We start from the raw sequence: 1020797 nt of genomic DNA on the forward strand, positions 1-1020797 counted from the left end.
AGAAAGAATTGGGGGCCTTGGCTCACACAGAGTTAATTAAAATATCTATATTTTATAAAATATCTATATATCTATATCTGTACCTATCGACCACTATAAAACACAGTCATTATGAAGCATTTCATTCCCAGGCTCATCAGACTGGGTTTCTTAATTCAGGCAGGAGAAGAGTGACTTGGGAAAGGAGTGGCCGATATTGCCCAGCCGTACAGTTCAAAGAAAAACGGAGCCAAAAATCTCTCCTGGAGATTTGCTTCATTTCCTTCCGTGAGAACTCTGACATTTTACCTGGGCAGCCGGAATTTGAACAGAAAATACTGTCTGGAGAAGTTGTATCAGAAGCTTTAGGGTCCCCCCCACCCCTGGCGGGGGGGTCTGGGGCTGTCGAGACTTGGCCAGAGTTATCCTGCAAGTCAGTAAAAAACTTGTAATGAGAGGCTCAGGTTTCTAACAATAAGTTCATGTTGTTCTTTCCGAATCTCCCCAGAGATTTTTTTTTTTTTAATTTTGTTTCCTTTGTTTTCATCAGTATCTGCTGGTTCAATTTCTTAGATCAAGCTATTTTGGAGTTTCCACATCTAAAACTTTCCAACTTTTGAAAGTGAAAAGCATCACTCAAAAGCATCTAAGCACTTTCTTCTAACACTATAGGTGCATATAAATAAATAAACAGAACTGACCCCGCAGCTACAATATATATGGAAAAACTGGGTCCCTGGAGGTTTTTCAGAGCACTAAGGGGACATGAAAACAGAGGCCAAAAAATAAATGAACAAGCAAAACAGAAAGACTCATAGACACAGAAAGTGGATTGGTGGTTGCCACAGAGGAGGGGGTTTGAAGGACTGGGTGAAAAAGGTGAAGGAATTAAGGAGCACAAATTGGTGGTTACAGAATAGTCACGGGGATGTAAAGTACACCATAGGCAGCATATTAATAACATCGTAATCACTATGTATGAGACAGGAGGGTTCTGGAAACATTAGGGGGGATGCTTTGTAAACATATGATTATCTAACCACTATGCTGTATGCCTGAAAAAAATACAAAATAATATTGAATGTAAACTGTAATTGACAAATAAAATAAAAATAAAAAATAAATAAAACCCCCTCATGTGGGCTTTCAAAATATGTAATTAGTATTAACAGCACTTATTTTTTACATTTACAAAAGGGTAGAAAAGACAGAATGTCACACCATAGTAAAAATCAGCATCTCCCCAAATAGAAAAAATATGAGACATAAGCTAAAATAATTATAGCAATTTTCCTAGGTCATGGGAGATTTTACCATCATCTTTCTATAGCAAAGCAACTAAACCTCTATGTAACTTAAAAAAAAAAAAAAAGAAAGAAAACAGATGCTAAAGCCATGTGTTAATGCTTAGTTCGAGGTGGGAAATGTCAGTCAAGGGCCCCTGGTTTTAAACTGGTTCTGTGCAAATGGACTGTCAGATGAAGCATCTAATGCACTGCTTTCCTCAGAGGTAAGGATAGCTGGTCAGCAGTTTCATTATTTAAAAAAAAATTTTTTTGGAAAACATTAACCAGCAATATCATTAGCTGTGTTTTTGTCAGCCTGGGCTGCTGTGGATGAGGTATCTAGAAGGCCTTCTTCTATAGGTGCCTAAAAGCTTAAATGGTATTTAATTATTATTATTACTCAATGTCAGGCTCCATAAATGAAAAGAGATAGAAAAGATCGCTCGCAGCAACACTGCCTTGGTTGGTGGTTTCATCACATCTCACAAGCGAAGCGGGTTTGAGCTGGCAGGTGGGGCATGAAACCTCTAAGGAAAACCCAGCAACTGGAGATGTTTCAACTGAGTGGGAAGTTTCTCCACATGCCGGGGAGGGATGAGGCCTGCCACGCTTTGATTTTCCTCCCCAATTTTATTCTAAAATACCTTAACCTCTGGCTAACTTACTTCAGAGAAGGAAAGCAGATAGGAGAAATGGTGTCACACAGAGTTGTCTTAAAGGGACGTGGCCTCTAATGTAAGATTCCTCAGCTCCCAACAGCTTGCTGATGGCCTGTCCTGCTGCCTGAAATGCATGTCAGTGAATGTTCCCAAGGAGAAGCAGCACTGAAGGCCTCAGCTGAACATGGTAACGGGAAGGGGCAGGATGCTTTCCCACCTGAATGCCAGCCGAGAGCAAGGCACAGACCAGGAGGCAGCGGAAGGCAGATGGGCCAAGTTATGTCCGCTCTTCCTACAGTCTATTTCATCGACAGGTCAGAATGCAACCAGATGGTTTGCCAGAGGGCAATATATTGGCAGACAGTACCTGCTTCCTAGCATGAGACATTGGGCTGTGAGGAGCAAGAGCTCGGCACTGAGTTAACCCTAGACATTCAGCTCAGGGATGACTTTCCTTCCACCTCCTTGAATTAAAAGAATAGAAGAGGTGGCCCAGCATGGTCAGAAGGCCGGAAGCCTTCTTGCATTCTAGCCCCTTCTTTTTCTCTTTTTTTCCTAGAGCAAAACCTCAGTAGTAAGGTTTGCAAACCCTCACGTCCCAGGACAGGGACTGTGGTCTGCAATGTTATGAACCCGGGCTGAATACAGGATTCGTACACTACAGACTTGGAATAAATGTGCTGACTAGCAGTCTCACAGTCCCTGGCCTGCCAGAATCTGTTGTGGAATTGTAGGATCAGTCTTCAGAGGAGGACCCGAAAGGTCATGATGCCAGGGGCTGTTGCTTTTTAAGGGCTGCCAGGGAGAGTTGAGGCCATCCAGGCTCTTCATCACTACTGCTGCCAATAGCAAACCCTCCCAAATGTTAGTGGTTTAAAGCCACGGCAGTTTATGTAGCACGTGATCTGTGGGGCAGCAAATGGGGCAAAGATCAGCGGGGCAGTTCTTCTGTGGCCTCGGCCGTAGCAGCTGGGGGTCACTGGCCTCACTCACACATGGGGCAGTTGGGTGGTCGTTGGCCACGAAGCCTTCATTGTCCCGCCAGCTTTTCTGGGCTTGTTTCTCTGGTGTGGATCGTGGGTTCCCATGATAAGTGGGAATAAGCCTGACTGCACAAGCGCTTTACAGACTTCTTCAGGGAGCACAGTTGCAAACATTGCATCAGCCAAAGAGAGTCAGGTGGCTGAGCCAAGGGTCAAAGTCACAGGCAATGGCTGGGACACAGGCAGGAAATTATTCACGCCATTTTGCAAACAATCTATCATGTCAACAAAACAAGGCCAACAGTAGAATCCAATCTTTCCAACTCCCAGGGGTGCGACTTCATTCGCAGATCTCCGGGATGCTGAAGAGGGCCTCTTGGAGCCAGACGCCCGAGTTGAGCCTCTGTTTCCCCATCTGACACTTGGGGATAACATCCACCTCACAGGGTTGATGCAGGATCAATACGGCCTAGAAATAACGAGTAAACATTGGCTGGGACGCCTTACACCTGAACGTGGATTCACAACTCCTCAACCGCCCAGCTCGTCTGGACAGGAGAGTGCTTCCGCAGCTCAGAAAGCTCACGGTTGGTGGTGGTCCACCAGAGGGTTTTAGGTGGCACAGGAAAAGTGCCTTGAATGACATCAACTCCTGTGCTATTTACCTGCCCCTGTCATTCTCTTTCAGTCCTTCCTCTTGGAAGTCTCAGTTCCAAGCTGATGCCGTTTCTTTAACACCTTTCCTGCCACATGTTAAGCATCACACTCAGCTGTGGAACCTGTTTAGAATTCAATATAATTTTATTTTTAGTTGTTGCCATTCTTTTTGTTTTTGACAGCTGATAATTTAAGACATAAATATACATACACCTTAGTAGCTGGAAAAACAATGGTAAATGTCTAACAGGTGGCTCGTTTATTCAGGTGTTCAACAAATCTTTGCAGAGCACCCACCCTGTGCCAGGCCCCTACCTCTCTTTCATCAGAGAACAGAGCAAAGCCTCCTGCCCTGAGGGGCTTCCAGTCTCCTGGCCCGAGACCTGATGGTGGGCAGGAAAGGCTGGATTTGGGGATGTATGCTTCTTGCGGGGGGAACACACAGGTGCCAGCCCTGCCTGCCTCCGGTCCTGCGGAGCGGCAACTCTAGGGTCCGGAGTTACCTCCGGGCTGAGACCGGGCCGCTCCTTCCCTACGAGTCCGGGCGCTGGCGCGGGCCCGGGGCGGTAGTAGCGGCCCGGGCTGCGCAGAGGGTGGGGTTGGGGGGGGCAGGCCGGCGGGGCTGTGGCTGCGGGCCCGGGCCGCGGCTCCTCCTCCCCTTCCTCCCGAGGCTGACGTGGAGGCGACAGCGCGGGCGGCTGCGGGAGGCGGCGGTGCAGCGGCTCCGAGGCTCCAGGCCCTGGCGGGGCCGGGTGGCAGCGACGGCGGCGACGCAGCAGGAGGCGGAGGCGGAGGAGGGTGGTGTCCCTGCCGCCCGCCCGCGTTTGCAGGAAGAGGCCATGAACAGCGACCGGACCGAGAGCGACTGGCAGGGGCTGGTGAGCGAGGTGAGGCCAAGGCGCCGGCCAGGCGGGATGTGCCGGGCCGAGCGCCCGCCAGCCCGAGCGCCCGCCAGCCCCGGGCCCTGCTCCCCGGGTGGCCGAGCCGTGGCAGGGACGCGCGGGTGGGGATGCGCACCCGGTGGCCACGGCAGCCCAGCTCCCCGCGACCTGCCAGGTGCGCTGTTCCTCCCGCACTTTCCGGTTTATCCCGGTGCCACTTTCCTCCAAGCCATCTGGTGACAGCCTTTGGGGCGGGGCCTTCCCTGCGGCAGAGCTTGGCCCTGGATTGGAGAAAGAGAATCCGCGGGATCCGGGAGGCGTTGGAGCCAAGCCCCACCTGCCTCCCAGTCACCACTGTTTAGGAGCCGAGCGATTGGACGCCCAGTGCTGAAGCGGAAAGGTGGTGCCAGGGGGAAATCCGGGCCCGGGGGTAACTCCCGGGCCAAGCGGCGTTACCCCGCAGCACAGCAGAGGTTTGGGTGGGGGAGTTCAGGCTCCTCCCTGGCCCTCATTCATTCACTGTTCAATTAAATCAACGCGTGTGTGCTGTTGGCCTACTAAGTGAAACAGGTGCAAAAGTCATTCGATTTGTGGAAGCAGAGAACACCGTGCCCTCCTATTTTGTCATAAACACCCCTCGGTCCGTTTTTTTGGACACCTATGCTATTTCCTCTTCCGTCCACCCTAAGAGTTCTTGGCTTGCGGGGAGGGGGGCTACCTGACTTCTCCAGGTGGGAGGGTTTGCTGATGTGTTCTTCTCACAGGTAAGTTGCTTGTCCTGGCTTCTTACCATTTGTGATAGCAGTTACCTATGTCACCTAGCCAGGCTGACCATCCACCAGAAGTTCTCCTTTCTCTCCCCTCTGAGAATTATCTTCCATCCCCGAGGCCCCCGTGGGGCTTCTTTCCCTTTCTTCCTGGGCACACATGCGGAGTGTAATGGTTTGCTCTGCTCCTTCCCTTGTGGGAGGTTGGAAGGGAAACCCTGTATTGACTTTCTCTTCTCAACCTGTTTCTGGGCCTCCAGGTCAGCCTGATAACATGTATGCAAAGTGTTGCATTTCTGGGGAGGAATGAGATGTCATAGCGTCTCCTGCAGCTTAATTTGTTTACTCTTGGTCTAGTAGTTGAAAGCTCCTAACTCTACAGTAGTATTATGATACACTTTATTGCACCCTGTCCCCACCTCCCCTAACATTCAAGCTTTATGTAAGGGACAGATTCTCTGGGCATCTTTTCTCTAGGCCCATCAAGAATCATACCCAGCAGGCCAAGAGGCTGGAGATGGTTCTTCGTATCAGTCCAGTGTTGGACTCTGAGATAGCAGCAGAATATTCGGCACGCCCACAAGTACTTATCAGATGTCTGTTAGGAGTCAGGTACATTGCTGGGTCCTTGGGACTCAGTGGCGAAGACAGAACCCTTTCTGCAATCAAAGGACTCCCGGAGTATATGGTACAGTTTGGGAGGGGCCTTCCCAAACTCTACCAATACTAAGTGAGTACCACAGAATGGAGAGTGAAGGATGGAAAACTAGAGGAAGGAGGTGCACTGTATCGTAATCAAGCGGTCTCCCTGCTAGGCTGTGTGTTTGACTTTCTTCCAGTGGCCTACACACTGAGCACCATGCACAGCAGGTGCTTAGAAAGTACTTGCAGAATGAAGTTGAGATCCAGGACTTGTCTTGCCTAACCCAGCTGCGTTTCTCCAGTTATGCCTTCTTGCCTTCCACAGACATTCATTAAAGGCCTAAGACACAGAGGCGCACAGCAAGGGGCCAGCTAGGGGATGTGAAGAAGAATGCAACATGCTCCTGCCTTCACAGTAGCTAATTGCTATTTCTTGTGTCCATCTTCGATGTTAAGCATTTTACATGGCCTCATTCTCATAGCAGTATAAAGGGGAAATTACTTCTTATCTTACGGGTAAGGAGACTGTGGCTCAGACAGGGTAAGGAACTTGCTCAGAGCCTCACAGCCAGAGGGGCAGGGTGGGAGCGCTGGTCTGTCTGACTTTGGAGATTGTGATCACTAGGCCACACTTTGCATTTTGTTTTGTTTTGTTTTGTTTTATTTTTCCTCACCTGAGGACATTTTTTTCACTGCTTTCTAGAAGGAGAGGAAGGGAAAGAGAGAAACATTGATGGCTTGCCTCCCATACATGCCTGGACCAGGGATCAAACCCACAAACGAGGTGTGTGCCCTGACTGGGAATTGAACACTCAATCTTTTGGGCATAGGTCAATGCTCCAACCAACTGAGCCACGCCAGCCAGGGCACACACTTTGTAGTTTACTCATCTGTTCATCTGTCTGTATCTTCCACCAGGCAGTAGGTTCTCTAAGGCAGGGGACCATGTCTTATTCCTTTTTGAATCCTCAGCAACTGGATTAAATGTTTCTCAGAGTGAGATCTATAGAACACCTGCACCAGAGATTTTAGGAGCCAAGAGTGCAAAGGATCACTTTGCATTTTGGGGGAAAATGCAAAATTTTGAGTCTCATCACAAGTCTACTGTAATGAATTGAAATCTCCCTCCTGCCCTCCAATTGATCCATCTGCCTAATGTCCCTTCCCCCACCCTCATGAGTGTGAACTTATTGGGCAATAGGGTCTTTGCAGATACGATCAAGTTTAGAATCTCAGGATGATATCATCCTAGGTTTAGGGTGGGCCCTAAACCTGAGTCGTGTGCTTATAAGAGAGGCTAGAGTTGAGATAGAAGGGGAAAGGCTATGAGAAGATGGAGATGCACCCAGAGGAAGGTCATGTGAAGACAGCATGTGGGGCAGCAATGGGAGTTAGGCAGCCACAAGCTGAGGAAGGAAGGCCAAGGCTGGCCAGCGGCTGCCAGCAGCTGGCAGAAGCCCGGGACACATTCTACCTCAGAGCCTCCAGAAGGACCCAACCCCGCTGTCACATTGCATTTGGACTTCTGGCCTCCCCAACCGTGAGAGAATAAACTTCTGTGTTTTAAGCCACCCAGTTTGTGGTAATTTGTTATGGCAGCCGCAGGAAACGAACACACACAGGGCTGGGAAGTGCCTGTGGATTTAGCCCCAAATCTACCTTTTCCACAAGCTGAGCCACCGAGGTGAGTCCCCTGCCCACTCAAGTTCAGCTGGCCAGGGGTGGACTGGGCCAGGCGTGGAGGATTGGCTGGTTCTCAGCTGGGTAGGGTTTAAAGAAAAATGTAGTCAGTGGCCAGTGGTGTTTCAAAATGATTTTGGCCCCCAGCCAAAGGAACCGGGGGGGAGGCCACCAGACATCTGACTTGGGCCAAATGGCCTTTCTGACACGCATCTGCTTCTACAGAAGTCCTGGTTTGTACCTCCTGCTCGGTCCACACTCCAGTACCCTTCCTGCCCACAGCCCTGTGCTCGCTTTCAATCAGTGTGCTTCCTCAGCTTGCCTCTAGGAAGCAGTTTTCATTTGAAATGATTCTACCGAGATCAGTTTTATTTTCATACTTTTAGTATAACAAGCTGAAATTACAGTCTTCTCTCCGGCCCTGGAGTAAACACAGCCAGGCCTGTGAAAGAGGCATGGCTGGTATTCTGCTTGGAAAATTGCATGTCTGGGGAGGGGGGAATGTTCTTCTTACCGCCACCTGAGGTGAGATTTCAAAATCAGGGGAAAGTCTTGCAATACAGTTGTGTGAACAATCAATAACTTTTTATTTCCAAGATAAAAATCCTGGTCATCGCTCAGCCTACTGCCCTAGGATAAGCCACGCCTAATTCAATCCTTGATTAATTAATTAGATAGCAGTCACTCTTGTATTCCTTGAATGTGTTGTATGCTTGAATGGCTGTGAGACAGATAGAAGAGAGTTAACTCTGGGCCTCTGTCCCAGTACAGCCACTGACTTTTGGAAGAGAGGGGTCGAAGAGGCGTATAGTCCAGCCTGTGGTTACGGGCACAGCTCTGGGTCTTGATTGCTGACGGAGATCTGTGGGTGCGTCTTGGCTCTACCTCTTTCTTGATGCAAATGATCAAAAACCCAACCCAAAGTGGTTCAGATCAGGAGGAATTTATTGGCTGATGTTGTGGGTTGAACCGTGTCCCCAAAAAGATATGTTCAAGTCCTAACTAACCCCCTGTATCTATGCATGTCACCGTACTTGGAAATAGAATCTTTGAAGATGTAATCAAGTTAAGGTGAGGTCATTAGATTGGGCTCCTCATCCAATGGCCAGCATGCTTGTAATAAGAAGAGGGGAATTTGGACACAGAGATGCATAGAAAGAAGAAAAGGTGAAGTCACAGAGAAAAGAAGGCTGTGTGATAACAGGCAGGATTGGTGTTACCCAGCTCAAAGCCAAGAATATGCCAAGATCACTGGCCACTACTGGAAACCAGAAGAGGCAAGGAAGGATCCTCCTCTGGAGGCTTTTTAGGGAGCATGGCCCTGCTGACACCTTGATTTTGGGCTTCCAGTTCCCAAGAATGTCAGAGAATGAGCTTCTGTTGTTTGAAGACACCAGTTTATGGCAATTTGTTGTGGCAGCCTTAGCAAACTAATAAGCCAATGTGAGTGATAATTCCAAGATAAGGGTCACTGGGGCACAGCGGGATTCAGTGCTCAAACAGATGTTTTCTCTCCATCTTTGGGTCTGCTTGCTACCTGCCTTCAGTCTCAGCCTTCCATCCTGTCAAGTTCAAGACCCGAGGAGAAGCCAGGCACTCTATGTAGTAGATTCCATAAAATCCCATAAGGCACTGCTTTGGAGCTTGTCTGGGAGAAATCGCTCAGGGGAGTAGTGATATGATTGTCTCAGGCCTGGAGTTGTGCACGGCTTCCGGCCCAGACCACGTGGACTGAGAGTAGGCTGGGACATTGGAGGCTGTTTGTCAGAAGCAGGGGAATGGATGTCGAGAGAATCACCATGCAGTGCAGCTTCTCTTAGGCTCGTTTTCTCCTCTTTGAGTAAGATAATAGAGTACCTGACGCATAGGTGCTATAACTGTGGGGCGCCAATGAAATAATCCTTGCTCTCTGTCTGGTGTTAAGTGTTTAGTGACCACTGGTACAACGACGATGAACCTCAGGACATAAACTCAGATGTTCACGAAATGAAAACTGCTTTATTTGGCTATAGCACCTTAGTTCTGACTACAAATGCGCACACTGTGAGGGTGTGGAAATGTAATCTGGGTTGGGGTCATGCCTTTCCCTTTCCTTGAACTTGCATTTAAGTTCTAGGGGGGCTTAAGTAGTACTCAGCCAATGGCAGGGGGGATGGGGTGGAGGGCTATTTTTGTTGGCCACACTCTCCTCATTTCAGTCTGGTATCTGGTCATTGGTCACTGGATGTCACTGTTGTGTTCCTCCTTGTCCACCTCTCAGGCCTCTCTGTCTCTTTGGCTGTCTGTGCCACACCCATGTGACTTTGAAGGGTGAAGAACAAGTTGGTGTAGTGCTCCTTCGCTGTTCTGGATGTGGGCAGTTACACTATCTTGTCCAAAGTGGGGACAAGGTCATATTCTGTGGCCCCCAAATCACTCCTGAGCTGAGGGAAACTGGGAAACTATTGTGCTTTGTCTGCAGAGATGCACCACACACCACAAGGCTGGGTCCTGGGATCTTGGGATTATTTTATACTTCCTAAGGAAGAAGGGTGAATTTGTTAGGGTAAAGTCTAAGCCACCATAACAAAGATTCCTACCCCACCCCAAATATATTGTTTTAAATCAGGTAGATATGGAGATATGGAGATGCCTTTCATGTCACAATGTGGCGGCCCAGGCTGGGAGAGCAGCCCTGCTTCATGAGTCATTTAAGGACTCCAGTTTTTTCCATCTTGTTACTTCACTGTGTCTTCGGGGTCGGTCTGCAACTGTATGGTTGAAGCTGTCTTGTTACTGTGGTTTTGTCCCAAGCCATGGGAAGGGGGCTGGGGAGAGAGAGAGAAGGTTCAGGGTAAGGGGCTTTTGTTTAATGAGGGATGACTTGAGAGCTGTACATATCACTTCCACTCACATCCCGTCAGTCTGAGCATAGCCATGTGGCCACCGTTAGCTGCAAGGGAGGGAGGGAGAGCAAGCTGGGCATGTCCATCTTAAATTGGGGAGAGTCGTTCTTATTGTTACCTGAGGTGCTGTTTCAAAATTGGGGAGATTATAAAGTGAGAAGGGTATATTGGACAGAAAAAACTCGGATGATAACAGAAAAAAAATGATAAATTGGACTTAATCAAAATGAAAACTTCTGTTTTTTGAAAGACTCTGTTAAGAAATGAAAAGACAAGCCACAGACTGGAAGAAAATCTGTACAGAATACATAGCTTATGTCCAGAATATATAAAGGACTCTCACAACTCAGGAATAAAAAAACAACCTAGTTTTTAAAATGGGCAAGAAAGTTAAACAGCAACTGCACTCAAGAAAAGGTTTGGACAGCCCGTAAGCATATGAACAGATACTCAACATCATTAGTGATTAGGGAAATGTAAATGCAAACCAGCATAAGATGCCCCAACAGGAACACCTATTAGAATAGAAAAACACATCAAAGATGGATAAAGGAAGGGCTGACAAGAGTGAGGAGCAATTGGAAGTCTTATATATTGCCCGGGAAGTATAAAGTTGCATGGCTGGGGAAAAAGGCACGGCAATTTATAGAACCACTTTTGATAACAGTTTTGCAGTTTCTTGTAAAGTCCTGCATCCACTTAGCCAAGCAACCCAGCAATCCTACTTCCAGGTATTTACCTGGGAGAAATGAAGACATGTTCACACAGCAGCTTGTATGTGAATGTCTATGGCAGTCTTATTTAGAATTGCTGGAAACTGGAAGTAACCCCAATGTCCATTAACCAGTGAGCAGATGCACGGGGCTACGTCCTCCGACAGAACCCCGCTCAGTGGTAAGATGGAGCAGACCACTGCCCGTGCAAAAAGATGGGTGAATCTTAAAAACGTTTGGTAACTGAAAGAAGCCAGAGACTCAAATGGACCTACTGTAAGATTCCATTCCTGTGGCATTCTTGAAAAGGCAAGACAAAAAAGACAAAAGCCAGATCAATGTTGTCCAGAGCCTGGGAGTGGGGCGAGCAGATCGGCTGCAGAGGAGCACTGGGGAATTTCTAGAGTGACGGACACCCTCTGTGCCTGGGTGTGGGGATGACAGCGAGACTTACAGGCTTGTGAAAATTCCTAGGACCAGCACACCCCAAAAGGGTGAATTTTCTCTATGCAAATTATGCCCCTAATTTACATACAGAAATCTAATGTTTTTAAAAGGTGGGGAAATGGATATTCAAGACAGCTACCACTATAGAAATGTTATTCCTTGCCTCTCCAGTTCCTCAGCTCATCAGGTGAGCTGTCGTGGAACAGCTAGCCATGTTCCCCTCCCGGCCAACTCAGTTCCCCAGTCCTTACTCAGGTCTCTGCTCCCCAGACCGAATGGGCAAAGCTCAGTGTTTATTCTTAGAGACTTACTAGTAACCAAGCTCTCCTTCCTTGCACTCTAATTTTGCCCTTTTTCCAACGCTGAAGTCTTTTCGGACTTTTGTGTGTGTGTGAAGGGGGGTGGGTCATGGGGAAGAGAGCTACTGGGAGGACTCTTCCGTGCCCTGATGTCTTAAGGAACAGGCTTTCAAAATGGAAAGCCAATCATGTTTTACCTGTGTTTTGCTGGGCACTCCCCTCCTGGGAACACAAAGGCAGAACGTCTGGCTTCTAAAAAGGGACAGGAGTATGTAGGGAGAAAGAGGAAATGGGGACAAGATGGATAGATAGGGTATCAATTAATATTTCAATGTATTACTTGTATTAGCAATATTATTAAGTGAAAAAACAGTGCACGATAGTGAACAATACATCTTAGACATGTGTCTGGGCAGTTGGTGAGGCTTTCTGAAACAGGAAAACCTTCTTAGAAGTGGAACTTGACTCGAGTCCTTCCCCTTTGGTTGCAGAGGGCATGGTGTGAACGCTGGGCTGGTGGTTGGCCTTTGAGGAAACACTCCAGATAAAGACAGAAACTGGTGGTTGTGGTCCAGCAGACTCGAGAGTCGGCAGGCCAGGGTGTACCAGCGGGTGGACGGCTTCCAAAGCAAGACAGAAGGGTAGCTATACTTCTAGCTGGAGTATAAGTTGATGAAAATATTTGGAATAGATTTGTTTCCACTGAATTCAAGAATCCCTGAGGCTTTATCATCCACAAGACTTTATTTACCAAACAAAGACAAATTTGGTAACTTTGCCAGGAATCAGGAAAAGACAAGTTAAGATGAGAAATCAGTAATCTAGTTTTTTCCTGTCTCCATTCACGTTGTCAAATGCTCCTATTGTATCTATGTCATGCCACTTACATGGTTTTCTAAATAACCTCTGACTTGTCTTTATTGCCACTGGACCCAAAAGGTCTAGAACTCCTGGAAAGTAGGGACCGTGTGTTACTGATTTGTGATTTGTGTGTGCCTTGTAGAATATATGAATGCTTGGGTGCTTGAATGAATGGAGTGAAGAAGATCCAGCATCAGTGGGAACAGAGAAGAAGGCAAGGCAATGAGAAAGATTTTAAAGGATGACCCCTACCAGATTCCGTAGCTGGCTGGATTAGGGGTATGGAATAGAATGAGTCTGAGATGACCCTTGATGGGTAGCTAGAGTGGGGGTGCTTGGTACAATAGAAGGTTGGGGGTGGTCGAGTCTGCTGCCAGGAGGCTGAGTTCTGTGTGGAACTCTGCATTGTTGAGTTTCCTGGGAGCACTTGAACTCTTATGAGGCGAGATTAGTGCTTACTGGGAACATTTCTGATGAGCAGCTCTCTTCATAGAGGCAGACTAATTTCAGAGTAAGTTTATTAAAATTAGCAAGTGGGGGAAAGTGAGCACAACTGCTATTTTTAACTGATGGGATGGATTCATGTTCTCTCCTGTGCAGGGAAATTTGTGTATGTGCTTCTAAAATGGACAATTTCTACTCTTATTATGTTAAAAATTAATTTACTGACCCTCACATTGAATAAAATAATTGGCTGAAGATTAGAAGAGGACTTTGGCTAGTCCCTGATTGAAAATGACTGGAGTGAGAGACATTTCTTACCCAGTGCCTGGTTTTCCACCAATGAAACCATTCTGGGGCTTCGGGCACCTCACGGCAGGGGACCTTGCTCAGCGGAGAGTCTGCGTCTCTCACCTGTCAGGTAAAATCACGCCAGTGGAAGGGAGGGGTGCCTGGAGTCCCAGGAACACAAACCTTTGGTTAATTTTTTATTTTGAAGTCTCTTCATTTTTATTTCACCTCTTCTATTCTGTTTTCATTATTTTATGCTATTATTGTAACACATCTTTTTTTAAAAGAAACTATTTTGAAATATTTTTTAATATGTTCAGAACAAAATGTAATCATAATTTAAGAAATACAAAATTAAGAGAAAACAAAACATCTGAGGGAAAAAATTACAATACTCAGATATTGAATTAGAAGACACTGGAAAAAAGGACTGTTTGAAATAGTGATGCTTGATAGAATGTTAACTAGATTACGAAGTCTAAGAAGCTTCTATGTTGTATGAGAGCTAGAAGCAACAGTATTTAACCCGATGAAGAACTGGCATAGAGCTGTGAGCATTGATTAAGTTTTCTCTGGGACTTACTTTGGGAAAATCAGGTGTTAAAACAGCACACATCTTAATTATGTTCAGGTTATCAGATCTCCTTCAAGCCAGTCTATGCTCTGTGCCACTAACCTACAGAGCCACCTTAAAAAAACGAAACACGTTTCACCAGGTTCTCTTATTCAGAAGCCTTCCATAGCTCCCCATTACTGGTATTCAAGGCCCTCCTCAAACTGGCCTTGACCTTTCTAGCCTTATGTCTCACTGTTCCCCTCATACATTGGTTGCTTCCACCAAACCAATCAGTCGTGCATTCTGGCTTCCACCTTATTTCCACACCCTGACCTCAGGCAGGTGGGCTTTCCACTTCTTCCCAGCCTTTCCCAGTCCTTTGAGGTGGAACAGGAGCCCACATCCCTCCCCAAATCCCCAGGCTTGAGCTGAGCTCTCCCTCCTGTTGCCAATTAGAGTTAGGTTCCAGAGCACTCACACAGCACTCAGGTGCTCCCCGAGAACAGAAGGCACCTTCTCTGTGTGTGAATCTTAACTCCGACACCAGTTAGTGAGCTCCTGAAGGACTGGACTGTGACCACCTGGATTGGGGTAGGAAACAGGAATTCTGGAATGATGAGCTTCATACGATGGTTCAAGAGGAGCAGGACCTGAGTGAGGATACTGATACAGCACCCCAGCGCCAACCTAGTTCTGGCCCCTTTGCAGGGCCTCTACTTCGATTTCACAACCTCATTTATGGGAAGAGACTCGTGGATGTGCTTGCACACCTAGAGCTTTATTAATGCCAGAGACACTGGTGAGGGGATAGGGACATTAGGATGGATCCATCTCAGTGTTAGGTTGGTTGCTTGGCATGAAGGAGGAGTGGAGAACAGCCCAGGGGTATTTCAGTGGGCCAGGGGGTAGCAGGGTAGAAGGTCACCACTGCACACACCAGATGCATATTAAGTACTACCATGTGCAAAGCCTCGTACATGAGACAGCGACTCTGGAGGGGTTTGTAGTCCAGCAGTGATGGAGAATGGGGATCAGGCCACTCTACTAGGACACATTGGAATGAGTGCTTTTCAGGTTAGGGGGAGGTTAATTTTGACTGGAGGATGGAGGAAGGTTCTTGATGGAGAGGGTACTCGGGCCAGGAAGGTTGGCAGGATTTTAGCAGGTAGAAAGGTAAAGGAAGGGTGTGCTAGGTGGAAGGAAGGGAGATAGCAAAGGTTGCGAAATTCAGAGCTTGTTTGGGAAATCCCATACTGGTCTCTGGTTGGTGACACATAGTGTAGGGCATCAGGTGTTGCTTGTTTGGCAGGCCTCGAGTGCCCTGTAGCTGTATGGGGTGCCAGGGCACTGAGAGTGGCCTCCATTGTGGAGGAGACTAATGGCATGATTGTACCCTTTGGCAAAGCTGCCTAGATGCATTGCGAAGGTAACTGATCTGCCAAGAGTGTGTGTGAGGGGCTGAACGGGCATGAGGATTGAACAGGACACAGGAGCCCATCTGGACCTGTACTTGTACTTCTGTCCCCTTGCTCTCATCCACTCTCACCCCCCCCTGAGTCTGCCTTCACCCCTTCTTTCCTCCTGAAAATGCTTTGCCAAGACCACTCGAGGCCAGCCTCTTATCTGGCTGTACCCAATGGTCTTTCTTCTGGCCTCAACCTACTTGACACCTGGCTGTGCAGCCTCTGACACTCCACTCTCCTGTCCCTACATGCGGGGGTTCTATATCCCTCCATGTGGCCACCGGACATGTCCCCAGCCATCTCGCATTCAGTGTGCTCTGCCCTGCATTCATCTTCCCTCCGCCTCTCCTATCTCTCTTTCCTTCTTCCAATTCGTCTACATTAATGACATCACTGTGTCTTCTTTGATTCTTCTTTCCAACTTACCTCACCCACCAATTTAATTTTCATCAAGGTCCATAGTTTCTGCTTTTGTCCAAGTCCTTCACTAAGGGCTCCATGTCACCATTTCCACTATCCCACCATGGCCCAGGTTCTCATCCCTTGTCCCAAAGAATATTTGCAATGCCCTGTAAGATCTTTCCTCCATGCGGTTACCGCAGTTGTCATTCCAAGCACTAAGATTTTTTACTGCTCATTTGCCTAAAGTTCTCTGATGGCCTTTCCTGGCCTGCAGAGTGAAAGCTAGCCCCTCAGTTGGCCTCCAAGGGTTCTGCCTCCCTCCTCATCTCCCATAACTCCCCCATACACCTAATGCCAACTGTCTACCCCCCACCTCCCGTAGAACTCCTGTTACCAGATCATCCCATCCCCTGAGTCATCTCTAAGCCTTTGCTTATGTCCAAAGGTGACCTACTGCTTTAAGGCAGCTCAGCTCAAGTATCATGTCCTCCATTTGGGTTTCCTACCTTTCTTGGGCCTTAAGAGGTTGAGAAGTGGATGGTGTATTTCAGTTGGGAAAATGGTAAGGGGTTGTTGGTAGAATAAGAAAGCAAGGTAATGGGGTTCCTGAGATTGAGGGACCCTCCGAGAGGTGGGTGGTCACCAAAGTCTAGCATAATGCCAGGGAAATGATACTTGTCAGGTACTTGTGGAAAGAAGGAAGAAGGGGAAGAGGGAATAAAGAGAAAGTAGGAAGGAAAGGCATTTCCAACATTTTCTTTGAATCCAGCCCTACTCACCTGCTGGTAGGTTCCACTTCCAACCTCTCCCCAGTCTGCTCATGCCCTGAAAGAGCTGAGAGTGAGTGTCCACATGGCCCTGGCACATACCTCGTGTCCTGGCCAGCTTCCTGGCTCAGGCTTCCATGGGTCTATGTCATCAAGCTCTGACACTAGGTAGCCACATGGTCTCGGGCAAATCTCCTGCCTTCTCCAGTCCTCAGTTCCTCTGGACTTTATAACCATATCTGCCTTGCGTCTCTCATGTAAGATGTGAAGATGAAGTATGGTGACGTGAGGATGTGTTTTACAGTCGTCAGCCCTCTAAAGCCGAGGTGGTGGTCCTATCCTTGCCTGGGCTTTAAGAAAACCCTTCCTGGGCCTTCAGAGATGCTTCTGCAGAGAGAGGTGATGTGTCAGCTGCCGGCTGTCAAGATGATGCCATTGAAAATTCATATTGATGGGGCACAGATTGACGCATCTGCTTGCTCTGCCATCTGCAGACCCCATGACCAGGACAATATTGGAGGTGTCAGGGATGGACTCCCTTCTTCTAGCCAGTTCCAATTTGCTTTTTAATTTGCTCCAGCCTGGCAAGTTCTGTCAGGGTCACTCTGTCACCTTTTCTTCTTTCCCAACAGTCTCCGATGTTGCCAGAACTTTCAGTGTGATTGTAGCTCCTCAGTCAGTTTCCAAGCACCTCTCATTCCCATGGCCCCTTCTGCGCTCCTCTTATTCACCTTATGACATCATAGCCCTCTTCCTGTCCCCCAGTCCTATCTTCTTTCTGAATGTTCAACCCTTCCCCATTTGTACCTCTTTCTGGCTGTCAGTCATCTGCTGACCACTTTTCTTCTTTGTAGGTGTCCTAATTAAGTAAGCCCCCTGTTAAGCTGATGGCAACCCTCAGGAAAAGACATAGCACTAACAGGAACCCCTCTGCCCCCTGGGTTCTTGGAGGTGCCTCCGGCAGCCTTCCTGCCTCCTGCATCTCCTTTCCATCCCACCCATAAGACCTTTCCTTGCTCAAAAAACTCCATGGCTCCTGTTGGCTCTCACTTGGTTCAGACTGTGTTGTCACATAAGGCCTTTCTTCCTTTCATCTAAACCAACATTCAGCCTTGTTTTGTGTTTCTTCTTTTCGCATGTCCTGTGCTCCTGGGAAACAGAACCTCTTCGGGTTTCCATGCACCTGGCCTTGACTCAGGCCATGCCCTCTGCCTGGAACACTTGTTCTCTTCTCCTCGCTCCTCTTTCAAGGCTTGGCCATGACCACCTTGCCCCCCAAGTGAATGCTCCCTTGCCTTCTGCAACCCCATAGCACCTAAGCACACTTCCATGACCAGCATCTCCCCGGCCGCCTTATGTCAGAATTATTTATGTTCTTGCTTTGCCTCCAGCCAGGAATTGCTCCCAGCAGGAACGGGCTGATTCATTTGTGAGTCTCCCACTGTGCCCAGTGCAAAGTCCTGTGTGTAGTGAACAAATTTAAAAGAGATGACAAACCTATTGGGTTCTCAGTTAACACTTGAGTTGAAAAACTATTGAATTAAAATAAGAACATTCTTTTTTTTTTTTTTTAGGCAGAACACTACTCTCCTCTATTTCTTCCTCTAAAGTTCTCTTACATCTTTCTGACAGACCTTCTGAGTTTCAAAAGATTGTGATCTTTTAAAGGTAGTCAGTCAGATCTCCTTTTAATAAGCCCTAAGGGACTTATGAATTTACTAGAAGGCATTTCCTTCCTCCCTCTCTCTCCCCCTTCTTTCTTTTCCTTCCTTTCTTCCAAACTGGAATTTTATTGAATCAGATATATTGCTTGGAAAGAGGCAGAAGCGGCAGCTGGGAATTCATTTAGTTGTAAAGAGCTGCTTTCTATAACGGGCTCTGACCTGTATTATTGGTGGGTCTGAACACATGCCAGCCTTGAACTTTGTGCTGGACTACAATCTAAGCTTGCTCCAAGGTCACCTACACTCACCACTGACGCTCATGCAAATAAACTGTGTAATTTCTTTGGTTCCTATGGTCATCTTCTCTTTATGAGAAACAATAAAAATAACTCCTTACATTTGCCTTTCTTCTCCTGATATGAAAGAGGATTTACTATGTCCCAGGCACTTTGCTAAACATTGGAGTGGGAAGTCCAATAGGAGATTGCCACCTTCCTCTCTATTCCCTAATCTGGTCCTCATCAGCACCTCGCCAGTTAGGATGAGTAGCAGGTAGGGCCTTCATTCAATAGACAAAGAAATGTAAATTCTGAGCCCTTTTTATGGTCACTCAACAAGATGCAAGTATATGGATCTTGGCCTTTTAACTTCAAGTCAGGTGTGTTTCCCACCGGGAGCCTTGGGTGCAGACCCTCTGTCCACTCACATTAGTTGACCTAGCTCTAAACACGAGAACTTGAGCCAAGATGGTGACTTTTGGGGTCTGGTTCCAGATTCCTGCCCAGACTTTGATATGGGCTGGAAGTGGAGCAGAAGTGGCATCAGGAGACCCGTGGATGTGACCATGTCTTTAAGGATCGTCAGGACACCATGTCTGCTGTCGTGGGCTGGCCCTGGTGACCCAGCCCCTTTTTGAGAGAGTCTAACAATGCCAAGGTTCACTGCTCCTCCCCCTCCTACTTCACCCCCAGCAAAGAGCTTCCTTAGGCAGCTGTTGGGGGTGGGGGGACTGCCTATGATGGACTGAGTCTGTGAACGAGGGGAGGTTTGGGAAGAAAAGTCGGTGGCCAAAGGCATTACCTGGAGATGGTAAAGCCTTGGGTCGGGGTGGATTTAAATTTACATATTCGAATAATATGAATTCACTGCACCCCCTAAAGTTAGAAAATACAGATACATTAAAAAAATTACATCAGTACGCAGAGCTGACTGCTGTTAACATTTTCATGCATGATCTTCAGTCATTTCCCCCATGCCTTTATTTCTAAAACTAAGGTTATATTGTATGCTATTTCATTTTTTCATTTGTATGGATACTAAATACGTTCAGGGAAGCCACACAGTGAAGGCTCCATGTGCTCTTACATGGGCGCTCACCTGCATAACTGCCGCCCAGACCGAGGCATAGACATTCGCAGCTCCCCAGAAGGTTCCGCATGCCCTCTCCCAGTCACGCCCTCCCCTGGGGAGCCATTATTCTGACTTCTGTCAGTGCATGCTGGTTTTCTAACTTGTCCTTTTTCCTGCTCAGCAATAGCAATGAACAGCTTCCATGTCGCTAACTTATTGTCATTATCCTCATAATCATCGGTCATAATGGGAGCAGAGGGGTCCATGGAGTATTCCATAGAGTGTTGACTACCCAGACATTTGTTGGACTTTGAGCTTATGTCTTAGAAGTGCTGATTGCATTGTTCCCCACTGTCAGAAGCCCAGATGTCTGGTCAGGGTTCTGTTTAGCTGTGGGACAGGCTGCAGGGTCAGTGACTTGGAGGTTTTCCCGTGGTGTTTTGCACAGCATGCTTGTGCCTTCCCTGGCTCACTTGCACTTTTGAGTACAGGTGTGTCATGCTGAACATCCATGCTGGGAAGGGCATCTCGCACCCTAGCACATGATACAAAGTTTTTACAGGAGAGCAAATGCTAATTCCATTTAACTTCTTTTAAAAAAAAATATTTTTAGGCCCTGGCCAGTTAGCTCAGTTGGTTAGAGCATTGTCCTGATACAACAAGGTTGTGGGTTTGATCCCTGGTCAGGGCACGTACAAGAATCAAACAGTGAACACATAAATAAGTAGAACAACAAATCGATGTCTCTCTCTCTCTACTTTACTCTCTCTCTCCCTGAAATCAATTTAAAAATTCATTTCTTAAAAGAGGAGAGAAATTCATTGGACAATTTAAACACCAGGGTTTAGAGTGGCATCCCTTTTAGAAGATGTTGGAGAGCTAGGAAGGTAGCCGTTTTGGTTACTGGAATCGTTCGTGAAGGCACCGATGAGAAAGAGCACTCCACAGGTCTCCCAGAGACACGCTCCCACCCGCTGTTGAGCAGGGAAGTCGGGGTCATGCAGGCGTTAACCATGCACATTTGGGAACCTCCCCCAATTTCACCCTCTCTCGGTTTAGCTTTTGTTTAGTTTACTACTATTGTTACTACAACACTATTCTAATTGCTGCTACTACTCTTAGTATTGTTATCGTTACTGATAGTAGTAAAGTTTTTCTTTCACTGTTTCCAGTTATTAAACACTTGTTGTGTGCCAGGCACAACGTGAAGCATTTTTCACACAGTGTTCCATTCCGATACATACTTGAAAGAAAAAGGAAACATTTTATTGAGCCCTTTTTAATGTGCTGAGTCCTGTGCTGGATGCTTTATATATGCAATTTCGTCTACTCCTGGCAATTGCCTTGGGAGGCAGCTAGAGCTACTGCCTGTTGTAGCCATGGCCAGGAAGGTAAGAAAGAGGTGACGAGTGAACATAACAGACTGTGTGAGTAATGGGAGAGCTGGATTTGAACTGCCGGCTTTTCTGATCCCAAAGCCTGTGTTTTACCCACTCTACCACAGCCTCACTGGATGGATGGATGGATGGATGGATGGATGGATGGATGGATGGACCAACCAACCAACCTGATACAGTGAAATACTCATTTTTAGGAAGTATGTACTTTGAATTATGGAGCCAGAATGAAAATACTCTCTCATTTAAATTCTATTTAATACCTTGATGTAGTACTTAGATATCCAATGTCACCTGTCAGTGGTGACATGGGGTTCTCATAGGAACTCAGTTACATACTTTGCATCATAAGGTGCCAGATTTCCTCAGTATCAGTTTGGGCATGTTGGTATATTAGTTAGGATTAATTTTAATGTAACACCACCACCAACAGAGGTCTAAATAGGATAGAATTATCTGTATCTCTCTCTCAGGAGCAACAGCTTGGGAGGCCAGCAGGTCGGGCCAAGATGGCAGCTCATGGTGTGTGGGGGACTCAGGCACCTTCAGTTTCTCTGGCTGACCACTCCATTCCAAGAGTGAGGCTTTCGTTTTGTGGACCAATATATTGCAGGAGGGAGGAAGACATGAAAAGAGCATGCCCTTCCCTTCAGGAAACCTCCCGGAAGTCCCACAGGACACCTCTGCTTCAGCCCTTTGTGTGTGTGTAGGGATGGTTGTAGGACCCGCCCCACAGGGCCTCAGTGCGAGGGTCAGATGTGTCTAGCGCCCTCAGCCGTGCTGCCCGGGGCTCAGGAAATGGCAGAGGAGGCTGCCATCTGCGTTTCCATGGATGCTTCTGTGGTCACCTCTGGGGTCTGGGCCCATCAGGCTTGGTAGGTCTTTCCCAAGTGGGACTTGTAACTACTTTAGTTTTCGTGCCCTCCCACGCAAAGCGGACAGCAACCAGTCCTGATGAATATAGGCCGGTGATGATTATGGACAAGGGTGATGACGATCAATACCTCTTAGTAAATGCCAGCTACGTGCCAGTTGCTGGGCTAGATACCTTGTTTGATTATCTCCTTTAATCTTCTCACAAACCCTATGTAGTAGATAGAATCATGGTCCTCGTTTGCAGATCCAGGGGTCTTGGGCTCAGCAGGAGGTGGAGTAATTTGCTCCAGGTCATGGAGCCAGATGTGGCAGGGCAGGGGTTGGAATGCAGGAAAGTTAGGCCCCTAAGCTCAGGGTTTTACTTGGGATCTCCATTGCCCTCCATGTCCTTGTAGGTCTCTCTGCCTCCGAAATTTCATTTCCTTTTTAGGGTCGGCCTGGTCATATGTTTCCCGCATCATCCTGATGCTCCTCTGTCTGTAGTGATCCTGATTATTACTGAATTTTCTTTACTGAAAGAGAAATGCCCAAACCTGGACATCACCTGCATCGGTGATGTCTGCGTGCCCCTCTCCAAGGAATGTTTGTAAGCGTCAATTCTTAATTCTGTCCTTGGAGAAGAGGGAAATGGAGCAACATTTTATTGCCTTTTAAATGCTCTCCTGATGAACAGTGATGATGGAGGTACTGGTCGTTGTGAACAAATTGTCAAGGAAAGCGAGTAAAATTATGCCCAAATTGCCTCCTGGTCCGTTGGTGATGTGTAGCCAAAGAGAATGTTGCCATTTTCTTTAAAAGCCATAATTAACTCAGGCCACCCAGGGGAGCCTTTGCTAACGTAATCAACTCATTTGCAGGTATCAGTCAGAGAAAGAGACCTGGAACAGAGTCCCTGCTTTAAGAAGTTGTTTGCAATTTAATCTGTCCTCTGATATCTCCCATGACTTGAGTCACCAGGACTGCCCACCCACCCACAGTCTGGAGTGAATCTCCACCTAACTTTTTGCTGTGGGGCTGACTTCTGAACTGACAGTTCTCGTTGAGGAAAATTTCTCACTAATCAGTATTGCCTGGAGTTGATGGGAGGAAGCAAGAATGACGAAGATGAAGTGAAGGAGCAAATTAACGGTGCTCAGAAAAATGTGAGCAAGGTGTAGAGAGGGGGGAAAACAGCTTTGAGCCACCAGCTTCAGCTGGGGAGGCTTTCCTCCTGCAGGTGGAATTTGGGGCCCAAGTGGCTCTTTAGCGATGACTTGAGGTTCTCATCCAGAGAGAACCACTGGGGGAGCCGTAATGATCACGATTGATTAGAATCTTGGCCTATGGCGGTAAGAGCTCTATTTACTTGGGTAATTAAAGTGGTGATGGATTTGCATGGCTGATTTCAAGATCTCTAGTCTGCAGATGAGTGCCTTCAGGGGCGGACTGGGATGGAACACCTCCTTGGTTTAGAGTATTTGCACCTGACTCAAGTATGTCAGCGAGGGGAGCCAGCGAGTATTCCCACAAAGGCTGCGTCTTGAGTCGAATCCTCATGTTGAGTGCTCTGGCCCTTGCATGGGACCTATTCCTCCCAGCAGGGAGATAACATTTTCCGGGAAGGCAGGGACTGCTGGCAAACTTAGGAAGAGAGATTGTTTTCTTTCTTTGTATAGGACAGACAAAGTTCTTCTGATTACTGTGATAATAAGATTGGTGCCTTCAGAATTTATTTATTTTTACATGTATTGTCCTACAGATTCTTCCCTGAGAGAGGCAGGACACTGGCAGGAAGGACGTGGGACAGGCCTGGGTTCAATTCCCACCTTGTCCTTGCAAACTGCATGGTTTTTTTTAACCTCTTAGAAGCTCAGTGTCCTGATCTGTGAAAGGAAATAGTAATGTGATGAGGATTTATGACTTATATGTGTGAAATGCTAAATCATCTTTGGGCACCAAGTAGCCTCTAAATGATGACAGTTATTCATATCATCATTTGTAGGAGAGCAAAGTGAAGCACAGAAGGGGTGAGCGGCTTCTCGTGCCCTGTGGTAGGTGATGGCAGTAAAATCCACATTTTACTCTAAATCCCAGGTGCCATGTTGCTTCTGTTAATATAGACTCCTTTGCCTCTGTATCTCCTGAATACCTTTTGTTAAAGGACAGTCCAGGAATCAGTTCTAGATTGGCAGGTGCCGCCCCTGAAGCCTCTCAGGACCTCATTTATAGAGGGAAGGCGCTGATCCGGGTACCCTCTGCCACGTGGTGTCTGGGGCGGGCTAGCCCGGTTAAGAGCTGATAGATATGCAAGAGGGCGCTGTAGCTCATCAATAGTGGGGATGTTAGGGTCTTTTTATGATTTTGTTTTGAGACAAGGGGAAAACGAACCACAGTATTTTGACAGCTTTTAAAGACAGTTTGACCAAAAGTTGTCCATGCCTTGCTGGCTTTTGTACTGTGCTCCAGCCCACTAGAAAAGCCCTCTGCAACTGAATTGGAGGGTCATGTAATGAAGTAATCAGAGAGTCTATCATTACATGCCATGTGTGACTTATATAATGTCGTGGCATATGTGGGAATTGGTGATGTGAGCTGTCCCCTGCATACAGTGCATCCTGGGCCCCTGGCACGCTGGAGAAGGGAGAGCCTCAGGGGTACCTTCAGTGCTCCATCCTGAAAGAAACCAGAACTGCACACCCCACCGCCAGGATCTCGGCCTGAGGCAAGGTCGGATCAGCCTCGCGGTGGGAAGGCTGCAAATTCACTCTAGGCAGCAATGATGTCTACAAAATATACTCTCTTCAGCACATCAGATGGGGGTTCCTAGCCTGTCCATGGCCAAGCGGAAGGAAAGCCAACCTTTCCTTCTTGTGCTTCCTCCTCATCGTTATAGGCCTGAAAAAGCAGGGTCCACTCTGTGTAGAGCATAGGGACTGGGAAGATGGGGAGAGGGAGGAAAGAGAAGTAACGGGGAGTGAAAGGATTGAAATAGCTATTCAGACACACCTTCCTTATTCAAAACTCCAGTTAACCAAGGCTGTCAGTGGATCCACATACCCGCCAGCTACTGTAGTTCACATTATACACTCTTCCAATTACCTGAAATCTCACTTAAAATTCAGCACATCCCCTGGGGCATTCAAATAATCAAAGTTTGCCTGTCAAAAGTAATACTGGAGAGGGGAAACCACCAAGATGACTCCGAGAAAGATAGATTATTAAAAAAAATTATCTTAGAGAATGGCATTAGAGTCATTAGGTTACCAACTTGAAATTGCTGAAGTGTTATCTGAAAATTAGAGGTGAGCCCAGACTTAGGCAGGGGTTGTGGGAATGCTCAGGAAGCCGTTCAGCCGGAGACTGAGGTTTGGGCTCACACAGGACAGACGCGTACCAAGGGCACGGGCGAGTTGTGTGCGCAGCCGGGATTGCCGCGGGCCGGAGGACTTCGGCGCCCGGCACACCAGTGTGTGGTTGGTGCCATGTGGTTTTTTGTGCTGCAGATGCCTCAGCTCAGTCTGGCCAGGTTAGATATACTCGTACGTGTATCTCCAAGTGACAGTTTTTGTCTGCCTACCCGGAGCGGTGAATCTGCAAGACTTTAGGAGATGAAGGTGGTGAATTGAGTATATGGCCCTGTGATATAAGGAAGTGTTCATTTTAAGCGATAAAAATGAGCACTTCTCTGTACACATATGGAGTGTATGTAACTGGATGTTTCTCTTGGAAACATGATGCTAAAATGGGATTTAGAGATTGGGGCTTAATAAATTGATGGGTCCGGCACAAATAATGCCTTTTTTTTATTACAAAATCCTTTATTACAAAACCATAAGCATGTAACTCTGTAACATAGCAATATCATACTCAGGCACACCATATGACATTTTAGAGGAAATGTTCAAATTAAAACTATAAGTTATTGCACTCATATTATTACCCTACCAACCACACTCAAGCAGGCCTTATTCCTGCTGGACCCTGTGTATTACAAATATATTAGTAAATTTTAATATAATAGGTATATATACATAGTTTTCAGCTTAGTGAAAACTGAAATTTATTGATTTCTCAAATATTTATTGAGCACTCACTCTGGGGCAGGAGCTGTGCTTGCTCTGGAGATGCAGAGGCGAATGACCCTGGCGGCAAAGAGGCCTTGGCGGTGGGGAGGCAGACAGGTGGGCAGGGGGTGGTGCTGCAGCATGTGGCACTCTGATCAAGGTGTAGCCAGAATGCCTTGTGGCCACCGGGAGCCAGTTCTTACTCGGCCCCAAGGATGGCAGGGGGCTTTCCAGACAAGGACTTGGGAGCTGGGTCCAGGACAGGACAAGAAAGAGAGAGGGGAGGAGATCAACTATGGGGCATCTGTAGGTGGGACTGATGGCGACACAGTGGGCAGGAAAAGTCCGAGAGGTTGGCTGCAGGCATGTATTGAGGGCTCTTGGTTTTTTTTTTCAGTTGTTGTTCAGTTACAGTTGCCCCCATTTTTCCCTGTGAAGGGCGTTTGTTTGCCAGTCCCCTCAATGGAGACATTTTTAAAGAAGAGTGGCAGAGCCTAACTGATGGTTTGCAGAGAGACTGGTGCCTGGCCTAGATAGGCAGGGAGACAGAAGGAGACTGCTGAGCTGGTCCTGGCCAGAGGTCACCGAGCAGGGCAAAGTAGGGGTTCCAGGAATGGGGGTGGGGGGGAATGGCTTGCTTGAGGTTGGAGAAATTAGGTTGATTGTTGAATCCTGTTTACCTGGAGCTGCTTATTGGACGGGGAAGGAGGTTTTCCTGGCTGGAGGAGGGAGGGGAAGGAGAGAGAGGGCAGTAAGAGAGTGGAAAGTTGAGGGGGGCCAGGGGAGGAAATACCTCTGAGAGTGAGTCTGCAGGTGAGAAGTCTCTAAATTATTCCTGGGCTTGAGTGTCGCGTGCTCATGATAACACAGAGAAACCTTGTGGATTGGCGGACTATGTTCTCACAGCGGTGAGTGAGGGCAGCCTGGTCCCATCCGTGCAAGTCTCCGGGGACCACGAGTCACTGCTTGACGGAGAGGTCCCGCCTTGCCACCCTGCTACCTTCATCTCTCTCCACAGTTATCTGGTTGTAAAGCCATCCAGATAGTAATGTAGTATGTCAGATAGTCATTTAATTATTATGATCTTCCTTGTAGCAATTATGACTTGCTTTATTGCAGATAACAGTAAGCGGGTAGATAAAAGCCACTCAGTAGTGAAAACTGTGGGTTCCGTTTCCCAAGATGATAAGCCCAAGGCTACCTTCATGGTGTTTGTGGGCGGGCGTGAATTAACATCGACAAATGAGTTATGAGTTCTGCTTTAAAAATGTAATTGGAATGCAATTCAAAAGAGAGCTGTTTTTGAAAGGACAATAAAAATATTTCATGATATCTAGTATATATGCCAAAAACTAGGCGCGTATTATTGAGTTTATTCCATTTGAATTTCACGGATTACCCAGTCTAGTTGGTGTGTGGCCTTTTCCCTCTGCAGTTGGTAGGTGCACACCCCACAGCGGCCGCAGAAACTTCACCACCGTCTCCGTTTTTCTGTGTATGATTAATAGAGACTCTGAAATTAATTAAAATAAAAAGGATTGTTATTAAGTACCCACTGTTTGTTTTTCAACCTTTATTCACTCCCTAGAAGGGGAACAAGGTTGAGAAAGAAGCTCAATAGAATGGATCTGCTGTGGTGACTGTGGTGAACATTTACTGTTTTCTTCCCAGCATTCATTTCTCCTTCCCAACTGCACCTCCATTGAGAGGCTGTCACCACTGGATACAATCTGGAGGGGCAGCTCGAAGGGACACGATCTGGTTGGCTTGTCCTCCCCCAAGGCACAGGATGGCACTGATCTGCTGTAGGCCAGCTGAAGATGCCCTTGAGCAGAGAGACAGAAAGACCGACACATCATGAGTTCAGTTCTACCCCACTGGGTGGCCTCAGACCTAAACGTTTCTTACTGAGACCTGGTGGTCCCTGGTCCTGCCTCCAGCCTCCAGAGTCACCTGGCTGCCTACCTGTTTCTAAGTTTACTGCTCTGCCCTCCTGCCAAGTCTGTGCGTGCCAACATCCTTCCAGTAGATTCCCTCATTAGAGTGTCAGTTACTGTTGCTTATCACCCAACGATCCTGACGGGTGTACGCAGAGAACGGTCTGGCTGTGTGACCCAGTCGCCCACTAAAGTGATGTTGATGCCAGCTGCCTTGGCTGAGTCTAAGCCCATGTGTGCGTCTGGTAGCAACCTGCCAAACAATATTGTGTTAGACAAGGTGAAAACAAACCCCACATTAAAAAGAGCAAAACCAGTGTGTGCTTTGTAGGCCTGACAAATCAGATCAAATTGCAGGATCCAGAGGCAGCCTGCAAAGTGGGGGGCCTGAACCTCAACCACCTAACCCTCCATGTGTGTGCTTGGCAACAAATTCTACCCAAGGTATATATAGTCCAAGACAGTTTACACCACAGGGTTGTCAACACGCACAGATCCAGAGAGGGGCCCTGAGACTGAAAATCTATTCTGTAAGCAGAGGGCAGGAGAGACTGAAGAAAGAGGCTGGCCACTCCGGCCTGGTAACTAATGGAGGTCATTAAGGGAAACTTACATACGGAGATTGTCTTGGGCAGCTGCAAGATGAAATGGCTCTCTACGCCCACTAGGCAGGGGCCAAAGAATGACATAGGTAAAGGAGGGGCATAGTGTTGGGTACTAGCAAGTGAGTGCTACCAGGTGTGGGAAGTTACTTTACATGCTGAACAGGTCAGGACGACAACCAGTTCCAAGACCCAGCATGTAGCAGGAGATGAGGGGTTGCTGACTTATGTCAGAATGAGCATCAGTTACGGTCAGTCTCTGAGGGGGATTTGTAGGAAGCAACCTCTGTTCTGGTCCAGGCCCAACTTGAGGGACAGACAGTGGTCACATTGTGGAACAGTCTCCCCTCCACAGTGGTGTCAGGATGAAATTGTCTTCCTAAAAGCATTCTTAACATTACTCCCCTGGTCCGAGACCCTTGGGGCTCCTGCTTGTTGGAAGAATAAAATGTGATCTCCGTCCAGGCTGTCCCTGACCTGACCACCACCTCCCTCTCTCCCCAGCTCCGTCGCATGCAGCTTTTATTCCCTCCCCCACCCCCCGACCCCAAAGCCAGCCCAGCACGGTCTCCCTGTTCCGACAAAGTTTTTCCTGAGTCTCACCTCTGTGCTTTGCTGTGGCTATTTCCCTGCCCAGGATTATTGTTTTCTTGTCCCCACTACCTGTCACAACTTCCCTTATCCCCAAACAGAAGGAATTCCTCTACCTGTTTTTTTCAGAACTCCTTTGAAATGTTCCCATCTTCCTCCGTCTCCTTGAGGACTTTCTTTGCCAAGCTGTGCTCACTCTCCTAGTGACACAAAGTGGCAATAACAACTAACGTGCATGCAGTCCTTACCGCTTTCAATGTTTTACATGTATGAGTGAGTTCTTTTAAGTCTCACACCAGCCCTCTGAAAGTACTATAATTATATCATTTGGGAACCTGAGTCACGGGGAAGCTAAGTAATCGATCCCATGGTTAGTGAGTGGCAAAACCAAGGCTGAACTCAGGTATCCCACCTTCTCTGCCATGTTCTCAATGTCTTTTCTCTGTCTGGGAGCCTTGTTTGTATCTCCTTACAGAACTTAGCATACTATTACTAACAATAGCTACTATTGTTAGTAACTATTAGTAAATGATGGGCAGGCTCCTTATTATCTGTTTTATTATGTTAATAATTATGATTACCGTAAAAAATGTGCCAGGTACCATTGTAAGTCCATAGGCATTTCTGTCCCTCTAGGAGGAATATATACCTCAAGCTGGGAGTACGGAGAGAGTGCTGAACTCGGAATGAGAAGAATCCTCAGTTTAGGTTTCAGCTGTGGGTCCTACCAGCCAGCCTTGAATAAGTCAGTACACTATTCTGAGTCCTAGTTTTCTCATCTGTAGAATGACGGGCCTGGCTTAGATGATTCCTATGGTCTTCACTAGCTGTGAGTTTGGGAATCTGTAAAATGGGGACAATGCTACATGTCACAGGGGTGTTGAAGCTGTAGTAATATAATGCATGAAGATTTCTCATTGACTTCAGACAGATCCCCAGCTGTGTATCATGTCTTGTTCTTAGTGCTGGGGATGGGAATGAAAAGCAAAGTCCTTGCTGTCACAGAGGGGGAGATACCGAATATAAACCAGTAATTTACTATGTAACTCAAGGTCAAGTTCTAAGAGCTGTGAAGGAAAGTATGAGGGGTTGAGAGTCTGAGGGATGGCAGATGGGGTGAGCTTTCTGAGAGGACATTACAATGGAGATTTGTACGAAGCCAGGGAGCAAGCAGCACAATGCAAGCGGAGGGAACGGCAGTGCAAAGGCCCTGGGGTTGGAGTGGGCTTGATGTGGTCAAAGACTGCAAAGGAGGCCAGGGAGAATGCAGAGCAGTGAGCAAAGGCAAGTGAAGGGACTGGATTTCGTTTGAAATGTAATGGGAGGCCATGGGGGATTTTGAGCTACCACATGCTGCCATCTGTTTTCATCTTTCTGGTAGGTGGGCAGAGGCAGGAGGTGGAAGCAGGAGGCTAGGGCCACAGTCCAATCAAGAGGTGATGGTGGTTTGAATGAGGGTGATTGTGGTGGAAGTGGGTGAGTAGTATTCTAATTTGATGTATCTCGTGAAGGTAATGCCCATAGGATTCGCTGATGGATTAAATGAGGGCTGGGAGAGAAGGAGAAGAGGCAAGGATGACCGCAATGTTTCCATGGAAAACTGAATGTGGTTTGCACCATTTACCAACAGGGAAGACTTGGGGAGGGGCAGGTGCAAGGGGAGACCAAGGGCTCAGTGTAAGATACCTCTCAGACGCTCAGATAGGCATGCACAGCTGGGCATCAGAGGAAGGCGTGTGGGTGACAGGGCTGAGCTGGTGAGACTGGCACAGAGATGACTGTGAAAACCATTGGATTGAATGAGATCCCTTCGAATGGGGTGGGGGTCATGGTGGGATTAGAGTTAGCCAGAAGACAAGGGCTAGGGCCCTTGTCACAACTGCCACAGCTGCAGGCGCAAGTTCTCTTTGAAAAATAGTGTCTCATATCTGTGATTCATCTGGTGAAGACCCCAGTGTGGCGAGCCTGTCATCCACTCAGCCAGCCTGAAGTCTCAGGGGTGTGGAGGTGGCCGATCACTGAGCAAATCCACAAGGGGCTTCTTGCCCCTCAGCCGCTGCCCCTGGAGTCAGATTGAAAAGGTCCCCTCGGGGTTGCCAGTTTTCCACACAGGGTCTGGAAATACCATGGATTAAACTGCATGGCTTTCAGTTCCACAATTATCTCCAAGAGCATCTTGTTAAAAAATATGATTGGCCTCAGGAGAGGTGATGTGTGGAACCGCTAATAACTTATTTGGTACCATTACGGAATAGTGAAAAGAGCCTGGAATTCATAGGCAGGAGTCCTAGTGTGAGATGACAGTTGTTAGTTATGTGACTCTGAGAAAGGCAATTCATCTATTTTGTCAGTAAAATAGGAAGAAGTTTTTGTCCCACTTGTCATATAGTGTTGACTAGAAAATGAGAGTGTCTATGACAGTGTTTTGTATGCTGTAAATGCTATGAAAATAGCATCTTTAATTTTGAAAAAGTTTACACAGCCAAAGTTTAGCATTTCACCTTTATTTCAAGCTCACAGTAGATTCAGTGAGGTGGGTTGAGCAGGTATTAATTAATCAGAGTTGTGCCTCAATCCCAAAGAAATGGCGAATTATTTCTATCACATAATGGCCTTTATTTGGTGCCTTTTATACCTAGTCATCACTCAAAACTCACTCCAAGCATCATCTCTTCCCTGTAGCTTTTCCTCTCTGCCTACTACCCACCCACCAGCCGCACTCTTGGCTCTCTTGGTGCCTTTCACTAAATATTTACTGCCTGAATGAAAAATGTACAGAGTGGTTCCTTATAGAATAGTAGCTTTCAAACTTTTTAAATGACAGTCCACAATAAATGCATAAAAATATGCACATATATGTATTTTTTCTCACACACATATCCAGAAAAAGTTCCATGAAGCAATACTTACCCTTACTGCACGGGACTCATGCAGAGGTTTTCTGTTCCATTCTGTAACTTTTTTTTTTTTTTAAAGAAAGTGAGGTTCTGCAACTGAATTGATTTCACTGCCCAGACTAACGTATCGTGCCCCACAGTTTGGAAAACACTGTTATGGAACATGCTGGCAGCCAGGAACCTTGTTCTTTGCCAGTCACTTGGGTCATCTGTGAGGTTTTCCCTGCTCCAGCATCCGTACTAACCCCAAAGATGAAAGAAATTAGGAGGCTGTGGGAACAGCAATTTAGCATTATGGCAGCTTGAACATTTACTGCCTGGAGAGTGCTTTTAGTTTTTCCTGGACTACGTGAGGAATTCAAAATCTAATAAGTGCTTAGATTTGGGGCAATTGCTGTGTGAGAAAGTCCTGATTTTAGTCCTACATATACCATTGAGACTATGTAGACATTTGCAAGGGTGACTTTCAAATAGAAGTTAGGTTCCCTGTCCAGAATCCCTGGACCCCAAATGTTTCAGCTGCAGGAATTGTTGGCATTTTAAAGGAAATGCAATAAGCACACTGTATATCTTGTATCACCCCCGGTAGAGGCGTAGGCAGAGCGCATACTGAAACACATTGATTTGACTTCAGCGAATGCATGAATATTCATACTCAGTGGCGAAATGACCAGAAACAGCCTCACATCAGCTGAGGTCATTAACAGGATGTGAATGCATTTGCAAGTTTTTAGAAATTTGGGGGTTTCCCAAAAATCCATCAGGGATTGTGGAAGTAAAATTTTGTTTTCCCGGCTTCATGTTTTTCCTTTTCAAAATCAACGGGAACATTTGTCCCTTTAGGATACCAGTGCTTGGCTCAATGCCTCACACGTGGGAGGCACCCAGAAAATAATTGTTGAATGAATAATGGAGGCCGACTACAGCTTATAGAAACCCCCTGTTACGACCCAGCCGCTTTTGAGAAAAGAGCCCTCTAGTTCTCCTTGAGGCCCCCTCTCTCATCTTATCCCACTTCCCACAAGTGGATGGAGACCTCATTGCCTCCGTTTGGCTGCCTCATGAGGAGCAGAAGGGAGAGACGCTTGTGGATTTTTTTTGTTTTTTCCCCTTCTTCCTTCAGGCCTTGCATCTGAGGAAAGGAGAGGCAGGCCCACTAGTTTTAGAGGTGAGGGGGTTGGGTGAAAAGATAAATAAATGTTTGACCCATTTGTCCTAGGTCTAAAACATAGCCAAATGCAAAATTGCCCTTTCTTAGCTTTCTTGTGCTGGAAATACAGCTCAAGGTAGTAACCAACATTGGGAACATTCTGAGTTTCTTCTGGGTGTGTGTGGGGACGAGGCACAGAATGCCTAGTGTGTCAGGAATTGGGGTTTCACAAGGTTGGCTCTGAAAAGATCTGGGTTCGAGTTCTGGCTCTGCCAACCCCTTGGCACATTACATAAACTCTTCCATTTAAGCTCCACATTTGTATTTAGAAAATGAAGGTAATAACATCGTAACCTCACTGTGTTCTTGTGAAGACTAAATGTGATCATACATGGAAAGCATTTGTCACCAGACTTTGGTTTTTTTGTTGTTGATAGTGATGGTGAAAATGTTAATCCTAGCCAGAAGCACAGAGCAAGAGCAAATACAACCTCCACCATTTCCCATTCTTTGATGGGGTCTGTTCAGTCAGGATGGTCTCAGTTATGCTCTGGTAACAAACATCCCCGCCTCCCCCCGCAAACCTCTGAAACTTCACACTGTGAACGTTTATTTGTGGATTGCACAGATTTCTCCATGGACCCAAATGACTCTCCAGGGCAGTTTGTCTATGTTGGCTCCATTCTCTAGGCTGATTTGTTCCTATGGCACCTCCATAGCAACACATGCTCACCTAGCAACAGGGGAGGAGAAAGCTTGACTCTTAAGTGCTTCCACCCTGGATGTTTCTCTCGTCCCTTCCAGTCCCATTTTATTGGGTAAAGCAAGTTACATGGCTTTGCCTTCAAAGAAGCGGGGAAGGACAGTCCTTCCTCTGTTGTCTGGAAGTCAAGGGGACCTGGAAATGTTGGAGAAGAGGCACTCGGGTTGACCACATAGACATTCACCCTTTTTTCACTCTTGTAAACACAGCTCCAGTGTCCCTTCCAACCAGGCGGCTTAAGCCCCTGCTGTGTAGAGATTCTGGCAATGCCACTGTCATAGATGATCTTTCAGAATCATGGAGCTGGTCTGTCCTAGACATGGCAGAGGAAGCAATTTTTGGGTGCTTCAGGGGAGTCATACCTCCCAGACCAGAGCCCTTCACCCCAGTGTTTTCCCTCACACCCTTCATCCCCAGTGATATGGGGTGCTAGTGTTAAAATTATGGGTTCCTCAAGTTGGAGGGCACCCTGGGAACACCCCTCATACTCCAAATGTGGAAACTGAGGCCCAGGCAGTGTGTGCTTGCTGTGTTCCTTGTGTTCTGTGGTTTCCCCAGGGTCCCAATAGTTTATGATTAGCTCACTGTTAGACCTACATCTAGATGGAGGCCTCCTGCCCCACCTGGTGATTTTCTGCTGTCCACCTCCTCCAACATCCATACCTAGTCATCCTCCTTTAGGAGCAGAGACATCCCACACACTTGGCTGGCCTGGCTTTTCGTGCTATTTTTGGCCCAGGGGCAAACTCCTGAATTTGCTGGTTGGTTAGATCTCCAACAGCAGGATCTTCAGCGTCTTTTTTCTTTCCTTCCAGGTTTTTGTTGTTTATTTCCAGTTCGTGAGATAAGAAGTGGGACAGGCTAACAGCCACCATCGCAGGGACTATCCCATCATCACCGTAGGATGAGAGTGAGAAATGCCATCCCCTCCCCCAGAACCCACCAACACACACCGCCCAGAGGTTCCTATTGCCATTTTATTGAGACTCTGCATTTATAGGATGTTTGGACAGATCAGTAATATATAGTTCATGTTTATACTTGGGTTTTAGTGAGATAGCATTGGTTAGTAACATTATCGAAATTTTAGGTATACAATTTGATGTCTGTATACTGTCGTGGGCTCATGACAGTATAGCTTCCTTCTGTCTAGCTTCCTTCTGTCACTGTGTATTTGACCCCTTTACCCATTTCACCCCTCCCCACCCCCCTTTCCTTCTGGTAACCACGATTCTGTTTTCTACATGTGTGACTTCTTTTGTTTGTTTTGTTAGTTTGTTTGTTACTTTTTTGTTATATAGTCTCACATATGAGTGAAATCACGTGATTTTTGTCCTTTCCCATCTCACTTGTTTCACTTAGGAGAATGTCCTGGAGACCTGTCCATGTTGTCGAAAATGGCAACGGTCCATCTTTCGCATGGCTGAGTGGTGTTCCACGGTGTCCGCGCACCGCACCTTCTTTATCCTGTCTTCACTTGATGCACACTTTGCTTTATTCCATGTCTGGGCTATTGCCAACAATGCTGCAATGACCATAGGGGGTACATCAACATCAATAGCTATTAGGGTGATGCTTGTGCTGGTTTCACCAGAAGATGGCACAGACACCCCCAGAACGATTCTGAGACCACTCCGTGGTCCTGAACTTGTGGATTGCTGCTGGCCTCTCAGTCCTTCCAAACTACTGTAGCTGGTTCTAACTTCTGAGACACCATGAAGTGTAGATGGGCATGAGGATCACCTGTGCCATGTGCTAACTGAAAATTCCTGAGTCAGTCACCAGAGACTCCGATTTAGTGGGTCTGGGCAAGGGCCCAGGAATCTACATTCTTAAAAAATATGTTATTTATTTATTTTTAGTGAGAGGGGAGGGAAGGGAGAATGAGAGGGAGAGAAATACTGATGTGTGCGAGATATATTGATTGGTTGCTTCTTCCACACCCCCAGCTGGGGACCTGGCCTGTAACCCAGGCATGTGCCCTGACTGGGAATTGAACCACTGACCCCTTGGTTCACAGGCCAACACTCAATCTACTGAGCCACACCAGCCACCGTGGAATCTGCATTTTCACCAGCATCCCAAGGTGATGCAGAGCAGTGTTTTCCAGGGCTCCTTGTTGATGTGGCCACACCAGGCATGGGGGCTAAGGGGAGGCATCCCACCTCCAGCCAGGGCAGCACCACTTTGAGCTGTTTTGGAAATGAGGTTTCAGCCTAAGATGTGTTTTGATGATAGAAATAATTGAGGTGGGATACAGTTTTTGAAATTCACTGTTCTAGACCATAGAGAGCAAACAAAAGAGCGACCCAGCAGCGGCTGTCTAAAGACGGCCTTTTGTGGAGTGGCTTCATCTTCTACACAGAATGCATTCGCTTTCTTGCCCTTCAGTGGAGTCATAATTGTCCTGTTTTCCATGCCCCGAGGGGAACTGGACTGCAGCGATCCTGCTCCTCTGATCCTGGTCCCCAGGTCTTGGCAGAGGCTCTGTGCCTGGTTTCTGCCAGGTACCTTAGACCCACGGGAAGGGTACACCACTTCCAAGGCCTCATTTGGACCAGGCCCTGGGAGAGGAATGGCTTCTCTCTTGGATCCTAAGGGACCACAGTTCAAGATCGGGGAACTTGAATTTGCACTCTGCAGGTAGTGGTGGCCCTGACCTGTTCTCTGTCAGTAGACCGGATGTTACAACTCAACTTGTCCACTCCCCCTTACAATGTCTCCACGCCACTGGGGTTTTCTTCCCCAAAGGCAGAAGACACCAAGTATCTTTGGGGCTTCCTGCTTGGATCTGATAAACTGAAGGGACAATACTAATAGCCCTGACAATGGAGGCTGCTGATTAAGGGCAAGGAACTTCAGGCACAAGGGCAGGTCTGTTCAATTGTGTGTAAACGGTATTTTTTTTCCTGTGAAGTCTCAATACCTCCCTTAGGACATGGTAGCTGAGGTTTCTGAGCCACTTGCCTTTGATATTTACTCACTGGGGATTTTACTCTCGAGAAATCACTGTGGCAACCGAACCATTTTGCCTCCATGAAGATGATGTCAAAGTCTTAAAATCCAGGACGTTTTAAGGCAGGGCTCCAACCTCATTACTGCCAGGGATAAGATTCATCCAAGGTGGAAGTGTCCTCTCTGAGAACACAAATCCGTCTCAGAATGGCTTTTCTTTCCCCTTTGTTTTGGAAGCTAAGCAATTATTTTTTTTTTTAAGGGGGAAAAATTGGGCTAATGCACAAAACTCTCTTTTTCCCCTTTCATTTATTTGAAATGGAACTTAACAAAGTCAGTTCCAAGCAAGCACTGTATATGAGTAATACTTTTTGTCCCTGAAAGAGCACTGGGCAAACGGCACGGGGGTGCTGATTCTCTCTGCTTTGTGCGGGCGTCCGCAATGACAAAGTGCTCGTGTCAGAGTGTATAATGAAACTATAAATTGTTTTCATGAATGCTCTGAATTTGGTCTTTTATGGGGCAAATTCAAAAGGTACTTCGTGTCACGTTTCACACATGTGAGCAGCACCAGACTGCGCAGCGTGGCCAATAGAAATGAAGAAGTCCCGCTCAGGCTCGCCCTGGCCCATGCGGCGGATGATTGTGGGGGGAGGGTGGTGTGAGGTAGGCAGGGAGGTAGGGAGAAGGAGGGGCAAAGAGTTCCCAGAAGGTACATCTGAATGTTTGGGGATAATTCAAAATGTGGCTAAAATACTGAGCTCATAAAATTGGGGGGGGGGGCGCACTGTGGACACAGAAGTTGTACAAATCTTGGCCAAGCTGGTGAATGACGATTCTCAAGGGAGAGTGTCCGCTGCCGCCTGGACAGGGGCAAAATATTGCAGAGATCTATGGTTCAACTAAATTATTTTTAAGAACATTTTTGTGTTTTTTAAATTATAAAAGCCATATGGGTTTGTTCTAGAAAATGCAGAAAATGCAGAAAAGCAAAAAGGGTAAAATTTTAAAAGCATGCCAATAAATATGCTACCAAACGATAATTGTTAGTAAAGTACAAATGTGTTATTAAATGTCTTTCTGTGTCTATCATTTTGCAAAATTTAAAGAAAATTTTGCATAATCTTATCTGGATATATACATCCTTTTTAAACAAAATTGGGGCCCAGCTATCTATTTATTCGGCTATATAGCTCCTGAAAAGTGTTCCACTATTTTACCTATTTGTCAATGAAATGGTTTTATCAGCCCCAGTTTGCCAGAGTTCACGAACATCCAGACTTTGGTTCTGTCTTGAGGGAAGTAGGTCAGGCACTGTGCAGCCTTTCAGTGCGTGTGTCAGTTACTGGCAGATGTCTCTGGGTATACGCTCTCTGAAAACAGAAAAAGCAACAGAACAAAATGAAAAACCAGCCCGCAGGGTGTGTTACACGCAGGCCCGCTGACGTTTTGACCGACAGTCACTTGGATTTATTTTGCAGTACCTGGTGTGCAAAAGGAAGCTGGAGAGTAAGAAGGAAGCCCTGCTGATCCTCTCCAAGGAGCTGGACACATGCCAGCAGGAACGGGACCAGTACAAACTCATGGCCAATCAGCTTCGGGAACGCCACCAGTCCCTGAAGAAGAAATACCGAGAGCTGATTGTACGTATCACATCACAGTGACGTTCCTGGTCCCTCGTTAAGATAGAAAGAAGGCGTTTTAACATGCTCTTTCTTCAGAAAAGGATTGAATTTAAACAATTCCAAAGCGGAAAAATTAAGAAGTGAAAGTCATCATCCCTATTTCCTCCACAACCCAGTTCCATGGGCTAGTCATGTGTACGTCCCCCCACACTGCCCGCACGGGCACCTGTGAAACATGCACACGTGTGTATGTGTTTGTGTGCCTGTTTACTTATTAATTTGTTCATATGGAGTGTTTTTTAAGAACACTTGTGTTACAAATCTGCCCTGTCTAATACAGAAACCACATGTGGTTATTTAAGTCCCATTTTAAATTAATTAGAATGAAATAGAATGGAAAACTCGGGTCTTCAGTTGCATCCCGTTTCATGGGCTCAGTGGGCGTCGGCGGCTGGCTGGTGGCGACTGTGTTAAGTTGCGTTGCTGTGGAACGTTTCGTGGGGGCTCCTGGGTCGGCCGTAGGATGTTCCCACGGCTCCAGAGCGCTGTTGGATAGCAGTGCGTGCATGTGCTTGTAAAACTTGCTCTTTTCATTCCACACTTTGTTTTGGACGTCTCTCGAGGTCACACATCCAAATTTAGTTCTTTTTTAAAAACAGTTGATTAGTAATATTTCCACAATTTTTAAACTTTTATCATGAGCATTTAGGTTCTCTCTAGGGTTTCATAGAGCAAGGTTTTTAAGGATACATTTTACACGGAAATGGAGGAAACCGACAGCACAGCGCTAGTTTGGATTCTTGCTCCTTTTTATTTCTCATGGACACAGCCTCCTTTTTAAGCGCGGGCACTGTTGCTAACATTGAGCCGCCTGTGCTAGGATTACTGCGCTGCCCTGGACCAGAAACAGAGTCACAGATTCCTCAGGTTAAAGTAATGTTGATGGATATTTGGACAGTATCAGATAGCAGTGCACTTGCTCATGTAGCATTTGCTCATTCTCCAGAGTATTTGTATTCCTAGATCACCCACAAGGGAGAGAACTGAATCCTTTTAAGACAAAAAGTCTGATAGGACTGGAAGTTCTCAGTTAATTTTATTTTGATCATAGCCTTTCCACACTCCTCAAATTATTCTATTCACAGAGAAAACTCAAGTGGTCTAACTGTTTAAAAAGGAACTCAACTCAGACAAAATGAAATATAAGTTTGGCTCTGCTCAAAAATAATTTTGATAAATCTAGTTGTATTGTTTTTCAGTTCAATAGTTTTATTTTTATTTTATTTTTAAGGGTTTTTGTTGTTGTTATTTTCATGTGAGAGAGAGGGGAAGGGAGAAAGAGAGAGAGAAACATCGATACCAGAGATCAAAGCTACAACCTAGGCATGGGCTCTGACCAGGAATCAAACAGGCGACCTTTCATTTTTAGGAGTCATGCTCCAACCAGCTGAGCCACACCAGCCAGGGCTGGTTCACATAGTTGGAGAAAATATGTAGGTTTGGTCCTAATTGGAACTTATTTCTTAGAGCAGGGGTGTCAAACTCATTTTCACGGGGGGGGGGGGTTGCACATCAGCCTTGCAGTTGCCTTCAAAGGGCCGAATGTAATTTTAGGACTGTAGAAATGTAACTACTCCCTAACTAGGGACAAGGAACTCGGCGCTGCCGCCGGGTAGAAACAAGGTGGAGGGCCGGACTTGGCCCACAGGCCTTGTGTTTGGCACCTGTGCCTTAGAGGCTTTTCCAAAACAAGTCTGGTTCAGTTTACAGTTCATTTTTTATAAGTGTATTTGAGCTTGGTCCAGCATATTTCTGGTTGCAGGGGGTGGGAGTTAGGAGGGTCTGAATCTAAGCACACTTTTTTTTAACTAAAATGTAGCATTTGTTTCTTTGTAGGATGGAGATCCGTCACTTCCCCCTGAAAAGAGGAAACAGGTAAGACTTATTCCTGCTCTTGGATAATTCTTAAATTGTTTGCCTTGGTTCCTTGCAACAGTTGGGGAGATCAGCGAGTTCCAGAATGTATAGAGAAATCTTTCATTTTGCAGAATCCTTCTGTACTTCTGGAGGGAGTGGGCGGTCGGGAAATTCTGACTGCAACGAGGGGATGGGGTGGGGTGAAGGGTGAAGGAAGCCCGGTGAAGTCCAACAGGGTGGAAGAGGACACCCCAGGTGACCACGTTGCCCTTCTTTGTTGGGAATACTGTTGGGAAACCGTGAGTGAGTTGAGGGTTCATGGTTATAGCGCTTCAGCTTACTCTTCCATGGATGGTACTCTTCTACTGTTTATCTTCTGCCACTTCAGACATGTTTAAAATTTTGTATTTTATTTGTACTTTATACTCTAGTTAGCATCAGGTGCAGGGAGTGAACATGTGCATACCTTACGATGTGACCGCCACAGTACGTCTCGGACTCACCGTCCACACAAAGTTACTGTGGTATTATTGACTGTACGCCCTGGGCGGCACACTGCCTTCCCATGACTTGCTGACTTCATAACTAGAAGTTGGTACTTCTCCCCAGCCCTGTCCCCTCTGGCAACCCTCAGTTTGGTCTCCGTCCCTATGAGTCTGTTTTTGTTTTGGTTTGTTTGTTCATTTGGTTTGTATTTTTGGATTCCACATGTAAGTGAAATCACATACTTGGCTTTCTCATCCTGACTTATTTCACTTAGCGTAATACCCCCTGTGCCCATCCGTGTTGTTGCAGATGGTGAGGTTCTGACTTTTTCATATTCCTAAGAAATAATGCACTGTGTACATGTACTACATCTTCTTTACCCAGTCGTCTATTGGTGGACATCTAGCACTTCAGACTTTCAAAGGCATCTGACCAGCAAAACTCACAAGCCACTTAATGTTCTTTTCTCCCAAGGTAGCCAATAGTGTTCATTGACAAGTTCAGTGTTTCCCTGCAGATTTCAGACGCCCACTTTCTCCACGAACAAATCCTTGTACATATACACGGATCTGTTTCTGGACTTCCTGCTCGGCTCCTCTGTGCATTCTCTGTAGTCCTGTGGTTGTACCACATTGTTCTGGCTCTACTTCATAGTGCTTTTAGCATCAGTTCAGACTCATTTCCTTTCCTTTGCTCATCCTTTTCAGGAAGATACACTTACAAACATTTTATTAGGTCCTCCTGATAAAATCCTCCCAACCCCCACCAAAACCCCTGCCTGTTGGTATTTTCATTCAGGGCTTTTTAACTTTATAGATTAATTTGGGGATAGTTAACATTTTCATATTGTCATGTCCAGGAATATTATACATCAAATTTCTTTTAATACAGTTGCATACATACATACATACATACATACATACTGCTTTTTCCAAAGATATCTTTGTGGGAACTTTCCTTAACTTCACCGTTGTTCTGTACTGACATACCTTGGAGTACAGCCTTTTATGGGTATGAAGGGAGCCCAGATGACGGTGATGTTAATGCCATGTGTTCTGTTATGGGAGGTCTGCAGCAGAGGAGAGCGTGAAAGCTGCTGGATGCAAATAAGGACAGATTTGTTTGGTCTCTTCGAAACTGTAATGGCTAATTCAACCTCCTGTTTTTGTTCATTGATCATATACCTGGCACTGCATATAAACCCCTTGGGTTCATTACCTTGTGATTTTTAATGCAGTGTTAATGATATGCCCAACACACACACACACACATACACGTTTACCCTTAAATAGCAATTCAGTCCTGTGCTCACCATTCAGTCATTCGGTTCTACTCTCTCCCATAATCTCCTTGCTATTTTATTTGATTACTTCACAATGCTTCAGGTCTGATCTAAAGTCACAGTTTTCTATGGAGCCAATTGATTTATTTTCTAAACAAAATTACACGGAAATTTATTATTAATGTCTAAAAATTGGGATCCTTAATCTGGCATTACTAGGGGCTTTTGTTTTTGTGGTTTTGGTGGCTGTGAGCAGTCATCCTTGCCATGATTTTGGAATTTGTTAGTGTTCATGAAGGAGTTTTACAGTGTAAATGAATTCACGTTCCATGACTCCGATGAAAGTTTTACCTTGGCTGAGGAGAATCTGATGAATTCCAGTAAGTCTGTCAAGCTGCATTGTTCCAGCTCTAAAAACAAACAAACAAACAACCCCCCCCCAAACAAACAAGTTCAGTGTCCTAAACACTGGCTTTGCAGATTTTAATATGGCTTTAATGTGACATTGAGTTTCTGTCCCGCCAGACTTAGTACGGTGCTGTGAGCTTGCATTCTGCACCCTGCCTGCTGGGGTTGGAACCGCTGACTTGCTGCATGAGATTGCATGCATTGGGGTGCAGGTGACAGAAATCTGAACAGTTTCAACAACATGGGAATCAATGACCTCACACAACCAAAAGTTCAGAGGTAGCACAGGCTTCAGATGCTGTATAGTCATCATGTACTCATTGTCTCCACTATGCCCCAGTTAGCAAATAAAAATACAGGACACTCAGATTGATCTGAATTCTAGGTAGACAGTGAATAATTTTTCAGTATACAGGTATGTTCCTGGCATTATTAGGGACATACCTATGCTAAACATTATTCATTGTTTGTCTGAAATTCGAGTTGACCTGGGTGTCCTGCATTTTATCTCACCACTCCATCACTGTGCCAATTTTAATGTCAACTTCCTCTTGAACTTTGTGTAAGTTTTCTTCTAAGGCTGGTTCCTCTAAGCAGGAGAGACAGAAAACCCAGCCCTGAAATATAAGTCTTCCTCCCACCCCATCTAACTGGGAGATTGTTGGACATATTCCTCTTCCTGGTATTCTGGCATTCACCGGGAGAGCACTACATTAATTGCCTTAGATTAAGCACCAGGGATGCAAGAGCTATGAGGGAGCCAGCAGTGGTACCCATCAAACTAACTGTGTGGCCTTGGGAAGGTTGCTTTGGGTGTCTGAGTCTCAGCTTTCTCATCCATCAGTTGGCAGAAAGTGGTACCCGCCGCATAGTGTGGCTATGAGGAGCAAATGAGATATTGCTAGTAGGGTGTTTTCAGTTCCATTTTTCTGGACTGGTGGTTCACAGACTCTTGAGAATCAGAGATATCTTTGAGAATACAGTGCAAACCATGAGCCTTTGCTCCAGAAATGGGACACATACATGCCCACAAACAGTTTTGCATTCATTTTCCTGGATTCACCCATTGCCTGCAGCCTGTTCATGGACCCTTGGGGCTCCTGGGACTGCACTTAAGAGCCACCGCTCTAAATGTATTGAGGGTTCTTCTCTGATATCAGTGGAAACAATACCACACCCTCCGTCTTTGTAGTGCTTTGTGCTTTTTTCCCAGAGCCTGTCTGTGCATGCATGGCTGGCTGGCTGGCTGGATGGATGGATGGATGGAAGGAAGTAATCCCCCAACTATCTTCTGAGGTCACACTGGCAAGTTGTCTCGCGTAAAGTCTCAAGGGCGCATTATGGGCATCATGGATTCGAATTTGACCCAACCACTTGCTGGCTGGGTGATCTTGTGTAACCTATCTGAGACTCAATTTCCTTCTCTTCAAAATGAACATAATAATGAGACATATTTGTAAAGTTCTTATGAGGAATTGGTATAATGCTTCCAGTGCTGACTTCCTTATACTTGGTGAGTGCTCCATGGACAGTGAAAAAAAATGGCTATTTTTATTTTTCCTGTGACTCGTCCAAGGTCACATTGCATGTTGACAGAGCAGGACTAGAAATCTCCTCACTTGTGGTTCAGGGTGAGTTCAGGTGTTTTGGTTCTGCATCCGATTCTTGGAAGTTTGAGTAGAGAGGAAGCATACTCAATATTTAATCCAACCCATTCTGCAAGTCCAAAGATTAAATGCTTTATTCAAAGCCCACTGCTTCAGAGTGGTGGATAACCAGGACTGGACCTAGGAATTTTTACCTAAGCCAGCGTCCTTTCCTGTGGTAAACAACACCTGGCCATAATTTCTTCCTGCCTTTTCTTTTTTTTTGTCTCTTCCTCAGAGGACAGCCCAGAACTTTCATGGTTGTGGTTCTAGAAATATAGTTGTCGAGGCTTTCTTTCAGAACTTAGAATCCTTTTAAAGACAACTCAATTTCCAATGGCAAATCACCCGTTAAAGAAGCCATGAAGAGATCGTGACAGCAGTGCCGTGCTAATAGCTTCTGGTGGGACATTGCAGTGACAGTTTCTTCTTGACACTGCAGGCAGAGCTGCACACCGAGCCCCTCTCACCAAAGGGTCTCTGACGATCCTTTAAATATTTTTGTTGTGCTAACCAAGCCGCCTCTCCAAAGGAGACAAAGAGAGGAATTGAAATGAAGATCTTGGGTTAATCTTTTTATAAAGTGGGATTTGGGGGGATCATAGCAAGCACATTTTTCTCACAAAAATTTCTCCTTGAACAAATAATCAGCTGCATCTTTGTCTCTTCCATTTATGATTTCGAGCTGAGAAACCACAGGAGGCATTCCTCCTGGACCAGGAGGGAGCCTTTGCTTTCTTCCCTTAAAAGGTGATGGCTTTCACTGATCAGTGTGGCTTAGTGGGTTGAGCGTCCTCCCGCAAACTGAACGGTCGCAGGTTTGATTCCCAGTCAGGGCACATGCCTGAGTTACTGGCTGACCCCCGGTTGGAGTGTATATATGCAAGAAGTAACTGACTGATGTTTCTCTCACACATCCATGTTTCTCTTCCTGTCTGTCTCACCCCTTCCCCTTTCTCAAAACTAAATATATAAAATCTTTGAAAGTAACAGCTTAGTTAGACAGTGGCATGCACCAAGATGACAACCCTGGAGAAACCAGAGCATAGTGTGGCTCTTTGTGAGGTGGGAGTGGAGGGGAGCATTTTACTTCAGTAGCAAAACCTTCTCGGCCAATCTTCTCTTAGTCCTCAATGATGCGGATCAGAGCAACTTCGTATCTGTGTCCTGGTTTGAGGCTCAAAACCCAAAACTGCCTCCAAAGATTTCGAGTGCTCTGAGATGTTTCTTTCTTGCCACTTTGAACAATACAGCATCCGGGGAAGACTTCCAGGGTCCAGCCTGTGGGAAGCCTCCCAAAACATAACTGTAACTTCCTACCGAGCCTTCGTGCCAATTGCTATAAACCCTTTGAATCCTTGCAACAATTTTGTAAGGAAGGTGAGAGCGCCCCCCAATTTACAGATGAGGAAATTTAGGCTCCACAGGTCTAAAGAGCTTGGGAGCTGTTAAGGGAGCCACTGAGTGGCAGATGCATAATCCTAATAGCCAAGATTAAGCAAACATGTATTTAAATAGCAACCTCCCAAACCTGTTTGCCTGTAGACTGGAAATGCCCTCGCAAGTGTGTGTTTTGAGATTATGAGGGGGGAGGAGGCCACTGAGGGCCCCCTGCGCAGCCAAAAATGCACGTGGAATAATCTGGGGGGGGGGGGTTGTGTTTTGTAAAACAGAAAGCTGTCGCTGCAGCCAAGGCCATCGCTTTGGCAGCTGCTATGAATAGGGGCCCTTGCTCAGCAAAACAAGCTTCACCTTATTACTATAACACAGGAGTAGCCACAGACCAAAGCAGCCAAGTAGAAATTGCAATTAAATTTGCTATCAATCACACCTCTCGAGTATGCTTGATGTTTCATCCAATGTTTTTTGTCTTTTTTTTTCTTACATATTTTTGTTTAATGTCATGCTTTCACCTACTGAAGGTGTGGGTTTCAGGGGTCCAGGGTGCCGAACTTCTTAACACCGTGTAGTTGAGCAGCATTTTCTAAATCTGGTCTCTGCCTCTTTTATTCTCTCACGTTCTTTTTTTTCCTCACTCTCCTTGAGGAAGTGCCTAGGTCACAGTTTTACCTGTCTCTCTGTCTCTCTCTGATTTTTCCCTCCCACTTATGAGTTCCAGTTTTGCTAGGTAAGCAAACTGAGAAATAAGGTAGAGGGCTTTCTGATAGGGCATCCTTTTTACATTATGCCTGAGAGTTAACTGCTCCATGGCTAGTTCACGGGAATGATGGTCATCTAGTAAATTACGGGGATTCCAGAGGAGGGAGGGATTGGTCTCACATTGCCCTTTACCCTTCTGTTCCTTCCGGTCGCTGGGTGAGGACAGGTGGCTCTTCCCAGTGTCTGGGCTAGTGCCAGGTTGGAAGGTTGATCTTAAACTTTTCATCACTTTCTGTTCATTTTTTTATTCTTCACCCTCTTAGGTTCAGTGCTTGGGGGGCTGTGAATTTAACTACCAGGAGAAAAAAAACATATAATTTTGTGAGTATTTTATGTAAAAGGGAGTTCACAGAAGATAAGTGGAACTCAGAGACGTGGTTAGATTTGGGAGTTGACACGCCATTCTAACAGAAGGAAGGGGTTTGGGCTTCGAAGGGTGATCAGTTGTGGGAAAGTGATGAGGAGATATATACTCGGAAGCTGATGGAAGGTGGGGGTTATTTTACTTAGAGGTGCTGACAGTGCCAACTCGCTGTCTCCAGTGCCTGGAGCCATGCTCCTCTTTCCGGAAGTGGAGAGGATGGGACATGCCCACAGAAGGAAATGTATGCCCTGCTTTTAGCCAGAAATGGGAAGAAAGAGAACTCTCTGTATCTGTTGACTCTCAATTGCCTTTAGCTCAAAATAATCCTTATGGCCAAGCGGCATATTTTTGAGTGACATCCTCTGATCCCCTTGTAACCATCTCTTCATTTCCCACATCAGGGAGAAAAATGGTATATTGTGGATCCCTTTCTCCCCATCTCAAATATTTAGGGCTTGTTCTTCCAACGAGTATCCTGCAGTCTCCTCCTCGTGAACCAGTGATGATTACTTGATCGTTGAAAGCAGGAGCCCTTGCCCATGGCTGTCATTGCCAAGTGTGATGTATCATTTTTTAAACAAAATCTCTTTTTATATGTTTAAAAATGTATTGCATCCGGAGTGTAAACTGTCCTGATACATTCTGTGCTATTTCTCAGGGACTTGAAGGAGTGGTAGAGGCAGGTGTTTAGGATGCAGTTGGACTTGAAGAAAGCAGGAAGGGGCTCCCCTGGCCCACAGGACGAATCTGCCTGGGTGAGATTTCTGCAGAAAGGCGGGATGGCGGGGAGGGGGGAGGTCTGGGGGCAGGTGTACCCAGGCCTCTCAACTCCCAGATCTCTGTCAGGGGCCATAGTCTTCAGCTCTGTGCAGGGAGAATTTCCAGCAGCCTCCTCCTTTCTGCAGCAGGCACTGGCCTTGGTGACATGCGTCTGTGGACATCATTGTAGTTGGGTGTGAGCCCTTCCTCCACAAGGGAAGGCCTGTCAGAATGGAGAGCTGTCATACACTGTCAGCCTCGGGTCTCCGGGCTGTATTTTCATCAACTCTCTCTTCCCTCCCTTCCCCATCCCAATTTTCATAGATCCACATGTAGCCAAAAAGAATGACTTAAGTGTATATGGATTCTACAACATTTTCCATCATATTCAGTGTTCCACTATAATCAGAGGTAAAATGTCAGCCTTTAATGTCGGCCCTGGCTAGATCTGAATATGGAAAAGAGGCTTCTTTTTAAGCCGTTTCATGTTTTGCTATTTATGCTCCCCCGCGCCCCAGAGATTTGGAGGAAATAATCTCTTGGTTTTGTTTTCTTTCTTTGTGAAATCCTTCCCAGCGTCTGCCACCTTTTCCCTGACATTTCCTGTACATAGTGCTGCCATTCTAAACTGATGGTCACAGAATCCTTCTCAATAACACGGAGACAAAACAGGCTGCATAGCTGATAAATTATAAGCAGGCATCGTGTGCTTGCCTGATGGATTGTTGTGGTGAATGTGTGTGAGTCACGGGGGTTATTTTTGGTCAAAAGCATTGTGTGAACTTTTCTCCTCTATTCTGAGTGCTTTGAAATGTACTACTTTTCTTTTTTTTTTCTTCTTTTTTTTTTTGTTCTTTCAGGTGTTAAGGTGTTAGGCACTGTATCAGAATAGTCATTTTCTAGTTTTCAAAGTTATTGTTTTGGAGTTGAAGAGGTGGAAGGCCTGATGAATAGGAAAGAATTGTGTGTTGACAAGTAATCCAGCCGGTGAAATGTAAAAGAAAATTACAAGTCACTACTTTAAAGCGGGCCACCTCCCCCACCCCAGCCTGCCCCAGGGGTCAATTTTAAAGCTGGAGTACATTTACTGCGGACTCACTTGGAGGCAGCGTGGTTCTGATTGACTATTGTTCTGCAGCTACTGTGGACATGCCTGGCTTTATTTTGGTAGATTTCTTTTTAGCCAGGCTGCAGAGTAAATAATGTTTGACAATCACATCACCAGGCCTCTGACCTGCTGTTTCCTAAAGCAGCCCTGTCCTCTGCTTTATGTATCACTGGGACCCTTGAGGGTTATACCGGGTGCCTGCCCTGCTCTATCTAACGTCTAAATGCCAGCGAGCACTGCCAAGCTCAGGGCTGTTCAAAGTGAGGCCCAAGGACCAGGGCCAGGTTGCAAGCAGCTGTTTCTGGACAAGCTAAGAGCAGACATTAAAAGTGTTCAGAAATTTTGATGGCAATCTGACAGAGTGGCTTTTGATTCTAACAGACACTTGGGGTCTTGATGTCTTCTTAAATTCATTTTTTATTGTGTTTTGCAAGAGTTCTGGTCTGTGATGGAGTGGAGGCAGAGAACTGGTCTCTCACTACTGACAGATGGAGTCATACTGATTTAGATACTGTGATCGTGTTGGTGAGGGGACGTCCACCGCTGAGGGGCTCAAGCCATTATTGATTCAAAAAGGGAAAGTAAGAGACATCGCAATTTTTTGTTGTTGTTTGTCTTTTGTTAAGTTTTCACTGTTACTCTTACAAGCATTTCTTTCTGAGAGTTTCTTCCACAGGCTTCTGTGAGAGCGAATTTTGCTGTGTCCTGCGATGGGGGGCTGACATGTCCCACCACGTGCGGGCTGCAGCAGGGAGGCTACCTGGGAGGCTACCCTCTGCACCGGGCCCTGCCCCTCTCCCCTTCCTCTGGGTAGGTCCCACCACCAGGGGCCCTGTCCCTCCACCTGTTGGAGGAGGACTCCGCTTGCTGAGCTAACGTCTGGAAAATGTTCTGGAGCTGTGAGGAGGAAAGGCAGAGGCTGCCCACTGCTGATAGTTTGTGCTCAGGAAGAAGAGCTGCAGGATGGAGGGGAGGAGCCAGCAAAAGGGACTCAAAAACTGAATCGTCTGTCTGTCCATTCACTGAGGTCTTTGGGGTGAACTGCTGTCCAAAGTGGAAGGTTTTCCATGGGATGGGGGAGAGGGACAGAGGGAAGCCAGTAGCTGGTGCTGGAACATGCCCACCGGGATTTCTACACTCACTCACTCACTCACTCACACTCTCTCTCTCCTTTCTCAAGTCTTGGTTGAAATGTGACCTTCCCAGGGAGGCCTCTGCCGCTGTTTCCCTTGACACTCTGTTTCCTTTGCCTGCTTAATTTTTCTCCAGAGCACTCATCACCCAACTACTGGGCCATTATTTATTTTGTTATAGTATAATGTAATTAATGTACTACCACCTGTTAAAGTATAAGTTTATAAGGGCAAGGAGTGTTATCTATATTGCTCACTGCTGTAGCTTCTGAGTCTAAAATAGTGCCCGGCACACAGTAGGTGCTCAGTAAAGATTTGTTGTATAAATGAATGATGAGTAAGGAAGAGTGAAGAGGCAGGATCACCAAGGATCCATCTGTGTCTGAGGAGGCATCTGGCCATATCTACCCAATGGTTCCCTTCATGGCTGAGTTGGCGTGTAACCATGGGCAGGGGACCAGCCTTTGACCAGAGCCTCTGTGTGCCAAGCACGGGGGTAGGTGTTCCGTGTTTATTACTCGATTTCAGTATCAAACCTCCACATGAAAAATGGATGGTGACCCCATTTTGCAGATGGGGAAACTCAAGAAGCTGAGAAACTCTGCCAAGGTCACGCGACACAGCCAGCGGCAGGCCTGGGACCTACCTTAGTCTTTCTGATCCCACAGAGAAATTTCCAAAAATAGTCTGTTGTTGCTTCTTTCTCTCCCTCCCTGTAAAAGGGGAGTTAATTTTCCTCATCCTTTACCACACTTTTATCTGAACAGTGGAATGCAACTGTGACAAGATAATGAGATTTGCAAATATAGGGTAGAAAAATTAGATCAGGTTAATGTTCACAAATAAGCGAGCAGAAATCGGGGCTTGGTTAAGTCCAGTCAGTGGGGATGAGTGGGCTTTCTCATGAAACTCTCCAAGCTGGGTACTGGGTTCAGGGTTGGCCATTGTTATTACTACCTCAGGTCCCTGCCTGGGCTGAGGTCACAACTTCCAGGCCCAGCATATTGTCTGTCATTAAAAAAAAAATTATGGAGTATCTACTTGGTCATCGGAAAAAACAAAGTTCTTTGCCCTTCATGAAACTTCTGTTTTAGTAGGGAGAAGGAGACAGGAAATAAGTAGTAAGCAATAAGCCATAAAGTGAACGACGTGGTATGTGAAAAGATGACAATGGGAAAAAGAAAACGGAGTGCAGGGGAAGGGGCTCGGCTGGAGGTGGGCAGGCTGCAGTATCAGATGAAGTGGTGTAGGTGGGCCCCCTGGAGCCCATGAACTTTGAGAAAGGTGAGGGTGTGCGCTGAGAGGTATTGTGGAGGGAGAGCACTCCAGTGCGAGGGAACAGGAAAGAGCACTGAGCTGGGAGTATGCCTCGTATGCATGGAGAGCAGCAAGGGCTTGGAGGGAAGCTGAACTGGGTAGGGGGCACCGTGAGGGTGGAGACACCAGGTACCCCGGTAGATGGGAAATGGGAGATGAGATAAAGTGAGGAGTCAAGGATGAGCCCAGGTTTGTTTTATATTCTTTCATCTTTATTCGTTTGTTAGTACCTGACAGAACGGAGTATTCCCCAAATTAGTAACACTGAAGCCTTTGGAGATTTGGCCACGAGAGTTACACTACTGTCCTAATGGCTCCGGATCTGAATTTCTTCAGCTATAACATGAAGGGACTCTATAAGATAATGTTTAAAGTCCCTGCGAGTGATGATTTCTGAATGATTCCTTTCCAGGAGTCATATTCTTATTGCTTGCTTTTCCCCCTGCATCCTCCCTCATTTATTCATCATAAGTCTTTAAAACACTTGCTGGAACACAGGCTTCCTGGAGCCGAGGCAATAGAGAACAGAATCTCTGCCTTCTCGTAGCTTGCAGTCTTCTTGCTAATCTTAGATAAGACCATCATAAGCAAGGGGAGGACTGGAATCAATGACAGCTAGAGAAATACAAATATTACTGCAGAACAGGAAGCCACGTGAGGCTCAGTGGAATGGTAAGTTATAGGCTTGATGGATGAAGGCGTGTCTGTAGGTGGGGAGAGCGAGTAATTGCCAGTTTGGAGAACCTGAAGAAGGGTGGGAATGTGGAAAAAGTGCTGTGTGTTACGGGGCAAGGGCAGGGATGGTGAGAGATGAAGCGGGATGGAGAGGGGAGACTGGCTATTGGACAACCTCCCACATGGGCTACAGGGATGTGGGTCGGAGCTGGATGCAAATCTTAAGGAAGGGATGACATGAAGATGGACGGGCACATGATCACCCTGGCTGTTTGGGATAAGGTGGTAGGAAAACCAGCCCAGGAGACTGTTGAATTATCTCTGGATCCCGATTTCTGAAATTGTGGCACATCACTTGTGTCTTCTCTGGTTTCTTCCTTTTGTGATCAAAATTCTGGGCGTTGAGGTAGCAAAGAAAAGTTTATGAAACTAGATCTATTTGAAGGGGAAAAAACTGTCTAAACAAGGAAATGAAACTTTTCCTATATTGTTGGCCTACATTTTACAATTAAACTCTATGCCACTTGCAAGATTTTTAGTGAAAAGCACTTAAATTTTTTTAAAAAGTCAAATACAAACAACTTTTTTATTACTTGTCCTTGAGCCATTCTGGAAACAAAGAGCATCCCCAAATGGAAGTTCATGGCCAAGTTCATTTCCTCCATGCAGTTGTCGTGGTGCGATCTGCACACTTGCTGCATTCGTGTATGCATTTGTTTGCGCTAATGGGCTTTGTGTGGTTCAGCTGGGCTTGGACGCCAGCCTCTGTAAGCCTAATAAAGCCTCCCATTTATCCACTCCTCCGTTTCTGATTGTATTTCATAATGTGTTGGTATTTCCAGGCTAATCTTGCACAACTATTGAGAGATTCTCAGGACCGAAATAAACATCTGGGAGAAGAGATTAAAGAACTTCAGCAAAGGCTCGGAGAAGTCCAGGGTGACAATAAGGTACGGTGAGTGTTTAAAGGGATATGGCCCTGCTGAGTGGTTGTGCGCCAGAGGTTGATAGAGAGTTTGTCAGAAAAATGTAATGCAGCATTTGCTGAACATTTTGTTATAGATTTTTACATTTGTAATGAAAATTCACAGTTGGGCATTTCTCACCTTTCTGACATTCCCTTGTGTGTGTGCGTGCACACACCTATGTGTGTGTTTCTGGGTTGCTCTAAATTATCATCACAACTCATTGTAGAAGTTTCGTTACATTCAGCTAGGTGGTGGATAACACGGTGGTTGAGGGCAAAATAAAACCCAAATGCTATACTCTCCCCCTTCCATACAAATAATGATTTGTGGCTCAGATGATTTGGAATTATTCACATTCGGTTTTGAATTTTAAATAGTCATCCTACTAATTATGTTCACATAACCAATTTATTTTATTGCTAAATTTGGCGATTTGTATGGAACATTGCTCAAAATCCACTGTTTGGTATTAATCAAACTCCCCTGTTGGCAACGTTAATTATAAAATATGAACTCATAAACCAAACTAAATGCGTGCATGCTCCCAGCTGAAGCTGCGAACAAAAGTACAATTGAGAAAAGGACGAACTACTAAAGTTTAATTCCGTCCCCACAAATAATTTCCTACTTTGCCAAGAGAGATGTATTTCCGGTTCCCTGCCAGAGGCAGTGTTCTCAACAGAGGTGACCACTGGAGTTTAACTCAAGGAAACTGCTTGGCGGGGAGGAGGTCCTTTCGCGGGAAGTGTTTCTTAAACATGACCAAATTCCGTGATAAAGTGTGGGGATGGTCATAGTTTATAGGAGTTGGTGGTTATTGGAAGGCACCATTTTGAAAGATGTGCACTCTTAAAAATGTGCACGGAAGTGTCTGGTTACCCAAGAACTCTTCCACAACCAAAGAGCAGAGAGGATTTTGAGTGTACTGCTTGCTGTCTTGAGAGTCACCATCTATGGGAAGTCTTTCTTACAGGCAGACTTCTCCATCTCACCTGCCTCTAAAATGTTTTATACCTCTTAGATTTAACATATATTTGAAAAATTAGGCTCTGCTGCTTCCAGTCATGAAATAGGATGAGAAAGAATGCCTAAGAAAGCTTCTAATCAACACGGGACAAGCTAATCAGGCCACTGGTGTGGCTTTGCGCATTATTATCAGGATGTAAGCTCTGTAACCTGTGTGTTTGGTCAATCATTAAAGCCTAGGCCTTAGTCACCTCCTCAAGTGATGACCGCAGGCCAAGGTTTTCTAGGGAATAAAATGAAGTGTGTGCAGTAGTTTCCTTTAAACCCATGAAAATACGACAGGAATTTTAGACACATTATAAACACCCAAAATACTGAAACATTTTATAATGTGATTTTTATGGGTCTTCTTGACTGACTGATTCTGTTTTCTTCTTTGAACTACCCCCCCCCACCTCCAACTTTTCTAAATACACCTCATCTTTTGGTCACTTTTAATTGAATCAACTTTTAGGCATGAGCTATTTTAGGAATTGATGGTAACAACGGACGTTTCAAGGGAAGAGAGGGAGGCTGTGTGAGTGTGTGTGACACTACGAACCAGTCTGGGGCTTCTCTCACATCGACGCAGTCTGAACTGCACGATTTGCTTGTGCTCTGGGTCTTTATTCCAGTAGCGGGACACATTTATCAAACTTTGTTTTCTCACCGAGGGTTTAGAATTTAGTGACACAAATTCACGGCTGGTGAAGTAATTCACCTACCCAAACGTGTCGGGAGGATGTTATGATGCTCCACTGATCCCGCAGATCCTGGGTCGTAGCATCCGGCCTCTCTCCCTCAAAGAAGACCAACTGCCGTGAGCCCCAGCGGTTTCAGCTGTTCTCATTTGCATCTAGTTATAGGGCTGGCTTCTTCTCAGGCCCCCTTGCGTCATGGTCTTCCTCCCCCCTACCCTCACCCCAGTCAGTCATCAACATTAAGACCAGATTACTTATTAGATGAGAACACCAGGCATCTTGAGAAACGCAGAGGCCCCTGGTCAAAGTTGGCTGTGACTGTATATTGGAAAATGGGTTAACCCTTCATTATTATTATTTTATTCATCATGTCACTTGATGCTCCAACCTTTCTATGGCCTCTGAATCCATGCCTACCTGCTTGCCATGGTGTGCTAGGCCTTCCATTATTTGGCCCCTACTGATTTCTCCAGCCACGCCTCTAACCACTAGTCTCCTCCTACTTCAGCCCTGCAGCACTGATTCAGCCCCTTTGCTGAGCTGAACTGCCTTGTGCCTCAGGGCCTTTATACCTGTCGTTTGCTCTGTCTGGTACACTCTGTCCCTTTACTTCTTCTGCAAACTGCTGCTCATCTTTAAGGTCATAGGTCAAATGCAGCCTTCCCTACCTCTTAGGGGCAGGTGCGGGGCTTGCCCACAGTGCCCTGCTCTCTCCCCTCTCCTTGCACTTGAGCGCCCTCCCCCCACCACCAAGGGTAAACTCTTTGCAGGCTGGATTCCTGGCTGGTATGCTACTATATGCCTAGGAATGAACATTCTTAGTGCCTGATGAGTAAACATTATTTGATACATCCTTGCAAAGGACTGGAATAAATGAATGAGTGAATGAATAAAACAAATGAATAAAGGAATGAAAAGAAGAGCAAAAGGGTTCAAAAACAGGAAAAGAAAAAAAAGAGTACAAGGAAATTAGTGGACTCCCTACCACTCTGCTTGTCGTCAGGAACTCTCCTCACGGGGTGAGGAGTTGTTTAGAAGATTGGAGAAAGGGGCTAGAAAAGCAACCCATTTCATCAGAGAAAAAACCAAATCAAACCAAGCCAAACCCAAAGTGTGAGACCGTGGGAAGCCCAGGTGGAGAGAGCAGAGGGTTTGGTGCCAAGCCTTGGTGGACGCGGAGTAAGGCCCTCTTCCTCGACGAGCTCAATTGCCAAAGCCTGTTAAATTCAAGACAACTTAATTGCTGTTGTTAGACTCCTAACTCCTCACTTTCCAGACAGAGGGGCTGACGGCATCATTTTATGAGCGACCGCTAAAGTGGAAGATTTTTATCTTCAAGTTGCCATTTTAACTGATGACCCTTATCCATACTTGGGAAGCCCAGCTTCTCGATGTTAAGTACATTTAAGAAACAAGGTGATAGGAAATTACTTGCCTTGGATATTTTAAGGTAGACTAATTTTTCCATTTGTTCAGCTAGAGCCTTGTAACCCCATGTGCCATAAAGCATTTTCAAACAGCCTCTTGAAGGATTTGTTGCCACCCTGGCTTGCAAACAGTTTAGCACTCACATGGGTTTGGGGGGTGGCTTCTGTGACAGTGTGGGGGTCCTGTGATCAAACATCACCTTCCGTCTCTCTGAACAGTGCCCAAGAATTTCCCGGGGCTCCCAGATTGACGCCCCCCCAATCCATACCAGGTGAAAGGGGTGAAAGAGGAAACTTACTAGACACCCTCCCTTGCTTTCATAATTATAGTTCTGAAAGGTGAGCGAGGAAATAAAGGCCTTTGGGGTTAGAAGGACATATACCTCCACAAATCACCCTGGGAAAAGGGCTCTCAGTGTGTCAGTCTCTAAGGAATAAGGACCAATTAATTATTAAAGATCCAATTAAAGATCCAGACCATGCTGAGCCTCAAGCCTGCAAAGAAGCCCACTGAGAGAATGGCTGCCCCGCCCCTCCTGCCCCAGATGTCTGCCTGCTTCCTCTTCTGGGCATCAGAGTGGATTCAGGGGGAGGGCACCAGGAGGAAGGAGGAGGTTTCTGAGAATTTAAGGGTTAGTAAGGGTCAATCAACTAAACTAGCAGAGCATGTGAGTCACGAATACCCAAAGGTGAGCAGGTGGACCAGCTGGGTCTCCGAAAGAGGAAGCCTGGCGGGTATCGCTTTGCTAACTTCCATGATGTAAATTACTGATGCCATGACAAATAGCAGGCCACCAAAGTGATGTCACTGAACTTGGAGTTGTAGAGATGGGCACTCCAGGAAGAGCCAGCTGGCCACTGCCGAGTTGTGTAGTGTCGTACAACAGGTCTTTGAATAATATTGTTTTGTTCAACATCATTTTATTATGAAATTGATGAGAAAAATTTGATTCCTGGCTGGGGCCACTCTCCATGTCGAGTTTGCATGTTTTCACCACGTCTGTCTGCAGGGCTTTTCTCTGGACTCCAGTTCCTCGTGCATCCCAAAGACGCGCGCGTGAGAGTCTACATGTCACAATCTGAGTGAGTGTGGGTGTAGGTGTGGGTGTGTGATGCCCCCGGAGCTGCCAGGACAGGCTCCGGCCAACTGTGACCCTGAATTAGAATCAGCGGGCTGGAAAATAATTTTCTTCACTTGTTTCTATTAATCTGTCTTAAGCGTATGTATAGTTTACATTTATTTTAATATTTAATATTGTAAGTGTTTGGGGTCTTTATTTAGAAATTTGGCAATTTTTTTTTATGTGTGACCAGAAATAGACTGTAGGAACTTAACTCATGTTTATATCAATTAGCTTACGATAGTATTTGTTTCGCTATACGTCGTTTCGCTTAAAGTTGGTCTCCAAGAACCTATTGATGATGTTCAGCGAGGACTTACCGTCTAGTCTAGTAGGTCCATCTCTGGAAATTTTTGGACCCAGGGTTATATTCTAGCTCTGCCAGTTACTGTCTATGTGGCCTTGGGCAAGTCAACTTTGTCTTCGGGCCTCAGTCCCTCATCTGCAAAAAGGGACTAGTAAGACCTCCGACGGACTTGTCGTCAGGTTTCATCATTTATTTATCGGCACATACTGGGGACTTGTTGTGTGTTGATTAATGTTCTGAGATTTAAGGAGACAGACATCGAGGAATAAAAAGGAGAAGGTAATCGTTCTCTCAGAGCTTATGTTCTGGTTGGGGAGACAGACAGTAAGAAAATAAAGTAGATAAATAAGATCATTAGACAGTGGTTAGTGTTGGGGAAAAAAAGGAAGCAGGAGAATGAGATTTAATGATTTTGTGTGTGTGCGCCGCAATATTAAGTGTTTGTAAAGTGAGTTGCCTGGCGCCCGGGAAGCACTCCATCAAGGGAAAGTGTCGCTGCGCTGACCATAGAAGACTCCTTTTGTACAGACTTTCCCCCGGGGGCCTGGGCAGGTGCCTCCCCCAGGGACAGAGACTGGCATGAGAAGCTGGGCAGATGACGCCCCAAACTCAGCCCTCCTTATCCCCACTCCAGACTCTGCCCGCCCCCAGCCCCATTGCTTTGGTGCAGAGTTCCTGGAAGCTTCATTGCATTTTGTGTGCCCCCTGTGGAATATGGACCCGATAGTTACGCCAGAGGCCGCAACTCATGTTCCCGTGGAGACAGCCGGCAGCTGATTTTCTTGTCCATTTGCTCTTGTGTTTCTTCATTGTGCAGAGTATGGCACCGTAATGCAGAGAAACAGTAACGCAGTGCGAGGCACGCAAAAGCAAGGCGGTTCAGGTGGGCGGCCGCTCCTAACAGTGTCATATATTCGCACTGCCTGGGCCCCTGCTGGCCGGTTTAAATGTGGCTGTTTGTGACTCTGCATAAACACCGGGTTTTGCCCTTAATAATGAGCTTTCTGTTACACCAGCTGACGTCTCTCAGTACCTCTGTTTTATCTGGTGTTGGCACCATAAAACAATAGAGCCCTTCTGTGACCGTACTTTTATTTGACGTGGGGCTTTTGGATAGATTCAGCGAGCAAACCAATTAAGTCAAAGCCACGAGCCAATATAGACAGACCAGTGAGCATGCAGGTGATTAATTAAAGTATACTTTGTTTAAATTTTTTTTTAAAAGAGCTCAGCTGTGGATGCTTGTAATGGTCCAGGATGCGGCACCAGAGAGCTCTCCGCAAATGGTTCCTCTTTATGCTTTAAAGAAGCACGGAGATGTCCTAGCCTGTAGGAAGCCAAATGAAGAGGGCACGCTAATGAAAAGCTCTCGCCTAGGGCGTTAGGGAAATTAATTACAAAAAATCAATATGAGTGTGATAAGGGTCCTTCACTCTCCTCAGCCCCCTCATATCTTATTCTAACTGGGATCTTGACTATGAACTCCAGGTAGCGCTCAGCTAGTTCAGCAAGCAGCCAGACTGGTCCAGCGTTCCCTAATGTTTTCATTAGCAAATGAATTAGATGCACTCAGTCTCAGAGACATATTCGAGCCTGTCCTGGCTTATAGGAGCTTGTAGCCTGGGTGGCCCCTGCGACCCAAACAGCATGGTTTGGGACTTTAATCCCAGAGACCAGGTGTTGTAATTACACTTCTTAGTGGAGAACTGGTTCTGAAAGATACCTCTGCCCAAGGTTTATTTTATAGTGCACTGTGTCCAAATTACACTAAAGTAAAACGAAATCAAAGCAGCTTTAAAACTGGTGGGACACTGCTGTGGCTCTGGGGGCAGTGTGTGCTGAATTGCCCCAAGGTCATTCAGGGGCTTCCTCGCTGTGTGATCTTGTGTCAGTTGCTTGACTTCTCTGTGCCTCGGTTGTTCCCATCTGCACAATGGAGATAACAGCAGTACTTGCCTTATGGGGGAGTGGTTCAATTCACATCAACACATCTTTATTGAGAACCCGACTACGTGTTCTGGGCATAGGACAGTGACCAAAGAGTCCCTGCTGTCACGGGGCTTCCATCCCAGTGGGGATAGATAGACAGGAGGTGCGTACATATTAACTCTTAAACAAGTGAACACATCATATTTCACAGATTCTGAGATGCACAGGTTTCACATTCGAACACCTCTGACACAGGCAATGATATTGTAGTTATGGTTGGCATTTTTGATTCTTTTTAGAGGTGCGTAATGGTGGCTCCTAAAGTTAATGGAGATTTTTGCCTGATGAGATACAGTAGTTCCTCCTTGTCTGTGGTTTTGCTTTCCACAGTTTCAGTTACCCGTGGTCAACTGTGGTCCAAAAGTATTAAATGGGAAACGCCAGGAATAAACAATTAATAGATTTTAAATTGAGGGCGGTTCTGAATATTGTGGTGACATCTTGAGCCATCCCGCTCCGTCCTGCCTGGGACGTGACTCATCCCCTGGTCCAGCGGGGTCTCCACACTGCTCTCCCCACCCATCAGTCACGCAGTAGCTGTCTTGGTTATCAGATCGTGATATCATACTGCTTGCACTCAAGTCACTCTTATTGTACTTAATAATGGCCTCAAGTGACAGGAGTGCCAGAGAGAAGCTGTAAAGTGCTTCCTTCAAGTGAGAAGGTCTGTGTGTATGGGAAAATGCATAGTGTCCACGGGCTGTGGCACTATCCGCAGTTTCAGGCGACCACCAGCGCTTGAACAAGCACATCCCCCTCAGATAAGGGGGCGCTACTGCACGCCATCACATGTCAGAAGGTGCTAAGTGCTTAAGTAAGTGCTAAATAAGAAACACAGGACATGTAGAATGCGGCCTGGGCTGAACAGGGGCCGTGTGCTGGGTGGTCAGGGAGGGAGTATCTATTCACGTGCCCTTTGCACAGACGTCCAAAGGGAGAGTGGGGGGAGGTGGTCAAATAAGCCAGGGATGAGGGGAAGAGACACTGCAGGCAGAGCGAGCTGAGGGATAAAGGCCCAGCCTGGAGCCCGTGAGCCTTTTGTGCAGATTCAACTGGAGAGGTTATACGAAGCATGAACACACTTCGAGGTGAGGCACAGTGCACTGTCGTTGTCATTGTCATTGTTGTTCTGGAGAGAGGCAGCGTAGCATAAACTCCAGCACCCTGGACGGCCTGGGTTCCATGCCTGGCCCTGCCATTTATATAAGGTCTGACGTGGGCAAGTCACGTTATGTCTCTGTGTCTCAGGTCCTACCTGACCATGAGGATAGCAGCACTACCTCGTAGGGTGCTGGCTGGACGGATGTGGGCCTGGCTTGTAGGCAGCTCTGCACGTGAGTTTGTTCGAAGTGTCAAGACTGAAGCCTTGGGTGAGGGGTACTCCTGAGCTCTGCATGGGCCCGGGGCACGGAGACCTGCTTCAGAGCCCTGTGTCAACCCCTCGGGGGGTCTTGCCTGGGAAGAGTTGAGGACAGTGTCTGCCTCCTGCAGTTGTGGGAAGCATCAAATGAGAGGCTTCCTAATTTAAGAAGCTCCTGGGGACTCCCCGTGGTGAGCCAGGCACTGCTGTGGGTGTGGGTCTAGTTCAGTGCAGATGACAAGCGAGGTGCCTGCTGCGGTGGGGAAGGCACGAGCAGGGGCTCGAGGTCGTGCCTGTAAGTATGACAGGGACAGTGGGGCAGAGAAGTGGGAGGGAGAGTAACCCGGGAGGTGAACAACTTCAGCAATGGTGTCCAAGGAATACTTCTCAGAGGAGGTGACATTTAACCTGAGACCTGAAGGTGGCAAAGAAGTGGGTTCTGGACTGACACGAGGGCAGGCTATTGCATGGGCAGAGGGGGTGCAGAGGCCCGGGGGCAGCAAGAGCATGTGTGTTTGAGCCAGTGTGGCTCAGAGAGCCGGGGCGAGGGTTAGAAATGGGGTGGGTGGGTGGACGGGGAGCAGCAGCCCGTCAGCCTCCTAAGGGCTGTGGAATTTATTCCAGTGCAGTGAAGAGCCACTGGAAGAATCACATGAAGGAGACTTCTAGCATGCTGGTTGGCCCAAATGGGGTGCTCATGAGCTGGGAAACCTTGGTACACGCTGATGAGTGGGTGCAGGATGGTCTCTGGAGCCTTGGGAGAAAGAACATGAAAACTGCTGGGTTTGTTTTTACTTACTGTTTTGAAGTGACAAATGCTTCAGTTGAAAGCTAGACCTGGACTAGAAATTTGGACTGTGGTTATACAACAGAGTTGTCCACGTGGGGCCTTTTCAAGCTCTTGTGTTCAATGTTACTGAGGGTATTCCAAGGGTCGGGGAGCTACTGGAGAGGATGTGGAGAAAACCAACAGGAAAGGCAACGAAATATGGGCAGGGCCTTGTTTACGAAGTTGCCCGGCCCAGCACTATGCCAGATGAATGTTTAATAAATGCCTTTTGGGGCTGGCCTCGTCCTAGGTGTTCTCTTTGCATCGCTACCCCAGGAGAGGGGCGAGGAAGGGCTGGCACTGCTCCCTGTTAACAGTTTTTGTTTGACCCTCCCAGTCACCTTGGCAGAGAGAGTCACTTTGTAAGAACTGTGAGCATGCCCACTGTGACTGGGGATTTCACTTTGAAAGCTCTACATTGACAGCACAGTTCCATCGACAGTGAGAGTTCCGTCCACAGTGGTCCCTGCATTACGTCAGTGATATTCGACCTTTTTCACCTCATGGCACACATAGACTATTTACTAAAATTCTGCGGCACACCAAGTCATATATTTTGCTGATCTGACCCCCAAAATAGGGATAATTTTGATTCTTTCACACTGGATGGCTCTTGTGTTGACTGTTGTCATTTTTTTGCTTGACAATCGAAGGGAAAAGGGGTCAGCGCTCCTGACTAAGTAGTCAGGTATTATTTGAACATTCTTGAGACACACCTGTTGAAGACTGCTGCATTACATCTTCACGTCGTGAGGATGGAGGCGCCGGAGTTGGGTTTGTGCAGCGCACAGGCTGGGCAGCCATACACAGCTGTCCAGTCTTAAGGTGGCTTTTATCCTCAAGAAAGACTGAGCATGGCCCCATAAGATTCCCATGTTGAAACCTACTCCCCAGGGGGATGGTATTGGACGTGGGGCCTTTGGGAGCGGATTAGGTCATGGAGGACAGGGCTCACACAAATGGGATTAGCGCTCTCATCAAAGAGACCCCAGTGAGCTCTTGCCTCTCCACCACTGAGAAAACAGACATTCATGAACCAGGAAGCAGGCTCTCACCAGACACCAAATGGCTGGGACCTTGATCTTGGACTTCCCAGAATCCAGACCTATGTGCAGTAAGCATCTGTTGTTTGTAAGCTACCCAGTCTGTGGTATTCTGTTATAGCAGCCTGAATGGGCTAAGACAATACCATTAAAAAACAAACAAACAAACAAAAAAACATGTCACCCGGCCCAGTGACGTTAGATGGCTGCCAAGGACACGTGACTAGGATTAGCAGAAGCAGGGTCTGAACACCTGGAGACTCACAGCTGCTCCTGTCCCTGGCTGCCTCTCAGTGTCTGGGGGGGGGGGGGGGCGGCGATGGATTCAGGCAAATGAAAACAAGATGAGAGAGAGACTGTTGAAGGCTGTGAGGGATGGAACCGGAGATCGGAATAGGAGTGGGGGTGGGAGGCCCGGAGGAGGACCAGACTTTGATCAGGGCACTGGCAGGGGAGTTGGACCCATTGCTCAGGGTGGGGGGTAGCACCTGAGAGCTATTCCGTCCCATCATTTCCCAGCCGAGTCCCTCAGCCACATCCCAGCTGCAGCTGTGCCTCATCCATACACTGACGACTCACACCCATAATTCATTCATAAATGTTTATTTCCATCTAAGTCACCAAATGAATGCATGAGCTGATGGCAGTGCGGGCACCTCGTAGGGCACTGATTCACTTCAAGGATTGGCACGGGGAGGCTGGCTGGGCAGTGCCAACACCATGTTTGAAGGGATTAAGTGCCCTGAGCAGTTGCTTGCTCCCCATTTCCAAGAGGGGAGATCAGCGCCCTTGCCTGCAGTCCATAGAGAGGGCTGGCCTGGGAGCTCTGCTTTCTCCAGCTGGGGGCCTGTGCAGGGAAGCTCACACGGAGGGGACGATGACTAGCATCGCAACAATACTCATAACAGCAGCTAACATTTACTGAGCACTTTTTACGTTCCAGGAATTGTGCTAAGTATCGCAGAGAAACCTGATCTTCTCTCACATAGGATTATGTTCTGAAGTCAGCATGGAAGAGGCAGAAACTTGTGTCTAGTAAAAATTCCCCTTGATGGGCCCTTAACATTGCCCATAAAGTTCAGGGTAGGTGGTCTTGTGTACACCTGAGCAGTGGTATTATGTATAAATACGAACAGTATGATTTTGCCCACCTCCCAGCAGGGGTGGGTAAAGTCAGCCAATTTCTTAAATTTTTATTTCTCTGTCAGTCTCTCTTCTCCATCTCTGTCTTACTACTCCCCCCCCCACCCCATACCTTTTTCCCAAACACACAAAGTTGAATGCCCTAAATTAAATGTGCATTTAATGAGACTCTACTCTCTCTCACCTGACAGTGAGGAGCTTTACTGTGACTGTCCTATTTTTACAGTGAAGGATACAAAGGCTCAGAGACATTAAGGCACATGCTTGCGGTTGCACAGCACACAGACTGTGGAGCCGGGACGTGGACCCCCAGGCAGGGGGACTCCAGAGCCTGCGAGCTGTCAGCTGGGAAGGCAGGAGACTCCTTCCTGGACGCTGTGGTGGCCTCCTCCAGTCCCTTCAGCTGATGGTACTTGAGTGTCAGGCCCAACTAATGATCCAGCTATTACCAACTTGGGCCTCACTTTTAAAAATAAGTGTTTCAACCAGCCTGGCCCTAAGATTTAATAGCCGATATTGTATGCACATTAAACACCAAATGATTGTTAACATATTTATTGAAGCTTAACAGGCATCCAGTATATAAAAGATGATTCTCTTCTATGGCTGTCAGACCTCAATAAACATGTTTAATAATTAATTGGCATTAAGCAAACATAATTGTGTAATTCTAAATTAAGTGTTCAGTGAAGCGTACTGAGAATAGAAAACCACAGTGATGTTTTATTACTTAAAGTTCAGGCTGTCAGTCTGGCTTTTCATGTATCAAGAAAGGAGCCCACTTTCAAAGCCGTGTTGCAAACCTCCTGTTGCCTCCCAGCACACAAGGCAGAAGCCTACCTGCTCCCAGACCCTTTGACTGGAGAAAAATGTTTTATTTGCTTAGCTGTTTGTCTGTCTGTATATTCATCTGGGGTTCTGCAAGTCCTGAGCCAAAAGAATTTTCACACGTCCGTAATTTTCATATGTCAGTTTTCAGTTGAATGAACTAGTGCTGCCGTAAATTCCACCCACACCCACCACGCCCAGTACGGTTGATTCTTGTTATTTACTGTGGTTGTTTCCTCTAATGTTGCTGCAAACACTCAATTAGCCAATACTGAACTACGGCTCCTAGGGGAATCGCAGGATTAGGTTTGTCGACCCTGAGAAGGAAGATATCTGCCAAGAAGGGCTCCTGTGGCTAACTGGGCTCAAATTTAAAAGCAGAGGCTAGCAGCCCTTTGTGAACAGGGGCCTCTCACACAAGCCACACTTAAGGGAGAAGCCTGTGCTAAACTGCCTGCCGCTTGCACCGAACTGCCCGTCTCCCCTGAGCCAGCCCCTGCAAAGGAAACCACCAGAACTGAGGCTTTCCCTGTCTCATCGGAGCTGCAAGTGTGTCCCCAGTAGTGTCTTCACTGACCAATCAGAGCATGCGTTTTGGGGACCAGGGTCAGGCACTTCCCTCTATCTGTCCACTCCCCTCTGGTTTAGGGAGAGAGAGAGCACTTTCTCACAGCCCGGCTGAATCACAGTTGAGCTGTTTGCCCTGAATGAAGCTTCCTTCTTCGCCACACCCCAAGTTTGGGAATCCTGTTGGCCCCGGATTGGTGCCAACATTGGTTGACAGGTTCCTGTGAGCCTCTGGTCACAACACTTGGTCAATGTCAATACCTAATTTTGTTTTATGTGTGTTTTGTTCTGCTTAAAGTCACATTATTTAATGTGTATTGTTGATTCATTAACATTGAACTCACGGCCAATAGCACTGTAATTCACTCTTGAATGGAGCTTATCTAACACACACATTTCCTCTGTAAGACCCATCACGGCCTTCTCGTGTGTAGGAACACTAGACAGCACTTCAGCATTATTCATGGGGGCCATTATTAGACAGCAAAACATCAAAAATACCCCCAAACAACACAAAAATGTGAAAAAAAATGTGGCACTAAATAGACCATGGAAAGGACACTCGCGTAGAGAGCTACACAAGAGGCAGAGTGTTGCCTGGTGCCACCCCAGCCGGGTGCCAGGCTGATGGACAAATCACATTTTTTGCAACTCTGCACGTGTTTACCCACACCCATGTATGATTTGAAAGTGCCACGGGTGTTGACTTTGAGATCACAGATAAATCTGTGCACATTTGAAAATACCGGATCCTTGAGTAATGTAGCTCTACTGCGGTCAGATTCCATAAAGCACAGCTGTCTGCTTACGCCCTCTGCCAGGTCTTTGTGCACCAGAAGCCATTCCGCTGCCTGGAGCATTGTCCATCCAATCCCAGCGATCCTTTGGCACATAGTAGGTGCACAATAAATATATGTCCAAGTCAAATGAGTAATTTTTAAATAAGGACCCCAACTCAATGTCATTTGACATGCTCTTTACTTTTCTCCAGTCATTATTTCTTCTCAAAGTTTATTATTTCAATCTGGTTAATATTCTACCTCTTCTTTTAACCTTCTTTATTTTCCATGTCCATGAGTTCTTTCTTGATTTTTTTCTTTTTTGCTTGATCCCTCTACCCATTCCCTACCCCTGAGCTGTCATCCTGCTCTCCATCTATGACTCTGTCTCTGTTTTGCTTGTTAGTTCAGTTTGTTCATTAGATTCCACATATGAGTGAAATCATATGGTATTTGTCTTTCTCTGACTGGCTTATTTCATTAATATAGAAGTTAGTATTATGCTTTTTTCCTCCACTTAACATGGCATTCTAAACACATCTGTGGCATTCCACAGTTCACATCACTCCTATGTAAAACAGCCACAAACTAGCCCATTGATGGATTGCATTATAGTTTGCTAACAATTCCACTATTGTTAGAGGCTGTTTCTAGCTTTTTTACTCTTTCTGTAAGTAACAGTGTAATCTCCTTTTTCTTTTTTCCTAAAGCTAGTCCCGGTCTGGGGTCGCTCTCAGCCCAGATTGTCAGAAGTCACGTTGCTGGACCATTAGGGTGGGACGTTTGCAAGGCTCTTGAGGACACAGCCTGATTGTTAGGAGTGTGGAAGCATGCCCGTCTCCGCATGTGTTACCACGTTTTAAAATTTTTGCCACGTTTAAAGAAATGCAGTCGGTTTTCCTCACCGTGGCTATTCTACACAGGACATCCACCTCCAGATGCCCAGGCCGTGTGTGCCAGGTCTTCATGCATGTGTGTGCATGCACACATGTACAAAATACAATGTATTTTTTAAAAACTCATGATATTAGCAAGAAGTATCTCTGTCTTGTGCTTTTTCCTTGCATTTCTTGAAAATCTTTCAAAACTTTCTGACTAGTATTCTTGGGTTTTTTTTTTAAATCTATTCTCTCTCTCTCTTTTCTGCTGATGGAAAATGCAGCTCTTAAGGATGACAATTGCGAAACAGAGGCTCGGAGATGAAGAAATCGGTGTGCGGCACTTTGCAGCCCATGAGCGTGAAGACTTGGTCCAGCAGCTGGAGAGGGCGAAGGAACAGGTTATTGCTGACATTTGTGAGCGGGGAATGGGTCTGCACAGCTGGTCACAGCCCAGGGCTGAGTGGATGGTGTCCCTGTTGCCCAGAGGGTGCAGGGTGTCTGGGATGCGAGTCATAGGAGGACAGAGGATAAAAGCTGAAGGCTTTTCCTCTCTCGATCCTCGCCTTGGTTACCAAGCCGCCTCTGTGTTTCTGGCTTCCCACAGGTCTGCTGTGACCTTTGGTGCGTTGTTCTGAACACAAGAAAGTGCCCCTTGGCCAGGATAGACAAGGAGAGAACAGAATGTGGCAAACTGGCCTTAATTTGCCAGTTTCCGCTCAAATGCTGAGCAGTGCTTTTTAGGCAAAATCTCAACGGGTACAGAGTCCTAGTTAGGGAACAGCAAAGAGAGCCCAGATTTTGCTTCCCTTCTCTTGCTAATTGGGTTTGAAGAGCAGAACAAGATTTCTGGGTCTAGACTGGATTGAAAAGGCATGTGTTTGCAAGACACCGGCTGCTGCTCCCAGGGTTGGGATCTGCCCTCCCCGAGCCTCTGATTTTAGGGCATACTGCCATTGGTGAGGGACCAGTTCTGTTTCTCCAAGCTGGTGTCCCCTCCCACCTTAGATATATTTAGTAAGTGTGTGTCAGGACGTCGTCCCCTTCCTTTTAGCTTTGATCGTATTCCGGTGAGTGGCTCTTATGGTTTTATAGCATGCGGGTGGCATTAACAAGCTCTCTGAAAGTCAGCCAGCCGCGCAGAAGGCTCCATCTCTGGCCATAAAGTTGGTGTCTGAGGAACATCTTGAGGAAGGCGCTTCCTTTGGTTTCAGATTGAGTCTCTGGAGCATGACCTGCAGGCCTCTGTGGATGAGCTTCAGGACGTGAAAGAAGAGCGATCTTCTTACCAGGACAAAGTGGAGAGGCTCAACCAGGAGCTAAACCACATCCTGGGCGGCCACGAGAACCGCATCATCGACGTGGACGCCCTGTGTATGGAGAACAGGCAGGTGGCCTGGCCCAGGCCTGCAGTCCATCGGGTCAAATGCTGGCTCTTGCGCGGGCCTGCGGCCTGGGAGTTATTTGCCGCCCTAGTCACATTTGGGAAAATTGCGTTACAGTGAGAGGAAAGTCGCAACCCTCGAAACAATGATATCAATGTCACATATGAGTCGTAAAAGTCAGAACAGTAGTGCCATATGCCTACATGTGTACCCCTTTCTCCATCTCCCCATTTGGGCGAGAGGGTAGGAGACCCGTAAAAGCTGCCTGTTATTGCTATCAAGGAGAGAGAAAAGAATAAGAAAATAAATTGAGAAATTCCCTTAGCTGTTTCTTTTCCCCGAGGCAAATTTCCGTGTGTGTATGTGTCTAACTTAATGTTATGTCTGGTGTCATCTCTTCCTGCCTTCCTTCCCAGTGGAATCATCTTAATGAGAATTATGTGAAAACCGTGTTGGTATCCCTCAGGGAATCTCTGCAGAGGGCTCGTCTGAAGTGGAGTTTTTGTGATTTGGGCATATTTGACCTTGATCGCATTCATTTAAGCAGAGGTCACAAAGATACACTTTTCTCCCCCTCCCTTCGGTGGGAAGCAGGCATTATAGGTAAAAGAGGGCTCTTCAGGCTGGTGCTTCCTTTTCCTCTCTTCTCCTATTCGAGTGCATGTTTTTTTTTTACTTTGCCCCCAAACACTCTCCGGTTGTATTTTTTTCCCAGGTACCTTCAAGAGAGATTAAAGCAACTTCATGAAGAGGTCAACCTCCTGAAATCGAACATTGCCAAATACAAGGTAGCAGAACCGTGACAATGATGCTGATGATTCACTACGGTGCCTCTAAATGTCATCCTATTTCAATTCTCTTTTATGTGCCAAAGATATTTTAGTGCCTGCCTGCCCTCCCAGAGAGAGGCCCCTAAGAGCTTTACCTGAGGTAACCGGCGAGAATTAAACCTGAAACAACAAACAAATAAGCAAACAAAAAAACCAGCTTTTGCGTGGGCTCCTTGTCTTGCGGTCATCAGGACAGGGTGCACAGACACCCCAGAATCTCGATGTGGTCGCCTCACAGTCTCGGTCCATCCGGCCCTAGGCTTCTTCTCTGGCTTTTCTTTAACACGCGCTGTGCTCAGATCCTATGCGTCTCATAATGATCCATAAGAAAATGGTTTCCGAGTGGTGAAGAAACAAAGATTAGGAAATCACAATCCAGACCCTACTGTTCACGTCTCCCTGAAAGGACAGAATGTCTGAATTCTCCCCGCTGTTATTTCCTCTCATTCCGGCACCGTTAGTTTGATAATATCTATTTCTGCAGATGTTACTTGCGTTATAATTAGAAAGATCTCCTGGGCGTCTCTGCTTTGAAAATAGATTGATTTCTCTTCCTGAGGGTGAAGTTCTCCAGCAGTCTAGCTGCTTGGGAGAGCCTTCTCATTTTCCAGGCTTTTGACATGAGCTTTTTTTCCTCAGACATCTCCACGCTATTCCTCCTTTCCATCTGTGGGGCCACACTTCAGTTTCTACCCGTCTACACATACACATACAGCGAAAGAAGAAGGCAGCTTTTAAAGATGTATAATTAATACAAAATTTAAAAATATGTGCATGCGCATTCATTTACGAACATTTATTCAGTTCTTCTGTGTGCCAAGCACTGGCTGTGCAGTGCATATCAATTGTAACAGAAGCATCTCTCCTAGGAATGACGTTTAGGTGGCACCTATGCACTTCCCTTTCTTATGTCCATGGCAGGTGTCACTGATCGATGGTTGAGCCATAGAATTCTTCCAAATACCACTAGTGACTTCTGGGCATCGGTACATGGAAGTTAACCTGTTCTCCTCTCCTATCTGTTTGGGGTTTTCGTAACCAGTGACTTCGCATGTTAGACTGAGTTCTTGCTTCAGATTTGGTGACTTGACAAGTACACACTGAATGTCTTTTGTACTTGGGAGAGGGTAGTCACTGTCATTCTGCTAGGCACCAGGTTTTTTTTTAAATGCTTTACCGGGTCCTTACAAATCCTAACCCTTTGGCGGGGACTCAGAATCTGAACAGGTGGGCCAGCGTTTGGAATTTGCCAAGGGTTCTTGTGTGCTGACTTGGGAGGATGCGTCTAACTGTAACTGGGTATTTTTCCATTATTGGCTTTTCTGACAGAGGTTTTTATCCCCCCCCCCCCCCCCCCCCCCCGCCACCCATTCTACTTTAGAATGCTCTGGAGAGACGGAAAAACTCGAAAGGCCAGGGGAAATCCGGCAGCAGCGCTCTGACTGGAGTTCTCTCTGCAAAACAAGGTAGGGGCTGTTCTCCGGGAGGGGCCCCTTGGCATCACAGAATGCTGGAGCTGCCACGTCCTGCTCTGTGGACTGGGAACCGAGCTGATCCTTGGACACTTCCGCCTGCATCAGGATTCCCTGGACAGCTTGTTAGAATGCAGATTACTGCCCCCCCCCTCTGCCCCCAGAGCTTCCAGTTTAGTAGGTCTGGGGGGCCTGAGAACAGGCATTTCTAAGAAGTTCCCAGGTGATGCCGATGCTGGTTTGGGGGCCCGGCTTTAAGAACCTCTGCCTTAGAGGTTTTCCTAGTAACTGGCCCTTGTTTGTGTCCCTTCCCCTGCACTGTGCTCTCCTTTCAAGAATATCGTCCCTTCTCTGATCACTAGTTTAGCATCTTCGAGTACATGTTTCGGCCTCATTGAATTTCCCTCTTTCCTGGCCTCCTTGGGCAGAATAGAAGTCTCATAGCTGCTGAAATCATTTCATTGTGGAACATGTGCCTTTTTCAAAGAAGCTTTTATTGATTGCAATTTTGTTCCTCCTCCTTGTCGATTCTGATGAAAAATAATGATCTTCCAGGAATGGTCCAGGGGAATAAATAGCAGAGAGCTTGCTTCTGACACTTCCTATTTGGGAATTCGGTGTTAAACGTCAGCCTCGGGTTGGACATGCTTGCCTGGCCCACTCCCGGGCTGTTGGCAGTGCCGACAGTCACCCTCAGATGGCAGTCCTCAGCAGGAGTAGGGGGGCTCAAAAACGTGCTCACTCTCCAGCTTACCTAACAACCAAGGCACTTTCCCAAGCAACTTCTTTTTATTCCACTAGGAAAGGACACTCTAGAATTGTTTTTTAAAAGGAAACTACAATACTCTCTAGAAAAGTGAAGTAGCCCGTCTGAGTTTAGTTTTGGGAGCCCTCAGTAGCACAGCATCTTTGAAAGCTGAGATGAACTCTTATCCCCGCCGTGGGGACTGCCGGCTACACCCAAACACCACAGCAGAGCGAAAAATCTGGACAGCCTTCCTGGGTAACCATTTGGCGACCTCTGATGCAGTGCCTTATGTGGGTGCCCTTTGAGTCAGCAAGGAGTAACTATGGATATATGCAAACATTTTGCTTCAAGAAAATTCTTCTTACATTAGTTATAGTAAAAAAAACCCATCGGAAACAACATATTTGTTATTATATATCTATACATGAACTACTAAGCAGCTGTTAACATTTTGTTTTAGGACATACTCATGACGTGGCATTAGGTTAAGTGAAAAAAACAGAGCTTTTCCTGTTTTGAAGAGAAGTATACAAACTTGTATATCTATGTATAGACATAGGAAATGGTGTTCAAAAACCCACAGTGATTTGTACTGTTTCCTTTTCTCCCATCTGGTGGGAGTGCGGGTGGCCATTGTCCTCTTAGTTTATCTCTTAAACTAAGGGTAGATAAACCTCTTAGTTTATCTACCCTTTCTAATAATGTGCTATACAAAATGTATTTTGTAGTTTAAATAATCTCTGAAATTATCTTACCCACTGAAAGCACCTCATCCTGGGAAACTCAGTTTTAAAGGAAGGAGCTCAGGACTAGAGCATTAGTGTGGCTGAGTGACCTCCAGCCAATGTTTTTAAGCCATCTGCACCTTGCTGTCCTGTCCTTGGAATGGGGATAAATGCCACTTTCCAGGTGGAATTTTTTTTTTTGGTTCATTTTTAAGCCTCAAATCAGTTAGTCAGTATAAAACTTTTGTTGAACGTGTAAAATACTGGACAAATACAACAGATTATTATCCTCTTACAAATTGCTAACAAAAGTCCATGAGGACTTCCTCCTTTCTGCTTAACCCTCACACTGAGTTTTATTTTGTTGTACGTTTACCCCCTGAAGTGGACTCTTCAAAGCAACATAGCAGCATTTAGAAGCTGGGCACCTATCACTACCCAGGCCGAGCTGACCTTGGTTTGCACTCCGGTGTCCCAGACGAGCTTCAGACTGAGATGTGAATGTCATTTCCCACCAGTTCAGGATCTGTTGTCAGAGGATCACGGGTGCAGTCTCCCGGCCACTCCGCAGTCCATTTCTGATCTGAAGTCTTTGGCAACGGCCCTGTTGGAGACGATCCATGAGAAAAACATGGTCATCCAGCACCAGAGGCAGACCAACAAGTAGGTGGCTGGACCTTTGGGTGGGGGGTCTGCAGGAAAGGTGTGGGGTGATGGCAGTTGGTGGGGCTACAGGCCTTAAGGGGAGCAGGTGAAAAGCCTCAACTCTGAAAGGAAGCTCCTTAAACTAGAACTATGCTTCTTCTGCATTATGATAGCACCTTGGCTCTCGGCTAAGGTCAAGCCAACAAATAATACTGGTCACTGCTTATTGAATACTTACCCTGAACTCCTCCTCACTGAGTAATGCCTATTGAGTGGCGATTTTGATTGCACTTGCCTGGGTAACTCAGCCAGCAAGACCTCCAGGTCTTCTGTAGGGGAGGCACCTACGGAGGGCCATGTGCACCTATAGCATGACTTTGAGGGGCTCTGAATGGCAGGACCAGCCAAGCATCCACTCAAAGGCAGCTGAGCCTACTAGGGAGTTTCACGTCAGTCTTTAGGATCAGCAAAAAAGATGGGGAAAAGGAACAATAATGCCTTATTTGGTTTTTGTAAACATATTGACTGTGCTGGACAAAATCAAGCAAGTTGAGGTAGCCATTAGAAGTTACAGAAGCAAAATTGGAAGTGGTCAGAGAACAGTGAGTAAACAATCAGTTAAAGCAGCAAATCCTGCAAACAGGGCTGGCTCATGGGCTAGCACCCTGTGGTAGCTCAGCACCCCATGCTCAGAAGCACCTTGCGTTTGGTCTGATGCTCCTGTCTCCATGTTGAAATTCTGAATTATTTCTTAGCAAGGGGGCTGCACATTTTCATTTTGCACTGGGCCCTGCCAACTCTGTAGCTGATGTCAGAACCAAAATGAAAGTGTGGAAGAAGTGAGCAGGCAACGAAAGGCTGGGCTTCCAGCAAGAAGGGGAGGGATCAGGGAATCAGGGCCCTGGAAAATGATTGAGAGTATTGTAAAAACAAAATAGAAAAAAGAGGAGATGGAAGTGAAGGGAAGATCGCGCAGGAGATTAAGATATATATAAAAGAAGGCAGAGAGCAGTGGAGGGAGTCTGGGCAATCTCAAAGAGATGACAAGGGTAATTTATTGAAAGGAGTTTCAAAAATTCTTTTAAAAGAAATCTTAACCAAGGAGTGAAACAGCCAGAGGCTGAAATGCAGATACTAATCAGGGAAGGGAGAAGGAAGGGGAATCTCCCCAGAACAGGCACGGAGGACTATTTTTTTCAGGCAGGATCCCTGCGGTGTTCCGCACTGCTGTTGATCTGATGCCCAGCCCCTGCCCCTCTGACAGGTTGGTTTCCTGCTGCGTCCCTAACCTGTCCTCTGCAGCCCTGTGCATTCCCAGGGTCCCTGGGCTCTCGCCTCTTTTGAGAAAGATGGACACTTTCATTTTGCCAGGTTTATCTTTGCTTTAATGCAATTTTTCATTCTTAACTATTTAATAATTTTGAACTATTTCGTGGTTCACATTTAAAGGGTTAAACAACAATATACAGCAGGTGTTTGAATAGTTGGTTTGTTATAACACTGACATGTTGTCTAGGAACTTAACTCCTATTCATATCAGTTAGCCTGTGGTAAAATTGGTTTTGTTATACATCATTTCACTTAAAGTCGAAAGTGAGGACGTTAAGTTAGGACTTACTGTATCTCCAAACTACTGCTGTCTCTTAGCCACCAAATTCCCCTTCCTGGGAGAAATCACCATTCCTCACTTCTTACAGGTCCTTCCCAAGCATGCACGTATAACTAAATGCATTAGTACATTCACATAAACACACAAAAATACTCAGGTATGTTTGTATAGATATTCTCCTTTTTTACACATAGTAGATAGTATACATTTTTTAAAAAAGGTTTTCACTCTTCTGCACTTTGCCCATAACAATAGATCTCGAAGATTGCTTTATATCAGCACATAAAGTACCTAATGTACCATTTTTAATACTTAGAGGGTCTTAAGTTTCATACTTTTAAGTGTTTTACTTGGGGGCATGTAAAGAAACTAATTAAACAAGAAGTGGAGTGGGGGCTAAGAATGAAATGTGAATTTTGTCTGCTTGCTGTTATCCCCCATGATTTAGCATTTTGTACCTAAAATAATAAGATAGCTTTGTTTTGGTGGGGCATGATAAGGAGGAATAAAGATATTCTGTTCCGGAAGTGTGCCTTCCATTGCCTGACAGTGACTGCCCACCCTCGGGAAGATGCACGGAGAGCCGTCATAAGAACTGATGACTAAACCTAGGACTTTACATTTTGAGAGCGCGTTCAATTACAAGGCATTTTGCTTGAGGTACTTGTTTCCAAAGAGTCGGCAGTTGTCTGATTATTGCTGAAGAAGAGATGAGGTCCACTCATCTTATGAACAGATGGCAAAGCATTAATAGAAGAGGCAGATGTTAAAGTACTGTTTCGCTCTCCAGTCCTTCCCAACAAACCATCACTTTTCCAGAGGTGGGGTGGTGACGGTGGTGGTGGGGGTGGTAGTGAATTTATGAAGACATCCTGGCCTTTCCCTACCCTTCCCGCTGTGTCTGAAACTGTTCACTGCTCTTCCCCCTCCCTGGCCAATGGTAAATAGCTTAGAAGTTCAAAATCTTGGTAGCAACAGCAGCTGTCAGGCATCAGAGCCACGAGTGATTCAAAAGAAGGCCACCTGGGTGGAAGCGGGGGCAGGGTTATCTCCAGGTCTGTGTAGGGCCACAGCCAGCTGCTTCTGCTTCAGGCCCTGGCTCTCCCCAGGGACCCTCACTTGGGGATTCCCACTCCCTGTGTTGTCCAGAAAGCAAGGACAGGGGCACAATGGTGGCCAGTTCCTGAGTTAGTTCTGCCTTTGCAGGTCCCCTATGATGTTGTTATCATCACAAACTGCTACTGAAAATCCATCTAGAGGCCTGACATCTTGAGGTTAAACTACTGGGTGGACATATGTGGAAATCTCCCCTGTCTTAAAACAAACCGTAGCTAAATAAAAATTTTCTTTAAAATCTCCCTATCCTACAAAAAAAAAAAAATCCTCCCTCAAGCCTGTTTATGCCTGCCTAGCTCTTTCCTTCTATTCCCTGCTAAACTACTTGGACAGTCGTCTCTATTCACCGCCTCAACTTTCTGGTAGTCTGCTTTTGACTCAACCTGTCGCTTGGATTCTGGATTCCATCACTTCCACTGAAACATCTCTTTCAAGGGTCAGGCACATCTTCTAAGTGGCTTTTTCTAAACTTTCATTTAGAAGTATGACCACTTCTAGAACAAGACAGTACTGACCATGCTGTCCCACCTGAACTCTCTTGGCTTCCAAGGCCCCGCATTGCCCTGGCTCTCCTCCTTCCTTTCCAAGTGGGCTGCTCTGGTCCTTTCTTGCCTTATGCAGGCGGTGGTCTAGTCCCCTGCGCTTCTGGCTTCTCCCATGCTGTTGGTGAGCAGATCCACTTCCCCAAGCTACTCTCTCATCTTTGCACTCCCAGATCTTTCTTCTCTCCCTTGGGTCCACATAGGTATCTCATGGGCACCTCACACTCCTCACCTACCTCCTGGTTGTGGCCCCATTCCTTTGGCTTCCCTACATTCCCACTGGCTTATTTGGGGCCACCATTGTCGCCGACTTGGACGATGTTCATCTAACTGGTCTTTCTGCTTCTACTCATATTTCTTCCAGTCCCTTCTCAACTCTGCATGCAGAATACTTTTCCTAAACTTCATTGTGCTGCTTGTCTGCTTAGCACCCTGCAATATCTCCCCATTGCCAGTATATAAATCTTAACATTGTCGATATGGCAACTAGACCATGAAATCTGGGTCCCTAACAGCCTCTCTGCATTCCTCTTTCATTTACTCTCTGCTTCTGCTCCACAGCTTTCCTGAAGGACTTGTGTATTGCCAGGCCCAGGTGTTGATTCTGGCCCCTTCACTTAGCAGCTGTGTCACTCCGGGCGTGTTAGTTGACCTCCCTGGGTCTCAGTTCCCACATCTACAAAATTAGGATGATAAGAGCTGCCTCATTGGTTGTGGCAAGGGATTAAAGGAAATAATAACTGTGCAGTGCTTATAGTAATATCTGGTACAGAACAAGTGGTCAACAAATATCAACTGTTACTAAAGCCTTCCACTGGCACTGTACACATGTGTACATCTGTGTGTCTGTCTCCCACCAGGCTTTTAGTCCCTCAAATACAGGGACGGGGTCTGCTTCTCTTTATTATCCTCTGCAGCCGTTTGTAGAATTGGTCAAACTGAATTGAATGGACCCTGTTCCTACTCCCACCATCTCCATCTATAAATACAGCCAGCTATTAAGACTCAAATAGCCCTCTTCTGTCACTGGGCTGCATCACACCATGTTCAGTGGCCCACCTGCCACATTCTTTCAGTGTCAAGCCAATCAGGAGGTCCCTCTTTGTCATTTGAAGCATCTTGGGTTATATTTGGCAAGTCAGCTGTGGTTACATCCATATTTCAATATAAATGGTCTTTAACGAGAATTTCCTCCAGATGTGATAAAGCTCGTTTTACATTGCCCTTACTGGGTATTGGTTAACAGTATGTACTTTGGAGGCAAACTGAGGCTTAGGTTTGTGAACCCTGAGGATTAAGAAGGGCTCCTGGTGGCTAACTAGAGTCAAATTTAAAAAAAAGAAAAAGAGCTTTGCAGCCATTTCTGCATAGGGCCTCCCATACAAACTGCACTTCACTGAGAAGCCTCTGCTCTAATAAGCCTGCCTCTGTGCTAAACTGCCTTCCTCTGCACTGAACTGCCTGCCTGTGTTTCTGCCATGTTTCTGCCTTCTGAGCCAGCCCTTGTAAAGGAGTTCCTGGAATCCTATTTCAACCAATGGGATACACCATCAAGGCTTGCCCCATCCAATCAGAGATGCTCTATTCTGACCAATCAGGACAGTGCCTTTGGACCAATCAAACTGAGGGCTTGGCATCCTCATTTGCATAAGGATGGACCAATCAAGGATAAGGGGTGGGGACTTCTGTCTGTATAAATCAGCTCCCCTCTGGCTTGGGGAGCATACTTTCCACAGAAATCTGAGTTCTGGGTCAGGAAACCCAGAGCTCCAGACTAGTGCAGTGTGGTGCCGAGCAGAGCGGAACATCACTGAGCACACAGTCTCACAGCCCTGCTATAGCACTATTGAGCTGTTCCAGAGCAGTGCTGTTTTCACCGCTATGCTGTATTACCATCGAGCTGTTTTCACTAACTAAAATTCCGTTCTTCAACACACCCCAAATTGGGAGCTCCTGTTGGCATTTGAATTGGCATCAGTGACCATGGATTGATAGGTTCAAATCCAGACTCAACACCAGCTGAGTCCTGCATGGGGTTTTGGTCAGGTTAACTAACTTCCATGCCTCTGTCTGGCAATGGGAGGAGAAGGACAGGCTGATGGTGAGAGCCCTAGGCATTGGGACAAGACAGAGCTTTTAGATGAACTGTGGGTCCTGGGGCAAGTTGCTTAACCTCTCTGTTCCTTGGGGTTCCCATGTGTGGAAGACGGATAAAAATACAATGCACACTGCAAGGTTTTTGTCAGGTCTGATGAAATATCGCAAGCCTGGTAGGTGTTCAGCATGGACCCTGATTCATATACAAGACTCAAGAAAGGTCAGTTTTGCTGTTAGTGTTAACAGTAGTGTAGTTGCCATTGTTATTGATACTATTACTACTACTCCAACTTCTGTTGGGTCCATTTGACTGCCTGTGGCCCAGCATCAGATGCCTGTGTCAGGCCAAAGAAGAAAGAAAACAGTCACCACAGGCAAACTTAGGCAGGGCCTCCGAAAGTAGCTTGTTGGGGACACCAGCAAAGTCACCTACCTCCATTTCTGGGAGACGCGGCTGTGGTCTGGGAACATCAGAAAAAATGCAACCAAATGTCTCTTCGCCACGCCTTTGAGCGTCGCCCTGACGGCATCCTTCAACGTCCACAGAAGAGTTAAGCCTTATCTTTTGTTTCCGAGAGGCAGCCACCTACGGAGGATCTGATCTCGTTAAGAAACAGGCGTCAACTTGAACACTGCTGCGATTGCATCTCAAACCCATCAGCTGGTGAAAAGGGAGCTTGGATCAGAAGGTCTGAGCAGAATATTGAAAGCGAGATTACGAAGAATGGTGTTTATTGAAGGGTCAGAGCCATGAAAGCAGAACAGACCCAACAATTGGAGTGGAAATTGAAAGTAATTGATAGACACTATGCAGAATTTAAGACTTAAGGAAAAGAGGCAAAGAAACGCTCTAAGTACCTAGATGAGGAAAACCACATGGAGTAATGTCAAAGAGTTTTCTGTGAACTCACAGGGAATATTAATTAAATGCTATACGTCAATTCAGAAAAAATAAGGATGAATTCAAAGCCATACACGTGTGTGCGGATATACATGCATTCACATCTCTGTGTATATGTGTGGGTGTGTGCAGCCCTCTCTGGCATATAAAGAGAACCAGAAGAACAATTCTGGTGTTCTGATTTCTCCTGTTGAAAGGAATCGAAACTTTGCTATTAAGGATATTTCTGCATCATTTTAGCACAGCAGCACCAAGAAAATCCTCCAAATAATATAAAGACTAGTTTTTTTGTTTGTTTGTTTGTTTGTTTTTTAATATCCAGGCCAATGGGAAGTGACTGAAGTTTTAAATGACGGTGAAATCATTTCCCAATATATTTAGTTTGGTGTCAAGGAGGGCAAATATGTGCCCACATGTATGTCTTTCCATTCGTACAAAGTTTGATGCACTGGTAAACAGTATAGTCTTTAGAAATACACACTCCAGAACTGACATATCAGTGAGCCGGTCGTGATGGTCACTTCGGAAAGCAATACCATTACTCTAGTGATTCTGCAATTACCGAGAGTTCTTTAGAAATGTCTGCTTTTTAAAATTCTCTTCATTAATAATTACAAGTCATGAGAAGAGAAAAATATTTAATCAAGTGCATTTTTAAACATCTACCAGTAATTATGCTAGATACGAAGGAAGAATTGGATATCAGTCTGACATAGGTGAGGTCTAAGATGGCAGCTACTATTATTTTATTGACTCAAAGAAGCATTACCAAGTGTCTTTACCCATGTTATTTATTACACTTGTCTCCAAAACTCAGATCTACCTTCAAAGAATCAAGGTGTGCTGCCACTAAGGGTATTCAAAATTCAGTAATTTTTAGCAATGAGTAATTCTGAAATAGAAACCCTGTAAGACGCCTGGGCAATGGCGGAGTAATTGTTTAGCTTCTCTGAGGAACCGCCTTTGGGAGAAGAGTCACTTCAATGGCAACATTTTAGTATTTAAAAAAATTATTCACTTCATTTTTATTTATATTTCAATAGACTCTGTGTGTGTGTGTGTGTGTGTTCCATTTTTAGCAAATATCTTAAGTCTGAAAACATTTTCTCTTAGTGCACTAGGGTGTTTCCCAAGTAGCCGGCTCACAGCCTTGGGAGCTGATGCTCATTAATCTGTCTGCTGCAATTCACCCCTTTTCCAGGATCCTGGGGAATCGGGTGGCTGAACTGGAGAAAAAATTAAGAACTCTGGAAGTTTCTGGTTTGTGGAGTCTTCCAGGTAAGCGGAACTTCATAAAGTTTGTTTTCCTTTTTTTTTTAAAAAAAGGAAGCACTCTCATAGTTTGCAAAGAAGATCTACCTTTTCCATGTCCTTTTATTTGAAGATCATTGCTGCGAAATCTGTAAGTGTTTTAAACTTAGAAACTCTCATTCTGGAGGGAAATCAGAAAATTAAAATAAATATGCAGGTTCTCGTCTATGTAACTATGCAGTTTTGCTAATTGAAAATCTGAAATTGTCACTGTGTGTGTCTGTATGTTTTTGGAAGATATGTATGTTTTTTTAAAAAAAACTTTGGGAATATGGGAAATTGTTTCATTTTTGTTACCCGTAGGTGTCTTATAAAGATTTTTTTCAACTTAATCATCACCCCTACAAATGAATGTAAGAATATACAAAGATTTGTTCAATTTAATCATCAGTCCTAAAACTTAAAATAAGAAAAAACAAGTGCTCCCAACCAAAGGCACCTGACAACCTCCTTCAGTTCTCTTCCCCCAGCCCCTTTGTGATATGGCTTGAAAATCAAAATCTCCTGTGCGGATTTTTTCTCACAGTTGTGTACAAGAGAAAACTCTGATGTTTCACTTTAATTAGCTATATTTATTCTGTTTGTCTTGAAAACAAAAATACCCCCTTCATGAGATGCAGGTCAGTCATGCCCCCTCTTTCTTCACAGCTGCAGAAAGGTGTGCTTATCATTTCCCACCGTCTTGTCTCCCCCTAGAAGCAACATTGTACATACATTTTAGTTACTTACCCTTTCTGCTGGAACTGGTCTCCTCTACCCTTGATTCGTATCTGTTTCTTCCCTGTAACATACAGGGAGTGAAAATTGCAGCAGGGACACGCACAACAACACATCTCTTATTGTAAATCTGAATAGCTGCCTTAGGTTGCCTGGAAGTGTGTTTCATAAATTGGAATTTTTAGCCGTGATTCTGAAGTTGAGGTCAAAAGACCTAACAGAACTAATTAGTGGCGAGTGCCATCCTGGGGATTTGAATGATCCATTTTGCACAAGAACCTTTTGATGCAGTTAAAACCTTACCTGCTTTGAAGGCCTTTCTTTTATTGCATTGAATTTCAACACAGTCAGGCAAATTTATCGTTTATTTATGCAGTCAGATTGCTATTTCTGTGCATGTACTGAAGTTTTGATTTTTTTCTCTTCTCCAAATGACTTAGTGAAATTTCACAATGTTTTATTTCTACAACTTATGTAAAAAGCTGGAAGTTGAATAACAATGAATGCTGAGAATTTTCTGTCTTTGGTGATGTTGGGTCTAGTTTGGAATGGCTATTATGCAATAATAATTGTATCTTTCCTTCCTTTTGCTGCCTGAAGGCCTGAGCTACAATGTTTCAGTAGGATTTGGGAGTATGTTCTATTTGAAATATCTGTGTTTGTGGCTAATGTCAGTAGTGCATTAATATCATCCCTGCATGTAAATAAACAGAAATGCATTCTCTATGTATCGTTGCATTTCCCTGATTAGAACAGTTAATTGAAATCGAGAATTCAATTAGTACAAAGCAAATATTAAATGGTAAAATTAGCTTTGAGGGACCCAGCTGAGTAGATTTTATGCCATGGCCATGTCTGTTCTAATCTCCAGCCTCCATATAGATACAAAGTGGGAGGACAGGAAAAAGCGTGGCAATTGCCCGGTGGGACAGCACTGCCGTGGTACAGGGACGAAAGATGTTACAACAAAGCATGGCCTCATGAGCATACTCGAAGCCTGGTGAGAGTGAGGGGGTAGGCCCCTTCCGGTGTAACGCACACCAGTCCCGTCTGTCTGCTCGTTGTTTTATGGCTCCGCTGAAGGGACTGAATGGTGGAGCAAGAGGCAGTGTGTTCTTTTCCTCCTCCTCTTCTCCTTTTCCCACTTTTTCCTCCTTCCGCTTCCTTCTCCCCTTCCTCTTTCTTTCCCCAAATAGGAGCCAAATTACAGTGTTTTCAGCCAACTAGAGGAAACTAGGTCCCCATGGTTTCAGAGAATTGCTAGCTCTGTCTTATTTAGCAGCATCTTGAAAGCATCAGTGTGTCCTCCAATCCATCAGTCCATCAATGTGTTTCATACCTTTTTGAGCATCAACTTTGTGGATTTAGTTCTGTACCAGGTATTCTAAGACATGTGCCTCACCTGCTCCAAGAACCCACTTTCCCATTACGGGAGCAAGATGAACACGCACCAGGTAGTGAGTGGAAAGCAGAAGAGGGTACAAATTAAGGGCTGAGTCATTACGGCGTCCATGTGGGAGGTGTCGGTGAGGGCTGGACCTGGAAGGACACTTGAGAGCAAAACGTTTAAGGCCGACGAGTACGTGCTGTATAAGGCGCATCCCCATGACAGTGGCAGACATTGCGTGTCAGTCACATGGCTCTTCTCTGATGGCCTCACGTGTGGCCCCCAGAGCGGTCTTCCACTGGTGGCTTTCCAGGAAGCCCCCTCCTGCTCAGAGTGACCCTGTGAGAGAAAACATTTTCCTCTTTCCCCATCTAGTCTGACTCCCTCATTTTAGGTAAGGAAGTTATCTTAGGAGGCCCAGGAAGTTAGGTGACACCTGAGGCCACAGTGGCTGGTATGAGAACCCAGGTGTTCAGATCTTCCTTTCAGTGGTCACCTGTCCCAGGGAGCCACAGCTTGGAGAAGAGGCGATAGGTAGATCAGATCTGCTGGGGAATGGTTCACAAAGCAAGTTGATTGGAGGAGAGGAAGTCAGCAGCCAGAACAATCTCTTCTGAGACACCAGAGGACAGTGGTGAAGGAGCCAACCCCCCGTCATGATGCGGCAGAAGTACTGCTGGGCGTTGAACGTGCTATACTTTTCTTTGACTCTCTTCTCCCTCCCTCCTCACTCTCTCAGCCAACAGCATCTAGCTCTTGATGCTGTTTGATTGAGTTGGGGCAAACTTGTGATCTTGCTGGGGAGTAGACAAGCTTGACAAATGTCACAGCCAGTGGAGAAATCATCTGGACAGCAAAGGATATTCCGCACAGTTTAACCAGCCCCTGAGAGGTAGAAAAGGTGTGGGGCTATTGAGAGGAAGCCAGATGGTGGGCTGGCCTGAGGGACCGCACCCCTCGGGAAGGAGTGACCCCCTGCCGCCCCGCCCCCACCATCAGCCTCCTTCTCCCAGCCCTTCGCTGGCCTCTGCTTGGAGGACGGGGCTTGGGGAGCTCCAGAAGGAGGTGTCCTGGACGTGCTCATGCTCTGAAGAGAAACCCTAAACACCAGAACAAGTAGGGCAAGAGCCGAGCCTGGCTCTTCAGGCTCTTCATTTTCATTCTCTCTTCTGCGCCTGAAGCATCAGCCTGAGGAGGAAAATGCACATTTTGAAATTTCTTGGTTCATTTCAGAGCAGGAGATGAGGGGTGTTGTGTCAGAAGGAGTCAGCAGGGTTTCCAGAAGCCCAGCACCAGTTGAATGGATGGAGGGTCAGGGGGACCTTCGATGTTAGTTGAGGTTTGACCCTAGTTTGTGGGTGACCTTTGCCCCACTCCTCATCCTCCAGTCCGACAAAGCGAAACTATGGAAGAGCAGCCCATCAGATTAGAGCTCAGTTCAGTCAATATAGGTGGAATCCAGACTGAGTTAGAAACAATACAGCTGGGATCCTTCCAAGAAAGACCTTTGAACCCTTCAAATATTTTGCAAGGATGACCGAATCTTGGCATTTTGCCGTAAGATGAGGAAACGACCTCCCCAGGCAGGCATTGAGGGAGGTGCGTATGTTCTCCCCAGTCCTTGCCTTGGTTGGCCATGAAGGAGTGGTGGCTTCTGTTCCCTCCCCTGTGTGCCTGCTTCTTGGGGTCTTGGAGAGGTTTGGTGGTGCTGGCTCCGGTGCTGTGGGGGGGGTGGCCTTTATGGGCTGGATGTGCTTTGAGAGGGCCACAGTCTGTCCACCCTGGGCAATTCCTTGCGGCAGGAAGGGCTCAGGATCTCAGCCAGCTTCCAGTTCTGCCCATAATTCTGATTATTTGGCCACCAGGGCCCAGGGGACTTGGAAGGCTGGCTGTTCAGAGAGGGGCAGGGTGTGTCTCTTGCTGAGTCCCCTTAAGGCCAGAGAGCTGCCAGCCTACCTGCTAGAAAAAAGATGGGTCAAGAGATGCTTTTCTTTTCCGACTGGAGGACAGTAACTGTTGCCTGTGGTGAGAAACAAAAAGAAGTCCCTCCTGAGGCCTCTGCTGTGGGTTCAGAGCAGCCATTCAGCCCTCAAGGTGTTTCCAGATGGTCCCTTTGCAGCTCAGGAGGAGACCCGATTGTGTTGACTTCCTTCTGAGAGTCTGTCAACAACGTCCCAATGATTCTCTTTGAGAAGCCTCCCCAGCCTGTGGCCCGGAAGATTTCTGGATGTCTGCCACACATGAGGAGTGGCTGTGTTATTGGGGAACTTCAGGGTCAGCTCCTATCAGATTTCTGTTCTTCTGGGAAGACCCTCAGAGAGCAGAGAAACCAGAGTGCCATGGCTGCTAATAACACATGCCATCTGCCTGAGGCAGCGGCCCGCAAGACATCAGGATTCCTGAGGATGCACCTGCCATTTATTCACACGTTTATCAGATGCTTACTGAGCACCTACCACGTGCAAACTCTCTACTGCAGTCTCGGGAATCCAGTTAATAAGATGTGGCCGAATGGGAAGGTGGTGCTGTAAACACACTGAGGACTCAGACGTGGAGTCCAGGTTCACCAAAGGAGTGGAAGTCTTCACACACGCACTGCTCTGTGCTCTGTCGAGCCTGAAACTAAGATCACAGAACTTTAGAGCCTCCGACATGAGCCCCATTTAATGACTTGGCTTCAGAAAGGGTCTTGCGCAAAGCTGGACAGCTGAGGATGGAGGACAGGCTGGGACATGGCCCCGGGGGTTGGGGTTTGGCACAGTGGTTCCCACCGAGAGCTTGCCAAGGCCTCGTGGAGCAAAGTCTGGGATCCAGTCCTGCCTGCTGGGCTCTTTTATCTTGGCGGCAGCAGCCCTTTTTGTCTGTGAGTTTTGAGTCAGTGCTCGCAGAGCTCCTGTTTCAAAGCTGCGCTTCCCCGCCCCTCACCCCCATGACTTGCCATGGCCTTCAAAGTAGAGTCGTAATGCTTTTCCTTTTCCCCTTCTCTTTGCCTCATGCACTCTCTACCCACTTAGGGAGTTCATGCAGACAGATCAAAGGTTTTGGCTGCTCTGGGACTCTCTGTTCTGAGTGAAAGTTTAGCTGCGATCATGTGAGGGACCTGATACTACCTGACTTACCACAGAGTTATTATTCAATCTTAATGACCAAATCAAATTAAATCAGATTTAGTGTATATGACAGTGCTGTGGAAGGTGCCTTGTAAAGTAGGGATTTTAATGGGTGCCATTTATTAAGTGCTGACTAAATGCCTAACAGCAAAACCACCCAGTGAGGTGGGTGCTGCTGTTCGTCCTCACTTAACAGGCGAGGGCTCTGTGGCTCAGAGAGGCTCAGTGACTTGCCTAAAGTCGCCCAGCTGGGAGGGGATGGAGTGCAGAACACACACACTGTAGTGTGGCTCCAAAGCCTGCGCCCCCAAGCACCCTGCTGGTGTTAGTGGTATTACTGTGTCTCCTTGATCAATGCCACCCAGCGTTTGGCTGACGTACAGGCCGCCCCTTACTGGTGGCGTTTGTGGGCAGCCGTATCCTAAGCAGACTCTCAGGGCTCCTAGGCAGCCGCTACCTGTCCTCACGTTACAGAAAGGGCCTGCTGGCCATTGCCCTTCCACGGTGTTACCTGTGAATGAAGAAGGTGCCTGTCACCAGCCAGTCCATTGCATGGGGATGAAGGTACTTGAGCAGCGACCCCATTGAGGGCCTAACATGTCCATTTTCCCCTTTTCCACAACAGGGGGCAAGGACACCATACTGTTCAGCGACCCCACTCTCCCCACTGTGCAGCGGTCCAGATCCCCATTGCTGAAGTTGGATGAGCAGCCCACGGAGCACAAAGCAAAGCCCAAGGACGGTAGGCACACCTTGATGTCTTTGTCTTTGTTTGGCATGTGCCTGGGACAGAGGAGGGCTCAGTGGACATCAGTCCTTGCCCTTCTCACAGCTTCAGGGACACTGTCGGGTCATTCCTTGTGTTCCTCAGTTACTTCTTTCTTGGTGCTTACATGGGCTCATCTTGTTCGGAGCTTCCAGCAGAAGAACGCAGGCCCCTGCGCCCTCTGCGTGTAGTGCAGAGGCTAAGAGTGAGGGCTGTTTGTTGGACAACTTGGGTTTGTATTCCAGTCCCATGTCACACTGGCTGTGAGGACTTGGGCTGGTAACATCAGCCTCGGTTTCCTTACCTATAAGCGATGGTACCAACCTCAGAAAAACCCTGGCACATTGCATGGCACATGGTAAGTGGCCTGGGAATCAGTTGCATGGGGAAAAAATCTTCTGCTCTACCAGGCACACTTTCTGCATGCAGGCTCTTCTGAAGGGGACCATTCAGGGAGCAGATGAGCCAGCAGGTGTGAGAGCCAATCTCTTCCCAGGTGGCAGTTTTGCCTCTCCAGCTAAACTGTCCTTCACGTCTTTCTAAGTTTGGCTCATCTTCTTTCTCCATCCCCGGGGTGGTTGCCAGCTTCCAAAAGGCTCCACGTGACCCCATCGTCCTGGTATTCAGGCCCTTGTGTAGTCCTCTCCTGCATTGTGCATTGTGTCAGGGCTGATCTGTGTAACTGCATAACACAGCAGAAGTGACAGTATGTGTCTCCCAAGGCTAGGTCATAAAAGACATGTGGCGTATGCTTTGCTCTCTCTGTCTTGGGTCATTTACTCTGGAGGAAAGTGGCTGCCATCTCATGAGGATGCTCACGCAGCCCCACATGCACTTGTGTGGTGTGGAGCTGAGGCTTCCAGCCATCGGCCGTGTGAGGGAGCCATCTTGGAGGCAGATTCTCCAGCCCCAGTCAAGCCGTCAGCTCAGGAGAGACCATTAACCAGAACCACCTGGATAAACTGCACCAAGGCTCCTGAGTCTTACGCTGCTAAGTTTTGAGGTCATTTGTTACACAGTAGTACATGACTAATACAGCCTGCATGTAGGTATCAAGGTACTTTCCTTGTACATCTACATTTTCTCTCCATCTTCTCTTGCTGCAGAGTCATGCCTCCAACCATCACCTCCATGAAAATATTCTCAAAATATTTTTCCCCCACTGGGTCCATCTGCAGAGTTGCAGTCCCACATTTCCCCAAGTTCAAACTTTCCCACCCATGTACCCTCTGGACTTCCCAAGAATGATACCAGCAACTCTCCCTGCCTCATCCCCTAGTCGTCACCCTCCCAGCTACCCAGGCTCGCCACCTGAGAGTCATCACAGAGCTCTGTCAACTTTCCTTCCCCACCCACTTCTGGTCTTCAGCCCAGCCCTTTCGTCAGAGCTCCTGTACCTCCACTCCTACCACCTCTGACTTGGTACAGGCCCACTCCACCTCCTTGGCAGGGCTTCCGTCCTCTCCTGACTTCATTCCCATCTTCATCTGGCTGCTTTAACATGAAGCCCCTGGAGCACTGCCTTCCATCCTGTTTGTACCCCGCTCCAAACTGTCCAGCGGCTCCCCCTGTCTTCCACTTGCACTCACGGCTCTGCAGCCTAGCCCAGCCTGCCTTTCTAACCTTACAGTTCTCAGACATGAAAACTATGTTTGACCAAAACACAAAACTGTGCCAACCAGCTCAATCAGTCAGCTATTTTTGTATAACAAACCACCCCAAAAGTTAGAACTTAGAGCAACAATGATGTATTGTTTATCACAAGCCTTTTGGTCAGATGGGAGGGTCTGCTAATCTGAGCTAGGCTCGACAAGCTCACTCACACATCTGCACAGCTGTGTTTTGAAGCCTGTGCTGATCACTCATCCTAGTGCTGGAATGGTAAGAATAGAAGCTAGGACAGGTGTGGGATTTCAACAGAAAGGTTCCCCCAGCACATGCAGGGAGACTTCCTGGAGCGACCCCGCGACTTGGATGGGTCACACACTGCCCAGAAGGCAAGGCTGGGTCCTCCCAGCCAGCAGTATGTGGCTGTTTGCAATGCAACACCGCAGGGCCCGCTGTGCAGTCTGGAACTTGTCTTGGCTGGTGGTCATCCTGGGCCAGCATCCAGTGTCTGCATGCCGAGCAAAGCCCCCACTCTTCTCTGGGCTTGCTGGGCCCCCAGGTGGGTCTGGGCCTGCTACACTGAAATGGAGCATGAGCCTGGCTTGATTTTCACAAGAGTGGCATAAGTGATGGCCTGATTCAAAATGATAGCTTCCAGGATTCCATCATTAGCTCTCATTGTTCCAACCCCGGCCTTTGGCAGCACGGGCGGGAACCAGGAAGCATTTATGTAACAGCGATCAGTGTTGGGGATGGCCTGCCTCCCAACTCTCTCATTAATTCCACCTGGAAGCAGCTCACACTTGGAGGGACAAAGCCCACCAGGGATCAGTTAACTAAAGAAGACGGATGTCCCCTCTGGGCGAGTGGGAGGGGAGGGGGCACATTTTTAGGTAACTAGCAATCTATCCTTCAAAGAGCTACTGTTTCTTCATTGTCTGGGAGAAAATATTTTTTCTCTCTACACTATTTGTGTCATAATGCATTTGTATCAGTTGATTGCCTCATCGTTATTAATATGTGTATTGTTATTAATAACTATTAATGATACTAATTCTGTTTGCTAAAACAGCGCAGAATAATTACTGTTATTTATAATAATATTTTTCTACTCTGGGCAAGCTCAGAAATCTTTCTTTTATGAAAATGGCAATGCTGTGTGTCTGTTCTCAAAGGGAAGATGAAATTTCCACAGCTTAAGAGTTAATGTTCCAGAGTCGCAGAATTAAAGGAAGATTTTGCTCCCACTGCAGGGAACCAGAGGCCCTAGTTTTGGTTCAACAGTCGTGGCATTTTCAGTAACTTTTTTTGGTCTCCTGGTAATGACTTCAGTATATTTCTTAGACACCTGTTGGATCGACAAAAGGGAGGAGTGATTTGGTAAATCTATGGACCCGTAAGCTGGTCCTGGAGCTGGGCCTATATATATCTTTAAGGCCCTGGGGCTCTGAAAAGCGGGGCTTTATCAGAAAGAAATCCCTGATAGAAGCAAAATATCAGCTTCGTCCCTTCCCTTTGCAGCTGTGCTTTGACCTCTAGTGATGCCTGCAGTTTTGCTCCCCTCCCCATACCCAGAAATCAAAGTTTCAAAGTTCTCCCTGCTAATCTCAGAGGCTTGCCATTTTCAGAAAGATTCATATTTTTTGATTATGTGCAGACTGCCACCTAAAGAAATGGCACAAAGCATGCGCTGGCTGGTGTGGCTCAGTGGATTGAGCGCCGGACTATGAACCAAAGGGTAGCCAGTTCGATTCCCAGTCAGGGCACATGCCTGAGCTGCGGGCCAGGTCCCCAGTAGGAGGCATGCAAGAGGCAACCACACATTGATGTTTCTCCCCCTCTCTTTCTCTCTCCCTTCCACTCTCTAAAAATAAAATAAATAAAATCTTTAAAAAAATAAGAAAGAAGTGGCACAAGGCAAAGGGCTAATGAAGAGAAGTCCCCTGTCTAAACAGACCACCCTCACTTAGATGTAAATGAAGGTAGAGAAGATTGACCTGACCCCCAGTAAAATCACCCCAAATGCTTTAGAGATTAGGTTGTTACTGGTAGGGTTAATTAATTGTTCAGGGCCACCCAAATATACTGTTAAGTGTCCTGGAAGAAATAACATCATAAGAGTAATTTCCAGAAGGAGTTTATTTATCTCACGCTGGTGAAAAAATGATGGTCTGCAGAAAAGACCATCATTTACTCCTCCCGATAAAGCTTCTCGCTCCATTCTGGAAACTTCATCATTTTGACTCAGCGTTGCCCATGCTCCCCGTGCAACTACTATAAAATTTTCACTTGTTACAAGAAAATTATGTGACTGCTTCAAGATTGTTTTATTTATTAATACATGGTGTCTAAATATACTAATATATCCACTTATTCATGAATTAATGCATATATCCATAGATTTTAACATTTAATAAGCTATTGATTGAGCCCCTCTTATAGAAAATTGGAAAAGTTAAGTTAACCTGCTAAGATTTTATACTTCAGCTGGTTTTTATAAGCTAACTATATACAGGTAATCATTTAAGGATAAAAAGAAATACTATGTTCCCTTGGAGGTCCGGACACAGCCTTGTGGGGATTAGGACACTGGGGAGATTACTTCTAGCCAGATTTAATCAGGTAGGCTTCATGGAGGAGGTGGAGGTGGAGCTGACCCTTGAAGTTGGCCATCTGGATACATAAAGGAATGATGGCCACAGAGGGCAGGGCTGGGATGCCGTTGAGGTTCAGTATGGCTGGAGTCTAGGGGTATAAGGAGAAGAGCTGGGGTGTCAAGGAGAAAGGTCATGGATATTGTTGGGTCATTGAAGTTCTTAAATGTCAGGCTCAGGGCTTGCGCTTTGTCCCTGTGGCAGTGGCAGACTCTGAAGGTCTTATAGTTGGGGAAGAGCATGGCCAGATTTGTGTTTTAAACTCACAGTGCTTCTCAAACTGTAATGTGCACCCAGGCTGCCTCAGATCTTGTTAAAAATGCAGATTCTAAACCAGTAGGTCTGGGGTAGGGCCCAAGAGCCTGCACGTTGATCAGGCTCCCAGGTGATGCAGCCGCTGCTGGTCCATGGACCCCACTTTGAGAAGCAAAGCTTTAGGGAAGATCCTTCTCCCAACAGATTGGATTAGAGCAGGAGACCAGAAGCGAAGGAACCGATTAGGAGCTAACATAATTGTCCTGGCTGAGCAGATCTGAATAGTTAATTTTTTCAGTCGAGGCTTGCTTTGTTCACTCATTCATACACTATGAATTTCATCATAAGCGTGAGTAATGGTCTCGTTTCAGGTACAATACTTGCTGAGGTCAATGAGTTCTCTGGAGAGTTACCCGTGACTAAGCACACACTTTAGAAAGTGCAGTGCAGGTTTGTTTGAACTTCTGTCCCTGGGACTTTTTCTATGGATATCAAAGAGGTTAAAGAGAAAGAGAAGGGCTTCTTTTGAAGGTGAAAGCAAATGTGTGCGTGGAGGACCGGAGAGGTGTGGGGACAGTGGTCATGGCCTGCCTGGCTCAGCGGAGACCCACAGCCGGCTTCCCCAGTGATTCCAGCCTGTGGACTCTGCACGGCCAGCAGCTCTGTCTACGACCATCTTCTTTCCCTTTGCTGTGCCCTCACCCTTCTTCATTCTGGTAGCTTCAGTTCCGTCTTATGGCCGGTCTTTTCTCTCTAATATTACATTTCCTCTGAAGTTTCGCAGAGTTTTCTTTAGCAGTGTTCAGCCATTGTAAGTTTCTTAAAACTTTAAGTACTATTTTAAGTAACTAAAGGCTCAAAAACACATCCAGCTTTTAAATTAAATAAATGCTCAAAACATGTCCTATTCTTTTTTTAATTTTATTTTTCAATTACAGTGGACACTTAGTATTATTTTATATTAGTTTCAGGTGTACTGCGTAGTGGTTATGCATTTGTATAATTCATGAAGTGATCCCTCCATATTCCCAGTACCTACCTGGCCCCATACCCAGTGATTACAATATAATTGACTACATTCCCCATGCTGTACTTTAATAATACTTTACTAATCCCCATGATTATTTTGTAACTACCAATCTGTACTTCTAATCCCTTCACCTTTCCGACCCAGTCCCCCAAACGGCCCGCCCCTCTGGCAACCATCGGTCTGTTCTCTCTCTGTGAGTCTGTCTCTGTTTTGTTTGTTTATTTTGTTCTTTAGATTCTGCATATAAAGAAAACATGTGGTATTTGTCTTTCTCAGTCTGACTTATTTCATTTAGCATAATACCCCCTAGGTCCATCCTTCATGCTCTTACAAATAGTAAGATTTCATTCCTTTTAATGGCTAAGTAATATTCCATTGTATATATGTATCATTTTTTTTATCCAGTTGTCCATTAATGGGCATTTGGGTTACTTCCATGTCTTGCTGTTAAAAATAATGCTGTAGTGAACATAGAAATGCATATACCTTTTTGAATTAGTGTTTTGGGTTTCTTTAGAAGTGGAATTAGATACATACCCAGAAGTGGAATTGCTGGGTCATAAGGAAGTTCCATTTTAAATTTTTTGAGGAACCTTCATACTGCTTTCCATAGTGGCTGCACCAGTCTGCATTCCTACCAACAGTGCATACGGATTCCTTTTTTGCAACACTTCACCAATACTTGTTTGTTGATTTATTGATGATAGCCGTTCCGACAGGTGTGAGGTGATATCTCATTGTGGATGATTACTGACACTGAGCATCTTTTCACATGTCTATTGGCCATCTGTATGTCCTCTTTGGAAAAGTGTCTGTTTAGGACTTTTGCCTATTTTTTAATTGGAGTGTTTGTTTTTTTGGTGTTGAGTTGTATGAGTTCTTTATAAATTTTGGATATTAACTCCTTATCAGAAGTATTATGGGCAAATATCTTCTTCCATTCAGTAGGTTGTCTTTTTATTTTGTTTATGGTTTCCTTTGCTGTGCCAAAAGTTTTTAGTTTGCTGTATTCCCATTTGTTTATTTTTCTCTTTTACTTTCCTTCCCTGAGGAGATATAAAAATATTGCTAAGAGAAATGTCATTGAGTTTACTGCCTGTGTTTTCTTTTAGGAGTTTTATGGTTTCAAGTCTTTAATTCATGTTGAGTTTATTCTTGTGTGTGGTGTAAGAAGGTAGTCTGGTTTCATTTTTTTTTTGTTTGCATGTATCTGTCCAATTTTTCTAACAACATTTATTGAATAGACTGTCTTCACCTCATTGTATGTTTTGCCTCCTTTGTCATATATTATGTGACTGTATAGGCATGGGTTTATTTCTGGGCTCTCTAATCTGTTCCATTGACCTGTGTGTCTGTTTTATCCCCATACCCTGTGTTTTGATTACCATAGCCTTGCAGTGTATTTTGATTTCAGGTAGTATGGCATCTTCAACTTTGTTCTTCTCTCTCAAGATTCAGAGTGGCTATTCAGAATCTTTTGTGATTCTATATGTATTTTTGGATTACTTGTTGTAGTTCTATAAACAATGCCATTGGTATTTTGATAGGGATTGCACTGAATCTATAGATCGCTTTGGGTGGTATGGACATTTTAAAGATGTTAATTCTTTCTATTCTTGAGCACAGTATATGCTGCCATTTACTGTGCTCAAGAATGGAAACCTTCTGCATTTTCTTTCTTCAAAGTCTTATAATTTCCCAAGTACAGGTCTTTTACCTTTTTGGTTAAATTTATTCCTAGGTAGTTTATTTTTATGCAGTTGTAAATGGGATTGCTTTTTCGTTTCCATTTCTGACAGTTTATTATTGGAGAATAAAAATGCAACTAATTTCTGAATATTTATTTTGTATCCTGCTACTTTATGAATTCATTTATCAGTTCTAGTAGTTTTTTGGTGAAACCTTTAGGATTCTCTATATACAGTATCATGTTATTTGCAGATAGAGACAGTTTTACTTCTTCCTTTACATACAGGGGTGTCCAACCTTTTGGCATCTCTGGGCCACACTGGAAGAAGAAGAGTTTTCTTGGGCCACACATTAAATACATCGTGACGTGTAATCACAAAATAAATCTCATACTGTTTTAGGTAAATTTATGATTTTGTGTTGGGCTGCATTCACGGCCATCCTGGGCTGCATGTGGCTCATGGGCCACAGGTTGGACACCCCTGCTTTATAATTTGGGTGCCTCTTATTTCTTCTTATCTGTTTGCTATGGCTAGGATTTCCAATAATTTGTTGAATATGATGAAAGTGGACATTTCTGTCCACTTTCCTGATCTTAAGAAAAATGTTTTTAGTTTTTCCCTGTTGAGTATGATGTTAGCTGCAAATATGGCCTTTCTTATGTTGAAGTATGTTCCCTCTATTGCTACTTTGCTGAGACTTTTTATCATAAATGGATGCTAGGTTTTGTCAAATGCTTTTTATTTCTGTATCTGTTGACATAATTATATGATTTTCATCTTTCATTTTGCCTGTGTGGTATATCACGTTAATTGATTTACAGGTATTGAACCAACCTTGCATTGCAGGACTAAATCCCACTTGATTATGGTGTATAGTCCTTTTAATATATTGCTGAATTCTGTTTGCTAATAATTTGTTGAGGATTTTTGCATCTATGTTCACCAGGGATATTGGTGTATAATATTTTTTTCTTCATAGAGCCTTTATCTGGTTTGGGAATAAGGATAATGCTGGGCTTGTAAATGAGCTTGGGAGTCTTCCCTCCTCTTGAATTTTTCTGAATAGTTTGAGGATAAGTGTTAATTTTTCTTTGAATGTTCGGTAAAATTTATTTGTGAAGTCATCTGTCCAGGACTTTTTTCTTTGGTTGTTTTTTGGATTACTGCTTTGATTTCATTTATTGTGATTGATCTTTTCCTATTTTCTGTTTCTTCTTGGTTCAGTCTTAGAAGATTGTATGTTTTTTGTAATTTATCCATTTCTTCCAGATTGTCTAATTTGTTGGTATTTAATTGTTAATATACTATTTTCTTATAACCTTTTGTATTTCTGTGGTGTCTGTTGTCACTTTCTTTCATTTCTGATTTTAGTTCTTTGGGTCCTCTCTCTTTCTTTCTTGATGAGCCTGGTTAAAGATTTATCAATCTTGTTTATTTTTTCAAAGAACCAGCTCTTGTTGCCATTGATTTTTTATATTGTTGCTTTAGGCTCTATTTCAACAGGTCCTACTCTTAACAAACACTTTTATGCATTATATTAAAATTAAAGTGGATCACACATATAGTAGTATTAGTGTATGTTGCAGAAATTCTAAGCTGCATTTTAAATCAAATGTTTTACATTATATCATTTTTAGGTTATATCTACTTAGATTTATGTACTTTTAAATGCATAATCTTTCTGAATGATATGAATAATCCTCAAAAATTCATATAATTCTTATAAACAGTCAACATTTACCTGTCTCCTGCCAGTACAGACACAAACCAGAATATATAGTCTGATTTCAGTATCGGAAGTGTAAAGACCAGACAAAACTCATCCTTGGCACCTGAAGCAGGGTAGTGGCCACCCTTTGCAGAACAGAAGTGACTAGGAAGGGGGTCCAGGGGGGCCCAGACTGGGACGTGTTTGTAGGGCGTCAGTGATACTTTGTTTCTCGTCTCAGCTGCTGGTTACATGGCACGTTCACTCTGTGAAGATTAACTGAGCGGTAGACTTAGGATTTGTATACTTCTATGTATGTGTACGAATCTACGTATGCTACACTTCCATCAGGAAAAAAAAAAGTGAGGAATTACTATTTTTTAATATTCTTGAATGCTTAGAATGTTCCAAGCACTGTGAACAAGTCAGGCGATATGCTTACATACATTCTAGAAAAAGGTAAATGTGTGAAATGCTGAGTGCCAAGCCTGGCACAGAACAGCACCTAGTAAGCTGGTATAATTCACTTTGCAAAGGAGAGAGACCAGATGGTGCAGGCAGACGGACAGGCAGCATAGAATGGACACAAGGACACCTATAGGCGAGAGAACTGTGGGAAATAGGGCTGCAGGGTCAAGCAGGAGAGGCAAGGTAGGACCTCATGAAGGACCAAAGTGAAAGGAATTGAACTTTCTCCTAAAAACCACAAGCCTCCAGTGGAAGCTTTTAAGCAGAAAAGTGCACGGTCAGAGCAGGTCAACTTCCCTTCCAACCCTCCTACAGTTTGCCCTCAGTTCTCCGAAGTTCCAGCTTTCAGCCCCAAAGCACATCTGCATGTGTATCTCATACAAGCCCGATGGCAGTGAGGTTCTACTCTGGTTCCACTGGGGGAACCAGGGAATGTTCCCCAGGCCCCTCAGCCTGAGAGGCATCCACCCAGGCTGAAATCAACCCAGTAAGCCTCTTATATTTCATCACTGTGTGTCCCCAGGGCTAAGAAAACCTTGACTTCTGGGAACCTCGGAGTCTGGTGTTGAATTCACATATCCAGGTGCTCACAGCTCACTCCCCAGGTGCTTCCCAATCATGCAGGGCCACTGTTGCTTGTTGGGTCTGGAAGGGACCTCAGACAGTCCTGCCCCTTATTCTCTCTCTGGGAAAAGGAGGCCAGACAGGTCCGCCCCCATCACAAAGCAAGTGTAGGAAACTGAGGGCTAGACACCTGCTCTCAGGGCCTCAAGTTCTCTGCAGTCTCCAATCAGTTACAGCTTGAGAATTTCTATTGTTAGAGCAGGGGCTTAGGGAACGGTTTAGCAGGGGACAGAGGGAGCCTGAAGCTGCTTTTGCATATAGTTTTATTAGAATGAGGGCACTTCAGCGTGTGCATCAAAGAGTGTGGTGCTGATGGAGAATGGGGAGACTGGGGGACACTGAGTCCCTCCTACCCTGAAGCCCGCAGAATCCCTTTTCATTTCTAAAGAGCCCCAGGCCTTCACTGAACTACAGAACACACAAAACCTTTGTCCTCAATTTAAATATTTAATGGGCTCAAGGCACAACCACCAGAGAGGGAAGCAGGAGATAAGAGGGGTCTGGACAGGATGGCTTATGAAATGACCCAGGTGCTTCCTTTCCCTCCCTCAATGACACATTAACCACCAAAGCACCTGCTGCTTTCTTTTTGAACTTGAGTCCAGTGTTCCCCTTGGGCTGGAGGGAGAGGACGGCTGAAGCATTTTCTATCTCAGAGGCCCCATGGCTGTGGGCGGAGGTGCGGAGGAGAGGGAAAGGGAAAGGGAGGGCTGACTTCCAGCCAAAGGTTTGATGCTGTCCTCTGTCTGTTCCAGGGGAGGTTCAGACGCAAGAACAAGATGAAAGTTGTGCCGCCACCGAGGTGTTGACAGCGCTGGAGGATGCTGGGAGGCCTGCTGTCATCTCCCCAGCAAATCAGAGCCACAGGAACCAACGCAAGCACTTTCATCCTTCATTACCCCAGTTACCTTCTGAGGAAGAAGGAATAAACAGGCTTGGAAGGGAAATAATGCAACTGACAGAGGAGCAGGCAGCTGCAGAACCGGAAGGGGTGGGGAGAGAGAGTCCTGTGGAAGGTCTGAGGGATGGGAGGGGGCCGTCCCCTCTGGGCCTGGCCTCCAAGGGGCTGTTCCCCAAATCTTGCCAGGACTCCTCTGAGTCCAGCCAGCCAGCAGCCCAGGCTTCCACCCTAGAAGATGGCAAGGAGACTGCAGAGGGTGATGGCCCAAGGAGCACCGTGAAAACATGAAGGGGACAGGGACCTGGCACGATGACACGCTGAAGGCACTGGGGACCATAGAGAATTCAGCGCTAGACAGCTCTCTGAAGCTGCTTTCTCCTAAAACGCCTCCCAGCCTGCAAGTGAGAAGAGACGCAGGTCCTGTTGCAAACTGACTATTCTGAGGATGCCAGCACGGTCTGGTTTATTAAACGCGGGTCCTCAGTGTCATCTCTGTCTGCCGAAGAGGCACTGCTGTGAATGCGGCCAGGTGCGGGATCGCGTCCGCCCCGTGGCTGGTTTTCCGCATCCATCTTTCTGTCAGAGTTTGTTTTATTAGAGATAAGATGTTTTTTATTAGCATTTAATGTTGTTGATCCAAATTATGGGAAGAGCTCGAAACCAATGGTCAGATCAGATCTGACCAATGGTTAATCAGATCTCCATCTTTGTAATGGTTAGGCAATTGGAGAGAAAGGTGTAATTGAGTTTAATGGGTCCAGAGGGCCCGCCGCTGTACTTCATCACACCAGGGCCCTGTAGGACCTGTCGTCATGGGTGTTCTTGGCATCCCGCCTGCAGCCCTGTCTGCCGTGGCTCCGACTGGCAGGTGGAATGGGGCTTAAGCAGGCTCAGAAGGTTGGGCTTCCAGTTTGAAATCCACAGCCCCTGTGGAGACCTGTTGCTGACTGCTAGAGCTGAGTTTTCCAGCCTGTAATTCTGGAGGATTAATCGACCTGGATTGATGCGGGGATAAGAAGGGAGGAAGGGGATTCCAGGGGGGTATTGATTTTTTGTTTCTGAGATGAGATGAGGGCCAGAACCTGGGGATGCTGTGCCTCTCTCATTCAACCTGTGCTGTATATAGGATTTTGTGGCCACGTGGGATGCAGGCAAGATAGAGCTGCTTGGGGCCAGTGTCCCACCCCACCTGAAACCTTGAACCCCTCACCGCTCCAACAGAATGTGCAGTCTGACTCCTTTGTGCCCCGCCTCCACCCCCCGGTACAGGCATTTTAAAGACAAGACACAGAGCTTGTGGCCCTAGAGTGGAGAGAGAGAGGAAAACAAATAACTTTATTACAGCCTGGAGTGGAGACTGTAGAACCAAGTACCAGCTCCAAGTGTGGGAAAGGAGGGAGTGGTCAACCCTACCTGGTTCTTTCCTTGGGGATAAAATTAGCTTTTCTCGGCAGCATCTGGCATTGCAAAAAATTAAAGGCTCATCAAACGATAGAATTTTCTTTGAGCTGAACTCAGTTTGTTTTCTCAGGAAGACCGGATACCAGATCCCAAAGCTCAAAAGACCTCTTAGAACCAGAATCACTCCTTTGAGAGACTCCCCTGCAGGGAAAAAAGAGGCTCCTGAGGTGGGAAGGGTTGGAAATTCATCCTAAAAATCAGATGTTTACCCCAGGACTGTGATCCCGGGTGTGAAACCGCACCTGGGTGACCAGCCCTCCCTGACACCTGCCCGTCCCATCCCATCTCCCGGCACCACTCTGCTAGCAGAGCAGGAGCCCAGGAGGAATTCGTGCTGCCTCACTCTGAGAGGGAAAAGTACAGACAATAAGGCCCAGTCCTTTGCCACATGCACAGTGTGGGGAACTGCCAGCTGCTTTCTTGCCACTCACCAGAGATCGCCCTCGCTGGTGGCATGGGTGCATGGCCGAGTCAGGGCACTGCTGCTCCTGCGGGGCTGGACACACCACCTGCCCCTGCCTTCCAGGCCCCAGTGCTCCATCCCCCCCTCTGTGCTCCAGCCTTCCCCCTCCCCAGGCCTGCCCCCTCAACTTCCCCTCCAGAGTGGTGGCTTCCGCAGCTGCAGAGCATGCACAGCTGAGCAGCCACAGAAATCATTTTGCTGCTGCACTAGGCCTCAGCTGTCCGCAAATGTTCAGCACTACTGCATAGGACGCTGGAGTCGCCAGAGGAGAACACAGCCATGTTTAATACAATAATAATAAAAAGAAAAATCTCTTCCCACAGAAGCTCTGGTTTTGACACACAGTTGGCCAGGTGCACATCTTTAGGGCCTGTCGTCACCTCCTGAAAAGCAGGCTTATAATAAACTAAAACACATTCTGTCCTGGGCAGGAAAACTCCCATGAACACCAGAGAGCCTGGGGTTCAGGCAGGGAGGTCATAGAGCGATAACCTAAACTCTGTGTGTACAATCAGCCTAGGAAGGTTTTGTGTTATGACAAGGCATTGGAGCCAATGAGTTGATCCTACTGTATGTGTAACCTTGACCTTGCACTACACACACATGTGACACTATCCCACGTCTGCTATCCCAACCCAACATGGTTCTGTGTTCCATTAGACGTTAAAGAGAATTTGAGCAATTACTTGTGGTTGTCTTTTGTCTTTTTAAGAGTCACTGTGAAAGTGTGCAGCATTCTCTCTCTTAGTTTACCAGATAGCCCTGCAGTAGTCCGGTACTCTCAGCTGTAATTCACACTTTAAGAAACTTAATAGGAAAATGAATTATATTGCATAACAAGAACTTCAGAAGTAAGACATTTGAGGTCTGATTCATTGAAGAAAGTCATCAAGGATCTGGGTTCTCATTTTTCTGCTCTGCCTGCCAGTGTCAGCTACTTCCTCAAGCTCACAAGATAGCTGCAACAGCTCCAGCCATCACCTCTGTTCTCACCTCTGTGTTCAAAGGCAAAAGAAAGTTTCTCCTCCTGTGTATGTATGTTTAAGAGCAAAGAACTCAGTTCTTGTCATGTGTCATTGGTAACAATTTTTGCATACCTATCTATGTCTAAACCAATCCCTGGCAAGGGAGATGAAATTATGTCATGGGTTTAGGTTTATCAAGATCACCCTCTGAACTGGGGAGGGGCCTGTGCCTGAGCATGCAGACTCTAAAAGGTTATAAACACCAAAACAAAAATGAGGTCTTGAGAAATACAGAAGAGTTGAGAATAGATTTGAGTTAAACCCTCAACAGCATCGTCCCCAAACCCCAACATGTCTGTCTTTGTTTTATTTGTTTCTCCTTAAAAAGCCAGCATATTATGTTACTGATGAGGGTGGAGTTGGGGGGATGGGTGGTGGTTTGTTGGTCTAAGAAAAATGCCATCTCATCTCCTGTCTTCCCTGACTTCTTTATCATCTGTCCTATTTTGCAGCTGGAATGTTCCCACCTTTGTTTACCTCTTCAAGTGTGTCTGTCCTTCCATTATTTTTCCAGCTCGGTTGCCAGCAGAATGCAGAACAGTCTGGATAAATGAAACAGAGCTGACAGGTCTCTTAATGAAAGCTTGTTTGCACACATTGCATTTCTTGCGATCTCTCTGTACCTGAGAGCCTTTAGGTGAGGTTTTTTACATATGAGTGTTTGTTGTTCTTTTAATTAAGGCCTGTGGAAATGGATTGGTTTTTGTAAAGCAGGCATTTCTCATCCCTAACTCCTTCCCTTGCCAGGCCTCCTCTGCCCACCCTCCCCTCCTCCTCCCCCTTTCTTCTTCGCCCTGCACAGCTATTCCTGAAGCCTCTCTAGCTGGGAGGCTCCTAATGGCGTTCAACTCCATCCCTGCTGGAACCTCCTCCCAGCTGGCAATCTTAAGTAAGCTAAATTCGTTTTCCCATCATTGTTCCTCCCAAACATACGCCACCATCATGATGTGAAGTTCTATAGAAGGGCTCTGGTGCCAGCCATTCACGTGTCGGAGTGCATTTTCGGACACGCTCTTCTGGCTGGAGTTGTGGCACCCCAGTTCACCATGGGACATAAAAGGATCTAGCTCCTCTTTAAGGAATTTCAGAGACCAGCTACTTGCCCCACGTGGTTCTCTTCACTGTCTCTTTAAAAGTACAGCATGCCTTTGCTCCTCTTGGTTTTTTGCTCCTGTAAAAAAATGGCACTTCCCCCTGGCTCGATCACTTTCTTGCAGCCCTGTGGCTGGCTTGGAACCCTACTTGTCTTTGAAAGAGTTCTCTAGTCGAGCACCATCTCCCCCACCCCCGCCCCGCTTTCATTCAGGAAGCCTCTATTTGAAATCATCTTCCTCCTTAATAATATCGGGGGTACCTCGGGATGTCAAAAAGGCAAACGAGTCTCCTTAACTCACTAGTATATTCTTTTTTTTCCCGATGTCTTTCTGAGCAGGGAAAAGTTTGAAGATCAGAGAGATGCACTAGAGAGCTTGGTAGTGGATCTAAGTAGAAATGAGAAGCAGAAAAAATAGGAAGGACCCATCCCTCGATATTCTGATTGCTCACAGAAACAGGACGCGCCGGTACAGCATGAAGGCAATTTCAGGTGACAGCTATTGATGTGCTGCCTTGCCTGTCACATCGCCTCCTGACTAAATGAGAATTTTTTGAATACATAGTGAATGTTTGCATGATACTGACAAGTTTGACTTTCTGGAACCTATGTGAGCCCAGGAATACACATATTTTGGGCTCTGAGCCAAGACCAGCGATAGCCTATTAAATGTGAAACAATTGGCTTTTTTAAAAAAGGCAAAACAACTGCTATTTTGCTAATTTAAAGAAAGAAGTAACTTCTATTCATTTGCAGACCTTGCTTTATTGGATTCTATGATCATGTATCATAACTATATCGTCTTTTGTTACCTGAAATAAAAATGTGTGCCATGACTGGTATAGCTCAGTTGTCTGGGCATCCTCTCGCAAAGCGAAAGGTCACTGGTTCGATTCCCAGTCAGGGCACATGCTTGGGTTGCTGGCTCGTCCCCAGTCAGGGCGTGTGCAGGAGGCAACTTATCATTGTTTCTCTCCCTTCTCCTCTAAGAAGAAATAAAATATTTTATAAATAAATAAATAAAGTAAAAATGCAATTTTCCTGATATATGTGATTAATTATCTTTATTAATCTGGGCCATTCTCTCTACCCTTGCTGCAGGCCGAGCACAGGCTGAACATTTCTTCAAGCATATTGTATCATTTTATCAGTCACAATTTGTCACCTACAATTATTAGCTCATATGCTTGTCACGAAAATTATGGAGAACATAAAGATTTTACGCATTCAGTCAAAAACGCCAGATCCAAAATCAGTTGGTTTATTTCCTGCAGTCTTTCAAGTTGACCAAAGCACTCACTGATTTGCTCTATTTTCTTATGTTTTCAGTATTTCTGTATATACATACGCACTGAAAAGCCCAACTCAGAGAAAACTGCACTGCAATTCTGAGAAAAAGCTTCCCCTAAACATCTAAAGATAGCCCGTCTAATTATCGTCTGCATTGTGTTGAAACCGCACACACTTGAGCATTATTCTCCTTTACCAGCTGTGTCTAGGTAGAGTCATTACATCAAACGCTTCTAATTTTACAAAAAGAAATCAAAACAAGTGTGTGTTTAAGTCTCAGTGACAAATGCAAACCCTGTGAGTCAAACAGGCAAACTGATTAGCAAGCTGGCTGGGAAATCAAAACAGAAAAAGTGAAGAGATTAACCAGATAGAGCTGTAAGGGGAAAAGGGTAAAAATAGCCTCCAGGGGCCAAGTGGGGGCCACAATCTTTCCCTCCTGTTAGGTTCTGGCCCCACCTCCGTTAGCTGGGATCACCGAGTTTCTTTCCGCCAGCCTCTTAATGCAGGCAGAAATCCTGACAAACCTAAGAGGTGGCGACCTTTCCTGTGCTGGAATTTTTCTAGTTCAATGGTATTCAGCACCTTACAAGGTGATCCGATCCATTAGTAGTAGCTACTTTTCTGACCTTAGCCAGTGTTCTTAATTAGGCATTTATTAGATCCTTAGGTCTTCGTGTTATTCTACACACCTTTCATGAGTAACACTTGATTTAATCCTCACAACAAGCCAGTGGGATCATCTTATTCTACAGACGAGAAAACCCAGGTCGAGAGAGGTGAAGTGACTTGCTTGGCTTGTGAGGCAGAGCCAGGGTTCCAAACAGGCCTTTCTAGCTGAGCCTGAGCTGCCAACCACCGCGCGCCGAGCATTCCTTTGCCCTGACAGTCAACTGTGATTTGGCCTTCTGTTATTTCCTCTCTATTTCTTGGCTCTGGAGCCCCATCGAATAGTCAATCAATTCCCTTCCCATTCATGGACAGAGCAGAAAGGAGAAGGTCTGCTAGGGTCTCTCCTTGTTCTGGGAGAGGAGGGTAGCAAAGAGAGAAATGAAGAACAGAAGGTGCCATGGTCTGAATGTGCTCCCCCGAAATAAATATATTGAAACGCTCCCCCCCACAGATGATAGTAATAGGAGGGAAGACCTTTGGGAGATCCCCAGATCCTGAGTGGGGGTGGGGAGGAACACTAATCTCATTAGTGCCTGAGAAGCTCCAGACAGATCCCTTGCCTCTTCCACCGCGTGAGGATGCAGCGAAAAAGCACTGGCTATGGACCCCAGAGATGTCTCTAACCTGACCATGCTGGGGCCATGACCTTGGACTTCCAGTCTCCAGAATTGTGAGGAATTTCTGTTGTTCCGAAGCTACCCAGTCTGTGCTATTTTGTGACAGCAGCCCCAACAGACAAATACAGAGGGCAAGTAATGAAAAGCACCGGCCTCCTCCTGAAAAATAAATACAGACCTCCCGGGATGATCCTGAATTAACCTGTAATCTGGGCAGCAGAGTCGAAGATGGCATGTTTGGCATTTTATTTCTCTCCATCATGTGTCCCTATGTAATTGCTGCCTCGTTTTCAGAACTTTTCACTGTGGGGGTAGGTACACATGTCTCTGAGATCAGAATATTTAAAGACGCAGCTTGCTCATTTCTTTTCAGTGCCGACCTGGACAGTTCAAGTTAATATTTCAAACCAGTGAGAACCAGTGGGTGGAGCAAAGTCACCAGACAATAATTGCCTTTCTCTCCCGTTGTCACTTGGTTTCAAGGAAAGAGTTTTGAATAACAAGTTAGTCCTAGTAAGAGGTAAAAATAACCACTGGGGATGGGTTTCTGGCCACGGTTCAGTTTGACTCACCCTCTTAAGAGTCTGGGAGATATGGAAGCTGCCTCCAAGTAACCGGGGCAGAAAAGACCCGCCTAGAGAGTGGGTGTACCCCAGGAGGTCAGAGAGTTATTATGAGGACTTTGATTCAGTAAATGAAGGTGGATACGCAAGACTGACCTAGTCTATATGTAGATTATAATTTTCAAAAAGAGGCTGAAACTCCAACAAGCCTTGAATTAGAATCAGCCTGCCTTTGGACCCCACTGCCTCCAAGAGCCTTTGTGTGGAGAAGAGCATTGTCCTGGTTGTGGAAGGGCTGACAGCTTCATTTGCCAACACCAGCCTCCCTGAAACATGTCCAATGACATTGCTTCATGGGCCCTGTCTTGACCCTGGGAAATGGACCTCACGCTGCACTTAGGGGCAGATGTGAGGAGCACAGGGCCCAGGCCAGTGGCTCTAGTGTCAGAATCGCCAGAAGCTTATTGCAGATAGATTTCCTTCTCTCTGGTTGGGCCCACAGCTCCGGACATAGCTCAGGAAGCTGAATTTTTTTTTCTCACTTCCCACAACGATGGGTAACTGAACATTGTTGCCAGCAGAACTGGGAAGAGGATGACAAGAAGTCCTACCGGGATTTTTGGAAATGTCTTTGCTATTTCCAAATAGTAACTGACCCTGGGCGAGAGGCCTCAAACAAACACAAAAAGTAACCAAGGCCCTGATGCAATACTGAGCTGCGGAGTTTTTAATGTGCAATGTGAAGACTGGCAAACAGCCCCACAGGGTATCTATCTCATCTCTGCAGGGTGGCAAGGTGCCAAAAGCAGCTGAAGACGGGGGCATATGCTGGCAGCGCCCCACGTTGGTGGTGGGTGGGGAGGCCGAGATCCACGCAACCTCCGGCGGGGTCCCAGAGACCTTAGGAGGAATGTAAGGGGTGGGGCATTGGGTGAGTCCTTAGGGCAGAGAGGTGTCTCAGGGCTCAGGGGGTGAGGGTAGGGGTGTCAGGGTAGAAAGGGGCGTTAAGAGTCTAGGAGACCTTCAAGGAAGGTGGGGCATGTGTTAGGTGGAGGGGTGTACCTCTGGGGGTCCTCAGAGCTGGGGGAGAGGGGGGCTGTGCTCCGAAGGTGGGGCTGCCCTCTGGATGGAGGGGGTGTCTCAGCATGCCTGGTTGGATAACTCAGGGTAGAGGGGACTTCTGGGGAGACCTCAGCCATGGTGGAAGTGGGACCGCAGGGTATAGGGTGTCTCTGGGAGCAGAGGGAGGAAACCAAGGTTGGAGCAGGGTCTTGGGGCACACGGAGGGGATCTCAGTGCGCTTGGAGGAGCTTCAGGTTGCGGAGGGGGTTCTGAGGCACATGGAGGGGATCTCGGGGCTCCAGAAGGGGTGTCAGGGCGTGGAGGGGATCTGGGGCGCTCTGATGGGGCACAATCAGGCCGTCTTGCACTCATTCTCCCGCCGCCGCTTCCTGCGCTCCTGAGCCTGGCGCACCCAGGGCGCAGGCCCGCACAGGCCCACCACGCAGCAGGCCAGCCGGCGGCCCGCGTTGCCATTCTCCAGGCTGGCCGCGTTGCCGCCGCGTCCCAGGTCGTCCTCGCCCTCGTGCACCACCACAGCTCGGCCCACGATCGAGTGCGGGCCGCTGAGCGAGGCGACGAGGCCAGAGCGGTACTTCCAGATGCCGCCATCCCGCACGGCGAAGTTGCCAAAGTCGCCCGGGTGCTGAGGGTGCTGCACCGCCAACGGGTTGTAGTGCGGCCCGGTGGACTCACAGCCCTGGCTCAGGTCCCCGAACTGGTGCACGTGGATGGCGTGTTTGGTGCCATTGGCCTCGGGCGGGAAACCCTCCAGATTGAAGAAGGCCTCGAGCTGGGCGCCGGGCACAGGCTGCCGGAAGAGCACGAAGCCGGTGACCTGCGGCTTCTCCGCGTCCAGTGAGGCCGATGGCTGTACCTGGCAGATGGCGTGGAGTGCAGCGTCCTGGCCACGGTCCGCCGCCCGCCGCCCTGTCACCTCCTGCCAGATCTCCGTCACTTTGGCGTGCATATCGCGGATCTGCTCCTCTGTGCTCAAGCTGGCGTCCGAGGCGCAGGCCACCAGGAACAAGGAGGCACACAGCAGCGCCAGCATGGCTGGAGTCTGGCACCTGCAGGCACGGCTGGGGTGGGGTGGGGGGGCGGCGAGGCTTAGTCAGCAGAGACAGGAAATCTCAGGGACCCCAAGTCCTTGGATCTAATCCATCTTCACCAAAGGGGACCTTGCCCACCCCTTCCTTCAGCCCAAATTTCTCCAGGGCACCCTGTGTCCCAGTAACTGTGTCAACTGCTGTGCTTTTCAAGATGATTGACACAAAAATCTCAAGAAACTCATAGGGCTTTTTATGAGCCACAAATCTGATCATGGTCCTCTCAAGTCCTCTCTTCATGAGTGAGGAGTCTCAGGTCAAAGGCAGGGTGTCTCAGGGCACGTGAGGGGGAATCTCATGGCCCTTCCAGACCTCCCCCCTATCTCCCCTCCCCTCTCCTGCCACTCCCTAAGCATCCCCCCCCACCCCCTTACAGGCACGGGTAAGACTTGCTGCCCTGCCTTCTTCATCTTTGCAGTGCTGTGCCCCCTCTGAAGTGCCCTATGCCCCTTCTCTACCATGCTGAGTAGACTTGCACACAGAAACTCTGTTTTACTCATCAGTATCCCCAGCACCTGGGCCCACACCTGGCAGTGGGGAACATTTAATATGTGATTGTTGAATGAGGAGTTCACTGAGGGACAGACACGTCATCATATTATTCCAACTTCATTCTCTGATTAAAGATAGAGCTTTGTGCTAGGAAGGGATGGAGGAAGTAGTGTCCATGTCCCTGGGGAACTCTGGGAAGGCTCCCCAGAGGAGGTGACTTTTGAGCTGGATCCTACAAGTAGGAGCTTTTGAGCCAAGCCCAGTTGGAAGCCCATTTCCAGCAGAAGGCACAACATGACATAGTCACAGGCTGTGGAAGGACACTGTTTGTTTTGGAGATGGGTAGAAATTCAGTGTGGCTGGAACCTGGCCTGTGCCACCAGGGAGGAGTCGAAGCTCAAGAGCGAACTTTGAGCCAGGGATTGAGGGACTGGGTTTGCTTGCTGAATGTGGATGTTAGCTGGGAGGCTTGTGCTGGTGGAAGTTTTAAGCAGAGAAGGGGATGATGAGATAGCTTTTTAGTTCATGAAGTGTGGCAGGAAGAAGGATGTGGGCTAGACTTTGGGGATACAGACGATAGGGGAGGAGGCATGGGAACAGCCTGGGCAGAGATGGAGACACAGAGAGGGAGGAACAGAGACAGTCAGAGGACGATGACATAGGAGGCTGTTACCAGAACCCAAGCTGGCAATGAGGAAGTCTTTTTCCCAGGTGGAGGCGGCAGAGGCAGAGGGGGAAAGGGCTGGGGAGACATTGTGGGCAGCCCTGGGCGGGGGGAGAGAGAGGGAGCAGTGGAGGATGGCTGAGTTCCCAGAGGAGAACAGGTGTCTGGATGGTGGTCCAAGGCCCCGAGAGGAAGGAGACAGGGGCAGTTGCTGGTGAGTGCCCAGGTGGGATGTTCTGCAGGTGGGTGGAACGCGACTGTGGCACTTGGAAGCAGTTGATGTAGCCGGGAAGGGTTCTCAGTGTTGGCTGTGCATGAGATTCTGACTCTTAAAAATCAGAGGCCCAGGCTCCACCTTAAGAGATTCCATGGGCCGGAATTGTCTCTTTTATTTATCTATTTTTTTTAAGCTCCAACAAAGATTCTGGGACCCAGCCAGGATTTTAGAGTCAGACACAGATTCAAATCCCAATCCCAACATATAGTAACGGTGACATCGCCAGGGAAGATTAGACTGACCCTCTCTTAGCTGCTTGTAAAACAAGGGCAGTCGTAACCACCGAGGGGTCACGGTGCGGAATAAATGAGAGGGCACATGCTGGGCAATTTTCACATCTTTAAATGTGCCCACAGGGATCAATGCTGCCTCCAAAAAACTGATGTGAGGGTCAGCTGCACTTTCAAAGGCCTTCTCCAACCCCAAAGCAAGTTCTAAACTTCAATGCCCACGTTAGTATTTATGCTTTCCATCACCATTACAGAAAGGTGAGCTAGTAGGTGATTAAAAGAGTGGCTTCTGAAACTCACTGCCTTGGTCTGAGACCTAACTCTGCCATGGACCCTGAGGGTTAGCTGTTACTGTTATTTTTATTGCAGAGAAGCAGAGAAAATGCTGGACTGCAAACCCACGCCAGGCTCCACCTCCTCTCCGAGCCTCAGTTTTCTTAATCTGCAAACAGGGGTAATAACTCCTCCCTTAGAGGTTTGCTGTGAAGCTGAACAGAGACAATTACAATTGTTAACATTTATTGAACACACGTGCCAAGCACTGTTAAAAGCAGGTGTTCACTCATGTGAGCCTCACAAGAACTCTGTGGGGTGTTATTGTTATCCCCATTCTGAAGTGTGGGGGAACTGAGGCACGGAGAGGCGAGTGTTTTGCCCAAGGTTACACACTCAGTAACAGCTGAGGACAAGACTGGAAAGGGTGTGGTCTCTCCAAGCCCCGAGTTTAGACACCACACTAAACAGCTCTCATTGAAGGGCCTTAGCTCAGAGCCTGGCACCTAGAAAGTTCTCAGTAAGTGGCAGCTCTTTTCTTAGACATCAGAGACAAAGTGCGGATAGAGATTTCAAGCCCATCCCCCAAGAGATGATCTTGAAGCTGTGGGAAGAGGAGCCCAGAAGAGGCTCCGAAAAGGAGTGGCAGGTAGGGGGAAAGGTCAGAGAATGACAACAAGGGAACCACCTCTGACATGGCCTGTGTGGCTTACTGCACCGGAGCCCGGGAAGCAGGGACCATCCCTGCCAGAGCTCAGCCTCAAGCTTTCCAGCAGTGGGGACCAACCCCTCCTTCTGAGGCAGTCCTGCCCCCAGGGAGGGCTGTGCCCATTGGGAAGTTCTACCTTAAAAACATAGAGCAAAAACAGATTGTTCTCTTTCAGGAATACTTGGGTAATAATTAACATGTTATGGAGATATTTTTCTCTTAACAAAAAGGAAATTCTCCTTGAATCCCAGGTAAGCCCTGACTCCTTGTTTCCTGAGCCTTTGACTTCTGCCCCATGAGGCCAGCTCGCATCAGGCTCAGCCTTCTTGCAGTTTCCCCCTTAGTTTGAACTTTGGGTGACCAAGTTTGTTTTTTTCAGGCCTTGCTCTGTGCCTGGTCTGGAGGGGAGGACAAGAATATAGGAGAAACCGGGCCAAAAAGCCACCGAACCCGGGCCTCCTTCCTGGGGCTGGTCTGGGTAGATGGCAGCCTGGTCCATTCTAGTCCCTCGGCTCACTGGGAGAAGGAGCCTAGCTGGGACCCTGAGCCACCAGGCCCGCCCCTCTCTTCCTCCATAAGCAGGTGGCTTTTTCTCATAGCTCCCGCCCCCTCAGAGCCATGCAACATCCAGAAAGGGCAGCCTCGCTCCCTCCAGATTTCTCTTTTTCTAACACTGAAGTCCTCTCAGTCTGGCCTGGGCAGATCCAAAGCAGAATAGCTTCCTCTCCCACTTGCCTTCCTCACTCCTCTCCCCAACTCCCCACTCATCCCTCAGAGCAGCCAGCTTCTCTGTTTCTCTCTCAAGAAGATGATCAAATACTTTCCCAAGATCAGACCCCGCGTCCCACCCTGGTTTCAAACTGTTACTAAGCAAACTGTGAGAAGAACGAAATGAACCTCAACTTGGTACCCACCTTTCCTGCTCTTCCCAGTGTGGGGCGGGGGCAGCACCCAGCAGTAGTTGGTTGCAGGAATGCAGACCGACTCCTGCGGCTGGGCTGTTTGTGGGTGTGCCGGAAAGCCAGCCCAGGGGAGTGGTCACCCTGAAGAAAGAAGGTCATTGGGCCAGTTAGGGAGGGAAAGCAGGCCAGGCTGGCCCTTGGTGAATTGCCTCACCTCCTTCTCCTCCATTCCCTCCTCCCTCAGCCTCTCCCTGGCCACGGGCTCCCTGGCCAAGTATTCCTCATCATGACTTCACTGGTTTGTGCAGACGTAGCCAGTGACCTTCAGCACACAGCAGCAGGGGAATAAAAATGAGGCAGAAAATAGCCTCTTTGGAGAGGTGTACAATGGTTTCTTTCTTGAGAGGCCCTTCGCTGTCACCCGACTTCCTTGGCTATTGACTTACTTGTACTGGGCGCATCTATGATGGAAATGGGCACCTGACAAATATGCACGATGTTTTCTCAGAAGTGCACCACGTCCCCTGCGAGACAGGAGAGGCAGCTGTGGCGGCCCAGGCTGCAGGGTGCCAGCTATGTCTCCTCCTGCTGATGTGCTCCTGAACCAGCTAGCTCCCTGTGCCTCCCTGTCTCCGTCAGTAAGATGGGGACATAATGCTAACCGGTACCATCGTCATCGGGGTTGCTGTCACTTTGTTGGGGAGGAGCATTGTAACAGAGTGTGTAGTCTGGGCAAGCCTTGGGCCTGTGCCATCCACAGTGGCCTTTCTTCCTTTGCTGCTGGGATCCTTTCTCAATCACAGAGCTCCTTCCAGAAATAGAAGGTTTTGTTCCCTAGAAAAGCCCACGTGGGGAAAGGCAGCTTGTCTGGCTGCCTCTGTGTCCCCCAGCCTTTCCTTCAGCAAACGTTTAGTGGGTGCTCACTCCATCCAAGCCAGCTACTGCTCTGTGTGCCAGTGTCCCAGGCTGCAGGAGTCCCTCCCCTCTAGGGGCTTACCTCTGGGGAGGGGACAGCAGTGTCAACAGGTATGTCCACTACAGAGTGGGGAGTGCAGCTGCAGAAGGACGGACAGCGCCCTTGGAGGCCCAAACACTAGTACTAACCACAGAATTCCAGACTTCTGGGTCCCACCCTAGGATGAGTGAGTCAATGGCCAGGAAGAGCTTTCTGCAATCATCTTTATAAAAAGCTGGTCATTCTAGAGAGCAGCCAAGTTTGGGAACCACTGCGTGACAGGAAGAACTCAAACAAAAGATCTTTGGCCAGCAGTAGCCATTCCAGAAGTCAAGAAGGAGACTTCTGGGAACTCAGAGACTCCAGCCCCTCCTCCCGCCATCCACCCTCAGGCTCTCTGAAAACTCAAGCCTCATCCGCTCAGTGTTTGCTGCTCTGCATTCTGCTGCTGGGTGTAGTTGTCTTGACTAGTGACTTTTCAGAGTTCTGGGTCCCACCTCCCACCCCACCCCACCCCCACAACGTTCTGGTTGTTCATTGTGAATCGTCCTTCATCAATTTTTGGGGGTGAATCTGTATATTTGCTCAGTTCTTGAAATAGTAATTATACAGGGTGGGGCAAAAGTAGGGTTACAGGGCAGTGTTTCAGTGTGTCGAGCGCAAGGCTGTCACTGATGTTACACAGATAACTACACCGTATAGAATCACCTGTGGTTCTCACTTTTCTTTCGTCTCCCCTTTAGGCTGGGATGTAGTAAAGAGTAATGATTAGCTATCAGAGAGTCTTGACTTTAAACCTTGACTTTACTATATTCTAGCTCTGCAACTTCAGACCCATTACTTATGCTCTCTGAACCTTATTTCTTTATCTATGTAGTGAGCAAATTAATAGCCATACAACAAAATCATGGCAAGCATTGAATAACATATTATATGGAAAAATGTCTTGTAAAGTGTTCTGTCGCAAATCCAGAAAACCCAACGCAAACAAGCAAAATTAGACTGTATTGACCCTCATAATGAAGAGGTAGAGCTTCAAGCATGGTGAGATCCAGGGGCTCCAATACTGCTATTGGGTCCAGATTTCACCTTACTTTTATTCTGCTCCCCTCCATGTTGGCCCTATCCTCAGACAGGTTCTTCCTTAGTGGGGCCAGGTGGCTGCAATAACTCCAGTCTTTCTCAACCAGTTTCAAGTCCAGGGGGAAAGAGAGGATACCTCTCTTCCAACAGTTCCAGCCAAAGTGTCATTGCATCTCATTGGCTCTGAATGGATTATCCTGGAACCAATTCAGTGCTGTGGTTAGTCATGAGCCTGCCTCTGGAGCAAGGGGCGGAGTCAATGTCCCCTGCATTGACTGAAAATGCAGTGGTTTCCAGAAAGGAAATTGAGGTGCTGTTGCCAAAGGAACGGGAATTTAATGTTGCCAGGGTCAGGGTGAATTTCCCTTCGGAGACCAATTCCAGAATTCCGTATGGAGATCTTTCTTGGACCTTAAAAGTAAAATTAGATTAAATGAAGAAAGCACCACTTGGTACGGTGGTCATGAACTTATACCTGGGGAACAAAAGTAGGTTTACAGTTGTGAGTATGCAAAACACAGAGTTTATTCTTGTCTTATTATTTACTAATTGTTGTACTATTTTTTACACAAACAACTGTAAAACCTCCTTTTGCCCCACCCTGTATGCAGAAGAGCTCGCTGCTCAAAGACTTTGCACTACTTTCACACGGCAATACCGGTTGTAAATAGCTTCCTTTGCACGGTGTTCAGAAAACCAAGAGACTTCAATTCCACTGGGAAATAAGTGGTTACCCTGAGGAGAAAATTTTAAAAGCAACAGTTAGTGTTTCAGGCTGCCTCCCTTAAAAGCTGGGTTCTGTGTGATGACAGTCTACCCAACCAGAGGTTTCAGATGTGGCCGAGAAAGTGTGCCTCGCCTGCCCAAAGTTCTTCCAGAAACCCCCGGGGAAGGGGAAGTAGAACCAGATAAGTGCGCCATTCAATCTTGCATCCTGTCATTTTGTCCAAAACACACTTGGGTAATATGGGGACAAAGAGATCCCTGTTGGCAAGATTGACAGGAAGAAAAGAAGCATCATTCATGTTGATAAGAATACAGTGAATAACATCTAACATTTATTAAGTTATCTGTGTGCCAGGCACTGTAAGCAATATACATACACCTTTTAATTCGAATTAATGGCACTGCTCCTCAGTGAAAAGACAGACTGTGTCCTGTGTCCATGTCACATTCTGGCAAGTTCCCTTTTCACTGGGAACATGTCACTCCTTCCATTCCAGTGCGAACAGGTCACTCCTTCCATTCCAGTGCCAGGACAATGTATTTGACTCAGAAGGTTATGAAAACCAGTCAGAACCAGGAACTCCTCAACTGGGTTCACTCAGCTGCCCGTGTGAGCACAATGGCTGACATCAGACGCGAAAGCAATGGCTTTCCTGCCCAGAAGGGGAGTGTGTGTGAAGTACTCTCTCAGGAAAACCCTGGAGCAATTCCCCCTACGCTCCTTTTGTATGGACTGGGAGCCTGCCTGGAGGTCCACTTTCCGCCCCTACCTGTGAGAGGAGGCTCCATTGTTCCTGCTCCACCATGTAAAAACCAGAGACTGCGCAGCCGCCAGTGTGGCTCAGGAGGTTGGAGGGTCATCCAGTGAACCTAAAAGTTGCAGGTTCAATTCCTGGTCAGGGCACCTGTCTAGGCTGCAGGTTCAGTCCCCAGTCAGGCTGCATACAAGAGGCAACCAATTGATGATTTTCTTTCACACTGATGTTTCTCTCTCTCTGCCTCCTCTCTCTCCCCCTTCCTTCCCCTCCCTCTAAAATAAATAAGGGTGTCTTCAGGTGAGAATAAAAAATAAAAATAAAAACAAGATACTGTATGAGTAACTTCAAAGCATATCCAAGGTAGTACTGATTTCCTTAAAATAATTGCAAGTACATTCCACTTGGAAAGAGAAGCCTTTTCCAGCTTACTTTCTAGTCATATTTATGAAAAATATTTGTTGAGACCACAGCCATACCTACCCATGTTCTTGTTGCCTCCCAGTATGGAAGCTGGAAAGCCAGATGCCTGCTTTCCCAGCATCCCTTTCAGCTGATGGTAGTCATGTGACCTAGTCATAGCCAATGAGACATAACCTGATGTGACTTTCTTTTACTTTCATTATAAAAGGAATGCAAGTGGTTGGTGCCACCCCTTACCCCCTACTTTTGCCTTGAACGTGGATTGAAGGTTAGCAATGTGGCAGTTACCTTGAGACCATCAGTTGACAAGAATGAGAACAAAAGGCCAACATGCATGGGATGGAGGAGGGGAAGATGCAAAGATCCCAGACCCTCAAAAACATCATTGAAAAAATAAACAAAACAAACTGAAAAACTAAAGCGGGAAAAAAGTGTCTCATTGAGCACCTAACCAACACCAGCAGGCTCTAGTCTTCCTTTAATAGGAAGAAAAGAAACCTCTGTGTTCCACCGTTAGGGGGTTCCTGGAACAGCCAAATTTATGCCTAGTGATATAATTATGTACCAGAGCTTGTCCTGGGCACCAAGACTTCAAGCCTCACTTCGGGCGCTCACAGTCTGTTTGGAGAGACCTTTATAAGCAGGGCCATAGAATCCTCTGCAATGTCACTCCTGTATTTCACAGGTAGGGAAAGAGCCCCACAGTGCTTAGTTGACTTGTCCAGTGTCACACCTGTTAGGTACAGAGGAAGGACTTGAGCCCAGCAGTTTGCCAAGCCTTCAGGTCAGTGACCTTCTACCTCGTCAGTTCTGAGGCTCCTCCACCCTCCCTCTGCTGACCATCCCCTCACCTTCCCTGCTGACCCCTCACACACACACACCCTGCAACCTCGCCTTAATGCAGACGTACACTCCCCACTCAGCCCACCTGGCACGGTCCCTTGCCTGCGTGGCCCCAGAGTGACCGAACAGCCCGCATGGGCAGCACAAGCTGGGGAGTGTGTGAGAAATGCACAAACGTCACGGTGCAGAGAGAACAGAGTCTAGGGACGGTGGTGGTAGAGCCTTCTCTACTCCTGGGTTTGTGGAACACTGTCACTGGGGGAAACTACAGAGGAAAGAGGAGTCTTTTTGATGCAGCCTCCATCCTAGAAGATGAATTGGGAAGTCTAAAGGCTGACAGGATTCAACAGTTTCCAACTTGAGCTCCCGGGAGGGCACTGGTCAGGAAAGCAGTGGTGTGTTTCACTCAGAAGATGAATCCAGTATGGTTCTGGCCACTGTGAAGTGATGTCCACCATGGAATGGGTCACAACTCCCATCACAGCCTCCAAACCACCGGCACCCACCAAGGCCACGCAGAGAACAGAGCCACAGGAGAGCGGCATCCGGAAGACTGGCCCTAGTAGCATGTTGTGAAGTTCATTGCCCAGAACATTGTAGCAATCATACAAAGCGATGAAGCCCCTCGCATGCTCTGGGCCCTGGCCCCACTGTGCAGGACAGCCTCTTGCCCTTCCAGAGAGAACCCAGGAGTAGGGCCAGGAGTAGGGCTCCTATCATGTCGGGAGCCGATCAACAGCTGACCCTTGACACAGTCAGGACGGATGAGATGCGTCTGCACAGCAGAGGCAGCTGTGGCTGGACTTCCTGTCTATCTCTTCTTGCACGCATGTCTTTGCTATTACTAGGTGGTGGGATTTTTGAGCACTTGTATTTCAGGTCCACTGATCTGCAGAATTCCAATGCAATTGTACAAAATGATTTCTTGGCCATAGAACAAATGTCCCTTATAACCCCTCCACAGCCTACTTCTCCTACCTATTGGAAGATTAATATTAGACAATAGGCAGGCTAGATGCCTGAAAAATGGAGAAAAGTTTTACTAGATGTTCCCCTTAGTACTACCCCCCCATACCTTGGACAGGAATAATAATTGACGGAACTAGATGGGTAAAAGAGCAAGGAAAATAGGTGAACTATTATGATTTAAGCACGAGGGAACAAATACAAAGACCATCCCCTGCAAAGTGCATAAAGAAAGAATCTAGACAGGAAGATAGATGGCTGAGTTAGAAAGCCTAACCACATAGGCCCTTTAATAGTTTACATATAACCGCTGACTAGTCTAGCGTATCTTTTTGACTTATGCCAAATTCTGAAAACTTTCTTAGACATCAAATGATCGATAGACATTTGAAACTTTGTACATGTAGTTACTTGTGGTTGTCTGATTGACAGCCCTCCTGGTCAAATAACTTTTGTTTAGTATGAACAAATCTGTAGAACTTCCTGTACATTTCCCTGGTATTTCTGTATAGACTTTTTCTGCTTGAGAAATCATGCCATGCACCTGTTCCGTTGATGTTATATAACAAATCCCTATAAAAATAAAGCTTGATTAAACTCTTTGAGTTCGGTCAGACCCACAAGGGCTGGCCATTCTCTGGCATCGAACTTGGTGTCTGATCCCTCGTTCTTTGCCTGCACCGTCCATCCTTCGGGGACCCTGAGACCCGCTGAGGCTGGACCCCGGCACTATCACATCCTCCTCATAGTGGGGGTGTGATAGGAGCTGCTGGCACCCCACCCCACCCCGCTGGGGATCGAGGCACGGAACTTTTCAAATCTCTCTCCCACCTTCTGTCCATCTGAGCACAAGAAATTTTCACACTGGTCTTTCTCCACACAACTGTTACATGAGAAACAGGAAATAGGCTTATGGGCCTATTTCCCTCAAAAGCCAGAGCAGAAGAGATGGAATCTAGCTATTGGCTCAACTGTTTGATTTTACCTATAAAGACATTTTAATAATCGGAGCATCATTCTGGTTGTGTAATAGTGATAAAAATAAAGTTAATATTTCATTTGTGAGCATATATTCATTATATAAAGGTAATATACACTTGACATTATTTAAAAAATGCATTTACAAGAAGAGAACAGACACTCGTAAAAAAACAAATGCCGAGGCATGGGCTGAAACGATTGTCTCCCTCTCTCTCTCTCTTTAAATTCTAACCCTCGAAGTTAGATAGTCTCAAGCAGAACTTGAACATTTCCCACAACAGAAATTGGAGCTCAAACGTCTGTGGAGGCCAAGCAGGTCACATAATGAAGAAAGTGGGTCAGGTATACGTCATTACCTTTTTGTCTTTAAACAAGGAGCCTTTTATCTACAATTTTTTTCTACAAAACTTCCTTTATTAAACTTTATCTCAAGGAAACTTAAAAATGTTTAAATAGTAATTCCAGGCCCCAGTGTAGACCACCGACCTACTTAGACATAAACGTGGCAAACACAATTTTAACTTTTTTCAATTTTCCTAAAGGAAGTGTTTTGGTATGTGTGTATGTGGGTTTTTTTGTTTTGTTTTGTTTTTAGATCAACATTATAGATAATATCTGTTGCCAAGGAGCACAATTTTTGACCTGATAAGGAAATCATGGTCACCTGACACATGGCCAATATTCTAAGACTCGAATTAAAGACATTCTTTTGAATTTTGTCCTTTAATAATTTTCAGAGGAAAACCAGGAAGTGCGCTTCTGACTCTCAAAGCTTGGTAAAAATAGCAGGTTTGCAGACCGTGGGTGAAATTCAGCAGGCCAAAGGAGTGATTGTTCTTGATGGGGTTCTTACTGCTCCCTGGCTTGGGGCTAGTTTTCCGTAGCCTCCTGTCCCAGCATCATAGACCCTGGCCCCCAGGCCGACCACGGACATACTGCCTGCCGTCCTTAAAGCCTGTGTCCCAGTCTGTGCGAATGATCGGGTCGTCCAGCCGAGTTCCATCCATGTGCCGCCTGGCATTTTCCGCACCTGCTCTTGAACAGCATTCCACAGAGCAGAGAGCACACGCTGCTCTCTTCATTTTACCCAGGCCCGCGATGGTTTTCTTTCTGCCACCACTTGTGCTGAAGAGTTCATAGATTTGTTCTTCAGGTGTGTAAAAGGAAAGATTTCCAACATACAGTGTACAGCTTTTCTTTGGTAATTTTCCCTGCTCATTGTCACCCCGGGAAGGTTGGTCCCGGTGCGGACTCAGCTCCACGTAGAGTTGCTGCGCAGCGCCTTCAGGAGGCCGCCGGACACAGCGCGCAGGTGTGGACGGTGACACCTGAAACTGTCACTCCGGGGACAACGAGCCCCCGCGGAGGTGGTGGAACCCTATCTACAGTTTGTCTCCCCATTTTAGTGGAGATATTTACCGGAAGAAATAGTTGTCTTCTATGAGAAGAACTACAGCCCACTGAGATGGCAATTCGGCCCCAGTGCCTGGGACACCAGAGATGCCCGGGGACTGGAGAGAAGAGCCAAGTCTACACGGGCCGCAGCCGCTGAACCGTCTGTCCCACGTGGGAATGCCGCCGCTCCTGCCAGGGCTTCTGTTTCTCAGGAGAGGCCAGAGGTTCAGGGTTCTGGGTGCCAGCTCTCATTTTTAAAACGATGGCCCAGTAGCATTATTCCTGCCTATGAGAGATACATATTAAATGTAAAGACGGGCAGATGGGCAGTAAAAGGATGAGAAAAGAGTTCCCGTGGGAACAGGTAAGCATAAGACCCGCAGGATGGTATCAGTATCAGACAATGTAGGCACCAAAACAAAGTCTGTCGCTGTGGATAGTCACAGCAACCAGACATTCCACAGTGATAAAGGGCACACTTGTTAAAAGGACAATTATCCTAAGTATTTGCTTACCCAATGACAAAGCTTTAGGATACATTAAATAAAAACTTACAAAGCTAAAGAGAGAAATAAATTCATAATCATAGTTGAACATTTATAACACACTCTCCTATTAATTGATAGAAGAAAGAGATAAAATATCAGTTAGTATATAGATTATCTGAACAATACTATCAACCAACGTGACTGAAATATTTTCCCAATAATTGCAAAGGTGAATATTCTTTTCAAGTTTTCATGAAATGTTCACCGAGATAGAGCATATTCTAGTCTATCTTGATTTCATTGAATTTAAAAAGGCTAAAGCCTTACAGACTAAGTTATCTGATTTCAATAACATAAAAATTGAAATCAATTGCAGGGGGAAGGAGGAGTAGGAGGAGGGAGAAGAGGGTATAAGGGGGATAAGTGGTAATGGAAACAAATACAATAAAAAAAATTAAAAAAATAGAAATCAGTAACAACAAGATATCTAGAAAGTCCCCAAATATATAAAAATTAAATAATACATACTAAATAATCTATGAGTCAAAAAAGAAACCATAAGAGAATTAGAAAATATTTCTAAGTAAATCATAATGAAAACAACATATTAAAACTTGTGGGGTGCAGCCAAAGCCGTTATGAGGGTGAAATGTATAACTAAATGCCTATATTTTAAAAATAGAAAGGTTTAACTGTTAAGAAGCTAGACAAATAACAGCAAATTAAATCCAATGTAAGTAGAAAAAATAAATAATAAAAAAATAAATCACTGAAATTGAGGAGAGATAAACATTACAGAAAATCTGAAAGCTAATAGTGGATTCTTTGGAAAGATTAATAAAATTGATAAAGCTCTAGCAAGACTACTAAAAATTAAATCCAAATGGAAGAGGGCATATCGCTTCATATCCTACGGCTTTCAAGAGGATAAGGAACTATTTTGAACTGATTTATGTTTATAAATTCAGTAACTGAGATAAATGGAAAGCATAACTTATTAAATTGATGCAGGAAAAATAGTTTAAATGGCCCTATATATATTTTAAAAATCAACTTTGTAATTTAAATAATCCCTAACAGACACAAAAAAAGTGTAGGCCCAAATGAGTTCACTGGGTGATTTTTACCAAACAGTTATCAAATATCTAAGAAAGAAGCAATAGCAAATTTCTATTAACTATTTTAGAAGACAGAGAAGAAAATTCTCCTCAGTCCATTTTGAGGCTAGTAGAACTCTGACCAAAATACTGACAGACCCATGGTCCTCATGCACACGGAGAAAAAGGGCTCTAGGACAGACTGCATTACGTGACTCTATTCACATGAAATTCTAGAAGAGGTGGGCCAGCCTATTGTCACAGAGATCAGAGCAATGGCTTCCTGGGAAGGGGTGAAGGGGCAGTGGTGGTGGGTGTGTGCTAGAATTAGCTCCAAAGGGACATGAGACGTGTTTCTGGAATGATGGAAACATTCCATGCATTGAATATGGGATGCTGACGTGAGGATTTACTTTTGTCAAGTATCATGCATCTTATTGCTTATAAATTGTACTTCAATACATTTGAAAAGCAGACACATTTGCAAACATTAGCAGAATAACAAGGATGGCAGCTGTTGGACTGACCGCACTGGTGTGAGGGTAACCTCCACTTCAGATTCTTTCCAGGCAAGGTCATTTACGTGGAATGTTATATTACATGTCGTTGGTCCTTAGAATTCAGTTTTGCAGAGAGTGAGATCAGACCTCTAAGGAGCAAGCATTCTAGAATAAACAGAGAAGGCTTTCTTATTCATTGCTTGCTGAGGTTGTCTTGTTGAGGTTCTAAACATCCTTCGGACAACTGTGGGACAGTTGACAACGGACGGAGACCTCAAGAATGGTCAGAGTAACTCACTCAAACACCCCTCACCCCAGTTATCCATCCGAGCTTCAGGGTCCTCTGTCCTCCCATGTAAAAACCAGACACTAATTGTGTAAGGATGAAATGAGAAATGTATGTAAAAGTAACCGGCAAAGTGCTTGGCATATAGTAACAACTACATTCTCTACTTTTGTTGCTTGTTTGTGAAGATAATTCATTTTCTAAACTGAGCTGGGGAACACACTAAGAGCTCAGGGTGGGATGGGAAGATTATTTTGAATATAAAATGAATTTACATCATCATGGTTGACTATTTCTCCTCCTTAGAACTCAGGATGCTGGTATGTTTTGTTTCTGTATTAGCTAGATCTCCTCACATTACAAGGGACACAAATGCAACTCAGGCCAATTTCAGCAAAAAGGAATTTTATCGGTTCACACAACTGAAAAATCCAGGGTCTTATATTTCAGTAGCTCTACAACCCCTAACAACTCCAACAGAAGTCTCAGAAGGCCTGTTTGTTCCCGTATCTGAACCAGCTACCGCATGATGAGGATAGAATACAGTTCTGGCACAGGCCTGTCCCTATCACCAGGAATGGGGTCAGCGCCACCCGAACCACAGAGGAGAGAGGGAAAGATGTGGCTCCCTGAAGGAAACACAGGTGCTGCTCCATTTTGCCCTAGCGCTGCCCATCTGGCAGGTGCTTCCTAGGACTACAAATCGGTTCCCCCTGTGTATGCCACACTGAATTCCGCAGTGGATTATGCACAAGCTGATTAGTGTTCTGGGGAGAAATGAACTCCTGTGAAGCTGCCTGCGGATCATGTGATCCCGTCGCTCAGTTTTCACATCTGTTCCCAGTGAGCCACTGTTTCTTCAAAGCCCTAACGAAGAACGTTAGCTCCCCACTGAAAACTGACTATTGCTTTCTTTTATATTTTTTTGGTAATTTTTTTAAAAAAATTTAATATATTTATTGATTATGCTATTACAGTTGTCCCATTTCCCCCCTTCACTCCCCTCCATCCCGCCCACCCCCTCCCTCCCACATTCCCCCCCTATAGTTCATGTCCATGGGTCATACTTATAAGTTCTTTGGCTTCTACATTTCCTATACTATTCTTATCTTCCCCCTGTCTATTTTCTACCTACCATTTATGCTACTTATTCTCTGTACCTTTCCCCCTCTCTCTCTCCCTCCCACTCCCCTGTTGATAACCCTCCATGTGATCTCCATTTCTGTGGTTATGTTCCTATTCTAGTTGTTTGTTTAGTTTGCTTTTTTTTTTGTTTTAGGTATGGTTGTTTAATAACTGTGAGTTTGCTGTCATTTTTACTGTTCATATTTTTTGTCTTCTTTTCTTAGATAAATCCCTTTAACATTTCATATAATAAGGGCTTGGTGATGATGAACTCCTTTAACTTGCCCTTATCTGAGATGCCCTTTATCTGTCCTTCCATTCTAAATGAGAGCTTTGCTGGACAGAGTAATCTTGGATGTAGGTCCTTGCCTTTCATGACTTGGAATACTTCTTGCCAGCCAACTTCTTGCCTGTAGGGTCTCTTTTGAGAAATCAGCTGACAGTCTTATGGGAACTCCTTTGTAGGTAACTGTGTCCTTTTCTCTTGCTGCTTCTAAGATTCTCTCCTTTTGTTTCATCTTGGCTAATGTAATTATGATGTGCCTTGGTGTGTTCCTCCTTGGGTCCAGCTTCTTTGGGAGTCTCTGAGCTTCCTGGACTTCCTGGAAGTCTGTTTCCTTTGCCAGATTGGGAAAGTTCTCCTTCATTATTTGTTCAAATAAGTTTTCAATTTTTTGTTCTTCCTCTTCTCCTTCTGGCACCCCTATAATTCGGATGCTGGAACGTTTCAAGATGTCCTGGAGGTTCCTAAGCCTCTCCTCATTTTTCCAAATTCTTGTTTCTTCATTCTTTTCTGGTTGGATGTTTCTTTCTTCCTTCTGGTCCACACCGTGGATTTGAGTCCCAGTTTCCTTCGCATCACTATTGGTTCCCTGTACATTTTCCTTTGTTTCTCTTAGCATAGCCTTCATTTTTTCATCTAATTTGCAGCCAAATTCAACCAATTCTGTGAGCTTCCTGATTACCAGTGTTTTGAATTGTGCATCTGATAGGTTGGCTATGTGTTTGCTGCTTAGTTGTATTATTTCTGGAGCTTTGACCTGTTCTTTCATTTGGGCCATTTTTTTTGTCTTGGCAAGCCTGTTATGTGGTAAGGGGTGGAGCCTTAGGTGTTCACGGGGTGGGATAATGCCGGTTGCTGCACTGTGATGCTATATGTGGGGGAGGGGCTGGGAGGGAGCAATGGGCCTGCTCCACTCTCTGCCGGTTTTAAGTCAGTCCCTCCACTACCCACAATCAAATTGGGCCCATCTGGTGCTGATTCCCAAGTGGGTGGGCTTGTGCACGCTCTAGGCCCCTGTGGGTCTCTCCAACGATCTCTCCCGTAAGGCTGGCTGCCTCAACCCTCACGGGTGTTTCCAATCAGAGGTTTGAGGCTTTATTTCCCCTCACGGGAGGCCTGGGTTGTGTGGTCTGCTTGGTTCCCCTGCTGTTCCTCCCGGTTTATCTATGTGCGAATGTGGGGCCGCGGGGTCTGCTAGCTACAGTCTGGCCTGCCCCATTCCACAATCTGCCACCTAACTGGGTCCGCCAGCTGTCGTGCTGCGAGTCCTCTCCTCCCCGGCTGCCCATCTCTTCCCCTCCTACCAGTCTGGACGAATGTTTCTTCTTTATCTTCTTGGTTGTCGGACTTCCATGCAGTTGGATTTTCTGTCAGTTCTGGTTGTTTTTTGTTTTTAAATTGTTGTTGTCCTTCTTTTGGTTGTGCGAGGAGGTGCAGTGTGTCTACCTATGCCTCCTTCTTGGCCGGAAGCCTCAGAAACCTGACTATTTCTAAGAAGTGTCCATCACTTTGTCTTGTTATTGACCAGACTTGGGAAACTCTTTCCATGTAAACAGAGCTTCACTTTACTTCAGCATCACCCTTTTGTGCAGTGAAGGTGACTTACTTGGGAGGAAGAGAAGGGAGGGATTGTTTGTTTTTTCAAATATTCCATTTTTACAAGTGGGCTACTTGGTCCCTTGGATATTTTAATTGCTTCCTGTTATGAGACCAATCAAATAGGATGAATGAATTACGCCATTCAGTTGGAAGCCATAAATGTTAGCTGAACAGAAAAGAAAACAAGCCTCCTTTTTCAATGGGCAGCCAGAAAGTGTTCAAACTACTTGGTGCTCGGCTGGTAGAATCATCATCGCCGTTTTGTACTTTGGGGCTTCCAAATCTGGCACAACATGCGTGTCAGGGAGACTTTTGGCTTCCTGTGATTATGGATCCCTGCTTCTCTTTCTAACAGGTATGCAGTTTGTTGGGTATCTAAGTCTACCCAACAGGATTCAGAGGGTCACCAAAAAAAGTTCTGGATGAATCTATTCAATGAGCACATAGGGTTCCCCAAGGGTGGCCCAGCAGAGAGATGTGATGATCCAGGTCCCTGAGGCTGTGATGGTTCTGGGAAGACATCTTTACCACCATGTGATCTGCTTTATAAGTTAGTGCATGCCAGGGGTGTCTTTTTTTTTTTCTTAAAGATTTTATTTACTTCTTTTTAGAGAGAGGGGGAGTGAGAGATTAAGGGAGTGAGAGAAACATGAGTGTGTGGTTGCCTCTCGTGCACTCCCCACCAGGGACCTGGCCTGCAACCCCGGCATGGGCCCTGACTGGGAATTGAACTGGTGACTCTTTGGTTCACAGGCCGGCACTCAATCCACTGAGCTACACCAGCCAGGGCAGGTTTTATTTGTAGCCCAGACTAATACAATGTGCCTTGCCCTGTAAGGAACTGGCCTTCAGTGTGCTCTCAAAGTGCTTTGTTCTGCTTTCTCTCTATCAGAGCTGTTTCTCTCTGTTCTGAGCCAGCTCTAATCTTCACTGCAGGGGTGAAAGTGGTTCTGTTGTTTGCCCTGACTTTTGACAAGAGTATATCTTGAGGGGGGAAAAAAACCTCCTCAGAAAGCATTTCCTGACTCTGCAGAACTGAGGGAGATGCCCAGTGCAGCATAATTAAGTCAGAAGTCTAATCCCTCTTCCCAACCAACCCCCAGCCAGGCCCTAAGGGCTGGGTTTTGCTGTTTAACCCCAGGGGGATAGCTGCCACCAGGCTAACGTGTGAACCCCCAGTATTTCTCTACGTGGCAGCTCTCCATGTGACGACATCCTCCAAGACTTCTCCAAGCAGTCTCGTCCCACAGCAGGGGCACTCAGACATCTTACCTGGTGGCTCAAGGCACTGCAAATGGTTCCCTGGACTCAGAAACCCAGATGTCACTTCCTTCCAATTCCATCTGTCAAAGCAGTCACTGGCCGAACCCAGATTAAGTGGAAAGGAATGTATAAACAGAGACTTTTTAAAAAGTATATTTTATTGATTATGCTATTAGAGTTGTCCCACTTTTCCTCCCTTTATTCCCCTCTGCCCTGCACTGCCTTCCCTCCAGGATTACCCCCCTACCTTAGTTCATGTCCATGGTTGTACACATAAGTTCTTTGGCTTCTCCATTTCCCATACTATTCTTAACCTTCCCCTGACTATTTTGTACCTACCATTCATGCTTCTTATTCCCTGTACCTTTTCTCCCATTCTCTCCCCTCCCCCTCACCACTGATAACCCTCCACGTGATCTCCATTTCTGTGATTCTGTTCCTGTTCTAGTTGTTTGCTTAGATTGTTTTTGTTTTTGTTTTTAGGTTCAGTTGTTGATAGTTGTGAATTTGTTGTCATTTTACTGTTCATAGTTTCAATTTTCTTTTTCTTAGATAAGTCCCTTTAACATTTCATATAATAAGGGCTGGGTGATGACGAACCCCTTTAACTTGACCTTCTCAGGGAAGCACTTTATCTGCCCATTCATTCTAAATGAGAGCTTCGCTTCACAGAGAAGTTTTAATGCTTAGAATGCCATGAAGGAGAAGAGAAGAGAAGAGAAGAGAAGAGAAGAGAAGAGAAGAGGGGAGAAGAGAAGAGAAGAGAAGAGAAGAGAAGAGAAGAGAAGAGAAGAGAAGAGAAGAGAAGAGAAGAGGGGAGAAGGGAAGAAAAAGGATGGAAAGGGAGGGGAGGGGAGGGGAGGGAAAGGAAGGGACCAAACAAAACTTGCTCATTTCACAGCTTGCCTTGTGGCCAATCACCAACGTCCCCTAGCAGATTGATTTAGGAGGCTGTCCTGACATAGGGGACCTGGGTTGTGAAATAGGGTTGTGTAAGATTTTGGAGTCAGAGACACTCTCAGTAATACACTCATTTCCAGTCTGTCGTTACACATGTTTTTAATAATCCTTCCCTCAGAATGAAAATGAGCCTTGCTTTAAAGCATTTGAAGGAAAGGCAGAGAAATGGCCTCATTTTGCTCTGACCAAGACAGCTTTCCCAACCACCTGTAAGAGCAACTTATTTGCTTATTTAAGCAAAATGTGTTGATTATTTTTAGCATAACTTAAGCCCCGGGAGACTAATGAGGTGTTAACAGTGTGTGTTAATTATGTGATTTTTGTTGTCTTCATTAAAGCTAAGATTCTCCATCCTATTTGCCACCTGAACTCCCAGCAGCATCACACGTGTCTTCTGACCCCTGGCATCTCTAGTTCCCCGGAGTTGCAGTTCACACAGTCATGTAAACATATTTTGTTTCCCCTGCCAAGAAGCAGGTGAGCTCGGCTCACACACATAGAAGACCTTGACTACCTCCTCTTAAATTTTTACCATTTTTAATCTCCGTCGTTAGTTGTTGGTTTTACAGTAGGCTCATCGTGCAGGAAGCTAGCGACATTAGCTCATTTTGGATCATTTTAGAACTGACTGTCCTTCAACGCAACAGAAAACTGCCAGAGAAGCTGAAAACCAGGAAGGAGATGCACAAAAATCAGCTTTCGTTGCTTTTCTCCGCTTTTTAATTATCCAAGGAATTGTGCTGCATACACACGACTCTGATTATTTGAAACTGCAATATATGCTATACCTCTGTCCCAAGTAACAATACATCCCATCCAGAATAACCTGTTCTCAGGAAGAGATAATCACCTATCCCAGACTCATTTGAAGCAGCAATCAACATCCCTTTCACGACTTTGTCTGCACTGCTGATGTTCTGGAGAAACTTTATTTGGTAATGGTGTTAGGGGCCTTATTGCAAGTCCAGGAGGTAATGGAGTTCAGGATTTCAGCTGAGCACATCTTAATGATGGCCTCATCAGGGTGTATGAAGTTGGAATGAAAATAGCAGGTGAATCTGACTGCAAATAGCACATTATGAGTCTGCCTAGTAATTAGAGTTGTCTAAAAATGGAATGGGCTGTCACATGTGGTGGCGAGCCCCCAACCCCCAGCTCAAAGAATCAGTGATGTTGATGTGAGGGTTCGTTGTCAGGCGGAGGTTAGATGCGATACTCTTTGGGGCCTCTTCCAAAATTCATCCACAGTCTGTGATTGTTCTAAGTCCACACAGAGCAGTAGTCTTGACTTTGGGAATTTGCAAGTTGGGTTCCATGATGGAGTGTGAGGGTCAGAAAATCATGCAGTCTTAGGTTCCACTGCCAGCTTTAACTCCTGCTAGCTCTGTGTGACTATGAGTAGGTTACTTAAAATCTCTGCACCTTGTAAAATGAGGATTGAAATATATTGCTTCCAGGGCTGTTGTCAAAGTTAGAAATAATTCATTGAAGACACAAAGCCCAAGGTAAGCACCCCTTAAATCCCACCTTTAGTTACCCTTAGGAGTCTAGTTCTCTTATTTTGTTAACCACTCTCCACTTCAATGTCAGTCTTGATTGGTACAAACAGAAAAAAGTCAGGGCTCACAAAGACACTGAAGACAGGTTGTGCTAATAGCAGGACTAGTTGAACAAAGAAGACTGAGCAAATCATCTCAAGTCTCCAGGTAGAGTCTCCTGAGCAGACAGAAGCCTGCAGCACTATTCCCTTCCTAAGACAGGATATTAGCATTGCTGAGTGCCTGCAGTGTCCTGGGCATATCCTTATGCTATCTTAATTCTCCACACCATTGTCATACCAACCCTGATATCCCCACGTTGCAGAGGAGGAAACTGAGGTTCAAGAGGTCACATGCCTAACCCAAGGACCTGTGGCCCTCCCCCAGATCAGCCTCACCCCTCTACGACTGAGCATTCTGCATCCTCCATCCATAGGGCCGAGTACACACAGATGCCCAATTGCCCTCTGGAAGAGATACTCCCACTGATGGCATTTGGGGAATGTAGCCCAACCAATGGGAGTCTCTGCAAAACTAGTGTTGGGAGAACTGAGCTAGAGCCTTAGTTTGTAGATTCTAAATTAATTGTGATCTGCCACTAACTCATTCTTTACATATTTATCTTGGGCTTTGTGGAGGAGATGCACATGTCTGCTAGACTTTTCATACCCTCTCTTGTCCACATGGTTTAAAATTTTCAACTACAATAAGGTATGTAATGAAAAGTCACCCTTGCACCCTTTCCCCTGGGGACCCAGTTCCCCTTCCTAGAGCCAGTTAGTGTATCTGTATCTCTGTTTAGCCTTCCAGAGACTTTTGGTCTTGTTTTTGCAAAACTTGAAGTGAAATTCACATAAGCCATTAAAAAGTGTACGATTCCGTGGCATTTAGTGTATTCACAAGGTTGTATAACTACCACCTCTCTCTAGTAAAAAAATTTTTCATCAACCCAGGGGAAAAAAAAGACAAAAACCCAAATCACCCATTAAGTAATAATCGTCCCCCTCCCCTACTCCTTGATAACCACTTGTCTGCTTTCCATCTCTATGGAGTGTCTGCTTTCCATCCCTATTCTGAACTTATCATGTTAAAGGAATCATATGATATGTGGCCTTTTCTGTCGGGCTTCTTTTACTTATCATAGTGTTTTCGAGGTCCATCCAAATTATAGCATGTATCAGTACTTTATTCCTTTCTATGGCTGAATGACATTGAGTTGTTTTCACCGTTTTGGCTGTTGTGAATATCACTGCTGTACACATTGTGTACAAGTGTCTGTGTAGACATATGTTTCCACTTCTCTTGGGTATACACCCAGAATTGGGATTGCTGGGTCATGCAGTAATTCTATGTTTAAATATTGAGGAACCAGGGGTTTTATGAGTGTCCATAATTTACCCTATTTTTGCACAGTTGCTGCCGTACGATATGAATGTGTTCTGCACCTTGTTTTATTCACTTGACAATAGGTTTTTGAGATCTTTTCAGTGGTGTGCTAGTAGAGAACCAGCTCTTGCAGGTTAGGGAGTGCCCTGATTGGTAGCATTTACAGATTTCCGCGGTGTGACTCTCGCCCTGGCCGTTGCCAGCTATGTGAGGTCACTGACTGCGGAGTGAGGAAGAGATGCTAACAGCCTGCCCTCACGAACTGGTACAAGCCGGCTCCAGCACACGACTGGATCATTCCACATCGGAGCATGAAGAGCTGCCTCATTCCTTTTTATGACCCCAGAGCATGTCATTTTAGGATGTACTATAATTTTTTAACTAGTCCCTCGTGGTAGACACTTAGGCTGTTTCCAGGCTTTTACTTCCACAAACCAGGCTTATAATGGATAACCTTGTGCGTGTGTCATTTTGCTCATGTGCAAATATAGCAGTAGACATGGTTCCATGACTCCATAAGAATTGCTATGGGAAGAAATTCTTAAAAGGCAATTTATTCCTTCACTGGACAGTTATGGCTGCTAGGAAGAATTCTATGCAAAGAAATGGTCTCTCTTTGTCCCACTTTCCTTGTGAGTCGAATGGATGCAAATTAACTAGCACTTGCCAGCATCAAAGAATTAATGTAGAACTTTGAATTGACAAGCACGGTTTTCTTCTTCAAAATAAGAATTTGTGTGTAAATACAAAGTGGCATGGCTCATTCTTGGTGACAAAGAGCTCTCACAGCAGGTTGGTGAGAACAAAATACATCTTGGGACATTGTACTCCTTCTCTAGAGTCTCACAAAAATAAGCTTTGCAGGAGAGGGAGCCAATCAGCTGATTAAGAACTGGAATAGTTAAAGAGTTTTAGCGCAGTTCTTACTTAGAATTTTTTGACCAAGTACGTAATGTTTCTCAACTATGATTACACTTTAGAAACATCTGGGGAGCTTTTACAATCTTGATGCTCAGGCCACAGCCAAGACTAATCAAATTAGACTCTGAAGTTGGAGGCCCAGCATCTGTTCTTTTTATAACTCCCTTGGCGATTCTACTGTTGGGCCAAGGTTGAGAAAAGAACATAAGGAGGGAATCAAGTTAGGGAAATAGGGAAACATTTTTGTATTAGCCAAGGTTCTCCAGAGACACAGAACCAATGGGATGTATATATACATAAGAGATTCACTTTAAGAGATTGGCTTATGCAGTTATGAAAGTGGAAAGTTCAACATGTTCAGGGTGGGCTGTAGGCTAGGAACTGGAGAAGAGCTGATGCTACAGGTCAAATGTAAAGGTTGTCTGCCGTTGAGTTTTCTCTTGCTTGAGGGAGGTCAGTCTCTTGTTCTATTCAGACCTTCAACTGATTGGATGAGGCCCACTCACATTATAGAGGGCAATCTGGTTTACTCATGGTCTACTGGTTTAAATGTTAATCTCATCCAAAAGCACTATCACAGAAACATCTGGTATGACATTTGACAAGTCTGGGCATGGCGGCTCAGCCAAGTCAAGACATAATAATTACCATCACAACTTAACAGTTGTTCGGGGATATCAAAAACTTTATCATTAAGGAGTAAAGACAGGAGTGCAGTGGTTATTTGAAGTCATGTCTCTTGTTTGGTCACAAACAGATTACCTCTGAAATTCCTTGCTTGCTACCCCAAGAGGAACCATTTACTTGTCACTTGTAAGCTCTACTCCCAGAGCCCACAGATTTTATTAAAATTAAGAATTATGAGAAGATAAAGTAGTTTGTTCCATCAACTTGGAATTGGCTGTTTTTCTTAGATTATCAACATTTTTGTTAGCAGAGTGAGTGTCATTAATTGTACAAGAAGATTCACTAGAGTGGATATTAAAAGGTTGATCTTAAGCCATGAATATATTCCTTTAAGAAAAGCTGATTCCTTCTGCTCTCTTGAAAGAGCCGCAGTATCACAACTCAGAATTAAAAAAGATTAGTGTTGAGAGTTCTATAGGTCTCAGCAGGAAAGAAACGTGGTTTATTGGGGAAATCGTGGACAACCTAATTATCCTTTCTCTCCTTGAAAAAAGGGCTTTAGAGCCTTTCCAGGTCACCGGCACTAGGGTTTACTTTTTTTCATAACTAATTGGAGTTTAGTTGAAAATCCAGTTTTTCTCTACAACTGACCATCAGGTTGCCTGAATGTGTGTGATTTCAAGTTAACAGATGAGGCATCAGAGGCCTTTGGCTTGGAACAGTCTCAGCCCCATGCCTCCAGCTGTCCTTGCACCTCCTGCTGTTGTTTAAGCTCCCATTTCTGAGCACAAATCTGCAGTGGGAGATCTGCAGCCCACCGAGAAGATCCAGGCCACAAGGACAATGCAGGGGGTCTGAGGGCTCACACAGAGCCTCCCACATGCAATGTGCAATGCTCTGGTTCCCAGGGATCTTGGGTTTGGCCCGAGACACTTTTAACCTGTGGAACCAGCTGACTGATGAAGCTGGGACTGCTGTGAGTCAGCAGGAAACTGAGTCAGTCCCATTGATTTGGAGTAGGAGGGTGTGGGTTGAGTTGGTAAGGATGTTGGATGGGTTTTTGTGGTCATGGAAATAGTTTCACTTTGCCAGCTATGAATCAACTAGTATTCATGCAGGCCCAGAAGGAGAAGAGCTAAAGTTAAAAATAAGTCAACCTTTTATTTTTAGGCAAAGCAGAGCACAGCCTTAAAACAGTAACTGGGGCATGTGGACCAGCCTCGCTTTGAAGGCTCAGAGGGAAGGAGTAATAGTACTGGGTCTCTGTCACATAGCTTCCCTACCGATGCAGGAGGGTGTGTGGAGAGACCTGCCTGAGCGTGGGAGGTGCCCTGAACTAAAGCAGGGTAGTCCTCCTATCCAGCTCCCAGCTATAGTTCAGGGGACCCAGAGCCTCAGCTTGCTATCTAAATCCCCAGGAAATGACATCGGGGTGAAGACACCTCTGCTGTGTGTAGGTATGGTGTGTACAGGCAGAACTGGTGTGCATCAGTACGCAGCTGCTCTGGTTGTTAAAACACTGGAATATTTTCATACTCCTTTGTAAATAAACACCAACACCCAAGTCTTCTGTTTTCCTCCCCTTTACCAGCTACCTCTGCCCCTCTTCTGGGACCTCACAGACTTGCCCAGTATCCATCAACTAAAGGGTTCATTCCTGGCACAGTGGGGCATCCACAAAGTCAGGTGACCTCTGTTTTCTTGAGAGAACTCCAGTATCAAAATCCAGAATGCAAAAAGATTGGTAAAAACGAGAGTTCTATTGGTCTCGATAGCAAGAAATCCATGATTTATTAGGGGAAATGATGGACAATTCAATTATCCTCGCTCTTCTTTATAAAAGAGTTTTGGAGCTTTTCCATGTCACCAGCAAGAGGATTTACTTTCTTCCACAAATGATTGGAAGCTTCAGCACCAAGGCCAGCTACATCCTTTGCGATTTGTCCCTGTCAATACAGTAGTGGTTAAATAGAGGGACTATGGCCAATGGGTATGGTGGTGTGTGGGTTCCATCAAAGAAAGATGTTGGGCTGCTAACCCAAGGGACTATAGCCCTAGCCCTGCCTACTTAGTTAGCAGAACATACTCTCCTATTTCACCACAGCATTTTCCAGCTATTTTAGACCTCCGGGTGCCTTCTCCCATGGGTTCAGGCACAGACCTTTGAGTTCTGCTACTCAGTCCTCTTCATCATGTCACCATAAAGTGTGTTTGCCCCCACTGACCTTTTACTGGTGACTTTATCGCTACTGCCACTCTGGCCTCAAGGAAGCAAGGGCTCTGATCCTTATGTCCACTGAATCCCAAATGGAGGCATGCCTTTCTACTTGGTTCCCATAGGGGACCAGAGATCAGGCTGTCACTTTTAATGAGACATAGAACAGGTGTGGGGGCAATGGCTGGGAAGTAAAATACAGAACAAAGCTCATGGTTTTGATGGTCCAGGCATCTTTAACAGCTCTGATTCCCTGACATGCACCCTTCTGGCTGCTTCGGGGCTAGGATCTGCTCCCCTTGGCTGCCAAGAGAAAGGCCCCAGACGTCCCCACACATCAGAGTTTAGGCAAGGCTGACTTGGCCAAGCTCTATGATAATGAAGAAAGGATTTTCTCACCCAGCACTAGGGCCTGCTATGAGACACTAACAGCTTGGTCAAGGGGAAATCACACCAGGTTCAGTCAGTCTCTCCCCCCAAATCCAAGTATCCTGCAAAGGAGTCTGACTTGGAGTTAACCAAGTGCAGATCCCACTCACCATGTGGGTGTTTGTTGTATTGTCATTCCCATTTTATAAAAGAGAAATTGATGCCCAGCAAGGTTGAGTAGCTCAACTAAGCTCACACAGCCTATAAAGCTCCTAAGACCTGTACCTGGATGATCGTTCCAAAGCTACTACACAAAGCACTTTTCTTGGGTGGACCTTGGAAATTCTTAACACTCTTTAATTACCAGCATATTATAAAGGTGAAAAGGCATATGGTGTGCATGAGTCCAGCATCAAGTTAACCTTGAAGACCTCTGGTGGGCTTCAAATGGAACAGAAGCCAACAAGGGGAAGCGTAGAAGAGGACACATCAGCAGAACGCTTTTGAAAATTTCCAGTTGATTTCTTCACCATTTTACAGGTGATACCAGGAGCAGCAGCTTCAGCCACAGCCCTGGTGCTCTCCAATTCTTCAGTTGCCTTCTTCCTGCTAACATCATTCACGTGAGGCTGTTTAAGCCCTGCAAACACAGGTGCGAGGCTCTCAGAGGCCCCGCTCTGCCACGTGCTGTAGTTTCTTTTGTATCGGGCTTCTTTCAGCTGTCATAAAGCTTCATTTCGGGTGAGTATGAATTTCTCTGCTGACCTTTTCAAGTCAGATTCCTCACTGCTGTGTCTTTCTGTCTTCTAGCTTTTAAATCTGTCCATCATTTGGGTCCCTAAACAAGTACTCTGATTTACTTGCCAGCACCAGACATCTTTATATATTTTCGGTAATCTCTTTGGTCACCCACATAGGTGAGAATCTACCTCTAGTTTGTAAATTCCCTGAGGACAGGGACCATGTCTTAAAAATCTTTGTCTTCCCCTCAGCTCCTAGCTCTGTGCCTTCCTGTAGACACATTGGAATTATTGGAAATTAGTTTGTATTTCCTAAGCATTTTCTCAAAGGATGGTTTTCAGTGTGTATGTGGCCCATTCTAATCGTATAAGCCCTCCAATTCTCCACCCCCCCCACTCAAGTCCATCCCACAGTAACTCTGCCATTTCCACTCATCTCTGCTGTGCAGAGATAGTAAGAAGCGATCCATTCTCATCCCTGAAAAAGCTCCTCGTTGTCTTAAATTTCAGTTAAGTTCATTTTCAATATTTATTTTATTAGGAAAATTTTAAATGTGTGTTTTTCAAAATTCTTTTCTTTGTTCTCATGGGAGACAATTTCATATGGTGGCATGCAAACTGGCCTTCAAGGTTACATATTCACAGGTTTGGAGAATTAAGATGTGAACATCTTGGGATGGGGTGGGGGCTTTGTTCAGCAGTTGGCTTTGTTCTATTTACCACAGGCAGGGAAAGCATGAGAAGATGTAACATCTTATTGTTCCAGAAATTAAAGAAGTACTCAATAAATAATAAGGACATGTCAAAAGGACACCTGGAACCAGCTTGAAGGGCCTTGTATTAGTCTGCTCAGGCAAAGCAGCCCAGACCAGGTGGCTTAAACAACAGAAATTTATTTTCCCACAATTCTAGAGGCTAGAAGTCCAAAATCAAAGTGTCAGCAGGTTGGGTTACTCCTGAGGCCTCTTTTCCTGGCTTGCAGATGGCCACCATCTCTCTGTGTTGTCACATGGCTTTTCCTCTGGCTGGGCACTGAGAGACAAAGAACTCTTTGGAGTCTGTCTCCTCTTCTTATAAGGACACCAGCCCTATTGGCTTAGGGCCCCACCTGGATGACCTCATTCAACTTTTATCTCCTCATATGGTCACATGGGGGATTAGGGCTTCCACATATGTATTTTGGGAGTACACAGTGCAGTCCATAACAATTCTTTTCCTTTGATTTGTGATCCAGGCCCTGCTATGTGAGCAAAAGCAGGTCAAGAAAGCTCTCTGGACATCAGAGTATGAGGACAATCTGTGATGTGGTGTGGTGTGTAACGCACGGGTGGCTTTGACTCTGCATTGATTGTGTGACTGAATGTAAGCACATTCTGTTTGGACAGGTATGTACCATTTTCCAGTTTTATCATTTGATCTATTTTTTCCTGTTAATCATTTCATGCAGGAGATAGAATTCGATTGTAATGGAATGCATGAACCTACTCTGGGAGTTGTTGAGCCTGCAACTAAGAAGAAAACACTGTTGGGCTTCTTCCTGGTGCTGAATTAAACTGCCCTAGGGGTGTCGTATGAAAGCCCTGGGACCACTCCTTGGCTGATCCCCACCACAGCCAGGGCCACCTCCATGTCCAACCGTCATGCTCTCAGTGCCCCAGCTCACCCCCAAACCCAGTTTCAAGTGATTTTCATGGCTACTCTAAGTGGAAACTATAAGAAAAAGGAAAGGTTAGAAAGCAAAAACATCTTTTTTCTTTCCTATTACAAAGTAATGGAGACAAATAATTACAATAATCTTTGCATTTCTTTCCAGTGTTTTCTGCATACCTATTTTTTTGTGTGTAATGCTTCAATGACAGTATGCATCCAATTCTATATTCTGCTTCTTGTACTTCATCTTAGAGGATTTAATATGTTGTGTGCCAGCTGAAAATAAACCCACACATTCTTTGTCACTCCTCTCATAGAGAGGTGGTATCTGTATCTCCCCCTTAGCATCTGTGATGACTTACTGACCTCCTTGTAGCCAATAGAATGCAGTAGAGGAGATGCTGTATAACTTTCAAAACTGGGTCAGAAGAGGCTGCACAGCTTTTGCCTGGTTCTTTTGGGATGTGAACTCTAGAGGAAATTAGCACCATGTAAGAAGACAGGTGTCCTGAGACTGCCATGCTAGAGAGCCCACATGCAGACAGACACTCTGACGGACAGCCCAGCTGGGCTCGCAGCTGACAGCCAACATCAACTCCTAGCCCTGCGAGTGAGCCATCTTGGACATCTAGCCCAGTCAAGTCATCTGATGTATTTTTTATTCAGCCCCAGCTGACATCTTATTGCAACTGCATGAGCAATCTCAAGTGAGAACTGTTCAACTGAGCCCTTTTCAAATTTATGATGCACAAAATTGTAAGCAAAATAAAATCGTTAGCCACTAAGCCACTAAGTTTTGAGGCAATTTTCCACACAGCAATAGTAACCAAAATGAACTTTGGTACCTGGAAATGAGGGACTGCTCTAATTAAAATGTAACACATGTGGTATTGGCTTTAACACTGGGCAACAGACAAAAGCCTTGAGAATTCCGTCAGTGAAAGCTTAAAGGAAAGGCAGGAAAATGTTATAAGAAGCAGAAGAAAAGGAGACCTTTGTTAGGTAGTGGTGGGAAGTCAGTGAAACCAGCACCTGCAGTAATGCTGGAAGTCAAAACATGCACCCAGTGACTCTACGATCCAGCCAAGAAAATGTCCAGGCATTTTCCAGGCAAATGTCCAGGAGGGTTGGAGATGCCCCCTGGCCTCTTCTGGTTTCCTAGAACAAAATGAGAGCAGAGAGATACAAACAGATAAACTGAAAAGCCAACTGTTACATCTCCAAGTGGAATTTGGAGAAAATACAAAGGGCCCAAGATGATATTTTTAGTCGGTAGAGGGTTCTTAAAGTAAAAAGGAGCCCCGGGGAAAAGATTTTCAAGAAAACGTGGTCAGAGGAGAAGAATGAAGCCAGAAGGGTGAGTTTAAAACACTTTTTAAAGATTTCAGAAAAATTCAAGATGGTATCTCAAGACACTATCATCCAGATAAAAAGGACCTTAAGGCCATGCTCTGTAGATCATGCCTCTTAAATAACAGACCTAGGCTCTTAAGGATATTGCCCGTAACTGCCTCACAGCAAGACTAAGATAGAGAAGAGTCTGTCTCAAAGACCCTTTGTGGTTTTGTCAAGGAAGAGAACTCTAATAAGATTCACAAAAACCCACAAAATTTTCAAAAGAATTATATTGGCAAAAGCATCTTGAACTGATAGAGACAGAAGCAGAACAAAATGAAAAGAGGCCTTTGGATCCCCAACCTTCTGTGGGAAGGAAGCAGAATGAGAAAGCTACCCAGCAGCAAATGCAGGCTATTTATTACAGAAAAGGAAGAACTATCCAAAGCTATCTATAGATTCAGGGTAATCCCTATCAAAATTCCCATGGCACTTTTCACATAATAGAAAAAACAAATCTTAAAATTTATATGGAACCACAAAAGACTCTGAATAGCCAAGACATTCCTAAGAAAAAGAACAAGTTGAAGGCATCACACTTTCTGATATCAAACTATGCTACAAAGCAATAATACTAAAAACAATATGATACTGGCATAAAAATAGACACATATACCAATGGAACAGAATAGAGAGCCCAGAAATGAACCCCCATGTACATGGTCAACTAATATTTGACATGGGAGCCAAGAATGCTCAATGGGGAAAGGATAGTGTCTTCAATAAATGATGCTGGGAAAACTAGATGAGCACATGCAGAAGAGTGATATTAAACCCCTATCTCATGCCACTCTCACAAAAATTAACTACAAGTGGATTGAAGACTTAAACATAAGCCCTAAACCAAAAAACTCCTAGAAGGAAACATAGAAAAAAAGTTCCTTGACATTGCTCTTGGCAACATTTTTTTTTTGTATATGACACCAAAAACACAAGCAACAAAAGCAAAAATAAACAACTGGAACTACATCAAACTAAAAAGAAAAGGGAACCCTGGTATACTGTTAGTGGATATGTAAATTGGTCCGGTCACTGTGGAAAGTAGTATGGAATTCCCTAAAAAAAATTAAAACTACTGTAGGAGCCAGCAATTCCACATCTGGGTATATAGCCAAAAGAAATAAAAATAGGGTATCAAAAAGATATCTGCATTCTCATGTTTATAGCTAAGATAGGTGAACACTCTAAGTGTTCATCAACAAATGAATGGGGAAAGAATGGATACATTTAGTGGTATATACACACAATGGAATATTATTCAGCTATGAGAAAGAAGAAAATTCTGCCATTGTAACAACATAGGTGGACCTAGAGGACATTACACTAAGTCAGACAGAGAAAGACAAATACTGTATGATGTCATATATAGAATCTAAAAAACCCAAACTCATAGAAATAGAGAGTGGAATGATGGTTACCTGGGCCTGGGCGGTAGGGAAATTGGTGAGATGTTGGTCAAAAGGGTACAATCTTACAGTCAGAAGATGCATATGTTCTGGGGATCTAATGCACAGCAGCGTGATTATAGTTAACAATACTGTGTTTTGTATTTGAATGTTGCTACCAGACCAGACCATAAATGTTCTCACCACACACACAACAATGATCAGGTGCCATGATAATGGTGTTAGGTGACAGCTAATGATACTATATAGTAATCATATTGCAATATATAAGTGGAGCAAATCAATATACACTTATAAACTTATACAAGGTTTTATGTCAATTATATCTCAATAAAAAATAAAATAATTGTAGCTGCTTTCTGTTTTTATTTCCTCAAATGTAGGCAATAAAATAATCACTTTCTTCATTTTCCTTCTTTTGGATTACTAACTTAGAATAAACTTCCAAAAGAAAAATAACCAAGTGGGAGAGTATAAATATTTTTATAACTTCCAATTCACATTGCCAAATTACTTTCCTAGAAGTTAGTACCAATTTGCCACCCAAAACTATGGGTATAGCAGTTGTATTACAACTTCACCAGAGCTGGGTGTTGTAATTTTAGGTGTATTTAAAAGCATCACACATTGGAAAGCTCTTCTTGTATACCTGTTGTAAAACTTCATTACCACAATTCTAGGAAAGAATCCATAATGGTTGTAGCCATAGAGCTCTCTCCTGCTCAGCCTAACACAGTCCTTTATTATCTGGTGGTGTCTTTCTTTTTATTCCAACAAACTCCTCCTAGTGCATTCCCAGCCTCCTTCTGGGAAGTTGACCAGGAAGAATGTGATTGGCCTGAGCTATATGTAGCCCTCTGCTCTGCTCACATGTCTCTCAAAAATAGCCCTGAACTATCCTGATTTTCTGGTCTACCTCTACCCTGCTCCATTACTATTGAGAGTTTCCTCTGAGCCATATGAATGTTATTTCACTCTTTCTCTTAACCACTTATAAGGTAAACTTTATTTCCCCTTTTCAGATAAGAACTAGGAATATGAAATTTGCAAGTGATGGGGACAAGGTTTGAACCCATGCATTTGGCCACGACACTTCACTGCCTCACCTGGACTGCTAATCCATTGGGTGTTTCCTTCCCACTCACCCAGGCTTCCTGGGAGGAAGGTAGAAGTCAGTGGAAAACTCCCATTCACTCCCTTCAAATACTGACCTGATCCATATTTTTGAACCATCCCAATGTAAAGTCAGTGTCCAGTCCTGGCTGGTGTGACTCGGTGGATTGAGCATCAGCCTGCAAACCGAAAGGTTGCTGGTTCAATTCCCAGGCAGGGCACCTACCTGGGTTGCGGGTCCCTAGTTGGGGGCCTGTGAGAGGCAACCAACCTCTCGCACTTCTCTGTTTCTCTCCCTCTCTTTCTCCCTCCCTTTCTTTCTCTCTAAAAATAAATAAATAAAATCTGTTAAGAAAATAAAGTCAATGTCCAGGTTTTAACTATGTCTATATCTCCACTTGACAGTAGCATTAAGATGTATCTTACATTTTGTCAGAAATTATTCACAGAAGGTAAAAGTCAGTAGGCCTATTTAAATGTATGAACATTTTTCTGAATAATTTATTCACAAGTCTAAGAAATTTTATACTTCTTAATATGAAAAGAAAAAAGGTATTTTAAGTTATTCTACTTTTCCGCAGTCTTTTGTATTTCCTTCCTCAGATAAGCTGTGATATGAAATACTGGACCTCTGAGAGATTGGGGTGGGAGCTGTGGATGTGACTTTGCTTCTCTGCCACGTGAACTCCATGAAAGTGAGGGCTTTGCTTGTTCACTGCTGTGTCCCCAGCACCTGGCACTCAGGGGCACTCCTGTCTGTGGAATGAATGAATGAGCTACTGGCTCCCTGCCCAACAGTCCTCTAGTCGCTACAGCTGAGCTAATTTGTCACATGACTTCAGGCTCAGCATCTGCCATGGAACCAGTCTGAGGACTTTGATGCTCAAAACCTGGTCCTTGAGCCAGCACCTGGAGCCTTGTCCAGGAAATGCAGAATCTCAGGCCCCACCCCAGACCCACTGAATTAGAACCTACAATTTACCAAGATCTTCAAGTGATTTGTGCCCACGTTAAAATTGGCAAACGGCTATAGGCCAGTCTCAAAGTATGATCTCTCGACCAGCATCATTAGCATGGCCTGGGAACTGTTAGAATCTACTGAATAAGGAACTCTGGGAGTGGGGGTGAGCAATACCTGCTTGTAACCTCCAGGAGCTTCTGATGTACTCTAACATTTGAAAACCACTGGCACAGGCTCACCACCCTTGTCCCCAGTTCCACTGAGACTTCAAATCTTAGTTGTAGGAGCTAGACTGTTTGCTTATTTCCTATGACCAAACCTGTGCCTGGCCCCTCTAGTTATGGGAAATCCCCTTTCTCCTAAAGCTTTACATTTCAAATCTGGGTAATTCCCTAAGTTCTTTCTTACCATTCCTTGTATGTGTAGTATGACATAATCTATTCCAAACAAAATAGATAACCTCATTCTTCTAACCTAACCTTTAAAGAGTCCAGATACAGAGTTCTTTAGGAATAGATCATGTCAAGACTCTTCAGGCCTGTTGCTACAAGCCATTTCCTGCTCAAAGATGGTCTGTAGGAGTAGTGTGAGAAAGCCGAATTCTAGACCATGTTCTGCTAAGTGATTCACCTGCGGGGCTGCATCTGCCCAATAGCGTGTCTTTCCTAATTCACCCAAAGGTGTTCCTAGCTGTGGTCCTGTGTCCTATTCCCGTGACTTGTGGATGATTATTTAAGAGGTCCTCAACACCTTGGCCATGAGTTCTGCCACCTGAGCTCCGCCTACTGTCTCCGCCCCGCCCCCCTTATCCAATGCCTGGGGTGGGGGGGGGGGCAAGCAAGGTTGCCTGAGCACTGCCTCTCTACTGCCCCCCTGTCTGTGGAAAAATTGTCTTCCACAAACCGGTCCCTGGTGCCAAGAAGGTTGGGGACCACTGATTTAAATGATTATATGCAGTAGGGTCCTACAGTCCAACGTGAATGCAGTGTACGCAGTTCTTAAATTTCTATGCTGCATCTGTCTACCTTGATTACAGCTGATGGATTCTTCCCCTCCTCTTCTTGTGACAGTCGTAGGGCTGTTTGCTCTTCTGATTTCCACTTTCTGCCGACTTTACTGTTAGTCTTTCACCTGTCAGCTATTGGATCTCTTCTTTAAGGTTTTATTAGTTTATCTTCTTCCATTTCTCAGAGCTCTGACACGTGGTTATGCAAATTCTTTAAGAACCCTTAAACACCCTTAGGCCAAGTAAGTGCTTAAAATACACACAGTTCTTCTATAAATAGGTTCTGGACACTGTATTAATTTCAAAATATAAAATACATATTTGCTACTATAGGTTACGATCTGTAATACAATTGCTAAGCTTAATTTTTAAAAAAGTAAACCAAATCATACGCACACAAGTGGTATAGCCATTGCCTTACCTGCCACTTATCAGTGTCAGTATTTATGAAGTAACAACTTTAGTGTCACAGTAATACATTCTTTGACTGTAATTGTGAGGTGAAAGTTCATTTCCAGATGTCCTTTGGGAAAATGTATTTAAGCATTTCACATAGAGGGCATATGGAATTAAAATGTGTCTTGTTTGTAATATCTGCCCAGTGATCCTAGATCTGTCTCTGGAAGCAGAGAGAAGAAATTGTATCCTTCCTCCACCTGTCAGACCTGCAGATTTTAAACAATGTCTACCATGCTTTCCTGTTCTATTCCCACCTCCTTATTTTCTCCTGTATAAAATAAATGCCCTCTGTTCCTGTCATTGTTCCTCACACGGTAATTTACAACAATTAGCCATCTTGATTATTCTCCTCTGAAGGTGTTTTTGTTAGTCTATATAACACGAAATGTATGAAGCCAAAGGAAGATGCGATGCACCCTGAGAAGCATGAATACAAAAGGACTGTCTTATCCCTTAAGATAACATACTTCTATTGATGCTACTTAACATCACAGACATCCTGCTCACGTCAAGCAAAACCTCAATTTTCATACGTAATGCTAATAAGTGAGCCAGTACTACCCAGCTCTCCTACGGTTTTTAGTAGGTCTATTTCCTATCACAGCTTTCTGGGGCTTTCCTCCCAAATTGCTGCCCTCCGGAAAAGACAACCAGCAGCCAAGTCTCTCTATGCCCTGTTTCCAGGCCCAGTCCCAATCCAGCCTCAGAAGAGACCGCAACAAGCTTTACAACTATTGCTGGCTGCTTATTCACCAGCAGACTTAAAAACTTGTTTTTAACAAGAGCAACAAAAAAGAAGTACTATCTATGAGGAAATCTGGTGACAATGATTTGTTATTATTACTGCTATTCCCAGCCCAGATGGTTCTCCAGATGAAATGGATAAAAATTGGATCCTCTTTGTGGCTGGTGACAGGTGCAGATTGGGCCCCTCCAGTGGGATCTCATCAGACACACAGAGCACCGCGGGCTCAGGAGCTTCCCACCGGCGCGTGAGTGTGGCGGCAATTCCGAAAACTGTCAAGTGAATAATTGGCCTCTTATCTGGAGTCTTTAAAGATTCCCTTCTTCTGAAAAGTTGTATCGCTCAGGTTCTTTGTGTGCAAGCAACAGAAACAGGCTTTGGTTACCGTGAACAGGAGAGGTATTTTTTGGATGAACCCCCGGAGGGGGGGGGGTCGGTGGTGGACTGGGTGCGGCTTCTACAATGTATGAAAGGTTAGACGCAGGCTTTGCGTGTGATGGGAATCCGAGAGCACTGGAAATGCGCGCAGCAGGCGATAATTGAGAATCTCGTTAGGGTGTGGCTAAAATGAATGAATTACAAACTTTTATTTTGCGTTTTTGTATCACTCCCATCAAGATTTAAATTTTAGCCAAGAGAGTTTGACGGCTCAGCTTGTGTCTTAGGTGCATCTCCCAGCTAGAAAAGGGGGGGGGGGACTCTGGTTAGCAGTCTCAGCCAAGTAGCACCCAGCAGAGACAAAATGACGTAACATTGTATTGAAGAGGTGGGATTTCCAGAATGGCGGTGAGAAGCTGAGCAAATCCGTTCCCCTAAAACAACTACAAAACTGGGCAAAATTGTCAAAAACAACTTTGAGGCACTGAAAATGGACCAAACTGGCAAAAAAAATTAATTGAGAAATGTTTATTCAAGGAAACCTACTGAAACTTGGCTAAGGACAGCTGGACTCCCTGAATTTTTAGCCTGGGGCTGTTCCCATCAACCCTTCAGTTTCCTTAGTGCAGGAGGTCTCTCAGGGCAGGGCAAGCTTTTGTGCCAGGGGAGGCTGAGTTGCTTTGGAGTGGAGCATGGAAAAAAATCCCATGCCCCTGCAATCACAGAAAACAGAGGTGATTGCATAACCAGACAAATGGAAAAGGCCAATGTCACAGTCATTTTGAGGTTGTGGTATTGGCTGGGACAAGCAATAGACTGGAAACATAGCCAGAAATCTAACAGGGACATCTAGGGACCTAGATAGGCATCGTGGGCTGAGAAAAAAAATCCCTCATATTGCTAACGGTCTGAAAGGCTGTGATCACACTCGGTGGCTGAGTGCACACTCAGGGGAGACCAGAGCAAACGCTGGCTTCTGCACGTCCCTGAGCGATGTGAGAGCTTGTGCACATGCAGAGAAGGCACAAACAGGCTCAGCAGAGGGTAAAAGCTGAGGCAGATTTCTAAACTTCCTGAGCTTTAATGCATTCCCCAGTCCATGTAGAGATCCGTCAGCAAAGGGTAAAACTCTTACTTGCTCAGTGTGTGTGAGTACTACCTCTGGTCAAGGAGTAACCTACTCTGAACTAAAGGGAATAGTAGAATGCCACGCAGAGAAATAAAAACAGCAAGAACAAATCAACTTAACAAACATACCAGCTGTCACACACTGAAGTAAAGAAAGACTCTACAGAATAAATGCAGACGAGTCAACAACAACAACAACAAAAAGGCAAAAACAACAACTCCTAGAGATGGAGGAAGAATCCAGAGTTACTGCAATACATTATCTCAAGTGTCTAGTGCCTAATAAAAGATTATGAGACATCCGAAGAAATACTGAAGTGGAAAAAGCAGTCAATAGAAACTGTCTCCAAGAGGTCCTCTAAAATGATGGACTTGGCACAAAAAAACTTCAAACCAGCCAGTAAAAATTTGTTCAAAAATCAGAAGAAATTACTTTAAAAATTAAGAGGAAATATGATGACAATAACTCACTAAATAGAGAATATCAACATATGGATAGAAATCATATTTGTAGAAGAACCGAACGGAAAATCCAGAATTGAAAAATAGAATAAGTCAAATAGAATTTTCACTAGAGGGGCTCAAAATACTACTACAGATGATAAGAAGGATTCAGTGGCCTTGAATATAAATCAATAGAAATGATATAATGTGAAGAGAAGAAGGAGGAGGAGGAAGAGGGAGAGGAAGAGGAGAAGGAAGGGAAGAAGAAGAAGAAAACTAAACAGAGCCTTAAAGAGCTGTAAGAATCCACTGAGCACACCAACATTCACGTAACAGAATTCTCAGAAGGATGTAAGTGAGAGAGGACATAAAAATATTTGAAGCGGAAAATGGCCCAAATTCCCCAAATTGATGAGAAATGTTAATCCACAGATTCCATAAGTTTTAGGAACTCCAGGTAGGATAAATAAAAATATATGTACTGTAGAAATCTAAAGAGAAGCTTGAAAGCAGCAAGAGAAAAATGACACATCACATACAGAGTGACATAAATACAATTAATAACTACCATATTTTTCAGACTATAAGATGCACCTAGGTTTTAGAGGAGGAAAATAGGAAAACATTTTTGAAGCAAAACATCTGGTAAAATATTTAATAACATCCTTTAAGCAGAAATCCTTTTCTGCTTTGACATCTTTCCACAATTACGGTAGATTCAGCAGGAGACTACGGTACGCTATTGTATCTTTCTACAACAAAATACAGTAATGACAGAACTATCGACACTGTGTCCTTCATAGTTATGGGGGCGCTGTAGCTGAGAACATCAGTGGATGATGCGCTGTTATGGGGGGATCTGCTGCTAACACTGTTATGGGACAGATCTGCTGCTGGAGGGCCACAGGTTGTGCAACACTCTTGTATGGGGACAGCAGTTTTGCACAACCTGTGTGGCTCTGCAGCTGTTGCCAAATTACAGCTCCCATCATCCCAACCTGTCCAAGCATGATGGGAGTTGTAGTTTTGCAACAGCTGCAGGGCCACATTGACAGGTGACCCTGCGGTGGAATTTGCCTACGTCAATGTTGATGGGGCTACACCAGTCATGTGATGGAAGCACGTAGGGGCGCCACAGGCTTTCTTCCCCTAACATGCCTGCACCGCCTGTACCCTCCTCATAGCACTACAGTACGCTGCAGCTGGGACTCCGCTCCTGCCTCCCTTGCTTCTCACCTCCAGGACACCCCTCCTCCCAGCCCAGGGCCCACAGCATTGCCCCACTCCTACTGCCGCGGGCTTCCTGCATTGGCGACCCTGCTCCTGCCTCCTGTGACCCCGCTCCACCACCGCCCCTCCCCCACAGCGAGCTAGGTAAGCTACAGTCGGACTACAAGACGCACCCCCACCTTCCTCCCACATTTGGGGGGGACCTGGAAGGTGCGTCTTATAGTCTGAAAAATATGGTAAGTTCTTATTTTAAAAATGGTGGCCAGAGGCAGTGAGAGGACATATTGAACATACTAGGGAAAAAATTCAATCACAAGGAATTAAATTAAAAACCAGCAACTAAAATAAAATTGGGAAATCCACAAATATTGGATATTAAATAAGACACTTCATAATAACCAATGAGCCAAAGAAAATAATCACAAGGGAAACTAAAAAACATTTTTAAATGAAAAAACAACATATCAAAAACGTGTGGGTTGTAGCTAAAGTCATGCTAACAGGAAAATGTGTAGCTTTTGCTTATATTAAAAAAAAATCTCAAATCAATAACTGAAGCTTCCACCTTAAGAAACTACGACAAAGGAGCAAATTAAACCCAAAGCAAACAGAGAAAGAAAGTAATGAAAAATTTTAATGGGCATCCATGATACAGAAAAAAATAACACTGAAAGATCAATGAAATCAAAGTTGGTTCTTCCAGAAGATCAATAAAATTAACAGCCTCTGGGTAAACTAACCCAAAAACAAAAGAGAGAGAAGAGAAACCTAGAGACTGAGAGACAGAGAGAGAGACAGAGAGAGAAGATAAAAATAACAAAAATCAGAATTAAAGAGCAGATAGCACTACCTATCCTGTGGAACTTAAAGGAACTATAATGGACTAGTAAAAACAATGTATGCTAGTTATCAACATGAACTTAAGAAGAAATTAAAAAATATAAATAGAAATGTAAGATATAAATATATAAATAAATATAAAATAACAACAACAAAAAGAAATGGAGTTACAAATTTTAAAATCCCCCCCACAAATATTCCACACCCAGCTGGCATCATTAGTGAAGTCTATCTAATATTTAAATAATAAATAATACCAATCCTTCAAAAACCCTTCCAGAAAATATAAGGAGTGGAAATAGTTCCCAAATCACTTTATGAAGCCAGTACTACCCCGATGTCAAAGTCAGACAAAGGTATCACCAGAAAATAAAACTACACATTAATACCCTCATGAATATAGATGTAAAATTCCTCAAGAATATATTAGCAAAATGAATCTTGAAACATAGAAAAAGAATTATATACCATGACCATGTAGGATTTATCTCAGTAATGCAAGATTGGTTTAACATCTGAACATTAATTATTGTAAAGTGCCATATTAATAGAATAAAGTACAAAAGCCACATGATTATCTCAATAGATGCAGAAAAGGCATTTAACAAAATTCAACACCCATTCAAGTAAAAAATTTTCAACAGCTAGAAATAGAAGGGATAAACCTTTCTCAACCTGATAAAGGGCATCTGTGCAAAGCTCACAGCTAAATATCGTACCCAGTGGTGAAAGATTTCACTCTTTCCTCAAGTTCAGGAACAAAGTAAGAATGTCTTCATTTGCCACTTTCTATTTACTTTGTACTAGAGGTTTTACTGAGTCAATAAAGGCAATTTTTTTGAATTAAAACCATACAAATTAAAAGTAAGAAGTAAAATGGTCTTTATTTGCAGATGACATGAGCCTGTATAGAGAAAATCCTAAGGAATCCATACAATTTTCTTTTTAAATTACTAGAATTAATATATAGGTACATCAAGATCACAGAATATAAGATCAATATAAAAAATCAATTGTATTTCTACATAATAGCAATTAATAATTCACAATATGAAATTAAGATAACAATTTCATTCATAATAGCATCAAAAGGGTAAAATATTCAGAAATAGATTTACCAATAAATGTAAGACTTGTACACTAAAAGTTACAAACCAATTTTAAAAGAAATTCAAGAAGATCTAAACATAGAAATAGATATTCCATATTTGGGGATTGGAAGACAAAATTGTTAAGAAGTCAATTTTCCTCATATTAATCTACAGATTCAACATGGCCCCTATTTCCGGAAGTATTTTTCAGAAATTAACAAGCTAATCATAAAATATAAAGAAGCAAAAGTCCCAGAATAACTAAGCCAATTTTGAAGAAAAAAAATGTTGGAGGACTTTCACTTCAAAATTCACTATAACGCTATAGTAATCAAGACAGTGTGGCACTGGGGTATGGAAATATGTATATATTTAAATTAAAAAATTGAGTCTAAAAGACAATTCAATGGGGAAAGAATAGCCTTTTCAGCAAACAATGCTGAAACAATTGAATATCCACATGCAAAATGATTAATCTAGACTCTCAACTCCACACCACACACAAAAAATATTAATTCAAAAATGGACCATAAACATAAATTTAAGAGCTAAAACTATAAAACTTCTAGAAAGAAGAACCAGGAATAAATCCTTGTGACTTGAGATTAGACAAAGACCTGTTAGGTACTATACCAAAGGCATGATCCACAAGAGAAAAAATTGCTATATCAGATTTCATCAAAATTAACAACTTTTTACGTAATGATGTCTTCAAAAGATACCATTAAGAAAATGAAGAAACAAATCATAGACTAGGAGAAAATATTTTCAAACTGATTCTGCTAACAGACTTGTCTCCAGAATAAATAACAGAATAATAGAGAAGACAACTCAATTTAAAAATGGGCAAAACATTTGAATAGACATATCACCAAAGAAGATATATGAATCACTGATAAACACGTGAAAAGATGACCGACATTACTAGTCATCAGGGAAATGCAAATTAAAACTATAATGAGACACCACTTCACAACAACTAGCATGGCTATAATCAAAAAGACACACAGTAGCAAATTTTGGCAAGTGTGTGGAGAAATTAGATCCCTTATACCTTGCTGGTGGAAATGTAAAATGTTTACAACTGCTTTGGAAAACAACTGGCTGTTTCCTAAATAAGTAAATAGAAACTTATATGATCTGGCTGTGCCACTCCCAGGAATCTTCCCGAGAAAAATGAAAACATATCTCAACAACAACAACAAAATACTTATACATGAATGTTCATAGCAGCATCATTTATAACAGACAAATATTGGAAACATCCACAAGTTTGTAAACTGATGAATGGATGAACAAAATGTGGTATATTTGTGCAATAAAATGCTATTCATGGGAGAAAATGAGTTATTGATAATTTGCTGTTACAAAAATGAGCCAAATAATGGCCACTGTATTGCCTCCAGTTTGCTTATTTTTGCAGGCTGAAGCCTATTAGCTAAAAATCCTGATGAAACCCAAATCTTTATACACCAAATTATTCTAAAACCAGTCCAAACAAGCACATTGTTAGTCCTTTAGAGCTTGCTGCGGGCTTTGCATTCCCCACTAGCCCCGCCCTCCACTCACAGGTGCAGGCAATAGATAAGATGAGCCCTGTGCTATAAAGACCCTAAGCTGCTGCTGCCCTTCAGTGCTCTCTGACCCAGACACTGCCGCTGCCCTGTTGGGGGGCATCACCTGGACTCGAAAGCCCCTCTCTCATCCAATTCTCCCTCAGGAGTTCCTTGTATCCCTCTCCTTCTGAGTGGTGGCCCGAGAGCCACAAGGCTCTGCATGGTCTCATCCTGAAAGGGACTCTCTCACCCAATCCTAAGCACCACCCAAGAAAACCTGCTGTGTGTTACTGCTTCTCCTGGGCGTATGTTTTCTTTAATCAGCCCCAAATCCTACAAGCCCCTACAAAGCCACACCATGGATGAACACCAAAAACAACGTGTGAAGTTCAAGAAGACAGACACAGGCTACATACTGTGTGATTTCCGTCATGTGAAATGTTTAGTAAAGGTCGAAGTGTAGAAACGGAAAACGAGTTAATACTTGCTGCAGTGGGCTGACTTGAAGTGGGATGGTTGTACACTCTGGAAATTTCCTGAAAATCACCAAGTTGCACTTTTAGAACAGATGAAATTCGCAGTATGCAACTTACTTCTTATTAGCTTGTTTGAAAATTATATTTTGGTGCTGGTTCCAAAAGAAGGAATTAACATTGGGTATAGAAACACAACAAATACCCAGAGCTCTTTGCTCCTCAAATGTCGCTGACTCTTGCTGTCGTTGTTGGGAATTACATTACGTGTGTGTGGAGTGGCGCACAACTGTTGAGAGCGGCGGTGCTAATCCTTTTTGTTGCTTATCAACATAACTCCCAGTTCTCTGTCTTCTGGGCCCTGGTGTGATTGTACCTTCTGGGCCCCTCAGTTCAGTGGAACCATGTGACTAGTCCTGGCCAATCAGTCGTGAGTGGGCGTGACATGGGCCAGTTCTGGGCTATTTGCCAGTGGAAGGTGCCCCAGAGTATTCGTTCCTCTTTACCGTCACGATCACTAGTAATGTTCCATGGGACTGAAACTCTGACAGCCCCCACCCGACCTGAGATAGACAGGTAAGATGGGTAAAAATGAACTTTTGCTCTATTTTACCCCTGAGATTTGGGGGTTGTTCGTCACCACAGCATAATTTAGTTTATCCTGACTGATGCAAGGCAGCCAAATTGAAACCCAGTATTTTTTTTATTCGAACCTGAACACTAATGGCTGCAGTATTGTTTCAGTGATCAACTACTGGGTACCATATGCTATACAAGGTACTTGACATATTTCCAATTCTCCAAGTGGAAATAAATTTTCTCATTTTACATGAGAAAACTGAGCCTCAGCAAGTTGCAGCCACCTGAATGAGATGATACAAGCCTATCAGTTGCTAATACAAAACTCATTTACTCACCTATTCGACAAACGTTGGCTGTTGCCTGTTGCCTGCCACTCATACTTGCTGGGCACCAGGAATACAATCAGGAACAGGACAATTGCAATCCCTCCTGTCCCAGAGCTGAGATTCTCACTGGCTAAATTTGAGGAATGAGACTACTGTGATTGGCTTCAACCAATCTGAATCCATCTAAGCGACTTGGGGGAGACATGGTGACTAGAGCCAAACTGGGCCTCCTCCAGTGTGGGAGAAGGGGTGAGGCTCGCCAGTGTCAGCCACAGTGGAGAGTGGAGGAGCTCGGGGGCAGCAGGCCTCCGGGGGGGGGGACCCAGACAGAAGGGCGCCAGCACCCCCAGCCTGTGAGATAGCAGTGACACTTGTGGAGGCTCTAGTCCAGCAGGACCTTGCTTCATGTACTCTGTGGGAGCCAGAACCTACCCCGGCTATTGAGCCCTGAGCTGAGAAGTGAAGACGGGAAGGGGCTGCAGTTGCCTTGGAAATGAGCAGGTACTGAAGGCACATCCTGTCATCCATTCTTAACAGGAATATACTTCCTCAGCCATGGAAATGTGGAGATTTCTAAATTCTGCCCACTTATTCTTGCCCTTCAAATGAACCCAAAGATGCTGCTGATCTCAGCGAGCCCTTGGAGGGGCCGTCCCATTATCTGTCTGAGAGGGAGGCTATGAAAATCTGTTATCACGGAAAGTCAGTCCATCTCCACATGCTGGAGGATGAAGGATTGGAAACCACCTAGCCCCTCCCTTCTATGATCTTCCAATTTATTCTTGACCCCAAAACATGAGGCTATAATTAATTGGCTCCTGTTTATAATGTGAGGAGTACTTCCTAAATGGCGGGCACTGAGCTGAGGGCCTCACATGTATTCAATCATTTACTTTTCACCATAACATCACCAGATTATACACTGTTTCACAGACAGGGAAATGGAAGCTCGAAAACACTCCTAACTTGTTCAAGTTTAGGCAAGCGGGGGACGCAGGACTCACACTCAATTCTGACACCAAAGCCTGTGTTCTTGCCCATAAGACGTGAAAAAATGATACCTACTGGAGTTTGAGAAAGAGAACATATCCATGGGTGGGGTGCAGATAAAGAGCAAAGATCTTCTGCAAGGAGAGTAGTTGAAGAAAACTCACCTTGAACAATAAATGGAATTTATTATAAGCTTTCCTTTTTTTTTCTTTCTCAGAGTGAGATAGTGAGACACAGCAGGGGACAATGAATCTTCCAAGGTCATGCCACAAGTCACTAGCCAAGCCTGGCCTGTCACTCACAGTTCTGAATTCCCAGTTCACTGAATTCAGCGCTCGAAGCAGACGTGGGGGTGGGGTGGGGGGGGCCCTGTCAAATAAGTCTGGAAGAAAACACCTACCTGCCCTGTTTCCCCTCTCTTCCTTTCCCCACTGTGTCCCCCGCCTCCTCCACACACAACCTTCTTATCGTCCCTCCCGCCAGCCCATAAACTGTCCCAGGAAATGCCAGGATCTGAGCACCATATTGGCCATGAGGGACGCGGTCAACTTCTTTGCCTTCTGTCTGTTCTAAACAAACAAAGGGCAGTGCACAGGTTATTAGTAAATACCAAGGCTTAGTTTATTGTATAAAACTTCAATCCAACAAATAAATGAGCCATCAAGTTTGAATTTATGTAGCATTCAAAACACATTAAAGCCATTTGACCATGACAAAGGCCTTTCCTGCTTTGAATGATGAAGCCAGAGCTGCAAATACCCTTCGGACGAGACATTAAGCGAGGTCCTTTCAGTTTGTCTCTGGGGACTGTCAAGGTGGAAAGTAAAGGTTCTGGCACACTTTCTAAAGAATTCTTTTGGGAAAATCCCATCTTGGCTCAGTTTCCTTTCCTTAAAAAGGCATTTGTGGGCCTATAACAGCCTGAGCAATTACAATCACTCAGCTAGGGGTCATCTAGCTGACCACCACGAGGCCCTGACTTACCTTGGTTTATCCCGGACAAATACCAAGGAACATTGCAGGATGCTGGTAGCTGATGTCATGAGGTTTCAGCCACTTTTGTGGCCTGTCTCTGAGCAGTGTCTCCATCTGCAAATTACTTATAAATAACACTTCAAAGGGGTCAGTGAGAAATGAATGAGATAATACAGGAAAGAGCATTATATCCATCCCGAAGTCCTGTTAAAATAAAAGGTGCTATTATTAATATGACATTGAACCCTGGCCAGGTGGCTTGGTTGGTTTGAGTGTCATCCTGTGCACCAAAAGGTTGCAAGTTCAATTCCTGGTCAGGGCACATACCTGGGTTGTGGGTTCGATCCCCAGGCAGGGCATGTACAGGAAGCAACCAATCACTGTTTCTTTCTCTCTCTCTCTCCCCTCTTCCTCTCTCTCTAAAAAAAATCGATAAAAACATATCCTTGGGTGAGGATTAAAATAATAATAACAATAATAAGTAAAGGCAATAGATTTGCCCTGCCTTCTCACTCCATTTTAATTTTTCTTGATTTTGCTACAGACAATGGCAAGTTTCTCATTTCAGCTGGTATTTCTGATCTTGGAAGGAGGGGCCAGCAGCTGCCACTAAAGACTGGGGCTGACTCATTGGAGTTGAGCTCCATCTGGCCGAGGACTGAGCCTCTCCATAAACAGGCAAGTTTCAGGAAGACATTGCCAAGAGATGTAGAGAGCCTAGGAGGAATTATATTTGTGTGGGCTTCTTCCTATGGCACCCCTAACTGCCACCCAATTGAAGACCAAAGACAACCTTAAAAGTACCTCCTTCCCCAAAAAACACCAAAAAAAAAAAAGTTCAGTGGATCTGGGTGAGAGGGGTTATAAAGGGATATAAACTGATTGCACGCCCACCTGGGGCTGGTACTTTGTCGCCTGCTGTGTTACAAAGATGAGTAAGACACAGGCCCTGCTCTCCAAGGAAGTCAGACACTTACAGACATGCTGGTAACAGACCAGCTCTGGGTGGAAGCTGTGCCTTGTGGAGTCCAGTTCAAACTCTTTGTTTCAGGGCCTTTGGGGCTAGGACTGACATGTGGGTATCAAAGTTTCAGGGTATTTTAATGTCTTTTCCACCTGCAAGGACCTGGGTCATCACCTCCTCAATCTCAGCCTGGGGTGATTGATTCCGACAGATGCGTCGTAAGGTACAACCCATACAAATTCTCTGGTAGAAGGAGCACAGGGTGGCATGAGAGAGCCACAACATTCAAGGGTTTATGGAGGACAAAGAAGAAGAGATCGAAGAGAAAAATCCAGTCCTTGCTCTCCATGTGTCTGAGCTGCTGCGTAAGAGCTGGGTATAATTAGAAATATTTGCTAAATTCTTGTGCCGTACTCTCAGTCTCATTTAATCATCACAGCAACACTGGGGAACAAGTACTCTCTGCCTTGTTCTACAGCTCAGGAGGTGGAGGCTCAGAGTAAATGTCTTTCCCAAGATCTGTAGCTAGTGAAGGCAGGATTCGAATTCACGTCTAGCTGACCTCCAATCTGGACTTGAACTGTGCCACATGCTGTCTTCTTCTGAGCCCTTTTACCTTGAGCTCCTTGCTAAAAGCCTGATCTTTTGAAAAATAGGTTTTGAAGATGAAAGCTCAGATGAGATGATGAGTGTAAAGCACCTACTATAATACCTGGAACCTACTCAGTGGTGCATATATGACAGCTTCTTCTTTTTCTACTGTTACCACGCCATGGTGAGAAGCATGAATTCTTAGAGAACAGAATGCAGCTCTGGCAGAAGGTGTTGGGGGAAGTCAGGCAGGTTATCAGTATATTCAGGGCAGGATCCAGGACCTAAGAAAAGACAGGGTTGGGCAATTTCCTGAGGCTGCCTGTGGAAAGGCAGAACTTTATACTAAGCAACAAGGTTCCAGAGTGTGTGTCTGTGTGTGTGCGTGCGTGCATTCATCCACCGGTCTGCCCATCAGTCCGTCCGTCCATCCATCCATCCACCCAACAAAGTCTTTCTAAGCACATCTCATGTGCCTGGCACTGAGTATAAAACAATGAACAAAACAGACACAGCTCTGATCTCGTGAAGCTCATAGGTGGGGAAGATGGACAACAGTAAATGCAGAAGTAAATACAATAAACATGTCATTGCAATTGAGAAGAGCATCATAAATGTGATGTACAGGGTGCTATGTTAGATAACAGCTGAGGAGAGAAGCTATTGAGAATATAAAGGAAGGCCTGTCCAAAGAGGTGACATTTAAAACAGAACTGAAGAAGTCGGCCAGGAGGAGGAGGGGGAGGGGCAGAGTGAAACAAGAGCTGCTGCTCCCAGAGCTGCCCAGTGGGCCACCTCACGGCAGATCCTGTTGCCACAACAACTCCCCTGCAGGCCCTCAATCATGTGGAAGTTGAAGCTAGTGGAGGACTCTCCTTGCCCCATTGCTTTGGAGACTAGGGATTTCTGGTTCTAAAGGTGGCCCCAGGGGAGGTCCCGGAGACCCAGGATATCAAAAACAAGGACACTAGTAAGCACTCATGAGCTGCCATCCAAATGCTTCCTGAATTCCTCCTGGAGATGCATTGAATGAGGGGGTTGGGAGTGGGTCTGGGAACCTAGTGGGGACAGGCCACCAAGTGAACTGTAGTTTCGGTCTGTTTTCCAAAGCCCCACAAAGAGCATTACTGCTATTTACATTTCAATGTAAATCAAGCCACCTCTAAACAGCAAGGCTGTGTAAACTTGTGTTTAATGTCAGGTTTATATTAATATTTGTATTAACAAGATTGATTGTTTACATAACAATGTGTACGTAAAGTCTGGGCTAGGTCTGGCTTTACACATATTTGCATAATGTTTACAGATTGATTGATTAGACAAACTGAGCATAAATCCAAGTAAACTGCTAGTTGTTTGTTTATTTTTTTCTGTTGGGGCTCGGTAGCCTATATCTTAATAAATGGGCTAAACTGAATCTAAGTCCTCTATTATAACCTTCACAGAAGATTTAATAGTTCTGAAAAGTAATTTTCACTGAAAAGAGTAAGATAAAATCATTGGCGCTATTTTTTTTTTTTTTCTTTAATCTCTACATTGAGCAGTAAAGAGCACACTGGCTTTAAACTACTCTCCAAAAGAGATAAAACCAGGCTGTAGGCAGAAAACCAAGATTCCAAACTCCTTCTGTCTCAGCCACGGTGGAGAGTTTCTTAGAGAAGCTCAAGTTTGTCAGGGGCCTTGATGGGCCACCTAAAACTCTATTAACCCACTGGTCCCAAGAGGCCAGGAGAGAGTACAGCTTCCTTTCATGCCTGAAGCGCCTCCCTCTGGCTGAAGAATGCATGGATTCACACAAGGCCCTCATCTCCATTCCAACTGCGGGAGAGATCTATGGAGATCATGAAAACAAATGAAGACCAACCAAATAAGGATAATCACAGGCTATTTATTCTGATCTTGCTATAGCAAGGTCAGCCACTATCACTCGCATTTTGGAAAAGACCTAAAGGCAGGCAGAGGAGTGGGAAAGTCTGATTGGGGGGTGCTGGCCTGGGAAAGCTGGAGGTGGGCTAACTCGAAGGGAGATAGTTAAGGGCTAGTAGTTGGCCTTCTCAGACTGGTATCCTAAATGGGAAGTGGGGACAAAAATTAAGAAAGCTGTCAGTTATTAAGTCGCCATTGGGAGTTGGTTGTTACAGAAGCTATTGCTTAGTGTCCTAGATTGTTTAGCAGGCTGATATCTTGCAAGAATGGCTGAGAGCAGGCTGGCTGCCTCGGCTGGTTATTACAGATAACTACTGGTCATTGGTTTCCTGGGCGGGTGGCTGCAGGCTGTGGTTCAGTGTTCCAAAACCAATTGTAACTTGAATCTTTGGGTTCAAAAAAGCAAGAAATTCATAGTGGACAAATATTACAGAAAATATTGAATGTATTAATCTTGGGGGCTCTGATCAGGCCATATATGCTACTGTAAGAGTTTTCCAGGAATTATCTCGATTAACCTTTTCAATGAAGTCCTTGAAGATAGGAGCTGCTATCCCTATCGTTGTCATCATCATCCTCACCTTTATTCCCATTTTATACATGAGGAAACAGGCTTATACCATTAAGTACATTGTCCGTGCTCTGAGTACCTAGAAAGTAATGGGAGGCCAAGGGCAAACTCAGGGAGAGCTAATGCCCAGCCAAGCACTGGAGAAATCGAACTCTTTCCCAATACTAAAGTATTAGAAGCTTGGTATTTCCCTCAGTTGAAGTGCTAGTCTCAAGCAGTTATTAACTGTTTTTACTGAAGCAGTTCCCAGTAGGATCTCTATTTGCCAAAACTTGGTCTAGTTCTCTTTATATTCTGATCCCCGGAGAGGCTTCATTTCTTCAAAAACGCTCTGGCTCAGACCTTTCACTAATACAAACAGGATGCCCTCTCCCCTCTGGCCCTTCCCTTCGCAGCCCTTATGCTTCAGGATGACAGAGCTGGTATGCTCCTGGGATGCACTGCAGCGGTTGCAATGGGAGGCTTCGATCTTGGAGGGCTTCCTGGAGAAGGTGCCTGCTGGTCCTTAAGTACCATGTTCCCCTCACACTTCCGCCACACTGATTTCTCTGGTGTTGCTCCAATGTGCCCAGCTCGCTCCTGCCTCTGACTATTTGCGTTTGCTCTTTCCTCAGCCTGTGATATCTGTCTTCCAAATCTTCCAACAGCTGATGCCTCTTCATTCAGATCCCAGCTCTAATGTTACCACCCCAAAGGACCCTCCAGGACATCCATATCTAACATAGCCTCCCCCACTGGCCCAGTACGTGCCACTCCGGTAGTTTAAGTTTTCTGTCTTTGTAGCCTTTCATACTGTCTGCGACCACCTCATTAATTTTAAATGCTTGTTGTTGAAGTCTCCCGTTACAATAGTAGTTCCATGTGGACAAAAACCCTGTTTAGCTTTGCATTGCTGCATTCCCTGTTCCTGGAAGGTCCTCAGTAAAGATTTGTTAAATAAATGATCCCATTTAATCTTCCCAACAGCCCGTAAGATGGCTACTGCAGTACAGGTGAGGGGCTCAGAGAAGTTTAAACAACTCGCCCAAGTCACACAGTTAGACTGGAGTAGCATAGAGCAAGGACTTGAAGCCAGGTTCATCCACCTCCCATTGTTTTAATTATCTCCTACTCAACCTGTTGGTGAGGGAGGGATTCACTCCCCAGGGCTATTGGACAGATGAAACCAAAAGCAGTTTACTAGTCACATACTCATAGCCCTCAGGGAGGAGGACACTGTGCCAGGCAGGGACACCAGGCTTGCAATAGGGAACAGAGTGAACCACCAGGGGCTGTGTGGAAGGTTTGTCAAAAGGGAGGGGAGCCCCCTAGTTCCAGCAGGAGGATGCAGTCGCCTCATTTGGATAATTCTTGGAGCTGGCGAGGACCCAAAACTGCTTCTTGGGATTAAGCAAGAACTACACCTGGTCTGTTTAACCAGGTGGGTTGTGAGGCTGGGGTCCCTTATCTGTGGGGACAGTATGGGAACCTTGGGGTTAGGCCAGTTAAGGCCTTCCTGATGTCACCAAATGTAAGGCAGCCCGTAACACTGGACCTTAATTTAGGTGTTCCACTGCACCCCTGTTAAAAAGTGTGTCAATGGTAAGAGAAAACAAGAGGATTGGTGGGAAGGAGAGGAAGCAGAAGTTGCCATTGAATAAGGTAGCCCAAGGTTAAAGAGGGTTGGCTGGCTCCCACTGAGGGAAGTGCACAGCTCTTTCCAAAACGCTTTGCAGTCTTCAGGAGAGTCTACCTTGTTTCAGGAGTGCCGGAGAATTGGCAAGGCTGGTCTTTCTGGGAAGAACCTCAAGGGCAATATTTTAGGGCATTGGAGCTCGTGAAGATTATGGATGTTGGCAGATTTGCATCCTGGAGCCCATTCAACACCTACCCGTGTAATACCAGTGGGTCTTGGTAGTGTGATTTTAAACACCCATAAAAATCAAGCTTTATTGATTGGGAAAACATAATATCTCCTTGGAAGTGGGCCCTGTTTTGTGCTGAGGCAGTATACACAATGTTCCCACTAGAGATAACTGACCCGGGAGTCCTCTGGGGTACGAGGCCTCGGACAGAAACTCATCTGAAGCACTCGTTAACAGCAGAGTGATTAGCACCTAAGTCATGTCACTCTTGCCTGCATCTCAGATGCTTTGCTGGGTCAGACATCAAATTATTTTCGTTATGTGGATGAAGAAATGTTTGCAGTTCTTTTTCATTTTGCTTTGCGCGCGTGTGTTTGTTGTTGATATTTTGTACCTTCGGTTCATTAAGATCAGATGCTTTCTTTACGTTTACATTCCCACACAGGAAACAGGAGGTAAGTCTCCAGGCTGATGTCCCCTGACCTGCTTGGTGCAGCCGCCTTCTATGCATCGCCTGGAGAGGCATCTCCTATGGGCCCTTACCCTCAACCCAACATGTGAGTGCATGCACACATGTGTGCACTCACACAAAGTTGCATAGTAATGCCACGTTCACTCTGGGTCCAGCTTACCTTTGCCTCTTACCATTTTCCTCTTTCACTCCCGCCAGAGAGAACATGGGCAGACATGACAACTTCTTCACCTCCCACCAGTCCTTCTGTTTGGAACACGGTTTCCTGTCCCTTCTCTCTCTCACCTCCCAACCCTCACCCTCTTTCCCTGGCTGACCCACAGCTACCCTTCGGATCTCACGTCCTCAGAGAGGGACATACTTGAATTATAACCCCACGTTTCCCTCCCTGCAGGCCTCCATGTTCAGAGGCTGCCCTGGCAGGTGCAGGTGGTAGCTTTTCCAGATGTGCTGTGTGACCCGGTCAGAATGGGCTGGGGCTAGACCACAGCACCAGCTCGGAGAACTGGACCTGTCCATCCTCTTCCTAAATGAGTCTCTCCATTCAGCCCTGTTTTTTTTTTCCTTCACCTTGGTTCAGACCATCATTAATACCACGTGAAGTGTGATAGCAGCCCAGTCTGATCCGGTGACAGGGCACGATCCTTACCCTTGGGATTTTTACCGGTGTTGCACATTGCATAGGGTCTAGCTCTGGCTCTCCTTCAGCTCTGCCCCACAGATGGGGTGAGGAGTCACCGTGGGACCAACAGTCTTCAGGCCAATGGGATGTTCCCACCCAAGCCTGTGTACTCCCTTGCTCCCCCGGGCCATATAGTTCAAGGCCTTGATCCATATACCCAGGACCCTGCATTCCTGATACTCCAGCTCTGAACCCCTTCTGGGCTTACACAGGACCCCTCCCAAGTCCATTGTCCTGAAGGCAGAGCTGTGACCAATGTATAAACCCACAGGCCTGAAGTGTGGGCAGGGGGCAGCTGTTTGCTGGGAGCGGGGTATGGATGAAGCCTGCAGGGGGTGTGGAGAAAGCACATGTCTGCCGAGTAGACAGAACTGGGATGAGAGGAGGCAGCAGGCTGGGGTCTCCGCAGGTGGGAGGGGCAAGCCTGAGGCCACTTCCTGCTTTGAACCCCCAAGGACTCCTTACTGACCCCAGGAAACCATCCAAACTCCTGAGGAGGCGATTTAAGGCCTCAAAATGTCTTCCTTTTCTGTACTTCTCTGGCCTCAGACACTTTTCAGGTTCCCTCTCAAATTCGCATTCCAGACCTACTAAACGATTTGCATATCCATAGCAGATAATGTATCCTATTTTAACATTAGCTCTTTACTTTTGGGTCCCCTCCTCCCCACTGCTTTTTGAGGGCCAGCAGCAGGACGTGTCACCCCTGGTGTCTTCCTCGAAGTCAGGACTGGGCTTGGCACAGGACAGGCTCTTGGAAGATATGTGGGGGGCAGGGAGCAGGGAGGGGCCGTGAGAGCAGGGTTGTCTGCCCAAGACAGGGGTCACACAGAGCCTCCGAGCAGCCCAGCCCACACTCCCATACTCCCAGAGGCTTCTGAGGGCTGTGCGGTGTAGGCCAGGGTGGGAGCGGGGGAAAAAGAGAAATGAGCCCAATAAAGCACATCAGAGGACATCTTCATCATTTTAGTCCTGGTTCTGCCATTTGTCATGTGTCAGAGGTCAGCAAACATTTTCTGTAAAGGGACAGATAGAAAATGCTTTAGGCTTTGCAAGCCTAAACTTTTCAACTCTGCCTTTTTGGCACAAAAGCAGTCACAGACAATGCATAAATGAGGGGACATGATTGTGTTCCAATAAAATTTTATTTACAAAAACAGATGGTGGGCCGAATTTGGTCCACTGGCCATAGTTTACCAGCCTCTGATCTAAAGCATATCAAACCTTCTCTGAAAGAAGTTAGGGACATACTATCTACTTTATAGCAGATGAAGAAATGTTATGTGAAATTATTTTGAAAATAGTAATGAAGTAAAGCACTAGAGAAGTATACATTATTAGCTGTATCAGTAATGTTAATATGCTATGGTTGGTCCCACTAATAAATTTAGTAAGTACTCACTGTGCACGACGTGACTTGCATTCAGGATTTTACTCAATCCTCACAAAGATCTTGTGAAAAAATCAATTTTACCAATTTACTGGTGAGGAAACTAAGGCTCAGAAAGTGGTTCAAAAGTCACACAGGTGGTTGGAGGCAGGGCTGAGTTCTAACTAATAGTAGTTTCTGAATCCACTACAGGGGCCTGAAAAAAGAATGCAAATGTGGGGGGTGGAAATAATAGGTAAATAGATGACTGAGTGGCTGCAAACAGACAGCCCCTGTTGTGTTCAGATAGGGGGGTGGGGCCTGGTAGTATGCCCCTGGCTGCCACTTGATTGTCCACGTGTGCTGTGGCATCGAGACCAGACGTTCTTCTCTGGAGGAGAGAAGCCTTCCAGGGCAGAGTCCCAGGTTTAAATCCTGAACAAGGCCAGCTACTTCCAGGGGGCTCTGCCAGCATTGCCTTGCTGGCCATATCTGCAGGGGATTTCCTGAGTCACAAGGCAGCCCTCCAGAACTTTCTGGGCCTGCCCGAAGCCAGGCCTGCCTCAGCCCCGAAGGGAGGCTTGAGCAGCCGCTGCCACTTGAACGCAGAGTCCCGTGCCTTGAGGAGGCCAGATTCAGCAATCTGTCACACACAGCCCGCCTCTGTGGGACACAGGGCCGGGAGAGCAGGCAGCACGGGCGGGCAGAAAGCATCTGTCGGCATGGCTCGCAGACAGGGATTAGAGAGGATGGGGGAGGATAATTATGGCATTTGCTTTCCTATAAAGTGTGTGTCAGGAGGAAAGGATTAAGCTAATTGAAGAAATCTCCAGCACTTACGTCAAAGGTGGCTGCCGAGCGATTGCTCTATCTTGCATCTCACCTGCTGCTGAGAGCCCAGCTCAAGGAGGCGTACCCACAGCTCCACTCTGTCCCCAGCAACTCTTTGCAGAAATAGTTTGAGTTGGCGTTAGCCATTCTGCAACGGAGAGGGGAGCTAAAAATAAATGCATGTGAGGGAGGTTCCCCGCCTTTTTTTTTCCCTAACTTCCAAAGCTCACATCCAGTTTCCCAGAGAAAGATGGAGAGTTGGCTTTCCTGAGGCTGTACAGATGTCTGCATGTGTGACGGGAAATAATGGCACTGAGGATGCATGTACTACACAGGGACAGGTGGCAGCCCCCACCCCTTCTCTCCTCTCTCTGGAACCTCAGCATACGTTCCCAGAGGCCGTCTGCATGCAAGAAGAAAGCGCAGACTCCAGGACCATTTCTCATTGCTCTCCTTCCCCCACGCACCTCCATCAGGCCCAAGTATCTCCACACCCGGATCCAACCTGTGAGGGCCAGGCTTCTGTCTTCTGTCTCACAAATGGAACCTGGTTTTCAGTTGCCAGGTGACAGATTTTGGAGTCCTCTCTGTAATGAATTGGGAGAAGCAGTAGCGAGTCAGAAGGTTTCCTCTTTTATTTTTAGGTGTATGCCTACCAAATAATCTTTGACCGCTGTTTCCTGATAAATAAAATAACACAGCTGAACAATACAGCCAGTAGCCTCATTTTTGCAATGATGCATTCTTAGACTGCCTTAGAAAACGGATTGCCTGCTGAATTCCGAAACAGTTGTTTGAGGGCTTAGGCCAGGAACCCAGGCTCCATTCTCTGTCATTCTCTAGCTTTCTTATCTTGGGTGAGTTATTTCAACTCACTTTTGAATTTTTTCATTTCTGACATGGGGTAAAAGTAATGCTTACCATCTAGAGTTGTGAGGGTTACACGAGATGGTCCAGGAAAAGCATCTGACACATAGTAGGCGCTCAAGAGTGGGAGCTATTGTCATCGTCATCTGCCAGAAAATCCTAAGGCTTATGATATTGTATGACTCAGGCTCTCCAGAGAAACAGAACCAGTAGGATGTGTAAATAACATATATTTGGACTTTAAGGAATTGGCTCATGCAATTGTGGGGGCTGCTGGCAACTCCAAAACGTGCGGGCTGGCTGTCACGCTGGAAATTCCAGCAGGAGTTAACTCTGCAATCTCGAGTCCCAAAGCAGCGTGGGAGCAGAATTCTTTCCTCTGCCGGGACCTCGGCATTTTCCCTTAAGGCCTTGAACTGACTGGCCAACGTCCACCCACATTGTGGAGGATAATCTGCTTTACTCAGAATCTACTGATTTAAATGTTAATCACATCTAACAAATAGCTTCACAGCAGCATGTAGACTGGTGTTTAGCCAAACGACAGGGCACCCTGGCCGAACTCAGCTGACACATAAAATTAACCCTCTCAGGTACGTCAGCTCTCAATTCAGGGAAAACTGTACTTGCCCAACCGGGGAGCATGGAGGCACAGCAACAACACAAAACGTACAACACCCAGTCACCTGCTTAGCCCCTCAGGGCCAAGTCGTGACAGAGGACGACACCTGGCGTGGGCGAGAGCACTGCACGCTCAGAACGGACCTCCCGGGTTCTAGCCTCCTCCACCCGTGGGTGAGTGTGTGGTTCTTAGGCGGATCGCTGAATGCCTCCAAACGTCCTCAGCTGCGACTCGTAATAAACACATCCACCCTGCCTTCTGCACATGACAAGTGGTGACAAGAAAATGAGCCAACTGTTGGGAAGGGCCCTGAAAGTAAACTCTTAAGTGTCCTTCTGTAAGTCATTATCCTGCAGGGGATGTGACGCTCTTTGTACTAAAGCAAAGGCAATGCCAAGAGATCGTGTATTTGACCTCATTCTAATAGGTTAGCTGATATAATCATTAATGGTTTCAATCAAATCAATTGTCTTGCCTTCTCGGGACTTAGAATGGTTTCTTGGATGTGAAGTCGATCAGCAAGTTGTCTAAATGCTAAACTAGTTTCCCCTCTCTCGATAAATGTTCCCTGTTCCTGAGCAGGGCTCGAGCATTTGAGCACAAAGCATTTGCCTGCCTTGGAGCGGAGCTCGAGCAGCAGGTCCAACCAACGTTTGTGGTGGAGATTCATTCATGACAGAGATATTTATGGAGCCCTCGCCCTGTGCGGGCACTGCTCTGGGCCCTGGGGAAAGAGGCTTGTGACTCAGTGCTGAGCTCAGCTGTGGCTCAGGGTAAGTGCTTGATAAATGCCAGCTATTTACTATTTGTTCATACATTGTTATGTGGCCGTTTTGAAAAAGAAAGTCAGGATTGATTCTCTAAAATAAAGACAAGGCTAAGACAACATTCTTCCCAACCTCTGCAGCGTTTTCCAAGTTCCCAGGCCTGCAGCTCAACGTCAGTTCAATATCACCCTGAACTCCGAACTCAGAAGTCAGGACGCCAGAAGCCTGGAAGAGTGAGGCAATTATTCTTTGGAAAACTTCACCATCAAAGGAAATTGTCCTGTGCTATGTCTTAGAACACTTCACACTTCATTGGGAAGCTATAAAAACAATTACCAGGTCATTAGTAAAGGTTATATTTTTTAAGATCCAAAAGCATCTCTCCCAGAATGACCTTAGCAAGCACTTCAGGGAGAGACAGTTGCTGCGGTGGGAAGAGTGAGGGCTTTGGAGCAGAAACCGAGGGGCCCCCGTACTGGGTACTCAAACTGCTCCGAGCCTCAGTTTCCCCAACCCTGCGCTGGAGCTGAGAGTCCCGGTCCATCTCACTGGGCTGTTGGAGAGGTTGAAATACAATGGCTTTGGGAATGACACCTAGCACCACCCTGAACACTGGAATACAATTCCTTCCTTTCTCTGGCTCCTTGTTGCCTGCATGTGGTGTCAACAAGTGAATGGGTAAAGCAGGAAGGATTGAAGTGGACACTGACTCTCAGCTAGGCTGCAGTAACAACCTGAAACCCTCAGCAGCTGAAAACCACCAAGTTCATTTCTCACACCTCCCTGAAACCACTCAGGAATCTGACAGATCTTGTCACGTGATTCCAAGATCACAGAGGGGAATAAAAGGAGCATGATGAATTACGCTGGCTCTTAAAATTTCCGCCTGGAAGTGAAGCACGTCGCTTCCACTCATGTCACAGAAGCCAATCATGCGGCCACACACAGGGTAGGGGTGTATCGTGCTACCAGGGCAGCGAGGGCTGCAGGTATAGGAACAGACCCGCATATAGGAGCTTGGACTAAGTCGGTGTTCATGGACAATAAAAAGGAGGTGGGAATGTAGCAAAAGTTGAGGCTTCAAATGTAATCCATCTTGTCCCACCAACTCAAATTATGGTCTTTAACCAATAATTTCTTTTAAACATTCCCTCCTTAGTTTACTCAATAATTCGGTTACACACGTTCATCGTACCAGGCGTTGTTCTAGGCTCAGTGAACATGAAATAGTCCTGGCTCCTTGTGCAGCGAATCAGCTAGAAGAAGGGCAGACAGCAGACAGGTAGGAACCGTATACTGTCCACTCAAACCTTAATAGGTGCTATAAAGAAGAAGAAAGCTTGGTAAGGGAATCCAGGATCTAATCATGAAGGGCAAGATTTAACATCTGTGCTTGAAGATGGTGAATGAGTTCAATGGTATCGCCCCCAATTTTATCTCCCCCCTCATCCCTTTAGCGCTTTCTGGAAGGCAGCGTGACTCTCTCAGTATAATGGCGGCACTTTTCATACGCATGAGAACTAACCTGTTTTTCCAACCACCACCACCCCCGGTAGCACCACCCCTCCTCGGGTGGGCCTCAGGTACTGCGAAGTGCATCCCACTCCTGCTGCCCCCGAGGCCGCACGGGGACACAGAGTGGGAGAGATTAGATTAAGGCGGGGAAAACCAGCCTCGACCAGCACCCGGGGTTATGACATAACCCTTCCTGTGCCTCTGCACTGACCTGGAACCTCCATCTATGTACCTACGCCTGTGTGTGGACATACAGGTCACCTGTCAGGAGCCAAGACTAGAATAGAGGCGGCCAGGCTGTGGGAGGGGTAGGTGACTTTCATTGACAGAACACCTCCATGGGCCAGGGCTCTCCTAACGCACTTCTGCCGTTTAACCTTCACAGCATCCTCAGGAGGTGGCCGTGTTTATCTGCAGCTTGCAGGTAAGGGAACTGAGGCTCAGAGAAGGGGGTTTGTTCTAGGTCCCAGGGTAAGTGCTGGGGGTGGGGGGCGGTTAGAGAACCCCGTGCACATTCCGTTCACCTGTGCTGCCTTCCAACTCTTTGACCTACACTTACTTCCTTTCTCTTCCTGAAGAGTCTCCACTGGCATCAGCAGATCGGCCCCGCAGGTGCTTCTCAAAATGCGCCAGGTTATTTTATTATTTATCGAGCTCACGTTATATCCCAGAAACAATGCTAATGAGTTTATATACATTATACACTGTAATATTGTTTCACATTCAGTGGATTATGTGTATGCCACACCAAACCTCTGAGGTGGGTCATTATAATTCTACTTTTGTATTGGGCAACAGAGGCTCTGACAGGTGATGTCAGACTCAAGAGGCCGCACTGTAACCCACTAGGCCACATTGCCTCCAGAAACTCAGTGTGCTTTTCCAGTAAGCCTACAGGCTGCTGTCACTCTCTGCCATAACCTAGCAGGTGGACTTTCCACAAGAGAACCTTTTTTTTTTCTGTCCCAGACTCCTTTGAGGATCTGATGACAAGGATAGAGTCCTTTCCCAGAAAAATCTTCATAAAAACAGAAGTGGGGAAAAAATACACGCACTGATTTTCTTACATTAGAAATGTATTTAATTCATATGGGTTCAACTTTTTTCAAAAATTTAATTATTCAAAAATGAATGGTGAATTCCAGGAAGAAACAAAAATGCAATAAAACAAAATTCAATCCCAAATGTGCTCAAAAGTAGATTTGAAGTTTAAAAATATAATGGCATTCACCTGAAATAGAAGTTGAAGTTACAATACACAGTTTGACATGGTCTGTGCGTGTCACCTTTCATATCCAATCAACTCAACTTTTCCTTTGGAAACTATTAAACGACTCACAAAAGAATCAGTGTCCCCAAAGTTCTTTGCCAAATGAGGGAAGACTTATGCCAAGGAGCACCAGCATTCTTTAAGACAGGGCTTGAATCACAGACCCTATCAGTTAAACTGCTTTAGAGGGAAAGTAATGAAATATCTAACTAAAGTGGATTAGATCCTAAGAGTGTATATTTTTTCCCAATTAATCTGAAGGCAGAGAATTCCAATGTAAGTTCAGCAGCTCCACAGTGTCAGAATTCTGGGTCAGCTTGTCTGGAATTCTCTTGGCCTCACCCTCATGGTCACAAGATGGCTGCAGCAGCTCCAAACAACATGTTCTCATAGGACATCATATTAAATGAAATGTCAACAATCCCAGAGAAGTGTTATCATTTCACAGAGGAATTGCTTCAATTTTCTTTATTTATTTCAACTCCGAAATAAGTGAGGTCAAATCCACAAAACAAGGACTTCTCCAAATCTCTCTAACCCTACATGGCTTCTTCTATTTAAGTGGTGAATAAGCAATAGTGTAAGATGTTTAAAAAAAAGTGATTTTTGTCCCAAGACAATACAAGTTTAAAAAAAAAGATTTCAGCCTTTTAAAATCAAACCTTCTCACAAAAGTATCCAGTGTATTTTCAGGATGGACAGTCATAATTTTGTCACACAATAATCCTTGTGGCTTTTAGGGGAGAGTAAGGAGGGAGTTCTTAAGTACAGCAAAAAAAACCCAAATCAAAACAAAGGATGTATGTAAATTTTAACATCATTTTTGTCATCAGTATCTTCCAGTGTGAGCTAGGTAGGCCCAGCTTAAGAAAGGCAGAAGCGCATGTTCAGTGCGGTGTGCTGTCCCCATCCCTGTCTGTGGATGCCCCTGTCATCACAGGAAGTCAGGGCGACCACTGCCCTGTCTGCTACTGGCCACGCACAGCAACATCCTCTCCATCCACATTTGTTTGCAGTGAAACCATGTATCCGAAATAGTTTTTCATTAAAAAAAACACATTACTTTCACAAGATGATTTACCTAGTGGCACCCAAAAACACCTGAAAGAAAATACTTATCTTGACACCAGGAGATCATTCATGGACCACAGATTAAGAAGCTCCTCCTGTAAATAATCCCCGTCTTTCCCCAGCGGTACAGAATGGTAAATGCTCCTTTGCATGTGGTCTGGAGCTCTGCCTTCAAGAACATCTACATAGGACAAGCTCGCAGACTTGAATGCAACCAATTTTCAACCCTCCACTCATCACTTGCTCAAGGGTAAGTAAAACAGGCTTCAGGGAGTGAGGGTCTCTTTGGAGGCACCCGGCAGAAAGGGGAAAGGGTGGTCTGCAGAATGACACAGACATGGGTCACAGGTTTGAATCCTGGCTTCCCCACTCTCTACCTCTGAGACCTTTATTAAATTGCGTAGTCTCTCTAAATTCAGCTTCTTTACCTGAAAAAAATTAGAGTAATCATTTCCCTCAGTGGGATGGAATATTTTTAAATTACAAAAATGTTCACAAAGTTTATACTGTGTGAATGTTCACAATGTTTATGCTGTAAAACTTCAGTCACTCGGAAGTGACCAAACAATGTTTTGTCACCTAAGAGCGACTGGTGAGTTCATTGGACTAGCCCTAGTTTCTGCCCATAGGGAGGGGAAGATGGAGGTATAATTCTATCCCCCATCTTTGTTCATAGCTTCTGTGTCTTATCCATGGAACTCCACATGAGAGATAAGTTGAGTCCACCCTGCCATCCTGGGGATTCTACCCCTCTTTAGAGGCAGCAGGGTGAGGAGGCGCAATCCAGGCTCACGTCGGTAGGCAACCCATGCCAACCCTCAAACCCACCAGAAGACGCCTGCTGCCCTGTGTTCTACAGACCATTCAGTATAGCTACGGCAACAGTAGGATGGGCAAAGCCATGTGGGAGGCACCTACACTTGGTTTCTTTACTTGATTGAAAAAAATGTTTCTTTGAGAACCAGAGTGAAAGCTTTTGCACATCAGACAACATAGAATTGTTTTATGCTGCCCATACTCAGCTCTACCAGTATTATCGCAAATGGAACCCATTTTCTCTAACAAAAATATGGGCCTAAGTAAATGACTGTGACGAATTGAGTTAAAGGAAAGGCGAGGCCCCAAATCTTATCCCTTAGATCGCAGGTGGCAAACACAGGCCCCTGGGCCGAATCCGGCCCTCCACCTTGTTTTATCCGGCCCAGCACCTTGTTTCTACCCAGTGGCGATGCCGAGCTCTCGCTTAACTGTTAAAGAGTAGTTACATTTATAGTCCTAAAATTACATTCGGCTCTTTGAAGGCAACTGTGAGGCTGATGTGGCCCCAGTGAAAATGAGTTTGACACCCCTGCCTTAGATTGATTCACAACATAGGATTTAAATCACACCATCCAGTGGTTCTTAACTTGGCTTCCTGTGGGACTTCCAGGAACACTTTGAAAGGAAATTCTCATGACTAGATTGTACTCTACCCCAGAGTCTCCGGAGGTGGGACCCAGGCATCAGTGCTTTTTAAAGCTTCCCAGGTGATTCCAATGGGCAACCGAGGGAGATCAGCACTGCAGAGGCAGGCGACAGTCATCTGCGAGTCCCTTGGCCCATCGTTCGACCAGGCCCAGGGGGGAAAGTATGGCCACCTGAAAGTCCACGCTCACTACTCTGTTTTGGGCAAGCCACTCAACCTCTTGGCTTCTCCCACCCTTTCCATTTACTTAATTGCATGTGGTTTTGCTCATTAGCATGAGCAGAGAAGTACTGTTACCAGGGTAACGGGAGAGAATCTGGTGCCATCCATCCTTAGCTGAGACCACTAACCTAAGTGATCAGTCTTGAACTGCATCCGTAACACACTGCATTTTGTGGGTTGCCAGATTGTGGAGTTTTACATATTTTCACTATATTGCTCTCCTAAATCCACTTTTTAAATGTATTTATTTCCACATACATAAGCATACTTTTTGTGCGCATGTGTGGAAATGAATACATATGTACACCATCTTATGTATACCAAATACATCTTATGTACTTATTATTTAACCAAATAAAAGTCCCCGTTCAGTAGATTAAGTTCTTGAACACCAGCCATCCATCTCTGACTTTTTACAAGTTTCACAGAGCCCACCTTTCTTTAAACAATTTTAAAAGTTTGCCTTTGATGGAATTCTCTGGTTTCTCAGGTTTCTGAAAAGATGAATCAGAACTCGGTTGTACTAAGGCATCACTCCCGGGGTGCTGACACAGGTGAAGGGGGGAGACCCAGAGTTATAAAAAAGAAGCATGTCGAGTCACCCAGAGAGTGGCCATGAAAACGCTCCCACCTGACTTTTCGGATGCCGTTCAGTTTCCCTTCAGTTCACGCTTCTGATAAGCAGGATCTAGATGGCGGTGCTTCCCAGATATAATTGCTTGTCGCTGAATCCCCGAAAAGCCACGGCAGGGATATTTTTCAAAAATCCGGCCACTTTGATATCCACAGTGACTTGGGCCCAGTGGAGAATGTTGCTCCTTATTGCCAAATTGCAAAAACGTCCTCTTGAGTTTCCAAAAATACCTCCTAGCTGAAGAGGTCTGTGCCTCTGAGAGGAAGGATGACGGGTCGAAACAGCCACTGAGTAGAAGGCAGCAGACATTAGTCACACGGGGGAGAAGTTGCAGATAAATTTTAAGAGCCACTGCAAACAGGGGACCATATGGTGTCTGGGGGCATTTTTGTTTTCGCAGATATATCCTGGGATCTTTGAAGGAATGGTTGCACTGCCAACTCGTCAATTAATCAACCCTGCCAAGGTCGCCAGGGACGCCATGGATTGGGTCTGGGCAGCAGGGGCCTGGAGGAACTGGCTTTAATTAAAGGATTTGTGCAGTAATGGAATCCTGAAATCCTTTGAGCAATGTTGCATGAACTGGGCCTTTCAATCCCTGTGTGCATTTTCCATGGCTGTGAAAAAACGGCAAATATCCTGACCAAGCACTTCGAGGGAGGGTGGTGTTAACCCATTTAGAAAACCCGCTGAAGGACACACGGTTGGGAAACAAGCCCGAGCAAATGGAAAAAACAAAAAACCCAGAAACCCGCAGTCTGCAGCAGTGGGAAGATCTCCACCCTCCAAACCCTTGTGATCAAGTCCTGATACGGTTGTTACTATTTTAAAGAAGAATTGCTTTGTGGACATTAAGTGGTAACATTGCCAGCACTTGAATGCTCACCAATTATCTTCATTCGAATTCTTAGTGATGACTTGGATGGAAGAATTGCTATCTGAGAGTAACTGTCTTGCTGTTTGTGAGGCCCACAAACTGGAGGTTTTCCGGGCCGATTCGGCCTTAGGTGTTTTTTGACAGGCAGAATGTTCTTGTAGGGCATCTATTGGCTTCTGAAAAAAATCAGCTACCTTTTCTTGACCAGGTGCGTACCCTCCTGGCCCATTGCACACACAGCCCCACCTGTCTGGCTTTTGAAGGTATTTTTTCTTTTGTGACCTTGATTAGACATCTTTCTGAAGCTAGGCTGACCCCTGGCTTTTTATTTGGCACAGGGAGAATTCACACACACCCCCAACGCGCCATACTCTCACGAGTGTTTCAGCCCGTGGGCTGCAGTACAGAATATGTGGGCTGGACACAACGCCAGGTCCTGAGTGGCAATAGGAGCTCCGCCTTGCAGTGGATTGCTACACACCTCTCATCAAGTCCCATTGCCTTAACCTCTAGGATATGACTTGGTTCCCAATATCTCTTCAAAGAGCTGTGATTTAACTTTCAGGCATCAGCTTTTTATCAGGAGCTGTTACAAGGTCATCTTACGTGTTTTGAGAAACTGCTATCAAATTCTAATATATTGTTCACTGTCTCTTATCTAAGTAACCTGCAGGCTGGGTTACTGTCAGAGCTCAGCACTGTGTGTTTTCTTCCCTGATAACCAGACGAGTACACTACACGTCCTAATCAGCTCAGGCCACCTTAACAAAGTACTACAGGCTGGGTGGCTTCAGCAACGGACATTTATTCTATCACAGTCCCAGAAGTCTGAGGTCAGGGTGCCCACGGGGTCAGGTTCTGGTGACACTCTCCTCCTGGCTTGCAGATGCCACCTCCTCATTGTGTCTTCACACGGCAGAAAGAGAGAGAGCTCTCTGGTGTCTTTTCCCATTGGGACACTGACCCTATCAGGTCAGGGCACTGCCCTGTGACCTCATTTAACCTTAATTGCTCCTGCAAAAAAGTCCTGTCTGCAAACACAGTCACACTGGGGCTTAGATCTTTAACATAGGAATTGAGGGGTTGGGGGAAGACACAATTTAGTCCAGAGTAACACATGTACACAATCCATTCCCTTTTCTTTCTTCCTTGATGTCAGTTATGAATATCATTGCCAGGTTTTGGACTCAATTCCATTGATTTTTTGAATCTTCTAAACCACATCCACATGTGTAGATGTGTTTTAATGACAAACCTTCTGAATAAATTTCGGAAGCCGAGAGAATGAAAAAAATGATCAATACATAAAAAGATTTATCTCAGGACACCATGAGGAAAGACACCCTTCAGAGCGCTTGTTTGTCTTGGAGATCCGCGTAGCTTGTTTCTGAGGGTTTCAGCTGGCAGGGACCACGCTGGCCCTTTGAAAGGCCCAATAACAACGGGTGGTAATGCAGAAAAACAGGTGAACTCCGTTTTCTGTACTTTTCTTTGGGTAAGTTACTCCAAACAAAAGAGTGTTAGGAATTAGTAATCGTGTTCTTAATCAGCCACTGACTCAAAAACTAATTATCTTTTGCTTAAAATCATATGTATTTGACCAGTAACTAGATTCGCCCCACTTATTCATGCTTCACACCCAATCTGTCATGAGTTTCTGCCAGTTCCACCTCCTTACTATGTCTCAAATACATTTTCTCCTCTTCGCCTCCTCTACCCCGCCTTACTTTGGGTCCTCGCTGGCTTTTCACGTGCACTCTTAAAATAAACTCTGTAGTGCGCGTTTGCCATGTTTTTAGACACCTTTCCTATATTTTGGAAATGTCTTTATCTTCACTAAACAGTAGCCAAAAGCTGGCTTTCCCAGCATGCCTAACGGCCAGGACACAGATATTGACTTGGCCTCAATCAAACATCCACACTCAAGACTTTGAATCAGAAGTGATTCCATGAAGCCGGTGCCACAGTGAATTCCCCTGGAAAAGGGGAGGGCAGAACCTTCTGGTCTCCAGGAACTGTGGCCCTGGAAGTCTCGTTCAGCATCTGTGCCCACTGGTGGCCCAGTGATGGTGACAGTGGCGTCACCCCTGCAGCTGTTCCTAGACACAGTTTGAGCCTGGTTGCTGGCTTCACAACTCCTCTCAGGTTCTCTGAGAAGTTCTAGGGCTTGTTGATGATCCTCTAATGAGTCACGTTCTGCTACGACCTGTTTGAGTGGTTTCCCGTTCTCCAGCACGAAGAACTCTAGGTCAGACAAGATTTTGCTTTTAAACAGCAGTGCCTGACTCTGACTGCCTGGGCAGAAAAGACTAGTTGATTAAAGGATACTGAATGACTCGCATTTTCAGGAAGATGCAGTCGACAGTCTTTCCCCTATTTTCCCCACCAAGCACAACTGAAGCCACTAGGCATGACATGGACAAATACGAGAAGCCTCTGAAAGCAAGCTGACTGGTTAGGAGAACATGAGATCTCATGGGAACATGAGATCTAAGCAGCGACAGAGTGATGAGTGCCCTCCATTTTCTTTTTGCCTCACACATCCCAGGGTGGACATTGGAGGAGTTAGAAATCCAGAAACACCAATGAGAACTGCAGACCAAGAGTCCCTGCAGCAGCCCACTCTCTCTACCAAAATGACTTGGACAGAAAACTTTTATTTTATTTTTATTTTATTATATTTATTGATTATGCTGTTACAGTTGTCCCATTTCCCCCCTTCACTCCACTCCATCCCGCCCACCCCCTCCCTCCCACATTCCCCCCCTATAGTTCATGTCCATGGGTCATACATATAAGTTCTTTGGCTTCTACATTTCCTATACTATTCTTACCCTCCCCCTGTCTATTTTCTACCTACCATTAATGCTACTTATTCTCTGTACCTTTCCCCCCTCTCTCCCCCTCCCACTCCCCTGTTGATAACCCTCCATGTGATCTCCATCTCTATGGTTCTGTTTCTGTTCTAGTTGTTTGCTTAGTTTGCTTTTCTTTTTGTTTTAGGTGTGGTTGTTAATAACTGTGAGTTTGCTGTCATTTCTACTGTTCATATTTTTTGTCTTCTTTTTCTTAGATAAATCCCTTTAACATTTCATATAATAAGGGCTTGGTGATGATGAACTCCTTTAACTTGACCTTATCTGAGAAGCACTTTATCTGCCCTTTCATTCTAAACAAGAGCTTTGCTAGATACAGTAATCTTGGATGTAGGTCCTTGCCTTTCATGACTTCAAATACTTCTTTCCAGCCCCTTCTTGCCTGTAGGGTCTGTTTTGAGAAATCAGCTGATGGTCTGATGGGAACTCCTTTGTAGGTAACTGTGTCCTTTTCTCTTGCTGCTTCTAAGATTCTCTCCTTCTGTTTCATCTTGGCTAATGTAATGATGATGTGCCTTGGTGTGTTCTTCCTTGGGTACAGCTTCTTTGGGACTCTCTGAGCTTCCTGGACTTCCTGGAAGTCTATTTCCTTTGCCAGATTGGGGAAGTTCTCCTTCATTATTTGTTCAAATAAGTTTTCAATTTTTTGTTCTTCCTCTTCTCCTTCTGGCACCCCTATAATTTGGATGTTGGAACATTTCAAGATGTCCTGGAGGTTCCTAAGCCTCTCCTCATTTCTTTGAATTCTTGTTTCTTCATTCTTTTCTGGTTGGATGTTTCTTTCTTCCTTCTGGTCCACACCATTGATTTGAGTCCCAGTTTCCTTCTCATCACTATTGGTTCCCTGTATATTTTCCTTTGTTTCTCTTAGCATAGCCTTCATTTTTTCATCTAATTTGTGACCAAATTCAACCAATTCTGTGAGCTTCCTGATTACCAGTGTTTTGAACTGTGCATCTGATAGGTTGGCTATCTGTTCGTTGCTTAGTTGTATTTTTTCTGGAGCTTTGATCTGTTCTTTCACTGGGGCCATTTTTTTTGGTTTTGGCGTGGCTGCTACATAAAGGGGCGGAGCCTTAGGTGTTCACTGGGGTGGGGTAATGTTGGTGGCTGCACTGTGATGCTGTGCGTGAGGGAGGGGCTGAGAGGGAGCAATGGGCCTGCTCCATTCTCTGCTGGACTTCAGTCACTCCTTCCACTTCCCACAATCAAATTGGGCCCCTCTGGTGCTGATTCCTGAGTGGGTGGGCTTGTGCATGCTCTAGGTCCTTGTGGGTCTCTCCAACGAACTCTCCTGTGAGGCTGGGAGTTTCTCCCACTGCTGCCTCAATCCCCACGGGTGTTTTCAATCAGAGGTTTGAAGCTTTATTTCCCTGCGCTGGAGCCCTGGGTTGCACAGTCTGTTTCACTCCCCCATTCCTCCTGGCTTATCTATGCACAAATGTGGGGCTGAGGGGTCTGCTAGCTTCAGCCTGGCCTGCCCCATTCCACAATCCGCCACTTCGCTGTGTCCTCCAGCTGCCTTGCTGCGAGTCCTCTCTGCCCTGGCTGACTGTCTCTGCCCCTCCTACCGGTCTGGATGAATGTGTCTTCTTTATCTCCTTGGTTGTCGGACTTCCATACAGTTCAATTTTCTGTCAGTTCTGATTTTTTTTTGTTTTTAAATTGTTGTTGTCCTTCTTTTGGTTGTGCGAGGGGGCACAGTGTGTCTACCTACGCCTCCTTCTTGGCCAGAAGCTGGACAGAAAACTTTTAGACAGTAACAACCCTACTCCAGCCAAATATCACAACAAAACACTGTGGCCCCACCACCAACCCCTGCCAGCAAAGGCCCATAGGCCAGACCCCCCCTCTTTGCCTGGCTGTAGTGTGGTAGCCCAACCTCCCTGCTGGGCTGGTGGTGTCAAAAAAGGCCAGGGAGCCAGGATTTCATCCTGAATAGGACGTAACCTAAAGGAAAGAAGGTAAGAAGCCACTATTTCCCAGCCCATGTCCTGCAAGGTCTGGCTATACTTTCTACCCTTGGGTTTGATCAAATTCCCCCCTTTTAACAAATCTCACTTTTAACCTAGGCAGTTGAAATAGGTATCTGCATCTCCAGATCCACACATACCCCTGCTCAGACATATAAAATTCAGCAGGACGCCTAGTACCTACCTATACATGGTAATTCTTCCAAAGGTAGTGTTGATCATGCACCTGCCTCTGAAAGTCCTCCCTACACCCCAACCCAGCTCTCCTGTCTCCAGAAGACTGTCACCCCACAGACAGGGCTTCACTGACATGATGTTCCAAATCAGGCCTCCAAGCCTGCCCTGGTTCTCCTTCAGTCTTACTCACGGATGTCATTGCTCATTCATCTGGGACTGACTTCCCCTGTAGCCAGGCTCCCTGGGAAGAGGCAACATGTTGTTTTATAAGGTCACATACCCAGCAAGATACAAAGCCCAAGAGGCATAGTAGGTGCTCAGTAAACAGCCCTTGAACGAACTGGTCTTGGAAGCAGGAGAACAGTTATTCCTGAATACCTCTCAGCCTCTCCTGATGGCAGGACAGGTGGTACATGGAGAGGTATGCAAATGTGGGAGGGCAGCCTCTTACAAAGAACGTGTCTGCTGCTCCCTGCCAAGCCTGTTCCCCTCACAGGGCAAACTCCCCAAAAGGAGGATCAGATTCTGAGCTACCCTCCCCTCTTCGTGCATTTTCCTAGGAGAGATGAGGGGGCCAAAAGGGAGGAGGTGGCGCACACAGATCACTTTCCCCAGAGGAAGGACCTGGCCGGGGTCTGTGGCTGTGCACAGAGACCATTTGGCAGTTCTTGCGATCCTGCCAGGATGCTAGAGAGTAAACCCCTTGTTTTCAAAGATTCTATTTATTTATTTTGAGAGAGAGGGGAAGGGAGGGAGAAAGAGAGGGACAGAAACATCAATGTGTGGTTGCCTCTCACATGTCCCCCACTTGGGACCTGGACCGCAACCCAGGCATGAAGCCTGACTGGGTATTGAACTGGCCACCCTTTGGTTCCCAGGTCAGTGCACAATCCACTGAGCCATACCAGCTAGGATAAGAGAGTAAACTCTTGATGACCTACAGCCATGAACTTCATGCCAATGTCGAAACAACTCCCTCTGTCTCCCAGAATTCAAAATAATATCTTTTTCTTGGGGGGGGTCGACCTCCATCATTTTAAATTGGTCACGTAAGGAGAGGGTTGCGCTGGCCATTGTCTTTAAGCAGGTGGAAGATGCTTTTGCACTGAGACCTCTCCTTGGCCTGCTGCTGCCCGGAACAAATGTTGCGATCAAATTACCATCCCCTGGAAATAGCAGCCTAAGTGGGAAATGCTGACAACTCCTAACCTGAGCCGTGCAAATGGCATTGATAGAATATCTAAAATAAATGAACACAGCCAAAAAAAAAAAAAAAAGCCTGAGGTATGGGTTTCCTTAACACAGCAGAACCATGTGGTTCTGAGCCTTCTGTGAATGAGAGGGAAGGAGACACCAAGGCCTGAGGTGGACAAGCCTTTGCTGAACTTTGCACAATATTGTGCTCCACCAGTATTGTTCAAAGTCACAGAAGTGGCTCTGTGACGAGGGCTGGTGATCAGAGAGACATAGAGAGCTCCCCAGCCGCCGGGTCTCTGCAGCCACGGCCACAGGACACTCTGCCTTTGGGATCACAAGAGTGCCTGTGACTTTTTGTGCGTGAGGTCTTGCATTTATAGAGCTTTCTATCTTGTTTCAGGCTCTTTTTGAAAATGACATGGCAGGAATTTAACTGTTGATTTTACAGGTAGAGATCAGCACCAAGGTCACGGCTCATCCAGGTCCGGAGCTCAAGCTTCATGATCCCTGATCCAGTGCTCATTCCACCAAAGTCATGTGGGAAGCTTAAATAATGATAATGACCATTGTAGCAATGATGGCTGATGTTATGGAGCGCTCATCATGTGACAGGTATGGGGGTGGGCATTGCAATGACATTATCCCATTCCTATGAAGTAGGCACTGTCATTATCTACATTTTATGGGTGAAGAAAATAAGCCCAGAGAGGTTGAGTAATTTGTCCAAGGTCACACAGCTAGCAAGTGGCAGAGCTCAGAGTCAGAGCTCTCAACCCCTATTGGAGTGGTGTAATTCTGTTTTTTTTTTTTAATGTTCTCTATTTTTAAATTTTCTGGCCTCTTTGTTTTTTGAAAAAGATTAAGGAAATACAAAAATAAAGCATAGCTTGACTTGTTGAATTTATTCTCTGGTATTATGGGAACCACAGAGAAAAAAATGTGTATAAAGAGCAAGGAAGGTGGGAGCCGCTCCTGTTTTTCACTTTTATTATATCAAAATGTCAAGGCATTTGTCTTGATTATACTAGTAAAAACCTGTCTTCACTGCTGAGAGAGAGAAAGAGAGAGAAAGGAAGAAGGAGGAAGAGGAGGAGGAGGAATAGAAAAGAGAAGAAAGAAAAAAAGAATGAAGGGAGGAAAGAAGGGACGGAGGGAGGGAAAGAGAAAGAAAAGGGAGTTTTGTTGCACAGCTGAGCCATTAACTTTCACTGCTTTGTTTGGGAACTACTTAACAAGTCCACAAACACTAATCTCGCCGGGTAATTAAAACCATGTAAATGTCACTATTCTGATCTTTGACATTTGGTTTGGGTCCTGACAGGGCCCAGTGAATCATAAAGAAGGAGTCTTCCTGTTGTGAGCACATGTGTTAATAATCCTGGCATGACACTTTAATATTCCTCTAGATGTTTGAAAAAAATCTGTGCAGCTAGATATATGCCGTGCCTGCGACGCTTCATCACACACTGCAGCAGCACCTCATCTGCAGCTGTTTGTGGTGGCATGTGGTCGTCTTGAACCATTCAAACTTCCATGCGTGTGAGTCTGGAGTCGCCGTAAACATGGCATCTTTCCAGAGGGCCCCAACTGTGTTCTTTTTCTTAGTAACACAGTGTCACATACACCAGAGAAGGTCAACCGCATTTTAATAATAATAATAATAATAATAATAATAATAATAATAGCTACCATTTATTGATCACTTACTATGCACCAGGCGCTGTGATTCTTGCTTACCAAACACTTGCTATTTAAGGAGAAGCGGTGTGTGCAGTGTTGAGAGTAGGCAACCAATCCCAGGTCTACAATTTCCTGGCTCTGTAATCTCTGACAAATTTCTCAGCCTCTCTGTTTCTTAGTTGTGTCTTCATTGTAACAAGGAGATAAGGGTACATTACTTCTTAGAGTCGTTACAAAATTGAATGAGTTGGTGTAGGTAGAGTGCTTGCATATGGTAGACACTCAATACATACTCACCTTTATTAGGGCCATTTTATCAGTATTATTGTTCATTCTTACAATGAGAGAACTCTTGCCTCTCCTGACCCTGACTTCTCCCCTAGACTTTCCCATCCCAGTGGATGGAACCACCTGCCTTGTACATGTTCATGTCAGAACATGAGGTATCATCCTTGAGTTCTTTCTTCACCTCTCTCAAAACCCAGTCATTGAATGATTTCTGAGTCCTCCCTCTGGATTCCATCCCAGAAAGCAGCATTCTGCCGTGGCCGGCCTGAGTTAGGAGCCTGCGTCCCCCACATATTATGCATCATGCAACAATGGGCAAAGTACCGGAACTCTCATTTGGGATAAAAGTAGAACCTATATCATAGGGCTATTGTGAAGACAAAATTCAAATAATCCACTCAAAGCACTTAAAAGAATGCTTGAATACAGAAACCACTTAGGCAGTGAGAGTCGTTGTTATTGTTATTACGTCCGTAATTCCGAGCCAGTCCAAGCTCTTACTTGGGCTAAGGCTGCAGCCTCCTAATTAGCCTCCCTACTTCAGTTCTTACCCTTCCTCTCTTCACCACACAGCCAGCAACTGGATCTTGTTTATTTGTAAATAAAACCATATCCCTGAGCAACTAAGAATCTTTCATTAGTTTTCCATTATACTTTAACAAAAATCTGAGCCCTTAGCTCTGGCTATGAGTCCTTCTATGAAGTGAGCCTGGCTACTCTGACCTCACCTTGGACTGTCATCCTCCCCTCTCTAGAATCCAAGGGCACCAGCTACTTTTTAGTTCCTTGAATGTGCTGAGCTCCAGTCTGCCGCAGGGCCTTTGTGCTTACTGTTATCTTATGGTACAGTAGGTACAGCTGAGTTCTCAGGGCCTCAGCCAGAAAACTCGAAGGCTGGAGGCTGGAACAGCTGGGGCTCTTTGGGCATCTTTTTCCATCTCTATGTTGTCTCTCCATGTGACTCCCCAGAACATAGCAGCAAACATGTAGATGGGCTTCCTATATGTCAACTCAGGGATCCCAAGGCACGTGTTTCAAGAGAAAGGGCCAGGAGAATGCCATCTGACCTTTTATGACATGGCCTTGAAGGTTATGCAGCATCACATCCACCACGGTCACAGACTTGCCCCTATTCAAGGGGAGGCACCACCGACCCCTCTCTCTGTGGAGGACTGCCAGCATCTCAGTGTAAGAAGAGGGTGTGGTGTGCATACAATGCCATGCGACTCAGCCTCCAAAAAAGAAGAGAAGGAAGTCGTGCCATCTGTGACAACATGCAGGAACCTGGAGGACATTATGCTTAGCGAAATAAGCCACACACAGAAAGACAAATGCTGTATGCTCTCATTTGCAAGAGATGCCATCCTGTAGAAACCTAGAGTGGAAGGGTGGTGGCCAGGGACTGAGGGGAGGGGAAAATGGCAGGTGACTGTCCAAGGGTACAAAGGTTCAGTTCTGCAAGATAAATATGTTTTGGAGATCTACCATGCAATATAGTATCTATAGCTAAGAATGCTCTACTGTATACTTAACATTTGCTAAGAGGGTAGATTTTACGTTAAGTATTCTAACAACAACAATAATGATGATGATGAAGGTGGGAAGAAACTTCAGAGCAATGGTTATATTTATGGTCTTGGTAGTGATGGTTTCATGGGTGTGGACTTATCCTCCAATCTCCTGAGTTGCGTACATTAAATATGGATGAACTTTTTTACATGTCAAGCACACCTCAAGAGTGGTTTTAAGAAAATAGACATTTATTCATGATTTGGTTTGTTTTGGTTGTTCGCAAGGGTGTTTAGCATAAAATGAAGCTAACGTTGAAGAAGAAGGCGGGACTGCGGCATAGGCAGATAGTGACATGGTGTCTTTGACAGCACAGCTGGCCAGAGGGCTCCCCGAGTATGGCGGCCTTGCCTTCTTCACACGGTGCCCACAGCTCTGGCGCAGTGAGTGTTGCATAGTGGATGCACAATAAATACTTGCTGAATTAAGGAATTAAAGGCCTGTAAGCATATCTATCACCTTCATTTTGCAGCTGAAAAAGTTGAGACTCAGGTAGAAACCCAGCTCGGGCTCCGACAGCTGTTTCTTAACAAATCCTCGACTCCATTCCCTCCCCAATATTGGACACTGAATAAACAAATGAAAGACTAAAGGTTGAATTTGCCTATATCTTCCCTAGTGAAATTATTCTAATATGACTGATTAACATTCACATTCTATCGTCTTCAATTTTCTTCCCAGATTTTTTTTAACAAACTGATTTGTTTTATTTATTGATTGGGGGGGCAGACAGGGACATTGATATGTTGTCCCCCTTACTTATGCATTCATTGGTTGCTTCTTACATGTACCCTGACCAGGGATCAAACCCTCAACCTTGACGAATCGGGACGATGCTCTAACTAACTGAACTACTTGGCCAGGGCTTCTCCCCAGATTTTTCTTTCCCAAATGGTTTAATGCTGATTCTTAACATTGGTATGTAGCAAGCATCCTTTTCCAATGGGATCACATAATGCCTGGTCTTAGGATGCCTAAGACGGCTGCCTGCAGGTAAAAGTCCCTGAGAACGGTTAAACTCAGCTTTCAATGGACTCCAGTCAAGGGCTGTCTAAAAAGTCTCAAAAGTGAAAGCATCTAAAGACTCCTTTTACTGTCACTTTCAGAAGGCAGGGACTTGCTGTAGGTTCCTTTCCGGTCTCAGCTGGTGGTGGGGTAGCCAGTCCGGGTTGTGGTTCAGAGGAAGAGCGCCACCTACTGATGACCTGCTCCATCTCCAACACCACAACTGGTCTTAGACCTTCCCGTTCATGGTCAAAAGGGGAGGCAGAGGTTTTCTAAGGAGAACAGCAGCATCTTGGTTTTGACCTGAAACTCTAGTATTTGAAGCAACATGGAGAGAGACAAAATCAGAGCACGCTGAATATAGACCAGGCCACTGTGGCTCTGTGAGGATGGTAACTCACATGGCGAGAGTCTTTCCAAAACACAGCTTCACTCTTCCAGCAAGCCTCTCTGCTGAGTGTGACTTTATTAGGGAGAATAATCCTAGAGCATATTTCATATTATCCTAGCAAGGTGTTAACTAGGTTATTTTTTCCAGTAATGAAGTGATGCCTCACTTCCATTTTCATGTGTTCCTGAGGAACTCCAGTGAACGACATAAGGCAAGAAAGATCAACCTCGAATACTTCTCATTTCCTTTAGGAAACTTGTAGCTACAAGTCACAGAAAGCCATGGCAACTGGACTGAGTGAACTGAGTTCCTACAGTATGACTCCATTTATGTGGCATTCTAGAGCAGGCAAAACCGATACATAGGGGTAGAAAGTAGAACAGGGTCTGGAACGAAGTGGGGGGGATTAATTGCAAAAAGACAGAAAGGCAGCTCTGTGGGCATAAAAGTTCCATATCTGGATGGGATCTGGGTTACTCAGAGGTACATAGTCAAAACCCATCAGGTGGTGCAATTAAGATTTGTGCCTTTCACTTGCATACTTTTCTCCTGGAAAAAAATGAAATGAAAGTAAATACACATTCTAGGTGATGACTTGCACTTGATGTCTGCACCTTACTTTGAAATCCACTAACAAATAAAATGGACTGACAGAGGCATAGAGAGATGGGTTGATATGTGAGCCAGCAAATGGGCAACATGTTCATCCCTGTGGGGTGAAGGTGCTGCGCGTATGGGTGTTGACTATACAATTCTTTCCATTTGTCTGAATATTTGAAAATGTCCATAATAAGTAAAAAAATGAAATGTCTAAAGGAAATAGCCTATGTACCCACCTTGAAGTGGAAATAACAAGAAAATAGCAAGTCTGGCTGCTGCTTTGGGCTGGAGTTATCTCGACTCAGTCATCTTAGTAAGAGGAACAGATTGGGGAGTTCAGATATCACCAATTAACTTTCTTGAATGAGACTATTTTAAGTTTTGAGGTGCCCCTGAGCTTCCTGGCACATCCCTATAGTTGTGGTGGGCTCCCAGATTAAACTAATAAGTCCAAGGAAGAAGATATTGCTTTACTAATGATTCATACTTTTCTAGCCAGAATGTTTTGAAGAATAAAGAATAGCTAGGACAGAGAAACAGTATGTGATTACCTGAGGGAAAGGGCACAGGGGAAGGTAGAAGAGGGTAAAGGGGGGGATAAAGGGTGATGGAAGGAGACTTGACTTTGGGTAGTAAACACACAATATAATATTCAGATGATGTATTATAGAAGTGTACACCTGAAACCTATGTGACTTTATTAACCAATGTCACCCCAATAAATTCAATAATAAAAATACAACATAAAGAAGCACAAAATATAAAGGACAAAATCAATAATAAATTGGATTTTTGGAAAATGGCTGGGAGCCTGCCCTTCCCCTAGTCTACCACTTTCCTAGCTTTGGAGTTACTTTTTTTCAACAACAGTAGCCCCTTGTGATCATTCTGTCTTTGGAAAGAAACTGCACAGCAAAATACTCTTATTTAAGAGAGCCAACGAAGCTTTTTAAGCCATCTAGTGATTTAAACAAAGATGAACCAGAAGTATATGAATTAAATTTTCCCTCAAGTCCTATAGAAATCCAATAAATAAATTAAATGCACGTGGATTTAAAAATTAAAGGCCGGGAAGCCTTGAGGCAAAGCGCATTTGACATTTGAAATAATAGAAACTTGAGAGGATGAGAGGAGGCATGTAGCAAGATGTGCCCTTACGTGGTGTGATGGGGCCCCTGGTCCTCCGCTTCCTCTGACTCTGTGTTTACAGAGCATAATGGTATTGCAGGGAAAGTCGATAAAACCCTCAGGGCTTCAGGTGTGACTTCAGGGCCATCATCTAGAACACAAGGTATGTCAGCAGGCTCCAACTCAGCCGGCACCTCAGGAGGGGGTGAGGGCTGCACTTCCTCGTTCCTTCACCATTACCTTTTCTTTTGAAAGGGTTTGCCCATCGCTCCACAGAGTGCCTGCAAAAGGGGCTGGCACTATGTTGTGAGAACCTGAAAGATGTTCTCTGGTTTTGACCTGTGTGTGTGTGCGCGCGTGTGTGTGCGCGGTGCAGAGACGAAGTGATGGAGTGTTCAGGAGAGCTGCTGCCACCCCAACTTGCCTCTTCTGCTCCTACCACTGGGCTTCCTGGTCCCACCAGCTGCACTTCCCGAAGCTCATCCCTTCCTGGCCTGCCACTGACAAATTGCATTGATTTACAAAACAGACAACTCTGCAATTGCCTGAGTACATTTAATCTTTTCAAATTAAGCCAACTTCACATTCGGCATACCATATGGAATTCTTCAGGGTGTTTTATAAACACAGTTACACTTAAGCCTTCGTCCACTCTGCTTAAACTGTAGCAGAAATAGCACAGAGAGCCAAAAACATACAGACTGAAGGGACAGCCTGCTGCCAGGCCAAATCCTTTCAGAGGTGGAAAAGACGTCAGACATCATCTGGTCCAGAGGCGGCGCCCTCCAGGCTCGTGGGCTGAATTTGGTGCACAGATGTGGTGAGCTTGGCTCTCTTTGCATCTCTGAACATTTTTTGTGCCAACATTTAAGATTTGGAAGATTTCACATAAAAACCCGGACTTCCTGCATCTTTTGAAAAAGCTGGAAATGGGGCCACACTGAGCCCTCATCCCCACACTGAACCATCAGCTGAAGACCACTAGCATAGTAGGCAGCAGTACCTCTGCCAGGGGTATCCTTTCCCATTGGCCGTAATTTTTACCACCCCTGTTATCTTACACTAAAGATCTGCATCGCTCATTCTCAATACTTGCCTGACCAGTGAAGGCTTTTGACCCTGCCAGATCTTATCTAAATCAAGACCTTCATTTACAGAAAAAGAAACTGAGGCTCAGAATCCAAATACAGCCTGCCTGAAGTCGCATAACTGGCAAGTGATCGAGCTGGGACCTCATTCATCACGCATAGCGGGAGCAGCCAGGCTGATATAGGGGTGAGGGGGCTGAGGGAGACGGTGAGAGCACAAGGCTGTCCCTGAACCCAAGAATTTCAAGACAATCCAGGTAGAGCCTTGGACTTCCTCAGCCCATGGAGCTGGCTGTGGGGAGGATGGAGGAAGGCAAGTTAATTTGACCTATATTTTGAGAGCCCGAGAGACCATAGATGACTTCAGGATTAAATGAGAAGGCGAGATATTTAATCCTCAGCCTTTGCAGATGTCCGTTCATTCACGTGACATTTATTGCCTTTCATGAACTACGTTAAGTTCTGGGGAGACAAAGACATAAAATCTTGATTCTGGTCCTCAAGGAGCTTCCAGCTGAGCAAAGAAAAACAGACATGCAAGCACATGGATTCCAACAGCCCCTCTCCCTCTCCTGTAGTCAAATCTGTAGGAGGAGAGCAGGACAGCACAGCGGTTGAGTGTGAGATAATAGAAAATAGACATTCGTCTCTGCCCCCGACCCCATTCCCAGCACAGAGCTCCTGAAAGCCTTGTAATTTGTGCCCTGACTGGAGTGGCTCAGGTGGTTGGGTGTTGTCCTGCAAACCAAAAGGTCATAAATTCAATTCCCATTCAGGGCACATACCTGGGTTGCAGGTTCAGTTCCTGGGTCAGAGTGTGGAATGAGAGGTAATGAACACATCGATGTTTCTCTCCCTCTCTTTCTCCCTCCCTTCCCCCTCTTTAAAATTTAATTTTTTTAAAAGTCTTGTAATTTCCTGGGTGATAGGAATGTCTTCTGCCATAATGAAATGACCCTGGGTGGACATCTGGATGGCGTCTGGATGAGGGCTGGTCACCAGAAAGAAGCCATTATTAAAAGCTCGGAATGTTCAACGCCCCTCCCCACCATTCTCTTGAGAAGGGAGAAGAGCTGAAAATGATACTGATGATCAGTTCTCTCCTTTAAAATTCCAAAAGTTTGGGATTTGGAGGGCTTCCAGGTTGGCAAACAGGTGGTGGTGCAGGTGAGTGACCCACCTGCAGAGGGCAGGGAAGCTCCGCACCCCTTCTCACATACCTTGCCCTACACATCGCTTCCTTCTGATGTTCATCTTTCTTTCTCATATCCGTTTATAATCAACTGGTAAATCTAAGTCAATGTTTCCTGAGTTCTGTGAGCCTCTCTGTCACATTAATCAAATCCAAGGAGGTGGAGGTCAGGGGACCATTTGATTCGTAGCTGAGTCAGACAGAAGTTGTGGATAATGTGGAAACTTATGCTTGTGATTGGGATCTGAAGTGGACTGTGTCAGAATTGAGTTAAGCTGTGGGACCCTCAGCTGGTGACCAGGAACGGCAGGTGGGAGGAAACCCCACACATTTGGTGACCTCAAGTGTCAGAAGTGAAGTGTTGTAGGTGAGTAATAAAGGAGAAAGACACGCAGGAGGTAGACAGGGTGGGGTTGGTTTGGTTTGGTTTGTTTGTTTGTTTGTTTTACACGTGGAGGTTAACACACTGGCTTGAGACTTGGATTTGAATGCTGATCCCGTCCCCTCTTAGCCTGGACCAAATACTTCCCATGTGAACCTTAGTTTTCACATCCATAAATAGAAATTAAATGTCTACCACACAGAGTTCTTGTGAGGAAATATTTGAAAAGTTCCTTGCACAGAGTGAGCGTTCAATAATTGGTAATTCCATAATTCTTCTTCTGGAATGCTTTCTTTCCTCCTCTGTAACTCACTCTTCTTTTCTCTTTTCCCATTTCCTTCCTCTCTTTCTCTCTGGTTTGCTCCAGACATTGTTTTAGATGAGGTCTCCAGGTGTTTTCCACACTGGGTGACAGGCGGGCCGTACAATGGAAAATGCCTGCACTTATTAAAATACCCCCTTGCGGCCTCGCCTCTCACAAGCAGTGCATTACTTGTGTTACTTCTTTGAAGGACAGAAAATTACTGAGGAGTGAATCCTTAATTATTTGGTCTCTTATTCTCATGGAGTGTCTTGGCTGACGGTCCTGCTCTGGGGTTTTCACACACACACAAAATTCTTCTGGGCCTGAGCACTCCAGATTCAAAGGTGAACCAGAGAGCCAGAAAAATCGTAGCTGTCAATCCCAGGACAGATGCTGGTTCCCTTGTTGGCCACAGGCAATGATCTCCCCCATCACCTCCCCCACCAGAACCGCAATCAATTATTTCCCGGCCTCACTTGAGGGCTGAGAGACTTAATTAAGCTTTTGGAAGATGGTTGTTAGTTAACCTAATTCCTTCCATAAACTAACAATCATCTGCTTTCCTAATCGCACCTCCTATATTTTCATAACTTCGTCTACTTTTCCTAAAATCAGAGTGTAGGGTGACTCTTCTTTTACTAATTTGCTTCTATAAATGGCTCTTAATGATATTATTACCACTTTCCTATAAACAGGCCCAGAGTAGGAAAATTCTGACGAAGAGATTGTACTTCAGGGGTGACCAAAGATGCTGGAAAGAGTCCTGTCCTCTCCAGAGAGAAGTGTTAACTTTGTCCTTCAACAGTGAGAAAGGCCTTGGGCCCCCAGGCCTTGTGGGCACCCTAAAGAGAATTGTGGGTCAGATTAAACTTGCGCAGTTTGCAGTGGCATAAAGAGTCCCTCCTGGCATGAGCAAGAGTCCTTTAGACATAGGTGCAAACCCTGGCTCCACCTTTTCCTAGCTTAGGGACCTTCACACTTGCTCAACTTCACCATCTGTTTATCTGTAGAATGGCAATAATCGAGTCTCCTTCCCAGGTTTGTCATAAGAAGGACGGGAAGTCACATGCGTTCCCTCCTCAGATTCCCTTTTGAAGATTTGTGCATCTGTCCAATTTCCACAACTAGATTATGATAACCCCCTGGAGAGTGTATCCAGCCTTTCTCACCAGAGTTTCCACAAGAGAATTAAACTCCATGGAAAATTAGGTAAGTGACTGTTTCCTCAATTCTCCTGAGGATGATATAAAACTAGTACCATGTTAGATGCAAAGGACAGAAGTTAATTCATCGCTACAGTGGATGCCTTAGGGCATTAGGGCTGAATTCTTTCCTGCAACCTGATTAGGAAGCGCTGGTAACACCAGTCATTATAAAAGATAAACTCCAAACTTTTCGTGGCTTAGTATAATAGAAATTTATGTCTAATGGGTGTTCTAAATTGGCAGGAGCAAAATAATTCAGAGCTTCCCAGCTGTCCACAATCATCTGCATTAAAGGGAAAGAGCAGGGAGGAGAGAGGTTTTCTGTTCAGGTTCCATTAGTTTAAATGCAGGCGTATGGCCCCTGCCTACCTCAGTGGAGCCTGGGGAACGTAGTTGATCTGTGAAGCCGGGGAAAAGAAGAAAATGCTAGCAGGTAGCTACCATACAGTATTTTATAGTAGGTGACAGTGTTCTGTAAATTTTAAATTTATAAATGAATGAGTGAACTAATCATTCATTCATTAATCAGTTCTCACGTCTTGACTGTCTCTGTTGGTCTCATATCCTACTTCTCCTGGACCCTTTCTTCTAGCCAGCTCTCAGAAAAAGGCCCTGATAAATTGACCTGTAGCGTTAAACAATGTTGAAAGAGTACTTGACCTCAACTTTCAAAGACCTGAATTTGAGTCTCAGCTAGATTAGTTACCAGCTGCGTGACCTGGGGCCAGTCACTTCTACCTATCCCTACAGATAGGTATTACCCACACTCCTTTGTCTACGGTGAAAACAATAGTTTGTGGCCCCTCTCATCATTTTGGGGAAGACCACAGGACTTCATATAAGTTAAGGTGTTTGGGGAAGAGTCATACCCATGTAAATGCTATCGATATTCACCCTTAAGTTATTAGCTGGAAATACTCAAGGTATGTCTCCTCAAAGGGCATCTGTGTTATGAGAGAATATCCCGAACAGATTTCTAGTGGTAAAATATCAGGCACTTCCTTGCTGAGCCCTGCTTTCTACTCAGTGTTCCTGTTTCTTAGCAGTTACATGATAATGATTTCCTGTGATGAACAAATGTCATCAGAGGGGACTCAGAGTACAGGACTATCGTTTGCATCTGTGATGAAGATGAGCTCCAGGACAGAGGGACATGCAAACACGAGACCGTTATGTCAGTGAGATTTCAAGCCAATCTGGGGACAGCGAAGGAAAGACAAGAGGGAGGGAGGGAGGGGGCAGGGATGGGGGGCCACGCCACACCTGTATTCTGTGTCTCTGGCAACACTAGTGAACATCAACTGACCCAACTGGATTATTTCCTCCAAAAGGAAGACTCAAGGAGAATCAGGGGGAAATTCAAGGTTTATAGACACTTCCAATGGGGTGAGAGAAAAAAGCCTTTGTCATTTGCATGGAAACTAAACTAGGTAAGTTCTCAATTGAACCAGTCACCTTTTGTGGAAGGAGAGTTTGAAGGTCAAGCTGCTGCGAGAGCCTCTCACCTCTTGGGAAAGGGGGATGTGCTGATAGAGAAAGCGCGACGATGGTGGCGCCCAGCGGGGCTGGGAGCACACTGCTGCTCTGCCTCTTATTTCTGGTTTGATTTTGGGAAAACCTCTCTGAGTTTAGGGAGATATGATTCCTGTGGCAAAGTCTGTCAAAGAGACTGGATACAACAATATACATTTGGCCTGCCTAGCACATAGTAGGCATTCGACAAATATAAGTTATTAAAATAGACTGAAACATTTATCTCCCCTAGTGATGTAGTAACTGACATGCTCATTTCTGGACAAAAAGAAAAAAGAAGCTTTACAAAGAGAATGGGGTTTAAATATCACTGCCCCTGGGGAGGAGGGGTCATTCCGGACTCTCCTACCCAGAATAAACCCTCCTGATGACTTCAAAACTGGCATGCATTTGTGTTTGGGTTTGTCCGACTTTTTAACCGAAGGGTAAGCTCCAAGAGGGCAGAGAGCTTGTTCGTCTCGTTCGTGGTGGCTCAGTGCGTGACCCAGCCTAGAATGCCACCTGCTCGAAAACGGCTGTTGGAAGGAAGGATGGGGAAGAAGAGCCAGGGCCGCCTGAATGATTAATGAACATTTGACACTGAGAACCCTCGCACCCCACAGAGAGCGCGGCATCCTGAACAGCGGCTGCCCCGGGAAAGGCCGCAGTTGACTGAAATGCGTTCTGACGTTTATGGGACTCCTAGGAGATCCTGCACCGAAAGAGTCTCCGGAGAAGCTGGGCAAGGAGAGGAGGGCGGGGAAGGAGCTCCTCTGGCTGTCACCTGGGCACGAATCCAGGTGTGCAAATGGGTTAGGAAGAAGCCCTTCTCAGCCCAACCTGCCCATGCAGAACCCAATTTGCATGCTTCACCCACACCCTCCTCAGTGTCGCATCCATCTTCCTTTTCATCAGTGGTTGTGGGGCGAGGGAGGAAAGTACCTTTCAAGACCAGACATGAATCTTGCAGTAAACAAGCTTTACTCTGCCCTGTTGTGTGGGTTTTAACCTTTCATCATACCCAAAGGGCAGATTGAAAGGCTGAAGTAACGCACCGTAAAGCTTCTGTGCTAGGCTCGGGGAAACTCTAGCCATGAAAAACAAACAAATAAAAAAGCATGAAATGCCATCTTGAGCCTTTTCTCCTAAAAAGAAGCAGGTAGGCCCACATTCTTTGTTTGCTAGACCTCCCTCTCCAGTCCCTTAATCCCTCCTTCCTGCCGATCCTCTCTCTCCCGTCTCTCTTCCTCTCTCCTTTCTCCCTCCTTCCCTGCCTCTCTCTTCTCTTCCTCTTCCTCTTTCTCCTCCATCTTTCTTTCTCTCTCGACCTGCCTCCCTCCCCCCTCCTCCCCCTGTGGATGGGACTAGGTTTTATATGAGGTGTGGACTGAGGACGGAAAGGACCTGACATTGATAAAGCACCTATCACGTGCCTGGCCCTGAGTTGCTGGGAACACCTCCATGTACTATTTCATTGAAACTTCCCATTAAGCCACACAGCAGCCACTCTCTCCACCACACACTCCAGTGAGACTTCGCGGTTAATTTGTCTGAGATCACACTACTGATCTCTCAGACTTCCCCCACCAGACCGCTTCAGTATTTTGAATTTCGTTCAAACCAAAGACAAATGTATCTGCTCTGTTCTTCCACCCGTTAGTATCATTTCCTGTGAAAATAATCAAAGGCGTACACAAAGACGCAACAATGAGCCTTAATTACAGCATCATCTTGGATGGCAAGAATAATAAATATCCAATAGTAGGTTTGTTCAAGTAATTATGGAACGCCTACAAAGTGACATACTTCACAGAGAATGTGATCGTTTACCTATTGCCAATGAAACATGTTGCTGATTTATTATTTAAGAGGGAGTAAAACAGGTTTCAAACAATATGTAGAATACTATTTGGCAAATAAATACGCAGGCAAATATACGCATATAAAAATTCAAGAAAGGCGTGAAAATGTACAGTTTCTCTTTGAATAGTGAGACGATAGGTAACATTTCTCTTCTTTGCTTCTCCGCATTTTAGAAGATGTTTCTGCAAAGAGCTTGCCGTCCCTTGAGCGGTTTGTTTTAGTTTTTTCTTTTTAGGAGCAATTTTTAGAATGATTAGAAAGCTGCTTTCTAAAACATTTTGCCTGAGGGCCCAGAATTTGGAAACACCTCTCTTCTTTTTTAGCCACTACTGAAAGGAGAAACAGAAATCCTAGCCAAATACTGACAGTGGGCCAATATTGTTTCTTTTTGTAATTACATTGTAAATCTCTGATTAACACGTAAGCGCCTGAAAACAGAAATGTGTCCTTTTCCCCTCTTTAACCCATGTCCTTTTGTGGTGCTCAATGAATATTCATGGCTGTTTGAATTCCTCCTCTTCCTCCTGCGGTTTTGATTCTGGGTTGTTTGGATTTGGGTGTTTTGTTTTTTTTTTCTCCTACTTTACACCAGAAGTTTACTCATTTGGACCCTTTTAAAGTCTCATTTGTGAAAATTTAAAAAATGTAGACAAGACTGAAAGTGACTTTTTTTGTTTGAATGAAATTAGGGTTTGCTGAGTGACGAGGCCATGTAAGCAAATGAGGTGGGAGGGATATAATTAACCTACTTGGGAAAATACTTTTGAACTCTTTACAACATCCTTTTGTGCCCAGTTAATTAATGGACTGATTACAAATGATTATAACTCACTGAGTCGATCTGGCAGAATTTGCTCCTGGCAGGCCCGCTGCTCCCTGAGAGTCTGTGTGACTTGCCAGTACCAAAAGTCACACAGCTACTCTGCCTGCAGAATATTCGCTGGTTCACAGCCTGTCCAGGACCTGCCTGGGTCTTCCCACCCTCTCCTAATTTTTCAGATTTCACTGTGTTTTGGAACCAATATATCGCTCTTCAAAATAAAACCACGCTTTTGAAAACACAAAACTTTTTCTCTTCACTGGGAAAATACAGAATACAAGGTACGAATGACAGTATTGATCTTGCTCACGGAATGAAAAATAATGTGGACAATACTGGAAGCCCACAGCCAGCGCTCCCATCTCTGCGAACAGGAGCGGAGGACTCCTAGTCTGTCCTGCCTTGTCCCTGCGGAGAACTGCCGTCCGCTCCTGCTTCCACACGTCAAGACGGCAGGCCCTGGGCGGGACCCTTCCTGATTCAGTTCACAGTGGCCAAATGCTGTTTTGACCCTCTAATAAGACCGCCTCAGAATTTTCACGGCCACTTGGTACCAAAAGGCCAATTTAACGGACTTGTTGACTTTCTAGCTTTGCAAAATGGTTTGTTGTTTTGTTTTGTTTGCCAAACGCAAACTCTGTAATAATTACCTGCCAGGTAATTATTTCCTCCACTAAATACATGGGGAATCGAATAAACATAAGGGCTGACATTAGGAGTGCGTTGACTTTGGGAGTACAGCCCCCCAAGAGCTGTTCTGTTCAACAAAGCAGCCAGCAACACAGGTGGCGGTCCCATTTAAATGACTGAAATTAAATGAAGTTTAAGATCCAGTTTCTCAGGCGCACTAGCCACACTTCAAGTTCTCAATAACCGCATGTGACTGGTGGGTATGGACAGCTCAGTGCACCCTGGACAGCACAGATGGAGAAGACTGCCATCCGCGTAGAAAGTTCCGATCTGTATGAGACAAAAAATGCAAAGCCATTATGAAACACCTCCCTCAGAATACAGCCAAGGTTCCAAGTGTGGCTACAGACACCTTCCGCTGGGTACCACAGCTAGAGGTCAGAACGTACAGTGCAACTGGGAGAAGGGGGAAAGGTATTCCAGGCAGCGTCCTTTCCCGTTACCATTGTGGACCGGCTCACCCCAGAACTTAACACCTTAAAGCAACAACAATCACTTGACCCTGTCCAGGTTCTGGGGCTGGGTGGAGAGAGGCAGTGCTTGGGTCAGGGTGCGGGTGTGGTTGCAAATGGACTGGGGCCAGAGTCAACGTCCTCCCCTCAGCGTCTGGAGACTGGGGGCTGTGACCTCAGCAGGGGCCTGCCTGGAGGAAGCAGGAGCACCCCGCAGAGCCTGGCCTGGGAAGGTGCATTTGGCATCACACAGAGAAGTCTTCACCCTCCCGGGTTCAAGGGGAAGGGACAGGAAGAGAGTCACCATCCGATCCAGAGGGAGTGGGATGAGCAAGCATGGAGACTACCATCTGTGGCACCTTCTCAGGAAAAGCCAAGTGTCCGTTTTCGCATCGCTGCCCTCCCGGTCGCTGGCCCTGACTGCAGATGGGAGCCCCCGCTGGGAATTGATCGCGTTAAAGGAAAACTAATTGTGTAACTTCTGCAGTGCTTTTTCCTGCCAAAGCACAAATTCTAAATCTTCCCTGTGCCGTGGGGCCCTTTGGCAATATGCTGAAAAGTTTATGGATGGACTCCTCGGGATAATGTTTCTAAGTGCATAAAAAATAAAGACATAGCATTTTAAAGTAAATCAGTTATATGGAAACCAGTTACCAAAATAGTCAGTTAAATCATAATTTAGTAATATGTAGCAAGCTGTAGCAACAGGTCTAATAAGCACTGTAATTTCAAAGCTCTGACGAACCTGAATGATATTTTGAGATATATACATAGAAATATCTGAGATTTCCATGGATGACAAAGTCATAAATTCTGCTAAAACTGTTGTGCTTTGTTGCCCACATTCAACTTTAAAGGAAATGCTAAATTTCAGTTAAAGGCTAGGGAAAATAAAGATGTGGTTTTTCTTCTTACTGAGGTTTGCAGCTCCCTGAATCTGCTTTGCCCAGGAGCCCCTGAGCTCTAGGGGGCACAGGGGTTGGGGGGAGCTGGGGGAGCTGGGGGAGCAGGGGGAGCTGGGGCTGGAGTCCTCTGTGTATCAGAGCACCAGGGAGAGCTTCGGAAAGTGTCAGGTGAGATGTAGGCTGGGTGCAGGCTGGAGAGAGGACTAAAAACAGGCTAACCTGCTCTGGGCAAGGAAGTAACGGGAATCTGGATGGGGAAGGAGAAGGTTCTGGAAGGACAGAAAACTGGAATAGATGGTGAGGGAGCCTTCCGGCTAGGATGGCCAGGGAAACTTTTAGGCTCCCGACTGGGATTCCTTATACTACATTTTGCCTCCCCACCCCCAGGCCGTGATTTGAGATGACTGACGGTGGCCATGCCGTGAGCTACTTCCCTTTCTCTGCCAATCTAGACTTTCTTCCGGACCCTGCAAGCAGAGGTGTTCACAGCACCTTCCCTGAGCCAGCTGAAGGAGCTAATTAACTACGTGGCTTTCCTCAATGCCCACATTCGAAATCAGAGAAGAGCCAGGAAGAAGGAGATGGATGTCAAAACATCTGTGTTGTTGCTACTAAAATCTGGATTGGAGGGTACAGCTTAGATGTGGGTGTCCTACATCCCCCTGTCTCTGCACCACCTCACCCCCATTCTAGAGCTGGGCACCTTCAGGGGCAGGTGGAGTCTGTGGGACAGACACTTCTCCAGGACTGCTGCCTGGCACTGGTCTAAGGCAGGATGGGGGTGGGGGTGGGGGTGTCAGGAAGAGGGCAGAGGGAGACACACACACACACACACACACACACACACCCCTTTAGTGTTCTCGATGGACTACTTCCTTTGCATCTAGAAAGGCAGACCGATGGCTGTCACTCACCAACCAGGTCATTCGTTCCATCTCCAAGGAGAGGGGAGCGGGGAGTGGCAAGAGGCCAGGAGTACTAAGGGAAAACTCAATGAAATCTGAGAGATGAAGAAGTAACCCCCCTGCAACACCCACGTTCTTACCTCTCCTACCCAGGCATAAACAATAATTATAATTTCACTTTTATTTTTATTTGTTATTATTATAAAAAAGAAGAGGAAGATCAACAGGGCTCCTCCCTACCTTGTGATGGGGACTAGATGAAAATTTTTAATGCATAATCTCATTTAATTCTTATAACACCTATTTTTTTATCCTCATCTGAAGACATTTTTTTCATTGTTTTTAGAGATAAAGGAAAGGAGAGAGAGAAACATTGATGAGAGGGAGAAACTTTGATCAGTTGCCTCCCCTATGCACCTGGGCTGGGGATCATATGTTCTTGGACAGGAAATGGAACCCACAACCTAGGTATGTGCCCTAACAGGACTAACCTGCAATACTTCGTTTACGGGATGATGCTCCAATCAACCGAGCCACACCTGCCAGGGCTGTAACAACTCTTTATCATAGGTGGTTGAACCACATGAAATTGTTGATTTTAGACTTACAAAATGAAAATGTTGTGTCCTTCAACCTAGGGGCTCCCCCAACTTTACAGGCAGGTGACTTGCCTAGGACCACATAGCTGGCAAGTGAGCCACCTGGAACTTAATTCAGGCCTGGCCCCAGAGCCTGTGGTTTGAACTGCTAAGGTAAGATGGAAGTGCCCTCGTGTACCTGGAGATGCACCTGGAGGATTTTGAGGTTCATTTCGTGGCACAGCAATGCCCTACTGCTCTCTTCCTGGCCTGTGCAAGGGTCTGAGAATAAAGAGGTAAATAATGTACAGGTTCTGCCGTGAGTGGTACCTTGCCTGTAGCAGGTGCTCAATGAATGAATGCTTAATGGGCTAATTACTGAGGGTTGCCTTCTTATGCACATAGTGTGAGGAAGGCCTGCTCTGCTTGGGGGAAGCCTCCAGCCTTAGATCATGCAGCCCTTTGCTGTTAACAGAGCTCATTCTCACCTGTCCTTGGAACTGGCATGCTTCTTTGTCAACCGCCTGACCCAGGGCCGAACCTGACAGCTTAGCTGCTTCCAGAGGGGAATCACCCCAGCCCAGAATGAAGCGGGTTTGCAATGGAAAGCAAGGTCAGAGCAGGAGTGACCTTGGGCCCACTCAGAGACCCAGATGGAAAGCTGAAGACTCAGATGCAGGGAAACTTCAGGTCCCCTTTCGCATTTTCCCTGAGCATGAGTCCACCCAGAGATCTCATCCTCATTTCAACCCCCTCCTGGGAAACATGTTCTGCCTCGGAGACAATCCAACAGGGGATCCACCTCCTTGGGGACTCTGGTGGAACAGGACCCTGGGGCACCGAGACCCTGCAATCCGGGCTAGGAGGGCTGTGTCCTGGCATTTCAGCCCTTCATCCCCAATTCCCCAATCCTAGGATCACCCCAGCCTGGCCATTCTGCCTCTACGCACCTTCAGAGTGTATCCACTTCTCTTGCTGCTATCCCCACCTGAGTCCAGATGGCAATAATCTCTACCCCAAATTTTTGATCTGTCAAATACAAAATTCCAATTGTGTCATCATAGCCTCTCAGACCCTTCAAAGTGGTTCCCCCTGACCCTAGAATAAAGTCCAGATTCCCTCACCTGTTTCTGCCTAACTCCACAGCTCACCGCCTCCATCCCCTCCCCTTCTCTTACAGCCAGCTGGACTTCTTTTGCTCCACAGAGATGTCATTCCTGAGAGAGCCTTTCCTCCAGGCCTTCATGCACTCTGTACCTCTGCGTCCAACATCCTCCCCCTCCCCACTCATCTCAGCATTATTCACTCTGATACCATCCCTGATGCTCCTCTGGGCCCTCAGTCTACCACGCATGCCCTCCATCCTAACCCTGTCACAGCCATCGCATTTTCTCGCTCCATTCTCCACCTCTCGCACAGGTGTGCCTCAGTCGTAGGAGGGGCTCAGTACAGAAGTGTTGCATGGATACAGAAATAAATGAACAAATAAAAGGTGAAGCTAAAGATCCATGCTCCAGAGGATTGAAAGGTCTTTAAAATATGTATCCAGTTGTGGACCTGAGAGAACTTTAATTCTGCTCTGGAAAAGCGACTGAGAGTCCCCAGGCCCAAAGGACATACATGTCTCTGGGTGGACCCCCAACCCTATGAATGGCTCGGCCACACCAGGCCACCATGTGACAGGGTTGGGTTCCCTAAAGCCCAGTACATGGCAGTGGCTGTAAATTAAGATTTATTTTTCCCCCTACAATTTTATCCCACTCAGCTACACCAAGTCTAAGTCTCATCAGAAATGTATACAACTTTTTGATTTACTTTTATCATTCATTTCAAACATGGTGCAAGCAAGTTTTTCCTGGACTTACAGTAAATGAAAATCTCAATTTCTTGGCTGTCTAAAAGAAAAGAATGCTGGATGGGAGGCAGTCTTTTTCAGGGACAGTTTTGCTTTAACAATGTCATTGCTGCTGTCTCCTCAAGGGGAGAGCCTAAGGTCCCCTGCGACCCCTACTGAGGCCAGTGCTGCCCACCCTGCCAACACCAGGGGACAAGAAGTAGTTGTCACCCACTCCAAAGAATCTGGATGTTGGCCTTTTTAGGAAAAATCACTAAAAGCTATGACTGAAAAGTTACTTATGCCTTAAGGACAACAACAGTGCTTCTAAAATCTATATTTAATATATAAACTAAATCCAGGAAATAAAGGTGCATTACATAAAAAGTTCACACAACTAATTCTTATAGGGAATGCCTGCCACAGCCAAAAGATATGATGACTATATCTTCGTTGAGCCAAAAAGGAGGATTTCCAAAGTAGAAACATCCATTAAAGACCCCAGAGTAAACCTGCCGATCTCATCCTTTAGCCTTGATGTCACAGAAGGAATCAGTGTCAGAGAGACCGGGTCCCCAGCCACTGAGTGTTGTGAGAAGATTATAAACAGACAGTATGCATGCCTGCACACTTGGCCTTGCTCCACAAAGTACTTGGAAACAAATAAAGTAATAAGACAAAAAGAAATGCTAAAATACAAGAATCAGGGAAATCCATTAGGGTGTGGTGTCAAGTTTGGGAGTGGGGGGAAATAGAGCATAGTTTGGAAAACCAGAATGTTCATAGATTGCTATATTTGTTCATAGCATTGCTGTAGATGAGCTGTGGATTTCGCTTTGCATTTTCTACTGCCCAAAATGAGAAGGAACTGTAACTAGGGACATTCAACATAGCACCCCAACTTGGGTCTTAGATCTGAACACCGTAGGGGTAGCCCTTGCATAAGAATAATACCGTTGCCTCAAAACGGAGAAATTCCATATACTAGTAAGACAGCTATGATGGAGTTTTATTTTACCTTGGGTAAAGGTAAAGGTAAAGCCAATCACTTCTTGCTATCACTAAATCACATTGTAAAGGTGACAAAATATTCAGTCCCCTGTATGTCTGTCCTGAGGCTCTGAATGGGTTCATTCATTCAGCAGACCTTTACAGAGGGCTCCCTCTGTGCCAGGCACTACCCAGATGTGGGGGGCACTAGAATGTGCTGCCCAAGACCCCTTCAGGCACACTCTGCTCTCCTTTGACTGCTGAGGGTGCTGCTGGCAGCCAGCCCTGCTACCCACTCCCTCCAGGACCCACCGGAGAGAAGAGAGCCTTCTCCCCTGGGGCAGCCCACATCTGATGACTGACCAGTGGGGGGATATCAAGGCCCAGGCCCCTTATCTCAGCTTGGGGCAATTCCGAAGGGACATCCAGGCTTCAGAACACCCCCACAGCGTTGTCTGGGAACTGCATAGAAATGCCATCACAGCTCAACTTCTATCTCTGCCCAGTCCTGCTTCTTTCCTTTCCCTTCTACAGGACTGATCCCGAGAGCCCTTCCTAATAAACCTGACACACTACCTCCACCTTAGAGCAAACCTGAAGGGGAGAAAGATGAGAATCTATAGCTGGCGAGCAGTTACACACCTGCTTCCTGTCCAGGAAGTCATGGTGGAAGGGAGGGAAGAGGGAGGGTGCTCCAGTGTCCTGGGGTTCAGGAGCCTGGGTGGCTTCCACTGTCCTTCACCTGTCTCCCCATTTTCCTTCCTACTGGGGACGCAGGGTTCTTGGCTGGCTCGCTCACTCATTATCAAAAACTAATCTCGGGCTAAGTTCTCCTACACTTAAAATGAGGGAAATGGGCTACGTAGTTTGTAAGCTCTATGATTATGATTCTCCGAGCATTTTAAAACAGTCTTCTTCTTTTACATCTCAAGTACTTACTTCAGAGAGTGCCAATATACTATTTATTTTTTCAATACCAAATATTTTAGTAAATCCATTTACATCACCCTCATTGAAGAACATTCCGTAGGTGCCCACCCACCAGATGCATCGCGTAGCACTTGAAAAATCAGCAATTGTTGAGATGTTGACATGTTAAAATTTGGCTCATCTTACACGAAGCAAATGAGAGTGCATAACTCAGACTGGGAATTACATTTGTGCTACATGGCTGTTGTTTCCTCTTTCTCGCCTTCCTTTTCTTCTTCTTGCAAGCCGCCAGATGGTGTGGAGCAAATTATTCTAGCCTGCAGAGAGGCTGGGTTTCTGCAGATGAGCGTGAGCACTGGTGCGGACGCCTGCTTCCGTCACTGCCGCTCACAGTGGGGAAGTCTGCTCCCACCAAGAACCTCCAGCCGTCCGTGCTGCTCAGGAACGAAGGTGTTTCCAGCAGCATTTTAAGGTGCGCTTTGAGGATTTCTGGAATAAAACTTTCATTTTGTCCCTTTCACTTATTATGTTAAACTCTTAGAAATATAGGCTTTACCTTTAGCTTAAAAATAAACTGAACTACTAGGATACCTTAAAACATAGTCATTAAAGTTCTAGCTTGAAGAGTCAGACAGTGATGACAGCCAAGTGTCAGAGCATTGTCCATCTACTAACTTACCTTTCCTCATGACAAGGGGAGGAGCAAAGGCCTTTCACAGAGGAGCAAACCGAGGCACCGAGAGAAAGGACCACTTGTTAAAGTTTGCTAATAAGAGGGAGAGTCAGAATTTCAGCCCAGGCCATTCAGGGCGTGGACACCACGCTTTGAATTGCTTCCCTCTACTGACGTGTGGTCGATTAGTACTTCTGTGACTCAACATCCTCAAGAAAAACCAGGGATAAGAACATCATCTTCAGTATGGGGTTGTTGTGAAATGATAAGAGGAAGCAAGGAAAGCATTTGTCTCTCTGCCAGGCACATAGTAAGCACTAGGATGCATTTGTCAGAATTAAATTTCACGGGGGCTCCATCAAGGGGAAAGCATATATCCCCTCAATATGTCATTGTTGAATCAGATGTGGCAACTTGGTGTTTGATGAGTTCAGAAGTCTGTAGCTGAATAATGCTTAACCAACAAGGGCCCTGGCTAGATGAGCGTGGAGGCTCTGGTGTATGCGTGTGTGTGCACACACCTTCCCGTGCAACCCAGGAGTTCCCTGTGCACGTCCACCTGCCTCCAAGCTACAGAAGAGACAGAAGCACAAACAAGGGCAACAGAAACATCGGGCTCCATCTTCTTAGTACTGAGTTCCGACCCTGAAACTTGCTGGTGAGGAGGTATAAATCGGTATAGCCTTTAAGGAGAATGATTTTGGCAATGTCTATTAATCAACACTTTAAATGCACATATCTCATGTCCCAACAGTTTCACTGGAATTATATCAACTGTATGATAGCCACTTCATCAATATTCATCAACACAGAGGACTGTGTTGATAAATTATGTAGATGTCCATCCAGTATGGTATAGCTATACAATAAAATGCAATGTTGCCAATAAAAGAATGAGATGGCTCTCTAGGTTGATAAGGAACAATCAACAAGATATATAATAAGTGAAAAATCAAGATGCAAAGTATTATCACCTATGTAAAAAAGATACATACACACACTTATGTGTCTACATATAGATACGTGTGTGTACAGATACATGTGCATATGTATACACACATGTATGTTGTTTTATTCTGTTTTGACTGCTGTATCAAAAATCACCACAGCCTGCCCTAACTGGTGTGGCTCAGTGGATTGGATGTCATCCCGCAAACCAAAAGGTGGCCGGTTCAATTCCTGGTCAAGGCACACGCCTGGGTTGTGGGTCGGGTCCCCTGCTGGGAGCATGTGAGAGGCAACTGATCAATGTTTCTCTTATACATTGATGTTTCTCTCTCTCTCTTCTCCTCTCTGTAAAAATAAATAAATAAAATCTTTTTAAAAAATTTGCCACAGCTTGAGTGGCTTATGAACAACATAAATATATTTCTTATAGGTCTGGAGGCTGGGAAGTCCAAGATCAAAGTACCAGTAATTTGGTGTCTGGTGAGAGCCCGCTTCCTGTCTCACAGCCATCTTTATGCTGTGTCCTCGCATGGCAGGAAGGGCAAGGGAAATCCTTGGGGTTTCTGGCTCTCTTTCTTTCTTTTAAAGATATTATTTATGTATTTTTTGACAGAGGGGAAGGAAGGGAGAGAAACATCAATGTGTGGTTGCCTCTCGTGTGCCCCCTACTGGGGACCTGGCCCACAACCCAGGCATGTGCCCTGACTGGGAATCAAACTGGTTCCCTTTGGTTCGCAGGCTGGCACTCAATCCACTGAGCCACACCAGCCAGAGTGGGCTCTGTTTCATATAATGACACCACTTGCACTCATGAGGGTCCACCCTCATGATCTACTAACCTCCCAAAGACCCCACATCCAAAAACTTTTCACATTGGAGTTTGGGTGTCAAAATATGAATTTGGGGGAGGCCCAAACAATCAGAATATAGAAGCAATACTCCATTACATATACATATATACATACATGTGCATAGCGTATATGTAATATGTAAGTAATATATAACTATATAATATTGCACATATATGTAATGTATAGCATACCATATCATGTATAATGTAATATATACATAGATGTATGTGTAATGCACATTTATCTATACATATATAATACATATATTACATGTGTATATATATTGTTCACATTTATTATAAAAAGAGCTAGTTATTTTATCAGCAAAATGAGTTTATTGGGATAGTAGAGGAATTGCAGGTCAGGACAAGCAGATGTGGCAAACCACAGGCAAGTCCAAAGAACAGAGGAGAGGGGCTTGCTTTCACAGTGGAAAAAGAGGAAGTGGGGAGGGACTATTTCAAAGAATTCAGGATGGTAATGGCTTCTCATTGGCTGAGCGTGGCAGTTTCTCATTACCTGGTTGTAATCAGGAGCCCAAACCTGAAGGCAACCAGCTAAAGAGCTTCAGGCAACAATTGACAAATGTGGAGGAGTTTTGCTGGGCTCTGTCCTCCCGTTTGGGGTCCTCCTGAGTGGCAGGGCATGAGAGCACCCCCTTCGGGGCTTCCCGCCACCATTTTGAATGAGGTTCATTTATTTCTAACAGTAGTACTACATCACATATGTATATATACATTATACACATATATGCGTAGGGGCTGTCTGGGAGGAGATTTTATTTTAATCTGTCTACCACTGCTAGAATTAGGCTCCACTGGATCATTCTAGCTCTGTTCTCGCTCTTTCGCCAGCAGGGAGATGACGTCTCTGAAATAAACTATTTTTGATGAGTTCACATGGCTTTGTGCCCCATTTACCAGCTCCACACACCATTTGCCAGCTTTGCAAATGGGCAATAGGAGAAAAAGGAGTCTTTGTTTCATCACAATGAAGGCCTGCTTTTCCTGAGACTGTGCGGCATAGTTGCCATTGTTTTGTTGAGCAAAGCTCATTCTCCCTCACTCTGTGGGCCAAGTATATGTCCCTGCTCCATAGACGTTGGGCTTAGCTTCCTGACTTCTTTTGGCTAATGGGATGCTGGTCACGACAAGACTAGAGGTCTTAAATGCACCAGCCCATTTGGCTTAGTTCTTAACTCTGGTGTCCCCCATGGGAAGAGCATACCCTGCGTGACTGCTGCCCTTTCCCCTGGGGAGTCAACCTCAATCTATCCCACAGAACCCGTGGCCTGAAGCAGAGTCACCCACAGAGGCCAGCTCAGGTCATCCAAACCACACTCCACCCACAGCCCCAAAAGCATGAGGAAAAATGTGGGTTACAGGCCACTGAGTTTGGGGTGGTTGGTTAAGCAGCAATATTATGGTGATAGATGGTGGATTCAATTGTCATTAGCAACACCTGCTCCAAAGTCAGGTGTGAGCTTCAATAATGACTCTTTCCCAACTAGCTATTTGGCCTCGGGTAAGTGAACCTTTGAACCTCAGTTTCCTCATTTATACAATAGAAGTAATAATAACATGGCTCTCAGCCTTGTTGAAGGATTAAATGAGATAATCTACATAAAGAGCACCTGGCCCAGAGTAAACATTCTGTAAATCAGAGGCCGTAAACTGGAAATGTGTTTACAAAAACAAATTCAATTAATTATCTCTATTGGGATCAATTCTCAACTGCCAATGGGAGTATTTCATGTAAAAAAGAAAATCTAGACTCATATCTTCTCTTGAAAAATCAGATCTGGTGACCCTGGGCCAGCATTCTTACATGGCAACAATGGATAGCCCTAGGGGCCGGTCTATCTCTGTATGTACAACAGAAAATCTGACCATCAGGGAGAGAAGGGGTTCATTTTTCTCATGCAGCAAGATGTCCAAGGGTCCACAGCCCAGGACTGGCACCGAGGCCGAGCAATGTCACCCGAACCCTAGGCTCCTCCGTCTTACTGCTCTGCCACTTTGACGTGTTGTATTCGGTCCTCGTGATCTCAACGTGGCTATTGCACATCCAGCCACAGCACTTGTGCTTCAGGCAAGAAAGAAAGTGGGGAAGGTAAAGGGGCAAAGGACAAAATCTACCCTAGCAAGGCTTTGTCCCTTTATATGGGAAAGAAGATTTCCCAGTCACTTTCATTTACATCTTAAAGGTTGGAAGTGAGTTGTATCGAGCACTTATAGCAGTTGTATTGCTGCAAGTTTGGCTGCGAAAGTGTGCATCTCATCATTGCCTCTGAGTTAAGAAAGAAGGGAGTTGGAAAGGTGCTGAATAACTCAAACTGCAGTATCTCAGCTTAGCACAGACCCTTCCAAGGCAGGTTTACCATTTACTGTCCTCAGGCCCGTGCATCCGTGTTGCAGCTCCTGACATATATGGCACCTGTTTTCATTAGTCTAGGCCAGGCTGAGCATTGTTTTGCTCTTGAATTTCTTATTTCTGTCTAGGCCGTTGTAAGCTCACAGCAGATCTGAACTTCCAAGGCCTCATCCTCCCCAGCTAGTTTGTCCCATTCTTGGTCTTTCACTTCTCATCAAAGGCAGGAGAAATATACAATATGGTGGGGGACTCAAATGTTGGAAGTTTTTAGTTTCAGGTAATAGTGAATAAGCCTAGCAATCAATGCATGTAAAATCTATTGTTTCAGGAACTGAAGGTATGACCCACCCTGATCCCAGGAGATCATATGCAGTTCCACCTTTGTGCCCCAGGGGGCCTGCAATCCATCAAGGTGGTATCTGAGCCAGGGTGCTCCAGGGTGAGAGAACCACCACCCAGGACACATGAAGACCACCGCCCAGAGCACACACAAAGGAATGCTGCAGATTTTATCTGATTAACTTTTCCTGTAAATTCCAAACCCCTTACCTACACTTTTCTTCTCCTTACAAAAAGGGTTGGTTTTAAATGGAATTGAAGATGGTCTGTCAGTGTACAAACCCTCTGTCTTCTCAGATCGCTGGCCATCTGCATAAAGCACCCGTACAGATTCGATGCCTGTCTCTGCTTGTTTGGTCTGGTAGGTGACAGGAATGCAGCACGAAGGCCAGTTTTTCTGGCTTCAAATATTCTCAAAGAAATGACAGAAAATTCCTGGACCACCACTTGAAGGTAACTCTGACTATAGTAGCCATACTCTGGCTGTGGCCTTGGGTAAAACTGAGAAAATATTCTTTTCCCTCTACTCCATTTGTCCTGTTTTTCCCTCTGATGGACTTTGATGGTGTCATATCATTTTTCAAGGCAGACTATTGAAGTTCCAGGAGGTGACCTCTATTTACCACAATAAAATTAGTGATTTATAGAAAGTCAGCATTCCACAATCCCCCGAACTCCCCTTTTATCCCTAACTACTGTGTCAACAAAGCACCCAGCATCCAGTATGGTTAAAGGTCTGAATTGTGTAGCAAAATAAATCATTTTTTAAATCCCAGTAGTAATGTACGGATGGAGCATTCCTAACTGGAATCGAGTGAGGAGGAGGAGGGCCGACGCAGCCAACCTTGGCTGTGGTATATTACTCGAGTTGATGTGGGGCAGAGAAGATTGGATATTTAATGTCAACGATACCATGAGAGGGGGCTGAAAAATTCCAAGTTCCACTAGAGAATAAGGTAAAATTTAGGTCCCACAAGCCCTAGCTTATTTTTTTTCTTCCCCTCCCCCACTGACATTCTCCCTGTTTTCTTTTCTTCCTCCTCCTCTCTTTCCCTCTCTCCCAAACTGCTGGTCTCTGTGTCTACTGTTGAAGGCCTAGCAAATGTTTCATTAAGTTAGGGCATTAAGTTAGGCTCAGTGTTGGCATTCTAATATATGCAGGATCCTGGTCCCAAACTCGCTCATTGAAATGCACTTGATGTTGTACTTTAGACCACCACATACAAACCTGAATCTCTGGAGTGTGCAGAGCTGCCCAGAGCCTGTGCCCGGTTTGCTTCGTTTGGACAAATTGGCACATTCAAGATGGTGCTCACTGCAGGAGATTTGGGAATCATCGAGAGAAAAGGTCTGTCCCTAGGGGGTGGAGTAGGCTGGATGCGTCTAGCTGCTCAGTGATATCAGCTCGATGCAGTTCAATCAAGTTGTTTTAGCTCCTACTATATCCAGACACAGTGCTAGGTGCTGGGGACACAAAGATCCCCAAGATATGATGGACCCTGCCCTCAGGAAGCCCACCATCGAGAGGGCTGATGGCCAAATAAATTGTCTATCCCTCTGGAAGAGCTCTAAGTCCCCTAGGACAGGGCTTCTCACACTCTAACGTGCACACAGATCCCCTGGGTGCCTGTGGAAGTGTTGATTCGGATTCAGTGGACCTGGGAGGGGCCTGAGGTCCTGAGCCTCTAACAAGCTCCCAGGTGATGCTGCTGGCCCAGAGCCACGCTTTCTGCAGTGAGGTCGTAGGGTTGGGTGTCAGCTGTGATGAGGAAGCCTTGGGGGCTGCTGGGGGAGAAAAGCCCTGGGGAGCAATTAGAAGCTGCTGCTTCTGCTCCTGAGAAGCATGTGGCTTTCACTCAGGAGGGATAAACAACAGTATAACTGGGCTTGACCCATCCAGCTAACGTCGCCTGTCACTGTTGCCACAAATCAAAGGAGCATTTTTCAGCTGTGGGCTGAGTGATAGTGCAGTTTCAGGAGGTAAGTATTTGAAAAGAAACAGCAAACCATTGTTTAGAGGGTAAGTGCACCCCTGTTCTCCTTAGGACATCCTTCTTTTCCGTTTTCATTGGAAAAAGGAGATTCTTGGTGCGCTACAGATTCTGCAGCTCTCCACAAAGGCTCTTTTCTCCCACAGCCCCTGCCCCACATACAGTTACTATGCCTGTCAGAATTCACATGGCACTCCACACATGCACTAGGCCCTCAATAAGTGCTCTGATAGCTTTGAGCAGAAAACACATGGAGGTCGTGTTCTGCTATTTACTTCTTGAAGCCCAAAAAGCCAGACACCAGTGCACTGCTGAATCTCTACTTGAAGAAAACTTTTTCTTCTCTTTTCTTGTAAAGGATTGTGCCAGGGATGCACTGCGTGGGAAACCATTAGGAGATCGATGAGTTCCCAGTTTCTGAGACTCCAAAGGTATGCCACTGTGTCAGCTACCTATTGCCCTGGCTAATGCTGTATGACAAACAAGCCCTCAGAAACAATATGCTTATCATTAATGCACCTGGCAGTCAGCTAGGAAGTTCTGCTAATCTGGATTGGGCTCACTCACATCTCTGAGCTCATCCACTGGTCCTGATTGGACAATTGGGGCGACTGGGCTCTGCTGCATGAGTCCTATCTTCCAACAGGTTCACCTAGGCATCTTTTCATTGCCATTGTGGAAGGTGCAAGAATGCAAGCAGAGACATGCAAGTGATTTTTTCAAGTGTGAGACTGCATTATGTCTACTGAAATCCCATCTGTCAAAGAAAGTTACATGGCTGGGCCAGAGTCACACTAGGAGAGCTTTGCAAGGTTCCATGGGGAGGGCATGCACCCAGGGAGGGGAGCAAAATTCCAGCTGTGGTTGCATCCAGTGACCACAGCTTTCACATGAAACACAGTAACCCTCCAGTTCGTAGTTAAGCTGATCCAAGCAACATCTTTGCATACAGCAAACATCTACCCTTCTCTGCTCTGGGAAAGATGGAACAGCTGCAGAAAGTCCAGGGAAAACAAAGGCATCTGAGAGGAGGGGGAGCAACCAAGTGTTTACTGACAATGCTCTCTTCATAATCCACATTTAATTCGACCTCAAAAAGGATATATTTACAATCTGCCAGGTTTTAATATCCCCACCTCCCCCCTTGAGTGGCTTTGCTGCAGCAGTAGAAATATCAAGCTTTCTGCCTCTTTGAAAGGCAGAGGCCTATGCCCCCAGGGGAAACAAAGGGTAACTGCAGAGCAAAGGGCAGGGTCAAGCTGCTGGAAGGTGTCTAGCAGGATGCCGCGGGGCGTGGTTTCATTCTGTCTCATTTCACATCTTCATTAATGACCTGGAAGAGGGAGTAAACGGCACATTAATTAATCACAAGTGATGATAAATTGGGATTTCTTGTCTGTACCAAAGGAAGGGACTCTGAAAAGACCAAGCAGTTAGATGGATGTAGCTGAGAAAAGGCCAACACCACCAGGGAGAACATCACAGCACATGGCCAAGGGGGAAACAAGTCACGGGAAAGCAATGAGGCCCAAAAGCAAGGAAACTACCTGAAGTCCTTTCGGAAACAACCTAAGGTATTCACAAATAAACCAAATGAGGGGAAAAGTTTACATCAAGGAAGGAGCATCAGGAAATTAGATATAAGGAAGCTGGAGCAGGACAGGGGAGAAAGACAACCATAGTTTGGAGCTGAAACTTGGGAGCAGAGGTGCCTGACATTTTTCCTCCACAGCTTCCTTCTCCCACCAGAATGGGAGCTACTAAGGGCATGGGTTTGTATGGGTACATATGTCCCCAACTCCTGGAATTATGCTTGGGGCATAGAAGCCCCTTAATAAATACTTGTTAAGTGAATGCCTGAATGAAGGAATGAATGAATGATGGAGTGTGACTTCTGAAGAAGCAATCAAGGAAGCTCCCCAGAGAGCAGAGACTCTTTGGGTTTTATTTTACAGTGCTAACAGCAGCAGCAGCAGCAGCAGGAGTAGAGGTTGTAGGTGTCTCTCACTGTTCTAAGTGCTTTACATGCATTATTTCATCATCACGGTAAAGCTATGAGGTTTGGTCCAGTGCCCCCCTCTAACACATGACGTGTGGAAAGATTAAGTAAAATTTCCAAGGTCCCATAGTGACAGTGATGGGATTTAATTCTACGCAATCGTGTCGCACGTTTTTTACTACTCTCCCACATTGCCTGCCACACGGGTTTAAGGGAAAGGAGGGAGGTATGGTGGAGGGGGAAAGGGAGAAAGAGAGACAAAAAAGGAAAAATAAACCATCAAAATAGGGCAGCCTTTCCCCAGCCCGAGCCTGAGGCTGAAGACTTGACGCCCCCCTTCTCGCTGAAGGCGGCTCACCCTAAGTATTACTCCGCAGTGTTTAAAGATAGATGGTCTTTGGTTCCCAATGCCTCTTAGTGCCCTTGAGTTCTTTATCAGGTACTCAGCAGAAGAAGCCGTAGGTAGCTTTTATTTTCTTCCTCATCTGTCTTTTATATGAGTAAAACATTCGGAAGTTTTTTTTGCATATGTACTCATTATTTTTCTGCACATTACTCATTATTTTCTGCCCATTGCTATAGACCTCTGTCATATGTATATACTGAGAGTCAAGTACATTAAACCGCGTATACTGTACTGTTCTTTTTAAATGTTTTAAGGGGCCATCAGGGGAAACTTTTTCTTGTCCTACATTGTGATATGGAAACAAAACCCGCCCTGGCTGATGTGGCTCAGTGGACCGAGCCCCAGCTGGTTCCGTTTCGGGTCAGGGCACATGCCTGGGTTGCCGGCTGGGTCCTCGGCTGAGGGCATGTGAGAGGCAACCGATGGATGTTTATCTCTCACGTGGGTGTTTCTCTCCCTCTCTCTTTCCTTTCCCCTCTCTCTAAAAATAAATAAAGTCTTTTTAAAAAATCATAGCCCTGGGCTTCTCCTCCTTTGAAACCACTCTATGTAACATTTTTGCCATGGTTCTAATGTTTAAATAATTGTCTTTGTTTTGTTCATGTGACTACTTGAAGGTCATGAATTTGGCTTCTGTAATCACCAGCATCCAGAGAGGCAGCATGCTCCTTGGTGGGACAGATTGAAGCACAGGCAGAAACAAGTTGTGTTTGAGAGAGAATCCTGGAAGCATCAAGAAACTGGGTCCATCTCCCAAGGGTGCAATCCCCAACGTTTTGGCACCAGGGACCGGTTTTGTGGAAGAGGGGCCTGGGAGGAGCCGACAGGAGGCGGAGCTTAGGTGAGCTTTGCTCTCTGCCCAGTTCCCAGCCTTTCTGGGCCCTGGGTTGGGCACACCTGGCCAAGGGACCTGAAGGTGCTCTGGCTCCTGAAGTTTTTTCTTCTGTTTCTATAAGCTTCTTCCCCAAATTACTATATTTACTTGTTTGTTTTTGCCCGTTCAAATTTAGTTTCTGTCTCTTACAACTAAACAATTCCTTAATAATGCAATAATTTAATTCGTCCAATTTTAAAGAGGCTATGCTTTAATTCTGGGGTTCTAAAGTTAACATTAATGGGGGAAAGGGGTCAATTTAGAAGTGTTCTGGGGGAGAGTGGAAAACATTGCTCCAGGTAATTTTCACCTGGAGCTCATCTAGAGATTACTACGAATCAACTCCACCTCTAAGTTTAATGCCTAAGTAATAAAAATATACCATGAAAGAGGAATTCCTAAGGCTGATCTAAGGTGGTACAAAATGTTGCTCTCCACAAATGAGAATGACAATACAAAAAACATTTTCCAAAACATGCTCCTGTTAGAATAGGGTAACCATATAATTTACCCTCCAAACAGGTGCACTCTGCGGAATGAAAGGAGACAACTTCAACAATTATGGAAGGACAATAGGTGCAAAACAGAACTGGTCACCTTATGTAAAATATGCCTCAACAAAGGGGGTTACTTGGCCCCCAAATTTGGGAAGTCCGCATACTATAGTGCTACCCCTAAGGGTCATAACACCTCTCCAATTAAAAGCTCTGAGTTCTATAGTGAAGAAACCCACTAAATGTCTTCTAAAACAGCACTTTCAACTGATTTATTGTGGAATTTTTATTTTCAATAACACTCACTCCCATCCCAGGGACTCAGTGTTCCACAGAACATAGTTCAGAAAGTGTTGACCTTGAACCTCTGTTAATCAGATACAGTATAACCTGCTACCTGCATGAATAACCTGTATCCAGAGGCCTCCAAAACAAAAATATCTTCCCCCGAGACTCCCATTTGCTTGAAATCTCTACAATTACTTTCCTCTTTAAAGACCTTTTAAAGGATATGCACATTGTAACAGGGTTAGGTATTATGTCATCTGGAAGGAATAACTCATTAGCTTGCTAAACATTAGTGCTAATTAGTTTATTTGAATAGCCACTTACCACCCATAGATTCTGAGTGGAGAATGGGTCTCCCAGGAATTATCTTCATGAGAGGAATAGGAAACCAGGGTCTGGAGCATGGGACACTGGCCTGGCCTGTGCAGTATTTGGGGGAAGGGTTCTCCAGGGTGGGCAAAGGTAGGTTAATATAATAACAATAAGTAATGCAGTAATTAATAAATAAATAATAATACAAGAATAAACTCTGTGTTTCATGTACTCACAACTGTACACTTACTTTGCCCACCCCTATATCTTAATATGGTTCCCAACCTCTACTCCACCAAAGATCACTTCCCTTTGCCTGTTGCCCCATCTCCCTAATTTTAAAAGATGTTGTCTTCCCAAACAAACCGAACTTACTCAGCAGTAACATTTGTAACTTTGTTGTCATCTATTTTTTTCACCTGCGTCCCTCCTTTACCTTCCTTATTCGGAGAGTGTTCCTTCCCAACTTCATTCAGGAGGTTCTAGAAAGGGCTTCCATGATCTTCTAAAACCCCACCTCTCTGAACCGACTGATTAATCTAGGAGTGAGTCACTGGACCAAGTGGGGCCAATCAGAATCCTCCCCTGGGATTTTTGACATTTGGATCAGAATGAGCAAGTCTCAGTGCCCCTTGGGCTGCCAGAGTTGTTGGATGTGGGCCTGGGAGCTGCCAGCAGCCATGTTTTTGGCCACAAGGAGGAAGCTGGTTTTAGAGAAGGTTTCTCACCTGCTACTGACATGATGGACTAGATAATTCTTTTGTTGTGGGGTGTCGTTCTGTGCACTGTAGGATGTTTAGCAGCATCCTTGGCCTCAACCCACCAGATGTCAGTGGCACCCTCCCCCCAGCTGTGACAACCAAAAATCATCTCAGGATATTGCCGAATGTCCCCTGGAAGATAAAATTGCTCTCCATCCCTGGTGGAGAGCACCTGGACGGCCACTGGTCCGGTGCATACTCGCCAAAGCGCACAGGTGGCCGCTAGGGAATGAGAGAATGTCCTGGTGACATTTAAGGCCCCAGTTCCAGCTGTCCCTGAGGCTCAGCATCCCCCAGTTCTTCCTGTAGGTTGATTTCATGAGCCAATTAGTTTCATTTTTTTGCCCTAAGCTGGCTCAAGTTGAATTTCGGTGGTAGCACACAAGAGTACTGCGTTCATCTGTAATTTCCATTTGGATTTTTGACAAACTGATAATAGCTCACTTTCTTGCTCTACTTCTCCTCCTGTCCCCTCCCCAAACCAGGACCATGATTACATTCAAAGACCCCTGTAAGTCAGAGTTCTCTAGCCCTGCACTACACTGAGAGGTGTGAGGCATGAATGGGCACAGAGCTAGTAAAAATGAGCCCTGTGCAGGATACAATCTACGCACAATAAAAACAATTCCTCTCCCTTCTCCAGGAAGCAGCGGAAGTGGGCTTGCCTAAAGATAATTTTTTTCGAGAAGCAGAAAGGAAAGTTTTTTTTCTTCCATGTGGGACTCAGCTAAACAGAACTTAGAAAGAAGAGAAAGCTGAAGTCTCAGTACCAGAGGAAGCCTCTCCCTAGGACTGTGACAGCGACAGGGATTCCCTGGATGCCAAAGCCAGTGTCCCTGCCTGCTGGGCCTGGGGGAGGCTGTGGCCTGACCTGCCAGCTCTGAGCTATACAGGCATTGGCTTCTTGAGTCACCAGGCCCAAGGCCTTTTCAATGCGACCCCATACCTGCCCTAGGACTGAGCTCTCTGACCCCCTCCTCCAAAGCACATAGGCCCAATGATTGAGCTTTCATAGGCCATCCTCACCCAGCTTTGGAGCTTAGAGCAGGGTGCATGGAAAGGGACACTTTCTGGTACTCAGGCAGGACACCCGGGATAGCCTCAGGACTGTTCAAATATGGGGATGCTTCCACACTGGTTGGGAAATAGATGCCATCCTGAGCCCACTGGGTGTGGCTTTGCCAGTCCAGTCTCTCCCTTAGAACCTGATGCTCCAGAACTAAGGGGTTAGTGCTGCCCAGCAGGGGGTCCTAGGACCCTGCTTCTGAGCAAGCCGCTTCTATTCTGATTGGTCCATGCTGGTGCCTTATAGGCTGCTACATATTTTGAATATCACCCCTGAAAGGGACAACAGAATCCTGGGGGAAAGGGATGGAAGAGTGGCAAAGACTTCTGCCTTGGAGTGAGCCTGCATGGTCACTTACTCTACATGGATGCATTTTTTCTGAAAGCATTTTAGGCTTGCACTTAGAGATGGGGCACGCTGGCTCCTGGCCAGGGCACTCATGATCCAGCAGGGGAGAGAGGAGGTGCTCAGTGGGCAATGTAAGTGCGCACAGGTGATGGCCAAGGAGCTCTAGCTGACAAGTTGCTAGGGTCTCATCTGACAGACACCTTAATTTCCTTTAGAGGTCACTCTGGCTCCTGCAGTGTCCCTGGGAGTTGGGATGACTGGTGGTGTGTGTCTATGCTTTGGTTTGGTCCTTCCTGATAGGTTTACATTGGCAAATCTGCTGGTAGCAATTTGGCTTACCTCCTACACAGAGGAAGCCACCTATCCTCCTGGCCACATCCAGCTTTGCTGCCACCCACTGAGCCACCAAGGCCAAGTGTGTGCCATGGGACTGATGTGATCAAATGGAGCTAAATGTAAACTGGAGGAAGTTCCGTTGTAGCTGTTTCCTTGGATTACTTCTACCCCTCCTAATTTAGGCATGGCAGAGTAGAGAAACTCGAGCATCCCTCCTTAATTCAACTTATGCTCCGGTCAAGTAGAAGCAAACAAAAAATCGTACAAGGTCTGTCCAGAAAAAGTCCAACCATTGTTAATATAACAAGAATAGCTTCCACAATATCAGTGTAACTTGGTAGCCAAAAAGAGTGGACTGGAATGCCCATATGTGAACAATGATGACTTCACTGTACTAGTCAGTGGGGGCAGTGGATGCCATTGAGTGAGCATGTGTACTGTGTGGCTGTTACATTCAAAATGACTGAGCGAGTAGAGCAACACATCTGCATCAAATTTTTCATTAAGCTTGAACATTCCTCTGTGGAAACTGTTCAGATGAGTCAGAAGGCCACAGCTATGGGCAGCTGGTGATGGGCAGCTTCATCACAACAATGTGCCCACTCATGCTTCACATCTCGTGCAGAGTTTTTTTTGGCAAAACATCAAATCACCCAGGTGACTCAGACCCCCTACAACCCAAACTTGGCACCCTGCAAGGTGACTCAGACCCCCTACAACCCAAACTTGGCACCCTGCAACTTCTGGCTTTTCCCAAAACTAAAATCACCTTTGAAAGGGAAGAGATTTCAGGCTGTTGATGAGACTAGGAAAATACAACGCGACAGCTGATGACGACTGGAGAACTGTGTGAGGTCCCAAGGTGCCTACTTTGAAGGGGACTGAAGCATCATTGTCCTGTGTACAGTGTTTCTTGTGTCTCGTATCTTCTTCAATAAATGTCTCTATTTTTCATATTACGTGGCTGGATACCTTCTGGACAGACCTCTTAAGTCTAATCCTGAGAAGGCAAAGAAGAGGGCTATGGATAATGGCAAGCAGAGTTCATTCTGGTCAAAATACAATATAAGAAAGACCCCCAAATGACCCCTTCAGTAAGCACTCTCTATCCTTCTTTCTGAATCCATTTGTTCTTCTTCAGCATCACCCCATCCGTCTACCACTCTGGCCCCATTAAACCAGGATCCTAGGTTCATGCCACAGCTAACTATTAACTGATAAGGCCAAACAACTCCCAGTAAGTATTTGCATTTTAATTGAGAATTATTGCAGAGCACAAAGCTTTCAGAGTCCCAAAGAACAAGGCACAGCATTAGAGGCTGTTAGGTGGATATTTGGGGGCACAGAAAACTGTCCTGGTTGTTCTCAAGCTTTACCGTGTCTATATTGTCCCCTTTGTAAGAGGCAACTGTTGTCCAACCCTCTTCAGATGCCCTTCCCTACCCCCCCCCCCACCCACATCTGCTAACACATTAGCTGTCAGTGGTTGTCTTTTGTCTGGGGGCTACCTAAGAGAAAGAGCTGCCTTTCATTGAGTGAAATTCCAATGGACCATTCAAAGTGTGGCCTGCCTGGGCTGGAGGCAAGGAAGGGAGAGGTGAATTGTTTGGCTTAAGAAAATATCAAGGTGAGAGGATGGCTGGGTTGGGGGCTATCTGCTAAAATGGAAGAAGTAAGAAGAGATTTAAAAAAGAAAAGAATAGAGATTATGGAGATACACCATGTTGTCATATGAGAGATTGGCCAGTAAGCAGTTCATGGTACCAGAAAGGCCAATGAACTTTTAAATTAGGGATGTTGAATGTTTAATTTTCGGTTGGAGTGTGTGTGCTATACTGAGTTAACCCTCTCTACCTTCAAATGTCAGGAAAAGTTTGCTATGCCTTGTGTCCACGTGCAGTTCTAGGTAAGAGAGTGTGTTGGAGTAAGTAATACTAGCTCAGCAGCAGATAAACCTTAACATGACATCGGTCTGTTTCTCTCTGGTCACAGTCCAGTGAGGACAGGGCAGTCACTTCGTGGCTATGCATTTGAAATGCATGGCCTCCAAGGTCAAAGGCCTGCGTGCTGTTAAGGACGAAATCAATCAGGTAATAGGGAGAAGGAATAGCATGCCCAAAAGGGAGGCTGTGGAATGGAGATTGAGATTTAGATGGACACTGGAAATGAAAGCCAAAGGTAACTAGAAGAATAGTAAAGGAGAATAAATAGCAAAGGATGTTGGGAGCAGTGCTGATTTCCCAGCAAAAATGATATAGGAATTTGAGTTGATCTTCTTTAAATCTTAAGGGACAGAATGACTGCAGGGTGAGGGATCTGGGGATGTCCAGAGAGCTGATATTTAGTCATCCTGAGACAGGGTGCTTACCTGCCCCTCCCCTAACCCTACTTTGAATATGTGACTTTCAAATATTCTGGTCTTCTTTACTGTGGACAGGAAAAAAATAATTTCCCAGGAAAAATGGGAAGCCAAGCCCCAGCATTTCTGCTCTTGGATACAAGGCCACAGAAGCACACAGGCTTCAGGCCATTGGGCATGAAGGGGTCGTAGTGGCGGCACCCCCAGTGGCAATGTTAGGGTTGTCTTCGGTAATAGGACACAGGGCGTGCCAGAGCACTGCCCAACAGGGACTCGGCCTTCACACCAGGTTCCAAGTGAAAAGAGATCCTTCCCACCCAAGGGATAAAACACTGCTCACATGCCTAAGGATAGGGTTTGGGAACGAGACCAGACAGGGGGAGAATTGCATGATTAGCACCCCCATGATGTAGCCACAATAGCAACATTACCCAATGCAAATACTATACAGGGCTTCAAAGGCTTTGGCTCAGCTGCAGAAACCACAGCTGACCCAGGTCTGCGTGAGAAGGATCACAGCCAACAGAGAGAGGGCTTAGGATAGAGAGACAGAGTCACAGGTCCAAGAAATTAGACGACAAGTGTGCAAACAGTGGGAGAGAGGCCAAACCTCCCTACAGATTATACAGGAAGAGCAGTTTTGAGCATTACGGATACAAAGGCCAAGGTCCATCTGCAAATAACACTAAAGGCAGGGGGGTTAAGATCGGTTTTTCATTCTTCCCCTGCTCTGTGCTGCCTCCTGCAAGGTGTGTGTGTTAAGAGGGTGAGAGATGAGCAGGCCCCTGCGGCTGCATTTCTCAGGCGGCCTGGGTGCAGCCGCTGGGAGGCAGTAGTGGGAGACTGGAGCCTGAGGGAGACGCAGGGACTTCATTCTGCCTCTGGAGAGCTCCCAGCTGCCAGCACATAGAGTACTATTTGCACAGAAATAATTCAGACCCAGTGTTCAAATGTGGGGGAATGATTAAGTAAAACTACGGTACATTCACATGATATAAGGCAAGCATTAAAAATCAGATTTCTGGAAATTTGTTAATATTATAAAATGCCTTTGTTCTGATATTAAGGGGGAAAGGGAGAATCCAAAATTAAATATATAGTATACATAAACTATATTAAAATGTGCATACAAGAAAAACCAAAAGGGAATACAGAAAAAAAATTAGTAAGAGTTGCCTGTATGTGGTAGGATTATGTGTTTTTTTCCCTTCTTTTCCCTTTTTTTTTTTTGCATTTCCAATTTTTCTACACTGTGCCTGCGTTTCTTTTATAGCCAGGAAAGTTAATTTTTCAAAAAAGAAAATGTTACCCTGCAGAATGAGTTAGTAAGCGGTATCCCTCATGTTTGCTCCGCCTGTTACATGTTACAAATCAGTAGCAGGTCCTGAAAAGCACTTCGCAACAAACAAAAACATTAGTTTATCCATAGAATGGCTTCGAGACCTTATTCGAGCAAGATCCTGCACCTGGAATACTGCACTAGCCTCGTCCGTCTGTCAATATCTTATCCATTCTTTGAAGTGTCTTAGTGATTTCCTGCAAAAGCAAAGCTTGAGACGAGGGCTTCAGTGCAGGTGGCCTCTTTGAAGAGGAGGGTGATATGGTGTGTGTAAGTTTAGCTCAGAAGGTTAAATGAATATTCTCTCCAATACCTGCCACCCCCGGTCACAGTCAGGGGTGGAAGATGGTTGCGGAACTGTTTGTCTCCATTGGCCATTTAACAGTAAAAGACTCGTTAATGATCACAGTGCACGGTAAAACCTTCAGAAGGAAAGGAGAATGTTTTGTGGACCATTTGGGAATTTTGTGTGTATAGCATAGCAGTTTTTAAGTTATTAGTTTTTCAAATCAGTACTTTTTAATGGAAACAACTTGAGCAAAAATCTGTCACAGAATTTTGAGACCCATTAAAACAAAGTTTAATGAGAGAAAAAACCAAAAACAAAACTCTCACCCAAGCACCCAGGAATGCAGCACAATCAATCACCTCTTTTTGGCTTTTCCCAGAGATTTTTCTCTCATTTCTCATGAGGATAATAGTCCCTGTGTTAGATTACAAAACAGGCGGCAATTTTTCACCCCTTTGGTACCCGTGCACGTGACAGCATAACTTTGCAGCTCCTCTCATCAGAAGATGGAGCCCATTCTCCATTACCTGAATCTGGGTTACCCTTGTAAATTTGCTTTGGCCAAGTGCAAATGCAGCAGAATTGATCGAATGCCAGTTTTGAGTTAAGGCCTCCAGAGGTTTGTGTGCTTCCACGTGTTCCTTGGAATCCTGCCTCTGCCGTGAGAAAGAGCCAGAGCTAGCCTGCTGGAGGAGAGCAAGCGAGTGAAACGGGGGCCAGTTTTCTCCTCTGAGACCTCTTTAAACCAGCCAGCCCCCAGCCACCCAGATGCACGAAAGAACCCAGCCCAGGTGCCTCAGCCAAAGGCAGCTGCCCCAGAAGCAGAAGCTCCCAGCCGAGGCACAGACTTGTGAGCAAAAATAAATGTAATTGCATGCCACTGAGGTTTCATGGCCGTTACACAGCATCATTATGGTCATAGATAACTGATACAGCTCCAATTTCACTAAGGATTCAAGGAAGTACATTGGCACGTGCAGGATTGAGCACAGTGCCAGGTCCGTGATAGCCTTTCCTTAAATGTTAATTGTTATTGTTATACTATCGTTGCACTGTCATTGTGTGCTATGTTGTCAGAGTATTTACATATATTGGTTGCTCCTATGGGACGAGGAGGTCCTGGATGATAGAAAACCAGACCTAATGTATTCACTGAGGAGCCCATCGTTCAAGAGGGAGACAGATGTGCGCAGAACGTCTGTTGTGGGCACTAGAGATAGCAAACCTCCAAAAGCGCTGAACACAGAGCTGAGCACAAAGACGACGCTGGGTCATGATACAAAAAAGCACCCCACGCCAGGGCATCTTTGTGGAAGGTAAGCTTATCGATAAGGACCAGGCTGGCCGTCACCTCCACCTTGGGGAAGCACAGCCAAGGGGATGGCGGGCTAATTTGGCAGTTTTACAGCCATAGCTGCTGCTCATGCGTTAATGCTCTCTGTTCCTCCAGAGACCAACCATCACATGATGAAAAACTAATTAGAGCAAGCATGGTGCCCAGAATAAGCAGCCTATTAAGGAAATTTGAGTCAAATGAAAGCAAGAGGACATCTATTATAAATATATCCTTAACAAGTATTTATTTTGGGAGTTTAGTGTTTGAGAAAAGGAACTGATAAAAGTCAGAATACTTTTACGATGTCTCCTGACCCCCACTGAAGTCCTCTCTGGGGCCAGTCGGTGGCAGGGAGTGAGCACCCAGCAGGATCGCCCAGGGAGCACGTGCGGAGCCTGGACAGCAGGTTAACAGAGACCCAGACAAATTCATCTTCATTTCGTGCCTTCAACAGCCTCCCACTTTAGGTCAAGTCCAAGACAAACCAAGTGATTTCATTAGAGGCAGAGAGAGGAGGTGGGGAGCACGCGGACTAACTTGCATTCTATTCCCAACTCCATGATCCACCGGCCAGGGGACTTGACCTAGTTACTTAATTTGTCGGAGTCTCAATTCCCTCATCTGTAAAATGGAGATAACAAGAAGTCACCTCGCTGGGCGGGTATGAAGATCAGAGAAGAGACACCAAGTCTGGCTTGCAATGGCAGGCGTGTAGGGGCAGGGTAGCCAGTGGCTAAGCAATCAGGCTCACAAGCCACCTGGCCTGTGTTTCTGTTCCTGCTTTGCCACTGGCTAATGATCCTTAACCTGTCTGTGCCTCATATTCTGTAAAATCTGTAAATGGGCGCGGGGGCAGGAGGTTATTGCTAGCTTTTAAGGTGGTTGTGAGGATTCAATGAGTTCACATGTGTAAATTCCTTAGCGTAGTATCTGGTACAAGGCAAGCACTCAGTGTTAGCTATTACTGTTCTTCGAATAGAGTTATTAATAGAAATCTCTGATGACCAGAGACCTCCTAATCATCTCACTTTAGTCCAGATATCAGCTGCAATACATTAGCCCATAGGCACAAATGGCAACAGTGGATTTAAGCAAATCATAATTCAGTGAGTCATGATTCCAGTTTATAAGCAGAGAAGCAAAATTCGATTTTATAGGCAGCTGGGCTGCTAATTAAGAAGCAGCCCTTAATTGCGGCACCTGATGTGGGAGACCTGCCTTATTTTTCTCACCACTCCTCCCTCAACCTATCCCCCATCAATTTCTCTGAGTATTACTTATTTCCCCGTCTCCGAGGAGGGTTTGTCTGTTGTACAGAGACCTAAATACTGAAATTGCTCCCTGGTTCTGGAAGTCATACATCTTGGCTTAAAGTAAGTAAGAACAGCACTCAACTCTCCATGCAGGAGGGTTCCTGAGGTTAAGACAGAAAGATCTGGGGTGGTAACAGGAGTTTGGGCCAAGAAAATGGTCCCTAGGATGTACCCAATGGAAATGAAAACCTGTGTTCATATAAAAGTCTGCAGATAGTAACAGTGGCTTGATTCATGATCACCAAAACCTGGAAATAACCCAAATTCCCTTCAGCTGGTGAATGGACAGACAAACTGTGATGCGGGCTCAGAATGGAATACTGTTCAGCAATAACAAAGAACAATCAGCCGGTACAAGCGCAACGTGGGTTGCATCTCAAATGCATTAGCTGAGAAAAAGAAGCCAGACTCAAAAGGCTACACAGTGTATGATTCCATTACCCCCGACTTTCTGGAAAAGGCAAAACTATAGGGATTAAAAATAGACCGGCGATTGCCAGGGCCTGAGGGTGGGGAAGGGGGTCACTACAAAGGACCCCAGGGAATCTTGGGAAGGAATGGAAATGTTCTATATATTGGTTGTGGTGGTTACACAATACATATTTTCCAAAATTCATATAACTCTACACTAAAATAGGTAAGTTTTACTCCATGCAAATTAGACTTCAGCAAACCTATCTGTATAATAAAATGGTCCATAGGGACCATGGAGCAGCAGAAAAAGAAACTTAGCATTTTTCAAAGACAAAGAAATAACTTCTATTTTTTCCTGTCCTTTATTTTTACTTCATGCATTTCTTGACCTTCTTGCTAGCCATTAAAATAAGCATTTTTTAAGTAGGTTCAGTTAGTCTCATCAAATATGGTTACCACTAGCATAAGAAAATATTTGTCCAAATAAAACCAGTCTTTTAGGAAGAAGTGGGTGTGAATTGCCCTGGGCAAAAGCCATGGCCCGTGGTAGATGGCACACAGGATTACGTGTGTGTATTTCAGACTCTGGAGGAGAGGAGAGGAGGCTGTCAACGTGTTTTGTCCAACTGATACATATCTGACCCCAATGCACAATGACCTCCACACATAGCGAAACTGATCTCACAAAATTAGGGCAAAGTCAAATATAGGCAAATGCTAGGGGACTATTCCTGGAAAAATAGCTTTTTTCCAACTGAGATTATGCCAGCATGGATGATAACCCAAGAATTCCCATGCGGAATACCCCCAAACTGCCCAGAGTCTGGCATTGCAGAAAGAGACCTGGCTTTCTCACTTCCTCACAGAAGTATGAAAGAGTGAGGACTCTCTTTTATTGTCATGAGACTTTTCCAACCTTAAAACAATTTTCCAACCTAAATTTTGCTGATGAATCATTAGTGTCAGCTTTTCAAAGAACACTATAGCTCTAAAAATCGTCTGGATAAGTAAGTAACACGAGGCTGGGGAGGGGTGGGGAATGCCAGAGTGATGAACCACCAACACTGAGTATTTGCTGAGCACAGTCATGCATGACCTGGTTTTGTCCCACCACGATCTATACGGAAGATGTCATTATCACCACTTCCCAGATGGGAGATGAAGGCTTCAAGAGATGAAGCCACTTGCTCTCAACCATTTTATATTTTCAAATGCAAGCGTTTGGTGACTCCACAGCAAGTGCAAATCATGGCTTCTGAATTAAATTCAGACAGAGGGAGGGGGAGGCAAGGGAGAGAAAATAAAACAAAGAGACGGACAGTAGTGTGCTGGTGAGCATTTAACAACTTGCTCTGGGATAGCCAGGGCTGGATTATGGCAACTCTACTATGGCCAAGCTGACCTCCTTGTGAGGTCAACCAGCTGGCCAACTTCCTGACAATCTAACAGTCAGCTATCCTGAGAGTTGCTGGTAGGAAAAATCGCGGGGGAAATATCTGTGCAGAGAAAGCCCCAACAGAACCCTGGGTGAACTAGAAGGCGGGACTGGAGCAGCAGGGTAAATGGAAAAGGAAAGAGACTGAGGATATGGAGGAAATGACAGAGGAAGACAGATTCAGGGGACAGATTTGAGACTTGCTGATGAAGATGTGAGACCAGGTGGAGGTCCTCCTGGAGGGCTGATGAAGCCAAGGAAGCCCCAAAGCACCTGTTCTGTCCCATGGCTCCCAAAGTTTAAGCCGTGGGTATACTAGGGTATTGAACAGAAGCCCTTGCTTGAGGAAAGGCCAGGTACGCACTGACCCTTGCTTGGGGTTCGGAACGTATCCCCATCATTAAGCAGCAGCTGACTGAACAGGCAAAGTACACATGTATACACTTTAAAAAATAGAGGGGATCATATTATACCACTGCTCTGAACTTGCCTACTTTTTTCAGTTAATGATATAACAGACAAGTTCCCATATCCTTGTATTTGTTTGAGCTGTATAGATATCCATTGAAAAGCACTTATACCATAACTGAGTCAATCAATTCTCTACTGATAGACATTCAGATTGTGTATAGTACTTATTGTTCCAAACCCTGAAACAACGACAAAATCCTTAAACATATTTTCACATGTTTGTTCTCATTTAAATTTTTATTAATATTGCCAAGTTGCCCTCCCCACACTTTTCTTTTCGCCCTTTAATAATTGTTTTGAGAGTATGTATTCTCCCTCTCTGTGGTAAACACTATATGTCTCCGATTTTTTAATGTATTTTTTAATCTGATAAGTAAAAAATGTAATTTCATCAGTTTATTTTGATATTCTTTTATCTTTTTATATATTTATTAGCTTTCCTATGGATTTTGCATTCACATCCTTTGTCCATCCCCTATGAATTTTATTGCTTTCTTATGAATTCGGTGGTGTTTGTACCCTTTGTCCATCTCTGTACTGGGTCGTCCATCTTTCCCAGACAGGTTAGTAGGAACTTTTTGTATATTAAAGAGGTTAGTCCTCCATGTATCATGTATAACCAACATTTTTCTTTCTGATTCTTGTTTGTCTTTTCATTTTGTCTCTGGAGGTTTTTTGTTTATTTACTTGTTTTTGAGGGGTATTTACTGCATGAATATTTCAGGATTTAAAAAAAACTTTTAATAATGTTATCAACAGTGGTTTCTAAATCTCATGTTATGCATAATACAAACTTCCTTATTTAAAAAAAATTTACCCATGTTTTCTTCTAGGGCTTTCGTTGTTGTTATGACATTTCTTTGGAATTTTAAGCCATCATATTTCCTTTGGTGAAAAAGTGATGTACAGACCTCTGGCAAATGACTTTCTATTTTTTTACAACATACTTTATGAGATAAGACATTGTTTTGCCACTACTTTTGAGAGGTTAACTTTATTGGATAATAATGTTTATATATACTTCTGATCATTTTTGAATTTACCATTCTATTTATTTAATAGAATTTTTCTGTTTTCATATTAGTTCAGAGAATGTTAATTAGTATATAATTTAACAAGATATTAAATATTAGATAGGACTATTTTCCTTCATTGTTACTCTTTATCTGTGGAATTTTTTTTTCCTGGCTTTTCTCTCATTTGTTTTTCTAGATAAACTTCAGAATAATTTTGTTAAAATTTTTTAAAACCTTGCATTCTGACTGTCATTACCCTGAGTTATAAATTAATTTCAGGAGAATTCCTATCCTTTTAATACTATTTATATTTTTTAATTCCTGTGCAAAAAGTACACATGCCATCAATATATTAAAGTCTTCTTGAACAAAATATTATTGCATTATGTTGCACATATTTGGTTTAGACCTTGAGGAGAGAGATCTTTTCAATAATTCTATAATTACTGTTTACATTAGATTTAATATGAATTAATTCATTCTATAAGCAATTATGAAGCACCTACTGCATGTACCACACACCACATTAGACAATAAGAAGATAATAAAGCCAAGACATGGTCCCTGCTCTGGTACCTTATCAGATGGTCATTTCTAGTAGGAAGGACAGTCACATAAGTAATTGCAGAATAATGTAATGACTGCTATAAAAAGACCAGTACAATATGTTATGGGATATAGAATCACAGAGTTTGAAAAAGACTCAGGAAAAGACTCACTTTGCTAAGGGTTGGTTGGCCGCTACCAAGACATGACGTGTTGATTAAATTTGGGGGAAAAGGGTGTACTGGCTAATAAGGGTATTATCCATTCGTCTATCTACTGGAGTGTGATGTTACTCAAAAATACTGTTTTAATTAAAAATTTTAAAGTGAATACAAAGGTGTTCATTAAAAATTGGATCTCACATATAAAAAATATTTATACATGTGAGTGAATTATTTAAATAGTATAGATATGAATCGTTGATGGCTATATGTGATATAAACACTGTCCCAGCCAGACTCAATACTTTCCGTGGTATAGAGATCCAAAATCTTAGACAACTAATGCTGTCATTTCCTGTTTAATTTCTCCTATTGTTTCAATCTTTCAAAAACTACCATCTCTACAAAGGTCTGGTAAATGGGGTCCCAGTTTTGCCACCACATTTCAGTAATCACATAGAATTGCTGAACGGCATCCAAAAATGATGAGAAATGAAAAGTAGGTTTCCATTTTTTCATGATTAAAAATTAAAATAGAACAGACCAAAGAGAGAATTTGTGCATTATCTCCAAGAATAATGTAGAGGATAATGAGCAATGATTTTCCATGTCCAATAATTTTGATTAAGAAAAAATGAGTTTACAGCAAAGTCCAAAAGTTGTGGATGAACATGAAAAAGAACTTATTTACTATCAGAGTGCTAGAACAATGAAGTAAACTTCAAAATAAGATGAGAACCTCTGTTCCAATAGGTTTTCCTTAGATAATAGAAGTCATCTGTGCCAGTGGGTTACAAACTGGAATTCTTATTTGGAGTATCTTGGGGAAGGTAAAGGGAACAGATAAAGTTGTTAGCAGAAGGCCAAGGGCTTGAGTCTGTTGGTTGAACACAAAGATCTGGAAAAACTGGTTTATCCAGTTGACAGATGAGGTGTTGATAGGCACACTGACCCAGCTGATCAGCTCAAGGCCTCTTCTCTGTGTTGGCTGACATTAGGAAACCAAGTGCAAGCTCCGTTACGGAAAGTAGTAATTTTGGCCACAGTTTTGTGACTTTGCGATTTGTATTAACCAACATTTGTCCTTGGACAAAAGGACTCACAGTAGACACTTTCCCCCAAATCCAGTATAGTCATGAATTGTCATAAACAAGAAAAACCAAAGGCATTGAGAATATAAATTTTTGAAGGAGGGGTTAACAAGCATGTTTCCTATGGTTTAGGAATGCTATGCTGCAGAGAAAGTTGGGTAAAAATAGTTTAGCATACTCCCAAACTCCCGAACACACCAAACTTCCTAGGGCAGGCGTATTCAGCGTGTAAATCAATGGCCACAATCTGGTCTTTAGTGACTTTGGAAACAGGCATAGAAAAGGCTTATTTTACATTTTGAAAAGTCTTTAATTGACTAGTAGAGCCATGGTAAAAGGAGATTAGAAATTTTTTCAGCTGCATAAGATTTTCAATGAGTTCCCTAAGGATGTGGGTGGATATCTTTAATTTTAAGATTGGGTCTATTAGTAGAAAGGAAATGTGGTGTCAAGCATTAGAGCCTCATTTTTATTATCTAGCATTCATGCAACTCATTTCCTCTGTGAATTTTTCAAAAAATGCTTTATAATATCTCGGTTATGTTTAAGCAGGGTTACATTTAACCGTCTGGAGCTAGAGATATTAAAGGAAGGCCAGCTGGTGGCCAAGCCCATCAATACAAGCCAGGCCTCACAAGGCTACATTGTATTGATGGGTTCACCAGGGCCCCATGTCCAGTAATTTAAGCTCATTAGATCCACTCAGACTGGGGAGAGTCTGACTCACACTTACAAACTCCCAGTTCTCTGAGGTCTAGAGAGTAAGCACACATATCTGCCTTTTCCTCCTTACCAAATCCTGTGAAATCAACCAGAGAGCTACTTTGATCCATGGACATGGGCAACAGGGTGGGGATTGATGGTAGAGCAGGGGCGGGGTGGGGGGAGGGAAGAGCAAGGGTGGAAAATTGGGACAGGCGTTATAGAACAACAATTTTAAAAAAGAATAAGTCCGTAACAGTGCGGGGAAAACAATAAAACCTTCATTAATAAACCAGAAATTGGAATTGCTCCTAAAAGAGAAAAAAGCAAAAGGAGTCATATTTAAATGAAAAAAATATCCTGTAGAACATCACAGCTCAGAACACATGCATGAGGGGAATCAGCATTGGAAAGACGTTTGAGAGGAGTGCATGCTCAGAGCTAAAGCAATTCACTAATTCATTCTTTTGTTCAACAAATATGTGCTAAGCATCTATTAGATGCCAGCCACTGGTCTAGGCATTTGGGTTAACAGATCAGAGCTTATGTTCTGATGGGATGAAACAGACAATAAAAGATACTCGGTGAACATTTTGTATATCAGAAAAGGATGGCTGCTCTGAGTAAAGGGGGCAAGGGAGGTGTGTGGGTGTGGGGGAGAGAGGGGCTGTTTATTCATTGAGAAGGAGGAAAGAGTTACCAGGCAGCCCTCTGGAAGAAGGACATTCAAAGCAGTGGGAAGAGTTAAGTGCCAAGGCCCTTAACCTTCCCAGGATGGGAGTGCTGTTTCTGTCACATTCCAGGGACTCCAAGGACACCAGAATGCCTGTGGAGGAGTCAGCCAGGAGGAGAGTAGAAGGAGATGCTGTCAAGAGGTCAGAGGGAGCTGGATTGTGTAGCATGAAACTTGGGTTTTAATCTAACCGAAATGGGGACAGTATCAGGGGGATTGGGAATCTGTGTTGAGGGGAGAGAGGAGTGCAGGGTTTTGAGCATAGAACTTACTGGATCTAATGTCCACTTTAAAGGGCTTGACTGTGGCTGTCATGTTGAAAAAGGACTGCAGAAGGGCAAGAATAGACACCAGAGGATCAGTACATCAGGTTAGAAAGGATAGCAGCAATGGAGGAGATGAAAACAAACAATTCCAAATCCATTCTGAAGGTAGAACAAACAGGATTTCCCGACACCTCAGGTGCACAGTGTGAGAGACAGAAGTCACAGATGAGTCACTTTCTCTGCCCTGAGCAACTGGTTAGATGGGTTAGGTCATTGTCCCCACCTGAGATAAGGACAGTGGCAGGTAGACTGAAATTTAGGAGAGGGGGAAGGTGGTCACGAGTTCCTTTTTGGATGTTTTGAGTTTGAGATATCAATAGACAGTCAAGCAGAGATGTCAATAGACAGTTATCCAATGTGGAGTTTGGAAGAGAGGTGTGGGCTGCAAAACACATTTGGTGGTTATTGGCATATGTTTGAGTTTAAAGCTGTGAGACTGGATACAGTTATTACATGGGCCAAGATAGGTATGGAAGAGCAAAATGATTAATTGGTTAAAGGAGAAAAACCAGAGGAGGATCTCAACAGATGCCAAAAAAAGGTTTTGATCAACTTTAAATGCTCATTCCTGACTAAGAAAATAACTGTAACAACAAAATCCTTACCAGGCTAGAAACATAAGGAAACTTTATTGAAAGAGAAAGAAAAAGACCTCAATATATAATGACAGATATCATGTTCTCTAGATGGAAGACCCAACATGTATTTTTTCTTTGTTTTTTCTGCTTGATATTTCTCAAATCACAAAGCAATACAGCCTTATTGTAACAAGTAAAACAATTCCATCATGTGTAAAGAAGAAGTTAATCACCATTTCATCCCCATCAGAATCCCCTCTGAGGTAACGAACGTTAACGACCTGGCATTTACCCCTTCATATATTTTTCATGGCCCATTCAGTATTACACGCCTTCAGCAGCCCACGGAAATAGAGGGCTTTTTGTTGGGGCTTTGTTTGGATAAAATAGAATCCTGCCACACACGTTACTAGCTGTTAAAAATGTAACAACATGTCATGGACATCTCTGCAAATATGTAGATGTAGATTCAACTCTAGCTTATCCCCTAGTATGTATCATGTAGATACATGTATACTCTAAATATGTGTACATATATAATGCATGCATGTATTAGTGAATGTATAGAATATATATGCATTATAATTATGTATTATTCACACACTAATAGAATATCATTATTCTAGGGCATCATTTAGCTATCATTATGCTAAAATTTTAAAAAATGGATATCAGATTTTCTTCTTCCACACTTCTTCCAGCACCTGCCCAGATCTCGTCCCCTTACCTCCACTCTGGCGTAGCGCTTGTTAACAAACCCATGCAAGGCATTTTGTGCTTTTTCTCCCCCAAGCTCACATAATCATAAACAAACAAATTTGCATACAAATGCATACATTTATGCATACACACACTCATATACGCATATAGTAGTTTCTCACTGGGAACCGTAACAGAAAATTCTTGGCGTCTTGCCTTTCCCACTCAGCATCTTGTAGAAATCCTTCTAATACTTGGACAGTGGTTCTAATTCCTCCTTCTTAGTAGCTGCATAGCACTCGATGATGCAGATACACGATTTGTTCAACCATTTCCTTATCGAGGCATATTCACTTTGTTTCAGGTTTTATTATAATAATTCTGCAATAAACTAGTTTCCATTGCGCCTTCTGTACGGGTTCTTTTATTTCTACTGGACACATTCCCAGGAGTGCAATCATTGGGTCGAAGGGTATACGGATTCTTTATTTGAATAGGTACTGCTAGACTTTTTTTTTTCTCTCAAAAGGCAATAACAACTCACATTTTCACAAGCAGTGCATGAGACTGCAATGGATAACATCCCTCTGTTTAATTCTTGACAGTCTGATTGGTGCAGAAGAAGGTCTCATTACTACTTTAATTTGCAGTTCCCTGACTGCTGGGGAGTTTGGGTCTCTTTTGATGTGTTTGCTAGCCATTTGGATTCGCTATTCTGTGAACTGCCTCGTTATACCTTTGTCCCTGTTTCAAATGGGAAGGATTTATCTTTTTCTTATCATGTGGTAAGAATTTGTTGTTTATAAGAAATAGTAACCCTTTATCAGTTATCTGCATTTCATTTATTTTTCTCAATGCACATTTTGACTTTTGACTTTCTTTATGGCATCTTTTGCTGTGTAAAAGTTTTACATTTTTATGTAATCAAAAATGACTATTTTTGTTACTTTCCAGCTTCCTGATGTTAGTTAAAAAAAAATAACGAAAAAGAAAAAGGTATTTTCTGACCCCTAAATTTGCATGTAGTCACCTACATGTTTTTCTAAGATTTATTGTTTACATTTAGGTTTTTAATCTGCTTGGAATTTATTTTTGGGTCTGCTGTGAAATTGGGATGCAAGTGCATTTTGTTCTAGATGAATAACCAGTTATGCCAGCACTATTTATTAAGTAAACCATTCTTTCCCACAGAATTGAAATACTGCCTTTGTCACATATGAAATTATGATATATACTGAGGTCTATTTTTGGATCCACTCTTCTGTCCCACTGATTTGCCTTCTCTTATGCCGATACTATGTTGGTTGTATTACAGTTATTTTTATTACAGTGCCTTTCAGTTGACGGCAACACTCTCATTATTTATCTTGTTCATAGCTTTCTTTGCTATTTAGGCATTTATATTTCCATATGGATTTTAAAATAATTTTATCCAATTCCTTCCACCCCTCAAAAAGAAAACTGTTGAAATAAAAATGGAGTTGTGTTACATTTGTTTAGGGAAGAATTGGTTTTTTTTTCATCTGTAACAATTTCCATATTTATTCCTTTAAAAAAGAAATACCATGATCACAAATTAAAAATTAACAATTTCTCGATATAATTAAATGACTATTTCAGATGAGCTGCTCTCCTTGAATCCTCTAAAGGTGACCACTAAGTTTTGTTTTGTTAAGAACTAGTGGGCATAAACAGATTGAATGTGCTTCAGTATATTTTAGTAATTATTTTTTATGTTTCAGTGGCGTGTGGGAGCCTCTTCAGGTTGGCTTGTGAGGCCTTTGGACCAGCCCTGGGGACCTTTCAGGTCACGCCAGAGAGCCGGAAGCTCAGGTGCTCTGGGCAGGCAGTGTGTTTCTGCCTTCAGATCTGTCTGGGCTGAAATCCCCAGGGCCTGCTGCTCTCTAAGGGAGGTGGAATTTGGGACAGCCGCCTGGGCGCTTGACGATCCTGGGTTAGCCACTGTCTCTGGACTTTTTCGGTGAACAGAGTAGAAAATGGAGTTTGCTGATGAGAATACGTATGTCCTGAGTTTATACTAATAATCGCAATTGAAATGAAAGACTACAGCATTCTTACTTAACTGATTGATCTCCTTTCTGTCACACTGAAAAATGCTGGGTGTTGACAATTCCAGCAGAACTACTTGTGTATTTTTAGGCCACTCTCCTACAGCACAGTCTGAAAAATATCGGTCTGCACACTGTCTAAAACGTGAGATTTCTGAGCACAGCTGAAGATACGTTTTGTAATTCTGTTTATGCCCTTGGGGCGAGTCCCACCAGGGATGGGTTATCAAACTGCAGCATTTCAAAAGTCGCTTCAAATTGTTCTTTCTGTGCAGCTGTGCCACCAGCCTGACTCCAGGTGGGCTGAGTTCATTTGTTTTCTTTTACTTTTAGTGTTTGGGGATTGCTCCTTAAAAATTTACATTTGATGTATAATTGTGTAAAATACATGTGCTTATAAAATCAAATCTAAAAAATATGGTGTGTTCAGAGAAGTCCAGCTTCTGTCTCAGCTTGTTCACTACTTCCTACACAGGAAGTCTTTTAAAACTGCCTTTACAGTTAATTAGCTTTGCACTTTTTAACTTAAGTAGTTACAGATTTATGCACTTGTATACACATACACAGTATGTGTATCTGCGTGTGTGTCTCCTCTTTGTTGTGGTAGAAACCAGACAAACTTCGCTCCATCTTGTTGCCTCCTACGACACACTATCTCAGAGATCACTCTGTCCCCTTAATCTTCCCAATCCTAGTGTTTTCATCCAGTGGAGCTCCCACCCGCTGCCAGCTCATCGGCCTGGATGTCCCCTGCCAGCCTGCCCCCGCCTTAGGTCTTCAAATGCACAGTCCAGTCATATCACATGTCCTCCCTCCCAGGCCATCAACAGCATCTAGCATCTGAGGAATGTTACTTCACAACATTATCTTTTCCCATTCAAGGGCAAGGCACACGCAAACACAAGGATATCAGTTCTATTTCATATTAGTATATAAATTTAATTCATTTCCAATCCAAATCCTGTAGGACTTTTTAAGGGAATTTAGTTAGTTATACAATTCACATGAAAGAGAAAGGGACCCAAATAGCCAGGAAAATTTTGGAATAAAAAGAAAAATGCGTGAAGGCTTTCCCTACCAGTTATAGGAACCTACCAAGAGTCTTCAGCATAGACTTACTTTAGTAACATACTCTGAGACTTCTGCTCCTGGCCCTGAGTAAGCCATAGGGTCCAGATGTAGCCCTCTCCCTACGCCACTAAATTACCAGACAGAATACATAAAACAACAGATTTCAGGCTGGGATGTGCATACGGGGAGGGGAGAGAAGGTGTGTGTGCCACAGGCCAGGGCCGTCTGTTTGTTTCCTCGCCCCTGATCCCTCAAAGTTAGCAGCGCACACTATGGCTGTCCAGAGGTAGCCTGACTGTGTTTCTCATTAATGCACATCTCTTCCTGCTGGGGGACCCCAATATTGTTTTTCACTAACATGAGCCCTTTCTCTGGGACGTGGACAGTGTGTTATATAACTCACGGCTTTACCTATCACTCTGCCACGTGTCTGCTTCCACTGAACGAATTGTCTAAATGTCTTTTTATCTCCTACTATTCACTTCGGTTTCTATTCCCACCAGTCTTCCAAAACTGCTCATGTAAAGGTCCCCAAGGCCTCTGTCATTCCCATCCTGTGGTCAGATGTCCTTCCCATATTACCTCTGTGTTAGTTTTCTATTGCAGCTCGGAACAAATTGTAGTATGTACCTAGCAAATTAAAGCCAGAGGAATGTATTATCTAATAGTTCTATATAAGACAGAAGTTTGCCAGGATACTCACCAGGCTAAAATAAAAACCTTTCTGGAGGCTCCAGGGAAGAATCTGCTCCCTTGCTCATTCAGGTCATTTGCAGAATTCAGATTCTTGTGGTTGCAAATTGCTTCTTTTGCTGGCTATCAGCTAAAGGTTGTTCCCAGTGTGTAGAGGGCACGCCCATTCCCTCTTTGCTAATGGCCCCCTTCCTCCACCTTCAAAGCCAGCAAGGGTAGGTTGAGTCCCTCTCTCACTTTGAAACTCCCCTGCCTCCGCTTCCTTTGCGTCAATCTGGCTGACTGTTCTGCCTTCCTCAATCATTTTTTAAGGTCCATGTGATTACATTGGGCCTGTCAGCATAATCCAAGATAATCTCCGTGTTTTAAAGGCTAGAAACTTAATTCCATCTGCAAAGCTCTGGTATCTTTTGCCACATAATGGAGCAGATACAGGCGAAACATTAGGGGGAGAAGACCGGGGAGCCGAAATCCTGCCCACTACACTGGGCTTCTTAGAAACATTTAACATCCCCTTCTTTTTGTTTTAATTTTGCCATTTTATTTTATTTTATTTTAAAATATATTTTATTGGTTATGCTATTATAGTCATCCCAATTTTTCCCCCTTTACCTCCCTCTGCCTGGCACCCCTCTTCCCTCCAGCAATCCCTCCCCTCCACTTAGTTCATGTCCATGGGTTGTACATATAGGTTCTTTGGCTTCTCCATTTCCTATACTATTCTCAACCTCCCCCTGTCTATTTTGTACCTACCAGTTATGCTTCTTAATTCTTGCACCTTTCCCCCCATTCTTCCCCTTCTGCCGCCCAGCTGATAACCCTCCATGTGATCTCCATATCTATGATTCTGTTCCTATTCTGGTTGTTTGTTTGTTTTGTTTTTTAGATTCAGTTTTTGAGAGTTATGAGTTTTGAGTTTGTTACCATTTAATGTTCCTAGTTTTGATCTTCTTTTTCTTAAATAAGTCCCTTTAACATTTCATGTAATAGTGGCATGGTGATGATGAACTCCTTTAGCTTTACCTTGTCTGAGAAGCACTTTATCTGCCCTTCCATTCTAAATGATACCTTTGCTGGATAGAGTCATCTAGGTTATAGGTTCTTGCTTTTCATGACTTTGAATACTTCTGGCCAGTCCCTTCTTGCCTGCAAAGTTTCTTTTGAGAAATCAGCTGATAGTCTTCTGGGAACTCCTTTGCAGGTAACTCTCTGTGTTTCTCTTGCTGCTTTTAAGATTCTCTCCTTATCTTTAATCTTTGGCATTTTAATTATGATGTGTCTTGGTGTCGTCCTTTTTGGGTCCAACTTGTTTGGCACTCTCTGTGCTTCCTGTACTTGTATGTCTATTTTCTTCACCAAGTTAGGGAAATTTCCTTTCATTATTTTTTCAAATAAGTTTTCAATTTCTTGCTCTTCCTCTCATCCTCCTGGTACCCCTGTGATTTGGATGTTGGTATATTTAAAGTTGTCCCAGAGGTTCCTAAGTCTGTCCTCATTTTTTTGAATTCTTTTTTTTTCCTGCAGTTCTGATTGAATGCTTTTTCCTTCCTTGTGTTCCAAACCATTGATGTGATTCTCAGCTTCATCTTCTCCACTGTTGGTTCCCTGTAGATTTTTCTTTATTTCGCTTAGTGTAACCTTTATTTCTTCCCTTATGTTGTTGCTGTACTCAATGAGTTCTTTGAGCATCCTGATCACCAGTGTTTTGAACTCTGCATCTGATAGGTTGGTTATCTCCATTACATTTAGTTCTTTTTCTGAGATTTTATTCTGTTCTTTCATGTGGGCCATATTTCTTTGTCTAACCAATTTGGCAGCCTCCCTGTGTTTGTTTCTGTGTACTAGGTAGAGCTGCCTTGACTCCCTGTCTTAGAAAAGGTACCTGTAAATTGTGTGGGATGGAGCTTTAGGTAATCACCAGGGTGGGGCAACTTGCTTCACCGCTTTGTGGCTCTGTGTGTAGGGAGGGCTCAGAGAGGGGACAGTGCCACTGCCTGGCTTCTGGAGGGTTGCCTGGCACTTGCCCCATCTCTAGTTACTTTACCCACTTCCTGTATGTGACTGGCACCCTTCCATCTGTTGCCCTGATGGTGAATCCCAGAGTGGGTGGGTTTGCTTATGTTTTAAGTCTGTGAGGGCCCTTTAAATTTTCTCCTGAAAATTCAGCAGTTCCTTCTGCCACCCCAACACCCACTGGTTTTTCCAGCCAGAAGTTATGGGGATTGATCTTCCTGGAGCTGGAACCCTGGGCTGTGTGGTCTGGACTGGGGCTCCGATCACTCGCTCCCAAGGTATTCCTCCTGACTTTTATTCACCACACATTGAGTGTGGGACCACCTGTTCCACCACCACTGCCTCTCTGTGCCATACCACATCTCCGAGTCTGTCCACCTGTCTCCACGACTCCAGTCCTCCTACCCATTTAGGTGAATGTGGCTTCTTTAAATCCTTGGTTGTCGACACTTCGACAACCAAGTTTTCTGACAGTTCTGGTTGTCATTTGTTTTGAGAGATAGTTGTAATTCTCTCTTGGTTGCATGAGGAGGCAAAGTGTGTCTACCTGGGCCTCCATCTTGACCAGAAGTTGCTAACATTTCCTTCTCAATATGCTAATTATTCTTGGCCTAAGAGACCTGTTTTGGGGTTTTTTTTTAAAGATTTTATTTATTTATTTTTAGGGAGGAGAAGGAAGGGAGAAAGAGAGGGAGAGAAACATTAATGTGTGGTTGCCTCTTGTATGCCCCCTGCTGGGGACCTTGCCCACAACCCAGGCATGTGCCCTGACTGGGAATCAAAACCAGTGACCCTTTGCTTTGTAGGCTGGCACTCAATCCACTGAGCCATATCAGCCAGGGCAAGAGACCTGGTTTTGATGGTTGGTTCTTCTTAGTTGCTGTTGCTACTGGCAAATGGAAAGACACCAGGAGGACACCAGAGCCTGGTTCTCACTCTTCTTCCTAATATGCATGAAGTGATCTCACCTAGCTGCATGTTTTTAAATAACATCTCTATGCTGGTGACTCCTAAATATATATCCCAACCCTAAGTTCTAGATACTTGTTCAGCTGCCTGCTTGAAATCTCCATTTGGATGTCTAACAAGCATCTCAAACTTAGCATGACCAAAATAGAGCTCTTGATTCATTCGCTCCAAACCAGCCACAACAGTCCTCCCATCTTAATAAACATCCACCTAGTGGATCAGACATCCTACATTCTTCTCCTTTCTCTCTGCTATCCTGAACTTCTGCTAAACAATACATTAGCAGGTCCTATTGGCTCTGCCTCTGAAATATAACCCAAAGCCAACTATATCTTACCTGCTTTATTGCCACCATCCCAGGTTTAGTCACCATCATGTCTCACCTGGGCTACATCAATAGCTTCCATACCAGTCTCTCTGCTCCCACTTTTGCCTTTTTCCCCCCATAATTGAGTCTCCAATAGCAATGGAAGTGATTTATTAAAAAGTAAAACACATACTATTGCTCCCTTGTTTAAAATCTTCCAATAGATTTTTACAAAGATTAATATGAATCCAAACTACTTAGAATGACCTGTCGGCCCCACACAATCTGGCCCCTGTCTAGCTCAATGACCTTGACTTAGCTCACTCCCTGTTGTTCACAACCTCTATCCACTCTGGTCTTTCTTTTATTTATTTATTTTTCACACTCATACTCACTTCCTTCCTCACACTTGCCCTTTCCTCTACCTCAAATATTCTTTCCCAGTTTTTAAAAGGTGGAATTCCTCTTATTTGTCTCAAATGCCATCTTCTAATAGAAGCCTTTCCTAGCCAGCTTATCAGTGTGGCCCCTCACACCTTCAGCACCTCTTGTCACTCTCTATCACACTATCCAGTATTAGTTTCTTTTGGGCGCTCAACAGTATTTGAAATTATCTTATCTGTTTCATACTTCTTGTTCCTGCCACAAGGTCAGGAACCTTTCCTATTCTGTTCACTGCTGTAGTCTTAGGATCTAGAATAGTTCTTGATATACAGTTAGTGCTAAATAAATATTTGTTGAATGAATGCATGTGTGTATGTATATATTAAATGTTCAAACTTCCTGACAATTCACTGAGAATTTCTTTGGAGGTGGTTGACATTGAAAATAAAGAAACCAACCCTACTTCCTAAATTGAGCGTCCTGGGAAGCAGACTCTGACACTGAGGTTGGCCCAAAGGAAGTTGATTAGGGAGTGCTCCAGGGCTCAGTGCCAGTGGAAGGCAAGGGAAGAAAATAGAATTGGGCAGAGAGAAAAGCCTGGCTGTGACAGTCCCCCAAAAGACCTAAGTCAACCCCAATAGCCCTTTCAATCTGGCCTAGATTGTGAAGGATGAGACAGAACTTGTACCCTTATGATGGTCAGTCATCACACACAGGCTGCCCCGGGGAGCAGGTGTGTCATTGGGACCATCTGCAGACACAGCCGATGCATGTCGGTGCTTCACCTGTCACTCAGCATCTTGCTCCTCTACTAGCCGTCTATTTACCCCCCCACTCAGCCAGCACCTCTGGTGCTCCTGGTCACTCACCTTGTAGAATAACCCAGGCCCTCAGCTCTTAAGGGTCTGAGTCCTTGGTTACTATGCTGCTCTCAGGATAGAGTTGCTACTCATGTGTATCTACTGTCCAAACAGCACAAGGGAGTAGGAAGAGATGTTCAAATGGAACATCTCTGTGGAAAACACATTTTATTTTTTTGCCCCATTTTACGACCACAGCTTACCTCCTCCTCATGACCAGGGTTAATTACTTCTGCCAGGATGGTGATTCCTTCTCTTACGCTCATCACTTAGCATGAGGAGCTTAAAGAGCCCAATTGGCAGCCATGGTGGAGGTATTTGTTCCATTTTAAGAAGCAGGCTGACTCTTAACTATTGAGAACCCAGAGTTTCTGGAATGGGAAGCACCAATTCCCAAAATGGATCATTAAAAGTGAAGAAAAATGAAAGTATTCCTGTTTCCAACTCTCGATCCCCAGATGTATGTATCCTAACTACTGGGAAAACAGCACCATATGACGGTCATTTATGTAGAATGTGCACTGTACAAAGGAGGATGGCATGTCATCTTCCTGAGGTCCTGGCCCTGAGCCAGTTATTTTGCAAGGCTAGTTCTTCTGCAGTACGTGATATGAACAGTGGGTCGTATGGTCACGTGCCTGTTCCAGCACTTCCTTTAACATTAGTCCCTTTGTCTGACACAATCATATGCAGAGTTTCACACCAGAAGATTAAACATTCTATATGGTCTTAGATAATGGAAGTGGCTGAAGCCCTGTAGGCAGAAAAGGCAAATCCACAGAAAATTTGTTCATGTTTGTCATAATGAATGGCTACCCCTTCCAGGGTAGATGGTATCCAATGTAGTTAATTTGTCACCAAGTGGTTGCTTGTTGTCTCTAAGCAATTGTATCATGTTGGGCACTTGGCACGGATTTCTGTTGTTAGCGGCTTGGACCTTCAGTGATGGCAAAGCCAGATCACCTTGTTAAGTGGGACCCATGCTTTTGCATCAATGTCTAGTCTCCATTCCAGCTACTAAGGGAACTCCATTCAAGTGACTATCATGGAAGCCCCGGAGTGGCTGATGGTGGCTTGTTTCAGCTCAATGATATGTGGTTTTTTAGTGCCTCTTCTACGATGGATGCTCTCTGATGGTCATTAGTATGTGAAGTAAAGATCTTCACACTCTATACCAACTTCCATAGGGCCACCCACATGGTTTTCCCCTAGTGTCCATTGTCCCCCAATCTTCCAAGGCCCCTGACCTCGGCCAAGCCATTCAGCACTGCCCGTGAGTGCCTGTGTCTTCTAATTTCAGGACACTTCTCTCTCTACACAAAGTGGCTGACCAGGGGGGAGGAGCTCCCCTTACCACTGCCTTTCAAGTCCAGGCCGAGTGGGACAGCCAAGCAGCCATCCCCTTTTCTTGATCACACTGACAAACCATGTTGAGCCATTTGTGAGTCAAGTTCACCAAAGGGTTTTCCTCTTACATCAGCTGCTTACCAAGGATCTCCCCATGCAGTAGGAGCTGAGCGGTAATGCACCACTAAATATTTAACAACCAGTTTTCTGAAAAGGAGAAAAATGTCTAATTTGTAGCATTAGCTAATGTTCATGGTGTAAATACTTCCACTATGGTCAATTTCGAACTACTAACATGATGTCAACATCCTGAAGACTGAGCACTGAGTTCTCATGCACTGGCTGGAGTCCACCATTAGAGCTGAGAGAGAGGTGCTGTGCAGCAGTGGTGGGTGATATGAGCTACCTGCATGCTCTCTGCACTAGAAGCTTGCTTGTGCCTCTGGTCTTACTGATGTTCCATCCTAGGTGCACCTCTTCCATCTGAGCCTACCCCCACATTATGGCTTGGAGAGTGTGATAGAACATAGCACATGAAGGGTACTTCTGGTGGCATGGTCAGTTGATGGCCCATGATGAGGCATTGGTCTCTCTCAGGGCCTGGTAATACTCTAAGAGCTGTTTTTTGAAAGGTGGTTAATCCTCTGTTGCAGTTGGTATGGTTTTGAACCCTCTAGATCTACACTGTGATTCTCCAACTGGGGCTTCCACATGTCATCTTTTTCTACCACTGATACCCCTCATACTACAGGGTCTGCTGGGCTGTGAACAAGGAGCCAGCCGTTTGCTTTGCAGCCTAGACCTGTTGCAGAGTCCTTTCCTGCTATAGACCCCACTGAAAAATGGCGTCCTTCTGTGTCACCTGCTATGTGAGTTAGAGCAGTACTTCTGGGAGATGTTGCTTCCAGGACTGGATGAGGCCTACATGCAGGCAGTGTGCTGCCTTGCTCACGATGGGAGCTGCGAGATGCAGTAATTTCTCCTTTACTTTGGACAGGCTGTTCTGGCTACCCAAGTTCACTGGACTCTAAAAAATTACATCTGAATCTTTTAAGGTTTACCTCTTGCAAGAGAGCAAGGCCTCCAACTTCCTAACAACTTCTTGTTCATTTGGTCCATCTAGCATGATGTCACCATTTTACTGGACCAGTGTGATATTCTGTGGGATGTCCAGGGGATCCATGTCTCTTCGGACTCTGTCGTGACAGAGGACAGCAGAGTTAACATAGCTCTGGGGCAAGACTGTAAATCTGACACCGTTGTACAATCCAAAGAAATGTGAATTGTTTCAAACTCTCTTTTGGACTAGGGCTAGAAAAAGAGCGGGTTTGCAGGATCATTGGCCATGTTCATTAGTCCACACTAATCTGCTCTAGCGGAGAGAACACACCTGACACCGCAGCTGCAATTGGGAACACTGCTTGGTTAGGTTTTTGATCATTCATTGCCATCCTCCAGGATCTGTCTGGATTTTATAGAGGCCAAACTGGTCAATTAAGTGGAGGTATGATGGGGACTACCCCCATCCATCTTTTAGGTCTTAAGGGGAGAAACCAATTTTACCTTTTTCTCCATTTTTTTAATGTGGTAAATATATATGACATAAAACTTACCATTTTAGCCATTTTAAGTACACAGTTCAGTGCTTTAAGTGCATTTACGTTGCTGTGCAGCCATCACACCATCCATCTCCAGAACGCGCAGCATCTCATTTCACTCAGCACAACGTCTTCAAGGCTCATCTGTGCTGTACACGCCCTCGTTAAGTTGAAATAATGTTCCATTGTATGTACATATCACATCTTCTTTATCTATTCATCTGTCGAGGACATTTTAAGTTGTTTCCACCTTTCGGCTATTGTGAATAATGCTGTTATGAACATGGGTATACAAACGTCTGTTCAAGTTCCTATTTCCTTTGGGCTGCATACTCAAAGGTGGAATTGCTGAATCATATAGGAATTCTATATATAATTTTTTGAGGACTCATCATAGTGCTTTTCATTGTGGCGATACCGTTTTATATTCTTAACAGCAATGCACTCATGTTCCAATTTCTCCACACCCTTGCCAACACTTACAGTCTGTTTGCCTTTGTAGCAGTCATCCCCATGAGTGGAAAAGGGGTTTCTCCCTGCGGTTTTGACTTGTATTTCCCTAATGATTTGTGATATTGACTACCTTCTCATGTGTGTGTTGGCCATCTGTATACCTTCTTTGGAGAAATGTCTACTCAAATCCTTTACCCATTTTTATAAGTGAGTTGTTTGCGTTTTCTGCTTGTTTCCCTAGGTTGATTTTGCAACTGTTTTCTATTCGTTGTATTTGTTCTTTCACTTTTTTCCTGCCTCCCCTTGGTTTTAATTGAGCATCTTATATGATTCCATCCTATCTCTTCTAATAGCATATCGATTATACTTTAAAAAATTAGTGATTGTCTTACATTTTAACTTATCTAAGTCCACCTTTAAATAACCCTATACAGCTTCATGCGTCATACAGGTAACTTAGAATATCCTAATTCTTGTCTCTCATTTATCCCTTAAGACATTGCTGTCATTCATTTCCCTTATCCATTTCCTATAATCTCCCAATATATTGTTCTATTGTTACTTTAGCAATAAACTGTTATCTGTTAGATCAATTAAGAATAAGAAAAATACAAGATTTTATTTTACCTTCATTTATTCCTTCTCCAATGCTCTTCCTTTCTACTTGTAGATTTCTGACTGATATCACTTCCTTTTCCCTGAAGAACTTCTTTTCATATTTTTTTCAAGGCATTCTTCATTTCTGTTACAATGTTTTAAAATTCTAACTCTTGCTTTTGATTTCTTTTTAAGTTTCAATCCCTCTGCTTATATTACCCATCTTCTCTTGTGTCTTATCTACTTTGTCTACTAGAGCCCTTTGTCTACCAACCAACTAAACCATACCAGTCAGGGCTGTCCTATAACTTCTTTGTGGTCGTTTTCCAATATTATCAGCCCTAAGGAGTCCTTGGAATAACCTATGTTGTGACTTAAGCCTAATTATTGCCTATTAACTATGTTAATCATAGTTATTTCAAATTTTCTGTTTGATTCCAATTCCAAATTGATTGGAATATGGATTAGAATTCAGAATCTGACTCCTAATTCCAAAGTCTGTGTTATATCTGAGTCTGTTCTATTACTTGTTTGTCCTTCAGACTGTGTTTTCTCTTGTCTTTTAGACTGCCTTGTAATTTTTCATTGAAAGCCTGCAGAATGTACTGGGTAATAGAAACCAAAGTCAATGCTTAGGCTTTATGTTAATGAAGTTTTATTTTAATCTGGCTAACAGGTGGGCTGTGTTTAATGTTTCCTGTAACTGTAGGTGCTGGAGTTTTTAAATTCCTCTAGTGTCCTGTTTAGTCTCCTCTGTTGAAGCTGGGTTTTCCTAGGAATTCTTCCTCAGAGTCTGGTCTGCATCTTATAGCCCTTTTAGCTGTAATCCGCTGTTATTACACCAGAACCCTACTGCAGTGGGAAGGAGAGGGGAGGGAAAGTGTAATGTTATTGCAGTCTCCTTGCTCCTAGGAACATGGCTTCTCCTGTAATCAGTATATTCCAGGACAGAAAACTGGTTGTAGAACCCAAACTAAAATGGAGTCACTTATGTTGGGGGCAAAATGGAGTTGGCCCATGCAGGTGTATTAAAGAAAAATAAAGCTCAACTTTACCTAAGTTGCAGGAATTTATAGCTCTTCTCAGAAACCAGCAAAGGACTCCAGCCAATTTCCAAATGTCAAGTCTATTCACGCCATCTCTGGACTTTCTGGTTCCTTGACTCAGCTGCCCTGATCCAAATAAGGAAATAGATCACAAGGCAACCAATCAACTAAAAGCCAAGTAACTTCTGCATTTTCCCCATAAAACCCTTTATTAGTCTTTGAGCAACTCAGAAACACATTGCTCCAGTAGCCATGAGTTTCCCAGCTTGCAGGTCAAAATCCTTGCTCTTCGTACATCCTTCTGCTTTGTTTTAGCCAGCGTGCAGTATCTGGTTTTTGTCATGGTTCAAGTCCAGAAACTGGGCAAGTTTTCACTGGGGCAATTGCTTTCAAACTTTTGATCATCTATTCTTGACTTATTTTGGTTGTTCAGATAGAGGACTTGCTTTGATGGTTGCCCATTCATTTTGCCCTTGGGACCACGTTCTATTTATCATCTCTATTACCTCTGTGAGTCAGGCCTCCTTAACACTTTGTAGCATCCACCTGGCTTCTGATGTTTAAATGCCACCGTGTGATCTCTGTGTCACAGAATTCTGTCACCTCTGCTGCTCTCAAGCAGCCCAGGTCTGAAATGGCATCTGCTATCTTCAGCCCTGGAATAGAGGCATCGCTGAATTTCTGACCTCCCTTACCAGCAAACTCCTTACTGATTTGCTAAGTGGTGCATTTTCTGAACTTTCCTATAGAATATATTTATCTGCTGGGTTTTCCACCTTTAAATAAATACTTCTACTTTAGCACATTCATTTCTTTGAGCTATTTAATCCCTTTTTACCACAGCAGTTCTGGCATTTCTACCCAACTTGGTGTACTGTGGACCATTGTTTTTGCCACACTTTGAGATGACATCCTAAGTGTGTTCACACCATTGCCTGGGGGTCTTGTGTATGTTAAATCCTGTATCAGTAGAACTCCCAAATAATAAATTGTCCCTTATTTAACTTTGTGTTCCGCCTCCCTCCTCCCTTCTTTATCCAGAACCTTCAGAACTTAGTCCCATGCACATTTTCCTGGCTCCTGCTGGTACCTCTTGGCAAGGTCCTTCTCTTTTTCCTCCTCCTCCTTCTACTTCTCCCCGCCCTTCCCCTTCTTCCCCTCCCCCTCCTTATTTTGATTTTATTTATTTAGAGAAGAGAAGGGAAGGAGAAAGAGAAGGAGAGAAACATCAATGTGAGAGAGAAATGTCGATTACTTGTCTCTTGTCCATGCCCCTACGAGGGAGCAAACATACAACCCAGGCACGTGCCCTGCCCAGGAATCAGACTGGTGACCTTTTGCTTTGCAGGACTGCCAGATGATGCCCAACCAACTAAGCCATACCAGTCAGGGCTGTCCTATAACTTCTTTGTGGTCGTTTTCCAATATTATCAGCCCTAAGGAGTCCTTGGAATAACCTATGTTGTGACTTAAGCCTAATTATTGCCTAGTGGCTAGCAGGGGAAGTTGGGGAGTATCCTGAGAAAGGTACATTATCTCGCAGAGAGGAAGCCTCTGATAATCTCACTAGGAAGGAGAACTGGCCTCTGCTAGGGAGGAGTGGGACATTTTGACAGGCTCACCAGGTAGAAGGGGAGATAGGGATTTTTCAGGTCTATCAATGTAAGTGCCCCCATCCCGTGTGTGGGCCTCTGGGCCCACTCTTTCCCAGACAGGGCCCTAACCTTGTGGAGAATTTAATCCACTTGGCCTTCTGCTACTGTTCTAGTTAAGTCCTAGGAACCGCCATCAGGTTTCTCTCTCTTCCCCGGGCAGCATATGAGAGCCTGTTTATATGCTCCCTGGAAGGTCTTCTGGCTTTTACACTTAGCTTTGAATTGCAGGCTAATCACTCTCAGACTTACATGATCTCTCTCTAAAGTGTCAAGCCCACTTAGCAATACCCAACCAAACGCCAATGTTCTTATAGTTAATATTTCCTCCATACTTGGACAATATTCCATGCTCTTTCCCAGTACTCTGTGGGTAGAAGTTTAACAATTGCCCTGCTTCCTTGTCACAACTGTGTTTCTACCTGCCACCAGTGAGTCATTGCCAGCCAGCGATGGGTGGCCAACTCCAAAATCCAATCATAGTGTCTGCTTTCTTGGACCATTTCTGGCACCAAGTCTTTTAATATCGGGTTGCATGAAAAGTAGACTCTGAAGCAAAGATTAGTGCACAGGGAGTTTATTAAGGAGCACTTAGGATCAACACCAGAAAGGAAGGCATGAAAGCAGGATCAGACAGAAGGAAAAACTGGGCTGCGATGCTGTAGAGAGGCTGGTGGATGGCTCTTTTCTATTCTAGGGACCATTCTCTGTGAAAATCTAGGGTGGATCACCTAGACCCAGAACTCGTTAGAGGGAGTGTGAACATCCTGAAAGATCCTGGCCCTTTGTTCCCCTTGTAGATTCCAGAAGGCCAGGCCACTGTTCTTTGGTAAATATAGCTTCTCTTCAGTCATTTAGGCTGCAACACAACTGATTGGTTTACAGTTTTCTATGGATATACACTGAGCCCAAGGAAGAAGTCTCATCACCTTGATTTCAGTTCCTTCTTCACTAAGTCTCTTTGCCACTTGTGAGAGGCTGATGCTGCCAAGGGTAGAGCACTTCTGTAGGTAGAATTCTAACCTTTTCCCTCATTTTTTCCAAAATTTTAGAATACTCTGTAGTTGTCCTCAAACTGTGAACGTGGAGGCCTGGTACTGGAATATTTGGAGTGAAATCTGGATTTTAATTCTGACTTTGACACTAACTGCCTGTATGAACTTGGGCATGAACTAGGGCTCAGGTTTACTCATTTTAAAATGACATAAAAAAAAAGCTTTGCGCAGTGGCAGTATCATAGCCAATGAGGTTTATCCGAGGTGCGATTATTGCTAATTAAAATGACATAAAAAAAGAAAACCAGCTGGAAATTCTTTCTTAGATTTAAAACTCAGTGATTAATGTATCATGACCTCTGATAAAAGTCAATATACTGTTAATGAGCATTTAGGGTAGAAAGTTGTATATGTTTTTTAAAGTGAAGATATTCACTTTTCTTTGTGCTGACTTGGAATGTGGATTTGGTACAAAGATTAAAAAAAAACCCTCTTTATCAGCTGCGATATTAAGGTTATATTTAACCGTAGCAATTGCAGTTCTGAGGATTGGATAAGAATCTGAGTAAGGTCTTCCCACGCATCTGTACATCCATTTCTCATACTACATAGATCACCCAGCTTGAATGGCCCACAGATCTTTTTGTTGTGAGTTTCTTCTGGAGATGAATGCAACTGAGACAGCAGATAGGGTCTGGGGGAAGAGATCTACAACAGTCACGAGTCATCTAACCCCCCAAATTTGCTATGGCTTTAGGGACAGCCCTAATTGCTGTGTTTACTTCTTAACCTCTTTCTGCCTTAGAGTTCACATCTATAAAATAACACCTATCTTGCAGGGTTGCTGTAAGAATGAGTATAGAGCTAGAGTTAACATCGTGGAAGTGTATAAAAATAGCACACGGGGGATGGGGGAAAGCTAATTATGTCCTTACCGCCAATTTTCTCTATTACATATTAATTTTAAGAACATTAATAGGTTGCGTGCATGTTGCCCGGACTGGGTAAAAAAAGAGAATAGATTACATCAAGTTTTGGTATTTGTCTCATCAGTTTCCGCACTGTGATTGAGAGTGTCTGGTTAGTGACTTCAAGTTCTAGAACTGGAGTTGTAAAATAGTTGGGTTCCAGTCCCTGCTCTGCCCCTTCTCAGCGGGATGATCTTTACTGGTTTCTCAAACTCTTTAGGTCTGAGACTCTCCTAATGCCAGAGTAACACAGTTGGTGAGTACCTCCTAACTAGGACTGATCTTGTCCCTCTCTCCGTTTCCTAAATCAAACGGGCGTGAAGGCTAGGGGATCACTCAGTTCAGCAGCCACTCAGGTGCCGTAAAGCCCCGGCGGGAAGGAAGTAGGGCGGGTCTGGAATTCCCGCCTCCAATGCGTGCGCGCTCACCACGCACGCACTCACAACACGTTGCGGAAGCGCGCGCGCAGGCCCAGCCCTCGTCGCCGCCGCCATTTTAGCTCCTGGTTCTGGCCGCACGGTGTAGGCTGTTGTAGCGGGAGGGGTGGGGGTCCTCCAGAGTTAAGTAGCTGCCGTCGACTCCACCGGTAAGGCCGCTTTTCTTCCTTCAGTCGCCCTCTCGAAGATGTCCAAGCGGCACCGGTTGGACCTGGGGGAGGATTACCCCTCCAGCAAGAAGCGTGCGGGGACTGATGGGTAAGCCAGGCCAGGGGCGCGAGGCAGCGGCTCGGGCTTTGTTGGAGTTCCGGCGGGGAGCGGGCCAGGGCCGGCGTGGCGTAGCTGGACTTGTAGCCTGACCCTTTGTTTCCCTTTGGGCTCGGTTCACTAGCGGCGGGTCGGGGAGAGCGGCGCCACTCCGGCGTGAGGCCGGGCAAGGGCGCGGGGAGATGGTGTTGCGCGGCCTCCGCTCGGCCCAGTCAGGAGGGTGGAGAGGCCTGTCGTGGCCACGCGGACGCCTCCTTCTCCGACTGAGCCAAGGAAGAGTCACTTCTAGGGGAGCGGGCAGGAGGAAACCGCGGACCTCGTGGCCACCCGGATTCCCGGGTGAGGCCTAGAGCTGGGGGAGGGGATAAAGGAGGGCGCGGCGGGAGTGTTGCCTTCCGCGGGCGGCAGGTACTTCCTAGGCAGAGGGGCCGGGAAAAGGGCCTTGGGGGCGGTTGGATGCCCAGTCGGGAGAAGGAAAGAGGGCGGAAAGTGAGAGAAGCGCTTGGATTCTTGCTGGGTGGTATGGGGGTGGCGGGAATGGGGTGAGGCGTGCAGACGAGGAGTTCTCGGGGGAAGGGAGAGTAGAGCGCCTGCCGGGAGAAAGGAAAACGTGGAGTATACCTGATAGACAAGAAGGCTGGTAGTTTGGAGCCTCTGCGTTTATACTTTGGCGCGAGAGTGCATGACTCCTTCCATTCAAACACTTCAAAGTAGATACTAGGCAAACTTCCGCCCTCTGCCCAGGCTCCCGCCATCTCCTTTATTTTCTGCTTTGGCTAAAACTGGTTATTGGGCATTCCTGGGCTGGGAATTAGAAGGCATTTTTTTTTTTATTCCAATAAGTTCTTGATTTCTGTTCCTCCAGCCTTCCTTCATAAATAGCTTTTGAAACAAGAAGACCCTTTTCAAAAAATGTTTTTAGTATTTATGGCAAAATACCGTTCTTGGGGAGGTGGAGAGTCGAAATACACAGAGACTCGTGGTGTTTCAGATTCTTTTCCCTTAGCATATCTTTAAAGGTAGAGATGAATATAACAATTGCATAAAAGTAATTTCTTGTCCAGTGTGAGTTTTCATTCCTGAAGTAGAGATATTTATTTGGATAATTCAGGCAAAACACAAAAGTCTGAATATCCAAATACTTTGTATAATTTTATCATTTTTATTGTGTGTGTGCACGTTCAGAATCACTGTGTCAGGCCATCTGTATAACTTACGTGAACTTTTGTTCACCCAAAGCCCCTTATTGATTTCCAGATATCTGTGTTTGGAGTATCAGCTAGGATGGCTTAGGGTGTACTTTTATTGAATATGAGAAGCAGAAGCATGTAACATTTTAATCTCGTAAAGTTTTTAGTTTACCATGTTAGACTTCAGTTCTCTCTCTTTTTAGGCCACAAGTCCCACTCCACCGGAACTTGAGAGTATTAGAGGGACTTGCCACACAGTTTTGAGCTGGAAGAGACTTTAAAAGAGTGTAGTCAGCTCTACCTAACGGATGAGAAAGGGAGATCCAGGGTCCTTAGGTGTCTTGTGCAACCTCACGCAGTTCACAGCTGCATTTGGAACCTTGGTCTTTTCATTTTCACTCCCAGTCTCTTGCTTTTCCTATTACAGCGTACATACTATCACTGCAGTTAAGAGTCATTACAGCCTAGTTTAATGGCATTTTCGATGGGTGGGTAAAATAGGGAACACTTGGTTCCTGGGTCCTGTGAAGTAAAAATAAGTTATCTAGTTAAGGTGCAGTTGATGTCTCTGAAGAGTTCTGATTGGAACAGAATACCCTGGGAGGGAATGAATTACTCGTATTTGTGTGTATGTCCAACATTTAAATGCTTTTCTTGGGATTAAAAGTGTTCCCAAGATACATATGTGGGTTGCTGCTCCCTTTCTCTTGCAAAACAGATACCCTAATTTAAAATGTGAATTTTCCGGATCTACAATTCTACTGGTTATTATATGACATCTACCTGTAATAAAGCTCAAGTTCTCAGCTACTTGAGGGACTTTTATATTGTCATTTCTAAGTCACCCGAATATCATTTTTCATAAAACTAATTTTCTTTAGCAGTGTGCTTACCACGTTTATTAGTGCTTGGGTTTTTTTTCCTCTGCCTTTTTATAACTTAGTCACTTTTGTTAACTGTCATGCAATCGTGCAAGGTATTATTTTAAGCCTTGGTAGTTAGCAGGTGGTTTTATTTGAGAGGATAGGCTTGTCAGTTTTGTGAGTTTCACTGCCAAACATGGCTTTAAATCATTTCCCCAGTACAGAGCGGGCGATTTCACATTCAAGCTCTTTAACCTATACACAGGGTGGGGCAAAAGTAGGTTTACAGTTGTGAGTATGCAGAGCACACAGTCTGTTCTTGTATTATTTATTAATTATTGTGTTTTCCATAAAGAACAACTGTAAATCTACTTTTGCCCACTCTGTATAACTTTATTTACTCCTAGTATATTTTAATTTGGGGGTCAGGTAGAGAAGCTTCTGTTACAAAATGATCTAATTTCTTTTTCCATCACCCCACAAATTTTTATATATATAATTACGGCCAAAGACAACCTACTGTTGAACTGTGGGAAAAAGTTTTGGAAAATAGGAGCATTTTTTGCTTTGATGTTAGTTTCCAGTATTGCTTCCTAATGAGAGCTTTTCCTGTTAAATTGTGGAGATGGTGAAATAAATATACTAATTATGTAACATCTGTAGAGTACATACTGTGCTCTCGAATCTATTCTGGTGCTTTATATGTATAAGCACATCTTCACTACAGTCCATTGATGTAGGTGAGGTTAACTAACTTGCCCTGGGGAACACAAGAATACCCACATGTGAAGATACAAATAAAAAAGCAAAACATTCCATAAAATTTCATCCCTGCCTTTAATCCTTTGATGAACTTGTTATTTAGATCTCTAAATATTTGTTCACAAATATGAACAGATTTATAATAATATGGGGGTGTTTCAGTATGTTTTATTTCTATTCACTCAGAAATATGTCAAACTATAGAATAGGTATACACTGTCCTTTTTATTGACTGCATAAAATTTCACTTGTAAAGGGGCGTTGTAACTTTTTAAACCAATTTCCTGTTCGATGGATGCTGTGGTAGTTTCCTAGACTTCATTATTTTCTAAGTGAAAAGGATGATGAACATCCTGTATGGACATATTAGCACACTTACATCTTTAAGAGAAGTTCCTGGAAGGGAGATTGCCAGATAAAAAGCAGTGTGTGTGTACATACTCTGATTTTGATGACCAGCTTACATTTTCATTAGCAGTATTTTAGTTCCTGTTATTCTGTGTGGAGCTTTAACCTGGTATTGTAAAGTTTTTAAAAACCTTGAAAGATAAGATACATATAAAGCACTTCTTTTAATTCTTGAAATACCACGCAGGACATACAAGTAGCCACGTTTTATATACGAGGAAACAAATAACTGTGGCCCACTAGTTAGCTCATGTGCTAAGCTAGGATTGAGCCTAGACAGTACAGAACCACGTGTGCTGCAGCTGTCATGTTGTCTCTCCTGACATCACTGTGGTTAAGGGACTGTAAAGCACTGCTTTGATAGTCTTTAAGCATTATACCTCAGATAGTATATCTCTTCCTAACAAAACTTTATAATAAAAGTACCTATTTAAAAAAAACTGCATGTGCACAAGCCTACACATATTTATGAAACTGGCTTTGCACCTTCCTTAGCTGACCTTTAGTTTTTATTTTCCCTTCCCCGTTGATGGTAGACAGTTCGAATTGTGAGCAGTTTTTTGAGTGATTGAATTAATTTGCCTTCTGCATCCTTCCTGTTGCTTTCTTATTTTACTCTGAGTTTATTTATTAATACTTTTCACAGATTAGTAAATTGGGCTTTAATTCTCTTAATGGGAAAAAATTTTCAATTCCTTGGAAGACTGCAAAAGGCACCTGGGACAGTTCTTTGCTCAAAAAGATAAGGTTTGGGAAGATGGAATTACGAAGTTGCCTGAAAGATGGCAAAAGGTAGTGGGACAAAATGGTGAATACATCATTCAATAAAGTTACTGATGAAAATGAAAAATGTCTTAGTTTTACTTAAAAACAGAGTGAACTTTCTGGCCAACTCATACCTTGCTGGTTATGCAACTCAGTGTTTCTTTTACTTTTATATCACAATTACCCCCATTTCGTGGTTAACAGATAATCTTTGTGTCTTGAGGATGCATTTTATGCTTCATGGGCCCTTGAAAAACACCATTGTTAGTATAGGTATTACTGTAACAAAGCAAGATGATAATATGATTTACTCCGTCCATCACTCCCATCTCCCATATTTTATAACCTGGAAAGGGTAAGTCCCTATGTTAAGTGCTGTAAGTATAGAAGTTCGTCAAACTTTTGTCAGTTTGTGTGCCACACCCTGCCCCTATGGTGCAGTGCTGGAAATGTGAATTTTTTTTCTTTAGATCAGATGATTTTTAAAGCTATCCAGTCTTTGAACTATTTGTGGCTACAGTGCTGGGTACGTTTCTATTACCCTATTATAAACTTCCTCATTCACATTTGGGGCAGTCTAAATACTTATTTAATTAATGGACACCTTAGACCAGGGGCAGAATGAGAGAAGAAAGGATGACATGTCATGTTTCAAAGATAGGCTAGGAAGCTCAAGTTTTGCATTGAGACTTCATTTTGTATGTTTATTAGGTTATCCTTTGTGTTCTTTTTCCTTTTGATTTCCTTCCTTTTTATGCTAATGGCTGAGAGACTTCCATCCTACTTTATATGTTCTGTGGTTCTGTAGAAAGTGATCATTGAGATACATGTATGCAAATATATGTAAAAGTGATTCTATATGTGAAAATATAAGTAAATTCTGATGGAATCGAATTACATATTTTGGGAAGGACAAGATCAAATGTAATTGGTTAGCTTATTTCTGTGATTGGGGAATCACCCTTCCTCATGTTGGGTTTAGCATTTTAGCTGTATTTTACCAAGGGGAGTTACTGTTGCCCAGCTAATGTGCTGTTACAGAGAATTAATAGTCTTTGCCACTCTGCTACTGATGATTGAGGTGTTGGGAAATTTGTATGTCATCTTGTGTTATGAATAAGGAACAGTGTGACCTGTCTTGTGGCTTGTGTCACAGCTCCATGTTGTCTATTTCAAGTCTAGGTCCAAAAACCTTGTGGCAAGTTTGTCTGCTTTAGGACTTGGTCTGTAGTAAACCGGATTAGTAGAATGAATAAGCCTAAAATATTTAAAAATTATTACTGTGTTAGGGATCACCTGTAGTAACTAAAAGTAGATACTAGAATCGACTACTTAAAATCGGCCTAAGTTTAATATAGTGCACATCTGAGTAAATTTTAAAAACTTAATAGTGTTCAGTGAAGTGCTTTAATGGGTGACCAAAGTGTACATAGGTTTACAAAAATACTGGTAATACTTTACTATTGCTGTTAAGGATATCATGCAAGAGTAAATGAAACAAAAGAATAAAAAGTGTTTTAATTTTAGTTTTTCTTACATGGCAATATATGCTTATTGAACAAAATTAGGAAAGTGCTGGAAAGTAAGAACTTAAGAAAATTAACCTATAATCCTTTAACTTATATTTATATTATTATAAGGTGAGGTGGAATTGTCTTTGTCCAGAAGCAGTGTTTTTGATAAAATTTGAACGTAACATTCAGTGCAAAAAATAATTTTTACATAACTTGAAGGAGACTCTGGGAAAGTCTGTATGCTATCCTTCCCCCCCCCCCCCCATTTTCTTTTCTTTTTTGGCCTGATTTGGTTCTACCTTTTCCCTACTCTCCCTTCAGTATTTAGCTTCTAAGTAGAAAGAGATTTTACTTGGAGAAGGTGTTATTTGGTGGCTAAAAGTTGTGATAAGAGACAATCTCTTAACAGAATTTGAGGCATCATCAAGAAAGGGAAGGATATTTATGGGTGAGGCATGGAGAATCCTTGATTATGTGTTATTTTTATTATTTCTGGTACTTTTGTAATTCGTTGAACTTTATATCAGTCTATTCATTTGGTTGTGGGACATTTACTTTCTTTGTGACTAAAACGCTGTGAACAGTTTGCATAAAGTTTAGAATCAATTCTAAATTTATTTTCACTTATTTATTTTTTAGGAAGGATCGAGATCGGGACAGGGATCGTGAAGATCGGTCTAAGGATCGGGACCGAGAACGTGATAGAGGAGACAGAGAGCGGGAGAGGGAGAAAGAAAAGGAGAAGGAATTGCGAGCTTCTACTAATGCCATGCTTATCAGTGCTGGATTACCACCTTTAAAAGCTTCCCATTCAGCTCACTCAACCCACTCAGCACATTCAACACATTCAACACATTCTGCCCATTCAACACACACCGGACATGCCGGACACACATCACTTCCACAGTGCATTAATCCATTTACCAACTTACCCCATACTCCTCGATACTATGATATTCTAAAGAAACGGCTTCAGCTCCCTGTTTGGGAATATAAAGATAGGTTTACAGATATTCTGGTTAGACATCAGTCCTTTGTACTGGTTGGTGAGACTGGATCTGGTAAAACAACACAGGTGAGTTACTGTATACCATGCTATGTATTTTATTAATGTTTGTTTATTAAGTTTATGAATAAACTTATTAGTAAGTTTATTCATAAACTTGTTTATTTGATGCTGGTGATCAATCTGATTGTCTGCTTCCTGGTAGAACATCTTAAAGAATAGCTGCTTTGGTGTTTAGCACCTTTTAGTGACTTTTAGAGTGGCGATCCAGTAGGGAGTACCTATTTTCCTGAGTTGGTAGGGGGACTTAGTGCTGTTTTTTCTGGTTTCGTCACATTATGGTTGGCAGAGTGATGCCCGCCCTCCTGCTTTGACTCTGGAGGTAGTGCAAAATTGGGGCTCTGATGATTGTTTTCCAGTGCTTGGGTGGAGAGATCTGAACCACTGGAGTGGTTTTCATTGTTGTCATTCTTATCTCTTTGTTTTTATTTGCTATGAGCCATGTGGATATTATCTTTTAAAAATGGAAGAGCTAAATAAGGTCTCTGCTTGTGACTTCATCCATCTAGGTACCTCCTTACACATAGTCACAAGTAAACACTAGTACCTTGTCAGTAATATATCCGGGAGATTTTTCTTTTTTTAAAAAAAAGATATTATTTACTTATTTTTAGAGCGGGGAAGGGTGTGAGAGAAACATCAATGTGTGGTTGCCTCCAGTGCGTGCGCCCCCCCCCCCCCCCCCCCCACACACACACACTGAGGATCCCTCTGTCAACCCAGGCACGTGCCCCAATTGGGAACCTAACTGGTGACCCTTCAGTTCACAGTCCGGCACACAATCCACTGAGCCACACCAGGCAGGGCTCTTTTCTTTTTTAAATTATATTTTATTGATTATGCTATTATAGTTGTCCTGATTTTTCCCCCTTTTCCCCCTCTCCCCCCTCCAGGATATTTTTCAAACATGATGAGTTGTTACTTGCTGGGTCCATGTTAATAGACATCTAGGCTGCTCCTAATGGTTGTTTTGCATGAGCAAGTATATTGGTAGGATAAATTCCTAGGAATGGAAATTGCTGGGTCAGAGGATTGTAATTGTGATACATACAGCCAAATAGTTCATAATAGGTAACATACTGGTTTACCTTTCCATGAGCGTGCCTGAGAGCATATGCGGAAAACCATTGGCGTGTGCTACTGAACTTGAGTTTTTACAAATCTGATAGTGAAAAATAGTATTTTAGTGTAATTTTAATTTGCATTGTCTTGCTATGATTGAGGTTAACCATATTTTCATATGCTTGAGCCAGACCCATGAGTTAAAAATTTCTTGGAGATTACACAAGTAGCAGTCCCTGACCATTGTAGGCAATTTGGAAAGTTGGGGAAAGTGTTGAATCTAATAATTATTTATCATGCAGAAATAATTATAAATATGTTGTTTCCTACTGTCCTGTTTTCCATGTTAATGTACCTATAATACATGTTTATATTTGAAAGTCTGATCCTTGGTATGATTTTTCTTTTCAAGTGAAGGAAAATTGAGTGTTGGTGTTAGAACTGGAACTGTTTTTATTTTTATCACCTGATAGAAATTTAAAGAATTGAATACATGGCCCTGACCCACATGACTAGGTTGGACATAGTAGTCCTACAAAGTGAAAGGTTGCTAGTTCAATTCCCAGTCAGGGCACATGCCTGGATTATGGGTTTGGTCGTGGCCTGGGCATGACTAGAAGCAACTGATCTCATATCAATGTTTCTCTCTTTTTTCCCCTCCCTCCCCCTCTCTCTAAAAATAAATAAGTAAAATCTTAAAAAAAAAAAAAAAGAAAGAATACATGAAAAGATATAACTAAAACTTAACTAGTATCATAGTGTTTCATAATAATTATATCAACTAGTGTATCTTGTTTGGATAGTGTTAACAACACCCATCTAATTGGGTAAATAAAGCTAGGCACTCTGTATTTGGTATGTATTTAAGTTCAATATTTCTGCAAGGAAGTTGTTAGCCACCATTTTACAGATGGGCAAACTGAAGCTTAGATTTATGAGAATCTTGGGTTTTGTGAATTTTCCTGGGTTGCTTAGTAGATTTAGGTGGGCTCAATATTTATCTTTTGCCCTTTGTCTAACAGCCAAAACTATTATTTATTTCATGCTGTTACTCTGTGGTCTTATGGTTAACTTTATTTCAGAGATGAGTTTATTTAGTAGTAGTTATTGTAGAGGAAAGTCCAGTCAACTCAAAACAAGAGGTTTATGATTATTTGTGTTGTTTGTTTGGATATTTAAGATACTTAGATACTTAGGATTGCAGAGCATTTGGGGGACTCAAAGGGAAACTAAACAGTTAAATAGTGAATTTCACCCACCTGCATCTTGGCATAGTTTTAGTAAACTTTGACTCAAAACCATTAAGAGTAGTAAGCCAATTTTTGGTTATCTTTTTGTGCTTATCAGAAAATGAAATTCTCGCCCTAACTGGTGTGACTCAGTGGGTTGGGTGTCGTCCCATGGACCAAAAGGTCACAGATTCAATTCCAGCTGGGGGCACATGCCCAGGTTGCTGGCGAGGTCCCCAGTTGGGGGCATGCCAGAGGTAACCAATGGGTGTTTCTCTCACATACTGGTATTTCTCTTCCTCTCTTATCCCTCACTTCCCTCTCTCTAAACATAAATAAATAAATAATTTAAAGCACTTGTAACCTATACATTTAAAAAAAGAAAAATGAAAGTCTCCAAACAGTGTCAAGTAATGACTAACTTTTGACTGAGACTCAGTAAAGACATACCATGTTGCAACTTGATATGCACATATGGTACCCACATACAAGAAACTAAAGCTCATTCAGCCAAGGGACAGTATGAGCAAGGGCACAGGTTGACAGAAGGCACAGCATTGAGTGCCCTGGACAGAGTGTAGGCTATATAGGAAGAGTGAGGTGGTGAGGTAGAGCAGGTGAGACTGGAACAGGAGGTTGGGCCTTAATATATCTTACTCTAGATTGGGAAGCCATCAGAGGTGTTTTCTTTTTTAACTCAAAGATCACTGTGAAGACTTCTTTTTTTTAATCCTCACCTGAGGATGTGTTTATTGATTTTAGAGAGAAAAATATTGATGTCAGAAACAAACATCAATTGGTTGCCTCCCATATATGTATGTCCTGGCAACCTTTTGGTGTACGGGATGGCGCTCAACCAGCTGAGCCACCTGGCTGGGGCCTTCAGAGCTTTTTAATTGGAGGGGAATGACAAGGATTTTTACAAAATGTCCTGTTTGGTGAGAATGTTGACGACAGACTATGTAGGAGGTAATAAAATACAGGGCAGTAGAATAAAGGATAGATTGGATTTAGGGTGTTAACTTTTACTAAGTAGGGGGCTTGGGAGGAATTAATAAATATTTGGAGGAAGGTGAGAAATACTTTTGGTGTTGAACTTGTAGAATTTGGAATACCATTCTTCAAGTAGAAGTGACCACTAGGGTCAGGGGTTAGAAGTAGAGTTGGACTGACATTCAATATAGGTACTACAAGAATAAGACTACTTACTATAAAACAAGACTTAGAGGATTGAGGGCCAGTTTTTAGGAAAATAGCCACAAATGGCGGAAGGGAAGAAACTGAAAGAGGAATAGCTTTAGAAAATCTGATCCCTAGTGTGAATAGCGAAAGCATGCATATTTCAGGACCTACTTCCTTTCTCAATGCTATTCTTAGAAATATGAATAGATGGGTTGACTAAGCAGTACTCCAAATATTGTTTGGGAATCCTTGAAAGTCCTTGAAACTGGTTCAAAATTGCTGGAATTTTATTTGTACACTTAACAAACAAAACAAATATTGCAACACATTCAAAATAGCAGATAAAAGAATCCAGCTGTCTTCTATTAAGCCAGACATTAGAGATAAGCAGAAGTATTAATGTACTGTTGCTAAATTATTTTTGCTTTGGAAAATGTAGTTATTTTTAATAGAAAATGTTTATGTCAATGTTGGATGGATTTTTGTTAGGAATTAATAGTTTTAAACTATTTTCAGTTTTAATTTCCTCCTTCAGTAAATCTATTAGTTGTTTGGCATCCTAAGTTATTTTAAGAGTTTAAAGAGTTTCAGAGATCAAGAGTCAAAACTGCTGAATTAGCCAAAACTGTTTATATTGTTTTTAAAGTGGGAGTAAGCTATCCATTTCACTAGACTGAATTTATAAATTTGTGAGCATTCTTGCCTTGAGAATTCTGAATTAATTTTAAATAGCTTTTATTGACTAAGTATTTTTTTTTTAAATTTCATTTTGTTTGGTCTTACAAAGTATACTATGCATTTGTGAGAGGCTTGCTGAAATGAAGATATATAAACACACACACACACATATATATACGTATATATATGTGTGTGTGTGTATATATATATATACACATGTATATATACATATATACACGTGTATATATATAAAGCCTTGCAAGAAAACCACTTAAACTTTGGCCTGTGGGTTTACATATCCAGAGAGCCACTTCTTTTGTAGTTGAGTATTTTTGCTCATTTAAAATTCTCTAAAGATATGCATTGCTGTATTCTTAGAGAAGCGTTCCCTCTTTTCAGGTATTTATCAGTGGCAGTACATCCCCAAATTACAGAAGTAACCTAACTAAAATGTAGTAATGGTATAGCAATCAATTTTCTTCAGGTATCATTGTACAAATTCTGTACCAAAATAAAATCCCCTCAAATGCGTGGTTTTTTCCCCATGTCTTTGTATCAGTGGATTCCCACTTAATGTAGTAAGCACTTAGATTTTTTCCCCCGGGGTTTTTTTACCCCCTCCAGTAGTGAGGAACCATGATATGAGAGGGTCTATTAGCTTTTATTGATAATAAAATAGGGAGGAAATGCCCTGTTGTCATGGCAGTCATCCAACTTGTGCTTGTTGGTTTTCCTTTCCCCTTGGCTGCCCTCCTTTAGTCAAAGGAAGTGCTGTTTCTCCAGGTCCTGGTGAATCTGACAGGACAATTAAATTGACTTTCAGTATGGTACCTAAGGTGTTGCCATTGTGCATACCTCTCCTGGATTCTGCTGGCTTACAAACCAAATTTGAATTGAATGGAAAGATAACCACTTTATAATTACAAGTGCATATGATTTATATTTTCACCTGTATTTTGTAACTCAAATTTTATAGGGACTTAAGCTACAGTTTCTTAGAATATTTTTGGAAACTTAACCTTTGTTATTAAGTAGAATTTTTCGTAAGTTGGATTTTTTCCCACTGTGTACAGTGTAGAGCATATTCAGCAAAGCCTCAGTGGACTTAGCCCACTCAGGAATGCAATTATGTCATGTCATTGTTATACATGACCCTTCCTCGGGCTTAGAGTGCTCATTCTGTTAAGAGTTTGAGTCATACATAATTTGTAGTGTGCCTAATTGAACTTTTGTTCATTTATTAAAATGTGATAAAATACTTTATGTTAAATATACCTGGTATGCAGGCAGAGTAGAATTAATGTAAATGTGAAATTATTTGATAGATCCCACAGTGGTGTGTGGAGTACATGCGATCCTTACCAGGACCCAAGAGAGGAGTTGCCTGTACCCAGCCCAGGAGAGTGGCTGCAATGAGTGTGGCTCAGAGAGTTGCTGATGAAATGGATGTGATGTTGGGCCAGGAAGTTGGCTACTCCATTCGATTTGAAGACTGCAGTAGTGCAAAAACCATTCTTAAGTAAGTACCATCTTTAAACATGGACATTTCTTTTTTAGTTTTCTGCCACTAGACAGGGAACTTTGCTGCTGGAGTCTTAAGTCATCCAAATTTAGAAAAGCCCAGAGTAGACCATCTTAAACTAACTATATAATGTTTTATTTTGAATCGTTTCTTGGTAGGAATACATAGATATACAGTACGCACTGAAGTTCAAAGGTCAGATTTTAGTTACTTGGTGCTGAATCTTAGGTGAAATGTTATATCATTTAAATAAGATATAAAAATAAAGTGACTTCTTAATAAGACAGTTACTTTTAGAAAGAATGATGTGTGGGATGTGATACCATTTATTTGGGGGAGAGGCCTTTTAGTGTTAATTATACAGCTGTTACCACACATATGTTATACACTAAAAGGAGAATCTTTTGTTCTGTAATACACTCTTGGAGTCTCCTCAGAGTCCTCATTCCTCTTCAGTGTAGTGTGGCACACATGATTGACCACCGTATTGAGCTTTCTGACACTTTATTTAGCTCCTAAAAATTTTTATCTTTATCTTAAACTTGTATTCTGCATAAGTAGGGATATATGTTGCCTGATACTTCTTTTGAAAAGCTTTACCTTTTGTTGCTTCTGTTTGTTTTGTATAGATGTGACATTTAAATCATTTTCTAAAAATGATTTCTTTGTCACCATGCAGTCCTTCCCCCAGAGGTTGTTTCTAAAAGACAATTTCAGAACACAGTGTTACATGGGCAGTAACGTGTCTTTGATGGCAGACATATATATACAGTGTTACGTGGGGAAACAACATTTTATAGAAAATTTTTAATGTATGCAGAAGTAGAATACTGTAATAAACTTCTATGTATTTATCATGCATCTTTAACCATGACCAGTCTTTTTCGTCCGTATCCCAACCTTTTCCCTATCTCATAGTTTGAAGCAAATCCTAGACATCATACTTTCATCTGTAAATATTTCAGTGTATATCTCTCAGGTAAGGTTTTAGAATATAACTGATACCACAAATTAAAATTTTTTCTTATTCAAAATACATAACCCAGTTATTCTTCAAGTTGTATGTCATTATTTTCTAGTTTCTTTGATATATATTTCATTTTATTAGAACTTCAGATGAATGAATTCAGTATCATTTTTTTAATAGCAGTTGAACTTATGTTTGCTTCAGGTATGTTTTTGGCTTAAAGTGTACTCTTCATTGGATACATTTTTTTAGTTTAGTGATAATCACACTGGTTATAATTATAGTGTAATTGATAAGAATTGCATGAACAAAATCATAGCTTGTAGTTTTATATGACTAAAATGCAATAATATCAAGGACTTGAGGGTAACAAAGGCAGATTTTATTCATGTTTAGGAGAAATAATACTCTGACATTTGATTCAGTATTCATTGAACTTTTCTTGGTAAGCCACAGTTGATCAGGGAGAAGAGAATTTGGAAATTGAATGATGAGAAAGTTATATGCAGTATTGGGACAGTGTATAATAGGAAGTGGTAGGCTTTCAAAAGATGTATACTTGTGAAAGATTTTGGTTCAGTTACTAGGGAGTAACTAGTAGATTTGATAACTCTAAATGAAGGTATTTTTGGCATTGGATTTAAAAAATTTATTTTTGTAATATTTTTTATCATGCTATTACAGTTGTCTCATTTTTTCTCTCCCCTTTATTTCCCTCTGCCCTGCACCTCCCCCTCCTACCAGCATCCCACCCGCCCCCCTTAGTTCACATCCATGGGTCATGCATATAAGGTCTTTGCCTTCTCCATTTCCTATACTATTCTTAATCTCCCCCTTCTATTTTGTACCTACCATTTATGCTTCTTATTCCCTGTACCTTTTCCCCCATTCTCCCCCTTTCCCCTTCCTGCTGATAACCCTCCATATGATCTCCATTTCTGTGGTTCTGTTCCTGTTCTAGTTGTTTGCCTAGTTTACTTTTCTTTTTTTAGGATCAGATGTTGATATTTGTGGGTTTGTTGTCATTTTACTGTTCGTATTTTTGATCATCTTTTTCTTAGATAAGTCCCTTTAACATTTCATATAATAAGGGCTTGGTGATGATGAACTCCTTTAACTTGACTTTATCTGGGAAGCACTTTATCTGTCCTCCTATTCTAAGTGATAGCTTTGCTGGATAGAGTAATCTTAGATAGATGTAGGTCCTTGCCTTCCGTGACTTTGAATACTTTCCAGCCCTGTCTTGGCTGTAAGATTTCTTTTGAGAAGTCAGCTGATAGTCTTATGGGAACTCTTTGTAGGTGACTGTCTCCTTTTCTCTTGCTACTTTTAAGATTCTCTCCTTATCTTTCATCTTGATAATGTAATTGTGATGTGCCTTGGTGTGTGCTTCCTTGGGTCCATCTTCTTTGGGAGACTGAGCTTCCTGGACTTCCTGGAAATCTATTTCCTTTACCAGATTGTGGAAGTTCTCCTTCATTATTTTTTCAAATACTTTTTTTTAAATGAAATGGTTTCCAGAGGCTGTAACTAAACTTACTCCAGACAAGGTAAGCGTATTGGGATTCCTTCTAGAATCTTCAGAAGAGTTAGAAGATAACTTAGTATTCATCTTTAAGTGATAAATCCTATTTAATAGTACAGGGCTAGTGATAGTTTTGAGTAATGGGAATGCTCCATTAGAAAGAATGTTGTATGAGGCAACAACACATCGATGTTTCTCTCCCCCTCTTTCTCCCTCCCCCTCTAAAAATAAATGAAATCTTTTTTAAAAAAGAGTGTTGTATGAGTGCCTAGATATACAGGGTCCAGCAGAAGTAATGCCTGCTTGAATGTGGTTGGTGGGGTAATAATATGGGTGTAACGATTTACAGCTTTAATTTAACATTTCACCTAAAATGCCATATGGTATGCTTAAGTTTGACATTGTTGTTACAGAATTACATGCTTACGATTTTGTAATAAAAAAGGGACGTTATTTGTGCTGGACCCTGTATTTTGTATTGTCACATCAATTCGTATCTCAGAACATAGATGTTAAAAAGAATTAAAGCCTTATTAAATGAGGATCAGCTACATAATTAATTGGATAGGAAGAGTGAATACATCAGACAACTATCAATACTTTCCATTAACTGTTTTCCTACATAGATTTCAAATGTTTGTGTCCATTGTGTAGCCAGAAGTCTTTAATTTTTCACTATGGGAGGATGGTAAAGAAGACTAACTTCTGAAGTTTCTGCCCGAGGGACTCAGAATTTAACCATATCTACTTTTAGTCCTTTTTGATGATAAATACTATTTTAAGTAAGTTTGTTTGAGAGTATTTTAGCTAAATAGTTTAAGTCATCTCTATACAGATAAAACGTCCAAAGGTAGTTTCTTCACTTCTTTGGGGACACTATACATAAATTTTAGGTTCTAAGTCTAATTTTGTGTCATTTTCAGAGGATTGGGTTTAGCGTAAATTAGTGCACACTTCATTAGACCAGGCTTAAATAGCTAGCTAGTCCCTTTTTTGGCAAGTTAGTTTGCAGAACCACTACCTCTAAATGGTTTTTACATTTTGTGATGTACTTGCCTGCTCTCATCTTCTGCCTGAAGTGTTCTTTTTGCCATCCTGGAAATGATGGGGAAGTGGGGGAAGAACAAAAAACAACGAGTAGCTGAAGAAGAGCAAGACCTGTTAGTGAAAGATAGCTGCCAAATTTGTGGCTTGTCTGAGAAAAATATCTAAATTTATTTTAATGTATGTATATTAAAGTTAGAGGTTGATATACTTTTTTGCAGTGGATTTTAAGAAGCACTTGTAGTTGGAGTTAAATTCATCCTTTTTTTTTTTCTTTAGGTAATGAAATAGTTGATATTCTTGAATCTCAGTAGTTGAAGTTGTTAATTTGATTTCATTGTTATTTTGGGTGCTGGTTCCTTTTCGTCATTCCCCTCCAACCCCCAGAATTACTAATCTAGTTTGATTTTGAGGGAAATGCTTAGTCATTTGGTCAAATAATAACTGAGTACCTGTTGTATGTTGGGCAGTACTAGGTATACTAGTAAAAAGTAAATCTGGTCCCTGTCTCCATAAAGCAAATAAACAGTAAATGTAAAATTTCAAATTGATTAGGCTTCTGAAAGAGAACATTGAGGTTTATATGAAAGCATGATTTGAGAACTCCATTTAGGTTGGAGAAGAGAAGGAGAATTTAAGTCAAGGCCTGAATTTTAAGTAATGGTTTGCTAGATTTCCGGTTATGATAAAAGGGTGCAGATCTTTATCTAGGTAGATGGAACAGCATTTTTTAAAACTTTTTCTGTAGGGGAAAATAGTCTTTTTCTTTGAGAAGGCAATATCTGCATATTTAAAGTATCCAACTGATTTGTGTAAGTCAGCGCTCTATTCCTTATCACTCGAGATAATATAGGGCTGCTTTATGGATACTGTGGATGATCACAGGTTGGTTTCTCTCTCTTGGAGTATAAACTCTTTGGGAACAGAGACTGTATCTTTATCTGTATACTTGCTTTGTACATGGAACCTGTTTTAAAAAATAAATCCAAGGAGAATGAAAGGGGTAACTGTGAAATTTATCACTTTTTCAGCATAATTGTGGGAAAGGGGTAGTTTTTTTTATAGGAACATATCTTCCCTGATTTGTTAAAACTTGTCTTGGTGGAGAGGGTATAGTGACGGTGCTTTGGTGTACATAATTTGCCTTTTATTCTGAATCTTTTGCTTTTGGATATCACATTCATTTCAAATTTGGAATATGTCACAAGGCTAAGGACCCAATCTAGGGCAATGTTTATGAAGCACAATGTTACAGCATTCTTAAAGGACACATGTTTTTATATATAACTTTGGGACAAGGTGCTGGGTGATCAAGAAAATTTAAAGACAATATGTGGTTGGAATCTATATAATTGAGGAATGAATATTCTTGGGTTTCAAGGTGATTTCAAGGCATGATAAGTCTCTTATAAAGGTTGAGGGAAAGAGATTTTGAACAAATCAGCCAAAGAAATGCTACCCTACACAATATGGATTTGAAACTTACAGAATTTTTTAATTTCCAAAGCCAGTCTAGGCAAGAAGGTGAAAGGAATTAAAAAATATTTAACAAATGTAAGAGCCCAGAGCAAACGCTGCTGTAGTAAGGAGTTGGCTGGTACAGAATCTTTAAGGTTGACATCAGGGAAGGATTTAACAGGTATTGCCATAGCAGATTCTTTGGAGCCTGTGGAAACAGCAGTTTGAAGCACCAACTGCATAAGGCCTACACTGAGATTCCAGAGTGGTTTCCAATGCAGCAATTGTTTAAAAATAGATGACTTGAGAAGAGAATCAAAAGGAAATGGATCCTAGAATACAGACTCCAGGATCATCACAGTGTCTGGTTGCCTGCAAGCTCTGCCACTTACTAGCTGTGATCTTGGCTACCTTAATAACCTTCCCTGTGCCTGGTGCTTTTTCAGAAGTTGGAGGTAATAGCTATGACACAGGGTGGTTCTGACATCAAATACGTTGATTTGTGTACAGCCCTTAGAGTAATTCCTGACACCCAGCAAGTGCTAAGTCAACATTGCTACTCTTGGTTCCGCTGGTGGTGGTGGTAAATGGCCAGTTTGAGAAATTATTGGATCTTTATCACCAGTTAACTCAGGTATCCCAGTTAATCAGAAAGGGGTTATTAAACCAATTTAAGGAAATTCCTTTTAATACAAGTAAATTACAATTTTGGGGTTTTGACTTGAATTCAATATTGACTTGTCACTATGAAATGAATGAGTGCATGCAAATTCTTTTTAAGGTTAGAGGTAAGATGTGGAAACAGGCCTTGTTATTTTAGAGATCATTAATTATACAAATATTAATTTTAAGCTAAATTACTGAACATCTGTTATTTGGTAGGCTTTGTTCTAACTCAGGTGTAACACTGAAGTTAGATAAAGGCAGTTTTACTGGATATTTAGAAAGGGTTTGGGAATAAAGAGTAAATGTGATTATTCACCACTTAAGCAGTTCTTATCAGGAAAGTTACTGTTATCACTCTAGAATTAGAATTCCACTGGCTTTTGTTAATTCATGGAAAGCTGAGGTCTGCATATATTATTATATTTGATACCCATTGTGCTTATATTAATACTTAAGCACTTGCAAGGTGTTAGTTATACAAGGTCCTTAGTTTACAGTTCCAATGTCTTTAAAAATGCAAAACAACATACTCATTGATCCTAGCTTTTTGTAAATTCTCTTGTGTGGATGGTAAAGCATTTCTTTCAAAATCTGAAAGTTTGAGGAATGGACAGTGTATTTTGAAAAAAATACTTTTTTTCTATTCTAACTGAAAAACGCAGAAATAAAGTTGTGTGCTTTGGTTGCCTATGATTCAGCTAAGACTCATGGGGTGATACATACTACAAATAGGGTTTGATTGTCTTGTCCCCTTTTTTTGGTATTAGGAAGGCACTAAACATTGTAGATTCCAGTGTATTCGAAGTACTATATGGAGCCTTTCTATGTGACTCTGTATCTACCAGTTTGTTCTTACTGTAATCAGTGTGGTGCCACAGTGCTGTTACGATTACAGCTAGGTTAGTGTTGCCTCATACCGTACAATGTGTTTATTAAGAATACGTCAAATTGAACTGGAGCCTGTATAAATCTTTGTTCATCCCTTTACCAATGAAAAGAACATTAAGTATATAAACAAACTGTTCCTAGTTTGAGTCACTGGCTCTTCGACTTGGTTGGGGAGGTAAGCTATGAAGCAATTAAGAAGGAAGTTTGAGTGTCACGTGCATCGGAGGAGGTATTTTATCTGAGCTGAGAAGGATGGAGAGACTTTGATAGGAAGATCAGGTTTTAAATAGAGGGGATGTTACAATGCTATCTTGGTTTACAAGCATGCTTATTGTCTGGGTAATTTTTTTTGTGGTACTCTAGCTCTAAAGAGATAACTCAATTTCTTTTATTTAGTAGTTCAGTCCTAACAACTTAAGTATTTATGTTGTAACAACTTAGTAACCTTTTAAACAAATACCACACATAAATTGAAAGAAAAAAAACTATTTAATTTCATTCTTAACCACCATTATGAGCACCACTGGAAGTCAGGGATACATTCCAAGAAATGTCACTAGATGATTTTGTTGTTGTGCAAACATTATAGAGTGTACTTACACAAACCTAGCTTGCCACACACCTAGGCTGTATGTTATACTACTTGTTTATGCAGTCTGTTAACATCATTATGTAGCGCGTGACTGTACAGAGAGATGTTAAGATTATTGTACAGTAATCTAAACTCAGATTGTGCTGGGGGATTATACTTAAGATGTCCTTGAGATCTTAATACTGAGCTACAAAATATAAAAGCTGCTGTGTTCACATGGATTAGGTTTGTGAAATTGATCACTTAAAGAGGTAAATAACTTCATTTTAAGTTGATATGTATACCTAGAGCAATTTTTTTTTGTATCTATGGCATACTGATGTAACTATTATTGGAAGGAATTGTTTAGATGAAGGAAGGTAATTTGATGATTTGTATTGTAGTTACTGAAAAAGTCTAATAGCATTCACTGTGAGCATGTTTAAAAATTGTTTTCTTTCTTTTGGTAACCAACCGTTTTATAGTGTTGACATAAAGGATGGTTAGGGAATTTATTCTCACCATACTTAGTAGAGAAGAGAGCTATGTTTCTAAAGTCATTATACTATATATAGTGTGCCTTCTAAAATAGTTCTTGGTAAGTGAAAGCTGTTTTTAGTTTTTTTGTTCCTCTGTTTCTTACTGTTGTCATTCAAAAAGTATTTTAGTAATCGGAGCTATAAGCAAAAATACATTAACGTGGTAGGGAGAATAAAAGAATATTTCTTTTGGTCACAGTCTCTTTCAGAAGTCTTAATCTATTTTAACTTTGAAGAAATTACTATAGGCCAGACTGTTTGTGTAGGCGTTTTAATGTGGGTGGCTTTTATATTATTTTTACTTTAAACCTATACATTCATTTATCACTCTATTAATGTAGGACCAATGCCATTTCCCTGAATGTGGGCCCTTTGTTTGGAGTTCCATTATGCAGTAAAATATCCACTTCTTAGGTGGGGTTTAAACGTCAAACACTTGCAAAATACACAGGTGTTGCTCTTCTGGAATTCAAGAGAATTTAGTCTTTTGAGAAATGTGGAATTCTACATACCTTTCACTCTTACAGTTCCCTCCCTCTTTCAATAGTTTGTGTTAATGTGTGTGTGAGAGAGAGAGAGAGAGAGACTCATCTTTTCCAGCTTTTCTGAAGCATACAACTTAGGATACATGTATACAACTCCTTGTGCTAAGAATTTATTATTTCATGTCAAATATAATTAATCCAACTGGTAGGGACAGATGCATGGCTATACTATGTGTTTTACAGAGGGTAAGGTGATCCCAGTTTATCAGGTGAAAGTTAAGAGTGTAGTGTGAATTTGATATCGAATAATTTCCAAGTGCCAGGGAGTTGATGTACCAGGTTCTTCATATACATTGTTTTTGTTGAACTTAAACACTAGCTACCAAGTTCTCATTTTACAAATGGGGCATCAGAGAAGTTGAACTTGAACCTAGGCTTGTCTTGCAATAAGAATGTGTTCTTAACCACTGTAATGTTATTTCCATCCTCATTCCTCATGTTTCCATGTAAATTTCTATGTGTAAATATTTGTAAATCTGTCCTAGGTAATAGGAAAAGCAGTGAATCTGAATTACTCAGATTCAACAATGCCAGTCATTTATAATAGATACTCCTTAAAACAGATAGTAAGAATTTCTTTGGGTCATGTTGAGTCAATTTTGGATTATTTACAAACATGGTTTTGATTTATTTGCATGTTTAGTTATGCCAGGATAACACCTATACTTTGAAAGGTAATCAAATCCTAACAGTATTGAAATAGTACTTCAAAAATAGGATTTTCAGAACAAGTTAACTTTAGCATTTATTTATAGCAGGGCTGTTTCAGAGGACATAGGGCTGCTGGTTTCACAGACAATGAATTTTGGGATTGTTCTAGACCAACATTGCCTCATTTTTATAATGGCTGCTTAGATTATTTAACTAATTCTATTGATGGACATAAATTTGCTGATCTTGTTATTAAAAATTGCTGCTGCCCTTAGTACCCTCTTACAACTTTGTACACACACGTTTTTCCTGTGCACAGGTGTATAACTGTGAAATAGGTTTCCTACAAATGAAATTGTAAGTGTCAAAAGGTATGTTTGAATTTTATTAGCTGTTGCCAGATTGCCCTCCGTAGAGATTTTGTCTACTCTGACCAGTAAGGAATGAGCAAATGGCTCCTGTTTTCATACCCTTAACGGCACTGTGTTGTGGACCTTCAGCACTGTGGACCTTCTTTTATCTTTGTCGGTATTGTAAGTGAAAAATGGAGTCTCATCATGGTTTTAATCTGGTTTCGTTTGTATGACATTGAGCACCTTTACATGTGTTTCTGAGCCATTTGTATTTATTTTTGGAATCTGAGGCTTTCTTTCCAGAACTTTGGCTACCTGGTTGACAGTCATTTGTAAGGTACTACTTGAAATGCATACCAGTAACAGAAGGTAAATTTGGAAGAAATATGCAGTGTTATGGGATTGATGGAATTTGATATTTTTCAATGGTCATATTTTTTTTAATTTTATTTACTTTTTATGCTATTACAGTTGTCCCAATTTTTCCTTTTAACCCCCTGCCCTGCATTGTTCATATTTGCCTCTCACTGATTTGTAGGAGCTTTTTAAACAAAATTAGCATTCTGGATATAAGATGAAGTTTTTGTCCAGTTTGCTGTGTCTTTGATTTGTTTATAATGTGGGGGTTGGCCAAAGAAGTTTACAGTTGTGAGTATGTGAGGTTATTCTTGTGTTATTTATTTATTAAATTATTGTATTTTTTATTATTAACTTATTTTTGCCCACACCAGTACTTCATGCCATGAAGAAACCTCACGTTTTGTGCAAGTATTTAATTAACAACTTTTTTAAAACGTTGGATTGTGCATCATATCCTGCCAAAGTTTTCTAAAAATAACTTAATCCCTGTGTTCTAGTATTTTGTTTGTGTTTGAAACACCTTTGATTACTCAGGCGTTTTGGAGGTGGGGTGAGGTTCAAGATGGGGATTTAGGAGGGCTCTCTTCTCTTTTCCCTTCTTCTCTCCCCCTCTGCTTCTCCCTCAACCAAATAGTATAACACTGAGTTATTGGGGGTTGCTTCCCCATAAAGACAGCCTTTTCATCATCCATAACTTGAACATTAGTCAACGACATTTTTTTTAAGTTATGAATAATATATAGTTTGTTTTAAAATTTTTGTGGCATTCATTTTGGAAAACATTTTTTACAGTTCTATGGATCTTTTTTCCTTTGTTCATGATATTTTTAGGAACCAGGCAACTTGAAATGCTTCAAAAATTATACATAAATATAGCTATAAACACAAAACTATAAAACAATAATGCGTTTGCAGTAATGTTTTGCCATGCATACTTTGTTTATATCACAGTTGGTGATGTTGGCTGGGGTCAGAGTTGGTTGTTGGCTCCTAGTTTAACTATGCCATCTGTGTGTGCCCACTGCAAAAATAGTTAAGCTAAGTTGATACTATTCAGCACTATGGCATTTTTGTTTTTGTTTTATCTTATTTGGGAATAGGAACTCTTTCTAAATTCCTCTAAGGATATTTTTTGCTACCTTAGGCATCTGCTTTGCTTAATCTACCTTTTTCTACCTCTTGTTTAACTTGATTCACACTAGTGCTTCTCAACACTTTAGCAAGCATTGGAATCACATGAAAACTTTTGTTTTTAAGGTTTTATTTATTTATGTAGAGACAGGGGAAGGGAGGGAGAAAGAGAGGGAAAGAAACATTAGTGTGTGTTTGCTTCTTGAGCACCCCCTATCGGGGACCTGGCACTCAGTCCACTGAGCCACACCAGCCAGGGCAGAATCACATGAAAACTTTATCCATAGAGCACAGATTGCCAGTGCTCCTCCAGTTCCCAGGTGATGTGGATGACTTTCATGTGGGTCTTTGTCCCAAAACAGGAAAACACTGGGTAATAGGGAGGGTACTTGGTAAAATGCAGGCTTTGGCTGTCCTATGCAATTTTGTTTAATACTTTATTATTGAAACTTCAAAATTGTATAATCACAATTTTATTATTGTAACAGCCTATTCTTGTGATCCACCCCTTAGCCTGGGTAAATATTTCATTACTACCAGGAAATGTAGTACAAATTGGCTTCGGTAAAGAAAAAAGGCTATAGTTGTAGGAGCACCAGTATCTGATTCTACCTTTTGTGTGCTGTGTCAGGTAACTTTTTATTTATTTATTTATCTTTTATTTTTTTTAAGGAAAGGGGTCATGGCATCTGTACATTCTCTTGCTCGTTCTCTCTCGCTCTGTCTGTCTGTCTGATCTGGGAATCTGGGGAAAGTGTTAGTGTAGGAGGAGCCTAGGATTGGAATTGGTAAACTGATACCTAGTCTTGGTAAGCTGTTAAACTGGTTTTGAGATGCTGGAAAGTTAACCGCTTATCTTAAAGAGACCTTCCAATTATAAAAATGTCCTTTTTCTGGAAGCTCTCTGTTGTACAAATGGCAGTGTGCTCATACTAACTGGTGATGCAGGGCATAACTGTAGCATCTCATGGAATTGGATCTCACTGGGTGATGAACAAATTAATAATGAGGAGTGTCCTGGAGTCTGTCTGTGGAACCTAGAAGTAAGAGAGTTTGGGCTTAGTTGACCATTTAACTTAGTACATTTAATATACATAGTTGTTAACAAAGCAAGACAAATAATGTTTCATTAATCTTAATTTGCAATATTTACAATCTGCCATTTGTAACATTTCTCCTCTTAGGAAAATATAAAAGAATGAGTATTTGGGTCTACCCTGTTTTTTTTGAATGCTTCTATATTGTGGTCATCTGAAGCTTGGTGAATGTCAGGAGGTAAAAGATCAAAGTAAAGAGTTGCTTTTTTAAAATGAGTATTAAGGAGTTTTCAAGTTAAAGTCTGATACTTTATCAGTTGTGACTTTCTCACATACTTTAACATGTGAAGTTTGTATGCATTTTACAATCTATGAGGGTCTTACAAACATGGCAGTTGGGTGGTTGTCATTGCCTGTGAATTCTTGAACTTGATCTAATTTTACATGTTGTCACTTCAATTAAGTAATGTTCAATTGTGGAACTATGTGTTGAGCTCATTAAAATGCCTTAAAAACTTGACATTAGGACTCCATATTAAAAAGAGTAGGCTTGGAAGCTGAGCAGCAGATTGTAAATTTGATAGTATTTAACAAATATTTGTTGTTGGAAGAGTGACCAATTCTTTTTTCTTATTTTTTTCTTTTTTGTCAAGTAAAGCAACAGACAAGAGCTTTGTGGAATCTAAGGAGGTTGCCCACAAGATGAAACTACTTATGTTTTGCTATTAAGATAATGTACAAAAGGTTTGCCTGTCTCCTGTCAGTATTAACTAACATCTAAAGGCAGGAGAAATTACCAAATGTCCTCAAATAGATCAAAGACATTTCAAAGCTGCTAGAGGCTATAATGTAGCTGATTCATACACTGTGCTACACTATCGTTAAGGCATTGAGTCATAGTTTAATTGACACATTTTTTTATTTCATGGTCTTAATATAAAACAGTCTTGCAGATAATGCTGTTCTATTCCAGAAATGTGTTCAGGTGAAATAGAGGATTTATTTCTCTCGTGCACTGTCAGTTTTCTGAACTTAACTGCTCCAACAGATGGCATCAGCTAAAAATATCAATTGGTCCATGAAAGATTAGGTTAGACTAATTTGTGAAAAATAAGAGCCAGAATAGTGAAGTCATAAATGATGACCTCAGATTTGATACTGCTTTTAAATCTGTAAATAAAATCATGGATTTAATGGAATGAGCTGTGACATCAGTATTTGCTGGCAGACTTTGTTTTGTCCAGGTGCCAGACTAAGGATAATTGTTCTGTATTAGTGACAGTAATAGCCAGAATGAACGGACAGGAAATGGCTGACCCCTATAACCATTCTGCAAACCACCTTTCAACAGGTGCCTGGATTCCGTATTATCCAGCTTCCCTTGAGTTTCCCTCTCTTGGGTTCATTGATCTAGCTGCTGTCTTATGGCTTTTCTCTTGATACATTTGTATCAGCATTTCTTTTTTTACTAATGTTGCTCCTCATTTCATTGATGTATTTGTGTGTGTGTGCTTCTTTATGATCATTTCATTGAATTGGGTGGGGCAGGGAAAGTGAGATAAACTCACCGGCTGTCTTAGCCGTTTTGAACCAGGAACCTGTTGTAGCTCAAGTCAAGAATTATTAAGGCTTTAAAAAAATGCATGTTTGCATTCGGTAACATTTTAGTGATGTGATGTTATAAAGCAACTTAAAATGGTTTCTTTGTTTTTACGGGTTGATTATTTGTATGTGTTGAATTTTGCTTTGGCATTTGTGTGAAACCATGTGATCACTATATTTTGTATCAGATTTTTCTTGATACATTTTAATATTGCAATCATACTTGACTAGATTTGATAATGTATAGTGTGTTTGATATATACTCTAAAGTTTAATTTTGCAAATGATTATGAAACAGCACATTTGTTTGGGCAGCTTTGGGGCAAATTTTGAGTTATCTGATGTTTTGCATTTCATTTTTGTGTCATGAAATTTAGTTTTACAATTCTCTAAAAGAAACTTGACCAACACATTTTTTGTGAATTACAGGTACATGACTGATGGGATGTTACTTCGTGAAGCCATGAATGATCCCCTCCTGGAGCGTTATGGTGTAATAATTCTTGATGAGGCTCATGAAAGGACATTGGCTACAGATATTCTCATGGGTGTTCTGAAGGAAGTTGTAAGACAGAGATCAGATTTAAAGGTGAGGTAGTTTCTTTCACTTATTTCATTCATAAAACATTTGTACATATAAAAAACAGAGAACACATACTGGTCACTAATCAACTATTTTAAAAAATCAACTGTAAGAGAAGCAGCCAGTAAGTTACCTGCATTAGTGTTTTCCTTCCTAATCTGTTCTGCTGTGTCTTTTAGACTTGATTTATACTGTGGCTTTGAGTACTGTATTCTTAAGCCAGATCTTTTCCATTTCTCACACATTTAGTAGGTTTGTAGCCCTTCTGTTCACCCTACCCTATATTAAGTACAGGGATCTCTAATGGTCAAATCCTTGTCCTTGTCCCAACATAAATACACCCATTATAATTCATAATGCTGGCCAGTGGGAATGGCTATACCAAGAACAATCCACTTCTTAGAAATACATTTATTTATCCTAATTTCTTTTTCCTTTTTCTGTCATACCAGTTGGCTAGTATAACTTAAAACTGACTAATCTGACTTTTTTTTGATGTCTAAGCAAGTATTTATAAAAACTAAATTACACTTTTGAAGAGCTGAGTAATTATTAATTAAGCTTTATGAGCTATTTAAGTTTTAGGGGAAAAGTCAAAGTAGAAATTAAGGACTCTAGTAGAGTGTTTTGTTGGGGTAGCCTTCTATTTAAATTTTTTTTTTAGGCTTTTCATTTCTTTTTTTTTTAAGATAGTATTTATTTTTAGAGATAGGGAAAGGGAAGGAGAGAGGGAGAGAAACATCAGTGTGTGGTTACCTCTTGCATGCCCCCTCTACTGGGGACCTGGCCTGCAACCCAGGCATGTGCCCTGGCTGGGAATTGAACCGGTGACCCTTTGGTTTGCAGGCCAGCACTCAATCCACTGAGCTACACCAGCCAGGGCTAGTTAAGTAAATTGTTAATGGGTTAGATAATGTACGATTTACATAGAGGGAGGGTAATTGCACAATCATGCATCCCTGCACTTGAACAACCTTTTGTAGTTGTGGCTTTTTAAAAAAGGAAACTTAATTTTTTTTTTTCTCCAGGAATCTTTCTAAAGAAGTCATGTTTATTAAAGGTGATTTGGAAGAAGGGAGAAAGTTCATATCAGTGTCATTGATTCTTTTTGTTTTTCCCCATGTGCAGTGTTCGTGTGTGCATGTTTTAGTAATGGAGCAGTAATCATGATGCATATTAATGCTGTCTTTTACCAATCCCTTTTACATAATATATAATTTTATAAACTTTGGTTTCTAAGGTATTTCATGAAGTTAAAATTGTACTCTTTGATGTCAGGTTTATTTCTAATTTTGTTAAATGTAAATAACTTACTGTCACTCAGTCTTTCTGTATTTGCTTTTTAATCACAATTTATTAGTGAGACTTGTAGACTTTTTATAACTGATATGTATCAGTTATATATATTAACAGTAAATATTACTTGTTTTTTCATAAAGACTACTTAATCCTTAAAGGCAACCTCATATAATATAATTTTTTCCTCCCCCAGGTTATAGTTATGAGTGCCACTCTAGATGCAGGAAAATTCCAGATTTATTTTGATAACTGTCCTCTCTTAACTATTCCTGGACGTACACATCCTGTTGAGATTTTTTATACTCCTGAACCAGAAAGAGATTACCTTGAAGCAGCAATTAGAACAGTGATCCAAATTCATATGTGTGAAGAAGAGGAGGGAGATCTTCTACTTTTCTTAACTGGTCAAGAGGTATCGTCATTATTTGCTTCACTATTTAGCTGTTGGTGTATTATTTCTATGTGTAACAACTTTAAACTTAAGAACTTTACATATATTAACCATTTTTTTAATCCCAACATTCAAAGTTTTTCTTCAACCTGATTGTACTTATATTTCAAATAATATAAACCTTATTATCCATGTACTCTCAGAATACCTATTTATACCAGTAGTGTTTGTGTTCTAGTTAATTACCCTAAGAATGTTAAATGCTTTTTGGAATTTCAAATTTAGCAGTTTAGTTTCTATTTGGGAGAGGCTTGGGTGGTCAGTAGTGTGTGGTAATTTGCAGTTTTGCTGAGATACGAAGTTGAATCACAGCTGCTGTGAAATAAGGTTATCGTAGTTACTAAGCTTGTGAGTGAGCTCGGGTAACTCTGGTACCCATCCATCATCAGCAAATGTTTGTGTTTTGCTTTTCTCTTCTTTCACATGCTCAGTGAGGATTGGAAGGAATTACTGAAATTCCTTAGTTTAGAAATTAAGATACAAATTTTATTCTCAGGTGCAGCAAACTCATTTTTTCAAACATATTTCCGGTAAGATGTTTATAGGTATGCTGTGAAATTCTTAAGTGGCTACACAAGATGAGGAAAAGCTATCTGGATAAAAGTTTTTATTAAGCCTTCTAAGAAAGGTTTTTCTTAGAGCTTGTCATTTGCTCTAATAGGTTTTGTGAATTTTCTAGAAGGTGCTTTTCAAACTGATGTGCATAGAGATCACTTAGAAATCTTGTACATTCTGATTCAAAGGTCAGGGGTGGTCTAGATTACGTATTCTTAATGATAACTAACAAGGCTCAAGAGCGAGCAGTGCTGCTGTTCCCTTAGAACTGTCTTCATTTCCGGAAATGTTCTTATCTGTAATGTTCAGTAGGCCACCAGTGACATATGGCTTTGAGTATTTGAAATGTGGCTGGTGAGAGGAGTGACTAAGCTTTAATTTTAGAGAATTTTAGTTAATTTAAATAGCTACATGTGCTGCCCACCTTCCTGTTTCTTTTTGTATGGTCACTAGTTAATACTTGCTTTTACATTTTTAAAAGTTTATAAATTAAAGAATATGCAGTATGGGTGCTATATGAATGCAGAGTCTGAAATATTTGGTCCCTTTACAGTGAAAGATCTGACTGACCCCAGCTCCAGAACATGTTTTCTCAAGTGTGGTCAGTGGATTGCCTTCCTAGGGGAGAAGAGCTTGCAAAAACAAAGCAGGTTCTTGACCCTGTTCTAGACTTGCTGAAACATGTGAAATTTCAGGGAGAAATATAGAAGTCTCCATCTTCACAAGCTCCTCAGGCCATTTTTATATTTTCTTAGGTTTAAAGTTCTCTGCTCCAGAGGAATGTTTTAGTGCCTGTGGTACATTACTGCCGCCAACCTGAACAATGTTATGGGAAATTACTGTAGTTATTTATATCAAGGTCTGCTGTGTTATCACCTGCCTCCATGAGAATGTGAACTCTTATTTTGTGGTCAGATTCTACAGGGATGCTTGGTGTATAATGTTTGAGTGATTTTTTTGGTCCATTTCTTCATTTTGTACTCCATTGGCTAAAGTTTGTTTTAGAGCAAGGTTTTCACCCTCAACACTATTTATGCTGTGGGCCAGTTAATTCTTTGTTGTGGGGCGCTCTGCGCGTAGTAGGGTGTTTACATCTCTGGCTTTTACCCATTAGATGTAGTAACACTCCCTCCCCTGGTGGTTACAATCAAAAATGTCTATGGACATGGTCGGATGTCCCCTGGGGGGTTCAAATCATTCTCAGGAAAGAATGAATCATATAATACTTACTCTTTTGGGAAATAAGATGTGTTGCAAGTTCCGTTTTACAGATAAACCTCTGTTGATACTAGTCTTTTCTATGCATTTTGAGTGACAGAATTTTTGTGTATTGTGTAAGCAAGAGTGCTAAATGCTTTTCTGGTGGCATGCAAACCATATTTATCCTGTAATGCAGTGTTCAGGTATTCATTTTATCCTTTTGTGTCTGGTCTTTATGGTTTCTCACTTGCTTCAGAAAGCATAGTGTATTTCTAAATGACTATTTAAAATAGTATTTTCAGATAACCAAGCATATTAGAGTTCTATCAGAAATATTGGGTGTCCTCATAGTGAGGACCTGAAAGGCTTTCGTATGAGTTGGTATTTCGGCCACTTTCATTTAGCTAGGGAAGGGAAGGGAGGAAGCCCCGTGGTTTTTCATACATGTGCTGTAGGGGGGTATAACATGTCTTTCAGTAAAGTGTCGTGGTAATTGTGAGTTAGATTTATAAGTGTCTGGATAGGTTTTTGAGTTCTTTTTAGGTGTCTAGTCTTGAATTTGAAGATCTTAGGGGAGGAGGGTAGCGGAGGACCTAATGTACTTTGTTTCATTGATTGTGTGTAGTAGCATAGATTTAGAGATAGGTAAAATAATTACTGTTTCTCGTGTCTTTGACCTTTTGTTATTTTTTCTTAGTTAAATGGCAGATTCTGGGAATTCATTGCTCATAAATTGAATAGCATCCATAAAATTTAGTTACCTCATGAAATTTTAAGACCACATAATTATCACCATTTTGACCACTTAATAGTGCCTCTTTAGTCATCTGACTTAATTTGGGAGAGACCAGTTTTAATTGGGGAAAGGTTGGGAAAGATTGGAATTCTGTAATTTTTTTATGTTTTATGCTAATGCTTAAAATCTGGACTTACGAGGCCCTTGGGGGGGGGGGCTACAATACTAAATTGGATAAGAATGTAATTGAAACAATCAGTTGTAAATGCACAGTTGAAGATGTTGAAACCCTTCATTCTTTAAGCAGCATTGTTTTATCTTTAATTTTGTTGAGTAGAATGTCTTTTCCACATATAGAGACTTCAGATTATTTAAATCAGTGGGGTCCAAATTAATTTACTAACACACATGATACTTTTGGAACTGCAAGTTCCAAACCAGAAACTCCCCAAATTTCTGAATTCTCAGTATTGCGGAATACTGAGCAAGATGGTTGCTTTATGCTAATGACAGTATGTGAGTTCTGTGGTCTTCTGAACTGTGACAACTTTGTGGAAGTTGGGTAAACTGTTGGGGGACATTTTGTTGCAGAGTTTTAAAACAGTCATTAGAATCTTTTTTATATAGAAATGTAAGTGGTGTTTAGAGATGTTTTTATATTCTGTGAAATGATTTCGTTTTAGCTTGACATGCTTAGCAGATTGAATAGTCTAGTCCCAAGTAAAGTTGAATTATCTTGTTAAAATTCTGGAATCTGCAAATTAAGTGCCCCAGTGTATACTTTGGGGCACTTAATTTTTTAACACTGTATGTGAAATCTGGGTGCTCAGTGACTTCCAAACATTTTCTCGCCAGTTACATGCTTAAATTAATAAAATTGTGAATGTTCTGAATATTGGCAGCCATTTTCCTTTTATTTTAGAAAATCCAGTGTTGCATTTTTTTATTTTGAAGATATTTAATTTTGTATTTGCATATTATCAGTAGGGGGCATTCTAATATAGATAGAACATTTGAAAGCAGTTTTTTTCAAAAACCTGATACACATGTTTTATCCATATTTTTCAGTGAATAACATATATATGTATTTTTTTAAGAAAGTTTGGGTCTCAAAGGAAACTATTACCATCGAATCTTTAATAGTAATTTTCTGTGTCATAATTTTCGAGACCATACCTGTTTAAGAAAACTAGTATGTTTGATATATTAAATGACCAAAAAAAAATTGTTTCATTTTCCAGAAACTTTGCATTCTTGAACACACAAAAAAATGTTGTACTTTGATTTAAAATAATTTCAAGGAAAATTCTAGTTTGAAATAAAAATATGGAATAAGGTTTTTCTTTTTATTAAAAAATTGTCTTCTGAATCAAAGAATTTTTTGATAAGGATAGCTGATGGTTGGGTCCTTCACTGGACAGATTGCCAAGTTATTTATTTAATGTATTTCTGAGTTTAACTGAATTAATGCTTCAGTGAAATTTAAAATACATCTCCGTCCTGATTGTTTTCGTCCCTTTGCCACTTGCTGGAGCCTCTATCTACTTACTACCTCTCTGAGTATTCATTGTGTATCCTCTCTTTAAACCTGGATTTGAATGCAAATGTATTGAAATAGTTTTCTGTGGTAGGGAACTATTTGATGGTGCTCTAAGGTATTTGGGTAGTTCTTAAATATGTTGATACTGTAAAGGTATTTGTTCTCATTAGGAACAATGAAGCAAATCTTCTTATAATTGCATTGGTGATAACAGGATATTAAAGCCTAATTGCCTTCTTTAAAAATCTAGCACATCATTTTCTTTTAGATTGTGAAAATTGAAAAGGTTATGACTGTAGTTAAATATTCCTGGGTGAAATACTCAAGTTAGTACAGTTTGTTGATAATTAATTAGGACATCGAATTCTAAGAAGAGTGGTATAGAATGCCAGTAAGGCAGTTGTGTGTTTGACTACAAAAGTCAAAGTGTTAAAATTATTTTGGAAATCCTAATGAAATTTGCTAAATTAATTTTGATTACTAATTTGAAAATACGTCACATAGGACTAGGATTATGATAAATACTTGAAATGTTTCAGTGTGTATTCATTGTGTTTTCAGACTCAGACTTTTATTTTGTAGGAAATTGATGAAGCCTGTAAAAGAATAAAACGTGAGGTTGATGATTTGGGCCCCGAAGTTGGTGACATTAAAATCATTCCATTGTACTCTACACTCCCACCTCAGCAGCAGCAACGCATTTTTGAACCTCCACCTCCAAAAAAACAGAATGGAGCAATTGGAAGAAAGGTAGCATAGAAATGTTCTCTATAAATATTTTATGTTTACTTGAAGAATTGTCTTTAGATATCAAACTATATTGAATTACAAAGGACTAAGTAATGGGTGATTATGATTGGATTGTACAGTACAAAATAATCTGTATTTCAAAAGTAAATAGAGAAAGCCCTAGCCAGTGCGGCTCAGTTGGTTGAAGTGTAGTCCCATGAACTGAAAGGTCTCAGGTTCCATTCCCAGTCAGGACAAGCCTAAGTTTGGTCCCAGGTCGTGGTGCTTAAGAGAGGCAGCCGCTTCCGTGTTTCTCTCACACATCAGTGTTTCCCCTACAACTCGCCCTTCAATCTATAAGCACGTGCTCTGGTGAGGATTTTTTTTTAAGTAAATAGAAAAAAATGTAGCTGGATGCAGTTTTATATATCTTTTGACTGTAGATAAAGCAGATACTACTTTCCACCTCTTAGCAAGAAGTGTCCCCCCTTGGCAAAGGGAAGTTTAGGTAGGGTGAGTTAAGAGGAATATGGCCAAGTGCTGTCTTTCTCCCCATTAAATCACATGGCAAAAAAGCAGTGCCTTGGCTTCTGCTTAGAATTTCCTTCAGGGTCTAACCAATTGTCGTGCCCATAGGTATGAAATGTTGACAGCACCGATTGCTAATAACAGTAGCACAAATTACACTGCATAAATATGTGAGTTTCTTGAGGTCAGGAACTGTGGGTCTTTTTGGTGTGGATGCGTGCCCGGCACAGGGAGGGAGCGTGGGTTTTCCAAGCCTGTTTCTGGGTGCTTTGTTAGGGATGGGAAAGGGATCTGAGTTCTAGTTTGAAACAGTATAGCCATACTTTCATTTTTTAAATAGGTGGGGGTTCTAACAGATTCTTGGAAAATAAGATTGTAGTGTTTGAAAATGATTGAAAACCACTAGAAGAACCGGGTTGACTTTTTTAAAGCCTAGTCATCGATTAAGTTATATAATAAGCAGCATGTGACTTTTAGTAAGACCCTTAAATCTCTGGTTTTAAAGTTTTCATTTTTTAAAGTTGGTATCATTACCTTCATCATCTTGGCAGATGATTGTCAAGGATTGAGCTTGGTGTATACAGGTGCCTACTTATCAAGAACAAACTAGGTCCTCCTAGTATCCAGTTATTTGTGTAGCTTATTTCTTGAGCTTATTTGTGTAGAAAACATCCTACTTGAAATATTACTCATTTGTAATATACTTGTCAGTCAAATTTGGAATCTGTTGCTATTCAAGATTGCCTGATCCACAGCTTGCTACATTTTTAAAATCTTTATGCTAATATTTTCAGTGATTATTGAAAGATTACAAATTAATAAAGATATACAACTATATCATAGCTAATTCTTTAACATGGCTGTGTAAAAGTAAAATGAACCAGAAACTCTTTTTCAAATTGACTTCACTAAATGGATATGCAACACCAGCCTAGTGGAATATAAATTAACAAGAAATTGATGGGGAGGGAACCCAGTGTTTGAGTTTTTCATAGATCAGCAAGAGTAGTGAATGACGTAAAAAAAAAATAGTCTGATCCTAGTTTCATTATTTTGAACTTTCCAGTTATTGTCATAGTGTTCTATAGAACATGTTAAAAGTATTTTTCTTTTTTTTACTTTATGTGCGACCTGAAGTTTTAAGGGATATGTTTAGTATACAGTTTTCAGGTTGATTTGTTGACTGAAAAGTGCTAATTCTCCGAAGTTTTTAGCTTGATTCTGTATCAACAGATGTAAGTAGACATTTCTGTAGGAAAGAGATGTTAATGCACCCTCCATGCAGAGGATTTACTTTTTCAGGAAATGTGTGCATTTGATGTATCTGCATTTGTATTAGTTTTCCAATCATGTTTTTATTTGTCATTGTGTAATACTGCCATACAGCAAGATTTACTGTTTTGTCTTTTTATGTATTTACATTTTTTGAGTTACTTTGAGAAGTATGGATCCACACTTACTAATCTAATTTTACATGTGAGCCTTTCTTTGTACTGTTAATTGAGGTGCCAGTTCGGTATATGATACATTTTGTAGAATTTACAATTTAAACGCATGGAGTAGAATTGGTTCTTTTTTTTTTTTTTTTAAACGCTTTTTGTTTTCTAGTAAACCCTAAGAATACTGAGGAATATTTTTCACTGAAGACAGATTCTTCATCCACTAGTTGAAATATAGATGGTGGGGAAGCACTGGAGTACCCAAGGCTTGGGTTTACCTTTGCTTTGAGTTCAGAATCAAAGCTAAGGGCCATCATGTCACTTCATCGTTCATTGATCATGCTGCATTCAGCTAGAGTACCAGGACCTCTTCCTGGAAGGTCATGTTATCTCTTGGCACAAGTCAGCTTCATCTTAGAGGCGAAGAAGAGCACTGTCATAGCCTCCCTGGATGCTAGAGAGGGAGGGAGGACTTCCTCGGCAATTTCCTCGGCAAAGTAAGAATGATACATCATTCTTACTTTGAGGGAAAACACTTTGAAGCCCATATTTGAAAGACAAATTGAAAATTACTATAGAAGGCTGGTTCATAAAGGAAGATGTTCTCACAACATCATAAATTTTTGATGCTGAGTAGCTGTCTGGAAGGAGGTAGGAGTGCCAGTTGAGAACTTGAGATAGCACACTGGTCAAGCACCGACTGGCATGCCAGATGAGCAGGTGACTGTGAGACCCAGGGCCTGGTTGGCCCAGTTAGAAAGGAGAAAGGATTGGGAGGACTGTGGGGAAGGAGAGAAAGATAAGAGTCAAGGCTCACACAGATTCTATGAGGGAAAGTGGGTGGATATCAGAATAGGAAAAACCTATTTTTGACAAATGCTACAGGTTAGATAACATCCTGTCTACCTTATAAAACAAAGGGCTAGAGAGAGGCCAATGCTTGATTCTCTGTCATAAATTTATTAATTAAACATCACTTTGTCAGTTATTAGAATGATGCTTTCATTCCAGAGTGTTAACTGTCACTGATGGATGTTCACAATTTAGGTTAGAACGTGTAGGGATTTACTTTCTGCTTTTAGTTGTGTGAAACAGTACAATCTGAATTTTTTGTCGTTAAATTGCTTATGAACTTTTTCTGATACAAGGATAATAGAGTAGACTATAATAAATATTGAAAGGTTTGGAACAAAGAATATTTAATACAGTATTTAAAATTCGACCAAAATAATTGTAATTCTGTATTACTTTATATTTGGTGGGTACCTTTTGTAAAACAGTGCCTTGTTTGTTATTCCTCATTGTATCTATGCAAAATAAAGTTTATAATTTGTGGTAAAACTAACAAAAGAAGCTTTTTAGCATTAAATTTTTATTTTTCTTTATTTTTTTAAAGATTTTATTTATTTATTTTTAAAGAGAGGGTAAGGGAGGGAGAAAGAGAGGGAGAGAAACATTGATCAGTTGCCTCTCTCATGCTCCAGCTAGGGTCCCAGCCTGCAAAACCCAGGCATGTGCTCTGACTGGGAATGGAACTTATCTTACAGTCGGCTAATGAACATTTCTCAGAGCATACGTTGTTCAATAAAAAAGAGAAATGGCCTTGAGGAGATGGTTCTATAATTGTCAAGACTGTGAATGATCCACCTTCTGAATATAACTTGGTTGCAGTGCTGCTGGGACGTTTACAAAAAATGATACACTGAGTTGGAGACAGCCCCACTCCCCGGAGTTCTCAGGGTTTTAAAAATCCAAACTAGTTTAACTTAACTGTGCTAATGTGTCCAAATACAATTCAAGTGGAGCGACTTGAGTGTGCTGAGTTCTACTACTTTGAAGTGGAATTGTTGAAACAAATCAAAGTGGATCCCATTAGAAGCCATAGCACACAGGTGGCAAACACAAGGCCCGAGGGCTGAATCCGGCCCTCCACCTTGTTTCATCTGGCCCAGCACCTTGTTTCTACTCGGTGGCAGCCTGAGCTCCTTGCCCCTAGTTAGGGAGTAGTATCAGTTATACAGTCCTAAAATTCCATTCTGCCCTTTGAAGGCAATAGTAAGGCTGAAGTGGCCCCTGGTGAAATGAGTTTGACACCCTTGGCATAGCATTAGGAGGGGGTGTATCTGGGTGAAAGTTTACTCTTAGCACATTTAATATATCAAAAGATAAAATTGGCAATACTGTCAAACTTTTGTTGTAGGGTTTATTCTGTATTTAGGATTATTTACCTGAAATAGCTACTTGGTAATGAGGTGTGAACACTTAGTGCCAAGTTACAATCTAGAAAGCTTGCACGATTTATTTATGTATTCCTATCAGCCATTATGTGTAAGTCCCTTGATGGATTTAGGGTTACTTTGTGTTCTGACCAGTTTCTGATTAGGTCATGTGCCAGAATATACTCCTAGGGCTTGCGTGGCACGCACGTGCGTGCTGCCCCCCCCCCCCCCCCCTTCAGGGCAGCTGGATAACGTTTGTCATCTCATTTACCTGTGTGTTCTTAGGCATTATGTACATGCTTATGTTTCATTTCACCTTAGTATTACGGTAGAGTCACTAGAAGTAGTTCCCTCAAAGTCGTACAGTTTGTTATGTGAATTTTCCTTTTTCTTTGTCCCAAAACCTACCTTCCGTAGTTTTAGAACCCTGCCCCTTTTTAAATGGTGGTAGGTACTGTAGTAATTGTCAAATCAGTATGGTAAATATATCATACTCAAAAACTTTTTTATTACCTTAATAATTTTTTTATTACCTTAAAGCTTTTAATCAATTTAATTTTAGTCTTTGAGAAAAACTCAAATATCATACTTCTCTAAGGACATTTTTAACATTTCATATTTTAAAGTGTGACTTTTGGGTGACAGAAGACTTGTCAGTGACAGGGGGGCTTGCCCAGTTGGCATAATCACCTGATTTTAAACACGTCTGGAATTACACGTTCATGCCACCTCATAAGTAGTTTATAAACACAAAGAAAACACATGCGTATCAAGTAATTATTCTGTGGAGAGAAATTAACTTACTTTTAAATAACTACAGAGTTGATCACATCAAAAATACTTATCACATTGAATATATTCTGTTCTACAAGAAATATATGTAATGTATTTTTTAAAAAGTAATTTCCATTACTGTCCTAAAGATCTATTGAGAACCATCAGTTTTTACTCCAGAATTCCAGAAAACAGAAGCCCTCTTGTATAATCACAAGCATCTAGTAGGTTCTGTATAGTTTATAATTCCACATTCATTGCCTAAATTTGTTTTTTACAACCCTGTGTTAGTCAGAATAATAAGTAAAAGTTACAAAATTGAAGCTTGGTGGTGTTAAAACCTTTCCACTGTTAACTACTTAAGCTTGATTCCTGGCTCTGCCACCTAAATTGCTAAATTTATTGTTTTTCTGCTAGAACACACTGACTTTTTAGAAGAATATTTAAACTCAGGTTAGAGTTATTCACATTCATCTGTCAACTTTATATACCTTGTACCTGTTTCCTTCAGTTCTAGTTATTAAACATGTCATCTAAATGTCTCAAAAAATGAATTTTAGTAACATTAACCACCTCTGGATTCTTACCCATTTTATAATTATCAGTCTTTTCAACTGAATAATGCAAGAAGGAAACATTTTGGTTTTAGACATGTAAATGATTCTAAAATAACACCCTGTTAGTGATTCTTCAGTAAGTTTTTAAATCTTCCATGATTTCCTGGCAGTATGAGTCCTTTTGTTTCTTATATGTGGCTTTCTTGCCTGTGATGTCCGTGTTCAAGCTGAACCTGATCTTGCTAGTGCTCTTCCCTTCTCTCCTGTGGGTTGATCCCACCTTGCCTTCACTCTCTCTTCTAAATGCCGTTTTCTCAGTAAGCTTTTCGTGTCTTCGCTGTGGAAGTAAAGCCTTTTTAAATCTCATGTGGCATCTTTGGTATCATTTAAACTTTCTACCCATGTCTAATCTTCCTTTACACACTGTAAAAGCTGTAAGAGCACACTCCGTATCAGATTTATCTTCTGTGTCAAATGCTTGCATATACAGGCATCTCCCAGTTAATGATAGTAATCTGTTCCTGAAAATCAGATGATCTGGGTAAAAAATGCTAATGAGGATCCTGTTTTTCCCATTGTTTAAAAAAGGAAAAGTTATGTAACATGTTATTCAAAAGTTTCTAATCAGTTTCCCAAAACATGTAAAATAATAATAAAACACATAAAAAGCAAGCTATAGTAGTATGTGAACATTATTCTGTCAATAAAAAAGTTCGACAGATTCTTCATAATTGCTTTGTGTGCAGTGACATGTTACATGTCATCCTCCTCGAGATTTTTATACTTTACCAAACATCTATATTCGATTGTCATGTCTTCCTGTTCTTGGATTATAATTTGAGATTCCCCTGCACCCCAACCATGTGTTGTTTTGTTTAATATATTGAGTTCAGATTTGGTGATAGAAAATTTTCCATTGAAAACACTGAAAGATGTGAATGTGTGGAGTTGGGTGTTAAACAAGGAGTGTTCTGTCAGTGAGGTACTCTGTAAGGTAAGCTTATATTGCTTTATTGATATTTTTCTTTTTATACTGTCCTCTTCGAGTAATCAAAATGGACTAGCTTTTATTGAAAAAGGAAGTTGCTATGATGAGGTAAATGAAATATTGAATTCTTAAATATTAGTTTTTTTTTATAGTATTGGCCATTGAAGATCAAGCCTTATTTCAGGTTAATTTACTGGATTGAAATTCAGTATTAGTGAAAGTTAATAGTTAATCTTTCTGTCATTTGGATTTTACTTGACTTACAATACAATTTTTATACTGTTTATTTCTAAACAGGTAGTTGTGTCAACTAACATTGCAGAGACATCTTTGACAATAGACGGTGTGGTATTTGTGATTGATCCTGGATTTGCAAAACAAAAGGTACATATTTTAATATGATAGTCATGTAATTTATAAATTAGTGTTAGTTTAACAGTAGTTACCACCTACTCGTTTATTGGCTGAAATTTAATCTTTATAATTACTTTTCTATTTATCATTTTTAGACCTTTGCAGTATGAACCCTTTGTGTTCTAGCTGGCTCGCACAAATTAAACCCATGTTTAATGTTTAATCTTTGGCTTTTTTTTCTTTATCTCTTTTTAAGCTTGTATTTTCTTTGTTTTTATATAATAATGGTGAGTGTTTTGGTTTGTATGTTTATTTAAGGAATATGGGCATAGTAATAACAGTATAGGACTACCATCCCTGCAGATCAGTTACTTATGCAACTACATTAGAGTTTTTAGTATGTGATACTTACAGTCCACTATTTGAGAAAAGGCATTATGTTAACCTCGAGCCTAACTGTACTGAATAGCAAGCACTTTTGCCAAATGAGGTGACTACTCAGTAAATACTGTATGCTTTATTATTCAGAGATCTTAGATTATATTTTGTAGGTATGATTGAGAGAATTTGTGTACATAGTATTCATGTTTTTGATGGAAAACTTTCCTTTTAAACTGAAAGCATGTAACTGACTTCTTCTGGACCAAGTTTAAAATATTTTTCTTGAGGCCCACTGAACATCAGGTGTTGGAATTAACAGGTTCTTTTCAGGCAAAAGCCTTCAGCACTATATTCACTGTATAAAATTGTATGGTAAAAGTGGTAGAACTGAAATTATTTTAAATTAGAAAGAGTAAAGATTATCTGTGTGTTAAATAAGAGCTTTTCCATGTTAGCTTGAGTCTTTCATAATGATGGGCTCAGAACATCTGGAAAAAAATTAAGGCTTAGAATGACAGATTCTGTTTCTGTGGTAATGTAATTTGTGGTCATCAATACTGTGTTTATTTGGGGATTAACGGTGGGCTTTGGGTACTTTTGGTAAATCACAGTTTTGTGTTTACTTAAAGAAAAAATCACTATGTTATTTTCACTTTAATAGGTGTACAATCCTCGAATCAGAGTTGAGTCCCTTTTGGTGACAGCTATTAGTAAAGCTTCAGCCCAACAAAGGGCTGGTCGAGCTGGGCGTACCAGACCTGGGAAATGCTTCAGACTTTACACGGAGAAAGCTTATAAAACAGAAATGCAGGTAAGGGATTACTGTATTTTTCCTGTGTATTTGGAAGGTTAAACTGAATTTGGTACCAGAAGAAAATTGCTTTATTTATTTCATAATGCTTTTTGGTACCATAAACCGCTTAGTTTTTTTCCTGAGTCAGATTGTGGTGTAATCTACCAGTGCAGTTTGAAGTTGAGGGGACAGCGGCAGTACCACTTAGAACTCTATGAAGATGGTTCACAGAAGGTGTTTGATTCCTTTCAAGTCTGCTCTACAAGTATTTTTCTCATTTGAGTCAGTGGTGTAGAAGTAATGCCAAAGTAACTAGCTAAGGAGGCAGAGAACCAGATAATATTTTGTTTCCTGGAGCAAGAGGATTAAGGAATATTTAACAGAACATTTTTGTTTTTTGCTAGGATAACACCTATCCTGAGATTTTGCGTTCTAATTTAGGATCAGTTGTGTTACAGTTGAAGAAACTTGGTATTGATGATTTGGTGCATTTTGATTTTATGGATCCACCAGGTATGAATTCTCAGCATATTTCATCAAACCTTTTAACCAAAATTGGCTGTCTTTCTCTGTATCCTATTTAGTACATGTATAAAAACATTTTACTTTTTTCTTCCAGTAAGCATCAAAATAAGTCCTGTGTGTTAGCATTAAAACTAGGAGAGTGTCAGTTACGTGCATCAAAATTTTCCCCTTCAGAATAACTAAATTTTTCTGGGAATTAATGAAAATATGAGGAATTTGAGGGGGAAAATGTTAGCTGAACACATTGTTGAATTAACAGTTACGAAGATGACCATTTTAACTACTACACAGGAAATTTTTGTAATTCTGTATGATTCATTGTTTGCTGGATCTCTAATTGAATTTGGTGACAATTTGAGTTTCAGTTTGGTTCACTATAGACTGAAGAACAAGGTCTCTTATAATAGTTTGTATTGTGTCTCATTTTTGCTTGTTGGAGGCAGCTTGTCTAATAGATTGCCTTTCCCCCTAGCTCCTGAAACTCTGATGAGAGCCCTAGAACTTTTGAATTATCTGGCTGCTCTAAATGATGATGGAGATCTGACTGAATTGGGATCCATGATGGCAGAGTTTCCTCTAGATCCACAGCTCGCTAAAATGGTTATTGCAAGTTGTGACTACAACTGTTCTAATGAGGTCCTATCTATTACTGCTATGTTGTCAGGTAATAGAGGGAAAAGAACTAAAAAAAACCCAGCTCTTCAAAGTTTGGGTGGACTTCGCTTTTGGTTTTGCTTTTTAATATTTAGTATGATAGTAGATTTTATAGCTGGTTTTAAGGAACTCATTTTGTTTCCTAAATATCTTGTAAATAGCTTCATAATGACATAGTATTTAGAAAAGTAAAATCCGTCATTGTGCACAAAATATAGTAAGAACATTGGCTTTCTTCAGTGCAAATAAAAATTGAAATAAGAAAAAATAAGTCTGAACACAGCTGTAACTGTGGTTTTGGCCGGCCCGTCAGTTTTGCGGTGTATTACTGACAGTACAAGAAAAACTTTGTTCTGGCACTTCGCACTGTTAGGTCAGCATGAGATAAACCCCAAATGTCATTTAAAGTAGGCTTTTTCTACGCATGTAAATATGTTCTAGTGGCAGTCAGAGATGAATTTCAAGCTTAGTATCAAATAGAAGTAGCAATATATAATTTAGGCTTAAAATCTAACCTGATAATTCTTCTACCATGGAAGACAGACGCTTGATAAGAGAAACACACATAAGAGAAAATTGCTAACATTGAAAATTGGAAATTAAGCTGAATAAGTAGTGCTGTTTAGTAGCAGTAAAACTTAATCTACAAATGAAGTAGTAACTTGGAAATTACATTTTCCAAAAAGAAATATTGTTAACATACAAAAATGTATGCTGATTCTTTTAGCGAAACAGAAGTTTTTATTGACCATTGAAGTACTCTATAATACTAGTCTTAGTACTGGGGAGAATTTGCCTTTCAGTCGCAGAATGGTTTATCAGTCTTAATTATAACTTAATGCCTCAAATAATTCAAAATCTTATGGAATCAAACAAATTGAAAGTTTTCTAAATAAAAAAATTTTGGCCTAGTTTAGATGTATGGTATATGTTTTAATGGTGTGATTTTTTTTTTTTTTTTAATCTAAGAAGTAGCTAAAATGTTTTTTTTGCAGAGTTATGACTGATCAGACTCAGAGCAGATGGGCAGGGCAGTGTATCGAATCATTTTAATTAAATTGTAGTTTCACTTGCGGAGGTGGTGGTAGGTTGTTGTCTGCCTTTCTTATATGTTGTTTGTTAGATTCTCCCAGTGTGCTTATGTCAAGATTTTAGTTTTTAGAGAAAGTATAGGGCAATAGTTAACAGATTATACGTGTGTTTATTTGTTACCTACCCAGTTTTTATTTTTCCTAGTTCTCTTGTCAGGCATACAATTACCATTGTTTGAGAATATTAGTCCCTTAAAAAATTGGTCATTGTGATGCAGTTGAAATCTTCCAGAACTACGTGTCTTATTTGTAATAGGAGTTCTGAAAACAGGGTTTACTGGTCATCATCTTCAGCATGTTAATGGAGTAAATATTTATGTGCAGCAGTTACTAAGCATGGCATTTGTGGGGGGAAATGTCGATAGGTGAGGGAGAAGTCATGGAACAAAAAGATTGCTGTGATTGGAATGTTTTCCACTTAAATAGTTTGTGATTTATAGTGTAAATCAGAGGTCACATGGAGTGCTACTTATTCCCACTAACTGGTAGCTAGTTCACATTAACTTCCACAACTATGAGAGGTTTCTGTACTTCAATGAAATTACCTTGCTTCAGTTACATTAAGCAAGACTTAATATTTACTGTGATCATGTGTCATTGTCTCTCTCTGGCTTCTTTGGCATCTTTTTAAAGGGGAAACTGTATGGGAAAGAGTAATTTGATTCTGTATATGATTTCATTGTCGATTATTCCCATTATTTTCTACCTGAACTGATAATTTATGATTTTTTGAATTGCAAGGTTTTAACAGCTTTAAAATGTGTTGACAAAGTCCCAAGCTGTTAAGTATTTTTATTTTCATATTGCTTTTATGACTATGGAATTGCTAAAAGTGAATTAAGGAAAGTTGTATTTCAAAAAATGTAGTGCACGCTTTGTAACAACTTAAAGTTTATGTGAATTAATATTGAGGCTCTAAACAAATACTGTAGTTAAATATTTTTATGACCCTTGAAATAATAACTGTTTCAGACTAATTGTCAACTTTTTAAATACTGGATTTTGCTTTTATATTGAGGTTTTGATTTTAATAACAGGTTTTTTTTTTAAACTTGGGACTTTATTTACTAATCTTTTTATTAAAATGCTGGAAAACTGGGCTGAATAGCCTCAGCCTTTATGAATTTTCTTAACTCAGAGGCGGTTTAACCTTCCACCACTACTGCTATCATCAAAACCCAAGATTTCATGATATTTTTTATGTTTGCATATGCTTCTGCTCACCGGTGCTAATAGTGATACCCACCAGTTGGTAATAGCCACAGCACTAGGGAAAAAATTACAATAGAAATGTGGCAGTAGACTGGTTGGAAAGTTGTTTTGAGCCCTGCAGTGGGCAGGTGTAGTTTCATAACTTTCATAGCCATTCAGTGGATTTAGTGGATGGCCTTTTGAAAAATTGCATATAGCTAACAGGCTATTGACACCATAATTCTGGTTATTGGTAGAGCTATCAGCACTGGTTTTTGAAATAAGTTGAGCTTTCTAGTATCTTGATGGCCTTCAGAATAGCTGTTTCGATGCCTACTTTCAGATCTAGTTAAAATAATCAGGTATTGTGTAGCTTTGAAACCCTCTTGTCTTACAGATGTGGTTAGGTGTTGATGTACCAAATCAAGGTAGTAAACAGTCCAAGATGCAGTTGGAGGCCATCCTGCCCTGCCCTATGCTCTGTGAACTGACCTAGCTAGGCCTTGTTCCTCTATCTGTGAATGCGTGACTCATCGATATGGGCGTTTGTGTTGGGCCCATACCAACCTTGTTTAGTCCCACAGTGTTTTGTTCGCCCCACGGAGGCCAAGAAAGCCGCGGATGAGGCCAAGATGAGATTTGCCCACATAGATGGAGATCATCTGACACTGCTGAATGTCTACCATGCTTTTAAACAAAGTAAGTGTGAAGAAACAGATTGATGGCATTCTTTTGTCTAAATGTCACATGCATATATTTATCTTTATCTCACTTTCATTTATTTGTGACTTTACACTAGAAAGCCAGGAGGTCTTTTTAGAAAAAACTCCTGACTAGCATTTAAGATAGAAATTGATGATCTTTTTTTTTTTTTTTTTTAAGTTTTGCCTTTATAATAGAGAGAGGGCACCAATTATAGAAAGCTGGAAAATACAGGGTGATAGAAATGAAATACTTGTCCCTCCCTGGTCTGGTAGCTCAGTTGGTTAAGTGTTACACGATACACCAGGGTTGCAAGTTTGATCTCTGGTCAGGGCACATAGAAGAATCAACCAATGAATGCATAAATAAATAAATGGAACAGCTAAATTGACCTCTCCCCTGCTCTTGCTCTCCTCCCCCCCCCCCCCCCCATTTTAGGCTCTCTCTTCCTCTTCCTCTAAAATCAGTAAATGAAAAAAGAAATTTTAATGAAATACTTATATAAAATTTTACTCTCAAATACAGATTTTTATATATTTCCTTCTGTTTGTATCTGCACATTTTATATTTTTTGTGTGAATAGTTTTGTATCACTTACAGGATCTTTAATATTTCTACTAATAAGTAGCTTTTACATAATTACTAACAAAATAGAAAAGTGGGCAACAAATATAAATGACTGTTACTTAGTCAGGCTATAAGTGGTCTGTAAATTCCCAAGAGGGGCAAAGCCCACCTTTTCAAGAAATACATTGTTATTGAGAATTACCATTTTCTTACCTGTATAATTGAACAGTCATAGAACAGAGGTGGGCATATAAATTGTTGCCTTTGTGAAAAGCAGTGGAATTTATGCTATCAAGAACCTTACATACACACCTTTAGACCCAGAAATTATCTTACAGTATTTTGTGGACACAGATATGATTAAGGATTTTCATATGATTAAGAATTATTTTTGATGGTTTTTTTTTTAAAGGGAAACTACCTAAATACTACCAGTAGAAAGATGATTCGGTGATTTATGCTACAGCTACATGATATTCTAGCTTCAAATCATGTTTTCATCAAAATTTAATGACAAAAGCATTTTTCAGTTATTTGAAATTAAGGAAACAGTAATAATCAAGTTCTCACTAGATGCTGTTGGTGAAATGCACCATTTATAAAATTAAGAGAGAGGAAAACTTAAGAGGAAAAATGAAAAAATACATATAACGGTTTCTGAAAGTGTTTGATTTCCACATATCGGTAGGCTAACCTGTTGGATGGATGATAGTAGAGTCAAAGACAGCCCCGCATTATCGCCCTCGCCAGAAATGTGGGGTTCTCACTCACTCTTAAGTTTGTGGTTCTGCTAGTAAGCTTTTGAATTTATAACATTGGTGTTCACGTTTTACACCTTTTGGTTTATTTGTAACTCATTTCTCTTGTCTCATAACAATTCTACTTAGACTTCCAAAATAGTCTGTTGACTTTGACATGTCTCTATAGGAGTGGTGGTGACTTGGTTCATCTCAGGGTCCACCCAAAAAGTGCTAGAGGGCCAATGTGTGGAACACAGAGCATAGCAGCCAAGGTATTGCACACCTGTATACTATCTGTGAATCCTAGTCTGAGATAAATAGAATCAATGATACCAGGTGAGAAAAGGTGTGGGACCCTTCTCTGCCAAAGTGTAAGAAAGTTGGGGCAGATAAGGGGGGGGTAAATGAAAAGTGATTGAGAATCCAAGAGATGAAGGTCAGTACATAGTTTGCTTCAGAACATTTATTTTATCCCTCTTATGCCTCAGGTATTGGAAATGCATAATATTAAAGACTGACCTTGGTAGCATAGGACAGTTTGGGAAATCTGTTCCTGTTGTGTGCCAAACTGTCACACAGATTTTTTTACTGTGTATGACCATCAGACACATCACTCACTCACAGGCTGACAACTGCTGTAAAGGGGAAGGCCTTGAGAAGTGCAAGTTCACTTCCATCTTGGTTCCCCAAATCCTTTGATAGCATTAAAGGATATTTTAAGTGGGAATTAAGATTTCTAAAAGAGCAGGTGGTTTCTTTAAACCATTATTCTTGCAAGACACTTTTAATTTTTTAAAATAAGACTGTATTATTTTGTCACTGAAGCTTTTGATAACTAGCACAGCAGTATATTTGGATTTCATAATTTTGTTACAAAATGAAATTTGGGATTGATGTTGGTACTGTATTTTGATTTTAAATATAAATGTGACAATCCACTGTTTGAAATTAGGAACTTACTATTTAAAATTTTGACAGCATTACTAAATAATGCTTGTTCTTTTTGCACATATTTATACTTGGGAGCTTCCTATGAAAATACTGATCAGTAGATATCTACAAAAGCTTTATCCTAGTCTTAAAAAGGACTAGCAGTAAGAGAAAGTCTTGTGTGCTAGAATAATGGTATCCACTCACTGGCACTAAGATCAAACTTCTAGATCTATTTGGACATTTCATATCTCAGTTGAATCTGGAATGTTTTCACTACTGATTTCTAAATGACACTGTTGTTATTAATTGAAATAATAAGTATATTTGAAAACAAGTACATTTTTGATTAGTCAGGAGGATATATTTCATTAGATATAATGGTTATATTAAAAGCTAATATTTATCTTAATCCTATTCACTTAATACTTGAAAATCAAGTAGACTTTAGTTATTTCGTAATGCCTTAATTTTCAATCTGAAATTGTTTGGCTTTAGATTTTAAGTGTAGGTTACTGTACTGGTAAGAAATACATACCTGGGATATTTATTTTCATTTATTCATTTATTTATTTATTTTTATAGAGATGGGGGGGGAGGGAAGGAAGGAGAAAGAGAGAGGGAGCAAAACATTGATGTGAGGGAGAAATATCATTTGGTTGCCTGTCCTACACGTCCTGATCAGGGACCCCAAACCTTGCAAGCCAGGCATGTGCCCTGACCAGTAATCAACCAGCCACCTCTAGCTTTGTGGGACGACACCCAGCCAACTGAGCCATACTGGTCAGGGCACACCTAGAATTATTTTAATACAGTGTTCCTGTTTTTGGATTTTTATCCCTCCCATTTATGAAATTACTTCTCACAAATTTACATAAATAATGTCTGGTGGTTCTATCTTGACAACTTAAAGTTGGGTTCTTTGGTACTCTTTGGTGTATTGTAAAACTTGAAAACCTTAGAAAAGCTTTACTCCAAAAGTTCCCTTTTTTATTGTCAGCTTCGACATTTTCATTGCCTTAGCTTTTTACAGAACATCAGCATAAGCAAAAATATCTCTAAAGCATACTTCTCTCTGTTTCACCTCTTGAGGATAATTCAGTGCTTTGTTTTAAATGTAAGTTCAGATGGGTACCTTTTATTTCTCATTTTAGATGTGTTAATTAATGGATGCTTTAACACATTGATTCTTCAATTTAAAGTACCATTTTACTACCCCAAGTACCCACCCATTCTGTTTATAAAATGTGGCTTCATTTTGAAATAGGTCAACATTTATTAATATACCTGTTGTTCCTCTGAAAAGCTACTAAAGAAATGTACATAGTTGGTAGAATTCTAAAACCAAGAAGAAAAGAACGTGCCAAAAGTTAATGTATATCATAGTGGCAGGAGAAGGATCGACACAGTTTCAATTTTTAAGGCCTTTCCCCCCATTTCACAATGACCCTCTTAGGTATATTTTTCAAAGGGTCTCCTTGTGATTGTCTTTGGTACATAAAGATGTCACTGTCAATTTTACATTATTCTACAGTTAAAACTCTTAGATTAGCAACACTAGGTTAGTGGGAATCTTGTCAAGGATTTATCAATGGAGAAATTCTTTGATACTCAATGTCTGTAGTAAAGTTATTTGGAAGTGCTTAAATATAAGCCTTGCTTATTAAACATATGAGTAGGGTTCAAGAAATCCTTGTAAAAATTGTCACTTGGATTTATCTACCACTAAGAGGTACATGGGTAACAATAAAACTTAAGATACTTTTAAGTTTTGGTTGCTCTACCTCAGGCATAATTAAGGAAAAATACACAGTAGTCATTTAAAATACACTGTTGTGACTTCTATTTTTTATTTTATTTTTTTAATATTTTGGGGGGTGGAGAAAGGGAGAGGAACATCAATATGTGGTTGCCTTTCCCACCCCCCTATCCCTCCACCCCCCCAGTGGGGCCTGGCCCACAACCCTGGCATGTGCCCTGGCTGGGAATCATACTGGCAACCCTTTAGGTCGAAGTCCGGTGCTCAATCCACTGAGCCTCACCAGCCAGGGCGACTGTTGTAACTTTTAAATTGAATTTGATAATCTAAGGCAACAATATTCAACTAGTGTGCTGTAAAGTTTTAAAACATGCAGCACTTGGCTATTTAGTCAGGGGCACTGACTTCTTTCCCCTTAGATGGTCAGAGCAAAAAATGACAGCAGCAAATGATAGCCACCCAGTGTGAATGAATTACACATTTTTTTTTTTTTTTTGTCAGATCAGAAAAAAATAGTTGTTCTGCCACAGAAGTTTAGTAAATAGTTTGTGTGTGCCATGAGGTGGGAAAGGTTGAAAATTGCTGATCTAAGGATGTCTTTTGTTTGAAGATATGAGACATGGCATTGTACTAAAGTTCTTCCACCCGCCCCTTCTTAGACCATCAATTGAAAACAGTCAGGTTTTATGGGTAAAATAAGTCATAAAAAATGGCTTATTTAGAATCATTGTTTTGTCATCTAATAGCCAAAAACCCTAGTGTTATTTCCTATTTTGATCTTCACTACAGATTTTTAGGAAAGTTGGTAACATTGTGATTCATTTTTTGGGATGATTTGGGTAAATCCCTTTTCTGGATTATTTAGCTTAGTCTTTGTAACAGTTTTCCTTTTTAATTGGATAATACACCTGTTTGGATGATTCATGTCCCCTTTTCCCCCCTTTCTTCAACTTTGTAGATCATGAATCGGTTCAGTGGTGTTATGACAACTTCATTAACTACAGGTCTCTGATGTCAGCAGACAATGTACGCCAGCAGCTATCACGAATTATGGACAGATTTAATTTGCCTCGTCGAAGTACTGACTTTACAAGCAGGGACTATTATATTAATATACGAAAAGCTTTGGTTACTGGGTATTTTATGCAGGTAGGTGGATAACACAGAAATACGTAATAAATATTTATATAAAACTGTTTGCTTTCTATAACAGCCCTTTGAATCCATTAAAACAAAAAAGTCAGTTTAATAAAACCTGTGAAAATTGATCTTAAATGTTGTATCTGGATTCTTGGATGAACTAATATACTAAGACATTTATGTGTCTAATGAATAACAAAGTCCCTAAATGACAAGTTTTACAATTTAGTTAGGTAGAAATCAATTTTAGGATTACTTTTTTATTAATGGAGTGTTTTTTATAACAAATGAATATATTGGCCATTTTTGGGTGAGATTAGCAGCCATTTCCTCAATATAAATTTTAACTCTTACACTTTTGATAAATGGATTAAAGTTTCCTTGAATCTAGATCTTTATTACAGACAGAACATCTTAACAGACTACTAAAAGGAAGTAATTATCTAAGTGGATCTCTATGTAGAACCTAATCACCCCAAAATTCAAATACTCAGGTGTATTTCATTCACAGTTTTCTATAGGTAATCATTGGTATTTGTAAGTAAGTTGAGTGTTACAAAGGCCAAAAATGTCTTTGAGCTAAAAAATAAAGATGAAAAACAATTTTAAAATGTTTTACTTACTTTTAAGTGTGTTACATTGGAGGTTATAGGAATTGAACATTTAAGAGATTGAAAATTGTTTTAACAAACTCAAATTTTCTGGTGATAAAAATTAAAAATCAATTTATTACTTGGTATGCTTACTAAATATTTGGTTGAAATTGAGTTTGATTTTAATCATCATTCTGTATCCTGCTTGTTTGTTCATTCTCTTTTCTATGTCTGTCTAGCAAGATGTGGCTGGCCTTAAGACTATTATCAGCTCAATAAATAGAATGGACCTAAATGCACTGAAATAAAAGTTAACAGATTGGTGCCTTGTTTGTATTTGTAATCAAAATAACTATAAGAATGTTTATTGCACCATTTTATTATAAGATCTTATGCTTATTAGAACTAGGTAAACAGTAAAGTATGAAAGTTCTCCAGACTCCTAACTATATTCTTATGTACTAGCTAACTATATTCTTAGGTACTAGTGTACAGTAGTTTCTTTTTGACATGTTCTTAAATTTGCTTTTGATGAACAAAGCCATATTCAAGCAGTATGGATTTCTAATTCTCAAGGTTTAAGTTTGTTAGAAAATGGGCATAGATGATAATACCTGGTTACTTACTAAATATTTGGTTGGAATTGAGTTCATTTTTTATTATTAGTAATTGTTAATCATTTTTATTAATAATTTACAGACACTTTTTAAAAAATATTTTTTATTTATTCTTAGAGAGGAGGAGGGCGATAAAAAGGGAGAGAAACATTTGTTGGTTGCCTCTTGTGCGCCCCCAACTGGGGATCTGGCCTGCAACCCAGGCATGTGTCCCGACCAGAATTGAACCAGCCACCTTGGGGTTCGCAGGCTGGTGTGCAAGCCACTAAGCCACACCAGCCAGGGCTATTTACGTACGCCCTTTATGTTATTAGAGTTTTAGAAATAGAAAGGGCATGTGGTTATCTGCTTTAGCATTTGTTAATTAAATATTAAAAACGTCGATGAGAGCCATCGATGTGTTTGATTATAGATAGAAGAAATACAGACAAGATGCACATGCATCAGTTTTCTTCGTTATGTCTTTTAGGTACTTTTCTGCCTTCTAGGTTTTTTTGCTTTTTATTTTTCAATCTTAAATATGAATCTTCTAGTAATTGTTCATCTACTTCATAGTTGTCACCTGGTGCTAAAGAACCCACTGAAATAGCCTAAGGCAGGGGAAAGGACCAGATAGTATATTTATCAGGCTTTGTGGGCCCGTTGGGTCCTTGTTGAAACTACTCAACTCTGCCTGCCCGTTTAGTGCGAAAGCAACCTTGGACAAACGTGTGGCCCAATAAAATGTTACTTACGGACACTGAAATTTGAACTTTATGTGATTTTTATGTAGTACCAAATTTGTTCTATTATCCTCTCCCCCAGTCATTTAAAGATCTGACAAGCCTTGCAAGCCCAGGCAGTGAGTTGGATTTGGCCTGCAATACTTAACTCATCCTTGCTTCTTACCAGGCAGTGATAAATAAGTATAGCCATGGAATAAAAAGCAAAAGGTGGGGCCTCTGTGTTCTAATTATATATGTAGGTAGCATTACACCACTTCTCTTTTGTAACTAGCGCATCGGAAGCATTATATTAACTTAACTTGGTTTTGGTTTCAGGTGGCACATTTAGAACGAACAGGGCATTATCTAACTGTGAAAGATAACCAGGTGGTTCAGTTGCATCCCTCAACTGTTCTTGACCACAAGCCTGAATGGGTGCTTTATAATGAGTTCGTTCTTACAACAAAGAATTACATTCGGACGTGTACAGATATCAAGCCAGAATGGTAAGCAACACCTTTTGTTCATCAGTTTTTGTTAGAATTTTGCTCAGAATGGAATCTTGGTTACAGGATAGGCATTCTTCCTTTCCCTCATAGAGGAACTTGGTATTCTATATACTTCCGTTTGAAATTAGGGGCTTTGACCTGGTGGTATGATTGATTTCTTACAATCTTTGCTTTGCCGAGAGGACAGTGGGATTGTTGGTGCGAGCATGGGCAGGCTTTGGGACCAAATATATAAAGCTACAATTGACTAGCATCAAGAGTGTGTTTTAGAGTCATTCTCTTGCTGTTGTGATTAACTCAAATTCACTGGTTTCAGAAGTCAGTCTTTTTTTTTTAACTTGTTGTTGTTGTTGTTCTTCAATTACAGTTGTCTGCTTTTTCTCCCCATCCCTCCACTCCACCCCAGCCAAACCCAACTCCCTCCCCTGCCTCCACCCTCCCCCTTGGTTTTGTCCATGTGTCCTTTATAGTAGCTCCTGAAAACCCCTCTCCCCACTATTCTCTCCCCACTCCCCTCTGGCTATTGTTAGGTTGCTCAGAAATCAGTCTTTATAATTCTGTCTGTTTCATTATAATTGGCTCTCAACTATTTATTATTTATATGTTGGTGCTTTGGGAGCTAAACACGCATAAAAATTATGCCTGTCTTTGTATCTTAGCATATTTGATTTTACAAAATGTAATTAGAACTGGTTGTTATTTTAAGCAAAATTAGCTCTTCCTCAACCCTTTGTGTGTGGTGCCCTCCCCACCCCCACCCAGAATCCATTCAATAACTTAGGATGGGGAACATCAGCCAAGAATGGTGGGGCTGAAAGCACTTATTTAGTTGATGTCACTTGCTGTATATTGTGAGGCTTCTTTCCTACACTGATTTATGACTTTTGACACAAATTGTAAAGGACATTACCATTTTATCTTACATGCTTTGTTGAGAAAAAATTGTATGGCTAAACATTAAAAAGGTTTCAGTCAAGTGTATTTAGAGTATAGAGTTACAGTTATTAAACTTTAAAATGAGAAGATCCAATCATTTGAATACCAAGATGTTTCTTATATATAACCTGTATTACTATGTAACCTTGGAAAGATTGGTCAAAATGATGTTCTAGAGTGAATGAATAACTTTCTATTAATATAAATAAAAGAGTTTTATAAATTTTTGAGCTTAAGTTTATGGAAAGTCCAACATCAGAAAATTTATAGCTCATTAAAATTACACGTTGCTAACAGCGGTGTTTACGTGGGTTAGGCATTTATAATTTTAATGTTGCCTTAGCCAATCAGTTTGTTAATGAGTAATGCCTATCCTATTAGCAACTCCAGAACTTTAATTAAATGTTAATTTGGTAATTTTTCCCTCCTTCCGGACAGGTTGGTGAAAATTGCCCCTCAATATTATGACATGAGCAATTTCCCACAGTGTGAAGCAAAGAGACAGTTGGACCGCATCATTGCCAAACTTCAATCCAAGGAATATTCACAGTACTGAATTCAATGCTTAGAACTGAAGTTATTCAGAGGACAGCTTTAAAAGATGAACGAACTGAAAAGTTCAAGTTGTGCTCTTCACGTTGGTTCAATAATGGCCTTTATTTGAAAGCTTTTTAATTTTTCTTTACAGTAAATATTCCATTCTGATTTCATAAATTAAACATTTATGCCTCCCTTTTGTGTTGACACTGTAGCTCATACTGGAAAAGTCGATCAATGTTTTGCAGTTTATTGAAAGTAGTTCTATATATAACAATGTTATAAGCATTTCTTTAGAAATGGTTGAAAATGCTTCTAAAATGTGATTATCGACCATGGTATGCATGATCGTTGTAATTGTTGACATTCCTTTTAGAAGTTGTGAAATGTTACAACTTGTGCTTATGTAGACACAATCTTCTGTCTCAGTACAGAGGCACTGACTTCAATAAAGTCTATTTATACTAATTTTGGCCAAAGCACTTTGATATCTTTGTTCTAGTCTCTTTAAGTGTTCTTCTCTTCCCAGCTGTGGGGCTTCTTTTGTTTTTTAATTGTAAGTATACTCTGATTACATATTTTAGTGTCTTCCTACAGAACTACTCCTTAGATAAAGTAGTCATCAAAGCAATATTGTAAAAAAACATAGCTTAGCACTTTGTTAGGTTAATCAGGATGATCTGATGGGATAAAGTATGTAGTTTTGATTCAAAATTGGATTCCCAAAAAAGACTAATGAAAGTAGAGCTTCATCCTAAAGTTCATTTCATAAGGCTGGTAACAGCTAACCACATTTTTGGCAAGTATTCTTAGCACTCTGGTCTCTAAAACAATGTTTATTTGTATTAAATAGACCGTGGGGAATGATACTACATTGTAGATCTTGGTCTTGATTTTAGTGTTGGATATGTTATGCAGTGTACAAAATAACTAGTACAGTGTGTTAGAATGTGCATTTGACTTTCCATTTCCTGTAACAGGCAGTAGACAAGTGAAAAACTCTTTCTAAACCATAAATAAAATGTTTGGTGTGACCCATGAAAGGGTCTGTAATAAATCACTTCCTTTCATTTGAAGACTAAATACTGTACTCATTAGTGTCTGGACACCCTTCTTCTATCCCACCACCTTTAAAAATATATAAACATTTAAGGACATTTAAATGTGTGTGTAGTTGGAATTTAAATATACTTTGAAGCATGGTTCTAATAGTATGTGACTCAGGAGAGTTAACTGGGCAAATTAAAGAGTATTTCAGGCTACTGACGTTCTTTTTAACGTAGATAGTTGTTACTAAATGATGCCTAGTAGCGTAAAGGAGTTCATGTGCTCCTACAAGTATCTGATTTTGCTCCTATGGACTAATTTACATGCTGAATTGATATTTTAGGTTACATTTAAATTGATTAAAATTTTATCCTGTATTAAATGGCATTATCTGCTTGTTTTTTGGAGTTAATGTTAAGAAAGGTATTTGGAGGGGGGAAAAAAAAAGAAAGGTATTTGGTCAGACATCTTCACCGAAAAGGTAGCTCTTGAGGCTGGTAGTTCCTTAATCATCGATGTTATTGGCAAAGGCATGGTTTTTAAAACTTGTTTTCTTCAACCCCTTTGTTTTATAGATTTGGCAACTGAATACTATAGTGGCTGTAGTTTCCCTTGTTCACATAGGGTATCACAACCATGAAATGAGTCCCGTGGTGTAATGCAAGAACAAGAAAGTGGGAATTTTCTCTATAATGTTGGGAAATGTTTGGAAGATACTCTGAAGAGGCCTGTCTCACCTGCGACTTAAAATAGTAGAGCTGCCTTTGTTGCAACAGGGATCAGGAAAGAAGGCCTCCAGCGAGTGCAGTAGAACCTTAGACTGTGGAAGTTGAAAGAAATAAGTCCTGTAATCAGTTTATTTTGCCAGAACCCAAAAAGCCAGAAAGCATTCTACACTGACCTTTTTCAGTGCTAGTATTTACAAACACTCGGATTCTCTTTTCAGAAATTTTAATGGTCATCCCTTTGCTCAGATAACGTTAAAGAAGACATGACTTTAGAAGACAGCTTAGTAGTTCTGTTAGAAATGCTAAGCTAAACTATCTCTTTAACCATTTCTAATTCTTCTAGAGCAAAGTTAGTTAAATAAGACTGCTCCACAATGCCTTTTGGGTTCACTGTCACCTTCCTTTATTATCTAGGATGGGTGGCCAGTTTTCCCTTCAGTCTTCCTCTTTGATGTGGATTCTAGATACCTTGAATGTTTTTACTGCTTCACCTCAGCCAGGTGTTCTTTGGATTGTGTTCCATGGTCTAAAGTGGGCAGTGTGCGGTGGAACTTGTAAGTCCCAGGGGACCAGACATGGCCATTGCTTCTGTTAATGCAGGTTATGGTTAACAGCATATTGATGATTGATGATAACAAAATGATTTGCATTAACCTTACCAGCAAGCACAGCATGGTTTTGGCTCATTAATCTTAACTATAAATTTAAGGCCTCTGATTATTACATGACAGTTTTGGATGTAGCTCAGGGCTGAGAAGAGACCCTTACAGACCTTGGGCAGTGTTAATCTTCGGAGACTTCCCACATTTGAATGCATCCACAGCTCATCAGATAACATTTAAAATATCAAAGACATTTAAAAAGTTAACTTCTTAAGTAATTGAGATAGGAATGTCTTCATTATCCATAGTTTATAGTGAGAAACTAACCACATTGTTTTCATAGGTGCTTTTTATCAATATTGAATTTCAAAATAAAGTGGACAGATTTGCTACAAACTTAAACATTGACTTAAATTTTGTCGTTCCTTTTTGTATTACTGAAAGTGTGGGGAGGGGTTGTGTTCCGGCCTCATCCTTCTCAGCAGCGCCCTAGTGCCGGACCTGTGGGTCAGACAGCCTTGTGGATGCCCATTGCAGGAGTTGGCTAATTTATCTTGCCATCGTCAAGGCAACGTGTTTATTGAGCATTTCTTGCAGTGACTTAAATCCTTTGGTATATACACTGACTAGATTACAGGGATTCTATTTTGCATTCATGAATTCTTTAATTTGAAACCGGTAATTCCTCATTTCTAGGATATTTAAAGTAAACCTAGCAAAAGCAACTCTCTAGCACCTTTTCTTTAAGTACTATGTGGGGATATTTTCTGTTTCAAAGATTCTATTTCTTGTAATTTTCAGTTGTAACTAATAGACTATAGTAAATGGAATTTGAGAACTCAAGTCATAAACATGAGGAAACCACATTTATTACATATCTTGGTTCTTCTTTTGTTGTTTTCAAACACTTCCCCTTGATACCAGTTTTGTTTTACTTGCAGTGTTGCTTCGTAGCATTTTGATATAAATTGCTCGGGAGTACTGACCATTGTTTAATTCATTGAGCACTAACTCTGGAAGGCATTGTGTGAGTCTATAAAAATAAGACTGATAATTTAGAGACCATCTCTAATTATGGCTGAGTTGGGGTTTTAAAAATATGTGCAAAGATCTGTACTGGAAAGAAAGGTGTAGGACCCTGGCTGGGTAAGTCAGTTGGGTAGAGCGGTGATATGCCACAGTTGAAGGTTTGATCCCCGGTCAGCTCATAAAAGAATCAGTCTGAATACGTAAATCAGTGGAGCATCAAATTGATGTTTCCTCTTTCCTTCCTCTTTCTGAAATCAGTAAATAGTAAAATTTTTTAAAAGAAAGGTATAGTGAATGTGCTAATGAAAAAAAAATCAAAGAGGTATAGTTAATCAGGAGGAAAAGATGGGTTAAGATTTAGGAACATACTGAGGAAGTGGTGTAAGTGAGCAGCCAAGTAAGTTAGACGGTTAAGTGTGAGCCTTTGGAAGTGTTAAGGGCAGAGATGAGCTTACAGCCCTGGCTCCAGCCAGTTGTCTTACTAGAATGCATGGTGGTATTTCAAACAAAGCTGGAAATCCCAATGTACATATAAAATCTTCCTGTTAGAAACTTTACATTTATTTTTTAACTCTTAAAGCTGGATTCTGGGCAGCTATTTGCAACTTCTGGGCTAAGTAATAGGAAAATTTTGTGGAGGTTCAGTTTGGACCTCAAAACATACTAGGATTTCAACAGCACATACGGACTTCTTGGACCATTAAGATCGTTTCAGGCCGTGGACAGTTTGTTCAGAGTTTGGCTTTAATTGAGGTACACATACAGTAAGCTACCTTTTTAGATCTACAGTTTTAAGTTTGACATAGTTACACAGTTGTATAGTCATCACCATAAATATACAACATTTTCATCACCTCAAAGGGTTTTCCCGTCTCTTTGTAGCTAATCTCCTTCCCCCTTGCCAGGTGATTGGCAACCACTAAACTTTGTTCTTTTATTAGTTTTTTTTTTCCCAGAAGGTCATAAATGGAATCATTCTGTCTAGCGCTTTGTGTTGGTTTCTTTCTTTGAGTGTAATGCTTTTAAGATTTACGCATATTGTATGTATCAGTACCTGCCTTTTTGTTGCTGAATCGTAGTCCGTTGTGTGCGTGCCATGCTTGTTTCTGAAGTGGCCTGTTAGAAAGTTGGCACTTCTAGCCTTTGGGTAGTGCGGCTAAACGATTTGCATACTGGCCTTTGTGTGAATATAGGTTTTTACGGCTCTTGGGTAAATACTTAAGAATCAGGTTGGTAGGTTTTGTGGTGAGTACTTGTTTAATTTTAATGAGAAACTGCCAGTTTTTCAAAGTACTACACCATTTTGCTGTCCCATCAGCAATGTATGTGTTCTGAGTTTCTCTGCATCCTCAGCAGTGTTTTATGGTTATCAATTTTCATTTAAAATTTTAGTCATTTGCCCTGGCTGGTGTAGCTCAGTGGATTGAGCACAGGCTTGTGAACCAAAGGGTTGCTGGTTTGATTCCCAGTCAGGGCACATGCCTGGGTTGTGGGCCAGGTCCCCAGTAGGAGGTGCATGAGGTGCAACCACACACTGATGTTTCCCTTTCTCCTTCCCTCCCCCCTCTCTAAAAATACATAAACTCTTTCTAAAAAATTAAAAATAAAATTTTAGTCACTTTCCTAGGAACATCGTTTTACCTCACTGTGGCTTCAGTTTGCATGTCACAAGTGATTAATCTTTAGCACTGCTGAGCATCTTTCCATGTGCCTGGGTACCACCTCTACCTCTTCGGTAAAGTGACAGTAGCATCTTTAGCCCTCCTTACAGTTAGTTTTACTGTTGACTTCCAGAGTTCTTGATGAATTCTGGATCCAAGTCCTTCCTTAATGAGGTATGTGTTTTACAAATGTGTTCCCAGTCTGTTGGCTTGGCTTGTCATTTCTTTGTCTCTCAAAAGGCAGAACTTTGAAATATTGATGAAGTCCACTTTATCTTTTCTTTAATGGTTTGTGCTTTTGCCGTTGAAGTCCAGTTCTGATGGCGTGTTAAGGAAGCAGCAAGGAGTCCAGTTTGACTGAAGCATGATATCTAAACTTAATAAAGATGACAATGATGGTACAAACAAACTTTTATTCAACATTTCATCATGTAGGTGGTCTCCTTTTGGAGAACTGCAGACTGGGGTGGAGGGCAAAAAGCTATTATAGGTTAGAGAATAAAGAATAAGGAAGAGACAAACAGAAAATACGTGATTGGCGTTTGGGGGTTGGCTGACTCTACTGCATTTATAGGAACACAGGAGTTTTCTAAGTGTGGTTTGCTGATACGGCACCCTGGGCAGAGTGCTCCATCTTGGGCCCAGAAATTTATTGTAACAGTCAGACACGGTGAGGACGCGTGAGGCTTGAACTGAGGTTGAGGTGGACTTGTGGAGGGCTTTGAAGGCTGAGATAGGAGTGGATCAGAGTTCAATGTAGAGGGTAGATTGTGAGTGTGGGGGGAGGGCACTGAAGCCACTTAGAGGAAATACAACCCAGGTCATGAGATTGAACCTGAACAGAGCATGAGTGAGGGCACAAGACGAAGCAAAGCAAAGAAGTCGTTAGAAGTAGCCGGTTTAGGGTGTGTGCCTGAATGAATGCCTTGGTGTGCCAAGTGTGAGTCTAGGCTTGGGATCAGGTTATTGAGATCCTAGTTGCCACTTAGAAAAAACTGGAAACGATCACAAGTACAGAACCTTGACTAAGGGACAGATGGAGGGGCGACGAAGACAAAGCCTTTAAAATGGTGCGGTTTCGTGTTACACGTAGGTGCAGTGGGTGAGAGTTGTGACTCTAGGGTAAAGGCCGTTGCATTTGGAGGTTTGATCTTGGTCAGCTGCTCCTGTAGGGTTAAGGTTATAGACCGCAAACAAGATCCACATGTAGTCTGACCATCTGTTTTATGTGACCCGCATGGAGTGTTTTAAATCACTTTTGAGCCATTGATTAAAAATGGAGAGGTACCACATAGGCTTCAAATATCCGCAGGTCTGGTAAAGACAGGCCTAGTAATCTGCACTGGGGTTGGGGCTGTCCCCCGCAAGCAGGCACATGGTCTTCAGTTTGCCAGGTACCCTCTGTAGGCGTTGTTGAGTAATGGGGTTTGGGGAGAGCTTGCAAAGGCTACTTTTTGCAAGAAGCTGCGTGGTTAAGATGGAGATCAAGAGGGAGACTTTTAAAGAAGGGAGCTACCATACAATGTATTTAGGCCAAACTTGGACCGGTGTCTTAGGAGAGACGGGTTGAAGCCAAGCTTGGTGGTGATGGCCTTGGAGATGAGTAGGGCAAACTGAAAACAGGGAGCCCCTGTTGTTGAGGGTAAGTATAGTAGGCATGGAGAAAAGCGGTGAAGTCTTTGACAGGGAAACATTTTAATTTTTAAAGAATGATAGGTTTTGCAGGCAACTGTAAAGGGATTAGGATGTCATCTCTGAATGGCAGTAAGTCACATCATCTGCTTTTCGTCATACAGTCTCGGTTCTCAGTATAAAAACCAACAAGGCTTTTGTGAAAAGTTTACTTAAACATTCTTAAAGCTTTATATTTGGTGGTTTTGTGTAATTGTTACTCCCCAAGATTATATTAATGAGTTTTTTGTAATTGAAAATGTAGTTTACATTTTGTTTTGGTACGGTTTACCTTTTTACATTTAAAAGGGGCTGGACTGAAAATGTTAAAGGTGTCTTTTTTTAAAGCTGTGACGCCTGGGTCTGTACTTGGCTTTCCTCTCTGGAGACATCTAATTACGTTAAAGAAACAGGAGTTTGTACGGAAGTGCTGACTGCTTTAGAGAGGTCTCCTTGCAGACATGTCAGGATCTGCTCGTGGCAGTTTTTGTACAAGGTATTTTGTTTTTCAGGGGTAAGAACAGTCTTTGAAACTCAAGTTTCCCCAGCTTTTCTGTTACTACTATAAATATAGTGCTGGTATCCTTTAGTGTAGAGGACTTTTAAATGAACAGATAGCTCTTGGACAGTTGTAGTCTAGTCTTGTTTTCCCCAAGAAAAACAGTATGGTGGGCAGACCGAAGGCGGTAAAAATGATCAGGCCTGGGAGAATGAGAAAGCAATCAATATAGTGACTTTTAAAATAACTTATAGGAACTCTTCTGAGTCCTTGATCAGAGCTGAACCTTATAACTCTAGGGTAGATTGCGTTATTCCCGTTTTTCCCAGAAGTACCGAGGTCCAAGGTCAGGTGGTCTTGTGGCTATTCATCATCAGAGCAGGGAGTCCTCGCTCTGGCCCTAACTGTTCCTGGTGCTGCTCTGCATGTTTTCCCTGGGCCGTGTTTTGGGGATTTGCATATATAAAGGCCTGGGTGGAGTCCTTGCTTCACTGCATGGTTCTAAGAGTGTGGTCCTCCTCCTAAGTCGAGACCATTTTACCCACAGTCCATAATAGGTGCCTGTGTGAGTGAGGTGAGTCTATAGTTTTCCATTCTGGTCACAAGGAAATGGGAAGGGGAATGCGACTGCACCTGGGTTGTCTTTACGTGGTACATGGGCGTGTGATAGGAGATGTTCTGCTACTGGTGACTTGCTTCTTTGTTACAGTGTGGATTTTCAGGGCAGCCATTTCTTGATTGTGTTTTTCAAATGGATTGGGGATGTATTAGTGAGAAGCAAGCCAAATCCAAAAGTCACTTGTTTGGTTTTAGGATGAGAAATATTTCCAAACTGAAATGAATCACGTCGTCTTGCTTCTTCACACTAAATGCTTTTCCCTGTGACTTAGAGCCATTATGATGACTGATGGTCTCTTCCATTCCTGTCATTGGAGTCTAAATATCTAAGGCTCTGGTAGGCTGAGCTTCTTATTAAGGGCTGGAGCCAGGTCCTATGTCACTAGGTCCCTTATACCTAACCCTAGGCCTGGTATGAGGCTTCTCAGCAGATACCTGAAAAATACGACAGCCATGGGGTTTTGTGTTCTCTTTTTAGTAGTGGTGTTTCCTTCCTCACTGGTGGTCCTTTTACCCAGGAGGCCAGAAACCAGGTTGTCCAAGGAGTGGGGTAGGAATATGATATATTGAGCTTGTAAACAGGCTGGTTGGTTTTAAATTCCAGCTCTGCCCTTACCCCGTGGTGAGATGGTAGATTTGTGATTTACCTAACCTGCTTCCTCATTTGTAAAGGAAGGATTGATTTTAAGACTTGGCCAAAAGATTGGCTTCACTAAATGAAATAATATATAGGTAATACCCGGTCCAATGGATGCCCATAAGTGGCAGCGCTTCCTATCTCACTGTTACAAATACGATGAAGTAGGTTACTTCCAGGGGCCTGACTAAAGCCCATTCTTTACAGGGACTTGGAAAAATATACTGTGACCTTCTCCCAGAGGTCTGTCTTGCTTAATCCCTGATTCTTAGGATTCATAGTTGAAGTCACTTGGAAAGAATTTCCCCTGGATGAACGAACATCAGTGCTGCTATGAATACGACAAGGTTTAAGTAACCTGAGTGCTTTCCTTCCCTGACCATGTGTCAGGGAGACTTGCAGGGAAGTTTCCAGAAGGAATGTATCGTAAGGAACGCGGGTTTCCCTGGATAACCCGCGTTGTACCTGTGAGTTGGCAGTGCACTGTCCGTGATGGAGTTGGCAGAGGCTGTGCTGAGATCTGCAGAGGGCAGTGTCTGCCTGATGACAAGGGGGCGACCACAGCCCTTGTCTGTGGGGAGCCTCGGTGTGCCCCGTGCTCTGCCAGGCCAGTTGCAGTTTCCAGGGAGCGGCCTGCCTTGTTTGGACCGGTTTTAGTTTCGTGATGGGGTTCCGGCACAGCTAGGCACGCAGGAGCAGCAAGGCTTTCTGAAGTGTGTGGCAGAAACAACTATTCTTCTGCAGCCTTGTACTCCAGTCCCGTAGGGAAGAGAGAAAAACAATTCAATGGCATAAGTAAGGACATTCGCATGTTATATTTCATATTGAAACGTAATGCTGATCGTTTTTGTATAGGTGTATCTAGAGACTTGTTTTGTCAAAACTCATTGTCATTGTGAAATGCAATATTAAGTGTCTATTGCAAAATTTGGTTAATAAGTACAACCACTTGGTCATACAACATTCAATGTTTTTATTATATCTGAAAAAGACAAAGATTTGCTAGAAGTGATCTAACAGTTTTTCAGGGTTTTGGGGTTTCCCACAGAATTTCTAGGCCTACTAGATTTGTGTTTTAAGTTTCAAGTTTTGCTCTCTATTAAAAAATAGAAAACTTAGAAAAACTGGTAAGTGGCAGTTCATCACTTCCGCACTTTTGATTCCCAAGTCATCGTGTCGTTTCTGAATGTGGCATTGCAACCCTGATTTTTTCTTTTTTAAACGTTCTGCACTAAAGCATTTGAGATAAGTCCTTAGTGTTGAGGAAATCCTGAATGCAAGTGCCCGGAGGTTAAAAGAAATACAGTGACAGGCTGTGAAATAGTGTTGTCATAACTTATCAGTGGCTGGTAAATAGGGTCGTTGCCTCCTGACACCCTTCTGAGTGAAGGCGGTTTAATTGCGCTGCCTCCGTTAGATAAGCATTTGGGACGTGCTGATGCTGTGGATCAAGTATTAGCATTCTCTGAGATTCGACGTCTGAAGTAAGTTTTCCAAGTTCCACTTTGCATCAGAAGTTATTTGGACAATGTCTCTCACTGTATGTGTGCATGAAGAAGCATCCTCTGTAAACGTGTGTAACTCCAAGAGAGTAAAATATCGGAAATTTGCAAGCACAATTGACAGTTGTGAGTTATCCCCATGCACCACCCCCCACAATAAGAATGCTATGAAAACAATTCAGGTTAAGAATCAGTAATTTTTAGTTCCTATTTTTCCTTGAAGAAGACTCCTTCCCTGTTGAAGGGAGATTTCCAGTTTCTGGGCATATCACGTTCACGCATGCAGCCTCGCTGCTCCCTGTCGCGGAAACAGCGAGCGCTGCAACCACTGAGCCTTCCCACTCGGAGAGGAAGGCTGCAGCTATTTGCATGCTTTGTCGATTCAGATTTTCTGTGAGGTTGAAAATCCACCTTGGTTTGCAGTGGTGATGGGTTTATCCTGATGATTCAATTTTTTTGATTTTTGAAAGAGAAGAGTTTTAACCTTAGCAGTCACGCAGCACTTTAAAATTGAAAACAAGGGTTTGATCTGGCTCTGAAAGAGGTACTGAGTGTCGATCTGCGGAATGAGGAGGGGGCGGGGCAAAGGGATGAAGGGTTCCTGTTCCCATTGCACAGCTGTTGGGAGATCAGAGTCACGCTGGGAGAGACCTCAGGTCATGGCTTCAGACCCTCATTTTTGAAGAAAATGGGCCCAAGATAAAGCGTTCTTTTCAAGGTCATTCAGTTTGTTATTTTGTCTCTTTCTAAGGGCCGCTGTTCCGCCTGTGCAGTTAGATACATTGTGGATTTATTTATAATCCCAGTTGATTCCAGCTTTCCCCAAGGAAAGAAAAAACTGATCTACGGCATTGGCATTAAGCTCATTAGGATACTGGTTAAACTGAAACATTTTGTCTGTGTGTGTGTGTGCGTGTGGGTGCTATTGTAGTGATTAAACTTGGAGGAAGTTTTAACCTTTGGTAATTTCAGACGTTTATCTCTTCCTTTGATTAGCATCTGATAGGGCTGTGAAATCTTGGTCTATTACAACTAAAGATGAAGTGTATTTCTTTTTCATTAAAATTTCAGATAATAAATACAATTTTTGACTTTCATGAGGAAAAATCTGAATTGTGGAAGGAAAACATATTTTGATTTGCCCTATCATTTTTGAACACTACTTTTATGTACCAGGTACTGTGCTGATTAAGCATGTATTAATATGCACTAAATTTACCAATTCTTCTCAACAGCACAGCCACGGAGTATGAGATGCAGAGAGGTTATGGAGCCTGAGTAAGGTCTGGGACTAGTAAGTGAGAGAGCTGGTTTTGAAACGGTATTTCTTTTAATCCACCTTGCCCCACCCCCAGCTCCTGCAATGCTGAACTTCATTGCCATATCTGTGCTACTTGGGGGGTGGTGCTCTTCTGAAGGCCCAGGCTTCATGTAGGGATTGCAGCTCTACTGCACCCCTTTGTCCCATTCCTCCTGCCCCTTTCTTGCTGAGTTTGGTGAATGTCAGAGTGCACCCAGTCACATCATCCGTATTTAAATGTTCAGTCCTTCCACTCCCATCCTGGGGGTTTCTCCAGTTTTTTTCTGATTTGCTCAGGTCTGTCTGTCTGTCCGTCTGTATCTATCTATCTATGTATCTACAAGGTCTGGCAGAAGTAAGGCCTGCTTGAGTGTGGTGGGCAGGGTAATAATACGGGTGTAATAACTTCGTTTTATTTTGAACATTTCCCCTGAAATATCATGTGGTGTGCTTGAGTGATGTTACATGATTACATGAGAATCACACGATTATGGTTTTATAATAACATTTTGTAATGAAGAAGGCGTTATTTGTGCTAGACCTTGTATCTATTTCCCCCTGCATTTCCAGGTCTTTTTGTTGCAGGAAGCTTGCAGGTTATTTGTCTCTAGAATTGCTGGATCTAGAATTTAACCACTCCCGCTTCATATTTAAATCAAGAGAAAATATCGAGGTCACATCACTGCTGTCTCATGAATTATTTGCACAGATGGAGAAAAGATAAATATTGATGTAATCAGATGAGTGAAAGTTTACTAGGCTTTCCCTGACATTGACATACATGGGCCATCCAATTTTTGACCCTTGAACAAATCTCGCTTGGATTCTGTTGGCACAATTAGGTGGATGTGACAAACCATCTCTATTTTCTTGCCCCCTGAAGCCTGACACCCAGCGGTCAGGCTTTGAAACCAAAACACCCTTGCCTGGGTTAACTAAGAAAAGTAAAGACTGTGCTTAGCCTCCTTCCTCACACTTTAATTTCCACTGTGGAAGAGGTGGCTGCAACCCTCAGCCAGGAGCAACTGCGGGGAGCCACATGGGCCTGAGATGAATCTAAGCTGCCCCTTCTCAGGTGCTGCCTGGAGGAGATGGAGATTTGAGCCACCTTCTTGCCCGAGGTCCTTGTTACCTGACTGTTGAACTTCCTCATCTCCTGGACAGGGGTAGAGTCTGACCATTCACCGAGGGGTCAGACTCTAAAGTGAGTTCTTAATGGCAAAAATCATTCTATAGTCCAAATTAGATCTCCCAAAGAAGGTGATGTGTTAGAGATGCATGCTGGGCTTTTTCCAGGAAAACAACACAAAGCATGGCCAGTTTTACCCTCAGTATGGAAAGATCACAATGTTTAAGCTGAGTATCAGTAAAATCGGCCTTCACTTAGACGCCATTTTACAAAAAAATTAGCAAAATGAGTATTCCGCTCAGAAGAAACACTCTTGAAGAGGCAGGCAAATATTGAGTAAACAGCAAATTCACACCTGTTTCATACACTCAAGGTGCTTTCACTCAGAATAGTGGGCAGAGTTATTCAAACTGTTTATATTGGGTTTTGTGTTTTTGTTGGTGTTCACTGACACCTTATAATTGAATTACCACATTTAATTAATTGCTGTCTTGGATATCGTGAGAATTACACTGGGTAATCATTGTGGCGAATGCTTTGTAAACTGTAAGGTCCCTGTGGTTGTTATTAATGCAATCATCCAACTATTTCTGGTTCCAGGCATGTGGTAGATTTTTCACATCCCCCTTGAAGTTAAGTATGGCCCTGTGACTTGCTGAAGGCCAGTGGGATGGCACAAGGAGACAGGGTCACATCTGAGGGGAAGTGGTAAATCAGCGTCAATTTCCGAGCTCCCTCTCCCCCTGCTGTGCCAACATTGCAGAGTGTGGTGATGCAAAAGGCCCAGCTGACCTGTTGTAGAAGCTGCTGAGCTTTGGGGATGTTTGTTACTGCGGTATAACTTAGCCCATCCTGACTGATGTACATGCAATAATACATAGAGATCTTACCTGGTCTTGTGCTATTTGACGCAGGGCCTAAGCCAATCAACAAGGCTTATGGTGAAGGTACAATTTGAATACATTATGTAAAACGAATACTTTTGAACTCTTTACAGAAAAAGCTCTAAGATCCTTCAAGGAATATGTTTGAGTCATGCCCTATTTCCACTAATGTAACGAGAATTCATAGAAAAGGCAGAAAATTGCTATTTAGTGAGCCCCTTCTCTGATACTGGGACTGTGCGCTAGACGTAATTGCACAAATGAGCTCATTCAGTCCTCACAGCCTCACTGGGAAGAACCCTGGGTATGATATTGCTCAATACAGAAAGTAAGCCTGAGAGATGTTAAATGTCCCAGGTCACACAGCTGTCTAGTGAGCAGATGAGAAAGTACTTCAGAGGGCACGAAATGCTACTTAATGTACAGTGACAATTTCAGCTTAAGCCTAGACACTGGCTAGAAGTAGTTTTTGCTTGCTGAAGGAGTGGCCCAGCTTAAGGGTTAATTACTCTTACTCTGAATTTAAAAGGGAAAATATATGTCTTCCCCATTATACCTTGAGCTTTCTCAATGGCCTTGACCTTGTAAAAAGTCACTCTGATATAAACTTCAACATAACAAAGCCCTAACTCATCAGTGGCCACCCTAGCAATTTGGAAGTTAACTTATTCCTGTTAGGCTGGGAATGTTGGCCGGACTTCATTTTACCAGAGCTCTCCGTTTTTATTACTTGATTCATTTTCCCCAATTTATATTATATCTTTAAAAAAATAGCAACCCAAAATGATATTATCAGGATGCTACACCTTTCAAATTCGGATTTAAAAACATTGCCATCAATATAAAATAGTATGAAAAACTGAGATTGACATTTAATTGCCTAAGAATGTCATCATTCCCCACACATTACAAAGCCAGCCGTCTTGTTTTAGTTTGTTACACAGCTATAGTAACTCATCTTTGTGCATTTCTGTGCATGGATGCAGAATGAGAGAGGGGTAGTTTGCCAGTTTTTAATTGGGGGCTATTTTATAATACGGTTAAAACTGGTTCCCAACCTGGCCCCCACCTCAGATCGAATAAATGAAAATCTGTATGTTCGGGGTCTGGACATAAGAATTTTTCTTTTCATAGCTCCCTGTTTGGCTGAGGCCGATCTAGGATTTAGAACCACTGGGTTAAAAGGAGGGCTGTTGCTGATGAGCTAGACTTGGATTCAAATTCTGGGTCCACGGAGGACGTTGCTGCACATTTCAGTTTTGCCATCAGTAAAATGGAGATCATATTAGTATCTGCCCCGTACGTCTGTATTAAGTATAGAAATGTGCAATATATGCAGAAGAACGTAGTCCATAGCCACGATTAAGCACCCAGTAAATTGTTAGAACCTGTGAATATTACCGTACATTTCAATGGGGTTCTCACAGACGTGATTGAGGTTTCTGAGGTGAGATTATCCTGGATTATTCAGTGGGTCCCATGCAACTATAAGGGTCCTTATAAGAGGGAGGCAGGAGGCCCACAGAGAAGGGAATGTGATCCCCAAAGCAGAGAGAGGTTGGAATGATTCCAGGAAGGGGCCCAAGCCAAGAACCGCAGGTGGCTTCTAGAATCTAGAGGTAAGGAAACAGGTTCCACTCTGGGAACGCGGATCTGTTGGCACCTTGGTTTTAGCCTGTGAGACCCATTTTAGACCTGGCTTCCAGAACTGGAAGGTAATCAGTTTGTTCTGTTTTATGGCACTAAATTTGCAATAGTTTGTTATAGCAGCAACAGGAAACGAATACAACTTGTATCACATACTTTACCCACAAGCTATAAACCAATAATATGGTAATGCCTCTGGTTCCCTCTTCCTAAAGTGCCTCTCCTTCACCTCCTTCACCCTTTTAGGTCTCTCCCTACCCCCCCATCCTTTCCTTTCCTCTCCTTTTTTTCCTTCCCTCCCACCAGAGGCACTTGCCTATTCTGCCCCAAGCACTGCACTTAGGCTCTTGGTTTGCAAGAGAAACTTAAACAGACACATGAGAGAAACATGTTTCAGCCCTCACAATGCAAAATACAGAGAAAGCACAGGGAAATAAGCCAGCCGGTGGGGCAGGGGAAGCAAGACTGAGTCCTATTTCTCAGTCACATAGGTGGTGCCTGATAAATATTAATTACTTGTTGATTAATTTGGCTGTCTGTTCCCCAGGACAAGCACCTGCTCTCAGGATGAAGCGAGCCTGTGGGCGGGCATACCCTGTAAACTGAAGCACTTGCAGATTCAGGGAAATGTGCCTGGGCCCACCTGGCCGGTGAAGCCCCTGAGCAACTGTAACACATAGTAGGTGCTAAATCCATGAGCCCTCTTATCAAAGACAAATACGTGTATCGAAGACAAATGTACGTTGTGCGAGTATTCCTTCCCTCTTTCTTCTGTTCAGCCCCAGAGCCGTGATACAGCGGCGTCCAGGAGAGCGCATTCTCATGAAATTTCTCCATCGCCTACAACTTTTCTTGTTTTTGGCCAGAATTGGAGGGGCACCCAGACAAACTCACTACTCGCTCCACTTTCCTCCCACCTACATTATTCCTAGCGTGTTTTGTGGATCCTTCCCCTGGGGGTTTCCTTGTCATGAAAGCTACTGGAGACAGAACAGAGTTCGCGTGTGACTTTGGGTGAGTCTCTTTCTTTTTTTTATTTTTAAAAATATTTTATTTATTTTTAGACAGAGGGGAAGAGAGGGAGAAAGAGAGGGAGAGAAACATCAATGTGTGGTTACCTCTCATGCGCCCCCCTACTGGGGACCTGGCCTGCAACCCAGGCATGTGTCCTGACTGGGAATCCAACCAGCGACCCTTTGCCTCAAAGTCAGTGCTCAATCCACCGAGCCACACCAGCCAGGGTGGGTGAGTTTCTTAATATGCCCAAGGCCAAGCCGTAATTTAATCCTCACATCTGTATGGTTAAATACCTACAGATAACAAAACACCTGTGTTGGAACCTGTCATATACTAGATGCTCAATTTGAGTTCCCGCCATCTATTGATTGCTAACAAATGACTTCAAGTTGAGTGGGTTAAAGCAACCACCTTAATGTGGGGTCAGGTTATTGATGGAGGGCTTGGTTGGAGGGAGTGTTGGGAATCCATGGCTGCAATAGCGTGATGGGGCTGGCAGATCTGCTTCAGCATGGGGTGCTCATGTGGCTGATGAGGTGGTGCCAGCTGCAGCCGGAGTGCAACCAGAGCTCCACGTGGCCACTTCATGGGGATGCCTGGTCTTCCTCACACAAGACTGGCTGGGCTTCAAGTGTCTGAAGCTACAGAAGCTGCAGTGCATCTAATGATCTCAGCCTCAAAAGTCCCAGAACATAACTGCTGGTATATTTTCTTGGTCAAGCCAGCTCAGATTCAAGGAGAGGGAAGTTAGGTTACACCTATAGAAAGGAGAAATATCAGAGGGTTTGCCCTTGCCTTTACCCAGCCAGGAGCAGCAAGTGCTTCTGTTCTGTGTCATCCTGAGGCATGAGGTCAGAGCCAGCTGCTGGGCTCCTGTGCTGACCAAGGGTCCACCAGGGTCAGTGTTGCAGCTGCACCAGCTAGAGATTAGCAGCTGGTCCCTGCCTTGTCTCCAGTGGCCTCTCACTGAACTGGAGAAAGCAGATGCAGAGCCAGCCATGGGTCTAACCATCTGTCCCTGTGGCTTTTCTTTTTCTTTCTTCCTTCCTTCCTTTCTCTTCCTCCCTCCCTCCCTCCCTCCCTCCCTCCCTCCCTCCCTCCCTCCCTCCCTCCCTCCCTCCCTCCTTTTTTCTTCTTTCTTCTTTTTGGTGTGTGTGTATATGTGTATTGGTAGCTTTTATCTATGTATTTATTTATAGTTCTCTTAAATTTATTTCACTGAGTAATCCTTCAAATACTGTTTTTTTCCCAGTTTGAGCAATGGTTGACATACAGCAGTGTATAAGTTTAGGATGCACAGCATAATGCCTCGACCTTTATGTATTGATACGTGCTTGTCACAGTAAGCTTAGTTAACATCAGCACCTCATGCAGTTGCACAATTTTTTCCTCCTTCTGATGAGAACTCTTAGGATTTACTCTCTAGAAGCAACTTGCAAATAGAGCAGCGTTGACCAAGTCCTCATGCTGTCCATTACATCCCTGGTACGTACTTACTTTATAATTGCAAGTCCATAACTCTTGACCACCTTCATCCAGTTCCTGCACCCACCTCTGGTGATCACAAATCCGATCTCTTTTATATTAGTTTTTTTAAAGATCCCACATATAAGTGAGGTCACACAGTATTTGCCTTTCTCTGTTTGACTTAGTTCACTTAGCATAATGCCCTCAAGATCCAGCTATGTTGTTCCAAATGCCAGGATTTCCTCCTTATGGCTGAGTAGTATTCCTGTGTGTGTGTGTGTGTGTGTGTGAGTGACATTTTCTTTATCCGTTCACTTGTCAGTGGACACTTTGGCTGTTTCCATGTCTGGGCTATTGTGAATAATGCTGCACGGGCTGTACTTCCCTAAGCCATTCAAAGGCAGACACAGCAAAACCCGATTATGTGAGTGAGCACAGCAGCGTCACGAGTGAACTCGCATTCCACGCTAAGATCTCGGCTCTGGGCATGAACTAATGCAGTACAGACTTTGTACCCGCGGTGCGCAACACCTTGATTGCCGTTTTGTTTTGTCTTCTGGATTTTATTCGGGAGTCATTGCGAGTGCTGGAGTGTTTTTTTCGTAATGTGAAGACTATGAGTTCCTGTATGGTTCTGGTTCTGTTTTTGTTTTATAACGTGGACTTTCTGTAAATATTTTGCATGGACACATGTCCCTCTGTCCTTGAGACATCTGTGTCAATTCATTCTTCAAGTGTGTAGAGTCCTATTTCTTCCTTTTCATTATGTTCCTTATTTGACAAAGCCAGCATTTCTCAAAGTGAACATTAATCGATGTCTTACGTACACAAAAACCCTGATGTCAAACAGGCCAAGGAGATGCGGACGGGCTTAAACAGGTTTCCTTACTGCAGGACTTCCCTGGACCTTTAACAAACTAATGTGTACGTTGTATTTCAGAGAGAACCGCGAAGGTCATGTTTCATGGACTTACATGACTCGAGACCCGTGTCAGAGAGCACCCCCCAAAGGACTTATGTTCCATGGGACACACTTGTGGAAATGCAGGTGTAACCCTGTGCTCCTTTTTGGGGGAAGATGCACGTGACATGCTGTGTTGTCAGGTTTCTGCACAGCCCGCCTTCCTCCAGGCAAACATGAGTGCTGCCCTCTCCTGGGATCCTGCGGGCATCCTGGTGGAGTAAGAAACTGGGGTTCCATTGTATTTCTCGGCTTAGCTCTGTGATCCCAGGCAGGTTAGCCTCAGCTTTCTCAGGTCTAATGTGGAGGTAAGACAACTTCCTGAGCTGGGGCAGTGGTGGTGTGCACACGCACACCCAGAGGGGGCTGGAGGGGGTGCGGAGTAAGCTAGCTTCCCTTCCCAGTCCTGGGACTGAGCCACCACGGGGAACAAGGAATGAACGCACTCGCCCCCTAGTGGGCAGTTCTGCTTCTGCCATCTGAGTCCATCCATCCTCACAGAGGACTGGATGGCTCCTATTGTTGGCTTAGCAACTGTTCCCACTGCGTGTGTGGGCGATTCCTTTCAGACTAGTGAGACAGGAAATGACTTGAATGAAGGTGATAGATTTGAGAACAGAGATGGTGGGTGCTTTTCCCAGCAAGAGATGAAGGAGCGTCCCCATTTCACAGATACTGGACTTGAGGTCACAGAAAAGTGACAGAGTGACACAGGACTCACGGATGAGCTATTTCCACACAGCGGAATGTTCTGTAGACAGCTAGGACCTAGATGCTCTTGTTCCCTCGATCATATGTGGTTCTTAAATTTGAGCGGAGGAGAGATTTGCCTGCTTCTATCTGTGACTCAAGGTTATCTCTAAACCAGTATCTATGGTCTTGCAAATAGTAGGCAACGATAAAAGGTTTTTTTTTTTTTTAATTGAGAATGTTCTCTGGTAGGAACCATTTTATTTACTTATTTGATCCTTACAACAAGCCTTGGAAGATGGCAGAATGACTCTCGGTCCCATTTTAGAGCCGAGGAAACGGAAGCACAGAGCATCTGAGTAACTGGCTTTAGATCACACAGCAGAGGTGGGACACGACCAGCATGCAGTCCCACACAGTCTGATGTCACACCTCGGCACTTCACCACACCCCACTCCGCCTTCCTAAACGTTGTTGCTGACCACCTGGGTTGCACCCAGTGTTTACTGTGTCCCTCCTGGGTGCCCACCCCGGTGCTGGGGGCTGTGGGGGGCACACAAGGTCCATGAGACTGTTGGGTATGTGGGATTGCTCCAGAAGTGGTTTTGGCTTCTTAATAAAGGGTAACATCCCCGAGGAAAAAACCGAACGATGAAACTTACGGGAGTGAGTTTTTCAAAGCAGGAAGAAACTGGTGAATAGCAGGCTGAAGGGCAGACATGTTTTAAAAAAGAACCGACGCAGGGAAAACCGACACTGTATTAGTGACATATATGATTTGTGTGCCTGAGAGCAGGAGAATGTGAAAGGGGGAGAAGGCTGTCTGCTCGGGTAAATGGAGCGTAGAAGTTCATTAGGGCTCTGAGGAAGTGTTAACAGAGGAAACCCTGCCTTAAGAGCATCAATGGATTGTAGTATAAACGATGTCAGGTAGGTGCAAATTGGAAACGGGAGACGCAAAGGCACGATCTGAGGAATACATTTACAAAAATATCGGATAAATAATAAATTATTAAATATGTTAAAAGCTAAAAGGATCTTTGTGTCTTCAGGGCTCTGAAATTCAAGAGAAAAAAAGAATGCCGGATTGGTCTTGTCCGAGAGGGCAAAGGGAGGGGAACGGAGTTGGTCTGGCCAGACTGGAAAACATCTGGGAAGAGCTGCAGATGCAGGAAAATACCTGCGAAGAGCTGTCACTGGAAATCATTAGGCCCAGGACACATGCCTGTCCCCCAGGGGAAATGAAGGAACAAGTTAAAAACACCAGGGCATTTGAGAAGGGAGGTCCCTGTCCTTTTCTCATTCTGTGCCCAGAAGTCTGAGGCCTGGAAGGAGGTCCCACTGCTGGTCCAGGAGGTCTGGGCCCACCATGGTCCCTGTGTCCCCCCACTCTCCACCCCAAGTACCCTCAGCCACTCTTTGGTCCTCTGTTTCTGGCTGCTCAGGACAGCAGGTGAGGCGAGAACTTTCAGCCTCCTGTGCCAGGGGCCGGGGAGAGGGAGTGACCACCCACCTCCCTGGGAATGTTTCCACCTCCGAGCTGTGACCCCTCTGCCACCTCTCCCGCTAGTTTTCACCACACAGGCAGGAAGGAAAGAATGGGGCCAGTCTCAGCTGGGCTCTTTGGTCAGCTGGGTGACCTGGGGCAAGCAGCTCAACAGCTGGTTTGTGAAATGAGAGTGATGATGGTAATAGTGCTTCACCGAGTTCTGCAGGTACCAGTGGCGGGCCTGTCTGCTCTGCCAGGGGCTGTGCTGGGACCGTGCTGTCCTCAAGGAGGTTACAGTGTAAGGGGGCTCGGCCTTCAGGCCCCTCCCTACCTGTTTCCCAGGCTACCTGCTGAGGCCTTTGCTCAAGCGCCTGTCAGCAGCATTAGATTCGCTCATCTCCAGCATCCTCCTGTGAGGCCATTATTACTATGTTCCTCGGGTTACAGACCAGGAAACAGGTGGAGAGAGGCTCAGCGGGGGAGAGGTGGCGCCTACTCCCATCCTGCAGGCCTGAGGTCGTAGCTGCGCTCCTGACCCGGACTTTGTAAGGGAAGCACGGACAGCGTGCGACTGTAGCTGTAACAGGCGCGGGGGAGCAGAAAGCAGAGCTCGCTGAGCCCATAATGCGGGCATTTCACTGCGAACGAGACATCTACGGGATCTGAAGAGGAGGTCGGAGGTAACCAGGGAACAACGGCATGCGGGGCGGGGGCTGCGGCAGAACAGCCTGGTACACTGTTGTGAGGACTGAGCCCCAGGCACAGATCTAGCTGCCCGCCTGGCTGTGTGGCCTTGGTGTGGCCTTGGCCCTGCTCGCAACCTCTTGGAACCTCAGTCCCCTCGTCTGAGATGGAGAGAAGAGGAGGTCGGAGGGTGAACTTAAAGGATGGATATAGGTGCATTGCCCTTGCCCGGCCCGCGGTAGGAGCCATTGTTAGTATTGCTGCCATGAACACAGAGCTGCGAGGAAGAATCTTTCCCGCCAGGACCTCTGCCTCAGCAATGACACCACCTGAGAGCTGAGAGATGTCCAAGGTGGTGGGGGCTGGGGGTGTCCTCTTCGCCCATTCCCTAAGTTTCTCAGCGTGAACAGATGAAACGAGAAGCCAGGAATCATCACTGAGAATTTCCTCAGCTGCCCTGGTGGTCAGACTCAAGTGTCATTGGCCTCTTAGCCCTGGTGTAGTGGCAATGCCCACAGGCTCACAAACACGCGTAGATTGTGAGGTCTTGGGGGTCTCCTTGTTCTGCTGTTAATTAACATCGACCTCACCGTAGCCCAGGTGGGACCCTTCACCAGCCAGGCCAACCACACCCTGAGCTGAGCGTCAGTGTGGACAGCAGCCACTGTGTTCCGTGGCCTCTGGCCAGGAGCCGCACGTGGCTCTTCCGTTGCAGGCTTGCAGCTGCCCTGTTTTGAGCTAAGTGTCCCAGGCCATTTGCAGGTGAGGTGGTGGAGACCAAGGCCACACAGAGGACAGAGCCAGGGTCACGCCCTCCAGCCTCGGCTCTGGAGCCTCGCTCTGTGCACTCTGCCACGTTCTTTAGGGGACTTTTCTCGGTCGGTGATACTTCTGAGTGACATTCCCCGGGACTGCCATCTGGTTGCATGAAGGGAGATTCGACTGACTCTGACTCGAGATGGCTGTGTGATGGCCTGCTTCTTGTCATTGGGGCACCACTTCAAACCTTCACCTCCTGACACAGTCTTCCTGAATTCTCGCTGCCACTCGCCTGCATATCGCAGGGAGGGACATTTTTTCTCACACTTACTGAAACCTCACGCCATCTTGTTCATGGACTTGCTTGCTTATCTATTTATGTTTTGCCCGGCTCCACGCACTGGGCAGCAACTTTGACAACATTAAGAATTGTGTTGGTCTTCCGTTCTCTGCAGAGACCAGCAAATTCCTTGTGCATAGTAGGCACTCAGTTTCTCTGTTGGATGGACAGAACCTAAGACTCCCAGGCAGGTTATGATTGTTTCCCTGAATGTCTCCCAGTCTGTTGAGCTTTCAAGCCCTACTTTGCTCATCTGTAAAATGGGGTGAAGAATAGACAGCAGAATACCATGCAGCCATCAAAAATGATGTTGTGCCAAAACACGGAATGGCAGGGAGAGGTATTTCTGATGTGGTAGGTGGCAGGGGGTGGGGTGGGGATCAGTCAGTGAAAGAGCCCGTCAGGATGAACCTGCAAAGGATGCAAAGTATCGAAGTTGAAGGTTCAGGCTACGCTTCCAGGCTGCCTGGTTTTAACCTGGAGTCCCCACTTACCAGCTGAGCAGCGTGGGCAAATTGCATCCTCTGTGCCTCGGTTTTGTCATCTGTAAAATGAGGATGGTAAGAGTCCGTGTCAAAGTGCTGTGAGCATTAATGAGTTCAAACACCTACTGTGTGTGGGAGGGTTACTAGCACATGGTAGGAGCCTACTACAGAGGAGCTATTGTTGATGTCACCGATATTGTTTCTATTGTTATTGGGATGTATCAAGTACTAGACTGTAAAATGGTATGTGTAGTGTAACTCCACTTGTTTGAAATATATGTGTGTAAATGACTTGAAGGCATAGAGACCTACATGTCACGTGATCTCTCTGATAGGTAAGTTCTTTTCTTATTTTGTTCTTTCCTCCCTCCCTCTATCCCTCCCTCTTTACCTCCCTTCCTGTCTTCCCTTTCTTTCTTTAAGCAAACAGGTATTACTTTGTGTAATGAGAAAATAAAACCAAGGAAATAATTTAATACTAAAAGTAATGAAATAACAAAATGGGCAAGGCGTGCTTCCCAGGCGGTAGGGGAGGCGGGCTGTGGTCTCGGTTCTGTCACTCTCGGTGTTCCTCAGCGCAGCAGGCCTCTGATCCAGGGAACGCCAAGAAACACTTACCAAATGCGTTTCTACTGTGCCAGCATTACTCTCGGCCCCTCACACGCATCGCACAATTTAATCCCCTTGGCAGGCCTGCCCAGAGGTGCTCTCATCGCTGTCACGCAGATGAGGACGCTGGGGCCCAGAGAGGTCAAGTAATTTGCCCAAGAGCGTCCAGCTACCGCAGAGGCGGTTCCCCATCAGGCCTACCTGACCGGGAGCTGGAGGGCTACATCAGCACTGCCCAGGGACTTGCAAGAAAATGCAGAACCCCAGGTCCCACCTCAGCCGTACCAACCCAGGCTCTGCACTGTGACAAGATCCCCAGGGGGTCGAACACATGGTCAAGCTTGAGAAACCCTGGTCCAACCAAGTGTGTGTCTGCGGCTTCCCCTGCCTGGCTCTGATGCCTTCTCCTGGCTGTGGTCCCGCCGTCCACATCTCAGCCTGGGAATCCGGGAGCAGCCACCTCCAAACCACCCTCTCTAGTGACTACTTAGCAGCTCTGACACAAAGGTTTGAAGGAGAAAACATGTTTGAATCTGTAGACCTGAAGCGGGGATTGTCGATGGAGTGTCTATGGCCGTGTTATCCCTTTCCAAATAGTGGACTGTAAATAGGATATTTTTGTTATTCAAAGAGAAATAAATACTGCAGGCTTCATAACCAGAGGCCCTCCTGATATGCTTAAATGCGGCTCAGGGTGCCCTGATTTAAAGTTTAGCGACAGAACAGCAAAGGTGAATTATCCTGGCCTGTGGGTGTTTATATATGATGATGGAATGCAAACAAGCATTGTCTGGCTCTGGAAGCAGAACCGGGGAGAACTTCACCTAGGTATTTAATTATACAGGGCAGGCTGGAAATGCTCTTTTATTTCCTCGCTGGCCCATGGCTGGAAACCCATAGGTCACTCTAAATCAAAAGGCATGACAGTGGGTTAGGAAGAACTGGAACATAACATTTGGCAGGAGTGTTCTGCATTTCTGGTTGTGTTCTTTCCTGCTGAGGCGGTCTGCGCTGTATAATGCGTGTATGGAGCCGAACGACGTGGCTGGTGTGCGTGCCTGTGTGCGTGTGCACGCACACACAGACAAGGCTCCCTAGAGTTTGTGTGAGGAGACAACACGATCGGCTTTGGTGATTGGGCGTTTGATCCCTCCCAGGCCACAGGAGGCTTGGAGGCGTGCTTTTGTCCCCCTGGGTATGGGCAGGTGTGGGTTGCACAACCCTGTAAACTCAAGGTCCCGGGCCGTAGCTTCTGTTTTTGCCAGTTTCTGATGAAATATCAGGGTTTATTCACCAGTGTTAGAGCCAAGGCAGAGAACTAGAAAGATAAATGATTTAATTCAGGCTGTCAGGTGCTGTTTGTTTGGAAGCCGGGATTCATGAGGAGAAAAGCACATTAATTGAGGTCTCAAGGTAGTAGTAGTACACATTTTCTTTATTACTGTTTTCCGTGTAGGGGGTTGCTTTTTTTTTTTTTTTTTAAAGTTTATTTGGTCTTGTTCAGTCAACTTTTATCGAGTAGGTAGGTCCTGTGCTAGGTGGGGAAAATCAAAGGGGAGGAGAGCGGCTGGTGGGAAGTGGCCCACAGAAACAGTGGAAACAGGGAGAAGAGAGACACGTGGCATTTCCTCTGGGACAGTTACAAGAGGCCTCCCTCCAAAAGGAGACCCCAAGCTAGGTCTGGAGCAGGTTTTGCCAGGTCGACAGGGTGGGAAAGGCACTCCAGGCAGACGGACTGTAGGGGTGAAGCTGTGCTGCTGGGGAGGAACCTATGTCCCTTGAACTTGAGCATGTCTGAGGTGCTGAGGCTACATGGGGGCCGGAAGACCTGCCAGGAGGAGCAGAGGAGGGCATTACTGGAGATGGGGTTGGAGAGGTGCTGCTAGAAATCCAGTCAGGAGGGGCTTTGTGGTCTCTTAGGCCACCTAGGACCATAAAGAAGCCTGCCAGGCTTAGATTGGAGGAATTGTAAGGGGTCATTTTAAGATTTTGGGCTTTGATCCAAGGGCAATGGGGCCATTGGAGGGCAGCCATGATTACCCATGTGCTTTGAAAAGATTATACTATTGGCAGGATCGGGGATGGCTGGTAGACGGCAAGAATAGTTACAAAGGACCCATCAGGATTTTACTGGAAGGTCCTGGCAAGAGAGGAAAGTGGCCTGGCCTCAGGTGATGGCGATAAATAGAAACGGACATCTTTGTTTGCATCTTAGCAGAGGATCAAACACTGGATATGCATGTCGAAGGGGAGAGGTGCCAAGATGGTTCTTACAGCACAGTCCAGACTTCTTCCGAACTGCCGCCCACAGGCAGTGACAATGTGCTGTTGTCGTCAGTGTCTTCCAGTGTCTCCCGGCACTTCCGGTATGACCCAGGAGCGCTCTGAAGAGTACAGGCTTCTGTGGACATCTTACCCCCGGCATCTGGGCCCTCTAATGTTTTTTTTTTCCAGCAAATGTCACAGCCAAGTCAGCCAAGTCAGTGTGACCGGGGATAAGATCTCGAGTCCAGCCTTTATTGCTTTGCTCCCACTGAACCCCTTTAATCCTCCCCATGGCAGATTTTGGACCTCATCAGTGTCCATTGCAACACCTCTTCATCAACCCTTTGGTGTGTAGAGACCAGGAAACTGAAAAACTGCATTTCCCAGACTCCTCTGCTGGTAAGGTCGTGAATGTGTTGGTGCCCCCAAGAATACACACACCTGCTCCAGACTGACAGGCAGAAACGAGCGATGTATGGTGGCTGCGAAGCTCAGGAGATCAGGTGTTCTGGCTAACCAGGTGGCAAGGCCTTCTTATTCTTCCGGAGCAGTGGGTGTCATACAGGTCCCTTTCCTGGCTGCTTGTTCCTGTTTGTGGCACCCAAACCCAGTCTCTGGCTCTCCGGGGAATTATATGAGTTCTTCATAGGATCTGCTTAAAGTATTGAAGTGCAGCCTACTGCCTGCAAATCAGAACCTGTAATTAGCTTTATTTATTGGAATATATTTTCCTTGCTGTTTTGTGTGTAGTGTTACTTTTCTCTGAACAGAGGATGAGCCCATGAAAGGCAAGGAATGGTCCTGTGCTCTGCACTGTTAACCACAGTGCTGATGGGAACGACCACCACTTATGGCTGCCTGACGGCCAATCATCATTCTCCTAGAAATCGGAGATTACCAGTTGTGCCCCAATTTTCCTCCGGGGAACCATGTCTTCTCCAGTCTCAGTTCATGTGCTTTCGTGGTGTGGATGCCACCAAGCGAGCCAAGAAGGGTCCTGTGACTCAAGTCTGGGCAATCAGAGCATCGAGGCCTACCGGCTGCCATGCCTAGCGTATAGACGGCACGTGACCCGGTGAGAGCCAATGGTTAGGCATCGCAGGGGTTTTGCTGGGACTGTTGAGAGAGAGAGGCATCTATCTACTCTGTCTGTTAGGACCCCTGGGAAAAAGCAGGAGGTGAGCCAGCTGCTGCTGGAGGCCCTGTGTGGGACTGAGAAAGAAGCCAACCCAAACCCAGGCCCCACCAGAGACGGTGGTGCTGATGCTCTTTGAGCTCGCGTAGCTCCACCCTTCCCTGAAGACACCCCTATTCTTGGTCTCTAGTTAGGTGAGCCAATGAAACTTTTTTTTTTCTCTAGTCAGGAAAGGCGGGGGTGTTGTCACTTGCAAACAAGTTCTGACTAAAACAAGAGTTCTCCATAAATAGCCCTGATTGGCACATCAGAAAACTGAAGGTCTTCACTCTCTATTTTCTTTTGAAACTTTCTGTCACTTCCACTCTGACCTTTCCTCAGGTGACCATCAATAAGACATGGCACACTTTTAATGATCTGATGGAACAAACAATTCAAACAGAGCCAAGATGCACCCTGATCCATCCTCTTAAACAAATTGGCAGTAGCTTCTGGGAGGAAGGAGGCTCCCAGGGAGGGCCGGGCACTCAGGAGGGTAATGGCTCGAAGCTCTAGCCTGTGTGTATAGGCGCTAATCGCCACGGTAGAGCATTGTGGGTTAAGAATGCAGGGCTACTTGGGCTTGGCTGCTACCTCCACACTCATTTGCTGCGTGACCTTGGCCAAGTTGCTTACCTTCTATGAAGTAAGCTCCAACTGACTTATAATTAAAGAGGAGCTTATCAGCTTATGCACTTGGAAAGTCCAGGGAGGTGTCTAGCTTCAGGTCGGGCTGGATCCAGTTTCTCAAAAGATGTAAGTCAGAAATCTGTGGTGCTTCTCTTCAGGGCTGGCTTTTTGGGCTGGCTTCATTCTCAAGCAGCTGGGACCATTCTCGTGGGAGTGATATGGCCTGGATGAGCTCCAGGCTTCTATCCTCCCAGCGCCGTGCTCCGGGTGGAAAGAGCACACCTCGTGCCCCTAGCTGCTCAGAGAAAAGCCGAGGAAGAGCTCTCATCAGGTCAGCGTGGGCCACCTATGCATGCTTGGAATGGGGGAGTCAGGTCAGGTCGCTGAGATGGGGGCTGAATGTTTCCCAAAGGAAGAGGTAAGGAGGGGCTGTTCCCAGAAGGGGGAACCGATGCTAACTGGGTAAAAACAACAGATGCCACTTCTTACTCTCTAGACTGTGTTCTCTTGGGAAGAAGTGGAAATGTAATAGTTCCCACTTCATGAGGTTTTGTAAAATGAAATTAGTTAACGTTTGGGTAGCAGATGCTCTTGGTGCTCTCCCCACCTCCCCACACTCCTACCATATATATACATGGCCCCAGGCTCTAACTTCAACCTTGGCACCCATTTGCCTGAGGAACTTCCGCTGGCTGCCAGGCCCTGCCTCGTCCCTGCCTGCCACAGGTCAGCTGTGCTGGGGAGTTAGTAACACCTGGAGCAGCCCGCAGCAGCTGAGGAGTTAGAGGATCAATTTGCTGGCTTCTTCACCCCTTGAATGGAGAAACTTTGAAGTGTGTTCTCCACTGCTTCCCAGTGGTTCCCAAGTAGGATTCAGCTCTGGTTGCCATGGTAATGCTTCCTTCATTTCTTTATCCCACTTCCTTTACTTCCTTACCTGTGTTTCCTAAGATCTCCTCCCAAATTAATATCTTGCCCTCCAATCCTTGTCTCATGAAAGACGTACTATCCTGTGCCACCATCACGCCTAGCCTATTAGAAGCATTCAATACATGTTTATTAGTATTGTCACAGTCACTCTGAGGTCCACTTTCTGCCTTAGTTCCTTAGTTTCTCTTTTCATCAACGGACGCCTCCTGGCTACCCTGATCTCGCTGTGCTTTTCACAGGACATCTTCCTTGATTGCCGTACCCATCCTCGCCCTCTCCATTCCCCTTGTCTCACTACTTCTTAATGTTAATCCTTCCCCAGGGTGATCACAATTTTGGTGAGAGGATGTAACATTTTAAAGTTACCAAGAACAATTGGTAAGTAAGCAAACTGCTAGACCTAATGACGTTTGTTGAGACTGTAACCTTCTTGAAGGCAGGAATGAGGTGGTTTTCACTTGGCCTGGAATGAACACCCATCAGTTTGTATGCAGAGGGCTTTTTAAAATAAGACAAATTAGCAGACTTTATTTTAATAAAGGAAGGCAACTGAATGAAATCAAACTTCCTCTGTACATTACATCTGCTTCCCATCTGCAGTTTTAGCCAAAACGATCATTTTTTATCCACATCCACAACAATTTGGCCTCTCGCGTCTGCAGAGCAGAGCAGCCAGCCATTCACTAAATGGTACCCTAGTGGTATGAGTGTGTTAATGCACCTCATTTATAAGCAAGGAAAACACCCCAGCATCATCTGGACTACCAACCAATTACCAGTGTGAAATTCATGCAAAACTTATTTTTTGTTGGGGGGGGTGTTTCTGAATAAAGATGGATTTTCTCATTAATGACATGACATCAATGCAACAAATCACACATTTTCAAGTGTGGCGAGTCGTGACTTGGCAATAAGACAGGAATGCATGCAGAAGAAGTTTGGTTTGCCTTGCCTTGAGAAAACCAACCAGAGTGGATTTGGGAATCAGTTCTCTGTTTGGGGTTTCTGTCTTCAGATTTTTGTAAACGGCACGGCAAGGAGTTGGCAAGGTAGCCGAGGTGATCTTTTCTCAATGAGTTAGCAGCTTCCTCTGTCTCCCCAGGGGTTGATTGTCTCCATCTGTTCTGGGTCCCTGTGGGGGCAGAGGAGGGTGGCTTGTTTTTGTGTTGTTGGGAACTAGCAAACAAACCTCCATGTTATTGCGCTAATGGCAGGTGAGCAAACCTTCCGAGGAAGAATTCTCTCCGAACGGAAGGGCTGCCTGGGAGGAGCAAGCTGGGCAAAGAGGAAGACAGTTTATCAGAAGTCTGTCCAGGTGGCTCTCTTTGGGCCTTCCCTGTTTAAAGAAGAGAGAGCTGGGGATTTGAGGGGAGCCAAATGTTTGTGGCTGGAGGCCAGGCTTCATTTATACAAGTGTTTCCTCGTTTGTTGCTCAGAGGGGATTCTTTCCACCTGTTCCTGCCTCTCCCTCGCTGGATGTCGTCACTGGGGCCCCGGGGCCTGCTCAGGGGATCCACATGTTTGGACAGTCTAACTTTCAGGGAAAGAGAAGTCACCAGCCAGAAGTCTTTGGTTCAAGACCCAGCGCTGCCACTTGCTAGGATGGGGTCTCAGCGAGGTAGGAGGTTCGCAAAGTCTGGGTTCAATTCTTACTACTTTGTAGCTGGGTCACCTGAGGCTGGTTATTTATCATCTCTGAGCCTGTTTCCATATCTATGACATGGGGACACAGAGCCCTGATCCTTCCAGGCTTGTCTTAAGAAATACATCCATTCATTCAACAAACAGGAAAGGGGATCACAGAGATAGAATTAACTTCCACCAGAGAGGGAGTGGGACCTGAGATGAAACCAGGTGGCTGCAGGAACAGAATGTCACTTGAGCTAAAATACTATATATAAAAAGCACTTTACAAACTACATTTCTATAGTGCTTTGCATAAACACTATCTAAAGAACTTTATTTAGACAGGAAGCCTAATATATCCCAGGTGTTGGGCCTAGTTTTGTATTGGCCAGTCCCTTTACAATTACTATTTACGGGAGTGGGACTGCAGTGGGATTGGAACAGGGGACAGTGTGAAGAATGTGTCCCTCTTCCTCCCAGCCCGGAACACAGGGAACAATGGAAGAACAATGGAGAATAAGCCCCTCCATTCAATACTGGTGAGATCAGCACTAACTTTGATAACGAAATAGAATTTCGGTGAGTCTAATACTTAAAAACTATTTCTGAAGCCAGGTCAGTCAGCATTATTTGGGTCTGAAGTTAGTACATTAAATTTCATCTCTCAATGTTCTTTCTGACATCATTTTAAAGAAAAAAAATCATTTTCTCCTTTATTAAAATCTACAGTGGCCAGAGTGGTTAGGGACTACTGATTTGAAGCATCATTTGTCACAGACCCAGAAAAGAAAATGCTGAATTATTTTTTTTAAAGATCATTTGACATATGTTTGAAAAACAAGTCGATCTCAGCAAAAGAAAAAAAAAGGTATTTAGCCTAGAATCTAATGTATTTTCTGAATCTTTACTAGAAGCAATGATATTTGTAAGAAAACAGAAGCTGTCTTCTAGAGAGTGCCTTATTTCCGGCTTTATTTCCCCTCTGAAATCGTGAGCCGGGGTTTGTGACATCACTGGGTTGCTCTGGAAATGTTTATTTCACAGAGGACTTCGACCTCGGGTGGGGAATTTACAAGAGGAAGTGTGAACTCTTAGAAAAACACAATTGGTCTGAATGAAAATGGACATTTGGAAAAGGATTCAGAAACAAAACAATTTAAATTGCCTATAGTAGTTTGTTCCATGTTTATTTGTGAGGCCTTAAGTACTTGTAAGATCATCTTACACATATATGCCATTTTTTAAAAAAAAATTTTGCTTACTACAACTATCTGCATAAACAGTTGGGGGGAGCGAGTAAGGAATGGCTATTTTTGGCAGAAAACAAAACCTTTCAGTTACTCAGATTGAGAGACAGGTTAGTTTGGTCCTAATATACCATCTTGTGTGTGTAATTATGTGTTTATATTTTTATAACACACAATAAACTTAATAGAATAGCTTGATGTAAAGAATTGTGACTCAAGGGCCTGAGTTTTAGTGCAAGAGCTACAAAATCCGTTTCCGTTTTTAACTATTAAATCAACAGAATGCCAAACTAGAGCCTTTCTTCCTGCTGGGGCAGTATTGTCCCCTAAATCCACTTTCCAGTTCTCTTAGCCTAGCCTAGTTTGATGTAGCGTTGACTTAGGTTAACTACAGCAACTGGCGAAAGGAAGTGGGTTTGCATTTGGGATGGGAGGCGGCGGCCACGGGTGTGCGTGTGCCTGCTCGTGTGCTTGTGTGGGGAATGAGGGGCACCGTGAAAGAAAGAAAATTGAGACGTAGCAAGTGTGTGAAAATATTTCTCCGTGGCTGGAAAAGGGGTCTCTCTGTACGGAAAAGCAGTTTTGGGAATTAAGAAAAAAAAAAAATCTTCAAAGAGGGTGTGAGGAAGGCTTGCCACGAGGGCGCGGGGCGTAGCGCGGTACCTGTACGTCTCCGCCAGCAGCTTTTCCCCTCTGTCCCAGCTTGCGGCGACCCACTCCCCACTCACCCACCTGCCCGGGGCGCGCACGGCCCAGAGGGAAGGGCTGCCTGCGGCCGGGGGCGCTGCAAAGGTCTGGCGGCGCGGGCTGATTTAGTGGCCGGGGCTGTAGTACAGGCTGTCCCCGGCAGCCGGCGGAGTCAGCGCGCCCACGTGATGGTCCTGGCTCTCCGGTGAGCTCCCCAAACAGACGCACACCCAGCCACACTCGCGCGCGCGCACACACACACATACACACACACACACATACGCACGCACCCCCGCGCGCACGCCCGCCCCTCTGCCTCTGCGCCCTCCATCCAGACTCGCTCATTCTCTCGCCCTCTCGCTTCCCCTGCGGTCTCTCGCTCTGCGCGCACACCATACACACGCACACGCACACACGCGCGCACACACGCAGCCGGCACAGGCGGCGGCGGCTGCCCAAGTCAGGACGAACCTCTCTAGGTACCGTCTTGAGAAGGCGGCAGTGGCGGCGGCAGCCCGAGCATCCCTCCTCAGCCGGAGAGGGAGCACCGCCGAGTTTCCGTTCCCTTCGCCGTTTCCTTCCCCTTCCTTTTCTTTATTTTCGAGAGAATTTCTTCTTCGCGTATTGCTTTAATTTGATTTTGAAATTTTTTGGTTGCTTTTTTCCTGTGTGCTTTTTCTCTCCTTTCCTCATTTTATTTGCATCCAGAGCATGGCGGGCTGCGGGCTGTCGAAAGATACCTTCTTCTCTTCCTTCTTTCACAACTACGGCTCCTCCTGGGAAACCCCTTCCAGCCAGGTAAGGGGTGGCTCGGTGCCGGGAGGTGTCGCGCCCCTTGCCCCCCCCCCCCCCCCCCCGCCGCGCGCTCACTTGGCACTCGGTGGGGAGGCAGAGGCTCGGGAGGGGGTGGGGAGGCTGGGGGGGCCAAGTGGGTCGCACTGTCTGGGTCAGTGCCAACCGGCGAGAGGAGGTGCCCCTTTCCCCCAGCACTGGCTCTCCAGTCTCCAGGGTCTGTCGCGTCCCTCCAATGCCCAGTCTGCTACCAACGTCCGCCCCCCCTTCCCAGCCCAGCGGGAACCCAGGAAAGAAGCTGGAGCCGGCACGTTACCCTAAACAACTCCAGGCAAAACCAGGGAACTCGAGCGCAACCTTCCCCAAGTCGCCGCGGGCGCCGCGCCCCTGTGCGCCCGGCGCCTGCCCGCCCTCCAGTTGCACCGAGGGGCTGCGGAGCCTCGAGTCTCCCGCGACGTGCTCTTCCTTCTCCACTCCCCCTGGGCCCCGAGCCACCTCTTTCCCTAAAATGGCTGCAATCTCAAGTGGAGGCGTCCCCTGACCCCGCGGAGGGGGGAGGGCAGAGTGGATGCTCTGGTGCCCATGACCCCACGCCTCCCCCAGCGCGCACAAGCACCCCACAACCACACACACTTAACTTTGATGACTGTGCAATGCAGTGTGGCTGCATCGTGCCCTCATCGCTCCCCACCGCTGGCCTCTAGGTGTGCATGTCGGTGTGACGGGGGGGGGGCGGGGAAAGGGGGGAGCTGGGGGCAGACTCCGAAAGGGGGGGCGTGGAAGCAGATGGGTGTTAGCGGGCCACTGGAATCTGGAGAGGCAAGCGTGTGCTCAGGGTCTAGGGGTGCAAAAGCTATTCTGGGAGCCAGAGCGAGAAAGAGAGAGAGAGGGGAAAAATACCTTTTAATTAAATAACTGTTGTAGTCTGCTGCCCCCACCGCATGTTTGGTGAAAGTCTACAGGCATCTGTCATTCCCAAACTACACGGGGAAGTGGAGCCTGAGTCGAGGGAGGAGAGATGTGTGTGTGTGTGTGTGTGTGTACGCGTGCGCGCACCCGCACGCGCGTGTCCAGGCTGGGCAAAGTTGGGGCCGGAGGCGAGGTGAAGGAGCAATGGTGAAAGGCACAGCAACTGTGGGCAGTGTAGGGTGCTGGGGATTCCCAGGCTGGTGGAGCGCACCGCGGAGGGAAGCGGTCCGGCGGGGATGGGGGTTGTCGAGGAAAGAGCTCAGTTAGGCCCGGCTCGCCCAGACACCGTGGCGTCTCTTCTTCCCAGCCCGCCAGCCAGCCTCGGTGGCTCGCTGGGCTGCTCGCCGCACTCTCCGGCCCGGGCGCGCTCCCTCCTCGGCCCGGGACTCAACGCGCTCCCGCGAGCTCTCCGCAAAAAATGCAAACCCTAAGAGCAGAACAGCTGAAAATGTGCTCCGCCGCTTCGCATCACACCCAGTTTTCAAAAAACAAAAAACAACAAAAAAAACCCCAACCCCCAAATCCCAACAACCAAAAACCAAAAAACTGAAATCGCCAAACCAGTAGTTGCCGGGTGAAGACCTGGCGTCTCTGGCTGGGTTCTCCTGAAAGCGCCGCGGCCATCCGAGTGAATAATACATAAGGGCGTCAAGGGAGCCTTGGAGAGGCTCCTGCCGCCGCCGCAGCAGCAGCGGGAGACGGCGGCAAGCTCCGACCAGACCGCCGGGCCGCCGCGGGCGGGGGTGTCTGGGCCGCTCTCAGGAAGTGTGCGGGTCGCTCGGGGGGCGCGGAGCTCCGGGTGGAGCGCGAGGACGGCTCGGGCACGTGAAATGGGGGTTCCGGGCAAGGCAACAGGGAAATGGGAGGCCCTGCTGTGAGTAGAAACTTGCAGGAATGCCGGGGTGGTCGCGCCGGCGCTGGAGTGGGGGGTTTGGAGAGTTCTTCGGCTGCCCAGGGCCGGCGCTGGGGCCTTTCTCCAGGCCACCCTCCCGGGTCTGGCGGGGGCCCTGGTGCTCTCCACGCCTCCGCGTGCAGGTTACACATTGCCGAGAGCCAAAGACCCCTCGGGTTCTGCAAACTCCAGCTGTCCAGGAGTGGGCGTCCGCGCACCTGTGGTGTGTGTGTGTGTGTGTGTGTGTGTGATTGTTGATGAGTCAGAAACCTACCCCAGCTCGCCTTTAAGGACTGAGACCTGTAGGAAAGGCTTCAGCCACGCAAGCCCGGCGGGGATTCAGGACTCCTTGGCAGCGCCGGGTTCCCCAGGCCCCCAGTCCTGGAGTCAGATGCGTTAGGATAAGTTTCCCGGCGTGTATCTCCGACCTGCACCTAGGGGCCGCGCAACTTGGGCACTTTGTTTTCCTCCGAAGGAATACAGAAAGGAGACTTGGGTGTAACGAAGCACGCAGGGATACATACAGCTTTCCAGCGACGGGAAGGTTGGCAACATCTTTAATGAGATAGGAAACAGGTCGTTTAGAGCGTTTAAAAGCAAAGGGCTGCAGCCAGATTTTCCAAGACAGGCAATCACGCGCAAACTCCTTGGAAACCTAAAGAGGTGGGCGAGAGGGAGGGGTTCCAGGCAAGGCTGGAGTAAAAGAAGGGGAGAACGGCGAAGGGGGTGGGGGCGGCGTTTTAAAAAGAGGAAAACTGTCTGTTTCTTCGGGTAAAGTTAGTTAAACTCGGTTTGGAAAAACATTTACCCCCAAAGGCAAGACCTTCTGGAAGGGGAGCCTCATATGTGCTAAGAACATCAGAAAGGATTCACGATGAGGCAGCGGGCGCTGCTCTGTGGAGGATGACCGGCCCGCAGGCTGGCGCTGGGTGGTGCGCTACTCTCAGCGCAGTGCAATGGTGTGGTGGGGAGGAGGAGGTCACTGGAAATATTGATTTCGTCTTCCAGTCGTGCGGTATGAACTTTAAGATAAAGTACAGAAACAAATGAGCGATGTACATCATTAGAGGAAGGTGCTCTCAAGTGCTACTGAAGCTTTAATCCCTGGGGCTAAATGCAACCAGGCAGTGCGCTTCACCAGAATCTGCCGGTTCCTATGCAGCCACATCACGGTGTGCAGGGACGAAGAACGTATGTGCATAAAGACCCAGCTTCTTGCTGATTCTCAGTTTGCATTTTCAGCGTTTGAGCATGGGCAAGTGACTGAGAAACCTGCTCCTGTTCCTACGGAGGAAAAAAAAAAAAAAAACAAAGAAAAACAAGGGCAACACTTTAAATCTCATCTTGGACTCTGGGCAGGGCTGCTAGGGAGAGAGGCCTGGGCCAAATTTGAAAGAGTGAGACTTATTCATGATTTTTACCTGAATTGCTGCCAAAAAGCTTACAATTTCTCTGTTCTCTAAAAATAGCAATGCTCTTCAAATGTAACTTGTTTACTCTACCACAATTAAAAATAAAACCCTCTTCCTAGTGTATAAAGTGCTTGTGAAGGTAAGGGTTGCCTGTACTAAAAAAAAAAAAAAAAAATCAAGCTTTTTATTTCTAGATCAATATGATGTGCTCTCAACATCTAATACCATGTAAAAGGAGCCCTTTTACAACATCAATAGCAGGCAGGCATGTCTCCTTAAGAAGCTCTTTTCCTGGAATCACAAGGCATTTTTGATTACTTTCGTTTTCACAAGAAACTTGATTATGACACCTCCGATTATAAACAAGCAAGCGAAAGAAAGCATGAAGATGGGGGTTCTTTATAGAGAGACCTGGACATTTGGGAACAACTGGGGTATTGATGCATTACTAAACACAAACACAAAAACGAAACCCAGGCATGAATCATTGTTGACTGGAAGGTTTTTAGTTATTCTCCGACGTTTTATTATTAAAACTGCTGGTGGTGGGGATCGGGGTAATGTTTTGGGAGAGAGCCCAGTGTGTATTAGAGCCGAAACTGCATCTGTTACCATTTAAAAAAATGGGAAATTCCATCTTATATCTGAGTAGACCATGTTGTAGATATTTTGCACCCACTTGCCAATGTGCAAAACATACCACAGTGAGAGGGTGTGTGGGGGGGAAGCATCTGTTTAGGTGGAATTTATTTCTTCAATTAGAATGAAAACCCCAATTAAAATGTGTATGTGAAATGTCTCTGGTTTGGCTCCGTGCAGCAGACAACAGACCATTCTTTAATTTACAGTTTCACGCCTAGGGATGGCAGTAGTGCAAGCTTCCAAACCCAGCCTTATCTTCTACTGTTGTGCTGTTCAACCTGCAAGTCTCTCCTGTAGTTGCTGAAGCCTTCCGTCTCCACTGACCACAGGGTGGTCATTACTGCTTGCAGTTTGGACCTAGGTCACCTTATTAGTTGTCACTGTGTAAGCCCGAATCGAAGCAGGCCAGGTCTGTATGATATTGCATCAGTCGATTGAAGGTGAAAAATGGAGCCAATTAGCCGACTGGTTGGGTGTCCGTGAGGCCAGACCTCTGACTTGATTCACCCAACTGGCCAGTTCTTTGGTTATTGGGATGCTGAACCTGAGTTTGGGAAAAAGACATTATCAACAGACTGGACAGTGCTTTTTTTACTTTTTCTTCTCTCCTCAAGCCCCTGCCACTCCACCAAATTTCCCAGCCTGGAAATATAAAATGGCATCCTCCTAAGGAGACACACTGTCTTCTCAGAGTAGGTAGTGTCTCTGCTGAATTCAGCCCCGGACTCTTATTAGCCGGCACCTGTAATTCTTCGTGCTCACTCTGTCTTTTCAAGCAGAATAGACGTTTCAGTGCAGAATCATTCATGGATGTGGGTAAGTTGCTGAAAGCTTGTGCTGACTGACTTTTTCGGGGAGCAGGGGGTGGGCACTGCTTTCATGGATATGGACAGCCAAAGCAGAGTATAGCCCACCGAGGAACACGTTTTTCCATCCAGTCCCAGGAACATAAAGAATTTAGTATTTTTTTCCTCTCTTTCCTGGGTATTTCATACTTCTTAAAGTGGTAACAGTATTTGGTTCCATGGAGATGAGCCAAGATTTGGGAATGTCCTCCATTTACAAAGTTGTTAGAAAGCTAGTATCTCAAAGTTCAAGAAATAGAAACTGGACTTCTATACATTGTAAACATTTTTATTTTCCTGAAGATGTATTATGAACTACAAAATAATTTTCAGGTACATTTCTATTTGCCTTAAATAATTTTTAGAAATCTACCTATAAATCCAGCTCACCTAACCCCAATTTTACCAATATAGGATTTTTCCTAGGGAGACAGAAATGTAAAAGAGACTTGTAATAACTTGGGTTTGTTGGGGATCTTGCAGGAAGGTTAGCTTCCTCAAGGCCCCGGCTTAAAAAGATTGTTTGCTTTTCTTAACAAAGTTCAATGAACCTAAAGCTGGGGAATCAAGCAGTGGTGACTAGGACTACCATTTATTAATGATGTTCCAAACACTTGACATGTTTTTGACCCATTTAATCTCCCTAGTAACCTATGGGGAAGGCAGTTTTATTATTTTTTCCATTTCATAGATGAGGAAAATAAGGTGCAGAGAGTAAGTACCTGGCCTAAGAGCTCAGTGCTGTTTAGGTGCAAGACTGGGAAATCCTGCAGGCAGCCTAGTCTCACAGTCCAGCTTGCGGGCTTGCGCTCACCCCCCACACCCTGCTGCCTCGCCAGTCCAACACGGAGACATCCCGCGCTGCATGTGCTTTTCTAGCCAGTCTGTGAGGGTGTCCTTCACTTGCCAGCCTCATGAAATGGTGAACATCTCTTTTGTCGGCCAACTCTGCCCATTTTTTCCTGGTGTTTAATATAATCAAATATAATTCTCTGGTGAACGAGCCACAAAGTCTTCTCTTCTGGCGCGTCAACAGTAACTGCCTGATGCTTTCTTTTCTTCTCTTGGAGGTAGACTAAATGTTTGAATTTACTATTCTTTCTGGCTTGAATGGTTGCCGCAGTTTGAGAGACAGACCGGGTCTTCTGATTGGCAGCTCCCAACATCAAATAATTATACTTTTGCCCTGACCGGTGTGGCTCAGTGGGTTGGGTTTGTCCCACGAGGCCAAAGGTCACTGGTCTGGTTCCCAGTGAAGGCACATGCCTGGCCTGTGGGTTCTGTTCCTACTCTGGGCACGGGTCGCTTATGAGAAGCTACCAATAGATGTTTCTCTCTCACATCGATGTTTCTCCCCCTGTCTTTCTCCCTCCCTTCCCATGTCTCTAAAAAATAAATAAAATCTTTAAATATTATAATTTTGTGGAGAGCTCATTCCAAACTTACATATTAGTACAATAACACTGTACTGAAGAAATACAATTTTAAGATTCATTAATAGAATAATTATACAGACAATTACTGAGATGCATCCAAACCCTATCATATATGTGTATGTTTATTTATGGGTAAATACACTCTTCATTTATAAGCAAACCTACCTCATTTTGGGTTTGCACTGCACTGTGTATATTTATGCTTGTGATTTAGTCCAAAATTTACCTTTCTCGTCATGGCCATGTTATAACAGGTGTCCCGTTCCGAATCACGCACCTAACATTTATGCCCACCACGACCTAATGCCTTTTAGTGGTTCGTCCCTCATATTGTGATCTTCCGAACTACAGGGGAGGAAAACATAAATGGCAGTCGTTACAGCAAGACAGGCTCTAAGAAGAGGGCAGAAGAGTCTCTCGCTGGTTTCTCGTTCCCGTGGCCCTAGCGGAAAGGCGAACGTGCAGGCTTTGCGCCCGGGTGCGAACGGGGTGGCCTCCCCTCGGTAGTCGCCATCCGGAAGGCAGAACTCCCTTTCCGAGAGGTCGCGGGATACCAGCGATCACCCTGCCCGCACAGAGGTGCGCGCGGCCCGCAGGCGGCGGGAAATGAAAGGGCAGCAGAAAAGTGATTTGCTCAAGAAGGCAGTGTGACTCTTTGGTCCCTTCAGAGAATTCACATTTTTATACAGCAGTTACATTTCAACATGTCTTTCTTCTGGATTATACGTTCGAAAATAAAAAAGGACAGGAGAAAATGCCAATAGGTGATGTTACCGCCTTGGCGCTCAAAGATGGTTACTTAAGGGACAGCACGGGATGTAGAACAGGGTACCAGTCCCTACCTCCCCTGATTTTATGGTAATAGGAATTGACCCGACTTGTTAAAGTTGCTAGATTTCTGTGTGTCTTGACACAGAGCGAGAGCTTGCCGTGGGGGGAGGCTCACCTAGACAGGCAAGTGCGGCAGAGGGGCCCACACACACAGGAGAGGCTCAGGGTGGGGCAGGGGTTGATCGCTGATGTGAAGGGACAATGGAAGCGTAATGAAACGTGGAAAAGCAGGTGTGCCGTTCTAATAATATGCTTCCCCTCTTTAGCGTGCACTTCGGGTTGCTTTGTGAGCACGTCCTCCCGTAGGTTTGAAGTATAGACCTGCAGGGAATAGCTAAGGGGCAAAGGGCATGTCCGACTCACATCGGGGAGAAGACCAAACACCTTGTGTCACTTGCCTGAGGGAGTAGTAGAAAGTGTGTTAGTTGTGTAACAATGAAACAAAACAAGCAAAAAAAAAACCCCCACAAAGTAAAAGAAAACTCTCACCAAAAACCTCTACCACATTTTGCTCCAATTTTATTATTTCCAGTAGCAGTTTAGTCCCTAATGTTAACAATGAATGATTATGATTCCGTAGTTTCATTTACAGCATAAATTAGCATTTTGTTTTCTGTTACAGCTTTTGAATGAGGAATTATAATGTATAATTTGCTGAAAATAGATGTTATCATCTCTTAGGATGAGAACAACCACATAAACTTGAACAAATGATAAAAATGGAATCAATTACATTTCAAATGGAAGTAGTTTACAAACCTCCAAATACAAAGTGACAGTAGTAGCTGGTTATTGTAACAAATAATTAGTTTTTTTTAAACAACATTTATTGAATTCCATTGACGATTTTGGTAATTGTTCACAGTCGACTGTGGCCCTCCCTCTTCCAAAAGAGGGAAATGTGGCATGGAATGACTGCATTTTATAACCCTCACTGTGCCTCATTATTTAGTGTTGCAACCAGAATGTACATTTATTTGAGTATATAACCCTTTTGGAGTAACAGGAAAACATCAATTTGTTGATTCAGAGTAACTTTCCTGTTACTCCGAAAAGCATAAAATGTTGTCATCAAACCTAGTTGGTGGCTTAAGATAAACACCCAAGGGCTGGAGATTGGGAGTGTTTTTAGGTTCCAAAGAAAGAAAAGAAGCAAGTGATCAAAATAGGTGTGAGCTTATGTTGAAGAGGGGACCATTTTAAGTGATTTAGGAGACCTTATATTTTTACTTCAGCAAGAATTAATGTCTTGTTGCCACTCCCCACACTCTCCTCACTGCAACCCTTCTCACTTGTATTGCCCGTGTTTCTGGGCCACTCTCAGCCCCCAGTGGACTTAGCAAGCCCCTTGCAGGGAGGAACCATGCCTTCTGGTCTGGATCCCCGTCCTGCCAGGCCTATAGTAGACAGACAAACAGATGTGATGGATAAATGGCTGAAATCTCAGCAAACAACTTTCATAACATTGTGTGTCTCGCTTTGTGTATTGTGCTTTGTGCCATCTCTTAGGACGATGAGCACGATTCTGTCATGTCCTTTTTGCAAATGGGAATTTGACTTGGAGAATAAATGAAACTGGCCTTCATTTAAGCATCCCCAGGGAAGAACACGATTGGTTTACCAGAGGCTCTTTAGACCTCTAAATTTTTAAAATGAAAAATTATGAAGTATATACTTAAATTAATAAATTCAGAAATGATAAAGCAAGAAAAGTGGGGATCTGAGGTTTTTAAATTTTTTACAATTTTTTTTTTGCTAACTGCTATATGCTGAGTGGGTCATTCATTTTTGTTATTTTTAAAAGATTAACCTATTTCTTTAAAGTTAATATGCAAAGAAATATGTTCAACATCACTTTATTTTTAAATTCCACGATTCGGTCTGAAACAAGTCAGGGGCGCGTTGTAAATACACAAGATTGTATCTAATGACAGGAGTCAGGCTAGCAGGTGCTGAGAAAGATGACTCGTGTGACGTCCAGGGAGCTGCAGGAGGGGATGGAAGAAGTCTCTAGAAGTTGGAGGGCTTGTGAGGTGACTCTCACCCATCGAATATGTGTGTGCAGTTCAGAGCAGAAGAGACTCTGCTTGCTCCTGCATGAAAGTAGGAGTGACATCCATCCCTAGAAAGGCTGTAAGGATTAAATGAACCCTTGGACTTGGGAACACCTTTGTAATTGATGAGTAAAGGGCTGAGTCAATGTTAGCTCTTATCAGTTGGTCCTCAAATATTTATAGAGTGTGGTTGACAGTGTGGCAGCCTAGCAGGGTGCTTGGCACGTGGTAGATTATATTCTCAGTAAATTATATTGCATCAGTGATAATAGAACCCATGTACTGAACACTTACTGTAACATTCTAGAGAGCATTCTATGTGTTTTACATGGATTAACTCAGTTATCAGAATAGTCCTATGAGGTGGGTACTATTGTTAGTATTACCATAACCTGGTAACAAAGGAGGTAGCTGAGGTGCAGGGAGGTGAAGAGACTGGACCAAGGCCACAGGGCGACTACATGGGACAGCCAGGGTTTGTATCGATCGTGTCTGGCTTCCAAGACCATGCTTTAACCCTCACTCCAGGCTGCCTTCCAGTGGGTGGATGACAGAGGAGGATCATAGCTAAATGAAATGCAGTGTCTCTAACATGGGTGTGAGTTTGAGGCGGAGTCTTGCCAGAGATTAGTGAATGGTTAGCTTCCTTACACAGGGAGTGGGCGAAAGTAGGTTTACAGTTATATCTGAAACACAGTTTATTCTTGTATTGTTTATTTATTGATTATTGTATTATTTATTGATACTATTTCCATGAGAACAACTGTAAAACTACGTTAGCCACCGCTGTGTGCTTTCAGAAAGGAGCAGGTAACATGACCATGATCATTTGGGTGAAGGGGAGTTTACTTGTGGCCGGAAGAATCACAGAAGGTTTTAAGAAGGCAGTGGCGTTTGATGTGGGCTTCAGAAAACGAGGTGGATTTGGGCAAGGGAGAGCAAGGGTGGGGATGGGGCCGAGGGGGCATCGAGGTAGGAGGAGAGCATAGGAGGAATTTGTCAAGGAGTGGTTGTGAAGGGTTGTGCTTTTTATTGTCGTTGATTTCTTCTTCATTCAACAAGATTTACCCAGCACCTGCAGAGTGCTTGTTCTCGTCCTCGGGAGCTTTACTTTAGTTGGAGAGCCATAAATCGCGTGATAGAATATGTGACGTGTAGAGCAGTCCTTCCGTATTTGCGGGGCATCCATTCCAAGTCCCACAGTGCTTGTCGGAAACCACGATGGCACCTAACCCTATACATACTATGTTTCCTCCTAGACAGACAGACCTAGGATAAAGTTAAATTTATCACCTAAGCACAGTAAGCGATTAAAAACAACAATAAGAAAATAGAACAATGACAGCAATACACTGTATTAAAAGTTTTGTGAATGTGATCTTTCTCTGCTGGGTGACTGATGGGGAGTGCTTATAGCATGGATACACCGGACTAGGGGTGATTCATGCCCCCTCAGTAACGCCAGATTTCATCACGCTACTCAAAATGATGCACCATTTAAAACTTAGGAATTGCTTATTGGATTGCTTATTTCTGGAATTTTCCATTTATTATTTTTAGACCTTGGTTATTGGCAGGTAACTGAAACCGCTGAAAGAGAGCCGACAGATAAGTGGAGGCTGCTGTATTAAATCTTTTTGTATCTATATCCATATATATATATATACCCATATGAACCTAGTTATCATCTGTCTGTCTATCTGTCTCTCTGTCTACCTACCATCATCTCCTTTACACTGTGTGAAGCGCCAGGGAGGGAAAGTGAAGAACATGTACAGAGAACAGAACAGGTGAGGGCAGGGTCTGCCCTCCTCGTGGTTTCAACTTGGGAAATTTCCAAGTGCGAACTTCTAAGGGGAATCTCCAGCTCTCCCTTGGTGGTGTTGCTTCTCCCACCAGCCCCCCTCCCTCTCTCTTACTTACCAAAGGGAAGGAGCTGGCAGAGTTGGGGTCCTGGGAGTCAGCGATTTACATAGCAGCCTTGCTTTCCCCCCTGCAGTCCTGTCTGTCACAGGCAAGAAAGAAAGCTTTCAAACTTGCTTGAAAGTTAGGATCCTTGCTTCATTTAAATCTGCTCTGCTGACAATATCAAGAGAAGAGTTTACTCAGTGAATCAAATGTAAAGTTTTATTTTGGATTTGATGGCACTCCAGTAGATTACTAAACTTTTTCTGGATTAAAATTAGTCACCCAAACTGGAGAGCAAAATAGCACCTGAAGTTGGGGACACACGCCGGGGCCCACACAGCCATGCCAATGAAATCTTTTACTTCTTTCTTTATATGATGTCCCAGGAAAAGGGTTATGTTGCTTTGTGAAAAGAGCCCCCCGCAAAAAAATTGTAAAAGGGAGTAGAACTCCATTGCTAATTGATTTTTTGACCCTGCTAAGTAACAGTTGCATTAGAAATAATTTTAACATAATTTTCCCCAATCAAACTGGTCATAAAGAACAAGTTGGTAGCAAAAAGTGGGTTGATTCTTTGTTTACAAGTATTAAAATAAATACCACTTATTTCCTCAAATTTTGGTCATATTCATTCTTTTCCTGTATTGGTATAATCAAGTACGATGATGTTTGGGGAGTGTTTGTAAACTGTATTTTAAAAAAAGATTTTATTATTTATTTTAGAGAGGGGAAGGGAAGGAGAAAGAGAAGGAGGGAAACGTCAATGTGTGGTTGCCTCTCACTGGCCTCCTACTGGGGACCTGGCTCACAACCCAGGCATGTGCCCTGACTGGGAATTGAAGCAGGGACCCTTCGGTTCTGTGGCCGGTGCTCAATCCACTGAGCCACAGCAGCTAGGACTGTAAAGTACTTTCTTAGTCATTGTCATTATGGTGAATGGAGAGCTTCTCTTCTGACAAGAGACCATTTTTGGATTATAGTAGCATTGAATACAGACCCAGAAGTAAAGTAAATGTTAAATAAACACACATTATACTCACTTAGGCAGTTATTTTTAAAATGCCTCCTCACAGTGACATTAAACATTCGCATTGCGGGGCCTCACTCCAGGAACAATGACTAGACCCACATTAACTCTCTTGCCTTCTCTGAGACCGATTCTGTCAAGTGACCTCTCACAGCATCCCAAACCAGCACTGGCCGAGGTCATTCCAGGCTAATGAGTCTTCCCCCAGACATTACTGAGTTGTTTAAATAAAGTGATTAGAGAACATTCTGTAATAGGAGAGCCTTTGAAAATACTGGAATATCCCTTTTTTCTCTGAAGGATTTTGGACCAGTGCCTCCTCTTATCCTTGGGCATATAGAGTTTTGAAGAAGATAGTAAGTGCTGCTTGAATGCTGGTTGTTATTAATTCTTTTGTTCCTTATTGTATTTAGAGTAAGTAGCTACAGTTTTTGTCTTAGTTGGTTTATAAATATCTTTTTTAAAAAACATTATTTGCGTCACCTAGAACATTAAATAGAGTACAGGGCACAGAATAAGTGCTAACTAAAATCTTTGTTGCTTGTTTAAATAGACATATAACCTTTGAGTCACTCTGGGATTCGAATGATATCAGCCCTTAATTCCAAAGCGATTAAAATGTAGAGGGGCAGGGTGTTCCTTTAAGCATCAGATCGAAAGGACATTTGCTGAGAAGGGAGTTTCCCCCTCAAAATATGGACCAATAACTCTTTTGTTCTGCATTTTCAGGTACAGGAAACACTTTATTTATGTTTTACTACCTAATTTAAAAATACATTTAAACTTGATTTTCTAGGGTACTGTTTTTGAATATCATAGGCCAGGAAACTGATACAACCATATTATTAATTTTTCTTACGGCAGATATGATACATTTTTAAAAAGATTTTATTTATTTGTTTTGTAGAGGGGAAGGGAGGGAGAAAGAGAGGAAGAGAAACATCGATGTGCCAGAGATACATCAAATGGTTGCCTCTCGCACGCCTCCAACTAGGGACTTGGCCTCCAACCCAGGCATGTTCCTAACTGGGAATTGAACTGACGACCTTTTGGTTTGCAGGCTGGTGCTCAATCCAGCCAGGGCTGCACATTTTTGCTTTGGAAATTTTTCTTGGAAAATTTCAAAATGAAAGAGGAAAATTAAGACCATATATATACTGCAAACATAAAAATAATCACAGATAATGTTTTAATATATATCCTTCCAGTCTTTGTTCTAGGCCTATGTATTTCATTTTTATATAACATTTTAAAAAAGATTTTACTTATTGATTTTTTAGGGAGAGAGGGAAAGAGGGAGAGAAACAGCAAGGTGAGAGCAAAACACCTATCGGTTGCCTCTGGTGTGCGCCTCAGCTGGGGACAGAGCCCACACCCCAGCCGTGTCCGCTGACCGGGAGGCAAACCCTTGACCTTTTGCTTTGCAGAACGATGGCCAACCAACTGAACCACACTGGTCAGGGCCGTATTTCATTTTAAAATTGGTATCCAATGTCAGCATGTTTATAATGTGATTTTAGCCAAATAAATCCTAACCAACCTGCCAAGCAGGGTTTTATACTCCTTTTCATGGTTCTGTGGTGTTCTGTTGTATGGTTGTAGGGTCACCTATGCAACCACCACCTCATTACTGGGCATTTGCCTTGTTGCCAGTTATGACTAAACCTGGTACACATCTGTGATTATTTCTCTAGCATGATAGCCCATAATAGAACTCCTCGGTTAAAGGGCATAACACTTTTTAAGACTTTTACACTCCCAGCAGCTACCTGTCAAGGTACCAAGTGGAGGCTGTGATAAAATAAATCCTCCTCTTACAGTGTTTTCTTTGTCCATTTGAAAATTTCAAAATAAACCTTTTTAATGACCCTATCAGGCAAGAGGTCATACTTGTAACAATGACGACCTTCTTTTGTCTTTAGTTTTTGCAAATTCTTTGGCCTGCTAGAACAAAATGTGGGTCAGATGAGCCAAGCAAACAGCTTAGGTGAAGAGTTTTAACTCTGGTTATTAGATAAGCCTTTTCCTCTCTTTCCAGGGCATAATATCGCTGCAAATACCTACGGGCTTGTGTTCTGTTGAGGTCTGCCGAGGGAAACATCGTTCTTGTTTCCCTCATAGAACTACTTAAACTTCCAAACAAGGACTACGTCTGGACTCTAAGCAGCATCTCTTGTCATTCCTGAGAAAACTCCAAGGGAAGAGGCATGTGGACTATATACTAATGCATCATTATTCTTGGTCTGGCCTGGACCCAGACATGACAAATCTAAGAGATATTTGTGAAAATGAAAACTCTTACACTAAAGTAATAACGATTAAGTTCACAGTGAAGGTAGCTCTGATTTCTCTCCAGCTTGCCCGACTTCTCAGTTGCCCGCACAACTTTCCAACAGTGCTTTGGACCCTTGGTCTGTTAACCATAGACTCCCTTTCCCCAAATCTTGCTTGTACTACAGTTTGATTCTTCCCTAAGAGAGTGCATTTGTGGGGAGGGGGCAGCAGCTGTTCACTGTTCACACTCCTTAGGCCCAGAGGAGCTGTGGTCATTTTTGCTTCCAGAACACTATTTTGCCACGATCACGCAAAAACGGTATGGTCCCTGTAGCCCAGAAATCCCCATAGACCACATGCTACCCTTCTTCCTGGCTGTCTTACCATCTCCCTGTCACTTCTCCTTGTCCCATGAGGGCTCAGACACTGGAGACACCTGGCTCACATCCTCCAATTTACCCCAGCTGCCTCCACCAGGTGACCTTCAGCATTCATGTGTGGGGGACTTTAGCTTAAGAGTTGCAACACTTCATCTGCACTAGGTTTTGGTAGCCCAGTCACATTGCCCACGCCAAGGCCTCATCCTTGAGAATGTTCTGGAAACTTAAACTCTCGTGTAAGTACATATAATAGCTTCATAGCCTTTCAGTTCCCTCACCCATTCATTTCCAATATCTTTGGTCCCTGTGCTACTCTCCCTTTTCTCTCGTTCATCAACAGGACCCTTCCCCTCACTCTTTTTTTAGCCTGCCCAGAGTCCACGATTTATCACCTTAACCACTGTCTTGCCAAAACCTCAAAGCCTTTAATCTCTTGTCCTTTTGTGTCTGTCCACAAAATTCCAATCTTGGGTTAGTCCGAGCGACTGCTTTGTTGGCTCTTGCATGCAAGGTATTGCCTGCCGTTGGAAAAACCAGTCATGCCAAGGAACGCCACTTTAATTTTATTGTCCCCAAACTCAGTGCCACGCAGTAAGCTTTGTATGGGTCAGCAGGCTCACCCACTGTCCACATCTGTAATGCAGACACTGCCCACCATCCTCCACTCCCTTGCCTACTACTGGCCTTGTTCCCAGGCGAGGATTCACTTTGGTGAAACCCTTCTGGCAATGACTTCATAACTCCCAGTTGCTGGGGACTCTTAGTAGTCCCATTTTTTTTTTTTTTTTTTAGGCATTTCTGTGACTTTGACTCTTCAAGAAGTTCCTTTGACTTTGCTGGGTGACTTCTTCCTGTCTTTCATCACATCCGCTCTGCTCCCTCATTGCCTCTATTGCTCTGCCTGCCCTGAAATGTGTTGTTCTGGGGGTTCTGACCTGGATCTCTCCTCCTCCACTCTGTTCTTGCTCTCCGTGGTAATCTGCCTATGCACGGAAATCAGTCACATGACTGTCTTTCAGACTTGAGTTTCTGGGCAAGCTCTCTCTCCTTAGCTTCGGAACTATTTAGCCAGCTAGCTACTTAACAGTCCCATTGATATTTCAAGCACATTATGTCAAAGAATTCCTTACCCAGTTTGCATATCTCTGGGCGAAGGTGACAATACTCATCCTACATATCTGTTATCTTTTGCAGTATAGCAAAACTATATGGCTTAAAACAACCTTTCTAAGTGCATCATTATACAGGCGAGGAATGTAGGCTGAGATAAGCCAGGTGGCTCTTCTGCTGGACTCAGCTGGGTTCAGTTATGTCTGCAGTCACCTGGCAGCTGAAGGCCTCACTCATAAATCTATCTGGCAGTGGCTGCTCATCATCTGGGGCCAAGGGGCTGAGTGAGCTATGTATTCACGTATCCATGGTTCAGCCAGCTAGCCAAGGCTCATTCACTTAGTGGTGATCACAGGTTCCCAGGAAAAGCAAGAGAGAAGCTGCAAAGTTTCTTGAGGCCTAGGCTCGGCACTCCTACAGCATCACTTGTGTCTCATTCTGTTGGTCAGAGCACATTGCAGACCAGCCCAATCCAGGCAGCAAAGAGAGAGATTTTACCTCTTGATGGGAGGAACTGCAAGGCCGCATCACAGGGCATGTGTGTGTGTGTGGGGGGGGATGGGGGAGGGTGGAGGGTGGTGAGGGAATTAGTGACCACTTTTATAATTTGCTACACCCACAACTCAAGTCAACCTGTATCTCTTGCTTCCCTTCTTTTTAAAAACAAGTTTTATTTTTTGATTTCAGGGGAAGAGAGACAGACAGATAGACATCAGTTTGTTGTTCCACTTATTCATGCATTCATTGATTGCCTCTTTTATGTGTCCTGACCAGGGATGGAACCTGCAACCTTGATTTACCAGGACAGTGCTCCAACCAACTGAGCTGCCCAGCCAGGGCCGCTTTCCCTCTTCTTTCACTTCTATCAGTCATCAAGTCAGGTCAATTTTGCCTTTATGGTAACTTGCTTATTTGTTTCTATATTCAGCCACTGGGCTAAATAACTCTTAAGCTCAATCTCTGTGTATTAGATTGTTAGGGGTGGCGTAAACAACAGAAATTTATTTTCGCACAGTTTTAGAAGTCGGAGTTCAAACTGTCAGCAGGGGCTTCTTTCGGGCCATGAGGGAAGGATCTCTTCCAGCTTTTCTCCCCGTTTCTTCACATCGTCTTGCCTCTGTTGTCTCTGGGTCCGAATGTCTTCTCCTTATAAGGATGAGGGTCATACTGGGCTAGGGCCCGCCCTAATGACCTCATTTTAACTTCTTCACCTCTGCAAGGACCCTATCTCCAAATACGATAGTGATATTGTAGTGGTAGGGTAGAAATCTCAGGGTCTTTGTTAGGTTTGTTAAGGCCGTTATTTTTATTTTTAAATAGCTTTTGGTTTTCAATTATAGTTGACGTACAATATTATATTAGTTTCAGGTGTACAACCCAGTGATTGGACATTAGATAACTTGCTAAACCATTATAATTATTATTCTTTTCAATCATAGTTTACATTCAATACCATGACGGACCAGTTTCAGGTGTACAGCAAAGTGGCCAGAAAACCATGCACTCCGCACAGTGGTCTCCCTTGCTGCCCTCAGGGCCCGCCTGGCCCCATGACTCGTTACCTTAACAGTACTGACTGTATGCCCCATGCTGCATCCCACATCTCTGCTTTTGTCATTATTTTCATGGCTCCCTCCTAGACTGTAAGCTCGCTGAGGGTGGCACGCTTCGTCTTTGTGACTCCAGCGCGCAGGACAGGAGCCCTCCAATACACAGTGGTTCATTTGAATGAATGACTGCCTGCTTGTGAAAAAATAAGTAAAATTAACTCTGGGAGATGGTTGTCCAGAAACAAAGTGATGTCAAGATTTGTCATTTCAGAAGAGAGTATTGAATTTTGTGGCCCAGTGCCTTTTGGCTGATCATCAAGAAGGAAGTGAGACAATCCTCTCTTTCACTCATTCAGATCGTGCTGCGACTAGTGCAGAGTGATTCAAGGGATGTGGTTGAGAGACTGGCGCTTCTTAGACCCACCTCATGCAATTAGAACATGTCCTGTTAACTAAAGAAAGAAGCTGAGACTACATTGCCAATGACAGCAACGTTAGATTTTTCAGAAAATGTCTGTATTAGGGTTTTCCAGAAAAGCAGAAGAAACAAGGTGTGTGTATGCATAAGGGGAGAGGATGGATGCTGTAAGAAATTGTCTCATCCAATTGCAGGGGCCTGGTAAGTCCAACATGTGCAGAGTAGTCAGTGTGCTGGGGACCGCGGGAAGAGTTGCCATTCAAGTCCAAAGGCCATGTGCTGGCAGAATTCTTGCACGGGGAAAGTCAGTCTCTTTTTCTACTCAAGCCTTCAACTGATTGGATGAGGCCCACCCACATTATGGAGGACAATCTGCTTTACTCAAAGTCCACCAATCTAAGTGTTAGTGTCATCTAAAAACACCTTTACAGAAACATCCAGAATAATGTTTGACCAACTATCTGGACTCTGTGGCCCAGCCAAGTTGACACATAAAATTAACCTTCACATAACCCACTCTCCTGGTCCCACGTGGTACTTCATGATGTAGCAGGTAATGACCGGAATGTAGGCAGAATGATTGGACTAAAATAAGCAACCGACCTTCGTACATATGCAAAAGGGACTCTTGTTGAAAGTGTCTTTAAGGTCTTGCCAGATGTAGATATTAGCTAGCATTTAAAAAAGTTAATCAGTAGTTGAAAAAGGAATAGCTATCTAATTTTCTGTAGCCAGAGGGGAAAATATGATGAGCCCTGGGTGTTGAAGAAAACTTTAAAATCCTTATTAAATTTGTGGTGAACTTAATTCCAGTTGATAAGCTACAACACGAATACAGATACAATATTCGTTCTTATGCAGACAGGAAATCAAAGTTTCTGGTATGTCCTGGGAAGGAGTATTATAGATTAAACAAAATAATGAAAATAATTATTTGATTAGGAACCCAAGCTGAAGTGCTGATTATCACAGCTTTGTTATTTTCCTTTACTATTACTCTTAGATCTATTTGTGATTCTAATCAAATTCCCTGTAGTTTCTGGTCTTTGAACAGACTCGGAAGAGTTATGAAAAGAAATAATTGCTTTCTTAGACAGTTTTGGGACTCTGAGGAAGTCTTTCATAACAGAAGAGGCCTTTGTGGATGGTCATCCGAGGGGCAGTAACAGGCACGGAGCTACACATCCATTAAGCCTTGAAAACATTTATTAAGGTGAGGAATTTGGAGAAAGCTATTTTTTTGTTCTTCAAATGGCCAGATATTCAGATGACGAACTGCTGTCCTCAAAGATGTCTGTAGGCGTCTGGCCCAGACTTAATGGGCAGTGTTTACGAAATCCAGGGAAGAGAGAAAGGTTGCTCGTAATGACGAATGCAACACGATTATTAGTACTGTCGTCGTGTTTACTAGCGAGTATCACCCAGGTATCAGACTCTTCCATTTTTACTCCGAAGAAAAGAATCTCTGAAACATTTATATCTTCCCAGGCCCGTTTGTGTAAGAATTCTACATTGCTTTACAGTTTTGACTGCTTCCTACGGAAATCTATCCATACAAAAATTCCATAAGGAAATCCCAGTACTGTGTAACGGTGGAGGTCTGGCATTTTACAGCCAGCTCCGCAGGCTACTGAGTTTCAGTTTTATGAGCTGTAAGATGGGCCTGGTGGTGTCTACCTTTTGAGGTTATTCTAAGAGTTATATGAGATGATACATTTGAAAGGCTTAGGGCGGTGCCTGTCGTTTCGGAAGCTGCAATGATGATTGTGAACAGGTGCTGGCCAGGGTAACAAGAGACAATTTCAGGGAAACCGTAACATCCGTGTGTCCCCGTGTTTTCCTCTGTTGTCTTCTGGGTTTGTTTCCACAGACCACTCTGGTGATAAGGTAAGTGTCAATAAAGTATTTTCTAAGGAAAACATTTATTCCCTTGTCAAGAAGCCTGATACCCTAATGCACACAGGTCAGGTCATTTCTAGAAGGTTTGTTGTCTGCTTCGGATTTTAATATTTTTTTTCCTGATTTACAAACAAAATGGAAAAAATGCCCATTTATTTGCAGGGCATAAAAACACATAAGACCAAAGAAAATTAGAAGGTAAAACTCCAGAATAACATGATTCTTCAGAAAATACAATCCAATTATAGGAGAGAGGTAATATCCAGTTCTTTTTTGGTTGACCTATAATAAATGCAAATTGCTTAGGTATTTAACATAGAGTGGTATTTCAAAACCAAATGGTAACTATTATTTCTATTATCAGTGGAAAAGTAATGTTGAGGTAGAAATTAGTACTTTGGGTTTATAAATGGGAAGGAAATCTTTTGAGCATAACTACCTGAAAAATTGCAACTCTGCATCTCAATCATTCTTTCAAGAAGCATTTTGGAGGCTCTGTCTGTGCCAGGTCCTGTTTGAGAACCTGGATAGACAACGGAGAGTGAGAAGGAAAGAGCTTGGCTTTGGTGGAATTTATAACTGGTAGGAAGAGACAGAATAAACATAATAAAATGAAATGCAGGCGCAAGATAATTTCTGAAAGTGATACATGCTATGAATATTATAAAAAAAGAGTGATGGGACAAGGATGGGGTGTGTGTAAGGTGGAGAGGGTGTGGTCGGGGGTGGTCAAGGAAAGTCCCCTGGTGCTGGTCTGGTTGGTGCAGGTCTGGCCCGAGCTTCTGCAGAGGGTGTCCAGGCTGGTGGAAAGTGGAAAGCACCCGCCCACGTGGCTGCAGCTAGGTGAGTGAGTGGGTGTGGCTGGAGATGAGGACAGAGCTTAGTGGAGCCCAGATCCCAAGAGACTGCAGATGCAATGCAAGGAATTTAGAATTCTCAGTGAAAGGGGCACTGAGGTTGTGGCCTGCCTTAGGCTTTCAAAGGTCACTTTTGGCTGCTTTGAGGTGGGTGGCTTACAGCAGAGGCAGGAACGAATCCGGGGCTGGGATGAACCTTTGGAGGCTCTTGTGTGAGATTGGTGAGAGAGATGGCGGAGGCAAGGGCTAAAGACGGAGCGTCATTAACCTAAACGAAGAAGAGCTTGGGCAGCTGCCTCTGTTTGCCAGCGTGGTAAAGACCTCTGAGTGTTTGGTAAGAAATGCAAATGAGAAATTTGAAGTGGGCTCCTCAGACATTAAACTGTGGACAAATCTTTCTGGGCCCAGGCCCAGCCTGGAGTTTCACGCATGAGATTGTTGTAAAGTGTGAACGATGTCATGTCCAGTTATATAGGACAGTAATGTTTGTTGGGGGAACGGGAGAGGTTTGGGAATATTTAGGGTGACACCATTTAAGTAGCACATTCAGGACAGATGCCCGTGATTCTTGGCCAGGAGTTAAATTCCAGGGGTGGGTGAGCAGTGGACACTCTGAGTATAATCATGAATCCTGCGGTGTTTTCAGAAATAAATGCTTTAAATGACTAAGTGCGCAGGCCTGTTTATTTTGGTCACTGTTAAGAATGATTGCCCAGTTTGAAGGACTTGGTGCTGAAGCCTTTATTTTTATTTATTTATTTCTTTAAAAATATTTTATTGTTGACATTATTACAGATGTCGGCCACCCCTCTCCCCTTTGCCCACCTCCAGGTGCTGAGATCTTTAGAAGCTGCTGGACATTGCCTCAGTTGTTCTGTGGGAAAGGATGTCTTCCGGGGCTGTTTCATGCCAATGTTTCCTCCTCCTCCCCCGCCCCCTCGGTTTCTCACACACACATGCACACAGCTTTGGTGGATGTTGGATGTATGGCAGGGATTCAGACACATCATGGGATTCAAGGTCAGAAAGTGAAGCCACGTGTCCTGTGAAAAGTCGTGGATCGAGGCTACTTGCCCTCACTGTCTTAGGAGCCTCTTACTCCCCAGACTCATGTGGCTAAATTTCAGCCCAATTGGCTACCAAATCTATAACCCTTAGTTAGTTCCCCATCTCAACGGGTATTCCTTTTCTGCTTTATTTTGCTTGGTTTCCCAGAGGGCAGCTCTGTTGGGCTCAGCCCCTGGAGTTGCCTATCTGGTCCTGGTTCATGGTGGAGGACGGCGGTTGTCCCCTAGTCCATCTACTCAGCAGTGCTGGGCAGATCCATTGGGTCAACGACAGATGGGTCCCGTGTAGCTGTTGTGCGAAGAAGAGCCGTCTTCACTTTCCCTGCAGCCTGTGGTCAGTGGAGGAGGAGGGTGTTTCTGGGGGCAGGAACTGCTGGTGCCGGGCTGGGGCTGTCTCTGAGGAGGAGTGGAGGAGGGTTGTGGTGGAACAGCAGCGGTCAGATAAGAGATAGTGCCGGTGGCCGAAGGGGTCTGTCTGACCTAGAGGGGGGTATTCTAGATACAGTGGTCAGATGTTCACTCGTAAAGCATGGCGAAGACGTGAGACACTTGTCCCATCGCCCTTAGTCAGTTTGGGCTGTTATCTACTGGGTGGCTGATAAACAACAGACAGTTATTTCTCTGTCTGGGAGCTGGAAGTCCAAGGTCAGGGTGCCAGCATGGTCGGGTTCTGGGGCGGCAATTTTCTGGGTTGCAGACAGCTAACTTCTTGTGTCCTCACGTGTCTGGAAGAGAGAGACTCCTTGTGTCTTCTTCAGTTGTAAGGACACTACACTAATCCATCATGGGGACTGTACCCTCATGACCTCATGACCTCCCAAAGGCCCCACCTCCTAAAACCATTACTCTGAGAATTATGTAATGAATTTTGCTGTCATGACGAACAACGTATGAATTTGGAGGGGACTCGAAGATTCAGACCATAGCCTCACCTTGTCTATGCTGGGAGAGCTTTACCTTTCACTCTGGCCATGCGGGCTTCTCTTTAGCTCCCCTTCTGTGTGATTATTAAGTTAAAAGTGTCTTTTTCTCTTTCCTTCCTTTGAGGGAATTATATAAGGAACACCTACAACTCAATAGCAACCCCCGCCCAATAACCAGATTTTAAAAATGGGCTAAAGACTTGAACAGACATTTCTCCAAAGAAGACACACAGATGGCCCACGAGTAAATGAAAAGATGCTCAGCTTTACTAATCATCAGGGAAATGCAAATCAAAAGCGCAGTTAGATGTCACCTCACACCTGTCAGGATGGCTGTCATCACAAAAAGAACAGGACAACATGTGTTGTCGAGGATGTGGAGAAAGTTATGTCCCCTTTCTCATCCGCCTTTGATGCATGCCAGGTTCCAGGACAAGGGGATGTTGGGTGACAGACGGTGTGCTGAAGGAAACTGCTTCACTTGAACTGTCTTAGTTCGGACTCCTGGAACACAAACACCATAGACATGGCGACTTAAACGATAACCATTTATTTCTCACAGTTCTGGAGCCTGGATATCCAAGATCAAGGTGCTGGCAGATGTGGGGTCTAGGGAGAGCCCACTTCTTATTCCATAGATGGCCATCAACTCCATGAGTGCTCACGTGGTGAAAACAGACACAAAAACAAAAACAAAACAGAGAAAGGTCTCTGGGGTGTCTTATAAAGGCACTAATCCCATTCATGAGCGCTTCATCCTCGTGACCTAATCACCTCCCCAAGCCTCACCTCTGACTCCCATCACCTGGAGGTCAGGATCTCAATCTATGAATGGGGAAGGGAGGGTACAAACATTCAGACCATGACAGTATGGAGTGAATCATTTCAATGACATTGAAAGATTATCTTTTAACCAAAAATGTTCTCCAGATTCTCCGAATATTATTTGGCAAAGGTGGAAAAAATCCCTTCCTGCTCAATAAACCCAGAAATGCATAATGTTGGGGTTTTCTGATACTTTTTGTGTCCCCCTCCCAGATTTGGGGGTGAGCTCCAGATGTGCTCTTAACCTCCGAAATGCTTTAAGGTCAAAGCTTAGCAAATACCAGCACATTTCTTGAGAGGTCTGGAAGAACTGAATCCGAGGGATGCAGATTGCTATAATTTTATCCCAATAAAACGCACTGCTGGTATTTTGAACAAAGCTCCTTTAAAACGCACTAATCCAGTACTGACAAGCTGGCTGCGTCATCAGAACAGACAAAAAGGAATTGCGAAGATATTGATTTTATATCAACACAGGCCTCCTGACACATGATTTAGGAAACATTTAAATAAAAGAGCAGTCAGAGAAAGGGGATTAGATGAGTCTTCAAGACAGACAGATGATCAGTCTTGAGATCTGATTTACTGTTCACATCTGAGAAAGCCATTGACTGCATAGGGTTGGGTCCTGGATTGTTGGGGTGGGTGTCTTAACATTAATGGGTGTTTTGTGGAGCGTTGGTCGTTTAGTCATGGGATGTGTTCTGGAGATTGTGAGAGGGCCTGGCAGACTTGCTGAGCTGATGCCTTCAATGGGAGACACTGCTCTGTAGCCTCAGGTTGGTGTTAGGCTGCCCAAGTAGCTGTCTCCCGCTTTTTCCCTGGAGCGAACACACTTAGTTGCTCACCAAATACTCACCCAGGCCACTGTCTCCTGAATCACTTCTTCTCAAGTTTAAGTCTGATCTTCTCTGGGGGGCCAATCCTGACTTTCTAATTTACACTGATCTCACCTTCCCTGACACCCACACAGTTAATGAATCGATTATGAATGACCTTGAATTGTTCTCTGCTTTCGTGCATTAGTTTTATCTCCCAACCTGGACGGTTTCTACCTTGGGGTAGAAACAACTATCAAAACTGGCCTATCCTTTTGCCAGAGTTTTAGTTTACACCATCATCAACTTTTTTTTGCAGTAGATTCCTAACCGACCTGCCTAAAAACAAAGTTTCTAAAACACAAATCTGGCCACGGTAATCCCTTGATTAAAAGCCCTTCGAGAATCCCACTGCCTTTGGTTTAATTTCACACTTTTTGGTGCAGCCCCCCAGACCTGGTCCAGCAGCCTGCACCTCCCAGGACTCTGCGCTTCAGTATGCTCCCTTCCCCAAAGCCAGAGCTAGTTCTCAGTGTTGAAGCGTGATATGATCTCTCATTCCACTGAGGCTTCGCTCTGACTAGTCCCTTAACCAAGACCTTCCTTTCCAGCTCTGAACCGTTCTGTCACTTTTAGCATATTATCAAAAAATGCACATTTTTTGGACTAAAAGAGTGACATTAAACTGAAGGAAGAGAGGTAAGGAATGTATGCAATAATGAACATTATTTGACCAACCAGACAAATATATAATTTGTGCAGGTTAAAAAAGCATATTAATAACTTCATGAGGTTAACCAATTTAGGACTCAATTAGAAATGTGATCCGAGGAACTACATACAAATTATTATAATTATGGTGACAGGAAATGGCACTCCTAGGAAATGGTAGGAGGCAGAAATTTAAAAGGGAAATATATTATTTAAAAGTCAGGCAGCTTGTCTTGGCGGCCCTAAGAGTTGAATTGGGAAAATTAAAGATCTCTGATCATAAAACTACCGGCAGAATGAAGTACTAAGCTAATCCACTCAGCAGAAAGCAGTTCACCACCATAATTGGAAATCCAGGCTTGTGGTTACTTAATAGAAGTGCACATTTAATCATGTCAGGGCCACCGTGTGCCATAGATTTAACACACCATCTCTCACATATTTTGCAACTTGGACAATTAATTCCACACCTGTACTGCCCCATCTCCAGATTTATAAAACATGTCTTCCCCATAAAAATAAGTGTATGTGGCAAATAGCCCTCTCTCTTGTTTGCCAAAAAACCAGATTACTACCAGGAAAGGCGAATTGTCACCTGCTGTCAGCAAATGGATTACCCACGTTAAGGTCATCATCATTGCTGTCACTGTCTTATATGTTAAAGCTGTTCCGTATGAACACAGGAACGAAATGGGTGATCTTGAGTTTATCTGGGGTTTCTACGAGACCTTTTTGAACTTCATTTTGCACGCGTGTAAGATTATGAATTAAACTATCCATGCAGCCACACATTTTTTAAAAAGAGAGACTGCTGCTTTAAATGAAACATTTTTTTCCTTCCTGCTAAAGGTGTTAGATGAACTCAGCATCCCCCGAACCTTTTCATGTTGTCATCTACTGACATTTTTCTTTCTGGGTTTTTAGAAATATAATACAAGATAAAAATTCGCTTGGAGGTGGAACGGCATGGGGTGCAGATAAGAGTATTTATTCGGTTTACTCTTCTGCTTTTATTTTTTATTATTTGTGTAGTTTATGTTTCTACTTTCCTTAACCTCTAAAGTCTGTTCTGGTGAACTTTGATTTTCATGATGCTGTTTTATTTAATTAAGCTTTGTGAGGACTTTTCCCCCTACTCCATTTAAATGAAACATGACGGAGGAGGGAGTGAATATAAACATCTTTGCATATCTGATACGTTGAAAAATGCATGACCACTTAAATGTCACAACTCGGGGAAGCATTTCTTTTTCATCCCAGTGCTACTGAATTTTAAGGACAAGCTGAATTTGCATTTGTAGCTTTGCTAAAATCAGGCAGTGCCATACTCTCGGGCTAAGAACTATCTCAGTGATGCACATGTTGAGATCTCAGAGTTTCTCCTGCCTCTCTCCTCGGCTCCCCTCCTCCCTCCTCTCTGCAGTCCTTCCCTCCTTCCTTCTCTTCTTTGGCAAATAGCCAGGGCTCTGGGCATGACAGGTGTGAGGCCAACTTTGCACTGAGGCAGCAAAGCCTGCCTTCAGGGCAGCTGTCCCCCTGCTACTTCCTGTGCCCCCTGGCCTGTCACAGAGTCCGGCCAGGCCCCATAGGCCTGCAGAATTAATTCGGTGCTGCTGGTACCTCTTCCCTGCCCGGCCTGCTCATTGACTTGCTCCCCAGCAGTCAGGTTGCGGTAGCGTAGACTGCAGGAATGAGGTAAGGTCTGATTCAAACGTCCTGCCAGCAGGATCCCATGGACAGAAAGGGGCAGGGGAATACAAATCTGAAAGGGAAATCAAAGACACAGAATCAATTAGGTTATGTGGAGACAAAATAAATCATAGCGAGAAGAATGGAAGGACAGGGGAAGTGGGTCAGGAAATCACCGTTTCCAACACACTTACCAGGGGCAAGATGCCCACGTGACTCTAGGAGCTAGGCAGGGGCACATAACCAAGTGTGATGGGTGGGAGGTGAGTGGGGCGTAACTTTGTCAGTTTGTAACAGTCCCCACCAGTCCATAGTGTCTCTCTAATCCACAAGGATGACTTTTTAAGGAACAAGAATTTTTATGTTGTCTCGAATTTTAACTCAGTATTGCATGAGATTGCTTGGAAATGAGGAGACCACTGTGAATCAGAAAGACCTATGCTTCTGCGGAGGAGGCAGCTGCTTCTCGGCTCCCGTCCTCTGTGACCAGGTAGGAATGCATGTGGAGTGATGTGCTCTGGTTTTTCAACAAAAGTCAGTGTTCCAGGTTTGTTAGTGTGACTTGTGTGAAATCTCCCGGCATTTAAATGCTGGCAGGGAAGTAAAATTTAAAAAAATTAGTTAACACTATCAGACATCTATGTCTGTGAGGTGGATGTGTCTGGGGCGGGTGGTTTATGACTCGTGTTGTTCACGGCCTGTGTTGTACATGAACTAGCCGCCTCCCTCCTCAGCCCAGCCTCATAAGGTGGGTGTTGCTATTCCTTTTTCACAGGAATTAAAGAAAGCTGACAATATGCTTGGAAAAAAACTTGAATTCAGCAAATCTCTCCTGTGCACCTACTATGTTCCAAATGCCATGTTGTTGCCTGTGGGAAGATGTAAGAGACTTCCTTCCCTGCAGATACTTCTGGTCTACCTTGGGATCCTGGACGGATATCTGAAAGTTAGCTGCCCACAGTGCTTAAATAAGCAACAATACAAGGCCTCCCATGATTAACTGCCAAATGAATTGCATGGATAGTCATTGTTATAGGAACTCCCAGAAGGGAGAGAGACCTCTCTTTGGGTTGGATATAGGGCAAGGAATTTGAATTGGGATCAAAGGATTGAGAATATTCTCCAAAGCAGGTTGGTTAAGGAGGTCAGAAAGTCAGAGTGAGAGACAGGGGCATCTTCTATTTTGGAAGAATTCCTCCTGGGGGAAAAGTCTCTTTGGCTGTATGGGATCTGACCCAGAGCGTTGGGTCACTTGTGTGTGATTGGACAGTCAATTCTTAGCAGATCCGGGCCTAGACTCTCAGGTGCTGTTTGTGTAAATGGGCCATTTTATTGGGATCTATCTGGAATCTTTGATGGAAAAGATCAGAACAGTTATAACAGGAGTCTTGACAGAGTGACCACAGAGTCCCTGAGCCGGCTGTTTAGAAGCCGTTTAATGCTCTCTTGGAATTTTTCCTATTTTCTTCTGGAAATCTTTTTTTTCATGTGAAAGCACTTGTGGTAGCAACCTGGATAGTGGCCATGTAGTCCCCGGGAACGAGAGTCTGCCCAATAGCAGTTGGACACTTATAAATAGTCATTGGAGGCTGCTTTAATGACTTCTAGCTTGAACCTGGAAGAAGTCAAGAAGATAACAGGAAAAAATTGTTTCAGTGCAGAGAATGGAAGGCAGCATTCAGATAGCCTCTCACTGGAAGGCGTGAGGTGGCCCAGGCTGCTCTGTAGAGTGGTGATTTCCAAACTCGATTTTGTTAGCTGCAAAGCCCTTCGTTCTGTTGAACTTCTCACTCAAAAATCCCCCAAATGGATGCAATGATCCTCCCATGGCCTCTGCACCTAAACCCTTAGGGGTTGAAAATCCACAATCCAATTGGTTATCTCAAAGAATGGGAATCGGAGATGGGGGAGGGGTGGGAATCAGGGGAGGGGACAGAGTTCAAGGCCAGTTCTTTCCAGACTGTGGGGCATTAACAGGAGGTATGGAGGTGGCAGATGTACAAGGGCTATGGGAAGAGGGAAGACTATACTAGAATTCCTGTGTCTTTTTCTTTTTTATCTCATCTTCTTCAAGTTCTTTTTGGTTTATACATGATAATGTATGTAATATATTGGTGCTATGGGAGTGACTTATAATTACATCCCATTATTTTATAATTTAATCCTGGGGGTATGTGCTCCATTTGATGTTTTATTTTACTGATGAGGTACATGGTCAAAAATGGAGACCACTGTCCTAGACCACAAGTCTCAGCCTTTAGTGTTTCAAGTCTCTTTTACTAACGGGCCCAGATTCCCCCGTGCTAGGGACAAGAAGCCCAGGTTTCCAAGAAGGGAGTTTAACTGCTCACGCGCATTCTGTCATTTGTCATTTACAGCAGGCTTAGAAGACATCCACCTTGCAGTGGTATTTCTGAGAGGAAATTTTCATCATTATAGCTCCAAAACACATCACAAACAGAAACAATAATCTCATTAGTTGCTGGAAATTGTAATAATGCTGTTGAATATAAATTTCACTGCTATGGTGATTCTAAAACACAGGATGATGAATAAAAAATTGCAGCAGTATTATTGGGAATAAACTTTATTGCCATGAGTAAGACACAAGTGGGAGGATTGATGGAGATGAAAATTTGGGGTGATTGTTTTCAGCCAGTAGGTATTACCAGTGGGAAGGTATGTTTTTCCCTCCTGTGTCCTGCCCTCACGTTGGGTGGAAAACGCCTGCTCCACAGCCAGTGGGCTAATGCTCCCTTCACTCCAGCCCTGACTCACATCTGTTTCTTACTCAGCCTTCCATCACCTCAGGGATGCTCTCCTGTTGCTTAAGCCAGAACCAAGGATGTTCTCTCTTCCCCTGTCCCTCCAGATCAAACCCACCAGCAAGTGCTATCGGTTCTAGCTTGAGTCTGTTTGTTCCTCTCCATCTTCTTTGCTACCCCCAGGCCCAGTCTTGGACCCCATGGGTCCTCCTCCTATTTGGCCGCTCCATGTACTTCCTTCCAACCAGTTCTCCACCACAGTGAGCCTTGCCATAGGGCCCTTGGATTAACCACCTTCCCACTAAAACCCTCTTGTGGCTTCTCCTCACTTACGAGTCAAACCCAGACTCCTTACTGTGGTTCTCAAAGCTGCAGGCTGGCCAGCCGCATTTCCGGCAGTTCCCTTCCTGGGTCCCTGTGTCTATGTACTCACAGGTCCCTTCTAATTCTTGGATGCTACTATGGGCTGAATTGTGCCCCTCACTCCCTCATTCGTATGTTGAATCTCTCAACCCCCTTCTTAGTGTGATGCTGTTCAGAGGTAGGGTTTTTGGGAGATCGTGAAGGTAGAGTCCTCGTAATGGAATTAATCTCTGTATACGAAGAGACACCAGAGGGCTTGCTTCTCTCTCTCTCTGCCATGTGTGGACACAGCAAGAAGATGGCATTTTGAAAGCCAGGAAGAGCACACTTACCAGGAACCAAATCAGCCAGCACCTTGATTTGGACTTCTTAGCCCCCAGAACTGTGAGAAATAAATGCCTGTTGTTTAATCCACCTGGTCTGTGGTATTTTGTTATGGCAGTCTGAGCTGGCTCAGACAGACAGCAAAAGCTTGCTAACCCCAGGACATTCCTGTTCCCTCAGCATTGAGCTGGCTGTGCCCACCCTTCAGGTTCTCAGGTCCCTTTTTGGGAGAGCTCCTCCCTGACTACCCCAGCTGAAGGGGCCCCTCTGGGTCTTCTTTACTGTCCATGTCATCACCAGAACTGTGGCCTCCACTCCTCCAGGGGGCGCTGTTCACACAGAATGCAGGGTGAGAGGTGGTCCATGAAGCTTTGCAATGAAGCATCTTCTCTCTTTCCTTCTTTCCTTTTCTTGCATTTATTTATTTATTATTTTTTTGAAACATCTATCTCTTTCTTTCACGTTGTTTCAGTCTGACATTACCTCTCATGTTTGTTTCTTGCTTATTGCTCGGATAAACAAAAGCCCAGTCTTTAAAGAAAGGGAGCTCTTGTGACTTTCAGGTTCGTAGTGCCACATTCGCTGGGGAAGAAGGATGCCATCCCATAATGGCCAACAGAATACCCGTGTGTTCATGCTGCTTTGCCGAGTTCTCCAGAATGCCAGCCAGGCAGACATTTCTCGCGGGGCAGACGCGCTGTGGAGTAGCAAATGAGTGTCGGCTCGTCTGCCACCTCTGCCCACTGGTGAGAACTGCATGGAGCAGTGCCTTACCCAGCCACACTGGAACCCGAGGCAGGAGAAAACGCAGGAACACCCATCCTGTCTTTACTTAAAATGTTGACATTTTGTTTATTATTTTTTTCTGTCAGTTTTTAACTTATTGCTTTCAAATATTATCTTGATTACTGAGATTTTCACGCTGTCTCAAGTTTTGCACCCAAGGCACGTGCCTCACCTGCCCCGCCCTCTTCCTGGCCCTGGCTGGAACCTTGTATTGGTCAGGAATGTAGAAGGAGTGTGAATGAGGCCATGTTTTGGCTCAGTGGGAGAGTGACTGACCAGTCGTGTGAGCTGTGGTGTGTATGGAGTTGGAGTGCCCACCCTGCTAACCTGATGGACAAGATCAGTATGTGTCAGGGATAGCACATTTCCCACCATTACTTTTGAATAGCACACCATTGACTGAAGCCTGGGAAGAACAGGGTCATACAAAATGGCCAGAAGAGCAGAGCTTTGGATTTTCATGGCCTTATCAGCTGTGTGATTTGGGCCAAGTGATTTATCTTGAGCTTCAGCATCCTTGTTGGTAAAATGGAGGTTTAAATATATCACCCCTTCATTGGGTTGTTGCGAGCATTCAATGAGATCGTGGGCTCCTCTGACAGACCCATGTCTTCTGAGTGCCCAGAATGAGCCAGTCCTATACTTGGCACTGGGTTCAGAGATGCAGAAAGGAAACGAGGACGTCTTGCCCCTGTTGGGGCTTGCAGTCTAGATGCGAGGTGACATAAATCAAGTCACAAGTGTAAGTGCCCCTGCTGTGACAGGGAGAGTTGCCCTCGTTAGGGAGACTAGGGGAGAAGTGTTGAGTCAGGCGAGAGCTGAAGAAAAGACAGGAGTTTGTGAGCCATGGCAAGTAGGAAGGGCTTCCGGGAAGGGGACACAGCTTGAACAAAGGGCCAGTGTGGGGAGGATCTGGTCTCTGTGTAGAAGTGGGTGAGCGGCTGCAGTGCAGAGCGCTCATTTATATAACCGATGCTGCCATTTTTGCCATTATCAGCCACCCTGCTGGCTTTGGGTGACAGGGGAAGACAGGATCTGGAAGCTTCACGGGCTTATTCATGCCACTGCAGGAAGAACGGTTCTGCCTCCAAAGGCAGGGACCAACTTCTAGATATGAGGCTGAATTTCTAGAGGCGTTTCTACTAAGGAGGAGAAACCAACAGGGTAAAGAAAGCAGAAAAAGAGTTAAACCTAAAAGAGTCACCTCAAGATGGACAGTGAATTAACAAGAAGGGACGTTTCTGTGTCACTTGCCGTATTTCTTCAGAAGAAAAACTTATTTTTCCAGAAATAAGTATTCAGTAAGAAAGGGTTCTGAGCTGGAAAGCTCAAGTGCTGAGAAAATGCCCCATTGTGTTAACATTTTGGGGCTCTGACCACTTTCCCCAAGATGTAGTTGAGTTTGGGGGGGAATTCTAAGTATTTTGACTGCTAACACATTTCCAGGGAGGAGCCTGTCGAGTGGACAAGGATTAGGTGAGAGGGTGAGGAAAACTGTTGAACTTTAGAAGTAATTTGAAGAACTCGTGAGGGGGAATTTGCATTTCTGAATTGATGTTGGCAAAGTCCACCCTCTGGAGGTCACAGAACAGGTGGAGAAGGGCCGCTAATTCTGTCCCTCAGCCTCATGCTTTCCCAAGCCTGGTATGACCTCAGAGAGCGTGAGTTTCCAAGCTTTTCCTTGAGACACTGTGCAGTTATAATTTGTCACGCAAATGCCATTGGTGGCACCTGATATGGCCTGGAAACTTTCCCAAAGTCCACCAGAAGATAACGGCTTTCTGTGGCCTTTTGCATTTGAAATAGTGACCCAGAGGTGAGAAATTCTCGATTCCATTACTGACTCCCTCGGCTCCCCCAGGCCGCCTGACAGCTGTGACATGTGGAGTCACGTGTGGCATGCTGCACAGCCTCAGGATGGAAAGCCACTCCAGATCCAGACTGAAAGCGATTCCTCCCTGCAGATCCCACAGTGCCAGCCGAGCACTCAACAGCTCTGACTCTCCTGAGGGGGCTGCCTGAGCTTAATCATCGCCAAACAGTGCACAATCCCAAAAGAGGGTGGTGAGGTCATCGCAAACCCCCTCTGTAGTCTGTTGTTTATGCCTCTCGTAGGTTTAAGTGCTTTCCTTCCTTTCGGGGAAGGCGAGAGGGGGCAGTTCTAATTAGTGCCCTGCAAGGGGTCAGAGGGACTCAAGTGAAGATTCAGGACATCTTGGAGCTTGCAAAATGTTTTGACAGTGATGACAAGAATAGCAATCAACAGGTTGTCCTCCCCATCTAGGGTCTTCTGTGGGTGGGAGAAAGCAGTCATTACGCAGGCCAGTGAGGCTTGGTGTCATTTTGTTAATAAAGGCTTCATAAGAACCAGGAGAACACCATCTGGTCCTGGGGCTCTGCCAGGTTGAGGAGACTTTAATAGCTTCTTGAGTTTCAGCAGTAAAAATTGGGCTATCCAGGGAACAGAACATGTGCTCAGGAATGGTGAGGAGTTAGAGCTTATTTAAAAAGTGAGGGGCCTAAGCTGACCTCTTGCATTGGTGCAGGACAGAGATGGACTGTGTGGCCAGAGAAGCTGCTCTAATGATGCAAAAACTCATAATTTATGGCTGCAGCTTAGTCTTCCAGGTGACAGTATTGTCTGGGATCTGTGGATCAGCAGGGGGAGGAGACTCGTTACGCAAAAGGCTGCCCAAGAATCCTTTAGGCAAGAGACCTCATTCATAAACTCCTTGCCCCAGAAAGGAGCGTTTCAGGTGAGGGTTGGTATGTTTCCTCTGCAGATAATGGTAATTAGCGTAGGGTAAAGGAGAGGGGAGTTTTTCTAGTTTATGAAACTTGTAGGCCAAACTGAAACCTGGCAACCTATTTCATGAAGTAAACTGTCAGAGAGTTGACAGTCACCCTCCAGAGAATTGCGTGTCCCCCCCTAGAGCAAAGGAAGATAATATTTATTCATGGTATTAAAAATTTTAAATTAAGTCGTCCCATAGCAGTTTCCCAGAAAGAAAGGAAAACGTACAGGAACATGGGTTAGAAACGTTGCTATAGATTAAGACTATGGAGGCAATTAATATCGACAAAAAGTCAATCTAGCACAGTACAAAACTGAAATATTTATAGGGAAAGTTAAAAAAATCCCATTAACTATTACCCAGGTGGACATATTGCCATGTAATTACGGAGTTTGCTAACAAAAGCAAATTTCTCTCTCCTTGGTTCCATCTCTGAGGCATTAGAGTTGGCAGAAGTTCTTTTCGTGGGGAAGTAATTTAAATAGATGCTGAATGAGGTAAGGGTCTGCTCTGCAAATTGTTCGTACGCTACAGGTGAAAAATGTGACTCCCACGGAGCAAGGAGAATAGTTAGAGGGAAGGGGCCTGGCTGGTGCCTGGTGGGTGTGCGGAATGTCCTTGCTGAATGGTGTTATGAAAGAGGACAAAAGACTGGCTTGGGGAGAAACAAGGTGAGTGGCCTGAGAGGTACTTAGGAGTTGGTGAAAGTCATGCAGATGTACTGCCCTATTGGAGCTGCACCACAAGCCAGCGCCACTAGAATGGCACAGTTATTGAAAAGGAGCTCAAGGAAGCATGAGGACATGCTCAGGACCCCAAAACACTGAAGGGGTAACGGGGCTAAAACTGGGACCGACTGCTCTTATTGGTAGAGGAGAAGGGTAGGCTTTCTTCCGGGATAATTCTCATCACCCTGCGGTGGAGGTGTGGCAAGTCTATTTCTTCCCCTTGCGTCTGCCCTGGGCCCTCAGTATCACTAAAGGGAGTTCCATGACCATGCTGAGGGACACCACCTTGAAGTGATGGTTTCTAGTTTGGGTTAGATCTTTGGTGCTGCTTGAAATCTCTTTGATCTTCCCTAGTTAGCCACCATTTCCATCCAGAATGTGTATTCTGCAAGTAATCTTGCCTCATCTTTCACAGAATTTAAAAAAAAAATGTCTTTCTATTTGGGGATTCCCTCATTTTCCTTGCTATAATATACCTGCTCATTTACCCATGGCAACCCACATCTCCTTCTCTCTTTTTCTATTATACCCAAAGCTTATTAAAGTCCATTTCTGCTTTGGTCTGTTTGAGTCATTCTTCCTCCCAAATTTATTTGTTGAAATTTTAACCCCCGCTGCCATAGTATAACGAGATAGAGCCTTTGGGAGGTAATTAGGTCATGGGGGTGGAGCCCTCATGAATGGGATTAGTGTCCTTATAAAGGAGACCCCAGAGAGATCCCTTGCCCCTCCCACTAAGAGAGGACACAGCTAGAAGGTGCTGTCTCTGAACAAGAAAGGAGGTCCTCACCAGATCCTGCACCTGCTGGTGCCTTGATCTTCTACCTCTCAGATTTCGGAACCATGAGAAATACTGTTGTTTATAAGCTACCCCAGTGTATGGTATTTTATCATAGCAGCCCGACAAGACTAAGACAACCTTTTCATTGTATACTTGTCTTCACTCGAAGACTTCCTAACTCTTTTCACCCTTTTCACGGCCTTATTCCTCTGCTTTTGCCCTTTTATATCTTCAGTTCCTTAGTCATGGAAATGTATCCGTGATCTCAGATTGCTTCCATCTCTTCTCTCCCGAATTAACCTTCTCCTGACATTTCCTTCAGTTCCCTTGCAACTATTGCCCTCACCCCATTTTCTTTGAAACCATAACAATTTAGCTTTTTTCCAAATACTTTATTGAAATGACTCTTGCTAATGTTACCAATGACCTGATTTTCAAAACTAATGACCTATTTCAGTCTTCTTCCTTCTTGATTCTTTTAAGCAAGTGCCTGTGTTGACAGTTCCCATATTGTAAAATACTTTCTTTCCTTGGCTTTCATTCCTTTCTTTATTCGGTCACTCATTCAACATATATTTATGGGGTCCTACTATATGCTGGGGACACTATTCTAGGTTCTGGAGGTACAGAAATGTATCATTTCTAGCAGAGGAGGCAGGAAGTAAGTAAATGTAGAGGTGAATATGAAGTGTCATGCCAGATAATGACAAGGCCACCACAAGGTCCTAGCCTCCAGTTGCCAGCCACTGCTCTCTCCTTACGATGCCTTTGACAGTCTCTCTGGTTCTTCTTTCTGGCTTTTCAATATGGTCTTCCCAGGGTGATGTGTCTGTTCTCCCTCTGTTTTTCCTCTAGGACATCACCTCCACTCCCAAGGCTTTAACGATCATATTTACACTAATTACATCTACATCCATGTTTCCATATCAGACATATCTTCTGAAATTTGGAAGCATCTATCCAGCCATTTCCTGGACATTTCATTGGGGATGTCCTATAGTCACCTCACATTTACCAAGTCCAGACCGTCACCTTCTATCACCACACCTGCCCCACCCTCTGTGTTCTCCACCCCAGTTAGTGTTGGCATCATGCCACCGGTCTTCTATCGGGAAACCTTACCCTCCTCTCTGCTGTAATAAGTCACGCAAGGTAGTTGCTTCTGTGACTTGAGGGCTCCAGAACTGGGCCCTGCTTTCCATTTTTGGAGTCATTGCCTTAGTTCAGGTTCATATCATGTCTTTTACGGATGTTGCTTCTAGCAGGCTTCCCTCAGTCCAGGGTTCCCAACTCCAATCCATCTCTCACTTTGCTGCCAAAATGGTCATCCCAAATTTCCTGACTTTGTCAACTCCCAATTTAAAAAACTCTCCTGCCTCCCTGCAGCCCATAGCAGGGCTTAACAGCCACAGGAGACAACTCCTGTGTGGCTCATGAAATCGTTTTATGGGGTTTGCATCAAACATTCAAAAATATGAAATGGAAAACATCAGAATGCATTTCATTCAGAAAGTGTGAGTGTTGTTTTGTAAATGTTCCTTTCAGTTCTAAATACATATGTGTGTGCACTAAGTTGTGATGTAAAACGTATGTCTTATCTGGACAGCACGAGAAAACTTAAAAAGAAGTGCTGGCTCCTAAGATATAATCTAAATTCCTTGGCATATAAGTCCCTTCTCGGTCTTGCCTCAGTCTTCCTTAGCAGGTTCTTACATAGAGCTCAGGACGAGAAAACGGTCCTCATGTCATGTCTAAGGAAAGATCTCCCTGTCTCTGGGCAGCTCTGGCTCTTTGTCTGGGTCGTGCCTTTGACCACGCTGCATTCTGGGCTGCCCTTCTCTTCAGAAGCAAACCTCTCTTTGTTTTTCATATCTAAGCTTCAATATACACTCTCCCTAGGCAGAGCTGTTTATTCCCCTCCTCTGTGGGGCGACCCCTGAGCTTTCTGATCATCCCGTGTGGCAGTGATCTCTTTGGAATGTGGTTTACCTGTTGCTGTGTCTCGTGTCCCTCATTAGACCATGGAGAAGATGACTGTGAGGACACATCCTGTTTGTACCTTTGGTCCCAGCATGTCACCTGGTGCACAAAAGAACTCAGGATTGTAGGAGAATAGGTGTGCATACAGGAAGATGCACATCCATTTCGGGGGCTACAAAAGGGGTGTGTATGCGCACAGCTCACTTCTGAGATCTTTGTTTACTTTCGTGTATTTCCCACCTCGGCCCAGTGCCCCTGAGACCAGACACTGACCACAGGGTGTACAAGGCCACTGTTCCAGGTGAAATAGGTGCGAATGTTCAGTGAAATTCCGTGTGTGTTTTGTTGTGTGCCAGGAGTAATGACCCCCGCCCCTGCCCTTGTGTTGCGTCTCCCATCCCTTAGTAAGGTCAGTGGCTTGTGGTGTTGTGTCCATGATCAATTGTGCCCTATCCTCATAAAGCCTGATATTATCCTAAGACCTATGGCTCTTAAAATAAGGCATTTGTATAGGTAATGATAAGAAATACACTTTCATTTCTCAGCCCCTGAATGAACTTGGCTTACAGACACCACAGAAAAAGAAGAAGAAACTGTTGTCCCAAAGTGGTCAACTCCACTTCCTGTTACATGATTCTTACTCCTCAACTACTTATGGATATTTAGGAATTAAGCTTAGAACAGCGGTCAAGTCAGCCACCTCCTTGCAGTGTGACCAAATACTGTCCCAGGGTGTCCTTTATTCGGAGAAAGCACTTGGCCCTGGAACTAGACACACATTGGGTTTTTCACCTTAACAAGTTAGTAGCTTTGGTGATCTTTGACAAGGTGCTTGTATTTTGTGAGCTTGAATTTCACCCTGTGTAGAGCAGGGATAAAAGACTTCCCTTATAGGGTTGTTTTGAAGATCACATAGCTTTAACTGCTGTAGAAATGGGAATACTCTCCAAATGAAGCATTTTGGGGGCAAAGAGAAAGAATAGAGAATAGAGCAAGAGAGAGGGAATGGGATGTGCTGAATACAGGAGAGATGAGAAGAAGAAATGGAAGAAAATAGAGCATAAAGAAGGCAGGAAGAGACTGGGCTGTCTCCCGACTCTGTTGTCATAGACTGCCTTCCCAGTTCTCCACCAGCACCAGCTAGACAGTGGGGAGGTGTGGGCATGTGTGCACGAACCTGTCCTGGAGAGCAAGGAATCTAGACCTGCTTCTCAGCTCCACACTGCTGATGCCTGGGGCCCCATCACTCTTTATCATGGGTGTATTTTCCCATGTGTTCCTTGGCCTTTATCCACTAAATGCCACTAACGCTGCCCCCACTGCCCCAGAGGACAACCCAAAATGTCACTGGACATTGACCAATGATCCTCTGAGGGCCAATATCACACCCATTGAGAACCACTGCCCTAGACAGATATGTGCCCATCTACCTACAGCCTGTTTAGCTGTGAGGTAGCACTGATGGTGCTGGGTAGATCGCCGCTAGCATTGTGGTCTCTGAGCTCTATACCTGGAAAACGAAGTGAAATACAGCTCTGAAACAAAGCTGACTTTTAGTTTCTTTAGCAAAGACCCTACCAAAAATCGGTTAAGTAAAACCGTCTTCCACATAGGCAAGGAGAGAACAAGAAAGCTAGTAGTAAGAAGACTAGGAACAAAAAAGGCCCTACATTTATTTAGTGAGATTTTTTCAGTTTTCAGCTGCAAACTTGTGGTCGAGGGGTAAGGACCTGAGTTTAGCTGAGACCCGAAAGAACCTGGGCAGATGTGCGCTTGGATGCACTGGTTCGTTGGGGAGGAGAAGGAGAATGCTGGCGTCAATGTTTTCCTGCTTTTGTGTTTCTTTTTTCTTTTTTTTTTTTGCTATGACTGGTTTCATTTCATCTGTTTTCTAAGAAGTGCCCAATTTTCTGCACTTTATCCACTATGGCTTTGCCAGGAAATAACCAGTGGGCTTCTTCAGAGAGCTGGTAGTTCTTGATAAGGTGCTGGAACTCAAGTCTTGGAATGGAACATGTGAGCAGGCTTTAGACCTAGCTTGCTCTCAGACTGTGCAGAATCTTCCAGCTTGGCCAGAGATACATTGGCAAAGATGATTTCATGTAAAAAAAAAATTTGAGCAGGAAATTTACAAAAAAGAAAACAGGTGCAACCTTCCCTGGACATTTGAAGAAAAAAATTAAAAAATTTGTGAAATCCCCTACTTTGCAAGAGGCAGGAAAGACATACAACTGGATCTTTCATAAAGGCATTTACAAATTGTGAAGAATGCACCTTCATGCAAGAACCCAGCCCTGCCCAATGAAGCAGTTAATGCTCAGTGTCATTACCAAGTCTCCCCGGCAACCGGTCACGTGACTCACCTGCACCTCACTGTTTTGACGGCAAAATGGGAATATTGTTATTATCCCATTTTGCAGAGGTGATGAATACATTAACTAAAATCCTTGCAGCTTTCCTGAAGGCTGAGGCTTAAAAAGGTCAAAATGTTCTTCCTGAGTCTTTGTATTATAAAAACATTACAGGAACCTGCCTTCTCTGTGTGTTTTCGATTCCATCGGCCTGGGTATTTATCTTTGCAGTATAGCATGGTTCCCCTCCGGTACAAATTTTTCAGATCATTATAAGATTCCTGGTGTGATAATGCTGGAGAGGGAAAGATCCATGCTTGCGAGCCAGCCTTGGAACAGTTTGAGCATTTATGGCGAGATTGTATTGCTTATTTCTAAGCTCCCCATCTGCAATGAGCACTAGACCATACTTAAACCATAATGTATGGTTTTAAGGTCACTGCCGGTTATTATCTGACCGGTAATGACCACAGAAGTATACATTATGGCTACTAGGAGTCATTTTTGTACTATTTTCAGTTTTGCTTTTTATTGAGTAGGGGCCGACACCCCCAGAGCTTTTACAGAGTTGGATTACAATGGCTGAAATTCTCAGTAATGTCACTGGGTTTTGTTTGGGGGTGAGGCTGGAACAAAGCTGCTGTGTTTTGGTTCACATGCTGTCAAGGGGATTGAAGTTTATTTGAAATGTTCCTTTTACTTGGAAATGGCACTTGGGACTTCTCACCCTATAGAGCCATACTTTCTCCCTTTTAAATTAGGGATGAAAGCTGGAGAAGGAGTTGGATTTGTTTATTTTCTTACCCTTCTGACTCATCAGCTATTATGTCTCAGGAATAATCATAATGTCAACCTTAAATATTCTGGAATCAGAAAGCATTGGGGCTTCACCTGTCCATCAGAAGGAGTGAGTGTAGTGTCCAAAGTTAACGGGTTGTGTTTCCCCAGAGTTGTAATTTTAAATCACATTTATGATTGTTTGTGTTACTGATCTGACTGAGAAAACAGTGGTGCTGGCGTGTGAACTAGTGAGATCTTTATTTTTCCAAGGCATCAGCGTTCCTTTTTGAAATATTTACTGTTAGAGAAAATACCAGAGTGGTTTTGTGCGTGTAAAAGCTTGTTATTTTGTGGTTGGCTTCAGTCAACTTTCATTTTCTGTGGAGGTTCAAATAATTATGCAGAAAGTAATACACGGGGAAGGAATCGGGAATGTGGCACCGCGACGATTTGATCCCAGTTGTGGATTCTGTCTCTGGAAGCACACAAATGATATGAAAGATTTTATTCAGCTGAACAGTAGGGCGTAAAGGTCTTAATAATGAAACCTCCTTTTGACAGCTTTGACTGTTGGACAGCGGGCTTCATTTTATTTGCCATGTTGATTTATTATTTTTAACTTCTTTTACATATGTATGCATGCAATGCAGCAATTTCATCTGTATCTCCCCCCCCCCATCACTGTGTGGCCTTATGAAGGGAAAGATTAACATTTTTAATGGGGAATTTTATGTAGGAACAAGAAACAGCAAACAAACATTAATTATTATACTTGTCTGAAGTAGAGAAGAATCTCTACCATATATCTTTGTCTATTTATGTAACTGTCTAATGGTGGATAAATTATGCCCTAGTTGCTGTTGCAGTAAATTAAAAAATAATAATAATCCAAGCTAGCAAAGCAGTTTTATAAATCTCTGGTTCTACAGAAATATTTCAGGAGATGATGGAGTTTCTCCAAGACTTTGTTATTATGTCACATATAAACCTTTGCTAATGGGTGTTATTGTGGTCCAGTTATTGAGACAATAATTATGGTGGAGGGTATTTTAAAGCATCCTTTATAGTCTTACCACCACGGCTTTTCCTTTAATAAAAGAAATCAGGTGGGTGGAAGGTGATGCTCCCTGCGATTCTTCGCATAACGAGAGCATTTCTGAGCATTTGGATGATGACAGAATGATCTCTTTTCTCCTCTTAAACACATAACCCCAAGAAGGTTTAAATCAATGTGTTAATTGGTAAGTGATACTGTAATTATATGCATAATCAGGGAAATTTTGAATCCAGATTATTTACTTGCTCTCAGGAAATTAATCTGCAGAGGTCATATATTAGATTGCTTGTTTATTAAGTGGAACCCCTGTAGTTACAAAGTGCCGCCTGGCTCTGCCCTCCATGAAGCATTCTTCTGGATGTTCCCAGCAGGTGTCAACGGCACGGAGCCTCGAGTGCTTATTGATCCAGATTCAAACAGTTCATTAATCTAAGCACACATTATATAGATTTTCCAATGTAATTTTGAAAGGGTTGAAAAACTATATTGAATGATGAGAGATGATACTCAAATTACGCTTTTTCGAGCACATCTCCCCGGGGACTGTGGCATTCCAGCGGGGATGGCTACTGGCACACGTGCACTATGGCTCCCTCTGGATGTGACCTTTCTTCCACATCCCTATTACTAGGTGATTACTTAAACAGCTTGCCCAGCATTGCTCTTTTATCTTTTCTTTTCCCTTCCTATTTGACAGCATGAACGAGGCTCTCCCCAAGATGCCAAAATAAAAAAATGGGCCATTGAGGTATGAATGCTGCAAAAAAAAAATCACATAGAGAGCAAAATATTTTTTTTAAGGATCTTTTTGTCTTTCTCATGAAGGTAGTAAAGTTTTACTTGGAGTTTTTCATTTCTTCTCAAGATGTTTACTTTTAGACATACCAGATAGTTTCAAATAATATATTCTTATGTTCTGTGAGAAACAAAGGGACTCTGAGATCCAGAAAGGGGCTAAAAATCATTGCATGTACTTTCACCTCCACTGTCACTGCTGCCGTGTTGTACATCTGTGGTTGAGCCAGGTAACGTTCCATCCAAGCAAGCTTGACTTGTAGGCAGAATTAGGTAGTGTTTGCTTCTTCCTTGGCATGTAGCACATGTTGCCAGTTCCTTTCATTTGGAATAATGCCTTTATAGCCTTTGCTAGAACTGAGACTGGGAGAAGTAACTAATTATCTCATTCATACTAACATGCAAATGACTGATATTGGCTTATTTCCTAAGGAAAAAAAGGAGCAGCAGTAGGCAGATGATAAGAACTCAACAGAAAGAGAAAGGCTAGAGGTCATTGAACGTCCCCCTGTCCCAGCACGATCTGTTTATCTTGCCTTGAACTTGTCCACCAAACAGGATTACCAACAGAATGTTTGTAGGATTGGTACAGAGAGCTATTTACTTAGTTTTGTTTTGTTCTGCTAGTTTAATAGAAACTTGTGGTCATGTTCTCCTTGGACCTCATTTGGAATAACGTTTTGGGTTTTATCACTTCTTTCAGCCAACATATCTCAGGCCCTATCATATGTTAGGCACCAGAAAAAGCAAGTCAAACACAGAGCTTGATTCAGAGGCAACTGGGTCACCGATCTGTCACCAGATAGAGGAATAAGGGAAGTTAGGCGGGGCTGGGTTTTCAAAAGCCACCAGGGTCTATAGATATCCAGAGGGAGGGGCCAATGTGGGAAGGTTCACCAAGGAGGTGACATTGAGCTGGAATTCACATATATATGGTGTTTCCCAAGGCCGAGAGACATTTTAGGAGTGTCCAATATCTCTAAAAGCACAATAGGGGCTATATTTTAATTTTATCTTAAACTTGAGGAGTCTATGTCTTCTCATCTTAGTGAATTGGCTTGAGATGCTTCAATACTGCTGACCTGTTGGATTAGAATGCATCATGCTTAAGGATGCTTAACTAGCGGGGTGCAATTGTGCTTACTCAGACGTTTGCAGCTGATTAAAGCTTTATTTCCAGAGCCTAACCATTGTTTCAGAAGTAATTTGTGCATGATTATGGAAGTTACTGTGTTACCTATTTATTCTGTACTAAAATATTGAGTTGTTGAGTTATTAAAAAGGGTTTGCTTTATATGGCTATATTTCTCTATAAAAACAGATTGCTTTTTTTTTTTTTTGCACTTTTAAGGAGTGCAACCCCCCCCCCCAAAAAAAACAACCCCAGGATAAAAGGCATGTTGGTGTGTTTCGCTCCCTATTCCCTAGTTCGGGTACAGGTGAGTCTGAGTTAATAAGGGAAGGCTTACTGGAAGAAGCAGAGCTTACTCTGAATCTTAAGCATGCGAATGAAGAACAGAAAGCCTCAGCAGATCCAGGCCCGGGAGAGAGGTTAATGAAAAGAATCTGAAATGGGAAATGGAGCACTTGTCAGCTTTAAGCTTTGTTGTGCCGTATATTCACTTTTTCCAAAAATATCTCTGTCATGGGGACTTTCAAAGTTCTGTCTTGCCTTTTGACTCTCTTGGATGAGTGACACTTTAGGTCAGAGGCCAGCAACTTTTTTTTTTTTGGCTCGTGTTTTTTTGTAGAGGGCCAAGGAGTAAATATTGCAGGCTTTGTGAGCCATATAGTCTTTTTTGCAACTACTAACCCTGCTGTTATTTCAGGAAAGCAGCCATAGGCCATACATCAATGAATGGTGTGGCCGTGTCCCAATAAAACTTTATTTATAAAAATAGGCAGTCAGGCCAGATTTCACCAGGGGCCAAAGTCTGCTGACTCCTGCTTTGGGTCACTGTCTCCCGAACCTCAGTCCATTTGGACCCCTGCCATGATGTCGCTTACTCTGAGTAGCATCTGCATTATGGTTACTTAATTTTCTCTCTTTCACTGACTTATTTTTTTTTTTAAACAGACAAATTTATTTTAAAAGGAATTCTACATCATTACCATAAATGGAAAAGTGGCATTATGTGTTATGAAAAAGGGATCACTAGAAAATAAATACAATGAAAACAAAACCATATAATCACGTGCTACTAATTGTGGGGACTCCCTGTGTTGGGAACCATTGACCGAGGCTGTTATCAGTCTGAGTCTCTAAGATTTGATGACTGTTCACTTAGATGTCTTGAAAGAACGTAGACAGGTAGACTCCCTCCACTACATTATAGAGGCAGTGGCTGAGGAACTTCGGGGTGCAGGGACTGTGGCATAGAAGGCCAGCTCATTATGTGACACCCCAAAAGGGCCCCAGGCTGGCATTGTTGGATAAAATACAGAGCGCTCATTACATTTGAACTTCAGGTGAACAACAAATACTTTTCTTCATTTTAAATCATTTTTATTTTTCAAGTGCAGTTGACATACATTATTCTATTAGTTTCAGGTGTACACCCAGTGATTAGATATTTCATAGCTTAGTAAGTTATCATCCTGATTCTTGTACCCATCTGACACCAGACATAGTTATCAGAATGCTGTTGACTCTATTCCCTATAGTGTACTTTATATCCCTGTGGTTATCCTGAAAATATCAATTTGTACTTCTGAATCCCTTCAGCTTTTCTACCCATTCCCCCAACCCACCTCTGCAGCCGAGCTATCCCTCCCAGTTTTTATGCAACATACGTGGGTGTGGGACCAGCCTGTTTCTCATATCCATCCCTCCCACCAGCCTCCATGTGGCTTCTTTGATTTCCTGGGCGTAGGACCTCCATTCAGCCAGATTTCAGGTGGTTCTGAATGAGGGTTCTTCTCTCCTTTACTTGTAATTATAATGTGGTTGTGGGAGGGGGCAGACACTGGGTTTACCTATGTCGCCATCTTGACCAGAAGTCCAAATAATTTTTTAGTATGAAAATGTCCCATGCAATATTTTAGACATACTTGTGCCACAAATTTATTTGTTGTTTATCTGAAATTCAAATTTAACTGGGTGTCTTACCACCGCCTCCTTTTCTTTTTTGCTCAATCTGTTACTCCTAGCCTGGTCCAAGAGCAGGGGTTCAGTGCAAGGACGCAAGAGTAGCAGGGGGTGGGTGGTGCTTCGGAAAAGGGTGGCAGAAAAGCAGCAACTCAGCCTACTTAAAATTGCATCTGTGGTAGGTCTCAGCAGGGGACAGTGAGTGAAGTGGCCGACAAGGAGGCAGGGGTCAGAAATTGAGGCAAGTTCCTGTGACTTGGGGTCCCAGTCAGGAGTTTGGACACAATCCAGTTCTGCATCAGAAAACCACTGGAGGGTTACAAAGAAGGGCATGTGTGATAGGACAGAAAATAATTTTTCACAGAACTTGCCTGTTAGCCTATTTATGTAGCTGTATCATGCTCTGGAAAAATAATCAAAGGAGAATTTAGAACTGTTCTCGGATTGTCAGTTTTTCATCTAAAAATGTTAATGCACATTTAAACTTTTAATTAAAAAAAGCATATTCCATCACAAACTATTTTCATATGGAGTTTTTAGCAGTGCTGCACACATTTTGTTCTGAGCTCCACCAGGCTATTAACCAGAATAATTTGGGTTTAAAAGTGAACCGAATCAGGTTGTACACCCCCAGGTTACGTCCCAAACAAATTACATTATTTAAACTGCAATCCTTGCAATGCACAGGCGTGTTTTTGGTCGTTCTGGGCAGGATGAAGTCGTAATTCAGTTGTGGGTTTCTGATGTCATCAGAACTGCCAGCAGTCGACGGAGCCCTTTGCGCAAAGGAGAGAAGAGGGATCTTATTACAGATCTTGAAAGCCAATTTTTCATCTTCCCGTTTGTTTTAAAATGATCTTATGTATATAATTGCAAGCCCTGAAGATGTTGAAGGCCACACATTTGCCTGGATTTAGACTAAATATTTGTGCAAGTTTGTGAGTTTGTATGAGGATGCATTTGGACATGAAAATCTAATGCTGACAGGAATTTTTCTATTCTCTTGTTTCTTCTCGGTGATTTGGATGTGATTATAATCAGGAAATAATCTGAATATGATAGAACCCTGGTGATTCCTAATGCTAGCCGTCAAGTGCAGCAGCCACCTCTGTTTCTCTTTGGAAAGGATCCACGAGTTGGCAGATAGAAGTTGCTTTTTCCAGACTGAGGAGTGCACGCCTAGCTCACCTGGCCACCAGGTGGCGCTGCAGCCATAAGGAAGTGTGGTCACAGTTACACAGTTTGGCTGTGGCATTAAGGAAGTTTTCCAAGGCTGGAATTGGGAGAGAAGAGCGCCTTTGTGTCTCTGGTTTCTCTGGATTGTAGGGTTTTCCGGTTCACCTGCATATTTTGTGTATCTAGAATGCTGCTGGCAGGCGAGAGGACTATTTGATTAGGATGTGAGGTTTATTGTATTGTGTTGTAAAGCACGCACGCACACACTCAAAGTCAATGATTTGCTAGGGATTGGTGTTAGTTGGGGAGCGGGAAGTGAAGGCAAATGTCACACTTCCATAGTTTCTGAGGCGGATAGTATGCTCCAACTGGGTAACAGATCGTGTCCTGGCCTGTGGCCCCCGAGGGAGAAGAATGTTCTTGCCTGTGGCGTTCTGCTGGGGACGGGGCTGTGGGAAATGTTCTCTTCACAGGGACGCCAAACTCCTGGGGGATGGTAAGTCTCATAGCACCCCTCTTTGCTCCAAGCTCCTCTTTTAGCTGTTTTCTCTCTGTTTTTAAGTACTAAGAAAAATAAATCACTGTCCAAAGAATTTTTTTTGTTTTTCTTTTTTGAACAGAAGCCAGATATTTGAAAACTAGACACCCACTATCGCCCCCAAGAAGAAAAGAAACTAAGGAAGCATCTGGTAGGAGTCTCAAAGACTGAAAACTAAACAACGGCAACACGAGTTGCTTTCAGAATACTAGAACTCCCACAATGAATTAGCAAAACTATTTCCTAGATAGTGAGAGATGGGGTATTGGAACTGAAGTGTGCCAGGTGAAAGAAAATTTGCTATCAAAGCATTTGAAGAAAAATTTGCTGAAGGTATAGTGGTAATTAAATCAGCAAACAATGAGATTCATAATGAAAATGGCAATGGCTATTGAGGACCTACTATGTGCCAGGTCCTGGGCCACACACTTTGGTATAATGACTTAACCTTTATAACAGGTTTCTGCAATGGGTGTTATCACCCACTTTGATGTGTACAGCAGTGGTGGTTTAGATAGGTCAAGCACTTGGTTTGGGTTCTTACACCTTTAAGGGCTCCGCTTAGCATTAGGTCTGTTAGGTTCCAACACTGGGTGTTGGTGTTTGGGAATTGGCTCCATAATGGATGATAGAGGTAGAGATGAGATTGCTCCTTGCATCTCCAGACCTACCACAAAGACTGGCTCATAGTAGGACTCTGGTATGATGTACAGAATGTAGTCATAGCTTTATATTTGGGTGGCCCTTTCCAGGATAGGACTGGAACATTCTTTATTTTATTCAACCAACCTCAGACCAAGTTTGCTGGGGGTAGGGGGGAGGTATCATCCAGTTTTATGAAATGAAGAAGCTGGAGCTCTGTTGTGGTTATGGAAGCTTCTGGAATTCAGGTCTTCTGACTATAGACCAAAGGGCACCATCGTCCATAGGGGGGCCTCATAATTTTTTATAAATTAAAATATGTACAATATAATGAATGATGCTCCTGTTGTTTTTTGTTACGTATGTGTGATAAGCATCTGGACAGAAAACCCAGAATTCACAGTCTGAGGGGAGTGGTTAGGGTTATAGCCATACAGAGACCTTTTTACACTTAAGATTTTTTTAAAACTCTTACCTATAATCAATATTTATTCTAAAAAACCTAGAAGATACAGAGAAGCAAAATGGAATATGAAAACCACCCATTATATCCTCCACTTTAGAGATAAACATTTATATCATCTACACTTTTTTCTATGCATATATATTTTTTAAAAATGAGATCGTGTTCTTATAGCTTGCTTTTGAAATTTAATGTATTGTACACGTCTTTATGCATCAATAAATTACTTCTACATCATCATTTTTAATGGCTATAAAGTGACCTACTAAATGAACACACTATAATTTATTTAACCAATCCCTTATTGTCGGACATTTGGATTATTTCCAAATTTTTGCTGTAATAAAGCAGTATGACAATGAACACCCTTGAATATATATGTCTTTGTGTAATTCATCCTGACCCATCGTTTTACAGATGAATCTACGGAGACCCAGAGAGCTTATGACGTTTATCTGATGGGCAGAACTTGGACCAGAGCTAGTAGGTCCCTGACGAGCTCTTTTCCTGTTACATCCATGGAGGCCCCTGAACGTCTTTGGTGGCCGTGGCTATGCCTCCCGTAGAAAGGGAGGGAGGGATTCCTGACCTGTGCTGGGCGTCATTCAGCAACAGAGCTAAGCTGTCCCCTGAAAAGAAAAGGCACATAAAAAAAAGACAGATATAGTTATTTTATGCTTTATAGGCATTAGGACAATTCTTTCTTTAAACCCTTTTTCCCTCTTTCCTCTATAACATTATATTTCTCTAGTTTTCTGTCTGCTTCCCTGATTTTCTGTTCCTCCCTCCTTGCTGTCCCTTTTCCTGTCTTCCAATTGCCCACATTACTTGAGTTTATATCTTCAAATTTCTTCTCTCTCTACTCTTTTTCTATGTCATGGCTCCACCTACCACTTCCAGATAAATGACTCTCAGATCTAAACCTCACTCCAGAAGGTTCTCCCATAGGCCAGTTCTACATGTCTTAGGACCCTGTGGGCATCTTGCATTCCTGGGACCAGCACATCTAATGAAAGCCACCCCTTTCCTCAAGCTAGAAGTGACTCCTTCTTCATCTTCCCCTAATCTCCCCCATCTCACCAAGCCCAATTGCTTCTCTATTTCTGGCGCTTAGTCTTTCTTTCTGATTCCCACTACTGCTGCCCTGGTTCCGACATGTGTCACCTCTTGCCTGGACCATCGCAATGGCTCCTCGTCTGTGTGTTCCTGCGGCTCCTCTTCTGTTCCTGGCCAGTTCATCCTGCCCACGCTTGGCAAATAAATCTTGGAGGCCACTGCTCTGACCCACACTGTCTACTGAACAGATTCCAAAGCTGTGAGCCTGGCCTTGCCCACTCTTTGTCATCCGACCCTGAACTACCTCCCTAGTCTCATGTACCGTGTTTCTCTGGAGTAGATATTGTGCATCATACTGGACTCCTGATGCTTTCTTAACACACCTGGCTCATAACTGGCTCTGAGCCTCCATCGGGTCAGTTCCTGGGCTTTGAAGGGCTTGTCCCCATCAGACTTGTGAGATCCCAAAACAGGAATGCCACCTTTTCCATGACACCTTCCCTAGTTTCTTAAGCCTGAGGTGATCCCGGCCTCCGTTGGTTCACCGCCACCTGTTGCTGGCAGTACTGAGCCTGCACTACAGCCATGGTCTGTTCCTCTCAGGTTTTAAGCTGCTCAAGCAGACCCTTTCTCAAACCCTCTTCCGTCAACAGAAGTGTCTTCCCCATGCTAGGTTCTCAGAAAGTGTTTGTTGAGTAAATAGATGAAAATAATTTAGGATTTAAGAAACTACATAAATTTATCAGAAATATGATTGTAGTATAAAAGAAATTTTAAGGGCTTGCTGTTTTTAAGTGAAAAGGAATAACAAACTTTCTATGTATTCATATTAGCTGCTACTTATCAAATCTCCTCCTTGCTCACTGATCTGGCAACGCACACGAAAGGGACTCAGATACCGCTGGTTAGAAGGTCAGTAGAGTTTTCTGGAAAGATCTACTATTGTAAGTAAGAACCAGATTCTCTGTCCTTAAAATATGCTCTGTCCCATGACCTCTAGCAGAAAGGTCATAGGAATGGAGGCAGAACATTTGGCTTCTGTTACTTACAAACAGTGGAACTCTGGGCACCTTTTCTCATTTGTAACATAGCGATGCCTATCATATTACATAAGAATTGCATTTGGCTGTTGGTAACAGACATTTGATATAGCAGCCTGGGAAAAAGAAAGATTTATTTATTTATTTATTTTTTGCCTTGAAAATTAAGTCTATAGAGAGGCCTATCAACGACGCAGGTTTTACTCTGTTTTCCTTCTTGGTGTGCATTTTTTCATCTTCAACGTAGTCTCACAGACCAAGGTGGCTGCTTGAGCTCCAGCTGTCATGTCAGCATTCCGAGCAAGAAGGAGGAAAGGACCAAGGTTACCTCCTCCTCTCTGAGAAAGTTCCCTTTCAAGTTTCCAGGGATGTCCAACCTTTTGGCATCCCTGGGCCACACTGGGAGAAGGGTTGTCTTGGGCCACACATTAAATACATTGTGACACATAATCATAAAAAAAATCTCATCATGTTTCAAGTAAATTTATGATTTTGTGTTAGACTGCATTCACAGCCATCCTGGGCTGCAGGTTGGACACCCCTGCTAAACAGTTTAAAAGCGTTTTTCCAGAAGGGCCACCCAACAACTTTGGCTTAGAGCTGATGCTATACTTCTCAGCTCCAGCTACATGTTTGAAACATGTGAAATCTTTTAAAAACTACCTACGCTTAGGCCTCACAACAAATGAATTAAGCCGAATCTCTGTGGTTGGGGTCAGGACATGGTCTTTAAAAATGATCCTGGGTGACTGAATTGTGTAGCTAAGGATGAGACCCCCTGAGCTGGGCACCCACATAATTGATAACCCAAATGGGGACCCTTGAGAGTGAAAGAGGGACAGCTGGCTTCAGCTGCGCCTGTCTTGGGCAAACTCAGAGATACAGTGACCCAAATTGTAATTCACCTCTTCCCTTATCTGTGCGGTAGCTAGGCACTGAGTTTTCTGCTGCTCTGGAATGAGAAGAAAGAAGGGGAGAGAAGATAGTGGTTAGGCCTTCTGGGTTTCCTTCCATTCCTACCCAAGGTTTGGGGCAGGATTAAGTGAGATGTACATTCATGAACTCGCTTTGTAAGCTGCAATGTGTCAAAGTATTTGGAAATAAGAATGCCACAGCTTAGTACAAATAAGTACACCTGATGGCCAGAAGGAGCCCAGTTTGGATTCACGTAGCACATGTTGGATTAATTCAGTGCCATGAATTCATTTTGTTAACAAACGCTCACTGGGAGGTGGTGGCTTCTGGTGGTTTTATAGAGTGTGAACTCTGGGGGCTGATAGAGCACCCTGGCTTTGAACTCTCTTCAACATCTCTATGATGGCATTTAGCGCCAAGGGTCATTACCATGGTTACATGGAAAGGGTTTAAATTGGAGCTTGGCTTGTAGTGAATATTCAATAAGTGGCCATTTACTATTCATATGATTACTTTGGGAGATGCCAATAAAAAGATTACCTTTCCTGTCTTTCAAGAGTCTACAGTGTCAGAGGTGTTTTCAGGCCCAGGAGCCCTTTCTCCTCTCCTGATGTCTGGGAACTGAGCCTCAGAAAGAGGGAATTACAGATTCAAAGGTCTTCCCATTCCCCAAGGCCCCCTGTCCTAACTGACCCCCCCAGCAAGGGGCTGCATTGAATTACCAGTGGGGATCAGCCTAATAGCCAGAATGACATCCATTATTTCTGTGACTTGATCCACATGTTGGGAGGTTTGTGTATTTGAAATAACCTTTGCCTGTGGCTGTTCTGTCTCCAGTGAGTCCTCCTTCTGGCCACTGTGCTCCCGTGTAATCTCCCTTTCCATCCACTCAGTTGCTAACTTGTAAATTTTCTTCCCTGGAGCCTGCTCCTCTAATCTTGCCTTCCCTGTGTTTTGCTGTAGTCTTGTCTTCCTTTATTCATTCTGCATTGCTTTTATCTCCTTACCTTTCCGCCTGCTGAGTGTAAACAAACCTTAAGGCAAAAAAAAAAAAAATTGAAGCTGGGCAGGATGCTTCCTAGCTCCCTTGAAGGGGAAAACACAGTTTAAACCTAAGAGACTGCACTTGACTGTTGGCAGTCAAAATCCAATACTTTCTACTTGGAGCGTCACCGCCAGCCCAATGCTAAGATGCCTGGAAAAAGTAAGGAGAGTTCTGTAGGGAGTAGAGTGCATAAGGAAACTGCTTTTGAACAAATTTTTGACTTTGTTGATAGACAACCATTACAAAGCCTGAGATTGTCATCCTAGAGATGATACTTCTAATTTGGGGCTGATTCTTCCGGGCAGGGGTTAGCAGACATTTGCTGTGAAAAGCCAAGTGGGAAATTGCTTAGGCTTTTCAGGCCTTGCTTTGTCTCTGGCAACTACTCAGCTCTGCACACACCATGCAAAAGCAGCCATAGGCAATGAGTGAAGCATGAGCATGGCTGTGTATCAATAAAACTTTATTTATGGCTACAACAATCTGAACTCCATATTTTGATTGCCAAAGAGAGAGCATCGGTGGCACTACAGGTAGAAAGTATTAAACTCTGGGCTTGGGGGTGATAAGGATGTGTCATCGTGACTCTGGAGACAGGTCTCTCAATAACCTGTTTTGGGGTACCTCTTGGAGATTTACAGTGTACACATTAACTTCTGAGAAGGCTTGTCCTTAAAAACAGCAGCCACAAAATACAAACCCTTGATTAGGTCGATTAACCTGTCATTTCTTAAACACGTGCATGACTTCAAGAGACCGTTAACAAAAGCAGTACCATTCAAATTAGGCGGCATGGGAGTCTGCAGTTGCTCTTTGGAAAATGGCCAGTCTCCGGTGTTTCAACTCATGCCATCGAAAGATAAACACGCAAGAAATGCGTCTTCATGAAGCTTCCAATCTAGGGGAGAGAGAGAAAGGCAAGGACTTATTTTATACTGACATTTGTTTTATTGCTATTTGATGTTACCTAACATATTATATTTTATTAGCAAATTATGAGCCATTGGAAAATGTGTGGACTTAAGCTGCCTTTTTAATTAGATTATTTTATTAATTTTTTCACAATTTATTTCAATAGCAACAGATCACTGGAATGGAAAGGCAACTTAATGGAGGAATCTGCTTCAATTACAGATATTTGGCTTCCTCTGTGCTCGCTACATAACGAGAGATGTACATAGAATTCTAGTTTTCCATATAGCAGCACACATATTAGTGGATTGATTTAATTTATTAGCGAAGTTAATGACTTGTTAGCCTCTTTGGCGTTGTTTGGGAGAATAATCAGCTCTCCTGAAATAATGCGTTTTGAGCCGCTCACTCTGCAGGACCCTATGTAGAGCTGCCCAGTGCAGGAAGCACTTTGACCTCTCATTTGCACACACACGGTCTTCTCGTCCAAACATCGCACCTCGTTTCTGATGCCCTGGGTGATGAGTGCCTCTGTCTCCACGGTGCACCCCAACCCCAAGTGAAACTTTCGTAGCCCGCATGGCTTATATTTTCACCAGTCATCCCAAATGCATCCTCAGCATGAAAAAAGATCTGTCCAGCTCTTGAATGTGATATAAAAGAGCAGAAATGTAATATCATTTACACTGGTAGGCAAATGACCTATAGTGCCAGGGCATTGCCAGGGCCTTGAGAGTAAACGATTTCCTTTCCCTTACAGCTTGTGACAATCACATCCAGACTTTCAGAGCACTTTTATAGTGTGCATGTTGCCCTTTTAACTGTTAAAGACTTTGGCAACCTCATCAGGAAAAATATCCTTTGCACTTGAGGCAGTGAAACCCAGAGGTGCTGGAGAAGGTACCTGAGGACTCCCAGCTAGAAGGAGGTGAAGCTGGGGTTTGAACTGCACTCTCAACTCCAGATTCTCCCAATTCTATTGGTTGCCTTCTCAGAGATGGACATCCCTTGGTTGGTCAGGTAATAATGAATGTATCAATACTGCATGTTTAAATGACATCTGTGATGTCTGCCACCATAGATTCACCCAATATCTAACATTCTTTTCTCTGTACTCTTGAAACTCCATCTTGATAAATGCAGAGCTCTTAAGAAAACTTTCATTAGAAAATGTTTCAAAAATATTCAAGAGTAGAGGGAAGAGTATAATTACTCCCTATGATCCAATTTCCCAGTTTTAACAATTAACAGCACGTGGGTGAGCTTGTTGCAACTATACCCCCCACCTCAACTGGATTAATTTGAAAATCCCAGATGCCGAATCACTTCTTCTGTAAATACTTGAGGATATGGCTCTAAGAAATAAAGTTTTTTGATTATTTTGTGCTGCATAACAAACCACCTCCAAAGGCAGTGGCTTCAAACGATAGTTGATTGCTATCTCGCCTGGTTCTGTGGTTTGATTTGGCTCATTTGGGCAGTTATCAGGTAGGGTCTCTCATGATTATAATCAGATTTCATGTGGGGTCCAGTCATCTTAAGATAAGACTGGGCTGGCTAAGCCAGGTGGCTCACTCCTGTGACCGTCAGCTGGGAAGTCCGGTGGCGCTGTTGACTCCAGTTCGTACAGATGATCTCTCCACGTGGCTTGGGCTTCTCCCATCATAAGTGCTTGGTTCCAAGAGGGAAAGTCCCAAGAATAAGAATTCTAAGACACAGGGGTAGAAGCTGTAAGCAGGGGTGTCCAACCTTTTGGTGTCTCTGGGCCACACTGGAAGCAGAAGAGTTGTCTTGGGCCACACATTAAATACATTGGGGCACATAATCACACACACACAAAAAATCGCATCATGTTTTAAGTAAATTTACGATTTTGTGTTGGGCCTCATTCATAACCATCCTGAGCTGCACATGGCCCGTGGGCCACGGGTTGGACACCCTTGCAAGGCTTCTTACAATCAAGTTTTGGAGGTCATGACCATGGCTTCCATCACATTCCACTGGAGAAGGGGGCCACTGGGGCCATGCCAGAGCCAACGGAGGAGAACCTAAGAAATTCAGAATAATCCCTTAATAGCACAGATATCCACTTAGTGTTCAAATCGCCCCATTTGAATGACTGGTATCTTATATTTGGTTTGCTCAAAGAAGGGTCAAAATCTGGCCCCTACTGCATTTGGTGGACATGGTTTTTATGGTGTTATTTTTTTAAATCTAAGATACTCCTTTTTTAATTCTTTGCTTGAAATTTGTTTGTTGAAGAGGCAGGTTGTTTGTCTGGCTGAATTTCCCACAGTCTGGATTTTGTTGCTTGCATCCCCATGTTCCTCTGGTCCTTTCCTATTTTTCTCTTGGAAACTGTTAGATTCTGAAGCTTGATCGAGTTCAGGTCCGTGATTTTGGTGGTAACACTTCATAGGTGGTGATGTGTACTTTTTATTGCATCACACCAGGAGGGACAAAATCAGTTGGTCTCTCTTTGGCGAAGTTAAAATTGATTTGTGGGTTCAGGTGTTGAATTACTCCAATTGAGCTTTTTAGAAAAAGCTTTTAAACAGTTGCCTCCATTTTGCAGGCTCAGGAAGTGGAATGAATCTATATTTGTATCTCTCTGTCTGCATTTACTGTGTGGTAACCATGTGCCAGACATCCTATCAGAGACTCTACACAAATCAACTGATTTGTTTTTCGTAACAACCCTAGAAAAGAGGCATTATGATCATCCCCACTTTGTAGAGAAGGAAACTAAGGCACATACCCCTGTGCCTGCCTTCCAGATAGTGGGTGCCTTCTGCTGAAGTCTCTATTACAAAAAGGGTCCATTCTCATTTTTAGGGTTCCTGGGGGAAAGGGAATGAGGTCAATGGGAAGGTAAAACAAAGGATTCATCCTTTCAGTTGCCTCCTCTTAAAATCCAGAAGCTGGTGAGGCTAATTCTGCCCCAGCTTCCCAATGTCGGAGAATAAGTTATTTAGCAATGACACTCCCCCCTTTGCTTTATTCATTGTGGAATAGGGTCAGCAGGGTGTGGCCCAGGACCTCTGCAAAGGATGTGGGGATGATGCCCCATTTCCACTTGTGTTACTTGCGTTACCCAGACACTGGGTGCTGCAGGAGGCTCAGAAACGGCAATTTTATTTTAAAGAAAATATTTTCAAATGCAATTTGCAGTTTATACATAAAGAGTAATGAGCAAAATGGATGCAGCTGTCTTTCAAATTAACCCTGCAATGCTACCCTGGTTTGCTTTCTTAACGAAGTGATAATGTAGGCAGCTCTTGTGCCTTTTGTCAGGACTTTGGAGCCCAGAGCCCTCTGGAGCTAGAGAGAGCGAGAGAGAGCGAGAGAGAGTGAGAGAGAGCGAGAGAGAGAAAGAGAGAGAGAGAGAGAGAGAGAGAGAGAGAGAGAGAGAGAGAGAGAGAATGGGCTAAAAGGTACACACATGCCTGGTGGTGCCTGGCATCTATAGCTGCTGTAGCTGAGAAAGAAATGTCTGGAAAGAGCAGAACCCAAGAAAAGCACAGCGGGAGTGCTCCTACTTGAGCATGCGCAGCAAGGGGGGGACCCCCGTGGAGGCCTGAAGGGCACTGCTTGGAAGCAGGAACACTTCCCTTTCTCCAGGGGACACCTTTGAAGGACACAGCAGCATTTCTTGCAAGTCTGTGCAGCTATTCAGAGCCATCTTGGTCCTGGACGTCCAGTCTCATGTGGTCTAAAGGAGATGAGGTGCTCTGCCAACCTGGGGAGGCTGCTCTCTGCCTTCTCACGCAGGTGCTCCCACACTGGTAGTGGCCGAATGGAGCCAGCTCTACCTTCCCTGGAGGACTTGACGTTCTGGGGTCCCGACCTTTCCCTGTGCTTAGTGTGCACCCAGCTGTGTGGGTCCCTGGGCTCATGGGCATTGCCCATTACAAAGCCAGTTTTTTAATCATGTTGCAAAGGGAGAGACTAGTTTAGAAGATGCAATTTCTTGGCATTTCTAGCACTTGCCCTTAGTTATTTTAAAGGACACAGAATGACTTAGATAATATTAAGTCCCTTTGCAAAGACAGAGAGACAGACATGCATGCAGACACATTCACATGGTTTAATGTTTTGGTATTCCGATTGCTGTCACTCCAAGCAGACACCATGATGGTACTTGTGACATAGGGAAAGAGGGCGGACACCTCAGGTATAACTCAGGGACACAGATTCCCAAGAAGTTTCCTTGGTCTTATGAAGGAGACAGGATTCACTTAGAGGCATCTAATGGCTTTCCGCATGTGCAGCCTAAGTTCTGTTCGTGGGCAATGGAGGGTGGTGGCTGCCACATGCGGCATCCAAGTTAACTCAAACATATTGGCCACTCAGGGCCAGGGCATTTTTACTGACCTAGCACTTGCCTCATTAAGAGTGTGATGGCATTTTATGTGAAGCACTGTGGTGGTTGCTTATTACTTAAAATATTTTTCTGTAGCATGAGCCTTTCCCACGGACAAAGAGCCCTGATACAGCGTTTCTTTGCCTCGTGTCTTGTGACTTAGGAATTGAGCCTTATTTCTGTGTGAGAACAGCAGGGAGAAGAAGGAAGGAAGGAAAGAAAGTAGTGAACAGTACATTAGAGTTGATTTGAATAAATCATTGTTGAAAGGTTTGCTTTTCCTCTCATGCATTCTTTCTGAAGCTAAGGGGATTGGCCACACTGTCTGGTTGGAGGCCATGGAGGCCACTGTGAGGTCCGCCTTCATCTCTGGGTAGCGGTGCGAAGTCTCAGGTGGGGCAAACTCCTCAGCCATGATGTAATGAGAGTTTCTACCTCACGCTTGTATGTCATTCACACAAGTGGAGCATCATGGGAGCTGGGCTAGATTGATGTCCCCTCCAAGAATAGCACTGATTATAGAACAGATTTTCCCATATACAGAGCCATTTTTAATTCACTGCCTACCACAGCTGCCAGCCTGCGGAGATAATTCCTTCTAGCAGAATAGCTCTAGATTATTATAGGGAAATCAAATTTGCATAAAAGCACTCTCTCTTCTCTCTTTCTCTCTCTCGACTCTCTCTTCCTCTTTCCTTCTCTCTGTAAGTTACTAAACAGATACTGTCAATTACTTTTGTTGGAAGAGCTTTTTCAGGGGAGGGAAAAATTTTTTTGAAAAACACCACATAAAAACTTTCTATACAACTTTAAAAGATGTTGAGGACTAACATTCAGTGTGACAGTTCATGTTTGATACATGCTTCACTGTATTCAAAGTGCCTTTCAGTTCAACATACTTTGTTTTGTTCCATTTTGATTGAGCACAGGCCCTGGGGACATAGAGCTGAATGGCCCTCGCTTTTGAAAAGCTTATTTTATTTGACTCATGGAAAAATTGCCTGAAATAAATAAGGCAGACATCATTAGGTCCACTTTACAGATGGGGAAACCAAGGCCCAGAGGTGTTTAAATGACCTTTTGCAAGTGCTCTTGGCTGAAGGATTGAGAACTGGAACCATTCTTTAGAGTCATTTGGGCTTGTTCTGGGGCACCATGATGTCACTCAGGGGGCAAAGGTTGCAGCTGAAAACTGGCAGCTGGTAGTTGCTCGGCCAAACCTTTTAATTTAACACTGAGAAATCAGAAGGAAATCAGAAGACTTTATTTCTCCCCACTCCCATCTCCTGCAAGAAAAAGAAAAACTTCTGACTTCTTTTGAAAAGTATCCTAAAATCAGACAACACTGAGCCTGTATGTCACTAAGTAAGACTGGCCCATCAGGCTGAGCGTGACCAGTGGCCACCCCTCCCCACATCCTAGCGCCCAAGTCACTCACTGAAGTTACCAGCTCTTGGCCCCGAAGGCTTGGAGTGGCCCCCTCTGCCCAATTGGGGAGAGTTAAATAAGGACGTGGGCACTTTGTCCTGGGAGGTGCATTCTTGCACTGTTTTTAAAATCATCTTTTAGTTTTTCCATTACTTCAAATTTTCAGCTTAAAAAGAAAGTTGGCAATTTTTCATCTTTTAAAAAAGATTGTCCCCTGTGGATCCCCTATCCTGACGATTCAGGTTTGGAGGCTCACAAGAGAGTTTTCCCTTACTAGCCCCTCTAGGCTGATATTCTACTTGTGTTCCTGCAAAAAAAAAAAAAAAAACAAAAAAAACAAAAAAAACCCCAAACAAACAAAAACTTGTGGCTACTGTTTCATTTAATTGCTTTCTATTTTGTGATCTGTTTTAAGCCACCTTTTGGGAGACTGAGAATGTGCAGGTAGAAACCTACCTAGTCCTCAGTTTTGCATTTGGGCTTTGGTTTTTTGATTGTGTTGGGCAAATTTCTATGCTGAACACAGGATCTTATTAGGAAAATGAGGATAAGGCTATCACAAGAAGTAAATAGAGAGATGAGCCATGGCGTTAAAAACTCCTTAGATATAAGGGGTTGCTAAATTCTAATTTACCGTGGAAGTGTAATTAAATCGTTTGATTTAACCATGGAAGTTACAGGTTAGCTGGATCACCCAGGAATCTAGACACAGCGGCAGAGCATAGGAGACCTTCTGGGAGGGACTGCACACCGCAGGCTGTGGACAGGAGATGGGTTCTGAGCCCCACGCCCAGCACACCTCTTCCTGGGGTTGTGCTGCCACTCCTTTGTTCCAGCAGAGATGAGGTGACCATCGATTGAGGGTCCTGCATTGGGAGGAAGGTCGTTTTGGGTGCCCTCTGCATAATCTTGCAACTCTGCAATTCCAAATCTGGGGATTCTGTTTGCCGCCCAACTCCTGAGCCGGTGGCTGCGTGCTGGCAGTGTGGTTTGATGTCAAGGCCGGGGACAGCCCTCTTCTCCCCCCAGTACTCCCATTTCTTCTCAGTGCTTGAAATCCCACTGAAGTTGGGCTATTTTGGCTTCAGACTTTGATTCTGTGTCAAATGTCAGTTATCAACCTTTGCAAGTACAGAGTTTGCGAAGCACATTCGTACCCTTTATCTCACTTGATCTTTCTAGTGGGCCCCTGAGGTGGGAGAATGGCATTGTTACCTTTTGGGAAAAAGAAAGACAGAGGAGAGAGTATGATTTGGGAGCTAGAGATGCTGGGTTTGAGTCCCAGCTCTGTAACTCATTAACTGTGACTTTGAACAGGGGATACAACCTCTCTGAACTTAATTTCTTTCCCTACATACAGAGGATTAAATTTGTACTTTACAGAGTGGTTGTAAGGATTAGAGAGAATATTTTCTTTCATTCATTCTACAAGTGGTCATTCATTCTACAAACCCTGGGACCCAGGTACTCCCCTGGGTGCTGAGGACCCTGTTCCTGCCCTCATGGGGCACACGGCGCGGCACTGAGCAGTGCGGAACCCAGAGCAGCTCCTCAGCGAGTGGTGGTTGCTACAAAGGGCCGGGCAAAGTCATTGGGAGAGCGCAGAGCAGAGAGGAGTGGTGCTCGGATTTTGGAGTCTTTGGCTCCAAAGTCTTTGACCAGTGGGCTCTGTCTATCAATTCTCCGGGGAAAGGGAGCCCCTTACCATTGCAGCCTGGGCCACTTTATTACAGTCATCGGGTCCAGTGTACACTGTCACAGTACAGTGTCTTAGTCTGCTCGGGCTGCGATAACAGAATCCTGTAGACCGAGTGGCCTAAACCACAGACGTTTATTTCCCAGCTCTAGCGGCTGGGAAGTTCAAGATCACAGCATCTGCAGATTGGGTTTTTGGCAAGTGCTCGCTTCCTGGTTCACTGATAGTCCTTCTGGGGAGGGGCAAGGGAGCTCTTCGGGGTGTCTGTGATAAGGGCGCTGATCTCGTTCATGAAGGTTCCGCTCTCTTGTCCTCATGAAACCTCCTCTAACCGTCATGTTTCAACATGTGAATGTGCAGGGGACACAATCATTCAGACTGTAGCAGAGCGTGTGACTAGATGGCTTATGAGCCAGCTCTGGGCTGAGCCTGGCTCTGCCATTTAACCGTGTGCCCCTGGGTGATTGACTCCACCTCACTAATCCTCAAATTCCTCATCTGCAGAGAAGACAAAGAGAGAGCACCCGCTTCAGCACGTCGTCCTGGGGCTCAGATGAGGCGCCCAGCACAGTACCTGACACACTGTGAAGAGTTTGTTCCACGGTGGCTGCTGTTGTCGGTTGGGCCCTCAAACAGGGAACATATCTGTGGGAAGAATGTCTGCTCCTGCGTCCCAGTATTGGCTGCCCTTTCTGGGGCTGTGGGGACAGAACTCAGCAGCAGTTGCTGGGTTCTGGAGGCTGGTGGCCTATCTGTCCCTTCCGCTTGGCCCACATCCCTCATTCTGCAGCCTTGGAGTGGGTAGGGCAGGCCAGGAGGACGGGCCTTTCTTCTGTGTGCTCTGGTTTCCATTCAACCAACCTTAGCCGGGGTGGGGTGAGGCCACTTACATTTGAGGAGGAGGCTGCAGAGCCACCCTGGAAAGGGTGCTGCGTGTCAGGCTTCTGCTTTATGTCAGAGTCTGAAGTCAGACTGCTCGGGTTCGAGCCCCAGTCCTGCTTCTTACAAGCCAAGTAATTCGATTTTAAACCCTGGCTTCTTCCCCTGAAAGGTGAGGATGGTAACAGCCGAGACACACAACACTCATGCATTCTAGTCATGCACACGCACCAATTCACGCGGCCCTGCATCAGCTCTGAGACTCAGCCGCTGCTGTCCTGCTTGTTTGTAGAAGAGGAGGCCGAGGCATGGAGAGTCTAACGGGCCTTGCTCAAGGTCAGTGACAGAGCCGCGATTCAGACCCAGGCAGAAGACTCCAGGGACCTGTGCTCTTCACCCCGCCGCTGTGCTGCTTCCCTAGTAGGGCAGGGTAATAAGAACCTACCTTTCCGACTTTTGTGAGGTTCAGGTGAGAAAGGCAGGAAAAGCAGCGGGCGTCCAGTTCGGCATATAAAACAATTTTTTTTTTAATGGAAACATTTTCATTTTGTACTAGCACATACTTCTTTACAATTGCTTCCTCATGTTCAAGCTTGGAACTCCCTCACCCCTTTGGATTTCAGCTACATTCCTTTAGTTTTTAATATTCTAACCTTTTGAAGTTTTGATATTTAAGTATGGTAGTCACAAACAAGTACAGGTTTAAAAATGTTGCATTTAACTATTTAAAAAAATTTATTCTGGTAAGAACACTTAACGTGAGACCTACCCTCTTAGCGAACTTTTAAGTGAATGTGTTGCCTAGAGGCACCATACTCTACAGTGGATCTCGAGAGCTTATTCGTGTTAACTGAAACTTTATGCCCTCCCCGCAGCCCCTGGTAGCAATTTGTGACTGCCAACTGTCATCCTTAGCTCTGAAGGTGGGTAAGCAGCAGGCCATTAGAACACAAGGCGCGGGGCATTCTCTGGAGACCTCAGACTCCCGGGTACACACGCCTATCTCGGTCCTGTCTGGAAGTTCAAAACCTAATGCCCCATAAGAATACTGTGATATCCTCATGGTATACTAACACTTACAGTCAATGTGAAATATTTATTAAGTACTTCTTAGACCTGATGCATTTTCAAATGGCTTCAGGTATGAGTGAACAACCCTGTACCGTGACCCTCTGGAGCTTTAAGTCTGAAACAAAGAGAGCTCTGTTTGCCTTGTGCCGATTTCAGTTTCAGGCCACTGGGCATATCCATCTTCCATTAAAAAACCCAGGGCTATTAAAATGATCACCACCTTCGCCATCCTCCGCCTCCTCCTCCTCATCATCCTCACAACAAGCTCACCATGTGCTAAGTGCTTTGCCCGAGCCAGCTCATTGAATTCTCACGTTAGAACATAAAATGAAGATTTCTGCAAGTTAGTCACCTACAAATGAAATTAAATGTTGTGTAAACATCAATGTGAGCAATAGTTACAATAGAGGGGAGGGGAGAGTATTATATCTCAGCCCTTGAATATTTAAGAATTGGGCCATAGAATATTTGGGGACATCCTTTGGTATAAATGCCCATCTGCTTAGAATAATAGGGTATTGTGAATATAAAAATTTTGACAAAACTTGGCTAGTACCTGTTTCCAAAATATTGCCTAGTCAACATGGATATTTTTATTTTGTTAATATAAATAGTTAGCGAGTAGCCACTATGTTTGGCACCTCTGTGTTCTCCCACACCCTGCTTTCTCTGCTCACCTGTGGAAGTCCCTGACTTACAGGTAATGTCCTTTCACTGTGGTGATGAATTTACAGTTAAGTTTAGTTTTACCAGGTGCAGGGATTTTCCCAGAGCTGCTGTTCAGTGATGAATAAAGTTTAGTGATGGAAAAGTAACCTGTCAGGGAAGTTTTTAAGACAGTCAACCGATATAGTTCACACCATTTTATAGGGAAAGGTTTTTGTTTTTTTTTTCCCTTCACTTAAAATGTTTCTGATGATAAAAGTACAAGCCCAGACTTTGATTCTGGTAGGTAGACCAGATACTCTGATAAATCTTCCTGTTCAAAAAACCCAAGAATGCTAGATAAAGTATCATTAACATCGTTTAGTGATACCTACAAAAGAAAGTGAATGTAATTTCCAGGGGCTAAAAACACACAGAAAGATACGGGAACTGGGTGTGAAGCATAAGCTGAGGTTCTGCCTGGGGATGTTTGCTCAGGGCAGAAACTTCAGAGTCTTAAGTTTTGACTCTTGTGCTGGGGACCAGAAACCAGGCTCTGGGCCCTTGCAATGTGGGGAGCTGAAATGGAGACCATAACAAAGCTACGGCTCTCAGGGGGTTATACCTTCCACAAAAAAGTTAAGTTAGAAAAAAGAAATTCCCCTGTTGGCCAAGAGAGAGATTTTTTCCTTAGCACTTAGTGCGGGGCACAGGTCTCCTTCCCCAAGTTCTCACAATAGCCCTGCCTTAATTTGCTTTTGGAGGTTGAATTTGTACTGTGCAGTGATTTAGATGCGGTCCTGGATTGGCGGTGCTCAGGGTGCCTAGAAGATGCGAATGCAAATGCTCTCTGAAGAAAGTCACCTTTGTCCCAGACCCTCTGGCATCTCCATAGTTTCAGATGGGTCTCCTGGGATTTCACAGTTCAGAATTATAAACACACAAAGAATTTAGTTGTCACGTATTGAAAAGTCAAGGGAAAAACAAATAGTAGAATGGGACCCCTAGGTACCTCATATATTGGAGTTAATATTGGAGTTATAATGATTCAGAAAAAGATACAGAAATAAGTTAAAAGTGGTCCATGACACAATAGAACTGAAAACACAAGCAAAGAAATTGATTCTTCCCCAACAGTAAGTTTCACAAGGCTATTAAAAGGACTAGAAAGATAAAAAAGGCCCATATAGAACATCTATAAATAAAAATAAAATCATTGAAATTAAAAGTAAAAGACGCTCTTTGTAAGATATTTGAAAATGAAGGAGTCCCTCCAAGTTAGCCATTATTCTATTACTCAAAAGCAAACAATGTTAATGTTTTTATAATTCATTCAAGTCTTTTTTTCTATGCATTTTTACAAAGTAAACATCATATTCCATGAATATAATTTTTATGCTATCAACAACTTTCTACGTAATAAACACATTTCCATCATTGTGCTATATAACATATGTTAATAAAGGAATACCTTAATGTAAATGTTCCCCTATAGTTGGATTTATTTATTTATTCGATATTTATTTATTTACAAAGAATATCTTGGCAGGAGCTCCCAGGCCTTCTTAATGCTTAGGCTAGGAGCTAGCACAGTGTCACTTTCTCCGCATTCTCGTTGTTAGGTGAGTCATATGGCAAGCTCACATTCGGTGTGGGAAGGGACTCTATAAATGTATGGATAATGAGAGGCATGATTCATTAGGGACTTAGCTATCGCCTACATAGTGCTCTTGTTTTCCTTTTTGTACACAATGGTAGCATGTTACACACTGTTCTGTGCCTTGCTTTTTCAGTCAAATATTTTGTAGAACATTCGGTATAATACATATATTATTTAGGATTTGGATTGACTGCAAGCAATACTCCAAATTATAGTGGCTTAAACAAAATAGAAGTTAATTTGTCTTCTGAATTTAAGAAGTCTGGAAGTAACTGGTCCAGATTTTTCTATTTTGTTGCTTCACCACGTGTGACTTCCATTCTCAAATAACCTCAATATTTAAGATGGCTGCTGGAGTTCTAATCATCACATCTGCATTCCAGCCAGCAGAAAAAGAGGCAGAGGGAAATAAATTACGTCTTTCTTTAAAGGTACTGCCTAGAATTTGCACCAACCATTCCCACTTACATTCCTCAGGCTACACCATATTTACAGGGCCTAATATAGCTGCAAGGAAGGCTAGGAAATATAATTTTTGTTATAAATAGACATGTGCCCAGTTAAACATATTAGGGTTTCTATTCCTAAAGGGGAGGAGGAGAATAGATATTGAAGGACCATGGTACATTAAGAATTGTCTCATGTTTTATAAATGAAAGTTTCAACATAAGCCATTTGATTTATTCTTCTATATTGTTTTCAGGAAGGTTGTACCAACGATTGTCTACTTCAGTGCCTGTTTTATGCCAACTTCTCAGCACTGGGAATAATGAATTTTATAATATTAGCAGTCATTTAAGGTTATGTTGTGTTTTAATTTAGTTGTCTTTGATTATTAGTGTGGATTCATATTTTATTCTATTGTCTATCAGCCATTTATATTTCATTTTCGTGAACTTTTGTTCATAATCCCATGCCCATGGAGTAATTTGGCTTGCTTTTCTTAAATATTTATTAATCTCTTTATATTAAGGTTACTGGCCTTTTACAATTTAATTGTAAAGCAAGAAATAATGTTTCTGAGAGTTCTGGAGTAAGGGGTGTATGAGGGTACCATTTTGTAATTAGGCTGAGTAGTGAAGAGCTGTCTTCATCACGCTGTATGTGGGCTAAGAATTGTACAAGTTTCATCTTTTAGTTAAAGGACTTCTTCTGTAGTGTTTTAACTATAGAAGTTAGAATATCTTTCTAAGAAGGAATCAGAAGAACCAGAAAAGGCCTGGGGAAAGGTGTGCCGTAGAGAGAGTTACATGTAGTGTGTTTGAAACACAAGCTATGGGGGTCAATACAGTGTTCTTTGACCTGTAAACTGATTGCCAGGGCTTCATGAATCCCGGGTTGTCAGGTCTCAGAAGAAAAAGAAATATCGGACGCGTATACGAAGAATTCTCCTGTTATTTTCAAGATAGAGAAGGATGTAATCATACCACCTATCCATTAGAGGGCGCTCTACAGACAACCATCTAGGCTGTTAGTTGAGAGCATTTTGCAGACACTGTCTCGTTTAATTTGCCCAGGCACTCCACTCACAGTAAGAACGCTATTAGAGCACTTTAGAACTAGATATCAAGGTCATGAGTCGACAACTCTTAAAGAGGAGCCTGCTCTTAGAGATGACTAGATCAAACCCCTCACCTAACAGATGGGTGGCAGGGGCGCAACTTGCCTAGAATTACCCAGCCTATTAGCTGAGTAAGTGTATTGAGAATTTCTGTCTCAAACTTTTATATTAAGCTACCGTATTCTTCATGCGTACCTGCTTCCCAGCTTTCACCATGGCCCTGCACCTGCCCTAAGGGTTTGGAGTGAGCACTTGTTTTAGAGAAACTCACCTTGCTGGTTCTCATGAATTCCTCGCCAGGCTGCATCCTGAGTCACCCTGTCCCCTTGTGGCTCTACCTGAGAACAGCACTCTACTGCACCCTGGTGACCAAGGTCCCAGTGTCTGCTCCCAGTCAGCCCCAGGAAGTGCAGGAGCAATGACTTGTTGAGTCTTGGAGAAACTCGTTTCGTTGCACCAACACCGAGAAGAGGTGGACGAGAGATTGAGGGCTATTGTAAAAACTTGCAGGACAGATGAAGAACAAGTCACAAACCTAACATGAGAAGGGAGAAGGTAGTCGAAGAGCAAAATGGTTTGTGTCTTTGTTTATTTTTCATATGTTATTATTATGGTGTGAAGCATGGAGTGGGTGGGACGAGCACCGCATTTGGAGCCGGATTTGGGCTTCCTTCCAGGCCCCATGACTTACAATGGTGTAACTCCTTCGAATCTCAACTGCCTTTTCCTTGAGTTGCAACAGTAACACTGGAGTTACCCTAATGCCCAGGCTTGGTTTGAGGCTCAGGTTGTGCTGCAGCTTGAATGCATTTGGTAAAGTAACCCACAAAGTAAAGAGGCTGCTTTGCCAATAGAAGGAACAGCTTCCTCTTTCCAGGGCCAATTCCCGTTCACAGAGTTACTGATGTCCAGAAGTGTCTGGGCACAGAAAACCTCAGGGAACTGGAACCTGGGGTTGTAAATTGGTTAACTCTGATGAATGTGTCTGTATGGGGCCCACCTCTATTTGTGAACGAGCAGTCCTCCTGTCTGTCATATTTAAATGAGCATCTATAAAGCATACCATGATAATCTAAAGCCAGTCAGCCCCGTGGTCCTTAGGTCTAAAAAGTAAGAGAGGAAAAAGTTTACAAACAATATTACCAGAAATGATAATTAGCTTTCATTAAAAATTAGTTCTGACAAATCTGGGCAGAAAAATGCTTGGGGTTCTTATTTTAAGTTTTCCATGGAAGGGTATGCTTAAATATTGGAAAATGTAAAAGCATTTTACAGATGAGCCAAGCGAAGCTTTCAGAGTTTGTTACTCATTTAACATGTCACATTTAGTAAGTGGCAGAAGCAGGACTTGAACCCAGGGTCTTCCCAGCTCTGCTCTGAATCACTGCCCTATATTGTCCTGTTTCAAAAGGATGACAATTTACTGTTCTAGTTACATCAAGTAGGATGTTGTACCAGATATGCTTTTTCATTGTTTTCTAAAAACCAATTAACTTCCAAGCTCTATATTATTTGCTTTTAAGCAATAGTGATTAATAATGTGTCTCACTGATTCCAAGACAAGCATTTTTCCCCACATTTTAACATCTCTGAAATTGGATTGCTTCTTACAAGTGATGGTGTATCATCATTTAATTGGCAACATTTTTCTTTCTTAGTGGCATATAAAATAATGGTTCATCTCACAATTGATAGTATCTTAGATTTGATGAAATGCAGTAATAATGACATGGTTCACACAGAGAATAGAACAGTAGGGAGAAACATACCAATAACCACGGGAGTACTAGGGTGGGGTACCACTGAGGAACAATGTTACCTGTTATCCATCCCTTCTCCTGTTACTCTAGTTGAGATTCAAGGCTTCTCTCAAATGAGCTGATATCTTAGCTTTCTTCTCATCTTTGTCCATTTTCTTTTGCAGTACAATTAGAGTTTTCGTCTTAAAAGACTGCCTACCTATAATGATTTTCCAGCACCTTGTGTGAAGGTCAAACACTTGGCATGAACTTCAGGATCGGGTCCACATGAGTCCAAAGCGTGTTTTCAGCCTTATTTCTCATTCTATCTTTTCTCAGTCAGCCTTCCAGGGTCTTTGATCTAACCCAGTGTTTTCCAGAGTGTAGGACAGTGATTCCAAATCACATTAGATGCTGTACTAACATGGCATTGAATAACCCTGAGTCACCTCTGGAGTGATTTATGCAGTTTGGAATTCTCTCAGCCCTTCAGAGCAGCTCAAAGAGAAAGCCTTTGCTTGATGCTGGGAAGTCTTCAACATCTTGCCATACTACTTTCCCTTGTAACAAAGAAAGGGCCAGCTGAGACAACAGTATTTAGGTAGAATATCATTGTTTTGTTTTCATTTATTTACATTTATAGTTATCTTATACTTGGGGCAAGCAACACTGTATTTCTGTTTATAGAAATGACATAAAATTTCCTTTTAAAAATAATCTTATATCAGCAAAAATGGAGTCAATTAAAAATATTAAGCAAATACTAGTACAGGTGATATGCAGGTATGGCAAGAATTGTGGATGTGGTTCTCATGGCAACAATGCGGGCAGCAGCGATCTGTACCCTTCCCTGTGTGTTTGTGAATGCTTTCCCTTAACTCTAGGTGCTCAGTTTCCTCCTCGCTTACAATGGAACTCCTTGAAGCCTTCCCTGATTTCTCTACTCAGAATCAATTGTGCATGCCCACAAGCCATTGCTTTAAATTTGATTTAGCACTTTTGTTAATTCTCATCCTGGTTTGATCTTCACATGCCCATATCTATTGTGATTGGAAACCTTTTGACTAGCAGGGACAACTTCTCAATCCATCTCCATGATTTCTTCCATGCCTCATACGTGGTTATAGGGAAGAATGAATGGATGCATTAGAAATTCATGTTAGCAATTATTTTTTGTAATTTCCCCCATTCTGCAGAGACCTAGCCTGGTTTTAGACAGCTCATTTGCTTGGTGTACATTTCAGCGTCCGTGTAAGTAGCAGTTATTGAGGCATTGGTAGAAACTGCATCGTTCTTTAGCATAAATATTTAGCAAGGAAGGTCCTAGGATCATCGGAAATCGTTCAGGAGGATGTTAACCCTCGGGTAAAGCCAGGGGAAGGCCAGAGGAACCGTGCTCCTGCGCACACCCGTGTGTGCCCATCTGTACCTGCATGTGTGCTGACAGAGCAGTGATCCATTGGGTTTAGAGCTGTACCTCTTGGTTGACTTTGTTCTTCATCTGAAGCCCAAAACACAAAATTCAGTGACCAAAGAGAATGGTAATCTAAGCAGAAAGGAAGAGAGATAAATAAAATACTTGCAGTTTTTATACTTGAGCAGTCCTGTTATCTTTTTCAGTCTTAGATAAGGAGCTTTGCTCAGCCTGCCTGAGCTGAGGCTATGGGAAAGTGTGCAGAATTACAAAGATAGGTGGTTTCTGGAAAGAAGTTCAATTCCGCGACCAAGGCTGTCTTTTGGAAATAGAGCAGAAAAAGACCAGGTACCACTCTACCCCCAATTAAGTTGGATTAATGGTGTTCTAAACAGCTCCTGATGAAGCCCACTGCTTACTAATCTTGTCTTTGCTGAGGAGGAATGGTGTCAGCGTGTGAGAGTGCACCTTTTGGCGGAAGGGGAGGGGATGAAAACGGGAGGCAGCTTTAAGGGAACACACCTTTATCTTTCGCTAACAGTTTCAAAGTGTCTCTGGCTGCTTTCTGTCAACAGTGCCGTGCAGTTCACAGTATATTCTTCAAGGGTGTGATGAGGGGCCTCATGATTAGCCATCTGTTTTTTCTCTTTCTTCTTTTAGGATTCAACTGCATTGAGGTGCAATCAACGTGATAGTTTAATTGTTCTCCAAGGAACGCTCTAGTACAATCAAGACTGATGCAGGGTGGTCTATGGAGTGAGAAATCTTTATTTAAGAAAAAAATCTCCACCCAGTTGTCAGTCATTTACAAAAGAGAGTCCGGTTTTAATGATTGATGGCAATTGGACCATCTCCCTTCCTTCCTGTACTGACATTTTCTGGGGCTTTAGTTGGCAGATCGAGGGGAGAAGGGAATAGCAATAAAACTCTTACGCTGGCAGGTTTTCCTAGGGCCTCTCTAGTGCTCTGGCAAACTGAATCGGAATAACAATTAATTTGATCAATTTTACATTAAAAACTAATTTCTGCTTGTACCTGCTGTATCCTTTGTCAGGGTACAACCCTGTGGTCTGCTGATCTTTAAAAGAATACACAGCATATCTGTTTCAGAGTCCATTGAAAGCAATTTACCATTCACACACTAAATATAGGGACAGTTGGTCTTGCTGCAGCAATACAATTATTCTGGAAAAGAATTTTCAATGATGAAAATGAAAAAAAGGTAAAATAGTCATAATTTACTGCTCTGGAGTGCCTGCTGGGCAGCTGTTTTCTGCCTCGATCTGTATTCTAATAAGTCTTTTAAATGAAGAGATTTATGAGATTATTTTACTTTTGATGTCTTTTTAATGCTTTGTGCATTTTAAATACAACCTTTTAATAGTTTTTGAGATTGAAGAATTTAATTTTGTTTCATACTGCAGAAATAAATGTATTCTCAGGAGACCGCACCATGATTGTAGTTCTTTCTTTCTCTTTTTAAAATCAGCATGTCTGCTACCTACAGCTCAATTGTCAACCACAACCGGCAAAGTCTTTCTTTAGCTGGGGAGCTAGAAAACTGGAAGAAAAGTATCATCACTGTGTTACAGTATAACTAGTGCTACTAGAATTTTGGTGGGTTCAGATGGGTATTTACTGCCTGTCCCCCCAACCCCCAGTAAGAAAAAGATTTCCTGATGAAAATGACCCAACTTTATTTGGATGAATAGTCAGAGGTGTATGTGAGTTCAATATACAGTTGACCCTTGGATAACACAGGGTTTAGGGGGACCGACCCACCGCCTACCCAGCTGAAAATCCACGTGAAACTTTTGACTGCAGTTGGCCCCTTGGCATTCAGGGATTCAACCAACTGCAGATCCAAAACAGTATTTTCGCTCTGCGGTTAGGTATCCGCAGTTGCTTAACTGCTGCCGGGAATGCGAAAATACTGTTTTGCATCCGAGGTTGGTTGAATCTGCAGATGTGAAGCCCACAAATAAAAAGGGACAACTATGTTTATTTCAGCTAGATTGAAACAAATCTAGGCGTTAGTGCACCTGCCCAGATCAAACCTGTGTTCTTTAAGGACCAACCGCACATGGAATGCATTGCTTGTGACCGAGGTTTGGCCAAGTTGAAGTCAAATTTTGGATCACTGTTGTGTGTTCTTATCTATAAACTGGTTTTAAAACTACAACATTATGGAAAATATTCACCCAGAAACATATGTTAGAAAAGTAACAACTGGTACTATTAATTTTTTAAGACATTGAAGAAGCCATAGAGTTAGATCGAGAAGTCATCTCTGCCCAGAAAAGGCTTCCAATCAAAATGAGTAATGGAATGTGAACTTCAAAATAATACTTTACTTTCTTTTTCTAGGCAGGGGAAAACCATAATGCTAAGGAAAGCTGTTATAGTCAAAAGGTTTGTTAAGGAATCATCTCTAAATGAAAGCTTTCCCTTGGTTTTTGAAGGTAAAATTTATTACATTTCTAAGTTGCTTTAGACAACTTTACATGTGTTAATTGGAGTTAACAGGGGTCATGAAACTTAAGAGTTCCGTGGTCCGTTGGGGAGTTTTGAAATGCAGGAAATTCTTTTTGACTGTATATATTTTGGCATTGTAGATGTGAGGGTGATTTTTCACTTTCTGTTTCATAATTTTCTACAATAACCCTATGTTGTTACCAGGTACCAAAATCTAATAGAAACACCTCTAGTTGTGTAAAGTAAGGCATAAAATGAGCCAGAATTTATTATATTAATCGCTGAAAATCCTGTATTCTTGTTGCAAGTATAGGTGTTTGCACATAGCAATCTTCTCTTAGTTTGAATTTGAGGGGGGAAAACAGTGTCAGCTTCCTGTCCTGTGACTCTGATCTAATTTTGAAGCTGGAAACAAGGACTCGTCTGAGGAATAATCACATTCCATGAACTTTTAGGATATTGCTGCTAACATACAGTTTTCATAGTGTTGCTTTTTGCAGCTCGTTCTTTCAATCATTTCTCTGACAAAAATAAGTTGCTTACAATTCCTGCTTTGATTAATGTTTACTCAAGTTTTACTGTACCATTTAAAATTCCAAACCCATCCAAATTGCTGTGTCAACAGAAAGGCAGGCTGTAAACTCTCAACCAGAATCCGCTCCCCGCTCCCCGCCCCCGGTGATATTGGGAGGGTTGGCACTGTTTATATCTTTTCCTCTATTCTGCAGCTTTAGAACAAAATCTACCTCAGTTCTTAACTGAAGCCTAATTTGGGGCAGTCCTGTCAACTGCACGCTCTCCTAGACCTCTGTTTCCTGAGTGACATAATGGGCCTAAGACCTGTCTGAAGCGGTAGTGAAATCAGGAGAGTTAATGCATGGGAATGATGGCATGCCTGCAGCAGTATAATGCTACTATTATCCTTATTTATGTCATCATCATTAACAGTAATAAATGTGGGCTCCTTCCAGGCCAGACCTCCCATGCTTCTGTGTATTCTTACAACACCTGATAATGAGATCAGCTAACATATCTGTGGGCCTATTACGTTCCAGGCATATCTCTAAGTACTCTCCATATGTAAATCTCACTGAGTATTCACAAGACCTCAGGAGAGAAACACTACTATCATCCTATTTTGCCAGTGAGGAAGGAACCCATGGCCTGGAGCATTCCTGTAATTCATTGAGGGTCTCCAAGCTAAGAATTTTGGAGCTCCAAATCAGACAAACCCCTCTGACTCTGGGTTCACCCTTCTAATTATGAGAGACCTTCAAAATCATAAGCAAAATAAATAATTGTTATATGAAGTGTTATTATAGGTGGTAAGAAGTTCAGTGCTCATGGAAATGTTGGGAAATAGCTCTTGTTCATCTAAAACGCTTAAAACGAAAGCAAGGCCTGTTAACAATAGGCTGGAGCAATTCGACCTTTGTGTTATTTGAGCACATTCAAATTTTACTAGAAATATTTAAAAAGTAAAATCGTTTATTGTAAATGGTATTTAACTAAAAGTGCAGCGAAATTTGGTAACCGTAGCACTTTGCTAACAGCTTACTTGCACAGGAACTTTCTGCCATCTTTGTTTTCAGTAAAATTGGTTAAACATGTATTTTAATATTTATAGACATTGACTGTGGAGATAACAGGGTACCTATTGGCATCATTTACATGAGTCATACTTGCGAACGGATAACTCCGTGTAACCTGGTGTCAATTCTAGACAGGGCTTTAGAGTCTACGAGTGAGTCACAGACTACAAATAGTCTACAAACCCGTTGAGATACATTTTTGAATTCATTCTTTTCTGAGGACTGTCTTCTCTCCACTGGTTTTGATCTCCGGTTATTTACCCACTCTCCCGCCCTCACTCCTTCTCTTCCTTCCTTTTAATTTCTGAAAATTCTTACAAGGACCTTCAAGCAAAGTTTGAAAAAAGACACAAAAATATTTCTCATTCCTACAACATGACTTTTTTTGAGTGTTGGTATTACGTTACCTTTAAGAATTGTTTGGTTTGCACACATAATTTATAATTATATGATTGTGGTCAAAGTCAACTATTTCATTCAGCTTTGTTCCATGTAATTAATGACTATATTATTAAGCAGATGTTCATAATTCATGTAGTTTCCTCCCCATTGTTGAATTTTAACATTGTTTCCATGCTTTAGTTCTTCTAGACAATATTCTAGTGAACATATCTGTGCATATGGCATTATTTCCTATCATATCATATGATAAATTCCTAAGAGCAGGATTATTGGGTTAGAAATAATGAATCCTTTTATGGCTCTTATGCATATAATGAATTTGATATTTCTAGGTGAACTGAGGGAGAGAATAGTATAGGCTTTGACTCCAATATGAGATAAAATTCATAATAATTAGAGAGCTTAATGAGAATCACAACAAAAATGAAGTTTTTAAAATTTCTATGCAAACTTCTTCAACTAGTTTATACTACACAAGTGGATTTTTATCTAATCAACCTCAAGTCTACTTAATGTTGAAAGAGTTATTCAGTTAATTTAAAATATCTTGGCTATTCAGTAGATAATTTAGCCAAAAATGAATTCATTCTTGGTTCTAAATTATTTACGGTTATCAATTATATTCGTTATATTAGCCAACTCTTTCAGTTACTGGAGTTATATCAAAATTTAAGGGGAGATTTGAAAATGGGATCTCAGGACTTTTTTTTCACACTGACAAAGACCTTGCAAATGTGGCTTTTAGTTACAATAAGTAACATTGATGTTTTAGAGCAAACATCTTGGTAAATGTCATATTTTTGTTTTGTGATTATATGGCTGTATTTTTATTAGGTGAAAAAAGGTAACTTCATTTCTTCAGTAGTCATCACCTATTAATAAATAATCAATGCCCCCCTTCTCTAGTCCTATGTCCATCTCTCATTTTGGGACTCTCTTCCTCCATTCCCAGTTTAAGTTTGCAGTAGGAGCTGCTACATTCACTTTAAATCTAAATTATTATTCCTCAACCTTCTGATTACACTCCCCACCCAAACCGCTCCAGCAATGGTCAAATGAGGGTTTTTATTATCAAACCTAAATGATGCATGTTGACTTTTCCTTATCTGATAGAGCCTTTCACAATCTCCACCACTCCATTCTTGAAAATCCCTGCTCCTCAGCTTCTGTGACCTCATTCTCTCTGACCATTCCATTGTGGTTGCTGTTGCCAGCTCTGTGTGTCTGTCCCTAAATGTCGATGTTTTCCTTGATTTCCAGGCTCCTCAGTTAGCTCAGTCTTCAAGGGTGGTTTCATCCATTTACAATTTTCTAAGCATGTGGCTGTATGCTGAATGTTCTCTAGTGTTCCCCTATCCTTCACCTCTGACTTGCATACTAATCCAGGCAACCTGCTGTTTATTCTTATCTGGATATCCAGAGTCACCCTTAATTTTACATGTACAAAGTCAGATTCACTGGCTTTTTATGGAGATCCACTTCTTTTAGGTAGTGGTACCACTGTCCACTCAGTTATGGCATCTAGAAACCTGGGAATTATCTCAGACCCCTTTTCTCATTTACCCACATCTTACTGGCCACTCAGCAGTGTCTATGCTTTTTCTTAACAGTCTCTGGAACTGCATCTCTCCTTTCTGGTTCCATTGTTCTTCCCAGGGACAAATCTATCAGCATTTCCTCCCTGGTCCACCTGAATCTAGTCTTGCCTTCCTCCAGTCCTCTGATGGCTGCAGTTAGTGATTTAATGAACTCATCTAATCTTAATACTTTTCAGATCGAATTCCTCCACATCGCCTTCACCAGCAGGCACCACCCAGGGTGTAAAATGGTTGAAGTTGGATCTTGCCCACAGTACTCAAGGGCTTCCATGAACTGGCCTGTGCCAGCTGCATCACCATCTTCTACAATCTCTGGCCATATTCTTTGCCCCAATGAAGCTCTTCATTTTTTTGGTCCTATTTCCATGTGTCTTGTGCTTCTGTGCTTTTGCATATGCTCTTTCTAGACTGTTCTCTGTTATTATCAAATCCCTGCTTACCTTGCAAAGCCCAGTCCAAGGATTGTGGTTTCATTTTTCCTTAAAATCGTTTATGTTCCATGATTTTAAAACCATTTCTTGTAAACAACTTAAATAATGCAGTCTAGAGAAGGAAATACAATCACAATACACCCATCACTCATATTTATTTCATGTAATGTGCTTCTGTGTCTATATACAATTATTTCTTTTGTGAAAATGTCATGATAGGATTTAATCTGTGGCCTTTTAAAAAAGCTAATACTGTATTGTACAAAATTTCCCACATATTTAAATATTCTTCAAAAACATAATTTTTAGTGGTTGTATTGAATTTGATAATATTATATTATATAGACATACTATAATTTATTTAACCATTTCTCATTATGCATGTTTAATTTTTAAAAATTGTATTAGCCAAAGCTTTGTTGAACATCCCTTTTTTGCTATTTAACAGATTTCATGAAATAGAAGGAGAAAAAGATCTATCATAATGTAAGTCTAATTTCCTCAAACTTTACAAATTCAGTCAAAGGGAGATTTTTTATGAACCATATCAACTGTCTGATGTAGTAAAAACTCTGTTAACCTTTTGGACAGTTTTATTAACAATATTGATAATTAAACATGTTTAAAAAAATAACCCTTGTTGTAGATTTAATACATAGAATGCAGGACTTCCGGCCAAAATGGAGGTGTACGTAGATACAGTTTGCCTCCTCCCACAACCAAAAGAAGGACAACAACAAATTTAAAAACAAAAAACAACCAGAACTGCCAGGAAATTAACTGTATGGAAGTCCAACAACCAAGCAGTTAAAGAAGAAACATTCATCCAGACCAGTAGGAGGGGGAGAGACGGGCAGTTGGGTGGAGAGGACTCATGGCAAGGTGGCGGCTAGCAGACCAGGTCCCACATTCATGTGCAGATAAACCGGGAGGAACCACTAGGGGATGAGACAGACCACACAATCCAGGGTCCCAGCATGGGGAAATAAAGCCTCAAAACCTCTGACTGTAAAAATCTGTAGGGGTTGAGGCAGCAGCAGGAGAAACTCCCAGCTTCACAGGGGAGTTCATTGGAGAGACCCACAGGGTCCTCGAATGTACACAAGCCCACCCACCCGGGAATCAGCACCAGAAGGGCCCGATTTGATTGTGGGTAGTGGGGGAAGTGACTAAAAGCTGGCAGAGAGCTGAACAAGTGGCATTCTTCCTTCTTAGACCCCTCCCCTACATACAGCATCACAGCGCAGTCACATGGTTGCCCCGCCCTGGCGAACACCTAAGGCTCCGCCCCCTATTATGTATCAGGTGCGCTGAGACAAAGAAATACAGCCTAAATGAAAGAACAGATCAAAGCTTCTGAGAAAATACAACCAACTTCCCCAATCTGGCAAAGGAAATAGACTTCCAGGAAGTCCAAGAAGCTCAGAGAGTCCCAAAGAAGTTGGACCTAAGGAAGCACACACCAAGGCACATCATAATTATATTACCTAAGATTAAAGATAAGGAAAGAATCTTAAAAGCAGGAAGAAAAAAGAAGAGAGATACCTACAAAGACAGTCAGCTAATTTCTCAAAAGAAACCTTACAGGCAAGAAGGGACTGGAAAGAAGTTATGAAAGGCAAGGACCTAGATCCAAGATTACTGTATCTAGCAAACCTATCCTTTAGAGTGGAAGGGCAGATAAGGTGCTTCCCAGATAAGGTCAAGTAAAGGAGTTCATCATCACCAAGCCCTCATTGTATCAAATGTTAAAGGGACTTATCTAAAAGAAGAAGATCAAAAATATGAACAATAAAATGACAACAAACAACCATCAACTACTGAACCTAAAAAAACAAAAACAAATTAAGCAAACAACTAGAACAGGAAGAGGATCACAGAAGTAGAGATCACATGGAGGGTTATCAGCAGGGAGGGGGAGGAGGAATGGGGGAAAAGGTACAGGGAATAAGAAGCACAAATGGTAGGTACAAAATAGAGGGAGGTTCAGAATAGTATAGGAAGTGGAGAAGGCAGAGAACTTATATGTACGACCCAGGGACATGAACTAAGGAGAGGGGGTGATGCTGGCGGGGAAGGGTGCAGGGCAGGGGGAATAAAGGGTAGAGAAAAAAATGGGACAACTGTAATAGCATAATCAATAAAATATATTTAAAAATACATAGAATGCATGAGAGTGGCTGTTGCTAGGAGAACCTCAGCTTTCCCATTTTCTGATTTTGCAGTAATACAGCTTTTTATGTAACTAGTTCATATTTGTGAAATGCTTTGAAGATGAAAGCTATTATGTTAGGGCAAAATCACTTCATAAAAATGTTACATATAAAATACGAAAATCCATAGACAGACTTTAAGATTTTCAAAGTAACATCAACTCTTTCATGTAATCATTTATAACCACCATCTTTAGACTAGTAATCTAGGATTCATTTATAGATTATTCTTGGAGTACTTTAGTGTTATCCATTACGGTGGAATTGTTTTTATAGTCACAGGCAATGGTTAGGAATGACGTTATTCTTCTTAACCATGGCTATTGAAGTTGTAGCACAATTTATAAATAGGTGAGGATAAATAAAAACTGGCCATAAATATAAATCTTTCTTTCTTCATTGAACATTGCCACCACACAGATTGGTATTTTAAAGAAATAGATTTCATCATGTTTTGTTTAGGTTTTAAAGTAGTGGCAATCATAAATTTCACAGCATCTGATTTCTGTAGCTTATTTAAAGAAAGAGTGTACAGACTGTGAGCAATGGGCCTGGGGAGTTAGCTGGGTGTTAAAATAAGGGTTTTCCCCTGTGTACATCGTTAAGTAATATTCCACATAAAGGATGCGTCACACCTAAACTTCAGGTATCCTGATGTTGACATTTGACCCTTTTATTTACACAGTGAGTCTTATTTTAAAATATGGCCTTCAAAGTTTCTCGGGTCTCCCCCACCCCTTCCTACACACATACTACCAACATGAAGTATTAGTACTGTGACCGGAGCCTGAAGGTACGTATTTTCAGTGATGCTCCCAGTGACAGTCGCACCTTTCACACGGATACATCCTGACTGACTGACTCCAGATGCTCACCGACCCATCCTGTGCTGCATGCTCTCTTTGGCCAGAATTGAAACTCAATTAAGATCAGGAGCCCACAATAGCAGCAGTGCGAAGAACCAAGAATCAGGTTGAACTTTGGTACACTGGCATGTGGCAGTTGAAGCCCAGTCATTTTGCATTTGTTTTCAAACCTTTCCGGTGCTGTTGATGTATATTTATGCAATATGACTTTCATCTTGGAAATTGAAAACAAATAAAATATTTTCTATCTAACTTGATTTCTTTACTCTTAGTTCTTACTTCCCCCTGTACTGGGCTCCTCCTCCCCATCATTTCCCTGCTTCCCTGTCCCTGCCCCTGTCTGGGGCTGGTAAGTTTCTAGGGGTATTTAAACCCAGGCATACATGAAGTCTGAGAAAATTAATGTTGTTCTAGGAATATTTTTTTTGGCTTCTGACCTTTTTGTGCACTTGAAATTGCATTTAATATTTCATTACTATAGGTCTTTCCATTTAATTTCCTGGATTTTTTTCTACTTGAAAAAAAGTCTACAAATTTGGTTTTGCAGTACAGAATTATGGGGTCTAATAATTCTCCAGCCTATGACAGTTCAGTAACTGGTGCCCTCCAGCATTTTTATTGCACACAATTTTATTGCTAAAAGGTTAGGCCATTTGACCATTTTTTAAAGATTTATCCATCAAGCATTGCTCGGAGAGTACTAAAATCACCCACAACTTAAAATGTAACCAACATCTGGTCATTTCTTTGAAAGGAGTGTCCTTAAATTCATTATGAGAAGAGCCCCCCACCTAGACACGTGACAGATGGGCTTGTAATCATGGGAGGGAGGGGAGGGATGTGGCATAGGTGTGCTTAGTACTTCCTGCAGCGAACCATGCTGTAGTGAAGGTAATGAATAAGTATTTCTCTAGCAGTCTTCCCCTGTTAGTCACCCAGAACTATTTCTAGAACATTGACCTTTAGTCAAATGGTGAATTCTTTCATCCTGACATGACAAGGAAAGATCAGTGAGCTAGTTAAGAAAACTCTCTTGCAATCCATTTTATTTTCCAACTGGCTTAGAAGCGATCAAGAAACCGAGAAGATTGGAATTCCATAAAATGCACAACTTCTCTGGTGACTGGGAAGTGGAAGGGTGCTCTGTACAGTTGGGCACATCCTTTTGTCTGCCTGGAGACTGACCTCTCTCCACAGAGCTGACTGGGGACATCCCGAATGTGACAAGCTTTCATGGAGAGCTGACTACTTCTGCAATGCCCCACCCCCTCCTGTCACGTGTCATTTGCTCCTTGGGACATGTGGTAAATACCTGATTGCTTTGGGAGTTGACTGATTTGACGGAGGGCTCTTTTCGCTATCTGTCATGGGGAGTTTATGTGTTATGGGCTAAATGCATTAAAGAGCTATGCCTCACACCTACAAGTTCTGTAGTGAGGCTGATGGTAGTAAGTAACAGTGATAGTTTCTAAAGGAAAGTAAAATGCATGAGCTGTTAGGTATTATTTAATGTGTGAATGCAAAGTCCTTAAGGAGAAGAAAGGCATGGTATGTGCAGTTTTCTTCGGAATGTAAAGTCTTCCATTTTGTGTAGTCTGCACAAATAATTTCTGATAGTGTTACTCTAAATATCACTAGTAACCATTTTGTGTCGCAAGTCCTGGGGGCCTCTGCCCCTCTTACTCACCCCCAGTTTGTGACCTCAGAGTTTGCTGTTTCTTTTGCATGGGACCCTCTTCCTTGACTCTTTTTTTTAAAAAACATATTTTATTTATTTTTAGAGAGAGGGGAAGGGAGGGAGAAAGTGAGGGAGAGAAACATCAATGTGTGGTTGGCTCTCATGCGTCCCCAACTGGGGACCTGACCCACAACCCAGGCAAGTGCACTGACTGGGAATCGAACTGGCAACCCTTCAGTTTTCAGGCCTGTGCTCAATCCACTGAGCTATACCAGGCAGGGCTCTTCCTTGACTCTTAATGTGACTGCTCCCATCCCCTTCCACCTCAATCTAAATATCTCTCTTTCTTTTTCTTTATTACACACCCTTTTTAGTTCTGTGATGGCTCTAACCTCAGTTTTTTTTTTTTTTTTTTTTTTAACAGTTTGGGACACTGGGCCCATTTATTTCTCATTTTGGCAGTGAGCACCAACCATGTATCAGATCTCTACTAGGTGAGATTAAATGGGCTGTCCTGGCCAGGAGGAGAGGGAGTTCGTGCCACGGTTCCTAGACAGTACTGAGACCCTCCATGCTTGGCTCGAGTGGCAGGGTCCCTGAGGAGTCAGCTGCGATGGTCCACTGCCCATCTCCTATTTTAGTTCAAAATGTGAAAAGTGTTTATATAGCATGTCTAGGGAGGCCTTCTTGTTAGTTGGCCTGTGCTAGTGTGGCCATACGGGGTCTTAAAGTCCTGAAATACTGCTTTATCAGTTGATAACCACCCTTAAAGCCCCCTAGTACCTTGGCCACCCTGGTTGTTTCCCACGAGGCCCCAGGACCTCCCCCAATCCAGCAATTTAAAGGAGCAACACTTTAAACTGGTGGGGGCTCTAGGACCTTGCCCAATTTGCAGTAAGAGTATATACATTGTGAGTATCACTACTGGCATTAGGTTGTGCAGACACGAAGAGCACTTAAATGTGGTGCCTGTTTCAAAGAGCACACCTCTAGTCTCCCTTTAAGTAATTTGTACCCCATATAGTCTTTCAGTAGAGCTGATGCCCTTAATATTGAAATAGAGGTCCTAGGAAAATTTAAAAGGGAAAAGTTAGAGTTTTGCCTTTCTAAAATATTGGTCTAGGATTTGGGAATTTACATTTTGTACTGCTGTCTCAGGAACATTTTTTTATATAGTGAAAGAGTTATTTGTCTCAGAGGGATGTGTAGCGTTATTTCTTTTTTAAAAAAATATATTTATTGATTATGCTATTACAGTTGTCCCATTCCCCCCCACTCCACTCCATCCTGCCCACCCCCTCCCTCCCACATTCCCCCCCCCCCCCGTAGTTCATGTGCATGGGTCATACTTATAAGTTCTTTGGCTTCTACATTTCCTACACTATTTTTACCCTCCCCCTGTCTATTTTCCACCTATCATCTATGCTACTTATTCTCTGTACCTTTACCCCCCTCTCCCCCTCCCACTCCCTTATTGACAACCCTCATGTTCTAGTTGTTTGCTTAGTTTTCTTTTGTTTTGGTTTTAGGTGTGGTCGTTAATAACTGTGAGTTTGCTGTCATTTTTACTGTTCGTATTTTTGATCTTCTTTTTCTTAGGCAACTCCCTTTAACATTTCATATCATAAGGGCTTGGTGATGATGAGCTTCTTTAACTTGACCTTATCTGAGAAGCACTTTATCCTCCCTTCCATTCTAAATGATAGCTTTGCTGGATACAGTAATCTTGGATGTAGGTCCTTGCGTTTAATCTTGGGTAATGTAATTATGATGTGCCTTGTTGTGTTCCTCCTTGGGTCCAGCTTCTTTGGGACTCTCTGAGCTTCCTGGACTTCCCAGAAGTCTGTTTCCTTTGCCAGATCGGGGAAGTTCTCCATTATTTGTTCAAATAAGTTTTCAATTTTTTGTTCTTCCTCTTCTCCTTCTGGCACCCCTATAATTTGGATGTTGGAACGTTTCAAGGTGTCCTGGAGGTTCCTAAGCCTCTCCTCATTTTTCCAAGTTCTTGTTTCTTCATTCTTTTCTGGTTGGATGTTTGTTTCTTCCTTCTGGTCCATACCATTGATTTGAGTCCCAGTTTCCTTCTCATCACTATTGGTTCCCTGTACATTTTCCTTTGTTTCTCTTAGCATAGGCTTCATTTTTTCATCTGTTTTTCGAACAGATTCAACCAAGTCTGTGAGCATATTGATAACCAGTGCTTTGAACTGTGCATCCGATAGGTTGGCTATCTCTTCGTCGCTTAGTTGTATTTTTTCTGGAGCTTTGAAGTGTTCTGTCATTTGGGCCATTTTGTTTGTTTGTTTGTCTTGGCGCGTCTGTTACTTTAAGGGGCGGAGCCTTAGGTGTTCACTGGGGCGGGGTAATGCTGGTGGCTGCGCTGTGACACTGTACGTGGGGGAGGGGCCGAGTGGGAGCAATGGCGCCCGCCTCACTCTCCTCCGGCTTTCAATCTTTCACTCCAATACCCACAATCAAACTGGGCCACTCTGGTGCTGGTTCCCGAGTAAGTGGGCCTGTGCACACTCTAGACCCCTGTGGGTCTCTCCAACAACCTCTCCTGTGAGGCTGGGAGTCTCTCTTGCTGCCGCCCCAACCCCCAGGGACGCTTTCAATCAGAGGTTTGAGGCTTTATTTCCCCGAGCTAGAGCCCTGGGTTGCTCGGTCTGCTTCGCAGCCCACCGTTCGTCCGGTTTATCTGTGTGCGAATGTGGGGCCCCGGGGTGCTACCCACTGCTCTGCCTGCCCCGCTCTCCGCCACTCCGAGTCCGGCCCTCTGGGTTTATCTGCACCAATGTAGGGTTGCAGGGCCTGCTAGTGCTCGGACTGCCTGCGCCATTTGTCCCACACTCCGCCAGTCTCAGTCCCCCCACAGCCACGTGAGTCCTCTCCACCCCGGTGCCCGTCTCCGCCCCTCCTACCAGTCTGGATGAATGTTTATTTTCTATTTCCTTGGTGTGGGTTCCCCTTGCTGTTCGATTCTCTGTCAGTTCTGGTTGTGCGAGGAGGCGCAATATGTCTACCTACGCCGCCATCTTGGTTCCCCGTCTCCTAACCTCAGTTTTTAATGATACTATTTAATTATTCCCTCAGCCTCCCCCTACCTTAATATATGTGGTACAAGAGCTAAGACTTTGCCTTGCGATTTGCATATTCCAAATTTTTCTTACAGTCCTGGCATCGAGTAGGTGCTCAGTAAATATTTGTTGAATGAATGGATACACAAATGACCAATTTTAAGCATAATTCCTGCTTCAACCAGCTGATGTGACATTTTCCTTTTTAGCTGTCTTTTTGGTCTAGCCCATGGTCAACTCTTAAAGAAGCTGACTGATTCTGATAAACCTTGGTGCACGGCTCGGTGTGAGTCCCGTCTTGACTGGGATTTATAATTCAGTCTGTCATCTTGGATCCAAATGGTGGCAGATAAAACTTGACAAATGAGACTTGGAGCAGATTTTAGTAGAGTTTGGTACATGGGTCGATGTACTATTTAATTGGAATGTGTGGAGTATGAATTTTACGAACCCTTAAATCCTAACCTTAAGCTACCCTGACTCTATTTTCCTTTTTAACGATACTGCTTTTTCCAAAACCTAACATCTGTGGCTAGATTAAAAGTGTCCTGGGTGGTGAAATTCCACAAGGAGTTTTAATGGTGGATATTTAGCTGTTTTCTCTAAAAGTGCCCCCATCCCCTAACTGGACAGGATTGATGATAGACACAAGGTTTCTGATGCTGTCCGGCAGCCATGCCATGTGGGAAGGCTTCTCAAGACAGAGTGGCCGAGTGGGACTGCTCTCTCACTTTTCTCTTGAGTGGGTCTATGCCGGCAGGCCGGAGATAGATGCAGATAGAAATACTGACCTCGGGCTAGGGAAAATGGAGGCTTTCCCACATGGGAGAATCTGTCCCTCCCCAGGGGTGGTAACTGCCATCGTTTCTTCCCAGAAAGCATTTTGAACATTGTAGGAAGAAGCTTTTAACTCTGACATCCAGGGTAGCCTGCTTAGAAATCCATGACATCGTGCATGAGGTTGCATGTATTTGTAGGTTGGAAAGATACAGACAAGTGATATTGGACAAAACGTATGCTCCTCTTTGGCTTTGTTGTGGTTCTGTACCCTGGTGCTCAGGGCTGGGTTCTCATGCTGGAGACTGCATCGGCATTCTTCAGCGACTCCTGTGTGTTTGCTGTCTCCCAGCAATTCCCAGGTTCCAGAACACTGGGAAAGCCAGTGTCAACACTGCCAGCAGAAAAGGGTAAAATATGGACTGCAGCCTTGTTTGCTGTTTGCAGTGGTAAATTCCGACCCAGTTCTCTCTTGAAAACATGGTCTCAGGAATGGTGAAGCCACCACATTCTGGTTTGATCTTCTTAAACACACAGCTCTCTTTTTTTGGATGTCTTAATCTTGTTTCTTCCCCAACCCCTGCATGCGCCTCTTTACTCCTTGTTCTTGTTCTCTCATTTATAAACTTGTACGGCATCCTTTCTTTTCCATTTTTTCCTGATAGTAAAGGACACTCCTATTCATTATGGATTTGCCACCTGCAGACGTGCGCATCGAAGAGATGGGAAATGACCCATGAGTTCACCGCGTAGAGGCAAACTGCAGTAGCCTTTTAGCATGCTTTCTCGTGGCCTTTTCCCTAACCCTGTGTATGCATAGAGAGGGGAGAGCAATTTTTTCTCCAGTCTTACAGCGGTACTGAACATTTTCCTTGCTACTTATTCTCAGTGGCCTGAGAGATGCATTGCATGGCCCAGCCAAAGCTGGACAAGGCAAGCATCTTTTATTTTTCTCATCTTCCCCTTCCTCCATCTGTTGCAGACGGCTCTGTGCCTCAGTATCACCAGGCTCCACTGTTTCTGCGTTAGGATCCTCCGACCCTTCGCCTCTCTCTTTCTGGGTTTTCGTCCTCAGAAGTCCGAGACTGGCCCACTTATCTGGTGGCCCGCAGTGCTGTGCGTGCCTACCTGTAGCTTCTCTCTTGCAGGCTGGAGAAGTGGATTGTAGTCCCGCTTCTCTGTGGCTGGCAGGAGGGAGGATGCCACTGCTCCAGGCAGGGAGGCTGAGCTTTGAAGCCCTGAGTGTCTCTCTGGCCAGCATTGATCTGCTCAGCCCAAGGCTGCTGTTGGGTTCTGGAAGTTCAGACAGGCCTTCCTCCAGCAATTTCCTCTGTGAGCACCGGACTCCCTGTTGCTTCCAGATTGTAGGAAGGGAGTGGCGTCTAACATTTATTCAGCATTTACATACCCTTACTTTACATGCATTCTCTCCTTGCAATGATCCATGAAATAGGCATTACCATCACATTTTGGAGATGAGAAAGCAGAGGCTTAGTGGGATTACCAGGCTTGCTCAAGGCCACTGCACTGGGATTCAGCCTTCAGTAGAAGAATGAACTCTAGGTCTTTGTTGTTTATTGGCTGTTGTCTGGATAAGGCTCAGCACTGCAACTGCAGCCGAGGCAAACGTCTTGCAGAGAAAGACTGGAGAGAGCCAACAGAAACAAGAGAAGGCCACCAGCCCCTGAATGATGTTCAGGGACTCCGGTAGTGTTAGCGCTGGGTCTGTCCTCAGAGGTCACCTATGCCAGGGGTCCTCAAGCCCTGTCACGTGTTCCATCCATCTGGGAAGCTTTAAAAAATACAAATGCCTAACCTGTGCTAACGTGTTAAAAAATTCCTGGGTGCAGGGTCCAACCTGGGCATATTTACAAAGCTCTCCAGGTGATTTGACTTTAGCGTGGAGCCAAATTTGAGAACCACTGAGTTAGGCTAACCCCTTATTTGGCATTAAAGGAAACCCAGAGACAACAGCTTAGGGACATGTCCAGAATCCCAAAGTTGGTGGGGAAGAGACTGGAGAGAGAGCAAAGCTCCCAGTCAGTGGAGCTGCTGTTTCAGGGTGAGCAGATGGGCCTGGAGCTCCGCCTTACAAGTCAGAACGCACCTGCTCCTCCCAAACTCTGGGGGCCTGGAGAGGGCGGTGTCTTTGCTAGGTGTCCCTTCCATTTCTTAGCACCAGCGAGTGTCTGAAAAGAGGCAACCTTATGTATGAAGGGACTCATCCTACTGACCCCCCATGCTCTCTGTGTGGAAGGAGCAAGCTCTGTGTTCACACCTGACTCCTGGATTTTCTGCCCCCACTCCCAACCTCCCCCTTTTCCTTTTCTCATGGGCTTTGGGGATTCCTGTTTCCAGAGCTGCCCTGTGGCCTCTCCTTTGGGGAAGGCCGTGGGGGAGAGTGGGCACAATGTAGTTAAAGGGTTGATACCACTGCTCAAAACCATTTTCAAATTCCTAAACAACTTGATTATTCTGGAAGAATTATATAAGAGACAAAAAAAAGTGTGTATGGCTTGGAGGCAGGCTGAAATTGTTTCTGATGGATTACAGGTGGTTTATATATGTCATGTGTGGTCTAACAGGATTTACGTAATAGAGTTGAGAGAAGGCAAGACGAGGGGGAGGAGAGCGAGTGGGGCGGGGGGGTCTCGTTTCTGCTGTCTGGCTGATCCGTAATGAACTGGAGCGCATGCGTCTCTGTGGCTGGCCTTGGCCCACAGTGACCTTGGCCAATCTGAGTGAAACCAGAATGCCTTTGACCGGACTGAGAGTCAAACTGTTGTGGATTCAGGGTGCTGCTTTCGAAGAAGGAGACACTAACTGAATACCACAATGGTTCTAATGACAAGCCTTCTCAAATTGAAGTCATTCGTCCACAATAATATTTGGAAGGTCGTATCTAAATGTATTTATATATGTTATATCTTTCTATGAAAATATATCTATATTTTTTGTGACATCTATATACTATCACTGTCATTTACTGCCCATCTATCATCTGTCCATCAGGGCAAGTCATGTGAAAGTGCCAATTATTGATGACTTTTGATCTAAATAAATACCACCAGTGGTTTTATATGGTTCAACCTAACATATTTCTCCTGCTATTTTTTACCTCCAAAAACTTTTCATAGAAGAAATTTTATGTTATCCTTTAAAATGGAAAACCAGTATCACTTGCTATAAATAGAAGGATTCTTAAAAAAAGGTTAAAAGAATACCAAAAAGTTAGTATATTTTGCTAGATACCATTGTCTGCTGAAAGCTATGCTCCTGAAACCTGTTTTTCTTTTGTTAAAAAGGGGTATTAACAAGTGTGAGGGCTAAGGGAGGTGGTAAGGTTTATTATCTCCAAGCCAAGACTTTCTCTTTGATGGAATCAGAGTAATTGAGAACAGGACTGAAAAGGAGATAGCCCCTTATTGTTATCTAATCTTGCCAACCCAACATCATCCCCTTTCTGGGGCTGGAGCCACCTAACCTGATGGATAACAGGGAGCCACAGGGCATGCTGGGCCTTGCAGAGTCCCTGCTAATTCGGTGGTAGGTGGGTGGGTGAGGCTGAACGTCTGGGCTCTTTTCTTCATTGTGGCTGAGTGGAATGTGTTGACGGGGCACTTGTGCCTTCTTGAATAATTATGCAACAGCAAATATGCCAAAATTCTTCTTGCTGCATTTATAGCTACAGCTTTGCAGGGTGTGAAAAAAGCATGGCATGCTACCAGCTATGTTGTTTTGAAAAAGTGAATGAGTTGGATGTTTTATATTTCTTCTTCTGTGTGACCCTGCCCAATGTCTGTATTCCCTTTGAACTTTAGTTTTCTCCTATGGAAACTGGGGTCGTATCACTTTTCTTACCTTCTTCATAGGATTCTAATAAGGACAGATGAGCTAGGGATTAGAAAGTGCCTTCAGGATGTAAAGTGCTGCTACTCTTTAATTCAAATGAATTTATTTGTAACTTTCATATCACTGAGAATACATCCCGACCCTTTGCCCTGATCAGTGAAAATGAACTCTTAGAAGGAAACCTTTTCCTCTATCCCTGATCTGAGTTTGAGCATGAGATTGGAAGCGGTTAGGTTTTAATAGTTTAAACTTCCATGGCTTTTTGTCTGAGTGTAAAAGTAACCTGTGTGTTCAATGAAAACATTTACAAGTCAGAAATTCACAAAGAGAAGGAGGAGCTATTACCCACGTTCTACCATGCCTTTCCAGGCTTTTTTCTTATTAGTGCTGATATCAGTTTACCTATACCTCTAAATTTGGTGGTCTTAGGAAGAAATAATACACTTGCCCAGTCTTTAACCCTCTTCAGAAATGGTGCTTGTCAGAGACGGTGGCGGGGGGGAGGGGCAGGGGGTTCGTGGGGCAGCACAGAGTGGGGGGTGGGGAAGGGGGTTGAAAAGGCAGAGTGAGGGGCCGGGGGAGGTAAGGCTGGTCTCCATTCCCTTGTCAGGAGGGTCTGTGTGTCTACTCGTTACAAATGAGAGAATGAAACGGCTTGAAAGAACCCCGCTCAACAGGCCACAGGACAACTGCCATCTCCTGGCTGCCCCTCCCGGTTTCCTGTGCCTGTCCTAGAGGATGTGCCGAGTTCTAGTTGCATTCTGTGGGCAGCTGTGTTGTTCATGCGTGTTAGGGTTCAACTGCCTCCCTTTCAGGGCAGTGCTCGAAAAGTTAATTAAAGTACTGATCAGTTCATTGCACAGCTGGTTGGGAACAGGACCCTTAAAGGTCTTTGTCTTTGCATTTTGATAGTGTAAATTACGTGATACCAATGTATAGGGTAACATATTAATATAAAGAAAAACTTTGTTCAGATGACCTGCTTAAACTTACTAAATTTCATCTTGAAGACAAAAGCCCCCAAATTAGATTCCATTATTGTTGGAATCTCAGTTACCCAGCTTCAGATAAGAAGGCAGAAAAAAAAGAAAACTAGAAGTGGTATCAGGAAAAAGGGGAGAGAGCAGCTTTTTGAAAATTGTTCTAAATTTGTATGCAGGTTACCATGACTACAAAATATCTTCATCACTTATTGAAAGTATCTGTTAACCTTCTGCGGCTGTCCCCTCCATCGCTGCATTTCGGGGCTGCCACCTGCAATTGTCTAGTACTTCAGCGTTGCCCATTGAGTGGGTTGCTGCATCTGAGTTGGGAGTCGTCCAGTTCTTTGCGCAAATGGAGTTCAGAACCCACTTCCCACCGAGGTTTCCAGCTCACACTTGACCCAGCTGGTTATGACAATTCACGTCTGACGTCTTACCATACAACACAGCGTTTAGGCTTCTGTGACTGGAAAGTGGATTAGGATCATCTCAGCCATTCTGGCAAGTTGTGGGAAAGTATTTTTAGGAAACCTTGCTTACATAATTTTGACGCCTTTTCTGTTCTCTTTTCTCCATGTACAAACCATAGGTGAATGTACAGAAGTACGGCATTTTGAAGAGTGAGGATACTTGTGTCCCTTGGATAAAATGTGCACATTCTTGGTTACCATCCTGGAGGGGCTAGACGCCGGTGACCGTGGTCGTCCCTGTTTATTGGGGTGCTTTAGGGTTTCTGGTCGCGTGGTTGTTCCCAAGCACCCCTGAACCCTTCAAGCACAATAGGAGTCAACAGTGGTCAGATTTGCCCCCCTCACTGCCACGGCAGCAAAGAAACAACAAAATCTTTGTTAAAGCAGTGCAGGTATTAATACATGGCTACTTAATAACAATGTTTATAGAAATTAACTTCTGTTTTGAAGCAAGCAAGAGAGGAACACACTTTTTAAGGCATTTTAAAATGCCCACAACTTCCCACTGTTTCCTCTCAATTATTTAGTATTTGTCTTAATCTGGATTTACTCTTTTCTTTCCCAATGGAAACCCCTGGAGTTGTTTGCAGTCGGGGTGGCTTAGCCGACCGGCTTCCTGACGTATTTGCTCATTGCAGAGCCCATTTCATTTGGAAGTTTCTCGTATGTAAACCGACTACACTATGGCTTTAAAATCAGTGCCTTTTAAGTCCAGGTGGACGGCGAGGATCAGAACGTTTCTTTCTGCATCTGCTCTTTCAACCTTGATTCTAAACCAAACAATTGATTCTCGTGACTAATGTGGCCCGGTTATGGCTAGTTAGTGTGCATTTCTCTGATGACAGAAATATGGGGTTATCTTCCCTGGTGATTTTCCTAAGGACTCCCCCCATTTCTTCCTCGGGTGCCCACTTTTCCTCCTGCAGGAGTGGTTACTGACCTTGGGCTACCAGCAATTGCCAGCCATTAACCCAAATGCTTCTCTTGACAGCAGTTGCTTTCCAAAGGGATGAAAGCCACATTTCAACAATTGTATCCATTATGACCTATTTTGAACGTACACACCAGAGGAAAGCTGGAGTCTGGGAAAAAAAAAATACAGCCTTGTGGTTTATCCACAAGTGTGCACATCAAATAACAATCCCTCAGGCACTCTTTCTCCCTCCTAAACTGTGCCTGGATGGGATCCTGGCAGACTTGTCATCTTGGGAGCATGATCAGACTGGGAAGGTAGCAGAAAAGGGAAGGAAACACTTCTTTTTATGTTAGAGAACAAAAAGACCCACCCGTGGCAGGTATCCGTGGAAATCTCTTGTGGATGACCTCAAAGGAAAGCCTGTCCTTGCTAGGTTGGCTGCCTCCGAATTCATCACAATGGAGTGTGGGCTCCACGTTGCCTAGGAATTTAGATCTCGGGAGGACAGAGGAGAAGGCCTGGCTTCAGCCAGCGCTGTGGCCTTTGGAGTAGCCTCTGTTGGGGTAGGCACGGCCTGTGGTCCTTCCAGAACATTTAATGCTGCTAGTTTAATTGGTACAAGTTTTGTGTTGTCCAGTTCTCCTGAAATAGGGGAAAAATATTTGCTGTTGGTTGTGGCGTAAGGATTCTCAAAGTAGAAGATAAAGGCAGTAGAAAAACCAAACCAAACCAAACAAACTCTTTTTCTTAGCTAGGTCACTAGTAGTTGAGTCAGATATTCTGGTGGAAAGTCATCCATCAATCCTCTGTGGAATGGAAAGGCTTCAGGTAAATAGCAGCTCTCACATACTTTGTACAGAGTCAATAAAAATTGGCCTAATCATTTCAATAAACATGACACGATCTCTTTCCTCATTAAAGATTTAAGGAGTAATGCTGTAGAAATGACTCTCTTCAACAAATTAAACTGAATAAAATATGTGAAAAGAATATTTTGGCTGGTTCTAGGAAGGAGAGGCTGGTGTTTTGGTTTAAATGCCAAAGAATCATATTTTCAACTTCATATTTGGATGGTGTGAATTTCAGCTCTTGGTTTGGTAACTTCTGACCGACGACCCTTTCAGGCTGGTTCAAGCTGGTGATTTTCGTCCCCGGGATCCAGGGATCCCGGGGATCCGAAAGAGAGGAAACGTTCAGATCCTTCCTCCCTCTGACTCTCTCTCCCTCCCAAGTGGATGATTAGGAAAGAAGCCAAAATTGGAAAACTGCAGCATACTAAGTGCTCTGGCTGTTCTGAATTTTTCATTGTATATTCTCTAATTTTGAACCTGTCAAGTATTATCTGTCAATCATCTGCATATAGCTTGTTAAGATTACAGAGTTGTGGATGTGCACAGGAGACTGACTAAATCCTGTGATTAGCAACAAAACTTTTAAGACAAATGTGGAAGCGTATATTAAAAAACCTATTGCTAATAAAGACCTCGATGTTTACTTATGAAAAATGGAAAATAAGTGATTGGGGGGAGAAAAAGGTATTTTGGAGAATGCAGCACAACTGGAATTTATCTGATGTACACTTAATAATATAATAACAATGTAGCTGCACTCACGATGCTTAAGAACAAGAGGGATTATTAGATTTGTGCATGGAAGGTAAAATTACTGCAAAGAATTGCTTTTGGGAATATACAAGATAGAGGATATGAAATGAAATAAAATAAATGCAGGGCAGATGACTGGTTTCTGTGTATTGCTGGGTAGATTTAATTAATTGGTAATATAGCACCGAGCCATGAATTACTCCATCATTGCCATTGTTTCAGTTTTGGCATTTTTCTCAAACACAGATCCATTGGAAAAGAAGAAAATGTCACTGAGCTGTAAAATATTGATAAATCCTGTGAAGATATTTCTGAGTAACTTGGAAGCATTCTCTCCCCTTATTTTGATGGGAGACTTTTAATTGTCTCTAGAAGTCCCATATTGTCTCTTGAAATCTGAAATAAATCAGTAAACTTTTTTTCAGTGACTCAGTGTCATCTCTGTGTTAATTTGTTATTGCAGGTCCTTGAGAATCAGCAGCATGAGGTGGGAAAAGGGCCAGGGGTTTAGGCTCAAACAGATCCTGTTCAAATACTCGATTTAACGTTTGTCAGAAGTGTGACCCTCGGTAAACTACGTAACTTCTCTGAGTCCGTCTTCTGTTCGTAGGGGCATGTTGCAAAGAGTCATAGTAATGCATTCTGTTACTCTGAGTGCTGGCAGTATACAAGCACGGTGCTAAATGCTGTGGATATAATCCAACGCCTGCAAATTGTACTTTTTACGTTTACTGAAAGCTCACTCAGTATTGGAGAGTGCGCTAATCATTGCATGTGTGTTATCTGATTCAATCCTCACAGCAACTCTCTAATACCTCCATGTATATAGGTATGTACATGTATACACACGTATGAACAAAATGTATAAATATATAATTTCGTAGAAGTGGAATGATGTTCTCTCTGGGTAGATCAGTTTCCTCATTTGAGCAAGCTTAAAATTCTTCTTTGTTTTTTCTTCCTTCTTTTCTTACTATTCTTAGAAAAAGGCTCAAATATTTCTAACGTGAAAAGTAGAGGGGGAAAAAAAGTCGGAACACACAGCCATAAGAGTGCAGGAGCCAGAGGATGGGCCCTCGAGGCCACCTCCCTGAAAGCAACAGGACCTGAATGGACGGTGTGAGTGCTTCAGCTGTTAATGTAGCACTCTGTGTCTGCACATCCCTTCTGCTAAGGCTTTTGCCATTTGAAATGTCACGCAAACCAAAGTTTGCCATGTATTCATTCAGAGAGAAAAGGGACAGTGTAATTGCCCACAGGAAATCCCTTCATAGAGTTTGAATGTCTTTATTATAAATAAGCCTCAAGCACCTTAACTGGAAACACTTTAAATTCATCCGAATGGCCTGCTTCTCTTTCCATTCCTGAAAGCTAGGAACGATGGGGCATCCACTGTCGATATTTGCAAGCTGTTCATTTTGCAGCGGTGGCAGTGGTTAAAAACGGTGGACTTATTCCGGCGGTTTTGGGCATCTGAAGCTTAATCTCCTAAGAAAATCTTTAGCCAAGTCAGGTTTTTAATCGCTGTGTTAGTCATCCTACTGATTACATAAGGAACACTGTAGGAGCATTTCAAATGCCATCCGCTCTTGGCAGTGGAATGACAATGAGGATGGAGTGTTAAAACTAGGTGCCCATAAAGGCAGACATGGAGACAGGGCCCCCCACCCGGCTCCCCAATCTGCCTCTACAGTAATTCCGCTCTTTTATAACAGTATTCACTGGAAGAAAAGCATCATCTGAATTAATTATTTGCACATATGGTGCGTTCCTGATGTCAGCTAATGCCACATTAAGGACAGACATGCTGGGCACCCATTAAATAATCAAGTAAATATTTGTATTGTTTATGATAAACTGGTTCCTTCTGTGGGTATTTTCTATGCCTTTGTAAACATTACTTTAGTGGGCAGGCTGTTGCTGGGGCTTCATACCAGGCATAAATTTGACAAAGAGCGCTGTTTAAATTCCAAATCCGACAAAGAGACCTCACACCCACTGTGGTTTTTGGAGCTCAGTGAATATTTAGTAACATTTAAATATAATAGCGGATCATTATGGTATGTTGTTGAACTGAATACTACGTTAATACCATTAATCACATGGACTCATTCTTGTCCTAGCCTGAATGTTAGAAGTACTTCTCTATGATTTCCACTATAATTCAATAGTAATTACTGATGCGATTACTTCAAGCTGGCACCAGATATTTTTATTGAACCAACATGAACATTGGGTCTCAACATAGATGTGAGCCCAGCCTCTGAAGAAGAGATTGGGGCTGAGGCAAGTCTCCCCAGTTTTTCTCCCGTGAAACGTGTTCCAAATGGGCATGCACACACGGGTGATACGTTGTCCGAGTACATGAACAAGGGCTTCATTTCTCCCCATTCACCGAAGGTCCCATGGTCAGAGGGAAATGTCAAGGGGTCATCGCTGGGCACGTTTTAAGAATCCAGTGCTTGAGAAAAGCTCCGTGTGAGATGGAGACAGTGATGCCAACTTGAGGAGGCCCCTCAGGGGCTGGGCTGGGCAGTTGTCTGCATATAAATTCCCAATGATTGCAGGGGCTTTTTGGAATGAGGTCCTTTTAATGGTTCTTTTCCCAGTGAGCTTTAGGCTGTCTGGCTGCTGTTCTTTTTTTCCTTGCTGGAGATTTCAAAGGGACTCTGTCTGTGCTCTTGAATGCTTCTCTTTTGTCTCACAAAAGGAAGGTTATCACATGCTCGGTGTTATTCTACTTGAAACCAAGTGTGGAAGCCAGTAGTAGCATTTCACCAAGAGTCTTTGGAGCCAACTGTGTCTCACTGTGTCAGCTAATGAAGATTAGTGTAACTGTGGAAGAGCAGACTTGCAAACAACCTCTAGACATTTCTTGGAAAGTTAAAAGTAAGGATCTCATTCCTTCTCCAAATGTGAGGAGAATGGGCCAATAAATACTTCTATTTATTTTAAGGCAATGCAGCTTGTAATTGGCTGCTTCTTGGCTGTGGAAATTAATTTGTGGAAGGAAGAAAACCTAATAATTTTAACCTCCCCTGTATCCTACTTTAAAAAAAAAAAACCCTCTAAGTGAATTTACTTCTCTAACCCTCAAGGCAGATCTTGGAGCTCTTAATAAATGAATCCATCCATTTATTCGTTCATTGATTCACTTGTTTAACGGGTTTTATTGATTGCCTGCTAGGTCTCAGAAATTGTACCTCATGCTGGAAGTGGCCCGGGAACCTGGAACCTCTAGTGGGGGCCGTGAAATGAGATGGTGGGAGGTGTATGTTCAGAACAGAAAAAGATGGTCACAGCAAGTATCTGAAGTGAGTGAGCTTCTGAAAGGGCCAGCACTAGGGAGCGGAGGAGACCCATGACTAGAGGCCTTTCAGAATAGAACCCCAGGGGTGCGAATGTGAAGAATATCCCAGATAAATCACAACACTGAAGGAAGATGAGTTTTGCATGAATCTTGGTCTTGCTAGACTTAAAGTTTCAATATGACAGGAAAACTCCCTTAGAATGTCAGGATGGGACTGATATCTGGCTTACGTTTTTGTCTTTATTCCCAGACAATGCATTTGTGTTTGAGCAGACGGGTCCAAGGAAAGGAATATGCTTTATATTCTTCATGCCTGGGGCCTGCCCCAGCTCCCTCTGCTGCTTTCTGGACTTTCTAGGTGTCAGAAGGTGGTTTCTTCAGGGGACCATGCAGCCTTTGCACGTTCAGTACAAAAAGTGCACATCGACAGGTGGGAAGGGAATGCTAATTCTTTCTTTGTTGGGGTCCTGAATATAAATTCCTCTAGCCTTCACCTGCGTATCTTGCATGTTAAAACAACACTAGATGTTTCTCTGAATTTTTTTAAGCTAAGAAGCCAAAATCGAATCATTTCAACAGTAGATTATCAAACTCAGGGTGTTGTATACACAGCCGACAGAGAGAAACAGAGAGAGAGAGAGAGGGAGGGAGAGAGGGAGAGAATGAATCTCCATTGGGGAAAGCTCATGAAATTCTTGCTAATAATGCTTGTGAAAGGAAAAAAAAAATGTCTCTGTTTCAGGCTTACTGACTACACTGCTGTAGGAACTTAGCAGTTCGGCTCTCAGAAGTAAACTGGGGACTCTCAGGTTCTCACTGAATCCCTGGTGTATTTCCTATGTGCTGTTTCCCCATTTGTCATTTCAATCAGATCTTGTCGCTCCCTACCCCCTAGAACACCTTTTTCTGGCCTGTGATAGGCCTCTCACTCATCTTTGGCCACCTTCCTTTCCCTCCGTCTCTCCCTCCAGCTCCCTGGCTGCCGTGGTCCATTTGCGTCCTGGCCACACTGACTGCTAGCCAGTGGTTGTCTTCACACCTCATGCACATTCCCCCTTGTTACCTGCTCACGTCCACCTGCAATTCCCGTTCTCACCCACCCACGGACAGTTCGAGGGACGCCTTTGTGGTGCCTTCCCATCTTGTGGAATTTGTTCCTTGCACTGAACACTGCACACCAGATACGCCTTATCTGTATGTATCTGTGGATCCATATTTAAGCTACAGAGCAGCGATTTTCAATCCGTGTGCCTCAAGAATTTTTAAAATATGCAATACCTTACCAGTTAGTTAGAGGCACTGACTTTTCCCCCCTTCGATTGGCAAATAAAAAAATGACTATAGCCTACACAACAATAGCCATCCGGTGTGAATGAATCAAAATTATACCTATTTTTTTTTGTCAGATCAGCAACAAATAAAATATATTTTTTGGTGTGCTGCAGAATTTTAGTAAGTTAGTTTATGTGTGCCATGAGATGAAAGAGGTCGAAAATCACTGCTATGGCGTAGAGCTAACTTAGACTATGCTACATCTGAGCATTGCATTGCCCCAGGGGATAAATTATTGGGCCCCTTTTAGGGATGAAAAGAACAATTTAGCTCCAAGGTAGAATTAGGCACTGCCCTGTGGCCACAACTGGACAGATAAACTGAAGGTCTTTGCCAAGCCAGGCACTGCTGTAAGTGCCTGACAAACACCACTCCCCTGTTCACGGAGCTCCTATTCCAGGGAGGAAGACAGACGCTACTCACACACATATATAACACACCAGGCTTTGATGTGATACGTGCTAAGAAGACAAATAAGCAGAAAGAGGGACAGAGTGAGGGACGGGGTGCTGTACCAGTGGGCTCTGATCCGAGGCACGGTCAGTGTTGCTGGAACCGGGTGAGGGATGCGGAGAGGCCAGGAACGATTCAGGAAGGAGATATGGAGCCCCAGGAGGGGAGCTTGTGAACAATGGTTTGTTGTTTGGATTTGCTTCTGGAGCCATGGGATGATGGAGTAAGGAGTGAAATAATCTGATCCGTGCTTTTACGATGCATTCTGGAGCTCCTGTGGGGAATGGTCTGCCGCTGGCTAACGGTGGCAGCAGGCAGACCAGTGACAAGGCTTTTGCTCCAACCCAGGGGAAGAGCTGGTGGTGGCTGGAATGAGGGGCGGCCTCACAGGTGGTTAGACGCTGTCAGATTCGGGCTGTATTTGAACGTTGAGCTGGTGACATTTCCTGATGGACTGACTGTGAGCTGTAAGAGGAAAAGACCACAGAGGAGCACGGAGTTACCTTCCATGCAGATGGAGGTGCGGGTCTGGGAGGTGTATTCATTTTCTAGGGCTGTTGTAACAAGTTATCACAAAGTCAGGTGGCTTAACATAATAGCAATGTATTGTCTCACAGTTCTTGAGGCTTAAAGTCCCAAATTAAGGTGTTAGCAAGGGTTTCTTGTCTCTGCAATTTCGAAGGAAGAATCCTGTCTTGTCTCTTTTAGCTTCCAGTGGTTGCCATCCTTGGTGTTTCTTGGCTTGTATAGGTATCATGCCAATGTCTGCCTCTGTAGTCCCATGGCCTTCTCCCCGTGTCTCTGTCCAGTTTCTCTCTTCTTCCAAGGACACCAGTCATTGGATGAGGGCCCACCCTCCTCAGAATGATCTCATCTTAACTCGATAACATCTGGAAAGACCTTAGTTCCAGATAAGGTCACATTCCCAGACACCGGGAACACAATTGAGCCCACTGCAGTGGGGGTCAAGAATTTGGTATTAGTCAGGTTAATTCTAAGATGCCACTTAATACCTAAAGAGAGATGATGACCTGGGGGAGTAGGACACAAGAATGTGGAATTGGGACAGAGTCTGGGCTGGAGACAGACCTAGGGGCAGCACAGAACAGAGGTGCTTGTTGAAGCTGCGGGACTGTGGAGAAGAGGACCGGCCTGGAATGCTCTAGTGGTTAGAGGTCAGGAAACAGGGAGGAGGGGGATCTGGGTGGAGGTTATCTGCTTCTGTGTCTGTCTTTCTTATGCGCTCTGAGCTCCTGGAGAGTGGCACACCATTGTTATGCTTCTAGCCCCCAGCACTGGTGCTGGCATGGAGAAGCTCTTCGTACATGGTGGCTAAATGAACGGATGGTGAAATTTCTCTGGTTTTGAACCCAAGCAAGTGCACAGCATGACTGGACAGATAATTCCAACAGAAGCCAGCGTGCTGGCCTGTGTATCGCCTGCCCAATGTGTCTGTAATCGCAACTATTCTTCCAAGTTTCCACCTGGTAGGGAAGGACGTGTGTGTGAAAATGGCTTTGGAACAAGACGGGAGCATGTATTCTACGCTGAGCTTCTCCGCAGGACCCAGAGCTGAAAAAGGCCAGGGCGCCCGTTAGGCGTGCTCACTAACCCAAGCCCTGCACTGGGGCGTGGAAAGTCATCTTCCCGTTGTACTTCTGAGAAACTGGCAACAGGACTGAGAGTTTCCGCGGCGCTCGGATGGTATGGGGAAGTGTTTGACGTCGAGGCCTTGTTAGAAACAGGAGACCACGGGAGAAGAGACAGGATCGCCATCTTTAAATGTCCATAGTTTTGTCAGGGCAAAGGGGTGAGAGTAGCTTTATATTCTGGAAGGTGAAACTAAGAACATTGGGCAGAAGTGACACTGAGGCCACTTAAGTGTAGCATAAGGATAGGTGTCAATCTAGAGTGGCATCAATAAGACAGTTAACAAAAAGTAGTGTTTCAGAGCATGGGCTAGAAGCCAGAGTGCGTGGGTCTGAGTCTGGCTTCCGCCATTTACTGTGTGACTTTGGTGAGTTACTTAACCTCTCTGTGCCACAGTTATTACATCTATAAAATGGGGATAAAAATAGTGCCTATTTCGTAGGGTCATTTTAAAATTAAATAAGTTAGTATTTTGTGATCTTGGAACAGTACCTGACATATGCGAGCATTTTTGTTATACAAAGAGTGCTTGGACTTTGGGGCCCAAGAGACCTGGATTTTATTTCTGACTCAGCCACATACTAACTGCATGACCTTGAAGAGGTCACCAGCCTCAGTTTACTCATCTGTAAAATGGAGATTATAACACCTGCCCGACACGGCTGTTGTGAGGATTTTCTAGATAATGTGTAAAACACCCCAGAACATCACTGATACATCATGAACACTTAAAAGTGTTAGTTCTCTACTGACAGGAAGGATCCAGCCATCTCTAGAGATAGAGCAAACGACAGGCAAGATGGCCACATGTCAGATATTGCAACGGTGAAATGATTACGTTAGCAGGAAGGTCAGAGTCAATGCCTTTTACAACCTTTAACTCAGACTATTTTAGCCAGTGCGGCTGCTAGAAGCAACATGAGCAGGAAAAATATAACAAAAATATGGAAAAGTCTATTTCCAATTCATCACTTGAATGCATTGATTAAGTAGATGCCAGATATGGGATGGTGAACTTAATAAAGGCACTGGGCAGCTCATGATGAAATGAGAAGGCATGCTCCAGGGGTAAGAGCAGGGACGGGCATTAGCTGGCCAGGGTTTGGGTTCAGCTGCACCATTTTTTGGTGATAGGTCCTTGGCCACATATTGTAGGTTGGCTTCTCCCAGAAGCTGACCCTGAGTCTTAGAGTTGAGTTGCAGTTACTTATTTGGGTGCAGATTTATCTGAATGCTCCCAGTCATCTTGGGGGAGAAGGTTAGGAAGCCAGTAAAGGTGTGTTAGTGAGCTGGTTGCTGCGGTGGGCAACAGGAACCCAGTTCTGCAGGGACCTCTGGATAACCTTGTAGACCTGCCTTAGCCTTGTCCCAACTCCCCTCTGTCATTATCTGGGGACTGCTCCTGGGACAGGGACATCAGCACCTTGGCACTTCATATCCCCTACTTGTGCGCCCAGGTGCTCCCATAAGAGGAGAAAGTCCTCAGACAAAGGGCTTGGGCAGGTAGGCAGAAGCTAAGTATGCCAACCTTTGTCAGCTCAGGCTGCTCTAACAAGGGAACACAGACTGGGTGGCTTATAAACCACAGAAATTTTTTTCTCACAGTCCTGGAGGCTGGAAGTCGAGATGGTGCCAGTATGGTTGGCTTCTGGGGAGGGCCCTCTTCTGAATTCCCAACTTCTCTCTGTATGCTCACATAGCAGAAGAGGTAGGGAATGGTCTAGGGTCCCTTTCATGTGGCACTAATCCCATTCATGAGGGCCCCATCCTGATGACCTAATCCCCTCCCAAGGCCCCACCTCCGCCTAATACCACTGCCTTGGAAGTCAGGATATCAGGGAACACAAATATTCAGTCCACTGCAGAGGGGATATGGGTCGGCCCTAGCAATGTCTGCCAACAAGTCACTTGAGCTCTCTGAACCTTGTCTCCTCCTCTATAAAATGGGCATAATGACACCAGATAGCTTCGTCTTTGTGGAGAGTAAGGGAGATAACGAACATACAATGTTCAGCTTTCTGCTTGGCCATGGAAACCAGCAAGGGTAGCTAAGATTGCTCTAAAAGAGAAAGGTGTGGACAAGGAGGCTGTGCCTTTCAAAGCGCAGCGGCCATAGACTCTAACTGAGGAAATAAATTATTAGAGGAAGTTTGTGTCCATTTAATTTGCTTGGAGAAGTGCCCATAATAGAATCTTATGCACTTGGTCACTTAAAAGAATTATGTGTGGCTGACATACTGAAGTCACATTTATCCACTCGGACGGAAGGTTCATCTTGAGTATAGAGCCTGTAATTTACTGATGGGCGTATATGGTGGGATAACTCAGGTTAATGTCTGTGAACAGAGACCAACAATTAGCAAGTTAATTAGGGTCCTGATTTCTGTAGTGAAGGATAATCATTTATTAGTTTAGGTCAGACCCTGAGCCTTTCCGTGAAGTGACTTTCTATGAAAATATTGACTGAGAGGGACTCCCTGTACCCTCCCTGGCACAATTCACACATGCCTGGGAAACTCATTATCTCGGACAGTGATAGGAGTGAGGATTACAGTAAGTGCAGGAGGCCTGGCTTCAGCTGGCCTGTTGGAAGTCCCAACAGAAATAGAAATAAAATTCTAACATAGGCATACCTCATTTTATTCCGCTTAGCTTTATGGTACTCCACAAATGTTGCACTTTTTACAAATTGAAGGGAAGACCCTCTACCACCAAAAAGATGACGACTCATTTTATTGTGATACTGGCTTTACTGAGGTAGTCTGCAACCGGGCCTGCAGTGTCTCCAAGTTACGCCTGTACGGCAGTAGGAGTCTCAGTCCTTTGCACCCCACCCCAGCTGTCCAGGCACTGTGATGCTGGTCTGTGACTACCGTGCATGGACACGGTGCTCTTTCCAGGTAATCATGGCACATAAATTACCACAAGCATTTCATTTGAGGCATTTGTTGAAAAAAAAAAATGTAGAAAGGATGCAACTATACTTGGGGCTAGGAAGAAGTAGGAAGTGGTAAGCTTATGTTTTTTTCTTGTTTTTCACAGTGGCTACCATTGACCTGTGTCTGGGATTTTGTATAAGGGGCTGGAAATTGTAAATTCAGTTTAGAGAAGGGGAGCGGACATGGGTAGAAGCCATGGATGGAGGTATAAGCGGCAAGCAGCTCCTCTTTTTTTGGCAATAAAACACCCGGCGTTCATGGTGTTGGTTTTGTCTTCTCACTTGACCCTTGCTGCCTTACTTTGGCACTGGCACCCACTAAGCTTGCTTGGAAAGTTACTTAGAATGTCCCTTAACTAATAAGGTGGAGGCTTGGCCATGCCTCATAAGCTATAGAAAGAATGATGGACAAAGCTTTTAAAATCTGTTTGGCACCTGTTTTCGATGCCATTGGTCATGAACTGAAAGAGTGAGTTGTTTCTGTTTGGAAAGTAGGAGCAGAGATGAGGTCATGGCAAGCAGTGCTTTCCGGCAGAGGCTGATCCTGGGTGAGGAAAACACCCCCTGGCTTCCCTTTGCCATGAGCAGGTTACTTCAGCATCTTCCCCATTTTTGTTTAAACTGAATCTGCCAAGGGAAATGCCTACTATGAAAAGCCCAAGCCAACAACAAAGGGGAGGTTTTAAATATGTCACCATTGTTTTTTTCTAACACTTCCTAGGTAAACTGAATTTTAACTAATGAAAGAAAACAAAATGGTGGAAATAATTTTCTGTGGTCCAGATCCCAGCAACCTCGGTGTGAGTGTGAATTGCTGCCCATTTTAATGAACTGTTGATGTTTAACAAATACTGTTGTGCGGAAGGCAGAATAGTGCCCTGGCACCCTCCAGAATGTCCAGCTGTGATCCTGCAGAGCCTGTGAGAGTTAAGTGATGTGGCAAAGGGCATTTTACACACAAGGTTAAGGTTACAAAGCTTGAGATGGGGAGAGTGTCTTGGGTTTTCTGGGTGGATGCAATCCAATCACATGAGTTCTTAAAATCAGGGAACTCTTCCTGGCTGTGGTGGGAGGGAAATGGCAGCCCGGGGCAGATTCGATGCCCCATTGCTGGTTCGGAGGTACAGGGGCTGGTGCACGGGGAACTAAATTCCTCTGACAGCTCTGAGGGAGGAAGCAGTCTGCCCCTGGAGCCTGCAGAAAGGAAGTCTGCCCCACCTGTGCTTTGATGTCGGCCTGGGGAGACCCGTGTCAGAATCCTGACTGACAGAACTGGAAGATAATACATTTGTATTGCTTCAAATAAGCCACAGAGTTTGGGGTAATTTGTTGTAGCAGCAGTAACAAACTAATATACCTTAGTTTCTCTGGTCTAGAGTTTTCCTAATGACAATATGGTCTCTGAACTCAGTGTGTACCCTGCGACCAAGAAGGGCTGAATCATTTCCTATCAAAATCCAAAGCTTGGCTCTCGTGTTGCAAAGAATCCCGACCTATAGTCTTGGGTTGCCAGAATGTCAGAAGTCTCGGGAGATGGGGAACCCAGCAAACGTGAATGATTATTCATGGAGCATCTCCTAAGTTCCAGGGACAGCCATCTTCTTACCTACCCTATATAATCTCTGAGGTAGGTATAATTATATTTTATGGGTGAGAAACTGCTTCTAAGAGGTTAAATGACTTCTCTGAGGTTACAGAACTACTACTATGTGACACAGGGAACCTCTGATGAAAATGTCCTTTCTGCCCCACTCTGGCCTCCTTCCTAGCAAGCCTCAGCAGTCAGGAAATCAAACGTGTAGTGGCCGAGTGTTCTGCTGTAGAAAACAAGGAGGTAGAACTACTTGCCAGTCTCTCTTTCATGTTTCTTCAGTTGATAAAACATTAATGAAGATGGAGGACATTGTCCCTACTTTTCTCTGCTGGACCCATAGCAGGAGGGAGCGTGGACCCGGCTGGATTGGCTGACCTCTCTGTGCACATTCCATTTCCCTCCCTTGCTTGGTCTCCCTGATTACTAATCAGCATGGATTTGTGGCTTGCAGAATAAGCACCTGGTTTGTTAGCAAAGGAATCAGGTTGGTATTTCAGACGAAAGAGTATTTGAGAAAATGATTGATTATTTTAAAGGGTCGCTTGGGACTGGCTTTGCAGATCCTACTGCATTAAGCCAGATTTAGGTTCGATCGCTTGCAATGCCATTTGGATTAGACGTGTGCAACATGTCTCCGAAATCCCAGGCTGCTCTGCCAGCCACTGAACAGTCCTCTGTGTCATGCACAGAGAACACGGACCGTCAGCTCACGGACCCCAGCACCCCCTCACCCCCCTTCCCATGCTGCAAGACGGACTTCTTTAAATTCAGCTGCAATGCTGGTAGAGGCCTCCAGACGGGATTTGTTTAATGGGCGGTTTTAAAGCACTCACTCTCAGCGTTAAGTTCCACGTGAGCAGGGGCGATGCATGAAAAGTGTTACCTGCTTCTAAGGAGCATCTGGTCTAGAGGGAGCGAGGAGGCTGTTTCAAAAGATGAACAGGTTTTGGTAAACAAATAATTCTGGGCTCCACAGGTGAGCAGGGAACTCAGCGGTCACCAGGCATATGCCCAGGTTTGGAGCAGGTAGTCAGATGTTGGTGGCATGTGGTTGCTTCTGTGTTGGCGGCGAGGATGCCTGAAACAGCCCCAGCACCCTCCATGGCTGGAGAACCAAGTCCTCAGACTGTGGCCAGGACTTGATGGCTGGACCACAGGGCGCTCTTCAAGAGCTCAGTGTCCAGATGGAACTCCCCCCACCCACAAACATCTTGCGGTGGGGGTGAGCTGGGCATCATTACCCATAGGTTGTTGAATGCTAGCTAGTCTATTAGGTCTTCTGAATTTCCCTTCCTACAGCTGGATTATGCTTCTAGAACCTTCTTTTCTGCCAGCTGCTAGAGTTCTGCCCACTTGAGTAGGCCAGGAATCTGTGCTAGCTGTCCCCTCACCTAGATTCTCATACCTAGGTGCCTCATACCTTGGTGCTTTCTGTTGGATTGATGTCTTTGTGCTACTTGCCTCAGCCGACAGCTGTGTTTCAGACTGCGTGCTCTCCACCCCTCACTCGTCTTTGCCCCTGGGCCAGCTTCCACCCCCACCGTGTTCCTCATATCCTGGGCTTCCTCTGGCCTCTGGCCTCCACTCTCTGGCGGTTCTGTGTTAAAGTCCCAGTGCGCCTCATTTGGGAGTTGGAATAGCAACAGAATGGCTCCCAAATTCATCCCCGTGGGGCCTCCTTGATTTACACCCATGAGGTTTATAACTTGCCTGCAAGGCTTTAGCCGTGACCCTAGAACCCGACCAACATAGCACCCCGTCTGCAACTTTTCACAGAGACTGACTGCCACAGGATGGAATAAAATTCGTACTGAAATAAAACAAGTGAAAACCTCTCTTCCTTCTTGACTACAGGAGGACTTTTTATAGATGACCATATTTAAAAAAAGAAAGAAAGAAAGAAAGAAAGAAAGAGAGACACCAACTCTGATTTTTAGGTTAGAAAGCAGTCTCAGAGTACACAATGCCCCGAATCAGGAGGCTGCATGTTCTGAACCATGAAATCTTTTCTTCCCACAGCTCCACTCAAAATAATTTTAAATACTTCAGAATAAACACTTCTTACATGAGATAGTGTCTTTCTGCAAAAGGTTCTGGGTTATATCTGGGTTTATTTTTGTAAACTAATTTTTTTATGTTGTATTCTACGATGTGCATTGTAATGGTTTTTTGTAAGCACTCCGCATCAAGGAAAACATCTGTAGTCAGAATAATCTGTCTTAAACACTGCTTTCAGCTCATCATAACTCTGCTCAGAAATTTTGGGTTGTTTCCTAATCTCTTTTTTCCTTTAATTTAGATCGGAGTGTCTGACTTTCCAGGTCTCCTAGCGGCCGACTCCACCTGACCTTTCCTTTTCCAGCAGTCCTTTTCGTTGTCCTTTGTCCACATCCTGCTCGTAATGAATGAGAGGCTGTGCTGTAGTTAGAGACACAGACCCTGAAGCCAGAGTTCCTGGGTTCAAGTCGTCTCTAGGAACTGCGTGGTTTTCGGCAAGTTGCCTAAGCTGCCGGTTTCAGTTTGCTCATCTATAAGCTGGGGCAATACTATGACCTACCTTGTAGGGCTGATAGGCCAATGAAATGCCATGGTGAAAGCATGAAAACCTGCTCTCGAGCACATGGCAGATGCAAGCTGTTATTTTACACCCTCTCATGAGGGGATTGGTGACTTGGATAAGGGAGCCGTGTGTGCCCTGTTCTCCCTTTCTTCCTCGTACCACAGGTGTAGGCTTCCTTGTCCTTGGTTTAACCTGAAATTGGCATATCATTTGAAACATTTGTTGTTGTTTTTTCTTTATTTTTACAGGTACAGGGTAGATTCAGGTACTTTTTAATCATTTAGAAAGTACAACTAAAGGATTTTCCTAAAACTAGCACACACACCAAATCTCTGTCCTCTGTGCACCCTAACCATTTGCATACGCATATGAGAATCCAGAATCCAGAATTACCTAGAATCCAGAAGGTCGAATATGCTTTAGGTTTGAATCACTTTTTATGTGTTCACTGCCATATCATTGAGACTAGCTTGGGAGGTGTGGGTACAGGGTCATTCATCTGCGAATAAAGGTTTGGTTTGAATCAGGAGATGGTAGAAGCAGAGTGTTTTAGTGGTGGTTTTTGCTATTTTGGAGCATTCTATTCTGGGTCTCCAATCCCCTCCCTCCAAATAAATCCCACAAGCCAACTGACCTTCAGAGCTTGTTTGAAGCTCATTAAGAACATCAGAAAATGAAACTGCCACAACAGCTCAGATTTCTACTCTCTCTAGCCCAGTTTTCTGTCATCAATATCGGGGGATATGTTGGCTTTTAGGAGAACATGTCAGAGATCTACCACAAATTGTCTTCAGGAAGTCAGGGGCTTATCTTAGCAGCTAGCAAAGCCAGGTACCCCCATGGATCAAACTGGGCTGGATACCCATGATGGGACTTACGGAGAAAGTCAACGGCTGAAAGTCAGACTCTGTAAAGTGGTTGAATTGCCTCAAAATGTAGTTCAATGAAAAGAAAATAGTTTTGTTTTTGATCATGTCACCCATTTACTTTGAAGAACAATCCCTGTTAATTTTATCGTACCATAGTGAATTTTTTGCATCATGAATTTGAATTTTGGTAACATAATACTTTTTTGTATATCACCTAGTAGCTATTTGATATATTTCTCTCTGAAAGAGAATTCCATGGGGTTCTTAGCTTTATATTTTAGTTGAGGGGGCAGCATAGTATAATAAGAGAACAGGTTATTTTAGGGATAAAAGAATAATCATCAGCAATATGATCTTGGGCAAATCTGTGGGTTTCATCAGTAAAAGAGAAAACAGCTGAGTTATGGGTTAGTGGGTGCTGGGATGAGGTGATGGAGCTGTCTTCTTGATGTGGCTTCTGCCTGTGTGAACAGACTCATTTGAGGCTGCCCTTCTCCTTGCTCACTAAACTGCAGCTACATTGGTTCCATCCACTCACTCAACAACCATTCAGTAGCTATGTAGTGAGCATCTTCTATGAGCAAGTGGAAAATGAAGCAGATCAGAGGTCTGCTTTCCTGGAATGTACGTACAGCCAGGGTCTCAAACATGCTGAGCTCTTTCTGAGAGTTTCAAGACCTTTAACTGAGTCCCCTCTACTTGGAATGGTCCTTCTCTGATGCCTTCTTCACACTCACTTCCGTAGATCCCTTATGTCTTAAATTTTGCTTCCTCAGACAAGCCTTGCTGATCCCGAATCCAATCTAAATGATATTCTGTTGTTAGCTTTTCGCCATGTATCCTAACATGTGATTACAACGCTATCACAGTTTATTTGTATTATTGTGTTTTTACTGCCTTATTCACTAGACTGTGAGCTCCCTGAGGTCACAGACTGTATTGATTTTGTTTATTGTTTTACCTATCACATCCAGGACTTAGCTGGTTCACAATAGGTTTTTCAAGTATATTTGTTGATTTAGTGAGAAATGACAGTATTAAAATATGTTTTCATTTTACAGGCACTGATGGAAAATTTGTGCAGAATTTTAGTGGTGGTAATGCATTTAGATAGGTAGGTTTCTTTTGGTTCTGCTGGCTGATTGTTTGTTTGTATGTGGGTATATGTATACTTTTTTTAATTGCTAAATTATGATCCTGGGGAGCTATTCTTTATATTTGAAAAGCTTTCAAACAGTTTTCTTTTCCGCCCCACAGGATTAGCTTTTAGAGTGAATTTTTCTTGGGTTTTTGCCGTGTTCTTTAATCTTTATAATAGCACGGGTCACTCAGTATAAAAGTCCTTGGGTGTCTCAGAGGCTCCTTCTTCTCGTGGAAAATGTAAATCTGCCTCCTCGATTTCCTGTGCTGTCCGTGGGACCCCACATCTCTGGAGCGAATGTTGAGAAGAAAATGAAGCAATGGATAATGCACCAAACACACCGCACCCCTCTGTTTGCCTCCTGGAACGGGGAGCCAGTGGGAAAAGAAGGGGGTGGTTGTTGGCTTTACATGTCTGCAGCTGATGTTAGCTTGAAGTGTTGGTCTGATGGGAGGATCTTCTTTTGGCAAAGTTGATGAAGCTGGCCATTGTGTCCCTGCCCTTTTGAAAAGCATTAGTTCAAGTTTTAATACTGCTATGAAAACAAAATTTGCCATCATGGCAAATGATACTCTTGGATATGGACGGAAACCCCATAAAATTGTATGGGTGATATTAATTTAGTTACCTAGGGCTTAATAGTCATTTTATGGACAGTAAAAAAAATTTTGTAGTCATAATGTTTTATCTATCTTTATGGTCTCTTATGCTGTGTTTAATCAGTGTAATTATGGGAGAAGATAATCAAATGTAGGACTATACAGTTCTTAAGATTTTAATGCTGTTATTACTAATTTAACCATAAAAAGATATATAAAATCGAATCATAAAGAGAAATAGCCAGTCAGAGTTTTCAGTAAGCAGTTTAATAATAGAGGTACAGTTGTGCCTCTTTTTTTTTTTTGTCAGTTTGTTTACATCATTTAGTATATATTTTATTTATAACTGAGAAGGAACATGGAGAGGAGAATATTTGTACTGTTCTTTGAACAAAAGTAGTATCTCTCTTTAGTTCAAAATGCTTATACGAGTCACAGTGTACTGCCCCCAAAGGCTACGAAAGGCTACATTTTAAAACCGAGCTAATACATGCAATGCATTTTATTGTATACATGTACTCAATACACACAGTAACCATATCATTATTTTTTTGTGGGCACAAATAAAGAACATTTCCACTTTTTATCTGAATGGAAACAGGGACTGTCGAAGGATTGAAACATGTATTCCGAGCTGTCTTGCTTCAGTGAAGGCAGCACTGTGCTCCCCTCTGCCGGTACGAAAGCTCCCTTTTGCTGTGATGAAAGCGCACACTTTACAGCTGGTCTGGCTGTAATTGAAGGGCGTCTTGAACACAGTGGGTGCTTGAGAGATCTCTCTTGGTCTGTGCTCACATGGACCGCTGTGGTGGAGCAGGTATTGAGTGGAGCTCACAGAACAGCTGGGATCTAGACTAGAGAGAGAGGGTGGAGGCTGCGTTGGGATGGGAAGCCCCTGTGCGCAAAGGTGAAAAGACTTGAAATTCCTGGGGAGGAGGCCAGATCTCCCGACTAACTGTCTCGGCCCAGGGCACACAGAGCCGTGTAATGGGAAAGCAGTTAGGAGGAGGAAGAAAAATCAGGCCAGTATGTGGAGGCTGAAACTGGACTGAAAAGTAACTGGATTGAATACAGTGGAATATTATTCAGCCTTAAAAGGGAATGAGATTCTGATACATGCCCAACACAGATGAACCTTGAGGATATTAAGCTAAGTGAAGTAAGCCTGGCACATCGGGCAAATATTAGATGGTTCCATTTCCAGGGGGACTAGCAGAGTCATCTCCATAGAGAGAGAAAGGAGAACAAATGCTCCTGTGGCCTGGGAGGAGGGGCGTGTGGGGTTATTTTTTAGTGGGTACAGGAGAGGGGTGACGACTCCGCCACACTGTGAATGCCATGCACTGCACACTTAAAAACACTCAAAATGGTAAATTCTATGCTATATATATATTTTACTTTAATAAAAAAAATTTAAAAAGTACTGTGCTGAATTCCGTAAGCAATGGAGGCATTGAAGTTTCTTGTGGAATGGAGGATAAGATTCAAGTGGCATTTTTTTTTTCACTAATATGCTTTATTTAAAACATTTTTTAAGAGAACTTTCAATATTATTTTTCAATTACACTTCGCATTCGATATTATTTTGTATTAGTTTTAGGTGGACTGCATCGTGATTAGATGATCATACACTGTACTCAGTGTCCCCCCCCCCCGGTATTTCTATTACCCGTCTGGCACCGTACATAGTTATCACGATATTATTGACTGTGTTTCCTACCAAGTGGCACTTTTGGATGAGAAAACGAACAGGGTTGATGACTGGAAGTTTCTAATGGAGAATGTATAGTTCAGAGTGAAATTGGGCAGCAAAAGATGATTGAAATCAGAGTTGTTATCCCCTATTTGAAAGACTTGGCAATCCCACAGAAATTTGGATTTGCCTGTGTGCTTTAGGAAACTTGAGTTGGATGAAGCCCCAAAATGTAATGTTGAAAGTTACCGGCCTGGAATTAATGAAAAATGTGAGACTGGATCCTTAGGTTTTAGAGTGGTTTTGTGCACTAAATTGATGTTGTGTTCTTTTTCACTCTCCAGCAAATATATTCTCATTGTGTGCTCTGAGGAAATGATTAAAAAACATCATTAAAATACTTCTTTTCCTTTCTTCTTCATTGGAAGAGGCCACAAGTGTCTGCTTTTTCAATTTGAACCAAACCCTCGCTTTTGCATTCTAATAGCCACTCCAAGTGCTGATGTGTGGTTCAGTGGCTCTCAGGATTTTACACCATGAGACTAGCAAAGAGGCTCACACATCATCGTTTTGATCTCCTTGCTTTAGAGGCAGAAGCTGCGGCCCGGAGAGTCATTATTGTTCCTTTTATAATTCTATCAATTTTCTGGCAGTTAGAATAAATTTATACCCGGATGGCAAGGGTAGGAAAGAGAGGCATGTCAGGCGTACCAAGCTCAAGAGAAAAGGGAAGTCCACAGTGAGTGATAAGAGAGCTAAGGAGGGAAGCTACCCCTTGCAGGACAAAGTAAGGGAGGAAGAAGGGAGGCAGCAGGGAGGAGGCAGTTTCGAGGGGAAGGCACCTCTTCCTCCTCACAGACGGAACTAGGGAGTCAGAGCTGGGGGCTTGGGGAGCCTTACTGGAGCCAATGGAGTCTGTGTAGTGGGCCTGGGATGAGCTTGGTGGTAGGGCTTTGAAGTTGGATCTGGAGTTACATTCGGCTTCACTCGTTTTTAGCTCTGTGATCTTGGTCACGTTACTTCTCTACACCTCAGTTTTCTTGTTTGTGAAAGAGCAATCACAGCTCCTCAATGGAGGGGTTCTGAGGATAAATGAGGCAATGCCTGAAGAACAGAGCAAGGGTTCAGAAAGAGTAACTATTATCATGTCATTCAGGGAACGGTCAGGCTTCACTGGCAGGGCTTTTGGACTCTGCTCCCCGCCAACCCCCCGCGGAGCACTGGGAGCCATCGGGGCTCCCTTCATGAAGCTCCTGTCTCCTGGTGATGGTGTTTATTTGCATGTCCGTCTGCCCCACAACACCTGAGTTCCTGTAGGCGAGCAATGATGTTCTACTCATTTTATTCCCTCAGCACCCCACATAGGGCCTAGCCAATAACTGCTCAATGACTGCTCGGCTATTGGTTGGAAGAATGAATAAGAGAATGGCATAATCTGACTTGCTGATCCTTCCTAGGTAGTGAGGAGGTGAGGGTGGTAAGAGGCAGAGTAAAGATGGACTTCAATTTTTTTTGCCCTTTTCACAAGTGGCAAATTGGGAGGTGATTATTTGCTTCATGAAATTTCTTTGTAAAATTTATAAAAAGATTCTTGGCTTGGTAAGAGATTTTGAGAGATCACAAACTTCTTGAAAGGCAATTTAACAAAACAAAGAACCTTAAAAGTGCTCATAATCTGTGGTCCAGCAATTTTACTTTTGAAATTATTTCCTCAGGAAATAATGAAAATTACAGGAAGACCTTTTGGCACAAAGCCGTTCCTGGTAGCATAGTTCGTAATGGCAAAAAACTGGAAAAAAAATGTAACTATCTGTCAACAAGATTATGATTCAGTGTATTTTGGTAAAGTCACCCACTGGAATAAGATGCAGCCATTAAAAATTGGTGTCAGTGAGAATTCTAATAACATGGACAAAGTATATATATATGTAAAATTAGTGATACATGCAAATTTATGATATGCGTTAAAGTAGAAGAATAAAACATGCACATTTAATAACAATCACTTCAGTCTGCAATAATGGGTACTAACTTTCTTCACAATTTTCTATATTTTCAATAAATATTTATTAATTTTATAATTTGAAAAAAAATCTAGTTTCTGTAATCCATTTAAAAAGGGACACAGGGCACCATTGTCATTGTGCATTTCAGGAGGGGTTGCCTGAGCTCTGAGGGGCACCGGCACTGCTCCCATCTTCCCCTGGGAGCAGAAGAGGGCAATCGCTCAGTGTGTCCGAGTGACACGGTGACACAAAACTCTTGCCCACAGGGAGGTGGGAACACTGCCACTCCATGTCTCGTCTCAGAACCAGACACAAAGTCCCAGGGAAAAGGTGCCCAGGAGACAAAGGACAAAAGAGTCCTTGCAAAGGGGGACAAACAGACAGATGCAGAGGAAGGATGTGGGGAATGGAAGAACTTGGGAGAAAAGAGGAATGGAGGCATAGAAATGGGAAAGATAGGAATCGAAGGGAAAGACGACTGTTATTTTTTGGGGGAATGCAAAGAAAGCCCTCAATCAGTCCCTTTTCTTGCTCTGGGCCTCCGTGATAGTCTGATAAAGTAATAAATCAATTGGTGCTTAGCTTTTATTTATTTACTTGTTTTCACTTAGCAACAGTATCAGCAGGCAATAAACAAATGGGCTTATCCACCTGACTCTGTCTCCAGGAAGCATTTATAATTCAAATTGGAGGCCAGACCGGTTTGTCTTCCCATGTGTCTTTGTCACCTGGAGCAGCTGGTTCGCACTGTGCTGGGAACCTGGCCCTGGGTGATGGACTGTCCCGTGACTCTCTTCTCCACACACACACTCTGTTTTCCTAAGGAAAGGATCCTCAGAAGCACACCCTGGTGCTTATAGCTGAGGCCTGAGAGATGGGAGTTAGGAATGCATTCCATATTTTATTGTGAGACCTCTGAGAGGTCCCTTTTTCCTCCTATGAACAGATCCATAAAGTGGGAATGCCTCGCTGACATTTGTCATTGGCTGGCACTTACAGAGACTCCTGGTACCGTGAACGGACCTTGATAGAGAAGAGTCAAAAAGCAAAGAGGGAAAGAAGCAAGGATGGAAACAGCTTAGGTTATGGGAAAAATTTTCTTTTGGCATCAAGCACCTGCGGGTTGGCCTCTTAACTCAACTACTCACCTAATGACCCGGTAAACATCACTTAACTTTTATGAGTCTCAGTTTCCTCATCTATAAATGAAGATATTCATACCTAATTCCGGGGTTATTATGAAGACTAAATGACAATATGTTCAAACAGCCAACACATACTAGGTGGTCATTTAAGGGACTCCCTGTTCCACTCACTGACTCCCTACCTTATGCCAAGAATTATACTAAGTGGTTTCCAGGGTCCCTGCCTAGTAATTTAAACAGGCAACTCCCATTATTTCCTCTGAATGCAATAAAGTTGTTTTGAGTATATCCTGATAAGTAATTGCTTCCCCTAATGATACTCTAGTGGAATACAATATGGAAACCTCTGAAGGTTCTTATACTTGAAACTAATTTTTAAGTACAAGTGCTTACAATTAGTCTTGCCTCAGCATGGTTCGTAGCATACCAAAAAGCCCTGGGTTTCTAAATATCGAAATCAAAATACCTTGAATCCTCAGAAAGCCAAATCAGAAAACCTTCCACAAAAGGAGGGTATGCTCACATTATCTTCTAACATAATTACATTATCACGCCACTGTCTATTCAGTTACTTAGTTTCTTAGAAAGGGAAGTGTTCAATCTGTTAGTAACTAACCCCTCACCCTACCCCTCACACCCATTACTGCACAGAAGGGATTTCTTGGAAGAACAAACTCAGGAATTAAAAAAAAAAAACAATCCAAAAACTCATGGATGGTAATGTTCTGATGGTGAGTATTTTGCCAAGCTGCTGGTTAAAAATTTGCCTTGCAACTAGAAAAATGACCCAACTATTACCGTGTGCTGAGTGAGATTCCTGGAATTCTGCCTTAGTTATTCTCCAGCATGCTGAGTCTTGGGATAGAGGAGTGGTCAGGGTCTGTCCCTGCTTTTGTTCTGTTTTGTTTTTTTAAAGATTTTATTTATTTATTTTAGAGAGAGGAGAAGGGAAGGAGAAAGAGAGGAAGAGAAACATCAATGTGTGGTTGCCCCTCAAGGTCCCCCTACTGGGGACCTGGCCCACAACCCAGGCATGTGCCCTGACTTGGAATTGAACCAGCGACCCTTTGGTTCACAGGCCCGCACTCAATCCACTGAGCCACACCAACCAGGGCTGTCCCTGCTTTTAACTTTGCTAAGCACTTTTTAGACACCATGTGTTTATAATCCTCACAAGATCTCTGATGATATTTTTTCAGTAATTGAGAAAAATGGTCCGCAGGAAGGTTAGTTGACATTCTGAAGGCTGCACTGAGTTGGTTAATTGCTAGGCTGGACACAAGAGCTGAGTGTATTCTTTGGACTTCAGTGTCCTCATATATGGAACGGGTGTAATAGAATTTACCACCCCCCTGGGTTGTTGGGGAGAATTGAAGGGGTTAATGCGTGAGAAGGTGGAATACTTGGTTCTCAAAGTGTGGTCCTTAGACCAGTGGCATCAGCATCCTGGGCCCATCCCAGTCCTATTGAATCATAAACTCAGGGGGTGAGGTGCAGCAATCTGTGTTTCAACAAACCCTACAGGTGATTCTGATGCCCCCTAGCCCCCACCTCCCAAATCCCCCACTCATCTGAGAACCACTAGGTCAATTTCTTTTGCACTGACTTTGCTTCCGGTGACTATTTTGTAGGCCCAGTGGTTATTGGTTCTGTCTTCATCCACAGACCAGATGCTCAAGCATTTTGACTTTTGCTTTGCTCTTCTCATTTATCCTCTGCCTCTGGTAAGATTGAGAAGCTCTCTATACCGCAGGATCCTTTGCTGAGAAATGGGAAGAACAGAATCAAAACATTGGTGAAGAACTGTAAAACGATTATGAAAGGTTTTGCAGATTGAACTTTTGGAACAAACATGTAATACTCATTTGTGAATGTATCACTGAACTAGAGACATTCAAGAATATATTAAATTGATTTTTAATATTTCAAATGTACTTTAAGTCTTTGAAATGTGAGAAAGGTGGGAATATGGAGATATGTCATTACTCATATCCCTATCACACTTTTAAGCCTTCAGTGTATTTGCTTGTCCATTATTTCATTTTATAGTCATTATGAATATTTCAGGTTGGTGGATAGGTAAGAGAGTTTCCTCTGATGAGGAAACTGAGGCTCAGTGAAAGCAAGCAACTTTCTCAAGTTTCCACTTCAGAAAGTCAATCAATAGTAAGAGAGTGTCACATCTACTAACCCTCAGCCTGTGGTCTTTCCTCTATAGACTTCACTGCCTGCACATTAAGTATTTTGGGGAGTGGAGATATTCACTTATATTTTAATTTTACTTTGTGCCAATTAGTGTGGTTTCAAAAGTCTTTAGCTACTATTTTTTGGTTAAGTTCCATATACATGGAGTAAAAGACGTGCTCTGAGTTGTCAGACACACTGAGATGAGAAGTGGTAAGTGATAAGATACAAGGCAAAGACGTTTCATTCCTTCACTGATTCAACATGGGGTTTACTCTGCTCCAGATACTGGTGGAAGCTCCGTGTGTACAGTGGTGAACAAAATTGACCTCTGAAGGGTTTCATATTGTCATTTTCTCATCTCTGGCCATGTGGCCTTTGTTAAGGTGCTGTGAAGTAAGCCGGCTCAGCCTCCCTCTCTCCTTGGGACCATCCCGAGGGCATCTTTTAGGACCAGCTTTAAAGCCGCCAACTGCCAGAGAACCTAAAATACAATAAAAAGTTAAATTAAAAAAAAAAAAGCCAAACAAAAACAATTTAGTTGCAACAGTTAAAAAACATTGATGGTCTGGACAACAAACCAACCTGTGGCTACTGCCCCACCTTGACAAAGGGCTAGACATGGAGTTTATCTTAGGGCCACAGACAGGTGTTCTTTCATGAGAAATGGAAGACTGTACATCATAGTACAGATGCAGCTCAGATGTTAAGGAGAAACACTTTATACAAGGTGGGGCAAACGTAGGCTTACAGTAGTTTGTCTGGAAAATAATATAATCATTAATAAATAATAATACAAAAATAAATTCTCGTGTTTTGTGTACTCACAACTGTAAACCTACTTTTGCCCCATCCTGTCTACATTAGGAAGCCTGCTCTGTGGAACTTCTTATGAAGTGAAGATTCAGTAAACAAGTATTCATTTGTTTATTCGACAAATCTTTTTTGAGAAGCTACTCTAGGCCAGAAACTGTCCTAGAGACTGGGACTGTAGCAATGAGCAAGACGGGTAAGCTCACTTTCCTTAAGGAACTTGTTTTCTAGATAAGGAAATTGAGAAATAACAAAATCATGGAATGCAGGGTAAGGAGAGGGTGTCTGCCTATCTAGGAGTGGGGAGAGAAGGCTGGTTTAGATATGGAGAAGTCTTCTGGAGGAGAGAGGATGTGAGCTGAGATTGGGATGCTGAGGGGGAGCAGCTCCTACTGATAGCTAAGCAAGAATACTCCAGGGAACAGGATCTGGGAATGGAGAGGCCCCCGAGAAGGGAATAGGCGTGGCTGAAGAATGTGATATTGAGTGCACAGCACGGTGCTGGGCAGTGTGGGGATGGGTGAGGTTCCGTTGAGTGGCAGGCAGAAACAAAAGACTTGGTGTCAACCTTCAAGAAGAGAGAAGGTGGCATGAAGAGTCATACCAGACCAACTAAAGGTGAAATTACATGCCTATCTTTAAATGCACTAAGGACTTCCAAGGAAGGGCCACCAGTGCAGGATTCAGAGAGGGGATCATGACAGAGGTAGGGAATTAGATAGCTGGGCAGAAGAAAAGGGGAGGGGACCCTTCTAGAGGGAGCCGCCACCGGAGAGACTATGTCTAGGAGTCTGGTGGAGGTTGCTGCCCATGGAGTGAGGTGGCAGCGTGGAAGATGAGAACCTAGGTCTTAATGACGCCGGGCTGCCTGGGTTGGGCTCCCAGCTTCACCCCTTCCCATCTGTGCAGCTGTAGGCTTTCTGTGTCTCAGCTTCCTCATTTGTCAAGCAAGGGTCAAGCAAGTGCCTACGTGTTCTAGTTATTGCTGCATGGCAATCCTCCCCAACACTTAGTGCCTTGGAACATCAACTTACTATTCTCTCTCACAGTTTGGGGGTTAATTGGGATCAGGTGAGTGGTCTCACATGGAGATTCTCGTGTGGTCACAGCCAGATGTTGGCTGGGATGGGAGTCACCCGAAGGCTCGATGTGGCTGAAGGTGCAAGGTGGTTTCTTCACTTAACATCTGCGAGCTGGGCTGGATGGATGCAACAGATGCTGGCTGCCTGGGCATCCTCTCCCCAGGTCCTCTTTCCGTGCCCAGCTCGGGTTTCCTCCGTGCATGGCAGTTCTCAGGGGACTCAGGCTTCTCACATGTCGGCTGGCTTCCCCCAGAGTGAGTATTGTGTGACCGAAAATGCAAACATGTGTGCCATCATTTCCGGTGTACTCTTCGTCAAAACAGTCACATGCCAGCTCAGATTTAAGGGGAGGGGAGCAAAAACCCTGACATTAAGTGGGAAGAATGTCAAAAAAAAAATGTGTGCATCTGTCACCATCTTTAATCTGCTACCATTATTTTAGGGATTGTGATGAGGATTGGATAGGTTAGTAGAAAACACTCAGCAATGCATGTGAAACATAGAACACATTCAGTTATGTTAACTATGGTGATGATGATGATATGATGATGATGATGATAAGGGAAAGTCTTAAAATTCAGGTAGGAGATTTGAGAGGACAGCCCTGATGGGATGGCAGGGTCCTCTGAAGTCCTTCTGTTAGAATGGTTGGAGAGGAGGCGTTGGAGAGAAAACTTGCCCCCTAGTGTGTGTACACTTAAAATGAAGAATTGCGTTCTGTTGGGTTTGCTTCGTTAGGTTTTCTCATAGGCAGTCAGTATCTCTTGTGCCCCTACTTCATTCGTTCATCCATTTGGCCTCAGCAAGCATTCGCACCTCGAGCATTGACATGCTTGGCATTGCACTGAGTGCTAGGGGAATCAGACAGACACAGCCCCTGCCAGCAGGGAAGCCAAGTTATAAACTGATAGTCGCCAATAATTGTTTGCAACTGTGCTAAGGACTGTGAAGAATGAATACACAGGGTCTTCACGAGATCATAACGGGGGACCCAGCCAAGTCTCTGCAGATAACATTCAACCTGAAACAAGAAAGATAAGGCACAAATGCCAGGTAAAGAGCCTCAGGAGAAGGGCCCAGCACTGGCAGAGGCTGGAGGTACAGAGGAGCGCCTGGCACTCAGAAACCTGAGCAGTGACCCTAGTGGTCAAGTGCTGCAGGTTACGGGGCCAGCGGCAGGAGCAGGAGCTGGTGAGGCAGGCAGGACCCCATCACACAGGGCCTCGAAGGCTAGTTAAGGATTGCCGATTTTATCCTGAGGGTAATAGGGTTCACAGGAATGGTGGTATTTGAAGAGTTCCCAAAACTGCTAAGTCTTTTTGTCTGAAGAAGAAGAAGAAAAAAACATCTTAAAGAGATGGGAGATGGTGTTGAGGGATGAACTTGGCTGGTTTCACTTGAACAAATAAATCACCGGTTGCCATTTATCCCCAATCAGCAATAATCTCAGCATTCTCACCCTGGGTCAGTGTGGACAAAAGCTGCCCACTCTTTTCCGTTCCACATTTGTCAGCCTGTAATAGCATCCTTATCTTAGGAAATCTCTAGATTGCTCCCCAACCTAAACTGTTTGCTGGGCAGCCGGGGGTCAGCCGTGCCTGCTAAGCTCTAAGGCTGGCCCAGGAGCCCTCTTTGAACTGCACAGGGTTCAATGGAATTGAAGCGGCCGGTCGGAGGCGGTGGTGTTTACTGATGCAGGTTTGGGTCTGGGCCTGTAATTTTTCGGTGCCTCGGAAAACCATCTGCAGGAACCAGTTCATGGGCTGAATGGTCAGGTACTGAATGCTGCCCAAAAGGACACTGCCCTCGAAGAATCAGACAGTTTAAAAACCAGCTCCACTCATGCAAGGAGCAGAATTTCTCATAGACTGGGGTAGGTGGTGTGGAAAAAACTCCTCAAATTACAAAACCAAACACGACCAAAAAAAAAAATATATATATATATACACACACACACACACAGCCTTCAATTTTTGGTGCCAACATGGAAACAAAAATAGCCCCCCTTGGGAAGGGAGCTGATTTTAGTAGCTAAACTCCTATAACTATCTGCTAAGATAGGCAGCCTGGGTTTAAATGCTTTAAATATTTCCAATGGGAAGTTTGGGCTGAAAAAATCCTCCTTGCCCAAAGGGGTTAAGAAATGTGGAACGTGTTTCGTAGGGCCTCTTTTCTTTTGTTAATGGGAACTGACATTCCCTACAATCAAATGGGACTGAGCCTAATCATATTCTTCCTGACAGAAGAAATTAAGGTCTGTGGTAGAAGACATTGTAATCCTGACAGAAGTTTCATGCTTTCCAAAAGCCCAAATTACTCTGTTTACTAAAATCACATGTTGGCAGATCTTTGTTTTAATGGTCTGATTTGGGGGCCTGCTAATTTCCATTGTGTGGGGAGGGGGTGGCCTTCAGTGTTGTCAGCAGCCGCCCATCACTTATCTTCAGATGTACATGAGCGGATAAGTGGCTCCATCCTCCAGTCCTTTGACCAGAAAAATCTCCCCCATGCTGTCTGACTCCAGGGTTTGGGCTGGCCAAAGGCAGCAGTGAGGACTGACTCATTTTGTTTTTCCCGAAGGCCCAGCATGGTTTCTTCCTTCCCAAATGATCTGTTTGAGATCGACCAGCAGTTGAGCTGTAAATTTATTCAACGGAGTACCTGAGGTCCAGCCTGAAACTCAAAACTATATACCTGTGGCTGGTGATGGATAATTTGATAGGACGCGCTGTTTTTAAATTATTATATCCAAAGAAAAAGTAGACATTGCAATGCTGTAATTCGGTTACACATGTATGAGGGTGGGATTCAAAATATTGCTCGTGAGCAGTCGAAGTGGCCCCTGTGGCCGATCAGGATGGATGCCTGTGTAAACAACTGGGATAGCTGTAGCCATGGTGGGCTGGTGCACATTTAACAACTGACTACCCCATCCAAAAAAAATGAACCCCCCTTGTAAGCCCTGACTCATAATGCAAGCCAATTTCTGGGGTGTAAATACTCCCACCACAGTCAATTTCAAGATACCAAAATAAGTCCATTGGCTTGCAGAGTGCCTGCAGGTTTAACAATTAGCTCTCGCAAAGCCAGTCCAAGCCAGTTGCAGCACACGACTGTCTGAAGCAGGTTCATACCAGTTTAACGTTATCCCTGCACACACATACACACAGATATGCATGCATCGGAGAGATACTTTTCTCCCTCCCCAAAATGTGGAGTTGGGAATGACACAGAGGAACAAGCCAGCTGGGAATAACGTGTCTGGAGGTGTTACCCGATGAGCCATCAGGGTTGTCAAGAGGAGAGCTACAGTTTGATTAGTTTCTGCTCCTCCATTGTAGTGAAGCCACAACTCAAGCTTCATTTTCAAAATGCATTTCTCACCAAAAAATCTTTTTAATGCATTTTATCTGAGGGGAGCAAATCGTTTTGTACCCTGGCTAGCAGTGAAGCCAGCTCAAAAGTCACCGATTTTAAAGACCCGTGTTCAGATTAGGTATGTGGGCAAAATAAGCAGAGCCTGTAATCAGGAACGTTGCTTAAGAACAAATGGATTTGAGCCGATTTTAACGCGGTGGGTAACAAAGTCTATCATGATGCAGTGGGAATAATTCCTTGCAAGGCATCTTGGGGCAGTTACGTACTAAAAATGGTTGGTGTGTCTATTAGGTCAGCGTTCTCCATTAATCCATGATATATTTTAGAAGGAAAAATAATCCCATGTAGCCGGTGAGACTTTTGATTTGAGCAGATACCTTGGTCAGAGGCCGATTTATTTCTCTTTTATGGACAAGTCCAGAGTTGCTCCTTGCAAGTACAGTCCTTACAGAGAATTCTAATAGGCATCCTGCTGGGCGTTGTCTGTTCTTAAAGTCTCTTTTCATTTGAATTGGAGAGAAATAGCAGTCTGTTGAAATACTGGTCTCTTTCACAGTGACCTTTGCACAACTAAACAATACAAACCAGTGTCCATCATCGCACATTACGACTAAATCATTCCAGTCAAGTTGCATGTAGCAGATGGATGGTGATGTTTGTACTGTACAGCTTCTGACAAGTATTTTCCCATCTATCCATAAACATCTCTATTGGTGCCTCTCTGGGTTCTGGAAAAGTGGTTCTGGCAGGGCACTGCTGTGAAGAGATTGAAGTCAGAGAAAACTTGTATTGTCCTTTTTGTCTTGATTTCTGTACGTATTGAGATTACTTTCTGATTCCCAGTTGGGAGAAAATAATACAGAAGCTCCGAGTGGAAAACCTGTCTTCAGTTATATTTAGCAGGGAAATGAGTCAAACTGTTGAGGGACTGCCAGCTTCCTCACTGTAGGATTACGCATTCGAATGGGACATGAGGAGATCGTAGGCCTTCGGGTTGGACTGCTGCGTCACGCAGGTTTTGTTTTTCCAAGTATTTGGAGGCCTACCTAGTTTTTTTAAAGCCAGGTGTGGGGTGACCTCTGTTTCTTTTTGCTTGGTTTCAATCACTTGATCCTTCTTACACTGCATTGTTTAGGATGAAAGAATCAACACCAGCAAATTCAATTCAAAGAGCACCTCTATTTTGGAAGCTTGACATGATAACTTAGCAGAGAAACGAATTTCTTCTTCTTTGGAGCTTGCTTAGATAATTCAGGCTTGTGCAAGGAGGAGTCAGGCCCTCCGTCTGGCAGCTCTTCGTTAGTACAGCTGGGATTAGGTCAGAGAACACAGGGAGCCTGCATGTATTCATGGCTGTGTAAGGCCGATTTCCCGGAACTGCTGGAATAATGCTGTAATTTCAGGGGACTGGGAGGGTCGGCTTTCTCGGACTCATTTTCTGAAAACTGATCTTGTTTGTACAAGTACAATTTTTTTTTTTTTTGTCAAATTAACAAACAGGTATTCAGAAGTTCGTGACCTAGCTTTTGTAGTGTCTATGTGTGTTTCTCTTGGCTAAAATCTGTAAATGTGGATGGTCTCTAAAGCAGGTGGAGGGGCTTTTTTATGTAAAGACTGCACATGTTCCCAGGAGCCTCTGTGAGTTTTTTGCAGGGGAGACACCTGTTTGCTGGCTTGGGACTCAAAACTCATCTCTCCACTTTTATATAAGAATGCCCATTGTTTCCAGAGGACGTTCATTCCCTGGCAAAATATTTTTATTTTCAAGCTCCTCATGCTTAAATTATTTATATTTGAGAAATGTCAAAAAGAGTGAAAACTAAGTCTTCATTTCAAATGCATTGCCATATGGAGAAAAGACAGGGAGAGGGAGAGGAGCGTCTGCACCCCGACTCATATCGAATGCTAAGATTGTTTACTTTCCTTTGGACCTTACCAAGGAAAAAGGCAATCTAGTGGAATAGAATCTGTGAACCATATTACTAATGGCATTGTATTTATTTTCTGGGAGGAAACTATATTATTTATTCTAGAATAAAAACACAGATGCAACCTTTTTTCTTTCTTTCTTCCTTCATATGATGTGAGACAGAAGATAAAAGATGATCTCAGAAAACATTGCTGACACCTGCAGGGAACAAAAGGGCTCAAGAAAGTTTCAGAGAGGCTGTGGCAATGGTTCACAGCAGATAAATTTTTCTAAGGAAATTAAGCTCACCAAATAAATGCAGAGAAATCTGCCCTACTATTCCTCTACCTGGTGCCTTCTCCTCGTGCCTGCACAGTTCGATGTTAGTTTTTCCAGGTGTTTTCTATCGATATTTCCTGGAAGCCCTGTCTTAGAATGATGTGAGACACAGTGTATCTAGAATGACTGTTAGAGAGCAGTTGTCTTTCTTTTTGATGAGCCACCTTTTTTAACCACAAACATGAAGTGACTTAAAAAAAAAATTACTATGAAATCAGAGACATCCCTGTGGATAGAAATAAGTACTTTAGAGAAAAGTAACATATCCTTATAGTGCATTCAACTCATTCTGCAACAATTTAATGGGAGGAAAACACTTTTTCTTGACCCCAAATGTCTGCCTTGAGTTCTGAGTATCAATAACATTAGCCATAACAGCAGATAGAACTGTTACTTGTATGAACATATAATTCCATTAAAAGTAAAGCTCACTAAGCTAATTGGAACGAGTATCTATAGCAGCAAATTCCATAAGCTAATTGGGTTATGTTCAAAGCACTTCCTCAACCCATTTATTTTTTTCCTTTCTTTAATTTCATGGAGTGTTTCCTTGGTCTTGCATTGTGGCACCAGGTAACTACGAGTATCCATCTGGCATATTCATGAACCCTCATTTATTAATTACTTCATCTGTACTTTTTATCTTTCTTGATACTTCTCTGTTTTCTCAATGAAGCAACTCTCATCTCAGGGCAAACTAGGTCTTTTCTCAAATGAATGACTTCATTTCTGATCTCTTTACTTTTCTGTTCCTCCTTTTTTTAAAAAAAATAAACCTGGAGTAATTTCTGTTCCTCTTCATCCATGGAAATAGTATTTACCCTTCAAGGTGATGCTTACATGCTATCCTGTCTGGGAAGTTCTTCAACCTCTACTAGTTGGGTTAGTTATTAACCTAGCCCAACCAGCAAATACTTATTTCTTTTGTGTTTGTGAGTTCACTGACCAGACTGCAGATTCTCCGGAAAAAGGATGCAGGGTCTGCCCAAATGACACACCCTTGGCTTGATCAGTATTTGTTGTTGGTTTCATAAAGACTAGTCTGATAACAAGACTAGTCAGAGACAAAGACAGGACATAAGGCTAGCATAGGTCGTAGCCTAATAAAACATTTCTGTATATTTTTCAGGGCTTTACAAAATTGCTGCACAGGATTTATTGGCACTTTTGATGGAGCCAGACTCGAGTAGGTGTGCTCCTGAAGCTGTCCACTGGAATGCTTATAGCTTTCCCTGAAGAGATGCTCACTTTTTCTGAACCAATCCAGACACATAAAAATAACAGGGCGGAAAGGTGTTTTTTGGGGGGTTTTTTTTTTGGCTGTTTCTGATGCTCCTTTTCATCATGGATTGCTCAATTTTGTTAATTGTTTGATTCTTCTGGTTCAACCTCAAGTTCTAGCTGGAGAGGTGGAGCTGTTTTCAACAGCCCTTATACCACCCCCTTGCCCCCACTCTTGTGTAATCCCATCACTTCACAGATAAAGGAGGTGAGGCACAGGGAAAGGAAAGATCTTCCCTGGGCGGGGCCAGGCTCCCTAACGCTCTATCAGTCTACCAGGCACTCTCCTGTCAGTAGCTACCTGCATTTTCCCATTTACTCTACTTCATTTGACGAATCATTAAAAATAGATAGCATAACACTTGCCTCAGGACTAATCTGAGCAGCCCCATTATTTTTAGCTTCCCAAGTGGAGAATGGGCTATTATTCCTGTGCTTTGTTCCCTCCTTCCCTAAGAAGCCTTTAATCACATCAGAACTTGACCTTTCACCCTGCCATTACCAAATTGCCTGCCTGGCCTTAATAGCCTCCTATGAGAGAGACCTTCTCAACAGCCTTTAGAAAGTCCAAATAAATTTTGCCCACAGATCCCTTTTTATCTGCTGTTTTTAGCACACAATTTTCGCAAACAAAAATCCAGGCCGGGGTGCACGTTTGTCCCCGTAGGTGCTTTGACAGGCTTTTCTGTAGAAGGTATTCTGTCCTCGGGCGTGTGTAGGGACGGGTGCTGGTCTGTGACTGGGCCTGGGCTGTGGAGTTCCACGGCCAGCTCCGGAGTGAAAAATCCACCCACACCGTGGGTTCCTCTGTCTACAAGATGCCATGTAGCCAGTCTGACTGTGTGCTTTTTTAGGGACAGTCCTTTTTGCACTTGTTGTCTCCCCTTCTTGTTTACATCCAGTGAAAACTGGGCTCCCCAAAGGCACTTCTGATGGGAACCCTTTTTGGACCTCCATTCCTGTATCTCTTTTCCTTCTTCACTCCCTGAAGCAAGTAGAAAGGAACTCTCCTACCTGGGGGTTCCCTCTACAACCTTCCACCATGGAGGCTGGCACTTCTGATTCTTTTGTTGACCTGATGGTTTCACACCACCAGACACTGTACTTCCCTGCTGAGTGTGGAACCCAGCGCTGTGAGTCACATGCAGTGAGCCCTCAGTCCGTCCCTGCTAAATGGATGACTTCTGTATCCCCATTGCCTAGCCTAGAGTTAGACTAAGCTAGACTTCAGCAAACGTTTCCTCGTCAATGTATGAATGAACAAATCGATGAATAGGTTTGAGTAGCCATGGTTGAAAGAGGCATGCTCACCAGCTAGCTGAGTGACCATAACTTACTTCCCTACTTCTTTAACCTTTTTAAGCCTCATTTTTCTCATCTGTATAATGGAGATAATAATATTACCTACTTCATAGGACGATGGTGAGGATGTAGCTGTCGGTGCTTCGAAGAGTTCTCAGCTACAGTTTGAGATCTTTTTAATTTTTACTTGTGAATAGAAATGAAGAAGTTTTCTTCTCTTCCCCATGCACACTCTGCAGAAATGAATGTGGGCTTTGCAGGAGGCTGGTGGGAACGGTAAGACGTTTGTAGTCATAGCTGTATAGAACCAGCCCAAGACATGATGGCTTAATGAATGCCTACTTTTTTCAGGTGACTATTAAAAATTAATTTCTGTTTTCAGAGTTCTTATTATGTGCCAGGCGAGTTACATATGTCATCTCATTGAATTCTCAAAAGCAGTCGTTAACGGCGGGCATTACTATTCCTGTTTCACACACGAGGAGATGGGAGCTCAAGAAGTCAAAGGCGGGATCCAGCATCAGTGGCGAGTCAATGGCAGAGCCAGCATGGGCTTAATGTCTTGCTGCAGCCCCTGTGGGTCAGTATGATTGGCTCTGCCTGATTTAAAAGACACTGTTACAAAAACTGACGTGGAAGTTTTTTAAAAAGTATTCTTAGATGAGTATTTGAGGACCAAGTTCATTTGCAATGAAGGCCCCTCAGCAGTCTAATCATGCCTCTTTATTTTTGCTCCAAGAGGGTGCTAAGACTACTGGTTATTGAATGACAGCCCATTAAGTAGCTGTAAAAGTAAAGCATTTGGACTTTGCTAACTGGTTTAGAATCTTGATGTGGACCCTCTACTGACTCAGCAGCCGCAGAAATGTGGCTGGCTCATTTGGCCCAGGTGCCTGCTTCTCCTTAGCCATGGCATGGTGTCTCTGCCTATCCTAGATAAAACCCACTGTGTCAGACACATTCACAAGTGTCGTCGCTTTGGCTGAGCCCTTGTATCAGGAGAAACTGTGATCTTCCAGCCAGAGCAAGACAGATGAGAGCATTATGATCCTGATAATCACTCTGGAGTCTACAAAAAGAGGCAAGTCGAGGGGAGCCCCCAGCCCACACAGGTCGGAATGAAAAGTTCAGAAGCTGCTCCCTTGGCCAGGCCTCATGCTGGTCTGTGGCTCTCCACGTAGGCTAGAGTCCTTGGGTATGAAGTGCAGGTGCAGAATGGATCCTTTCTGTCTGTCTCCCATGGTCTGGTTTGCTCTGACCATGGATGCCCAGGAAGGCCCTGGCAGCCTAACCTACCTATGGTCCGAACCTCAGGGAGGAGTCTCTCAGTTGTGGCACTATTGACATTTTGGGTGGGACAATTCCTTGGGAGGCTGCCCTGTCTGTTGCACTGTAGGATGTTTACCAGGATCCCTGGCATCTACCCACTGGATGCCAGTAGTATAGCCTTAGTTGTGACAGTCTAAGTGTTTCTGACGTCACTTAGTGTATCCTGAGCAGAGTCAGCCATGGGGGAGGCAGGGAACCAGTGCTGCAGGGCCATTGGCCTGTGAAGTCTTGGCTTGGGCAGAGCTAGGCTGTGGGGACTCGGTGTGTGGACACACCTCTCGTCCCAGGTGTACTTCTGAATGTTCATCAGCTAATGCGCTCTGTTCCTCTTGGATGGAATTCTGCAGGAGGTTGGAACCTCATCGTGTGAAACACCATGCATTTTCAATTTTGGGTATCAGAGAAGGCCATTTTCTTCAAGTGGCTAAACCTGGGACGGCAGATGCAGTGTGGCCCCTCATCCACAGTTTCGCTTTCCATGATTTCGGTCGCTTGCTGTCAAATGCAGCCTGGAAACATTCAATGAAAAATTACAGAAATAATTAATAAGTTTCAAACTGTGTCCCGTTCTGAGTAGCGTGATGATATCTCATGCCGTCCTGCTCCGTCCTGCCTGGGACATAGGTCATTCCTTTGTCCAGCATCTCCATGCTGTACCTACAGAAGGTGTTTTCAGAGAGAGACTACATTCACATATTCACATAACTTTATTATAGTATATTGTTATAATCGATCTCTTTTACTATTAGTTACTGTTGTTAATCTCTTTCTGTGCTTGATTTATAAATTAAAGTTTATCATAGGTATGTATGTATAGGAAAAATCGTAGAATCCGTAGGGTTTGGTACTATCTGTGGTTTCAGGCATCCACTGGGGGTCTTGGAACACATCCTTATTATGGGTGAGGGGGGTGACTGTATGTGGTTCATAGACCCCCTGCCCCCCACACTTGTGCTCATGGCAGACATTGCAAATCCACCATGACACTCTCGACTACTAACCTTAGTGACTTTAGCATTCTTTCAACATGGAAATAGCAAGCAATACCTAACGTATTCATTTCCGGACTTGACCTTATGAGAGAAATTCAGAAAGAACCACCAAATGTAAAGATACTGTTGGGAAAAGGTCTGTTTGACATAGGAGGGTCTGAACCCTTGATTTTTAGTTTGATTTGATTTCTTTTCTTTTTTTTACATCCAAGGCCTCAGTTGTTTGTTTTATAAATTGAAGTCAAACTTTGCTGGCAGAAAAAGGAATGCCGTAGGAGGTGTTAATTCTTCTTCATGGATCCTCCGTGGTGGAACAGCAGGAGCCTTAAGGATGGAAAGTATGCTGTCTACGTTCTCATCATCCAAGTTAGCTGAGGAGACTGTTTCTGCCACCACCCTGGGTTTCCAAGGCAAATTTTGAGTTCGGGTTAATAATGGCTCTTGGTACATTTCATGGTAATCAATTTAATAAAGTTATGATTTGTACCCAGGTAATGGACATACCTTTTCCTTGGAAACTAAAAACAAATAAAAAAGTAAACTACTATAACAGAAACTCTATTACCACCATCCAGAATTGATAATTGCTAATATTTTGTCATATTTACCTCAAATCTTTTTTTTTAATTAAAGACATAGATCGTCACAGATAGAGTGAAATATTCAATCAATCTCTAGTTCCACATCCCTCTCCATCTTTCCAAAGGCATCCCATATTATATATTTGTTATATATCTTACTGTTGTAGTTTTTACTCTGTCTCTCTCCATACAGGGTCTGGCAGAAGTAACACCTGCTTGAGTGTGGTTGGTAGGGTCATAATATGGGTGTAATAATTTATAGTTTTAATTTGAACATTTCACCTAAAATGTCATATGGTGTGCTTGATTATGATATTGTTAATGTTACAGAATCACATGCTTATGATTTTGTAATAAAAGATTTTGTGATAAGAAGGGGCATTTTTTGTGCCAGACCATGTATACATATGAATCTGAAAAAATATATTCTATTGTTTTAGGTGTTATTTAAATTTTTTTATATAAGTTTAGTCATACTACTTGTACCCTTCTGGTCAACTTTCCTTTTTCACTTAATATTGTGCAAGGTCATACATATAGATCTAATTAATTAGGAGTGGAAAGCATCCATTTGTATTTCGTTGTATGAAAATATTTTATTTATCCATAACTCTATTTATGGACATTTCTGTTGTTTCTAGTTTTTCACCTCTAGAAATAATCTTGCAATGAGCAATCTTGTGATTTCTCATAGAATTTCTTTAGTGTACGTACCTAGCAGTGAATTTGGTGGTTTGTTTGGCAGACACATTTTGAACTTTACCAGACGTCATAAATATTCTCTAAGGCTGGTGGTACCAGTTTATACTCCCTCCCATACATTCTCAGAAAGGCTGGATTGAAGCTACCTTCTCTTGTTTGACTTCTGATTGGCTAGTCCATCGGGTTGTAACATACCGGCTGGACATTTTGCAGTATGGAGATTATTCTACTACAGAAACTGAGTACATTTTCCAACTATGGGAGAATGTAACTCATTTTCCAGTTCGCCACAGCAGGAAGCCCTTTAAATGGCACATAAATGATCAGGCTGTAAGGAATCAGAGACTACAGGCATCCTGTGCTCCCAGGTTCTCTGGGGAGCGCCTCCTGCGTTGGCTGGAGCACGGCAGTGCCTTCGCTCACTGTTTCATTGACTCGCAGTTCCCTTTGATGTCTCAATCGGAGCCGGGCCTCTCTTTCACATAATAAGGTTTTCCTCCCTTTCCTCTATTGCCTTATTCTCCAGTGTGAAAACTGATGTAAATACATTATTTAGTTTCCCTGCAATCTCCTTATCCTTTTGAATATCTCTTTTGTGCACTGCTTGTCTAGCCGATTCACTGATCCCTTTGCAGCCGTCTTATTTCTGATGTACTTAAAGAATTTAATATTATTTGTTGTGTTATCATTGGCTGTTTTCAAACACCATATTTAATCCTCTCTAATCTTCACTTTACATCTCACCTGCTAAAGTTTATTCTTCTATAAGCCTCGCACTGGAATGAATTTCAATTTTTTTGAAAGATTCTTTTTCTTTGGTCTCAATAAACTTCTGAACCTTGCTGGTTTTGCCACTGTTTTAATTTTTTGTTCTGATGTGACTTCTGTTCTGATTATAGATTAAAATTCAGAATTTCTCTTTTTCAGAGGACTTTTCATGACAGAATTCCTGGAAGAATGTGATACACAGTTTTATTTTTGAGATAAAAGAGTAAACAAACTCAAAAAAAAATCCCAGGAAAGTAAATTTCCTTATGTTTTCACAAATCACTGTACTTCTTACTGTAGTTTAGGTTCCAGTACCAAAGTAGAGATAGAGGTATTGATAGTGGGTCAACGAGGGACTTTTACCAACTAAAAAATAAAGTTGCAAGTCATTGGTGGCCGGATTTGCAGGAATAAGAGAAAGAGCAAAGCCAAATATCAAAGCTGATTTTCTGATGAATAAGAAAATTAAAGAACATCTATGTTGATTCTTTCTTCTGTGGAAACCCTTGCATGCTACGGTGCTCTAGGGCATGGTCCTTGGGCCTCTCCGCTTCTTTGTCCACCTGAATGGTCTTATTTAACATTTCTAATTATACGTATGTTAAGTGTTTTGATATTGTCTCATAGGTCACCGAGGCTCTATTCATTTTTTTCTGTGTTCTTTAGATTGTATATTACCTATTGATCTATATTCAAGGTCATTGAATCATTCCTCTGTCATCTCTATTCTGCTGTTAAGCTCACCCAATGATAAAAAAAAATCAGATATTCTATTTTTAGTTCCAGAAATTCCATTTGGTTTGTTTTTCTGTAGTATTATTTTTCTTTATGAAACATTGTATTTTCTAATTCATTACAAGTATGTTTTTGTTTATCTCGCTGAACAAATTTCTAATAGTTGCCTTAAAATTATAATCTGTTAACTCCAGCACCTGGGTTATCTTGTGGTTGTGCTCCATCAATTGTCTTTACTTTAATACAGCATCACATTTGCCTAGGTTTTTGAATGTTGAGTAATTTTTGATCGTATCTCAGACATTTCATGTTTTATGTCAAGGAGATTCTGGATCCTGTTGTTGTCTTCAAAGCACGCCAGTATTTTTTGTTTGAGTAGTCAGTTAAACTTGGTTGTACTCAGACAGAATAATCTATTTCTTGGGTGCCAGCAACTGAAAACTCAGTTCAGGTCTTTTATCTTTAGCTGAGCCTCTTTCAGTGGGCCCCATGCAACTGTGGTTCAGGGTCACAAAGATTTGCTGTCCTCTAATTCTTCAGGCCAAAAACACAGTACTCCCCAAATAAGCTAAAAATGATAAAGTCACCTACAATATCTTTTTCCAAGTACTAATTCCTCTCCAAAATATGCCTGCTTTTATTTATTTTCAGAGCCTGCATGGAATTGTTTTGGTATTCTGCCCGGCGTTCACAGGTGTTATCTTTGGGCGGTCATTCTGATGGGAACATCTCCCCAAGTCCAGGTTTTTAAATCCCATCCCCACACTTAGGAATGCCACATTTTCAGCTGCAGCCCTGAGCACTCTCTCAAGCTCCATGTGTGTATTAATATGTAACCAGCGGCCTACTCATCATCTCCATTTGGATGTCTAATAGGAATCTTAATCACAATATACCTAAAATGAAGTATTTTGGTTTCTCTTTGCAAAATATTCCTCCTTTATTCTCAATAGATGGAATAGTATCCTCCTTGGTGTTCACCTAGGAGTCACTCTTGACACTTTCCTCATTACTCCTTCCCATTCGGTCCATCAGCAAATCCTACTGGCTTTACATGCAACATATCCACGTCTCTCCATCTCCATCGTCACTATGATCTCTTTCCTGGCTAATGCAATGGCCTCTCAATATTGGTCTTCATTGCCTGTATCATACAACCCCTATAAACTAGTCATCACACACCAGCCAGAGTATTCTCCAAATATAAATCAGATTATGTGATTCTCTGGCTAAAAACTCTTCAGTGATTTATATTCTTTGCTCTTAGAGTAAAATCCATTTTTTTAAAAAAAAAAACATGGTCATCATACCCATCTGTGATCTGGTTCCTGTTTACCTTTCCAGCCTCACCTTAGTCACCTTCTCCATGGGGCTCCAGCCACACTGCCCACCTTTCTGTTTCTTGAATAAGTCCCAATTTTTCTTCTTTAAAAAAATGTTTTTTAATTAAATTTTTTTTTTTTTTTTTGGTTTTAGCGAGAAGGCAAGGCAAGGAGAAAGAGAGAGAGAAATGTCGATGTGAGAAAGAAACATTGACTGGCTGACTTCTTTAGGTCCATGCGTGCCCCAGCTGGGGATAGGACCTTCAACCCAGGCATATACTCTGACTGGGAATCGAACTGGTGACCTTTTGGTTTCTGGGACGATGCCCAACCAACTGAGCCACACCAACCAGGGCAGATCCTAATCTTTCTTGCTTGTGGGATTTTGTACTTGGAGTCCTTTTTATCTGGAATCCTCTCCCTACCCCTTTTGCATTACTGGCTCCTTTTCTTTCTCCTGGTTAAATTCAAATAACACTTCCTTAAAGTGACTTTTCCAAAGCAGTCTTTAGAGTTACTTTCTATCTTACTACCTTATTTCCCTCATGGTGTATATCACATCTATAATTATTCTGATTATTTATCAGTTCGTAATCTTTCTTTTTCTTCTGCATTAGAATGTAAGCTCCTGGAAAGCAAATTCCTTTGCTATCTTGATTGCTGTGCTCCTCAGTGCTTGGCATCACATCTGGTATCTAAAAGGCACTCAGGAATGTTTGTTGAATAAATGAATGAAATCAGGAGTACTGAACCTTTTCCTTTCCTTAATATACCAAACTCCTCAACTCACCTAAACCTTTTTCCTTTTCTTTCAGTTTGTGCTCAAAGGTAGAAAGAAATCACTGATATGGCTGATTCTTTTTTCTATTTGTATCAATTTCCTTTGAGATTTTACTCTCATTCCACTACCAGCTAGCTGGATGATCCTGGGTAAGTCTCCTGTCTGCTTGGGGCTCCATTTTTTCCATATGTGAAATGAGAAAGTAAAATGAGAATCAGTTTACAATGTGTTTTTTGTAACACTGTAAAAAAAAAAAAAAGCAGGAGGAGACCTTCCCCTCTCTTATTTCCAATGAAGTCCTACGCAGAACCTCATATCACCCCCTTTGACATGAGGTGGAAGGCCCCTAACCCTTCCTGTCACTCCCACACTTGGCCCCTGAGACATTGTGTGTTCAGCTCAAGCAGCCTCGGGCTGTATAACACAATGAGTTTTTCTGAGATGAACTCTAGGTAAATAAATCCTTACTGTCCATGGGGTAAAGATTATAATTAATCCCTGTGCACTACCTACATTTGCATTTGTGAAAAATTTGAAGCAAGAGAATGTGACCCCAAACCCAGCAAACCAAGTAAAAGTTAACCTAATTTAAAGGTACTTCAGACAAGACATGCCTTCAAAGCTCCCCCCCCCCTTTTTTTTTTCTTCCTGAGGGAGTAGCCGTACCCCCTGCTAGTTGGGAAAGGCAAGGGTTTGGGCATCAGAGCTTTGGAAGGAGGGTCTGTGTCCCCACCCGCTCTGTAAAGGATGCACCTGGCAGAGCTGCTGCTGTGGAACTGCCTTGGGTGTTCATTGAAGCAGGTGGGGCAGTCTAGCGCAAGGGGCCAGGACTGGACCCGAGGGTGGCTTCATGAGTCAACTGGACTCTGGGTATGTTAATTAATGACCAAACAACTTTGTCTTCTGAAGTAGCTCCTCTGCTGGTACTAAATCAAGACTTCCTTATCCTTTTATTGTACATACCTGTGTTTCTCAGATTATCTGCTTTTATCAGCTTGTGCTATCTCTTTAGTCTTCTAAATGCATCCCACAAACTCTTAAATCTTCTGATTCTTTTGAACCATGTCCAGGAGCAACATTGAATTGTTTTTAGCTTCTTGCTTGTCTCCCCTTACTTGGGGGGAGAGTATAAACTTCTTGAGGCCAAGTTGGGACATTATTAATAGAATTGTCGGAAATTCACAACAGTGCCTAGCACAACGGCAGGCAAACCTCGTGTGCCTTTGACATCGTTCAATTCAAGCAAATCTTTAGAAAAGTGTATTTTTCTTCTATGTGAAAGGAATACATATTTATTGTAAAAAATTTAATATAAGCAGAAAGGGAGTAGTGCATCCAAGTGTCAGCTGGGAAGAGCTGCCTCCAAGGTCCCCACCACACAACTAGTGGAGACCTGTCACCCTGTCATGGCACCTCTGCCTTTGGGCCACGGTGAGGCCTCATGGGTGTCTTTCTGCTTTGTACTGCAGAGACCTGGATATGAACCTCTTGTTCCCTGACTCAGTTTTCTCTCCTCCTTTTAACAAGCAAGTAAGCAAGCAAGGGAACAAAGAGACCCACATCCATGCATGCAAGGCACTTGTATATATAGCAAACTTTACCACACTTTTAAGGTTTGGGAGATGGAAGAGGCTTAAGTTAGAACAAAACAAGTCACCCCAAATTGAATATTACATGCCTATTCCTAAGAGCCTTTTAAAGACCTTGCCATATTGCTTGGCCATTTTCTTTTTTCTTCTCTATTTAGTCCTACCTTCTTTTTTTTCTCTTCCTTGTGCCCAAATTTCTGTTTTTCCAATACAGAGCATATTTAACTAATTCTTTTTTCTATGTTCCTTACTATGGGTAGAGTCTAAATGGGTTTTTCAAAATTGAAGTCATGAAATAAGTTTTAATTATTTTTTGAGTCAGGGTAGGATGTGGATGAATGGAAAGTTTTCTTGAAACTTTTGTTTCAGGGGTGTGTGTGTGTGTGTGTGTGTGTGTGTGTGTGTGTGTGTGTGTGTGTCCCTGACCACTGTAGCAGTCAGGATCCCAAGAGGAAACAGTGAGCCTCATTTTGGGGAGGGGATGGTTCTTAAAAGGCAAAGCAATAGAATTTGAACTCTGGGCCAGCCTCTTGGTTTGTATAAGGATGATGAAAGGATAGACTTACTGCTTGGGGCAGGTAGTGGGCAAAGAAGAAGTGTATCCCTTCATTTCTGTTTATTTTTGTCATAGAAGGCAATGACCATCAAAATAAAACTGGTTGCCTGGTGACGATGGAGTTGGGGTGGGTGGTAGATGTGACCCAGTGACTGAGCCACCTCACAGTGCTGCCAGGTCTCGGGTATGTGTTGGAGGACCACTGCTGGTATAGGCATACCCCATAGAAATAGAGCCAAGTCAGAAGAGGCCTGGAAATGTACAGATGACTTAATTTTTGAAGCAAAAAAATTAGGTGGATTTGGAAATCCTACAAACCATTGAATACTCTATCAATCTTCAGAAAAATCCTTATAAAATTCTGGAGAATTAAATAGCTGGTGATTGAATATACAGAAAAAAAAAAAGAAAGATCACTTAAGTCAGTGAAAAGGAAGCCAAGCTAACCTCATTTCTTTTCTGGTGGACTATTAGACTGATCAATCAGGACATGCTGTAGGTAGTGTGAATATTGATTGCATCAGTGTGTTTGACCAAGACCCTGAAGGTTATTTTTCTTTTGGTTGGGAGGTGATAGCTAAGGTGGAGAATGGAAGGGTGATACATAGAAAAATTTACTGCTGATCAAGAACTATGTCACAGATTGCGATATGTCAAAGTTAACATGGCCCCCAGGTTATCACCCCTACCCCATAAGCCTTCTGTGGTTAATGTCATCATTGCCCTTCTAGATGCTAACACTTAAAACCACAGAGGCATCTTCAGTGTAAGCTTCCTTTGTATTGTCTACATTAAATCCTGCCAATTCCAATTCTAAAAGGTTTTGACTCTGCACTCTTCAACATCACTTCCACTATTCTGGTTTAGGCCCTTGTTCTTTTTTACCTAGATTAAAAGTCTTCTTGTCCTTAAGGTTGCTTCCGTCTGGAATTAGACTCAAGAGTATTTTTGCCTTAGTACTGTTTTGATCATATCACATCCCTCCTCAAAAACACTTGCTAGCTTCTCACTTCCTACAGTTTGGTTTATGTTCACCTTTCTATTGCTAATGCTAAGTCCTAATGGAACTCTTCTTATTCCTTTTTTTTTCTTTATTAACCTGCAAATACCACCCACTACTCAAAGTGGTACTACTGCGTGCTTCACCTTTCCATTATTATTCAGTCACTCACTCATTCATTTACCCATTGAGTTTCACTGAACACTGAACTAGATCTTGGGCATATAATGATGTTTGTACTAGAATGTAGTACTAGTTTCCAGAGATTCTGTAGCCAGATCTTAAATTTATTGTCTTTGACTGCTTTTATGCTACAACGACAGATTTGAGTAGTTGCAACAGAGACTGCATGGCCCACAAAGTGTAAACTGTTTGCTGTCAAGCCCTTTGCAGAAGAGGCTCGCCATCCTCTGGCCTAGACTGTCATTCAGAATTTGCAGATAAGGAACTAATATCTGAAGGTTCACTATGTTGACCAATGTCTTAGGGTCAATCTATGACCCAGCCAAGAACCCAATGAGCATATTGACTTTGCTCTTTTTTTTTTTTTTTTTAAGCCATCTGTTCCTCTGGATTCTGTTCTCAACTTACGGGCACTATGCCTTACCTCTTCCATTTGTGGTGTCATTTAGATTTTTTCCCATTGTGTAAGTACATAGCTCTGATTTCACTGTGTTTATCTCTTTTAGGCCACCTTCAAATTTTGTGCTAGTTCAGCCAGCTAGATATCCTTTACATTTTATATACCTGTTAGATTTTGTATCTACTAAGAGCACGAGGACCCAGACATCTCGTTAATGATAATGGCCACGATCTTTTAATCAGTGTTGAACATCGTGCTAGGCATGTCATGCACATTATCTACAATTCTCACTGACTTTGCATTGAAGATATTATTATTTACATTTTGTAGATAGAGAATGGGAGACCCACAGGGGTTAATTAATGTGCCTGGAGTCACACAGATAATCAGTAGTAAAGGCTAAATTAGAATCCCACTCTTTTTTCCTCCAAAGTTCACATTCTTTCCACCATAATGCCCTGCTTCTTAGTGATAGCATAATGTATATGTATCGCCCTTTACAAAATACGTATTCTCTAAACATGGTTTGTTCCTCATACAACCATGCTTGTGTATTATATTTAATTTGATTGACTTTAAGCCTCACAACAACCTACTAGAATATAAGCTTCAAGAGACCAACAACATTGTCTGACTTGTTCTCAGCCATTATCTTGGCATCTGGCCCATTGTTTGACATGTAGTGGGCGCTTAATACCATTTTCTTGGTTGAGTGGGTCAGCTTACTATCCCTCTCTACCCTGTTTTTATTATATTTTATTGATTATGCTATTACAGTTGTCCCATTTTTTCTCCCCCTTTTCCCCCCTCCTCCTTGTGTCTCCCCACCTCCCACCTTAGTTCATGACAATGGGCCATGCATATAAGTTCTTTGGCTTCTCCATTTCCCATACTGTTCTTAACCTTCCCCTGTCTATTTTGCACCTACAACTTATGCTTCTTATTCCCTGTACCTTTCCCCCCATTCTCCCCTATTCCCCTGTCCACTGATAACCCTCCATGTGACCTCCATTTCTGTGAATCTGTTCTTGTTCTAGTTGTTTGCTTAGTTCATTTTTGTTTTTTAGGTTCAGTTGTGGGTTTGTTTTCATTTTACTGTTTGTATTTTTGATCTTCTTCTTTTTCTTAGATAAGTCCCTTTAAAAAACAGTAACACATGATTTTCGCATAGGTCTTGCTTTATGATTCAAACTCGTAACATGTACATCTTCTTTAAGACTAAGAAGGCTCTGTTTCTCCATTTGCCAAGGGCAGTTCCAGTTTGCTTCCGTTGTTTTAGCACACTTATTAATAGGACCCTTTTTACTTTCAGAAGTGTCCCGATTTAGTTGATGAATTATATGGTCATCCACACAGAACACTTCAAACATTGCTGAGCCCAGAAGGTTGAATTTGGAAGTCCCATGGAGAGACAATTTTAAGTACAGACTCTGGAGTCAGACCACCTGGGCTTGGATCGCAGCTCAGCCATAATACTTGCTGTGCAAGTTGGACAAGTAACTTCACCTCTCTGTGCCTGCAGTTCCTTATGAATATCAGGCTAAGACCTATCTCACAGGGTTGCTAGTGAGGATTATGCAAGGTACTTACAGCCTGGGTCCTAGTTAACATCCTGAGTGAGAGCTATCAGGAGTACTCTGTTCTTTAACAAGCTATAAAAAAGTTTGGGGCCCATTATTGGAAATCTCTATCCTTTAACAGTCACTAAAAGTTGAACAAAACATATAAAGCTCCCCTTCCCAAGGGCTGCCCTATCACAACAGCAGCCGATAACCAGCAAGCATCTATTAGATCAAAATACCCTCATACGGAAGTGAGCATTGCACAATACTTTAAGCTCTCCTGTCATCTTCAATAAGTCAGCTTGTCCTCTGGTTGATGGAATCTTCCAGAACAGAAATGTGTCTTTCCAGATCCTCCTTCTATTTCAAGGAAGTTGGGATGGGGACTTGTGGAAAGGTGTCCCCTCTCAAGGTCTGCTAGGAGAACTGATGGGTATTCCCTGTGTACATTTCTTCTTGGGACTAACCCCACAGCAAAAAGAATTTTGCTTGTGCACTTCTGTCCCCTGTCTGACATTTGCTTTTAAAGTGAAAGCATCTGAACAATACAGAATTCAGTTAAGCCTGACTGAGGAGTCTCTGCTTTAAAAGGCACCAGAAATGAACAACAACCAATTTCAGCCTTTTCCTCCTTCTTCTGTACAAGACTGTTTATTAGACCAGATGATGTACTCAACTCCAAAACATTCATATGGGGAAAAAATGGTAGAATTGTGATTAAAATTGATTTTTTTCCCTTTGGGAAGTTGGAATCAAAAATGGTTACCTGCTCATTTATGAAACAGATTTATTCTGTTGACATGGAGGCTTGTTTGAAATGTAATTGAATTTCTGTTACCTAATGGAAAGTGACAGTTAACAGTATTTATTTTCCATTTGTGTCTCAGCAGATAACATAACACAATTTTGATTTGTAGTTAGCTTCGGAATCTGAGATTGTTCTATCTCTGTAATTGAAAAGATGGGAGTGTGATGGCCCCAATACAATCCTTTTTTGTTTTATACAACCAGTAAAGGTAGCTTGAATACAGTAAACGGCCTCTCTTCCATGATGCTAATGGTTATATTCAGATGCACTGTGTGCAGCCTCTCTTTCTTATTAGGCTCCAACATATCCTTCTATGTTGATAATCTCTCCATTTAGAGTCACTTTTTTTTTCCTCTTTGCAACTAATTTCTGTAAATAACATCTCCTCTGTCTTCTCCCCCTCCCTTTTGGGCAAAAAATAACTTGTGTCTCGGAAGTAAAGTGCATATTTTCTGCGAGGATTTCAACTTTTCTTGTCTAGCTGACATTTCTGGGGGCCTGTGTGTGGGAGATGGAAATTGTGGGGAAGGGAAACTTTGGATTGTGGTGGTAGTTGAACACAGCGGTGCAGGTGTTCATGTCAGGGATAGGAATGCTCCCTTGAACTTGATAGTACCCTTTTTCTTTATCCGAGTCTAGGCCGAGAAGTACGAGAACATAATGACTTTCTAAGGAGACTGAAAGTGGGGAAGAATGTTCATTAAGATGGTTTTCTTCTTCAGTTAGAGAAGTTGAATTTGGATCTTAAGCCTCTCTCCCCTGGCACAGATTCATTTGTCTCCCTCTAACTTTATTCCTCGGACCCTGCTTTCCCAGAACCCCCTTTGGATGGATAATTTCTGAATGCCATCTGAGAAACACTGAGTGTATATGACAAGTGGTAGAAATGGAGGTTTCATGGCCACTGGACTTGATTGTGGGGGGCCCTGCTTGGCCCTTGGCATTCTGAGTGACCACAGGAAGGTGGCTTCATTTGCCTGCTATAGATGAGGGCCCCCAAGGCCTTCACGAGTGGTTGGATGAAAAGTCTTCAATGAAGCTACAGTGTTTTAATTCAACAAAACTAGCTCTCTGCCTCAGGGTCACCTCCATCAAACACCCTGTCAACATGCAGGAGTTTAAGACAAGTAGCCAAGATGGCCTGGGGGCAGGGCCAGAGACAGGGTCTGCCAGATGCTGACCATCTCTAACAACAGCCTGAGAGGGGAGGGCAGACATTGCAGCTCTCACTAATTTTAAAGTTGCTCATCAGTCTTTGTGGGTAGCGGTGCTCTCCTCTAGAGATAGAACATTCCAGCAAGGATATCACTCAGGACAATTTTTTTTTTTTGGTATATGATGTTTTGTAAAGAGTTACACAGGCATGAAATCAAGCCTTTTGTACATCAGCTATTATAAACATCAATTATTACTCTATTGTCAAACTATTTTGTTGTTCATACTGAAAAATAAATCAGGAAGGAAGATGGATTTTGGGAGCTGGCTTCAAGCTAAGAGTGACAAGGAACTCGTGAGAATGTCAAGAGTCTGTCTCAAGAGGGACAGCCTTGGGGGGGATGAAGAGAATCGGATGTGGCTGCTCCAAAGCAGGCATATTGCTGCTTCAAAGTGAATGTTTAATTCCAGGAGCGGCGTGCCCCACAGGATGATTTTAGAAAGTGGCTATTCAGTCGGTAAACTTTTATTGGGCACCTCTTCCCTGCCTAGTCCTGTGCCAAGTTAAGGGGCAAATGATAAAAACACACCAGAATCTTTGCATCTGAGGGAGTCAGCGGTTCTAAGAACCAAAACACCTTGACTTCCTGCTTCAGGACACATGCACACACTTTTTGTTTTTGATGTGTGTGGGGAGGGTGCATTTTAAACTTTTCTTTAAATGCTGATCCTTAAAGAATCCTCTTTGATGGCCTTAGACTAACGGCAACCTCTCTCAACGGATATTGTTATTCACTAACTAGACCCCAGGCCATTTAATGACTTGATGACTCAGTTTCTCTGTCAATGAAATTATGTCAGTAATTTTACCTGCCCCGTAGGGCTACATGCAGTTCACTACAAATTTTAGGGATGCAAGGCTCTAAGTCACTATTGGTGTTATTATTTACTTAACAGCTAGACCTCAGTTCTCATCAACATGAACCTCATTAACCCTGGACTTGGATTGCTTTGCCAGATAAAACTCTTCAAATCATGGGGTCTGAAAGATCTTGTGCTTCTTTTTATGATAAATATTGAAAAAGCAATAAACTTTTATTAAGGTAAAATCTAAATTGTTTTTATTTATTCACCATTAATGGGATTGTAAATGATTATTTTGACTTTTAATGTAGTATCCTTTATACATACTGAATTAGATAGTAATTACACAAATTAGGGTGTTTCTTTTTCTCTCTATAAATGAAGACCAGTAATAGTCCCTTCAATACTGGTATAGTTGCTCCAAAAATTTATTAGGGACCCAGGTTTTTTCTTTCTTCCCCCTATCTTTCTGTTCTTTCATTTGTACTGGATGGGCTTTCATCTAAGAGATGAAAGACAGCTGCTGACTCTTCAGCCATCACTTCCATGTTTCAGATAGGAAGAGGTTGGGCAAGGGGAAAAATGGGTGGAGTTCTAGTTTCTGACATCTCTGAAAGAGTTTCTGGGACATCCCAGTCAATGACTTCTGCCTGCATTTCATTGGCGAGAACTTACCTCTCCAGACATAGCTGCAAGGGAAGCTATGAGATACAGGCTCAACTGGACACATTGGTGCTCCAGGTGAAATTGGGGCTTCGTTATTGTGGAGAAAGGGAGAATGAATTTGAGGTAGGCAGCCTATCTAATAGGTATTAGGTAGACATTCTCTGTGGCATACAAGTACCAGTTTATAGGCTGATGGGTCAATTTAATAACAGTTTTATTGCAGATGTCAGCTTACTGCCAGGTGCCAAAGGTAAACCAGTTCTTCTAACTGGAAATTCATATTATACATTTGTATCGATGTGGGTGTGTGTATATATGTACCTGCTTGTACACAATCATGTGTTTTGATATATGCTCATGTAATACTTTATCACATAAGCATGCTTATATGCCAGTATACCTAGATCATGTAAGTTTCTAACTTATGTAAAATGCTATAGTTTGGAAAACTACTATTGCTTAGAGGAAAAGGAAGCATAAAAGCAGTCATAAAGCAGTTTTGCCTTATTACTAGGTAGTGAGGTCTTATATAGCAAGATATATGGCAAACTGAACAATGGCATAAAAATATGAGGAAGACACAAATAACTGATGCGTACTGTTCCTGCAAAGGGAGCTGAGAGTAGATACTGTAGGCAGGAGTGCCAGAGTCTTCACGTTTATTTCATGCTGCTCCCACCTAATCAGACCTGACCTTTAGAAGGCCTCCATGCATGGGACCCTCATCAGATTGGAAATGATGAGTTAAGTCAAAGCTTAAATTGCAAATATGGAAATCTTTAATTTGCACATGACAAATAAAAAGCCACATGATTTTTAGATTTTTGATGCAGACTATAATTTCAACACACATGGATCTCATAGGTGAGGTTGACTAATAGACAATTAAAATACAAAGATTTTATATTTCTCACCTGGACTTCCTGACCTGGACTTTGCCTCTAGTGATGCTATTCATATTTCAATATCAGATGGGCCTGTCCAGAAGGATCCAAGAAGCCTAGTTAAATAGGTGTGTGATAGTTCAGACAGATGTTGCTGATGAATGGGGGTTGGGATGTCCTTAGCTTGTCATGGTCTGTGTCATAGAGTTTTGATTGGCTACCTGTCCATGTCCATGTGATATCATTTAACTGATTCATATTTTGACTTACTTGGAGAAGGACCAGTTTATAACCCACCTTTTCCAGACTCAAAATACTCAGCTGATTCTTCAGCTCCACTAGTGCTGAGCAAGATGCCTAACCATTTCAGCCCCCTGAAGAGGCTTTACTTGGTAAGTTACTGTCCAGGGCATGCTACCACTTAAAAAGCCCATATGCTTATTTCTGTGGATAATCCTACACTCCAGATAGAACTGAGTCCCTTATGTCACAACTGCTTAGGCAATAATGCCCATGCACAAGACAGACTTTTATCATTGCAATGTCAATATATTTTTTATTATGCTGAAAACTATGGCTTTATCGAATATTTTTTAATAGCCAAAGTGCCATTCATCAAGTAGGTTCTGTGGTCGGCTGTGGTGATCCTTGCTGACAAATGAGGAAATCAGTGACTGAATTTAAAGTCGGGTCCGTAGAGAAGTTGTATAGTAAAAAGCATAAAAATTTCACCACAGCTGTTCTTTGTGTTCATACTGTGTATTTGGCTGTGACTTTTGGCAGTGTGTGTGCATTGGTTTTGGTATAGAATATTTTATCTCTTCTTGGTAATGAGACCTATGGATTTAGTTGACTCAATTCTGTACTTCTTTTTAGTGCTCAGTCCACCAGGGGCCTATTGGCTGTTATATTACTGTAGCAAGAAGAGTTGTTTAGGTGCTTATCATTAAACATTTAGTAAGCACATTTATTAAACACATATGTAATATAAATGCTATTTCACAGAAGGGAGGCATAGGTACTTCTAGATGTTTACCTTTTGAGAAGAGTAAATTTGTACATCAGATCCCAGTAAAGCCCAAGAACTTTATAGAAACTGTGTCTCTTGGACATCTGCTTCTAGGTTTGCTTTTGGTGTGGAATTGAGCAGAGTAAAAGACACGTTTTATAGACACTATACATTTTCTACTACATTTTAAGCTCAGAGAGTGTGTTTTCACTGCCTTAACCAGAATCTTGTACTGTTTAGTGTGTATTAGTTGAAATGAGCTAAACCATCAGGAAGGTAAAATACCTTGTTAGTCAGGATAAGATAGGTTATGCTGCATTGACAAACAGTCCTCAAATTGTGGTGGTCAATAGCAAACAGGGGTATCAATGATAATGATTGAGTAGTTACACAAAGTAAACATTATTCTAAAGAGTTTACATGGATCAACTCTTAACACTCAAAACAACTAAATTAGATGTCTGCCATTCTCATTCCCATTTTACAGTGAAAGAAACAGAGGGACATAGTAGTTAACCTTATCCAATGTTACATAGTTAGTAAGTCTCAGTGTCCAGATTCTAGCCTTGAAGTCTGGTTTCAGTGTCCAAGCTTGTGACCACTGCACAATATTTTTTGCTGAAGCCTCTATCCTCCCCACCCTCTTTTTTTTTTTTTTTTTTTTTGTAATATCACATGAATTTAGCTTTTCTCACCAACTGGCTATGGGATTAAAGCCAGGCCAATCAGAATTTGTCTCCCAGGAGTCAGGATATTGAGTATAATTGGAGCCAAAATATGTCTCCATGGAGGTGGCTGGTAAGAAGATCTATCAGTTCCTGTCGTCTAGAGCCTCGTTCTTTCTGAAGCCTGACTCCACAGCCTTTCCTTTGGTGCTGTGGGGTACCACATGTCCTCTCATTTTCTCTTTGTAAAAAATTATCTGGCATTCCATTAGACAAAGATGATTTCTGTTGCTTAGACTGAAGAACCCTGATTGACCCAGAGCGTAGATGACAGGAGAGTAGTTACATCTTAGTGACACATTTCTGTTTTGTCCCCATCTCTCTGGGGGTGGAGCAGTGGAGGCTTTGGATGCAGCAAACTTGGCTGTATACTTTCTTCCCTGTGTACAGATGGGCTATTCCCTCAATGGTGACCGAATTGAATCAAGTTGTCAGGGGATCTTGTTTCCTCTACTTCCCTCGAAGCTCACAGCAAGCTCAGTTGTTAGTTATTTTCTGACTCCTGGGATGCAAGAAAAAAAAACCAATTGAGATTGGCTTTTTTTGACCTTATGGTAATAAATCCTTTTTTTTGTATTTCAGTGATTCTTTTTTCCTCTAGATACAAAGATTATTCATGGATGAATGAAAGCTGTTCATTGGTGTTTATGGAGTCGTAGACATCCCCATGGTGGCCCAGAAAGGCAAATTGTGTATTGGTATTTTGAGGCGAGCTGAAGACTGTGACAAGCTCATGGACAGAAGAGAGATGCTTTTGAAAGTAATTTCTGAGAAGGCTATATAGTAAAGCATCACAGCCCCGTGGTTTAGAGTATGCATGGCTTCGTGGGAGAGGCACCGTAGGGACATGGGTTAGATTCTCCTGGTGCCATGACTTGCCGTCTCTGGGAAAGACATTTCACCTCTGCCTCAATTCCCCATTTGTCCTAGTAAGGTTGTAATGGATCCCTTGTGTCTAGTATAAAGCAGCTGTTTATTAAATGATGGTCATTATCAGTAATATTAATGTGATGCCCAAGGCCCTTTCTACTTTCAAGTGAGAGTCACTTTGACACTTCTCTACTGTCTCTTTACTTTTTGTGCTTCAGTGCCTTTGTTTTGTCTTCTCACCACCCGCACCACCCTGAGTCAATCCCCAGTGTCTAACACAGTCTTCCACACATTACACACTTGCAATTGAACAGAATAATGTATAGATATGAGTGGTGAGAGAGAAGGATATACACTTAGGTGTAGGACAGACCTTGATATCCATTTTACTGGCCATGTGACTGTGGCCAGGTTTCTGCAACTTGTTGAGTGAAGAATAAAACCAGCTTCACAGAGATGGGATTAGATGGGCTGGAGTTAAAAAGGCCTAGCACCGAGGCTGGGCACAAACATCCAAACACTCTTGATGATAACGTCATTTTCTGTGTGAAAGTGAATGGGTTACCACTGTGAAGTATGTATCACAGGGACGCACGGCTAGGAATGCCGAAGGGGTGAAATTTACAAAGGTCATGGCTACCGGACATACTGCCATGAAGACTAGGTCCTGAATTTGGAAGAATTTCAGCAAATTCTCTACCAGCTGAATTGATTTAGATGAAGAGGCTGGCCTTTGAGTGAGTTTGCCAATGTGACTTTACTCCTTGTTTTCTCAGGATAAACTTAAATTGTTGAGGGTAGGGTTGACAGGTGAAACACAGGAAAGCCAGTTAATTTAAATTCCAGATAAACAATGAACAGTTTTTAGTATAAATGTGCCCCATGCACTATTTGGGACATACTCATATAAAACACACACACACACACACACACACACAATTATTTCTTACTTATTTTGCATTCAAATTTAATTGGATGCCATATATTTTTATTTTCTAAATCTGACAATCCTTGCTAGTAAAGTCACTGACAGACATTTAGGATAAAGTTGGGTTTGTCTCTCCACTGTCTGGTGCCCTGGATGCTAGCACAAGGCTCTCTCTGATATTTTTCCCACAAACTCCAACAGAACCCTGTTTTACCTTAATTTTATGTTCATCTATTTTAATCCATTTCATCAGATGAACAGCATTAACTTGTCCTATTTATATATAATCTATTTATAAGCACTGAAAAAGAGAGGGTATATTTGGCAGGAAATTCAACTCCTATTTAGCAATTGGCAGACGTCAAGAGAGGTTTTGGCTTCGATAAACATCTCTAAAAGTTGTGTTGGAGGGAAAGAGATTATTACCATCCTCTTCCTTTTAGGGTAAACTTTAAAAAATGAAAACAAACACACCAAAACATCTCATGATAAGGAATGGAAAGAAGGTTTGCTTTTATCCTTCTGGAATAGTCTTTGAGGCTGTTTCTCCCTCCCAGTCCTCAAGGCACTAACTAAACAACTTTTCATTCATTGGAGAAGCAGCTGGGTTGAAAGCCGAGTATGATGCCTCTGATTGGCCACTGCAAGGCCAGTTGCCCACAAAACTACCTCTTTGGAAGCCTTCCCCTGAGCTTACTGGTGCAGGAGGGGCCTGAGAATGGCAAAGGGTCTGGGGTTGTACTGTGTAACTGCACAGACTTTGTAGCCGGGTTGCCATCTCATACAGCTTGATGGTCATTGTCCTAGAGCTACAGATGTGATTGGTGCCAAAGAGCTGGCAACACTGATCATCTTGCCATTGCTTCTTTGTGGGATCCTGGAGAAAAAACAAACATAAAAGGGAATTCTTTGCTTGGGTCCTTATCTTTCAAAGCAGGGGATTAAAATTTGACTGCATAGTGATTTGGTAGCCATGGATGTGAAGAGACCCATGTGAGTGCTGACTCTTGTTAGAAATCTCCAAATCTGATGATTCTCTACCCACAGAAAGCTTGTTCAGTGGGGGTTGGGAGAGGTTTAGACCTCATTAGCCTTTCTTGGTGGCAACACAGCTAGTTTATGCTCATTCTTACTTATTCTTTTATTTGTGACCTAACTATACTTCTGAATTGCTTCCTATTTATTTTAGAAAAAAGAGAATTTGTAGCAATAGACATGAAATATTTATTTCCAGAGAGAGACTTTAGAAATATAAGTTCATAAAAATTAATCCTTCCATAAAATTTAAGCTAAATTATGCACTTTAGGGACATTAACTGTGTATTCATGGACATTGAAGCATCGCTCAAGTCATATTTTCTGAGCGTCAACTATGTATCAGGCAAGGCACTATAGCTATTAACATAGTAATAATAATAACTAACAGTTATATAGGCTTTCTACCTGCCAAGGTATATTTTAAAAGTTTTATACATTTATATATTTATTTACCTCCTCATTCACTCCATAAAAATAGCCTCAGCTTTAGTCCAATGTGACTTCACTCCTTGTTTTCTCAGGATGAACTTAAATTGTTGAGGGTAAGGTTGACAGGTAAAACACAGGAAAGCCAGTTAGTGTATTTTCTCTAAGAAAATGCATAAGGGAAGAAATAGAGAAAATATCATTTTTATACCACAAGATCTGGATTGAAGTACAAAAAAGGCATTTGTACCCTTAACAACCAGAAAAACAATTAGGATGACTTGCTACACCAGAATTCACAACATGGGGAAGGTACGTGGGAATGAGAATGGAGGAAAACTCTCATCCTTGATTTAGACCTTGAAGAAATGTTGGGCCTTGAGGTGATGGGGAGGCTCAGAGGAGCACAGGTACCTGGGAGGTGGGGGTGGGAAGAGCATACCTTGGTAGGGAGGCAAGGCAGGTATGACAGGGTGACATTTCCGAAGTTCCTCTGAGAAAGGGCATTCCGGGAGATGGAACAGCTTGACCACCTGCTTGTCTGTAACTGACGTTTTCCATAGACTTGTGGAGAGCAGACCTGGTCTCTTATGTCTTCCAAGCCCCTCCTTTCTCAAAAGTCACCAGAATGGACAGAATCAGGCCTTTCAAAGCAAATCCGAATATCTCTCTCTTTCAGTGTAGGATGCCTTTGTTGAGTGGCCATTTTGTAACTGGAGATCTCTATGTGTTTTCCTGGAGTCGTCTCCTTGAGGGGGTGAGAGTAGAGGCCACAGTTGCAGGACCACGCCCCCATAGCAGGTCTGCGGGAGGGAAGCCTCTGAACTGATGGACCTGTCTAGTCATCTAAGCCCTGTGTCCTCCTTTGGGCCTGTCTCCCTGCCTTCTCTTTCTTTTTCTTCACCCACTTCTTTCTGTCTCTGTGGAAGCAAGGCTCCTGTCCCCAGTTTTCTGTGCTCGCTGCTGCCGACATCCAAAGTGATCACCCTTCCTGCTCTGCATCCACGGGAGTCCTAGTTATTTTCTTCCAGCTGTTCTAGCCATTTTCTCCTCAAGTTCACTTATGTCTTTTTTTCTCACATTCTCCAATGAATTCTCTCTGCAGCTCTTCCACTCTTCACTGACTCTGTGCCGGATGTTTCTCTCTGACTTTCTGCTTTCTTCCTGCTCCTTTTCTCTTTTAATTAATTTATTCTTCATGTCTGCTGGTCTGCCCCCAGGCACCCTGCCCCCTGAGTTCAGCTTAAATGTTCAGGCCTTGGGATCATCAGGACTTGGGATAAAAGCGACTGCTTCAGTAGCCATGTGTTTGGTTAGTTCTCTGAGCGTCAGGATTCTCATAGTTGGGGATCAATCTTTATCTCCTAGGGTTTTTGTGAGATTAAATGCGATACTGGAAGGAGTGTGTGGGGCTTAGCATCACGCCAGGCAGAAAGCAAGAGCCCAAATGAGTGAGTGGTAGCACGGCTGTTGTTTAGTGTGTAATGCCGTCCTAGTTCGAGTTCAAGGAATGCTTTTCAGCACTTGCGTGGTACGTGCATCGACACAAATGGCTGCATGTGTTCTCTTGTCCACTACAAAACCCAGATCTGCGAAATGGTGGGAAGAAGTTTATTTACTGTGTCATTAAGAAATACTGTCTGTGTGAGAGAGAGAGAATTTTAAATAAGCAGTTTTGTGAGGCTCAGGGATTTGAACTTGTTATAAAAAGTGAAGGAGGCAAACTTCTTAAACAGAAGAATGATGCTAGGCATCCGTGTCCAGGGGATTCACCTGGCAATTGGGTGGAATACTTTAGGGAGATTGAAATTGGAAAACCACTCAGAAGGCCACAGTGATGATCTGTGAGGCAGAAAGTGGGATAAAGACCCGGACTGAAGTGACAGCAGAGAGCAGGGAGGGATGGGACATGTGAGAGTAAGGGCATAACGTGGCGGGGGGGGGAGAGTAAAATGTGACCCCAGATTTTGTCTGTGGGATATGGTGAAAATGGCTGTTTCAAATTAATAAAAATGAGCACTGTGCAAACAGAAATCAGTAAGAAAAGAGACACTGAATTAAATGTTAAGCAGACTGTGACTTTAATGTCCTATGAAATGGATCTTAAAATCAAAATCAAATGGAGTCAGAAATAAGGGGCTGTATTTTAGAATTCCTAGCACTGAGTCATTAATTGCAATGTTCTTTGTTTTCATTGGTTCAAAATATAATTTTTAGGGGTCTTACTTGTACAAGCATGGTTCTATGAACTAGAGATATGGGAGTGAACAAAACAAAGTCCCTGCCCACCTAGAGCTTTTGTTCCAAGTGTGAGCCTGGAATGGGCATGCAAGGCCGTGATGATTTATAAATCACATTGACTTTGGGACCGCGCACGCTCAGTACTTTATGTGGATGATTTATGTTATTTATGTCATAAATGACTCGCTGAGATAGGTACTATAAAAATCTCCATTTTGATGAGGAAATTGAGGTGTAGGGAGGCTAACACAAGAGGAAGGCCAAGTTTTGCAGGATATTGACCAATGAAGCTGGGAGGAAAAAAGGAGATGTGAGTGAGAAAGTCAGAGAGTGGGAGAAAAATCAGAAGCAGTTGGTAGCACTGATCAATGTCAAGTGCTATGGGAAGTTAAGCTGAATAAGAAATGAGAAAAGACCTCCAGATTTGACTAGAAAGATACTACTGATGCCTTCCCAGTGGTCAGCCTCCCCAAGTAGTACAGTAAGTGCCCTATATCAAATTCCTCTAGACTGAGAAAATGTCTAGTGAGAAAATGAATATAGACCACTCATACCAGGGGTCAGAGAGAGAAGGAAGTGAAATAAAACAGTGGTTAACACAAATGACCACATGAAAGTTCTGTTCTACATGGAGACAAGTTCCTGGGAGGGGAAGCACAGAAGAGAGAATAAGCTGTTAGCCAGGTAAAGAAAAGGAAAGGCCCATGTAGCTGGAGGAGATGGGGCAGAGAGCAGTGGTGGAGGGACCAGTATTGATAGAAGGACTCAGTTTTTGAGTGCAGGGGAGGATCAGAAAGGAGATGTGTGGTGTGGATTTGCTGAAATGGAGGAAAGTAATGGATAGGTGGGACTCTTGCTTCAGACAACTAACTTTTCCTTCATACAGTAAGATTCCATGATATCCAGGTACCAGTCTTGGTCAGCAGACCAGATTGGGGACTGCAAAGAGGGAGGGCTATTTGTACTAGTCTCTCTGGGGAATTCATCAAATGAGACTTACTATTCAGTTGGTTGTATTGTGGATGTCTATTGCTGCTTATTTACTTATTTTGGACTTTTAAAATAGCTGTTCCTCTTATCCTGTTGGCACATGTCTCGCTGTTGTAGAAAAATGCTGGTGATATTAAAAGAAAATTTGTATTTGCACTTTCGTTAGTCTTTCATATCCTCTTCCTGTCAACGTTATTAGTGTGAAATGCCATTAATCATTACAGTGTCATAAAACACATTTTACCATAATGCTATTTCCCCCCAAGGTTTATTTCTACCATTTGAAGAGATATTTGTGTTGGAAATAGCTTTCATTTTGAGCCTTTCATCTTAAACTCCATAGTTATTCTTGGGACTGTTGCCCCTTAGTTGATAATTGGTTTTGGATGCCTGTTACAGACTTTGTAATCTCCTGAGGGAGCTCTGTGGAGGGAAGAGTTAGGCCAATAAAAAGACCCTCAGTTTTGGAACAAAAATCACCATATGGTCTTTCCCGAGGACCAGGTGTTAAAAGCCCGGGTGGTGAGAAACCCAGCCAGGGGTCATTGTAAGGCAGAGGGGAGGTCTTTGCCCCGGGAGGCTGTACAGAGTGGTCAGCTCCTGAGGGATCTGGAGAATGGGAGGGTTCTTGGGAAACTGAATGGGCTCCTATGGTTTGGGTTTGGGGCATAACAGTAGGTTTGCCAGAGAAGTGGGGTGGGTTGAAGAAGAATCCAAGATTTGCTAGATCTCTCAAGAGTGTTTAATGTGGAGGGTACCCTGAAGAGGTGGGGGGCCGGGTGAGGTGAAGACGCACAAATACAAGAGAAGGTGCTCCAGGATCAGCTGCTTGTCATTCTCCTTTGCCAGACAGTCAACTCTTAAGTCTTTTGGATGTCAATTCTACACTGAGGCAGGCCAGCAGCATTTTGTGAGCAAGGGACATTCACTACATGGTTGAAAAATCTAACTGGTCATTTTTTTTTGAAGGGGTAGGCTTTTTAAATTGCTGCCCTTTATATTCTGAATTTTGTGTCTTCTCCATTCAGTGAAAATGCACAAGTTGCGGGCAGTTGATGTCTTTGCTTTACAAACTGTGTGTGTGTGTCATGGTGGCGGGGTGGGGTGGAGGGGTTGCTGACTATATTATTGGTCTAAAATGGGAGATATTGGTTCTTTCCCAGGACACAAGTGCTGAGTCATTTCATTGGAAAGCATGGTGCCTTGCTTGACTTCTTACTCAGCACTCTTGAAAAGCAGGAAAGTAACAGTTATATTAATAGGTGAAATAAGTGGCTAGTCCTTTTGTTTCAGTTAGGGAGATCATAGCTTCAAATAACCAAAGGACCAACTGTAAATGGCTTCAACATTAAAGGAATTGATTATCTTATAAAGCCAGATGGGGTATGCGGGCTCAGAGATAGCCAACTAGTAGTCCCGGCTTCTTGGCATTCATGCTTTTGTGTAATCCTCTCCCCCTGGTATGGGCTAGATTTTGTCAGTCCACTGGGCGTGATTGTCCCACAGGGGACATTCAACAATGTCTGGTGACTTCTTTTTTTGTTACAATTGGGAGTGGTGGCATCTAGTATGTAGAGGTCAGGTGTGCTGCTGAACATCTTACAGTGCACAGCCTCACAGCAGAGAATTGCCCAACCTGAAATGTCACTGTGTCAAGGGTGAGAACTTCTGCATTAAAAGAGTAGAATATAGTAGCAAGTAATAGGGTGTCACTTCTAATATCAGGTTATAAAAAAGGCTGTGGCTTCTGTGTTGGGTGCTTTCCTTTGGTCTCTCTTGTATTGCCTGTCTTGGGAGAAGCCCGCCATTGTGTTGTGAGGCAGCCCTTTGGGGTGGCCTGTGTGATGGTCCTCTGAGGCCTGCCAACTGCCACATGAATGAGTTGGGACGAAGATCTTTCCACAGTTGAGCCTTGAGACGACTGCAGCCCTGTTCAGCGCCTTGACTGTCACCCTGTGGAAGACCGTAAGCCATAATCACTCCCCCACACCACTCTCAGATTCCAGATCTGCAGGAGCTGTGAAACAATGCTATTGTTTTAAGCTGTTAAACTTTGGGGTAATTTGTTAGGCAGCAATGGATAGTGAACACACAAGAGGTCTGGAGGTGAGGTGGCTATGATACTGGATCAGAGATTCAGACTGGCCGTCCAGGCCCAGGTTCTCTCTGTGACTTCACGTAGCCATCTCTCTGCAGTGGCCGGTCCTTGGGCTTTCCCTCTGTGATTGATCACAGGATGGCTGCTCTAGGCATCATGAGTTCCAACCCAAAAGCAAGAAGGCAGGTGACTTCTGGGGCATCTCTTTTTACAAGGGGTGAAAACTTCTCATAGGAGGTACCTACAGGACTTTCCCCTGACACTCCTGTGGCTGTGGTTAAGACATATACCAATCTCCTAGATTAAGGTAGATTGGGAAAGTAAATACAGGGCGGGGGGCCAAAGTAGGTTTACAGTTGTTTGTATGGAAAAAGACATGCAAGTTATGCTTACTATAGTAGCTTTATAGACTCAAAAGGATGTCAAAGTGAAACTGTAAACCTACTTTTGCCTACCCCTGTATTAGGCATTTTGACCTCTATGCAGGCAAGTGGCTTCTATCAAAAAAAAAAAAAAAGAAAGAAAAAAAAAAGAGAGAAGAAAGAAGGAAAGAAAGAAGAACAAGGCTGCAAAACAGACAATTCCAAATCTTTCCCCCTGGGAGGACAAGCCTGTAGCTTTGGGCAGCTTTCCTGTAGTGGCAATAGCCATATCCCAAGTCCAGGACTCCAGGTCTCTGGGCACTGACTGCTCAGGCAATTATAGGTCCCATTTATTCCTTCCCTTTTTGTAGCAGATATTTTCCCACTGAGATAGGCTTGCATGCAGGGAATCCGTAAGGAGGGAGAGAAGCCCTGGATTGGTTCAGGTATTTTGCTCTTGGCTGCTGGATGGATCTCGGGGGACTGCTGCTGTAATGGGGAGCATTGTTTCCATGAAAGTCAGGGCAGAGTTGTTGAAGAGGGATGGACTGTGCTTTAATAGTTTTGCTTTTCCTTAAGCTTCAGTGCAACAACCCCTGCTGCTTCAGACTGTGACCATAGCCTTCTGGAAGAGAAATTATGGAGAGAAACAAAATCACATATTTTATCCTCATGACTGCATTGGAAGTGGCGAGGAGATGAAAAATACACGGGAGGGGAGAAGTTTGTAAGCACAATGATCTGCAAAGGGATGGCTGAGCACAGAGTCACAGTTAGTGATAGAAACCCATGGTGGTACCTGAGTTGCACAAGCTGGTAGTTTAATACAGCGAGGCAGAGGGTTTGGAGATAAGATCATGGGATTTGGAGACAAATGTGTTCAAATCTCAACTCTGCCCCTAATTGGCTGTGAGATCTTAGGCAAGTCATTTAAACTCTCTGAGGCTCACTGCAATAATCTGTAGTTCATGAAAGCACCAAACACAGAACAACATATAAGTACCATGTTTCTGTCTCTCTCATGGAAAGCCAAATCAAGTTGCTTCTATTTGGTATAATCTTGAAGTTTGGTTTTGTTTTTTCCCTACCCCCAATGTCTTTTTCAGAGCCCTCTGTCACCCTTTCACTCCTCGTTCCCCCCTGAAGACATCCACGTGCCTGAGTATTGGGCCATGTGGGAAAGGGATCTGAGGAGCACAGCCACCACTGGGGATGGGGACTTAATTTTTTAACCATCAGAAGCATATTTGCATTTTGAGAGAGGAAGACCAAATGGATACAAGCTAAGTACAAAAGCATAAATCATGAATAGCAGGATGTCAGTGAATAAACATTTTTTTGAGGAAGCTGTGTCTTTCCATGGCTTCTTAAATCACCCCATTTAGGCAACCACTACTTCCTCCTCTGCTGAAAGGCCAAGTTCCACCAGAAGAAAGTCTTCGTACAACGCCAAGTGATGACTTCTTTGTCTCACTGGAGGACTTGATACTTTTTTCTTTCCTCTCTAAGGAATGAAAACTGTGCCCTCACAGCCTGCCTCAAGGCAAGGATAGACTGGGAAGGTTTGTTCATTTTGGTTAAGAGTTGGAGGTGATGCAGCTGAGCTGCCCCCAAACTGGTAGCACTTTGGGGAACCTCTTTCCTGCTGGCCTTCTGGAGATACTTTTTTTTACGTCTTTGGGCTGCCCTCGTGGGGCCTTTTCCTCTTCAAAATGTCCATCTTCAACTGATTTCAAAGGCTAAAGAAGACTGTTAGTCCAGAGACTCACAGCAAAAAACTGACCCCAGCAAGAAACTAATAGAGTGCTTAAGAACTTGGCCTTGGGAGTTAGACAGCCTGGTTCAACTCCCCATGCTTCTGCTCAATAGTCATAACCTTCAGCATGTCATTTAATTAATCTCCCAAAGCCTCAGTATCCTCTAATCTATAAAATTGGATTAACATTAGCATAATATGTAATGGTTATCTAAGCATGTGTTGTGTGCCCAGACCTGTTCTAACACTTTATAGGAATTGATGCATTTAATCCTTACACCAACCTTAAGAGCTTGGAATCATTATGTCCATTCTGTGTACAGAGCTGAGAGAGGGTAAGCCTAAGTCACTCGCCCAAGGTCCTACAGCTGGTCTGAGAAAGAATTAGGATTTAAACCTGAGTAGTAGGGCCCTGAGCCTCTGCTCCTAACCACTCCACTGCCCTGACTTCATAGAAAACCTTTCGAGGAGTCAAAGGGATACGAGGGCCCTTCATTTGTTATTGTGAATACTATTTTCTATTTATTGGGTTACTTTTTAGATAAAATCTGAAATGTGTTCTTCAATGTTGATGAGAGTTATATATTACTGACCATGAGAAGTTGGTGTGAAAAAATTTAATGAAGTCTTTTTCCTTCTTTTGTCCCCTCTTTCAAGTTCAAATGCTAGCAGCTAGAAGGAGAACTTGAATGTTTCAAAATATCTGAGGGTAGGGAGATCGGGTTTATGACCCTCATTTTAAGCACAAGGAAGGGGAAGCAGCAATGGGCTGGCTAGTGGTGCTGTGGGGACTTACTCTCCAGGTAACCTCCTGCGTGACCCCAGAGGGAGGCTGGCTTGGAAATTGTGGAAAGTCACTAACAGGGACCCTCAGTGGTAGAGAACAATTACATCTGGTGTTAGAATGCTATTGTTTTGGCTCCAGTCTTTGACACCATGTCTTTGTCACTACATAACGAGCAGCACAGGAGGGTGACTTGTGGTAGAGTCAGTCATATGTCTTGGCCTTCACATTGCTGCAAAGGAGAAGTGAAGGCCAATGAGTGAGTTGGTCTGTAAGGACCATGGGAAGTAGCAGCCGTATTATTGAAGCTGACCTGCTGCTTAAACCCGTAGCTATTTCATCAATCACCCACCTTTGGGTCTCCTGAAGGTCAGTCAAATGATTCCGTTAATCGCCTGCTCATTCTCGGGTTTTCGCTTCAGGAGTAATACATTTTTAAAACTTTTTAAAAAATGAAAAGTTGGGTGACAGGTGAGTATGGAAGAAAAATAATCAGAGGGAAGAACAGTCACTTAGGAGTGAGCGGTGGCAGCAGGTGCTGAGGAAAGGGAAGAGTCATCCGTAGCTGAGGAAGACCTTGCTGACTCACTGTGCCAGGATGAGAGAGGGGCGATGTCCTTGAGTTACCCAGGGTGTGCCATCAATGTCCCTCTCTGCTCCGAATTCCTTGGGATCAAGAGTTTCCACCACTGAGTAAGCAATGCCCAGAGCCCGAGACAGGGACATTCGTTACAGAATTAACCACACAGACAAGGTCCTCCTCAGTGACAAGCTCTGGTGAACAGGCTCCTTTGAAATCAGAGAGCTGCCTGACCCACTTCTCACTTGTCATCTAAAATACCAGCCTTTCTGTTGTTATACAGCTTATTGGGGAGAACAAAAAAGACACACGCAGACTTTTAAAGAGATATGTCTGCTTTACTGTAAACAAGTTTCTTTGTGTGCAAAAATAGATGCTGTTATTGATAAGGTGGGGGAACCGGTGCCCTGAATGGAAGCCCTGAGCAGGGAGTTGCTTGGTCCTGTGGTTTAAAGTACCACAGTTGTTTCAAGATCATGGACCTCCATGTCCAAAAGGCCTGAGTTGAGTCCTCATTCTGCCCACCCAGCTGTGTGACCTTGGGAAAATTAATGGGCCATTCGGAGTCTTGGTTTCCTGACTTGTAGATAAGGAGAGTCATCTTTTCCCCCTGGAGGTTGTTGTAATGCTTGCACGAGAGCCTTCATTCACTCAAAAACATTTATTGGTATAATAGACACCCTACAATTGCAGAAAAGTTAAAAGTATAGGTTCTAGAAGCAGAATATCTGCGTGTGAAGGCTGGTTTCACCACTCCTTGGACAAGTTGTCTAAGGCCTCTGAGCCTCAGTTTTTCCATCTTTTAAAAAGCAGGGACAATAAGAATATCTGCCTCACAGGGTTATTGTGGGCATTCAATGAGTTTCTTTTTCTTTTCTTTTTTTTAACCTTTTGTTTATTGTTGTTCAAGTACAGTTGTCTCCATTTTCGATGAGTTTCTATAGGGACCACCCTTGGAACAGTGCCTGGTCCCTAGTCAGTGCTATGTAAGTGTTAGCCAGTATTATATGGTAGGGACAATGGCAAACCAAAAGGAAAACACAAGGAGAAAACCAGAGAGACAAGATCTTTGCCCTTCATGGCATTCCAGGTTTATTGGGAGAAGACAAGACACATCAAGTGCTGGAGCTCAGAGCCTGGTAAGTATTAATAGATAGAAGCTAGAAGTATCATCATTGTTACTGAATTTACTTGGCTTGAGTCACTAGGAGCCAGAATCTGAAAGGCAGAGATGAGCTACTTGTCACATCTAGTCTGTATGCCAGCCTATACCTCCTTCTAGTTCCTCATCTTACATATGGGACAGATGTATCCTTTGAGATAGGCAGGGAAATAGAGGTGGCTGCCTGACAGCCCACTTATAAAGTCAATTTTTACCCATGATGACAAATGCTGGGCTTCTCCGTCTTTGGTTGGTTGATTCAGTTGTACATTACCTGGGCCCAGGAGAACACAGCCTGCAACATGCCAGAGTCTCTTGAGTGATTAACTCCATAATCCTTCAGCAGGGAGCTGCTGTTGAGAAACAAGTCCCAGGAGGCCAAAGGGCCAAGAGCAATAAAGAGGCCCACCCAGCGATGTCTTCATGTGTGCAATGGATACAGGCCTGAGAAGCTGAGGATCAAGTGCAAGGAAACTTGCTTCCTCATTAACTTTCATTGTGCAATTGGAGATTAAGCCCTTTGAAAAAATTGACTCCTAAATTTCTAATTTCCATAGAAATGTGTACTATAAGAAATAATAAAGCTATGTATTATCTCCCTAGCCAATATATTCTACTTATTAGTTGGAGGACAAATAGTAGGGAAGGCTTTATTTCCCTTCTTCCTTCTTTCCCTTTCTCATTCTCTCCCTCCCTCCCTCATTTCATTTATCCTTCCCTTCCTTCCTTCCTTCCTTTTTCCCTCCTTCCCTCCCTCTCCTTCCTTCTCCTTCCCCACTCTTCCTCCTTGTTCTTCCCCCACTCCCTCTGGTAAAAGAGCAACCAAAACATAGGAGAACAGAGACACACCTCAGCCACCAGGATGCAGCTCTGAAGCAGGCCACAGCATATTTCTGAGAACAAAAACTGTGATCTCCTGCCCCTTCCGCCTCCTGGGAAGTTGGTTTCTTTATTTGGCATTTGTTTAGCATTTATTTACAAAGTTTAGGCAGCAGCTGCGACTTCAGCAGGTACACAGAGAGAAGAGCTAGCAGGTTGCCAAGTTCCGCGAGTACAAATCAAGTGTAACGCCACGTTCCGGGAGTTCTTGGTATTATGTGAAATTAAACTTTGGACCGTTAAGTGGCTCTATGAGAAGGGATGCTTCCACTGATCTCTGCAAGCCAGTGGCTACCATCAAAGATGAGACTCGTGTCTGGCTGAGAGGCATTAGTGCGGTTGTATTTGAAAGGGGGCATGATGTGGGGGACATTGTTGTGGGGGGTGGGTGGGGGAAGAGCCGGGGGATGGGCTAGAGATTGGCTTTCTGGTTGAATTGGGCTGGGCTTCTCTAATAATAGCTCTGGGGGGGAAAGGCCAATTTGCTCTCCTGCTGTTTTCTAGAATGCTTAAATTCCTTTTTCTCAGTGGCCCAGTTATGTACCTTAAGCATATGGGAACTCCAGCAACTATTTGCCCCAAATCACACATCGCAAGCACGTTTCTAACAATGTGCCATTTTGATGGGGTGCAGAGAGAAGGAGAGGGGGAGGTGAAGATGGCTCCATGGCAGCTGAGACCAGGAGCTGCCAGCCACCCTCACAGAGGGACAGCAGAGGAAGTTTCAGTGCCCCAGGGTGCAGCGGGTGTCAGTGGAGCATCGCCACCATCTGGGGCGGGAGCAGGGAGTGAGGAGACCATGTGTGAATCAAGGCAGAGAGTCTGCTTGGTTCTGGCTGGTGAATTTTTTGTTTGTTTGATTTTACTTTTTTTTTTCAGTTTAGAGAGCTAGACACAACAATAACAAATGCTTGGCCTAACTGTACAGGATTCAGGATAGAAGAATTTTTTTTTCTCTCTTCCTGTTTCTTCTTTCTCCATCATCTGAACCCCTCTCTACTCCCTGTCCCCAGTTGCAGACTCCTCTGCCTGTGACCCAAGAATAGGCTTGTACAGGGACCACTCCCTAGATTCATAGTTTTTCTTTCTCAAGATTCCTGGGAAATCACTAACACTCGCGTTAGTGATTTAAATGTTGCCCAACATTGGGTCAGTTCAAGGCTTCTTGATCAGCTGCACCATATAATTTAGGGAAAAAAAGGAAACTGACGGTCTGTTGGCTCACTCAAGCCAAAGACCATTTTGTTGTTGAAGCATGTTGGAAGAGTGTGGAGCATGGTTTTTGCCACGTGGTCAGATCACAGAAGCTTGGAGTTGGAATGCCGCAAAGATCAGATGGGAAAAGCAGTGCCCAATTCTGCTGGCCAGTCGAAGTGGCAGTGCTAACGCCGATGAAAATTTTTTTCAGCCTTGTGCACTGTTCTTTTTGTTCTAGGAACAGTTTCTGTTTGTCATATTTTGCTCTGGGAAAATATATCTGGAGCTCAGCCACTTAAGCTCAGGGACAGACTTTCTGGTCACTAGGAGCAACATGGCGGGTGTCTGTGGTGAGGCTTTCTATTCTGCGAGCAGAGTCCCAGACGGGCCGCTGGACGAGCCTGTGTGCTCACTTTTCTGGTGAGAGAGGAAAGGAAAAGATGACCATGACTTTGTCTCTTGCCTTATATAGCTCTCAGTCTAGGGGCTTGTCAGTTTGCTAAATCAAAGTGGCAACACAATGTGGGACCTCAGAGATCGACCTTCGTCCAGGAGCTAAGAGAACCCAGGGGAGGAGCCAGGCTGGAGGTCTCAGAGGCTTCTGAGAGGTCGGACACACTCTTCACTATCCGTGAAGGTCACAGAGGATGGAGCCTGTGTGCAGTGTATGGATTTCTGCAAAAAATGTATGATTTTTTTTCCCACCACTGTTTTTTCTTGGTTGTCACCTTAAGTGTTAGTACTGTAACCTTTTAAAATTAGAGGTCAAGCTGAGACAATTCCTAGCACCTAGAGAAGGACCAACATATAGTTGGTGCTCAATAAATATCAGGTGAATGAATGAAAATATCTTATAGGTTATAGCTTGGACTTGTATGGATTTTTTTGGGGGGGTAGCTAATTATTATCTCTTTTTTTTTATTAAGAAGAATTTATAGGTAGGGGTGTGCTACTCCTAATGTGTGCTTGGTACATTACAGTGTATTAACACAGCAACCATGCAAGGGAGCTCATTATGCTTACTTTAGAGATGACAAAACTGAAGCTCAGAGAGGCAAGTCACTCGCTGGTGACACAGCTAGTGAGTGAGTGGTGCAGGGAGCATTTGCTGTCCTGTCTGTCCGACCCCAAACCCACTTTCTGTCCCTGTCCCCCTGCCAATCTCATGTTAGTGTTTACAGCTGATCAGACAGTCAGTCTTTTAAACAAGGGAATAAATGAAACGAGGAAATTTTATTTCCCATCAGATTTCATCTCTCTTAGGGAGATTTATGTCCCTGGATTGTATTTCATGGGCCCTTTCTACGAGTAGCCAGAGTTATGGGTAATAATCAGTAGAGGCTGAACTGGGTTTCTGTCACGTGTGTACACTTTTCACAACAAACAGGGATGATGGATCAGGGAAGAGCTGGTCTTCATAGTTCCCAGGCATCCCAACTGAGCTGACACTGGTGGGGAGAGGGGGCCAGAATCTATGTCAGGAGAGATGCTCAGGAAATAGAGGCTCTGGCTGGATGTATATGGAAAAGGCAAACCATGAGAGGAGGCCCATCTGTCAGGAGAGAGCATGCGCATGTCAAATCTCCGTGTGTCTGTTTTTGAAAATGTATACCCATGGAGGACTACCCGTTTGGAGCTAAGTTCATTCTGAACACATCAGGGACCTGAGTGTGAATTCCTCTTGACGTGTGACTCTACTCAGTAGAACTAGATGAGCTGGGATGCCTGACCCTGCTACCCATGCATTGTGTGCAGAAGTTGGATGTGCTCACCTAACCCATGTGTGTTTACATGTGCAGGACTCAGTCCATTCCTGTGCCTTGATGCCTTCCTTTTATGGATCAGATTCTTGCCCATTCCATTTAGGGGTACCTCATTTAATTTCTGCAGGGAGTTAGCATGTGCTAGCATGAGGACTTAAGCTATTCCTTCCCCTAGGTATATTTGAGTTAATTTCAGTACCCTTGGAAACCAGAAAACCTTTAAAAGGCAAAAGAATGAATTGCTAATTATGTAATTCTTGGGTATTGGGAGAATGGTGTTATAATAATTTCTGGACCAAAGGACTCTTCCTAGATGCTTTTAAAATGTAATCGTGGAGGCCACTGGTGCCTACACTTTGAGATGCATCAGAATAACTTGGGGAACTTATTAAAAACACATGAGATCTAGCCCTGGCTGGTGTGGCTCAGTGGACTGAGCACCAGCCTGTGAACCAAAGGGTTGCTGGCTCAATTCCCAGTCAGGGCACATGCCTGGGTTGCAGGCCAAGTCCCCAGCAAGGGGCACGTGAAAGGCAACCACACATTGGTGTTTCTCTCTCTCTCTCTCTCCCTTCTTCTCTCTCTAAAAATAAAATCTTAAACACACATGCACACACACACACACACGATATCTAGATTAAGATTTATAATCCAGGCATGCAGGTTTGGTGTAAAATTCAAAGACCTCAATGTTTGAGACCCTGCAATATGGACAGCTGCTTATCCTGCTTTTTCTGTGGGGACTGAAAGTCACTGCTGTGAGTGTGGGTGTGCATGTGTGTGTGCATATTCCCCGGTTTGCACACGTACTTCAAGACCTGGCGTGAGCATGACTTTGGGCTGCTATCTTAACTACAGACATGGCTTCTCTCTCAAGAAAAAGCGAGTGATAGACATTTCCTTATTTACTGGAGGCATTCAGGTGCTGCTGTATTTTTTCTGTCGTGGGAATTCTCCTGGAAATGTACTTCCAGCCCCACTCAACTTCTATCAACTCATTTCCACTTCCTGGATGGCCAGGAGCATCCACTGGTAGGATGAAGCTGTCACCCCAACAATGTGTTTGTATTTATGCTTTCTGTAGCTTTCCTTATTCAAATGCCATAATATCTTCCTCCACGCCTTTCCTCTGTCCTTCCTTCCTCTCCTCTTTTTTTCTGCCTCTCCTTCCTCCCTCCCCGCTCCCCCCTCCTTCTTCTACTTCCCTCCTTCCTTCCTTTTATTTTAAGATAAGGAAATCAGTATGAAACTTAGTATTCCAAGAAGCATGCCTATAGTTTTTTCCATTAGCCAGTATGTAGCATATATATGCTCATCACTTGCACGTTTGGATTGGCAATGCAGGCTTATAAACGCTGCCATAAACCCAGTCCTTCCTTCCGGGGTGGGAGTGGAGTTGTCACAGACAGTTGATGAGGTGGCATCTGTTGGCCACCAGTTTTATGCTGCAGTAGCTCTGAGCAGATAACATTAATAGGAATCACATTTTAAAGTTGTGAATTTGATGTAAAATACTAAATTTGACAATAATTGTGTTATAAAGCAAAAACTCTATTTATTAAAGGGCCCCATCTCTCCTTCATGTGAGGGGCTCTGGAATTCTTGCTCATACCTGCCCCTAGCAATTATCATGCCGTCTCTGAAGTTCTGTTTTATTTTTCCATTTTCATAACAACTACATTATGATGTGACATATTTTTTCCAGATATTTTGCTTGAATAAATAAATAGGATATTAAATTCGACTGGGGTATTAGATTATAAATTAGTTCTGTAATAGGCGTCATAATGTTATTTAGACTTTCAGTTTACACAGACCTTGTAGCAACTCCCCAGAGCTATGCTCCAGAATTAGAAGTAGATAGAAGTTGATGTAAGAAAATTGGTTTTTGTAATATGCTGATGCCGGTAGAGCTGGGCTGTGTGTAAAGGTATGTAAATGGAGCGCTCCTACTTCATTGTACAGACAAAAGATTGATAATGATTTCACAATTGACTTGTTGGTGCTAATCTTGTCCACGTGCAAAACTAAACTATTGTTTCCCCAAATTAAAGCAGTATTTATGTATGAAGGTTAAAAATCCAGCAGTAGAACATATATCAACTGTTCAGTAGATGAAAAAAGTTTGCTTTTAATCTGGGTTGTATAATGACATAAACTCACAACTGTTTCTCGGAGACCAAGTTAGTGCTTTCAGTTTCATTTCACACCAAGAAAGACAGTCCTGCCCAGGAACACTGTGTGATTCTTGAAGTCACTAGCAAGTCAGCTATAAGCTCACTGAAGTATTGCCTGATGCACACCAATGGAAAAGCAAGCACATTTGTTAGAAAGTGTGGCTGAGCCAGGTGAGTGCCGACAGCAGGATTTAAAGACAGCATCTGGGTAGCAAGAGGAAGTTTTCTTTTTTCTTTTTAATTTTAATTTTTTATTGTTATTCAATTACAGTTGTGTGCCTTTTCTCCCCATCCCTCCACCCCACCCCAGCTGAACCCCCCTCCCTCCCTCACCTCCACCCTCCCCCTTAATTTTGTCCATGTGTCCTTTATAGTAGTTCCTGTAATCCCCTCTCCTCACTGTCCCCTCCCCACTCCCCCCTGCCTATTGTTAGACTGTTCTTTACTTCAATGTCTCTGGTTATATTTTGTTTCCTTTTTTCTTCTATTTATTATATTCCAGTTAAAGGTGAGATCATATGGTATTTGTCCCTCACTGTCTGGCTTAGCATCACTAGCCATCAGAGAGATGCAAATTAAAACCACAATGAGGTACCATCTCACACCAGTCAGAATGGCCAACATAAACAAATCCACAAACAAATGTTGGAGAGGATGCGGAGAAAAGGGAACCCTAGTGCACTGTTGGTTAGAATGCAGACTGGTGAGGCCACTGTGGAAAACAGTATGGAATCTCCTCAGAAAACTAAAAATGGAACTGCCCTTTGACCCAGTAATTCCGCCGCTGGGATTATACCCTAAGAACCCTGAAACACCCATCCAAAAGAACCTGTGCACCCCAATGTTCATAGCAGCACAATTTACAATAGCCAAGTACTGGAAGCAACCTAAGCGCCCATCAGCAAACGAGTGGATCCAAAAACTATGGTATATTTACACAATGGAATTCTATGCAGCAGAGAGAAAGAAGGAGCTTATACCCTTTGCAACAGCATGGATGGAACTGGAGAGCATTATGTTAAGGAAGTTTTCTTTATAGTGACTGATGTCATAACCCTAAACAGGGGGTGGCAACCTGAGGGGTGGCACGGAGGGGCACAGATCTGTCCCACTGCCTGTATTGGATAGCTCATGAGCTGAGATTCGCTTTTGTGTTTTAAAATGGTTGAGTAAAAATCAAAAGAAGAATGACACATGGGAGTTGTATGAAATTCAGTTTTGGCGTGGATACATACAGTTTCCACAACACGGCCGTGCTCGTTTGTTCACGTGTTGTCTGTGGCTCCTTGCGCACCACAGAGTTAGGTCGCTCAAAGAGACGAAATGGCCTGCCCAGCCTGGAATAACTCCTCCCTGGCCCTTTACAGAAAAGGGTGGCTGACCCCTGCTTTAAACCCAGACCAGGGCAGGCTGCTGTGCTCTGGTCTCTCAGAAAGTCCCGTTCTGGGGAGGGATTGGGTAGGAGGTTCTGGGTACCAGTGAACGGGGGGTGAGTGGTGCTTTACTTAAAAGGGAGAAAATGAGTTACCAAATGAGAAGAATTGTACTCCTGCGCCTTGGTTAAAAAGATGCCAAATGTAAAACTAATCCCACTAGCTTCTGTAGCATGACTAAAAATATCCCTCTTAGGATAAGCTCCCTTCTAAGGTTTATGAAACTTTTATCTGAACACCAGAAGTTTGGTGCCCCGTGGGACTTGCAAGGGTGCCCCAATAGGGCAAAGTCTGTTTTACAGCCCGGTCAGCCATGTGGCACTAGTGGTCAGGCCAGACCTGGGACTGGCCGTCTCTGCCCCTCACCAGTCCCAGCATGTTGGAAAACCCTTGTTTTCTCTCAGTCTGTTCATCTGTACGCTGGTGAGTGGTTGTCTCAGTGACCTCCGGTGCCCACTTGGTTCTGAGAAGACTCAGTATCTCTGATAATGGGAAACTGTCACCAGCATAAGAAGGTCCCAGGGCTAGGCAAAGATCCTCTTGTTTATGGCTTCTTTTGTAGCTTCCTCTTGCCTCTAAAATGCTGCATTTCATTAAAGGTTCACAAGTCTTGACATGTTTGTAAAGAAAGACAGGCCAGGAATTCATATGCCTTGCCTTATAACAAACATGTTGTAACTAACCTATATTTGGAATACAATTTGTCATAAGGATGCAGGCTGTGTTTTAAGTGAGAGCGGCTTCTGCAATGCAACGTTTTATTCTTCTCAAGCAGATCCCCGGAGCTCTTCACTTTGCACCTTGAAGGGAGTCTTTATGGGAGAAGCGGCGCTCCATTTCCGAAGAATGGGAACATTTGCATTAAAAGATGCAAGAAATGCCATTGTCATTTCCCCGAGAATTACCCTTTCTGATGAATGTTAGATGAAGAATCAAGTAAAATCCCTTGAAAGTGGCTGGAAGATAAATTAGAGCCGAGCTGCAGTTAGGTAGAACTAAATTTTATTCCTTCCCTTTAAAATGGTTTTTAATTGATTTGGCATACTTTTTAAGTTAATAATGAATACTGTACCTGAGTCTGCATGGTCACTCCTGTGAATTAGATCTATTGCATTTGAAATAGCTTTCCCTTACAGAGGACAGTGATTTTAATGAAGAATCTTTACTTATTGCACCGGTGGAAATGTGGCGCGTGGTGGTTACAGACAGTTCTCTAATTAGCAGTCCAGTCTGTTCCCCTCGATATTTTACCTGAAACAGTTTGGAAATGTAGGCAGGGAAGGTGCTTTATCATAATGCTGGGAGCTCTTCCCCACTACGCAGGAGACCATGTAAATGCAAGGAGATCCTGGGGCCGGGAGAGCCCTGCAAAGGCGGTGCAAGACCAGAGATCTTTTAAATTTATTTTTTATGTTGAATGAATCCAGAGATCTTTAAAAAGGGGCGGAAATAGGTGACTGAATACACAAATGGTTTTTATGTTAGAATAACAAATCTAACTTTTGGGGGTAGGTAAGGGGGACGGTGGGGAGAGGGGAATTAAAACCCTAAATTAGGGCCTAGTGATCAGGTAAGTTGTAACATGGGTGGAGGTGGGAGTCTCATGGCTCCTATACTCACTTGTGGGGTTGGCATTTCTCAGCATCTCTGTAGTGTTACCGTTAATGGAGCATGCAATGTGTGCTGGACTATGTTTAGAGGCCACGGTCAAAGCCAACCTGGAGACAAGCCAAAAAAGGATGAGACAAACAAAGCCAGACATTCCTGAGAGGTCAAAACATAAAGAGCAGGGTCTTTGCCTTGACTCTCAACACTGAGTGAGTGAGAAGTGGAGAAAGCACGGGAGGAGAGAAGAAAGGACAAACTAAATTGTGAAGAATAAAGTATCCTGAGAGATAGGGGCTAATGTTCAGCGCCTTTCTACTTTAAATAGGGTATTTGGTCTTAAAAGTTTAGGAAAATGATTGATCAGGTTTATCTTAATGCAAAATGATAATAACAACCATTGATAATGTGTGGAAGACACTGTGTTCCCAGTGCTAGGGCAAGTATTATCTTATTCAGCTGCTATTAGCATCCTCTGGGGTAAGTAGGTACTACCGGGTTTTCTGTTTCAAAGACAAGAAAACTGAGGCACAGAGAAATTACAGTTAGCCAAGTTCACATGGCCAGAAAGTAATAGAATAAGGGTTTAAACCCTGGGAGAATGGTTCCAAACCTTGTGATAATACTGATTCTGCAGGGGAAACTTGGTTCACCATTTCCAGGTGGAGAAGGAATAGTGCATTTCCTGAACTTGGATAATGGGAGTCAGAGCTGGGGCTGCAGAAGACCTGCTGGTTCCCATAATGCACTTGGAGCTGTAGGCTGCTGTGTGCACTCTCGCTACCCAACTGTAATTAAAATTATCATACAGCATAATGATCTCTAATACACTTCAGAACAAATCACCATCTTATATCTGACATGTTGTTAATGTTTACTACCATAATTATTAATTTGAAATATAAGGCAGCAATTTTTGTTAGTGTTTGGTTATGTATAATTATGTCAAATATGAGACTGCAATTTAGATTGAATTGTATTAGCAGTGATCATACACAATTATTACAGTGTACACTTGATACCCTGGATATTTTATGTTTCTATAGACATTTTTTCCCTCCAAACCATAAATAATTATTTAAAGATCATCTACAAGTTATTTACAATGCTTTTCATTTAAAGGGTTGTAGAGTGTGGGGATACACATACTAAACATGGAATATTCTGAATCATGGTTTAACAGAGAGGAATGGGAGGTCCCTGTTAGTGAATGTGTCTGATGTGCCTTCTTCTCCTGGGTACTTTGCACGCCTGATTTCTCATCCTTACAAGGAGCATACTATTTCCCCCATTTTCCTGACCAGATAACTGCGGCAAGAGAATTTAAGAGATGTTACCCATCTAGTGAATAGCAGAGCTGGAATTCAAGTTCATAATCTTTCTGGAAATTTTTATCCTGAGTTGTTAAGGAGGAGGCCATTTTTATGGCAGACTGTTGTCAGAATGTGCACTTCTCTAAAAATGTCAGCATTCTATATTTAATGTATTCATTAAATAAGTTCTATTAGATCCATTTTAGAGCTGGGAAAACAGAGATAGAAGTTGAAGAATTTTCTCCAAGGTTCCAAGGTTGTACATGCTAATGTGAGAAGTGCTGGAACTCTGAATTAATTCTAGTGTTTTCTCAAGAAAGATTGTTACCAGCTTCCCTTGTGGTTATAACCAGGATATTCTGAAGTGCCCTTTATTACAGTAGACCTTGAGTTCTTTTTGTGGTGGTGATGATGATGATGATGATGATGATGTAGATGTAGTGTGGTGATGAAGGCAGCTCATAGTGATCAAGGACTATGTGCTAAGCTATTTGCATATTTATTATATTCATTTAATTATTGTGATATGCCCCTTTAACAGATAAGAAAAAAGACATGGAGAGATTCTCACTGCATAGTGGTAGAGTCAAGACTTGAAAATAGAACTTCTGCTTCCAGAGTTCATATGCTCGTTTCCCACAGAGGTATTAATCAAATTACTTCTTGGGTTAAATGACCCTGATTCCTTATCCTTCCCCAAGAAAACCCATTTTCTACTCCTGAGTAGGTTTTTTGTTATGTTTTCCTGAACACTGTTTTCTTAAAATATTAAAAAAATTCAATGATCAAAATTCTTTCAAATGTTAACATTTCAATGAATAATATTTCAAAAAAGAAACAAACAAAAAGCAAATACAAAAACCAAGATCTAGAAAGATTACTTTCTGACCCTGGTGTATGATCAAATTATTTCAAGGAAATAAATGTTTTATATTTTAAAAGCAATAAAATTATATTAGAGAGAGGAAAATAGAATAGTTATATCTTAGTTCAATCACTAATATGATTTGGTGACATTCCACTCAATTGCTCATTGACACATACTTTAAAAAAATTTTTTATTGTATTTTTATCATTACCGTTTATACCCCTTATACTACCTCCCCAGCTCAAGCACCACACTGTTGTCCATGTCCATGAACCTTTATTCCTCTTTGCTCAATCCCTCCATCCCCAACCTCCTCCCAGTCCTTAGCTGTCATCCTGCTGTGTATCTATGAGTCTGTCTCTATTTTGCTTGTTAGTTCAGTTTGTTCATTAGATTCCACATGTGAGTGAAATTATATGGTACTTCTTTCTCTAACTGGCTTATTTCACTGAACATAATGTTCTCTAGGTCCATCCATCCATCCATGCTGTCACAAAGGGTAAAATTTTCTTCTTTTTTTATGGCCCATTAGTTTTCCATTGTGTAAATGTCCCATAGTTGTTTTATCCACTCATCTACTGCTGGGCACTTGGGCTGCTTCTATATCTTGGTGATTGTAAATAATGCTATAAAGAACACAGGAGTGCTTATATTCTTTCAAATTAATGTTTTGAGTTTCTTCAGATATATTCCCAGAAGGTGGATCGCTGGGTCAAAAGGCAGATCCATTTTTAATTTTTTGAGGTATCTCCATACTGTTTTCCACAGTGGCTGCACCAGTCTGCATTCCCAACAACAGTGCACGAGGGTCTCTTTTCTCCACTGCCTCTCCAGCACTTGTTTGTTGATTTGTTGATGATAGCCATTTTGACTGGTGTGAGGTGGTATCTCATTGTGGCTGTAGTTTGCATTTCTCTGATGATGAGTGAAGTTAGACATATGTCTATTGGCCATCTGTATGTCCTCTTTGGAGAAGTGTCTATTCAGATCCTTTGCCCATTTTTTAACTGGATTTTTTTTTTTGGTATTGAGTTTTATAAGTTCTTTATAAATTTTGGATAGTAACCCCTTATCAGATGTATCGGCAAATATGTTCCCCTATTCTGTGGGTTGTCTTTGTATTTTGTTGATTGTTTCCTTTGTTCGTGCAAACCCTTCCTTTTTAGTTTGATGTAGTCCCATTTGTTTATTTTTTCTTTGGTTTCTTTTGCCTAAGGAGATATATCACATAAAATATTGCTACAAGCAATGTCCAAGATTTTACTGCCTATGGTTTCTTCTAGGATTTTTATGGCTTTGGGTCTAACATTTAAGTCATTAATCCATTTTGAATTTATTCTTGTGTGTGATCACAGGTTGTATGGGAGGCAACCAATTGATGTCTCTCTCTTTCTCTTTCTCTGTCCCCCTTCCTCTCTTCCTTTGAACATGTTCATGAATTCCTACCATATACTGAGTGTTGTATTAAGTATCAGGCACAATGAACAAAACATGTATAGTCCCTGTGGTGCTTATTTTATTTAATAAAGAATGTGGGTATGAACATGGACAAATTAAAGAATCAATCAATGAAATGTAAATATTAATTTTATTTTGCTTTTGTATTTTGTTGGTTAGTACACCTTATACATTTTTAATCATAATTCTTTTAAATCTTGTTTAAAATTAAATTTACAAAGTAATTGATTATTACTGGAGAAATTTATATCCTAACCAAGAAGGAGATTTTTGTCTTTGATTGATGTTCTCAAACTTCATCTTCCTCTTTTGGAATGACTCATAGCTGAAGTAATATACCTTTGTAAAACCAAATAGGCTCTCTCGGAGGTCCTATTTGATAGTCACCAAAACCCTTTTTAAAAAAATTATTGTTATGATTTTTAAAATCCTCACCCAAGGATATGTTTATTGACTTTAGAGTGAGAGGAGGGAGGGGAGGGAAGGAAGGAGGGGGAGAGAGAGAGAGGAGTGAGAGAGAGAGAGAGAGAGATCAGTTGCCTCCTGTATGACCTGGGATCAAACACGTATCCTAGGCATGTGCTCAGAACAAGGATTGAACCTGCAGCCTTTTGTTATATGAGACAATGCTCCCACTGAGCTGCCTGGTTAGGGCTCACTGGAATCCTTTAAACAAGTATCTCCCTGTACCCATGTTTTGTCATTCATCTATGAAGTGTGTGCCCAACAAAAGCAGTCTATTATGAATCTCTATTCCGTCAGTGGTGAGGGGATTGCTGGCTCATCCCCACCAGCTTGACTGGCCCTCCTGGGCCAATGACTTGCCCTGGCAAGGCCAGCATTAGGAAATGCACAAGGCAGGGTTTGACCATGTGTCATAACTGAGTGAGTAGGCTGGATCTTGATTAAACCGATAGCAGTGACCTTGGCTCATACTGGATTCCATCTGAGCCATTGGGCACCGAATCAGATCACATTGAAAATTAATTTGCCCTTTCAGGCAAAATAAAGTAAAAGAAAATCTTTTGTGTATGATTGTTTTTCTGGACTTTATAGTGGAGACCCATTCTGCTTGTTTACAAAATGTACAAGTCAGGATACAGAACCTTACCTTTTTAATAAATCAAAATTACATTTTGTTGTTGTTTTTGTTTTTCCATTGCAAGTGCTTCCAATGTCGCAGAGATGTATGAACAAGTCCTTGTAAGGTTTATCATGAAAAACAGACTTATAAATCCTTTAACCCAGTTCCAAAATTGATCCCCTAAGAAAAGTTAAATATCACTGCTGTTTGTAGATTGCTAGATCACCACAAAGATAATTCTTTTATAAATACAGATGGTTTCCTTATGGAAATTACATGACAGTAAGTAGATGCCAATAGAAAAAAAAAAAGACACGTTGATTAGCTAATAAAATGATTTTCAGTAGAATGATGCTTCTTTGTCTAATTTATGGCTTATTTGAACTTACAATGTCCTGTTTTCATCTCAGCCTTTAGGACGTGTTCCTTTACAAACTTTAAAAATGTAAAATAATGTGAATTTGATTGTCTTGGGCACAAAATGCTAATTATTGATTAGCAGTGAATCAAAGTTATAAAGCTTCCACCTCCTCACCCCTCTTCTCACACCAAGACATTCTTATGAATTGATGAAGCTGAATCAATTGGCAGCAGGCTGAAAACACAGCACTGGAGTGACAGTTAAAAAATGAGCCAATGAATATGTTATTGGCAAATTATTGACATAAAAATCAATGCTCAGGGTCTGGCATGCATGGGGAGAGGGCAATGGGGAGAGGACCCAGTGTTTGCTGAGTGCCTAGAGTATGTCAGATTGTAGGAACAGCCTTATTTTAGGGCCCCTGCTAATGCTTTTTTCTTTTATTTTCTCTGAGCTGTGCTGTACCAAATGAGCCGCCCCCCCCCGCCCCCCACCAACTTTACATTGGTTAAAGAGGAGTGGAGAGGAATTTCTTCATGGGATCACACCATGGAGGGCATTTGAATATTAGCATTATGTTTTCTGCTTTCACTGCTCTGTTTGTTGGTGGGTGGAACACTGAGAAATGTTGCCCAACCTTTTCCAAATGGCACGTGAATAATCCTGTAATCAGTGTAATGTATTCTGTTATGGGAGTAATCAAGTCATTCAGCTTTGAAGTAAGACCCACTTTTTAAGAAGTGCCTGATGAATGCAGCTTCAGGTAGTTAGAGGAGGCTGATGTACCCGGGCTATTTGGGTTTTCTGGTAGAACTGGAAAAAAGTACTTGAGGAAACTGAAGTGGACTGTTCTAAAAATACCTGAGTTTCAGGATATATTTTCCTAACAAGGCAAAGTGCACCATTTTAGATTTTAAAATTAAACATGTCTGTGTGCTTTTGAATCTAGCGTTATCAAAGCTTAGTTGATTGGAAGTGAGACCCAGGAAGATGGCGGCCTACCCTACGTCAGTTCTTTCCCTAGATCTTTGCAGGATGGGGTCCTTCTCATTACTGAAGCATTAGCTTAAATGCTCTTGCTTCAGGGATGCCTGCCCTGGGCTCATTTTGCCTGCCCCAAGGCCACAGTCTCCCTGTTCCTTCTTTCTCTTTTGCTTTTCTTCAGGGCTCTTACCACCAGGAGAAATTCTTGCTGGTGTCCCCCTTTCCAGGGGAATGTAGAGCTCCTTGTGAGCAGGGACTTTATGTTCACTGAGGTATTCTCAAGACCCCAAATAGTTCCCGAGGTGTTGGAGGCACTCAGGAAAGACTGATTGAAAGAACAAATGCTTGATTCTAAACCCAGAGGGTTCCCCTCTGTGTACATCATTTGCATTACTAAAGGAGCCAGCGGAGCCAGACCACCATTCCGCTCACTACAATGCCACCAACCCACTCTTCAGTGGCACATCTAAGGCAGGGTTAAAGCTCACCTAGTGGGGCCTGTCCCAGGTGGGAGGCTGCTGCTAATTGGGCAGCTACCATTCCTAGCCAAGCCACAAGCCAGCAGCAAGCATGCAAAATGCTTGGAGTACCCGCTAGTTAAGCTTCACATTACCTAAAAGGTCTATTTCAAAACTAACTCCAGCATCTATGGCAGGGGTGTCAAACTCATTTTCACTGGGGGCCATATCAGCCTCACAGTTGCCTTTAAAGGGCCGAATGTAATTTTAGGACTGTAAAATGTAATTACTCCTTAACAGTTAAGTGAGAGCTTGGTGCTGCCGCCGGGTAGAAACAAGGTGCTGGACTGGATAAATCAAGGTGGAGGGCTGGATTCGGCCTGCAGGCCTTGTGTTTGCCACCTGTGCTCTGCGGTTGTGTTCTGCACTTGATTCACAAGGCTTTAGCAGTCCAAGTCCCATGAATGGCAGAGATCTTGCATGCAGCCTTTGGTATGGACTTGGGACAACTTAATCTGTGGGCTTGTGCTCCCTGCCCCCCACCTTATACTTCTCAACAACTTTCTTGCTTACCCCTCTCTAGTTTTCTTCCTGCCCTGCTCTCCCCTCCCCTCTTCTCCTGGCCCTTCCCTACCCTCTTCTCATCTCCCTACCCCTCACCTCCCTCTCACTATTGAATTCGAAGCATGTGAGGAACAATCTCAGCCCAGTTTCCTCCTCACCGACTCCTCCCTCTTCAATGTATCTAATGTTCTAATATTAAGTAAGATCTTCATGAAAAGTGCCAAATATAAAAATCTTCATGTACAAGTAGGTAATTTTGGGGCTGATCATTGGTGTATCAATACCTCCCTATAGAATTTCTTTTTTTTTTTTTTTTTCCAGCTTTGACGTTCTATTTATCAAAGTAAGGCACGCACACCACGTACCGCAAAGCACTCTGATGACAGAGAAAACCCAGAGTGACTTTAAGCAGCAGGTTTCCCCAGTGTAGCCAGAAGAGGATTCGGCTTTAAAGAGAATAATTAACAAAACTCATTTTAAGAGCCCATTTATTGCAGAAAATAGGGGCATTACCTGTCCAAGAGAATGAGAAGTGTTCAGATGCTGCCGATACTTCCCCCGAATGCACTGTGGTCCCAGAATAATGGCTTGTTTTATAAGAAAAGGGGGAGACGTAGTCATGGGTCAGGGGGTGGGAGACGCTACTAGTAGGCTTTTCCGGTTTGCAGAAAATATGCCCAAGTCAGCCTTTTCACAGAGAACCACCAGACCATGTCAGAGCCCAATAGGGTATATATTCCTGGCCCTTGATTCATTTGTTCTCAGAGCAAACCCATGTTTCCCAAAGTCTGTTTCAGTGAACAACCATCTGGTAGGATTTTCCATGCCAAAGGGCTTCCCAGTCAGATAGGGTGGGGAGCGTCCATTGTTCACATTTCCTGGAGGTGTGCAGTTCATATCAGCAGATTAAAGAACAGGAGGCTTCAGGGAAAGAGACCTGGGCAACTTCACTTCATTGGTGGTTTCTAAAAAGCATTTGAGCCCTGGCTGGTGTGGCTCAGTGGATTGAGTGCTGGCTTGCAAACCAAAGGGTTTCAGGTTTGATTCCCAGTTGTCACGGCACATGCCTGGGTTGCAGGCCAGGTCCCCAGTAGGGGGCACATGAGAGGCAACCACACATTGATGTTTCTCTCTCTCACTTCTCCCTCCATTCCCCTTTCTAAAAATAAATAAATAAAATCTTAAAAAAATAAATAAAAAGCATTTGATGGTGGATTTTTCAAAAATAGTCTGCTAATATTCCCTAGAACTATTTAGTCACAAAAACAAAGAAAACAAATAAGTAAAAGCAATTCTTGTATACAGTTGACCCTTGAATGACATGGGTTTGAACTGTGCAGAGCCGCTTACATGCAGAATTTTTTTCCAGTAAATGCAGAAGGGCCTTTGCATCCTCAGGTTTCACATGCCAGGTTCAACCCACTAATCATTGGAAACAGTATTTTCGCATTCCCAACTGCGATCTCCCGACCTCGATGGAAAATACTGGTTTTGATCCAGGGTTAGTTGAATTTGCAAATGTAAAGGGGCAACTATAGAGCCAAAAGTTATACCCAGATTTTCGACTGGGGGGGTCAGCGACCCTAACCCCTGCATTGTTCAAGGGTCAAGTGAACTTACTCTGGGTGCCTTGTTCTTTGGTTGGGGCTTTTGAATTTCTGGTGTGTATTTTTTTTTCCCCTTGAATGATAAGATGAGTGGGGCCAGGGCTCAGCCTTCAATTCCTTGGTGCCAGGCACTGTGCTGGGCAGTTTCCTAGCGTGGTTGCCTTTGAGCTCACAGCGGCCTGTGATCCTGGATTTGTAGATGGGATCCTGAAGCTCAAAGCACTGATGGAGCTTGCTTACGGTCACTCAGTGGGGCGAGAGGTGGAGCTGTGCGAGGACCCGACTACTGACCCCATGCCCCACGTGTCTGATGCTCAGTGCTCCCAACACTCACACCCTTCATGCAGCAGACACAGACCCCACTTCACCTGCCCCACTTTTGGGGCCCCTTTGGGGCATTCATCAGTTGCCCTCTAAAAGAAACTGCAGTCAGGAGTACACCGTTGCACACAGAGCCTTCTGGTGAAGACTGCACACCCTTCACATGTAAATAACTGGAAATCAAACACGTGAGGAGTATCTATACCTATTCATCCAACCATGCATGTTGCCTATACCTAATTATATCTATACATATCATCTATATCTATACCTATATCATCTATATCTACATTTATATCTGTATCATATGTATCTATATCTAATCTACATCACCCACATCTGTATCTATTCTGCCATCCCTAGAATCCATTCCAGGGCCAGAAACACGGTGGGAGCTTAGTGACAAAACATTTTTGGCATCAAATGGGGAAGCACGAGACACAGAGTATGAATTCATTCCCTTATTGTTCTCTCTAGTCTCCTCTGCTTTGTTTCCTCCATAGGGTTTATCCCCACTGGACATATATTTACTTGTTCATTTCCTTTACGTTTATTTATTTTGCTTGCTCTTGGATGTGAAATTTTTTAGGGAAAGTCTTTCAGGTCATTTTTTCACTGCCATGAACCTAGAGTAGGTGCTCAGTAAACATCTAGAGAAAGAGTAAGTGTTCGAAGCAAGTTTTTATCCTATTTCTACTTTCCCCAAACTCTTCAAATTGCCTTCTTCATTTGTCCACTTCTGTCTCAGGGGTAGTTCAAATCTACTTAGGGCTGTAAGTGAAGGAAGTCTCCATTCGTAGCAATTCCAGTGTAGCAGGCACCGAGGGGCTCTGGGCTGGCGGGCACGGGGCTGCCCGGAGACCTGCGTGCGGGAAGGTGTGTAGCCGCAGGGAGGGGATGCACGGTCGCCACCTCCCGCTTCGTGTTAGGGCGCGTCACTGTCGCAGCACAGATCTCTTCAGCAGAAACCCCAAGTTTTCGTTTAGAAAGTCCCGAAGCAGCTCTGGACTTTCCACTAAACAACACCCTGCTGGTCTTCTTAACCTCAGATGGAAAAGAATTTCAATACGATTAATCTCCTTTGCAATCCTTTAAAACCCATTCTTCTTAGAAGGGGGTGCATAGATTCATTGGCTCGCCAAAGGGATCTGGGAAAGATAAGGGTCCCTGAGCAGTGCCGACTAATACAGACTGCGTGGAATATTTTACTTGGTGCTTAGGTAAGGTGAAGGATTGAAAAATGGGCTTCCTTTCATCTTTGAAGTTAAAAATATTCTGTATGTTTGTTCAGTGTTTGCCCATTCCCTCCCACCCCCCACCACCTGTGGGTGACTACAGTCAGAATCACACACACATTAAAAAACACACGCACACTTCACTCCTTTATGGCAGAAGTGCTTCCGATATCCCAGGGTCAGGAAGGTGGGTGAGGCGCTGCCACCAAGGCAGGGTGCTCGTGGCCACCCCACCTCCGCAAAGCATCAGATATGAGCTCAGGTCTGGTGCTGAATGCAGAGTGCGGTGGAAAGGCATTCTGCCAAAATGTTTCCGGACCCAGAGGTAGAGACTGACGCCCACCCAGCCCTGATTGGATTACCACGGCCCCAGAAGCACTTTAATCTCAACTGCGGCTCCTCAGAGTGGGGAGGGCACCAGCTGGGGGCTGAGAGGCATGACTGAGGTGTGTGTGCTGTGGAGGACCTTGGAGGCTGGAGTCTCCTCGCTTTGGGGCTGGCGCTGGGAATATGAAACTACTTGCCACAGAGATAAAGTGAGGAGTTCTTAGGTATGGGTCTGTGGATAACTTTTCTTCACTTTGGAGTCTGGTGTATAAAGTTTTCGTCAGAACAGGTTTTTAACGCATACAGCCTGCTGGCTACAAGTTGTGTATCCGTGGCTGACTGCATTCAGGGAATAAGTGAAAGCTTTAAATAGGGATACACTTAAAAATGTATTTATTTACTGATTTTTAGAGAGAAAGGAAGAAGAGAGAGAGAGAGCAAGAAACACAGAGGGAGAGAGGCATCAACTTGTTGTGCCAATTATTTATGCATTCATTGGTTGATTCTTGTATGTGCCCTGACCAGGGATCGAACCCACAACCTTGACATATCGTTATTGGGAGAATGCGCTACCAACTGAGCTAGCTAGCCAGGGTCAGGGATATACTTTCATAATCTGTTGGGGGTGGGAAAGTGAAGGGAAAAAAAGCTGGATTTTTAAGTAGAGGAAGGAGGACCTTTTACTAGCCAGAAACACCAAATGAGGAGAAAGGAATGGAATAGAACATGAATGAAATAGAATAACCAGAAAAATATTATCAAAATGAATGGTATTTATCCAATCACACACTCATATCTAACCATCAACTAGTTGAAAAAATTTGAAAGCCCCACCTTGGAATAAATTTATTTTCTTAGGCCACACAGAATAAAGAAAATCATAATAGGCTGTGTGTGATTAATTACATTCAAAGTAACAAAATGAGAGTAAACCAGTTTTTCTGCTTGCATGGGGCTCACAGTCCATGTATAAGGAACGGTGTCCTGTAATTAGAGGTGAATGCCTTGGCCATAAGAGGCACCTGAAGACCCAGAAGGGCTGGGAAGGAAGCTGAGGACTGAGAAACGGGTAGGTCTAGAGACCCCAGGCTCTGAAGGTTGAACTATTCACACTGTTGGGCTCAGGGAGAAGGAGAGCCAGGGGCAAGGATTCAGGAATGTGGTCCCAAGAAGATAAAGAGAGATTTGCCTGGCTTTGGCATTCCAGATGGGTGTGGTGAGGAGAGAGGGAGGCCAGGAAAAAGGAGGCAAGAAAAGTAACAGTGGAAACATTCTCTATTACTCAGAGACTCTCCCAGTAGGGTGAAAAAAAAGGGGTGGAGATGTGGATTTCTGGAACGATATTTACAAAAACATCAAGAAAACTGACAAGAAGGCAAGCATAGAGCTCAGTGCTATAGGAATGTCCCTGTCTTCCTATATACCGGGGAGGTATGAACCCACGTGTATGCAAGTAAGTGGCAAAACTTACTGGGGCAGCCTCAAGGTGGAAATTCATAGCTATTATTTTTGTGGCCTCTAGCTACCAGAGCTAACAGGTGAAGGTAGTCTAGCGATCCTAAGTGGGAAAAAATGACATTTCAACATTTTTGTCAGGTAGGCAATTTAAAAATATCCTTGAATTTAATATATACCATTAATGCTAAAGGTTGTGTGATAGCGATGCAAAAATGCCTTCTTTTCAATAGCTGTTAAAAAAAGAAGTTTGTTGTAGCGGGCTAGGTCAATATAGAGAAGAGACCATGACAGCAGCCCCATAAAGCTGTGAAAACATACCACGAGCCTGCCCTCCAGAATTAACTAACACCACAACCTATGTCAGGGACTCACTATTATCCAAGTATCAGCTTCTGGATTCTGTCCAGTGCCATTAGCGATTCCCATGTTGATTGCCCTGTTATTCATGAATGTTAATTGCTTTTAAATCTCTTTGGATGTTCAGATGCTTGGGGAAAAAAATTCTGACTGGTGATGCTTGGGGAAAAATATTCTGACTGTCGAAGGTGCGGGTTTTATTAACGTGCAAGTAAACAAGAAATCTGTTTAGAGACTCTAGCAAAGTGTCTATGATTCAGGATGTTTGGAGACAGTGGATGTGGCATCTTTCTTTGCATGTCTGTCGTGTGTCGGTGGTGTGATAGCAGGGGTTGGGAAGGTTTTCAGCGATATCTGTGGTGTTTGTCCAAAACCGGCATGCTTGCAGGTATGAGTAGATAACCAAACTCTTCCTTTTGGGGTTCCCACTTGCTTAGTATGAGATGACCTGGCTACCTTTGTGAGAAGCTTGTACTTAATGCTATCAAATCAGAAGATGTAGACATATGAGTGTAATTTGGTCCACCACCTGTATGTTGCTCTTCATAGTTTCTGAACCAGAAGGAACCTTGGAAATAAGCTTCTTAACCTTCCTTATTTTGCCACTGGGGAACAAAGCCCCGGAGGAGGAAGGAAGAGGTCAGGGCCACAGGGCAATTCACAGGAGAACTGGGCATAGAGTGAGGTTACTGGACTCTCGGCCCAGGGCTCTAGCAATCAAGAGGAGGGAAAATAATAAAAACTGGTGTTTATTATATTTTCAGAAACATTACAATGAGTGTTTGTGGAGATCCCCCCTTCCCCCACAGGTGGGAAAATATATTATGATTTAGTATTGAATTTCATTTATTTGTAATTATAACAGTATCCCAGTGAGAATAAAGGAGGTACAGGACAAGGGCAGAGCACCCAGTTCAGCATTGCCATTGCCTCATTCAGCCAATATTTATGGAGCGCCTTGACCCTGGAGTTTAGCGGTGAACACAAAAGTTCCTGCTTTTATGGAGTGTAGGTCCTAGTTGGGGGCAGGGGGAGTCATAGGAAAAGAGGTAGAGAGATGAAGAAAGAGGAAGAGTAGTCAGGGGACAGAGCGTGATGAGCTCTTTTAGGTGAGCGCTCGGGGAGACCTCACTGGAGTGGCATATGAGCAGCGATCACGGGAATGCCTGCAGCAAGGTTGTTTCAAGGAAAGGGGACAACTGGAAGGAAGCAAGGTCCTGAGATGGGAATGTGCTGGGGGTTTTGAGGACAAGCCAAGAGGTCAGTGTGGCTGCCGCTGAGAAGATAGCGGGAGACCATGACCCTCAAGTCATGGCCTTTGGGAAGGCTCTGGGTCGGGCATTTTTAAGAGGAACCATCTTTCTACACTACTGCAATCGCAAATAGTATGTCTCATAAACAGAGCCCAAATTCATCTTTTCTGAGAGTATTTTCTGAAGGTGCTGTCCTTCTGGGATTGGTATCACTGACTCACCAGGAGTGTCCAGGAAATGTCAATTCTTTCCAGAGAATTTTATTTTATTTTTATTTTTCCTTTGAAATATTTTATTGTTTATGTTTTTACAGTTGTCCTATTTTCCGCCTTTGCCCCCCTCCACCTATCCTGCTCCCCATCCCCACAGTCAATCCCCAGACCATTGTTCATGTCCATGGGTCGTGAGTATATGTTCTTTGACTATTCCCTTCACCTTCTTTCTGGAGAGTTTTAGATCAGAGTGGTTTTCACTGTGCTCAAATCATTGAACCACAAGATGACAGATTTCTTGATGATGGGATCTGTGTCATGCACATTTTTGTATCTTCCAAGAAGCCACTTGGAGTGCAAATCTTATATGGAGTAAGAACCCAGTAAATATTGATTATTTGGTCAATGCATGAGTCAGTGACCTGAGAGTGGTTGAAAGGGTGGGGTGTCTTAGAAAGGGCTGTTAAAATATACCCCCCTAAAAATGTTGTCGGCAAGATCACTTCTGAAGCTTTCTAACGTCCTTGGAATACTTTTTAAAGACAAGTCCATGTACTGACATGTGAAATAAGTACATAACACACCGAACAGTAGTAACATTATTTTCAGGCCAAATTTTAGTTGGATGGTTGTATTTTGTCAGTCTTATTTTTCTTCCATATTCACAACCTTTTCTCTGGTATTAAAGGAATGTTGGTATCTGGGCTCATTCGACCAAGGGGTTACATTCGGCACCGTCTGTACTCTGGGTAACATGTGTTGAGTGGATTGAAATGGTGGTAGAAGTTAAGTCAGAAACATCAGTCCCCAAGGAAAAGGTGGGTGATCAAGTTGCACTGTGATGGGGAAGATGAAGGTTCTCATTCTTGTCCTGCTGTTACTGAATTCTCTCACTGTGATGGACCAATAATTTATTTGCCTATTGCATTTTAATATCCCCATCTGTGAAGTGGGGGTAACACAAACTTACCCTCTGCCTTTCAGGTTTTTTGCGAAAATCAGTGAACTAATATTGGTAGAATTGGAGCCCCATGGATGAAGGGTACTTTGTAAGTATAACGCGTTATTGTCATGTTATGTTCTGTTACTCCAAAGTGCAAATAAATATCAGATGTCTTTTCTTGCCATATTAGGGAATAAGTAACATCAAGTTTCATACCCAAATATCAATAACCTGACTTCCTTTGAGGAATTTAATATTTCTGAACTCTATCATGATTTGTCAATATGTTGGATATAGAAAAGCCTGATCCCCTACCCCCCACCCCCAATATTCAGGCAATGTTTACTAGATAATTTAGAAGAATATACGTCTATATAGTGTGTAAAAATGCTGATGTGAACCCTGGATATGAGTGCAAGCTGTACTGATTTCTCTGGCCCCACCTTTTTGTCCTTTATTTATTTATTTATTTATTTATTTATTTGACTTGCATTTCACTCTGTGTTCTGAGCAGTCAGTTTGTGTCTTAAAGAAATGGTGGGTTGGAAGGAGAAACTGAATGTTTCACTAGGTCAGCAATGTTTTGTTAATGATGAAACTAAATGAGACGTCCCTCAGACAACTTGCTAAGCATTGTGTTTTGGTTGAAGGAGGAGGCCAACTAGAATGGTGAGCTAAGTGTGGATCACCCCTCTCTGACTATGTTACTGCCCAGATGGCTTGGGAGTGGCCTGGTCCACAGAATGGCCAAGGGCTGTAAGCCACAAAGTCAGAGAACAGGCAGAAACTGCACAATCCCAAAGCAATGGCTTCATCTGATTTCCCCTGCTGAATGGTACATCTTTTTTATTTTGCCAAGGCATTGGTTGACATAGCAAATTGGCTGGTGACATGCCCAGTGCTTAACATGTAGTGTTTTTTTTAAGCTGGTTGTCATCTTTTAAAAACTCTTAATATAGAGAAATATAAAAAGTGTCCTGACTACTTGTTGAAGCCCATTTTTGTGAGTCGCCTGGAGACTCATGGGACTGTAGGATCTTATGTCTGGAAGGGACTACATGTCTCATCTAGTGCTGTTTCCTGGCTGATTTAAAGATTCATCTGATGGGTGCCTGGAACCTCTAGAGGCAAGTGTTCTACCCCCAGAGGTACCTCTTTGTAGTTACGGCATTCTTTCTTGAGTTGAACCCAAATCAGCCCTCTATGTATCCTCCACCCTTGAGTCCTAATTTCATTTTTCATACCTACAAAGAACAAGTTCTCCTCTTCCAAAGCAACACCCTTTCCAGTGTTTGGTGGCACTTATTGGGTCCCCCCTAGAGTGGTCTCTTTGTTAGTTTCAGTTCCCTCAACCACTGGAACTTGTATGCAATGACTTCCAACCCCTTTACCCCTCTGGGAAGGTTCTCATTTGTCTGTATCTTTCTTAGCAAGCAGCCCCGAGACTCTGCCTTCTCCAGGCCCCACTCTGCATCTCAGAGTCGAGAGATCTAATCAAAGGTATGGAAGAGAATGACCTCGAAGAAACCAACTGAAGTCACATGCACCCATGGATTGGTTTGAGTAATAAGACAGTAAAGCCCACATCCCTCTGTGACGTGCAGATGATTGACAGGGAGAAAGTTGTTTTGGTTAATAACACAATCTGCTTGCCTCCTGCAGACACAGCAGCAGCCTACTAATTCGTTAGAAGTGAATTAAGGTTGTTTACTGGTATTTTAGAGTAACTGCCAGAGTGAAAAAATAAAGTTTGTACTAGAGACCACTCACTTACTTCCGAGTTGCTGATTATTTTAAACTGAGTGCATAAATAATATATCAAGATACGAAAGGTGATTTGAAGCATTTGAACACGAAGCCTCCTGTTTACTAACTGTCACTGAGCTGAAGAGAATTCAAACAGCACTGAATCTTTTTGTCTGTGAATGCGAGGCATGAAATTAACTTTCATTTCATAGTTAGCCGAAATCATGATTAAGGCAGTCTTGTTGCTGTGTCTTCTGATGATCTGGGTCTCTTTTGCTATGCGAGGCAAGCCTTGGCAACAGAATGCTTCTCCTGTCTCCACTGAAACAAGACCCCTGTCCCTGTCCCTTCCCCCACCCCAGGGTTTGTTTGGGTCACTGAGTCAGTTTGCTCTGGATAGAAAGGAAAACAGCGGAAGGATACTACTAGACTTGGTTCCAGGGGCTCTGGTCCCGACTTTGAGGAGCCCTCTACGCATCTCTCTTTGCTCGCCTGTTGCATAAGGGTAGTGGCATCCGCTTCCACTACTTCACTGGAAGATGGAGAGACCCCAATGAGGTCATCATTGTGAAATGGCTCTGAAAGGTATCAGGTGTCATTTCTGGACAGCACAAGGCTGTGTTCTGAGTGACTTACGTGTACTAACTCATCTCGTCTGCCTGACAACCCGATGGGATAGGTACCGTTATTGTCCCAATTTTGTCCCTGCAAAAACTGAAGCTCAGAGACGTGAGGAGACTTGCTCCATCACCTCACAGATAATGGTGCAAATGGGATCCAAATGCCAGGCAATTGGGGTCCAGAGTTTGTGTTCTTAACTTTTACTTGTTCGGGAGAAGGAGCCAGCTTTTCCTGCACATGGTTGTGCCTCCTGGTCATGCTGAAGGAAATGAAACATAGTTCCTAGTAGCCTGGACCCATGTTACCCGAGAAAACGCAGGTATGGCTTCCCTGTGAGTGATCATCAGCAAGGAAGAATCGTGCTGGATAGGGAGGCAGCCAACTGTATGGAGTAATTATGTTTTATGTGTGAAGAGCCAGGCGATTCCTAGATGAAAAGCCCTAAGTGAAAAGATCTATTACTTGTAATGCATTCAGAAACAAGGAATTTGATTCACTTTTTGTCCCTGTAAACTTGAAAGTGTGATAGCCTATTTTGGAGTATGGGGAGAGTGTTAGAGAATGAATAGAAAATGTATGGAATGTTTAATTTTGCATGATTACATTTCATATTTGCCGAGGTAACTGTGGCAAATAGAAATGCATAACAACATCACAGCATATCTATTTTAGATGTTTTGATGAAATACTCTGGGTTTTATAGTCTGATACATGAACCCTTTGGGATAAGTCTTTATTATGCAAATGAACAAGAATGTATTTGTGTTCGCATCATTGAAAATATGTAACTTGTATAACTGCTTTTTTATTTATATTTACATTATATTTATTTGAATTTCAAAAGAGGTAAGAGCCTAAAGTGATTAATGAAAACAAAAATGATGGGAATTTGCAGATATTCCCCCATGAAATATGCTCAGTCTGTAGTGAGGTTATACCTAAAAGTTGGAGTGGCAAGACTGGGGTCTGATTTGCTTTGAGTTTCTCAATGGAGCAGTTCAAAAATAGGGTCATTTGCATAATCCCAGAAAAATGGACAGACTCATGAGAAGTAATCAGCTGAAGGGGAAGAATAAATACTTCAATTTCAAATGGCCAAAATCTCAGCAATTGTGGCTGTGCCCTAGCACTTGTTAATACAATAAGGTTATTGCATAACTAAATACATGATGGAATTCCTATAATCGGGAACTTAGTTTTCTCATCGCAATACGCAGCTTGCTGATGTTGAAAAGCATCAGGGTCTTTGAGGAGGAAGCCAGCCAGGCTCCTGCTTTCACAGCACAGCCTCTGCAGCCTTCTGCAGCTCCTCTGGCCATTCGGACACACTTTCCTTTCAAGTTATTTTTAGTTGGTTATATTTAGACAAGGTGAAGTTAAGCAGGAAGTTCCCCAAAGTCTGACTTGCCTGCCCAGCTGTAAGAGTCCAGGATCATTTTGCTGAAAGTGTCCCTGGTGCCCTCTAGATTTTTCTAGGTAATAATGGGTGAAATGCAGGCTGGAGAGGAGCGCTATTTGGGGCTGGGCAGTACCTCTTTGGGTCTTAATTCTGAGATGGCTTAGTGGAGTGGCTGAGAGGACAGGCTCCAGAGCTGGGCTCCTGGGGGCAAACCCTGGTGTGGCTTCTTCCATGCTGTGCAACCCTGGGAAAGAAACTCAGTCTCCCTTGTTTGCTTATGTGTGAAAGGCGAACCTCAGGTTGGTGCGAGGCTTCACTGAGTTCATGTATGGAAAGAGCTCAGAAAATACCAGGCAGCTTGTGCACCCAGCAAATATTAGCTAGTATTATTAGGCAATCTGGGGGGCAGTTTTTTACTCCTCTGAATGTGGCAAATCTTTGAGGAAGAACAAATAAATAGATTTATGGTTTCATCCTTTCAAGAAATATTTATTGACCATTTTATCTACCACCATTGTGGGTGTCAAAAAACGAAGATGAATAATACCTTTTCCTTGCCTTGGGAATTGAATCGGGAAAATAGACGTGTCAACAGCTGCTGCTGCTGATGATGTTATAAATAATAGCATTAAAACAGAGTCTGGAGATAGGGAAGATATTTTAGCAGGGACTGGTCTGTCATCACAGCGCCCCCAGCATTTAACACATAGATGCAGAAATGAATGACAGGAATTTGGTTTAAGGTTATTTTGTCCAAGAGTCCAAATGGTTTATCAGCACAGAGTAGGTTCCTAGCTGAGTAGTCTCTTAGCATATGGGTGGGAGTCAGTCTGTGTTTGGAGATTTAGTGAGTCTGCGAATGCATGGATAAAACTGGCCTGGAGCTTCTTCTCTTTTTAATTATTACTGTTAGCTGGAGGAAGCAGGTGGATTTGCTAATGCTGAATATTAGGTCTGGCACTAGGGTGAGGCCAGTGAGGTGCTCACACCCAGGGTCCCCCAGAGGCCTCCTTAGATTTTGCACCATAGAGGCCTCGCTTTCCCCACCCTGTTCCAGGCCCTGTTGAATAGGCTTGTCTTACCTGTGTGACCGTGATTTATCTGAACGTTTCCCCCCAATTGTATTTTGAAAAATTTCAAAGCTACAGAAAAGTTGAAAGAACAGTGTAAGAAGTACTCTGTATACCTTTTACCTATCTTTGTGAATTGCCAATATTTGGCCACACTGACTGTTTGCCCCTCTGTGGACATGACTTTGAACCTTGTCCTAATGCACCAGAGGAATCACGTATCCTCCACGTATCCTCCTCCCCCCTCTAGTGTATATAATGTTAAACTTACTTTCTAAATTCTGCATCGCCAAATTATAAATTTTAGAAGAGAAAGTCAAAAGGAACATTAAGAGAACTTTGCTTAAATATGTTTTAAATTTTAAAAACTGCTACTTGCAATTCATTGGTAGACTATTAATACACTAAAATATTTAGAACATGGTCTATTTAAGATGCCTAAAATTTGAAAGGCCTGAAAGTTTTTCTGGTTGACATTCTCTTTTACAAAGGAGATAATTTTTTTGTCGTTGTTGAAAAGGCAAGTTCTCTTGCCCACTATTTTTCTGAGAGCCTTTCCAAAGTAGATAGTAGACTAATTACTAATACAGTGACATCATTGTTTTCTGCGTTAAGACCTTTCACTCTAAGGGGTAACTTTGCAACTATAACATCGGGGCTATTTATACATTTGGTGAGATGCTCTCAAATAAAAAGAAATACACATTTGACTTTGCACTACATTGACCAACTTTCATGAAAACAAGCTTCTCTGATCACTTTGAATGTTTATAAAAACTAAGGTGTCACTATAAAAGTATGGCAAGACCTGCCAGAATATTATATTATCTCAGTGGTTTTATTTATTTTATTTTAATTTATTTTTATTGTTGTTCAAGTACAGTTTTCTGCCTTTTCCCCCTACCCTTCCCCACCACCTGAGCCCTCCCTGCCTATCTCAGTGGTTTTAGAAAGGCTCTCTGCAGAACCTTGGGAATGAGGGGAGGAGCCCCTGAGGGGGTGGAGCTGGCCTGAGGGGATGCCTGCAGGGAGACCCGCACAGGAGAACAAGGTGGCTTACATTCCATTGCCTGTCTCTGACAGGAAGTGCTCTGTGCTGTCATTTGCCTACAAATCAGCTTTCAGGAATGTGTTTTAAAGCTAAAAAGGTTTTGGTAACCACCAAATCACCATCAGTGGCTAGAAGAAGAAATAGGAAAAATTCAGGCAGTCACGTGTTCAAGCAATGAGAAATGATAGCTGTCAACTTGCAGGGTGGGAGAGGTCAGAACAAGTGTGAAATGCAGGCACAAGAAAGGAAAGAGTCCGTGTCTGGGGGTGTTCAGCAGGGTCAAGCGCCCATACATGGCTCAGGGTGGTGATTCTGCGATGGAGTGACTACTAGTCCTTAACTCAGAGGGTCTCATTCAGTAGATCCAGGTTCAGGAGTCCGGTTTTCTTACAGTCACCCCATACCTTACAGAGCAAAACTGCCCTAAGGTTATGTTTATGTCATGGAACATTATAGGATTTGGTGTTGCTAAAGATGACTGGCCTTGGGAGCTTGCTGAGTTCACTCTGGTTTCTTGAGGTTTCACTGGGAAGAGGTACAACACCCACCACTGGCCCAGAAAGCCTGAGCAGAGGCAGACTGAGATCTGGGCTACTTCACAGTTCTTTACTTTCTCCTCTCCTCTTCCTCCACCCCCTCCCCTTCCTCTGCCTTCTCTCTTCTTCCACCCCTCCACCTTCTCCGTCTTTTTATTGTGCTGAAGACAGATTGCCAAGAGGCCAGGGCCCAAGGATGCAAATGCCTAAGGCACCTCAATAGGAACAAGACCTTTGATACTCGACATGGTGTTTTAATTTACCTTTGGCTTTTCAGGATGGCACTTGTGTCTGCCCGTGTCTTTCCTTTGGATGTTCAGGTAATCCTAAACTAATCCATGCCGAGGCTTTTCTATTTGCAGCAGACTTACCTTCCTAACAACTGTTTGAGGCTAATATGAAAATGAGTTTGCATTCCCTGGGCAGATGAGCACAGGAGTTAGTCTACAAGTTGCAAGAAACCAGAGTGTAGCCAGCCACCCTCGGGCAAGGAATTTTGGGATAATTCCACAGTCCTCCAAACCTCGGGGTGGGATGCCTGTCCCTGGGCCTCCAGACCTGGGTCGCGTATCCAGAAACAACCATTCTCTTTATCCAGTTCTGTGCATTTCCTTTGTTTTACCTCGAGGACTAGCATCAACATTTGTTCCTATGACCTCTCTGTTCCCACCATTTAGTGTCTGTCATGTAGTAGGTATGTATACCCTGGCACATGGTATGCATTCGATACAGAAACTTTTGCCTATTGGTTAAAGAGGGTTGTCAATAATTCAGTATTTCTTGTTTTAGATTGTCTTTTAACAAGTATTTATTGAGCACTTACTATGTGATGGACTTTGTACTAGAGGCTTCTATACTATTTGATTCTCACAATAGCCTTCTTTACCTGTCTACGATGGGGAAACTGAGGCTGAGGGAGACTAAATAATTCGACCAAGACCACACACATGTCTGTGCACTAGTCCAGTCCAGATACCCCATTTTGAGTTTCACTTCTGTTTTTTTTTTTTTTTTTTTAATGTTCCTCTCCCAGGCCTTGCAAACAGTGAGTAGGTTTCCTCCCGGCTATTAAACTGGAATTTCCTCATGACTGATTCCCCAGGATTCCAATCAACCTGCACATAGAAGGAAAGTTCCTCCGCCCCTCGACTGTCAATAAAGAATCTGCCTTCATGGCCGGAGACCCTGAGTGCCCTCAAACGCCACCGCCCGCAGTGCGTCCAAGAGCGGAAGCTGCTCTGGGAGTGGCCAGCAGGGGCTGCCTGTGAAGAGCCCAGGACATGAGGCCTGTGCGTGTGCCCCAAGTGCTGTTTTACAGAATACCATAGTTGTCGCAGTGACTAGAAAATTGAATTGGTTAAGCCTTCTGGGTTTAGATTGTTTTTTGGAGAGTGAGTAACTCTATGATTTTTACTTGTCACAGGCTAAAAGGGGGGAAGAAAAGTAAGAGTGAAACTTTGTAGCTATTTTTCTTCCCTGTATGTTCATAGTGGTTATTTATATCTGGGAAGTTTCTACTGGGATTTGGTTCGGGGTACAGACTTGGCAGGGTGGCTTCTGCACTCCACGGTGACATTTGACAGACTGCAGGCAAGGTGGGATGGATTTCTAATATCTAGGTGTATGGATCTGAAGGCCAAGTGTTGGGATTGTACTGTATTATGAAATGGATTTATTGACCTGAATCTAAAAGTGGCCTGTGGCCTGTCAATATCAGATCTGTATCAATATGGTTGATAAATTAGGGTCCCCGACCCTTTGTTTCATTTGCTTTATCGGCTCCACTTGGCAGTAACGATAAAAGACTCCAGGTGGTGCATTGCAAATGGCTGATTGCTCTCCTCACGTGTGCTGCGGGACTCAGGGCCTGGTTTCGTAATAGCGCATATGTTAGAACCACCCCAAAGAGCACTGCTGTGCCTGATGTCCTCCCCCCCGAATCAGACACCCCTCCGCAACGCTGCCTTTCAATATCCTCCTCGCGCATTAACCTTGAAACGCTGGGCCCATGCTGTAGGTAACGTCTTCATTTTCCAGATGAGGGAATTAAGACACTGTGAGGTGAAATGAGCTGCCCAAGGCCATACGGTAAATCTCTCATGCAGCTGGGACCCAGGCAGAGGAGTCACGGTCCCTGAGTGAGGGCAGGGTACTTTCCTTCTCCGTGGTTACAAAGTGAAAGGATTTGAATTTGCAAACACTTGCTGGTGATATATTTTTCTCCCCAGATGTGGACAGGCTGCCATCTTATCTCTGAGTGTTTTGGAAAAGAAATCCATGTCCCTGTATGGGAAGCAGAGGGTTGAAAATGTGGTATATTTGGTTTTTGTCGCCATAGACTGGGGCTGTGGACTTTCTATATCCCATTGGAGGCTGACCCTCATAGGCTGGTTCTTTCCGTGACACAGGAGTCTTTCGAGGACAGTTATATATCCAGTCAGATGTTAGATGATATGAGAGGACAGAGAAACAGAAGACACAATTCTCCCCACTAGAGTGCTTACCTTCTGGCTGGTGGGAATGGTTGAATGCAAGAGATCTTTGGTAAGTGAGATAGGCCCTGTGACTTCATTTACATGACCACACCCACCACACAGCAACCAGGAATGACTGCACTGTGCTAGCTAACGCCCTGCATATACGCACCCAGCCTGGCCCAGCAATGCCCTGGAAGGAGGTTCACAAAGGTATTTGGAGTTGGCCATCCCTGTGGGTGCCATGTGGGGTTCAGGTGTAATTCTGAAGGTAGAACTGATCTCTTTGGCATAAATTATGCTATTTTCTTTTTACTTTTGAACCTGTTCTGGAACTCTGAATCCAGTCACTTTACTCTGATATCACAATGAAGGTGAGCTGGAATCGAACACCAGAGAGATATAAAGCAAAACCTCTAAGAATGCTTAGGAGGTAAATGGAGTTTTACCTGGGAAAATTTTTTCCTCCACTCTTTTTGGTTGAAAATTCATTTTTACAGTGAAAAAAAAGTATATCATGGAAATAGGCTTGTATCTCTGTTTTCACACCCTTTTCTTTTTGCTGAGCTCCAGGGTTATCATTCTGAAGACCGGGTATTTTTTTGTAGGTCGAGGTGATCCATGGTGTTAACCAACTGGTGGTCTTTAGCACGAAATTTGTGACATCAGTTTATTTCAAATGCAGTGAGTTAACAAGCATGTTTCCCACAATCTCAATCTCATTTGCATCCCTTGTGCCTTGGAAGATTGTCTCTTAGTGTGTTTTTGCTTTCTCACCTCTACCCCTCAATCCATATTCCCCAAGGCTCAAAGAAGGGAGCCAATTTCACCTGAACAGATTGTTAGAGGTACAGATCCCCCAGGGATTCAGATCTAATTGGTTTGGAATGGCATCTAGGAATCTCCGTTTCTAATAAGCACCCTTCTCTTCTAACAAGCGCCCTAACGAGGTTATTAGAATCTTTATTTGTAACCAGCAGGTGTTCTGAGGGCCACACTTTGAGAAACAGTGTTAGAAGCAGAGGAGCTGGCTCCTGAGGAGATGCCACAAGGAGTGGGAGAGGGGACATGTGTGAGAGGACGATGTCCCCTCTTCTGGAGGATGGTCTCATGAATGAGTTGGTGACAGCTTTTAGTCAATGACCCTCTAGTTAGACAGTCTTGTAGGAAATTTAGACCGTACATCTTACCCCAAATTGAAGTTTACAGGCATTTACTGAACACATTCTCTTGGGAATCTCAGGATCTGAATGAGAAACAGTATAATACTGATCACTGGGAAATATATTTATTATGGGAACTATTTTTTTATAGTAGGGAGAATTTATTTCATGCAAAGAATATATTGTTTGATTGATGTTATCAGATCATAGGAAGTCTATGAGAAAAGAAACAATAACACCAGCAAATTATCACATTAGGGTTGTTCACCCAGCCATTTGTATACCATATGAATAAGCACTCTTAGAAATCTTTTGTTATTCTGTCAGATAGAGAAATTATTCATAGAAAACATTTTCATTACTTTCAAAGCAACGACACTAGTATAGCTGAGCATAAGAGTTTGTGTGTGTGTGTGTGTGTGTGCGTGCGCATGGCTTGTGGGTGTATATCAGCAAACAAGCCATGAACTAATAATAAAACAACAAATTAGCAACAATTTAATTAAGCACAATTTATGTCAAAGTATCTGAATAGGGAAATGATTGCATAATTATATGTAAAAATTCGAGGGGAAGAATAGACGTTTTTATTCTTATATTCAACTCTGCTTTCCGCCATTGTCCGGCAGCTGTTTTTTCAGCTGCCAAGCTGGGTCACAACTTGGGCCAAACAATTTCCGCAGGAATGGCTTGGGCGAGCTGGCGGGCTGTCAAGCTGTGTGGTCCGCGTACCAGCAAATGAGTAAATCAGAGTTATAAGTTGCAAATGTGCCTCAAATTAACTTCTGCATTGTAGGGAATGAGTTTGGCATAATTTAAAGTCCGTCTCAGTGACAGCCTTCTCCCATGGCAGCCAAATCAAGGAGAAGATGGAAAATGAAGGCATGGCGGGCCACGGAGTTTCCACAGGGCATGAGCTCAGTGTACTGTGCACGAAATGTCACATTCCAAGAGGTCCTGGAATTAGCAGGCTCAGTGTCATATCGCGCTGTGGTCTCTGTTCACATGATACAAGCCCTTGCTTATCTGACCAGGCCTAAAATAAGACGCTCAGATGCTTTATTTATGAGCTCCGGGTCACCCAGGCCCGTGATGTACGTAACCTTGGGGTACACAGCATTTGATCACTTCAATTCCCATTAACTACCTGTTTCTAAATGGGGAAAAGCAGCTACCCAGCGCACTGCGTTATTCATGAAGACACAAAAGCAGCCTGTTGTGCTGTCACCGGGGCTGATTTCCATGTAATGTGATCCAGCTGTTGAGTGCTGCAGTGCAAATTCCTAATGTCAGTTTTCTCCTTCTCTTCCTCTTTTTCTCCTTCCTTTCTTTTCCCTCCTACTCCTTCATTTTTCATTCTTAAAAAGAATCGGCCAGTTCCAGACATTGTTAAGCGTATGACAGTATGTCAAAAAGCTGTGAGCTGTTTCCCTTTTTAACGCAGAAGGTCGTGCTGGTGTCGTGGGAGTATCTCCTGCAGAGTTTCTGGACTTGGGCACTATTCACATTTTGGATCTGATTGTTTTCGTGGTTGTTGTGGGGACTTTCTCTGAATTATAGGGTGTTTGGAACATCCCCGGACTCTACTCACATGACAGTTGCACCTACCCACTTGTGACACCCAAACATGTCTCCAGACATTCTCAAATGTCCCCTTGGGAACAAAATTGCCCCTGATTGGTCTAGTGCGACAGCTTACTGAGTTTTTGTTACTGAAAAATCTCACTCACTGTCTCTGACATGTGGTTATCGGATCTGGATTTAAAGGCAGAAAAACCTGGGTTTGAATCCTGCTCCAACGCTAATTGGTACTAACTGGTATGACTTTGGGCAAGCTATTTAGCTTATCTAAGCTTTAAATTCTTCACCGATTAGATGAAAATAATAATACTGAACTTATAAGGTAATTGAAAATCAGTGAGTTAATATGTATAAAGTATATGGCATATGATACATGCTCAAAAATTGATGGTCTGATTATATGACCTGATATATAAAATACTGCGATTGCCGACTTAGACATAAAATACTCTGATTGCCAACTTAGACATTCAGTGAAATAAAAGGCAGTCCTGGGGACCCCTTTTATCATGTGTTGCTCGGTTCTTGTCTTGACCTTCTTGCCTTCCCCTCTGCTCTGTCCCCCAGCCATTCTATTTTCCAGAAACTGACTAATTATGGCCAAAGCTGCGAGACTGGGAGAAAGGAAGGAGCTTTGGAGACAGGATGGAAGAGAAGAGTTTTCCAGTGGGACCATTCTATGAGGAAGCCCCATGAAGAGGCATGGGCAATTCATGTACCTTCCTGCACATTAAACTATGTAGAAAGATTGGAAAAACAAAGAAACTCTCAGCATGACATTAGTCCGAACCCCACTCTGCTCTCAACAAATGCCAAATCCACCTTGTAGTTTTGCTTCAGGAGAAAGTGAAACCGCTTTCCTTATTTGGGAACAAGGTGACAAATGTTCAATCTGTTTTCTTAGGAAACAGCTGAGAAAACAGTCAAAATGCTTCCATGCAACTAGCACAGTTTTCTGCCTGGATCTTCAAAGTCGAAGCCCTTTTGAGCTGCCTCTAAATCTAGAAATAAGGGTCTGGCTAAGAATGAGTGAGTAGATATCAGCTGGGGAAGTTAAGACTGTAATCGTTGATGTCTCTCTGTCATCCATCCACACACCTATTTTATAGAGACTCTCAAGTCTGGTACTTGCCAGCAATTAAGAAAATCTTGCCACCCCCCCCCCCCCCCCCGCTCTTCCCATTTGTCCTGAACCTCTCTCATCTCAGGGGGGGGGGGTTGTTACAGTTTCACTCATGTTTTGTAGATCTCTCTTCCTCACATCCATCCTCTTTCTAATCCTTTCTAGTTGCACCATGGAACATGAGGGTTGAAAAGGATAGGACAGATGATCAAGTCCATTGGTTGAATTTCTTCTAGATGATTCCCAACATGTTCCATTTATCCTCTTGAATGATTCCAGTGAAAGCTCACTGGTATGTGAAAGGGGATGCTCAAATGCTGGACCACTCTCTGTCTCTGCACTCAGTATTAATTTGACAAGTGCATCCTGAGGACCCACGGTATGCCAGGACCCAAATAGGAATAAAATATAGCTTCTGTCCTCAAGGAGTGAATTGTGGTGTGATGATGTTTTGCATGGATGTAAATCATTCATTTATTCATTCAACAAACATTTACAAGCAATTATGATGAATTAGGTACCTTGCTAGGGGCTGGGGATACAATGGAGCAAGAATACCATTTCTACTCTCAGTGGAGCTTGAAGTCGGATAGAAGAGAAAGACATTAATCAAAAGTTCACCTTAGTAAATATATAATGAGATTGTGCTAACTTAAGTACAGTGAGGGAAAGGGGTGTGGCTCTCTGTGTCTATAACCATGAAAGCTGACTCAGATTGGATGGAAAGGGGGGCCTGGGAAATGTTTCCTCTTCAAACTTCTTTCTCTGAGCTGTGAAGGATGGGCGGGAACTAACGAGCTTCTGAGGTTGAAAGGGGAGGGAAGGGTTAGCATGGCAATTGGGGGAACGGCAAGTGGTGCAACAGGAGCAAACACAGGGACCTGGGGGTGACAGAGGCCACAGGACTCAGCCCAGGCAGCAGAGGTGGGTGAGGTCACAAGGGCTTCCAAAACTGTAGAGTTTGGTATTTATCTTAAGACCAAGGCTACTGAAGGCAATTTAAGAGCTGCAGAGGAGGTAAAACAGGCAGACCAGGTGACGGTTATATACGCACCAGATCAGACCAGCGGACGGAGAGGATGCACAGAGACACATGCATACATGCTGGGAGGGTGCTGAGGATGAGGCCTCAGACTCTGCTGGGGAGGCTGTGACAGGCTTTATGGAGAGAATCACGTTGCATCCTCATGAAATGAGAGCGGACGTCTTCTGAGCTGTTGTTCTGGGTAGGGAAACAGCAACTACAGAGATAGGCAGGTCTGAAGATGTACAGGAATATTCCAGAAGATACTCTTCCTAGGCTGCAGCACAGGGCCAGCTTAGGTAGTGAGCATCCGGGCACGTGGCTGGAAGGTGAGCGTGGCCAGCTGGCCCCGAGCCCTGCAGAGTCCATGGTGGTGTTGGAGAGGGAGAGCCAGGCACTCAGCTGGCTTTTTAGAACAGTCAGTTGGCCTATTGTGTGGCGGTGGAGACTGGAAGCCAGAACATCTGCTCCAGGGGCTATGCAGTGGGCAGGACGAGGAATGAGGGTATCTTTCCCCAGGGCGGCAGTGGGGGGCTGGAGCAGTGAGGAGAGAGGATGAGCAGGACTGTAGCCTGCCACAGGTACCCTGGCTACTGCTTCCCAAGTATCCCGGAAAGGCTGGCGAATGTTAACGTTATTCTGTACAAAATGGGTCTTGGAAGAATGCTGTGTGGCAGAGCAAAATGACAGGGATAAAATATTCCAGCATGTCCAGAAGCAACAATGTGTATTTCCCATTTTACCTGCTCTTTTGGATTGTGCAGGAAAGGCAGAATATTATTTATAAAATACTGCCCCCCCAACATCTGGATGTTTGGAGTGGCCCAGATAAAACATCTGGATTTAGGACTGAAGTTTTGTCTCTTCTTCCAGATGTTTGGTGTCCCACTGACACAGCCTGTGAGCCTTTGTGAAGAGTCACCTCATAAAACTAGGTGCTAAACAGGCTTGAGCCTGTGGCGTGATTTTAAGGGCCATAAGAATGAATGAACCCCCACAACTGTGCTGTAAAATAACCAAACTAATTATGGATCCAAGGGACTGAGGATTTTTTCTGGTTGACCAAAATGGATATAAAATAGTGCATTTAGGATTTTTAAGAATATATTTTCAGGTGAATGTTTGCTTTGAACAACCAGAGCTGGGAGGTCCGGGGAGATTGAAATGTTCTGCATCCGGAGGGGTTCTCCAGTTGGATTCCAGTCTATCATTTAACTTGGCTGGCTGACAAAGAGCCAAAGAACTTGAAGGTTGAGTTCATTCTTTCCTAAACAGCGCTTTTCATTACAAAAGTACTTTCTAGGCTTTTTGATTAACTCCTTGTGATCTCCCGTAAAAGAATGATCCACAAAAGGTTTGGGCAATTATTTAAATACAGGCATTATGCACAAACTTTAGAAAAGTACAGCTTCATTATATGTGGGGCAGGAGAAACACGGGAGAGACAAAATGCAAACCATGTTGATAAATTGTGAGTAAACAGTCTTAGCCATTCTTGGAACTGGGTTGTGTTAGTTGATTTTTCTATACCTTCTGCTCCCCTCAGCCTCAGAGTCTCCCTCATATCTTCAAATGTTTGCATCTTTGGCTGGACTGGGGGAATGTGACTGTGATAGCTCAGGCCCCAGATGTCCCAGAATTCGAAAGGCTGCCCCCATGGACGAGGGAAACTCCCACTTTCTCTCTCATCCCGACTCCTGTGTGTCCCCCATTGGGAAGCGTCTTTGCTGAAAAATCACATACTCTTTCCAGATAGGGAACTGCCTCAGGGCCCGGGGTATATATGATCAGCTCCTTCCTCTGCTCGAACTACCTCCATTTGAAGTACTGTCAAGACAAAATTGCTTTGTTTTCTAATTTTGATAATATTAGCAAATACATGTAATGGGGAATAAAATTCATCAGATTGTGCTTGTGAAATTGCCTCCTGTTTACGCCAGCCTTGTAGCGATTTCCCCCCCTCCTACAGGGGTTATTTTAATTAACAGCGTGAATTTTCGGTAGTTTAATTTATTTTATGATTGTGTAAAAATACTCCTTTGTAAGGGTTTATATATAACTAGCCAGCTAATTAGCAGTAATATTTTAACAACAGCTGTAGAAGCAGGGAGTCCCATGAAACATAGCGTCTCCCTTCAGACCGCCAAGATATTTATTGGTGTCTTTCCTTATCAGCTGTAGCTGAAGGCAACAAAGGAGAGTGGTGTGAGCATCAGATAATTAAAAGAGAAATAAGATTTCAAGTCCTCCCCTTACCTGACATGCAGAACTTCCTAAAGACTTCTGTGTGTCCAGGCCTCTGATTTAAGACTGTCTCCTTGGCTTAGTTCTTCCAAAATATATTATATATTCCTCGTGGGCCTCAGCATAAGACATACCTTTCTGGGAAATTATGGGGAGTCTTTTAAAGGCATTAACTGAAACGAATAACAGTCGCTGGTATTTGTACTATACTTTCCGTGGATGCACAGCAGTTTAACATAGAGTGAAGTGAAGCTTGCATGCATTCGACTTCCTGGGGTTCAAGTATAGAACGAGGGAGAGTGAGGTGCAGGGGTGGGGAACAGGGTGGGAGGAGATGATGTAGAGACGCAGAGATGCAGAGAGTCAGAGAGAGAAGTAGCAAGACAGACAGAGACAGCGCTTCCCTCCACAGCTAACACAAAGCCCCAGTGGGCTCCCTCCCACCCCTTCATTGTCACAAAGCATCCATTGCGCTGCCCTGGCTTTGGGTTTGAGGATGGAGCTCAGGGGCGGTGAGGCCACACATGCAGAGGACTGAGGGCTTGGAGATGTGCTGGGGGACCTCCTTTCAGGCTGAGTGCTCATTGGCCAGCCTGAGTGAGATTCCAGAGTTCAAAGAAAAGTGGTTTGTTGTTGTTCTCACCACATTTTTATCTCCAAAGCAAGCCGATGGCTCACTCTGGAGCTCAGCACAGACTTTCCCCCTTCTGTGCCTTGATTTCTGATTCAAGCTCCTGCAGGCTTGTGGGCTCTTCCTACCTGTGGGAGGGTGGGCCTCCTTGGCTTTATTTTATATCCCTAACCTGATTTTAGAGCTAGGGACACTGAGAGCTAGAAAAGGCAAGTGACTTGCCCAAGATCACACAGAAAGTTGGGGTGGAGAGGCCACTAGAACTACACTCAGACCCTAGATGTCTGTGCTGTGTTGACGTAGAGGATGCTTGGGAAGCCTCACCTTAGTTTTCAAGAGAGAGCACACCAGTCGTTTCTCTGTGAACCCTCAGCACTTCACCGTGATTACAGGACAGTCGACCCCCATTGCTTGTCATGGTCCATTTGCACGTTACTCGTCTCACCAGACTGTGAGCTCCGTGAGAGCAGAGTCTCTTTGTACCAGCTTGGTGCCTGGTCCATAGTAGATGCTAAGTAAATAACTAGTACATGAATGTAAAAAATCATAGTAAGTTGAATCCAATGCAGACTTCTTTAGGAGAAGGAGTCTAAGTTTCTGATTAAATGCTTGTTATTCAACTCCTTATACTAACAGCTGTATCTAAAAATACTATGGATGCCCTGGTGGTACACTGGTGAAGCACAGTAAGAGCCCAAATGTTAATTATCATTATTTCCTCAACTTTAGTAAATTAGAAGGAAAGTATCTTTAGAAAGTACAGTGCAAAAATTTCCAGAGTGTTTAAATCAATAAAATGTGGGGAATCAGTAATCACACTCAAACACACACACACACACACACACACACACACACACCCCTGGTTGGATCAGATTTGCTTAAGAGATCTGGGGAGGGAGGGAAAATGCCCAGTCGGGGGATAGGTAAAAGTTTCCTAAGAAATGGAAACCTTGTGCTATAAAATCACCCCCGTGACCAGTATAATGACTTGCATTTGTAAATCCCTTTATGTTTCACATCCATGCAGAGAAACAGAGCCAGAGAGAGAAAAAGCAAGGCAGAAACGACCTCTCCCTCGACAGCTAGCACGAACCCAAAGCCCGCTCCTTACTGCGCCTTCACTGTCACCGAGCACCTAATGGTGTTTGGGGTTTGGGTTAGAGCGTGTGCCACAGGAGCAGTGAGGCTGCGTACCCAGTGCTTTAGCAGTGCCTAGCACATAGTAGGTACTCAGTATACGTCTGATGAAAGACTGAATGGTCTTATCTGGCTTGCAACATAACCCTTCAAGGTGGGTATTGTAATTGTCTCTATTTGGCCAATGAAGTTAATGTTTCTGATGAAATTTCCCTAGCTAACTAACCAGTGACAGAGCTAGGGGCCAAACCCATGGCTCGTCATTCCAAAATCTGTGCTTTTTAGTATTTATTGTAAAATAGCATCATGGACAATGTGTTTATTTATGTGAATATATAATAACTAAGTATAAGGTCAGCTGGTGGTAATAGGGAGAGCAGAGGTCTGTGTAGTTATTAGAGGTAAGGCTCTGTAATCAGATGAACTTGGATTCAAATCTTGATTCTGCCTTATTATTATTCTGATTCACACTATCTGTGTGTCTTTGGGAAAATTACCCAACCTCTCTGTGCATCAGTTCCCTTATCTCTAAAATGGAAGAAGTATCAGTGTCTACCTCATGAGTTTTCTTGAGGATTATGGGAGATGATACCACTGGCTGAGTGTTGGGTGCAGTCAGGGCTCCCTGGTGACAGGTCCTGACTCTGTCCCTAACTGCAGTGGGAACTTCCTGGGCCCTACTATCCTCTTCTGGCAGGTGACAGGCTGGATGACATGATTACCTAAGGCCCCTTCCAACTCTAAGACCAGTGATCTGAGCATCACTTTGTGGTGTCTCACATCTAATGTGATTCCCCTCAGTATTTCTAAAACATTTTTATTTTCCGATGAAGAGAGAAAATAATAACATGAAGTGGAAAGAAAGGAGGAAAGAGGAATTGTAAGAGCATCGGTAAGGGATGCAGGCAGGAGGGGGTATCATATGACAAGTAGCTAAATTGACCATTACGGGTATTGAACTCCATTTGGTGTGTAATAGTGGAGGTGAGCACTTGGCCACGTGAAACTCATGTCTATAGATCACCTTTCCCCAAACACCACCTCAATTAATGAGCACCGAATGAGGAATGGAGATTTGGCTGGGCAGAGATAACGATAGAGAATATGAGAAATAGAAGTATAATGCAGTAATTAAAGGAAAACCGAGGTGACTTATGGCCCCCATCTCCATTCCTTTTCTCTCGTTCTCTGTTAAGCAGCGTGAAGCAAGAACTGTTATGGAAAGTAGATAGAGGGAGCGACGTTTCTTTAAACATCTTTAAAAAAAAATTCAAACTTGGTATTTCTATTGATGGGGAAACAATAAAGTGTTAGATAATTCTAAGGTTCTCACTGCAAGAAAACAATAATTGCATTTTGTATTTTATTATAATAATAGGTTCCTGGCTAAATGCACAAATCTAATAAAACCATAATACCAAGCTACAATGGGCTTCATGAATTGGAAATGGAGTGAATTTAAATGTTTTTGGCACCTGCCACCCAGTTCCCCAATAATAAGATCTATAATTTCCTGGTAAGGGTGTGCACAACTCTTAGGAATTCAGCTCTGTTGAGGGGCCAAAGGCTGTTTTCAGCACCACTGTGCATTTCTCAGTGGCCTTGGCAGGCCCACTCCTTCATGGCTAACCCTTTTGCCATTTAAAAGCACTGAGAGTACTGAGATAGATTTTGTGACTTTCAAAGGAATTTTTGAACATATAATTAGCTGTACAGGACCAGAAAAATGATGAGTCATCCTGGGCTTATTTGAGTGTTCCAGAAGCACTGGGCGTCACTTACACGCATTTAAAGAACACTGTGTGTTTGCAAATGGAGCAGGAAATGCGAAGATGTGTGGGTAAGGCTTAGGGCACAGTGGAAGAAAGCTGCTGCTGCTTTGATCGGAGTGTCTGCTGCGAAAGGTTAGTGCAATTTTCCTGAGTGCAGACCACAGGGGTGGGCGTGGTGAGTGGGGTAAAAGATGGGGTTTCGTTTCTTTGCTCAGGCTCTTGGCGCCTGACACGGCCTCTAGGCCCGAAACAGGTGCTGACTGGGGTCTCACACACAGCATTTCCATGCACAATCCAGGGTCCTTGGAATTCCCCTTTCTTCCAAAATAGGGGGTGTCATCATTGGGGGGGCATGCATTGAGCTGGATCCCATTTTATGACTATCTTCATGCCGAGTCCCCAGGGAACACATGTTGAAGCCACTGGGAGTGTCTTCTGCCTTTAGATAGACCTTGTTTACCCCTCTCAGGCTCAATGGCACCCCACAGGTGGCTCCTGATGGCCGATGCAAGAGTCTGGGAACTAGAGTCTCATTCTAAAGCTTCCACATGCATGGCAGCTTTCAGAACTGTTGGCCCACCGCTAGAAACCAGTGGTAGGTACCCCTCACCGGTTCTTTTCCTCCTTCATTTAGGATAGGCCCTCCCACAGCAGGGGGTTTTAGGTTCCTGCTGAGCCTTTGGATATCAATAGTAATGTGATTGCTACGGGTGAGAGTTTGAGATATTTTGAGATAGTCTGAGATACAAGACCAGGATGAGATAAAACTCTGAAAAACTTGTAGTTTCCCCCTTCTGTCTCCCAATACTCCCATAACACTTTCTGCTTTACTTTCCAGTCTGGAGAATGCAGTTCAGCTGAGCTGAGTCACCTGCCTCTGATCACTTCCTTATCAGCTGCGGATGAGTCTACCTTGACTTTGCCCCCAGTCTCATTTAATTAGATATAAGCCTACCTCAAAGTCAATTCATTCTAGTTCTTAACATTGACAGTTTCTCTTTTTGGCTAACTCCTTGCCTTTCCCTGTGATTGAAGCAGTGGAGGTTGATAATTCATTTTGTTCCGCCATTATTGATTTGGTGGCTCTGGTCCAAAATTGGAAAATTTCTCTCCACGTCGTTCTTGCCCTTGGTTTTTACAAAGACATTGCATAAAATGAAGGGTGTAGGTCAGAAATAGAAGCGTCAGTGCTACTTTAGGGTATGAGGGTCCACTTTCAATCGTGAAAGAGGCTTATTGTTAATTACAGAGATTTCCAAGGGTATCACACACTTCTCATGCGGTGGCTGGGAAAAAATCCTCCTTACAAATGCTTTCTAAACGGAGAATGGATTTGAAAGACCATTGTCTGCCCTCGCTCAGAAATTATTCCCTCATAAAGGACTTGTGTAAAGGTTTTCAAGATACCTTTATGTGAAAGATAAACTATATTAAGGGCCCAAGAGCTTCTGCTCACCACATTTGTACTGAAGGTTTCCTTTCTTGATTTTATAAATGTCAGTTTCACCGAAGTGTTTCTTAAAGTCACCACCTTCCTGGCATTAAGGATTCTGAACCCAAGAGTAGATGCTTCTCTGACATCCTTTCTTTTTATTCTGGGTATCTTGGCGGGTGTCAGTGTCTGATGGACTTTTCCTTGATGGATCATAATGAGATTATTGCCTTATACTGCCTTAAAAAAACTTCCCAGAATGAGCATTGCAGAAACCCCTGAAACGAAATATTTGTGTTGTCGGAGCTTGTGGAGACTTCCATTTCTCCATGATTCCTCTAGCATGTGATTTTTTAAATGTGGCAAATAGTTGTAAAAAGGTCTATCCTTAGGGGGGAAAAAGGGAAAATCCCATCTTTCTTTGTTTCATTTTCCCCCATTAGTAAGGCAAGCTGAGTCAGGGACCCCTAGGGTCTATTTATTGGATTGGATGAAAGAGAAGTGGAAATGGACAGACTGCATCATTTTCCTCAGGTTTCTTTACTTCCATGTGAAGATAGGTCCTTTGAATTAGCTCCTAACCGTGGTGTAGTATGTAAGCATCACCGTTCCTCCTCTGATTTCCCTAATAGCAAAAACAGAACCCATGGTATTGTCTTATATCTTTAGAGAACTGGTAGTAGATGTCTTCCAGAGACACTGATTCTAAATAAAGCTAAATTCTTCCCTCTCCTCCTTTCCATCTAATTTGATATCACAGGTCTCTATAAATAAAACAAGCCTGCAATGCCAATTTCTCATTGGCTTAGAGATCACCTCAGCCTTGACCTCACGCCTGTAATGAACTCATTTTCCTATGATGAGATCGAGAAATCACAACCAAAAAAAGTGTTTTCCTGAAGCTGGATCCAAAACCCAAAGAAGAAACCACCACCTAAGGCCTTTTAATATATTTCCCTCCCCTCAGTCACGACTGTTATAAAACAGGTAGTGCGAAACTGTCTATGAGCCTTGCTGACTCTCAGCCACCAGCGAACCCAGCCAAAATTGGGGGAGACTCTTACTGCGTTAAGTATTCTGGCTCGGTGCAGCAAAATCCAAATCTGCCCGTTGTGCTTTCGTTTCAATAGGCCCTCTAGATTCTTAATTACAACATGGGCTAATTATGCAGTCAAAGTTCTAAACCACACTGGATTGGCGCAGCACGTCTCGCCTCCTCTCCTCCTCCCTGGCATTGTTGTGTTGGTTTTCCTGACCCTGCCTGGCTGACATTTAAATCCTCAACCTCACATTCCTTGTATTCTGTGCCTGAGCCTTTCCTGCCTTTCTGAGTTACATGCCCAATAAAGTTCTCATTTCTGTAGTAGGTCAGGACGTGGTCTTTTATAAATTCTTCGGCTGGGGCCATTTACATTCTGGTTTTGATTTTACCCTGCCTCTTCAGATTGTTTGCCCTGTAAATGTTTTAACTTTTTGGTCTTTAGCCCCAGCTTCTTAAGCTATTAATTTTTTTTAACCTGTGTGACCATCGAAGCAATTTAAAAATCACATTGACAGTGAGGTAGCTGGAGAAGAGAAATGTTTGGAAGGTCTTCAAATGGGAATATTTGCCAAACCTGATGTGAGTGTGTGTGTGTGTATGTGTGTGTGTGTGCAGATCTCCAAGGGAAGCTCCAGCTACTAGAGCTCCTTGGGTTTGACATGTAGGTTATTCTCCACCTATGAATTTCCTCCAGCAAGTTCTTTGGGTGTTTAGTTTCAGTTTTATTGGGAAAAATGTCTTAGTGTCTTCTGAATCCAAATGAAAGAAAGGAAGGAGGGGAAGAGGGAGAGAAGGAGGGAGGGGGAGAGAGAGAAGAATAGTTTTTGGTACAGTGTGTACTATAAAAGGCAGATGATACATGAACAACACATCACATCATATTTGCTTGGTTATTGGGTGACTTGTCAGAATATATTTGTATCTTTGTTTTGAGTCGGAGGGGAAATTCTCCAATCTCATTTTATTTGCATATGCCTCTAAGTGAGATTTTCTGGGCTGTGCTTACATATTCCAAAGACACATTGGAGCCGTGTTGTTTCTGGGCTTTATTCAGGAAGGAAGTGGGGGCCAAGGCACTGTGGAATAGCAGACAACCCCAGCCTCTCCAGCCCTGGGACCCTGAGGCAGCCTTGTGGCATCTTTTGCTGGTGTTCTAGGCACCCCTGGATCTTCTCGGTCAGCTTCTACCATCCCTGGATTGCCCTCCAGCCATGTCCTCATCACCCTTACCTGCCCTGAGCCCTTCCTCGAGCATTTGTTTTCTGCCAGCTAAATCCATAAACACATCTGTGCAAATATGTTGGAAGCTACTAATTACTCAACATGTTACCCCTTCTGGATAAAATATTTGCATCTTAACAGAATCCTTCTAGAGACAGTGCCCTAAGTCAGAAAGACAGTGCCCATGGTAAGAATTTCATTCGTGTCTGTGGGCATCCCCCATCAGGCCTGCTGGAAGCCAGCTCCTCTGTGAACATGAGAACTGAAGCAGCCTTACTTGAAATAGCAGCAAGGTTTCATCAATTTTTTTAAAAAATCTATATTTATGCAATACATATATTTATATATAAGTGTGTGTGTGTGTGTGTGTATATATATATATATATATATATTCTGCGTGGACAGCTTATTGATCCCAGTAGCTGTTGAATTTTTATATGCCATTTATGATTGTTCCCATGGTATAGTGAAATAGTCAAGGCAAATTTGATCAGTGTTTCTTAAAAAGGTCAAGTACTTCTATATAACTTTAGTCTGAAGACATTTCAGGATGTTCCCTGTCCGTCCAAAGGGAGCTGGACAGGTGTATGCAACTAATGGAGTCACAAACTGGAGGCTGGCGAAGCAGCGACGGAGGAGTTTAAACATGCGTGGTTCTGCCTCAGTAGTTCTCCCGCCCTGAGATCTGTGGGAGACAGGAGCAGTGTGATCCCACTGGGTCGCCTTACCTGTGCAAATAGTCAGGTGCGATTTGCTCCAGGATTTTTTCAGTGGCTCTTCTTTTCCCCCCTCAGGAAGTAAAGAATGGAGTCCGATAATGATAGCAGTTGGTCAGCTCCAGCCTAATTCAGTCATGTCACATGCTGAACTGCCTGGTAATTTCATTGTCAGACTGAAAGACAGATTGAGACATATTTCAAAAAAGTGTTTCGTGGTGACCTAAGAGGTTATGTATTTGAAGACGGCCACAGAAAAGCAGACAGTGAATATACCATTTTGTGTGAATTTGAAAAGTTTTTCTCTTAAATTGAGGGGAAAACAAACAAAAAAAGAGACCAAATGAAGGGCTATTTTCTTCACTAGAATAGTGGTTACTTTTTTTCCTTTGGAAAATGAATAGGTTACTATCTAGGTCTTTGTGTTTCTCTTCCTCAACTTTGTTGTGTCTTGTCAACTTCACTCGGGAAGGATTATATTCGAAAATACAAGGACTGGATTTTGAGTTGGGGAAAAAATGAAAAATAAAAAGTACAGGCCCCAAATACCCAAATGATGTTTGGTGGCAACCTCTTTCTTAGTTTTCCCTTATAAAATTATAATTTCTTCCTGAGTGGAAATTTCTAGAAACATGTATTTGACTTCCCCTACGAACTGCTGCTTAACAGATAACTTAGGGAGGATTACAGTTCCCTCTTCAGATGTATTTTATTTTGGGTAAAGTTCCCAAATGCGAACCTAAGATTCTGGTATTGAGCCCTTTGGGATGGACCACTCTGGGCATTGTGGAGAATCCTCTGCCCTGGGAATCCTCAGGAGAGAGATCAGACCAGACTGGAGAATGCTTTGTGTCTGTTTGAAATATTGAATATCATGTCTGTGGATGGTCCAGATTTTTGGTTGGATTTATAGGCCAACATCCCAAGAGACCATGGTGTTCAGGGAAGTAAAGTTGCCACCCTGGAGTCACAAACCAAGTGAATAGGGAATCAGGGCTTCAACCTCCAGTGTTTTGCTCCCGACCACCCAATGCTTCTCTCCATGTTAGTAGTAGTCACAGCTACAGAGAGGGTTTTGGCTGTGGAGTGTGAAAACAGGAGACTAAGCTGCTAGGAAGGGGAGGAGTGATAAAAGGCCTTGGGATTTAGACTTCGGGCTTCAGACATTGTCCTGACAGCATTACAGAGCCTCCCCCTCCCACCCCCCACCCTACGCCTAAATGCTTCAGACTATTCGCTCTGTGTTCTCTGTTCCTCTTCCATATCTGGTGAGAGTGTTCAGATGATAAAACTTGCAGTGACACCATAACTCGTCAAACAAGAAAACCTTTTCTTTTTTTCCATACATCGGATGATCTATTTGGGTTTCTTACCGTTCCCTATGCCTCTCCCCGAGGGATACAGCCCCTAGATCAACACTCCTTCCCCACATTTTTATATCATATTTTGAAGTCCGTACTGAGTCAATTTACTCGACGTGCACAGTTGGTTATTATCTCTGTCAAGGCTAACCATGTTTGTCTCAGAGCAAGACGCAAGTACCCTCTTTACTTTCTTCCACTTTTAGATCTTTCCTAATTTCTCCCTTGAGTTCCTTTATCCTCTAATAAGGTCCAGTCATTCTACTGTGAAACCAGATCTAAAGTTCCCAGATTTCTTCCCTCCCCTTGATGTATACTCATGGTTCAAGTTCAAGACCAAATCTTAGGATTAATGCAGGTGCTCTATGGGGTGGGTCGAAAGGTACCAGGGAGGGGTTTAGAAAAAGTGTGTTCTGCTCACGGCCCCACTAGTAACCAGCTGATGACCTTAGGTAAGTTAATTCAGATCTCTTACTCTCATGTCCCTCATCTTTGAATTGAAGCGGTCCATATAACAGGGGAGCTGACTCCTATTGAACTTGGTCTCAAACACTTGTCCTGCCCCTATCTCTCCCCAGAGGAAAATCTAAAGGATCAAGAGAAGAATCCCTAAACTGGGGGGCTTTTACTGTTTGGGGTTCATTTCACAGGCAGGCTAGGGATCTGAAGGTGATCCTTCTCACCCCAAAATATATGATGTTTTAAATGCCAGAGCTTGCTTATACATATGTGGTCACAAAAGAATGGCAATGGATGACAAAACTGGAACTTGTTTCTAAGAGCAGCACTGAGTCCATAGGATTGCAATGGTAACACCACCAATACATCTAAAGAGATGGAAATTGTACTTCACTTGAACATGAGTGAGAACCACAATGGAACAAGGTGGGATGAGGACCCAGGCTGCATGAGAGTGGTAATGCATTTTGATATGGCGCTGGGACTTTGGGATTTTGGTCTGCACTTCCAAAAATGCCATCAGCCACCATGTTGTCTCTGCAGAGGAACAGGGACTCAGAGACCAGGAGACATCCAGCCAACAGAAAGTCTTTCCTGCCATCATTAATGGCAAAAGCTTTAAAGAAAGGTTTCTCTTAAGGGAATATACTAAGCTTTAAAAAGTCCAGATATTCAGGCCTCACCCCTAAACAATTAAATCTGAATTTATGGGAGTGGGGCCCAGGTAATCAGTATTTTTTTAGAGCTTTGCAGGTTATTACAATGTGCAGCCAAGGGTGAGAACCACTACTTATAGACATTGCTTTCCAAAGCGTGGGATTCCCTTGGGGAGCTTGTAAAAAACACAGTGACTGACTCAGAATCCTAGGAGTTGGAGCCCAAGGAACCCTGACCACAACCGCTAGCAAACAAAGAGATGAACTTTGGTGGAAAATACCTATTTTTGAGGAAACAAACAATACGGCCTTCATTGGCCAGTGATAAGTCTTAGTAATTGTGATGGGTGTAGCTAGGCAGCATTAGAGCAAAGACCAGAGTTGATCTGCATTGTTGAGAGGGGTCCTACCTTTTTTCCTACCTGGGTTTTGAACCAATTGAGAAATAAATGAGTCAAAGTGGAGACCACATCTTGTCTTTATTTCTACTGGAGCTGATAATTAGGCTTGGCTACGACAGGCAAAAGGCCCATCACGATAGTCCTGGATGAGGTCCATGTATCCACCTGTTCGAGGCGGGCTGCTCCCTGACCCCACCAGTGGCACTGGCTGCCAGGGCCAGGAATGCTGGCTTCCAGGGGGCAGCCTGTGTCCAGGACGAGAAGGATGGAGCAGAGCTGGGCTTAGCAGACTCAGTTGTTCTTCCCAAATTCATGCAAAATGAGTCATTCAACTGCCCCACTGGAATGGGATGGGAAAGGCCGTTGTTTTGGGATTTGGAGACTATGTTTCTGTCAGTCATTAGATGACCCTATTATTTTTTTGCCCCCCTCCATGCATTTTTGCACTCCATGCAGTTTAGGTGCTCTCTGTCCTCCTCTCTGGAATCTGTCTTCTAATTCTTCATTCATGCCCAATTTTCTCTCCCAGGTCCAAGGAGCCCGGGGTGCTTGAGCCAGGCTGGGGTTTGGAGGTCTGGCACCTGAGCTGAGTTTGGGGTTGGGGTGCTAATGGGTGGTCCTCTCCCCGTGGAGTAGCCGGCCCTTTGTAGTACATGCCCCCATCTAAATACCTGCAGTAGTCTCTCTTTTTGTGACGGGACTATAGCTGATGGTATTTTACATTTGTCATTTTATTTAATCTCCCCAGCAACCCGGATTTCTTCATGTTATTCTATTTCCATTTTACAGAAGAGTCCACAGAGATATAAAAGGGAATTTGCTCAAGGTTATATTTTTAGAAGTGCTGGAACCAAGAATTCAAACCCAGTTCTGGCTGAATGCAAAGCACACGGTTTCCCCACTGTTTCACGTTCCACTACCCTGCGCAGAACGAAGAGCCAAGAGAGGTTTTTTCCTTTTTGCGAAAGATCCCATAAGAAGTTCCCCTCAGAGAAGGTGTGGGAGAGTGACTTTCACATCTGTTCCCTACACACATCTTTAAACTCTTGCCCTTGTGCATTTCACCGCCTGTAAACATCACACAGTTGTAGACCTTGGAGCTGGGACGGCAGCCTGCCTCCTGGCAGCCAACCGCTCATTATCCTTATTTTTCCAAGAGAGACTGCCGAGCACGGACAGGTTGTGTGACTCCCCCAAGAAGACACAGTGAGGAAGTGATAGCACAGAAGGCCTGGGGCTGATTTCAGTTCTCTCCCAACACAGAGCCAAAGAAATCAACCCTGATGGACAGCCTGCGAGGTAACTTTCCTGGGGTCATTCTTTATTTTAAAGCAGCCTTCCCACCTCACTTTGCGGGTAGGGGCAGGGAAAGCTGCTCTGTGGGGTGTTCCCTACCTCATCTGTCCTCCCTCTGGGTGCATCTTCCTAATCCTCCATACTGATGGTGAACAGCCCTTTCCCAGCCTGCCTAAGCAGGGCGCACAGAGGAAGTACCTTGGAACAATTCCTATTCCACAGCAAACAGGTGTTAAGAAGCCCCAGGCTGAATTGACAGTGTACAATGCGGAAGGCCGGGCGCCTCTGCCCTGAGACCAGGTTTCCAATTTCCAACGATCCTACAACCTGGCCCGGAAAGAGCGCATTGTAGACAAGCGTGCGGGAAATCACCTTGTCACTGGTATTTATAGTGTCAGACAATGGCAGGTTTGGACACATGCTCTTAGTTTAGCACAGTGGTGAAAGTGAGGTTGGGAAGAAACTCAGACTTCCACAGAGGGACATGCGAGGGGGACAGACAGACCCCGGGCAGCACACTGCTCAGAGCCTCTCTCCCCTCAGGCCCTCACTCTCTTTCTCTTCCTTGTTTTCTGAGCTCTCGCCTCCTTTCTTTTATTATGGTATTAATGTTACTATTTTAGCTATCTCTCTCCTTTGCTTTGTCCCATTTTGTTTTTAATTTTTCTGTTCTTTGACCACTTGTTCATATATTTGTTCAACCTAAACTTGTCTAGTGGACTGTGCTCTGTTCTACAGCCTTATCCATCTCAGCTCACAGGAACCCTGTTTTCCTTTTGTTCAGGCCCAAATCTTGGGAGCACCCTTGACTCTTGTCTTTCAATCACACACCAAATCCATTTGCAAATCTTGCGGATCCACTTTTAAAATATTCTCAGATCCAATCAATTTTTTTTGTGTTTAAATCATCAGTGTGGTTCAAGTCTCTTAGCTGGATTATTAAATAGACTTTGACCTGGGCTCCCTGTTTCTCTTTTTCCCTCTCTGGGTTGTTTTTAACGCAGCGGCAGGTCTGTTCAAATTGGTCAGGTCATGTCACCCTTGTGCTCCAGACTCTTCCGTGGCTCCCCATTTTACTTGAGTGAACACTTTAGTCCTAGAATGGTTCCCAAGGCTCCACCCTCTCCATTCCCTGTCTGAGCTCATCACTCTCCCCATCTGCAATGCTTTCTTGCTGGTCTTTGACCGTCCGTCACACATTCCCACCTCAGGGCCTTTGAATGTGCCTTTTTACCTGCCTCCACATCAACTTCCTGACATCTTTATCATTTTTGAATAACTATCCTGGTCCAGCTGCCTTCTCTTTATTCTCCTTCTGCCCTGCTGTTTTTGGTCCAGTGTGGCAGTAGGTCTGCAGTCTACCTTGGGTCTCAAACTCTACCTGAGGGGCTTGGTTTGGTTTGACGCCACTGCTGCTCTCAGGAATGGATGTACTCAGCGATCACACTGCTGCTCTCCTCCCCAACCCTGCCCCTGCACATCTGGCTGGAAGGTAAGGAGGGGATAAAGATTAAAAACTCTTAAGTTTCCAGTCCTGCAGGGAGCAGGGCATTTTGGTGGCTTTTCACTCCCATCTTGTTTATATTTCTGCCCGGGATTTCATGGGAAGTAGATGTCAGAGAAAGCATATTTCCTTCTTAAAAAAGAGGAAGAAATATTAACACATGCATGATATCATAGCAACATTAATGGAACTCTGAATGAAAGGAATAAAAAGTATTACTTGTAAATCAAACTGCATTTGTCTCCATTTCCTTTCTATTCCTGCCCCTAATCGTACAAAATTTACTGCGGCTGTAGTCTATATTTTCATGTTGTTATACAGCCTCTATAGTTACTATATTTAATGACTATATACTACTGCATTTTCTTAATCATAAGATGCTGCTGATTTTAAGTGGGAACATTTCCTTCATAACAGCTTTTCAAAGAGGAAAAGAAATATTACCACTTTAAATGTGTACTTCGAATGCATGATGCAGTCTAATTTCAGAAATGTTGAAAATTTACCAAAAAAGGGTCTTAAAATTGAGAAAAGTAAAATAGTCTACAGTATGTAAATTTATTTTACACTTATGTTTAGATAATTTACTACAAGTAACACTGCTGTGAAAATCTTTGGACCTATAGCTTGTATCTTTTGAATTGTTTCCTTGGTGTAAATTCATGGGGTACAAACAAACATTTGTATGATCTTGAAGCATATTGCCATAATGTTTTTTCAAAAAGGCTAAAAAATTTTAACCTGTTACCCAGAATGTATACTTGAGTGTTTGTGCTTAATTGCAACTTTGCTAACATTAGGTTTTATCAATTTTTTTTGCTAATTTAAATACATAGATGGTTTATTTGCATTGTTTTGATTATTTGGGAGGTGATATAAGATACATTGGTAGCAAACTTACTGATAGGTCTAAACTGCTAGTAAAAGATGTCGATATTGACAACGTGGTATAAGATGATCTTATTTAGATGACAAAGACTAGAATATGTTCTTCAAAGTGTTCCTGCCTTTGGCTGGGGCAGAGAAGATTCAATGAATAGAATTATTGAAAAAGAAAATCAATTTTTGTTTCTGAGAACAAATTTAATTAGACTTTTGCCATTTCCCAAGGACCTTTAAAAGAAGGTGCTACAGTCTAACCTTGGAATTTTCAAGACTTTCTTTGGGGAGATTTGATACTGCTTGTTTCTCTTGCAGAATATGTAAGAAGGGATTTGGTTTAATCACTTTGAACATGTGCTTCTAGCAACAAACATTTATATATGGCATTTACCATTTGTTGGACAAAGTTTCAATCACTTTGTATGCTCATTGAATTCTTACAATGATCCCATGGGATAGGTATTATTAATTACTATTATTATTATTATTCCCATTGAAAGATGTGGAAATTAAAACACAGAAGTTAATATAGCTAATAATTTAAAACCCTGGGATACCAAACCGAGAAGTATGACTTTGAGCCTATGTTGTTAACCACCCAAAGTTCCTTCTTTTTTTTTTTTTTTATGAGCATAACACAGTATGGTATAGACAGGAGGTTGGGGAGGTTGATGGAGATGCTAGATCCTGGAAGACCTCCTGCTCTATGCTGAGGAACTTACTTTCCGTGTCTAGGATGGGAGTATGAGACTTACTCTCCTGCCATTTGAAAACATGTTATTCAGCCACCTCTGCCTTTTGACTCAAGTTCAGAGCTAAACCTCTGATATCTTTTGACCTCAGCAATGGCCCCTGCATTGTATACTCTTCTTGTACTCTCAGACTTCCCTCCTGTGTTCTCAATGGGTGTCTTGCACAAGACAAATATTCAAAATACTGGGACTTGCTAAAATTAATGCAAACATTCCATATGCTGCAACATCTGGATGTTTCTAGAACAGTCTATTCTACTGGACAAAATGGTGAACTTTGAGCAAAGAAAGGTCGTACTATAGAAAGGTGGGACAAACAAATCATTTAAACTAGCTAATTTAACTACAACTATTCTGTTGCTCTTTAAAACTTATCATTTTATGCCTTTTTCTTATGCTTTTGTGTCCCAGGCAAATATCTCCTCTGTGTTTGGTTGTCAGGAGTTAGTCACATGTTTTATTTATGTGAAATTGTATTCTTGCTTGGAAGATAATGTAACCTGGGGAATAAAGAGCACAGGTTTTAGAGTGAGAAAGACCTGGATAAAATCCTAGTTTTTATAATACATCTCTCATTCTGTGATGTTACACAAGTTGTCCAATTTCTGCAGGAATGAAATGAGGAGGATAGCATCCTAACTCATAGGTTTGCTGTAAAGTTTAAATGAAACTAATGAGCTAATATAAAATACACAGGCAGTACATGGCACATACTAAATGTTCAATAAATTAGCTAATAATTTATATATAATAAAATTTTAATACAATATAAGAAACATTAGGGAAAATCCAAACTGAGAACTCTTTTGGGGAAGTGTTTCATTATTTCCCTTTTCTCTTTCTCTGAGTCTATAACTCCAAGCCTCTCTCACTCTTGAATCTCCTCTTTTGGGATCTTTCGGGATTTCCTCTCTAAAAATTTCCTCTAAATAAGTTAAGATTTATTTTGTCTGTGGAACTTTAAAAAATGTCAAAGCCTTTTGGTGGACATTAGAGTCATTCTCATTTTTTTCCCCATCTGGGGGTATGATTTGCTATTTCTTTTAGTAGTTTCTGGGGTTGTACAAAGACATTGTAAAACAAGTGGGCATATTTCCAAGGATTGAAATTTTCAAACTTCATGTCAAAAATTGGTCTAATTAGAGAAATTACTTCTTTGTAGGAGTGAGACCTCTTCCTGGGACCATCAGGAAGGGCAACCCAATAGGAGAGATGGATGGTGCAGGTGTGAGCTCCAGAGTGTGGCAATGCACTTGGTGTTGGCTTGTGTCTGAATGACCTCCAATACCAGATCCAAGGTATCACTCACAGAGCATCAAATATCCAAACATTATCCCTGCCTCCATATTTTTAACTTATCTGAAGAGCAGCTATATTTGGGGGGTGGTAGTGGAAATAGGCATCTGGAGTCCAGCCGGTGGCTGCAGGTGTTTAGTGAAAAAGCAATGCAAGTTAAGGGGGTAATAGAGATAACTCACTGATTGATAGTTAACTGAGCAGGGCCCTTCCCCTGAGGTTTTATCTTGATGGTGGCACTCATGGAGTAGATGCAGGTGGTGACATAAAAATGACTCCATCACTGAACAGTTCAGGGAAGCAAGAGCCCAGTATAACAGAGCAGATAACCTGGTTGCTGGTGTTTGCAAGATTCCACGTGGGATGTAGCATGTAGCAATCCCAAACTGTGGACATTGGTGTGACAGCTGCTCTCAGTGATGGGGAAAGACTTTGGACAGTTGCTGCCAGATAGCAAGAGTTCAGAGCATGCTGGCTCGAGTGTGACTACCCCCAGCTGTGTTTTGGCACCTGCGGAAGAGCATAGCAGTCTCTCTGGCCTCATTGCCAATAGTTGTGGGGCCATGAAACATCTCCAGGACCTTTGGCCTGGTACCACTCACCCTATGTCCTCATCTTTCTGCCATCACTTCTGAGTCAGCTGAAAATTTGAAGCCTAAGTGGAAGTAAGAACTACTTTCTGACTCCACCCAGGTTGCACTACGGTTGTTTTCCCTGGAAGAGGATTTTGTGTTCACCATCTTGGACGTTGTAGTTTCACTGGAAAAAGACTGACCGCATCCATTTGCATCTCAGCCAAAGCAGTGTCAAGGGTGGGCAGCAGGGCAGGTCCTTGGGACACCGATCTCAAAGGGGCATTAAAAACACCACCCAGCTCCAAAGGAAGATAATGCCAAATTTATCAGACCTCTGCTCAAGGTGAAGATTAGAATGTGGTTGGAAAGCAGGCCATGATTGTGCTGCTTGGGGTGGGGGGCTGGCTGATCAGCTCTGGAGGCACCAGGAGTAACCGTGGGTGTTTCCTAAACTGCCTCCTGAGGATGGAAGTGGGTAACTGATTTGCTGAGTAGGATGTGGAAGTGTGGGCCAATGCTGAATTGCCAGGGACATTGTAGACAAAATTGAGTATTGCCACCTTCTGTACCCTTTCTGTTCGAAGCTCCCAGCAACTCTTCTAAATAAATATTTAACCAACATTTCAATAGTTTTTTGAAAAAATGACAAACTGTAAGTCTGCTTGTGGGACCCACAAGACTTGGTCCAGCCCTGCATCCTGGCCCAGGGGTAGGACCCACTTCCTCTTTCCTTTCTGGCTACCTCCTGGAGACACTACTCATTCAGTGGCCAGTTTCCCTGTACCTACAAAGTGTGAGGAGACTCACATGCCTGGTTTTGTCCAGGGTTTTCCAAACTTAACATGGAATCTCTTTTTCCTGTGACCCTCTTTACCAGTTAGTCTTTTATGTACCAGGTTTGGTAAGAGTCTGGTCTAGCTCTTTTGTCTGGTGCTCTTTAATTCCCAGAGCAGATAGTCTATGTCATTTATTTATTTATTTTGACAAGCATTTATCATGCACTTGCTGTGTGTCAGTTGCTGGTGTGTGCCCTACACACATTTTAGATTTAACAGCTTTCTGGATAAATGCATCACCGTTCTCCAATTCACACTCAAGAAAACTTGTTTATGTTGATTTTCTAAGTTTGTTTGAATGGCACCAGGATTCTCTCCCAAGGGTGTTTGGGTGTTTCCATGTTCTTTTGTCTCAGGCCCCTTTTCTTGTTCCCACGCCCACCTCCCACACCTCTATGACCTCATGTTCTCACACCTGAACAACCACGTGCCTCCGGCCGCCACTTCTGTGAAGGTGTGTAATGGTCTACAGAAGCCCAGATTATCAAGAATGAAGGTCGGATTCCTACATTTTCTCAACAGGCTGTTAATACTATCTTTGCATCTCTGATAGTTAAAACAGGGTTATAGTTCTTCAATCAGTTTAATCAATTTATGGGACCTTATGAACGTGAACATGCTATAAGCACTTGAAGTAATTGCTTTTGATATCTGGGAGAAAATACCTAAGAGATCAATAAACTTTTTGATCCTTAAAAATTTTTGTCATTTTAATATAAATGTTATATATGCTTTGTCCTGCTTCAACATGTCACATGCATATATTCACACACCTTACCTCCACTCCAGACTCTGGGATGGAGAGCTAATATGGAGGACCTACTCTGTATCAGCACTTTGCACGTATTATCTTTTATGTGGTCTTTACAACACTAGTAGTTATATTATTTAGTTCTGCTTTAAGGAGGGATGAGCATGAAGAGCTCAAACAGTGTGCCCAAGACCGCCATCTCAAAACCAGGTCTTGATGCTGTGAACTCTCCCTTCTCAGGGAGAGTTTTAGATGATCAGAAAATTCAAGGGTTGCTTCCTAACTTAACCTCTTCCTGGATGAGATTTTCTTTCTACCCCTTTTCCTGGTAGTAAGATTTGTTTGTAGGGTCTGGAAAGTGTCCATTCAGATATACTCAAATATTTGACTAAAGAAGAGGCTGGGTCTCCTGATTTTTTTTGCAAAAAAAGAAAAAATGTTTCTTGGATGAAAACATTAGGCCTAAGAAAAAAATGAAGGGCAAAACTAATTCTCAGTAGATCTTTTCAACTTTTGAAGAACCCAATTATCTCTTCCTGAAGAAAAGCTGATTTTGAGCAAGTCAGCTCCATGATACATCATCTCATAAGTCAGCTGCAGAATGAATGGGCCCATACTTGTAAGGTGGTTTTCATACAATAGGGTGGTCTGGTCAGATTGGATAAATAATACCAGCCTCAAATATACCTGGTGGAAATGTCTGCCTCACAGCTTTACCCATACATTTAAACAGGGAGAAGTTGATTGAGTTGTACTGGCTACAGCACCTCGCCCCATGCCTACAGCATTCATCCATCTCACTCTTTCTAGGCTGGGCTGTGGGTACAAGAACAAATAGGGTGTAGGCTTTGCCCTTTTCATAGATAGTGCGTTCTCACAGACATATCCCATTGTATGACAATCCAATCTACCTAGTACAATCAGTGCCCAGTAAATGTTTCTTATGGTAATTCAGTGTGGATACTTGCCCACTCTGGCCATCTTGGTCACTCCCCCTGTACCTACAGGAGGGAGAGAGCCAGGGGCAGTCACATGGTGTCATTTCATTTTGATCTCCCTGTCATACCTTCCTATGTTTGCTGAAAAACTGTCATTTATGTCCCCTTTATCGTCCATGTTAAGTGTAGCATTATTTTAAAGCTGCGTCTACACCCCTTGAAGAAGATATCACACCCCCATTGATTAAAAAAAGGTAAACTCAAGTCCCATGAAATTAAGTCACTGGTCATTAGCAAAGGCAAGGTTCATGACCAGGATTGTCTGGTTTCTAACACTTATTTTTCCCCTCTCAGGATGGACCACAGTAAATTCTTCTAAATATTGTTCAGTGAGGTCAACAAACCACTACTTCAATCAGTGAAATTCAGGTAGGGTCTTCCTAAACCAATCAGAGAGCAGCATCCTCCCTGTCCCATTCTCTCTGCATGTGGTTCTCTGTGGCTGTGTGACATGGGAGTTGAGAAGATGCTGGTGAAGTCACAGGAGGGTCTAAAGCCATTTGTTTATTTATAGCCTAGGAACATCCTGGGGACCCCAACCCCCTCCCTCTTCAGATGAGGGCCAGTCTGTCTGGGGAAGAGCACCAGCAAGATGAGTGATCTTTGTCTTTTGGTTCTGAGATTTGCTGCTGACAGAAGGTATATTTTGAGCTCTCAGTGGCTGGGATTCCTTCTTCCCACTGGACCTGTGGATTGAAGCTACAGCCTCAAAGATCCATGCTTCAGAGCCATTCCATCAGTTGTAAAGAGCGAGGGGCAACATACTTGTATGTGCAAATACCAAGCACCCTGACTCTACCGTGTAATTTCTGCCATTTGCATACTTTACCTTTTCCCCTCTTTGCACTCAGAAAATGCTTTGCTTTTCTGCTTTCAGAGCTTTATCTCCTTTGGAGTGAGAGTTTCAATTATGGCAGGAAAGTTAAGGATCAGTGTTCTAGGGCTTACGTCTCTCCCCTGAGTACTCTGCTTCCTGTCCTACAGCAGGCAGAATTGGCGTCTGCTAGAGGGGACAAGCATGCCCTATGGACACCTGGAAGGTTTGGAGGGCACGGCTAGTCAAGGGAGTGATTACGGAAGAGTCTGGAAGTTTTCGTCCTCACCATTGTGTAGCTGGCAGTCGGGGCCCACCTTTCGCCTCTCATCTCTCATATGGTAATATTACCCATCTCAGATTTTTATGTTCTCTTCCTCCTCTCTGTTGCCCAAATCCTTGAATTCCGCTTAGTCTGTAATTCTTTTTGCTCAACTTTTACACACAGGGCATGGTTTCAAAGGCATGTGTGAAAAGCCCTACCACCCCCTCTAGCTTTTCCTAAATCCTTAGGAAAATAATGTGAAATAATGCTGTTGTTTTCGAGGAAGCATGTCATTTGTTTTACCGGTCTGTAGTTGATTAATTTGCAAATGATATTCCCAATAAAGTGCTTAGAAGTAGATAATTACAACTATATTAACAGTTCCCGGGGAAGCAGATGGTATTCTGAGGAGCTGCCATGTAGCATTAGTGCTGACGCTCCACTGTAATGTACCATCTACCCCAGAAAACCACAGACAACAGGCACGAAGCCTGCTGATATTCCAGATTGGGAGGAAATGGTGCTTTTGCCTCACATTCCATTCTTATCGGAATTTTTATGTGTGTTTTCTTGATCGCTATGGTGCTCAGTGAACTGGTACATTTTATGTTAAGTCCCATAACTCTCCAACTCTGTACTTCTGAATTAGCCCCATATTAAGCCTGCATGAAGCAAGTTTCAACTATTCATCAGTGTTTCTCCTACCATGCCAGATATTTTTAAGCACAGATTATCTCTGTATAAACATATAATTTCAATTTCCTAAATTACCTGAGCCAACATGTCATGTTAGATAATCAATTAAGAATTTTGGGATGCGGAGGAATTTCTTCCTCTTTCTGGGTCACACACACATGCATACATGTATGTGCACACATATGCATGCATGCACACCAGTGTGCACGTCTGTTCATGCACAAACGCACACACACTCTTGTCTAGGAAGCACCGTATTTTATTAAGCTACCTGATACAAAAGGATTGTTTTTCAGCTTCAAGCTCTCAGGAGAAAGGCCATGGTGTCGTGTACTCCTGCCTGTCCATCTGAGCATCAGGAGCTGTCCCTCTTCAGGAGGCTGGAGTTACACGTGTAAACAGGGCACAACACGATGAGTACTCATTTGTTCTCTGGTCAGGTGAAGGCTGTTGGGCTAGGAGACGAGTCTGTGGGTCACCAAAAGCAGCATGTAGGTGAGATCCTCTTTGCTGTCCACTGCTGGGTCTTTGCTCTCAGTCAGGCTAGCAGAGGGCCACCAGCTTTGTCATGTCTGGGGTCTCCCTTCAGTTGCTGTTATCTCTGAGTCACTGCTGGCCTGGAGAGGCTATAGCATGCCATGCTGTTGACCTGGAATGACGACTCTTTTCCTTGCCCAATTTCACAGTCATTTCTGCTAAGAGAGTAGCAAAGGACCATTGTTTTCTCTGCTTTCCCTGGGTGAGCATGGGCTAGGAGAATATGTGTGGGCTGCTGAGTGCTTTGTGCTTATTTAAAGCTGTCTCAGAGCATATGCTCACTGGCTTTCTAGACACAGGCCTTGTGGTTGTTGCTGGGGGCTTACACATTAGGGGGCTTAGTTGGATATGAAAGTAGGCTCTAGGGTTCTCAACAAGTTGCCCAATTAACACCAGAAGCCTTTTTACTGTTGATGTACACTAGAAGCTTCTAGTTTTAGCTGCCATTTTTTTTTGAGAGGGTACCATGCACCAGGCACTGTGAGAAATAGTTTGAATACAGCATTCTACTTAATTCTCAAAGTATTCTGTAAAAGAGACAATTGCTGCATTTCACTAAAGGAGAAATAGAGGCTCAGAGAGGTTAGGTAACTTATCCAAGATCACAGAGCTAATCCATGTCAGAACTGAGATTGAAACTGTAACCTACCTGCCGTCAAAACCCAGGCTCTTAGCCTTGGCATTACTTGTTATTCAGTTATTTTATGAAGTTAATTCAACGAACATCACCTAGGATGCTTTTATAGTCCTGTGCAGGTGCAATAGGCAGATGATGCACATCCTTGATTTTATATAAGGTATAAGGTATGCTCAGGGTCCAAGATGTAGAACTTGGGAAAGGATATGGCTTGGATGGGAGATTGGAGTTGGATTAGGAAAGGTCTTAGTCATATGAAGGATTTTGGATAGGCCGTGGGGAAGCCATGGGCATTCAGGAAAGTGAATCACATGATCGGATGAGGATTTTAGAAAGTGTTTGGAAAGAGGATGCTTCAGGGAAATGTGGGGCATTAGACAGTCAATCTAGTTAGGGGGGCCTTTGGAGCTGTCCAGGTGAGTAGTGCTCAGGCTCTGGCTGGTGTCGGTGATGAAGCAATGGGCCATAGCATCCAGGAGGTAGACCATATCAGTGCAAGAATAACAGTGGCCAATATTCATTATCCTGTGACCATGTACCTATCATTATTTTAAAAGTATGTGAACTCATTCGATCCTTACAACATCCCTGTGAAGTAAGTGGTATTATTTTCCCCATTGAACAGATGAGATGGAAAAAGAAAGAGTACCTAAGGTGCCATCGGTTATAAGTGACTGAGTTGAATTCAATCTCAGCCCCTCTTACCCCAGGTCTTGCTATCTGGCTAGCATGATGTCAGACCTCGGACCAGGTTGGGTGTCAGAGTTCAACTCATCTTTTCCTAGACATGCCAGCCATGCACGCACCTAGGGACATGTATACCTGTCTACCTAGGACAAAGCGTGTGTAAAGCACATGGGAAGGGAATTGGCATTAGCAAGTATGACCATTCTGTTTGTCCTCCTTTCGGTTTCCTGGAAGCTCTTTCGAGGCTGTTCTCAGAGGGGGGATATTCAGCTTTCTGTTTACCTCACTTAGGTAGGACTTAACCTTTCTATATTGGAGTCTCTGGGGAAATAGAGGTCAGATGACCTGGGTTCAGGACTGTCTCTGTAATTTATAAAAGCACGTTTTGGGGAACATGCATTAACATCTCTGAGGTTCAGCTTCTCAGGGGTAAGGTGAGGATAATATCCATTCATCTAGTCATGTTTTCAAGGGATGGGCATTCAGCACCTGCTAGCAATCATGCACATACTAGGGAGGCATGGGGGCGGGTACCAAGACATGAAAAAGTCATGGTGTGTGCTCTTAAGAAGTTGAGTTTAGTGCTTGATACAAGTAAGTAAGTAAAAAACTAATTGCAATTCAAAGAATCAAGGAGATAATATTCATTACAGCTTTTAAAAAATCTAGAGTGCTTTAAAATGGTGTGCTATTATATTGTTATTAATTATACTAAGGGGAGTGGGAGGCGAAAGTCAGAAAATGCCAGAGAAATCTGGGTTGGGGTTGAGCTCCCTGCATCTCCAAGGCTCCCACTGGTTGAGGATCCAAGAGTGCAGGCCCCTCCAAGGAGGGTGCCATGGCTCCCGCCTGCTATTGACCTTTGTGGAGAGTGCTTACATGAACACACTTCATTTTCAAAAGTTTAAAAATACGCACTTGGAATTGTAGATGATCAAGCATGGATTCCAGGCCCTAAGTGTGTGGCAGAATTGTGCTGATCTGGGAGTGCACAAGGCCATGTGCCCTGCAATTTGACGTCAGCACAGTCCGGGAGGTGCACAGAGTCTGGGCCCTTCTGCGTGGTCAGCCTGTGATGCAATGTGTTTTCACAGCCTGTGAATCAATTCCCTCTAGGAAAAGAAAGAAAAAAACAAAACAAAACACCATGCTGATTAACTCGATGTGCCACTGTTGAAATTCTTGATTTTGCAATATTTAAGTGCCTTTTCAACTATGACAGTTAAGTAAGATAAGCAGAGAATAAAAAGCCACAAGTATTTTTTAGAATCAAGCCCTCCTTTCCCTTTTGAATGTTGACCTTTGAGTTTCCAAATTGGGCAAAGAAGTAATTATCAGGAATACTTTGATAAAAGGTTGTACGATCACAATTTAGGAAAACAATTTTATATTTATAAATCCTTTGTATTTTTGGTAGCATTTTAATATCAGTTAGCTACTTTAATCCTTCATGCCAACTCTGTAAAGTAGGTGGAACACTCATAATTAGGTCATAGATAAAGACACTCAGGACAGAGAACATGTGGCCTGTCCAAGGCTCTTAATATCTAGACCAAAGGGGAGAAGAAAGAGGGTAAATAAAAGGAATGTTTATTGAGCAGCCACTATATTCTAGGTGCTTAATGTACAATTGAATTCAATTTGTCACGCAGTCCTGGGAGAAATGAGTATTCTTATTCCCATTTTATAGATGGTTAAACCAGAGTCATACATTTAATAATTAGAGGCTGAGTTGGGAATTGGATCCCAGATCCCCTTGGTTCCAAATCTATAGCTCTTCTCATTTTCAACATTTTCTGATTATATACTTATCAGTAAACTGTTTTGAACATTTACCTCCAATATATATGTATTTATTTATATACAAAGTTTTTTCAGGTACTATTCTACTGCTAGTTTATAAACATCATGAAACACACATGGGAAATTAAAATGTAAAAATGACTAAGTATGAATAGAAGACACTGTTTTTTTCTGTACCCCATTTTGAAGATTGCCATCTAGGCTATGTTCCTTTCTCGCAAGTTAGGAGCACAAAGTTTATCCCCACAGCTCATTTTCTTAGAAAAATCCACTAGACAGAATAGGGATGCTTTAGGGCAGGGTTTCTGGCAGTGGTGCTCTTGGCATTTGGACCAGCTAATTCTTTGTTGTGAAGGGCTGTGCATCACAGGATGCTTGGCAGCATCCCTAGCCTCTATTCACTAGATGCCAGTAGCATCCCCTCCCCAGTGTGACAACCAAAAATGTCTCTAGACTTTGTCAAATATCCTCTGTTGGGGGCGGGGGAACAAAATAGCCCCCCAGTTGAGAACCACCACTTTAGGGTAATCAATAGGAATGTTCTCCTTGCTGATGACCAGAGAAGAAGGGATCAGGCACCACTAGTATGAGAGACATTTTTCCTTGTCCATGGAAACTCATCCAGAGGACCCTTGGACTTGGTTCCAACCTGTATCTGGGAACTCCTGAGGTTGGCCAACCAGAACGGAGGTCCAGCTGTTCACTGATGATATCAGCCTCTGGATGACTCCTGTTTCCATGCATATCATGTCTAATTTTAACATCCTGTGCTTTTCTGCCAATGGACTTTGACAAAGCCCAGTGTGGAAGACCATGGTGGTCCAGTGTGGGGCATGGTATGGCATGATGGTTAAGAGCATGGGCTCTAGACTAAGGTAGACCTCAGATCTGTGTGTCTGTGACCTTGAACAATTCCCTCAACCCCCTAAGCAGCTCTTTCCTCATCATGGTAAAACATATAAAGGAGGAGGACACTTGTATCATGTGTTCATCCCTTCAGCCCAATGACTCTTAGTACACTGTAGTAGCTATAAGTTTGATGATGATGATAATGATGATTGCATAAAATAGACTCTTGCCTGGCACATAGTAAGAACTCAGTGAATGACCCATATTATCATAACATTTAATGTAAATATATATGTATATATATTTCTGAGTTTGATTAAAGATTCTATGACATAGGGGTCAGACATATCTTATTCATCACTTGATCTCCATTGCCTAGTTCAGTCTGGCCTGTCATAGGTGGTCAATAATTGTTTGTTGTGTATCCTTGAATGCAAGTGTTCTTCATTGTAAGCCATCACAAACTGTGATCGCTATCTCTTTTGGTCTGTGTTAATATCACACTTAATGGCCTTGGTGAGGGAATGCGCCCAGAAGGTCTCCTGCCCACTTCACTCTGTGCAGCTTAATGGGAATGAAAATGTTTGGCTCTACCTTAGAAGGAAAGAAGGGAAGGAAGCTCAAACTTTTCTTTCTTCCTGATGAATTTGGAACCTCAAGGAGAGGGAATTCTTTATAATTCTGTCTAGGCAATGGAAATGCAAAAACTTAATCATCAGGATTGTCTAAATTTTCCCTTGGATTTGACCAAAATGCTTGCTGTCATGGTATCTTCCTGAGTTCCATTTCATAATGCAAGTTTGCTTATCTGGTTTCAGGTTTTTGATTTATTGTTTCCTCTGGCTAGTTTTAGAAAAATTAGAACTCTTTTGTGGCTTTGCAAAAAAAAAAGATAATTTATGAGGTTGAGGAAATTTTTTTTATTGGGAATACATCAAAAATCATCAATAATTCAGACATAACAACACTTGATAAATTTAGGAGAAAATTGATTGCAGCAGCAGTAGCTGATTTAAACTTGTGCCTGGTTGCATCATTGCTCAAACACACACAGGAGCTACATCAGTTTTAATTTCTGTCTTGTTTAAAAATGAGCAAGTTTCTTTTCAACAGATGACTGTTGATGATCTGCTTCTTAACATTAAAAAGGGGGGAAATTTTCCACTATTATCTGACTCGCTGATGTTGTATGTTCTTCAAATTTTCAGCACCTCAAACCTGCAATTTTCAGAATCTGTTTTATAAAAGTGGAATTAGCAGTATGGGCTTGTTTTTGTGTTTGTATAGGTACTGGGAATGTGTGAGAGAGGTGTGTATGTAAGTATGCATGTGGTTTTTGTCATTTAACCTAAGAGATATGCAACTGAAATGTTCCTTTTGTTCAAAAAGCATGTGTTCAAAAAGGATATTGCTGCTTACCTTCAATAAGTAACCTCTCTTTAGGTAGTAATGGAATGAGTGAATAGAAGCTTCCATTTTGCCTGGTCTAGTCCCACTCAAAGACTGATTTTACATTAAATTATATGTAATTGCCTAGCTACATCCAAATATTAAAAAAAAATTGAGAGCAAGTATAGCCAGCCCTATTATTCCCACGGTGTCTAGAAAAGGATGTTGAGATTCAAAGGAAGTGAACAACTGAGAGGCTGGGGGGTTTCGAGTTTCTTCTCCCCCCACCCCCATTATGGTAATAGGTGAAAAATGCCAAATAATTTTTTTAAAGTCAAAAGAAAACATTTAAAAGTTACTTAAAGCTCTGTCATCTACTAGCAATTCCTGGTTGCATTTTTATAAAGTCTCAGCCTTTTTTCTCAGATCGAAGAGCCGAGCTCATATTGCACATGCGTTTTAGTACCCTGATTTTTCTTTCACGTAACTATACTCACGTTTTCTGTTATTCCAAATTTATAGCAGTTTAATGACTTCATCAGGGAGTAAACCATAATTGACTTAGCTGTCCCTCTATTATTAGATACTTAGGTTGTTTCCATTATCTCTGTAACACAAAGTTGAGGATTTCTTAATTAGGTGAGAGTACTCTGGCCCAGATATTTATTCCCTTTCTCATATTTTTGTGATTTGCTTACACCTCCTTTTGTGCTCTCTTAACTTTGCCTTTTCACTCAGCCAAATGACCTGGTCTAATTGACCCTCGATCTTTTTAATAAAAATTTCACATCTTCACCAGGGGCTGGTCTCAGGCATAAGGGGTCACAGTGATTTACTGCAATTGACCTCCAAGTCTTGACCCTGGTATGGAACTTTATTGCCCTGAGCCCAAAGAATGGAGCTGTGTGGCTGCCTTTAGCCAAGAGAAGAACTTGGCTATGCTTGGCCTTGCCTTTTAAAGCTGAGTCTTAATAATTCAAAGGTTTGCTTCCCCCCAAAACCTACTTTAAACCTTACATTGTCAAAATTTCTTATGTTTAGAGATATGTTGCTTTTACTGAGCATGGGTTACTTTATACAGAAAATACATGGTTTATTAACCATAGCAATGGACTCCCAAATGCCCCAACTCTGACTGTAGTGTTTTCTACATAGATATTGTGTTTAGAGCAAAAGCTGTAGCATACACTGATCACGTATCCAGGTTGGAAGCCTAGAATCACGGGTGTGTGCTGATCTATTGTGTGGAGTGAGGTCAAGGATAAACATTTTGCACATCTGCTTCATTAATTGACATTTTCTTCTAATTTCACATTATAATTTTCATGACAGATATTGCTTGCTAGATGCCTGCCTTGTCATGTTGCACTTGTGTCTGAAGTTTCTGCTTTTGGTTGATAGTTCCAGTTTTCCAGCCAATGGTCTCACTGATTAGGTCTGCCTCCTGGTCCTGTCGACTCTCTTGATCACACTGGTGACACCCACTGCTAGTCTGGCCTGAAAGGAAGTTTTCGTTCATTTGAAAGGTACGCGTTGAGCTCTTGCTATGTTCTAAGAGACTGCGTATAGGAGGAAAATGATTTAATAGTGTGGAATATGAGGGGCTGGGTGATGCATCTATGATGCTCTGGGTTAATATCCCTGCTCCATCAAAAAAATAAGAGAACATGACATCTGTTGCATGGAGTTTTCTGCGGTTAATACTCAGTTCTTAACTTGGGAGGCCCGTGGGAATGTCACGGTCAGGTGCCATTTCTCAATGGGCTAGATCAGGTAAAGAGACACATGAACAACTAAGAAGGTACAGAGTGGTGGTAGGTGCTTGAGAGGAGTTGTAAACACAGCATCACAACATTGCCCAAGAAGGGTGATGAGTTGGATGCTCACGCCTTGATTGTCACAGCTCTCCAGCCAACTTTCATCCTCTGCTTCTATCTTTCAGGATGCTGAGGGGTATGTGGAGATTGGAAGGAACATTTCTCTGGAAAGTTATCCTAGGAAGACCGTTCACTGAAAAAGATAGGCTTCTTTGTCTTCTTTACCATGAGCTTCTCTTTCCTTCCTTCTTTCTGTCTTTCCATCATTCTTTCCTTTCTTCCTCTCATTTACATTTAATTTATTCAACACATAGTTATTAAGCAGCTACTATTTACCAGGTTGGAGATGCAGTGATGATGAGTACAGGCAAGGTACTTGCCCTCAAAGGCCTTATATTCCAGTGGATCAGCCTGTGGACACTTATTAAAGGAGCAAATTACAGCACTCCATATGCAAATGTTTCTGCTGCAATCAAACCATGCCTTCTGAGCAGAAAAGCTCCTTTTGGCCTTTCAGGTCCTTTAACTCTTTGCTGGCCCAATGTGAGTTTTATTAACATCATGCTGTTTTCCTGGTAGGACCTCATTAAGTACTTGTTGATGAGTACTTGGCTAACTCTGCAAGTTTCCTAATAGGCAGTCTAGTTTTCCTTTGAAATTTAGTTTTCTACAACTTTGACTTATCTCATTTTCAGGCAGAGTCTCTGCAGGAGTTGACTCAGTGATGGTTTCAGTTCTAAATCTGCAATAAGCAAATCCCTTAAACACCTATTTTTAGAGGTTATGCTTTACTCTCACAACTTAATTTCAAAGTAACAAGGAACAATACATTTTCCAATGAACACTTCAGAGCACCCATAGGCATAGAATCAAGTTCACCGCATTCAGGTAATCCAGAATTTAAACCACTCTAAATCAGTTCTTTGGCACATTCCTTTTCTTTCAAAGAGCTCTGAGCAACTTGTCAGCTTTATCTCCCTGATCCTCACATTATCCACCAGACGTTCAGGATGGGCTTTCATCGTTGCCCTGCCCTCTGTGAGTCTGCAGGCAAAAGGATGGAGTTTTATATTCAAAGATGTTTTATGCTTTTGTATTTTAAAGCCAAACTCATAAATACTTCTTTATTCTTGTTCCATTTTCTCTTTCTTTTTCTTTCTCGTCTATTTCTCTTTAGTTTTTTCTTCCTTCACTTTCTTTGAATAGTTAATTATTTCTGTCCTGAAAGGATGGATCTCAAGTATTGTCCATTCTTAGTAAAAATCAGCCACAGGAGGGATTTCTGGGCTCCTCCTGGTTGGCGATCCATCACTTCCTGCCACGAAGTCTCCCTGTGAGCGGACATAGGCCATGTTTTAAAAGCCACACCCTGTTAAATTGATAATGGTTCATTTCTCATACCTGAGTCTATGGTTATGGATTCCCAATCTGTCCTGTACATCCTTTCCGGGGCCACAAACCTTTCTGGAGGGAGAACCTCTTCCTGGTGAGGAGACAGACCCTCCTCGGCTGCCTCCTGCTTTATCGATGACTTGGCCTCTCAGAAGGTCGTGTGCATAGTGAGTTCTTTAAAGCCGAATCCATGCTGTCAATGACTCTTTTCTGAAATAGGGCCGTGGAGATGAGAAGAGTCTGTGTGACTAGGTAATGACCTTGCCTGGACCCACCTGAGAGAGGAAGCTGGTGGCCTCTTGTTTAGAGGGGACTGAAGGCTGTATCCTCTCTGTCTCCATAAAGGACCGGGAAAAAGAGAGTTGATTCCCATGGACAGTTTTCCAATTTTTTGGCACAATGCTTTGTTTTATTGAAGGTGTTGGGGTCATTTCACATTTATTAAAGTGTCTTCTTTACATCAGATGCCAGTTTTCAGCTTTCAAATTTCCCAACTTTGTCACCGTCAAAGGACTAATGACAGTGGGAGGACCAAGGTCACAAACGTAGTCAGTTCATGGGCATCTCTTGAGGACTTGGCATGTGTCTGCCTCTGTGTTGGGTTCAGTGCAACCACAGCAACACCGACAGAAATACAAGACATCGTCATTCCCTCCTGACTCTGGTTTGAATAATACTGGGGCCTGTGGCAGAGATATTGGAAGCAGCTAGAAAACAATGCCTGGCTACGTGGAATTGAGCTTCACAAGGAGATTCATTGCAACATTGTTTAACATTGCAATGAAATTAGAAATACCCTTTATGTCCACCAGTATGGGAATGCTTAAAAATGATGTTACAAGTATATGTAGAAATATACTGTAGAATATTCTTCACCTGCCCCAAAGAATGCTATAATTAGAACTATAGGCAATGACATTGAAAGATTGGCAAGATTATTAAGTGCAAAAAACAGAATTTTACTTTCACTGTAAGCCATTTATATTAAAAATATGTATATGTGTTCATGAAGGTAGATAAATGCATTGAAGAGAGACTTGCATAATATTTACACACAGACTTTCATTTCTGTTTCGTGAGGATAACATTTGTAATTCACTTACATAAATTGAAAAGTTAAAAAGGAAGTAAGTGCTGGGTTGTACAAGATCAGAAGAGAAGCAGGATGGAGTGGGTGCTTTCTCCTTCTTGACTCTGGACATTTGAGCAAAAGACCAGGGGCCTGGCTGGAGTCGCTTCTCAGTCCCGGCCGGGGAGTTGCTGCAATAATCAACGTGACTTTAAAGACGGCTGACTCTGCTCATGAACAGCACTCAGGTGGAAGACCCACCATTTGTCTTCATTTTCTCCTTTCCAGAATGTTTGTGTTGATGGGGATGAGGGTTGGCAGAGTAACTTTTGGCTCCTTGTCCTCAAGAAAGTCATAACCTGAGTGTGTAAGGGTCTTTTCTGCTGTCATGTTTTTAGATGACAACTGCCTAGATATGAAAGAGCCAGTATCGTATCTATGGCTCTAATTTTATTTTACACTGATACTAGTGATGTACTAATAAAAAAAGTTGCATTATGATAATGCAGTTTTGTGGTATATAATTTCTATATACTTAAGTGTGTGGGAGCTATTGCAATATATATATATATATATGTATATATATATATCCTTTGTCTCTTGACAGATTAGGCACTCATTAAATTGGAGATTTTGTCCTTTAAGCTCAGAAGTATCCCCACTAGTTATTTAGAATGATAGCTTATTATACAATGGAAACTTAAGTGCTTGTTGATTGAATAAGTGGTTGAATTAACGAATGGGGTAAATAGTCTATGGCTTTTGCTTTAATATAGAAAACAGAGTCAACTTAATAAAAATGAAGCCAATAAATTAAAACTGTATAAAATAAGACTTTCAAGTGAAATTTCTTAAAAAATATGAGGCCTTTTTAAACAGTAAAATAAAAACAAACTCAGGGACTAATATAAATGCCTAAGGAACACCCAGGTGTCCACCATCCACATTTAACAAATGCTCACAGTTCTCATGTTTGTATCAGTTTCTTTTTTTTTGCTTAAGAAATAACACATTTTCAGATACATTGAAGTTCCATTTATCCCCTTTCCGATTCCATTAGCCGTTCGCGCCCCTCAGAGGTGACCACTACTCTGTAGGAAGCTATACCTGTTTGTATACTTTTACTATTTATGTAAGAGTGTACCCCAGTGTCTAGAGTTCTGTGAGTTTTAGAGTTTATATAACAGTAACATGACGCATGCATCTTCTGGGACTTGCTTTCTTTTCTCAATGTAGCAGATTTCTCATGTTGATAATGTAGATCTAATTCTTTCATTCTAACTTCCCTATAAATGAATTCCATGATTTATTTATTACTTATTGATAGATACCTAGTCCCCTATTGACAAAGGCATAGATTTCCACCCCCCCAGCTTTTCATAATTATCAGTAATGCTGTTTATGACACCCTTGTGGATGTTTCCTTTTGCTTGTGAGGGCATTCCTCCTGGGCACGTACCTAGAGATAAAATGGCTCAACTGTGGGGGAATTCTGTTTTCAACTTTAATGCGTAGCAATTAATTGTCCTCCAAAAAGGTTGTACTAATTGACATTCCACCAGCAGGGTAAGAGAATGCCTGTGCTGTACATTTTCACTCACACTTGGTATCAGAGTGTTTCCCTTTTGATATTTTAAGGGGATTTATTTCTGGCTGATGAAGGCTATGTGACAGAGTTCAGCCACTGCCGGGGCGCTTCGTGCTCCCGAACTGTGTCATGTCACAGCTATCTGAACATCACAGGAGCCATGCCCTTTGCCAGGAATGCATTTATTGCCTTCGAGTGGCCAACTCTTACCCATTCATCAAGTCCCAATTAAAATATCCCTGTCTCTGTGGCACTTTCTACGATTCCTCCAGATCACTTGCTCTTCCTTCTCCTACCTCTCATAGCTTTCCGTATAGACCTCACTGTTGAACTTGATGTTACATTATTACTTTCTGTGGCTGTTTTCATCACTGGGCCATGAAATATTCCAGGGCAAAGACAATAGGCATGCGGCTTAATTCTTGAGCATCTCTTGATTTGATGCCCATTGCCTGTGCCTGGCACTGTGTTTGGTGCCATGGAACCACAATGACAGCGAAAGATACATGACATAGTCTCTCCCTGCCAAGTGTTGTTTGACTCACACCGAGGCCCCAGGCAGACATTAATGAAGCAGCCGGAAAACAGTGCCTGGACATGTAGACTTGAGCTTCTGACACTTCTGATGCCCTAGCACTCACTCCAGGTATAGCATGGTTGATGTTTACTACACAGATTCATGTTCAAAAAACATTAATACATTAACTTGTGTAATAAAATCTTCTAAGCACTTTCTTAGCTGTTGGGGATGTAGCAGAGAACTGACCTGTTAGCTCTCTGTTCTCATTGAGCTGGCTTGTGTGTGTTTGTTGTGTGTGTTTGTGGGGAGGGAAGAGGGATAGACAGAAAACAAATCAACAAATCAATATCCATTAGGTCAGGGGATGGGACCTGCAGGAAAAGAAATCCAAGTCAAGTGAAGGAGAGGTGGCAGATGCGGCCATTGCCCTGTCCCATGTCCCTTCAGCCCACCTCTGACTTCAGCTTCAGCAGAGGAAAAGGTCCTTTGCTTATGACAACTTCCTACCTCCAGCACTTTCTCCAAAGCCGGGGAGCTGGCTAGCTCACCCTGGGAGTGAGCAGCCTTTCCTCTGGCAAGATTGAGCTCCAAAGGCCCACAGTGGTCACCAGCTCCATCGTTGGCCCTCATTGCCTCTCATGCCCTGTCTCCCTCCCCGACTCCTTTACTCCAGCTGCCTAGAGTCACCTTGCAAATAAACTTTCAGCTCCCAAGTCCATGCTGTGCTGTGCTGTAGGCTGGAGGACTGCAAACTAAAAAGAGGTTGCAAGAGGGTTTCTAATTAATAAAGGATAGTTAGCAAAGGACTCTTGGAATGGGGGACCTGAATGAAAAGAGTAAATTGTGGACACCTGGAGGAAGGGTGTCTCAGACAGAAGGAAACGGAAGGTGGGCGTGTGCTTGTGCTTGGCATGTTTGAGGAACAGTGAGAAGCCAGAGCTGGAGACTAGGTGAGCAAGGGAGGGAGCAGGAGACGATCTTGGAATAGGGACCCTGTAAACCAAGGTAAGGGGTTTCCAATTCATTCAAGTGAATGAATTGGGTAACTTTGAATAGAGGAGAGTCAGGATGCAACAGAGGTCTTAAGTGAACAAATTAATGCAGGAATGTGTAATTATGACTGAAACAGATCAAACAAATAGTTTGGGTATTTACAGATTCCGATTTATGCAGATTTCAGCAGACAGTGTTGAATCACAACCATCTACTCTGGTCAGGACTGATTCGATTCCATGCTTAGATAGCCCTGGAGTGAGCTGCCGTGGAAAGTTGCTTTGTTTTGGTAAGCGTGGAGGAGGGAGAAACAGGAAGGGATGAGGGTGATAGGAACTTGAGGCCAGTAGGGATTTCACTGGTACTGAGGATTTTGAAAGTGATATTTGAGGTTGCAAAAAGGTCACAGACGACTTGTTGCTTTCTGATGTGTGGGTTTAAGTCAGAATGTTTGTTGCGTAGCAATGTTTTCTTGCAGGTGGGCTGCAAGTAAAGGCAAGCTTCCTTCACAAAACCGAACTCCAGAGCAAAAGGGGATGTTAGCTAATTCATCAGGTTTGTAAGAAACTGGTAACTGGCAGCTCGATTACTTTGCGTTCCCTGTGGCAGAGCCAGGCAGGATTAGTGGGGTCCTTGGCAGTTTCTCCTTTGTGAGATAGAACCTTTCTGTTTCATGGCTAGGATTTTGGAAAGAGGCATTTATGGTATTTATTTACTGCTCTGTTGAAAAATGAGCACCCTGATCGGTCACAAAATGAGATGACTCATAAAAATGATTTCCCTTCTTCTTTAAGTCTTAGGAGCAAAAGGGCGTAGTGGTGTAGGATTGTGGAAAGCCTGGGTGGAATTCCTAGACGAAGTGGTCAAGGTGTGGGCACCAAACTACAAGTCAATGGAAGGAAGACGATGAAAGTGCTAAGGAGAGAAAAGCTCCTTTCCCTTGTGGGAACTCAGGAACGAATAATCCCACGCTAATCTGACTTTCCCTGGGCCTTCTATCATTTGCTCTGTGTGCTTTAAATTTATCATTCCTGGCGTAGCTGGAAAATGGAGGTCAAATTTCATTTTGGCCTGCAATGTGATAAAAATGACCTGCAAAAGGTAGATGACAGGTTGTTATTTTATGCCCCGAAAAAGAGCAAAAATCAGATAGTGTCCTCTTTTTTTTTTTTTCCCTCTCTTGGATGGCTGATACCGACTTCCCTTAGTATTGTAAATGCACATCCTGATTTGTTGAAGGGTGGTCAAGGTTTAAAACAAGAATGATCTATTTCCAACTAGCCATTTCAATCCGTACAGGTTGACTAGGCACCTTTCGCTGGGCGAGTTCTTTTTGGAACTACTGACAAGCCATAAAAATATCCACAGCACAAGCGTGACATTCAAACTCACTGTCTCTTTGGCTTATAGTTCATTGACTCCCAGAAGTCATCTATTTATAGCCATTAATGATTTCTAAGCAATTAGATCTCCCTGTTTCAACAACTATCATGTTGTAGGATAAATCCTTCTGCACAGAAGTGCATGTGGCAGGCAGTTTCAGCTAGGGTAACCGAGGCCAAGGCTGGGATGCATGAGGAAGGAGGAAAAGAATCTTTTTTTCTAGCACATGAGGTGGTGGGTAGAGTTCACATCAGATAAGGACTATCAGGAATTGCCTTTATGCCAAGGGATTTTTTTATTTTTTTAACTTTAGATGTCCCTACCCTCCACCTAGGCCTGCCTTTAGGAGTGAGAGTGATAACACCTGCCTGTCACTTTCCCAGGGGACAGTCTGGCTACCACCTCGCAGCCTTCTCCACTGGAGGTCCTTCATGAGTCAGTACTGCTTTTGCTTTGCTTTGCTTTGCAAAGATCATTGCAAGGGCTTATCCTGGGTAATTGTTATTACTACCATCTGCATTACGGTATAATTACCTTTACAAAATGCTGGATCTCTTTAGCTGATGTTTAAAGATAAGTAATAGGCAAATAATTGCAAAGCCTTTGGATATAGAGCAGGGGCCCTGCAGTAAGGTGGGCTGTGTTTACACCATGCATTTCTCTGGTTTCTCTTTTTGGGGGGGAGGGGAGTGGCAGAGGGGTGACTGGTTTTCTTCTCTAGCTCTCCCTTTATTTTTTCACAGGCTAATGACTAAGTCAATGTTGTAGATTTTATCCGCATCTCAATCTGAGATCCATCCTACACAACTGGTGGGATGTGGACCATGGCGTTCAGGAAAGTCAGCTTCCCTTGGTCAGAAGTCACAGGTGCAAATTCTCTCTCTATGCCCAAGGATGGGGAGTGAGAGGCAGATGAGACGGATGAGAGAGAAGTTCCATGGTCTCATTTGGATCAGACGGCAAGATTTGGTGCCATCTCGTCCTGACTCCCCAACTTTGGGATAAGCTGTTGGTTGGAACTTCTTTCTCTGTGGCCCTTGTTGCCCTGGGGTTTGGGCTATAGTTTTGTGCTGAATGAACATGATCGATCAGCAGAACCTTAGCCATATGGGAACCTGGTGCTTTTGCCACAAGTCCTAGAGTAAATAAGACAGAAGACTGTGGACAGTGATGCATAAGCAGTGAAGGGAATGGGAAAAAGAAGAAAATGGGGAGAAAAACATGGATTAATTGATAATATAGAGAAAAAAGCATGACAATATCATGATGGTTCGCATAAAAAACAGTATTGAATTTATGTTTTAAGATTGCTATTGTAAATCTTGCTTGCTATTTGACATTCTTGTTTTTCTGGAAATTCATTTGATTAAGCAAACGTGGCCCAAATATTTACCTCCCTAAATTCTTTTTCTTCCTCTAAAGATAATTTTCTTTCTTTCTTTAATTAATTAATTTATTTATTTATTAAAATTATTAAATTTATAAATTAAAAAATTTTAATAACATAACATTTATAAAATTTATTAATTTAAATTTAAATTATTTAATTTATTTTTTATTGTTGTTCTATTGCAGTTGTCCCAATTCCCCCCCTCCGTTGCTCTCCCCTGCCCCTGCCCCCCACTCCCACAGTAGATCCCCACCCTGTTGTCCATGGGCGTGGGTCATTCATACACATTCTTTACCTAGGCCCTTCCCCTTCTTTCCTCCCTTGTTCCCCTCCCCTCACCCCTTTGGTCCCTTGTTTCCATGCCTCTGGTTCTATTTTAAATTTTTAAATAAAGAAGGCAGATGAATTACTGTGAGCCACTAGACTCAAGTAGTCGATAGCATATACCCACAATAATTGGGGTATGTACTAGCTTGTGAAATACCATCATTCCCAAACTCATTTTTTTTTTGCAGTGAAAACTTATGGCAGACATAACAATGATCATTATGAAGATAATTAAAAATTGCAACCATTTAGACTTAGTTACTTCGTGTCATGACCCATATTAAGCTTTTTATTAGCATTACCTCATTTTAATCTGCACAACATCTCTATGAGTAAAATTATAATCTTTCAGTTTTTTACATGAGGAAACGAAGCCTCAGAAAGTTTAAATAACTTGATTAAAATCACATTAGCTAGCATAGCTGGGATTTGAACCCAGGTCTATCTAACCTAGGCCTAAGAGGACATGCTATTAATTGCTTACCTATGACATATGTAGTCTACTCATCTAGCAGATTAGGTGAGATACCTGCATTTATATCCATACCTATGTATATGTGTGTGTGTGTGTGTGACTGTCCAGGATGACTGTCAGATACCTTGCCTGTTTATCTATCATAAGCCAGGATTTATGTTGGGCAAACTAGGAAGGAGGCTAGTTTTTAAACCTCAGCTACGTTCTCCACCCCAGTGCGGAAAGTTTGTGAGAAGAGGTTTTGGTGGGTTGGTATTTATTTGCAAGGCTGACTGCAGATTGGTGCCCTCCCCCCACCTGAAATGGCCTCCCTTCTCTTGTTCCAGTAGCACTACCAAATTAAGCCAATTTTTGAGAAGCATTTCATATAGCCCCATTATAAGAAATATCTGCACCCATCAGAGCTGGCATTCAAACAGGCAAACTGTGTAGCTTCCTGGTGTGTGTGTGTGTGTGTGTGTGCATGCGTGTGTTACAGCAGACCAAAAATGCGCCTTACTCCCTAAGACACATTTCTGGCCCACCAGTGTTTGAAATTCCTATGAGATCTGCGTTGTTTTGGCATGACATTTTCTTCCGTGTTCCAGGACAAAACTTCTGGAAGGAGTGTTATAGTAAACCTTGCCACTTACTGTAAGCAGTTTTATCCAATGTTTTCTAGAGTCACAGACTTGGATTAAGGCAGGTAAAGAAACCTTGAGGAGAGTGGAAATCTCGTGGGAGTTGGGGGGAGCAGCAGGGTTACTGTATAGAAAGGCAGTGCTAAGAAACATGAAGGTAGAGTCCGCCTTCCACATTTTCATTAAACAAGCTCTCATTCTGGTTATTTAATTGCATTAACCAAGGAAGGAGTTGAATCAGTGCTGGCTGCTTTCTTTACACGTTTCATACTTAGCACTAAGCAATACATTCTCTATAGTAGATAGCTGCCCAGTCTACGGTCTTTCTTCTCTCTTCTTTTTGTCTGTTGGAGTACTCTGATTGTGTCTGCGCTTTGTAGGAGGCGCTGTGCCTTCCTGGAGCACAAACAGAGAAGAAGCACAGTGCCTGTCCTCTCAGAGCACCTAGTCTTGGTGGATTCACCAAGAATCAAAATTCCTTGGGCTTCATGAAACTCAGGCAGGGATTTACTCGGCCTGGAATTGGGATAGAATTTATAAAAGATGATATTGAACCATGAGTGGCATCCCCATGTGTGGAAAGGAGACAAGGTGTGGAAAATTCTCAAGAAAGCATTATTCTGGAAATAGAATTTTCAGGTCCTGATGAAGCCTCACAGAGCTTGCAATGAGTAAGTATAGAACAGCACAGTCTCACTGTAGGATGCTCACTGCTATGATGCACTTCCCAGCAAGGCTGGGGGAGCCGAGCTGCTGCTGAGCTGAGTCCATGTCCCTCTCTCGTGTGTTCTTCTGGCATCTCTGAAATCGAGGCAAGGTAAATTTAAAAGCAAAGATATTACTGCTCCAATACTGTGGCAACTATGTCAGTCATTGGGCTTGCCTATTCATTCCCAGCCTTGCCCCAACTCAGGTAAAGGCCAGGTAAGGGCAAGTACATCCCAAGCAGAGAGATTAATGCATTTGCAACAATGAAAACCAGGAAGGCCTCTCAAAATAGAAACCAAACAAACAGTTTGATATTTTTGAATAAAGTTATTTATTGAACACTTTTAAATTTGCATTAAGCTTAAATATGCTACAGCTTTGCATTTATAAACTCAGCAATTGATCTAGATATCTCTTCTTGCTTTCTTTTTTCTAATGTTCTGGTGCTGAGGAAAAACAGCATTTCTAATTTACATGTCCAAATTAGTTTCAACTTACTTATATTGAATGATAATAGATTTCTTTTTCTTATAATTAATGTTGTCTGAAAACATAATACAGATTTAACTTATTATTGTAAAGATCTTAAGATTTTAATATTTTTCAGAGGCATAAATACACTGTAGCTATAATTATTTCATTATGTATGTATAAAAATAGGATACAGCAAAAAGTACATGCTTTCCCTCACTGATTACTCTTAATGTCTCCCAAATTTCCTGATTTACAATATTCTCTAAGGATGTAGATTTTTCTAATTGAAGTACAGTAATTTGCATATTTTTAGACCTTGTTGACACAGTTAATTGATATGTCATTACTTATATCATGCTGAATATAATTTACACTCTTTATTCACGGCAGACTTACAATGCTGTCCTTTTGGGGAAGAATTCACAACGTAGTGTTCTTTGTCTCGCTTTTCCCTTTTGCTTAGCCAGCCTTTGCCCAAGGGAACACAAAAGGAATAATGGCTAATTGACAGGGTTTTCTGTTAGCTAAATATTAACCCCTAACATAATAATCTATTATATCTCAGCATTGGTGGTAATTGTACCTTTTTCTAGTAGTGTGCTATTTCCAAATGATTTTCACATATTATTATAGCAATTAATCCCGTAACCCTTAAAATGTTTTTTATTTATTGATTTTAAAGAGAGATGGGGAGAAGAAGAGAGAGAGAGGGAGAGAAAGAGAGATACATTGATTTGCTGTTCCACCCATTTACGCATTTATTAGTTGCTCCCTGCATGTGCCCTGACTGGGGATCAAACCTACAACCTTGGCATATTGGGATAATGTTCTAACTGACTGAGTACCTGGCGAGGGCCAATCCTGTAACCCTTGAGTAGGGACAGTCACATTTATTTTTCTGGTGGCAAGTGGAGACTAAGGGAAGTATGAAGACTGGTCCAAGGTCATATAGCTAGATGATGGAAGAGCTAGGCTTGGAGACATTGTCTCCAGGGCCATGTTATGTCCACTGCACAGCATACTCCACCAGGAAGGTAAGGAAACAGGACTCCAGGAGTATGAAAGACCAGGAAAGCAAGGAAGAAGTGCTAGGGGAGCCATGGACCAAATGTATAAGCTGAGAGACAGGGGATTAAAGTTCATGTCAGTGGTGTCTCTCTAGGTGTGTCTGGAGAATGGAATGTTTCTCAGTATAGTTGCACATTTCCCTCTCAATCCGAGAATTCTCAATGGAGTGTTGTGTATTCCCTATGGGCTGGGCCCAAGCCTTTTGCTCCTTTGTCTTTCCCACGGTGCTGTGGTCAAAAGAGGCACTCAGAAATAATGGTTGAATGGATGAATGGCATTCTTCAGAAGCTGGAGTTATGGCTTCATTGTTCTCTTGATGCGCTGTGATTGTATCTGGGCCAACTTAGGCCACCCCACCCACCTGCATCAGACAGACCTCCTCTGCGGGGTAGAATTCCTCTCTGCTTTCTCCTTTTCCTTTTCTTTTTTAAGCCCCATTACTCAGGCTGGAGAGTTCTCTTGTTAAAAAGATGGTTGGAATTTGCCCTAGCATTTACATGGATTGCTAAAGATGTAGGATCTGCTTTGGGTGGATTTCGAAGTGTGCAATCCATGCGAGCAGCTGAAAATCACAACAAATGGAGTTCAGAAAGCATGCAAAAGTGAGACGTTATCGGCTAATGGAAAAAGCACCAGCCTGGGAGCGAGACAGACCTGGGCATGAATCCAAAATCTGGCATGCGCTGGCCGTGTCATCTCTTGCAGATCACATCCCTGAGCCTCAGTTTACTTTTCTGTACAACAGGACTCTAATTAGTGCTTTTTTCTGCAGGCAGTTCAGAGATAAGGGAAAATGTCTGGCCCAGGACCTGCTGCCTTGTGGATGCTATTTCCCTTCCCTTGTTCATGTTCAGGCAGAGACGGATCCCGTTTAGATGGGTTGTGTGAGCCCTCAACGTGGCTCATTTCTTCATTCACAGATGTGGGATTGTGTGACTTTGTCATGCTTGGTTAATGTCATAGTTTGTGTTGAGAACTGGGGAACACGGCCTGTTTGCTGTGAGCGCAAATAGATGGGCTGCTCTCTTCTTCCCCCAGCAGCTCTGGGTCGCGTTCACTGCATGGAAGCTGGGCAATCACCCAGCCGCCCTGTTGTACAAATGGGGGCAGTGTTTGGGCTCACATAGGACCCTCCTCCTCTCTTCACTGGGCAGCTCTCTTTCTGCTGAAGGGCAGGCGGATCTTCCTGTTGAGAGTATGGCAGCTTTGATCACTTTTCCCCCAGCGGTGGGAAGAGGGCTGAGCTTGAGGAAGGAATGGCCTGACTGCTGGTGCTAGTTCTCCTTTATTTCCAGAGGATTGGGATGGGAGAGCAGAAAGAGCTCAGGTGACGGAGGCCTGCAGCTGATCCTGTGTCTGGCACAACCTGCGTGATAGCGGGGAAGTCACTTCATCTCTTTTATTCCTAAAGATTTTATTTATTTATTTTTAGAGAGTGAGGGAAAGGGAAGGAGAAAGAGAGGGACAGGGAGAGAAACAGCAATGTGTGGTTGCCTCTCACGCGCCCTGAATTGGGGACCTGGCCCACAATCCAGGCATGTACCCTGACTGGGAATCGAACCAGCAACAACTTTTGTTCACAGTCTGGTGCTCAATCCACTGAGCCACACCAGCTAGGGCCACTTCATCTCTTTAAGGCTAAGTTTCCCCTTTGTAAAGTGGGGTAAGCAAACCTAGTTTATAGTGCTTGGAGAGCATTAGAATCTGAGTGTTAGTAGGAGTTCAGGAAACAACAGAGATTCTTATTTTTATTGTTTTCAATAGAGTACTTCCAGGCCAGTTGTATAATGAGCAGAGTTGAGCCACCCATGTGCTGTGATTTTTCCAAAGGTTGGCCTGCAGCAAAGGACCCAACTACAGGCCTGGGGTTCAGAGTTCTTACTGTAACTCTGGGCATTTTGATTGGGTTATAACATGGTGCCACCTGGGAGGGAACCTCCTTACCTAAGAACCATGTTAATAAAGATGTGTTTATTGGATCAATGAATTCTCACCCCTGTAACCTAGCAGGAAGTGGCAGGGTCTTGCAGAAGCAGGATACAGAGCAGGTGTGCTTGGGAAGAGGATGCTGGGAAATGGTGGAAGGGAGCAGTGCTGTCAGGTAAAACCCTTTGGTGGGCAGCTCAAGGCAGTCGGCTATGGATGGGGCCTAGTAGGCCATGAAAGAGAGTTAGAACCACCCATGATTAAACCCATTAAACTACACACACGCAAAGTGAGGGCCTCCTCTGTGCCAGCAAGGAGTCCTTGGACTAAGTCAGCCTCTGCTCTCAAAGTGCTTCCTTTTTGGTATCCTCTTTGCATCTCTGAGGCATTTGGCAAGGCGTAGGCCTCTGTCTCTGCCTCTTTGTCTGTGTTTGGGTGTTTCCCTTATCTCTCTCTTGCTCTCCTTTGCTCTCTCTACATTCCTCCTCTTTCCCCATTCTCTCTCTGCCTCACACAGGGCTGAAGTCTCCAATCTGTGCACAGTCTGATAATTGACATGTTCGGCAGAAGCATCTACATGCCACAACTTCATGGATATTCAAATTGAACTTGCTGTACATGAGTAACCAAAGATTAGTTTAAGAAATTGTTTTCCTTCCCCTCTAAGTATCTGCAAATAGAATCTGGCCTAGGGACGATTCCTCATCAATATAATGCTTTTGCTGCAAAGGAGAGGAAAAAGGCAAACATTCTGAAGCCCTGAAAGAAAGCAATATTCTCAACTAAAAAAAAAAGAAAGAAAGAAAGTGAGAAACGCAATAAATCACCCATACAAAGCGCCTAATCTGTAAACTGAAAGTTGGCGGCTGCTCTAACTTTCCTCTTAGACTGGCGAGGGGAGAAATGCAAGGCCAATGGCAGTACCTGGGAGGGGGAACGGGGCTGCGTGTTGATTGTGTACATGCAGAAAACTGCAGTCTCATAGACGAGCATTTCTGGGGATTCTGGGACTTTTAGGGAGAATTCCAAGTTTTACTTTGTAAAGACTTAGTCTTAAGTTTTAAGATGAGAAAATCATCTACCTCTTAAGTTATATGACAAGAATTTTAATGATTTTGGAATTATATGGCAACAGACTGAAAGTTTTTTTTTTATAAGGTGGTTAAGGACATAATTACCCAAGTTTCAGAAAATATCTGGTATTTCATGAGGGAAAATGTCAACATTTGGTACATCTGATGATTTCATTTTATATGTGTGAAAACAGAGGCAAATGTCTGTATTTGAGCAGAGTAATTGTATAGATCAGTGTCTGTACTTTTCTTGAACACACTGTTAAAATAATAATTAAGCCCTCACACCTGTTAGACTGTGAACAAAATCCTCTTCTCAGCAACCAGTGCCATTCAAGAAGCGCCCAGTATCACTGTGACCAGGCTAGGAGAGGTCCACAGCCCTCCTGTCTCTAATTCTCCTTCTCCCACTTTTGTTTCCTTTTCTTTATTCTTCTCCATTCTCTTTCTGCCCCTTCTCAGCACCCTCTCCTTCTTCCTCATCATTTCTCTTCTGAGCAAAGTGATCTCCTGACCCTATAAAATAATTTTTGCTCGAATATCTCTGAGTCAGACTGGGCTTCTGCACCTCCTTCTGTGTTTCTCAAGTCGAGTGGAATTTCACGTGGGTCCCAAAGGACAGAAGAGGAGGTGGTGAGTGAGGAGAGGAATCACCACCAGCACCTAGAACAACTTGTCACTTTTATCTGCCCCAGGCTAGCAGGCATTTATTGAGTACCTACTATGTGCAAGGCATTTCTGGAGCACCTACTATGTGCAAGGCACTAAGTGAGGTCCCGTAGAGGTACCATTTTTTCTCTTGGCAACTGGATGGGATTGATTGTTTTAAAACAATGATACCTCCCACAATCTCAGGTTTGGATGAAGTACCCAGTGTGGACCAGTTGATTAATTTCTTAAACTCCTCTTCAATGCTAGTTGCAGAATTCTTAAAGATGCAAGGGAGGTAGGAAAGAAAATATAGTTCACTGTTCACCACTGGAGCATCTGTTGTTTCACCAGAAAATAGAATATTCTTTTACTTTAGTAAATTTACACATTCTTCTTAAGAAGTCAGTTTCTTAATTTTTAAGTTGGGGATAATAGAATTACCTGACTCTGGGTGAAATGCTTAAAACAGTGCCAAACACATTTTTAGGTTCAGTAATTGTTAGTCGCTCTTATCATGGTCATTGGCTTCCTGGAGTTTGTGTTACCAATTCCAGGTAGCTCAGCTAGGCTTTCAGACACTGCACTTCATCTAATGATGGCAGAGGACAGAAGTGCAACTAAGAAACTGGGCACAATAACACTTCTAACCAAGGAGAACTGCTGGAGGGTGTTCTTGAGCGAGTTACATGATGCTAAAATACTAGTCAGTTTGGTCAATAGAGCTAGACAGTTGATAAGTCAGGGAAACAAGTCAGCATGGCCTGGTGGTGAAGGGCACAGACTAGCGCCAGGGAGTTAGGCTCAGGTCCCAGTTCTGCCACTTCCTGCACATGGAACCTTATTATCCTCACTGGTCTCAGTTTCCTCATCTGTAGAGTGGGGGGTGCTAAGATTACCTACCTCCTAGATTTGCAATGAGGGCTAATAATTAATATACAGGGTTTGGCACAAATAAGACCCCTTTTTTATTACAAAATCTCTTATTAAAAATCATAAGCATGTAATTATGTAACATAACAATATCACACTCAAGTACACCATATGACATTTTAGGTGAAATATTCAAATTCAAATTATAAATTATTACACCCATATTATTACTCCACCAACCACACTCATGCAGGCGTTACTTCATATAAAGTGCCTGGCACACTGTCGGTCATATAATAAGGATTTGCTCTCACTTGCCCTTCATTCAAAAAGCAGGCATGGGAGTAAAGCTATCTCTTCAAGATCCTGATTTCATTTCCTTTGCATATTCACTCAGAAGTGGGATTGGTGGTTCAAAAGGTAGTTTATTTTTAATTTTTGAGGAACCCTCCATGCTGTTTTCCATGGTGGTTGCACCAATTTACTTTTCCATCAAAAGTGCATAAGGGTTGCCTTTTCTCCACATCCTCGCCGACATTATGACAGCCATTCTAACATGTACACAGTGATATCTGATTGTGGGGTTTGAGTGGCATTGCTCTGATGATTAGTGATGTCGAGCTCCTTTTCACATAGCTGTTAGCCGTTTGTCTTCATTTGAGAGATGTCTGTGTAGGTCCTTTGCCCACTTTTTAAAAAGATTTTATTTATTTATGTTTAGAGAGAGGAGAAGGGAAGGAGAAAGAGAGGGAGAGAAACATTAATGTGTGGTTGCCTCTCATGCGCCCCCCCACTGGGGACCTGGCCCACAACCCAGGCATGTGCCCTGAGTGGGAATCGAACTGGCGACCCTTTGGTTTGCAGGCCTGCACTTAATCCACTGAGCCATTCTAGCCAGGGCCTTTGCCCATTTTTTAATCTTTTTTTGTTTTTGGTGTTTTGCTACTAAGCTATATGTTTATAGCAGCATTATTCACAATAGCCAAGATATGTAAACAATTTAAATGTGTGTTGATAAATGAATGGATAAAGAAAATGTGGTATACATATGCAGTGGAATGTAATTCAGCCTTAAAAAGGGAGGAAATCCTTTCATCTCCAACAACAAGATTGAACCTGGAGGATATTACGAAATAAGCCAGACACAAATACTGCATGATCTTACTTACATGTGGGGTGTAAAATGGTCAAATTCATAGAAGCAGAGAGTAGAGTGGTGGCTGCTAGGGGCTGGGGGCGGGGAGACATGGGGGGATGTTGATCAAAAGGTACAAAATACCGGTCATGCGAGACGAATAAGGTCTGACAACCTAACATAGAGCACAGTGACCGTAGGATAGATTGTGTGTTCTCACCACACAAAAGAAAAAAAGAGAAGAAAATGGCAACTACAGTAGTCACCCCCTACCCCCACCACGTCTGCATTTTTGCTTTCTGTGGTATTAGTTACCCGTGGTCAACCGTGGTCCAAAAGTATTAAATGAAAAATTCTATAAGTAAGTAGTTCATATGTTTTAAATTGAAAAAAAAGAAGAAGAAAAAGAAAAAAGCTGGACATAATAATGTGTCAAGGAACATGCTTTATTTCTTTTCCTTTTTTAGGAACGTAGCAAAGTAAGATTTTTGTTTGTTTGGTTGGTTTTTTATTTTGGTAAGCAAGTAGTTTTCGCATCAGGCTTTGTGTTCATGGACTTTTATATCTTTTCTTCAACTTACAAACTGGTCATTCCCCAGAAACTAGACTCCTGTAACATTTCATTTAAAAAAGTAGATCTGCCAGGCAAGGCACCAAGTCACATCTTGCATTTTCCTTTCTACACAAGCAGATCCTTTTTGAGGTCAGATGCCCCAGCTATAGGTAACAAGGTCACTGAAGGGAGAGAACGGAAGTGCAGACTAAGGAAGGGAAACCAGTGCACACGATTGGATTATTTTATACCACGGGGACACTGTCCCAGCCTTGCTGCAAGTCTGTCCTGAATATAAACATTTAGCTCTCACCACCTTTGAGTACTTAGCAGGGTGTCGGAAGCATGCCAGGTGTCCAGGGACCATTTGTTGATTGATATTCAAAAGCTCTTATTTAAGACCTTCAAGAAACTAACTTTGGTTCTATTTCTGCCCCCTGGTGTATCTCAGATCATAGACACTCCCTTTCCATGAGCTGATCCCTCACTATTTGGAAGGCACGTGAGCCAAGAGCTTAGACTTTGGAGCCAGACTACTTGGTTCAGAGCCTGGATCCTCACTAGTTTGCAACTAGCATGATCACAGGCAAATATCTTTGTCCCAGAGGGGTCATTTTTTGTCTTGATTTTGTAAATGACATGGGAAGGATGGCTTTAAATGCTTCTACTTAAAGGCTTATATTGAGGATCAAAAGTATTTGCCGATAGTGTAGGGCCTTGGGAACAGTCTAACAGCTTTGCACATCCATCTTCTAGTCTACATGGCTGAGAGGGAACAATTTTGGCCTCAGTGCCATTTGAGGGCCTTCTGATATTTACCATGTCCCTACCTCAGGTTGCCCATTCAGATCTTGAGTGCTGAAAACAGTAAAAAACTCAGCTGGGACCAATGAAATAGTGTCTGCTTTTTTGTGCCTATGGCTGTTCATGGCTGGTTCTTTAGGTGACAGGGTGTTCTTCAACTAAGTGACCAATAGAATTGTCATCCCCATCAGGGTTCCCTTTGGCCTCTATCAGCCTTGTAAGCAGGCTTCTAAGAGAGAGAGCACGGAAGAGTACAAGATCTCATCCTATAGCTGATACTCGGAGGTGAAGAGCCGAAGTTAATCAAATATGAGTAATGTGATGTTTCTCAGAGTGTAGCAGGCGGGATGATTAGGTGGCATGCAGATGAATGCATGCATTTTTATTTTAACAGTTATGTACAAAAACATATAATTAGTTTATAAAACAAGTGATCTCATGGTTATTATTTCTTAGGATTAGGCAAAGTGGAAAATGTGAGTGAATTTGAATTTCACTTAAAGAAAAATATTCAGTAAATAACAATCTAGGTAGTTTGCAGGGTAGCAAAGAGTGTGAAAATAATACAGAAATGAGTAAGGTTTGGAGATATTGGGCTAATGCAGTGTTAATTAAAAATATAATGTTATACATGTAAATGACATTAAAAGTTTTCCATGCTCATTATATTTTCAGAGCTCAAATTGGGCAGGTGGTCACAGTGGATGGAGTCATTCACTGCTGGAAGAAGGGTCCATCAGCTGGAGAAGTAAACCAATAGTGATGGTAAATCCTAGGGAGACATCCTCCTTGACAGAATGGTAGGTGGGGTCTGGTAATGAAACACACAGGAATAATTCACCCCTACTCATTACTTAAATCAAAGAGTTCCATGTTTTTGTCTGGTAGTATTACTTTAACCCCCCCACCCCAACATTTATTTTTTAGTTACAAAGTAATCTAGTTTTTCTGTAACAAATAAAAATCATACCAGGTGAGACTGTTTGAATTTGAACTCTGCTTTCAGCAATGCCATTGTATTGGTCAGCTCTTGCTATATAACAAACCACCCCAAGATTTAGTAGTTAAAATAATAACCATTGTTTTCCTCATGATTCAGTGGTTCTGCAATTTGTGTGTTTCTTATCTGGACACAGGCACACATTTGCAGTGAGCTGGTGGTTAGCCAGGCAGCTTAGCATCTTCGGCTTGGCAGGCTGTCGCCCGGGAAGATGCAGGGGGCTGGGCCACATCTCATCATCATCCATCAGGCTACCCGGGTTTGTCCTCTTGGCAGAAGCAGGGTTGTAAGAGAGAGAGCGTGGAAGAGTACAAGACCTCTTGGGCTTCAGAAGTTGCACATTGCTGCTTCTGATACATTGGATTGGTTCAAGCAAGTCCCAAGGCCAGTACAGATTCAAGTCAGAAGATTCTTTCTCTTGATGGGAAGAACTGTGAAGTTACATTGTAAAGAGGAGTGGTTGCCAGGAAGGGAAACCTTGAGGCCATTTTTTTATTTTTTTAGTCTATTATAACCACTTGGCAAATATATCACCTTGGACAAGTCACTTTATTTCTGTATGTTGTGGTATCCCTGTGTGTGAAAAGGAGATAATATACTAGGTCCTCAGCTCTCAGAGTTGCAACCAGGCCACACAAATCAGAGCAGCTATGTCAAAACACATTGAAAGCTACAAAATCTCTAAAAAGGTGCAATTTTGTGGGTGCTCTGCCCAGATTCCTCTATAGAACAGGACATCCTAATAGAACTTGCCTCTGAAGAGACACAAAGAGGCAACAAGAGGATGATTGCAAACTGCTTAGCCCAGTCCTGGCACAAAGAAGGATTCCATAAACATCAGTGGCTATTTTTATTATTAATAAAAAAATGAAGATAAGGTATAGGGGGGGAATACTCAGTAGGTTGTGATTAAGAATGAACAAACAAGCAAAAGACAAAACAAACCCATTGTAGTGAAATATGAGCTTACCCCCACATCTCCAACTGCTTTACTATAAAATGTATTTTGTTCATCACCAGTTGATGGCTTTTGAAATCATTTATTTTTATTGTCTAACAAAGGGCGCTTTGTTGAGTGCTTCATTATCTGTAGAAATGCTTTAGCATTTGCACCGGAACCCTGTGCTCAAATGCTGGCCCTGGCGATACCTCTTAGTGATAATTTTCGAGTTAAGTATTATGTATCAGGTAAATGATTGTGCATATAAATGGTCATTTTAGGCTGCGCATTAGCAGGTAGAAATGGACAGTCTTTTCCAAGAAATGTTCAACTTCTTTCTCCCACAGTTAACTGCTTCAAGTAAGATCGTAGAGCATGCTGTGATGTTGCACAAAGTCTGATGAAAAAGAATAATAATAAAGATCTGAAAACTGTTAGCTCTTCTGAGACAGGACTTGGTACGGTTGCTGTTTCCTTTTTTCCTGCTGCAGAGCCTCACTTATGTTTATGATGTTATTTGAGCAATGCTACTAAAAAGCACCAGCAGCAATGTGCCGTGTAGAACCTGTGGCTTTTCCTCATTACAGGCATTGTTTTAAAGTATAGACACCCAGATATTATAATAGCCTGTCTCCCCCGCTATCCAAAGTGCTTCTTTGCTTGCTGTTTCTGTCACTAGATTGTATGGCTCTGGAAGGCATGGGTTAGATTTTTCTTACATCTCTGCGAGTTACAAAGAGTAGGTGCCAAGTAAATGTAAATTAAAATGAAAAATGAATGAATGGGTGATGTTAGTTCATGGAGAACAGTTGTGTCTCATTTAGGCAATATTCTTGAAGGCCATCTTTAAACCAAAATCTTATTTAGGTCATTAAAGACACAAGAACAGGTCCCACTAAGGTGGTTCCAGCTCACTGCTTTCCCTCATGCTGTTTGCAGGAGTACACTACTAAAGATAACCTGTATGTGACATACAGAGAAACCAATTCCCTTACAAGGTGATCTTCACATGGCAGGTAATTTCCTGGAAATAGAATCTGCGTTATGACATTAAGTGGCAGTTCACTCATTACATACTTCTATCCTAGGATATCCCTGATGTAATTAAAGTGACCTGTTTTCCTGTTGGTCCCCTTTTCAGATCGTAAACTCCTTGAAGTCAGAGAAACTGTGTTTTGTCACTTGAATACCTGTCACCTCTCAGAATGCCTGGTATGTATTAGGCACTAGGGAGGCCACAAGTACTTCGATGGCTGGAAGACGCCACCCAAGCTCCTCAAGGAGCTTCCTGTTTGGTGTTGAAGCAGCAGAGAGGCATAGAGGTTGTGTTTTAAGACCTATTTCCAAAAATCATGAGGACTTTTAACTGGCTTCTGGGCAGGAAGGGTAAAAAATAGAGCAAATCTGACCCACCAGGGGTTTGAGGTATATTGCTTGCACTCCTCACCTTTGACCTTTCTTCCTCGGCTCTGTTTCTTTGTCCCCAGTTCTGTCTTTTCCATGTGGTTCTCTTTGTTGGCAATATTATTATTGTTCTTAATCTGGGATTATGCTTCTTTGATGAAGGTGAGTGCAGTGGGTCCTTGGCTAACAAGTGACATCCCTTTCCCATGCCCCGTGGGGCTGTGTCTAGCACAGGGCTTTGCACATGCCACATGTCCAGGAAATACAGTTTTAAGTGACTAAATAGATTCCATCTTTGTTTTATAGCTGTTTTCTGGATCTTCACGATCCCTCCCTGTTGTAATTGTCACGATCCTCTTCTGCCTGAGAACAGCATCTTATTGCTCCCCTTCCCTCCACTCTGCATTCAAGGACGATTCTTGTGTATGTCCCCACCCCCTCCGCCCACTGCACTTTTCTGTTGTGTGGCAGGAAAATGAGTGATGATGCAAACACACGAATAGACCACGTAATACAGCGGGTGAGGCATGCCACAAGAAGGAGAAAACCAAATCCCCAGCTGAAACGGTAGTCGTCCTCTGTATCATCACTGTTCTAGGTATGGGGACTAAGCAGGGAACAGTAGTGACTGAGTTATCAGATGGTAGAACTGGAAGAAGGAACCTTCTCATGCAACACACATAAATGTCATGCTCTCAGAATGCCACGAACCGAGGTGAGTCCAGGGAACACAGCCATACTCTAGTCTAAGGCTCTGAAGAGCGGCTTTTCAGGGAGGAGGCAAAGTCCCAGCTCAGCAACCCTCAAAACTTGAGATGACTCGAGCAAAGGTTAAGTCCTTGTTATTCATTGTATTTCTGGCCGTAATCTTGAGTGCTTGCATGTGAGGATGGGTCGGTTGATTCCATGCCCGAGGCTTCTCAGCTTCTAAAGGCCCTGGAGAGAGAGGATGCCATATGCTGCCTGTGTAAGTGGTCATTACTGCAGATATGAAATAAATGAGATTTTGGAGGATTTTGTGCTCTCTTCTGCTAAACCAACCTATGAATGGGATTATGATGAATTTTTTACATATAATTTATGGTTAGCCATCAGCTCCATGTAAAATAAAAGACAAGCAACAAAAAAACTTTTTAGAAAAGTCCCAGAAATCAGAGCGAGCTCAATGGTTGTTATCACAAAATGGGACCATCTCTTTATCATGGAGAGCAGGGATGGACCTTCATGCCTCCCTGGGCGATGTTCCATTTTCTTCAGTAAATAATATAGGGTTTCCCCCATAATTACCTTGTAGATTGGAATAGCTCCTTGGGACCCATTTCAGTCCATTGGGTAAGTGATGTGTTCTCTAATGGCATTTTTACCCGACAGTGAAGCGTGGGAACTAATGATATACATAGTAAGAGCTCTGTAGGGAACAGCGTAGAGGCCGTGGTTACCTTTATAAAGTTATCCTCTAGGCCCCGAGTGACCAGATTCCAGGGAGACACCATTTGTATGTAGTATTACCAGGGAAAAATAAACACTTGGCAAGAGCATTCTTAGGGCCTTTTCACAGGATGTCTAAAGAGGCCACGCATTGGGCAGGGTGCCATTTCCAGCCAGTGACATCCCATTTGCAAGGCAGCTGCTCTTTGCTGCTATGAAAGACATGTCAGAATTAGTCTTGGAAAATCCCATGACTAGTCCCATATGGCCGCCTGGATCATCAGTCTTGGAGTGTTGATAGACGAGTGATTTAGATTACTGAGGCAACCATGAGATCATGGAAAAAGGCCCCGAGTGGCAGTCATGAGTCATGGGTTGGAACCCCAGCTCTGGCACTTACTGGGCAAGTCACTTACCTCACTGAGCTTTGGTGTCTGTCTTCAAAATGGGGATAACCATCCCTGTATCACATAGAAATTGGGAGGGATGAGAGGTGTGTCTCATGTGCATTACTATAGGAAGGTTCCTAGCTTAGACCTGGCTCTCAGCAGTAGTTCTTAAGAAACCAAGCCACCAATAAATGATTTGGCACTAGCCAAGTATTCTCCAAACTTTCTTGCTCCCATGAATCACCTGGATGCTAAAATACAGGTGTCTTCTCCTACCTGGCCTATTAACTGAGACTTTCCAGAAGCGAGGCCTGGGAACCTGCATTTAATAAGCATCCCAGCTGATTGTCATAGTCAGACTAGGCTGGAAAACAGTACTGAAGGCAAAGAAGCTGCAAAGGATTAATTTGATGGTTTTATTATCATTTCTAGGGCTGAGTCAGGCACATGGTTTGGCAATCTGTCCCATTCAAGTAGCCCTTGACTTCTACAATTATGGTAAATTATATGTTGACTCAGGTGTGTATGCAAATGTGGCCCATGTCACGACCATCTCAGTCAGGGTGGCTTGGCTACATTTCTTTGACAGAAGGATTTTTTTTCTTTTTGCATAATTCCAAATTGCAAGGCACACACATGTATTCTAAACTTAAAATGAGTATCAGTCCAAGAAGCATGGTTCCCCAAAGAAAGAGAAATCAAAGTGACAAGTCTGCATGGCCCTCTGAGGCCTGACCCAGTTCACTCCCTGCTGTTTTCTTGCGGTTGGCCGATGGTTTGGAGCTTTCTTTAAAGTGCTCTCCCTGGAGTAGCAAGGGACCAACCGAGGAGTCTGCTCAGCCAGAGGTCTTCACAAGACGCCTAAGAGGTCCCTCTGAGTCAGATCTATGGTCTGGCCAGCCTGCCATTTTACCTGGGGCTGTACTTCTCTAGTACAGTTTGTGGGGCATCTAATAGTTCCTTTTCATGCTGACCATCGAGAAAATAGGACATTTCAGTGGAATAACAATTAATAATCATGATCATAATGTACTGCTTTTTAAATGTTAAATTTAATCTTTGGACAAACTCTGAGTTATTATTCCCATTTTACAGATGAAGATTTGGAAAGAGGTTATTTAACTTGCTGAGCTCTCATACTGAATGGCACAGGTGAAACTGGAACCTAGTTCTAACCTCAAACTTTCAAACATCACTCTGTGGAATTTTCCCCCAAATGCGCCCTAGCGTTGCAGACTTCTCCAGCTGCCGTGTGCAGATGTAGTCCCGTTGCTGTTCAGGCCCTCCGCCTCCACTTCCTTGACTTCAGTTCGTCTGGTCTTTGACAATCTGCTTCTCTCCAGATGTTTCTGAAAATTTCTGTGGGGAGAAGGTCTATTTGTCCTCTCCAGTCCTGACCACTGCTGTTTTGCTATTGTAATATTGTACGGCTCTATCACCCGCATTCTGAATAACAGAATCTCAGAAATAGAAGGGCTTAGCAGGTCATTTAGACCAACCCCTGAACAATGTTGGAATGATGACTCGCTCTCTCTGACCTATCACCAAGCCCTCTGTCTGCATGCCTCCAGGGATGGACGCCGTGCTACCCTCATAGACCATGTGTGACAACTCTGGGTAGACAATACAACCTGTTCACATAGTTAATGTAAGAAATGTCTAAACCTGTAGAGAACTTTTATTTGAGCCAAACTGATGACATATGTCAGGGAGTAAGATCTCAAATACTCCAGAGAATAGCGGTTTTGTAGTTTCTTTAATGCATTTGAAATTAAGGAGGGACATAAAGAAGATTACATGGAGGTGGGAGAAAGCAAGGTGGGAATTAGCATACCTCTTGTGTGCTTTAGAAGGAGGGGCCTGAGAGGGGGCATTTCAAAGGTGTGTTAACCTTGATGCACAGAAGCAGTGGGCAGGGCTTGCTTAAGGCAAAGATCAGAGTTTTAGTAACCATGACCTGCCCGATTATGAGTTTATGATCAGATCACCCTGTGAGGTTACTTTCCCTAGAACCCCCTTTCTGTCCACAGCATTTATTTCCACATCCAGTCTTCTGTTGAGCTGATGGGGAAGCTTGAAGGCCCTAAAATACCTGGGCCATAAGTCGTGGCTGAAAGAATCCAGGACACAAGATCCCTGGGTTTTGGAATAGTCACTTTCCTTGGATAAATGACAAAGAGACTTCACAGCACAGCTGAGGAGAGTGGTAAGATGGCAAAAACTGAAGAGGCTTTCAAGTCACCAAGGGGGTTGATGCAAAGGAAGCACTGTGGTGGGAGGAAGGAGGAGAGTCTAACACCAGCGAGGGTGAAGTGCCCTGTTTGCATTTTATTGATTTCCTAACCTATTGATTTCAATGGATGATCTGTCTGCCAGAAAGAAAGAGACTAACAGTGAAGCCGAAACCCAGCCATTGGGCTTCAAGGGAGGGAGGGCATGACAAATAAAACACTCCCAGCACTCACTTCTTTCCCAGTCTGCCCAGGAACACATCCGGGCCTATAATCCATCCCTTGGCATCCTGGAGGGGGATGGATGTGTGCGCATTTCTGAGCCTCCTCCACTGTCCTCCCAGAAATCTCAGCTGTAGGAAGGAAGGACTAGGGACTCTCCTTTGGATCTCACTGAGCTGCGAGTGACAGTATCAGAGCTATTCTGGGCATCACTGTACCTGGTGCATCTGTATGTCCCCAACACCTAGCTAGTGGTAGTGCAAAGTAGATGCTCAATAAATGTTTCAAAAAATGAACAAATGAATGCTTGATATATTGCTCTCTTTTTGAGAGGTCTCAGGCATTAAAATATTCTAAAATCGGGAGTTTATCTGAACATCTCATTTCTTCCAGGTGAAAAATGCCCAGAGGGTGGGGATTACTCTTTAACTTCTTTTGTAGTGCTCTGCTGTGATACGTAGGTGCTACGTCTTGGAGGCCTTGGGGTTCGGTGTCAGCCTTTTTCTCCCTTTGACAAGACTAGGGGTAGTTTCTGCTCTAGCAGAAGACCCATGTTGGAGGCTCTTCTCCCAGGCCTCTCTCCTCTGTATTGACTGGGAATACAATGATAAGATAGTGCCTGGCTAGTTCCTGAACACTTTTTAAAAAATGTTCTCTAACATCTTTGTTGAAGTATGCTCAATGTTCAATAAAATAAAGTCACCTGTTTTAAGTGTACAAGTCAGCGATTTTTTGTAAATACATAGTTGTGTACTATTACCATTATCCAAATTTATAATGTTTTCATCACCCCAGAAAGATTCCTCATGTCAATTTGCAGTCAATCTCCAGTCCCACCCTTAGCCCCAGGTGACCACTAATGTACTTTTGGCCTCTATAGATTTGTCATTTCTGTATTTTTTATACAAGGGAATCACAGACGATGTGAGTTTTGCTTCCTTCATGTAGCATACTATTTTGTAGTTTCATCCAAGTTGCATTACGTGTCAGTAGATTTTGTCTTTTTATCGCTGAATGGATTTCCATTGGATGGACACACCACATTTTGTGTTACCACTTACTAGTTAGTGGATATTTGCATTTAGTTTTGCTTTTTGATTCCTATGCTGCTATGGCCATCTGTGTACACATTTTGTGTGGACATATGATGAAAGCAGTGACCTTGGCTCTGTGTGGGAGAGAGGAGGACAGAGATGAATGAGAAATGAATTTCGCATGTATTTCTGAATTTCCCATTTAGTACCTAAGTAAGAAACAAAAGAAACCTGTGTTGTGATCATCACCTTTAATATGTAATATGTGGTATTTTCTACACCAAAGTCAGTCTTCAAAAGACATACTGTTACAAAGTTTATAATACCATAAATGTGGAATGCCCTGTACATATCATGAATTAACCTTTTTATAGAGGTGGTGCATAAGCCTTTTATAAATATGACTAGTTCATGAAATAGAAAGTTTTGCTTGGGAGCTAAGAATTCATTCATTCATAAATTTATATGAATTTAGTGACACATGTCAGTCACATTTCTGGATGCTGGGAGTATAGCAATGAGGAAAAAACCCTGGCTTCACAGAGATTATACCCTAGAGGGGGAAGTAAGGCAATAAAAAAAACTAAAAAATAGTTGTGAGATGGTGGTAAATGCTGTAGAGAAATTGAAGCATTAAGGAGGATAGAGTACTGGGGATGGAGATGGGAATGGAAAAATTTAAGTGTATAGTCAGGGAAAGCTTCACTGAGGAGGAGACACGTGGGCAAAGACATAAAGAAGGTGAAGAAGAAAGTCATGTGAGCATGTGGCAGAGGAGCATTCCAGGAAGAGGAATGGGCAAGTGCAAAGGCCCTGAGGCAGGAGTGTGCACAGAGGGCAGAGGGCACAAGCAACAGTGAGGAGGTCAGATGGCGGGATCAAGCAGGGACAATGATGACTTCAGACCATGCCTTGAAAGGTAGTGTGGTCCTTGTCCCAAGGAGAGGCTGAAGGAGCCCTTGACAGGGATGCTATGGTGATGGATCAGGTGTCAAATTATCAGAGGGATACACCAGCTTTTCAGGTCCCCTGCAAAATTGAGACAGTACCATGATTCTTTGAGACTGAAAATGGCTGTTCTGTACTAAGCAGATGGGATGTCAGAGGGATGCAGTCTGAGCCAGGAGGCCCCCACTCTGTCAATGAGCCGATGGGATATTGCCTGCCATTTGCTGTAGGGGGAGATGTGAAGGGAACAGGCTCAGAGGAGTGCAGCCCAACATCCCATTTCATCAACTAGCATCTTACTCGGGTCTCCTCCCTGCCCTGGCATTGCAATGTAGTTCGATTTAAAAATCAAGAATTCTTTTTTCCCCTCAGTAGATTATACCCTCTTGGTGTGTAGGTAGGAGGGAACATAATTTAGTTTGTGAGGCCCCAACAGGTACTTTATAGCACATTAATGTCCACTTAGCTGCCACATGGATTTCTCCATCAATAGCCAATGCATTTAAAGTTGCGGTTTTAGGATCTCTTGCACACTGGGTACAGACACTCCAGCTGAGGCCTCCCCCAACTGTGAGTGACTGCGTTTTCCCCTTTACCACCACTTAGTAGATGATTGTTGGGGCTGGAGTCAGATAGCACAGGTGGTACCACCTGCCACACTTCTTTACTTCTAAAGCTTTCCTTGTTTCAAATTTAGCAGCTGTTGCCTCAAGTCTTACTAGTTGCTCAGTATTCAGGAAGGATGGCCCACAGATTGTGGAGGATCTCACAATTTTTAAATATTTGCTGTAAAACATCTAGGTGGCTGGAGCTTTTGGGCTGCCATCGGTGGTCAGCGTGCAGAAGTCATAGTTAAGTGTGTTTGTTTACAATGAACGAAGGCCTATTCTTTGATCATGTGAAATGGTCTGTGTGCTGTGTATATGGCTTTGGTGCACAGAGGTCATTTTTAAAAAAATAAACATTTAGTGTTAGAACAGTTTTAGATTTACAAAACCATTGCAAAGAGAATCCAGAGCTTCTATATACCCTTCACTTAGTTTCCCCTATTATTAATGTTTTACAGGACATTAGTAAAGTGCATTTGTTACAACTAATGAACCAATATTGATACTTCACTATTAACTAAAGTTCATACTTTATTGAGCTTTCCTTAATTTCATATCTAATGTCCTATTTTTGTTGTTTTAGGATCCTATCCACAATCCTATAATTGCATTTGATTTTCAAGTCTGCCTAGGTTCCTCCTGGCTGTGAGGGTTTCTCAGACTTGCTCTGTTTGCGATGACCATGACAATGTGGGGGACGACTGGTCAGGCATTTTGTAGGATGGCCTTCAACTGGGGGACTTGTCTGATTTTTTTCTCATGATTAGATCAGGCTTATGGGCCTTTGGAAGACCACAGAAGTAAAGTTCCATTTTCATAATATCATATCAAGGGGACATAGTATCAACATGACTTACCACTGTTGATGTTGACCTTTATCATCTGGTTGACATAGTATTTGTTAGGGTTCTCCACTGTAAAGTCATCCTTTTATTTTCCTTACTGTACTCTTGGGGAGGAGATTATGTATAACCCACACTTAAAAAGTTGAAGTTTTACTACACCTGCTTGAGGGCAGCATATGTACAGAAATTATTTGAAATTTTGCTGCATGGGAGATTGCATCTCCTTTCTCTCATTTGCTTATTTATTCAAATCATTTACTTACATCATTATGGACTCATGGATATTTTATACTTCAAATTATAACCCAGTCTTACATTACTTATCTTGTTCCAGCTTTGGCAGTTGGAAGCAATTTCAGATGGCTCCTGGCTCCCTTCAACATGCTTCTATTGTTATATATGTATGTGTGTGTACTTGTGTGTGTGTGAGGGGCAGGGAGAAGGGGAGGTGTGGAGGGAGGTGGAGAGAGAGAGAAAGAGGGATCCTTTTCTGTCACAATGCTCCAGGGTCATTTTGTATATTTCTTGTCCCAGTCCAAGAATTAGCCATTTCTGCAAGGATCCTGGGCTCCTTTTATTGGAGAAGGGAATTAGAAACAAAAAATTAAGCAATAGGAGTGCTCAATGTTACTGGCTTGTTATTGCTGCTGTACCTGGAGAGGTTATCTGTAGCACAACATATTTTGAGAAAACAAAGTTGTAACTTGATGGAAGGAGCTCTGAACTAGAAGCTGATCTTTGGGGCACTCACCTGCCCTCATCCATGTAACTGTGTGTGCCATTGTGAGCAAGCTACTTCACCTGTGAGCCCCAGTTTTCTCTGTGATATGTAACATGGGGACCTTGGTATCCTGCCCACCTCATTTATGGGGTTGCAACAGAGACCCAGAGAGTTCATATCATTTCAACATATTTTGTGAATTGAAAGTTTCTATACAAAGATTTGTTTTATTTTCATGATCCAAATCCTATTGTGTATATGTAATGCCTTGTTGTCATAATTTTAGTTTGACCAAATTTCATGCATTTTTAAGTACAGGATCCTAAATACCAACATTTAGTTATTTTTAAAATGAAAAATATGTTATTTTTAATCTTAGAGTTTATTTGGTAATATAGCCATCAGACATTTTTGTTGTCAAAACACTTTTGAATATTTTGCTTAAATATTCAATATTATATTATTATTTGCTTAAATATTCAATAATTATAATTATTTCTCTTTCTTCAAATGCCTCCATATTTTTAGAGGTTTACAAAGGAGCCAGGCAAATCGGATACTCATCAAGAGGCAATTGGGGTTACTCCTAGTAGTTGTGTCAGAGCAGCTTGGAGGGACTTCAGACCTGCCCCTCTGCAGGCTCCTCTCCCACAGCAAATGAACATGCTAAGTCGAAACAGCGCACTTACAGTGCAAAATGTCACATTGAGACAGGTCCCCTCAGGCCCCTATTCCAACCTGCTTGCCCAACCCTCTTCCCTTGATAGAAATCCTGGGTCTTCACTGTGTTTACCAGAGGCTTATTTATTTACCCTCCCATAGGTTCCCTAGGCACAAAGCAAAGACTAAGTCATGTTTTGCCCACGGATTACAAGCTATGAAGGATGTGCATTGTATGCAATGTGGCAGAGCTCTCAGTAATTTTAAAGCAGATTCTCCAAGGAGGCTAACTAGAAAGGGTACAACAAAATCAAATTGCCCCTTTTCTATCTGATGTCCCTGGCGTAAACCAACTAAATGTATATATATATACCAACTAGATATATATGCCATCTAGTTGCTGTCAGTCTCTAGGCATTGCTCCCCAGCCTGGTGACCCTGCAGAATAACCCCAGCTGTGGGCTATAAATATGGAAGTGATGTAGAAGAGGCAGTGACCTGTCTCAACATGAAGGGACACACATTTTGCTGGTGCTGCGGTGTTTGCGCTGATTACTGGAATTTTAAAACATGGTCTCTCATAGAGAAAAAATATGCCTGCTCTGTCCCCACAACCAGCGATACTGAGACTTTGCTTCTGCCCCAGTGCCGGGGCAACTTTGCTGCTGTCCGACTCAATGCTGTTTCCTCCGCACGGAGCTCAGCTCACTCATAATACCTGATTAAGTCAGTTTCTTTGTCTTTCCTTCTAATTAAGAGTGAGTATCAGAGACAGGAAAGAAAGAAACATGCAAGGAAGGTAGTCACCTATTGTACTGTGGAGACAATACAAAGGTCCTTACGGAAAATGAGAATTATTTTGTTGCAATTGGATTTTCGTTTTGCTGTAGATGAACTAGCCTAAGGTGGAATGACCAGGAAAGACAGGGCAGGGCAGTGGAAATCCAGACTGCTTGAAAATATGTTTATGTAAGTGAAGAGTCATGGCATTCCAAGTCTGATGTAGGAAGGAGGCCTTCTCACTGGTTTGGGAAGAGCTTCCTATGGGCTGTTCATCTTAAACACAGCCTAGCAGAGTACTGCTTAATGAGAGCAATGCAGATCCCAAGTTCAATTTTGTTTCTAAGTAGCTAAAGCACATATTTAACTTTGAACTGTAAGTATGAATCAGGAACATGATTGGCTAATGTTTGACTTCCAGTTGGCCTAATGAGATTTTATGAATATCAACATTACTACGGCATTATAATGTATTTGCTGGCTTTCTGTGACAGTGAAAAAATATTGCTGTCTCTTAGTCTAATAACTTGGTTTCATAACACCACAGTAATTATTCCAATTTCCCTTTGGTGAGTGTGGGACAACTGCCTCTTAAGTTTTGGAAAGGTCAGCATATTTTTTTAATTGATGCTTAGTTTGACTACATCTAGTGTCAGTCAACTGTTGTTAATAGGCTCTATTATAACACAAAAGTGCTGATATTTTAAATGGAGTTGGTGAACCCCAACAGGGCTGTGTATTCAGGACTACTCTGCAAGGTAGCATTAGTCATTCAGCAACGGTACCGAATTTATGTTGTTAAATTCATTTCAGCCATTGAAACTTGACAACTAATTTTGGATAAGAATGATTGGAATTGATAAACTCTCTTATTTTTGGAAGTAGCTGTTTTTCAAAACAAATCTTTTATCTAGTATGGCACGTAATTTAGTGGAAGCATATACAAATTGGCATTGCTGTTGATCATGGGGGTGGGAAAGCATTCAAATCATTAGATCCTGTATTTTTCAGGTCAAAATGAAGAATATTGTGTGAGGGCCACAATGCTCATCCAAAACAATATACATTTGACAATAGTTTGTAAAATATTATTTTTTTGAAAGGGAGATGGAAAAAAAAACACACTTGGTGTCTGTTTTCCATAAATCTGACATTTCATTAGAAGAAAACAAAACCCTCGGACATTTCTGGCATGGCATAAGACTCCAATAAGAAGGAAATAAGGAGAGATCCAAGATGGCAGAGGAGAAAGTGGAAGCTACACTAACCTTCTCCCAGGACCAATCTGGAATTACAACTAAATTATAGAGAAGTCATCCAGAATAACCAACCAAACACTAGCTGGAGAGAAGCCTTACAACCACAGACAGAGAGAAGAAAACACTTCAGTACAACATGACTGGTAGGGAATGTGGAGGAGACGTGAGAGGGCTGCCTGGGTGCACACAGCTGGCAGCTGAAGTTTGGAGGGATATTTCAGTGGGTAGAGGGTTCACCCTGATAAGTGTGGGGTCTCAACTCCAAGCTGGCCTCCCCAGCCTATAGCACAAGAGCCAGGAAGAAACCCAGGTAACATCCAGCTGTGAAAAGCAGCAGGGTTTCTGTTTGCCAGGGAGAGATGGCTGGAGATGTAGAGAGCCTCTTAAAGGGCCAGTGCACAAAATTTCATTTTCAGCTACTTACCCTGGGCTCTGGGAGAGGGAGGGCAGAGTGGACGAGAGAAACTTGAGGAGAGCCTGGGGCTAGTGGCTCTGTGGAGAAAACTGAAGGGGAAAAACAGCCACCAGGATCCCTATGCTGAGTCATTCCTCATTATGCAGAAGCCATCTTTCTCTGACAAAGCACTGGTCTCCAAGAGGCATCAACCTGAGGGAAGCAATAGCCCTGCCCACTGGAATTTCTCTGCCCCACCCTGTGGTACTTAGGTTGGACTGCTGATTACAGCTTTATTAGATTAACAACTGATTAGTTTAATGCTTGATTAATTTAACACCTAAGGTGGAAAATATAAAGAAGCAGCCAAAATGGGAAGACAAAGAAACAGACCCCAAATGAAAGAACAAGAGGATTCTCCAGAACTAGATGAAATGGAAGCAAAATGAAATGTAACAACATCTGCATCATGGGAATACCAGAAGAAAAATAGAGTGAGCAAGGGATTGAGAACATATTTGAAGAAATAATGAACAAAAACTTTCCTAATCTGGTGATGGAAAATGTCACACAAGTCCAGGAAGCTCAGAAAGTCTCAAGCAAGTTGGACCCAAAGAGACCCACACTGAGACACATCATAATTAAAATGACAAGGCTTAAAGACAAGGAGAGAATCCTTAAAGCCACAAGATAAAAGCAGATAATTACCTACAAAGGTAAGGAGCACTGGATTACTCAACAGAAACATTTCAGGCCAGAAGGGTGTGGTGTGAAATATTCAAGGTGATGAAAAGCAAGGACCTACAACCCAGGCTATTTTACCTAGTGAAGCTGTCATTTAAAATTGAAGGACAAATAAGGAGCTTCCCAGACAAGAAAAAGCTAAAGGAGTATGTTAACACCAAAGCAGTACTGCACCAAATGTTTAAGGGCTTGCTTTAAGAAGAAGGAGAAAAACAGAACAATAATAAAATGTCACTACATAGATATCTATCAATAATTGCCTTAAATATAAATGGCTTAAATGCTCTGACTATAAGACATAGGGTAGCTGAATGGATAAGAAAACAAGACCCATATATATTCTGCCTCCAAGAGACCCATCTCAGATCAAAAGATACACACAGACTAAAAGTAAAGGGTTGGAAAAAGATATTTCATACAAATGGAAAAGAAAAATAGCTGGACTTTTATCCAACAAAATAATATTGGCAATACTTATATCCTACAAAATAGATTTTAAAACCAAGGCTATACTAAGAGACAAAGAAATACACTACATAATGGTAAAGGGGACAATCCAACAAGAGGATATAACCCTAGTAAACATCTATGCACCAAATGTAACAACACCTAAATAAGTAAAGCAAATCTTGATGCACATAAAAGGAGAATTCAACAGAAATACATTCATATTTGGGGATTTTAACACCCCACTGGCTTCAATGGATAGGTCTTTCAGGCAGAAAATCAACAAGGAGACAGTGGCCTTAAATGACACACTAGATCAAATGGATTTAATTGATATCTTAACAGCATTTCACCCCAAAGCAGCAGAATATACATAATTTTCAAGTGCAAATGGAACATTTTATAGGATAGACCACATATTAGGACAGAAAACAAGTCTCAGTAAATTTAAGAAGATTGAAATCATATCGAGCATCTTCTTTGACCACAATGCAATGAAACTAGAAATCAATCACAAGAAGAACACTGAAAAACATACAGAGACATGGAAGCTAAATAACTGTTATTAAACAATGAATGGGTCAGTAGCAAGGTCCAGGAAGAAATCAAAAGATACCTTGAAACAAATGCAAATGAGAACACAACAACCCAAAATATGTGGGACATAGGGGAAGCAATCCTGACAAGGAAATTCATAGCATTACAGGCCTACCTGTTAAAAAAAAAAAAGGGAAGAAAGAAGAAAGAAAAGAAAAGAAAAAGCTCAAATAAACAATCTAACTTCACACTTAAATGAAATTGAAAAAGAACAACAAACAAAGCCCAAGGTGAGTACAAGGAAGGAAATAATAAAGATCAGAGCAAAAAAAGAAAAAAAGAAATAGAGTGTAAAAAAATGATACAAAAGATCAATGAATCCAAGAGCTAGTTCTTTGAAAAGATAAACCAGATTGACAAACTTTTAACCAGACTCATCAAGAAAAAAAGAGAAAGGACCCAAATAAATAAAATCAGATATGAAAGCAGAGAAAAAACAACTGACACCAAAGAAATACAAAAGATTGTAAGAAAATATTATGAATGATTATATGCCAACAAACTGAACAACCTGGACAAAATAGATGAATTCCTGAAAACATACAATCTTCTAAAAATAAATCAGGAAGAATCAGAGAATTTTGATAGACAGATCACACCTGATGAAATTGAAGGTGTAATAAAAAAAAAATCCCAACAAACAAAAGTCCTGGACCATATGGCTTCACAGGTGAATTTGACCAAACATTCCGAGTAGCACTAACACCTCTTCTTCTCAAACTATTTCATAAAATTCAGGAGGAGGGAAGGCTCCCAAACTAATTGTATGTGGCCAGCATTATCCTAATTCCAAAACCAGATAAAGACACTGCAAAGAAAGAAAATTATAGGCCAATATCCCTGATGAACATAGATGCTAAAATCTTCAACAAAATATTAGCAAACTGAATACAACAATGGATCAGAAAGATCATATACCATGATCAAGTGGGATTTATTCTGGGAATGCAAGGTTGGTACAACATTTGCAAATCAATAAATGTGATTCACCACATAAACAAAATGAAGGATAAAAACCTCATGATCATATAAATAGATGTAGAAAAAGCTTTTGATAAAATCCAGCAACTATTTATGATCAAAACTCTCAGCAGAGTGGGAATAGAGGGAACATACCTAAACATAATAAGGGCCATATATGACAAACCCACTGCCAGCATCATACTCAATGGGCAAAAACTATAATCATTCCCTATAAGATCAGGAACAAGACAGGGTTGTTTCCTTTCACCTCTCTTATTCAACATAGTACCAGAAGTCCTAGACACAGTAATCAGAGAATAAGAAAAAATAAAAGGCATCCAAATTGGAAAGGAAGAAGTAAAACTGTGTTTATTTGCAGATGAGATGATACTGTACATAGAGAACCCCAAAGATTCCACCAAGAAACTACTAGAACTGATAAATTTACTGAATGAATTCAGTAAAATAGCAGGAGACAAAATTAATATCCAGAAATCAGTTGTATTTTTATATGTCAATAACGAACTAACAGAAAGGGAAATTAAGAAAACAATCTCATTTACAATAGCTTCAAAAAGAATAAAATACCTATGAATAAACTTAACCAAGGAGGTAAAAGACCTAAACACAGAAAATTATAAGACACTGAAGAAAGAAATTGAAGAAGATACAAATAAATGGAAGCACATACCATTTTCATGGATAGGAAGAATTAACATTAAAATGTCCATACTACCCAAAACAATCTATAGATTCAACAGAATTCCTCTCAAGATTCCAATGAAGCATTTTCAGAACTAGAACAAATATTTTGAAAATTTATATGGAACTACAAAAGGCCCCACATAAAAACAGTGATCCTGAGAAAGAAGAATGAAGTTGGAGGCATCATGCTACTTAATATCAAACTATATTACAAGGTCATAGTAATCAAAATGGCCTGGTACTGGCAATAAAAACAGACACATAGATCAATGGAACAGAATAGAGAGCCCAAAATAAACCCACACCTTTATAGTCAATTAATGGTTGACAGAGGAAACAAACACATACAATGGGCTAAAGAAAATTTATTCCATAAATGGAATTGGGAAAATTGGACAGGTACATGAAGAAAAATGAAACTAGACCAGCTTCTTACACCACACACAAGAATAAATTCAAAATGGATCAAAGACTTAAATTTTAGACCTGAAACAATAAAAATCCTAGAATAAAACATAGGCAGCAAAATCTCAGACATTGCTCATAGATATTTTTTATCAGATATATTTCTCCAGGCAAGGGAAACAAAAGAAAAAATAAACAAAGGGGACTACAAAAAACTAAAAAGGTTTTGCACAGAAAAGGAAACCATCAACAAAATATAAAGACAACGTAAAGAATGGGAGAACATATTTGCTGATACAACTGATAAAAGGTGAATAATATCCAAAATTTATAAAGTACTTACAAAACTCAACACCAAAAAACCAAACAATCCAATTAAAAATTGGGCAAAGAACCTGAATAGACACTTCTCCAAAGAGGACATACAGATGGCCAGTAGACATATGAAAAGATGCTCAATGTTACTAATCATCAGAGAAATGTAAATTAAAACCACAATGAGATACCATCTCACACCTGTCAGAAAGGCTATCATCAATAAGTCAACAAACAACAAGTGCTGGCAAGAATGTGGAGAAAGGAGAACCGTTTTACACTGTTGGTGGGAATGCAGACTGGTGCAGCCACTGTGGAAAACAGTGTGGAGATACCTCAAAAAATTAAAAATGGAACTGCCTTTGACCCTGCAATCTCACTTCTGGGGATATATCCAAAGGAATGCAAAACACTAATTCCAAAGAACACAAGCATCTCTATGTTCATTGCAGCATTATTTATAATTGCCAAGATATGGAAGCAGCCTAAGTGTCCATCAATAGATGAGTGGATAAAACAACTACGGGACATTTACACAATGAAATTCTACTTGGCCATAGAAAAGAAGAAAATTTTGCCCTTTGCAAGAGTATGGATGGACCTGGAGAACATTATGCTAAATGAAATAAGCCAGTGAGAGGAAGACAAATGCCATATGATTTCACTCACATGTGGAATCTAATGAACAAACTGAACTAACAAGGAAAACAGAGACAGACTCATAGATGGAGAGCAGGCTGACAGCTAGCGGTGGGGGGGAGGGTTAGGGGGTGGAGGGACTGACCAAAAAGTTAAAAGGACTCATGGTCATGGACAACAGTATGGTGATTGCTGGAGGGAAGGGGGTATAAAAAGATTAAATGATAATGGAAAAATACATAATAAAGATTAAATTTAAAAAAAGAAAGAAAGAAGAAAAGACTTCTTCCTACATGCCTTCTCCAATAGGAAACGCTCTTTACCTATGTATCCCACTTAATCTTTGCAAGTACTCTGGGAGGTAGCTAATATTAGCCTCATTTTACAGCTAAACAAATAGCTTTGGTGAGGTCAAATTACTTGCCCAAGACCAATTGCTGGAATATAGCTGAGCTGGAGCTCACACCCAAATGGGCCTGGCTCCAAAGTCTATTTCTTTTCATTAAAATGGAAGCTTCATGCGAAAATGGGTCATATCATTTTTGCTCACCTCTGTGTCTCCCAGTGCAGATGCAGTGAATGGCACTTGGTGACATGATAGCTCCCTGCCAATCCCTTCCAGGACCTTCAAATTTACCATTTGAACCTCTGCACACTTTCTTTTCCCCTTAGCTTCTCCTTCATATTTTATTCCCCAGTTAAATCAAAAGCCCCTTGCCTTATAATTTGCTGTCTGTCCTGTGCCATTCCCCTTTCTAATAATCCTCTCCTGATATTTCACTGCATTCCCACAAATGGGATAAGTCCTGTAAGCTCCATTTTCAGGTGACAAAGCTGAGGATCAGGGGAGTTAGGTGGTTTCCCATGGGTTCACATCTTGTGTGGTTTGGTCTTGGTATCAGATTTCAGATGTGCCCTACTCTGAAACCCCGGCTCCATTGTCAGGGAATCTGGGCTGTGTCTTGAAAGTAGGGACTGAATTGTGTCGAGTTGGACATTCCAAGGTTGGGGTGGGGGCAGGCTGGAATTAAGAATTATGAGCAAAGGCTCAGAGGGGGGACAGCATGTGGCTGGTCCGGGGAAGAGGGACCCTTGAATAAAGTCATTGGACTCTTGGTGTTTTAGATATTTGCTAAAGGAGGAACTGGATCATTTAACAAAGCTCTCCTTTCCTTCCTGACTTCGGCAATCTTGCATCATGCTCCTCCTTACTTAGGACCAGGCAGTAGTCCTTAGGAACCACATCTTTGGAGGGTACCTCTAACTCTTTGACAAACTCCTTTTCTGATCATCATCCTACCACTAGCAGCTGCCTCCCTTCTATTTTGAGGGATCTATACCCCCACCTTTCCAGTTATTGCCTTCTTCTATGCATATAGAAGATTCAGCACAGTCCCCACTTTGAGTTTTCCCTCTGAAGGCACTGGAATGTACATCACTTAATCTGTCTTTGTCTCCTACCACATCTTCCGTGGCTATGCCTCCCAGTGAACATTTGATTTTGGACGCTAGGAGGGAGAATGTTTGATGGAGCCAGAGAATCTCAAAACCCCGTTCCTGATGAAATGGTTTTGCTTTTTCTCCTCTAGCGCTGTTAAGTTTCAGGTTGCAGTCTAGGGAGTCTCTTGAAGTTAACAAATTAGACCACAAACACTATCACTGCTGAGCTCCCATGACACTATGGTATGTGAAAGGCCAGCGATATCAAGCTTGTCACATGTTTATTGGAGATCAGGCAACAAAGGAGACTTCTTAGCTGTTCAGGTCCTGCCTTGTGAGGCTGAGGGAAGCAGGAGAGTCCTGATTTGTCAGATATCCTCACCTGACAAAGGCTCCTCGAGTTGGCCGTTTTGTCCGTGCTAAAAATGACCCCCCTTTGTCTCTCCATTCCAATTCCTTTTCATTGTCATGAGGATCAGAGGCTTTGACTATTGTTCTTGGCAAATAACCATCATCGGCTCAGGTCTCAGGAGTGAAGAACCAGGCTGGGGATGAGCACAGTTTTAGTTAGCTCCTTACCCCTCTTATCCAATGCTTCTACCTCCATCAGTGCCTTGAAATATATCTTACCTGCCCAGTGCCTTTCCCTCTCTATTTCACAACATTAGCATCTGTTATGTGTTAGTCTCTGGCCTAGCTCTGGGAAAGCAGTGACAAACAAGATGAGACCCTTGTCCTTCATAATCTTTTTTTTTTTTTTCCAACTCTCCCTTAGTGGGGCCTTTGCTGGGTCAGGACAGTTTTCTACACTTGAGAAGCTACTCCTTTGTTATTTTTCTGAGCAGCAGGTAGCATCGTGAACTCTTTCTGCCCTTTTATTCAATCAGCTCAACATTTTATTAACCTGAAGAGTTTGTTTTGCTCAGCAGAGCTGGAGAATTGGGTGTGTACTTCTGTTTAGATCATTTATAAAAATATTAAAGAAGGTCAATATTGGCTTAGCCTGTGGGGCTCTCTCTTGTTGCACCCTGTCTTATCTTTAAGCTGAGTCACCTGACACAGGTTAGGTGCATAGGACATATTCAACATATTTCTTGTTGATTCATTGATCCTTTTTCCTTGTCAGGCCAGCTCTCCCAACCCCAGGATGATTTGGTGTTTTGGTGGCTCTGGATCTGAAAGATTATCAGAAGGCTTTTTGGTGAGGCTAAAGAAACCATATGAATTCCTTTCTCCTAGTACCTTCAGGCGTGCCTTCTCAGGGGAGCTATGTGATCAAGCGGACCTCAATCCTGTTCCTATTCTCCTGTAGGTTTTGTTGTCTTCACACACAGTGAAAACTTGGATTCTAAGAGTCTTTGGGTCTCCAAATGAAACAGAGTGATCTGTCTTTCCAGGGTCTGGGAGCCAGCTTCTACATAGCCTTCTGCCAGCTTTGTATCCCTCTGGCTGCTGGTAACAAAAGTTTTGAGGGTTTTGTTCAGGAGGTCCCCACTTGGAACCTCGAGTTCAGCATGTTTATAAATTCCAGCTGATATCACTGATGCTCACTCATGCAAACATTCAGTGCCAGGACCTGTTCTAGGTGCAAAGAGCAGATGTCCCTGTGCTTAGGAATTTCTAGCTGTGGGAAGGGCTCTGATGCAAACGTCCAAGGTGAGGTGGTAGAGACATGGGGCCAGGCAGGGAGGAAGAGGCTGGTTTAGACAGCATCTCCTCTCCACGGGTGTCCAACCTTTTGGCGTCTCTGGGCCACACTGGAAGAATAAGAGTTGTCTTATGCCACACATTAAATACATTGCGACATGCAATCACAAAAAAATCTTATAATGTTTAAAGTAAATTTACAGCTTTGTGTTGGGCTGCATTCATAGCCATCTTGAGCCACAGGTCGCCCACAGGGCACAGGTTGGACACCCCTGGTAGACTGTGACATTGGACTGAATACGGCATGATAGGAGACAGGCAAGTGATGACGATCTTGATGAAGAAAGTTGTTGGCAGAGGAGACCCTGAGGTGGGATCAATCAGCTTGGTGCTTTATGAATAATTCTTGGGTGAATTTCAGTAGGATACCAGTTTCAATCATAATATCTGATTAAATACTTCTATTTAATAGCTTTAAAAATGACTATTATTTATGAATAATCAAGTAATATGCTAGATGCTCTACATCCTCGTACACTAGTTGTTAAAATGTAAGGCAAGTAGGGGCAGGGATACTTATCTGTTTTGTTCAGTGATGTGTCCCACATGCACATAGAAAGTGCTCAATGAATATTTGTGAACGAAACAAACCCTTAGTGGATCTCTACAGAGGAAGTAGTGCTTTTCCTAATTTACAGACTAGAGGGCTAAGGTCCAGAGATGCTAAGTCGAGTTGGGGTTTGAACCGGAGACCGTCAGAACTGAAAACCAATGCCTTTCTGCTATGCTCTATACCCGCCGCCCCAAGCTTATTCTAGTGCTTTCAACCTCCCTGTTTCCAAAGTCTAATCCGGTCAGCATTTCTGTGAGTCAGGACTGAGGCAGGGAGTGAATCTGCCTATGCTGTTCTCCCCTGGTCATCTCAGAGGGGTCCTTTGGCAGCCCAGTCATGACGTGGCCCCACTGATTTCTGAGCTAACTTGCTGTCTTTGATATGGGCTCAGATCTTTTCAAAAAGCCAGACCTCAGACTCTGACTGCCAAAGCTTACCCTCTGAGAGGTTTTACATAAACCACGGAATCAGAGCACGGTTTATGCTCTTACACGGAGGCAGATGCACGGGAGCAGAGAGGACGGGAGCTCACAGGGACTGAATACCTGCTCTGTGACTCCCTTGTGAGGGGCATTAGTTAAAGGATTAATCTAATAATTAATAATTGTTATAGCAGAATGATGAAGAGAATTGGTTTGGGGGCCAGGTAGATCTGGATTAAATTCTGGGCTCTAGCCCTTAGACACTATAGGACTTTAGAAAAGTTACTTAAGCTCCCTGTCTCTTTGTTATAACATGGGTCTAATGTTATCTCTCCTGTAGGCTTATTATGAGGATTAATAAGATAAGACTTATATATACTTGCTTAAAGCCAACATTCAGTTTATGTAACTTATAACAAATTACTATACATTATTGCATCTAAGATGACATATTTGAAGTACCATTATTTTGTGTATCACTAAGAAAAGGTGTCCCCAATTTAACTATCAGGCACTATCAATTGTCAGATACATTCTGATATCAGAGAGGAAAGATGTGGGAAACCGTACATCTTAGAATGGTTGAAATCTTATGTATGTGTTAGGTTATATAACCCACAAATAATGACAATAAATCAACAAATTACTGAAGCATCTGAGGCAAATCATTGGCTATTGTTTGTCAAATGCCTTAAAGAATCAAGTACTGACACCTTTTTTATAGCTTCTCTTAATTATTTGTGACCCTGAAAATCAAAAACAATTTTTCTTACAAGTCAAGCTGTCCCACAACAATTTCAACCAGATTGTGCTTGTTTATTCCATTCTTCAGACAATAAACAAGTGGTCAGTGTCCTCAGAACACTTACTCATCTGCTTGTTAACTTACAACTTACAATGCATTTCTTTCAGAGTAATTACATTATAATTATCTAGGCCTGCAAAACATCTCACTGGTGTAAGGTGGATGAGTTCAGGGAATTAAGCAATTTCAAAAGTTTGCTATTCATTCATTTAAAAATATTTGTGGAGAGTATCAGATATGCTTGATCTTTTAAGAATATTGGGAATAGGACTGTGAACCTGATGAGGTACCTGCTCTCATGGAATTTGGAGAAAGACAGGTAGTAAACAAGTAACAAAGAAATAATATATCAGATAGTAATGAAATCTATGACAAAAATAAAGCAGGCTAATGAGCTAGAAAGTGACTGATGTTGAGGCGGTTGCAGGTAGAGCAGTAGGGAAATTTCTCTGGGGAGGTTACTTTTGAGTAGAGACCTGAAGGAACGGGGTAGGGGGAGGGAGATATTCTGCTCAGAGGCAACAGCAATTGCAAAGACCTCCTAAGATAGAAATAGGCTTGGATCATATACGAAAGAGAAATAAGTGGCGAGTGTAGTAAATGTAGGGGGGAGTGGGGGGAGGAAGGTGCAGAGGTAGGCAGGGGCTAGACCACACTGGGCATCAGCAAAGCCAGGATAGAGGGGAGTTTATTCTAATTGTAAGAGAAAACCAGTGGAGCAGGGTGGGTCATTGCTGGGTTTTTATTTTATTTTTTTCTGATTTCTGTGGACGCAGGGTAGAGAGAGAATTGTGGGGTGGGGGACAGGGGCAAGAATTGAAACAAGGGATCAGTTAGAAGGATGCCTTTGAGATCCAGAATACACCTAGAAGTGCAGGGATAAAAATGGACAGACATGGTCAGATTAGAGCAAGTTTGGGAGGTGGAGCTCTGGGGGTATGGATTTGGGAGGGTGAAGAAAAGAATCAAAGTTGACTCTTTGACTTTGGGACTGAGCCATAGAACGGATGGTCCTGCAGCCTCCTGGGGCAGGAAAGAGCCAGAAGGAGCACATTCAGGGTGACATCTGTGGTCAGGGTATCACCCCTGAGATGTTTGTTAGTCATTGAAGTGTAGAAGGCAGAAGGCAGCACTGTGAGTCAAGGGTTCAGGGGACAGTCACTGTGAACAGTGTGTGGTTGGTATATTATTTAAATCTCAAGTGAGATTTTCTAGGTGAGAATGGAGACAGTTGAGAAGACGAGGAAGAGGAGCCGGAACCCACAAACAGAAGGAGTGCCCACAGAGGCTGATGCTGTGAGAAGAGGATGGATGGGTTTGCTGGTCAACCGCAAGGAGAAAACTTATCGGAGGATTAAAGACATGGAAGCTGGGTCATACTTGCAAAGTGATGGGTCCATTGGGTCTGGGAGTCTGCTAGAGAGAGGGTCTTCCTGGGATCAATATTGATGATGACCACAGGAGCTGCTACGTTTCATCTTCCAGACACAGGAACACAGAAAGGGACAGTGACATGGCTAAGGGACTTGGTCAAGGTGACAGAGTTATAGAGGTGGGATTTAAATGTGGCTCCAGCATCTGGGTTCTCAACCATCATACATACTTCACCTCTTTGTGGGATTCTTGAAGAAGTTCCAATTAAATGAAGTAGGGGAAAAAGAATGTTCTGTATCAAAGGAGTAGCCGGATGGAAAGTGTGCGTTGGCTTAGTGAGAAGGTATTTTGGGTCAGCCTCGCCATTTGGGAGACAGTGCCATTTTGTAAGAGGCCAGAAACAGTCATAATGAAAATAAATGTTGTTTGGAATGAAGAGAGCAGGCAGAGTTCATTTTCTCTCTTTCCCTTTCAGGTAGTTCTCAGTAACAAAGGCCACCAACCACTATTCCAATCTGATTAAACAAAAGGGGAAAAATGAAAAAAAAAAAAAAAGGCAGAGAAAAGACTGCAAGAGCAAGTGGCAAGCTTAATCTTTGGTATTTAGAATGATGAAGAGAAGCAATATGTGAAATCCACTTAAAATATGATTTCATGTTCTAATATACATTTTGAATTTATGGGGAACTGACTTCTGCCATTTATTCAGAGAGCAAAAAAATGCATATGCTATGCAGCTGAACTTATCACACCATAATGGGACACCTAGCATTTTTCACAAGTGATTGATCTTCCCCACCCCTTAACAGTCCTTTCCTAATTGTTACAAAAAGTGGAATACATTTCAAGCTTCTCTTGAGTTGAATTGAGCAGAAAACCAAAGAAGCCTCTAATGCTTGCTAGCTTTAGTAAGAAAAAAAAAGGTAGGGGGTGGGGAGAGTCTCCTTTATTTTACAAAAAAGGAAGAAAATTTCAACTGGGAGAAACACCCCAGGGGTGGATATGTTAATTGGAATATTCCCCACTAAGGTTAAACAGAACTTAAACACTGTTTGAAGCCTACGTTATATATCCCAAAATACATACTGAACCAGGAGGTAGAGAAACTGGGTTTTATTTCCAGCTGTGTCGTTGATTTGAACAAGTTGCTTAACCTGTCTGTGGAGCTCAGTTTATCCATCTTAAAAATGAGAAAAACAGTGTTTGCCTATATCCAACAGAATCTAAAGCAGGTCTCATGTTTAAAGTTCAGGGCTCTATTTAAATTTGAATTTTAGGGTGAGCAAATTGTCTTAAAAAAAGTTCAGAATTCTGAGAATAAATAGGAAGAGAGAGAAATAACCACTGTAGTGGTCTAGAATGTCTTGTCCTTATTTTGTACAAATCTTCCTCTGATTATATAGATCCTTGTGCTGGTTACTTTCTTGGAGCTCTTATGAAAATTGTAACTTGCAGCTCTCCACCAGGGTGACCAGTCAACTCATGGTGTTTGTCTAGGACTTGCCTAGTTTAAACACTGAAAATTCCATGTCCTGGGGACTCCCTCAATCTGGGTCAAACACAGACAATCGGCTACCTAGTTTCCACTGAGGTCACTCTTGCCTTGTGTGTATATGTGTTTGTAACCTTGCTACAAGCTTCACGAGGGCATGGAAAGTGAAATGTACTGAGTAGTCATATTCCCCTTGTATTTTTGGCAGTGCGTGTTGGATCCATAGAATGTCCCTCTTGCAAAAACTTCATTAGTTGATTTTTCCCCAATGCACCCTATATTCTTTAGCCTTTGCCTTTTCAAATTATTTGGCCAGGCAATTTCAAATACATTATCACTTTTTTAAAAAAGATTTTATTTATTTTTAGAGGGGAAGGGAGGGAGAAAAAGAGGGAGAGAAACATCCATGTGTGGTTGCCTCTCATGCACCCCCTACTGGGGACCTGGCTCACAACCCAAGCATTGGGCCCTGACTGGAAATCGAATCAGTGACCCTTTGGTTCGCAGGCTGGCACTCAATCCACTGAGCCACACCAGTCAGGGCCAAATACATAATCACTTTTAATACAAGAGTCCATTGAGGGTAGCAGTGACCTACTCACTTATAGCTAAATAAACTAGGGTCCAAAAAATAAAGAGCAGCTCACACACGGCCATCCGTCTTATAAGTGGCTGACCTCAGACTAGAACCTAGAGCTTCACTGAGCAAAGTCTGGACTCTTTGACTACAGTATGCCAGTGCTTGCTTTCTGCGCCTGGCATACCCTTGTCCCACTTGATGAGTGGGTATCTGGCACATTTCTCAAAGCTTAGTTCAAGCAACGACTCCAAGAGTCTTCCCCAATGCCCTTGCCTGTTAATATCTCTCTTTTGTTTTAGTTGACATCATTCATTTTTCCTTTGGGACTTAAGCTTATTGTGCCTTTTGTAATATTGGTTTTCATATTTGTTTCTTGCTTTATGTTTCCTGGGTGATTGCATACTTCTTGGGAGCAGAGATTAGAGCTTCACTCATTTTTGAATTCGCAGGTCCCAAGTGTCCGCCTATTCCTTCCTTCCTTCATTCATTCATGCAAGATTTGATGACTGTTTAGTGACATCTTGATTATAAAGGGACATGCCCTTCACCTGACTTGAAGTCAGTGGAAAACTTTGATACTAGAAGTCAGAGAGGAAGTCTTTAATCAGGTTGGCTGGTCATGTATCTTGAGTTTTATTCAAGTGCCACACAACCATGACTTGCAAAAGACTCTTTCCATTATACTTTGCCCACGTTTTCTTGAGATTTCTTTCTTTCTTTTTTTTTTTAGTGAAATCATGTTTTTTTTTCTTACTTTTTACAGCTCTACCAGCAATTTTATTTTTTCCTTATTAAAACAGAATTTTTTATCTTTTTTTATTGTTCAAGTATAGTTGTCTCCATTTTCACCCTACCACACCCCCCACCCCACCCATCCCTGCCTCCCACCCTCTAACCTTGCAATTTCTGAAAGGACTGACAGACAATAAAAATGTTCAGACCCTATGAATATTTGAACAAAGTCATTTGCTTGGTTAATTTATTTGATAGGAACTTTTTGAGCCTGTGCTGCGGGTGGGATGTCAGGTCCAGGTCCTTTGGGGAATTTGTGAATCCCAGCTCCTGCCCTCCAGAAGCTCGTGGTCTGGATGGAGAGCTGGACAGATGCCTCGATCACCATGGTAGAATGCAGCTCTGAGTTCACATGTTGAGGAGAAAAACATCATACAGGTGGTAGCACTGGACGACTTCCAGGAGGAGATGGGATTCAAGTTGGGCTTTGAAGTTTGAATGAAATTAAAAATAACAGTGATTATCAATTTCAGGTGCTTTGATGGGAAGGGTAGCTCCTGAGTTTGGGTTTGTGGGCTCCTTTCCTTTGTCTCATCATGCTCTATCTTTCTTTGTGAGAAAAAATCTGGATTTTCTGAGATCATTTGTCCTATACTCCTTCTCCCTTCCCTGTTTTTCATGTCCCCTACTCTCCCTCCTCCCAGCTTGTCATTTGGAGAAATTTGTTTTTGTTTGGCAAGCCTAGCATTCCTCTCTGGGGCCAATGGACCAGTCTGGTTTCAATTTGATCTTGTTTCCAGGCTTGTAGTGACAGAAACCCTACAGTCCAGCCCATAAAATTCCAATCACACCACTTCCATTCACCAACAGAGTCACCATCAGCCCCCGTTCACATGGCACAGGAAATGATATCATTAGGCTTTCATGTAAATGAAGAACATGGGGAAATGTTTACAGCAATTTATGAAAATTTTTATGGACTAAGCAGTGATTGACATGTTAATAAACAGCAGAAAAATAATTTGGGTTGCTTTCTAGTTATCCTGGTATTTCCTATTGGAAACCTGTTGTCAACAGGCATATGTCTTCCATGCCCAGTGTACACATGCCTGCTGATAATTGCTATTTATACTTCACTCATAAAAAATCCTGGAGGAACATTGGAACACCAGTCTGCACCATCTCGTTTCATTTTTATTCAGATCAAATCTTCCTGTTGCTGAAAGGAGGGTGGTGCTAATGCTTGATATTTTTTCAAAGCATGCCAATTTTTTTCAAATGTTAGGGAAATCACTTTATTTCTGAGTGTTGAGCCTGGCAAAAATAATGGCATTGTCAGTGCTTAGTGCGAATTCTAATATGCATTGAGTAGGTTAGTTTTGGTTTACCACGGTGCCAGGTTCTCTTCTATGTGACGGAATAGACAGAACGATGGTACAATCGGTCTCTTCAAACACTCCATGATCCTTTTTAGTGCCTTCTCCACCTCTGAGCTCCTTTTACCTCCTGTATCCGAAGTGTCTCTCTGAAATCAGAGTCAGTGCTATTATTACTGTTGCTAACAATAGCTCATGTCCACAGCAGGGAAGAACAATTAACAAATTCATGAATTGTGTTTGTTTACATGTCTGAGCTCAAGGCTAATTATTTAATTAATGTCTTCTGTCTTGAACAGAAGTGTTAGCACATGGAAGGGTTGCTGAGTGGCAAACAAGGTGAGATTTGAGAAATTCCAACTTATTTGTATATATAAATAGACGTGTATTCACTGAAATCTGGAGTTAGGGTAGGAGTGTTTTAATCTCAACAGTTAACTTTGGGAATGCTTGATAAAGAGTTAATCAGCTCAGCTAATGTCTTTTTGTCTTTCGAAGTCATTGGAAAGTACATCACAGCTTTGATTAATCAATAGTAATAATAGTAACATTAAATGGCAAATTATTCAAATATTTCAACAAAGTCTCTGTCACATTTCATGTTGTAACACTGGACAAAGGCATCTATCGATTATTCACAACCTCAAAGCCTCGGCTCAGTCTCTATCTCTTCTGTGTGCTCCCCAAACTCCTTATTTATATTTTGCGCATAGTGGCTCACCTTGCATTGTGTAAAATGCTACTGTCTCTCTCTGCAGTGCTGGTTTACATCTCGGTGTCCCGGGCTCAGTCACAGTGTTTCACATATTTCGGGTGTTCCACAAATGATTGCATGAATGGAAGGCTAATTTCCAGAGTTTCATTGATTTTAATACCAACCAAGGAAATAGTTTTCCTTGAGAGCTGCTGCTTTTTCAATATGTAAGTACCACACACTTACCAGCCTTTTGTAGTTATAATAAAAAAGCTCCTTTTTTACAATTACCTTTATGTTTTGAGTGGAAGTAGTTTAGTTTAAAAAGAAGAAAGAAAAACCTTGAAGCGTCCAACAGCCCCTCAGTGGAGGAGCAATGCTTTTCTTTTTTGGTTTCCTCAACAAAAGACCAGCATTGGCACCAGGCCATGCATTTCCCCTCCCTGTGCCTTGTTTAAACAAATGAACCAGATGCTTCTGGAGACCACAAACTCTAAGTTTGGTTGAGTGTGATTATTCCAACCACGCTACAGTTATTTATATGTTTGTGCCTATGGCTGAGACACGTTGCAAAGTGCTCTTGTATATGGGGATGCCATGGGGTCAAAGTTGAGACTGTGCCTTCTGGAACCCTAAGGCGTGTGTTCATTCATACCTCCACAATGTATGGGCTTCTGTACTGGCCCCTCTGTGCCTTTGCATCCCCTTCTGCAGAATGGAGACAGTAATAGTACCTATACATGGGGTTATTGTGGCAAATGAATGAATGAATACATCTAATCAATATAAAGAGCTTGGGACAGTGCATGGCACAAAAAATGTACATTCAATAGGTATTAGCTGGGTGACATGAACTGAATGTTTTTCTTTCTCTAAAATTCATATACTGAAGATATAACTCTAAAGTGAGGGTATGTGAAAGTAAGGCCTCTGGGAGGTGGTTTGGCTGAGATGAGATCATGAGGGTGGAATCCCCAGGATGGGATTAGTGACCTTATGAGAAGAAGAAGAGTCCAGAGCCCTCTTTCTCTCTACCAGATGAGGACACAGTACAAAGGCAAACCAGGAAGAGGGCCCTCATCAAGACCTGAATGAGCCAACACCTAGATCTTGGACTTCCCAGCCTCCAAAACTGTGACAAAGAAATTTGTGGTGTATAAGCCACCCAGTCTATGGCATTTGTTTATGGCAACCTGTACAAACTAAGACATTCAGCACCAGTGTCTGCCCTTGGGCAACATAGAGGTTGAAACAGGGAGGAGAGATAAGGTAGAAAAATGCAGAAAGGGTAACTGACATTAGATACCTGTAGAAATGCCTTGTTGGCGACAACCTGAGGCGAGAGGTATTTAGGACAGACAGTGCTTACAGCAGAACTTGAGGAATGATAGACTTTAAGAAGTGTAAGTGATCTCAGAACTGAGGAATTCCGTGTGAAAAACCATGCAAGTGGCAAAGCACAAGGCTCATTCGGGACAGTAAAGAACTATGTGAGAATAGAGAGGAAAGGGTATGGCAGGAGGCAGTGGAAAATTAGGATGGGCAAATTGTGGATAGCAGGACTCAACCACAGTGAAATGCGTAAGGAATGGGCTTTGGAATGAGACCGACCTGTTGTGGGTATGACCTTGGGCATGTCCATGGACAGTTTTGAGTGTTAGAGTCCTCTTCTATAAAATGAGCTCAATTTACATAAGTCTAGTGCTCCAGGTACTCAGAAGATGGCTGCAAGGGGCATACCTCCTGTGTGCAGGGTACATTGGAGATTTTGCAATTCAGGAGTTATACTCCAGCAACAATCTTTTAGATTTAACTGGCAGGAGAAAAGACAGGACCTCTTGGTTGTCAAATTTCAAAGGAGTCGGGTTAATTGGGGTGGGTCAAGCCCTCTAGTTTTAATGTGAAGAGTTGAGTCTATGTTGATAGGTTTTTGTCTGAACATCATTTAATCAAAAGCTAAAGCAAGAGGTCTGTCACTCATACTCCCATGAGTAAAACAGAGGCTTCAAAGCCACCAAAATACTGAAAGAACATTTGTAGGGAATAATTTATAAATTTGCATTTGTGTAGAGCGCCCTTTTCAGTTCCACCCAATTGTCCTCTCTGCATTGCAAATCCCACAGCAAGTTGGTCTCCATTGACCTTCTTACTCAATAGTTCCCAAGCACGCCATTCTGGGAGCAATTTTTAACCACAAAACTCAGCCCTGTGTACATCTCCAGTTCGTGACTGAGGATGAAATAGGATTCTCTCATCTTGTTTGCACTGCTGATTTGTTAGCTTTTTATTGATTAAAGATCTCAATGCACAATTTGTTTTTCATCTTAAGTAAGGATATTCTGTACCTGTCATACTGTCTATGAGTTATTGATTTACTATGATTTGTCAAAAAATTCTTTTGTTCCAAAAGTTGAGGGCACTCCACCTTCCTGAAGGGTTTTGGAAGGATAGTCATCCATCCTATTCCAAACAATGAAGTTCAACTCCCCCCGCTGAGGTTTGCTGTGACTTAAGGAAAAATTAGATTTATATTTACATGAAAACAGTCAAGGCTAGAAAGGCCCCCTCTTAATTTCTATTATGTCATAACTGGCGTATTGTGGGAGGATCTATAAATATATACAGCTGCTAAAGAAGGCTTCCACTCTGCTCAGTATTTTTTCCCATTTGTGGAGGGCGGTGGGCATCATGGCATTTCCATTCTATTTGCAAGTGCATTTTAAGAACACGTGCATCTATCGCACCATTAGAGGACAGCTTGTCTGAGCTCTTACCAACTGCAGAGCTCATTCACTTCAGGAAATGTGTGTAAATTGTAAAATATAGGAAACCCAAGCCTTTAATGGCAGCAAATTGATTCCCTAAACGAGCAAAGCAAATTAGTAATAAAAATGGTAACCCAATAGGCCTTTTTGCTTTAACCCCAGCCTAATTCTGCCGACACAGGTTCTGTCTGTTCACTGCCAACTTATTTTTTATTAGTAGATTGTCATAAAACATGCTAAGATCAAATTCTTTTTAAAACTTCTAAGTCCAACAACTCATTAATACTGCTTTACCTTAGCCTTATCTTTTAGCAATATTGGCTTTAGGAGCAAATAATGAATTATGGAAATACATACAGGTGGCATATCTTCATTATTCTTGATTTACTATGCAAGATGGATAGAGCTAATAATAATCGTACTCATATAGAAAACTCTTGATCAGAAGAATTATTTTACCCTTTAACGCCATGCAGTTGTGAGCATTCATTTTGTGTTTTGCCCATTTTATTTTTGCCGTTCACTTGAGTGTGCTTTTTCCTCCCTGTTTAAAGATGAGTGTGGCTAATAATTTTAATGGGCAGGGTACACGTGGACACAGCATGGCTTGCATGCCGTCTTTAATGACACTGAGCATGGGAGGGTTTTGAATGATGAATCAAGCACGTGTGTTTACATTGCCTTTGGAGAGGCATTTAGTCTTATGTCATTAATGGGTCATCTCAGGTTTGTGAATATTCCTGAGGAGGAGGAAGTATTTTTTATCTGCCTTGACAAACATGTATCATGCCCATGTCTACATGACAGAAGCATTTCCAAGTACATTTTTTCTGTGTTGTGCAGATACTGTTAGCTCTGATATGGTGAGCAACTAATCTCTTCCCCCGACTTAGCCTGTTTCAATTTACAATTCATTACAAACAGGCACCAGCTCTGACCCTGAACTCACCCAGGGGAGCCCAGGACTCTCAGCCCCCTTGTTGCTCTGTTTAGTTCCGAATACTTTGTGCTGCAGTTCAGGTCAATGGGCTAGTTTCTTTTCATCCTGCTGAGGGTTCCTCGAGGTCAGGGACCTCATGTCTCTCATTGCCATACTCAGGACCTGATAGAACACGCAGTAGCTGCAGAGTTCCAGTAGGGGCCACATGGAGGTGGAGATCACGGCTGAGTCTGTAAGTAGGAGTGATCACTCATTCTACCGTGGCTCTGAGAAGACTTGAAAAGGAAGGTACAGTTAGAGCAGGGCCACAAGGGAAGGGCGGCAAGCAGAATTTACGTGGTTAGTCCTGAAGACGCTGGTGTCAAATGTGAATGCCTATGCACCTTGGATCCAAAGAAGATATTGTAGCCAAGAGTGTATTTGACTGTGAGGCAGGAGAAACCACGAGGCCTAGTTGAGGTAAAGGTGGGGTGCGTGTCAGGGTGGGAGGGAAACTCAGATACAAGCAATGACAAGTGATCAGGCCTCAGCTGAATCTGAGTTAGGTATCTGCTAGGGGTGGAGGTCATCTATAGCTGTCTCTAAGAGGGTGGGGCCTGGCTTTTCAAGTGTCTTAACTACAGAAGCCACACAGTATCTCCTTCCTGCTTCTCCCCAGCTCCACTCTATTTTGATTGGTTTCCTTGTGCTCATTCATAGGTCAATAGGGTCCCACGCCCTGATTTGTTAAGACTTCACAGTCGTACAGTTCTTGACCAATGCATGATGGCTTCTGTGGCTCTTAGATATTTTCCCAGGAGAATCTGAGTTGATTGGCCACTGATCAGGCAGTGGGTTGTCAGACTGTGACCTTGTGGTAATTTCCTGTCCAATTGGCCAAGATTGGGTGAGGAGGCAGACAGACCTACTGGGGTGTTTGAGTGAATCAGGTTTGCTAGAAGGGGTTGTGGGCTGGACAGGCAATAAAATATGCCCGGTGCAAGAAAAGGCACAAGAGGGGGTCCTCTCAAGTCTTTAGAGGCTTTGATGTGACCCCTGTGGCCAGAAGGCCTCACAAATGCTTGGTGCTGTCTGCTCTGATGCAGGAAGCTGGGACACACCTCCTTTCGTGAAGACCCTGATCTCCTGCTTATAGTATGAGCCCACAGACGTATGTGGTGTCTACCTTGACACTGAACTCTGCCTCCTTCACCTCAGCCCTCTGTTTTTCTTTACTTCGGTAGGACTGGAAATTAAAACCCAGGACTATCATCCCTCCTGGAAGGGTATCTTGTCACCTGAATCACAGTGTCCTACAAGCAAACCATTCATTTAATATTCAACAAGTGTTGATTGAGTGGTTACTTTGCAGCAGGCATCGCTCCAGGCTTGGGGACTGTGGTGACAAATGTGGCAGATATGTACCTGACCTCATGGAACTTACATTCTAGTGGGCAGACACAGGCAATCAAAAGGAAAATAATATAATGCAATATTAGACCACAGTGCTGTAGAAAACAACCGGGAAATGGGCCATAGAGTCAGTTGGACTGCTTCTTTAGATAAGGTGGTCAGGGAAGTCGTCTCTGGTGAAGGGGTCACTGTTAGAAGGCGCTAAGGACTGTTGCATGGGAATGCCCTAGCGGCCCATTTCAAATACCCCCATTCCCTGCTGCCGTTCAGGTCCAATGCTGGTCATTGTGTTGACTTCATCTTTCTAGCCTCCCTCAGGCAGCACACAGCTTGTCTGCTAATAAAGGTCCATCTTCGGGAAAGTGTCAATCCAATTTGGATCTTTAATCTGCACATCCCTTTAGGATCGAATGATGCTGTGCTTCCCTGATCAGTGGGCGGAGGTGCCTATGGTCCCTAGTGTAGGGACACTTGAGGTTATGTGAAACTTCCAAATGACATTGAGAGAGGGAAGTGCGTGCAGGTTTTGAGGTTCTTTGTGGAAGTCTCGATTCTAATTTTATTGACTTCTTTTCCATTAGGACTTCAAGTTTGCAGAAATGTGTGTTCTCAGGTAACCCACAGGAGTACCTGTGCGTGCACATGGCTAATGCTAAGGAATGAACCAATGGATGTTTTGTTTACACTTTGCTTATGATTTAACACTGGTGTATGCCATAGTTCTTTGATTCAACACAGTTATCACACCAGTGTTTTAATGGACTGATAACCAGAGAGGTCCTCTCCTGAAGAAAATTTCTTTGGTCCTTATGCCAAAAATCTGACATAGTAACTCCCATCTTGGAGATTAAGAGAATATATTAACATTTTACATAGTATTAGAGATTTTGAGGCAAAAGAAATCTGTTTGACTATCTTTAATTCATAGTCCCAAACTTGTTTGGCCACAAGTCTACTTTCTGGGGTCTAATACCAAATGGTTGTTCTGGGCATGTACTCATGGAAATACTCACTGGACTCGTATTTCCCAACATTGGAATGTAAAGCTTAGAGAAAGTCCCACGGACTCATGGAAGTTCAAGCACATTATCACTCATGTACAGGCACTAATGACTCCCATAATGTAGTGAAGTTTAGCATAAATAGGCTCATCGTTAACGCTGATGGCAGAAATATAAACAAGGCCCACATATTAAATTTGCTATTTGTTCATTATGTATCTGGAATTCTCCTCCTGTCTCTAGCTGGGTGTTACAAACCTAAGTACAATGAGGTATTATATTGTTTTCCTGTGAGTTGATTTTTTAAACATCTCTCTTATGAATGAAATGACCAAAGCAGGGAAGGATGGATTTTGGCTTTTCAAAGGTGCTGTCTTCTTTTCTGGTCATAAGGCTTTCAGAACACCATGATTTTACAGAAAAAACCCAGCAGTAGATTTAAACAGGTTAAGGGTCTGAGGGGATGACCTTGGCAAGACCCTTAGTCTTGCTGGGTCTTTGTGCCCTTATCTGACACGAGAGGTGGTAAAGGCATCATTATCTACAATGGAGGGTGGCACAGGGGTCCCTACTGTCACTGGTGCAGGGGGATTTGGTGCCTGGTTGTGGTTGCTGGTGGTGGCTGAGAGACTTTGGGCAAAGTACTTCATGTCTTCCTTCCTTTATGAAAGGAAGATGATAGTAGGCAAATTGTGAGGATTAAATGTGTAAAGACTTATAAAGTGCTTAGGCCTGCGGCTGGTGTGTGTATATGTGCATGTGCATGCAAGTGTGTATACATATGTGTGTGTAAATATATATTCAATAAACACTAGCTTTTATGTAAAACAGGTATATTTGGAAGTGTAGACCAGTGTGCAATGATGCAAGATATTAATTATTCTGGCTTTCAAGGATCCAAAATCTAAAAGTAGAAGCAAAACCTGAAACACGTTTATTGCCCTCACAGAGATTGCACGTGAAAACACATATGCCCCTGGCTGAGACACAAAAATCACACTTGGGCTATTTTGCCAAATGGCAGCAGCAGAGGAGGCCTAACATTGATTTGGTCAGTGCATGTGTTTCATAGGGATGATGGCTCTGTTCTTCCCACGTCTGGACGAGGTCATTGACAACGAAGTTTCGAAGGAGGGCAGATAGAAAGGGAGACAGTGGAGGTAGAATGGACAGGCACGTGGGGCAAGAAGGAGGAAAGGTGGGTGCCCTTCCCAGTCCCTCTTTGTATTGGTTTCATCCTCTGACCTCAGCACGGGAGTTCTGTCCACACAGCTCTCTGAAGCAAGGAGCCGGCTTGCCTTGGCCAACACCTAAGGCCAGCAACAGCACAGGGAGAAGGGTCCTTGAGTGGCTGCAAGTGTCAGCTTACAAATCTGCACATGGAAACGCCAAGGCTCCATGCACTCCCATTGGCTTCTCAAACTCAGTGCATCCTCACTTCCCCTGGGAAACTGTACTTCAAACTGTTAGGCAGTCCTTTCCCTGTTTCTTAATTACAGATCTGTGTCTACTTCCGTCAGAATGCTCTTAGACCACCGAGTGTCCTAACAATAATAGACGCCTCTGAGATGTTAACATCATAGATCACATACACTACCATGGATGAGGGCAGTGGACATTTATAGCTTTAAGCTAATCAAAAATTAACTCCAGTATACCTTGTCTGTTAAAATACAAGGTACTAGTTACATGATGAAATTATGCAGACGCTTTCTTGGGACACTGTATGCTGTAATTGTTTGACTCTATCTCATCAGATAGGCTGTAAGCTACTTCAGGGGAAGCTTTTTCCCATCTCTAGACCTTTGCCGCTTAGCACAGTGTCAGCATAGAACATGTGGCCCATAGGGACTGGTTGAATGTGAATATGAATATGAATAAATGGAAGTGTATATACTCATTGTTCAAATGAAAGCAGGCTACAGAAAATCAGTTGAGCTCCTATTTTTGCTTGAAGCTTGCAGCGAATTTGGAGTAAGACTGCCAGGTTCCTAAAATTCATCACTGGCTCTTCCCCCATTTTCTGTAATGCCAAGTGGGAGTGCTGAGATCTTGGTTTTGCCTCTGATTTGACTTAAGCTTTCCTGAGAGCAGGGACCGTGTCCATGTTATTTATAACCATGTTCCTAGCTCAGTTGCTTGCATATATTAGACCATCAATAAATGCTTGTTGAATGAATGAGTGATCAAAATGCTTGGTAGAGTCATATACCCAAGTAAGACCACACACACACAAACCAAGTACATACATGTATACACTCACACACAAATACATATACAATACTCATATATTTTGTAAATATATATGTTATTCATATTTCACACCATCTCAGGTTATTCTGAGTGATATTTTCTCATTTGTCCTACTTTTATCTTACGTCCACAAATAATCCTCTTACCTGCCTCAGGGCCTTTGCACGCACTAGTCCCTCATTTAGAAAGCTTTTCTATCTCAGCTATTGTTTGATTCTCTACAGCACATGTCACAACCTGCAATAGTTTTGCCTCTTTTCTGTTATGATTACTGCCCTTCTCCTATTAGAATGTCCTCTTAGGAGAGAAAGGCCTCTGTGTGTCTGCTCACTAATACATCTCCGGGGCCTGTTCCATAGCAGGTTCTACATAAACACTTGCTGAATGGCTGATTGAAAGACTTACAAAGAAGGGAATAAAAATAACTTTTGATCTTTAACATAGTACTTTCCCTTCAAAATAGCCACTGTTAACATTTTTGGTGTATTATCGTATTTTAAAAAGTACATAGTATACATATGTGTTTTAATAAACATGGTTTCACCCTATGCTGACGATTTTCCCCTCTATGTTGCTATTACTGACCCTTTATTACAGTCACAGTGACTGCTTTCCTGTTCCTTGACTATCTCAGCTATGCTGCAGCCTCAGGGCCTCTGCACATCCTACTTCGTCTGTCCGGAATGCTCTTCTTTGAATGTCCACATGACCAACACCCTCATCTCCTTTAGGTCTTGTTCAACTATCACGTTCTCTGTGGAATCTTCCCAGACCACTGTTCCCCCTCTCCTTTAAATTGCAATCTCCGCATTCTTCTTTCTCTCTTCCCTGCTTTGTTTTTCTCCATAGTCCTTATCACTGTTCAATATAACACATATTCTACTTATTTATTAGTGTCTATTTCCACCGCTTCCAACACGAAAGCTCCACGAGAGCAGGGAATTTTGTCTTTCTTCTTTGCTGCATCCCCAGTGCCTAGAGCAGTGTCTGGAATACTTTTTTTTTTTTTTGATGTTGATCTCAATAAGTCTTTGCTGTTTGAATTACCCCTCAACCCCATCATTTTAAGTGGTTGGCCCATGTGGACTATGATGGTTTAATTTGTTGAGTGAATGTAATACTGTGTGCTGATTCTCTTAGAATAGAATAATATTATGAATGTTGAGTTCTTTGAGCACCTCAAGAAATGGCCACAGATTGGTTATTTGGGTGATTGTTTTTAGCATGCTGCCATGGTGTTTGAGAGACTGTTTGGTAGCAGACTTTGTGCCTTGATTAGAAGCACGGTCCTTTTCCCTGGTAGATGATCTTAGAACCTGCCAGCCTGCGGTGTCTTATTTTCATGGAAGCAAACTGAGCGTTTCTTTCTTTGTTTCAAATGGTCACATCTTCAGGTCCTGAAGCAAAGGATGCAGCCCATTCTCTTAGGAGTCCAAATGTAGCAACAGATTTTGCCTCTAAGCAAGTAAGATATGCCATAAAAACAAGCAACTATCCTTCGCCTCTCATTTGAATTTTTGATGCCTCGGTGGTCATTTCGAGAAGCTAGCTAGTAGTAAGACAGTCTTTGCCTTGGAAGGGGAATGCGTGCACCATTTTCCCCAGGGCCTGCTGCTTTTGCTTGATAAAGTAATTTTTTTGGATTCCATATTCTCCACCTCTTACCACTTTGTGTGGAGTCCATGCTGGTTCCTCTGAGAAATGCTTACTTCGACACAGCCAGTTAGTAAACTCCAGATCTGGGGTCAAACTCTATCAGCCCAGCAATTCTGCCTATGACAGCTAGGTATATGCTTCTAGCAATGCATTCATTCATTCCCTAAGGGATAGGCAAGCCCAGGACAGAACGTGTGGACTCTGAGACCAGTTGGCCATCAGCTTGCTCTCTGTGCCTCTACACTGTGCCCCACCATTGTGTGAACCATAGAAGGCATTTCATCTGAGCTACACTGAAGTTCTTGTGGAGAGGAAATTTTTTCCTGCTCCTCATTTCCCCATTTCTCTCTCTTACTCCCTCCTCTAAGGATTCTGGCTCAGCATCTTTCAATGCCTCCACTGGCTGTTGAGGCCTGTATTTAGTGATTAGTCTTCCCTGGAGTTCTCCCAAGTCCTATTACTCCCTTTGTTATCTGGAGAATTAGTCAATGTGGCTCAGAGGATGAAAAACGGTACATCTGAGCCACCAAGAACACCCTCCATCGCTTTTGGATGGGACTCCATCTATCTTTGCTTTCTTTGGGATGGCTGCAGGTGGGATGGGGGCCATGGCTCCTACTAGCATAAAAGGGCTGGTGTCTCTTGGTGGTTTTTGAAGATAAGTGCATTCATCAGGAACTGGGGGTTTGAAAGAATCATCTCAAGTCATGCTTCTCTTAGGTGTGTGAGCACACACACAAAAAGGAGATTCACCTTCCTTTGTCTCCCTTTTCATCAACAGAATCCTATTTTTAGGCCTTTGGAATATAATTCAGCTTCCCTTACAACCAGGTTCTGGCATTTCACTTAGGAATTTCTAGAGCCACTAATGCTATGTGGCTGTGTTGAGGGCACAGTGTATTATCTCGGTCCTCTCCTGGCAATACGAACTTTTGAAGAGCATGCTATTTTCAGAAAGTTTCCGACGTGGCATCGTCCGATGATCAGGTCACGAAATTGCAGATCCTTGGCATTGTTGTGAACAAAAGAAATTCCTTGTTCCTGTCTCAAGGCAATGTGATTACAGGGCCCGTGGTCAGATGGGTGACTCCTGATGGGTGCTTTCCTGAATGTGACTCACACTTATCTGTACCTGTTCCCACCCTCAGCTGGGAGAGTGCGCTCACATTTGAAGAGGACACGCCTGTTGGACTTATTTCCAGCGCTGTCCTCCAGCACGCCCTGATTTCAGCCTTGGTGCCATGCTGAGGGCGAGCCATTCTCTCACCCGTGCCTTTGCGGTCTCGTGTCTCACACAGCCAGATGGCAGGCAGGCATCGCGGGTAGTTTTTGGCCCCTACCAAGTGACGCTCTCCACATGACCTCTGGAGTTGGGGCAGAAGACAGGTCTGTCTCTGCTTGGTTCCTGGAGATACCCCAGCTCTTCCCCATTCTCCACTGGGAAGGAGAAAACCTGTTTTTGTTTGTTTGTTGAAGAAGCTTCCAGTTGGGTTTTCAAATGACCCTGTTCCAGAGAGGCTGTCTTTTAGGTTTGATCCTGTGGATGATTGAGCCGTAATGGACCAGAGTTTTACAGCCTTTCCTTTTGGTGCCCTCAGTTCCAGCATTTAAGCTCACAAGTGAGCCCTTCCCTGTGAATCATTGAGTCTGCAGCTCGCCTGATGCTTGTGTTCAAATGCTTATTAATATGTGGGAAAAAAGGAAGTGTGCCCTCCTCATGTGTGGTGGGCACAGGCTCCAGCCGCACCCTGTCAAGAGTCTTCAGGTATCCCCAGGGGCCATGAGAATGGGAAACAAGTCAGGGTGACAGCAGATAATGATCTTCATGTTGGGAGTTCGTCCATTTTTGCTAGACAGGATCATTGGGACGGTATAGCCTCAGTAAATAGCAGAAGTCTGTTTCTCCACTGATACTCTGTGACAAAGAAAGCAATGTTTACCCAAGCAATCTGTATTTCACACCGAGAGTCATTAATGTCTGTTGATTTTTTAAAATAACCATTTAGCAAAAATTCACCAGTAAACATATGAAATTAAAAGTTTCTGATGGTGGAGAAAAACGACTTGGTAACTTGCTTCTTTTGAAATAGCTTAACCCGGTTCTTGCATTCACCATCGATCTAAAGGAAGAAAAATGGCACCAGAGGGCTCTGCGGAGTTTACGAGGAGGCACTGGTAATGGACACAGGCTTCCCTCGGCACATCACAATATATGGCCCCAAACACCGGAGTTAGAAGAGGTGCTGGATAGAGGCCACAGAGTGTTTTGTAGGTTTAAGGAGCAGCCTCAAAATCAATACTCTCCGTAATAGACAGTTTCGGGTAGGTGGAAATGTATTCATATGCACATACTAGGGTCTTTGCATGGACACGATTGCTCCCAGTGTTTCTACTTGAACTGAGTCTGCAGATTAAAGGGAGAGCTGACTATTTTAGTGGCCAGAGGCCCTTGCCGTTGTGAGAGGAGAGACAATTCTACTCTTTTGCTTCTTAACAAGAAGAAGCAGGAACTGAATCCTGTTAGGCCTGGTAAGACTTACGATTTGCAAACGGAATGCATTTCATGTGACCAAGTTTGTTATTCCTAGGCACATACTTCGGGATCTCACTAGGAACAGCCAGAGGCCCCAAAACAAACAGCCCCAAAGGATTTGTGAACAGGAAACATTCCTTCCCTTGTTGACCTTAACTTATATGTTGAGTAAACAAGTCCCTGTTCCCTATACCCTGGTGTACTCAAGGCAGCCTCTGATCTCACTACACTTGGATGGCCTCCAGTTGTCCCTTTGGTTCTGGTTCTTAAAACTGCCAAGAACTGGAGGTTGAGAGAGACCTCACTTAACTAGAGAAACTGAACTGGAACGGGCTGGGGGTGGTTATGCACATTTCTCATGTCCTGGGTGAGTTACCTGACCTTCAGGGGGGATTAAGAGGGGCACACATGACCTGGTGTCCCTGTCCTACCAGAGTTTAACTGCAAACCTGGCAGTAGGTTTGTTGTTCTAACTTTTAGATGTCTCATAGCTGGTTTAATCTGGTGAGCACATGGACTATGGGTGTGGGCACTTACCGTATTTTTCAGACTATAAGGCACACCGGACCATAAGATGCACCTAGGTTTTAGAGGAGGAAAATAGGAAAGAAAACCCCACTCCCCCACTGCCCCACCAGTGAGCCAGGGAAGCTACATTTGGACTATGAGATATGCCCCATTTTCCTCCCAAATTTTGGGGGGGGGGGAGTGCGTCTTACAGTCTGAAAAATACAGTATATACTCAACATCTTGGGTTCTGTGCCAACCCTGGCCTTCTGGTGTCCTGGTTTTCTCTTTGGCACAAATTTCAATGACTATGACCGAGAAGGGTTTTCATAGTCACGTTAGATGGCTTTGGGGGGCGTGGTAGGAAGGGACTGGTTAGTTTTCATCATGGAGTTGTCAGGTGGTTTTGTCTGTCAATGAGGGAAAAGAGTGGGTTAGACATGGCTTGATTGTTTGGAGAGCACTTCAGAGAAGGGATTGAAAAAGCTCTTTGCTTGTGCACCATGATCTCCTGCTGACCCCTTGCTTGTGGCTTAAAAACATTGATGTTACATCGAGATATGAATCTGCCCTTGGCCAGAAGCCAGAAATGTCATCTAGGTCTTTTGTTTGATGTGGTTCCCCACACCCACTGGGCTTCCACTTCCTGGTGGGAGGCAACAAGGTCCCGTAGACCAGGCGTGGACTGGGAGTTGGGATTCTGAAATTTAGAAGGTGACTTCCTCCTTCCTCACTTATTAGATTACCTTTAGGCGACTCATCTGAACTGATCTGTGCCTGCCTGTGCATCTGTGTAATGGGGTTGGGGAGAGTGGAATGGAGCTAACATTCCCTGTAGGCCCGTGCCATGCCGAGCACCTGCCTACTGTATCTGATCACGTTGGAGACTCAGAAACATCAGTTTGCTTGGGCTGCCGTAACAAAGTACCAAAGACTGGCTGGCATAAACAACAGAAATTCATTTTCTGATGGTTCCAGAGGCTAGAAGTCTGAGATTGTGGTGTTGGTAGGGTTGATTTCATCCCGAGGCCTCTCTCCCGGGCTTGAAGAGGGCCATCTTTTCTCCGTGTCTCCTCTGTTCTGTCCTCTGTGTGGTTCCGTATCAGCTTCTCCCCCTCTCGTAAGGACATCAGTCATGTTGCACCAGGGCCCCTGTCTGTCCTCATTTTACCTTAATTACGTCTGTAAAGATTTTAATCACCAAATACAGTCACATTCTGAGGTCCTGGGGGTCAGGACTCCAACATATGAATTTTTTTGAGGGGGGAGTGGGGACACAATTCAGCTTATAACGTGACCCCTCTGAAGTACATCTAACATCATAGTTTGTAGGTGAGAAAATAGGCTGGAAAAAAATGCATAACCTTATATGGAAAGAAGCAGAGCCAAGAATGAGTCCCTCTCTGAGACCTCGTTTTGCGCTGTGTTTTGTTTCCCTGTTTTTGCTGAAGCAGACCTCCCTCCTGGAAATAGTTGGTACAATGACTTCACAAGTACAGCGTTTCTGTAGCACTGTTCTTGCGGTTCTTCACCTCTGATCTGGCTTTCTGAAGGAGGTCGGATAACTGCGAGTCGGCTTGTCTTGCACGCAATTCACGAGATTTTATTATGCTGTTCACATGTTTAGTACCACATCATAGCTCATCATCTTTCTGTGCTCCATCAGAAATCCACTAGAGGAACACGGATTCTGGAATTTAAAAGATTCTTTGTGAAAAAGGCAAACGGACTTGTTATTACCTTTACATCACCTCTTCAAAGCCTGAGTTCACAGAGTAAATGCTCATTGACCCGGCTGACTGTATCCTTCATAATCTTAAAACAGTTCAATTAAGTTCCTGTACAGTGGCTCCATATGTTGGCTGGACGCAAGTTGCCAATATTTCGACACTGCTCTCTCATTAAAATGATCAGGGCATAGGACTGGAAGATTCCAGCGTGTGCCCCACCTGGGACCTCCCCAAGGGAAACGTGCCTGCCCAGCAAACCAGAAATAGTGTCAGAGAGGAAACGCACCTCCTCTGCGGGCTCCCTCCTGGGTCGAGTCCTTAATGAGCACTTTTTACCCTTGGCAGGACCAGGTAAGTTTGAGAAGTGTACCTACCTCCTGTGGTGTTTAAATGCATTCCGGTTACTCCCATGATAGCAATGTATGAAGCATCAACATATTGCCCCCACCCCCAGAGTATATATTAAATTCTGAAGGATTAATCAAAACTGCACCATGTTGTGTGCAATTAAACCCTTGAAAGGCAAAATAAATTTGCTGGAGCGGGAGCAGCTCTCATAGCACTTCTAAGCTGGAATGAGGCATTTTTCAGTTCTGTTACTAACAGATGAGTTTTTGCTCAGGCGCATTTTTCAGGAGGTAGGATGAGACAGAAGGAGCCTCTGTAGAACCTTTGATGGATGGGAGGGGAATGGGGAATCAAGTTCTTCTAGTGTTACCCTTTGGAACTGGGTACATACCCGGCAAAGTCTTTCCATCAGAAGGAGCTCATTCATCTTATTAGAGGACAAATTGCAAAAGAGATGTGTCAGGAGTAACAGAAGGAGTGAAAGCTGGGCTGTCTGACAGGCCCTGGTGATGATGGGGATGATGGGCGTGCCCCACAAGGGGGGCCTTAGGGAAGGCTAACTACTCCCTGAGCCATGTTCCTACATTAATGATGATGACCATTTGGTGGGCCCCTCCAAATCAGGTGAACAGAGGCTTGGGGAAAATTCTTCTTGGAGGAAAAACAGAGTCCTGGAGAAAACATAGACACTTCTGCACTTTTCATGGAAATGCTACAGTAGTGCCAAGCTTGCACATTGTCTAGCCATTTTAGTTTATTGTATTTTTTAAAGATTCCCTTTGACTCTGTTGCAAAGAGCTAGGGAGCTGTATATTCAGTTACCAGGGAATAAAGAAGGAAAGGTTTGGTGTGGATCACTCTGGAGTGACCAAGGATAGCTGAGGGGGTCGCAGAATCAGGGCTGCCCAACCAGCCCCGTGAGCTGAAGGGAAAGCAGCGCCATGTGAGGGCTGCGGGAAGTGGTGGGGGGAGGTCAAGAAAGTCTTAAGGAAGCCATGAGAGGGACCAGAATTACATTTTTCTTTGTCCCCCTTTGACAATACATTTCCTGAGCTAGCCAAAGTGCCAGTGCTCATGGAAGGCTCAGGAGGATGGAGAGTGTGGTGCACTGTTGAAGCACAAATGTGTCTCCATGTCCCCTGTTCCACCAGAAAAAAAAAAATTAGCAAGTCAAGATGACTAAGTTATTCCCATAAATAATCTGAAATTTTATTCATTGCAAGAAAAATATTATGTAGAATGATGTGAAATCCTTGAATTAATAAAATCAGAAGCTCTCACCATGTTCAATGCAGCAATTAGAAAAATAAGGATAATGTGCTTAATTTATACAAAGTGGAATTGTTTTTTTTCCCCAAAGTTCGGAAATAAATTTTATTGGGAGATGCATCGAAAACTCTCATGACATCTGGAATATGGAGATCTAATTGCTGATTCAATGCCATTGTGAACACGCAAACATATTTCCTTGGTGAAATGTCAAAAAGGCAGCAATCAAAATGAAGCGTTTAAGCATTAAAATGAAGAAATGATGACTGAGTTGATTTGTAAACATTTATCTCTAAGCTGACTTTATGAAAAAGAAGGAATAAGTTTAGGAACATGATGGCACTGGGTATCGTGAGGGTGTGGAAGTCTCAGGAAGCACGGTGGGTTCAATCAAAATCCGTGCTTCCCTAAATCCCGATAACCCCACTTGGCTTTTTATGTGTGGTTTATCGCACTTTATTGAACAGCAGGAGGTGGCAAGGGGATTAGGGAAGGAATGGGCTTATTTTGCACCCCCAGCCTAGTTATTCTAAGACGGAACATTTCTCTATCTGTGCGTTTGGGAGTCATTTCCTTGTCCTGTGATGTTGGTTGGTGACAATATTAACTTTCACTTGTGCGACTGAGTCAGCTAGGTTAGGAGCCTCTGGTTCTGGCCTCACCAAACTTTGGCCTGAGTGTGCAGCCCCGCAGAGAATGGTTCTGAGGGCCTGTTCTTGTTCATTCCAATCATATTCTGAAGAGGTGGCTACAATTTCAAGAAACACCTCCAGGTTGTCCTCCTGGTAGAAGAAGTTCCTAACTACTGTGAACTGGGGACATTAACTATAAAACCAAAACGTGTTAAGCCACCTCACAAAGAAGGCAAATAAACTCGTTGCTGAGGTCATGTTCCTTTGTGTTGGTTTATACAAATCTCTGCCTCCCAGGGTAGCAGTCCAGAAAGAAGTTTCTAACGAAAGTGGGGAGGGGTGTTAAATCTATGAAATCCCCCGTCAGTGGGAGGTACTCACGCTGATCTTGGCCGCTAAATCAAAAATCTCTCCCAAATGAATATGTTTTCCGAGTCCCAAATTATGCCAATCATATACAATGAAACCCCTCTTCAGTGAAGTCCTGAAAAAGAAATCGAATCTGAGGAGCAAAGTTGTCTTCCCCAAAGGCAATGCGTTTGTAAGGTCTCCACTGTATTGTGCTTGCAAATAACTGTTATTTCTGTAGTGTAAATATGCAAGAGTTCATTTTAATAAAAAAGTAAGTCCTAAAATAAGATAAAACCCATGACTAGACTTGCATTTGAAGATTTAGAGTGTATTCATCTGCTGGTTTTCAGTATAAATATTCATTGGTTTGGAGCTCTCAGGTGTTGGAACTTTTCATCTGCATTCAGATGCAGGTACTTTAATCAGGGAGTTCATAAAAGTCTGCGAGTTCTTCCCCCACCCCACCCTCCTGAGAGTAAAAAACCAGAGTAACAGATAGAACAGAGGGTGCTAGGGCTTTGGAATAACCCAGCATGCTGTAACTGTATGGCTCAAGGCTGGGGTGGGGGAAAGTAAACACCAAATGCCACTTTGCACCATAATATCGATACTCTATTAAAAATATATCTCTTGCTTTTAGACCAAAAAGTCTCAAAAACCTGTCACATGACTGCACCCTTCAGAGATGCCTGATAATGGGGAAAAATCCTGTAGCATCTGTTTACCATGTACTCACACAAACTGTTAGGGATGTTTTTAAATGTCAGCAGTAACATACATGTGTGTATCAGCTACCACAGAGCCACGCCACCACCAGGGCGGCACCAGGGGCTGCCCTAAGCAAGGTAGAGCAAGTGGAGAAGGTACCAGAGGAGCCCTTTGAAAGGGCGTTGTTTGTCTGGGGAAAGAGAAATCTGTACTGCAAATATCATTATGTGAGTACTCGGGAACTCCCTTACCAGATTTTGCATCAAACTTTAAATCACAGGGAAATTTATCATGACCCTAATGCTAAGGTCAGTTTTGGGAGAGCAGAGGGCGCAGGGAAAAAGCATTTTGCATTAGATGTATTTCCCATTAGCAGGCTCTCAGATTTCTCTTGGTAACCTAAGTACATATGGAGAGAAGAAAGTCACTGAGGTACAAACGCTGACTAAACGATGGAGCGGTGATGGCGTTGTTAGCAGCGGCTGTCTTACCTGAGAATCCTGCCGGATTAAACCACTCGGAGGGGGCTCAGCAGAGTCTTCCGGACTCCATGCGGTCTTCAAAATGAGCTTTACAGCGGTTGTCACTTACTTCTCAAAACAAAAAGAGGCTTGGCTATCGATTTTGATGATAGGCTTTATTTTTCCTGATGTGGTAGAGCCCCCGAAGGTACTATGGCATGTTGATGACTGGGCCTGGACATGTCAGAGGGAACTGAGAATGAATTTCGGTTCCAGCGTGTGTAAGAGTGATGGTGTGCCTGCTTAACATTTCATGTCTCTACTTCGGTTTCTTCTTTTTCAAAATGGGGATGAGAATGATAGCATACCCTCGCGGGGTTGTTGGAAGGATCCAGTGAGGCAGTGCACCCGAGATGCCTTCTGAAGGCCAGTGTGAATTAGTGACAAACCTAACCTCCTCCGTATTTTAACATGAAGGGAGGCTTGTTGTTGTCAGATGTGTGTGAGGACTGTGTCATGCCGTCCAGAAGAGAGCTTTGCCCGACTGGTTCGGGGCATAATCTGTCATTCACCTACCCAGCCGCCCAGCTCTGCTTGTACTGCAGAGGTGTGTTAAGTCAGCTTCCTTTCTGATCTGGCTTTTAACAGTCATTGGCTTATTAAACTTCTTTAAAAAAAAATTGAGCCAAGGTCATCTTTAGAATACCTTACATTCTGGTTTATGTTGAAAATTGTGGTGTTTTAACTAATGTGGTTTTATTTTGTTTGACTAATCATATAAATTGTAGGAGGGAAAACATATAGAATCAAAGTATGCAGTTTCTTTTCATTTTTCCAATCCAATTAGTTGGAGAGATATTCACAAGAATGCTTAACCTTCTCTCTTTTGTACCTAGTATAATGTTTCTCTCTCATACCTGCGTCCTGTTGCAATATTGTTACTGAGGTATGCGACACACCTGTCTTGCCAGCTGGCATGATTCCGGCAGGGCAGGGACCACGTCTTATGGATTGGGTACAATATGGACTCTCAGAGCAGTGCCCGGCTCTCCTCATAGAGCTTCCTTCACTTCTCGTAGGCTGATCACCATTTGTAAGGGTCTAGTGGTAACAGAGTTAGTGAGATCAGTTCTTGATGCTTTTAGGGCAACCAGTGGACTGTATTTCTGGCGCAAGACATTACTTTGGTGCTCAGATTAAAGCCACTGTCTTTATTTTTCATTTTTATTGGAATTTATTGTGGTGAAATTGGTGAATAAAATTGTACAGGTTTCAGGCATATAATTCTGTAACACATCATGTGTACATTGTATTGTTGTGTTTGTCATCCCAAGTCAAGTCTCCTTCTATCACCATTAGTCCTCCATACCCTCTTCTACTCGCCCCCATCACCCCTCTTTCCCTCTCGTAATCACCACATTGTGTCTTTGAGCTGTGTGGTGGTGGTGGTTGTTTTTGCTCAATCCATTCACCTTTTTCACCCAGGCCTGCAACCCCGCTCCGTGCTGACAGCTGTCAGTCTGTTCTCTGTATCTATGAGTCTGTTAAAAAACCACTTTCAACACTTCCCCAGACTTTAAATTTCTCCTCTGCTCTTTCAGCAGACATGTTTCCCCGAAGCCCTGTGTGCCTGGTGCTGTGCTGGGGATTGAAGACAGACATGATCCCCAGGTGCAGCCAAGGTAGGCAGATGTATCAATAAAGAAATGCAGAGAAGTGGAAGAGGGGGCATGAGGGGCCCGAGACCCGGAAGTGGTCAGTTCTATGTGAAAGAGAAGCACTTCCTGCAGGAAGTGAGTGGAAAATCTCAGCAGGTTTTGCTGGGTGAAGAATGGTGGGGGGAGAGTATTCTAGGCCAAGTGCACAAAGCTCAGACACATGGCTCAGCATTCTGGGTCTGGGTGGAGGAATGGGGTGGGTGTGTGCGAGATGCACCTGGAGAGATGAGTAGGACCATTCCTCTGCTATGGAGGCAGGGCTGTACCTTGAAGGTACTGAGTGGCTGCTGATGGGTAGCAGATTGTGGCATGAGTTGACTTTCATTTACAGAAGCAACAAATGTTAGAGCTGGAGGTGGATTTAGAATAAATCTATTGTAATTTATTCTAAATAAATTATTCTAAATCCACCTATTTTACAGATGAGGAAATCCAGACCTGGAGAAGTAAAGTATTTTGGAGGTGATGATCATAAGAGAAAGATTTGGGGGATTTCTTGGTGGACAGTCTGTGGTCATAATAGTCTCTGGCTGTCTTATGAATTACATTTCATTGAACAAGTCACTTAATCACTCTGAACCTCAGTTAAAGTGCAGATCATAATTTCACCTGCTGTACAAGTGGGTAGGCAGGTGTTGTGGTAGGGCTCAGTGAGGCAATGCATGTCAAGGCCTTTGAGAGCATGATGAGCTGGAGAAATATGAACATTGTTACTCAAAAGCCCAGTCTTTAACCTCAGATTGGCTGGGCTTGAGTTTTGGTTCCTCCACTTTCTAACAGGACAATGCTGAGCAAACAGCATAACCTCTCTGTTTCTTAGTTATATGTGGAGAGAATAATAGAACCGACATCATTGGTTGTTAAAATTATTATTTTAATTATTATTAGCATTAAATAATAATGCATGCAAAATGTAGTCCCCTGCACATGGCAAGCTCTTATTAATTTCTTATTTTAATTATTGTTAGTCTAGTATTCTTTCCAATACACAATGCTATTTTTCTTTGACCCTAAGGCATAAAGCCATAGAGATCTTAAAATTAACTTGATATACATTCTAGATCTTACAATGATGAGCCACTTGCCAGGGGATGGCATGCAGATTTTGGCTGTTTTGTTGTGATCTCATGGAACATAGTATACCATGTATAGTTGTCTACCAAACCGTTCATAGAGGCCTTCGGCTCTAACTAAAGGGTTACCTGAGGTTCCCCTACTTCCTAGGTGGTCTTGGGTCTCAGTGGTTTGTAGAATTTAAATCTGGAATATTAAATCCTCTACCTGGCACTCCCACTGACATTACTTTAGGGGCAGTATCACACACACATACATGCAGTTCAAATGACTGGAATACCCAACAAGTTCATTTTAACTCAGTACAATATATAGGAGTCCTTAAATGTGGAGTCACCTTTCAAATTGTTGCCATACTTACATAATACATTTCTGTCACTTGATGTCCTCTTGAAGTATTCTACTCTTCCTGGTGAAGCATTTGGGGTTGCCCACCCTCTTAGAGGGTGAAGTGTGTTTCATCACTTCCTGTGGTCATTTGCTGTGTGAGACTTCATTGGTTGTTAAAGGAAACACTAGTTCATTTTGCCCTAAACTTCTCATCTTTTTCTCACATGGTACATGAGGAGGGAGTCCTCTTAGGGGCATCAGGGAGTCATCCAGGCTCCCACCTCACCAGACTGAAGTGGTTTTAAGAGAGGATAGGGTAAAGAATTATTTTTGTTTTTCTGATTGCTGTAAATCTAACATAATGATACTAAAGACAATTTTGAATATAAAGGTAGAAATCACCTATTATTGGCTTTGGTTTAGCCTATTTCCTTCTTATCATTGTCCACGCACAGGCGCACGTACACACACACAACTACAACGTGACAGGCTTGACAAGTGAGCTTGGCTCTGGGAGCTGAGATCAACTTCTTCCTTTAACTGACAAGCATCTTCTCAGGATTGGATCCAGGATTCACTCTTGCAACCTAATAACGCTAATAATAAATGTAATTTATGTAGTGCTTAGTACTTATGAGACACTATTCCAACGGCTTTATATATATGTCAGTTCTTTTAATTTTAACAACCCATATTAGATATGCCCTATTATTACCCATTATAAAAAAGGAAAAACTGACTCATGATGGAGTTAAGTAATTGGCTCAGAGCCGGTAAGTGGTTATGCCAGGATTTGAACTAGGTTCTTAAGCACCCACAAGGCCTCTGGGTGATGGTGGGTCTGCACATGCCTCATGGAAGAGGCTCTGCTGTGGGACTGCGGCCTGCACTCCCTTGATTACCTGTCCCTCTTTTCTGTGGAAGTGTGTGGATGATGCTAAAGGACTCATTACAATGAGATGCAGACATACAATGACTTGGGTGTGAGGAAGTTCGAGGATAGTGCTCAAAATGTGTGTTTGATCTAAACAGTAATTACAGAACTCTTATGGGCATGAAAAAGAACTTGGAAACAGTCTTTGTCTCATTCTATTTGGGGGTTGACTCAGTTGGTCCTTTATGGGTTATTGTGTGTCCTTTATGATTTTTGAGAATTGTTGTATTGACAAACTAACTGCCAAAAGTATGACCCACTGCATCTCCATACTTGTCCCCGCCTGATGCAAATATTTCTAAGCAAAGACAGTGATGTGATAGGAAGTCTCCAGATTTGGTTTATGATATGAAAAGTCTCCTGACCCCCTCACCCAAGTTTTTATTAGGTGGATTTTCTAAGCACGGGCACATTTGAAACTTGTCAAATGCTGTGGCCACGACAGCTAACTGTGTGTGGTGCTATGGTTAGGAAGTTTCTCAAGGCTAATCATTTTTCAAAGGGGGGAAATAAAAACAAAAAACCAAGGAGATTAATAAAAAGGGCATGGTGTTCTTGATGAGGCAGGCAAAATCTCAGGGCATGGCTCATCCCCTCTTTTAATTATCCAGTTCATTTAGTCAGCTGTGATCCAGGACTTCAGGAGGTCACCTGCAGTACAAAGAGAAGCTAGGGCAGCTATTGACCTACAGTTCGGTTCTGGGGCAGAAAATGGCCAGTGAGACCAGCTAGTCCTTTTACAAATGGAACCTGGAGAGCAGGGCTCTGGGTGTGACATGTGCAGCTGAGAAGTCCTCCTGACGTCCCGAGGTTTCTGGAACTTCTTCTGACCAAGTAATTCTATGTGACAAACTGGCTGGTCAGGCAGCATTTGTGATGGCTCATTCACTTGAGCAGAGGAAGCTCCAGAATTGGAAGTTACAGAGAAGGGACCTGGAATGCAGCTCTCGAGAAGTCATACCGAACTTCAGCACTGCTGTCAGACCCTGGTGTGCCCCCACCGTTTCCCTACCTCTGCTGGTTGTTTGATATACACGGGGCAAAGTGACGGTTTCCTGCCCTCATGGTGAGGCAGCCTCTGACTTGTTATTTTAGGGCAGGGGAGGGGCCAGGAAAACTCACCTCATTTCTGCCTCACCATCTCTGAGCCTTGCTGGTCCTAGGATGACTAAGGAAGGCACCCATTGCACTGTGAGGCTTTGACTATGTCTGTGTGTGGTGACAAGCCAGGCCCAGTCAGTGATTTAAATTACTATGTCAACACTCTCTGAGTGGGGAGAGCTTCTCATTGTCATGTGATGTGGGCTCGGCATATACTCTGGGCTGTAGGGACAGCGAGGTCTGCACTGGAGTCTGGGTCTCCTACTTAGAGTGAGCAGTCACTGCCCCGGGCACATCACTTACCCTCTCTGTTCCTCAACTGCTTTTCCTTATCTGTGAGGTGACCACTGCCTTGGCAAGGACGTGGTGCAGAATAAAGAACAACCTTTATTTCATAGCCAAGGGTTTAAAAAAATCACACTTTTAGACCCTTGAGCTCATCCGTGCCTTTTTTAGGTTTCAGTCTCCTAGAGGCAAGCAAAGGTATTCACTGATTCATTCGCGGAGCCCTGTGCCAGCCTTCTGGGGAGGTAGGCAGGTCAAATATATGAGACACAACCCTTTACCTCATTTCAAAGAACAAAGAAGCTAGTTGTCCTACTGCAGAAATAAGTCGCCTTTAGTAAATTTGGGGTACAAGGTCTCTCTCTCTCTCTCAACTTTTCTCATATGAATTTCAAATGTTCTACAAAAGTTTTCAGCAACTTTGTAGCCTTGATGCCATTTTAGGTACATTGCTGGTCTCTCCTATAGAGATGCTTGCACATAAAGGGGGCTGGGAAGTAGGGAAGGAGAATGAAGGAGCATGGGAGTGCAGTTTTCCAAGGAAGCCTGGTAGTTTCATGGAAGCAGATGGGCTGCTGGGCTTGGAGAACTGTTTCTGTGAGAAGAGACTGCGCCCAACCAGGTTCCTTGACAATAGTGGCCAATGCTTTTGGGTGTTTGTGGCCCCTCTGGAAGACCTGGGGGCCACGAGTCCCCAGCTCCATGCCAATTAATCAGAAAGACGGTGAACCTTTGCCTGTGGGGAGGAGGTGAGGGGAAAGCACTTCTAGGCACTGTGACCTGTGACACACACACATACACACACACACACAAAAGGAATTAGTAGGCATTTTATTGGCTTTGTAGTGGAGGGAAGACCCGGCAAATTTCTCCAAAGCCCAGAATGTTAATGGTAAGTGGGATTTAATGATGTGATTCCCCATCATGATTAATTTAAGATGTGTAAAATGCCATTGGTGGGCTCTATCTAACAGGGGATCATTATTCTGCATGCTGGTTATGTTGGTCATAGAACATATTTTGAGATCTTTTCTCAGTGCCATCCTAACCTCAGGCTATCTAACACGATATTTTTTATGAAGCCTTAAGTTCCTAGCTGTGAATTTCAGGAGTTTCCTGGACTAACTGTCATCCTATGTTCTCTATCATTCAGAGAAGGAGTGTAAAGTATTTACTCTGAGAAATTGCAAGACCCAGGGAGGTTTGCTAAAATTCTCGCGCTCCCCTGTGTTTACCATAAATTTGAGACAGTGATACGCTCAGCCAGCTTATTTATATCTGAGTATAAAACATGAATACAGTTTAAACAGAGCAGTCTCCCTTCCTAGCATCTCCCATCATAGGTTGAATATGACTCTTATAACCACGGTGGACATTCTGTCCTACCCTCAGATACTGATTTGGAATTTAGTTCGCAGTAAATTGTTCTTTGTACTAGCATTTGCATCTCCTTCCTAAGAAAATACGTTTCTACCTCCAGCTCCCTCTCCAATGTCATTTGAGGACTGCATCTGGCCAGCAAATGAGGGCCCCCCCCCATCCTCCCCCGCTCCGACTTCCTAGAGAACAAGCCACTTCTGGCCAGTTCCGGCAAAGATGCGTAGCTCAGGGTTTCAGTGCAGCTCTGAAGTGACACCTGGACTGCAGGTCATGACTGTCAATGTAAGGTGTCTGTTGGCATCAGTAGGATGACTCTTCAGGAAGTGATAACTTTAAAAATGTATGATGAGTACCACTGAATTAGACAGATGGGCTGATTAGTGTTATTCCTAAAATAACTGGCAAGTGAGTGTTTATCTCATTTTACAACAGGACAAAATTGCTTTTGCAGTGATTCATTTGTGATCCCAGCTAAGCTGTACTATTAATTTACTTTACTTCTGACTGGTGTGTTTGCCTCAGTATTTATTGTGTTTCCCATCGGTATTGTCAAACAGCCGTGCTGCTATGACACCTCGACATTTGCATTTAGATTACGGGGCTATGGGTTCACATCGTAAGACAGTGTATCCAGCTACAGTGTGGCTATTGAAGGCGTATTCATAGCCGTTTCTGACATCTTTCCTTGGCTTCTGCATGTCCCTCCAGCAGCTTCCCTGCCTCCAATCTGTCCCCATTCCCATCACCCATTCTGGACACACTGTTGCTTGAATGATTTTTTTTTGAACTTGCAAATTTGATTCTGTCACAGCTCCATATTTTTTTTTTTAAAGCAAACCCAGATTCCTTAGGGATTGGGCTTACCAAAGGCATGAATCTGATTTGGTGTGGTGGGGCCTACGGTGACTAGGAGAGAATACACCATCCCCCAAACACAGTGCTACTCCAGCTAATGGGAAAGTCAGCCCAGCTTTGTAAGGAAAATCAAACAAACATCCAGGTTTATGCAGAATGTCTTGATTTTGAAACCTTTGCATAGAACAAACAAATTGCAACTGTGTACAACCTCGACTTTGCATCCCTGTCTTATAGTCACTTGCTGGTCCCCTATTGGACCTTAAGATAATGTGTAAGCTCTTTAGCATGGAATATGCAACTCAATAATAAGCCTTTGTTTCCATGGTTGTTATTATTATTATTTTTTATATTGCACACCATTCCTACAAGTTTCTATGCTGTTCACACTGAACCAACTATAGTAAGACCTTACATAAGGCAATGAGTGGGTTCCAGAAAGTCAACTCTGTAGAATGAAGGGAGCAGGGCATTGGCTATGGATGAGATGACTGAGGTGAGTCCATGCAACTAGGCACCTGGGTTTCAGGGATCTTGCTTCAAGATCCAAATGCATCACAGTACCATCTGTAGTTTGGTATCACATGGTAGTAGAGATCTCCTCAGCCTTAGTTATTGATGGGAACCGTTCTGGTTGGCTGAGACTTTCAGGATAGCAACAGTGATACCAGGAATCCCTAGGTAGTTGTCATCTGTTTTGTTGGCCCATTCCTGGAACACTTGGGATGAGAGAATACTTGGTATGTGGGTCCCAGCGTTAGCCTTTCTTCGTGTGTGTGAATACCACGTGCACACAAGCAAGTGTGCACACACAAGCACACTGACACATGCACACACATAGAGCAGTGACTTTTAGCTGTCCCCATTTGAGAACTGGGGCTGGATAGAGGGTAGAAGCTGATTCTTAATTATGTCCGGATTCACATTATTGCACGACCCGCCATCCTGGGCTCTTCCTGTACCTGTAGTTCCTCACAAGGCAGCACTAAGCTACGTTTAGCCTCTGCACTGCGGTCAGGGCTATCCTCTCTGGTGGCATCACTCTGGCTAACTCCTGATCTTTAGGATTCATTTTCTATTTAACCACCTCCTTGAAGACATCTCCACATCTCTATAAGGAGCCAGGCACTTCCACTTTAGAATTCTTGGCGCATCTGAACAACTTACCTCATCTCTGTAATTGTTGCGTTCCACTCTGGGTCCCAGACAAGCCTTGAGCTGCTCAGGGACAGAGGCCATGTTCTCCGCACCCTTTTCTTCTCCCAGTACCTTGTGGGACCTAGGAAGTGCTCATTACGTGTCAAATGGCTGAAAGAATGGAAATAAAATGCAGCCACATGGCTGCAGAAAAGTTTGTCGAGTAAAAATGAAGTGATTTGTTTGAAAAATAGATATATTTATAACATACATTGATATATAAAATATATAATAATATATAAAATATTAAGGTATTTCTCTATATGTATAACATATGTGTTTGGGTTCCTACAGAGGACCTAAGAAGTCATTGTGCCTTCCTCTCTGCCCTCTCCACCAGGGACATTATTCCATGTTTTAGTTTTGCTCTGAAATTCCTGGCCCAGAACAAAGGTTCCATGAGTGAAGCCTTTCTTGCTGTTTCCTGGCTTGGCCCGAAGTCAGATGCAGGAGAAAGGAACCTCACAAATAGGTCGGCTCTTGCCAGCCAAGCTGAGAAGATTTGATACACTTGTTGAAGTTCTAAGCACATAGTCACACCGAAGCCCAAGTCTCTGCCTCCCTCTGGCCCCCTGCCCTGCCCTGAGTATTCACAGTCTCCAGCTCATTTCCTTCCCGCCTCAACTTTCCCACCCCATTGAGTCAGCATCAGTGACGCGCTCTTCCCAGTCACTTGGAGGCTTGAGTCTTGCTAAAGCGAGGTTCTCGGGAACAAAGGGAACTCAAGTTCAGGGTTAAGATCTAAAATCAGATTGTTCTTCTCTGGCAGTAAATTGGTATGCCACTCTCACCATTGCCTCCGATAAAATTAACCATGCGTTGAAATCATTGCAATAGGCAGTGTCATCAAAGCTTATTTGTAATGAAAATATGATGTTTCAAACCTAAACTCAGGAGTATAATGAATGTAGGACCATATGTTCCCCTCCCATGGAGGGCTGCAGAGAAGAGATGATATTTAAAATATATAGCAGTGTCTGGGGCTCAGGTTTTCTCTGTATTCCTTGACCCTGGGTGCCTGTGGGTGGTCCAGAAAGGGAGAGATCAGATCACAGGTGCCCAGGTCTGGCAGGGACAGCTCCTGGGGTGGGGGTCATGCCCCTGGGGACTCTGGCTTGCTCAGCTTCTCTCTTTCGGTGTGTTGTCTTCTGTGTTGTCTTCGTCCTTAGTGATATTCCCCTGCTTGCTACTTTGCCCCTGGCAGTTGTGCTGAGGCAGCGATTATACGGGGGAGGAAGAGCAGGCACTGACAAGAGGTAAACTCTAGTGAGTGGGACCCGTGAGACTGATGATAGGCTGAGAGGCTCCTGAGGGTGGAGTTAGATGCTGCTCTAACTTGAAACACAGGGATGGAGGAAGAAGACTTCACTCTAGTAGCCAGAAGCCCATGTTCTCTTTTGTCACCTTTGGCCAGGTTCTCCCAGGGGGAATGAATGTTGTCACATGACCATGAATCCAGGTGCTTGGGCTTCCCATGAAGCTGCACTGGAGCTCCCAGAGAGGTAACTCAATCCTGACAGTAATCCTGACCTACCCCTGTTCTTCCAATGAGGAAACGGAAGACCAGAGAGGTTAAGTGGCGTGACGGAATGAATAATGGCCGGGAACCTGAATTATTTCATGCTTCTTACTGCTGGAGAGTAAAGCAGAAGAGTCTGATTACCTGCTGTGAATCCTGGCCTTACCTTTTAATGGCTATAAGTAACTTATTCCGAGTCTTGATTTTGTCATCTTTAAAATGGGAACAATGCTGATCTCCAAAGTTTGCTTGGGGATTAAATGATGGATTGCAATTAATGGTCAGGAAGCAGCGCATAAAAGTGCTCATTAAATCTTAGTTAGGAATATTGTGCTGTTGCTTCTGCCCGAGTTTGTGGAGTCACTCTCTGCTGTGTCTGAGCCACCCCTGCCCACATCCCTGCTGCCCAGCCTGGTGGAGTGAGACCAGACGGTGAGGTGAAATGTCTACTTTAAGAGTTTTTTTCTGGCAAAGATGAAACGAGGTAATCTGTGTAACATTCCTGGTACATAGCGGGTGTTCTATACCTGTGAGATTAGTTTTCCTCCTCCTACCCTCAGCTGCCTTGCTTCAGTACTTCCATTGCTCTCAGGCCTCATACAGCCACATGAGTCACAGGTATTCTTATAACCTGAGAAGGGGCCTTGTGAAGACCAGAAAAGTGTTTAAGACTAGAGGAGTATGTGTCCAATGAAGGGATTTTGGGTCCCTTTTGCAAGCGTAAGAAGATGACTCCGGATGTGTTTAAGGGGAGTAGGGAGGAGGGGATGTTTCTAGGGGATGGAGGGGCTCAGGATGGCTCCTACAGTCATTCCCGTTTCCTCAACCCCTCACAGGCAGGTGACAATGGATGAAAGCATCCATTTCTTCTTTTCTCCCCCCCCCCATCCCATTAAAACATGCACTGTATTTTCCAAATTAAAATTCTCCAACCAGCTCACTGCTTTTTTTGGCCAAGTGTGCATACTGTATTCCTGTCAAGTTGGGTAGGCCTTTCACTTTTGGTTAAGCTTGGTGAGATATTGAGGTGCCAGTGACGAGGTGCCTGGGGAGCTCCCTGCACGCTGCTTTGATCTCCCGACAGTTGGCTTAGTGGCCACCGAGCAGCACTTTCCTCCCTTCAGTTTTTGCAACTGAAAACTTGGTGGGACACATCTCTGCCTTCAAAGCTTGGGGCTTTCAGGTCTAGTAAGACGGTTAATTTGGGGGCAACATTCTGACTGCTTTTTGTGAAATGGTGGCGTGGGGAGCCCCCAGAGGTCCTACTTTAGAACAGACCCTTAGCGCCTTAGATTGAGAGGTTTTGTTATCCAGCCATGGGGGCCGCGTGTGAGAGTGGGTGGGGCGGGGGTGGAAAATGTCCCTGTCTCATCTTCTTGGTTTTGATCAAATGTCTCTTAGAATAGCTTCCTGACAAGGGAGCCTCCCTCACGCCATCAGGGAAAGCAGGCTTGGCATTGCATTTTCTGTTGAGACAAAGCAGAACAAAATCCCTCCCCAGTGACTGCCTGATAAAGGAATAAATTGACTGTACAAGGTGATGTGTTTGATAGGTCATTCTCGCGGATGCACTAGAAACACCTTCTATTAAGAACAAAATGAGGACAAATTTGTTATGCACCTTTTGTTATTTTTAGATTGCATCGACTTTTTTTTTTCTTCAGGTTGGAACCTATTATCCTGAACTTCCTAATAAACAGGAGTGACTTAGAAAGCGTTTCATCGTGTTGACCTTTACTTAATTTTCTATGCAAGCAAAAAAAAACTATCAGGGAGGGCCAGTCAACACTTTAAATACCCCGTGTGTGTATGTTATGCTTATAAATAGATGTGGGTGCCGCTTTTGAGTGTATTTTTATCAGCCCGTGTGAGGGTAAAGGGCTTATTTAAAAAATATATATATGTCTCTATATTTATCTGTTTCTGAGAATGGGGCAAAGTGGTTCATTTAGGAGCATTGTGGTGCTGGAGATCATGTGGCTGCTAAAATGTTAAAACCGGGTAGTGTTCTAAAAATAATAATATTCCGCTGTGGCTTGCCTTTGGTGAGAGCTTTGCGTAGGGCAATTAGACAAAAATGATATTCCATTGCCGATTTCCTCTTTAGCAGAAGGCAGCGGCTGGTAGTTGAACTGAAAGTGTTTGCAGGGCCAGAGAAATACCACAAGGAGAAGCACCCATTGGGGAGAAGCACCTTTTAACGTTTGGGGATTTTTCTTTTAATTTTCTTCAAATGTTCAAAATGTGTAGGAGGGTAGGTCGCGCAGCTGTTCTTGGCAGCTTCTCCTCTGGCAGGCTGCCAGGAAAATCGGAAGGCTGCTGGAGTCCCTGACTTGGCCCATAAATAGCGACAAAGGGCTGGGTTTGAAATGCCTGTGTAGCTCATTGACCGTGCGCCATGGCTGGGATGCTGATGGTTTATGTGGCCTGCAGGTGACAGGAAGATTTCTGCAGGCAGGGCTTTGTTGTAAATCCAGTCTGCTGTGCTGCCTCATACCATCAGAGGTGGTTTCCGAGTGATCGCCAGCTTTGTGAGTTACAGCGAGGGGCGCCAAGGTGAAAGATGGCTTGGCCTAATACAGCTGTGGCTCCAGGGGCGTGTGGAATTCCAGAAGATGCCTTCAAAGAGATTGAGCCGCGGAGATGCTGGAATCAGTAATGAGGCCCCAGTGGTGCACCAAGCGGGGACTCTTCATGATGGCTCCGTAAGAAATGCTGCGAACCTGTGGGTTGTTTTTCCAGAGCTTCCGTGGACATGAGGTTAATTCATCCAACACACACTGATCTTCCTTATTATTCTTGTTTGTTATGAACAGCAGTTATGTCTTCTTCCAGCAAGAGACTTTAGTTCCACAGTGTCCACATATCCATCATCTCATTTTATCCTCATACCAAGTGGCAGATATTTATAGTGGGGGCTGTGGGCTTTTGGGGGGAGCCACTGGGCTCCTTTTGAAGTGCATCGTGTCACGGGCACAGTTGAAAGTTAATTAAAAAGACGTTCTCTGCTCACTAGGCACTTAGAGGCAGGAAAGACAGGAAAGCTGCAAATGCTAAACCTGTAATAGTTCTCCTCCAAAGGAGGAGAAAGAAAAAAGAAAGAAAAAAGGGGTGAAGTTTATCATTATTATTATTTTGGTGTGTTTTTCATCTTGGTGGACTTGTTCCTGGAGAAGAAACATTGATAAACAACAACACACCCAACGACATTAGTATGCACTTGGCCCTGTGCTCGCTGGCGCCTCTCACGAGTTCCCTCATTCAGTGCTCACAGCGGCTGACTCGCCTGTCTTCCGGAGATCTGCTTTACCAGCGAGGAAACTGCGCGCAGCAGGGGGAGCCATGGGAAAGGCATGGGCTGGACTTGAATCCAGGCCGTTTGGTCTTCTTGGAAAAGTGCAAATCTCTCTATTGATGGGGATATTATTATTTCACGGTTCCAAAATATCTTCTGGGAATCCCCCTGCTTGATATAGATCTGATCCTTTGAGAAGAATCTAATGCAATTTCTTTGTAATGATTAGTTACCAACTTCACTGGGCAGGTTTCTAGCATCATCATTTTTTTTTTTTTTTTTTTTTAAGTTTGGGAAGGTCAGAAGAGAGCTCAGTGCAGGTGCAGCACAGTTCTGAGGGAGAGGTCCCCAAAGGCTTCTGGGAACTCTGTGCCAAAGGATGTCATGGAATCTTTTAACCTTAGAAGAGCAGGGCTGTGGTGTGGGGTGAGGCAGGACTAGGGGTCTGAAGAGCTGAGTTTGAAATTAGGGAGTTTTCGTAGAATCCTGTCTGGCCTTTGTTTTCCTCCTTTGTAAAATAAGGACCATCCCACACTCTTTTTGCCTGTTTCTGCATGTTTCTTGGACTTGCCTAGATTGATCTTTCCTCTGAGCCTTTGCATATGCTGTTCCTTCTGCCAGGAGTACCCTTCCCATATGGCACATGTCCCTCATCATGCTCACAGGTCTGCTTACGGAAAAGTCTTTCATAACTACATTGCTAAAGTAGCAGCCCTCTACTCTTGAACTTCTACTGCGTTGTTTTCTTTCACATTTTTATTGTTTATTATATTGTTAGGATTCTTACTGCTTTTAGAAACCATCTCTTTATTTGGTTACTTGTTGATCATGCATGAGCCTGAAGCATCTTGTTACCCATGTAATTCTAGTGCCTAGATCTGCACCTGGATTAGAGAAGACAATCAAATCTGCTGAAGGAAAGAATGAGCAAGTGATTAAATGAGTTATCTTGTTGGAGGGTTATTTGCGCTAAAGTAAGTGCAAATCACATATACAAGCGTACCATACGAGTAAGTATCGAGCACAAATGCAGTGCAAACAAGGGGGCAGATCTCCTCAGGATATTGGGATGTGGCCATGTGCTTTACCAGGAAACTTGCTTCTGTGGCCGCATATGGACTTTTCTCTCATCTGTTGTGTCTTTTCCAATAACCGGAAGATAACGGCTAACTTAAAATTAAAAGGCCTCTCCCCCACTGTCCTCATCATAATTCTGGAATCGAGTAAGTAAATTTCTTGCATATGTTCTTGATTGGAATTGAATAAAAATCGATGTAAAGTGAAACCTCAAGCCTTCCTTTAGATCTTCCTTTAGAAAAAGTTTCATGTCTCTGATCTTATCAGGGAGGAAAGGCAAAGCGAGGATGTGTGGGGTCAGTCTTTGGATCAAAGGGAACTCAAGAGTAGCCATTAATGATTTTCTAATACTTGGTCCCCATGAAAATGCTACATCATTGGTATATGAAAACGATTGCATTTCTGGTAGCTATGTAGAGATCTCATTTTACTGGGAGCTGTTTGAGAGCTTCTTAGGTACACCCTCACCTTGCATTCTGTTTTATTTGGAATAATATGAATCCTGGTTGATAATGTTCAGAATCAGAGAACCATGCAAATATGGGACACACTTTCAAAAAAGACTAGAGCTGAGATGTTTATCTCTACATATCCCATGGGCAGAATGATGGACACCGAGATACTCCATATTTTGCAAGCCACAGTGTTTTCTTGAGCATGGACGACTGTGTTTGCTACCTCCCCTTTACCAAAAAAAATGTTTATTTAAATATTGCTCCATCGCCACAAGCACTTTTATTATTTACAGATTTAAAAAAATGACATCATTACTTTTCTTCTGAATTTTTTAAAGCGACAATTGTGCAATTAAATTACTGAATTCATTTATATTTAATTGTGCTTTTGGTTTTAATGTGCTATTGGATGGCATTTCTTTCTGAGGCTGTTAGTTTTCCACGCAACATGGAGAATCTAAGGCTATATCAAGGAAATATATTACATGGGCAAGACAAAGTCTCATTAGTGTTATTTATAGCATGCTGAAACCTCATTAGGGGAAGGTATGCTGGATTCAAGAATGCATTACCGGGAACGCTTTGTTTTTTTGTACTGGAGAAATTGCTTTTATTGTGTTTCTTTGTCACAAGCATAGTGGCTACTGGATTTTTTGGTTTCTTAAAGTATGAAATAAATTAAGTTGAAAGAAAAGAGTAATTAATCCACCAGCAAGTATAGCCTCATCATATTAGCAGAATGGTCTACACATGGTTCTGAGGAATTTCTATTTACCGACATACCTTATCCTCGACCAACCATGAATTTATAACTTGTTTCACTTCAGGTAAAAAGCAATATTTTTCAGGGCAGTAGTTTGCATCTTAAACAGTAATGATGTGCTTTTAGTGCATTTCAAATCAGGGATGAGTGAAACCTGAGGTGCAAAGTCACAAATTTCCCAGTTTAGGAAGTTCTATTGTTGTAACATGAGCCACCTATTCAGTCCTGCGCAAATGTTGTCCGGGAGGCATGCCGGAGGACTGTGATTTGAGGCAAATGGGAACGAAAGAATGAGTCCCCAAGTTGTTCCAGTGAAACTCATTTGGTGTGTGTGGCTGCCCGATGAGACGGAGCACAGAAATGTGTCTGTTGCAGTTCAAATTTTGCTTTTTGCCAAGACTTGGCCTTGCTGCAGGGTGGGATAGGGGAAGTAATTCAGACCCAGCCACTGATTTTTCTGCTCCATTTTCATCCTGGCTGTGATTGTTTATTGTCATCTGTCTTTGGGTGAAAGGCTGTATCAAGAAGGCATCATGTCTGCTGCAAGATTCAGAAAACTCAACTAATATGATACAAGTACATTTATTATTTACTTAACAGGTGATGTAGGTAGTCTTAGCATTTTGTTCATTAGCTCAGCCATGTTAGTAAGAATTCACATTCTTTCCATCTTTCTCTATTGTTCTCAGTGTTTTTCTTCTTTATGCTGTTGCCACATGTTGTCAAGGTAGCTGCCACAGCTCTTGAGTATTGTATCCTCACACTAAGTGTTGCAAGCAGAAAAGGAAGGACAGGGGCAAAAGTTTTATATATATATATATATATATATATTTTTTTTTTCCCCCCATAGAAAGGAAGTTCTTCTCTTAAACTCTTTTCCTTATGTTTCATTGACCAGAACTGGTTCACTTGACTTTCTCCCCCCCAAACAAATTACTATTTAGCAATAAAATTACCAGCATTGGACTAGGGTGTGGAGAGGGATCCATGATTCCTAAGATCAAGGGTCCTCTTTACAACAAGAAAGTGGGCTATTGGATAATGAACATTCAATATTTGTTGTCTGCCTTGATGGCCACAGAGCAATTTATAAGACTGTTTTTGAACAGCAAATATTTTCACTAGTCACATTTATAGTCATATTCTTTGGGCCAACATAGAGAAAATTTTCTCGTCTATCCTTCATGTTTTCTTCCTTCCATTCACCCATTTATCCATCTACCCATGTATTCATCTTCCCTAACTACCTCTCCATCTACTGAACATATAAAGAATAGCTACATATTAATAGGTACATATTAATTGTACCTATTAATATGCTTTGTGGAGCAGAGAGATAAACCAGACATGATTTTGGCTCTAAAAGGAACAATATATTTTAGAGATCAGACACATGCCCAAGTGATTGTAATTCCAGATAGAAAGTATGAACTGACCTGGGAATTCAGTGGTGGGAGAATTAGGGAAGCTTTCTGGAATAAGAGGGGATGCTAACATTTTATATCTAACACTCCTGTTAAACGCAATAGTCCTTTTTGCAGTCTTCTCATTGGAAAAAATTTCCTTGTTTCTCTAATGCGTTATTTTTTGACAGCTTTTTCTTTCTGCCCTAGCTTCCTGTGGCCACCAGTGACACATCTAGGTGTGACGTGGTTGCTGGTTAAGAAAGGAGTAGTAATAGGGGCAGAGAAGGGTCTTGCTGTTCTTTTGCTTCACTTGATAATGAGTACATTTGAATTTGTGGACGGATTGGGTGGCTGGTTTTGATGAGATTGCTATTGGAATTATGTCACCAGTGACTCCAAGTGATGCATCCGGAGCAAGCTCACTACAGCAAAAACCAGGAGAAAAATAGAAATCATCAGCCACATTAGCGGTGATGAATGATCGTGGCATTGACGCAGTCTTTTTTTTTTTTTTTTTTTTTTTTTGTCCTCTTGCAAGCAGACAGCCCTGTACGTAGCTACATTTCCAAGACATAATGACATAAAGAGCTCCTAGGTATACATCTACAAGTGGCCCACCTGCCAGCTTGGACTCAAAGTCAGAAGCCATTTAGGGCAGAAGGGCGAACTTGAAGCTTGTGGGTCAAATCCAGCCTGTAGTCATGTTTTGTTGGGTACATGGTATTTTAAAAAGTGAAATTTCAAAAAATAAAACTTCAGATTTTGAGCTGATTTAAAAAAAATGGAAAAACAGAAATTCTGGGTCCACATTGCTACACGGCGACAATTGCCTGGAACTAAAAAGCTCCATCTGCTTTGAATAGGGCATGCCCACCGGAGTTGGCCACAGTACCTGCTGTTCCCTGTTGCCTTCCACTGGCTCTGCTTGATTCTCCCATATTCCCTGGGGGATGATGGAAACTTTGGAGTTTGGCATCTCTGCCTTAGAGGTTTTAGTTCAGATTTAGGAAACACAGAACAGGTATACTCTATCCATTTAGAAATTGTTCTGCTCTTCTTATCTTTCACAATTCCTAAAACTTACTACTGTCTTCTAAAGGTTTTATTGTTGTATATTTTTTGTCTGAAGTCATGAGTAACTTCATATATGAATTGCTAATAGCCACCTTTAAAATGTGTTGACATTTCAGTTAGGGTTTTTTATTTTTTTGATTTTTTATTTATCAGTTCCAGTTTACTTTCAATATTATTTTGTACTGGTTTTAAGAGTACAGCATTGTGGTCTGACAATCATATACTTTACAAAGTGTTCCCCCTGATGAATTCAGTACCCACCTGGCACCATATGTAGTGATTACAATATTATTGACTGTATTCCCTAGGCTATACTTTACATCCCCATGACTATTCTGTAACTGCTAATCTGTACTTCTTTTCTTTAAAATTTTTTAAATTTATTTTTAAAGAAAGGAGAAGGGAGGGAGAAAGAGAGGGAGAGAAACATCAATGTGTGGTTGTCTCTTGGGGGCCCCTCCAGGGACCTGGCCTGCAACCCAGGCATGTGCCCTGACTGGGAACTGAATCGGTGATGCTTCTAATCTGTACTTCTTAATCCCTTTACCTTCTCACAGTGCCCCACACACCCTCCCCTTTTTACAACCACCAGTCTGTTCTCTATCTATGAGTCTGTTTAAATTTTGTTTGTTCATTTGTTTTGCTCCTTAGATTCTTATGTAAGTGAACTCATATGGTGTTTGTTTTTCTCTGACTGACTTACTTTACTGAGCACAAGAACCACTAGGTCCATCCATGTTTTCAACGACGGAAACCTGTCTGGGCAGAATTAATCCAGCTAAGTGCATGTATGAATGGACACATGCACACACATGTGCATGCACATATATGAACTCTCCTGGGAACCATTTTGGAAGGCAATTAACTCTTTCAAGAACTGTCATTAAATGATCCCAAGTGGCTTGAAAGAGTTAATGCTCCTGCCAAGTATGCAATTTACTTCTTTGAGACACTACGAATTACAATCTTAGAAAATTGGTGTGAGTTATTGTGTTGTTACTATTGCTGTTAAATAGTAGTGATAATGGATTTCTGTAGTACCTTGACACCACATAGCTAAAAACAATTACATTTAAATATCAATTTAATTTAATGTGAAACTGTGTTTTATCTAATCATTGTAGCTAATTGCCATCCTTTGGAAGCAGTTTCTGCAACACTTTTATTAACGGTCTGGTAGCAAGTTAGATGTTTAGAAGTTTCTTGCATGAAGCATCGTGCAGCCTGAATTTATGTGTGTCAAAAATATCTCCTTAAGTGTATTTACTAGCAGATGTGTATGTAACGTATGACCTGCTGAAGATCAGAAGCGTCAGCAGAGTGACCCTACCTTCGCATCATGTGTGACTAGACAGTGTTCATGAGGATAAAGTGAAGGCTTCGAATAATAAAGTTAATATGCAGAACAATGAGAAGAGAGAGCTGGCTTGCCCACCCCTTCTGTCAGTGAGGAATCTCTGCTAACAACCAAAAGGTGTTCAGTAAATACCCAGAAATCAGAGAGTACTGTAATCAGTAATGTATGTAATAATCTTTCTGAGATAATGCAAGATGTTTAATGTCAGAGTAATGCAAAAAAAAAAAAAAAAGAAGAGGATGAAATACCTTAAATGCTTTCTCCGTTACACCCCTGAGGAAAGGAATTGTCAACAAGTCCAAGTCAGTAGGAAGTAAATCAATATTTAAGTTGTTTATGTAAAATGACCCGACAGACTGATGGGCTTTAAAGTCACAAGACCTACTTTTCAGACCTGATTCTTCCTCTTTCTGACTGCGGAAACTTAAGCAAGTTGTTAGACATTTCTGAGTCCTTTTCCATTTCCCCTCTTTAATAAAGATAGATATATCTCATAGGGCTGTTGAGAAGTTTAAGTAAGATGACTTATGTGTGGAACTTGCACAGTGCTGGCCACACTGTAGAGGCTTAATTGTGCTTGTTAAGGTCAAGTCCTATTTCATGGCAAGAAGAAAAGCTTTTTTGCACCTTGTATGTTAGGAATTTTCCAGAAATGGCCCATCGTATTGGACCAAATACATGAAAATGAACTGGTTGTTCCTACCTATGTTTCTTGCCTTGTCTGAAAATGCCTATTTGGCTGTCAGCACAAGGACCTTCTTTCCTAGTGATTATTTTCCTGAAGATATGGTGATTTTTGTTGCAGAGCTGGGGTAGGGGTAGGTGGGTTTGGAGCTGAGACTTGAAGTCCTGGGGCACTAAATTAAGTGATTTAGACAGGTGTTTGTTTCGTACCTGCCACTCAGGCAACCTATCAGTGTCTTCATGACTCCCCATTAAGGTCGACCTCTTTCTAAAAGCCACAGGTTGAGATATGATAGTTCCCCCTTATCCATGATGGATATGTTCTGAGACTCTGAGTGGAAGCCTGAAATTCTGGATAGTACCCCAAACTACTATATTTTTCCTATACATACATATGTATGATGAAGTTTACTTATAAAGTATGCACAGTAAGAGATAAATAACAACAGTAATAACATCGATCAATTATAGCAGTATACTGTAATAAAAGTTACACGAATATGGTCTCCCTCCCTCCTTCACTCCCTCTCTCTCTCTCTCTCTCTCTCTCTCTCTCTCTCACCTGATCTGATAACCCAGACAGCTTCATGTCCCAAGCGGGATGGAGCAGATGGTGTGAGATTTTATCATGCTACTCAGAACAGTGCGTAATTTAAAACTTATGAATAGTTTATTTCTGGAATTTTCCATTTAATATTTGTGGATTATGGTTGATTGCAGGTAATTGAAACTGTGGAACGAGAAACCATGGAAAGTGAAACCATGAATGGCAGGGTAGTGTATTGGAAGTGAAGTAGGTCATATCAAGCTCTTAAGTTAAAATCTGGTTTTGTTTTTGCCACAATTGGGTCACTTCCATGCACAATATGGCCCATTGGTCTTCAAACCTAAGGCTAAGTCATGTGGTCCAGATGGGTAGGGTCGACCAGCTGGCTAGTTGATGGCACTGGCATCCAGGCCAAGTTGCTTAGGCTGGCTGTGCTAGACAGCTAAGCACCAGGCAAGCACAGAAGTGGTGTGGAAGGATGTGCTGTCTGGTCGCCACTTGTAAGAAGGATGGAACGCTCAGATGGCAGAGTTGGAGACCCCTGCTGTGAGATGAGTGCTAGGAGCCCCTTCTCTCCTCATGCCTCACCCCTTCTCTTGGTTCCTGGGGCTTCTTCCTTGTCCTTCTCTGTGGGGTTTCTGCTCTCATGTGCAGCTGGAGGGGAGGATCTCTGGCTCTGTGCCACCACTTCTAAGGAGTCAAAGGTAGACCAGGGAATGGAGTTTCAGTAACAGAGGCTCCCTGTGCCCCACCCCCCTTCTCCTGCATCCTTGAACTTGCACCTCCCTCCCACCCCATTGCTCACATCTGTTGTGGAGGCTTAGGAAGGAATAGAGGTAAGGGCTATGCTACTAATCAGCATCTATTTTCAATGTCAATCGTGGGAATCAATAATTGAACAGTGAGATTTAAATATGAAGTGCCATATGAATGCTAAATAGACCTTCAATTGAGGGGGACTCTGATGTTTCAGATATCATAAGGAAGGATGGTTATACATAGATATAAAGGCTTATTCTATAAATATCATGACAAAGTAATATATGCATTTGTTCAACAAATATTTATTGAGTGCCTGAGTGCCTCTTAGGAGCCAGGTATATGGCAGGTGGTAGAGGTACAGAAATCACAATCATCTCTGCCTCCATGCCTGAAGGACTTACATGCTGATGGGGAGAGATAGGCAATAAGCAAATGAATAAGTAAAATGTATAATATTATGAAATAGTATTAAATGTTATGAAGAAACATAAAGCAGAGGGGATAAGGTGTTGGGGAGAGGTGAAACTTTAAATGGGATGAACTAGATAATTTTATTTTAATAATTAATTCTTACGAAGGAGTTTAGATTCTCCAAATTAAAATCTATTTCAACCTAGGGTAAAGAATCCTTTTCTATTATGTAGATATTCTTTCCAGAAATGGCATTTATGGTTATAGATGTGTGTGTGTGTGTGTGTGTGTGTGTGTGTGTGTGTGTGTGTGAGAGAGAGAGAGAGAGAGAGAGAGAGTTTTTACAGCTCCCAAGTTAGGATTTCTGTTTTCACCAATACTTCTAGGCTCCACTAATTTACTAATCCTTTTTTCCAATTCTTTCTAGTTATTTTGGTCTTCCTTTTCCTATCTCATTCTTTCAAAATATCTTTTCTGCTTCCTAGTTTAGTAGCATCTTCTAACCACTGTGTGTACTCCTAGAAAATCAAATTTAGAGGCCCTTGAAAACTCACAGATGAACACCAGGCCCCACTGGGTGTGCGTGAATATGCACTCAGCCGTGACATAGTGGTCAAGAGCCCAGGCTCTGGAGTCAGGGCTGAGGTCCTGGGCAAGTTATTTGATCTTTCTGGACCTCAATTTCCTTGTCTGCAGAATGAGGATAATGATTTCTCCTTCAGAGCGCTGTGATGTGAATTAAATGAGAAGACCCAAGGAAGATGTACGGCATGCTGCCTGACCTATCATATGCTTAAGAGGTGTTAGATGCTCTCACCCTGACTTTTCCTAATTCTGAGTTTTGGAAGATAATTAGTATAGTTTTTTTTTTTTTTTTTAATCTTAGAGCTAGCACGGATCATGGTAATCGTCTGGTTTAATGGTTTGCAAATAGTTATTATTTTTTAAATCTATCAAAGGAACCCTATTTTTCCCAAAGAAATTCAGCATGGAACTTCAGCCCCTAAGGAAGATGAAGCTTCCTTAGGGGCTGAAGCTTGTTGGATTAAGCTTGTTGAAATGGGAGCAAGAAGTGTGCGTCCTGCCCATTCAGCCTGTGTCCCTTGGGACCTCAACCTTCTCTTTCCTTCCCAGAACAGCCTGCAGGGCACTTCTGAGAAGGACTAGGGATTCTCAGGTCATTTAGATTTACCAAAAGAAACCAACCAAAGAAATTTATCAGAGATGGTGACTCTAATCTTCCCTCAAATGCTCTCTATCAGTTAAATCCTCTTTGTAAACAGTCCATGTTGTTTCCTCCCCAGAAAGATTGGGGGTGGGAACTGGCAGTGTGGGTTTCTCACCTACCTACTTCATCCAATTCCCTTTTTGTATTCCAGTTAATTTTTCTTTCCAAGATCACCGGAGGCTGTCTATTTGGTGGTCCCAGTGGATTTTTCATCCTGCTGTATCTCTGTGCAGAATCTGTACTTGACCATCTCATCCCTCTGGAAACTCTATCCCTCTGGGGCTTCCATGGTTTTCCCGTGAGGGCCTGAGGCATCTCAATGATGTTTCCTAAATGATAGCTTTGATTATGTTACTCCCTTTCTCAGTAGCCCTCCATGGCTCCCTGTTGCCTATAGAATCAAGTACACCCTCTGACATAAAGCATTTTTTTACCCTTAAATTTTATGACTGCCCTGGATTACCTGAACCTGCTCTTGACCTCCCACAATGTGGATTTCAGAGTTGAGAAAGTTTGAAGTTAGGGAACATGGGAAAGAGAAATGACCCTTTGTCAGGACCTGGTAAGATAGGTACGATTTAAAATGGTGGAGGCAGCAACAAGAGCATGAGAACGTAGTGTAAGTATTTGCCTTTATGAATCCCACTAGATTGAAGTGATTTGAGACCAGGGACTGATGTGTTATTCCTCTCTGGAACACCCACAGTCCTGGGCCCACAGCTCTGCTCACCATGACCCTGAAGAAGTGAATCCACAAAAGAACAAATGACCAATTAAATTTGAAGTCTAGGGAACTTAAAAAATTTGCTCTAGTTAAATGTAGCCTATTAATGAATAGATTAGACCCTTTGAAAGATGAAAACTAATATAGAAATGTATTTTTATTATCTAATTCCCTAAGGTGTTTTTTTGTTTTATAAATGATGTAATTATGTTATTACAATGTATTTATCTTCATTAATAATTTTGTCAGAGGAAAGCTAGTGTCCTGTTGGAATTATTTGTATACCTGGACTTTTTATTATGGCCTTTCCAAAGGAAGCTATATCAAGCTTTTTTGTTTGCCTGTTTTTGTTTGTTAAATAATACTGCATCACAAAGCACTCTAAAATTTAGTGACTTGAAGCAACCACTATTTATTATTTCTCATGAGTCTAAGGGCCGGTTCTGCTAGTTTAAGCCAGGCTCAGACCGTCTCAGCTGGACCCATTTTTTGTCTGGGCCACCTGGTGGCTCAGCGAGGAGCTGGCAGGTCAGAGGATAGCCTTGACTTTGCTCCAACTGGTCTCAGGCTAGCCTAGGCTTATTTTCTTGGTGAAGGCAGATGAAAGAGAGAGAGAGAGAGAGAGAGAGAGAGCGAGCAGAAGCATTGCACAAGGCCACTAGGCTCAGGTCACACACACTATTATATCCACACATTCTACTGGCTTAAGCCAAGGCCACCAAGATCCAAGGGATGGGGAGATGGATTCCATTTCTCATGGGAGAAGCTGTAGAGTCACATGGCTAAGGCTGTGGACACAGGGAGGGGCAGAGAACTGAGGACATTCATTTTTGCAATAACTATCCCACAGGGATTCTACATACTTGGTCATTTTCTCTTGAGACTATGAAGGAAACCAGGGAAGGTAGGCACCATTCCAGCTTGCAAGATTGTGAGCTACGTTTGGTCTCGTCAGCACTCAAGCAACTACTTGAAGGTGCTCAGAGTATTGCCATTCAGCCAGCTCCTGAAGCTGATTTAGCTGTTTAAAGACTAATGCTGTATTCTGTCCTTTTCATGCCCTCTTAGTTTCTTATCTTCTAACACAGGAAATGATAGATCAGTTGATTTGTGGCCTTTGTGTCTATAATAAGTACAGAAAATAAAAGACCTTCTGAGGTTCATAGGAAGCAGATCTGTAGAGAAACAAAAAGAGGTAACTCTGGTTTGCCTTTTTCTTGGCTTATTTCTTAAAGGCAAAGTCCAGACGAAAGTAGAGTCTCCTGGATATTGTTTGGTTTGGGAAAGATCTAACGAGGTGTGTGAAGGCATCTGTGGGGGTGGGGTGGGAGGGAAGTGAATGGAAGTGCTGATCCGGAGTATTGGAAGGTATGAGAAAGAAGGGACTGATCAATAGCTATTTTTCAAGTGTGGAGCATAATTTGTGTCAGGCTGCTGAAATGAGTTAGTGCTTCGTAGTTAATGGCTGTGAGCACATTTCTTTATTGCAGCGCTCTCCAAAATGTTTGCCATCAACAATTCTAAAAGGCTGTGAGTGACTCACAATGTGAGTAATGCACCGGTGCTTCGTGAGCTGGGGCCTCTTTTCCGAAAAACTTCCCCTTGGACATGGTGTCTCTATATTTACGTCTCCGGCTTGGCTGCACCTCAGATCTGCTGGTATTCTTGCCATCTTGTTTGGATAGTCCTCTTTTAGGCCAGTTGCCCTTTTTTCCTTTCGGGCTTGCTGGGTTCCCCTACTCAGTTCTTTGGTAAGCCCTAAGGAAACACCATTCTCTTGATATTCACAGTATAGTCCCGGGACTAATATCATAGGTGTCGCTTGGGGAGCTTACGCATTTCCGGCCCTGCTCCAGACCTATAGAATCAGAGTCTGTGCTTGAACAAGGTGCCTGCGGGATTCACATGCACACAAAAGCATGAGGAAACACTACTACTCCACAAACACTGATGTTTGCCCCTGCTATTTCTGTTCCCTCACTGTTAACCTCCTCAACATCAGAAAATTCCCCTTAACTTAGGTCCGAAACTGATACACGACTTTTCACTAACCTCTCTGGGAGGGATTCCAAAGTGAGATGGGCTACACTGGCATGGATTGAAATAAAGTCTCATAAAAAGATATATACCGGGGTGGGCAAAAGTTGGTTTACAGTCATAATACAAATAAATAATACAATAGTTCATAGATAATAATACAAGAATAAACTCTGTGTTTTGTGTACTCACAACTGTGAACCTACTTTGGCCCACCCCTGTATTTTTTTCACAGTTGCATATTGGTTTTGATCATTGGAAAGTGGGGGTGGCTATGAGGTCTTCTTTCTTCCTCTGCAAAGAAGTGTGAGCCACAAAGAAGTCTGGTAATTAGACACTTACCAAAGCAAAGGTCATGGTATCCTACCTTTGCCATACCCTAATGGTAGTCAGGAATTTCTGCCAGAGGAATGGGTGCTGCCTCTGATTAGAGGCATCTTAGAGATATGATCCAATTTAAAGAGCCCCCACTTGAGTGAGTTATATTCACTCATTGAGTGTATTCCACAAGTCACATGCCACGTACTGAGCCAAGCATCATATATTCATGATATGATTTAATCAGCCCAACGGAGTATGACCCCCATTTTACAGATGATGAAATTGAAGCTCAGGGAAGGGAAGTAAATTGCCCAAAGTTGCACAGCTCGTGAGCTGCAGAATTTGAAAGAGCCTGCATTCCTCAATTTTATGTGGTTTCTCCAACTGGAAATTCCTTTCTTTAGTTCTAAAAGGCTTTTTCCTCTGAGTTTACCAGGCACATATTTTGAGAGGGGGCATTACAGTAAGCTAATTCCTGACCTTCTTCCACACTGGGGCTCAGGTGTTTTGAGTTCCCCATCCCCATTCTTGTCTTTGTTGTCTGTTTCAAATGGTGCCTCCAGCATGACATCCATTTTGATACCGTCCAACACATGCCACCTCTCTCTTTGAATTCTGTTGCCTGGGTTGTCTGGAAGCTTTACTTACTTGTGGAATTATCTAGTACCTTCTCTAACAAGGAAGTTCCATTCTTTTCTCCCTTCTGCACACTTTGCCCTGCCTGGCACTATGCCTGCCACATCACACACAACACATATTTGTTCAGTGAATTGAACCTGAGCTGATTTCTCTCTGCCAGGGACCTTGGGAGTGTCAGAACTCCAGCTGGGCAAAAGGTTGTTAACAGAAGAGAATTTCTCTACACAGACTATTTCACACCTTCACTCAGGGCCAGCCCAGATTTCTCTTACACTTCAGTCCACAAAGAACCGAGGCAGAGGGGTTGATGAGTAGGAGACAGAGCATGTTAGAAAACTTCAATAGCCACCGTGATGGGCCTCTGAGGGAAGGGGAACCCATCTGATTGTATTTTCTCCTTAAAAATCTCAACTGGAAAGAAAGCAGAAAATATTTAAAACTTCCTCTTGGAAAGCTATTCTGCCTTTGATTTTTCAGGATGTCTTCAAGTGATTTGGGTCTATTTTTAATACCCGTGAGACATGATGTTGTAAGGAGAGCTAAATATAGGGGCCACATCCCCATTTCTTTTATTCATTGGCCTTAATCTCCTTAAGAAGAAAAGAAAAGGCATACTGTATTTCGCCACCAAGTTGTGACGTCTGCCCTGATGGGTCCTGATGAAAGAAAATTCATAAATACTGTGTCAGAAATGAAGATAATGAATGGATTCTTTTTGGAGGAAATGTTAAATGGGAGTTTATGTTAAACCTCCCCTGCCTGCGGAAGACTGAGATAGTTCCCTTCCTTTTCCTCAGGGTCCTTTGGGGACAGCCAGCCCGTGTTACTAGAGCAAGCTTGAGCACCCTACCATCAGCATCCAGAAGAGCAGGGCACTCAGCCAAAAATAACACAGGGCCTCAGAGTGGCAGCTCTAATTCTAGCTCATTAGAAACATATGAGTCTTCTCCTTCTTCTCCTTCACCTTCCTCTTAAAGAAAGCATTAAGTATATGTTAAAAACCAACAATGTTGTGTGTACCCATTGGAGCAGAAGGAGAGACTAGGGCTTCTTGCAATAGCTGTAAGCCTGAGGGATCTGTGTTGGGCGGCTCTGCTCTCTCCATTCTATGTGTTTTTCTCATGCTTTCCCACACCCCTTCAGGATCCATCATTTCCATTTGTCTTGGGTGGATCCCCATGTTGTCAACATCTGGGAGGTGGCTTGGAAAAGTCCCTGGGGTGAGCCTTCAATCTGGTGCTGATCCCAGTCATTGTGGAGGCTGATGAAGAAAGGAAGGCAGGTGGGAGTGTGGCTAACAGAATGGGCTCTGGAATCCCCCTCTCGGTCTTGGCCTCACTCCTGCAAAGGCATGAGAACTTTAGAAGTCTATTCAACTTTTCCATGCTCCAGTTTCCTCATCTGTAAAAGAACAATCATGAGAGTATCTCACATCATTGTTTTAAAGACTGAAGCACGTGGCACATAGGACGCACTCAACATCCTTTAGCCTCCAACTCTACTATTGTAACAAAAGGTGACTATTCTAGAGCTGTGAAATGATTCAAGCCCCTGGTTGGATACATATTTGCTGTCTTAACAACCACCTGCAAAATGGTCTTGGTTTAATTTGGTTTCCAGATCTGTTCACAGTCCTGATTCCCTGTGTTGTTTTAGGTAGAGTGGCAGCTTCAGCTTTAGATGAGAAGCTGCGTCTACAACAGGTGTTGTACTTGCGCTCCAGGTGGGCTGCTTCTTGGAGAAGGGGTCTTCCACTCTGCTTCCTATGCTGTTCCTCAATGAATAAGAGCCACCCACATGCCCCACCTGAGAGATAGATCTGCAGCTGAAACATTGGAGGATTTCTTCTAGTGAGCTAGAAACCCACAAGTCTTGAATAGCACTCTTTCTGCCCAAGATCAAGAAATATAGTTCCCACTCATTCCCCTAACCTTCCAAAAGAAGCTGCACTTTATAATCCGTGCTTGCTGTGCTCCCACCCTTCTGTCTACAAGGAAGGCGGCAGCTCTCCCAAGGAGGACAGCTTTGCTAAACACCATTCAAAAGGTGGTTAAAGTCTCTGCTGATCTCTGGTTGGTCTGCCTCTGAAGAGAAACTTGGGGGAAATAGCCTTGGGGCTATTAAGTCAGAAGGACCCTTGCCTCCCCCTCTGCCCAGCTTTTCTGTTTATACAAATCATTGACTGGAATCTAGCAGAGGAGAGTTTATTGGTCTGTGTAGACCTCAGTGTCTTATAGGCATCCATGGATATTTGACTTTGGGAATGAATGTAAAAAACAAGAAGAATTCAGAGGTCAGAGTACCATGAAGTATTGTTACTGGTGCTGAGGTCTGTGCTGCTGTAGAAACATTTCAGAATCTATTGTATTTTAAAACACTACACCCAAAACCTTCAGCCTAGATTTTGTCCTAAGAGTTGGGGCAGGGGTTCCATGTCACTCTTCTTCAAGGACACTGCAGTCTGATCTGGACTTCTGAAGGTGAGCTGTGTCAGCGCAGGATGCTGGGATGGGGTGGACCCCTGGGGTCGTGGGGGCATGCTCCTTTCGCCACAACTCAGGTCTTCCTCATGGCTGAAATGCTTTGCTTGCCTGGCTGTCTCCCTCCGAGGATGGTGGGGTGTGCATGTGTTTCCCCCCATCTCTCAGACGCTAGCACCCAGCACCATTCTTGGCACAGAGTAGGCTTTTCATTCGTGCCTTTGGGATCCATGAGCAATAAAATGATTGCTCAAAACACCACTTTGCATCTGTTTATTTATGAAGAAAGACATTTATCTTGATTTCTGTTATAGGACTGGATTTATCTCTGATGTCAGTTTAAGACCCCAAAAAACATTTGAATTTGAATTCTGATGTTTGGTTTTTCTATACATTTATTGTTTATTTGATAGCTCTAACAGGCACATGCAAAATCTAAAATGAAGTGAATTAAATAAATTGTAGAATTTGTCTCCCTACCCTTACTTCCTGCACCCTGAAACTGTTAAACAATTGTGTGCTCAGCTTTGTGGTTGCTAGGTTAATACATGGTCTGCATCAGCAAATTGGAGTTTGTTGTGGAACCTTGAAAAATTACGGCTGTTCAGACAGAAGCTAGAAAGTATGAATTTAGCTCTTATTTTATATTCCTGTCATAATGCTTTCCTAGAAAAAAATAAATGAACAGCCACGTTTGTCGCAAGTGGCCTTACCTCTAAATTACCTATATTTTTTGTGGTTTTAAACCAGATTTTTGATGTTACTTTAACTTGGTTTTCGTGGTTTAATTTATTGTAGTTGGTAAAGATTATTCATCACGCATTTAATTCCAAGGTTATCTATTGATTCTGTTCTCATTTGGTATTTTCTGACATTTTGTGGTACTCAATATTGACGTATAATACAAAATCAGCCATCTAAATGTTCATAGGAGGTGTCGCTCACTCATCCTCAGCTGTTTTTCTGAATAGTATGTGCAATAGTTATGTATGTCGAGGTGGTTGAGTGATTTAAGGGTGGGAGTCCTGCCTTTCACACCTACTGGATCATGCTTATAAAAATCCTCGCATACTGTTGTACATGAAGTCACTGAGCAGGTTCCTTAGGGGTAGCACCACGCAGTTTCTTGGTCGGGGGCTCAATTTTTCCCTGGAACATTTACCAGTCATTCTTAAGTAATGTAAATCTACACTCTAAATTAAAATAATAATAATGATAATAATAATAATATTAATAAATAAATAAAGCTTGCTGTGCAAATAGATTTTTAAGGTAAGTCTTCCTAGCCCACTGTTTCTTAAACTTAATGATTCAGCCTCACTAAAATGCAAATGAAGTTCTGAGATTTCACATTTCTAATGAGCTCCTAGCTTCTGCTGGTCAGTACAGTTTGAGTAACAAGTCTTTAGCCCATCTTCCAACCAAATTGCCATCCTACTTTGCTTTGACTTTGAAATTCTCAAATTGTATCCAAGGTTTTCCTTCATTACAATGTTAGGATTAGGAGGAAATACGGAGAGAAGAGATGTGACTCACCCCCAACACCATTTATATTTTGTAATAGTGATGAGAATGTAGAATGTGTTACGAATGTGTAAACTAATTGGGTAGTTTCTAATAGTCTTTGTTCAAAAAGCTTGGTGGTTAGTAAAGTCAATTTCAGGAGTTTTTGAATTCATATTTTCTAAATTTATTTGTGCCTGAGGGACTTTGGGAATCCATCACCTCCTTTCCTCCAAGCCCTTCTCCTCTTATGAGGTTCTTCTTGTGCCCGTCATGTTCCTTGCCTGGTTGAAAAGAGTTTTACTCTCCAAGCCAAACTGGAAATTCGCTTGTGACAGTGTTCGGAGATGAAGCTTTAGGCTACCCTTCCTAGGCGTATTTGCAAATTCAGAAAGTGACTGAAGAGTTTTTAAAAGCAAAAGATACCACAGGGGGAGGAGGGGTATTTTAGCTCCACGACAGTCTGCTGGAGGATTTTTTTTTGTGGGGGGAGGGTGTGAAGAGGGAAGATGTTTCTACTCGACTACGTAACTAACCTATTTCTCATTCATCCTGCTCATAAGATCTACTTTCCCCTCCATTAGTCCATTGGTTATTATTCCTGGGGGATTCTGACTTCGAGGGTCTTTAAAGTCAACTCTTTCAAGAAAGGCTCTTTAATTACTCTCTGCTGTGCTTACCATTCACTAAGGCAGTGCTGTGTGCCTCTGGGCAATCCCTGATGTCCAGGACATCACAAAGTCAGGAACGGTATATAAACATACTGGAAGGGGAAATATTATTTTTATATTGCATTGGGAAGGATGACGTATGGAATGTCTTCACCTGGTTGGACTTAGATTTGATTCTTCTCAAATCAGCGACAGATTCATACGTAGAGAAAAATTGAGGTTCTCATCTATATGTTGTTTTTTATTACATTATTTTGCTTCAGGCTCAAACATATCAAAGTAACTCAGACACTGTGGATGAAATCATCTGATTTTTCATCAATGCATGTCTACTAAATCCTTCTGATTATAGGCAGTTGGTATTATTACATAGTTATAGGCAGACACGGTAATAACACGCAGTAATTAATTGGAGTCTACGTGGCTCAGATTTACACAACGTTTAGTTACAGCCAGGCTGTTTCTCACCTAAGTGATATAAGTAGACTTAGGTATTGAAATGGATTCTGTTTCCTGGTTTGAAAATTCGAGTCTATTGCTTTCTATCTTTGTTCATTACCTGTAGGTTAAGAGGAAGGAAGTCCTCCGTGGTTTCCCGTTTTCTTTTCTTATAATATCTTATCGTATATTTTCTTTTCTTTTCTCTCTTTTTTTTTTTTTATCATAGAAGCCTTTTTATTCCATACAGTTGAATATTGTTGTTGACTGATTAATCACATAAGTTAAGTTGGGGGATCAGAAATCATGTATGTACACAAAACATTTGGCTTTTGCTTAAAAGCTGTAAATGCACATTTATTCACCACTATTTTGCTACAGAGCCAAGGGCTTTTTCTCTGGCGTCTTTTTGTTGTGTGTGTGTAACCAAGCTATATCCCTAACGGAACCTCTACACATCTCAGTTACAATTCTTTCAAGTGAATTGAGACTTTACAGTGACCTTAGTAGAGAGTCTGGGTAGATTTTTATGATTCCCTCCCTTATGACAGCAATTTTTTAAAGCAATTTTTCTTTATTGGGTCTTTCCAAAGCATTTGACTAGTTTTGTGGAAGGCAACAAGTCTCTTTCCATTGAAACTCATATTTTATAGATATACTCTTTAATTAAATCATGTAATTGCATTAACAGGCACAACTAGATGAATAGGATTGGAAACAAACACAAGTGAATCTTTCTAAGTATACAGCCCAGCTCCATGGGAGCCAAAGTGTGAGGGTGTGGGTGTATGAGAGAGGATTCTCTCAGCCACCTGTTCTGTTGGCATAGCCTGTGGGCATCGCTGTTGTCCAGTCTAGCTCTTTTACAGAGGGAACAGTAAACATTAATTATTTTACTGAAACAGTGAACTGAAAAGAATACTCTGGGTTTTTTTTTCCTTTCTGAAATATGATGGTCACATCAGAGTTCACCCTTGTCCAACCTATCGCAGTTATGGCAGCTATTTTCATTTGCTTGGTTTTTGTTTTGTTAGGGTTAATATACAGACACCTCTGGCGTTGTGGCTTTGATCCATTATTATGGTTATTTTGTGAAGCAAATTTCTGAAAACACCTTACCATTAGTTTCCAATTTAAAAAAGGCAAAAAACAGAAGTGAAAGTTTGTGAGAAAATGTCTTGAAAAATTTCGTTGAGAATGAATTTGAAGTGAGGATGTGTAATAAAAGGGGAGGGGGAATGTAGAAACTCCTAAAACTTCTGACCCAGGTGTTAAGTGAATGTGTGCTGAAAACCCTCTCAGTGGTACCTGACCATCACCTTTCCTCCAGGCCTGGGGACGCCTTGGCTCTGCTCTTCTTTTCATAAGTGAACCCTGCCTCCTCCACCCCAGGCCTCCTTTCCTTTCCTAGACCAAATATCTGCATCTAATAGAACAGAGTGCCATATTTTAGCATCAGAGAATACTACTTATGGTTTAATTCACTTGGAAAAATCTTTATTTTCATCGCCTTTTGATTTTTGAAATGAAGTATTAACATGTTTTTATTGTATAAGTTAAAGGAATTTTCCTGAAAGTCAAGGGAGGGCTGACTGGTGATACATTTTGTATAGATTTTTCCTTTTTTATTTTTATATGCAACTTTCCATGAGGAAAATGTTATGAATTCTAAAATGCATTCTATTTCTTATTAGTCAGCATATCCTTAATAAGCTGCCTATCTCAAGGCAAAAGCAGTGATTTGCTGACAATGTCTGCCATTCCTTGGCTTGTAGATGTGTCACTCTAACCTGTGCCCTCATCTTCATGTGGTGTCCTCCCTGTGTGTGTCCTTCTGTCCACTTTCCAAGCTTTTTATAAGGACACTAGTCATATTGGATTAAGGCCCACTCTACCAACTTTGTTTTAGGTTGATTACCTTTGTGCAGATCCGATGTCCAAATAAGATCACATTCTGAAGTAAGGGGGGCTAAGACTCCAATATATGTCTTTGGGAGAACACAGTGCAATGCACAACACGAGGCATAGTCACTGCCACTTGAATTGTAAAACCACTAGGAAAAATAGCTTCTCCCAGTGGCATCTCAGAGCAGATTTGTGTTTTGAAATGTCATTGCTGGCCAATGTTATTCATGCTTTTCTTACACTTGGTTTTCATAGTTGAAACTTCTTTTAATGAACACATTTAACAAAGACAGAAACAAAACTAATTCCTTTTTGATTGCTTGATTTAAGAATAGTGAATAAAAGCTATGAGAGTTAATAAGCTCCTGTATTCATGTGTATTCTCATTATGTTTACATTTTGGAGATGTGCACTTTATCAGTAGTGAATTCATCCTGAGCTTCATTGATTACTTGATGCTTCATTTTGCTTTCATTAATTTCCTTGTGAAGTGATAAGTAGCATTATAGTCATGCTATTCTGAGTTTGCATTCTGAGACAGAGTGATGCTGCATTATTGAACACTTTTACCCTTTCTTTTTAAAATTCATATCTCTACATCTTCTATGGAAATTGTCAAGCTTAATGCTACTCACTCATGAGTAGGAAAAACCCAGATGGTAAAAGAAGGAGGGAATAGTGGAATATGTAGGACATGGGCTGAACAAACTGGGCTGGTAATGAAATCTATTTAAAATAATATTTTAGACTTACTCAATGCTTATGATAAATGCTGTAGTAGATTATTTCATTATTCTCACACCAAGTCTGTGTATTAAGGACAGTGTATTGGTCAGGGTAGGCTAGGTTATAGTGATGGAACAAATAATCCTAGATGTTTATTTCTTATTCCCATAATGTCTGCTGTTGGTCCAGATAATTCTACAAGGCAACTGTTTTCTGTAAATGGGCTCAGCATTTAATATGCTTTGATATTAATGCATGTCTTATCAACAACACATGCTTTGCAGTCACTAAAGTTAGGGCAGGAGTGGGCTGAGAGTCAAGTGCAATGATTAAGGCCTCCCCCTGGAAGGGGATATGTGCCATTTTTCTTATATTTCATTGCCCCAAACAATTCATGGCTATGCCTAATCTCAAGGGGCTTAGAGAAATGCAGTCTTGCTATGTTCCTAGAATAGAGGGGAATCGACTTTGATGAACAATAATATACCTGAGACAACAATATGTCTCTTTTATAGGTGTGGAAACTAGGGATCAGAGAGGTTGGGTAACTGTCCCAGGGATGTAGTGCTAGGTAATAATGGAGCAGCTAGTCAGACCAAGGCCTATTTGACATCAAAGACTATGTCCAAGCACTTTGTGCTTTCCATAGGAACTGGTTCAACTACCTTGCAGATGGTGTGATTCAAATGGTAAAACTAATTGCTCCCAGTTTTTTGTTTGTTTGTTTGTTTTTTAATTCCTGTGACAAGGATTTAGAGGAGTTGGGGCAAACCAGATGATTGGTGAGTCTTCCATTGAGTCTGGTCTCTAGGAAAATTTTCTGGGCCCTTGCTCCTCTAGCCTTTTGGTCTTACTCTCAGGGTAACCTCTGGAGAGGCATTTGAATATTCTCAGTAAGAGAGGAGCCAGATAAGTAAAGGATAGATTTTGTATGTATCTGCTTTGCTAGAGGTAAGGTGACAGGTAGAGTCTTATGATTATCAAAAAGGCAATCATGTCAAGTTAGCTTTTTCTGGCAATTTATAGTCTACAAAACATGTTTCTATATAGTCTGAAGATGAGAACAAACCTACGTGTACTTATTGATTGTGATGCTGTATCAGTGAGGTATGATCGTCAAAACAGGCAGTGGGACCCGACACTGCGTCCGTGAAAGGGCTCTGACTAGCATGAAGTAGGGATGCAGAACATGGGCCTCACAGTTAGATGTGGGCTAACTCCTGGCCCATCACCTAGGCAAATGCCTTTGTCTCTCTTGGATTCTTCATCTGTGAATCAGGAGCATAAGGATGACTTCATAGAATGTTTGCGAAGTATAAACAAGGTAAGGTTAGTGCAGCACGTAACCCAGTGCTGGATACCTAGGGCCATGCTCAGCAAATGCTGGCTTCTCTGATTATCATCATGGTGGTTATCATCTGACGGAGTTTTCAAATAAGGCATGTGATCTTTAGGCTGCGATGGTAGATCATAGTGGGGATATTGCAATTGCTCCTGGAATATTATAATCACTATCACTACAGATAGTGGACTATATTCTGAGAATGGCAACCAGAATGGAGAAATTACCTGACCCCATCTTACATAGTTTGCTGAAGGAGCTAGCAAGATATAACATGGAAAAGAGACACTATAGCAGAGGTTTGAGAGTGTGGGCAACTAGTGTTTTTGGATCTCTGAAGGGTTGTCCTACAGAGTAGGCTTTAGTCTTATTCCTATGAAATTAAAAAATAGTACAGCCATGGAAGTTTCAGGGAGAAGAATGTTAGTTCATTTTGCAACAAAGCTGTCAACCAAGGAACAAGACTCTCTTGGAAGGTAGTGAGTTTACTGTCATTGGTGATAAGATCATTGTTTGTATGGGTACTGGAAAGATCATGGGGATTCAAGTGTTAGTTGAGTGACTAGAGAAGCCTTATATGACAAGACTGAGTTTTATGATTCTACTTCTTGATGCTCAATAAAATTATCTAGAGAGGTTTTTAAACATATACTCATGTCTTGGGCCCTGACCTAGACCAATTAAATCAGAATCTCTGGAATGAGGCCTCAGCAACAGTGTATTTACAAAGCTTCCTAGTTGGTTTTTCTCTATCTTATTGTGCAGTCAAGTTGGAGAACCACTGCTCTAACTAAAAAAAAAAAAATGTAGGTGCCACGAATTAGCCCTACCTGCATATCTTAAAACTATAGGTAATGAACTCAGAACCACAGGAGAGAGCATCATTTTATGACAGAAACAATAATGAAGCAGGACAGAGCTTGGTTGGGTTTGGTTTGGTTGAGCACCAAATTTTGTGGAGTCCATTCAAACTGATGCCTCTGATCATTTTGGTTAATGGTGGGAAAAGGGTTGAGGGTCCACAGTCAGGTTGAGATGCCTATTGCAGAATATCCTCTGGGGGAAGGGGTAGGGGCAGGGACTGTAGATGCTCAGGATTCAACTACAGGAATGAATCTAATTTCACCCAAAAGAGCTTGCTATTATTCATGTTTACTGGCTGTGAGTGACTCATATGGTGTTGGGGGAGATGTGTTCAAATGAAATGTGTGGCTTCTATGTTTAGTAGCTTGTTTCTTCCAGGATACTCCAGCCCACTGGTGCAACCTTGCAGAATGATGCAAATTCTGTGTGTGTGTGTGTGTGTCTGTGTGTGTTGGGATGAGAAGACAGAGCACACATAGAAATGCATATTTCTAGGGCAGAGAGCAGCCTTCACTTCCCTCCTCTGACCTTTACACCAGAAGCATAAAAATGACCCATTGTCCACTGGCCCTGGAGCTTGGTTTTACCTAATCTTTGGATGCTCAGTGGCTGAAATGGCCTCCCACCTGGCCAGTTGGCAGCTGTCAGGGTAACCCCATGTGTCCCAAATTTGTTCCCATGTGGCTTCTTCCTGCCTGATCCCTCATCCTGTGGCATGGCATTTTCTCCATGACAGTCTGCCCCTGAACTGCCCTCGCTGCCGCTTTGCTAAAGGCTTGCCACGAAAGAGAGTAACAGCCACTGGCGAACCCAGTTTGTGCAAGCAGCATCAGCAATGGATGAGGCCTCCCCCAGGCTGGACGAAGACTGGAAAAAAGGACTGCAGAGAGAAGCAAGCTGGCCGGTAAGTGATGTCCTCAGCTCCAGACGGACCCAAATCTCTCAACTCTTTTAGCCCAAGTCAGGGTAATTCACATCAGTCTCTTTGCAGAATTGCATTGTCTGAAGTCACCTCCATTTGGGAAAAATCATCCTTAGATTCTGTGTCTTTTAAACCATGCAAATAAGACTCCAGATGAATTTACTCTGGATTCTTGAGCAAGCTAATAGGGTCTTACGAATCTATAGGTGTTACTAAATTTATACTTCTTTAATAAAGGCCCTTGAATTAACAAGTTGCAGGTGTATATCAAAGGAAACATGCAGATTTGGCTTGTGTGAGTCTAAGCTCATTGCAGTATAAAAATTTAATACAACACCTGTCATCAGACTTCCTTTATGGTGTTGTGGTAGCTTGGAATAAGGGGCTTGGTTTTAACCTATTTTAATGAGTTGACCATTCTTTTAATACAGCTTGCATGCCTTTCTTATTTATGCTGAACTCATAATAGGTAGAAGCTCTGTGGCACGCAGAGAGTTCACGCTAAAAGATTCATTTTGGTGTAGAGGCAGTTTTCATTAAAATATACAAAGCAGTAATGTTTATATGTTATAATACCTATTTCAAATTAGCAAAATTATATGCTCCTGTCTTGGAAGCTGCCAACTGAAATCCCTTCCTAAATCTTGTTGAATGGCTTTGATTACTCTTCTTCACATTACACATTACACACCTCTAATGCATATTTTTACGCATCCACTCCATTGCCATTTAATTAGACAACAATATTGAAGAGCGATGCCAGAGCTTTTTTTTTTTTTTTCATGTTTTAAATGCTGCTGCCTTATGGAAAAAAGAACACTTCTGTGCATGAAGAATTTCTTAGGGGTGGCATTGGCTAAACTGGAGCTGGGATCTTCCATTTTGTCTACAGCAGAAAGTTTTATATAAAAGTGGTGATTGGGAATGGTTGATTTTCAACATCAATATTGAAAAATAATTCTCCCTTTTTATGAAAGGGGAAAGCTTTTCATAAGATTTCTCCTTTCCTAATGAAATTTCAGCATATGCAGTAGTGATATGGACAGGTATGTTGCCTTCTAAGCAGTGTGATGGTGTTAGGTAAGGAGCTTCAGAAAAAAACACCCTTTAGCCGGTCGTGAGATTGAAGCCCTCCCACTTTGCGTGTGAGCATTCTTCGTGAAGCCGGGTGGGGGCAACTTAAACCTCTGCGCGCTACTCTGAGGCTGTCACGTTGGGACCCAGGAGGGTCTAAACAAGTATTCCGATATTTTATGGTACATGGGTGTGACTTTTGGATTTTTGTCTTTTGTTACATGCTTTCTTTTAGAAAGCTGGCATCTTATACGTAGTCTTTACTTCTAAGGGTGATGAAGGGAGGAAGGATGTGAAGTGATGACTCAGAGAGCTCTGTGAATAAAATATTTAAATGAGAAACATGAAATCCAAATGTTTCTGTGTCCTATCAACATGAGCATCCCATGAACCTTTAGCTTGTCAATTTCCCCAAAGGCAGATAATGAAAATGTTCTCTGTGCTACTTGCCTCTGCCTCCAAAGACGCGATCCTGTATAGCTGGTCAACCCCTGTCATTTCCCTTGTGGTGACCGAAGCTCGTCCTGTAGCCAGCTGAGGCAGTGGTTATGAAAGGGGCAAGCTGGTCTCTCATTTGGTCTCCCTGACCCTTGGTAATGCATGGCACTGGTGGAAATGATGTCACAAGGTGTTAGCTCCAGCTTCACATGCCTCTGGCCCTCTAGTGCTCTGTGAGGCCTACCTGCTACCCCCACTCTTCTGTCACCTGTATTGCTGTGCTAGGTCCCCTCATGCACAGAATCATCCCATTTCAAGCTGACACTCAGTATGTCCCTAAGGCAGGAAATTTTAAATCTGATGGCACTGGATGCAAGGCTTTGGCTATGACAGTAACTTATGCTGGCCATCCATGGAAGTGATGGGGTTGGGTGCAGTTTTAAAAACCAATTGTAATAGATGCCCATACTTTAATTTAGCTAAGTACTATGTTTCTTATTGATCTAATGTTTTCCTACCTAACTACAATTGACCAAACACAGTGCCAGGGGTACACCCCCCTCTGATCTTTCTAAGAAGCCTAGAAGAGAGATATGATTATTCCTCATTTTATAGATGAAGAAATTAAGAATCAAGGAAGTTATATAACCTGTCCAAAGCCATTCATATTCTAATCCTGGCCCGTTTGACTCCACTGGCTGTGTTCTTCCCATTTTGGTTGCTGTGCCATCTAAATTGAATTTTATCTCATTTTTTATCTTATGGAATAATAGCTTAGGAGCAGCTGTGACGTGGGCAGGCAGGAAGCAAGAGGGAGGAAGGGAAAAGCATTCTGATCTTCTAATGGAATAATCAATCTCTGAATTATTAAGACTTTAATAAAATGTTCTTTAATAGTTTATTTTTTAACCCTTAACTCTATACCAGTCACTAAGCTACATTTTAATTACTCTGACAGACAGATATGCCCTATCGCTATTATATATATGGGGAAACCGAGGCTCAGACATGTCAGGGAATGTGTCCAAGTTCACATAACTACCAAGATGCTGAAAAGAGATGTGGACCCAGTCCAACCGAAGCCTATACTGTTATATAAGGCTGCCTCTCAGAGTGTACTTTCAAATTATATTTTGATCATACATATTTTAACTCCCTCATCTCACAGTGATGTGATGAAATTTGGTCCTCAAGACATTAGAAAAGACATAATAGTATTTTCTAAAGTAAATTAGGAGTTGGGCGACAATGCCTTGCTTACTCACTTCTTCAGAATGTATTTTAATTGGATCCTTAAATGAACCAGCTTACCCATGGAGTTGGAAATGAACTAGCTATAGTCTCTAGAATCAACTGTAAATCTGAAGATCCATTTAAGCATATAATTTGTACTGGAAAACTAACAGTGGCTGTGTCAAAGTTCATGGTTCTGTCTTGCACAACCTACCTCAGCTCAGGGAGAAGCTCATAAATGGAAATGGCAGTGGCTTCTGCCATCAGGCGACCACCTGACCACTGGCAAACTTACGGAAGGCAGTGCCTTTGCTTCTTCACTTGTAAAGGAAGGTGCTTATGCTTGGGTCTCGGAGGTAAGATGGGAGAAAACTTGAAGATGCTTCATTGTTCTGGGCAATTGTCAGTTGAAAGACATTATGGAGGGGCAAACAGCTCATTTCTAGATGATGTTTTATCTTGGGTCGGTTCCCTTTAAAATAACCGATGTAACTGCAGTGTGCACTAGTCTATCGATATTGTCTGTCTGTGCCTGGCTCCCCCCACAGGAAGATGAATTCCTCAAGGACAGAGATGCAACTTGTCCGTGTGTCTCTGCACTTAGCACTGCGCCTGGCACACACTCAACCCTTGATAATGTTTGCTTTCCTGAAGGGAATTACAAATTTTATCTGAAAGGAAGCTGAGATGTGATCTGGCCTTGACTTTACACTTGAAGAACTGAGGCTGAGGGGGGCCGAAGGATCATCCTGAGTTCCACTGCTGGTTGGCAGGCAGCAGGGATGATCTCCCTGCTCAGCTTTCTTTCCATTCCCTGGATTGCTTCTCCATAAACTTCCTCTGCCTCGGCTTTCTCATCTGTAAAGTTGAAGCTGTAGTATATTATCTGTGCCTGTTTATTTATTATGGTACACCTGTCTGCATAGAAGCTGTAGCATAAAGGTCAAGAATGAGATCTAGAGCCAGACTTCTGCACTCTCACCTTGGCATAATCAAATTCTAGCTATATAACATTAGTGAAGTTTCTAACCATCCTGTGCTTCAGTTTTCTCCCTCATGGAATGGAGGTAATCATCCTAGCTACCTTGTAAAGTTGCTGTGAGGATTAAATGAGTTAATTTATGAAAAGTACTTAGCAGAACACTTCAGTAAGTACTGTTTAGTGACTATAGCATACATTGTACATGTCAGCTACTACCTATCTATTATCTATTTAATGAGATCAGCCATTTAATTTTTTTTTTAATACCTACTGTGTAAAAAGCACATCCACACTTAAGTGGATGAGAAAGTGATCAAAAATGCTGTCCTTGAACTTGAGGTCATGAAGGGTAGAGCACAGCAGGTCATTATAATTGTAGGTTAGTAAACAAATGCCCCATGTCTAGGGGGTTTCAGGGAGGGGTAATACCAGAACTAAACAAAGACAAGGAGTTAAGCCAGACAAATAATTGTTTAGGCCATAACATGTTAGAGGCAAGAAGGAGAGAGATTCTAAAGCATGTGTTGAGTAACCAGTTTCCCTTTGGTACTATCCTTTTAGGGTGAGTAGAAGTGGTAGAGATGCGTTAAAGGAGGTGGGAAGAGAAAGGAACTATGTGGTCAGACCAAACAGCTTCAAATAGTAGCACAGAGCCATAGATGGGTCATAAATAGAGATATCAAAAATATTTAAGGAAGAATAGATCATTCTGGCTTTAGCATGAGGATAAATTAAAGTACAATAAGATTGGAGGCAAGAAACCTAGTTAAGAAGCTGTTTCACCAACTTTCAGGGAGGGGTGGCTGGACCATGGAAACAAGATGGGGATGGGAGGGTAGACTCAAAAATATCTAGAAGACACCAGCCTCTGGATTCAGTGAGCAATAGGCACAGGGCATAAGGGTATGGGAAGAGTCAAATGACCCCCAGGTTTCTCTTTAGGGTGGCTAGGCAGCTATAGGTTCCACCATCTGAGAAGAGATAACCAGAGAAGAAGGTAGTCTCTGGTCTCATGATGGGGTGGATAATGACTAACAAAACAGTGGCTTGGGGGAGAGTTATAAGAAAAATGAATAATATAGATTTTTTAATACCAGGAGGATAAACAAAACTCTGTGAGGACTCAGAAAACCCAGAGAAGGTAATAATATCAGGAAGAGTTAACTGACCAAGAGCTTACTTTGTGCCAAAAGCTGTTTTAAACATTTGATTTATATTAACTCATAGAATCTTCACCATTGTGACATTAGGGAGACACAGATACTGTCCTCATTTTGTAGATGAGAAAGTTTCAAAGAGGTTGAGATCATTTCACTAGTACATGGGACATGGGAAGTCTGGATCCAGAGCTTGTAAGTGCCCTAGGATTATGTCCATCCATATACAGCAAGGGAGCAGGGATGCTTTCACAGAGTAGGTGGCCTTCGAGCCAGGTTTTCAAGGAAGAGTGCATTTTGTGAGCAGTAAAACCCTGAGTTAGACTCCAGGCGCTATTATTTCAGTGGTGGTGGATATGCTTTACTTGGGGCATGGCAAGCAGTCTCTTGTGCATGTGTCTGGGTTCAGCTGGTCAACTAAGGTTGCAGGACTCAATGGGTTTGTCAAGGTGGTGCAGGCCAACTCCACAGCTCCCAGCAGAGGTTGCACATGGTGAAGGAGGCCTCTAGCAAGGCTGGCCCAGTGCCCAGCAGGTCTGTGCCCCAGAGGCCATGGTGTATGGGAACTGGTAGGCCTGGGAACTAGAAGGCCTGACTGGGGAAGGTCTACTAGTCTTAGTTGTGTGACTTCAGGGAAGTCCTCACCTTTCTGAATTGTTTCCTCCACCTGAACTTGGATGTGCTTTGCACATAGTGGGTATTGAAACATGTGAAACAAACTACCCACATCCTAAGTAAAAGTTCAGTTTACTTCATGTTTACAGAAATCTGCTGCAAGACACGAATGCCATATATCTAATGAAGAAATCATGATGATGGGTCAAAGTTCAGCACCTGAGGATTTAGCCTGACCAGTTGTAACTTTATTCCAGACTGTTAGGCCCAGCAAGAAATGGCTTGAAGGTAGAAGCTCTAAGAGGTTAGGTTCATCAAAAAACAAACTCCATTTTTTCTTTTTTGTTATACTTCTGGCACAGTGGTATGTTTGAACAGACCCCTTTCCTTGCTGGTTGCAATTATTTGTTGTTGCCTTTTAAATTATGTGGGGTTCATTCATTCATTCGTTCATTTGGCCAAGGAAGGTGACATGATTGATGCATTTCTGAGATTTAAACACCATAGGTTTATAAGACTACAAGGGACCTTGGGGTGACATGTCCTCACTCGGAGCAGAAGCAAGTCCACAAGGCTAAAGACGGATGACCTTATATAGCTTCTCTGTATAGCTCATTCCTAGGTCTAACAAACAATTCTTAGGCTAAGGAATTCTTCCTGGGGGTGGATTTAAACCACGCCTGTTGCAGCTTAAGACCAGTTTCACTTCTTCGTTCATCCTGGAGGTGGAGAAAAACAGCTCAGTCACTGTCCTTAGGAATCAGCCTTCCTGGCCTTGAAGATCATTATGAAAGCAGCCCTCGGCTTCTGCTTCTCAAGGCTAAGCAACCTAAATCCTTAGGTGCAATTCTTCATTTCCATCTTTTTAAGTTTCTGTGAACCTTCTCCAACTCTGCTCATTACTCTTAACTTCTATAGATGAAGAGGATCTAGCTAGGCTAACCGGTGATCAGCTGCTCATTTATTTAATCAGCTAACACCCACATATTGAGCTCGACATTCTAAATACTAGACCTCTGGGCAAAGCCCTGGGGGTACAATGATAAATAAAAATAGCATAATGTAGCACTGAAAAGATTGATTCATATCCTGGATCACTGCTTACCAGCTGTATGACCCTGCATTTTACTTAAATTCCAGTGTCAGTTCCCTCAAGGGCAAAATGAAATAATAATAGTACCTATCTCATAGGGTTGTTGTGAGAATAAACACATGAAATGCACTTGGAATACTGGTTGACACATATAGTCATGCAACCGTTAAATAAAATAAAAATTTGAAAGATGCAGACCTTGCCCGTGAGTTGTACCCACTCTACGTGGAAGGACAAACTAATAAATAAACAACTGATGGCATGTTCAGTGCTCCAGAAGCAGTCTGAGCGTGTGGGGTGAAAGTTCAGAGGACCAAGAGGAATTCTTATACTTCAGGGTATTGAGAATGGCTTCATGGATGAAGGACGGTGAGCTGTTTCATACACTTCTTAAATTCACATATCGGTGACTTGCCAGGCAGGGAGAGACCTTGGCATGACATCACATTTTTTGTTTTTACCCACACATCACTGAGTCAGATCTTAGGAGGAGAGTTAGGGCTTCCCAGGTGAGGAGGGTGAAAAGGCATTATAGTCAGAGGGAGCCTTAGCAATCAAGAACCAGAAGAGTAAATATTGGGCACATGTTTGAAAAATGGTGAGTGGCTAGTTGTGCCATGGTGTGTGATGGGAGGTGAGGCTGGGAGGAGGGTCTTGCGTCTGGGTGGCATTAGACAGTGAATGGAGCTCGAGGCCTTGCAGAGGCAATTGGCTAATTCTCAACTCAGTCCATGCTCACAGAGCTTAATTTTTAAAAGCTGTAGATCATTTAAGGGTGCTGCCAAAGCACTTGATGTTTCTCTTCTGGTAGTTTTTTTACCATTGTGGGTCAGAGTTACATGCCAATCCCTGGAGTCTAGCATCTGAATCTTCATTTCTCTGCTTGTCTCAGGGCCTAGCATAGCACCAGGCATAGAACAGACTTAAGCCGTATGTGTTGAAATCGAGTTTGCCATGTATAACCAGTGCCTATTGTAGGACAACCAATTGTGCTTATATGTGAATGAACAATAGCAAATAAATGAATCCAGGGATTTTACAGTTTCAAATTTGAGTCAATTTCGAGCACCTCTTGGGAAAGGACCAGTTTTGTGTAAAAGTCAAAAAAAAAAAAACCCAATATGAGAAACAAGTTCTCCCCATGGTGTCTTTGCCTTTTGCCTTCCGCTTCCTGTTCTCCCGTGTGCCGCCTTCATGACTGGTTATTCTGACTGGGGCCCGAGGAACCTTGAGTGAGTCTGACTTACGCTTTTTTCTTCTCCAGCTCCTTCTGGAGCATTAACTTCTGTAGCTTGCAATTCACCCTGACGACGGCTAAAGCACATTTGAGAGGCAAGAGGCGGAGGGCAGATTTTCAAAGAAGGTTGAGGAGAAAAGGCAGCCCTTGAGTATCTAAAGAGACAAATATGTTTTACATCAAGTTCCCCTGAAAAAAATGTCAAAAGAAGTGAGAAATGCTCAAACCGTAGCAGCTGGTTGAATGCAGCGATTCTCACTTGGGGCGCAAAAGCCACAATTTTCTGTCTAATTCTCTACTCAATCACTCCATGGCCCCTGTCTCAAGCTCAATTTAAGCTCAGTCCCCAGTACACAGAGCCACTGTACAGTGTATAAAGAAATGACTGGCTGAGGGACTGAGGCAGAGAAGGAGCCATGTGGTGGCCCAAAGCTTGAGTTACCAGTCATCCCTGGATCACATGACATCTCTCCCCAACACCCCTCAGAAAGTCCATGTAAAATAGGTCATTTCTCCTTTAGCCTTTAAATTGTGATTATCTCCGCCTGATAGGATAATGTGATCAGCATAGCCTGATGCTTCCGTTCAAATGCTCTCCCCATGTGTTGGGGAAACAGTCAATTAGTGGAGACTGGGGGCTGTGGTGGGGAGTGCTTGGATTGCAAGTTTGCTGCCTCCTGGGCTTTGAATTGAAATGGAAACGGGCTGGCTCTCAGCAGAACTCCATCACTGCTGATGACTGTTTGTCTTTTTCAGAGGAGTTCTGGTGAGCAATAAATATGACTGCTCTTTAGGGAGAGCGTCCTAGAAACTGTTGGATCTTTCCTTACACATGTCAAGTATATTTCAGTTTTCAATCTCATAGAAGCCTCAGGAAGGAAATGGCAGCAGTGTTATTATTACCAACTGTCAAGTGCAAAAGCCGGGGGTTGACAGGTTCAGAGCCTTGCCCAGCAGGACCAGGACTAGAACTGGGGTCTGAACTGAACTTGTGTGCTTGTTCTCTCAGATCAAGCTGTCTCTCTGTTTCCTGGGCAAGGATTAACTTTCCCAAAGTTTGTAAAAAAATGGGGTTGTTAAATGACTATTTAATGCCTCAATCAATTGTCCCCTTCTTTGGAAAGTGTCACATTTAAAGCTAAACTGTTCTATGTCATTGGTTCTAAGGAAGAGGTTCTCTTTCCAGCCCCAGCCATGAAAATGTTTGGGGAAAACGCAGGATGTTCATGCTCCTCCGTGCTGATATCATGCTTCAGGCCTCGGTTTCATGCAGTCGTGGGAGTCCAACAGGGCTATTACGCAGTCAGTAATCCGGAGAGATGCTGCAGAAATACATAATTGTGTGTAACACTCCAAGAGACTTTATTTTTAGCATTGCTGGAGTCCTTTTTCCACTCTGGAGGAGGAGGCACACCGTCTCCTGTGATAACTCCTTGCCAAGATGTGAATTAAATAGCCTGCATTACCTCAACCCCACCTTGTGGGTGAATTAAAGGTTCAGCAAATCAGAGATCTGAACAAAGGAGGCCCAAATATTTTCTTGACAAATTTTTGGAAACTGAAATGGTCAAGGGTTCACATGATACAGCTTTGCTATTTGTGAGGGAATAATACACTCTTAGGTGCATAGGTCTTTGAAATATTCTCTCTTCTTTGGTACTTGATCTTGGTGTTCACACAGAACTTGGGGAACTATAGGGGTGCATCTTATGTTGTACTTTGCCTGCATTGTTAATGTATTCTTTATCTCTAAATTTCATCTGCCTGGAATCAATCTAATCTTCTCTCTCCTATCTCCTTTCTTAACAACAACAAAACTCAAAAAGGCAATAAACTCTCATAGTTGCCTTTAAAAACTCCTATCACTAAGTCACACTTACTTGAAATTCTAGAATAAGTAGTAGTTACAGGACTCACAAGAATGAGCTCTGGAGTCAAACCAATGTGAGGTTAAATCCTGCTTTGCCATTGACTAGTCAGATGCAGTTGGATATATTTCTGCTTTAAAGCCTTCATTTTACTACCTTTGAAATGGGATTACAAGTTACTTCCTTTTGAAATGATTACGAAGATTAATAGAAGTAGTATAACTAAATCCCTTGGCAAAGTGACTAGCATATCGAAAGCACTCAGTAAAAATCTGCAGTTATTATTCTCATTGTGAAGGTGTTTCCATTTAGGCCAAGATCAGGACAATGCTGTTCACAGCTTCATTCCTGCCAGCCTCCTAATACTTGGGACAGAAGTAAGGTGTAGAAAAGAGGAGGCAAAAATGATCATATTATCAAGTAAAATAACTGTCTATATAGGAAAGCATACATATTCAGAAAAACTGAACAATTATTAAAAAATGAGATTTGAGTTGGTTTATACAACATAAAATAAATATATAAAAGTAAAGAACTTTCTGGTATAGTAGTGGCAACCTGTTAGAAAATAGGAAGATAAAAATCCTTGAAAATAGTATTAAACTATAAACTATCTAGGCATAAACTCATTAAGTAATAACAGGCTCTCTATGCAGAAAATGGTAAAAAAAATGAATAGAAGACATAAAAGAAGGATTGAATACGTGGAAAAAAGCTGTTATCTCCCTAAAAAAGAGGGATGAATACTGTCAAAACTTTAACTCTTCTCAAGTGAAAATACATATTTAAGGTAATTCTAATCAAAATCATGTCGCTGCTATTGTTTTCTAGAAACTTAACCAAGATTCTAAAGTTCATCTGGAAGAATAAATAGAGTTCAAGAGCTAAAAAGCGTACTTAAAAAGAAGAGCAATAAGGCAGGCTTTTCTCTAGTAGATATTATAGTGCATTATAAAGTTATGATAATTGAAACAGGTTGTTATGGAGCAGGAATCAGCAGACAAATGGGGTTGAAATAGACCAGAAGCAGACTCTAGCAAAAATGAGAGTTTAGGATGGGAATGGGGTCAAGGTTACATATTAGTACAGGAACTGACAACTATGCAATAAGTATTGTTGACTCACATGGTTTACTGACTGGGAAAAAAAATACTACTAATTAAATCTCAGAGGAAAACAGTAAAATATAAAATTCAAAAAATATAAATGTAAGGAAAAAATATAGATTAATATTTATCTGATCTTGGAATGGCAAGGCTTTCTAAGCATAGAGCAAAAGAATGATACTTTTCATTATGTAAAAATTTAAAAATCCTCTGTCAGAAATGTAATAAACCAACCAACCAACAAACAAAACACAACTAATAGTAAAGTGGAAAGTATTTTTGACAAATCAGGGCAAAAAGACTTGATGTCTTTAACAAATTAAGAGTTCAGACAAAAAAGAAGTAACCTAAAAATGAGTTTGATTTATGAGCAATTAAAGGGAGACATGTTATCGATGAATGTATGAAAAAAGTTGTCATAGCAGAGAAATACAAACTAAAACATAACGAGGCACAACTGGTAAAGATTTTGAGAAGCAGTGATGTTGGTAGTGATTGGATGAACCTCACATGGCTCCTGCTTCTGCCTTTTGGGGTGGTAAATTAGTACCACCTTCCTGGAAATAGCTAGATAATATGTGTCAATAGCTTAAATTAAAAAAACAACAACTTGACTTATTATTCTAGAAATAGATGTTAAGGAAGTTACCAGAGACAAAGATATACCTTCATGTGAAAAGATGTTTATTTTAATGTTGTTTGACTCATCTTAAATTTCCAGTTATAGGTTAATGGTTAGGAATACTATGATATAGGAAAATAGTGCTTTAAATATTTTATGTAGGGAAGAATGCTTTTGATATACTATTAAGTGAAAGTAGTAGAAAATATACTTTGGATTAAATATGGTACCTGAAACTCAATAGAAGACAGTAAAATATAAAAAAGGTTTAAACCTCAAAGGACAGAGAGCATAAAAGAAGAGATGACATCGGTGAACAAATGTCAACTACATTATGAAAGACCAAAAGAGGATAAACAAATGGAAACTGACTTGGCACAGCATTAAAAATAAGAATGAAATTTAAGTTTGTAGGGGGAGGAATCAACAAAAAGCAGGCCATTTTGCCCTGCCAAATTCTGGAAATGTTCAGGAATTGGACGTACCAGGTACCTTAGAAGGTGAGGGTGAGGGGCAGGGTGGAATATGGGTGAACAGGCTGAAGGTGTACAGAAAAGTAAGAGACCACATCCCTCTGGTCCAAGGCAGAAAACAGATAGTTCATATCCTAATAAAATTGCGCCAGATTAGATTTGGATTTGAGGAACCGTGGAGAGACAGGTAACACACAAGAATGAAAATAAGGAAGTTTCAAATGAAAGTCTGCATACTGAACAGTGAGACCCCAGTTCTCTCTTCTCGTCCAGCATCTTGGCAGCTTACCTTATGCTCTGCCAGAGAGGAGAGTGAAGGATTCCTTTCTGGGGAAACTGACCACTTTCATAGTAAGGCTTCCTGTGAAAGTCAACGCTTGTCTGTGTCACACTGCAGTAGAGCCCACCACTTGTCTTTCCCATGCTCCTGAAACTGCCTGTCAGCTTTGGATGTTGTCCTCTTAAATGGGGCAGATGACCAGGTATTACTGGAAGGCCTCTAATATGAAAGAGAGAGACTAAAACAGAAAGAAAAACTAACTGGAGCTAACTACGGCAATGCAGAGCAGAGGAAAACATCCTGTGCCTCTCTCTACTTCTTGCCCCACTTCAAGGTGGATGACTCAGTAGAAATTTCATTCCCTGTAAACTTGTATCAACTAGTGATTGTCTAACCAATATGCTGTACACCTGAAACTAATACAAAATAATACTAAATGTAAGCTGTAATTGAAAAAAATTTTAAAAACATTTTTTTAAAAAAGTAACCAGTGATTTTTATTATGTATTCCATGTGAGTTTCATTTTAAGAGGCAGGAATTAGTAAAAAAGAACTATTTTGTAAGGATAGGCAATTAATAGATAAGTTGTGATTTGAGTGGGCTGGCTTTGTTGCTACTCTGGGTCTGGGTGTGAGGGCTGACTCTTCCACTGATTGGCTGTCTCATCTTGGGCAGGCTATTTCATCTCTCCATGCTTTGGCTTTCACATCTGTGAAATGACAATAAAATTAATAGGTATCTCATAGGATTAAATCAGATAATGAATGCAAAGGGATGAACACAGTGCCTGGCTCTTACAAGAGCTTAGAGAGTGTTAATGGTTGTGGGAGCAGTAGAAGCAGAGTGTGGGGTAAGGAGCAAGGGGAGAAGTTGATCTCAGTAAACCCACTGCAAATATTGTACCTCTGGTTGTATCTGTAATGTTGAAGTTATATTACATGGCTCTTGGGAACTATGACGTAGAAAACATGAGAAGAACATAGAGATCTGTAAGGACACTAGTCAAAGTGATGTGGTACCCATTTTAGGTCTCATGCCTTCAGCAACCACTGTCTTGGGTGAGAAGCTGGCCCCACCTCTGGCTGTGGTATTTGACAATCAGGACAAAACTAGTATAGTAATATATTACAAAATTGATGATTTCTTTCAGTTATCCACCAAATACATTGTGGGACACCTCTTAATATGAAAGTAGGTCTGAGAATTATTTGAAAATTTTATGGGAATCAGTTCCAAGCAGTTGCTAAGCAAAAGTGGGATGTGACCTTGACCTCTTGCCTTAGGGGGTCCATCACCAATCACACTTTTCACAAGGAAGCAGAATGCACCCCTTCTTTGCTTAGTCTATAATGTCAAGCCAGTATGGCAATTTTCTTGTTTTTAAGAAACACACCAGTCATGGTACAGAGTATTTTCAAAACATGATATATTATTTGATGACAAGCCCTGTTCCCTGATATATGAGGTGGAGATGGGTTCATCTAAACCTGAAGGTTTCTACAGGGGTGGGGGCGGTGCTTGCCTTCTCCTCTAGGGAAATGGTGCATTTCTCTCACCTGAAACTGCTCCTTGGCTTTGGGGATTTGAAGGGAAGAGAGTGCTTGCGAGGGCTCACTTAGCTATCTCCAATGCCAAAAGCTGCAACCTGTGAGGGGTGCCAGCAGGCTCTTCCTTCTTTCTGCTTTCTGGGAAAGCTGCCCCTGCCACATTGGGAAGGCAAGAGCTTCCTTTTCATTACACTTCGTTCATACCATGGTTCAAAACACCGAAACATCTCTCTGTGCAGATTTAGGGATGTAGGAAACACTCAGTAAGCAGATGCTTAAGGGCCAAAGCATCCAATTATTTGTATCCCACTGCACTGGGCAAATCATTTCAGTCAGTGGAGTCACCCCAGGGAGAAGACTTTATTCAAGATTTTGAAGACTTCTATGAAGGAGTGGAAGACCAAGGCAGACTTCACCATAGGGAGCTGGGGGAGGGAAAGGAAAGAAGAGGATCAAGTGGGAGAAATAAGTTCCATGGAGAAAGATGATGCAAAGAAGGAGATAATCAGGGAAATGGGAGGAAGGTGACTGAGGTAAAAGCTGCTGATGTGTGTGCTAGTTTACATTAATTCCCCCACCAAACCTAAGATACAATTATGCAATCATTCCCATTCACAGACTAGGAAAATGAAGGATGGAGAACTTGGTTTTCTGTAGGGTGCCCAAGCTCACACAGGCGTTAGTGAATAATGTCTTCTCAGGTTGTTCTGGTTCTAAAGGCTGCCATGTTTCTGGCCCCTTGCAAGAGGAAATTGAATTCCTTTCCCAGTATTTCCAGTTACTGGAAATCCTTGCTGGGACCCTCCCTTCTTAGTGTTTGTGGGGCCACTCCACTTTTGCTCCTGGCAACAATTTGCTTTAATGGAACCCTATGCACGGGTGAGGAGGAGGGTTTGGGCATCCAGGCTACATGCTGTTTCCATGTATCTTTGGGTGTGGGCTGGACACCCACTGAGCCATCAAGGGTAGTTTAAAGACATCACAGCTTTTCCCTTCTCTCCCTCCTTCATTCCTTCAGGTTCACATTCCAGAGATGGAGACACACAGCTGGCTAACAAGTCCTTGCAACTGTTGCGAAGAGGAAAGGCCAGTTTAATGCTAGTCCAAATTAAATTATCCAAATCCAGGCTCTACCTCTTAGAAGCTGTGAGAACTTGACAATTTACTTAGCCTGTTTGTGCTAACCTCTGTGTGTTCTCCATCTGTAAAATGATGATAGTAACAGTAGCTGCCTCACAGGGCTGCCATGAGGATTAAATAAAAAATATCATCATCATCTTCATCATCATCATCTTCATCATCATCATGTCATCATATCACTACAATCTCCAAAGAATCTGCACATACTATATGCTCAGGGCAGGTTGGTTTTTCTCACCTGAGACTGGTTTCAGTTATTGGGAGTTTGGATTTACAGGAATAAGGGTGAGTTAAGGAAGGAGTCAAGGTTTAAGAGAAGAAAAAGCAGAAACAAGACAATACTTGTGAATATAAGCTCCCGATAGTGCTCAATGTTTCTCCTCTTGACTCCTATGAACAGTGTACTCACTTCGCCCCACCCACGTAAACACACACACCCATTTTTATCATGCATGAAATCCATCATTCACCAAAATACTCTGGAAATGTTTCTCAGACAAATAAAAGTTTTCTGGGTCACCTTTGCGTATTGACAAAGAGAAGATATCAGGGAACATTTTAAAAGACACTGCGGCCTCCTCCTCGTTATGCTTGGAGCTTTGGAGCTATTGTTCATACTTCTTTTAAGTGCAGCTCAGCTGGACTTAAATTTGCAATTAAATGCAAATTGGACATTGCAAGTCTGAGTGTTTTAAGGAACTTCCACCTCTTTCCCTTTACTTGGCCAGCGATGCTCTGTATAGCTGCCCTGTGCCGATGTTTCTTCCTGGTTTCGTCTCCCTGGAATTGATGGGCTTTCTGAGGAGTCACTGGGTTGCTCTAGCATCCTTGAGCAAGGCTCAGTCACCCTCGGCCTGTTAGGATACTGGGAGCCTTTAAGAATATCATGCTTCAAAATGTGAGGCCACCTGAGGTTGCCTACGGAAGTTTGTATGTGCCTTTTGAGAAGCATAGCTTAGAAATCTTTGATCACTGGGTGCACAGGGCCTGCAGATTGCCCCTGACGGGAGGGCAGCACACTGGAGAAAGTGGCTAAGCCATTAAGAATCAACTTTCTCTTTTTATGAGTGTGTTTGAATTCCTAATTTTCAGATTTATAAGAGCAAGTAATTATATCACCAATTAAATCAGTGAAAAAATCTACAAAAATAAGAAATGCTATTCTTGTTGAATAATATAAGCACATAAAATTAGAGCAATTCACAAATGCAGAATCCTAATGTTATATTAGATGGTTGCAAATGCGAAGCCTGCTTTCCTATTTCCATTGCAGATCTGTTTTCTTTCAGTTTGAAGGAATGTTTCCCTTAACAACAAAAAAAACCTCTAATGCTTTATTTTAGCCTAAAGGGATAAACTTCATGCAAGATCTGTTTTAAATGATTTTTTGAGGTTTTGAAGAAATAAAATATTTTTATTTTAATCTCATTATTTTTTTTATTTTGTTCTGAGAAGATTCAAACATAAATGAACTTTAAAAGTTGAAACTTTCCACCTGCCTAGTTCCCAGGGAGGAGAGCTTGCTCATGAACTAAGAATTGTTTAGATGGAAAAGAATGGAGATCAGGACTGAGTACAGAACCTGGCATCGGAAGAGAGATTAGGGTCATCTCACTCTACTCGGTTTTCCCAGGGACCCTTGTAAACTGTGTGTAAAATCAGCTAATTTCTCCAAAGAGGACATACATGTGGCCAGCAGACTTATGAACAGATGCTCAACTTCACTAATGGTTGGAGAAATGAAATTTAAAACCACAATGAAATTTCATCTCACACTCGTCAGAATGGCTATCATCAATAAATCAGCAAACAAGAAGTGCTGGAGGGGATGTGGAGAAAAGGGAACCCCCAGGCACTGTTGGTGGGAACACAGACTGGTGCAGGCACTGTGCAAAGCAGTATGGAGATACCTCGAAAAATTAAAAATGGAACTACCTTACAACCCAGCGATTGCACTTCTGGGAATATATAAGAAGAAACTTGAAAAACTAATTTGAAAGAATATTTGTACCCCTGTGTTCATTGCAGCATTATTTACAATTGCCAAGATTTGGAAGCAGCAAGTGTCCATCAGTAGATGAGTGGATAAAACAGCTGTGGTACATTTACACAATGGAATACTGCTTGACTGTAAAAAGAAGAAAATCTTACCCTTCGTGATAACATGGATGGACCTGGAGAACATTATGCTAAGTGAAATAAGCCAATCAGAGAAAGAAGTACCATATGATTTCAGTCATCGGTGGAATCTAATGAACAAAATAAACTAACAAACAAAACAGACACAGACCCAGAGATAGAGAACAGACAGACAGCTGTCAGTGGGGAAGACAGTTGTGGGGCTAGGTGAAAAAGGTGAAGGGATTGAGAGAAAACTCGTAGACACAGCCAACAACATGGTGATTATCAGAGGGGGTGGGGAAGGGGGAGATGGAAGAGGGCATAGGGGGTAAAATGATGATGGAAAGAGATGACTTGGGGTGGTGAACACATAATGCAATATACAGTTGATATATTATAAAATTGTACACCTGAAACCTATATAACTTTATTAACCAATGTGCCCCAATAAATTCAATTAAAAAAATAAAATCAATATGCATATCTAAAATTCAAGAGTATATCAAGCTCCATTAAGAAAGATATGAATTGGAAGTAATCTAAAGTACATTTTAAGCTTTAATTTAAATTTAAAAAATCAAAGTGTGTACTTACATTTATTTTTAAAAAATCAAATATTTCACAAGTACTTTGTAATGAAAAACCATTGTGCTACCTCCCCTCACTCTGAGCCCTATTCCTTAGTGGTCAATAACATTAACCCTTCCTGCTTTTCAGGCTACACCAAAGCAAAACAAAAACTTAAATAATTCTGATTCAAACTGCCATTTAATATCTCAAATTCTTAAATGATGCTAGATAACTAATTAGAATCAATAGGTGAGTTATGTCCCTAGAATTAGGGAATGTGAGAATGGGCAAGCTCCTCATGATGTAAACTAGCTTGTTTATATTGTCAATGAAAGAAGCAAGTCCAGAGAGGGGCTGTGACCTGCCCAAGGTCAAACAATTCGTTTAGACACTCTGTGAAATCACACTTGAGTCTGATGCCCTTTCCCTTCTACCTTATTGTTTCCCAGGATTTATTTCGAAACAATTTAGGCACATCTTGAATAGTGTTCTGATACACTAGGTATCTTTTTTTAGACAGTTAGACTACTTTAAAATGACAGTTCACATGAATGCAATAGGAATGATGCATTTGTAATTTAGAGATGAGTGCAGATTATAATATACCTATAAAAATTATAATGTCCCTATAAAATTGGCCCAGTTTGGCAGGAAAAAAAAAGAAACAGGCAATTTGGAACAGGAAAAATAAAGCATTATTGACACAAGAAAGGATGTAATATTAGAAAGTATAATTGGTAGGAGCATTCCAATATTAATAGTAAGTTCTAGTCATGTCTTTCCATACTTGGTTCCTTCAGTTTGTCATTAGATGAGGAAACAGAATATTGATAGTTCAGGGATTATGGAAACCATCTTATAGGGAGACTGAGGACACAGAAGTGTAAAGATTTGGGAAATAGAAATGAGAATTTGGGGCACACATGTGTGTATCTGCGTACATAGAAATGGAGGCGATGGTAATAAATTAGAGGCAAGAATGAAGACAGAGTTGTAGAGTTCTAGAAACTGGCAGAGACGGAAACATTAGAAGTATATTCTTAACTTCAGAAGGAGTTTGATCACGGAGTAGCTAAGCCAGTTAGGTCAGTTTCATAAACTGAAAGAAATCACGATTGGCCTAGACGAGGGGTTGGCAGAATTATTCCATAAAGGACAAGAGAGTAAATATTTTGGGCTTTGCCAGCCATAAAGTCTCTGTGGCAACTACTCAGCTCTGCCACTGTAGCATGAAAGAGACCCTGGGCAGCAAGGAAGCGAATGAGCATGACTGTGGTCCAGTAAAACTTTAACTTCATGTAATTTTCATGTCACAAAATATTATTCTTTTAATATTGGTTTCAATCATTTAAAAATATAAAAAGCATTTGTAACTGATGATGGGTTATACAAATACAGGCGATCCCCTGTATTTGGCTCACGGACCATAGTTTGCTAATCGGTGGGCTGGACTAACAGAGGGTTAGGGGCTATCCTTTAAGAAATGCATCTGCTGTCCCACAAACAAGCAGATTGGAGCTGCCACCTTTTCTTTTCTCCCTAATTTTGTGGTTTCCGGAATCCTAGTACTCTGTGTTTTGCTTTGTTGTTTGAAGACCAGAGGTCTGGACGGAAGACAGAGTGAGGTCTGTGTGTGATCTTTTCTCTCTAATACCCCATTTCCTGATGCACAAAGTACTCCAGTGGATAAAACAAAGAGGGTTCTTTACGGCCTTGCACAGACCAACTGCTGACTACTTTGCCATCATGACTTAGGTACTCGCAAAGATTTTTGTTTTTCTAGGGAGTTCTGTGTAGCATGTCCACTGGAGGGAAAACCTTTCCATGTGCCCTGTGGGTTCTACGTTCCTTCCCTATGTCTCAGGGGCTGCGCTTTGCCAACAAACCTCAGAAAGGCACTCAGTGAAGATGCCCAGCTATACCCCTCGCTGATTGCTGACTTCCCTCTTTTGTACTTAATGTATTTCATATTTCTAATCCTTATCATTTTGATTGGTTCCTGGCCCTTTTTTTGACAGTAATACCGTATACTAATAGTGTGCTTTACAGTGACAAGTTTCTTCCTTATAAAAATTCTGACACTGATGGCACACCGATGCTCAGGGAAGTCACACAGGTAGAAAGTGGGGAAACGACAGCCCAAAGCCAAACCTGACTCCAGAGGCATGGTGCCTTCTGCTTAGCCACACCGCCTTGCCTCTCGTTTAAAGTTTATAGGGCATGGGATCTAAAGCCACTTGTAAACTTTGATTTGATGAGGTCAATTATTCTTAAAATTTATTGCCAGTAGAGAGCATTTATGCATTTTATTAATGTGTTTGCTTCCTCCTAAGGGAAAGTCATTGACTTCAGTGTAGGAAGGCATTTCAGGCTTTAGAGAGTGAAAAATTAACACCCGCATTCAAATTTGTTGAGCAATTAGCCCCCTTTTCCCCCTCTGTTGACCTGGGAGTTTTTGTCTTTGGATACTGAAAAAAAAATACATACTTAAGGAAACAAGATAATTTAAATAAAAGATCTGATAACTTGAAAGTTAAGTTCCTTGGGATCTACAGTATGGATGGGGATATGTATAAAAACTTATTACTTTATACATATTTAAAATTTATAAATTATTTATAATTTTTTGATTTATTTATAAATTACTTGATTTTCTCCCAAATGTATTTATTCCACTAGGGAATGTCTATAGTATTTATTTATTCTTTATTCTGCCAACTCACTTTGAAAACCCATGCATGCCCTTAGCAATGCCCTTGCTTCTGGGGAAGATACTGGTGAAGGCAAGCCCAAGAAACATGCAATATTGTTGGAAACACCAAGAAAGCTTGAGATAATTCAATAACAATACAAAACAGTATGATGGAGCCAACATTAATGGCAGATATGCTAATCTGCAGGGGATTGGGGATTTCAAAGAAGGGACATGTCAAGGCAGACTCCATGTCTGGAAAAGTCTTCATGAAAAGCACAGATTTGACCTGGGGTCTGGAACTGGGTAGTATCATCACAGAGAAAGTCAACACTTTCTGAGGGTGTACTGCACTGGGCACTGAGGTGACTCATCCATTCCTTACCAAACATCAGTATTACTATATTCACTTGGAAGTTGAGGAAACCAGGGCACTTGAGAGAAGTAGGATTTAGGACTGGTTAATATTTCCTGTGGTTGGCTTTAGGCACTACCATTTTGCTAGTCGTGTGGTCACGTGCAAGACACTGAACCTTTCTTTGCCTTAGTTTCTTTCTTTGTAAAATGGAAATTATAATAGTACTTACCTTGGTAGCATTACTGTGAAGTTTGAATGAATTAATACATGGCAGGTACCAGGAATAGATACCAGGTGTGGTCACTACTGTCAGTACTGAGTAGCTTGCCCAGTTTGGAATGCAGGTCTGACCCTAACTTCATGCTCATTTCCCCAAGCCCGGTTGTGGGAGGTGGTCCTGGTGGAGCCATCACCATCAGAGGCTGGAATGCAGGATAAGGTACCATGGTGGTATGATGAGTGTTGTGATGAAGAAGAGGATTTGGAGTGATTGATGATATGGGGGAAAGTTGGGTATGTAGGGGGAAGTTCCAGTGTCACTGTTCAGGGCAGAATATGCTGCTCACATAAGCACTTTGGTCAGGCCGTGACTGGTAAACATTACTACATACCTATTCCATGGGCTTTGATTCAGGTCTGGTCTGTGAGGTCCTTTTCTGATACCGCATGCCTCCCACTCTGCACTCACATGCACACACATGGTGGCACCAGCATAAAGTCCAGACCCTAAATGGCCAAGCTGTGCTCTTATCCCTTGTTTTCCCATGGTGCTCCATGCAGAATTAATTTGCAATTTCCTGAAGTCCATTGGAAGGTGAACTCTGTGAGGGCAGGTCCAGTTCTGTCACACGCCACTTGGTCTCTGCCACTGAGGGTAGTGCCCAGCACACAGTAGGTACTCAGTGAATGACAGGTGAAAAGTGAAGGGATGAGTAAATGAGGGTTCTTTCACACCTCTGGTCTTTGGCAAAATACTGTTGCCTCTGACTGGAACATTCTCCCCACCTTTGGTTAACTTGTTGGTTTTTTCAATCACCTCCTCCAGAGGTGTGTCCTGCTTCCTTCTTCCCCATTTAAAAAATCTGACTCAGATGTTTATGACAACAACCCCTGGTTTTTCCTTCCTCGACATCTGTCATATTGTATAAAATTCCCTCTCTATTGGTCTGTCCACATCCTTAAATGGTGGCTTCCTGAAGACTGAGACAGAGGTTTTCTCACTAACATCACGTGCTCTGTGCCCAGCAGTGCATCACACACCCAGGGGGGCTCCAGACCCACCTGTGAGCACAGGTGAGCATGCACGCCATGCACACACACTCACACATCCTTCCAGGAGCTTCTTTTCTGGTGCCTCGGAGATAATCACCAAGGTAAGTAACAGGTGACTCGGGGACAGTGGCAGATGCCTCTCTCCTCCTTTTCTGGCAGCGGGGGAAGTGTGGCGCAGCCTCTACAGTCACTCTGGCAGTTGGAATTCAGAGAAATGAGCCGCTGACAGCAGAAGGGAAGAGAATGAGACGGGAAGTCCGTCATCAGCCTCAGGACTTTTAATGAGTGTTCTCCAAAGCAGCATCGCTAACAAACCATCCTGGACTCCCTTGATCAGTTTAATTGGAGGACAGACGGTCTTAAACATTTTAAAAAGCTGACAGAAGGATCTAATCCCCTCTAGCTAAACCAGTGCCTGGGAAGCTCCCTTCCCTGGACATGGGCAATGCTTGCATTTTGACCTTTAGTGGATTTTAGATCACTGTGTTCCCAGTTCTGTTTATGAGCTCGATCTTAATTTTGTCCTTTGGAGCACATACAGAGTGATACCAAGCTGTCCATTAATTCTGATGTCTTGCTACTGGAAATCTATTTGAGCAAGTGATTGCTTTGGGAGAATTTTGATGCCTGTCTATGCCACAGATTTTGTTTATCTACTTTTATAAAGCATATTTAAAGCTAGCTCTGTCTTTTTACTCCCTATTTAGGAATCACTATGGAATTTCTTATTAATTAAGATGTGTTTTTTTGTATTAAATGTGTTTTGTTTTCTTAGCAAATTAAAATACTGGGAAAAAATTGAATTTTTGTATTACTAATATGTATCACAGAAGCTGATAAATGTGAGATTAATGGCCAAAAAGAAACATTTCAGATGGATAATTTAGATTTTTATCATTTATTAATCATGGAAAGTAAACCTGCTGTATAAGTAATTTTAGTTTTATCAAGAAGATAAATTGTTCTGGCTAATGAACGTATAGATATTCTATGCCAAAGGCATTTGGAGTAATCTGTTAATCATTTAACTGTGTCAGGGCATATGCTATGTCTTCATAAAGCAATTAAAACGCATAACTTTCTCCGCTGAAATGTGTGTTGGCCTTCACCGCCTAAAGCAAATTAAAATGGCATTTGTCTTAGACTAGGTTTCAGTGGCACAATATCTAAAGGCAAAAAACATGGGAGGCTGTAGATGTCACAGTGAAGAAAGACTCGTTCAGTCTCTCACTCCCAGGGTGAGGTTACAAATCATTCCCAGAGTGGGGCTGTACTAATGAGGAAGGACTTTCCGACTCCCAAGTACCTATCACAGTAGATGGGTTCTTGGCGGAAACTCCCAGGGGACCTTTTCCCCTCGCAGTGCCTGGGGATTTACATCTGTAGCTCCCATTAGCACTAATGGGTGCTCCCTGCATGCACACTGTCCTCTCGCTGATGGAGGGACAGACCCCTGAATAAAATCCTTGCTCCATTTACCCCGTGTTTGGAGGCAGACAGAGGGCTGCATTAACAGGGCTTTGGTAGTGTTGTGTTGCCATTATGCTAATAGAGATTTGTGTCAGCTCTTCTTTTAGAGGGTCATCATTCTACTTTCAAAACTCTCTTTTGGCTGGAACAAATTTTTAAATATTAATATTTTTTCTTTTCTTGTTTTTCTTTTTCCTTTTTTTGCAAATGAGCAATGGCCACCACCACCACTACGACCCAAAACAAAAACAGCTATTTTACTCACTGAGCAATTGTAGAAGGTGATTTTCACTCCACTTGTTTTCCAGACATACTTGCCCCAAGCTCAGGGCTCAGCTTCAGCCCTTCCTCCCTGTGTTTTCTGTCAGTAATGAGTCTCAGAAGCACAGCATAAAGCTTTGGTGGCCACCTGTGGAGGCCAAAGGCAAAGAGAGGTGAAGCAGTAGCTTGAGATTCTGTGGAAACTGGAGGCTGAAGCCCACCTGCACTGGAAATCAGATTTTTGATTCCAGGGTTGGTGAGAATCCAACAGGCAGGTTTTTCCCAGAGCTTGTGAGTAGGGATAGAGGTTAGTGATTTCTATCTGGGCTTCCATTGTCTTGCAGAAGGCTGTAACACTGTGGTTTCGCAGTAAATGTGTGATGAGCCAAGCAAAGTACAAATGGACATGTGAGATTGCTGTTGGCTTTTGTCCTTTTTTTGTTACTGGCTTCCTAACCTCTTCCAGTCTCAGTTTCCTCACCTGTAACCCAGGGAAGGCAATTTGCTCAAACATTATAGTGCCTTCCTAAGGAGTCAGGCAGTTAATTCACATGAAAGGTTAGCTCAAGGTGTAACCTAGCTTAAGCATTCAAACTTGTCAATCATGTAAGCTCCTTCTGCCCTGGGGTAGAGGGAGGACAATAGTGTTCCCCTGTGGAAACAGAATAGGTGGGGAATAAACATTCCCCCTAAACAGGTTACAAGGTGTCCCTGAATCCATTCTTTAAAGGGCTTGATGCCCCACTTTCTTAATTATCTGCTAGGACAAAGTCTCCAAAACCTTTGTGTTATAGAATGATGATCTTTATTCTTCCTTATTTTTAGAACCTCAGCATCCACTAACCTGGGCTGTATGTTAGGCCCATGGGGGCTGTTGTGAAAGGAAACAGGCAGGAGGCACAGTCATTTTATTGTTAGCAAGACATACATGTTGGCACTTAAAAAAATCCAGAAAGAGCAGTGCGTTATGTAGATGAAATCCGGGGGGAAAGGAAGGCTCAGGGGTGTTTTGAAGTAGGGGAGTTGTTACAAAAGTACATGGGACAGTGGGGGGTCATGTGGGAGATGACAGCTGCCTTGTGTGAGTGTGTGTGTGTATGGGCATCTTGGGCGGGCTTTTCATCCCGTGTTCTGCAGAATCTCACTCCTGGGCATCCTCTGGCAACCCAGGCTGCTGCCCTCTGCTCCCTGAAAAGTCGAACCAGATCTGACTGTCCTGGCTGGCCAAGCTGAGGCAGCTCTTACACCCCAGTTCACATCAAAAAAACTGAGGGGAGCAGTGACTCCCATTCCCCCCTCTCCTTGCTGCTTCTCCTCTGATCCTAGGCAGTGGAGCTATTGAAATGAGCAATGGACTTATAGCTCCTGTGCCCTACAGTGCGTCAGGGTCCTGGAACCCACCCCTCCACCAAGTCTCCAAAGTCTTTCTGGACATGTCAAGGGTGAACAGTCACTGTCTTGTTATAGCGCCATGGTATCACATTGTAACAATGTCCTCCCCGTCTCTCTTATTACCACTGAATTATCTTCTCAAGTTCTTTTTCCTTATTGGATGCTTCTGCTAAGCTTTTGTCCTAAAATAAAATCAGCTTCTTTTCTGGTCACAGAGGTCTGTGCACAGCAGTCTTTTCTCCTTTTTGGTGCCTGGGGGCCTGGGAAGCCTCTCCTGAGAGGGGAGGAAGGCGGGGGTACTGCTTGGGCAACTCGGATGCGGGCGTCTGGCCAGCTCTGGAAGGCTGGCCCACTCCCGAGTCTTGAACACAGATTCCCTGCTGAGTAGCATGTTGATGCCAGCAGACTGCCAGGTGGGCCCCCTGATGTTTGTAATACACAGATCCATATCAGCCTTATGAAGCTCCATATTAATATGATGCTAAATAGGGATTCCGATGCTGGCGGGAGGGGGATGGGGAAGCATTGAAGGAGGTCACCGGCAGAAATGAAAGCCCCGGGACCAGAAAGCAGCACAGTTGCAGGTGACTGTGGAGATGCATTAGCGGTAGGGGAAGCTCTGGCAGCATCTGCCTGCATTATCCCTGGTTCCGGCCCAGTGCCCCCACTCTCCTCTTTCTCATTGAATCCGATGCTTTATGGAAGCTGCAACGTCATAAAAATAACACTGTGCTGCATCCTTCACCCCGGGATCTCAAAGCCCTCTACGGACATTAATATTTATCGCTAGGAACCCGGGATGTCGGTTGAGAAATATTATCCCAATTTTACAGATGAGGAACTTGAGATTGGGTGGTTAAGTGACTTGGCAGAAGTCACTCCCTGCCTACTGAGTGGTGGGGCCATGCCCTGGGCCAGATACCAGAAGAGTATTCCGAGCCCTTGGCAGAATGGGAGAATGTCCTTTGTTTAAATGGAAGAAAACACAGTGTGCCCTGGATAGACTTGAGGAAGGTAGGACCCGTGGTCTCATCTCCTCTCTCTGACTTTGATTCCCCTCTCGTCAGGCTTGAGGGAGTCGACTCATGGCCTGTTTAGCTGTTCACTTTTCTGCCAACCTTGCCAATTAAACCTGCCAGGTTAGAATCGTGGCTACAGCATGGCCAACAGTTTTAGGTACAGAACTTTCAGGAAGCATGAAGCAGCCTGCTTGGGGGAAGGACATCGATAACGGTTCAGAAGAAGGGGGACCTGTCACAGAAAGGCCAAAAAGGAAAAAACGATTCCCAGTCTAGAAAGACGGAGGCTAAGAGGAGAATATCATCCAAATCAAAGGATGATATTATTGAGGGCTTGAAAGAGGTTGAACCATTAGTATTAAGGTCCAGAATTCTAGGAGGACGGACATATTTTCTCCTTTTTTTGACATTGTTCATGAGGATTAAAAGGTAGTTTTGCCTTTTTCTTGTACATGTGAGAATTTCCATGTCTGGAAAGATACACAGATTTTTTTCAGAAATGGTTTAAAGACCTTTATAGACGAGTCATTTATTTGGAAGGCACCTATCTGTTTCAGTTGGTACCAGGACTCAATTCAGTGATTTGAGTTTCCAGCACTTCGTGTCTGGCCACAGAAGAAAACTGAAACAGTGGGTGTGAAGGTGCCTCACCACACATTTGCTCACCGTTTGCAAAGCTCTGACGGTGGCCTGTGTGGCACCAGGGATGCAGAGCTTCACACAACAGAGTTTCTGCCTGGCCCATGGGGGCCCCGGGCTTGCTGGGCAAGGCAGACATGCAAATGAATGCTTATGGGATTGTGAGATGAGCTGCCGTGGGGACTGCTCCTCTGTGCTGCAGGAGCACAGAGGAAGAGGGGATCTGGGCCAGGGAAGTTCTACTTGCAGATTCTATTCTTCCCAAGCTGGCCTCGAGGAGGCTGGCAATGGATGGGGCCAACTCGGTTCATTTTATGGGTAAACAAAGGCTGTTTAGAAACACTTGATTGAGTTGAATATTTGTCATGTCTTATGGAATTTTAGGAGGCATCAAGAGTGGAGAATCTGCTTCAGGTATGACATCAGTGTCCTTGTGACCTGTGGCATATTCCGAATACCATTAGGGAAAGACATCAGTGTTGCTCTCTTAGGGCCAGGTCATTTTATTTCCTTGTTTCTCAGGTTTTTATCAGTGATATTGGAATGATATCCTAGGATCCATTTATTGCTGGCAACATAAATGGATGGTAGGAGTGTTTTGTGGTATGGTGTATTTGGTAGGGTCCAGGGTCCTTTGTGCCAGAGCCTTGACCACACCTGCTGTAGCCATGATCATTTCATCCTGTGAGGTTCCTGAAGATTATATAGATGGCCAGGTGAAATAAATCACACTGAAATCATAATGGAGACTCTGCTCCCTGCCCCAAACTCTGTGAAAGACAGGTTGTGGCCATCTGGCTGGGCCAAGAGAAGGTGGTGAGGACTCTACAACCCACATCCCACATTGGGGAGACCTAACTGGCCTCCTTTCTCTTGGTTTCTATTTCAACTCTAAGCCTGTCCTAGAAGTCATTTGTGAGCCTCAATATAGAGCAACAGTTCCAAGAGAAGGGCCACAGAGATCAGGATGCCTCAGAGCCTGGATCCAAAGGGCCACACAGGCTGACCCAGCAGCTTGAAGTCTCTTCCTTCATCACACCCTGCAGGAGTACCATGGCTTGGTATGTGGTCTTTCTCCTATTCCTCTCTAAAGGAGAAGCAAGTGCATTGGTTGTGTTGAAAGCGGTTGTTGGTGTGGAGGGATAGAGGATCTTCCTCCTCCTCTGATGGTTGGTGTGAGCCCCAAGGAAGTAGAAATGGGATGCTTGTAGCCATAAATTTTATGCAGTTTCTAAGACACTTGCCCAGCACTGCTTTCGGTCAAACTTGCCCAGTTGAGGGTGCACGCCAAAACCTCCCCCGGGTTGCCTGCATGGACGGGATCAAGTCATCAGGCTGAACCTGGATTCCAGCCAAGTGGCTGCTCCTCAGCACAGTCAACTCAACTGCCTTCGCCCATGTAAGGCTGGAACAGGTAAGATGAGTCAGTTTTCTGAGAAAGTTTATCATTCCTGTGTTTGCATGGTGGGCAAGAGTATGGATTCTAGAAGGAGGGGGCTCTGGGTTGAATCCCTGGGTCGTGTTTAGCATACCCTATAACTCTTTGGTTCCCTTTTTCTTTATTTTTTAGAAGAAAGAAAAGTGTGCCATGAGGAGTTTTGGGAGGGTTAAATAATAATAATGTAGACTAAGCACCCTGTAACTGCATGTGGTGGTGGGTACTTTCATGTCCTCATCTGTAAAATGGGGTTAAAGGGGATATAGACGACCTCACAGTGTTTGTGTTAAGATTAAATGGGTTAATTCATATAAAACACTGGTGTGTAGTGCCCGGCATATCATGGATGCTCAATAAATGTTATTTTTACTAATTTGTATTCCCTGCTATGATTTTTTATACATTTATGTAAAGATTTCCCAGGAAGACCTTAGGAAACTCTGCTCCTTCCCTCTTATCTGGCCAAACGGACGATTTGATTTGAAATGTCCTCGTGGCCAGAACGTTGCTGTCAGCTGAGAACCTGAAGGCATTTTCATAAAATTTCTTTTTTAAAAATAACACCTTTCCCCAAACTTAGAAAGGCTTAAATATTAAAGTGCACTTTTTATAGTGACTTTTTGGTTTTTTCTGTTGTTCCACAAAAGTACTTTTAAAAATAACACAACCTAGTATTAGACAAATGTTTATCTGATTATATAAGCACATCAACAAAGAGAACATAATAAGGTAGAGTTACTAGAAGTTCTAAATGTGAAAAACAGGCATATTAAAATGAATGAAAAATTATAGGTATTACTGCAGTAAGCTGCTTGTAATATTCTTTAACAGCATATATTTCCTGAAACCGTGCTCCGTAGTGATTTGCTTGCAAAATGAAAGCAAGCCGGTTTCCAAGGTCTGCTTGTGTAACCAGCAAATACTCCCAACCTTTGTGTTTGTTTAGTGTAACCTGTTTTGTTTGTTTGCTTTTTAACTTTCTGGCTTTAGTCAGATGAAGTTCAGTCTTTCTTGATGTGGATCTTCAGAGTTTAAAGCCACATGCTGCTGGCATGAGCTCAAGAGTCTGGGAGGACTAGGTGTGTGATGCGCCCTTTTGGAAGGCAGATGCTGAGAGTTCCCTGGGGACTGGGAGCCTGAGGCAGAGTCTAAGGTGCACGGCGTGTGGAATAGCTGGAGGTGCCAGGAGATGACCCCATATTCCCTCCCTGTAGAGTAGGTTCGTGAGAGGTGGGGACACAGGTGACTTGGGGGTTGCTATAACTTTGAAGGAAATGATCATTTTAGGCCATGTTGCCCTAGATTTTGATGTCTGCTGGGAATAACACTGAAAACAGGGATCCTTATTACAGGGGTTAAAGAAAACCGAGAGCCCCGTAGGGGAGGATGGGAGGAAAATCCTCTTCAGGGTGCTGAATCCAGCGCGTAAGTGCAGTTGGGAAGCTGGCGGCATTTTGCTGTTGTTGTGCCTTGGAGGCTGTCTTGAAAGTGCCCTTACACTTTTTAGGGAAGTGACCCCTGTCAAGTGTGTGTGACAGCCACAGCTGTGCCCAGGATGGGGGACTGGGGAGTGATAAGCATAGGGACTGAGTCAAATGCAGCTGGCACTTTGGAGGAGGAAAAACGACTATGGCTGTTCCTTTTCTCTCTCCCACAGCAAAGAACACTTCGCGAGAGACTCAGGGTGCTTGTCAGAAAGATGAATTGCTTAGTATGAAGCTTCAAACTGGTGGCTGTTTAGAGTAACATACGAAAGCAACGCATTCAGGCTTGTCATGGGACAATGCATTCCGAGGTACACCTGGGTGAGCCTTGAACTTCCAACAGTACAGTTCCCACCAAAATAAATGATACTTTGGGCAGATTTGCATTGATACATTGGATAAATTCTGAGGAAGTTATTGTAATCCATGAGTGCAGTGAGGCCAGCTGCTGCTCCCCTTGAAAAGGTCAGGATAGCATTGCATTAAAAAGTACATTTGTATTTTTGGCTCCTGGTAACTCCTTGTGTGTTTTGTTCAGACATTCCCTCCTCCCTTGGATAGCCAGAGTATTGGCATGTTCCCTTTGGTTAAAGTGGTGGGGCTTGGTGGAAATAAACGTAAAACAAGAGTTTAGGAAGAGATCTTTTGATGGGGTCGTATTGGCAAAACACAAATAAAAAACCCACTTCTAACACCACTCGACTCCCAAACCCCTATACGCAGTTATTTGTTTCCTTCTCTCTAGTCATCTAGAAACCGCTTGTCCTGAGCACACAGTCTCACCTGCATTATTATTCGTGTCTCCACAACCATACTTTTCACGAGTTGTCCTGAACTCATCCCTTTCCTTCCCCCAATTTATTGTTTATCTCATAAACGGGAGGAGTGGTAGTAAAACCAGTGTCTTCCTGGGGAGGTGGTGGGAAGAGGGGTCCCTTGGTTGAGCTTGTGTGTGAGGGTGCGTGCAGGCAGCAGAAGTCAATTAGCTTGCAGATTTCAGGAGAGCCTGTCATCAGTGTCCTCTGCCAGAGATCATGCAGAGTGCCAATTACAATTGATTTCTCAATAAAATTGTGTTCAACCTTCCCCCAACATGATCCGAGATAGAAATGCTAGAGAACTGTACAGAACTGTCTCACGTTAAAAATTTTACTCTTTTCAGTCAATTTTGTTCTTGGAGGTTTATTATTGCTACTAGCCTTGGACCATGAGATGTGCTCAACTCACTGACCTGCCTAGACTTCACAAAACAAGCAGAGTCAGCTGAGGAAGTGTGGGAGTGATGGGCCAGCCCCAGGCCATCCCTCTAGGGCAGGGCTCCTCACTGGCTGCCACAGGAAGACGCCACAGGATCCTGAGATCCAAAAGTGCAGGAGTTGGTTCTCTGTGTTTTGAATCACACACTCTGAGCCCAATAGCTCTTTATAGCAGATTGCTTCCCTTCTCACTGATCAGTCTCCTCTCTCTCAATCTTTCTCTGTCCTGCATGTACACACTCAAGCACATACAGGCGCACCCCTCTCCACTAGCTCCCAGACCCCATTGCTTTGGGAACCACCAACCAACCAACCTAATTAAAACACATTTTTCCAATTGCTGGAGCAATTCCCCAAATACTATACCTTGCTGCCATCATGCTGGGCCTGCTCAATTCGCTACCTGTATTCAGCTCCCATAGACGCTCCTCTTGTGCAGAAAAATCCAATCCATTCAGTGTTGCTTTGCATTCTGAGATTTAAAGCATGTGTCTTTCTCTCAGGAAGCCAAGCTCTTCTAAGGAGGGGAGACGTACATCCCCTGCAATGGCATATGACTACCTCCACCACCTTTCTGCCGTCTTTAACTGACAGTTTAACATTCAATGAACGATTACAGGGGGCCCGTACTATGCTGACTATTTTTTCTTTTTTCATTTCAAGCATTTTGAGTTATGTCATCGCTCTCCAAAGTTGGCTGTTCCTATGGTTTTTCAAAAAAAAATCTATCTTAACCATTTTAAGTGTATTTTGAGTGTATTATGTACAGGGTCCGACACAAATAACACCCCCTTTTTTATTCAAAAATCTTTTATTACAAAATCATAAGTATGTAATTCTGTAACATAACAATATCACACTCAAGCCCACCATATGGCATTTTAGGTGAAATGTTCAAATTAAAACTATAGATTATTACCCCCATGTTATTACCTTACCAACCACACTCAGGCAGGCCTTCCTTCTGCCAGACCCTCTGTATTCACATTGTTGTGCAAATGTCACCACCATCAGTCTGGTCTCCAGCACTACTTCCTCTTGGAAAACTGAAACTAGCCATTAAATAAAAGTTCCCCATTTCCCGCTTCCTCCAGCCTCGGGCAACCATCATTCTACTTTCTGTCTTTTTAAATTTAATTCCTCTAGGTATTTTGTGTAACTAGAATCATACACTAGTCGTCTTTTTGTGACCAGCTTATCTTACATAGTATAATGTCCTCAAGATTCATTTATGTTGTAGCATGTGTCAGGTTTTCTTCCTGTTTAAGGCCAAGTAGCATTCCGTTGCAAGTGCTTACCATGTTTGCTTATCCTTTCATCCACTGATGGAACCTGGAGTTGCTTCCAACTTTTGGCTGTTGTGAATAAGCTGCTATGAACATGGGTATAAAACATCTCTTTGAGGTCCTACATTCAGTTCTTTTGGGAGAAGTATAAACTTCATATGGTAATTTTATTTTTAATTTTTTGAGACATTGCCATACTGTTTTTCACAGTGACACCATTTTATATTCCCAGCAGCAAAACACAAGGGTTCCAGTTTTCCCCCATTCTGGCCAATACTTGTTATTTTGCTTTTTTATAGTAGCCATTCTAATGCGTGCAAGAACTAAATACTTTATGTGTCCCCCAACCACCCTATGCAGTGGGCAGTATTATTTTTCTCAGCTGAAGGATCAGAATGTTGAGGCTTGGGATGTCCAATAAATTGTTCAAAGTCACACAGCTGGTTACACTCATATCTAGCTGGCTCTAGAGCCATTCTAGGAAAAATTAGGTCCCTGTTCTATAAGGTCCCTTCTGCTGGCTCTATTGGCAACAACATATCAACAAAGAATTGGGGGCTTTTCTTTTTCCATTTAATGGCTAAAATTGCCATATAACTTGTCAGGGAAACAGAGCTCTGCACATTGCATATGAGCACAAAGAAGACATTATTCCCTTATTATTCTAAGAAAAGCAAAGGAAAAATAAACTAAACAACAGGGGGACAATTTATTCTTTATGCCATAATAACTTTCCTAATTGTGCAAGTAAGAACCAAATTAGTGACTCCTCTTCGGGTTGGAAGGAGAATGGCTTTTCTGCCAGCCCAAGCAGAACATGCCTTACAAAGAAGAATTGGTAGCCCAGAGAGTATTATTTTAGATCCAAGATGAAAGGCATGCACATACAAATGTATGCATTTCTTTGCCACCTGTGAGATTTTTGCTTAGCTATCCTGTATCTGATACCTCAATTTGCCACTCCAAGCCAAGAAAACTTAAGGAAATGTACTCATTTCTTTGAACCTCCATTTTCTCATCTATAAAATGGGAATAAAAATATGCAGTTCATAACATCTGTCTTCTTCTCCCCAAAGAACGGGTGAGAGCAAACAAAATCTCTTACGTACATTAGAAAGTCAAGTTCAGTACCCACCACAGCTCCCTTGGGTTCAGAGTATCAAGGGGTATTCCCTGATTGAAACTGATGACTTTGTTGATAATCAATCCTGGGAATAGAAAGTCTCAGCTGAGATGGGATCTGGTTCTAGGCACCAGTGGGGAAGCAGAGGGACAAAGCAAAGATGCCTCCCTGTGGAGTTGGGGGAAAACCTGGAGACTGGGGCTGAGGAAAGTCCAGTGGACTGGTCCAGTCTTGGATTTAATATTAACTTAATGCTATTGTTGGGGCTAAGGTCCCTAATCTGCAAAATGAGTAGCTTACTTTTCCTACTAAGTCAATCTAGTTGTCTTAATCTTTCTGTAAATTTGATGTAACTCTGTCTCTTTTATTTATTTATTTTTGTATTTTATTTTTGTAAATATTTATTACAAATGTTTTTTGTAATGGTTACATAATTCTTTTTTAAAAAATTATTTTATTGTTGTTCAATTACAGTTGTCTGCATTTTTAAAAATCACTTTTTTGCCTCTTTTTCTGAATTTAGTGCTCCAGTGAAATAATAGTGCTCTTGGCATTTAGTAGTTGTTCAATAAAAATTTTCCTTTTTTTCCCTCTTCTCCTTCCTTTCTTTTTACTATATTTCCCATTTACAGTGTGGAAATTAGCAAGCTACTCAACTAAGGCCTATGGTACCACTTTCCTGATATGCATTCATTTTATTTTTTGTCACTACCCAGACCTAATTTATAGCTACCTCTTGGATGAAGATGGCTAATCTCATACTCTGACCTCATGAGATGGGTCCCTCAAGACATTATTTGCCCAAAGGGAAGGGAGGCCTCCTGAAAAAGAACTGAGGTCTCGTAATCAGAGGCTGTATTCTGGGATCCCACAGATGTGGGCTAGAATTCAAGTTCACCTTCCTTTTAGCCATCTAAGTGTGAGGCATGTTTAGAGAAATATTATAAGTCTCAGGCTCTCAAGTTTTTCTTGGCTTAAATTCTAGCTCTGCCACTTAATAACCATGTGATATGGGACAATACTTAATCTGCTTGTTGTGCCTCAACTTCCTCATCTGTGAAAGGGATAGTAATAGAACTTGATTCATAAGGTTGTGAGGATTAAACATGATAACACACATAACTCCTTTAGAACAATGCCTGGTGCAATTTAGTAATATATGGCTATTACTATTACTACTGTTACTACCACATTAATACTGTTACTCCTATAGTTATTGCTACATGGGGTCATCTGCCTGCTTAAAAGCATTACTCTTTCATGACTGATGGATTTAGATATCTCTGGAGATATACCTTAAAGCCCAATTGCCAGGTGTTATGTACTGACTTTGAGTTCTAAAGGGATTACAATTCTTTATTTAAGTAGGATTTTTCATACCATTAATAAAGTATGTTAATAGTTACTCTTTTGCCAGTTGAGTGAGATTATGTTTTTACCATGAGAGTTAAATATGTATTTAAAATGTAAATTATGTAAAATTTTTATTCAATTGAGAAGATCTCTTCAAACGCCCACCACACTACAGTGTAACTTTTTCAGGAGTACAGATAAGATTAGACAGAGAGAAGAATATAGTATTTAAAAACACTAAATGGGATCACTTCCAGCCAAGATGGAGGCAGAGGTAGACACACTGTGCCTCCTCGCACAACCAAAAGAAGGACAACAACAATTTAAAAACAAAAAAAAAAAACCCCAGAACTGACAGAAAATCAAATTGTATGGAAGTCTGACAACCAAGGAGTTAAAGAAGACACATTCATCCAGACCAGTAGGACGGGCAGAGACGGGCAGCTGAATGGAGAGGACTCATGGCAAGACCGCGGCTGGAGGACCGGGGCAGGCAAGGCAGCAGCTGGTGGACCCGGCGACAGACTGTGCAACCCAGGGCTCTAGTGAGGGGAAATAAAGCCTCAAACCACTGATTGAAAACACCTGGGGGTTGAGGCAGCAGTGGGAGAAACTCCCAGCTTCACAGGGGAGTTCATTGGAGAGACCCAAAGGGTCCTAGAACATATACAAACCCACCCACCCAGGAATTAGCACCAGAAGGGCCCAGTTTGATTGTGGGTAGTGGGGGAAGTGACTGAAATCTGTCAGAGAGCAGAGCAAGCACCATTATTCCCTCTTGGACCCCTTCCCCACATACTGCAACACAGTGGGTTGCCCCACCCTGGTGAACACCTAAGGCTCCGTCCCTTTATGTAACAGGCATGCCAACACACACACAAAAATGGCCCAAATGAAAGAACAGATCAAAGCTCCAGAAAAAATACAACTAAGCAACAAAGAGATAGCCAACCTATCAGATGCACAGTTCAAAACACTGATAATCAGGGTGCTCACAGAATTGGTTGAATTTGGTCACAAATTAGATGAAAAAATGAAGGCTATGCTAAGTGAAATAAAGGAAAATGTATGGGGAACCAATAGTGGTGGGAAGGAAACTGGAACTCAAGTCAGTGGTGTGGACCAGAAGGAAGAAAGAAACATCCAACCAGAAAAGAATGAAGAAACAAGAATTCAAAAAAATGAGGAGATGCTTAGGAACCCCCAGGACATCTTTAAACATTCCAACATCTGAATTATAGGGGTACCAGAACGAGAAGAGGAAGAGCAACAAATTGAAAACTTATTTCAACAAATAATGAAAGAGAACGTCCCCAGTCTGCCAAAGGAAATATTCTTCCAGGAAGTCCAGGAAGCTCAGGGAGTCCCAAATAAGTTGGACACAAGAAAGCATACACCAAGGCACATCATAATTACATTCCTCAAGATTTAAACAGAAGGAGAGAATCTTAGAAGCAGCAAGAGAAAAGGACACAAAGGGGTTCTCATAAGACTGTCAGCTGATTTCTCAAAAGAGACCTTGCAATCAAGAAGGGGCTGGAAAGAAGTATTTGAAGTCATGAAAGGCAAGGACCTACATCCAAGATTGCTCTGTCCAGCAAAGCTTTCATTTAGAATGGAAGGACAGATAAAGTGCTTCTCAGATAAGGTCAAGTTAAAGGAGTTCATCATCACCAAGCCCTTATTATATGAAATGTTAAAAGGATTTATCTAAGAAAAAGAAGATAAAAAATATGGACAGTAAAATGACAACAAACTCACAGTTATTAACAACCACATGTAAAACAAAAACAAAAGCAAACTAAGCAAACAACTAGAACAGGAACAGAATCACAGAAATAGAGATCACATGGAGGGTTATCAACAGGGGAATGGGAGGGGTAGAGAGGGGTAAAGGTACAGAGAATACGTAGCATAAATGGTAATAGACCAGGGGGTGGGGAGGTTAAGAATAGTATAGGAAATGTAGAAGCCAAAGAACTTACATGTGTGACCCATGGACATGAACTAAAGGGGGGAAATATGGGTGGGAGGGGGTGTGCAGGTCAGAGGGGAGTGAAGGGGAAAATGGGACAACTGTAATAGCATAATCAATAAAATATATAAAAAATAAAAATACTAAATGGACATATGCAGAACATATACTTGAAAATTCAAGTGGAATAAACTCCTCCACAAAACCCCCCCTTTTCAGTATCAGGCTGTTATCTCCAGCGGGCGACTTCCTCTAACAAACCTGTGTTCTCAGTGCCCAGCTAGTGGTTGGTTGGTTTGTTTTTAAAGAGGATATTAAGAGGGAATGTGTTTCATTTCTTCCGGAGACCACCTATCCTCAGTAGCAAATAATACTGTGCATATAAAAATGAGCATTTCTTTCCCCCTCAGGCTATCTCCTCTTAGAATCACACTCAGATTCTTATAATTCCAATACCTCAAACAGCTGGTTCTATCCTCTAATCCTCTCTCCATTAGATAATTCAACGCTACTTTGAGTAACTGATGACCCAAATCTCCTTAATCCAGAGCAGCCGTACTGCTAGACCAGTGACGGGTGAATATTTTTCTAATTTACTCCACACATTCTCTTGTTCCCTTCATGTCTTCACGGTGTTCTGATGATTGAAGCAGGTTACACTCAGAGGTTTGTCGGCTGAAGCTGGTAGGAATAGGGGGTTGAAGGAACAAGGCAAAGATTTCTTTTTTCCACCTTGGTACCAAGCACAGGATGATAACATTCTGAATAATGGGCTGTGGTTTATTCAGCAATTTACTGTGCACCAGTCAAATGCCAAGAACTAAGCACATTATCTCATTTAATACTCACAAATAACCAGAGGCCTTATTTCTAAACTATGAATGAGGAAACGGAGGCACAGAGAAGCAAAGCATCTTGCACCTCTCACTCAGTTAATGGCAAAAGTGGCTGAGGTTGAAACCCAGATCTGTCTGACTTTGAAACCTTGTTCTTATTCACTATAAATATAGTGTTTGGATGGATAGATCCATCTAAAATTCCATTTTTAATGGTCTCAGAGATTTAGGATTGATAAGCCCTGTCTTACTTTCTATTTTCCTTTGGCCCTCATCTTTTATGTTTTATTTAGGCAGTGTGGTGGTGGTCATCAGGGCTGGGGCCTTGTCTTTTAGGTATACGCTTTTTCACGAATATTCCATTTCCTCTTCTATTTTGCCTCTTTTACATATGCTTTATGTCCAGTGCATGACACAAGACTAACTCTTTAGATTATTTGGGTAACTCTTAGGGTCCTCTATTTGTCTTATAGTCTGAAGAAGAGTTAGAAAACCTTGTATTAACTGGGTAGAAGCATTGTTTGGGAATTCTCATTACCAGAGAATTTAGAGAATGAGAAATTCTGCTGGACTTAAAAAATAAAATCTGACTGTATGACAGAAAAGTTTCTTTGGAATTACTTTTATAAATTGAATGTTTATTTACTACATTATCTAAAATAGCTCAGAGAGTTTTAAAGAGAATATGGAGAAAGGGAGGAGCAATTAGTATGTGTGGCTATAACAGGCGAATTAAAAAAATTAAAGAACACAGAAAATTTTGACAGATTATTTTCAGGGAAAATTACATGGGATCTGATTCTACTTGGAAGGCTCTTCCATTCCCCTAAACTCAGCTTTGCTAAAAGACCCCATTCATCCATTCATTCATTCATCCATTCATCCTTTGTTTTATTCATTGGAAGAACATCTGAAGACCTACTGTATCCCAACTATCTGGTCAATCTCAAACTGACACCTTTTCCTGACTTACATTATTTTCAATAATGGCTATAATTATTAGCCATTATTGGAAATAATGTAAGTCGTTAGTTTTACAACCTCAGAATCATTGTTTACACCCTTCAATAAACTCCAATAGCCAAGTCTTGCCCATTGTTTTTTCTGTGATGTCCATGCTCTTCATTTAATTAATTATTATCTCTCCCCTGGAGTATTATTATTTTCTTCTAATATGTATCAAGGCCTCTAGTTTTCAGTTCACTGTGCACATCACTACTGAGGATAGTTGTCCAAGTTGACACACTCATCAAGCTTCTGCCCTGCTCAAAAGCCTCCCTACCTTTCCCCTACTCTGCAGGCTTCAGTGCTCACTCTATAACCTGGCCCCCCAGAGAAGTTCAAGGTTATTCCCTTGGCCCACATGTCCATGTCCTGCTTCCATTGCTCCCTGACTCAAACTTGTAGTTTAAGCCATGCTGTTGTCTTCCCAGCCCTTCTCCTTACTAACAATTAACCAGGCATCTATTGTATGCCTACTACCAGCAAGACACACTCATTTTTAGAAATTGAGAATGCAGACACTATACGTACGAATTCTAGCTCAGCCCCTGGTGAGCTGTGTGATTTGGGTTAGTACCTTAATTTCCTTAATCCTCCATATTCTTATCTATAAAACGGGGATAACAATAGCACTTAACTCATAAGGCTGTGGTGAGTATCAAAAGAGAGAATGGACATAGAGTCTTAGCATAGAAACATCCTACATAGAGTAAATACACAGTAAATAACAGCCATTATTATTGGTATCACATATTATAGAAGATGGTCTTTTTAAACATGTGTTCCATTTTTCTCAATACAAAAGTATTTCCTTTGAAATGCCTTCTGACAGGGGAGGAACCATATCTTTCATCATATTCTCCATTCTTAGTATACTACCTGGCATTGAATAAAATATTTGAATGGATGATAGAGTTCTATGAATAGACTAGGTTCTAAATAAAATGTTTGTTGGGTTTGGTAGCAAGGCTGATAAAATTGCTTTTGAAGTAAGTTAGTTGTCAGTGAGTATTTAAGGATTAGACTTGCCTTGGACAATTTGCATTTTGCCCAGATAGTTTCCACAACACCACAAACAACCACAACCAAAATATTTCTTCTAAGCAATAGGATTAAAAATTGAAGGAGGACAAGGGACCAGACAGCCCCCTGGGTGTGAAGAGGGAAGCCAGACCACTAGAAAACTGTGATGTGAGGGAATTACTTAGCGATTACTTGGCCTACTCCTTTAACTAAATTACAGAGAGGAGAAGCTTTGAGGAGCTAAAGTTGAAGAGATTTTTGGTGAGAGAGTCAGAAAGCTATACAAGAGGCTAAATAAAAGAATACTCTAACCACTAAATGTACCAGATAAATCAGCATAATCATATCATCTATTCCAAGTGTTCTCAAAGAGCTAAGAAGGGGGTAGTTCATGAAAAAAATCTTCAGAAAAATTATAGGATAAACATTAGAAATCATCAAAATATGTAACTCTCCAAAGTCCTTGATTAGGCAAATTCTTCATAGGAGAATTCAGAGAAATAAAATTTGTGGGTAATTCTCCAACTATTGGTTTGGTTTTGAAGTGCTTCCATCTTGTCCCCTTCACAGCAGGGAAATGAATCTCCTAAGTGTATTTGCTAATGTTAGACTGAAATATATAGGTGGGCAGGAGCTACAGTTGGGAGCAAGTGTCTCAGAAAAACAGGCAAAGCTGGAAGTAGATCTTTTTGGATTTGGGAAAGTGGAACCTATCTTTCATATAACTTTTATAAAGCCAAACCTCTCATGGAACAGTCTTGGCAAGGATCAAAATCAAAGGAAAATGGTCATTAACATTTGACTTGAGTTTTCATTGTTTTCTCTCCAACACGTGTAATACCCATGACTTCTTTCCTCTGTTCTTATCTTGTCTTTCAGACAGACAACAACCATTATCTTCAATATTTATTTCTTTTCCAATCTACCACAGAATTTCCCCCAAATCCACTGTAGGAAGTTACTGGCTTATCCCTCTACCCCATGCCTGTACATTTTTTTTACCTTTTTCAGAATACATCTCATCGTTGGACATTCTCAGGCTCTCACTCTCTCTCCTTCTTTCCAAGAATTCAGGACATTCTTGGAGAATATATATATATATATATATATATATATATATATATACACACACACACACATACACACACATACATATATATCCCAAATATATATATTTGGGGAAAATGTATATATATATTCTCCCCAAGAATTCAGGAAAGGGGAACATACCAATACTAGAATTTTCTTGTGGGTGGAAAAGCTAAGGTAAGAGACTTGTGAAAATCTGTGTGTTGTCCATGTAACAAGCATTGAATAGTAATACAAAATTTTCTCTTTTTCATAAACTACCTAGACTCAGGTTTGATGTAGACAATGTTCTCACAGGTACCATTTGGGATGAGATGCACTTTGTCAATATTGGAGAGATTGGCTTGAACCTTCTCTGAACCCTGGATTTTACAAGGTGATACAGGGGTCCATTTATAGTTGCATTGCTTATTACATTCATCACTCTTTGTAAATCTTGAGTCTTAAAAAATATCATAACAGGTCAAAGAACCATTGTGGCCATTGAAGATAATTGGGCAAAAATGAGAAAAAACAAATCTAGGTAGAGAAGGAGAGTTGACTAGAGAGCTGAACGGAAGAGAGAGGCCAATAATTATTTCATCTGCTGCCAGGAAAGGATTCTGACGGAAAGACTCGTCCTGAGATGCCTGAGATTGGGGATTGTGCATCTGTGTATGAGTGTGTTTGTTAGAACCCCATTTTGCTTTAAAAAGAGATGAAAAGGAAATACTGCAAGCAAGGATGACGAGAATGATAAATGGATTAGAGGGCATGACTTCCTATACGAAGAGAGATTGAAGTATTATAGACGAGATAGCCTAGAGAAAAAAATAGCAAAGGAAAAGGGAAATTGTTAATACTTCTAAGCACCTGAGAGGTTGTAACATGAGTGGCATTCATTTTGGAACTTGAGCACATCAAAAGATGTGCTTAGTATGGTCTGGAGATATATATTTGCCCATTTACCATTAAGTTCAATGACAGTGAACCAGAAAAGGAAGGAAGTGAAGTGTAAAGTCTGAAGAGTTGGAAAGAAAACATTTTAAGTGTTTATGTTACCTTCAAGGAATGATATTATTAACTTTCTGCTCTGTAAGATTAAGAGTGACATTAAGCATGAGAGATTGTATAGCTTCTGTGTGTGTGTTCACGAGTAGAATTTCTGGATGGTGTCTGAGCCTTTAAAGTGGCCTGGGATAGGCTTGCCGATTGCTAGATCCTGGGTACTTTTCCTGGTGCTGAGAAGGACTCATTGCAAAACATTTAATGATTTATAATCTAGTGGTTAAGTGCAAGGGTTCTTTATCATCTGCCTAGGTTCAAATCTTGACTCAGTGTTACTTACTAGCTGTGCAATCTAACAAAGAGCTTAATCTCTCGAAGCCTCAGGTTTTATTATGTGTAAAATGAGAATAGAGAATAGTACCCTCTGAAAGGTTCTTGTGAGGATTAAAATATATATCTGTTAACACACTGCAGGGCACATTGCAAACACTTGAAATTGTTAGTTGTTATTTATCCATTTGTTCAAGAAATATATTCAAGGGTCCACTTTAGAACAGGTTAATCAAGGTGCTGGGGATATAAGAGTGCAGTGATTAAAGGCCCTCTTCAAGGGGCTTAATTTCTAGTGGGAAAGAGAGAGTAAATAAATATGTACATAATATTTCAAGTAGTGATAAGTACAATGAAGAAAAATAAATCAGGCAAAGAGATGGGGCAGTGAAAAACATCACTCTAATGGACCAAAAGTCAAGAGGGACGTAATAAGTTTGGAAAACCATGGTAATTCACTGAGGTGGAATGGTGGTATGGGATGGAAAGGGGTAATGAATGAATGATGAGATGGGAAAAGTAGGTAGGGCTCAGAAAACTGAGAACCTCAAATTATGTGTTGGTCGGACTAAGCTGAATGCTGTAATAAACAACCATCAAACTCCACAACTTAATACAATGTAAATTAATATCTCACTCACATAGCAAGTAGTTTTCAATATTAATCCAGAAATGCATGTTTCTTCTACCTTTGGCTCTACCATTACCTAGGCCCCAGAGCCCTGTAGTGGACCATTTGCCTCTAGTGGCAGACTGGGGGATAGCATGAATGATTTTTATGGACAAGTGTTGGACATAGCACTTGTCATTTCCTTTCCTGTTCTATTGTCTAGAAACTCACTCATATGTTCATACCCAACTGCTAGGAAGGCTGGGCAGTGAACTTGAGCTGTGTGCCCAGGAGAAGAAGAAATGAGTTTTGATGAACACGTAGCCAACAGTGCCTGCCACATATGGCATGCTAAGGATCTTGGATTTTATCCCAAGGGCAGTAGACAGTGACTGAGGTAATTTAAGCCAGTAGACAGTGACCGATCACATTTGCATTTTAGAGCAATGTGTCTGGTAGAAGAAGGATTAACAAAACCAATCTGAGACATCATGAGGTGTGGAGATGGGGAGGAGGAGGTTGATTTGAGAGATGTGAGAAAATTTAAATGGACAAGGTTACAAATTAGTGAATGGGGAGTGCAGAGGTCAAGAATTAATAATGAAGGATCAAGAACTTTCTACTGTTATTCACAGAGAGAAGAAATTTCTGAGGGGAAAGGAAGAGTTTGAGGAATAGAACACCTCATTTTCTTTTATTTTGACTCTTACATTTTAGTGAGCCTGTTTTCCAAATCAATATTGGGACATCTTTTCTGACCTGTGCCAGTGAAGTTGTGAGGCCAACATATGTATACTTGGAATTATTTTAGAATATCCAGGGTGTGCTCTTATTGTATATTTACTATTCTCCATCATTCATATGTTTATCCATTCATGATATATGTTCATTTGACACTAATTGAAATCTTAGTATGTGCCAAGAATAGTGCTTGACACCACCAACTAAACCATGATAACTATTGCCCTGTAAATCAGTCAAAAAACAAATAATTGAAATATTTGTTAATTGATGCTAAAGAATATGGGTCTTCTGTTTGACCAGGCTATATGATATAATACATATGTTGCTAGTTGTACTCGTTTTAGTTCATGAGTTCAGAGGATGCCTAATGCACTTGTTATAAATTGAACTGTTTCCCCAAAAGATGTGATAGAGTCTTAACTGCCAGAATCCATGAATATGACCTTATATGGAAGTAGAGACTTTGTGTATTTAATCAAGTTAAGATGAGATCATACTGTATCAGGGTGGACCCTTATCCAATTACTGGTGTCCTTATAAGAAGAATAAAATTTGGATACAGATGCACAAGGAAGAAGACCATGTGAAGACAGAGGCAGAAATCAGAGCGATGCATTCACAAGCCAAGGAATGCCAGGGATTACTGACACACATCAGAAGCTAGGAGAGGCAAGAACGGTGTGTTAGAATTTCCTAGAGAAACAGAAACAATAGGACCTATCTTTACATGTTACATATACAGATATAAAATGTGTCTATAAATAATAAATATAAATTATCTATATGTACATGTACATATATGTGTGTGTATATGTATGTATGTATACACACACATGTGAGATTTATTATAAGGAGCTGGCTTTTTTGAGAATGGAGGCTGAGAAGTCTCACAGTTTGCCATCTCCAAGCCGATGATCCAGGAAAGCTTGTGGTATAGTTTCAATATGAGTACAAAGGCCTGAGGACCAGGAGACCCAATAGTTTAAGTTCTAGTTCAAGGACGGGAGAAGACTGATGTCTCCACTCAAGCAGACAGAGAGAGCAACTTTACTTTTCCTCTGTCCTTTTGTTGTATCCAGGCCCTCAATGGATTAGATGATGCCCATTCACATTTGGAAGGGCAATCTACTTTACTCAGTCTACTGATTGGAATGCTAATAGCATCCAGGAACACCCTCACAGACACACTCAGAAATAATGTTTAGCCAAATATCAGGATACCTCGTGGCCCTGCTGTTTCATAAAATTAACCATCACAGAATAATTTCTCTCCTAGAGTCTTAAGAGAGGGCATGGCCCTGCTGACACCTTGATTTTGAACTTCTAGCTTCTATAACTTGGAGAGAATGAGTTTCTCTTGTTTTAAGCCATCCAGTTGGTGGCACTTTGTTATGACAGCCCTAGGAAATTAAAGCATAGTGTGATATCTAGTGGTACCAAACAGAAAGAGGTATTTTGACAGAGAGGGCTGGTATATTTTTGCTCAGTATCTAAACTAATAATTAATTTAAAAATACTTTATACTACCAAATGATAAAACTATTTTTATATGTATTCCCATTTTCATATAACATAATGTCCACCGTAAAGAAGAAGAAACTAAGGCTTAGTGAATTAAGGAACTTGCCCCAGTTTATATACTTACCAAGTGGTACTGAGGTCCTCTGCTTCAATACTCATTCCTGGAACTAGGATGATCCCTTCTATGCAAGAAATAGGAAGTAGGTTTTTGCTGAGTCATCAGGTGCCACCCAGGGAAATTAGGAAGCAGTGACCCTGAAGTCTGTGGGTAGTTCCCCCTGAGAACTTCTGTGCTCAGTAGGGCTTAAAATATTTGCCTGTGTGGAAAGGCTTACCTTTCTCCCTCCAAGAGCACCTCCTGGGAAGTGCAAAAGGAGTTTTTCTTAGTTGTCCTGTGAGCTGTATGCAAGGAGTTTTGCAACTTTTGTCCACTTAAAATGTTTCTTTGAGTGTTGCCCAAGTGGCCTTCTAACTGCTGGAGAGTGAAGTATGCTTTCTAGTGACCAGTCTTGCCAATTAACTGGGTGCCCTGTGCTCTGGTGGAACTCGATGTCACCACGTGTCACGCTGAGATGCACCGGGTGCTCTCTCGGCTCAGAGGTTCTGCAAGCTGAGTGTGCTTGATGCCTAAAATGTCTCAGACCAGTTGAATGTGCCTCAGCCCAGATTTTCTACTCCAAGCACTTGATAAAGAAGCAACCTTTTGACAGAACAAAAACCTGTTAATGCTTGGTGGATAGGTCTAGGGTGTGTATTCCTTAGTAAAACAAATATAAAATGGCTGCTCTGATTCTACCTGAGTTTTCTGTGCAGTGGCCATGATTTTGACTAATGAGGTTGTATTTCCTCCAACCTTTCCTGCTGTTCTTGCAGGTATCAGAGTGGTTCTTTTAAGAGACTCATCACCATACAACTCAGATTAGGATCTGACCCTCAAGGTCTATTAAAAGAGAAAGGCTTTGTGAGAAACTGCAGACCAAGATGACAACGTGGCATCTCATTTGCTTTCTATGTAAGTGAGTGCTCAAGAGGGCTGAAAAGGAGGAGATAGGCCCTATTCAAAGACAGACTCAGTTCCTTTGGTAAAAGCGGCAGGGGTCCTTGTTATATTCACTGCCATCTTGCTCAAAAAAGCTTAGCCTAGGCGTTAGGTTGATGTGTCATAGAATTCAGTCAGTGATAGTGCAGTGACCCAATTTAACACCCTTTGTTAAGTGAAAGCCCCTGTACACATATGGCATTTCCAGGCCAAATTGATCTACATAGATGACATACTCAGATTCTGAAACAGTTGGCTTTCTTTGTCCCAGAATTGAGGACATGAAGTTTCTTTCATATGTCTCTATTCCTTCCTAAGTTATTTATACAGTGGTAGGAGCAGTAGGAGGTACAAAATAAATAAAATCACACTCCGTTTTCAAGTTTCTTACCACGTAATAACTGGTTTAAGATAAAAGCAAAAGCCACAACAACCACCACAAAAATCATATCTGTACTTTAAGTGTGTTACATATTTAATGCCCCTCATTATTACTTATCATTATCAGCTCTATTTTACACATAGGCAAAGTAGTTCTAGTAGTTTACAAATAGGTAAAGTACTACCTGATAAATCCCTGGGGTTGGGCTGGAGAGAGGTAGGAAGGAAGGTGTAGAAAAGATGATGTAATGTGTCATGGGTGAATAACATTGGAACTGTGCTAGAAAAGGCATTCTGTATTGGTGGAGAGGAGAGAGGTGAAAAGGTATGGTAATAAAGGCACAGGGTACTTCTAAGGAATGTGATGTAATTCATTTGGAACCCATAGGAACACAGAGTGGAAAAGTAGAAGTCAGAGTAAAGCCAGTGCCAGATTATCGAGGGCTCTGCGTTCTAGGTTATATCATTCAAAAACTTTTTTTCAGTAGGACAGGATGGCTTGGAGTGGGGGTACCATCAGGACTGTGCTTTTCAGAAGATTAATTTGGCAACCATGTTGAATGGACTCAGGGGTGGAGTCCTTAGGTGAGTTAGAGACAAGAAGAGAGCTCTCCTTTGGACTTCTGAATGCAGAGGCATATTCATTATTTTAAGATTAAGCAGAAGTTATCACTTGATTGAGTAGGAGAGGATCGGTGTGGGAAGTCATCACAGTTTGCTGGCTCCAGATAGCTACAAGATAGAGCTTCATAGCAGATTAGGGAACCCTGAGGGACACAAAGAACATTTTAGAGTCAAACACTCTCTCAATATTGCTGATTGGTGTTAAAGATAGTTACCAAAATAGTCAAGGAGATCTTTCTTAATAAAATAATGTAAGATGATAGAGGCACTCAACTACTAATAAAGTAGGTAAACTATGGAGTTTATGTGTCCATGTATTCTTTAAAATTATAACCACCAAAGGCATCTTTTATGCTAATCTTTTTAACATGAGTTTGAGGGCTAAAAAATTAATTTGTATGCTCACAGGACACTTGAGTTTATATATGATATATCATGGTATTTAAATGAGTTATTAAAAAAGATAGCTTTTAAGTACAGGGTCATTAAAATGATTGACATTAGAGAGAAAACATCAACTAAGGGCTTTTTTTCCCCCGACAACACGGTCTTTGGTTGACATTTATATGGCCTGGTGACTGTTGCATTGGTTGTTTTGTTTCCCACTGAACCACACAGAATAACTTAAGCTGCCAGTAGTTTGAGGAACACAAGTAGCCTGTGTTTTTTAAAGTCAAGGATTATGCAGTGCACTTTAAATTTTCATAGCCACTGATAGAGACCTTAAGAGATCCAAGCACGCTGGAGTGTGGGACTTCGGCTTTCTTTCTTTTTTTTTTTTTAATAGAAAAATGCTCATGCTGGACCATGGGGAAGGCGTATAGGCAGAGATGGTGACTATTTGAAGTGGAATTTATTTTTCATCACAATCCGCACTTGTTTCTTTTGGGGAAACTTGGTGTATACATTTTTAATAATATGAAGCCACCAGTGTTAATATAGAAACAGCTGAATACATATCAGCCTCCTTGGGGATCAGGCTTTGGAATGCAGTGTGGGTCTGCTAGATGGTAAAATTTTAAGAAATCTCTTTGAGAGATTTTTAAAGACATTTACTTATCAATAGTCCAGATGGCACTTGAAATGATGAGTAAAAACCTTTACCACTAGGTAAAACATTGGTTAATGGAAAAACATTCAAAGGGTATATGTGATAAATACATGATATGAAAATCAAGGACAGAAGTAAAATTAAAGTTGTAGCACAGAGTAGTATGTTTATATTCATTCTTTATTTAGAGGGTTTTTTTAGGTGTGCGGTGCTTTCTTATGACTTTGTATGCCACAATCTGATTACCAAAGTAGGACTCTTTAAAGAGCACCATGGTACCCATATAGTTCCCCCCTGAAAATAAAAACTGTTTTTAAATCACCTTGCCATAGTAGGGGTTCATACTTTGGGATCCATGAATGTGTTTTCGGGTGTCTCTCAGCTCTTTGAAATGTATCAGACAGTTCATATGCATATGACTGTGCATTTTGGCAGAGAGAGGTCTCTACAATTTTTTTTTTAAGTTTAGGTTTTCAAAAGTGTTTGTAACCTCCAGCGGAGAGAGGACCACTGGGTTACTGGAAGGTAGATATATCAGTCAGGATTCTGGCACATAGCGGATGGCACTCTTGAATGGGATAAGAGTTTAATGAAGAGACTTTTCGAGGGTGTGAAAAGGGTTAAATGAAGTCAACAAGTGATAAGTCAGTAAGGCTAGCCACAGTGGAGGGGCAGGACCATCCCTAGACCTAAAGATGCCAGGTGAGGGAGCCTGTTCTGGAAGCCAGAGAGCTGTAGTGATAGCTGGTAGATGGGGTGCAGACTTTGAGGAAGCAATGCAGTCCCTTTCAACCTGTGCCTGGCTGGGAGGGAGCTGAAGGAAAAATACACCTCATTTTCCTCCTGGCCTTGGATTTGTTGTTAGTGGCTCCCAATATCTCAATCTAGCCAGAGGCAGAAGATAAGGAAGCCCATGAACACAGTCTTTAAAGGTTAGTTTTCGTGGGTACAGGAAGTAGAGAAGGATGAAACATGGACCTACCTGGAGGAGCAAACAGAATGTTCAGCACAGCGAGACTTAGCTAGCATACCTCATTAGAATCCCAATATCAATTTTCCAACTGCCAACGTGAATCGGAGCTAAATTCTGCCACAGTAACTTTCTCAATTGAGAAATATTCACAACCTAGACCACCCTTGTTAGGTTTTTTCAACCTCCTATGTTTTAAGGATGGTATCTGAGCCATGTGAACACTGGAGGGTCAGTGGCTTAAAATCAATTTTATGTAAAGATGAGAATCACAGATTTTGGGAAAAGTTTAGGTCAGGTAGATATCATGTGAGCATTTATTGCTAGACTGCTGGAGAAGCATAGACTGCTGCAGAAGCAAAGAGGACAATAGGTATGTATTCAGTCCTAGAACAAAACGGTGATTGTACAATATATTTAACAGAATTTATACTTTGTTTTTAAATCAGTGAGAGGCTCAGATCTGTAAGCTCCAGTATTGCATTAACTCACTGTATGGAGTTCATTATTGTAATTAGACCACTTTTTAAGATTATTAGTGGACTCACTAATGTACTTTTAAAAAGCTTTATTTGGAAGGAAGTCAATATCCAAAGCCAATAGAACCGATGAGCTTGTGCCACATGCTCTGTTGCTGAAAATCATGTTATCAATTTTCATGTGACTGTTAATCAATTAGAGTGACAGAGAGATGATTTGAAGTCAATTTTCTGTTTATTGCTAAATTAGCAGTTGATCACATGTGCTTATTTTGGGTTTCAAAGAACCTATGGCTTCCTTTGTCAAGAGACAGAATGGAGGTCAATGATGGGAATAATCATTTGTGATTTAGAAATATTTGCATATTAAGATGCAGCGTCTACAGCTGTTGGTTAGAGAGCTAGCAGGGCAGGTCTGTGCATGTGTTTGACTTGAGATAGCTAGAGTAGGAAGACTATGATGAAATGTTGTACTAGATTCAATCACACCTAGTCAGCATACGACCCAGGAAATAAATCAAGCACTGGATGTTTTGTGGTTGGTTAGCATGTTGTCCTTTAGATGAACAGGGATCCAGATTTTCAAATGGAGAAGTATGCTGCAATATACACTGTCTGTGGGGTAAGATGGAAAGATATTCTGGCTATTGTAGAATAGTAACCCCACTATGTTGCAGCCAAATTGTTGGTTAGATATTGAGAGTATCAGTAGGACTTAAGTAAAAGAGTATGGAATGGTACAGTGACTAACACTGGACGTGATGGTGGTGGCGGTGGCAGCTCATTTTTTATTGAGTACACTTCTGTGTTCTAACACTACGCAGAGTCTTTTAGTAAACACGTTCTGTCAGCAACTCTAGGAGTTGCTCTCTATTTATTGCTAGTTGCTTAGGAGTTGTCATCTTAATTTAACAGAGAAAGAAACAAAGGCATCTTTATTTAACTAGATAACAGTCTCTAGATGCTCTAGAAGTTACCATCTTTGAGAAAAAGAAACAAAGGCGTAGGAAGATTAAGTGGCTTGTATATCCTTAAAGTTGAATTTTGTTCAATTCCAGAGACTGTGAATTTGACCACAATGGTAAATTTTCTGAATTGGAGTCAGAAGGCCACTTTTTGAGACCTCCCTTTGCATTTTATAAGCTGATTAATCTTTGAGCCTCCATTTCCTCGTACATAAAACAAGGGCTTAAGCACGATAATCTCTAAGGGTCTTTGTAGCCCAAAGTATTCAGATTCTAGAACTATCCAGAAGGGAGCAATTCTCTCAAATGTAGAAGATTATTTCAATATTCCAATTATAAATCAAATACGAGGGAATCTGGAATGCAGACATTATATTTCTCATAAGAACCTCAACTCCTTGTAATTGCATATTTTCAATTACTCAGTGGTGTAATTGAATCACTAAAGTATGGCTCCTTAATTTATGTTGGATTGCAGGTGGACAAGTTTACTATCAGAAGTGTTGCACATTCTGACTTTTCTTCCTTTAAGATATGCTTCCAATTGGAAAGCAGAATAAATTACTGAGGATCTGTCGATGATTCACAGTTATAGAGGGAACATTAAAGCTTTGGGATGACAGGACGTATTTTCTCCATATATTTGGACAAGTGAAGTTGAGTTTAAATTACTTATGATAATATGTAATGGTGGGCCAGTAAATGCAGTTGTCTGTTTCGTGAGTGTAATTAAATTGTGTAAGACAAGACCTCACTGTGGCTCTTAGCTATTAAATCGCAGTGGCAACGTGAGGTAAGGCTGTCAGTGTTCTGTGGGGAATTACCAAGCCGGAGGAGTTAAGAGGAAGGATTTGCCAGCTTCTGCCATATATCACTGGCTCTATTTGGATCCTGGAATGCCCATCTCAGTGCAGTGTCTGGGGGCACTTACAAGGTTTAAATAGAAATTAAACTGGAGATGGGTCTGTTGCCAAATGTAGCCATTTGCTTTCATAAACACAACTAGAGGGATAAAAAGAAAAAAGAGCCAAAAGGAACAACCCAAGCCAGCAGCCCCGATAGAAAGATTCTTTTACTTTGAGGATTCCAGAAGGACTGTCACCCTTAGGGTGAGCAGTTAGGATGGTGTCTGGCTCTAGACTGCTCTTTCTCTGGACTCTCTGGAGAGAGGATTAGAATGGCAGGCTGGGTCCAAATAACCTTGGAAGGTCAGGATCAGGAGAGGCAATTGCTCTGGTACATATTCCTTGAATTACAAATATCATTTCTAGACTCTTAGCCTGACCTTGAGTTAATTGCATTGGCTCAGTTGGTACCCAGGTTATGGAGTGTGGGTGCTACTGATTCTCCTATTAAGGAAGGTTTGGGCCACCTCTGTTGCACCCAGGCCAACCTTCCCATTAGTTGGGCACCCTTGGGTTTCAGTGATCTCATTTAGAAGTGACAAAGACATTGAGATTAGATTTATAGGAAAGACTGCAGATAATCCTGAGAGTGATGTGCATGTAATATTTGTATGTGTATAGATGTGTATTTGTACTTGTGTTTGTGTGTATTTGTGTACAGGTATACAATATTTCCAATACTCCAGAAGGTTTCCTTGTGCCTTTTATAAGTCATACCTTACTCAAGCCATAGGCACTCTGTATTGTTTTGCTCTACAAGGTCATCATGTTCTTTTTGTCATCCACTTATGTTTGGGCAGCTTTTTTGTTGCACGAAGGGACTTGGTTGGAGCGGGCAAGAGGAGGGCTGAAATCCAGTCCATTCTCAGCTTGCTGAACTGTATGTCCTGGTGTGGGACTGCTTGTGCTGGAAGAAAGGGGTAACTTTGATTTCTACAAAGCTGCCATTTGTGCTAGCAGCAGCCTTGCTCGTTCTAGGCATTTAGGTCAACCCAACATTGTTGAGAATCTACTTTGTACTGGGCACCATGCTAAGTTCTGGTGGGTAGGGAATGAGCAAGCTGTGGCTTTTGCTTTTTAGTAGCTTGTGATCTGTGGGGAGAACAGTCAGGCAAATGGGTAAAGGTGTTATTTTGCAATATATGCAGTAATAGAAGTACATACACACAGCATGTTATAGCTACAAAGAGGAGGGAGGCTTTGGTGGTTTGGCAAGGTTGAAGAAAGCTCACATATGAGTGCAATACACACTCACATGTGCAGAAACCTACACTGATTTTCTTTTTTTGAGGTCATTGGAGAATCTGTCAGTAACCAAGAGATGAGTGCAAACATACATCTAGGAATTCCCTGCTGGTAGTAGAGATAATACTTAAAAATAAAGTCATAATTGGTGGCCATATTGACAGGTTTCCACAAGCTTGTCTGTAAATAAACTGGAGTTCATAGTGCCATGTGATCTCAAAAGGTCATTTAGCTTTTCTTAGGTGATGTCTGCATAAACATCTGAGATGATTGCAGTGAAGTTGAACCTGGGAACATAGCCAAACTCACTAGTAATTAATGCCTCCAAAATAGAGTTTTAGCCCTGATTGTTTTTCTCTGAAAGTCAAAGATTACATCAATGTAAAAATAGTAATAGTAGCTAACTTTTTTGATTTAATATTTATTGTATTTTTCCATTACCATTTAGTCCCCTTGTACCCCTCTCCCCCCTAGCAATCACCAAATTGTTGTCCATGCCTATGAATCCTTTTTCCTTTTTGCTCAATCCCCCCATCTCCTTACCCCTCTCCCTTGGCTGTCATCCTGCTCTCCATCTATGAGTCTGTCCCCATTTTCCTTGTTGGCTCAGTTTGTTCATTAGATTCCACATATGAGTGAGTTCATATGGTATTTGTCTTTCTCTGACTGGCTGATTCCACTTAGCATAATGTTCTCCAAATCCATACATACTGTCACAAAAGGTAAAATTTTCTTTTTTCTTTTTTTATGGCTAGGTAGTATTCCGTTGTGTAAATGCCCTGTAGTTGTTTTATCCACTCATCTACTGATGGACCCTTGGGCTGCTTCCATATCCTGGCTATTGTAAATAATGCTGCAATGAACATAGGGGTGCTTATGTTCTTATGAATTAGTGCTTTGGGCTCCTTTAGATATGTTCCCAGAAGTGGCATAGTTGGGTTAAAAGGCAGATCCATTTTTAATTTTTTGAGGTATCTCTATACTGTTTTCCACAGTGGCTGCACCAGTCTGCATTCCCACCAACAGTGCTAAAGGGTTCCCCTTTCTCCACATCCTCACTAGCACTTGTTTGTTGATTTACTGATGATGTGGCTAACTTTTTATAAGCATCTTATAGCAATCTTATGAAGCAGCTTCTATCATTACCTGTATATTAAGAATAAACCAAGACACCAGATGCTAAGTTACATGGCCAAGGCTGGTAAGTGGCAGAGGCAAGAATCAAAGGCAGTTTTCTTTGACCTCGGAGCCTGTATGCTTAATTGCTAAAGCATGATGATGCTGGCAGAATAGTGACTGGAACTGGTTAACAGGGCTCCTCAAATAACTTGTCCACTTGTTAGGATGAGGACTATACTCGATGTAATAACTTTCATGCCATCATAACATAGTTAGGCTCTCAGAAATGCTATAGACTCTTTGAAATGAATAGATAACTAGAAGATAAGAGTAAATAATAATAGCACACTCCAGAGTACTTACTATGTACCTGATATTGTTCTAAGTACTTTATATTACAGTTTACTTCTGATCTTAGGCCTAAAAATACAATAAAGTGTATAAAGTGCTTTGATCTTAAGTGTACAGCTCAATTGATCTTTTATATGTGTGTAAAATAATTCTAACACTCAAGAAGTTCCCTTGTGCCCTTTTCAAGTCAATACCTTACCCAAGAGGTTACCACTCCCAGCAATTACTTCTATCATTATTAGTTATGTCTGTTCTTGTACTTCATGCAAATGGAATCATACATTATTTGGTCTTTTGTCTACCTTGTTATGCTCTTCCAAATGGCTGTTAGATTTACCCATGCTGTTAACCATATTAGTAATTCTTTATTCTTGTTTTTGTGTAGTAGTTTATTTTATCGATTTACCACAAGGTATTTAGTCTTTGATAGACAGTTGGCATTGTTTCCAATGTGGGGCTAATATCACTAAAAGTAATAGAAGCATTTTCATACACAACTTTAGTGGAAATATATGCTCTATTCTCCTAGATATAAACCTAGGAGTGGAGTCTCAGGGCCATAGAGTAGGCATGTGTTTAACAAATACTGTCAAATAGTTTTCCAAAGTTGTTGAGCCAGTTTATACTCTTACTAGCAATATATGAGAATTCTAGCATTCCACATTTGTGCTATAAGTTGGTATTGTCAATATTTTCCATTTTAGCTATTTTTGTGGATATATAGTACAATATATATTTTTTCTCCTAAATGCTTTAAATGTAATCGTCACGATAACCTCTGGAGATAGGCACTATTGTTGCCCCCATTTCATATATGAGGAAATGGAAGCACAGGGAGGGTAAGTAACTTGCTCAGGGTCACACAGCTAGCCAGTGGCAAAGCCAATATTCGAACACAGGCAGTCTTGTTCCAGGGTCCATATACTAAAACTCTTTGCTATACAGTAGTGGCATTTATGAGAAGCAAACAAGTAACTGTTCTCTGGGATGCTGTCATTTAAGCCTACAGTTTTTTCAGCCTATGAATAGTATCTTCAAGCAATTTTGCCATAGTACCTTATACCTTACCAATAGTATGAATACTTACTTAATAAATATATTTCAAATGTAAGTCATTGTAGCCTCTTCCTAAACTATTTGCATCTGTGTAAATGCAATTACTTCCATCTTAATAAATATTGAACATAAATGCATAGCTCTTTCATACCATTATAATACTTTAGGTAATACCCATAAGCTATGTGATGATGTGCCTGCCAAAATCACTCATTTTTTCAGAAGTTTTTAAAAATCGTATTGTTCTATATGAAGATGATGAAAAAATTATTAGATTCAATTTATTGGCCCCATAGAGACACAAACATTGCTTCAGTAGTTTCAACAAGTATTTTTCACACATTTACCATGTCCCAGATATTAGGTCTGGCTCCTCAAGAGGCAGAGTAATGGCAAGACCCAGACTTAGTGACGGTCAATCTCATGGTGATTACAACCTCCCGGAGGAGGAGGGGGAAGAATTAGGTATGGCTACAAGCTACAGTGCTGGGAGGCAGACTATGCCACGTGCTGTACAGCTGTTCAGAGTTTACCACGTCACTGTCTTAGAGACAGCTCTGCGTTATCATCCAGATGTGTTTCAACATGCTGCTGAGACAGCAGCTGATGATTGTATGCGCCACTTTTTGATCAGAGGGAGGAAAAGCCATTCTATCTTTATCCTCAATCACTTACCAAAATATATATTTTTTGCTCCTTTAAAAGTTAATCTATTTCATATTTATTAATAAAAAGCCTGAAAATAGCATAATAGCATCATAAACCACTATGTACTATCTACTAACTATATACCTGTTATCAACTTCAACAATTAACCATTCATCACTGATCTGGTCTCTCGATTCTTTAATACTGCCCACCATCTACTTCTCTCATATTACTTTGAAGACTATCCAAGCCACTGTTTCTCCTGTCAATATTTCATTATGTTTTAAGAAAGGCAATCCCAACACCATTATACATCAAAGAAATTAACAACAATTTTATTATCAAATATAAAGTAAGTGGTAAGACTTCTAATTATTTTATAAATGTCATTTATTTTAACTGTTTGAATAAAGATCTGAATAAAGATCTGAATAAGGTCCACGTGTTGCTATTAGTGGATATGCCTTTTAAGTTTCACTTATTCTGTAGGGTACCCCCCCCCCATTTCTTTTGTTTCACTTTGTAATTTGTTCGTTGAAGACCAATCCCTTCCAACTTCTGAGATTAGAATAACAAAAATGGAATATAGACATTGGAGTTTCTTTTCTTTTCATCTTAAGTGTCTTGAAAGAGAAGGACCTTAGGACTGACTTTGGAGCTGCTCCCTGTGAGAAATAATGAAGCTTCCTTAGTTGTTTAGAAATATATTTTTTGGCACGTCCAGCAGATATCTACATAATTATTTATTTATGGTGCTGTGGCACTGCTAACCTGTCTAAGACTGCTCACCCGCCAGTTTAGGAAGATGAAGGCAAAATGGATTACTCAGCATCCTGAGACATGAGAGCCAGAACTTTGCCATTTTGATATGAATAGTATTTTTGAGGGAAACTTGACTTGAAAGCAGCTTAGATGTAGCATAAATGAGTATGAGTCAGAGTTAAGTGTCTCATCAACGGGCTCCACACAGCCCCGTCTCTTGCAGCCATCTGAAGCCCTTTCTCAGAACTCTGCCTAGTCAGTTTCACAGGTGGCAGCGTGGCCCAGGAGTCACAGCTTTTGTGTGTCTGTGTGTGCCTTTTTCTCTCTGTCATCTACTTGAAGGCATTTTGGAACAGTGTTTCCCTTCTTTCTTTTTTTTTTTTAAACAGCATATAAAGCTGAATTGAATTCAATGCTAGTAAAAAGCGTAGCTTATGTTAAAGATGAGGGTATATTCTTCCAACATTGAATGGAATGGCCAGGACCTAAATGTGGGGTATTATTTTCTGTGGGGCCAATAAAAATTATTTCATCCTGTGACACTTCTCTGTACCACTCTTGATTTACTCTTGTAGTGTTTTCTAATTGTTGTGTATGTATGTGTGTGTACATTGGTTTATTCCTTCTCTCTCCTTTATTATGAAAAAAGTAAGCACTATATAAATATTAGCTACTATGTGCTAGGCAATGTTTAAAGCACTTTATGTATATTGACTCCTATGTTGCTCACAATAACTCTTTGAGGTAGGTTTTCTAATCACCTCCATTATACAGATGGGGAAGCCAAGGCAAAAAGAAGTTACTGGCCCTGGATCACACAGACAGTAAGTAATGGACCAGGGGTGCACACCCTGGAAGTCTGACTCCTGAGCCTGTGTTTTAAACCACTGCTCTCTTCAGTCTCTTTGGAGTTGTATATTTGTTTACTTTGAACCATCTTTTGTATTACTTCTGGGCTGTTGCTGGGCCAACTCTACATACCAGCTGGATGACTTTGAACAAATCCCTTAAAAATCTCTGCTCCTAAGTTTTTACTGTTAAAATGAAGGTCTTAGTGAGATCAAATAAGAATATTAAAGAACAAAGTGTGCCTGTCCCAGAGCATGGGTTCCATCAGTTCAATTTGGTTTCATGAGCAACAGTTGCGCATGTGATCTGTGCTAGGCACAGAGGCTACAAGAATGGTCACATACATGTGATCCACGCCCTCTCAGAGCTTCCCGTCCAGCGGGAGAGCTGGGAAAAATCAACAAACAATGACCAACCTTGACAAGTGCTGAAAAAGAAATAAACTACTGTGAGCTTCTCTAGATATACCGAGACTTGAACTTGGCCCGTAGGAGAAGAAGCTCAGCAAATACTTGTTACCTTACATGGACTGCATCAGCTGCTGAAGGTCATCACCAAAGGTGGCCTAAAAATGCAAACATCAGATGAAAGTGTGATCAGAAAGGGCAGAGGGTGGGGCAGGCCCAGCTCAGATGAGCTGCAGGCAGTGCAAGTCAGGAAGAGTGGTAGGAGAGTGGCCAGCTCGCATGGGTCCGTGGCAGGGCCGGCTATGGCCACATGACAGAGGAATGGTGAGAGGCATTAGAAGCTGGGAGCCCCCATGTGAGTCTTCTCTCTCTGCTTTTGCCTTGCTCTGGACAAGAGATGGGGGTTTTTCTTTTTTTGTTTCCTTTTGTTTTGCCTTTAATGTATTTTAGCCTTTAGCCTTTAGCCTCTGCCCCTCATTTATAAAAATGGAGCTGGGAATATGTACCTTGCAGGACTTCTGTGACTGTTATGTCAAAAATTATGATGCAGAAAAGGTTCTTATAAAAGTGTCTGATGTATTATAATTACTTAGTGAGTGAGCATTACTTAGTGAGATATTATTATTATTATTATTATTTACTATTATTGTAACTTTGTTATTCTAAATCAATGTTAGTTCTTTTTTCTTTTTAAAAATAATTTAGAAAAAGAATGTCATGTAAAAATATTGTGTGGTAGAAATATTCTTGTCCAAGTGGCAAGAAGCCTGGAACTTACTCTGCTACCATTGCTGGCTTAGACTTCAGATAGCCACTTCCCCTCTCTGGGCTTCATTTTCTACACAGGCAAAATCTGAGTTGGGTTGGACAAACTCCAAGGTCATGTTTAATGCTAGGAATCTGTGATTGTCTTCTGAGGTTGCACATCTGTCTATTGGAAACCTCACAGGCATGGATTACCAAGGGGACTATCATCTTTAGTGGTTCTCAGTTGAGAGTGGTTTCAACTGCCTCACCTGGGAACATTCTGACCTGGGGGTTTCTACTGGCATCCAGTGGGCAGAGGTCACAGATATTGCTAAGCAACTAACAGTGTACAGGACAGACCTGTAAAACAAAGAATAGTACTGAGGTTGAGAAATCCTTGCTAAATGAATGGACGCCCCCATCCACAGTTATTTTACTAGGCATCTTGGTCTGAAAGAGGTCACATGCAAATTTTATTATTCAGGAGCCTTTTCTTCCCCTTATTTTCTGTCTCTTTATGACAGGCAATTGGAAACAAAGATGAAGTGGCATATGACAGAAGTGGAATTAGGGACCCCTTAGAGAGCACAGCATGAAGCACTTTCTGTGTAAGAGGGCTGTAAAAGGAATGGAAATGGGTCACCATCTCTCTTGCTAAGGGACTGATGGACAATGAGTGGTTAGGTTCTTGTAGGGATTTCTTTGTGACAATAATTCATTCATTTACTGTGCATGGAATAATTGTTGCACGGCAGGCTCTGGGCTGTTGCTGGGGATAGACCAAGAGCAAAACTAAATGAGTCTCTGCTCTTTTAATTGGAGCTTTCCTGTGCCTTCCACCTTTTCATCTCCCAGACAAGTCCTACTAATCCTTCTAGACCTTGCTCAGAGAAGCTTCTTCTTCTGACTCTTTTTGGGTGAGTGAGGTGCCCTCCTATCTAATCCCACTGAGCCCAGCCATCCTTCTTAGTCATCTGTTCATCTGTGTGCTTTCCTGCAGAGATAGGTCATATTCTTCTTTGTGTCCTGGACATCTTGCTTCATGCCTGGTGCTGGGCAAGCATTCAAAAGCTGTTTGTTGAATGAATGAGTGAGAGAGCAAATGAATTAATGAATGGATGAGGCAAGGCTTCAAAGGCCAATCTTTATGCAGTTTTTAAGACTTCTCCATTTCACCTTTTATTCTAGTCTACTTTGTGCATCTCATATTGGAAAGAGAGAGGAGAGGGGAAAAGAGGACAGTTTTGTGGCTTTGTGGGATGCATAGAGTGACTGTCATTTGGAGAAAGGGAAGCTAATGGGATCTCAGGGTAGAACTGTGGATAAGCTGGTGGCAAGGGTCAGGAGCAGGAAGGTGATCAAGAAAAATAATGGGACCAGTAACTGTGCTATTATGGGGAAATAGTAATGATCTCCATAAAGATGGTATATAGTTCCAGAGGTATTATTTTTAGTAGATGTCTTTGAGTTGTATGAATTAATAAGGAACAGCTTGGGTAGTGGAACTCAACTTCTGAAATCTAACTTATTTACACTGAATGTAAACCTTTCTCAGACTGGTGGTATCAGCCATTATAAAGGTGTTCCCCAGTCTAGCAGTGTCCAGGGGGGAGTGGGGTGGGGACAGTGGGAAGAGGGGATCGCAGGAACTATTATAAAGTACACATGGACAAAATCGGGGGGGATGGTGGGGGTGGGGGAGGGAGGTGGGTTCAGCTGGGGTGGGGGGGAGGGAAAGGGAGAAAAGGCATACAATTGTAATTGAATAACAATAAAAATTTTTTAAAAAAAGGTGTTCCCAGTGTAAACTGCACTTTCTGGTAGAGACCGTATTTTTGTCTTAGGGCATGGGAATGGGGAATGAGTTTTCTGATGCATTGGATACCTTTTCATAGGTGACTTCCTTCATCTTTTGTTACCTGCCACCCTCATTGAAACCAAAAGTTCTGACCCACTTCTAAAACATTTACAACCACATAGCAACTGTGTTTGTTAAATGATATTGTGTAGCAGCAGTTAAATCAGTTGTCTTCAAATCCCTTAAGTTAGTCAATGGATGGTTGTCCTGGTCAATAGAGTATTAGTGTTCATTTTAAGGACAGTCCCTTCCTTTCACTTCAGCAGCAAAGGGGGATCTTCTCTCTGATATTGGTTTCTTCTTGTAAACCCCTTGCCAGACCAAAACGCCACTTTTATGCAAAGAGTCCTGGGCAGCTGTGCTTCCCCAGCAATTGTTTAATACATATTGGATGTTTCCCTCGGATCTTTCCCTCAGTTGAATGGCCTTACTCACTGTGACTTTTTGTTTCTGACAATGCTATGGAAGTGCTGTCTTCATATTATCATTTTCCTGGGGTCTAACAAAAAATTTGGAGTCTTGGCTGTAAATAAATATTGAGTGAAGCGACGCTATTGAAATGATTCTCAGACCTTATTTCCCTTTCCCTGGCCACCCCTAATAACAACTGCATTATCTGCTGTACAAATGAGAATGGGGAAGGAGAATTGAGTCTGTTGGGGGTTTTTATTATTGGATCCCCTTTGACCCTCCCTCCAAGGTAGGCATTATCACTTCGTTTATTCAGATGGGGAAATCAAGGCTCTGGGATAGTAGGTAATGCACCTCTAATCACAGAACCAGTAAGTGGAGATTCGGGATTTCCTACCCAGATTTATCTTTGCTCTACCTTTCTGATAATTACATTAAATACTATCTCTAAGAGGAAGGAGAAGATCATGGAAAGACTAAGGCAAAGGACTTTATAACTAGAAAATGTAACATTGGCCATGCTATGCCAGCAAAAGTTGAGGGATTGAATTATTTTCCACCATTTTTGCTAATGGGTGTCTTAGAAGCCCATTGATCTACTCCAGCAAAACCCTCAGAACTTCCTCAGAGTTTCTCCCCATAGATCATCAACCAGGGCTCGGAAAGAGTTATGTTTTGGTCCATAAAGTTATCAGCATCCTATGTCTTAGGATTTATCTTCTTGATGCTCCTGGAATTTTGGGGTCCCTTTGTAGAAAGTGGAGGGACAGTGGAGTAAAGAATTATATTAAGAGATGCTATGGCTGGTGTGGCTCAGTGCACTGAATGCCAGCCTGCAAAACAAAGTGTTGCCAGTTTGATTCCTGGTCAGGTTGCATGCTTGGGTTGCAGGCTGGGTCCCCAGTAGAGGGCCCTCAAGAGGCAACCACATATTGGTGTTTCTCTTCCTCTCTCCCTCCCTTAAAAAAAAAAAGAAAAATAAGTTTAAGATGGCATAGAGAGTACAAGCCCTATTGTCTTACTATAATTTGAGTCAATGGATATAAAAATGACTCTATCATATGGTCAATTTCAGTATTTACCTGACCATGGCCTGGTGACATACAGGATGCAGACTGGCGTGGTTAACAGACCACACTCTGAGTAGCCCTTCTCTAAGTGACCTACACGCAATTGTGTTTGGATTAGTTTTCCCACGTGACGAGAGAAAGGACAGAGCACCGGGATTAGTTTCCCAAGGCTGCAAAACCAGTGGGATGAGGACCTGACTTGGGAAGGCAGGCATCTGGTTGCAGGGCCTTCTCTGTTAACTTCTTCGCATTCTGCTCTGACTCATAGGCCACAGAGTTTGGGCCCAGAATGGGACGGACTCCAGGCAAATGCTGACTCGATCATTCAGCACCTGTGTGACATTAGGATCAAATGACTTCTCAAAGGTTCCTAAGTGGCCCTTGGCATGGCGGAAGGTGCTCAACAAATGGAACTCATTCGTTTTGACAAGGACAGTATTCCAAATGGTGCTGTGATGATTTAGGGGAGATTATTTGATTTGGTGCAGTTAATATTCCACATGCCAATGTGTCTCACCTGTCACATTTGTGAGGAAACCCTTTGTCAGTGTTTTTTTTCCATGAGAGAAATTAAGTTTAACTTTATCCTTTTAGTATCTCTGCCAGTTTATTTCTAAGCCCTGTGGCAGAAATGGCCAACTATAAAGCTTATTAGGAGAATAGATTTTGTTTCCTTGAGGATCCAGTAGAACAACTGTTGGGTTCGATGCCTGGTTTAAATTTCAGCCTTTGCAATTATTAGCTGTATGTGCTTGATTATTTTCCCAAACCTCAGTCTCCTTATCTGTAAAATGGGGATAATAATAATAATATGACCTATTTCAGGGTGTTGCTATGAAGATTCAGTGAGTCAATACATGCAATGCATTTGACACAGCGCCTTGTAGATTATAAACGCTTAGCAAATATTAGTCCTTGTTAGTGGTGCTGATTTGCAGGGGAAAGGTGAGATTTCAAGACATCACTTAACCTTTAACTGAAAAGTTTGTAAAAATTAATGAAATATTAGTGGTTAATTATTAGAACTATTTTTCTTTAGTACCTATATATGTCAGGCCTAGTGCTAATCATTTCCATACACATTATTCATGTAATTCCAGCAACATTTTACTGACTGGTAATTAAATCTCACGCTGGTCAAGTAACTTGCTCAGGGTCCCATAATGAGTGCACAGAGACCCCCACATCATGGCATTTTATCCTCATGCAATCCTAAGAGATAAGTATTACCATTATCCCCATTTTTATAGGTGAAGAAGCAGAGGTAAGGGAAATAAGGGTCTCAGCTGGTGAGAGTGGGACCAGGCAGTCTGGCTCCACAGCCCACGCCATGCTAGAAACCAGGGAGGCACACACACACAGAAACACACGCAACGGCCTGAGGGCAGTGGGCCTCATCCTGTGTCTTGGGTTAAGATCTTTCCTTCTCTGTAAAAAGAGAGGGCTGCATTCGGGCCTTTTAAAAATCCTTTCTGCCACTAAAAGCCTAAGACTCTGTAAGCAGGAGGGGAAAAAAAATAACAGTTTTCCCTGTGTGTCCCCACCATGTTAGTAGCCCATTAGAAAATGGCCATCACGTGAATGACTGAGTTTATACTTAGGCCCTATTTATACGATCTGGGGGAAAGAAGTCAGGATGGAGGCCCAACAGAGTAATTTCAAACACGTCCTGAGCTTCTTACTCGGATTAGGCCTGGAGCGCCGGTTCCCTCCTCAAGCACATGCAGCGGTATTGTGGACCGAGAGCTTTCCCTGGTTGTGTTTCTTCTCCCACGGCTTCCTAAACACCCAGCTCCTCAGAGAAACTACAGATGATCGCCTGTTGTGCAAAGTGGACACTCCGAGGCTGAGAGGGGAGGACGGGCGATTATTTGGTGGAAGCGTGTCTAAAGATTAGCCAATTTCCCCCATGGAGTCTTTGAATGTGCTGTTGCTAGTGGCTTATTTGTTGGTCTACAGAATAAAAATAATATTTTGTGAGACTCTTACCTTTCCACACTTATCTCAAGAATTTATTTTTTAAAAAGGAGGTTTTTGTCTTTTACTTAAACTCAGTGGGAGAAGGGGACCTAAAAGATGGTCAGGCACACCCTTTATCCTATAGACAAGGAAGCTGAAGATCAGAGATGCGACTTGGCCAAGCTCAGAAAGCTCTGGATAATGGGTCATCTATACGAAGGGTTCATCCACATCTGAACCTTTACAGTGAAGTTTGTGCTTACAAACATTTGTTGGAAGAGAGCGTTTATGTCAGGGATCACGAACTCGTGGGCCCACAGATCATGCGAATGAGTGACAGGTAAAGGGCAATTGGGACTGGTGGGGGGGGGTGTGGCCAGCTGGATACCAAATACCCCATTATAAGGAAAAGTTGCTACCCAGCATCAGCCAATTGTTACCTCAGGGTCATGCTGGGCCAGTACTATCTGACTTTTGAGCTTTTCAAGAGAAGCAAATTTTCTGGACTTTATGTAAAATATCTCAATTTTATATCATGAACTCATTCAAATTTTTAAGATAGTACAGGCCAAACACAACATGATGTTGGGTTAGATATAAACCACGGGGCAGGCATTGGCAAGTGCAGATTTATAACTCTCATCAGATTCTTGAAAGAGACTATGATCCAGGAGTCAGTCATGGGCACATACCCACTTCTCTCACGATGGTTACAGCACAGCAACACGGGCTTTCTCCTGCTTCTTTTCCCGTGAATGATGTGATGGTTTTTTTAAATCACCTTAACCTGGAGTTATATTTAAGTCAGTTGAGAGCAATTCCTCCTTTACAGAACATTTTATTTATTTATGACAACATCTCTAATCCATCTCCCTCCATGGGTGGCACTTGAGGCCACCGCCTGTGTTAATATCCATACCTTCTTTCCTGGTGACAAATACCCATTTGTGAGGGGGTGAGGTATTGGACAGTGGTGACCAGCAGCTCTAAATAAGTATTAGCGACCTGTCAAACTCAGTTAAATAACAGGTTAGAAGGGGGGCCTGGAAGAGGGAATGAATCGGTGATTCTTGGGGAGGGAAGAGAGAGTATTCCTTCAAGAAAGATGGGAGAAATGAATGTGAATTGAGAGAAACTGGAGATTTTATCACTGCAGATAAATCTCTGCTACACTTTCCAAATCCAGGGCCTTAGCTACGGCATAAAGATGATGGTGTGTAGTCAAGTGTATTGAAACTCCCACAGATGTTTATTTGAAGTTCAGTGTTAATAAAATACACAGATGCATCTCTCTATTTCTCTTTTCCTCATGTTTTTTCTCTCTTTCTTTATTAATTTATTCTATTTAGCACCTGAAGAATTCCCCTTTTCAGAAAAGGCAATGCATAACTCATTGCTCTGGGTGTGCCATATTTGAGAGTGTCCAGGAATAATCCGTGTGAAGGGACTGGAGATCATTTTCAGCTTTAGGAAAAGAAATTCTGAGTTTAGGGACAGAGACATTTTATATTGCAACTTTGTAGCAGCGTAGATTTTTAGCTCACTTGTCAGAAGGATTTTATTTATCAGTCTTAAAAGTACTAAGTAACTTGTCATTACTTCTGTAACAGTGGGAGATGATTAAATCCTACATGCTTTAAGGAACCAAGCCAGGGTCAGTACTGTTTTGCATACAGCATGCGCAGATTAGGTGAAAGTAGCCTGTTTAAACTGTCCCTTGATATTATGTTAGCTATTAGATTAAACAGCATGGGACTGTGGAGCACAGCAGATAGCTAGCTGGCCGCTCCTCTCTGTCCTTGCATTCTGCTGTAGCATGATGTGGCTGGCACTCCCTTATTTGGGGAGAACGTGATGCCCTTAGACAGTGGGAGAGCCTGACCACTGCCTAGCCTGCTTAAATTGCCACTAAACACCATAATGCTTGGTGCTGTTTATTTCCAGGGAACCTGTGAAGTCAGTCTCTAAGAAGGACCTGGACAGGATGAAGTGGATCTAAATTGCTGCCCAGAAGAATTTGGGGACAGTCACACTGGGTTGTGGGCAGCAATGTCACAAGGCTGTTGAGAAAAGGCAAAAGTCAGAAATTGGGTTAAGCAGGAGGATGCCCGTAGACAGTGAGGGCGGAAGTGGGAGATGCTCCTTGTGAACCCAGCCAGGGAAGTGTTGGCCGCTGGTGCCATGGGAAGAACGCCGTCTATGGAATCAGACATGCGTGAATTTGGAATCTGGTTCCATCACTCATCCACCGTATGACTGAACTTCTCAGCCTCAGTTTCCTTATCTGTAAAGTGGGCTCATACAAGGTACCTGGGACAGGGCTTACCACGTAGAACATTGCTTTGGACATGCTAGTCCTCTGACGCTGAACTTAGTAAGGTGTCCATCTTACTAAGTGAGTCAGGTCTGAATACTGTTTCAAAATGCAGAAAGGACATTCATCACTTCTTATTGTAGTCTGCTTGCTAGGTGTACCGGCCCGTGGCCCCCAGGTGTTGATTTCCCTCTACCCAGGAGGGAAGGCAGAAATAAGTAAATAAGATCTCACTGTTTGCAAAATGGGCATATCAGGACAGCATTTTAGCTATAAAGTGCTGGTTGCGTTGGCTGCCCTTTGGGATGCACTCCTAAGAGAAGCTTAGATTCCACCTGCTTTGAAGGTTTGTAACAAAACAGCCTCCGCTGTCTACTGTCAGGGATGCTGCCTGCTCTGATCACGCCCCATGCTTTATTTTCACTTTTCTTATGTGACTTGGCATTTCTTTCTACCTTGTGTTATGGTGTTCGGAGATTTTTAATCTCCTCCAGGCCAGATCCCTGTGTGATCCAGCTTTCACGCATTCAGAGCATCCAATTAGTCCCTGGATAGAATAGGAACTCAACAAATGTTTGTTGAATGAACAAGCATTTTGCTAAAGGTGGGAGGATGATTTTATTGACCTGTCTTAGTTTCCCTTGGGCAATGATTATATGATCTCTACAGGGTCCAGCAGAAGTAAGGCCTGCTTGAGTGTGGTTGGTAGGGTAACAATATGGGTGTAATAACTTATAGTTTTATTTGAACATTTCACCTAAAATGTCATATGGTGTGCTTGAGTGTGATATTGTTATGTTACAGAATTACATGCTTATGATTTTGTAATAGGAGATTTTATAATAAAAAGGGGTGTTTTTGTGCTGGACCCTCTACTTCAAGTGTCCAAAGGAAATAAGACCAAAGTCAACGGCCCCATTAGTTTATGTTTCCTGGGACATCATACCCTGTGTGCTTGAGATATCATGGCCAGAAAAGTCTGGAATCCTGACACAAGAGTGCCCTGAAGATTAGACCCGGAAGGAGTAAGCTCCAAAGGGCATGGTCTCCATCCTTTGCCACTTATTGGTGAGGGATTCTTGAAAGAATAGAGAATTTCTGGTCTGATAGAACAGAGAGAGAACACAGAATAAAATGACACCCAAAGTGTTGCTGTGCTCCATGGGGAGAAAATGCACGTGCCCCTTGGGGACTTTAACGAGAGAAGGGGTGCAAGGCACTGAGCTCCAAGGTGCAGAAGAGAGAGGGATGCAGAGGCACTGCCTCTGCCCCGTTCCGTTTCCTGTCTCCCCTTGCAGTGCCCACCCCCACCCCCTGGACAGGGGGGCTGTGAAAGCATCAGGATGAAATCACACATCCTGTTGCCTCTGAAAAGATAATGAGAACCCATCTCCCTACAAACATCCAAGTTACTTTCTTGAGTAGCCGATTGCCGTAAACCGGTGAGATATTGTCTTGTGGGGGTAGAGAACTCTGAATGCAGGAGGAAAAAAGAAAGTAAATAAGAGCTTCTAAGTCAGTCCGTATTGATATTATGCTTATAAAACCTAAAAGCCCCTGCTGACTGTGGAAAATTAATGATAGGTGCAGTCGATATTAATTGTCCCTCCAAAACGTAGTAGGGGGAGAGCGCCTCCAAAATGAGGATCAATATAATCCCCCTGCCAGTCCCATATCGAGCCTTTCTTCCAAAAATACATTTTTTAAACCATTGACAGGGTTATTTAGGAAAGCGTTTCCTTAGTCCTGCTAATGGAAAACCATGATAATGATCTTGGAACAATAGGTTTTAGAAACTCAGTGCTTGGGTGATGACTGGCTTCCCATAGTCAGTGCTGCAGTTTTTCTTTGAAAGGGGAGCAGTGGGGACTCAGAGGTGGAAGGAATTTGGATACCGGATCTCCCCTATAGAGCAGTACTTTTTTTTCACTTCTCATGAATTATTAAATGCAAATCTAGCAATGAAAGGGAGGAAAAAGCAGATGACATCTCTCTGAGTTTGCTGATTAGCCAGTTGCCGGGTTCAGGCAGGACTCCACGTGTTTCTAGCTTCCATAAACGTCCGTAGAAGTGGAGCATGATCCTCACTGCATCTCAAGTGAGTGATTTTTCAATTAGCCTGGAGTTCCTTTGCGGTATTCCCTTTGCAGTCCTGTGTGGTGATGTAGAGCAAAGGTTTAAGAGGTTTTGGACAATTTATGTGGTTTGGAGAGGCTGTTTGTCAAGACACGGTATCTACAACTACTTTTATGTTCAATTTGAGTCCCAGGTCTTTTGCTTATTTTTATAGCACCGTTTTCCGAGCCGTTATAGTGAACTTAAAGGCAATGTTTAAAAGCTGGTGGTAAGGGGTTTCTGGAGGGGGCTGGGCAAGCCAGGAAAACTTATCTCCAAATACATGGAGACAGTGGGCTTTGCTTAATTGGAGGGCTATTTGGTGAGCCTCAACAGAGTACTTTGAACCATGAATATTGTTTGAGCTGAAAATTTCACCTTGAGGGTGTGGGTGGGGATTCAACCGTATTTGGGAGATCTGGGAGTACCACTTCCTAAGACAAGTTGCAGGCATACCTTGGAGATGTTTTTGGGGGTCATTTCCAGACCACCACAATAAAGCGAGTTGTAATCTTGTTGCTGATGGAGGTCCTTCCTTCAATTTGGAAAAAAATGTGACATCATGAAGCACAATAAAGCAAAAAGCATTAAAATGAGGCATGCCTGCACTTATTCTCATCATATGTTGGTTTTCTAACCTGTAAAACTGGGATTAGTATCACGATTGCATAAGATCACACATGAGAAGTGCTTAGTCAGAGCCTGGCACAAAGTCAGTTGTCAGAAATGTTATCATTTCTATTATTATTGCCACCCCTGCTAGAAATTGAGCTGAAGACAGTCGATAGGGCCGTGTGCAAAGAGTTAGTTGGAAAGATGTTCCTTACAGAATTGCTTATAACAGTAAGTAACAGGATTGTGTATACACATTATGACAAATAAATATAGTGGCTATTGTATTATTTGGCTATTAAGAGCCATGTGGTTGATGTTAATTTATTTTTCCATTTTCAAAATAACATTTGTCAATATTATTTGTTGAAATAACAAACATTTATTGATAGAACAGCATTCGCAATACTTAGGTGAAACATTACTTTGCAAAGTAGTATCATCTGGTTGTTTGCTTGAACAGTGCAGGAATAAATACGTGCTCACACACCCAGAAAGTGTAACTAGATGTATGCCTGGGTAGTGGGATACAAGTTTTTAAAAAATAATTTTTAAAAATTGATTTTAGAGAGAAGGAAAGGTAAGGAGAAAGAAAGGGAATGGAACATTAACATGCAAGAGAGACATCAATAGGATGCCTCTCACATGCCCCCAACCAGGGACTTGGCTCACCACCCAGGCATGGGCCCTGACCAGGAATCAAACCTGTGACCCATCGGTCTGCGGGATGAGGCCCAACCCACTGAGCCACACCAGTCAGGGATGGAGTACAATTTTATATGTTCTAATAAGTTTTATGTGTTTATTTTTTGCTCCTCTGAAATTTTTTTATAATGTCAAATTGCTGTTCTTGATTAAAATCTATTTTTGATTGGAAAAAGAAAAACCTTCAGCTGAGGCTCCCAGATGGGGGATATCATTTTTAACGGTGACAAATGTCACCGTGTCAGCATGGTTTTATCAGAGATTTCGGGATGTGAACTTGGACATGCTGGAGGTTGTGTCACTCCATCAGAAAACACAACAAAGCAATGAAAGATCAGGAACATTTGAAAATGAGATCATGAGGAATGAGAACTATAACAGTCACTTGGCCCCATATATTTTTTTAATAGAAGACTTACTGACATTTGAAAAATGGAGACCTGTGCCACTGACTTGAGGTTGATTGGCACTTATGGGCAGTAGGAGGCATTATTTATCGCCCCCTCCCTTCACTCTCACCCCTCATCCCAACCCTCACCTGGCCACCCTCTGAAATAAATTGGATAAGCTATGAAACTTTCTAAAATTGCTATGTACAGAAAGGACGAGTTGTCGTTTTCAAAATATGACTTAAACTGGATAGAAACTTGGAAAAGTAACTTGTGACATTTTGAACACTTTTACTGATGCTTGTTAAAGAGGGAGAAAAAGAAAAAAAAGAAAATTGTACCTGTTCAGAGAGAAAAAACCGAGAAGAACTGAGAACAGTTTCATATCAAGTTTTTTATTAAAACAGTTGTGTCTAAATCTGAATGGATTTTGTAAAAATTGAAATAATGTTTGCTAGGAGCACATGATTGCTATAAATATCTATTTATATTCATACTTCAGGAGTGGGCTGGGTCTCTTAATTTTCTACATAAATGGAAAATTATTTATGGGTTCCATGCAGGTTTATCATTTTTATGATGTTACAACTTGACCCTTAGAGTTCTGGAAGTTTCAGAACTTCCAGCTAGATATATATTTTAAAAATTTATTCATTTATTAATTTTTTCAGAGATGGGGGAAGGAAAGGAGGAAGAGAGGGAAAGAAACATTGATGAGAGACAGAAGTGTCAATTGTTTGCCTCTCACATGCACCCCAACAGGGGACCAAACCCCACAACCTAGGCATGCGCCCTGATAAGGAATTGAACCAGTGAACTTTTGGTTTATGGGACAATGCCCAACCCACTGAACCATACCAATTAGGGTTCTAAATATATATTTTACATGTGGGGTGCATGTGTTCACATATAAGATTGCACCCAAATACTTGAGAACCTTTCTTTTTTCTTCCAAAGTGTGCAAGCATATTTATGAATCTTTCATCATTTTAACTCCAAGTTTTTTGCAAGGGAAAAATTATATTTGCCTCAAAATCATCAGACTCTCAAATACGTCCACAGCTCCCTTTTCTAATCCATGTACTTAATTCTAGGAATAATGAGTTTCCTTCTGGGGTTCCACATATCTTTAACACAACTCAAAAGCTGAGCATCATAAAGTCTGCTGAAATCTATAAAAATCATGACTTTGTCATCAATATAAATTCCTAAAAGCTATTTTGCTTGCAAGACTGTCCTAAATGAAAATTTAGAGGAATTACATTTAGTTCCCTGAAATGCCCAATTCTGCTTTCATTTCTTTCTTTCTTTCTTGTTTATGTGTTCTCTCTCTCTCTGTCTCTCTTTTTCCCCACCCCTCATGCTTGCTGTCTCTTTCTCTGATTATCTGTCTCCTCTTTCTTTTATTCTCTTTGGTGTACACTATTTTTATATTTTAAATCCAAAGCCCTCCCACTTTTCTCTAATCCCCCCTCCTCACATGGGTATTTTAGTTTTCCCAACAAGATTTACACCCATCACTCATTTTCTTTCAGTTGTCAACAATTACATTATTATATTATTCTAATCTCATGCATAATATGGGGAGATGAAAACATCTTAGTGTTCTATGGTCACAACTGGCTCTCAGGTTTTTTATTTGACTCAAATGTTGCTAAATTTTTTTTTATTGGTTACTATGGCTTTAAGATTTTACTTAAAAATTAGGATTTTCTTTACAAAAATATAACAAGATTTAACCATCCTGGGTACCTTAGGACATGACAATAGTGACTGAAGTGGAGAAGTAGCTCCCAGGTCTCCAATATGTCACTGTCTCCACTACCGCCTGCAGGGTCTTCATTCACCTATGTTATACTCTGATCACTATTAGGCATTTAACTTTTCCATTACCTGGGTTCCTTCCTGTCCCTACAGTTTCTTCTCCTGGAGCCCCCTTTTCCCCTACCCCAAAGAAGGGAGAACAGTGGGAATTCCACCTATGATGGCTGGACCAATCAGAGGGGGTCCCTTTGGTTATCCCTCAAATGACTCCTCAGCTAGGATATAAGGTTGGAGCCAACACAGAGGTTGCTCATAGGACAGCTGCTATGCAAAAGCTTCTAATGTCTTTTGAGGTCACCGAGTCAATCAACCATTTAGATTTATTGGTATAATTCGTCTTCTAGTATTTTTGGATGTATTATTCATTTTCCGAACTTAAATATATTTTATCACCATTTGAACAGTTACAAAAGTTGAAAGAAGTTAAACATTCTATTAGTGCACGTCTCGCTTCCGCTAATGTCTGTATATTGATGGTTCTTCTGGGATGTGGAAGGAGTCTTTCAAGGGGTCATATCTGAGTCTTCCTTTTTCTGCACAAATGTTTGATATCTTTTCCCTGGTGTTGCCTCTTCTGGCTGTGCTGATCTCCCTAAATATGCCAAGAGTACATCAGTTCTTGGCATGTGCTTAGCGTTCAATAGATATTTGTTAAATGAGGAAACATTTTTACATACATTTGTAAAATGAAGCAAAGAGAGGAGAAACAACTTGCCTTTGGTCATAGGTGAAGTTACTGAGAAAACTGGGGTTAGATTTGGCTTTTCAAACATTTGTTTAAGTGTTTCTTTCCAATTCCCTTTACACTACCACTGTGACCCAGCTTTCCAGCAAATATTCAATTTTCATATACCAAGAGTCCTTGAAATGGTCATATGTATTGGCGATTCCGATTCTAATTCATGCTTCCAACAGAATTGCACTCAAATGATGCTTTCCACTTACAACTGTTTCCTTGGTTTAAACATCTGGTGGAATTCTAACGTTTGGGTTAATAATTTCCTGTTCCTATTGTAGACATCTCAGCTTGTGGAGCCACTCCACTGGCAGGGGTGTTATCAACTACAGATGTACATGATCTCCTCTTTACACATGTTTATCAACCTGAAAACCTGTGCCGTTGGACTCGTCTGCAGTAGTCGTGCTTCCCTCTTTTAGCAGCTGTGGCATTGAAACCAGCACGTCTACTCCAAGTTCATACATGTCTTGAAGTTTTTCCACCTTCTTAAGTGAACGTTATAGTTTGGTTTTGCTTTGTTTTCCTGCGTTGGGCAAGGCTTTCTCTGTGCAGCTTTGTGGGAGTTGCACGCCTTGCCTGTTCCACCCAACTTCATTCATCTGTCAGAAATGACAAGTGCTTTGGAGGCATCTCCTTCCAGGGTCTCCCAAGTGTATGTACACAGGAACACACCCACTCACACACGTGCAGACACACAGAGGCCCCCCTGAACTGAGAAGAGCTCGGGCTGCTGATGCTCTGGGCAGTCGTAAATGAAGCTTTCCTCAGAGATGAAAGCCGGGTCTAGCATGAGCTTTCCCTCGCTGCTCCCTTCCTTGGGGCCACATTGTTGCTGCACAAATGGAGATGAAGATGACAACAAGGACCCACAAAAATGGAGAGTAAATAATGACTATTTTACCCCTCAAACCACTGAATTCTCAGCTTAAAAAACTCAGGATGCATCAAACTAGAAAGAATATTCATGGGTACTCCAGAGACAGAGTATTTTGAAAGGTTCACTTTATGGAAAGAGACTGACTCTATCTCTGTCTCCGTCTCTACCTCTGTCTCTGTCTTTATCTGTATATATCTTTATTTCTCTCTATGTCATCTATCCCTACCTCTACATCTATGCCCGTATATGTATTATGGGTGATTTCATATGGTTCAGCCCAGTAACTCTGACCACAGAATTGGTTCCTGCCTCCTTTCCCCATCCTTCTCCCCCATTTCCTTCTCTATTAGAGAAGTGACTGGGAGCTGGAAATGTCAGGTGAGAACTGCAACATTAGTGTACGTGATTCTTTACAATGGTCCCCAAGGTTTCTTCTTCCTGGTGTCTGTGCCTGTTTAATCCATCCCCTTGTGTGTGGTGAAGTCTCATGCATATGAGGTGATGTCACACATGTGTTTAGGTTCCATTATAAGGCAAAGGTGAAGATGCATAGGTCACACATAAGATGATTTTAAGTTAATCATTAGAGAGATCAACCTGGGTGGACCTGACTTAACCAGTAAAGAGCTTTAGAAAGAGGGACTGGGTTCCTCCTGAAGAGGTGAACACTTCCCTCATGGTTGTGACAAAGAAATCAGCCAGAGATGAAGCACCTATGGGGAGGAACAACCTCTAGGAGCTGAGAACCCCCATCTTACAACCCTTAGGAACTGAGTGTTGCCAGTTATCTGATTGAGTTTGGAAGAAGACCTTGAGCTCCAGATGAGGGCACAGCCTTGCCAACACCTTGACTGTGGCCTTGAAAGAACCTCAGCAGGGGCTCGAGCTAAGCAATGCCCAACTTCTGACCCACAGAAACCATGAGATAATAAATGGGTGCTGTCTTAAGCCACTAAAGTTTGGGTAAACGATGAAGCAACTATAGAAAATGAACACAAACATCAAAAGATCTGCTTGCTCAGTAACGGGTCTGATCACACCTGTGCCTGTGACCATATGCTTCTTCAGCATCTTGCTTCATCCACCTCCACCCACAAGTGAAACCAAGGAAGGGTTTAGGTGACAATCTGAGGAGCCAGAGAGCCTCATGCCCATTCTAGGTTCCACTGGTGCTCTTGATGCGTATCTGTGAACTCAGCTTTGTTTCTTTTTGTGTTAGCCTATTAGTGCAGCAGAAACAAAAGAGAGAACTTCCCTTTTCAGAGAAAAAATATTTAGCTCGCTCTTGGTTTGGAGCATGAGACATTTGATGCTGGAACGGTGTCTTGGACCATTCCCTGCAGACCCATCATCCTACAGCACTATATGAGCAAAAAGGCGTGTGGCTGCCATTGTAGGCTTCTTTTATTTCTCTACTCTCTTTTAAAATGTTCTTTCCTGTTTAGGCTTCTGGGCTTTTTCTTTTCTCCTTCCCTTTGTGTGGTGGCATTTGCCTTGAATATTTATGAGGAAAACTTGGTCCCTCCCCAAGAACTTATTTGGGGGTAATTAATTCTTGGCTCCATGGCAGTGCTTCACAACTGTGACTTTCTTAGGTACGAATTGACTGAGTAAATGTCCAGGCATGGGACATGTGCAGTTATTGCATTTCCTTTTGCCAAAAATTAATCGCTCCTTGAATTTGCTGTAATGGGAATGGTGCTTGTGTGTGAGGGAGCGTAAGGGTGGAATTCCCATGAGGGCAGCGAGGGATCCTTGAGAACCTGGATTGTAGTCTCCTAAGTCATTGTCTTTGCAGTTTTATGCTCCAGAGCTCTGGAAGAGGACCTTTCCAGGAAGCTGAACTACACCTCAGGGAGATTACAGTCTATCACGGCAGCAAGTGTGCAAAAGTGACTGTTCGTGAACTTTGAGTAGATGGTGCAACCACAAGTACCAAGAGATGAAGGAGAGAGGATAGGGAGACAAACTGTGTTTTTACTAGAATTGGATAAGGGAATTTGGCCAGAAGAAAAAGAATATGTAGTCATGATGAATTCACTGCTTTTTCAACACACATTGAACTTGGATTTGAAACTGGGCATCATTTTAGGGAAATTTTTGTATGATCCAATGCATGGCAAAATACAGTGAATTAAATAATACCCTGCTAATTTGGAATCTGTGAGAAATTGGACTGTAAAGTCCACCAGGGCAAGAGGCATCTCCATCTTGTTCTCTGTTGCATCCTCAATGCTGAGCAGAGAGTTTTGCTGTGGTAGGTGCTCAAACACAATTGAGACCTAAGTGAATGAATCTCACCACTGGGCAACCATTCAAGGGGTTTTCTAATAAGATTAACTGTGTGATTGCAATTGTAAAAACAAAGAAGTGGGAAGAATGAACTGTTTACATGGAAATGATTGCTTAATCACGAAACATTGTCCCCCATTCATTAAAGCATGGATCCAGAGGAAGGCTGCACACGAACTCACCCATAGCTCAATGAGGTTCACTGTATATTTTGAATGTACAATTAAAAAAAAATTGTATCTCTTCATTAGTCTTCCCTTCCATCTCACTTTCTGAATGAGTAAAGATTTCATGAGGTTTTGGCACATTCTCTTTTGTGATATTTTACCCGGTTGAGGGAAAATAATGGGCTTTGGAGGCTAAGTAGTCAGCCAGGCCTGAGCTCAGACAAGCGACCCAAATCTAGAAAGGGTGATGAAGCAGGGCTTCAGAGCCGAAGCACAGATCAGTACCAGGTAGGCTGTCAAGATCCTGGGGCACTGGACAGAGCCCAATCTAGATGGACTGGCAGTAGTCATAGACTGCTTCAAAGGCAGAAGTTCAAGGCAGATGCTTTCTGTGCAGGGGCTGGTAAGATTGAAGGGCAGATAGCCTATGTCCAATCTGATTAATGGGCCAGAGGCGTAATAAGTCCAGGTCAGCCAATAAAAGCTAAGCTGTCCTTCTTAACAGCAGACTTTCCTCCTATCACCACCCTTACCTAGAAACGACCAGCTCTATGGTTGCCTGAGGAAGTTGGCTGGTTCACAATGTACCTTTTCTCCTAAAAGGCTGCTTCTATGTATACAGGCAGTTTTAGCTTTGACCACTCTGGACATGCTTCATTTACAAAAATATTTCCTGCTTTCTAAGACTTACTGGCCATGTGGTAACAGGTCTAGTTTGTATGGAATCATTTGATAACTGCTTTCCCAGTGAATATTGGAAGTGTTCCTATGAGGGGCTGGGAATTAGGAAAGGTATAACAGAAATCCAGATTTCTATTTTAGGGAGCCTAAGGTTATGTGCACAAAAGACCTTTTGCTGGATTATACATTAGATGCCTCTTTAACTAAAAAACAGAATTTGAATATAAATTATTATTTCTTTATTGTTGTTCAAGTACAGTTGTCTCCATTTTCCCACCACCACTTTTCCCTACCCCACCCACCCCCACCTCCCACCCTCAATCCTACCCCCCTTAGGCTTTGTTCATAGGTCACTTATACATGTTCCTTGACTTGACCCTTCCCCTTCATTCCCTCATTATCACTCTACCCGCCCCCCGCCTCCACTCTGGTTACTGTCAGTTTGTTCTTTATTTCAAAGTCTCTGGTTATATTTTGCTTGCTTGTTTGTTTGTTGATTAGGTTCTACTTATAGGTGAGATATATGGTATTTGACTTTTACAATCTGGTTTATTTCACTTGGCATAATGCTCTCCAGTTCCATCCATGCTGTCTCAAAGGGTGGGAGCTCCTTCTTTCTTTCTGCTGCATAGTATTCCATTGTGTAAATGTACCATAGTTTTTTGATCCACTCATTTACTGATGGGCACTTAGGTTGCTTCCAGAACTTGGCTATTGTAAATTGTGCTGCTGTGAACATTGGGGTGCATAGGTTCTTTTGAATTGGAGTTTCAAGATTCTTAGGATATAATCCCAGCAGTAGAATAGCTGTGTCTAAGGCAGTTCCATTTTTAGTTTTTTAAGGCAATTCCATACCATTTTCCATAGTGGCCGCACCAGTCTGCATTCCCACCAACAATACGACTATAAATTATAACCCATGTTATTACTCATAACTGCAGTTCAGAGGGTAGTAGGCCATTTTCCAATACTTTCACAAACCAGTAACTTCCAGGATAAATTATATATTGCACCCTATACCAATTGTCCTTAAGGAAGCGACACTTCCACAAATGGTACAGATTGCCATGGATTCTACCAGCAACTGCTGCCACCAGCTTGTAGTAGTTCATCCTTTTTCTATCATTTGCCTGTAGGCTCTTAGCTGACTGAATTCAGGTCTTAGACATGAAAGAGCTAGAACTGTTACATTTGGTAATAGTGACTGTGGGAGCTCAGAGAAAGTTGACCAGAAGGAAAATCCAGGACTTGGTGTACACAGGGGAGCTGTCTCTGGGCAGCATATGGATGGCCCCAGGTGACTTTGCCCAGAGCCCACAGATGAGAAAGCTAAGGGACTTTGGCCCATCTCCTCTGGAACTCCAACTACCTTGTTTATTCTCCAAGCAAAGGCACGAAGTGTTCTATACACTCCTTGCATGCGTGAGTACATGTACATGTGTGAGTACATGTGTGTGTGTGTGAGTCCATGAGTGCATACTTAATTGGTGCTGTCTTGCCTCCATCAGGACATTAAAATAAAAAGCAAATGTCCTAATGGCTGATGGTAAAGTCCCTATATGACACATCTGCCCAAAATCTTCAGAGAGAAGGAATAGAAAGTTTTAACCTTTCTAAGAAAGATGACCCTACTTTAAAGCCTATTATTCAGTTGACTTCCCAGTCACAGGAGAAAGAAGGGGTGGCCACCTGCAGGTATTACACACAGCAGACAAGATGATGGTGGTGGCTTCCACTTATTCTTGAAACTGCAAGGTCCTGCTTCTGCGACGAGTTCTTCAGACATCCCAGCACATTCCCCAGAGAAACCCACTACCCCTCATTATCATAGCTGAACAGATGCCTCAAAGCAGTTCTTCGGATCTCTGTAGGATGCCAAGTGAAAATTAGCCCTCATGGGGACTCTCTGTTATTCTAAAACCAAGGTCTTAGTTTTGGTATGTGGAGACCTTGCCCCAACCTGGAATGTGTCAGTCATGACAGTTTTCTGTGTGTCTGTGCCTCTTAGGCAAATATTTCAGGGATGCAGGCTGCTCTGATGACACTATGTGGACAGTTTGAAATTCCTTCATTTCTTGATATTTTAAGTAGATATTTACCAAAAATTATTAGGCAGTGATCAGGAAAATGCTATATACACTCAGTGAATTTTAGAAAGCAGTCATAAATGAATATACATTAAATGAATGAATGAGTAGTTATTGTGCATCATTACTTTGACATGTTACAAATTTTTTGATGTGTTTTTTTTTTTATCGGTCTTCTCCATTAGAATATAAGTTGAGAGAGGGCAGGAGTCTTGTCTCAGCCAGTGCATTTTTCGGCACACAGGGACACAGCAGGCACCTAATAGATATTTGTTACAGGAATGGCCACCCACAGGCACCGAGTGAGCGAACAAATGGTGGCAGCAATGTTAAATTCCTCTTTCGAGGATATTTCTGAATCGCTTCCTCCTTTAAATACTTCAGCCTGCGTACAGCTGCCTTCAAAGTTAATATTTATTGAATGGTCTACTGTGTTCCAGGGACTGGGATAGAAGTTTATTGACACGTGCATGAATCTTTCAGTCACAGTCCTATGAGTTATGTACTAAGATTGTACACAATTTGTAAGTGAGGAAACTAGAAGTTTAAGAAGTTGAAGACTTGCCCGAGAACACAGGTCAAATAAGGTGAGTGGCCAGGTTTTGACACCAGGGCGAATTAACCCCTTAAACTATGAAAGCCTTCCCATGTCTTTCTTTGACTTGTTTATTCACCCAACTGACCAACTACCCTACTCTTCTGGAGGGCTCTCTATGGGTCAGGTGGCATGTTGGGTGCCTGGTGGTCTGATCCCTGTCTTTTCTCTGTGTGTGGAGGAGAGGAGCCAGGATTGGGGGAGGAGGTGTATGTGGGTCTGTGGGCAACAGTAGGATCAACTGACAAGTTCCAGCCAATTTCCTGAAGGAACGTTTCTGACGGAGGGAGGGATAATGAACGGTGAAATGTCCCATAGCCAGATCAGAGGGGCAGCCTGTTTGCAGGAGACTGCGGCTGCTTCCCAAACACACTCGTGCTGCGTCCTGAAGTGGAGATCTTGTCAGTTTCCCTCTAGTCACGTTTAACCCAGAGCTTTCCCTTAAAATATTGACCCGGTCTGTGTTTTGCCCACTCCACTTCTTAAAACGGAAGTTTACAGAGAGTTGTTTATAGTTATCAGAAGAAGGAGGAAGCTAGTTAATATGTTGTCAGCACTGAAACGTGCAGCTTCTCACTGTTTGTCATCCTAATGGGCTGACTGACTCCTCAGAGCTGCTTATTGGTTTTCATTTAGGGCTGTATTATTTTCACACCAGTCACAAGGGTCCACGATCCCCACGCCATCTCCAGGAGTGGGGATGCCTCTGGAGACGCCTCTGGCAGGAGTGGAAGCAGGCGCTGTTCTCAGAATGAAGGCCGTGCAAGAACCTTGACCACCTTCCTTTCTTGCTTCTTCACTGCAAACTCAGTTTCAAAATGTTTATATTCGCTTTCTAATGCGCGGCTGTCTAGGAGAGGCTCCATGCTTTCCAATCCGGCTCTCCACTAATTATGTCAAATTCTTGTAACCTAGTGAATGATTACCAGAAGTGTTTTGCCTTTCCTTTTTTACCCCCTCACTGTTTTGTGTTTTGTTTTTTTTTAATAGGCTGCAGGACACATGGCAGCAAATATTTCACATGGCAGTTTGTGCCACCGTGATAATTAATGCCAGAAAGTTATGTGAAGGCCTTCCTGGATTAAGTAAACCCGCCCTTGCTGAGAAGGAAAGATGAATGAAGGGAAAGTTGACAAGAAAGCTGCTGTAAAAATGATCTAAGATATATTTAAACTGTGGGAAAAGAACCCACATATTTTTATCTTTGTCCAGAAGGGTTACTGTTTTTCTAAGACAGTAACAGAATAATACCTTCAGTTAGCAAATAATTGCACAACTGTGTGATCAGATGCCTATAGATGTGGCAAGGAAAAAAGAATTAACAGGGAACTGTGCTTTGCCCAGCTTTTGTTTGCTGCCCTTCCAGTGATTAGATTCTGTCAATCAAAGACTGGTTTTATATAAAAAGCCATTAGGAGTTAGATTTTCAGTACTTCTGATAGGCAACTAAACTTGAATGCATCTAGATATAGCAGTTACTCTGGTTAATGTTATCACAGGGGTGAATTACAGGTATTGGCATTTAGCTTTGTAAACTGTGCTTACCTAGGGATTTTAATAAACCATGGATTGAAGTTTTATGTCTTCCCTTCCTATGAACATATAGCATTTTTACACTGAGACTTTATTCATTGTTCATATGGCTTCATCAAATCGCAATTCATAGGGTGGATGCACAAGGACTAGAAATAGATATATTCCAACCAGTGGAATAAGATCTGTTTGTAAGTCAATATCTGCCAAGAATAAAAAAAAGTCTCCTAAGGATCCTTTGTGTTCCCTTTAAATAAAGAGGTCTTTTTCTTCAAGCTTCAAATCAACTTTTATCTTCCCCGAGTTGATGTGAGATCTTCAGTACATCTTATGAGGACGAAGTCAGAGGGACAGTAGGTTGGCTCAGTGTTTTAAAGTCCAGGGGAGGGTCCAGACTGTTCACATAACTTCCCAGCTCGGTGACACCTGGCAGAGAACATGGGCCCTGCTTCCTCCCTCTCCTTGTGCATCGCCCAGCTCCCCTGTCGTGCTGTGTTCATGGTTCTCTCTGGTCTGCAGCAGGAACCTTTATTGAATATTCTGACCTCATTCTCTGGGTATTGCTCCCAGGATATCACTGCAAGGTCTGTGCACAGAATAGGTGACAGAAGGGCTGCACTGCAGAGCTGAGGTCTGCGTGGCTGAGCTGGAGAAGAGAGCAGCCCCGAGTCTGTATTTCTCCATCAGTTCCTGTCTGGACGACTAGAATAGCCTCCTAACCCACACCCTCAAATGGACCCCCACATGGCATCTAATAGGCTGTTTTTGTTCTGAGCACCGTGCCTCTCTCCCCTCTCCCCCTTCAATGCCTTCAAATCCTGTTAAAGATAAAGACAGACCTCTGCCCTAGTCTCACTCCTGACTCATTTCGTGCAACATCCCTTGTCCTCTGGGCTCCAGCAACATGGCCTTCTCAGAGCTTTACTTCAGTCTGTCAAAAGACCTTTTGATATGAAATTCCCTCTGCACAAAAGGCCCTTTCTTCAGCCTAGACCTATAGACTTCCCAAACATGATATCTCAGTTCATACTTCACTTCTCAAAGAAGTCTTCCCACCTACAGCATTACCCTGTTCTGTACGCCTTCGTAGCAGCATGCATGTCTCCTCACAAGTAGTTTACCTTACTTGTAGCTTTACATTGTGTGTGTATGCTATTCAGGCGATATCTGTCTCCCTACTAGATGGCAAGCCTTATAAGGTCAGGGACCACTTCTGTTGGGCTTGTCCTGTCATCTCCAGGGCTTAGCATTGTGCCTGTTACACAGGAAACGTTCAATGAATCTTAGTTAAAATAAGAGGATGAGAGAATGAGGGAGAGTGCTAGTGACAAAGCATGAGCACAGATACAAAGGAGTAAGGGGAGAAAGAAGAGAAGAGAGAAGAGGGGAGGAGAGGAGAGGAGAAGAGAAGAGAAGAGAAGGGAAGGGAAGGGAAGAGGCGGAAAGAGGCAATTCACTCTTCCATAGCATGTGGAAGCTGGTGAGGAAATGTCTCTCCATTTCTGCCTTGAATACTGAATTTCATTGAGTCGAAGATATCACAACTGTATGACACACAATTCTTTATACATTACAAAGGAAGAAAAAAGCACTGCCAATTAGACTATGACATACTATTGAATATAAAATGCCTCCCAATTTCAGACATCAAAATTTCAGATGACAAAATGTGAAATGATGTGAATCTTAGACTTGATGCAAATTAAAATTAGATTACATTAAATCTAGGGAAAATGAGCTAAATAAATAGTCAAATGGATGTGGGTTGAAGCATGATGGCTATGAGTATTGGGGCTACTGTACCAATTTTTGAATATCTAATGGTACTGCAGCATTTTTTTCCCCTTCTTTCTGGTAATATGACATGAATTGGTACACATATAGTCACACAGGTGTTCATTGGTCACCTGGTGAGAAGTAGCATTCTAGTTTCAGGTGGTGGGGATCATGAGGGGCAGTCTACAATGAGGCAAGAAGAAGGCATCATGGCTGTCAATGGTAAGCACTAACCAAAGGACTAGCAATTTACAGATAGTACAGAATGTAGCCTAAAGAGGTGCCCAGACATCCTCTGCCCTCAGCTCCTAAAGTGTAGCATAGATATACATCTCTCTGGGATTGTTTCTGCACCATGCTGCTAGTCAGAGGAATAATGGATTAACAGATGTCTGAACTAATGTTTAAGGATAAACCTATAAGATGCAAAGCCATCTCTCTTACTCTGCAGTTGGAGGAGGAACACTAACTGGTTAGTAGTTGGGAATCTTGGTTCTGATCCTAGGTCTATGACTAGCTGAGTGACCTTGGCAGATTATGTCATTCCTGTGTGCTTCACTGGGATTACGTGTCCCCAAGATACATTCAATCCCCACTCATAATATGAGCTTCTCTCCCCATAAGTTAATGAAATCATCCGATTTCTGAGATTTGTGTAGGTATGTCCTCTCTTTGCTACACAGCTCTGTTGATTTCTAGCCATCTTTCTTTTTAATCAATCAACACATTTTCAGGGCCAGTTGCTACATGGTAGTGATGACTACTGCCCCTCTTCTCTTCTGTTGCATTTATTTCCTCACTCCTGCTTTTTGTTCTTTTCATAAGTTCAACTCTATATCCTTTCCACCAGCTTAGGTGTGGTGCCCCAATTCCAGACACTTGCAGTTGTGTCTAGAAATGATAATGTGAATATTGTGGCACTTAACTCTGCTCTCAGACTCTGTGATCTTAGGGCCATAGAAGTATGAAAAGGCTGAATCTGACAGGATCTGTAGAGATTGTCGTAACTAATTAGCTCCTTTAACAAATGAGAAGACTCTCCAGGGGATGGGGAATGATTTACCAAAGGTTACCAGGTGGTACTGGTGGACTTCGGACACGGCTCTCTAGGCTGCCATCTCTAGCTCCCTCCAGTGCACCAAGCTGACTTCATGATTAACAATACCCAGTACAATAGAGTCCTGTACCCTATTGTAAGTTTCTATGTACTTGGCCTTCTGAGCTTTGCAAACCTGTTTGGAAAAAGAGTGATCTTTTTTTCCCCAAAAGCTCTTCTTTTATTTCACATTAAAAAACATGAATATGGATTCCCTTAGGAGTGTAGTGCTTATAATTTCCCTTTTTTAAAAGATTTTATTTATTTTTAGACAGAGGGAGGGAGAAAGAGAGGGAGAGAAACAGCAATGTGTGATTACCTCTCATGTACCCACTGCCAGGGATCTGGCCCGCAACCCAGGCATGCGCCCTGACTGGGAATCAAACTGGCAACCCTTTGGTTTGCTGGCCGATGCTCAATCCACTGAGCTACACCAGCCAGGGCATTTTTCTTTAAGTCACCAGCTTTAAGGCTCTTTGTTGCTGCTCTTTGAATTTAAATTCTCTTTTTTAGGAATAACCTAGAGACCCAGGACATTTATTTAGTATCCTATCATAAGGATTCTTCTTCCTTGAAGATCTAGTTTCTGTTTGTAAGCAGGTTGTCTTAGTCTGTTTAGGCTGATATAACAAAAATAGTGTAGACTGGGTGGCTTAAACAACAAACAGTTCTGGAGGCTGGGTGGTCCTAGATTAAGCTGCCAGCAGGTTCAGTGTCTGTCGAGGGCCCACTTCCAGGTTCATAGATGGCTGTTATCTCCCTATATTTTCACATGGTGGAAGGGACAAGGAAGCTCCCTGGGGTCTCTTTTATAAGGACACTAATCCTGTTCATAAGGGATCTCTCCTCATGACCTAATCACCTTCCCAAGGCCCCCCACTTCAAATACCATCACACTGGAGATTAGGTTTCAATATTTGAATTTTGGGACAATACAAAGATTTAGTCTGTAGCACAGGTGGAGTCTTCCTAAGCCATGAATGCTGGTAGAGAGCCCTCAAAAAGATAAGAATCCCTTAGTTGTTTTAATGAAATACTAGTCAGCCACAAAAAAGAAAATTTTATGCTTTGCTACAGTATGGATGGGCCCGGAGAACATTATGCTAAGTGAGATAAGCCAGTCAGAGAAAGACAAATGCCATATGATTTCACTCATATGTGGAATCTAATGAACAAACTGAACTAACAAGGAAAATAGAGACAGACTCATAGATGGAGAGCAGGATGACAGCTAAGGGAGGGGGAAGGTGAGGGGTTAGAGGGATTGAGCAAAAAGGGAAAAATGACTCATGGACATGGACAACAGTGTGGTGACTGCAGTGGGGAGGGGGATCTTAGGGGACTAAATAGTAAGGGAAAGATTCAATAAAAATAAAATAAAATAAAATAAATTTAAAAAAGATAAGTGTGGACAAACTCATGGGATGATCATTTTTCCTGTTCATTGAAAAATGTGCCTTACAAACATGATCTCACTTTAATCTTCCCAACAATCAGCTGTCATTATGACTTATTTGACAGATGAAGAAACTGAGGCACAGAGAGATTAGAAGTAATGGGCTGGCAAGTCACCCAAATAGCAAGGGGCCAAACCAAAATTCAGACCTAAATCTGTCTCTTTATGAAGACTGGTAGTTTACCTTTTCAGATACAAGAACTTGAACTTTACATAACTTGTGGCTAGTGTGGTTTTGAGCTGTTAATTTAATTATTTACCTTTTGCTGAAGACGAGTAACACAATCAGTGATTTCCCTAAAGAGATTTATAAATTGTCCCTTTCACTCTCTATCTTATCTGAACATCCCTGGGAATTTATCATCAACCAGCAGTGCTTTAGGTGTGAAATCTTCCTGGGGTTAATAGTGCATTGTCGCTACCATCACTGGATGGCGATTGGCAGAATGAAATTAATTGGTTTGAATTAAGTGGCCATATAGGACTTTACTACTTCTTCACTGCAGGAAATCACCAATTGTTTTAATAATCCCAACTGATCTTGACCTTTGATCCCCAAGTCTTGGAGTGTTGCCTCTTCCCAAAGTACAGGCTGCATTTCTGTCACTCAGCTCACCTATGATATATGATTTTTTTAAAATCCTCACCTAAGGACATGGGTAGAGGCAAAGGGAGGGAGAAAGAAAGGGAGAAAACATCAATGTGAGAAACACTGGTTGCCTTTCATATGCACCCCAACCTGGGACTGGTCTCAAAACCAAGGCATGTTCCCTGACCATGAATTGAACCTGTGACCTTTTGGTTTTGGGGATGATGCTCAATCAGTTGAGCCACTCTGTCCAGGGCACCCATGCTATGTTTTTAGAAGCAAGAGGCTCTTTAGGCTCTTCTTTGTACCAAAGCATTGTTTACCCTCTATTCAAGTTAGAAAACTTACTTGACAGAATTTGGAACGGTCACAGCTTTGAGCGCCAGCGACTTGCCTGTGTTAGAGCTTGTGTTTTCTCAATCTGCACTAACAACACAGATGGCTTGAATCCCAGTGACAAGTCACCCCAGTGAGGCCCAACATCATTTTCATCTTGCCTCTGTTTCAGACATCTACCACGCACTGTTTCAGAACATGGACAAACCATGCTTTTGACTAGTGCCAAAGTTTAGGGCATTCTCTGACAAATGTCACTGCCTTATTATTTTTGAAGATTGTGATGCTGTTTATATAATGACAGCCATTTAGATTTTGCCTTAACATTTTTTTCAAAAGGACTTTCATGTTTGTTATCTCAATCCTATAATCCATTTTTCACAGCGCAGCCAAAGTCATCTTTAAAATATATATCAATCTGATGCTATCAAATCCTTGCTTAAAATTCTCCATTCACTTCCTGTTGCCATGAAAACAAATGCCAAATTCCTTCCCATGATTTGAAAGATCCTACAGGACCTGGCTCCTGTCTACCTCTCTTCTCAGTCTCCTGCTTACTCAGTTGTAGCCACTTTGGTCCTTTTCTGATTCCTGGAATTCATTGCTACTTCAGGGTCTTCACACCTGTTCTTCTCCATGTCTCTGTGGCTCTTTGACACCTGAAATAGGTGCCAGCTGAATGAATCCTCATGGGCCCGGTAGTACTCACAGATGTGTTTACTAACGTCAAATCATCAACTGCACATTTTTCTATTCTAATCCTATTCTGTCATCCTGGGACGTTTGTTTTATGCCTTATGTATTGTTGAAAATATTTTCAATTCAGTTCCCAGATGCTCAAGGAGCCTTTGAATGTTTGTGTGTGATTTCCCCCTTCAGTACACTTCACCAGGATGGTGAGAAGATGCAAGGTTTGGGCTGGGTGAAAAAAGGTGCAGGGATTAAGAAGTACAAATTGGTAGTTACAGAACAGCCATGGCGATGTAAAGTACAGCATAGGGAATATAGTCAGTAATATTGTTTATGACCATACATGGTGTCATATGGGTATGACATATATCGGGATGATTACTTAGTAAGTTATATAATGACTCATCATGGGGGTGTACATCTGAAACTAGTATAATGTATGTCAACTGTAATTGAAAAATAAAATAACTTAAAAATAATGAAAAATAAAATGACAAAAAAAGAAGATGTAAGGTGTGGCAGCATAGTGGAAGAATTAGGGTATATGCGTTCATGATTGACCCATTTGCTAACCAGCTCTGTGGGTGAAGTAATGCATCCACCTCTCTGGGTCTTACAGTTTCCTCTTCCGGAAGATGAGATGCTGTTGACTACATCTCATTCTTCCTATTCATGCCAGAGTTTTCAAATATGACCACAATTCCTTGTGTGATCACAAAAAATGGATTTCTCCATATAGCCAACAGAAGATCAGATTAAATAAATCCAACAAAATTGAGATGAGTGTGTTTTTCCATTTCTAATTATTTCTGTTTGCACGATTCAAGACCCCATGAGGCGGACCCAGTTCTGTGTAATGCAGGTCCATTTCTCCCCAGTAGTCGTGTTTGTCATGTCTGACTAGAATATATCACGAAGATAGAAAGCAGGTTGTTGGTTGGTGGGTTTTTGTGTCATGCCAGGTGGCTGGATTCAAACCATGAGACGGTGACATATAGCGAAGGACACAATGAGGTCCCTTTGCTCGTCCTTTGTCTTGAGGTTTCTATGGAGAATGTGCCAATTCATTATTATATCTAGTTTTTTCTTGTTTGTATTTTTGTGGACGACAAAGCTAGGAAAATATTGTCAATATTCTCATGATTGTTAAAAAATAAGGCAGCATGCATTTTTGAGAACCATAATTGATGCTTGGATTATGCCAGGATGTTTTGCTTGATTTTTGTAAAACCCCTTCCACTGTCTCAATAGCAAATGGCAAGGAAATCAGTGACTTCTGCTCTCTGGAAGTGGTGAATCAGGTCACACTGAATATCTAAAGCACAGAAGGAAGTTTCAGATTTCTAGACGCTCCTAGAAGTGTTTGTCTGCAGGTTTTCTTTTCTGTGTGTGGTTATCATCAAGTTGCGTGAAACAGGACAATTAAACCACCATGAACAACCAATGGTCTTGGCATTTGGCTGACTGCACTCGCCCCTCCTTCTTTTTGTGCTTTGTTTTGTGATAGATATATGATTTAGCCGATTATGTCTCCTACTTCTTAAACTAATAGATTCATTATATCTCTACAGATACTTAAAGATTGTTTCGGTGGCACACTCTAATTAAAAGCTGGTAACCAGCTGTAGGAGTTTACAGCTCTTTAACAGCTTTTCTTGTGTTGTCTCATGAAGTTAGTTCTCTCTGCAGACAGGGTGAGTTTCCAGCAGTTAATGCTTCTGAAGGAGATTACCGTAATTACCAGTGATCAATGTTTAATGCCTCTCCATCCAGCCCCACCTTTGCCCCTTTACAAGACAGGATGTAGAAGGAAAAAAAAAAAAAAAAGTCAGCGATAGCAGCTTTATAGCGAGCTTGATTTAGTTTACAAGAAAACTGATTCTGTGCGGGCTTTTGAAATATACCTAGGCTCAACAATGCACTGTTTCTGAGTATTCTCTGAGATGTCAGTTGCTAGATTGCTACTACGTTTTCACACAATGAATCAGGTTTCTTTTGAAGATGTACCATGTTCTCACTTTAAAAAAATTACCAGGAGAAAAAAAATCATTTGATTTCTTTCTCTCTGTTGTTACAAGGGTAATCCATATAGTTCAGTAGGAGAGAGGGTGATGGGTGTGAGGGCTAGCCAAGTGCTCAAGGTACCACAAGAATTCAACATGAAGAATAAAGGTACATCTTGGACAGATGAATCATCCACCCCCCACTTGCTCTAATTAATAGTGTATTATAACAGGAAATCATTAACATGTGAAGGTATGTTTGTTCCAGTCACATTTATCAAAAATGGTAAAGTAATCCCTGAGCTCTATTAGTTCCTGTGTATGTTTAACATGATATATGGATTTTCCTTTTTTATTGTTCAAATGTGAAAATGTTTTAAAAAAGAAACACAGGCTTTTATTGCCATTTTTTAAAGTATTGAAGGGGATAAAAAGGAAAGTGTAATAAGAGCAGTATATTTTTATGTCAAAAGTAACCTTTCTCTAGTACTCTTTAGATAAAACTGATATTGGGAAAGAAAGGGAAAGATAAGTAGTTCCTTTATTCATCTTAGTCCAAAATCTATTTTACTCACTGCTGGTTGTTGGCATTGCATGATGATATGACATAATACCAGAAAATCAGATTATCAGAAAGGAAGGAGAGTCCCAATTTAATAGTTACTCCCCAAAATTTTGCCCTTATCTCTACATCACAGAAAAATAAGTAGTTGTTAAATTTCAAATCCTGTAGGCTTCCTGATTTATCATCAAATTGTGGATGCACTTAGCTGCCTAGCATCAGGGAATCCAATAAGTCCTGTCACATATGAAGAAAAGAAAAAATCCCATTGGATAATGGGTTATATTCTCCCCCACAGTGATTTATTTCTGTCACAAGACTTAATTTTATCACGAGGCAGATGCTCTGTCTGTATCAGTGTATTCATTTCTGCATTTATCTGCTTCATTAAAAAAAAAAGCACCTGCTGCATTTGCGGGGGTGTGTTTAGCTTTATTATATGCCCCGATGACCCAATTACCTGCTATTTAATCACATCTTTAATTTCTACTTTTTGATGGTTTGGAAATGCCTTAGCTGTTCTCTTAGCCAGAAAGGTGAGTGTGGTGTGCAGGGGCGCCCCTGCAGATGAAACTGCGGGGGGTAACCAGTGCGGTGGCAGACGGGGTTAATATCCGAGCTCCCTGGTACCAAGTCTCTAAGATTCATGTCGGAGGGGATAAGCAGGGCTTACCGGGGCTATCGGGTGATACCTAGGATGAAGCTGTGACAGCCTCTGCCCTGAATTAGTTTTGTTGGCCTGTGCGTGGAAGACTGTTACCTTTCGCAAAATCTGCCAGCTGGGCCTAATATATGTATAATGAATATATATAGAAGAAAAGGGGAAATGAAAGAAAAGAGGTAGGTAGAAAGGAAGGACAGAAGGGGGAAAGGAACTTTAAAAAATCCCCTATTTTTATGTGGTCTGAGTCACCACACCTCAGCGCAGAACATCTTAATGACGTGCTTGTGTCTCATCAACGTGACCCTCCCTCCAATCTGCCACTTAATATAGATCCTGCTCCTCTGAATAATCATCCTCGTTCCCGGGGCAGATGAGGCGCACAGGTTGGAATCCTTCGCCAACTGTCATCATTGCAGCGGAGCAGCACATCTGCCTGCCCCCTCGCTCCTTTCGGCAGCCTCTCCATGGCCGAGCGCCGCTTTGCCTGCTGTGCCGGAGGTCCCGGGGAGAGATTATCAGGTGGCTGAACTGCTCGATGAGCTTAGATTATCCTCAGTTCCCATTCTGGCATTCAGTCCAAAGGACTGTCCTGGTGTCAGCTGCCAATGACAAGTGACAAGACAAACCGTGACTTCTAGGGAGTTTCCAAAATCCTGTCTTTACTTTCTTATGGTTTCTCTTCTTTACATTCCTGCTTTCTCATCTGATTTCCCATAAACAAACAAACAAACAAACAGCCCAGAAAGCACTTTTTTTTTTTTTTTTGCATCAAAGAGGGCACAGAGGTTAAGGTAGATTGTGATGCTGAATTTTTTACATTTGCATTTTAGTGGGATCGCTGCAAGAAAGCTAATAGACAGGAAAGGAGACCACGTTAATGACAATTCTCTAAACAGCTGTTGTACGATTCAGCTTCACTACTTCAGTTAATTAATCAGCACCTTGCTGGCAACTCTGGGGGAGAGACTCGTTAGATACTGGTAGCAGACAGACAATGCTTTCATATCAAATATGTTCAACAACATCTAATACAGCGATAACTTCCACAGAAGAGGGTAGGGAATACTGTGGCTCGTAAAGGCACTCGGAAAGAGGCCCTGGGTATTCTCGTAGACACGCACTTGCTGGAAGTGCTGCGTATGTTTTCTTTGTTGTCTGTAGCCAGCCCAAGTAAAACTCGGGCAAGAGAGTCTCTGGGGGTCCCTGTTACCGTAGATGGCTTTTTTATTGTAATAAATAAATATGTATTCGTAGGTTGATGGCGATGTTCATGATACATAACAAATCAAACATCTTCATTTCTGATTTTAGTCACGGTATCTCATTTGGAATTTTAACCGTTGAAATAGTCCTCAAACTTAACAACAACTAAGGGAGATCAAAACATTCAAATATAGGCCACTCACCAAGCTACCACAGCATTTAGTATGAGAGCTATTGACTCTGAAGCTTCTCCCTGACTTTTTATATTCTAAAGGGAAGCAACCTCTTGTTCTCCCTAGGAAGTCAATAAAGGCATGCATATTTTATGAATGATAATGCACAGAAATCTTAAACAGACAAAATTATATCTATATCTGGCCAATGTACTCCGTGTTTTCTTACTCTTCAAAATAATTGTCAGTAAAATTGGTACTGAGTTTAGTGTAACAGTTGTTTTACTCGAAGTTTCCTATTGTCCCATGGCCAGCTCATCAATTAATTAAGAAGATGCCATTTTGCATAGTTCTTACTGTACTTTCTCTTTGTTACTTTATGTCTGTACCCTGACATTATACAGAGATCATGTGGAAACCTTATGGCTAAAAAAAAATGAAAAAAGATTTGCTATCAAACAATACATCCATTTTAGTTAAATTTAAAATTATTAATTAATGAGAAAGATAAATGTTGATCACAATAAACAATATATATAATTATTACATAAATCTTAACAAACCTCACGAATGCATTTTATATGTGTTTGATTTTTACTTACTTTATCATTTGGCAGTTTTAGGAATAAAATTGTGAAGTAGAAATTGTCTTATGTGTTTAAATATTATCATGCTTTGGAAATTCCCTTTGAATTCCCTTTGCTGATGTTCTCACAAGTAAAATAAAGCTTTTGGTTTCTTGCCCACCTGCCAGAGGTCAGATGGAGAACTTCATACCAAGGACTTGAGGTTGTATTAACCAATTCATTTGGACGATTTATCCACTTGGCTCTTATGTACTGATGTAGACAATTATTGCTTCAGTTCTTTAATGAATCCTACATTATGGCAGAAGAATATCATTGAGTCTATAATACTCCAGGGAGCCATAAAGAGAAATGTCCCTTTTAAATTAGCTTTATGGCACTGAAGCTTTATGTATTTACTTGCAAGTTCAATATTAACTTGAAGTATGATTCTTGAACTGTCTCTATTGTCCACGACAACATTGGGTGTAGAAAGGGCTCTCTTGGCAGTTATTAATGGTGAGTCTGTTTAAAAAAGAACAATTCCCACCTGCTGCAGTGGCGTTTGCTACAGAGAGAGCAGGATGCTTTCTTAATCCTAGGTAATCTGACATATAAAATTTAGATAAAACAAGGACTTTTGCCTAATCCAGCTTTTCAAAGTGTGGTTTACTTTTAGATTTGGTCTATAGGTAGACTTTTTGACTTTTGTTTTTCAAATTGTAGGCTCCTGATTTATGACCTACTTAGAATAGAAGGAGATGAAATTTACTAGGGAAAGAGGTAATGGCAGAGTGGTGACGTGGCAATCTCTTAGCTTTGGTGGGCCTTGGGCTATTGGAAAACTATACAGTGTTTCATGCCCTCTTTAAAAGCTCATTTGTGTCATTAAAGCTTAATGGAAGATGGCAAATGTGGCTCATGTGCCACCGTCATCCTTCTGACACCTGTAAGGACATCACTAATTGTGCACTGAGCCATAGGTAGCCTGAGAATCTTTGGGAACACCTACCTCCAGAAAGCCAACTGCCATGAAAAGATCAAAGCTGGCACATGAGATGAAATTTACTTACTGCCCTTGGTCTAGACCAGGGTTGGCAAACTATAGCTCAAGGGCCAAATATGGGTGGCCACCTGTTTAGGAAAATAACGTTTTACAGCAGTATAGCTATGTTCACTTGTTTATGTGTTGTGTGTGGCAGCTTTTGTGCTACAGACACAGAGGTAAGTAGTTGCAATAGAGATCTTATGGTTGTCAAGGCCTAGAAGTATTTACTCTTTGGCCCTTTATAGAAACATTTTATTGGTTCAGATTTTTATACGTTTCCTTGCATCTAGGTTCTTCTTAACAGAACATGTTAAGAAGCATTCTCTGGGGAAACAGCATGGAACAGAGGGAAGATGGAGAATGGAGCAGAGAGGGGGCTACAACCCAGCCAAACTTTGTAGGCTGATCTTTTAGGTTTGGATCAGATCTGAGTGGCGTTGAAAATGGGAAGCAGTGACCTTGCTTCATGGGGAATCAGGCTTTGTGGTTGTCACTGGGAAAGTCTTTTTGGCTGAGATAAGTAAGACCAATGAAGAGAAGGATTTTTTTTCTTCTGTGGAAGATCTTAGGTTTCCCCGTCATCATACCTGACCTGGAATCATGAGCACTCCGCACTTCCTGTGTGCCTTTGGGCTTTGCACAGTGAATGGGGATGGTGCTATCTTTTCAGGCTGTTAGGTCATATGATACATGAAGAGCACTGGTAAGAGGTTTGAGTTCAATCATTGTTAGTCTCCAGTACCTCCACTTCATCAAACGTAGAAAATGCCATCCCAGCTGCAAAAGCACTTTTAAACTTAGTTTCTTTCTTGCCTTTGAGGATCTTCTGGTTGGCCTAAAGTCAGACTCCCTTTGGAAGGCTGACTAGAATTGACCTCGCCTTTTAAAGCATTCCATATTGCTAAAAGGCATTGCTTATTGTTTCATTCAGCTAATCAATTAACATATAAAACTGAAGAACACTCATTTCCTCTCCACTGTCTACCAGAGGAATAAGCAAGTAAATGACAATTAGGATGGGGGAGGAAACAGGTAGACCCATGGTGGTGCTCCTGTAGGGTCTGGCATCTTCCCTGGGAAGTCATTGTCCCAGAGAACAGACTCTTTAGCCAGGTGCTGGGAGATCTGTAGAACCATAGAATGCAGAGGGTTGGGGTGAGAATTCCAGGCTTGTATACAGTAAGGAGGTAAAAAAAATGGAGATCAAAATGATAAGAGATATACACATTTGGGTTCCACTGGATTGTGGTAGGAGACAGCCATGGGTAAAAATTACAAAAAGCTTTATGTGTGAAGCTAAGGGAATTTGAATTCTGCTTGTCATACCACTGACGACCACTGAGGGCTGTGGAGCAGGAGAGTAACATGATTGAATGATGAACAAGTCCTTAAGAGTATTTAAAGAGAAACTGTAAACTGATATACGACTCAAGGAGAATAAGACCTTGGCAAGATGGAAAAGTCCAAGAGGGAATATGTTTCTCTTTTTCAAGGAGTCAATCCACACGACTTCCCCATGTTTTTTCTACTGTGCAGCCCACGACGTGGGGAGGACCAACAAGAACTCCCCAGTCCTTGTTTGGGTTTTCTACCACTTTGCAGACTTTACTAAGCCTTGAGAAATGTTGATATGATCAATCTCACTGTTTTTTTTTCTTTAACTGGAATTTGTCACAAGAATGAGACTGATTATAAAAGAAGGATTTGTACTCATGCTTAGATAGGGCCTGATCGATTGCAAACATACTATTGTAAAGGTGAGTATTTTTTAGCCAGCCATCCTTCATGGAAGGAGTTGGTAAACATTTTAAGGCTGTGATGGTCTCATTTCTACTCAGTTGATTGTTGGTTCTACTGGTCATCTTTTATGTATGTTGCAGTGACCAAATCCATTCCTTGGTTGGGTCTGGTTATTGTCATATCTAACAGGACACATCTGCATCTATCCTTCTTGCAAAGCCTTACCAACTTCATTTTTTGCCCTATAGACTTTCTTTATTATTATATTTTGTGCATTGTTAATACATACTCTGTTTTAGCATGCTTTCTTTTGGAATGCTGCTGAATTCCCAGTCTTGAGGTAATGTAGATTTTGGAATCCTACGGACATGAGGTGGAAACCTGGAATTGTTACCTAGTATCTTTTTGACCTTGGAAAAAGTTAGCTTAGGTTCTCTCCTTTTCTTTTCTTTCTTCTGTAAAAATGAAATTACTGGCACCTACTTTGCAGATCATTGTCAGGCTTAGGTTGGCTATGAGGAATGTGTCTAGGGTTGTGCCTGCTGCAATCTATATCCCTAGAAAATGATGGCTATTAGGCTTTATCAGAGGTAGTATTTTTCTCTCTCCCCTTCTCTGCCAATCTGGGTGAATGTTTATTTCTATCAGGTAAGCCTATTTCATTAGTGGGAAGACTGACTTCCCTAAAGATTACTTCTCTCCCCTACCCCCTGGAAGACTTGCACCCCAGGAAGTGAAACAGCTCTTTTCTATAGTACTTTCTGATGAGTGCACTTTAAAGTCTCTTCTGAATCTTGCAGAGAATATCAAAAGAACTCTGGGTTCCTGGAGCTACAGAACACTTTACATCTTCTCAGGGGCCTTTAACTGCTGACTACTTTCATGCAGGGATGATATAGCCAGGGTGGGGTGGGTTCTAGGGTGTTTAACCTTTTGGCATCCCTGGGCCACACTGGAAGAAGAATTGTCTTGGGCCACACATTAAATACATTGTGACACATAATCCAAAAAAAATCTCATGATGTTTTAAGTAAATTTATGATATTATGTTAGGCTGCATTCAAAACCATCCTGAGCCACATTTGGCCTGTGGGCCGCAGGTTGGACACCCCTGGAAGCTGAGACAGAGGGTGAATGGCCAGAGTGTAGTGCAGAGTGTTTGTCTGGATATGAGATGGTCAGGGTTCAAATCCTCAACTCATTATTAGCTTGTGGGCTGGGCATCTGAGCAGACTGGGATACTGAACCTCCAATTCACACTACCTGGAAACTTCTGCTCTCAGGAGAAATGGTCAAACCCCAAAGATAATCATTTTAATTCCAAAGTTCCTTTAAGAAGAGAAAAGTATTCCATGGATTGTTTTAAGCTCCTAGGGTGTGACTTAGAAAATTACCTTAATGGTATTGAATGGCATCCTGGTCATTCAAGAAATTATTATCCCTTTGCTATCCTATTTAGGGAAAAAATTCATTTCCTTTCTTTCCTCCTCTACATGCTTGCTGACTTTTCAATAGCCCAGAGACCACATAGGCAACGAGCAGCCATGAGAGCCTTTTAACTTTGTAGTCAAGAGCTTGGACTTAGGTGCTTGGTCTAAACCTTGTTTTAAGCCCTGATGAGCTAGTGTCCTTGAGCAAGTTATTTATCCTTTTCAAGACTCAGTTTCAACATCTATAACATGGGAATGATGACCTTAAGACCTGGATCTTGGACGTAAACCATGAACACATTACAGTGGCATCTAAAACAGGCAGAGCATAGTAAATCTCAAACATGTTACTGCAAATGGGAATGTTGTGCATGGAGGAAGTGGGCAAACATTTTCTGCCTGGGGATCTTTCCATATCAGTGTTTCATTCCCGCTCTTGGTCCAGGGGACTTTCTCCCATTTGTTATCTTTTGTGTACATTTCAAGGGTTGAACCTATTCATTTTGCAGTGAGGTGCTGTCTGATGTGACTCAGTGGTGGAGGACAAAGCCCTGTGTAAGGCTCTTGGTGAGGTAGCTGATGTGTAGTGTACTCTATTGTTAAATATCTGAGCAGCTTCTATACAGCATAGCTTTTTCATAATTGTTTTTATTGCTATGTATACAGAGTTTGCCCTGTGTGTTTTGCTTATTTGTTTTAGTGGCCCTTGTTTTTTAAGGGAAGACAGAATACGGCCAATTCCCTTCACATTCTAGGATTAGGAGATGAGGCTAATTTGTCATCAAAAGGGGATATAATTAAATTTAAGCAATAATTTAGGTACCAAGAGAACCAGATTAAAAGCACCCAAGGCTCTTTGACTTTTTCAGAAAGGAAGTGCTATGTGAATTAAATATTATTTAATTGAAACAGAGGGTGTGCTTGCACTGGTTCTTTAAATGTTGAAAGATGGGCTGGAAGGAGCCTCCAGACTTGGTTCTGATGTGTGCACGCAGAAGGCAAGAGTGGTGGAGGGAAGGAGGGGAATTTAAAATGGAAGCAGAAAAGCTGCAAAGGGAATTGAAGAGGTTTTGATACAAGTGGGTATAAAATTAATGGGCTATGTCTAGCCTTTCCATCACTCTTTTAAAGTGGGAACATGCAGCTTGTCAAAAGGTGTGATTAATAGTCATAAAGCCAGGCTTCTTCCATTTAACGGCAGTTAAGAAGATGGGCCATGGTGTCCAACCAACCTGAGTTCAAACCCCAATTCTCTGTTTTCTGGGTGTAGACTTGATAGACAAGTGGTGTAACCTCTGGGGCTCCCAGTCTCCGGATGGTTTAGAAAATGGAGACCTATAATGCCTATTCTATAGGTCTGATACGTGGATTAAATGAAATAATGCATGCCATGCCTAGAATAATGCCTGGCACACAGTAAGAATAGAACATAATAGTAATTCTACTATCTGATGACAAGCGTAAGGTCCGTAGTAACACTATCAAGAGCATCCCTGCCCCCTAGAAAAATGGCATACATGGAACTGCTAAGAGAGTTCTGGTTTCCATGGGACAGACATAGAAACTATGATTGAAACTTCCCTTCCCAAGGACTAAAAGGAGGGAAAATAATCGCCAAGCGGTAGTTGACTCAAGAATCATTTATTATATTGTTCAATGCATGTTATAAAAAGAACACCACGGTACATTTCCTTCAAAAGGCAGAGGCTGTAGAACGTTTTGTTCTGTGGGACTGGGATCTTGCCTCGCAGGAGACAAAACTTGTTAGCTTTGAGGAAACCCGGCACCCGTGATTTTGTGCTTCAGTGTTGTAGCATTCCTTGGCTGAGATGGCTTGCTATGGTTTTCTTTATTTTTCATTTCTCTTTCTTTATGTCTTAGCTTTTGACCTTTGTTCCATGTTAATTTCCTAGTGTAGCTGCTGAAACACCTGAGGTGTTGAGGAGAGAATGTGAGGATGGGTTCAGAAGCCTGTGTTCACATTTCTGCTTTGCCTTTTGTGAGTGGGAAGTTTTGAGCAACTGATTTAGGCTGTCCCAGTCTCAGTATTCTCATTGGTCAAATGGAACTCTTAAAATTAACTGTGCAGGGTTGTTGGGGCAAGAGCCCAGAGGGTGTAGGTTCAGCTCCCAGAGCAGGATTTGACCCACAGTAGGCTCTTGTATGTCACTGCCTCCGACATCCTGTTTTTCCTTTCACACTCTTTGATGCTTTTCCTGGACACACTCCCTAGATGGGATCAGCGTGGAGGAGCCCCCAGACCTGAGGCCAGAGAAACAGAACGTGCATCTGAGTATTTTCTCAGGGTCAGATGTTTCTCTCACCTAGTTGATTTGTGTTACTTCTAGATTAATCAATTGTTTGATTCATTCAGCAATATTTATTGAGCAACATTGTGCTTGGGTTACCAAGGTGGAGAAGACATAGTTTCAAATTTCATAGCACTTCCATTGTATCTGACATCCCTACTTGTCAAAACAACCAAGCCATCTGCCTGCCTATCTCTCTTACTTGGTCTCTGGGGGCATAGCTGTCATTTCCAGGAAGTGGAGTGCCTCTGTTGCTTGTGACCAATGTTTGGGGATTGGGCTTGGGAAGGGCTGTCCCTCCTGGTCAGCAAAATGATTCTGGAGAGAGCTCTTTCTTCCCCATTTCCAATGGATATGTGAAAACTAAATTTAAACAAGTCTTCTACTTATAAAGATGCTTTGATTGCAGCTGCCAAACTCTCCTAGGGTGAGATGTTTAGATACTTTTATTTTATTTTAGCATTTTGGGAGCAGCTTTAGCAACAGATGTAAATTTCTGTATCAGATGGCAATGCCTCTTTCCCTCTCCTACTTGATTTTTACTTTGTCAGGTGGTTGTGCTTTATTCTCCCCAATTAAAGGAATTGATTACAATTTGTGCCTAAGTCCCCAGCGCTCTTGCCTTTCTGTGGCTCTGCTGTGAGTTAGTGATGCTTAGAGAAGCCTTGCATGCCAGTAAAGCTGATCTGGCCTCTCAGCTGAACCTGAACACAGTAACTCAATTCTCCAGTGGTCAGGAAATGCCGAGTATGTATCTCAGTAAGAACTGACTCTTCAGAGAGACCACCAGAGTTCCGACTACATGAAACAGGAGATGGATGTTGTTTCTTATGTTTCTTGAAAGCCTGTGGCAGTTTCTCACGGATAATACAGCATCCTTGTAATTACTGTAAGAAAATGATCTATTTTAGTGTGTATTAGTTCTGCTTACTACAACCTAGGATACACTACTACTGAATGCAATGTTCATATAACCTAATTTATTATCGTTGGTTTTGTTATTCTGTGCATTCCAGGTACCTGGTAAATTATTGACAAAGTGACTCAATACTTTTTTTGTTATTATTACCCATGGTATACATATATGGTATGTCCAGAAAGTATCCATCCACGTACTATGAAAAATAGAGACATTTATTAAAGAAGATACAAGATACAAGAAATATTGTACATAGGACAATAACACCTCAGTCCCCTTCAAAGTAGCCTCCTCGGGACCTCACCCAGTTCTCCCAATCACTATCAGCTGTCCCATCGTATTTTCCTGAATCTCATCTACAATATGAAATATCTTCCCTTTCAAAGGTTATTTTAGTTTTGGGAAAAGCCAGAAGTCACAGGGAACCAAATCTGGGCTGTAGGGGTTTGAGTCACCTGGGTGATTTGATGTTTTGCCAAAAAACTCTGCACAAGACATGATGCATGAGTGGGGACATTGTTGTGAAGAAGCTGCTAATCACCAGTTGTCCATGGCTGTGGCCTTCTGAGTCATCCAAATAGTTTCTGGAGAGGAATGTTCAAGCTTAATGCAAAATTCAATGCAGTCATTGCTCTACTTGCACATTTTGAATGCAACAGCCACATAGTACACATGCTCACTCAACGACATCTAGAGCCCCCACTGACTAGTACAGTGAAGTCGTCATTGTTCATGCATGCTCATTCTAGTCCACTCTCCTTGGCTGCCAGTTTACATCGATGTTGTGCAGACCATTCTTGTTGTATTAACACTGGTTGGAATTTTTCTGCCAGACCTTGTATATACATTTTATATATTTATATTAGAAGTGGGCATGAATGGTAGGGACAGGTTATTTAAAAAAACTAATTGAAAACAGAGTCTTCAAGATTTTTGCCTTTTGGGGTAGGGATAAAACATTAACTGTCTGTTTTTAATATGTCTAGTTGTCTTTCTTTAAATCATCTTTAATCTCAAAAATGAATAGTCTGAAAAAAATGTTGTTTATTAGGGAATTCTTGAGCCTGAGGGGCAGGAAATCAGAGTTTGAGTCCTATTTTTGCAGAAAACGTAAGCATTTGTTTACTCATTCATTCATTTACACATTCATTATTTCACTAAATCGAGCAACTACAATGTAAGGGGTAAAATAAGCAACAAAAATGACCCAAAAAAGTTGACAATGTCCTTATTCTAATGAAGTTTCTTAGGTAAGTTCTAGAACTTTTCTACATTTTGGTTTCTACAATTCTGTAAGACACATGGAGTAGTGTCTTCCCCTTTTCTTATCTGTCCCTCTTCTTCTCACTCCTGCTTCTTTGCAGGGTTGTTGTGCCTGTCAAATGATATAATGTATAAGAACACTTTAGAGTACAAGTTAAAAATGTAAAGCCCAAATGCCTCATGTCACACTTTCCTATTCCCTTACCCACTTGACTTAGTTATGAAGACAAAGCATACATTTAAGGCATCTGTCAAGGAAGTGATGCAGGGTTGAACGGCTACAGAAACCATTAATTATTGATGTGACCTCTTGTTAACCGAGGATTGAAATGTGCATTATTAAAAGAAAACTCCACCCCACATTCTAAAGCTATTAATCTGAAAGTTTAGAAGGTATTAGATCCTGTAATGATGGGGACATTAGAGGCACTTTGATAAATATATACTTGCCAGCAACCTTTCCAACCTTGCTTTTCTGTGGAACGGTGTCTGCATCAGGAAATGTTCAAATGTAAGATCTGTTCCCTAGGGGCCAAGGGATTAGTATGCACACACACACACACAAACTTGGGATGAAAATTATTTATGTTGAAAAATAATGCATGTTTTATATGTAATATCTATTATGCAAAAATACATAGGACACATATGCCAATAAAAATCATATAGACATACTCTATATAATGTTCTGTACAAAGAACTGTTGAACCATATATACTGTTGAGGTGATTTTTACTAATACAAAATATAACTACATTCTAAATTCTTAAGAGAGCAAGAACAGTTATTAATCCTTTTTAAAATATATATTATTGACTATGCTATTACAGTCATCCCAGTTTTTCCTCCTTTCCACCCCCTCCTTCCCTACAGCAATCCCACCCCTTAGTTCATGCCCATGGGTCGTGCATGCAAGTTCTTTGGGTTCTCCATTTCCTATACTATTCTTAATATCCTCCTATCTATTTTGTACCTACCATTTATGCTTCTTAATCCCTGCACCCTTCCCCCCATTCTTCCCCTTCTCACTCCCAGCTGATAACCATCCATATGATCTCCATATCTATGATTCTCTTCCCCATCTGGTTGTTTGCTTAGTTGTTTTTTTTTTTTTTTTTTAGATTCAGTTGTTGATAATTGTGAATTTGTTGCCATTTTAGTTCATAGTTTTGATCTTCTTTTTCTTAAATAAATTCCTTTAACATTTCATGTACTAATGGCTTAGTGAGGATGAACTCCTTCAGCTTTGCCTTGTCTGGGAAGCACTTTATCTGCTCTTCCATTCTAAATGCTGGCTTTACTGGATAGAGTAATCTAGGTTGTAGGTCCTTACTTTTCATCCCTTTGAATGCTTCTTGCCAGTCCCTTCTTTCCCGCAAAGTTTCTTTTGAGAAATCATCTGACAGTTTTATGGGAACTCCTTTATAGGTAACTCTCTGCTTTTCTCTTGTTGCTTTTAAGATTCTATCTTCACCTTTAACCTTTGGCATTTTAATTATGAAGTGTCTTGGTGTGGTCCTCTTTGGGTCCAACTTGTTTAGGGCTCTCTGTGCTTCCTGGACTTGTATGTCTATTTCCTTCACCCAATTAGTCAAGTTTTCTTTAATACTTTTTTCAAATAAGTTTTCAATTTCTTGCTCTTGCTCTTCTCCTTCTGGCACCCCTATGATTTGGATGTGGGTACGTTTGGAGATGTCCCAGAGGCTCCTTATACTATCCTCATTTTATTTGGAATTCTTTTTTCTTCTTGTTGTTCAGGTTGAATGCTTATTTCTTCCTTATGTTCCAAATTGTTGATTTGAATCCTGGCTTCATCCCCTCCACTTTTGATTCCCTGTAGATTTTTCTTTATTTCACTTAGTGTAACCTTCATTTCTTCTGGGGTCTTTTTTATGTTGTTGCCACACCTAATGAGTTCTTTGAGCATCCTGATCACCAGTGTCTTGAACTCTGCATCTGATAGTTGGCTATCTCCATTTTGTTTAGTTCTTTTTCTGGGGTTTTGTTCTGTTCTTTCATTTGGGCCATATTTCTTTGTCTCCTCAATTTGGCAGCCTGCCTGTGTTTGTTTCTGTGTATCAGGAAGCTGCTTTGATTCCCTGTCCTAGTAGCATGGCCTATTGTAGGAAAGGATGGAGCCTTAGGTAATTGCTGGAGTGGGGCAACCTGCTTCACCACTATGTGGCTCTGTGTGGGGGGAGGGTTCGGAGAGGGGACATTGTCACTGCCTGTCTTCTGGAGGTTTGCCTAGCACTCGCCCTGTTTCCAGTCACTTCACTTACTCCCCGTATGTGACTGGTGCCCTTCCAGCTGTTGCCCTGGTGGTGAATTCCAGAGGGACTAGGTCTGCATGCATTCTAAGTCCATGCAGGCTCTTTAATCAGGGTCTCCTGGAAATCAGGCAGTTTCTTCTGCCACCCCAACCTCCACTGGTTTTTACAACCAGAAGTTATGAGGATTTATCTTCCTGGCACTGAAACCCTGGGCTGTGTGCTCTTGCCTGGGGTTGAGATTGCTCGCTCCCAAGGTACCCTTGCCCATTTTATCCACCACATGTGAATGTGGGACCACCTGTTCCACTGCCACTCCTCACTGCACCAGACTGCATCTCTCCCTCTGCACCCATCTCTGCATCTCTACCTCTCCTATCCATCTGGATGGATGTGGTTTCTCTGAATCCTTGGTTGTCAGACTTCCATACAGCTCAATTTTCTGATGGTTCTAGGTGTTATTTGTTTCGAGGTCTAATTGTAATTCTTTCTCTCATTGTGCAAGTAGGCAAAGCATGTTTACCTACACCTCCATCTTGACTGGAAGTCTGTAAAGTTGTTAATCTTTAGTGCACTTAATTTCTAACAAATTTGTCTTTTGAAGATTTATCTGAGAATAGTTTTTGCATTTACATATTTCTAACAATATCGAACACCAGAGTTACTCATTTTCATTCGTTTCACAAGTATTTATAGATAACACACAATATGCTAGTATTAACCAGGGAGCCACTGATACAATGGTAAACAAACTAAGGTTTTACTCTCATGTGGTATATAACTGAGTGGGGAAATCAGACAAGAAACAGGTGCTTATCACATAGAGATCTAAGGGAAGAAAGTTGAGGGCCAGCAGGAGAGGAGCATGGGGTAGTATGGGCTGAGTGCATAGCAGTCTAAGGCTCAGAGGCAAAGATAGCATGATGGGTTTGGGGAACCCAAAGTGGTTCTGGAAGGCTGCAGTGTTGAGGAGGACAGGATAGTGAGGAATGAGTGTTAACAGCAAAGGTTAGAATCTGTAATGGCAGAAATGCTGGTATGATGAAACCACTTTCGGCAGTCTTCTAAATTTGGAGGGCATCGTGTGTCTGCTGTCTGTGGGTTAAATGCAGGCATGACTGAACAGGAGGGAGGTGGACAAACTTCATATTCTTGAGAGTGCTTTCGGCAAGTGATTCTGTGATTGTGTGCTTTTGGTATGATATTTCTGCCACATGAGCTACCACAAAGAAGATTCAATTTTGTATGATCAGATATCCACAGCACGTGCCACAGAAGTGTTATGGGACTTTGGAGTTGAAAGTAGCCCTAGATGCCTCGGGGTTTACTTTTACAATAAGCTTTGTGTTCTTCTTGGTAGTAGAATTACTAATGAGATACTCTTTAACAACCTGTAATTGCTAAGGTACATGGAAGAATTTGGAGATAAGAAAAAGCAATAATATTCTCCATGTTTGATACATATTTTGTGGATTTCTTTTTGAGTCCCTCTCTGAACATGCCCTTTATTTAACATGGAGGATCAATAATGCTTCATTGTTTACTAATATACTCTGGAGAGGTGATAGCATGTAATAAAGAGAGCTAGCATGCCTGAGTTTGAATTTTGTTTTTGCTGGATATGGGGCTATGCGACACAAGGCAAATTTGACTTTTCTTAGCCTCGATTTCATCCCATATAAAATGTGGATGATACGACCAAATGTTATTGTGGGATTGAAACAATGAAATGAGATGATGGTTATCAAATGCCTAATGTAGTCAGGCTGCTCCTGGAAGAGTTGGCTCTCCCTCCTGCAGGGAGATTTGGTTGCTCAGAGCTTGTTGAGAAGCCATGAAGAGCTGTGTTCACTTGGTAAATACTGTTCTGTTCCCCTTGCAAATAGAGCCTTATTAACTATTACTTTTAACTGAATGTAACCTGGAGTCATATACAAATCATTTTAATTTGAGAATCGGAGTCAAAATGTCATTACATTTAAGTTTAATTGACGAAGAACGCTGTAAACCACAAAGTAAGGTAAAATCTTTCTGTTTTTTCCTTAGCAAATCTCTATTAAGTTACATAAACATTTTAGACTTTTTTACTCTGCCTTAAGGCATTTCATTAATACTGAGGTGCATCCCAGTGAACACTTTACTTTTCAAATGTTTACTAGAAATGCTCTAATTTTCAGATTGACATGAAGGAGACTCTCAATACATAGCTTACCTTTAATAACTCTTCAGAGATTTAAAATCAGAGTCATGTTGCTTTAGAACTGGAAATGTCCTTGGGCAGTGCCCAATCCCATTTTATAGACAAGGAAACTGAGGTTTAGAGAGATGAAAGGTCACTGTCCAAGGTCACATGGCTGGGCACTTCTGTGATTCCTTGGGATTTACTATGACAACTAAGGCAGGAGGAGCAGGTATTCTGATTTCTTCACCAACATTTAAATTGGTTTACCATTCTCTACCATCATTTTCCCATTAAAGCGTTTGCTGAAGTGGATATATAACATGATTCTGGCATGAATGGCTTTCATGAGAAATTGTCCCAATGAGAGCCATTCTATCGCTTTGTTGTTGTTATTGATTAAGTTGATGATAATGTAGAAACATTTAAATGTCCTTCTATTTTTCTCTTCAGAATTGTGATTTATGTGTGATTTTATATTTAGTTTTTTATAAAAAGTAAACCTCAAACTTGAAAACACCTTCTACTGAGATTAGTAATTGGTCAAAATCACCACACTTACTAGAAATGCACTTACTTTTGCTTCCTACCTGTTTGTTTAGCCAAAATATTTTTTTCTAAATATACTGAACATCAGTGTCTGTAGCTTAGGAATGGTCAGCAGAAAAAATGATGGGGACATTTCCAATTTTTCTGGCCTTTTTGACTTTGTGCATGACGACACCTCTGAACACCGGACAGTGTGGTACAGCAGGACCCAGCAAGACTCTCCTTTCCCACTGCCTGTCCCCTGGAACAGGCACTCTGTTAGGTAAGCCACCCGCCCTTCATCATCAGGCAACTAGATATACTGGGAGTGAGTTCTACAGGCTCACAACCACTAGGCTCATCTAATCACCTATGCGGTGAAGAGAGAACGTGTCCCCGTATAATTTACAATGCTTCCCCATTTGTTTGGTAGGCTTTGGAGCCCAAGGGCAGCTGGCTACCTATCCACCATGTCATAAACATCGGTGGACTTGAAGGCTGTTACTAACTCATCTCTCACTTTCCATCCTCCAAACTTTCACCATAGCCCTGCAATCTTTCTGTTTTAATTCCCAGGGCTTTACTTATTTCCATTTCTGTCTCCCGACCACTCTGAAATGTTTGGCAGCTTTAAATGGCATTGCATATAGAGTTCTTCTGACAGCTCCAATTCATCCCAAGGGTGTCAAGAACTTCCCACTGTGGGGCTTGCCTATCCCATCCTGCCTGACAGTGGGTAGTGTGGACTGGGGGTGGGGAAGTGAGAGTTTGAGTTCTTTTGCCATCAACCAGCTGTATGGCTTCCGGAAAACCATTCTAACTCTCTGAGTTTCAGTTCCCTCATCTGTAAAATGGGGATAAAAATCCCTGACCTCGTCTACTTGAAGAGGTGTTGGGAGGATCTGAAATGATTAAAGACAGAAGAGGCTTTTGGAAAATTGAAGAGGCCCCTGAAAAATGATATGTGATTATTTACCCAGCTGTGTCTTACCAGCTACCTTCTCAACAAAGCATTTCTAATTTTCTGAAGTTGTCCTTCCTAAGGCTTAAAAAATCCATTTCTTTTATAGAATAGTTTTATGTATATTTAGTAAGACCTACAACGTGTCAAAGTACACATGTTGAGGATAGCCTGGTAGGTAAAACAGGCATTATCTCTACTCTCTTGAGAAGCTAGAATAGACATGTGAATAGCTATTCGAATTGGTGATGGGGTGGAGTTGGCTGGAAGAGAGGGAGAAAGACATTAATTGCATAATTACAAATGAGCACATAGTTTAAACTGTGGCAAGTACCATGAAGGAGAAGTACAAAGAGTTATAAGGTCAAAGGAGACAGAACCCTCATGGTTTGAGGGGTTCTCTGAGGACTGACCTTGGAGATGAGACCTGAAGTTTAATGAGTGGGGGCAGAGACTAGGGAGAGAAACTCAGGTGTCCATGTCCAGAGGGTGTGGGAAAATTTAAAAAATTAGCTTTGTAATAACTTTTCCTCTAGCCTTTGCATTTCTATTTTTGGCATTTTTAGAGAAGAACATACATATACAATTTGTGTATGTGTATATAAATATTACAAATGCATATTGTAAGTGGCTAAAAATTCATGTATTTAAGTAAGTGCTAAAACATTTTTGTTAATAGAAACTTGTTCTCAAAAAAGGTAAAAGAATACTGTTTTAGCTACATAGAACAGGATGCAAAAACGTTCTGATAAAGGAAGAAGGAATATGAACAATTTTAAGATACTTCAAGAAAAGCAGTATGGCTGGAAAGCAGAAAATGAGAGGAACTGGTCATGTGTGATGAGCCAAGAAGGAGCTCAGATAGGCCAGTTAAGAATCTTCTTCATTGTAAGAACACCGGGAAGCCCTTAAAGTCCCCTCCTTCTCTCCCTCCCTTCTTCCCTTCCTTCCTTCTTTCAATTTAATAAATATTTGTATAGACTCATCATTGTTTCACTTTCTGCCACATTCTGTATTTCTGGAAATTCTTGGCTCAGATGTTTGTATCTACCTATTCAAAACTTTATATATTTTGACCACATTTAGACAAGACTGCCTCTTTCATGCGCGTGTGGATGCTGTTTTTCCTCCTCGCGCTTCAGATAATCATGCTGGGCGCGCGCAGCTATCCCTAGCATAACTAGCATGAAGGATAGCTGCCCTGGGTGGTTGTGCCAGAATTTTAAAGGCCATGCACCTGAGCTTAATACACAAACACATCAAAGTGAGAGACTTGATTCTGCTTCATGATGTCTTGCACACATTTAGCAGAGCTCTTGGACAACCAATGGTCACCATACATCAAGGAAAATAAAATAGGACTAAAAGTTATAGAGTGTTTACTATGTGCTGGGCTCTCTGCTAGGTGCTTTATGTAATTTATTTCTTTGAGTTTGTACAATAGCGCTGTGAAGTAGGTAACATGACTTATTTGCAACTGAGGAAACAGAGCATATGTGACTCAGCAAAAAAAAAAAAAAAAGATTTTTTTCCACCTTATACAGCAGGGGTTGGCAAACTTGTTTCTTAAAAAGAACAAAGGACAGCTACTTTTGGCCATGCAGAGACCGTACGGTCTCTGTCTCAACTATTCACTCTGCCATTGTGTGAAAACAGCCAGACAAGATGTAAACACATGGACTTCGATAAAACTTTATTTACAAAAACAGATGGCGGGCCAGATTTGCCTCAGGCTCCAGTTTGTTAACTCCTGTGCAAAATAATAACAAAATATTAATAATTACCATTTATCAATTGGCAATTCTGTGGGTCAGCTACTTTATATGTATTAGCCCAGGGAATCTTCACAACTCTTCTGTATGGTGCGTGTTTTTATTTTTACTCTATAGATAAACACATCTACTGTATAGATGTGTTTTATTTCTTACTCTATAGAGAAAACTAAAACTTAGCCAGGATAAATATTTCTTTAAGGTTAATCAGCTAGTCAATGACTGTACCCGAATTTTATCCCAGGTCTTAGTTTCTAGATTTTTTGGCAACCACAGCTGGTTGTCCCTCAATATCTCACATTTCTTCCTTCCTTTACTATAGCATCTCTCAGTCCAGGCTGAGCTTCCCACTGGCCCACTTATAGACTACATTTCCTTGCCTTTCTTGTAGTGGGGCGTGGCCACGGGGCAGTTCGGTCAGTGAGTCCAGGTGGTGTGAGTCAGTGTGATGTTTTCAACCTCCAGGCGCTGTCTGTGAAAGGAAGCAGCATGCCTATTGCATTGTCTTCTCCTCTTCCCACTGGCTGGAATGCTGTCATGATGGCAGGAGCTGAAGCAGCTCCCTGGGTCGCGGGGTGGAAGCGGTGAGTTCAGGATGGTTAAGTACCTGAAATGGCCCTAGCGTTTCAGTCTAGGACTGCGTGTTTTCTGAGCCGCCTTGTGAAACATGAGAACTTCTCTTATTTTGTTTAGTCCATTGTTACTTGGGGGATCTTTGTTATAGCAATAAATCTGTCTCCTTACTAATATAAAAACCCTTAGTGGGAGAGAACACATTCTGAGGAAATTCTCAGGAATATCTTTTGCATATGAGAGGGAGTGGGTACACTTTCAGTATTTGAGAAGAAATAAGATGAAAATATGTTATTTCCTTGATGTGTAGAAGTCTAAACCTCTTGCTCTGTGGTTTATTCTTGGCTTCTGTCTTGGACTTACATCTGTCCTATGACCACTTCAACTTTCCTTTGCTGAAATTCGGGTGCCCTCTTCCCAGCCCTGAGCTTTCTCTTCCTACTAAGCCCAGCATCTCCATAACTTTCCCATTCTGTGTGACCTCAAAGAAAAGGGCCACTGCAAAACAAAATAATACAAAACAAAGCAAAATGAAATACCAATGGAATAATAGTAGCACTTTTTAAAGCACATACATATCTGGAGAAATTGCAGAACTTAACCATGGTGTTCCTGCATTCAGGCCCTTGGTTTCTGGTTATTGACTTCACCTTTGAAAGGTTTGGAACTCTCCTTTCTCTTTCTGAGAAAACTCCCTCCTGCTGACCACCTCTCCTTGATAGAAGTTGATTGTTTCTTCTAGAAATGCTCCATTTTCAGCCCACACCTAATTTCCTCAAGGTGCCCAATTGGCTTCAGGGCTCTAAGAGACTTAGAGGGGGAAATTTCTGTTGCAATGGTATGTTGAAACATTTCTTCATCCTCTTCCTTGGAAATAGGATGTCTTGTGGTTGGTGTGCTGTGAACTTTGCCCTGTAAGTTCAAAGGGAGAGAACATACATGCAAAGATATCTATGTTTTTATATGTATGAGGCCAGCAATTTGAGAAAATGTCCATCCAAAGAACACTGGTTCCTGACTTCTGCCCTCACGGTGTATTTTCCAAGAGTAATGCACTCAGCAAGTTATTCATCTTCACCAAAATGCCACTGTTCGATCTATGAAAGGGGACCACTAGGGATGCCCAACTGAGTGTTGGGGAGATTAAAAGAGGTGGTATGTATGGAAATGTTTCACACGTGTGGGTTCTGTTGTTTTCAGCTAGGAATCACTGCTGACAAAGATGCGGAGATTTGTTAAGTGGAATGACCCACAGGACATGTATATGCTCAGAGAAGAGTATTAAGCAACAAAAATGAATTCACTCAGGCAATGAATTCCTTGTACTGGGAGGTGGAAGTTAAGTTTGGATAGACAGGGTGGGTCCCATTGACAAGGGCCTTGAATGCCTGGCAGAAGAATGAGGATTTTAGACCAGAGAGAAGGGAGCTTCTGAAGATATGTGAGCAGATAAATGACATCACTGAATACGAGTTGGGAGGAAAGTAAAGATAAAACTGTTTATCTCCCCTTTTCTACTGGTTGGTAGCTTGAATTCCAGCCATAGGAAGTGAGGCTGGCTAAATTCATGAAAACAGAGAAGAAAGGCTATGCTTATTGAATCAGTAGAAAACCCAAAGAACCAGGTTTCAACAAAGTGGCATTCCTGAGCCTTCCTGACTCTGTAGACACTAGGAAATATAAAGCAGTCTTTTGTGCAGGCCGATGCCTGTGCTTAGCCCAATGGCTAGGAGACAGCCACACACCCTGATTAACAGTCTCGATGAGACCGCTCACAGAGAGGTGGTTCTCCAGAGAGATCAGGCACTGTGAGCAAATGGAGGAGGAGATGCGCACTACACCTGTCCTCAGCACCAGGGCTAAAGACTTCAGGCACAGGGAATGAAGCAGTACAAAGCCCGTCTGAGTCTTTCTGAATAGAGGTGAAACAAAACCATCGCTACGGTTATTTTCTCTCCCTGTAGAGCAAGGACCTGTGGCAACATCCCTCGATAGGTTTGCCGCAGCTCTTGTCCCCCCTGCAGGATTGTGAATTGGGATCATTAAGTTTTAAGTTGTTCTGTTGCTTCCGTGTAAGTGATCATGTAAATATCAGGAAGTTCGATGGGGGAAGCAAGTAATGGCATGAGTCTCAATATCCTGGATTATTGCTTATTAACTTTCCTCCAGAAAATCCTTAAGAATAGCACCCGCCTCCCCCAAATCATAAGCTGAGCATACTTTATGAGCACTGCATTAGAAAGGCAAAGCTAATAATTGTAACCATGTAGATGCAGAAGCCATTAATGTTTCTCATGCCCTGTGGTAGGAAGAAATATATTAAAAATTGATTTTGGGTTTCTGCCTTTGTCTGTATAACATTTACAATGAAGGATCCAGGAGAAAGTATCCTTTAAAATTGATGTTTCAAAGCATTTTGGGCTTATTGGTGTTAAAAATAAATTTTTATTAATGTTTCATAGTGCATGGTAAAAGGTCAGCATCTGAATATGACAATTTTATCTTGTTAAAGAAGAAGATGGTGCTAACATTTTCAATAACTACACATACACCAGAAGTTTTACTACATGATTGGGTTAAACCATTTTTAGACACGAAAGTATTCTTTGAATGTAACACGGGCTGAGTGTAGTAAAATGTACAGATTTAATTTTTTTTCTCCACTTTCTGTCTCTTTTTACTCTCTCCAGTCACTCTAGTAGTACAATAAGGTGTAACTTGTTTCCACGCTGTGTATGTGGTAAGCGGTGAGCCACGTGTTCATATTGCTTTTGTCTCTGGGATTCTATTATCAATTTACTCTTTTATAATTGAAGAAGCTTTTGTTCATCTGCAAAAATACATTTCATTTTATTTTGTTCCCGTTTCAGCTTCTTGGACATGATGTGGTGAGCGTACAATTCTTGGTGGGTTTTTTTTCCCCCCCAGTCACTTTAAATAAAATATACTTCTAAAAAGCCTGCCCCATTTGTTCTGAATGTTTTAGAACATATCTTAGCTGTAATTCCCCAGAAATGAAATGTCATGGTGTACTTTCTGATGGGTTTTCATTAATCCATTATAGTTTTGCTGATGATTTGAGTTTATCAAATAGGGTTATAATTTGGTAGAAGTAAGGCTGTCAAATGCTTGGATTTATGCTATGTGTTGTAAATCCACAGACAGTGTGGGCAAGCCGGATCCCTGTCAGGAAACAGCCTCAGATTCAGAGAAGTTGCAAAGGCTCGGTGTGTTAATTGCCACACCACCTAAAGTGTATAAAGAATGACATTTTACGCCGCCCCGTTTATCATAGTTGTAGAAAGACTATGGGGTGGATTAATAAGACATAACGAGTCCTCTATGCAGACCAAATGTTTATAATAAACGGAGCACAAGCTAACTGTTGTGCTATAAAACGAATTAAAGTCGTCTCTAGCCAGTAAATTCAGACAGAATGGAGGAGGATGGTTAGGTGACCTCAGCTGGCAAGCATTTTACTATCAAATACATAATTTCCTTTCCAATGGTCCTCCCCTGTCAGGTTGGCGTGGGCTCGAAGTAGCACTGGAATCTAGAGCTGGTTTGTAAGTACACTTGGGCGCAAATTGGATGCTTTAAGGCTGGGGGGTGGGGGCCCTAACTATGGCAGCTCCTATCTGAATGGTGTCTTCGGAAACACCAATGGAAAAGAATGTCATTTTGATATGATTCTCTGCCTTGTTGTGCAATGTAATAGTAGTTTTTTTAAACCTAGTTTGGCGACCACTGTATGTGAAAGGAGAAGCCAACTAATATAAATTGTGATGAGGCTGTAGCAAGAGACTTATAATATAGATATGCCTCAAAATACTTTTTACCTTTATTATTGGCAAATAGGCCCCATGTTAGCCTTCGAAGTTGGAGGGGAGATGATAGTAGAAGTTGAATGGAAGTGAAAAATTGCTTTACTTTTTCATATTTGTATTCATCTTAAAACTACTCATTTCTCAGATACTTTAATTTTTCACATATTGCAGCCATATATAAGGTGGGCACTTTCTCTGAGATTATGCTTATTTTATTTTATTTTTGAAACAATGAGAAGTTTTATAGATAGCTGAACTTTCATTCTATTCTTCTGTTTTGGGTAGTGGTGGTTTTATTTGCGGTATCATTTTGCTTTGGGCTCCATTTCAGTGAGTGCAATGGCTAGTGGGGCACCTGGGTGGTTAAGTAGTGTGTGTGGGTTTAGTGTGGGGGCAGAAAGGAGACTCTGCGGGGCAGCACGTGGGGGCTGAGCTCTGTAGAGAGCATAGCCCATTGTCAGCAGAGGGTCATGGGGAGATTTTTCAGCAATGATGATTTTGTATCACAGTCCTGAGTGATGCTAAGGAACATTATTCTTTTTCCCTTCCTCTTGGGCCCCTTCCTCCTCCTCAACTCTTTCTCCCTTTCATCTTTCTTCTTCTACAACAGTTAAGCAGGAACTCCCCTAAGCCTGCAAGTTCCTATAGCTACAGCATTCACTCGCTAGAGCTGCCATAACAAGATACCTCAGGCCTGGCAGCTTAAATTAAAGACATTTATTTCCTCTCAGTTCTGGAGGCTGGAAGTCCAAGATTAAGGTGCCAGCAGGGTGGGTTTCTTCTGAGGCCTCTCTCCTTGGCTTACAGGTGTCCACCTTCTCCCTGTGTCCTCTCATGGTCTTTCCTCTGTGGATGTAGACATTTCTGGTGTTAAGTGACATGGTTCAGATTGCACAGTGAGTACGTGACTGGGCAAGAGTTTGAATTTAGGAAGCCTGATTCTAGCACCTGCACTATTAACTGTCACATTGAGAGGCGTGAACGGCGTAGTTTCGATCAGGATCCCAGAAACGCTTCATAGTTCAGCTCAGACAGAGAAACTGAGGTCCCAAGTGATTCGCACTTTCCCATGGGCATGCAATGAACTGTCACCCAATAAAGTCTAGGCACCTGCGATTTCTATTTTTATTACAAACAATAACAATACTTACCAGTTTTGAACTCTTAAATGCCACTTTGTCTACATAGTCACACATTTTCACAATTGAATAAGATAGATTTCAATTCCCCTATTTTACAGACAAAGAAATTGAAGTTGGCAGAGAGGTTAACTAAACACACAGTTATAATATACCCCAAACGCAGACTAGGTGGCTCTTTGGGTCTAACCAGACTCTTTTCTCTCCCCTGTGCCTGTAACCATGGCTCCAAATCCCGGGGCCCTTGAGCCCCTGGCAAACGATGCAAGTAAAGAGCACGCACATTCCTTTTCCACTCTGGGCAGTACTGCCTACATAACACGCAGGCGCAGGCGGTCCTGGGTGTAAGCCGGTCTCTGCTACCACTACCTATATTGTTTTCTAACCTTTTCAAGACTCACTGAGACTCAGTTTCCTCATAAAGAAAGAGGAGAAATAATGTTAACCACATCAAGGTAATGTTTATTAGTTCAACAAATATTTATTTAGCACCTTTTATGTGACTGTGGCCACAAGAGACAGGCTTCCAGACTCCAAGGTCACTGTGAGAACTAAATAATGAATGCAGAGACCTTAGCGCAGTTTTCTTGGTCCATAGTAAGCACTCAACAAATCTCATGAGGTGGTTTTATTCCTGTTACTATTACATTACTTTGGATGCCCTGGCAGTTGCCTGCTCTTGAATACAGTATTGTCACAGCTGTTTTGTGGGAGACACATATACACACACATTATTAAGCAGAGAGGCTTTTTCCATACTATTATTATTGGACCCTTGATAAATAGTGGGCCTGATACAACTGATCTTACGTCTCAATCCATCCAATACTTGAGGCCGCTGTCTATGGCTTTGTAGCTCCCCTTCTCCCTTTTCATCTTGCTAGGCCATTGGAAGTCTCTCTCTTTGATCTTCAGTGCCTTTCAAAAGAAGCTGGGGAAAGTTTTTTTCCCCATGAGCCACTCCTTTCCTCCCCTGCCCCCACCACGTGTTGCCCTTTCTGTGACTTGGTGACGAAGCACCTCAAAGGTTACCAACCTATCCTGGCACCAGCAAATTCATTTTGTTTTGAGTGTCCTCTACAAATCGTGTTCTGTGCTTTTCCGCAAGCTTTTGATTTTATTTCAGAAGCAGATCCCATCTATTCAATTAGGAACACTTAAAAAACTTCTTTCTACTGGTTTATAGTCCCATCTGGAGGAAGGGAGGTACTCTGCAGAATAAATTGAGTGTGAAATTTGGCTATGCAATAAGAATTCACTTCCCTGAAGGCAAAGAGAAGAGACACATCAAAATTCAAATCATGCATAGAATAAATGCTTTATCTTTAAGAAACATATAAATAGACATCAAACACCACAGAAACATAGAGGGTTTCCTCTCTCTGTCTCTGTCTCTCTTTTTTAGAAACAAATTTGTGTGCAATTTCATGGCAAAAACTTTGCAAGGAAAGATTATGTATGTCCAATGCTGATAAGACTGCCCAAATATAAATTTTATGATGCATTTCCTTTAGAATTCCATCTTTCTACTAGTATAATCAAAGAAAGGGAAAAAAAGTTTGAAAGCCTTTGGAGAGCCAAGTGCAGGCACCTGAAGAAATCAGGAAAGAATTGAGAACCTGATATTGTAGCTAATTTGTCACATTTTTTTGCTAGGGTTGCTCTCCTTAAAAGAAGGCACTTGCTCTGAATTTTCCTTCCTTCCTCATCTGTAGGACTGACCTTCCTGCTAACACTTGCCAGTGATAAAAATGCAGGGTAGGATGTGAGGGGGTGAAACAACTAGGGAAACTTGCAAGCAAGCCTTCATCCTGAGCCCAGGAAGACCCCAGTGGAAGGGCTTATCTGATCCTGCAGGGAGTTGCCAGTGGGTAGAACCCTGCACTTGAACAATAATGCAGTTAATCTTTGGTCAACCAGAAGCTGAAGGACCCTCCAACCAGTATCAGCCATACACATAGGAAATCACAGGTAGAAGCCTGAGAGAGTCCCTTTGAGGACCCTTAGGGTCATTCGCCTGAAGATAGGCACGGAAAATTTGTCTTTCAAAACGCTTCCAATAGCATAATGATTTGCATAACGTCAGATAACCTTACGATTTTCTCTTGTAACCTTCCTCAAGTAGTGACACAGAAAAATGGTTTCTGTGCTCAGGGAAATTTGGATCCTATTGATTAAAGAAAAGAAACAAGTAATATCATTGCAGGACTTCTCAACGCCTTTAACAGATTCATGAGTGTTGTGAATCCAAGAGAGAAACAGTGTGAAACAGCAGTTTGAGTTTTCACTAAGCATCTCACAGGTCTTTGATTCTTCGAGATAAACTAGAAGATACAGTGGTTCAGTGCTTCACAAAACACTTCCATACAGATTACGTCTGAAAAGTGAGCACATGTGTACATTCCATCAAGAATGCGTTAAATACAATCTCATTTGCTGGAGGGGCTGCAACCCCTCCTCTGTCCCCCCGCAGAGTCACTCACAAAAATCCCGCTTTGACCATCACTACCTACGATCCTCTGAAACTTTCAGCCTTTCGCGTCCGGGCATTCTATTTTTAGGAACTGCTGTTTATTTGCAGGAAATATTGAATTCATCTTCCTAGACTGGGTTTACTCTACTGGCAAGAGATTTCAGATTTTCATTTTTATCATTATCTCTTTAAACCTGATTGTGTTTAACTTCTTACAGTTTCATTATTCCTAAGCACCTCCTCTGCCGTTTTACATTTCAAATTTTACTTTATTTCTTTAAATGTCTGTGCCTTTATTCCTGTCATTTGGGGAGGATGAATTTCCTCTTTCCCGTCTTGCTTAACCTACATCAAAGCAATTCGGCAGCCACAGTGTGCTGTTTCTAAGCATACACGGTGGCCCAGATGATAGATTTCGTACTTGTATTTGGTGAAAAAGTGCTGTTTTCTACAAAAAATACGGATTGGAGAAAGCTCAACCAATGTAGTCTGATTCCTGAAAAACAAGTCCACGGGGCCACCTCCATATCGTTTGGGGAGGGAGCCTTGGTGACAGGCAGTTTCCTTGCAGGGGTGGCTTAACCTTGAGTGAATGAGAAATTAGGTAATTCTGAACACACTTATGCCTCAACCGTGTTGATCACATGAGTTATTACTAGAATATATTCTTGAATTGATATGGAACTTTACTTCCAAGAATCTCTAAGTATTCTTGCATGTGCTATCTCATGTATAAGGGACGATATTGGAATACATAACCATGCGAACAAAAACTTGGACAATGACCAACCAGAATGGACACAGGGCCACACAGGGGTGGATTGTGGAGCCCCCTGCTCTGCTGTGCTAAGCACTGCACCCTTAGGTAGTGGGTCCTAGTGAGGTCCGACATCGTAGGTAGGGTGAGTGCTGGTGAACTCAAGCAGCCAGCATGGAAGTGTTTTAGTATTTTGACAACCAATGTAGCTGCTCTATGCTGAATATCAGACCAGCGTATGTCATAAGACAGATACTAGGAAATAGAAGTGGGTGCCGTTTTTCTCATTTGAGAAAAATTTCAAAGGAAAAAAAATCTGGGCTATCGAGATGTTTAGACCTTTAACCAGAATTATAGTCATGGACACTTCTTGGAATTGATTCCATCCTGGTATTCTTTCCAATGAGATAGGAAGAAAGGATGTAAAGTAGTGACATGAGGTCTCTCAGCTGCGGGTGACACATTTTGTAAGGATTGGCAAACACAAGAATAAATTGATCAAGGCAGAGAACACAGCATACAACTCCATGAATTATATCCACCATTCTCTCAGGGTCAAAAGCAAGCTTGTTAAGTGTGCTAAACCTTCATGGAGCACTTCCCCATGGTTACCTACCCACTTCTACTAGACATACAGTACAGTACAGGCAGCCAAGCATATATATCATAACTTGAAAAATTGGAGGGCCTAGCCTGGGGACATGTGGCTAACAGCTTTTTTGCTAAGTTGTAAAACAGCAGGGCTGTGCTCAGAGCTGCAAGCTTCATCCAACTTCATAGCCTACTGTTAGCTCAGCTGGCCTCAGGTTCAGTAGCAAAACCCAAACAGGCAGCAGCCTGAACATCCCAGCCCTTCCCAGCAGCGGGAAAAGGGTTGTGTGTATCCTTTGGTTTCCCATCTTATCCACTGGCTTCTCCTAGGCAGAGTTGGAATTTGGGGTACTCAGACTTTTTCTCCAGTCTGCTGCAGGTGGACGCAGGAATCCTTAGATGCAGAGGTAAAGGGTAGCTGTAAAACAAGAGGTCTCTCTAAATGATAGTAAGTCCATGTTGCTTTTGGTAAATGAGAAGGTGGGTAGTCACATACCAAACCATCCCATGGAATGTTGACAGAAACTGCCAGTTATCTGTACCTGTTTCACTCACTGTCTTGCTGTCTTTAGTTTGATCGGAATATTGAGGAATATTGTTTCTTCACCTCTGCTGGAAAAGAGAAAGGAAACAAAGTCCTTATCTACCTTAGGAGAAAAGATTAAGGACATAATGGGGTATTTTGAACAAGCAGTACTGAAGTTGCCTCATGCCGAGAGTATGTAATGTGCACTCAATGGCTGCTCCTGAGGCAGGCGTATGTCTGGGCGTCCCAACATGGGCGGGTCCAATGGGTGACCAGGGGCAGGAAGAAATAAAACAACAGAATATCTACAGGTCTAGGGCTGGGGCTGCAGGTAAAAAGACATTAGAAAAAGTTGAGGCATGAACAGCCGTGGTCGTTATGGGGAGTTTGCAAGAAAACTAACAATCAAAGCCTTCCAACTTCTTAAGCCATGTATACTTCTGATGATAAGCTTTATAAATAGATATTAGTGGACCCCCTCCAATATTCATTGTGTCCTCCCCATGCTGGAGGGTTCCCAAGAAGTATAAGGGACAATCCGCCCCAAAGGGAGGCAGTGTGCATAGCAGTTATGGGTATGTGCTATAGAGCTGGCCTAAGTGTGGGTCACAGCTGCATCACTTACCAGTTTAGAGACCTCAGGTGAGCTGTTGGACATCACTGTAACTCACTTTCCTTGTGTGCAATAAAGCGCATAGTGCTAGTCCCTGCCTCCTAGGATTATTGTGAAGTCAAGGTACTTCGTGCATAACATTTTGAGGACAGCGTCCACACTAAGCAGTCAATAAATGTTAGCCATTTTATCCAGACTCTACCATGCATTTGGTGCTGTGACTGTAAGCCTTGAGTCCTGGCCTCAGATTGACCGTGAAGCAGCTGTGTGGCTTCAGATAAGTCCCTTAGCTTCTCTGAGGCACAGTGCTCTCACAGTGAAATGAGGATTTTAATACTCGCCTCACGGACTGAAGGGCTTATTTCACAGATTTCTCACACAGTCCCTTTGGGCAAGCCCTTCGCAACCTGCAAAGTTCTGGGCAAGTGCAAAGTCTCAGTAGTTCTTAGTTTAAGAAAGCATTTGTTATTAAGAAGTTGTTGTGATCTCATTGCAGAAATAAGGTACATAGAAAAGCAAGATGACTCTGTAATAAGATAGTATGAGTGGGGGATGAATGGGAAAGACTGGGAGTGTAAAGGAATTCCAGGTGCAGATGGGCTCTCTGGAATGATCTGGGAGGGCTTGGTGGGTGCAGTGGGACCAGCACTGGGGCCTAAGGGAAGGGTAGTCACTAGATCAGCTGAGAGGAAATGAGAGCCTAGTGGCTGATGCAGTGACAGTGACGATCATAGTGATGCTAACAACAAAGGAGTCACCCCTGATGTTTACGAAGCCTGTAACGGGTGCTGTGATACATGCTCTACTAAACATATTTTCTAATTCTCACAGAACTACTACCATGATTCCCATTTACAGATGTGGAGAATGAGGCTTAGAATCATTTGCTCAAGGACATATGGCTACTAAGAGGTGCTTAAGGGATTTGGGTGCTGTTCTCCTTTCTGCTTAATTTCAGGGTGGAGGTTTCAACCACTGGGGCTCCACTGCCTGCACCTGTGGGGGCAGGGCTGGCACCTGCTGCCCTTGGGGCCAATGCCAAGGGATTTTGCACTTCTGATTCTTCTCACTGTTGTCCCTGTGGCCGGAAACCTTCTCTCTCTTCATCTACTTAGTTCTCTCCTGCTCCTCCTTTAATTTTTGGTTTCTAGGAAGGCTTCTTTGATATTTTCCTCTCCACCTCTGGGGAGAATATGTACTTTTCCTAACATAGCCCTTGTCACACTATTGTGTCGCACAGTTTCTGTGTCCGTAGCCTTCAGCTGAACCGTGAGCTCCGTGAGAGCAGAGGTGGGGGCTGCCTTATTCATTATGGTATCCCCAGTGAAGGAGGGGCATGGAGGGAAGGAAGAAAGAAGAAAAGAAGGGAAAGAAAGAGGTGGGCTTTACATAACAAGAGATACATCTGATAAATGGCTTTGGCCTTTCAGATTGGGGACTGATTTTTAGAAGGCTCTTTGGTGCAGAATTCTTGCATCTCTCTCTCTTCCCATACACACATATGGGAAATATATTATTCTTTCCCTTGAACCTCAAGCTGTCAGGAGCCCATAACGAGCCTGGTTCCTGGGTAAGACAACTCATCCCATCAGACCTTGAGCCACTGTTGTCTGCAGGCGTCTCCTTTCCCTGCCCTGCTGACATGTGGGCCCCATTGCTCAGAGCCATTGCAGCCAATTTGGTTGATAATCTGCAAATTAAAAATTCAATAAGTAGTTCCCAGAATCATTTTCAAAAGCTGGTACATAGAAATTAACATGTTAATAATAGGTGCACAGTGGGGTGGGTTTTCTGCTGTGGATTCTCATTGCTTTAATTTGGTATTACAAAAAGGCCACGGGATGCATTCCTTTAATTTTGTTGCACAGAGTGCTTTGGGGGGTGTTTTGTAAGTATCGATGTGGGTAATGATATTGCACATAGATTCTGTGGCAACTTAGGTAGGAAATAAATAGGGTGAGGTAGGACTCATCAGAATTTCTTTAATAACAAGACCTTACATCTGGGTAGCACTTTTAATCTTTAGCACATTTTCAAATGGATCTTGCATATGCTTCCAACAAGCCTGTGAGGCAGCCAGGGACTGACGTTTCTTCCTGCACACGCGCAAGGAGCATACGTCCGGAAGTGCGTGACCTCACATCAATGGCCAGCGGGCGGCAGAAGCATCATGAGAAGCTGGCTCCCTCCATTCCTAGATGGAGAGCTTTGCCGAGCTAGCTGTCGAGCCCTGCAGTGCCAACAGATTCCTATCCAGGTTGCCCTAACAACTCAGGTATAATAACATCAAACCAGAATGCCTGTGTCTAAAAACCACTCCGAGGGCAGCAGACCTTTGACAGACCGAGGTTCAGATCTCTCCTCCATCACATGGTAGTTGAGAGACTTCAGACTTTCTAAACTTCGGGTGCCTCATGTAAATGATGGAGGTAATAATAACAACCCCATTGGGCCAGGGTTGGGAGGGAGGCAAAGAGGGTGTGTGAGGCAGAGCTCCGTGGGTACTTAATGTGAATCCTGGCATTTGAAATTGAAGATTTGTGCAACCAGGGTCTGAAATGAAAAGTATGTAAGACAAACTTTAGTCTGCTGTCCATATGGTAGCCACCAGCCCCATGGGGCTGTTTGCACTAAACTGATTACACTTAAGATGAAAACTGTAGTTCCTCTGTCTCACTACCCACAGGTATGGTGTCCAGTAGCCATGTGAGGCTAGGGGCTGCCGTATTGGTCAGTGTATCTGTAGGGAACACTTCCATCATTGCAGAAGGTCCTACTTGACATCACTGCCTTAGGAGAAACGATCTCAGGAACAGTCAGGGGAGATGTCATGCGAAGTCGAGACTCCACATGGCCACAACAGGAGGCCAGCATGAAGATCTGGACCAGTGGGTGCCACTTCCCACTGCTGAACCATGCTGTTTACATTGGGGCTATGCAAATTGTGTGGGAGCAGTGGAGGGAGGTGCGCTGAACAGGCCCACTCCAGACATCCTGCTGATAATTGCGTGGAGCGCTGCAAACGGTGGGTAATTTCCTCTCAGGTGCCTGTTCTACACGCTAGTTTGGCATGCTTTATTGCCGGCTGGATTTACACTCTGCATTTGCCATAAAAACTGTTTCCAAAAGAAACAAGAACCGTGGCAAGATAAAAAGCGATATAAAAAGGGTATTTTGTGATTTATTTATGTCAAATTTATGGAAGATGACAGGAGGCATTACAGTCCCCAAATTAGTTGTCACAGCCAGGCTGTAAATCCTGCAGGACAGAAGGATTGGTTGGGAACCAGGACCCCTGGGTCTGCAAGGAGCCCAGGGGAAGGCCAGACAAGGCCAGGAATGGCTGAGACCCTCCACAGAGCTGGCTCAGCCAGCCATCCGGCTAAGCTGACTCATGATTGTTGGATGCTTGCTATGTTTTAAGCCTATTTCATTTACAATCTCATTTAATTCCCACTAGCTCTATTTTGCTGATTTTATAGATGTGGAAACTCAGTACTGGACTCTGCACCAAGAGGTACAGTGTGTAAAGGATGAAGAGAGAATAAGGGGGAGGCTGACTTGAATGTACCTGGTATGTGTTCACTAAAGATTAAAACTCATTTATGGCCCACAAACCTTTATTTAGCACCCCTGGATTCCAGAATTAGCACCAAGCACTAGTGGTTTTCACAGACTGAAAATTGACCCCTGACATCAATGTATTTTCATTCTAGCAAATGATTGAAATGATGTTAGACAAAGAAACACAAGCAATTTCGATATTAGAACCCCCCAAAATGATGGAGTTTAGATATGTGTGGAGTCTACTAGGACTACAAGGGAACATAGTTTACTTCCAACTAGAGTGCGTTGGGGAGCTTCATGTGGTAAAGAATAATAGATGGGGTCCTGGGCCATCAGAGATGGAGACAAGGATGGGCCAACCAATCCCCTTAGCTCCTGGTATGAGTTCCCTTATTTTCCCAGGAAATGAGCTGGCAAGACACTAATCAATCTACACTCTCTTTTAAATTCCTTGTAGTTGGTTGGGGAGTGGTATCCTCAAAACGTAAGTGCAAGATGATTAAATATTTTATCCAATTAAAAATTATAGTTTTAAACAAGAGAAAGACTGTTGTAACCCTCTTCTCTCTTGGCTTCCACCAAGCACTCTTCTTCTCAAGCCTCTCCTTTTTGCTTTCCTTTAAGAGTCCTTCTTTGTTCTACCCTTACATATTGGTGTTCCCCCTTCTTCCCCAAAGGCATCCTCTCCAGCCTTCTTCCTTTTTTATTCTCTACACTGTGCATGATCTCATCTACTCATGTGACTCCAGTTCCTAAAGCATTTTCTGATGACTCCCAAATTATAACACCTGCTCTAACTTCTCTTTTGAGCTCCAGATCCATATATATACCTGTCTATTAAACATTTATAACTGAATAGTCTACGAATACATTGGACTTGCTCAACATGTCCCAAACAAGCTTCTAATTCTGTATTCTCAACCACAGTGAGAAACCAGGGACTATCACTGAAGTCGAAATACCCAGAACCATTCTTGGCCATCCTTTCTCTTTCCCTTTTTAAAAATAATCCTCATCTAAGGATATGTTTATTGATATTAGAGAAAGAGGAAGGGAGAGGAGGGGAGAGAGAGAGAGAGAGAGAGAGAGAGAGAGAGAGAGAGAGAGAGAGATTAATGTGAGAGAGAAACATTGATCAGTTGCCTCCCGTATGCATCCTGACTGAGGATTGAAACTAAAACCTTTTGGTGTATGGGATTGACACTCCAACCAAGTGAGACACCCTGTCAAGGCCATCCTTTCTCTTGTCATCCCTGTCTTACCAGCCACCCAGTTCTGAATGTATCTTAAGTCTGCCTCCACTCCTCATCTATGGACTTGGTAATTGGTAGTAGTTGCAAACATTAGAGGAGTGGTAAAGAGCACAGATTCTAGAGAGAGAGAGTGTATAGATTTGAATCCTGGCTCCATAACTCAAGTTTCTAATCCTCTCTGTATCATAGTTTCCTCATTTGTCAAATTGGAGCAAAACATAATACCTACCTCTTGAGTTGTAGTGAGGATTTAATGCATAATAGAACAGTGCTGGGCACACATAAATACTATTTAAGTTTTTGCCATGGCAATTGAATATTTATTGTACTGAATATAGTCCTGAGCGATTTACAGTTGTCTCACAGAATCTCCACTCTGGGGATTTTTGTTCATTCCATTTTGCAGATGAGAAAACTGAGTCTTCCAGAAGGGATGTGAATCATTTGCCCAGCGAGTGGGTGACAAAGCCAGTGTTCTAACTCCTAAGTGATTGGCACCAAAACTTGTGTCCTTCACCACTATGATTTCTGGATTTTCCCAGAAAAGGCCTCCTAACTGGCCTCCTGGCTTCCAGCCTTGCCTCCCTCTAATTTCTTCTTCATAGCTCTGCTTGACCCTGTTATAAAGGACACTTGTTTCAAGAAGATTAAGACATTGAAAACTGTAATATTTCCTCCTTGGCTGGCCTCACTCTAGCCCCACTCCAATACTTTGATTTTCTATCTCTTTGGCCAACTTTCCATGAGTACCCAGGGGTGAACGCAGGAATGCCAGGGTTCATAAATGCAATTATGTGGTTGGTAGGGACTTAACATTATGGCCACACATTTATGGACAGTTAAGCTCCCTGGAGGGTGCTGGGAAATGTAATGATGTCCCTCTAGGGCCTGAGTCAAGATTCTGCCTCCATGAGGATCCTCCATTCTTCCAGAATTTCCCACTTCTACCAAGGGAAGATACGTCTTATCTCAAATGAACTGTGAGGCTTAACTAATGATTATAAAGGGCTTACAGGTGCTGGAAGACAAAGGCATTACTAAAATACGCATGTAATATAAATCATATGTGGATAAAAAGAGACAAGTAAATTAGATCAGCCAAAGGTCACTCATTTACTCAGCTGGGCACTCTGAAAGTTCATCCAGGGTTGTTTCTTGCCAGGAGTGAATGGATTTGAAAGTAAAGATTTTCAATGGTATTTTGCTCACAAAAGTTTCCTGCAGTGGGGAAAGAATGATAGTGCTCGTGGTAATAGCAGTGAGAGAGGCCAGTGAGGGAGAATAATTTGAAAAATGAATGTCTCTTGTTATTTTCCTTTGACGAACCATCATAAAGGATCTTCAAAGTTTAACGCTAGGTCCCAGTTTCTCCAGCCTGTGTTTTAGAAACTGATTGATTGTGGTTTTTCGGTGGGTCCCCACCAAGTTTGCATCACAAAATGGGACTTTGCAGTTAGATGGCCCCCATCTGAAAGGCACTGGAGAGGTGCCAATTGCAATTCAAAAATCTCAATTTTCAAATATACCTTGCAGCTTATTCCTGGTGCGAAACACTTTGCCCCCCTCTTGGGCATGCTAAGTGTTGTGCTGAGAAAAAAGGTGGAGTGTTCTTTTGAATGAAAGGAAGTTTGCAGCTAGGAGCTCAAGACCCTGAAGCTTAAGAGGCCTCCCTCCTTTTAGTGTTTCTCGATGTGCAGCTTTCCCGTGGGCTCAGGTAGGAGTAGGAGACGACCGACATGGGCGACGAAAAAGACCCAGACTAATGGCAGTTGTGCTTATCACCTCCTCCACTTGAGCTTCAGTCAAGGTTATAATCTATACATGCAGATGCCAAGCAGGCCCTATCCTTCCAGTGGACTGAGTTCACGAAGTAAGTTCTGGGCAAACAGAAGTCTTGTACTGACTGGTGTTTGGAATCGCTCAGAGTCAGACAAATATGTTTCTGGCTAAGAAGAGCCGACCCGAAGCTGCAACACCCTGTATGGATTTGGGAGTTGGGACACCCTGATGGCTTTGAACAATCAGTTGCTTTGAACCTGGTGCTCTTACTAGAGCATTGTTTGAGGAAGGCATTCTCCCTCTCTGTGTGAGGTTTCTTTTCTCTAAAATGAAGGTGGTGTCGTGTCAGAATGGCTCTCATCAAAAAGACAACAAACAAGTGTTGACGAGGAGGTGGATACAAGGGAACCCTTGTGCACTGTTGGTGGAATTGTAAATTGGTGCAGCCACTGTGGGAAATAGTGTGGAGGTTCCACAAAAAGTTAAAAACAGAATTACCATACAATTCAGCAATTTCAGTTCTGGACATTTATCTGGAGAAAATGCAAACACTAATTCAAAAAGACGTATGTGCCCCTGTGTTCATTGCAGCTGTATTTACAATAGCCAAGGTACAGAAGCAACCTAGGTGTCCATACAAAGATGAATAGATAAAGAACATTTGGTAATTAGATATACAATGTAATATTACTTGACCATAGAAAAGAATGAAATCTTGCCATACAATAACATGGATGGACCTAGAGGGCCTTATGCTAAGTGAAATCATTCAGAGAAAGACAAGTACTGTATCATTTCACTTTTATGTGGAATCTAAAAAACTGAACACATGAACAAAGAAAATAGACCGATAGATACAGAGAACAGACTGCTCATTACTGGAGGGTTGGGTGATGGGAGGGATGGGCAAAAAGGTGGAGGGGATTAAGAAGTACTGACTTAGTTACAACGTAAATAAGTCACAGGGATGTAATGCACAGCATAGGGAACACAGTCAATAGTATCATATAATTTTGTATGAAGACAGATAGTTACTAGACCTCTAGGGGTGGTGATCACATTGTAAGATATATAAATGTCAAATCGCTATGTGGTACAACTGAATCTAATATAATATTGTATGTCAACCATACTCTAATTAAAGAGAGCCTTACATTCCAGAATGAAAAAAATGAATAAAACAAAGGTGTTGAGCCAGGGGACTGCATGACCCAGACATGCTATGTTCAGGTGGCTAATCTAGGTCCAGTGTCCTCCACAGTGCTTTGCTTTCACCCACAATATACAACAGAATTTGACAACTGTTGCCAAATGGATATTCAGACTTTTCTAGCCCACTGTACTTTATGTAAAAGAGAAATTGCCCTCTTGCTACTTCTGCTCTCTTATTGGTGTCTTAAAAAAAGGAGAGAAGGGTTTGTGAAGATGGGCCCATATGGCCTCCTCAGCAGATCTTCTGTTTGATTTTCCCCAGACCTGTTCTCGCTGGCCAGACGGTTTGATTTAGTTAGAAATGGCACCTAACAGTGCAAACGCTCATTATCTTTATTGGTCATGATCCTCGCACCCACTTCTTTGTGCAAAGCCCTCAAAACAGCCTATTAGTGGAAGTATTCACTTGGACACCTTTCGGGCTGGTGTCAGTGTGTAGGGAGAAGGAAGATTTGGGAAGAGTCCTGTGCAATGAGCATCTCGTCACTGCATGACAAGCGCGGGGGCCTTGTGCCGGGCAGAGAAGGGGGACTCTTAATGCCTGCCCAAAGCGTCACAGTGAAAAAAGCCAGTTCCTGCACCAAGTGGTTATAAGGCAGTCACAGGTGACATGGGAGGCGGGAGATAATGTGTCCTGGTTGTCATGTGTTGGATTCATGTTGAAATCAGCCACAAGTGTTCTAAGCTTTCATAGGAAGGTAATGTGGGGGCCATCGGGGGAGGTGGCCAGTTTCCCCAATAGGTTCTGAAGCTGCCATTGAGCACCCAGAGAAATTCCTGGTACCCTGTGATTTCTAATGGAAGCGTAAGGATAAGTCATGCCATGTACTTCAGCCGCAACCTTGAAACCCGCCACAGGTGGGACTGCTGTGCCCCGGGCCTCCAGGTAGGCGACTCTGACCTTCTTTCAAGTTTGGTCAAATTTCGATCAGAGGGAAGTTAAATCTAAATTGCTCTTCTGTCATCAGAGCTTCTGCTGTGGTGGCAGATCTTTTATGAAGACATAGTGCTGTTACGAGAGGAAAATAGTAAAATGGTGTACCCACTCCTTCCCTGACATTATTATCAGCTGCCAGTGATTATTTTTAGAGCACTGTCTAGAAAAACTACACACACGTCTTTTCAGCCATCTTTTTGCTTTTTCCACTCACACGTGGACTTAGCTAAATGAAAACATAGAGATACAATTAATGCGACTATGCGTAGACGCTTTCCTGGATAACTCTAACTGAATGAGAACACTCCCTGATTAGAGGACTTAATCTAACTACCATTGTTTTGCCCTGTGTGCATAAGCCCACTAGTCCTTCAGGTTCTTAGATAACTTGGAAAGACTTACTTCAGTGACACTTAATTTTGTTATCAATTTGGGCAGATTAAGGGGAGCTTGGAGCCTCAGGCGCTGTTCACAGTGTGACGGACTCTCACCTGGGTGGAGGTAATGGACCTAATTGAGCATGCTCGTTATATCTTACACACCTGCAGGACACGTCACACAATTCAAGGTGATGAGGTTCTCTGCCAGAAATAATGATGATTTTACTCCTTTTTACCTTGTAGTCACTTTTATAGGACAAGTGCTTTATGCTCAGTAGGGCGCCATGCGGGATTTACTTGACCAAGGCCTACCCCTTGGAACTCAAGTAGACTTGTAGGTTTCACTCACTCCTGCCTCTCAGATTAGGAGCCAGAGTACGCCAGCTCACTCTTATTGGCCAAAGTAGCTGTAATTTTCTTCCTTTTTATGCTATGAAGAAGGATTTCTTGATACTACCTTAGTACTATTGATATTTTAGGCCATATATTATTTAGGGAGGAAGGGAGTTGTCTTGTAGGATGTTTGGCAGCATCCCTGACCCCTGCGTATTAGATGCCAGCATCATCCCTGCCCCTCCATGGAGTCACAGCTCAATGTCCCCATATTGCCAAATGCCCCCTGGGGGACAGAAGCACTACTGCTCTAGAGACATTTTTGACACAAAAGGATGAGAATTTAGGCCTTCATGTCAAAAATAGAGGCTGCATCTATCAGGCCACCTTATTGGAAGATTTCAAATCAGATTTTAAAGGTTAGCCTAGATTGCTACCTGATTCAACTCAGCAGGAAAAATCATACCATGTTGCGTGCGAAGTGACTATAATTTATTAGCTCATTAGTCAGGCCTTGCAATAGCCCTTTTGAGCCCTTGCCCCAGCTGACCAAGCTTATAGGCTGAGTTACCTTTTCACAGACTCAAGGTCTCCCCTCTGCTGTTGGGCACTCTGCGGAGGAGCTTGCGGGGCTTACTGTGGCCGGGTGCCCTTACCCATGAGCAACCTTTCCTTGTGCATCTAATGACTCCACATCTGCTGCTGCCATCACTGTCCATCTGACATAGAGGTTCTGGTCTGTGAATGAGAAGGACAGAGGAGTGCTGATTGGAGAGCGAAGGAGAACAAGGACTGACCTGTGGCACATACCCTACTTTTTCCACCTTCGTGGGAGTGTCTGAGACCTCACAGGGCAGCAAGAGTCACTGTGCTCACTGCTGACATCGTTCCAAATGCCTGAGATGAAGGCAGGGGCAGTGATTTCCCCCAAAGCCACACTGTGCTGGTCTGTCCCCACTGAAGAAACAGGGAGGACCCTCAATTATGAATCTTACTCTGTCCACCATATCTCATCATCACCTTCTCTGGAGTTCAAAGCCATACCAGCTGGGTGGCAGAGCTTTTTTTCTTTCTGGGGTATGTCACGCACATTCTAGCACCATAATAATTGCAGAAATATGCAAGAGGGGCACATTTCATTTTACCTTGGACTTGATGCCCGCACATAATTTGGAGCCTGGGCAGCCAATTCAAATATCCTGATGGATTTTTATCTGACCAGGTGTTCACTTTGTGCCCTGCTTAGTTCTCTGTCAGCAAAGAGTTCGTCCTCACGTTGACTCCGTGGAAAAGGGCCATATGGTGGGCACTGCCTTCCCTCCACTGATGTAGTCACATTTGCATTCACTCTCCCAGGAGACAATAAAGGGGAGACTCCTCCCTACGCTGAGATCCTTGTGCCTGGAACAGAACTGAATATGGAGAGATGGAGGCTTCATCTTTTAGTTTTTTTATTTGTAAACAAATCAAGGGCACTTGCTAACGTCATTTATGTGCACACTGAAGTTACAGGACATGTTCCAAATTCTGCTCCTTTTGTCAATGTGAATGAACTCTTTGGGGTAAGTCCTATTAGTAAACATACTCTTTAAGAAGTTAAGGCAACTAGGATTCTGTTTGGTTATATGCCCACCAATTCTTCTTTTTAGCCCTTTCTGGTAGTAAGGGTGTATGAATTTGTTTTTACCCTATGTCTGAGTCAATGCTAAAGACAATTTTGTTTCATAAATACCTTTAAGCACCATCTAGAAGTAATTTTACTAGAGACATTAGAAGAATAAAAACTCTGTTCACTGTTGGCTATTTCCCATTAGCTATACTTTATGTCTACCAGCTATTTTCCATTAGCAGTGTTTCCTATAATGGAACATGGGCACTGGGAGTCACATGCAGAAACAGAGGTGCGTATTGATATCTTCATAAGGCCGTTTGTTTGAAAACTGCCCCTGCGCTTGAGCACAATTGATACCATTAAAGTTAAATGAATTGTCAGAATAGATTACAGTTGGCGCATAGAAATTCACTTAAAATGAAGCAGAATATTTAAAAGGTAAAGAAAATTCTGAGTTTTGAATTTGAAAACTCTGTTTAGGCCCCTAGGTTCATATTTGTTTTTGTTGTGAATTTGTGGTTGGTTTGAAGTCAAGTTATTTGTTTTTAATCTCAACATGTCAATTTACAAGTTTATCTTACTGGGATTTTTGGGTAATTTTATAAGGATTTCAGGTTATAATTTTTCTATAGGTATGCTTATATTTCTATTGTAACTATTACTCTATATACAGTAAAAATGAGCAGTAAATAAAATGAAAAGTAAGCAAAACAGATAATTACTGCTAAAATAATCCAGTCCTTGAAATTTAATTCAAACATGAACTAAAGGAAGTTAAATCATTTTTGCTTTTCAGATTCAATTAAATAAGCATTACTTTCCATCTCTCCCAAAGATAACTGTTTCTGAAACTATGGGACGTTGTTGTTTTATATCTTTCTTCTTTCCTTACTTACAGCATCCTTATTTAAATGCATACCCAGGAATAGGGTGCTAGCAACTAATTATATCAATTGCAAAACTGCTATAAATTTCAGGCATCAGATGGATGGTGAATCGACCTGAACTCAGGTATCCCTCTCTCCTTTGGTCAATGCTCCAGATTCTCGCCATATTGGTACCTCATATTCTTCAAAGACCGGAAGGCACTGATTCTACTAATAAAGTTTTAAGTATCACCTATAAGTAGCTCACTATTTGTTATGTATATAAAGGTATCTATATAAAAGTATGTTCCTTTAGTTGACTCTTCATCCTCTATGGCATGTATCACTGCCTCATGATTGTTCTGTCTCTCCCATCGGATTGCAAAGGGCACAGGGAAGGGGTTTTACTTTCTTTGCAATGAGATGCTCAGGACCTAGAGTAGTGCCTGACATGTTGTAGACATTTTAAAAATATGGGAGTGAATGAATGAATGAATAAATATACAATAGATTTTGGTGAGCACAATTTAGAACTTATCTGATTCCATCTCTTCTTTAGACAGATATGGAAATTAGGCTGAGGATAGTTTATTAAATTAAATTTCTATCCGTTTCTTTATCGCTCAATCCTCTTGTTCATCCATCAAGTATTTATTGAATATCTACCACCTACCAAACATATTATTACCTGATGACAGCACCAGAAAAATATAAAATAAAGATGCTATCTTAAAGGAGGCCAATGTTAGAAGGGGAAACAGACCCAGAAAAATAGTAACTGCATGGACATCTTTATACTTTGGGGAGAGGAGAGAGAAGTGGAGATGTGTGAGTGGAATGGTTAGACAGGAGGAGAAGGCAAGTGATGATGAGAGTGAAGGAGGCTGTAGGCAGAGGATGAGCACCTGTTGAGGCTTGGGGGCAGAAAATGGCATGGCCCACCTTAGGGAGTCAGGTGATTCAGAATGACGAGCTCATGAAATAACTTTGGTTAGGCTGTGGGCCCTGGAGTCAGGGTGCCTGGGTTCAAATCCTTATCCTACTGTTTTGGGGCTCTGCAGCTTTGGGCAACCTAAACTCTCAATGTCTTCATCTCTTTATCTGTAAGATGGAAGTGATAGAACTTAACTTACATGGTAATCTGGAGCAAAGTTTAAAGAAATACAATTGTGTGTTATATACAATAGGAGCTTAATAAAAGTTTGGGGCTCTTATTACCATTACTACAATTAGGAAGTGGTGTACAAGACAAAATCCACAAGGTTGGTTAGGCATTTGGATTTTATTCTGTACACATTGGGCATCCCTGACGTGACTGTGTGTCAGGGAGGGAAATGTTTGGATTTTATTTAAGAGAGAAAGATGTATCAGATCACCAAATAGAGGAAAGCCTTCCAAGAGGAGGGAACAAAGGTGAGAGACCTGCTTGGAGGATGGCATTGGACAGTGGCATTGGAAATGGAGAGAAGGCAAAGCCCGTGGAGAGAATTCAGAGCTGGAACAGTATGGATGGGGGAGGGGCCCTAAGGTTTTCAGCATGGACAACTGTGTGCTTAAGTGAGGGCATTAACTGAAATCTTGGAGGTAGGAAAATTAGCATCTTTAGAGATGGTTTAGGATAGCAGCTTTGCTCCTCAGAGTGTGGTCCATGGGCGGACAACATCAACATCCCGTGGGAGTTTGTTAGAAATTAGAATTTCCAGACTCCCCTACCCCAGGCCACCTGAGTCAAAATTGCCATTTTAACCAGATCCCCAGGCAACATGCGTGCATGTTAAAGTTAGAAAAACACTGATCCACAGCCGGTTTTGCAAATGACAGACCCCTGAGTAAATCTGTGATTTTGTTTTTAGCCTGTGTGCTAAGAAAGGTCTTCACATTTTTAAATGGTTGAGACAGACACTACAGGAAGAATAATGTTTCGTGACACCTAAAAATCATATGAATTCAAATTTCAGTGTCCTTAAGTAAAGTTAGAGTGGAACACAGCCACCCTCATTCACTGACACATTTGGCCCCTTTTGTTCTCAACGGCAGGGTTGAGTAGTTGCCACAGAAAACGTGACACCCACTAAGCTGAAGATGTTTAGGATTTGGCTGCATACAGAGTTTCCTGGCCTCTGATGTGGAGAGAGTGCCTGGAAGTGAGGGAGACCTAGGGGCCTGTCCCAGCACTGGTTTTACTGGCATTTCGTTAGCTATTGGTGTCAGGACTCTGTGCCCTGATGCTGCCCACTCGTAAAGTGAAGCGATCCTTTGTACCCCATAGGATCCTACGCATACATAGGGAAGATGTACCTACGGTGCTCATCCCAAAGGCTAGCACTGGGGAAGTGCTCAGTACATATGGGCCGTTAGCACTCAAAAATGTTCCTAAGCGATCCTGGCCCTCCCCAAGCCGTTGCTTTCCTCCTGCCTGTTTCTCAGTGGTCAGACTCCTATTCAGGCACGTCCGACGCTGCCTTTCTGGACATTCACTCTAAGTTCCCTTGATTTCTGCCCTTGTCGTCTAACTGATTTTAGAGGAATGCCACGTAATAAAGAAAATTGCTCCTTTACATCAGTGGTTAGGCATGCCATGAATAACAATATTAATAACTAATAACCTACAGTGTGGTTAGGTGCTCGGGAGTCATTTATTTTGATATTTTTATGCCATTGTAATGATTTTGTTTGCTATTCATTGTAACTCTACTTTCAAGGCATAAATCAGTGTTGTTATATATTCTGGGCAGATGCCGTGTGTATTTTCAGAGGTTTCTAGGGTGAAGAATTAACAGTTATTAACAGTAACACAAGCATGGGGTGTTTTGAACAGATTTTAAAAGCATCAATAAAGAAATCACTGCCATGGGTATTTTTTTTCCCATTTTGAGAGAAAGCTGCAAATAACCACACTGGTATTTAATACTTGAACCTTGATTTGAAATTAAATTGAATGTAGATAAACATATTGGTTATCTCTCAATTGAAGTATAACATTTTCTCAAAAGAAATATACTGTTTCAAAAACATGGAATGTTTCTGCCTTTTTACCCCTGCCTTTTCTTATTAGCTACACTCTGCTATCTCTTCTAGCAAACACTGATATTCAGAGATGTTAGTGTGGACAGCAAGACAGCAGCAAAACTGAGAGCTTATGTGCCGCTACTTCCTGGCTGTGAATATAATATTTGGACTGTGGTGTTAAGTATCAGATAATTTCCTCAGATCTTCAGTTATTGAGAATATGTTCTCTTAGAATACTAACCTGAAGCATTCTCAGGAAGTACTATAAAGGACGCATGGACAAAACCAAGCAGAGGAAGGAAGTGGGTTTGGCTGGGGTGGGGTAGAGAGGTGGGGAGAAAATGCAGACAACTGTAATTGAACAACAATAAAATAATTTAAAAATTGAAAAAAAAGGGTTAGGAAATACAGAAACTGACTCAGATTTCTAACAAGTTATAATTATTACAAAGAAAACCCCTATAATATTGCCTCTTAATATGAAACAATCTATTTCTTCACAACTTTGCAAAGACAAATATATGTGTTTTATGTTTATATTTTTATTCTCTATATTATTTTGCACTGTTAATCAATAAACATTGTATTTCATAATGGCATCTACTAGAATTATACTAAAATTATATTATGTAATATTAAGAATATTTTAAACTTTCATTTAAACTTCTTCAAATTTAACATTATATGTGAACTCTTTCTAGAACTTAGTTGCAAAACAGTGTGGAAGAAATCTCTAAAATTCTTTTAAATATGAAAAATATATTACATTTGAATTAAAAATGTTACAAAATTGACCAAAAAGCCTTCAAAATAACCACTGCTTAAAAACATGTGTATTGGATTACTAATATATGCCAAGGGCCAGACTATTAGTAAATGTGCAATTTCTACGAAAACTGGCTATTCCCCCAATTTGCATTACTAAACAGCCAAAGCAGAAAAAGTAAGCATGCTGATGTTCCGTACCTCATTTAATTTAGTGTGATGAACTGGCTATAGAGAGCTCATTTTCCAATGCCCTTCCTTTCAATCCTAGAAATAAAAACAAAGTAAACATTTGATAATGTGAACTTCAGCTTGGTTGAGAAAGGTAACCAGCATCCACATGACATTTAAACTCCTGTCTGTGAAGTTGCTATGAACAGTTAAAAAAATTCCTAAACCTAGGGAGTTAGGTAGATAAGTGATGATATGGTGGGAAAAAAAACAACAGATTTCAAAAGAAATTTAACTGAATATTTCTTACTGGACAGTGTGGTCTTATGAAAACCTTAATAACAATGAAGGTGCTGTTCTAATTGGAAGGCCTTTTACCATACGCAGTGCCTGGAATACCATTGTATATTTCCACATGTGACAATGTGGCCTTGTATTTTCTTCTTGGCACAGAGCTCTTAGAGTTTCCAACTTTGGAAAGTGAGGTTGTCAGGCCTCTTGAATCCATTATCAAGTGCCACTATTTCTTCTGTTACTGAGTATCCCATCTGTGGATATTAGTAATGACATGGTCCTGAAAATTGAAATGACAGGTCATACAACACAGAATCGCAGGCTTAATTGGAGCAAGCTTTGAACGTTCAGGGAAATGAAATCCTGGCTTCATTGCTGGGGCTATTACTCTATAACTTAATGATTGTGTAATCTTCAATGCATAGTAAAGGCAAGGGGATGGTCATTCAAACACCTGCATCTAATACCTGCAGAACTGTGTACTCTGCATGGGTAGAGCCAAACCAACATGGTTCCATAACAAAGTTCTCTCTGTCCCTGTGATAGCATAATACTTTGTTTTGGGTGTCTACTAAGAGGCTTATTCAAAAGGAGCAGCAGGGAGTTGTTTAGAAATGCTAGAGAGCCGCATTGCAATTACAGCTGCTACAGCTCCTAGTTGACCAAACATGCCTTCGGAAAAGTACCATCATATTTCCTTTATGCTTTTAATGAGTGTATACCCGATCCATTTAGCTTGTGACCTGCTTGGAAAAAGCTCATAAGAGAGTAAAGTATTTTCTTCTAGTTCTGCCTAGTTTCATTTCCTTACTGCTGTTGGGAAGAAAACTGAGATTCAGAAGTCAGACTAAGTCACAGCAAACTTTAATGTCTCCCAGTAGGTAGGCAATAAGGAAGAAAGCAAGATTGTCTATCTGATCTTCACATAATATGTTGGAATCAGATTATCAGCAAGGATTTCTGCAGGGCACGGAATCTACGCAGATTGTTTTGGTGAAGGGACTTTATTGAAGGGGTTACTCACAGAGGTGCGACCATGTAAAGAGAACAAATGGGCAGGGTAGGACACCAGGACACTAACCAAAACTGGAAGTCTTCAGAGAGAAGTGACTTATCATGAAGCTAGTCAAGCTTAGGCTTTGGGGTTTCTTACATCGTACAGACAGACTCCTTCCAAGGCCCTGGGAGGGACCAGAAGTAAATAAAACTCATAGACACAGAATAAAAAAGGTCATGTATCTTTAAATAAAATTTCCAAATTTAATTATGCAAGTTGTGGAGTCCATAAAACTTGGATAGCCCAGGGCCAGAGGACAAGAAGAGGACACAGTGCTAGCTGAGCCTGGAAAGAACTGAAGTCGTGGTGGTGAGGGACGGGAGGCTGCCCATTCAGGGGTGAAGCTGTAGACAGGCAGATACTTCTAGGACAGCAGCCCAGAAGCAGGGAGGAAGTGAACCCTCTCTCCCCCTACTTTCTGGTTTCCTGATGATGCTTTGCATTGGCTGAGTCTGACAGGAAGCTGGCATGCAAGGAGCCCAGGGGAGGGGCACCCTAAGGTGTAGATTTGAGAAGAAGGATGGAGAATGGATTGGAGGAGGGAGGCAAGAGAGGAGAGGCAGAAGAATAACAAGCAAAATAATGAAAAATAAAATCAACATTGTGACCTGTTTTCTAATACTGATTATTTAAATGCACAGTTTTTTTGTTTGGACTCTCTTCTAGTGACCCCTGTAAATCAGGATTTTTTCCTAATGGTAGATTCTGAGAAGAATAAAATGCTCTGTGATGTTTAAAGCTTCACTGAAGACTTGGGTTTGTACAACAGCCTCCTTCTGGACAAGTAACAGAACAAGTAGAATGGCCATGGGCCAGTGGGTCTCTCGTGGTAAACTGGGATGGGGGAGTGGAAGGAAATGACCATGAGTTGTAAACAGAATTGTTCAAGCTACAGACACTCTCCAGATGAGAAACTATATTTCAGCCTGAGCTTTTGTTAATAACTGTTCAAATATTTACACATATCACTGATGAATGAATATGAATGTTAGACTCCTGAAGCGTTGTCTTGGAGATGAAGGTAATGGGTTTTCTGATAGGGCAGAGGGAAAGCATTTATTTTTCCTGAATGGGTTCTAGATTGAGACATTACAATTACTCAAATCAATAAATCAAGGAGGTTAGAGTGGGATCATTAAACTCGGGGTTTTTGTCCTAAACTCTGAGGTAGTTTTGGGGTGACTTTCAGCAGAGGGAGTCAGCTTCTCAGCTTCCCTGAGTCTATCGCTCCATCATTGAACATATCCTGCAGTTCTTTATTTGGGTTAGAGATGTTTTCTTCAGACTCAATCAAAAACCTGGGATTTACAGGGTGGAATGCATTTTGTTTATATGTTTTGACCTTTATTATAAGGAACACCGTGTGATCTATCGATGGTGAAGACTCCTTTGGTGATGCACGGCCCCATTCCTCCCATTCCTGGGTTATCTGTTCATAAGACTCCCTAGCCTCATTTTATGACCTCGCTCTTTTATGTTTGTTTTCTAGTAACAATGCATCGCGTGCATCTCCTTGGAAGGGTTCTGTGTGGGTTTTGCTTATGCTCTTCCCCCTGCCTGGCACACCCTTCCTGCTTCTAGTCACTCATCTAACTCCTACTTGTTTTGGATCAGACCTGGCATCCCCTATAAGAAGCCACCCCTGATTCTCTGTGTACCTTTATGTCATCATCCCCACATCAGATATTACATCAAATCTGTGTGATTGAGTCTGCCTTCTGGACCACAGGGCTTTTGGGGTCAGAGAAGGGGTCTCATTCTTATTAGTATTCACAGTGTGCAAGATCTGGCATATAGCAGGTCATCAGTAAGTATTTGTTGAACTAAACAATTGTGTAACTGTAAAAAAAAATATTTTCTCTAAAGCAGGAAACACTGTGTAATCCTCAAGGTAGCTCTAGTGTCCTAGTTAAAACTTAGTCCAATGTGTAAAATTTAATTATCTCTCTCTGATTAATTGGCTTCTGAAATGACTTTTGGATTTTCCCTGTGCTTGGGGTAAAATTAGACCAGTGTCTGCTTTATCACTCTAAGCTACCTGAAAGAATAAGTTGTACTTTTCGTTAAGACTGAATTGCTGATTAGGTAATGTCTTTTATATGAAGTGGCAGAGATGGGAACTAACCCTGATTATTACTCTCATGCAGAGTCCACAGTAAGGTGACAACGACAATGTCCATTATCACACTGGATCCCCACGCCCACTCTGTCATGCAACGAGCATAAGGATCTTACTGTCATCTTTAGCCAGGAGATATCAAGTAATTTTCCCAAGATCACCATTCTGGAGGAAGCAAGATTTGAACCCTAGTCTTCTTGAGTCATGTCCAATGATTTTTATCTGTTATTCCAAGAGGTCTTGCAGCTCTGAGAGCGGGCTCCATTACGATCAGGTTTTGTTTGTTTTGTTTTTTACTCTCATGTGACAAATGCCTGCTACCTTAGATAGCTTTGTGCCATTCTGTGCATGGAGCAAATGATGGACATTTTCATCAACTTAATGAGAGTCGGCTTTGGAGGTAGTATTGGAGAAGAAGAAGTCTATAGAAGAGGTGGAGAAAGAAATGCTAGAGATTGATGATATATTCAATATATAACTTTTCTTAGGGCAAGAAAATAGACTTTTTCTAAGATAAGTTTCTCAGAGAAGATGTATGTCAGTATTCTTAAAGATGTATGGGACATATACCTTTCTAAGAAGTGGATTGGAAATCTACTTTGGGTTTATACCTATGAGGAGTCAATTTGCCAATGAAGCGTTTGGGGGTTGAACTATTTCCTACCTGCTTTTCTAAGTATCTAAGTGTTTTATACCTTGCTAGCCATTATCCATTTCAGAGGAGCGTGCTTTTAAAATGGGGTTCTGACTCACATTTTTAGTGCATGGTGAAATTCATTTGAATAATGGACTCTATTTTCTATGTGCTCTCAGAATTGTGAGCATGGAAAGAAAACAAGGCAGATATTTAGGGTAGCTGAAAAGTGAAAACTATGCATTTGAGTGAGTGATGGCTTGTGGTTGTTTTTACTCCCCTATTTCTGTGGGAACCTTCCAGGGTTTCATTAATGGGGGAAGGGAGGCTCTTGTCCTTAAATCTGTATCTGTGACACTTCACAATAAGATTCTAGGGAAAAACAAACAAACAAAACATCCTGAGATTTGCCAAATCTAAAGAGGTGGGGGTGGGGGTGGGGTGGGGATGGGGTGGGGAATGGATTCCATTTACTTAAAATGGTAGGAAGTTTATTTACTGAATTAAGTGTGAAGTATGATGATAACAGATGGAATGAGTGATCACATGACATATTTAAATAGTCTAAGGATAACCTCAATGTCCTGGTCAATGTTCCTTCTCTCGATTAATGCCAGTGCTAATTAACTGGCACAAGTGTTTCTAGCCATATGGGGGATGTTGCTGAAAACCGGCTGGCAGCCTATATCCGGCCACTACCTGTGCGTAATTTAGTGCTTTGCCTGGTGCTTTGGGACTTCCATAATGGAGCAGCCCAGCACAGAGAGTGCCGGCAGTCGCAAGTGTCATGGTGTTTTCTTTGTGTCTTTTGTGCCTCTCATTCCAAACGTGATTGAAAAATTGGAAATTGTGTTGACTTTTTGTGGAATAAAGGAAGCTGTGCTTGGTCCCTATCTGTACAAGGGCACCTTGAGCTTCTGAGTGGTCTGTTGATTGATCTTTATTTTGATTTTCTAATAACGGGCAGGCAAATCAGAAATGATTTTCATGGAACCAGGGCTGTGCCAGTCAGCTATCTGTTTGCCTTATGACCTGAAATATGAAGGGAAGAACTAGTTTAGGCCAATAGAGAGTAATGTGATCTGGGAGAAAGGTTTTAAGTTCATATCCACCTGTGATTCTGAAGGAAGTGAGTGTGCCAGGGGAAAGTGTGCTGGATTTGGGGTCTGGTGATTTGGGGAAGAATACCGCTCATGTTAGTCACCATTCCTTTGTCCTTTGGTCCTCCCAAGGGCTGACATGGGAATCAGAAGCTTTAGCTTCAACAATGTCTACCAGTCTTCTCCAAACCAACTCAAATAAGTATCAAAAATAAAATAAAATAAAAAGAGATTTGCAAAAAATGGACAAACAAAACCAAAGTTGAAATCTAAATAGGATAACTATATAATTCATCATCAAAACAGAACACTTAAAAGTGAAAAGAGGAGTTCATGATAATCACCCAGGGACTGCAGGCATAAAGAGGGGCTCTCCTGAGTATGACGACGGTGCCTGTGAGGAAGGGCAGTGCACTCACTCTGCAAAGCAACTTCAAGACAAGCCCTGCGGAGCTCCTGCTTCCACCTGGGTTTCAGCCCCATAGGGCTCACACAGAGACTCTGAAGCCTCCACTGTCTTGGGAAAGGAGCCTATCTGAACCTCCGTTAGCTATAAAATGTGGATATAGTACGTGCTTCTCAAAACTGTAGAAAGGATTAAAAGAGATGCGTGTAAAGCATCTGTAGTAGCATCTGTCACATAGGACTTGCTTTTTAGTAACTATCTTTGGTCCTCCTGCATCCTTCCTCCCCCTGCCTCCCTTCCCATGTGAACAACTGTATTATGTACAAAGCATTAATATACATTTTTAAAGGAAGAGACCATAGTTTTAGATGTTTTATTAACTACTTATCCTGACAGGTAGTACCTGGGACAGAGTGGAGCTCAGCAAACATTGGTCCAATAGATGACTGAATTGAAGAGGGAAAGAACAGCCATTGTTCCACAGCAGAGGGTTTTCAAACAGAGGGGAGTGTGGCAGTGTTCTTGGCTGATAAGAACTCAGGAAGCACGAGAGGGCTTTTCCAAATGGAAATTTAGGCTGAGTGACAATAAAAGAAGGTTCTTCACAAAGGTTTGTCATAACCAAAGAAGAACTGGGCCCTCCTGGCCCCACATGGCTCCGCAGTTCCTGCTGCATTTCTGAGACAGAAAAGACACAAATATGGAGTTCCTTGTGCCCCCTCACTGCCTCCCACACTGGCAATTATGTATCTCCTCTTTACCAGGCTGATGTACCAGGCTGCCACACACCTGGTGTGCAGTGAGTGGATAGAGCTAGGAACCTGAGAACGTCAGCCCTTCTGGTGGGCCTGAGAGATGCTGAGTCTCTTCCTGTAATGTCTATGAAATTTGATGGGCCAAGCCTTGACTTAGTGGTTTTTGTTTTCCCCCTGCACCAAGGGATTGTAAGCAAGCTTTGGGGAGCGGGGCATGAGCAGATCTTCTGAGGCAGGCCTGAAGAAGTTTAAATGGATGGGATCTAAACCCTGGAGCAGAGGGCAGGTCTAGATTTTCACTTCCCAGATTCCGATTCCAGATCCACTAATTAACGGTAGTGTGACCTTGGGCAGACTGATCAAATTCTGTCTTCAGTGTTCCATCTGTTAAACAGTGACAATAATTATATCTCTTTTACAGGATTACTTTAAAGGTAAAATTAGATCATCTACAGAAAGCCTTTAGTACAGCACTTAGCACATAGTAGGCACACAATAATGATTAACTGCCATTTTTCATATTAGTACCCATGGGATCATCGACTTCATTATTAATGGGTTCTGAACTTGACCCTTCATTATACCAAATTCTCTCAAGGTGATTGTTCCCAGTTAGCTGGCATCAGGGAACCTCCAGAGGGGAAAAGTAGATATTGTAAGACAGGGAATTGTCATATCAAGTATATTACATGCTTCAGTAGCCAGGGGCTGATTAGTACAAATCGAATTTCGCACTAACCTTCCAAAGGCAGAGTGCACAATTGGGCTCTGTGGGTTCAGTCTGATTGTTATAAGGATATATTTACACGAGAGGTGCCATGTAACTATTCAAAAATACTTTGTAGCGCTTAGTAATAGAGCAAAATACATACATATGTACATACATATATTTAAAACATTTTTAAGCCTCCCCATGAGGAAAGAAATATATACACCTGAAAACTATCTCAGACTTGAAGCTTGAAGTCCGGAATCTGCCCTAGGGGGAAAACCAAAAAGATCAGAAAAAGAACCAATTCCCCAGCCTTTGGGAGCAGGTTCTATTCTGTCCTCTTTCCCTTCTTGCACTGTATCTTTGCGGCTCCTCCTGCTAATATTATTCTACTGTCAAGTTCCTGGCACAGCAGAGTAGGAAAGAATTTTCTGTGCTTGGAGCTTGAGCCGGGCACTGGGAAACCCTCCTGCCCTGGATTTGTAGCGGCACGATGTCATTCTTCAAGCAGACGCCACGCTGCCCCCCGAGCCCAGTGTTTTGGCCATTGTTAGAGCCAGCCCCGCTTTGGCTCGCAAGGGGCTCCGTTTGATGTGGAAGAAAAGTGAGCTTCTCCTTTGTGCCTCTGTCCGCAGCTCTCTGCAGATGAAAATAGAACCTGCTTTCATCTTGCTGGGCCTGACCAAGAGATATCTCCCAGACTGCAAGTCAGCATTTACCCACACGATTGTTTGGCAAAATCTATTTTTAAAAGTCCATAAATTCTACTGGTAGACAAAATGGGTACTCTTTCTTGGGGGGAATGGGAGAGAATAGATATGCCCCATGATGCACTGTCAAGTAGCGAGGTGAGAGGCGTTCGCACCTCTCCCCACCCACTCTGTCTGGAAGCGTAGCATCCTAAAGATATCAGTACCAAGTTATGATATGGAGGGAGTGGATTCGCCCCCGGAGGAAGGAGGGTCTGGCCTGTCGTTCTGTTACCGCCTCCAGCTGTTCTGGGTTGTGCCAGTTCTGCCTCTCCAGCCGTGGTGACTCACATCTGCAGGTCACATGAGGCTGACCGTCATGACATGTGCGTCACCAGCATTGGAAATACACACTCAGTAATCAGGTTACACTTCTTTTGGTGCGTTGTTCCTCTTTCTGTGCAGTGGGAGCAGATTAGGAAGGCTTGGCGAGAGCTTTATTAGTCAGGAGTCTTAAAAAAAGCCAACTTGGGGACTTGGGGACAATTAAAGGACCCAGATTGACATAAAGATACAAAGGCAGGCTTTGTGTCTATCTCGGGAGTATGTCCTGAGCTTCCCTAACTCTGCTTTTGCTGACGTTGTCGTTCCTGCTAGGACCACCCTTTCCTTCACTCTGTCCCCAACTCATAGCTTCACCCTTTTCTTTCTCTCAAATTCTGTTGTAATGATTGCCTTTTCCGGTCACTTGCCTGCTCATCAGAGATTATTTTAAGACATTTTTTACATTGCTTTACTCAGTTGTTCTTCAACTGTTCTGCAGCTATTTTGTCTCTTGTGTTTGTGGCTAGATTATAAATTACTTGGAGGACAGGTAATATCCTATATGTCTTTGCTGCATATCAGCATTGTATGTGTATGCATGTTTATTTTCCTTTTTATTGATATTTTAATAAGTGTAATTCATTTTCACCATCTAAAACTATACATAGAGAGAAGCAAAAATAAATTTAATGTAATTGAAATCTCTCATCTTAAAATGGTAATCATTGTTGACTTTAAGTGTATAGCTTCTAATATATATATTTTTAATCACTCCCTCTGGTGATGGAGAGACAGACTCTGGTGAGGGGGGCACAGATCAGTGTGTTTTATGCATATTAACCCTTGAATCCCAAGAATAAATCTAGGGGGTATGTGCAAGGATTACATTTGTTTTAAAGATGAAGACACTGAGGCTCAGAGCTGTGAACTGACTTGCCCAGGGTCATATAGGTAATACATGATAGAACATGATTTATGTAGTGTTTCATAATTTACTTTTTTCCCCACTTGACTACATGGTGATCTATTCATGTATTTAACAAGTATGCATTAAGTACCTGGTGTGTATAGTGTATAGTGTAGGAGAATTTTGCATAGAATAGAATTAGCCTCTGCTCTCATGACATGGGAAGAAGACTGGGGAGCCAACTGAAAAATAAAATGTATGTGATGGATGCACTGTGATAGGACAGGTTCAGGCTACTACGGAGGGATATAGCAACTTCTAACCTAACATGAAAGTGGTACATATATTCATTTATCATCATTGCTCACAACTGCATTATTTCAAATAAACCTTTGATTTTAGAATAGTTTCACATTTATGAAAAAATTATAAAGATAGATCAGAGGATCTCCATATACCTCATACCCAGTTTCACCTAGTTTAACATCTAATGTTACTATGGCACATTGTCACAACTAATGAGCCAATATAGATATGTTACTATTACCTAACTCCATACTTTAATCAGATTTTATTAGTTTCCCACCCTAATGTCCTTTTTCCATTCGAGGATCCCATCCAGGACCCCCCATCACATTTACTTGTCATGTCTCCTTGGGCTCCTCTAGGCTGTGACATTGTCTCAGGCTTCCCTCGTTTTTGATGATCTTGACAGTTTTCAGGAGTACTCATCAGGGATTTTATAAAATATGTCTCCATCGGGATTTTTCTGATGCTTCTCTCACGATCAGCCGGGGTGATGGAATTTGGGGAGGAAGCCTGCAGAGGTGAGGCGCCATCCTCCACACAGCGTGTCAAGAGCACAGGCCATCAACATGCACTGTGATGGGGTTAACCTTGACCACCTGGCTACGGCCTGCCTGTCAGACTTCTCCCTCCTCCACATTCCTCACTGTACTCTTTAGAAACAAGTCATTAGGTATAGCCCACATTAAGAGGTGGGAAGTTAGGTTCTACTGCCTTGAACTGGGAGCTTGATTGCATTTTCACACTGCACGGACATCCCCAACTGATGTCCCCAAACCCCTCTTGAGAGACATTGAGGTTTTCCCATTCGTACCAGCTGCTAAAGCAATGCCACATGATAACCTTCATAAATTTCCTTCCACCCCTCCAACTATTTTCTTTAGCATAAACTCCTCTATGTAAATTTGGGTCAAAGGGTAGGAATTTTCAAAAGACCTTTAATTTATATTGGTGAATTACTTTCTAGAGAGGTAATACCTATTTACAGTGGGGAGTGCTAGCTTCACTAAACTAGCAATGTTATGTATTATTACTTTCAATCACTGATGAGTTGATAAGCAGAGAATTTAAGAATTAATAGAAGAATATAGAGTCAAAGTCTTATTTTGACTGAGAAGTCATAACCACTTCTTTATTTTATTTATTTTGTGAAGATTTTATTTATTTAATTTTTTAGAGAGAGGGGAAGGGAGGGAGAAAGAGAGGAAGAGAAACATTAATGTGTGGTTGCCTCTCAAGTGCCCCCAACTGGGGACCTGGCTTGCAACTTAGGCATGTGCCCTGACTGGGAATTGAATCAGTGACCCTTTGGTTTGCAGGCTGGCACTCAATCCACTGAACCACACCAACCAGGGCCACTTTGTTATTTGATAAGGGGACAATCTCAGGTTGACTAAAATGTTAATTCAATGGGTACTTGCTAGACCATGATCTGTATAGAGAAATAGTTCCTACTCCCAAGGATATTTCAGTTTAGGGATGAAAACAACATAAAAAATCTCAAATTATTCCTTCACCTCAAGTAATACCTACAGTTCAAATTGTACCTACATTTATTTCATTAAAAATTCACAGAATACCTCATTAGACTGTCTACATGACTTTTCATGAGGAAAAATAATGGTGAAGATTATTTGAAATATTTCTGTAGTGCTAAAATTTTTTAACATGAAATTTGAGACCTACATAGATGGAGAGGTTATTGGTGCATGAAGGAACCTACACTCCAAACAGAAATTGTTTATGTAAATATTGGACTCTGAACAGACCTTCACTGAGGAAACCTTCCATTGTGAGTTCACAGATGCCAAGTGGGAGGTGATTACGAAAGAATTATGAATTCCAACATGTAGTGTTATGTGCACCTAAGTTTAGATTCCCAAATGGACCAATTTAGTAATACTAAGTGTATGAGAGCTAAATTGGATATTGTGAAAACAGCCACACAGATTCAGTAAGTGTGGAAGAGAATTTTGAATAAATAACAGTAATGTGGGCATTTCAAAAGACTGAGGCTCTTGTCCTCAATACTATACTTACTTAGGATTATCTTAATGCACTATATCTGGATTGGTTACTAGAGAAAAAGAAAAACAAATTTCTGAAAATATTAACAGCAAAATCTACTGGCTCCGTTGAATCTGAACAAGGAGAATTGATAAGAAATTGGGAATCATTTAGTTACAATCAAAATCTAAATGTTGATATTAACTCCTTCCCCAGAGGGACATTTTTAGCTGTTCTTCAGTGAATTCAATTACTTATTCCTCTCATTGCTCATAAGTGCCTTGTTTATGCCAAGGAAACTGAGCTGTTGTTGATGGTACTGTTTTAGAATGCACTTGGATCAGAAGGGAAAGAGATGAAATTTGAAAATCATTTTATTAAGGTAAAAAAAAATCCGTGATATGATTCTTCTTCTTCCCCCTTTGCCTTTTGGAAATCCAGTTTTCTGCGTTGGAAAAACTATATCTGCTCTATAGTATGTGGTGTTGTTGGGTTGTTGATTTTAAGAGCTAAAATCTTTGCCCAGCTTACAGTAGGAAGGGCAGAGAACTCTGGCCATTCTCTGAAACAATGGAAGTTTCTTAGTCACCAATTCCAGTCGAAATCATTCGTAGTAACACTGGTAAGCAGGAACAGGAAAGACATTATAGTTACTCTCCGTAATGTGATTGTAGTGCTGGTCAGTGTGCAGCTTGGGTTCATGCAGCGAGCTTCTTTAGTGGCGACGCCTAGCATGTACCCAGGGAAATAATACCTGAAAGGATGGATGAATACGAAAGCCCACTTAGTGGTGACACTGTGCCCCAGGACTGTGCACGGCCCCCATAAAGCTGGAATGGCCTTGCATCAGAATTCCTGCTCCAAAAGCAGCACTAGGTGCCCTCTGACATAGAAATCTGTCACCAGAGCCATTCTCCTCTCTGAAATGCGAATGTGTGAAGTGAAGTGGAATGTATATTCTAACCGTGGGCTTATAAGTCCCTGCAGGGATGAGGTTAAGGGTGGGTCATTACTGCCATTTTAGAAGGTAATCCCGAAATTCTTTGTTTGTATCAGGGGCCTATCTGACCAATTGGATGGGTATCACACTCCAATCTGTAAATGGTATTTTTTACTTTCTCTTACAAAGTGGTGAGGATGAGTTCATTCATTTTAGACATAAGGCGTTGAAAAAAGTCTATTTTCCATGATTTAGAGTTCTGTTTTTACCAAGGTCTCTGTTTAACAAACTGATTTTATGAGACATTCTAGCTAAAGCTACAGTTTAGAATATAATTTGGAGGCACTACATCTGGGCCTTTGCAGATTATCTATTTCTTGCTGAGCTAAGTTGTGTTCTAGAGTCCAGAGAGGAATAATTTTACTCCGGGGCTTTTACGTAGCAAGCAACCAAGAAGGACCCAGGCAAATCCAAAATGGATACTACAGGCTTTCTCTTCATGAGGCCTGTGTCTAGTTCGTTAAATAGCCCCAAAAGCAAGACAATTCCATGAACTCACTGGAAAACAAAAACAAAAGCTACAACACCAGCACACACGTACTTATGAAATAAAAATATCACGTGGATTAATTGAGTTGAATAATTTCCTCTTTGTTAAAGTCATCTGGTTTCATGTTGCTGTTACTACTGACCATACAATTACTATTCATATGATATTATCATATGCATGTAGGTTACGTGAAGATTAGGTGTTTCTCTTTTATTTGTTTGCAGCGTGAGAGTGGGAGCTATAGTATATTCTCAAATGGAAATCTAGAATGTGCTTTATCCTGTCCTCCCTCCTTTGACAACTGCCTGTTGAGGTCACCTGAGAAATTTCAGCTCATTTTTTAAAAGACTTAAATGAAATGTCACCTCCTTCTGGAGGTTTCCTTGAGGCTAATGGAAGTTTTGGCACTTTCTCTGCCGTGGTCCATGTAGAACCTCCCACAGTCCTCTGTTATAAGATGGAATTTGTTACATTGCTGCAACTATTTATTACATGTGGCTTGCAATCCTCAAGGCATAAATGGTATTCTTTTATCTTTGTGGATAAACGGAGGAGTGGCAAAAGTAGGCATTTAACATGTGTTTGGTAAATTGATTCCCGAGTGAAGAGAAATCCCCTCCCCCACAACTTTTAAAGGTTCTGGTAAATCACTGATTACAATTTAGAAATTTGGACCCATGAAGGGAAGCTTGAGAACTTGGGAGTTCTAGGCAAGGTTTAGGGATGTAAAAGGATGTAATTTCAAATGCATAGAATTATATGCAGATGGAGACCACTTCCAAGTGGGGGAAGATGAGAGGAGATAATTTAAATTAATGAGAGTGCTTTTTTCCCCCTTGTTGTTAAGAGGTTGCTATTTTTAAAAAAAGATCAGATTTTGAAGATTCTTATTCTGTTCTTTCCTTTACTACTTATGTGTCTTTGAAGCTCAGTGTTTTCATAGGTAAAACTAGAATAATATCAGCTTCTTCTAGAGCGGTTGTGAGAGTTAAATTGTAATGTTGTGTGTAAAGTCCCCAACATTAGTGACTGAACATGGTTGGTTGATGAAAGACAATTATCAGTGTGGAAGCGAGGCTCTAACTCTGAGGTTTGTGGCATTTATTCGTGAGCTGCCCCCTAATCCTTTCCCTAAGTCCAGTTTTAAAATGGGAAGAACCTCATTTCCCAGGGAGTGTTCCCAGGTAAAGCAAAGGCAGCAGGATCTCTGAGAGTCCTACCACCATAGAATCCTGTGACAATGATAATTGTTGAAATGTGCTTAGAATAGATTAGGAGAGTGTATAGAAATTTTAAAAAAATATTGTCACTTTTTCAATATTCTTTGACCTAGAGGGCAATAAGGGGAGGCACACATTTCTGAGGGTGCTCATTGTGTTTATACATCATTTTTGCCCATCTGTCAATGAATTAGTCTTTAATTTAGGCTGAGCCATTTCAAAACAAACATTTTGAAACAGCACAGAAGAAATGTCATTACAGATTTTAATATGTTTACTATTCTTTATTTTGAGGGATTTTAATATGCAAAATTCCTATTGAAATGCAGAGGATGTTGTCACCATTGATTTGAGGACTAAAAATAAGATGTAGCCATGTTCTTCTCCCTCCTTTCCCCGACCCTCCCTTATTTGAGTAATTGTATGGTACGGAGCTAAATGACAAGGAAAATAGAATTCTGAAAAGCAACACTGAGTAAGCTGCCCTGGCTGGGCAATCATCGCCATGGACCCCGTCCAGCCTAAAATAGCCTTGATGAGCTTCTGAGCAAGAGCAGCTGTGGAGGCTTCTCTCTGACTCCCAGGGGTCACCCACGGGGGCAGCCACAGGATGCCTTCTAGCTGCCAAAGGCTGACCTTTGCTGGGCAGCAGACACACTGTCTCCTCACAGCTCTTACTTCTCCTACGTGGAAACGATGTCCTAGAATCTGGAAGGAAGGTTCACATCCCAGACATTGTCTCTCGCCACCTCTCTGGCCCTTGTTTCTAACCCTCTTGCTCAAACCTCCTTTTTTCTATGTGATCCCTATCTAATGAAGGGGTCATGATATTACCACTCCCCAATGTGTGCTTCTCTACTTCTTTGCCTCTTACACTGGCATTTTTGTTTCATCGTTCATGCATTTTACACACAGCATCTTCAAAGAGGCCTTCCTTGTCATCCTTAGTCACTTTCTTCTCTCTGTGCCCTTAACATTGTACATTTTAATCGGTCTTTTAGAGTGTGTTTCTCTGACTCTATGGCAAGCTCCTTGAAGGCATGTCTTATTTGTCATTGCATCCTCCAGTGAGTACCTAGCATAACATATGACGTGTGCTAAGTGTGTTATAATTTTATAACAGAATGAATAAATGAATGACCTAGAGAGTTGCTGGACCAGGAAAAGATGTGAATTTTTCTTTTTAAATGAAGACGTATCAGTGGGTGCCTCTACCTTCCAAGGAGGGACTTTTCATGGTGCTATAGACTCTCTTTAACTTTTTTACTCAAGATACTCAAAGATGATAAAATTAAGCCCAAGGTAAGAATGAGATGCATTTAGCAGACATCTTTTCTTTTCTTCTTTTAAGAGAAATTTTGCTGTTCTTTTCTGCCTCTGTGCAGCTCTTCTACTTCCTCAGTTCACTTATTTTTATAACCTTGCTGGACCCTTGACTCTGGATCTCACAGGACCCATTTTGGCCACTCTGAGCCTCCCATGGGCCACAACAGCACCAGATAGTTTCTTTTGGACCTACCTCCAAGCCCAGTTGTGCTTATGCATATTATTCTGACTTAGCAAAATTCTGTTGAAATGAATGGAATATTTGTCAAAGCACTTCCCTTTGGGACACTGAAAAGGGGCTGATCCCAAATAATGAGAAATTGTATAATCGAATGGACTGTGATGATGAGGCAGAAAATATTACTGCACAAGAGCTCTGCTCTTCCTCCTAGGGAGAGAGACACGGAGATCACTTCTGTCCCTGGTAGAGAGCTATTCACTTTTTATGATTGGCAGGGTATAGAGTGGGAGAGTAATACCCAATAAGTGAATTTATGCTCAATAATGAGACAGTTGACAGTACCATCTTACCTTTCTGGAAGAAGTAGACCTGTCGAAGACATGCAGAAACTTACCTTATTTTATTAGACAATGGGGAGAATCAGTAGAATCTACTTAACTTTTTATTTTTCCAGTGAAAAAAGTAGGGATGTTGTGGGCTGAGAATTGGGACTCTTGGGTATGACCCACAATTCCACCTCTGGTTTAGTGCCAAGTTTTACTTTGGGCCAAAACAGTGGAACTTTCTGACCCAAATTCCTGGTTCAAAATGGGATCAGCAGCATTTTGGAATGCATTATCATATATTGCATGAGTTCCCTATTTTAGTGGGGAATAAATAAAAGATGAATTTCACTTGTAAGACTACCATAGAGGCAGAAAAAAGGGGACACATTAGTAGAAGTTACAAAGAGACCCTGGGGAAATTGTCACCTTATAGTATCTCCTGTCTTCCCTTTTCCATGCAAAAAAGATGTAACTGAAACACTTGCACCATTTTGTGGGTTAAGCTTGTGGTTTGTTGCTGTGGGAACTGTCCTTTGTGGTACCATTTCTGGTCTCTGGTCTTAGTGATTTTGCACAGAAAGTGCCCTCCAGTTCTTGGGTATTATCAAGAAGTCTATGCTTGAGATGTCAAGTACATGCAGGAGCTGGTGCTTTTCCCTATTTGGGAAACCTGCATCTTCCTGGTTTTTGTGTGATTACGCTGCTTGACTCCTGCTGTTGCTTCCCATGTCCTACTGATCACTGTCCTCCAGACCTTTGAGTCAGTAGAGCAGGACCCAGAAGCAGGCTGCCTGGTTCCTATTTCAGCTCCCTAACATATCTGTGCAAATTGGACTGATTAAAGTACCTGAATGATAAGGGTGTTTGGGGGATGAGACATGCTACAGAAATGACTTAGCTACATCTAACACATAGTGGATACTCACTAGGTGCCAGCTTTTGTTATTGGCTCTTGAATTCATTTTGGTGAATCAGTTGTATTGAAAGGATTTGTGATGATATTAGCTTATCATTTAAATTAAATGAAATCAATTAATTTTTTTCTGGATGTGGGTATGAATTATGTGTCAATGTCAATACTTATTATTCACTAAATTAAACAGAAACACTAAAATGGTTTTACATATTCAGAAAAGAATCCATTTGCCTTCTTTTGAAAAAAAAATAATTCAAGGTCAGCTTACAGATAGGGTTAACATTTTGATTCGAAGCTGCTTTGTAATTCTTTTTTAAAGGTTCATGTCTAACTCTTATACTAGGACATCAGTTTGGATAGTGAAATAGTTAAATAACATGAGCTTTGGACTCACAGTCTGGAGTTTGAATCCTTGTTAAAACTCTCGATACACATTGGTTTCCTAATCTGTGAAACAAAAATACTAACATCTACAGCATGGTTTTTCGTTATGATAAAATGAGATACTGCATGTAAGTCATTTTGGTGCTTGGCATCAGGAAAGACTCCTGCAGAAGTCCCCATATTGCACACCTCGGGGGCACACTACTGCCATTGAATTGTATGTAAATGGCACCTCTTTGAGTTGTGGCCCTGAAACAAAAATTGGTATCTACTAACATAATTACTATGGTATAAGTGAGGAGAGTACCTGTGAATCAGAAATACATGATCATCCACTGTTTCTCTGCTGACTGTGTAAGCAGAAAAAAATGGCCAAAGTAGGTATATTAGATACTACTGGATATTGTTACCAGATGTTGTGTCTCTTTAATTTTCCAATTAATATTTGTGATATTTCCTGAATATGTGCTGTACTTATCAATAACCAAGTGTATAACTCTTATAAAATGTTATGGGGGAAAGAGTGGGCATAATCATTTCTTGCTGGATATGCTGGTTGCCAGTGCTTGATCCTGCCGAACCCACCTGCCGGGCATGTGGGTATTTTAGACAGCTCTTTCAGGAGGTGGTACCAGGACACAAGTAGTATTTTGCAAGAAGGCTCCTTGGCTCTGTCCGCAGAGCAGAGAATGTGATCTCTAGCTGGGAGCCAAACCACAAGCATGTGAGCAGTACCTCGAGCTTGGTTTCTGCCCAAGTGCATGTAGGGGATTAAAAAAGACAGGGAACCTTTGTGAAAATGATGTAGCCTCACGTGCAGAGACAATTCCACAGCGTCTGGTGGGATATTCCACCTTTGTCCCAGAGGGGAGAAATTGTTTCTTATTTACCTAAGATCATCCTCACTGGAAAGGGAACCTGCTCACGCACTTTCTGAATCTGCAGTCTTAGGCAGGCCACTTAACCTAAATGAGCCTCAGTTTCTTTACCTATAAATTGAAACTGATAATAACTTCTCTGCCTATGTGATAGTGCCTGGCCCAGAGTCATTGCTCAATCAATATCCGTTGTAATCATAACCAATATGATCAGCTTCACCAGCATAGGCCACACAGTTATTATTATTAATCACCTGAGTGTCTCAGATGCCGTAGTTGCAAGAAGGTGAAATTGCCTTCCTGATGTCTCTCTATCATCTCGCAGATCACTATTTTAATTGTTCCCGATAACTTGGGGTTTATTTAGTTTAGAGCATTAAGTCTGTTTTTTTTTAACCATCAGGCTAGTGGGACAAGCGGATGCCATGGTCGTTCTAGTAGCACCATAACCTCTGTTGCTGCCACGTGGTGCCACTGCTGGACGGTGACTCTGCATAGCACAGTGGAGGCTGGTCCGCTGCTCTGCAGGGACCTTGTAGCTGTGGATCACTACACAGACCCAGTGACATCTCCTGGCTTGGGCTCCAGCTTGCCACTTTCTTTCATTACAACCCATGCTAAATTAGTGCTCTCATAACACTATACTAAGACAGCATAGCATGCTCTGGGTGGATTTCCAGTCTCAGCTGTACCCGTCTTTCCCCATGTCACCCAGCTAGGCTCTCTATCCTTCTTATGCATCCTCTCTGGGATCTTAGCTGAGAGTCCCCATTCTAATAGATTCCAATAACACTGGACATCAAATGGGGCCTTCCAATTTTTCTTCTCAGGCGTCTTCTTGTCCCGTACAACAATTTGTTCACCTCTCCTCAAGGGAGAGTTCTGCATGGCAAGGGATACTGGGAGATATCTTTGTTAGACCACACAGGATAAAAGACACCTTTCTTGGAAGGCAGGGGTGCCCCAAGTCCCATCTTTACATAGCTAAAGAAAGACTTGCTTTGCCCACCCCTGGCGGATTAGTGGCCAGCAGCTGCCTGTACTCAGTGTCACATGGCTGATTAAGTAATACATGTGAAAATGCCCCCGAAACCAAAGCACTCTGTATAAAAGTAAGTCATCATGATTATTAGTATTAAATGGGCAGGAATGATTTATACCCATGGCATACGCAACACCAGCTCCCATGAACTTGAGGGGAGAGCCAGAAAGCTGCCGAAACAAAGTGCTTCCTATTGCCTCAGACTGTGCTGGGCCAGTCAGCTATTTTCCTTAATATTGTGCTTCTTCTTTTTCTCCCGTTTTCTGTTTTCTTCTCTCATCCATTTTTATATTAGTTTCTGTTGCTTAAGTTTCATAAGCCTTCAACCCGTCTTATGTTAACAGCCCCAAACAGCAGGACTTGTATTCCTAGACCCCAGGGTGGCTTTCCCTTCTTCAGAGCAAGTTGCTGCGGGCCTTTGTCAGGGAATCTTAGCACATGGCGTAGCCTGAGTGACTAATCATACTTGGGTACGTTCACAGGGAAGGTCTAGCTTTCCTTTTTCCCAATGGAGTTCTTCCTACGTAGGGTTCCCCATGAAATTCTAGCTTCCTTGATTTATCTTCAATATGATGTCTTTCCACAAAGTACAATTTTTGTTTCCAATTTTTAAGATTTTTATTTTGTCAAAATACTGTTTGTATTTATTTTTTAAAAGTTGGAGTTTTGTCCTAATTCTCCCAGTGTAGACAAGAATTTTTGTCCATTGCTATTTACTGCCTTTTAGTTATTTGCTAATGTTTCTCTACTTTTATTGAAGTTTTGCTGTGCTTTTTCTTACCCGCCTATCTTTCTTATAAAAAATAGCAGGGCCACTACCCCAAGTTAGGCCTTCTAATGCTGCTTATTAGCGGTGTAATCCTGGACAACTTGTTATAGATCTCTGAGCTTCAGTCTGTCAAATGGGAAGATTAACATATTATCTCCTTGGAGGCAGAAGGAAGATGGATTAGTTCATTTCCAACTAAAAAATATATTATTATTCCCACTCTGAACATTCTCTGATGCTCTCTGTCTTCTCATATAATTACATCCTTTTAGAAACCTTTCAGTCTTTATTGATCTTTACCTTTGTTTATCAGTTATTTATTCCCTATCTTTTTGCATAAGTATTACTTTTACTTGTACCTTTTGCACTTTCCATCTGCCGAGTCAATGAATGGGTTTGCCTTCTTTCTATCTCCTGCCCTCCTCCACCACTGTTACTATCTACCCAATACCTACTACCTTCCTGATTGTGTGCAAAGCATTCAACATTGCCTCCATAATCCCCTTCAACAACCGGACAGTTGGGTATTATTATTCCCATTTCACACATAAGGAGACTTGAGGCTTAGCATGGTGAAATAACTTGCCGGAGGTCACACACTAGTAAGTGGTAGAGTCAGGATTTGGGCCTGGGTATCTCTGACTGCAAAGACATCACAGTTTGTGTGGCTTCCCAGTAGCTACTATTTACCCAGCATCTCCTGTGTGTAAGCCCCTTAGCAAAGATCACCTCTTTTTATTCTCACAGCGAACTTGTAAGTTAGGTATTATTACTCCATTTAACTGCTGAGGAGAATAAAGCTTCAAGAGATGTTAGGTAAGTTCCCAGAGGCACACAGCCAATAAATGCTCTCAAAGCCAATGTCAGATGACCACCTTCTCCCTGCCTTTCTGCTCCCTGCTTTGTGAATGAATCAGTGAGTGAATGGGTCACCTTCCTTTCTTCTTCTTTTTCACTATTCTTTGCTTCCTTTATTCTCCTTCTTGAAAAAAATGACTATATTGTTCCAATTAAAAATCTAAACCATACTGGAGGCAAACAAGAGGAGAGGGGGCAACAGAAAAGCACACCTGAAGCAGAGCCAGTCCCTAGTAACCTTCCATGCAGAGATAACCATTTTCCTTCTTTTTTTTTTCTGTTTACTCCTCCCTTTCCTGCCCTTACCTTTGCATACTCTTAGGCAAGAGTCACATTCCTTCTTTACCCTCTCCCAGCACAAACTCCCTTTGGGGGTCCAAGTTTCCCTGCTGTGGCACTTGGCATAATGTGGGACACACACATTTGCAAAACTAATCAACTGTGGAAGGGACAGGGAGTCCCAGCGCCTGCTCAGAAAGGCAGTGGCTGCCCCGGCAGGCAGCGGAGGCCCTTTGCCTGGCCCAGAGGTGGGGGTGAGCCTGAGGCTCCCTGTAACTGAGCCCCAGCTGCCCCTCACGGGATTGTGAGGCAACAGCGGCTCTAACGACGGAAAATGCCACCGGACACTGCAGGTGGTGGCATGTGCAGGACAGCCTCTGGGAGTCTTTCGCTCTCAGCCGAAGTTCAGCTGAAGGGCAGTAGCCGAGCCAGAGAGTCATGTGGCTCTCGTGTCGGTTAGTGTGTCACTTTGAACAGCTCTTATCTGATAGTATTATGACTAACCCAGTGCTGACAGCATGGGGCAGATTATGGGGGCCATGTGACAATTATTTAAGGCATCAGTGAGAGCACTGTGTGGCTTGCATTAACCCATTCTTTCCAGGATCACTTTCCTATGTGAGTTCAAACCCTTGAGAGTGGGGTAGGGAGGAGGAGGAAAAAGAAAAAAAGTCCATTGGTTTCCACTTACATGGCCTCTTAGCGATAGTTTATTTTTGTTCCCAAAGCTTGCATAGTATAGGCTCTTTTGCTGTAAAAAAAAATTGATAATGATGGTTGTTCATATTTCAAAACCTTCCTTTTCTTACACCTTGTACTGATAAAACTCTATGGCTTTGTTGTTGTGTTGCTAAGGTTGATCTTTACAATATTAGAGCAGTGTGTTGAAGTCCTAGCTAGAGCAATAGTCCATCAGCGTGTACCTAAATGTCAGCAGTGAGGAGGCGCTACTCCCTCCCATGTGATTGGCATCTAGGATGGTGCAGAGCAAACCTCAGAAATGCTATGATTTATTATTTATGTGCTGTCTTGAGTGTGCACAGAATGGCACAATGGTCGTCAGCTGCATGGGGGTTGCCACACCAAAAATCAAGTTCACAGCCACTCATGTGGTAGAGAAGGATTTTGTCCTCCTCAAAGCTTGTGAAGTAGTGTAAATGATCTTTGTATTTCAGTGAAAAAGAATTTCAAACCTTATTAGGGAACTTAAAAGTAAGGGACCTTAAGAGTGTTTAGACCCAAATTCAGGACTCATCATCTAAAAGATGTCCCGGGTCCTGAAATATTAATCCATCCAGTGGGGTGCCCTGCAGTGACAGACAATGGGGTCTGCAAACAGCCATGTTTTAAACATTTACTTGGTGAGTTCAGGCCCTGTTAACATTCCGCTGTAAAATGTAATAAAAATGGTACCTTCCTCATAGGGTTGTTAAAAAGATTTGATGAGAGGTGGCTTAGAAAGGCTTAGCCTAGGGCTCAGTCAGTGCTCAGTGGAAGGTGGCGGGTGTTAATGCCTGTTATTATTCTTGTTATTATTATTGTCTGTATGCTCAGCAGTAAGAAGCAGAAATCTTTGAACATGGACTTGAAATGCTGACAATTCCAGGGTGATTTCAATGTTGGGGATGCTACAGCATTTTCCCATGGATGTGAAGCCATTCTGGACCCACTCTGCCATGAGTTCAACACTCCCTCCTCTCAGTTAGGGGTCTGCTATGGCCTTTGTCACTGACATTCAACAGTGTTCACACTATGTCACTATAGAGGGAACAGGATCACGTCAAGCAAAATGATGGAGTGAGTGGGAGGACCCTTGGAGGCAGCATAGTCCTCACCCTTTTGCCCAAGCAATTTAGCTCTGGGCCCAGACTTACATACGCCACTCAACCACGGAAAAGGCCTGTGGCTAAGGGGGCCTACAACCATAGAGGATGATTTAAGGAATGTCTATTATGATGTGAGCACAACTCTAGGGTTTCATTTCTTCATCTTGAACGACTTATCAAAATTCTCCTCTAACGCACTTAGTACTCCCTGTCCCCTTCTGTCTATAGCAATGTTTTAGCACCCTTTATCGACGGGGCTATGTGTTCCTCCCCAGTTGACCAAACACTTCATCCAGTTTTGGTAAGCTAGTCATTGTTTTATTTAGCAATACTATTGAGTGCCTATTTTTTAAATTTTAAAAAAAATTTATTGATTTGAGAGAGAGAGAGAGACATCAGTTTGTTGTTCCACTTATTTATGCATTCATTGGCTGCTTCTTGTATGTATTCTGATTGGAGATCGAACCTACAACCTTGAGATATCAAAAAATGCTCTAACCAACTAAGCTACTTGGCCAAGGCTATTGAGTGCCTATTTTTGTGCCAAATACTCTTTTAGAGTCTGGAGATACAGGAGAAAAAAGTCTGGAAGCCCAGAATAATTTTGCTGCTTCTGTTCTTCAACTGGAAATTGTGGAATTTCCCTCTAAGGATACTCTGCTCAATGACAGCTGCACGCAAGGACAGTGACTGGGGGGAGAGCGCAACACCAAACCATGAGAACAGAGCAGACACTGTCTACCGATACCATTATTATGATATTCAATCGGTATTATATTACAGTATCGAAGGTCAAAATACTGAAACACGACTGCATCAATAGCTGTTGTTAGAGCCCTTTGAGTGCCTCAGTGCCCCCTCTCTGTGTAACAAGGCTCCTGCTTTTAGACCCCCTTGGCTGCCTCATAAGCCAGGAACCGAAAATATATTTATAGCAGGGACCTCTAGGACATATCCTGCTTGGTTGGGGTCCATTTCCATATTGGTTGTTATGCTTATGAATGTTTTCAGTCATAGCACTGTTCTGTGCCATGGTGTCAAATGGTGAGTTGAATTTTGGCATAGAAAGTTAATCATGGTGAGTTGAATTTTGACTGAGGGCAATTGAAAAGCCTGGGTTGCATCATGATTGCATTTCTTCCGATTTGTATGGCTTTGGATGAGTTATTCTCAAGGCTTTAGGGAAAATACTTTTTCCCTTTGTGTAGATGGGGAGAATAGTAATACTAGACCCTGCTACCTAGGGCAAACTGCAATGATAAAGTAATGCAGGCATCTAAAGCACCTAGCATAGTATTTTCAACCCAGTAAGTGCTCAGCAAAGATTAGTACTTATTCTTGTTATTAGAGAGTTTGGCAAAGTTCATGATCACATTTGATTAATTTCAAGAAAAGATGAAACAGCTCCAGTTACCTGCTTCCCTGACAGTAAAACCAAAACCAAACAAACAAACAAAACCCTAAGACCCCAACAACAACCAATAAAGAAACTACACAAATTTTCTTGAAGCATTTAATGAAGTAAATGTATAAAGTTCTTATTTTATTGGTATGTAAATGTATATGTAGTTCTTATTTTACTGGCATGTAATATAATAAAATATCTATGCAGAGGATACATGTGTATATGTGTCTTTGTGGCAGAGAGCATGTATTAATCATCATTGTTACGTGAACAGTGGATATAGAGATGAGCAACAGAGAGCCCCTGTGGTCAATGAGCTCATTGCCTACTGGGGGAAACTGGCATATAAACCAGTGGTTACATTGTGCTAGGTACAGTGGTAGACAAGTATACCAAGCTCTGAGCAGAAGGACCAAACTTAGCCTCAAGGGGTCAGCAAGACCTCCTGGAAGAGCTGACATTTTAGCTGATTCTTAGGAGATGAAGGAGTGTAAGGCAAGGAAAGAAGACCCAGAGGATAAGCCAGGTAGAGTTTGAGCAAAGTCTAGAGAAAACAGGGGGTGATCAGCAATCAGAAGGGGTGGGCAGGGGCCAGCTCAGAGCTTCACTGCTGTGTGAAAGAGCTCCCTCTAGGTCAGTGTGGAGGTACAGTCATGCTGTACTCTCATGGAGTGTGGCCAGAGCTGTGTTCTAGAAAGGTCACTGGGGTAATGTTGATGAGGGTCTGGACTAAAGGAACACATTGCGAGTGGGATGAAAAAGAAGGAACAGATAAAAGTGAAGAAGAATTAAGTGATAACTCCATGTTTTTGACTTGGGTGGATCTTGCTACTTTCCAACAGATACAAAAAACTCAGATAGAAGCAGCTGGGGCTGGGGAGGATATCATAGTCCATTTTGTATACTGTGGGTTTCCCGGGACTGGCAGGACACTGGTGGTCAGCAGTCAGCAGCCAGCTGACTCAGAGGCTTAGGGGGTGCAGTCTGGGCTGGAGACATAGGTATGGAAATCGTTATTGCAGTGTTGGTAGTTAAAACCCTTAGAGGCAGAGACATCAACCGAGGAAGGGTGAGAAGAACAAGCCGAGGGTGCCAGGAATAGAATTACAAGGAGCACCAACAACGAAGGTATGGAGCACTGAGAAAGAGAATTTAGAGAGACAGGAAAACCAGAAAATACCATTTACTAAAATCATATTCAGGAAGGTCAGGTGGATATACACTCACACACAATTAATACTATTCTCTTATCACACTTCTTTGGTAACATTTTAGGCTCAAAGCTGTATAGGAATTGCCTTGACTGGAGATTTTCTTTTATTTTTTTGTTTTGTATTTTTCATAAGTATCACATTTCATGACAGGTAACTATTAAGCACTAAACTGATTTTTTTCTTTCTTTTTTTTTCTAACCTGCCTAAAACCAAAATATAAAGTCGGGCATAAAAACGATGTTCCTATACCCTCTCATGTCTCGCCTCTGTCAGTGAAAACTAGAATCATAAAACTTTTTATTTGAGTCCTGGACTGAGTTTAGGTCAATTCTTCCTTTAACGGAATCCATTCCATTTTCTCTCATCATCCTCAAAATACGTTCCCTTCACTGCTTTTCACATCCTTTTATGAAATGTTTGTCCTAAATCTCTTTTATTTTGAGTGGCACTTATATACTAGACTCTGGCATGGAGCAGATGTATTCATTTAATGGTTTGCTTTGATGGCTCCTTTAAGAGGCTTTATAATCTTTATATTTTACCATTGGGTTTGGAATTTTATGCTCTTTTAACAGGTGTATTACCTTCATCAGATGTTTTCATTTTAAGCTGTTGACTTATAAACACATGGCCTGCGGGGATTGGTGTGCAGAAAATTTATTCACCTACAGATTTATTCTCCTATTTGTTTTTGTATTTAGTGCAGCGATTTGTAGGCAACCTTACATTGATTGATAATGATAGTGCATTGGTAAAAATGACTCTTTCAACGACCAAAATAATTGCTGTTTCTTCTAGTTGACAGTGGGTTGGTGACAGATCACAAGAGTTGAGAGGAATTTTAGAAAAGATAATTAAAGGCAAAATGCATTCAGGTCCACATGTAGTTCCCCAGTTTGCGTGGTAGGAGGATATTGTGCTTGCGCATCTCTGCTGAGGACGCTTGGAGGTTTGTCTTTTACACTATTTAATTGTTCAAGTAGTTCATACTTTTCAAAACATAATGTGTTTTCGCTTGACACCGATGTGTTCTGATCTTATGACCACACACCCATCAGATTTCTGTAAAAGAGAGGGGAAGATGGAGGATAGGGGGTCATCCCCCTTCTGTCCGGGCTTTGGAGGAGTATCGAACAGGAAAGTCTGATGTGAAAACAATGTGTGTCACCGAAGGGTTGTGACAGGTGGCCACATCGCTTGCACTCTTTGGTGATGTGGATGAGGGGGGTTCAAGGAGCACCTGTGCAGGGAAGCTGGTCCTGCCCCAGGCATGGTGCTGAGTAGATGTGTGTATGTGGAAAAGGTAAACTGTCCCAGAGCCTTGTGATTGGAGTCCTGTCTATAAAAAAATTGGAATGAAATGCTCTTCTTTACTTTTTGCTTTAGAAACTCGGACATCCCCTATGGACATTAATTGAGCAACACTTCCTCCACACAGCACTGACAGTCCCTGAAAATGTGGACCAGGGAATCTCAAAGGAGGGTAGGGCAAAAGCATCTGTCTACAGAGAGTGGGAGGCTGAGAAGGTTAACACGAGTCCCTCTGGGGTCCAAGCTGTTTTACACTATTATACAATGAAGTTGAAGGTAAAATCAATCTCCTGTGATTATCTTCATCATAAAATCACTGTAAGTGATTCAGCGTAGTTTGGTATCATTTCTACCCATGCCCAGGAGAGGCCAGGACAGAGCCAGCATGGAAACGGAATGACCCTTGCTTCCCAGACTCAGAAATGCTGTGTTCCTCCTCAGTAAAGAATGAGAGGGCAGGCCAGCCCTGGAAGGAGGTTTCAGGATTCCTCCTTGTTCTCGCGTTTGTGCTCCTCTCAAATAAAACTCTTTGCTTTCCACAAGAGCAAAAAGAATGAAAATATGAAGAAGTTGTTGAGAGTGGGACTAGAATTATAGAAAAGGATGTGTGCAAATCATTTAGAAAGTGAACTTCTTCAGGAATACTTTAACTCAGGGGAAATTTGGGGAGTAGACATGATGCCTCTTTCTCTTTCCCTTCTCAGGAGGTAAAGTTAAAATTTTACTGCAGTAAAATAGTTACATTTTTGGAATCTATTTCTAAATAAAAGCATTTCAGGTAATACCCCTTTCCTTCCTTTTTATCCTGACAGCCCTTTGATGCACTTCTTTTTCTAGCAACCATTTCTTTTATTTTCATTTTTCACCTCAGAAGTGTTTGTTGACATGCATTTTCCCTATGGGACTATGAATTCTTTGAGAGGAGCGTCCATCTCTTACTTACTTTTTTTGTTTGCATGCCTAGCATCCAGTCCTCCCACAATAATCTTTCTCATGTAGGTACTCATTTGTTGAATGAATGAATGAATGAATGAGTGGTCATACAAGTGAAGACATATGGCAGACACAGATACTGAAATAGGACTGTTTTCCAGTGGGGAGTCAAGTGCACAGCCACGTTCCTCTGTTGTCCCCGCTGACCTGTGTACAGGGAACGCTCTCACCTTAAATCCATGTACCTCATGTCTTCAGAAATACTTCTCTCACACTTGAAACTTTGGTGAGACTCAGTTGTTGGGGGGAAGCTCGATTACTTTCAGAAACAATAACCTGGGGTTGTACAGCCCCAGCGGAGTTAACAGCAGCCAGCAAATACAAACCAAAGGCCCCGAGGGAAAAGTCCAGAATTAGAAAACGCAATAGTTAGTTGATAAAATGTCTGCCTCAGTATCGGCCAACTTCCTTGAACCTTGCCCCACTGCAGCGGCCCCCGGTTGAAGTGTCAAAGAGGTGTCAGTGATAAATCACCCCGCCATGAAATGGCACCAACTTCAGTAAATTACATGTGAAGCCAGAGTGGGTACTGCAATGCTGAGGCGTGGGTGAGCCAGCAGGCCTCCAGTGGGGCTGAATATTTATTCCTCCTGAGCCACGGGATGCCTTCTGTTCATTCATAGATAGAAAATGACTTGGGTGTTTTCACTGAAGCATTCCATCGCCTCTGTCAGGAGTAAACCAAACAAACACAAGCGAGCTAAAATGCCAGCCGGAGCCCTCACCTCAAACCCGGAGTTAGTGCCTGACTGTGGACTGTTGAAGTCAACTCCTGCTTTTTACTCTCGGTTTGTTTTTCCCATTGAGAAATCAAAGGAAAGTGAACTAACTGAACTAATAAAGCTAATCCTCTTAAAACATGACAGAGTTAAAAAAAAAAATGAAGCTTAGCTATTGTGTGAACATGTCTCCTCCCTGCTGTTCCTGGGGCAAGAAAGGAGGGAAAACCCCTAGACTGCTATAGAAATTCAGACCACACATAGACGTGTACCTGCATATCTTGGCAAAAAAACGAAGTTGTCTTAGAGATGCTCCTTTCTCGAGGTGATGGGGTGTTGAGGACTCCCTTCCTTCTGTTGGACATCAAAGCTGAGCAATATACTTTGCCCCAGCTGGAATCAATTTCTCTTCAAGTGCCAAACATCCTGTCCATTAGAGGCCAGTTTCTAACCTGCCTAACATTTCTTCCTTGCACTGAAGTATCTTTGGTGTTTGTGTATTGATTTCCCTATCAGACGGCAAATTCCACAAGGTCAAAATCCAGTTCTGATTATCCAGGTATCCTTTCTGGCTTTGCCCACCTTTTAACACGATAGGAACATTTTCTCAACATTGGGGATATTCAGTAAGTATCTGTGGAATGAATGAGATATTATTCCCTGTTGGTGAGTAATGAGGAAGGCGCAAACATGTAGAAAGCATTCTCTAACATTTCTGCTACCGTATTGTAATATTGGGGGATGAGCAGAGGCATGCTATTTAGGTGAATGCCACATTTTCCTTAAAAACTACAGAATTATTATTTTTCTTTTTAGAGTGAACTTCCTATTGAAAGCTGAGTTCCAATAACACTTCCTCCCAAGTAACCCAGGAAATATGCATGGGTAAAATTGCACTTGCATTCTGCAGGGCTCCACATGCCTTTCACAACAGATTCCCGAAAGCCATGTGCAACATGCACTTATTAACCCCTCCCCTGCCACTGTGCTCGATGGGGTCTGAACATTTTCAGACAGTCCTATTGCTGCCAGTGAAATGTCGAACAACACGGTGTTCCACGTGCCCGGGGGCTTTACACAGGGAGCTGCCCGCCCCCCCCCCCCCCCCCCCCCCCCCCCCCCCCCGCCCAAGGCTGCCGTGGAGTGCAGCGCATTTGTTAACGGAAGGGCGGCCAAATCAAATCCCACGCCTGGCCTGGCTCAGGCTGAGAACTGGAGACACCACTGAAAGAAACGTAGTTTTAAATTACAAGGTGTTCCACTCACATGCACTTCTATTTGTGAAGACTTTCTCAGGAGTTGGAGTCCCTTGTCATTCAGTTCAATCCCTTACACTCTCCACCCCCACCAACGCACACACACACATGCTTGGTTATCTGAGGACAAGAGTTGGGTTGTTTACCATTTTCCCAGAGTACAAAGTCTTGAAGAGTTTAATTGTGAATGTAATCTGAAGAATCAAAGTCAGCCCCATTCCTCAGAAGAATGTGATGAGTGGGAGGAAGGAATTGTTGCTTTGCCCGGTCCTCAAAGTAGTGTGTTCGACTTCTTTCCCTGTGAGACAGGGTAGGTAGGAGGGAGGTGGGTGGGTGGTGTGAGGGCCCTCAATTATCCTTTTTTTAGTAGAATCCCTAGCTCTCTGGGCTATTCCTTACTGCTGGTTACTTGGTGGGTGAGCCCAGGCTGGTCACGTGTTGGGTATATCCTCAGCAGAGTTTGAGTTCTGGCTGGGACAGGCTCCCTGTTGCTGCATCTGTTTCGAAGAATGGAAAGAACTTGAGTCTGGCCTGGCTCTGGTCAGTTCAGGCAAGGCTGGCAGGAAGGAAGATTCTAGAAGCTGAGTGATGACTTTGTAGGTTGCAGGAGAACACATAAAAGACTTCCAGGAAAACTTGCCCCAATTTCCCTTTTCTGAAGTTGGGGGGGGCGGTTGGGACTGGGGACATGAGAGGAGAAAAGTTGGGTGGGTAGAAGAAAAGACAAAATGGATACAGTTGACCCTTAACAGCCCAGGCTGTGCAGGTCCACTTTACACCGATTTTTTTTTTTAATAAACACCTGTACTGTTTGTGATGAGTGGGTAGGAGCCTGCAGATGCAGCAGCCTGACTGTGTGCATTGATGCATGCCATTTTCTGTAGGGGACTCGAACATCTGCGGATTGGGGTTCTGCAGGGGGTCCTGGGAGCAGTCCCCCATGGCCACTGAAGGACAACTATATTTTGGAGAAGGCAGAAGTTTTCAACTGCATGGGGAGGTCGGTGCCCTTAACCACCATGTTGTTCAAGGGTCAGCTACATTTTCAGGGTTCTTCATAGCTAAGTCTAGGGTTTCAGGGAGAATAAAGCTTTGGTTTGTCCAAGTACTACTTAAAGTGAAAGAATCCGGGGATTTCTGCCTGAATCAAATTGCCCTGGGGTCAGAGACACAGCTAGCCCACCCGTGGTCCCTTCCCCTCAGTGCACTGCTCCGCTGCTGGTCAGGTAGTGTTTTCTGCACTTTAGTAGTTAGTGTTAAGGGAAGGCACATTGAGGACTGGACCACAGTATAAGCAAACTGCCGTTATGAGGACTAATATAGCCGCTATCCTTGGTTCTATTTTGTCTTTTTAACATTTAGATAGATCAAGTCACAGCAGACAGAGGCTCATTTCTAGGAAAAAGATCTGGGAGGTCACTGAGTTAGTTCATCACTGGCCACGGCAGAACACAGTCCCTTCCGTAGAAGCTTCTCTGCACTTGATCTTAACCCATACCATTATAGTTATGATGGTCCTTTGAACATTTTATGTTTTATCTTTTAAAATCAATAGATAGTTTTTGACAGATTGTGATGGGATTTCTTTATGTATACTATTCTGGCTGAGTTAAAAATTACAGTCTCTAAATTATTTCACTTACATTTGATCCTATGTAGACCTCAAGGGTCAAACAGAGCAAGTCAAGCTTTTGGATCTTCTTTCTCTCTCTCTTTCTCTCTCTTATCCTCACCTGAGGACATGCTTATTGATTTTAGAGAGGGGAAAGGAGGGAGAGAAAGGGAGAGAAAAATTGATTTGTTGTGTCTCTCATGCACCTCAACCAGGAACTGAACCCACAACCCAAGCGCATGCCCTGACCTGGAATCGAATCCCTGACCTTTCAGTTTACAGAACGATGCTCCAACCAACTGAGCCACATTGGCCAGGGCGAATCTTCTCTCATTTCTTAACCTCTCACCCACCACTGCTGATTCTTACTCTCCTGTTCCCATTGTCTTGTTGAATATGGTGGCTTCGGCTATATTCTTTCAGCAAGGTCTCCTATTAGCAAGAACCCCACAACGCTGACTCTATTCTTCCACCCAAGTTTAAGGTAGATTTTCTTTGTCCTCCATTTACTCTTTCTGTGTCTGCTAAGCTACTTTATCAGCACATGAACAGGGGGAACATTCTGTCAATAACAATATTTTATCAAGGGCTCCTGACCAATTAGTGTAAGGGCCATCACTCAAATCCTATTTTCTATTAGTAAGAGAGTGGGCTTTTGTTAAGGGCTGAAGCAAGAGGAGAGAATCAGCATTCATTTACTGGGAACTTAGAATAGCAAGGGAGTGAAAGCTGAGCTGCCTCTCAAGAAGATCCACAGTTCATGTCTTTATCAAAGAAAAAAGAAACTTGTTTTATTAGATGAAAAGAGATATTTCAAGCTGCAGAAGTCCTCTTTGAAACACTACCTTCTAAGATATATAGAAGCATTGAATGCTAGATTGATTTGGGATATTAGACATTTTCTATGGCCACATCTCTGTTTTAGAGGTGGGGAAACTGAGGCCCAAGATAGTTCCATGAATTTATACGAAGTCCTGCACATACCAGGTGGAGAACTTGTGCAGGAAGCCAGGTTTTTAGTGCCCGAGACAGGTCCTTTCTCCATGCAATCATATGAAAAGTGTTTGCTGAGCACATTTGTTGTAGCTAGCAGTGCGTGGCAGAGGCTGAAAAGAATGAAGATAAAAGGTTGCTGCCCTCAAGGAGCATTATGACTTTATTTTAAAAACTAAGACAAATTCAAAATGAAGAAACTGGAGAAGGGTGAAATCCAGTGTTAGATGGCGAGGGGTGATTGGGCGCAGTGCTCAGTGTTAACCATGTTGGGTCATGGTTTGTAAAATAAATGGGTCCTCAAATAACTGGCAAAGCACCAGTAAAAAAGAGTTATTCGGAGACCAGCAGAAGACAAAGGAGCAGAGTCAGGATGACATACAAGATAGAGGAATGGCAACTATTTGACGCACAGAACTGTCGGCCACCTCTTCATTCATGGCAGACATCACTTGTCAATTGCAGAATTTTCTTGAGAGTTCAGGCATGGTTGAATCCTTTTTAACAATGAATTCCTGGCAGCCATTATAAAATAGTTGGAACAGGCAGGAGATGATGGAATGGATTTGCTAATTTTCTTGTTGGGATAAAAAGATCTTCCTAGTTAGAGTGATTTTAACACTAGGGGATAAAAATACATAAGCCCTACCTTTGATAGTCATGGAAAATAATTGCCGTGATGATCCATTGTTAAGAGGCCTAAAATGTTTATGTATAATCTATTTGAATTTGAATGATTACTTTTTTGTCATGTTGGACTTCCCCAAATCTAATGCTTACTGCATTGTGGAGTACCTACTGGCCATCCGGTGAATATGTGTCGAATGAATGAAGCTCATAGGGTAGTTAATTGTAGCCTTGAAGAGGTGAAAGGCCAGAGTTTTATAAGCTGCACCCATTCAGCTCATGCTGGGCCCTATGCCAGGAGGAAGTAAATCTGCCATATATCTCAATGAACAAGCCACCTCCTCTTGCAAAACTGGTGTCCGCAGAGCCCTCTGCGTTCTGCCACATATACTTTCTCTAAGTCATAACATTAATTAATAGAGGAAATTTATTGTAAAAAAATACTAGCAATTCTAAATTACTTGTTTTCGTGCAACTGGATGCCTATCCCCCTCCACCCTATCACAAATAACATAGCAGGTTTTATCTTCAGAGACTCCATTGGCACTTTTAATTTCAGTTATTAATCAATGAGATTGTAAAATAGTGAGATCAAGGTCTTCAGTTATTTCAACTGCTCTCCACAAGGGAACAATATTAACTATCTGCTACTCTTATGTGGCATTCTATTAGGCAAAGGTGAGGCTACAGAGAAGGACAAAGGCGTGTTTTCAAGTCTCCAGGAACCCAGAATATATGTGGGGCAATGATGTAAATTAATATAGTTGCAAAATCTGCCACTTCTGACACGCATACCTCACATGGTGGCTACTCAGTACATATTTGTAGGTAAATACCTTTTTAATTATTTAGGTCTTCAACATGGGGTTAACAAATACATTTCATCTCTCCTGCCTGTTCCAATTATTTGATAACGGTCATTGGGAGTTCGTTGTCAATGAAGATTCTGAAGCCATGCGTGCATTCTGAAAAGGCAGCAACAATGAGTGACGCCAGCCTATGAGCAAAGGAGTGTGAGTGAGGTGGCACATGCCTGGAGAAAGTACACAGTCTTTGTGCTGAGATGGATGGACTCTTGGGAATAATCCCACCACTCCCCTCCATATGATTTAGGAGTTTGCGTACTTTTTCCTGTTCACACACGGGATCCCTAAATGCCGTGAATTTTGAATGATGGTGAGCATACAGTTAGATTGACACACTGTTTCTAAAGGGTTAAAGAAAAAGTGAAAGACCTCTGAGGAGGTTAATGGTAATGTCTAGATATTTATTTTAAAGTAATGGTGATGAGAGCTAACATTTGTATATTACTGTGTAGTTTACGAAGCACTTTCGCACACTGGAAACAACCTGGCTGTGAATGCAGTATTGGCTAAATAAATCACGGCACTTTCATGCAATAAAATGCTGGGCAGCTGTTACATAGAAGGATGTAGATCTTTATTTGGTGAAAAAACACCCAGGATAAGTTTTTTAAAAGCAGATTTCTGAGCAGTGTATTATATGTGTCTAACTCTGTTAAAATTATATTTTCACAAACACATGTCTTCATGTTGATATAGCATAAGAAGAAATCTGGAAATTTATATAAGAAAATGCTAATAGTAGTTGTCACTGTTTACTGAGATAGAAAGGATTTTTATTCTCTCCATCTTTCTGAAAAACTTATAATGAACACACACTGTCCTGAAATTAAACAACAAGTCATCTATTAAAATGTAAGCACATTAACATGTATTAAGATCACTTGATCCTTATGATTACACCACAGGTAGTTACTATCCATGTTTTATAAATGAGGGTCACCAGTTCAAATTAACTGCCAGTACTCAGCTTTTCTATGTGCGAGGCAATGTTCTGATTGATTTACATATATTAATTCACTTAATTATCCTTGTAATCCCTTGACTATACTATCATTATCCACATTCTACAGATGAAGAAACTAAGGCACAGAGAAGCTAAGTAAATTGTCAAAGGTCACACAGCTTATGAGCTTTCAGAGCCACGACTGAAAACCAGGTTGCTAAACTCCAGAGTCCATGGGCTTCACAATTATGCCGTGTTATCTGATGGGAGGCACACGGCATGAGGAGATGGCCTTGGTAGTTGAGCTCAGATCTTCTGGCTCCAAATTCTGTTCCCTTGTCACTACACATTTGCATGTACCTTTTATGTTATGCTTGTCATGTTCATTATCTCCCCACTTCAACATAGCCTCAGAGCCTCATGTAGTGTATTGAGGTTACTACATGATAAATTCATTCCGGAACTCAGTATTGAGGATAAAATTACTCTGGACTTCAGGAAAATATATATATAATAAACATATATATATATGTTTTATTATGTGTACCAGGCGGTACTCTCAGGAACGTGAGATAAAATAGCAAACAAAAACCTGAGACTCCTGGTCTCATGAACCAGGAAACAGAAAATAAGTGAAAGATACAAAATTTAGAAAATTGATTAATGCTTGGAAGGAAAATACAGAAGGAACGGGTAACTTGGGCTGGGTCCTGGAAGTGGGTGGGGTTACAACGGAGTAAAGAGGTCAGAGACTTCTCGCTCCCTTGGGTTGTATAGTGAACGTGTATGCAACTCAACTCATTTTGATTTTTTGTCTAAACAGCTAGGGAACACAAATTCTAAAAGCTCAATTCAAAACTCAGTTCCAAAACATTGTGCATTTCAAATATATACTAGCATTTATTTCCTTGTTCCTTTTAACTTGATTTGATCAGGTTTTTGTTTTTATCATCTTGTTTCAAATGTCTAACTTTGTATGTAATCAATAATCCCATGTTTGGACATAGATAGGATACACATTTTAAACATCAAAAAAAAAAAGTGGAATTAATGAAAAGAACAAAAGAAACCAACCAGCCCATTTTCCTTTAGACCAAAGGAATCTCTACTGAGTAATCTCATCTCTGATTTGATTAGGGACTCTTCCTTTTCCCTATTGCTTTCTCCCCAGGGCACACCACTCCCCAACCCCTCTCCCAATTTTCACTTCCTTGAAGGTCTAGATTTGTCTTTCCTGGGTAGAATTAGACCTTTTCTTTTAGGATACAAAATCTTTACTCTTTCATTGCTGTAGCCTTTTTGAGTGACAGTGTAACTTTCTAGGACCATGGTGATACTTAGCAGGCATCATGAGTGTTGAGTGTTGATGGATGTTATAGTTTTCTCGAGTAATTAAAAGTTCAGTTATTTATAAGGCTTCATTTAGAAATTGTTGCAATATATAGTTGCTATTAATAAATGACAAAGTCATGCTATTTATCAATAACGCAAGATATTTATATTAGCATCTTCTGCGGCTGTGCTCACACTTCGAGCAGTGAGATCTTGAGAAACAACGCTTTGTAAAGCTAGCATTAGTGGCTTGGAAACACTGGTATTGACTGACATCCCAGGTATTGATCTGCAGTTAACATAGTGTGTAGGACTTAGTCACAAAAATGGAGAAAGTTTGTTTTTAAATGTAATTTTGAAGATCTATCTTTCATGCGTGTTAACACTACTTCTCTTTGGTTATTTTCCATGTATAAGGATAGGACAAAACAATAATAAGTATTCATTCCCAGGACATAGCATGGTGCTTGGCACAGAGTTCACCTTACTAAAGTTTCACTTAAGAAGTCAACACATGAATGAAGGAATTCCTTCCAGAAGGGATTAGATGTCCATTCTCTGAGCCTCCCCAGCACCTTCTGCATTACTTCACTCCAGTATATTCTACTGATATAATTATACTTGTTTATTCCTCTGCACACTTCCTAGCCTGTAGTGCTTCAAAGGGAAGAGGGAGGACTATTGTCTTCTTTATTTATCTTCACAGTCCTAGGGCCAGCCCAGCCTGGGGCATGCAGCAACACTCCGTGCATGTTTTGTGAATGGGCAAGTGTAGAGATGGGTGAATGAATATGTGCCTCATTCATGATGTTCTCTCAGCTCAAAAGTAAAGTAATTTGGGTTGATGCAAAGTAATAGGAAAAAAATTTCTACTTCCTTTACATAGCTATGGAATTCTAGCACTCATTTGCTTTTGACACATTTATTATATTAAGTTGTTCAGTCACCATTTTAGATTATATTCTTCTTTGATTTGCATTTCCTCTTTTCTAAGAGTCCTAAATTTGCTTTTGAAATCATGTTAAAAATTACATTAGTAATTTGTAGACATTTCATCAGTTGATCTACTGCTGAAGAAGGGTCTACATTCTATATGTTTGTTTATTACTTGGGGGTGGAGAGAGAGAGAGAGAATATGCTAATATGAATGAATTGAAGAATTAAAGTTCTTAAAATGCCTGGAGTATGGGCAGCACATAGTGAGCATTCAATGCACTGAAAATGTTGTATTAGTTAGGGTTCTCCAGGGAAGCAGAGGAACAACATATCTATATATACTTATTTCTATATCTGTATGTTTATATCTATACCTATTTCTACACCTATACTTATATATCTATATCTATACTTATTTCTATACCTATATCTTTATCTGTATCCATATCAGGGTAGCAGGCTAGAAACTCAGACAAGACTTCTAGTTTCGGTCTTGAGGCAGAGTTCTTTCTTCTTAGGGCAACCTCAGTGTTTGGTCTTACAGCCTTCAACTGATTGGATGAGGCCCATCTACGTTATGAAGAGACATTTGCCTTACTTAAAATCAACTGATTGTAGATTTTAATTACATCGACAAAAGACCTTCACAGGAGCACATACTAGTGGTTGAACAAACCACTGGCCACCATGGCTTAGCCACATCTGCACATAAACAATTAGATGCGTTATATTTTATGATCTTTAGAGGATCCTCATAAGACCTTAAGAAGTACGCACAATAAGCCCTATTTTACAGATAAGCAAACTAAACATAGAGCTCCTTCATACCTTTACTCAGGCCATACGGGTAAGACCCAAGGTCAGTGTCAGAGTTCAGGGTGTGAAGCTCTGCTCTGTACCATGCTGCCCCTCAGCCTGGCCAAGCAAGCCAAACACAATGGGGACCCTACTTTGGAAAATGGCACTCCTTCCTCTGTAACTCTTTCTCTCTCACTCCCCACACCCTTCTGCCTTAAAACCTTTTCTAAGACATTTTCCTGCATAAAATACTAGTTTCTCATACTGGGTATCTTTTCAATCTAATACTAATGACTCCTTTTTAGTTTCTTTCCATTTTCTGATAATTCAGTTTGTAATTGCTTATAGCTGGGGACATGCATCTCCTGAACTGTCTTTTAAAAGCCACCAATATACATTTTAGTACATATTTATTGTTGGGATTTATATTCACAAATCATATTGTTTCTAGTCCATGCTGGACACTATTTGTTGTCCAATGGGAAAGTTGTTAACTGATTGTAGTTTAACACGTGTTTCTTGGGGAAGTGCACGGTCACGTATCTCAGTTTATCAACAGTTAAGAGCAGGTTTGGTCGGACTGGGGCCTATTAGGAAGACCGTCAGGCAGCTCTCCCCACCTGTCGTGTGATTGTATCAGGACTCTGTCTATCACGTCTGTCACCTCAAGATTTCAGATCGTCTCCACAAGTCACAACGTGAACGCATGTTGGAACCACGTCCACGTCTCTGTCCCCACAAGACTGTAAACTCCTTGGAGGACAGATTATATGTCATTCCTAGTTGTGACAGCGGCAAATATCATTATCTTATTAGTCCAAAGATGACAAAGGCACTCATTTTTACTGCGTGTGCCCCACGCTGTGCTAGGCACATACAGAATGGTTTCTAACGTGTGGAGGTGGGAGGAGCGTTCTCTTCTGAGAACGCCCGCGTCTCCTTCCCCTCTCTCTTGCAGGTGACCTGGGTTTCTCTGTTCTTCGTGTCTCACCCATGATGTCCTGCTGATTCCCTTGTGGCTCCAGGCTCAGAGATCCTATTCTCCTCATCAGTCTGAGGGTTCTCTGAGACCAGGAGCCAGGTCTTCTCCAATTGTGTAGCTTTAGTGTTTCACACAACTTTAATTAGTGAAGACTTAAAATGGGGGCAGGTGGTAGAGGCAGTAGGTTTAGAGGAAGGGTTAAGGCATGTGCTCTAGAACCAGGCTGCCCAGGTTCAAGTGTCAACATTACCACGTGTTAGATGGGTAGCTTTGGTTAAGTAACCTTCTGTGTCTGCTTCTCCATCTGGGAAAGAAGTGGGAGGTGATACCCATAGTTCCCATAGTATCCAGATAATACATATAAGGCACTTAGAACAGTAGTGGGTACACGACCAACATCCCACTTTCGATTTTATATTTAAAAAACCGCTTATCCATTTTTAGCTCTTTTTGATTTAGTATTTCTTGGCTCGTAGTGACTTACTGGAATTTTGTGGGTTAAAGACAGTTTTTCAATAAGATCACATGAGCAGCTGCATTTCACCACCTGGCTGAGAGCCAAGGTTCATTTCTCACCACCTTTTATATTTCTTTGTATTTCCCTTAGCAGCTAACACTGGACCTTGTATGATTCATCATTTGTCACTACAACTTTTTATTTTCTAGTGCCCTTACTATGGAGGAGCACTAGCATTTAGCAAATATCTACCAGGAGCCAAGCTAAGTATCTGATCCTTATGTTCTCCAGGAAGACAGTGGTGTCATCTCATGGGGGCAGAAGCCCACATATCTTGACCCATTTCAAAGAGTTAGGAAGTGTCGGGGCCTGGTTCTGCCCCCACTTCGGTCTCGTTTCAAAGAGAAGGCTGCATCTCCCTCATTATCCTTTCTCCTTCTGTCTTTATGCCTTCTTGGACCCCAGCAGGCACCCCAAAGCTAGAGAAACCCACATGCTCTTTTCCAGCCAAGTATGCCTCTTACACGTCTTTATTCTGGGTCCCAGGACTTTTATTGTAGGGTTTATGAATAGATGGGAAGGTCCTGGCAAAACACATCTCTGTTTTCCTTTATTTGTATGTTGGCACCTCCACAGGATTACCCAATGCTACATTAAACTAGTGAGTGGGGCACCCAGCAAAGCAAGACACCCACGCAGGGGCACCAAAAGTTTTCCTTTGAAAAGACTGCCTTTAAAGTAATCACGGAAGCCACTATTATGACAATGATTAGACTTCTAGTGGGCTTCTCTACACATGCATCATTTAGTAATAAGTCTAATTTCTATTTTGAATTACAGAGGGGGCAGGGGCTTCTAAAAGTCTGTACAGAGCCTGGCTGGCATGCTTATTCTAGACTTTACAAGGTTAATTAGATCTATTTTCTAGCCCCTAACTGATCCCCACTTCTTCTCCCTGAACACTTGCTATTATTGTGTTCACATGTGGGTATGTAGATTGATTGTGAGCCTGACCTTCTGCTCACTCTTAGACAATACGCCCGTTCAGGACAGAAAGGTATAAAACCTTACACTAGTTAAGCACTCGGCATGTGCTGGGCCATCTTGGGGAGCATAGTGACTTCTTAGTGATTGGCTGGCTCGAAACGGCTGGCTGATTCCCCTTTTAAGTTCTGCACATTTGCAGGTAGGTACATGATTCCCACACACGGCGAGAGGTGGTGAGATCTGTGCTGTGTGTCTGTCCTGCTGTCAGGGCCTCACGGGGCTAAAGTTGTTCTCCGACCCTGCGTGCAGCCTTTTGGCAGGGTTTTTAGTTTTCATTTTACTTTTTAGAATAGACTTTCCCTACCTTTCCAAGGTAGGAAGACGGTGAATGATTATTATTCACAGAGAGCTCATGTAGGGAGGGAAGCCCATTTCACACCCTCTGACAAGTCTAAAGTTACTGTCTGAGGCTATAAATAACGACCGTAGACATGAATTAAGAGATGGATTCTTTGTGGATGATTTTCCAAGCAGTATGCTGTTTTCTTTGCTCTTCCCTGTTCCCCTTTCAAGTGGTGGTAACTACTGATTACATTTTTTAAAAAAAGATATATAGGCCCTGGCTGGTGTAGCTCAGTGGATTGAGTGCAGGCCTGCAAACCAAAGGGTCATTGGTTCGATTCCCAGTCAGGGCACACGCCTGGGTTGTGGGCCAGGTCCCCAGTAGGGGGCACCTGAGGAGCAACCACACATTGATGTTTCTCTCCTCCTCTTTCTCCATCCTTTCCCCTCTGTCTAAAAATAAATAAATACGATCTTTAAAAAATGATATATGGACTCTGGGAATACATTTCTTGTCCCTAATGCTCCCAGGTTGTTTTACTTATTTTAAACTCTGGGCATTTCTAGAGTAATTTTATGATGCTAATATTTAGAGAAAGCTTTGGTGCATTTGGTGCATAAAGTAATCTTTAGTTTTTTTCTTCTTCTTTTTTTTCTGGGACCAAAATTGCTGCCCTTCACCTATATTTGAGTTTTCAAAGTTTTGAATTTTTTAATATTTAACCCTTGATAATTTTGCCTTTAAAAACCTGAAGACAAATATAGACATGGTCTGTCACTAGTTCCTTTAAAGAAGAGGCATTTGGTGGTAATTTGCACATTGGTTTTCCTCATAATCTGCCCAAACTTGCAATATCTAAGCATTGGCCATAAATCCAAATATCAATTTTGTTTCATTTTAAAGTTTTCAAAATTTATTTCCACACAAACCTTTGATCTTTAATATGATTTCACTTATAGTGGAATCTGATGAACAAAATAAACAATTAAAATAGAAACAGACCCTTTGATACAGAGAACAGACTGACAGCTGTCAGAGGGGAGGAGGGCTGGGGGGCTGGGTGAGCAAAGGTGACGGGATTGAGCAAAGTAAATAAATAAATAAAACCGTCAAAGATGGACAACGGTATGGTGACTACAAGAGGGATAAGGGGGTAGGGGAGGCAGAAGAAGGTAAAGGCGGGGTAAATGGTGACAGAAGGAGACTTGATTTTGGATGGTGAACACACAATACAATATGCAGATGATGCATTATAGAACTGTACCCCTGAAACCTGTATAATTTCATTAACCAATGTCACCCCAATAAATCCAGTAATGAATAAATAAATAAATAAATAAATAAATAAATAAAATATCTCTCTTACACATTGCATTGAATGCCACTTTATGCTCCAAGCAGAGATGTCAGTCATCCTTCCCCCTCAGTATGTGGGCAAGGCACCCACAGAGAGGGACACAGGCTGCGGTTCCCATGCATGTCTGTGTCTTCTTCAATCTCAGTGTCCATTCCATGGGATAAGAGGCACAGAAATCTTATTGTATGTATTTTCTTAAACACTCTAGGAAGAGAGGGAGAGGAAAGGTTGTAAGGACAGAGGAATAGTTGTAACTGAGAGACTTGACCAAGGAAGGCAGTAGGCATTTGAGTAGTGCCCAGTGTACACCAGGCACTCTGCCGGCCCCTCTCCTATGTGTCTGCAGCTCATCCTGTTGAGTCCCCGTGATAAGCCTGTGGGGTAGGTATTGTCCTTGTTCCCTAGATGGAAAAATGAAGACTCAGAGAAATGAAGTGGCAGTCCTGGGATATTGTGGTATTGAGGTGGACTGTACTGAAGTGACTTCACATTCATGTTCGCGTTCCTGGTCCACTTTGCTGGGTGCACAAGCTCCACAGCCAGCGTATTCTGCATTCATCTGAGTTCTGACTCTGCTCTGAAGTGTTTGTTCCTGGTAGCATAATTTGCATGCCTAGAAAGGGATCATGAAAGTGGACTTGGTTTAATGCTCTTTGAGAAAGTAAGTTTCTTTTTAAAAAATCACTACCCTCGGACCAGACTTCAATATCACATATTTAAAAGCATGCAACTTCCATTCCTATTCAGTTATAGTGTGTGGCTTTGACATTTTTAAGGTGTGGTGGTGATGGGGGTCATGGGGATATCAGAGTTAACCATGCCTACTTCCTCACATGGCCACAGACCTTCCCAGTTTGCCTGCGTTCCTCTAGGTTCTCGAAGGTATGAGGATATCAAAAGAGGCAGCCTATTCTGACTTTTTATTCTAGGTCATTTACTTTGGAACCTGCCCCATTATATGGAGGCCCTCCAGTTTGTCAAGCGACCTAGGTATTTTGGACCTTAGTTATACCTGTTTCCAAACAAGAGCCGTAGTGTTCTCCAAGCCTACACACTTTTTAAAATGCATTCAATGTATTTGTTTTATTTATATTTCCTAAATCAGAGTAGATTAGAAAACCATACAATTTAGCCCCCCTTTCTGAAGCTGGTACTACAATGAGTTTTGAATGACTCTAACTCATGAACATTTTTATATTTGACTGCACTTCCAAGAAAAAGCTAAAATATATGTATTTGAAGTTGATTCAATTATCGGTGTTAACGAAGTTGAAATCTATTGCTGAGTTTTATTCTACAGTAAGATAATCACACCGAATGGACTTCATGGTATAGACTTGCATGGAAACACATGTATGGCATGGAAACCCTTCTTGTAATATGGTTTGCCATGTGGTCTTAAGATGTGTTCTCATATGGCCATTATTTGCAATTGCTGTCTTCAGAGAGTCTTCACTTAGGGAAAAGGGAGACAATGTAATAAGGGCTCCTTCTCCTTTAGAGGTGCTCTCAGTGATCTGAATCAGACGCCCCAAGTTAACTGTAGAGGTTGATTCGCAAAGAAAGATGCATTCTTTTCAATGAGATGCCAGATCACATTTATAGACACTGTTGTTCGGCTCCCTTTGGCCAGAGTGGGGTCACGTGCTGGCTGAGTGCCAGTGGAGTCCTGCCTCGCCCTAACCTCCCTGGCGGTTTCAGCTGGGTGTGTGTGGTGCTTTACTTCCCTTACGAACATAAAGCTGTAGTTCCCTTCTGATTTGTGGAGAGACTCTTAAATGTCAAAGTTATGTGACTGTTAGAAACAAACAAAAATGCCATTTCTTTTCCTGCTCAGCCTAGTCATTAAGAGAAAAAGGTCTGGAGTCAGACAACACTGACGTCAAGGCCCAGGCTTCCCATATATCGGATTTTTGTCTTCAGAAAAGTTACTCAACCTCTCTAAGCTTCAGCAAGCTTATCCCCAGAATCAACCTAATAGTACTTGCTCTTCCTGTCAGTGTAAGATTTAGGTGGAATCATCTACATCAGTACTCAGCACAGGGCTTGTCACATAGTGCTTATCCACCACACGTTGGATGTCATCTCTTTAAGGCTATTACTTTTACTCTAGCTCAAAGAGCTATAAACTACAAACTTTAGAGATGTAGAGAAGACCCTGTTCTTTGAAAGTTGAAGGAGCATAGGAAAAAACAGGAATATCGTGCTTCGTTTCCCATTCTTCAGACTTGTTTATTACAGTGGTGGGTTACCATGGAAACTGTCAGGATTAAGATGGCATTATTGAGTTAAGCATTCAATGAACATCTCAAGAAAGAAAAGCTCTCACATGTATGCATACCATGGGTGGCTTTCAAATGAAAGAGTTGTTTTTGGGGGGTGAAGAGCGGATGGCGTTTAGCAACTCCTTGTCTCACGGAGTTTCCTGAATTCTCGAAGCGAATTGCGACCAGGAGGTGACTCTGTGCTTGTCACCCTGCATGTGCCCCTTCGCAGACCATTCCATAAAGTCGTCCGGAGTGACAGCCAGATTTTCAAAATGGGAAGCAGCTCTTCATGTAGCAGGGAGTGTGGCTTTCCAAAATAGATTCTGAAGTCAAAACGAACTCGGAGTGTTTTTCGGAGAAGGGTTGACCTCCTTTCATGCCACTTACTGTGAATTAAAGCTGCGAGGGAGGACTAGTTTGGGCATGCGGTGCAGCCCTGAGAGCCACCGCTGCCAGGGAACGAGATTTGTGTTTCTAAGGAGATACAACAAAAAGGAGAATGCTTTAAGAGCCAGTGGCTGTCAGAGTGTAAAAGTATCTATGTTCAGAAAAGGAAATGGAAGTTGAGTTAAGTAATTTTATACACACGTTATGGGGTGCCCTTCTGCTAGGAATTCTTAAATGCAAAAGCAAATAGTTGTGACCACAAAGGGCTTAGTACATCTCAGCTGATTTTAGTTCTCAGACTCAAACTGGATAGGATTGGTATTGACCTGCTCTATGCATGTGATTTTAACGTGGTCTGACTCCTGTCTGTCATTTTGTTGGGTTGTATTAGTAACAGAGGACAAAGGATGACATATTCCAGCAGAGATTTGGGCAGCCACTTGACAATCTATTCTGAGTAAATGAGAGGAGGAAAACCCCAGTTCTCCCAAGTGGGGCAGCTAACAGAGTGTGCTACCAGTGTCTTTTATGCAGCTTCAGCCAGTTTGCAAATGTTTAGTTGGTTATTAGCCTGGAAGGATTCTCTGAAAGGGTTCATTGGATAAAGTATCATCACAGGACAGAAATCACAGGGAGAATGCACCAAGGAAAAATTACAGTACAGTTATATTTACTTACTCCCTCTGCAGTAGGGTTTTATTTTCCGCAGTTGGAAAGGGAACCACCTGTCTCAACTGCTGATGTCAGAAAGCTCCCTCGAGACACAGGGCTGTTGGAAAGCACATGATACTGTATGTATTTGCTCTTACGTCTGCATCTGGCTAAGATTGGGTTTCAGATTTGAGTCCTATTGTGGAGTTCATTGAGTAGTGACTTCCAGGTGCCCTCCCACGTCACCATGCCCTTGTGAATTAAAAAGTAGCCCGTGGAGGCCCCCATCGTGAGTGTTCCCTCAACTTGCACACAAGTATTTTACACTGCATTAAAATGAATGAGCCGCGTCTCGGAGGTTCTCATCCATGGATCTGGTTTCGAAAGTGAGTATTAAGAGGCATTATCTCTGCACCTAGAAGCCAGTATGCTGCTGGTGTTCTGGCTTTTGTTTTATTGCTAATGATCAGGATTTTAAAAAATACATTGCAGATTTGAAGGTTTTCTAAAAATAGTATGTGCCTATCTTTTTTTTTTTCCTTGATAGCATTGTCAGTGTGGAGAAATTGTTGCAGAGTGAATGAAATGCCTAATGCCTAATTTGTCCAAACTGGATATTATGACCATGCATTTCAAGGGACCTAACACATTATTATTATTATTTTATTATTATTATTATTATATTTTCAAAGAGTTGTGTAACCCACTGCTCCAGTTCTTTGTGCCTCGTGGAGAATTAGGCCTTTGAAACAGAGTTCTTTGAGGAAATTTGGGGGCCACTACATTGCACAACTCTAGGGGGCACTATTTATGTCATAGTTAAGGGACTCAGGCTTGAACTATCACACTGACTATATGTCCAGTCCCAGGAAATATGATGCTATCAGCATTACGCAAACATTACATAAAAATAGATGGGCAAAAAAGGTGAAGGGGATTAAGATGTGCAAACTGCCAGTTTAAAATAAGTCACGAGGATATACAATAATAGACAGCACAGGAAATGTAGTCGCTATCGCAGGAACTATGTATGGTGACAGATGGTTGCCACACTTACTGTGGTGATCACTTTAGTAGATATATGTGTCTAATCTGTGCACCTGAACCTAATACGATATTATGTCAACTATCATTTAAAATTAAAAATAAAAACACTAAAACCCAAAATGAAACAAAAAAATTAAATTGTTGCCAACAATTGCAGAAAGCTTGCTATTAGCAAAGTTTCTCATTATTTTAATAGTGCCGTGCATCTGAATTTGAATATCTTTACCAACTTGCAAATGATGTGGTTAGACGAAATAGGTGGAAAACAGAGTCTCTGAGAGTGTAAATTATATTCTTGGGCCGCATCAGATCAATGTCCTACTAGGGATCAGAGCCAGGGTTTTCAATTCCCAGCCATTCCATGATGCACACTGGCAATTAAATTAGTATTTGTAGTGATGTTTGGTATCTTTTTCTCAAATCCTAAAAGTAGAGTAAATGGAATGGGCTAAGACCCCCTGGTTCACCTAACCTTTCCCCCAGTGTAAGATTTGCCTCGGAACCATTAAAAGTGTTGTAATATATGATTGATATTAATTAGTTTTCTGTAAAGCACTGCACTCCTTAACATGAACTGAACTAGAAATAAATATATTACCATGAATTAAGATTTTATTAGTCGTGAAGAAGGATTGGATGAAGGCACCTATGCGAAATCCTAAGTACAGGCATCAAATTGAATTAATGCCAGCACTGCCTTGAGATTAATTTGAGTGCTGAACAAGAAATAGTAAACCATAACATAACTGTGTTTACTGAATCATTTTTGGCATCAAAAACTAAAGCTACATTATAGATGCAACAACAGGCTTTTCTCCCTTGGAAGAGAGAGGCGGGTGCGTTTTGTAATTAAAGTGAATGTTACCCTCTGAGAAATGCCTCTGGTCTCCAGGAAGAAAACAGCCCTGCTGAGGACATTGCGCCCCCGTACGTATCTGAGACTCTGCATACTCTGGGTTGCTCTGGCCTTCTTTTACATTCCATTAGGGTTTTATAACGGGATCAGCTCTATTTTCTACCCTCTTAATCTGGAGGGCTGGGTAAACCTCACTTTATAAATTTGCATCTCATTACTATGTATATGTTTGGAAAACGTGTGGAAGGTGTTGAAAAGATGTATGGGGTTGCATCAGGGATGTTCTAGAAGGGATTCCTGACTGTAGAGGGAGGGTGGGTCACACAGCTTTTTAATACAGGGCTGCACAAGCTGAATACGGTAAAGCTTCCAAGGATCCCTGTTCATGGACTGGGATGAAAGGGGCGCCCCCTGGAGTTGTGCATTGCTCAGGCCCTGTTCTAAGACCCTTGCTTTTTGCCCTGAAATTTCCCGATTCTATAATTCATTTTTTAATTTGCGTGCATGATACCACTTAGTTGCGGGTAAGTGCAAAACTTTAAACCAGAACTGTCAAATTGGATGATTATACAGATGACCCATGGAACTTAAATTTTCTAGTCACCACATTTAGAAAAGGTAAATTTAATTTTAACAATATATTTATTTTTCCCAGTGTGTCCCAAATAGTATACCAACATGTAATGAATACGAATTACTCCTGCGATATTTTAATGTGGTTTTTCACGCCAAGGCTTTGAAGGCCCGTGTACGTTTTCCATTTATAGCACACGCCAGTCTTGACTAGACGAGTTTCAAGTGCTCAGCAGTCACAGGTGGGCAGCAGCTGCCCTATTGGACAGCACAGTTTTCGACTTACATGCCAACCAACTTGTCAGCGTTTCATTACACAGGAAAATCACTTGCAAAAAAATTCCTTAAATAGCTAAGACAAACTGTAACATATCCTTTATGCCATTTTATCGGTTTAAAATGTGATGGTATGATTAATCACAAATCTGGGAGAAGAGCATGGATACTAAGGCAATTTAGTTGCTAGGCCACTGGTGGCAAAACCGGCTTCATACTGACTGCTTTGCGCCTGTGGCTTTGTTTTTCACTCTTCCCCCATAAACATCTCGTTTTAAAGCACGATCTGACACTTGGTGGTTCTTCTTGCATTTGCAAACTCATGATCTCTCGTCCGTTCTCATGCACCATGTGGATGTCCTGTTTCTTAACAGGGAAACAATTGAAAGGCTTTTGGCTCAGATAACTTCTGTGGCCAGCACCGTGGAACCCAAAACTGTGTTCTGCACTTGGTGCTTCTGGTCACTTTGGAGGGAGAGCCAGGTCGGGACTAGCACAGGGTGGGTTTACCTTTCCTCCGGACATGTGAGAAACCCAGACACTCAGCAGCCGGCAGCTCAGGTGAGGACCCTGTGTGCGCCCCTCAGCGTCAGCTTAATGCAGGACTTCAGAAGGAAGTTGGCTCCTCACTGTGCCTACATCTGTTTTTACTTTTTATTTATTTATATTTTTATTTTAATTTCACAACATTTATTTCCTTTGCCTTATTTCAGAAAAATCAAATTATTTATTACATACTTTGTGTTCTTCTGACATGAGGAAGCCAGGCAGAGAGCAGACTTATGCATTTACTCTACTGTTGCTGGGAGTTAAATTGAGTTTTAAGTATTTGCATGTGAATAGCATGTATCGTTATTGAGTGCTTAATATATGCCAATACTGGGCTCAGGTATATCTCATTTAACCCTAATGTCAATCAGGGAAAGTAGGTATTTACATTGCCATTTTCATAGAGAAGGATTTGAGGTCCGGATGGCTTAGGTGACTTGCTTTGGATCACACAGATGGGTCTCAGTGGCAGCTGTGCAGTGACTGACCCCAAAGGCCACATGTCATGGAAGGGGACTACATTTCCAAACCAAGTCAATTATACCCATTGATAGTGAATTTTCAACAAAGGGCAAAGTACTAAAGTTTTAGAGTGGGAAGTTTCCTTCCTTTCATTCATATAAGTACATTTGGAGAACTCCTAAGCCTATCCCATCTTTGACAGAAGAGAAAATAGATCTAGAACACTGAAGTGGCCACGTCCAAGGTCAAGCCAACCAACCTGGACTGTGGGCCCTTTGATTCCTGCTCCACCACTCTTTGTCCCTGTGGTTTCATGGTTTCTTTAAGAAGATAAGCTGAACATTAAGAATTTTTTAACAGCAAGGTAGCAGACTTTAAAATTTTATAATATAAGGAAAACTCCTTTCTCTTTTCTATGTACTTTGGAATTTTGATTTAAGTATAATATGAATACTGAAAAGTGCATCTATTATAAGGGCTTAGCTCTATGAATTTTCACTAACTGATCATAACCCATGTAACAAGCACCAAAAAGCAAGAAATAAACCAAAACTAACTTTCTGAGACCCCTTTCCCCTACCATGCCCCCAGCTCTCAACCACCACCAGAGCCAACCTCCGTCCTGACTTCCAGGTGCATACATTAGGTATACCTGTTTCTGTACTTGTTTATATAAAGAATAGAATAATAAGGTGTGGACTTTTGTTGGTGTGTCTGACTTCCTTTGCTTCACATTATTTGTGGGATTTATCTACATGTTGATGTATAGTAGATGTTTATTCATTTTCATTGATGTATTTGACTGTGATTTTAAAGTATAAACTCTCCACAACCATAATATTATAAGCGGAATTAATAGGTTTATTGAACATTAATTATTTAAATTGATTTCCCTGCCAGAGCATTATTAGCCATAGTTTCATTTTGATTCAGTTTAAAACAAAATAACAAATCTCAAATATGGTAACTTAGTGGTTACAATGCAAGATACATCCTAGCAAACCACTCTTGGGCTGTGTTTTTATGCAATATTCAATATAGGATAACGTCATAGAAAAGACAAAGAGGGCATCTTCTGAAAATACCCACAAGAGAGAGCTGAGTTGGAGCCCCGCTTAGCAGCTTTGTATGGCTGCGCAGAAGGTGAGGTGTGGCCTATTTTTAGGTGTCCTACGTGGAAACAGATCTACTAAGATAGACGGTAGAAAGTTACACCTCAGGAGTTGACGGAGATTTTTGTTTTAAAAAGTAGTAAGAAAAGAATCCTTTCTGATTGTCTGCTTGGGCCAATGTAGGACTTGGGATCTTCAAAGAGTAACACAACTTGGGGCCTGTTTAAAAGAGAAACTCTTATAAACTGTCCTTTGGAGATTATTTCATAGGCATAGAAATCAAGTTTTTATTATGTTAGTTTTTTGTTTCCCTGGTTGCAGGAAAAAGTGAGCTTAAATATATCATGGTAGTGGCTACTGCTGGAGCATCCAGCATTGGAGGAGGGTAGCTGGTGGGGTATCAAGGCCTTGTCCTTATGGAAGTCTATAATTTCCTTGGTGTTCCTTTGCTTACATCGGGCCTCCCTCTCCAAATTGTTAGGAAAAGTAGGTGCTTGTGGCTCTTCATTCAGCCCTAAAGGAAAGTCTCGAAGCTGGGTGGTGTTAGATAGCTCTGAAGCACAGATCCACCTCCTGCTAGATAGGGTTGTATGTACAAGGAAAAGAGCTGAGTAGGAAGACCCTGGAACTCCTAGTGATATGTCAACTACCTATTCCATGATACGACCTTGGTTTAATGCAGTTGCTGTTAATGCCTTGATAATGTATTTTAGGCATATGACCTTCTTTCCTCCCTCCACGTCCTATTGTAATAACTTAGATGATTCCTCTCAAATTCAAAAAGAGGTAATGTCTCATTTTACCAAATATAATGAGCTTTTTATTTAAGGGGGGCAGATGTGGTAGGAGGCAAAACTGTTTAAGCTCTTATTTCCCTAGATGCTATAGACCTTATTCCTATTTACAGAACCCTGAATTTAGGATCCACCCTTTTTTCCTAAATCTTCTCTCTCTGGGTAATATTCCTTACCTGTTGTAAAACCAAATCACATGTTAGTGTGCTAAATTTCATCCACATGCAGGCATAAGTAAATAGTCACTCCCATATTAGTTGGGTGCTTTTTACCCTTATTGTGCAAGAAGGGATTAGTCCTACACATGACCTGTACCACTTACTCACATGAGTGATAAACAAGATGAAAGCTTACTGTTTCTCTAGGGCAGCTACTTGGGATTCGTAAGAAACCCAGGTCTGTAGAAGTTGGTCTTCTCACACTAGCCTGCGTCATTGAAAGTATCATATTTTGCGAGTTCTCTTGTGATCTTGTTCTGGTATGGTGAGGCAGGTAAGTATGCGTATTTCATGGAAACCGATAAAGGTCGGTCCTTTTGGCAGTGCTGAGCACCCATTACCTTTCTCGAACCTCCTCCCTGATTTCCAGTGCCTTTTGTATAATGAAACCTTTGGATTCAGCCTTCCCCAAAAGGTCTTCCCAAGTGGCCTGTCTCTGTCAGGGCTGACACAGCGCTGCGTTTGAAAGTTGTCAGAAATCTTAGATATAGTTGAATCTGGCCATCTCCTTTGACAGATAAGGAAACAGCCTCAGAATCATTAAGTGAATCGCCCAGAGTGGAATTGTGGGCCAGTGACACACCTGAATGAGGACACATACCCTTCCTACTATTCTTTTTCTTCCATTTTGTGCTGAATCAAGATCCACAAAATTATTCTACTTATCAGATAAGGTTGAGCCTCTGTAAACACTTTATATCCCGTGAGCTTGGCCTCGGTTCCAGCCTCATTACCCGTCTTCTCACAAAAAGTCTTAATGGTCAAAATAATGATCACCCAAGCATAGGAAGAGTGATTTGCAGGAAACACCCATGAAACTGCTGGAACAGGAACTCAAAGAGGCTAATAGTAAAGCTCGTCTTCCTGTGGCTGTAGCCAGCTTTCCACAGGAGAGAGGGTGGGTCACCTTTCATGTGATATTTGGAGGGCCCAGAATGAGCGTTCTGCCTGAGAACTGGGCTGCAATGTGACAGCATATATATAGGTTGCTCCACATTTAGGAACAGACTGTGTTCCAGAAGTTCACTCGCAAGTCACTGGCTTGAAACTTGGACTGCATTTTCCTTATCCAGTGAATTTCAGTCGTCTCCGGCAGGACCTACATCTCCCACAGCTCTTCCCTAAGCCTTTCCGGGCTGCCCTTCCTTTTCCCCAGTCGATAAAATCCCTTCTTGGGAAATTTTCTTAAATGTTTAACCATGACATTCATAAAGCTCGTACTATTTTCTACCCCCTTTGGCATGTGCTTGTGAACTTTATTAGATTCCAGAAGGGAAGGAAAAAAATCCAACTAACAGATAGATGCTTTTGTGTAAATAACTGAAATGCCCCCTAACTCTACCAAGGATGCTTACATTTTTGAGTGGAAAGTTTATTTAACTTAATTGATAAAATTTCAAGTTGAGAACCCAAGTTTAGATGGTAGTGGCCTGTGGGGGTCAGTGGCATAGGCCCATCTCAGAGGCAAGCTCAGAGAGTTTGATACCTCTCCTCTCCCCATAAGTCAGGGCTCAGAGGGGTTCTAAGTGCCGGGTAGGCACTTCTTCCAGGGTTGCTCAGGAGCCTTGCGTCCTGAGTGGAGTAGCTGATGGACTCACTGCGATAGAGAGAAATGGCTTCCTGTTAAATACATGAGGTGTATAAGTTTATCACAGGAAATTTAAGAATTACAGAAGGGCACATAAACACACACAAAGAAAATTAAATATCACTTATAATGTCATCAGCCACTATTAACACCCTGTTAGTCTCCTTATCCTCTTTCCTCTTCTTCCTGAGTGTATATTTTTATATGTAAATTTGTTATTATACTTTTTTCAAACTACTTGAAATGTTAATATATTTTGAAGATTTTCCCATTATGCTACTATATAGTTTTACAGCAGATTTCATAATATCATTGGACATACTCAATGTGTGTATGTGTATGAATAAATACACTGCTCTATAATTTACCTGACAAGGTCACTAGGAGTGGACATCTGCACTGCTCCCTGGTTTTCAGTAATGTACATAATGTAACACAGGCAACGCTCACGCCCCAAATCTCTGCACATAGCCCTTTGTTATTTCTTGAAGGCAAATTTTTAGAATTAGACTTTCTGGGTTCACAGGCATGCCCATTTTAGACATGTTTCATACATATTATCTGCTTGTCTTCTAGAAAAATGTACACCCATTTATAATTGCGGCAGCAGCATTTAACATTTATTTTTGGTTGAGCTGTAAGTGTCGAGGTAGCCTTAAAAGTGGTCTTCTGGGTAAAGGGTTTTTCTTCAAAATCCCATGTCCATTTGGGCTAGCAAACACAAAGTAAGATTTTATATGTCATCACAAGATTTAGCCTAAACCTTAAGCTAATTGCTTCTTAAAATGTGAGTTTATTTTCTTTCCACATTATGTCTTTAGGATATATTTCGGCCCTGCTAGAGTGAAATTCAAATATCAAAGCACTGGAAAAATCTACAACAGAAAGAAAAGCAAAATGACCAAAACCTTTCCAAGGCTTGTTTGGTGGGATTAGAAAACAAAAATTGAAACAAACAAACAAACAAAACAAAAAAAAACTTTACTTATTTAAGTCTTCCATTTTGAGACTAGTTGAAAAATATAATTTTTCCCCCTAAAATTGAGATAACTGAAACTCATTAAGACCTAAGCTCTAGAAATAAGTACCAGGGGGAACTATTTGACTAACAGATACTATTTTAAATTTAATACTTGTGTACCTCAGTTTTTTCCTGGGTGGACCTCACTAAGTTCAGTTGGAGGATAAAGTATCTTTCTTCGTAAATGAACTGTGCTTTAGAGGTTCAGTGGCACTTTAAATTTTTAAATAGTACCAAAATTAATAAAATGTGATGTGCTTTATTTTCAGTTTTTGTAAAGAAACATTGCTAAATAATCCTATTGAATGTTTCTTGTCTAAACAATCAATAACTCACTGCATTATAGATGAAATAACCTGAAATAATTAAGGTAAATGAAAATGTCTGTAGAAGCACAAATGCAGGAGTTAAACATCAGACAAAATCAGATTTTAACCACGCTTGTTTAAAATCTCTTATCTGTGGGCCTGGTAAGCAGACTGCTTGCTTTATGTTTAGATTAGTCCAATTGAGTACAACTCGGATTAATTTTCACATTATTTTTGTTTTAATGTGAAAAATGCCAAAAGCAGATTTTGAGATTCACATTAAAACACAGGCAGACTCATTGGCATAGAGCTGGTCTGCAGGAGGTTCGATTGGAGATGAGAGATTGTTACTGAGGTTGTCTATCGCCTCTAGTTTATGAAAGATAAATAGGTAGATGGATGCTGGGAGGCATGAACGCTGTCCAAGGCTCTATTTTTGCTCCCCCAAAGGTGCTTTTGTGTAAAGTAAGATTTGATTTTAGAATGCGCCTAGTCTAGAGGTTTTCGGTAACGTCCTACCTTGTCACGAACTTTTGCACCTTGTGTAGTCTCAGCTCAAACGTGTCCCAGAGACGCAGGCCCTGTGCTCGGAGAATGATGTGGGTCTTTGGTATCAGTTAACTCCTCTTGGTATTGAAAGCAAGCAATTGAATGCCTGTTAGTAATGTTAACTTTAGAAATACTAGCAATTCTGGGAAGACCCCTTTCCTTTCTGGGAGAATGCTCGAGACAGGGGGTATTCCCCGGAATGTTGGTTTCCAGTTACATAAAGTTGCTTCAGGGTCTTTGCTGTGCTTTGGATTGGGAATGAATATTATTTTTATGTTTGAAACTTTAGTTCTTCCCAGAAGGGCTTTTAGGAATCTGTATGCTCTTTTGAGCTGCTATCAACATTGTTCCTCTTAATTTTCTCATTTGTAAAATGGGTACACGGATAATCTTGATTGGAGAGTTTCGAGAACTAAATTGAGATGTGGTATTTTGGGGACTAATTTTGATGTCTAGCTCATAGAAGCTCTGCTGTATATGTTTCTTCTTTGCTTCTCTTCCTTGAAAAGTTTTATCTTAAACTCATTCTTATCATTTATTGAAATCTTATTAAACATGGACAAAGATATCCATACTAATAGCTCTTCTGTTTTCTCACCTGTGCCCAATAATGACATCAAAACCAGTTGTCTTTGCTATTGTCTACTTATGTATTTGAATCCTAGTTATTTGAGTTGGATTGTGTTTATGTTTTAGAAGTGGGCAGTTGTCTGAAATATAGAGCGTAGGCAAACCTATTATTTTGGGCAGGAGTGGAGAAGAAAATACAAATGTTATACACTTGGTCAGATATTTTTGTTATAAAATTAAATTACTCTCTTCAAGGTTTATTTTCCCCTTTGTCATTAACTCTAAGGATAGATTCTCCTGTGGTTACCAGTGTAAGAGCCTTGGGAAAAGTTAACTGAACCACTGAAGGAAGAAATTCCACCAGGATGAATTCTAGGTTCTTTATAGTTATGGAGCATTATGGGCACTCAACAGATGTTAATAAACAGCTCTTTCTATTGTTGAGACAAAATGGGGTCGATGTGAGTGTGAATTGTGGTTAGTGAAAGGACCTTGTACCTAAAAAAGGGTGCGTTTTAAGAAGAGGAATCTGGACATTGAGTGAAAGATCATTTTTTGTTTTCATATCAAACTATGCTCCATTTGTAAGGGCTGTCATTCCCCCTAAAATTGTGAGCTCCCTTGTGCTCATGTCATATGCCTTCTTGGCTGTCCTTGCAATACGTTGCTGTGGACACAGTAAGGCTTCAATAGATCTTTGTTGATTGAAACTAAATGTTTGGAAATCTTGGAGGCAGACTTGACGAAGGGATGAAAGGAGGGCTGCAGGGAAGAAGGAAGAGAACAGTCAAGGCAGAAACACAATGAAATACAGAGGCTGCCTGGGAAGCCAGAAAAGACCAAGGTTGGGGAGCAACTAACAATTTATGTTCTCCCGAGGAAAGGGGGGAAAAAAAAACTGGACAGAAGAGAAATTTTAATCTGAAGAGCTAATTAAGCAAATTATAAGACCTTTACCATATCTCTGTCCTTAGAGTTGTAATTTTTAGACTTTAAAAAATAGGGGAGGATTCTCGAATTTGTCCCAAGAATCTATTTATACTTTGGTTTGTGCAGTAGGAGAAAATTGAGGGAAAAATACAGTATGTAGTTTATAAGGCACATCAATGTTTTCACTCCTACTGACCCTCTTTGTGATGGTGAAGGGAAAAAAATATAAAAACACCTCTGGTTTCATTGGATGTGCTGATTTAGTTAATAAAAAAGTGGAGTTAGGTGGTAAAAATACAAATAAGAAAATCCCAACAACAAACTATGAGCAGATTAAAATATCAAAAACAATAATACAAATTGCTCCAGTGCAGAGAACTTCTCTAAAGTGTGAACAGGATTAAAAAAACAAACCTTCATGTAATGGAAGCCTAGCATTCGATGAACACAATGAAAACTACCCGAGAATATCACAACACAGGGACCTCTTGATAATAATTAATAAACATCAGCTCTTCTAGGTCAAGTGACCAATATGACTTCACAGTTGACTGTGTTGAGGGTAGAGCAAGTGACCTTTTCCCTGAATTTTAATAATTTACTGTAGTTTTACATTCATTCAGAATATAATTTTGAAGAAAATGAGTGTTTCTTTGTGGGGAGTGCAGAGTAATGCCACTAACTGCAGGCATGAAAGCCTTCCCGAGGTTGTATTTTCCTGTGCTTTCTTGATTTAGAAAATTAAAACTACAGCAATTTCCCACTTTTTGTGAGAAGGAAAATGTGCCAGTAAAAGGTATTCAGCTAACTTCAAATGTCAGAGCTTTAGGCCATCTTTTTATGTCCAATAATGACACACTGTCAATTTCATCACATTATTCAGGAATTTACTAGCAACTTGTTGCAGATACCGGAGTACACAGATCTCTTATAACATGTGTGGTCTGGAAGAAAAAGTTTTGGGGGGGATTCTTTTGGTTTTTCTTTCTTCCACTTTAATATTTAAGCAACTTTCTATTTCAAATATGTATTAGAGCAAATTATCATTTTTTTTCTAATTCACAAGGAGATGAACAATAGAGGACACATTAAATTAACCTTAAAAGAATAGGAATTTGAGTCGATAGTGCTTTAACAATTTTTAGACACCTGGGGAATTTTTTCAGATAAGTTATTATCAAGTAAAATAATTGAGCTGATTTTAAAAGGATATTGGGTTTAAGATTTTATAAAAACTTCTACGTTCACAAATAGCTGTACCTTTCCCTGGAATTTGGGAGTGTTAAATCAGACCACTGTAGTGTCATGAAAAGCGTTTCTCAGTGGTGTCTGGTACCTTGAGTTTGTTGTGTATTCAAAATGTAGTATCATCGTGAAACAGTTGCACCTGCATTAGCCCTTGTTGTCTCAGGGTAGAAGCTGAAAAAAAAATTAAAAAGCTCAAGAAATGAATATTTCTGCTAATAGCGTGTCAGTATTTTCCCCTCACTCCACGGACATTCTTGATCTCGAACACAAACTGCACAACCCAGGGCACTGGGGTTGGAAGCCAGTGTTTGTTCAAAAAGGCACCCTTAGGCAGTTCAAGAGGAAAGGCTACACGTATGAAAGAAAAAGCAGCCCGGAAACTGGGCTGATCTGGACACAGCAGTAGGGGCTGCATTACTAACTCTTGTTTTCTGGGCGCCTAGGACAGAAGTGGAAATACTTAGAAGGGGCCCGAAAGGGTGGTATTTTGTCGCCTGTACTCCTTACATGGAGCAAAGCAAAACTGCAGTGACACTTTAGGAGCTGGTATTCCCTCCTAGCACTGGGAGAGCCAGTTTCTGGGTGGAGGAGTTTGTTTGTATCTTAACAAATACAGGCTGTTTTGTTGATTAAACAAACCAAAAAAAAAAAAAAAAAGCATGCCCCATTCTTTGCTTTCAGACACTTCTCCAGTTAGAAAATGTCTCATAAAAAATGCATCATGTGATGAGCCCTCGCTTTAGTCCCAAACGGAGCTAGAGTCCACTTGGAGGTCTTAGAATTCTAGTCCTTAGGGAGTACACATTTTAGCTAAGAATATAGTTACTCTATCTCGAAACAGGGAGCTTTGCCACTTGCTTGTTTTGGAAGGAAAATAAATTAAAAAAAGATTGCAGGGGATTTTAGTTATTATGTGGCCAGGGCTCCGTTTAGAGTCTGTGGCATTCAAAGCTGGCTTTAATCGCAGCATGATGCTCAGAGCCTCCCAAAGTCCAAGTGTTTCCTTTTTTTTCTTTCTTTCTTCTTTCCGTTTTTTTTTTTTTTTTTTAAAGCGTTGCTTCACTGAGGCAGAGGGCTGCCTTTGAGTGACGTCACGAGTTTGAGCAGCAAGCTGCACAGGAGAAGGGAGGCTGGGTGAGTGACAGCCCAGCCTACTTTTTAATAGCTTTGTCATGTGACTGGGGACTGTAGTAAGACAGGTGCCTTCAGTTCACTCTCAGTAAGGGGCTGGTTGCCTGCATGAGTGTGTGCTCAGTGTCACTGTGGATTGGAGTTGAAAAAGCTTGACTGGCGTCATTCAGGAGCTGGATGGCGTGGGACATGTGCAACCAGGACTCTGTATGGAGTGACATCGAGGTGAGCTGGGGCTGGGCTCGGCATTGCAGCCAGGACTGGAGCTTTCCTCGCGATGCAATTATTCCTGTCAGGGGGGAAGGGCTTGGGCGAGGAGAGGAGGTAGAAAAGTAGCCCGGGCAGGAGCTTTTGGAAAGGAATCTTAATCTTATCTTAACTCCAATAAGTTTGCTATTTTAAGGTGGCTCTGAGATGCCACGAGCAAATCAAAGCTTAGCTGCTGTCACCGGTATCTGTTGCAGTTGGAAACTCTTTCCATGTGCCTTTGGCTCTGTTTCTACTCATATACAATATTTATGCCCTAAGATATTGATATGAATCAGAAGCTGAAGTCTTTCCAGTGGTATTTAGTGGCCTGGTTGGAAAAATGCCATTTCTATTTATAATAAGATGAAGATAAAAATATTAAAATGGATGTTCTCAAATAGAGTCAGTTTCGACTCTAGTCTAGATTTTTTTTTCCCCCGTGTCTCTGTGTTCATCAGCCAGAGAACTCAAAAATCCTAAATAATCCTGCTGGGCTCTTTTAGATTGCTTTTTCTCACAAAACAATGAAGCTGATTCCTTTAAAACTCCTCCATGTGGTTGAAAGACTTGGCCAGCAAATAGAAAAAGAAAAAAAAAAAAGTAAGGTGCCAGGTTTTCCAGTCGCGTCGGCGACAGGGAAGCCAATGGTTAAATCTCGCTGTACCACGGAGAGCTGCCTGAAGCCGGAGAGAGAATAGAGTTTATGCAGGACTGTGTGTGGAGCTGCTCGCTGCTTGTGTAAAAATAGACGGCAATACATCAATTCCACAGTCTCTGCTGGCTACAATTCATACCAGGGGAAAGAAAGCAAGCCGTTTCCGCGTAATCTCTGGAGTCTAGAGTGACAAGCGGGGGGACGAGGGCCTGGCGTGTTTGCATTCCGCACAGTGCAGTGTTCTCGGAAAGTTCGGGCAAGTTGGGAAACAAGTGAAACTTTCTCTGGACTCTGGTGAGATGGAACCCGATTGGAGTGCATGGAGGATCGGAGCTGCTAACAATGAACCAGGCAGAGGACTGCGAGTGCTTCCTCTGGGTGGCTGGGGGCACGTAGGGTAAGGGGGAGGGTCGAGTGTCACACGTGATTTGATTAAATAAGATGTCCATGTGGTGCAGCGATACACATCTAAAGTGAAAATAATTTGGCCCAGGCCGCCTGCAAGTGCATTTTTCCTATCTAGCCAGGCATGCCCTGGATTCTTAACTCTTTGCTGGGTTTGCAAATGGGGCTCGGTGTGCCCTCCTTGCCTCGGCAGATCGTGTTCGTGGATTGCCATGGTTCTTGCGTTGTGATTTCTTGGGAAGGTGGGATCAAAATGGATAATTCATATGTCCTGTAGCTATTTTGAGTCAGGGTTATAAGTGGCTTCAAAGTCCCAATTTTCTTCGGGTAGCTGGCATGTCCTGTGGCTGATTGTCTGGCTGGCACTGTGGGTCTCAGCAGATGTAGTTCCATTTTCCCCTCAAGTATTATTCCTGATGCTGCTAGGAGTTGGTTGAGAAACTAGATCATATGGAAATACAGCAGATTTACTTTAATCATGGGAATTCCTGGAGTCATTTTAAGTAAGCGTCAGAACCATTTGGGACAGTGGCCCTTTTATTTTTGTCCTAAGGAGGTGAGGTCTCAGGCTAATTGTCCAGCTGGGGATTGAGTTGTCGGTTGGCTGAGGCTGGCCCGCTGCTCTTCTGTTGCGCGGTGGACAGCAAGCTGCTGGAAGCCTCGCCTCGGCGGCGGCAGCTCTGGGAATCACCTCCGCCAGTCTAAAATATTACGAGCAGCAGGTAGCGTAGGCAGCTTTCATTTTTTGAATCATTAATGTTTGCTGTCATCCTAAAACGTATTATGCCCTTTTGCACATAATGACAGGACAGCGCGTGGGTTAATAAAGGCCTGTATCACTCCAGCTACTCAGTCCCCGGTGTTTCAGTTTAATGAAGGCGGCGTACAATACGGTTACTAAGATTGTTAAAGAGGAGACAGGACACACACTCCACTAAGACTGTCATTCTTAACTGCCCCCCCGCCCTAGCCCCTTCCCTGTCTTGACTAATTTTTTTTAAAGAAGTATGATTCTTTTTTTTTTCATTAATATAATTAATGTGGCCAAGTCCACTCTTTCTTCTCTCTCTTTAAAATTTACCATTAATGGCACAAAAACCTCCAAAAGGTTAATGGAGAATTATACTTAATTATAATGATTCATTATCATCAGTGCAGTTAAGCTAATTTATTGTCTGCTCCTTCACTAAGAGAAAAGTCTGTTGGGGTGAAATAACGTACAATAATTAGCCTTTTGTGTTTAGTAACCACTTTATCCTCTGAAATCTTATTATAAAATTAAGGCGACGGTAGTGCCATAGCTGGCAGAGTAGCACAGAGCCAGGAGACCGTGGGTCTGTAACTGTGAGAAAGCACACCTGTTACAGATGTATGGGGAAGTGGTGACTGTCAGCACGGCAGACGAGGACAGCCACAGGGCTTGGACTGGTGAGTCTGGCATCATCCAAAGGCCAAATATAAGTGAATAATAGGAACACTTGCTAGCACTAATGCGTCTTAGATGATCAGGAGAATGCCGCGTGCAGAAGCCCTGATTTTATCAGCATGTCAACATTGGCAAGAGCCCATGCTCATTTTTCAACCATAACTTAAAAGTGAGAATGAGAAAGGGAGAGAGAGGAAGGGGAAGGGAAGACACAGGTGAATAACAGCGCAGTAAACTACAAAAAACAGTCCATCAGATCTTTTTGATGGTTTTCAAAAGTTACTCAATACATATGAAAGGTGAAAGGGTTTTGAACGAGCCTTGCCTAGAGAGGGCAGTCAGAGAGAGAGAGGCAGCAAGAAGTCGCCCAGTAGTTAGTTGCTGGGACGTTCAGCATTTCAAAGCAGGTTTCTCAGTTACGCTGTACACAGCAGGAACCTAAGCCAGATATGGAGATCTGACGTTTCCTAACTTTGATATTTTTATTGCTGTTTTTGTTGTTTCTGTGTTTATTTTTTATAAGGACTCTCCCTCAATGAAATCCAAGTGGTTTTTGCACCACTGCAAAAGTTATCCCCTTGTCTCCCACCTGGTCGCGTTGTGGAAGAGTTAACACGGTGTGTCTGTGCTTGGAGGATGCGCAGTGTGGGCAAGTTTGCAGACTGGGAAGTGTTACACCCAAAACAAACCACGGACATGGCGCCAGTATGAAAGCTCTTCAGCCCAGCCTCTGCTTGCTTATGAGCCTAGTCAAGGATACTCATCTGTGACTTTGGCCTAACTCAGATAATAAGAAAGGAAAGACCAATAAAGTGATAAGGAAAGTTTTGATGGGGAAGTTGGCCCTTTCTTTGCATGGCCTCTGTGCCTGCGCTTTGGGATCTCACTGGGGCCTTGTGGTTTTGGGGAAGAATGCAGCATGTTCAGGCCCCTCCAAACTCCCCTTCCTCACTATTGACTACATCACCCAGTAGCCACGTCCCAGCATGGGACTCAGATCATGCTGCTGTGTATGACCCGTGTAATGTCACCTGCCAGGGATGACAGGGGTGCTTGAGAACAATATCTGCATAAAAGTTGTTTTCTTCAAAATCTAAATGTCAAGCAGGATCTTCAGCTTTATGCTCAACTGCTGCCTGGATGTGAACAATTCCACAGCATCTCTCCTGACCCCTGAAGGCAGGGCCATGAGGGTTCCACTTCAGAGTGGGCGCCTGCTGATGTAGACACTTTGGCGTGTGGGTGGATAAAGTCCCATGTCTCTGGCATCACGAGATCCCTGCCGTAGGAAGTTTCTCTGGCGTTCTTCACAGGATGCAGTGAGGAATCAGCAGCCAGATAGCCAGTTCGAGATTAGAAGACCACTTCTTTGGTAAGGGTGTCCACTTTCCTCCAAAAGCCACAGTATGGGACAGTTAAAAGACCACCTATTCCAGGCAAGGAGGTGAAAGACAATGCCAGTCTAGGATAGCCTTGGTGATAAGCAGCCCTGCCACAGCACAGCATATTACAAACCTATCCATATATCAAAATCATTTTTAAAATGCCAAAGAAAAGTCCCTTTCAATTCACTTCTAGTTTAGGAATTCATAAATGATAAAAATGTGCTACCGTGATTTTTCTTTCCAGAGGTCTGATGATCCCAGTCTCACATACACACACACATACACACACGATTTGCATGCTAGACAGAATGAAAGATATAAAAATTTAGAAAAAAAGATGATTTTGTCTTTCATCACAAGGCGCTTGATTTTGACCTATTTGAGATGCAGTTCATAAGTTCATGAAAAGTCAAGTGAGACTAAAAGATTTAAATCACAATTCAAGAGAACCATGAACAAGTTAGAGGACTTTGCATCATTAGTTGCTAAATGAATTATATGGATTATGATGGTTAAAAGGAGCGTACATGGAGAAAGTTTTCCTAGGAGAGTTCTTATGTTCTATTTTTCATTTAGCAGTTGTTTATTTTGTGTCTGTTATGTGTGATGTCAATTCCAAGGTAAAATCAAATTTGTATCCCTCCCTCAATGGGATTATACTCTAAGGGTAGGGTGAAATTTGTCATATAGTTAACCAGAAAACAATTTGAAACTTGCTAAGTGCTGACTATCAAAGAGGCACAAACATGCCTGGCTGGTGTGGCTCAGTGGATTGAGTGCCAGCCTGCAAACCAAAGTGTTGCCAGTTCGATTCCCAGGCAGGGCACATACCTGGGTTGTGGGCCAGGTCCCCAGTGAGGGGTGCGCAAGAGGTGACCACACATTTATGTTTCTCTCCCTCTCTTTCTCCTTTCCTTCCCCTCTCTCTAGAAATAAATAAATAATATCCTAAAAAAAAAAGAGGCACAGACAAATCTAGTTGATTCTAACAGGAAGAATCAAAGACAACTTCATGGAAGCATGGATTCATAGGTAGAATTTTGAATCAGGCAAAGTATCCTTCGGGAGCAAAGTGCGTGAAAGAATTTAGGATGTTTTTTCTAGTGACTGAAACCCTGGAAACCTGCTTTGGTGGTGTCGTTGAATTAACCAGGCTTAATTCGTATCACATGCTGTTGCAGTTTAATAAATTCCTGAAGTTAATGAAAGTTGTTTTTTTTTTTTTTCCCTCCTGCCTCCTGCAGTGTGCTGCTCTGGTTGGTGAAGACCAGCCTCTTTGCCCAGATCTTCCTGAACTTGACCTTTCTGAACTAGACGTGAACGACTTGGATACAGACAGCTTTCTGGGTGGACTCAAGTGGTGCAGTGACCAATCAGAAATAATATCCAATCAGTACAACAATGAGCCTTCAAACATATTTGAGGTAAGGACACCCCTTGGTGAAAACAAATTCCTCATTGAACTTGGCTGGGGCCAGACTACATGATTATGGGCCTGAAAGCATCGTGGCTTCTTACTTTGGTTTCCTCAGAAGACTTTGTATCACAAATAGGCACTTGGCACTTCATATTTTGTGAAAAACAGGGTTTGGAAAACACACGATTTTTTTTCTTTTTTTTAGAAAGAAGGGGCTAAGGACTCGCAACAGAGTGCATTAAACTATGTTGAAATACTAAGGGATTGTGAAAGAATTAGTGACAAAGAAGAGCAAATGTCTAAACCTGTTTATCCCTAATTCCTACAGAAAATGGTGCCTGATATAAATTAACATACAAGAAGGCATTTCTTATTAACCAAGTGGTTAGATGTCTGTCTACCTTGATTTGTTTTGCAAAGTGGGTGAGCAATTTATTATTATATTTTTTAATCTATACCTCTGATTTCTATATATCTTGGAACTTCAAACCCAACACTTCTAATATTTACTTATAAATTAGTCAAAATTTATTTACCTTTCAGTTGTGAAAATTACCTCCCAGGTTCTATACTCTTATGCCTTATTAGAAGCTTACCCTTTAGTGTTACTTTGAGGAAAGAAAGTTCTTTCTCATGTAATCAGTACTCAGTTACTCAAAAATAAATGGTTTCTTGTAGGGACAGACATTGAGGACTCTGGCAAGTGAACTGAATAAAAGTTGCCAAACCAACCACTTTTAGGTATCCCTACCACCAGCTCCACCATTGTCATCTACCAGCTTCTACCTACTATTTGCCAGACTCCATACAGAGCACTTTAAATGTATTTTTTTACCCACCAACCGAGACATTTCTTATACTTCTGTGTTATTTGGTTGAAATCTCGAGTCATTAAGAAAGCCAATTTTACAATATTTATTGAGTTTTTCCAGCATCCAGCACATAAAAGACACTGGATAAATGTTTAATGAGTCATTAAGACAGCCAGTTTTACAATATTTACTGCGTGTTCGCAGCCACCAGCACCTACAAGTGCCGGCTGAGCAATGAGTGGATGACACAGAGTCGTGTGAAACGCAGCAATAGTGCTAACGGCGTGGCTGACATTCTGGACCCTGTGCGTGTCACGTCCCTCACCCCTCAAAACAGCCTATCGTTCGGGTGCTGATGCCACTATTCCCATTTCACACACGCAGACACCGGGTCTCCCAGAGGTGAAGTGGCTTCCCCCAATGCCACAGTTGACAAATAGAGACCCAGGGGTTGAACCCCAAATTTATTTGACTTCAATGCCGATATCATTGATTAAAAATAGAGTAACAGTGAGTTTGGGTGACAGCCATCCTTGACAAAGACATATCAAGCTGCTACTTTGCTCAATATATTTAAAAATAGAACAGAATCTTTCCTTCCAGTGTTGGTTGACATGAGCAGGGATAGCTGGTCAGCTGGGGCAGCTGTGGGTTCCGCCAATGGCCATGACTTTATAATATGTTTGGAGCATTCCGTGGGTGTTAGAAGAGGCCTCAAGGTGGTGGAGGTGGGGCTGGGGAGAAGAGGGACGTGGAGGAAATGCGGAAGGTTTGTGGGTATTGACACTTTCCCAGGCTTCTCAGCTGGGTCTCAGAAAGTTCATGTGAGGACGTGGCTGGTTAGAACTGGTAAAGTGAACATTCCTCATTCAGTACACTTGTCAGGTTACAGGCCCATTTTAAGTCATGCTGCATTAAATAAACAGTACTTTTGGAAACGTCCATCTCTATAGACCTCTTATCTACCAATCAGCTGTTCCATGTTGGGTGAATGCCATGCGTTTTGGATGATGGTCAGGGAATAAACAAAGGGCAGTGGCGGGGCGGGGGGGGGGTGGCAGTTAGAGATGGTGAGGTAGTCAGTCCTGCCTGGTGGGCCGCTTTAGAGAAAGACCACTTTCTCCATGACCTTGTGTCCGCATGTTTCGTGTTGGAGCACCTGCACGAGGCGCTCCTCACTGACAGCTTTGGGTGACTTGGTTCGGTAACTGGTTAGCTGTCCATAGATGCTTAATCTACACAAAGATGCGCTGTGTGTTTCTCTATATAACTGTGTACCACTGACACACCTGTTTTCAATGCTCCACGACAGAAGGTTCGTTTACTTTTATCTATCATTAGGTCATTTTAAACCAGGGGTTCTCAACTAAGTACAGTTTTGCTCCTGAGGGGACATTTATCAATGTCTAAAGACATGTTTCATTGTTGGGACCAGGGGCAGGGAGTGCTACTGGCATTTACGGGGTGGAGACCAGGGATGCTGCTAAATATCCTACAATGCACAGAACAGCCGCCACAGCGCAGAAATATTTGGCCACACGTGACAACGAAGCTAACGTCAAGAAACCCTGCATTAAAAAAAAAAAAAAGGCCTTTGAAATCCCCTTCATAAAACACGGAAGGTGAATTGGTCAGATTTCTGAGAGAATATAGTTAAAGATATAGGGTAAGAAGAATCAGAAGCCATAATCAAGACACCCAGGACCTTGAGATTGACACGTCAGAAGTTCTGTTAGTGACAGACAGTGAAAGTGACTGTTTAGTTAAGTCCCCCTCACAGTTTGATCTGAAGTCACAGGAGCCATTCTTCTCTGTCTGTGCAAAGGGTGAGGCCCTGTGACGAACAGCTGTGGCTTCCCCACCATTTGCATATAGCAAGATGCCTCTACTCTTTGCCCTCTAGTGCTAAACTCAGACATCTTTTTCTCTAACAGGGGGGAAAAAAGCATATGTTGAGCTTAGGTGGAATTCTAAAATTGTGTCTTCCCCTGTGAGGAAGGTCCATAGGCAGCAAAATAACCCATGAATGGCCGCAGCTTTGTGCTGCTTCTTCCAAAGCTGCGTGTTCCATGCAGCCATTTCCCAGAGCCTGTGCCTTTAAACCTCCCACAGCGGACTTCAACCTGTGCTTACTTCCTTCCAGTTCCCAAAACCCTGCCTCATCACATTTGTGAAGGCCTCGTACTTGAGCAAGCCCAAACCAGTCACGGTCTCTGCCACCTCTGATCTGCCAATGACAAGCATTAGCTACCTCAGAGTCTCAGAGGAAAATGAGGCACAAGAGGTAAACCCCTTTTCCCGACTCACTGAAGACACCCTTGGAAAAAGGGACACAGGATTTCTAAGCTCAAAATAAAAGCAGAAAGAAAGGCCTATTTACAGCCACAGAGAGTACAGCAGGGTGTTAAAACACTGGGAGTAAATAGGAATTTCTTCTTTTGGCCTCTTCCAAATTTTTGGAATCTAAGTTTAATTTTTGTGTGATTTTAGAAGAAAAGGAAAAGGATGGGGCTGAATGTCACAATTTGGGAAAGAGTGAATTCCTGAGGGGGAGCAAGGTGTGCCAGCAGGCAGTGGTACACGCTGGTTGAGTAACTGGACACACAAACAGCGATTTCTGCTTGCACAACCTGTGTTTGGATGTGTAAATGCAGGTAACCAGGTATGATTCAGAAGCCACTTAGAAAAACGGGACACAAGGCCTATCGATGCAGCCTCCAGTGAATCTGGTCCATGTGCCAGGAAAACAGGATACTGTCCCTGGACTGGCTGGGAGCGAGATTTATGTTTCAGAATATTGCAACATAACTTCCTTCCCTGTGTTGCCTTTGTGCTTTGTTTGAAGGAGGAGAATAAAGGACTATTTTTCAGCACGGCACTGTGTGGAGATAGGTGGCATAGGGTTAAATAGCACGTTGCCCCTTCTGGGTCACTATGGGCCACCTTGTCCCTGCTTTATTCTAACATCTACTTTAATGAGCATCTTTCATTCATTCGTCTATTACTTAAGAATGCAGCTACTTGGGGTTCTTTAGAACACGGCAAATGAGAATGTAGTTATCTCTAGCTCATCACTCATAGAATATTCTGGACCCTGCCTTTGCCAATGGGAGGGGAATTGCCAATGGGAGCTCACAGCTGTAGCCCGTGCTCATGTTATATAATTACTGGAACTCTCCGTAAGGTCAGTTACTGTGAACTTCTATAGGATAGAAAGTGGGGGGCAGTGACCTGTTAGTTGTCTGTGAGGTCTTCTCTATAAGCCACCAAGGGAGTGGAGGGGAAAGGCTTTCAAGGATACCTGATCATTTGATGGAAATACAGATCATACACTTCTTTAGACTTTCAGTTCTACTCTATTTTTTTTTTCTAAAATGGGCATATACTCTGTACTTACCAAAAAGTTACAAAGCAATCTTGGCTAGTCCCTGGGCTGTGAGCATTTTGCAAGCTGGAAACCTCATTCAGGGACGTTTTCCTAGACATTTTCTTAGAAAACAGCAGAAAGTGAAGTGCTCAGTAAATATTTGCAGCATAATGAATGAGTTGACAGCCACGTGTTTACTATGGTATAGAGTGCATGAGATAATGGGAAGATTACCTACAAAGCACAGAAGGTCTGTTTCCTAACGACAGAAGTGTGGGAGGCCAGGTGAAGAAATGCAGCACAATTAGCAAACAGTGTGAGACTGGGCACACGTGCATACATGCGTGTACATGCATGTGTTCATATCTTTTAGCCGACTGAAAGCAATGTGCATGTCTGTACACCTAGGGCTATTTGTATATTATATATTAACAATGGGCAACCACGGCAAGACTGTGGGCACGCATGCATGTCTGTGTGTGTGAGTGTGTGCGTGTCCTAGCTGAGGGGGGAACTGGCGAGGATAATGTCACTAAGGTTGATAAGAGAATGAGAGTGAAGTGTTTTCATAGAAGGCGTAAGGAGGCAAGGAGCTTGGTTTACTCAAACGAAAATAAACATTAATGGGAACATAGGAGTGGTAGTACATTTGGATTGAGGGTGGGTACGAAATATAAGCTGGCTAGGAGAACCCAGCTTACATGGTAGGTAGGAATTAGGGTGTCTTCACAGATTCTTTTTAATGCAGCAGAACAATGTAATGGAGATAGTAATTAAGAGTGATAACTCTGATGGCTGTGAGAACTGTGGACAAGCGGAAAGGAGGGGAAATTGGACAGCAGGCCCAGACACAGTTCCAACCCAATGCGATACAGGTGCAGGGAAGGCACAAGGTGACAGCTGAAGGGATGCTGTCCAGGGAACAAAGACTTGAAACACCTTGAAGGAAAATTCCATCAGCCCCAATGAATATGGGTTAGGTTGAGGAGGGAGGTGAAAAGAATGTTAACTCACAAACGTTCTGGAGAGAATCGGAGCGGCATGGCTGCTTCCCTGGTTAAGCTTCTGCCCACCTCCAGGAGCTGAGGTACTTTCTCAGACTTGTGAGTTGTTTTACAAAGGGGCTCTCCATCTCCCTGCTGCCTCAGGGCAGAACATAGTTAGCCCAATCCACGAAGAATTTACGTGGTGTCTGCTTTTTCTCACTTGTCTCCTTGGAAAAAATTCTGCAGCCTTCCATGGTAATGAATTCCTGCTTCTGACTGCATGCGTGGTCAGGCAGACTTTTCTATGAATGGCAAACCTCTTGGAATTTTAACAAAACAAACAGAGGGAAAAAAATGTGCGTACCATCTCACCTTGATTTAATCATCGGGAGAATAAACTCTCCTTTGTTGTGTGGAGAGACTGAGTTAATTTACAATAATCGCTTTTTCAAGATTTCTGGAATTTCCCATTTGCAATCAATAAATGTTTGTCATTTAAATTAAATTTATGGCCCGCAACCAGATTTTTGCCACACTTGGTAATGACACTTACGGAGAACATAGACTTCAAGTAAGAGAATAATAGCCATTTAAGTGGGGAAATAATTGGCTATAACATAAGAACATTGAAGAATGTTGAAACTCATGGAGACTTATGGAGTATTTTAAAAATTTATGTTGTACTTATCTTTGCATTTGTAGTCTACCACAAAATTCCAAATTCTGGATATAAATCAGCTAGATGTTCATCCTGGAGAGTCACAAATCAGGAAGCAACAATCTGACCCAGCCTGAGCGCTGCTTTAGCTGCACGTTCTAGTGTCGGCTTATCTCGCAGGGAGTCTGAACAGTTTTGTGTGTGTGTGTGTGTGTGTGTGTGTGTGTTCATCCCACCTCCATGAACGACTGCTTTAGATGTCTTGGCTTGATAACATCTGTCTTATCTTGGGAACATCTGGTTTATCGCCCTATTTCCTCCCTACTATTATGCTGACCACTGGAAAAGTAGGGCTTGGGAGTCCTGACCCACAGCAGTGTGTCTATTGGCATCAACCCCTGTGGGTAAATGGCAGGGTGCAGGATGCTGGTTCCATGACCATCTTTCACCGTGACTAACTTCCTTGGCGGTTGCTTTTGTGAATGTCGGCGTGGTTACAAGAGATGAGGTTGGCTGCTGTTTTGTAAGGAAGTCGGTCCAGGTCTTAGACTTTTGCAACTTGGAAAGTGAGAAGCTATATGTTTAATTAGGCACAGTGATTGTAGGACATGCTATTTTGTGTTTTTCTGGGCAAAGACCAACTACTTGGTGTCAGATACTCTGGGCACTCCAACAAGTAGGCGAGCCATTTTAGGAGCCGATCTTAGGCTTTTGCCACCTCCTGGACTCTCCAATAGGTCTTCTAAATAAAAATCACTCCAGCTGGATGTCTTCGAAGCCAGAAACATGGAGACCCACATTCACGAGGAGAAAAACTTGGAGAGGATTCAGGAAAAGAGTGGCTCATTGCCTCTTGATTTACTTCAAAGATATTAGCCTACATTACAATAATCAGGAGTCAGGATGCTGCATGGGACACGATGTCTATTTGTATAGCACCTGTGTGTGCTTGTGTAGTAACCTTATACATATGCTGTGTCTTTTTGCCTCTGTCCCGTATCTGTGTGCAATGTCGTGGAGACTCAGCCCAGCAGATGGCTCACCTCTGAATGAGATCAACACACAGAGCAGATAAAAAGATGAACATTAAAGACTGCCTTGTTAAGCCAAATCTTTCCTTCTCTGCTCCCTACCCAAGACTTTACATTTTTAATGAGGTTAATTTGTCCCTATAATTATGTGCCTATTCATTTAGCAGTGAAAACTTTTATTGTGGATTTTATAAAATGAATTGCCTATGGTGTAAAACCATTTTGTAAGGACCATTTTCCCCCCTTTTCCTTTAACCTCTCAGGTTACTTCCAAGACAGTGCTCACTCAGGTCTACAGTTTGAAAGCAAAGCTGGATGCTCTGTTTTACTGTAGCCTGCCAAAGATGCTGAATTACAAGCAGCTAGAATGAGAGCAAGGGAAAGGGGAGAGAGATACACAATGAAATACACATTCACATTCTTGGCAAGGGCAACATTTTACGAAGACAAATGACTTCTTATCCATTACACCATTTGTCCTTAAACAATGATAGGCGATACCTTTGTGCCTTTTCTGTTCCAAAATAATGTAACAATTGCATACTTTCAGATTCCAAACACTAATACTTTGTAGACCTGCCCATCTCCATTACTACTACAAGTTATTCATTCAAGGTTTGCGGCAGGATAGATTAATGAATTACCAGATCTTGTGTAAAATGACTTGGCTTGACTTTTAAACAACTACCTTCTTTTTCTTTCTGGGACGGTCTTGTGATTGATGTTAATTGGCTCTAGAGATCAACCCCCAAAAGAGCTGTGTTTTTTTCCCCAGAAGTAACTTCCCTAAGTGTTTCTCCTACTTTTTCATTCTCTCCCAAACTTCTGCTCAATGGCAGTCAGTTCAAGGAAGTCCAAGCAAGCTGGTAGGGCAGGGAGCAAGTAGCAGACCCAGTCGCCAAATCCTTGGTGGCCGATGCCCTTCCCCGTGCCAAATCAGCATGATTTATCAGAATGCTGTCTTTAGCACAGCAGAGTCAAGAGGGAGTTCCTTGGTGTTCTTCACTCAATGGGCATAGCTAGAGCTCTGAACTTTGAAGGAAAGCCTCAGAGCTATTTGCAAAGTGCTGGTGCTTAGTGAATACTAAATTACATTTAGGAAATAGTCTACTGCTAGCAGTTATACTTCATTTTTATTCTTGACACAGACACCTAAATCAGAGAACAGTAACATTTCAGAGATTATGGAAGCAGTTTGGGTATGTTCCAACACTATAATAGGATCAGAATTTTAAGGCCTTTTGTATTATTACCAATAGTCACTTAGTTTCTACTGCAGTGTACTTTGTAGGGAATTACAGCTTTTACTAAAAAGATTAAAATGCTATTATGCAAATGATTGCAGTATGTTATTATGTTTACAAATTAACATCCATGGCTCAACACACAAATTAACTAACTATTTTATCTATGTTATTAAGGATTTAATAAATAACTGTTAATAAAAATGGGTAGCTTGGAACACTTACTAGGAAACAATTGTGATTTAACACAGAACTCAAGCATTGTGTTTAATGTTCTAGGTGATATAGTGGTAAAATAAAGTTGAGCAAAGCACATAGAGGAACCAGGGCCATGTGAACTGCAGAGAGGCTTGTCTGAGACGCCGATGACCATGAACTCAGTAGACTTAGGCTCTCATGTACAGTGGGCAGCATATCCATAAATCTAAGCAATGCACACACACACCATCTTCTATTAATAATTAGTTTATTGAAACGATAATTGCTCTTTATGGCACATTTGATATGTTCCATGCACGCAGAGAATACTTTATTCTAAAATGCAGCTCAGAGCAAATTTTGCTGCGGCGAGTGGAATTTAGCTACGGAATATCGCCGTGTGATAAAAGAGGAGAAGGCGAGGTTTGGACTAAGATGGCTTTACAAACAGGCTGCAGATTGCTATTCCTGGCTGTTCATAAGAGATCATAAAAGCAAGGAGATAAGAACCGCCAAGGTCCCTGGAGAAATGAATGTAAGTGATTATGTTATCTTGTGGGTTGGATTTACCAGACAGACCGACAACACCGTGACTTTAGTCCAACAGGAAAACTAGAAAGAAATGCAGATTTTGAATAGCAAACTTTGTTAGAATGGGGAAGTTTGTAAACACTGTAATCAAAATGTTTCAAAAGAGATCCAGGATTCTCGTTACTGAGTCCTTTGCTGGATCTCCAAATGAGAGTGAGGGGTGTCAGCTGATATTAAGCAAACAAAAAACAAAAAGGAGACAAAAGAATTACTAGAAAATCCTGGAATAACCTCATTTATATTTCACATGTTTTGGATTTATTTATCTGAATAACCAAATAAAGATGAAGATTCCTGTGTAAACAATAGGTCTACCTGCACATAAATAATTAAATTAAATAATAAATAAAGAAACCATTCCATTTTTAGGTCTACCTGCAGAGGGCCACTACCCCGAGCTTCTCTGCAGGACTCTCTAGCTATACTTAAGAAACAGAGGCGCCGGGAAGCAATCACACTCTTGGTCAGGGTTTGGACCCTTGCACACAATACAAGCAATTTATTTTGTTCCGAATAGCACCTCTGTTGTTGTAAAACTACTTATGCAAATTCTGATATCTAGCTTGAGCAAGGTGCCTGGTTCCTTCATTTCATTCCACATTTGGGTAAATTGTGTTGTTCTTCACTCTTCCAAATGTGTCCTTGTGGAAGCAAACACTTGCAAATTGGTTGAAGCTCGCTAAGAGAAAGAAAGGGGGGGGGGTGGGGAGAGACAAGGAGGAAAAAACCCTGAGCCAGAAGTGTTGCGGGGACAGCTTATGATTTGATGGCCTGTGGCCTCGTCTCACTCCCAGGCACCTGATCGAAAAAGTGGTAAAATCCTGTTAGGCAGGCATTCTAGAGCTTGGGCCAACATTCACCTGGCGTGCCCAAGGTTTGAAGTGCTTGCTGTAACTTTACACAGCACAGTGGGAGTGTGTGCCTGTGTGTGTGCATACGCATTCACACTCTTTCTTCTTAAAAAAAGAAAAAAAGAATAGTGATACTTGCCATAGAAGGGTGGTAAAATAATTAGTCCAAGAGACAAATGCCTTGGCCCGCGTTTGAACAGAGCTTTAAGGACACAGTGTTCCCAACAGTCACATATCTAAATACAAACTGGTGTCAGCTGCCGCGCAGACCAAAATGTAATAGCTTGCTTTCACATAGGTCATCGTCAGCCCATTTTGGTCGCAGTCACACTGCACATCTGTTTCTACATGCTGCAGCTTCTTAAGGTGGCATTTGGACCTCCTAAGAACACAAACAACCAAGCTATAAATTGCCACTGCTGGAGTTATTTTGAATAAGTGTATACTGTTTCATATTTATAATGGTGAAGCTTCATAATATTCACAGTGAATATATAACACCGATCAGTTCAACAAGCATGAAATTGTATGTTGTCAACTTGTCACATAAATAGAGCCATATTCTGGCTTGCGATAATGTTGAACTAACATTTTTTATCCCCAGAATTGTCGAGAGGGTCACAAAAACGTGGGGAGGGAGCACTTGCTTTGGGTAGATAAACCACCAGGGCTATTGTAAAGTTGATATTACTGTTGATGAGTTCCTTTCTTCCCCCTCCCTCCAAAGCATTCGCTTTTCTTGGGTGAATGCTAATTGGCTAATCTGGTGTGTTTCTTCTGTCATCCAATGGTATCACTTTCAGCCAGTGCTGGAAGCCTTTTTTCGGGTTGTGTATGTGTGAGGAGCTTTTTTTGTTCTCTTTTAAAACAATTTTTCAGTGGTTTTTTTTTCTTCTTTTTATTCTTCAGTGCAAATCTGTGCTAATTGTCATGAAATTCTCTAACTACTCTCTGGAAAGCCTTCTCGGTGCATTTGCAGTTAATTCTTAATTCATTGCCAGAACACTATGAAGTGAGAACTGAATGTTTTGGTCAAACTTTCCCATGATGAAAATTTAGAAAGCTGCAGAAAAGAAATTACTGAACCAAATGTGCAACTGACAGAAAAGGACAGAGGAGGGAAAATGAAAGGTACTCACCAGTAGCTAGGGAGCAACACAGAGAGAGTTCCCGCAGCGGCTGATATTTCTGGGCCAGGAGCGTGAGTAGACATGGATGCCAAGTACTTTTTCACTTTTGAGAAATTCTTAGGGTGTCCAAATCCTGCCCATGTCCCTTCTAATGGCCGGAAGACAGAACGGGCTGCCATCTGCAGCTGCGATCGTGTTGCCTGATCCGGTTCAGTGGCACGCTGAAACCTCGGGACAGTGCGGTCGAATACAAACACTGCCGGGTACTCACTAACACTGTCTTTCCATCCCATATCACTTGTCGTAGGGGTGGTCCCATTTTCTCCCATGAGCTACGGTTTCCGGGCCAAAGCCCTAGGTCCCCAATTTCTGCAGAGTTTCACAGATCTTCATATTATGGACTTAAAAAGCCGATACTGGTTTATTTACCTGTTCATCAAAAAAAAAAAAAGAAAGAAAGAAAGAAAGAAACGATTGTCAGCCATCAGAGTGCTCATCATCTTGCCAGCATCTGGGGACACAGTGGTTAGAAGGGGACACAGCCTGCGGCTCCATGAAGCACACAGTGTCTGATGAAGACAGGCCTTTAGAACCCAGGGAGCTAAGTGCTCGGGCCGAGGCAGTGAAACAGGGACTTCTGCACCTGCCTGTTACCCTAGTCATCACTAACAGATAAATTCTGCCCTTCTCGGGACTGGCACACTTATCATCTTCAGCAGCGCATTCACCTTGAAGTGGAATTTGCTGGAGAGCATTTCTCCAGGCTCTCGCGACCTTCTATTCCAAACCGAGAGCACAGGCGTGGGGCCCAAAAGACGCTGGGCCGTGGGACAGAACGTTTGACATGGAAATTAAGGAAATTCACCTGGGAAGTATGGTGTCTCACACACAGGGATTGAAGAAAACAGCCGTTTGCTCCTTGCACTTGCTGAGGGGAGACAAAAGGAAGGCAACCTCAGGGAGGAGAGGGAGGCTGTTGGCAGAAACTTCTGCAACCAGCCTGCAGGGCTGGTATGATTAGAATGTGGCACCCCTGGTGACGTAGGTGGGGAGCCCTTTGGGAAAAACGGGTTTTGTACCATTTTAGGCCTGTTGACCTTTCTTTCTAATAATGACATTTCAGTCCAGCTGGAAGGGCTGGCGCACTTTTTTGCCTATATGCCACATCCTTGAACATGTGGCTTTTCTGTCTCTTGGAGCCTTCTTCTTGTCTCATGGGACCGTCCTACACAGGAACAGTCCTTTTCCCTTCACAGAAGCATGCTGCCTCTCCCTTTCTCTCATTACACCTCCACGGAGCTTTATTCACATAGATCGCTTTGGCTTTCCAGTATTGCTCCAGTGTTAGTTTCTTCTCCCCAGTCCTTTCTGAGAAGTTTATTTCTGCTTTTGAATGGTGCTTACACAGGGAAAATGCTCCTCTATTATAGGAATGCCCTTGGTTTTCCATGGGCTCTTGGCCTAAGGACATTAGTTTCCCTGGGTGCCATGCCATTTGTTCAGATGAGAAGTTGGAGCCTCTGTATTCCAGACATAGTTGTCCTGGGTGTCCAGGGATCCCTGCCAGCTCAGAGTCTGTCCAGAAATGTTCTCATGTCAGGATCCTCTTGTGTCTTGCCAGCACATGCTTTACGGAGACACCCTGCCCTCCTCTGAGCTGCACATATATCAGCCCGGCTTTTTCTTCCAGGCAGTGCTGCCCAACAGGCAGGCTCACCTTCCATTCCCCCTGGAGAGGAGTCTGGGCACGCGCCGGAGCATTTGAACGCAGCAGCGATGTTGCAATGCTGTCCGGGATATGTGCCTTCTTTCCCCTGCTGGTCCCCAATTCCAGGGCTCTGCGTGCAACAGCTTTGAGAGTTACATTAGGTCACAACACCACCTTCTAGCTCCTTTAATCCTATCATCCGCCAATCCCAGCAATGTAGCTGAGGTGGCTGCTCCTGTCCTAAAGGAATTTGTGTCAATTTCTCCTGGGACAAATCTACTCTGGGCTGCTTTGCAATATTTGTTCCAACTTAAAAATTTGAAATAGCCATTCTGTCCACAGAGAAGCAGAGAATTTCCTGAGTTTAGGTGCATTGGAGATAGCTGACAGTCGCCTGGCCTTGGCAGATAACTGGGGCTGGCGATCCATGTAGCGTGATCCATACCGGGTTTAACGTGTCTTTGGATGGCAAACGTGTCGTTTTTCGGAGTCAGCAAAAGGCACGATATCCTCTGACAGTCCTGTGTCACTTCCCCGCTGCATCTGTGACACAGAAAAACGAAACACGGACCCCACGTTTTCCCTTTAGTTGCTGGTTTATTTTTATTTCCAGCTGTTTTAGAGCAGAAAGAAAAGACGTATGTCCCATAGAGAGGGCACGTTTTTACTTCATCACATGGGTAATTTTTGTAGTTCATGTTAGTAGACCTCATTTCTCTGGCCATTATTAGCTTAGCATTATTAATTGTCTGAAATAGAGCCAACAAAGGTGCCATTTGTGAAGTCATCTCAGTGAAGCCACACCAGATGAAGAAAAATCAGACACTCAAACTCACCGCACTTTATTCCCAGATAAGCTCCTCCAGCCCTCACTCACGATTGCTCCCTTTTGCCTTACTTACAGTTTAAACCAATCTAGTTGTCTGTTTCCCAAGCACGTGAGAGATAAGAAGAAATCATTTAGAAAGCTAAGGGGCTGGTAGAGGCAAGGAGATCATAGCAGGAAGTGGGCCCTGGCTGAAAGAGACAAGACTGAAAACTACCCCAGGCAGGCAAACGCTCAGAATAAGACTGTCTGGGGCCATTTCGCTCCAGAGCAAACAGCCCTGTGTTCCTCGGGCCTGCATTTCTCAACAGCTCTCAACAGTCATTTCGCAATACCACACAAAGCTACAGAAATCACTTTTTACAATTTTTCAGATGGGGGAAATATGTAAATGATGTTAAAATCTTTTCATTAAATGCCTTAATAAAAAAAATTAGGTGCTTAAACACATCAACTTCCTGATTCATCTGCACAAGTACCTTTGGGGATTAAGGTCGGATGGTGAGAGATCGATGAGGCATGTACACAAACACGCATGCACATACTCAGAGCTCAGAGATGTTCATGGAGTCTTGATATCATCCCGTAAGTCTTTCCCAAATAGCAGCCGTAAATAAGAAAATGCTCCATGAAATATGGAACTTCGTTGGATGATCTGCTACGTTACTTCCTCCCTAAATATGTACAACCCTTAAAATCCCCTCTGATAAAAAGACTGTTGGGTTTTTTTGTCAATAGTAAATACTGATCATTCATTGGTCAAGAGACATACATCTTGGCAGAGTTCTCCTTAAAAGTAACTTCCCACATTACTTCAGGATGAAGTTACTTTCCACCTTTGTTGCTTTCCTATTTTGTCTCCAAATTAAGCAACTCCTCACCAATGCACAACTCATATGCATATATTCATTTGGAGCACACGTAATTGTAATATGGGTACTATAAGTCATTTCTCCTTTCCCCCCCATTCTTTTCTCTTGGCAATTCTTATTAATAAATCACCAACCTTAGCAACTGCAAAATAATCACTATAATGTGCTGCTTGGTTTTGGATAAAGGATTTCAGATAATGTACAGGACTGAGTTCCTTAAATCTAATTTCTGCCTAGAAACTGAAGGAATGCTATAACTGTGTCTTCTTTATCCCAACTCTTGCACGCAGTTCTGTCACCTTTCACCTGAAGGGAGAGAATGGACAGCTTGGGTTTTTCTATATGGATGCTGAGCCGTGGTAGGTGATGACCCCTTACTGATATTCAAACTTCAGCAGTTTCAAAGAATGCTGTCCACACTGACTGCAGTGAGCAGCCCGGATCCCCTGGTCCTTTCTCACGCTTATCTTTTGTATGAAGGCATTTGTGTCTCTCTTCATGTCCCTTTCAGGAGCAATTCTTCCTTTCTTCAATTTTTCTCCTTCTTTTTATGGCTGTCATAATAGCCCCTGATGTAGTCAGCCAGCGATGACCCTGTCCATCACTCACCTGTAAGCTATTCTCGAACCAGTGGGTGGTCCCTAAGTGACCAGATTAATTGTGCCAGTGGTGGGTCTTTCCACCCGACCTTTCATCCGGTAGCATAAAAGCCGACTCCAGGCCGTGAGCTAGGCTGACTGCCTTGCCATCTCATGGACCTCGAAGGAGCCAAGAGTGGAAAGGAGAATACTGATGCAAATTAAGTGCAGAGGCAGGGAGAGAGAAAGGTGTGCCATTGGGGGTTATCAGAAATTAAATCTGTCTTCCGTTGAGTGCCAGGGGAAATAAATCTTCAGTGGTGAGAGTCCAGAGGAAATTTTCCACAGACACCATTTCCATAAACTTGATTCTCACAAGGAGCAGTTCTAAAGGCTGATTGTCTTGGTCTGTGTTCAGTTGGAGCCTTCACCAGACAAAGGATAAACTATGAAGTCCCTAAATTTAGGATACTATTTGTGGCCCTCTTGGGCACAAAGTGTTTATTGTCACATGAGCAAAAGAGCATCTTTTCCCTTTATGAAGGCCTTTGCATTGTAGTTATAGCTGTCTAGGTGGTAGTTTTCTGGCTGTGTCCCTCAAAAGTTATTTTATAAGGGAAAGGATATTCTTTTAGCTGATTCCTCATTACCTCCTCATTAGCCAGTGCAAATCAATTCACGTTTTAACTCTCTCTTGTATCTGTTAATGGATGGATTTATAGCATTTCTACCAGAGAAGGTGGTGGGAGGGGAGAGAGAATGACCTTTCCAGCCATTCAGATCAACCATGCTAAAAATAAGACATATCAAAGATCTGAGAGCATGTTCTCTAAGAGATGGTTTGTAAACAGAGCCAACAGTGACAGCAGTATGTTGTATGCCTGCCAGAGTGGCTGTGAACTCACCTTCTAAGTCACGGAGGAGACTTGCTGCCCAGATTAAGATACCTGGGTCTTTTTGACGGCAGTTCTGAGACACGTGGCTGCGTTCAGCCAATGTGCCGTGGCATGTGAGAGCACCACCATGCTTCCATAAGAACCACTGAGCATTACCTCCTACAGCAGAGGGAACGTTTATCACACTCAATGAAGAGCTAAAGAATAGGTCTTTCCTGAGATTTCAGAGCCACAGAGTAACTCTGCCTCTGTACAAGGAACCAGCCGTTACCTGGGAACTCGTGAAATGCATGCCACAGGTTTCCCGGGCGCTGTTCCCAGCTCTGTGACCATAGTTCCTAACCTGTTTTGACTCTCTGAGGGCATGCCGACTTCACATGTTTGCAAATACTTTGTTGTTGTCATTGAAGTTTCCTTGTCAAAAATCATAAAAAGAATCGACCTCTTGTGCAAGGTGACTGCATGACTGAACCAGTGTACTGTGCCATCATTGTCTGGTAGGTACCTGATATCTTGGAAAAGCACAGCACGGGCAGAAATGGCGGAATGATGAAAGATGGCTGAGTTCTCATGACCTCTGGGATTTTCATAAGTTGTCAATGTTTTGGACCTTCCCTTATATGATAGGCTGTGACTCTAGAAACCAGGGTACAAAAACAGCAAAGAGAAGGGATCCCATTAACGTGGCTTTCTTCCTGGTTTTTGTAGAGCAGTTGAATGCATGGCCATCTTTGCTGCTTTAGCAAAGGCCTTGACGAGGTGACTTTGCGAGAAGGGAGCGGTCTGCTCAGTCCAGGGCTATAAGCTTGCTCATGTGTGACGTTCAGTATGCTGTTACACAGGATGCTCTAATGCAGGAGCTCACTTTATTAATTCTTTTTCTTTATTTCTGGGTTTTTATTCATTCTTAAACTGACCCACTTATCAATTATTTGAAGAGCACCAACTCAGGTACTTATACCATGAAGATGTATTATGTACATAATTCTTAAGGCAGAGGAGTTGGTGGTCTTGTGGAAAAGACAGACTTCCACAACTAATTAGAAGATAATGGGATGAATTCAGTGGTAAAGTTAGAAATAAAGTGCCAGGAAGACACCAACAGTAAAAATGCCTGATGCAAGGGTGACAAGAAAGGACAACGGATCACTGTTGGTAGATTACATACTCATGAGGCTCTATCACATCAGAAGTTAAACATATGTTTATTTATTTATGCAATGTAGTCACTGTGTTTCTCAACTCTTGGAGGGAAGACGGAAAGATCAAGAAAAAGGATGTACATAGTAGGCTCTTAATAGCATCCTCTAATGAATCTGCCTTCTAAAAAGGCCTGTCTACATTGTGCTCAGCAGTCTCACACCTCATTAGATTGTAACAAAAGCAGCAGAAGGAAATAAGAATTCTTCCGTCAAGCACCCAGGGCAGTATCTCTGAGAGCAAATGTGACAAATTGAGTCAGAAATGAATTAAATAGTCAGCTACAGCCAGCCCAACTTAAAAAAAAGGCCCCGAAATGACCAAAAATGGAAACATACTCCAGTTATCTGCATTCACAGTACAGAACAAATTTGGTCGTATTGAAGATAATTCTCTAGTGCCCGCTATTTTTAGCTCAGGGGTAAGCTTCTCTAAGAGCCTTTCGGCATTGCATCCTTTAACCTGGCCTAACGAACTAAGCCAATAAGCTGTCTGATTTCCCTCCTCCGTCCAGGAGGAAGAGAGATAGCTAAAACAAACCATTTGCAGGGAAAATGTTTGGCCTATCTCGTATTAAGAGCTTTTTTCATATAGATTTTTAAAACATCCCAATATTAAGTGTTGCCTGTCAGAGACCAAAATGTCAAGCTTTGCTGTTTTGAAATTGTAGGCTCATGGTTATAAAAAGAGGATTTTATAGGCCCAGTCTAATGGAAATAAACATTACTCCATTACCTTCAGTAAAACCAAATCTTTACAGTTCAAGCTATCATTATTAATGTCTGTAAGAAGAAAGAAACATTTCTAGGGGGTTTATTTATTTTTTTTAGGCAAAGAAAGACCGGCGAGCTGCACCATAGCAAATGAAAGTTTTCTTAGAGCTTTCTCCTCAGTGACTTTGCAGTGTGTAATTTAAAAGCAGAAAGCAAAGAAAATGCAGTTTTAAAACACTCGGCTGGCTATTCCTGGTATCTTTCTTTCTTACATATTAACAACTCTTTGTGAGACTATTGTTCTGTCAATTCTTGTCTGTCTGTCTCTATATAGTACACACAACAACTTTATCAGCCCTTCATTGTTCACAACTTCCTTTGTGTGTGTGTGGAGGCTTAGGTGTGAGCTATTTCAGTTTAATTCCTATACCTGCAGGTGTGGATTACAGCACTTAATGTATTGTCATCTACTCTGTCCGGTCAGAAACAATGCTGTTGATCAGCAAAGTTTAGCTGACCAGTTGGCTGAAACTCAGAAGACTGAATTTGCCAGTTTAGAATGGGATGGATTTTACCCACAGATGCTACCTGTCAAGCAATCAATGGCCCGATATTTATTGAACTTATATTACATTTGAGGTGTTACGCCAGATGTGCTAAGGGGCAGAAAGGTATTTAAAGCAGGACCTCAGTCAAGGAGCCTCAGCACCGAATTGCCCAAATTAGATACGCGTGCCTGCAGAGTGGCAGTCAGGAGGCTGAGGGCATTTATAGAGATCCTACTCTGGCCCAGACACCATGGCTAGGTCTTCTGTCTCACGGAGTGAATCTGCCTCAACTACCAGCCTTCTCACACACACATACTGGGCCCCTGCTCAGTACCGATCACTTCCATTGGTTATGCATGGTTCCTGTCCTCCCATAGATTAGGAATGTAGGGGTTAGTATTTAACCAGAACTCACATTTCCTGGTTCCCACTGCTTCTTTTCAATGTCAGGAGGATGGAATTGCTGTTTCCTACCAGGCAGCCTCAGAGCAACTGGCCAGTTGCGTAGCCATCTTTGTGGATATTGCTGTTTTGTTGAGATGCTCTCTGGACTGTTAAATGATAACATGGTGCCTATTCTGCAGAGAATGGGTGGGCTACGGGCATTCGTTGCTCTGCAGTTGCTACCTGCTGCCCATGAGGTGTTTATTGGTCTGCAAGCTGGCTCCTGATCCTTCGTCCCCTTTAAGACTGGCTGTTAATCTTTAGCACAGGTTGTCTATGCAACGCAGTGCACAACAGGTTGCCCAACTTCTTGTTTGTGTGCTCTCAGGGATCAGAAACCAGTTTGCCTTTTTTTCCCCAAACTGCACCCTTTAGGGTCACTGCCTATGTCTCTCTGTCCTTTGTTCTCCACATTTGGTCTGTCCCTTAGGACTTCCTTTTTATTCTTAGGTGAATGTTGACCCTCTTCCCCGATCATTTCTTTTTAGCCCTCACTAACTTGAACTTAGGTGATAGTGGCCTCTTTAATGCTTCCTGCTGCCCCCTGTGAGTGTTCTGGCTACTCCCAAAGGTGTCTTACACTGCAAATGCCCTGCTCAGTTATGAAACAATCATTGTTTTCCAGGTCTATGAGCCTAGAACTTGACCAGAAACAATGGTGCACATAGAAGAAGTATATGGACCTTGGGGATTATCTTCCTTTGGGGACGCATCACTTTATGAGAAGACAAGGCTCATCTATGAGACATGATGGGTGAAATGTGGGTGGTCACTCAATAAAGCCCCATTTTGGGCACCATGTACAGTAGAAGAGTCAGTGACCTAGCTCCTGCCTTTAGTTTCCATTAAAAACTAATTGTCCCCTAAGGAAACATGTGATCATGGGCATGATATTAGCAGACTACTCTGAGAGTTTCGGAGGTGAGAAGAGATCCATAAGACCTGTGGGAGAAGCCAGGCTGTGGAGGCAGCCTCTGAACCAGATCTTCCAGATGGAGAGCAATTTCCACTGGAAGAGAGGAGAGGGAAGTATTTTTAACATCAGCTTTCATCTCATTATTTACTTAACACATACTTATTCATCACCTCCTATGTGCCAGGGTTTATGCTAAGTGTTGGCATAACAAACCGGATTGGACAGAGACAATGGTACGAACCAAGTTAGCGGTGAGGAGAGCTGAAGGGATAATTGGGAAATAAAGACTAATCTAACTGATCAGAAGAAAAACTATTAGATACAAGTGAATAAAATATTAAAATTGTACCAGAGTTGGCCCTTGAACAATGTGGACCCCCTTAAGTCAATAATTTGAGTGTTTTGACCCCCCGAAAACTTCACAATTATACTAATAGCCTACTGTTGACTGGAAACCTTACTAATTAACACATATTTTGTATGTTATATGTATTTTATACTCTGTTCTTATAATAAACTAAGCTAGAGAGAAGAAAATGTCAAGAAATTTATCAGGTAGAGAAAATACGTGTACAGTATTTATTGAAAAAACATTGTGTATAAGTGACCCATGCAGTTCAAACCCTTGTTGTTCAAGGGTCAGCTGTGAATAATTGGAGAGAGTTAGTTTACCCATAGGGAGACTGAGGCCCAGGCACGCCTAGCGACCTGCCTGAAAGGTATCAGCGTTAAGCCAGGACGAGCAGGGAGAAGAGGGTTTATAGGGTTATTGTGGCGGAAGGGTTATCCTAGACAGAGTGCAGGCAGGAGCCCGCTCTTGTGGCTTTCAAGCTTGGGGTAACAGGGCTTGAAGTAGGGGACGATGCTGACAATGAAAGGAAGAGATGGGTGTGGGAGACTGTGCAGAAAAAATCTATAAAGATCTTGATCACAAAAAGTGATAGGTTCGATGCTGCAGTGAGAGAAAAGGGAGTAAAAATGGCTGTGATTTCAAGCCCTGGTGAACTGAGAATTTGGGGTCAGTTAAGGAAAATAAGAGAATGGGGGAGGATGTGGCTCAGGGAAGGATCCAAGGGAGATGATGGAGAAGGGAATGTGTGTAGATTTCAAAGCACATGGGTGGCTGCTTCTGAAGGTCTGTGAGCAAATTACAATAATAATTGAACTGGGGAGCACTTAGGGAAGTTGTTATGAGGAGAGTGTCTTAAAGCCGCAGACGTGGTGGAGGAGGGCTGTCCGGGGTCCCCTTTGTCTGAAATATTTAAGATTTTTCTTTTGCTTTGAGGTCAATAATTTGCCAGATTTCTTCTTGCCAATAATAATAGTAACTTTGGGTATTTTTATGTGCCTGATACCAGGGCTAAACACTTTGAAACAGTGTTTTAATGTAAAAATATTTTTTAAAAGTTTAATTTAATGACTTAAAAAAGAGCACAATGTAATATACAGATGATGTGTTATAGAATTGTACACTCAAAACCTACATAATTTTAGTAACTAAAGTCACCCCAATAAATTTAATTAAAAAATGATCTCATCTGATCCTCATAATCACCATAATGGGTTGGAGGTATTACTTCATTTTATAGTTCAGAAAGTGAGGCTTAAATGAGTCGCTCGCCCAGGGCCTAGTTACCGAAAGTAACCAGAGGCACTAAGATTGCCTAACGCCACAACGTACGTGTGGAACCACGCCCTTGCACTGCCTGTCATTACTTCATACCTCTATCGCCAGGCTCTGAGCTTCTCATCACCTCCTACTCCCAGCCTTTTTCAAATTTTCCGAATGCTTAGAATTATTTCTGTCATCTTGTTTTCAATCCTCCTGAATTTTAAAATCACAAGAACCTCTCAAATTCAGGAAGTGTTTCCTGATTAATTCCGCATCTACCTAAACAGCCAGCAGACCTTGCTGGAGTAGGTTTCATGTTATTTCATGGGGAGATCAGCACGAATCCAGCCTGCCGCAGGCTGGTCTGCGGAGGTTTGTGTTTGCAGAGGACTGCCCTGGAAAGTATACGTGAAAATTCTAAGGCCAGGGACTGTTTGTGATAGTCTTTGCCCCAGTGTGTATGTTCTTGATACTTGTTGACTTATTGACCAAGGTTTTTGTTGGCATTTGGTTGAGAAGGAAGACAATTGTTGATAATACATACTACACTTGGCTTTAAATTCCTTAATTGAACTCCTGGGCATGTCTTCCTAAACTAGAGATTTGGTAGACTATGTCTGTAAGATAAGTCTCCTGAAAGACAAATTTAGTGTCAAATATATAATCCTTATAAAGTACAATTGAAAATAAATATATTTGTGCTGGCCGGTGTGGCTCAGTTGGTTGGAGCATTGTTCCGTGGAATGAAAGGTTGCAGGTTTGACTCCCGGTCTGGGCACAGATTGCGGGTTGGATCCCTGGTTGAGGCACGTAGAAGACAAGCAACCAATATTTCTCTCTCTCCCCATCTCTCTTTCTCCCTTCCCCTCTCTCTAAAAGCAATGGAGAAAATTAATAAATTTTAAAAAAGAAAATAGATATATCTCCCCAAATAAACAATTTCTTACAAAGTGTACATTTTCCTCCCTTAGTAGGCACTGACTCATTTTGCATTTGTGGCTGTGTACCCTTTTTTCTTAATGTTTTGGGTTAAGGAAAGAAACTGTTCCTTTTTTAAAAAAATCTCTTTCATATATACAATGCCTTGCACATAAAAGTAGCCCAGTAAACACATGTGGTAAGACTACATGTTACTCCCTGAGCTAATTTATAAGTAGGGATGATGATTTTTATTTCTTTTGGTTCCTGTGTTCTCCTAGGAGTTCTTCAGTTCCTAGTTCAAAATTCTGTGCACAAAATATTCAGTACTGTCTAATGAATAAATGAATTAATGGCATTTAACTTGTGATCTACTAAACTATCCTGGAAATATTTCTAGGGGACTGGGAAAATTACCTGAGTAACAAGATCTGTTGAGTAGCTGCCAGGCTGGGTCTGGTGACTGTATCGAAATCTTTGGTTAGCCCGTGCTTCCATCTCAGCTTGTTCGTTCTTTGTTTCGAATAATACAGGTTTTTGTGCATTGATGTTTAAGATAAAGTGGTGCCCATTTTGCATTTCTGGTTACGTTTACAAAACAGTGTTTTATTGCTGCCTAAACATCAGGAGCACTCACAACCACTCCTCCTGCAGCACACTGAGAATGGACTGTTGTGTGTACTTGCCCTTCATTTGAAATATGTTGTATTTAAAGGTCATAGTGTTCCAGTTTGGGTAGCAAATTATTGATCAGGGTATTATGGTAACAGCTTTACTGCTGATTGGATAAAGATAAATACCTAAGAATGCAACTGGTATTACCTGGCATTATTGTTTTTCCCAGGAGTCCGTTCATCCCAGAAAGGCTAAGAATGGTCCGTAGGTGAAGATTATCAGGCAGAGTGCAAGCCAGTGTTACCCAGTGCCTTCCAAGCAGCACTGTTTGTATTCTGGGCCTTATTTCCTCTTTGTTCAGGATTCCTCGACCTTTTCTAATTTTTCTGTTATTCTCCACTCCTTTTTTTGATGGATTATGAGGAGGCACTATCATCGCAGAATTCTTAATTGTCTGACATAAAGCCCTTTATTAGGTAGGTCCCCATTTTGCTGGAATTTTCTGTGCTATTTAAGTATTCTTTATTGACCAGGATGTAGTAAAACTCTTTGCTCCTTTGGTATTTTATTTTAAATATGTTAGTTTTTGTTAATGTGTCTCTTTGCAGTTTCCTAATTTTCTTCCTACTTCTTTGAACACATCTTTTCTCTTTCCTTTGCTAGAAGATAGTAAATGTACCTCTCCCTGAAACTTTCAGCATGTAGGCTGGTGAGAACTAATTGGACACCCAAAGATCACATCTCCAATGGCTCATCAGTGTCTCTGTGGTGACTGTGTTGTCATCATCTCTGAGTTGGCCATGCCTTGGTCTGACTTTGAGACTGGCATTTTAAGCAGTATCACTCCTCCCTAATTCACAAAGGCAACCCAAGGAAGAAGGGTTTATGAAATGATGCTTGAGAAGTCTCCTAGTATAACTTCATTTCCTAGGAGGTCCATGGAGTGAGTAATGTACCAGAGTGGCTGCTACTAAAAGTTTTTCTAATAATACCTTAATTTATGTTTATAACACTACATTTATATTATATTAATCTAAATTTATATGTTATCTTAATTTATATTTATAATTTATGTCATAAAATATAAACACAAATTTATACTTCAAATTTATATAATTTATATTTATATATTTTAATTTATATTTATATTTCAAACTATAGAAAGACATTTCCACACATTTTGTTAATTTTTTCTGCCTTCTTAAAAGGACCAGAAGGCAAATGTTTTGCAGTGTGGGATACATTCTCAGAATTAAGAGGTTTGCCAGTCCATTAGCTAGTGATGGCAAAGGTGAGATTTGACTCTATATTTTCTCCCAATTTTAACATATTATCTCTGGCATATGGCATTTTTCATATGTACAAACGGATTATCAATAACTTACAAAGCCAAATGAAGGCTACCTCTGTACTTCACAATGAGGAAGCCAGGAATCAGAGGGGTTTCACCAAGTTCCTGGACATGGGCAACTCTTTTTCTCCTTTGTACCCCAAGAGTCTGCAGGCAGCAGGCGTAGCAGGGCAGTTTGGAGGTGGGGTCCTGGAGTCAGCCAGGACTGGGTTTTAAATTCTAGTTCCACCACTTCCTTGTGATGGGACCATGGAAAGTTTACTTAACCTGTCCAAGTCTGTTTCTTTTTTGGTGTAATAGTGCCTGCTTGATAGGGTTATTCTTTCATTCAACAAACATTACTGATCACTTATTACATGTGAAAAATCTGCTCGACACTGGGGGTGCACTAGTGAACAAGAGAATAAACAATACTGCCCCCCTGGGGTGTATGTTCTAGTGGGTGGTTTTTAGGATGAAATGAGATAATGCATTGAAAGTGCTCGCTCTGCGGCTGGACTATAGTGTGTATGTGAGAAATGTTTTTTGACAAAATGAACAAAAAGTCTATAAATAACTAAAGGTGATGATATTTGCCTTTCATCTATAAGTGTATTTATAAAGATAGTCACTGTACTAGTAAGAAAGCCTTTACTTTTGGAAGAAGGAGTCTATTCTATGGAAAACAGTCAGAATTTAGCTACAATCATTGGGATTTATAATTTAGAGTTCTCTGGTTGTAAACAACAGAATACAAAAAAAAATTAGAATCAGCTCTACCTTCTTCAAGATGAATAGCAGGAAGCTATCAGTGGCTCATGGAATTGATGAGAGGGTGCTGAAGTGGGCTTAGAAGTCTTGCGACAAAACCGCCAGAGAATTCCGATCACAGTTCAAATTTTAATAGGCTTCCCCTGGGTTCTGTGCCAGCCTCTGTGCGGCGAGCAGAGCGTGGGGCTTTTGCTTTCTGACTCCCACTGTGTATCGGTGGAGAAGGCATAATTGTATAAAAGGGAACCGTGGGGCTGTTACAGACATAAAGGAAACTGTGGTGCTCTGACAAACACACTGGGTAGTCAAGAAACAGCACATGAAATCTCTAGGGTCCTAAAGGTGGCTGGAGGACCGTGTGAGTGTAGAGTGCTTGACAGTAAGGAAAGGGATGGGGTTCTTGCTCCCCAGTGAACAGTAGGAATTCTACCACCCAGTGGCTGTCGCCTGCAATTCCATGAAATCCATGGTGCTGCTGTTTCAATTACTTCTGCCTTTTAAATATAAATATATATGTATATATATTTGCATGCACATGCACACATATATATACACACACTGAATGCATTTTATGAAGCCTTGCCTCTGATGCTATTTGTCAAATGCAAGCCCTCCATCTCATCGTGCGTGCGTCTCATTGGTGCTCGGCAGTATGCACTCATTACCTTTGTTGTGATCCAACAATTCCAGAAACGTGGATGGAGCATCGCGATGAGCATCTTCTGTGAGCCCAGGGGTGTGCTGGCTCTGGGAATGTGGAAGGATGTGTTAAATTACGTTCTGCAATAGCATATATTTGCTATCCTGAGGAATTGTTCATGTGTCTCTGCCAAGAAACATTAGCCTTTTCATTTTTAAAAAATTTCCAAGTAATATATGTAGAAATAATGTAAGGGAAGTGCATAGTTCAATGCTTGTACATAATTGGTAGTCAATAAATGGCAATTTGTAGGAACATTCAGTACCTCAGACTTCCTGGATAGCTCTGTAAAACCAACAGTGTCCTTGGTAACAAAACTGCAAGAGAATTCTGGGCAAGATTCAAATTCCGGGGAGGGAGTGTCCAACAGTCTGCCCCTGGGCTTGGTGCCAGCCCCTCTGTGATGAGGGGAAAGAGGGACTTCTGTTTACTGGCTTCCTTTAATCCAAGGTAAATTCCACAAGGGAGGGGCTGTGCTTTTTTTATCCACTACTGCACCCAGCACTTTGCATGGTTCCTAGCACATGGTATGCACCTAAGAAATATTTGTTGAAGAAATGACCAAATTGGGAAGCTCTAGACAGAGGCCAAAGGGAAATGACTAAGCTACTTGCTTGAGTGGCTATCATTAATGCATAATTTTCAAAAGCAATGCTAGAACAGGCGAGACGTTTAATCTCTGTCACGAAATGTAACCTTTGGAGAGAAGACAAGCAACCACAGTGTGACTTCTCAGAGTGCCCTGCAGCTCTGAGCACGCCTGCCCCTCCCTGATGTGGCTGGTGTAGCCAACAAGCAAAGGCATTTTGTGTGTTAAAGTGAACCACGTTTTAGTCAATGATGTTTGTGATGACGAATGAGTCCTGGGTAAGTGGAAACCAGGAAGCAGTGGCCTGCGCTACAGAAAATATTGACACAGAGCATCCTTGCTCAGAATGCTGGTTGCAAAAGTTCAGCATTTGGTATTTTCAACAAGTGCTGTCTGATTTTCTTTATGGTTGCAAGGGCACATTCTGGAAAGGCAGTAAGCTCTAATATATATTGTGTGAGCAATGTGGGGTAAGGTTAGGGGATATAAGTGGTTTTCGTTTTATATTACAACTGTGGCAACAGACATCTAAATACCATACTTTATTTTGGTTCAGGGTGAGATAATTGGTGGTAGTTAAATAGTAGGTTCCTATAACATAAGATGCGTATCATCATTCACTTATTCAATGACTATTTATTGAACATCTGCTATATGACCCTGGGTTTTTATATGTGTAAGTTATATTGTTTTGTTTATTTTTTATATATTTCATTGATCATGCTATTACAGTTGTCCTGATTTTCCCCTTTCTCCCCCTTCCACTGAACAACCCCTATTCCCTCAGGCAATCCCCACACCATTGTTCATGGCCATGGGTCATGCATATAAGTTCTTCGGCTACTCCATTTCCTACACTGTACTTTACATCCCCATGGCTATTCTGTAACCACCTATTTGTACTTCTTAATCCCTTCACCTCTTTACCCATTCCCCCACAGGACCCTCCCATCTGGCAACCATCAAAATGGGGTGAAGGGATTCTGTCTCTGTTCTTCTTGTTTGCTTAGTTTGTTTTTTAGATTCAATTGTTGATAGATTTTTATGTAGCACATCTCTTTATCTGTCTTTGCTTGCCTAATTCTTTAGTGTCATCCAGACCCCCCCTTCTATATCACTTGCCCTAGATTACCATCGTCTGGTGTCCTAAGGCATTTAGGTGCCTCTACTGCCTGCTGTACTGTTCCCTGTGATTTCTCAATTTGTTCCTAGTTTTTTCTGGCTCCCTCACTGGATGTGAAGCTATTTGAGGGTCTGAACTGTGATTTTCACTAATACAGCCCATTACCTACCTCAGTGTCTGAAATATAGTAAGTTCTTCTTACATCTGTGTCGAATGAATAGGAATTAAATGAAATTATTTTTGGAGTACCTTAGGCAAAGGCACAATGTTGGTTCTTGGAGAACCATCAAGCATTAGCCGGTACTTATGTGTCCTAAAGAAGCTTCCAGTTAACTCAGCCACTCTCGTGTGTTTGACATGTTTTTGAATGCCCACTATATTTCTGGTCAGCATCTCTTTGGAAGTAAAGATGGGCCTTTTAAAAGATAATAATATTAAGTGTCACTTCTCTTGAGTGCTAAATTTTAGGTCCAAATAAGACAATGAAAAGGGGAGAGTGGCATGGGTGGGAACATTGTGTAAAAAAGCAGATGAAATATCGGATCCTATTTTATTTTGAAATAAGGCCTTATTTTTCCCTTCCTTCTCCTTTTTTTATTTATATTCATTAATTCATCCATCTGGGATTTATTCAGAATCTGCTGTATTATATACTCAGAATATAAAAATAAATGTCATGAGCCTCTTAGGAATATACACAGTTTAATGTTTATTTAAGGTGAATCCTATCATTGAGCCAAACACTTTAGTATAGTGCATATTATCAGTATGAAAACACACCTTTGATACTGACATTTTGATAATGAACTAAAGGACGTAAGTGGTAGCAAAAATATGTATTGTCATTTTTTGTTGTTGGTAAGTCCCAACATGTGAAGCTTTTAAATGGTGCTGATAGGCTTCTATTATATACTTAATATCAAAACCCATACATTTTTCTAATTGTGGCTTTCCATTTTAATTTTAGATCATTCCTAACTTGTACATATGCCTCTGAAATTACCAGGTTTATAAGAGCAAAATATGTAAATAAAATATAATTCTACTCTTCATTTGAATAAAAGATAATTAGATTGTTTTAAAAAATAAAACAAAATGTAATACTCATCTTTCTGGGACAAGGGTATATTCGTTTATAGACTTTTAAATTTCTTCTCTCAACCTATGTTTCTTTGCTAAGCCTGTGGAATTATTTGACTGTATGGCCTCTCCATTAGGCCAGACAAGTTGGAAGACTATCAGAAATTTCTACATGTTTATGGTAGTTGAATTGGCTCATAATCCAGTTTTGTGTGAAGCCTAGATGTGATTACGATGTGCCTTCATTCCCCAGGGCACAGGCAAAACCTAGATGTCTTAACACACCCAGGGGCACATTCTGGAAAGGCGGTAAGCTCTAATACACATTGTGTGAGCAATTTGGGGTAGGGTTCGTGGATATAAGTGGTTTTGGTTTTATATTATCACTGTGGCAACAGACGTCTAAATAGCATACTTTATTTTGGTTCAGGATGAACCAAACGTTAAGAGAGGTCTGTTTTGTAATAGTTGTCAAAGGGATGATCATTACCAAAATGATGTAACTATGCAAAACATTTTACGACTTGATAAGAAATCCCTTGCCTGCATTTCTGCAACATGAAGAATGAAAATGATTCTTTCTCTTCAGACCTAACTTTCAGTATCTGAATGACTTAGCTGGTACTTGTCAAACATATACATGGAATTATATTTTTATTGTTCCCATTTCACTTCCTTGCCTAGATTACAAACTCATTGAGGGTAAGAAAAATGACATGTAACAGTAATTCTATTGAAGGCCTGCACGTGCCAGACAGTATTCTTAGCACTGTATATGTTTAATCAATTTAATCTTTACAGCAACCGTGAGGAAGATATTTTATAACTACCTTCACTGTAGACAGGCGATTGAGTACCAGAAAAGTTCAGCAGCTTGGCCTAGGTCCCCAGGCCTAGTCCAGGGCAGAGCTAGCGTTCATGCCCACACAGTCTGAGTCCGGACCCTGTACCTTTAGCTGCTTTGTTGTATGGCCGCATCAGGTGGCTCATCCCTACTGTAGGATGATGCTTCATACATGGAAAGGACTCCAAAATATTAAATGATTGATTTATCAAATAATTTTTCAAATGTTTTCAGCATTTATCAAGTTCATTTATTTTGATTTTACTTACTTTATTTCAGTTTTCCATTACAGTTTACATTCAACATTATTTTGTGTTAGTTTCAGGTGTACAGCATTGTGGTTAGACAATCATATACTTTACAAAGTGAGATATATATCTAAGTGAGTATATATCTATATAAGTATGCATATATAGATATATATCTCCTTCTGTATGAGAGCTGTGAGGCAGGTGTTATTACCTTAATGTTCTTGATGAGGGTTCAGTAGGAGCAGGGATTATCCCAGGTATAGTGTAAGAATGTTCTGCAGAAATCCCTCCTCATTATCATCCCTGAAAATGCACGGTGGTGAAACACGCATCGGGTTCATACAGGGAAACATGTCTGGCTCCCAGATTTGAGATTATCGACTACGCTTCCCATAACAATGTATTTAATTTTCTTCTAAGGCAACATAGTAGCTATAGCTTAGAAAATATTTTTTCACCTGTTTAATAAATAATAATTCTTTGGCCCATTGTAATAGAGCATATAAAGTGTAACGCTAAAGTCAATATTGCTTTTATGCTGAATTTTGCATACCATCCTTCTTTTCTATATACTTTTCACTTTCCCCAATCTAAGAGATGTTTTAGAGAATGCCTTTCACTAAAAATGATCCCTTCTTTCTGTACTTAACTTTTAGTCAAGCTAGGAAGTTTTAAATAGTTGAAAGTTTTGACTGTGTCTTTGCTTTCTGTAACCAAAAACCTCTAATAAAGAAAACCAATATTCTAAGTGCTAAATGCTAAATAGAAAAGAAATATATTCTTTACAAATCTCTCATACAAAATGAAAAACCTGTGAAAGGTGAACTATCACAGCTTCAGAAGAAAATCAGCAAATCATTTTGCTTGTATTGACTTCACGTGAATCATCCCGTTAACCCACAAACACCTCAGCACATCGTACAGGCGCCAGTGACTGACAGTCCGGTTGAAAGGCAAGGTAATCGATGTATGAATGCACACACGGACACACGCATGCATCTGCCGCATGCATCTTGCACATGTCTATTTTACTACATAGATAAAGGCTGATAAAAACGTGCTTTGGAAACGATAAAAAACTAGGTTTTATACAATAGCATAAAACATGGTGTGAAGTGCAAAGGCATGTTAAAAGAGTTAAGCTGGTATGCTTAAGTAATATTTAATGGGGCAGAAAAAATCAAACAGGATCTTAAGCTATACTTAGAATTTTTATGAGGAAAAAATATGGGAAAAGAATTTTAAATTGGAGATACCATAATGAGGAGGTAGAAAGAATGGGGGGAAAAAGAAAGAAAAAAGGAAGATCAGAGCAGAGAGTGACTCCAAGCCAACGGGAAATACAGTGAGGATGGCCACAGGAAGTCAATGTCCAGCAAGGCTATACGGAGTGGAGGAGAAAGTCGACTGGGGAGGCTGGCTTCTGTGTAGAATGATCAGCTGCTCCACGAATCTTCTCATCTTCCGATTTGTTTTGGATAAACAGACATTCAGATGAAATCTTCGATTTAGTAAATATCATTAACTACTCTAATAATGTTTAAAACCTTTTCTAGGCAAACACCATGTTATCCAAACAAAACATATGTCTTGACTAGTTCTGGCCCGAAGACCTCAAGTTTGCAACCTGAGCTAAAATGAGTGAAGTGATGTAAAAATCGAAGTCTTTATTCAAACCATATGGCATGCCTTTCTAGTGGAGATTGGTTGTAATTAAACAGAATTTTTCTGTCTTGCATGATGGGGGCAAGTACCAGAGAAAATGTGCTGAGTTTGATGAAAAAGTGGAGAACAGGAGTCTTCCTACTCCATGGACCAGCAGCTTAGCATCATCTGGGACATTGTGAGATTCAGAATCTCAGACCCCATTCCAGACTCCCTGAATCAGAATCTATATATTACCAACATCCTCAAGTGATCTGTATGCACATTATTCTTTGAGAATCACCAGATTTAATATATTTAATATGTTTGTTTTTAAAATGGTCCCTGTAAGAAAAACCATACAGCAAACGTTTGAGCAGATAGCACAATTTCTGAAAACTTTAGTGTTACTAGTGGAAGGGAACACGGAACCATGAAAGTTCACTCTTGCTGAAGCTTGGACAGAGCCATTAACATGGTAATGTTGACATATTATTAATGCTTTCACCGTGTTAACTTCTGTATAAGAACTTAGTGAGCCAAATACAAGGCTCAGCAAAGGAAAAGCATTTATTCGGTAATCAGTAAATTACCTTCTGTAGTCAGTAATTGTTGAATCCTGGACAACTGATAAGATTGTTTGCTTTCGTGTGCTTTTTTCAATGTTGTGCTCAGTCTCAAGCATACATTGAGTAGAGTGACCTTTTGATATTCTGTGAAATTGACTACATTTCCTGAGATTCTGTGTTTTCCATTACCATGCATGTTTTATATTGGGTCCACCACCACTGCACTGGCCCCAGCATAACAATAAATTATCACTGGTTCTGATAGGGCTGTGTGTTGTATGGCAACATGTTACCAACATGGGTGTGAGCATGTGTAGGTGTGTGTTCCCAATCAGAACTTCATCTCAAGTGCAAGAACACTATGCAGGTTACCCAAAGCAAATCTAATCACTGAGTGGTTTGCAAAATTTGAATAATTTTTGGTCCCACGATGGAAATTGTGTTCTAGGGTACTAGCTAGATCTTGAATTTGTGAGATGGATAAGTCAATTAGTGGTTCCTCAGCTTATTAGCAACTTAATTGTCAGGATGTAATGGAAACGTCTGAACTGCAGCAACTCATTAGAAGCAACAAAACACGTGACTTTTATTTTTTTCTTAGAAGAATATTTAGTGAGCTGTGTTTATGCCCCAAAGAGATCTTGCAAATACAATTAACAATTACATTTAAATGAACACCAATGGAGATATGAGGTTTGAATTCTGCCACTGGGAAAATACTTTGGAAAAGTTAGGGGCACTGAAGAGAGGGGAGGACCTGGGTTCGGATTTCTACTATGACATGTTATGTGACCTCCGGTCAGTTTCTTAACCTCTGTGAGCCTCAGTCTTTTTATCTGTGAAATGGTGATATAATAGCTATTTCAAAGCATTATTAAGATAAAGGAAATAGCACTGAAAAGTGCTAAAAATCACTCCTAGCAAGAAGCAAGAACTCAAAGATTATTATTCCTTTTTATTTTTCAACCTAGATTTTTTTTCACTTGGCCTTTATCTTGAAATAAGTTCCATTTTAGAGCAACTTTACTTTTTCAAGATTAAAGATTCAATCATTAAAAAGCATGTAGCCATTGCATTATCTGCTAGAAAGAGGCTGTATCTTCTTGTCGTGTTTATACTTTATAGAAATTGACAGTTTCTGTCAAAACAGGAGTTTACTTTCTGGTTCCATAGTAGATTGTGGTTTGATTTTATTTAGACTTTATGGCAATAATACTGTCATTGAAACTCGAAGAAAACTATTTCTCCCCTAATGCTTTATTATTGCTGTAGCTCCCGAAGAAGATCCTGGCAATGTTTACGAATAGGGAGCAATTGAAGAGTTGTGTGAGGTGATTAAAACTTTACTTCATATTTCAAAGAGGGTAACTATTTTCTGACACCCACAGCTCAAATTAAGAGTATAATATGAAAAGGGTATTTCATTTCCAACTAAAAGTAATGATTAAATTATGGATTATTCTATTCTTCTAATTCCCTTTCCTGATTTTCACTTTTTCCCCCCAAATTTTCATTTTTTAAGTCTATTTTTTTTCCTTCACTTATTTTGCCATGTATAATGCACAACCACATTTTTGGCCCAGACTTTCAGGAAAAAAAATCTTTTGTTTTAATTTTTTAATTCAATTATTTATTTATTTCTATTTAGAAACAAATCTGATTATTGTATTCCAGGGTATTATTTTGCATATGGATATCACTATTGCTTTCTAGAGTTATGCTTTTAACATATAAGCATAAATAAAAGACTTAAAAACATGTATGTAGATACAGAATTTGTACTGCCCATGTGTAATGCTCATCCTTATTTTTCCCTCAAAGATTTGGGCAAAATACGGTAATTATACCACAGTGACCGCGGGGTAGCTAGGCTGCAGACGTCGCGAGGGCAGGGGTTGGGTCCGTTGGAAACACTGCTGTGTGACTGAGACACCTGTCATCCAAAAAAGATTTTCTAAATGTTCAAATGAATAAAAAAATAAAGAAGGAATGAATGAATAAAACCAAATAAAACAGGGTCATAGACTTCAAACAGTTTAAATATGTACCAAGGACTTACCTCTTTTTCAAAAGTGTATTATAAAGGATTTAGGTAAAGTGTCTTCTGTGTTTACTAAAGAATCTATTTGATCTAGTCTTATTTTTAAGTAAAATGAATTAATTTCTCACTTATCATCTTCAAACTTTTTTTCTTACATATTCCCTGTTTATGTTTCCTATGACCTAGTGCCAATTGATATTTTGCCCTAGTTCAGCTACTCCAAATTGAAAGCCATATCTGTAAGGTATTACCAATTACTAAACCCAAATGACTACTTGAGTGGAAAAGCTATTTAATCAGGGTAAAGATTGTGAAATGGCTCATCTTAGGTAATAGATTAAGTCCTAATTACATAGGGTTTCTTAGGATTTCTTCTTTAGTTTTTTTCTTTTATTGACAATAACATTTTTAAAGTGATTTTTAAACTATGATATCATTAGAGAAATAGTAGGAAATACTTACATGGTATTTTATGGTGCCCTTTATGGCTACTACTTAAGTTAATTCTTATCACTGTGTTGTGACACGAACATCTCCATTTTACAGTTGATAGAAGTGAAGTCACAGGGTCCAAATGCCTTCCCCTAGTATACAGAATTAGAACTTGAACTCCATTCTTCTAAGGTCAAATCCTGTAAGATTTTTAATCTGCTACTTTGGAAAGATTCACACTGGGCATGATGTCAATAAGAGCAGAAGGAAAATAAGAGAGCTTGGGTTAATGTTTCAGGAATATTGAGCACCCAGATGCTCTTCCAGGGACAAGTTGAGCACTGTAATGACACAGAACTATTTTTCTACCAATTGCTAAAGACCGGTGATTTCATATTGTGCCTGGAGGTGAAAAGGTCTACTCCACGGCCACCCTTAGCTGACAGCATCAGGTGTTTCAGTCCTGACCAGATTACAGCTGGTTGACACTATCACAGCAAACACACCTAAAAAGTTTGTCTATAACCAAAGATGTCACCAGGGCAACAAGGACTCTGGAGAGAGGGCATGAATGGCACGGATAGTTTCTTGTCTCCGTTCATGGCTTTGCTGTAGAGTCTCAGACACGTTGTGTCATTGTTCTTATAAAGGTTGTCATAGCCCTGACTGGTGTGGCTCAGTGGACTGAGCTCCAGCCTGTGAACAAAAGGTCTCCAGTTTGATTCCCAGTCAGGGCACATGCCTGGGTTGCAGGCCAGGTCCCTGGTTGGGGGCATATGAAAGGCAACCAACTGATGTTTCTTTCCCATATCGATGTTATACCTCTCTTTCTCCCACTTTTCTCTCTAAGAAAAAATAAATAAAATCTTTTAAAAAAATGTTATTATACTCTGCTTGAATTGTGAGGTATGAGGAAGAAATAAATTTAAGTATTCAACTATTTTAGTACAAATTTAGTAAATATTTTTTGAATGATTGTTATCTGGGATGCATATATCTTTAGCACTACATTGTTATATAATGCTTCTTACTCTTCCTCAAAGCACATAGGTATTTTGCTATTTTTACTTCCAGTAACCTTAAGGGATAGGGATGGCAGATTCCGCTGCTGCCTGTTACAGATGAGAGTGTGAAGGCCCAAGGAAGGCAGATCCTGTGCCAGGGCCCCAAAGTCGAGTGGACCTGCACTGACCTTGACCAATCATTGAACTACACTTAACTTTTCCCCTTGTCCTTGAATCACACCCTACATATGATTTTTATGTTTATATTTTTATATAATAAGTACAAACTGCTCATTATGGGAAAGTTAGAAAAAAGGCAAATTAAAGTCATCTGAAATTTCGCCACTTCTAATGTTTCGGTCTTATTCTTTCAGATGTTTTCCGGTATACATGCATAGATCATGAGGTGAACAAGTCCAGTTTCCTAAATTTCTTGGGTATAGTTAATGGCTATGTTTCATTTCAATGATACACATCTCATTTCATCATTTTCATGGATGTAGCATATCACTGTGTGAGTGGGTGACTTTTACTTCCAGGCTTAAGCTTTTCATAGCGTGCTCAGTCTATGGTCAGAGACCACCCTAATGTAACCTGTGATGGTGGGGTTTTTTTATTTTGTTTTGTTTTGTTTAGAAAGGGACCCAATCCGATGGCAGCAGTCATAGTAATAGGGTCTTGTCTGATGGGTGTCCTGACCATACACCAAAGACATCTAAATTTGATGGACTAATGGGTACCAAAGAAGGGTCTAGCACTGGCAAGAACTTGCCAAGGGGTTCAAAGGTCAAAGCTCCTAGCCCATAGTCCAAGTGGGTAATTGAGGTGAGAACTGGGACCCGAAAAAGATAGCCCCTTACCAAAGGAACCAGACTTGATACACACTCGATGAAGGTGAAGCATTCGCCACCTGTGGAAAAATCAAGGGGTTCTGGGCACCTTGCTGTGGGACTCTGGTCTGCACTGGTGACAAAGTCTTCTCTGCATCAGCCCATGCGGCAGAGTACAGCAAATAGCGTACTTTGCTGTGCATAAGGCACACCCCTGTTTTTGGCCTGAACTCTCAGAAAAAAAACCTTTTGTTTTAATGTTTTAATTCGATTTATTTATTTATTTATTTATTTATTTATTTATGTGTTTGTTTATGTATTTATATTTAGATACTTGTTTTTTTGCATTATAAAGGAATTTTAGCATTTATTTTTGAACACATATATGGTACAAGAAATTTTATGCAACAAATAATTACAAAACGCAAGAACAGATACAAGGTAAAACAAATTTTATGTACCAGTACTGCCTATGTATAATATGCATCCTTATTTTTCCTTAAGAAATTTGGGCAAAAAAGTGTGCGTTATACGTGGCAAAATATGGTATTTCCTCTTCCCTCAAAGTCTCTATTAGATCTTTTAAAGGAATAATTCTCAATCCTGGTTCTCATTAGATTCCCACCATGGTAACTTTTAAAAATAGCAATGCCCACCTCCCAAAATACTGATTTAACTGCTCTGGGGTGAGTGGGGGGCAAGCATAAATATTTTTTAAATGCTCACATGATTCAAATATATGGCCAAAGTTGAGATTTACAGCTTCACGGGCATCTTTCACTTTGTGCGAAAGGCCATCAGCAGGAAATTTTTATTTTTGTCAAGTCTTTGTACGAACAATTATGTTTTCAACACTTTCAGAGACTTAAGTGTTTCTAAGTTATCCCAGTATGAAACGTTCTCTAGGAAAAATAACCATGCCCTGCTTTCATAAATAAGTGTGATTTTTTTAAATTAAGCTTTCCTTAAATAAAAGCAGGGATCTTATTGCTTTATACATTTATTTATTCCTCAGAGTAGTTTATTTTGTTTATAGGAATTTAATTTGTTAATCATCTGTCTTCTGCTGGTAGAATAAGCTCATCGAGGGCAGGGGTTTTTAACTATTTTGTTTATTGCTATACCCCCAGTGTCAAGAATGTCTGGTATACAGTAGGTACTCATTAGATACTTGTTAACATTTTTTGACATTCAGTTTGACATACAAATCATGATTCATATTCCCAGGAAACTTATGTCCAATGTTTCTATTCAGGTCTGCACTGGCAACTTCCCATTCACAGTATTTCAAGCAACGTTCAAGCCTCAAGAAGAAAAATGGGAAGCATATGAGAAAGCATCTTTGCTATTTTTTACTTCTTTGCTATTTTCTCCTGGGAAGCGATGTGCTGTCGTAGAAAAACTAAGGAGCCCATAGAATCCAAACAAATACATGTTTTGATCAGTTAGTTATTGACGTGAAGAAAGTTTAACTCTTTGGCCATCAGTCTTCTCATCTCTAAAGTCATGGAGTGGGATGAGCTGACTCTCCTCTCGCTCTTACTTTGGGTATTTCTGGTACCGCATCCTGTCGTTATGGGATCCTATCACTAAGTGATTTGTTTTCTCCTCTTGTCATTCTGTGAGTCTTGAGTTTTTATTCACTTTGCTTTGTATTTCTTTAGTCATTCCCCATGTTGTTACAGGCACATGTGCTTTTTAGATGCAGTTATCCGTCACTTAAAAAAATTCCTGTGCCAGTGTTAGTAGCCACTTTGGCTAACCAAATATCAAATGGTACCCGACTGTGCATGCTCACCACATGTGCCTATAAACCACTGATAGTTATAAGTGATGCTGCAGTATAAAGCATTGAAAGAGTCTACACAAGGGGTACACTCAGTTTGGCATTAAAAGAATCTTAGTGTTTAAACCCTAGGAGGTTGCAGACTTACTCAGATACTTTGGAAACCTAACTCACGTGGAATACTTAGATACAAAGTCATGGGGAGAAAAACTTCTTATATTGTACTTATTTGGCAAGTACTGACAACCCACTACTCTGTGCAGAGCACTTAGTGGAAAATGAAATTTGCTCAAGGAGGCTAAGGCCCAATCCCAGGCTCTAAATGGCTCCGATTCTCTTGGGGAAAGGGCCAGGAGCAGCAAAGAGGATTATCAGGAAGCACACTTTGATTTCCTTCACCCTAGATAGCCTCATAGAGAGGACAGCCTTGCCTCTGAATAGCTTATAACCATCTTGAGACAGTTTTCTGTCATTTTAGTGCTATTGCCAGAATATTGCAGGAGTCGGATCATTTGACATCCTCTGTGTCTTGCATCTCCAACCTGACCACACCATGTAGATCAGATCTGGGTGCCAGGGATCTGCAGCTGTACAGGGGGTGTATGTATCTCGTGGTGCTCAGTCTTTATCAACAAATAGCATTTGCTTCGGTGATGGTGCCTGCTAAGCACTTCTTTGGGGCAGAAAATTTACTATCTTGCAGAGAATTTATTGATTGAAATGGGAAATTCTTATAAGATATTTCTTATAGAGTCATTCTAAAAAATATTGCTTATGTCCAGCATTAATATCTTCTAATTTGCAACCATAAACTTTATGAGTCATTTACAGTATGTCTCCTTTCTGAAGTCTTGATGCTATAGTGCTCATTGATTAATGCCCATGTTCATTAAATATTCTCAAATGCCCTCTCTCCTTCCCTGGGTATATATGTGCACACACACACACACTATTCTCTTTCACATAGGTATGTGTATATATATATGTATTCTAAATATATCCTCTATCTATCTATTGAAACTATATAGTCTCTTTGCATATATATATTCTCTTTATGTGTATATATGCATATGTGCTCTATAAACTCTATATTTTATCTCTATATATCAACATATTATACATTCTGTCCATTTCTCTCTATATATATATCTACCATATTTTTCCATGTATAATATGCACTTTTTTGCCCAAATTTTAAGGGAAAAATAAGGATGCACATTATACATGGGTATAATAATTACGTACCATGTGTATAATAATCCCATATATCATGCACACAGAAATGTGGGTGCACATTATACATGACAAAATATGGTATATACGCATGTACATTTATAGGAAGGGGCTCATTTGTTTATTTTCTGCTATCCTTTCTCCTCCAAACTAAAATTAACTCCCTAGAAAACAAATTATGGCATGTAGTAAGCACTCAATCAATATGTGTAAGTAATAATATATCTATATCTGTAAATGTGCAATCAATATGGTACAGGTCTGCAAGTGTGTGTAGGAGTGAAGGGTGTGTCAAGTGTTGATGTCATAGTTCATCTCAGTATGGATTTCAGGTGATTGCTCCATGCCCTAAGTATGCAAGCAAGCAGCTAGTGGTTATGTCAAACCATGCCTCTAGTTCTAACACATCAACCCTAACAAGTAACAGGTAGGCGATGACCTTTATACAAATTGGAAGGATTTCTGAGCATTCGTGTATTTAATAAATTTTCATACCATCCTTAAAATCTCTATATTGTATAGGCTTCCTTTAAAAGGGAAAGCATGTCTTTCCATTTTCCTTTCATTTATTCATATCTTATCCCCATCTTGAAGTCTACTTCAACTTTTTCCTCCATTATGGAGTTATTTACAACAAATCCATATTTTATTTCACTGATTTTTAACAAAATCTAGTGCATGAGGACAATAAATGATATAATCATGATGATATTAGTAACAGCAAACATAGTCCTCACTACACACCAAGCACCAATCTACACTATTTGTATGTATTAGTTCAGTTGAATTTTGAAATAACCTTACAGGGTAAGTCTTATTATTATAACACACTTCTCAGACATGAAATTGGAGACACAGATAGGTTAGGTACATTGCTGGCGGTCACACGCCTTGTAGGTGATGAACTCAGTATCCAAACTCAGGCATTCTAATTTCACAGTCTATACTGTGCCTCACTGCCACTTTCATAACAACATAAACATCTTATACAGCTTTTATGCCCTTTCTGAGTTGTGAAAAAATCTGAAGAAGTCTAGAGATGTTTTAAGAATTCTGTGAAAGCATATAGAAGAAAATTCTTGAGAATCCTTAAACATGGTCTGTGTAATAAAATAGACGGTAAAACCAAAATGAACTTTATGATAATGATGATGGCCAGAAAATGTTGAAGAAAGAAGAGAACGATTGACAATAGAAAGAATGAAATATCATATGACTAATCAAAAAGAAATTTACAAAGTTGATGAACAATGAGCTGTAATCAACAAGGAAGCATAGACCGTGAAACATCTAAACACATTCATGGAAAATATAGGGAATAAGAATTCACATAGAATAAATAAAAATGTTATTAATAACTATTAAAAGTTGTTAGAATTGCATGTATTAGAGGGAAAAAATCTAGCATACAGGAAATTATAAATTCCAATGTGATTTATACACTATTCAATAGCCACAAAACAGCAACATGCCCAAACCTACATGATTATTAGAATCATTTGGCTGCTTATCAAAACTTCAGAGTCCTGGACAATTCCTCTAGCAATCAATTCTCCACTGGGGGCAGTTTTGCTTTCTGGTAATTATTTGGCAATACGTGTAGACATTTTTTGTCATCATAATTGGGGAGGCACTACTGGCATTTAATGGATAGAAGCCAGGGATGCTATAAAACATCTCCAAATGCACAGGACAACCCCCCACTGCAAGGAATTTTGTAGCCCAAAATGTCAATATTGCTGAAGTTGTAAAACTCTGATCTGGAGATTTTGATTTTGTGTTCTGCAGGGGGGCCAGAGATTTGTATTTCTGTCCAGGGATTCTGGTTGTTCTTACAAAGGCTTTGAGAGATTGACGATACAGTATGAGTTTAAAAACATCCCATTATAAAGGGCACACTTAAAGTAGGCTTTGAGGGAGGGGTATAATCTAAACAAATGAAGGGGAAAGGGACAAATATTCTAGGGATAGAAGAACAAATCCCTAGCAGTAGGACTAAAACTAGGCTACACAGTAGCATTGGGTCAGCGATAAACAGTGAAAAGCAATCTAAAAGCAACTTCCTCTTTCTACATGAAGACCAATTCTGTTTCCTGGGATGGAATTGAATGGCCCCACCTTGGTTTTTATCTGATGATAATTAACTGATAAGAATATAGATTACAGTAGCTGGTGTGTATACCCATTTTTGTTTTAATAGTTTCTTTCATGAAATTCCAAAATATAAAGGGGGTGAGAACAAGATTTTAATCAGACAAATTTGGTTTGATATCCAACTCTGCCTACCTCTTGCTAGCCACATGAGTTTGGAGCTAATAATAGGGTGAATGGGTGGTTTAAATGAAATAGTACATGGAAAGAAATTAAGTCAGCAGCGCATAAGAAACATTCAGTAGAGGTCAGCTGCTATTGACTATTTTGTGAATTAAAATAACATTTATCTCTTGTAACAGTTATGACACTATTTAAACAAATAGAAAAAAGTGAAGTGGGGGTTTAAGGTGCTAATCGTTATCTTTGTACTTTGTTTCTACTAAAAAGGATTGAAAAATTCTGCTTCATAGAAATGAGTATTTGTGCCCTGGCTGGTGTAGCTCAGTGATTTGAGTATGGGCCTGTGAACCAAAGGGTTGCTGGTTCGATTCCCAGTCAGGGCACATGCCTGGGTTGCAAGCCAGGTCCCCAGTAGGGGGCGTGTAAGAGGAATCCACACACTGATGTTTTTCTCCCTCTCTTTCTCCTTCCCTTACCCTCTCTAAAAATAAATAAATAAAATCTTAAAAAAAAATGAGTATTTGTAAGTGGCTCTAGGTTTTAAACTGTTTCCCCTTCTCAATGCAGTGGTGGCCTGTAATGTGTTTATAAGATGACACATTTGAGTGTGTACATTGCTTTCTAAAAACAAACTCGTTTTGTTGGTGTATGAGTTCAGTTATGTAAGTGGAGAATATATATTATATTCTACAATATTTATAGTCAACCCTTATTGTAACTAGATGGCTGTTTCGGGTCCCATGGAACACAGTCTGAAAAAACTTCTGGCTAAGACGTATTTGTGCAGCTTGCAGATGAGTGTGTGATGCAGTATGGAAAGAAGAAGCTCACCCGAGTCCAGATAAATTACACCAATTGTTTTCTCTTGATTAGGGAGCCTGATGCATGGACAGAGATAGTAAGTTAGTCTGGCATGATTTTCTCTTCATAAATCGTCTTGGCTCTTTTGAGATATTTGCAAATTAAGTGCTTGATGATGCATTCTAGTGCCCTCCCAAACACCAGAGTTGGTGTGAGTAAATCTCTACATTTGCAAGATGCATCCCAACCCCTCCCTTTATAAAAGGTGGACATTTCATTGACTTACAGATTCAGTGCTCTGGGACTAATTTCAGAATTAGCTCCTCTGCAGTTGTTGCTGTTCATGTTTACTTCTTTCCTACTAAGAATGTATTGGCTGCTTGCCTGACCTATCAGCTGCTGTATGATAATGAATGCAAGCTAATTTTAAATCATAGCCTAAGATTAATATTATTAGGGAAATAAATCTTCTGGAGGTGGAAAGAGGTGGGATGTACAGGGCAAACGGCAACAACAACAACAAAAGGAAAACAAAAAGTCACATTAGATTCTTAGGACTGATTAGACTTTAGTTGTTATCCTTCTTTATTTTATTAAGCATCTACTGTATTCCAAGTGCCTTTTAGTGGTCAGGCAAGTGTTACAGGACTTCTATTTTAGATCGATCATGAACAAATGTACATTGAGTAACAGAAATGAGTGTCAAAGGGAAAAATAACCCAAGACAGCAGATAGAATGTGCCTGGGATAGTTGGGAAGGTCTCACTGAGACCATGACATTTGAGCAAATGAGGGGATAGAGGGGCAAGCCATGTGGCCATCTAGTAGAAGAACCTTCTAGTAAGGGGAAACAGCAGGTGCAAAGACCTTGGGGTAGGAGAATGCAGGAGAATGCCTGACATTTTTGTCAGGAGAATGCCTGACATTTTTGTGGGCTCGTGAAGAGGTCAGAGTGATTGGAAAGGATTCAGATGGATAAATGAGGGTGTTGACAGGGTGAGATGATGTGGGTCTTAGTATAGGATAACCAACCATACATCTCAGTTAGCCTGTGATAGCCTGGATTAACCCCTGAGTGGTGGATTATCTGTAGTACCCCCCGCCCCCACTCTCGAAAGTGTTCTGGCTTGGATGATATTTTATATGGTGATCCTAGGCTAGTAGATCACTCTTAGGATTTTGCTTTTACTTTAGACATGTGGGAAGCCAAGTTTGGTCAAAAGAAGGCCAAGGTATGGCATAGGTTTTATCAGAATCATAGAGTGTTCTATGTTCAGATGGGGTAGCAAATGATAAGGGTGAAATCAGGAAATCTAGGTAGAAACCTATAGGAATATCATTCTGGTCCGCACAGTGCAGCAAGAGTTGAGCTATTTCATTTGAGGCCATGCAGCTGGCTACTGGTGCACCTGGAAGGAACTAGGAGCAATTCGGACTTCTGGTCTGGGGTTCTTTACATAATGCCTGGTTTCTCTCTTAGTTCACACTTGAGGGAGCATTTTGGGAAACAGACATGAGACATCTCTCTCTCTCTCTCTTTTTTTTCTCCCTGAAATGGCTCATTGTGAGTGCATTAACCCTGATTTTCTCAGCTCTTTCTCTTGAACCTTTGGTTTTATACCTTTAGCTCATATAACTTCAGAGTACTGAACCTTACATGTTCAGTACATGCTTTTTTCTCATGAGTGTGCAACATAAGCTGATAATTTAGAATGGAGCCTAAGTACAGATGTGAGCATACATTTCTGCATACTTAAAAAGGAGCATAAATATTAACAGGAATTACATGGGCTTCCCTAGGTCTAAATATATCTATGGAGAGAATTCCTCAGTTGTGCTTGTATTTATTTCCACTTGATTCTTTTCTGTATTTTTGTGGGAGTTATGTTGAGTGTGTCATCACTGGTCTCCTCAGAGCAGATGAATTGAAGGAAGACCCCATGTGCTTATTACACACTTAGGCAGTCAACTACAGTTGGATATGTGAGACTACACTTAAAACTTTGAAATATATTTGCATAGATTCTAAATAAGTGCACTTGAGGTGCAAACGTATGTGTGTCAGGACACAGTATGTTGTGTATAGATACATTCACATATATGATATTGTGAGTAGCCTATAGGTCCATGGGGAGTTACCCAGATAATGAAATTAAGTTCTGTATTCTTTCTACTAGACACTAAATCTGTAAAACCATAAAATTCCAATGACTTTGGTATCCCCCAGGGCAAATACTTGTCACATAAAGTGCTTAACTTAACTCTCCTGGGAGTAAAATAAGGGAATAAGCTAACTTTTGGGGCATTTGTTAGAAATAAGTAGATACAAAGGTATTTTTATAAGACATGTATGATAGAATGTGAGGTGAGCTTTATTATCTTGATTATGTTTCTGTTGCATATACGTGCTTCAGATTTCTTGAGTCATTTTTTTCCTAACTTCAGGTGTCTACCCTCTATTCAAAACCCTTTACTCCATATGCTAAAGAAAAAGCTCATGGGTTATTTTAGGAACCTTTCCTAACGAATGGGTACAAATAGCAACTTAATATCAGTGTCCTGTGGGGAGTCTGCCCATTTTGTGTTGGGGTATGAGAGGTGGGCAGACGCACGTGGGAGAACATGCCTGGGTATAAGAGAAGTAAGAGAAACCACAGTGGATTATAGAGCATTCAAGGAGAGAAAGAAAAAAGAGGAAAAAGGAGGAAGAGAGTTGTTTCAAAGTAGGTATTCAAAATATTTAACAACCTTTTCAGCAAAGGCTCAGACCACTGAATGGACTTGGGCAATAAACAATCAGTGACATGGTATCTGTCCTGCTTAAAATTTTTTTTTCTTTAAGCTAAAAAACCTCAAATTCTATTTCAGTGGTCTAGTCTAAATTTTTATTTTTTTTATTTCATTTCAGAAAAATTTCTTCCTTTATTATGAATTCAGCTTCTTGCAAATCTTGAATCACACTTTGTACATCAAAACCAAAATTTATACATGCAATTTTTTTTGGCTTTTTATGCATGAAACTGAGTACAGAATTTTATGTATGGACATTCAGGAAAGGCACTCCTATAATCAATTGTATTCCTTATTTGAACCCCTGAATCTATCATAAAAGTTGCTTTCTCATTTATTTATTTCAACTCCTGGTGGGGTCTAGTGCAACAAATAATCCTAAACAGTGGATAATCCAAAAATGTCACTTGTATTTGGCATCAGAATACATTACCAGATGTTACTGTAGCAGATTTCCCTTCTTAATTAAGCCTCACTTAAAGTAGGAGTTAATTTTGTCTTCATTAGCTGCTTCCAAATCAGCTGGATGGGGCAAGGAGGAAGCCCAAGGCATGCTGGGTATTTGGGGGGAAGCTGGCCCAGTGCTCCAAGTTGGCATTAGATTGTGCTCAAAGAATGAAATTCAAATATTGGTAATCAAGAGGATGGGCATGTACACTGGAAATATTTATTGAGCACCTTCTTCAAGAATTCTTAGACCTTTATCCACTCTTTTTATCTCCCTATTAATCATGAGTGCAGAAAAACTGTGTAATAGGAATTAGGCAGATAATAACCTGAAATTTTATATAGAAAAAAATAGAGGTACAGAGAGGTTAAGTGACCTCTCACACAGATTGATCCCTGAGTAAACAGTACCTAAGATACTGAAACTGATTAATGAGTGATAAGAAGACCCCACTGTTTCCTTCTTATTGATGATTTGAATAATGAGGAAGCAAGAATTCTCCTGGCCTAATTCGCATTAAGAGAGCTAAGATAATGAAGCTGTGATTAAATGGCTATTAAACTATTTTTATCAAACAGAGATCAAGCGAGTGTGAGAATCTAGGGACACAGAGTGTAATTGCAATTCTACAAGAGGTGGAAAAAATTACTATTATGAGCAGGGCATGGTCCTTACATAATGGCCTGCATTTAGAAATCTTGGGGATACCACATGTCGTTTTCACTCTGGGTTTCTCCCTTAGGTGCTGGTTAGCATTTCAAAGTCCCTCACCTCCTCCTTAATTTAGTGGATTTATTCACTCTCTGTGCGCAGTTGGATGAGTCGAATGCACTGTCTGCCGCAGGGTGTGTAACCAGTTGGAAGATCCTTTTGCCAATTGCTCACAAAGGAAGAGAGCCTGGGTAATTTCTACTGTATCCAAAATTTCAATTTTGAGGTGACTCTGGGCACCCGAAGGGGCAGAATGTACCTTCCATTAATAGTGCCTCTTGGATTATAGCACACTTTGTACAGGCCACATAGGGACCCAGCAGTCCCGAAGAGCGGTCATGAACCTTTGGATTTTGTTGACTGGTCTGAACTCTCATTTACTAAGGATATGACATTGCTTTGGAGTTACTGCACGTTCTAAATTTGGGTTGTGCATGTTCATGTATGCATATCCTCCGTCTCTGGAAATTCTTTACACCTTGAGTCAGTTTTTGTTGATGTGCTTTCTTTATTCTTGGAGAGCTCTTAGTGAATGAACAGTTATGGTCACATGGACCTTTCTTTAGGCGGGAAGAACAACAGCAGACTAGCATTGTGTAAGGAGAGCCCAAGGTTGGCCCCCACTATGGGATATGCTGCTGGATGTCCCGGAGCCCAATGGCGGAGATGCTTGTTGGCTGGTTTGTGCCTTACTCCACCCCTCTGCTGCCAGCTGCGAGACAGCTCAGTGTGTGTAGCTGCATATCCTTCCCAACTGTTGACCTGCTCGCTCCTTCTCGCCTCGCTGCTTTTCTGTTTAAAAACTTGTTTGAGGCCAGTAAGTACATTTTTGTTAGAAGAGTCATGTTCAGTATTTGGAAAGCAGTAGTGGAGCTGGGTCTTTGAAAGGTTATCTTGCAATGTCGTTTTACTGACTAATGTGTTTCCATGACCTGTCACTTGTGAACAGACATATGTTCCTAGGCCAGTGGGCTTCATCTGCAACAATGTTGATTTATTGGCTCTGTAAATTGGGACCAAAGCAATAATGGAAAGTGACATTAATTGTTTAACAGAGTTCTTTTTGTCACATCCATTGCCTTCTCGGTTGTGTTTGATTATTGAAACTCATGTAAACTAATCAAAATTGCCATGGTTAGGAGCCATGTCCACTCAAGTTTACATGTGGGAATATCTATTGGGCTGCCACAGAAAAGTGTGCTTGACATAGATCAGACTTCCCCCCCCCCCCCGCCCCGCCCCAGTCTTTTACGAAAACAGAATTTAAAAGAAAACAGAATTTGAAATAATAACATTATCTTCTTCTTTGGTTCAAGAACAACTGTCCTAAAATAATTGGCCTTGGAGCAACTCTCAAAGTCATCCATATACAGGGATGACAATGAGAAGGTTTAAACTACTTCTGATGGATGGACACTGACTGTAAACAGTGATGAAAGCCCTACTGATCCACACCAGTTGAACACCAGCTGCTCTACCGACATCCCCCAACACGCACGCAATTCTAATCTTCCATCCCACAACACTCTCCTCCTCCTCGTGGTTCCAGTAGAGAGGAGAATTAAAATAGTTGGTGGTTTAATCAGATCTTGTAAATTAATTATAACATTATCAAGCTCCAATATTTCTGCCATTGTATTTGGTGTACATTCACCCAGGCTTATTAATGAAATTGGAAGAAACTAGTTAATCTAAGTGTTCTTTGTCATTTTGACTTGACTGGAATTATTGCAGTTTGTTTACACCAGGGATAAAACTAAGGCGCTATTGTATTACGTGATTGAAAGCAAATAGAGACTTGTAATATTGCAGAAAAGCCGGATACAACGTTTAAATTAGGGTAAACAAAATTGCTCATTTACCAGTATATATTCTTGACTATTTTTTCTCGAACATTTTTTGAACTTGAAATAAGCTGTTATAAAAATTGGGGTACTTAGGAAAAAATGTCCAATTGACTGAAAGTGTGCATATTTATGTGTGTGTCTGAGATATTTTCAAAATTGTCTTAATTAGATAATACGGAGATATTTACATTAATGTAAATTTCATGACTTGGGGATATTTAAAATATTATATACTTCATTTAATTATAACTTTTATTCAGAACAGTTTAATAACCTGGTTTGGTATTTTGGTATGCAGTGAAATCTAAATTAAAATAAAAAGAGGACTGGAATCTTTGGATACCAAATTACAATTCTGGCTAGAAAATAAGGGAGTATCATTTCAGTATCTTTATTATTAAAATTACATTGTCCAGAAGAACTGAGGGAGAAAGAGAGGTGCTCAGTGTGGTTTTATTATTGAATTAAGCAATCTGGATTTTAAGGAATTGTTCAGTTTTTGGAAGGAAGCGCTACCATTTTGAGGTGAACATTTTATCCCTTCTGACTAGGCTTCACCTCGAGCATGAGAGTCGTAAAACTCATAGAGTTGTCACTCCGCTCCGAACGTCGAGTCCAGTGCAGCGGCATGAGGGAGAAGCCGTGTGCAAATGTAAAAAAATGCCCAGTAAGACTTCTGTGAATAGCAAATCACTCTTATTAGCCTCTTGAATCCAAAACCAAAAGAATTCTGGATGCTGGTCAGTAATAAGGAAAAACAATTTTTTTAATGTGAAAATAGAATGTATACATGATAAAGGCCTGCCTAATTTCTCTAGTAATACATTTTGATTTTCTGATTAGCTATCTTATTCTGTGACTCTTGTAATTTTGTCAGGTCAAGTAACTGGAGTTCAGGGCTAGAGAGAAAGGAAGTTTGGGCCCGACTGGCTTCATTAGATGTTAGCAGCTTTGTTGCATTTTATAATAGAACCTATTTGAGATAATCTAGCTATTGTTAATGTCATAGCATAATGAAATTTTTTTAAAAGTTCAAATTGGACAAACAATGTGAAATGCTAAAAGAAGGGAAAAAAGTGATATACACAACATATATTCTATGCCGTAAATGCAGACCGATGAATTATTCAGGAAGTAATCAATGACTAGACCCATACTCTGTGCCCAGCATTGGCTGCCTAAGTGCATGAATACAGTGCATTGCCCCATAAAAATGGTGCATAAGGTCCAGTTTGGGAGATCTTGAAAATACTGAAATCAGTATTATTTTTTATAATACACTGTTTACAGTTTCTTCCCTTCCACTGGAGTGGAAGGTTTGAGTTTCGTCTTGTTTCTCTTTGTACCTTCAACACCTAACATGGTCTTGACATAGATGAGGCGTTCAAAAATATTTGTGCAACGAATAAGTGAACATTGCCTTTCCAAGGGTGTATTGGTGGGAATGAATGTGGGAAGAGGAGTTATAGTCTGTTTGGAGGAGCCCCCATTAGAAGTAAGTTTGCACGAGAATTGTACCCCTGGCCTCAAGAAATGAATACATTTAAGAGATGTTACAAAGTAAGACTGTACTTAGTGACAGAACAGAGAGAGAGGACTCAAGGTAGTTCCAGAGCTTAGGGCTGAAGAATTGTTTCCCAAATGTGAGAAGTCAAAAGAAATAGTAATTTTGTCATGAATGGTCCTAAGTTTGGGTTTTGGAGATGAGGGAGCTAGTCTCCGGTAGAAATGTCCAGGATGCAGTGATAGATTTACAACTAAAGTTGGGAAAGACGTTAGGAAAAGAAAATATGTAAAATGTAAAGTGATCAGTGATGACATTATAATTGAAATTGTGAAAGTGTATTGTTTTGGTTTCTGGTGGTGTTTATAGCGTTCTGCGCATTTCGGCAGGTATGATGTAGAGATTGTAATGTATATGTGGAGATGAAATGGATGATGGTTAAAATTCTCTCAAGTCCTGCGACTCTCTAAATCATCTCTTAGTTAGGGAAACAAGACACAAACATGTGGAAAATGACTGTGAACAAGACAGAATTACATTCAGCCGTCTTAAGCACTGACATAATAAATTGCTAAATTGGACAGCTGGACAATCAGAAATTGGTACAGTAGAAGAATTAATTAATTGTGTGTTTCAGACCAAAACTGAATTCAGAGTTTGAGGAAGACACGATCTTTGTGTCCTGGCACGGACATTCAAATTTCATGTATCGTTTACTCATTTGGCTAAACATGTCCAATCTATGCTATTAATAGTGTTACCCATCTCCCAACGTCGACTCACATCTTCTGTTTTTCTGTTTTTGCAGAAGATAGATGAAGAAAATGAGGCGAACTTGCTAGCGGTCCTCACAGAGACACTGGACAGCCTCCCTGTGGATGAAGACGGATTGCCCTCATTTGATGCGCTGACAGATGGAGATGTGACCACTGAGAATGAGGCTAGTCCTTCCTCCATGCCTGACGGCACCCCTCCGCCTCAGGAGGCCGAAGAGCCGTCTCTAGTAAGAACCCTTCCTACTGTTTAACAGGAATTGGAGTTGCCTCTGGCTACCCGCTGCATGGGTATGGTGTAGCAACAGGAAGGTCTGGATTTTTAATTGAGACGTGCCGAAAGCATCCCCAAGCAGCCTCGGAGTTGCCTATTCTGTGATTCTGTGTTTGATACTATTGATAATACAGTCTTCATGTGATCTTACTGCATTGTTGAACTATTGTGCCTATGAGTGTGTTTATTTCTCAGTACTATTTATGTTCATGGTAGAAATCTAGAAAATGTGGACAACTCCCAAAAATAGACTAAAAAATTCACCTGTAATTTCTAATAACTTGTAATATGCAAATGATTGAAATCTCTTCTTCTGTTAAGATATATCACAACAAGTTCATGAATTTTAAATGTGCTGATTATTTTTGATGGTTGTATAGTATTTTATTATTTGAAGACGTCCTAATTTATTAAGCAATCCCTATGGTTTGGATACTTAGTTTTTTTCCCCCAGTTCTTACTATCATAAATTGTATTATAATTGACATATTTGTAGTTTTATTCTTATGCATAAAATTCTAGAAATAGAAGGTATATCAAGGGGTTTGTGATATTTTAAGGTTTTGCATCCATAATTCTAATGAGGATTGAAAAACAATAGCGCATTTGCAGCCAAAGTTACGAAAATTTATGGTACGCAGTGAAGAGTGAATGTGTTGGGAATGAAGGGTGAATTTTCTTTTCAATGCAGTGCTTGACCAGAATGTGATTAGTTTTGAGACATAGGTTTACCTTATCATCTGTGGTACCCATTTGTCATTTGCTATAAATCTGATGTAAGAACACACTATGTAAATTATAGAATGCCATCCTCCAAACTTTGACATGCCATTTAGAGGTCGTTTCTTCTCATTTCTAAATTTTTAAATGTTAAAAGCACTCCATGTAAACAGATGGAGATCCTATCTGAATTTCTTATCTTCTGAGAATTCTAGTCCGGGAGAAAATATCTCATAAGCGATTGTTATTCATTCCCCAATTTCTCCACTTTTCAGTATTGTTGGCTTGCTGTCTAGGACTGTTTTTTTAACATGGATACCAGATGATTTTCATTCACACAATTGGTTCGGCTGGGAGGCGTTGGTGACCTAGAATCACACTACCAGTCCAAGCAGGGAGGTCCTGGAAGGCCCTCCACTCAAACAAAGAAGCAGAGGTCGAGACAGTCCATGCTTTGCCTGGACCAGAATTCACACCTCTGGACTCTGTCTGCTTACACATCTTCTTCAGTGACAGCCACTCGTTTATCCAAATGTTCTTTGAGTTAGCGAAGTGGTGTACTTGACTGTGTGACATGACTCAAATATCACAGACTCTTCCCTTTATTGCCGCTTGATTAATTTGGGTTATTGAGGGGAAAACGTCCCTGTATTCCATTCCCACTCCCCAAGTCCTCGTTGAGCAAAGCAGTTTTTCTCACCCAGTAGTGATTTGGAAATCCTTTCAGGAAGATCCTTTTGCCTTCTTTTATGTAAAAGAAAAATTTAGGTAGTAATACTAAGTCTCAACTGTAGGAAAGGGAAATCCTTTCACAGTTGGTGGTGTGATGCCAAACTTTTTCTTACTTATTAAAAATACATTTTTGTTAGTGCTTTTGTGCTAAGGTGTGATATAATTAAAGAGTGATAGAATTACTTTTTATAGTTATAATTAATTAATTTTAGGGTTAAAATCTTAATAATTTATTCAAATTCTTAGAAGACTCCTAATTTTCTTGCCTTTCCCCTTCTCTGATATTTTTCTAGCTCAAGAAGCTCTTACTGGCACCAGCCAACACTCAGCTAAGTTACAATGAATGCAGTGGTCTCAGTGCCCAGAACCATGCGAACCATAATCACAGGATCAGAACAAACCCTGCTGTCGTTAAGGTACAAAAGTAAACTTCCTAATACAGGAGGGAAAGTAACGAAGGGTTTTTTGCTTGAAGCTATAAAACAAATCGTAGTTTTATTTATATGTGTTCATTCCGCTGGGATCCCGCAGCTGCTTCAGAGTGGTAAAACCGATTTTGAAATGAGTTTTCAAAAGCAGCATGCTCGCTCATTTAAACTAGGAAGAGTTCATTTGTCTTTGGACAATCGCGATGGAAGGTCCGCCGTCTGTTACTCCTTGCCCACTTTGTTAATACGTGCAGCAATGTGGGCTGCACTTTAATTGGCTGATAGGCTGGTATTATCTATAAGTGACTTTAAGATGCAGGATTGCCATTTTGCCAGCTGTCTAACCTGAGAAAGATTGCTCCAGAATCACCGCAAAAGATCTATCTCTGCCATTAATTGGATGGAATGCTGGCAATGACATAATTCGGTTAGCGGCTGTATTAAACAATGTTTGTCTTGCCATTCACTGCGAGTGAAAAGGGAGCGTTAAGGGGTACTTAAGAGAATTGTGAATACTGGGCTCTAGCAATCAGTAGCAAATTAAGGTTTAAACCAGCTTATTTTTTTTTTTATTCACAGTAAAGGCGCTATAGGGTCTTGTTAGTTACATGTTGCTGAGTAAGAACATTGAAATGTAGGAGAAATGAAATAAAAAGCTGCATAAATGTCATTTAGGAATTTTAAATGTAATTTTCTTCCCTTGTTCTGCAAACAATTATTCACAGCTCATAGATCTAGTACACTTAGACTGAACACTTCATTGAAAATCTCATCTCTTCAGAAAACCTATATCCATTCTGCTAAGGTTCAGTTCACTAATTTTAGCTTTCTTTATGCCTTGTTTTTAAGACTGAGAATTCATGGAGCAATAAAGCGAAGAGCATTTGTCAACAGCAAAAGCCACAAAGACGTCCCTGCTCGGAGCTTCTCAAGTATCTGACCACAAACGATGACCCTCCTCACACCAAACCCACAGAGACCAGGAACAGCAGCAGAGACAAATGCACCTCCAAAAAGAAGTCCCACACACAACCGCAGTCCCAGCATTTACAAGGTAGGCTGGGGACCGAGGTACACCCTGTGGGTGAGGGCGCTGAAGGCAAAGGCAGCAGACACCGGGCTGACCATGCTCAAACTTCGGGCTTCCATTCCCATGGTGTCTCTCTGGAAAGAGAATTCAGCCCTTCATTACAGATGGGGGAAAAAATCCTTCCTTGGACACAGGTTGAAGATATTCTATTTAGCTGATATGCAGCCCAATTCACAATCACCAAATGGCACCTGAAATATTAGCCGGATGGGGGGGTGACAAAGTGGGGAGCACTGTAACCTCAGAGAGCATTTACATGAACTCCTAAATGCTGAGATAACTGAAGTTCTCAGCAAGCCGGGCTAGGCAACTCATTACCGAGCTTTCATTTTTTTCCCCTTTCAATAATGGAACACATAAGGCGTTGTTAATTTGCTGTATATATACGTTAAGGAACTGTAAATAACAAATATGCAGCGTCTTGTGATTAAGTGCATTTCCCCTCCTTTTTAAAAGAGTACATGTTAGGCTCATAGATTTTATTTTGTAAATAAGAATTCAGGAATTCCTAGAACGTTTTTAATTTGTGGTCTATCTTAAAAAACACTGCCTAGATTAAATGAAACATCTAAGTTGATATTGTATCATCCCTATACGTTACTAGAAGGCTGACACTTCTGAGGCAGATCAGGGTGATTTGGGGAAAACCTCTTTTGGCAGAGAGATAATTTTCTTTCATTTTGGCTCCTTCTCTCAAAATAGTCTAGTTTCAGAGGCCTAAAAAGAACTTATTGAAAGTTACTGTTGCTTTAAAATATTCCAGTTTCCAAGTGCACTGACCTCTGCCCCTGTAAGGGAAGCAGGCGTATTCTAATAGAGCATTTGTAAACACCCACCTTTTGTTTCCTTTTGTTTTCCCAACGTCCCCGTCCAGCTGCAGAGCGGTAGCCCCTCATCCCTGTTTTGAGCCATGATTATTTTGCCAAGGTATGCTGTTGCTGCTGCTTTTCAAAAATGTTTTCTTTCCCAGTGTTGTGAACCTCCCCCTCTCATCCCCACCTCACCAAAAGCCCAGAATTTACAGGAGCTTTCCTTTCACGTTTTAAATTGGCTCCCAGTTAGGTTACCTGTTCCTTTCTGTCAGTTCAGGGAAATAGAAACGCATTTATCGAAATGAGCCAAATTCTCTCAGCTCGTTTAGCCCTGATGGGCCCCTCCTCATTCACTCTCTGGAAAAGTTTTTCCCAGAGCAGAACCATTCATGCTGGGGGTGGGGGTGGGGGAGTGAGGAAGGCGGATGGCGAGGTGGAGGTGGGACTCCTGGCTGTTGAAGGTCTCAGGTGAAGGGAAGCCCACTGGGCTCACTCTCCACCTCCTGCTAGTCATGCATTCATCTTCTGGAGCTGGATGTGAAGTCGCGAGCTCCATGAAGTCTTGTAGTCGTTGAACCCAGCCCAGCAGTCTTTTAAAAGGTTTTTTAAAAAAAAACTTTAATTGGTCCTTTTGGATTCTGAGGTTCTTTTTTTTTTAATTTTTAAATTTGCTTACCACTAAATGTTAATGTAAACTGCTACAAATGATGGCAGTGAGGAATTCAATTGGAAGGAATACTCTTTAGAAGACGAGACATGTTTTTTTTTAAAGGTATATGTCGTATGTCTGTGGTGCGGCATAAAAACTTATCCCACAATAAACCCTTTTGACAAATATATATATTCTTGTAGTTATTAAAGGCCTAAAAGAAAATAAGCATGTCTGGCTGTTAACAGCCAACAGGAAATTAATGCTCAGCTTCAGGGATTATTTAAATTATTATTCAAAATTTGAAAATAAAACTCATGTCAACTATTGGAGATGGTAACTCAGAGGATCTACTCAGGTTAGCTTTCTTAATGTAATTTTTTTTCTCACTGAACTGCCTGTGTGCTTTTTGTAACATTGTGGGGTCAGGTTCTTCTAAGTTCTGTGGATAATGGTCTGGTTTTTGGCACAGCTCGTTGTCCCACTTACTCACTTATTCATTCATTTGCTAATGTATTCATTCCTCAAAAATATCATGATCTACAAAAAAAAGATGACTTCCTACCTTCAAGGATCATAGAGTGTATGGACTGCTAGGCATTTTAACAGTGTGGATTAAACTCTGAGTGACCCAAATCAATGTTCCTGTAGTGGTAGCTTTTGTGAGCCTGGGCAGGTTGGAGGATTAGAATCTGTATGTGGTTTGGGCTATGCCCTTCCTACGGCCCTCATTTCCCATTTGCCTTTGGTCCCATTAAATATGGCTATTGCCCACCCCTCTTTTTCCATTGCCCTTGGCCTTACCTGTACCCAAATATCAGAATTTTGGGAGTCTTCCTTTTAAGCACTTCAGATAGCCTACTGAACACCTTGAAAACTGGAATTCTAGTGACTGACATTCAACGTACATTTATATTGTGAAATAGTACATGGTTCATATCTGGTGACATTTTCTATAGAACCTGTATACATTCACTTAATTATTAGTTGAGCACTATAAAAGTTGGTAAAATTTTTCATAACTATGGTCTTTTTGAAAGGGTCATTATAACAGACATAGTAAAAAATTAATGTAAAACCAGTTCATTTATCTGTGTATATGTAAAAGCCAATCAATGTTTCTAATTTGTAGAAGACCACATGAGCTCCGAATTTCTGAACGCACAGTGGAGAGATGATAAACCATTCCATTGTTTAAAAGCTAAATCTAAATCTACAAATTAAATATGAAAATACTATTTATCCAAGTAAAGTACCTAATTTCAGCCAAATTTGGAAATAAATAATATTTTTACATTTCAAAAGACCTTAATTACTGGAGTTGATTCATTTACTTTAGCATCTATTGGTGGCAGTTCCTTTTGATAGTAAAGAGAAAGGAAACGTTCTGGGCCAACTCTGCCAGTAACTAGTTTTATGGCTCTGGCAATATTATTTAGCATCTCCAAAGATTTTTCTCAGGGTTTTCACCCATAAAATAAGGAATTTTATTTTAAAGACCTTTTTGATTTCAATTCCATGATTTTCATTGCATAAATGACTATCTCTTGACTTTTTGAAAGCAGTTATTTTACTAAGAAAAAAAATCGACATATGTATAAATACACCTTTATAGATAAGCACATATACATAATATGTAGATATGTATCCCAAGGGCATTTTCATCCCACCTTCTGATGAAAATACAAGACTGCTGAAGAGAAACAATAAAAATTTTGGAGGAGGAAGAAGATTCTTACTTCACCCTTCATAATTGGGAAATGCCTTCTGTAGGAGGTAAAATTTAGGAAGCATAAAAGGAAGTAGGTGAGCTCTCTTTGAAAATCCACGGGTCTCTCAGCTGATGAACATAAAGCCTTACTTTACTTGTCTATTCAGTTTGGGGATCTGGACCCTTTCCCAACTGCCTGGGTCAATGCACACGACTTGCCATATCTCACAATTAATTTTTAGTGAGTGGGATGGTTATTGTGTGAGCTTTGGCCTTGTAGAGATAGCCTAGTCTCAGGCTAGATATAAAATTATACAGTTTAGGAGAAAAATCAACTGAATATTCATAACGTTCTGTTGTCTTGTAGTTACTCTGCTCTTTTCTTGTCTAAACAAACCATGTACTGTATTCCAAATTAAAGTAGAAAACATTATTTCTCTCTGATGGTATGATGCAAATTTTGTATCCTTAACAGGGAGGCTACATTTAAAACATTTTTTATTTTTGTATGTTTTTTGAACGATAGTTTCCTGATGCAAATGTTGTTTGGATTTTTTTTTTTTTTTTAGCATAATGGACTGTTGTCTGACTTTGAGCCAATATTTAGAGATTTCCTTACTTTTGTTTTCCGTTTTCCAGTTTCCAACCTGACTGTTGTAGAAAGAAAACAAATCTAAAAAAACACTCAATATTTCATAATTAGTTTCCTTTTTTTCCCTTTAGCCAAACCAACAACTTTATCTCTTCCTCTGACCCCAGAGTCACCAAAGTAAGTATTAAGAAACGTAACCATTTTCAGAAAGGGAAGGGGGTTCTAATACATTTGGCTACAGCAACTCCATTTCAGTTTGTTTTTATAAATGTGCCATATCTTCCAGTGACCCCAAGGGTTCCCCATTTGAGAACAAGACTATTGAACGAACCTTAAGTGTGGAACTCTCTGGAACTGCAGGTGAGCCTTATATTTCACTGAGAATTGTGTGTATGTGTGCGTGTGAGATATATTAAATAGTAGACTGTTTCCCTTATGTGATTAATGAAATTAATAGAGAACAACCAACATTGGATACAAAGTTATCTATCTGTATTTCTAGTTGTTTATTTTTTTTTAATGAGAAGACATTTATTACAGATCAGACTTGAGGCAGAGTCTCTGATGTACAAGGTGGGGCAATAGTAGGTTTACAGTTGTGAAACAGAGTTTATTCTTGTATTACTTATTAATTATTATATTATTTTCCATATAAACAACTATAAACCTACTTCGGCCCCACCCTGTATGTATTACTGTTGTTCATCCTCAAATAACCCTATTTTAGATTAAGACACCAAAACTTGAGGAGGTGGAGAAACGTTTATTGATCTCTCACTCAATAAATGTGCCACATGTGCGTGATTTTGCTAATTTCACAAAACCTCCTAAGGACGGTGATAGTTCTCTCATTTTTAAGATGAGGAAATATGGTTCAGAGATGTTAAGTAACTTGCCCAAGATCAAGAGCTAGAGAGCCAGGAGCACTGGTTGGAAGCCGGATTTACTCTTCCTGATGCTTCACTTGGAATGTTTTCTCACTGTCCGGCGGACCTAACAGTGTAATGCTCTCCTCTATATGTTACCATTTTAATATCTTTTCAGCCAAGGAGAAAAATGAAAATATGCCCATTCACCAATACAAAACGTTCTTATATATATTTTAAAGAAGAGCTATTTTCTTCACCATTTGGACTTCTGAACTCATTTAGCCGGTCTTGACTTCACATACGGAAGAGGAAGGAGCACTAAAAACTTGGACTGACCTCTGAGAAGCTTATTAAAGCAGAGTTCCAAAGCCGGCTTCTGAGTTGGTTGTAAATGGTGTCTTTGCACAAGTGCTTTAAGTTTAGGTCCTTGAACCCCACCAGAAAGTGAATCTTAGGATGTTTGAACAAGAAGTTCCTTGGCTCTGGCCATTGCTGATAAGGGTGAAGGAACAGTGAGTTAAACACGATGCTTTCAACCAGAACCATGGTGCCTGCACGCACCATGGTCATTGTCACTAAGTTTAATTTCACACTTTGAGTTTGATAAATTACCTTCTTTATGAAAGGTCTATTGCATGATTGCATGATTTGGTAAAGCAGTGGAGCAGTAAATTTCATGGTATTTATATATGTTCTATATGTGTGTATGCAGACTCATATACACACATATATACCCATGTATCTTTACATGCATATATAGGTACACACACATATATTTGCTTATAAACATATACATAATTTAAGTAAATTATCATGTACACATATGATCATAAGTTACTCGTGGGTGTCTATGTTATTTGCAGTAGAGACCTTCACATCTGACCAATGAGAATGAGTATTTGCTGGGTTTATCTAAAAAGTTGATTAAAGTATACACTGTTTTGTCATTTTACTTTTGCTTAAAACATAAATATACATTAAAATATAACATTTTTGATAAAAGACAGATCTTTACTTTGAGCTTAAGTGTGCTAACTGGGATTCATTCATCTTTTTTGGCACAAACCTCACTGACAATACGTTATCGATGGTCCCACTTTTTGTTTCTTACTCTTTGAAAGAAAAGTTTTAAAGACATTTGTGTGGTAGTCTGACTATAGGATCATTCTAGAGCTTTATGATTTTTGTGGAAATTATATCATAATCCCCATGTTTCCTCCGCGTTTTCCATTAGCACTCATCTGCAACTAACTTGACAGCCCTTCTTTTAGTCTTTACTGGGTCCTTTTATTGAAACAACATTTTTCTTACTGATATTTTTATTAATTGAGATAATGCTTTATTCTCTTCCATAATTTTAGTCTCCAGTTATAATGGACATTGACTGGTTTGGAAAAATGCCCTACTGTGACTTATAGGAACAAGTTCCCTGAAAGGAATGTATATATTAGGAATGTTCAGAATGTTGTATTTGTCAGTTACTTGTATCAGTCACTTGTTGTATTAGTCAGTTTAGAGAGGACTGAGAAAGCTTCCATGGGATATAGTAAAACTATGCTTGTTTTAAAGAAACACTTTTTATTGTTCTCTGATTATAAATAATGAAGTTCACTATGAAAATGTCAGTAATATAGACTGGTGGAAAAGTTATTCAGACTTCTAAGATGCAAATATATTTATACCACTGTTTTCTATGGATATTTTAATATATCTGTGATCATTTTGTACATATATATAAAATTTTGCATCCTGATTTTTCCATTAACATTTTAAAAAGGAATTTTGTATTATCACAGCCCTTTATTATTAGGCTTTAAAAATATTGTATAACCTTAGTTTGAGTAGGTGTTTCTAAATTTACTTGTTCATACTCCTACTGTTATACACTTAGGTTGTTACCAATTTGAAATAGCACTGCAGTGGAAATCTTCATTCATAAAATTGTTTATTATTTTTCTCAAAATAAATTTCCAGTAGTTACTCATACTGAATATAAGGACATGAATATCTTGGGGGCTTTGTGATATATATTGCCACACTGCTTTCCAAAAGGGGTGTTTCCCTTTTTAGTCCTATTAGCACTGTACGGATATACTTGCTTTATTTCATCCTCTCTAGCATTGGGTGTCTTCATTTTAAAAATATTTTGTTAATTTATGTGTATGAACACATCATTTAAATCGCATGTCTTTTATTATGAGATTATGTTGTTATTAAAAAAACTTACTTTGATATATATTTGCCAGAAGTTTTAATATTTCTCTTATTGATAATACATAGTTTTAAATAATTTGGTTATAATTTTGATAGATAGTGGTCTACACTATTGAAAGGCAGATAGAGATTTATAGAAAATACTTTTAAAAATACTTTTGATCTTTAAAAATATGTACAGTGGATTTATTTCTGTCAGAGAACCAGAATTCACTTGCTAGTTTAAATTCTTTTTTTTCTTGGTGCTTTAAAAGATTATTTGGTACAATGGAAAACAATTTAACAACATAGTTTTCATATTACCCGCTCTTGCAAAATGCTAGGTCTTGCTGGATAGAGTGCAGCAAGTATCAGACATAGAGGTTAATCCATGGAGCATAGTAATTGGCCCATAGTAGCTGCTAAGTAAATGATACCATGTTTAAGATGTGAGCTTATGGCTGTTGGGAGAAAAGAACACACTGCATAAGAAGTATGAAGGGAAAATATTTTTTATTGTTTATAACATTTAGTTACCTAATAAGAAAGGTGGCACAGAGTCTGGTTTGGAGTTTGTTGAGCATGGTGGTAGTAAGTGTGAAGATGCAAATTAGAGAAGCCGAGGCAGGGCCCAATTGCATGGGAGAAGAGAAGAAATTTGAAGCTATCGGAAAGCAGGGGAAGAGGAGGAACTTGGAGGATGCTCCAGAAAGCTGGGAGAAGTTTGGAACTTGACTGGAGGGCGGTGCCTGGAGAAGGACAAGGGTGGAGGAGAGTTTTATTTTGCTTTTTTCGTAGGAACATTACAAGGGTTTGAAATGTGTGATGTTTATGATCTCCATTTCCTCTGGAAATCTTGAGTAAAATTTGTTGCATAGTAGACACTAATTATGCCTCAGAGAATCACCAAAGGGAGGAAGGAAGTTATCAAAGGGAACCCTGTAACAAGGCTTCAAGTTCTACACAATGATTGCAGAAGATTGAAAAAAATATATGAAGACAGTTCAGGACTGAGAAAGCATTAAGACAAATACCATTATGCAGTGAGTGAGTGAGATGATCCATGGAAAAGAGTTTGGAAGAAATTGGGTTCTCCACAGGGTAAGCTGGGGAGCCTTACGGGAGAAAAACATGTGTATCAGATTTTAAATTGTACGGGTGGAAAGGGGAGAAGATATTGCTGGAGCAGAAGCAAGAAAGCAGGAGATCAAAGAGAAGTTTAGGTAAGAAGGAATTTGGCCTGGACAGTGATATCAGTAGAGAACTATGCAAGATAACACAAATACTTTCCGTCCTTCATCTCTTTGTTTCTAGGACTCTTTCAATATCCTTAATCTTATCTAGGTCTCAGATTCCTCAATTTTAAAACCCTACTTACAATTCCCAAATGAAATTACTGTTTGACTCAAAGGACTAAATTATAGGTTGAAACATAAAATCATCAGTATTCAACCATTTTTGACTCACAAAAATGGCAATTTCATGTGGTTTAACTTGAACCAATACACTTTACATGTGGCAACACTCCAAATAAAAGTAATGTATTACGAATTTTAAAAAAACAGACAACATAGCTTAGTGAGGTTGTGAGGAACCTTGGCTGGGATACTGGACTAAGCTAAATTCAAATTTTGATCTACCTTTACCTAGCCGTCGGGCTTTTGGTCAACTGAATAAACTTCTGTAAGAGACTCAGGGTCCTTATGCATCAGATGAAGGTAATAACCATATCTACATTTTATTGAGTCTCCATGAGGGTTAGATGAGGTAAAACATGAAAAAGTCTTAGTCCAGTACCAGCACATATGTGTTTAATAAATATTAGCTATTTAACTACTAACTCTGTGTTAACTTTATCTACCAAGGTCATTGTACCTTGTTGTTCATCTTTTCAGCTTTTGATTATCTTTACCTGTTCGCTTTAGTTAAGTTAATGTTATGTCCTCTTTGGCACTCTCATATGTGAAATTATGTTTTGGGGTTTTTTTGTGGCAAAGTGCCCTGAATTTTCCATGAAATTGAACATACACTGTTTTGGGTGTGGGTGTAGGATTTACCAAATAAGGGCAGAAAAATCTCCTCTTTGATATTCTCTCAACAACAGCTACATCTACCACGACTACAAATTCTGGAGGTTAGGCACTCCCTAACAGCACTTCACATATATCATCTTTTTGACTCCCTGCCCATTCAATTGTTGAGGAAAATGTTGTGTGTTGATTTTAGCTCTGTGGTGAACCCTGGGTTCAGAGCAGGTCTGTCTGGCTAGACATTTTGTTTCTTTCCTGAAGCCTGAATTTTAAAGATAGTAGTAGACATCTGTTGTGTTAAATAGGTTTCATTTCACTTGAGGAGTGTCGTTGACGGGTATTGGCTGCCAGGAGCATTGTGTTGAGAAGAATTCTTATGGCCAAGTCTGTGCTCAGTAGGAATGTCAAGATCAATTAGTGATGTCCGCCACAAGTGCAGCAGGTGGGGGCGGGGTGGACGGGGTAGAAACAGTGTTCATGCTGTTGATTTGTTGATCCTTGATCTACACACTTAATCTGTTTGGTTGTGGCAGAAGAATTGTATCAAGCTGTTGCCCAAGCCTTTCTGGGGTCTTGTTTTTCTTTACTCTCACACATGTCTGTGAAATTTTCCAAACATTTAAGTGGAAATATAAAGAGTCAACAAAATTCTAAGACCTCCTGAATAATCCCTCTGTCCCATCTGCAGCGTCTTTGGGAGACAGGAGGGATGAGATAGGAAGTTTGCTTTATTAGGTATTGCCAGCTGCTCTGACTTTGTGATTGTCCCAAACTAGCTCATTCTGGCTGGTAAAAAAACACTTCTCTTTTACAGGTGTAAAAACTAATTTGATTTCAAAATAGCTGTTAGTAAAGCAAGATGAGAGAAAGGAGAATGCTCTTTTGGCAGAAGGCGTTCACATCTATTGCATATGGAGATTTTCAGAGCGCTAGACTTTTTGTTTCTCAAATGGGAATGGCAAAGCAATGTCAGCTGAACAAGATGATGGTTTTAACCATAAGACATGAAGACATTTGGTTAGGGACCAGTGACTGACCCCAAAATTTCATGGGTATGTATATGCATATCTATATGGATATGGATATGTAAATTGTTTTTATTGTTAGTACTCTAAAAGTGATAAAAAGCAGTATAACTAATTTCAGGGAAATGAGAAAAGCAGAATAATCAACAATCTCGTCACCGTGACCCTAGGGCTCAGCAGCGTAGCACTGACATAGTCCCCTCCCCATCATGGCTGTGATGATAGTGGACATGTGATTTGTGTCCTTTATTTTTCACTTAATGTTTTCCCTTGATTTAAATGGGCAGTCATTCCAAGTGTACATCAATGAACTTGTATTTAAAGAAAAAAAAACACTCATTAACCAATCAATTTGGAACTTTTCAATCTTCTTTATGTGGAGTTTTATATTTTCTTTCTTGGACTTCCCATTTAAAAGTTCATTGTGCTCGATGGAATATTGACAGACAGAATACATTTGCTCTACCCTTTTGGTATACACTTCTTTTGCATGTGCCTTCTCTTCAGGGAAATAGAACAAAGCAAAATATGAGCTGTCGTCAGTAGTTTTAAAAGGAAAACCCCAGCAGCAGAGAACTGGAAAACGATTTTGACAGGTCGTATAACCTGTTCCTGTGCCTGAGGAACCCGAGGAGGAGAGACCCAGCAAACGCTCCGCTCTTCGCTGCGTGCTGCAGTGTCTGGCACCTCTCACTGCCAGGGGTTCCTTCCATACTTCAAACGTATCTTTCGTTTTTCCATCTGTAGGCTCATTCTTCTTGACCCAACGTGGAGAAAGATGTTTCCTTTGTTCCTCAGTTTTCTTCTCTGGAAATGGTACTACTCAGTATTTTTTTTGTTTCAAGCCAAGAATAACAAAGCAATTTCCTCTCCCATGTGAGCTTGGGAGGCTTTGGTGGTAGCCTCCTGGAAAGGTACCTGGAAAGCCAGTTCCTGCTTGCCCTCAGCCCGCTCCTCTCTCCAGCCCGAGCTCCGTGCAAGAGTGCACGAGGGTCGATTGATAAGATCTTCATCTTCCCCAAGCGAGAGTTGGGAATTAGTCACATGTCACAGGAATGTTCTGAAGCTTTTCTGCAAGACCAGTTTGTTCCTTATAATCAAGGGTGACATAGAAATACTTAAAAAGTAATAGAGGCAGAGGCTCTCTCAGCCACAGACGGGTGTGGGAGGCCCCTCCGTGACAACTATTAACACTTTTGTTGCTGGTGTGGAGCTGCTTTGAGTCCTTGGGAAGCTGGGGGTGGGCTGAGGGCACTGAAGGAGCTTGGACCCATGAAATATTCTAGTAACTGGTATAGCGGCTCATGCTTAGTATCAACCCTTCCTATGCCCTCTTGACGCCTCCTCCAAGTTCCTGAGGCCAAAAATCTGAGTAGGACAAGTCACACCCTTCTCTTGGCTCAGCCTTCCTTTGCTGGTGAGTTTTTAAGCATATTATAAACTCATCTTCTCGTTGTTTTTCCTTAAGCAACATCTGAACTGGCATGTGACAGAAGAAAAATCTCACTGTCAAGTAAACTCCAAAGCAAGTCACAGATTTAGCAGGAGGTTCTGTAAAATGTTATAAACTATTAAAGCAAAGATCCTCCTGAAGTCATTGGGTGGATAGTGGAGCACAGAAGACAGAGCAGAGGACTCACCATTTACCAGAGCCATTCAATTAAACAAAGAAACCCAAAAGAGAACTCCTCCAAGAAAATCGTTTTATAGCACACACATAATGAAAAACAAAACCAAACAAAACTTGTCTCTGATTTTTTTTTAAAAAATAAAAGGGCTGTTTAAAAAGATGACTGTAGAGTGTGTACCACTTCTCCCAGATTTGCTGTGCAGAAGTGCATAAGTGTGAGTGATGTAGAGGTACTTGTTTATTATAGAGCACATTTCAATGCAGTAATCATAAATATTGCTAAGGTTGTGCTCTGTTGAAATATGACCTACATACTCTTGATTGTTTGTGTTACGTGATTTGTCTGACACCCATTACATTCTGGGTAATAGCAGCCATTTGTTGCTCTGCACAGCAGGCTCTTTTGACAAAAGAAAATAGGCAGCAATAAAAAAGCTATAGTCTGAATTACATTCTGCACAGAGCTGCACTGCTGAGAGTTTGTGCAAGTGTGTTAACAATGCTCTGAACTGCCTCTTGTCAGCCTTCAGCCTGTAATGGCCATCTGTCCTCCCATAAATCTGTCAAAACCTGCTAAGTTCAAGAGAGAGCACGGAATATACCTTGTACTGTCAACAGCAAAATGTACACATTCCCCAGAAAATCAACACACAGGAAATAATCCGGAGGTGATGGGCGGCATTAGCACTGTTGGTTCAGGCTTGTGGGATGGAATTGAGGGCCTGGCAATTAGTGGGAGGATGAGCAAAGGTAGCAGCATTAAGGAATTGGTATTGACTGTCCTCATACCACAGGGGGACAAAATCTGGGTGGGAGAGATGGGGTTAGAGAAATCCAATTAGTTTGGGTGCAGCAAGGGGTCCCTGTCCCATCAGCTGCTCTTAAAAGTTTGACACTGTTAAAAGAAAAAATGCTTCTTAACATTGCTGTTTTTCTTGGGGTCTCGACTATCTCTGGAAATAGATTTTCAATTAGGCACTGGTGGTTCGAGGTCTTGCAATTCTCGAGATTTCTCAGTCTTGCTTGAAGGTACTGTCTGATTGAAGATGTTTCAGTAAACAGTAAAAAAGTTTAGGGAATTGTCTGAATTATTTCCTCAGACCCACCTACTCAGTAATCTTAAAGTAACTTCCATCCACTAAGCAAGAATTCTTGATTTGTTTTAACAAGTAGCGCCGACAGAAATTTATTGCCTTGATAATTTCACTCCCAGGGTGTATTTGGTTATCTCTGAGAGCTTCTGTACATCTTTAGCATACGTGTAAGAAAATACACTTAGTTCAAATGTTAAAGGCTTGTCTCTTAATTTAAAAAGAACTGTGAATTCCCTGGGGCTGAATCCCTGAAACAGCAGCCTCTGGTGTAGGTGGCATCCGGCACATAGTAGGAGTGCAGTGACTGTCTGTTCAGTTGCCGCAGGCTGACCACTATGTGAAGGAGGTGAAAGGCTCTGTTTTTAACTCAAAGAAACTACAGTCGGGGTGTAGCCAGTCCCAAGAGCAACTTGAGAATCAGTTATTTAAGCGATAATGAGCTTCGGTACTAGGACAAGGGTTTCACATGTTCAATACTAAAAAGAATTTCTATATTTAAAATCCCTAGATAGCTAAGTTATTTATAGAACTAGTCTCTCTTTAATAGTGGCCTAATTTGGTGTTTCTGAAGTTTAGGGTTTCTTTTCATAAGTCTAGAATGCCTGTCAAAATACATATACCTGAGTAGAAAGCAATGTGCCGCATGAGATCTGTAGGACAGTGGCTCTTCCTATGAGCCCTGTGAATCATCTCATTGAAGGTGTTTAACCAGCCCTGATTGGTGTGGCTCAGTTGGTTGGAGTGTCGTCCCTCAAAGTGAAAGGTTGCAGGTTCGATTCCTGGTTGGGGCACATGCCTGGGTCGTAGGTTCTGTCTCCAGTCAGGGCTTGTATGAGAGGCAACAGATTGATGTTTTGTTTCTCTCCCTCTCTTTCTCCCTCACTCCCCCTCTCTGAAAATAAATAAATAGATAGATACATAAATAAATAATTAAAAAATGTTTAACCAGCTTCCCAAGGGATCCTTGGGCCACTGAAATGTGATATCAACTAATGAAGGAGGATCTAGAAAAAGAAAAACAAAAATGAGTACAAATTTTTGTAAAAATAAGACCAAACAACATCCCACTAAGAGTTTATAATCTACTTGAAGAGACAAGATATAATTCACATTCAAAAAAGACAAGCAAGACCATATAAGCTATATCTAATTTTTTAAAATTCAAACTTTATTGTATTTCTTCCGTTATCATTTCCTCCCCTTATACACCCTCCCCCCACAGCAATCACCACCCTGTTGTCCATGTCCATGAGTTCTTTTTCATTTTTGCTCTATGGACATTTACACGATAGAATATTACTCAGCTATAAACAAGGAGAAAACTTTACCCTTTGTGACACCATGGGTGGACCTGGAGAACATTATGCTAAGTGAAATAAACCAGTCAGAGAAAGACAAATACCCCATGATCTCACTCATATGTGGAATCTAGTGAGCAAATGAAACCATATAACTATATCTAATAAGTATCAAGTGATTGAGCCTGGCAGTAACTTATTGGAAAAGTAAAAATTACCTAATTTTGGGGTGTCATGAAAAGATTTATGGAGCTAGGTTTTTAGAATGTTAATGTTATTTCCCCCAACTTAAGGGCTCTGTCATTTGGAATATTTGACTGTTACATCCTCATCAAAGAGATTATTCATCATCATTTATTTGCTATCTTAGCTTCTTATGAGAAATATTTGAGAACTTGTCATTTCTTTGCTGGGCATTAGTTTAAATTTATTGTAATGGTAATAGAAGGTAGCGGTAGAAATCAGTATGTATATATTAGCAGTGAAGAAGGTAATAAAACAAGAAAAAATAAAGAAAAAAGAGAGAAGAAGAGATTGACCACATGTTGAGTGAGCAACATATTTGTCCATGAAGGAGGGAAAGAGGGAGAGTCTGCCTCAATGACACAGAGGATTCATCTAATACTATGTCACCTCCTTATTTTCTATTAACAAAGAAGGGTAGGCATACACTAAGCTGCTACTAAAGAGAGGCTTTTTTGAGACTCGATGTTTCTTTTCTCTTTGTATTTGCATGTCTCCATCTTTATGAACTTTTCTGGGATGGATTTCCAAAGGCAAACCACTTCGCATCTTTGTTTCTTTTCTTTCCTCATTCAGGGAGGGTTAGTTATGCATAATAAAAGTGGCCAGAGTGGCACAAAATATTTCATTTTAGGGACAAATACCAATTTTTTCCACCTCTTTATTGTAAAGTAGGAGAGAGAAGCAGTGTCTTCCTGTTCATACCAAAATTTCATGTGGCTCTCTGTGACCTACTTGGTTTTCTCTCTACAAATATATATATATATATTTCTAACAAGGTAGGATTTCTCTGCCTTTCCCTGAAACGTGCAGTTAGTTGCCTTAAGTCTAACCCCAGGCTTGTTAGCAGACTTGAAGTTCTTTTTTGCTGAATAGCATTCACCTATCCTCCTAAATAGAAAGTGTACTGTAAACTAAAATGTTCACTTGTAAGCATAAAGTCATTTGAACTCCAGCCTTCCCTTCTTCAAAGCTTCTTGGACTCAGAAGCCATGTCACAGTTGCTTTTCCTCGGTCCGAAGGGATGAGCAGCACCTATTCAGGGCTGACATTTCATGGAGGCACCTTCACAGATTGCCCCACAGTGACTTCTGATGGAATTTTCTGCCCTTCTGTAGAAAACCACAGAAGGCAACTATGGATGATGGGTTTTCCCCTTTTTTCCTTTATTTTTTTAACATTTAAATTAATTGCTGAAGCTTGGATTCCTTTCAATCCTTGGGCCTCATAACCTGCTAACATTGTGCTCTAATGAAATGGTCCCGTCACTGCAATAATTCCTGTTACTGTTCACTTTGGTTTCTGTCGCAGAACCATATTTTAGACAGAATGTATTAGTTATGCTTACAAGAATGTATTATACCTACATTAGCCACGGTTTACTAAGTTAATGAACTGTGGTGACAGAATCGTAGCCATCACGTTGTAGAGTTGTCTAGTTCCCTGCATTCGAATGTCGTATTTTACCGAACTCACAACAACAGCTCCTATGTCATCCCTGCGTTTGCCATCATCCTACATATATATATATATATTTTGAAGTTGCCTAAATCTTTGGCTCCATGGGTAGATTTTCCTGATTGGAAAAAAAAAAAACCCTGGACCACTTGCATCCTCAGCAGCGTTCTTTGCAGACAAAAGCTACCAAAGCCATTTTGTGATGCCCCTGAGCCCCACCGCGTTCATTTTCCATAACGCAGATGATACGGTGCCCTTGAAAATCTGACCTTTGGTGATGCCTGGTGTCGTGGAGGCCGGGAGGGACGCCTTAATGTTTTCTCGGAGGTAGGTCTGTTAGCATTGGTGTTCAAAATACAAAATATCACGCGCAGCTGCCTGGCATGGCTGATCGATCTTCTGTTGGTGACAGAGGCTTAGGGGCAGAGAGTCACTTTATCAGGTGTTGTCATGAATTTAGTTTCCTTCCTTTTCACTCAGTTTTAACCATTGTCTGAAATCTTGGAAATGTTAGAAAAACGTATCCTGGCATTTAAGAATGTTGTTTCTTCTCTCTTTCTCTTCCTATCTCTTTTTTTTTTTTTTTTTTTTTTGCCTTAGGCCTAACTCCACCCACAACTCCTCCTCATAAAGCCAACCAAGACAACCCTTTCAGGGCTTCTCCAAAGCTGAAGTCCTCTTGCAAGACTGTGGTACCTCCGCCATCAAAGAAGCCCCGGTACAGCGAGTGTCCTGGTACCCAAGGCAACAACTCCACCAAGAAAGGGCCTGAGCAGTCTGAGCTGTATGCACAGCTCAGCAAGACCTCAGTGCTCCCTGGCGGACACGAGGAAAGGAAGGCCAAACGGCCCAGTCTACGGCTGTTTGGTGACCATGACTATTGTCAGTCAATCAATTCCAAAACGGAAATACTCATTAATCTATCACAGGAGCTCCAAGACTCTAGACAACTAGAATATAAAGATGCTCCCTCCAGTTGGCAGGGGCCGATTTGTTCCTCCACAGATTCAGACAAGTGCTACATGAGAGAGACTCCAGAGGTGAGCAAGCAGGTCTCTCCCTGTAGCACCAGGAAACAGCTCCAAGACCAGGAAATCCGAGCCGAGCTGAACAAGCACTTCGGTCATCCCAGTCAAGCTGTTTTTGACGACGAAGCAGACAAGACCAGTGAACTGAGGGACAGTGATTTCAGTAACGAACAATTCTCCAAACTACCTATGTTTATCAATTCAGGATTAGCCATGGATGGCCTGTTTGATGACAGCGAAGATGAAAGTGATAAACTGAACTACCCTTGGGACGGCACGCAGTCCTATTCATTGTTTGATGTGTCCCCTTCCTGCTCTTCTTTTAACTCTCCGTGTAGAGATTCTGTGTCACCACCCAAATCCTTATTTTCTCAAAGACCCCAAAGGATGCGCTCTCGTTCAAGGTCCTTTTCTCGACACAGGTCGTGTTCCCGATCACCATATTCCAGGTCAAGATCAAGGTCCCCAGGCAGTAGATCCTCATCAAGGTAAACCTTGTCACAACCCACCCAGAGCATAAGGCATTTCCAGGAAGTCAAAAAAAAAAAAAAAAAAAGAAAAGAAAAAGAAAAAGAAAAAAAGAAAAGAAAGAAAGAAAACCAAAAAAAACCCTAAAAACATTCAAACCCACAGGCAGCCTAGCCCCTCACAACTGCATTCTGGGTGCCACAGAACTAATGAGATTGTTGTCACACATACATCGCTCCTCATCTTTTCTTAAATCTGTCAGCCTTGAGCAGAGTGCCTTGAGCCAGTCAGATCAGAGAGAGAGCAATTTGTAAGAAACTTGCTCATCTAACTTTTTCCATTACCTGGAGAGCTGCCCTGTGCCAGGATAGTTGAGATCCATGCAAGATAAAGCTGACAGTGTACCAGACTGGCGCTTGGCGTTAACATCAATAAGAGACGCTGGAGAGAACACATCCCTCCCAGACCTCTAAGCTGACTAGATGATCAGAAACTGTCACTGGGAAAATCTCACTAGTTTCCAGGAAGAAAAAGCCAGTTTGTGTAATACAGTGTTCCAGGGGTGTTCAGTTGTGCCAATCCACGGGGGTTAAGTGGCAGTTGCAAATGACTTTTTGTTTTTCTCCTCTGCTCTAGATCTTGCTACTACTATGAGTCAAGTCACTGCAGACACCGTGCACACCGAAATTCTCCCCTGTGCTCAAGATCACGTTCAAGATCACCCTACAGCCGTAGGCCCAGGTAATGATGCATGTCGTTTTCCCTCGGCTCCTTTCATCCTGACCTTTACATGACAAGATGTTATCTAAAACCCTGCCCCTCCCCAGTTTATTATTTATTTTGCTCATGTCATTGGAGGTGGTTGACTTAATGATGAAGTTATATTTCTCAGGTATGACAGCTACGAGGAATATCAGCACGAAAGGCTGAAGAGGGAAGAATACCGCAGAGAGTATGAGAAGCGGGAATCTGAAAGGGCCAAACAAAGGGAGAGGCAGAGGCAGAAGGCAATTGTAAGCAGCTTGGAGCTAACTTTCATTTCAAAGGAGGGTTTCTCTTTTGTTTTTCTTTCTTTCTTTGTTTCTTTCTTTCTTTTCTAGATTAGAAAATAAACTAAATCTAAGGCTTTGTTAGAATATGCAATATTCACCCTTTTGACATTAAAACATCAGTGTGCCCCCAATCTGTCTTCACATGGATTATTAGAAAACTAAATGTGAAATCAGTATATTTCTCATTCATCTTGAAGCTCATTATTGTTTTTCAAAATGGAAGGAGTGGAGAATTACTCAGTCAGATACTGGTTCCATCTGGTCAAAGGATAAGTTCTTCTTACTGTTCTCAGCTGCTTTTTTCTCAGCATGGAAAATGAGCAGGTCTTACTGTTCCATCTTTTCGGCAGGTGTGCGGATTGGCTAGCCCATGAAGAGACTGGGTCCAGATTAGATGTAAAGGAGTCGGGAGAGGAAGATTTGCTAAGGAAGCCGTCATTTCTTACTTATGCCGGGTCAACACCTAGCCAGGCAGTTGATGCAGCACATCTCCTAGGGCCTACTTGTCAATAGCCCATTATGTATTTCGGCACCACTGACAGCAGGGTGTTACATTCACTTGACATATAGACAGTACTGACCCTTTGGCGGAAGGAGTCAGATTAGGTTAAAACTAATTTTTTTCTTTGTAAGTCAGTACTTTTTCAGCAGCTGCTTACTAACCGGTAGACTTTACCTGGCTCCCACCCACTGCTTGTCAACATAGACCTTGGAAGGCAAATATGAGACACTCTGGTTGTTGGCATCTAGTACTTGTCCATGGCAGACATTCCTAATCGATTATGGCACACCCCCCGCCCGAGCCCCCCCAGAGTCTCAGGGTGTTTCCCAACAGGGTGCTCCAAGGAGCCATGGTTAATCGGTTAGAAATGGTACTGCTTTTGTTCATTGCAGCCAATGCCTGATTATGCTAGCTTCTCGGACTCATTTCCGTGGAGATCAGCTTTTGACATATCTTGAATATAAGCATACCAAGACTTAGGGAAAGGGATTTTAAAAGTTAGATGTATATGGTTCCTTTAAGAAAACGTACTACTATCAACAAAATCTTGAAAAACCTACAGCAAAGAGCTGATTAATAAAGTCAAAATCAAGCACTGCCCAATAGTGATCAGCTGGAGGAAAAAGGTTACCTGAGACGTCTGTCAATCATAGACACTGAAGAAGAAAGAAGGGAGAAGTAATCGAATACTTGGGCTAACGGTCTAGGGTGTTCGTCGTCACTTAACTTTGAATGTACCTAAGACTAAATCATGGGCCTTTTGCAAATTACAACCTTTTTCCTCATTTTTTTCTCAACTTTCAAATGAGCTGTGATATTAAGCTCTGACAGAGTGTCATTAGTTAACACTTAAGAAGACTAATGAAAATTAAAAATTCAATATTTCTAATTTTACTATTTTTAATTAATAGCCTATTCAATAATTATAATAACTCACATTTATATAGTGCCATGTAGTTTATAAAGACTTTTAATATGGCACATTACAGTTAATCTTTACAAAAGAGAATCATGTTGCATAAGCATGTAAGAAAAATAGTTATTTCAGTGTTTGCAAATTCACATTTTATAAAATCTTCCATGTTTCTTCCCAGAAGTATGCCATTAAAGAGAGAGATTATTTCATAATATATTTGTTCATTTTGGCAAAATACAATGGAACTATAACCAAAGCTGTGTCAATAAATATAGAAAACAGCATGCTTATTTTATTCCTTCCAAAGATAATTTAGGGGCAGATACTTAACTAGAGTCAAGACGGGGAGGGAGGTGCCTTTTTGCTAGTTTGTCCCTTTCCAAATAGATCGCTAGCTGACACCTAACCCAAAAGTACCCTCAAGCCCATCAATCTATATGGAAGCAGATACCACCCTGCCTTCTCCTTGGGTCTCAAATGTTGACCATTCCTCAGTTAATTTTTTGATTAGGGCAGTCTTGTATCAGTTCTTTTTGAAAGATGGCTTATATAGTCCAAATGTCAACTTGGCTTATATTAAATTATAAAATATCTAGGCATTTGTGAGAATTCTGACATTAAGCTTTTCAGTTTTTGAAAAGCGATTGAAAAAAAAAGAACTACGACCTAGAGATTGTTTACTAACACAGTGACCTATAAGTAGTAAGAGCTTAATATAAAGATGTGGAACTGATTGTTAAACCAGTGCCCACTTCAACAATTATACGCTATTTCTCCTTAACATAATTGAAAACTCATGCCTCTTTATGGGCCAGACATTTGCTAGGTGCTTGTGATATAAAAGTAAGTGAGATCTGGTTGCCTATAGCCAGGGAGCATCAAGTCTACTGGGAAGTAAAGCTAAACGGGCAATAGAGTGTGTTAAGTGCTATTGCAGAAGACACATCTACGGCTTTGTGGTAGGCACTCAGATCTGGGAATGAGGGAAGTCATTCCCGAAGAGAGTGAGGTTGATCTGAAACCAAAAGGGGTGGAAGGCAAAGGTTTTCTAAACCTCTGCTGTCCAACATGGTAGCCATTAGCCAAGTGGCTAATTCAACCAGTTCCAAATTCAGATGTGCTACAAGTGTAATTGGGTTTTGAAGACTGTACAAAAAAAGAGTGTGCAACATTTTATTAATATATTTTATATCAATGATAGGTTGAAATGATATTTTAGATGTATTGAGCTAATTAAAATATATCATTAAAATTAATTTTCTGGTTCTTTTTTACTTTTAAAATGTAGCTCCTATACATTTTTAAGCTACATAAACTGCATTATATTTTTCTTGGACATTGCTATTCTAGGCAGAGCGATAGCTCATAAGTCTCTGGGAAAAAAAGCAAGGTAGATTCAGAAACTGCTAGTCATTTAACTGGAATATGGAGGTATGGGAGCTGCATGAAATAAGTCTGGAGGGCTTCAGGAAAGCCAGATCTTTGAAGAGTCCTGTAAGTCACGATATAGATTTTGAAGTCTGTCTTGGAGGCTTAGTGGAACTATTTAATGAGTTTACCCACAGGAAGATTTTCTGATTGATTTCCTTCCTCAAAATGATCTGCTTTCTTATGCCAAAATGCATTTTGCAAAGTTTATTTTTATGAACTTGGACACAGAGATACATGCAATGATTTTTGATTCATTTGACTAGATTAGCTTGGAAAGTCATTCATGAAACAGAGAAAGGAACTAGAAGAGTCTTCCCAGGTTGGTCGGGTAGATGATTTCCATTCAGATTTTTGAGACACCCTTAAAGTAATGAGTAAATGGCAAATTGTATTTGGAATACTTTGGGTGCAGTGCTGGATTTTGCATTAATTCAGATCAGTTATATAATTAGGAGACCAACAAAGCAGAGGTTCCATAAGGAAATAAAAGTAATATTAAAATTATATAATAATTGATATTTTACAAAATGAAAGTAGTTTTGTGGTCTGTATTGCTGTTGCTGTGAGCTCCATAAGGAGATGGTTTAGAAGGTCTCTAAAGTTTTCATAGCCGATGCCTCTAAAAGTCCCGGTCCAAATCAACTTGAGTGCATCAAATAGAAGAGTTCAGAGAAGAGTAGTGATTAGTAATTACCCAGAATCATTCATCGTGGTTGAATATTGCTATTGTTTCAGTTGCTACTTTTCCTCCAATTTCCATCTGAACTCTTTTCAAAAACCAATTCACCCTCTGCCTTTCTCAGTCTCATAGGCTTGAAATAATTCAGGTGCTATTGGACCAGGCAAGCCAGGGTTTGGTACTTAATGTCCAAACTGTTACAGCTCTAATTTCTTGTGGACTTCTAAGTCCAACTCCATTTGCAATCTGTACAGTTTCCTGCCAGACAACATGATATTGGGATGTTACTTAAAAGGTAAAATCTAGACATTATGATATGGCTCAGGGCTCAAAACCAAAACCAGATGTGCTTGGGCAATGGCGGTGGCATTTCACTTCTCTTCCCCGCTGCCCCCCGCCCACACCACCCCCATTGGTTAGTATGCGGCCTGTGAGCCAGGTACTGTGCGTCATCACTGATAATGATCAGCTTCTTCCGAATGAACAAAAAATTGTGTAATTTCTCATAGTTATTCTTTTTGGAGAAAATTAAGTGGTTTTCTATTTAAGCCCTTTCCCAGAGCTATTTTGTGGGGGTGAATATATCTTAGGTTGAGCTCTGAGCTCACTGTTTAGGAACTGGCAGTTTTATCAGAAGTAGTTACATATACACTCAGTCTATAGTTTTCGTGTTTTCTGCCTTATCACTGGGTTTACTTGCATCTTAGCTCTTACTTGCATATTGCCTATTAAGTAGACTGGCGTGGATTTATTCACATTCATCCAACCTTAGACACTGAGGAGGAACGTGTCTGAGCACTCTGGGATGGGGGTAACTCTGGAAAACTGAATGCTGTAGTTTTGGTTACTCTCTAAGAGTGACCCCCAGTAGTAGGAACGTATTGAATGACTACTGGATTAAATGAGTGTAATCAATATTAAAAGCAAGAGAAAAATACCCTTTTGTTTTTGGATTTTGTCAGGGTTTCAGCATTTCTTTCTGCCCATTCACATCTTTTTATGATCACTGCCCACCACCCCCCCCCACCAGTTTATTCTTTCGACAGAGAACCTAACTAGGCCATTCACTCTGGAAACTGCATGGGATTTATTCATTCATCTCATCTGTAGTATTTGCAGTATACTTGGAATTTCTGAAGAAGTTAGGTTGTAGCTTAGCTGACATTGTGCACAAATCTTTTATTGCTATAGTTGACATACAGTTTCCTTAGCATAGGAGGAGGCTTTTAAAAATTATTCTAATTTGGGAATGTTGACAAAAAGTTCTAAGAATCCAGATTCCCTTAGGCTATTATTCCTTGTTGTTACCTATCATTGCAGAGCATTTTGGTGAGATAAAGCATAAACAGTATTAACCACAGCACTTGATATATTTTAGACAATAAATGATAATTTCCTTATTAATTTTATGTTTTATTTTAGTCAAACCCCTTTCACCAGGATTATTATTTGATGAGAAACATGCTGTTATCTTCAGCTAACTTGGGAGGCTCTATACACTTTCTGATAAATATTTTGATAGTGCAAAGTCAGTTAATTCAGTCAGGGTTTTTTTTTCTTTATTTATCCCCTGTATTTTGATATAATGAGGATTTACCATACCTGTTAATGCAACATAAATCTCCAATTTTATTATCTACCCCGTCAGCAAACTAGCTTTTGTGAAAATTGAAGCTAAAAGATATTTGATAAATGCTCCATCCTCCTCAATAGTGAAAACTGGTCTGAAAATAATTTTTCAAAAGCTTTTGCCAAAGGTTTAGAGTTCCTCCAAGCCTTTAAGAAGTTGGAAATGTTATTAAGCATTTTGATTTCTTTTCCTTTCATCTCCTGTTTAGAAATTAATGTCTTGAAAAATTGGCTGCAAATGTTAAGGTTTTTTAAAGATATAGAATCTATTCATCTGTTTAATAAAACTGCAACATGTTCAAAATAATCAGTTCTCTGTTAGCCATTTTGGCCAATCTTGGAAAGATTTTTTGTCTTTGCTTTTTTAGACCTTCAGATGCCTTTTAGTTGCATTTTCAGCACCAGGAAAACCGAGGACGCTAATCATTTTCTCAAATGATAATTTTAACATGTCTTCCATCTCTAGCCTTCGTAAGGTACCAAGACATGGCCCCAGTCCTGTGTTTTGTAAAAGGAGGTGATAGACAAACAGGTGGTCTAGGGGACCGTGCACAGCCCTTTGGATTTCTGTTCCTCTCATCAAGGCTGTGTCTTCTTTTTTACTGCAGAGTCTATCAGTATCTGATGTAAAAGGTCCTCTGGTTTATCTCTTTTGTGGGATCATTGTTGCATTCAGCTTCGTATAAAGAAGCAATTCAGAGACTGTCCCAATATGTCTGCATATGGACGTGCATATGGTAGATTTTAGCTTTAACTTCAAAGTTACTTGAATACATAGGCTGTGTGTATTCCCGTAATGGCAGTTGAACAATTTCCTTGTGATGGTTCAATTTCTTTCTCTCTCTTCTGCATTGCCCCCTCCTTTCCCTCTATATAGCAGTAACCTTCCTAAAAAGGCTCATTAAGAAAGGAAAATCCATAACATCCATGCAAGCAGGCACCAGGAAGTTTAGATAGCGGTCCCATCACATTCGGCTGTTTGGCTAGAGTCCGCTGCGTGAACAGAATGGAATATGATGTTCTGATTCCGTTGCCCAAGTGTACAGCACTGCCCCAGGATGAACCTTACCATCCATTTATATTTATTGACCTGCTGAATGTGCTGGGTGCTCTGGAGCAACACAACTACAGCCTTGAATTGAGACGTACAATCTACATGGAAGTGAATCAGGCAGCTGCTCTGTTTGCTGTGCGTCATCTGGTCAGTGATTTAGGCTCAGTAGCCGATGTCAGGGGAATTGTGTTTTACCAACAGTTGCAGTGAAACCCCATCTCTGGTTCTCAGGGGTGATTTTCAAAAGTGAGGGTCCTGCAAACTCGTAGCTACTCCACAATTCTTGCACTTAAACCTGTAAAAACAAATTACGAAACCTTTGTTAATTCTCTCAGCGGAGCTACCTAGGCAAGTTTTTTCCTATGATAAAGCACTAAACCTGGCTTTCTTTCTCCCTTATCTTAGGATATACTTAGGCATCGTTGGTGTAATGAACAGTATGAAGTAAATGTTAAAAATAATTAATTGATTAGTGATTGATTGATTTTTCAACAAATATTTATTGAGACTTTATTTCAGGTACCCTTAGAACATGGTAGCCAATAGGACAGATATGGTCTCTGCTTTCATGAAATTCCCTTCATTGTAGGGGGGATGGACATTAAACAATGAATGAACTATTAATTATTTAATTACAATTGGGCATAGAACTACAAAGGATAAATAGAGTGTTCTTTAAGAGCAACTAATAAGAATCCTGACCTGATTTCAAGTCTCTGAAAGGAAATGATTGTTGAGTTTAACGAAATTCTAGACAGTCTGTGTATATTGGTGGAGGGGAGGGAGAGGCAGTGGAGGAAGGATGTTCCAAGTAGCAGGGGAACAGCTTGCTCAAAGGCCCTGGGAAAGGAAGGAACACTGTATACACTAAGGACTGACAGAAGCTCAGTGCGGCTGGGAAACAGAGTAAAGGAAAGAATGAGACGTGTGGCGATAAAGCCCATGATGATGACAGGTCCAGACCATGGCAGGCCCAGTAGGTCCTGTTACTGATTTAGGGCTTGCCTTAAAAGTTAGGAGAAGCCATCGGAATAAGTTACACAGTAAATGGCGCGGTCAGATTCCTGTTACCTTAACAAAGACTACTCTTGCCTGAGAGAAAGAATAGAGTCGAGGAGGAGAAGCACAGACACAGGGCCCAAGTTATACCAGTCTGGAAGGAGGTGCTGGCAGGTTGGTTTGGGGGAGATAGAATAAAGGAGCTGGACCAGCGAGAGATCTAGGAGGCACAAATCACCAGGGAACAATGGGTGATGAGATGTCAGGGGAGGCACCCAGGTTTTCATCCTGAATACCTGGCCAGATGCTATTAATCTCAATGGTAGGAGAACACTGGAGAAAGACCCACTGGGGAGAGGGCGGAACTGGGGCGTTTTGTTTGGGGAATGTTGGTCTAGTTTAAGATGCCAAGGGGAACGCCTAACCTGAGATGTCAAATAGGTGGTTATTTGAGTTTGAAGCTCAGAGGAACTTCCCTGATGAAAATAGAAATAGGAGGGCTGCGTACAGGTAAAAGAGGATGAAACATGAGTGACTCAATCACCTAGGATAGTATCTATTGTAGAGTCTGTGAATTGTTCAGTTATATTTCACAAGTGCTTATTGAGTGCCCAGTCTTTGCCAGGTACTTTGCTAAATACTTGGCACATGAAAAGGAAAGACATTCAGTAAATAACACATCTCTTTGCCTTAGGCCGAAATTACTTTTCACATCCTCCAAGATAGGATACTCTCAGTACACCCAGAGAAAGCTCTTAGGCAAGCGAAATCTATACCCCAGTCCTGTGCTTCCTGGTCTTTGCTTCCATCTAACTTAAATCTCAGCATCCTGAAGTTCATTCCATTCTTGTTAGTCTTTGATAGACATGTAGCCTAGTTGGTAAGCACTTTCTTTATATTAACTCCTTCCGTTCTTGCCTTCTCTCACTTTTGAGAGACATCATCACCTTTGTCCTATCTTTTTAGAACACGATTTATAAGATTGCTTCTTACATTTTTTTTAAGAAATACATCCTCAGGCTACAAAATATTCTCCTCGTATTCTGAAGGTTGTAAATTGCTGATTATGATGATATTGACACCACTGGTGAAAATTAGGCCACACCCTTCCAGTCTGTTTCTAAAATAAGATTCATTGACAAAATGAAATTTATAATGCTTTTTATAGCCCTTAGTCTTTGGAGACCCATGGCTTAAAATAGTCTATATTTTAAGACTGTATTTTTCAAATTATTTGTCTTTGGACCACCTGCATCACAATCACTTGGATGTGCTTGTTAAAAATGAAGATCTTTGAACCCTACCTTCCAAATATATTTTAGTACATCAGAGATGAATCCTAATAATTTGCATTTTTAATAAGCATCTCAGGAAATATTTACTTATACTAGAGTTCAAGAATCACTCTTTTGAGCTATGTCAAAAGTTGTGCCTCAAATCATCATGCTATGTACCTTAAACTTGTACAGTGATTTATGTCCGTTATTTCTTAATTAAACTGGAAAAGTTACACATCTCCTCATTAGAATTCTGAGTTAATGAGAAATTAAACAGTTTTCCAAGCCAGGTCAGCCTCTCACCAATTTTGAGGGTTAATAATAAAATATTTAATAGGTATTTTTGGTCAGTTATTCCATGATAAGATGATCACATTGCACAATTTCTTTTCTAACATGTAAAAGCTCATGTGACTGAAGTACAGAGATGACAAAAAATGTAAAAGTAAACAAGGTGCCAAAGAGAGAGCATGTAAGGGAAGAGAGTGAGAAATGAAATGAAATCGATGAAATGAAAACTAAAACTCGGTTAAGTGTAGCCTTTCATTCAGTTTTACTGTATGTTTTGCTTTGACTGGCATGCTTTGTGGGTTCTTCTTATGCACGATTGTACCTTTATGAATGTTTCTAGAGGTTCAACTTATTTCCTATCTCCAGAACTAGCAAGTCTCTCTTTACCCCCCCGACCCCCAGGAAGAACGCCGTGTGATTTATGTTGGCAAAATCAGACCTGACACAACACGGACAGAACTGAGGGACCGTTTTGAAGTTTTTGGTGAAATTGAGGAGTGCACAGTAAATCTGCGGGATGATGGGTGAGAATCTTCAAGATTATTTCTTGTTTAGAAGCTGACATATGTAAAAAATTATGGCCATAAGATTACTGGGATGGGGATGCTTTGACAGATGACATGTTGAGTTCAGAACCTTATTTATTTTCTTTCATCCCTATTTATTAATCTTTCTAGTTGAGATTTTCTGTCCCAGAAATAAGTATTTAGCTGCTTGACAGGACAATCACACTGATAAATGGATACAGTGGTTCAGACATTGGCACCAGTGAAGTCTCCTGAAGTAGAAAGGTTTCTAGTCGTATATGCTAATGCCTCCTCGCTAGCTTTGAACTTCTCTTTGTGCATTGCAGAGACAGCTATGGTTTCATTACCTACCGTTACACCTGTGATGCTTTTGCTGCTCTTGAAAATGGATACACTTTGCGCAGGTCGAATGAAACTGACTTCGAGCTGTACTTTTGTGGACGCAAGCAATTTTTCAAGTCTAACTATGCAGACCTAGGTATGGATTTTATTGTACGTGGAATGAGGAATCCATAATGCAGAGCTCAAAATGGAAGTAAATGCAAACTGTAGGCACATTGGGTTGAACCATTATTTTACTAGAGGGAATATTTGAATACAGAATTTATCTTATTATTTAATTTTTAATGCACGAGACAGTTTCTGAAGCAAGGGGTGTGGGTTATGGTGGCAAAGGGCAGGAGTAAATTCGCTGCAGTCTCTTCCCTGATACTGAAATTCTGCACTGTTTATGGGTATGCATGTGGTACGTCGTGTTTTGTGTGTGTCTGTGCTGGGGGCATGTGTGGGGGACAGTGTGTGTCTGCATGTGTTTATGTTGTGTGTGTGTGTGTGTCTGCGTCTGCGTCTCATCTGCTGTTGCTTTCTGTTTCCAACCCCGAGTCCTGTTGCCCAGCACTGCCATCACCATTTTATGGGTCAGAATATGCAAAAGTCATGTTCTTTTTCCTGAGTATATCACAAAGCCTTAGAAATGGTAATTTTTTTCTACAAATTACACCTTAAGAGGAGAAAATAAAATTTTATATGCTAAATCACACCATACTTTCTTTAAAGTGAATAAGAAAATCTGTTATTATTTGAGTAGTTCTATGTGCGAGACACTATGCCAGGGGCTTTGTGAGTGTTTCCTCATTTAATTACCAGAACAATTATAGGAGGTAGATATTACTGATATCCCCATTTTACAGAGAAGGAAACTGAAGCATATGTAAGTATTGAATTTTTTTTCCTGTTACAAAAGTTGTACAGACTCAAGGGGTAAAAAATACAGAAAATATTTTTTAAATATTAAGAAAAATAGGAAAATCTCTTATCAGCCTATCACCTAGAGATGAGCACTATCCCCTAGTGTGTGATTTGCTTTCCAGTATTTTGTCTCAGAATGTCTAATTTATTATAGTGAAGGTCTTACATACAAATAGACACTTTAAATTCTACTTATCTGAATTAATACTATATAAGTTCACTTTCCACTTAGTCACAGGTTTAAAAATAATTTATCAACACATTTTAATGGCTACATAGTATTTTGTTCAGTGAATAATGTCATATTTAATCATTCTAATTATAGCTAAACATTTATTCAATTTTTAATTTTTCAATATAAATAATACCACAATGGACATCTTAATTTCCTTTCTAATTTTAATTTGGTTCCTTTGCATGTGATTTGCCATCTAATGTGTGTAAGATTTTTCATTTTTTGATGGAGGAAGGAAAGTGGCAAATGTCTTATGCATATGACATAATTATTTAAAATCAATTATACTAATCATAAAATTAACATATAAATCTATTCCTATGCTTTTTATTCTATTATGTAAAAATTAGCATATTTCTGTCTGCACTTGCTTTGGCTTGGTATAAAGAAAGAAATGAATACCAAATACAGGGATTTTTTTTTCTCCCACCAGAGCGATGTCTCCCTAGAGTAATTGATATAGGTAGTGTGCATTGTTCAGGGGGAATATGCTATAATTCACTTCAAGAGCTAAATAGATCGGATGAAGCAGGGGAGAGTTAGCTTACTGTTAGAGAGATAGAGGTCCAGGGATGAAAATATAAACAGTGGCAAGTCATTTATTTGTTCAAATGTTGGCTGATAAAAACAGTCAAGACAGATTGAAGTCTTGAGTTGATTTGACTTATTTTCTTCAGTGATGAAGGCCAGGGTGTTTCCAGTCTCTCAAAACATCTAGAGTTTAAAATAAGCTACCTAGAGGGGCCTTTAGATCATGATTCATCACTAGGAGAGGGAGGATTGAATGGTATTTCCAAATTGAACTAGAGCCTCCCTGAAATATTTCGAAGAGGAATGCTTCCCCTCTCGTTATCTCACTGCCTCGCCAGCAGCAATGAAACTTTGCCGTTGCTAAGCTAGCTCTGTATTTTCTGAAAAGTGCGTTTGATGTACATTGTAGTAGCATGGGTTTTTCCAATCCCCTCAAGCCCTGCAATTGCATGAAGCGTGGTCGATCTGAGCGTAAGTGTGTAGTTGAGCAGCCTACAGACTTTTGGAATCCTGCAGACCTGGGTTTGAAACTGGACTTAGCTTCTGACCTTAAGCAAACAATTAAACTCCCTCTGGTTCTGCTTCTTCTTTGGTGAAATACCTTATAATGCTGTCATGAAGATTAAGTTAATGTTTGTGAAGCTGCTAACTGTGTCTGGCATAAAACAGTTGCTCAATAAAGAGTAGCTGTTATTATAATTAAACATGATATTAATGAGAAGTTAGAGGTTTCGGGTTATTTTAAAATGGATGCAATAACATCAGTGTCCAGCTTTCGAAGTGAAGAGCATTCCTATGCATCCTGTCTTTGTCTCCTGAAGAGTTCAACTTGAATGCATCAGGGCACGGCCACTGAATATGGGGAACAGAAGTATATACTGGACAATTACAGGGCCTATGAGCTGTCACATGTGTCAAGAGTAAAGTGAAAATTGTGTGATACAGATACATTTCGCCAAAAGTAAAGTGACCAATCAGCTTAGATAGGTTTCACCAATTTTTTTCTGGGTTTTTTTGTCCCCCCAAAGTAAATTAGCTTGCACATCCTATTTCAATGCTATTGAGGACACTTTTGGCCACTACAATATTATTACTGCAAAACATAATGATTCTAATTATGATTTATGAGCCAGTTTTGAGAGACTCAGAATTTAAAGAGACAATCAAGGTTACTATGGTGATGCCAGGATTTAAGTCTGGTTTCTATGAATCTGTAATCTGTGTGTCTTTCTATTTACTGTCTTATAAAAAAAATGGATCATTATGCAAGATCTCAGTGAAAAATGTTAAAGAGGGAGGATAAAAATTAAATTAGGACTATCTGACCAGAGAAGGTCAGTATAAATAATAAAATAACTTTAATCAAATTAATTATGGTGTAGAACTTAAAACATATAAGAAAAAAATGAAATAAAGACAATATTCTTCACAAGTTTTTATTGACTCAAAGAAATATAATACATTATCATCATCTTGAATATATACATAACTTCTCTTACTTTTTAAAGATTTTATTTATTTGTTTTCAGAGAGAGAGGAAGGGAGGGAGAAAGAGAGGAAGAGAAACACCAATGTGTGGTTGCCTCTCACACGCCCCCTCCTTGGAACTTGGCCCACAACCCAGGCATATGCCCCAACAGGGAATCGAACTGGCAACCCTTTCATTTGAAGGCCAGCACTCAGTCCATGGAGCCACACAGCCAGGGCTACATACATAACTTTTCATAAAACCTTACCACTTATTGGTAAATCATTCCCAGATCCCAACAAAAATATTTTCAACCACAATTTTAGTAATATGCTGGTGGTTGAGATGAATATATTCATTTAAGAAATATTAACTTTAGTATCTACTTTGTGCCAACAGGTTGCTATGTGCCAGGAATACAGTTGTAATGTGATTTGTTTCTATTTATACAGTGTCATTTGTAACAATTTATTTAAAAAAGAAATTAAAGTGGCTTTTAGATTATTCCTATCAAACTTTTTATTATATTTTACTTGAGTCACAGTATCTTTCCTTTAGTGTAGAAAAAGGGGGTAGAATAGATGTTATTGTCTTGAGAAGTACATGTAACCAAAAAAGATTTTGGGGTGCCTACTGTATGATATAGTAGGATACTGTATGATGTAGTAGTGGGTATATATGTAAATTCCAGTTTTCATATTTCACAGTGAAAAAAAACTCTTGAAAACTACCATTTTAAAATATTTTTAGTATTTGCTAATAAAAATACAGAAACACTGAAGTTTTGGGTCACATGCAGAATAATCCCAAGTTAAAATATTTTAATAATTTTCAAAATTTCCTCCGAGGAAAGACATGCACGTGTGTTTCTGACGGGTCTGTGCCCACCTCCAAGTCCTGCCGACTCTCTACAAGGCAGGGCAGCTCTGATTTTAGGCTAATCTCCGGCAGTGGGCAAGACTTTCTCTCTTTTTCTTCTCCTCCTCCTCCTCCTTCTTCCTCTTTTTTTTTCTACAAAAAAGATTTTGGTTTGAACAACAGCTGACAGTGAGGTTCTAGTGATAAAAACCAAACTATTCGTTAGGCTACAAAGAGAAGGGCAGAGAGCTGTTATAATTTAAGAATGAACCATTTAGGATGTTAATAAGGAAAGACTGGCCATTTTTTCCTTGCTTTTATGTCTGGGGCTGACTTTAATCCTTATTGTTTTGTTGTTGTTCATACCTGGAAAAAGTTGCGTGACAAAAATTCAGTAAAGACAAAGAATGGTGGGGATGAAAGAGAGAAAAAAAAAGTGCCATGAATTCTTTGTTTTGAAAACTAAGATGGTTAAAGTAGATTGTAGCAAGGGGTTAAAAAAAGGTCAGCCTGGGGCTGCAGAGCTTGAGGGAGTACAAACTTTACAGCAAAACATCTTGTGAGGTCAATGACCACGCCCCCACATTATCTAGTTTTACACTGTTCTGTCATTTCGAGCATCTCATTTTCGGAACTTCATCTGAAAATGGGAGTGTTCATATTTTGGTAGGATTGTTAATGTTTTCCAGAAAACATTTTTTCCCCTTCAAAACAAGTGCTCTCAAAGAATGAATGTCTTTGTAAGAAGTTTTCTGTTATATTTCCAAGATATTCTTTCTCACTTGCAAGACTGGCAAAAATATCTGACTTTTTCAGAGATGTCGATGGAGAAAATCAGAAACAGTTAACAGATTTTTACTTTACATCCCGCATTGCTGAAACACATCGATTTTGTTGAGGGTTCACTCTTTGAAGTAGCATGTGAGACTTTGCACAAGAGCTGACTTGGGCTAGTTTAAGGATCCAAGAAAGACCATGGCTTCATGCACATCTGCATGTTTTCTGTCTCCTATGAATTAGAAAAGAGACTGAATTTACCCTCTCTGGACACAAGGCATTTCCCTAAACCTTCTAATTTGGGGGAGTTTGTGCCACTATTGCTGGGGTACCCGGAGGTTTGGAGTAGATGCCTGGATCATATCTCTCTCCTGCCTCAAAGGAGAGCAGCAAGGTGGGGAGTGGGTGCACTTCTGATTCTCTCTTTCCCACTCAACTGGATTTTGTGCTCAATGAAATCAGTCCCACTGAATGGGAAAATTAGTTCCAGCTTCTACTCTTGTCCCTCCTTCTAAGTTTTTGAGGAACCTTGGGTAAGACAAGTAGGGGCTTATTTTTAAAGAGTATCAACTAGATAAGTTGCTATTGAATAGAGATTTTTAAAGTCTGTTCTGATTACCTTCCAGGTGTGTTTAAGTCTGAAATGCATCAATAGCTGAGGAATTGAATGCTCACCACTCCTTACACACACACACACACACACACACACGTATATGTGTATATACATATATACATACACATCTATAAATATGTATGTATATACACATCTATCTATCGCTATACATGTATGTGCCAACAGAAGTTGAACATGTTTTTGAAAGTATATTGATTCAATACGTTGCTGTTAAATTGGAAACTGGGTCGTCGTGAATGAGAAGATTGAGTTAATGACCATCAGCAAGTGTGCATCTAACCAGGCCTGGGTTTCTTTCAGATTCCAGCTCAGATGACTTTGACCCTGCTTCCACCAAGAGCAAGTATGACTCTCTGGATTTCGATAGTTTACTGAAAGAAGCTCAGAGAAGCTTGCGCAGGTAACATGTTCCCTGGCTGAGGATGACAGAGGGACGGTGAATACCTCACGGGACAGCGCGTCCTCCCCTAACAGACTATTGCAAGTCATACTTAGGAATCTCTCCTACTTTACACTCTGTACAAACAAAACAAAACAACAATACAACAACAACAACAACAACAACAATGGTTTACATGAACACAGCTGCTGAAGAGACAAGAGGCAGAATGGATATCCAGTAAGCACATGTTTATTCATGAGTGTCAGCTTTGCTTTCCCTGGAGTCTCTCGGGGATGGTGTGTGTGTGCGCGTGTATGTGTGTTTGTGTGTGCGCGCACATGCGTGCCTGGTTTGGGGGAAGTATGAACGTACAGGCGGGGACTGGGGGCTCCTCACCAGAGTGTGCCGGGGCAAACCACTTCAAATGGCAGCAGTTCCAAGAAGACACACGTAAAACCTAGGACTTCAAAATGTTCATATTCTATTCAAAAGGAAAAAAAATGAATAAATTCAAAAGGAAAGAAAACTAACCAACCAACCACAAACCATCCTAAAATGACAGCCGCTGATGTCGGGGCATCAGCCTCCGTACTCTTGTTTTTTTTAGAAAGTACAAAATCAACTTGAAGCGAGCGTTCTCTCGTAATGTAATGATTATATGACAATCCCGAAGAAACCACAGGTTCCGTAGAACTAATATCCTTTCTCTATCTCTCTCTCTTTTTTCTTTTTTCCTTTTGCCATGGAATCTGGGTGGGAGAGGATACTGCGGGCACCGGAATGCTATACTTTCCTAACATTTTGAAGTTGCTGTCGTTCGTCCTTTATCCTGGCACCCATGTAAATGTCCAAAATGTTGATCTTCCACTGCAAATTTCAACAGCCTTGTCCATGGTCAAGCGTGAGGCTTGGTCAATGGTTCTTTCTGAGGAGCGAGCACGGTGTTACATTATGAATGAGAGTTGGGTAGAACTCTCTGGGATGTGTTCAGATAGTGTAATTGCTACATTCTCCAATGTAGTTAAGTATTTACAGATGTTAAATGGAGTATTTTTATTTTGTGTACATACTATAAAAGAATGTTCTTTTTTTGTTACAGCTATGCACTGTAAATGCAGCCTTCTTTTCAAAACTGCTAAATTTTTCTTAATCAAGAATATTCAAATGTAATTATGAGGTAAAACAATTATTGTACACTAACCTATTTAGAAGCTGAACTTACTGCTTATATATATTTGATTGTACAAAAAAAAGTGTGTGTGTCCGTTGAGTGCAGCAACAAAATGATGCTTTACGCACATCCATCCCTTCTTAGGTGAGCTTTGATCTAAGCATCTTGTCAAGAAATATCCTAGCCCCCTAAAGGTATTAACCACTTCCGCGATATTTTTCCACATTTTCTTGTTGCTTGTTTTTCTTTGAAGTTTTATACACTGGATTTGTTAGGGGAATGAAATTTTCTCATCTAAAATTTTTCTAGACGATATCATGATTTTATGTAAAGTCTCAATGGGTAACCATTAAGAAATGTTTTTATTTTCTCTATCAATAGTAGTTTTGAAACTAGAGGTCAAAAATCTTTTTAAAATGCTGTTTCGTTTTAATTTTTGTGATTTTAATTTGATACAAAATGCTGAGGTAATAATTACAGTATGATTTTTACAATAATTAATGTGTGTCTGAAGACTATCTTTGAAGCCAGTATCTCTTTCCCTTGGCAGAGTATGATGACGGTATTTATCTGTATTTTTTACAGTTATGCATCCTGTATAAATACTGATATCTCATTCCTTTGTTTACTAAAGAGACATATTTATCAGTTGCAGATAGCCTATTTATTATAAATTATGAGATGATGAAAATAATAAAGCCAGTGGAAATTTTCTACCTAGGGTGCATGGCAGTCGTCAGGGTGGAGTTTCCGTGTTTCATTTGGGTAACTCAGCTTTCGCAGAAGCAATGTTTCTGCTTGCACTAGCATGGCCTCTGGCGTGACCATGATCTTGTTCTTGATGACATTGCTTCTGCTAAATTCAATAAAAAACTTCCGAAAAACCTCCATTTTGAGCATCAGGATTTCATCTGAGTGTGGAGCCCCTGGAACGGAAAAACGTTTGGAGTGTGTATTCACGTGTCTAAATTGAGATCCGATCACGGTTTGGCTGACGTGACTTTTCTGGAAGACATGATAGTCCTACTTTGTAATCGTTCTTTTCCTTTCTCTCGCCCAACACGGTCTTATCCGGCGGATCTCACCCCCAGGCCGATGCAGCTAGTTTTGATGGCTGCATTCATTTATCACCAGCATATTGTGTTCTGAGTGAGTCCACTGTCCGTCCTGTCAGATGCTTGCTTGATTTTTGGGCTTCTTCTTTCTAAGTAGATAGAAAGCAATAAAAATACTATGAAACAAACTTGTTCACAGGTTCTGCGTTACAAGAGTAACACATCTTTAATCCGCCTAATTCTTGTTGTTCTGTAGGTTAAATGCAGGTATTTTAACTCTGTGTGAGCGCCAAACTAAAGTTTACAGTCTTTCTTTCTGAATTTTGAGTATCTTCTGTTGTAGAATAATAATGATAAAAAAAGACTATTAAGAGCAATAAATTATTTTTAAGAAATCAATATTTAGTAAATCATATTATGTGTTCAAGGACCAGATGTGTTCTCTATTTTGCCTTTAAATTTTTGTGATCCAATTTTGAATATCTTCTCCTTTTTGCCCTGGATTGTTGACATGAGTAAAAATACTTGGTTTCTTTTCTTACTTATCAAAATATAGCACTACAGATTTCATGTTGAGAATTAATTTATTCCCCCTCTGGCCTGACAAATATTGTTACCATAAAGATCGTTTTTTCCCCCCATGGACTTCAAATTGCATCTAAAATTAGTGCAAAGAGAGAATCACTAATCCATCCGAATAGAGCTTTTATACCTTATGCAGACACTGTGGGTAGCCCATCAAAATGTAAACTGTATCCCGTTTATTTTTATTTTTTAAATTTTTTGGAGAGAATATTTCAAATGAACACATGCACCCCATCATGACGGGAAGCAAATTTCAGCATAGATCTCTAGGGTTTTTAGATGACCGCGGGCCATTGCCTTCACGCTGTGGTAAGTACCACATCTACAATTTTGGTAACCGAACTGGTGCTTTAGAAATGTGGGTTTTTTTAAAAAGAAATGTAGCAGAATAATTCTTCCAGTGCAACAAAATCAATTTTTGCTAAACGACTCCGAGAGAGCAACGGCTGGGCTGTCACCATTCGAAGCGGCAGAGAGGGAGCTCCGCAGCACCGGGGTATGATGGTTGGTTCAGTGGAAAAAAGGAAACCTTTTCATGCCTTTAGATGTGAGCTTACAGTAGGTAATGATTATGTGTCCTTTTCTGATGGCTGTAACGAGAACTTCAATCACTGTAGTCTAAGACCTGATCTATAGATGACCTAGAATAGCCATGTAATATAATGTGATGATTCTAAATTTGTACCTATGTGACAGACATTTTCAATAATGTGAACTGCTGATTTGATGGAGCTACTTTAAGATTTGTAGGTGAAAGTGTAATACTGTTGGTTGAACTATGCTGAAGAGGGAAAGTGAGCGATTAGTTGAGCCCTTACCGGGCTTCCCCCCCCCCCACCTGCCAATTCTACATGTATTGTTGTGGTTTTATTCATTGTATGAAAATTCCTGTGATTTTTTTTAAAATGTGCAGTACACATCAGCCTCACTGAGCTAATAAAGGGAAACGAATGTTTCAAATCTACTTCTGCTTTTCTTATTTATCGTAACCAAACTCCTGGCGTGTTTCTCAGGTCAGTACACATCGTTCACTCATTATCATTCTCTTTCCCCCTGGATCTCCCTCCCTTTTTCCCTGCTTTTCCATATTCATGGGTGGATTTCAGCTTCAGGGTAACGCGTGCCTTCTGTACTTTATGTTGTCTCTTTGCAAATGGCGAAGGAAGAAGTGGTGATTTTTGTAGTGAGAAATGACCTGAGACTTTATCCCATAGACAAGCTCTGATTTTCTATGCGCCCGTGGAAAGTATGTGTTGTTAAGTACAAGCCATCACCTCTAGTGAGTAACCCGCTATACATTCAGCTTAGGAACTCATTGTACTGTGGATGGAATGAATAATTTTTGAAGACTTGTAATAGAAGGCAGTCCCTATAAAATGTAAGTCATCATCAGATTAAATCCAGGGCATGCTGATAGCTGCTGACACAGTGTGCTGTCAGGATGTCCCCAGTGCCATGTAGGTGGTGAGTGGTCCTAAGGACAGAGATGACAGAGAATGCACTGGTCACATTCTGGCATCCCCAGATTTCCTGTGGTCATCCCCACTCCCAGCAACCTGTACAGCAAGACCCAACAGAGGCAAGGTATTGAGAAAGGGTGGCTAAATATATCCCAGTCCCTGCCCACGTCTCCTAGAGAAAAAACACGCTTTTAATTATTAGAAATGTGATAGAACTATCCATCATATATTAAAATTTGCAAAATAACACAAGAAGCATTTCTTGTGGTTCTATTTCTTTTTTTATAAGATTTTATTTATTTATTTTTAGAGAGAGGGGAAGGGAGGGAGAAAGAGAGAGAGAGAAATATCAATGTGTGGTTGCCTCTTATGTGGCCTCCACTGGGGACCTGGCCCATAACCAGGCATGCGTCCTGACTGGGAATTGAACCTGTGACCCTTTGGTTCGCAGCCCATGCTCAATCCACTGAGCTTCACCAGCGAGGGCTTATTTCTGTTTTATACCATTTAATATTTTCCATTTATTTTATTAAAATAGAAATTTAAAAAAATGCCATTATCTTACCTAAATAATTCACCTAAAACCATGGTACTAAGCACTCCGAGATTCAGTGGATAAGCCTCAGGTCTGGGCTTGCCTCCACTGACCCTTAAATTGTGTAGGGCATTTCTCTAATCTTTTGGCTAGAACCAGCAAGGATGTCAGGATAATGCAAATCTTTTTCTTTTTAAAGGGTTAACTTTTGAGCCTTAGAAGCCTTGTGAGAGTAAAGAGGGATTTTTAAGATGTAGCATTAGCAGCTGCTGCTCTGGTCCAGGGACATCCCAATTAGATAAAAGATTCATTTGATGTTCTTCAAACATTAAATCACTTCCATCCTTGATGATACTGATGGCAAAATAATTATTTAAACCAAAATTAGGCTGGCAAGAATAAATGAGCACTGGATATGATGAGTTTATTTAAAAGGACTTTGTTTCAATTCAAAAGTCCTCCAAACTAAGTCTGTCTAACCTGTTCAATATGATACTGGTTCAAAATTCTTTTCCAGTGTAGCCAATTTTCTATTCTCTGTACCATTCTTTAGCTAATCATTGGATAGAATTTACAGCCCTAACAGCATTGGTATACTCATTTGACACTGGTGTTAGTAGCTACACATGACTTAGTAATAATCGTAGAATATCTGAACCAAAGCATAGTATTTGTGATATTTAACTTTACATTAATCTTATATTTTGCAGTTCTTGTTGCTGTTTCTTGTTTCCAAACACCTTATACACCATTATAAATCAATCTCCACACTTTATTAAACAGCAGAGAGTAATAAAGAAGGTCACAACTTATAGAGGAGTTCCTTGGAGGTTTGTAACATTGTGATTTAAATCTCAGAAAGATTTAATCAAAATCTGAATTAATCCCTGGGGGAAAAGATGCTCTATAGATTCTATTGATGGGCACAAAGCAGCTGATTTCTTTTCATTGGTCTCTGTTAACATGTTGAAGAAGGGGAACAGCTTTTCTGGGATAAAGATAGTAGGATTTTCTTGGTGGGGGGTAGATAACATGCAAGGACCTTTGTGTCGAGTTTCTAGCCTTTCATCCGGAATGGCCTGTTCTATTCTCACGGTGGCATTATCAGTTCTCCTAGTGCTTAGTTAAGTTAAATGTCCTCCACCTTCCTGCTCACCTAAATATATTCCGTGTGATTCCAGTAATTCTGCAAGGTCCCGAAAGCTCCACTGCACGCGAGCATGGGAACATGTGGGTCACATGAGCTGGTTTCCAGGGCTTCTGTCGTAATCAGGTGACTGCCCTGGGCACATTTTCAGGGGCTCTGGAAACTGGCAGGCGGAAATGATCAGAAAGTGCTGGTATTTCTAGGACAAGGTTCTACTGAAAAGCCTAACATTTTCCATGACAGGGATGTAGGACAAGAGGCCATCACCTTCCCCTGTGTCTCTTTTTTGTTCTTAGTCTGTAGAAATGTCACCCTATCATCCCTTTTAGCTCAAAAACCATTACTGAACATCAACTGACTTAGAGAAGGGGCAAAGTGGAATTAATTAATTGAAGAAAGTGAGGGAACTTTTAGAGGAGAAAACCAAATGATACTATAATATTTTCATGATTAAATTAAATGAGCATAATTATGCAAGCACATATGCACACCAAGGCATTATTATAATCAAGAACCTTAAAATATTACATTGTTTCAAATTTATGCATATAGCACTTACAGAAGGCAAGTAGCTAGTGTGATATTTGAATTTGTATATTGACCATTTTCATATATTAATTTCTAGTAGGAAGAAGCTGAATTATTAGGAAAAGCCCTGGGGTGATTTAGAAAAAATATTGTGCTTCTGCTCGTTTTGGAACATCAGGGGCACTTAGCAACATTATCTTTTTTTTTTCCCCACATAGTTTTCTGTGATGGATTTTCAACAAGATGACATCCAAGTGAAAACCGAAATTAAATGGGAAGGAAAGAATGTTAAGTGGTAAAATCCTAAATAGCTTATTAGACTACATAATTGGAGGGAATTTATTTTTGCTGCTGTTCGGAGCTATAGTCAAGCTTCCCTTTAACAATGCTAATTGATGAAAAAAGTGGCTTTAGTGCTGCAGTTACCACGCAGGCCCCTCCAGGAAGTCATTTCAGGGGGTTCACAGGCACTTTCCTTTGTTTGACTTCGGTGTTACCGGAAACCAAGTCCTGTCCTCGTTCATGTCGTGGCTTTCTCGTTTTGTTCCAACCAGGTCTATTTTTCTCCAATTGGAGCTTCTCAGTGCGCCTGAAAGACTTGCAAGAAAACGAGGCTGTGTTTATTCTCGTTTAACCATTTAACAGGTTTTCACCTTGATGGCTGTACTCTTCAACCGAATGACTAATGTTTCGTAGTGCTTGGAGGTAGTGCCCTCCGTGAGTGTTTTGCTGTTCGTTGGCAGGAATATGTGTGTGCTCTCACAGAATAATTATTAATTGTTCTACTTCTTAGAGAAGCAGAAGTTAGTAAGCTGGTCACACAGTCTGTGGTATGGCCGTGTTCCTTTCATGTCAGGTAACTTCACGATCAAGTGCAATGCATGGCCTAATCGAGAACCTTAATTTTCCTCCCGTTACCTGGTTACACAAAAGAAACATTCTGGTACCTGTTCCTTGAGCTGCCTGTCCTAGGGTCTACAATTGCATTTCAGAGGGTCCAACAGGAAAACAGGAGGAGGAAAAGCAAAAATCGGAGTTCACCACCCAATGATTGGAGTTGGTGTCTGAGGGTGGCAGGACCTGAATGTTGGGGCTAATGTTTTGCATTTTAATGACAGATATGGTGGCACACAAAGGGAGTGCCAGTGCATGTACCTGATGAATGGAACATTCATAAAATGCTCCCAAGGGTCTCTTTGTCACATGGCGCCAGGATCTCATGGAGGCACCTTCTTCTATGGCACACTGTGGCAAGGACTAACTCTGGAAAGATCAGCTGTAGGACAGGGAAGGGATAAATAGAAGGTTAACCAAACACATTTGAACTTCAGGTACAAAAGCACAGTTTGGGCGAAGATTTTCCAAAGTTTCTTATTTGCCTTTCATGCCCACTCACGCTACAGGATTATAAAAACAAAAGAGGTGATTATACAGCGAGGGCAGCAGAGATGTGAAGCAGAGAACGTACCTTACAGAGCAGGTGGGAGTGTGTGTGTGTGTGCATGCGTGTGTGTACTTCTGTGTCAGCTAGACAGCAATTGGCTCTTACCAACCTGGTGTTTGCTCAGAGGAGTTGATTAAAACCCATAAGTGGGGCCTAGGAGTGAGTGTCTAGCGCTCCGTGTCTGTGGTCATCCTAAGACCTGACTGCAGAAAGGCTGGTGAATACATCTGACAAACAGCACTAGACACTCACAGCCCAGTGCACGGCTGGCCTGTTGGGGTAGTGTCCTTGTTGGATCTGGCATCAATAGTAGAAAAAAGAGGGCGCAGTTCCTGAGAGGGAAATATCTGGGCTCTATTCCCACTGCAGTGGGCAAGCTTAACGAGGTCAGTTAAAATTGTGAAGTGGGAAAGAGGGGAAGTTGGTCATGGACTTTGGTCTTTGGAATTCTATGAACCTGAAATAAATAGCCTAGGGCTTGTGGGCCACACAGTGAGAGAAAAATGCCCCAGAAATAACAGGTTTAACAAGGTCTGCAAAACGGGCATTGTCACAGACTGCTTTAAATATGTTTACAAATTGTAATCAGAAAACACTTAAAATAAACACATGAGTGCTACAATAATAGAATAGAACCCCGTATATACACTTCCTAGATTTATGAGATCTTAACACTTACCCTGTATGCCTGAGATCGCCCCTACCACAAATCACATAGCCATCTCTTTTTTCTCCTTCCTTCCTCAGTTGTGACTGGTCTTTTGTGGCTGACATGTGTTATTCCCATCCATTATATTTTTCTTTTTACTACATATCCATACCACCAAAAGTAAGGCGCAATATTATTTTGTGTCTCTTACAAATTTACATAATGTTTTCTTACTGTATGTATCCTTGCAATTTGCCAGTGGTGCCTTTTAATGCAAATGCAATTAGAACAATTCAGCCTTGGTGTAAGCCAGAAGGAACTCCTTTCCAGGTGTTTGTAAGTTGCCTTAGCAGCTGCTTAAACTGTCCCAGCTAATCATTCTTCACAGCGATCCTGACATGCATTTTAGTTTGCGATTTATCACTTTAGCTCATGGTTAAGTGCATTTACCCAATATCTTTAAAAGTGTTCCACCTTTGACCCACCCTCATCTTGCTTATCGAGTGGCTATAAAGATATTGCAAGGGAACAGTAGGCCATAAAATCACAGCATAAAATGGAAACCCATGCCTAGGAAGTTATTTTTCTCTTACAAAAGACTGAATTCTTTTAGTTTTCTTCTTTGTGAAATCAGAGATTTTCACTACACTTCTAACCTTCTCATTCCCACAGACCAGAGGATGGCTGTGCCCTCTCCGGAGAGGACATTGGGGAGTCCCAGCACTGAAGAAATTATTTCTTGTAATAGTAACCGATTAAACTAGTTACCAGCTGGGGAGCATGTTTCAGCACTTAAGTTAATTGAACTGTTGCAAACTATATATGATTCTAAATTGTTTCAGTATTCCAAAGCACTTCATGCGTGCAGATAAAAATGAAAAAAAGAATTACCAAATCGCTTTGAAATGTGCAAATCAGGCCCACAGCGCTGACATTTAGATCTGTGGCTCGATAACTCGGCAGTAGGCACTTTGAAAAACTTTGTGGGCTTTTTCTTCTTCTTCTTTTGCTGAGCTCTCCTTTGAACCCCCTGCGAGATTCAGTAAGTGGAAGTCAGGCTGCAGTCAGAAGAGGAGCACTCTGCATCAGGGTTTTCCTCCCAATTTGCCCAGAAAATCATCTCTTTGATTCATTTCACCGGCCAAGTAAGAAAGGCATTGTTGAAGGGAGGTCGAGCTGAATAGAGGAAATGCGGTATTTTACTCGGAAAATCTGGCTGGAACCTGGTGTGTGAGCCTGTCTGGAGGGCGTGGCTCTCCTTGAGGTGGTGGGTTTCCTGTATTTGGACCACTGCGTACAGTCAGTGAATGTTCGCGTTCAAGGGGGAGGTGGTTCTGAAGCATGTCTGGATGGCGGAAGACACTTCTCCCCAGTCTGATATGTCCCTTCTTCTCCCTATCTCCTGTATCACCCAACAACTATATAGATGACACTTTATATCCAGAACTTTCTGTTGCTCTGAACTTTCCAACCCTCTACATAGACAAGGCCAAGGGCTGGGATCGAATGGGTTTTCCGAGAGGCTTGGATGGGCTGTGCACCTCTTGGCAACTTAACAGACCATCACGAGCAACAAGTTACACAAGATGGCAGAAATTCCTGTATTCCTCTCAGGTCCCCCTGCCCACTTCCAAAGGAAACCTAAGAATGAAATAAAGCGAAATACCATATCTGTCGTCTTCATGAACGCTATTTGAGAGAGGATAAATAAAACTCAAAGAATTGCAGAATTAATGTCAGGATGAGAGACTTGAGGACACAAACAGGGATTCTCAGGGCCACCTGGGGCTTCAGGTCACACGCGGACAGTGTCTAGCATGTAGGCCAGCATTGTTGTTTCAGTGACACCACAAGTGGCCAGGCACCTCACACTGTCAGAACGCAAGCCAGCAACACACGCACTAGGACAAACTCATGAGAACAAACTGAGTCCATAAGGACAACATGGATATTGATGGAGAAGTCAGGTGGGGCCCAAAAGGGAGGCAGACTCAATCTTACTACAAATTAGTGTGAGCTGAGAGGTCCAGGGCAGAGTCCTTTCTCCAAAACGTCTCTCCCATAGTGATTTATATGTATTTATAGTTAAGCTGAAAATACCCCGGAGAAAGGGAAGAAACTATAGCCATTCCCAGCTCTGACCCACTGGTACTCAGGTAATTTCAAGAGGTAAACTAGTCATGTTAGGGCAGAAGTGAGAGAAATCTGGTTACCCATGTCCTCACTGTCTGGAAGAAAGCAGGAAGGACAATGACACTGGGTGACAGAAGGACATAGAGTGAATGTGCGGTCAACTTCACTGTCATGCTGAAGTTTGAGTCGGCTCCCAGAAGATGTAATACTCATATTCTCATAACCTCAGAACTTTCTTTCTTACTCATTTATACGTTCTTTAAACTTGCTAGACCTAGAGGGGAAATATTATGCAGTTCCTACCTTTAAAGAAACTCCTAATCCAATTTGGAGGCATATATATAGAGATATATATATATGTAGTCTGTCCAGGGGGTATCCAGCCACGCAATATGAAAATAGAGACATTTATTGAAGAAGAGACAAGATACAAGAAACACCATACATAGGACGATGACACCTCAGTCCCTTCAAATTAGGCACCCTGGGACCTCACACAGTTCTCCCAGTCACCATCAGCTGCTCCATCATATTTTCCTGAATCTCACTGATGGTCTGAAATCTCTTCCCTTTCAAGGGTACTTTTAGTTTTGGGAAAAGCCAGAAGTCACAGGGCACCAAATCTGGGCTGAAGGGAGGCTAAGTCACTTGGGTGATGTGATGTTTCTCCAAAAAACTCCATGAGATGTGGTGCATGAATGGGTGTGTTGTTGTGACGAAGCTGCCAATCACCATTTGTCCATAGCTGAGAACTTCTGAATTAACCAACTAGTTTCCATGGAGGAATGTTCAAGCTTAATGCAAAGTTTGATGCAGATTCGTTGCTCTACTCATTTGGTCATTTTGAATGTGACAGCCACACAGTACACATGCTCACTCAATGGTGCCCACTGCTCCCACTGACTAGTGCAGTGAAGTTGTCATTGTTCGCACATGTGCATTCTAGTCCATTGCCCTTTGCTGCCAGGTTACATCAACGTTGTGCAAACCATTCTTGTTATATTAACAATGGCTGGGCTTTATCTGGACAGACCTCATAGTGTTAGACAAACTTTAGAAAAATATCTGCTGTGTCACAGACACTGTTTTAGTTACAAAGTGGCAAAAATGAATTAATGAGAGACCCTGTCCTCAAGCAATTTGCAGTCTAGTATATGCACACAATGTGATGAATGTATAACTTAAGAAATGTCCCAAGATCTGTGGGAACAAATGCACTGTTCAGAAAGGACAATGGACAGAGAAGGCTCTGTGGGATCTTCATAGCCTGAACTGATCCTTGATATGTGGGACTAGGCAGTGGGAGAAGCTAAAATGGTAAAACTCTTATTTTCCCTGGATCTCTTTTGGAATTGGGAGCATTCAAGATGATTTCCCTAATGTCTGCCATTTTCCACTGACTTAGTTCAAGTGTTACTTTCTCTACAAAAACTCTCCTGACCTCTCCCCTCACTTTCTGCCCCAGATTTCTAGAACTGACACCTTCATTTTTGTGCCTTCTGCACATTCATCTATTGTAAAAATGATAATGTATTCTGATTTATTAATTTACCTTTGTTTTGCCCTTTGAGTGTGCGAGGATGCTGGCTGGCTGACTGGATGGATGGATGGATGAAAATTGACAGGATTTTTATTTTTGGCGAAACTAATCCCCAAATGCCCTGGCTCTGAATTGTCTCTGGAATATCATTCTTCTCAAGATCACAAGTGAGTGGAAAGTTATGATTCATGAGTTGGGAAAGTGATTCCTCAAGCCTTCTCTGAGAAACTGGGTGTAAGAACACTCATGTGGTGGCATTTCTCCCCTCATGGGTCATGAAAAGAACTACCCCTGACACACAGTTTTACTGGCAGAAATGTGATTTCTTCCTTTGTGAGTAGTTTTCACAAGCTCACTCCACCTGGTCCATGCAAACATGGGCTGTCTGTCCTGAAAGCCTGACAGTTTCTTTCTCAACAGGCTAGGCTGGGGGAAGCTCTCTGCTGCTTGTTGCTTCTAAACATCTTTTGCTTTTCTTTCCCAGCTACATGGTTTTGATTTTGGATCCCTTGGATTACGCATCACCCAGAACAACCATTTTGGTTTTTTACCCAATTAGGAACCTGGGCCAGGCAAGGGGGCTGCTGATGACTGGGTCATAGAGCTGTCTTACGCAGAAGCTGGCCATTACTTTAACAATCTGGTTATAGTTTTAGGGGAACTTCTCTGGAGGAAGAGAATTTCTGCGGATCCTAAGGATTTAGGGAAGCTTGATTCTTAGGACAAAAGTCTTACCTGAGCTCAAATGGATGAAGGTAGGGGAGATTTGCTCACGTGTTCCAAATATCTGTCCAAAAAGGCTCATTTTTGCTATTCCTTTAGCCAAATGAATTGTCATATCATGTGCATTTCTTACCCAGAAATCTATTTATCAAGAAAGAGAGGACTGTTGTCTCCCAATTTCTGCTTTCCAGGTGACTGATATTAATTAGTTTGCAGCCAGAACAATTTATCTCTAGCTGAAACCAAAGCAGATGAAAATGCTGCTGTTCAGTGAGATTTCTTTTCTTGAAACGATGAATGGGAGGAAGATACTTATCTGGGAGAACAGGTTTCAGGTGGAGCTTCCATCAGCAGTACTTTGAAATGCATTCTTAGGCTTTGGCTAATCTGGGTAAAGAATAAAAATAGCATGTCATATTTTGACTAGATTAACTCATTTCCCACAGAAGAGGCTGAGTCCCCTGCACAGTGATAGACTTTGAGAGTAGAAAGCACTGACTTCTTTAATAACTCTGGAGCTAGCTCTCAATTATTGGAATTTCTTGAAAGATAACACTGCTTTTCCCAAAGCTGTGGCTCAACTTTGAATTCATCTGAGTCCCCCAGTACAGAGAACAAATATTTTAAATCAATACCTGCTGCCCATTTTATTAATGATCACTCCCCTAAAACTGTCCCTTCTGAGTAGTGTGCACACAGAGTCAGCCATGAAACCCCAGGTTGACAAAGTGAGAAATAACGAAGACAACCTGACCATGAAGTGACTGTCTACCCTACCCGCGTGACCCTAGGCATTTCCCTTCTTTACATCTCCTGGCCCCATTTTCTTCAATATAAAACAGAAAAATAAGGCCCATTTTTTGCAAGGGGTATGAGCATCCTCCCTTCCCTTCTTAGTGGCTCAGATGGGCAATTAAAATGTCTTTCAAAAAAAATGGAAATTTATGGTGAAAACTGAGGTCAGAAGATACATTTTTTCAATTTTATATACACACACACACACACACACACAGAGTTCCCATACACTATTGCAGACTGTAAAGCTAAAGAAACAAAAACAAACAAGCAAGCACAATAACCTCACAAAACCTCTGACCTAGGTTGGAATTAGAAGTTCTGAGTTCTAGTTCTGACTTTAATATGGGCCACTTGTAGGTATTGGGTTGACCAAAAAGTTTGTTTAGTTTTCACCATAAAAGACACATTTTTTTTTCATTTTCACTAATAACTTTATTGATTTGGATATTTTGAGTATGTCAGCTCTCTCCCATGTGGTGTAATGTTGATTATTCTCAATGTCTCGATTTGATCGCTGTCAACTTCAACCAGTCTACGTGACTGTGGAGCATCGTCCAGCGATAAATCGCCAGTATGAAACTTTGCAAACCACTGTTGACATATTCAATCAGTCACAGCACCTTCTCCACAACACTGCACAAATCTCTTTTTGTGTTTCAGTTGCATTTTTGCCAATTTTGATAAGTTTTTCAAAGTGCATGCTGATGTGACAGCTGACAAATTTGTGTTGAATGAAGTTAAAGACTACTAAGCGCCACTAGAATCATCGTACAGAAAAACCAAACGAACCTTTTGGCCAATGTAATACTTTGCCAATGTGCCTTACCTCCCCAGGCACCACTATTCATTCACATCGCTTAAGTGAAGGGGGAAGATAGCTTCCAATTCTAACGTGCTATGGAACCAGAAAAATATACTCAGTTCATTGACTTCTTACCTTATTCTTTATACTCTAGCTGCAGCTACATAGTCTCCTTCATTCGTTTCTTTTCCTTTCATTGTTTCTTTCATGCTGTTTGCTTTAACCATCTCTTCTTTATGCATGCCCTCCTTGAGATGTGTCATTAACCACAATAACATCGATTTCCCAAGCACCATGGAGGATGACTTCCAAATCAGTTTCTCCAGCCCAAGTCACCCTCCCATGCTTCTGACTCATAGGCCTGCTTCTGGACATTGTCACTTGAGTTTCCCCTGGAAATTTAAAAACAGTATGTTCAAAACTGAACACGTACTCTAACTCCCTAAAGTCCTACTTACTCCCTAAAATCACTCTTCAGAGATTGTCATCAACTGAAACTGCCCTGGCCAAAACTTTGGAATTATCCTAAATCTTCCTTCCTTTTTACCACCACATCTAATTCACCAAATCTAAGATTACTAAGTCATATTTATTCTACTTCTTTCAAAACGCTCAAACTGATCCGTGTTCATTCTCATTATTCTAATTACAGTGAATTCTACTATATCTTTGATTTAATGGTCAAAATATTGCTTCTAAAACCCTCATTTTATCCTACCTGCTCTCACTTAGAGCCCAAGGTGATTTCACATGGCTCTCTGGAAATAAAGGCAAAGTTGTTAGCATTGAATATGCGTTCATCTAAGAATGGTCCCTACCCTTCCCCCCCAACATTATTTTTCACTGTGCTCTCAGCCCTGTTGCTACCCTGTCCTATATAGCTCTACTCTTACTTCATCCTCGGAACATAGCCTGCTCTACCATATTTCTGAAACTTTGTAAAAGTTATTCCCTCTGCATGGAATGCCCTCCCTCTCCTCTTATCAGAAAGGCCCTGGTCTTTTCACTTGAACCTATGCTTTGGGGAAAGACACAGTTAAGATAAAATCCCAGACCTAGTACTTATAAGCTCTGTAATGTTTAAGCAGGTTACTTATGTTCTCTAAATTTCAGTTATATCTCCATTAAAATGGAAATACCAGTACCTGCTACAAAATGTTTTTCTAAAGACTAAATAGGATGCATTTAGCATGGTATCTGCCACATAGGAACACTCAATAATTGTTTACAGTATTTGTCCTTATGACTAGACTCTAAGCTCCTGCTTCTGTCTCTCAACCACACTTCTCTAGATTCTGAGCTGGAATTTAAGCTCTATGATATCAGGGACAGAGTCTATTTTGTTCACATTTATGTTGCATTTGTCACTGTGCCTGACACAGAAGGCCCTCCATAAAACTTTTGTCATTTCCATCAAGATTTAACTCAGACACTGGTTCTTCTAAGAAGCTTTTATTAAACTTCTCTAATCTTCTCTCAGCACTGGTTAAATATTTCTCTTAAGTAATAGACTCTGCTTCTACATTATTGGAATAATTTCTCTTTCTTCTCTAGATGCATGAGCTTCTGGAGGACAAAGACTGTCATTTATGTCTTTGAATCCCCACACCTTTCTCAGATCCCTATAGCAGTGCTCAAGGAAAGCTTTTGGAAGGAATGAATGAATGAGTGAGTGAATTAATCAATTCTCTCTTCCTCTCATGTCTTTCTCTGTTTGCTTTCCTCTTGCCCCATTTGCCTTCAGTTTATAAAAATCAGATAGAGAATGTGAGAACCAATGGATGTCAGGCAGGTGAGACCACTCCTTCACCCCAGAGTAAGCCTTGAAGATAGCCCCCTGGTGGTCTGCTAAAATAATCATATTGAGAGTGGCACCTGGATGGAAAAGTTTCTTCCATCTCTTCCATCATTGGAACTTTGGAAAAGCTATCCTAGGAGCAAGGTCACGAGAATAGCTCAGGCAAGGTGCTGGGACCTGAGTGGACCTCCCTGAAGGAAGTAGGGAAAGCTGGTGTGTAGGTAAGAGTCCACTGTCTGACTCTGTCCACAGGGGTTTACGTAAGAGTCAGGGAGGCTGTGAGTTTCTAAGTTCCCAGGCAAGAATGGCTAGAGATAGCCTGAAGGGAAGAGGAGGACTTCTCTACTCTGTTCTGTGGGCCATGGCCTCCAAACCACCTTGTCGGCAAAAAGGCGAAAAGCAGAGCTGACCCTGATAGGCATGGAAATGAAAATCAGGGAAGGATTCTTTCAGCACGTACAGGACCGGTGCCAAGGAGTTAACATTTGGAAACCTCCGCTCAGTGCCAGGTCGTTGTTTGAAAAGCAGCAGATCTTGAAGCAAATGCCAGTGAGGTACAGAGGGGAAGAAGTGAGGACAAGGACTCCAGGAATTAGCTATTCAAGAATGTTCAAGAAACCTGATAGCTCTTTTCCTTGTCAAAAGGAAAAAAAAGAGAAAAAGGACATTCAAAGGGGCATTCATGGAAGCAGGTTGCTCAGGGTTTTCAGGGAATTGGGAGGGCAGATGCTACAAGGTTACTGGAGTCAGTGTCAAATGCGAGAACAAAGTGGCAGTGACACCAGCTAAGAAATGACTAAGCACTCAAGGGCTGGAGTAGCGCATAGATGGATCCAAATGCCAAGTGAAGCAGTTGTCTCCGCTCATTTGAATATTTCTGAAGAGGTGATGAAAAATCACAGGAGAAATGGGACCTCTTGTCTTCTGGAATATTCCAAGATGAGCAGATAATATTGCCTCACTGTGTTAAGCTCTGCTGGTGACTGTCCACCTTCCTCTTTAGTCACTGTCTCTGGAGTGTCCGATGGAAGTTTTGGGAGCGCTGCACACCAAGGTTCCATCTGATCTGGGGCCTTTAGTCTGAAGGAATCTCTTATTTGCAGCGTGGGACTTCCTCTCCCCCAGGAACTTGCTCAAAGTTTCCAGTTCAAGGGCATGGTTTGACACTCAAGCAATTAAGCTTTCGTTTTATGCAGAACTTCCTTCTTCCTCCCATTTCCGTTTTGCCTTTTTCATCAGTGTTTCTGTCTTTTGGAGAGCCTGAAGGATTAAGGTCTCAGGAATATGGTAAAGTGAAGGGAGAAAAGTTAGAGAAGGCGACATTTGTATTAGGGATTTTATTCTCTCCCAGGAGCGTTTGCGTGTAGAGTCATTGAGTAAATGTTTGGCACAGAGTAGATTCCTGATAAATACTCCAGGCCTTCCCTCCCCCTCTCCTGTTTCAGCTTTCTCTTTCCTTGGCTCCTCTTCAATTTGCTTTATTAAGAAGGATACATATTTCTTTGAAAAGAATTATTGATAATGCTGAAAGCTCACTTATGAAATGCCTCTTTGATACAGACTGTGTAGTAGGTGTTTCTGTGATCTCAGCTATGCCTCATGGCCACACAGAATGGAGGGACAACTCTACCCACTCTATAGACTAGGAAACGCAAAGGGAGTTGCTGACCCCGTAGCTAAAAAGGGATGAAACTGGAAAAATTCAGGTTTTCCACACTCCGAACCCATTATTATTTTTTTAAGCCTGCACCCAAGGACATTTTTTCATTACTTTTAGAGAGAAAAGAAGGGAGAGAGAGGAAACATCAATATGAGAAAGAGACCTCAACTGTTTTCCTCCCACATGTGCCTGGACCAGACCAAGGATTGTACGCACAAGGATTGAACCCACATCCTAGGTATATGCCCCGACTGGGAATTGAACCCACAACCTTTTGGTTACAGGATGACTCTCCAACCAACTGAGCCACACCAGCTGGGGTAAACCCATGTTTTCTTTACATGCTGTGTTTCTCTCCTGGGCCATGCAAGTGTGGCTTTCTTGGAGCAAGCCTGTGTTACTGATGTGGCACGGGGGGCAGGGCCGGTTAAGTGGGAGGGTTAGGTTTGAGTGGCCCTCCCCAAGGCATGCTCCATTTCACTCCCCCTGCTTAAACTGCATCTAATCATGCCACCCATTGGGTCGAGCACTTATCTCTGGTAACAGGAACTCACCTACCCCCTATATCTTTGTCCTTTAGGAGCCTGGGGTCTCAATTAGCTAATTTAAAATAAACTTATCTGGGCTAATAGTTCTTATCCAAATCAGTGACTATTTTTTTTGGGGGGGTCCTGAAAACAGAGTCAAAGATGGGAATATCAGTTGGTAAAATGTTGCTGGGAGAAATAAATTTTTGAAGTAGACAAAACTTCATTTTCTCTCAAATCTCAGAGTAGCAGTCACTCATTCTACCTACACCTGGCCGTGCCTTGCTCACAAAAGCCCCCACTGAAAAACCACCACCATGTTTTGAGATCTGAGCCTCTAATTTCCTGAGTCATCAGCTCCACTTAAGAATAACTTTCCCTGATTTCTAAAAATACTTATTAAGCACCTACTATGTGCTGAGCTCTAAGTAGGAGATCTAGTGGAGAATAACTCAAGGCCCTGGAGAGGTTCTGTGCTACTGCACATTTTCTCTCTAGTTTCCTCTCTCATGGACGTTTTTATAGCCTGTTGAACATTTGGTATCAAATAGGTAAAGGGAAAAAGAATAAGAGAAAAAAGGGATATTAGTTTTAAACTGCTCATTTAGAATTACTAGTTTCAATCAATGACAATTTTAAGATATTAAATCCATTCTGGAGTAACTTGTCAAAAAAAAAAAAAGAAAGAAAAGGTGCTATTACTGATATTCTCCAAGGTTTTTCTAATAAGATCAGGGTCAGTGATGGGAAATAAGCTAGAAGATGAATAAGTTGTCAGAATGCAATTGAGTTCCAAGGAGTCACCGCAACTTCCCAGGAAATGCAGAATGAGCAACTTTTTTTCTGAGACAATGACAGGGCGGCTTTTGTGAAACTAGCCCAGGAAACCACTGCTGATTTCTCCTCAGATAAAACCATGTTGGACCCTCCTGGTACCTAACCTATTGGAAAGCATTTATTAGCATTCTCCTCTGAGTTAAGGGAAAGAGGCAGCCATGTGAACCCTCTTTGCTCCTCTGATTCTGCATGTATTTCTGTTTTGTCAAAAAGCCTTGATAGACTCTCCACCAGACCCTGGCTCCATCAGTCACTTCCTAGCTGTGTGACTCTCAGCAAGCTTGTCACTCCTCTGAGCTCCAACTTCTTCATCTTGAAAATTGGAACCATGGTCCTGGCCATGTGGCTCAGTGGACTGAGCACTGGTTTGTGAGCTGAAAGGTCACAGTTCCAATTCCAGTTCTGGGCACGTATCTGGGTTGTGGGCCAGGTCCCCAGTGGAGGGTGTGTAAGAGGGAACCATTCGATTTCACTCATGTTTCTCTAACTCTCTTTCTCCTTCCCTTCCCTTTTCTCTAAAAATAAATAAATAAAATCTTCAAAAAAAATAAAGTGGGAGTCATATTACTAGTGGCTAATAATAACCACCACCATCAGCTAGGTGATTATTTTCTTTGTTTGAGCACTGCAAGGTCTGAGATTTAGCCCCTCTTTTGATGCTCACAGTTCCACCCATCCATAGCTACTATTATCCAGAATCACGGTCACAGTTCAGAAAGCACTAGAGGTGACATTTTTTAAAAATCATGGTTATCTTTTTATTTTAATTGCAAATGACTGTGCAACTTCTGCGATAACCATCTCTGCCAGGAGGAGCTTTTCTTTCTGTAATAAATGGCGTACTTGGGGAAGGCTTCTGCTCTCCAGTAGACAGTGCTGCCTCTGACTCCCACCAGTCCTCTGAGGACAGCAGGAGGGTGAGTCATGTAAATGACTGAAAATATGTACTAGCTAGAGCATGTAGACTCCTTGCGTGGAACAGTGATTTCTTGCTGAATGTAGAGAGGAAGATAGAAGTAGAGATACGAAATGATAGACAGGGATTTCATAGGCCTCATTCAGCACTCTTGAAAGTGAAGCAGGAAATCAATGTCCTCAAGTATGACCCTGATTCTGTGACCTGCTCTATGACTCGACCCTCAAGTTCCCAGCTTTGCAGAACCCAGGGGATTCATGAGTTTTGTTTTCTGTAGATTCTGGTGGGTTCTCCTTATGACAGGGCTCTGCTCTCCAGAGAACTCATTCTTCTTGTAGAACGAGGGAAAGGTCCCTTTTGTTCTGCCATCTCTTCTCTCCATCCCTGCTGGCCTCCAGTCCTTTCTCTGTTTCACTCTTGCTATAGGATCTGTGAGAAAAGAAAAATCAATTCTCTGGTTAAGGTCAGCCAGTAAAATTTGCTCCTAGTCCCCTAACCATGGCCTGATGAATCCAGTCACATTTCTCCCAGTTACAATTCACTAAAGCCTCCTAATAGTGTTTATCATGCCTTCCTCCCTACTGGCCCCTCAGCAGCCACCTTTCCCGATCACTTTTAAACCTCCTTGGAGGGAGCTAATTCTGACTTTTTGTTGTCCGGATCATTCAGGGAGGTAAATTGATTTCAGAGAGGGCAGTGGAGGGCTCAGAAAACAAAGCTGTAAGTTTTAAGTCACCTTAGGTATTCCATGCACTGTTTGCAGCAAATTATTAGAGTAGGAAAGAGCAGCCTCAGATGGCAATGACCAGCAAAGGCTTGAGATATCTACCTCTTGGGCTTCACCTGGTCCCTGGGACTTCACTGGCACCTGGTGGCATCTTTGAAATCATCCATTCATTTCCTGAAGGCCATGGGTGAGAAACATTTTATGAGCCTCTAGGCCATGCAAAGTAATGTGGCTGCAGAGGAGAAACAGTGCCAGCTTGTTGCTCACAGGCTAAGAGGGGAGAGACAAGCAAGCTAGTGAGGTCTCTGGAATAAAGACGATGAGTCTAGGAGTACTCACTTGCTTTCCAAAGGCAAGCGGAGCCTCTGTTCTACCCACGGGGTGGAGGCGGTTTGAAAGTCACAGATGAGTTAATCAGGGAAAGAAGCAGAGGAAGATAATGTTCTTGGACATCACACAGATCTATACTGAATTTCCATATCTACCATGTATTAGCAGTGTTACCTTACACGAATTACACATCCTCTCAAAATTCAGCTTCCTGAGCTCTTAGATAGATGTTGCCTGCTTTGCAGGGGCTTTGTGACAATTAGCAAAACATATGTAAGCTCAAGACTCATGTTTAACACTGAGTGGATACTCCATATATGGAGATTATTTTTATCATTTCTGTGTATGATAATTATCTGTTTTACATCATAATGTAAACAAATGTAAACTTATGAAGGATCAACTCAATGATAATTAGAAGTAGAGCCTGACCCATTGAGACAATAGGTATAGGGGAAAGAAGTAGGAACCCTGGCGGGAGCCAGGCTTTGTAGCTTGCATTAAGGTGTAGAGATTATCTTCTTGAACAGGGTGGGAGTCATTGAAGGTTGGCCACTTTTTAGGAAAGGTTGTGTGGAAGCAACTAGACCTCCAGATGACGGTAATGATGTGGCCCTTCCTGTTGTCAGCTGTCTGATCCTGGCTCACAGAGCCTTGGATCGTTTGCCACCTAACAATGGAAAATAAAAACGCAGGCACTGCTTTGCCTGTGAAGAAGTCTCAGCAATTTTTCTGAGAGTAAAACATTCTCTGTGAAATTTTTGAATATTTCTCCCTGTCACTCTGAAATGCCCTGAATTTCAAGCAGCTATAATGTTGCTGACTCACTTCTGGTTTCATAAGGATCTGGGTTAAGTTGTCATATGTTATAAATCTCTAGTTTACAGAATCTCTCTCCTGCTGTAAGGCAGACCTGAAAGTGTGTTGAAGGAATTCAAGGTGGGCTAAACAAAAGTTGAGCTTCAAAAGTGTCCTGTAATTTTGTTATTTTTTTTTTTTTTAGTAAAAGGAGACCTATAATGTTTTTACAGAGTCATTATTTAATTTTTGTCTTAAGAAGGAAGTGTCAAGGAGTGGAATTCCAAGATGTATATCTATGTAAGACTGATTGTATTTAATATAAATTTCCCAGAGCTTCTTTTAATTCTTTATGAAATCTCTCCACATCATTCATGACAAACATATGTCAGATCTCTAATGGGAGGCAAATTTCTCTTTATAGGATTTTGGCTTGACTTTGTCTATCACCGACAGAGACAGCTAGGAACTTTGGGAAACTGGGAACCCATGCCTATGTGTTAAACAAGAAATGCAAAGATTGGCAATAAACAGGAAGAGAAGTAGGCTGGGTTGAAGACACATATGGTTTATGTCATAGTTTCCCCCTCCCTTTCCCCCCAGGAACCAGCCTACAGAATAAACTCTGTGGGATTTGAATATGATTTGCAAGCCAACTCATATCAGGGCTCCTTTTTCCTAGTGAGGATAAACTAGCCTATGTCTTTGCATAAGCTCCTCACTTCTACTAGAATACATGGAGGATGGATGGATGGATGGCCTAGAACAGCAGCCCTTGCCTGAAAACATCGCTCCTTAACCCAGTGTTATACTTAATTTTTTTTTTACCTTTAAAAAGGATGTTTTCTGTGAAAGCTTTGGCCTTGACTAATGTTACTAATTTCGTTGAGATTTTTACTACTTCTCTTTGTGGGCTTAACCCTCCTTGGCCTAAAGCCAATGTCAAGAAAAGCAACACGCAATAACTACTTCAACTTATATCTCCTGATCAGGAAATTAAACCTCTGCCTTTTGCCAAGCCACAGTTTCCTATGGGAAGGGATGCTGACTCAGGAAACAGGCAAGGCTGTATGTATATGCAAATATGTAATTTACCTCTTGCACTGATTTCATTAGACAACAGGTCTATGGTGTCTGAGAAGTTGTCAAATACTCAGGCTTAATTTTACATAATTATACAATATAGAATGACATTATCTCTGTTTCCTTATTACTGTACTACTTCTCTTTCCTTCACTAGAAATGTAAGCTCCACAGGGCAAAGGTTTTGAGGGTTTTGTTAACTGGCGTACACTCATCACCTAGAACAGTGCTTGGTAGAAACTTACTAAATATTTGAATAAATGAATGAATAACTACAAAGTTAAAACTTCCTACTTCATTTCTTTCCTGTCTTTGCTTCACAGGTGCTTCTGTTCTCTCCTCTGGGGAGGACTCGGTGTCACCTACAATGAAAGGACTCACAGTCCTTTTTCAAGATCATGCTATTTTATCACGAGTGCTACAATTTTCATGCCCATTCTTTCTCACTGACTGTGACTGATTTCGTGTCAACCTTTTTATATTTTTCACACACCTTGTAATGCTGGTGTTGCTTTTAGCACACGCCTATTTTTCTTAAATTACTTTCTCATGTGCATATACTTACGTCTAAAATTTTACTAAACTTAATTTTCTGTTTTATTTTGTTCCTCACAAACTATATTGTATTTTCTTTGCACTTCCTCATTTGCTCTTCTCATATGTAATTGTTTCCTTTCAGGGCACCAAATAGAAATTGTCAGTGTCTCTTGATAACATCTCTCTTTATTTTGGCATCTTTTAGTACTCTTTCACTATAGCCCAGATCAAATAAATACATTCCACTCACTTGGCAGGAAAGTGTTAAGCATTAACTTCCAACAGCCCTCTTCCTTTTTATCTGTCCTTTAGGTTAAGTTGCCAAGTAGATGTGAAGAAGGAAATGGAAGGTCACTCAAGCAAGGGTTTATTTTCCTGCAGAGGAGAGAAACAGTCTTCTGAAAGGCATATCCTGAAACAAATTTCTTCTATTTAAAGCTATAGTTTGTTTTGTCCAAAAGGGCATATTAATAATCTTTTGTAATGGAGTAGTGAAGGAATCTTTTTTATACACAGCATGAATTGTTTTGACCAAGTTTCAAATGTTCAGATGTAAAGATAAAGGGACAGAGATAAAAGAAATGAACTGTCAATTCAAAGTGCATGGACTGTTTACTAGCTATGGTGATGAGTACAATGTCATAATAAAGTACAATGACATTTGAGTAAATTCAATGAGATTCTGTGTGTCTTCTTGACTAGGTCGTCATGAAGATGACAAGGTCAGTTAGGATTTAAGGGAAATAAGAAGATAAAAAGCAAAGTTGAAGTACTCAGTTGGTCCCCTGCACTTCCTCTCTACTCCCCCCTAAAAGATATCAAATCCTGATGAGCATGGATCTGCGTTTGTATCAGGAACCAAACCTACAATTTGCATGTATGCAACTGTTAATAAATCCAGGTAACTTTCCCAATTTGTGCCAGCTCTGACTACTTAGTAGAGTTTGCCTAGAACTTTTCATCATGAAGGGTTCTCAGGTATTAAGTAGTATTTGTGAGAAAGTGTGCTGTGTTCATTAATAATATCTACCATGGCCACGGTGCTTGAAAGTGCTAGTTGAAGCGCTAGAAAATTTTCATTGCTGATTCAAATCGATTCGATTACCTTTAGTTTTCTTCTGATAATTTTGGGGGAGTTCTAAATTTGTTGTTATAAAATTTGATTCTGGAAAGATGCACATATCATAATTCCATCTGGCTCTTGTGTTGCTTGCCCGGTTTGGGTTATTACAAAGTTGTACACTGATAGATTTCATAGCAGAAAGCAGATACCCCATGTGGACGGTGAGGAAACAGAGATGTTGACCTAAGAAAGGATAAAAATGTAAAGTGCAAAATTCAACATTGTTTTCACCAGAGTAATGATAGAGACTTCAATTACATTGCAAAGGACTCTGCTAGTAAGGATGTTTTCAACTGCAAACGACATCCAAGCCAGTCAGCAGTGGTATAAACTATTATTAATACCTGTTTTCTATATAAGAATCAGAATGTTGACTACTGCTGACATGCATTCCATAGTTAATAGTGTCATTGCTTGTACCTCTTTAACTCCTGGGTTTTTTTCAGGGTTATCAGAGGGGTGCCACGTTACCAAGTCTCATGTCTACTCTAAGGCTAGGAAAAATGAGGTTAGGTAAAGTACCAGTGATATCTGCTCATTCCTTCAGTAAAGCAAAAGCATGTACACATCACCTCTGACCTTCACATCTTTTTGTTTAGAAATGTGACATGTGGTTCACCTTGGTTAGAAGAGAAGCTGAGGAAGCCTATATTCAGGGATTTTTGTTGTTGTTGTTTTTTGGTTTTTTGCCTTGCCTCTATGGTGGACAGGGCAAGAAAAAGAAAGGTGGAGGTATCATATTAACCAATCAATAGGCCCTGACACAATCCACCCCTTAAACTAGTGGGCATCATGCACATTCTTCTTCACATATATACATTGTAATAAAGTCTGTTTATCCCTCTTCAAATATCGCCAAATATCCTCATTTTAGAATCTAGCTGGAAGGACATCATCTCTGAGTGATGTCCACACCTCACTATCAGATCCATATATGGATTTTTTGGCCTAGTGATTATTTGCTAAAAGATAAGTTATCCGTTCCCTTCATCTAGTAGACAACAGTGGTAAAGAACCATGGTAACTACAATAAATTCTCCATCTTGGGAGAAGAAAGAATGGAAACTGCACACAAATGGCTGATCTGTGGCACACACCAGACAGCAAAGACTTTGTCCTTGCAGTGGAGTTGACCTTTTTATTGGACAATCGTCCTATTCTTTTTTAGGTGGCTCCCTAGTATCTACCATGGTTGTAAAACATGGTTGAAGTAAACTTTGAAGATGTTTTTCCTGAAGAACATATGACTTTCTTAGTTCATTTCTTCTCTGTAAAAGGGCTGATAAGGTTAAAGAGTCACAAGTTTGAGGTTTCTTGAGCAACGCTTTTCCTTATAAAATATAGTAATCTTGGGTGTGATTTTGCCCCTAGTAGTTTCCATGTAGGGCAACTAAAGCCAAATATAAGTGTAAACACAGTCTTTGTGGGAAATCCTGGGTCTTTGTCCTTAAATTTAGGGATCAGTCTAATGGGAAATGCCCTGTAAAGATAAGGAAAAATAGGCTTCTGTTGGAATACAACATTCTAGATAAAATCTTTGCTGAGATATAGCTGTAGTCATTAAATTTTGGCTTGCTTTCATACTGCTGGGTAAGTACCTGCTTTCCCATGTCCACATTCTGCACCCTTAGATCTACTAAAGAATTACTGATTAACACAGTATGAGACCTTCCAAGATATTCCTCCAATCCTGTTGCCAACATTCATTTTGATCCCTCATTGCCTCTGCCTTACACTGAATTAAATATTTTACACGTTACTACCCAGTTAGGGCAGCACAGAAGTATCATCATTGGTGTGGTGGGTCCCAGGATCAAATCAAATATTTTCCAAGGAAATTTCACATTAGGAGAAGGCTAATCAAAACCCTAAAGAGAACAACACCAAGCTGAAAAGGCAACTTGGAAAGAAGTAACAAAAAAAAGGAGAAGGTTAAAAATTGGTAGGAGACAAAGTATGAATTAGTTGAAAGTAGATTCAGGAGAGGATCGTGCTAATGTAGACCCACAACTATGGCATTCTTCCACTGTGTGTCTTGGCACAGTGCACTGCCCAGAGGCATGTCCTTAAAGCCACTGACCCATCCTGGATACAAACCAAGCAATGAAGGGTCGGGAGCAAAAACCCAATTAATCAGGTACCGCCAGTTAAGTAGGCAAGAGACCGAGAATTAGAAGGTGCCCTAAGATAGGGAATAGCAAGAAGATCCATATATCACAAAACAGAAGCAGGGTCCAGAGTTTAAGAGATTAGGAATTTGGCAGAAACAACGCCAGTAATAAGGGTTGAACTTGGATCTTAGGGCAAAACGTGCTCCATTGTATTTTATTACCAAATACTGCTGAATGTGGATGAATTAGGACCACAAGTGCTGTGCGTTTTCAGGAAGTCTCAAAGGCATGATGGAGATGTCAACAAGAGCTTATCTAGATTTTACTGAGTTACCTTTTTTCGTTATTTTACATTTTTAAGAGATTTTATTTATTTATTTTTAGAGAGAGGGGAAGGGAAAGAGAAAGAGAGGGAGAGAAACATCAATGCGTGGTTGCCTCTTGCGTGCCCCACACTGGGAACCTGGTCTGCAACCCGGGCATGTGCCTTGACTGGGAATCAAACTGGTGACCTTTTTATTTGCAGCCCCACACTCAATCCACTGAGCTACACCAGCCAGGGCTCTTTTTTTTAGATTTTTAATGTTTCATCCATTCATTTATTTGTCATGTTTCTTGAGAACATATCATTATTGCCATTCATAATGGCTGACATTTTTGGACGAGTGCTTATAACATGTCAGGCACTATTCTAAAGGCTTTACATAGAATACATATCAGATTAAACCTTCACAGCAATGATATGAAGTTGGTATTTTTATCATCTCATTGTTATAGAGGGGATACTGTTCCCTATTCACTTTCTTTACCAAGCTCCCTACCAGGCTTATCTCCATCCATCCATCCATCCATCCATCCATCCATCCATCCATCCATCCATTTTTTTCATTTAGCTAATGGAGAGGCAAGTTGTTGTGCCTATCCATTAGGTGCTGGGAATAAAATGGTCACCAGGATCAAAAAGTTCACTTCTTTGAAAGTTTATAGTTTCATGAGAATCAGGCAGCTAAATTATCACTTGTGATAAAGTATGCTAGGTGGAATAATAACATGCAGGATACAATGTAAACTCACAGAGTGGGCTCTTGGTATTGTTGATCGAAGGACAGAAAAGCTGTGATGAATGATATTGAGAGTGAAAAACAAGTGGTCACTATGAGTTCAGTAAATAGGAGTAAAACTATGTTCAAGAACTAGAAAAGTACATGTTTCCTAATTTGAACATGAAGTGGGAGATACAAGGGGGTGAAGGATTAGGCCAGAAAGGAAGACAGGATGCCAACTTACAAAGGGCATTCTGTAGGGCGTGGACTTTATTTTAATGGCACTGGGAAGCTTTTGATGAGTGTTAAGTAGAGCAGTGATATGATTCATTCATTTTGCATTCTAGAAATGTCACTCTGGCTGTAATGTGGAGGATGGATTGGGTGAGGCAAGAATGTCGGCAGAATCCTTTGGGATGGTATTAGTCATAGTCTCCAGGTGAGGCATAGTAGTGGCCTGAACTATGGCTATGGCCACTGAAATAGAGAAAAATGAACAGGATGGAGAGATATCTAAAAAGGTAAGTTAGGTACATCTAGGCCTTTCACATGGAATATGGAATATGATGTAGTATTACTATCCCTTTGGAATAAATATGACAATATTTTTAACATCTAATTTTTTAACATCTTTTTAACATCTAATTTAGTGACTAAGAGTTAATGGGAAAACTATGCCAGCAAAATGCATATTTTCATACTTGGTAATACAAGAGAGGGGAAACTCTCACTTTCATAAAGTAGGTCCAATATTCATGGCAAAGAGTGAGTGGATTAGAGCAGTAGAGTGCTTAATATACACTTGAATTCTTTTCCTGCATTTACAAAGCCAGGTGGAAGCTCCACTGTGAGATGTTGAAATACGGGGCTCAGTAGGGAAAGCAGCTGAGTAGTTGTTAACTTTGAAAGAAGAGTCTGGGAGTAAACATTGTCTTGCCACATTAAGATTCTACCCTACCTTTCAAGTTACTTTTTCTTTTTTTAAAGATTTTATTTATTTATTTTTAGAGAAAAGGGAATGGGGATAGAAAGAGAGGAGAGAAACAATCTAACAATAGCCAGGGTGGGGGGAGGGGGGGCGGGGACAGTGGGGAGAGGGGATTACAGGAACTACTATAAAGGACACATGGACAAAACCAAGGGGGAGGGTGGAGGTGGGGGAGGGAGGTGGGTTCACCTGGGGTGGGGTGGAGGGATGGGGAGAAAAGGCATACAACTGTAAATGAATAACAATAAAAATTAAAAAAAAAATAAAAAATAAATTAAAAAAAAAGAAAGAGAGTAGAGAAACATCAGTGTGGTTGCCTCTCATGCGTCCCCTCCTGGGGGCCTGGCCTGCAACCCAGGCATGTGCCCTGACTGGGAATTGAACCAGTGACCATCACAGGTCCATGCTCAATCCACTGAGCTACACCAGCCAGGGCTCAAGTTACCTTTTCTTTAAATGAAGGACTTAAAGACTGATTCTAAGAAAAATTGACTACAGCAGCTTGGAAGAATCTGAACTCAGCCTGGATGCCCATGCTGTGTCATAAACTAGAGAAGCCCCATTTTTTATCCATTTTATAATTAGGAAGTGCATAAATAGAAGCCCCCTTTTGGTTTTATATTGCCTCTCTATTGTATTTAACTTCTGGAGTGTTTTACTGCCAGTCTTCTCAGCAGCTATTCAGCAACCCATTGAGAGTAGGGGTTTTTTTTTTGTTTGTTTGTTTTTGCCTGTGGAACATACTTTTATTGTTTTTTTTTTAATGCTATCTTCTGTAACCTATTATTATTTCTATGGTGTGGCTGTCCAAGGCCTAATGACTGACATGTCATCATTTGTGAGCTTTAGCCCCTTACACTGTGTCTTGTACAGGTTTATATCATATATTTAAATTGGCGTTCAAATGAAGCCAGATACAGGAGTTCCTTCTTGCCTCACTCCATAGTTTCCTTGTCATAGTTTCCCAGGGAGGGAGGGAGGGAGTTTTCATACAACTTTCTAAGTGACCCATAATCAAATATTAAGATTAAATTTTAGAGAAGTATAATAGTTGTGAATAAATGATCCTTAAAAGGTGAAGAAAGAAGGAAGATGTGATTCTTTTGGGTTACATTTTTTTTAAAGCAATGAATTAAAAAGTGCTAATAGCCACAATATATAAAGAACTCTCAAAACTCAATAATAAGAAAGCACACAACCCAATTTAAAAAAAATAGGCAAAACATTTGTATGACAGTTGACTAGAGAAGATAACATGGATGACTAAATAAAACATGAAAAGATATTCAACAGCATCAGCTATAGGGAAATGCAGATTAGAAGCATGAAGAAATGCCACTACATCATTATTAAAACAGCTCATTAAAAAAATCGTCACCCAAGGATATGTTTTATTAATTTGAGAGAGAGAGAGAGAAAAGGAAAGAGAGAGAGAGAGAGACATTTGTGTGAGAGAAACATCCATGGATTGCCTCCCATACACACCCCAACTGGGGATTGAACTCTGAGTCTAGGTGTATGCCCTCACTAGGAATTGAACCCACAAGCTTTTGGTACACAGAATGACACTTCAACTGAGCCACCTGGTCAGGAAAAACAGCTAATTTTTTTAACAACAATAACAAATATCAGTAATGATGTAAAGAAGCCGAAACTCTAATATATTGGTGGTGCAAGTTCAAAATGCTGCAGTCCTATATAAAACAGTTCAGTAGTTTCTTATGAAGTTAAACATATACTTATCATACAACCCATCCAGCCACTCCTTGGTATTTACCAAAGGGAAATGAAGACACATGTCTACACAAAAAGTTATATGGAAATGTTATAGTGGTTTAGAGTTGTATTAATAATAGATTCCAATGTCTTATAGCATTATACTCAAATGTAAACTTGTGCCCCAGGGAGAAGTAATCAAGTTAATTCTTACCATTCCTACTGCACCTTAGAGAACAATAGTGGAGATGAATTTATTAGGTATTTGTGCACCAATTAAAGGCTGCCTTTCCTGGAATGTGTGCAAAGGGAGGTAGGGATGTAGGGATGTTTTCTTGAAATTAATGTTAGAAAAGCTTTTTTCCCTCCTGATGCCTATGCATAGGTGGCGCACAAAACTATATGAGACCCAGTGAGGTCATAGTATAAAAGAGAGAGATGTGGGAGAGGAATAAATGTAAATGATGAGTGAGAGGAAGTGAAATTGAGAATGGAAAAGGGCTATGAATGTAGATTTTCATCCTTGAATCTCCCAAATGCCAAGCACACATAGAAGTGTTCTATCTATCTATTATCTATCTATCATCCATCTAGCTATCTATTATTTTCATGTTTGCATTAAAATGAATTGAATTGAGTAGAATTGAATGGTCTCAGCTCAAGAGGAGAGAGAAGATTCCTAGTCACAGCCAATGGAAAAGTAGGTTTTAGTTTTCAGTGGCCCAAACACAAGAGACACCCAAAGTTGCTGCTGTATCATTGTGGGAGGTCATGTTGATTGCTTCATTCTTCTACCAGAAACTTAAAATACTAGCCAATGACCATCACATACAAGTAGTAGAAAAAGAGGAGGTGTAAATAATCAAAGCATTTAGCTGCTTCAGTCCTGCTTTAGTAGCTGGTCATGGGCTTCATTTGGCAATCCACACTGTCATCTTCTACTACACATTTCAGGTTTCTCATATCTTCTGGCAGTACTGTGGTTGGATGTGTGATGGCCTGAAACTTTATTCTCATAGTTCTGCATCCTTAGGGATGGATGTTATGTTTTGGGGAGAATGTGGGGAGGAGGTTGATTCAGTTTTCCATTTATTCATACTAGTGGGTCAGGAGGTACTAAGAAGTGACCCAAGGGGCAGCCTATGCTCCACACATGGAGCTCCTCTTTGTACCCTTTGAGAACAACAATCATATGACTCAGGATCAATCATTCCTGCAGGTACAGTGACCCTTCTCTGCCTGCTGGTGCAGCCATGTAAAGAACATGAAACGGCCAAGGGGAAGAAATGGCCGAGGGAAAGAATCAACTTCTATTTCAAGAGAATCAGAATTAGTACATTATTTCAGTTGTTTATGCTTTGGCAGTAGGATCTCAAAGTCCAGTAAGCTTTTGTAGGTCAATGAGTAGCATGGTTATTACCCCATTGCTGGATTGCTCGTGACTTAAAAGGTATCATCTGGTTGGGGACTGTGTTCTGGAGGGCACTGTACTTATATGCTAGAGCTGCCATAACAAAGTACCAGCAACTGAGTAATTTCAAACAATGGAAACTTATTGTCTCATAGTTCTCGGGGCCAGAAGTTTAAGATCAAGGTGTGAGCAGTGCCATGTGCCCTCTGGAGATTCTAGGATGGGATCTTTCTAGGCATTTCTTCTATCTTCTCGTGGTTCATTGGCTTGTGGCCACATAACTCCAGTCTTCACATGTAACTTTTCCTGTGTGTGTTTGTCTCTGTGTGTTTGTCTCAGTTTCCCTTTTTTATAATAAGGACACAGGGCATATGGCATTAAAGGATCTTCCTACTCCAGGGTGACCTCATTTAACTTATGTAATTAAATATGCAACAACCCTATGTCCAAGTAAGGTCATACTTTAAGGCATCGAGGGTTGAGACTTCAACATACGAATTTTTAGGGGAGGACACAATTCAATCCATAACAGGAACCATGAGAGTTGATATGCCTATTTCTCCTTGCAGACAAGAGAGGGTGGCACCAGAAGTTGTGTCTTCCTGGAAAATGGAAGGTACACCATGAGGTTAGGACATTTTAAATGGTCACCTTTACTATCTTTATGTGGCCTCAAAATACAGAATCCTGCCAGGTTCACATTCTATACGAACACCACAAATGAGTTGGCTACCAGACCAGGTAAGCTGCTCCCTACAGAATATTGCTTTACAAAGTCCTTTTTCTATGTGTTCTCTGTGCTACACATGTTCCCACAGAAAGACACACATTTTGCTGAAATAGTTTTGCCTGGACAAAGAAAGGTTCAAATAAAAGGACAACTTTGCTTTTGATGAGAAGCAGTCTTTCCACATTAGCACTAGTATTTTTTTCTCATTGGCAGATAATGATAGAAATAGGTCTTCCCAACCTTTATTTTTATTCTCTTGGCCTTATAATCATGTTTGACTTTAAAGACTTTTGCTAAGACCAGTGTATGGCCATATGTACACACACACACACACTGTAAACAGTCATTCACATGCTATTGAAATGGAGTGGCAATGACAAAGACCCCCCTTTTTTTTTTTTTGCCTCTTGGTCAATCTAACTTTAACCCACTTCCAGTTCCAGAACTGTCATCATGCACCAAGCAAAAACCCTTCCTGTTACACTATTCCGTTTGAATGTTTTTTGTTCTAATAATGTTTTTCTTTGAAATAAGATGTCTGGTACAGTGAAAAAAATGACAGGCTTGGAGATAAGGAAACATAGGCAGTACCTAAAGTCCTACCCCTAATTGTCCATGTAGACATGACAAACTAATCTATTTGGTTTTCTAAAACCTCAGATGAAAGATAAAAGTGTTGGATGCAATTGGAGTTTCTAAAATATGACTGATCACATGGCATCTTATTAAATGACAGGTCTTCAGACCCCCTCTCCAGGCTAATCACATTGAACTCTCTGGAAGAGGGCTACCCTTGAATTTTTTAATATTCCCTCTAATTTGATGCTCCACCCTAGTTTCTTATGACTCACACTTTAGGAAATGCCATTTCAGGCTATTTCTAAAGTTCACTTCTCTAATGATCTGTTAAAACCAAGAAAAAGACACTACACCAATTAATCCATTAGCTCATATTCCTCAGTTTTCTATAAACTAGAAGAGGGTCCTAAAGAATAATGCTTAGGGTGCGTAAGTTCTGATGAACAGAGAGTTTGGGGAAGCAGGGGGCCCAGATGTCAGGTACAAGTGAAGAAACTTGGTTAACTTGAGGATAGAATAAGGGACTCAGAGATAAATTTGGGGATAAGAAAAATAAACTGTGAATATCTTGATATATATATCAAGAAGAAACAGACTAAGTGTGCAAATCATGAATACATTTATAGAGACATCTAAAAATGGTAGTGTAGATCTATATTTATTGAAATGGAAAGATGTACAAGATGGATTTCTAAGTGAAAAATAAATGTCTCATATAGGTTTCATTTTTGAAAAAAAGAAAGTCTCTTTGAATTTGAAGTGTGGTGAGTTTTTCTCAGCAGTGAGAGTATGGTTAATTTCTATACCCTCTTACTTCCTTTACATATAAACCTTTTTTTTTTTACAGAGAGAATTAAATATTTGCAAGCATAAACAGTAATAAAGCTCTTTCTATTCTGACCCTAAAAGAGGGCACAGGTTGCCTAAGGAAGGTGAGGATGGTGGTTGTTGATGGACACAGGGACAAAGTGGAGCAGGTGTGAGGAGGAGTTGGATGGAATGTGAGGAATCAGCCCAGGGCTATAGAAGACAGCGAAATGAAAGAGGAGAAGCAAGAATGCCTAAGTCAGGTGAAGTCTGCATTCTCCTAGGTCTTTATCAGGACTCTTGGCACATTGGCCCAGTTTGTCTCCTTGCACGTTGTTCCTTCCTGAGGCTGGTGAGGAACCAATGGGTCAATGTAGCAGGGATAATTGTGGGGCTCAGGCCATATTGTGCTGTTTCAAGTTTATCTCCTCTGCTGCCAGGTGCCAGCCTGCAAGCTTGCCTGGGGCCACTCCCTCCAAAGACCTACATATTTACTCCTAACACGCAACTCAGGATGGCAGGGTTGACTAGCAGCATGGAGGGAAAGCAAGGGAATGGAGGCTATTTATAGCAGAAGGCAACAAAGGTTTCCTTTCTTTTCTTTACCACGAGTTGTATTTCTCTGAAACTCTGCCCATGTTGTGCAGAAATCAAAAGGGCAAGAGAACAAGCTCTTCAGAGCTGGTTGGAAAGTTCCAGGGTTCTGTTTTTAGAGCAAATCTGCCAGCTTCAGAGGAGGTTGCAACCACCCCTGGTTTCTAAATCAGCTTGATGACGGTGCAAATAGATGCAAATGAGGGTCAAATCAATTTCCATAATGAACAGCACAAGCAGAGCGGACTCCTCTCCACCTGGCTCAAAATTGCTAGAAAATCAAATAGGGGAGGAGGGGAAGAAACAAAGAAAGGGAATGCAAACATCTCAGTGACCTGAAGACTGTCACACTTCAGATCTTGGGAATGAAAACTGTGATGTCCAAGAATGATTCTGGACTCTATTCTGGAAGCTTGTCCAGGCATGATGGATCAAGTATAGCTCTTTGGAAGATCTTGACTGTGATCAAGCCCTTTTTTTTTTTTTTTTTTTGTTCATCCTATCTCATTTGTAGTCTCTCCTTAATACCATAACCTGTATTTTTTCTTTTACAACAGCTTTATTGAGATATAATTCCCCTACCTAAAAATTCACCTCTACAAATCTTACAATTCAGTGGTTTTAGTATCTTCACAATTTGCAGAGTTGTACAATACTCACTGCTATCTAGTTTTGGAACATCTTTATCACTCCAAAGAGAAATCCCCTACCTGTTAGTGTCAATCCCCATTCCCTGTCCTCTGGCCCCTGACAACCACTAATCTAGTTTCTGTCTACAGGCTTGCCTATTTTGGAGATTTCATATAAATAGAATATATAATATGTGGCTTTCTGTGAAGGGCTTCTTTGGCTTGGCATAATGTCTCAAGATCCATCTATAGTGTAGCATGTGTCAGGGTTGGCCTTCTTAAGCAGAACCAACATGAGGGTTATAAACCTCTGTGTCTCAGAGGACTGCAGTGAGCTCCACTTGTTTCATGGAAAAACACACAAATTTGGAGATTGTAGTGACATGACCCAACCTTATTACATTTCCATTAAGTCTTTAGCCACTGTATTTAGCTCTCGATCTCACTGCATTTCAGAAATTAGCTTCGTGCCATTCAACTAATATTGGCTGACTTGACTCATATTTATAATGAACAGGTATTTTTATAAGCCACCACGCAATCACAGTCATTTCCAAAGGCTGTTTGGTACTCCTGGCACAGCCCATGTCACTACATATGGTTGACTTGCATCTATGAAAGAGATCAGAATCGCTATAACTGTATGGGCCATTGACTGAATCATTAGAGAAATGTTTAATTGGTATGAATATTGAATGCAATAATTTATAAAGATCCATTACTTTCATATGCTAAAGTACATGGCAGGAATGAATCAAAAGGGTTTTATTTTCTGGAAGGCCCTGACTGTCTTTTGATAACCCAAAAGTTATTTGTAAAAAGTTTATACATCCATATAAGTCATTCTCTTTAAGACAGATATATCAACAGCTTCCCTTGTGAATGCCCATACTTGAAGAAATGTGGCATCTATCACTAATCATGCACAGCAAACCTTCTGCTTTTGTCTGCTCAGCCAGTAGAACCTCACATTTAACTAGCAAATGCACAGGCCCATAGTAGGATAAAAAGTGAGGTTCTTGATGACGTTTCTGAGGCAGTGCTTAAATCTGTTGGAGGTCACAGGTGTTGAGTTTAACCTTAAGTTGTGTTTGTTGCTGGGGTTTCAGGACATGTTTGACAAATGGGTAGAAAGGACACACCAGAAATCTATTGCCCACCAGGTACTAACAAAGGAGGAGTCTCCTGAGAGATAACTGACTTGTTCCGAGTCTGATCTGCGATCCTGATGTAACATATGAGTCTTGCAGTTGGTGTGGTATTCCGGAGGGTACCCAAAGCTGTGAAATGGAGTAAAGGATTTGGAGGAAGAATGCCATTACTTTTTTTTTTTAACATAATACAATGAAAAGAATGCCAAAATCATATGATGTTTTTTCTAAGATAGACATCAAATAAATCTTGCTCTCATGTCAGGCCATTCTGGGCTCTGTTCCCATAGACACAAGGGTTCAGGATCACTGTGCACAGAAGTTGGGTGGGAAAGTTTGAGAACTTCTCACTAGAGTGACTTTCTCTTCTAAAGGAGGAGAAAGCAAAAAAATTCACTGTGTCTAGTAATCTGACTCTGGCATATGAAAGGGACTAAGAGTGATTATGATAGAAGAATGTTTGCAGTAAGTCAGTACCCCAAAGTACAACTTTAGCCCCTAATAGACACATACTAAAACCCTATAAAACATTGGGCCAAAATACAAAATCATTTTCGTGCTTATGTCACAAGTATAATATAACAGATGGTGGCAAAGAGCTCTTTCCACTTTGGCACAGAACTCAGGGTTGCTTTGGCACATCAAGAACTGTTGTACCCTGGAAATACCCAGGACTCGGATGTCAGGGAATGTGAGGTGGCAGTGCCTAAAGATAGCTGTGTCCATGGTGAAAGTGCTCAGAGGATACAAGGGTGGTGAAGGGTCGGATGGGGAGATGATTGCATTTTTGCCCCCAGTGGTATGAGTAAAGAAAAGCCACACAGCTTCCTGAATGGATCTACTGTAGTCACACCACTTCTATACCAAGAACCCCTGCTTCCCCTTCCTCTGCTCCACGTGCAGTGAAGGGTGAGATGTCATGTTCACAGGCATATCGGGGAAACCCTCTGGGGAAGCTCAGAATAGGTGGGTGAGATTAACAGAGGCCTGGAAGTCTGCAAGAGTAGGTTTGGGTGAAAGCCAGAGAAATAATAATAATGATTGAAACCATAAAATTAACAGCTATTGAGTATACTGTGTGCTAGGCTCTATGCCAAGTGCTTTGCATTCAGTTTCTCCTTTCAGTCCTCACAATAACTTTTTGATTTATATACACTTATTATGTCCATAATACAGTTGAAGAAACTGAAGCATCATAACTTAAATTTTCTTGCAAAGGATATTGTCAGAATTCAAATTCAAGTTTGTTCCTTACGCCTAGCCCAAGCTCTTAACCTCCATGTTATATTATCTCTCAGGTTGCTACTGTATTTTATCTGTATGGGTATTTAGCAGTGATAATATATTTCTTGGGTATGTCATTTAAAAACTTGGTTTATATACATAAAATACAACTATACATATGTACCCTAATATGCTATGTTCAGATGGATAAATAACTACAAATGAAAATGTGTGAGATTTTTAAAAGAGTAGATTACAATGTGAATAAAAACTGATCTAGTAAAAGAAGCATTTTTATTAGTGTTTTAAGGAGTTTCACTGAAGAAAAGCAGAAAGGAAGAGTGTTTACTAAACATCCTGCTATTTGCTCTTTGACAAGAATTATTATAACAGTGAATCCTCACATCCACCTTGTAAGGTGGGAATCATTATATTCATTCTGTAGGTATGGGAAATAAGGCTCCAAGATACTAAGTAACTCACCTAAAATCTAAGGTCACAACTGAGGTTCAGAATCATATACGATGTTTACCCCACCCATTGCACCACTGAGGCCAGCTTCTAGCAGAAAGTTACAGAATGGAATGGCTCATCATTTTCTTAGTTCTCAAACATGATTAAACATGGAAGATCTATTTATTCAACTCTTTCAGCAAACACCTGTTGAGTATCTATTGTGTTCCAGGTACTATGCTAGAGTCTAGGTTGAATCTTAGTATTGACCTTGGAATGGAGAGGATTCTATTGTACAATGGAAGAAACAAAACTTATGTAGATTATTAGTTAATATGCCAGCAGTACAAGTTCTATGGAAGGAAAGGGAGGAAGATAAATTTGGGACAAAGTTTACAAAGGAAGTGACATTCAAGTAGGATCTTGAGTAAGGCAGAGAACAAAGGTAAACAAATGCATTCCATCCATCAGTTATAAAAGAGATCAGCTTGAGAAGAGATGGATCATCCTTTTGTGTGGCTGGAATGTCTGATTTTGAGATATGCAGAGGAGAGAGAGAACTCTGATGGCTTGTTCTCAGAGCCTGGTTTTGAAGAATTTTATATGTCCATGTAATGAATGTGGACTTTTTCTTATGCTGAATAAGAAACAAAGCTTTTACAGAAAATGTGGTCAATTTTTTGTATTACAGAGATAACTATGTAAGATTTGAGATGATGTGTTGAAGTATAGAGAAAGAAACATTAGGAAAAATTTTAAAGGGCTAATTATCTTGAAGGCATTCTTGACTTTTCCTTTAACACTCCATGTAGCTAGTCTCCAGTTTCTAAGAAATTTCTTTTAAATTAGGTGCCTTCTCTTTGTCCCATTGACATTTTCATGGTCCTTCAGCTTGTTCTATTTTCTTTGGGATGTTGCCCTAAATCCCAGCTTCCTCTCCCATACTCCTGGTCTCCTACGATTCCAGTCACTAGCAATCCCAGACCTAGAGGACTCTTGACATAGATGAAATCTCACTTCTTCAGGTTCTTCCATACATTCTGAGGCAGAGGGAGTTTGGTCTTTGCATGCAGTTGAACTTTATGAGTGTTGAATGCTTCCTTATTGGTTTTACCCAAGTAGATTACAGTTGGCAGAGATTCTGATGCTTCCACTCTTCAGGATAGCCTGGCAGGATGAGATGGCTAGGCCTCGGAGCTGGTCACCTGGGACCATAGACATCATTGTCCCTTTCCCCTCATGACCCATATAAGTAGTGTCATTTTCTGTATATACCATGATGAGAAAACACACTGGAGAAGAATTAGGTGGAATGCTCCTGAGATAATAGAAAAAAAACAATGCAGAGTTAGAGAAATATACTTGGTTTTAACATTTCCCACAGTAGACTGGAAAAATTTCCAGAGATCTGAATTCTGTGCTTGGCTCTCTTTACAACTTGTTCTATGACCTTGGCCAATACAGTTAACCTGTGCATTCCTCCGGGTGACCTAAGTAAACTTAGAATAATATATCCCTGCCTGCTTGGCTCCCAGGCATGTGGGGTCGAAAGGGTTAATGGGAGAAAGTTTAGAAAGTATCCAAACCCCTGTTTATCAAAAAGCCTACACATCTGTTGTGATAGGCGATCTGTGAGTGAATGTGCTCGATAGTGGAGGCCTGGTAAGAAAGGTGATTGGGCACGGTTATCTCTTTGCCTTGAAAGCCCTCAACTTACAGGTTAACGATCACCTTTGTACTGAGTGATATTCAAGGTTAGAGGAAACACGTGCCTTGCCACTGTATTGTAACAAATCAGTTAATTACAGGGCAACCTGTTCTTAACATCCCCTGAAGGCACTGACTGACCTTGTACCAAGGCTATGAAAAGACACTTTCCTGACAAGGAAGTAGCTGAACTTGTGAAGGCTCCCAGTGTATTCAGGTATTTACAAAGGTAGATAAATGCAGCAGTTACGATTTGCTTTGAAAGTCACCACACCCACCCTTCTCTCTGTGATTTCTCAACTTTGCCCAGAGAGGACAGTAGCAAGTGCGAGTTGCTACTAGACAGGGGTGGCCAGTGATGGAATAAGCAAACACATGTTAACACTGGTGTGTAAGTCAGTGTGAATCCCAGTACAACCTGAGAACAGACTGGGAGAACAGGGAGAGGGCCTGCTTCCAATGTCACATTGAAATCACACTGGCAACACATTTTAAAGAGTGGAGCAAAGAAATACCAATTGGCACTGGCTGATCAGTACACAAGGTTTAGAGACTTACTTGTCAGTATCTGTTAAGATTAAACTTGTGTGTACTCTGTGACTCAGCAGTTTCACTCTCTCACCCTATAGAAACAATCACACATGTGTAAAGAACTATGAGTATAGACAAATACTCTAACACTCTTGGTAATTGTTTTAAAAAAGGGAGGGATGCCTTATATATGAGAATGACAAAATAAACAATGGAATATTCATATTGTGGAATGGAATGGGACAATTTAAAAGAATGTGGGTGACCTACGTCCAATGCACCAGCACATGATGTTAGTGTTTTCCTCAAAAATCTACTGTGGATCGGAGCAATCCTCACCAATGTCACTGCAGGCACCCTTGTCCGAGGCACCATCTACCATGGTTCCCGTGAACTAGGACCTGGCAATAGCCTCCATACTGGCCTTTCAGCTTCCTCTCTTGCTTCCTACAGTTTATTTTTCATTCTGCTACCAGAGTGCTCCATTTAAAATGCAAATGTGGTCATATCACTGCTATGGCTTCTCATCACACTTAGAACAGCACCTAAGGTTGTCTTGAACAACACCTGCTAGGCCATATGTGAGCTGAGCCTTGACTACCTCTCCAGATTAATTCCTCACCATATCTTTTCCCAGACCTCCACCATACCCCATAGTGGGTGCTCGACAAAACATCGCTGAATCAGTGAAAGATGAGGTCCATATGCACTGAAATAAATGGAAAGATCAGCAAGACGCACAGGCTGTACTGTGGAAAAACACATTGGCAATGAATTAGAATCCATGGATTTAAACCCTAGCTTCCTCACACAGTTTTCAGCTGGTAATACATTCCATGTGTCTTAAATTTCTTCTCTAAAAAATGGGATTAATAGTGTTATCTATCTCACAGAACGGTTGTGAGGATTAAATAATCTATTTGTATGAAGCTCTCAGAGCCATGTCTTACTTACAGTAAGTGTCAACTAACAGTGAGTCACAACTAGTTAGGGCCCCTATGACTTTGATTTCTGCCTCTTTGTATCTTCACCACGTCGTGTGTCTTAGGTGCTATTATAAATAGGCTGATCAGGAGGAGCTTATGGTTGAGATAATTTTAGTAGAGATTTGAAGGCAGAGAGGCTAAAGAGCACATAGCTTTCTGGGGGGAGGAATATTTAGACAGAGGGAATAGTTGGAGGAAATGCCCTGAAGAGGGGATATTTGGGATATTCCCAAATCTCTCTATAAAACAGTCCCCATAACTCGTAAAAAAAAAGAAAAAGAAAGGAGAAAAATAAACATAGAGGCGCCCAATAGTAGTGATGCCATAGCAATTAAACTTACTATGAGTAAAGCGAAGCTCTAAGGGATATATATGATACAATATAATATATATAATATACCAGTTCTATAAAGTGTGAGCACTCCTGAATGTTCCAGGTAGAGCAAGAAGGGCAGAGACAAAGGAGTGGAAAGAAAAAAAAAAGAGCAGAGGAATCAGAGATGTGACGGGGTGAGGTGGACTGTAAGAGAAGGCAGACCTTCGGGGGTCATGGTAAAAATCTGGGTTATGCGATGAGTGCGCTAGGAAGCTCTGGAGGGCTGGCGTTAGAAGATGAATATGTTAGAAGGATCACTGGGTGGAAGTGGGGGTGTGTCACATGGGAGGATAGTGTAGTGGTCTGGGTGAGAGATGTTGGCAGCCCTCCCATGAGCAGAGGACTTATATTGTGATGATAGAAGTCACAGGCTTTGCTGAAAAAGTGGAAGTGTTGAGTGAGAGAAAGAGACAAGTCAGGATGATACCAAGACTTCTGGTTGAGCAATGATAGACTGGGGCTGCTCTTTATTGCATTTACTGAGGGATTGTGGGAGGAGGCTCAGTCAAGAATTCGGTTTTAATGTCCAACTGACAATGTAGATTAGGCATCTGAACATAAAGGTCTGAAGTTATGGGGAGAAGGTTGGAGCTATTGAAAAGTAAACATTTGAATCTCTAGGACTCGACCTTGTTCATGACCTGTACAGAGTTCTTTGTCACCAATATGTATATGTTGGAGTGTGTTTGGGGTCTTTTTTGTTTCTTATTCTTTTCTAAGTGTCTGTTTCAAGATTTATCTGTTTGATCTGATTATTCCCACCCATTCAGAATCTGAAGGAAAGAAGAGATAAAACCTTTTGTTGTTGTTGTTCCCTTTAGTTTCTGAGTAATCTGAGTAAACTGAGAATTGACAGTGATTATAATTATGAGGAGGGAAAAAGGAATGGTTTATACTGTCTTATAATGTGAGACCTCAGTAGTATGTGCTAAAAACACTCTTGAATAGAAGATACGGATGCAAAAATATATCAGCTAAAATAATCCAAAGGGTATTAGTTCTAATATTTCAAAGATACATTAGTTATAATAGTGATATTATTCTTAGCTACCATTATTCTCAATAGCTCTCCTCATTAATTTCCATTGTTTCTGAATACCATATAGCATGCTGGGTGCTTTTCTCAATGCTTAACATACATTACCTTATTTAACCCTGACCTTTTGCTGTGGTATTATTGCTATCTCTGTTATTCAAAGGAAGAAATTACAAACATGTACTTGCTTTAATATTGGCAGCCCTGGGCTAGAATTTCCCAGTTATTTCACAGAATATTAAGTCCTATGAAAAGAAAATGGTAGCTCTAGAAGATTGGGAAATGTTAGATTAAATAAATATAAGCATGCTTTTTAGAAGAACTTCTCATGTCGTTAATATGTTAATGTATTATAAATCTCTAAAAGGGGCTATCGCCTGTGGCATTTCTCAGTTACTTGAGCATAGGACCTTTTTTCTTTTCTTTTTTTCTCATGGTTTAATACTAGGAAAAACATATTTTGGAACAAGTCTCTTTAGAACAACTTAACCCTGAGAAATGGTGTATGACTAGAACTCATCTTTTTGTGGTATTTTTTCTCAAAATCTTCTTTCTTGGGCCTTCAGTGTCATATTGCTATAGGCATTTGAGGCTGCCTTCTACTTCTGACTTCTCACTGCACCCTGGACTTGAGCGTGCATCTTGGTTGATACACTGTGGCTGGTCACGCAAACATGCTTTCACTTTGTACAGGGTTTCAATTTGATGGACGTCCAGAGTGTTTGTCAGATGAGTGGGGCCTGGTTGCACAGGGTTTTCCTTTGTCCAGTGGCACCTATAAGCCATCACACTAACAGCATGGTTACCCCTTAGGCACTGAATGCTTTGTATCAGTTGTGATCTCTGTTGACCTGCCTCTGGAACCCTCAGATCCTCATAGTTTGGTCCACAGCTGTCCCCATTCATGAGTTTAGCCACACCCCAACTGACTTCACACCAACTCAGACAGAGAGGGCTTCCTTATTACTCCAAATATGTCCTACATGTACCCCAGAGCTTAGTAAGAACTCATTGCCTTGGAAACGAGGGCTTGGTGCTCCTTGATGAGAGTGAGGACTCCACCTGGCTATGGAGTCACAGGCCTCTCTTCCTATTGGGTCTTAATGTGGTCAGATAATATTTGTTCCCTGGCCTCATTGTTAAGTTCCCACATCACAGTCCATTCAAAAGCCTAAGTTCTGCTTACAGGACCTCATTGGCTCTTGTCAATATCCCTAAAGATTAAATATTTAACTGTTAACTTGAATCTCTGGTCAGGAGGTCAGCTCTCCATAGACAGATGCCTCAGGGTTTTGCTTAGACTTCCAGGCATTCCTTAATCAAGAGCCTCTGGCCTGCTATTGTTACAATGATATATTGATGCCAACAGCAGGAGCTTCTATTTTATGAATGCTTGACTATGTACAGGCTCATGCTAAAGTTTTTACAAGTATTATGTTATTTAACAGCTTAATGAAATAAGTATAATATCCCCATTTTCAGACAAGAATATATAATTGCCAAAGATGAAGTTTCTGCCACTAGGCAGGGACAACATTTAAATGCAGATTTTCATCCTTGTGCCTGTGCCCTGAGACAGTGCTACTGTCTCATCTATATTTAGCAGGTTCAATCGCTCTGCTTTACCTGAATTTGCTTATGTTGTCCTAATCTAAATTGAAACAGCACGTACTATAGAAAACAAAAGTTACTTTGTATCAGACTTGATTAATTAATTTATGCATTCATTTGTTAATTAATCAACCATTTACTGAGGTCTAACTGTGAGTCTGACAGAATTGAATGAGGGCAATGAAAAAATTTTAAAAGATAGAATCTTGGATGTCAAAGAGCTCTTGTTTTAAGGAGACAGAATCAAACAAGTATATAGAAAATATAATGACAGCTATTGTGGCCAGTTGTATATTTAATACTTTATAGTCCGTGCAGGAGAATGATCAGGAGGACATTGCAACCACCATTGCCTAGTGTCTTTAAACCCAATATATCAAAAAAATTAGTGATTATTATAAGTATGTTCCAGTAAATGTACAACTAAGCGGGTTAGTGAAATATCACTTCTCGAGGTATACAAGTGATGGTGTTCCCTTTCGTTAGTCATTTAGAATTCTCTAGATGTGTGAAGAATTGATGATAAGCCAGAAAGAAAAACATCAGGTTGCCCAGGGGATCAAGGCAGGATATCTCCATGCAAATTACCTCTACACCAGGCTAGACCCTCTACCGGGAAACAGGAGTTGAGTGGGAAGGCCTTAGGTGTCTGCAAGGTTTAAACTAGCAAATGTTGTCATTAAATGCATTGACATTTTTCCTTGGAAGGATATAATAAATAAGTAGTTCTACATTTCGGTGCTGGAGAGGCAAGACGGTGTCCTTGGGCAACGTGGCCGATAGCCAGTCTGGGAAGAAAGGACCGTCGTAACAGCTGTGCTAAACACTTTCAAGAATGTAATTATCTTAAGAATAGGAAAATTTGGGGTGTAAATACTCTTTACTGGACTTTGTAGTATGTGTAGAATCAGAAAAATATACTTGATAGGATTAACTATGTAATGAACTTTATCACCTGCATTGGATCTGATTATTTTTCCATAAAGTGTCGTTTCAAAATGTCAGCCTATTTCAGTTATTCTAAGGAGAAATAGGAGAGGAAATTGTATCCAGGGTTTGGAGCAGGGAGAAAGAAAAGAGCCTCCCCACTGGGATCGAAATGTAAGAGAGAGAAAAAAATTCAATGGGAGAAATACAAATTCATGGTGTGGGAGGAAAGCAGGAGAACAGAGAATACCTTCAATGATTTCAGAACATCATCTACTCAAAAATCAAGGATTTCTCTAGGAGGTAATTCTCCAGTAGGCAAAGAATAGGAAAACCATGCCTGTTTTCACTCTACTGTCTCTCAATCCTACCAGTGAGTCTAGGAGCCACAGGTCCTGGGAGAACAGACATTGGTAGCATGGGCAGTGGTTAAGGGTGATACTTCATTTGCCATCTGCCTCATCAAGCGAGATTATATTGGCCTTTAAGAAATTTCAGAATTCTACTCTCTCCATCACTTCTACCCTAGGCCCTGTATTCTGACAGCCTTATTACTGACATCCTGAGAAAGCATCTTTTCTAATGTGATGTGATAGGACCGGTAGGACCTGGTGGGAGAATAAACTAAATTTTTGCTAGGAGATAAGTTGAGATTTACATCAGTTTATCAAACATTCTTGAATCATTATTACTACTTGCTAAAATAGAAAGGTAAATGTGTTTGCTTATTTATTCATTCAAGCTCTTTATTGAGAACAGACTATAGACAAGCAAGAGAAGCAAGAATATATCTTTAATATAAGAGTCTCATTTTTGATGTTTATGTCCAGGAAGCTCTAGAAGTGCAGAGAAGAGGAAATTTACCCAATACCGGTGGTCAACAGTGGCTTTTTAGAAAAGATGATATTAAAACGGTGGCTTGAAGAATGAATCAACATGGATACTAGCCACAGACCCAGGGTTGGCACTGAACTTGCAAGATTTGGAGAAAACAAAGATGAGTCTCTAAAGTGTCTTCCCTCTCTTTACAGATATAAGAAATTAACATAACCATAGACAGTAAATGAATATTAGTGGTGATGTGTGATAGAGATGTTTATAGGAGGTCAGAAGAGGGAAAAGATCTCCACGATTATCAGTATGGCCAATTTATAAATGACTTAATTTGGACACCCACTCTGATACCTTGCCATCTGCTCTAAAAGAATTTCCTTCCATTAAGTAAAAACACCTGATCATGGGGTAGTGCCTATAGTAATGAATGCTTTTTTCTTTTAGGAAAGCCAAATGTGCTCCATCTCAAGTTCAGCAACAAAGTCAAATAATATTAAATGCACGCTTTTGCCACTTGGCAATCCTAATCAATCAACAGCTGTTTGGGTAGAGCACTTTTGTTCATAGGGCCTTTGGAAGAAGTCAGAGCTTAGGGAATTCACCAGCTCCTTTAGAGACAAAAACACTCAAGGCATATACTTACTGGTCTAATCCTTATGGCTGAGCAGGAAACCCACAGTATGCTTTCAGGCTTTTTCTTGGCATGTGGAATCTGTTACTCCTGAAACATCAAAATGTGCATATTTTCCCCAAATTAGATGTAATTCAGTTGAGTTAATTATCATACAATTATAGCAATGGAAAAGAAAACCCTAATCAAAAGTGAACACCTTGTCTAACTGTTAACCAGGCCATGGTGAACCATTGTGCAGCTCTGGTTTGCATGATCCGTCATAGATTATTGGTCCCCTGGGAACAGATGCTTAAACAAGTCCATGGTCATTTCAAACTGAGAAGCCTGGCTGCCTGTGATCGTGTGATTATCTTCAAATGGTTTAGTCATTACATTTTACTGGTCACCATAAAGTTATGGTGACTTTCCTCCTTTCTGCCATCCTCTCCTTGTGATGGGAAGGAGTGGGCAGCACATGGCAAGAAGGTGTAGCTTCCCAGCACTCTGACCTACAAAAGTGTTGACTTATTTTAAAACATTTCTACTTGTATTCTCTTCAGCTACTAAAATATCAGAAGTTAGACTCTAGATAAGTTTTCTTTCTAGGAAGATCCAGACTCCAAAGCATCAGATTCATAGAGCCTTTTAATAGTAATCCAACTTGATCTATCTTTAGGCCAAATCAAGCCATTGCCAACATTCCAGTAGTCAAATACAAAAATACTCACATGTGCCATAAAAAACTTTTGGTTTCTCAACTTTAAATATGAGAGGTCAGTACTATTGATATTGAAGTATGAAAGTAGGGTTTGCTCTTGTTGAAAGGATGAGGTTGTTGGGTCTGGAAAGGAAAAACAGAAAGAATAAAGCCAGTCTGGACTGATGGACTGATACCACCTTCAGGGGAAGGTAATGAGACTGTGGGTTCAGCGGTTCAGTTTATCCTCAGGCACACTAGAAACTAGGCATAGTACCCAGTGACAGCCAACTATTTGTTCATCCTGACCTCTATCACACTAGGCTTGCTGTGGTATCAGTCACAGGGGTGTACAAACTATCTGGAAAGGCAGCAATTGGCATTTCCTATGGGACTGTATGTTGTCAGGTACACTGTTAACATCAACATAAAGGCTGAGTGAATGTGGAGAAGATTCATCTGTCTTGAGCTTTGACAGAGTGGGGTATTTAGCAAGTATGTGACTTTAATTCTGCAAACAGAGGCTTAGTTATAGCAAAGCAGATCTAATAGCAAAGAGATATACAGGACATTCTGGTTTTCTGTTGTTCCCTGGTAACTAGGGTCTGAACAAAGGGGGTGGTGCAGGGGAAGATAGGGTGGAGGTGAATCCCTGCTGATGGTGGTGTTGAAGCTTCCATAGCAACCAGCAATGGTAACCACCCCAAGCGTTCTATGGGTAAACAAACAGGCTATTCCCTTGAAAACATCAGTCTCCTAAGACCCAAATCAGCAATCATATCATATCTTCCTCTTCTTCACTCAAGCCTTTTGCTAACAAGAAAAGCAAACATCTTGGGAATAAGAACCCAGTTAGAGTGAATATTCTAGAATGCCTTGAATATCAAGGTTTCTCTTCCAAACTTACCTTGCTTCCTGGAAGAGTTTTAAAAAACTGAAAATTAGCTTTAGAAGAACTTCCAAGTAGAGGTTTGCATGCAGAGAAGATGATGGTGTGGATGAAGCATATAAAAAAGGGCCCAGGGCAAGGCTAGGAAGAAGTCAAAGTAATAACAAGGTAGAAAATAAGAAATGTAATAGCAATTTGTGGAGCCGTGTGATACCTGCAGGGAAAATAAAAAAAAGACAGAGAGGGAGAGGGAAAAGAAGGAGAAGAAAAGCAGAGAAACCCAGAAGAAGTTGAGAAAGTTCTGGCTAAAGGGAGGATCTCAACCTGAGGAGAAGGAGTAAGAGAGCTCGAGGACTCCAGGGTGTGGTCAAGGACACTCCACAGAAACTCTTTGGCATCAGAGCTCAGGTTGACCCCTCTCATCTTAGTATGAGCTGGAATCTACTGAAGGTGGTGAATCCATTTCCTGCATGTATCTCATAAAGCATTTCCCCAGGGAAGATTGAGGGTAGAGATTTCTTCATAGAGAAATAGATTGGCTTGATTGAGATCCTCATAGCTGCTTTCTGCTTAGGAAATTAAATGATAAAATTGTATGCGGCATAAATGGCCAAAAGGGTCATGTGAGTATTTCACCTTTAACATGACATAGGACAAGGATGGGTGCAGAATTGGCCAAGGAAACTTCTAAGTGTTCTAGAGGTTCATTACTGCCTAGTTTCCACAGCTGTGACCCTGACGTATCTTGCTCCGAATAACAAAGGACCAAATTCCAATTACCTAGATTGTGTACCCAGAAGATGTGGGACAGTAGGAATTATGGGAGCTTCAGGTGACTAGGCCTTTTTTTTTTTTGGCTTAGTGGTAATTTTTTTCCCAACAAAGCCATTGATCAGAATTGAGGAAATTGTTCTGGATAAACTGCTTCTTTGAAAAGGGAATGAAGCCCTTAGGTGAGTAGCTAAACAAAGATTTTGGCAAAGTAGGAGAATCAGATTCTGAAAGAGACAATACAATTGTTGCTTGTTGGTTTTGGATGTCTGCTGCCCACTAGATTTCCCCAATGCTAACTGTGACATACTTTGGTAAAGATTTTGCCCTGTGATATTTTGAATAAATAATAACAGAAAACTGTTTGACACAGGCAGCTGGGAGCCTTTCCCCTCATCATCGGTTGGCTGTATGGCTCTCAGCAGCACCACTGGGCAGTCCATCTTCAATTTCTGTTTTTGAGAATGTCCCTGAGCTTGTCAGGATGGCCGAGTGGTCTAAGGCGCCAGACTCAAGCTTTCACTTCCTGAGAATGTCCCCCATAACTCTGGATGAGGTCTGATGATTGGATTCAACCTTTTTCCTTGTCCTGAATAAGCAATGTTTGTTCACTCTTACTCTGTTCTCCTCTAACAATAAATTAACACCGTCACTGAACAAGTGAAATGCTTCATTGAGATTATGTTAATTTCTAAGATGGTTTTGTATTAAAAGAGTAATAACAACCACCATGCATTGTGTACACTGTGCCAGACGATGTACTTTTTGCTTTTATATGCCATCTTGTTTAATCTTCATGGAAACTGTTCAAGGTAATTATTTTTTATTCATTTTTGAGATGAGGAAACCTGGGAGTTAAACACAATTCTCTGAGTTTACACAGCTGGAAAGTAGCAGAGCAAAAATTCAAATACAAAGAGAATTTGCCTCTAGAACCCTCAGGCATAAAAGTCTGTGATAGCAGTCAGTAAAAGATTCTAAAAGATTTGAGTTGAATTTAAAATTGAATTGAAAAATCATCCCTCTCTAGTCCTTGTCCTCAAGGTAATATGGTTCTGACAATTTATGTGTCTATATTTAGTCTTTTCAAAGCCAACCTGAGGTGTGGATGATAAACCTGGACAGATCTATGTTCCCATCCCAGGTCCTCCACCTCTTGCTGTGTGCCCTTCAATATGTTATTTGACTCTTCTGGACCTCAATTTACTCATTTTAAAATTGAAGTAATGCCTTTTTTTAGAGTCGTAGTAAAGATTATGTGACACAAACAATGCTCAGCAGGCTGGCATAAACTAGATCTATGAGACACCTTCCCGTCTGTAATACTCATATGGCACTCTCCTTTAACTAACCAGTCTGAGAACTCCCCTTCCTGCAGAGTGATATCAAATGCTTCCCTTCTTGGTCTTTAAAACCAATTATTTCCATTGAAGAACCCAGAATCACATCTATTTACATAATATTCCTACCTTCTCACAAATGATGGCTGAGTGCCCTAATTTTCTCCTTTTTATATCTTGATTCATGGCAACTGTCAACATCTCAATAAATAACTACATCTTCTGCAAGTGACAGAAGCTTTTTCAGAAGTTAACACTGTATTGATTGCTGATGCCTCCTTTCCATCAATAGCCTCTTGCTAGTGATCAAGGGCAGTAGTGCCAACTGTGGGGCCCTTCCAGATGAGTCTGAGTTTCATTGAACGCTGAGAGCAGGCCTAATGGGATATATTGTCATCCTGGAGATAGCCGCTGTGGTTTACTTAATTTGAAGGGACATTTCATAATTCTGGCTAAATTGGAATCACAAGTCAGATGAAATTTAGGAGCGAATTACAGGGATCTTGCCCTCTAGAGGCTTTGAAAGAATAAGTCACTGAGCCATCTGTAAGGGCTGCCTGAAGAAGTTTCTTTGGCGCAAGAAAGAAACTACTGTTTCAGGAGTCGAGTTTCTGGAGTCCAGTGACAGCAATGATCAATTCTCCACAAACTAAAATGGCTTCTGATGTAACAGGGTTAGAAATATTAGTGTTTAATGAAGCAGTGTGAAATTAAAGTATTTTAAGAGACATTTTGAGAGGGCATAATGGGTAGGCAGGGGAACGGCTGCACCCAGTGTTTGGGTTCCAATACCAAGTTTAGAGGAGAAAAATTATTAAAATAAGGGATTGGGTGACTATTCTGTGACAGGAGGTGTGTTAAACACATTCTACATTTTGTTAGGTAATTCTTACAACAACCTTGCAGATCACACCTAAATTTAACACCCTTGGTTTAGAAAGATTAAATAATTTGCCTTAGTGCCCACAGCTGATACACTGCATGAGCAGGCCTGCAATTCCGGGTTTGTCACGAAAGCGCTCTCCTTCGACACTGTACATTTTGTTGCCGGCCTCATGGCTTGTAACCCTTCAGTGTTCCTCAGCTGCCTGTCCCCCTCGTGCTGGTGAGACGGGGCTTCTCATTCATTTGTCTAGGATGTACATGAGGTTTCCTTTATTACTGTATCAGGGATCAGTATTACTCAAGAAACGGTTAAGAGTGGAATCTGAAATCAGTAAAACATTAGTGAAAGAGATATTTGAGGAACATTCTTGAGTTGGACACAACCCATACTCCTGTTTCTGGATCCATGTGAGAATTGCGTTCTGTATCTTTGTCCAGATCCTTTCCGGTGTAGAGTGTAGAGCAGGGAGCTAGCCATGCTGCGTGTGAGCTAAGGCCTGATTTTAACAACCATCAGAAGGCAACAAGAATTTATCAAGCAGCTGCTCTTTGTTAGGCTCTGTACTAGATATTTTTTTTAGCTCTGGTGCACTTAATGTTTATAATTTTTTTAAGATAAAATGAAGAATGTTTTGAAAGGCAGCACTTATGGAGATCAAGCAAGCTGTACAGAATCACAGATCCAGAAAATGACAGATGTGAGATCTAGGTCTTTCCAATTCTGTTCTACTTTAACCTAGTCATTAGTTAATAACCAGCGTTTACCTACTTCGTGCTAGGCCTAGTGCTGGGCACAGGGAATCACAGACAAATGAAGACCAAGTCCTGCCCTTAGGATTTTACGTATTTCATGTTGTAGTCAATCCTCTTCTAGCAGAAGGAGAGCTTCATAGCTCCTCGAACAGGACTTTTTTGTTTTCTCTTCCTCTGGTTTACCTTGTACAATATTAGGTAAGCAGTAGGCATTCAAAAATACCACATAATTGGCTTATTCATCTCAAGACCTTGTTCATCCTACCATCTCCCACTTAAAGAGGTGAATCAGGGCCATTCTACCTTGAATCATGATCCTTCAGTGCTCTGGAGAATTCCAACTTTGTCATTCCCTTGCATTAGCATAATAAACAGAATTCTCTTCTATTAAACAGAAATGGAAATGAGAGTGGTTAAGAATATAATGCCAACTGGGCATGAAAAGAAACTGGAAAGATCAGCAGGAACAAATGTGTCATAATCTCACAGGTCTTTTCCCCTTGGATTTCAGTACTTTTGCTCTTACTGCCAGTTTTGTCTGTGCTTTTGCCCAGATTAAAAGAGGAAAGCAAAAGAAAAAAACCCTAAGAATGGAAGTTGTAGATGACGTCATCTCATTTGGCTTCTCTCCCTTCTCTGGGACAGGGGATGGGGTGGGAATTCACGTGCTACCAATTTCCTAGCCTGGGCAACCGAAAATCTCAACCTCATCTCTTTTTTTCTTCCTTCCTCCCTTCCTTCCTTCCTTCCTTCCTTCCTTCCTTCCTTCCTTCCTTCCTTCCTCCCTTCTTTACTTGCTTTCTTGAATTTATTGGGGTGACATTTGCCAATATAATTTATAGGTTTCACATGCACGATTCTATAATACACTATCTGTATATTGTACTGTGTGTTCACCACCCCAAGTCACGCCTCCTTCCATCACCATTTGTCCCCCCTTTACCTCCTTCTACCTCCCTCTACCCCTCTTTCCCTCTGGCAGTCACCACACTATTGTCTTTCAGTTTTTTCTTTTGCCTAATCCCTTCACCTTTTCCACCCAGCCCCCAAATCCCCTCCCCTTTGATGGTTGTCAGTCTGTTTGCCATATTTATGAGTCTGTTTATATTTTGTTTGTTAGTTAACTTCATCTTAAAGCCATTCATCACAAAGTGTTTAGAGATCTTGAGAGATGCCACATGCTTGGAATAATGTGATTCATAGAAAAAGGTGAAATTTCTCCAAATCTTGCTTTTCTTTTAGGTATTGGAAAAGCACACAGTATATGTTCTCTCTCTCTCTTACTCTCTCTCTTTCTCTCTCTCTTTCTCTCTCTCTCTCTCTCTCATTGCATGGATATTAACATGATTTTAAAGAGTAATGAATGAAGTCCAGGGAGAGGGAAGTTTGTTCACTGACAACCAGTAGCCTACAAGACTACAGTTTTTACTAAACTGAACAATTATTTTGATATATGGATACAAATAAACTAATAATGCCCATTCATTTGTTACCCATTCAGTAAGTAGTAATCCACTGAGTGATTTTCATGTAAAAGGCAAGAGTGTAGGCCAAGAAAACAGTGGTGGATTAATAGACACAGTGTCAGCCCTAAAAGACTTGATAATCTAATGAGAGAAATAGACCTAAATAAAAGAATGATCAATGTGTGCCACATTATTTCATATTAAATTACAAAAGAAAATGTCTAAGATTCTGATCTCAAAGTAGTAAAAAATAATTCTGTCTCCACAAAAGTCTTTATATTGTTCGATCTCCTCTTTCTTCTCCTTATCTATTTAAATAGTCTCCACTTTCGTTCATTTTACTCACAAAGCCCCTAGCACATCACCCTATACTTTGTAGGTATAATAAGTACATACTACCAAAAATGCCAAATACTGATTGAGCACCTCTGCGTGTCAGTCACTTTAAAGGCACTCCATCTGGGTGTCACATTGTGCTGTGAGCTTAGTAGATTAAGAGCTAACATTTATTGGGTACTTTTTAAGAGCCAGTCATTGTCATGTAATACTTACTCACTTAATCTTCCCAACATCAGGAATTAGTCATGGTTCTTCAGATAAACAGGAACAATAGCATAGAGACAGACATAAAGATAGATAGATAGATGATAGATAGATAGATAGATAGATAGATAGATAGATAGATAGACAGACAGATAGAAGTAGAGGTAGATACAGAAGTAGAGTTAGAGATGAGATAGAGATGATAGAGATAGAACTTTGGAAAAGGAGATCTACTACAGGAGATCTATTATAGGAATTATAGGAATTAGTTCCCACAACTATGGAGGCTGAAAATCCCAGGACCTGCCTTCTGCAAGCTGGAGACCAGGAATGCCAGTGGAGTAAGTCAATCTAAGTCAAGGCCTGAGAATTTGTCGTGGTGGTGGGGTAGTGGTGGGGTGGTGATGGCTTAAGTCCTGTTTTGAGTCCAAAAACTAGAGAACCAGGAATGGCAATGTCCAAGGGCAGGAGGAAAAATGGATTTTTTCCAGAGAAAGCAAATTTGTTCTTCTTTACTCAGTGTACAGATTCAAATGCTGAACTCTTCTGGAGGTACTTTCATAGACACACCCAGAAATAATGTTTAACCAGCTATATGAGCATCTTTGAGCCCAGTAAAGATGACATATAACCTCACAATTCCTATGAGGAATTACTATTCTAGGTTAAGTAATTTTTTACAAGTTTATGCAACTGGCAAGTCTCTGGACTCAGATATGATCCCAGCTGTTCTTACTTCATAGTGTGAACTTGATACCACTGTGCTAGGGGGTTCACAGTCTAAAAATACAGTAGAGCATATCAGAATGCATTGCATATGCAAAAGATAATATTATTTAGGGAAGATTTTTCTGTTATAAACACATATCTATAGATACATAATAAGAATATATGTGCAGAGCCACAATGTAAGTCATTTCTTATATGCATCAGGCTCAAAAAAAGCTTCAGAAGCACTGCTGCTAAACCATGGACAATCCTAACACATTAGTGTACAGGAATGCACTCGTCATCCCAAAGGTATCTGCTGTTTGAAACAGCTTTCCAAGAGCAGGCAATACTGGAAACGGCACTGCAGATCGCGGAGCCAACCAGGCTGTGGGCTGCACCCTGAGCCTGGACTGCCTGGATGCACAGATGCCTCCCGGGGGAGAGGGGCTCCTGAGAACCTTGCTTTGTCTGGCTTGTGGTTTTCTGTATAAATAACTTCTGCTTTTAAATCTATTAATTTCCTCCTACTTTCTTTTGTTTTATTTGGGTTTTATATTCTAGTCTGTAACACTAAATGTTTTGTTCCTATACTTTTGATATATTTCAATTTGCAATAAAATCGCTAAAAATAAAATAAAGTAAACAACTTTAAAAATGAATGCATTGGAGCTGGGAAGTGAGGGAAATGGAGAAGGGTTGGCAAAAGGGCATCAGCCTTCAGTTATAAGAGGAATAAGTTCTGTGTAGCAGTGACTATGGCTGACAGCACTGCGTTATACTATTGAGATTTACTGGAGAAGTAGAACTTGACTTTCTCTCACACACACAAAAGGTAAACATTGGAGGTGGTAGATGTGTTAATTAACTCAATGGGAGGAATCCTTCTACAATGTGTGTGTATAGCAAATCATGTTGTACACTTTAAATATCGTACAGTTTTATTAATCAATTATACGTCAATAAAACTGGGAAGGAAAGTAGATGTATTTTCTGTCATTTATGAGCTTTTGGAGTAAAAGACAGCTGAGTCCACCTCCCTAATCTGTAGCCAAAAATGTTGCACATTCTTGACAAGTTCTGTGTTTCCTCATTGAAAATGGAGTAATCAAATTTTCCTTGCAGGGATTTTGTGAAGATTACATGAGATATCAAATTTCAATTGTTCAACGAACTGCTGATATTAAAGAAATATCCTGACTGCTTTCTCTTTCTTCAATTTAGGAATTTCTTTGAACAGGTCTTAGACCCTGTTCAAAAAAAAAATCTTAAAGATTCCATGAGTAGGTTGTGTGACCCCAAGCTATTTGGCACACTTACCATTTCCAACCGTTTGCTCAGGCTCTGAAGCCCGAGAAGAAGCAGGTCATCTATTCCTCGAGGGAATATGTACTCCAGCATACTGCACACTCAGGGTAGCCGGAAGCCAGGATCTGCAAATATACCCACCCAGGCTTTCCTCAAGGAATAAGGCAATGAATAGGAAATATCTCAGTAAAAGCGGAGCCAGGCTTCTCCAGGTCTCATCACACAAGTAATGCTTTAGAAGGTGAAGCTGCTATGCCAAGTTCTATGTTGGAAGGATTCAAGGAGCTTGAGTGTAAGGCTCTAAAACTAGAAGGTTATAGAAACTCCCTCTTAAATTACACCCCCCTGAGATCTCTGGAACCCGTGGTTTTCCAGTTCTGTGAGGACTCTTGCACTGAAATGAAAACAAACAGATGCTCCTTGCAGCTGGTTTCCCCTATTAGCTCTAATCTATCCTAGAAGAGAGCTCTGCTTTGTAATAGCCATGTGTTCAATCTGGGTAGACGAGCAAGATGCCGGCCTGACAGTGTTATGTTGCAGAGGAAATACCAGTTACCAATCCTCTTTCTTTACTTCAATGAATTTCTTTCCTTCTTGCCCCTGCTCCAAGCTCCTACCACTCTTGCTCTCACCCCGCCACCCACCATCATCACCTTTGTAGTTGCAGACAGGGATGGAGATGTGTTTCCAATTATTTAGTTTCAATCAATCCCCAGCTTTCTTTAGGTATTGAAAGACTCTTTTTATGTTGTTTCTTTTAGCAACATTTGCTTTTATTTGACTCATGGTTCCAATAATTGGGAAATGGAATCTTTGCTGAGAAGATGGAAGTGAATAGAAGCTAATAGTTCCAATTCAGCTGGAGCTATAGGAAACATATGAGGGTCACAACCCTTGTCAGAGTGAGACACTTGCTTTTATGAAGAGCCTATATTTGAAAAATTGCAACTAAATACAGTTGTCCTAACCCCTGTACCCACAAACAATGATTGTAAATGGTAACCTTTAAAAGAAAAAAAAAAGAGAAAAACCCTTAGATGTGGGGTTGACTAGGTTGAATTGCATGTTTGCACCAGCTTTTCAGACGTGTGTGTATAAAATTTTATATATATATAATTTTTATATAGTCAATTTTTTAACCTTTCTTCTTAGTTTACTCAAAAAATTTACCATGGCTAACCTTCAATCTTAACTCATTTATTTTGCTTCACATCTGTTTCCTGATGCCCCGGTTAAGAAAACAAACATTCACCTTCAGCCATAGGCATCTACAGAAGCGAATACCAATGAAAACATGACCGAAAGTCAATTGAAGGAGAAACACAACAGATTGGAATTCCTTGTGGCCCCCCTCCTGGTTTCTTTCAGGCCCTGGGCAAGTGAGCATGTGTTCATTTGCATGGTTGACTAAATGGCATGCTTAGACCCCAAATTTGCATCTCTGCTTGGGTTCAAAAGTGGTCCCTGAGCCAGTTTTCCTTAGCACCTCTGTTACTTCCTACTCGTAAGTTCAACCCCTTTGGGAATCCTACTCACCAGGGTACAACTTAATGCAGAGAGCACTAATTGGCTGGGTCCCATTCTTCCCTTAATGTGGGGGAGAGCCAGCTGGTACTGATGTGACGGCAGAAGGAAGGGGAGAGGAAGGGATGGGGAAGAGAAGGGGATAATTTCCAAGGCAAATGTACAAGAGGCATGGAGTGACTTGCCCCGCTGCTCCCCTTCCAAGGGATGAAGCTCACCATACTTAAAGCCTACTTAGCTTTAAACCTTCCAGTCCAGCCCCCAGTCCTGAATGGGGCAGTGGAGTTAAAAGCAAGCTGAACAGCTTTCTGTAGACCATGCATTTCCGTGTGCTTCAATTCCCTTACCTGTGAAACGAGAATCAGATCATCGCCTGGCCTAATACAGTGGAGTCTAAGAAAAGTTATAGTAGTACTTTGAGATTATTTAAGGTTCTGGAATGGAAGTAAATTTTATTTTGTATACTATGCTGAGAATGCTGAGGTAGAAGGTCCTGGGAAAGGATCCCGGGGATGGTGGCACGGGCACCTCCCTTGTCTAGTTTGCCCCCCGCCATTTAATTGATGAGAAAATTAAAACCCAGAGAGTTGAAATAATTTGTTAAGTCAAAATGTCAAAGTGAAGTTTTCTGCAAAGGTAAGGCTTCTCTACATATGTATGCAAGTAGTGAGAATTTTATCAGGGTGCCGTTTCAGACTTTGCTTAGGGAAAGAAAAATTGAGCTGAGTAAATACCACTTTGGTGAGTGTGTTAGTTTGGTTGCCAGTGCCAGAAACCTAACCCTAGCAAACTATTGGCCAGAGAATCATTAATCAACTTACAAAATCATGGCAGACTTGAATAAAACAAGGGCAAGGGGATGGATCTACCGGAGCCTTAGGGCGATTGGAATCAGGGGTGTGGCTTCTGTAGGCCCTCCCTCCCATTTTCACAGCTTCATCCCTCAGCATCTTATCTTCATTGTGATTATTATTATTTCTTTTCACCACATGTTCTTTTTCTGGGGATGCATATTTACAAAATGAATAAATAAACAAATTCACTTTTCTTTTACTTTGGCCACAAGAGGGAGACTATATCACCTTGTCTGTACTCTGAAATTTAAAATATCTCAGGAAAGTGCTGGGATTGGTCCGGACTGGGGAAGTGGGTGAGGCTATGGACGAACATGGCCGCTCCCATGAGGTGCATGTGGATGGAGAATAGTAGGAGTTGGTCCCAGAAGAACACCGATTGTGAGGAAGTCACTTAAAATGCATATCTAATCTCAGGAGTACAGCCACGGGTCCACACACTACCATAGAGCTCTCTCCTTCACTGTGAATTGAGAGTGATGGGACTGATGTTGCCACCATCAGTATCAGCTTCCACACTGTGCTGAGATATATATTTTCCATGTGATACACCTTAATTGAAGTGAACTACTTCTTTTAGTGTTCACCTGAAGAGCAGAGAAAAAGCTGGAGCAACAGTGGCCTGCTTCAGACCTGCTAGAGTGTCTGTCTTCCATGTCCTGCCTTTCTTTTTATCCTGTTTTTTTATAAAGTCATTTGACTTGATGTGATCATCACTTAGTGCTCCAACTCGAACCTCCACACACAATGGGACTGCCCTGCCTTGCCCAGCACAGCAGACTGCAAAGCTGGGCTGTGAGTTCTGGGGAGACACTTTCACCTTCTCTTTTATTTCTGGGGTGTCATATACAATGTTGTCATTTGTCCTGGGCTTGACAAGCTAATAAGTCACTTGTATCCTTCAGTACTCCTAGCAACTAAACAAACCAACTAACCAAATGCTAACTGGAAAGACTGTACCCCATCCAAGACTCCTGGGTGGCTACAGGGCAACTGAGGTGACACAGCAAAGAAGGTCCAGAGCTTCTCTGAAGGCAGTTTTGATGTTGTAGCGAGGTGTTACCAGAGTCGAAATACAAGGTATTGTAATAGTAAGGAAAGCATGCTGACTGCCTCTAAATCGCAGCACTTTATAAATCAGTAAATCATTGTTATGTTCCTGGAGAAAGAAGGCTTTCCAAATAAAATAAAATATTTCAGAACTTAATTGTATTTTTCTACTAATAAATAACCTTATTTTTTTTTGGCCTACAGATATGGCTTAATACAAACAAAGGTGATGTTTTTATATTCATAATGAGTTTTAGGTTTAACTATAACATAGATTTAACCAGGCCAAAGACTACAGAAAGGGAATAATATTTATTAGGTGCTTTTGTCAGGGACCTTGTTTTATTCTCTATCCGAAATGGAGCTGTGTACCCATAACATAGAAAGAAGACAAAATGTTCCCATTGTGTAAAACAAAAAGTTATTTTCTACGAGGAGATTAAAAGGGCTCGTACGTTGTACACGCATTGCTCTGAGGTGTTGATACTTAGATGACACCTTGCATGTACTACAGAAGGTATTTATAGGTATTTAAAAAATCCTCATGCCAATCCTCTGAGCTAGATCTTATCTACATGTTAGAAATGTGAAAACTGCAATTCTGAAATGTTATTTGACATATTCAAGGTCACAAGGATATTAATTGGGGTGGCTCCAGTTTTTCTGATCCTTGTAACCTATAAATTCCCCACTGTATCACTCTGCCCCTATTTTGTTTGGGCGATGCTGATTCAGGAATGAATGAAATATGCTCAGCCCCACTAGATGTTATAAGCCATTTACATCATGTCTTCAAGCTTCCAAGAGAGATGACTATAGTTGGTTTTTTTTAAACTCCTGTTCAACTCCACATATTTATGAATGTGTCAATGGACACTTTAAGAATGTATCTATCAATATCAAATGTGGTTTTTAGCAGAAACCTTGAAAAAAATTGCAGAATTATCCTCTGAAATATTGCTTCTATTATTTTTTAAAATTGCAAGAAAATGTTCTGCCATTTCAGACCATTTATCTCTGTTAATAAGACACTTTTTTAGTTGGATAGATAATATACACCCATCTGGTCCGCAGTTTCTTCATTTACTCTGGTGATAATAATGAGAGGTGTTTCTCCAATGCTTTGGCACTGTCTGGGCCAGTCTTTGGCCTCTCCTGCTGTTGGTGCGGGATGAAGAAAGCAAGAAGAAATTGGGACCTAGTTACAATACACAGACATGCCATTTACAATGTCATTTCACTGTCACAGAGGGAACTGTGCCTAAGTGAGCGACAGTAAAACCTTATTTTAAACATCCCTGGACATTCAGGAGAGATATGGGAAAATGCCACAAAATATTTTTGTGCTTTGACTGGACATCACCCCATTCTTTTATCTTCTAATTCACAAAGTTCTCCAGTACACGGCCTACCTATTTGCAAATATGTGTGTAATTCAGATATTTTTTGCCTGAGTTATGCAGGCAGATAAAGGGAGTTACGAAGAACGAGACCAACTTTTCACTTGGCTTTAGTTCTGTTTACCACAAAAATGAGAAATGAAGCATTGAGACAATTTTCTGAAAAATTCAAGGTAAGGGGAAAAAATGGGCTTTAATCTTAAGGTTCAGTAAAGACTGTGCTTTGTTTCTCCATTTTCGCTTCTGTATTCACGGAGTTGGTATGTTGGCATACATTTTACGTGGAAATTTTAGCAGAGATTTTTTTCTTATGAAGTATAAAAAACCCCTGGATTTTGATCCTGAAACTACACGCTACAACTCCCTCCATCTATTCTGTTTCCATCTCCTGTGTTCTCTTTCCATCCCACAGTTTTCCTTCCTGTCATTATCCCTAAGGCTGCCTGACGCCCTGTTAGCTGGTTTATTGAATTTAGTCTATCAAAATACAGTTAAATTCAGATACGTTTATGTTTTGTTTCAGCTTGAGTGAATTGTTTTATCTTTTTTTAATAGTTGTTTTTAATTGAATTTATCAGGGTAATATTAGTTAATAAAATTATATAGGTTTTGGGTGCACGATTTTATATATAATACGTCATCTGTATATTGTATTGTGTGTTCACCACCCCAAGTGACGTCTCCTTCTGACACCCTTTAATGTCCCCTATCCCCTCCTATATCCTCCCCACTCCTTTCCCCTCTGGTGATCACCATTCTGTGGTTTGTGCCTGTGAGGGTTTTCTTTTCTTTGCTGGCATTTTGTTTTGTTTTGCTTTTTGCTTAACCCCCCCCTTGAATTCCTTTAACAAGTTGTTTTGTTTTGCCATAATACAACTAAGTAGTGTGCTCATTCCAAGTCTTTCTTGGCAGGTAAACAGACCTACCTTCTTCCACTCACCTGCAAAGTCTCTGCACCCCTGCACCTATACCGGCTAGGGAGGGGGAAGGGAGGTGAAGATCAAACAACTAGTTATTTTGAGAAAAAAGCATAACTACTGGCTGAATTCAAGAAGTAGTTAAAAAAATCAAACAGGTCAACCATATTCAACTAGTAGGGGCTTTGTCTTAAAGCCGTTCATTTGCGTAGGCAAGGCTGCTTAGTGTTGTGCAATAGAAATACTTGTTAAATGGTACAGTTTTGTTTTACTTGTCTGAGCAGTAGTTGAAAAGAATAGCTATATGAAAATATGTCATTCTTATTTCTTCTTCTAAAATATTGTTTATATCATTATTTTAGATAATAAGGTAAAGAGGCATTCTTTTTTTTTTTTCCTAATCAGAGCTTTGTTAAGATCAGGTAAGCATACGATGGCAACATATATTTAAGGTGTGCAATTTGATATGTTTTGACATATCTTTATAGTGTAGTCCCGAAATTAAAAAAAAAATTGGGGTTCATCTTTACTTAAAATTGGCTATGCTTATTATAATGAGACAAGACTATATTTATTTGTTTAAACTTTGCAGTATAACCTGGAATTGGAAGTAAGCAGATTAGAAATGCTGTTATACTGATGCTTTTATTTTACAGATAAGGAAACTGGGGATCAAAGAAGTGAAGTCTCTTTTTCAAGGTCGAAGATTATTTGTGGTCCAGCTCCAGCAGGTTTCCTGAATTTCAGCTCCATGACAGTTATACATACACTCTACCTGTCACTTTCACACTTGATGGCAGGGAACTATATATATGTATTTTATATTCATAATTTTATATTCACTACAGATATGTAAAACATACAAGAAAAATCTTTTCTCAATTTTATGTGAAAGCCTGATTGCAATGCAAACTTTCTTCCAAATTGATGAGGAAGTAAAGAAGAGAGAAAACCTGATATCCCCCGTTAATTTGTGTGTGTGTAAGGATACATTCCAGAAACAAGGTCATAAGACACCCAGACAGATATTGGCAGGAGCATAAAAAAAGACTTATTAGGTAGGACTTCATTTTTTAAAAATTTATTTTTGCTGTTCAACAAATTCGTGCTGACCAAGTTGAAAATACAAAATCCTCTGTGAAGCCAACCGACACATGCCCACACCCTGCAGACCCAAGATCCCTACTTCGCTTTTCCATTCTTGTCCTGAGATGTTACAGATTCTCTGCCAGGTCCTCCTGTCCACCCTTCCTCTGGGAAGAAGAACCCTGGGCTCGGGAGGTCACCTGAAGTTTCACAAATCAACTTTGGGGCCTGGCAGCATGTAAACTGTGAAGTAAGCTCTTAAAAACAATCACAATAGGCAGAAGTAGAGGCATGTTAACCATCCCCTTTCTGGATAAAAATGAGCCATCATGTCTGAATGTCAGAAATCTGAGCCAGTGAAAACACACCGTGTATGTCTTTAGGTAGAAATTTTCTGTCTCTGACATCGAACCAGTAGGCATGCAGTCAGAGGATCAACGTGTCTGAGTGTTGTGAACTAACTCATTTCTGTATTGTGCTTTGTAGCACATAAAATAATTTTTCTGTCTTTTAATTTGTAGCCTAAATCTTTACAATAATTCCTTGTAGCTAATATTGATATGATGTTAAAGCCCTACCTATTCAGGGAAACACTGTGATATATTAAAGCTAGGAAATACTGATTTAAAGTAGTTTGCGAAAATAGTTGAGGTAAGAAAAAAAAGAAGAAATTCTGCTTCAAAATGGTAACATGAAAAATCCTGCCTGAGACTCTCGTCTGCCAGCTTGCCCTACAGATAGCAGACTTGCCAGCTTCCATAATTCCATAATTGTATGAGGTAATTCTTTAAAATAAATCATGTATGCATGAATATCTATATTGATTTGTATCTATCTATCTATCCTCTATCATCTTCTATTTGTTCTGTTTGTCTATTTCTCTGGAGAACCCTGGCTTATACAATGTCCTTAGACTCTGAGAAGATTACAGTTGCTGTGACTTTTTGGAATAAGATCCTACTGTTTGATTTTTAGTTGCCAAGCTTTAAGCTTCATTATCAAACACAACACAGACTCGGGCTATACATTGTAAGAGTCTCTGGTACTGAATTTATAAAGAAGCCAAGAATTTGGAGGGTGACAACCCCAAGATTTTTTTCAGATGTTACCTACCACTTGCATTGAAAAAGCCCTCCAGTTTATAAATAGAATGCACAATTGTTCAGCAAATGGATTCACTCTATATGCAAGTCTTGATTTGCGTGTTTCCTCCCTTGGCCTTGTAAATAACCCAAACATACTCTCCAAGTATAGTTTATGGGAGTTCCTGCTCTCAATTAGTAATAGAATGCCATAAAGTGGCTGGATCTGTTACAGAGAGAACTCTTCTCTCCTCATTAACTCATCGCTTCAGAAAACTCAGTGCCTAGGGGAACCCTCCTCTTGTATCAGGGTTTCAGGCTGTGTGATTTTTTTCTGTAAGAATTGAATGATTGTGCTGTTGGGGAAATAGCATCATCTGTGACAGATAACTTCTTTATTGGGAAGATGAGTAACAGTGACTGCAGTCCTGATATCATACTTAAGAACCTAAGGGGAGAGAAAGGTGATAGTGGGTATCGCCCAACACCTGTCCATAAAGCTGATGATTCATCACACCCAGACAATTTTGTGGGAATAATACATTCATTGTGTCATGGCTGCTGAATCTTCCCAAGTTTAATAGCTGCTGCAGACCCATGGTGCAGTAGAAGCCTCGGAATTAAGATGATTCAGTAGGTTCCAATTCATCCTAAATAAGTGGCTGTCTAGATAAATGAAGTTCATCAAATTGCAATGAATACCATATAACAACCTTGCTGGGACTGCATGCCCCTGGGACACGGACCGTGTCTAACTGTGGGCTCTGCCGCATCTCCTGTGCTGGGGCTTTGCAGTCTGGTTCAATAATAACAATATGACCATGTGTTTGCCCTGAGTCATTTTATTTTTTAACAGCAAAGTTAATGCTTTAACTACATCAATTAAGTCACTTAAATTCAACCGGTTAATGAAATGCCCTTATGGAATGCAGCCTTGGAATCCTTTTGTGAAAGCAGAAAAAAAAAAAAAAACCCCAAAAGATCAGTATAAATTACATCTCCAAATAAGATAATTCATATTTAGCTTTTATTTTAATTAATGAACTATGTTGATCGATCAGGTTGCCTCAGTGATTCAGGGTACTCTTTGCCTAGTAGCTTTTTTTCTCTCAGACACACTGTGGGGCACCAGACCAGTGATACAGTGTGGTGAGAGGAGCTGAAATTTTGGAAAGTGACCCTGGGTACTTCCTCTGGAATGCTTGGATGTTGAGCTCTTGGGGCCAGCTCCTTTTCTCAGCATTTTCCCTGGGGTGAGGGCTTGTGCTCAAGTCTGTCTTTCCTGGGACAGGACCTCCTTCCTTCTGGTAGGGAAACTGCAGATTCTCATGGTGCTAAAGACTCCTGAGGTAGACGATCCTTCTGAACAGCTGATATCCACATCTAGTCCATTTGATGTCAAGAAGCCTGGGCATCCTCCATTGATAGAACTGCTTTCCCACACTTTCCCAGTGAGCAGTACTGCCTGGTCCCTTTCCTGGAATGCAAACCCACGTAGCATGCACAGCTGTGTCCTGGTCCTGGCCTAACTCTCTGGGGGCTGATGGAAGCATCAGGTAGATCCTTATCTTTCCAAGCCTAGCAGACTCTTGGCTGATGTAATATTTCCTCCTTCTCCAGAAATATCTACTTCTCAACCTCCACGTGTGACATTGTAGAATCCATCGTGAACTTCATTGGCAAGTTGCAGCTGACTCATATGGACTCACCTTGAACAACACACAGCCTAAACTGGCCTTTGGAGACCTCATTGCTGGGAATTGCTTCTGTCTCCAGGGCTCAGCAATTTTGTTTCTTTGAGATGAAGTGTGCCTTTGGGGCCAGTGGAAACCATCTCTTAGGCCTAATGGATTTCCACTGGGCACTGTGCTCTTTGTCATTAGGGCTGATGGTAAAAAACAGTCACCCAAGACATTCCTTCTAAAACTCTCCCTCACTGTGCTTCACCACCTGTGTGGAGCAAATCCCTTCAAGGGTTTCTTGCTCACTTGGTTTCCCTGGTGTGATGGGCTCTGCAGGCATTTTGTCTGGCTACGGTAGGGATGCTCATGGGCCTGTGACCAAGACTGTTAACTTTTTATTGAGGTAGCTTTGGTGAATACGTTATGTCAAGTTCAGGTGTGCAACAGTATAATCCGATACCTATGCACTGTAATGTGTGTTCACCACCGAACGTCTGCTTTCCTTCTGTTACCATATATTTAGCCCCCTTTACTCATTTCATCATTCCCCACCCCCCCTCCTCTCTGGTAACCACCATTCATCTACGAGTGTTTTTGTTTTATTTTGCTAAGTTGTTCTTTTTTTGTTTTATATTCCACAAATGAGTGAAATCCTTCAGTTTTTGTCCTTTTCCATCTGACTTATTTCATTTAGCATGGCACCTGCAAGATCCATCCAGGTTGTCACAAATGGCAATGGCTCATCTTTTTTATGGGTGTATAGCATTCCATTGCATAGTTGCACTATACACTCTTTACCCATTCATCCATCAGTGGACCCTGGGGCTGTTTCCATACCTTACTAAGACAATGGTTCCTGCTTTGACATATCCAACAGGAAAACAGAATGTATCCCCTTCAGACTCAGATCATTATGCTAAAACACATTCACATTTTAGAAATGCTTTGGTGGTATGAAGGAAAGAGAACAGATTTATAATTTGAATATGAGATGTGAATCCCCTTTTACTATTTGGCAAGTCCCTTCACCTTTCTGCCTCTCAGTTTTCAGATCCATGTAGTATGGGGTGGGAAATTGAGAGGGTCAGGGTTTACTGATGACCAAATTTTCCTGTAGGGTTTGTCTAAGGAGGAAGTAAGTTGCATTAGGAGTACCTTGCAAAATTGAGAAGGGTTGCAGGCATGTTTGTTAGTGGATGGTCTCTTGGGTAGGATGGAGAAAGGGTGTTATTCCCTTTGCAGATACAGCAACTGAGGAATGGTGAAGTGATTTGATCAAAGCCATATTGCCAGTGAGTGACAGGTGGGACCAGAACCCCAAATTTCCAGCTTCATTTTCAATTCTTCTCTCTAGCCTTTTTTTTTTTTTTTTGCATTTTACTTACTAATACTTAGGATATGCTATGACTCACAGTTAGAAGAAAAAACAAAATCCTGGAAGTACTGAAATCCTTGAGCTCTGAGAATTTCTCATTGACTGATCACTTCCTTCACAGCAGGTAGCAACCAGACAAGTTCCACTGTCTGCACCTAATCACTTGATTTTGATGTTAATAGAATCTTCTATCTGATGTACCTAGGGAATTGTGAGTAGAAAGAATAGGGACTCATTCTATTCATTTGTTGCAGAAGCCATAACATATTGTTTATTAACATTTTATACCTGTCTGAGCCTCAGATCTTTAAAAATATTATCTTCTCTTTCTGTCTTTTTACATATTTTTAAAGACCCTGCTTACCCTTTAAAGTAATTGCAGTAGTACAAGAAATTTAGAATCCCGTGTTCGGCTCTGTAAAGGGCACTGCTGTACAAATCACTGTGTGAGAGAGCTTGGCCCCATTGCAAGTGATAGTTTTTAATCTCCCTTTCATTGTCCTAAGAAGATTTTATCTTCGTGTGTTTTTTAAATACCCATTTAGATCAGGATTTTGGTGACCAATTTTCTCTTCTGCCTGGGACAAGCCTGGGCCCAATATTGCTGATCCACATGGGTGATTCTTTCTGGTTTGTTTTTCCCTAGTGCTTTACCTCTTGGTGTATTCTGGGTAAGGTCATGAGGTCAAGTCACAGAGCAGAAAAGTCTGAGCAAGGACTTTTTGTGAGAAGCAAGAGCAGGAAAGACTTAGTTCTGGCTTGTTTCTATCTAGTAAAAGGATCAGGCTCAGCTTGTATCTCATCTGTTCCATCATGCCATATTGATGTGGGCAAAAAATCGTGTGCATTATCTGAAAGGTGAGAACATGAAAGGTATAGTTCTTACCTATCCAATTGCTATTCACAGGAAATCAAGACCCCTTTCTTCTTTAGGCATAGCTAATATTATGATTTTAAGCTCTTTCTTGTGTTAGACAAATCAGTTATAGATTTCTTACTTTCTTCTTCTTCTATGAATTTATCCAAGACAGGATATGAAGTAGATGGTGGTTATCAGCATTGATGTTCAAATACCATCGATTCTGTCTCTCTTCTCCCACTCCAGGTAGCAATGATGCAAGGTCAGTTGCCTCAGCTAATCATCTGGTCCTTTGTTACACAAAGTCAATAGAATGTGAGGAGACATGAGGTGACTGTGCTAATATAGCCCAGCATTGGTATAGGTATAAGAAATGTACCTCATGTCTCACCTATTAGGATAATGCAACCGATTTCTGACCACATCAATATGGCATGATGGAACAGATGAGATACAAAGCTGAGCCTGATCCTTTTACTAGATAGAAACAAGCCAGAACTAAGTCTTTCCTGCTCTTGCTTCTCACAAAAGTCCTTGCTCAGACTTTACATGCTCTGTGGAGAGAGCTTGGCCCCATGCAAGTGATAGTTTTTTATCTCCCTTTCATTGTCCTAAGAAGATTTTATCTTCGTGTGTTTTTTAAATACCCATTTAGATCAGGATTTTGTGTGACCAATTTTCTCTTCTGCCTGGGGACAAGCCTGGGCCCAATATTGCTGATCACATGGGTGATTCTTTCTGGTTTGTTTTTTCCCCTTGTGCTTTACCTCTCTGGTGTATTCTGGGTAAGGTCATGAGGTCTCAAGTCACAGAGCAGAAAAGTCCTCTGAGCAAGGACTTTTTGTGAGAAGCAAGAGCAGGAAAGACTTAGATTCTGGCTCTGTTTCTATCTAGTAAAAGGATCAGGCTCAGCTTGTATCTCATCTGTTCCCATCATGCCATATTGATGTGGGCAAAAATATCGTGTGCATTATCTGACAGGTGAGAACATGAAAGGTATAGTTCTTACCTATCCAATCTGCTATTCACAGGAAATCAAGACCCCTTTCTTCTTTAGGCATAGCTAATATTATGTTTTTAAGCTCTTTCTTGTGTTAGACAAATCAGTTATAGATTTCTTACTTTCTTCTTCTTCTATGAATTTATCCCAAGACAGGATATGAAGTAGATGGTGGTTATCTGCATTGATGTTCAAATACCATCGATTCTGTCTCTCTTCTCCCACTCCACGGTAGCAATGATGCAAAGGTCAGTTGCCTCAGCTAATCATCTGGTCCTTTGTTACACAAAGTCAATAGAATGTGAAGGAGACATGAGGTGACCTGTGCTAATATAAATCTCAGGCAGTGGTTGAATGTGTATGAAAGAATTGTACCCAGTACTCATTAGGCAACTTTTCCCATTTTT

General features: G+C 42.2%; 4 protein-coding genes and 2 pseudogenes across 8 annotated transcripts; 4 read left to right on the plus strand and 2 right to left on the minus strand.

The window, feature by feature from the left end:
* The first annotated feature begins 3864 nt into the window (after positions 1–3864).
* CCDC149 (coiled-coil domain containing 149) lies at positions 3865–102098 on the plus strand. 2 transcript variants are annotated; one of them, XM_053923390.1, is made up of 12 exons: positions 3865–4451; positions 38366–38527; positions 40406–40444; positions 52607–52714; positions 66994–67110; positions 67924–68096; positions 68810–68882; positions 70306–70390; positions 72388–72532; positions 79981–80057; positions 85930–86046; positions 96864–102098. In XM_053923390.1, exons 1-12 carry the CDS (start codon positions 3951–3953, stop codon positions 97295–97297), a joined length of 2031 nt encoding a protein of 676 aa, XP_053779365.1. In that variant the 5' UTR covers positions 3865–3950; the 3' UTR covers positions 97298–102098. The 2 variants fall into 2 exon arrangements, with proteins under 2 accessions (XP_053779365.1, XP_024429510.3); XM_024573742.4 differs by lacking the exon at positions 3865–4451 and adding an exon at positions 34523–34891.
* Positions 102099–104897: 2799 nt separating this feature from the next.
* SOD3 (superoxide dismutase 3) lies at positions 104898–110061 on the minus strand. Its single transcript, XM_053923391.1, has 2 exons — positions 109921–110061; positions 104898–106334 (listed from the first exon to the last, which is right to left on the minus strand). Exon 2 carries the CDS (start codon positions 106304–106306, stop codon positions 105608–105610), a length of 699 nt encoding a protein of 232 aa, XP_053779366.1. The 5' UTR covers positions 106307–106334; positions 109921–110061; the 3' UTR covers positions 104898–105607.
* A 7390-nt stretch (positions 110062–117451) lies between these two features.
* On the minus strand, positions 117452–118287 carry LOC112316701 (nuclear cap-binding protein subunit 2-like; annotated as a pseudogene).
* A 126127-nt stretch (positions 118288–244414) lies between these two features.
* Positions 244415–244532, plus strand: LOC112316945 (U4 spliceosomal RNA; annotated as a pseudogene).
* A 1104-nt stretch (positions 244533–245636) lies between these two features.
* Positions 245637–300234, plus strand: DHX15 (DEAH-box helicase 15). The gene is made up of 14 exons (XM_024573944.3): positions 245637–245858; positions 252009–252444; positions 257912–258105; positions 271875–272034; positions 273521–273739; positions 278392–278559; positions 285341–285427; positions 286440–286589; positions 286976–287084; positions 287569–287760; positions 290609–290731; positions 295689–295879; positions 298121–298290; positions 299668–300234. Exons 1-14 carry the CDS (start codon positions 245788–245790, stop codon positions 299783–299785), a joined length of 2388 nt encoding a protein of 795 aa, XP_024429712.1. The 5' UTR covers positions 245637–245787; the 3' UTR covers positions 299786–300234.
* A 31862-nt stretch (positions 300235–332096) lies between these two features.
* On the plus strand, positions 332097–955013 carry PPARGC1A (PPARG coactivator 1 alpha). Of its 4 annotated transcripts, none has more exons than XM_045182634.2 (14): positions 332097–332578; positions 514202–514266; positions 864143–864322; positions 914440–914634; positions 916424–916546; positions 917408–917612; positions 921544–921589; positions 921699–921772; positions 933853–934768; positions 935385–935489; positions 935641–935761; positions 944981–945102; positions 945432–945583; positions 951157–955013. In XM_045182634.2, exons 2-14 carry the CDS (start codon positions 514249–514251, stop codon positions 951258–951260), a joined length of 2361 nt encoding a protein of 786 aa, XP_045038569.1. In that variant the 5' UTR covers positions 332097–332578; positions 514202–514248; the 3' UTR covers positions 951261–955013. The 4 variants fall into 4 exon arrangements, with proteins under 4 accessions (XP_045038569.1, XP_045038567.1, XP_053778123.1 ...); XM_045182632.2 differs by lacking the exon at positions 514202–514266 and adding an exon at positions 665661–665828 and having other exon boundaries at positions 332098–332578; XM_053922148.2 differs by lacking the exon at positions 332097–332578 and adding an exon at positions 665661–665828 and having other exon boundaries at positions 514227–514266.
* Positions 955014–1020797: the final 65784 nt, after the last annotated feature.

Source organism: Desmodus rotundus, chromosome 4 (assembly GCF_022682495.2).
Source record: "Desmodus rotundus isolate HL8 chromosome 4, HLdesRot8A.1, whole genome shotgun sequence".
Taxonomy (NCBI): domain Eukaryota; kingdom Metazoa; phylum Chordata; class Mammalia; order Chiroptera; family Phyllostomidae; genus Desmodus; species Desmodus rotundus.

Coding starts and splice junctions, on each gene's coding strand:
- CCDC149 (XM_053923390.1), top strand. CDS start 3,951: ATGGTGGGCAGGAAAGGCTGGATTTGGGGATGTATGCTTCTTGCGGGG. Junction 38,528..40,405: donor AGAAATACCGAGAGCTGATT/GTACGTATCACA, acceptor GTTTCTTTGTAG/GATGGAGATCCGTCACTTCC. Junction 72,533..79,980: donor CACCAGAGGCAGACCAACAA/GTAGGTGGCTGG, acceptor CCCCTTTTCCAG/GATCCTGGGGAATCGGGTGG.
- SOD3 (XM_053923391.1), bottom strand. CDS start 106,306: ATGCTGGCGCTGCTGTGTGCCTCCTTGTTCCTGGTGGCCTGCGCCTCG.
- DHX15 (XM_024573944.3), top strand. CDS start 245,788: ATGTCCAAGCGGCACCGGTTGGACCTGGGGGAGGATTACCCCTCCAGC. Junction 285,428..286,439: donor CTGGATTTGCAAAACAAAAG/GTACATATTTTA, acceptor TCACTTTAATAG/GTGTACAATCCTCGAATCAG. Junction 298,291..299,667: donor ACAGATATCAAGCCAGAATG/GTAAGCAACACC, acceptor CCTTCCGGACAG/GTTGGTGAAAATTGCCCCTC.
- PPARGC1A (XM_045182632.2), top strand. CDS start 665,760: ATGGATGAGGCCTCCCCCAGGCTGGACGAAGACTGGAAAAAAGGACTG. Junction 914,635..916,423: donor AGGCCGAAGAGCCGTCTCTA/GTAAGAACCCTT, acceptor ATATTTTTCTAG/CTCAAGAAGCTCTTACTGGC. Junction 945,584..951,156: donor GTCTAACTATGCAGACCTAG/GTATGGATTTTA, acceptor GGTTTCTTTCAG/ATTCCAGCTCAGATGACTTT.